The sequence below is a fragment of the Dama dama genome, chromosome X (genome assembly GCF_033118175.1).
Source record: "Dama dama isolate Ldn47 chromosome X, ASM3311817v1, whole genome shotgun sequence".
NCBI classification, from domain to species: Eukaryota; Metazoa; Chordata; class Mammalia; order Artiodactyla; family Cervidae; genus Dama; species Dama dama.
The window spans coordinates 11,822,523-12,975,955 of NC_083714.1; the positions used below are offsets into that span (position 1 = coordinate 11,822,523).

Consider the following 1,153,433-nt stretch of genomic DNA (forward strand, 5'->3'; position numbering starts at 1 on the left):
GCATTAATTTCCCTTTTTCTTCTTCATTGTCTTTTTTTTAATGTTCTTGGTTAAAAGCCAGAGGAGGTAGTAGAATATGAAATTTCATATGCATTATGTAGACTTATAGCCTACTGAATTGTTTTTTAATTACAGTGTTTATGATTTTCCCTCTTGTTTATAATTATTTTATGTTAAACATTATAACAAAATATATTAGCTTCATAAATGTTTATTTAATTTGTGTTTTGAGAACTGCAGGGGCCTTTTGCTTCTACACTTGCCTGAATCCTTTTATCTTTGTGCACAACCTTGGGATGAGGCCCTGGTGGAAGTATTTCCTTCTTGGCATTTGGCACCATTAAACTCCAGAGTTTGTCCCCTTGACATTTCCCTTGTTGTAGTCCTTGCTAGCAAGCAGTATTGTTAATAATTCAGTATAGCTTTGCATACTATATCCAGGCTGATCAAGAGCAAATATAACTTAGAAGAAAATCTAGATAGTTCCGAGATAGAGTTCAGAAAGCTGTTGTGTATTTGCACACAAGTCCAGCGTGTATTGACATATAGCATGCCTTCTTGAAAAGGCTGACTGGGCAGGGCCTTCTTGGCTCCTCTCTGTGAAGCCTCCCTCTGCTCACATATATTGTGTTAGATGGAGAGACTCCCAAGTAGCAAAACATTCTTATATAAACCCAGTGAGCAGAAGGGGGCCCACTTACAGACAGGGTGGAGTAGAAAGGGGGAAAAAAGGGATAACCCCTTCTCAGATGGAGTCATCAACAGTCACTTTCTGCTTGCCCTGTGCCAAGTATGGGGTGAGTGGGGATTCAGAGGTAAGTAAGACACAGCCGAAGCACCCAAAGAACTCATGGTCTAGTTGGCAAAACAGAGACATAAACAGACAAAAACAGCACAATCTGGGAATGACGATGGAGGCCTGGTGTGTGTGTGGTTGGGGGGGGGGCACTGCTGTGGGAGTGTGGAGGAGGGGTCAGCTCTGGAAGGAGGGAAAGGCACTCAACATGGAGAGAGGAGAGAACAGAGGCCTGGAGGTGACAACAGCATGTGTGCAGGGGGCTGGGTATGAATTACAAAGAAGTTCAGTGTTACTGGAGAATAAGATGTGAAAGATGGAACAAGGAGAGTCAAGGTTAGAAAGAGATTTGGGGACCAGGTATCAGGGAACCTCATGTGAAACATGAAGGAAATCCTCCTGCTTCACAAGTTTGCCGCATAGTTAGCAATTATTAAGAAAAGGAATAGGTATCATTTACTGAGGTCATGCTATGTGCTGGGTACTTTACATATATTATCTTATTTAATCCTCACAACAATCCTATGAAGTAGGTTATGATTCCAGTAATGAGATGGCCTTGGGAATGTTCAAGAAGCTCTCATGTCACATAAGTAGTAAGTAGTGGCGTTTGGATTTGAACCCACCCTTTCCAACTTCAAAGCTTATGCCTTTAACCATTAGGTGACTTTTTAGTTATGCTTTATCAAACATTTACAAAGCATAACATCTATTTTAAGAAGATCATATACTCTAAAAAAGTGCAATCAATGATTTACTAACACACACACACACATATATATATGGCTTCCTTTTTTAATGTTTGAAAATTTTTATACAATTTTAAAAGGTTACTTTCCATTTACAGTTACTACAAAATATTGACTCTACTCCTCATGTTATACAATACATCCTTGAGCCTATCTTATACCCAACAGTTTGTATCTCCCACTCTCCCACTCCTATATTGCCCCTTCCCTCCACTGAACCACTACACTGTTCTCTATATGTGAGTCTACTTCTTTTTTAGTTATATTCACTAGTTTGTTGTATATTTTAGATTCCACAAATAAGTGATATCACATAGTATTTGTCTTTGTCTGACTTATTTCACTTAGCATAATGCCCTCTAAGTCCAACCATGTAGCCTCAAGTGGTAAAATTTTGTTCCTTTTAATGGCCAAGTAGTAGTCTGTTATATATGTATGTATATATTTGCATATATATTAATATATATATATCTATATCTCCCACATCTTCTTTTCCATTCATCTGTTGATGGACACTTAGGTTGCTTCCATATATTGGTGAGTGTAAATAATGCTGCTATGAACATTGGGGCACATGTATCTTTTTAAATTAGTGAGATTTTTTTTTCAGATATGTAACCAGGAGTAGAACTGCTGAATCATATGGTAGTTCTATTTTTAGTTTTTTGAAAAACTTTCATAATGTTTTCCACAGTGGCTGCACAAATTTACATTCCCACCAAGAGTGTACAAGGGTTTCCTTTTTTCCATATCCTCATCAACATTTGTTATTTGTGTTCTTATTGATGACAGCCATTCTGACAGGTGTAAGGTGATATCTCATTGTAATTTTGATTTGCATTGCTCTAATAGTGATATTGAACATCTTTTCATGTGCCTGTTGGCCTTCTGCATTTCCTCTTTGGAAAAATGTTTATACAGGTCTTCTGCCCTGACCATTATATTTAAAAACTTTTATTTGTGCTGCAGAGAGCCAGAAAGGAAATTGATTAATCTGGTATAATAATTAATATTATAATAGCTGAATTTTTTTATTATTATCATGTGCTAGATATTTCCAAGTGCTTCCAGAGACCTCACCTGTGCTTTACATAGTATTATCCAGTTTAATTATCACAACAAGCCTGTGAGATACTACCATCATATCCACTTAAAAGATGAGAAACCAAGGCACTGAGAGGTCATATAGGGTATCTAGAGAATAGGAACTGTCTCTAAGCACTTGGAATCTATTAATAATTAGGTGCAAGTTAAGACATACAATAGTTTTTAGACAAGCCCATTTCCCTACCATCAATACTCATTTTTGTTAAAGTTTTTTTAATGGGAGAAAGCAGATTATTCTTCCTGAAACTTTTCACAGTCGTTTGCAGATTTGTAGACTGCTATAGTTGGTAAGGGATTCCGAAATGGCACAGTGGTAAAGAATCTGCCTGCCAGTTCAGGAGATATGGGTTCAGCCTCTGCATCAGGAATATCCCCTGGAGGAGGAAATGGTAATCTTGTCTGGAAAATCCCATGGACAGAGGAAACCAGGGGGCTGCAATCCATGGGGCTGCAAAAGAGCCAGACTAAACAACAGCAGCAATAGTTAGTAAGGGTTTAAAACCTTCTAGATCAGGGGTTCTTAACCTTTTTTATGCCAAAGACTCCTTTGACAATAAAATAAAGCCCATGGATCCCTCCGGAGAAGGCAATGGCACCCCACTCCAGTACTCTTGCCTGGAAAATCCCATGGACGGAGGAGCCTAGTAGGCTGCAGTCCATGGGGTCGCTCAGAGTCGGACACGACTGAGCGACTTCACTTTCACTTTTCACTTTCATGCATTAGAGAAGGAAATAGCAACCAACTCCAGTGTTCTTGCCTGGAGAATCCAGGGACGGGGGAGCCTGGTGGGCTGCCGTCTATGGGGTCGCACAGAGTTGGACACGACTGAAGCGACTTAGCAGCAGCAGCAGCAGCAGCATGGATCCCTCTCAGAATAATAATGTTTTTAGATACACAGAATACAATATGTAGAATTACAAAGGAAATAAATCATATTGAAATTCACTTATCAAAATATTAAAAATGGAAATTGTCTTATATATGTGCTTGTTATTAATGTATTAACAAGATATGGATGCAGCTCTGATAACCTCTATAACTTCAAAATAATGAGTGTAAAAATATTTAAAGACATCTGTAATAGCAGTAATGTGACATAAAACTGTGATTCCTACTGGTGACAAACTCACAGTTACTGCTAGTACTATTGTGATCTGTTCTCTGCATGTATAAAAGGAGGAAATCTAAATTTCAGTTAGAGATTGGTGAAAATACAGCTGTAATATTTTCCCTTGAAGTTCATTTATCCTCTGATTTTTCAAGGGTTCCTGTTCTAGACCAACCACAGTATAATATTAATAACAACGGCAAACATGAATGAGCCTTTACTATATGCAAGGCATGGTGCTAAGGGCTTTACTACCATTTTCTATTTATTCCTCATAGCAAGCCCATGAGGTAGCCTTGCTTTACAGCTCTCAGAGAGATGGAATTAATTTTCCAAGGTTACACAGCTGGCAAGTGGAAGAGAACAACAGAAATTTATTTTCTCACAATTCTGGAAACTAGGAGTCTGAAATCAAGGTGTTGGCAGGGTTGTTTTCTTCTGAGAACTCTCTCCTTGCCTTGTAGATGGTCATCTTCTTCTTGTGTCTTCACATGTTCATCCCTCTGTACGTGTCTATGTCCGAATGTCCTCCTTTTATAAGGACAGTCATATTGAATTAAGGCTCACCATAATGACTGATGCTGAAGCTCCAATAATTTGGTCACTTGATGCAAAGAACTAACTCATTGGAAAAGACCCTGATGCTGGGAAAGATTGGAGGCAAAAGGAGAAGGGGGCAACAGAGGATGAGATGGTTAGATAGCATCACCAACTCAATGAACATGAGACTGAGCAAACTCTGGGAAATAGTGAAGGACAGGGGAGACTGGTGTGCTGCAGTATTTGGGGTTGCAAAGGGTCAGACATGACTTAGCAATGAGACAACAGCAACGGCAATAAATAATGACCTTGTTTTAACTTAATTACCTCTTTAAAGATCTCATCTCCAAATATAGTCACATTTTGTGGTATAGACAGGATTTCAACATCACCACAACAGATCCCAATTAAAAGGATTCAGATTAAGTAGGTCTGGAGTGGGGACCAGGTATCTATAATTTTAAAAGGTGATACTTATAATTTTAAAAGGGTGATACTTATAGATAGCCAGGTTTGGGTTCCCAGCCACAAAATTTCTTAGCACAGTGCTTGGACATGGTAGATACTCAATAAAAACTTGTTGATTGATTATGCAAGAGGAAATAAAATACGACGATGAGCAACTGGGGGAAATTTTAAACTGCCCTCAGCGATCTTCAGGTTGAAGTTAGACGATTAGAGAAATAATACGTTTTGGTGCTCAGTCACCCAGTCATGTCCAACCCTTTCACAGCCCCATGGACTGTATCCCTCCAGGCTCCTCTGTCCATGGAATTCTCCAGGCAGGAGTGGGTTGCCATTTCCTGCTCCAGGGGTTCTTCCCAACCCAAGGATCAAACCCGTGTCTCTTATGTCTCCTACATTGGCAGGCGGGTTCTTTACCACTAGCACCACCTGGAAAGCCTAATCTTCCCCATAGAGCTCAAAACATGGTAATAATTATAATAATTTTAAAAATAGTAGCAGTTGTAATTAATAGTAGTAGTAGTATACTCCTTAACGTCTGAGCCACCAGGGAAGTCCCACTTCACTTCTAGTAGCAGTAGTATAAGGCCCAGAATGTAAGAATTTATTTTATAGATCTTCTTAGTGCTCAGGGCTCAGTCATGTCTGATTCTTTGTGGCCCCATAGACTGTAACCTACCAGGCTCCTCTGTCCATGGAATTCTCCATGCAAGAATACTGGCGTGGGTAGCCTTGCCCTCCTCCAGGGGATCTTCCTGACCCAGGAATTGAACCCACGAGACATATAGGTTCAAAGCGGATTCTTTGCCACTGAGCCACCTGGAAGCCACAGATCTTCTTTAAATACTGATTTATTTTACTACAGTTTGGTTTTCCATCCTTCTATCACAACTAGGATTTACTCTATTTAGAATTGACACATTTTTCTCTTGATTAAATTTGAAATATATATCCCCTCTGGAAGGATTCCAACTAAGCTGGTGACAGGGGTTACTTCTAAGGAGGAGGTGGGATTAGGTGTGAGGGAAAGGCGTGAAGGAGAGGGACTTTCTAGCTTTATCGTTTGCCAAAAATCAGTATGCTTTACTAATATAAATTCAAGATTTTTTTTAATATAAAAGCAATACAAGGACTTTCCTGGTGGCTCAGTGGATAAAAATCCGTCCGCCAATGCAGGGGACACAGGTTTGATCCCTGGTCTGGGAAGATTCCACATGCCATGGACCAACTAAGCCCGTGAGCCACAACTACTGAACCTGCTTGCCCTAGAGCCCATGCCTTGCAGTAAGAGAAGTCACCACAATGAGAAGCCTGTGCACTACAATGAAGAGTAGCCCCCACTCGACACAACTAGAAAAAGCCCATGCAAAGCAACAAAGACCTAGTACAGCCCAAAAAAAAAGAAAAAGTAATACAAGGTTATTTTAGAAAATTGCTATTGCAGGATGGTATGAAGAAGCCTCAACATTCACCCACAATTTAGCCAGCCAAGAGCAACTTTTATCTCAACCTCTATCTTTATAGAACTGTTTCATGGTGGTCATGTATTATTGTAATGCAGGAGACCTGGATTTGATCCCTGGGTCGGGAAGATCCCCTGGAGAAGGAAATGGCAACCCACTCCAGTATTCTTGCCTGGAGAGTTCCACGGACAGAGGAGCCTGGCAAGCTATAGTCCGTGTGTGTGTGTGTGCTAATTCACTTCAGTCGTGTCTGACTCTGCGATGCTATGGACCATAACCCACCTGGGAAACCCAGTAAAGGGATAATCTCTGGTTTTCTGATCAGTAAAGCCCCTGAAGACAGCTGATCGAAGTCAATCAAAAGCTTTTCTCCTCTTTCTTGGGCACTTATACTGTCTGGATCAGAGGGTATATAGGCCACAAGTATGGTCGCCAGTCCAATCCCATCTTCCCACAAGAGCCAGGTCTTCCTTCCTCACTAGCAGTTGATGATCAGTTTCCACCCCCCACCCACCCTCAGTTTCACTAGCTAGTGCAACTCTTAGTGTTCTTGCAGAACTTCATGGGTATTGTACCTCAGGGCTTCCCTGGTGGCTCAGATGGTAAACAATCTCCCTGCAATGCAGGAGACTCGGGTTCGATCCCTGGGTTAGGAAGATACCCTGGAGGAGAGCATGGCTACCCATGCCAGTATTCTTGCCTGGAGAATTCCATGGACAGAGGAGCCTGGTAGGCTACAGTCTATGGGGTTGCAAAGAGTTGGACACGACTGAGTGACTAACACTTTCATTTTCATGGATATTGTAATAGGCATTTGTAAATGGTGGGCATCAGACATTGCTAGCTTGCTGCCCTATTAACCGAGAGTTCCCCTGTTTATTATATAATCAATATTCTTACTAAACACTTCAATGAGAAGGCACACAAGTCGTTTGCTTTTTCCATGGTTCTTTGTTATTAGCTTTCCACCCCTCTCCATCCTGGGGATCCTGTTTTCACTAGTCCTTTCATTTAACCCAATACAGTAGTCTTCTCCCTCTTCATAAGGAAAAACTGTGTGGTACTTTCCTGAAGCTTTGATCTCCTCTTGAAAGAAGGAGGTAAGGGCAGAAGGAAGCCAACTGAACCTGGAAGCTGGCTGTCAGGGTGTGGGGGTGAGGAAGATGGGGTGCCAGGATGATGTTTTCTGTCTTCTTCTCTGAACTGAGAATCCAGGCAAATTACAGACATCAAGGCAAAGGAGGGTAACCACCTTGCAGAGATAACTTGTAAGGCTTCTATATTGTTTGTAGATCCCAAGCTACTGATTAGGGGCCCCTAACTCAAGTGGGCCTTAGAAAGCATCACTATGAACAAAGCTAGTGGATGTGATGGAATTCCAGTTGAGCTATTTCAAATCCTGAAAGATGATGCTGTGAAAGTGCTGCACTCAATATGCCAGCAATTTGGAAAACTCAGCAGTGGCCACAGAACTGTAAAGGTCAGTTTTCATTCCAATCCGAAAGAAAGTCAATCCCAAAGAATGCTCAAACTACCACACAATTGCACTCATCTCACATGCTAGTAAAGTAATGCTCAAAATTCTCCAAGCCAGGCTTCAGCAATACGTGAACCGAGAACTTCCAGATGTTCAAGCTGGCTTTAGAAAAGGCAGAGGAACCAGAGATCAAATTGCCAAAATCTGCTGGGTCATCGAAAAAGCAAGAGAGTTCCAGAAAAACATCTATTTCTGCTTTATTGACTATGCCAAAGTCTTCGACTGTGTGGATCATAATAAACTATGGGAAATTCTGAAAGAGATGGGAATACCAGACCACCTGACCTGCCTCTTGAGAAACCTAAATGCAAGTCAGGAAGCAACAGTTAGAACTGGACATGGAACAACAGACTGGTTCCAAATAGGAAAAGGAGTATGTCAAGGCTGTGTATTGTCACCCTGCTTATTTAACTTATATGCAGATTACATCATGAGAAACGCTGGGCTGGAAGAAGCACAAGCTGGAATCAAGATTGCCGGGAGAAATATCAATAACCTCAGATATGCAGATGTCACCACCCTTATGGCAGAGAGTGAAGAGGAACTAAAAAGCCTCTTGATGAAAGTGAAAGAGGAGAGTGAAAAAGTTGGCTTAAAGCTCAACATTCAGAAAACTAAGATCATGGCATCTGGTCCCATCACCTCATGGGAAATAGATGGGGAGACAGCGGAAACAGTGTCAGACTTTATTTTGGGGGGGGCTCCAAAATCACTGCAGGTGGTGACTGCAGCCATGAAATTAAAAGACGCTTACTCCTTGGAAGGAAAGTTATGACCAACCTAGATAGCATATTAAAAAGCAGAGACAGTACTTTGCCAACAAAGATCTGTCTGGTCAAGGCTATGGTTTTTCCAGTAGTCATGTATGGATGTGAGAGTTGGACTGTGAAGAAAGCTGAGCACCGAAAAATGGATGCTTTTGAACTGTGGTGTTGGAGAAGACTCTTGAGAGTCCCTTGGACTGCAGGGAGATCCAACCAGTCCATTCTAAAGGAGATCAGTCCTGGGTGTTCATTGGAAGGACTGATGCTGAAGCTGAAACTCCAGTACTTTGGCCACCTCATGGGAAGAGGTGACTCATTGGAAAAGACCCTGATGAAGGGAGGGATTGGGGGCAGGAGGAGAAGGGGATGACAGAGGATGAGATGGCTGGATGGCATCACCGACTCAATGGGCATGAGTTTGAGTAAGCTCCGGGAGTTGGTGATGGCCAGGGAGGCCTGGTGTGCTGCGATTCATGGGGTCGCAAAGAGTCAGACACAACTGAGTGACTGAACTGAACTGAACTGAGCTGAACTTAATATAGTAGAAAAATGGTTTGTCTTGTTGTTGTTGTTGTCTGTTAATATCCTTCCCAAGGTGAATCTCCCTTCCTGCACTAGCTTTTTAAATCTTGATGCTGTGCACTCAGATTGATCTATTTACCCTACTTTTCACTCCTTGGAGCATTCTCATTTACCTTTCAGCCACCTCTGGAATTCTGGACTCAGTTTATCTAGCCCTTTGTCACTGCTCTATATGTTGATATTCAGGAAGCCTCCAACTTGTACACAGGCTAGGATCTCAAAGTTCACTCTGAAGTCAATTGTTTGGAAGGTGACATGCATTTTTTCCATAGGAGAAAAATATTGTTATAAATGCTAGTTATATTTCCAGATCAGACCATAAAAGACTTTTTTAAACATTAATGTGCTAGAACTGTGGGCCATTTGTGATGAAAAAGTAGAAAATCTCCCTAATTCAGCAAAAACAGGAAAATAATCCAAAGGAGTAAGAAATTCTTTAGTGTGACTGCTGTCTGGCACTGGAATCAAGGAGGTTGAACTAGATGAGGAAAATGGAGAATTCACTCCATTTTGGAGGCTCTCAAGGGGACTTTTGGGGACTTGGAAAGGCTACACTAGTTCTTTATTATTTCTAACTTCACTTCAAAACTGATGGCTTTCAGTAATAATGACTGCTATGTATTGAGCATCTACTGTGTGACAGACCTTGTGGTAGACAGTTTCCATATTTCTCTTCATTTCACCCTCACAACAGCGTGCGTGGGTGCTAAGTCACTTCAGTCATGTCTGACTCTTTGCCACCCTATGGATTGTAGCCCACCAGGCCTCTCTGTCCATGGGATTCTCCAGGCAAGAATACTGAAGTGGATTGCCATGCCCTCCTCCAGGGGGTCTTCCAGACCCGAGGACCGAATCCAAATCTCTACATCTCCTGCTTTGACAGGCAGTTTCTTTACCACTAGCGCCACCCCTAGGTGGCCCCCTCACAACAGCACTATGGGGCAAATGCTTTATTTTACAGATTAGGGAACTGAAGCTCAGAAAGATCCATAAGCTTGATGAAGGTCATTCACACAGTATAATGGGAAACCGAGTCAGTGGTTTCCCACCCCACAAACTCATGCTTTACAATATGTTACCTGGTCACTCTTCTCTTTTCCTTATCTGGGTATATCATGAGCACTAAGGCTACCAGCCATAGAGTTGCTTGTTAGCTTACAATGTAAACAAGGATCAGAGAAATCAAGAGAGGTGGAAGGAGGGAGAAAAGGAAGGTGGAAGGGAGAGAGTTTTGCTAGGCAAAAGTTCACCTAAGAAACCAGTGCTTCTCACTGTACTGTGCATACAAATCACCTGACACTTGTTAAAATGATTATTCACCAGGTCTGGGTTGGGGCCTGAGCTCCTGCATTCCTAACAAGCTCCCAGGTGATGATGCTACCCTTGGTCCATGGGCAACACTATAAATTGCAAGGCCACACAGAGCCAATGATAAGCAAGCAAACATATTAAGCATCATTAATTCCTTGTTACTAATTTAATTGAGATCAGCTTCTATACCAAACAGTCACTTATTATTCTCTTTTCTCCTGTAGGCTGTCATAGGTCATTGTCTCTGCTTTGGATCTGCCTATCTGTTTCAACTTATACTCAACTGCTTTTTAAAATACAAGTGTTAAAGACATATGAGCATCTTCTAATACTTGGAGCCCTAAGCAGCCTCAATCAAGCATTACTTTCTTTTGGCCCAAGCCATATCTCTGGCCATGAGGTCCAGACCTCAACAGCTACTCTCAGCTTTCTCTCTCCTGCTAGGAACAGTCTTATAAGGGTGAGGCATGTAACACTGCTGTCCCAGCTCTTTCTAATTTCCTTCCTCAGAGCTAGTGCGTTCATCTGGAGCAGGAAACAGCATGGCTTTTCGAAGAGTCCAAATCTTTATTTCTTCTGCATAGTTGAAATAATACCAAGCATTAATTTAAGGCAGCCATTGAAAAAGTTCTTTGCAGAGTACTCCTGCTAATTCCAAAAGACTAATAAAATTTGTTTCCTGGAAAATTATTTGATTTGTCTTGCCACCTTCTCTCCCCCCTCCCCTTAGGATTTGATTGTGATAATTTTGAGCCATTCTTCAAGTTTTTCTTCTATTTTTAGATGCTCTGACTCATTCTTCCCCAATAGCAAGAGGCAGGGAGGGCCTTCTATTCCAGCCAAGCTCTACTTTATAAAGTAGGAAATAGTCTCTCACAATGTCTACAAATCAACTTGATGATCTGTGGCCTGAAATAACTCCACTGCTTTTCCATCTTCTCTCTCCCACTGTGGCCTTTCTGACTCCCTTCTCAGGTAGGTATTCATCCAGTCTTCACTTGAACATACTAGGTAGGTTCACATTTCATCACTGGATAAAAGAAAAACCATGCATAAAAAATATTTGCAGTCTTCTCCTTGTAACTTCTATCCATTAATCTTACTTTGACCATAGGGAGCAGAAATAACCCTTCAAATGTATCATGACGCTAGCCATATCCTCCTGTAAAGGTTAACTGTCTCTTTGCTAGACTAAATATGCCCAGTTGCTAATCAACTCACTATAGTTTGTAAATGCTCATGTTAAAATAAGGCACCTAGGCGTGGGTGTACTGCTCCATGTGTGGTTTGAACTGAGCTTAGTACATTAGGACTGTTCCTTCTTGTGATCTTCTAATGGGATTTTACTATTGTGTTGGCTTTTTTTTTCATTTATTTTTATTAGTTGGAGGCTAAATACTTTACAATATTGTAGTGGTTTTTGTCATACATTGACATGAATCAGCCATGGATTTACATGTATTCCCCATCCCGATCCCCCCTCCCACCTCCTTCTCTACCCCATCCCTCTGGGTCTTCCCAGTGCACCAGGCCCGAGCACTTGTCTCATGCACCCAACCTGGGCTGGTGATCTGTTTCACCATAGATAATATACATGTTTTGATGCTGTTCTCTCGAAACATCCCACCCTCGCCTTCTCCCACAGAGTCCAAAAGTCTGTTCTGTACATCTGTGTCTCTTTTTCTGTTTTGCATATAGGGTTATCATTACGATCTTTCTAAATTCCATATATATGTGTTAGTATACTGTAATGGTCTTTATCTTTCTGGCTTACTTCACTCTGTATAATGGCCTCCAGTTTCATCCATCTCATTAGAACTGATACAAATGAATTCTTTTTAATGGCTGAGTAATATTCCATGGTGTATATGTACCACAGCTTCCTTATCCATTTGTCTGCTGATGGGCATCTAGGTTGCTTCCATGTCCTGGCTATTATAAACAGTGCTGCGATGAACATTGGGGTGCACGTGTCTCTTTCAGATCTGGTTTCCTCGGTGTGTATGCCCAGAAGTGGTATTGCTGGGTCATATGGCAGTTCTATTTCCAGTTTTTTAAGAAATCTCCACACTGTTCTCCATAGCGGCTGTACTAGTTTGCATTCCCACCAACAGTGTAAGAGGGTTCCCTTTTCTCCACACCCTCTCCAGCATTTATTGCTTGTAGACTTTTGGATAGCAGCCATCCTGACTGGCGTGTAATGGTACCTCATTGTGGTTTTGATTTGCATTTCTCTGATAATGAGTGATGTGGAGCATCTTTTCATGTGTTTGTTAGCCATCTGTATGTCTTCTTTGGAGAAATGTCTGCTTAGTTCTTTGGCCCATTTTTTGATTGGGTCATTTATTTTTCTGGAATTGAGCTGTAGGAGTTGATGCATATTTTTGAGATTAATCCTTTGTCTGTTGCTTCATTTGCTATTATTTTCTCCCATTCTGAAGGCTGTCTTTTCACCTTGCTTATAGTTTCCTTTGTTATGCAAAAGCTTTTAAGTTTCATTAGGTCCCATTTGTTTAGTTTTGCTTTTATTTCCAATATTCTGGGAGGTGGGTCATAGAGGATCCTGCTGTGATTCATGTCGGAGAGGGTTTTGCCTATGCTCTCCTCTAGGAGTTTGATAGTTTCTGGTCTTACATTTAGATCTTTAATCCATTTTGAGTCTATTTTTGTGTATGGTGTTAGAAAGTGTTCTAGTTTCATTCTTTTACAAGTGGTTGACCAGTTTTCCCAGCACCACTTGTTAAAGAGGTTGTCTTTTTTCCATTGTATATCCTTGCCTCCTTTGTCGAAGATAAGGTGTCCATAGGTTCGTGGATTTATCTCTGGGCTTTCTATTCTGTTCCATTGATCTATATTTCTGTCTTTGTGCCAGTAGCATACTGTCTTGATGACTGTGGCTTTGTAGTAGAGTCTGAAGTCAGGCAGGTTGATTCCTCCAGTTCCATTCTTCTTTCTCAAGATTACTTTGGCTATTCGAGGTTTTTTGTATTTCCATACAAATTGTGAAATTATTTGTTCTAGAGCTGTGAAAAATACCATTGGTAGCTTGATAGGGGTTGCATTGAATCTATAGATTGCTTTAGGTAGTATAGCCATTTTGACAATATTGATTTTTCCAATCCATGAACGTGGTATGTTTCTCCATCTGTTTGTGTCCTCTTTGATTTCTTTCATCAGTGTTTTATAGTTTTCTATGTATAGGTCTTTTGTTTCTTTAAGTAGATATACTCCTAAGTATTTTATTCTTTTTGTTGCAATGGTGAATGGTATTGTTTCCTTAATTTCTCTTTCTGTTTTCTCATTGTTAGTGTATAGGAATGCAAGTGATTTCTGTGTGTTAATTTTATATCCTGCAACTTTACTATATTCATTGATTAGCTCTAGTAATTTTCTGGTAGAGTCGTTAAGGTTTTCTATGTAGAGGATCATGTCATCGGCAAACAGTCAGAGTTTCACTTCTTCTTTTCCTATCTGGATTCCTTTTACTTCATTTTCTGCTCTGATTGCTGTGGCCAACACTTCCAAAACTAGGTTGAATAGTAGTGGTGATAGCAGGCACCCTTGTCTTGTTCCTGATTTCAGGGGAAATGCTTTCAATTTTTCACCATTGAGGGTAATGCTTGCTGTGGGTTTGTCATATATATCTTTTATCATGTTGAGGTATGTTCCTTCTATTCCTGCTTTCTGGAGAGTTTTAATCATAAATGGGTGTTGAATTTTGTCAAAGTCTTTCTCTGCATCTATTGAGATAATCATATGGTTTTTATCTTTCAATTTGTTAATGTGGTGTATTACATTGATTGATTTGCAGATATTAAAGAATCCTTGCATTCCTGGGATAAAGCCCACTTGGTCATGGTGTATGATCTTTTTAATATGTTGCTGGATTCTGTTTGCTAGAATCTTGTTAAGGATTTTTGCATCTATGTTCATCAGTGATATTGGCCTGTAGTTTTCTTTTTTTGTGGCATCCTTGTCTGGTTTTGGTATTAGCATGATGGTGGCCTCATAGAATGAGTTTGGAAGTTTAGCTTCTTCTGCAATTTTCTGGAAGAGTTTGAGTAAGATAGGTGTTAGCTCTTCTCTAAATTTTTGGTAGAATTCATCTGTGAAGTCATCTAGTCCTGGGCTTTTGTTTGCTGGAAGATTTCTGATTACAGTTTCGATTTCCTTGCTTGTGATGGCTCTGTTAAGATCTTCTATTTCTTTCTGGTTCAGTTTTGGAAAGTTATGCTTTTCTAAGAATTTGTCCATTTCTTCCAAGTTGTCCATTTTATTGGCATAGAGCTGCTGGTAGTAGTCTCTTATCATCCTTTATATTTCAGTGTTTTCTGTTGTGATCTCTCCATTTTCATTTCTAATTTTGTTAATTTGGTTCTTCTCCCTTTGTTTCTTAATGAGTCTTGCTAATGGTTTGTCAATTTTGTTTATTTTTTCAAAAAACCAGCTTTTAGCTTTGTTGATTTTTGCTATGGTCTCTTTAGTTTCTTTTGCATTTATTTCTGCCCTAATTTTTAAGATTTCTTTCCTTCTACTAACCCTGGGGTTCTTCATTTCTTCCTTCTCTAGTTGCTTTAGGTGTAGAGTTAGGTTATTTATTTGACTTTTTTCTTGTTTCTTGAGGTAAGCCTGTAATGCTATGAACCTTCCCCTTAGCACTGCTTTTACAGTGTCCCGTAGGTTTTGGGTTGTTGTGTTTTCATTTTCATTCATTTCTATGCATATTTTGATTTCTTCTATGATTTGTTTCTTATTCAGAAGTGTGTTATTTGGCCTCCATATGTTTGAATTTTTAACAATTTTTTTCCTGTAATTGAGATCTAATCTTACTGCACTGTGGTCAGAAAAGATGACTGGAATGATTTCAATTTTTCTGAATTTACCAAGGCTAGATTTATGGCCCAGGATGTGATCTATTCCTGAGAAGGTTCCATGTGCACTTGAGAAAAAGGTGAAGTTGATTGTTTTGCGGTGAAAAGTCCTATAGATATCAATTAGATCTAGCTGCTCCATTGTGTCATTTAAAGTTTGTATTTCCTTGTTAATTTTCTGTTTCGTTGATTTATCCATAGTTGTGAGTGGGGTATTAAAGTCTCCCACTATTTTTGTGTTACTATTAATTTCCTCTTTCATACTCGTTAGCGTTTGCCTTACATATTGCGGTGCTTCTATGTTGGGTGCATATATATTTATAACTGCTATATCTTCTTCTTGGATTGATCCTTTGATCATTATGTAGTGTCCTTCTTTGTCTCTTTTCACAGCCTTTATTTGAAAGTCTATTTTATCTGATATGAGTATTGCGACTCCTGCTTTCTTTTGTTCTCCGATTGAGTGAAATATTTTTTTCCAGCCCTTCACTTTTAGTCGTATATGTCCCTTGTTTTGAGGTGGGTCTCTTGTAGACAGCATATATAGGGGTCTTGTTTTTGTATCCATTCAGCCAGTCTTTGTCTTTTGGTTGGGGTATTAAGCCCATTTACATTTATGGTAATTATTGATATGTATGGTCCTGTTGCCATTTATTTTGTTGTTTTGGGTTCACATTTATACAACCTTTCTGTGTTTCCTGTCTAGAGAAGATCCTTTAGCATTTGTTGAAGAGCTGGTTTGGTGGTGCTGAATTCTCCCAGCCTTTGCTTGTCTGTAAAGCTTTTGAATTCTCCTTCATATCTGAATGAGATCCTTGCTGGGTACAGTAATCTAGGTTGTAGGTTATTCTCTTTCATTACTTTAAGTATGTCCTGCCATTCCCTTCTGGCCTGGAGGGTTTCTATTGATAGATCAGCTGTTATCCTTATGGGAATCCCCTTGTGTGTTATTTGTTGTTTCACCCTTGCTGCTTTTAATATTTGTTCTTTGTGTTTGATCTTTGTTAATTTGATTAATATGTGTCTTGGGGTGTTTTGCTCTGGGTTTATCCTGTTTGGGACTCTCTGGGTTTCTTGGACTTGGGTGGCTATTTCCTTCCCCATTTTAGGGAAGTTTTCAGCTATTATCTCCTCGAGTATTTTCTCATGGCCTTTCTTTTTGTCTTCTTCTTCTGGGACTCCTATGATTCAAATGTTGGGGCGTTTCACATTGTCCCAGAGGTCCCTGAGGTTGTCCTCATTTCTTTTGATTCTTTTTTCTTTTTTCCTCTCTGCTTCATTTATTTCCACCATTTTATCTTCTACCTCACTTATCCTATCTTCTGCCTCCGTTATTCTACTCTTGGTTCCCTCCAGAGTGTTTTTGATCTCGTTTATTGCATTATTCATTTTTAATTGACTCTTTTTTATTTCTCCTAGGTCCTTATTAAACATTTCTTGCATCTTCTCAATCTTTGTCTCCAGGCTATTTATCTGTAACTCCATTTTGTTTTCAAGATTTTGGATCATTTTTATTATCATTACTCTAAATTCTTTTTCAGGTAGATTCCCTATCTCCTCCTCTTTTGTTTGACTTGGTGGGCATTTTTCATGTTCCTTTACCTGTTGGGTATTTCTCTGCCTTTTCATCTTGTTTAGATTGCTGTGTCTGGAGTGGGCTTTCTGTATTCTGGAGGTCTGTGGTTCCTTTTTATTGAGGAGGTTTCACCCAGTGGGTTGGGTTGGACGATTGGCTTGTCAAGGTTTCCTGGTTAGGGAAGCTTGCATCAGTGTTCTGCTGCGTGGAACTGGATTTCTTCTCTCTGGAGTGCAATGGAGTGCCCAGTAATGAGTTTTCAGATGGGTCTATGTGTTAGGTGTGACTTTGGGCAGCCTGTATGTTGACGCTCAGGGCTATGTTCCTGTGTTGCTGGAGAATTTGCATGGTATGTCTTGCTCTGAAACTTATTGGCTCTTGGGTAGTGGTTGGTTTCGGTGTAGGTATGGAGGCTTTTGGACGATCTCTTATTACTTAATGTTACATGTAGTCAGGAGTTTTCTGGTGTTCTCAGGTTTTGGGCTTAAGTCTCCTGCCTCTGGATTTCAGTTTTATTCTTCCAGTAGTCTCAAGACTTCTCCAACTATACAGCACTGATAATAAAACTTCTAGGTTAAAGGTGAAAAGATTCTCCACTGTGAGGGACACCCAGACAGTTTCACAGAGTTACATGAAGAAGAGGAGAGGGAGGAGGGAGATAGAGATGAGCAGGAGGAGAAAAGGGGGGACTCAAGAAGAGAGAGACAGATCTACACAGTTGTCTGTTCCCAGGGTGTTCTCCATAGCCCAGACACCCACAAAGATTCACAGAATTGGATTGGGAAGTGAAGGGGAAAGGAGGAAATAGAGGTGTTCTGAGATAGGAAACGGAGAGTCAAAAGTGGGAGAGAGTAATCAACACACTCCTGAATAAAAATGGGAACTGAATATTGGATTCTTAAATGTCCAAAATTTATATCACATACTGAAAAACAAAGATTAAAAATCTAGAGTAGAGGTTAGACTCTTAAAAATACATTGTTAAAAAAAAACACAAAAAATTTTAGAAATATATATGAAGGTTGGTTTAAAAATAGGGCTTCCCTCTTTTTTTTTTGCAAGGTTATAGTGAAATGAAAATTAAGGAGTAGTAGAGGAGTAATAGAGGACTTTAAAAGAAAATAAGAGAAAAAAAAAGAAAAGAAAAAAAAACAGGAAAAAAATTTTTTTTCCTAATTAAAAAAATCATAAAAATATATGAAAATGAAAGTTAAGGAGTAATGGGGGAGTAATAGGGAATTCTAAAAGAATATAAAAGAGAAAAAATAGAAAAGAAAAGAAAAAAAAATTTTAATTAAAAAAAAAGGTAAAAATATATCTAGGAATTCCTCTGGAGCTGTTGCGGTCAGTGTGGGTTCGGTTCAGTTTCTGATAGCTCCTCGTTCCAGCTTACACGTCTCGATATCTACAGGCCCCTTCCGGTGTAGTCGGTGTTATGTACAGAGATTTTAATCTGTTGCACTGGTCCCTTCTAAAGCGGTTCCCTTTGTTTATTTGGCTTCTGTTTGCCGGTCTCTTCAGTGTCTAATTTCCGCCCTGACACAGGCGGGCGGAGGTGATCTCTTGTTCAGGTTCGCTAGTTCAGTCCTGCTGTGGGGAGGGAGGGGCGCTGCAGGCAGATATCGCTGTGTGTGGGTAGCACTCACTGTGTTCCGGCCACACTGGGTTTGCCCCGCTCACAGGTGTGTGCTCTCCCCATCTACGCTGCTCAGGCTCCCGGCTGCTCTATATGGAGGGTGCCCTGCGTTGCGTGCGGTTCCAGTTTTCAGGTACTCCACAAAAGCGCGGACTCGGTTGCACCTGTGTTTTGTGCCTTCCCGGCCCGAGCAGCTCAGGCAGCCAGGAGCTTGACGGGCGCACTCTCCCCGGGTGCGGTGCGCCTTCTCCTCTCCACGGCCCCAGCCTCAGTTTCCGCCCCCGCCAGTCGGGTGCGTGCGACTTGTGTTTAGCCGCAACCCTCCCGGCGGATGTCGACCATCCAGAATCTCAGGAAGTCTTTGGTTAGAAACTGGAGGCCTGTTTGCAGTGTGGTAGGGAATGCCATCTCTGGGGCCAAGTTTGCCCCTTTCCCCTCCCCTCCTGCCTCCTGCCTCTGGCGGGGCTGGGCCAGTCCGCAGCCGGCTAGCTCCTCTGGACTTGCTCGGTTCCTTTGTTCTGCGAACAGCCGGCAGTGTGTTCAGACCGGTTAATTTTCTCTCTCTCTTTTGCTATCCCACAGTTTAAGTTGCTATCTCACAAAAGCTCCCTACGATTGCCCTCAGGGCACTCAGGCCCAGTCCTTGCCCTAAGCAATGCCGCCCGCTCCTCTCCGTTCCGCCCCCACTTGCTGGTGGCGGATGCGGGCGTCTGGGGTACTTTTCTGTTGGGAGTTGCTATTAGGCACGTAATCTGTGGGTTTTATTTATTTTTCCTCCCAGTCAGGTTGCCCTCCGAGATTCAAAAACTTCCCCCAGACCCGCCAGTGGGAGGGTTTCCTGGTGTTTGGAAACTTCCTCTATTAAGACTCCCTTCCCAGGACGGGTCTCCGTCCCTAGCTCTTTTGTCTCTCTTTTTATCTTTTATATTTTGTCCTACCTCCTTTCGAAGACAATGGGCTGCTTTTCTGGGTGCCTGATGTCCTCAGCTAGCAATCAGAAGTTGTTTTGTGAAGTTTGCTCAGCGTTCAGTTGTTCTTTCGATGAATTTGTAGGGGAGAAAGTGGTCTCCCCATCCTATTCCTCCACCATCTTGGCTCCTCCCCTGTGTTGGCTTTAAAAAGTCACTTCTTCACATTTGTTGAGCACCTCCTTTGGGTCAGATACTTGATATTTACTAAGCAACTTGTCTAGAGTTTCAGTGGTAGAGGTTCTCTGTTCTCTCTTATGCCATGGGTCCAGGAGATGGTATAGCTACCTTCTTCCCAGCCTTCTTCCTCATATCCACTGCTCTCCAGGTCTCTCACTTATTGAGGATCTCGGCATCTCACTTATAGTCTCCCCAACTCTGGCCCTTATCCTGAGTGACTTTAATGTCCTTATAAATGACCCATGTCCAAGGTTCATCCTTTCAATTTCCTGCCCTCACCCCACCCTGCCACAGAGTTGCATCCCTACATGTCCTACCTCCTTTCTTCTTACTTTGCAGGAACTGCTTATGATTTGGAGCCTATTCTCTCCCACTTCCTTGACCTCTCTTCTTCAGTTATCACCTCACTCATCTGTATCTTCAACCTTTCTTTGTCTTTTTACTGGCTGTTTCCCCATCAGCATTTAGATATGTACGACTTTCTCCTTTTACAAAAGAAACAGACATGGACCTGGACATTATCATACTAAGTGAAGGAAGTCAGAGAGAGAAAGACAAAAATCATAAGATATCACAAATATATTGAATCTAAAGAATTGATACAAATGAATTATTTACAAAACAGAAACAGACTCACAGACATTGAAAACAAACTTATAGTTGCCAAAAGGGAAAGGAGGAGGGAGGGATAAACTAAGAGTTTGGGATTGATAGATACAAACTACTATATAGAGAATAGATAAGCAAGAAGATCCTACTGTATAGTGCAGAGAACTATAGTCAATATCTTGTAATAAACTATAATGAAAAAGAATCTTAAAAAAATATACATATATATGTTTGTATACATTCATATGGGTTTCTCTGGTGGCTCAGACAGTAAAGAATCCACCTGCAATGCAGGAGACCTAGGTTCAATCCCTGGATTGGGAAGATCCCCTGGAGGAGGTCATGGCAACCTATTCCAGTTTCTTGCCTGGAGCATACCATGGACAGAGGAGCCTGGTGGGCTACAGTCCATGGGGTCTCAAAGAGTTGGACATGACTGAGCAACCAACACAACAACAACAATACATACATGTATATATATACATATATATATACATACATATATATGTCAGTATGCATGTATATATGTATGTGTGTGTATATATATATATATATATATATATCTGAATCATGTTATTGTATACCAGAAACTAATACAACATTGTAAATCAATTATACTTCAACTTTTAAAAAAAGAAGCAAACTCTCCTTTGGCTCTATCTTTAACTGGTGCTCACCCTATTCCACTCATTATCACAGTTGCCTTTCACAAGAATAGTCTACACTCATTTCCTCACCTCCCATTCAAAAGCCAGCCCTGCCTCCCTCCACATCCCACCTCCCACCTCACCCCACCCCCAGTCTGGCTTTTCTGATCCCAGAACACAATGGTTACTGCTCTTGTTAAGGAAACTAATGATATCCTGATTGCCAAATCCAATGAACAATTTTAAGTATTTGTTTTAACAAACCTCTGTTTTACTGGACATCTTGCTGCTGCATTTAATATCTAACTCTCATTCCATTTCTGTCCTCATGCCTCTCTTGAAAGTGTCTACTGCTTGGCTTTGGTGATGCTGCTCCTCTCCTGATTCTCCTCATTCTTCTCTAGTTACTCCTTTATATGCTTCTTTGTGGACTCTACCTCTGCCACCCTTTAAATGCTGGTCTTTCCCAGGATTTTTCTGATTCTATACCTTTCCCCAAACTGTGGAAAGTTCTTCAAGAGATGGGAATACCACACCACCTGACCTGCCTGCTGAGAAATCTGTATGCAGGTCAAGAAGCAACAGTTAGAACTGGACATGGAGCAATAGACAAGTTCCAAATTGGGAAAGGAGTATGTCAAGGCTGTATATTGTTACACTGCTTCTTTAACTTATATGCAGAATACATCATGTGAAATGCCCAGCTGGATGAAGCACAAGCTGGAATCAAGATTGCCAGGAGAAATATCAATAACCTCAGATATGCAGATGTCTCTACCCTTATGGCAGAAAGCGAAGAAGAACTAAAGAGCCTCTTGATGAAAGTGAAAGAGGAGAGTGAAAAAATTGGCTTAAAACTCAACATTCAGAAAATTAAGATCATGGCATCTGGTCCCATCACTTCATGGCAAATAGGTGGGGAAACAATGGAAACAGTGACAGACTTTATTTTCTTGGACTCCAAAATCACTGCAGATGGTGACTGCAGCCATGCAATTAAAAGACGCTTGCTCGTTGGAAGAAAAGCTATGACCAACCTAGACAGCATATTAAAAAGCAGAGACATTACTTTACCAACAGAGGTCCATCTAGTTAAAGCAATGGTTTTTCCAGTAGTCATGTATGGATGTGAGAGTTGGACTATAAAGAAAGCTGACTTTTCACCTTACTTATAGTTTCCTTTGTAGTGCAAAAGCTTTTAAGTTTCATTAGGTCCCATTTGTTTAGTTTTGCTTTTATTTCCAATATTCTGGGAGGTGGGTCATAGAGGATCCTGCTGTGATTCATGTCGGAGAGGGTTTTGCCTATGCTCTCCTCTAGGAGTTTGATAGTTTCTGGTCTTACATTTAGATCTTTAATCCATTTCGAGTTTATTTTTGTGTATGGTGTTAGAAAGTGTTCTAGTTTCATTCTTTTACAAGTGGTTGACCAGTTTTCCCAGCACCACTTGTTAAAGAGGTTGTCTTTTTTCCATTGTATATCCTTGCCTCCTTTGTCAAAGATAAGGTGTCCATAGGTTCGTGGATTTATCTCTGGGCTTTCTATTCTGTTCCATTGATCTATATTTCTGTCTTTGTGCCAGTAGCATACTGTCTTGATGACTGTGGCTTTGTAGTAGAGTCTGAAGTCAGGCAGGTTGATTCCTCCAGTTCCATTCTTCTTTCTCAAGATTACTTTGGCTATTCGAGGTTTTTTGTATTTCCATACAAATTGTGAAATTCTTTGGTCTAGTTCTGTGAAAAATACCATTGGTAGCTTGATAGGGATTGCATTGAATCTATAGACTGCTTTGGGTAGAATAGCCACAGAAATACAGAACAGACTTTTGAACTTTGTGGGACAATGTGAGGGTGGGATATTTCAAAAGAACAGCATGTATGCTATCTATGGTGAAACAGATCACCAGCCCAGGTGGGATGCACGAGACAAGTGCTCCGGCCTGGTGCACTGGGAAGACCCAGAGGAATCGGGTGGAGAGGGAGGTGGGAGGGGGGATCGGGATTGGGAATACATGTAAATCCATGGCTGATTCATATCAATGTATGACAAAACCCACTGGAAAAATAAAAAGAAAAAATAAATAAATAAATAAATAAAAAAAGAAAGCTGAGCACCAAAGATTTGATGCTTTGAACTGTGTTGTTGGAGAAGACTCTTGAGAGTCCCTTGGACTGCAAGGAGATCGAACCAGTCAATCCTAAAGGAGATCAGTCCTGAATATTCATTGGAAGGACTGATGCTGAAGCTGAAACTCCAATACCTTGGCCATCTGACGTGAAGAACTTACTCATAGGAAAAAACCCTGATGCTAGAAAAGATTGAGGGCAGGAGGAGAAGGGGATGACAGTGGATGAGATGGTTGGATGACATTACTGACTCAATGGACATGAGTTTGAGCAAGCCCCGGAAGTTGGTGATGGACAGGGAAGCCTGGTGTACTGCAGTCCATGGGGTCGCAAAGAGTCATACATGACTGAGCAACTGAACTGAACTGAACAGTGTTTTAAGGCCTATGAAAAGTGAAAATGAAAGTCGCTCAGTCGTATCCAACTCTTTACAACCCCATGGACTGTAGCCTGCCAGACTCCTCTGTCCATGTGATTCTCCAGGCAAGCATACTGGAGTGGGTATCCATTCCCTCCTCCAAGGAATCTTCCTGACCCAAGGATCAAACCTGGATCTCCTATGTCTCTGGCATTGGCAGGCAGATTCCTTACTGTCTGCGCCACCACTGATAGGTGTTTCCCCCTATGACATTGTCACAGTACTTGCTTCAAGGTTCATGTTTTGATCCCCAGTTTATAGATGAGGAAACTGAAATCACTATGGTTAACTACTTTCCTGAGGGTCACATTGATAATAAATGGTGGTTTAGGTTTGAACTGAGGTCTTTTGACTTCAAAATTTATGCTTGATTCATAACACTACAAGAGTCAGCCTGAAATCACGAGATGCAGGTTTGATCCCTGGGTCAGGAAGATCCCCTAGAGAAGGAAATGGCAGCCCATTCCCCATTCCAGTATTCTTGCCCTGAAAACTCCACGGACAGAGGAGCCTGGCAGGCTATAGTCCATGGGGTTGCAAAGAGTAGGACAGGACTGAGCAACTAACACTTTCACTGTTTTTTCTACTTTTCACAACACTACACTGGTTAAAAGGGGTGTCTCCACTGCTGACTGCTAGGCAAGGTATTCTCCAAGGTTGACTTGAATTCCTAGTGCTAGTACCTAGTGCTTACTGTTCCCCAAGGCAGCCATTCCATCTTTGGACATCCATATTCTGATCATTTTAAAATGATCTTGTTTGTAGGAAGCCAAAATTATAAATGAGCTGAATAAGACACAGCCAAGAATAGAGCTTTTTGGCTCACTCCTACAACTTCCCTTCATGTGTGATACCAAATCATTCATTTGTTCAATTAGTTACAGGCTCATCGCAACAAACAGCTGGGGCACCCAGCCTGTATTTTGCTATCTCATCAACAAGGAAAATATGGGAAAGTTTGCTTAACGCCTGGATGGATTGCAATCCACTATAGATATCACATTCTCTGATCGGCCAATCTAGTAAAGAGATCAAAAAAAAAAAAGAAAAGAAATGAAGTCTGGGAGGGATATTTGTTTTTAAAAAGGGCAATTTGTCAATGACTCAAAGTAATGAGTTTCCAGCAGAAAGTTCCCAGACTTTCAAACGTCACTGAAAGGCTGTCAGGAAGAAGATTTGGGGGCAGTGGGCTTCCTACTGCTCTTCAAATGACATCTAAATAAGCAGGGTCCCCCATTTTTATTGCTTTGAATGGTACAGCACTGTTGTTTGCACCTGGTTTTATTTAGGCTCCCATTTCAGTTTTCCGTGCTTTTATTTTTCTTTGAGTTCTACCCTTGCACATGTTTCTTCTGTCTGGCTTGTTCCCTAAATTTCTACATTCTCCCCTCCCCCAAAACACACATACACACATGCACACACCCTCCTTGTCATTTGAGAATCAGTGTACCCAGCCTTCCCTCTGGACACCCTCTCTGGTGCCTCCAAACTGAATAACTGTTCCTCCTCCTGTGTGATGTAGTGGAAAGTGCACACAATGTCTATCACAAAGTTGATGCCCAATAAACGTTAGTTTCATTCTCTCTTTCCCCATGTATATCATTAAAACAGTATGGATCACACCATATTGTATTCTCTTGTTTACTTGCCCCCTGCATCAGTCAATTCTGAACTCATGCGTTCTTTCATTCAAGAGGTATTTATTGCATGTTTACTGTATGTGCAAGTCATTGTTCATGCTAAGTGCTGGGGATACAATAATTTCTGAAAATCATACTTACACTGTCTTTTTCATTTTTGCATTCATAGCACTTTGCATAGTGCCTGACAAATAAAGATTGCTCATTGCAGGTTTTGTAAGAGAATGCATTTCCTCAGAAGAGTTTCTTCAAGTGTGGTCCTTAGACCACTTGCACCTAGATCACTGAAGGGCTCAGGTTACATGTTAAATGTCAGTTCTTGTTCTAGATCTACTGAGTCAGAATCTCTTAAGGGTGGACTTCAGGAAGCTGCATTTCAGTCTAGTTTGCAGATATTTCTTTCCCACTAAAATTTGGGAACCACTGCAAAATAGGAGTCAGGGGAGGGGGGAGAACTAATGCATATTTTTGAAAAGTGTAGCTAAAATCAGTTGAATCATGTTTAATGCCTCTGACTACAGTAAGAACATTTTGTAAAGGGGGAAAAGGGCATTCGTTAAAATTATCTGGAAGGGTTTTTAAATAGACTTGGAATATTCAATTAATTATATTAAAGTTCTAAAGTCTAAGATAGTAAGTGGAATTATTGCTAATAAAATCTAATCTTAATTTAGATCAAAGTTTGTGATGCCAGAGAGTTTTCATTTTTATATAACTACTTGTATATTGAGGGCTTCCCTAATAGCTCAGTTGGTAAAGAATCCACCTGCAATGCGGGAGACCTGGGTTCGATCCCTGGGTTGGGAAGATCCCCTGGAGAAGGGAAAGGCTACCCACTCCAGTATTCTGGCCTGCAGAATTCCATGAACTGTACAGTTCACGGGGTCTCAAAGAGTCAGACACAATTGGGTGACTTTCACTTTCCCTTTTCACTTCACTTGTGTACTTGACAATATATAGAGATTTTGCCTAATTTAACAGTATAATATAGTGATTGCCATATTATAGGCCTGAATCACAAATTTGTTATTTTAAATTATGAGAGTATGTCACAACTATATTGGTACTTTGGCCCCTGGTTAGGTATGTTTTATCTGATGCCTAGTCCTTGATCAGAAGTGGTGGTAGTGCTCATTCTCCATGAAAATTTGATTCATTTTACCATTTTATGCTGTATTTTCCCAGAGGGTACTGTTATTAAACGTGTTCTTTGGTAATAGATGAGGTATGTACAACATCTGAGTCAACGTAAGGCAGCATAACTTCCCTTTCAGGAAGACTTGCAAAACTGGATTTTATGACCATGTTCCTGGGGCTTGGAACTTAGCATTTTTGGTTTGCCTTGATGTGATTTTCACAATCAAGAGCTGAGGTTGTCTATGCCTCGATGCAAACCTCAAATACACACAAGTTTGTATTTCAGTTTCCCTCCTTGTAACTTTACTTTCTTTAAAATTTAATTTAGGGCTTCTTTGGTGGTGTCACTACTGCTAAGCTGGAGCCTCACGGTGCCCACATGGTGCCACATCCAATGACCTAAGCATTCTGTGCAATGACTCCTCCCTGGAGCTGAGCGAGTACTGGGACCAGAAGTTTAGTGGTGACAATGATGAGCAAGAAAAATTACTGATGGAAAGCTCCACACTTTATGTGGGGAATCTTTCCTTTTATACAACCGAAGAGCAAATATATGAGCTCTTTAGTAGATGTGGTGACATCAAGAATGTTTATATGGGCCTGGATAAAATAAAGAAAATGGCCTGTGGTTTCTGGTTCATAGAATACTTTATAACAGAGATGAGGCTGAAAATGCCATGCAATTCCTAAATGGCACCAGCCTAGATGACTGTATTATCTGCACAGACTGGGATCTAGGCTTTAGAGAGGGCAGACAATACGGCCGTGGTCAATCTGGGGGCCAGTTAAGAGATGAGTTTCAAGAAGACTTCAATGTTGATAGAGGAGGTTTTGGAAAACAAGCTCAGGTCCCTGGTAGCAGAGGAATCCACTCAAAAAGTCTTTGTTAAAGAACAATGCCAGGCCAGCAAATAACCCATTTCATAACAAATTTAAATTACTTTATTTGCTGGGCAGAAGCCTTATTGATGTATTTTTTCTCTCTGAAATGATATTAAATGGTGCAAACAAAAATAGTCTCTTGTTCTTATCTTAATTTTGAGACTGGTTGTCAGGTTACCAGTTTGATCATCAGGTGGTCAAATGTGAAATGTCCTTTAGGAATTAACTATGTGAGATATGAGTCGTGAAAAGTACAACTTCCCATTCAGGAAGATTTCAGCTGGATTTTATGACCATGTTCCCAGAACCTGAAGTGATCATTTTATAGACTTTGCATAAAATAAAGTAAAATAATTGGAAACAACTTAAAAAGTCATTAAAGGAATGTAAGCACATTATTATAAACTATTTTAAAAGTCCAGAAGAGACTATAAGGGAAGCAAAAATCCCCCTGCCCCACCTCTTCCTATCCTAGGCCTATTCCCTGGGTGATAACTTTCAATTATTTTAGCAGCTTGTTTTGGTATCTTATGGCAGAAAGTGAAAAAGAACTAAAGAGCCTCTTGATGAAAGTGAAAGAGGAGAGTGAAAAAGTTGGCTTAAAACTCAACATTCAGAAAACTAAGATCATGGCATCTGGTCCCATCACTTCATGGGAAATAGATGGGGAAACAATGGAAACAGTGAGAGACTTTATTTTCTTGGACTCCAAAATCACTGCAGATGGTGACTGCAGCCACGCAATTAAAAGACGCTTGCTCCTTGGAAGAAAGGCTATGACCAACCTAGACAGCATATTAAAAAGCAGAGACATTACTTTACCAACAGAGGTCCATCTAGTCAAAGCAATGGTTTTTCCAGTAGTCATGTATGAATGTGAGAGTTGGACTATAAAGAAAGCTGAGCACCAAAGAATTGATGCTTTTGAACTGTGGTGTTGAAAAAGACTCTTGAGAGTCCCTTGGACTGCAAGGACATCCAACCAGTCCATCCTAAAGGAAATCAATCCTGAATATTCATTGGAAGGACTGATGCTGAAGCTGAAACTCCAATACTTTGGCCACTTGGTGCAAAAAACTGACTCATTGGAAAAGACCCTTATGCTGGGAAAGATTGAAGGCGGGAGGAGAAGGGGATGATAGAGGATGAGATGGTTGGATGACATCACTGACTCGATGGACATGAGTTTGAGCAAGCCCTGGGAGTTGGTGATGGACAGGGAAGCCTGGTATGCTACAGTCCATGGGGTCACAAAGAGTCAGACATGACTGAGCTACTGAACTGAACTGACTTTGGTTTATTTCCTGGTAGTTTTCTCCATATTTCTAAATAACATGACTACTTACACTGTTTATTTTAATTTTAAATGTCATCTATTGACTTTCTGCTTTCAGAGATGAGGATGTAGCTCAATTACACCCCCACTGGCACTTCTCTTCTCTCAATCCTCTCAATATAGTTTATAACATTTTACTTACATTTTATATTGTTATATAACATAGGTTAGCTTATGCTGCAGTGACAAACAACCCCAAAAGCCTTAGTGGCTTAAAATCACTGAAGTCTGCTCCTGAAACTACATTCTCATTGCTGATTGCCTGGGGGGTCTGCTCCATGCCATGATCATCCTCCTTTGGGGGCCCAAAAGGCTTATCCACTATCAGTCACGTGAATCAGTTATGGTAATTCCCTCTTTCTTGTTAGTGATTGGTTTAGGAATCCAGGCTTAAGCCAATCAGAGGTTTACAATCCCATGAGATTAGTTATTAATAAGGCCATAGGTGGACAATGACCAATGGGGACCCCAGTAAGACAGAAATGAAGGATTTTTAATTTATATTTGAATGAACCATTGTCTCTCTCCTTCCCACTGCATATGAATAAGTATGTGTACAGAGATTGCTACAAATGGCCTTCTTACAACCACAAGAGAAACAAGCCCTAGGATGAATTGGGCTCTTTAGATGATGGGAAGAAGAACCAAAGCAACTGTGTCTTTCATGAAATTACACAGATGCTGAATCAACTAGCCTGGTAGCACACACTATTTCTGGATATCCTATTATGTGAGGTAATACAGTATTTTATCCTGTAAACCAGCTTGTTGACATGCAGCCGAAAGTACCCTGATACCAAATACTTTTTCTTAATTTTATTCTTGTATAAAGGATTTAAACTGATTTCTCATGAGCCCAAACATACCTCTCCAGGGTTCATGACCTTTTATCTGGGAATTTCGATAAAATCCCCATCTTACTCCCAATTTCTTCACCCTGTGTCCTGATGTTATTTCTCTCATCAGTAACATACTTTCCTGAGTAGGAGAAGAAAGGGAATGTCAATTTTTATGACTGTTAAGTTCTGGGTATTTTGAAGGAGGCTTTAAAACACAATTTCATTTATTCTTAGCAACTCTATGCCCCTTACATAGATGAGAAAACAGAGGCTCAGAGAGGTAAGGGCACCAACTAGTAAGTGGCAGAGCTGGGGTTCAATCCAAGGAGTCTCCATCGAAGGTGGTGTTAAGCAGGGTACTCTATTGTCTCTTTCCCTTATCTTCAGTCAGGACAGGAGGTCCAAACCTCTATTAGAGTTTTATTTCTCCAGAAATTGTCCCACTGACCACATCATATCTGAGCTCTCTCTCCCTCAAGCAAGCTTCTCAAGCCTTTCTGTCTGATGTCGAGAATTTCACCCAGCCATATTTATTTCTACTCTCTGCGAGAAAGAGGAGCACCTGACATGCATTTCTGGCCAATTTAGCTTACTCTGCATACAGCAATGGAGTTTACTGAGTTTTTAGTGTCTCCTCTTTGCAACTTCCCTAAAATAGAAAAAGAGACTTTTCAAGTCATGGGATTAAAATTTTGTTTTTATCACAGGATGTTTCTAGAGGAGTACCTTGGCATATCTCCCAGCCACTCCTCCTAGTGGCTACCCACTTAGCCTGCTCCCAAATATGTCTTTAAACATTTAACAATGTCTTATGAAGCATACTGTCAGTTAAATTAAAGGAACTTTCATACTGTGTGGCTAGAGGACTCTTCCAGTAGTTCTTACAATAAAACATATTCTTCAAAATCATGTTGAATAAATCAGTAGACTAAAGGATAAAAATCAGATGATAATCTTAATAGATGCAGAAAAAATATTTGAAAAAATTCAATTCCCTTTGCACAACAAAAATGACCAACAAAATAAGAATAGAACAGAACTTCTTCACTCTGATCAAAGGTATCTATGAAAACCCCATCGTCAATGGTGAAAGACTGAAAGTTTTCCCTCTAAGATCAGGAACAATAGACTTTTGTTCAATATTGTGCTGGAGATTTTAAGCTAAGATTAATTAGGCAAGAAAATGAAATAAAAGTCATTCATATTGAAAAGGAAAAAGTAAACTTCTTTATTTGCAGGTTGCATGATCTTGTAGAGAGAAAATCCCAAGGAGTCCACTAAAAAGAGAACTACTAGAGCTAATAGTTCAGCAAAGTTACAGGAGATAAAATCAATATACAAAAATCAATTGCACTTCTATGAACTGGGAATAGAAAATCCAAAATGAAATTAAGAAAGCAATTCCATTTAAAATAGCATAAAAAGGAATAAAATACTTAGGAAAAAATGCAAGAAGTGTCTAATTTGCACTCTGAAAACTACAAAATATTGTTTGAAAGAAATTGAAGAAGGCTTAAATAAATGGAAAAATATCCCATATTAATGGATTGGAAGACTTATTAATATTGTTAAGAGGACAATATCTCTCAAATTGATCAGTAGCTTCAATCCAATTCCTATTGAAACCCCAGCTGGCAGGTTTTAAAAAAAAAATTGACAGGCTGATCCAAAAGCTCATATGGAAATGTAATAGAATAGCTTTAAAAAATCTTGAAAAAGAAGAACCAAGGGGAGCGGTCCTAAGATGGCAGAGGAATAGGACAGGGAGACCCCTTTCTCCCCTCCAAATTCATCAAAAGATCATTTGAACTCTGACCAAATTTGAACACTGAGCAAAACAACTTCTGAATGCTGGTGGAGGACACCAGGTACCCAGAAAGGCAGCCCATTGTCTTCGAAAGGAGGTAGGACAAAATATAAAAGATAAACAGAGAGACAAAAGAGTTAGGGACGGAGACCTGTCCCAGGGAGGGAGTCATGAAGAAGGAGAAGTTTCCAAACACCAGGACACAACTCCCAGTAGAGAAGTAGCTCAGACACTCGTGTCCACCACCAGCAAGCGGGGACTGAACAGGGAGGCGTGGGTTGCATGCTTAGGGTAAGGACCAGGCCTGAATGCCCTGAGGACAATCTGAGGGAGCTATCGTGAGATAGCAACCCAAATTGTGGGATAGCCAGAGAGAGAGAGGGAAAAAAATGAGAGAGAGAGAGAGAGAGAGAACTTTCCTGTGAAAAGCTCTAACCTAAGGCACAGCTGGGTCCACTCACAGAACAAAGGACTGAGCGAATACCAGAGGAGAGCTAGCTGGCCGCGGACTGACCCATCCCCCACCGGAGGCAGAGAGGCAGGCGGGAGACAGTCAGAGCCAGAAGGCGACGGGCAATCTTGGCCCTGGAGACAGCATCCTCTACCAAACTGTGAGCAGGTTCCCTGTTGCTAACCAAGTCTTCTTGGGATCTTGGATGGTTGACATCCACCAGGAGGGTCGCAGCCAGAGATCATCTCCCCAGAGGAGACACATGGCACACCTGAGACGGTGCTCCTGCTGCACACCCAGGAAACTGAGCTACTGAGACTGGGGAGGTGATAATATGCACCATCCACCTAGGGAGAGTGTGCTTGCCAAGCACCTGGTTGCCTGAGCTGCTCAGACCTGGGAAGGACACAAAACACAGGCCCAACCAAGTCTGCCTTTGTGGAGTACTCGAGAACCTGAACCTGAGCAGCTTAGACCTGGGAAGTGCAAACAACCCAAGGCTCACTTTAGACAGTTCCCCTGCAGAGCAACCTGGAGCCTGAGCAGTGTAGACTGGGAAAGTACACACGCCGTGAGTGGGGGCAAACCCAGTGTGGCCCAGACACTGTGAGCATTTCCCACACATGCCAGCGGGATTTGTTTGCAGTGTTCCTCCCTCCCCACAGCACAACTGAACAAGTGAGCCTTAATAAGTGTCCGCCTTTGCCCCCTTGTGTCAGGGCAGAAATTAGACACTGAGGAGACTTGCAAACAGAGGAAAACAAAAATAAACAAAGAAGAGGGAACCGCTTTGGAAGTGACAGGTACAACAGATTAAAACCCTGTAGTTAGCACCAACTACATTGAAAGGGGCCTATAAACCCTGAGAAGAAGTATAAGATAGAACAAGGAACTATCTGGAACTGAACTGACCCCACACTGCCTTCAACAACTCCAGAGAAATTCCTAGATATTTTTTTACTATTATCATTTAAAATTAAAAAAATTTTTTTCATTTATTTTTATTAGTTGAAGGCTAATTACAATATTGCAGTGGTTTTTGCCATACATTGACATGAATTAGACATGGATTTACATGTGTTCCCCATCCCAATCCCCCTCCCACCTCCCTCCCCATCCCATCCCTCTGGGTCTTCCCAGTGTACAAGCCCTGAGCACTTGTCTCATGCATCCAACCTGGGCTGGTGATCTGTTCACCCTTGATAGTATACTTGTTTCAATGCTATTCTCTCAGAACATCCTACCCTCGCCTTCTCCCACAGAGTCCCAAAGTCTGTTCTATATATCTGTGTCTCTTTTTCTGTTTTGCATATAGGGTTATTGTTACCATCTTTTTAAATTCCATATATATGCATTAGTATACTGTATTGGTCTTTATCTTTCTGGCTTACTTCACTCTGTATAATGGGCTCTAGTTTCACTCATCTCATTAGAACTGATTCAAATGAATTCTTTTTAATGGCTGAGTAATATTCCATGCTGTATATGTACCACAGCTTCCTTATCCATTCGTCTGCTGATGGGCATCTAGGTTGCTTCCATGTCCTGGCTATTATAAACAGTGCTGCGATGAACATTGGGGCGCACGTGTCTCTTTCAGATCTGGTTTCCTTGGTGTGTATGCCCAGGAGTGGGATTACTGGGTCATATGGCAGTTCTATTTCCAGTTTTTTAAGGAATCTCCACACTGTTCTCCATAGTGGCTGTACTAGTTTGCATTCCCACCAACAGTGTAAGAGGGTTTCCTTTTCTCCACACCCTCTCCAGCATTTATTGCTTGTAGCCCATGTGGTCACAAAGAGTTGGACACAACTGAGTGACTAACACTTTCACTTTTCAACACAGATTCAGGACTGGATAAGAAATGAAATGAAGTCAGGATGGAGGCTGATACATACTGAGAAGAGTGATGACCAGTGGATTGGAGGTTTTAGAAAGGAAGTGTGTGTGTGTGTGTGTGTGTGTGTGTGTGTGTGTGTGTGTGTGTGTGTTAGCAGTGAGGGTGGGGGAGGGCAGAGGAATGGGAAGTTTCAACTAAAAATGGCAGAGGTGATAGAATTTTTGTGATGATAAGGTCCAGGGTGTAACCATGGGAGTAGATGGCTGAATTGGGATGGAAGAAAAGATCATGGGAAATGAGTAGATCAAGGAACTGAGAATCCAGTGGTCCATCCATGTGAATGCTGAAGCACCAACTTTGTGGTGTAGGAGGTAAAGTCATCTATAGATTGTGAGTCAATCACTGTTTGCTCTTTTGCAAAGAAGTCAGTTTTTGTGTTTGGGTTTTAATTTCCTAGAACCTCAGCTGGGCCCTCAACAATACTAGGCAGGTCAACAGTTCCCCAATTAGCTTCCTCTCCGATTCCTCAGAATAACTGTTTTGACTGAATACTATATAATCTTAACACTGTGTAGATGACTTTGGTTCCTACTCACAAAGAAAACGGTCCATCAGGAAGAAAATCTCTCTCATCAGCTCCTTACATACATATGCACAGTCCCATGTTTTCGTCCTTCTTAAGTGGGACTCGATCCACTCTCCTGTCTAAGGCTAATGCTCCATCAATGCGGAGCTCCACCAATGTGCTCCATGCCAGCAACATCCCATCTCTCCTGTATTTTTACTCTATTTCCACTTGATGCTTCCCCCAAGGCTGTAAACTGGCATGAATCTACCCCACCTGTACAACAGCAGCAGCTGCAACCCCTCCAACCACTGGACTTGCCTCCACAGGCAAACTTGTTGAAAGAAATTGAAAGTAAAGTAAAACTAGTTGCTGTCTCCACTTCTTCATCTGTCTCTTCTTTTTTTAATTTAGCTTTTTATTTTGATTTTTGTATTTTAGCTTTTAAGCATTTTATTTAAAATAAAATTGGAACTGAAGCTCCAATACTTTGGCCACCTGATGCAAAGAGCTGACTCATTAGAAAAGAACATGATGCTGGGAAAGATTGAAGGCAGAAGGAGAAGAGGGCAACAGAGGATGAGATGGTTGGATGGCATCACCAACTCAATGGACATGAATTTGGGCAAACTCTGGGAGTTGGTGAGGGACAGGGAGGCCTGGGGTCCATGGGGTCACAAAGAGTTGAATACGACTTGGCAACTGAACAATGACAACATTTATTTTTTTATTTTAGCTTTTAATTTCAGACTTAGAAAAAACTTGCCAAAAGAGTTTTTTTTTTAATTTTATTTTTTTATTTTTTTTTCCAAAAGAGTTTTTAAAAATCCCATTTTGTCCCTCACTCAGATTCCCCAAATGCTAACATTTTCCCACATTTGCTTCTTTCTCCTCTTCCCTTTCCTCATATTCTCATCTCCTCTTCCTCTTCCTTCTTCTTCTTGTCCTCCTTGACCCCTCCTGCCTCTTACCTTCCTAGGTGAACCACTTGCTCTCATAATTCCAATGTGCACACTCATGATTTCCACACCTGTGTGCTCAGTCCTTATCTCTCTTCTGAGCTCCTCATCCATATTTCCATTTAAGTCTAGTTATTCCCTAGACTCCTCATGCTCAACATGTTCCAAACTGATCTCGTTATTCCTGCCCCACATTTCTCCATCTCCATTTCTCCCCTATGTCTGCTTGTTTGTTTGCATTCCCTGTCCCAGTTAGTCACACCACTGGCTCCAAGTACCTAGCCAGAAATCTGACTCTTTCTTCTCCTTCACTTATTTTGTCAAAAAGTTCTAAATCTCTTTCATTTATGTGCTCTCCTTATTTGGCTTTGGTTGAGATGCTCAGTTGTATCTGACTCTTTGCGACCCCATGGACTGTAGCCTGCCAGGCTCCTCTGTCCATGGGATTCTCCAGGCAAGAATACTGGAAGAGGGGTGCCATTTCCTCCTCCAGGAGATCTTCCTGACCAAAAGATTGAGCCCATGTCTCTTATGTTTCCTGCATTGGCAGGCGGATTCTTTACCACTAGCACCAAGTATCTCTTGCTTAACATATTGCATTGATTTTCCAACAGCTCTTATGCATCAATCTCTACCCCTTTGAATTACTTCAGCTACCTGAGTAATTTTTCTTAAATGCAGATTTCATCATGGCATTGCCCTATTTAAAACCATTCAAAGATTGCTCATAGCTTCTGGATAACATCCGTACTCCTTGGAATGTCATATAGAGTTCTTCGTGATCTGTCTTCAGACTATCAGCCTCTTCATTCTCCTCCACATTCAACCATGTACCTACAATATTATTCATTTATTGAAGTTACCATGTTCCCTTTGGCCTCTGTGCCACTGTGCATGCTGTGCCATCTTTCTGAAATGCCCATCTTTCCCTGAACAACACCGACTCTGTTTTCAAGACTTATTTTTCCCAGTTCCACTCGTTGGTAGGATCCCATTCTCCATGCTCTGTAGCAGCTTGTATTTATATCTCAGTGCTTTACCCCACTTTATTGTAACTGTCTGTTCACTTATCTTTTCCCTACTAGACTGGGGACTCCTTGAGGAGAGGGACTTAGCACACACTGAAAAAATTAACTCTAATATAATGAGTTTGATTTACACAAGGAACCAATAAGAACCAATCAAATTGCTTTGCAGTCATAGGCTTCTATCTTTTTTCATTGTATATGTATGCATTGATAAATCCTTGAAATAAAATATAAGATTTATATATTACTTGTCATATATTTTGATATGTTTACTAATTTTCTCATGCCATCTATCTGGACTCTATTTTCACTCCTGGAAGCTTATATTTCCCTAGAATAAAACTTCAAGTCCCTTCTAAATGATTATGTTCAATGAACAGGTAGATAATTTTCCACAGTCACACATAACTGAATTCTTTATTTTCTCCTGCAAACTTATCAGGATTTAGAGAATCTAAGAGTTGAAAAAGATCTTTATAGGTCCCCTTTTCTAGTGCTTCCCAACCCTAGTAGCTCATCTGAAGGAGCCTGTAAATATACAGATTCTCATGCCCCACTCCAGAGGTGTTGGTTGTTTAATCACTAAATTTTGTCTGACTCTTTGTGATTCCATGGAGGCAGCCTGCCAGGCTCCTCTGACCATGGGACTTCCTGGGCAAGAATACTGGAGACGGTTGCCATTTGATTTTCCCAACCCAGGGATTGAACCCAAGTCTCTTGCATTGGCAGGCAAATTCTGTACCACTGAGCCACCTGGGAAGGCCAGGTGGTACAATACAGTGGTACAATACAGTATAGTCTGAGACCAATATTTCTAAAATTTTCCCAATTAGTTCAGATGAGCAACCAGGGATTAGAATGCTTGATCGAGTGTAATCATCATGTCAGTGCTTGAATACCCTGGATAACATCATAGCATTCTCAAACTTTAAAGTGGAATTTCACTTGGTAGGTCTGGATAGGTGGCCTGAGGTTCTGTATTTCTGGGAAACTCTCCTATAGTACAATGGACCACACTTTGAATATCAAGGGCATTAAAAGCACACAATAGTGGAGTCAGAGAAACCTGGGTTCAAATCCTACTTCTTCTAGCTTAGTAGTTATGCAACCTTGGGCAGTTCACTTTTCTGATCCTCAGTTTCCTCATTTATAAAATCAATATGATAATGCCTCATTGGGCTGTTGTGGAGATTTTTTTTAAGAATACAAATTGACACAGATATATTTTTTTTGACAATTCAAGCAATCTAAACCAATTGAACTTTCTCTTCATCTTGATTATGCAGACACATTTGAAGAGAATATCTTTATAGTACTGTGCCTTCCTATACAGAAATGTCACTTTTTATTTGTCTTTATGTGCCATGATTAAATTAAATGAGATAATGCTTTAAAAACACTTAGCATGGTTCCCGGACATCTTAAGTGCTTAGAACATGGTAACTGGTAGCTTTTAAAAATTTATTTGATTATGGAAAATTTCAAACACACACACTGTATAAAGGCCAGTGTAAGTGAATATCCATGCATCCATCACTCAGGTTCAACACGTATCACCACATGGCCAAACATGTTTCATCTGTACACCAGCTCATAAAGTAAATCCTAGACACCTATATTATTTGCTCAGTAAACACTTCAGCATGTATCTCTAAAAGACTTAAGGCTGATCCCCACCCCACCCCTATCTTTCTCTCTCTCGCTCTCATTATAACCATTAATTAATGCCATTATTTTCACCTAAAAGTTTAACACAAAAATCTTAGTATGATCAATTGAATGCCAATCAGCACTCAAACATCTCCAATTATGTCAAAAACAGTATTTTTTTAAGTTGGCTTGTCCAAATAAGGGTAAGAAAGGAAGTTGTATTACTATTATCATCACCATTATCATTTTTTCTTTCTTTTTTTTTAAATTTTGTATTAGTTGGAAGCCAACCACTTCACAACATTGCAGTGGGTTTTGTCATACATTGACATGAATCAGCCATGGAGTTACATGTATTCCCCATCCCGATCTCCTGTCCCACCTCCCTCTCCACCGGTTCCTCTGGGTCTTCCCAGTGCACCAGGCCCGAGCACTTGTCTCATGCATCCCACCTGGGCTGGTGATCTGTTTCACCATAGATAATATACATGCTGTTCTTTCGAAACATCCCACCCTCGCCTTCTCCCACAGAGTTCAAAAGTCTGTTCTGTACTTCTGTGTCTCTTTTTCTGTTTTGCATATAGGGTTATCGTTACCATCTTTCTAAATTCCATATATATGTGTTAGTATGCTGTAATGTTCTTTATCTTTCTGGCTTACTTCACTCTGTATAGTGGGCTCCAGTTTCATCCATCTCATTAGAACTGATTCAAATGAATTCTTTTTAACGGCTGAGTAATATTCCATGGTGTATATGTACCACAGCTTCCTTATCCATTCATCTGCTGATGGGCATCTAGGTTGCTTCCATGTCCTGGCTATTATAAACAGTGCTGCGATGAACATTGGGGTGCACGTGTCTCTTTCAGATCTGGTTTCCTCGGTGTGTATGCCCAGAAGTGGTATTGCTGGGTCATATGGCAGTTCTATTTCCAGTTTTTTAAGAAATCTCCACACTGTTTTCCATAGCGGCTGTACTAGTTTGCATTCCCACCAACAGTGTAAGAGGGTTCCCTTTTCTCCACACCCTCTCCAGCATTTATTGCTTGTAGACTTTTGGATAGCAGCCATCCTGACTGGCGTGTAATGGTACCTCATTGTGGTTTTGATTTGCATTTCTCTGATAATGAGTGATGTGGAGCATCTTTTCATGTGTTTGTTAGCCATCTGTATGTCTTCTTTGGAGAAATGTCTGCTTAGTTCTTTGGCCCATTTTTTGATTGGGTCATTTATTTTTCTGGAATTGAGCTGTAGGAGTTGATGCATATTTTTGAGATTAATCCTTTGTCTGTTGCTTCATTTGCTATTATTTTCCCCCATTCTGAAGGCTGTCTTTTCACCTTGCTTATAGTTTCCTTTGTTATGCAAAAGCTTTTAAGTTTCATTAGGTCCCATTTGTTTATTTTTGCTTTTATTTCCAATATTCTGGGCGGTGGGTCATAGAGGATCCTGCTGTGATTCATGTCGGAGAGGGTTTTGCCTATGCTCTCCTCTAGGAGTTTGATAGTTTCTGGTCTTACATTTAGATCTTTAATCCATTTTGAGTCTATTTTTGTGTATGGTGTTAGAAAGTGTTCTAGTTTCATTCTTTTACAAGTGGTTGACCAGTTTTCCCAGCACCACTTGTTAAAGAGGTTGTCTTTTCTCCATTGTATATTCTTGCCTCCTTTGTCAAAGATAAGGTGTCCATAGGTATGTGGATTTATCTCTGGGCTTTCTATTCTGTTCCACTGATCTATATTTCTGTCTTTGTGCCAGTAGCATACTGTCTTGATGACTGTGGCTTTGTAGTAGAGTCTGAAGTCAGGCAGGTTGATTCCTCCAGTTCCATTCTTCTTTCTCAAGATTACTTTGGCTATTCGAGGTTTTTTGTATTTCCATACAAATTGTGAAATTATTTGTTCTAGAGCTGTGAAAAATACCATTGGTAGCTTGATAGGGGTTGCATTGAATCTATAGATTGCTTTAGGTAGTATAGCCATTTTGACAATATTGATTTTTCCAATCCATGAACGTGGTATGTTTCTCCATCTGTTTGTGTCCTCTTTGATTTCTTTCATCAGTGTTTTATAGTTTTCTATGTATAGGTCTTTTGTTTCTTTAAGTAGATATACTCCTAAGTATTTTATTCTTTTTGTTGCAATGGTGAATGGTATTGTTTCCTTAATTTCTCTTTCTGTTTTCTCATTGTTAGTGTATAGGAATGCAAGTGATTTCTGTGTGTTAATTTTATATCCTGCAACTTTACTATATTCATTGATTAGCTCTAGTAATTTTCTGGTAGAGTCGTTAAGGTTTTCTATGTAGAGGATCATGTCATCGGCAAACAGTCAGAGTTTCACTTCTTCTTTTCCTATCTGGATTCCTTTTACTTCTTTTTCTGCTCTGATTGCTGTGGCCAACACTTCCAAAACTAGGTTGAATAGTAGTGGTGATAGCAGGCACCCTTGTCTTGTTCCTGATTTCAGGGGAAATGCTTTCAATTTTTCACCATTGAGGGTAATGCTTGCTGTGGGTTTGTCATATATATCTTTTATCATGTTGAGGTATGTTCCTTCTATTCCTGCTTTCTGGAGAGTTTTAATCATAAATGGGTGTTGAATTTTGTCAAAGTCTTTCTCTGCATCTATTGAGATAATCATATGGTTTTTATCTTTCAATTTGTTAATGTGGTGTATTACATGGATTGATTTGCAGATATTAAAGAATCCTTGCATTCCTGGGATAAAGCCCACTTGGTCATGGTGTATGATCTTTTTAATATGTTGTTGGATTCTGTTTGCTAGAATTTTGTTAAGGATTTTTGCATCTATGTTCATCAGTGATATTGGCCTGTAGTTTTCTTTTTTTGTGGCATCCTTGTCTGGTTTTGGAATTAGGGTGATGGCGGCCTCATAGAATGAGTTTGGAAGTTTACCTTCATCTGAAATTTTCTGGAAGAGTTTGAGTAAGATAGGTGTTAGCTCTTCTCTAAATTTTTGGTAGAATTAAGCTGTGAAGTCATCTAGTCCTGGGCTTTTGTTTGCTGGAAGATTTCTGATTACAGTTTCGATTTCCTTGCTTGTGATGGCTCTGTTAAGATCTTCTATTTCTTTCTGGTTCAGTTTTGGAAAGTTATGCTTTTCTAAGAATTTGCCCATTTCTTCCAAGTTGTCCATTTTATTGGCATAGAGCTGCTGGTAGTAGTCTCTTATGATCCTTTGTATTTCAGTGCTATCTGTTGTGATCTCTCCATTTTCATTTCTAATTTTGTTAATTTGATTCTTCTCTGTTTCTTAATGAGTCTTGCTAATGGTTTGTCAATTTTGTTTATTTTTTCAAAAAACCAGCTTTTAGCTTTGTTGATTTTTGCTATGGTCTCTTTAGTTTCTTTTGCATTTATTTCTGCCCTAATTTTTAAGATTTCTTTCCTTCTACTAACCCTGGGGTTCTTCATTTCTTCCTTCTCTAGTTGCTTTAGGTGTAGAGTTAGGTTATTTATTTGACTTTTTTCTTGTTTCTTGAGGTAAGCCTGTAATGCTATGAACCTTCCCCTTAGCACTGCTTTTACAGTGTCCCGTAGGTTTTGGGTTGTTGTGTTTTCATTTTCATTCATTTCTATGCATATTTTGATTTCTTTTTTGATTTCTTCTATGATTTGTTGGTTATTCAGAAGTGTGTTATTTAGCCTCCATATGTTTGAATTTTTAACAATTTTTTTCCTGTAATTGAGATCTAATCTTACTGCACTGTGGTCAGAAAAGATGACTGGAATGATTTCAATTTTTCTGAATTTACCAAGACTAGATTTATGGCCCATGTATATGATCTATTCTGGAGAAGGTTCCATGTGCACTTGAGAAAAAGGTGAAGTTGACTGTTTTGGGGTGAAATGTCCTATAGATATCAATTAGTCTAGCTGGTCCATTGTGTCATTTAAGGTTTGTGTTTCCTTGTTAATTTTCTGTTTAGTTGATCTATCCATAGTTGTGAGTGGGGTATTAAAGTCTCCCACTATTACTGTGTTACTATTAATTTCCTCTTTCATACTCATTAGCATTTGTCGTACATATTGCGGTGCTCCTATGTTGGGTGCATATATATTTATAATTGGTATATCTTCTTCTTGATCCTTTGATCATTTGGTAGTGTCCTTCTTTGTCTCTTTTCACATCCTTTATTTGAAAGTCTATTTTATCTGATATGAGTATTGCGACTCCTGCTTTCTTTTGTTCTCTGTTTGCGTGAAATATATTTTTCCAGCCCTTCAGTTTTAGTCGGTATGTGTCTCTTGTTTTGAGGTGCGTCTCTTGTAGACAGCATATATAGGGGTCTTGTTTTTGTATCCATTCAGCCAGTCTTTGTCTTTTGGTTGGGGCATTCAATCCATTTACATTTAAGGTAATTATTGATAGATGTGGTCCCGTTGCCATTTACTTTGTTGTTTTGGGTTCACATTTATACAGCCTTTCTGCATTTCCTGTCTAGAGAAGATCCTTTAGCATTTGTTGAAGAGCTGGTTTGGTGGTGCTGAATTCTCTCAGCTTTTGCTTATCTGTAAAGCTTTTGAATTCTCCTTCATATCTGAATGAGATCCTTGCTGGATACAGTAATCTAGGTTGTAGGTTATTCTCTTTCATTACTTTAAGTATGTCCTGCCATTCCCTTCTGGCCTGGAGGGTTTCTATTGATAGATCAGCTGTTATCCTTATGGGAATCCCTTTGTGTGTTATTTGTTGTTTGTCCGTTACTGCTTTTGATATTTGTTCTTTGTGTTTGATCTTTGTTAATTTGATTAATATGTGTCTTGGGGTGTTTTGCTCTGGGTTTATCCTGTTTGGGACTCTCTGGGTTTCTTGGACTTGGGTGGCTATTTCCTTCCCCATTTTAGGGAAGTTTTCAGCTATTATCTCCTCGAGTATTTTCTCATGGCCTTTCTTTTTGTCTTCTTCTTCTGGGACTCCTATGATTCGAATGTTGGGGCGTTTCACATTGTCCCAGAGGTCCCTGAGGTTGTCCTCATTTCTTTTGATTCTTTTTTCTTTTTTCCTCTCTGCTTCATTTATTTCCACCATTTTATCTTCTCCCTCACTTATCCTATCTTCTGCCTCTGTTATTCTACTCTTGGTTCCCTCCAGAGTGTTTTTGATCTCATTTATTGCATTATTCATTTTTAATTGACTCTTTTTTATTTCTCCTAGGTCCTTATTTTAAGCATTTCTTGCATCTTCTCAATCTTTGTCTCCAGGCTATTTATCTGTAACTCCATTTTGTTTTCAAGATTTTGGATCATTTTTATTATCATTACTCTAAATTCTTTTTCAGGTAGATTCCCTATCTCCTCCTCTTTTGTTTGACTTGGTGGGCATTTTTCATGTTCCTTTACCTGTTGGATATTTCTCTGCCTTTTCATCTTGTTTAGATTGCTGTGTCTGGAGTGGGCTTTCTGTATTCTGGAGGTCTGTGGTTCCTTTTTATTGTGGAGGTTTCACCCAGTGGGTTGGATTGGACGATTGGCTTGTCAAGGTTTCCTGGTTAGGGAAGCTTGCGTCAGTGTTCTGCTGTGTGGAACTGGATTTCTTCTCTCTGGAGTGCAATGGAGTGCCCAGTAATGAGTTTTGAGATGGGTCTATGTGTTAGGTGTGACTTTGGGCAGCCTGTATGTTGACTCTCAGGGCTATGTTCCTGTGTTGCTGGAGAATTTACGTGGTATGTCTTGCTCTGAAACTTATTGGCTCTTGGGTAGTGGTTGGTTTCGGTGTAGGTATGGAGGCTTTTGGACGATCTCTTATTACTTAATGTTACATGTAGTCAGGAGTTTTCTGGTGTTCTCAGGTTTTGGGCTTAAGTCTCCTGCCTCTGGATTTCAGTTTTATTCTTCCAGTAGTCTCAAGACTTCTCCAACTATACAGCACTGATAATAAAACTTCTAGGTTAATGGTGAAAAGATTCTCCACTGTGAGGGACACCCAGACAGTTTCACAGAGTTACATGAAGAAGAGGAGAGGGAGGAGGGAGATAGAGATGAGCAGGAGGAGAAAAAGGGGGACTCAAGAAGAGAGAGACAGATCTACACAGTTGTCTGTTCCCAGGGTGTTCTCCATAGCCCAGACACCCACAAAGATTCACAGAATTGGATTGGGAAGTGAAGGGGAAAGGAGGAAATAGAGGTGTTCTGAGATAGGAAACGGAGAGTCAAAAGTGGGAGAGAGTAATCAACACACTCCTGAATAAAAATGGGAACTGAATATTGGATTCTTAAATGTCCAAATTTTATATCACATACTGAAAAACAAAGATTAAAAATCTAGAGTAGAGGTTAGAGTCTTAAAAATACATTGTTAAAAAAAAACACAAAAAATTTTAGAAATATATATGAAGGTTGGTTTAAAAATAGGGCTTCTCTCTTTTTTTTTGCAAGGTTATAGTGAAATGAAAATTAAGGAGTAGTAGAGGAGTAATAGAGGACTTTTAAAGGAAATAAGAGGAAAAGAAATATAGAAAAAAGAAGAGAAAAAGGAAAAAAAAGCAAGAAAAAAATTTTTCCTAATTAAAAAATTCATAAAAATCTATGAGAATGAAAATTAAGGAGTAGTGGGGGAGTAATAGGGAATTTTAAAAGAAAAAGAGAAAAAATAAAAAAGAAAAAAGAGAAAAGAAATTTTTTTTACTTAAAAAAAAAAAGTAAAAATATATCTAGGAATTTCTCTGGAGCTGTTGCAGTCAGTGTGGGTTCGGTTCAGTTTCAGATAGCTCTTCGTTCCAGCTTACACTTCTCGATATCTAAAGGCCCCTTCCGGTGTAGTCGGTGTTATCTATAGGGATTTTAATCTGTTGCACCGGTCCCTTCTGAAGCGGTTCCCTTTGTTTATTTGACTTCTGTTTGCCGGTCTCTTCAGTGCCTAATTTCTGCCCTGACACAGGCGGGCGGAGGTGGTCTCTTATTCAGGTTACTAGTTCCGTCGCGCTGCAGGTAGGGGCTGGTGCTGCTTTCCCCGTCTACGCTGCTCAGGCTCCCGGCTGTTCTATATGGAGCATGCCCTGCACTGTGCACGGTTCCAGCCCTCGGGTGTTCCACAAAAGTGCGGAACAAAAAGCTGCGCCTGCTTTTTGTGCCTTCCCCGTCCGAGCGGCTCAGGCATCCAGGAGCTTGACGGGCGCACTCTCCCTGGGTGTGGCACGCCTTCTCCCCTCCGTGTCCCCAGCCCCAGTCCCCGCCTCCGCCCTGTGTCTCGCCGCGACCCTCCCGGCAGATGTCAACCATCCAGAATCTCAGGAAGTCTTTGGTTAGAAACTGGAGGCCTGTTTGCAGTGCGGTAAGGGATGCGGTCCTTGGAGCCGAGCTTGCCCCTTTCTCCTCCCCCCTGCCTCCTGCCTCCGGTGGGGCTGGGCCGGTCCGCAGCCTGCGAGCTCTTCTCTGGACTTGCTCAGACCCTTTGTTCTGCAAACGGCCAGCAGTGTGTTCGGGCAGTTAATTATCTCTCTCTCTTTTGCTGTCCCACAGTTTAAGTTGCTATCTCACAAAAGCTCCCTCCGATTGTCCTCAGGGCACTCAGGCCCGGTCCTTACCCTAAGCAATGCCGCCCGCTCCTCTCCGTTTCGCTCCCACTTGCTGGTGGCGGATGCGGGCGTCTGGGGTACTTTTCTGCTGGGAGTTGCTTTTAGGCATGTAATCTGTGGGTTTTATTTATTCTTCCCCTCCCAGTCAGGTTGCCCTCCGAGATTCAAACACTTCCCCCAGACCCGCCAGTGCGAGGGTTTCCCGGTGTTGGGAAACTTCCTCTATTAAGACTCCCTTCCTGGGACAGGTCTCCATCCCTAGCTCTTTTGTCTCTCTTTTTATCTTTTATATTTTGTCCTACCTCCTTTCGAAGACAATGGGCTGCTTTTCTGGGCGCCTGATGACCTCAGCTAGCAATCAGAAGTTGTTTTGTGAAGTTTGCTCTGCGTTCAATTATTCTTTTGATGAATTTGTAGGAGAGAAAGTGGTCTCCCCGTCCTATTCCTCTGCCATCTTGGCTCCTCCCACCATTATCATTTCTATCACAAAGATCTCCAGCCTTGATTTCCAGTGATGAGGAGCTTATCAGCTCTCACAGCAGTTCATTTTATTTTTCAATAGTGTTTCCATTCAATAGAAAGAAGGATTGCTGTCTCCCTGTATCTTCTCTCCATTGAGTCTTACATAGAATAAATCTACTCCTTCTGCTCCATGACAGTCTGTATTAGTTTCCTGTGGCCACTATAACAAAGTGCCACAAACCAGGTGGCTTAAAACAACAGAAATTTATTGTCTCACAGTTCTGCAGACTAGAAGTCTGAAATCAAGGTGCTGACAGGGTGATGTTTCATTTGTTTCATTTCTGGGGAGAAACCTTTCTTGCCCCTTCCAGCTTCTGAGGGCTCCTGTTTTTCAGCTGTGACAGCACAATTCCAGTCTGTGCCTCCTTCTTTACATGATCATCTTCCCTTTGTGTCTGTGACCAAATTTCCTTCTCACAAGGACACCAGTCATATTGGATTAAGCCCCAACCCTACTCCAATATGCCTCATCTGAATGAGTTGCATCTGTAAAGACTGCGTTCAAAACTCAGTGTCTTCCCTGGTGGCTCAGTGGTAAAGAATCCACCTGCCAATGCAGGACACACGGGTTCAATCCCTGCTCCAGGAACATCCCACATGCCTCGGAGCAACTAAGCCCATGTGCCGTAGCTCCAGAGCCTGTGCTCTAGAGTCCAGGAGCTGCAACTACTGAGCCCACATTAAACAGCTACTGAAGTCTGCACACCCTAGAGCCTGGGAACCACAACAAGAGAAGCCACTGCAATGAAAAGCCCACACATCAGTATACCACAACTAGAGAGTAGTCCCCCCCTTACTGCAACTGGAGAAAAGCTCATGCAGCAGTGAAGACCCAGCACAGCCAAAAATAAATACATAAAATTATTTTTAAAAATCAAGTCACATTCTGATATTCCAGAGTTTAGAACTTCAGCATATCTTTTAGGGGGGACACGATTCAACTCAGAGTAGAGCCCTTCAAATATTAAGAAAATCATCAAATTCCATATGGCCTTCTCTTGTCTCGGTTAAACCTCCTCTGTTCCTTCAATCATTCCTGAGCTTTGGCTCTATTTTTCCCTAAATCACTGCCATTTATTGAATAATTCAACTGAGCCCACTGATTGAAATGTTATTCAGGTGTCATTTGACCGTATGAATAGACCCACACTATCCCCTCTCTGCTTCCACATACTCTAATTCTATCACTGCAGCTTAGGTTTGATGTACCATTTCCTCTGCTGCTGCTCCTGCTGTTTAGTCGCTCATTCATATCCATGCAACCCCATGGACTGTAACTCACCAGGCTCCTCTGTCCATGGGATTCTCCAGGCAAGAATACTGGAGTGGATTGCCATTTCCTTCTCTAGGGGATCTTCCTGATCAAGGGATCGAACTCTGGTTTCCTGCTTGGCAGGTGGATTCTTTACCATGGAGCCACCTGGAAAGCCCCTACCATTTCCTCTACCTCCCCTCATCTCAGGCTGAGCTGGATGTTCCTCTTCTGTTCTTTTGTTTTACCTCTATCATTGCACATTACACTATGTAACAGCTATTTGTGTGAAAAGAAGTAAGAATGTTTTAAGTCAACCCCATGAACCAAGAGGATGTTATGGCCATAAAATAGTGGATTCATCAAACATCAGCTGAATCCTTACTATGTGTACATGGTGTGATGGGTAAAATTTTGAATAAAGCATACTCTTTGCCCACAGGAAGCTCACAGTCTAATGAGGGATACAGACATGTGAACAGACAAGAAAAATACAGCTGGATGTAGAAGCAGGATGCTTTGGAAGCACAGAAGAGGAAAATCTAACCCAGCATAGGACAGGGCATGTTAAAGAAGCCTTCTTTGAGGGGATGATGCCTGGGCTGAGTTTGAGAGGATGACAAGAAGTCTGCCAGGCAAAGAGGGAGTGAGAAGCAGAAGTGATGGGCATCAAAGCAGAGGCTACAGCATGAGCAAAGTCATAGAAGTGTTTGGAGAATTGCAAGGTTGCCAGCAGTTTGGTATTGTTGAGACATTAGCTGTGAATGAGGCAGTAGTGTGGGAGATGAAGCTGGCAAGTTTGAGGAGATTTGCATGTCCCTGATATAGGGGCCAAGAATTGGTGCCTTCGAACTGTGGTGTTGGAGAAGACTCCTGAGAGTCCCTTGGACTGCAAGGAGATCAAACAAGTCAATCCTAAAGGAAATCAACCCCAACTGTTCATTGGAAGGACTGATGCTAGAGCTGAAACTCCAGTATTTTGTCATCTGATGTGAACAGCTGACTCATTGGAAAAGTCCCTGATGTTGGGAATGATTGAGGGCAGAAGAAGAGGGCATCCAGATGGCTGGATGGCATCAACAATGAAAATGGACATGAACTCGGGCAAACTATGGGAGATGGTGAGGGACAGAGAGGCCTGTTGTGCTGCAGTCCATGGGATCGCAAAGAGTTGGACGTGACTAGGTGACTGAACAGCAACATAGCTTAGACTCCATCTTGTAGGTCATGAGGTATTACATGATCTTGTGTGTGTGTACTCAGTCTTTGTGACCCCCATGGACTGTAGCCTGCCAGACTTCTCCAGACAAGAATCCTGGAGAGTGAGTTGTGATTTCCTACTCTAGGGGAACTTCCCAACCCAGGGATCAAACCAGGGTCTCTTGTGTCTCCTGCATTGGCATACAGATTCTTTACCACTGTGCCATGTGGGAAGCCTGTTACATGATCTTATTTTCAATTTAAAAAGCTAATTCAGGTGGCTATGTGGAGAGCTGGATAGGGCCAAAACTGGAATCAGGGAGACAACTACCAGGTGTGTGATGAGCTGAGAAATATTTGAGAAGGAAAATTGTCAAGATTCAGTCAGGGTTTAGCTATGAGGGAGGTGAGTGGGAGTGAGGAGGCAAAAATGACTTTCAGGTTTCTGGTGTGGCAGTGATTGGGTGATGCCATCCAATAAGACAGGGATTATAAGAAAAGGAATGGACTTGGGGGATACTGAGTTTGGTTTTGGACCTGTTCAAATTGAGGTAGCTGCAGGATTTTCAGACTTGAAACAAAGTTCTGGCCTGGCAATATAGATTTGAGTGTCATCAGAACAAAGGTAAGACTGAAAACAATGAGAATGGATGGGGCCATCTGGGACAATTCAAAAAATGGGAAGAACCAAGGACCAAGGATGAAATCCTGGTCAACACACCTACATGCTGATGGAGGAGGAGAATCACATGAAAGAACAAGTAAGAATAGTCATAGAGGTGTGAAGGGAACAAGGAAAGTGTGGTGTCATGGAAACCACAAAAAAGAAAGAAATGAGCAGCCGTGTTAAATGATGAAAGGTTTAGTAAAATAAGGGTTCCAGAAAAGAGCTTATTTAATTCTTTGTTAAAACCCCAAAAAATCCCAAATTCCATTTGCTTATTCTCTCTAATGATTAGCTTCATCAAAGGAAAAAATCAGGTTAATTTGACTCATTCTTAGTAAAAACATCTCACTTTAATAATCTGAGCATTCTATAATTTTTATTAAATGGACAAATATCTGTTGAGCACTTAACTTACACCAAGCATTGGACTAGGCTCTGTTCTAGGCTCATCATCAGTAAACCAGACAGAAAAAAAGAAAAACCCTGCTCTCTTGGAGCTTGTAATTGAGATACGCTGTAGTATGATACTGACTCCAATCCCGATAAGTGTCAAGGGTTTTCCCCATACCACCAAGCAATTTTCCCACACCAGCTGGTTGTGCTACAATTCAACTCAATTCTGGCACTATCCACCTGGACATAAGAGTCAGATCCCATAGGTTAAAGGCTCAGCCCTATAAGATGCCCCTTGCCCTTTAGATGCCAATGATAAGACCAGGTGGTTGCCTGTACTTCTGACCCACTTGGTGGAGATTTGAGGTTCCAGTGACCCCCTCCTTTAGTTTGGCTAATTTACTAGTATGGCTCCTAGAACTCAGGGAAATGTTTTACTTACTAGATTACCAGTTTATTATTAAAAGATATAATCTTAGAAACAGCTAGATGGAAGAGATGCATAGCACAAGGTATTTGGGAAGGGACACCAAGTTTCCAAGCCCTTTCTGTGTGCCCAATCTCCCAGCATCAATATGTGTTCACCACCTAGATGGGTAGAGGGGGAGGTTCAAGAGGGAGGGGATATATGTATACATATAGTGATTCATTTCGTTGTGCAGCAGAAACTAACATAACGTTGTAAAGCAATTATACTCTAAAAAATATGTTCATCAATCTGGAAGCTCTCCAAACCTTGTCTTTTGGATCTTTATGGAAGCTTCATTACATAGGAATCATTGATTTAAATCACTGGCCGTTGGCTAACTCAACCTCCAGCCCCTCCCCTCTCTGGAAGTCCCCTGGCAACCAGCATCCTACCTTGGGTGTGATCCAAAATTCACCTCATTAACATAAGAAAAACACATTTTCCACTCTCATCACTTAGGAAATTCTGAAAGTTTTAGGAGCTTTGTGCCAGGAACAGGGAGGAAAGCCAAATATATATTTCTTATTATAAATCACAATATCACAGTAGCATAATGCTTATAAGCCTGGGTCTAAATCCTGGAAACACTACCTGCTAAACTATGTGACTATGGATAAATTACTTAATCTCTCAGCCCTGCTTTCTTCATCTATAAAACGGGGAAATTAAGGGTTATTGCTCCGAGATTATTATTAAGATTAAAAGAGCTAATACACATAAAATGCTTTGAATGGTGTCTGATACATCAAAAGAGCTCAATAAGTGTTAGTTATTCTGTTGTGTGTGGGCACATGGGGACAAGCCAATAAACAAAAAAATACAAGTTAGTGATGGGTGCAATGGAAATAATTAAAATTGAATGATTTGAAAGCAAGTAAATGCATAGCTGCTTTGGATGGTGTACCCTGAGACAAGGATGTTTGAGTTGAATTTGAACAAAAAGGTATGTATTATAACAATCCTGGCAAAGGACACTCTAGGTAGACCAAAGATGACCCTTGGGCCAAATCTGGACCGCAGCCTGTTTTTGTAAGTAACGTTTGATTCTTTACGCATCATCTGTAGCTGCTTTTGCTCAGAGCTGAATAGTTGTGACAGAGACCATATGGCTCAAAAGCCAAAAATATTTACTATTTGGCTCATTAGAGAAGAAGTTTGTCCACCCCTGCTCTAAGCAAAAAGAATAGCAAACTCAAAGGCCCTAGGCAGGGATAAGCTTGGAGGGTTCAAGGAACAGAAGTGAAAGTGAAGTGAAAGTTGGTCAGTTGTGTCCGACTCTCTGCAACCCCATGAACTATACAGTCCATGGAATTCTCCAGGCCAGAGAATTGGAGTAGGTAGCCTTTCCCTTCTCCAGGGGCTCTTCCCAACCCAGGGATCAAACCCAGATCTCCCGCATTGCAGGTGGATTCTTTACCAGCTGAGCTACAAGGAACAGAAAGAAGTACTGAAATGGGTTAGAGGAATGAATGATAATGAATCTTATCCTGGATCCACATTAAGTCCACCCTGGTCTGTAGGTTTTAGAATCCACTATCTTTCCTCCTTTGAAAGCCCCTCGTCTCTAGTCTTTGAGGATCTGATACTGATACTTCTCCCATGTGTACGATTGCCCAATGATCACTGACAATGGTTCTTTGATTGTACTTGCACATTCTCATTGCCTAGGGAGTAATTCATCCAGGCTAGAAGATTTGAACTTATTAAAAGTAGAACTGTTAACCCATTGCAGGCCGGTTGATAGTAACAGAAAGCACCATCTCCAACTGCTACTTTATTTTAAACTTGAATCCCATTCAACTTCATTTCACTGGTATTTCTGAATTGGAATTTATGGTCATGGACCTGAAGTCAGTTCAGTTCAGTTTAGTTCAGTTGCTCTGTCATGTCCAATTCTTTGCAATCCCATGGACTGCAGCAAGCCAGGCTTCCCTGTCCATCACCTACTCCCGGAGCTTACTCAAACTCATGTCCATCAAGTCGGTGATGCCATCCAACCATCTCATCCTCTGTCGTCCCCTTCTCCTCCCGCCTTCAATCTTTCCCAGCATCAGGGTCTTTTCCAATGAGTCAGTTCTTCGCATCAGGTGGCCAAAGTATTAGAGTTTAGGCTTCAGCATCAGCCCTCCCAATGAATATTCAGGACTGATTTCCCTTAGGATGGACTGGTTGGATCTCCTTGCAGTCCAAGGGACTCTCAGGAGTCTTCTCCAACACCACAGTTCAAAAGCATCAATTCTTTGGCACTCAGCTTTCTTTATAGTCCAACTCTCACATGCATACATGACTACTGGAAAAACCATAGCTTTGACTAGACAGACCTTTGTTAGCAAAATAAAGTCTCTGCTTTTAAATATGCTGTCTAGGTTGGTCATAGCTTTTCTTCCAAGGAATCAGCATCTTTTAATTTCATGGCTGCAGTCACCATCTGCAGTGATTTTGGAGCCCAAGAAAATAAAGTCTCTGTTTACATTGTTTCCCCACCTATTTGCCATGAAGTGATGGGATTGTATGCCATGATCTAGTTTTCTGAATGTTGAGTTTTAAGCCAACTTTTTCACTCTCCTCTTTCACTTTCATCAAGGGGCTCTCTGGTTCTTTGCTTTCTGCCATAAGGGTGGTGTCATCCGCATATCTGAGGCTATTGATAATTCTCCCGGCAATCTTGATTCCAGCTTGTGCTTCATCCAGCCCAGCGTTTCACATGATGATGCATATAAGTTAAATAAGCAGGGTGACAATATACAGCCTTGACATATTCCTTTCCCAACTTGGAACCAGCCTGTTGTTCCATGTCCAGTTCTAACTGTTGCTTCTTGACCTGCATACAGATTTCTCAAGGCAGGTCAGATGGGCTGGTATTTCCATCTCTTTAAGAATTTTCCACAGTTTGTTGTGATCCACACAGTCAAAAGCTTTGGCTTAGTCAATAAAACAGAAGTAGATGTTTTTTCTGGAACTCTCTTGCTTTTTCTATGATCCAACAGATGTTGGCAATTTGATCTCTGGTTCCTGAAGTAAACTCTGATTAATATCCACTATATATATTTATAGACATTTATAAATATTTATTTATAGACAAGGGAAGCCCATCTCTATGTCTATCTATACATATTTATCTATGTCTATATCTGTGACAGTATTTCCAAAACTGTATTTTGAGAGATGCTAGTATCCTGTGGGATATCAATAAGTGAGTAAAACATGAAAGTTCCAGGGTCAAATATATCTGGAAAATGCAAAGTAAAGCTAAAATAGGTTTTATTTCTGGCAAGACTTCTTAAAGCCTTAATATGCTAATGTCTCTGAGAGAGAGATTTGATGTGCAACGTTTCCTAAACTTACTTGAGCGAATTCATTTTTCTCGAAACACTGGTTAATACCCTGAGGGACACTAGCGTTTCTTGGGTCAGTTTGAAAATTGTTGGCATTTAGGCAGTTGAGGCACAGAGAAATGTGTCTGGCCTCTTTGCATGAATCTGCTATAAATTTCTGCCAAGAGATCCTTTCCATGTGATATTCCCATTGCAGATGGAAGATTGGAGTAAATCTGAATCAGTGTGATGAAAGTCATCTCTGGACTGCACTCTTTCCTGTTCTTTGCCATCCATCCATCAAATATGAGCACCTACTATGAGCTAGGTACTGTTTTAGTTGTTGGAGAGGCACCAGTGATAGAGACAAAGTTCTTGTTCTCATGGAATATATATGCTTGTGTGTGCTGTGAGTGTGTGTGTGTGTGTGTGTGTGTGTGTGTGTGCATGCGCGTGTGCATGTGCATGGTGGGGGAAATATAATAAACACATGTAGTAAATTTAGCTAGCAGTAAGTGTCCTGGAGGGTGTTATATTAGAGAAAAATGTGAAGAGGTTACTTTAGATGGGGTAATCAGGGAAGGCATCTTGGAGTAGGTGATGCATAACACAGAAGGAGGAACTAGAACAGCTAGGTGAAGACTGAAAGGGAGAGCACTCCAGCAGAGGGAGACTACATGCAGTTTTTGGGGTAGTCAAGAGCTTGTGGTTCCAGGGGTGTCAGAAGACTAATGTGTTTGGATTGTAAGGGTAAGAGTATAACAGGATGAAGTGGGAGAGGTAGATAAGAGCCAGCTAATGCCAGGTCTTAGATACAATGTCAAGAAATCTGCATTTTACTCTAATGGCCAGAGAGAAGAAAGTAAAATCTGATCACTTTAAAAAGAGCACTTTTAAGTGATTGTAAGAGGGCAAAAGAAGTTGTTTAGTCACTAAGTTGTTTCTGACTCTTTTGTGACCCTATGGACTGTAGACCACCAGGCTCTTCTGTCTATGGGATTTCCCAGGCAAGAATACTGGAGAGGTGTTGCCATTTCCTTCTCCAGGGGATCTTCCTGACCCAGGGATCAAACCCAAGTCTCCTGCGTCTCCTGTACTGCAGGCAGATTCTTTACCGCTGAGCCACCAGGGCTTCCCAAAAGTAGAGGAGGGGAGACCAAAGTAAGACTTGATGATGGATTGAACACTGAGTGTTGGGGAGAGGAGAGCATCAAGGATAACATCCCAGGGTCTGGTTTAAGCAATCGGGTGGTGTAATTGACTGAGATGGGGAGTAATAAAAACCAAGGGGTCTCTTTTGGTAACATTAAGTTAGTGCTGGGCTTCCCTGGTGGCTCTGTGGTAAAGAATCCGCCTTGCAATGCAGGGGACATGGGTTTGATCCATGGTCCGGGAGGATCCCACATGCTAAACCAATGTGCCACAACTACTGAGCCTGTGCTGTAGAGCCAGGGAGCTGCAACTACTGAAGCCTGTGCACCCTAGAGCCAGTGCTCCACAACAAGAGAAGCCACCACAATGAGAAGCCTGTGCACTGCAACTAGAGAGAAGCTCCCGCTCACCACAACTAGAGAAAAGTCAGAGCAGCAACTAAGACTCAGCGCAGCCAAAAAAAAAAAAAAAAAGGTTAGTACTGTTCATGAGGCAACCAGAAGGAGATATGAAATAGTCAGGTGGATAAGCAAGTCTAAACTCAAGGGAGAGGTCTGAGCTGGAAAGCTAAAGTGGGGATTGTACTTAAAACATAGGACTAGAAGAGGTCACCTAGGAAGTGAATGTAGGAGTAGAAGAGAGCCAAGGACCAAGGCTTGGGTCACACAAACCTTCAGAGGTTGAAGAGCAGCAGGAGGAAGCAACAGAGCCCATTGGAAATGGGAGCAAAACTTGGAGGACATGGAGTCATAGACACCACTAGATTGTAAGTGACCTGGTGAGCTGGTTAGGAAAGCATGGTGAGCCTCAAGTTTTAGGCTTGGTCTTAAAGGCTAATTAAAAATCTAGGAAAGTATTTACCAATGTACCATAGATTTCAAACAGATATGTTTATTGTAACAAACAGAATAATTCAAATAAATTACAAAATTAATGAAAGCAATACCAGAATAGAGTTCAAAGGTGAGTAAGAAGGGCTAGTAGCATGCCATTTCTCCATACTGGGAATGTATTTATTTGAACGTGGCATGTTCACAACTGGTTTTAGAACAATGTCCTATAGATGAGCCCATGCCAAAGTACTTTTCTTCTCACCATCTTGTTAAGAGCTCACTGGTTAGAAAAGCCTTCAGTCAACTTCTGAATTTCAGACAATTAGCCACTTCTTTTGAGAGCAGTATGAAGGTTCCCTTCTGCAGAAGTAACAATGCTCTTATGCAACAAAAATCTCCCTTCTGTGATTTTTTTTCCTTCTGAAACAGACTGGGCTCTGTGCTTCTCTCTGTGGAAAGTATCTTGAGCATTCCTCCACCTACCCTGCCCCCATATTTGTAGTTAGGAAAAAAAGAGCCCATGAGCTGTCACATTCATCCTCTAGAACTGTGGTGTCCTGAGTCTGCCTCACTTAATTCAATTAAACACCTCAAGCAGAATTTGTCAGACGTCATTTTTTTCCCATGGGCCCGATTTATTTTGCTAATAGGATCAACACATGCTATATATAAAGGTAACCATTAAATAATTACAGACAAATAATTTCATCACATACTCCCAGCCAAGTTTGCATCTTCTGCCAGACACAAAACATTTACTCTAATACATTTACAGGGATAATTTGCGTAAAACCACTGAAAGTGGAGATATTTTCAAACTGGCTGCTTATGGGATGTGATTAGTAAAATCTCCACACCCCCATTCACACCCACCCACACTATTAGTCACTGCTTTAATACATGGAAGGCCTCTGTTAAAATTAAAACATTACTAACAGAGAGACAAATGAAGTTATTAACATTTAGCTCAAATTAGTTGACTGAAATCCTTTATCAGTAAAGTCCTTTGTGAAAGGAAGCCAGCAGCAGTTTTAAGTTTTCAGAAGGAAATAGGAAAGATTCAGAATATGGGCTGCTGTTTGGGGAGGGAAGAGGGGTTTGGGGCACTCTGTATAGAGCTCTGGTAAGCCAGAGACCAGTTTGAAAGCACTGAACGTTTAGGTAAGACTACAGTCATACACAATGAAGCAAGTCACTTCAGTTAAGTCACTCAGTCGTGTCCGACTCTTTGTGACCCCATGGACTGCAGCATGCCAGGCTTCCCTGTCCATCACCTACTCCCGGAGCTTACTCACGTCCATCAAGAAGGTGATGCCATCCAACCATCTCATCCTCTGTCATCCCCTTCTCCTCCCGCCTTCAATCTTTCCCAGCATCAGGGTCTTTTCCAATGAGTCAGTTCTTCGCATCAGGTGGCCAAAGTATTGGAGTTTAGGCTTCAGCATCAGCCCTCCCAATGAATATTCAGGACTGATTTCCCTTAGGATGGACTGGTTGGATCTCCTTGCAGTCCAAGGGACTCTCAGGAGTCTTCTCCAACACCACAGTTCAAAAGCATCAGTTCTTTGGCACTCAGCTTTCTTTATAGTCCAACTCTCACATGCATACATGACTACTGGAAAAACCATAGCTTTGACTAGACGGACATGTGTTAGCAAAATAAAGTCTCTGCTTTTTAATATGCTGTCTAGGTTGGTCATAGTTTTCGTCGAAGGAACAGCGTCTTTTAATTTCATGGCTGCGGTCACCATCTGCAGTGATTTTGGAGCCCAAAAAAATAAAGTCTCTCACTGTTTCCATTGTTTCCCCACCTATTTGTCATGAAGTGATGGGACTGGATGCCATGATCTTAGTTTTCTGAATGTTGAGTTTTAAGCCAACTTTTTCACTCTCCTCTTTCATTTTCATCAAGGGGCTCTTTAGTTCTTCGCTTTCTGCCATAAGGGTGGTGTCATCTGCATATCTCAGGTTATTGATATTTCTCCTAGCAACCTTGATTCCAGCTTGTGCTTCATCCAGCCCGGCATTTCGCATGGTGTACTCTGCATATAAGTTAAATAAGCAGGGTGACAAGATACAGCCTTGATGTACTCCTTTCCCGATTTGGAACCAGTCTGTTGTTCCATGTCCAGTTCTAACTGTTGCTTCTTGACCTGCATACAGATTTCTTAGGAGGCAGGTCAGGTGGGCTGGTATTCCCATCTCCTTAAGAATTTTCCACAGTTTGTTGTGATCCACACAGTCAAAGGCTTTGCCATAGTCAATAAAGCAGAAGTAGATGTTTTTCTGGAACTCTTTTACTTTTTCAGTGATCCAGTGGATGCTGGCAATTTGATCTCTGGTCCCTCTGCCTTTGCTAAATCCCGCTTGAACATCTAGGAGTTCACGGTTCATATACTGTTGAAGCCTGGCTTGGAGGATTTTGAGCATTGTTTTGCTAGCACGTGAGATGAGTGCAATTGTGCGGTAGTTTGAACATTCTTTGGCATTGCCTTTCTTTGAGATTGGAATGAAAACTGACCTTTTCCAGTCCTGTGGCCACTGCTGAGTTTTCCAAATTTGCTGGCATATTGAGTGCAGCTCTTTCACAGCATCATCTTTTAGGATTTGAGATAGCTCAACTGGAATTCCATCACCTCCACTAGCTTTGTTCATAGTGATGCTTCCTAAGGCCCACTTGACTTTGCATTCCAGGATGTCTGACTCTAGGTCAGTGATCACATCATTGTGGTTATCTGGGTCATGAAGATCTTTTCTGTATAGCTCTTCTTTGTATTCTTGGAGAAGGAAATGGCAACCCACTCCAGTATTCTTGCCTAGAGAATCCTGTGGACAGAGGAGTCTGGTGGGCTGCCATCTATGGGGACGCACAGAGTTGGACACAACTGACTGAAGCAACTTAGCATACATGCATCTGTGTATTCTTAACACCTCTTCTTAATATCTTCTGCTTGTGTTAGGTCCATACAATTTCTGTTCTTTATTGTGCCCATCTTGGCATGAAATGTTCCCTTGGTATCTCTAATTATCTTGAAGAGATCTCTAGTCTTTCCCATTCTATTGTTTTCCTCTATTTCTTTGCATTGATCACTGAGGAAGGCTTTCTTATCTTTCCTTGCTATTCTTTGGAACTCTGCATTCAAATGGGTATATCTTTCCTTTTCTCCTTTGCCTTTCGGTTCTCTTCTTTTCTCGGCTATTTGTAAGACCTCCTCAGAAAAACATTTTACCTTTTTGCATTTCTTTTTTTGGGGGGATGGTCTTGATCACTGCCTCATGTACAATGTCACGAACCTCCATCCATAGTTCTTCAGGCACTCTGTCTATCAGATCTAATCCCTTGAATCTATTTGTCACTCCACTGTATGATCGTAAGGGATTTGATTTAGGTCATACCTGAATGCTCTGGTGGTTTTCCCTACTTTCTTCAGTTTCAGTCTGAATCTGGCAATAAGGAGTCCATGATCTGAGCCACAGTCAGCTCCCTGTCTTGTTTTTGATGACTGTATAGAGCTTCTCCATCTTTGGTTGCAAATAATATAATCAATCTGATTTTGGTATTGACCATCTGATGGGGTTGGGACACTCTGTGTAGAGCTCTGGTAAGCCAGAGACCAGTTTGAAAGCACTGGACACTTAGGTAAGACTATTAAAGTCATACACAATGATGTAAGTCAGAGAGACAAACAAATACCATATAATATCACTTATATTTGAAATCTAGAAAATTAGTACAGATGAACTTATTTTGCAACGCAGAAACAGAGACACAGATGTAGAGAACAAACATGGATACAAAGGGAAGAAGTGGGAAGGGATATACAAACCACTATGTATAAAATATCTTCCCTGGTGGCTCAGACTGTAATGCGTCTGCCTGCAATGCAGGAGACCCGGGTTTGATCCCTGGGTTGGGAAGATCCCCTGGAGAAGGAAATGGCAACCCACTCCAGTACTCTTGCCTAGAAAATTCCATGGATGGAGGAGCCTGATGGGCTACAGTCCATGGGGTTGCAAAGAGTCAGACACAACTGAGCAACTTCACTTTCACTTTTCATGTCTAAAATAGGGCTTCCCAGCTGGTGCAAGTTGTAAAGAATCTACCTGGCAATGCAGGAGACATAAGAGATACAGGTCAGATCCCTGAGTCTGGAAGATCTGCTAGAGGAGGGAGGGCATGGCAAACCACTCCAGTATTCTTGCCTGGAGAATCCCATGGGCAGAGGAGTTTGGCAGGCTACAGTTCATAGGGTCACAAAGAGTCAGACACAACTGAAGTGATTTGCATGCATGCATGTATAAAATAGATAACTAAGAAGGACCTACTGTTTGGGCTTCCCTGATAGGTCAGTTGGTAAAGGATCTGCCTGCAATTCAGGAGACCCCGGTTCAATCCCTGGGTCAGAAAGATCTGCTGGAGAAGGGATAGGCTACCCACTCCAGTATTCTTGGGCTTCCATTGTGGCTCAGCTGGTAATGAATCTGCCCGCAAAGCAGAAGACCTGGGTTGGGAAGATCCCCTGGAGAAGGGAAAGGCTACCCACTCCAGTATTCTGGCTTGGAGAATTCCATGGACTGTATAGTCCTTGGGATCACTGTTTAGCACAGGGAACTCTACTCAGTACTCTGTAATGGCCCATATGGGAATAAAATCTAAAAAAGAGTGCATATATGTGTATGTATAACTGATTCACTTTGCAGTACACCTAAAACTAACACAACATTTAAAATCAGCTATCAGTTCAGTTCAGTTCAGTTCAGTCGCTCAGTCGTGTCTGACTCTTTGCGACCCTGTGAACTGCAGCATGCCAGGCCTCCCTGTCCATCACCAACTCCTGGAGTCCACCCAAACCTATGTCCATTGAGTCGGTGATGCCATCCAACCATCTCATCCTCTGTTGTCCCCTTCTCCTCCTGCCCTCAATCTTTCCCAGCATCAGAGTCTTTTCAAATGAGTCAGCTCTTCGCATCAGGTGGCCAAAGTATTGGAGTTTCAGCTTCAACATCAGTCCTTCCAATGAACACCCAGGACTGATCTCCTTTAGAATGGACTGGTTGGATCTCCTTGCAGTCCAAGCGACTCTCAAGAGTCTTCTCCAAAGAGAGTTGGACTATAAAGAAAATCAGCTATACTCCAATAAAAATTAATTTTAAAAAAGTGAGGGAAAGGTGGTTTCTGAAGGATGATAAAAGCCATTAAAAGCAAGTTTCCTTTAAGCGACAGTTCAGCCAAGAGCAGCTAGCTTGGTTCTGGTGTGTCCGTGATAAAAGTGGTTGCTTCTTCACATTTCAGAAAACTCTTCAGCTCTCAGTAGGGATCATATCAAGTGAGGTTAAAGAATTCTCAGGGATCAATTGACTTCTGACTCAACTTTTGGTTTTTTGAAGAGATACCTTAAATTTTGTTTTACTACAAAAGAAATTCTCATTGTAGAGTATTCAAACAGTTATATAGACTCAAACCTGAACAATCTGCTCAACATCTACCACAATTCTTGGCTCTTGCTATTTTATACTGTGCTTCCCTGTTACATTCTATGCCTTTACTGGCATATACATACATCTACTTTCTTACACAAATTCAATAAGCTTTACCTGTTATATATACCTTTTCATTCTTTTAATTTTTAAATTTGTTTTATTGTATTAAAATATACATAATGTAAAAATTACCTTTGTTATCATTTTTGAGTGTATAATGCAGAGGTATTAAGTACAGTCACAATGTTACATAATCATAAATGCTTGACTCCCAGGGAACTAGGCAATCAGTTTCTTAGGTATCTTTACCGAAGTCTATACACATGTAAGCATAAATGAAAGTGAAAATGTTAGTCACTCAGATGTGTCCAACTCTTTGTTACCCCATGGACTGTAGCCCGCCAGATTCCTCTGTCCATGGGATCCTCTAGGCTGGAATGGGATGCCATTTCCTTCTCCAGGGGATCTTCCTGAGCCAGGGATCAAACCCCATGTCTCCTGAATTGCAGGCAGATTCTTTACCATCTGAGCCACCAGGGAAACTCCTATAAGCATACATGGATGGACATATATACCTTCCCTCCTTTTTTACATAGTAGTAGCAAACCATAAACAGCTTTCTCTTTTCACTTAATATCTGCAATATGTAAATATATATTATATATATATATATATACATATACACAATTCTTACATATATACTCTTCTGCTATGCTACTATTTTAATTCTGACTCAATTTTTTAGAAATTAATTTTTTATTGTGACAAAAAAACATGTAACATACAATTCACTCTCTCAGCAATTTCCAAGTGTACAATACAACCACATGCACAGCTTCATGCAACAGATTCCCTAGAACCCCTGACCTCAGTCCTGCTTGATTGAAACTCCATATCCACAAAACAATTCTCCTCCCCTTCCCCCTAGTACCTGGAGTACATGATTCCACTTTCTGTTTCTATGAGTCTGACTACTTTAGGTACCTCCTGTAAGTGGCATCATACAGTATTTCTCCTTTTGTGACTGGCTCATTTCACTTAGCATATTATCTTCAATGTTCATCCATGTCATAGTCTATGGCAGGATTTCTCTCTTTTTTAAGGCTGATTTCCCTCTTTTGTATATGCCATATTCAGTACACATACCATCAGTGTATATGCCACATTGTCTTTATCCATTCATCTCTCTATGGATATTTAGGTTGTTTTCACTTCTTGCTATGGTGAATAATGCTGCAATAAACATGGGGGTGCAAATATCTCTTTGAGAGTCTGCTTTCAATTCTTTCAGATATATTTCCAGAAGTGGAATTGCTGAATCACATGGTAGTTCTATTTTTAGTTTTTTGAGGAACCTCCTCACTGTTTTCCATAGCAGTCGCACCACTTTACATTCCTACCAACTGCAAATAGTGTTCCAATTTCTCCACATCCTTACCAACACTTACTATTTTCTGTTTTATTTTAAATACTGGTCAGCCTAATGGGTGTGAGATAATATCTTATTGTGGTTTTGGTTTGCATTTCCCTGATGATTAGCGATGCTGAGTATCTTTTCATATGCTTATTGGCCATTTGTTTATCTTCTTTGGAGAAATGCCTATTTGAGTCCTTTGCCCATTTTTTAATTGTGATATTTACTTTGTTATTGGATTGTAGGAGTTCTTTACCTATTAACCTCTTACCAGGTACATGGTTTGCAAATATTTTCTATTTTTGCCTTTTCACTGTTGATTCATCTGCTGCACAGAAGTTTTTAAGTTGAATGTAGTCCCTCTTGTCTAGTTTAGCTTTATTTTTACTTGTGTTTTTGGTGTGACTCATTAACTTTTACTTCTCTTAGGGCCAGACTTTCATCAGGATAGCTTGGTTGTGATTTTTGCCTTCCTTTCCACCTCAGTGCTCTCTTGCACATTGTTTAACGGGGTGTTGGCTAATTACTATTGGTTCCCTGATGGGATACACCCAGAATTACCTTAATTTTTCTGGACTCATTCCCACCGAAGGTAATGGGAGGCCTATGGGAGAGGGGGTTCTTTCCTCCCATTTTCTCACTCCTTTCCCCTTCATCTCGCCTTTTTAAAAAATCCCCTTCATTTCCCTATGTTGAGGTACAGAATCTCCTCTGGGGCCTCCTCCCCCTTCCCTCTCCCACCCTCCTCGGGGAGTGGGGAGGTGGTCTCTGAGCCAATGACAGGTCAGCCCACGGGCGGGCGGACTCCAGACCAATGAGCGCTTCTGGGTTCCAGCTGGACCAATTAGCTTATTAGGGACATTGAATACCTGTTATATAGCTAGCGTCTGTCCCATTGTCCTCTTATTAAAGACCCTCTGGTTTGACCCATCAAGGATTTGAATGTGTAAATGAGGCCCTACACTCTCCCCCCGCCTTTTTTGGTTTTGTTTTTTAATTTTGGTGGCTTTAATCCATCTCCACAACTTCTGCCCAAGGCCAATAAAACACAGCCATTCTCCCTTTGTAAAAAGAAAGAGGGGTTGGGTTTCCTTCAATTGTCTGCCCTTTTCTGTCTCCTCCACTATTTTTGTTTTATTCTGTAGTTAACTTTACATAGAGCAGCTTCGTCCGAGGACCTGTGCGCTGGACCCGGGCACTCTCTTCTCATTGCTGGTGGCAACGGCCCTTTCGTTTTTCTAACCTAGGGGTTTGTGGGGGCCAGGGGCTTGGCGGCTGGGAGAAGAGTTTGGCCAGAGTCTTCCTTCTGCATTTCACACACATTCTGCTGGCGCTCTCGCTCTCTTACACACACACACCACACACACACACACACACACCCGCTCCGGCCCCTCTCCGTGTGTCTTCCTTCAAGATGACAGGGCGCTGGAGAAAAGGCTGCTGGAATCAGCTGGTAGGTACAGTAGTAACCCGAACCCCACCCACCCGCTGCCTTTGCTCGCTCAGGTTTCTCCGGTCACTCCTGCCAGGGGAAAAAACATGTAAACGCGCCTCCAGAGGAGGGGCAGGGGGAGCTGAGAGCGGCGGGGGCGGCGGAAGGTGAGCCGGGGAAGGTGGCCGAGCGCCCCGGCTGCCGGGCCCTTCCCAGCGCTCCCTCGGGGCAGCAGCCCCAGCCCGCTTCGCCCCCACCCCATCCCCCTTTTCGTCGGGATTGCCTTCTCTCCCCCGCCCCCCCCCCCCACACGCCCTGCGACGGCGGAAATGACAGTGTGGTGCTGCCGCGGTGTCATGGTGCTGCCCCTGGACTGAGGAGCGAAAACTCTTTAAGTTTGGCTCGGGAGACCCAGCCGCGGTAGCGTGGCGGCCGCCGTGCTGTCCCCGGCGGGGCGCGCGGGCGGGCGGATCCTGGCTGCTGCGCGGCGGCGGCGGCGGCGGCGGCGGCGGCGGCGGCGGCGGCGGCTGCGAAGGCGGGCGGCGGCCTAGAGCGGCGGCGGCGACGGCGGCAGCGGTGGCAGCCAGGGAGCTCGCGCCGGAGCCTGAGCCAGCTCGCGCCGGAGGCAGGCGAGCACCCGGCGCCCTCGGGAGCGCCGAGGACATGGCTGGCAGCCGGGAAGGCTCTGGGTAAAACGCGCCCCCTCGCCGCGGCCCCGGGGGCCGACCGCCACCACCGGCGCAGGGCTCGGCCCCGGGCTCGGGCCGCGCGTCTCAGGTGCGGCCGGGGCCCGGCGGGGGCCGAGGGCTGCTCCGGGGCTTGGCGGGGCGGGGTGACGGGGCCCCGCGAGGCTCCGAGGTGGCGGCGGCGGCGGAGGGCGCCCCGGCCCGGCCGTGGCTCCTCGATGCGCCGCTGGGGCCCGGGCACCCGTCGCTGCCCTCCAGGGACGGAGTTTGCACTCCGGGGTCCGGGGCGGGGGCGGGGGCGGGTCCTAGGCCTCCCGCGCAGTCCAGCCGGGTCGGACGCGGGCCCCTCCCCGAGCGGCTCCCCGAGAGCCTGGGCGCTAGTCTGGGAAAGGGCACCGCCGCCTTCCCACGCTCCCGCGGCCGGCCACCTCCTTGGCCCGGGCGGCGCCCCTCGGCCGCCTGGCTGTGGCGGCTGCGGCAGCCAAAGATGCTGCGGACACCCTGCCCGCGGGGAGGCCGGGCGGAACTTAATCCCTTTGCTGCCAGGGGAATGATCCTCGAGTCTCCGTCTGGGTGGTTCCTTATTTTTGGCCTAGCTGTGAAACCAGCTCAGTGGGGGAGAGGGAAAACTTATAGGTCCCCCAGACAGACTGCGATGGAACCCGGGAAAGGTGGGGTTTTTCCATTCCTGGCTCGTAAGAATTAAGTAAATAACAGCGGAGTAGATTGACAGAAACATTTTTGGTGATGATAAGGTTTCGGTTACTTAGCATAACGCGTGCAGCACATTTCTTGGAGGCGTTTCTTCTCAGAGCAGGACATTGGAATCCTGGCGTCATTGGGTTCTTCACTTTTTCTCTTCCACACTCCCCTACCCGCCTTCATGCTTACTCGCCTTCTTCCTACGTGGTGATCACACACCTACTTGCTCACCGGAATCTCCCAACCAGAACCACACGTCTCCTGGAGTCCTGTGCACTCCCAGGCTCCCTGTCAAGCAGCCTCTGGCTTCTGAACCAGCTTTGCCTTTTTGAGGATTTCTGAGTGTGGGGAGGGTGGATGGTTATGGTTGTTTGTGTCTGAAGAGAAGCCCTTATAAAGGAGTGTATTAGAGGCTATGTAAATAGACGAGTACTGTGTGTGGGTTGATTCTTCTGATTCTTAAGATGGGCCATAAGGGCTGCCTCTAACTCCATTCTGTCCCCTTCCAGTACTCCAATCAGTTCTCTGTCAATGTTCCAATGGAAGGGGAACCCTGAATAGGGAGAGTCCCTCCCCTACTACTCATTTTACCCCAGCTGGTTACCCCTAATGCTCACATCCCCCTTTTCACTCCACTTATCACAGCCTTGAGAGGGAAAGAGTCTTTGCTATTTTAATATTTTCCTGCCCAGTCAATTAATGCAGATATACAATGTGAATTAGATTTCCCCTGATGGTTCCACACTGCTTGATTTATGTGGTTGAAATACAAGTCTAGGAGCCAAGGAGATCAGAGAGTTCATTTCAGATCTGATGTTGCATTGGCTTTGTGGCCTTAGGACATTCCTGTGACCTTTCTTTCATAGTTGATGCACTTGTATGAAAGACATCATATTGTGTACTGGCTATTGTGAGTCTTGGCTTGGTCCTTTGAAGATGAAAGGATTCTATAAACCTTCAGCAGTATACTTTTCAAAGAAAGTACTTCATTTACCTTTAATTGAGGTAACAGTTTGCGTGTAAGTAGGAACCCTGGTTTGCTTGGAACCCTAACTTGCCATTATTAACCCTTTTGGGAGTCGCATCTATTACCCTACTGTGGTCCTAGGTCTGTTTCTTTTTTTTTCCCCCTTAGTGCACATGCAACTGAATGAAAACTTACATAAAATAAGACATACAGAGTAATGATGATTATTTTAAACTAAGGCTTGAATCATATCTAATGTACTCCAACCTGACAATCTGAGTCAGACTCATTTGAAAACATAACCTTACTCATTTTTAGCCCATATGGGGGCAGGTAGTTACTTTCTGCTGAAAAGTGGCTTAAATACTTTTAGGCATGGCTATCTAAGCAGGATTAGTATCTTGCGGTGGTGAGTCAACAGTGTTTCTTAAAAGCACCTACAGTGTGCAGCCCTCTGCTGACTGGGCCAAGGCCCCAGCTTTGGCCTTACATTTTGGCCTCCTGTTTGTTTAAGGCATGCCTCTGTACTTGCAGCTCTCAGATTAGGACAGGGAGGGACTGTGTAGGGCAGGGGTAAAGTCTAGAGACTTGAAGGAGTGAGTATTTCCCTTCCATTTACTTTCATGACTACTAGACTCCTAATCTAGCATGTTGTACCTTGCAAGGCCACCCCTGGGAAGTACTGCCACAAATCAGAATGGCTTGGTTGCTTTATGAACGTATCATCTGAACAGTGCAAATTGATTTAGGTGAAATTGCTTTAGTTAATCCCTCCTCTAAGTGCAGGGCAACTTGCTCCAACTTGTAGATCCTAAAACAGTGCCAAAGGAGTCTCATAATTGCATCCAAAAATTGCTCTGAGTAGTGAACCTGTCTATTCCCTCATCCCTCCTCCCATAAAATCTGCTGACACCATGACAGTTGAGAAGGAAACTGCCCAAGGAATATGCCTTTGCTACTTGATGAAGAGGAGAGAATGTCTTCCCTTCACTCTGTCTCTCAGGTTCTCTCTTCCCCCAACAGGGACAGAAATCTCTAAAAGGAAGGGAAGATAGTGCAAAGGCATAGAATGTGTCTCAAATGGGCTGTTCTCAGAGGTGTCTGCTCATGTGTGTCATTCAGTCTTTGTGGATCTTGGTAACTCCCTAGCTGTTAGGCCATTGGCCTCAGCTGCTGGTGGAGGCCAGAGGGGTGTTCCATTGCCAGTTAGCATTAAGTTTTGTTCTTTTCTTCCATGTGAAAGTGGGAAATTGGCACTGTGTGAAGCACCTCCTTACTTAGGCTGAGTATCTTGACTTAGAGCATTGCATCATCACAATAGGATGTGTAACGTGTTGATAATGGATATATGACAGTTCACAATTGTTCACTTTTTGATGAGTGAAATTTGGGTACCAAGGTGGTGTTGTGCTAATGTCTATATCCCAGGTCTCTCAACAAACCTTGTGTTCATCGCTGAGCAGTGTAAAAAATAGACTGGAAAAGTGTTTCTCAACCAGTGTGTTGGATCATTCTAACAAGTGAGAAGACCAGATGGGTGGTGTTGCAACAAGAAGTTCCGACTCCAATGACTCCCCTGTGCAGGCTGCTAGTTCTCTTTTTATTTCCCCTCTCTTCCAGGGATCAATATATGTTTCTCCATTTTCATGAATTAAAACTGTTAAGAGTCTTCTGTGGGCACTGGAGGTTTGTGGCTCTTTCTACAGTTTTTCTTTTTCCATCTTCCCCTCCTCCATAACCACAGACACGCTCTTTTGACAATCCCCCTGCTCCTGCATTGTCCTTAAAAATCTGTGTAAGCTGCTCAGACTACTAGATGGTTAATATGGTGGCAGAGGGATTTTGAGCTATGTGCCAACATCTCACCACTCCCTTCTTCATGTGGGGTTCACTTGAATTCATAATAAGGGTTTTGGTTCTGCCTAAGTGGGTTAGCAAAGTATCCTTAGTAGGACTTGTCCTACTTGGGATCTTTGCTCCGTGCAGAGCTCCGACTGCCTGACCTTGGGCTTTGTCTCAGCCTCTTTCCTGCAGGTCAGACTCCTCTAGTCTCTGGATCTTCCTCTTGCAGAAACCAAAAGATCTGATAACAAATTCATTATATAACCTAAAATCCTCTTGAAACAGAAAATCCCAGTAGTTGCAGTTTGACCAGTTAGGGATATAATGCATGGGCATGGGAGACAATGCTAATGCAGGACTGTGATGTGTCTGAATGTATACAGCCCAGAGGTAGAAAAATGGTTTATGGTCCAGAATCCTTGATCGCTTTTGTCTATAGCCCTTTGTTCAGTGTTGCTAGGATCCATGTGGCTCCCAGGGGAGTAGAAGCTTGATTTCAAATACACTTCTGTTCTCTGCCCCTTGTTTCTGACCTGAACTTGGGGTCCTCTCAGCCTAACACCTAACAGCATGCCCTACATACATATATTGCCAGTTTTATTCTGTAGAGGTTAGAGATGGCTGTCCATCCAGGTGTGCCCCTGAACATTTAAAAATTTACAAATATTTCATTGGGTAGCAGAGATCGGGAAAAGCAGTCCTAGAATAGATGGAAAGCTATCCTCTTAGCAGTAGGTAAGTTGTTTGTTCTCCAACCCCAAAACTGCCAGTGTAATTGGCATTAAGATAAAGGTGTTATGAATTGTACTTATGATTTCTGACAATTATCAGGTGTTACCTTGGCAAATCCGTTTCTTGGTTACTTAATCATTTGTGCTTGTAGCAGATCTAGGACTTCTAGTTCTGCTATTGTGATATTCATTTTAATGTTTATGATGACTGTATTGTATCAAATAGCCAATGGTTGGATTTAAGAGCTAATTATTGTAAAGATCATTAAATCTATGTACTATAAAATATTAAGTAGGCTTTAATAACCTTTTAGACAGGAACTGGCTCTGGTGCTGTCAGTCAATAATCAACCTCCAGTCCTGAGCTCTCCCTGTGCATGATAAAAGCTTAAGAAAAAAGAAGAGAGATAGTTTCTCCCTTTGGGGAAACTCCAGTCTAACAGGGGATACATTTGGGCATGTTAAATACCACAGTCAGATGCATGGTCCTCCAGAAAACTTGTGGGGAGTATAATTGTCCTCTATTATGTCAACCATTATGCATTTGGGGTGTATTTCCAAACATGCACTATTTCCTTAATAACTTGCTCTGTATCTGTCATCTGTGAATGTGTGTTGAGACTATCTGTATTTATAAAGCAAGTTAATAATGTTATTTTCATCTGATCCTCACAAAAGCCTGTGAGATTGGGTAACACAGGTATTTTTCATTCAACAGATGAGGAGGCTGTGGCCCAAAAGATTTTAATGTCTTACCTGGGATCACTCAGCAAATTCAGCTTAGAGCCAGGACTACAACCAGGCTTTGCTGAGAGGATCAAATGAGATTGATAGCTTTGGAGCCATTTGAAAAGTATAAAATTGGTACACAAATGTAAAGTGACTGTTAATTGTGCTTACTAACCACATAGTCTCTTTTTCTGGGTTTCTGTCTTCAGTTTTTTTAGGATGAGAATTCTATGCATTGGGTGCCTTTTGTACTCCCAAATAATATTTTTTTGTGCTGTAGAGGGGTCCTTTCCTACTAAATAGTATTCTAGAATTTGGTATCTTCCTTTTCTTCCAAAAGGTGTTTTCATTAGTTTGTACTCCCATGGGATGCCCCTCCCCCTTTAGTTGTCCCCCAGAACACCCATTATGTCTTCTTGGAGGTACAACAGGCAAAACCAGCCACTGTCCTTGAGCACCTTGGCTTAGCCAAGGGTAAGTAATGCATTTTGTTTATTTCCAGTTTCTTTTATGATGATGCCCATCACTTGTCAGCCTTTCAAGTCATACTAATAAATAAGATTTGTGTTTTGAGGAGCTGGTTTTCATTAATCCCAGGTGCCTTTCCTATGTGGTAACATATAGCAAGAACTCTGTTATAACAGGATGTCAGAGCTGGAAAACATCTTAAAGAGATCGTCTGATGATTCTAGTGCAACTTGAATGACATTTTACAGTTAAGGGAACATCAGACTAAGCCAGGGCTCATTTGCTCATCCTCTAAGGCAGAGAGACAGTTTCTAGTGTTTTAAGGAAGAGCTCAGCTCATGGGATATTAATGTTAATATCCTGCAGAATATAAAGCCTACTACTTGGCTCAATCCTCATTCTACAGCCCAGGGGTCAGGCTGGGTTTTACACTCCTGGTTTTTCTGTGAAGAAAAGGAGACTGTGGCTCCTCAGGGAGGTAATGAGAGCCCAGAGCCATGCTTCACAGACCTGGAAGATGAAAACTAGATGGAATATAAACTGTTGAAATAAGCGGGCATTTAATTATGTTCAAATAACATTTGAAATAATAGCATTCTGCCAAGTGCCGATCATGGCTTCTCTGATCAGAGTTAACTGAATGCTGGATTTGAAGGGCAATGCTGAAGTCAATCTTTTATTTTGTAAGTGTAGAATGTATTATTTTTATCCTAATTGCCTGCATTGAGACTCCTCCTTTGTATTCCTGCCTACTCACACAGCCTTATGATACCTTCTTATAGTTTATTCTCATCAACTTTTTTTTTAGGAGTCTCAGCCTGAAGGGGGAGTGCAGGCTGACAGTCAGCTGTACAGAAACAATTTTATACTAGAACAAGGGCAAATCCATAAACATTCTTATTTGACTACACGGCAGTAACTAAATGATACGGAAGGGAACAAATCAGTAGATATGGATGTGGGCATTTGTTTCTTAACATGACAATTGGCCTGCCTGCCCAGGCATTTCATTAGTGCATTTTTATGACAAACTATTGTGTTTTCTGGCAAAACAAACTTTGTGATTACCTGTCATTCAGTGACACTCTATCAGGTTTACATCCTGTCTTTTTCCTTAGTATATTATCTAATTCTGGATAGATTAGCATTTCACAAACTTTTTGAAGTTGCAACACAGCCATTGTTTTATTTTTGTTGTACCACTTCTTCCTGTACTTCCTAAAGGTGTTTTGTGACCTAGGAGTCAAATATGTTTTAGGAGTCTTACAATTTTTAAATGAATAAAAAATTGGGAGCTAATCATTTCCTGATACCCATTGATCATTAGAGATATCCTAGGTATTGTAAAACCTAGACAGGCAATCACCAACCTAGAAAAGCAATTGAAAGGAGTAAGTGCTTCAGTAGAATTTAGAAACACTACTGAATTACACAGTTGCCAGGGTGGAATAGTGGTTAACTGTTCACACTCTGAATTGTGGGTTTGAATCTTTTTTAAAAATTAAGATAACATTCACATACCTTAGTTTCACTACTTTGAAGTGTACAATTCAGTGGTTTTTAGTATAATCACAAAGCTGTGCAATCGTCACCACTAATTCCTAAACATTTTCATCATCCCCAAAGGAAAACCCATATGCATTAACAGTCACATTCCATTTCCTCCACCCCCCACCCAGGCCCTTGAGAAATACTAATTTTCTTTCTGTTCTTATGAGTTTGCCTATTCTGGGCATTTCCTATAAAGGGAATCATATAATCTGTGACCTTCTGTAACTAACTTCTTTCACTTAGCAAAATGTTTTCAAAGATCATCCATGTTGTAGCATGTATCAGTGGTGGTGGTTTAGTCACTAAGTCATGTCTGACTCTTGCAACCCCATGGACTGTCACCTGCCAGGCTCCTCTGTCCATGGGATTCTCCAGGCAAGAATACTGGAGTGGGTTGCCATGCCCTCCTCCAGGGGATCTTCCCAACCCGGGAATCGAACCCTGGTCTCCTGCATTGCAGGCAGGTTCTTCACTGACTGAGCTGCAAGGGAAGCCCCGCATGTATCAGTACTTTATTCCTTTTCTTGCTGAATTATATTCCATTGTATGGATATACCACTTTTGTTTATCTGTTCATCATTTGAGGGACATTTGGGTTGTTCCCACTATTATTGTGATTAATACTGCTATGAACATTTGTGTACAAGTTTTTAGGTGAGCATGTCTTCAGTTCTCCTGGATCGTATGGTAATTCATTTAGCATTTTGGGGAACTGTCAAACTATTTTTGCTGCATAATTTTACATTCTCACCAGCAATGTATGAGGGTCCCAGTTTCTTCATGTACTGGCTGACATTTGCTATTTTTTTTTATTTTGGCCATTTTAGTGTGTGTGAAGTAATATAGCTATTCTAGTGAGTGTGAGGTGGTATCTCAGTGTGGTTTTGATTTGTATTTCCCTAATGGCTAATGATGTTGAGTACCTTTTCGTATACCAACTGATCATTTGCATATCTTCTTTGGAGAAATGTCTATTCAGATGCTTTGCCATTCTGTATATTTCTAGATACTAGACCTGTATCACATATTTGATCCACAAATATTTTCCCATTCTGTGAGTTGTCACTCTTTTGGTGATGTCATTTGTAGTACAGAAAGTTTTAAATTTTGATGAAGTCCAATTTATCTGTTTTGTTCTTCAGTTGCATATTTGCTGTCATCTAAGAATCCCTTGCTTAACCTACATTCATGAAGATTTACACTTATGTTTCCTTCCAAGAGTTTTATAGTTTCTGTGCTTACATTTAGATCATTGATCTATTTTGAGTAAATTTTTGTGTATAGTGTGAGGTATGTCTCTAACTTCATCCTTTGGCGTGTGGGCAACTGGTTTTCCCAAAGCTACTTGCTTGAAAAAAATTTACTGTTTCACTGTTAAATGGTTTTGGAACCCTTATCAAAAGTCAGTTGACCATAAATATATGAGTTTATTTCTGGACTCTCAGTTTTATTCTGGGTTTGAATCTCCACCTTGCTACTTGCAAACAAGTGTGACCCTGGACAAGTTACCTTTTTTGTTGTTTTAATAATAATGCCTGCCTTTTAGAGGGCTGTTGTGAAAATTAAATGAGATAATGCCTATAAAGGGTATTATTTACTGCCTCACACGTGGCAAATGCATAATTGCTTTTAAAGGGAAAGGTGCTGGGGTAGTCAGGTAGGTAGGGAAAATGGGAGATAGGTTGAAAGGATACTGAAATACTAGGAAAGACCAGAAAAAGGTCTCTCATAAATGAGAGATGAGATGAACAGATATTTGAAAAAGTTGAAAAATACCTAATTCTCCTAAATTGTAATAAAACAGAGTAGAAAGAGTTTCAGAGAAGGCAATGGCATCCCACTCCAGTACTCTTGCCTGGAAAATCCCATGGACGGAGGAGCCTGGTAGGCTGCAGTCCATGGGGTCGAGAAGAGTCGGACACGACTGAGCGACTTCACTTTCACTTTTCACTTTCATGCATTGAAGAAGGAAATGGTAACCCACTCCAGTGTTCTTGCCTGGAGAATCCTAGGGATGGCGGAGCCTGATGGGCTGCTGTCTATGGGGTCACACAGAGTTGGACACGACTGAAGCGACTTAGCAGCAGCAGCAGAAACAGTTTAATAGAAAAAGTTACTTACCATAAGCAACAGACTGTAACCATTTTATATTATTCTGTATAGACCTGCAGTCAGTTCAAGTAGTTATTTTAGAGGACTGATGTCTGGCTTTTTTGTCAAGGACTCTTTTTTTTTTGGCTGCAGCATGCTACAGGTGGAGGCTTAGTTCCCCAACCGGGGATCAAACCTGTGCTGCACCCCTACATTAGAAGTGCAGGGTCTTAACCCCTGGACTACCAGGGAAGTCCCTTCTGTCAAAGACTCTTTTGAGAACAATTTGAATGCTATGGACAATCTGCTCCCCATGAAAGTGGATATGTGATCTACACACAGCATTCTTTAAACATTTCTAGAAGGTTCAGAAATCCCTGGTCAGAAATCCTATTTTGACCTTATCCAAGGCAATCCTGATTCATAGCATGCTTTCCTAAGCTTAATTTCACAGTAACGTTCCAAGTGTCACATTTAGTCAGAAACAACTTTTTGGGTTGCAGGAAAATTCAGAGTTTTTCCTCTGCACTGAGGAATTTATATGGCACATTCCTAAGATTTAGAGAAGTTGTGGTACACCAGTTGTTTTTGTAAAGGTTTCAACACAGAAACAGGCCTATCAGCAATGCTTTTGACCACCTATCATTTTGGCGGGAGGCCTTACTCCATTCTCCCAAGTAGCTTCCAACACAGACCCTGAGGAATGCAGACCTGCAGTTCTGGAAGAGAACACAATAGAAATTCAGAGTGAGGTGGAAATGGGCCTAGAAGGAAGAGATGTGATTCTGAAAGAGACTAGGAGTGAGAGGCAGATTCAGAGAAACTCAGAGGGACATAGACTCAAATAGAAGTGGAAACATGCTGTCTAGAAACCCTCTTGTAAATAGTCAAGATATTTGTCAAGTGAAGGAGGTGAGATGATTAAAATAAAGGTGTAGGGGAAAGAGCACAGACATTGGCATTAGACTGCTCCAGTGATCTGGGTATGTAGGTTCCTGGTTTATTTACTTAACAACGCTGAGCCCCAGTTTCCTAACCATAGTATGTGTGTAGCATTAGTACCTTCTGTGTAGCCTTCTTGATAGAATTTAATGAAATACTGTGTGTGAAGTTCCTAACAAGGTACTTAGAATACAGGAGGTGCTTAGTAAACACTAGGTCCCTTCTTTAACTTCCTCTACTTTAAGGAATCTTTCATTTAACAATTTTTGAATAACCAGTGTGTGCGAAGCACTGTGCTATGATTAAAAATATGACATAGTTAATGTCTGCAAGGAGAGTTAGCTGGAGACACAGATACATGTATTAAATAAAACAGAGTGATAAACATGTAAATGAGAGAACTCCTGGATTTCTCGGCTTGGATGATGATATTCAACAGATAGGGAAAATTGGAAGAGGAACAGGTGTTTTGTGTTGTGGGGCTGGGGAGAATATCAAGTTCATTTATGGACATGTTGAATTTGAGCAATGGAACTACCAAAGGCAGTATTCCTGCCTTGAGTGAAAGTTGGGATCTATCATCTCTAAAGTCTCTTCCAATCCTAAAATTCTGTGATATATGTACATTTTAATTGTTTTACTTTTTCATCTCTATCAGTGAATGCAGATAGATGTTATAAGCTACAAAATACTAGCCAACAACTTTTAAGCACTTGTGAACTGTAAAATAAGAATAGCACACATCTCTTTTTAAAAAGGTGGTTACGCAAACATCTAAACTTATTAAACCAACTGAGAATGTTTTACCATAAAATTCTTCACTTTTACAGTTCAGTTTCCCATAGATTTCCGTTAAATAGCTGGTTAGTTCAGTGCACTTAAAACATTTGATTTAGAAATAGCTTTTAGGGATACATTTATTGTACTTGGGGACAACATGTAATTGTACTCAATAGTTAAGTGTCCTGTGAGAGGGCTATGCAGATATCTCTGACAGATGACAAAATCTGAACAAATACCAATGGCAGAATCAAACCTTCAAGCCCTGCTGAGACTCTCCAGTAATAGCAAAATGATGAACAAAAGTTACTCAGAACCAAAAATGCCTTTCTCTTTTCATAAATCAGATTCCCACTTTAAGCCAACAAAATTCCATAATTTTTATACTTTAATATTTTTCCTCTTTGTCTCTAGTAACTCAGTTTGCTAAAAATGGTATGGAATAGAAATTTCCATGTGTGGTAATAGGAAATAATTCAAGGTCACCTATCTGAAGAAATAATTATCCTGCACTGAGAACTACATTTTTCGAAAGCTCTTCTTTTTTTACACAGTCTCTTAGAATGGTATCATTTCAAGAACCAGAGAGTTAGGGTGAAATATGGCCTTGTTTTCCTTTCACTAGATGTGAAATAGGAGCAGCTTGGAAGTAAAATAGAGAACACTACTGGAGAATGGAGATTGAGAATTTGGCAGGGCCTCAGACGCATCATAGTCCAGGACAAGAGATGTCAGTGGAGAGGGTCTGTGAATAGGAATGTGAGTTGGTAAACCAGGATTCAGACGTGGCACTAGCTTCTATTTATTAGTGCAGGAAAATAAGCCCAGGCATTTGTCAAAAACAAGGTTTCAAGGGGGAGAATAGCTTTCTGATTAATTCCCAACTCGCTTTCCTGGTGCTCCAGTATCCCTGGGGAATCCAGCCTGTAAAGCCTCCATGGGTTAGTGTGTAATTATGTTACATCCACATTTCCTTTGGAAATGCTTAACGACTTCTTGCTTTGTGTTCCTTGCAGGTGAAAGCCCGGCCTCCGCGGTTCTTAATGCCTCAGCAGGATTATTTTCACTAAAGATGGAAACACTGGAGTCTGAATTGACCTGTCCAATCTGCCTAGAGTTGTTTGAAGACCCCCTTCTGCTCCCTTGTGCTCACAGCCTCTGCTTCAGCTGTGCCCATCGCATCTTGGTCTCAAGCTGCAGCTCCGGTGAATCCATTGAACCCATTACTGCTTTCCAGTGTCCTACGTGCAGGTATGTTATCTCACTGAACCACCGGGGCCTGGACGGTCTCAAGAGAAATGTGACTCTGCAGAACATTATTGACCGCTTTCAGAAGGCTTCCGTCAGTGGACCCAATTCCCCAAGTGAGAGCCGCCGAGAGAGGACTTACAGGCCCAGCAGCGCCATGTCTAGTGAGCGAATTGCGTGCCAATTCTGTGAGCAGGACCCACCAAGGGATGCAGTGAAAACGTGCATCACTTGTGAGGTCTCCTACTGTGACCGTTGCCTGCGGGCTACACACCCCAACAAGAAACCTTTCACCAGCCACCGCCTGGTGGAACCAGTGCCAGACACGCATCTTCGAGGGATCACCTGCCTGGACCATGAAAATGAGAAAGTGAATATGTACTGTGTATCTGATGACCAATTGATCTGTGCCTTATGCAAACTGGTGGGGCGTCACCGAGACCATCAGGTCGCATCCCTGAATGATCGGTTTGAGAAGCTCAAGGTAAGGGATCTGGAAGACACATCTTACACAACTTTGTCTCTTTACACATAGTTATATACAATCAGCAAGTTCCCTAATAAAATCGGTCACTTTTCCTATATGACAAGAATGATTTAACTCCAAGTTCTTTTCATAAGAAATAGCCTTCTAACCTGCAAGCTCTCACTGTAGCCTGTTTCATCTTTTGCACAAACCTGCTTGCATTCATTCACCTCTGGCCAGTTCTGGGGGATTTAGCCCATGGCCCACACTAATAGTCTGCCCAGGGAAACAGCGCCCTCTCTCCTCTGACAATGACATATTATACCCTGTGTATCTCTGCCATGATCTTTCCACATCTTCTTTTAAGTATGTGAGCACCTGTGTAGGTGTACTACAATTAGCATATGTGCTGATTTGCATAATTGTGCATATAGCAATGGGAAGGTTGGGTGTGTCTCCGTGTAGATGTGGGTGGAGGTGTCTGAGTGTATCTACGTAGGTGAGAGATTTTCATGGAGGACAGTACTGTATGTGTTATACACTAGAGAAATAAAGCTTTGGCACTGACCACTACAAATTGCTACCAAGCCCTTAACAAGGTGGCTAATTCTAAATCTGCCTTAAAAAACAAAGCAAACAGACAAAAACGGGACTTCAGTGTACTATGAAGTCAGGAGGGATCATCAAATACTGAAGTAAACATTTAAACTGAAGGCAAAAAATATTTAATCCAGGATCACATTTTGTGCCAGTGTTCATTTTTGTGGGGTACAGACCAAAGTGTTTGTTTGCAGTCCCTTCCTGGGAAGTTCCTGTTCAGTGGACAGAGTTTTCTGAAGTTGTTGTGCCATGTAATATTTTTGTGCAAGTCTAAGTGCCTGTCTTTTTTAGAACACTACTACCTCACGTTGATGTTAATAAAAGTCAGACCCAGCAAATTATTTTATTACCATTGCCTGTCTGCTATGGGGCTCAATTTCTCTTAAGAAACTACTCAACCGAAATTCTGGAAAAATAAAATGTTTAAACAAATAATAAGATTACCGTTCCAAAATAGGACCTGGATATATAAGCGAAGCTAGAAGGAACACCCAGACAGCATGGAATGAGAGTGATAAGGGGATGGAGATTCCCCTCTTGCCATGCTATGGAAAAGTCATTGTAGCTTATGTAAAAATTATGATGTTGGTGAGGGTAGTAATACTCAGAATAGGATACACTTTCCATTCTGTAATTTATTGAAAACAATATTGAGAGTCACACTGACCATGGTTTGTGCCTTTTTAATTTTTAAATTTTTTGAATTTGTTGAAATTGGCTCTTTTTAAAAGAAATTTTTTTGGCTGTGCCAGGTCTTCCTTGCTGTGTAAGCTTTTCTCTAGTTGCAGCAAGTGGGGGCTACTCTCTGTTGGACCATGTAGGCTTCTCATTGTGGTGGCTTCTGTTGTTGCATAGGATAGGCTCTAGGGCAAGTTGGCTCCAGTAATTGTGACTTGTGGGTTTGGAATTTCTGCTCCCTGGCTCTAGAGCACAGGCTCAGTAGTAGTACATGGGCTTAGTTGCTCCGTGGCACATGGAATCTTCCCGGATCAGGGATCGAACCCATATTCCCTGCATTAGCAGGCAGATTCTTTACCACTGAGCCACCAAGGAAGTCCAATTTGTGCCTTTTGATTTTTATTTACATTTAATATTTATAAATTTGTACGAAGTTTAATGTTTATCTGTTGATTTCACTCAAGTTGATATTCTCATTCATATCAAGACTGTAGAGGGCAATAATCTCATTGGCTTCAATTCTTAGAATCCTAAGATGGTTGGCCTTGGACTTGGTCCAGTTGAAGCCCTGTGTTTTAAATTGGTATAAATGGAGGCTTTGTGTGGTTAAGCCATTTGGTCAAAGTCACAGAACTGGAACTGGAACTCAGCTTCTAGAGCTAAGTTGAGTTAAATATCCTTTCTATTGTAGCCTGCTGCCACTTTGTTTTGGACCTAAATTTTTCCTGTGAAATGTGATTTGAAACTTAAATTTATGCTCCAGCAACTGCACATTTCATGGGTCACAGATAAACAGTTAATAGCATCGAGGAAAAGGCATATTGTATAAACTTACAGCTTTTTAATAGCAAGAGATGAAAGCGGGGTTGCAGGAAGACTAGGGGATATGGAGAGGAGAGAACAATCTCTGCCAAATATTTGCAGGTGTTGGAACTATAATAAGGCATTGGCCTTGAGAAATATTCCAAACAGAAAATTCTGTATCCATATGTACCATTGAGATAACAAAAGACTGGATAGACCAAGCCTGTATCTACAGAACACCAGCTTTTTGAAAACATCTGAAAACATGAAAACATTGGATGATTGATTAGATATTTGGCATCATGCAGCTACAGTCCTTGTCTCCAGGGATAGGTGTAAAACAAAAGTATTTTACCAAAAGATACTTTACTCTGTAATTAATCAGTAATTTGGGGAGTTAGGAAAGATCACATTTTGAATTGTTCCCCTTTAAATTTTTAGGAAATGTGCAGAAAATTCAGATTATAAATTAAGTGGAAACTTTTTTGCTCATTTTTGGACAGAGAGTGGAAACATATGAATCATTCCCAACTGTGTGGTTTGTTATGTTGTCTGGAACAACTTGGACTTTGAGGAGGGAGAGAGAAGTCCTGCTTGTATGAGAGGGGGATGGGTGCGGTAGGGGTCACTTCGGTTTGGTGCCAAGAATGAAAGGGTATTAATTCTCCACATTAAGCAGAGAGGAAGTCTGACATTTAGGGTCACATATCCTCACTTCTTTGAGTTAATTTTAATTTAGAAAAGCATTTAGGATTATCCCCTTTATCTGCTTGATTCTTCCTGAAGGAGAAAGGAGAAAGGTAGCTGTCAGAAGCTATAGGGTAGATGGCCTTGAGTGGACTCCCCTGGCCCTCAGAGAAGCACAGGAGTCCTACCCAAGGAGGGAAAAGGTTTTACTTCCTGGTCAGTGACTGATGCAGTGTTTATTTGTACTTTTTCTCTGGAGATTCATTGGTGGCATTTCTAACTACTCTTTTTGCACTAACCTTCCTGATTAGGATTAGTGGTCTCAAATATTTATATGTTCAATAAAGAATAAACAGATCATGACATTTTAGATGAAAGGTCAGAAGAACCAGAAGCTAGCCTGGATTCTTAACATGTACTCAAAATGGGTTAGAGGATTTGGGATACTTAGTATCGTTTATTTATTTTTTTTTCTTAGTATCATTTATTATCTTTATCTAATTGTCCTGTCTATCTAAACATCCTTCAGAAGGCTACCAGTGGTTTAATTAATTCTTTGATTTGACAGAGTAATTGTGTTCATGACAGTCATTACAGTTTAAGGCCTATCAAAGTAACTAGCTTCTCTATTCTCTTTTCATCTACTATTCCATATATATGAGCTTATGATATATGTTGCATTTCTATAAAAATGCTTCATATTTTAGAGTTTTCATTGTCACATGAGTTCTTCCCCTTAGAAAAATTGATATTATTGCATTAATAAATGTTGGCTTTATAAAAGAGGTCAAATTTGGGTGACTCTCTACTGGGGACAGAACTCAACTGGATATTCCAAGTCCTGTACAACTTGGTTCTCATGCTTGCTCACCTATCTTTTCCTCCTGCCACTTTCAAGCATGTTACCTTCACCATCCAGTATAACCTTCTGACTATCTGCTAAACATGCCACTCTTTTCTGACTCTTAACATTCACTCATACTGTTCTTTTGGCCTGCTTAGGAATCCTACCCACTATTTAGTGCTCTATTGAACTCCCATAAGGCCACTCCAACACACCCCAGTGATACCATAAATTCTTTGAGGCCAGGCACAATGTCTTTTTGGAGCACACAAGGACAACCCACTCCAGTGTTCTTGCCTGGAGAATCCCATGGACAGAAGAGCCTGGTGGGCTACAGTCCATAGGAGTTGGACACGACTAAAGTGACTGAGCACGCATGCACAGTGTCTTTTATTTCTCCAAAGTCTTCCTTTGTGTCTAGCACACATAGTATAGGCTCAAGAAATCCAAATTGCCATCCTTAACAGTTAATAAGTCTAGGGGAAAAAATCTCCTGTGAACTACCGATAATGATAAAAACCAGAGTGTTAGCAAAAGTGTGACATGTCCTTAATTTCAGGTGCCTATCCATTTTGACTGCTAGATTTTCTAATTGCCTAGCCCTAAGGTGACATCTGTATAAATCAGATGTGATTATTATAATTCTCTTTGAGAGTAATGTCTTCACATTTCCATGCCCACAGCCTGCCAAAAATATAGCTGATGAAAACCAGGGGGAATAGAGGAATTTCCTGAAGGGAATAAACAAGTACATTTGCTTTTTCATATTATATTTCCACAAATTCATTACTACAAATAATTCTTAAATGCAGTTACATTTACCTATCATGGATCTTATTGTTATAAAATATTACCTGGCACTAGAGTAAGATTTTTGCTATAGAAAGTAAAAGTTCCTCCCCTGCACTCCCCCCTCAACACACACACACATAAACAGAGACTGAGACAGAGAGAGCTAAAGATTGCCAGACAAAGAGAAGGGAGATTTGAGACTTGGAGAATGTTCAAAAGAAAACCACAGTGAGAGTTAAAAGGTTAGAAAATATGCTATTCTAGAATCTCATCATAGTGGGTTACTTGTCCTTCTTCCTACTCAGTCACTCTCTCATCTACCCACCCATTCTCACTCAGCCACTACCTTCTCCCAGTCGGTTGCCTACTCATCCACTTGACACCAACTACTGTCTGCCTAAACAGATACCCTCTCAGCTTATCTACCAATGGATGTTTGTTTCTGAACCAGTATGACTATCAGAGAAATAAGGAGAAATATCTTTATGAGAAACTGTGTTGAGAGAGGGCATATTTGCATACATCTGTATATGTCACTATATACAAGTGTGTGTATCTCTGCATGGGTGGGTGGCTGAGAATTTAATCTGTGTGTATGTCTGTGTATCTATAAATGTGTGTCACTGTGAAGAGGAGAGAGTGCCTGTGTTCATCTTCTGTGGGCTTATCGGTGGATAACTGGGGTATGAGGGGGTCGTGAGTGTAGGACAGGTTTTCTGTGGTCACTCTAAGGAGAATTAGGGCTTCAGTAGACCCTATCCTGAGACAAGGGATCACCAATAAATGAGCTTCATGATGAGACAAATCTTTAGGAGGACAGGGTGGGTCACCATAGCCGAAGGAACAGAATTGTTTCTCACTTTCACCCACTGAGGTACTGAATCATACTAGCTAAATATTAATATTATAAGAGCAGAGCATTTCTGTCTAGATTTGCACTCTCTAAGGTACGGTGGTAGACGTGTGTGTATGAAAGTATTAGTTAGTCAGTCATGTCCAACTCTTTGTGACGCTATGGACTGTATCCTACCAGGCTCCTCTGTCCACGGGATTTTCCAGGCCAGAATACTGGAGTGGGTTGCCATTTCTTTTTCAGGGGACCTTCCCAACCCGGGGATCGAACCTAGGTCTCCCACATTGCAGATTCTTTACTGTCTGAGCTGTAATATCTGTCATGGGGTTTTTCAGCTAAACCGGCCTTCATCTCACAATCTTAAAATCATTCTTGCTTGTAGATCTGTAGTCTGTTAACTGACTAAGACTTGCCCCTGACTACTTAGAATATGTATAAATCTGTACATGTTCTGTATGTGTGTGGGAGGGTAAAAAATGCATTTTATTCCATTTCTACTTGAACTGTGTTCTAAGACTCATTTGAATCACCTTTCTCGCCCTCCAATAATTATATTGATTCTCTGACTCGATTAGTAGTAGTAACAGGCCCTGTGTTGGAAGATGTTCTCTATTGTTTCTCATATTTGAGAGCAAGTTTAGCAAGTGGATATTCCAACTATCTGTGCTCTCGAGTGAGTGAGTGAAAATTGCTCAGTCGTGTCCGACTCTTTGTGACCCCATGGACTATGCAATCCATGGAATTCTCCAGACAAGAATACTGGAGTGGGTAGCCTTTCCCTTCTCCAGGGGATCTTCCCAACCCAGGGATCAAACCCAGGTCTCCTGCATTGCGGGTGGATTATTTTTCTAGCTGAGCCACAAGGGAAGCCCGATCTGTGCTCTTATCTTTCTGTTTTTCTTTTATTTCTTTTGTCCCAAGTCTCCTCTTCATCAGCATCTGAAAGAGCTAACAATCATCAGTCTGAGAACAGCTTACAAAACATTGACTCCAAGATTGTTCTTGGGTGGATGAAACTCCTGTCTGTTATTATTGGGCAAAAGAACATATTACAGAAATATAATATACACAAGGAAAGATTAAAGAAACAAGAATTATTAAACCCAAAGAAGTGAGGTTTAAAGGGGAAAATGTAATAATGACATTCAAGTTCATGAAGCGTTCATGAGGTAATGTCTTGTTCTTTATCTCCCCTGAAGATGGATCAGACAAGAACTTAAAACTGTAGCCCCAGGGATTTAGCTCTGGGGCTCATTCATTCATTTAAAAGCAGTTAATGAGCATGCATTTTGTTTATTTAAAATGAAAGTGTTAGTCTCTCAGTCTTGTCTGACTCTTTGCGACCCCATGGACTGGAGCCCACCAGGCTCCTCTGTCTATGGGATTCTCCAGGCAAGAATACTAGAGTGGATTGCCATTTCCTTCTCCAGGGGATCTTCCCAACCCAGGGATTGAACCTGGGTCTCCCGAATTGTAGGCAGATGCTTTATGATCTGCGCCACCAGGGAAGCCAGTCCATGGGGTTGGAAAGAGTCGGACATGACTGAGAGACTTCACTTCACTTAAGAAACAAAATGGGGCTTCCCTGGTGACTTAGACAGTAAAGAATATGTCTGAGCAAGAAACCTGGGTTTGATCCCTGGGTCTTTAGGTCATTGTAGTAGGATCTGGGGACGTGGGAAATAAGGCACAGTGCCTGCCCTGAAGAACTTTGAGCTCAATAAGGGAGGTAGATAAGGACATCTCTGAATTCAGTATGGTAAGTTCCATGACAGAGGTTTGCACAGGGTGCTCTGAAGCACAGAGGAAGGTTTGGTGAAAGGAAGTCACTGAGCTAAAAGCAGGAATCATAAATGATTTTGTTGGAGAAGAGGGCCAATTGGAGAGAAACTGAAGAAAGAATCGACAGGACTTGAAGAACGATTACAGTGCTTATAGATGATGGAGAGAAAGAATTAAAAAGTGACTTTTGAGGAGGAGATGTCTTGAAGAATGGTGGTTTTGGGCATAGAAATAAAGAAATTAGAAAGGGGCTAGTGGTTTTGGGGGTTGACTTGACTTCAGATTTGAGTTTATGTGATTGATCGTGGATCACTTAATATTCACTCACTCATCAAACTTTTACCAAACACCTGTTAGGTGCCAAGCAATAGAAGAGGTGTTGGGGTTCCGGTGATAAGCACAACACAGCCCCAACCCTGGTGGAGTGCTCAGCTTAGTGTGGGGAGGCAGAAAAATGAGAACACAGTGACAACTGTGGTGAGTGATAGTGGAGGCACTGAGGGGCAGGGTGGGGAGGGTGCAAGACTACATAGGAGGGCCAACAAAAGAGACTTCGGGTGGCGTTTTGGACCCCCAGTTGGGGGACAAGGTTGGGGTTAGGGGCAAGGAGTGTTGTAGTCCAGAGAAAATAGTTTGTTCAAATATCTGGTGGAGGTTGAGCATGGAGCACTTGCAGAACTGAAAGGGCAAATGTTCTAGAAGGAGTTGACATTTGGGCCTTTGCAGTGGCTGAAAGATCAGGGCCAGAGACATAGGTTTGAGGGTATTTAGCGTGGAGGGAGAAGCATGCAGTAGTGGGCTGAATGAGAACCAAGGAGCAAGCCCTGAATCACCCTCCTGGTCTAGAAGGAAGACAACAGAGGAAGGGCAACAAATGAAGGAGAAAGGGGAGGATGTGTATAAAGAGGCAGGAGCCAAAAAAGAATCATGCAAGTGGAAGAGAGTAGTGAGGCCTCTGGGAAAGTAGAGTTCCTTTGGTTAGTATTATCAAAGTAAACACTAGATTTAGGTTTTTAGTACAGGTTTTCTTTCAGAAGGTCCAAATCATAATTTACACATTTAAGCTAGAGACTTAACCAGGATACACCCCTGAAGAGAGGGAAAAGAAAAGAATGTGTAGCTTGTAGATCGTTTGTGTAGAATTTCTGATAAGGAAACTGGGAGAGGGTGCGTCTTTGCTGGATGGTTTCAGGACCTTCTGAGACGAGGAGGGCTGGCCACCTGTTTCACCTGGCTTGAAGACCAGTCTGCTGGTTTCCCCAAGAAACCCTCAGGGAGAGCAGATCTCATACCCCCAGTATGTCACATGCCTCTCATTCTGGGACAAAGCCTGTGTCTATACAACAGCAAATAAATGTTTGGGGAAGAAATAAATTCAGGCATAAGGGTGTGGGCTTCAGTTTGTGGACCAGATGGTGTGTTCTGCTGTTGAAAGGCCATATGTAATTGATACATAAAGTGACAGACTGAAGCAAAAGCAAAGTAAGTATTTTAAGACAAGCAGTTAAAAAAAGAAGGCAGAATGTGACCCCAAAAGTGTGCTAAGATTTTGGCTACTGGCTTTTGGAAGAGCTGGGAACATCAGTGAATAGACAGGATATCAAAAAAGAGCTTGTCAAAGAATAGCAATGGGGTCACTGGCTCCAAGTATTTTTAAAGATGAAGTTGTCTGCTGTCAATTGGGAAGGCTGAGGTTTGGGGTGGGTTGGCCTTTCTTCCATTCACTTCTCTCTGCAACCTCCAAGGTTCAGTTCCCACATCAAAACAGTGGGGATCTTGTCTAGGTTTAGGTAATGTTCGCCTTGTACCTTGTAGAAAGCAAGAGAGAATTCTGTGGCATTCAGTGGCAATAAAACATGTTTCAATAGAACAAAGAGAAAGGCTTTGCCCATTTCTAGGCTTCAAGACTTTCTGTGTCAGGTAGGTGTATATAGGTGTGCTCATATATGTGTGAATACATGTGCCTTCCCGGAGCATGACAGATGAAGATCACGGTCAAGTGTGTGCCATAAGGGGATTCTCTGGTTTTAATGAAGAGCTGGTGTTTGAATGTGTAGCTAGATTTCTTGAGTGAAGCAATGATAAAGCTATCTGAAATAACCTGTGTCTAAAGAAGTGAAAAAAAAAAACACAGCGATTATTTGAGAGGGTTAGTGAAGCCATTTCTTTTTATGGGAAGCTGTCTGGAAGAAGAATAGACCATGCCTGGCTTTCTCAGAAATAGCAAAGCATTTTTCTCTTTGGGAAGGGTATAACAAAACACAAACAGACCAAGTCTATATGACACAAATGAGGTGGAACTTGGGTAAAAATGTAATCAGACTGCCAATTAAGCTAACTTGGGCCTTTTAAAATCTCAGTTATGTAAATCAGCCAAGTCTTCCCCTCATTTTGTGCCATTTAGACACATGTACAATTTTGAGAGAGCTCTAACAATGTAGTTACCTGGAAGTGTGGAGGGGGCAGGTTGTGTCACAGTTTCATAGCTAAATGGCTTCTCTAAGCCTCAGGGAAGCACAGAAGGGGCCAGAGGTAACCTCCTGCAGCAGGAAATGGGAGCTTCATCCTGCTCTCATTGCCAACCTCCTGTCCCGTTTCCTCCAGCAGATATCTCCATTCCAATCTCCCCTGCCACTTGGGCCCACTCATTATCATAGATCAAGTGTTCAGAGAAAACTGCACTAACTAGGCATAGGCAGAGGGAGCCTGGCCAAGTCACTAAGTGGACTGCATGAAAAAAGAACAACAACAACACAACAACAACAAAGAGACATGTTTTACATAAGATTTTGCACACACCCACACACACATCCTTTTAGTTTACCTAGCATATAGCCATGATAATTACTTAGCCAAATCAATGAAATCATTTCAAAACTAGAGTGGCACAGAATTTCTAGTTGCAAATGATTCGTTAGGGCTAGGCATGATAAAGAAGGGTGAGGAAATGGACTGCATAATTGCTTCAGTTCTCTGCTTCCCTTTGCATATGTTCGTTATTGAGAATCAATTCCAGTTTGAGAGGAGGCTTTAATTCCCAGTAAATGAATAGGAAGTGAGTAAGTAAACGTTCGGTATTTCCCTCGAATTATGTCTTGTAATGTAAGAAAACAGTGGCAAAAAGCCATCAACAGATGGTGTTTTCATTAGCCAAAGATTTATTTTTCCAAGCACTTTCATATTAATGAAGTAAGGTTGAAATTAGAGTCATCTTGTCAGTTCTAGTTCTGGGTTGATAAAATGTGCTGGCATTCGGCAAATTGCTAGGGGGTGGGTAGAGCAAAATAACCATTTGCTATGATGTTGTGATGGTAACCCAAGGTCTGTAGTCTAATCAGACCCCACATTATATGTTCAGCCTTAATTTTTGTTTTCAGTGGCTTTACAGAAGCTGTGAGTCTCAGTTGTGAGCCATAAATGAGGAACACACGGCAGGGATTAGTCCTGCTCTACACTATGAATTATTTATAAGATATCAGTTTCATGACAAGTGTTGCAACAGGTTGCATGCATTTGTTAGGAAACATTCTCCCCTTGGAATCCCATGTTTGAAAGAAACCACAGTATAGTTGAAACACAGGTTTCTAACATTATATATACTCTGAGTTCATCAATCTACACTATATTTACCTAATACATCGATAGAGTCATTTGTGATACATAGAATGTCCACTGATCTAGGAATCTGGACCACTCTGCCTGAGGAAATCACAAACTGAATGTATCCGTTACCATGCCTACTCTCTAACTTGAGCTGGAATTTTTCAACTAACTACAGCTCCATCATATTCACCTTATGGCTCAATTTTTGAAGAGGAGTCCAGACTTGTAGCCTCTATGTCATCATTATTGACATACTAACCCTTCACAGTTTGGCACTTGCTTCCAAAACTCTGCTGAAACTCCTTTATCAAAGGTCACCAGTGACCTCTAATGACCAAATCCAGCTGCCTTTTATCAGGCCTCATATTTCTTGCCCTCTCTGCATATTTCAGAGTGACAAATCCTTTCTTGAAACACGTTTTTCTTGATTATCCTCTTAGCTTGACCCATATCTGCATTACCAACTGCTTTGCATATTGCAAGTCTCCTCCTGACCAGTGCCCCTGCTCCCAGGTCTTCTTGTTTTAGTCTGCCCCACATAGGTTGATCTCATAAATGCAGCCCTGATTATGTCATTGTCTTGCTCAAAAGCCTTTGATAAACACCTACTGCTTTAAAAAAAACAAGTACAGACTCCTCACCTAGACATTTAAGACCTTCATAACAGGGCCTCAATCTCCATTTCCAGCCTTGTGCCATATAATAGCCTTCATAGTACTAATAAAATACATATCAGTTTTAACTTAGTACCAGCACATACTGTAAAGCAATTATCCTCCAATTAAAGAAATATCAGGGACTTCCCTGGTAGTCCAGTGGCTTGAGACTCCATGAGCCCAATGCAGGAGGCTAGAGTTCAGTCCCTGGTTGGGGAACTAAGATCCCACATGCCTGCAGCGAAGAATTTGTGTGCTGCAGCAAGACCCGGTGCAGCCAAATAAACAAATAAAAATATATAAAAAATATCAACCCCCCCCAAATTTAACTTAGTAATATCCATTATAAGGCTTTTGAAAATATTAACTACTTCAAAGTAAGTCCTAGGGCCCATATTTAAAACTTAGTTGTCATGAATGTCCACTGATTCATTCTTTCAATTCCTTCATGCAGTATACGTGGACTATATGCCCCTCAGGCAGAAGGGTTGCAACTAAGACCAAATCAGACATAATTCCCCTTCAGAGAGATGAAATTACACTTTAGAGCAGAAGATGGACAATAAACAAGCACCAACAGCTATCTAAGTATAAATTATAAGTACCATGAATAAATAAATCCATCACCATCCAGTTGAAAATAATTTGAGTGCACAGGTCTGGGTAAGAGTCTCAGGATGGACAATTATGGGGGATCTATGTTCTGATGTTAGGGGCCTCGACTTCAATGCTGACAGAGGAAATCAACAGGCCCCCAATATGGGCCATAAGAATGCTTTTTACATAGAAAACATTGCCCTTCTATAAAAACACTCTAAAGTACTTGGTGAAATTAATCACCTTTTAAAAAAAAACTTTTTTTTATATTAGAGTACAGCCCATTAACAATGTTGTGATAGTTTCAGATGTCCAGCAGAGTGACTCAGCCATACATATACATGTATCCTTTCTCCCCCAAATTCCCCTTCCATCCAGGCTGCCACATGACGTTGAGCAGAGTTCCCTGTGCTATATGGTAGGACCTTGTTGTTTATCCATTTAATATATAGAAGTGTGTACCTGTGCATCCCAAACTCCCTAACTATCCCTTCCCTTTCCCCTTTCCCCTTGGGAAGCGTAAGTTCATTCTCTAATCTGTGAGTCTCTGTTTTGTAAATGAGTTCATTTGTATCTTTTTTTTTTTTTTTTAGATTTCATGTGTAAGGATATCATATAATATTTCTCCTTCTCTAAGACCCATCTTAATTTCATCTCCTCTTTATCTCTGAAGTCAAAGCACCTTGAATAGAGTGGGTGCTCAATACCTTCTGTATTAAATACAAATGAAATACCTTTTGTATTAAGTCTCTGAACTGCCATCTCTTTCCTTTGTCCTGACATCTTCTTTGCTTAGAACTCACGTCCAAATCAACAATTGTGGACCTTCGCATTTTCCTTTGTCTCTCTTCCTTTTTCCTTGCTCAGGGGAAGACCACAGATTGAGATGGTGGTGGAGTTAAGGAAGGCCAGGAGAGACACAGTGCCCAAGCCAAGAAAAATGGAACAAATGGTGAAAACTCACTCCCATGGGCATAAAGCCAGAGACCCCAAGAGAGATCTGGCAAGAAGCAGGGATTAAGTTGATCCTCATAATCCAGATTGAGGAAAAGTGAGATCAGATTACCTGTCCTAGCAATATATATACATCCATGGGAATACTCACCTGGGATAGATTCGTGGGACAGTGCCAAGGATACTAAGGAACCACAGCTACCTAGCAAAGAAGAAAGGGGCCAAGTATACGAGTCCTCTCCCCTTTTTCCCACTCTTCCTTGCCCCCTCTTCCCTGCCCCTGCCCAAAACATGAACTTTGAACAACTATGAACTGTAAGAATGATGAAGACAGCAGTGAAGCAATGGGCACAACCAAGGGAAGGCATGCTATGCTAGCAGAATAAAGGCCCAGAAGTTGGGGTATTACATTTGTAGCAGACTTTGTTGGGATGGTGAGTGAGAGAGGAATGGTTATTGGGGCAGGTCCTGGAAGAGAAGCAGCCGCCAGAGCTGAAGACTTGAAAATGAGGAGTAATTAAAAAAAAATCCTATTATTAATCTAGAGTGAATAACATTCTGTTTTTGTTTTCCCACAGGAGGAATGGAAGAGAGTAGCATGCTCAACTGAAAATATGCTAGGAGGTCTTAGTACTGCTGTAACCATGTTGTAATAAACAGATTTGCAAAGAATCTATGTCCCAATAAATGATAGTAAGCAATGAATGTCCTGTCTTGATATAGCCAGACTTTGCAGTTTGAAGTCTGGCATTTCTGTAGGCTATTGCTTAGTCCCAAAAGAGGGAAGCTGTGAGATAGAAAGCTAGATTCTGATGAATTTCACACTTAAAATACCATCTTTTTTTTCTGAAAGAACCTACAAAAGACAAAGACAAAAAAAATATCATGAAATACTGAGGCAAAACTGTATCTGATGACTAGAGACCTGGGTTCCAGTCTTAGCTTTGCCACATGCTAATTTTATGACTGGGCAAAGCACTTTAACCCCACTCTGCAGATCATTTCTCTCATCTGTAAAATGCTGACATTATTATTAAATGATATGTTTGAAATTGCCTTGATTAGTGTCTGGCAAGTAGTAATTGTTCAATAAGTTATAGTTTTCTTAGTCAACTTACCTGTAAAAAAGAGAATAAAACCTGTTTTCCCTATGTCACAGGATTACTATGAGGGCAAAATGAGATATTGATTCTGAGATACTTTTAAAAGTTTAAAAATATTATAGAGAACATAAAGTTGCTTTAAAGTCATTAAATTCCTACATCCTCAAAGTCATGAATGTCATTTTTCCCCAAAAATGGCAATCTGGAGCAAAGATACAGCATTATTAATCAGCACCCAGAACAATGCTTGGCCCATATGCAATGAATCTTTAAAATAATTGTTGACTGACTGATAGCCACATGATACTGGGTCTCAAACTCATCGAACATTTCTTCTTTCTCCCCCCTCTTCCCTGCTTCTCTCTGGCTTCATATTTGGCAATGGCAGCAAACTCTGGAGATGAACCTCACCAACCTGGTTAAGCGCAACAGTGAACTAGAAAATCAAATGGCCAAGCTAATACAGATCTGCCAGCAGGTTGAGGTACGTAACAGAAACGTTTGTCATTCTTTCAAAGAACTGGGATCCAGTGATCCTTTTGGGGGGATTTGTTTTGCCAGAGTATGACTCAGTCATTTGGAGTGAAAGGCTTAATGAGAATTCTAAGAAATCTAATTCCTTCAAGATGCATGTTCCAAGAAAAGTGGCAGATAGCTATTGTTTAAAGGATAATAATAAGTGGTAGTGGTGAGTGGAGGGGAAGACATCAGCCCAAGGGGCAGTGCTGTCTCCTCTTCCAATACCAGGTGGTATGAGAATCCAACATGAAGTGTGTTTCTTTCTTTATCAGACTGGACATCATAGCTCCTTAAAGAGATTGCTGGAGAGTAAGAAAAGTTGGGAACCTGAGGTCCTTGGGGATAGAGTGAGCTTTGTTCAATGCAATATTATTTCTGTAAAAAATATCAGAATTGCTTCTCTTCTTCCTAGTCCCTTCTCCCTTCTTTTTCATACACCTTACCTGGTCCTCACTCATCACCTTTCTACTTCTTCTTGTCATCATCAAATGGTATCTATGTTAAAGTTATCTGTTTCCAAATGTGTTATCTACATCAAATCTCAGAACAAAGCTTATGAGAGGAGTTGACCTCTTCATAAGTGGACATGATAGAAGAAAGATGCTTTTTCTCTCTTTTTCTCAAGAGCCTGAAACTTCAGCCATAGCATTTGGTTTTGTGTTGATTTTCTTGGTGAGGTGCCAGTAGAGCTTAAAGTGTAGACAGGGTTGGGTAAAATATTATAGGACTCCTTGTGGGCAGTGGTTGGGTAAAAATGTTTCTATTTATGACCTGATACTCTAGTTCTAGGGCTTCCCTTATAGCTCAGATGGTAAAGAATCTGTCTGCAATGCAGGAGACCTGGGTTCGATTCCTGGGTCAGGAAGATCCCTGGAGAAGGAAATGGCAACCCACTCCAGTATTCTTGCCTGGAGAATCCCGTGAACAGAGGAGCCTGGCACACTACAGTCAATGGGGTTGCGAAGAGTTGGACACAACTTACTGACTAAAACCACCACCACCACTCTAGTTCTAGTCTTACTTATATCACAGAAAATGTAATGGTTCAAGTTTATTTTAAACAATAAAATAACTTTATTAATATCTCATCTCTTAATCCCCCCTGGGGATTCCTATTTAAAAGAATGTGGAGAATCTTCTTGTGAAAGAATCAGAAAGGCAAATTCTTTGCCTTCTTATGAAAGGCAAAGAATCTTATATGAGTAACCACTCCTGATTGTTTGGCTGTCTTAAAGTACTGGGTTTCTTAAAGTAGGTTGTTCTTATAGGATGAGCATACCATAGCAATTTAATCACTGCTGGGTGTTCCATTCGTGGAAGAGAGTGGTGGTGCGTGTAGGGTACGTAGGATACTGGTTAAACTCAGGTGCAAAATTGTGGAATGGGGTGGGGAATTCAGGAAGAAGTATAAGGAATGGAAAGAAAAAATACTGGAATGTAAGTTGGAAAATTGAGTTCTAAATGTGACTTTGTCATTAACTGGTAGTATGATCTTGGGTAAGTCATCTAGCCTTTCAACTTCAGTGTCCTTACCTATAAAATGAGGGATTTAACTGAATACATGACCTTCACTGTCTGTTCCAAAGGCATGAATCTGTGAATAGTTACTTTATTCTTTTCTTTTTCTCTTCAGTCTCATCCTTTCCTAGAGGGGAGAAGCAAAATAGAAGGCATTTTAGAATGGTTTTCAGCTAATCAGAATCCCTTTATGTTCCACTCTATCAAAGCTTCTGATTATGCCGTTAGATTACAGTGTAAGAAATCCACACTGGTGAAGAGACAAGGAAGTATTTTGAGCAGGAGACAAGAAAAGGAATCCCTTTGGTTTAGAATTTGCATGATTGAGGGTGGGGTAACAGCTCTTAGTGAATAAAACATGGTTAGAAATTATAATAATCGCTTCCTCAGTCTCATCAAAAAGTTATTTAAGTAGAGAGCAAGTTGTAGTCAAATTAGCAAAGTAAGCGGTTTCTTTTCATTGCTTATTCACTTTAACACTGCTGTAACATCTTATTACACACCCCTCCCCCCACCTCCAGAAGCTTATCGCTCTGGCCAGCCTCACCCAAACAGAGCCCTGTTCTAACCTTTCCCAGCCCATTGCACCAATCAAACCTGTATAATTCAGGGCCCTACTGTTTTCAAGCATTAAGGAGCTAGCCTCATAAAACAATACATCATTGTATAAATGGAGAAGGACTCATTCTGGCCCTCTAGGTTATAGGCAATGTTTTCACAGTGCCTTTCTGAAGCTAGTATTCCTGCTTGAGACTTCAGGAGATGACGCTAGTGCCAAATGTAAGCAGAGTAGCTGGGAAGAGCAGCCCCATGGCAACCAGCAAAGGAGGTGTTTAAGAGGCTTCCTTAGGGACGCTTATAAAATCCTTGGCCACTGTCTGCTTTCACAAACAAAAGGTCACCTTTTATTGATACTTACTTATGCATAGCATTGGGCTTCCCTGGTGGCTGAGAAATGAAGAATCTGCCTGCAAATACAGGAAATGCAGGTTCGATCCCGGGGTTGGGAAGATCCCCTGGGGAGGGCATGGCAACCCACTCCAGTATTCTTGCCTGGAGAGTCCCATGGACAGAGGAGCCTTGAAGGCTATAGTCCATGGGATTTCAAAGAGTCAGAAATGACTGAGCGACTAACACTAACTATGCATAGCACTGTACCAGGTGCAAGGAAAATGGAAGAGACACAGTATTTATCCTCTAAGGGCTTACATGTTATACAAATCCACCCTAATGTAGATACACATGTGCAAGCAATACAGACAGTGGAGTTAAAATATTAACTGAGAATTGGGAAAGAATCTTGAGATAGTACATTAAATGTCAAGAGTGAGAGTGTATCTTGGGAGTTAAGTCCACCATCTTTTCAGTTTAGGATTCTGTCTTTGGTGGGGGCCCTACAGGATGGCTTCTGGACGCCCATGGCTGTGCTCTATGACATCACCCCTTCTGAAAGGTTAGGGATGTGCCCTAACTTCCCCATAATAATAGGGTGAATCCAGAGTCCTTATTATGTTCATTTGGCACAGAGCCTGTGTGTCCAAAAGGCTTCAGGACAGCCCCTGGGATTAGAAAGGCAGTTAAAGAACAGATTTGAGACTTCATGCATGCTTATAAGGCCTTCCCTCATGGCTCAGTTGGTAAATCATCTGCCTGCAATGCAGGAGACCCGGGTTCAGTTCCTGGGTCAGGAAGATCCCCTGGAGAAGGAAATGGCAACCCACTCCAGTATTCTTGCCTGGAGAATCCCATGGACAGAGGAGCCTGGCAGGCTACAGTGCATGGGATCGCAGGAGTCAGACACGACTTAGCGACTAAACCACCACCACCACCACATGCTTATAAATACTTTATAAAATGAAATAAATAGAAGGAGACTGTCTGTCATGGGAGCCAGAAAATGAGGGATTATTTGACTTTTTTTTTTCATTTTATCGAATGCAAATTTGTCTATCAGGAATGACTGTATTCACAGTGTAAAGCAGGCATTTCACTTCAGGCAGGAGTGGAGGATCCTAGCTAAGGCACTTCTGAGAAAACTGGAATAGGCTATTTTCCTGCCAGACCTGTTCCCCTTCCTGATTGTCTGCAAATATTTTTGTCACAGATTGACTTTTCATAAAAGAACCATAAATACTGCCTCCCCCTCCTGGTTCTTTCTCCCCATTCTCTATTCTCCTCAGAAAGTAAACAAAGCTGCAGTCTTCCTATTATTACAGAAACAGAGATTAGGATCACCACAGATTTGTTAGCTGAATTCTTTGGTAATGTAAGACTCTTAGAGTCACTGCCCAGCTTTTCAGAATTCCGTGGATAGGCAGTTGGAAAATATTTTCTGTTGGGGCTGGAGAACATGGGAAGGAGGGAGAGGCAGGCCCAAGACTCCTTTAATCTGGTTAAGGAAGGGAATGCTCTGACCTTGTTACTCTGGCCACTTGATCTCTATATATAGTTCTTTGTCCCATCTCATCAGGCATCTTTTGTTTACATTTCCAGAGGAAATCTCTGTTTAATGCATAGCCAAGGGAAAATATATACCAACAGATGAATATTTCCTCTTGGCTTCCAAGTCTGCATGGTTTTGTGAATAAATAAGCATTCCTGAAAATACTGAGAAGAAGAAAAATGGTAAAATACTAATCAGTCAGGCAACGACATTTCTTAAGCAAACATGATGTGCTCCATGTGGTAGGTCATTTGGGGGCTACGAAAAAAAAAAGTTGTTGATGACCTCCAGGAACTTTTATTCTAGCAAGGAATAACCCAGTACCTAGTGAGAAAGGGGAGTATTTGTAAAACAGCTTGCAGTATAGGGAGCACAGATGAATGTAGCATGACCCTCCCAGGTTTACTTATTTTATCTTATTGTTAAATTTTAGGGCATGGAGTGGATTAAAGCACTTTCCTGGCTATTCTGTGTGCCATCTGTTTTCTTCTCCTTCAGAAATGCTGCCGGACAATGGGTCTGTCCATCCCAGAATCTCCATGGGTAGATTGATTTCTTGCTGGCTCTTCTCAAACCGTTTGAGGACCTAGGTGGCACAGCTCTTTAAGCATTAACAGAAAGAAAAAAGAAAGGAGATGAGCTGGCTTCCCTTAATTTGCAGAATTTCAGCTTTTCATCTTGCCACCAAGTCTTTGCTCCAGTAACTTTCAGAAGTCTTCTATTAGAGTTCAACCTGTAGGTGACTTGGTGTTCTCCCCTTTCTACTCTTGTTGCTCACTGAAATGGTATTTGGTTTGGAATAGCAACAATGTCTGCTTCTCCAAGCATAAAAATAGGTATCTTAAAAAATTAGTTGAAAAAAACATTGTGCTCAGTGATTCCAGCAGATGATCCTGAAATGTTTTCAAGTGGTTGAACTAGAAGAAATAATAGAATCTTAAATCATTAAAACACAAATATGTTTGTTGGAAGACTCTTCTGCAAGCACTGAGGATATGATAAAACAGAGTCATTAGAGAGATGTAAGCATAATTAGGGAAAATTTAGTGGAGAAAATGCACTTTAGACAAATGTTGAAGGAAGAAAAATAAATTCTCCCCTTCTGCTGAGACAGGGAGCAAAGGTATTAAAAGAGGTGGAAATGAGCAAATTGTATGGGCAAAATGGTATATACACTGGCTATACAGAGATAAACAGTAAATAGTCCCTGACCTCAAGGAACTTGTTTAACAGGTAAAATGTCAAATATAATGTGAAGTGGTAATTATTATAATGAAGGTAAGTGCAGGATGACAAGCTAGCATAAAGAAATACCTGTCTGTCTGAGGGACTTAGGAAGGACTGTAGAGTAGGACCAAAAATCAAATTGTCTTAAATAAGAGTAGAATTTTGCCCCCCAAAATGAGAAAAGAGAGTGAAGGGAACACCATATAAGAACACAGGAGTGTAAACAGCATAGAGGTGTTCAAGGGAGCACCAGAAGTTTAGTTCAGCCAGAATGTGAGATGGGAGAATCATTGTGAGAGGTGAGTATGGAGAAGTAGCTAGGGCCTGGGTAGCGAAGGGCCTTGTATACCATGCACAGGTGTTTGGACTTTATCCTGTAGACTCTGGGGACCCATGGAAGGCTTTAAAGTGAGTGAATAACTGGATATGGTCTTCATTTCGGGATTGCTCTGGCTGTAGTATGCAGGATGGAGCAAGTGTCAAGAGTCAAAACTGAAGGTGAAGAGACCAGTGAGGTGGCTTTTACTGATCCCTGGAGAGATGAAGGCCAACCTAAGGCAGTGGCAGTACGGTTAGGGAGCAGGAGATAAATTCAAAACAGATTTGTGGGAAGTAGAATCAATATTTCTTGGAGAGCAGTTAGATGAAGTGGGTAGAGAGATGAGAGAATAGTAGGATGATCTATAGGTTTCTGTCTTGGGGAACTAAATGAATGTGTTGCCTTTAACTAGGTTAGGAAATAAATGAAATTCTTTTTAGACAAGTGAGGTTTGTTGTGCCGTGGGTCAGAGAGTCAAGTAGGAAACGCCCAGTGGATAGCTGTCTGGGTCTGGAGGTCAGGAGAGAGGTCTGGGAAAGGGATAAATACTGGGGAGTCATCTAAGTAGCACTGAAAGCCATGGAGAATGTGTACAATGAGAAGAAAGCCTAGGACACTGAAATCAATTGTTTGTCACTGAGAATACAACAACAAGCCGACTTTCCAAAAATAAATGGAAAGGCTGGAGCCTTTTACAAAGTTACTGAGGGATGGCATGTGTTTAAAAAATTAAATATCAGAAGGAAAATTTTTAATTGTGGGCATAATCAACATTTTAGATACTACCTCTGTAAAGACTGCAATAATAAGTGACAAGGAAGATTTCCCACATTACAGGTAAGCACTTTATGTGTGTTAACTCATTTAATCCTCACAACAACTCTATAAGGTAAACACTATTCTTATTCTTGCTTTACAGATAGAGACATTGAGATACAGAGAGATTGAAGTGATTTGCCAAGGTCATGCTGCTAGTAGGTAACAGAGTGTGGATTTGAGTCCAGGCACTTTAGCTCCAGAGCCTACACCCCTGAACACCCCATTATTATACTTCTTGTGCAAGGCCAAGGCATACATCACTTGGATGTCCCTTGTTCATCACCAGTGATTCCTGACCATCATGAGGATGACTTGTAGTGAGTAAGGGGAATGATATATGGGTGTGAATTCTGAAGGAAAGCAAAAGAAACAGAAGGTGCAGAATGGAGGAAGAAAATTGACAAAACAGAGGCTCAGAATGGCAAAGGAAGAGAGGCCTTCAAGGTGTGGGAGTCTTGATAGAGTCCATTGGAGCAGCGCCATTATATAGGAAGATATAATTAGTGACCTTTGAGAGAAGGTTCAGTGGAAAGGTGAGGATAAAGTCAGAGAGGTCCACGAGAAAGTAAGTTGTAAAGAAATACATGCTGTGAGAAGTTTGACCATGAAAGTAAAAAAGATAAATAGAGTGATAGTTATCCTTTTGAAATGCCAAACGATCAGACTCACAAACACTCTGTACAGTATTCTGGTTGTTTATTTATTACTTGGTAGCTCACAATAAGAGTCACTAGATCCACTGACTGACTATACATGCTTCATTTCCCATCCTGATTTGGCTTCCAGCCCCCTTTCCAATCCTGGGCCCAGCTCCAAGTTTCCACAGCTCACTCCTCAATTTCTACATCTTGCTCCTTGTAGAAAGTGTGTGGATTCTGGGATGAAATGTGATATGGTAGCTTTGGAGTTGGGTGTGCTAGCTGTGTAACCCTGGACACACACATAACTTCTTTGAGCCTCAGTTTCATTATCTATGAAACTTAGATTAATCATATTTTTAAGGGAAAGAATATATGTAAAACACTTGCTACTGTAACAAGCAGATAGTCAAGGCTCAATAAATGGTAGTACCAGTGGCAGCAGCAGCAGGAGTGATAATAGGAGCACTTGTTAGTATTCATAGTACTAGTATTAATAGTGCATATGCATGCTAAGTTGCTTTTGGTTGTGTCCAACTCTTGTGCGACCCTATGGACAGTAGTCTGCCAGGCTCCTCTGTCCATGGGATTCCCCAGGAGTGGGTTGCCATGCCTTCCTCCTGGGGATATTCCCAACTCAGAGATCGAACCCCCATCTCCTGTGGTTCTTGCATTGGCAGGCGGATTTTTCATCACTAACACCACCTGGGAAGCCTGGTATTAATAGTACTAGCAGTATTTCTGGGCACCTCACCTTTGCCAGAGATTCCTAGTCCCAACTTCAGAACTTCTAAAGGATCATCAATATTTCTGAGGGTGGGGAAGACAGTCAGTCCCCAGCAATCACAATTAATCTCAAATTTAACACATGAACTAGAACTTGCCTTGGGAAAGGGGAGTGGTAATGAAATTGCAGCACTAAAAATGTTGGAAATCTCAGCCACATGACCCTGTTTAATCACCCACCCACATCTGTGCAAAGGTGGTACACCAAAAAGGGTTATTATGCTCAGTAAGCTGCCGGTTTTCAGTTACTGAATTAAACTAATTTTATTTACTATGGAAAAGTTCACTGCCCTTCTGCACGAATATCTAGGGGATTCTTTAAGTTGATACTTATGTAAACTTGCCTATTATCCTGCCCAAATTCCCCTTGATTACTGCCCCTAAGCAAAGGCAAAGAAATGTTTTGGGGAGGGACAGATGCTTTCATCTCTAGTGGTTTTTAAAACAGTGACTTTGGGGGATTTTTTTTAATTGAAGTGTAATTGACATACAACTCTTTGTTAGTTCCAGATGCACAGCACAGTGATTCAATATTTATTGAGGATTTTAAAATGTTTATTAGCCAGAATGTTCTGTAAGTATTTTTGTGGAAGATGGAAGAGCAAGAGGAGCAGACTTAATATTAAGCTCCTGAGGAGGATTTGGCCTCCCAGTGCCTCATGAGAATGAAATAGCTATTTTGAAGTCAGTGTGGAATAATAGGTGAAGAAATGGTTTTCATGAACAATGGGAAACAAGTACAGAGTGACCTAGTCAGTTTATTCATTTATACTACTGAAATGACTAATTCAGAGTATTATAGTCAATCTTATTAAGTATATGGCAATTGATAGTTAATATAGATGAAAAACCTAAATCAACTGTGCAATCTTAAGTGTGGGCATAGCCTATTTTTATACTAGAAAAGAAAATGCTTTATAATTTCTCAGACACCTAATGTGTTTCATTCTTTTGTGACAATTCTTGATATATTCCAGTGAAATAAAAATTTTGAGGACATTAAAGGCTGCATTTGAAACATTTGGAGGGTGTGAACACATGACAGGCTGTAAGGATAAAATGAGTTAGGATTAACATTGTTTTCCCTTCCCTCCTCCCGACACCTATAGGGCATATAAGCTTTCCAGTGTGGCCATGTTTTCATAGTCAAAACGGTTCATATAGGCATGTACTCTTGTTCTGTTTTTGTGCCTTTGGAGGGGGGAGTGCAGTGAAGCTCACTTTATAGCTCCATTCCCCTTCTGCTGCCTTCTTCCTCCAGTTCCTGTTTCTCAGTGTTCAAATTCCAGGTTATTCACTAAATGACAAGAACACTTGCCTAATTTTGGATTCTTCTGCTTGCTCCACTCTTTGCACAACCCATCCAAATTTCCCACTTCCAATGTGCTCTTGAAAAGTTGGTGGAATTATAATAATTCCAGTTATAGCCATATCAAGCCTACCCTATAACCTTTAAATGTTTCCAGTTACACCTCTATCTCCAATCTTCCTTGCCATCAACCCAACTGAAACACCAAACAAATAAATCAAAAACAAAAAAAAAACCCCTAAAATGAAAACAACATCCACCACTATAACAGACATGCACACAGCCGTTGAAATGCCCTTTCTGTCTCTGCTTGTCTGGAATAGTTCAGCTGTGTGATGGGGTCAGCAGAGACTGGGAGTGGGAGAGAATCATATTTGAATCTTATGTCCTGGGCTTTGTGCCAGTTCAGTTCAGTTCAATTGCTCAGTTGTGTCTGACTCTTTGCGACCCCATGAACCGCAGCACGCCAGGCCTCCCTGTCCATCACCTACTCCTGGAGTCCACCCAAACCCATGTCCATCGAGTCGGTGATGCCATCCAACCATCTCATCCTCTGTTGTCCCCTTCTCTTCCTGCCCTCAATCTTTCCCAGCATCAGGGTATTTTCCAATGAGTCAGCTCTTCACATCAGGTGGCCAAAGTATTGGAGTTTCAGCTTCAACATCAGCTCTTCCAGTGAACACCCAGAACTGATTTCCTTTAGGATGGACTGGTTGGATCTCCTTGCAGTCCAAGGGACTCTCAAGAGTCTTCTCCAACACCACAGTTCAAAAGCATCAATTCTTCGGCGCTCAGCTTTCTTCACAGTCCAACTCTCACATCCATACATGACCACTGGAAAAACCAGAGCCTTGACCAGACGGACCTTTGTTGGCAAAGTAATGTCTCTGCTTTTTAATATGCTATCTAGGTTGGTCATAACTTTCCTTCCAAGGAGTAAGTGTCCTTTAATTTCATGGCTGCAGTCACCATCTGTGGTGATTTTGGAGCCCCCCAAAATAAATAATCCCTATCAAATCACCAATGGCATTTTTCACAGAACTAGAACAAAAAAAATCTCAAAGTTTGCATGGAGACACAAAAGACCCTGAACAACCAAAGCAATCTTGAAAAAGAAAAATGGAGCTGGAGGAATCAGGCCCTTTGACTTCAGACTATACTAAAAAGCTACAGTCATCAAAACAGTATGATGCTGGCACAAAAATAGAAATGTAGATCAATGGAACAGGCTGGAAGACCCAGAAATAAGCTCATGCACCTATAGTCAATTAATCTATGAAAAAGGAGGCAAGACTACACAATGTTGGAAAGACAGTCTCTTCAACAAATGGTGCTGGGAAAACTGGACAGCAACATGTTAAAAAAAAAAAAAAAGAATTAGATCATTCCTTAACTCCATACACAAAAATAAGCTCAAAATGGATTAAAGACCTAAATATTAGACTGGACACTATAAAACTCTTAGAGGAAAACATAGGCAGAACACTTTCTGACATAAATCATAGCAACATCTTTTTTAATCCATCTCCCAGAATAATGGAAATAAAAGCAAAAATACACAAATGGGACCTACTTAAACTCAAAAGCTTTTGCACAGTAAAGGAAACAATAAAACAAAAAGACAGCACAGATTGGGAGAAAATATTTGCAGATGATGTGACTGATAAGGGATTAGTCTCCAAAATTTACCAACAGCTTATGACACTTAATAGCATCAAAACAAACAACCCACTCAAAAAATGGGCAGAAGACCTGACTAGACATTTCCCTAAAGAGGATAAATAAATGGCCAATAGGGACATGAAAAGATGTTCAAGATGTTATTAGAAAAATGCAAATCAAAACTACAGTGAGGTATCACCTCTCACCAGTCAGAATGTCTATCATCAAAAAAATCCACAAACAGCAAATGCTGGAGAGGGTGTGGAGAGAAGGGAACCCTCCTGCACTGTTGGTGGGAATGTAAATTGGTACGGCCACTATGGAGAACTGTGTGGAGGTTCCTTAAAAAACTAAAAATGGAGCTACCATATGACTCTGCAATCCCTGTCCTGGGCATATACTCAGAGAAAAACATGTTTCCCAAAGATACATGCACCCCAATATTCATTGCAACACTGTTTACAATAGACTAGACATGAAAACAAATGTCCATCGATGGAGGAATGGATAAAGAAGATGTGGCAGATATATACAATGGAATATTACTCAGCCATTAAAAATAATGAAATAAGTCCATTTACAGCAACATGGATGGACCTAGAGAGTGTCATACTGAGTGAAGTAAGTCAGACAGAAAAGGAGAAATATATGACATCCCTCATATGTGGAATCTAAAAAGAAATGATAAAAATGAAGTTACAAAATAGGAAGAGACTCACAGACTTAGAAAATGAACTCATGGTTCCGGGAGTGGCAGGGGGGAAGGATAGTTAAGGACTTTGAGAAGGTCATGTACACACTGTTATATTTAAAATGGATAACCAGCAAAAACCTACTGTAAAGCACATGGAACTCTGCTCAATGTTATGTGCCAGCCTGTATGGGAGGGGGGCTTGGGGGGAGAATGGATACATGTATATGTATGGCTGACTCCCTTCACTGTTCACCTGAAACTATCACAACATTGTTAATTAGCTACACCCCAGTACAAAATGTTTTTGGTGTTAAAAGAAATAAAGAATCTTAAAATTAAAAAGTGTCCTTAATTTTATCACACTTAGGCTATAACTGATAAATATAATACCACAGTGACTGCAGATATATAGATTACCTCAGAAAAAGTACATACTTTGCTACTATTTTTAAAAATTAAATTAAATTAAAAAAAACCTAGAAACAACACACCGATTTTCCCCATCCCCCTATCCCCCACCTCTGGCAACCACCAATTTTTTTTTTGTATCTATGAGCTTATTTTTTTAATTAAAATTTTTTTTTAGATTCCACATATAAGAGAGATCACATGGTATCTATCCTTTTCTGTCTTATTTCACTTAGCATAATGCCCTCAAGGGCCAGCCACATTGTCACAAATGGCAAGATTTCATTCCTTTTTATGACTCAGTAATATTCCATTATATAGGTATATCACAATTTCTTTATCCATTCATCCACTGATGAACTCTTAGATTGTTTCCACATCTTAGCTATTGTAAATAATTCTATGAAATAGATGCAGCATTATTTACAATATGCTGTGGGGATATGGGGGTGCATACTTTAAAAAATATTTGCTTATTTATTTGGCTGCTTTATATCTTAGTTTTGGCATGTGGATCTTTTTTTAAAAAATTTATTTATTTTTAATTGAAGGATAATTGCTCTACAGTATTGTGCTGGTTTCTGCCAAACATCAGCATCAGCATGCAGCTCTCATTGCATCATGTGGGATCTGTCCTTGCAGCATGTGGGCTTAGTTGCCCCAGGCATGTGGGATCTTAGTTCCCCAACCAGGGATTAAACCTGCAACCCCTATGTTGCAGGGTGGACTCTAAACCCCTGGACCACCAGGGAAGTCCCAGGTACTTATTTTTGAATTAGTTTTTCATCTTCTTTGGGTAAATACTTGAAAGTGGAGCTGCTGAATCATATGGTAGTTACACATTTAATTTTTTGAGGAACCTCCATACTGTTTTCCATATCGGGTGCACCAATTTACATTCTCACTAGAGGTACACAAGGCTTTTCTCCACAAGGTTCTTATTGACTATGCTTTCTTCTGGGAGTTTTGTTGTTTTAGGTCTTATAATTCAAGGATTTAATCCATTTTGAGTTAATTTTTATGTGTGGTGTTAGTAGTCCAGATACATTATTACTGTTAATGGTGGGCCCATATCCTCTGATGGAATGATTATTGAGAAGTGCAGGCACACCTGTGGAATCAGCTATTTACTACTTTAGGACAGAAAGAGAATTCCACAGCTCAGTGCATTCCCACTCCCTCTTCTCTCACCTAAATCATATCTAGAATCTAAGTTTACCCTATCTCAGGCAGTTCTAGGAACTCTTATTACTCCTAAGAGCTTTATATGAATTCACTCATTTAATCTTAACAATAACCCTATGCTGCTGTTGCTAAGTCACTTCAGTCGTGTCCAATTCTGTGCGACCCCATAGACGGCAGCCCACCAGGCTCCTCCGTCCATGGGATTTTCCAGGCAAGAACACTGGAGTGGGTTGCCATTGCCTTCTCCATAACCCTATGAGATAAGTACTATTATTATTTTCATTTTACAGACATAGAACCTGAGGCACAGGGCAGGTAACTAATTTGTACAAAGTCACACAGGGAGTAAGTGCAGAGTGAGGATTTGTGTCTAGTTAGACTCTAGAATTCATGATTTTAACCACTATGCTATATTTAAAGTGAAGGGCAGAGCTGACCAGGTCAGTTAGTGGCTCTATGTACAATGCTTTGCAAGTTGCTTATTATTGTGTCTCTAGTCTGGATAAGGACAGACGTTTGTCAATATAATCAGTCTTGGTGTGTTAAGTCAAAGTATGTCTATGTGGGAAGGGCACGGTGCGTATCTGATCAGTGTTTGGGCATGCCTTGCTTTGTGGTGATAAGCTTTCTATAGAGCATGCATCTTAGCACCCTTCCACATGCTATGCGTCTGTCTATTTCAGACATGGCTGCCTGAGTGTTCATCTTGTGTATGTGTGTGTGGGGAGGTGGGTATATTATAAAGATAATATATGTGGAAAGAAGAATATGTCTAATGAGAGAATAAGTATTTGAACTGGGTCGTGAGGACTGCTTTGACATCTGTTTTTTTTCCCCCCCTCAAAGGGTTCTTTCCAAACCCTTGGCATTTTCCCCATATAGGGGAAAAAACTGAGAAACACCTGGAGGAGGGAGTCTTTTTGTTTGTTTTGATTGGAAACCTTGTCTGTCGTGTTCAGAGCAGTTTTTCTGACCTCTTCTCCTCCATATCCCAGGCCTGTTCCAGCTTCTTCTAATAACATCAAAAGCATAAGAGAGTTATTGGCTTTGGAATAATTTGTAAACTAATAGAACTTTAGCCAAAAGACTGCATTGTACCAATGGAAGCCCATGTCACATAGAATCACACACTTCTGCCTTTTGCTTTTCCACTCCCAGTTTATATATGGGTAGTCACATGCTGGCACACAACAGCAGGCTTGTGAGTGCACACAGATGTCTTCTTTGAAACATCTCAGGTGGAGGGGCAAGCACACGACAAGAGGAGGATTAAACAAGGGTGAAAGGACCACAGTGGTACTTGGTGAGCAAGTATGTGAAAAGGAAGGAGGAAAACAATCACAAGATGCCAGTTTACTATATAGTGCACATAATGTAATTCTTGCCAAATTTGTGACGTGTTCTAGGATCTGAAGAGCTCTTCTAGTCTTCTTGGGCTATTCTTGGATTCTGATTGCCATCCAGTCTTCAGCCAAGAAATGCAACCTATTTTAGGAGGATTCCATTCGCTTTCGAAAGAAGTGGAATTTATATTATATGGGTAGCAGAGAGAACAGTTTATTTAAGAAGCAAGATCTACTCTTACAGATGAGTAGGCAAATTGTACAGTGGTCTGCAGACCAGGGAGTGGAATAAACATCTTTATGCTTTCACACTCTGTTTCTGTCAAAAACAGGATATTGGCAGCAAACCACCTGAAAAAGACCCACTGAACTATAGTGAATCCTGCCAAGTGAAAGTGAAAGTGAAGTCGCTCAGTCGTGTCCAACTCTTTGTGAGCCCCATGCTTAATGCTAACCTACTAGATAGCTGCTAACACATCATTAGCCCAGGAGGTGAAAGCAAATGGTATTCCCAGGATACTGGTGTTTACTATTTATGGTCTCCTTTTAGAATGGCAACCCACTCCAGTATTCTTGCCTGGAAAATCCCATGGACAGAGGAACCTGGTAGGCTGTAGTCCATGGGGTCACAAAGAGTTGGACACGACTGAGGGACTTCACTTTCACTTTAAAAAATAAATACCCTTATAGAGAGTCGGTAAAACTTGTCACTTTCCCTATGTGAATGTTTATCAAGAGGTATTTATTAAATTCCACTGTGTGCTTAGCATTGTGCTAAGTATTGCAGGGGACTAGAGCCTTGAAGACAAGGCCAGTGTAGTCTATTTGGGGAAACAAGAACTAACAGTATGAAGCAATACAAAATAAAACAACTGAGTCCTCAGTTGTTGATAAGGGCTATAGGAGTTCAGAGGAGAGGGAGATCAAAGAAGTCTAACTTTATCGTCACTTTCTCAGTTCAGTTCAGTTGCTCAGTTGTGTCCAACTCTTTGCAACCCCATGGACTGCAGCACGCCAGGCTTTCCTGTCCATCACCAATTCCTGGAGTTTACTCAAACTCATGTCCATTGAGTGGGTGATGCCATCCAACTATCTCATCCTCTGTTGGCCCCTTCTCCTCCCGCCTTCAATCTTTCCCAGCATCAGGGTCTTTTCCAACGAGTCAGTTCTTCGCATCAGGTGGCCACAGTATTGGAGTTTCGGCTTCAGCATCAGTCCTCCCAATGAATAGCCAGGACTGATTTCCTTTAGGATGGACTGGTTGGATCTCCTTGTTGTCCAGGGGACTCTCAAGAGTCTTCTCCAACACCACAGTTCAAAAGCATCAATTCTTCTGTGCTCAACTTTCTTTATGGTCCAACTCTCACATGCATACATGACTAAAAGAAAAACCATAGCTTTGACTAGATGGAAATTTGTTGGCAAAGTAAAAAGTCTCTGCTTTTTAATAAGCTGTCTAGGTTGGTCATAACTTTTCTTCCATGGAGCAAGAGTCTTTTAATTTCATGGCTGCAGTCACCATCTGCAGTATTTTGGAGCCCAAGAAAATAAAGTCGGTCACTGTTTCCACTGTTTCCCCATCTATTTGCCATGGAGTGATGGGTCGAGATGCCATGATCTTAGTTTTTTGAATGTTGAGTTTTAAGCCGACTTTTTCACTCTTCTCTTTCACTTTCATCAAGAGGCTCTTTAGTTCTTCTTCACTTTCTGCCATAAGGGTGGTGCCATCTGCATATCTCAGGTTATTGATATTTCTCCCAGCACTCTTGATTCCAGCTTGTACTTCATCCAGCCTGGCATTTCTCATGATGTACTCTGCATATAAGTTGAATAAGCAGGGTGACAATATACAGCCTTGATGTACTCCTTTTCCTATTTCGAACCAGTCTGTTGTTCCATGTCTAGTTCTAACTGTTGCTTCTTAACCTGCATACACGTTTTGCAGGAGGCAGGTCAGGTGGTCTGGTATCCCCATCTCTTGAAGAATTTTCCACAGTTTATTGTGATCCACACAGTCAAAGGCTTTGGCATGGTCAATAAATCAGTAGTAGATGATTTTCTGGAACTCTCTTACTTTTTCGATGATCCAGCGGATGTTGGCAATTTGATCTCTGGTTCCTCTGCCTTTTCTAAATCCAGCTTGAACATCTGGAAGTTCATGGTTCACGTACTGTTGAAGCCTGGCTTGGAAAATTTTGAGCATTACTTTGCTAGCATGTGAGATGAGTGCAATTGTGCAGTGGTTTTTAGCATTCTTTGGCATTACCTTTCTTGGGGTTTGGAATGAAAACTGACCTTTTCCAGTCCTTTGGCCACTGCTGAGTTTTCTAAATTTGCTGGCATATTGAGTGTAGCACTTTCACAGCATCATCTTTTAGGATTTGAAATAGCTCAACTGGAATTCCATCACCTCCACTAGCTTTGTTTGTAGTGATGCTTCCTAAGGGCTTTTCTCAATAGCTAACATTTATTGACACTTCATATGTGTCAGGTATTTGTTAAGTGCTTTACACATATTATCTCATTTAATCCACCCAAGCTGCCTCTGAGATAGGCATTATTATCCCCAAAAGAGGAGGAAACTCAGATAACTAAGTAATGTATCCCAGGGGAGTGATGAGACATGAGACTTGGAGAGGCAAGGAGGGACCTGATCACAAAAGACCTTAAGAAGTTTGTAATCTGTCCCAAGGTCAGAGGGAAGCCAGTTGAAAATTACAATGAAACCGTATTAGTCATTGAGAGGAGTGTGTTGTTTAAAAAAGATTATGCTGCTTGGCTGCTGTATTAAACACACAGTTCGGATTGGGAAGATACAAGACCAGAAACAGAGGGACCAGTTAGATGACTATTGTGTTGTGGTGCCTGGTACATACATAGTAGGCACTCAGTGTCTATTTGTTGGATGAATGGATAGATAAAGAGATTCTAGGGGACAGAACTAGTGACATAATAATAAAAGATAGAAAGGGATAGATTTGAATTATATTTAGGAGGTAAAATTAGGGATTTAATGATTAATTGAATGTAGGGGATGAGGAAGGGAAATTAAGAACAATGCCCAGGATTTACTAGGGGCCAGTGGTACCATTTATTCATTTAGGAAGTATTAGAGAAGAATCAGATTTAATGGAAAAGGGTGAGGGAAGGAGATGAGTTTAGTTTTGGAAACTGATTTTGTGATGCCTGTGGTTATACAAATTAAAATGTCCAGTAAGCAGTTATAAATTTCAAGAGAGAGATTTAGGATGGAAAGAGAGATAAGTGAGATAAGTAGAATTATTCTAAACTTGGGTTGTGGTAATGGTTGCACAGTTCTATAAATTAATTTGAAAAAATCATTGCATTATCTAACAGCACTGTTTACAGTAGCCAAGACATGGAAGCAACCTAAGTATCCATCAACAGATGAATGGATAACGAAGATGTGGTACATTTTGTTGTTGCTGTTCAGTCACTCAGTCATGTCCTACTCTTTGTGACCCCGTGGACTGCAGCATGCCAGGCTTCCCTGTCCTTCTCCATCTCTCAAAGTTTTCTCAAACTCATGTCCGTTGAGTCAGTGGTGCCATCCAAAGATCTCATCCTCTGTCTTTCGAATAATTTCTGTCCCCTTCTCCTCCTGCCTTCAATCTTTCCCAGCATTGGGGTCTTTCCCAATGAGTCTGCTCTTTGCATCAGGTAGCCAAAGTATTGGAGTTTCAGCTTAAGCATCAGTCCTTCCAATGAATATTCAGGACTGATTTCCTTTAGGATTGATTGGTTGGATCTCCTTGCAGTCCAAGGGACTCTCAAGAGTCTTCTCCAACACCACAGTTCAAAAGCATCAATTCTTCGGAGCTCAGCCTTTTTTATTATCCAGCACTCACATCCGTACATGACTACTGGAAAAACCATAGCTTTGTTTATATGGACCTTTGTGGGCAAAGTCAAGTCTCTGCTTTTTAGTATGCTGTCTAGGTTTGTCATAGCGTTTCTTCCAAGGATAGATGCAGTCACCATCCACAGTGATTTTGAAGCCCAAGAAAATAAAGTCTGTCACTATTTCCATTGTTTCCCCATCTATTTGCTATGAAATGATGGGACTGGATGCCTTGATTTTAGTTTGTTGAATGTTGAATGTTGAGTTTTAAGCCAGCTTTTTCACTCTCCTCTTTCACCTTCATCAAGAGACTGACTCCTTAGTTCCTCTTCGCCTTCTGCCCTTAGGGTGGTATCATCTGCATATCTGAGGTTATTGATATTTCTCCTGGCAATCTTGATTCTAGCTTGTGCTTCATCCAGCCCGGCATTTCACATGAGGTACTCTGCATATAAGTTAAATAAGCAGTGTGACAATATACAGCCTTTTGCCAATTTTGAACCAGTTTGTTGTTCCATGGGCTTCCCTGGTGGCTCAGATGGTAAAGCATCTGCCTGCAATGTGGAAGACCCGGGTTCGATCCCTGGGTTGGGAAGATCCCCTGGAGAAGGAAATGGCAACCCACTCCAGTACCTTTGCCTGGAAAATCCCATGGACAGAGGAGCCTGGTCGGCTACAGTCCATGGAGTTGCAAAGAGTCTGACATGACTGAGAAGCTTCACATTGTTCCATGTCCAGTTCTAACTGTTGCTTCTTGACCTGCATGTGTGTTTTGCAGGAAGCAGGTAAGCTGGTCTGGTATTCCCATCTCTTTAAGAATTTTCCACAGTTTGTTGTATTCTACACAGTCAAAGGCTTTAGTATAGTCAGTGAAGCAGAAGTAGATGTTTTTCTGGAATTTTCTAGCTTTTTTTATGATTCAGCAGATGTTGGCAGTTTGATCTCTGGTTCCTCTGCCTTTTCTAAATCCAGCTCATACATCTGGAGGTTCTCAGTTCACATACTATTGAAGCCTAGCTTGAAGGATTTTGAGCATTACTTTGCTAGCATGTGAGATGAGTGCAGTTGTGCTGTAGTTTGAACATTCTTTGTCATTATCCTTCTTTGGGATTGAAATGAATACTAACCTTTTCCAGTCCTGTGGCTAGAAGAAGATTTGGTATGTATATACAGTGAAATATTTCTTGTCCATACAAAAAAATGAAATAATACCATTTGCAGCACATAGATGGACATACTAAGTGAAATAAGTCAGATAGACAGAGAAAGACAAATTACATGATGCCACTTACATGTGGAATCTAAAAAAAAAAAGAATAAATCTTTATACCAAATAGAAACAGACTCACAGACATAGAAAACAGACTTATGGCTACCAAAAGGGAAAGGGGAGGTAGAGGAATAAATTAGGAGTATGGGGTTAGCAAAGCACATTACTATATATAAAATAGACCAAAACAAGGATTACTATATAACAGGGAACATAAGCAGGGCACTGGCATATAGGTGGTATTGAGGCCTTAGATATGGATGAGATTACATAAGACTGAGGGCAATATAATTCTTGGAATACTGGCATATATGGTTCAGGCAGAGGAGCTGGAGTGATCAGAAGGAAAACTAGGAGATTCAGTGTCATGGGAACCAAGGGAAGAGAGTGTTTCCAGAAGGAAACGGATGATTTTTTTAAAACTATGGGAGACTTGATCATCATTATCATCTGTGCATGCTCAGTCATGTCTGACTCTTTGTGACCCCATGAACTATAGCCTGCCAGGCTCCTCTGTCCATGGAATTTTCCAGGCAAGAATCCTGGAGTGGGTTGTCATTTCCTTCTCCAGGGGATCTTCTTCCTGATCCAAGGGTCAAACCTGCATATTCTTTACCACTGTGTCACCTGGGAAGCCCCCACTGGAGAGTGCATGCAGGTCTCAAGCCATCCTGGAGAGGGTTATTTAATCAGTTTGTAGTCGAAGGAACCACTGAGTTACAGCCTGAATGTTGATGGGAAGGAGAAAGCTGAGAGGGAGAGGTTGAATGAAGGAGAGAGAAAGGAAGACTGATTAAGTGAGGATTCCAAGAGGGTGGGAGAGGATGGGGTGCAGAGCACAGGTAGAGTGATAAACTTTCTAGAAGAAGAGAGATACCATTTTTTAAAAATAATGCCAGCTGAGGGCAGGATGGTTGAGGGTGCAGGTATGTTTGTTTATTGGTTGGTTTGGAGAATTTGAAGGAATTCTGTGACATAGGTTCTGTTCTCTTCACGAAGAAGGAAGTAAAATCATTTGCTGTTCTTTTATTATGAGTGAGAAGGGAGGTGGTGGCCTTGGAGCTTTGAGGACTGTGGAGATTTGAATTAGCTACTGTAAAGAGAGATGGAAACAGCTGTTAAGAGAATTCTACTAATATAGGATTAGTAGGAAACATTGAGAGCCTGCTGGAAGCTGTACACCATGAATGTAAAGGGGAATCAATCTATGCTTGTGTGATGAGCATATAGGTCATACTTAAAACCACAAAAATCAAAATATTGGTTAGGTGAGAAAAAGGATGTTGTTGTTGTTGTTGAGTTGCCAAATTGTGTCCGACTCTTTTGCCACCCCATGGACAGTAGCCCACCAGACTCCTTTGTCCATGGGATTTCCCAGGCAAGAATACTGAAGTGAGTTGCCATTTCCTTCTCCAAAGGATCTTCCTAATCCAGGGATCAAACCTGTGTCTCCTGCTTGCCAGGTGGATACTTAACCACTGAGTCACCAGAGACTGTGAAGAGGATGGCGGTGTATATATATACAACAGATGAAAAGGTTACTGTCACTAATATTGGAGATATCCAATATTTTATTATTATATTAGTGATGTTAGCCTTTTATCTGTCACATGTTGTGATTTTTCCCCCCTGATTTGTCATTTATCTTTATTTTCCTATATGTCTTTTAGTGTTCTTGGCTTGTGGGAGGAAGGTCTCCCCTCCTTAAATGTTCTTTTCATGTTTCCAGTGGTTTTCTTTTTTGTATTTTAAGTCTTTAATATACCTGGAATTTATTTTAGGATATGTGGTTTTCAAATTTATTTTAGGATATATAGTTTTGTTTTCTTCCAGATAAAGAGCTCCTATGCCAAGACCATTTATTCACACAACAGTCCTTTTCCCATTGCCACATATTGGGTTTCCATATGTAGTTGGACCTATTCTAGACTCGACTCTGTTCTAATGCTTTAACTTTCTATTCTTATGCCAATACCTTACTATTTTGATCATAATGGTTTTATGGTAACTTTTAATATTTAGTAATATCTGGTATTTCTTTATCATAATTTTCTTTCTATTCTTGGATATTTTGTTCTCCATGTGAACTTTAAAATAATTTTATCTAGTTACCAAATATACTTAATTTGGATTGTGATTGTCATTGTATTACATTGGGAAGAAATGATGTTGAATCGTCCCAAACAGAATCATGCTATGTCTCTGCAGTTTTTCAGGTTTAATTTTTGGGAACTTCTCTTTAACATTTTACTGTATTCTTCAAATAGGTACAGTGCATTCTCACTAAATTGATCCATAGGTATCTTATGGTCTTGTCCATGTTGTAAGTGGTTTTTCTATTTCCATTTAAAATAGCATGTGGAAAAGACTCTTGATTTTATGTATTTTCTTGTCTGTAATAATCTTACCAAATAATTATCTTTTATATCAATTATTTAATTTTCTAATATTCTTTTGTCTCAGCTAAAACATTAAAAACATTGCTGAATAATAATTTTGCTTGTTCATGTTCTGGGAAGGACCTTAGAATTTTCACCATTGAATATCATGTTTGCTATTTATTTTCTTTATCATATTTAAAAGTTGTCCTTTATGTAGAGTTTTTATTTGGATTGCCTACTGAATTGTGTTTAAAAATCTTTTAGAATGTATTAATACAATCCTGTGTGTTGATAGATATTTCTAATGTTGAATCATTCTTTTATTTCCAGAATAAACTCTGTTTGATTATACTGTTCTATTCTGTTGGCACTAGTGGTAAAGAACCTGCCTGCCAGTGCAGGGGACATAAGAGAGGCAGGTTCGATTCCTGGGTCAGGAAGATCCCCTGGAGGAGGGCATGGCAACCCACTCCAGTATTCTTGCCTGGAGAATCCCATGGACAGAGGAACTTGGTGGGCTACAAGTTCATAGGGTCGCACAGAGTCGGACACAAGTGAAGCGACTTAGCACCCATCCATTCTGTTGTTACCCTTTTGGATTTCATTTTCTATTTTATGTAGAATTTTTCTGTATATATTCAGAAGTGAAATCAATCTATATAGTCTTATTATTTCTGATACCGTTTTTAGGTTTCTGGTATTATGGTTATATTAGATTTACTAAATGCAGTTGGGATATTTTTGTTTTTCTCTGTGGTCTTCATAGTCTAAACAGCATAGGAATGATCTGTTCTCTAAAGAGTTTATGGAACCCAGTTCTGAAACCATTTTTTTTAAAAAAAATTATATATCTTAAATCAGCTTTCCAGTCTGGCCTAAAGTTATCACTCTGTCAAGGTTTTGTTGCTTCTTCTTGGGTAAAATTAGGTAGTATTTGATAGATTTTCAACTGTGTCCTGTAGGTTGCACATAATATTTCCTTGTAATTACTTTTATGTCCATCTAGTGGTATGCTGCAGTTGGCTAGCCAGTTGTGTACATTTCTGGGTTTAGTGACTACACATTGGTAGCTTAAAATCCACCATGTTAGGAGTTTTATACCATGAAAATTAGCAAGCACTGCAAATAGAGGCTTTTTTTGAGAGCCAGTTTTTAAATGTTTACCAGCATACTATTGTCTGTATCTGAGTGTATCTCCTTTTTCATTGTGTTTTTCTTGTATGTTTTGCATTGTTTTCTCTCTTTTTACTTAATTAGGATTTTCAAAGAACCCATATTGATTTTAATTATACTTGGTATGATAGTTTTGCTTTGATTTAATCAATTTCATTTTTTTTTAATGAGATCCTTCCATTCCCTTTTAGTTTATTTTATTGTCCTTTTCCAGTTTTTTAAATTGAAAATTTAATTCATTTATTTTTAATCATATGCATTTTCCTGAGTAGAGCTTTGAGTCTATCCTCTAGATGCTGTTAATAAGGTATGCCTTTTCATTATTTTCAATAAAATTATGAATTTCAATTTTAATTTCCTTTTTGATTCCAAAATTTATTTAGGCATATGTTTCTTAATCTCCAAGTATTTAAGGATTTAGAGGTTCATATTCTTGTTATTTTCTTCTTATTTTACAGGAGTATAATTAGAGAAGGTAGGCTATATCTTTTTAAATGTATCTGTATTGCACCATTCTTTGTGCTGAAGTACATGATGAATTGTCTGTTTTGCAAATAGAATATATATTTTCTACAGGATGCAAAGTTCTACATGTAACTATTACATTGTTTTATCAATATTTTCCCCATATTCCATATGTCCTTGCTTATTTTTCAGTCCTTGCTTATTTCATCTGTCTGCTTCACACTGTAACTATATCTTTTCCCCTTGTCATTTCTCCTATTTTTAAGAATATTTGTTTCCTAGAAGTGCAACTGATAGCTTAAAGAAAAGGCACATCTTTAAAATTATTAATACATATTGTCAACATTCTCTGTTCACCAAGGCAATTTACACTCCCACCAGAAATGTACAAGGGAGCAGATGGGGCTTTCTTGTGTTTTCCTCTGCCGTACTGTTACAAAATGCTGCTGAATTCAGTCAATTACACCTAGCCTTTTTGGTCTTCTTTCTAAAAGAAAAATCCTTGGATGCTAAAAGCAGGAGCTCCCACTGGATTAGAGTTAGGGTTTACAAAACTGATGTCATCCAGTGGGCATCCTAACTCCTGTTGCAGGGAAGACAGCCAAGTCTCTATGGTTTGGGTTGTTTCCATAGAGAACAAGGTCAGAGAAATCAGAAGCAGTTTTGAGTAAGCAACTAAATATCCCCATGTTGGTCCTTAAGTAGTTTTCTTCACAATTCCTGCCACCCTTGCATCCCCTGGCTTTCTTACTCTTTGTTCTTTCCAGAGGTAACTTTTTCTTCTCTCCAGTATCTTTCAGAATCTATTTTCTGGGACACTGAAATTCACCATGTTTTCTTTTAAAAAAAAATTTTATTTATTCATTTATTCAGTTTTATTTTTGGCTGTGCTGGGTTGTTGTTGCTGTGTGGGCTTTCCTCCTGTTGTGGCAAGCAGGGGCTACCCTCTAGTTGTGGTGCTCAGGCTTCTCATTGCAGTGGCTTCTCTTGTCATGGCTCCCAGGCTCTAGAGCACAGGCTCAATAGTTGTGACACATGAGCTTAGTTGCTGAATATTCCCAGATCAGGGATCGAATCCATGTCTCTTGCATTGGCAGGTAGATTCTTACTAATGGGCCACCAAAGAAGCCCCACAACGCTTTTTTAATGAATGAAAACTGCTATACAGAGATCTGTATTTTCAAAAAAGACATACATTTCTGAAAGTAGAATTTTAAAGGTCAACAATTAGCGTGGAAGAGTGCATAGTACTCATGGGGTCTTCCATTTTTTTTCACCACAAAACAGCAGTATTTAATTATTCCTTAGAAATATAGACTTCCCTGGTGACTCAGACGGTAAAAGCATCTGCCTACAATGCGGGAGACCCGGGCTTGATCCCTCGGTCGGGAAGATCCCCTGGAGAAGGAAATGGCAACCCACTCCAGTACTCTTGCCTGGAAAATCCCATGGATGGAGGAGCCTGGTGGATTGCAGTCCATGGGGTTGCAAAGAGTCGTACACAACTGAGCGACTTCACTTTTCACTTTTTAGAAATATTGATGTCCTTTGAAAAATCAGTATTAAATTCCTCTTCGTAAAGTATCTGATTCAAACAAATCAACTGGAAAAGCACATTTTTTTTACATAATTGTGAAAATTTAAATATGGAACAAGTGCTAGATGAATAATATTAAGGAATTATTTTCATCATTGTGATTGTGCAATAAAATATCCTGTTATATTTGAGATTCAAATTGAAGTTGGGGATAAAATAATAGATGAGATTTGCTTTAAAATACTCCAGCAAAAAATGGAAATAAACCAAACATGTAGAGCAAAATGTTGATGACTTTTGAAGCTGGGAGATGTATATATGAAGTTTTATCTAGAGGATGTCTAGTTTTAAATATGCTTAGAAAATTTCATAAAAATGTTTAAAATGGTAATAGTAATGTACATTCACTGCAACCAGTAAATCAGGGCTGCAATGTATCAGTGTAAGGAAAACATTTTCATTTTCCTCACCCCCCTCTCCAGTCAGAATCATAGTCTAGCTTCCTTTTTGTCTGCCAAATCCATTTTTGTCACAAAGTCCTATATCCCCACTCTCAGGACTAGCCCAGTTTTCTCCCATGCCCAATTTACCCTCCTTTTTTTGGGTCACATTGTTTGAAGCTCCTCAGTGACGTGAATGTGAGAACAGGGAAAGATCCAGGTGCAAGAAATAAACCACATTACTGTCTAAAGGCAGCCCACAGGAATTGGCCATATGTAAATGTATCCTTCCTTAGAAAATTCATTTGGAATCTGGTACTAGAGATGTGAGATTTGAACTCGTAAGAGATCTTAGAGCTGAATTTCTACAATATGTTCATACCAATGTCACTGAATAAGTTAGCTCATTATTCAAATAAGGCCAACCCAGCCCTTTAGGTTCTAGATGAGATTAAGAAGAAGGAGAGAATGGAAGGAACTCCTGAGTAATAATTGAAGCCTTTAAATGATTTGGAAACACATTCTTATGTGCACATATACACACCTACATGTTTTAAATTCTAAAACTATCTCCATTAACCAACAAAGATTACAGAAATATCAGTTGAAAATGATAAACCATCAAGAGTTGAAATGCAAGTCATCCTATTTTTACAGTAAGATGAATAAGTATTGACATATATCAAACACTGAATTTTTGCTTTCTGGGAAAGAAGTACTGCATATTTCCAGTCTAGAGTAGAAAGTAAGGGTGTGAGAGGAGTGGGAAAGATCATCAATACTTTTTAATCTGTTTTTTATTTGGAGGAAAATTGTGTTGGTTTCTGCCATATAACAATACAAATCAGCCATAATTAACACATATTCCCTCACTCTTGAGCCTCCCTCCCATCTTTGCATCCCAACCCTCTATGTCATAGATATTTATTTAACTCTCATTAGGTTCCGGGTTCTGTGCTAAGAACATTCTCATTTGATTTTTAGAACAATCTGCAAGATATGTGGCAGTGCTTCTGTTTTACTTGGCAGAAAGATGGGCTCAGAGATGTTAAGTAACTTGTCTGAGGTCACTCAGCTTGTAAGTATTAAAGCTAGATAAGACCTGCTTGACTTCAAATCCAGAGCTTTTCCCAGTCTACTTTGTTGCCTTCTGGGAGAAAAAAGTGCTGAGAAGAAATGGCAACTTAGCACATGAAAATCCTCAAAAAGGAAAAAAAGAAGAGCGCTTTTTCTCCCCCCAAAATAGTTATAGCTACAAAGAGAGTGATCAAAGAGCAGGATTACTTTGATGGTTAGAATGAATCATGGGGAATCTGAAGGAGCCCTGGCTTTGAAATTAGAAAACCTAATTTGGGTTGTAACTCCACCACTCTATAGTTTATATGACTTTGATAACTCATTTTACCTTCTGAATCTCAGTTTTCTCATCCATAAATACAGACAGTAATGCCTGTCCTAGCAATCTCATAAGGTTGTGAAGATCAAATGCAGACATCAAATATATCTGAAAGCACTCTCTAGTCTAAACCATAACCACTACACAGCTATAACTACATAACTGTAATCAATGATTTCCTTGATTAGAGTCACATTGTGTTAAGATGATCAGCTCTTTGGAATTTCCCAGCAAGTTAAGATGCCTTCTCCTTTGCTTTGTGTTTTCTCTAGGAACTGCTGAACTTCCCAAAGTGAGAAACTGAACCCTGAGCCCTAGGAAGAAAGTAAAGACCCAAAGTAATTCATATTCTATGCCCCACTATACCACCACTGTTTATGTATAGGTGAATCAGGTTAGGGCTTCCCTGGTGGCTCAGTTGTAAAGAACCTGCCTGCAATGCAGGAGCCGCAGGAGATGTAGGTTCGATCCCTGGGTTGGGAAGATCCCCCTGGAGGAGGGCATGACAACCCACTCTGGTATTCTTGCCTGAGAAACCCATGGACAGAGGAGCCTGGCGGGCTACAGTCCATAGGGTCCCAAAGAATCAGACAAGACTGAAGCCACTTAGCACACACACAAGCACGAATCAGCTTAAGGTCAAGATCAAGGGCAGACTTATAAGCGAAAATAAGCTCCCAAAAGGTATCATTTTGTCTGAGCAAGTGTGAGATTGGGAGACACAGACCTACCTTCTTTGTCCTAGTGAAGGTGGAAAGAGATTATGAATTTCAGGCATTATATACACAGCAACACACATGCAAACACCCACATATATGTGGGCCTCAGGACTTTTCACCGTAAGGCAATGCCCATCAGGACAGAGTCCTAGATATAACCTAGGGTCATTGCTGATTCCAGTAATACTTGCATAATACCATACTTTCTGTTCATATGTTTGACAACTGCTTCTCATCTTTCCTTATCAATACCACAGGCAGGCTCACCAGTGAATCCCTGAACTACAGAGCAGGGATTCTATGTGGGAAGGTGCATATTCATCAATGCATTAACAAGTATTTTAATGAGCCTCCAAGGTATAGTGCTTTAAGCTGCTTGGAGCTTAGAGTACAGGACAGATGGGGTCCTCTCCATTAGGGACCATTGCAGAGGAAACTGAAACAGAATGTAATTACGCTATTATATTTTTATAAGTAAGGGAATGTGTTAGCTTTCTTGCTTACACACCTATTTCTTCGAGATTCAGCCTAATATCTTTTGGTCTCTGAGCCTGGGGAATTGTGATAATTATGGGGAGAGCCCAGAGAAGAAAAGCAGAGAATAACATGCTTGAGCCAGCCACATTCCTTCCCAGCCAAACATGTGAAATATAATCAGTGCTTTGTCAGAAATCAGTACTTAATCTCTGTTTTGGCACCAGTCTTCTACTTTAAATGGAGGGAGCAGGTGATGGTCTGGCTCCTGGTAGGAAGAGAGACCATCTTATCTTCAGAGGCAAGACAAACCCTGTCCCACAGTATGGAGGTAACTACCTTTGGGCATGAGATCTAGATGCTTAGGTGTGGGAAGAAGTATAAGAAAAGGGACATGGTACTCTCAGAGAAAAGTGATCATGACCCAGGATGTTTTAGAAAGAGAAACAGATGCAGAAACTGAATAAAAATAAACCAGATGATAAAAGAGTGCTTGCTCATTTGTTCTGCAGACAACTCCAGAAGATACAGTGGTTTTAGCAAGAGTAGTTACAGTCATCATCATCATCAGAGGAGCAGTAGGAAAAACAAAACAAAAGAAAAAACAACTATCTGACTACCTATTATATATCAGAAAATGCATTAGGTGCTTTATTTCTGTTGTTTAATCTAATAAACGTGTACAAACCCTTACAAGGCTGGATGCTAGTCTCATCCTCATTTGCAAAAGAGGAAACAGGCTGCTTGCCCAAGACCAGACAGGCCATTGGTAAGCAGCAGAGCTGGGAGGCTAACCTGAGGCTGTCTAACTTCAAAGCCCATTCTTTTAACTATTTTCGACTTGATTTTTGGTTCAGTAAAGATAAATCCTTACCCCAGGACACCCAGGAATCCTTCCCACAGAGTGTTCACATGGATGCGTGTGTATGTCCATGCTCTCACTCGCTCTGTCTCTGTCCATCCCCAACCCCATCCCCACCAAGATAGCCTAGCCAAGGGCTCTCCTCAGGACCCCTTTATTTCCTTGGACATTCCCATATAGAAACCCCTTAGCTGTGGTCCCTGTCCTGGCTCATGAGGTAGTTGGGACTCCTGAAAATACGTTGTCCAGGCATCTTTGTTACCTGCTCATGGAATTGGACATTTTTCTGGGGTCTCCTTTTTCACTGATGGTCTTATACAGAATTCTTCAGGTCCTTGTCCTGAGGCTCTTTCCTGGTGCTTCTCCATCTTCTTTCCCTACCCCCCAATTCCTCCACCCTCCACAGCTTAGAAACAATATAGGCCCTTCTTCGGCTATTTTTAGGGCTTCCCAGGTGGGTCAGTGGTAAAGAATCTGCCTGCCAATGCAGGAGACATGGGTTCAATCCTTGGGTTGGGAAGATCCCCTGGAGAAGGAAATGGCAACCCGCTTCAGTATTCTTGCCATGGACAGAGGAGCCTGGCCGGCTACAGTCTATTATGTTTCAGAGAGTCAGACAGGACTAAGCACGCATGTAGCAGCCATTTTCACTCTTCCACTTGGGCCCTTGTTCTTTCTAGTGACCATCTTCCTTTTCTGAACATGGAACCAGTTTTTTTTTTTTCCTTTTGTCATCTGAAGTCCCCTGCCTCAGAAGGCGAGGGTGGGATGTTTCGAGAGGAATCGGGTGGAGAGGGAGGTGGGAGCGGGGATTGGGATGGGGAAGACGTGTAAATCCATGGCTGATTCATATCAATGTATGACAAAACTCACTGAAATGTTGTGAAGTAATTAGCCTCCAACTAATAAAAAAATTAAAAAATTAAAAAAAAAAAAAGAATGACTTCTTTCTCAGAATGGTTGTTTCCCTGACTTTAACTGTCTGAATGTGAATTTCCTGGGCTCTCTTGCTCCATAGGTATATAAGAAGTACCAGGATACTGCAGCCATCACCCAGAGACAAAGGTCTTGGGGAGGGATGCTAATGTCAGACTTGAGTTTAAAAAAGGGCTAAATGCTCCCCACAGTCTAGTCTGAGGCTAAAGAAAGCATAATTTTTCATTGGCTCGCCCTGCTGTCTTTCCCTTACATAATTCTGTGGTTGTGAAAGGCAGTTAAAAGGAGAGCTTGGGGAAAAGCCCTAGACTCGGAATCAGGAAACCTGGTTTCTGTTACTGGCTCTGCCACCCACCAGCTGCAAGACCTTGGGCAGAGCAGCCAGTGTATCACCTCTGGTACACTGCCTGCTTGGCTGTATTAGAATGACCAGATTCCATCTCATTTCCTTCTGTGGACTATAAGCTTCTTAAAGGCAGTGGCCATGACATATTCATTTTGGAAACCACAGTTCCTAACTGGTCTATCTGAGTCATGCTGTCTCCTTCTCTAATCCACTTTCCACATTGTTGTGGGAATGAACTTTAAAAAATGCAAAACCCACATGTCATTCCCCTACCACAAATAATTCAGTGGTTCCCCATCATGATTAAGATAAAGGTTTATAAGACCCATCATAGTCTGGACCCTATCTACCTCTAGCATGTGCTGTTTACTACCTGCACTTTATACTTTTTTCATTCATTCCACGGATATTTAGGCATATTTCTGCCTTGGGCTAGGCATTGGAAATACAGTGTGAACATGAGCCTGCCCTCACAGAACTTCCACTCCTCCCCTCTTTTCCTGGCTGACTGCTGCTTGTCTCTTAAGACTCAGCTCAGGCATCCCCTCCTCCAGGAACCCATCACGCATGCTCTGTACTCTCTCTCTCCTTCCCCTGTGTACCTGAAGCACCCTATGCATACTTCTGTCATAGCACTTCTATGTATTGATCTGTCTCTCCACTAGACTGTAAACTCTGAGAATGCATACTGTGTGCTCTCCACTTTTTTTATACCCAGCACATGGCTTGGTATGCAATAGATATTGAGAAAGGATAATTGAATAAACAGTACCCTCTGGTGGCTTGCTGTGTAATCTTTCACACATCATGAAAGTGAAAGTGAAAGCTGATCAGTCGTGTCTGACTCTTTGTGATCCCATGGTCTATACAGTCCATGCAATTCTCCAGGCCAAAATACTGGAGTGGGTAGCCTTTTCCCTTCTCCAGGGAATCTTTCCAACCCAGGGATTGAACCCAGAGTCTCCCACATTGCAGGCAGATTCTTTACCAGCTGAGCCACCAGGGAAGTCTAAGAATATTGGAATAGGTAGCCTATCCCTTCTCCAGGGGATCTTCTCGAACCAGGAATCAAACCAGGGTCTACTGCATTGCAGGCAAATCCTTTACCAACTGAGCTATCAGGGAAGCCCTCACACATAACGGTGAGTAAAGCATAGCTGATTACCCAAGAGAGGTAACTTTTCCTCTTTTAACATTGGGTGGAAAACTATTTCAGAATATGTGATTACCTAGCACCTAGGTTGTTATTCCAAATTTTTCCAAATCTTTCATAATCAGCAAACAATACATAAATGATAGAACATGATTGTCATTTTGAGTAATTGTGTGAAAAGAAAATGTAAGGGAAATTTATCTCATGTAATGAAGAAATGTAACCTTGTATATAATTTTACAATTTACCTTTATTTCAGGGCCAGCATACTCACATTCATTCATTAATTCAACAGATATTTGTTGAGTACCTGCAATGTGCCAGGTACTATTCTAGGTGTTGAGGGTACAGCAGTGAACAAAACAGATACTATAAGAAGCTTTCATTCCAGTTGGGAGAGATACATGATAAACAAGCATATTTTTACTAGAGGTTATGTGTGTTATGGGTAAAAATAAACCTAGGGTGCAAAGTGGAGTATGAGAGGAGATGCCATTTAAGCAAAGTCCTAAAGACATATTAGCTATAATTTCAGAAAAATACATAAATATTGGTTCACGAGACCTGCCTAAAACATTGTGGGACTTCTAGAACTTTCTTTCTTTTTTTCTTTTAAATGTTGAAATAAGTTTAAGCTCATATTTGTTGTTGTTGTTCAGTCATTAAATCGTGTCCGACTCTTTGTGACCCTATAGATTGCAGCATGCCAGGCTTCCCTGTCCTTCACTATCTCCCAGAGTTTGCTCCAATTCATATCCATTGAAGGATATGGATATCTAACCATCCCATCCTCTGCCACCCCCTTCTCCTTTTGCCTTCAATCTTTCCCAGCATCAGAGTCTTTTCCAATGAGTCAGCTCTTTGCATCAGGTGGCCAAAGTATTGGAACTTCAGCTTTAATATCAGTCCTTCCGGTGAATATTCAGGACTGATTTCCTTTAGGATGGACTGCTTTGATCTCCTTGCTGTCCAGGGGACTCTCAAAATATACACATACACACAAACACACAAAAAAGAGTCTCCTCCAGCACTGCAGTTTGAAAGCATCAGTTCTTTGGTGCTCAGCCTTCTGTATGGTTCAACTCTCACATTTATACATGACTACTGGAAAAACCATAGCTCTGACCTTTGTTGGCAAAGAGATGTCTCCATCTTTCAATATGCTGTCTAGGCTTGTCATAGCTTTTCTTCCAAGGAGCAAGCATCTTTTAATTTAATGCTGTAGTCACTGTCTGCAATGATTTTAGATCCCAAGAGAATAAAATCTGCCAATGCTTCCACTTTCCCCCTTCTATTTGCCATGAAGTGATGAAAGCAAATGCCATGATCTCTTTCACCCTCATGAAGTGAAAGTGAAAGTCACTCAGTCATGTCCAACTCTTGAATTCTCCAGGCCAGTATACTGGAGTGAGTAGCCTTTCCCTTCTCCAGGGGATCTTCCCAACCCAGGGACTGAACCCAGGTCTCCCTAATATTACAGGCGGATTCTTTACCAGTTAAGCCACCAAGGAAGCCCTTCATCCTCATAAAGAGGCTCTTTAATTCCTTTTCACTTTCTGCCATAAGGGTGGTATCATCTGCATATCTGAGGTTGTTGATATTTCTCCTGACAACCTTGATTCCAGCTTGTGCTTCATCCAACCCAGTATTTTGCATGATGTCCTCTGCATTTAAGTTAAATAAGCAAGGTGACAATATACAGCCTTGTCATATTTCTTTCCCAATTTTGAACCAGTCAGTTATTTCATATCCAGTTCTAACTCTTGTCTTGACCTGCAACAGGTTTCTCAGGAGACAGGTAAGTTCTGGTATTCCCATCTCTTTAAGAATTTTCCAGTTTGTTGTGATCCACACAGTCAAAGGCGTTAGCATAGTCAATGAAGCAGAAGTATATGTTTTTTCTGGAATTCCCTTGCTTTCTGTATGACCCAATGAATGTTGGTAACTTGACCTCTGGTTCCTCTGCCTTTTTTAAACCCAGCTTGTACATTTGGAAGTTCTCGGTTCACATATTGATGGAGTCTAGCTTGAAGGATTTTGAACATAACCTTACTAGCATATAGAATTGCTAAAATAATAGAGTTCCAACATAACATTCATCTACTCTTCCTCAGTGTTAGCACCTTTCATAACCAGATTAACTATCGTAATTAGGAAATTGTCATTGGTACAATATTCTACTTAGTAAACTATAGACCTCATTCAGATTTCACCAGTTATACTCAACCTTTTGGGGCCCAGGGGAGTATGTGTATTTCTGTGAATTTTATCACATGTATAGATTTATGTAATCACCATCATTGTTGTTGTTGTTTAGTCGCTCAATCATGTCCAGCTCTTTTGCAACCCCATGGACTGTAGCCCACCAGGCTCCATGAGATTTCCCAGGCAAGAATTCTGGACTGGGTTGCCAGTTCCTTCTCCAGGGGATCTTCCCAATCCAGGGATTGAACCCATGTCTCCTACATTGGCAGGTGGATTCTTTACCACTGTGCCACCTGGGAAGCCCAATCACCACCTTGGTTAAAACAATATAATTCCATCACTCCCAAAACCTCATTTGTGCTACCTCTTTGTAGCAATCACTGATTACCCCCCAGCAATCACTGATCTGTTCTTCATCACTATAATTTTGTAATTTGTAGAATGTTATATGAACAAAATCATACAGTATGCAACATATTATGATTTGCTTAAGTCACTCATCATAATGCCTCTGAGACACACTCAAGTTGTGTATATCAATAGTGAAAAAATTTTATTGTTGATATTCCACAGTTTGTTTACCCATGTGCCCAAAGAAGAGCATTTTGGTCATTTTTTGCTACTACAGTTACATCTGTTATAAACATTCATGCAAGATTTTTGTGTGTTTAGACATGTTGTTGTTTAGTTGCTAAGTCATGTCTGACTCTTTTGCAACCCCATGGACTGTAGCCTGCCAGGCTCCTCTGTCCATGGGATTTCCCAGGTGAGGATACTGGAGGGGATTGCCATCTCCTTCTCCAGGGGAATCTTCCCCACAGGGATCAAACCCAGGTCTCCCCCACTGCAGGCAGATTCTTTACCGCTGAGCCACCAAGGAAGCCCTTAATGCCATACTAACACCTTTAACTATCATTGATTAACACCTTAGTTGAGAACAAGGTGAAGAGAAAAAGCAGGCAGGGTACTCAAAGAAGTGAAAGGATACAACAAATTTCTCACTTCTCATTCTAGCCCAGGATCACCCAGGTGACCACTTCCCCACCTTCTCAGACTCCAAAATGTCAAAGAAAAGAGGCCGAGGGCTTTGTTTAACATGCAGCCACTTTTTGTGCAAAGGAGATGAGAAAGAGAAGTAAATTGGACATCTGACTGATTATCAAGAAATTGTTATGAAAACCGCTCACCTTGCTGAGCAGCGAAGAATTTATTACTGTCATAACAATGCAGTCAAGAAAAGGCAACGGTCTCTTTCTATGAGTTTGGTTTTTTTAAAGATTTTTTGTTTATACTTAACAAGACTGTATGTATACTTGAAAGTTGCTAACAGAGTGCATCTTAGATGTTCTCACAGACACACACACACAGAGATACACACATACATGTAACAATGTGAGGTGAAGTACATGTTAACTAACCTTATTGTGATAATTCTATCGTGATATGTTAGCATATCAAATCATCATATTGTATACCTTAAATTTACACAATGTTGTATGTCAATCATATCTCAATAAAGCCGGAAAAATTAAGAAACCATGATGTTTATGATGCACATGTTATACCTACTGTGGCAGCATCTAAGCTAAGGTGTTAATCCAGATCACACTTTAAAGCAGCCTCTGGGATCTAATGCCTGATGATCTGAGGTGAAGCTGATGTAATAATAATAGAAATGAAGAGCATAATAAATGTAATGGGCTTGGATTATCCCGAAACCATTCCCCCACCCCCGGTTCCTTGGAAAAATTGTCTTCCATAAAACCAGTCCCTGGTGCCAAAAAGGTTGGGGACTGCTTTTTTAAAGCACTGCATCACACGCACCACCTCCACAGTCCTTTGTATCAGGAAGGTTCAAATGTATAAAAGGAAAAAGAAGATGACACTACCTTGTTTTTTGTTTTCCAAAACAAAGCAGGGCAACATTTCAAAGATGATTCCATCAGCTTTACATAAAAATAATTAAATAAAGCAGGGCTTTTTATTGGATTTTATCTGTTCACTTGAAGGCAGGGGGTCACTGCCTTCAGGACTGGGAGACATGTAAAACTATTAATAGGATTTTGAGTCCCCTGTACTGGAGTAGCTGTAGCTTAAGAGACAAAAAAATAATTCCTGAAGCAGAGTTAAGCAACCTACTGCCTTTGGTGCCTAAGTTTAAACTTTTTGGCAGAGGTGTGAGTGAGGGGTTGTGGATAAAGGTAGGTGGGGGATGGGAGTGTTGAAGCTAGAAAAGTAGTGTGGATGGGGAGGTGGCAGCCAGGGCATCTAGAAGTGTAAGAATCCTAGTATATTGGACTCAGGGAACCAGGATGTGGAAGGCCTTCTGACAGACATGGACATCAACTGAAGACATGTTTCCTGTCAGGCTGTGGGTGCTTATGATGTGCTGGGTACTGTTCTCATTGCTCCATATATTTTAACTCATCCACTTCTCCCACTTACCCTATGAAGTTGGCACTATTATTATCATTGCCATTTTACAAAAGAAACTGAGAAATAGAGGTTATATAATTTGTCCAAGGTCATACATATAATGAGTAAATGACACAGCCAGGATTTGCACTCCAGCAGGCTGGCTCTTGTCCATGATTTAACCAGGTGTCTGCGTGTGTGGGGGGGGGTGTGTGTGTGTGTGTGTGATAGAGAGAGAGCACGTGCTCACATACTTCTTTTCCTCTCAGTTGCCTCTTAAGATAATCACATTCTGTAGCATTAACTGTTACAAACATTTTGGGTAATTCATTCCTGATTTTGAAAAAATATTGTATAGTATAAAAATGCATGTAATGTCACATTTATACAGTGTACACACATGTATCGACACATGTATTCCATGTTTATTTTACCCTGAGTAACTAACAAAAATCTTGGCAACAGAGAGAGAGAGAGGGCAATTTGTTCCATATGCATGCCTTAGGAATGAACCAGTGCCATGTTGCATGTCTGTGTTGGTTTTAGAATCCTTTCTCCCCAGGGATCAGACCTCCAAGCCTTGGTAGCCTTAGGGTTAGTTACTTTCTGCCATATATTCTCTTTCCACACAAGGCAGCTGTTTAGAACATGCAAGAAGTGGGAGAGGTATAATCTAGGCTTGCACCTGGGATTCTATATATAGAGCTATAAATCCTATGTGAAATGAAGCAAAAACCTCCTTTCTGTCTCTTCAGAACCACAGAATTGTTGGATCTTCAAAAGACTAAAGAAATCATCAGTTCCTAGCCCCTCACTTTAAAGATGGAAATATGAGGCCTAGAGAGAAGGGCTTACCCAACATCATATTACTGATCAATGACAGGGTCTTCTGACTCCCCATCCAGTGTTCTTTCCACTCTACTGCTTCTTTTGTGAAGCATAGCGCTTTCTTACAACCCCCTCTGAAGATATAAAACTCTCTAGATCTCACCCTTGTGTGAACCCCAGAAATGTGAACATGTATGCCTAAACACAAGCTTCCCTGGTGGCTCAGCAGTAAAGAATCTACCTGCCAATTCAGGAGACACGGGTTCAATCCCTGGGTTGGAAAGATCCCCTGGAGAAGGAAATGGCAACCCACTCCAGTATCCTTGCCTGGAGAATTCCATGGTCAGAGGATTCCTCATGGGCTACAGTCCATAGGGTCGCAAAGACTCGGACACGACTGAGTGACTAAACAACAACAACATGGCATTAAGATCCTGACATTTTATCCAGCTATGTTCAGAGACTCCAAATGCCAGTGCAGCTTTCTAGAATACATCTGCAGTCTTCATTTCTAGCCTTATTTCCCTCCCTTGCATCTGTCAGGCTGATCTGCTTTACCCAAACACGTTCTCTGCTTTCCTGCCTCTGTTTTTGCTTATGCTATTCATACTATTCTCTCTGCCTGCAGTTCTCTTGCCTTAAACCTAATTTCTGCCTGCCCATGTCTTGTTCGTCCTTCAAAACCAGCTCAGCTACATGAAACCTTCCCTAATCTCCTGACTGTCCTTTTCCACAGACCAAATTACTTTCCTTTCTCTATGCTCTCCTTAGAGCTTTGTTTGTATCCTATTATATTTCTTCTTCTGCTATTTATTAAATTGTAATTAATTGAATTCACAGTCGTATTTTGCACTAGACTATAAGTGCCTTAAAGGCCGGAAGCTGAGTCTTTTTCATCATTTTGGTCTCACTCAGAAACCCACCTAGTGCCGTGTGTGTGATGTAGGCACTCAATAAAAGTGGAAAGTGAAAGTGTTAGTCACTCAGTCGTGTCTAACTCTTTGTGACCCCATAGACTGTAGCCCATCAGGCTCCCCTGTCCATGGAATTCTCCAGGCCAGGATACTGTAGCCATTCCCTTCTCCAGGGCATCTTCCCAACCCAGGAATCGAACCAGATCTCCTGCATTGCAGAAAGATTCTGTACCATCTGAGCCACCAGGGAAGCCCAGGCACTCAGTAAGTGCTGAAATGAAAACTTCCCCAAATGATTTTTTAAATATTTATTTATTTGACTGTGTTGGGTCTTAGTTGGGGCACATGGGATCTTCACTGCGGCAAGTGGGCTTCTCTAGTTGTGGCTTCTCTCTAGTTGTGGTGTGTGGGCCTAATTGCCCCACAACATGTGGGATCTCAGTTCCCCAGCTAGGGATTGAACCCATGTCCTCTGCATTGGAAGTTGGATTCTTAACCACTGGACCGCCAGGGAAGTCCCCCAAGTGATCTTTAATGCTGGCATTTCAAAATCTTTGAGGTGGAAGGGGAAGACCTATTTGGGCAGAAGATTTCAGAAAATAAAGGAGGCTGGCATTGACCTTTTAGAACAGAGTACAGTGAGGTGGAGATGTCAACAAGGAGTTCTATTACCGTGTAAATAAATTGCATTTGAGTTTGCAAATGCTCATTGCAGGTAGAGGGCTCATCCACTACTTCATACATATTATTCTACCTGAACATAAATTCTCAGTTCCTCCTGAACTGCACTGTGGTGCTCTGCAGGACTGATGGATGTGACTGAGCTAGGGAGAGGGTGTAAGTGGAAAAGTTTCTTCTGGAGGTGAGTTGGAGGGAAGGCTGATGAACTTTAAACCAAGGGATAAAGGACCAAAAGAATGAGTGTGTGGGAGTTCTCCCAAAAAACTCTCAAACAAGCTCTGTAAAAGAAGGGAGGGGTAAAAAGGTTAGTCCATTTACATTTCAATAGGTAACAGAAACAATTAACCAAAATAACTTTTTGCATCCTCTTAAACCTTGGTAACTTGTGGCTTTTGTGAACCCCTACATATTGATTTCCTTGTAAATCCTTCAGAGAACCTGTGTGTTTCTGTCAGGGAAGGGTGGAAATTGGGGAAGACACCGTCTGACTCTGGGTTTAATCTTTCAACTAAGAGGTAGGAAAGAACTATAGGAAATAGAATGAGGTGGGCAATGGGAAAGAAACTTGCCAGTCAAATTCTTGCTGCCTTTGGGAAGAAAAAAGAGAGCACAGAGCAGAACAGATCTGGAGGCTTAACAGGAAGGGCTGTGTGTCCTAATACTTAGGCCTTATAAGACTGGCACTGAGACTCAGTCTAAAACATCAGAAACTCCCCTTCCTTTACACAAGTAGGTTGCCAGTTCAGTTCAGTTCAGTTGCTCAGTCGTGTCTGACTCTGCGACCTCATGAACCGCAGCACTCCAGGCCTCCCTGTCCATCACCAACTCCCGGAGTCCACCCAGACCCATGTCCATTGAGTCGGTGATGCCATCTAACCATCTCATCCTCTGTCATCCCCTTCTCCTCCTGCCCTCAATCTTTTCCAGCATCAGGGTCTTTTCAAATGAGTCAGCTCTTCGCATCAGGTGGCCAAAGTATTAGAGTTTCAGCTTCAACATCAATCCTTCCAATGAACACCCAGGACTGATCTTTAGGATGGACTGGTTGGATCTCCTTGCAGTCCAAGGGACTCTCAAGAGTCTTCTCCAACACCACAGTTCAAAAGCATCAATTCCTTGGTGCTCAGCTTTCTTTATAGTCCAACTCTCACATCCATACAGGACTACTGGAAAAGCCATAGCCTTGACCAGACGGACCTTTGTTGACAAAGTAACATCTCTGCTTTTTAATATGCTGTCTAGGTTGGTCATAACTTTCTTTCCAAGGAGTAAGTGTTTTTTAATTTCATGGCTACAATCATCATCTGCAGTGATTTTGGAGCCCAAGAAAGTAAAGTCAGCCACTGTTTCCACTGTTTCCCCATCTATTTGCCATAAAGTGATGGGACCAGATGCCATGATCTTAGTTTTCTGAATGTTGAGCTTTAAGCCAACTTTTTCACTCTTCTCTTTCACTTTCATCAAGAGGCTCTTCTTCACTTTCTGCCATAAGGGTGGTGTCATCTGCGTATCTGAGATTATTGATATTTCTCCCGGCAATCTTGATTCCAGCTTGTGCTTCATCCAGCCCAGCGTTTCTCAAGATGTACTCTGCATATAAGTTAAATAAGCAGGGTGAAAATATACCCCTAATTGGATTTTCAGGGGGGATAGATTTTTCCACACACATAAAGCCATTTAGTCAAACACACTAAACCAAAGAACAAAGTTCAAATAAAGATCTGGGGTTTTCCACAAACCACCAACCAACTGACCAATGAACCAACCAATCAACCAACCAATCATGCTTATCAAGGTAACCCCAGTTGGAAAAAAGTAACCCCTGTTGTTTTCATCTGAGGGTTAGTAAGCAAGTGGAATACCTCACTGTATTTTCAAAGAAAACTGCAGACAAGGAAAATACCAGGGGTTTCAAGTGCCTTCCAAGCAATTTGAGATGTTTTATTTACACCATGAAGACAGATTTTCCCTGGAGTATTTCCTGTTCCAAAAACACTTAAGGACCCTGCTCTTTTGGGCTGCTTCTTGACATGGAAAAATTTTAATGTCACTGCTTTACCTTTAGTTTGGGATTTTGCCTCTTCAGTTAACTGTCTGCTCTACTAGTTTCATCTCGCTGTTTCATCTTGCCTGATGTAACTGTCCAAACCACACTCAAACTCCCTCATTTCAACCTGCATTTTCTCTAAAAAATGCATTTACTGTAGAATATTTTTAAATGTTTTTCATTCCTATTTTGATTTTTCACTTTTCTAAATCCATCAGTAAATGTTTCTTAAGTGTTTGTTGTGTTTAGGCATTGTGCCTATTGCAGTAGGAAAAACAAAATGGCATAAAAACTTTCCTCAAGGAGCTTGTTGTCTAATTGAAGATTATTAAGCAAAGGGATGCTTCTCGTGTTTAACCTTTCCTTTCAGTTCCTGTTACCCTCCTTGACTAGGCCCTGTTCACATCACAGTAGCCTCCTAAATTGTCCCCATGCTTGCTGCTGCTGCTGTGTGTGTGTGTGTGTGTATGTGTGCATGTGCTCAGTTGTGTCCAGCTCTTTGCGATGCCAGGGACTATAACCCATCAGGCTTCTCTGTCCATTGAATTTTCTAGGCAAGAATACTGGAGTGGGTTGCCATTTCCTACTCCAGGGGATATTCCTGACCCAGGAATTGAACCCATGTCTCTTGCACCTCTTGCATTGGCAGACAGATTCTTTACCACAGCTCCACCTGGGAATCCCATGCTTGCTATTACCCCCAATTAAATTAACCCTAATTCATCTTCTTAAGAAATTTTATTATAGTTATTCTCCCACCATCTTACCCTCTTTCTTCCCCTGCAAAATTTTCAAAGATACTATATTTTTTGATAAGGTTCAATCTCACTAAAGTAAGGTTCAATCTCATTATCTTGGCTCAAAATTTCCCCATTCTCACTTTTTAAATCTGAGTCCTATCCATTTTCAAGTCCTGCTTCATTCAGGTATCTTTTTTCAATTCCCCACTGAGACTGATCTTTCCCTTCAATTTCTGTACATTATAGCCTACATCACTCATTGACATTTCACTTAAATTACCTTGATACGTTTTATGTTTAGGTGGTTTTTTCCCATAAAATTGGCCAAGGAGCCAAAAAACTGAAGCCCTTATCACCCTTTTGGATTGTACATTTATTGAGGGCAGGTCCTGAGCATAGTGCATTGCACACAAGAGATGATTGATGGTTGGTGATAAAGATGGTGATGATTTTTCCTGATTTCAGGGGATAGGATGGATTATGAAAGACAGCAAAGTAAAGATTCTGCAGGTAGGGAGATGAATTAATGAGGCTTTTATAATAATATTCAAAAAAGGGTGATGAGGGCTTCAATTTATTGTTTCCTTGGCTCAGAGCCTCATTGTATTACCAGAAGGATTTTAGTGAGATTGAAAAGAAGGGAGGGGAGGACTTCGGGACTGCTGTGATTTTATGTGGGAATGAGGAAGAACTAGGTAACTGAACCTGAACAAGTACAATAATGATAGCATTAACTTGAAAGAGGAAATCAGAGATGGAAGCTGGATTTAGAGGGAAGATGGTGAGTTTGTTTTTAGACATATTGAGTTACTTGAGTAACTAAGTAACTTGAGTAACTAAGTGAACATGTCTGACAAGCAGTAAGATACTGCTCTCCATTCAATTCAATGCAACAAATATTTACTGAACACCAACCATATGCCAGTCGCTATGCTGGAGATATAGTCAAATAATACACGGTCCCTGGCCTCCAGAGCTCATGTTTGCTCAGGGAAGTCAAATGAATAAATTCCTATAAGGTAGTAAATGATATGATAGAATTATATATAAAGTGTTGTGCATGCATGCTTAGCTGCTTCAGTCGTGTCTGCCTCTTTGCAGCCCTATGGACTGTAGCCACCAGACTCCTCTGTCCATGGCATTTCAGAATGCTGGAGTGGGTTGCTGTGCCCTCCTCCAAGGGATTTTCCCAACCTAGGAATTGAACCTGCGTCTCTTGCCTCTCCTGCATTGCAGGCAGATTCTTTACTGCTGAGCCACCAGGGAAGCCGATATAAAGTGCTATGGGAATATAAATAGGGAATCAGTTGTATCCAAGCAGGTGGGAAAAAGTTTCAGAAGTGACAATCTTTGACCTGGGTTTGGGACGATAAGTAGAACTTTGTTCAACAAATAAATAGTGAAATCACTTTCTAAGTGAAAGTATAGTCTTGAGCAAAGGCACAGGACATGGATGTACATGGCCTTCTGGGTGTACATAGTCTGAAAACGCTAAAGAGAATGCAATGACAAAATAAAGATGGATAGTCCAGAAAAGGTAATGATTGTCAGGAGCTGAAGACAGGATTCTGCTACACTAGACTGGAGAGACAGTTTAGTGTGATAGTTAAAGGTATGAACTCTCAGAGGTGGATGCTCTGGGCTCAGATTCCATCTCTGCCACTTAGTAGGGCTGGGGCCTTGAGCAAGTCAGTTTCTCTGTGCTCAGGTTTCCTTATCTGTAAAATGGGGCTAATGGTACCTCCTTTATAGGGTTTTTTTTTCAAGTGAAGCTAGAATTGGTTTTATTAAAAGTAATCAAAATAGTCCCAAATAATATGAAAGTGAAGGTCACCCAGTCGTGTCCAACTCTTTGCAACCCCATGGACTATAACCTGCCAGGCTCCTCTGTCCATGGAATTCTCCAGGCCACAATACTAGAGTGGGTAGCTGTTACCTTCCCCAGGAGATCTTCCCAACCCAGGTATCAAACCCAGGCCTCCCACACTGTAGGTGGATTCTTTACCAACTGAGCCACCAGGGAAACCCCAAACTTCAGGACACGACTGAGTGACTTTCATTTTCACTTTCAAATAATATGGCATCCATTTAAATAGATCCTTTTAAAGAGATGAAGCACTACCATAGAAAGCTTCTGCTGGTACTTTAATTAAAAGATCCATAGGGTTGTTTTGATGTTTGAGAGAGCTAGTATATAAACTATTCAGGACGGTGCCTGGCATATAGTGAGTTACTCCAAGGTTACTCCAAGGACTGAAATATAAGAAATAAGGCACCACACCACTGTTTACTATACCATCAGCAGCTATAAATAGGAACTGTCTTATGTCTCCAAATAGTCTCTGCACAGATCCAGGGAGCACTAGATGAATCTCCGATTCCCACATGAGTGGGAATTCTTTGAGAGGGTGATATTATCTGCCTTGGAAAGGAAGATCCAATTTAGGAAGGGGTGAGCAGTCTGAGAAAACACATTAGGATGGCCAGAGTGGGACCGTTCATTCAGAAGAAATGGAAGCTCTCACTGTGGCACTTCCCCTCTGGCAAGTGAAAATAAACCAAAAGAAGGTTGAAATTCGGCATGTATATTTTATTTCAGTTTAGTAGGAAATAGAAAATTGACAAGTATGGACTTTAGAGGGTGAGAGAGGAGACAGTGGGGCCTAGTGACAGGTATCTTGCTGGGCTTGGAGTACATAAAGCAGCCCTCTAAAGAGGGCTAGCAGGTAAAAATGCAGCCCTACTTTGCTAATGAAGCACATCTGACGACTTCAGTTTTGCTGCTCAAGAAATCCATCATCTATGTCTCAGCTTTTTAGAGCTCTACTCGAATGATCCTTGAATAGACTCTTGGAATGATTGTGCTTCCCTCTGTGACTGCTGCTGAAATGAAACTGAACCTTATCTGCCCTCCTTGCCAGCCCAGGAGTTTCCCTTGACACATCTTGTTTGAATTCTGTTCTCACCACGTCCCAGCTGGGCAGTCTCGAGCAAGTCACTGAAATTCTCTTAGCCTCAGTTTTCCCATTTGTGAAATGGAAATAAAAATAGCTCCTATATTATAAAGTGGTTATGATAATTATATGAAATAATTTATCTATAAAGTACTTGATACATTGAGTGCTTAAAAGACATAAGTTTCATTCCCCTTTCTTTCCCTTTACATTTAGGCAGCTCAAAGATCCTCTGTGCTCATTTTAGCCCAGCTAGGGACTTCGTATCATCCAGTGTCTATAGTAGTAGAGATGGGCAGAAGGAGAAGGCAGTACGTGGGAAGATGATGAAGAATGGTGGCTGTTTTTTTCACCCTTCCACCCTGACTTTGCAGTAAGGATATTTCGATGTAGTTAGTATCCACAAGTAGGAAAGGTATTCAGATACTGGACAACCCAAAGTAAGAGGTATCTATTAAGACATGATGACAACTGTGTGAAAATACATCTACACAATCATATACTTAATATGAAGATAGAGCTAAACGTTCATATGTTTTAAAATTAGAAAGGAGCAAGGAAAACTGAAAACATTTTTGTTAGGATGGTAGAAATATGTTGTTGTAAGGTTAACCTTAGTATTCTTGTACCTATGGAGAGGATCCTCTTTCCCTGATATACTTAAATCTTCGTACCCTCTTTCCAAAAGAACAACAGGAGGACAGGGTGCTAGATTAAAGGGAATTGCACAGTGGGAATAATATGCCCCCATCTCATCTGTCCTTCTGCCCAGCCTTCCATTAATCATCATGATCTACCAGAGGCCAGAGACCTTCCTGTCTGTGGTGCTTCAATGCCCTTGCATCATTAATATCATCATATCTACCCTTCTTCTAGGAGTGGATCTTATGAGGGAGGTACGGAAGAAGTTGTGCATGCTTAGTTGTAAGTCCAAACCTTTGAGAACCTACAGGGGACAAGGACAGAAATCACTATGTAACACTCTGGACTTTCTTTGGCAGGTGAATACCGCTATGCATGAGGCAAAACTTATGGAAGAATGTGACGAATTGGTAGAAATCATCCAGCAGAGGAAGCAAATGATTGCTGTCAAAATCAAAGAGACAAAGGTAAAACAGGGCACTTCAGTGAGACCGAGGCCAAGTTGACTTTACAAAAGTCCAAGTTTCATTCCAATGATTCCAGTTTAAACTTGGATCATGAAAGCAAGAAGATATGGGAATTTAGGGAGAGAAACAAAGAAGAAGCAATCTTTGGCCTATGGCTCTGAATTCAGAATGATGATGGCAGTTCTGCAGTGTTGGAAATATTTCATATTGTGACTTGGTTGGTAGTTACATGGGTATATGTATATGCAAATATCATTGAGTTGTACACTTCAGATTTGGTGCTTTACTCTATATATGGCCTAAGTCAACACAGAAAGAACTGTGGACCAGAATTATGGAAGGATCATGATTGCCATTGTAAGGACTTAGGGTTTAATCTGAAAGGCATAAGGAAAGCATTCTGTTCAGTTTCTTATGATGGGAAAAGACTGATAAATATAGCAGAAGTATGCAGGGTAGATCAGAATAGGATGGTACTAAAGTCAGGGAAGCAAGTTATGAGGCTTATTGAATGATTCTTGGTATAAGTTGATGAAGGCCTAACCCAGGAAAGTGGCAGCACAAATGGAAGGGAAGAACATAACAGGCATCGCTAGAAAGGAAATGACGAGAATCATTAACCAATTATATATATATAAAGGATGAATGAAGGATAGAGAGAGAGAAGACTTCCAGGCTTTTAACATGGGAACTGAAGAACTGTGATCAAGAAGGTCAGGTGTGGGCCTTCATGCAGCTATCTGATTTTATGCTTGTTGGTCTGCTGGTTAGTATAGTGATGATGACCTCATGCTATGTGTACAATGTGAGAAGCTCTGAGAGCCTGGAGTGATAACCATTACTTTGTGCCATGCTGGGTGGTTCCTTACTAACACAGATATTGAAGTTTCTGAGAACACAGATCTGTGAGCACACAGGTACACATGAATGGCTAGAGAGAGAAATATATACATATGAATGTGGATACTCATAAAGAAAAAGGAGGTGTTTTTTATTAAGCATATACATGACAATATATTGACAATAAAATGTCAACAGAGGTGATCTCCAGGTGGTATGGTTTCTTTTTATACTTTTTATTTTCTAAATTTTCTATAATGACCATGCATTGCTTTTATAATCAAAATAATTAATATGATCAATAAAAGAGGAGGTAGGTAACCTAGAGTGTATGACTGAGTGTGTTGCAGGGTAAGTAAGCGGGTGCAGGGAGGAGTTGGCAAAATAGACATGGAGGGTGGGGGAGAAGGCGAGTGATTAGTTCAGGGACCATGGGATGTTCATAGGTCTTATTTTTAGAATCACTGTAGCAGATCTCCTTCATGTTGTTTTATCATCTTTAATTAAGCACTGGATGTGTTTATCTTGTTTCTCTTTTGCTAATTCTTTAAGGTTATGAAACTAAGAAAGTTGGCACAGCAGGTTGCTAATTGCCGCCAGTGTCTTGAACGGTCAACAGTCCTCATCAATCAAGCCGAGCATATCCTGAAAGAAAATGACCAGGCACGGTTTCTCCAGTCTGCAAAAAATATCGCTGAGAGGTGAGTTCCTTATGGTCTTTCAACATGTCTCCTCTTAGGAAAAGGGACCAGCTTAAAATCACTTAATTCAGTTCAGTCATGTTTGTAGCCACTGCCACCTGAAGATTTTGCCAGCTGGCTACTTACTAAGCCTCAGTGTGGTGGGTAGCCCTGTGGATTTCTGGCGCCCCTTTCTCTGTCTCTGCCACCTCCCAGTTCTTCTTTTTTTTAAATGTTGAAGAATTTCAGTTTTATTCTGTTTTTTTCTAAAGTGATTTTTAAAAAACTTTTTATTTTGTATTGGAGTATAGCCAGTTAACAGTGTTGTGATAGTTTCGGGTGAACATCAAAGTGACTCAGCCATACATATACATGTATCCATTCTCCCCCAAACTTCCCCCCTCCATTCAGACTGCCACATGACATTGAGCAAAGTTCCCTGTGCTATACAGTATGTTCCCAGTTCTTCTAACCACGCACCCTAGCAATGCCATAGCTCTATGCTACCTACTCAGGCCTGGAGCTTTCTATGTTGGTGTTGGTTTAGGGGCAGAGAAACTTTTGGCCACATACATAGATGCATGCCCTACCTAAGTCTAGACCATAGCACTAGACTCCCTGGGTTTGAATCTTGCCTCTGACTCTAAACTAGTTGGTTGGTCGTTGGGGAGTCACACAACCTCTCTGAGTCTCATTCTCATTCTCCTATTTGCAATAATAATAGTGCCTATCTCATAAAGTTTTTGTGAGGGTAAAATGAGTTAATATTTATTTATAAAGGTTTAGAATAATGCCCAGCATGTGGACTTTCCTGATGGTCCAGTGGTTAAGAATCTGCCTGCCAATGGAGGGGACATGGATTCAATCCCTGTTCCAGGAAGATTCTACATGCCTCAGGGCAACTGCTGAAGACTGAGCACCCTAGAGCCCATGCCCCACAACAAGAGCAGCGTTAGTCTCTCAGTGGTGTCCAACTGTTTGCGACCCCATGGACTGTAACCCTCCAGGCTCCACCGTCCATGGGATTTTCCAGGTAAGAATACTGGAGTGGGTTGCCATTTCCTTCTCCAGGGTATCTTCGTGAACCAGAGATCAAACCAAGGTCTCCCACATTGCAGGCAGACTCTATCGTCTGAGCCACTAGGGGGCTTCCACAAGAGAAGCCACTGCAATTAGAGAGTAGCCCCTGCTCACCACAACTAGAGAAAGCCTGCATGTGGCAACAAAGATCCAGTGCAGCCAATAATAATTAATTAAAAAATAATTCCCAGTACAAAATAAATACTCAGTATTCTTATTATTGGAGAGCAGAAATTGCAGATGAGAGGAGATTGCCACTTCTTGCAGTATTACTATTAGCAATATTTGACTATTTAATTGGGGCTTTCCAAGTGGCTCAGTGGTAAAGAATCAGCCTGACAGTGTAAGAGATGCAGGAGATGTGGGTTTGATTCCTGAGTTGGGAAGATTCCCTGGAGGAGAAAATGGCAACCCATTGCAGTATTCTTGCCTGAAAAATCCCATGGACAGAGAAGCTTGGCAGGCTCCTCCATAGGGTCATAAGGAGTCAGACACGACTGAGTGAGCACACATACACATTACCTTAATATAAGTAACTTTTAAATATTTAAGAAGAATAAATTAGAGGTGAAGAAATTAAAATTATTTCAGGAAGTTTCCTGTAAAGGGAAAGAGAAAAATATGGTGATGACCAGAATGAGTATGAGATAAAGGAAGGTTGTGAATACTTTTTTTTAGATAGCAGAGACATGAATGAGTTTAAAAGTGGATGTGAGGTCAGCTAGAGATGGGCAAAACTGAAGGTATGGAAAAAAGGTATATGGCCAAGTAATGGATGTGGATGTTGGTATGCCCAGCAGTTTGGTATGAGAAATTAAATAATTTATCGTTTCATATCTACCCCTCTCTCTCTAAAATAGGAGGCAAAGTCATTTGCTGAGCATGAGCAGGAAGTTAGGGTTCTCTAGCTTTTTGAACATATGGAATACAGTTATAATCATTGCTTTAATGTCTAATTCTAATATCTGGGTCAGTTTCAACTACTTGCTTTTTTCTCCTCATTATGGGTTTTATTTTCTTGCCTCTTTGTGTGTCTGTGCTCAGCCTCTTGTGTCCGACTCTTTGCGACCCCATGGACTGTAGCCCACCAGGTTCCTCTGTCCATTGTACGTCTGGTTATTTTCTATTGGATGCTAAACATTGTGAATTTTATCTTATTGGATGCTGTATATTTTTATATTCCTATAAATATTCCTAAACTTTGTTCTGGGACACAGTTAAATTACTTGAAAATAGCTTGTTCCTTTTAGGTCTTGCTTTGAAAATTTGTTAGGTGTGATCAAAGCAGTATTTAGACAGGGGAAGTTTTTCCCCACTACTGAGGCAAGACCCTTCTGAGTACTGTAACAAGTGCCCCATGAATCATGAGATTTTCTGATTTGACCAGTGAGAACATACACTATTCCTGGGCCTGTGTAAGCATTAGTATTTGTCCCCTTTAATTTTTTTGAATGTCTCTTTCTCTGGCATTGGACACTTTCCCCCACATGTATGTGTTGATCAGTATTTTGTTGAATACTAGAGGCAAAAACCCTTTCAAGTTCTCAGAATTCTCTCTGTGCATTGTCCTCTCTAGTCATATGCCCCGAGAACTTCAACCGGCTTCAGTTCAGTTCAGTTCAGTTCAGTCGCTCAGTTGTGTCCGACTCTTTGTGACCCCATGAATCGCAGCACGCCAGGCCTCCCTGTCCATCACCAACTCCCAGAGTTTACTCAAACTCATGTCCATCAAGTCGGTGATGCCATCCAGCCATCTCATCCTCTGTCGCCCCCTTCTCCTCCTGCCCCCAATACCTCCTAGCATCAGGGTCTTTTCCAATGAGTCAACTCTTTGCATGAGGTAGCCAAAGTATTGGAGTTTCAGCTTCAGCATCAGTCCTTCCAATGAACACCCAGGACTGATCTCCTTTAGGATGGACTGGTTGAATCTCCTGGCAGTCCAAGGGACTCTCAAGAGTCTTCTCCAACACCACAGTTCAAAAGCATCAATTCTTTGGTGCTCAGCTTTCTTTATAGTCCAGCTCTCACATCCATACATGACCACTGGAAAAACCATAGCCTTGAGTAGACGAACCTTTGTTGGCAAAGTAATCTCTCTGCTTTTTATTATGCTGTCTAGGTTGGTCATAAAATTCCTTCCAAGGAATAAGTGTCTTTTAATTTGGTGGCTGAAATCACCATCTGCAGTGATTTTGGAGCCCCCCAAAAATAAAGTCTGACACTGTTTCCCCATCTATTTCCCATGAAGTGATGGGACCAGATGCCATGATCTTAGTTTTCTGAATGTTGAGCTTTAAGCCAACTTTTTCACACTCCTCTTTCACTTTCATCAAGAGGCTTTTTAGTTCCTCTTCACTTTCTGCCATAAGGGTGGTGTCATCTGCATATCTCAGGTTATTGATATTTCTCCCAGCAATCTTGATTCCAGCTTGTGCTTCTTCCAGCCCAGCGTTTCTCATGATGTACTCTGCATATAAGTTAAATAAGCAGGGTGACAATATACAGCCTTGATGTACTCCTTTTCCTATTTAGAACCAGTCTGTTGGTCCATGTTCAGTTCTAACTGGACCAGTTTAGTCTCCTTGATTTCTCAGCTCTGTGTTCTTAATTAGGGACTCCATCAGATACCACCTGATTGCCCCTTCATGTACTATTTTATTCCCTTAATTTTGCTGGAACAAATTTTCCCTTAGCTTCAAAGAGAGAGTACAAGGGAAATACATTTTTGAGAATTTAGTGTTTAAAAAATATTTTAAATTTATTTTCTAAATTGAAAGATTGGGAAAAAATTTCCTTATAGTTTTGAAAGCCATGACACCATGGTCTCCTAGCTTCTCCTAGTGTTGAGCAGTCCACTAGTTTTTGATTTCTGATTTTTTTTTTAATAGTAACGTTTATGGCATCTTTATTCATAATAATTAAACCTGGAAACAAAATGTTGCCAATAGGAGAATGGATAAACAAATTGTGATTTTTTTGTTTGTTTTTATTCTTTTTTTATTATTTTTTCATTTATTTTTATTAGTTGGAGGCTAATTACTTTACAATATTGTAGTGGGTTTTGTCATACATTGACATGAATCAGCCATGGATTTACATGTATTCCCCCTCCTGATCCCCCCTCCCACCTCCCTCTCTACCCGTTCCCTCTGGGTCTTCCCAGTGCACCAGGCCCGAGCACTTGTCTCATGCATCCTACCTGGGCTGGTGATCTGTTTCACCATAGATAATATACATGCTGTTCTTTCGAAACATCCCACCCTCGCCTTCTCCCACAGAGTTCAAAAGTCTGTTCTGTACTTCTGTGTCTCTTTTTCTGTTTTGCATATAGGGTTATCGTTACCATCTTTCTAAATTCCATATATATGTGTTAGTATGCTGTAATGTTCTTTATCTTTCTGGCTTACTTCACTCTGTATAATGGGCTCCAGTTTCATCCATCTCATTAGAACTGATTCAAATGAATTCTTTTTAATGGCTGAGTAATATTCCATGCTGTATATGTACCACAGCTTCCTTATCCATTCATCTGCTGATGGGCATCTAGGTTGCTTCCATGTCCTGGCTATTATAAACAGTGCTGCGATGAACATTGGGGTGTACGTGTCTCTTTCAGATCTGGTTTCCTCAGTGTGTATGCCCAGAAGTGGGATTGCTGGGTCATATGGCAGTTCTATTTCCAGTTTTTTAAGAAATCTCCACACTGTTTTCCATAGCAGCTGTACTAGTTTGCATTCCCACCAACAGTGTAAGAGGGTTCCCTTTTCTCCACACCCTCTCCAGCATTTATTGCTTGTAGACTTTTGGATAGCAGCCATCCTGACTGGCGTGTAATGGTACCTCATTGTGGTTTTGATTTGCATTTCTCTAATAATGAGTGATGTGGAGCATCTTGTCATGTGTTTGTTAGCCATCTGTATGTCTTCTTTGGAGAAATGTCTGTTTAGTTCTTTGGCCCATTTTCCTGCTTTCTTTTGTTCTCTGTTTGTGTGAAATATTTTTTTTCCAGCCCTTGACTTTTAGCCTGTATGTGTCTCTTGTTTTGAGGTGGGTCTCTTGTAGACAGCATATATAGGGGTCTTGTTTTTGTATCCATTCAGCCAGTCTTTGTCTTTTGGTTGGGGCATTCAACCCATTTACATTTAAGGTAATTATTGATAGGTGTGGTCCCGTTGCCATTTACTTTGTTGTTTTGGGTTCACGTTTATACAGCCTTTCTGCATTTCCTGTCTAGAGAAGATCCTTTAGCATTTGTTGAAGAGCTGGTTTGGTGGTGCTGAATTCTCTCAGCTTTTGCTTATCTGTAAAGCTTTTGAATTCTCCTTCATATCTGAATGAGATCCTTGCTGGGTACAGTAACCTAGGTTGTAGGTTATTCTCCTTCATTACTTTAAGTATGTCCTGCCATTCCCTTCTGGCCTGGAGGGTTTCTATTGATAGATCAGCTGTTATCCTCATGGGAATCCCTTTGTGTGTTATTTGTTGTTTCTCCCTTGCTGCTTTTAATATTTGTTCTTTGTGTTTGATCTTTGTTAATTTGATTAATATGTGTCTTGGGGTGTTTCGCCTTGGGTTTATCCTGTTTGGGACTCTCTGGGTTTCTTGGACTTGGGTGGCTATTTCCTTCCCCATTTTAGGGAAGTTTTCAGCTATTATCTCCTCGAGTATTTTCTCATGGCCTTTCTTTTTGTCTTCTTCTTCTGGGACTCCTATGATTCGAATGTTGGGGCGTTTCACATTGTCCCAGAGGTCCCTGAGGTTGTCCTCATTTCTTTTGATTCTTTTTTCTTTTTTCCTCTCTGCTTCATTTATTTCCACCATTTTATCTTCTCCCTCACTTATCCTATCTTCTGTCTCCGTTATTCTACTCTTGGTTCCCTCCAGAGTGTTTTTGATCTCATTTATTGCATTATTCATTTTTAATTGACTCTTTTTTATTTCTTCTAGGTCTTTATTAAACATTTCTTGCATCTTCTCAATCTTTGTCTCCAGGCTATTTATCTGTAACTCCATTTTGTTTTCAAGATTTTGGATCATTTTTATTATCATTACTCTAAATTCTTTTTCAGGTAGATTCCCTATCTCCTCCTCTTTTGTTTGACTTGGTGGGCATTTTTCATGTTCCTTTACCTTTTGGATATTTCTTTGCCTTTTCATCTTGTTTAGATTGCTGTGTCTGGAGTAGGCTTTCTGTATTCTGGAGGTCTGTGGTTCCTTTTTATTGTGGAGGTTTCACCCAGTGGGTGGGGTTGGACGATTGGCTTGTCAAGGTTTCCTGGTTAGGGAAGCTTGTGTCGGTGTTCTGGTGCATGGAGCTGGATTTCTTCTCTCTGGAGTGCAAAGGAGTGCCCAGTAATGAGTTTTGAGATGGGTCTATGTGTTAGGTGTGACTTTGGGCAGCCTGTATGTTGATGCTCAGGGATATGTTCCTGCGTGGCTGGAGAATTTGCGTGGTATATCTTGCTCTGAAATTTACTGGCTCTTGGGTGGTGGTTGGTTTCAGTGTAGGTATGGAGGCTTTTGGATGGTGTCTTATTACTTAATGTTCCGTGTAGTCAGGAGTTTTCTGGTGTTCTCAGGTTTTGGGCTTAAGTCTCCTGCCTCTGGATTTCAGTTTTATTCTTCCAGTAGTCTCAAGACTTCTCCAACTATACAGCACTGATAATAAAACTTCTAGGTTAATGGTGAAAAGATTCTCCACTGTGAGGGACACCCAGAGAGGTTCACAGAGTTACATGAAGAAGAGGAGAGGGAGGAGGGAGATAGAAATGAGCAGGAGGAGAAAAAGAGGGACTCAAGAGGAGAGAGAGAGATCTACGCAGCTGTCTGTTCCCAGAGTGTTCTCCGTAGCCCAGACACCCACAAAGGTTCACAGAATTGGATTGGGAAGAGAAGGGGAAAGGAGGAAATAGAGGTGTTCTGAGATAGGAAACAGAGAGTCAAGATTGGGAGAGAATAATCAACACACTCCTGAATAAAAATGGGAACTGAATACTAGATTCTTAAATGTCCACAATTTATATCATATACTGAAAAACAAAGATTAAAAATCTAGAGTAGAGGTTAGACTCTTAAAGATACAATATTAAAAACAAGAACACAAAAAATTTTAGAGATATATATGAAGTTCGGTTTAAAAATAGGGCTTCTCTTTTTTGTTTTTTGCAAGGTTATAGTGAAATGAGAATGAAAATTAAGGAGTAGTAGAGGAGTAATAGAGGACTTTAAAAGAAAATAATAGAAAAAGAAGAAAAAAAAAAGAAACAAAAAACAAGAAAAAATTTTTTTTCCTAATTAAAAAAATCATAAAAGTATATGAAAATGAAAGTTAAGGAGTAGTGGGGGAGTAATAGGGAATTTTAAAAGAAAATAAAAAAGAAAAAAAAATTTTTTTTTTTACTTAAAAAAAAAAGTAAAATATATATCTAGGAATTTCTCCAGAGCTGTTGCAGTCAGTGTGGGTTTGGTTCAGTTTCAGATAGCTCCTCGTTCCAGCTTACACTTCTCGATATCTACAGGCCCCTTCTGGTGTAGTCGGTGTTATCTACAGGGATTTTAATCTGTTGCACTGGTCCCTTCTGAAGCAGTTCCCTTTGTTTATTTGGCTTCTGTTTGCCGGTCTCTTCAGTGTCTAATTTCCGCCCTGACACAGGCGGGCGGAGGTGGTCTCTTGTTCAGGTTCACTAGTTCAGTCCTGCTGTGGGGAGGGAGGGGTGCTGCAGGCAGATATCGCTGTGTGTGGGTAGCACTCACTGTGTTCCGGCCACACTGGGTTTGCCCCGCTCACAGGTGTGTGCTCTCCCCATCTACGCTGCTCAGGCTCCCGGCTGCTCTATATGGAGGGTGCCCTGCGTTGCGTGCGGTTCCAGTTTTCAGGTGTTCCACAAAAGCGCGGACTCCGTTGCGCCTGTATTTTGTGCCTTCCCCGGCCCGAGCAGCTCAGGCAGCCAGGAGCTTGACGGGCGCACTCTCCCCGGGTGTGGTGCGCCTTCTCCCCTTCGCGCCCCCAGCCTCAGTTTCCGACCGCACCGGTCGGGTGCATTCGCTTTGAGTTTAGCCGCGACCCTCCCGGCGGATGTCGACCATCCAGAATCTCAGGAAGTCTTTGGTTAGAAACTGGTGGCCTGTTTGCAGTGTGGTAGGGGATGCCGTCTTTGGGGCCAAGTTTGCCCCTTTCCCCTCCCCCCCTGCCTCCTGCCTCCGGCGGGGCTGGGCCGGTCCGCAGCCTGCGAGCTCTTCTCTGGACTTGCTCAGACCCTTTGTTCTGCGAACGGCCAGCAGTGTGTTCGGGCAGTTAATTATCTCTCTCTCTTTTGCTGTCCCACAGTTTAAGTTGGAATCTCACAAAAGCTCCCTCCGATTGTCCTCAGGGCACTCAGGCCCGGTCCTTACCCTAAGCAATGCTGCCCACTCCTCTCCGTTCCGCCCCCACTTGCTGGTGGCGCATGTGGGCGTCTGGGGTACTTTTCTGCTGGGAGTTGCTTTTAGGCATGTAATCTGTGGGTTTTATTTATTCTTCCCCTCCCAGTCAGGTTGCCCTCCGAGATTCAAACACTTCCCCCAGACCCGCCAGTGCGAGGGTTTCCCGGTGTTGGGAAACTTCCTCTATTAAGACTCCCTTCCTGGGACAGGTCTCCGTCCCTAGCTCTTTTGTCTCTCTTTTTATCTTTTATATTTTGTCCTACCTCCTTTCGAAGACAATGGGCTGCTGTTCTGGGCTCCTGATGACCTCAGCTAGCGATCAGAAGTTGTTTTGTGAAGTTTGCTCTGCATTCAATTGTTCTTTTGATGAATTTGTAGGAGAGAAAGTGGTCTCCCCATCCTATTCCTCTGCCATCTTGGCTCCTCCCTCTTTTGATTTCTGATCTTTTGAATGTGACATATATTTTAATATCTGAAGCTTTGAAAGTCTTATCTTTAAGCCATTTTTCTTGAAATTTCACCAATATATGTCTTGGTGTGAGTCTTTTATTATTCATTTTTGTTGGGCTCTAAGTGAGTCTTTCCAATTTGAAGACTATTGACTTTTAGTTCTAGGAATTTGTCTTTTATTATTTGCTAATGGCTTCCCCCTCTTCTCCCTTTTCTCTTTCTGGGACTCTTATGAGCCAGATTTCAGACACCCTAGATTTTCCCTCTTATTTTAAGAAATCTTTTCTTCTACTGTTGCAGAAACCAGTAATTGAGAAACCAAGCACCACACTTGAAGAGTTGGAGAATTCAGGTTTATCACACTGGTGGGACCAGAGGAGTTAACACTTTAAGCTCTGAGCCCCGAACAAAAGGGTTCTAGAGTTTTTATAGACAGACTATAGTGGGCAACACTGGCTGCTAATAGGCTGCTTTAAACTAAGGGGTTTCATGTGTGTGGTAACAGGAGTCAAGATGGGGAGAGGGATGCCTGACCTTTACACAGATAGGCATGATTAAACAGGTTTGCAGGGGCAGGGCAATTGCAAAGAGCAGGACAAGGGTGAGTGAGGTAAGCTCCAGTTCCTAGTATTGTAAGTCCCTGATTTCTGAGACTACGTGACCTTAGTGATCCAAACTTTGCAAGGAGCAAGCTGAGTTACAGAGGCAGAACAAGCAGGAGGTTATGTAAAATTTTAACTTTTCCTCTTCATTCTCCCCTCTCAATGCTTCTATCACTCGTTGTAGAAAGCATCATCTCATGTTTTAGTAAGATATTCAGAGCTCCCTATCATTTAGGAGACTATATTGAGCTTTTGCCATTTGTAACATTATGGATTCAATCCGAGAGGTTATGAACTGGGTAATTGCATTGAGAATACAAGCGCCAAACAAGAGCACTGCAAAGAGCATGAAGAGAGGACCTGTTAAAGGGAGAAGTCACGATGCCCAGCTCATGACTGGGCATGGATGCCCAGATATTGTTTCAATCACCCCAGGAATTAGTTTCTCCCTCCTTTTCATGATTTGTTCCCTTAGCTGTTGGGCCGTGTCCCTGACTATTTCTGATTGGTTTACATAAAAGCAGCATTCTTCATTCAAGAAGAGGAAGAGTCCTTTTTCAGCTGTCAGTAGGTCTAGCCCTCTCCTATTCTGTAAAACCACCTCAGCCAAGGAGTCTAGTTGGTCCTGTAACTAGTTGATCCTGTAGCAAAGAGCACAGCAATAATACCAATTAGGGATAGAGGCCAGCATTGACAATGAAAATCTATCAATGTTTTGATAGCCGGATCCTCAAGCTTCTGCTGTGCGTTGGCCAGCCAGCTGCTAGAGTGTGGCTAGAGCAAGGATGAAGAATCCTCAAGCTTCTGCTGTGTGTTGACTAGTCAGCTTCCAGAGTGACTAGAGCAGGGCTCAGCGTCCTTCTTGGGTGAGGGCCGTTGCCTTTGGAACTGGACCTTGAGGAGGTTTTTGGGGTCCTAAACTGCTTTCCAGGTGTCCTCGTCACAGGAAGTAGCTGCCTTCTTGACTGTGGTGTGGTGGATCCAAGGGATGACATGTATAACTAACAGCAGTAGGGGTTGCCAGGACAACTGTGTGAGGGCCTGTCCAAACTGGCTGAAGTGTGTGTTTTGTTTTTTGTTTTTTAATCTAATCTTTAACCCATACATCATCTCCTGGCTGATAGGGATGAACCCACTTGCCCAAAGGAATGGGTGTCCTTTCTAAGATTCCTCGGGCAATATGGCAGAAGACTTTTCCAGGGCTGGAAGGTGTCAGGACACCTCCAGGTCAGCTAGTTGTTGGTGGTCTCCCTTGAGCTTTTTTTTTTTTTATCACTGGGGGTGGTCTCCTGTATAAGATCTCAAAGGGAGAATAGCCTGAGGACCTCAGGGTACATTTACAGAGGGAGATGAGAGTCCACAGAATGCTTGTTCTAGCACTGTCTGGGTGTTGGCCAGGGGATATTCTTATTGTACTACTACTTGAAGAAACAAACTTAACAAGAAAATTAAAGATATATGGCCCAAAGATTAATAGACATAGGAAAGCTGCTGGGGGGCTAGCCAGGAGAACCAGGTCCAGACATTGATTCGTGACATTAGTGTTTCTCTAGGTATGAGAAGATGCAAGAATTTGGACTCATAAAAATCTTTACTGAAAACATCTGACTATCTGAAGGCCTGTTTTTCCCAGAGCACAGAGTGCCTTATTTTTTGTCTCCCCCTGAACTCCTTTCAAGGGGGTGTTGAAGGTCAGCATCTTGTAGTGGTCATGATTTAATCTTTGTAGAGGCAGCTGGCATGGGCCAACTTTCAGTCAGCAGGGCCCCTTCATAGCCATATATTTGACCATGTTTTGGGGGCATTTCATGGTCATTGTGTCCCACGGTGTTGGGAAGGCTCATTCCCAGATCTAACAAAGACTCCATTGAGAGGCCACTCAGTGTGTTGTCACTAGACCAGGCCTTGTAAGTGGCAAAAGTCTCTAGACCATACCATACCATGCCTGTCTTACTAGCCTCTTGGTCCAGGAAAATATTTCCTCTTCTTGCTTGTTCCTATATCTAGAGTTACATTATTACAATTATTGATCTCATGTGGAACTGCATATCAGTATTTTATCACAGGCTCAGTCATACATTTGGTAATGTAAGAAATAACCTTCTGAAGCAGGCTACATAGAAAATAATATATCTGGCAGTTATTAGTGAGGTCACAAGCAAGAATTTAAGTCAAGAACTTTCATTGGGTATAGCCCAGTATACCCCAGGTCATCTGACTCAGTTAAATGATTATAGCCAAGTGTTCATCTCCTGGTTGTACATCATGGAGCATCTGACCTTTATCCAAAGATTGGTTACTGACATAAGCTTTAGAAACAATCTTAGAGTGTCCTTTTAAATAACTTAATTAAACCTTTTAGCAATATAACATCAGTTCAGTTCAGTTGCTCAGTCATGTCTGACTCTTTGTGACCCCATGGACTGCAGCGTGCCAGGCCTCCCTGTCCATCACCAACTCCTGGAGTTTACTCAAACTCATGTCCATTGAGTCAGTGATGCCATCCAACCATCTCATCCTCTGTTGTCCCCTTCTCCTCCTGCCCTCAATCTTTCCCAGCATCAGGGTCTTTTCCAATGAGTCAGCTCATTGCATCAGGTGGCCAAAGTATTGGAGTTTCAGCTTCAACATCAGTCCTTCCAATGAACACCCAGGACTGATCTCCTTTAGGATGGACTGGTTGAATCTCCTTGCAGTCCAAGGGACTCTCAAAAGTCTTCTCCAACACCACAGTTCAAAAGCATCAATTCCTTGGCACTCAGCTTTCTTTATAGTCCAACTCTAACATCCATTCAGGACTACTGGAAAAATCATAGCCTTGACAAGACAGATCTTTGTTGGCAAAGTAATGTCTCTGCTTTTTAATATGCTGTCTAGGTTGGTCATAACTTTCCTTCCAAGGAGTAAGCGTCTTTTAATTTCATGGCTGCAGTCACCATCTGCAGTATTTTGGAGCCCCCTCAAAAAAAGTCTGCCACTGTTTCCACTGTTTCTCCATCTATTTGCCATGAAGTGATGTGACTGGATGCCATGATCTTTGTTTTCTGAATGTTGAGCTTTAAGCCAACTTTTTCACTCTCCTCTTATACTTTCAAGAGGCTCTTTAGTTCTTCTTCGCTTTCTGCCATAAGGGTGGTGTCATCTGCATATCTGAGGTTATTGATATTTCTTCCAGCAGTCTTAATTCCAGCTTGTGCTTCATCCAGTCCAGCATTTCTCATGATGTACTCTGCATATAAGTTAAATAAGCAGGGTGACAATATACAGCCTTGATGTGCTCCTTTTCCTATTTGGAACCAGTCTGTTGTTCCATGTCCAGTTCTAACTGTTGCTTCTTGACCTGCGTACAGATTTCTCAAGAGGCAGGTCAGGTGGTCTGGTATTCCCATCTCTTGAAGAATTTTCCACAGTTTGTGGTGATCTACACAGTCAAAGGCTTTGGCATAGTCAATAAAGCAGAAATAGATGTTTTCTGGAACTCTCTTGCTTTTTTGATGATCCATCGGATGTTGGCAATTTGATCTCTGGTTCCTCTGCCTTTTCTAAAACCAGCTTGAACATCTGGAAGTTCATGGTTCACGTATTGTTGAAGCCTGGCTTGGAGAATTTTGAGTATTACTTTGCTAGCATGTGAGATGAGTGCAATTATGCGGTAGTTTGAGAATTCTTTGGGATTGCCTTTCTTAGGGATTAGAATGAAAACTGACCTTTTCCAGTCCTGTGGCCACTGCTGAGTTTTCCAAATTTGCTGGCATTTTGAGTATAGCACCTTCACAGCATCATCTTTATATAACATAACAATATAACATATTACATGTAACATATTAATGCATTATATATTATATATTAACATATAACATATTAACAATATAACATAACAAGTGAGTCTCAGAAGTGAGTGTTAGTAAGCACAGACCTTAATTAACAAAACTAGAACTTAATATTCAGTGAAACATAATTTTTTTTTGGAGAACTCATTGTGAGTACATAACACTGTAGCCAGGGAAGGCTTTAGCCCATCAAATAAAAATGAGGTCTGTCAGGGAGCCAGGGAAAAGCCAAGTGGCCATCTTGAATTCCCCATAGCCCTGGCTCTTGAATTTTTAACTGTTGTTTTTCCATTTTTAATTTCCTGATTTAGGAGCAGACTATTGCCATGTTTTAAGGACATCAAGATAGCAAAAGCCTAACTGTGAGGGATTATTTTTTTGTAGAAGCAGAATGAACTTTGTCTACATGTAACATAATCATAAATAATGTTTATTTACTTCACCAAAGTAACAAAAAGATTTTAAAAACAAATATAAATCACTTAAAGGCAAAGACAATCATAATCTGTTATCAAAAGCTGCATTCTAAGAAAACTTTGTTCTCTAAACAGAGAGAAGACCAAATTCCATTCTGGTACCAGCTGACTATTAATAACAAAATTTGTTTATCTGCTTAATCTTAGAAAGTCTTTTCCATAAATTTTGAAGAACTAGTAGTATTCTTCTAAAGGCATGAGGGTAAAACCATAGAAGGCATGTTTAAAATCTGACCAATTGCAATTGACCAAGAAACCTGGTAATTTTTGTGATATGTAACACTTTAATATGATAACTAGAATTATAATTGACCATATTTTATCAGGGCTTATCAGATCTATATGAATTTTACACAATTTTAGGATATTGATATTGGTAACATCAGCCATACATTTTAGCCTGAAAAGATTTATCACCCCTTTAAAGCACTTCCCATGTAATTTAACATGTCCAGTGAACCAAGGTAGCTTAATAGCTCTTTGGGATGTCTCAGGGCCCCTCTGAAGCATCCCAAAGTTAGCTAGAAGTCAAGTTATTTAGGAAGTTTTGTCAATAAATGTCAAAAGGGTTTATAACACTCAGTCAGGTAGGATCATATAAGTTACTGTGAAATAATAGTTATTCACTTAGCCAAAGTTAACAGAAGATTTCAAAGGTAAATGTAAAACAGATCAATTAAGAGGTAAAGAAACATATATCTATTATTAAAAGCAGTTCACCATATGAATGTCCTCTTATCAGAGAGAAAGGCCAAATTCAAGTTTTTGTACCAGCTTACTTTAAATTCATTTAGGCAAACTTAATTAAATTTATTTTAAACTTAATCAGTCCTAACCATGCACAAAACTTTTTTTCAGGGTCCACTTTCCACAAACTTTTTAATCACTTTCTGTAATAGCCACCTGTAAGTCAGACCTACTTTCTTTTTCCTTTATAAAATGTAATTTTTTTTTATATCTTCTTTATTAAAAACATACATCTTCCTTATTAGATTAGCAAACAGACATTAATACTAGATATTTAATATTGAATATTTCCCAGTTTACATGAATCTGAAATTTATTTAGGTTAATTTTTCTTGTATTTAGAATTGTTTGATTTGTAAGCACTTACTTTTCTTTAGGCCAATTAAATTAGAATTTACAATTTACAATTTCAACATGTTATCAGAAAAAAACAAAGACATACACTGAGACATACATAAATCCAGACAGACAGAGATCTTATAGTTTTCTGTTTGAGGTTTAAAATATTTCTTTGACCCCCTTTTTTTTTCTTTGCTTGAAGTTCTAATTTGCCCAAGGCTAAGATCTCAGGCACAGTGAGTGGGCTGTGTATTTCAAGGACATGAAAAGTGTTAACTTCAAGTTTTTTCCTAGGCAGGCCTTTTAACATGCTAGTTGTTTTTAATTACACATGCAAAAAGAATTGGTTTTGCAGTTTCCAAAAAGAAAAATTTCTCTCACTCTGTTCAATCAGCAATCATGCACTCACAATCTTTCAGAAGCTATCACAATGCCTCCCTTCTCCTGAGTCCCCAGTTCTCCCTATCTGATGCTCCCTTCTTGGGAGCTCCAAGGAGGTGATCAGTCTCCTCTTTTACCCGTTGGGGTAGGACCTGTCTGGGGACTGGCCCCAGGGCCTTACCTGATCCTATGGCCATTCCTGGTGTGTTGGTCTGTCCCGCCAATGAGTCCAGTCAGGGCTTAGCCGTCTGGAGAGTCAGAACACCGGTCCAAAAGAGAACCCAAAATACTGTCAGGTGGTGCACCTCCTTGTTTGTCTCTCCACTCAGTTCCACTTGGAGTGGGTTCCTTCACTCCAGCCCAGCCGAGCCACCAGTCTGGCAGCTCAGGAGGCTGACATGGTTGCAATCTCACTGGGGCCTCCAGAAATGTTGCAGAAACCAGTAATCGAGAAACCAAGCACCACATTCAGAGAGCTGGAGAACTCAGGTTTATTATGCCAGCGGGCCCAGAGGAGTTAACACTCCCAAGCTCTGAGCCCTGAACAAAGGGGTTCCAGAGTTTTTATAGACAGACTATAGTGGGCAACACTGCTGCTAATAGGCTGGTTTAAACTAAGGGGTTTCGTGTGCATGGGAACAGAGTCAAGATGGGGAGGGGGATGCCTGACCTTTACACACTGAGGCATGATTAAGCAGGTTTTCAGGGGCTGAGCAATTGCAAAGAGCAGGACAAGGGTGAGCAAGATAAGCTCCAGTCCCTAGTATTGTATGTCCCCACTTTCTGAGACTACATGACCTAAGTGATCCAGACTGCAAAGAGCAAGCTGAGTTACAGAGGCAGAATGAGCAGGAGGTTATGTAAACTTTTAACTTTTCTTCTTCACTACTTTTCATGACTTTATCTTCTAGGTCTAAGATGTTTCCTTAATTTTTCATTCAATCCTTCTATTACAATTTTAATTTAAGGATTCATATTTTTACTAATAAGAGCTCTTTCTTGATCCTTGCTTCTTTTTTAGCACTCTGTCCTTGCTTTATGTATACAAACTTCAGTTAAGTCCCCTACATACGAATGAGTTCCAATCTGAGAATGTGTTCATAAGTCCAAATTGTACATCCAACAAAGTTAGCCTAGGTACCCAACTAACAATTGGCTACACAGTACTGTACTGTGATACTTTCCACATAAATAATACATAGAAACAAACAAAAAATAAAGCATTTTTAAACTTACAGTACAGTACCTTGAGAAATACAGTAGAACAGTACAACAGCTGGCATACAGGGGCTGGCATCAAGTGAACAGGCAAGAAGAGTTACTGACTGGAGGAGGGAGAGGAAGTGGGAGATGGTAGACCTGAAGGATTGTCAGCAATAGAGATGGAGGACAAGCTACAGTTTCACTCACACCTGACACTGATGGAACTTTGAAAGTTCGCAACTTGAAGGTTTGTATGTAGGGGACTTAGTGTATTTATCTTCCTGATGATATTAATGATCATTAAAAATGTCTTCTTCTAAACTGCATTGTCTTGGTTTCCTCCATGTTCCATTTCTCTGTTAGTTTCTGTCTTTCCCTAAATGTTTGGGGAGCTTTTTGCTGCCTTTTTGAATTTAAGCACTAAAAGGTGGTTGGAATATCTGAGAGAGCGAGAACATTTTGTTGCTCGGTGAGCTTTGCTATGGGATTTTAAGGTGGGGTGTTAGATTTTTATTGAGTGGACCCCATGTGTGTTTGTTCTGTAGGCATTTTCTCTTGGCTTAGTTAGCCCTGGAAGGAGCCCACCAGTCTCCTGCTTCTGGGAGTGAGGGGAGCAGTGAAGGGCACAAGTCTGACTGCCACTGTTCCAGGAACCAAGCAGGGAAAGGGCCTGAAGACTGCTCTTCGTTTGGCATCAGGATGAGAGAGGCGTAGTCTCTGGTTGAGTGGATCTGGCAGTGTAGCTGTTTATCATGCAGACCTTCAACATCTGTGACGTTAAATCAGCTTCATCTTGTTGCCTTCTTGATCCAGCTTTCTCTGCTCTGTGGTTGGTTACCACTCATCCATTCCCTTTCTAGTTTCCAAACATTTGTTGACAATATCTTACTTGCATCTCCTTTTCCATTCCCTTTGTCTTTGTGGGTTCACAATGTTTTTTTTTTTTTTTTCCTTTGACTGTCATTTAAGTGGAATTTCATGAGAGCAGAGATAAAACATATATTTAGACCACTGTATGTAATCATGCCCACTCACTCTTCAACTCCCTGAAATGTCTTCTGCCACTACCACACTATTGAAAGTGTTCTTTTCAGGGTCACGAATAACTTGTTGCTAAATTATGATAGACATTTCTTTGTTTTATCTTACTGTTTCATCTTGCTTGGTCTCTTAGAATTTGTCCCTACTGACCATTTTTACTTGAAATTTCTCTGCCCTTAGCTTGAGAACACTCCCGGTTTTCCCCCTACATATCTGGTTTCATTTGCCTTTGCAAGCAGTCTTCCTTGACCTATCCCCTTAATGCTGTTGTTCTTTGTGCTTCTGTCTTAAGCAGTTTTCTTTTCTTATTGCATATTCTCCCTGTTGCAGACTTATAGTTCCTAGGGTTTTGGTTACCATCTAGCTGTTGATTCCTAACTCTCTGTATCTAAATCTTCTTTTCATGGGCTCAAGTATAGCCTCTGTGGTAGGTGGAATAGATAGCTAACTCTGGTATGGCTTGAGAATAATCTACATAACCTAAATATCTTTCTCACTGGTCTCTCTCACAGGGTCTGGAATTCTTCCCCACAATTAATCATTGTTATGTATTAAGAACCAGGACTTCAGTTAAAGTGAAATTTTAACTGAGAGAGAGAGAGAGAGTTATTCCTTCCTCCTTACTAATGACTGACAGCTCAGTTGGTAAAGAATCTGCCTGCAATGCAGGAAACCGCAGGTTGATTCCTGGGTCAGGAAGATTCCCCTGGAGAAGGGATAGGCTACCCACTCCAGTATTCTTGGGCTTCCCTGGTGACTCAGATGGTAAAGAATCTGCCTGCAATGTGGGAGACCTGAGTTCTATCCCTGGGCTAGGAAGATCCCCTGGAGGAGGGCATGGCAGACTTCTCCAGTATTCTTGCCTGGAGAATCCCATGAACAGAGAAGCCTGGCGGGCTACAGTTTATGGGGTCGCAAAGAATTGGACACGACTGAGTGACTAAGCACAGTACATGCCAATTTAATTAAAATTCTCTGTATCTAAAATGTTGCCCTGTAGTTAATGAAAGACATTTTAGTGTGGTTTATGTATAATGCTAAATAAAGAATATTTAAGCTGTTTATAGATTATCCATTTTTATAGATAATCTATAAGGTCAGATGTTTTTAAAATTCAACATGACAAGATATAGTAGCAAACTTTGCTTTACTAAATCAGACCAAGTTATAATTCAGGATTGTCTTTTAAACAGCTATCCAAAAACAACATACAACTGTAGAACTACTGTATATGTGTGATTAGTAATGGTGCTTTAGCCAACTCAGAAGGATTAAATTACAGGAGATATACCAGCAGCACAAGCTTTGTAAATTATGTGATCATAAGGCTTAAGAATTAAAACCAAAATCATAGACTAAAAAACATTTATGAATTAGAACTGTGATATCAAAGAATATTTGCATTTGAACCTATTTTCTCATGTAATGCTAAATTTGGCCTCCAAAATCTGAGTCATTTTCAGTCCTAATAAAAATATGTAGGCTTATTTAATAGAGACATAAAAAGCTGCTATGATGCCTTTATTTATAATCATAAATGCTATCTCATTTTACTTTACATTTCTTTGATTTGTCATGCAGTTGGGATTTTAAATATATTTGTTGGCTATTCATTTTCATGTTTATGAATTAACTTTCTGTTTTATATGTCTATACTTCTCCTGTCACCACTTTACTTTCTGCTTATTCCTAGACACCTGAAAAACCTGATCTGCCTCTAGTTTTGACCACTTCCAGTCCATCCACTGCAGCTGGAGTATTGTTCTTGAAATATAAATTTGCACTCATCACTCCTCTGCCTAAAATGCTTCAGGGGCTCTCATTATATTAGTCTTTCACTTGTTTATCCTGGCCTGAAATTTATTCCCGCAACATCTCTATTTTCAGAAACAGCCAAAAGCTATTGTCATAGACGTGTAACAGGATATCCATGCATGAGGAGATCTATTTCTTTAACTCCTCATCCCCTTATAACTAGTTCACCATACAAGTTTCCTCTCTGGTAGTCCTACATTCAGTGCCTCTTTTCTCTGCTCTAAGGTGCATATTGTTGCCAAGTTAATGTTTCTTTCCATACTGTTATTTGCATGCTCCAGAATTCTCATTGGCTCTGATTCAGGTCAGGCACAGGGCCTAAACATGTATGTTTCAATCAAAGCTCAGAGATAATTCTGATGTGGAATAATTTTTGAGAATTGCTGAGGTATGTAAAAATATACCTTAATTAAAAAAAAAAAAACTGTCTACATGGTTAAGGGTATAGAGTTTAGAATCCAGGGAACATGGGTTCAGTTATATTTCTTTTTTTCTAACCCTTGTGTGACCTTGAGCAAGTTCCTTAACCTTACTATGTCTCATTTACAAAATGGAAATAACATTTGCTACACAGGGTTATGGTAAGGAGTAACTTGGATAATGTGTGTAAAGTGCATGCATGGTGTCTTATACATACTGAATGCTCAATAAAAGTTACCATTTGTGGTGTCGTTGTTAGTCATTCAACAATTATTTATTCTCTATGTGTCCAACACTGCGTTAGGAACCATGGTATAAAATGCAGATCCTGCTTTTGAGACTCTTACAATTAGTTAGGGAGATAAAACTAGCATAGCATTATATAACTAGAGAGCAATAAAATTAAATGTAAATGTTATAAAAGATCAAACAAAGTATAGTATTTAGGGGAAGATTTTAACCAAGCCCTAGCATGTTGGCTTATTGATTAACATTTAAAAGAATAGAGGGATAGAAAAAAAATCTCTCAAACTTCTGTCACCAAGCTTTCAGAGGTCTAGTTTTGATGCTGCCTGCCAGATGGAAAATGATGCAGAGGGAAAAAAATCCTGTATTTACTTCTCCAAATTAAGACAGGATGGGGGAGTGTGTTTGAGGAATGAACATATGTGAATAAATATGGTATAACCCTTAATTGGTTCCTGATGATTAAAATTTAAATGGTTTCCATTGGGAAAGGACAGATATTTTTCATTTTAATCAAGTCCTACCAGTCATTTATCTTCACCTTGTTAAATCAGAAATCAAACATTGGATAAAGGTTGCAAATCTATTTTGATGTATATTGATACACTTTTCTCTCTTTCAGGGTCGCTATGGCAACTGCATCTTCTCAAGTTCTGATTCCAGACATCAATTTTAATGATGCCTTTGAAAACTTTGCTTTAGATTTTTCCAGAGAAAAGAAACTGCTGGAGGGGCTAGATTATTTAACAGGTGTGAAAATACTGTGCTTTCCTTTCCATTTTAGTCCTTTTCTTTTGGTAGGCTTTTACTTTAAAATAATCTGAAAAGGCCTTTATAAATATAAAAATGCCTTTATAATCTTTAAAATGATACATATATCTTTTTAGATAGAATATATTTTAATTCATGTAACATAAAATAGAAATGATTTGTCAAATATTTCCAAGGACAGAATGGGTATACACACCATCCCTACTTAAAGGTAAAAAACAAGAAGTTGCTGATGGTTTTCTCCTTACGAGCCTGTCAGTAATATAATGTCGCCTGTTATAGGGGTAGAACTCGGGTGGTAATTAAAGAATATTAGAGAATTTTTCACATGGGTACAGGTACCACCCAAATGCTTGTAAGGAAATTTAGGAATTAGCAGAATAGGAAGAAAAATGTAAGAAATATCTGACGTGCAGAGAGAATTTTAGAAAATGAGGGCAACAACTTGTCTGTTAAAAATACTGACTGCCTTCGGGATGTTTGAATGATCAGTTCATGAGGAAATATACACACACAATAGCTTTGTGTTTGTAGTTATCTTTGTTACTATATTAAAATAGGTGTCATTGATGGAGCATCTCCTTTAAGCCAGACACTATATATTAATTTTACATCATGATCCTTACAAGGAATCTGTGAGGTTAATTATCATCCCCATTTTACAGATGAGGAAACTCATATTAATTTGCACAAATAATCCCTATTAATACTGCCAAAATATATAATACATCTTATTTTGAAATAAAAAGAAAATAGATTGAAGGCCATATAATAAGGAAACACATGACTGCGTTATTCTAATAGCTATGTATGTGTTAGTGCAGGCTGAGTAGACAATGGGTCTACTGAGTAACTTAGGCTTAGATCTTTGCCTAAAATCCCTATATCATTGAAGCAAAAGTGGTTAGGGGAACTTGAGGTCTCAGCACTTGACTTCAGGTTGTGTGGTATGTGCAATCTAAAGCTTCTTTTTAAGAAAACCTCCTTTCCAGGAGATGTTGGGTTGGTTAGCAAGAGTAACACATTATAAAATGCCATAACAGAGAGTATGTTTTCCTTACCTTCTTTTCCACCTTTCGTTACAGCCCCCAACCCACCATCTATCCGAGAGGAACTCTGTACTGCCTCCCATGACACCATTACGGTCCACTGGATCTCGGATGATGAGTTCAGCATCAGCTCCTATGAGCTTCAGTACACCATATTCACTGGCCAGGCTAACTTCATCAGTAAGTCATGGTGTAGTTGGGGCCTGTGGCCAGAGATAAGGAAATGTAAGGAAGCAGTAAGCTGCTCAAGATTGGCCGGGGCGCCACGAGGCAAGTGTTTGTAAGACATGTTAGGTTGTTTAGTATAGTGTTGTATAGACAGTGCAAGCTCCCCCAGCACATTGCAAAGATCTTACTGATGGGTGACAAGCAAGTTGTGTATTTCCTTGCTGGGCAGTCATTGGGGCCACTCCCATTTGTTTATGTAATCCTTAGCCTTTCTTGAGTTAATCCATGTCACTCCACTCTCTGAAATCAGAACACAGCTCAGAATTCGTTCCTAAGTAGTTAAGTCACAATCATTGCTGATTCTATGTGTGTGAACATCTCTCTTCTTGACTCTTCTTCCACTTCATTATCATGGTAAAAAACATTACATTCAAAGACTACCACTTCCTTTACTGTACCCATTTGTATCAGTGAATAAGTGACAAGCCTCCTGCCTCTGTCACTCTTCCCCCTATCCCTTCTCCCTTTCCTTCAAAAATTACAACAAATATAAAAGTGCATCAGCGAGCCACCAAATGAAAGATGTTCTGAAAGCAGTCATTTAGCTCACATGTTATGGTTTTACCTTCTGATGAATTGGAACAAGACATAGGACCTTAACTCAAGCTGCAAATTCCCCTCAACCTGCTGGAGAAAATGGAAATGAAAGCAAAATTAAAGCTGAATTCAAGATTGGAACCAACTTGCACGCTAAGGTTGCATCTGCATAGCTGCAAATTAGTATTTTCCTTTAATCTTGTGTTTGTGCTTCTGTGTCTGACTTCACAGACCTGTGTGAGAGGAGTTTTTCTGATGAAACCGTCCTGAAAGGGCTTCCTTTTCCCATCTTGTGACAATTTAGGGCCACATGGTGGGGTGGGGAGGTGAGAGGACATTTGGGGTCCAACTAAAAAAAAAACACTTGCCTCGTGCAGCTCCAACCTAAGCCACTTGGTCCTGGTAGCTGCATTCCTGGGTATTTGTTCAGGTTGTGAAGCTGAAAAATGCTAAGGCCTCCCCAACACACATGTTTACAGTGGCCTCTCCTGCTCTGGAAAGTCTTAAAGCCAGTAACTGTGCTTTTCTTTCCTGATATGGGGAGAGCAGTGGTCTCCTGGGAGTTGAGAATAAGTCCAAGGAATGACAAAGATCAAAAGGCTGTTACCTCTATTTTCAAGGATAGATAGTCCTTTGTAAAGAAAAGCTTAAAGGATAAGTCTTAATAGTGATAGGATCATAGCATTTTAGAATTGGAAGGGACCTAGGAAGTCATCTAGTCAAATCATCTTCCCTTCTACCACATACCTTGTAGGTGGTTGTTCTGTCTCTGCTCAAACATTTCCAGTAATGGAATTCTAGCAAAATAGCCCATTGAATTGTTGTGCAGCTATAAATAATTGTCAGTGCTTCCTTATAAAAGGCCCAAGACTTCCTCCTAGTGAATAATAATAATAGTAATTTACATATGTATGTGTTTCCGTAAACAGACACTCCCATATATGTTATCTCATTTGGTCCTCATGAATTCTTCCTTAGCCTTATGAAATAGATGATATTAATTATTTTATAATTGTAAAATTATAGACATAGAAATCGAGTCTCAAGTTTAATGAGTTGTCCAAGGTCACAGAGCTACAAACCGAGGGAATCATGATTTGAACCCAAGCCTTTCAAACTTTAAGCTTAATGCCTCTTGAATTAAACTAGCTACCAATTAGTCCTAGTTCATGGAGGATAGCTGAATTATTGCTTTTGTGTATTAGCTGATATCCCCTTACCCCATACCTTTTTTCTAGCAGCCACATTGGCTATCGTGTTGACTGAACATATAGTAAGCTGAAATCCCTAGGCACTCCAAATCCCATTCCTATACAATTGAGTGTTTAAACTGAAATACAACATCTTGAATTTATTCCTAGGGACATTTTTATCTGGTTAGTTCTGACTCCTTACCAAGCCAGCTAAATTTTTTGGGGGGAGTTTCTGCCTCCCAATATATTTACCTTCCCTCCCAGCCTGCCTTCTCTGTCTTCCTCCTTTGATCATTGATGGAAAAGTGTAATAGGATAGAGACAAAGACAGAACCCTGAAGCAAAATTTTGGATGGCATTGGACAGATAAGTTGAAACTATTTTACTCAGAATAAATATTCATGAAGATTCCAGTCCTACATGCTTGTCTGGCCTGCCACTGTTGACTAAACTCTGTTTGTGAGAGCTACTTTCCCTTGAGGTTTTCCTACATTTTCTCTTTTAAAAACCACTTTATTGAGGTGTGATTGACATATAAAAAGTTGTCCATCAACAGATGAATGGATAAAGAAAATGTGGTATATACATAAAATGGAATATTATTAAGCCTTTAAAAAGAAGGAAATCCTGCCACATGCAATACCATGGATGAACCTGGAGGGCATTGTGCTAAATGAAATAAGCCAGACACAGAAGGACAAATACTACATGATACCACTTATATGAAGAATCTTAAAATAGTCAAACTCCACATTTTCTTTAACCAGAAATTTCTTCCTTGTTTGTTAGAATTTTGTCTGGAGAAATAGTTCTCTTTATTTTTTTCAGCTTTTCTCCTTTATTTTGAACTTTCTTCCCACTTTATGTAAGATTTGAAATGGTCATAGGCCAATAGTGTTTCAGATGATGCTGTTGGCTGAATGAAAATTCCAACAGATGTTTGGATAATGGTCTTCCCCATTACTGTATTTCTTTCCTCTGTTTCAGTTTTGCATTTTGTATTATAAAAGCAACTGGCTATAACTTCTGGCTACCAGGCGGTCTGTAACATACTGTCACAAAGATTAACTTCTATCTCCCCTCAGTCTTGTTCTCATGCAAATGCTCTCTATGCCCATTTACACTCAGGTTCATGGATTTCCATATTGTGGTCTTTTCCTTTTGAACAAGGTGTATACTTCCATTACCATAAATAAGTGATAAATCCCATCTCACTAAGTCTCAGTGATACCCAGAGGATCATATATTTACCTTTTTAAAATTTAGAAATGATTTCAAAATTACTGAAAAGTGTGCAGGACTAGTGCAAAGAAAACCCATATACTCTTCACCCAGATTCACCTATTGTTAATATTTTATCCCATTTCCTTTATCATTTGCTAACATTCTCTATTATTGTGTTTTTTCTGAACCATTTAAGAGTAAATTGCATACATCATGGCTTTTCACTCCTAAATTCTTCAGTATGTGTTTCCTAAGAATAAAGAAATTCTCTTATGTATCCACAGTACAGTTATTAACTTTAACAGATACGACATTAATGCAGTGCTTTTAACTAATCCACCATTCATATTCCAGTCTTGACCATTGACCCACTAATATGTTTTATGACATATAGAACCCAATATTGTCCTATATAGTCTAAAATCAGGTACTGGACTTAATTGTCATATTTGTAGCATCCTTTAATTTGGAACATTTCCTCAGCCTTTCTTTGTCTTTAATGACATTGTTATTCTTTTTTAAAGTGCCCTTTTGTTTGTTTATTATGCTGTTCCTTGAGTTTGTCTGATGTTTCCTCATGATTATATTCAGATTATGCATTTTTGGCTTCCATCACGTAAGTGATGTGTTTTCCTTAGGACATCACATCAAGAGACACACAATGTGTACATGCCCTTCATTGGTGATGCTGATTTTGATCACCTGATCAAAGGTGTTATCTGATTTCTTCTCTGCATAGTTACTATTTTTCCTTTTGCAACTAATAATCAATCTGTGCAGTGATACTTTAAGGCCATAAAAATATCCTGCCTCCTCATCAAATCCATCCTACTTCCTCTTTTAGCATCAATCAATAATTCTCACCTGATCCAAACTTTACTCTGATGATGGCAAAATAATGATTTTTCCAAGTGAGCATCCCATCCCACATTTACAGGTTGCCACTCTGCATTCTACTGTAAGCAAAAGTCTCATCCTTCATTTGTTTACATTTTTACTTCTCAGCATGGACTCATGAATTCTCTTTTTTCATTCGTTTATAATTCTTTACTGCCCTTACTTATTTTGGTGCTCAGATCACCCAAATTTAGCCAGTTGGAGCCTTTTAAGCTGACTCCTGAGTCCTTATATTCTGCCATCATTTTCTCGAGCACTTCCTTACTTTGCAACATAACAAAATGTTATTGGCTAATTTTAGACCATACCCTGCCCCAGCCTTGAAATCAGCCATTTTTCCAAGGAACCCTGGTCCCTTTTCATGGCAGGATGTTATTAGAGACCAAGACCTGGGTACTAGAAAAATACACACACAATACACCCATGTACATATACATATTCACACATAATATATGTACCCATATACTTAACGTATGTGCATGCATGTATGCACATACACATACACATTTTAGAAATAATGAGTTCATAGCAATATCTCCAGCCCATTCCCACAGGTTCTTTCTTGCCACCCCCCATTTCATACTTGGATGTTCCTGCTTCCACAGTGAGAACCCTGGCTCCCAACAGCATCAACACATATACTCATTTGCTCAATCCCGTAGCATATCTGAAATAGTTTCAGAATGGCGTTGGCCATACCACTACAAAAACAAGCAATACTGGAGCATCTATTAACAGTTCTCCTCTTGCCCTTTTCTGTGATTCTTGATATTTGAAATGCAGGTGGCTTCATTTGGTTTGTTTGCTTTCATTTTTAGACCCTACTCTTACCATTCATATTGGTGTCATTTACATTTTTTAAATTTCTAAAGCAACTTTTCTGAAAGGGAAAGATATGAAAAAAAAGGTATACTCAGAGAAGTGTCATTCTCTCTTGTATTCTTTTAATCCTCTTCCCCTAACCCCATCCCTTGTATGTAACCAGCTTCATTATTTTCTGGTTTTTCTTTCCTGTTGTTATTATTGCTTTGTAAATCTAAGCAAATATATGTAGGTTTTCTAATTTGCCTTTCTTTCTTGCATGAAAAAGGTAGCATACTACTTATATCCTTTTGTAATTTTCTTTTTAAAATTAGCAGCATATCTTGGAAATCATTCCATTACCAGTTCATAGAAATCTCCCACCTTCTTTTTTCATAGCTGCATAATACTTCTTTGTGAAGATTGTTTTCTCTTTTGATTTTTTGTTTTGTATTGTTAGAAGCATACCTGAAAGATCATATATTTCCCTCCTACTGTTAAAATTTAATATGTAGTTTATGACTAATACTGTGCTTTGATACATTGGTAGTCAAGCCCTCCAACATTTTTTTTCTGGCCCTCATCCTTATTGTCATTTCATGAGAATCAATGAACATTGCCACCAATTATTCTTCTTTCTATAGCATATCTGTTTGTACTCCATTATGCTTCTTTTTCTAGTTTTAATTTAGACTTCTACCTCCCCCCAAATTAATTACAAAACATTCTTGATCATATCTTTTTCAAATCAGTTATTATTATTTCATTTTTAATCTTTACTAAAGCTGCATAGAAATAACTAGATCCACCAGTCATTTCCCCTGCCCTTTCTTTTCCATCCTCTGGTAGAATTATGGTTAAAAAGTGGTAAAGTGAAAAGCAGATAACAGAAGAGATAAGTGTAAATTCACAGACTGGAATATCTATCCCTCTTTTATCAAAACTTAGCTAAATACATGTTTTTAATTATGTATATTTTTATCTGTTTAAGTCAATGTTTATGGTCTAAAGAGTTTCAAAAGCAGAAACCTAGATCTCTGGTCCCTTTCCCTACTTGGGAGGGAAGAAGGTTCCAGACAAAAAATGTGTTCCTGGACTGCCCAACCTCAAATGAGTATTGGAATCAGAAACGGGGAGGGGTAAAATAAGTAGTGTCAAGTAAGGAGATGCTATTTCACTTTGACTATTGTGTCATCTCCTTGGCTTCCCTATGACACCTTGGAGCCCACCAGGATTGGAAGCAAGGGTGAGGATAGTGTGGGAGAGCTGAATCATAAGCCTTGAAAGCTTTGCTACCTTGCAGTGACAAAGGAACATTGTTTGCTCCATGATTGTGGAGCAGTGTAGTGGAGAGAACACTGGACTAGGTTAAAGAGACCAGGGTTCTATTCAGCGCCACTCTCAGCTCTCTGTGGCCTTGGGCAAGTCACTTTCCTTCTCTCTTAGTTTCCTATTTGTAAAACAAGGGAAATATGGTGTCTAGTTGGCCTTTTGGCTCTGAGATTCCTTATTATTCTGTTCTGTTCTACCCATTCGAGGGTCAGACTCAGATCTCAGAGGATTGAACCTTTGGGGTAAAGATCTAGAAATGCTATGAAAGACACGATTCTGTGATTTTGTGTAGAAGTTTTCCCTGTATTCTTTGGCAGAAAATTGAAGTAACTTTTCACCAATGGTTACATTCAATTACCAGAGGCAAGGAGCCTGGCATAAGCTTAGCTCCATGGGAGAAAAGAAGCAGATGGGATTCATCTCCCTATGTCTTCCACGACTCAAAACAAAATGAAATTTGCTTTGGGGGGGCTTATGATGAATACTCAGTGTGCTTCTCATCCTGCCTTTTTTACATTAACATCCTTGCTTTCCCCACATTACAGGCCTGTATAATTCTGTGGATAGCTGGATGATCGTGCCCAACATCAAACAGAACCATTACACAGTCCACGGACTGCAGAGTGGAACACGCTACATCTTCATTGTTAAAGCCATAAACCAAGCAGGAAGCCGGAACAGTGAACCTACCCGACTCAAGACAAACAGTACGTTGTGATCGCAAAAGGAGAGAGCAGCTTTGCCCTCCTAAGCAGCGAGTACTCTTAGTCTGACACTGGCACCTCCTACAGCAGTGTAAGAGGGCAGAGGCCCCAAGTAGAGAAGCTTTGCTGTTGGATTATGTGCTTTGGGCCAGAGGGGTTGTTTTTGCCCCTGGGAGGTATGTGGACACAGAGATACACAGAAAACAGCTGGTGGCTTGGGAGGATGTTAGTGAAGAAATGTTTTTGTTTATTTATTTTTGACTATGCTGGGTTTTCATTGCTGCATATGGGCTTTCTCTAGTTATGGTGAGCTGGGGCTGTTCTCTAGTTACCATGCACGGGTTTCTCATTGTAGTGGCTTCTCTTGTTGCAGAGTACAGGCTCAAGATGCATGGCTTCACTAGTTGCAACATGCAGGCTCAGTAGTTGTGGCTGGCGGGCTTAGTTGCCCCATGGCATGTGGAATCTCCCCAGGCCAGGGATCAAACCCATGTCCCCTGCCTTGGCAGACAGATTCTTAATCGCTGGCCCACCAGGAACGTCCAGTGAAGATTTTTGTCTGCACTCTGCCTCCATACTTGGGGTGCAACTGAGTAAAAGAGTACTGTTTGTAATAATCTGGTAAAATTCTCCTTCAGAGAAGCCAAACCTGTTAGGAATGCTTTTTGACAGAAAAATCCAACTAATTTAGCTTGACAAATATTATTTGTGAGCGGCTTAAACAAACTGTATTTTTTTCTCTCTTTCATATAGCAAGAAGCTCAAAGGTAGGCAGTTCAGGGCTGGTGCCTGTCATAAAAGACCAAGACTCCTCCTCCCTTTGTGTGTTGGCTTATTGCTAACCTGGCAATAAGTCCCAACCTGGCCACTGCAACCTCCAGATGACATATTTCTTTTCAAGATAGAAAGAAGGGGGAAAACACTGGTACATGCAATGACTATCTCTTTTACCAAGAATGTAGGCATTTTCCCAGAAGTTTCCCCACCCCACCTGACCTCTGCTTCCATCTTCTTAGTCACCCCTAGCAGCAAGAGAGGCTAGGAGCTTGAGTATTTAGCTTTTCTTGCCTCTATAGTAAAAGCAGGTAAGAGAAAAAAAAGTAGTGGGTGGGTGTTACATTGACCAACGGTGTCTGTCAGACGTGTTTTGTGTTATACAGCTCTTGCCATACCCAGCTGTTGTATCCTAGTAACTAACTGCTTTTGTCATATGACTTTAAGGAATTCTTTGTTGGGAATGATATTTTCTCTAATTATTGATGATGCAACAATCACTCTAACAAAGTGACCTATTAGATGTCATTTCAGTTCAGTTCAGTTGAGTCGCTCAGTCATTTCCAACTCTTTGCAACCCCATGAATCACAGCACGCCAGGCCTCCCTGTCCATCACCAACTCCCAGAGTTTACTCAAACTCATGTCCATCGAGTCGGTGATGGAATTCAGCCATCTCACCTTCTGTCGTCCCCTTCTCCTCCTGCCCCCAATCCCTCCCAGCATCAGGGTCTTTTCCAATGAGTCAACTCTTCACATGAGGTGGCCAAAGTACTGGAGTTTCAGCTTCAGCATCAGTCCTTCCATGAACACCCAGGACTGATCTCCTTTAGGGTGGACTGGTTGGATCTCCTTGCGGTCGAAGGGACTCTCAAGTGTCTTCTCCAACACCACAGTTCAAAAGCATCAATTTTTCGGCGCTCAGCTTTCTTCACAGTCCAACTCTCACATCCATACATGACCACTGGAAAAACCATAGCCTTGACTAGACGGACCTTTGTTGGCAAAGTAATGTCTCTGCTTTTTATTACATCCCAGTAATTAGAGGGCAAAACAATTTGTCCTATAGTTGAGTTATTCTCAGGTTTTTTGTTCTGCCACCAAGCAGCAATTATCTCATCTATCCCCACTTTGCCTTACCTGAAATACTCCTTTCCATAAAATCTGCTCAAATCCCAAACCACCCACTGAAATAAAGCAATGTACAAAAGTTATTTGAGAATAGGAGACCTTGAGACCCCCTTTTAATTTGACAGTCTATGAAGGGGGGGACAGCTTATTTTTATTTTATTGAAAACAGTGGCTTCTGTCCTGCTTCTTTCATATAATCCAAACACCAGTCAGCTTTCACTGACTCAAGAATCATCATTATGTCGAGGTTCCTCTGATAGTGATGGTCCTGCAGAACCAGGAGAGAATTCTTACATACTTTCTCATGTATTTTCTTTTTTTTTCCTACTTTATTTTTCAGGCCAACCCTTTAAACTGGATCCCAAAATGACTCACAAGAAGTTGAAGATTTCCAATGATGGATTGCAGATGGAAAAGGAAGAAAGCTCTCTGAAGAAGAGCCATACCCCAGAGAGGTTTAGTGGCACTGGGTGCTATGGGGCAGCAGGAAATATATTCATTGACAGCGGTTGCCACTACTGGGAGGTGGTCATGGGGTCCTCCACATGGTGAGTGGATCCAACTTTTCTTTCCCCCTGTTGTTAGGTTCCTGGGAGATTCAGTTTGATAGTACAAATATAATACCAGTAAGTCAAGGTTAAAAGGCAAGTGATGGAAACCACTCTTAGAAAAATTTTCCAGTTTTTAAAAAATCAAATCATGGAAAATATACTGAGCTAGGAGTTGAAAATTACAGCACTCTAATTGCTAACTTTTTTTAAAGCTCTAGTGCTATCACTGTTATGAATCTAAATGTAAACTATTTAAGGAAGAAACGTGTATTCTATTGCTTAGATGTCCTGTATCATGTCTGTGCTGTGCTGTGCTTAGTCGCTCAGTTGTGTCCAACTCTTTGTGACCCCATGGACTGTAGCCTGCCAGGCTCTTCTGTCCATGGGCTTCTCCAGGCAAGAATACTGGAGTAGGTTGCCATGTCCTCCTCCAGGGGATCTTACCAACCCAGGGATCGAACCCAGGTCTCCTGCATTGCAGGCAGATTCTTTACCATCTGAGCCACAGGGAAGCCCAATGGTATCTAGCATAACTCAGATCATGAACAGATGTGATCTCCTTTCCATTGTCTCACAGGTATGCAGTTGGCATTGCCTACAAATCAGCTCCCAAGAATGAATGGATTGGCAAGAACGCCTCCTCGTGGGTCTTCTCGCGATGCAATAGTAACTTCGTTGTGAGACATAACAACAAGGAAATGCTGGTGGACGTGCCTCCACAGTTGAAGCGCCTGGGTGTCCTTCTGGATTATGACAACAACATGCTGTCTTTCTATGACCCAGCTAACTCTCTCCATCTTCATACTTTTGATGTGACCTTCATTCTTCCCGTTTGTCCAACATTCACAATCTGGAACAAATCCCTAATGATCCTGTCTGGCTTGCCTGCCCCAGATTTTATTGATTACCCTGAGCGGCAGGAATGCAACTGCAGGCCTCAAGAATCCCCTTACGTTTCTGGGATGAAAGCTTGCCATTAAGTTTCAAGAGAGCATGTAATAATTCACTGGCTCTCCAGTTCAGCAGTGCTTCCCCTCCTAAACCTCAGTTAGTATCCAATATACAGGATACAAAAATGAAGTTCATTTGAAGCATCCAAAAGAACTAGATATTATAGATTTAATTTTTGTGCATTAAAGCTTGTATTTGAATTAATGTATTGAGTTTCTCAGAACAAATTATGAGTAGTCTGGGTTCAAGCCATTGGAGAACAAATTTGGAGAATTCTTCTGTCATTGAATAATTCAAAATTCCCAGTGATTTAGGAGTATAAATGATATTGGAAGTAATTCTAGGTAAATAATGTATAAAGATGCTCTGAACAAGGGGCTAGTCAGCCAGAAAGCAGGGATTCATCAGCCTTTCTAGTACTGGCTGATTTGGTCACGTAGAATTTTGAAATGTCAAATGATCCCATATTATATGTAGCTTTTTATGAAAACCTACAATCAAGGATTTATTATAAAGAAAACATGTATGTGTATATATAATATATATATAAAATGAATAAATAATATATATTATATATTCATTTTATAATTATATATACATAATGAACTTTTAAATTTACTCATTTGAGTGAGAAATATACTGGAATGGAAAATAAATTATACCATCCATTTTTGTCCCCTAAAGGGAACATCAAAATCATTTCTCCCCTCCCTCCATTCATCCCTCCCTTCTTCCCTCTGCTCACACACACATGCACATGCAATAATGACATAGATGGTGGGAAGAGCTCTAGATTGGATTAGGAGACATAGGGAGACAAGACTGCACAAGAGATGCTCTTGCTGGATAGAAAATTGATCCAGGTAGTTGTGTTATGTGTAGCACACTTTCATTGGTGCTACCTAATAGAGAAGGTCTGTCTGAACTGTTAAAAATTCTGTCACAGAATATTTCGAAGAAATACAGTTTTACTAGTCTCAAGTAGCATACAGTTACTAGAATTAGGCTTAAAAAAACAAGAGTTGCATAATGGAAGTTCTTTAGGAACCTGCTTTCTTTACTTAATGAGTAAGAATGGAGTGTTGTAGATGCAACAGCTATTTCCATATAAATGGACTTATATTTTCAGATAAAACACTTCTGAAGTGCTTAAGAATGCCTGAGAATAGTCTGTTTTCTTAAACAGGTTGAATAATCATTCTTCTCCTGATCTTGTTTACACTATTCATTTGCTTAGCCAACCCCTTCATGGCAAATGCAGATGTAAACTTCAACCCAGTCCTTATTGCAATCATTGAAGGGAATTAAGCTTTATGGTCGACGCTTCTGTCAGTTCCTCTTCTGTAATTGGGAGTGTCAGCACCAGAGCTCTCTCCTTTCAGGAGCTAAGTCGGCTTCAAAGAGTCTACTTCTTGGGAGTTGTGAAAATATTACTGTCATATAACGTGGTAGTTGTAACAAGCCCCCAGATTGGAGCCTTGAAACAATGCCAAAACTTCTCCCCCTCTTCCTTTCCACCACCTTGGTGGACGTTCATTCATTCATTCATTCAACAAGTTATTAGATGCCAGGTACCACGCTAGAGCTGACATATTAATAATCCACAGTTCCTGCTGTCGAATGACTTACTATTCTGCAGGAGAGACAAAATATCTATAAAAATCCCCTAAATAAGTTTTGTATTGTTTGTACACCTAACATGGAAAGCAAGACTGATTCAGATACAGATGGCAGGCTCAAACTTACCTATCTAGTGGCAAAGTCAGTATTTGGGGTTTTAAAAACCCTACATACTTACTGCTAATCAGGAAACAAGCAACCTCAGTAAGGTTCAGCAGTGCTGGGAAATAGTTTGCTGTGTGGGAAAGCTCATCATAGCCTTTGAATTAAAATAATCGATTTCCTCTGCCATTTACTAGCTGTGTGACCCAGGGCAAGTACTTCACTTCTTTGAGCCACTGTTTCCTCTTCTATACAATAATACCTACCTCACAAGGCTGTTTGCAAAGATGAAAAAAGATAGCACATGTAAACTGCTTAGCACAACACCTGGCATTTAGTTAAGTATGGCATTAGTATGGCATACTTAACTATGAAGCGTGGCATTTTGCTAAGTATGCAACAAATATTACTCTCCTTTGCTCGGCCTCAGCCCCAATACAGTGTAGCAGTGCTTTAAAATGGATGTCTTTCATTTCTAAGTTAACTCTGGGTCTCTCTCTCCTCTAGGGCCTATGCCCAAATTCTTAAACAAAACAGATGATTTCAACCCCTTCATAAAACATTTCACTGACATTCAATAGAAAGTCCCAGTTACTTACAGTTTGGCTTTTCAAGTCCCTATTTGCTTTCACAGTTTCATCTTTTGCCACCTTCCCCCTCACACTGATTGCTCTAGCCAAGCTTAACTATTTACACAAGTTATTCTCTGGGCCTGGAATAGAGACATTAGTAACTGTTTTGATGTCCAGAGTAAACAGCAGGAATTGTTCTTAAAGTAAGGGAATAGTGTGAAAATGCTGTCAATGCAGAACACTCCACCTCCATCCCAGTTCCAATTTTCTTTAAGTTAACCTAGGATCTCCGGTGTATTGGAGAAGGAAATGGCAACCCACTCCAGTGTTCTTGCCTGGAGAATCCCAGGGACGGGGAAGCCTAGTGGGCTGCTGTCTGTGGGGTCGCACAGAGTTGGACACAACTGAAGTGACTTAGCAGCAGCAGCAGGGTCTCCGGTGCCATTCATTTTTTGTGCCTTTATATTGTAGTGCCCTGGGACAAAGCTTCATTGTCTCCACCCTACTTTTGACTCTAGCCTGGACTACCTTTCCCCACTTCTGCCCCACAATAGATTTAATTCCTGAACCCCTAGGCTGGGTTACGTTTGCCTCTTGGGAGCTCCCATGGCACCATGACCATGCCCCCTTCTCAGCAATAATCACATTGTATAACAGTGTTTTTCAAAGTGTGATCCTCAGACCACCTGTTAGAATTATTTTTGGTGTTTGTTAAAACAGTTGATTTTTAAAGTAGACCTCCAACCTAGATCTACTTAATTAAAATGTCTGGGCACATAAGTGGAATTTAGCATTTTTAACAAGCTCCCCCAGGTAATTCTGATGCATACCAAGGTTTGACATTAAGAATCATCCTCCCTCCTAGACTGTGAATACCTTGAGGGCAGGGGTTGTGTCTTTTTTGTTGTGGTATTTTTAACACCTGACATAGTGTGTGGAACAGAGTAGTTGCCTGGCTAATGTTAATTGTGTGAATGTATGAATGAATGAATGAATAATCAAAGTTTCCCTGTTGTACTCTGATATCCATATTGGTGTTTGTTGTTTTCTGGGCAGAAAAGCTTGGCTACTCCATTTGAGCTGTACTGATATTATTTTGCAGATGTCTCAGAACTCATACATATAAATGAGTATTGTCTTCCTCAAAAGCTCTTGGGGAATTGTTTGGAATTATTTGGAGCATGTGGCACAATTGTTTTCAATAATTTTTCAGTCTCTTCAAACTTTGTTCTTTGAATGTGGTTTTATGTTTTGGTTATTGCCAAAAATCACTCAGAGCTAAGCCTACTGAATCAAGTAGGAAATTAAACTGGGTTTGGGGTAAGCAATGAAGTTTCTGAGCCAAATAATGAAAAGTACGTTCCAAAAAAATGGTGACAAAAGTATTTGGTGGGGATATGGTGAATCCCAGATACTTCAGTAAACTTAAGGACTTTCATAGAATTCCGGCAATTTCAGGTACATTAGAGATGTCATTGACTACCTCTAGCTAAACCCAGTTGGACAAAGGAAGTAAGACCTTTATTTAACATCTTCAAGGAAGGTGACTGCATAAGTTTTCATTGTTGCTGTCCTCAGTCTGTTCTCCTACAATCCTTTCTCCTAGCAAATTATTCTTTTGTCTGCAATTTATGCTTATTTTCACTTTTTATATTGTCTCATTGAAAGAAGCACAAAAATAACAATAAAGTTAAACATGTTTTGAGAATATGAAAGAAATTTTAATGCCACATTGGAGTTCTGGCTACTTGTATGTAAGAGTAACTGCATCTGTATGTGTTTTTATCATGTGATTCCATTGTGTAAACTCTGGATGCAGTGACTTTCAAATTGCAGCAAAATCACATCTATGTTCTTCTCAGCTAAAGTATACTAGATGAATTTTCTAAGCTTCCATGGTTTACATATTTATATATGACTACCTGGATGGAGAAATCCACGGATGGACTTTTTGATAAGCGCAAATATTTGATACCATTTCTTCTACAGAATGGAGAATGTGAGGCTGACAGATGAGAACCTCTCCCACACTTATTTCAATTCCTGAAGCCAACTGCAGCCTCACAGCCATTGGGCTGTACTTGGCTGTGTATTTCAGGTTGGCCAGGTTGACTGCCATCAGGTCAGGTGAAACTGCCTTCTACAATCTGATCTGCCAGCTTCAGACATATGCTATGTCATTGTTGTTGGCTAGAATATTTATTGGACTATTGTTGGACTATTTTTTATCAAATATTTTATCCCAGGCTTGTTTGCCCTGGGAGCTCTGGACCAATAGTGTCTCTCCTAGTGACAGAAACCTGAGCATCTGTGGATTACACAGCCTCATCCCTCTAAAATATCCCAGCCCATCCAAAAATGCTATATTATGAATCAAATAAATATATATGTATTCATGAGTTCTTGATTGTCTCTCACTGAAGCTTGAATTGGGGGAAGATTGAAAGGAAGAAGGTCCAGAGTTACTGGAAATGACAGGGGAAATTGATTACCATATTAATAGGTAAAGATTCAGGCAGGGAGGATCTGGAACATCTGGATATCGAGATCCAATCATGAAGACTTTGGTTTCAGGAGCGGGATACAGTCAGAAAGACTAAAGAGATGAAGGTATATGGCCCAAGGAAACATGGCACGTTCATGTTTCAGTAATTGGGCCAGAAGGTGGGAATTAGGGAAGAACAAAGAAAACCCCAGTGCTGGAAAGTGAAAGTCGCTCAGTCATGTCTGACTCTTTGCAACCCCATGGACTGTATCCATGGAATTCTCCAGGCCAGAATACTGGAGTGGGTAGCCTTTCCCTTCTCCAGTATTGGAACCTAGTGGTTAAGGTCAGGATAGGGCCAGATATGAGCCAACTTGCTGTTAAACATCTGGCCTGTAGGAGGAGCCTGGGAGAGTTAGGAGATCTCCCAGAGCTGGGGTAGCATGTGTGGGTGCGCATGTGTGTGTGCACATACACTAAACCACTTCAGTTGTGTCTGACTCTTTGCTACCCTATGGACTGTAGCCCACCAGGCTCCTGTGTCCATGGGATTCTCCAGGCAAGAATATTAGAGTGGGTTGCCATGCCTACCTCCAGGGGGGATCTTCCTGACCTGGAGATTGAACCCGTGTTTCTCATGTCTCCTGCATTGGCAGGCGGGTTCTTTACCACTAGCACCACCTGGGAAGCCCATCCAACCCAGTAATTCTTACCAAATAATGATTGATTTATGAATTAGAGTTACTAGTGGTAACTGTAAAAGGAAGCCTTTACTGGAGACACAGGTATGAGAGTGAAAGTTCTTACCAGACTTGTACATAGGAGATACCTAGTAAGTGCTGGTTGAGTAGAATTAGAACCTGATAAGCAGAGTGACAAATGGGCCACCTCCTACATTGTGAAGTTTGTCTTAGGTGAACTCCACACCACCTCTCGGGCATCTATCTCTGGTCTAGGACAACTGCCTCTTGGTTAATAGGCTATTGTTCTTTATGGCCAGTCTCTTTCAGAGGGAACAATGAGATTTAATATATTAGCCATCAGTAACGTGCAAATGGAAGGGCATGGGCAAAATCCCACATCTTTGCCAGCTTCACACTCTACCTCTTCCTTCCTGCTCAGAAAACAAGAAAATGTTAATGAGGGTCTTCTAGAGGCAATGTTTTGTTGTCTAACCTGGGGTGAGTTGGGTGGGGCAAGCTTCAGATTTTCAGGTTTGGAAAGGGTCAGCCAATAATCCTCTGGAAAGCCTGTTGGAAACATACTTTGAGCAAAGGGGAGTCTTAAATAACAGAATACAAATGCCCACTCTTTTTGCATACAGAAGGCAAAAAGGATCTGTGACTAATTCCACCAGATTGGAAGATGCAGAAAAACGGAACTTGGGCTGATTTTCTGCATGCAGTGGTGGAAAAAAGCCTTTACGATGTATGTATCTTTTTGTTCAGCTCAACTTCCTCTGTGATAAGGGAGAGTGCTATAATATACCTGAACACAGCAAGTAGCAAGTACACAAATGAAAGTGAAGTCGCTCAATCATGTCCGACTCTTTGCCACCCTATGGACTGTAGCCTACCAGGCTCCTCTGTCCATGGGATTTTCCAGGCAAGAATACTGGAGTGGGTTGCCATTTCCTCCTCCAAGTACAAGTACACAAGGGGAGTCCAAGACCTGAGGCATTTAGCAGATAAAGTCACAATGAATCATGTTTAAATTCCATTTATTACTTTCTCTTCAAGAAAATCACAGATACCAAGGGAACATTTCATGCAAAGATGGGCACAATAAAGGACAGAAATGGTAGGTACCTAACAGAAGTAGAAGATATTAAGAAGAGGTGGCAAGAATACACAGAAGAACTGTACAAAAAAGATCTTCACAACCCAGATAATCACGATGGTGTGATCACTCACCTAGAGCCAGACATCCTGGAATGTGAAGTCAAGTGGGCCTTCGGAAGCATCACTACGAACAAAGCTAGTGGAGGTGATGGAATTCCAGTTGAGCTATTTCAAATCCTGAAAGATGACGCTGTGAAAGTGCTGCACTCAATATGCCAGCAAATTTGGAAAACTCAGCAGTGGCCACAGGACTGGAAAAGGTCAGTTTTCATTCTAATCCCTAAGAAAGGCAATGCCAAAGAATGTTCACACTACCGCACAACTGCACTCATCTCACACGCTAGTAAAGTAATGCTTAAATTTCTTCAAGCCAGGCTTCAGCAATACGTGAACCATGAACTTCCAGATGTTCAAGCTGGTTTTAGAAAAGGCAGAGGAACCACAGATCAAATTCCCAACATCCGCTGGATCATCGAAAAAGCAAGAGAGTTCCAGAAAAACATCTATTTCTGCTTTATTGACTATGACAAAGCCTTTGACTGTGTGGATCACAATAAACTGTGGAAAATTCTGAAAGAGATGGGAATACCAGACTACCTGACCTGCCTCTTGAAAAACCTGTATGCAGGTCAGTAAGCAACAGTTAGAACTGGACATGGAACAACAGACTGGTTCCAAATAGGAAAAGGAGTACCTCAAGGCTGTATATTGTCACCCTGCTTATTTAACTTATATGCAGAGTACATCATGAGAAACGCTGGGCTGGAAGAAGAACAAGCTGGAATCAAGATTGCTGGAAGAAATATCAATAACCTCAGACATGCAGATGACACCACCCTTATGGCAGAAAGTGAAGAAGAACTAAAGAGCCTCTTGATGAAAGTGAAAGAGGAGAGTGAAAAAGTTGGCTTAAAGCTCAACATTCAGAAAAAAAAGATCATGGCATCCAGTCCCATCACTTCATGGCAAATAGATGGAGAAACAGTGGAAACAGTGGCTGACGTTATTTTTCTGGGCTCCAAAATCACTGCAGATGGTGACTGAAGCCATGAAATTAAAAGACACTTACTCCTTGGAAGGAATGTTATGACCAACCTAGATAGCATATTAAAAAGCAGAGACATTACTTTGCCAACAAAGGTCTGTCTAGTCAAGGCTATGGTTTTTCCAGTGGTCATGTATGAATGTGAGAGTTGGACTATAAAGAAAGCTGAGTGCCGAAGAATTGATGCTTTTGAACTGTGGTGTTGGAGAAGACTCTTGAGAGTCCCTTGGACTGCAAGGAGATTCAACCAACCCATCCTAAAGGAGATCAGTCCTGAATATTCATTGGAAGGACTGATGTTGAAGCTGAAACTCCAATACTTTGGCTACCTGATGCAATGAGCTTACTCATTTGAAAAGACCATGATGCTGGGAAAGATTGAGGGTAGGAGGAGAAGGGGGTGACAGAGGATGAGATGCTTGAATGGCATCACCAACTCGATGGACACAATGGGTTTTGGTGGACTCCAGGAGTTGGTGATGGACAGGGAGGCCTGGCATGCTGTGGTTAATGGGGTCACAAAGAGTCAGACACGACTGAGTGACTGAACTGAACTGAAGTGAGTGAAAGAAAAAGTAGTCAAAGATTCCTGCTCCTAGTGGTCCTTATCCCACAAGCCAAAAAGAAAGACAATGAAACAAAAGGGGCCAGAGGACTGCAACAGGTAGCTGTTGGATATCCTTTTGCTAGGAAGCCAATTCTAGACTGCAACTAACTTGCTTTATAGTCTGTAGCTCTCTTCTGAGAGAGATGAGTCAGACAGATTCATTTCATCAGATCTCAGCAGGTGGTAAGCAATGAAAAACTGTCTCTTATCATTGCAGAGAAGAGAAGAGATACAGAGGTGAGTGGGAGATGTCCCTGAAGCACTTTCCTGCAAGCTTCCAATGCTCTAGAAGGATCACAGGCATTTTGCTGAGACTCAGATTACCTATGGTTCAAACCTTTGCTTGCTGGGTTTATGTGGATAACAGTTTCCAGGGTGGAGCTGTTCTACAGTAGTTGGCTGAAGGCTAGGTACCTTCCCCGATGGGAACAAAAAGAAGTAAAGTCAGAGTCTGTTGAGGAACTTCCTTTCTCCCTCCTTTCTGCTGACCTCCAATTTAGGTCCTTTCATTCAGTCTCTTCGGGATTTGGGATGGGATGGGGGGAGGAGTTAAAGGAATAATGGGATACACAGCAAATTCAGGCCCTGAAAGATTCAGTACCAAGGCCAGAGAATCCCAAAGCCCAAGTCCTTTGCTGTCTATTTCTGGCTCTTAGTTTTTCAACTGTTAAGTGTATGAATAATGTCTAAAGTCCCTTCACACATGCACACTAGTTCTAACAGGATTAATTTCCATAAATGCAAGTTTAGTGAATGCAGTGGAGGAGCCTAACCTGCATACCAACCCCAAAAATGTTGGGACATGAGGTCAGATCATCAGGAACCCTATGACTAGAACAGAAAGGTGGATAACATTACTGTTCCTTTAGGACCACCATAAGCTCTGTACTCTGTATAGAGTATAGGGAGGGGTCTCTGTCACTTCATTCAGAGCTCCCCTGCCAAACTCCCTCACTTAACATTTACCACCATTATTTTTGACCTTTCCATGTCAGCCCTCTCCCCCTCCCTTCTTTAGTAACTGTACAAGATGTGAGTACTACTCTAGCAAGGCACAGCTCTGTTTCAAATTTCAGGTCAGCTCAGTTGTCCATGTAGGAAACTGCCAAAGACAATTCCATTTCCAAGGGCAGAGCAGGTCACTTGATAGAGTAACCAACAGTGGTCCCATGTGCTACCTTTCCCAATCATAGCCCTTCTTCCTCAAACTTCCACAAATACACCTCTGACATGGCAGAGAAGAAAGTCTTGGCATACCCTCTAGTCCAAGTTATCATTCAATCAGTCATTTATTAACTCAAGAAATAATTTATTGATAGCTTCTTTGTGTAAGATGCTGGAGTTCAGTGATGAAGAAAATACAGTTTTTGCCCTAATGAGGCTTACAATACAGAGGTGAGACAACCACCAACAAATCAACACCTTTGTTAATAACAGGAGCCATCACTGATTGCTTACAGTGTCCCTGACAATATTCTAAGCACTTTAGATGTAGTAACTCATTTACATTCTCCCAGTAACACTATGAGCTAAAGACTAGTACTGGCTCCGAAGGACACGAAGAGTTAATACCTCTGCCCTTGCCCAGAGCAGCAGATTCCATGGTGCCCGGTAGCTGCTAGCAAGGGTCTTGTCTCTGGATGTCTTTGGCGCGGGGTAAAGGAGTAAGCACCTAGGCAAAGATCCAGCCGAGTGGCTCCTGGATTCGGGGTTGACCAGGCAGGATTCCCAGGATTGCGCTAGACACCATCAGGACCGCCCATTGCCGCGGTTTTCCAGCCTTTTCCCCCCTCTCCTTCCCCTCCGGCTCCTCAGTGCTCCCCCCGTTCCCAGGCCGGCCCCTCCCTCTGAGCCTCCTCCTCTCTGAGTCATTTCCCCTTCTCAGACCCAAAGACCTTGGCTCTCCCTTCCCTCTGGCTGAGACGAGAAGGGCAAACTGGCTTTGGGAACTAGGTAAGCATTCTTCTCAGTGGGGAAGGGCAACGCCTCCGGCCACACCCCGTACCCCCTACTGCCCACTCCGTTCCTTAGGACGGGAAATCGAGGGGGTTCCCTTCGACTGAGCGGCCGCTTTCTCCGCTCTCCGAAGGCTCCGGTGGCGGAGCTTGGGAGGTGCAACCCCCCCGCCCGGTGACTCCTGGGATGTGAGCAGAGACGCAACGGCCCAGTCGGACTGGCTGGCCACGTGCTCTGCGCGCCAGGGAGAGACCTAGCTGCCCGAGAAGCTGACGAGCGGGGAGGGTCGGGCCGCCAGTCTCCTCTGGCCCGCCCTGGAAAGGAGAGAGGGGAGAGGCTCCCTAGGCGGTGACTGTGGAGACGAGGGTCTGAGGCGCAGGAGTGGAATGCGCCTGTGCGCGGAGGGACTCGGGGGGACACGCGTGCGTGTGCAATGTTTTGGGGGATGTGTTTGGAGAACCGTAACGCGTGCGTGCGGCGCGTGCGTGGGGAGGCACGTGTAGGGGGTGAGTGCATGGGGGCCTGGGTGGGGGAGGTGCGTGCGTGTGGGGTGCGTGCATGTAGGCGTGTGTGGGGAGGCGGGCAGAAAGGAAAGGCGTGCGGAGGGACGCAGGGGATGGAGATCCACACCTCCAGCGTGCGGGACTGAAGTAAAGGATGGCAGAGGAGCTCTGGCTGGCAGCTTCCAACCAGCATTCTTTTTTGTTTTTTGAAGTGAGTTGGGGGTGGCGGGGCGGGGAGGACATGATCCGTTTGAAAATCTGAGGAAAATCATTGACCCTCTCCTCGAAAGGAAAAAAGGAACAAAAAGGAACAAAAAGCACGTGGTGCTTTCCTGGGCCCACGGACGGTCATCCGTAGACCCCACACTATGGTTGAAAGAGGGAAGAAAATCCAAATAGGTGACTTAGGTACTCGCAACTGGGGCTTGTGATTGTGCGACTGAGCAATGGAATAGGTGATCGAGCTGTTGCCTCCTTTCTCTGTGGGTCAGTCCTAGGCTGGGTGGCTTCGAGGCCAGATCACCATGCTTCTGGGACGTGGTACCCTCAGAGTGGGTTTATGAGATGGAGGTCGCTCCCTCGGGTATGGCCGCTCTAGGGCCCGTGGTGTTCCCTATCCAGCTGGCTCACCGTGCCTTGCAACTGGCCCCAGGAGAGCCCAGATCCGGGCTCCAGCCGCTGACGTGCTGGTCAGCTCCCTGGTCTCGCTCAGGTCAGAGCGCGGGGCTTAGCAGTGCATCCTTGTCGCATCCTCTCACTCCCAGCGGTCTCCACGGTCTGGGGAGTGAGACTCAGGTTGGTCCTTGGTTGGGTAAGTGACATGACAAGGAGGGCAGCGGATATGGGTTCTGAGTCCATCTTTACCATCAACTAACTGGGCTGTGAGTCAATTTCTGTAATCTTTCTGTGCCTCATTTTCCTTATTTGTAAAAAGGGAGAGTAGTAGTTGGAAGTGTATATAAGCACTGGGAGGAGCCAGAGGGATTCGGTAGAGAGGGAGGTGGGAGGGGGGATCGGGATGGGGAATACATGTAAATCCATGGCTGATTCATGTCAATGTATAACAAAAACCACTACAATATTGTAAAGTAATTAGCCTCCAACTAATAAAAATAAATGGAAAATAAAAGACTACCGTAATAAATTTTCAGCACATGGAAGCATTTAATGAATGGCATCATACTTTAAATGCTAGGAATTTGTTACAGTGTTATTTACACTTCCAACCACGGTGTTAGCTACTCTCCCATTTTACTAACGAGGAAAGTAAGGCACAAAAGGATTAGAGAAATTGATTCACAGCTTCCCTGGTAGTTCTGCTGGTAAAGAATCCACCTGCAATGCAGGAGACCTGAGTTTGATCCCTGGGTTGGGAAGATCCCCTAGAGAAGGGAAAGGCTACCCACTCCAGTATTCTGACCTGGAGAATTCCAGGACTGTATCGACCATGGGGGTCACAAAGAGTGTGACAGGACTGAGCGACTTTCATTTTCAAAGATAGAATCAGAACCCAAATCTGCTGCTCTCCTAGTCACTTACCCAACCAAGGGCCAACCTTAGAGTCGTACTCCCCACAGGACACCCAGGCTGTGGAGACTGCTGGGGGTGCAAGGATGCGATAAGGATGCAGTTTTATAATAGAATATAGTAGAAATTATATTCTTAAAGAATGTATTAAACTGCTGGTTTTCTTTTTCATCTCTTCTAGGCACATCTAGTTGTGCCATCTTCAGCCAAAGCCCACCAGATCCATCCTGTAAAGTCACACGCCTGAAGTAAGTGGGCCTTTAGTTTGAATTTTTTGCTGTGTTCTGAGAGAAAAGCCTTAGTCCAGTGTGAACTCTCACTGGGATTGCTGGCTTGGTCTCCGGACTTTCTCTCTCGACCTGCTTCCCTCCTGTTCTTTCTCCTTGTTGCAGTCAGAGTTTTATTCCCTCTGAGCGACAAAGGAACCTACTGCTTGGGAGCACAGACTTTGGTGTCAGACAGATCTCCTTCAGATCCCAACTCCACCCTGCTTCCATCACTTTTTGTGTGACCTTGGACAAGTTACTAATACTTCACTTCTTTAAAAATCCTTTTCCTTGTCTGTAAAAGGGGATAATGGTGGTCTCTATTTCATACTGGTGTTCTGAGAAGTTCCAGAAGTAATGTATGTAGAGTGGCCCTTAGTAACTCAGTAGCTTGGGAAATGGAAGATTAAAATAGATTAGAGCAGTGAGGCTGCTAAGAAGAGTGTTTAAAGTGATGTACCATGGCATCTAGACTGGATAGGGAGTTAAGCAATGAGGTGGTAATGAGCTGAAGAACAGGAGAAATCAAAGGATGGGAAATCTTGATGAGAACTAGGACTAAATATTTTGAGAACCAAGAAGTAATAGGGGCAAGAGGTTGTAGCTAGAGATTGGGTTAGTGGAGTTCAGGAATTCTGAAGTGGGGCATCTCCATGTTTTTTAGGTGGTCTAGGGCAGTAATGGTTAGAAATGACAGGTGAAGTGGCATGTGGTCAGAGGTTGCAGAAGTAGAGGAGGTTGATGGATAGTGAGGCCAGGGTGTTGGGTGAGTCATCTATAATCACTGAAGTTGCTTATCTGATGACATACGTTGGAATGGAGAAGAAAATGGAACTAATGCCAAGCTAAAGTCCACCTTGATTAACAGGGAGGAGTCATTTATTTCACAAATATTTACTGAGCTCTTACTAAATGTCAGGATACATCAAGACAGACAAGAGTCCTGCTCTCGTGGAGCTTCAGTCTAGTAATGATAACCGACATTAATAATCTCATCTATAAATAGAAAACTGCAAATTAAGATAAGACCTGGGAAGGAAAAATAAGGGTTCTATAAGTAATTATAACAGGAGGACCTGACTCTGACTTGAATGTCAGAGAAGGTTCTCCTGAAGAAGTGAGGAAAACTAAAGGATCAGCCAAAGTAGAAGGAGATAGAGGAGGGATGAATGGAGGAAGTGTTCCACGTAGAAGAATCAACATGTGTAGAGACCTGAAACTAGAACATGTAAAAGGGACTTGAAGTACTGAAAGGTGTCTCCTGTGATTAGAGCATATTAAGCAAGGGGGAGAGTATTGGGAACTGAGGCTGGATGACAGGTTCCCTTAATTATTTTGAGCTTTATCCTAGGAACAGTGGGAATATTCCTACTTAAAGGGTTTTCATTAGGTTAATGGCATGGTTAGATTTATCTATATTTCTGCTTCTTCTGCCCCTCAGTTTTACTGAGATATAATTGATACATAACATTATACAGTTTAAGATGTACAACATATTAATTTGATATATGCATATTTTGAGAAATGATTACCATAGTGTTTCTTAAATAATGCATAACTATATGCCCATTGTAATAAAATAAACAGCACAATTATATAAATTGTGAAAGTGCAATTTGTATTTTTGTTTTTGTGCATTAGAATATATAGGTACACATATATGGGCTTGCCAGGTGGTGTAAAGAATCCACCTTCCAATGCAGGAGACATAAGAGATATGGATTTGATCCCCAGATCGGGAAGATCCCCTGGAGGAGGGTATGGCAACCCAATCCAGTATTCTTGCCTAGAGGATCCCACAGGATCCTGGTGGGATCCAGAGGAGCCTGGTGGGCTACAGTTCATAGGGTTGCAAAGAGTCAGACATGACTGAATTGACTTGGCACACATGTATACATATATAATGCAATAGAAGTATACATTATTACATATATAAAATTATATATATATATAATATAGCAATTAGCTTTTCCCACTTAACAGTGTGTCTTTGATTTTTCCATGTCTTTATTTAATTACTCAATAATATTTATTTTCAAGGTAAAAGATTAAAACAGTACACAAGTATAGAGATAGTAAATCTTGAAACTTCCTTTTTCTGCTCCCTTTACAGTTGTCATTCCCACCCCCCCCCCATAAAAAATGAAACAAAGAAAAAATTGTCAACAGTTTGGTGAGTATCCTTACAATCGCCTTTCTATGCAATTATATGAATAAATAAGTCCTTATACCATATATAATTCATTGATATCATTATATAGCTTTTAAATCTCTTATTTATTGACTTAATTGCACAACACACAAACACATTTTTTTCTTTTAGAGGATTAGAATGTTACAGGGAAGGCTAAAGCCTCCTTTGGTCATCTTTGATTTCCTCCCTGATTCTCCCTCTCCCTACTCACTGTTTGACTTAACTTCTTCCAGACCTCTTTTTCTGTCTCTCTGCCACACACACACACACACACACACACACAGAGAGAGAGAGAGAGAGAGAGAGAGAGAGACATGCACAGAGAATATACAGTATTATTTAGTGTTATTATTTAAAAATATAAATGATATCATGCTTATATGTATTGTTCTGCTACTTGCTACTTTTCACCTACCAGTATGTGTGAGAACTTTTCACTTTAGTAGATGTAAATCTAACTTTTTCTTTTTTACAGTTGCAGAGTTACAGAATAGATATGCTATAATTCGTGTAGCCATTTCCCCATTGACATGGTTATTTCCAAGTTTTGTGCTAATACAAAATGTGCTGCAATCTATATCCTTCCACATGCCTCCCTCTTTTCTTTCTCTACTTACTTCTAAATGCTACCTTTAATCAATACTAGATTCTTATGCATATTTAGGTTTCTTTCAGGATTCTTTATTTGATTCTGCTGATCCATTTATTTATACTTGCATTCATGTCACAGTTTAAATTTCTGTAGTTTTATAATGGTTGACGTCTGACATGGAAGTCATCTTTGTTCTCCAATTTTGTGTTATTCTTGCATATTTACTTTTTAATATGAGCTTTAGAGTCAGATTATCATTCCCATAAAGAATTTTATTGGCATTTGTTGAATTTCCAGCTTTAGCTGGGGAGAATTTGCATCTTTACATTAATGAGATATGAATAAATATGGCATGGCTCTCCATTTATTCAGATTTTTAAATCCTTTAATAATGTATCATTTTCTCCATAAATATCTCAAACATATCTTGTTTGTGCTATTTCTAGACACTTGATAGCTTTTGTTACTACTATTAATAGAATTTTCTTCTTTCGTTTTGTAATTAAGGGTATGTGTGCTGTGCTAAGCCGCTTCAGTTGTGTTCGACTCTGTGCGACCCTATGGACTCTAGCCCACTAGGCTCCTCTGTCCATGGAATTTTCAAGGCAAGAATACTGGAGTGGGTTGCCACACCCTCCTCCAGGGGCTCTTCCCAATCCAGGGATCGAACCTGGGTCTCCTGCATTGCAGGCGGATTCTTTATTGTTGAGCTAATTAAGGGTATATAAGATAACTCGAACGGTAAAGCGTCTACCTACAATGTAGGAGACCCAGGTTCAATCCCTGGGTTGGCAAGATCCTCTGGAGAAGGAAATGGCAACCCACTCCAGTATTCTTGCCTGGAAAATCCCATGGACAGAGGAGCGTGGTAGGCTACAGTCCATAGGGTCGCAAAGAGTTGGACACGACTGAGCGACTTCACTTTACTCACTTAAGAAAACTATTGTTCTATGTTTGAAATTGTGTCCAACAACTTTACTAAATTTGTCTTTTCTCTAATAGTTTGTTCATTGAGTCTGTTGGATTTTCTAGGTTGGCAAACAGATTATGTGCAAACATTGATAGCTTTCTCTCTGGCTTCAATCTGTATACCACCTTCAGATGTATTTTTCTCATCTGAATGCATTGGCTAGGACTTCCAGTGTAAGATTGAGTAGCAACAGTGATATCAGACATCCTTATCTCATCCTTCCTTTTAGTGGGAATGCTTCTAAAATTTCATCAAGTATGATCCTTAGTGTGAGTTTCTGGCAGTTGCCTTTTATTAAATTCAATAAATTTTCTTTATTAATAATTCCTACATTTTGAGGCTTTTAAAAAGCAAGAATAGGTTTGAAATGTTATCAGTTGCTTTTTCATCTGTAAGTTGGACATAGTTTTTCCCCTTTAACTTGTTAGTTAATGCATTGAATTGCATTGATAGTTTTAAAAAAACTGTCGTGATAACTTCCAAACGTAAATGACAGTAGAGAGCACAATAAACCTCCATGTACCCATAACTGAACTTTAATAGCCATCAACATTTTGCCATACTTGTTTCAGCTATGCCCCTCCCCTGTTTTGTGCTGGGATATTTTAGGCTAATCAGGAATATCATATGATTTAACTCCTAAATATTTCAGTATCCCTCACCAAAAAAATCACATAATCATCATAATGCCATTTTCATACTAATACTCATCTTCAGATATTTCCAGGTATCTAAAAAATGTTTTTTACCACTGTGATTTGTTCCAAAAGCTAAGACAAAACAACACATCCTCTCTTTTATTTTAATGGCATATTTTTGTTGAAGAAACCTGACATTTGTTCTGTGGACTCACCTACATTCTGGATTTGCCTGATTACTTCTGTGAGTTGCTATTTTACTTGTTTCTGTATTTCCTGTAGAAACCTGTATGCCGGCCAGGAAGCAACAGTTAGAACTGGACATGGAACAACAGACTGGTTCCAAATAGGAAAAGGAGCACATCAAGGCTGTATATTGTCACCCTGCTTATTTAACTTATATGCAGAGTACATCATGAGGAACGCTGGGCTGGAAGAAGAACAAGCTGGAATCAAGATTGCTGGGAGAAATATCAATAACCTCAGACATGCAGATGACACCACCCTTATGGCAGAAAGTGAAGAGGAACTAAAAAGCCTCTTGATGAAAGTGAAAGAGGAGAGTGAAAAAGTTGGCTTAAAGCTTAACATTCAGAAAACTAAGATCATGGCATCTGGTCCCATCACTTCATGGCAAATAGATGGGGAAACAGTGGAAACAATGTCAGACTTAATTTTTTTGGGCTCCAAAATCACTGCAGATGGTGACTGAAGCCATGAAATTAAAAGACACTTACTCCTTGGAAGGAAAGTTATGACCAACCTAGATAGCATATTAAAAAGCAGAGACATTACTTTGCCAACAAAGGTCCATCTAGTCAAGGCTATGGTTTTTCCAGTAGTCATGTATGGATGTGAGAGTTGGACTTTAAAGAAAGCTGAGCACCAAGGAATTGATGCTTTTGAACTGTGGTGTTGGAGAAGACTCTTGAGAGTCCCTTGGATTGCAAGGAGATTCAACCAGTCCATCCTAAAGGAGATCAGTCCTGGGTGTTCATTGGAAGGACTGATGTTGAAGCTGAAACTCCAGTACTTTGGCCGCCTCATGCGAAGGGTTGACTCATTGTAAAAGACCCTGATGCTGGGAGGGATTGGGGGCAGGAAGAGAAGGGGAAGACAGAGGATGAGGTGGCTGGATGGCATCACTGCCTCGATGGACATGAGTTTGGGTAAACTCTGGGAGTTGGTGATGGACAGGGAGGCCTGGCGTGCTATGATTCATGGGGTCACAAAGAGTCAGACACGAGTGAGCGACTGAACTGAACTGATAGTTCCCTACAGGACTGTTGACTGTAACTCACTCTCTGTTATAATTTCTTTTTTTTCAATTTTGTTTTTTCCAGTTTTATTGTGATATAATTGACATATCATAGTGATTTGACTTACATACCATGATATGAATACATTGTCTCATATCATTACAACATAAAATAGAAAAAAATATTTTTTTGGTAATGAGGACTCTTAGGATTTACTCTTAACAACTTTCATACAGCAGTATTAATTATCTTCACCATGCTGTATATTACATCCCTAGTACTTAATTTATAACTGGGAGTTTGTACATTTTGACTGCCTTCATCTAATACCCTCTCCCCACAAATCTGGTCATAAATCTGATCTCTTTTCTAGGAGTTTGTTTGTTTTTGAAATATAATTAACCTACAACACTATGTTAATTCCTTGTATACAACAGAGTGATTTGATGTTTCTATACATTTCCTTTTTCTCCATATTCTTGTCAACACTTGGTCCTCTCTTTGATAATAGCCATTCTGACAGGTGTGAGGTGGTATCTCATTGTGGCTTTTATTTGCATTTCTCTGATGATTAGTAATGCTGATCATCTTTACATGTTCCTATTGGCCATCCATATGTCTTCTTTGGAAGAATGTTTATTTAGGTCTTCTGCCCATTTTTTAATTGGGTTATTTGTTTTTTGATGTTGAATTTTATGAGTTCTTTGTATATTTTGAATATTAACCCCCTATAAGATACACTATTTGCGAAGCTTCCTTTGCTGTGCAAAAGCTTTTTAGTTTGATGTGGTCCCATTTGTTTATTCTTGCTATTATTTCTTTTGCCTGACTAGACATATCCAAAAAATATTACTAAGACTGATGTCAAAGTGTACTGTCTATGTTTCTTCTAGAAATTTTATGGCTTCAAGTCTTACATTTAAGTCTTCAATCCATTTTGAGTCATTTTTTAATATGGTGTGAGGAAATAGTCCAGTTTGATTCTTTTGCATTAGTTGTCCAGTTTTCCCAACACCATTTATCAAAGAGGCTATCTTTGCCCCGTTATATATTCTTGCCTCCTTTTGTTGTAGATTAATTGCCCATATAAATGTGGGTTCATTTCTAGGTATTCTATGTTGTTCCATTGATGTATATGTCTGTTTTTTTGCCAGTACTATACCATTTTGATTACTGTGGCTTTGTAGTATAGTTTGAGATCAAGGAGCATGATATTTTACGTTTTGTTCTCCTTTCTCAAGATTATTTTAATTATTTGGGATCTTTTGTGTTTCCATACAAATTTTAGAATTTTTTTCTGTGAAAATGCCTTTGCTATTTTGATAGAGATTGCACTGAATCTGTAGATTGCCTTGGATAATATGGTCATTTTAACGATATAAATTCTTCCAATCAGTGAGCACAGTATATCTTCCCATCTCTTTGTGTCATCTTCAGTTTCTTTCATTAGTGCATATAATTTTCTGAGTATAGGTCTTTTCTGTCCTTAGGTAGACTCATTCCCAGGCATTTTATTCTTTTTGATGTGACTGTGAATGGAATTGTTTTCTTAATTTCTCTTTCTGATCATTTTTTGTTTGGGTCTCTGGTATAATTTCTATGTCAGAGTTCTTTAGTTGCAGGCAACAGAAATTGATTCTGAATAACTTGAGCAAAAATAGGGATTTTTGGAAGGACACTGGAGTTGCTTCAAACTACAAGAAGTGCTCCAAAGTGGTGCCTCAGGGGTGTCAGGAACTGAGGAAGCTTGGGGCACTTGGGTAGTGGAAACTCAATCTGTACAGTCTCCACTCAGGTTTTAAAATTCAGGCACAGAGAATCTGATTATTCCATTAAGAGATATGGGATATCTTTTCAAAACCAAGGTCAGTGAAAGAATGCTGGACAAACCAAGCAGTAGTTACCAAAAGAGATAAGAAAAAGAGAGGTGCCAACATCCAAGTGGCTTGATTAAGCCTTTAAAGATGAAAAATCTGGATCTGAGAGAAGAGAGCTGGACTGGGATAAACAAATTAGAAGTCATAAGGATAATTGAAGTTACAGGCATCTTAGAGATTGCCTAGAATGAAAGTGAGTAATCATGTGCCTCTCCAGTTCCATTATCTGAGGGCAGGGGTGCTTACTGGAGTAATTTTAACTAGAGATTTTTTTTTCTGCTTTTTAGAGGACATGGTATTCCCAGTGACTGGAAAGTGAACCCAGAATGTGGGAATGTAACACTGTGCTGGGAGCATTCTGTCTCATAAGAAGTAGTTATGTGGAGATTTTAATAGAATGTAACTTCTTTATGTCAGTTATAATAAATGCCAACTTACCTTTCTGTAACATTTATTATTTATGTTGCACTTAGTCCTGTTCTAAGAATATTATGTGTGTCACCTTATTTAATTCTCACAACAAAACAATGTAGTAGTTATTATTATCACCATATTTTTACAGATGGCTTCCCTGGTGGCTCAATCAGTAAAGAATCTGCCTGACATGCAGAAGACCACCTGCAGCACAGGAGGCCTGGGTTCGATCCCTGGGTTGGAAAGATCCCCTGGGAGAAGGAAATGGCAACCCACTCCAGTATTCTTGCCTGAAAAATCCCACGGACAGAAGAGCCTGGCGGGCTACAGTCCATGGGGTCACAAGAGTCAGACACAACTTAGCGACTAAACCACCACCATTTTACAGATAGGTTACTGTTGTCTCAGGCTCGTGTCACGCCAGTGGCAGAATCACAAGAGAGAGGATGTACAGCTGTGCAAGCATATTCCAAGCCCCTACTTGAGTCACATCTGTGTACAAGCTATTACCCAAAGCAAATTTCAGAGCTGAGCTCAAAGATAAGAGGTGGGAAAATGTTTCACTTCTTTCGTGCAGACCTGCCAAATTCATGGCAAAGGCTGAGAATTGGGGCCAATAATTCAATTAAAGGGGGATAGACTGTAAATGAACAATAAGCCTAATACATGAGAAAATCATCAAGTGAATTAGAAATGGGTTAAGTAACACTGCAACAAGAAATTTCAGGAAGGTGGTGTGAAGGTAATTCTAATGTGCAACTGGGATTTATACAACTGATCTTGCAATGTTCAACCTGGAAAGAAACCTGGGCTAACATTCTCTCCACCATATTGAAAATAATAAAACAGATTCAGAAAGTAGAAGAATCTTAAGGTCCACAGAGGTAGATAGTTATAGAAATGGAACTAGGGCTTGGATCTCCTAACTCTCCAGAGTGTTTCTATTATATAACAGTATTCTAATCTGTGGTCTTAGAATTCTCCCTTTACCAATGGTACCAAGTTGGCTGTATGTAGAAGGACACAGTCATTCTTATCTTGACCACAGACATCAGAGGTATACTCCCTAAACCCTATCCTTCCCTTGGTAATGTATTTTATAGCTCAATTTGACATTCCTCATATTTGTACTCATCAAAAGTGTGTAGACAGTCTATCTTCTGTTTAGTTTTTTTTTTTCTTTTTGTCTTCAAATTGAAGACTGTTAATTTTGGCCTGTCTTCATGTGATCTCCTAATCCCACCCTAGCTCTATACTTGGTTATTAGGCCTTCTCATTTCCCCAGCTCTGTAATGCTTTGAGTAGTCTTTCTTGAGTTACTTTTGTACTCTGGGCTTCCACCAGGCCTTACAGTCATCATTTCTGTTTTGGGTTACAGTTTTCTTGATTTGCCAGGATGTACTGTTGAAAGAAATGAAAGGATATGGGACCTGATTGCACCTGGAGTTTATTGTGAGAACAAAAAGGTGAGTAACCAAATGAGGTAAGAGAGGGTATAATCTTCATTCTCTTCCCCCTACTTCTTCTCATGGAATTTGGGATTTTTCTGAATCTTTAAAATTGTGTTGTATGTGTATTTAAGGTATTACATGGATACAGAATTTACCCATTATAATCTCTCTGCAACTTTTGTGTTTCCCAAAATGAGGGGGAAAAAAACAGAAAGTTTTTGTTGTTTATACTGTTTTCCATAGTTTCCCAAAGCATTTATAATCATAAAAGACTCTAAATCTCTTTTACTGTAACCACAGATTTTCACAGGAGACAGCACAAAAGAGTAAAGAGTGAAGATTGCTGAAGTCCTTCCCCTTGTGGCTGATTCCTGAACTCCAAGAAATGTTTAGCTATGGGGAATAGAAACTGGTTATCTTCAACAGACCACTCACTTGCTGCCCACTTCTGTGACATTCTAATATCTGCCTCTCCAGACTCTGCTTCCTCCCACCCACCTAGTCACACCTCCCATCTATATCTTACTCTTACCTGCAAAGGTGTGCAAATACTAAAAGCCTATAGGAATGTGGATGTGTGTGCATGTGTGTGTGTGTATGCATTTGAATGTAGGTTATTGTATATTTCTGTCGAACTAATATCAGCAATGCCTTATTCTTTCTCATTCACAAGTTAGGCTCAACAGGAGCTCCAACAGAAGCAATAAGTTAATATTCAATGGAAAACAAAACACCAGAAACAGTCACTTCTAATAATGAATGCCCTTTTAAGTTCACGCCTAAAAATTTCATTTATCATATAAATAGAAATGTTTACACCCTAAGTATATTCATAATTGTGTGGAAAGATCTTAGGTTTACTTTATGTTGGACATTAGCTATAAAATACCTTTTTAATCAGTTAGAATAGACGTGAGGTGGCTTTCTTTATTGTATTTCTAGTTGGGGAACAGCATGAATGGCTGTAACAGTGTGGCTAAATTTGTGTGTATTTCATGTTTTGGTAGGAAGGTGTATTTGGGATACTGTTAACCCCAACTCTTCTTCCCACAGTTGCTTCAAGTTCTCTGGCTTCATTTTCATGGAAGAAGCTTACAGGCAGATGTCTATTCTGTTTTACTTTTTTCTGTTTTGGGAATAGTGCCTCCTGTGAACCCCACTCATCCTCACTTCTCCCCCATATCTTCCCCCATATTCACTGGGCAACAAACAATGGCTGTTTTTTTTTTTTTGATAATGTTCATGAAGTCCCAAACTGTCATAACAAATAAGACTTTATATCCTTTAGAATAAGTATTCAAATCCTCAGAGGACCTCTGATGATGGTCAAAGCAACAGATATACGGGATTTTATGGATAGAATAAACCAGTCTGCTTCTGGAATGATCTAGATAGAGTCAACAAATTACTGCTAGTGGGCCAAATCCAGCTAACTGCCTGTTTTTATAAGTAGGGTTTTACTGGAACCAGCCATGCTCATTCATTTACATATTGTCTATGGCTGCTTTCATACTGGGATGCCAGAGTTGAATAAAGGCATACTTTGTTTTATTGCATTTCAGTTTATTGTACTTCACAGATATTATGGTTCTTTACAAATTGAAGATTTGTGGCAACCCTGTATTGTCAGATGATGATTAGCACTTTTTTGCAATAAGGTATTTTTTAATTAAGGTATGTACATTGTATTTTAAATATAATGCTATTGCAAACCTAATAGACTACAGTATAGTTAGTATAACTTTTATATGCACTGGGAAACCAAAAAAATTTGTGTGACTTGCTTATTGCAATATGCACTTTACTGCAGTGGTCTGGAACTAAACCCACAATATCTCCAAGGTATGCTTGTAATTGCAGCAGAGACCTAAAAACCTAATCTATTTATGAAATTTTATAAGAAAAGTTTGAGACCACTTTAGATCAGCATTCCCCAACCTGAATTCTACAGAACACTATTCTCCAGAAGTTAATAATTTTGCTTTTAAAAAAGGGTTCCATAGTCATTTAAGTCTAGAAAATATGGATTAAACAAAAATCAAACAGTCTGCTTTTTTTAGCCATTGATTTGCTCAGAGCCTTTCATATGCTAATATGCATTGAGAAACTCAAAAATGGAATAGATTTGCCTTACCTTATTTGACCACAGGACAACTTTTTCATAGCTCTCCTATTAATATCTTGCAAATGTTCCATGAAAAACTTATTTGGAAAATGCTAGCTTGGATATTAACTTAATAGAAGTTTGAGCTTGATAACTGACTCCTTGGGTTATTTATTTTAGTTGCAGAAAGTTAAAAGCTATGTGGTATAGTATTTAAGCACATAGGGCATGGTCTCAGACAAACCTGAGTCTTAATTTAAGTCTCTGCCATTTATTTGCTTATGAATCTTAGACAAGTTACCCAGTGCTATAAGCAGAACTAGATACATATTTGTGGGGTATGGTGCAAAATGAAAAGGCAGGATTCATTGTTCAAAAATTATTAAAAATTTCAAGATGGGAACAGCAGTGCATTACAGAAAGTATGGATCCTCTGAGCACAAGGCCTAAGCACAGATTGCACACCCATTAACATATAACCCTGGTTGTAAGTTTTCAGTTTCCTCAACTGTAAAATGTGGATAATATCTACTTCATGGGATTATTATGATAATTAAATTTAAAATATATGTAAAGGGCCTAGTATAGTATCTGACACAGAACAGGCATAATAAATGGTTTGTTTTGTAATCAAATGCAAGCATTTATAGCCATTTTCAATAAATATTTATTTAGTGTCTATCATGTTCCAGGCACCAGCTAGGAACTTAGGATACTATGATGAAGAAGACATATAAGAGCCCTGTTTTCATATAGATTAGTGGGAAGGACAGATAATGAAAAAAAAGGAAACAAAACAATTGTAAATTGTGATAAGTGCTACAAAGGGAAAATGGAGTCCTGGGAAAAGGTATAGTAGAGAGGATCTGCTTTAAATTGGGTGGTCAGAGAAGTCCTCTCCTAGCAAGTAATGTTTAAGATCTGAAGGATGAGAAGGGAAGAGCATGAAAAAAGTATTTCTCCATGGGAAGAGCAGAAAAAAAAAAGCATTTTCCAGGTGGTGAGAATAGCTGGTGGAAAGGTCCTGAAGTGGGAAAGAACATGGCATTTGTGAGAAACTCAAAAAAAGCCAGTATGGCTTTAGTATAGAAACTGAGAATGAGAGTGATATAAAACAAGGCTAGGGAGCAAAGACAGATAGGGCCCGGGTTGTCATATAAGGTAAGGATTTGGGATTTAATAACAAGTGCAATGAAAAGCTCTTAAAAAGTTTTGGGCCAGGGCAATGACATGATGTGATTGATATTTTTCAATCATGTTGGCTGCTTGTGTGGAGAGGAGCTATTGATGGCAAGAGTAGATGAGTAGGAGACTGTTTCACTGGTTTAGAAAAGAGCCTTGCACTTGAGTGGTATTTGAGGATGCAGTGATTAATAAGTGGGTTGGAGGCTTGTTTTGGAGGTATGAATGCTAGGCCTTGCTTATTGGATATGGAGGATTCAAGGGGGTAAAAGAAGTAATGACTCCTGACATTTTTGTGAAAAAATGGGTGGCACCATTTAACCAAGACGAGATGTCTGAGGAGGGTTTTTTTTTTTTTTTTTTTCAGGAGAGGGGGTAGTGGGAAGTGGAATAGAAATCAAGAGCTCAGATGCATGAAGTTTGAGGAGCCTTTGACACATCTGAGTGGAGATAGAGGTGATGGTAGTATTAGTTGTTATTTGTATTGTTGTCTAGGATTCTGTGATTATTAACTCTTGGTGTCACCTTATTAGATTACCAGGAAGTATTTAGAAAACATCTAAAAGAAAAATACCTAAAAATAGGAGTCGATAGATATTATCATCATGGCAAACATATAGAGACATGACTGCTTGTTGTAAAAAAAACACTGTATATCAGAAAAGCCACCATGCAGAATTCCTCAACAGTATAAGTTTATTGAGATGGAACATGTGTTTGATCCTGATGAAGAGGGTTCTATCTCATCCCAAACTGTGGTGCTTCAGGGATGTGCTGGGATTGGGAAAACAGCTGTGGTACATAAGTTCATGTTTGACTGGGCAGCAGGAGTGGTTACTCCAGGAAGATTTGACTATCTCATCTATGTCAACTGCAGAGAGATGGCCCTTTTGCTAACCCTAGTGGTTCTGACCTGATCAATAACACTTTTCAAGGTACAGGTGGACCAATCATGGACATTATTCTTGTATATCCAGATAAGCTTCTGTTCATTCTTGATGAATTTCCTGAGCTTCAGTACTCTGTCAGTGACCAGGAAGAGGATCTTAGTACCAATCCCCTGGAAAGGAAGCCAGAAGAGACTCTCTTACACAGTTTCATGAGGACAAAACTGTTCCCTGAATCCTCCTGATAACTGCTCAGCCTAGGACCATGAAGAAGCTTCACTCTCTGTTAAAGCAACCTATCCAAACAGAGATCCTGTGGTTTACAAATGTTGAAAAAAGAGCATATTTCTTGAGTCAGTTTTCAGGTGCTAATGCAGCAATGAGAGTCCTTTATGATCTGTGAGAAAATGAAGGCCTTGACATTATGTCTTCTCTTCCCATCATCTCCTGGATGATCTGTTGAGTCCTGCAGTCACAGGAAGATGGAGGCAGGACTCTTACGAGATCATGTCAAACTATGACTGATATGTATCTTGTTTTACTTTTCCAAGTGTCTCAATACTCTTACAGGTATCTCAGTGTGGAAGGGACAAATTTGCCTGTGGGGCCTTTGCTCTTTGGCTGCAGAAGGACTACAGAACCAGCAGGTCCTATTTGAAGTCAGTGACCTCAGATACCAATTGGCCAGGAGTATATGATACCAATTGCACTTTTCTCAATCACCTTTTGAAAAAAGTTGAAGGAGTTGTCAGTGTCTACACTTTCCTTCACTTCAGTTTCCAAGAGTTCCTGACTGCTGTGTTCTATACTTTGAAGAATGACAGCAGCTGGATGTTTTTTGATCAAGTGGGGAAAACATGGCAAGAAATCTTCCAACAGTACGGAAAAGGGTTTTCATCACTAACAATACAGTTCTTATTTGGCCTCTTATATAAAGGAAAGGAAACGGCTGTGCAAACAACCTTTGGGGAAAAAGTGTCTCCAGGACTTCGAGAAGAGTTACTGAAGTGGACTGAGAAAGAAATAAAGGATAAATCTTATAGGTTACAGATTGAGCTGATGGACTTGTTTCACTGTTTGTATGAGACTCAAGAAGAATATGCAAAAAGGATAATTAATGATTTAGGGTCAATTATATTGCTTCAACCTATGTATACAAAAATGGACATTCTGGCTATGTCATTCTGTGTGAAAAGCAGTCATAGTCTCTGTTAGTGTCTCTGAAGTGTCAGCACCTACTTGGATTTGAGGAGGAAGGTCAAGCCTCAGCATTCATGCCACCAATGTTGACACTTAATCAGTGAGTATATTAATGTCTTTTCACCAGTGTCTCAGCCTACAGAAATGATCGGCCTTCTTATTTCAAGTATTCAGGCACATGATCATTTCTAGCATTGTCAATAAATAAAATGAATTATCTTTGCTTTTCATATTGTATGCCAGTCAACACAATAAGGATTGAGTATTGCATATTGAACACTGGCCTAGGCAGACACTGAGGGAAAGCTAACACTTTTGAGCACTTACTACGTGCCAGGCACCGTGCTAGCCACTGTGTGTGTCTATTAGTCTTCACTGTCTCTTTGTGAAGGTGTTGTATAATTATAAAAGGTTATGAGCATATTAATTATTAGGATTATAATTGAGCACTCTGCTATTTTGGTGTTGGACAACTATCTTGGAAAAGGTTGTAAACTTAAAGTTGAATTGGTCCTCACTCTTCTCTACATGTATTTCATCACTGAGGCCTCAAAGAGCTCCAGGTTGGTAACAGACAGAGCTTACTCTGTATATATTGCTATAAGGCACTCCTGTGTATATTGCTATGAAGCCTGAGTTCTTTCTGCCAAACTGACACCTATGTGGAGAGTTGAGAGCTGGAGTTTAAAGAGGCTTAGGTAAACCACTTACACAATATGTGCTCTGTATACTGCGAAGTACAGCTCTACTGACTGACTCAAGAAAAATGCCACTGGTCAAAGTCTGTTTTCAATACTCAGGTTAATATGGACAGTGCCTCTTTTAGTTGTGGAGTCAGGTGAAGGGTAGGGGACCTTGAGAAGGATGACAGTGGGCAGAAGGCTCAACTTGGAAAATGAGTTAACCCGAGTCTTTTCTCTGGTAATTGTTAGTTCCTCAGTGGGCAGTAGCATAGAGATGGAATTGAGCATGGGGTATGTGTGTTTGTGGGAAGTGAGGGGAGCACGGAGGTGCAGCAAGAATTTGTGTTTGGGACCAGAAAGGAAGAGGTAGAAGTTACCTGGACTTGTAATTATGGAAGAACTTGGCTACCATGTCTTCATGAATTCATGACAGCTTCAATCCAACTGTATATTATAAAGTAAAATAATGGGCAATATATACTGAGCACAATATACACAATGTACAATAAGCACTGATGGAAGCAAAAAGGGGTTTTTGTTCATTTGATGTTTCCAGAACATCAGCCTTAGATGGAGTCCCCACCCCTCAACCCATTACCTTTATCAGAGGGCTAAAATTCTTTTCAAAATTTAACCAAATAAAACACCAAAAGCCCGCAAAAACCTCTTCTTCAAGGCATGTTGACTAAGTGAGAGTGTACTGCAGTTGATCCTTGAACAACAAAGATTTGAACTGTACAGATTTTTCTCAATAAATATGTACTACAGGATTGAGGCTGGTTGAATCCTCAGATGAAGAACCTCCGATATGGAGGGATAAGAAGGGCTCACTCGAAAGTTTTATGTGGGTTTTCAACTGCAGGGGTGTGGTGCCCTTGGTCCCCACATTGTTCAACGGTCAACTGTATCGAACTGTCCTAGCTCTCAATTATTGTCATTAATTCTTCTGAGTACTGACAGCCAAGAATCAGTTACAGTGTACAGATAGCTTAAGCAAGTCACTTGACTTCGTGGAGCATCTGCAAAATGGTGATTACAATACCAGTCATTGGATTAAGGACAAGATAAAATAAGCTGTGTGTAAAGTGCTTACCTCAGTGCCTGGGACACAATACCATGGCTTTGGAGTCAGACAGACCTGAATACTTAACTTCATTCTGTTCCTATTTGACTTTGGGCAAATTACTTTTTGTGCCTTGATTCCTTATCTGCAAAATGGGGTATTAATTCCTAAGGTTTTTGTAAATTAGTACTAAGATGGCAATAAAAGCCAAAATAAGCCTGTTACTTAAAATTTTGCTTTAATGATTTTAAGTTATTTTTGCTTTCTCATCTTTTAGGCCCTTTCAGCTGCACAATTTGCCAGTCTCTCCACTACACTTGCTTTGCCAAGCACTGCATAATCCATACTGTAAAATAAAAAACCTGAAGTAAGTTGGACCTTGCTTTAAACTCTTAGGTATTTGCAGGTAATAACTGGGTTGCTGCGAATTGTTCTTCCATCTGATTGGACTTGAAAACAAAGTATAACTGGCACTGAGCTTCTTCATAGCAGAGTAGCAAAAGAAAAGATACGCTACAAGCTGAGAAGGGGTACGGAGTCAGGCAGAGAACTCTGCCAACCCTTCCTGCCTCTTCCCCTTTGGTATGTGTTGCTTTTTGCTGTAGCAAGTGGGTGTCAGGCTGTAATACCTAGGGGTTTGTGTCTGGTGCCCCTTCTGGACCTGCCTTACTCCATTCCCCACCTTTTCCTTCTAGACTCCCAGTCTTCCCTTTGGTTTCTTTTTCTTTCCCTCCATTCCTCACCCCAACCCTCCTCTTCAGTTATTCCCCAAGTGCAATTACTCAGAAGCACCCACCCCACACCCTGACCTTATATTCTCATTCACTCTCAGGTCCCCTTGTCTAGTCCGTCCACATCATAAACACACAAATAGGAGCTGCCTTGGTTCCTCACCTCCTCCCCACAGATTCATGTCTGCTTTCCTTCCCTCTTGTCCCAGAGGAAGAGGTGGCCTTTCCAAACCCACCCATGCCAGTAAATTCACTTTTTATTTTTTGTACTGTTGTGAGCATTTATTTTACTTCATACAACACAAAAGTATATAAAGATATAAAGGCTCTTCATCCCACTGCCCCGTACCCCAACCAACCCCATATACCTACTTCTGCTTCCCATCCTCTAATCCTGGATCCCACCACCCTCCCTAGTTAATAGCTTGTTTGCTAAATGTCTTCCCAGACATCTTTCTTTTGCATATTCAAATATAAACCTATAGCATAAGGCACACATAAATCTGTAATATACATAGCATACACACACACAGAACTTAATGGGAGTTTATTTCACACACAAAGACACAATGGCACTCATATTTTTTCATTGAATAGTACAGTGGACATGCCTCCAATGCAGTATACAGGATCTACTGCACAGTCAAGGGTCCTTGAAGAAGAGCCTCCCCTCAGTAATTGCACTTCCTCACTTCTACTCACTCTTCAGTCCTTGCAATTGGGCTTCTGCCCACCCCCCACCCACCCCCCCACCCACCCCCCCACCCACCCCCCCACCCTGCCACCCAGATTGGCTTAAAAATCAGACGTTGCCAGACCCAATGAACACGTTTCCTCCCTTAGTGGCCCACCCCTTACAACTCTCTTCCCCTTGTTTCAAACTACTCCTAAGTATTTCATTGCCTCCATGGTTCCCAATCAGTGCAGTTTTGCCCTCCAGTGGACATGTGGCAACATATAAAGATATTTTTGGTTGTCAAGAGTTGTTTTGGTGGTGGGGTGGGGTGGGGTGCTACTGGCATCTAGTGGGTGGAGGCCAGGGATTGTGCCAAACATCCTAGTATATTGGACAGCCTCTTGAAACAAAGAATTATCTAATTTCAAATGTCAAAGAGTTCTGAGATTTAAAAACAGTTCCTAAGATATAAACAAGGATATAAACAAGCCCAAAGAAATTTCTGACAAGTGGAGGGTACAGATCTTGCCTCTAATCCTGATGACTGTTAACATCTGCTCTGACCGGATATAGCCCAAAGTCACATCCAGTTACTGCAGAGGTGTCCCAGGTTATGACAGCTTCAGTACCTAGGTCCACAGCTCCCAGGTGATGTTCAGGGCTTCTCCGTCTGAGTTTGATCCATCCTTCCATCTGTGGGCTAAAACATACATTTAGCTTCCCTCAACACAGCTTATAGGCATCAGATGGGGAGATGCACACCATCTTCCCCCTTCTACTCCCACCCTCTGGGAATTGATTTCCCATCAGGCTAAGTTCCATTATGCATTTCTCAATTTACTAGGAGCTTTGTAGCCAGACTCCCCTCCCACTGTAATCTGGTGATGGGGGGAGAAAATCTCAGGATGGCATCATCCTCTGTTCAGTGGTCTAGACCAGCAAACCGTTCGGGCACTCTCAGTTGCTGACTCACCTTGAAAGTGGCACAAGTTTCCTGTTCAGATCTGCCTGTCCCCAGTTGGAAGTGGGGACTGGGGAGGATTCTCCTCTCATGAGGCTGAACAACGATAGCAGTCTTTGTCTGCAGCTGGCTCTGGCGTCCTCTGTACAAAGCCCTGAGGGATTCCCTTAGGGGTGGTGAATCTCTGCCCTGTTGTAAGCCCAGGGTTAACCTCAGGCCTGCTTTAATTGTTTCTTAACGTAATTCACTCAGAACATGAATAAGCTTCTTGTCCAGTTCATTCCAGGAGCCTTGGGATACAGGAATCCCCACTGCCCATCACTCCCTGATGCACCTCACCAGTCAGTTCCAACATCTTCTTTAATGGTTTACAGTTTGCAACTTCTCTTCTGGTATAAACTTCTGGCTTGGCTAAAATCTGGTTGCCCAGAACAAGAACTTGCTCAAGTTAGCTTAAAGAAAATAGGATTGCTATGAATTTTCACTCAGCAAAATTGCAGGAAGTGGAAAAGTGATCAAGCTGTCACTCTCCATCTCTGGGGTCACAGGATCAACTCTTCTCTGCGCCTCTCTGCCCCCTGGGCCCTCATAGTGTCATTCTCTAAAAGACACTTGGCTTCTGTAAAGCACACAGTTCTATTCCCCCACAGCCAGGGCCAGGTCTCAGCTGTGGCCTCGGTGTTCATGAGTGTGACCTTGACCCCGACTCCCAGTGACCCACTGCTTCACTTCCCAACACCCTCCGAACTATGGAATCTGCCTCTGTTCAGATTCTCAGAATATTTGCTTCAGGATGGGTCACATGTCCCATGTAAGAACATTTGGCTCAGGATTGGTCAAATGTCCATTCCTGGTCCAATCATCTACAGCTTAGTGTGGGGGCGGGGGTAGGGAGTGGGAGTGTTATATACTGGCTGCCCAGGTCCAACAGATAACTAGAGTTGGGAAAAGAAATACAAATAGAAACTGCAGCAGTTCTGGGGTGTGGATACTCGTTCAGTCGTGTGTGACTTTTTTGCAATTCTGTGGACTGTAGCCTGCAAGGCTCCTATGTCCAGGGAATTCTCTAGGCAAGAATACTGGAGTGGATTGCCATTTCCTTCTCCAGAGGATCTTCCTGATCCAGGGGATTGATCCAGGGTCTCCTGCATTGCAGGCAGATTCCTTCCTGTCTGCACCACCAGGGAAGCCCCTGGAACACAAAGGGTTGAGGTCAACGAGGGTGGGAGATGGGGTAGGAGTTGGGGACGGTGTAGACAGTCTACACCGTCCCCAACTCCTACCCTCCTCCCCCAACCTCATTCTTCCACTCTTCCCCTGACTTCACACCACCCACCCCCCCACCCACCTTTCCCCCCTCTGGATATATTTTTGCTGTTTCACATTTCTGAATTCACTTGAGGGCTCTATAGTCAGATACACTTTCCACAGTGGAAACAACTACCACTCAGTGAAAAATTCACAGATTTACACCAAGGGCAGTCCCAATTCCCAGGCCTGCTAAATACTGGAAGTCTTATCTGCTGAAGGGGATCAGAATCGCTCCTGTCTCCTTCTTGAGGGTCTATTCCCTGGATCCCTCCATCAGACCACAAGCTAAAATCAGAGGATCCCCAGTGGGGAGATGTCTGAGATGAAGCTCCTGCTGTGAACGGTGCTTGTGGTGGAGATGTGGGTGGGGATGGTGTTGGTGCCTCCGGGAAGGGGGCTAAGGGGCATGAGTATGAATATGTGAATGAGGCAGGGAGCTGGACAGGAAGGGGTTCAGGTGAGACTGTTGCCTCGGGCTTGAGCATCCCAGAGAAAGAATACATGGCTGTTTCCACTGACCTGAAATCTACCTCACTCTGCCCGCCAGAGGTGTAATTTTTCTGGTCTACAACTCCAAGAAGCTGCATAAGGTCTATACTCAGATCTTCTGCCCCCTCAGCAGCTTCCGCCCCCTCTGCATCCTCCTGTCTTCCTTCTCCTGTGGCTTCAGAAGCCACAGCAATAGTAGCAGTGGCCCCTGCCTCCTCCTCCTCTTCCTCTTCACTTGTTCCTTCTGTTCCAGCCCCACTGGCAGTGACCAGGCTTGGCCCCTCTGCGACTGGCGCCTGGGAAGACCGCAGCTCCTGGAAAAAAGTTAGCAGAGTTGTGACCTGCCCTGACATCGGGGTGTGGGGGGCTGCGCGGCAGGACTGAATGGGCAGGGCAGGACGGGGGACGGTAATCTTACGGCCTTGAAGAGCTTCCACTTCAGGAGGTCCCGCTCTTTCTGCACTTCCACCAGGCTGTCCTGGATCAGCTGCAGCCGGAAGGCCGCCTCTTTGCGTTCCACCTCGTGCTGTGCCGCGAGCAACTTCAGGTCTGAGGCCAACGCCTGCGCCGCTGACTTGTGCAGCCCGGCGAAGTCGTGCAGCCACCGCACCCTGTGTCTGTATAACTGGCTCTGCTTGTGGGCGAAGCGCACGCCCAGGGCCAGGCTGCTCCAGGCACAGGCCTCCTTGGCCTGGCTGGGCACCAGCCGGTCCTCCAAGATGGCCCTGAGCTTGTCCTCCACCTTCTCCCACGACAGAGACAGATTCTCAAGGTAGAACTCAGGGCCTTTCGCGTGCCTGGACATCCTCTCGTTGATGAAAGCCATCACTTTGTCATGCCGGAACCCACTACTGAGGTCTTCAGATTTCAAGGCCATGACGACTGAGTGCCTTTAGGGCTTGGCTGGCTCTGCGGGGATAAATCTATCAGTCCCCCTCCCCTCCCCCACCCCTTGAGTCTCTTCTCCGCTTACCTCCCTCGCCCCTCACACCCTCCTAAAGACCCTTTGCCCCGCCCCAGGACACCTCCCAGCGAGCCTCACCTCCCGGCTAGTGAGAGTACAGGCCAAAAAAACCGCCTACCACACGCAAAGGGTACCTCTCCTCCCTGAGGGCGCAGCGAAAGAAAAGCTCTGGCCCACCCTTCGAGGTTTTAACCGTGGGAATGTTCCAACTTCCAGAAACCGCGAGGGTGGGAGGGGTGCATGAAGATTTTCTCCCCCGTCCCCCTCCCCTCACCAGACATAAAGGAACGTCCTACAGTGTTGCAAATCTTCGAAGGTGGGAAGAAATAGGAGTGGTCAGAAAAGACTCAGAACCAAGAACATGAAGCGCTTGTAATCAAATACCAAAATTCTCAGCTCCCCACCATAATGGTTTGTCCCATTCAGGGTCCGGACCCTCCTAGAGATGGAATATTCTAGAACAGGAAACAGCCCCCATCTCTCAGTGGCCTCGGCTGCCCCCTGGAGGCAAGAGGTGGAACCAGACTACTGCCTCATCCCGCATCACCTCAAATGGTCATAAATCCTGGCCATATCCAACCCCGAAACATGCTTGTGTCTCGAATTTGTTTACCTCCAGCGCTTACCACCTCTTCCACCACCACCGTCCCCCCACCTCCTGCCTGCAGCCGTAGTGCGCCAGGTTTGTCTCCTGCTGTACCCTGTCACAAAGATCTGACTCTGTGTCTAAACTTCTGATGGTATTTCCAAGCCTACAAGATAAACCCGACAGCTCTCAGGTTGAGTAATACTTTACCACTTACTATATGATGTGCTGTGACTGTCTCAGTTTTTGTCTATGGGCCTAAGATGAGGACTGAATGACAAAATGCATGTGAAGTAGTAATGTTTTCTATGGTCCCATTTTTGTAAGTAGGTACTTCCCCAGTGGCTCAGACGGTAAAGCATCTGCCTATAATGTGGGAGACCCGGGTATGATCCCTGGGTCGGAAAGATCCTCTGGAGAAGGAAATGGCAACCCACTCCAGTACTCTTGCCTGGAAAATCCCATGGACGGAGGAGCCTGGTAGGCTACAGTACGAAGTGAAGTGAAGTCGCTCAGTCGTGTCCGGCTGTTTGCGACCCGGTGGACTGTAGCCTACCAGGCTCCTCAATCCACAGAATTCTCCAGGCAAGAATACTGGAGTGGGTTGCCATTTCCTTCTCCAGTACATGGGATTGCAAAGAGTCGGACACGACTGAGCGACTTCACTTTATTTTTGTAAAATGTGCAAATCTTCTGTGTGTGTGTGCGCGCGCGCGGGTGCATATGCACGCATGCGCGGGTGCGTCTGCGCGCGCATGTGCCTGCGCATACATATGTTTCTACGATCTTGGAGAAAGGAGTGGAAGCATATAGACCACACACTAAATGCTGGGTGTGTCTGGGAGTTGGAGTTGGAGGGGAAGTTGAGAAGATGTTTTCTTTTCTTTAAAATCTTTCTGTGATTCCATTTGTTATAGGGAAGATATAATGCTATTAATATAAGTATTCAGTTCAGTCGCTCAGTTGTGTCTTACTCTTTGTGGCCCCATGGGCTGCAGAACGCCAGGCTTCCCTGTCCATCACCAGCCCCGGAGTCTGCTCAGACTCACATCCATTGAGTAGGTGATGCCATCCACCATTTCATCCTCTGTCATCCCCTTCTCCTTCTGCCTTCAGTCTTTCCCAGAATCAGGGTCTTTCCAGTGAGTCAGTTCTTCACATCAAGTGGGCAAAGTATTGGAGCTTCAGCGTCAGCATCAATCCTTGCATTAAATGTTCAGGACTGGTTGCCTTTAGGATTGACTGGTTGGATTGACTGGTTGGATCTCCTTGCAGTTCAAGGGACTCTCTCAAGAGTCTTCTCCAGCACCATAATTGAAAAGCATCAATTCTTGTGGCGCTCAGCTTTCTTTATAGTCCACCTCTCACATCCATACATGACTGCTGGAAAAACCACAGCTTTAACTAGATGGACTTTTGTTGGCAAAGTAATGTCTCTGCTTTTTAATATGCTGCCTAGGTTGGCCATACCTTTTCTTCTGAGGAGCAAGTGTCTTGTAAGTATGCATGCATTTAAAATCTGGAAAGTTACATACCAAAGTTTTAACAGTGGTTATCTTTGGGTGGTAAGGATACAGTACTTTCTCAAAAAATTTTATTCTTTATATTTTTCTCTATGGTAAAATTTATTTATAATAAACATGTATTATGTTTTTAAAATTTTTTACACTATTTTTTTCTGATAATTTCTGATCTTTTAAATACTAGAAAGTAAATGTCTCCCTATAATCCAACCCTTCCCTCCTACCTGGAAGATAACCATTGTTAACGGTTTGATATGTATCTTCCAGTGTTATAAAGTAGCCCATAGCAAGTAATTGACAGTTTCTCAACTGAAGCCTCCCCTCTCTTGCCTCCTGGCTTTTGCACAGGCTGCTTCATGAACAGGTTGTTCCTCAGCGCCCCCTGCTCTCCCCACTCCGATTCTCCTCATCCACCTAATTTCTGTTCAATTTTTAATACCCTTTCAAGCAGAACTAAAGTATTTGCTCCTCTCATAAGTATTTCTTGATCCTCCAACCCCCTCCCACAGGCTAGGCTGGATTGTGCCACTTTTCTGTGTCTCCATGGTGCCTTGTGCATACCACTTGCAGTGCTTTCCACACAGTATTATAATTCATGATTTTCTAAATTTTTCCCCCATTAACTGGGCATTCCTTGAGGGCAGAGTCTGGGCTGGGTCTTAATTATTTCTGTGTTTTCACATCTTGCACAGTGATTAGCACCTAATAAATTAATTGCTGAATGAATTGAAATAATTCATTATATCAGTAATGAGGCAAACAAGTATCTTTATAGAGAGTTCTGTTTTCTCCTCTGAAATGCTTTTTCTCCACACAGACTGATTTTCTGCCACCTCACAGCCTCTTATGGCAGAGACCTCGCCTTAGTATTTGAAACCAACCAGTATCTGACAGATTTGGAATTTGTGAAAAACACCCTGGAAGATTCTGAAATGAAGCTTCTGTGTGAAGGACTAAAACAGCCAAACTGTATCTTATAGACATTGAGGTAACTGAGAACAGGAGAATTTGTTGTTTGTGTTCATGTAATTTTTTGGTCAGTTTCTTTTGTTTTGGGGGAAAGCATGAATAAAGTAATGAGGTCATTCTTCTGTTCTCTAAACGTTGTACCGATGCCTTATCTCTCCTGCTTCTTGTGGTGCACTAGCAACCGTTCACAGCACCAATCAGTGGCTCACTGAGCTCGAATTTAGTGAAACAAAACTGGAAGCTTTGGCTTTGAAACTGCTCTGTGAAGGCTTAAAAGATCCAAATTGCGAAGTACAGAATCTCAAGTAAGTTGTCACTATTAGTTTTCATACTGCAAGAAAAATTTTATAAATATGCAGCTCAAGATGGATGTTGTATAATCAAAACACATTTCAAGGAGTCATGGAGAGGAAGAATAGTGAAAGTAGCAATAACGTTAATATCAATAATGAAAACTCACACTTACTGAGCAATTACTTTGTGCTAAGCATTGTGCTGAGTGCTTTGATTTCCTTTAATGTGTACAACAGCTTTGTAAGATTCAGATTATTGTCCCCATTTTGGCAGATGAGGAACTAGAAACCCAATAGTATAAGGCTAAATAACATGACAGAGACACAATAAGAAACCCAGATGTGTCTGACCTCACAGTCCACATGCATGTGTGGTAAGTCACTTCTGTAATGTCCCACTCTTTGCAACCCTATGAACCAAGCTCCTCTGTCCAGGCAAGAATACTAGAGTGGGTTGCCATGACCTTCTCCAGGGGATCTTCCCAACCCAGGGGTCAAACTCATGTCTTACATCTCCTGCATTGGCAAGTACATTCTTTACCACTAGTGCCACCTGGGAAGCCCAAAGTCCATGTAATGACTTTGATAAAAGATTTACCATATATATATATATATATATATATGGTGTATATATATATATATATATCTTCTTTTCTGAAGAACCCTGACTAATTAGGGTTCTTCAGAGAAACAGAGAGGTAAAATGTGTGTAAACATATAGAGAGATTTATTTTAAGGAATTGGTGCTCTCTCAGATTATGGCAGCTGGCAGGTTCAGTATCTGCAGGGTAGGCCAGCAGACTGGAGACACAGGAGAGCTGGTGCTGTACTGCAAATCAAAAGGCAGTCTGCTGGCAGAATTCTCTCTTCCTAGGGTGTCAGTCTTCTATTAAACTTTTAACTGATTGGATGAGCCTCACCCACATTATGGAGGGCAAATTACTTTACTCAAAATGTGCTGATTTAAATGTTAATCTCATTTAAAAAGTACCTTCACAGAAACTTTTAGAATAATGTTTGACCAAAAATCTGGGTACCTTGACATAGGCAACCTGATACATAAAATTAACAATCACAATGTATATTTGGAGTTTTCTACAGTAAAAGCTCTTAAGCATTAAAGCTTTCTAAATCTACTTTGAAATTAATTTTTTATTTAAAATACCTTTATTTAAAATTTCTAAATTGGGAAAATATATATACATGATGTCTTTATGAGCCCTCTTCAAGATTGAGTTTGGAGCCTGGTAACTCAAGAGAAAAATTGAAGACTCAGATGTTGTAGTGTATATCATAGAAATTCTTGAAAGTAATAGCAGAGAAAGTTGATGGGAAACAGTTTAATGAATTGGACTGCTTAATATGAAGAGACAAAGATCGAGAAGACAGGAAGGTCAGTAAAAACCACTTTTTGTGCTCAAGAAGAAATATTATATGGATGACGGTGATGGTCTAGTTCTCTCTAAGGATGGCAAATTATTAATTAGTAATGAACTTACAGATAAGAGGAAAGGAAAGATCTTTTGACTGTATTAAGGATGATTATAGCATTTTCCCCTATAATTTGAAAGAAGATATGAGAGTGATAAAATTCATGCTGGGAATTAAAGTGAGATTAGGTCATTTGATACTTCCTTCCAATTCTTTTCTTTTTGGTGGCAGTCAACATTTATTGAGCTCTCACTGGGGCATACAGTGTTGTGGGGGCAATGTACAAATCCCCATCATAGGTAAAAGGGGGCTGTGACATATTCATGGTTGGGGGTCTCATATGGGTGGGCCTTATTTTCTTTTCTCATGATGTTTTTCAGGTAGGGAATGAGTGGCCAATTCTGTGTCTTTCTTTTTTTTCCAGGTTGTCTGCTAGTTTTCTCCCTGGAAGCTCAGAGACTATTGGCAGATATCTTGCCTCTGTTCTCATTTGCAATCCAAACCTCACCGAGCTGGACCTGAGTGAAAATCCCCTGGGGGACACAAGGGTTAAGTATCTCTGTGAGGGTCTCAGACATTCGAACTGTAAGGTGAAGAAGCAAGAGTAAGTTTTTAGAACTATCTGCTGTCATCTTACAACTACCGAAATTTTTTAATGCCTGCTCTGCAGCAGGATCTATGCTTGGTGCTTGCTAGAAGTTATTTCACATAATTCATTCCTTGAAATAACTATATAGGGTGGGTTTTCTTAGCCCCATTGTACAGATGAGGAAACTTTGAGGATTGGGGGGAAAGTGACTTGTCCAACGTCACACCACTAAAAAGTAGTATAGTCAGGGACTTCCTTGGTTGGTCCAGTGGTTAAGAATCCACCTTGCAATGCAGGGACACAGGTTCTATCCCTGGTCCAGGAAGATCCCACATACCGTGGGAAACTTAAGCCTGCATGCCACAGCTACTGAAACCCGAGTGCTCTAGAGCCCATGCTCCACAAAAAGAGAGGTTACTACAATGAGAAGCCCGTGCACCGCAACTAGAGATTATCCCCCTACTGTCTGCAACTAGAGAAAGCTCTCATGCAGCAACAAAGACCCAGAACAGCCAAAAATAAATAAATAAATAAATTTTTAAAAAGTGGTATAGTCAAGATGTGACTCCAAAATCTATCTTATCCATAACCCATGCTCTTTCTAGTATACAACCATCCTGTGTGTTTACAGGAGTGATGCTAATTAAATATTAACTCTACAAAGAATACTCTATAAAAAATGTGTCCAACAGTGGGCTAAATGTGAATGGATTTATCAAGAGGATAGCAAGTGACAAAACTGCCTTTAAAGACACATAGATATGAAACAGAGAGCAACACAGTTGAATGTGTAATAAAGTGCCTAACACTACAGAATCATTCAGAAATGTCAGATGAGCCCAGGGAAAGAGAGGAGGTCATTGTGGGCTGGAGACCTCAGGAGGAGACTGTGTAGGTGGTGGGCCAGGAGCTAGAACTTGAAGGATGGCTAGGACTTAGCTAAATGAGGAGGCTGGGAGAACATTCCCAGGAAGTTCAATGACAGCAGTGGCTGATTTTTCTTCTTTGTCTCTGGGTAGCTTGAACACATGTTACCTGACAAATGCAAGCTGTGTGGATCTCTCTTCTTTCTTGCAAGTGAGTCAGACTTTAAAAGAGCTGTTTGTGTTTGCCAATTCCCTGGGGGACACAGGAGTACAGAATCTCTGTGAAGGTCTGTGGCATGCGAATGGTATAATCAAGAATCTTGTGTAAGTGTCTGTTCATCCTTGTCCTTCTCATGGGCATTGCATTTGAGGTTCAGTGGGACTCCTGCTGCCATGGTTAACAACGTTGGTGTCCCCATATCTGCAGGCTTTCAGAATATTTCCTCTCTCTAGCTTCCTGTGAGTCCCTCGTCCAAGTCCTAAACTCTACCCGAAGCCTGACAAGGCTGCTTCTAATTAATAATAAGATTGAAGATTTGGGACTGAAATTGCTGTGTGAAGGATTAAAACAGCCTGACTGTCAGTTAAAGGATCTGGTGTAAGTATCGTGAACAATAGCCACAGGCAGAGTTCCTTGATGTTTGAGCAGCTCCCCAAATTAAATGATTTTTTTTTCTGGCCTGGTGGTACAATCTCCAAAGAAACATATGATGACTTGATAATTTAGGGGAAATAAATCTTCCTTTCTCCACAATCTCTGCTTGGCCCTGGCCCAAGGGATTTTTTTACATGACAAACTGATTTTCTACTGTATTTTTCTAGTGGGTAAACCCAATATCTAAAGTGACCCAATCCTGATGAAATTATGCCAGCCTTATCTATCTTACTTCTTGGCAGACTGTGGACTTGTCACCTAACTGGAGAGTGTTGTCAGGATTCATGCAATGCACTGTACACCAGTGAACACCTGAGAGTCCTTGAACTCATGCCTTAGGGGATGAAGGCATGCAGGTGCTCTGTGAAGGGCTGAAACACCACTCCTGCAAGCTACAGACGTTGTGGTAAGTTCACAGAGACTCTTTGTCCACTGGGCTCTTGTTCCAGCTATGTATGAAATGGAAGGTCATTATGGAACTTGGGGTAAACCGATTTCTTTCTTGAATCCCCAGTTCCCCATAGGTTAACAGAATGTCATTTCACAGATGCGTGCTGTGGAGCCCTCACCTCTGTCCTCAGCAGAAATGAGAACCTAACATTGCTAGACTTAAGTGGAAATCACCTTAAGGATTTTGGAGTTCAAATGCTGTGTGATGCACTGCTTCATCCCATATGTGAACTACAAACATTCTAGTAAGTTATAGTAGTGGGGGAAGTGGGAGGGAGGGGGTCAGGACAGGCATGCTGGTTTGGTCATAGCCATTGCACTGAGAAAAGAGAAGAACTGAGGACAGACCATGCCTAGGCACAATATCAAGGTAAGTGAAATAGGCCTTTTCCTTGGACACAGGCAAGGAGAGAGGTAAAGAACAGATAGTCCTAGATGTCATTGCTAAGAAACAGGGTATAGGAAAAAGAGCACCAAATCCACATTCTGCTAGGTCTGACTTATGTACTAGATCTGGCATCTACTAGCTATGTGACCATTCTTACTTTACCTTCCTGAGCTTTAGCATCACTATCTATAAAATGGGGCCAACATGAGTAGTACCTGATACCTGGTGTTAGCTTGGAGATTGCATGAAACAAGACATTAATTATGAATGTGCAACCCTGGCATATAGGAGGTACTCCATAAATATTAGACCTTTTCCCTTCTTCTAATACCTGATAGAGGGCTTGTGGTTTACATTTTGAGAGCCTTTAAGATGCAGGGGAATGAAGCTATTACAGAGTTATAATTATAGAAAGTGGAGGTCATCACCCTTTCAGATCAGTGTCCATCTGCCAGCTCAGCAGGCTGGCATAACACACAAAGTAATTCTTAATTAGGATATAGCTATGCTCTTTTGGCAGCTAACCAGTGGCCAAATGGCCATTTATTTCTGCCATTCAGAACTGGAACACATAATGGAAAATAACGGCTGAGTACAAAAATTCCACATTCCAAAGCCAATTTGATGGATTGAAACGTAAATGAAAACAGCAAAAAGGCCTGAGTACAAGTCTGGCTGAAACAGAAGCTAGTTCTCTACTAGCAAAATGAAGTCTGTTTGACGCCAGAGTGTAGTGATTACTGACTAGGAAGAGGGAATTATTCACAACATAATAAACTTCAGGGGTTTAGGGACCTCCATGGTGTCTTTCTCAGAAAAAGGTGACTGTATTGTTAGCATGTATGTATTGTCAGCAATTTGAAATAAACCCAACAATCAATCCTAATGTTTCTTTAAAGTAATTTAATGTGGTGTATAGTATATATATAGTATGTAAGCTTCAGCAAAGGTCCTAAATGATGTCATGGATAAATTATTTTGAGATGGTACATGCTATTATTTATTCTTATTGTAAATTGTTGCACTGTTTCCTGTCTCTCTCACCCTTTGTCTTAACCAATCTACTTCCACTGTGTTTTCAGGCCAAATTTCAAGCCCTTATAACTTGTCAATCTATTATAAGTTGATAGCAGTGTGCAGTAATAGCTCAAAATACAAAATAAAGGATACATGTTCACAGAATAGACACCATACACTGACCTCAAATTTTAAACATTAGAGTGTATATAGACAGACAACACTGAAATCAGTAGAAATACAGACTTAACCCAAGTAAGGTGAGAGGAAACTGTTGATCATTTAATGTGGTAGGCTAGATAGGGATAAGTCCAGGAGAGCCTCCTAAAAAGGGAGTCTTGTCTGGAAATTGTAAAGGTTGGATGAAGAAGTTTGCTTTCTAAGAACTGCTTGAGTGCAAGGTCTGAATTTCTTTCTCATTGTATTTTCCCCTGTAAACTTTTTTAGCTCAGTGCTTTGCATTTAGTAAATACATATAAGAAGCCAGTTACTAATTTTGAGCATCTGAGGGCAAGGCAAGGAGACAGTTAATGATATGTTCAATATAGACTAGGTGTCTAGACATTCAGAAGATCGAGGGGAAAAAAAGAGGTTGTGGCCTCAGAGTTACCAAGCTTACCTTCACTCATTCTGCAAGCACTTGCTGAATATCTACCATGTGCTAGGCAGATGTGCCAGGTGCTAGGAGACAAGAATGAATAACTTGAGACTTGATTTGTACTCTTCTGGGACTGTAGACTTAGTGGTAGAGACAGACACATGAACTGATGAATGCAATAGGGTAATTACGAGATCTTAAGGGAACCGTGTCAGGGGACAACTCACCCAGCTCAGGAGGCTCAGGACTATAGCCAGGGAAATGGGGGTAACTATGGAGAAGGGTAAGTTCATACTCAGGAGCTAGCATGAGCAAAGGTAGACAGTAAACAGCATATTTTATAGTACTTGATAGGAATACAGGTGGGAAACCTCTAGGAAGTTTGCTATTATGGGAACATAAAGTGCAAAGCAGAATGTGTCAAGAAATGAAACTGAGGGTGTAAGCAAGGCTTTGTATTCCATGTGTGATTAGTAAGGTGTGTTTACGGGATTCTGGGTACAGATTCAGCTGTCACTCTTCTCTCTCACATATCTGAGTGCAGTACATTTGAGGGCCTTCCCTCATCTTTCCAAAATTGGTCCCAAAAATGGAGCCACTTTTGCTTCCAAAGCTGGTTGGAAAATCAGTCCACTTCTGGTGCTCTTTCTTACTGCCACTTGGGGCTCGTCTTGAGGACTGATCCTTTCCAATCCCACAGAAACTTGGTGACTGGACAGTGATGCTCTGACTAATGTGGATCCCTCCCAGCCCTGCAGTGACATTATATCTGGACTCTTAGCTTACATATGTTTTAGTCTTCACCCAAATGTGCAGTCATTGTTCTCTAAAATACCATATGTGTCAGAAAGTCTGGGTCTAGAAAAGCTCCTTGCATCAGCCACAGGTATATATGTGTGAAGCCAGTCCTTGCCCACAAAAATGTAAGCCCATGAGTTGAGGCAGGAGCCCCACTTAAGCCCTCTTCTTTCTTCAAGATATTTTATTTGTGGTGCCTTGGTGCCTTTCCCAGGCACTGGGCCTTGGATAAAGGCCCCCCAAATCACCCTGACACATGTTCCTGATTCTAAATTTGGAAAGAAGGAGTTCAGAGTAGGTGGTCTCATTAGTCTCAGGAGACCTCCAGGCTTCCTACGCATATTGGCCTACCTCTCCTCCAGCAGTGAGTTGTACATGTCAGGAGATAAGACGGCTTTTGGTAAGTCATTCAAAAAATTCTAAAGGTCTTGTTACACTTCCACGGCATTAAATGTTTACTTACCCTACAGTTGCATAGCTAGCAGAGCTACTCCTTTGCCTTTGCTCAGTTCAGTTCAGTCGCTCAGTCGTGTCCAACTCTTTGTGACCCCATAAATCTCAGCACACCTTGCCTTTGCTAGATAAAGATTAGCTTCTATCCATTAAAAACTAAAATCCGTACCTCACTACACACTTGAAAGAGTTTATACCTTCTTTTGTAGTCAGTAGGTTTTAATCGGGGATACACCTGTGGAGTTTGAATTGCCTGTAGGACAGCGTGGGGGGTTTTCTAGTAGGTAGGCAGTTGGGTATAGGATTGTTCCCTGGAGGTGACAGCTGAAGCCATGGCAGTGGATGAGATTCCTCTAGGGAGATGGAGAAGAGAAGCACCCCTGAGAAACATCCCTGGGGAATTAGCCCTGGACAGTACCAACTTTTAAGAGGTGAGTATGGAAAGGAAACAGTCAGTCCATGGGGTCGAAAGAGTCGGACACGACTTAGTGACTAAGCAGCCACCACATGGAAAGGAAAACCCATAGAGAAAACCAAGAGAGAAGGGTGTCGTGGAAGCTTTGGTAAAAGTGAGTTTCAAGGAAGAATTGCTCAGCAGTATCAAATGCAGCAGAGTTCCAAAATGATGAGTACTGAAAAGTGTCCTTTGGATTTAGCAGTTAAGAGGCCATAGATGACCTTGTTAAGGGCTATCTTAGTGGTGTGATGGGGTTGGAAATCAGCTTGCAGTGACTTGAGGGAGATAAGGAAGTAGAGAAGGAGTGGGGACTACTTTTTCAAAATCTTTGTAAATAGAAGAAGAAATGTGGGGTCACAGCTGCTGGAAGAGGGTGGAGTTGTTCTCTTTTGTTTTTGTCTTGTTTTTTTTTTTTAGGATAGGCCAATTTGTAGGCTGAGAGAAAAGAGCTCATAGAGAGGGAGAGGTTATAGATACAGGACCTTCAGCAAAGGCAAGAGAGGGATAGAAGTGAGAGTTCAGGAGGAAGTTAAGAATTTTCTCTTCTCAGATCTAAGAAAAAGAGTTAAGACTAAGGGAGGAGGTAGATACCAGGGTGGGTGAAGTAACTGATGATGTGACACAAGTGTGAATGGGAATCTTATCCTTAAAAGACTAGGGAAGGTACTGAAGGCATCTGTTGGCTTGACTTGACACAAGATTCTTTTCATTTTTTTATAGCATTGACACAGACCATTTACACGAAGAAACATTCAGAAAAATAGAAGCTTTAAAAATGAACAAGCCTGGAATCACCTGGTAGTTTCCAAGGAGAGTCCCTGAATCAGCTGCATAGAGACCGCCTCTCTCTCTGGCACCATCTCTAACAGTTGTGCAGTATTCTTATTCTAAACCTTTGCTGAGGATACTAGTGTGAAACAAGCAGCAGTGATTGCTATTTCTTATATAGAACCACCCACTAAATAGAATGTAAAAGATGAAAGGAAGCACCTTAGTTGAAATGTCTTCAGCAATAATTCCTTACATTAGTATTTTGTGTTACAATGTTTACTGTTTTTACAAAAACCTTCTCAGGTGGGAAAATAAGGCTCAGAGAGGGTGTGACAGGCTCCAAGTCACACAGCTCATTAGTGGGATAGTTGGGACTAGCCTCCAACCAGGTTCCCCAAAACTTAGACCAGACAGGGAAACAATAGAAAAAAAAAATGAAGGAGTTCACTTAAAGAGACAAAATACCTGAAATGATTAAAGGACAAGAGGGTGTACAGACAAACACATGTTATATATTACGGTGCTGATTTTAGGTAAAACTGTAATTCACAAAAGAAAGTAAGAGAAATGAGTGGATTAATAGGGAAAGGCTTCATGGAGGTAAGACTTAACTGGACCTTGAGAATGAAAGGATTAAGATGTGGGGAGATACACTGGCCAGCAGCTGTGAGACTGTAGACAAAAGGGCCATGTTCGTGAACAGCTCACCAAAAGCTCTTAGGAAGAGGGGAATATTTGTGTTAGAGTTTCTTAAGCTGCCATGATATTCATAGCCTAGGCTTCTGAAGGTGTTCTTCAGTACCTGGGTTCCAGTCTCCTTCAGAAATTTTAAGACCTACCCCATGTGTGTGTTCTTCTTCATGAACTCTTATGACTGACACCTCTCATCCCTCACAACGTATTCCATGGCCTAGGATGGATCCACAACCACATGTTTCTATCTCTGCCTGGCTTCCACAAAACACCAGTTGAGACAAATGGAGAAAGGGAATGCCAGGCAAGAAAATATGACAGTCTGTGAGACCAACAGAAAAGTAGGCTTACCTGATTAAGGTGTAGAGCTGTCTCCGGAGGCTGCTTGCTAGCTGTGTGACCCTGAATAAGTCACTGGGATTCTTGGAGCCTTAGTTTTCTAATCTATAAAATGGGAGTATATTGACATTAACCTTGCAGGGCTGTTGTTTCCAGCCTGGTGCCTACCCCGCAGTAGGTACTGATTAAAGGTAGCTGTTTGTATGAACCTGTACCTGTAATATAGCTGGTATGTGTAGTCTCTGAGCTCCCAGATTTTCTTGCTGTGTAGTTAGTGTGAACTGCGCATTTGAACTAAATGTGTGTGCTGGAGGTGGTAAATCTAGTGGAGAAAGAGACACACAGTGGAAAGTTATTGCAGGCAAGAGGTCCAGCTGCTCCATGTCCTCATCTGTCATTGGGTACTGCTCCCTGCTGCCCTCAGAGGTGGTAACTCTCAGTTAACTCCCAGTCTGGCCTGAGAATGGTCAAGATAGCAATTTGTTTCCAGTTTTCTCAAATTCTTCTTTCCTTTTAGTTGTTTAACACATTTATTGAGGATATGTTATGTGCCAGGTTTTTTTTTTTTTTTTTTTTGCTAAGTGTTGGCTTTACAGAGATGAATATGCCTTTTGCCGTGCACTTTCCCTACCATGTTCTCTGATTGCCCTGGTCCCTCTGTCAGTCTGGTGAATATCTGATAAAACTCAGTCACATTAAGAACTCAAAAATAAGATGTTAAGTGAAAAATTTGCACAATCCTGTGTGTGTGTGCACATGCACTCACATGTGCATATCCTGTTTGTGTACAAAAGGATAAATATGCATGTGTATGTATGTGTCCAGAATGTGTAAGGAAGGATATATATGAGAAATTGCTAATAAGAGTTAGTTGGCAAGCAGGGGCATTGGGAGAACAGGAAAGGAACTTTTCATTTTCATCTTTAGTCTGTTTTATTAGATTTTTACCATGCGCATGTATTACTTTTATAATTAATAAGCTTGATGTTAAAAATAAAACTCATACTGAGAAGTTATTTTTCTTCTTTTAAACCATGACTATTTAGAAGATAATATAGGGCATTTATATAAACATGACATAAAAACCCAAAGAAAGAGAAGTATTTGACAATATCAAAATTAAAAATTGCTTCATGAAAAAATCACCATAAAGAGAGTTAAAAGAATATTGATAAACTGGAGGAACATATTTGGTGCATGTATAAAGTTAAGATTAATATCCATATATAATAACTAATACCCAAATATAAATAACAAATCAGTAGGAAAAAACCTAACATAGAGGACTTTGACTTCCAGCAATAATGAAGTAACAATGAGTGGATTTGCCCTCTCACAATGAACAACTCCAAAAGTGGGCAAATTATGAGAAACAACAGTTTCTACACATTGGATAACAGGCAGAGTTGGGACAAATAAAAAGTAGCAAGATGGCAGTTTTGAACAGAACTGTATCAGGAGTCATATTAAAGTCAGTGGTCTTATAGCAACCCAATTTAAAGACTGAGACTGGTAGAATGGAAAAAAAAAGACTCAGCCATATGCTGCTTATAGATAGTCCCCTTTAAATATAAAAACACAAATAGGTTAAATATACAAGCTAGGGAAAGATACACTATGTTAACTCTAATTTTTAAAAAGCTAGAGTGACTTCTTATCAGAGAATGTAGATTGCAAAGGAAAGAATGTGAAGAGAGATAAAGAGGGCTATTTCATAAAGTGGCTAATTGATCATAGGACATAACAAACCTGAATATATGTGCATTTTAATAACAAATTCAAAATATGTGAAGAAAAAACTGACTTAACAAGGAGAGACAAATCCACAATTTTATCGATAATGGATAGACCAAAAAGAAAATAAGAAAATAGAAAATTTGAATAGCGATATATTTGACTTGACACCTGTACAACACTCAACCCAACAGCAATAGAAAACATTCTTTATAAGTGCACAGTGAATATTTACCATATCTGGGCCATATAACAAGCCTCAATATTAAGTTCAAGGATTTAAGTCATACAAAGTGTATTCTCTGACCACAGTGGAGTTAAATTAAAAATCAGTAAAAGCAAGATATATGGAAAAATTTCCAAATATTTGGAAAAATTTACACACTTGTAAATAATCCATGGCTCAAGAGTGAGTCTTAAGGAAAGTTAGTGTTTTAAAAACAATGAAAGTGAAAACAGACATACAAATTTGTGGGATATAGCTAATGCAGTACTTAGAAGGAAATTTATAGCACTGAACCATTGTTTTAGAAAAGCTCTTAAATCAATAACCTAAGGTTCTGTAACAAAAAACTAGAAAAAGAAGATCAAATTTAATCCAAAGTAAGCAGGAAAAAAGAGCATAATACGTATATACTGTATGATTCCATTTTTATAAAATTATAGAAAATTCAAAGTATTCTATAGTGACAAAAGATTACTGGTACCTAGTGACAGTTGAGAGGCAGGAATACATAAGGGTGCACAAGAGAACATTTGGGTGTGATGTATGTTCTCTTTATCTTATTTGTGGTGATTATTTCAGATAAAACTCATCAAATTATACTCTTTAAAATATATCTAGTTTATTGTATGTGAATTGCACCTCAGTAGAGTTGTAAACACTCACACACACACACACACACACACACACACACACACACAAATGTGTCTGAAAGTCATTTAAGAACACCCATTGTCTAAGCCCCTTATTCTATGGATAAGGAGCTTGGAATCCAAAGAGGTCAAGGTCACAGCCAATTCATGTTAAGACTAGGATTAGAACTTGTGTCCTTATTCCTGGTCTTGCTCATCTTAGTACACTAAAGGCAGAGTTCAGATCAAAGGAGTACATTGCAAATGGTTTGTTTCCAGTCTTTTGTGATAGACGAGTGACATGTGCATGATGAAAAAGAGTGACTTCCGGGGTTCTTTCAGTGATGTGCCAGAATTGGCTCATACTGACTGGTGAAAGTTGATGGTTACATTTTCAGGAATTTTGCAAGTCAGTTGTTAAAGCCATTATTTAAAAACCACATGTATATTATCTAGGGAGAAACAGATCACCAGCCCAGGCTGGACGCATGAGCCAAGTGCTTGGGCCTGGGGCATTGGGAAGACCCAGAGGAATCGGGTGGAGAGGGAGGTGGGAGGGGGGATCGGGATGGGGAATACATGTAAATCCATGGCTGATTCATGTCAATGTATGACAAAAACCACTACAATATTGTAAAGTAATTAGCCTCCAACTAATAAAAATAAATGGAAAAAAAACATATGATATAAAGCTGCAATTAAATAAATTTTAATAAAGATAAGAAATATTGTAGAACATGACTTCCTAATTATTTTTATCTGTGCTTTTGAGGTAATTCACATCTATTGTATTTGTATAGTGGAAGTATTAAATAATGGTGTTCTGCTCTGCATCCCCTTGGTAACTTAAAATTGGTCATAGTGGGTGTGTTTACAACACAAATCAGCAAATGCTACAAATTAGGGATCGCCCTCCTCTCCTCCCCTTCCCTCAGAGAGCTGATTGTTAAAACTTTAGAGTGTTAGTCGCTCAGTCATGTCCAATTCTGTGGGACCCCATGGACTGTAGCCTGCCAGGCGCCTCTGTCCGTGGAATTCTCCAGGCAAGAACACTGGAGTGGGTAGTTCTCCAGGGGATTTTCCCCTGCATTGCAGGTGGATTCTTGACCATCTAAGCCATCAGTTAAAACTTTACCAACACATTTTTGCCTTAGCACACCACTTTCCCTGCCGTTCATTTAAGGCTGGCCTGGAAGGCAACCCATCAGTACCTAAAGTCATGCTAGATAAACAGTGGGCAGTTCTTTTATCTAAGAACAAGTAGGTAGCAACAGACTCTGGATCTGAGGCAAGCAGGGATTGCTGCTGTGCTGTGCTTAGTCGCTCAATCATGTCTGACTCTTTGTGACCCCATGGACTGTAGCCCACCAGGCTCCTCTGTCCATGGGAATTCTCCAGGGAGGAATACTGGAGTGGCTTGCCATGCCCTCCTCCAGGGGATCTTCCCAACCCAGGGACTGAACCCAGGTCTCCCACATTGCAAGCAGATTCTTTACCAGCTCAGCTACCCGGGAAGCCCAAGCAAGGGTTGGGAAAGCCTAAATAGAGGATCAGAAAAGGTAATGTCAGTGAGAGTGATAATAAGTGTGAATTGGAAAGGATATGGCTGCAACTTTGAGGTGTATATTGTGGTTGCAGTGGCTCAGAGAATAAAGAATCTACCTGCAAAGCGAGACATGCAGGTTCAGTCCCTGGGTCAGGAAGATCCCCTGGAGAAGGGAATGGTGACTGACTCCAGTATTCTTGCCTGGGAAATCCCAAGGACAGAGGAGCTGGTGGGCTCCAGTCCATGGGGTTGCAAAGAGTTGTACTCAGTGAACCACTAACACTTTCATTTTCACTAGCACTTTGAGGGCATCAAAGTTGTTTATTGGGAAGGACCTGCCTATTTCACTTCATTTTCCTTTTCTTCTATTCAAGATTCACTCCATCCAACAGCTAAGTAGGCAGTTGCCTGTGAAAAATGGGAACATTTTCTCTGCCCAAACACTTTCCCGCTTCTGCCCCCTCCCTACCACCCAGACCTGTAATTTTTACAAGCCAGCCTCTCTTGTAAGTGAAGGTGCACAAAAGTGCTGTGCAGGGAGAAAACAAGAAACTAAGCAGCCTGTTAACATCTTGCACCAGGTTAGTAAATTAGCGCCTGATTGGTTTCCAAGAGTCTAGAACATATAGAACAAGTGAGTTTTGGTGATGAGAACAAGAGAGGGGAAGGTTCTAGAGCACTGGCAGACAATATGGATGCCTGTGTGTGTGTATCAGTAAAAACCTAAATTAGAGAGAGAAGTAATGACTTGGGCTTGAAAGGGGGTCACCACAAACAAATGTCACCCATTTCTCAGTTTTGTTTATGGTTCTTTCAGTTTCTCTTGCTCACTTGTCTCTTTCTTGCTTTTCCAATCCAGGAAATCTTCCTTGAAAAAGTTCTGTTCCCAGGACTTCTCTGGAGGTCCAGTGGTTAAGACTCAGTGCTTTCACTGCCATGACTGTGGGTTCAGTCCCTGGCTGGGGAATTAAGATTCTGTAAGCTGCATGGTTAGCCACCTCCACCCAAAAATGTTCATTCCCTAGTGTGAATGTATCACACTCTCTCTCACCAAGCCACTCCTTAATCCCCATCAGAATGGTGGGCAGGAGGAGGCATGCCCCCTTTTCTGAAAAAAAAAAAAAAAAAAAAGATAATAATAATAATACTGGGTTTCCCAGGTGGTGCTAATGGTAAAGAACCCACCTGCCAATGCAGGAGATGTAAGAGACTTGAGTTCAATCCCTGGGTTGGGAAGATCCCCTGGAGTAGGAAATGGCAATCCACTCCAGTATTCTTGCCTGGAGAATCCCATGCACAGAGGAGCCTGGTGGGCTACAGTCCATGGGGTTGAAGAGTCGGACATGACTGAGCAACTGAGCACAAAGGTATCTACACCCACCTCAGAATGTACACTGGAGCCACCAGCTGCTTCAAGATCTAGTACTTGGTCTGAAGCACCTTGACACTATATTTTGCATCTGGAACCTTGAGAACAGTGAAGACCACCAGAGTTATCATTGGCCACCACCACAAATATGCCCCACCAGCCTTTTTTTGTTTAAAACCATTCATTCATTATGATTGTGCTCAGTGCCACCAGATTGTACAGTTTCAAATAGATAAAATGGTACACTTTATGCTATGTGTAATTTACCACAATTAAAAATTATTACACAAAATATTAACTTTTATACAAAGTTTAATATACATTGCAGGTTTAGAGAAAGTCACTTTCCTGCAAAACAAGAAAAAAGTTAAAAAGCTAAATATTATAGAGTTCATAATCTGGACAACAGAAACTTTTCCCAAGAGGCCAGCTCTGTGACCACCTCAGCAGTTTGGGAGAGCAGCCTTACTGCAATCATATCTCATGTTCTCATACAGTCATACATCATTTTATTGCACTTCTCAGATATTGCATTTTTTAGAAATGGAAACTTTATAGAGACCCTGTGTTGAGTCTTCTGTTGGTGTCATTTTGCTAAGTTTGTGTCTTTGTGCATTTGCTCACTTTGTGTCTTTATGTCACATTTTGGTAATTCTCACAATATTTCATACTTTTCCAGTATTATTATATTTGTTATGGTGATCTGTGATCAGTGATCTTTGATGTTACTACTGTAATTATTTTGAGGTGCAATGAACTGTGCCCATATAAGATGGCAAAGTTAACCAATAAACGTGTGTGTTTTGACTGCTCCATTGCCCAGCCATTTCCCCATCTCTCTTCCTCTCTTCCTCTCCTCGAGCCTTTCTATTCACTGAGACACAACAATTTTGAAATTAGGTCAGTTAATAACTCAACAATGTCTTCTAAGTGTACAAGTGAAAGCAAGAGTCGCATGCCTTTCACTTTAAATCAAAAGCTAGAAACAGTTAAGCTTAGTGAGGGAGACATGTCAAAAGCTGAGAAAGACTGAAAGCTCAGCCTCTTGCACCAAACAGTTAGCCAAGTTGCGAATGCAAAAGAAATGTTCTTGGAGAGAATGGAAAGTGCTACTCCAATACACACATGAATGATAAGAAAGTAAAACACTCTTACTGATGTGGAGAAAGTTTTTGTGGTCTAGATAGATGATCAAAACGGGCACGATATTTCCTTAAGCCAAAGTCTAATCCACAGCAAGGCCCTAACTCTCTTCAACTCTATGAAGGCTGAGAGAGGTGAGGAAGTTGCAGAAGAAGACTTTCAAGCTAGCAGAAGTTGGTTCATAAAGTTTAGGGAAAGAAGCTGTTTCCATAACATCGAAGTGCAAGAAGCTGCTACAAGTCCTGATATAGAACCTGCAGCAAGTTATCCAGATAATCTAGCTATGAAAATTAATGAAACTGGCTATACCAGACAATAGATTTTCAATGTAGATGAAACAGCCTTCTATTGGTAGAAGACGCCATGTAGGATTTTCATAGCTAGAAAGGAGAAGTCAATACCTGGCTTCAAATCTTCAAAGAACAGGCTGACTCCTATTAGGGGCTAGTGCAGCTGGTGGCTTTAAGCTGAAGCCAATGCTCATTTTGGATTCAAAAAATCCTGAGGGCTTCCCTCATAGCTCAGTTGGTAAAGAATCTGCCTGCAATGCAGGAGATGCAGGAGACACAGTTTGGATTTCTGGGTCGGGAAGATCCCCTGGAGGAAGGCATGGCAATCCACTCCAGTATTCCTGGGCTTTTCTTGTGGCTCAGAATCCACCTGCAATGCGGAACACCTGAGTTTGATCCATGGGTTGGGAAGGTTCCATGGAGAAAGGAAAGGCTACCCACTTCAGTATTCTGGCCTGGAGAATTCTGTGGACTGTATAGTCCAGGGGGTCGCAAAGAGTTGGACATAACTGAGTGAGTTTCACCTTAGGCTTCCCTCATAGCTCAGTCGATAAAGAATCTGCCTGTAATGCAGGAGTTCAGTTCAGTTCAGTCACTCAGTTGTGTCCGACTCTTTGCAACCCCGTGGACTGCAGCACATCAGCCTCCCTGTCCATCACCAGCTCCCAGAGTTTACTCAAACTCATGCCCATTGAGTCAGTGATGCCATCCAACCATCTCATCCTCTGTTGTCCCCTTCTCCTCCCGCCTTCAATCTTTCCCAGCATCAGGGTCTTTTCCAATGAGTCAGCTCTTCACATCAGGTGGCCAAAGTATTGGAGTTTCAGCTTCAACATCAGTCCTTCCAATGAACATTCAGGACTGATTTCCTTTAGGATGGACTGGTTGGATCTCCTTGCAGTCCAAGGAACTTTCAAGAGTCTTCTCCAACACCACTGTTCAAAAGCATCAATTCTTTGGTGCTCAGATTTCTTTATAGTCCAACTCTCACATCCATACATGACTACTGGAAAAATCATAGCCTTGACTAGATGGACCTTTGTTGGCAAAGTAATGTCTCTGCTTTTTAATATGCTGTCAAGGTTGGTCATAACTTTTCTCCCAAGGAGTAAGCGTCTTTTAGTTTCATGGCTGCAGTTACCATCTGCAATGATTTTGCAGGAGACCCAGGTTCAATTTCTGGGTCAGTAAGATCCCCTATAGAAGGTAACAGCAACCCACTCCAGTATTCTTGCCTAGAAAATTCCATGACAGAGGAGCCTGGCAGGCTACAGTCAATGGAGTTGCAAGAGTCGGACACGACTTAGCGACTAAACCACCACCAAAAATCCTAGAGCCCATAATAATAATGGTAAATCTACTCTGCCTATGCTCTGAAAATGCAGCAACAAAGCCTGGATGACAGTACATTTGTTTACAACATGGTTTCCCACTGTTGGGACCTGTGCTTGTGTGCTAAGTTGCGTGTGACTCTTTGCAATCCTATGGACTGTAGCCCGCCAGGCTAATCTGTTTATGGGATTCTCCAGGCGAGAATACTGGAGTGGGTTGCCATGCCCTCCTCCAGGGGATCTTCCCAATTCAGGGATTGAACCTGTGGCTCTTATGTCTCCTGCATTGGCAGGCAGGTTCTTTGCCAGTAGCACCACCTGGGAAGCCCAGATATGTGTGCATATATATATATATATATATATATATATATATATATTCTAATGCATAGACACTGATCATGCCCTCAAAGTAAATCAGGGATTTTAGCTTTTAACACACAGCCTTCTTTACCAATATCATGTCATTGTCCTGAGGGGCTTCACTGTTCACCTGTTTTATTCATCCAAAACGTAGGCCTAGCAGTTCTTGACTTCTTAAAACCTAAGGACCTTGACCTGCCTCCATTCTACCTATTTAAAAAAATTTTGAACTTCCCTGGTGGTCCAGTGTTTAAGAATCTGCCTTGCAATGCAGGGGACATGAATTCAATCCCTCGTCAGGGAACTAAGATCTCACATTCCACATGGCACAACCAAAAGTTTTTGTTTTGTTTTTTTTTTCCATTTCAATTGGAGTATAGTTGATTTACAATGGTGTGTTCAGTTTAGGTGTACAGCAAAGTGATTCAGTTATAAATATTTATTAGAATATAGTTGATTTACAATTTTTTTCAGTTTCAAGGGTACAGCAAAGTGATTCAGTTATATATATATATATGTATATATACATATATGCATCCATTTTCAGATTCTTTTCCCATATAAGTTATTACAGAAGATTGAGTAGAGTTCCGTGTGCTATACAGTAGGCCTTTGTTGATTATATATTTTGTATATAGTAGTGTATACATGTTAATTTCAATCTCCTAATTTATCCCTCCCGTCCTTTCCCCTTTGGTAACCAGAAGTTTGTTTTCAAAGTCTGTGAGTCTGTTTCTGTTTTGTAAATAAGTTTATTTGTATTATTTTTTAGGTTCCACATGTAAGTGATATCATATGATATTTGTTATTCTCTGTCTGACCTACTTCACTTAGTATGACAATCTCTAGGTTCATCCATGTTGAGCAAATGGCATTATTTCATTCTTTTTTATGGCTGAGTAATATTCCATTGTGTATACATACCACATCTTCTTTATTCATTCATCTGTTGTTGGATATTTAGGTTGTTTCCATGTTCTAGCTATTGTCAGTTGTGCTGAAATGAATATTGGGGTTCATGTATCTTTTCAAATTATAGTTATCTCTAGATATATGTCCAGTAGTGGGATTGCTGGACCACATGACAGCTCTATTTTTAGTGTTTAAAGAAACCTCCATACTGTTCTCAATAGTGACCTGCCTCCATTTTAGTCATGCTCTTTCATGGCTGGTCTCTAGACCTGTACAGCCCAATACATTAGCCTCTAGCCACAGGTGGCCATTTAAATTTAAAATAACTATAATTAAATAAAAATTAAAAATCAGCTTCTCAGTTGCACTAGCCACGTTTCAAGGGCTTAATAGCCACATATGGCTAGTGGCAGGCTTATTAAATAGTGCAAATAGGGAAAATGCTCATCATTGAAGAAACCTTATTAGATACCATAGCTTGTGACATCATCCTCACCCAGAACTGCTCCACCTCAGAATGTGTATCTACAATTTTAAAGACACTGTTCAAGGAGCTGAGTGCTGAACAAAACGGACATCATTTATTAAGGTTTACTACACAGCTATAGTAATCAAGACAGTATGGCATTGGAAGAGGGACAGACACATGCATCATTGAAACAGGATAGAGAACTAAAAATAGACACACACAAACATGCCCAGCTTCTTTAAAAACAGTTCATTGGAGGAAGGATAACCTTTTCAACAAATGGTGTTTGAGCAATTGAACATTCATAGTTGTGGGCTTCCCTGGTGGCTCAGTGGTAAAGAATCTGCCTGCCAATGCAGGAGACATGGGTTTGATCCCTCGGTCAAGAAGATCCCTTGGAGGAAATGGTGACCCATTCCAATATTGCCTGGGAAATCCCATGGACAGAGGAGCCTGCTGGGCTATAGTCTATGGGGTCACAAAGATGCAGACACAGTGACAACACAGTTTTTAAAAAGACAGAAAAAAAATGAACTTTAGCCTAAACTTCATACCTTATCCAAAAATTAAAATGAATTGCAAATTTAAATGCAAAATAGAAAACTATAGAACTTTAGAAACAGCATAGGATAAAATCTTCAGGATCTAGGACTTTGCAAAATTTAAAACTTAATTAAAAATTTTTGCTCTGTGAAAGACTCTGTTAGGATTAAAAGGCAAGCTAAAAAAACCATTGGGAGTTTTACAAACCATGTATCCAACAGAGAACTCAAAACTGAAAAATATAAATAACTCTCAAAACAGTAAAAAACAAAATCAAAAACAGCCCAGTTAGAAAATGGAAAAAAGACACAAACAGATATTTCACTGAAGAGGACATACAGATGTCAAATAAGCACACAAAAAAATGGTGTTGAACATATCAGTCATTAAAGAAATGCAAATAGAACTACAAAAAACCATTACATGACTATCAGAATGACAAAATAAAAAAACTGATAATACGAAATGTTGATAATGATGGAGATAAAAAGTCACTCACACATTGCTGGTGGGAATAAAAAGTGGTAAAACCATGCTACAAAACAGTTTGGCAGTTTCTTATAAAACTAAACATAGAGCTACTATCAGTTCAGTTCAGTCGCTCAGCCATGTCTGACTCTTTGCGATCCCATGGACTGCAGCACGCCAGGCTTCCTTGTCCATCACCAACTCCCGGACCTTACTCAAACTCATGTCCATTGAGTCAGTGATGCCATCCAACCATCTCATCCTCTGTCATGCCCTTCTCCTCCTGCCTTCAGTCTTTCCCAGCATCAGTGTCTGTTTATAATAGCCAGGACATGGAAGCAACCTAGATGCCCATCAGCAGACGAATGGATAAGGAAGCTGTGGTACATATACACCATGGAATATTACTCAGCCGTTAAAAAGAATTCATTTGAATCAGTTCTAATGAGATGGATGAAACGGGAACCCATTATACAGAGTGAAGTAAGCCAGAAAGATAAAGAACATTACAGCATACTAACACATATATATGGAATTTAGAAAGATGGTAACGATAACCCTATATGCAAAACAAAACAAAACAAAAAGACACAGAAGTACAGAACAGACTTTTGGACTCTGTGGGAGAAGGTGAGGGTGGGATGTTTCAAAAGAACAGCATGTATACTATCTATGGTGAAATATCACCAGCCCAGGTGGGATGCATGAGACAAGTGCTCCGGCCTGGTGCACTGGGAAGACCCAGAGGAATCGGGTGGAGAGGGAGGTGGGAGCGGGTATCGGGATGGGGAATACGTGTAAATCCATGGCTGATTCATATCAATGTATGACAAAACCCACTGAAATGTTGTGAAGTAATTAGCCTCCAACTAATAAAAAAAAAAAAAAAAAGAGAGAAAAGAAAATAAAAAAAAAAAAAAAAAGAAAAGCCCCCAAGACCCTGTTTGCAGACACTGCTCCAGGTCCCTTTTCCACCCTTCCCACAACCCCATGCCTCTGTGCGCATGTGCAGGGGTCTGTGGCAGCCATGTTGTCTCCCTTTTGCTGGTCCTGTGCAGGTAGTTGTGTCGTCACCAGGGGCTGAATGGATGTGTTTGTGAGGGTTTCTGCTGGAACCCATAAGTATTAGTGCAAGAAGGTTTAGTGGTCTTATACTTCACTGTCCCAAGCCAGGCTGTAAAAAATGGTGCTCCCAGTTTTTATACACCGTGACAAGACTTTCACTGTGGTAAGACTTTCATTGCAGGAGGTAAGTCCCAGAACTTCCTGGAGCCAACAGTGAACTATGGTCACTCTTTAGAGGACGTTTCCAGACACCGGGAAACCCTCGCACTGGCGGGCCTGGGGGAAGTGTTTGAATCTAGGAGGGCAACCTGACTGGGAGGGAAACAATAAATAAAACCCACAGATTACATGCCTAAAAGCAACTCTCAGCAGAAAAGTGCCCCAGACAACCGCATCCGCCACCAGCAAGTGGGGGCGGCACGGAGAGGAGCGGGCGGCATTGCTTGGGGTAGGGTCTGGGCCTGAGTGCCCTGAGGACAATCGGAGGGAGCTTTTGTGAGCTGCCAACTTGAACTGTGGGAGAGCAGGGAAGAGAGAGAAAATTAACCAGCCCGAACACGCTGCCAGCCGTTCGCAGAACTAAGGGACCGGGAAAGTCCAGAGAAGAGCTCGCAGACTGTGGACCGGCCCAGACCCGCCGGAGGCGGGAGCAGGTCGCGGCGAGACACAGCGCGCAGGCACCCGACCGGCACGGGCGGGGACTGGGGCTGGGGGCAGAGGCCAGAAGGCGCACGCACCCAACTGGCGCCGGAGGAAACCGAGATTGGGACCGTGGAAGGGAGTGGGTGCGCCGCACCCGGGGAAAGTGCGCCTGTCAAGCTCCTGGCTGCCTGGACCGTTCTGACGGGGAAGGCACAAGAGCGGACGCAGCCTTTTGTTTCGCGCTTTTGTGGAACACCCGAGGTCTGGAGCTGCGCGCAGCGCGCGGCACGCTCCATATAGAGCAGCTGGGAGCCTGAGCAGCGTAGACGGGGAAAGCAGCGCCAGCCCCGCCGGCAGCGCCAGCCCCTCCCCGCAGCGCCAGCCCCTCCCCGCAGAGCGACGGAACTAGCTACCTGAATAAGAGTCCACCTCCGCCCGCCTGTGTCAGGGCGGAAATGAGGCTCTGAAGAGGCCGGCAAACAGAAGCCAAATAAACAAAGGGAACCGCTTCAGAAGGGACTGGTGCAACAGATTAAAATCCCTCTAGAAAACACCGACTACACCGGAAGAGGCCTGTAGATACCGAGAAGTGTAAGATGGAACGAGGAGCTATCTGAAACTGAGCCGAACCCACACTGACTGCAACAGCTCCAGAGAAATTCCTAGATATATTTTTACTCTTTTTTTTTTTTTAAATAAGAAAAAAAATTTTTTAATTTTTTCTTTTTTATTTTTTCTCTTTTATTTTCCTTTAAAATTCCCTATTACTCCCCCATTACTCCTTGACTTTCATTTTTATAGATTTTTATGATTTTTTTAATTAGGGAAAATTCTTTTTTTTTCTTTTTTTTCTCCTTTTTCTCTTCTATTTTCTATTTTTCTTTTTCTCATAATTCTTTTAAAGTCCTCTAGTACTCCTCTACTACTCCTTAATTTTCATTTTCAATACACTATAACCTTACCAAAAAAAAAAAAAAGAGAAGCCCTACTTTTTAAACTGAACTTCATATATATTTTTAAAATTTTTCTGTGTGTGTTTTGGTTTTTGTTTTTAATATAGTATTTTTAAGAGTCTAATCTCTACTCTAGATTTTTAATTTTTGTTTTTCAATATATGATATAAATTGTGAACATTTGAGAATCCAATATTCAGTTCCCATTTTTATTTAGGAGTGTGTTGATTATTCTCTCCCAATCTTGACTCTCTGTTTTCTACCTCAGAACACCTCTATTTCTTCCTTTCCCCTTCTCTTCCCAATCCAATTCTTTGAATCTTGGTGGGTGTCTGCTCTACGGAGAACACTCTGGGAACAGACAACTGCGTAGATCTGTCTCTCTCCTCTTGAGTCCCCCTTTTTCTCCTCGTGCTCATCACTATCTCCCTCCTCCCTCTCCTCTTCTTCATGTAACTCTGTGAACCTCTCTGGGTGTCCCTAACGGGGGAGAATCTTTTCGCCATTAACCTAGAAGTTTTATACTCTTATAAATACCAGGGAACAAAATCAGGGGTGAAAAGAGAGGGTTCTGGCCCAGAAAGGCAGTTTGAACCTCTTGGTAAGAAGTCTGAGTCTGTTGCATTAGTCTTTTGCAGTACTGGGTCCTATCTGCTTACAGCACAGTGGAGTGGAAAATTAGGGTGTAATGTCCAGTCTTCACTAGTCTGTCTGAGATATAGTCACCAAGTGACAATCAGTGTCTGCCAGAAGGAAAGGGCCCCTTAGGGCCAATGACACTACCTTAGGCTAATGTAGGTATAAGTATTCAGAAAGTTTAGGTAGCTTTGATTTTGAAACCCCATTAGCTCAATTCGTCAGTTCCAGTAGAAAGCAAGATGAGATTGGAGTTCCAACAATGGAGACCTTCTAGCCAGGCTGGGCTGTGAGCTGGAAGGGGATGGTGTACAGTGGCTTTGGTACTTCAGTGACCTGGAACCCTTGCCACTGGAACCAGTCCAGTCCTGACCCTGAGACAGTGGTGACCTCACCCACTGTGACCTGAAGGCTGTATTGGCTTTCCTGGGTCCTGACCATGCCTGCAGCTGATGCTCTCCCAGTCCACCCTGGCCAGGTCACCAAGGATGTGGCACCTTTGGGAATTGAGCTTGGTGGGGCAAGAATAATGGTGACAGCCCAGATGCTAGGTGGACTGTGAAGAGCCTTGAGGACTGGGGAAGGGGGATCAGTGTGGGTGTCAGCTAGGCCATTTCAACTTCAGACCATGGAACCACACAGTTCTGGGGATCTGGTGTGACTGCTCTTCCCAGTTGGATGAGGTGCTGCTGGGTCTTGGCAACAATGAACAAAGGCTTTGCCAGAGCAGAAGCCTGCTGGAATCGTGAAAAAAGGTAAGTGGGGGGGGGGGTGTGGTCAGTGGCCAGTGGGTGGTCTCCATTTTACCAGACCACAATAATGGAAGAAAAGAAAAGGTAAGACAGCATACCACATTTGGTCAATAGAATTTGGTCAATAGAAACACCCAGGGAAGACTTTCTGTCCCTTGTTTGAAGTCCCCTGTATATACAGTAATTGAAAAGGCTGCTCTTGACTTTCACCAGACCTTTTAAAAGAAAACTTTTTTTTAGCTTTCATAGGCTGTCTAGAAGTAAGGCTCCATTTTTTTCTCATTTCAAGAATTAAGTTTTTCTAAGATAAATTTTGCTATTTTAACCACTTGAAAGTGTACAGTTTGGTGATTTTTCATATATTCATAATATTGTGCAGCCATCACCACTAATTCCAGAGCATTTTCATTAACCCAAAGATAAGTTCTGTACTCTTTAAACAGTCGTTTCCCATTCTCCACCTGGCAATTGCTAATCTGTTTCCTGTCTCTATGGACTTTCCTACTCTGGACATTTCATATAAATGAAATCAGACAATATATGCCATTTTGTGTTTGGCTTGTTTCTCTTGCCGTAATGTTTTCAAGGGTCATCTATGTTGTAGTATGTATCAGAACTTCATTCCTTTTTTTCTTCAACTAAGACAGCAAAAGAGATTATTTGTTGTACATGTATTACACTCAGTGACAACTGAGAACAAAATTAGTCCAGAATGTCAGAGATCCAGGGCAAAGGACCAAAAGTGAAAGTGTTAGTCACTCAGTCATGTCTGACTCTTTGCCACCCCATGGACTGTAGCTCAACAGGCACCTCTGTCCATGGGATTCTCCAGGCAAGACTATTGGAGTGGGTAGCCATTTCCTTTTCCAGCGGATCTTCCCGACCCAGGGATTGAATCTGGGTCTCTTGCATTGTAGGCAGATACTTTACTGTCTGATCCACAAGGGCAGCTCTAAAAGAACAAAAGGAACCATTTTTAATATGAGCAAGGTGGGTCTCCCAAAGGTAGTCGAGGTGATCAGAATGGCCATAGATGTTCAAGATCCTTTGAAATAAGTTCTAGATGGTAGGCATGCAGTCCAACAATTTGCACCAGTGTCCCTGGCCTCTGGCTTCCCTTGTTTCTATTCCTGTGGCTTCCATGGGTGTACAGGTTTACTTGGACCTCTGCCTCATCTTTCTTTTGTGCTTCAGCCTGCACATTTGCTTCTTCCCCAGCTTCACTGGTCATGGCATGGTTTCTCAGAAGATGGTGCTAAGGTCGAGAGACTTCATTCTTTTTTAACAGCTGCATAATATTTCATTGTATGAATATACCATGTTTGTGTATCCATCCATCAGTTGATGGACAGTTGGATTGTATCCAGTTTTTGAATAATGGCTATAATGAATAATGCTGCTGTGAACATTTGGGCTTAGGTTTTTGTTTGAACATAGTTTTTCACTTCTCACACCTAAGTATATACCTAGGTGTAGAATTGCAAGGTTGTATGATAACTCTGGGCTTCCCAGGTGATGTTAGTGGTAAAGAACCCACCTGCCAATGCAGGAGACATAAGAGATACAAGATACCCTTGATGAGGGCATGGCAACTCACTCCAGTATTCTTGCTTGGAGAATCCCATGGACAGGGAGGCTGGCAGGCTATGGTCCATAGGTTCACAAAGAGTCAGATACAACTGCAGCAACTTAGCATGCACACATGGAAACTCCGTGTCTAACTTTTTGAAGAACTGCCAAGCTTTTTCCCACAGAGACAGCACCATTTATATTCACAACAGCAGTGTATGAGGGTTCCAATTTCTCCAAATCCTCACTGACACAGTATTGTTTTCCATTTCCTCAATTATAGCCATCCCAATGAGTGTATCTCATTGTGACTTTGAGCTGCACTTTCCAAATAACTCATGATGTTGTCATGTGTTTGTGCCGTTTGTATATTTTCTTTGGAGAAATGTCTATTCAAATCCTTTGCCCATTTTTAAATTGGGTTCTTTGTCTTTTTACTGAGTTTATGAAGTTTTAAGCATTCTAATGTATTCTATATACTAGATTATCAGCTATATTCATTTGCAAATATCTTCTCTAATCCCATGGGTTGCCTTTTCACTTTCTTGATAGTGTCTTTTGATGTATAAAAGTTTTAGTTTTGATGAAATCTGATTAATTTTTTTCATCAGTTACTTGTCGTTTTGGTATTATGTTTAAGAAACCACTGCCTAACACAGAGTGGTAGTGGTGGTGGTGGTGTAGTCACTAAGTCACGTCCAACTCTTTGTGACCCTATGAAACCTCCAGACTCCTCTGTCCATGGGATTCTCCAGGCAAGAATACTGGAGTGGGTTGCCATTTCCTTCTCCACTAACATAAGGTACAAGTATTTATTACCTGTCTTCTAAGAGTTTTATAGTATTAGCTATTACATTTGAGTCTTTCATTAACTTTGAGTATATTTTTCCATATTGGGTGAGGTAGGGTTCCAAATTATTATTATTATTTTGCATGTGGATATCCATTTGTCCCTGCACTGATTTTTGGGGAAAAAAAAAACTATCTTTTTTTCCATTAAATGGCCTTGGCACCCTTATCAAAACTCAATTGACTATAGGTGTGTAAATTTCTTTTCGGACTGTCAGCTCTATTACATTGATCTATGTGTCTGTCCTTATGATAATACCCCCACTATTTTGATTAATCTAGGTTTGTAGTAAGTTTTGAAATTGGAAAGTGTTAGATCCTAGCTTAGCTATCCTTTTTCAAAATGGTTTTTGCTATTCTGGGTCCCATGCAATTCCATATAAATTTTAGGAGCAGCTTGTCAGTTTCACCAAAGAAAGCAGTTGGAATTTTGATAAGGACTGCTTTGGGTCTATAGATTAATTTGGCGAATATTGCCATCTTAATAGTATTGTCTTCCAATCCATGAACACAGGATACCTTTCCATTTATTTAGTCTTTAAAATATTTTTCTACAAATTTTGTAGTTTAGAGTGTACAGGTCTTGTACTTTCTCAGTTAATATTTTTTTCAGATCTTCCTAGTTTTATTTTTTTTTATTTTTCATTTATTTTTATTAGTTGGAGGCTAATTACTTTACAATATTATAGTGGTTTTTGCCATACATTGACATGAATCAGCCGTGGATTCTTTTTGATGCTATTGTAAATTAAATAGTGTGCTCTTTTAAATTTTTCACTGCTAGTGTGTAGAAATAATACTGATTTTTTGGTATGGTGATCTATATCCTGCAACTTTGCTGAACCTCATGTATTAGCTATAATAGTTTATTTGTGAGTACTTTAGGGTTTTTTTATATATAAGATCAAGTGATCAGTGGTACTTTTGAGTCTTCTTTTATTATATGGATGCCATTTATTTTTCTTTCTTGATTACCCTGACTAGAAGCTCCCATACAATGTTAAATAGAAGTGTCAAGAGCAGACATCCTTGCCCTGTTCCTGACCTTAGGAGAAAACATCCTTTTTTCACCATTATGTTACCTATGTGTGTGTGTGATAGATACCCTTTACCATCTTTAGAAAGTTCCCTTCTATTCCTAGTATTTGAGTTTTTTAATCATGAAAGGGTGTTGGATTTTTGTCACATGCTTTCCTGTGTTTATTGAGATAATTATATGTTTTCCCTTGTTAGTCTGTTGATATATTTATTGACGTTCATATGTTGAACCAATCTTGCACTCCAGGAATAAACCCCACGTAGTCATGTCATTGGTTGTTGTTTAGTCGCTAAGTGGTGTCTGACTCTTTTGCAGTGCCATGGACTATAGCCTGCCAGGCTCCTCTGTCCACAGGATTTCCCAGGCAAGAATACTGGAGTGGGTTGCAATTTCCTTCTCCAGGGGATCTTCCCAACCCAGGGATCGAATCTCTATCTCCTGCATTGGGGGTAGGTGGATTTTTTTTTTTTTTTTACCACTGAGCCACCAGGGAATCCCTAATCATGTCATATAATTTTTTAACATGCTGATGTATTTGACTTTCTAGTATTTTGTATCTAGATTCATAAGGGATATTGGTCTGCATTTTTTTTTTCTTGTGATGTCTTTGACTGTCTTTGATAATGTTGGCCTTATAGAATTAGTTGGGATGTGTTCCCTCCTTTTCTACTTTTTGGAAGAGTTTGAGAAGTATTGGTTTTAATTCTCTAATTGTTTTATAGAATTCGCCAGTGAGATCAACTGGTCTTGAACATTTTTTTGTTTGTTTCATTTTTTCCCCTGCTGTGTCAGTGATTATACCCAACGTATTTGAATTTGCAGAGTGACTAACTGTCAACATGGAGAAGTTAATGCTATTGAAAGGTTTTTATCCCCTACATTTTCCAAGAGGAGGGAGTATGCCATACCACACAAGGCCACATGGGGAAGCACCAATGTCAGTTAATAGGCAAGAAGGAGTAAATGGAAAGCCTAGGCCAGAGTCTTTATTGGGTTTCCAGGAAATCAAGGCAGAGCAGGGTAAATAGATTAGGATTGGCTAGTCTGAATAATTCTAGTGGGTCTTGGGGTGTAGGGAAGCTGTCTCATTTGATATCTGGCCTAGGTTGTCTTAGTTCAGGGGAAATATCGGCTTGGTATATGAGAGTTAGATAAGGAGATGGCTCAAAGTATGGGCTCTGGACTACAGGGGCAGTGTAAACAAATTTGGCTATTAGTTTGGCCCTGTAATTAGTGGATGCCAGAGACAGATATAGGTTCTAAGAAAACTCAATTTGAACACTGACCAACTTTACCTGTTGTTCAGACTTTATAGTTTCTTCTGAGTCTAGTTTCTTCTTGATAGTTTGTGTGTTTCTAGGAGTTCGTTCCGTCTAGATTATCTAATTTGTTGGCATACATTTGATTGTTGTATTCTTTATAATCCTTTAAAAAAATTACTCTAAGGTCAGCAGTAATGTCCTCAGTTTGATTTGTGATCTTAGTAATTTGAGACTTTTTTTCTTGGTCAGTCTAGATAAAGTTTTGTCAGTTTTGCTGTTTATTTTTTCCCCCAAAGAATGATTAATTGATTTTCTTTATTATTTTCTTTTCTCCAATTCATTTATTTATTCCCTAATCTTTGTTATTCCTTTTCTTCTGCTTGCTTTAGGGTTAGTTTCTTCTTGTTTTTCTAGTTACTTAAGGTGGACATTTGGATATTGTTTTGAGATTTTTTTTAATTTATTTTTTAATTGGTGGAAAATTGCTTTATAATGTTGTATTGGTTTCTGCTGTACAACAACACAAATCAGTCATAATTACATATATATATATATATATATATATATATCCCCTCCCTCCTAAGCCTCCCTCCCCTCTTGCCATCCCACCCCTCTAGGTCATCGCAGAGCACCAGGCTGGACTTCCTGTGTTTTATTTTATTTTGTTTAGTTCTACCAGTTTATTGCTACCAACCCATCCCCTCCACCAGCTTCATACGTGTGTGCTCAGAAGTGTAACACCATGGACTGCAGCCCTCCAGGCTCTTCTGTCTATGGACTTTTCCAGGCAATAATACTGGAGTGGGTTGCCATTTCCTTCTCCATCCCTGTGTTATATAGCAACTTCCCACTAACTGTCTGTTTTACACATGATAGTCAACGCTACTTTCTCAATTCATCCTACCCTCACCTTCCCTCGCTGTGTCCACAAGTCCGTTCTCTACTAGGTTCATTAGTACCATTTTTCTGGATTCCATATATATGCATTAATATACAATACATGTTTTTCTCTTGAAATGCAAATCAAAAGTACAATGAGGTATCACCTCACACTAGTCAGAATGGCCATCATCAAAAAATCTACAAACAATAAATGCTGGAAAGGATATGGAACCAGTGCAATAGGGAACTCTCCTGCACTGTTGGTAGGAGTGTAAACTGATACAGCCATTATGGAAAATGATATGGAGATTCCTTGAAAAACTCAGAGATCGTTCTTCTTTTTTAATGTAGGTATTTTACTGCTACAGGCTTCCCTCTGAGCGCTGCTTTTGCTGCATCCCATATGTTTTGGTATGTTGCGTTTTCATTTTCATTCATCTTAAAATATTTTCTAAATGCTATGTGATATCTTTAACTCATTGGCTATTTAGGAGTGTGGAGTTTAGTTTCCTCTTATTTGTGAATTTACCAAATTTCATTCTGTTGACTACTAATTTCATTCCATTGTGACAAGACAGCATATCTTACATGATTTCACTTTTAAAATTTACTGAAACTTATTTTGTGACTTAATACATGGTCTCCTTTGGAGAATGTTCCATATGCATTTGAGAAGAATGTATATTCTACTGTTGCTGGGTGGAGTATTCTCTAGATGTCTTCTAGATGTCTGTTAGATCTAGTGGGTTTATAGAATTACTCAAGTCTTCTATTTCCTTGATAATCTTCTATTTATTCTATGCATTATTGATAGTGGAGTATTGAAATCTCCCATTGTTATTGTGGAACTGTATTTCTCACTTCAGTTCTGTCAATTTTTGCTTCATATATTTTGGGGCTCAGTTTTTGGGGGGAACTTATGTTTATAATTGCTATATATTCTTGAGTGTTTGACCCTTTTTTAAATTACATATTGTCCTTCTTTCTTGCTTATACCAATTTATATTTTAAAGTCTATTTTGCTTGATATTAGTATAGCCACTCTAGTTCTCTTTTGGTTTGTTTGCATGGAACATATTTTTCCATCCTTTTATTTTCAACCTGTTTTTGCTTTGAGTTATAAATGAGTCCATTAAAGACAGCATATACCTGAATAATATTTTTTTCTTTCCGTTCTGTCATTCTTTGACTTTTAATTGGGAATTTAACCCATTTGCATGCTTGCATGCTTAGTTGCTCCGTCATGTCAACTCTCTGCGACCCCATGGACTGTCTCCCTCCAGGCTCCTCTGTCCATGGGATTATCCCAGCAAGAATACTGGAGTGGGTTGCCATTTCCTTCTTCAGGAGATCTTCCCAATCCAGGGATTGAACCCACATCTCCCATGTCTTCTGCATTGGCAGACGGATTCTTTACCACTGAGGCACCTGAGAAGTCTTTGATTTATTTACATGTAATGTAATTACTGGTAAGGAAGAACATCCTTCTGCCATTTTGCTATGTTTTCTATATGCCTCATTTCATTTTTTTGTTGTTGTTCCTCAGTTCCTTCGTTACTGAATTCTTTTGTAGTCAATAGATGTTTTATAGTGTACCATTTTAATTCTCTCATCATTTTTTAAAATATGTATTTTCAAGTTATTTTCTTAGTGGTTGCCCTGGGGGTCACAATTAACATTCTAATCTATAGTAATCAAAGACCAGGAAAAACTCCTAGCTATCCAGAGTGAAGGCAGATGATAGTAAATACATATTCAAATTCTTATGATGTAGGAAGTTACACAAAGTTCATTTGTAAATGTTCAACGTGTCCCCAAGGCTATGGTTTCTGTACAGATCCTACCTTAAGAGTTTTTCCAAGGTAATGAATCTGGCAAATGGAACATGGACTAGAGACTTTAGCTATTATGTGATTAAAATTTTCTCAACAGTGTTGTCCCAGGGCAGTTTCCAAGTTATTTTACCATGACAGGTCATAGCCTGCAAATTTTCCATCAAACTTTATTCCAGAGAGACTGGAGAGACCAAGGGACAGTCTTGGTGTCTCCATAGCTTGTTTGACGAAAGGAGCATCCAGATTTCTCTCAATATCCTTTATTTTTTCAGAGTCCGATGCTTTAATTAAAGTTTGCTCAAGGTTTCATAGAAGTAATCTGGAGTATCCAGATCAAGTCTTTGATTTGTTGAGTCAACTGAACTTGGGTGAGAGGCACTCTGTTTATCATACTGGTCAGCCAAGGCATTTTCTTTCACCTCATGGGTTTGTTCTTTAGTGTGATCATGGACTTTAATTATAGTCACTTTCTTGGAGAGGAGCACGGTACCTAATAAAACTTGAATGTGATCACACTGCTTATTGTAAGTACCAGCAGCTATTAGGAAGTTCTCTTGTTTCATTAGTATACCAAAATAATAAACCACACCAAAGGCATTTCTGCGTATATGTTAGCCCTTTCATTCTTTGCTGACTGATTGGCTAGAATCAATCCTCTAAGTTCAGCTAGTCGTAGTAAGTGGTCTTCAGAAAAATATTTATATTCACTAAGCTCTTGGAAAGTGGTAATAGCATAACTAACTTGAGTAGATACTTGTTCAGTCTCAAGGTGTAACTTGTCTACAAAAAAAAAGTCTAGATTTGTTTTAAAGGATTCATTTTTTTAATGATTTTTAAAATTTATTTATTTTTGGCTGTGCTGGCTCTTCATTGCCGCTCAGGCTTTTCTCTAGTTGTAGTGATCAGTGGTTACTTTCTAGTTGTGGTGTGCGGGCTTCTCATTACAGTGGCTTCTCTTGTTGTAGAGCATAGGCTCTAGGGCACATGAGCTTCAATAGTTGCAGCACGTGGGGTCATTAGTTGCAGCTTCTGGGCTGTAGAGCACAGGCTCAATAGTTGTGGTGTACTGGCTTAGTTGCTCCTCTGCATGTGGGGTCTTCCTGGATCACGGAACTGTGTCTCCTGCATTGGCAGGCAGATTCTCTGCCACTGAACCACCAGGGAAGCCCTAAGCTTGGGTTTTGTGGAGATGTTTCAAGGAGCTAAGAAAGAGACAGATGGAGTTGTTAGTTTAAACAGTCATGAGATTCTCACTTCTCTGGAGGAGGGAATGAGATAGGTGATTAAGATCATGACAAAAAGATATATGAATGGATTAAAAATGTTTTCTTTATGTTTTGTGTTTGTTTTTTATGTATTATTTCTGTGAAAAGTATTAGAAACCTATTACAGTATAGTACTATATAGCCAATTGTGTTAGTTGAGTACCTAGGCTAATTTTGTTGGGCTTATAAACAAATTGGACTTACAAACATACTCTCAGAAAGGAACTTGTTTGTATGTAGGGGACTTATTGTATATGAATTATATCTTAATTTTGAAAATGAGTATTACTTCTGTAGAAGGTAATATGAGCTGAGGACAGAAGCAGAAGTTCATGGGAAGTGAGTCTGAAAGCAGAAAAATGTTAAGTGCTTTTGGCGAAGCATTTGAACTTCATGAGGTACCATTAGGTGGAAAGGGGACCCCCAAGATCAAATGCAGCTGCAGTTATTGCTCTAAGATAAGAGGGATTTGTTTTAACTACTGGGTAGGGAGAAAGATTGTAATACCAAATGAGTTTCTGATTTCCGTTATGTTTCAGAGATGAAACGCCAAGAACTTGACCATCCCTTTTACGTTTGGACGTAAAAGTGAAAGTGTTAGTTGCTCAGTGGTTTCTGACTCTTTTGTGATTCCATGGACTGTAGCCCACTAGGCTCCTCTGCCCATGGAATTCTCCCGGCAAGAATACTGGAGTGGGTAGCCATTCCTTCCGCCAGGGGATCTTCCTGACCCAGGGATCGAACCTGGGTCTCCTGCACTGCAGGCGGATTCTTTACCATCTGAGCCACCAGGGAAGCCCCTTTTATGTTTAAACGGAAAAAAAAAAGCCTTTGTAAAATTTAAGGGTGACCCAGAATGGTAGGGTTGTAGATAGTAGCCTTGAGTTGGTCCAAAGCTGACTCTGTAGTGCCCTCTGAAGGCAGAGGTTCAGGGGTGCCATTTTTAGTCTGTAATAGAAGATGGCAACTGATTCAGAAAAGTCAGGAATCCACGAACTATAATATCCTCTAAATCCGCTTAGTTGCCTTTTGGTAATAAGGCGAGGGCAATTTTGAATGGCTGTACTTCTATCTACTCAGAGGGATTTGCCTCCCTAGGATATATCGTGGCTTAGGTAGTGAATCTGAATGTAACAAAATTGTAGTGTATTCTTACAAACTGTATGTCCTTTTATGGCCAACATTTTTAAGAGATAAAGAGAGCCCTCTTGAGAAGAGGTGATATAAGGTGAATAAAAGAGCAGCTCACCTGAATATTGGATCAAGGTAAAGGAACAGAGAAATTGTAATGCTTGGAGATCATGATTTAGAACCTGAGATAAGTATGAAGGGGCTTCAGGGAGGCCTTATCGCATCACAGTCAAGGTGTACTGTTGGTTTTTCCATGTTAAAGTGAAAAGGTATTGGATAGCAGGATATAAGGCATCACTAAGGAAGGCTGAACAGACACTTTGGAGGTATAGAAACCAAGACAATGTGGGATTGGGAACCATAGAGAAATGTGGGATACTATACAGTTTGTACCTGTACATCATGGGATACTACATGGTTTGTACCCTTACATCTTGTACAAAGAGGTGCTTATGTCCATTAGGATGTTTTTAGTGGATGGATAAGAGTGTTGCAGACACTGGAACAAGGAATGATTAAGCCTTTAACTATGAAATCTGTCACAATGGGTTATACTCCTTCTTGTGCTTTGAGTTTTAAGCCCATTTAGGCAGAGGCATTGTAAGGTCAGTATTGACTTGTAAGGGTTCTACAGCCTTTATTTTTCCTGTATCTGTAGATAAGGGGGCCCCAAGGATATTGGGTAACGAAGAACTTAAATCAGAAAACTGAGGTAATTTTAAGGAGAAAGTGAATGGAGGACTCAAGAGTAGTCCTCAGGTACTACTGAGGTATTCAAGCAAAGCCAACATAAGATGTGTTATCAGAGTTTAAAAGATCAAGAAAAAGTCCTTTGGGTGTACACCTAATAGTAGTTTCCCATTGAGCCAAAAGGTCCCATCTGAATTGGTTAGAGAAGGTGGAAGGACTGAAGAGAAAGGTATGTTGAGAAGTTACGGTTCTCAGGGTTAGTTAGGCAAAGTTAGAGGTTAAGATAGGCAAAGGGCTAAGCAAGACAGAGAGAGTTTGTTCAATTGGTAAATCCCACTATGGAGAATTTTTTATTATCCTAAGAGAGAGTGGTGGGAAACTAGAAGGAGTTAATGGTAGAGAGTGTGGCTCCAGTGTCTACTAAAAATGAGATTGAATGACCGTTTATGAATTGTTGTTCAGTTGCTCAGTGGTGTCCAACTCTTTCCAACCCCATGGACTGCAGCACGCTAGGCTTCCCTGTCCCTCACCATCTCCCAGAGCTTACTCAAACTCACATCCATTGAGTTGGTGATGCCATCTAACCAACTCATCCTCTGTCATCCCCTTCTCCTCCTGCCTTCAGTCTTTCTCAGCGTCAGAATTGGTTCTTCACATCAGGTGGCCAGAGTATTGATACTAAGCTTCAGCATCAGTCCTTCCAATGAATATTCAGGGTTAATTTCCTTTAGGATTGACTGATTTGATCTTCTTGCTGTCCCAGGGACAGCATTTATGAATAAATAGAGTTATTTCTCTTCGCTGATCCAAAGGCAATTAGGGATACTCTAGGATGTCTTCCTCGGAGGGGAGGAATTGCTTTGTTTCTTATTGAGCAGTCTGTGTAGGTTGCCAGGTAAAATACAGGAATTAAATTTGAATGTCAGCTATGGAACAAATCATTTTTTAGTGTACATGTGTCCCAGATATTTCATGAGACATACTCATGCTAAGATATTACTTGTTGTTTATCTGAGAATAAAAAAAAATCCTGTATTTTATTTTGCTAAATCTGGCAACCCTAGTTGGCCAAAGTGGGACAGTTGCAGGCCCAATGTCATTTTCTCTGTAATACCTGCAGGTATTCAAGCCTATCCATGTTATATTTGTGGAGGGCCTTTTATTTCCTTCAAGCTGTTCAACTCATTACTACATAAATTTGTGGTGTGTGGTTTTCTGTTTGTTTATTATGCTTTCCACAAAATGATGAACAAAAAGTGCTGGACACCAAGTGGAACTCATGAATGGGTATAGTCTGCCAGCCTGTTTTATGCTTCCAATATTTCAGGCTTAAAGCCTTTGACAAAGAATGTGCAGATTGCTGTAGGGGTGTTAGCATTAATACCCAACCCTGAATATTCTTTAGAAGGGGTTTCTGTTTGGTCCCTACAATTAGAGACAGATTCATCATGCTCTTGTTGACAGGTTTGGATTATTCTTTAGTCAATAGAAGAGGGAAAACCTTCAGGGATTGCCTTGAAAAGACTTTCTCCTATCTCTATGACTTTTGCATATCTGGAGAGTTCTGAAGGTAGGGATCTGAAGGTGAGAGGAAGCTAAGAAAGGGAAAGAGGAGAGAAAGAGGGCAGAGCAAAAGACAGAGAGCAGGAGAGGAGGAATGCCAGGAGGGAATTAGTTTATAAGAGTCAGTCACAGAGTTAGAAAGGAGAAGATCTTTAGGAAGAGAGAAGGCTGAGATTATTTTAAGAGAGAACTCAATAAATTGGAATTGTTCTGAACTGGTTATTTTCTCAGCTTCTCATTACCAGTTAAAGAAAGCTGTCCATTGTTAGTTAGCCATCTTATTTCCTTTTATTCTAAGGTACACACTTTGACGGGCCCCGAGAGTCCCAAATTGACCACTGCAGTTCAAAATTGTCTTCCTCAACACATAGATGACCAAAAAGCACACAAAAAGATGCTCAGCATTGCTAATTATTAGAGAAATGCAAATCAGAACTACAATGAGGTATCATCTCACACAGGTCAGAATGGCCATCATCTAAAAGTTTACAAACAATAAATGCTGAAGAGGATGTGGAGAAAAGGGAACCTTCCTACACTGTTGATGGGAATGTAAATTGGTGCAGCCACTGTGGAGAACGGTATGGAAGTTCCTTAAAAAGCTAAAAATAGAGTTAGTGTATGATCTAGCAATCCCACTCCTGGCCATATATCTGGAGAAAACCGTAATTCAAAAAGATACTTGCTCCCCAGTGTTCATTGCAGGAATATTTACAATAGCTGAAAGTAATACAACACTGTAAATCAACTATACCCCAATATAAAATAAAAATTAAATTTAAAAGAAACAAAATTGTCTTCCTCAAAGTCACTCCATTCAGCCCATAATAAAAGAGATCAACATAGAAGAAAAGAGAAAGACCTCATTTAAACTTAGAATCATCATCCTATCCTCTGTTCCCAGAGAACCTCAAAATACAAAAAGAAAATAGAGGCAGTCAGACAATATGTTCACCCTTTCAAAGAATCAAAGCCTGCAACTTGTGTGCAACAAAAAAGAACTGGAGTACATGAGCGGGAATGGTACTCACCATTTGACCCAGCAGGGGCCTCCAAGAAGGGAGGAAGAGGTTCCCCAGTATGCTCTATCCGTAGCTGAATCTCAGTAGGCCTGAGGGTTATCCCGACCCAATCTGAAGTTACAGACTTTATTCAGGTGATTTGCATCCGGGAGCATCTCGACATTAGGTCTCTTCCTGAGCCAAAGCAGGATTGGGTTTATTTATTTATTTGGCTGTGTCGGGTCTTAGTTGCATCATGCGAGATCTTTCCATGTGGCACACGGACTCTAGTTCTGTGCATGGGCTTCAGAGTGCATGGGCTTCAGTAGTTGCAGCATGCAGGCTTAGTTGCTTCGCAGCTTGTGGGATCTTAGTTCTCTGACCAGGGATCAAACCTGCGTCCTTTGCATTGCAAGGTGGATTCTATACCATTGGGCCACCGGCGAAGTCCCAGGATTGGGAGTTTCATAGGATGAGAAGAAGAGAGGGTTATAGGACTGTTGTCATGTCCCGGGTTGCAGTTTTCTTTAACTGTTAGTGCTGCACACCTTGTGGTTGGAATGGTTGGAGATTGTTCTGGTTTATGGCAACTCTCTGAGCAATCTCATTTTGGCTGCTTGCAGAACAGTTCTTTGGAAAACTGACTTTTTTGAGCCTATGGGTCCTCTCTTAACTCTTGAATGCCAGTTAAGGTACAGGGGACAGGGAGCAAAAATAAGAAAAATAAAGAGAGATATTTCAAGCAAGGAAAAAACTGGGATATATTTTACTTCTTTTACAGTTGTCTTTCAGCTTCCACCATTTACTCACTCTCCACTCAGATACTCAGATTCTCAAGTTCAAACGCCAGATTTTCCTTTTCTTGTACTACATAGCTCGAACCATTCCAATGCTCCCTACAAGATATCTTTGCACCCCAGGTTTGTTGCCTTCATAAACTCCACCCCATAGCCACAGGACAGGTCACCTCTGTTGGGTGAGGAGCATGAAATCAGGGAAGACTTCATGGAGGAGGCTGTATCTGAGCTGGGGCCTTGACAGATGGGGCAGGATCTGCTTAAGCTGAGACAGTAAGAAAGACTTTCCAGTAAGAGATAATAGTATGAATTTGTTCATTCTTCAAATAAAGTATTGTGGAGAGCCTTCTTGGCACTAGGTGCCAATTGTATACTGACTAAGAGTATGGATTTTGAGGACAAAGACTTAATCCCAAGCCTTGCCACTTCCTAGCCATAGGGGTTGGGAAATCAGCTATAACTTAATCAGTGAAGCACACAGAATAGAGACTGACAAATTGGAGAGCAAAATCCCTGTTTAATGGGGATAACAGCTCAGATGCTGACAGTCATAGCTATGTGGGCTAGTTGGGGGTGATACTCTGATAGTTCAAAAAAAGCTAAAATTCTAGATTTTTATGTGAATTTTTTAAATTTTTAAAGTATAGGCTGCTTCATTTCAAAGAATAAGTTTGTAGGTCAAACTATATACATCTGTGGCTGACTCTCTCCATGGTTGAAAACTTTGTCCCCTCTGACTTAAAGGCTTAACTCTGTACTTGGTACAGCAGGCAGAGCCCTCTAGCCAACACCTCTGCTTCATCCCAGCCTTGATTTTCTCTATATCTCTCCTTCCTTGCTGCTCTGTGGCCCAACACAGTAAAGTTGTTCTCCACATGATCCTCTGTGTTCATGCATATGTAGTTGAAATGTCCTTCTCCACATCCCCACCTCAATTTTCTTTTCCTAACATCTCCTACTCTTTAAGAGCTATCTTCCTTTAAGAAGCAAGCCTTCACCAGCTCCTCCTCTGTTATTCCCAAAACCCTGGTTAGTACTTACTTAACTGCACTGTGTTGTCATTCCCTGTCTTCATATTTCTTTTCCACTAGTCTGAGTATACTGTGCCTGGGACATAAGGACATGCAATGAATATTTATTTCATAAATGAATAAATGGAATGAATGTGTGTTTACAAGGTCACTTGCTATATGTAACCATGCATCAAGAAAAATATGAAGCCCCATTTCTATCCACTCATCCATTTATCTAGCAGATATTTATTGAGGACCAATTATATGCCAGGGACTGTTCTAAGTGATGGAGATTCAGGAATGAACATGCCAGGCAAAGTCCCTATCTTCACATAGCTCATATTTTAGTGTGGGAAGACACTAAACAAAATATATACTACAATGTGAGATGGTAATATATGTCACAAGGAGAATATAAAAGCTGGTGAAGCCTTAGAAGGCGACAGGTGCACTTTTAGATAGGGTAGTTGGGAAAGGGATCTCTGGAAAGGTGACACAAGCAAAGATTTGTGGGAAGGGTGGGAACAAACCATACAGATAGCTGGAGGAGAACACTAAGTGCAAAGGCCCTGGAGCAGGAGCATGGTTGGCATGTTTAAGGAATAACAAGGAGGCCAGGGTGGCTACTGAGGAGTGAGCAAGGTGGGGAGTGGTGGGAGGTCAGAGAGGCAACGGAGGGCTAGACCATATTATCGTCACCCTCCTCAACCGCCCATAGACCATAAAGCCTTAGCTGAAAAATGGGGTAAGGAATTTCAGTCTTGTTGGGTTGTGTGGTAGCAGTGCCAGGGAGATACACATGAGTCAAAATGGCTTTTCTTGCAGATACATACTTCTCTTAATGCCCTTACTATCCAGAGTTTTTACTAAAAGGCTCTCAAGATGCAGGTCCCACCTGAGACCAGGCGCTGTTTGCCTTGGGAGGGTCATGAAGTGGTGGAGATTGGTCAGTTATTTCCTGCTGGTTGGGGCTGGAACCAGGCTGCACACCTCCACCCAGCTGGAAAGGGCTCCAGAGCTGTTATTAATCAGATACATGGATGTTTAGTACAAGTCTCAAGTTTCCCACTTCTACACCTTTTCCTCTCCCAGGAAGAGGGAGCTTTCCTCTCCCAAGAAGTCTTCTTCTTTTTTTTTTCCATTTATTTTTATTAGTTGTAGGTGAATTACTTTACAATATTGTAGTGGTTTTTGCCATACATTGACATGAATCACCCATGGATTTACATTTGTTCCCCATCCTGAACCCTCCTCCCACCTCCCTCCCCATCCCATCCCTCTTCCCAAGAAGTCTTCAAACTTGCCCTGGGTCTCACTCCATGAAATAAAGGATTTGGACCCGATGGTCTAGAGCTGTCATATCATGTCTGTGTCTTAACTCTTCCTGCATGACAGGCCACCTGATTTCTCACCCTGGAAGTAGGCTTCCTGTGGGCATCTTCATGTAGCTGCATGCAGGTGGAAGCATAACTGTGCAGCTTATTCAAAAACAGTGGTGGTGGCATGGTTTGACTGAAACCCCAAGGTCTCTTTTCCCAAACATTGCCTCCTACAGCTTCTCTTCTCCTGCGTGCCCTGGCATTCCTGCCATTAATCATCCCTCACAAGCAAAGGTGAGGGACTATCTCTGGGGGTAACATCTGGGATCCAGCAGGCCTGAACACCCACCCTACCCAAGCAAGACTCAATCAAGCTCCTGGAAGGCAGAAAGACAGAATATCTCCTTTGAGTGAGAGACACACAGGCTTCCAGACTGTCAGAAAAACCAGTGGGGGAGGCTCAGGCCAAGGTCTCTGCTGAGTGGCCCTGAGCAGCTCTAGCACACGAAGTGCCAGGGGCCGCTAGGAGCTGACTCCCTGGGAGTTCTATAATGGATTGTGGCTCTGAAGGAAAATGTGACTGACCTTGTAGCACGATTTGGGGCTAGCTATTCTGTAATTTATTGCTGAGTCGTGGAGCTTTCAGACCTGGAGGCACAGTTTAATCTCCTAGATGAGCGTAGGAGAAGGATACAACTTATCAAGGTCTGGTCACTCACAGGAAGCCTCCCTACTTCTGCTTTGCTGATCTCAGTTTTGTGCTTCCCCCAGAGTTGCTGCTGCCAAGGATTATGGGAACCCTAAGTCCTCCTTCACATCAGAAGTGCTGAACTGCCCAGGAAGACTTGAGTCAGTGGAAGAGGCTTTGGAGGTGGGGGTGCTGGTGCCTCCCAGTGGCCCAACACCTGGGGCCAAGAAGGGACCCCAGGTGGGGGAGGAGGACAGACACTTTCCTTAGACTCTAGGGTTAAAGCATCCTGTGAGCTTAGCTGGGCCTGGGCTTCTGGCCCAAATTTCATCCTTTATTAGCTCTGTAAATATAGGGGTGTATTATGAGCCACAGTGTCCCTGTCACTTTAAACCAGAAGTTGCAAGATCATGTGAGGTGGGCCTGGTATAAGCAGTTGAGGGTTGTAGGGACTGTGAGCACTGGAGGTTTACAAGCCCCGTGTAAAGGCAGCAGCCACTCCTCAGATATCCTCAGTTGGTGCCACACTGCAGTCTGCCTGGATGGCCTCATCTACCAGTGGTTTTAGGAGAAAGATCTTTACAAAGTGATTTTAGAAATTTCCCATGTATTTCAATATTGATAAAGAATTACATTTGTATTGATACAACAAGCTCATCTATAGCACTTACTATATGTAGGCACTGTTCTAAGCACTTTGCAAATAATAAGGTGTATAATTCTTACAGTAATCACAGTCTCATGAGGTCAGTCTTCTTTTGTCTCATTTTGTGGGTGAGGAAAATGAGGCACAAAGAATTGAAGTAACTTACCCACAATCCCTCAGCTGGTAAATGGCAAAGCCCGGGCTTAAAGCCAAGCAGCCTGACTCTGTAGACCGTGCTCTTTGTCACTTTGCTAGGCTGCCTCAGTAAAACTAGCAAACAAGCAAACCTTATATAAACAGCAAAAACAAAACACCATGGAGGACAAAAACCAAGCAGACAAGTAAGCACAAAAACAGGCTTTTCATATGCTTTAAACCAAATCCAACAGGATTTGACACTTTTTCTGTTTTCTCCTGCCTTTGTAATGTCTTCTTTGTAAGCTCTTTCATGCCTGACCTCCATCTTAACGACTCTTTTTTAGATATTCCCAACACTCTTTCCCCAGCCTGTCCATAAAGCAACCTGGCCTCTTTGCCTTATTGTCATTCTACCTGTCTGTTTTCATTGTTCATTCTAGATTTTTACCTTCAAAAATCCTACTCACATCCTCCTGGAATCCCTCTCTCTTGCCAGGTGGATCCCATGGAACTCATTCTGCAGAGAAGATTTGGGTGTTTGCAGCCCTCCTTTTCAGTGGCCCACACGCCTCTTTCTGTACTTGTGATTATTTGTCCTCTGTGTTGCATAATGTGGCCTTTCATAACTGTGTACTTCTTAGCATCAGTCCCTAAGTGTGTATTTAGTATATGTTTGTCTTGTCTTCCCAACAAGAGTGTGAGCCATTTAAGCAGGGGCTGTGTTAATTGTGTATTCTACTGTCCCTTGTTCAGAGCCAGGAGGTCACATCACTTAATTGGCAAGGGGATGGGAGTTGGTGCTGTCACACTTGGGCCCAAGGCCTCGCTCTGCCACTTACAAACTCTGTGACCAAAGAAAACTTATTTTACCTCTCTTAACTTCATTTCCCTCGCTTGTAAAACGAGGAGCATACCTAATACCTCCTTCACAAGATTAGTGTGAGACACAATGCATATGAAATGCTTAACCCAGGGCCTATCAGCTAGTAAGCCTTCAGCATTTGGCAGCTCTTATTACTGTGTCACAGTGCCATTAATCAGCTCATGGAGCTGTGAAATTCCTCAACATCTTGGCTCCAAAAAAAAATCTCTGATTTTCAGGGTTAACTTCACTCAGGTATGGCAATTTTAGGAAGTGTTGAATAGGACTAGTTGAACAACTAAACCAACCTACCAACCAACTAAACAAAAACCAAAGCAAGGCCCTGCAATTATACAATTAAAATGTGATTTTTTTCAGGATTCAAATCAAACTTTATCTCTCCCAGTTGGAAGGAATGGGAGGGTCTGGGACCTCTTTGGGCTGAATAGATGTAGATGTGTCCCTGTATGTGTGCACATTTGCACATGCTTGCGCCTGCACATATGTATTTTTTGAAGCACAGCCTATGACATGTGTTTGTACAGTGCGTCAACACAAACTGCCTAGGAGTAGGCTTCCCCAAACACATTAATGTACACAGCGGGTTGAGTCACACTATCAGTTAACATAGGGTTCCTGGTACTAACCCTTTCCAGCCTCCCTACTATCACTAGGTAAGCAATCCCATGCTACTTGACACAAGCTGACTCATACTTTTTGTTAAAACACAACTTACCAAAGGAGAATTTTTTGGATGCTTCTCTCTTCCAGGACAGGAAACAAAGATTCCCCAAATTCAACAGGACAGCAACCTCCATAGCTCTACCTAAATATATTCCCATAGTGCCTTTGATTAACAGCTTTACTGAAGGCTGCTGGAAGACTCTCAACAAGGTTTCCAGAGAGCATATTTAGGGGGTGTGAGTTCACACCAGATTGATTGCGGTGGGAAATTCCAGTCCTTACAATGCAGGGATGGGAGGGAGAGGAGGGACTCTTTCACTGAATAACACCATCACAGAATTCACTTGACAGATTTTCTTTCTGGAACCCCTAGTTTGGAACTCCCAGCCTCCTTGTGTGGAGAATTGCAAAATTTTTTGTCACTTCTTTTTTATCGTTTTCAAGGCAACTCAGTGTTAACTTGGAATAAGGAAGTTTGTTGTTGTTGATGATACTGATATTACTCTAGATTCGTTTATTAACAAATATACCAGATCATGCACACCCAAATAAATTCCGCCTTTTAAATATTCACTTTGATATATCAAGAATCTGGAAAAGTGAATTCACCAAACATTATTAGGTCAGGTCCTTTAAATCACAGTCTACCATAAGTTAGTGTACTTCTAAAGGTGGCTCAGTGGCAAAGAATCTGCCTGCAATGCCGGAGATGTGGGTTCGATCCCTGGGTCAGGAAGATCGCCTGGAGAAGGAAATGGCAACCCACTCCAGTATTCTTGCCTGGGAATCCCAAAGACAGAGGAGCTTGGCGGGCTACAGTCCAAGAGTTGGACTTGACTTAGCGACTAAGGCTAATTAACTAAACAATAACAACAAAACCATAAGTTAATAGTATGTGTCCCAGAACCAGGTATCTTGGGCTGAGGTCCTGACTCTGGCATTTATGTGATGTTTGGAAAAATTCTCTCTGAGCCTCATTTTCAGCAATAAGGTGGTTATTGGAACTGAGGTTTTGACCACCAGCAGTTTTACTTCTGAGGAGGATGACTGACAGCCATTTCACAACAGGGAACTGGTAAAGCAAGATAAATATGGGGAAGGGGAGCAGGAGCCAATAAGTATTGCCTTCCGAAGAGAGCAGAAGACCACTTAAGTGTGCAGGTGAGTAGGATGCAGGCTATATATAATAACAGGAATATTCGAAGCCAGTTGTGAGGATGAGAATATGAGTCCTGAGGCTATGTGTTGCTATATTTGAGGTTTGTGCAAATTGCTTCATTTCCCTTTGCTTCTGTTTCTTCCCCTATAAAATAAGCATCATAAAACTGCCTACATCATAAGGCTTTGAAGAAGATTGTGATATAATGAATATAAAGAGCTTAGCATAATGTCTGGCCCATAACAAGCTCAGTGTGTGTAGGGGGCAGGGAGGAGGAGGGAGGGAGGGAGAAATCACCTAAACACAGTCCTTATCCTCCTTCAGAGCTTGCATTCTTAGAAGCATGCAGAAGATCAGTACATGAATATCTGCCCTATCATCTAAGTGGTGGGCAAATGGTATTCACTAGTGCTGTAAAGATGAGGTCACATCATATGGGAATCAGGAAACAATATATGGAGGGTTAGGCTCAGGGGACGAGTAGGTATTTGACAATTAAACTTGATGGGGTGGGATATCTAAAGGAGGGAGTAGCTTCGTAAGGGCGCAGGGGTGGGAAAGTGAGGCACAGGTTCAGGAAACAGAGTAATTTTGTTTGGAGACTACTTGTAAGACTTTGGCCAGTTCTGACACTCTTAGGTGTTACAAATAGCAGAAGATAGACAGGAGAGGTAGGTTGAGGATGCCAGATTAAAAACATTTATGTCTTGGCAAAAAGGTGATGGGGTGTCACAGCAGCTTTTTGATGATAAGAATGACACAACTACATTGGACTTTCAGAAAGCTTCTCAGACAGGGTTACAAAAGATGGATTTGAGAAGAAGATTTGAGTCCAGGAGATGGGCTCGGAGGCTACTGCAGCCGTCTCAATGACAGATGACAGTGACTGCACTGAAGGATGACAGGAGATGGAAAGAAGAAGATGAACGACAAAGACGTTCTCAGTAGAATTTGATACTGGAACATTGACCGAGTGACTAAAAGTACAAGTCAATGTGTGGGAGCACCAGCAACAGTGATTGCGGAATGGCACAGGTTTGGCAACAGAGGGTGACTTGTGTGAGGTAAAATTTGCAGTACTAGTGGGGCATATAAGCAGGGCCGTGTGGCAGGCAGTTGGAAAAAGCACTGAAGCTTCAATGGCATGGTGATTGCACAAGGAGTTTTTGAAACAAGTTCTTCGGAACCATTCCAACAGGAATGAATGAGAATCTTTAGACTCAAAGCACTGACTAGATTGTGCCCTTCTATACATAATTCAACATTGTAAAAAATCATACAAAACCATAAAATGTGCATTAGGAAGTCCAGTAAATTCTGACTTTTCCCACAAAAATCAGACATTTCAACTATCAAAAATATATATGGGAAGCATTACTCCCAAATCTCTGTTTGTCTCTCTCTCATAATGGTGCCCTAAGAATGGCCTTGGTCTGTCTTTTGGAAACCTGAGATTGACTTCTGAGCCAGGTCCCAAGCCACACAAAGACAGCAGGCTCATCGCCTTATAATTATGCCTCATTTCTTGACCACAGAACAGCATTACTGAACTTGATCACCTATTTAATTGATTAGAATTAGCCTCAAATGATCTAGCTATTGTCAGAGAAAGTTCCCTTAAAGGGTGAAGATTTGCTCTTATTTAGGACATGAGGGCATTAAAAAAAATTTCACCCTATCTCACACAATACACAAAATAAATTCCAAATGGATTAAATCCGGTTTCACAAGTGAGTTAGTGAGTGAAAGTCACTCAGTTGTGTCCAATTCTTTGCAACCCCATGGACTATATAGTCCATTGGATTCTCCAGGCCAGAATACTGGAGTGGGTAGCCTTTCCCTTCTCCAGGGGATCTTCCCAACCCAGGGATCGAACCCAGGTCACAAGTTTGTTCATTTAACAAAAAAAGAATATACAGAGATCCCTGCCCTCTTGAAACTTACTTTCTGATCAGGTGAAAAAGTAAACAGTAAGTAAGCTGTATAGTATTTTGGACATTAATGAGTGCTGTGAAAAAAGGAAAAGCTAGTAGGAGTTGGAAAGGCTGGAGTGGGGTAAGCTGTAGTTTTAAAGTGTGAACAAGGCAGATGTTGAAAACTGACATTTGAGCAAAGACTTGAAGATGAAGGAGTTTGCCCTGTTGCTATCTGGGCTAGAGTGTCAGAGACAGAGGCAACTGGCAGTGAAAATGCCCTAAAAAGTGGGAGCATACTTAGCTGGATTGGATGGTCAACAAGAAGAGCAGTTAGGGGCTTCCCAGGTGGTCCAGTGGTTAGGTCTCTGCACTCCTGCTGTAAGGGGCATGGGTTTGATCCCTGGTTGGGGAACTAAGATCCCATATCCACCTTAGCTAAAAGAATTAAATAGTAATAATAAATGTCTTTTAAAAAAAAAGAGCAGGTGGCTGGAGCAGAATGAGAGAGGGAAGAATGGTAGGAGATAAGGTTGGCAGAGGATGAGATGGCTAGACAGCATCACTGACTCAATAGACACGATTTTAAGCAAACTCCAGGAGATAGTGAAGGACAGGGAAGCCTGGTGTGCTGTAGTCCATGGGGTCACAAAGAGTTGGACACAACTTAGCAACTGAACAACAACAAAGTTATTGTTGTTTTAAAGACTTTGACTTTTATTCTGAGAGAAATTGGGAACTACTGGAGGATCTTGAGCAAAAGTGAGATGTGATCTGACTTGCATAGAAAAGAATCATTCCAATTGCTGTGAGAATAGACAATGGGAAGGAGGCAAAAGCAGGTAGACCAGGTAGGGGCAATTGCAGTGAGCCAGGTAATTGACGCTGGTGGCTCAGAGTCAGATGGTAACAGTTAAAGTGGGGAAAGTGGTTGGAGCCTGGGAATATTTTGGACATGGACCCAAAAAGAATTTGCTGATGAATTAGATGTACGTGAGGGAAGGAGAGGAGTCAAGGATAACCAAAGGCTGCTGGCCTGAGGAAGAGGAAGGAGAGAATTCCCATAACTGAAAGATGTGACAAAATTATAGAAACATTAGAAAAAAATACAATATTTTAATATTAACATAATAATATATAATATTATTTCTATAATCTTAGATTGGAAATGGATTTCTTAAAGAAGACATGAAACCCGGAAGCTGCAAAGAAATGATTGCTAGATTTAACTACTGCAAAATGCGAAAGTCTTTAGAGTAAAAGACAATTTTTTTTAAAAAGTGATAGACTATAAGAAAATATTTATAATGTATATACCAAACTCAGGTTAAAATTCATAACTGTAAAGAGTACTTCTGCAATATGAAAAGAAAACTCAAGTGGGAAAATGGTATAAGGTCATAAAACAAGCATTTACAAGAAAAAGTACACCAGTTATGCCAACAAATCTATGAAAAGAGGCTCAACCTAATTAGAGAAATACAAATTTAAATAACAATGCAATAGCAGTTTTTAGCTGTGATATTAACACAATTAAAAGACTGATAAATCTCATTGTTGACAAGGCCATGGAGAAACGGGCACTCTCATACACTCTTTTAACACAGGTGTAGATTTGTAAAGAATTTCTGGTGAGCAATTTTTCATAATATGCCAAAAATTAAAACGTTCATACCCTTTGATCATCTAGCAGTTTCATTTCTAGGTACCCAATCTAGAGAAATCATCACATAAGTGGGCAGGGATACAAGCAAAAGGAAGTTCATTTCACCATTGTTTATAAAACTTTTGTTTTAAAGACTGGAAATGGCCTAAAAATTCCCCATTAGGAGAATGTTAAAATAAGTTGTGGTACATTCATACTATGAAATATCATATGGCCTTAAAACAGATAAGGTAGCTCTATAGATGTAGTTGTGCATGGTGACATAAACAGAGAACAAAAATGCTTCCTGGGGGGGAAAAAGCGACTTACAGAACAATCTATATTATGATTAACTTTCCTTTAAAAAACCCACCTCATATGCCTGTATGTAAATTCATAGAAAGGCTGAGAAAAATGCAACACTCCCATTGCTTGTGAACATGGCATGCGATTATACACGTGGGTGAGAGAATGGGGCTTTCTATGCAGGTGAGAGAATGGGGCTTTCTTTTTACCCTCTGTATGCTTCTTTGTTCTTTGATATCCCTTCACAAGCAAAATGTATTACTTTTGTAATTTTTAAGTATAAAAATGAGGGAAAAATCAGATACTGCCAGTTTCTGAATGTTCCCAAGGAAGAACCCTGGAGGCAGTATGTTTGTTACTATATATTCACACTGGGCCACTGTGCATTGTGATGGGAGGGACAGCATCCAATGCGTGTTATGTGGCCTTGGGAAAGACACAACATTTCTGAGCCTCCATTTTCTTATATAGAGAATGTAGATAATACCTGCCCTGTCTATTTTACTGTTAGTTGTGAAGATAAATCGGAAAAACAGTTTTAAAAATTGTGAAGCTCTGTAAAACTGTGCAAGATATTTGATAATATTTCATGTCCCAGTTAGTGACTTGCTTCTTCTGAGAGATAGTCAGTGATATCAAATTCAGTCCAAAGTGGAAACTTTCTCTCTTAGAGTTTATTTTCACAGAGCTCTACCTGTCCAAGTTAGGTCACACATAGCAGCAGTGCAGGCATTTTACTTAAATCCTCTAGAGTGTTTTGTGTTTGTATGAGAGATTCTGTCTGATGCTGCGGGGTTTTAGCAACAGCTTTAAGCCAACCCCTCCTCTCTCCATCTCAGAATCAACCATCTTGGATATACCGAATTAATTAACAGGGTCTTCTTAGCACTTGCTTTATGCTTAGCACTCCCCTGTGGGTGGGAGGCCAGACGTTCAGGTTTGCCTGGGACTGTCATGATTTATGCTATCTGTCCCATGTAATTGGAGAAGAAAATGGCAACCCACTCCAGTGTTCTTGACTGGAGAATCCCATGGACAGAGAAGCCTGGCAGGCTACAATCCGTGGCTTCGCAAAGAGTTGGATATGACTGAGCAAGTAAGCATAGCACAGCACAAGACCTTCCCTTAGGGAAGCCTAGGTACCCAAAGGGCCAGTAGATCATGTGGGCGGTGATGGAGTGGGGTCATAAGGGAAGGTGGGTGACAAAGACATGTAACAGTTATTTGGGGGAAAAAAGCATTGCCTTGCACTCAAGCTGTGTCTTGGGAAAGGAAAGGAATGTTCTTTCTCTGCCACCTGCAGCTCTTTCTTCTTCTCCCCTACCCTGTATTGCCCAGCACCAAGAATTCAAGCCAGTGCCAGACTATGCTGTGTGTGGGTTTGGGAACAAGACTTCATTTAAGCATTGCTTTAGCAGGAAATGTGTACTCTTGGATTCAATCAAGGGGATAACCAATACATTTTTGGGACACGCTCCTTCTTAAGTTGGGAACTGCCTGTATAAGACCTGGTCCCCATCCTGGAGGGGCTCATAGACAGTCTACTTAGGGGAGACCTCATTAATACACAGACTACTGAAGAGTAATCTGGTACCAACTGAGGGTATTGGATCTAAGTATAATACAGATTTATCCAAGAGGGAGTCCAGAGAGAGGCAGTTTATGAGCTCTTCAAAATTTTCACATAGGACAGTATGACTGATCTGTGCTAAGCATATGCTTAGATAGCAAGAGGAAGGAGGAGAAAGTTCTAAGTAGGGATCGAGTTCACTGGAAGCAAAGGTTTGGCATCAGACATGAGCATGGACAGGGAATGCTTCGAGAAGGTATGATATCTGGTGAGAGCAAATGGCTTTCTGAGGAGTGGTGGGAAGTTTACTTGGCTGAGATGAGATAGTGTCAAATGCTTTCTGTAACTTAAAGTTCATAAAACATATCACTGCAGTTTGCACATATTTCATGTGATTGAACACTCTTTGGGGCAATAACTTTTGACAGCATTTTTCATCTGAGCCACCAGGGAAGTCCCTTAATACTGGGGTGGGTTGTCATGCCCTCCTCCAGGGGATCTTCCCAACCCAGGGATAGAACCCAGGTCTCCCACATTGCAGGTGGATTCTTTATCAGACAGCATTTTTCAGATGGACGATTTAAACCTGACTTAAATTCAGGTGAGACATGGGCAAGATCTTAGAAGGTTGGGAATCCAAATTAAGTGTGTGCTCCCTTCTAGTGAACATTCTTAAGTGTGCATTCCCTTCTAGTGAACCCCCTTTCTAAGTTAACCCTGTGGCACCTATTCAGTATCCTAATTCTGAAAAAATTCAGACTCATCCAGTGGAAGTCTTAGCTCATTTATTTACTCTGCGACCCCATGGACTATAGCCCTCAAGGCTCCTCTATCCATTTTCCAGGTAAGAATACTGGAATGGGTTACCATTTCCTCCTCCAGTGGATCTTCCTGACCCAGGGATCGAACCTGCATCTCCTGCATTGCAGGCAGATTCTTTACCTGCTGAGCCATTGGGCAAGCCCAACCAATTTGCAAAATTAGGTGAATGAATAAAAGGAACAGGATTTCTAACTTGAAAGACAAAAACATGCAATTCACTCTACCACTAGGGCTTCAAAAAAGTGTGATGTGTCCAGAGTTTGTTCACATTGAAACTGGATGCTTTCTTGCTTCATGTCCTCTGTGCCCTTCTTGTGAACCCTGTCTCCTGAGAAAATCTTAGAACATTAATTTGCTAACTTAATTTGTAAAAAGTTAGTGAATCAATGCCATAAGGCATTTATGGAAGTATTTAAATTAATTAACCTTGTCAACTTTTATTTATGTAGGTTCTCTTCCAATTATATCTTTTCCCCTCAAGTATAACTTTTTAATAAGATTAATTTTAAACAATAAAACTTAGGAATCTGTGTACAAAGAACTGTAAGAATTTAAATACGTGGGTTTATCATTAACACAGTAGCAAATATATCAAGGAAACACGCCCCATGAAAAACATTTCAAAGAAACACACATCTGCTCTGAGAAAGGTCTGTAACCAATAAGTAAGCCCCAAGAAGCTTGTTTGCTTGGTGATGCCGGCAGATAAGCCTGGCAAACCTCGGTGTGACTGAAGAAGTCAGTTTGAGACTCAGCCTAGCCCAGGCAAGCTACTGGACCTTGACTGTGCTCAGCGAACCTCAGCACAATGGGGTTAACATTTTGGAAGGTGTTTCTGATTCTCAACTGCCTTGCAGGTAAGGGGAGCAGATCTCTAGCCCACCAAAGATCATTGGGAATGGAGTTTCCTTTTAAACTGAAATTGCAAATTTTTTTTACATAGAATATTCCCCTCCTGTGCTTAAAAGGAACTATATTAGTGTGCTGAGTAAAACAATTTTCAGAAAACTTGCTTAACAAATATGTGCTATGCTGATATTTTTGGAACCCAGGCTGTAAATAGAATTGTTTTATGTAGCTTCTGAATTAGAATCACCCCCTCAAATTGCAGTATCTTTCTTTTTTTAGCTTGAAAGTTGAACAGATGAATTTACTCAGAAGCTGAAGTTTGTGCCAATGATACTTTTCTTCCTCTGTTTTATTTGACTGTTTCCTTCAAACTCATTTTGATTGACTTGCTAAACTTGGCTGGGAGCACCTGTCATGCTTAACTATCTAACATTTCCTAAGAGTTGTACTTTTCAAGATAAGATGGTATTTAGGAAAATACGTGAGTAATTTATTGTTGTGCACAATATGGGTGTTTTTAAGGATTTGAGCAAAACAAAATCATTTTTAGAGTCAAAATCCTAATATTGGTAGACCCAGGAGAGATCACTAATTCAGAAAAATCCCTTGGTTAGTTTTTTCTGATACCAGATATATTTTGAATCTCTTCTTATGATAAATTAGGTCCATGGTAGATTCAATAAGGTTATTTATCCAAGAAATGTCTTTGCAACCCCATGGACTATACAATTCATGGAAATCTCTAGGCCAGAATACTGGAGTGGGTAGCCTTTCTCTTCTCCAGGGGATCTTCCCAATCCAGAGATCGAACCCAGGTCTCCCACATTGCAGGCGGATTCTTTACCAGCTGAGCCACAAGGGAAGCCCTAAGTAATATTAGGCAGTTATTAGAATGAGGTTTACTAAGCATATTTAACAACATAAGAAAATTCTCAAGATAAAATACTAAGGGAAAAGCAGGATATACCCACATGCCTAGAATAAATTCCTAGAAAGTTATGTACCAAACTGTTCATGATGATTACCTCTGGATGATGGGATTATAGATGATTTTAATCTTAATTCCCCTGCCTTTTCATATTTTCTATGGTTTCTACAAAGAACACTGTATTACACTATTTATATCATCAGAAATGTTACTTTTCAAAACTATATGATATTTAGTAATAATTCTCTAAATGTTCATTGCTAAATGTTTAAGCAGACATGTTCTGTGGAGTTACCTCCAGTGATCTAGCCAGGACTTAGAACTGGAAAAAGCTGCCTTTCTCAATTTCCATCCTGGTGGGAACACATGTTCCTATTTTCCCTTTCCTCCAGGAATATTCATTTTAAACCTTAACTTTAGACAGTGAAAGTCTTTGTCCCTTTAAAAGAGATTCCAGTCATTAGCTAATTGGGTTGCCATGGGCCTTCTGCAGCAGCCTCTAAAATCACACCTGTAGTCAACACCTACTTCCCTCTCTGAGGCTTACCTCTGGCCTGTACTAGATACCCATTTTGGAACAGTTACAAGAGTGGCTTCTACTATAACTAATGTAGATAGAATTTTTACTGATTATAAATGTAACGTATGGTCTTTGTAGACAGTTGGAAATATGGAAACATATAAACAAGAAAATAAAAGTCACCAGAAATCTTATCAGAGATTCTGGTGAATTTCTAATTTTTTTCCTCTTGCAAGTAAATAGTATATTACAGAATTGAGTTTATATCTTGTATACAATTTTTTTATTGTTTAAAAACCTACTTAGATGATACCAGGATCTTACTTGATTGTGACTTTCTGAACAAAGCACAGTTACCAATAAATACTTCACAGCCTTTGTTTTTAAGTTACTGTCTAACTGATTTTGCTAATGCATAGTGTACATATACAATCTAGCTGGCCCAACAAAATGTGGTAGTATCAGTCTAGCAGATAGAATAGAAATATGGTACTATACAGAACAGACTTTTGGACTCTGTGGGAGAAGGCGAGGGTGGGATGTTTAGAGAGAACAGCATCGAAACATGTATGTTATCAAGGGTGAAACAGATCACCAGCCCAGGTTGGATGCATGAGACAAGTGCTTGGGGCTGGTGCACTGGGAAGACCCAGAGGGATGGAGTGGAGAGGGAGGTGGGAGGAGGGATCGGGATGGAGAATACATGTAAATCCATGGCTGATTCATGTCAATGTATGGCAAAAACCACTACAATATTGTAAAGTAATTAGCCTCCAACTAATAAAAATAAATGGAAAAAAAAGAAATATGGTACAATATATTGTTGTTTGCAGTGCTTACATATGTATGGAAGTCAGAGAAAGAATTCAGTAAGCTATGCCTGGTATTAGTAGTGTCCATCAGTTGATCCAGAAATGGCTGTGAGGCAGCTGGTAGTGTTTCCATCAATGTGTAATTTGATGTGCTATCTGAACTTGTTTCCTGGTCAGGAAGAATGTCACATTTTTGCTGTCAAGCATGGTGCTTGGCACATAGTGGGCACATAGGAAATGTTTACTGAAAATTAATTACCTTCTGAAATCCTGCCATTTGTGACATGGATGGACCTTAAGGACGTTATGCTAAGTGAGATAAGTCAGAGAAAGACAAACACTGTATGATCTCACTCATATGTGGAATCTGAAAAAACAACAACCTGAATTCATAGAAGCAGAGAGTATAGTGGTGGTTACCAGGGATGGTGGTTGTGGGATACTGGGGGTGATGTTGATCAAACGGTAACAAACTTCCAGTTAGAAGATGAGTAAGTACTAGGGATCTAATGTACAGCATGATGACTGTAATTGACAATACTGTATACTTGAAAGTTATTTAGAGAGTAGATCTTAAATATTGTCACCACAAAAAAGAAATGGTAATTATGTGATGTGATGAAAGTATTAGTTAATGCTTTGGTGGTAATCATTTTGCAATATATGTCAAATCAACACTTTGTACAGCTTAAACTTATACAATGTTATATGTTAATTATATCTGAATAAAGGTAGAAAAACAAAAGAGTGAGTTACCTTCTCAAACCCCAAACATTCAGAAATTATTTTCACATACATATATAAAATAAATTTTTTGGACAACTAAGCAAGACAGATTTTATTTTAATGAAAGCCTTTCTACTGACTTCTAAGGAAGTCAGGTATATTCCACTTCAGGAAAATAATTTTATTGAAAAACATCTTCAAAAAGTTCAAGCATATCATTTTGGATGCTTGTAGTATAGTCACCTGTTGGAAAGATATGTTAATGTTGTTTCCATTTTCACAAGTTACGTGCTATGCATTTGAATGCAGTAACATATTTGAACTTTAGTCAGATCCATAAAGTTAGTGATCACTTGATTATTGCCTAACTCAAAAATGAAGCAATTTTACATGAAGTTGCTTGAAATTAAATCACTTAGATTGCATCAGGTCAAATGTCTGTTTGGTATGTTAGAATAATAATCCCCCTAAGAAAAGAGCCTGTCACATTGTAGGCATTAAATTGATGAATGAACAATCATTACCAAAACATGAGGCATTTAAAATCTGTTTAGAGTGTTGATTAACTCAAGTGTATACACCTTGGATTATTTTCCTTTAATAATATGCACTGATTTTTAAAAACAGTCACACATATTTCAACCACGTATGTGTTCTTTGGGTGGGGGAGTATTTTTTTAATTCAGCCAGGTCAGTGAGTGAAATTGCAGTGCTCAGTTTTGTTTAAATCAGGTGCTAATCTTTATTTTGCTGTACAGTCAGTCTTGTCAATGTATAGGTTTTTTTTCCTTCTTCAATTTTTAAATAATTTCTCAATTTAGACTAAATGAATCCAAAGGAAGGGAACATTTTTTCCCCTGACACACACAGAATCACTTTCAGTTTCAGACTAAATTTTACTTTTCACTATCCACATGTGGTTATTCACATATAACTTAATTCAAATTAAATAAAATAAGAAATTCAGTTCTTCAGTTGCACTAGCAATATTTCAGGTGCTCCATAACTGCATGTGGGTAATGGGGCTTCCCCAGGGGGTGGCTCAGACAATAAAGAATTCGCTTGCAATTCAGGAGACTTGGGTTCGATCCCTGGGTTGGAGAGATCCCCTGAAGAAGGAAATGGTAACCCACTCCAGTATTCTTGCCTGGGAAATCCCATGGACAAAGGAGACTGGCGGACTAACACTTTCACGCCCTCAGCAGTGAAAGCGCGAAGTCCTAACTGCTGGGGTCACAAAGAGTTGGACACAACAACTGAGCAACTAACACTTACTTTTTCACTTTCAATGGCTACTTTCATCACGGAAAGTTCTATTGGACAGTGATCTCAGAGGCTTAAGTAATGTTCACTAATAGAATGATGTGACATTTTTTAAAAGTTCATCTGGAAGTATATAACTCTGAAGTGCATTGTCATTATATTAGAAATGGACAGTTTCTGAAAACTGTCTTTTCTTCAGAATTTAAGGATTGATTATGGTGCTGAGTATTGGGAATCAGGACAATAAAAATGGTCTGGAAATATTGCGTTGCCAATTGTTACCTATTTACAAAACAACATGTTGTATCCTTAAAAATATTTTGTTTCACAATAGATTTGGAGGTTACAGTACTTATTCTGAGGTGATATTGTTGAGCTTTTATACACCTCAATAGACATATTTATATGTGCTAAATTGCTTCAGTTGTGTCCGACTCTGTGTGTCCCTATGGACTGTAGCCTGCCAGGCTTCTCTGTTTGCCAGGATTCTCCAGGCATGAGTACTGGAGTGCATTGCTGTGCCCTCCTCCAGGGGATCTTCCAGACCCAGGGATCAAACCCATGACTCTTACGTCTCCTGCATTGGCAGGTGGGTTCTTTACCACTAGCGCCATATTTATATGGCTTCTATTAAAAATATATTGAAAATATTTAAATCAGAGTGTTACCAACTCCTTGATTTTCATTTGCCTCCATTCTGGTCTGTGCTATATAAATGGTTTGTGGTGCATTGACATGGCAGGCAGAGATAGTATCTGTCTTGTTCATTATTATTTCCCCAGTGTTAGTGCTGTTCATGGCATAAAATAGGTGCTCAGCAGATATTATTAGTTGATAGGCATCACGACTTTTTCCATGGCTTGCTTTGTGTGAGAAGTGTGTTCACTCTGCCTTCAGGCACTTTTGTTGAGAGCAGCCCTTAGAGGCTTTTCTGTTTTGTTTTGTGTTTTGTTTTTTTTTTTTTTTACTTTACCTATCAAAAGTTATTACCATTACCCAATCCCATAATGGGCTTCCCTTGTGGCTCAGCTGGTAAGGAATCGACCTGCAGTGCGGGAGTCCTGGGTTTGACCCCTGGTTTGGGAAGATCCCCTGGAGAAGTGAAAGGCTACCCACTCCAGTATTCTGGCCTGGAGAATTCTATGGACTGTATAGTACATGGGGTTGCGAAGAGTCGGACACGACTGAGCGACTTTCACTTCACTTCATTTCAATTCCATAGTAGATTTTGGGATGTAAACTAGAGGACAAAAATGACGGCCAAATAATATCTTTAAAATCCCTTTTTTAGAGGAAAGTTTATGGTAACTTTAATGGCCACCAAATCCTCATTCTATCCCTTTAATTTTGGATGCTTTAAAGACATTTGGAAGTCACTATTTGTGCATAGCCAGAGATGGATGAGCCTAACTTCCAGGAGAAAAAAAAAAGGGCTTTTGAGGGCAGGAGAGTCACTTAGCGATCTCCAGTGAATTTTCCATCAAAAAGAGTAGCTGCTTTCTGCACTCCAGCTTTGTTTTGGGGGGAGGTGTTATGGGAACCAGGAATGCATAGGAAGGAGAACATTGGGAGAGGGAAAACTGTATGGAGTCAGAAGATGCTGCATGAGTGCCTACCCTAAAATACTTCTCTCAATTCATCAAGACATTGATGTAAACAGCCAACTCCGGGAGAGAAGCATCTGGATCAGATGACCTGGCTGTGACAGAGAACACGGCTATTCAGTCCAGGAAACTAGGGGTAATCAGTACAATAGTTTGTTTTTGCTTTAAAATTTTCAAAATGTTTGTTAAATCCCTGAGTTCCTTTTGCCTGACCCCTGTCACTAAGAAAAAATAAAATTAAAGTCATCTTTGGGAAGGGGGCCAGGAATTTGTCTTTCTGTACTATTTCCTCTGATCTTCCTGTCATCTTTGTATCTTCATCCTGTCCCAACCCTGAAGGTAGCTAGCTTTCTCATTCTAGCCCCTCTGCAGCATAGAGAGCATCTTTTAAACTTGACCGTTTTTTAACACCTGCCTGACAGTCATGTTCCACCCTGGAGAGCTTCTATATTCTATACTCTGACTTTGCAATGGATAATAACCAGTTATTCAAATGAGCTAATCCCTCTATAAAGTGAAAGTGAAGTCGCTCAGTTGTGTCCAACTCTTTGCGACCCCATGGACTGTAGCCTACCATGCTCCTCCATCCATGGGATTTTCCAGGCAAGAGTACTGGAGTGGGGTGCCATTTCCTTCTCCAGGGGATCTTCCCAACCCAGGGATCGAACCTGGGTCTCCTGCAATGTAGGCAGACGCTTTACCATTTGATCCACCAGGGAAGATACTATGCCTCTATAATGTTATCATAATGTAACATCGCCTGTAACACCCCTTGGGAAATTGCTTGCATAGTACTAAGGATTTCAAGTACACTGGTAGGCTGAATTTTGGAGTAGGAGGCTCTTCGGTGTTCCTCCAAATCATATGGGCAGCAGATCCTTTTGTAAGGTCAACAGTTCTCAGACATCGTGGTCTCAGGCCCTTTTACAATCTTAAATCTTGAAGATTTCTGGTTTGGACAAAATGACACAGATCTGTTTCTCCTTGCTTCTCCCTACTAAGCACAAGTATAAAGCCTCCCTGGAAATAATGCAAGAGACGACCAAAGGAGAACTCAGAAAGATATTAAGATGAAAGCAGGGCTTTCCCTGGTGGCTTAGTGATGAAGAATCTGCCTGCCAATGCAGGAGACGTGGGTTTGGTCCCTGATCTGGGAAGGTCCCGCATGCCGCTGAGCAACTAAGCCTGTGTGCCACAACTGTGGAGCCTGTGCTCTAGAGCCCTTGCCCCACAACAAAGGGACACCACCCCAATGAAGAAGCCTGCACACTGCAGCTACAAGAGTAGCCCCCTCTCTCCCCAGCTAGAGAAAAACCTGCAGAGTACCGAAGACCCAGAACAGCCAAAAATAAATGAATACATAAAAACTTTTTAAAAAGAAGAAAAAAAGCAAACTTGCTTGGGACTCTGGAAACAACAGAGAGGCAGGGTGTCTTATGTCTCTTTACCCAAAGGAGGAAGAGAACCCAGAATGAGTGGGAGTCCCTCTGACATCAGATGAGCTAAACACAGTGGCAAGAGGGAATCATCAGGAATCCCGCCAACAATAGTAGACAAAAGAAGCAATCTCCTTCCTCACTGGGCCTGAGATTCCCTACTTTCACCTAGCGATTCTGAGGTGGGAGGGTGAAACAGAAAAGAGGGATGAAGTCACAGCAAGTGCCTGGTTCTAGAAGGCTCTTTGTCTCTCCTCCCCCAAACAGAGACACCAGAGCAGCTGGGGCGTTCCAGTAGGAGTGTCTTGCCATACCTATCCTCCGCCGAAAGACACTCAGCAGCCTGACCTGGGGAAATGCTTCCACCCACTCAGGCAACAGGGTCAGCGATGTACAGAAGCCCTGCTGACTCCAGATAACCAAACAGACCAAAACAATACCACAAAGACCGAAAATTAAACTAGCATTAGAAATACAGCCCACAAAGTAGGCTGAGAGCTGTGCACAGAACATAAATAAAATGGACTATCTGCTAAAATGAAAGATTTAAAATAGAAGTTTCCTAAGTTAATAGACAAAATGTCTATAGGTTTTGACAAATGTATAATCACATATATCCACCATTATATTATTGTACAGAGTATTTTCACTGTCCTAAAAATCCTTTTTGCTCTACCTGTTGATGCCTTCCTCTATATCAGTGCCTTGCAACCATTGATCTGTTTACTGTCTCCATAGTTTTGCCTTTTCCAGAATGTCATTTAAGTTGGAATCACACAGTGTGTAGCCTTTTCAGATTGACTTCTTGATTTCTCCATGTCTTTTCACAGCTTGATAACTCATTGATCTTCAGCACTGAGTAACATTGCATTGTCCGGATATACCACAGTTTTTTAATCCATTCACCTACTGAAGGACAGACATCTTGGTTGCTTCCAAGTTGTAGCAGTTATAAATAAATCTTCTGTAAACATCTCTGTGCAGATTTTTTTGTGTGGACATATGTTTTCAGCTTCTTTGGTTAAATATCAAGGAACACAATTGCTGGATAGTATGGTCAGAGTATGTTTAGTTTTGTAAGAAACCACCAAACTGAAAGTGGCTGTACCATTTTGCCTTTCCACCAGCAACAAATGAGAGTTTCTGTTGCTCCACATCCTCATCAGCATTGTGTGTTGTGAATTTTTTTAATTAAAAAAAATTTTTTTTGGCTGTGCCATGTGGCTTGTGTGATCTTAGTTCCCTGACCAAGGATCCAACCTGCACCCCATGCATTAGACACCTGGAGTCTTAACCACTGGATTACCAGGGAAGTACCCCCTGTAGTGTTGTTTTAATTAGCATTTCCCTGATGACATACAATGTGGAACATCTTTTCATATGCTCATTTGCCATCTATATATTACCTTTGGTGAGATGTCTCTTGATGGTACTCAGTCCATTTTAAAAATCCAGTTGTCTGCTTATTACTGAGTTTTAAGAGTTCTCTTGATACTGTCTTTCACAGAGCAGTTTCAGTTTTAATGAAGTTCAGTTTTGTCAACTTTTTCTTTCATGGATCATGCCTTTGGTGTTGTATCTAAAGTCATCATCAAACCCGAGGTCATCTAGATTTTCTCCAATGCTGTCTATGTTCGAGGAGTTTTTGTTTTGCTTTTTACATTTAGATCTGTGATCCATTTTGAAATAATTTTGTGAAATGTGTAAGATATATGTATAGATTATTATTATGTTGCCCGTGGACATCCATTGTTCCAGCACCGTTTGTTGAGATTTTATTTCCTCCATTGTGTTGCCTTTGCTCCTTTGTCAAAGATCAGTTGATTATATTTATGTGAGTCTGTTTCTAGCCTCTCTGTTCTGGTCCATTGATCTTTTTGTCTATTCCTCCATCAGTACTACATGGTCTTGATTACTGTAGCTTTATAGGAAGTCTTAAAGTTGGTAATATCAGTCCTCTGACTTTGTTCTTCTCCTTTAGTATTTTGTGTTGATTATTCTGGGTCTTTTGTCTCTCCATATAAACTTTGGAGTAACTTAGTTGATATCCACATGATAACTTGCTGGGATTTTGATTGGGATTACATTGAGTCTATAGATCAAGTTGGGAAGAACTGACATCTTGACAATATCGTCTTCCTATCCTTAGGACTGAAATATCTCTCCATTATTTCTTCTTTCATTTCTTCCATCAGAGTTTTTTAGTTTTCTTCATATAGATCGTGTACATATTTTGTTAGACTTAAGTATTTGATTTAAATTTTGTGTATTTTATATAAATGATTGTGTGTTCTTTTATTTTAATTTTATTGGAGCACAGTTGATTTACAATGTTGTGTTAGTTTCAGGTGTATGGCTAAGTGATTCAGTTATAAATACACATATATTCATTCTTTTTCAGATTATTTTCTCATATAGATTATCCCAGAATATTGAGTAGAGTTCCCTGTGCTATACAGAAGGTCCTTTTTGGTTACCTGTCTTATGTATAGTAGTGTGTGTGTGTTCATCCCAATCTCCTAATTTATCCCATTGTGTTTTTAATTTTAAATTCTACTTGTTCATTGCTAGTATACAGGAAAGCAATAAAGTTTTGTACATTAACCTTGTATCTTGGAACTTTCTTATAATCACTAACTAGTTTCAGGAGTTTTTTTGTTGATTTTTTTGGTTTTCTGCATAGGCAGCATGTCATCTGTCATTTCGCACAATCCATATACCTTTTATTTCCTTTTTGTGTCTTATTGCATCAGCTAGGACTTCCAGTATAAGACTGAAAAGGAGTGATGAGAGGGGATATCCTTGCCTTGTTCCTGATCTTAGTAGGAAAGCTTCTAGTTTTTCACCATTATGTATGATATTAGCTGTAGGAATTTTGTAGCTGTTCTACATCAAATTGAAGGAGTTCCCTATTCTTAGTTTATTGAGAGTCTTTATTATGAATACATGTTAGACTTTGTCAAATGCTTTCTCTGCATATATTGATATCATGTGATTTTTTTTTCTTTAGCCTATTTCTGTGATAATGAATAGATTTTCAAGTGTTGAACCAGGATTGCATGCTTGGTATAAATCACACTTGGTCTTGGTGTAGAAATTCATTTTACTCATTGTTGGATTTGATTTGCTAATATTTTGTTGAGGATTTTTGCATCTGTATTCATAAGACATATTGGTCTATATTTTTCTTGTAATATCTTTTTCTGGTTTTAGTATTAGGGTGATGTTGGCATCTCAGGATGAGTTAGGAAGCATTCCCTTTGTTCTGTTTTCTAAAGGAGATTGTAGACAGTTGATACAGTTTCTTCCTTAAATATTTGATAGAATTCACCAGTGAACCCATCTGAACCTGGTGCTTTCTATTTTGGAAAGTTTTTAATTATTTATTCAATTTCTTTCATAGATACAGAATAGACATAGGCTTGTTCCAATTGTCTACTTTTTGTGTGAGTTTTGGCGATTGTGTCTTTCAAGAAATTGGGCCATTTAATCTAGGTTGTCAAATTTGTGGGCATAGATTTGTTCCTGGTATTCTTTTATTAATCTTTTTAATGTCCATGGTATCTGCAGTGATGGCCCCTCTTTTATTAGTAATTATAGCCTTTGTATTTTTTTCTTAGTTAGCCTAACTAGAGCCTTATCAATTTTCTTTATCTTTTCAGATAACCAGTTTTGGTTTCATTGGTTTTGTCTATTTATTTCCTGTTTTCAGTTTCATTGATTTCTACTCTAATTTTCATTATTTCTTTTCGTCTGCTTACTTTGAATTTAATATACTCTTAAATTTTTTTTAATTTTATGGAAATACAATTTATTTACAATGTATTAATTTCTGCTGTACAGCAAAGTTATTCAGTTATACATATATGTTCTTTTTCATATTCTTTTCCATTATGGTTTATCACTGGATACTGAGGATAGCTCCCTGTGCTATACAGTAGGACCTTATTGTTTATTACTCTTCTTTTTCTAGTTTCCTAAGGAACAAGCTCAGATGATTGATTTTAGAGCTTTCACATTCAGTGTTGTAAATCTTCCTCTAAGCACTGTTTTGGTGGCATACCATAAATTTTGATAAGTTGTATTTTCACTTTCATCTAGTTAAAAAATATTTTAAGATTTCTCCTGAGATTTCTTCTTTGACCCATATGTTATTTAGAAGCATGTTGTTTAATCTCCTAGTATTTTGGGACTTCCAAGTAATCTTTTCTGTTATTGATTTCTACTTTATTTTCATTGTGGTCTGAGAGCAGACAGTGTTTGATTTCTGTTCTTTTAAAATTGTTAAGGTCTTCTTTATGGCCCAGAATGTGGTCTGTCTTGGTGAGTATTCATAGTGTTTTTTAAAAATTAATTAATTTTAATTGGAGGCTAATTACTTTACAATATTGTGGTGGTTTTTGCCATACATCTACATGAATCAGCCATGGGTGTACATGTGTTCCCACCATCCTGAACCCCCCTCCCTCCTCCCTGCCCACCCCATCCCTCCGGAATGTCCCAGACCACCAGCTTTGGGTACCCTGCTTCATGCATAGAATTTGCACTGATCATCTATTTTACATACAGTAATATATATGTTTTGTTTCAATGTTATTCTCAAAGTACATCTGTTTGTATAGATGGGCTTCCCAGATGGTGCTCGTGATAAAGAACCCACCTGCCAGTACAGGAGACATGAGAGATGTGGGTTTGATCCCGGGGTAGAGAGGATTCCCCTGGAGGATGGCATGGCAACCCACTCCAGTATTCTTGCCTGGAGAATCCTGTGGACAGAGGAACTTGGTGGGCTACAGTCCACAGGGTCATAAAGAGTCGGACACAATTAAAGCCACTTGGCACTGATGCACACAAGGCTCTTTGTATAGAACACTCTACCCCAAAAGAGCAGAATGCACTTTTTTACCCAAGCACCCAAGAACACTTAGCAAGATAGACCATAGGCATGTCCATATAACAGACCTCAGCAACTTTAAAAAATTTGAAACAGAAAGACAACAGGACAGTCTCTAAATACTTGAAAATTATGCAGCACACTTCTAAATAATCTGTGGATCAATGAGAAAGTCTCAAAGGAAATTTTTTAAATATATATAGAACTGAGTGAAAATTGAAATATAAAATACAGGCAAATGTAACATGCAGCTAAAGCAGTGCTGAGAGAGAAATTTATAACACTAAATGCTTAGATTTGAAATGAAGAAAAGTCTCAAGGGAATGATTGAAGTTTTTACATCAAGGAACTAGAAAAAAAAGAATAAAATAAACCCAAAACAAGCAGAAGGAAGGAAACAATCAAGAGCTGAAATCAATGGAATTTAAATAGGAAAACTATAGAGAAAATTAAATGAAATAAAGTCTGTTTTTTTGAAAAAAGTTGATAAACCTCTAACAAGATTGATAAAAATAAAAAGAGATAAGACACAAATTGTCAATATCAGAAATGAAATATGGGATATCACTATATATCCTGCAGTCATTAAAAATACAATAAGGGAATACTATGAGCAACTTTATTCACATATTTGATGACTTAGAAGAAATGGATCAATTCCTCAAAAACAACAAAGTACTAAAACTCACTCAATAGAAGATGTATTGTCTGACTATCTCTATAATCATTAAGGAAATTGAATTCATAATTTAAAAACCTCCTGAAAAAAGAAATCTCCAGGCCTAGATACTTTCACTGTATAATTCTACCAAATGTTTAAAAAATAATTAGCAATTTTATACAATTTTTTCAAAAAAATAGAAGAAGAGGAGGGAACATCTCAAAACTTGTTTTTGAAACTAGTATTAACCTGATACAAAAACCAGACAAAGACATACAAAAATATTATGAACATAATTTTGATCTTGTGCCTGCACTAAGTTCCTCAGTTGTGTCTGACTTTGTGACCCCATGGACTGTAGCCTGCCAGACTCCTCTGTCCATGGAATTTTCCAGGAAAGAACACTGGAGTGGGTTGTCATTTCCTCCTCCAGGGAATCTTCCCAACCCAGGGATCAAACCTGCATCTCCTGCATTGGCAGGCTGATTCTTTACCACTGCAGATCTTGTAGCCTCCTTAAAATGGTTTTAGGGCTAGGATAACCAACTCATTTAGTTTTCTTAGGACTTTCCTGGTTTAAGCACTGAAAAGTCCTAGCAAAACCAGCATCACTTGCTCAAGACCTACCTGGTTTTAAAACTGAATGTGCCACATGCAAGGAACTTCATCAGCCCTGGGCCAACTGCACTGGTTGTTCTCAATAGTCATGGACTTTTTGGGTCTCTGGACAACACTTTAAGAACTTCCATGTCAGGCCATACTCACACAGAAGAAATTCTCAGTTTAATATTGTTAACTCACCACCACATAGAAGTTGAAGATCTTCACACTGTAATTAGTTAGAAATTCTCCTACCCCATGCCAGTTGCTTGCTTGACTTTCAGACATGGTTCATTCTACATTCTCCTCCTCACCTTGGATTCCTCAAATAAGATGTCATTGAAAGTGCTTTGTAATAAAAAAAAAAGTCACTAGAATGTGAAGGTGTGCCATTGTTTTTTGATGATTATCTTTTCAGGTCAAGTTAATGGAGTGCAAGTGACCATCCCAGACAGTTTTGTGAATGTGACTGTTGGATCTGATGTCACTCTCATCTGCACCTACACCACCACTGTGGCCTCACTGAACAAGCTCTCCATTCAGTGGACATTCTTCCATAAGGAGGAGTCACAACCAGTTTCTGTAAGAACCTTTTCCCCATGAACTATTCCCCTTCAGTAGTTCTGACATAAACTGTTGGGGTCAGTGTGTAAAGAAGGAATGGTAAGCCAGTGGCAACAGGAGCAGAGCCTCAGATACTAGAAGTCTGGAGATAGCTGTTTAGGGAAGGTCATCATCTAAGTGACAGCCTTTGTCCTCTCCTCATATTTAGTTATGGCCTGTGACCTCCATTCTGTGTAGGTCAGCATCAAGTATATCACATATTCTAGAGTAGGCAGGAAGGGTCTTTCTTAGGTGAAATGAGCAGTAGTTCTGAAAGGGCTTCCCCTCCTCCAGATCTCTCCCTATTATTTTCAGAAAACTCTAGTTCAAATATGTGTCCTAATTGATCCGCAGATCTCTGTGAAACTTAGCATCTGGACACTGCTTGTCAAGTGAGCTAGCTCATTGTACCAGACTGAGTCCTAATGGAATGAGACTCCTTACATGGGTGGGTAAGGGCAAAGTCGTAATGAACCCTGGGGAATCAGAGGCAGCTGGAGGCTAGAGGATAAGGGACTGGAAGGGAGGCTGGGGTCTGGGTAAGAGGTAACTGGGGGAGGGTGGATGAAAGTCAGAGGAGGATGATTCTACTTGCAAGTTGCCTATGCCTAGATTTTTTTTTTCATCTGGCCTTAAGGGTAATTCCTCCTTTAAATCAGTCCAAAGACTAAAATGAATATACTCAAAAGTGTGTGGTTTATGTGTGTGTGTTGGGGGAGGGGGCATATGTGCGTACATTTATGCATGTGAGTGTGCAAGCATGTATGCCAATACATATCCCTTGAGGGGGAAAAATCTGTAGCTTTCATCAGATTTTCAAAAGGATGTATGATCCAAAACAAGGAGTTCAGAGAAGAGACAAATCAGTGTGGTTTGGATATAGTTGAGTTGGGCCTTGAAGGAAAGCAAGGGTGATGATGCTAGAAGATAGGGAGAGAGGCAAGTTGAGTGGGCTGGAGGAGGCCCAAGGGTGGAGGTGGAGAAGAAGGAGCGCCAGTGTCACTTCAGTCATCACTGAGCTTTCGGAGGTGCTGACTCCTCTTTGTACCAAAGGTCTTGAACACTTGTTCAGAAGGAAACATCGTTCAAGAGGAGACTCTATCAGTGCCGCCCTCTAGTGAAAGTTCAACAGTTTTGTTCAGTACTGGTTACCTTAGAGGGGCTTCCCCGGTGGCTCAGATGGTAAAGAGTCTGCCTGCAATACAGGAGACCTGGGTTTGATCCCTGGGTCGAGAAGATCCCTTGGAGAAGGGAATGGCAACACACTCCAGTATTCTTGCCTGGAGAATTCTATGGACAGAGGAGCCTGGTGGGCTACAGTCCATGGGGTCACACAAGTATTTGAATCATTCTGTGCCTCTCTTCAAACTATGGTAGAACAGTAATATTCTACTTGGGCAGTATACCTTGTAGCATTCAGTCCTCAGATCCACCCACTTCTGCTCAAACACAGCACAGCCCATGCCTCAATATTGAGAAAAAGGCAGTCAGTCAGTGTCTAAAACTGGTGCATGCAAGAGATGCTTGGGGAAGATGTAGTTGGACCTCTCAGGCAGTAACACCTGTACTGTTGGACCCCCTCATTATTTGGAGTCTCTAGGCTAGTGGCACCAGATTTTTGAAGTGGAATAGGAGGGTCAGAGTTTGGTAACAGTTGAGATCAGCACAAGCCCCTGGCAGAGGTGAGACAGTCTTTTTTTTGGCTGTGATGAGTCTTCGTTGTATGGGCCTTTTCCCTAGTTGCAGTGAGCAGGGGCTACTCTTCGTTGCAGTATGCAGGCTTCTCTTATTGCAGAGTGTGGGCTCTAGGGTGTGAGGGCTTCAGTAGCTGTAGCACGTGGGCTCCATAGCTGCAGCTCCTGGGCTCTAGAGTACAGGCTCAATAACTGTGGTGCACAGGCATAGTTGCTCCACAGCATGTGGGATCTTCCCAGATCAGGTATCCAACCCATGTCTCTTGCATTGGCAGGAAGATTCTTTACCACTGAGCCACCAGGGAAGCCTTGAGACAGTCTTGAGTTTGCTTTCTCATGCCCATGTCTGGAATTCCTTTCATCTTCCTCTGAAAGTTTCAGGCTCTATTGCTGCCTTGATCAGGGCAGTGGTCAACTCTTGTAATAAGCTCATCTTCTCCTCCCCCAAAATCATTGTGTTAAAGGAGCAGTTGACTCCAAGACCTAGTACTTCTCAGTACCCAGGGGAGAATATTATCTCCTAGGGACTACCCCCTCCATAGGGTTCCTTTGTGAATAGAGGCTATGAAGGTATTCCATAAGTCTTCTGACCAGGTGCCAGGATATTCATTTGTTGTTGTTGTTGTTCAGTCACTAAGTTGTGTCCAACTCTTTGCGACCCCATGGACTGCAGCATGCCAGGCTTCCCTGTCCTTCACTACCCCCCAGAGTTTGCTCAAACTCATGTCCATTGAGTCAGTGATACCATCCAACCATCTTGTCCTCTGCCACCCCCTTCTCCTCCTGCCCTCATTCTTTCCCAGCATCAGTGTCTTTCCAATGAGTTGACTCTTCACATCAGGTGGCCAAAGGATATTCATTAGCATGGTCTTTCTTTTAGAGAAGCCCTCCTTTCAGATAGTCAGTTCCTCAGCAAGAGTCACAACTGAAGACTCTAGACCCCAGAACAGGCAGGCTAGCTTGGAAGTTTTGGTTCCCTTCTTATGAATGGCTGCCTCTTCATTCAGCTAGTCACTGGAAAAATTATTAATACAGGGACCTCACCTGCCCTTGAACAGGACAGGCATGGAACCTACTTAGCATGAGTCTCTCAAACAACACATACTCATCTAGGATAGCCACAGTGGAAGAAACCCTGCACCATCTTCATCTCTCTAACACCCATATAATGTGAACAACTTCTTTCTAGAACCTAGTATCATTGTACTCCATGGCTGCTTAGATTCTTCTAGCTTGGCCTCTACAGATAGTATTATATCCAATGCTTTTCAAATATTGGTGAAGTGAGGGTGCTTCATCTCCTTAGGAGCACACTTGAAAATGAGCAAACTGTTGGTCTAATTGTTATAAATGGGAGTCACTACTGATGCTAGTGGATGGTGTCTAGAGGGGCTTAATGTCTTGTGATATGTAGGTGAGACCCACACAGGAAAGAATCGTTTGCCCCAAATGCCAGTGTGGCTCCCATTGAGAAATACTCCAGCTTCTTCCCTTCCCAGCACCCCTCCCAATCAAATTTTTTCTTTTCAGTGTCCCATTTCTTCAGATGTCTATTCTTACTAAATGTGATAAATTAATGTAATGCTAAGGTGTTAAGGACTAGTGACCATTTACTTTGTTCTCTCTCACAAAAACTGTTTAAGCAGAAACCTTCCGTGACTTACAGGAACAGTTCAACTGGTGGGTGTCTCAGGCACATGGCAGGCTGGGAAGGGAGTGGTTTGGAACAGGCAAGCCTTCCTTTTGGTGTTATATTCCTTCCATGTGCAATCCCAGCCTCCTTAAATAGTCTAGAGAAAATTCTAGGCTTGAGACCATCATTACTCTACATTCCTCTTCTCCCATGGTTAGTGCCTTTAGGAGCAGAGCAGGAAAGGAAGAAGCTGGAAGGGAAAGAATGGGTGGTTTGCTGTGGACTTGCACATTTCCAAAAGGAACCCACAAAAGCAGCTCTGGAGGCTAAAGGCATTTATTAGCTCAGACTCAGACTCAAACAGAAAGCAGACTGAATTCCTTCAACCCTTCTTGTTCATATTCCAGCGCTAGTTAGAGAGCAGTATCACAAAGCTGAGGGAAAAATCTTTTTGGACAAATCTGGCTCCCAGCTGCACAGCCTTATGTGAATAGGAGCTTGGCACAGGAGGAAGAGAAAGGCTGTTATTGCAGCTGGCATCCATTGAAGGCATCATGTGGTGAACCCACTTGGCATGGGAAACATCATGCCAATGAATAGCAGCAATTGGAAGAAGAAGGCTTGGGCTGGAGAAGGTGATGGAATGGCCCCAAGAGGGTAGGGTGGCCTGGAAGTCATCTTCTTGGTCCAAGGCAGGCATGTGAGTGCCATGTTCATGGATTCAAGGGACTTGAGAGGTCTGGATTCTAGGTCTGACTACCAAGTGTGTGACCTTGGGATGATCACTTCCTCTTATGGGGCCTCTGTGTGTCCTTTCCTGTAGTAGAAGAGGATGAATCAGAGGTTGCAGACTGGCAACCTCTGGGCCCTATTTGGCCAGCAAATGCATGTTGGTTGGCCAGCCAAGTATTTTGTTTATTTGCTCAGTTTGAAAGCCTTGTTTGTTTTGGCTCTGCAGTTCACCACAGTCCTTACTATCCTCCATGATCTTGCCACTACCCACCAGCCCCTCCCAGCTAGTTCCCATATTTCCAGTATCCAGCTGGTTCCTGAAGGCTCCGCTGCCTTAGCAACCATGCGCTGAGTTATCTCTTTGGGAGTCTTATAACTAATGTGCTGTTATGTCTCCGTAATCAGCCTCTAACATCACCACGGGGCAGGCAGAGAGGACCCTGGGGGGAAAGTAGGGCATTCTCCTGTGAACACAGCCACAAAAGGCAAGTGGCCAAAAAATGAACAAGCGCCACTTAAAGGAATACATGGATGGATTTTCTCAGGGCAGACTTGCCACCCCCCATCATCACCCCCAAAGAATGTGGCCTGTTGAACAGCCGTGGCTTTTCCTGGACCTCAATTTGTTTGATCTCTAAATTGACAATATACTTTCCTTGAAAAGTGTACAAGCCTCACAGGATCATGAGCCAGGCTTTGGCCATCGTTCAGCTTTGATTTTTAAAAGAATTATTCTTTTGTGGAAAATGGAACCAAGTTGCAGTTCCTTCCTGTGTGATTAGATAAGTAGTTTCAGGAAAGCATTTCATTTTCTTTCTTCACAAGGACGATATGACAGTGTGGACTTCCCCTAACAGAAAGCCCCTCCACCTGTGTCTGGCCACTGGCTAGCCTTGGGGACTTTCCTTCTCACACAGCACCCTGAGGCCAGGGCCTTTCCCTTTTAGGTGTCCATTGTTACACCTCTTTACCTCTGCTTCCATTCCAGACATTTTCAGTATTATTTGTGGGACAACAGAATTTATTAGGCTCACAGTGTGAGGAGCTAGGATCGAAGGGTTGGTGAAGGTCCTTTTTTCAGGGAAGTTACAAGTCTAGGGCCTCATGACTTATTTGCTTGTTGATACATGGCCAACCATGAAACTTTTAGTGTGGCTTCTTTTCATGTCCTAGTCTTGACCTAAAACACACTCTCTTGGCCCCCTACTCTTTGTAGAAATAAAGTCTTTTCCCCTAGATCTTCTGGGACTTACTGCAGGCTGTAGGCAGGACTGATGTTTCTCACTGTGATGTCATCAAGCCTCAATATAAAACAGGCTGACCAACCCCCCAGTCTTCCTGGGAGCAGGGGATGTGGCCAGATACCTAAGCTGCAAAGGGCTTCCTTGATAGACCACAGGCTGCATTCCGGCTAAGAGTCTACAGGGTCACAAATTGTTAATTAGAAAGTAAATAAGGCTAGGCTGGCTAGTGAAATGGAAAGCCGGATATCTTGGATGTCAACTCACTTAAAGGAAATAGACCTTTGACAAGTTGAACTTCCTCCTGCCCTACTTGAATACCTTAGGTTACACTGGCTTACCAGTTTGTAAGTCAAACAAGACCCCTCTGGAGCAAGAGTTTATGATTTCAGTAGGTATGAATGGACGAATTGACTTATAAATGGCTCTTTCAGGGCACGAAAGAAAGCTAGCTGATGTTAGAGGACCGCAGGAGAGAGACAAGTTGTTTTCTCCTTAAAGATACTCTTTTCTTTGAATTTTCCATCAGACTCTCCCTTTCTGCTTTAGTTTAAAAACTTCCTGGCTGTTTCCCTGAAAGAGAATACATTTGAATTTATGTAGACAATATCTTTTGGTTTTCTGATTGCCTTCCCTGTCTCATTAGCCTGTTAATGTAAAGAATGCTGGACAAGGAAATTGAAGGACTGGGTTCTAGACCCGACTCAGCTGTTAACTTTGTGTGTCTTTTTTAAAGCTCTCTAGGCTTCAATCTCTTCTATAAAGTGAGAAGAGTGAATTAAATGAACCATAAGTCTCTTCTAGTAGATTTTATTAAATATCAATTGCCAGTGGACTAGGGCAATCCCAGTTTATTGATAATGCAAAACAATCTCTGGAGTCACAGGCATTTATATTAAACTAACAAAGTGTGTACACAGACTGTGTATTATGAAGGGACCTCGGGATCACCTAATCCAGTGATTCCTAAGCTTTAGTCTATTCGTGTCTCATCTTCATGATTTTTTGTCATATTTGTGTATTACCAGCACCAGTAATTGTTTAATGTTTTCTATATTGACATTTTGGGGGGCCACACAGTGAGGTTTGTGAGATCTTAGTTTCCTGACCAGGGATTGAACCTGGGCCACTCAGCAGTTAGAAGTACTGAGTTCTAACCACTGGAGTGCCAAAGAATTCCCTGACTTGGTTTTTAAAAGTCTTAAAAGCGTCTGCCTTAGTTTCACTGTAAACAATAACATCCATGAGTTCACAGATTTGATGTGTTAGATTTGTCTCTAATACACATTAGATTTTTAAGTTTTCAATTATTTACAACCTAAAATCAACTTATGTGCCTATGCTAGGAGAATACATATCATACTTTAGAGAACACTGCTCTGGTTCCTTGTTCAGATATGGAAACTAAAGGTTGAAGAGATTAAATGACTTTTTTTCTTACTGCAAAGCAGGTTGCCATGGAGACATGACCAGCGGCTACCTCTCCCATGTTATAATCAGAGGCCCAGTGTGGCTAAAACCGAGGTCTTATTCCTAGACCAGGTCTTTTTACATCACACTCTGCTGCTCCCATGGTTACCATTATGATTTAATATCCAAGTTCTATAATACAGATGGGACTAGAATCAAGATATTTCTTAAATCTAGTTAATTAAAATAATAATATATAAATCTTTATGACTTTGGGTGGGTCATTAGTCTGTACTTGAGTGCCTGCTTTTATCTGAAAGCATTAATAATTCCATTTCTTCCTCCTGCCATGTGAGGAGAAAGGTAATAGCTACTGTTGACCAAGCACTTCCTAGGCCCTTGACTAAGTGACTTTGCTTCATCCTTATACCACCATTGTGAGGGGATGGGGCCACATGGTTTCTCAGGAGCCTTTCTGCTCTGAAATGTTATTCTTCTAACAAACAGAATGAACTCAGTTTTGCTTATCCAAAAGAATATGTGTGTTCAAAAGGAGCATGAATATTCTTTTAGAGGAATCAGATATTCTAGATAAGCCCACTGGGTAAACTCAAGGCAAAGAAAGTTTATAAAGTAGAATAAAATGATGGTTTGGTTTCCCCATCAGACACTTGTGTCCTAAACAATGAGTTTCTTTCAGGTAGACTCATCGGGGAGTATCCTGATCTCCTGGCCTAAGCTTAGGAGTTGAATCTTGTCAGCTCTGGCTGCCTACTGTCTACAAGACAGGCATACCTTTGTGGTCTGATGATATCATAGAGCTGCTTTGAGCACAAGTGAGGTCACAACTGTGTACAGCCTTGAGAGACCTACAGTGTCCCACTGAGCTGAGAAATCTTTGCCACAGGGGTCTTACCAGGGGTGGGAGGGGTGGGGGGATTCTAGTTATCGTCCAAGAAGGAAACATTGGATAGAGAGAACTTCCAAGTAGTTTATCCTAGCCTGAGACATTGTCCAGTTCTCATTTATGTCATTTTCTCTCCTAGATTTACTATTCTGAAGGTGGACAAGCTACAGCCATAGGAAAATTTAAAGATCGCATTGTAGGGTCCAACGCTTCAGGTAACGCATCCATCACCATCTCGCATATGCAGCCAGAAGACAGTGGCATCTACGTCTGTGATGTTAACAACCCCCCTGACTTTTTCGGCAAAAATCAAGGCACCATCAGTGTCAGCGTGTTAGGTATGGACATTTTATTTTCTGCTTTTTCTCTTCTTGTTTTCAATTTAGGACATTGAATGAGCCAAGGCAGTGAGTTATGGTGCCAATTAAGTCCCAAGGGTGAATATCCTCCCTACTTCTTTTATTACCAGGAAAATAGAGACACACCACACCAATCCAACCCATAGAATAACACTGAAAAATCACTCACAAAACATGTTGAAACAGTTGTCAAAACAAATGGGGCTGCCACCATGACAGATAGCAATGGATGACCAAACCTCTTGGGTCCCTATCTCTGAAGGATGCAGTGAGAACAGACAGGACAACCCACAGTCTCACCAAATGATCACTAGCAACTCTTTCAGTGAGAACCTCCAAGTGAAGCCAGTCCTACTTGGGGGAGACAACTGTCAACTTTTGACCTCTCCTAAGCCAGCCACAATTCCCACTGTTAAATTATTCTTTTAAATAAAGGCAGAAAGGTCCTTTTCTAAAATATTAATGCTGTTTGGAAAAAGGACCAGAGTTGATTCATTTACTTATACACAAATATTCATTCTGTGACATGGAGCAAGTCATATCTGTTCTTCAAATGAATTTGGAGTGGTTCATTTATGTGGTGTTTATTAAGTGCCTGCTTCGGGTCAGGAGCCATGATAGAGGCATGGTTTCTGCTCTTGGGGAAGTTCACAATATTGGTGATTTTTAGGGCTCCTTCCAATCTCTGTCTGAGTTTTGCCCCTGTCTGTATTGCTTAGCAAGTCCTATCTGCAGGCCTTCACACGTATGGACGGGAGGGAGGCAAGGGCTGTCAACCTTCACCCATTAACAAGTTGAGCTAAGGGCTCTCCCACTTCTATGTAACCTCAAGTGGAACTGGTCTAGCCATGGCTGCTCTTGAGCTGTGTACATCCATCCCGGGAAAAAAAGGAACTAGATCAGACAATAATTGAGTAGCTTGGAAAAGCCTCAATTGGTAACAAGGTGCACACGGAGGAGGACTGTCCAGTATTGTCTGAGCTTGCTGCCCAAGTGATGCTAACAAAGAACCAACTCTTTACTGTGAGGCTTGCTACTGCATCTACTCACCTGGAAAAGAGGAAAAGGTAATCAAGAGCTGATTTCTAGGAGCAAGGTAACTCCATCGTGTTCTTATTTTTGCTGCATCCTGTGCTAGGCTTTGGGGGTACAGGGGACAACAAGACACATATCCATAAACCCTTTCCTGGGAGAGTTGATGTTCTGGGTTGGAAGACTAGCCATATACACGGGAGCTAAATGATATATGCACTGGCCTCAGTGCTAGTCAGTTCACCTTTCTCCGGCCATTTTGAGATGGGGTTGTAATTTCTGCCCCATATTATTAATTTCTGTAATTTCTGTCTCATATTATTACGAGAATCAAATGATATATTGGAGATTCAGTGTTCAAAGAATTTAAGGGATTCAGTTCAGTCACTCAGTCGTGTCCAACTCTTTGCGACCCCATGAATCGCAGCATGCCAGGCCTCCCTGTCCATCACCAACTCCTGGAGTTTACTCAAACTCATGCCCATCGAGTCGGTGATGCCATCCAGCCATCTCATCCTCTGTCGTCCCCTTCTCCTCCTGCCCCCAGTCCCTCCCAGCATCAGGGTCTTTTCCAATGAGTCAACTCTTCGCATGAGGTGGCCAAAGTACTGGAGTTTCAGCTTCAGCATCAGTCCTTCCAATGAACACCCAGGACTGTTTAAGGGATTAGTCCTCTACTATTTTTGTTACTCCCCAGCTCTGGGTTGTCCTTCTGACCAGAAACAACCTAAAGAAGCCAAGCCTCTTTTTATCTGAGCTTGGAATTAGCCCTGAGGTAAAGTTAGACAGGGTGGTTAATATTCTTAAAGTTTAGAGAATTCCTAATGAACTTCCGTAAGAAGTTGAGGGTCATTTCCCCTCTAAGTTTTTCTTTCCCAAGAGTCATGACTTTTCCTTAAGCCTCCAGTATCCAGGCAAGGTAAGAGATGAAAGACTCTGGATTTCTTTGGGAATTCTCAAAATCCCACTTTAATTAATTAGGCTAAGAACAAAGATGTTCTACAAATTTATGCTTTCTGGAAATTTTGAGACTGATAATTTTCTCTAAAAATTGCAGAGGCTGTTGGCAGCTCTCAAATTCTATTGCACATGAGTGCCTGTTCTGTCTGCCCTGACTGAGGGGTGGGGCATGGTGGGGGCAAGCATGTGCGTGCTAAGTCACTTCAGTCGTGTCCAATTCTTTGTGACCCTATGGCCTGTAACTCACCAGGCTCCTCTGTCCGTGGGATTCTCCAGACAAGAATACTGGAGTGGGTTACACTGCCCTCCTCCAGGGGATCTTCCCAAGCCAAGGATCGAACCTACGACTCTTAATGTCTCCTGCATTAGCAGGCATGTTCTTTATCACTAGTGCCACCTGGGAAGCCCAGGCAAGCATGTGAGGGAGACCAAGAGAGAGAGGTATTGACATTTCCTTAAATATTGCTCTTCCTAGCAATGCATCTTTCAGAAACTTTTGTAACCCAGTGGTAGACACAAACCCCATGCACTCACTTATTCATGCATATATTCATTTGGCACACCCAGAACAGATGTTCAGTCACTGTGGTAGGCAGTGGGAGATGGAAAGATGTAAAAGATAGGCTCCCAGCCCTCCTAAAGTTCTAAGTATGTAGTGGGGGAGGCAGATGTATCACATAAGCTTATAGTGGAGGGAGGAGAGGTGAGCTGGGAGATCACAGGGGAAACTGGAGAAGGCTTCCTGGAGAAAGTGACTTCTACAGTGAATGTTGAAGGATATGTAAGAGCATGTCAGGCAGAAGAGGGGCTGAGGTGGCAGGGTGCAGTTTAGGTGAAGGAAGCAGCAATGCGCAAAGGACCAGGTGGTTTGCATGATCATTCATCTGAAAGACTTCCATTAGGTATGACAGCCTTGGAAAATGAATCTCTGAAAAATACCCAGAAGAAATTTGAATAATTATTTTGTATGCATTTGGAATGAACATCATCTTCCTTCTGCAACTTGGCACGTAAAAAGAAAATGATGAATTTGGGAAGGTTTGAGAACACACTGAAACATTTTCATTTATTTTCTGAGGTGAGCCTCTTCTTCCCACCACAATTCTATTGAAAGCAATAAAGCTAAATGGTAGATCAGTGGCTTTGCCAGTAAAAATCCAAGTTCTGTCGGGGACTATAACTGGATGAAATGTCAATTCAATCCTGAATCAGTAGTTTTAGAAAGTGTATGGGTTTGGGATTTGGTTCAAAGTGATTCACTGAGTGTTTGGTTAATAAAAACGAAAGGAGAAAAATGTGTTCAGAAAAATATCTGGGTTTGATTCTGGGCTCAAGAAATGAATGCAAGTCATTCCAGGTTTTGGTCCATAATGAGTTCAAGTCCTGGGGTCTGGCTTTGTGATGAAACACCCCCATTTAATTTTCTGTTCAAATTATTCTGTTCCACTGTAAAAGCTATAAAATTCACCATGTTTTTTAAAAGGCAGTATCTTAAAAAAAAAAAGGCAGTATCTAAATCTAGTGATAGTTGGATTTCTGGTTAAATAGCCTAGTTTATTTAGGATAGGCAAATCCAAAGAGTTGTCCACAGCTGAGGGATCAATACCAGGAAAGAGAGAAAAAAGAGCTAAACAGAAAAATACTCCTTTTAATTCAAAGATACCTGTTCAAAAGAAGGGATTGTACAATAGGCAATTGGTTTAAGAAGATATGGTACATATATACAATTGAATATTACTGAGCCATAAAAAGAGTGAAATACTGCTGGTTCCAGCAACGTGGACGGACCTAGAGGATATTATGCTTAGTGAAATAAGTCCAACAGAGAAAGACAAATACTGTATCTCACTTATATGTGGAATCTGAAAAATAGTACAAATGAATATATATGCAAAACAGACTCACAGACATAGAAAACAAACTGATGGCTATCAAAGGGAAGAGTGAAGGGGGAGGGACAGATTAGGAGTATGGGATTAACAGCTTCAAAATACTATATATAAAATAGATATGCAATAAGGATATACTGTATAACACAGAGGGAATCTATACCCTTCATTGGAGAAGGAAATGGCAACTCACTCCAGTACCCTTGCCTCCATGGACTGAGGAGCCTGGTAGGCTAGAGTCCATGGGGTCGCAAAGAGTCGGACATGACTGAGCGACTTCACAGGATCTTGTAATAACCTATAATGGAATAAAAATCTGCAAAAATACTTAATTACCATATTGTGTACCCAAAACTATAACACAATATTGCAAATCAAGTATACTATAATTTTAAAAAAGAGGGGATGGTGAAATTTTCAAACAGCTATAGCTGTGTCTGTTTTTCTGCTCATATGTATAGTGGGTTAGTGTCCGAGACTGGAAGGTTGTCAGTTGTAATGTCAGAAATGTGACCGCAGTGTTTACTCCTGCCTGTGGGCAACAGCAATTCCATGTGTAAGATACTATATGCATGATTTTATTTGTATAAACACAATATATTTGGATTAGCTGGAGGTCAGATAATTTCTTGTGCACATTTTACAGATGAATTAACTGAGGCTTGGCTATGTTAGGTTACTTGCCTAAATACATCTGGTGTAAAGCTGCAGACCCAGGGTTCAGTGTGGACTCAGATCTGTGCTCTTAACTGCTGCCTCCCAAGTAAGAGTCGGAGAGCTGGGTAGTCTGGAGCATTTACAGCCTAAGCCTAAGGGAGAGAATCTATGCCTTTGGAGTGTCTTATATCTAAATTAATATAAGGCAGGTGAATGGGAAAATATTGATTCAGATCCTTATCTGCATGTCAGACTGAGGTTATAATAAGCTGTGAGCAGTAAGACGAGTGGCAAGAATCAGATTTTCAGCTTCCCACAGGACTTATCCGTAAGCATAGAAACTCAGCATATCCCAAACTGACCTCATCTTTGCCCCTTCCTCTTCCTCATTCCTTCCCCAAACACCTGTTCCTCTCCTTGACTTCTTTATCTCAGGGGGTGGCAAGATGGTGTACCCAGCTGTCCAAATCAGAAACTTGAGAGTCATCACTGAGCCCACCGTCTTCCTCATGCCACATATCCAAGCCCTCTGGACTTCTTAATACCTCTTGACTCTGTTTCCTCCCCTTCCTTGCCTCATGCACTCCCGGAGTCAGAACTCCCGGAGTCATTCAGTTAGAATGATCATTGTGCTGCCCCGCACCTACTTAAATTCCTTCTGTGAACCTGCTGCTCTCAGGATAAAAAACGTGAAACACAAAGCCCCTGAAGCTCTGGTCTCCATTGCTCTCTAGCCTAATCTCTTACCACTCTCCCCACCCCATTTCAAAACTGTGTAAGAGGCACTTTTGAATTTCTGGTGCCTAGTTCAGTGTTGGGCATACAGGAGGCACTCAAGTAAATGCTAGTGGCATGAAGGATGAAACAAGATTTCAGTGCCTTGTGGCACACCCCTCCCCCACAATGGGTTTCCCCTCCCAATGAGGGACATGGGCAAATTCAAACCTTCCATTGTGTGTCACCACCAGGAGAATTAATGCCAAAAAATAACTCACAAAGGAAAAGAAAAATATGGCATTAATAAGACAATTTGGGGGAGAAAAAAGTAGTTATCTCAAAGTGTTTAATGTTCTCTTTTCCTTTAAAACCATGCTTCCAAAATATAACCTCTGTTCTTAGTTTAATGTTTGCTTACATTTGACTGTTTTAATAATGGCATATTTTAAGACACAATGTGGAAATTCATGGTTATGAATCTGAGGAAGAGTCAGATGGAAGAGATGCTACTAGATGGCCCAGTGACGAGAGAGGTCTTTGCACCTGAAGTGCTCTACTGCCATCTGGTGCTACAACTAGAAAACTGTCAAAACAAGTTTTTTTAAGATTAAGAAAAAAGTGTACATAGTCTCCAAAATGAGAGTGAGGAAGTGGTACAGACTGCAATTCATCATGCCTGATTTCTTACTCTTTGTCATTGTCTTACAGTCAAACCTTCTAAGCCCTTCTGCAGCATCCAAGGAATAGCAGAAACTGGCCATCCTATATCTCTTACTTGCCTTTCGGTGCTTGGAACACCTTCCCCTGTGTACTACTGGTATAAACTTGAAGGAAGAAACATCGTCCAGGTGAAAGAAAACTTCAGTAAGTATATATCTTTGTTGCACCTGGCAAGGCCTGGTGTGTGGGCTTGGTTGACAGCATGTATATGTGACTGGCTGCTCGTCCTTAGAGCTCAGTCCTCTGTTTTTTTGGGGAGGGAAGTGTACAAAGAATGTCAGCCTGTCATCAAAATGATTGTCCTCTGGTCTTCTCCCCAGCTTCTAGAAGTCAAGACCATTTTTGGCTTGCAGGTAGCGGGTATGGAGAAAATAGGCATGGTCCCAGATGGGAGTCCTCAGGGGTCTAGTTGATCCATCTCCAGAAAGGGAGGCCAATCTGAGGAAGTGGGTGGGCATTGGATGGTCTGCTTCATTCCCATGATCTGTACCCATATACAAGATTTCAAAACATTATTTCCTGATACTGACAGACCCAGCCACCGGGATTTTGTTTATTGGAAACCTGACCAGTTTTGAACAAGGTTATTACCAGTGCACCGCTATTAACATCCTTGGCAATAGTTCCTGTGAAATTGACCTAACTACTTCATGTAAGTGGATTATATAACTTTTAACAGTTTCTCCTTAAGTATCCTGTGCCTGCCAATCAAGTCACTTAGAGTTCTTGGTTAGTCCTTCCTGACTCTGGAGATTTTGGTACTTTATTTATAGAATGATACAATGGACAACCATCCTAATATCTAATGCTTATATAATACTTCATATATGTAGAGTTCTAGGGCTTTCCACGGTCCCAGCCTATACAAGGCACTATCCCACTATATGAATGCCCTGAATATTTCCCACTGGTCACAGATTCACGGGAGGGGGCAGACACTGTGCTCCATTTTACTAACCAGCTGCTTGTATCCTCCAGATCCAGGAACTGGAATCATTGTTGGGGCCTTTGTGGGGACCCTGATAGGTGTCATCATTATCATCTCTGTGGTATGGTTCGTGAGGCGTAAGGTAAAGGCGAAGGGGAAGGAAAGGAAGAGGAATTCTAAAACCACCACAGAACTCGAGTAAGACCTTACTTCTGCTGCCTTTCCTTGAATAGACATGTCTCAGGCCTATCTCTCTCAGTCAGCTCTTCCTAAGCACGCCTCTTAGCATAAGATAGAGGGCCATCTCTCTGCTCGCTCTCGTTGCTTTTATGAAAGAGTGGTGATGGTTATCGCGTACTGGGTACTGTGTGCCAGACTCTGTTCTAAGCAATTTTATGTATATCAACTCATTTACCGGTGACAACAGTCCTTTTAGGGCTAAGAAAATGTTACAATATATTCATCTACTTGTCTTTCTATGAACAGCAAATAAAATACAATTTTCAATATTATTTTTTATGGAACAAGGGGTCAATAGACACAAAACTGCTGACAGCCCAGGCTCTTGCCCACTCTATTCTTCCTCATCAAATGTATATCACACACGTTCATGTGTTCTTCCCTCCATTTCTGTGCTTCCACAACTATGTATTGGGTACCAACCAAGTGCCAAGTATTGTGCTAGATGGAGTGGGTGCTAGAGAGGCATTGGAGCCATGGATTTGGCCCTCAACGATCCTGTTAGATCTTTATACCCTTTCCTCCTGACATGAGTTTTCCTGCCTCTTAAACACTGGTTTGTTTCTCTTGACAGTATACTATACAGTTAAGACCTAACCATTCTGTACCCTAAATGGAGACCCATGGTCTGACAGTGAGTCAGACTATCAGAAATCACAGGGGTTTGGGACCTATGGTCACTGAGGCTACAGAGCCTATGGCTCCACATGAGATGTCAGACCCTAACTTGTTCTTCCCTGGGCCTTCTTCCCACAGACCAATGACAAAGATAAACCAAAGAACAGAGGGTGAGACAATGCCACATGATGATGTCATCCAACTCGAAGCTGCCCTTCCGTCTTCCATCCATGAGACTGAGCCTGATACCACCCTGGGGCCAGATCATGAGCCTGTCCCCGAGCCTGAGCCTGCCTTGCAGCCTACTGTGGAGCCACCCTCTGGGCCTGAGCTTGTCCCCATGTCTGAGCTCGAGATCCAGCTGGAGCCGGAGCCTGCGCCCCAGCAGGAGCCCCAGCCCTTGATTGTAGATGAGCCATTTTCTGATGAGGAGAAGGGGGAGATTAAGCCATAGGCCAGTGGCCTGAGTACAGTGTTCATCACCAAGGAATCCATTAGTGGCATGTGGAATTGAGTTGACCTAACCAATTTCCCACCACCTGCCTTCATTCTGGCCAACCCTCTTCTAACATGGAGCTCTTCCCATCAATCCAGAATAGACAGATCAAGATAACTACTAAATAAATGCAAGGGTTCCTGCATTACCCAGTCTAGAGTACTTAATTTCACTAACCTGTAAACACAGTTAATGGCAAGTGATTTTGAACTCGTTGAAGGTGTTTTGCCACAACACCTGTGTCTTATTTCAGAAATCTTGTTTCTCTATTTTTAGCTATTCTTTGGCATTCCACATGCACACATGACAAGGTGCCATTAACTGGATTCAATATTATTTCTTGGATTTGCTGTTATCAGAGCTTCCCTATTCATTTTCACATTGATCACTAAGAATTCACCAGCAATAATCGCATAGATTGGGGACAAAATCCTTAAAATTCCAGAGAAGAAAGGGTACATATTAATTGGTACATAGCATTTAAAACTAGGTCTTAAAATTAATGCTTCATTTATCATATTAGATTCCCCAGGGAACCACTGTGCTATCCAATATCTGAGCACAGCAAAATTTTAAAGTAAATTAACTTTTTAAACGCAAAATAATGTACAGGCAAACAATTCCAAATACAACTTCCCTTCAATGAATACAAAATGTTGATATCACAGGTAATGTACTATTTAGCTTTGAATGAGCTATTATGTTGTCGCACTGTCTGATGCTATCTCTACTTTGGAAGGGCCAAACTAAATGAACACTTAAGATCTATCTTAGATAATCTGAACACATTAACTGTTCTACTGTTGGGATATTTCACATTAACAAAGAGATATAATTCTTGTGTAAATGCTAACTATTAACTAAAATGCATTCATATCACCTCTTCACCTGCTAAAAAGCTTTTCTTTTGATTATATTTATCAACACCCCGCTTTGAATAAATTTACAGGTAGACTTTTTCATTTGTGTAATCAGATTTTAAATCTTCTTTTAAGTAATACTCAATAAAAATCTTACTTTAATGAGCCTAAGGTAAATCTTTTATGAATAATTTTATTGGTTTTAACTTTATGTATAATAAACTGCACCTATTTCAAGTGTTTTGATGTGTTTTGACAGATGTATACACCCACAAATGCCTGCATACATGCTCAGTTGTTTCAGTCACGTCTGACTCTTTGCCACCCCATGGACAGAGGTGTCCATGGGATTTCCCAGGCAAGAATACTGGAGTGGGTTGCCATTTCCTCCTCCAGGGGATCTTCGTGACCCAGTGATCAAACCTGTGTCTCTTGTGGCTTCTGCACTTGCAGGCAGGTTCTTTGCCACTGAGCCAGCAGTACACTCATGAAAGCACCATGGTAGTCTAAATAGAGCATTTCCATCATCCCAAAATGTTTTCTATGCCCCTTTGTGCACTCTCACGATCACCCTGGACCCAGGCAACCATTGAATTGTTCTTCATCATTAGAGATTAGCTTTGTCTTCATATAAAAAGGACCATACAGTGTGTACTTTTTTGTGTGTCTTACTTCCTTATAAGTGAAGCCTTTTTAAATAAGAAATGAATCTTTAACTTATCACATCTAGGTTTTCATGTAGAGGAAAGTGAGAAACTCTTTGTATATAGATTATACCTATACACTAATGGAGGTAGAGTCTCAGAACGTTTTAGGGTAGACAGACATTGAAATTAACATTACACTTCTCCAGAGTCACGGAGAAAAGAGACAGCAAGTTTTTACTTATGTATTTTCTTTGATGTGTTAATTTTCAGCCATTTGCAGGGATTTTTGAAGATTCTGTAATTTTGTTCAGACTAAATATAATATTATGACATATAGTGTCTGATGGGTTCAGGAAGCAAAATGATGACGGTCTTAAGAATGACCTGATATTTAGATCTTAAAAACCAAATACCAGCAGTGTAAAAATTTTAATGACCAGAACGCCAAAGTAGCTGAAATTCACCTTCCCTTCTACTTTTATGATAGAGGCAAATTACAAGAAAAGAGACTTATAATATATAACAGTTAACAACACCACTCCCAAATTTTCGATGAATTGGTGCTGAGCAGGAAGGCAGGAACTCTTGGTGGTCTTATAGAGTTCTGTTCTTCAGTCTAATGCTCTCCAAACTGAGCTATTTCAGCTACTTCTTAAAGTTCTGTTCTTATTAGTATTGCTCTGATCAAAATGGGAGGATCCCCTGGAGAAGGGCATGCAACCCACTCCAGTATTCTTGCCTGGAGAATTCCATGGACAGAAGAGCCTGGCAGGCCACAGTCCATAGGGTCACAAAGAGTCAGACACGACTGAGAGACTTCACTTCTGATCAAAATTTTGATAGTTAGATTAGTGGTTTTTTTTACCTTTTTCTAGGCTATGGATCACTTTGAGAAAATGCTGTTAACTCTGGACCCCTCTCCTTAGAAAAATGCTTATACACACACAGTGTCATGTCCAGTTTTAGAAAAATTGCAGATGCCCAGAATCCAAGAATAAGAATTAGTGATTTATATAAAAACACAGAAGGCACATTTAATAAAATCATGTTTCCTGGGGTGCATGGATACTCTGCTGTATGACTCAAAATGATCTTGATAGTCTGGGAGCTGACTTGAAATCAACATAGTGAGTTTGCCAGGAATGGAGGGCATGGTCCTGTTTTAAGGATATAAGAGTACATGTTGCCCATGCAGAAACCCTAGCTGGGCAAGGTTGGGAAGTAGGTGAGGTTAATCGGAAGTGATATCTTTGGATCTCTGTTTTCAGTGCCCTTGGCCTTCTGGCATCTTATTTTCCAAACACCTGGGATTGTCATGTGCCTGCTGGCTCTGTGACCCATTCAGGTCTGTGTCCCTTCAGCAGGATTATTACTCAGCCTATCTCTCCCTTTGCCACCCTTTCCAAATGTAGCTGTTCTGTGGCCTGTTCTTGTCCAGTGGATATGATCTTTCATCAACCAGTGATGTCATTCAAGCTGATAATGAGCTAGCCCTCTTAGAAATAATTATCTTTTAACAGGACTCTTGAAAATAATTCTTTGGTCCGAAGATACTAATAATGGTGGAATTTCAAGTACTGGAACAATCCAGAGGGGAAGTATTCCTGGCAAAAGAAGCTTTCTCAGCCCCTCTCAAATCAAACCATATGGGTTACCATCTAACTACTCCATCTACTTGTAAGGCCACTCTGGGTCAGTGCAAGTTTTATCCCAGGCTGTTAATCTTCTATTAGTATCAATACATCCATAATATACCATATATTTATGTTTGTGATGAATCCTGAGACATTTTACAGATTCATAGCAAAATTGTGTTCACTAAATCTTACTTGGGTAGGAAAATGGGCTCCTATGTTAAAGAGATTCCCAATAAGGAAATAAAGTTTTTTTCCCCCTGCTTATTCATCAGTAGATCAGAAGATAAGTAGTGGATAGATCATCACCCAAATATTCTAGAAGATGGGTTAAGCTTCAACCAAATTCTTTCAGCATAATTCTCATTCAGATAGGGTACAACCTGATTTATTTTGCTACAGGTAGTTAAAAGTTAGGTGGGTCATCCCAACCAAATCCCCAACCAGCCTTGACTTCTTAACCATTCACTTCTCACTGCCCAAACAGATTTCCAGGAACTTCTTTCACCTGTTTCTGCATTTAGCAACTAGGATATGATAAAGTCAATGGAACAGCTTTGTAGCTTTCGGTCCTTATTGTCCCCAAATTCATCTGTTTATTCAGTCACCCACTGGATATTTACTGAATAGCTACTATGAACCAGGTACTGTGGCTGGTGACACAGTGCTGAGCAGAATCAGAGCTAGGACTTGTCTTCATGTATTAATAGTATACAGCTTTACTAACTGTGACAAGTTCTTACATGTCATCAACAGTAGTGCACTGACTAAAGGGCAAGAAGGCTGGAATTTGTATGGCATGGCACAGGGCCTCCAAGTAATAGTGATCTATGATTTTTTTTTTAAGAAGGACTAAAACACAGTAATTCTTGACCAACAACCCAGAAGCTATTTATTAATATTTGAGATCTCTTATGTTCTTTGGAGTACCAAGCAAATATTCCCCCCAGTATTGTATGCTGAGAAGTTAGCATTTGCAGCTTTTACCCTGAACTTCCAGTAAGAAGAGCTAGAAAGGAGCTTTGAGATTAATAGGACTCAAGCTTTTTTCAAACTCAGTGCACCTAAGGATAGTAATGCACATAATGGCCCACTCCTGACAATGATGGGGTGGAAGTAGGAGATCATGCAGAATTATAATCTTGGTGGGAGAGACAGGAAGAGATGAATGTTGTTTAAGAACCTGGGTCATTCTGGGACTTCCCTGGTGGTCCAGTGGCTAAGACTCCATGCTCCCAATGTTGGGGGCCCAGGTTCTATCTCTGGTCAGGGAACTAGATCGCACATGCCACAGCTAAAGATCCTGCGTGCTGCAACAAAGATGGAAAACCCTGCATGCATCAACTAGGACCAGGTGCAGCCAAATAAACAAAAATATTTTTTAAAAAGCTGGGTCATTCCTATAGAACCCCACCCAATCTGATTCCCAGTGTAATGTTCCTTTAACTGTACCAAATTACTAAATTCAATGAAACAAATCCAAGGTTTAGTAATAAAAGGTGGTTTACAATGTCTACATGCTGTAAATCAGGTCGTGCTTGCTTGTGCTCTTAGTTGCTCAGTCGTGTCCGACTTTGTGACCCCATGGACGGCAGCCCACCAGGCTCCTCTCTCCATGGGATTCTCCAGGCCAGAATACTGGAGTGGGTTGCTGCGCCCTCCTCCAAGGGGTCTCCCACATTGCAGGCGGATTCTTTACCATCTGAGGCACCAGGGAAGCCCAAGAATACTGGAGCAGGTTGCCTATCCCTTCTCCAGGGGATCTTCCTGACCCAGGGATTGAACCCAGGTCTCCTGCATAGCAGGCAGATTCTTCACCAGCTGAGCTACCAGGGAAGCCCGTAAAACAGGTTATGGGGTCTCATAACAGGTTCAAACCAATCTAAAGATTCAATAATCCCACTGGTCTTTGAAGCTTTGGTTTAAAAACAAAAAATAATTCAAAGATGATAATGAAGGTTCTGGGAAACCAGAAAATAAATCACCCCGCAAGTCCACCAATGTAAAGAAAAGCACAGGGTTTGGTGTGTGTGTGTATGTGTGTATGTTCAGTTGCTAAGTCGGGTCCGACTCTTTTGTGACCCCATGGACTGCAGCATGCCAGGTTTCCCTGTCCTCCATCTCCCAGAGTTTTTTCAAATTTGTGTCCATTGTGTTGATGACGCCACCCAACCATCTCATCCTCTGTTGCCCCCTTCTCCTCCTGCCCTCAGTCTTTCCCGGCATCAGGGTCTTTTCCAGTGAGTCGACTCTTTGTACCAGGTGGTCAAAGTATTGGAGCTTCAGCTTCAGTGGGTGGGTATTACAAGTAATGGATTATTGTCAAAATGTCACAGTACCTTCCATTTGGCCCACTGTTTTTTGAGTAGAGGTGGAAAGGAAATGAATCATTTTCTTTCAGGATCAAGATCCAGGAAATTTAGTGTTGGCTGTAGTTCTAGCTCTTGGTGTTTGATCATCTGTAAAATGGAGATGATTTCTGCCCTCTTAATGGCTACAATGGCGAATGGATGTAAAAATTTATAAAGTGTGGTATTCTACTTTTGGAGAACCTATGTCTGCTGATAATTGATTCAGTATTTTTTTCTCTCAACTGGGGATTCCTTTTAATTAAACTTTCTATTTTGTATTGGAGTTTAGCTAATTAACAATGTAGTGATAGTTTCAGATGGACAGCAAAGGGACTCAGCCATAAATATGCATGTATTCATTCTCCCCCAAACTCCCTTCCCATCCAGGCTGCCACATAACATCGGGTGGAGTTTCCTGTCCTATACAGTAGGTCCTTGTTAGTTATCCATTTAAAATATAGCAGTGTGTATATGTGTGCATTCTCAGTCACTCAGCCATGTCCGACTCTTTTGCAACTCCATGAACTGCAGCCTGCCAGGCTCCTCTCCCCATGGGATTCTCCAGGCAAGAATACTGGAGTGGGGTTGCTGTGCCCTTCTCCAAGGGATCTTCCCAACCCAGGGGTTGAACCCACGTCTCCTGCATTGCAGGTGGACTCTTTTGAGCCATTGGGGAAGCAGTGTCCATCCCAAACTCCCTAACTATCCTTTCTTCCCATCCTTCCCCTCAACCAGGTATTCTTAACCTTTTTAGAAGTCATACATCCTTTTGAGAATCTGACGAAAGCTACAAAACCCTCTTGCCAGAAAAATGCACATTAAAATGCATTCAATTTTAGGCAGTCAGTACAACTGTGAAGTTATAGTCATACACCTCCAAGTGAGGAGCTCCCATATTATATCAAACTTGCTAACAGAAGAATCTGGGGGCTTGATCGTGTAAAATGATATGGAAACAAAAAGCAGAAAACACTGCCATGTAATGAATTCAGTGTAGTTGGTACAGTTATATTGGGAAATCAAAACACTAGGGTCAACTAAATTGTTAAGTCAGAGATTATGAAGTAAAATGTACAATTAATTATCTTGAATCTCAAAGAACCACACTGATAAGGCAGACTCCCTCCAATAAATAGGAATGTAATTTTTCCACTCTTTTATTTATCTATTGTTTCCATATTATATTTTCAGTTAAGCTCTACAATTAAAATTGTCATCTTTCCTGAGTTCATTTTGAACATAACTGTAAAACCTGCTGAACTTGAATCAGTTTCATCTCTATTGGGTTTCCTATAGGAAACATGAAACAATCTGATCAATATCTGAGGCCATCAATACCCTCAGTTTTAGTGATTGAAATGTTAAGCCACTTCATTTAAAATGCCAAAAGGGAGTTCCCTGGTGGTCCAATAGTTAAGACTCCACAGTTCCAATGCAGGGGATGCAGGTTGGATCCCTGGTCAGGGAACTAAGGTCCCAAGTGTCACCTGATACAGGCAAAAAAATAAAATGGAATAAAATGCCAAAGGCCTACAAATTACATGAGGTTTGGTTCCATCTGTACTGTTTATTAAAGAATTAAGATGAGTTTTCTTTTACATTCATAAAACTTACTACCTCAGACAAAAAGACTCAGCACTTATGAATACCTTCAGGCCTAACAGGCTCTATTAGATACAACTTTACTCTGTTATCACGCTAAAAACATTAGAAAGAAATTATTTCCCATCATCAATTCTATCTCTTGCATTCAATAAACAAAGTCTAGTTCTATAAGAATATGCTTCCCTGATTAATAATTGTAAAGCTTAGCACTCAAAATACTTATGTAAAAGGGTTTGCATATCAACAACACATTTGTGTTTACAAAACTCATTTTAGATACCAGTCATTAAGTTTCTGACCCCAAATTAATTGAAGGTTGTGGACTCACTTGGATTACTTATTTCAAGCAATATTTGCAGCATAAAATTCAAATAAAAAATAATTAGAAGAGTCACTTGGAGTTCATTAGATTTTATGGCTAGTAATCATTTAAAATGTTTCCCTAAATTGACATCAAGTTTATACTTATTAATTTTCTTTCGCTCCAATTTAATTAGCAATTCAGAAGATTTTTACATATTTTAGCTGCAGTTCAAGCTTCACTAATTTTACTGACTTTAGAGCTACCAAAAATTAAAAAAGTATCTTTATAAAGCCTTTAAAGGCTTAAGTGAGTATCTAACTGATTTGAAAGAAGAATCAGGAGATTCAGCATTTTATTTTTTTAGCTACTGAAATACAAATCAAAATTCGTTTCTGTTATACATCATGGTAACAAAATTGACATTCTTTTCAATATGGTGTGATTTAATATAGGTACTTTAAAATTTTCTTTTTAAAAACAATACATTTTACTTTGGAGGGAAACAGCTCATTAAAAAAGACACTGGTACCCAAGTGATTATATTTTATTATTTTAGTGTTTATGAATGCCAAACTTGGACAGGATCCCCGAACCGAAAACTTGGTCCTCACAAGATGTAAGTATTCCTCCGATAACAAAAACAAATTAAACCGTACTGTCGGAAAAAACAGAAATATGTGGCATAGGCTTCTGAGTGATCTTGAAAAATGAGTTACAATGTGTTTCAACTGTATGGAGGAACATTCTGGCATCTACCTAGAAACATATGGCAAAACAATTGGCCTGGTGCTACTGGGGTTGTTCTGCCTCAAAGGGGGATAGAGGGTGCATGATAGGGTGCTTAAGACTCACAACAGCCACAGAATCACTTGCACAGAATTAACCAAAATTCAATACAGAATAATATAAAAGAGTAGAACAATGTCAACAGTTATTCAATGCCTGGAAAGCAAGTTGTAAGCTAAGAACAAATAACTCGGCAGGAACAATAGTAAACATGTTTATAAGACGGGAGATGAAAAAACTTCGTCATTCATAGATGATGTCTTGTGCACAAGTACAATAGTTACCAGTACATTAGGGAACAGCCACATAACTAACAAAGTAAGACTAAATCCAAGCTGCTTAGCTTTCCACCATTCTCTTGAGTATTAAACCCAGCCCACCTTTGGCCACTTGCAGGGGTGTTTTTTCTTCTTTATTCTCAATGTAAATGCTTGCTCCTTGGGACACCAGCAGTTTTGCTTCTTCCACTCTCTCTTCATCACAGGCTAAGTGTCTGAAATGAAGGACCACAGAGATTGATTAATCATTTCCAATTCTGTGTAATGGTTAGGAGTTGACAGGTAGTCTAAACTGCATATGGTCGTGTGATGTTGGAAAGTTATTTAATCTTGAAAGGAAAATCTATTTCCATGGAGAAGAGTGTTTATAAGTTAAAATTCAGTGGAATATAGCTTTATAATCTCAGATCATAAATAACAATTCTGACCCTATTACAACAAAAGTTATCTAAATGCCAGCCTAAGGAACAATGCCCTCATTTTATGGAGATTAGTAGGTTACATCAAACACATATAATTCTGGGTTAGAATTTAGAAAAACCTCTATACATAATCTGCTAATAGAAACTTGTGTGGTTTAAATATTGGAAAAGCAGTCTACAAAAATTTTTATATCATCTGATTTTTATAGGCACTTTGTAGGTTAACAAGGTATTATTATCACCATTTTACAGTTGAAATTGTAACAGAGGTTAAAGTCTTTGTATATGATGACGACATGGCTGAGCAGTGAGTTGGGCGGGGGTGGGGGTGGGGACCTTGTGAGGCACTTAACAGTTTACCGGGTAGAGGACTATACACTTAACATGTTATTTTATTTAACCTTAGGGAGGAAGGAATTTTACACATCTCATATTACAGATAAGAAAATTAGACTCAGGAAAGTTAAATAACTTCTCCAAGTTATTTAATGCAAGTATTTAATATAGCTGTTAAGTGGCTGAGTTTGGATAGGGCAAATAGCATCTAACTATTCCTTAATCTTTGGCTCTTCCCAGGACCCAACACTGCCTGTGACTCCTAAATTTCCTCCAGGCCACCCTCCCTTTCTTATTTGGAGAAAAGGGCTAGAACATGCATGTTTTTCTAAATGAAGCCACTCAGAACTACAGAGAAAAATTTTAAAACAGAGTTAAGAAAACAATACTTTTAAGAAAACTGAATCTTACTCTGGACTAAGAAGAAGACTCATAGAATTTCTGGTTCAAAAAAGTCACCATACAATAAGGAATAAAAGTGGCCAAGTACTGTAGAAGAAATATCAAGGTAGAGGATGGCTTCAGGTCATACATAATCAATGCCAGATGCATTTGAGTTAAATGAAAAACAGTAACTAAACCAAACCAATGCAATATTTTTTTTTGTAAAACAGTAATAAAATACAGGTGACTTAAGTGTACATAGTATAATCAGTGTTAGTCACTCAGTTGTGTTTGACTCTTTGTGATCCTGTGGACTATAGCCCACCATGCTCCTCTGTCCATGGGATTTCCCAGGCAAGAATACTGGAGTGACTAGTCATTTCCTTCTCCAGGGGATCTTCCCGACTCAGGGATCAAACCTGGGTCTCCTGCATTGTAGGCAGATTCTTTACCATTTGTGCCACCAGGGAAGCCCAAAAGATATAAAGAAACTGGATCTGCAATGAAAATGCCTGAGTTCTTGATTGTAGTGTGTGAAAGTATATTAGTTGCTATGTCGTGTCCGACTCTTTCAACCCCATGGAATGTAGCCTGCCAGGCTCCTCTGTCCATGGAATTCTCTAGGCAAGAATACTGGAGTGGGTAGCCATTCCCTTCTCCAGGGGATCTTCCTGACCCAGGGATTGAACCTGGGTCTCCTGCATTACAGGCAGATTCTTTACCATCTAGGCCACCAGGAAGCCCCAAAATACAGGTAAATATTTATCTAACTTCAGGGTGAGGAAGCACTTTCTAGCTATGAGGGAAGATTAATAGATCTGACTATATAGAAGTTGAAAACTTCTGTTATTTCAAAAAATAATAAACAAAATTTAAAGACAAACTGGGAAAATATTTTCAACTAGCATGGAAGAATGTTAATATTTGTACTATGTCAAGGATATGCAAATGAATCAGTAAAAATAAATTAATTTTCCAAAAGGAAACAGAGAAAGGGATATAGAAAGCTATAATTTAGAGAAGAAATATAGTCATAGACACTAAAAATGTTTAGCTTCCTTGATAGTAAGAAAATGCAAGTTACAACTCTGAAACACCATTTTTCCTATAAGAAAAGGATATTTTTTGTGTTGGAGAGGGGTAATAGGCCCTCTCCAACTGCTGTTGGAAGGAGGCAATAATACAACTTCTCTGAAAGTAATTTGGGAATATACAGCAACTGTTTTAAAATGTGTATCTGTTGACCCAACAATCCTAGTTCTACACTAAGATACTAATCAGCAATATGGCCAAAGGTTTTCATATAAAGTTTGATCAATGCAGCATTATTTATAATAGTGGAAAACTCAAAAAAGCTTAAATATACAGTAATAGAGGAATTATTAAATTCTGGCACATCCATAAAATAGCATTGTGTATAGGCATTCAAAATCACTTTAGAAATATTTATTAACATTGGAAAATGCTTACAGTATGAGGTAAAAAGCACAAGATATGAAATTACATACACAATATGGTTCCAATTTTTAAAAAAAAGCATATGTAAAGTATGCATATTTACATATAAAAGACAGGGAGGAAATACATTAAAATGTTATCAGTGGTTATTTCCAGGTGGCAAGGTGATAGGCACTTTGAATTTTTATCTTTATACTTTTATGTATTTTCAATTTTTTTGGCCATAAACATGTATTATAAGCAGAATTTAAAAAAATAATGTGTAAGAATTAGTGCAAGAGGGCTAATGTCAGATAGAATACAAATGACTGCTACTCGCCACTTACAGAGGAGTGTTACCCTCAGTGTCTTGGATGTTTGTGGAAGCTTTGTAGTACAGAAGAATATGAATCATCTTCAAGTTACCCTTGGCTGCTGCCCGGTGCATTGCTGTGGCCTCATAATGGTCCTTAGCGTCTGGATTAGCTCCACCTTCCAGTAACATCACAGCAATCTGGGAAGATGTAAAAGAAAACAATGCAATATTTGTCAATATTTGTGTTTGGGTAGAGGTTTAGAACTCAAAAGAAGCTGCCTAGGAATGGAACCCTACCTCATGCCTGTTTTTGGAAGCCGCATAATGTAGGGGAGTACAGCCATTTTGATTGACAGCATTCACTTGAGCACCTTTTCCCAGAAGGGCTTTGACAATCTCATCTCTGCCAGCAGAAGCAGCAATATGAAGAGGAGACCAACCTGCCTGTAAAAGAGGTGGACAGAACACAAACAAGGCAGAAAAGTCACAGGGATTAATGCCAACATTAAGACAGGGTTTACAGAGCTGTGTATGAAAGGTTTTAAAAAAATATATTCTTTCTCTTTCCCTCATTAAGCACTGCAGGATATTTGGAAATCAGATACATACAAAAGAAAAGCATCCATAATTCTGAAACATGGAGACTACCTAAGTCTAACTCTAATGTGTTTTTAAATAGGGATCATAGGATATCAAGCTCCGTTAAGTTGTATTTTCCACAATTTCCACTTATCATTATGTTGTAGGAATTTTTCTGCCATTCTTTGGAATCATAACTTTATTGACTGCATACTATTATGTGGATATACATACTGTACTCAACTGTTCCTCCATTATTTTTCTTTTTTTGCCATTAAGAATATTACTTCCTCAAGCATCCTTGAAAAGGAACCTGCTTATAAAAAGTTTTCACCTTATTCTTCAGAAAGTGAAAGTGAAAGTCACTCAGTTGAGTCCGACTCTTTGCGATCCCATGGACTATACAGTCCATGGAATTCTCCAGGCCAGAATACTGGAGTGGGTAGCCGTTCCCTTCTCCAGGGGATCTTCCCAACCCAGGATCAAACCCAGGTCTCCTGCAGTGCAGGCAGATTCTTTATCAGCTGAGCCACAATAGAAGCCCAAGAATACTGGAGTGGGTAGCCTATCCCTTTTCCAGCAGATCTTCCCAATCCAGGAATCAAACCGGGGTCTCCTGCAAGAAGTCCTACCCTAATATAACTAGTACTATTGCACTAAATCTCTATATAACAAAAAAAGTTCTAGGCCCTCATTCTAATATCTAGGCACTATTCACCAAAAAGTTTTTAACATAATAAAAAAGGGTTTGTAGTCTCTTAGTGGTCATTGCAATAAGACTTGATCTGCATGCTTACCTTAAATTACAGGCTATGAGTGGCAAAATTAACATTCTGAAATAATGCTACCACCAGTCCTATATTTGGTCACTGGTGCCATGCTGCAACTTCCTAGTCATAAACGTTAAAATTTGTTTGTGACTTTAATTCTTGGGCTTCAGTAAACACCAGTCTGGACTCTAAAGATAACAGGGAATTTATCAACTCTGCCTAGTACTCACATCATCTTTATCATTCACTGGCACTCCAAGTTGCAGCAAGAATTCAACAATTTCTGTATGTCCAGCTGAGCATGCCCAATGCAATGCTGTTCTGCTGTCCTACACGGGAAACAGAGAAGCAGTAAGATCAACATTCTTGAAAAGAAATAGAAGAACTAAGACAAGAAAGCAGAACATATTAATCCTGAGCCAGTGAACATACGGTTTGGAAACAAGAAATGGAGAGGACTGGATCCTCAGGTAGGTAACCTTAAACTACATTACTTATATAAGAGAGCCTAAGGTTTTAGTACCATGCGGAGAATACATTGATGAATGTAGGTAATTCTGGGTAGAATAGACCCATGAAAGCAATACAGCAAAAAACTTACTTCAGTGCTTTGGCAGCAATAGAGCTTTGGCTATGTACATATTTTTATGTCAGGCACTGTGCTAAAAATTTTACGTCTATCATCTCCTGTAATCCCCATGATCCTATATAGTATATATTATCCCCATTTTATAGATTAGGGAACTAAGATTCCTCAAGGTAAGCAGCTTGACCAAGGTCAGATAGCTAGCAAATGTTAGGACACAAGCCTGAATTTTCTAGATGCTCTAGAAAGAACAAGTGAATCTTATGGAAAGGAAATGTTCATAAAACTAGTTGAGATTCCCTATATAGCCATTTTAAAAACATACTACACACAGAATTAGAAAGCAACATTATTTTTAAAAAATAAGCTAGAAAGGAGTTAGTCATGTTTCTCAAAAAGAATTCCTCGCTCTTATTTTTTTTTTGCAGTGACTGCTATATTTCTTAGCTCTCTGTAAAAGAAAACAGTATTAGAAGCTTTATTACAAAAATTTCAAACTCATATAAAAATAGGCCAATCACCTACATTGTACAAATGTTTTCTAACATTTGCTTCGTGTTTTTTTTCTCAAAGAGATTTTAAAAAACAAATCTTAAATATCATGACTTTTCATCCCTAAATATTTGAGTGTCTAAAAAACACTTTGTTGTTTAGTCCGTAAGTCCTGTCCAACTCTTTTGTGACTCCATGGACTGTAGCCTGCCAGACTTCTTTGTCCATGGGATTTCCCAGCCAAGAATACTGGGTTGCCATTTCCTTCTCCAAAAAAATACTTTACTACATAGCTATTACACTGCTTAAAATTAACTCTAACTCCTTTATAACATCAAATACCCAGTCTGTATTCAGATTTCCCCAACAGTACCCCAAATGTCTTTTTGCAGTTAGCTTGTTTTCAATCAGGATCCATACAAGGTCCACAAGTTGCAATAATTGTTTAAGTCTTTTGATCCTGAATAGTTTCTCCCTTTTTTATGCCATTGATTTGATGAAGAATGGTTAGAAGTATTATTAAATCTTAATTTTGTTAAATTAAATCTAAAGTATTAAACACTACCAGACCAAACTAAAGGCAAACTAGGCAAAGGGATTTTTCAGGTTGAGCAACAAAGGAAAGTTCCAGAGAAGTCTCCCGACTTCTAATTCTCTTCCCAAAGACACAAAATGGAGATTTTTAATTATGTGACACTGTCTTGCTAGTGCTTAGCACGGTGCCTGTCAAACAGGAAGCAATCTATAAACGTTTGTTGGCTTACTGAGGGCACCATGAATCTTTCTAGAAACTCAGGGTGAACGGATGAGGGTTCCTTAAGTAGGAGAGCAGAAAGAAACATTTCCCAAGGTCCACTCTCTTTTGTTTCGGTTCTGCCTAAACTGCCCATTCATCCTCCAGGGAAACCTCTCTCATTCTTCAAGATAAGTCGATCTTCCCTTCTTTGCAAAGTCTTTAGGGTTACAACATTCGGCTTTTCTAAGCCAGATTAAATCAGGTCCTTCCATGATATGTTCTGAAAGCACCACGTCAACTTCTCTCCCGAAGAATACCACATTTAGAATCGGACATATGATTTGAGATTATTTTATACACGTCTGCTCCTTCCAGTAACTGCCTGACACACAAGAGGCGTTCAGTTACACATGTTGCCTCGAATAAAATCACTAATAAAAGCAAAGAAATCCATTTCAAAAATCCAAAAAAACTCTCCTTCTCACAGATGCCTCAAAGATTGGGCATTTCTGAGAAATGAGCTAAACGTTCTAGAAATATCCAAAATACAGCGAGCTAAGTACCGGGCCAAAGGGGGAAGGGGTGGGGTAAACATTGGCGGTTTGCGGGGCTAGATCGGGCCGCTCTATCCCGAGTCCTGAGGTGACCCAGGGGTAAGGATGGGGAGGCGGGGGCGGGAATCCCGCCCTCTCGGAACCGGCCTCCCCCTGGACTGGGCAGGGCTGTGCAGCCACGTTGTCGCCGCCGCCGCCGCCGCCGCCGCCTGACGAGAGGGTCCAGCGCTGCTTTACCTGGTCAGTCCTAGTGGCCAGGGACTTATCCGCCAGGATCCTCTCTTTTAATTCCTCCAGCTTCCCGGTGTAGGCCAGGTTGCAGACCATTAGGTTAGACACACACCCCTCCATTTCGCTTTCCCAGGATCACGGGGCAGCCAGATCCACCACCTCCTCACTTCGCAGGCTCCGAGTGCCAATCACAAGAGCCCGTAGAGCTCCACCAATCACCATCCTCTCGTCTTCCGTTGCCTTTCCCATCGCAGGGCGCCTCTGGGAATTGCAGTCTGAGCGCAGTTCCGGGCAGGGAGGCGCCTTCGCCACTCTCCCTGACTCTGCCCCTAGCGGCGCGGAACTACGAGTCCCAGGGTCCCTTGCGGCCACCGTAGTCAAGTGGCCGGTGGAATTGGCCCAGGATGACAGCTGGAGAATGGAGTCAGGTATGGGGAGCGGCTTCGTGTAGAACCGGGGTGGGTGGTCGCTGTTGGGGCACTAAGTCGGTGACGCGAAATGGGTGCGGGGTCATGGCAAGAGAGTTATGGGAGCCAAAAAAGTCCTGTCCTGGGGGCCCTGACCTGCAGTGGTAAGCGGAAGGGAAGACGGTAAGCAGCTGAGTATTACCTCTTGAGCTCGAACCAGTGCCTGTGGCCACCCTCCCCATCGCTCCTGCTGCTGCCAAAGGATTGGAAGGAAGTAGGGGTTAATTATGCTGACATTTCGGTGGAGTGGCATTAGGGCAGAATTCTGCCACAACAGTGATAGCATATGACACTAAGGTGATGTGCCAGGGTGATGCCAAAGGCAGGGTGTGATGCCATAGGAGCCACTTGATATCTAAGAGATCTCACGGAGTCCATGGCGTGGTGACATAACAACTTGAGGGTCATCTTGACTCTTTCTATAGTGTTGACTCTTTAATATCACCATAATAAAGGTGACATCGAGGTTTTGCTAGACTATTAAGCTAATGGTGTTTCTATTTATGGGAATCCTAAATAGTGCCACAGCAGAAGAGATGCACTGCTTATCCTTTATAGGGGATATCCAGACTGGCATCATACCATAGCTAAGTATGATAAGAATATACTCAGTAAAGAGACTGATTATATTTACCCTGTTATGGTGTAGAACAGGGCTTGGCAACTTTTCTGTGAAGAGCTACATAGTAAATATCTTTAGACTTTGTCAGTCAAAAGGCAAAATTATAGGATCTATGCTAAGGAAGGACGGGCTTCCCCGGTGGCTCAGATGGTAAAGAATCTGTCTGCAATGCAGGAGACCGTGGTTAGGTCCCTGGGTCAGAAAGATCCCGTGGAGAAGGGAGTGGCTACCCATTCCAGTATTTTTGCCTCCAGAGTTCCACGGACATGGGGTTACAAAGAGACGGACAGGACTGAGCGACTAATATACTAAGGGCATTATGCCAAAACTAGGTAATGATAACAATACACTCAAGAAGGAGACTGATTATATTTATCCTGTAATATTGTAGAACAGAGTTCCCTAAAGAACCAGATAGTAGGCTCTGTGGGCTAAAAAACAAAATCGAAGATAATGTGTAGGTACTTATATGACAAAGGAGAAAACAAATTTCAGCAAATGTTTATTGATAAAACTCATAGTAATAATAATTGAGCATTTATTTTAGGTAATACAGGACAACTAATGAGAATAATGGAATTCTCTTGGGGGGATAACATTTTGTTTATTTGGGGCTAATAGTATTCTCTGTTATCGAAATAGTTTCAAATGTTCATGTTAATGCTCATCTGTAATGAGATTTTACACATTTCATCTTTATAAATGTCTTTTCACACAGATAGGTATGAATGCATGAACATATTCTTGTTATTTTTTAGTTAAATTTCAGAATAGTGTGAGGTTTATGGAAAAGTTGGAAAGATAATGCAGAATTCCTGTGTATTCCTCATCCAGTTTCCCCTACTCTTCCTTTCCTATTTTTAATAACTTTGTTAGGATATATTTTTCATATCATAAAATTCACCCATTTCAAGTGTATAGTTCAATATTTTTAGTAACTTTACTGAATGACGCAACCATAATCATGTTTTAGAACATTTTCACTTCCCCACTAAATCCCTCATACTCATTTATTTACAGTTCTTTCCCACTCCCAACTCCAGGTAACCACTGATCTATTTTCTGTCGCTATAAATTTGCATATTCTGGACATTTCATCTGAATTAAATCAAGTAAGAAGTGGTCTTTTGTGCCTGTCTTCTTTCACTTAGCATATTTTTGAGATTCCTCCATACTATAGCATGTACCAGTACTTCATTAATTTTTATTGCCAAATAGTATTACATTATAAGGCTATAACACATTCTGTCTGTCTGCTTACTAGACATGTAGGTTGTTTCCAGTTTTTGGCTATTAAGAATAATGCCACTAAGGACATTGGTGTGCAAGTCTGTGTGGACAAATGTTTTCATTTTCTTTGATAGGAACATAAGGGTGGAATGACTGGATCATATGGCAAATTTATCTTTAACTTTATAAGAAACTACAAAACTACTTTCCAAAGCGGCGGCACTGTTTTGCATTTCTGCTAGCAATGTATGAGGGTTTCTGTTTCTCCACCTCCTCACCTACATTTGTTGTTGTCTGTTTTTTTGTTTTAGCCATTCTGAGTAGATGTGAAATGATATGTCTTTGTGGTTGTGATTTGTACTTCCTTAAAGACTAATGACGATGAGCATGTTTTCATTTACTTATTAAAACATACATACCTCTTTTCCATTTTTAAATTGAATTATTGTCTTTACTGACTTTTTATTGTTGAATTGTAAAAATTATTTATACATTCTGGATACAAGTCTCTGTAGATACATGGTATGTGGATATTTTGTCCCACTCTGTTACTTGTCTTTTCATTTTCTTAATGATGCAAAAAATTAAAATTTTGATGAGATATAATTTATCCTTTTTTTCTTTTATGAGATGTGCTTTTGGTGTTGTACACTTTTAAAAACTCTACAGTTTATTGTTACTAGTATTTAGAGGTGTATTTAAAGGTGTGTTACCATCACCACAGTATTATTTGAAACATTTCCATTACCTTGTGCCCCTTTTCACTTATACCCCATATCCACTCACAGGTCTGGGCAACCACTAATTAATTTTTTGTCTCTATGGATTTTCATTTGACGAGATTTCATATAAATAGAACCATACAATGTGTATGAATCATACAAAAATCTTTTGTGTTTAGCTTCTTTCACTTAGCATAAGGTTTCTAAAGTTTTTCCAAATTGTAGTATGTACATATGTTCCAAATGTAGTATGTAGTATGTAGTATGTTCAATACTTCATTTTAATGGCTAAATAATATTCCGCTATATGACTTTCCATATTTCACTTATCCATTCATCAGTTGGTTGGCTTCTGCCTTTTGGTTATTATGAATAATGCTGCTATAAACATTCATGTACATGTTTCTGTGCAGATATATGCTTTCATTTCTCTTGGTACCTATCTAGGAGTAGAATTGCTGGGCCATATGAAATTCTATGTTTAAATTTGTGAGGAACTGCCAGAATTTACCAAAGTGACTATATACTTTCCCCTCCCATTAGCAATGTATACTATTCTCCTCCACATCTTTACCAACACTTGTTAATGTCTATTTTTTTTATTACAGCCATTCTAGTGGGTGCAAAGTGTTATCTCATTGTGATTTTGTAGTTTTGATTTTTAACAGCATGGAAAGTGTATAAAGCGTGTTGGCATCACTTATGATTCAAACAGTGTTAGCTGTTGAAATGACTTTCCTACTGTATAAGTTTCACATATAAGTGCTCTTTTGCCTTGGAATTTTAGGTTGAATTAATTAAGAAACATTATCAAGTCTGGAGGAAAAGCTAATGTCCAGGGCCATTTGGTGTTTGGTATGAGTGGGTAAAGGCAGTTCTTCTAACAGGTGAGAAAATGTAAAAGTCATTCATACCTTCCTTACCATAAGGAAAATACAAAATGGACCTAATTTGACTTGCCAGATGTAGCTTGCTAATGGCTGGTGTATAGTGAAAGTGTCCTGTATTTAGTAGGTGTTCAATAAATATCCAGTTGATTTCAGAGGTACAGAAGGCCTGTTGTGTGGTACTCACAAAGGATTGGGTATAGTAACATTTTACTATAATAATACATCAAGAAATTGGATTTGATTGCCAGAAACAGCTGGAGACAAACTCCAAGTGCCCCTACTACTGAGTGACTTGTTCGGGTAACCTTTTATAGATGGTGTGTTGTGCTTTTAAATTATTTGATATGACTGGGTGGTTAGCTTTCAATTCTGAATCCCTTAAGGACAAGGGTAAGGTATTCTTTCACTTTTTGAAAGCTGCAAGACAAATAGATCTCTAAGGGAGACGATGTCTTCTCTTTTGTTACTGTCCCCAAGTATGGAGGAACAGTGTGGTTACTGTTTATTTATCAAGAGTCAAAGGGGTGCCATGTTAGGGATGGACTCCCTTGCTACTTGTACAATTGAATATTCCCTTTTCTATTGGCCATCTAGAGTTTAGGTACTAGAACAAGCCAAATCCATCATCTGGACTTCAGGAATATTTACAGATCACATGTGTCAGGTATTGCGCTTTTCTCATTTAGTCTTTCACAACAACCCTTTGAGGGAGTTTCCATATTCCCTAGTCCCCACCTTAAAAAAAAAGAAAAAGAAAAAAAGGAGAATACAGGCACAGAGAAGCAAAATAGCATGCTTGAGGTCACACAACTTGGCAAAGGTTGGAGCTAAAATGGTAATCCAGTGCTATTCTACCCTAAAACCCTAGCACTTGACCACTGCAACATACTGCTCAGTATTGCTGAAGATAAAATTATGTGTAAATGAAAACCTCAGATAATGCAATACTAATTCCTGTCAGAGCTCTTTGGGCTGTAACACTACCTATGATTGTGGGGAAATGACGTTTTTCATGCTCTAGAGCAACACTTTTTTCTAGAGAACTTTTTGTGATGATGGAAAAGTTCTATATCTAAGCTGTTCTGATATGGTAGCCATTAGTCACACTGAACACTTGAAATGTATCTGGGAACTACATTTTAAATTTGATTTTAATTTTAAAAATTTAAATAGCTTCATATGGCTAGTGGTTATCATTTTGTGTCCAAGGTGGGAGAGGCAGGTTTCCCCTATTTGCTCCTTTCTAATTATCACTAAACATTTTACCCAGTGCAAATATTCTTTCCCTACCACAGCTGGAAATGAATATAATCTGTAGTGAAACAAACTTGAGGACATCCTACACAGGGCATACACAAATCAATTAACTGTATGACAGTCATAGGAATATGAAACTTCTTCATTCCCACCACTTACTAGATAAAGTTTGAACAACTAATCTGAAGACACTTCATGAATGATTTTTTCATTGTTTGAAGAATTTTTTTCATTGTTTGTTTATGTGACTAATTGTAAGCAATTTATAATAGCCAGTTGGCTGGTTTAAGATGAGATATTTTAATCTGTGGCTCTAATATTTTTTAACTCATGTTTTAATCCTACAGATAAAAATGATCTTGGTATTATATGTAACTGGCCTATGCAAATCTTCCCCATTTAAAATCTCTCTTCATAAAACTGCATGTTGTTATAGGCTATTATTATAAAATATTTTATTTACTTGCTCTTTGGGTTTTAGCTTCCACACTCTTGTTTTCTGAGTTATTTGCTTTATAAGTGGTTTATTTTTTAACTTATGATACATAATGAAGGATTCCCAAGAAGTTGCCAAAACAGTACAGAAATGCTCCACATACTCTTCATCCTGTTTAGCCCAATCATTACATTTCACATTATTATACTACAGTATAAAAAAAAAACTAGGAAACTGACACTGGAATGTTGTATATGTACAGGTCTATGTTATTTTATCACTTGTGTAGATTTGTGCAACTATGACTGCAATCAAGATGTAGAAATATTCCTTCACTAGAGAGCTATCCCTTCATAGGCACACCTAACACCGCCATCATCCATAACCCCTGCCAAATATGAATTCGTTTTCCTACTCTATAATTTTGTCCTTTTGAGAATTTTATGTAAATGACGGCATAAAGAATGTGATTTTTCCAATTTTTTCTGCTTTGTTCAAAGCTTGTGATCTATCCAAGTTGATACATGTATCAATAGTCTGTTCTTTTCTGTTGGTGAGGAGTGTTTCATGCTATGGATATACTACAGTTTGTTTAACCATTCACCTAATTAGGGACATTTTGGTTATTTCCATTTTGGGGCTGTCACAGAAAAAACTATTATAAACATCTGAGTATAGAATTTGCACAGACATAACTTTCCAGTGGGCTTCCCTGGAGTTTCAGCGGTAAAGGATTCACCTGTAATGCGGGAGACTCTGGTATGATCCCTGGGTTGTTGGGAAGATCCCCTGAAGGAGGACACAACAACTCGTTCCAGTATTCTTGCCTGGAGACTTCCATGGACAGAGGAGCCTGGCAGGCTACAGTTTATAGGGTCACATAGAGTGCAACATGACTGAAGTGACTTTAGCACACACAACTTTCCAGTATTCTTGCCTGGATAATCCCATGGACAGAGGAACCTAGCAGGCTATAGTCTATGGAGTTGCAAAAAGTCAGACACCACTGGGCAACTGAGCACAACTTTCATTTGTCTGAGATATATGCCCAGGAAAGTCGTTTCTGGGTCATATCGTAAGTGTGCACATACCTAGTGGCTCAGTGGTAAAGAATCTGACTGCAATGCAGGAGCTGCAGTAGATGCAGGTTTGATCCCTGGGTTGGGAAAATCCCCTGGAGGAGGGCAAGGCAACCCACTCCAGTATTCTTGCCTGGAGAATCCCCATGGACAGAGGAGCCTCGAGGGCTACAGTCCATAGTGTTGCAAAGAGTCCGATATGACTGAAGCGACTTAGCATGCCTGCATGTGGCAAGTGTATGTTTAGTTTTTAAAGAAACTTTTCCAGAGTGGCTGTATAGCATTTTACACTCCCATCAGTATATGAGACATCTGGTTTCTTTGTATCCTTGCCACTGTTGTCATTGTTTTTTATTTTATCCATTCTTGCATAGTGATATTGTTGCAGTCAAAATCTTGGTTTTCTCTGGCAACCAAAGCCAAATAAAAAAAATATGGAGAGTTTGGAGGAAATAGAAAGACGACTTTAATCTTCAACTGGCAGAGGGGAGATACAGCAGGCTCATGCCTTAAGAACTGTGCCCCCCTCCTTCCATGAGGAGTCTAGGGGCTTATATAATATGAAGGCTTGCAGTCAGGGCTCGGCGATGAGGAACAAAGGTATAATGCTCTTGTATTCTTCTTCCATAGTAAACAAAAGATTCTGAAATGCAGTACTTGGATGCAATCTCAAAAACGACAGAATGATCTCTGTTCATTTCCAAGGCAAACCATTCAATATCATGGTAATCCGAGTCTACGCCCCAACCAATAATGCTGAAGAAGCTGAAGTTGAACAGTTCTATGAAGACCTACAAGACCTTCTAGAACTAACACCCAAAAAAGGTGTCCTTTTCATTATAGGGGACTGGAATGCAAAAGTAGGAAGCCAAGAAATACCTGGAGTAACAGGCAAATTTGGCCTTGGAGTACACAATGAAGCAGGGCAAAGGCTAATAGAGTTCTGCCAAGAGAATGCACTGGTCATAGCAAACACCCTCTTCCAACAACACAAGAGAAGACTCTACACATGGACATCACCAGATGGTTGACACTGAAATCAGATTGATTATATTCTTTGCAGCCAAAGATGGAGAAGCATTATACAGTCAGCAAAAACAAGACGGGAGCTAACTGTAGCTCAGATCATGAACTCCTTATTGCCAAATTCAGACTGAAATTGAAGAAAGTAGGGAAAACCACTAGACCATTCAGGTATGACCTAAATCAAATCCCTTATGACTATACAGTGGAAGTGAGAAATAGATTTAAGGGACTAGATCTGAAAGACAGAGTGCCTGATGAACTATGGACAGAGGTTCATGGCATTCTACAGGAGATAGGAATCAAGACCATCCCCAAGAAAAAGAAATACAAAAAAGCAAAATGGCTGTCTGAGGAGGCCTTACAAATAGCTGTGAAAAGATGGAAGCAAAAAGCAAAGGAGAAAAGGAAAGATATACCCATTTGAATGCAGAGTTCCAAAGAATAGCAAGGAGAGATAAGAAAGACTTCCTCAGCAATCAATGCAAAGAAATAGAGGAGAGCAATAGAATGGGAAAGACTAGGGATCTCTTCAAGACAATTAGAGATACAAAGGGAACATTTCATGCAAAGATGGGCTCCATAAAGGACAGAAATGGTAGGGACATAACAGAAGCAGAAGATATTAAGAAGAGGTGGCAAAAATACACAGAACTGTACAAAAAAGATCTTCATGACCCAGATAATCACAATGGTGTGATCACTCACCTTGAGCCAGACATCCTGGAATGTGAAGTCAAGTGGGCCTTTGAAAGTATCACTACGAACAAAGCTAGTGGAGGTGATGGAATTCCAGTTGAGCTATTTCAGATCCTGAAAGATGATGCTGTGAAAGTGCTGCACACAATATAATAGCAAATTTGGAAAACTCAGCAGTGGCCATAGGACTGGAAAAGGTCAGTTTTCATTCCAATCCCAAAGAATGCTCACACTACTGCACAATTGCACTTGTCTCACATGCTGGAAAAGTAATGCTTAAAGTTCTCCAAGCCAGGCTTCAGCAATACGTGAACCATGAACTTCCAGATTGTTCAAGCTAGTTTTAGAAAAGGCAGAGGAACCACAGATCAAATTGTCAACATCCATTGGATCATTGAAAAAGCAAGAGAGTTCCAGAAAAACATCTATTTCTGCTTTATTTACTATGCCAAAGCCTTTGACTATGTGGATCACAATAAACCGGAAAATTCTGAAAGAGATGGGAATACCAGAGCACCTGACCTGCCTCTTGAGGAACCTGTATGCAGGTCAGGAAGCAACAGTTACAACTGGACATCGACCAACAGACTGGTTCCAAATAGAAAAAGGAGTACATCAAGGCTTTATATTGTTACCCTGCTTATTTAATTATATGCAGAGTACATCATGAGAAACGCTGGGCTGGAGGAAGCAAAAGCTGAAATCAAGACTGCTGGGAGAAATATCAATAACCTCAGATATGCAGATGAAACCACCCTTATGGCAGAAAGTGAAGAAGAACTAAAGAACCTCTTGGACACAGAAGTACAGAACAGACTTTTGAACGCTGTGGGAGAAGATGAGGGTGGGATGTTGAGAAAGAACAGCATGTATATTATCTATGGTGAAACAGGTCACCAGCCCAGGTGGGATGCATGAGACAAGTGCTCCGGCCTGGTGCACTGGGAAGACCCAGAGGAATCGGGTGGAGAGGGAGGTGGGAGAGGGGATCAGGATGGGAAATACATGTAAATCCATGGCTGATTCATGTCAATGTATGACAAAACCCACTGAAAAAATAAATTAATTAATTAAAAAAAAAGAATTAAAAAAAAAAAGAACCTCTTGATGACAGTGAAAGAGGAGAGTGAAAAAGTTGGTTTAAAGCTCAGCATTCAGAAAACTAAGATCATGGCATCTGGTCCCATCACTTCATGGCAAACAGATGGGGAAACAGGGGAAACAGTGGCTGACTTTATTTTTCTGGGCTCCAAAATCACTGCAAATGGTGATTGCAGCCATGAAATAAAAAGACGCTTACTCCTTGGAAGGAAAGTTATGACCAACCTAGACAGCATATTAAAAAGCAGAGACATTACTTTGTCAACAAGTTCCATCTAGTCAAGACTATGGTTTTTCTAGTAGTCCTTTATGGATGTATGAGTTGGACTATAAAGAAAGCTGAGTGCCAAATAATTGATGCTTTTGAACTGTGGTGTTGGAGAAGACTCTTGAGAGTCCCTTGGACTGCAAGGATATCCAACCAGTCCATCCTAAAGGAGATCAGTCCTGGGTGTTCACTGGAAGGACTGACGTTGAAGCTAAAACTCCAATACTTTGGCCACCTGATACAAAGAGCTGACTCATTGGAAAAGACCCTGATTATGGGAAGGATTGAGGTCAGGAGGAGAAGGGGACGACAGAGGATGAGATTGCTGGATGGCATCACCAACTCAATGGACATGGGTTTGAGTGGACTCCAGGAGTTGGTGATGGCCAGGGAGGCTTGGTGTGCTGCAGTTCATGGGGTCGCGAAGTGTCGGACACGAATGAGTGACTGAACTGAACTGACTGACTCTTCTTCCTCTCGAATCGTTTCAAAGACTCATAGGCTGGTGTCAGGTAGCCCAGTAATTGAGTCAGGCAGTTCTGTAGTTCTGTGGCCTTCTTTCTGTAATGCAAAAAGAGAAAAGCTATCAGGGGTGGTCTGTGAAGAGTGTGCTGTAAATCATGACCAGATACATGATGTAATTAGCACAGAATCAAAGGATAATAGGTGCAATATATAGCTCATGCAGAGTTAGGGGCAGAAAAACAAACTTACAGACTACAGATTAGGAACAGTTGAAGTAAAAACTAGGAATGACCAGGCTCGCTCATTGTTCCCTTTATCTTCTTTGTTCTCAGGAAAGGAAAAGAAAAAGCTCATTCCTCTTTTTTCCTTTTCACTGCAGCATTATCTTATTTTGGTTTTATTTGTATTTCTCTAATAGCTAATGATGGTCAGTATCTTTTTATGTGTTTATTTTCCATCCCTATGCCCTTTTCAGTGAAATGTCTCCTCATGTCCTTTTTCCATTTTCTTTAAAAAGATTATTGAGGTAACATTGGTTCATAACATTGTATGTTTGGCATATACAACATTTTATTTCTCTGTACATGGTAGCATGCTCACCCCCCAAAGTCTCACTTCTATCACCATGCAGTTGACCCCTTTTACCCATTTTGCCCTCCCTCCACCCCTTCCCTTCTTGTAACCACTACTCTGTTTTCTGTTTCTATCTATTTGTTTAAAATTTCATTTGTTCTTTTTTTGCTGCAACACATGACATGGGGGGTCTTAGTTCCCCGACCAAGGATAAAACCCATGCCCTCAGCAGTGGAAGCCCAGATTCTTAACCACTGGATCACCAGGGAAGTCCATGTTCATTAATTTTGTTTGTTTGTTTATATGTTTCACATATAAGTTAAATCATGCAGTGTTTGTCTTTCTCCATCTGACTTATTTAATTTAGCATAATACCCTCAAATTCCATCCATGTTGTTGCAAATCCTTTGCCCATTTTATAATTGCATTGTTTGGGGGTTTTTGTTTTTTACCTGTTGAATTTTGAGAGTTCTTTATATATTCTCAATCCAAGTTCTTTGTCACGTATGTAGTTTGCAAATATTTTTCTACCCGTCTATGGCTTGTCTTTTCATCTTATTAATAGGATTTTTCATAGAGCAAGAGCTTTTGATTTTGATGATGTCCAATTCATTCTTTTTTTAATTCTTTGGATTGTGCTTTTGTTCATATGTCTAATTGATCCTTAAGCCCCGGGTCTCAAAGATGTTCTCCCAATGTTTTTTAGTTATATTTTACATTCAAGTCCATGATCCATTTTAAGGTAATTTTTGTATTTAGTGTGAGGTTTAGGTTGAGGTTAATTTTTTAAACTATGGACATTCCATTGCTTCAGCTCCATTGAACTGTAATAGAAAATGAGTATGCTTTTCTTTTGTAGGCCTGTTTCAGGGTTCTCTGTTCTGACTGAATGATCCATGTGTCTGTCTCTGCCATATCATACAGTCTTGATTATTATAGCTCTATAATGTTTTAAAATTGATTATAGTGATACCTCCTACTTTATTATTCTTTTCAATGTTATTTGTTTGACTTTACCTATGCATTTCAGGATGGTGGTGGTTTAATCACTAAGTTGTGACCAACTCTTGTGACCCCTCAGACTGTAGCCTTCCAGGCTCCTCTGTCCATGGAATTTTCCAGGCAAGAACACTGGACTGGGGTGCCATTTCCTTCTCCAGGGTATCTTCCCAACCCAGGGATCAAACTCCTGCATTGGCAGGTGGATTCTTTACGGCCGAGCCACCAGGGATAAACTTGCCAATATCTAAAAAAAATTGCTAGGTTGTTGATAGGAATTGTATAAGGCCTGTATATCAATCTGAGGAGAACTGAAATCCTTACTATGTTGAATCTTATGATTCATGAACAGGGCAGTTCAGTTCAGTCGGTCAGTCGTGTCTGACTCTTTGCGACCCCATGGACTGCAGCATGCCAGGCTTCCCTGTCCATCACCAACTCCTAGAGCTTGCTCAAACTCATGTCCATCGAGTCAGTGATGCCATCCAATCATCTCATCCTCTGTCGTCCCCTTCTCCTGCCTTCAATCTTTCCCAGCATCGGGGTCTTTTCCAATGAGTCAGTTCTTTGCATCAGGTGGCCGAAGTATTGGAGCTTCAGCTTCAGCATCAGTCCTTCCAGTGAATATTCAGGACTGATTTCCTTTAGGATTGACTGATTTGATCTCTGGCATATCTCTCCATTTATTCACATCTTTTCTATTGTTAGCATTGTGTAGTTTTCAGCATACAAGTCTTGTACGTGTTTTGTTAGAATTTTCCTTCATTTTTTTGAGTGACCATTAATGGTATTGTATTTTAAATTTTGGTTTCCATATGTTTATTGCTAGTACATAGTTATACAGTTGATTTTTGCATGATGATCTTGTACCCTGCAATGTTGCTGAATACTGATTAAGTTGTAGGAGGTTTTTTCTGTTGTTGGTTTCTTGGCATTTTCTTTTTTTTTTTTTCGTAGACCATCTTGTCATAGGGATGGTGGGACAGAGACAGTGGTATTTCTTTCACTCCACTTTTTATGCCTTTTATTTCTTTCTTCCTGTATTGTTCTGGTTTAGAATACCAGTTAACTGTAGTAAGAGCTGAACCATTACTTTGTTTTCAATCCTAGGGGGAAAGCAGTCAGTCTTTCAGCATTAAATGTGATGTTAGTTGTAGTTTTTTGGGGGTATATACTTTTTAAAACTGAGGCAATTCCTCCCTAATTGCTAGTTTTCTGAGGATTTTTATCATCAATAACTTGAATTTTGTCAAACAGCTTTTTCATTGATATGGTCATGTGATTTTTCTTACTACACTAATTAATTTTCAAATAGTGAACCCACCTTGCATTCCTAAAACAAACCCATTTGATCATAGTATATACATTTGTCTATATATTGCTGAATTCTATTTGCTAACATTTTGTTAAGGATTTTTGTGTCTCTATTCATGAATGATATTGGCTTTTTATTTAATTTGGGGGTACTGTGTTTGATTTTGATATCAATGAAATATTGGCCTTCTAATGAGAATTGGGAAATATTTCCTCTCCTTTTATTTTCTGGAAGAGGTTATGTGATGATGGTATTAATTTTCCTTTAAGTGGTTGGCAGAATTCTCTGGTATAACCAACCGGGCCAGGAGATTTCTTATTTTAGAGTTTTAAAAGTACAGATTCAGTTTCCTTATTAGTTATAGGACTGTTCAAATGATCTATTTCATATTGGGTGCTTGTGTGTGTTTGTGTTTTTCAAGGAATTGGTCAAGTTTATAAAAATTGTAAAATTTGTGTAGATTTGTTTGTAGTATTTCCTTTATCTTTTTGGTGTTTCCAGAGTCTCAAGTGATATCCCCTGTCTTGTTTTGATATTAATACTGTGTGTTTTCTCTCTTGTTTAAATTTGGCAGTTTCACTAGAGATTTGTCTCTTTTGTTAATCTTTTCAAAGAACCCACTCTTTATGTCATTGATTTTTCTCTATTAATTTTCAGTTTTTAGTCTTATTGATTTTTGCTCTCAAATTGATTATTTCCTTCCTTGCATTTGGTTTATTTTACTCCTTTTTTTAGTTTTCTTTTTTTTTTTTTAAGGTGGAAAATTACATTTTTTAATTTGACTTTTCCTCTTTTCTGAGGTAAGCATTTAGTGCTATAAATTTCCCACTCAGCAGTGGTTTAGCTGCATATCACACATATTTTTTATTGTGGTAAAAAATATGTAATATGAAATCTACCCTCTTAAAATCTTAAGTGTACATTACACAATATTTTTAACAGTAGACACAATGTTGTTTTCACCTTGCATGACTGAAACTCTATGCCCATTGAATAGCAACTCCCCATTTTGCTCTCCCAGTAGTCCCTGGCAACCACCATTCTACTTTCAGTTTTTATGAGTCTGACTACTGTAGACACCTCTTTTAAGTGGAACGATGCAGTATTATCTTCTCTGACTGGCTTATTTCACTTAGCACAATGTCCTCAAGTTCCTCAACTTGTAGTGTATGATGGAATTTCCTTTTTATATGGCAGACTAATATTCTACTGTATGTATATATCACATATACCACATTTTCTTGATTGATGGACATTTAGATTATTTCTACTTCTTGGCTATTGTGAATAATACCACAGTGAACACGGGAGTGCAAATATCTCTTACAAATCCTGATTTCAATTCTTTTGGATAAATACCCAGAAATGGTATTGCTGGATTATATAGTAGTTCTATAATTAATTTTTTGAGAAGCCTTTATAGTATTTTCCATAATAGCTTTGTCATTCTGTATTCCCACCAGCAGTGAAGAAGGGTTCCATTTCTCTACATTCTTGGCGACACTTATCTTTTTGTTTTTTTAAAAATAGCCATTCTAACAGGAGTGAGATAATGTCTAATTGTGGTCTTAATTTGCATTTCCCTGGTTAGTGATGGTGAGCACTTTTTTCATATACCAGTTGGCTATTTGGATGTCTTCTTTGAAGAGTTCTTTGCCCATTTTAAAGTTGTTATTGCAGTCCAGGTTGGATGCATGAGACAAGTGCTCAGGGCTGGTGCACTGGGATGACCCAGAGAGATGGGATGGGGAGGGAGGTGGGAGGGGGGATCAGGATGGGGAACACATGTACACCCATGGCTGATTCATGTCAATGTATGGCAAAAACCACTACAATATTGTAAAGTAATTAGCCTCCAACTAATAAAAATAAATGAAAAAAAAAAGAAAATGAAAAGGCTCTGAATCAAAAAAAACAACTTGTTGCTGCTATTATTATTATTTGCTTTTGAGTTGTGGGAGTTCCTTATATATTTTGAATATAAATCCCTTATCAAAAATATGCTTTACAAATATTTCCTCCTATACTGTCAGTTGCCTTTTCATTCTATTGATTGTTTCCTTTTCTATGCAGAAACTTTTTAGTTTGATGTAGTCCTGTCTGTCTGTTTTTGCTTTGGTTGCCTGTGCTTTTGGTGTCATATTCAAGAAGTCATTGCCAACACCAATATCTTGAAGTGTTTTCCCTAGGTTTTCTTCTAGGTGTTTTATAGTTTTGGGTCTTCTGTTCAAGACTTTAATTTTGAGTTGATATTTGTGTGTGGTGTAAGATAAGGGTCCAATTTCATTCTTTTGCATGTGGATATCCCATTTGCCCCACACTATTTGTTGAAGTGACTATCTTTTTCCCCCTTGTGTACTCTTGGCATCCTTGGTAAATATCATTTCACCATATATATGTGGGTTTATTTCTGGGTACTCTGTTCTGTTCCATTGGTCCATATGTCTGTCTTTATGCCAGTGCCATTATGTTATGATTACTGTAACTTTGTAATATGTTTTGAAATTAGGAAGTATGAGGTTTTTAGCTTTCTTCTTTCTCAAGATTATTTTGGCTATTTGGAATTCTTTGTGATTCTACATGAATTTTAGGATTGTTTCTTCTATTTCTATAAAAATGCCATTGGGATTTTGATAGGGATTATATTGAATGTGTAGATTCATTTGGATAGTGCAGACATTTGAACAATATTGTCTTCTAATCAATTAATATGGGATATCTTTCTATTTATTTGTACCTTTAAATTCCTACCAGCAATATTTTGTGATTTTTAGTGTGCAGGAGTTTTGCCACTTTGGTTAAGTTCATTCCTAAGAATTTTATTCTTTTTGATGAATTTAAATGGAAGTGGTTTCTAAGTTTCTTGCTCACCTGGTTCATTGTTAGCATATAGAAATATAACTGATTTTTGTATATTGATTTTGTATCCTGTAAAGACTTAATAATTCAAGCATGTGCTGAATTAATTTAGTAGTCCTAACAATTTTTGTGGAGTCTTTAGTTTTCTACATATAAGGTCATATATATATATATACATATATATATGTGTTTATATATATACACAAACGGAGCTAATTTTACTTCTTCCTTTCTAATTTGAATTTTTGTTTCTTTTCTTACCTAATTGCTCTGGCTCGAACTTCCAGTACTATGTTGAATAGAAGTGGTGAGAGTGGGCATCTTTGTCTTGTTTCTGAATTAGGAAATCTTTGTTTTTCACAATGGAGTATGATGTTAACTGTGGATTTTTTATATATGGCCTTTATCATGTTGAGGTAATTTCCTTTTATTCCTAGTTTGTTGAGTTTACTCAACTTTCAACATGAAAAAGTGTTGCATTTTTGTCAAATGCTTTTTCTGCATTTATTAAGATGATCATGTGGTTTTTTTTCTCCCTTCATTCTGTTAATGTGGTGTATCACATTGATTGCTTTGCATATGTTGAGTTACTCTTGCATTCCAGGGATACAGTCCACTTGATCACAGTGTATAATATTTTTATGTGCTGCTGAATTTGGTTTGCTAGCATTTTATTTAAAATTTTGCATCTATATTCATCAGGGATATTGGTCTACAGTTTTCTTGTAATATCTTTTTTTTCTGGTTTTGCATCAGGATAGTGCTGGTCTCACAAAGTAAACTGGGAAGGGCTCCTTCCTTTTCAGCTTTTTGAAAGAGTTTGAGAGTGGCTTCTGAAACTTTTTTAAAAGGATTAAAGCTAATTCTTTAAATTAAGAATTAACTTAGATATGAATTTAAAATTTATAAAAGAAGTTAATTTTTTCTTTAAATGTTTTATAGAATTCACCATCTGGTCCTAGGCTCTTTAGTTGTTAGAAGGTTTTTGATTACTGAGTCAATCTCCTTGTTAGTTACAGTTCTGTTCAGCTTTTTCTGTTTATTCATGATTGAGTCTTGGTAAGTTATATGTTTCTAGCAGTTTATCCATTTCTTCTAGTTATTTTTCAGTGGTAAGTCATGTCTGACTCTTTGCAACCCCATGAACATGCTAGGCTTCCCTGTGCTTCACTATCTCCTGGTGTTTGCTCAAACTTATGTCCATTGAGTCAGTGATGCCATCTAACCATCTCATTCTCTGCCGTCCCCTTCTCCTCCTGCCCTCAATCTTTCCCAGCTTCAGGGTCTTTTCCAGTGAGCTGGCTCTTTGCATCAGGTGGCTAAAGTATTGGAGCTTATAATCGTTCATAGTAGTTTCTTATAATCCTTTTAATTTCTATGGCATTCATAACAATATGTCTTCTTTCATTTAAATTTTTTTCCTCTTTAATTTTTTATTTTATTTATCTGAGTATTTTTTAAACTAACTTAGTTAAAGGTTTGTTAATTTTGGTGATCTTTTTAAAAAACCCAACAGTTAGTATCATCAATTTCTTTCTATTCTGTGTTTTGTTTATTTCTGTTCTTAATTACTCCCTTCTTTTAACTTTGGACTTAATATGTTCCCTTTTCTAGTTTATTGAAAGGTAATGTTAGATTGTTCATTTGAAAAGTTTCTTCTTTCTTAATATAGGCAATTATCACTACAAACTTCCATCTTATTACTGCTATTGCTGCATTCCATAAGTTTTAGTATGTTGTGCTTTCATTTTCATTGGTCTCAATGTATTTTCCAGTTTCCCTTTTGATTTCTTCTGTGATTTATTGGTTATTCAAGATTGTGTTTTTAAATTTCCACATATTTGTGAATCTTCCAGTTTTCCTCCTGCCATTAATTTCCAGTTCCATTCCATTGTGGTTGGAAAATATAATTGGTATGATCTTCAGTCTTTAAAAATTTATTGACTTATTTTGTTACCTAATGTGATCTATCTTAGAGAATGTTCTGTGTGCATTGAGAAGAATGTGTATTTTGCTGCTATTTGGTGGGATGTTCTATATATGTCTGTTAGGTTCATATAGCATTGCTCAAGTCTTTTGTTTTCTTATTGACTTTATGGCTGAATGTTCTGTCCATTATTGAGAGTGACATATTGAAATCACCTACTATTAAGTATGTTGCTGTCTATATCCCCCTTCAGTTTTGTCAGTATGTTCATATGTTTGAGTCCTCTGATGTTGCATGCTTTACATTTATATTTATAATTTTTATAACTTACTGATGAATTGACTTTTTATTATTATATAATGCCTTTCTTGATAGTCTTTTTTTTAAACTTAAAGTTGCTTTTGTGTAATATAAGTAATAGCCACACCCCCTCTCTTTTGGTTGCATTTTGCATGGAATATCTTTTTCCATCTTTTCAAATGAAGCTTATGTGTGTCCTTAAATCTAAAGTGAGTCTGTTGCAGGCAACTTGTAGTTGGATTTTATTTACCCATCAACCACTCTATGTCTTCTGATTGGGGAATTTAATTCATTTTCATATAAATTAATTATTGATAAGGAAGGAACTACCATTGCCATTTTATTATTTTCTGTGTGTCTTGTACGTTTTTTTGGTCCCTTTTTAACTGCCTTGTTCTCTTCCCTTCTTTCATTGATATTTTTAGTGACATGCTTGATTTCTTTCTCATTTTCTTTTGTGTATATTCTATAAGCATTTTCTTTGTGGTTACTATGGAGCTTATATAAAACATAGTTATAATCACTTATTTAAATGGATAACAATAGCTTCAATTACATACAAATGCTTTACACTTTTACTTTTTCTCCCATCACACCTTATGTTATCAGTGTCATGAATTACATCTTTTTATATTGTGCATCCACTAATCTATTTTTATAGTTGGAGTCATTTTTTATACTTTTGTCTTTTAACCTCATGGCAGAATTAAAGTGATTTACATGCTACTGTTACAGTACTCACTGTACTGTATTTGTCTATATATTTACTTTTATTAATGAGCTTTATAATTTTATATGACTTCATGTTTCTTTTTGTTTCAACTAGAAGGACTCTCTTCAGAATTTCTTGTAGGACAGATCTAGCAGTAATGAACTGCCTCAGTTTTTGCTTATCTGGGCATGTCTATTTCTCCTTCATTTTCAAAGAATAATTTTCTTGGATATAATGTTCTTGGTTGGCATTATTTTTTCTTTTAGCATTTTGAAGGTATCATCCCATTCCCTTCTTGCCTTGTATGTTTCTGCTGAGAAATTCAGTCTTATAATGGTTCCCTTGTCATGAGGAATTGCTTTTTTCTTGCTGATTTAATAATTCTCTTTGTCTTTAAATTTTGACAGTTTCATTATACGATGTCTTAATGTCAGTTTCTTTGGGTTCTCATTGGAGTCCATTAGACCTCTGAATATGCATGTTCATTTTCTTCCCCAAATTTGGAAAGTTTTCAATCATTATTTCTTAAAGTAAATTGCCTGTCCCTTTCTCTCTCTTCTCCTTCTGGGACTCCCAAAATGCATTTATAAAATTTGATTGTATCCTTTAAGTCTCTTAGACTTTCTTTACTCTTTTTCATTCTTTTTTCTTTTTGTTCCACTGACTGGATAATTTCAGATGACCTCTCTGTGAGTCACTGGTTACACTGCTTACTCAAGTCTGCTGTTGAACCTTTCTAGTGAATTTTTTAGTTATTATATTTTTCTGCTGTAATTTTCTGTTTGGTCCTCTTAAAAATATTTTTTATCACTTTGTTGATATTCTTGTTTTGTTCATACACTATTTTCTTGAGCTTGTAGTTCATCCATGATGGTTGTTTTATCTATTTTTAAAAATTTATTTATTTATTTTTAGCTGTGCTGGGTCTTCATTGCTCTATGGGCATTTCTCTAGTTGTGTGAGAGGGAGCTACTCTCTAGCTGCAGTACACAGGCTTCTCATTGCAGTGGCTTCTCTTGTTGTGGAGCATGGGCTCTAGGTGCGTGGGCTTTAGTAGTAGCAGCACATGGGCTCAGTAGTTGTGGCTCCTGGGCTCTAGAGCACAGGTTCAGTAGTTGTGGTGCATGGGCTTAGTTGCTCTCTAGCATGCGGGATCTTTCTGGACCATGGATTGAACCCATGTCTCCTGCATTGACAGGCAGAATCTTTACCACTGAGCCACCAAGGAAGCCCCTATGATGTTTATTTTAAATTCTTTGTTAGGTAATTTATATATCTCTGTTTCTTCAAGTTTCTGGAGATTTATTTTGTTCTTTTTTTTTTTTTTTTTTTGTCATGTATGCCTGTTCCTTTGTGTGTCATCTCACTTTGTGTTGGGATCTGTGTATTTGAGAAAACAGCCACTTCTCCCATTTTTCATGGACCAACTTGGTACAGTGAAAGACCTTCACCAATCAGCATGGCTACAGATTCTGGGGTTTCTGAAACCTTTTATAGGGGGATATGTCTTCTCTGGTCCTATACATGCAATTTCTCTGTTAGACTTGCCAGTTTGTCTTTCAGGAGCTTGTGAGTCCTTGTTCCCACTGGTGCCTGTCTGTGTGATGCGTGTTATCTGGTTCTGTAGCAGCAGGCTCCTCCACTCTCTTTTCTTCTCAGTGACACCACCAGGCATCCAACGTATGCCTCCTCTCTATTACCACCCCAGTTCTGGTGAGACAGATACCAGTCCCTTGGGTAGCTCTCCTAAAAGGCCAAAGTGCTGGCGCACATTATACTCCTCTCCTTCCCTCTTGGTGAAGCATTTTTATAATGGCTGCTTTAAAATCTTTCTTGGATAATTCCAGTATATATGTTACCTTCATATTGGTTTCTATTGATTGCGTTCTCTTATTCAGCTTAAGATATTCATGGTTCTTTGTATGATGTGTGATTTTCTGTTGTATCCTGGACATTTTGGGTATTATGAGACCCTGTATCTTTTATCAATATTTTCTTTCAGTGGGTCAGCTCTGAGATTGCTCAGGTGCATGAATGGAGGCATGGCTTCATTACTGCCAGGTGTGGGTGGGAGTCAAGTGTCCCCACTCATAATCCACTGATACTGAGGTAGGAGTAGGGGTCTCTCGTTATTACTGGGCAAGGGTGGAATTTCATGTTTCCCTCTCAACCTCTGCTGACATCACCTTGGCTTATTACTGCTTGAGGCCACTTCTACCATCATGCTGTAGGGGCTTCATTACTGCCTGAAAGGGATGAATGTCCCAGATCCCCATTTAGCCTTTTTTGAAACCACCTCAGGGAGTGGGGGAAGGGTGTGGGTGGCTCTTTACAGCCAGATGAATGTAGAAGCCTATCTCCCCACTTGGTCTTTGCTGATGAGTGTGGGATGAGGTCACAGTTTTTTCTCTGGTGCTTTCTCTTATCTTGCTAGGCTACCACTTTCCTATTCTTTAGGCTAGAACTTTTGGGAGGACATTTTTGTCTGCATCCATTGGCATTTCTGCATTGCTGGCTTCTCCATCACGAGGTCTAAGAGATATATTACTTATAGACAAAACCAGGAAACTCATTGTCAGGTCATTGCTTGGGTCTTGAGATCCCTAGCCAAACTGTCTTCTACCTTTCAAAGTTTGTGTGTGTGTAGGAATCAGTTGGGAAAATTTGAACATTGGCTGTCTGGCAGTATTAAAAGATTATTATTGTCTCTGAGGTGAAATAATGGTTTTAGGATCATGCTTTTAAGAAGAGTCCTTTACCTTTGACAGAGGCTTTGGAGATACTTAGGGATGAAGTGACAGGACATCTGGGATAAACTTTGAGATCACCTGAGGTGTAGAATGGGAGAGTGGATTGGGGGAAAAATGAATAAAATGGACCATGAGCTGGGCATTGTTGAAAAAAAAAAAAAAAAACAAAGTGTGTGTGTGTGCATGCTATATTAATATTATTATATTTTTATATTAATATGTTTCTTATTATATATATTAACATATTGTTATTATTATGTATAGTATAATGTCCAATGTTTTTAGCTGCACTAATTGGGAAGAATAAAGAAATGTATATATTCTATTTTTTCTTAGAACCAGAAATTATGTAAGTGGTTACTTAAAAACATGGATGCTATATTAGCTATAGCCTTTGTCCAGTAAAAATCTAGATAAGAACAGGTAAAATCACTCTGACCCCTACCTGCATTGGTATACTTCTTTTTTAGGATTTTTTTTACTATGGTAAAAAGCACATAACAGAAAAAAAAAACCCATCTTAACTGATTTTAAGCGTACAGTTCAGGAATGTTAAGTATATTCACATTATTGTAAAATAGGTCTCTAAAACTTTTTTATCTTTTAAATCCGAAACTCTGTACTCATTAGGCAACAATTTACCTTTTCCCTAGTTCCTGGTAACCACCATTCTACTTTCTGTTTTTACGAATTTGACTAGTTTGGGCATCTCATATAAATAGAATGATACCGTATTTGTCCCTCTGTGACTGACATTTAACCTAGCATCATTTTCTCAAGGTCCATCCATGTTATAGCATGTGACAGGATTCCCTTCCTTTTTAAGGGTGAATAATATTTCCTTGTATGTGCGTAGCATATTTTTGGCTGTGCTGGGGCTTCGTTGCTGTGCACAGGCCTTCTGCAGTTGTGGTGAGTGTGGGCTACTCTCCAGTTGCAGTTTGCAGGCATCTCATTGGTGGCCTTTCCCATCATGGAGCACGGGCTCCAGGGAGCACAGGCTTCAGTAGTTGTGGTGTATGGGCCGAGCTGCCCCACAGCATGAGAAACCTTCCCAGACCAGGCTCCAACCCATGTCCCTTGCCTTGGCAGATGGATTCCCAACCACTGGACCACCACGGGAGCCTGGTGTACTTCTATATACTTAGTAAAAGTTGACTGTCAAGTAAAAATTCTTTGCTAAACCTTGCTTTTCCAGAGTAAAGAAGTATGGATGATGGGATACCATTCATTATTCCTACAGATTCTTTGCTGTTTAGCACAGTTGCTGCCCACACCAGAGGTTTTACTCATTCAGGCATTGATGCCTAACCTAGCTCCTTTGTGGTACAATAGAGTGGGGCTATGGTCTGCATCCTGTCTTTCTCTTTATTCATTATCATTATATTTCTCTTAAGACTAGTCTCCTTTAGTGTCTTTCAGCCTGAGGCTCTGGCAGGTCTGCTTAAGGGTAGAAATCAAAAAAGGCAGAACCAGACTTTGAATGGAGAGAGACTTCAAAGTAAATCCAACCCTGAGCCCTGCCTCCTCTGTGAAGCCTTCTCTGACTAAGCTGTCCTGTGAAAGTGCAAGTCGCTCAGTCATGTCCGACTCTTTGTGACCCCATGGACTTTACAGTCCACGAAATTCTCCAGGCCAGAATACCGGAGTGGGTAGCCTTTTCCTTCTCCCGGGGATCTTCCCAGCCCAGGGATCGAACCCAGGCCTCCCTCATTTCAGGCTGATTCTTTACCAGCCGAGCCACATGGGAAGCCCAAGAATACTGGAGTGGATAGCCTATCCCTTCTCCAGTGGATCTTCCCAACCCAGGAATCGAACCAGGGTCTCCTGAAGTACAAGTGGATTCTTTACCAACTGAGCTATTAGGGAAGCCAAGCTATCCCATACTCATCTCCTTTTTCAGATCTCCTCTAACACTTGCTTCTACTGTACAACCCAACATTCATCTTGTCTTACCAATTAAAATTAAAGCTCTGTTACATGGCTGTTTATGGGAAAAAGACATTTTTAATAACTAGGTTTTTCAAATGGGTCGTGATTTCTCTAAGCATCATATGTGTTTTAGAAAACATTTTAACCACCCTGAATGGAATTTTCCAACAAACAACAAACCAAAAAACTCAAAATAAACAGTGTACTTCTCTGACTTCTTATACAATGTTGATGTACATAATTTAATCCTTTTGGTTAAGGATCATTATTATGACTGTCAGTTGTTGAATGGTGTCAGTTATTATAATATAGTGGTATTTTAAAGCTTGTATGCATGTGTGTGCTCAGTTGTGTCTGACCCTTTACAACCCCAAGGACTGTAGCCTGCCAGCCTCCTCTGTCCATGGGATTTTCCAGTCAAGAGTACTGGAATGAGTTGTAATTTTCTCATCCAAAGGATCTTCCTGACCCAGGGATCAAACCCTCATTTCCTGCATTGGCAGACAGACTCTTTACTACTGAGCCACCTGGAAACCCATCCTAAGGCCTATTGAAATGTAATTTAATGTTTGCCCTTGCAACATGGCATAACTGGTCATAGGCCATTTAGTGTGTGTGTGTGTGTGTGTGTGTGAATCCATATTAGTTTTTCATGGTTTTCTATCTGTTTCTTTGTCAGCTAGCCTTTCTGGCTGCTGTTGATATACTTTGGTAAAATTAATCCCCATCCCATAGCTTAGTAGGCTCAGCAAAGGCTTCTTAACTAGGGCTTAATGCCTAAAGGGAATGTTTCTCAAGGGTCTTGAGAGGCTCAGGATTTACCTTCTCTAGTCTGTTTTGTTTATCTGCAGGCTCTTCTAGGTTGGGGAGCTTAGCTGTGGAACTAAGAACCAAACCTCCAGGAATAGGAACCACTGGAGGCCTTGAAGCCAAATCACCATAATTTACCCTCTGTTAAGTTCCTCTCACACTGCATGGCTCTCCAATCAGGAGTTTCCTGCTGGATATGCTGGAAAGAATAGTTGATGACAGGAAGCATTTTGAGGCTACTCTGGCCTATATCACTTCCTCTCATCAGAGAAACAAACTTTCAAAGGTGATACAAAAGAAATTCCATTGGGGGCTCTCTGACAAGGAGTAGTCAAGGCTCTAACAAGGACTTCAGAGCATTTAAAATTTTTTCTATAGTGGTCACAATGGAAGGTAGAGGGTAGAAATGGGAGCATCCTTCAGGGTCAGATACTGTGAAGTTCATAGTGGAGAGGGGAACTATGGTGTGTGTGTTGCAGAAACAGTTTGAAGCGAGAACAGTTCTAGAAGCGAGAACTGAATATAATGTGTATTACACTGCTAGAGCTACATCTAGAAGTCATAATTAGAAAAAAAACAAGGAAGACAGCTATTAACTCTACTTCCCTGAACATATCTATTTTCAATAGAATTATTTCAACTTTTCAAATATCTTAGAATTTGAGTGTACTTGCTAATCCTGACTCTGGTGAAATGAAAGATATGTGAAACTGAAATACAAGCTTTGAAATATAAGCATATTTTCTATTGGCTACACAAGTTATAATTAAACACAGCTTTGGGGATATTAATACTTCTTTAAATTTTACAAAGTACTTTCACATCCATTCTGTAATTTGAACCTCACTACAGCTCTGTAGAGAGGGAAACATTATCACCATTTTATGGATAAGGAAAGGCAATCTTAGCTTGAAGATTGGCCCAAGGTGACTTGGCTAGTTGAAGAGCAGAAGTAGAACCTAGCTCTTCTAATTCATAGGTCAGTGTTCTCTTCAGTCTCCTATGTTTTATTTCATTAAGATTTAGGGAACAAATTAAAAATATTTCTCAGATGAAGTGAGCTTCAAATCAAAATCAGCCCGTAAAAATAGATAGCATTTTGAAATGCTATAAATTGAAAACTCCAATCAAATTAGCCTTAAATCTAAATAATATCTGAAGCCCCAAACTACTTGCAGTTGGATTTGATCTGTATGTGTGTACAGGGATAAATTCATAACTATATCTCCTGATAACAAAATAATAGTTTGTTGTTAGCATGCTTTTGATTTGCATTGCCAATCTGTACCAGAAATGTCCACTGTAAGAATTTATCTTTTTCTTTTTTCTTGAAGTATTCCTTACAGACAATAAAGTACCCAAATCTTAAGTGTACAACTCAATGAAATTTTCATATGAGTAACCACCACCCATATCAAGACAGAATATTTCTGGTCCCCTAGAAGGTTCTCTCTTGCCTCCTTTTAGTCAGCATCTTTTCCCAAGGGCAACAACTACTCTGACTGCTATTATCATAGATTAACTTTTCCTGATTTCAAACTTTATATAAATAGAATTGTATGTACTGTTTTGTGTCTGGTTTCTTTTTGTTTAACATAATGTATGTGAGATCTATCCATGTTTTGTGTATAGTATTAGTTAACTCTTTTTTGTTGCTGTGTACCATTTCCATGTATGATTTACCACAATTTATCCATTCTCCTTGTCTTATTCTATTCAGGCTGCTATAACAAAATTCCATAGACTGGGTGGATTAAGCAACAGACATTTTTTTCCCTCACAGTTCTGGAGGCTGGGAAGCCCTAGATCATGGCACCAGCAGATAGGTGTTGGATGAGGTCCCTCTTCCTTGTCTGCAGACGGCCCCCGTCTTACTGTGTCCTCATATGGTGGAGAGAGGTCATCTCTTTGATGTCTCTTTTTATAAAGGACACTAATCCCATTCATGAGGGCTCCACCCACATAACCTAATTACCTCCTGAAGACCCCACCTCTTGTACCATCACATTGGGGATTAGGGCTTCAACATGCAATTTTTGGGTGGACACAAGCATTCAGTCTATCGCACCTGTGTAATAAGGCATTTGGGTTCTTTTTAGCTTTTGGATATTATGAATAAAGCTGCTATGAATGTTTTTGACCATATTTCTTGGTGGACATGAAAGTGAAAGTTGCTCAGTCATGTCCGACTCTTTGAAACCCCATGGACTGTAGCCTGCCAGCTCCTCTGTCCATAGAATTCTCCAGATAAGAATACTGGAGTGGGTAGCTGTTCCCTTCTCCAGGGGATCTTCCCAACCCAGGGATCGAATCCAGGTCTCCCACATTGCAGGCGGATTCTTTACTGCCTGAAGCACCATGGAAGCCCAGGAACACTGGAATGGGTAACCTATCCCTTCTCCAGGGAGTCTTTCCTGACCCAGAAATCAAACAGGGGTTTCCTGCATTGCAGTCTTCTTTACCAGCTGAGCTACCAAGGAATGTGAGTTCTCATTTTTCTTGGCTATAAACCTAAGAGTGTACTTGCTAGGGTAGATGCAATAAAAGGACATTTTAGCTTTGAATTAATTTAACTTAGAATAATTTAACTTAATATTAATGAAAGAACTGATGGCTGAGAATAAGAAAAAGTCACTGTGAAGAGCCACTTTTAGGGATTAAAAATGGGCCTGTGTTGTTTGGCATGTCAAGATATTAGAAAGTATTTTCACTGTGGTTGATGGGTTGAGTCTTTCATGCTTGTGGGTAGATAGATATTTATTTTTCTGGTGTCTGGTACATAGAGTGCAAATCAGGGCTAAAGAACCATTTAAATACAAGTTGTATCTTTTTTGGATGGGGTCAGATTGTCTTTTCTTGGGTAATGTGGCTCAAATCATCATAGAATAACATTGAAAAATCAAGTTCACGTTACAGAAATTTGTCTTAGGATGAACTTGGGGTACATCTTTTGTTTTGAAAGTGAAGGTACACATATAATTTTATGTAATCCAAAAAAGTTCAGTCTGGCAGTATAATTTTACATTACCTTGAAGGTAAAGAATTTTTAAACATCATATGTCTGCTAGCAACATTTACTAATGAAGTGTGATGTTGAAAGGGTGTGGGGAAAATTCCTGTGGTCTGGGAAGCGGGTGAGATGGCTGTAAACAGAGGAGAAAACTGGAAAAGTGCTCCAAATGAAGAGTACTGTTTCTGGGAAGAATTCAGAGTTTTTCCAGTTGTGCTGTACCACTGAATGTGTGGTAAGACAGAGACTCATCTTAACCCCTTCCTTGACAAAGAAGGTTTTTGAGCCTTTCTATTTCATTTTGTTTCTTAACTGAATTTAATTTAATAATGAATGTTAAAAAAAAAAAACCTACATTACAGGCAATTATTTGCTGCACTGCTTATATTCTGCAAATAGTGAAATACCTAGACTTCCTCTTGGATGTCTTTGAAACCCATCAGGGGCTCCATGAAGCCTGGGTTAAATCCAGAATTTTTACCAAGGCTTCTAAGGCCAGTATCTCCCAGCCCTTTGTGTGCCCCATTAACCTCAACCTTTGATGGTCTCCATGTGGCATCACTATTCCAGTCTCTCAGCCCTCAGTGATTTGGTACAAGTTTCTCCTCGACCTGGAACATCCTTCCTCTGCCCAATATGCTCAACTTTCATCCTTTAAGGATAAATCCTGCCATCACCTTTCTCCCCAAAGCCTTCTCTGGACCCTAGACTGACTTACACGACCCTGTGCTGTTCTGCCCTAGCCCCACGTGCAGACACTGACCATACTGTATCAAAATGAACTCTCCTTTTCTTTCTCTTTCCATTAGACTTGACATTGCTTAAAATATGTCACTGTCCCCAGGGCCTAGCCCAGTTCTGGTCATATGAAGGACACTCAGTAAAGGATTATTAAATCAATGTTTAGATGGACATATAAACCAGTTTTTGGACTTTAGTCAGTGTCCCCATTCATTCAATAAACATTTGAAGGCCCTTAGGGGAAAACTTACTGCAGGGCATTATGATCAGAGCTATAGGGGATACAGAGATGAACACTACATGGGCTGAGATGGGAGTACATTCCAATAGCAGAGAGATGACATGCCTGCAAATAACAATAACCTAAAGTACAAAGTGCCCAGTGCCATAAAGGAGATATAAATAAAGGACTATATATAGAGGCTTAGAGGAAGGAGCAAGTGCTTCTTGTGGTGGGAAGATTGAGGAAGAAATGTTCATAGAGAAGGTAGTATTTGAGGTAGGCATGCATGCTCAGTTGCTAAGTCATGTCCAACTCCTTGTGACCCCATGGACTACAGCCTGCCAGGCTGCTCTGTCGATGGGATTTCCCAGGCAAGAATACTGGAGTGGGGATCGTCTCTGGGGGATCTTCCTGAACCAGGAATCGAACCTGTGTCTCCTGCATTTCCTGCATTGGTAGGTGGATTCTTTAGCACTGAGCCACCTGGGAAGCCACCTGTATTTGAAGTAGGAATTAAGTGAAAGTAGGACATGAATGAGCAAAGAGTCTCCCATGTATCATGTGGTTTATATTGTCTAAAAAGAGTAGATCTCATGAAGGAGTAATGAGCAGTGGGGAACAATTAGAAACGTAGGACGTGGCCATATTGGAGAGGGTCTCAAATGCCAGGTCGATGAATTTGTGTTTGATTCCTATCCATTGGAGCAATCTTAGAAGTCCATGGAAATTTCTGAGCAGCTTAGTGACATGGGTGGAGAAATCCTTTAAGATTAGTCTGACAAAGGTGTACTTTAGTGTTTTCTTTTTTTTTTTTATTCAATATGGTTTTTTTTTATTTTTTTATTAGTTGGAGGCTAATTACTTCACAACATTTCAGTGGGTTTTGTCATACATTGACATGAATCAGCCATGGAGTTACATGTATTCCCCATCCCGATCCCCCCTCCCACCTCCCTCTCCACCCGATTCCTCTGGGTCTCATTATTAGGTAATTAATTGCTAAGCTAATAATTAGTTTTACTAAATAGTGTGGAAAAACTCCAAGGCCTGTAGCTCCTTGACATTTTTGCACTAGTCCTTTCTCATTGGAAATGTAGATGAGGTAAGAAATCTTATGACTGATTAGTTCTGAGAGATGAACATTGAAATTGACAGGGGAGAGAAACACTATCAAGTCAGAAATGGCTTATAAATATGCATAGATATATAAAGTGTTGTTTGCTTAGCAACCGTGTCCAAAACATTGCCTTCAGCTGTCCGGAAAAATCCAGACACGGTATATGAATTATATTGTTAATATTTATTCTTTTGGGGGTAGTTTAGATCATTTGCAGTTAAAAATAACTACACTGTTCGAACCTCAGACTGTCTACTCTTAGTCTCCCCTATAAACAGTGGGTATTGCATTGTCAGTCTGCTTTATAGGATGTTATATAATCAGAGTATCTGGTTTCTTGCCACCTTAGGCCAGGCCTTCAACACTTCATGCCTGGAATATTACAACTTTCTCCTTGGTCTCCCTCTCTCTAGTGCCTTACATCCAGCTTTTATCATAGCTGCAAGATATAGTGGGAAGAATACTGAATGGAGAATAAGATTAACTCAGTTTGAACCCTGGTTATACTGTTCATTAACTATATAACCCTGGGCAAGTCATATCACCTGAGACTCACAGAAGGTCATGAAAGTAATAATCCTTGCCATGGCTATCTCAAGGGGCTGTCACAGGATCATGTGAAAGCACTCTGAACACTGTTAATGGCTTTACTGAGACGTAGATGCAACTGCTTGCTTTCCACTCTCTACAATCCAGTCCCAAGCCACCTATTTAATCTCATTGTTCAGTATTCTCTGGAACCTGTCCCCATCTCTGACATGCACATAAGGTGTTCCTCTCACCTGGAATATTCTCCACACTCATCTCTGCTCATTTAGGGACCAAGCGGTAATTTAGGGACCAGTTCACATCCTACATCCCCCTTGAAATCTTCCCTGATGACTCTAATACTCGGGGACTTCCCCCACTTCTGAATTTTTGACAGTACTTAGTTATTATCAACACTTGCCTATGTACATTACCTTTTATTTTTAGCTCTTTCCTTTTACCTAAGGTTCATGTGTTTAACTAGATTATGACTTTATGATGCCTTTGCTTGTTCATTTAACATTTGGTGAATGTGTATGAGGATGTTTCCCCTGTATTTCTCACAGAATCAAGTATGGAACTTAATAAACAATTGCTGGCTCATTTATTTAGAAATTCACACAGAATCTCTTAAGAAAGAGACAAGTGAACCTATCTTCTTTTCTAAGAGCTTGGAGTACCCCTACTAACAACTTACCCTACCGTCACCTCCAGTAGAATCATAGAAACACTGTTAGAATAGGACTGCAATAGAACTGTGATGACAAAACTATTCTACAACTGTGCTGTCCAGTATGGTAGCCACTAGCACATGTGGCTGTTGAGTACTTGAAATGTGGCTAATGCAACTAACTTAATTTTTAGTTGTGTTTAACTTGAATTAATTTAAATATAGGCAGCTGCACGTGGTTACCGTATTGGATAGCATAGGTCTAGACCAGTGATATTCCAACTTCTTTAATCCAAGAATACAATGATAAATAAATTTTATATTTCAATCCAGTTTAAATACACACAACCAACTGATGAGTTATGATGTGCTGTTTGAAAACATATGCTTGTCATTTTATATATGGAGAATCAAGGCCCAAAGAAGTGCAGTAAGTTTTCCAAGGCCACATAGCTAGTTAGTGGCAGAGTGGGACTAGAACTTACATTTTAGGATTCTTAAGCTAGAGCTATTTTCAGGAGGGATATGGAATGACTCCACCTTTTCTTCACCATGACAAAATAAAAGCCACTCCCAATGTTTTTCTTTTTAATGTTAGAGAAAAAACATTTGACACACTCATTCTTACTAAATATTGTCATATTGTCTTGCTTCCTACATGAAACATGGGCTCTGTATTTGAGTATTGCTGCTTTTTGGTTTGGATACTGTCCAAAATTAAAGATACATACAATGGAGGCTTGCTGTGGACCCACTGGATGATGTGACACTGGCACTAATGTGAAATGGTCTTCCTTGGGAATACAGCCATGCTTTCCATAAAAACAGGTTGATTCTTAAGGACAACAAAACCCACTGATGAAGAATCAAGGTGATTCTCTCACCTCAGTTTGTGGAATTTGCCTCAAATCTTGAATTATAAAGTGACCAAATACTTTTTCTCCTTCCCTCCTCCTCCCTCCAATATGCTACCCTCTTTATATGCCTTATCAACAAAGATAACCATTATAAAAGTGGCATCTTTTTATTCTTCTGAAAAATGCATCTGTTCAAAAAGATCAGAGTTACCATATCAAAAGCAGAAAGAGGCAGCCATCTAGAGATTCAGTAGTCTCTGTGGTAAGTGCATTCCTGACCCATTTGTACATGGAATTCCATTTCCTCATGGGTGTATCTAAAGATGTTTCAGGTAGCAAACAGCAGGCAATAATTTGTCCCTAAGTGTAAAAAACAAACAAAATATATTTTACAAGATGATAAGCTTTTCAAACTTGTCACTTTAAAGAAAACCAGAAAGAGTCCATTTTTTAATTGCATTTGATTCTACCATTGTTGACAATAAGATGAACTGACTGAAATCTTTAAGAAATGTTGTATTTTGAGGGGCCAAATTTCTATGGTCCAGTTGCTTTTTCTAGCTGAAAACCAAAGGGTCTTATCACTTAGCAATGGTTCCCTTGACAACTGGACTGGTTATCTCTGCCGACTCATCCTGAAATCTGTCAGGTGCAGATTCCTGTCTTGCACCACCACCAATACTAGTCAGTTCAGTAGAATCTTAAAAAGTCATAAACTTTAGCTGAATAACTCTTTGGCTAAGATTTTCTAGCCTAAGTCTAAAACTGACAAGATTCTTTTCTTAGGGTGTCAGAGTTTACACTGGTCTGTAGAGAAATCATTCAAGTCTTTGGCATTCTTTGACAACCCAGCATCACTAAGGTGTGACTCGCTGAATAAATTCAAGGAAACTTGCAGTTTTGAACGTGAAAATCCCCTGTGAAATGCTAAGAATTGCTATCTAGTTCTTTATTTTAAAAATTCTTGGTTGTCAGAAAAGCAGGGCACTGGGAGGAAGAGAAATGAAAATGGGGGCAGGGCCTATGCACAGACGAGCAGAGGCTGAGAAGACCAGGATATTACATGGACCCAGGAGGAAGGGGATGAAGGTACATTTTAGGCTGAGTTTTATTCTTCTGGATTCCTCCTGCCTTCCTCAGCTCTGCTAATCAACCTGCCATCTACCAGGCACCTCTACGTGACCCCTGTGCAGGTTGATTTTCCTCTGCATTTTTTATAACCTCTCATTCCTTTGTCAAGCAAATCCATGAATCCAACATGTTCTGGCTGGATCAAGATTATTATCCCCCTACCCCCCACCACTATGTGTTTTCTGCTACCATTTCATTATTACACTTGAAAAATGCAAGTTATTTTTTACTCTCTGTCTCACTTTTCCTAGACCCATCCCACATGCTTGCCAAATCCTTTTGGTGTTCCCCCAACCAGGAGTTTCTTCCCTTCCCCTATCCCACTTTTTTTAAATCTTTTTTTCACTAAGGTTCCGCTTTTTTTTTTTTTTTTTTTAATTTTTGGCCACACTGCTTGGCATGTAGGATGTCACTTCCCTGACTAGGCACCGAACCTGTGCTCCCTGCAGTGGGAGCATTGAGTCTTTTTTTAATATTTTTAGTTTTTAAATTTATTAATTTTTAGTTGGAGGATAATTACTTTACAATATTGTATTGATTTCTGCCATACATCAACATGAATCAGGTACACATGTGTCCCCTCCCTCTTGAACTTCCCTCCTACCTCCCACTCCATCCCACCCCTCTAGGTTGTCATAGAGCACTGGGCTTGAGCTGTATCATACAGCAAATTCCCACTGGCTGGGAAGCACAGAGTCTTAAGCACTGGACTGCCAGGGAAGTCCTGAGGCTCAGCTTTAATGCTACCTTTTCAAGGTTGCTGAAGGTCCTTTCATCCCCAAATTAATCATTTGTTGCCTTCCACATCACTTTCCTTTTTTAAATTGAAATGTAGTCGATTTATAATATTAGTTTCAGGTATACAGCACTGTGATTTAATATTTTTACAGCTTATACTCTATTAAAAGCTACTACAAGATGATAGCTATAATTTCCTTTGCTATATGCAATATATACTTGTTGCTTCTCTATCTTATACATAGTAGTTTTTATCTCTTAATCTCATACCCCTAATTTGCCCTTCTCCTCTCCTCTCTCCCCTTTGGTAACCATTAATTTGTTTTCTTTATCTGTAAGTCTGTTTCTGTTTTACATATATATTTGCATTATTATTTTTTATATTGCACATATAAGTGATATCATACTGCATTTGTATTTATCGCACTTATTTCACTAAACATAGTATTTTCTAGGTCTATCCATGTTGCTGCAAATGGCAGTATTTCATCCTTTTTATGACCAAGTAGTATTCCATTGTATATATATATACCACATCTTCTTTATTCAGCTGTTGTTGGGCTCTTGGGTTGCTTCCATATCTTGGCTATTGTACATAGTGCTGCTATGAATTTTGGGGTGTATGTATCTTTTTTAATGTTTTCATTTTTTCTGAGTATATTATCAGGAGTAGCATTGCTGGATCATGTGGTAGTTCTGTTTTTAATTTATTGAGGAACCTCCATACTGTTCTCCATAGTGGCTGCACAAATTTACCTTCCCACCAGCAGTGTACACAGGTTCTCTTTTCTTCACATTGTTTCCAACATTTGTTATTTGTAGGCTTTTTGATAATAGCCATTCTGACAGGTGTGAGATCATATCTCCTTGTTACTTTGATTTGCATTTCTCTGATAATTAGTGATGTTGAGTATCTTGTCATATAGCTGTTAGCCATCTGTATGTCTTCTTTGGAAAAAAGTCTGTTCAGGTCTGCTCATTTTTAAATCATTTAAAATTAGTTTTTACCATTTTTTAATCATTTTGTGTTCTTGATGTCATATCATAGTCTACATCATCAGTATTATCCCTTTACTGTTTATTGTAGATATAATTGCTTATACAATTTTTTTGTCTTTTAATTTACATACTGGCTTATTTAAGTGTTTGACCCCAGTCCTTACTACATATTTGCCTTTCCTAGTGGGATTTTCCCTTTACTATAGATTCTTACTACTTTTCCATTTAGAAAAGACCCTTCAGCTTTTCTTTTATTGTACGTTTAGTACTGAGAAACTCTTTTAATTTTTGTTTATCTGAGAAGTTCTTTATTTCTCCTTCTAAATGATAATTTTAGAAGGTTGCAAGTTTTTACATTTTAGCACTTTAAATATATCATTTCACTCCTTTCTGGCCTGCAAGGTTTCTGCAGAGAAATCAGCTGATAGCCTTATGGAGGTTGCCTTGCAAATGACTCTTGTTTTTCTCCTGCTGCCTTTAGAATCCTGTCTTTATCATTCACTTTTGTCATTTTAATATGATAAATGTTGGTGTGGGTCTATTTGAATTTATCTTATTTGGGATCCTGTGTGATTCCTATACCCGTATATCTTTTTCCTTCTTTAGGTTTGGGAGTTTTCAGGCATAATTTCTTCAAATACATTTTTTATCTTCCTTTCTCTCTCTTCTCCTTCTGGAACCCATATAATGCGAATGTTTGGATGCTTAATGTTATCCCAGGAATATCTTCAATTGCTTTATTATTTTTTTTTAATTTGCTTTTCTTACTGCTGTTCTGATTGGTTGTTTTCCATTTTTCTGACTTCTAGATCACTTACGTGTTCCTCTGTATTACTTTGTCTGCTGTTCATTCCTTCTAGTGTGTCTTTTATTTCAGCTATTGAATTATTCGTTTCTGACTGGGTCTTCTTTATATTTTCTAGTTCCTTGCTGAAATGTTCTCTGATTACATCAACTGTTTTCCATAATTCAGTTAACATTTTTATTACCAATGTTTTGAATTCTTTACCTTGTAAATTGTTTTATTTCTTTTTTTAAATCTGTTTCCTTTCTCTTTCATTATTTTTCAGGGATTTTCTCCTGCTCTTTCAATTGAGAGTAGTTACTCTGCCTTTTCATTCTGCTTGACTTTCTTGCCTCTATGAGTTTAGGTGAAACAGCTGTCTACTGCAGTCTTGAAAGTATATTTTTCAGTGGAACCATCTCTCTACTGTGTGTGCCAGTAGAGCTAGATTTGATGTGAACACAAGTCATTCTCGGTGGAGCCATCTCTATACAGACTGTGTGTGCTCAATGCCTTTGGTGGGAGAGCTGGATTTGATGTGCACACAAGTCACATCTTTCCTCAGTGCACTGGCCACTATCACCTAGGTAATGGGTGTGACTGGAGACAGAAGCCGCTAGAGCTGGTGGTGAGTGTGAGATGGGACTTCCTCTCTGCTCAGTGGCTGTCACCACCCTCTCAGGGGTGGGGCCTGAGCTGACTCTGTTTTTCTCTTCTCCTCACACTAGGACCTTTGCCCCAGAGAAGGGGAATGCTAAAGCAAGTGGGGCCCCATATGCTGACTGCCTGTCCACGGCTTCACTCAGGCATAGCTTCTGGTGCAGATCCCCTTTGTCCCTCACAGCCTTCACCACCCCTGCCCTGCTATGGAACCTGTCTACAGGAAAGACGGAGCCTGTGTGAACTCTCCACGTCTATTAGGAGGTCAGTGTGGTACAGTGGCCGCTGTCAGACATCTGGGGGGTTCTGAGACACTGCTTCAGTAAGAGCTAAGAATGTTCTACTCAGACCTCTGTGTCCTATGGTTGAATCTTTTCCTCTGTCGTGGGCACCCCAGATCCAGTTCAGCACTATGGCATGGGTTGAGCAGGACCAGAGTATTCACTGGTCTCAGGCTGGCGGGCATGGCAAAATGGTCACAGGAAACCCAGAGCTGCTAGGGCAGACCTCTCTCTGCCTTGCCTCAGGGGCAGTTCTCCATTATCTCTCACAGCTGATCACTGTCCCCAGCCTTAGCTGTTCCTGCCCTGTTGTGGAACTGCTCCATATGGCAGGCGGGGGCTTTGTGATCACTCTGTGTGTATCAGGGTGGGGGACGAGCTGTGGTGGGGTGGCTGCCATCTGAGATCTGGGTGACTTCTGGGGGTTGCTGTTTGAGGAGGTGTCAACAATGGCTATTGCTGCCCCACTCAGGCATTACCCTGGGACTTGGTCACCTCTGTGTCCCATGGTCAAGTCCTTTCCCTGGTTATGGCTTCCCAGATCCAATTGCTGTGCCATGACATGAAACGGACAGGATGGGAGTGTTGCTCGGTACTTTGGGCTGGGGTACATGGCTAGCTGGTTGTTGGAAACCCAGCAGGCTCAGAGCAGATCTTTTTCTGCCCTGCCTCAAAGACAGCCAGTGCATGCCCTCCTCATGAGTGGAGTCCAGTCCTCCGGCCAGCTAAGGGGGCTTGTCTCCTCTACATAGGACCCCAGGTCTGGGACACCCAGTCTGTGGCTTGACCTGATCGCTCCCCACCTTTGCAACCTCCCTTTTCTTCTGATTCCCCTCCCAAGGGCACAGGTCTTGACTTAATTACTTTTCTCCCCTTCCTACTGGATTATGTGTGGATTGTTCTTACAACAGGAGTGCTTCTGCCAGTTTCCAGTTAGTTTCAGTGAGAATTGTTCCATGTGTAGATGTATTTTTGATGCATTTGTAGCGGGAGTAGGCTACACTTCTTCTTACTCCACCATCTTGATCTCTTTTCTCTCACTTTCCTTTCTTATAGTACTTATTGTTTGTTTTCAGACCTATCCTCTCTACTAGATTAAATGCTTTGGACGATGGAGGCTACATCTCAGTGATGTCTTTTCCATTGTGCTTAGCATATAGTGCGTATATGCATGCTAAGTTGCTTTAGTCGTGTCTGACTCTTTGCGACCCTATGCCCACCAGGCTCCTCTGTCCATGGGATTCTCCAGGCCAGAATACTGGAGAGGGTTGCCATGCCCTCCTCCAGGGGATCTTCCCAACCCAGGGATTGAACCCACATCTCTTAGGTCTCTTGCATTGGCAGGTGGTTTCTTTACCAGTAGCACCACCTGGGAAGCCCCCTGAGCACATAGTAGGTACTGTGTAAAAGTTGATGGAATGAATATATCAATGTATATTCAGCCCTTACCATACCTGTCTCCTGTGACCATTTTCTCATGATTTTGAAGGTGTGACCTGACAGTATGTTGAATGTGTGTATATTAAACTAGTAAATATACCAAAAAGGAAACAGACTGACAGAGAAAAAGTGAGTGGTTACTAGTGGGGAGAGAAATGTGGGAAGGGGAAGATAAGGGTAATGGGTTAAGAGGCACAAAGTACTTTGTAATAAGCTGCAAGTACATATAGTACAGAACAGGGAACATAGTCAATATTTTACAATAACTATAAATGGTATGGGCTTCCCTGGTGGCTCAGATGGTAAACAACCTGCCTGCAATGCAAGAGACCCAGGTTCGATCCCTGGATTGGGAAGATCCCCTGGAGGAGGAAGTAGCAACCCACTCCAGTATTCTTGCTGGAGAATCTCATGGACAGAGGAGCCTGGCGGGCTATAGTCCATGGAGTCACAAAGAGTTGGACATGACTGAACGACTAACACTTTCACTTTTTTTTTTCACAAGCAAGATACTCTGTGGTGTCTCAGGCTTTTTCTGGCTCTGAGACTCTGTGACCTTTTGATTTCCCTTTAGAGTCTTTTTATTGTTTGTGGGGAAAAAAACCCCCACAGAATCTAGGAGACTTGATGTACAAGCTTTGTTAAGTGCTATTAGAAAGTCTGTTATTTAAAGTGATTTTTTTCATTTACTTGCCGTTTTACAAAATAACCCTTACAAATGTAGTCAATCACTGGAAAGCAAATTATTCAAGTAAGTCATCAGCAAAAATGGCAGAGTGAAGACTTCTGAAAATTCTACCCATAATACAAATGAAAAGAATTGGCAAAAATGATCAGAACCAACTTTTGCAGCACTCTGGAAATTAACCAAAGGTTTGCACCAATCTGTGGAATATTCATTTATTCATGAAAAATGACTGCCTTATAATAGTCAGCTTTGTGGCATTTTCACTTGTGCTATGCCCATCTTTTGCTCTCCAGCTTTGCAGTGGCCTTGAGATTTCACAGCTTGCAACCATAGGGAAAGCCAGCAACCTGGTAACCCCTGGAGGATGCAGAACAGGTTTGAAACTCCTGTAAATCCTCATTTCTAGAGAACTGTCATTATTTGATCTGTCTGGCGATTCCCCAGAAAACCCCACATGTAAAACTTTATTTGTCCTGACTTGGAGGTGCAGATAGCCTCCCCCTCTCTGGGTTGTGGGGGGAGGCTTTTCTGGAAAACTATTAGAGGCAACTGATTAACTTCACAGCTATTTGAGGAGTAGATAACAAAAAAGTTTAAAAGGTAAAGCTGAAGAATAATATATTTGTTGGGAAAACAACAAATTTGTTTGAGAAGTTCAGGCATATTCTTGGGAACCTAGAGGACCACATGCCTGCTCAGGGATGTGTGCAGTCTCAAGGCTATGTACATGCTCAGGAAAGACCTGAGAAGGCCCCCAGCTCTCACTCTGGCTGACCTTGAGCTCTGTATAAGCAGAAAGGGAAGACTAAGACAGAGTTAATCAACTGCCTGGCTGAGTGTTGAAGGCATGCCCTAGCATGTACACAGAGCGTCTTGGCCAAGACTGGGAGACTTTTTGGTCCCAGGAGCTTATGGAAATCTCTTTCTCAGTTATTATTTGACTACTAAGCTAACCCAGCAGAGACTTCAGTCTTTTTAATGATTATTAAAGTAGAATGGAACAGAGTGAAGCCTGTTGCCCATCAGACCTTATTGAAGCTGATTCTTGGTCCACCAAGCTGCAATGTTTGTAGCTCTGCGTGTATAGTTCCTTTGTCTTTAAACAGGTTGAAAGGGCAAGGAGCTCATATAAGTCTGATGTCTTGTGTGTTAATTTTAGGGTAAGACAAAAGTAGTTTATGAAAATTTCTTTCAGAAGGATTGGTGTTAGTGAGAAGTGATTTGTTTGGAAATGCCATTTCACTTCTGCACCTCAACCACAACCCAGTTGGCTTCTTCATCTTTCTGAGTTCTTGTGGAAGATCAAGTCCTCTTTCCTCCCCAGACTCCCTTTTATACACTCTCCTCATGTTATCGCTCTGTACTTCTGTTAATCTCATCTTCTGGTCTGGCTTTCTTTTGTTTCATCCCTGTAACTTTCAACTCAGGCTGGTTATGGGCTGACACACTGCATTCTTGGAGTCTATTTCCTAAGAGGAGACTCTGGAAGAATAGAAACTGTAATTGCCCTTTTTCCTGGCCTGGGGGTGAGGGGTGTAAGAGCAAGAGGAAAATTCGTTGGCTATCATTTTGGTCAGAGCCATCTCAAATGAAGCAGTGCAGTTCTCACAGGCTGTAAGGAGCTGTACTAATTTGACCAGATAACTGGGCAATGACTCACTGAGACAGGGTTGGCAATAGAGAATTTTTTTTTTCAGCCAGTACTAAAAAAAGACCCAAGGCTTATATGCATACATGCTGTACATTCATCCAATACCACCTTCCTCATCCCTACCAGGGGAATGCCAGAGAGGTTGCCCCTTTCCAACACTTCTCTCAAATTGCTTATTTTTCTGACTCACCCCTCCCCTCTGCCCCCCTTTTCTAGGCTGCACTGGATGTTTGTTTTAACCTGATTTCTCTTGCCTGTGAGGGGTGGAGAATAGGGTGGGAAGGTACACAGTGTGATTTACACCACCTCTGTCCACCACCTCCTGGGGATGGCCTGACCTGGATGATCATTTTTAGCCTGCTATTTCCTGAGCATGGGCCAGGGGCTGCGGCCAGGGGCAGAAAGGCTAAGACTGTGACACAAGCTCCCTGGCAGATTTGGCAGTGATAAGTTTTCACTGGGGAATGAAATGGCTGTCTCATTTCTAACTTCTGTACATTGGAAATAGCGCCATGGCTGTGACCCTAATGATGAAAACATCTTGAGGAGAAAGGCTACCTAAATCCCTGAGAGACTGGACTTCTGTCACATATTTCAAGAAGAGCAGTATCCCCGGGTAGCTGTGTTTCTAAAATTATAACTTCAAACAAATTATGACTTCAATGTATACAAATTATACAAAGTATAATGTCAGCTTCCAACTGAGTAGTCTGTTTTCATGATCAGATAAGACTCATCTATTTATTTCTATGAAAGACCATTTATTTCTATGAAAACAGCATGCTCCTGCCTTAGAAAACAAAGCCAGAAGAAAGCAATTTGTCCTTTCAAGAGAGCTAAACACATCCCACAATGATATTTTTTTATAGGGAACTATTCCCTTGGCGCTCTTAGGGGCTGATCTGGGAGAGCCCTTGCAGCTACTAGTAGCTGCACAAAATGGCCCCTACTGGCTCTGAGCTCCCCTCTCTGTAGGATCTAGGAGCCTCCAATTGCTGAGATGATAAGATGTGTGCTCGGTTGTCTCAGCTTTGAACTTGAAATATGATTTGTCATTGAAATAGCACTACAAACTATGAAATATACTAACAATTTCATTTTTCTGCTTATAGGTTAAGATAGATTTTTCTGGGCTGGCTTGGAAACTTATTTACCACCTATGATATTCTTTCTCTCAGAAAATTACTGGCTTGGCCAAAAGGTTTGTTCAGGTTTTCCCGCAACATCATATGGAAAAATCCGAATTAACTTTTTGGCCGAGTCAGTACTTGAAACTTTTGTGATAAGATCCTTCCCTTCACAAGTCAATCTTGAGTCTTTTAGCAGATCCTTTCCCCGCAGGCGGTACAGAAGTGAATTTTAACTCATCCCACATTACCTGGACATAAGTTATGAGAGTGTGGCCTATGAACTTATGAAATTTAATTGTATTTTGTTCAGTTCCTTTCTGTTGAGAGATAACCATGGTCATTTGCGAATCCCAAGAACAAGTTCTATTTATCAGTTGCTTCAAGATTCTTCTTTGCAGAAGTTGTAAGTGAATAAAACACTAACTTACTGATAAAACATCTGGACTTCCAGCTAAAATATTACATTTTCAGAGCTGTATATATAGTGTTTCAGGCTTGTCATAGCCCCCTTCTAAGCCACTGCCTGCTAGAAACCTCACATTAGTCCCTGGGGTCTGATTAGACATGGAAAGGGGTCAGGTATGCAGGTACTATTGTGTCACCTTGTACTACACTCACACTAGGACAAGCTAGAAAGTGGCTGTTTACAAAGAAAGCCCCATTGGAAAAAAAGGTTTGATGTAATTGTGACCAAAACATCACTCAGAGATGGTGCCAAATGGGACCATGATAAAAGGAAGGTCTAAACAGATGGTCAAAAGGAAATCCCTCTCTTAAAAGATTTTGAGGCCCCATAAGTGTCTTCATTTCTCAAGCAGGAGGATTTGCTTCCATTAGATTCCAGTGGTGAATCTAAAAAAAATCTAGTTTTTACCTTCAGGACAAAGGTAATAATTAATAAATCATAGAAGCAAGTCCCCTGTATTACATTTTGCTTAAGTTTCTTTCCTTTTCAGTTTTATCCAAGTATGAAAACCAGATTACTATTTTTGCTGACTACCTAGAAGAGTTTCCAGATACAGATGAGCTGGTATGGATCTTGGGAAAACAGCATCTTCTTAAAACGGGTAAGGTTTGGTTGCATTTGTCTGTGAGAACCCAAATGAGGTGGGTGCCCGAGGTAAAAGTCCTACCCTGTTTTCCTTCTTGGGTTGATAAGGGGTTAATGCTACTGCTAGGCAGATTTACTTTACAGTCAGAGGAGTTTAAGCCCCCGGCCCCTTTCTTGCATGCAAGGACCCTTCTGAGGCCCTAGCAGTGTGTTCACATGATCATAGGTATTTGTACAATTTGAAAAAGTCATATTTTTTTTCCTTAAAGGAGAACCCCCCAATTCTATAAGCCTCGGGTTCCAAAAAACATGGACCGGCTCCAGGTATTACTAACCAGTATCTAGTCTTTGATGACTACATACTTCTCATTCCTCTCATGTCCTCTTCTGTCTAGATGAAAAACACTGCCACCCAAGGGACTTCTAAACAGCCCATGGCTGTCAGAAACAGTCTGACACTGAGAAGTCTTATAGTTTTAGAGCTTTTGCTGACTGTGGTACTGTCTCAGTTTATTCTGGTTTTGTACAGAACTCTTAGCCACTGCAGCTAGATGGAAAGGAGGCTTGGCCTTCTCTTCCTTACCATTACATTCTTATAGATTGAGAAAGACCTTTTAACCTGAAAGTGCTAACAACCCTGCACACAGATAAAACCTGAACTTGGAAAGAGGGAGCTCTGAGTTTTGTGTCTGAAGAGAGATCCTCTTTGGAGGCCCTAGCATGGAGGGAGGGACAGGAAGAAGCTGACCAAAAGGCAGGAGAGGGGGCTTCCCTGGTGTCTCAGTGGTAGAGTCCACCTGCCAATGTAGGAGACATGGGTTCAATCTGTGATCCAGGAAGATCCCACATGCTGCAGAGCAACTAAGCTTGTGCACTCCAACTACTGAGCCTGTGCTCTACGGCCTGGAAGCCACAACTACTGAGCCCACATGCCACAACTACTGAAGCCAATGTGCCCTGGAGCCTGTGCTCTGCAACTAGAGAGTAGCCCCCGCTCACCGCAGCTAGAGAAAAGCCCACGCAGCAACAAAGACCCAGCACAGTGAAAAATAAATAAATAAATAAAAGGCAAGAGAAGAAGTTAGCATCTTCTAACTCCATTTGAGTCTGGCTTCATCTTTTTGATTGGAGAATCCTGAATAGTGGAGAGCACCTAGTGCTAACAGTTAGGATACCTTTTGTATTCAGACTCTTCTACCTTGGATCAGTCACTTTCTGGATCTTAACTCCTTTTGCCAGTAATTAACAGGAGGGGGACTGCAGGTGGTCTCTTCTAGTTGTGCATTCCCTGACAACAGGGATCCCCAAGTTGCCAAATAGGCCCAGTTTCAAATGTTAAGTTGGAAAAGCCCTTTCAAGGTGAAATTCTTATTAAAGTCTAGGGCTTCCCTGGTGGTCCAGTGGTTAAGAATCTGCCTGCCAATGCAGGGGACACAGGTTTCACCCCTGGTCCAGGAAGATCCCACATGCCACAGAGCAGCTAAGCCCATGCACCTGTGCTCTAGAGCTCACATGCCATAATTGCTGAGCTCACGTGCTTAGAGCCTATGCTTCACAACAAGAGAAGCCATTGAGAAGCCCGCACACAACAATGAAGAGTAGCCCCCACTTGCCACAGCTAGAGAAAGCCTAGACAGAGCATTGAAGCCCCACTGTAGCCAATAAATAAATAAATTTTTAAAAAATGTCTATACAACTTTCCCCAGCCCTTCTAGCTTATAGGCAAGCCAGAAGACATAGAGAATATTAGAGGAAGGAGTGAGGGGCGTGAGCATTTGAGACAAGGGGATAAAATAATAGCTAACATTTACCTCAGGTTTACTGTGTACTGTACCATGTAACCTACTGCTTTCCATGTAGTATTATCTTGCTGAATACTCATATCTCTGTGAAGTAGGTGCAATTATTCTCCCCGTTATATAGATGAGGAAACTGAAGCTCAGAGAAGTTAAGTAACAAGGCCACACAGTTGATAAGCAGCAGAATCAGGGCTCAAACCCAGGCAGAGCATGACTCCAGAAGTCTTTCTCTTGACCATTTTACGTCTGCTCCCCATACTGTGCTAGGCACTGGCGACATGAAGGGGAAGAAAAATCCAGACAGCTCAGCTTTCTGATTTGTTCAAAGGAAAGGCAGAAGAGAAAATAGAGAGTAATGGTTAACACTGAATTTCCTTTTCTTCTTTTAAAGTGCAATGACTATAAATTCTGTACAGAATTACAAATATAGATGTGTTGTTGAGAAGGGTGAGAGAGAAGACTAAGAAAGACAGAAGCACATCTAAGTACAGATGGACATGTGGAAGCCATATTTGTGGCCACTGAAGTAAATTTACGCTGTAAAATATATACAGGAAAGCATGCTTTGAAAAAAATAACGAAAGCATTTGTAATGTTATATCTCCATTTAGATTACAAATGCCAGTGCACTAGGTAGTATTGATAAATTTCTTACACACTTAATTTGCTTAGCAGGGACATCTTTTTAGTTTATGTGCATACACACATGCCAACAACCTATCCCTTGTTTTATGTAACAGACCGTGGATGCTAGTGAGAGATCCAGCCAACCATCAGGCAGGGGCTGACTGCCTTGTCAATAGGTTACCCAGGATCCTTGCTTTTCTTAGTCCTTGTCTTTTGGCCACGTGATCTCAGTGTTAAGTACCTGCTGGGGCTGTGGAGCTCAGTGAGGAGATAGGAGCCACTCAGCATCATTGTAGCCAGTAGCTCTGGTCAAAATATAGGTGGGAGGAAATACTGAAATTATTTGGCTAAAATGAGATTGGGTTTCCTATGAATTTCCCTTAGCCTCATAACAATGGAAATGATTGGTTATTTGAAATTGAGTTTGCCCCTGGCTCAGAAATCAAAGACAGATATCTTTAGATGGGATACGGTGATTTAATTTTAATTTCACATTTAATTACAGAAAAATCTAAGCTGTTGTCTGATATAAGTGCTCGTCTATGGTTTACATACAGGAGGAAATTTTCACCAATTGGTAGGTATACCATTTGTTATACTGTGCTTTCTTCCTTGTAGATAGCTTTCCTGAGGTTATAAGTGATATCACGGAAACCTCAGAATTAACAACTCACTATGGCGAAGAATTTAGTTTGGGGGAGTAGTTAATTAAGTCTTATGCTTCATACAGAAGTTTCATTGCTGATGTGCCTCAGCATGTGTGGTTCCATGGTGTTAATGTGTAATGCCGGTTTACTTTTGAGCCCACCTCCAAATGTTTGGGCACTAGAGATATTGTTTTAAGTCTAAGAGCAACAAAACAGTCAAACTTTTAATTTGATACAATCCACTACTTTATGGAGTTATTTGATTATTAAAGATGACTGTACCTTGAAGGAAAGAAAATAATTCTCTTGCTTTTTTTTCCCTTTCCTATGATATGAAAACACGTTGCCACTGAGAAATGAATTATAGTGGATATCCTTGGAGCTAATTCTAGGCAGTTAAGAGTACCAGCTGCTGTCTAGAAAAAAGGATAGTTTAATGAGCTAAGTGAATAGGATCCCTCCAGAGAAAATTTGTAAAATGTTTGCAAACAGGTTACTTCTTTCTGATCTGTGGTCCTATAGAAAAGGATCACCAAACTCACTTGGTGGAAGCTATTCTCCTAGAGGAAACCTGTCTGACTGATTTTGTTTGGGGACTGGACCTAATAACTGGAGTGAAATCTATCTTTCTGATAAGTGTGAAAAAATGAAGTTCACACAGACTTTTTTTTTTTTTGCTCTCCATAGGAAGTACCTGAGCAAAATACACAAAAGAACAATCTTTACTACTCAGTAATTCTAAACTGTTAACTTTTTCTGGATGAAGAGATCTTTGCAAGATTTGAAAACATTTGCAATTCAACTCTGACAGTGTTTTGAAAGAGATGATCCCTTCTTTATGTGGGCTTCATTGCATATTTCCATACTAATCTGCCCTATAATCCCACCATTAGCAAGAGCCAACAGACTCCACTTCCAGCTAACAAGTTGGCTCAACTCTCCTCATCTTGCTGTAGCAACTCTCCTTCAGTCCCCACAACAAAAGGAAAGGAGCAGCCATCTTGGCCCACTTGTCTTACATGGTTGATGATATTGTTTACGGTTAGTCTTGTGAGACCATGCTTATAGCATACTTTTCCACTTCTGTGTTGGGAGAGGCAATGAAAGCATAATGTCTCCTCTGCCATCCAAGTTGTCTCACTTCAAAGTACTTTGAAAAAGAATATTGAGCACCCCCCCCCCCCGCCCCGGCCACGTATATAGGATTTTTGTTACATCAAGTGTTCTTCAAATGGAACCTATTGTCTTATTAACTGGTTTTGTGCCTTTTAAAAATATAGTATATTTCTAATTTATTAATAGTATTTTATATTAGGGCTTCCCTGGTGGCTCAGTGGTAAAGAATCCACCTACCAACGCAGGAGACACGGGTTCAATTCCTGGGTCAGGAGGATCCCCTGGAGGAGGAAATGGCTGCTCATTCCAATATTTTTGCCAGGATAATCCCATGGACAGAGAAGCCTGGTGGGCCCCAGTCCATAGAATTGCAAAGAGTCCACTTAGTGACTAAACAACAACATTATGACCATACTCATCATACCAAATATTTACATCATCTTGAATGAGTGGTAGAATACTTTTATAGATACTCTCTCATTTAATTCTTATAGTATCCACTGATAGTAGGCAAGGTATATGCTATTATCTCCAGTTTACAGATGAGACTTAGAGTAGGTAACTAGAGACTGGTCTTCTGATGCCTAACCTAGGACTCTTTCCTCTATTTTACATTCTCCTTACCATTCAGAGCTTCATAATGTATATTTAGAATGGTCAAGAGCCTTCCAGATTTCCTTGACCATACTGATGATCAACTTTGGTAGCATTTATTCCTTAACTCAGATAAGATAGCCCTCCTCTGGAAGTGAGCTGTGAAAAGCCAGATTTGGTCAGGCAGATGATGACATGGCATGGATTAAGTGTTGGTAGTCATACATGGTAGTCAGTCATCTACCAAAATTGAATGCATACCTGGATGTCTCTAAGCAGAAAACATACAGGGCAGGTTTTGTTCATTTGTTTGTTTTGCCTTAGGTCATTTGGTTAACTCAGCATTATCTTTGCAAGTTCCACCCTGTAACAAATCTTGTTTGATATCTGGCTTTATCTCTTGCCTCTCTATTCTGAGTATGTGTGCCTATCTATATTGTATGATTCTCCAATATGCTGATGTTTCAGGAAAGGGCAATTTAATGAACTCACGTTCATTCTCATCCCTTTTGCCAACAGGGGGAACAGGCCCTTCGTCAGATGCTGGCTGGGGATGTATGCTACGCTGTGGACAGATGATGCTGGCTCAAGCCCTTATCTGCAGACACTTGGGAAGGGGTAAGTTAAATTTGTTCTGTCTCGGAGACCTCTGCAGTCACATTTACTGCTGATGGTTTAACCTTGGTGCTAAAGGGAACAGAGCTGCAGGTCCTGAAGTGCTCTCTGTAAGCCCAAGTGGTAGGGCTGACAAGTCAACAAACCCTCTCATGAGAAGGAAACAGCTGGCATTTCCTTGTGACTCACTAAGCCAGAGAGTTATTTTCCTGGGATAGAACTGAACATTGAGTCAAGTGTATCATAGAGTTTCCATCTTCACGATTGTTCACGTGAGTTCTTAAACAGGTCAGATAACAAAAGGAGCAGGAAGAAGGTTGTGGTGGTGAGCTTGTTTTTTGACCTCATTTAAAATATTTGCCTGGCGAAAGATGTCAGTGACCTAAAGGAAGTGCCTAATGAGGGAGCCAGTGCTATTTTGGTTTGGGTTGACTGATGAGGTCCACTTGATAATGAAGGAATCCTTAAATTAGCTTTCTCAGGAGGCTGCTTTATTAAGAACTTCCCAATACAACATTGTAAAGCAACTATATTCCAATAAATTAATTAAAAAAATAAAAATAAAGTTTAAAAAAAGAAAAAGTAACTATGTGAAGTGATAGATGTGTTAATTAAGTAGATTATGATAATCACTTCACAATGTATAGGTTTATTAAATTATCACATCATATAGCCTTTTAAAAATCATGCTGTTTAAGCTAAATATATTCAATTTTTGTCAGTTATACTTAAATAAAGCTTGCAAAATTTTTTAAATAATAAAAAGTACACACTATCTTAAAATTAGAACCTTCCAGTAATCATTATTGGAACACCTGAGTCTTGCTTTCTTAAGTCATGTGCATGCTTCCCCATGGGCTGACCTTGGTTAGATGCCAGTTCAGGAAGTTGGTGAAAGTCTGGTTTGCCTTGGGGATGAAGGAATGAAAGGCCACCTTGGATGAGATTGGGCTGCTGAAATCTTCAGCTGTTACTCCTTGAGATTCAGAGGTACAACAACCGACTCCCTTTCCCTGACTGTACAACCTCACACATCCTCCTGCGGCTATCAGAGAAGACTAGAGAAGAGTCTGGGGAGGCTTTAGGGCTTCATGCCTTTTTTCAGGATTTAGAATGTCCCGTGCCTGCATCCCCTGGGTAGTATCATAATTTCTGTGTTTTTTTTCATTTATTTTTATTAGTTGGAGGCTAATTAGTGTGAGGCTATTAGAGGCTATTGTAGTGGTTTTTGCCATACATTGACATGAATCAGCCATGGATTTACATGTGTTCCCCATCCCAATCCCCCCTCCCGCCTCCCTCCCCATCCCATCCCTCTGCACCATCCCAGTGCACCAGCCCTGAGCTTTTGTCTCATGCATCAAACCTGGGAAGTATACTATCAAGGGTGAAATTTCTGTTTAATAGATGAGGAAATTGAGGCTCAGGAAATAAGGTGACTTGCCCCAGGCTGAACAGCAAGAGTCATTGATTTGGGAATAGAATGCAGGTCTTCTGTCTTCTTGTTCAGTAATTTCTCTACTGTACACATACTTCTTGGAACAGATCCATTTTTTTTTTTTTGGAACAGATCCATTCTTACTGTTTTACTTTCTCATTTATGAAACACTTCAAGATGATTCTTCTGGAAATGAGTTTTGTGGAGAGCAAACTGGGGAGTTTTCCCCACAATCAGCAGTCTCAACTGTTTTTGTGTAAAAGCAAGTAGCAGGAAGAATGTGGAAATAGATCTCATAGCTAAGATATTCGAGTGAGAAGATGTGATTTTATAAAGTATTTTGGAGCATTTCCTTTTTGGTTATTTTGCAGTTGAGGTGGGGTATTAGTTGACTTATCATTGTCATCAGTAAATATTTAGTGGTACATGCTGCTGCTAAGTCGCTTCAGTCGTGTCCGACTCTGTGCAACCCCACAGACGGCAGCCCACCAGGCTCCCCCATCCCTGGGATTCTCCAGGCAAGAATACTGGAGTCGGTTGCCATTTCCTTCAGCCAGCTAATCAGGATTTCCCCCAGAGTCAGACAGTTCAGTAGCTGGTGAAAAACAGTTGGATGCTGTTTACCCTCTGAAGACTGCTAGATATAAAGTTTAAACATTTGGTTTCAGAAATACAAAAGCAAAGAGAACTAAAGACTGGAGATAATGGCCTTTGCCTTCCAGTAGATTTCACTTGTGAATTCAAACACTTTCTAAAACCTCAGGAGAGAAATTTCTGTCTTGGAAGCCAACTAAGTCTCAGAAATCTGTCCCATTAGACAGAATTCCTAGAGCTGAGGGAATGGGAACAGTGTGTCCTGTCCACAGAGGTGACAATGAGAGTTTTTTCAGAGTTGTCCTCAGCAAGTCATAAGCAGCCTCTGTGGAACTGGGGGGCTGTGCCTGAGGCACAGATCAGATCTCTACAGGTGTAATTATTTTAGTTTTGGTCATAAGGTGTTTGCTTCAACACGTGATAGCAAAGGTATTTGTTTTTCCAAAGCTCAGTGTGGCCTTTTAAAAAGGCTATGTAAAAAAATGGCAATGTGCATTTCTTTAAAAAGCCTTCTTAGTTGCAAATTGTGTTTCTTCCCCTGGAAATACTGGTGTGTCAGGATAGCACTTCCCCTCACCCCCCGGTGAGACTCTTGACAGTGCTGCTGAAATATACAAACCAAAGCCATTGGTGTTTGTGTGGACGTGAGACACTACAGTGTCTGAGTGAGACATGGGTATACTGCTGGGTTTTGAGGTGACATCCTGGTCACTGAGTAGCTGACCAGAAAGGCCTTGTGTCACTGTTTTCAAGTAATATTTATCCAACTCCAGCTCATGGGCAAAGTCAGTTTCTTGGTCAACTTCTTGTCGTGTTTTTACTTTACACTCACTGAGTCTCTGAAAGAAATCTGTTTCCAGATGTCTTGGTCATCAATATTAAAGATACTTAGGAATATTCTGACCTGATCATTCCCACTTTCTAGATGTAATGCCTTTGTTTTCCTTCTAACCTCATAGTCAGAGTAAGGCTGCAGAGATAACAAATGGTTATAAACATGATTTTAACTCTTTTTTTTCCCTAAAAAGACTGGAAATGGGAGAAACAGAAAGAACAACCCAAAGAATACCAACAAATCCTACAGTGCTTCTTAGATAGAAAAGACTGTTGCTACTCTATCCATCAAATGGGTAAGGTCACATGAGTAGTTTAAAGACTGTCTCTCTGTTGCATAGTCCAATTAAGAGGAAAGAAACACTATGAAATTCAGCTTACTTTGCCTGTACTTGCTTTTCTTTTTTTTTAATTTAAAATATTTTATATCATGTGGGATGTTTTGTTTCAGCACGTGGAATCTTTTAGTTGTGGCATGTGAACTTAGTTGCATCAGTTCCCTGACTAGGAATTGAACCCAGGTCACCTGCATTGGGAGCTCAGAGTCTCAGCCCCTGGGGCACCAAGAAAATCCCTGTACTTGCTTTTCTTGTCCCCTGCTTTATATGTGGCTCCACTAAGTCATCTATCTACTTAATTATTTATGCAAAAAATTAGGAGTTTGTGGTTTGTTGGAAGATGTTTCGCTAACATGTTTATTTTTTCCACATGAAAACAGCACAGATGGGCGTAGGAGAAGGGAAATCAATTGGCGAATGGTTTGGACCAAATACAGTTGCACAGGTGTTGAAGTAAGTAAAAAGGTTGGGCATGAGCCTTATTCTACTGTCTCCTAGGCTTGCCTCCACCAACTCAGTATCCCATCAACCAAGCAGTTCTTGCCATCCCACTGAGCCACCAAACATCTGTACCATTTTGCTCAAATACTTCTTTGAAGTGTGTAATGTGTGTGGACAACTGTCTTTGTTTATCAGAGTTGTAGTCATGAGTACCAGTCCAGATAGCGGCCCCTCAGGACTCATTCCATATCCCCTTGATAGATTGGTGCTCAGACACTCAACCGTCAGCCTAAGGGTCACTTTGAAGCCAAAGGGTCTGTACTAAGGAGGAGGGGGAAGCCTGAACCAGCCTAGAAAAGGCACAGACTCCCACCTTGTATGGTATTTTTAAAAATCTTCATTGATTCATTCAACATTTATTGGGCACCTCTACTATGCTAAGTATTGGGTGTACAAAAATAAACTAGGTATAGTTCTTGCTTCAGGGAACTCACTACCTATTGGAAGACACAAACCCCAAGGGAGTCTTGGAATCAGTTTGTCATCTTTTAGTAAACTCAGGGTACCCCAGCATGGTTGTTTTGCCATTGTCCTATTAAGTCCCAGAATTCACCTCCCACAGCAAGAGGACCAATGCTTTGGAAATGAATGGGGTGAGTGGCATTGGCACTTACACCCACAGACCACCTCACCATTGTCACTCTCCTTCCTGACAGCCTATCACCAAATGGAAACTCCATGAGGGCAGAAATTGTGTTTTCCTTGTTCACTCCTATAACATTAGCACATGAAACTGCCTTGTACCTGTAAGTGCTCAATAAATACCCGATAAATGAGTGAATGAAAATGGCAGCCAGAGTTTGATGCTGATTTAGGCATTAGAAAATCGAAACCATCTAGCCTTCTTTGGTAGCTACTTTAATTCTTGGGCTCTCTGGAGCATGATGACAGGACCTGCTTCATGCAAAATACAAATGGAGCACTGTTTCAGTTATTAGCCAACCTTCAGTGAACTAGAATGTTTTGGAAATGTGCTTGTGAGGGGAGCAGTCTGGATTTCTTGGGGACCCAAGTGAAACCTGGTATCTTGGAATCACCCTTTGCTAACAGTGCAGCCTCTTTGAGACCACTTTCTTACTTTAGTCTGTAGTGCCTTTTGGGGCATTGTTGATCAGGTAAGTGAGGATCTGGTGGTATTTCAGGAACCACTGCAAGAAGCCAGGGTAGAAAGTATAAAATATTAGAATGGCTGTGCTGATCCCAAAACCTAGTTTGATATGGTTGGTTTATAAATGACATCCCTCAGAATTTGCTTCTTTCTTCTAAAATTTGAACTTCCCAACAACAAGTAAATGGAAACATACATTTAAAAAAGAATTTAGGTGGATTCTTACTCATCATGAATATTATTATCAGGAACAGCAGTATGTGATGATAATGATTATGTTATTATTATTTTGGGGAAAGATACAATGAATGAAATGAAAATATAATGGTAACTAACCTCTTATTGAGAGCTACTTTAGTTTGGGAGAGAATGTGTTTTTGTTTCATTTTGTTGGTTGTTGAGACTGGACTTTACCCCAGAATCCCATAGTAGCCAGGTTAAAAATGTCTTCTTCAAACTGGCAAGAGAAGAAAATAAGGGAGAAATAGACAACATATTTTACTCAGATAATCTCTCTTTTAAACGGGTTTTCTTTCTAATCTCCTCTGAAAGTGAAAGTCGCTCAGTTGTGGCCAGCTCTTTGCAACCCCATGAACTATACAGTCCATGGAATTCTCCAGGCCAGAAGACTGGAGTGGGTTGCCACGCACTCCTCCAGGGGATCTTCCCAACCCAGCAATCAAACTGAGGTCTCCTGCATTGCAGGTGGATTCTTTACCAGATGAGCCACCAGGGAAGCCTCTGAAGTCATGCAATTCAGCATGCTCTGTGGCTCTGTCTTCAGTTCTTGACCAACAAGGCCCAGCAAGTCTGCTGGGACAACATTCTTACCGCACTTGGGGAGGGACTGAAGAGATCATCTCCTCTATCTGTTTCTCTCTCTCTCTGGATTTCCCTGGGACTTATTCTTCATATTATATATGCTTCTAAATATATATATATATATATATACACACACACATACATATATATATATACACACACACATATATGTACATACACACACACACACACGTGTGTGTGTGTGTGTGGTCGTTCTAAGTCACTTCAGTTGTGTCTGACTCTTTGCAACCCCATGGACTATAGCCCACCAGGCTCCTCTCTCCATGGGGATTTCCAGGCAAGAATACTGGAGTGGGTTGCCATGCCCTCCTCCAGGGTGTCTTCTCAACCCAGGGATTGAAACTGGGTCTCCTGCATCTCCTGCATTGCAGGCAGATTCTTTACCTGCTGAGCCAATAGGGAAGCCCATATATATATATATACATATATTTTTTTAAGTAGCAGTTTTCTTTTTTTTCCCAAGCAGTAAGGCAGAATGTCTCACATTTAAGAAAAGAAAACAAAATCTCTTGGGAGCAGGTGTACTGGTCCTCTTTTGCCCAGTAGGAGTAACATCATTTTGCGAGGCAGCCTGTTCCATTTTATAAAGCAAGGCCTTTTTTCTGAGGTTCAGAAACAGTGACTCTGGCATTTTCAAAGTCCTTGGACATGGAATATTTCAGAGCTTGGGCAAAGGAGCCAGACCTGACCTGAATCCCACAGAGAGAACAACTTCTGTGTGGTTCAGCATTCGGTAACTTCTGGAACACTGGACATGCATAGGTGGTACTGTTTTCTCCCGAGATGTCCATCTTCCCCAATTGTGACTTCACTGTATGTTGCTTTGCAGAAAACTTGCTTTATTTGATGAATGGAATTCCTTGGCTGTTTATGTTTCAATGGATAACACCGTGGTCATCGAAGATATCAGTGAGTCCTTGGCCGGTTTACCTTCTCGGGTGGTTGGGTATAGAGGTTCTTCTTTACCATTCAGAACATGTAGGGGGAAGAAAAGGGGAAAGAAAGAAAGTGAGAGAGAGAGAGAGAAAGAGAAAGAATAAACACACACACGCTCTCTCTGGCCTGCCCATCTAGCAAGACAGGGGAGCACAGGGCTCTGGTTAATCATTCCCTGTGCCCTTTTTTCTCTTCCCTTTCAGCTTTCTGAAACGGGAAAAAATGAGAGGATCTTTGGTGCCCCTCAGTGAAGTACCAGATTCTTTTCCTGCAGGACACCCCAAGTGCAGATAATCAGTTAAACCACCCATGGGTCTTCTCTGGCCTCCCCCCTCCACTGTACTCCCCAACATGGGGCTTGAGATACCAACAGATACAGTCCCTGTTTCCAAGGCCCTTGTAGCCTAGTTGACAAATGAGATTCTCCCAATGAGCCCATCATATCTGAGGAGACACAAGGAGTGTTCAGTTGCCAGAAGGAAGAGAGTAAGGGCTGGACCAGTACCCTGGGCTTCCTGTAGCAAGGGCAGCAGGGCCCGGGTGGCAGCGGGATGGGCCTTCCAGGTGGGGGCTGTCATGTCAGGTCCCCCTTAGTCTTGCCCATGGTGCATCTCTTAGGGCTGGGTACCCCTTTTTTATCTAGCCCTGTCTTTTGTTTCTAGAAAAAATGTGCCGCACCCTGTCCTTGAGTGCTGACATACCTGCTGAGAGGCCCCTGGAGTCTCTGACTGCTTCCACCCAGAGTAAGGGCCCCTCGGCCTGCTGCACAGCCTGGAAACCCTTGCTGCTTATTGTGCCCCTCCGCCTAGGCATAAACCAAATCAACCCCGTCTATGTTGACGCCTTCAAAGTAAGTCACACCTTTCCCCAAGCCACCTGTGGCCCACCCATCCCACCACCATCGTGAGCATGGAGATCCGTGAGCAGCAGTCCACAAGTGAGCTGAGAATCTTGCGTTCTCTTTCCCTCCAGGAGTGTTTTAAGATGCCACAGTCTTTAGGGGCATTAGGAGGAAAACCAAATAACGCCTATTATTTCATAGGATTCTTAGGTAAGAAAAGAGTAATCACAAGTAAGTCACTGTGGGCTAGGGGAGGGCGGGCACAACAAGGTCTGCATGGAAGACCAGGCAATTCCAGTTAGGAGGCCCTGGCCTAGCCTGGAGATGCTATGGCCTCTAGCCTGGAGAGTAACACCTACCTGTGCCTCACAGAGACCAGTGTCTCCGTCTCTTTGCCTCTCAATATGATGGTTCCGTGGCTGTGTTCACACTGGACAACCCCAAGGTCACAGCATTGCTTCAGCACCTCTTTTTTCCTCTGGGACCCAGGGCGGCAGGGCTTCACTTCCCTGGCCTTGCCAATCCCCTTCTTACTGGAGCTTGGGCATTCGGGCCAGGAGCCATCCTCTGACTTCCCAGGACCACACAGCTGGGCTTGCTAGCTTTTTGTTCAGAGGCTTGACTGGGTGGGAATTAGAGAACGTGAAGACAGAGGTATCCCTTTTTTGATAATGGAGGCTCAGTCTTAAAGCAACTAACCTAACGTGGATGCTGATGAGCAGCCCGACATTCCTGCCTCAGTGGACACGTCTGGAAACCCCGCCATCTTCCTCACCAGCTGTGACCAGAGATATTAAAGGCCCTTGGCACACAAAAGGAGCAGCCCGGCTCTTCTCAAACTTTCATGTGCACACAAATCACCTTGAGATTAACATGCAGGTTCAGCAGATCTGGGGTGGGGCCTGAGAGCCTGCATTTCTTACTAGGTAGAGGTAGAGCAGGTGCTGCTGGTGCCACACTTTGAGTATCAAGGGCCTAGATACCTGGTTAGTGCCGCAGAGTAAGGGAGCGATGCGGCCAGGGAAGCGGAATACCGCCACCTCTGGCAGGAGTGGGCTTTGAGGAACTTACGAGTTTAGGGTACAAAGGAGAGCCAGAGCAGGCATGGGGAATGGTGTGAGGGATGTGCAGAGGACATGGTGAGATGAGCTTGGCCACCCTCCCAACCCATTTCTTCCTCAGGGATTCAGGGAGGTGAGGTGAGTGGGAACAGACAGACCTGGCTCCTGTATGTGGCCTGCCTCCCGCTGGCTTGGTGTGTGACAGTAGGAAAAGAGAGTCAACTCTTTCAGTCTCAGGCTCCCTTTATGGAAAATAGGGCTGACCCCCAGCTCACCATGTTGTCACCTCACAGTAAAGCACTCAGTAAAGAGCCAGCCTGACCCCAATGCTTCTTTCAGCTGCTTACTCTTCTCTCCTTAAGGTGGGGTTTCTCTGCGGTTGCTGGGCTCGCTCTTGAATGCTGTCACCTCCTGGTCGAGCTTAAGAACTACAGCTTGATGGAACATTTGAAAAGTGGAGGCTTTTACTTTCTTAAGTTCAAAACCCAGTATTTGGAGTTTTATAAATTTAGATGTTCTCTGTTTCTAAGCTTCTGGGTTCCTGTCAAAAAAACTGTTGCAAAAATCTATTTCCTATTGTCTGTGCTTGAAGACAAACTGAAAACAGATTGGAAAATAATTGTGGAGGGATCTCAATGAATTCCTGGGCACCCTGGCCTCCTTATCCCAGGTTACCCAGAGAGACTTTGCCAAGTTGCCATAGCCCTCCATCTCTTGGGGGGGCCCTGGGCTGGGGAGACTTTGGTGGAGTTGGACTGCTTATGAAAGAGGTGTGACAATCCCCAGTTCCCAAAACAGAGGTTTACATAGTGTCCATTTGCCCATTAATTTCATAAATCTTTTGTTTAACCTTTACTTGAGGCTCCAAAGTCACCTCAACTCCCCCTTTCTGACTCACCCTGTTACTGTGTTAGGTTTGGGGTGGGGGACCAGATTGACAGAATGTCTTAAGGGAGGGGACAGATGAGAGCTTCCATTTTCTGAACCAGGAACTCTACAGAGGGTACTCTCTCTTTCTCCATCCCCCTTTCTCTCTCCATGTATGTACATGTGTGTATATGTGTGTGTATATATATATATACACACACATATATATAAAATTTATCATTATAATGGCTTCCCCAATGGCTCAGCAGGTAAATAATCTGCCTGCAATGCAGTAGATACAGGAGATGCAGTTCTATTCCTGGGTCAGGTAGATCCCCTGGAGGAGGAAATGACAACCCACTCCAGTATTCTTGCCTGGAGAATTCCATGGACACAGGAGCCTGGTGGGCTACATACAGTCCATGGGATCACAAAGAGTCGAACATGACTGAGCACACATACTGATCATTATATTGTTTATGATATATAAATATATATTTATATAACATGTTGAAATATAAATACATTTATAGAGAGATACAGATTAGTATCAATATTTATATAGAGATGGGGCTTCCCTGGTGGCTCAGTGGTAGAGTCTGCCTGCAATGCAGGAGATAACAGGTTCAATCCCTGATCCACGAAGATCCCCTGGAGAATAAAATGGCAACCCACTCCAGTATTCTTGCCTGGGAAGTCCCATGGACAGAGGAGCCTGGCGGGCTACAGTCCATGGAATCACAAAAGAGTTAGACACAGCTTAGTGACTAAGCAACAAGAATATAGAGATGTATCTAGCTGTAGACAAATAGATAGATAGGGTTAACCCTGAGGGGTAGAGATCATTATTTCCATTTATGCCTAGTGGAAAACTTAGAGGGGTCATTTCCTCAAGGTCACTGAGCTTAAAAGTAGCAAAGCCAGAATTTGATCCCAATTTGGCTGTCTGTGCTAACATACCCCCTTGCTTCCCTAGTGCTCTCTTGCCCAGTGGGAAGCTGGGAGATGCTCCTGGTGTACAAGACTGTGGCCAGGGTGACAGCCTGGCTGGGTGATTTTTTTCTGCTTAGAGAAGATGTTTGTCTCCTGTGGTTTGGTAGAGGGTGCCACCTGGAGCTCTGTCACATGAACTGGGTGTCTACAGATGGTGGACTTGCCTGCTCCTTCTGCTCAGGCCTCATTGGAGCCCTTGATACAGTCCCCATGTCATTTCTAGGGCTTTTTCAATCTACTGTATCTCTTTTAAGCACTGTCAGAAATAGGCGAGCCCACAGAGCTCCACTACACACTCATACATACATACACATACAGATATACACACACACACATGGAAAAGGGCCAGACTCAGAGAGGACACTGTTGTTATTCCCAGTACCTTAAACCAAAGGCTTTGCTGGTGGCTCAGCACTAAAAGAATCTTCCTGCTAATGCAGAAGACGCGGGATCCTCTGGAGGAAGAAATGCTTCCTTTCCTGTCAAAGATTAACCACTGGTTTGAACTAAAAACTTGGGCTAGTCAGTACATTACTTTGTTTGTGTAAGTCTGTGATCCACATCTATTGACCAAGTCCTGACCAAGCCAGACACATGGCTGTGCAGTTTTTGAATGAACATGTGGGTGTGCTTAGTCACTCAGTCCTGTCTGACTGACCCCATGTTTGCAACCCCATGGACTGTAGCCTGGCAGGCTCCTCTGTCCATGGGGATTCTCCAAGCAAGAATACTGGAGTGGGTTGCCATGCCTCTAGGCATGCCTCTAGGGGATCTTCCCAACTCAGGGATTGAACCCAGGTCTCCCACGTTGCAGACGGATTCTTTACTGTCTGAGCCACCAAGGAAGCCCAAATGAGCATGAACTCATGCAAAAAAAATCACATAATAAGGCTGTTTTACAGAAGAGTCAATTCACTCAGATCATTTAAGGGGATTCCCTGCTGGCTCAGACAGTAAAGAGTCTGCCCGAAATGTGGGAGACCCGGGTTCGATCCCAGGGTCAGGAAGATCCCCTGGAGAAGGAAATGGCAACCCACTCCAGTATTCTTTCCTGGAAAATCCCATGGGTGGAGAAGCCTGGCAGGCTACATACCATGGGATTGCAAAGAGTCTGAGCAAGATACATCCTGCATTTGTATTGTATTTCAAGCAGTTCACAGAAGTGAGATCTTCCCATTCTGATAATACTCTGTAAACTAACTGGAACAAGCCCAGTGATCCCAGTTTAAAAAAAAATTAAGGCAGAGTGGAGTGGTTTGTCTTAGGTCTGTAATAGAGACAAATTAAACTTGGCATCAGACGTCAGATACACTCTTTGCCAACAGAAGCACTTAGATGTACCCAACACAATCCTGAATGCCATTCCAGAGACTTTTGGGGTGTCCCTCCCTACCCCATCCCCCTGCCTCAGGCAGATCTCTCTTTGCTTCCCTAACCCAGTCTAGAACACAGAGGTCCAGTTGGTTCTCAGGCCTGGACAGTGAGGTTGGGGTGCCCCCTTAGGTACATCAGCTCATGATCTTTAGTGATACTCTCAACCCTTTGAATATCAGATAAAAGTAGAGATTTTATTATCCCCAACCCCCCCAAGTCATTATTGGGCTAGGCATTTTCCATTTGATGAAGCATCGTTTTTTTCTCCCATTTGTAACAGCTGATCATCTCAAACTGAGTTTTCCCAGTGAGGTGTATCTGTGCTGATACTCATGTGACCAAGCAGTGCCTTCTGACAGGAACTACTGGCTTTCTAACACTGACTAACTTGCTAGCAAATTAAGACCAGAAGTCACCTCCCTGGTATCTCGTCTGTGGCACAGTCAGCATTCCCATCTCTTTGGGAGGCCAAGGCCTTTTTCTTGCCCAGATGTGCTCTTTGACCATAGGTCTAAGAACCTATGGTCTAGAGCAAGAAAGTGTTGAAAGAGTCAGGAAGCTTCCCTAATGGCACCTGGACTCATGGCCTGGTGATTCCACCTACCACCTCTTGGCTACTGCTGCTCACCGAGCCCGCCATATCATCTGTGGTAGCTCATTCCTCCCTTGTCCCCAAACCTGTCCCTTTCCATTTTTGTACTTGGACTTTCAGGAGATGTAAATGCTAGGACAAATCTTCACGTGGAATGATTGGCTTTGGGGGTGTGTGGCTTCCTTCGAGCATGTCCTTCAGGCATTCTGTTATCTCATTCCCATTGTCACCAAGGGAGGGATTAGGACAACCAGAGTGACCCTTCCAAGGACAGCAGTGGGGCCAGGGTGGGTGATTCTTCAAAGGCTAATCAGGTCTCATTCAAAACAGGTGATGAGCTCATTTTCCTGGACCCTCACACAACCCAGACCTTTGTTGACACCGAAGAGAATGGAATGGTTGACGACCAGACTTTCCATTGTCTGCAACCCCCGCAGCGGATGAACATCCTGAACTTGGATCCTTCCGTAGCATTGGTTGGTATCTGAAGGTTGGGTGGGCGAAGAGACACACTGCTGCCCTATCACAGTTTGGTTCCCTGGGAGTTATCCAGGTTGCTAGATAGAATGGCAAGAGAATATTTGCTTCCCACGCCCACGAAAGGTAGTGTCATGTAGTGTAGCAGGGAAGGAATGGGCCCTGAGGCCGAGTTGCTTGAGTTAGGATCCAAGCCACTTACCAGCCATGGACTGAAAGGGAGTCCCTCCTTAACTTTTCTGAGCTTTGGCCTTCTCATCCCTCCCATGGGCAAAACAATAGCTCCTTCCTTGTAGGCTTGGTGAGGTATGCTATGTGTAAGGTACTTAGCACAGTGCCCAGCATATTGTAAGCATTCTAGTAATGTTGGTTATTATTACTGTTACCATCTTTCTGCCTTTTCTTTCTTGACCCCTAAATATTGCCACCCAGGCACAGGGAATAAGGTGAGACATTGGGAGGGATAAGGGGGCAAGACTTCCTGGGTGGAAAATGTCCATTCCTCTGGGCACACAATCCAGGAAGTTGCAGGGTTCCCCCCACCCACCCCCAGAAGTATGTCTGCTGTCGACACATGGAAAGGGCTAGTCTGGGAACTAGCCAGTGGTTCTGAGGCCTGTCTGAACCCTCTCCTCCAGTTTAACTTGATTGTCAGAGTGCCAGTGGTAGAGAGCTGACAGAGTCCTGCTCTTGTTTTGGACCATTCTTTTAGTACTATAGAATGTTCTGAGGATGGATAAAGAGGCCCATGGTTCTCTTTATTCTAACAGATAATTTCCTTAAGGTCAAAGCCACCTTACTAATTAATGATTCTAGTTAAAAGTACTATTTGGCTTTTGTCTGCTGGTTTTATTGCATTGTTTTTTTCTAGCTAGGTATATTTGTGCACTGAATGTAATGGAATTAACCCTGTACTTTGGAGATTGGTCTTCATGTTAGTATATCTCACAGTGTGAAGTAGGAGAGACAGGGAGGAAAAGGGATACGGTAAAAGGGAAAGGGACAGAATAAGAGCGAGAAGCAGAGAGAGAGAAAATATGAATGTGTGTGTCCTAGTGAGGCACTGATCTGGGAGAGTGATAAACTCAATCTTCCTCCTTATTGCTGGGAGGATAGATCCAAAGGAAGTGGCCCACATGTTGTGTCACAACTCTGGACCAACGGCTCCATCTTGCAATACATGAGGCCTGCCTTGGTATGCCTGACCAGTTCTTCTTTTTTTTAATTGGAATACAATTGCTTTACAATGTTGTATTAGTTTCTGTTGTACAACAATGGGAAGCAGCTATATGTATACATATATCCCCTCCTTCTTGAACCTCCCTCCCACCCTCCACATCCCACCCCTTTAGGTCATCACAGAGTACCGAGCTGAGCTCCCTGTGCTATACAGCTGCTTCCCACTAGCTATCTGTTTTACACATGGTGGTGTACATATGTGTGTGTGTGTGTATATGTATATATATACACATGTATACATATATATATATGTCAATTCTAATCTCCAAATTCATCCCACCCTCACCTTCTCCCCCACTGTGTCCACATGTCCGTTCTCTACATAGGAGGGCATTTTTTGAGGCAAGATAATTTTGGATAAATAACAAATTAGAGAAGGGACATTCATATATAAATGGCCAATAGGGAACTGGAGATATGAGATGGGTAGTGTATATATGTCATGAACAGTTCTAAGTTGTCTTTGCTTTCCCCCAAGGGGTTTTTCTGCAAAGAAGAAAAAGACTTTGATAGCTGGTGTAGCCTTGTTCAGAAGGTAAAGATCTCTGTTTTTCTCAGTCTTAAAAAACCAAATATTTTTCAACATAATTCCTTTCCAAGATGGTTTTTCATAGTAACAAATCCAACCTGATATGACTTTATTCCATGAGAAAGAAACTAAGATATGGGGAATTATACAGAACTTTGGGGAAACCAAAGGAAAACTTTGGTTTGAAATATGCTTACTTTGTCAAATGAGCGATATTTTTAGCTACTGAATGTTCCATCTCATTGAAGTTATGAGTCAATGAAATCTTCAACTAATTACCATTTTAACCTAAAAATGTCAGCTTCATATAGGTCAGCCTAAATTCTTCTATACTCTGATTATAACATTGAGGTGGCTGGATAAACCAAACTACTTTTCTATTTGTTTCATGGTCCATTTACAGTTTAGTGTATTCCATTATGGTTTAAAGGGCTTACCTTTCTAGTAACAGTTTTATTTATATATTGATAAAATATAGACACATTGCCACTTAAAGGAAACACAGTTTGCAGAAATTATGTAAATATGAAAGCAAGCTATTCTTTTTTCTTGGACATTTTATGTCAAAAGATATTTATTGTTCTGCTGGCTCCTAATCTTTGTATCTGCTTCCCTCATCCTTCGCTTCTAACACATGTCAATTTTGTGGGAGACATTGATCAATGGTTATTGAAAGAATGAAGGGAGATCATAGGGAGCAGTTTAAAGAGCCCTGGTTGGGGTGGCAGGAGACATAATGTTCTCTTATCTGCAAAACAGAGGGGTTGGAGAGATGGGATCCCAGAGCCTCTCCTAAGTGTAAGGATGGAAGATTTTTCTTCACAGGTAAACAAATAATTAATTCCAAAGTCCCCAGCTGAATCTGAAACCCCGGTTAATAATTGACTGAGACATCATGGAGAATTATTTTCTAAAATTAGTTCAGGATGCAGAAAAACTGTGTATCACATTTAACATTAGAAAGAAAGATTTCTGATAAGACCAAGGTCTTTAAATTAGGACATATACCATATGTCTTGGACTAAAACTGAAACCATGCCAACATGTACTGATGTTCTTTGGGGGCAGATTTAATTTAATTAACCCACATTTCTTTGGAGCCAACACTTCAGGAACATCTTATCCCTAAATTGAGTTGGTCCCGTGCAACTGGCAAATGACCTGAACCTTATGATGGAGCATGGGCCGTGGGTACTGGCCTTCCATCAGATCCTCCCACCAGTATCCTTCCTTCCCTGGCCAACAGTATCTAGAATTGAAGAGGTCTGGGTCTTCAGATGGGTCTGGTACAGGATGGGTATATTTGTTAAGCCTGTGCTTTCACCTTTCAATAACCAGATCACTCTCTTGGGGTTTGGAGTCATATATTGCCAATTGGACAGAAATGTAGTCGCTCTGCAGTGTTTACAACTGATTCTGTGTCTCCTCAGGAAATTCTAAAGGAAAATTTAAGGATGTTTGAATTAGTTCAGAAACATCCATCACATTGGCCTCCTTTTGTTCCTCCAGCCAAGCCAGAAGTAACAACCACAGGGGCAGGTAAGCTGTTGTTCAGAAGCTCTCTGGCCAGCAGACCCTTGGATAGCAGTTGTTTTATGAGACAGAAGCAATTATGGGTCATGCTTTCTGTGGAATGAAAATTACTACTCAGTTGGACTGATCAAGGAATGGTATTTCTTCTGATGAACTGATACTTAGCAATTTTAAAGAATAATAGTAAAAGAAAATGAGCTCCATGGAAAATCAAAATGAGTAGAATTTCTTTTTTTTAATGGTCTGGTTTAGAAAACAAATCAGAGGACATGGGTAATTCAAAAGGTTCCTCAAAGATCTTACAGAGCCTCATCTTCATCACTGTGAACAGGACTGTGTAACAAGTCCAGTTCATTTCTTTTTTTGATTGATATATAGTTGATTTACAGTGTTGTGTCACTTTCAGGTATACAGTAAGGTGATATATATATATATATATATATATACACATACACATATATATATGTCATTTTTCAGTTTATTTTCTATTATTGGTTATTATAAGATATTAAATATAGTTCCTTTTGCTATACAGTAGGTTCTTATTTATTTTATATATAGTAGTATATATCTGTTAATCCCAAACTTCTAATTTATAGCCCCCCCTTTCCCATTCTGGTAACCATAAATTTGTTTTCTATGTCTGTGAGTCTATTTCTATTTTATAAATAAGGTTGTTTGTATCATTTTTTAGATTCCACATGTAAGTGACATCATGTGGTATTTACCTTTCTCTTTCTGACTTAGTTTACTTTGTATGATAATCTTTAGGTCCATCCATGTTTCTGCAAATGGCATTATTTAATTCTTTTTTATGGCTGAGTAATATTCCATTATATATACATGCATGTGTGTATACATATATTATATATACACACCACATCTTAATTATCCATTCACCTGTACATGGGCATTTAGGTTGCTCCCATGTCTTCACTATTGTCAATAGTGCTGCTGTGACCATTGGGGTGCATATATCTTTTTGAATTAGATTTTTCATCTTTTCTGGATCTATGCCCAGGAGTGTGACTGCTGGATCATATGGTAACTCTATTTTTAGTTTTTTAAGAAACCTCCACACTGTCCTCCATAGTAGCCACATCAATTTACATTCCCAGCAACAGTATAAGCGGGATCCCTTTTCTCCATACCCTCTCCAGCATTTATTATTTGTAGATTTTTTGATGATGGCCATTCTGAGCAGTGTGAGGTGATACCTCATTATAGTTTTAATTTGCATTTCTCTAATGCTTAGTGATATTGAGCATCTTTTCATGTGCCTGTTGGTCATTTGTATGGCTTCTTTGGAGAGATATCTATTTAAGTTTTCTGCTTATTTTTTGATTGGGCTGTTTGTTTTTTGATACTGAGCTATATGAGCTGTTTGTGTATTTGAAAGTTAATCCCTTGCAGTCACATTATTTGCAAATATTTTCTCCCAGTCCATAGGTAATCTTTTCATTTTGTTTACAGTTTCCTTTGCTGTGCAAATGTTTTTAAGTTTAATTAGGTCCCATTTGTTTATTTTTACTTTGGTTTCCATTACTCTAGGAGACAGATCTAAAAAAATATTGCTGAAATTTATGTCAGAGTATTCTGCCTATGTCTTCCTCTAGGAGTTTTATAGTATCCAGTCCTACACTGAGGTGTTTAATTCATTTTGAGTTTATTTTTTGTATATGGTATTAGAGAATATTCTGATTTCATTTTTTTTTATGTAACTGTCCAATTTTCCCAGAGCCACTTATTGTGGGAACTGTCTTTTCTCCGTGGTATATTCTTGCCTCCATTGTAGTAGATTGGGCTTCCCTGATAGCTCAGCTGGTTAAGAATCCACCTGTAATGCAGGAGACCCTGATTTGATTCCTTGGCGGGGAAGATCCACTGGAAAGGGATAGGCTACCCACTCCAGTATTCTTAGGCTTCCCTGGTGGCTCAGATAGTAAAGAATCTATCTGCAATGTGGAAGACCTGGGTTTGAGCCCTGGGTTGCGAAGATCCCCTGGAGAAGGGAACAGCTACCCACTCCAGTATTCTGGCCTGGAGAATTCCATGGACTATATAGTCCATGGGATCACAAAGAGTCGGACTTGACTGAGCAACTTTCACTTGTTGTAGATTAATTAACCTTAAGTGAGTGCATGGGTTTATTTCTGGGCTTTCTGTCCTGTTCCATTGATTTACGCTTCTGTCTTTGTGCCAGTACCATATGTTTTGATGACTGTAGCTTTGTAGTATAGTATGAAGTCAGGAAGCATGATTCCTTCAGCTCTGTTCTTCTTTCTCAAGATTGTTTTGTCTATTTGAGGTCTTTTCTGTTTTCACAAATTGAAAAGTTTTTTGTTCTAGTTTTGTGAAAAATGCCATTGGTAATTTGTTAGGGATTGCATTGAATCTGTAGATTGTATTGGGTAGTATGGTGTTTTTAACAATATTAATTCTTCCAATCCAAGAACATGGTATATCTTTTCATCTGTTTGTGTCATCTTTAGTTTCTTCCATCAGCATCTTATAGTTTTGGGAGTATAGGTGTTTTGCCTCCTTATGTAGATTTATTCCTAGGTATTTTATTCTTTTTAATGTGATAGTAAGTGGGATTATTTCCTTAATTTCTCTTTCTGATAGTTCATTGTTAGTGTACAGAAATGCAACAGATTTCTGTATGGTAATCTTGTACCCTTCAAATTTACCAAATTTGTTGATGAGCTCTAGTAGTTTTCTGATGGCATCTTAAGAATTTTCTATGTATAGTATCATGTCATCTGCAAACAGTGACAGTTTTACTTCTTTCTTTCCAATTTGGATTACTTTTATTTCTTTTTCTTCTCTGATTGCTGTGGCCTGGATTTCCAAAGCTATATTGAATAAAAGTGGCAAGAGTGGGCATCCTGAGATCAGGAATGCTTTCAGCTTCTTGCCATTGAGTATGATATTTATCTGTATGTTTGTCATATATGGCCTTATTATGTTGAGGTATGTTCCTTCTATGTCCACTTTCTGGAGAGTTTTTATCGTAGATGGATATTTAATTTAATCAGAAGCTTTTTCTGCATCTATTGAGGTGATCATATGGTTTTCATTCTTTACTTTGTTCATGTGGTGTATCACATTGATTTGCAGATATTGAAAAATCCTTGCATCCCTGAGATAAATCCCACTTGGTCATGGTGTGTGATCCTTTCAATGTATTGTTGGAGTCAATTAGCTAGTATTGTGTTGAGGATTTTTGCATCTATGTTCCTCAGTGATATTGACCTGTAATTTTCTTTTTCGTGTGTGATATCTTTGTTTGATTTGGTGTCTGGGTGTTAGTGGACTCATAGAATGAGTTCAGAAGTATTTCTACCTCTGCAATTTTTTAGAATAGTTTGAGAAGGATAGCTGTTAACTCTTCTTTAAATGTTTGATAGAATTCACCCGTGATGCCGTCCAGTCTTAGACTTTTGTTTGTTGGGAATTTTTAAATTTCTGATTCAATTTCTGTACTGGTAATAGTTTCTGTTTCTTCCTGGTTCAGTCTTGGGAGATTGTACCTTTCTAAGAATTTGTCCATTTCTTATAGGCTGTTTATTTTATTGCTATGTAGTTTCTCATAGTAGTCTCATGATCTTTTGTATTTCTGTGGTGTCAGTTGTAATTTCTCTTTTTTCACTTCTGATTTTATTGATTTGGGTTCTCTCCCTTTTTTTCTTGATGCATCTGGCTAAAGGTTTATCAATTTTTTTTATCTTTTCAAAGAACCAGATTTTGGTTTCATTGATCATTTCTTTTTCTTTTTTTTTTTTTTAGTCTCTATTTCATTTCTGCTCTGATCTTAATGATTTATTTCCTTCCATAACTTTGGGTCTTGTTTGTTCTTCTTTCTCTAGTTGTTTTAGGTGTCAGTTTAGATTGTTTGAGATTTTTCTTATTTTCTGAGGTAAACTTATATTGCTATAAACTTCCCTCTTAGAAGTGCTTTTGCTGCAACCCATAAGTTTTGGATTATTGCATATTCATTTTCATTTGTCCCTAGGTACTTTTAAATTTCCTCTTTGAGTTCTTCAGTGATCCATCGGTTGTTTGGTATCATATTGTTTAACCTCCATGTGTTTGTGGATTTTTGCAGTTTTTTTCTTGTAGTTAATTTCTAATCTCAGAGTTCTGGTTGGAAAAGATGCTTGATATGATTTTAGTTTTCTTAGATTTACCAAGGCTCATTTTGTGGCCAGGAGAATGTTCCATGTGCACTTGAAAAGAATGTTCTGCTGTTTTTTGATGGAATGCTATATAAATACCAATTAAGTCCATTTGGTCTCATGTGTTATTTTAATACTTGTGTTTCCTTATTGATTTTCTGTCTCAATGACCTGTCCATTGATGTAACTAGAGTGTTAAAGTTCCCTACTATTACTGTGTTACTGTCAATTTCTCCTTTTATAACTGTTATTATTTGCCTTATATATTAAGGTGCTCCTATGTTGGGTACATATATATTTTCAATTTTTATATCTTCTTTTTGGATGCATTCCTTGAATCCTTTGGTTCATCCCTTATAGTGCCCTTCTTTGTCTCTTGTCACAGTCTTTATTTTAAAGTTTATTTTATCTGATATGAGTATTGCTATTCTTGCTTTCTTCCGATTTCCGTTTGTGTGGAATACCCTTTTCTATCCCCTTACTTTCAGTTTGTGTACGTCTCTAGATCTGAAGTGAATATGTTGTAGGCAGCATATATACAGGTCTTGTTTTTGTATGCATTCAGCCAGTGTGTGTCTTTTGGTTGGAAAAATTTAGTCCGTTTGCATTTAAAGTAATTATTGATATGTGTCTTCTTATCACAATTTTGTTAATGGTTTTGGATTTGTTTTCGTAGGTCTTTTCCCCCCTTTTTCTTCTTTTGTTCTCTTGTGATTTGATAACTACCTTTAGTGTTATGTTTGGATTCCTTCTTTTTTGTGTGTATATCTATTATAGATTTTTTGGTTTGTGGTTTTTGTATAAGTCTGTATATAAATGTGACTGTTTTAAGTTGCTGGTCTCTTAATTTCAAATGCATTGTACGTACTGTGCATTTGTTCTTTCCTCCCCTCATGATTACTGTTTTTGATATCATATTTTACATCTAATTGTTTTTTGAATCCTTTATCTGCTTATTGTAGATACAGGTGACTTTACAAGTTTTGTCTTTTAACCTCCTTACTAGTTTTGTCTGAATGATTTTCTACCTTTACTGTATACTTGCTTTTACCAATGAGCTTTTTCATTTTGTAATTTTCTTGTTCTTATTTGTGATCTTTTTTTTTTCCATGCAGAGAAGTCCTTTAACATTTATTGTAAAGCCGGTTTGGTGGTGCTGAATTCTTTTCGCTTTCCTTTGTCTGTAAAGCTTTTGATTTCTCCATCAAATCTGAATGAGAATCTTACTGGGTAGAATATTCTTGGTTGTAGGTTTTCCCCTTTCATCACTTTAAATATATTGTGTCGCTCCCTTCTGACCTGCAGAATTTCTGCTGAAAAATCAGCTAATAGCCTTATGGGAGTTCCCTTGTATGTTATTTGTTTTCTCTTGCTGCTTTTAGTATTCTCTCTTTATCTTTAATTTTTGTAATTTTCATTACATCATGTCTTGGTGTGTTCCTCTTTGTGTTCATCTTGTATGAGACTCTCTGCAATTCCTGGACTTGGGTGCCTGTTTCCTTTCCCAGGTTAGGGAAGTTTTTAGCTGTTATCTATTCAAATATTTTCTCAGGTCTTTTCTCTCTCTCTTCTTCCAGGACCCCTATAATGCATATATTGGTGCATTTGATGCTGTCCCAGAGATCTCTTAAACTGTCATTTATTTTCATTCTTTTTCTGCCTTTTTTTTCTGTTCAGCTGTAGTGATTTCCACTGCTCTGTCTTCCTGCACACTGGTCCATGCTTCTGTATCATTTGGTCTACTATTGGCTCCTTCTAGTATATATTTTTTGCATTTCTTTTTTTAAATTAATGTATTTTTTATTGAAGGATAATTGCTTTACAGAATTTTGTTGTTTTCTGTCAAACCTCAACATGAATAAGTCATAGGTATACATCTTCTAGTATATTTTTCATTTCAGTTATTGTATTCATCATCTCAGTTTGGTTGTTCTTTATATGTTCTCTTTGTTAAAAACTAATTTCTCACTCTTTGCATCCATTCTCTTCTCAAGTTCTTTGATCATCTTTATAATCATTACTCTGAACTGTTTCTTGAGTAGATTGCCTATCTCCTCTTCACTTCATTCTTCTGGAGTTTTATCTTATTCCTGTGTCTGGAATATATTCCTCTGCTGCCTCATTTTGCCTACATTGCTATTTGTATTTTTATGTCTACAGTAGGTTAGTTACATTTCTCAACTTTGGAGAAGTGGCCCTCTGAAGGAGGCATCCTATGTGTCCCAGAAGTGCACTCCTCTCTCGTCACCCAAGCTATGTGCTCTAGGTGTTCCCCCTATGAGGGCTGTTTGGTTCTTTCTGTTGTGGTGGGCTGACCCTGTGGGCCATCTACTAGATTAGTTGGCATCAAGTCTGGTTGGTTGCTGGGCCCTGCCTTGTCCACATTGTGCTGGTTGCTCTTTAGTGGGGCCTGGTCATGAGGTGGCTGGCTGCAGAATCCAAGGGGGCCCAAGGGCTAGTGCTGGCTCACTGGTGGCTGGAGTCAGGGTACTGAAGACTCTGGGGCTGTGCCAACTAATGGCAGAGGTTAGTGCTAGATTACTGGCAGGCAGAGCTAGTTCCTGTAGTATGGCTGCTTGGCCCAGGGATCCCAGAGCATGTTTCAAATCATTGGTAAGTGGGGGCTAGTTCCTGATAGAGTTGGGTATGAGCTCTGGGGTGTCCAAAGGTTTCATTGACCTGCTGTGGGCAGGGCCAGGGCTGAGGTGATCCCAGGGTCAGGTCTGGTCTGTGTTGCAGGATGCAGTTTTCTTGTTCCTAGTGCCTGCCCCCTGGTGGATAAGGGTGGTCTAGAGTCTGGTTCAGGCTTCCTAGTGGGAGGGGCCAGGGCCTGTCCACTGGTGGGTGGAGCTGGGACTTGGCCCTCAGATGGGCAGGGCTATGTCTAAGGGCATGTCTAGAGGCTGTGGGCTTTTGACTTCTTCAGGCAGCTTGTCTGAAAAGTGGAAGTGTTAGTCTTTCAGTCATGTCCAACTTTTTGGGGCCCCATAGACTGTAGCTCGCCAGGCTCCTCTGTCCATGGAATTCTATAGGCAAGAGTACTAGAGTGGGTAGCCATTCCCTTCTCCAGGGGATCTTCCTGACCCAGGAATCGAACCTGTGTCTCCCGTACCGCAGGCAGATTCTTTACCACTGAGCCACCAAGGAAGACCTGCCCAATTAGTTATTTGGCCTGAGGTGTCCCAGTGCTGGTGCCTACAGGCTGTTGGGTGAGGTCAGGTCTTGGCACTAGTGGTCCAACATGTCAGCTACCAGGAATATTCATGTGGTTGAATATTCCCGAATATGACTGCCATCAGTGTCTATGTCCCCCTGGTGAGCTGCAGCCTACCCACACCTCTCGAGGAGAGTCTCTAAGACCAGCAGGTAGGTCTGGCCTGTCAGTCAGTCAGTTCAGTCACTCAGTCATGTCTGACTCTTTGTGACCCCATGGACTGCAGCACACCAGGCTTTCCTATCCGTCACCAACTCCCGGAGCTTGCTCAAACTCGTGTCCATCGAGTTGGTGATGCCATCCAACCATCTCAACCTCTGTGTCCCCTTCTCCTCCTGCCTTCAATCTTTCCTAGTATCAGGGTCTTTTCCAATGAGTCAGTTCTTGGCATCAGGTGGCCAGAGTATTGGAGTTTCAGCTTCAGCTTCAGTCCTTCCAATGAATGCTGCTGCTGCTGCTAAGTCACTTCAGTTGTGTTCAACTCTGTGCGACCCCAAAGATGGCAGCCCACCAGGCTCCCCCGTCCCTGGGATTCTCCAGGCAAGAACACTGGAGTGGGTTGCCATTTCCTTCTCCAATGCATGAAAGTGAAAAATGAAAGTGAAGTCGCTCAGTCATGTCCGACACTTAGCGACCCTATGGACTACCAGGCTCCTCTGTCCATGGGATTTTCCAGGCAAGAGTACTGGAGTGGGTTGCCATTTCCTTCTCCGCTTCCAATGAATATTCCAGACTAATTTCCTTTAGGATTAACTGGTTGGATCTCCTTGCAGTCCAAGGGACACTCAAGAGTCTTCCCCAACACCACAGTTCAAAAGCATCAATTCTTCAGCACTCAGCTTTCTTTATGGTCCAACTCTCACATCCATACATGACTACTGGAAAAACCATAGCTTTGACTAGACAGACCTTTGTTGGCAAAGTGATGTCTCTGCTTTTTAATATGCTGTCTAGGTTGGTCATAGCTTTTCTTCCAAGGAACAAATGTCTTTTAATTTCATGGCTGCAGTCACCATCTGCAGTGATTTTGGAGCCCCCAAGATTAAAGTCTCTCACTGTTCCCATTGTTTCCCCATCTATTTGTCATGAAGTGATGGGACTGGATGCCATGATCTTGGTTTTTTGAATGTTGAGTTTTAAGCCAACTTTTTCACTCTCCTCTTTTACTTTCTTCAAGAGGCTGTTTAGTTCTTTGCTTTCTGCCATACGGGTGGTGTCATCTGCATATCTGAGATTATTGCTATTTCTCCCTGCCATCTTGATTCCAGCTTGTGCTTCATCCAGCCTGGCATTTCACATGATGTACTCTGCATATAAATAAGCAGGGTGACAATATACAGCCTTGACATACTGCTTTCCCAGTTTGGAACTAGTCTGTTGTGCCATGTACAATTCTAACTGTTGCTTGGCTTGCATACAGATTTCTCAGGAGGCAGGTCAGATGGTTTGGTATTCCCATCTCTTGAAGAATTTTCCACAGTTTGTTGTGATCCAAAGGTTTTGGCATAATCAATAAATCAGCAGTGGATGTTTTTTTCTGGAACTCTCTTACTTTTTTGATGATTCAGCGGATGTTGGCAATTTGATCTCTGGTTCCTCTGCCTTTTCTAAATCCAGCTTGAACATCTGGAAGTTCACGGCTCACATACTCTTGAAGCCTGCCTTGGAGAATTTTGAGCATTACTTTGCTAGCGTGTGAGATGAGTGCAATTGTGCAGTAGTTTTAACATTCTTTGGCATTGCCTTTATTAGGGATTGGAATGAAAACTGACCTTTTCCAGTCCCATGGCCACTGATGAGTTTTCCAAATTTGCTGGTCTAGGCTCCTATCAAATTATTCCTTTTGTCCTGGGTCCCAGTACACATGAAATTTTTGTGTGGGCCCTTGAAGAGTATAGTCTGTATTTCTCCCAGTCCTATGGGGTTCTTGCAATAAACCCCTGCTGGCCTTCAAAGCCGAATGCTCTGGGTGGCTCCTCCCGAATGCCAGTCCCTCAGTCTGGGGAGCCTGACATGGGGCTCAGAACTCTTATTCCCGTGGGAGAGCTTCTACAATATTATTCTCCATTTTGTGGGTTGCCCGCCTGTGGGTATGGGATTTGATCATATCCTGAGTCCGCCCCTCCTACCCATGTTGCTGTGAATTCTTCTTTATGACTTTAGTTGTAGAAGATCTCTTCTCGTGGGTTCCAGTCTTTTTCATCAATGGTTGTTCTGCAGATAGTTTTGGTTTTGTTGTGCTCATAAGAGGAGGTAAGTTCAGGATCTTTCTACTCTCACATCTTGGGCCCCTAAAACTATTTTGATTCTTTATGGAGAATTGCTAACACTTGGCAGTGGTCCCACCTGTAAGTCTCCTCTACACTAGCTTTTGTGTAGCAAAGCAGTTAAGGAACATATGGTCTTAACTACCGAGTAACGTACTGACCTGTTGAACCAAAGGTTTTCAAGCTTTTTTCCCCCCTCATTTCTGTATTCTGATAGAGTTCATTGACTCTACTGAACAACTAGAGGAGTTTGACCTGGAGGAAGATTTCGAGATTCTGAGCATATAGGATAGTGGAAACTCACCTTGGAGATCTGTCTTCCATCTGGCACCAGAAGAACATGAACTCATCACGTAAAACTTTTTTCAGTCAGCAAGTGCCTAATATGCCAACAGCATACAAACTTGATAGGAATCATGACTGAGCCAGTCACCATTTCTCAGCAAAAAAAAAAAAAAAAAAGAGAGAATGAACAATATGTCCCTTCCCCAGAAGGAACTAAAACAATCATGGAATCTAGGAGCAGAAAGATTAGGAGCCGTCTCTTGCTTCCGAGCTTCTTACATGGCCACAGCAAATCTTCAGCTGCTGGAATGGGGAGGTGGATGTGTGGAGGACAGCCAGCAACTCCCACCTTGCTTTCAGCACCAGCAGATGAGAGATGGTTACCCTGTGCTTCTTTACCCTTTTCAGGTTTGACCTCTTTGGGCTAAATACTAAGAAGCAGTCTGTTCCCTTGCTCTAACAATAAAGTGTTAATCATTGTATCAGAACAATGGTAACAAGAACAAAAAGTTCTTGTTAAAGTATTTGAATATGTACTTAAATAATCATAATTGATCTCAAAAAGTATGTCAAAGACATTATATCAAATGTATATTTATTGATCTACCTACTTGAGAGAACCTTACTATTTTGTCCCCGTCTTAACTGATACTTCTGTCAGATGTCACCCTGTCCTTAAATCATTTATCACTTAATTCAGGGGTCTGCAAACTTTTTCTGTCAAGGGCCAGAGAAGAAATGTTTTAGGCTCTGAAGGCCATGTAGCAACTGTCACAGCTACTCATCTCTGCTGGTGAAGCACCTAAACAGCCCTAGACAGTGCACACGCACAAGAGCCTGGCTGTAATGCAATAGAACTTTATTTACAAAAAAGGGGGGAAGGGCTGGATTTAGCCCCAGGCTGTAGTTTGCTAATCACTGACTTAAATTATTGATTTTTGTTTGGGAAATTAAAAATTGTGGTTGAATTTGACTCCCTTTTGCTTTACAGTCATAATTGGAAAGATAATTATTCATGTGGTGACATTTAATCTGTGCATCAAATACTATTTGGGGACTGTTGTTATTGTGCAGTCGCTAAGTCATGTCCGACTCTTTGCAACCTCATGGACTGTAGCCTGCCAGAGGACTGAAATCCTCTGTTCATGGGATTTCCCAGGCAAGAAAACTGGAGTGGGTTGCCATTTCCTCCTCCAGGGGATCTTTGCAGTGCAGAGATCAAACCCATGTCTCCTGCACTGACAGGCAGATTCTTTACCACTGAGCCACCTGGGAAGCCCTTAATTTCAAGACTAGCAATATACTAAGTTTTAAAGCACATATTCATCAAATTGGTTTTGCTAACCATTCTCCTGTGTGGGTGTACCTCACATCCCGGTGATATTTTCCCATTTTCCACTCCTTGTCTTTTTCAACTTGTATGCATTTCACCTCCTTGGTCAACAAAGTGCCCAACAGGCCCCAGGAAGGCCAGCAACTGCAGTATGAAAACTAGCAAATAAAGGAAATAAACCAAACTAAGGTGGGTTTTTTTTTTTTTTTGTATAGTTAGGAATATTTGAATACTCGTTTCCTTAGATTCCATATTCTTATTTTACCCAGTAGGTAATATATTCCAGTGAATTCAGAATTTGAAAGATGCAAAATGGTATTCAGTGAAATGTCTCTCCTTCCCACAAGTCAGTTCTGTTCCTTGTACCCTCCCAATGTTATTAATTTCTTGTTTATCCTTCCAGAGGCTATATTTTATGCATATACAAATACATGCACATATATCTTAGATTTGATTTTAATGACTTTAAAATTTCTCTCCTTTTGATTAATCTGCAAATGATCCTGAGAACCCAGAAGTATGGAAAGCCCTTTCTTGAACTCAAGCATGTGATGGGGCTAAAAACAGTAGTAAGCTTATCTTGAAACAACTTGTAGATTTGTTGCCTGTTGGAAGACATTTTCAGCCCTTGACTTTCATTGTATTTTTCTGTGCCTCACTGTTACGTTGTAAAGCTCAACTTGCAGTAACAAGAACCCCCAAGGCTCTGAGGGGGACTTAGGAATTTCAGTGACATGGGCTTTGAAAAATTTTCATCAAAGAATGTCAAAGAGTCAAATGTTCACATTGAATTCCTTTTATTTGCCATGTACAAAGCTGACACCATGCTTATTACTCAAGAGGTGAAGGTAACAATAGTTTAGATTATACTGATTATGCTTTGTGTGTGTTGGCACAGTTTATATAATATTTAAGGAAACAGAATCACCTGGAAGGAATTGCCTCATGTCAACATAGCTAAGTGTTCTGGGAAACTGATAATTAAAGGAAATAGTTAAAATAATCCCCCTAAACAGAATATGATATAGTTTATAATCTGTCCAGGCTCAGGCTTGCTTTGGATCTGCTAACTGTTAAAGAGAGCAGTGTGCTAGATTTTTATGAGGCTTAAAAAAACATCAAAATGGTTTAACAGGCTACCTATGAAAGAGCAATTGGATGGAAATTTTAATGGCAAGTCTCTCACAGCCTCAAAATGCAAAGCAACCAGCACTGCAGTGTTGATTTGCCACATTGCACACATCTGGATGGTGTTTGGAATAAACAAGGGCTTCTGAGAAATTGGGACAAGGGATTTATCTTTTGTTCCTGGAGTCAAAAGCAAAATTCACACCTCCTTACCCATGCTCCTCTCTACCCCCAGCCCAGGAGAATGGGCGGCAGTTCGCATTTCCCTTTATGGGTCTGACCCCATTTGGTACATCCTCTGCTCTACTCTGAATCAGGCCAAGTCTGCTGCCTGTGGCTGGGGAGGGAGCTGACAAGGAGGAATTGATTTGTCTATGACCATATGAAGTTGATGAGCCCCTCTTGGCAGCTGGCCTTCCAGCCCAGTCGTGCTTACTGTCGAAGGCGTCAAAGCTCACCCCAGGTTACTGCTAGCACCTCATTCTGTCTCCGTGAAGAGTGAGAGTTTGCCCTGTGCAGGCTCCATCCATCCATAATGTTGAACCAGAGAACATTTTTTTGTGTGTGGAAACACTGGGTTCTAGTTTAAGCCAAATAATGTGCGGTGACCTCTGGACATAGAGAAATGACTCCTTAGCTATCATGAAGAGCTTTCTGATCAAGATGGTGAGGAAAGCGAGCATTCTAAGAAAGTGGTGGCCTAGCAGTCTTTCTGAGGTAGCCATGAAGAATCATGCAAACATCCAAACCAAATTGTAGCACCAGGTTGACTAAAATGGGACAGCAGACCTCAGCAGGGTGGGCTCACCCAGGGGGCCTGAGGGTGGGGGTGACCAAGGTCCAGTAGTCCAGCCCAAACGAGACTCCAAGGTACAACTTGACAGATGGGCAAAAGGGTTTAGGCCTTCCTTCTTCAGACCATTTGGGTTTGTGAGGTGACCGTTGTGTGCAGGAGGGGAGGGCAAGGGGCAGAGTGGCAGGTGCCACCCTACATACTTTTCATACACACCTGGCAGCGACTGACCCGGGTATGGAGCTGTCCGGCTTTCAGTGTCTCAGATACGGGCTCCTCCCTGAACTGCTGCCTCTCTTCCACTGTTGTCAGCCAGAAACTATATTTGTTGGCAAAATAGTGGCAGGTGCCCCGGGAACCACTGCACTCGATGAAAGGAGTAGCCCGGAAATCCTCTAGGCAGGATCCAGGAGAGACCAGGGACTGGCCTCCTCCCTCCGCACCGGCGGCTGTGTGCTGAAACAGACAGAGGGTGGCCATGAGCTGGTCACCTGGGAGGCAACAGGCTCTGCTTCTCCATCCCTGAGCTCAGGTCCCTTGGTTCAGCCCCCGTGTCAGGTCAATAAACCAAACACTGTGTTTTGGACCCTTGTCACTGCCTTAGGGCCAGGAGTGCCCCCTCCGAGCTCCTGAGTGCCCTCCTAGCCCACAGCTCCTGGGCTGTGGCTACATCCTAGCCAGCTTCTGTCAGACTGCTGATGCCCTCTGAGTCCCCCAGGTGTGCTAGTGCCCCCAGCAGATTTCCACTGACAAAGAAATCTGAGAAAGGCTGAATTAAGGAAAATTCAGTGGGATTCAGAATGCAGTTCTCAGAACCCTTTGCTCCAAGCCCATGGTGGTGTTTTCCAGAGAAGGGAGAGAACATGGAATAGTCTACCAGGTGGTTAGACCATGGGCCCATCCCCTCATGGATCTATTAACAGCTCTTACTCTGATGTCACCTTTATTGGAACTCTTACTTGCAATCTGTACCAAACCCTTGAGGGAACACTTAGTGTTTGTCACCTGTCGAGTACAAGTGGGCCTCATATTTGGCCTGATGTCCCAGCCCTTGCATCACCCGGCTCCCTCAGCACTCGATTTCAGGATTTCCCTCCAAGCGCTCCCTACCCTCAGCCTTTACCCTGGGGAAAGGGGCAGTGCGGGGCCTCACCATGAGGAAGGAGTACCCAATCCACAGACTGCGCCAGCCCAGGGGGCACTGTGGGATGGTGATGTCCTGGCTGTGCACAGCAATGGCTTGCGAGGGCGCCTCACACACAGAGCAGCGGCTGATGTACTGGGGGATCTGTGTCTGGCCGACGGGCATCATAGGGATGGGGGCGGTGGTGGAGAGCCAGTAGGACTTATCATTCCGTCGGGCATAGTGGCACACTTCGTTGATGTTGCAGTAGATGAATGGCATGGTGCTGAAGCGGGGCAGGCAGGAGCCAGCAAACCCTGGAAGGAGAGAAGATAGGTAGGGGCAGGTAAGTTCTGGCTGAGGGACCGGGCTGGGATTGTCCTCGGAGCCACTACGACTGAACTAGGTGGTGGTTTGGATTCATATCCAACTGCTTGTTCCAGAGCATGGTTGCCTCTCCTTCTGGTCCTGGACTACTGTACACACCCTGATGTCTGCTGATCAAATCCTACTTTCTATGTACCAGAGATTGGATAATGAATCTTTTTAGAAACTGAATGAAGACTCCCTAAATCAACCCATTTTGTAAAACCAACATTTAATAGAGTGAGTCTACATTTCAGAGTCAGCAAGCCTGAAGACAATTCAGTTAATTCTTGGGTAATCATTGTTACTCACAGATCATGTTATTATTACTACTACTAATTGCTTCCCTGGTGGCTCAGATGGTAAAGAATCTGCCTGCAATGCAAGAGACCTGGGTTCAATACTTGGGTCGGGAAGATCCTGGAGAAGGGAATGGCAGCCCACTCCAGTATTCTTGTCTAGAAATCCCATGGATGGAAGAACCTGATGGGCTACAATCCATGGGATCACAAAGAGTCAGACACATATGAGTGACTAAGCACCTTAGCACTAATCGTTAATGTTTAATGGATGGTTAATGCTTTTGAATTGTGGTGCTGGAGAAGATTCTTGAGACTTCCTTTGGACTGCAAGCAGATCAAACCAAGTCAATCCTAAAGGAAATCAACCCTAAATATTCATTGGAAGGACTGATGCTGAAGCTCCAATACTTTGGCCATCTGATGCAAAGAGCTGACTCATTGGAAAAGACCCTGATGCTGAGAAAGACTGAAGGCAAAAGGAGAAGGGGTGACAGAGGATGAGATGGCTAGATGGCATCACTGACTCAATGGACATGAATTTGCACAAACTCCAGGAGATAGTGTAGGAGAGAGGAGCCTGGTGTGCTGCAGTCCATGGGGTCACAAAGAGTCAGACATGACTTAGCAGCTCAACAACAACAAATATATGTAAAACATTGTTCTAAGCATTTTACTTGGGTGATTTCTGTAATCCTCACTCCAACCTATGAGACAGGTACTAGAATTAGCCTTGTTCCATTGAGAAGGAGGCAGAAGGTAAAATAGGTTGAATAACATGTCCAGAGTAAGTGGCAGAGCCAGGGTTTGAACCCATATCTTCATGAATGACTCTAGACCTGGTACTTATAACCCACTATCCAACATGGGCCCACCAATGGTCGGGATGAACAAGGAGTGGTCCTTGTGGGGGCAGATGGCCAGGGGTGGTTGTGGGAGCTGATACCTACCCAGGTCCTGGTTGTGGGCTTTCTCCTGCCCCTCCACGAACAGCAGGCTGTAACCCACCCAGAGCTGGCTCATCCCACTGGGGCACAGGGGCACCTGTTCTGACTGGCTGTGCTTCACCAAGGTGTAGCCCACTCTCAGGCTCTGCCCAGGCACTCCAGCCCTCCCGAAGGGGCCCGGCTTCCCTGGAGCTCCTGAGATGGAGAGAGCAGAAAAGGGGTGAGCCAGGTACAGCCAATAATAACAGCAGGTACTCACTTGGTGGCAAGTGTTGAGCAGGGGCCATTATGTACAAGCATTAGCTCACTCAATCCTTACAACAACCTTATCACTCCAATTTGTGGCTAATGAAACAGGCTTGCCACCTACAGCTAGTAAGTGGTAGAACTAGAATGCCAACTCAGATGTATCTGGCTAGGGAGTCCTCATTTTGAAAAGCACATGATCTGGTTTCTCTTCCAGTCACCCAACCTTTGGTTCTATGGGATGGGATGAGGGAGCAGAGGGGGCTACTTTTTGGGCTGGCCTTGCAGGCTTTCATAGGAGATAATTGAGGACCCACTGAATCAAAGGCAGTGAAGGCAGAGCTGGGGTTAGCAAGGCAAAATCACACCCTCCTTTCCTGTCAGGCATAGCTGACAATGACGGCACTTTTCCTGTAAGCCTCAGGAATGTTGATTTGCCATTTCTGATATAAAAGGAGGTAAAAGGAGGAGTAACAGCCATATGTTACCTTAGTTTTTCTTCTCCCTTGAACTAAACCCCCTTTTGTCCACATCAGAATCCCTGGGTAGAAGGGTGTTGGTGCAGGACAGGGGAGTCATAGCTCTTAAGAGCTGGAAGAGAACCCAGAGAACTGTTTGGAACAGTTTTTCACCTTCTGGAATGTAGGGCTCTGATCCGTCACAGCTCAGAATGGAGTGGGCGTGAATGGATGAGAGCCCAGTTTTCCAGCCTCCTAGTAGTGTCAAGTTTTACTGCCAGGTTTCCTAATTCCATGATTTGAGATTTTGACTCACTACCAAGCCTCAAACCCTTATAGAAGCCCTCTGCCTGCTACTGCTGACATTGCCAAACCTTCAAATCCTGGAGGGCCTTGTAGTCCAGGGAGACCAGGATCACCAAGAGCCCCAGGTGGGCCAGGGAGTCCATTGGTGCCATCTTTGCCGGGGATGCCAGGTAAACCTTTAGATCCTGCAAGGAGAGAAGGCCCACAGCCGGGTACTCAATGTGGAGGAGGAGGACTTCTCCAGGTCTTCCCTGGAGAAAGGGGACTTATGTGTCATGCCCAGGACTCACCAGAAGAGGGCAGATTTGGCCATCACCTGGGAGTGCAGGCTGAGCACAGGGCTGAGCCTCCTAGGCTAGTCCTTAGTTCACGTCTGGGTAGCTCGGCCCTGGGACCCCACTCTGAACTTAGCCCTTCTGAGCCCCATCACACCCTTGTCCTCACTTCCTCTCATCCTCCCAGCAACTCTGGGAAGGATGCAGGGCAAATGCTGGGGTCCCAAGTCAGAAATGAGGACACTGAGGCCCAGAGAGACTGCTTGCTTACTCCAGTTTGGCAAAACTGGAATTAGAAGCTGGGTTTTCTGTCCCCCAACCCTGGGCTTTCTCTCTTGCTCTTTATTGCCCACCACACTCCTTTGCCCACCACTCCCTCCTTCCAGTAGCAGCACATTAGTGAGGGACAAGCTGTCTGGATTAGCTATTGTGCTCTGCACATGTTCTCTGAAGCCAAGTACAATTGCTGGCTCTGGGGGGGGGGGCCTCCTTCCTGGCAAAAAGTTTGGGAGCTTTGTGAGGAAACCAAGGAAATGCTTGATGAAACTACCCCTTGAAGCTGGGGGTTCCCAGCCAGTTGCTTCAGCCTCCCAATCAAAGCCATCTCAGCTCCCAACTAAGTTCCCTTTTCCTGGCACCCTACTCACCTTGTAGGCCCACAGGTCCTTGGACCCCAGGGTCTCCCATGAGGCCAGGGATGCCATCAATGCCTGGAAGACCCATGGGTCCAGGGGGAGCCTGGATGGCTTCTGCAATGGGTGTGTGTCCAGGAGCACCTCGAGGGCCGGATAAGCCTGTGGGCAGGTGGGGGAAATGGAAATGTCAGGTGGAGGCAGAGGAGGTGGCTAGGGAAGGCCCCTGGAGGTTCAGTTGGCATCACAGCCTAGGACCTCAAACTCAACCAGCTGGCTTACTGATAGAAGCCAAATAAGTCAATTTGCTTGCGTGCCTACTGAGTTCTAGTCCCTGGTAGATGAGGGGATAGAGCAGTGAGTAAGACCTTAATGAGATGATGGTCTGTTGAAAAAGATGAAATATGCATAACCTGACAAAAACCATTCATCTTACTGCAAATTGTGAAAAGTGCTACAAAGGAAATGGAGAGTGCAGTGACTGTGGGATGGAGTGGAGATGGCTACAGGGTGGGGAACCTGCTTTAGTGATAAGTGGCCTCTTACAATCAGTGACACTTAAGCTGAGATTATTAAAGCATTAGAAGGGGCTGGAGGTAGGGGAGAGTATTCCAGGAAGTAGAACTAGCATGTGCAAAGGCCCTGTGGCCAGCCCGGGTGTGATGTTTTTGGATAACAGAAAGAGGCCAGTGTGAGAAAAGCACAGTGAGCAGCAAAGGGTAAAAACTGGTGATGAGGGATGCCATGGGTTACCAATGGATGATTTCTGCTTTTATAAGACCTCTCCCACCACTGTCTGGAGCAACGATTGTTGGGGGAGGTGCATAATGAAAGCACGGAGACCAGTCAGCAGGTCACCACAGTGATTCACGTGAGAAATGTTGGTGGTTTGAATCTGAGAGGTATCGGTGGAAGTGATGAGAGGGGAGTGGATGCAAGGCCCATTCAGGAAACACAGCCCCCAGGAGTTGCTAATGGGACTGGATGTGTGTGATTGAGGGGAGTGGTGTAAAAGACGGGCTTCATTTCTGGATTCAGCAAATGGATGAGTGGTGATTGAGTGCCAACCCAGTACACACTAATGCAGAAATGATGCAGAGAGGGGAGGTCAGTGGCAGGATCCATGGTGGCAAAGCAGCAGTGGCCTTCAGTCCTGGGAGCTGATGGCAGAGGTATCCCCAAGGTGGACAAGCTCCCTCTGTTTCTGGCATGATGATAAATGGCTCCTGAAAGAATGTTACTCCAACCCCTCCCTCGAGCTCAGGAACAGCCAGTATATGCTCTCAACTCACCTCTTGGCCCTGCCTTCCCCTTCATCCCGGGAAGTCCTGGGTCTCCAGGTGGTCCAACCTTGCCCGGAGTCCCCATGAAGCCAGGCTCACCTCTCATGCCTGGCAAAGCCCAAAGGAAAGCAAGTCAGGGCCTGGCCCAGTGGTGCTGGTGGGGGAAGGGGCCTTGAGATTAAGCAGAGACAAGGGCTGGAAGAGCATCATCAGCCGGTCTCTGTTCACAGGGTGGCAGGAAGGGGTCATCTCCAACTGTGGAGTGGGAAAGGGCCCAGTTGCCAGCCGTGCAGTCATACCTTTCAATCCTAGCTCTCCAGGGAGGCCAGAGAAACCTGGAATTCCTTGGTCTCCTTTGGGCCCTTGAGGGCCAGGAATTCCAGGGAAGCCAGGGTCTCCAGAGTCGCCTTGATCTGAGGATGGTCCAGGGGGGCCTGGAGGCCCAGGGGGGCCTGGGCGGCCTAGGGATAAGATAGGAAGAGGGATGAGGGCAGGGGGCAGAGGAAGTGGCCACTGTGGAAGGCCTTGACATTGATAGGAAGCCAAAGCCCACTCCCAAGGCAGATAATGTCCCCTTGCCCTCTGTGGGGCCCCAATGCCCAGACCTTCCCAAACCCTTTTAGCAAAATTTAGCCCATTCCAGTCCCCTGTGTCCCTGCAGGGGGAGGGATGTGAGGCTAGACTGTAGACAAGCTCTCCCTAAACTCTGGACAGAAGGTGATGGCCAGCCTTCTTTGCGCTTCCTGGCTTTACCTCGTTCTCCATCTAGGCCTGGTCGCCCAGGGTCGCCAGGCTGTCCTTCTATGACTGAAGGCAAGGAGAGGCCCAGTGCACCAGGGAGACCAGCGGTGCCCTGGAGACCTGGAAAACCTGCAAAGAATAAATAAAAGGGGCTGCAGGGGCTTTGTGTACCTAAGAGAGGGCCAGGCTCTCTGAGAAAATGAAAGTTCGTACAGAGAAAATGGAAGCCATTAGGTAGCAGCCAGAGCAGCCGAGGCCAGCAGAGGGCTCTTGTCCCTTGCTCCTCCCTTGGCAGCCAGCAGCCCCAAACAGCTGACAGGGGCTCAGAGAGCCCCATTGGCATTGAATTGGGATGAATAGAGCCTCAGAAAGTTCTAGCTCTCCAACTCACTGGTAATGGAAATATGTTAAACAGATTTCCCCCAAATCAGGAAGAAAAGAAGGTATAACTGTAGCACCTGGAACTGAAGTTTCCTGAGGTGTTTTTAAACTTACTGTCCCTACTGTATAATGTTTCATTCAGTTAGCCAGTCTTGTCTGCTGCTGCTCAGAGAAGGTTATAGATGGAGGTAGGGTGTAGCTCCTAACCAGTCAGAAGAGAACCTCACCTGCTCCAGCAGAATGGAGGTGGGAAGAGTGCTGAGACCCCTGGTGTCTTATCTGGCTATTTCTGGGTCTTCCAGGCAAGCTGGAAGCCAGTTTTATAGGTGATTCATGATATTAGCTAAATGCTTTCCTAACTGCCTAAATCCCTTCCCTGTTTGGCCAAGGAAAATAGCCACTTACTGGCCTATGTACATATTTGCTCAAATTTCTATTTGAACATATTAGGTTCAAAACCAAAAAAATTTCAACAGATTATAGAAGATGTATATAATATGCATACATCAAAAACATAGAGTGATAATCTTGCTGGGAAAACATATCAAAGCCACATACACAAATGCAGAAATCTATTTTATTCTTGTAACATGGAAGAAGTGTATTTATTACTTTGGTATATTCTAGAAGATATTTAAATGAAGAGGAATTAATTCAAATTGATTGATAAACTGTTTTGCTGGTTGAGATTCTTGTTTGTGACAAGAAAATACCAAAATATTAATGTTGCATTTGATTGTTCTGACCAAAAAGCTGAAAATATTAATGTAGAATTTCTCATACTTTGCTAATAAATAGAAAATCCATGAAAACTTGTAAGGGAAGATGGCAGATTGGTTAATTTGGGCATCATTAACAGCTCATTGATTAATTGAATACTGATGAAATATAAAGGAGGAGAAACTAAATTTCAATAAGTCTCCAATTATTAGAAGTCTGGAAAAGAAACAAAGTAAAAACAAAAAGCAAAACTAGTCACAAAACCACATGGTACTACTTTTAGTTATGTCTTGATGAGTCTTTGAAGTAGTTTTCATTTTCACAAAGGTAAAAATCTGAAAAGAAAGACATACTGTATTTTTGTCCTGAAAATATATCTTCATATATCTATACATATATATGGGCTGAAATTATGCAAAACAAATAAACAAGACACCACATATAGTAGAGTAAGTGTGGGCTAGGCACAGATTATAAAGTTTGTTTCCATGGCAATTTTTGCAGCCAACTTCTCTTTTTGAACTGTTTCTTGATTTTATAATTACACTAATATATTATTAAACATGAAATAAAGGTACTACTGACCTCACATAGTTAAAAAAAAAAGCTCAAGTGTTTCTTTAAGAATTCTCATTCAGTGATCACATGATGAAAATGCAAGATGGCATATTTTCCAAACTTATTCCATTGTCACAGCCCTAAAAATAACCCCAAAATATACTAATGTGGCCTCTCAGTATATACTGCAAATATGGAAATAAATGGCATAATTTAATATTATTTAGATAAATGTAATGTAGGGACAGGGTTTGCTCCTAGGAAATTTGCTAAGGGGTAAACTTTCAATAACCTCAGATATGCAGATGACACCACCCTTATGGCAGAGAGTGAAGAGGAACTAAAAAGCCTCTTGATGAAAGTGAAAGAGGAGAGTGAAAAAGTTGGCTTAAAGCTCAACATTCAGAAAACTAAGATCATGGCATCTGGTCTCATCACTTCACGGGAAATAGATGGGGAAACAGTGGAAACAGTGTCAGACTTTATTTTTTGGGGCTCCAAAATCACTGCAGATGGTGATTGCAGCCATGAAATTAAAAGACGCTTACTCCTTGGAAGGAAAGTTATGACCAACCTAGACAGCATATTAAAAAGCAGAGACATTACTTTGCCAACAAAGGTCCGTCTAGTCAAGGCTATGGTTTTTCCAGTAGTCATGTATGGATGTGAGAGTTGGACTGTGAAGAAAGCTGAGTGCCGAAGAACTGATGCTTTTGAACTGTGGTGTTGGAGAAGACTCTTGAGAGTCCCTTGGACTGCAAGGAGATCCAACCAGTCCATCCTAAAGGAGATCAGTCCTGGGTGTTCATTGGAAGGACTGATGCTGAAGCTGAAACTCCAATACTTTGGCCACCTGATGCGAAGAGTTGACTCATTGGAAAAGACTCTGATGCGAGGAAGGGATTGGGGGCAGGAGGAGAAGGGGATGACAGAGGATGAGATGGTTGGATGGCATCACCGACTCGATGGACATGAGTTTGAGTAAAATCCAGGAGTTTGTGATGGACAGGGAGGCCTGGCATGCTTCGATTCATGGGGTCGCAAAGAGTCGGACATGACTGAGTGACTGAACTGAACTGAAATGAACTGAAACCTTTGTTATACGTTGATTTCTATAATCAAATTAGAGATTCAGTTCCTGTTGGGGGATATGATATTTGAACAAATTCTTTTAATTAGATATTGAGAAGAAGAGAAGGATATTTATAAACCATATGTAAAATATCATCTAGATAGAATGAACATCTGTGTTCCAACCACCCAATTTAAGGAAAAGAAGATAGCAATACCTTTGAATTTCTTTTTCTTTCCTGGCTTTTTAAAGTTTATTTTTAATTGGAGGATAATTGCTTTACAATGTTGCGTTGGTATCTGCCATACATCAACATGAATCAGTTATACATAAGTCCTCTCCCTCTTGAACCTCCCTCCCACCCCATCACATCCCTCTAGGTTGTTCTTTTCACACCCTTTACAGATTTCACCATCTTCCCTCCCTCCCAGAGGCAACCAGTCCTGAGGTTTGTGTTCATCATTCCCTTTTCATCACAGTTTGAATATCCATGCATATTTGCATCCCTAAACAACATATTGTTTGGAATCACACTAAACATATTCCTTTGCAACTTCCCCTTTCTCCCCCTTCAACATTATGCACCTGAAATGTATCCATCTTGACATGTGCTGTTTACTACATTTGTATTTGTGGTTTTATTACCTCAGATAGCCAAAGACAATGAATAATGTAATGACCAGGAATTCATAGTCAAGATTTAAAAACAGAAAAGGCATCATGCCTGTGCTTCCACCCAGGACCCAGACCTTTCTCTATCTCCTGCCAAAGAAGCCACAAAGCCTCCCTTCCTAAGCCCTCACTTCTGGAGAAACTGCTGGCTTTCAGAAAAGTACAGGTTGGTCCAGACAAAGGAAAGAGTAAACACAGAGACAGCAGATACCCCAACATAAAATGCAGCTGGAAATGAATTAATGCATGAATATAGTTCCTGGAAAACCTACGCCCATTATACAAACATGCACATAAATGCACATCATTATGTGGTGGGACATCAGGCCCCAGAACTATGAGGAACAGAACATTTTGCAAACATTATTTCCCCAGGTAACATGTGATAGTAGAATGGCCAATGTTTCTTGACCAGCTACTATGTGCCATGCTAAGGTGTGAGTTGCTTAGTTGCTTAGTCATGTCTGACTCTTTTGTGACCCCATGGACTGAAGCCTGCCAGGCTCCTCTGTCATGGGGTTTCCCAGGCAAGAATACTGAAGTGGGTCGCCATTTCCTTCTCTAGAGGATCTTCCTGACCCAGGGTCAGACCCAGGATTCCTGCATTGCAGGCAGATTCTTTACCACCTGAGCCACCAGGGAAGCTGCCATGCACTGTGCTAGGTGCTTCCATATGTATTACCTCGCTCTTCATTGATGTCTCACCAAATATATAGAGTAGATTCTCTTATTCACATTTTATAGAAAAGGAAACCTATGGGTTCCTTTGGGATGGAGGGGTGAGTAACTTCCTTGTTCAAGGTCATGTAGCTAGTGAGAGGGAGAGCTGGGATTTGAATCCAGTAGTCTGACTTCAGAGCCCCTGCTCTCAGCTATGATGCTATGTGAAATTCATGTCTTGTTCTACATTGAGTGGGAGGTATATGCATCTCTAGAACATTTCTAAGGAGAGTTAAAGAATCAGAATTCATTCTCATTATTTGAGAGGTGGGGGAAGTGAAAAAAGTGAAAGTGAAAGTCACTCAGTTGTGTCTGATTCTCTGTGACCCAAGGACTCTAGCCCACCAGGCTCCTCTGTCCATGGAATTCTCCAGGCAAGAATACTGGAGTGGGTAGCTACGCCCATCTCCAGGGGATCTTCCTGACCCAGGGATTGATCCCAGGTCTCTTCATTGGAGGCAGATTCTTTACTGTCTGAGCCACCAGGTAAGCCCGAGAAGTAGGGGAAGGGAGACTCAGAAAGGGACTTCAGACTATGTGATGAGTCAGGGTCTGAGATTAAGGTGAAATCTGACTTCTAGTAAACCCAGTAAATCCTAACCAACTGCTTGCTGTGTACCTGTCCTAGGGGGATATTTATCCTCTTAGTCTTGGGTTCCTTCCAGCAGCCACACTGTCTTCTCAGGGCTCCGTGACTGCCAACTGCCCTGGACACCAAGGGATTTCCGGTAAACCTCTTGCTAAGTGGACAAGCCCAGTCCCTCAGGACCATTAAAACCAGACTCTGACAAAGTGAGAAAGAGAGGCCCTATGGTTAATAAGGGAGAACTGGAGGGAAGCTGGAAGCTAGAGAGGACTCACTGAACTGCTCTCTGACACCCCTTCCTGGGAAAGCCTGAGGTGGAGCCTACCCTCTTTTTGTCAGTAGTTGGGTTCTGAAATCCCCAGAGATGTTAAAAACATGTACAACTAATCCCTGAGAGCCACATGACCCCAAGGAACCCCAACCCTCCCAGCCAAGTGTGACTGGGGTTCACTTACCTTGACTACCTTTGGGTCCTCTTATACCTGGCTTTCCTGGGGCTCCGATGCCAATTCCTGGAGAACCTTTTTCCCCTTTGGGACCAGGCAAGCCAGCTGGCCCAGGCACACCAGTTATACTAGGTCCTAGGAGGAGATACAGAGAGATGTGGGGACACAACTCAGTGGGGGTGAGGCCCTTGTGCCCAGCTCACTTGCAGGGAGTCTGCCTCACAGACACCAGAGGCTGAGGGCTGAAATGATAGGGAGGAGAGCTGATGCAGGTAGAAGGACAAACCCCATTCAACTTCCTATCCCTCCCCCCTACACACATACACATACACATCAAGGCATCCCCAACTGGGGGCTGGCAAGGACATCTAGAGGGCTTCCCTGATAGCTCAGTTGGTAAAGAATCTCCTGCAATGCAGGAGACCCTGGTTCAACTCCTGGAGAAGGGATAGGCTACCCACTCCAGTATCCTTGGGCTTCCCTTGTGGCTCAGCCGGTAAGAATCTGCCTGCAATGTGGGGGACCTGGGTTTAATCCCTGGGTTGGGAAGATCCTCTGGAGAAGGGAAAGGCTACCCACTCCAGTAAATAAGGTAATTCAGGTATAATATTTAGCACAATGCTCAATAAATGTTAACCAAATTTATATAAAACTCTAATCCAGCCACCTCTAACCACTGTTTTGGGCTTCTCTTGTGGCTCAGCCGGTAAAGACTCCACCTGCAAAGTGGGAGACCTGGGTTTGATCCCTGTGTTGGCAAGATCCTCTGGAGAAGGGAAAAGCTACCCACTCCAGTATTCTGGCCTGGAGAATTCCATGAACTGTATAAGGCCATGGGGTTGCAAAGAGTCGGACACGACTGAGCGACTTTCACTCACTCACACTAAGGACATCTAGGAGTCTAAGGATATGGGATACATTGTGGCCTAGAACTCAAGATCAGCCCCATCAGGCTTCTGGAAGAGTTGGTGTTCTCCTCCTTGCCTTACAAGGTCTTGCTTACCTGGAGTTCCATGGGTTCCCTTGGTTCCCGGAAGCCCATTCAGTCCATGTAAACCTGGAAGTCCAGGGAAACCTGAGGGGAGAGAAGATCAGAAATGGTTCCAGCAACTCTGAATCATGAAGAGTCAGTAAAAGGTCCTGCCCCCAAGGGCACTGCAAAGTCCTCATTTCAAAGGTCCTGGGCATTCTTTTTTTTTTTTTTTTTCATTTATTTTTATTAGTTGGCGGATAATTACTTTACAATATTGTAGTGGTTTTTGCCATACATTGACATGAATCAGCCACAGATTTACATGTGTTCCCCATCCCGATCCCCCTTCCCACCTCCCTGTCCATCCCATCCCTCTGGGTCTTCCCAGTGCACCAGCCCTGAGCACTTGTCTCATGCATCCTACCTGGGCTGGTGATCTGTTTCTCCCTTGATAGTATACTTGTTTCAATGCTATTCTCTCAGAACATCCCACCCTCACCTTCTCCCACAGAGTCTAAAAGTCTGTTCTGTACATCTGTGTCTCTTTTTCTGTTTTATCGTTACCATCTTTTTAAATTCCACATATATGTGTTAGTATACTGTATTGGTCTTTATCTTTCTGGCTTACTTCACTCTGTATAATGGGCATTCTTGAAGCATTAATTAATGCCCTAAGGGAGACTGGACCACCCCTAGTCTCCACCTTCTACCCTAAGTGTTTCTGCCTCTCATTAGAGACCAGTATAGCTTGAAGAGGGCCTCCCAGGTGGCGTTAGTGGCAAAGAACCTGCCTGCCGATTCAGGAGACCTAAGAGACAAGGGTTTGACCCCTGGGTTGGGAAGATCCTCTGAAGGAGGGCACGGCAACCCACTCCAGTATTCTTGCCTGGAGAATCCCATGGACAGAGGAGCCTGGCGGGCTACAGTCCAAGGGGTTGCAAAGAGTCGGACTTGACTGAGCGACTGAACATGCATGCACACATAGCTTTAAGAGCAGTGCTGTGCTGCGCTAAGTCACTTTAGTCATGTCCAACTCTTTGCAACCCTGTGGACTGTAGCCCGCCAGGCTCCTCTGTCCATGGGATTCTCCAGGCCAGAATACTGGAATGGGTTGCCATGTCCTCCTCCAGGATGGTAGATAATTATGTAACTTCAAGAAGAACTCAGAGCGGCAATGCCAAGACCTTGAACTGTCAGCTCCCAGAGACTTGCTGCCCAATCTCTCAGTCAGGGAAAGGCTACCTGTGCCAGGGCGATGACCTTCCATCCTAACTCTGCTCTCCATGGACCCCATGTTCTCCTGTTTCCACTCATGCCCGCCCTCCTTTCTTCCTCCTTTCCTGTTACCTCTCATGCAGCTCAGTCAATGACTCCCCTGGATATGGCTTAACTCCCACTAGGGTCTCCTAATAAAAAGTAGTTACTATCCTTTTTTGAGGGAAGGACCCTTTTCCCCACTGCCACTCCCTAATACACATACCTTTGGTTCCTATTAGGCCAGGGGGCCCCAGGGGCCCAGTTGCCCCTGGGTGGCCTGGAGAACCTGGAAGCCCTGGATTTCCTCTCATGCCTGCAACTCCGGGGAGTCCTAAGAATGAAAAAAAGGCAGAAATTCAGAAGGAGTCTTGACATGACACTGATCCAAACTTTTTCAGAATAAAGTTGTCATGTGTCATGGTACCTAGGAAGCCAGGAAGGCCAACATCTCCAGAAATACCAACTTTCCCATCTTCACCTTTGTTTCCTGGGAAACCCACATCACCAACTGGTCCGTCTTTTCCTTTCACACCTACAAAATCAAGAAAAATGCTGAGTGATCAGGGTATAGTTAAGGGAGTATGTTCCTCCACAGGAGGTGGGGGTGGGGGCAGGAAGATGAAGCCATTTTGAGCCGCCATGGCAGCTGGATCCAAGGAAGAAACTCTGAAAAGTATTGTGGCAGCTGTCTTCATACTTGAAAGGTGTCGCCCAACTGAAAGGGCATGGCAACCTACTCTAGTATTCTTGCCTGGAGAATCCATTGACAGAGGAGCCTGGTGGGCTACAGTCCATGGGGTCGCACAGAGTCAGACATGACTGAAGCAGCTTAGCACGCACACACAACCAACTGAAAAAGTAAGTAAACTTGTTCTGAGTGTTCCCAGAAGTAGGAGTGATAGGTGGAAAGTTTCGAGAAGTAGTTGGATAACTATAAATTAATGGAGTGGACACCATTATCCTAAAGGTCTTAGACTATCCTGTAAGTCTGTGAGTCTTGAAGAAAAAGTAGGCTGGTTTGCTTGGGGAAACTGTTGACTGCCTCTGAGTGGATATATGTCAGGTAGGGATTTTTCTGCACTGGACAGAAGTTGCAGAACTTAGGTTTGGCCTCCAAAATTCCTTCCAATGCTCAGTTTTGAGGAGTCTGTGAAACGTAGGAGACAAAAGTACAGCAGCCTTACCTTTGAAACCAGACTCCCCAGGTTGTCCCTTGGGTCCTGGGCTACCGGAAATTCCAGGTGTCTGGCCTTGATCTCCTGGAGATATCAAGATATTGTTTAAGTCGTCAGGAGAAGGTAGAGTTCAATTTGCAGCAAATAGATTTTTTTTTTTTAAGAAACAAACGTTTTTGTATTGGGGTATAGCAAAAAGATCTCTTGAAGGAAAAATCATAGCCAGAGAAACTCCTTGACACAATTACACATTGGGTAAAATGTTATGCTTTTATGCTGCAATTCAGGGCTGGGATGCTACCAGGCTATTGGTATGAAATGCTGCTACATGCAGCATATCTCCACTGGGAAACACATCACTAGGCTTGGTATGGGCAGAGAAGATGATAGGAGGAGCCCTAAAATATTACCAGAAGAGGAGACTGTCTAAAGCTGAGGGTGTCCTCTGCTGCTGAGTCTGGAAGGCAGGTGGGTCAAACCACTGCTTGTCACCTATCTTTGACTAACAAAGATTGCAAAGGGGATTTGGCCAAATTTTCATTTTCCTGTAAACACAAAGTCTCCCCCAAGAGCCTTGGGCCTGTTAGAAATCCACCTTGCTCTGGAAAAACACAGTAAAAGGGGAAATGTTCCTTATCTTTTTTTAATGAAATAATTTTTAAAATTTATTTTTAATTGGAGGATAATTTGCTTTACAATGTTGTGTTGGTTTCTGCCATACAATAATGTGAATCAATCATAAGTATAACATATATCCCCTCCCTCTTGAATCTCCCTCCCACCCACCTCCTCATCCCACCCCTCTAAGTTGTCACAGAGCACTGGGTTGAGCTCCCTGTGTTATTCAGCAACTTCCCACTAGCTAGCTATTTTACATATGGTAATGTATATGTTTCATTGCTACTCTCTCAATTTGTCCCATCTTCTCCTTCCCCTGCTGTCTCCACAAGTCCATTCTCTACGTCTGTGTCTCTATTCCCACCCTGCAAATAGGTTAATCAATACCATCTTCCTAGATTCCATATATATGCATTAATATACTGGGCATATACCCTGAGAACACCATAATTTAAAAAGACACATGTACCCCCATGTTCATTGCTGCACTATTTACAATAGTCAGGATGTGGAAGCAACCTAGATATCCACTGACAGATAAATGGATAAAGAAGATATGGTACATATATACAACGGAATATTACTCAGCCATAAAAAGGAATGAATTTGAGTCAGTTGTAGTGAGGTGGATGAACCTAGAGCCAGTTACACAGAGTGAAGTAAGCTCCTTACCTTTTAAACCTGGGAGACCAGATGCTCCTGGTAGCCCGGGAACTCCACTGAGACCCTGTGAACCCTTCAAAGCAATACAGAAATCAGTATTTCTCCTTAGCATTCAGGACCTCCCATCATTTCTTCCCCCTCCCTTCCCTGAGCCACTGCCTGAGACCTGTCCATTGCATACTCTGTGGCAGGTATGGAGAGGAGGGGGGCATCCTACAGAGGGGAAAGTGATGTGCAAGGGGAGAAATGCATATTTATGGTAATAGGGGAAGAATTTGATCTGCAGATTAACCCTGGTCTTGTCATTCATAACTTCCCAGTGCCTAACAAAATTGGTATCATGGGAAATCAAGGTGTGGATGTTCTAGCAAATCTCTTAGAAAATACAGAACCTAAAAGTCAGTCCAGAAATTTGATTCACTCTACATACAGTTGGCTATCACCACCCATGCCAAAGCCATGACGGACGAGAACAAGTGTGGCCTTGCCATGTGGAGCTAGGCCTCTGCCACAGATTCTGCAAGGAATGTGGAGTCTTCCTGCCACTAGGTAGTGGGCTGTATGCAGGCAGGTACTGGAGTCTGAATTTGGTCTAATATTCCCATGATTTTCACAAGAAAAATTGTCTTCACTGGCTGATGTCCAACATACTGAGTCTGAGAAGCAGGCATGTTGGCTGCAATTGGCCCAGTTCCTTCCATGGCATCTGGTATGGTTTGGGTTTGAGATGTACCCAGTAAGGACACATGCTACCCAGGACCTTGGGTGGCAGCCTGATTTGGGTCACTTAGCTCCCTAGACCATGACCACGACACCCCCCATTCACATGGTGTTTTCTGTGCATCGCAATATCTACTCATTCAGAGCCCCTGCTTATGCTGGGACCCCTCCCAGAATGCCTTCCCACTTTGACTGCATCCTTCCTATTATGTAAGTAGCAGGTTGAGAATTGTTTCTTTTGCAATTGCTTCAGGTAAGTGTGTATGTGTGTGTTTTCCCTTCATCAGCTGGACTGATACTTTTAAAGGACAGGGACTATGCCTGCAGGGAACACAGGTGTCCTGTGATCCAATTTATTTAGTCCCTTCAGTACTATTGTTGCTACTATTTATTCAGAGTCTGCCATGTACCAAATACAATGCTTTATACATACCTGCTCCCTTAACCATCACTATGGGCTGAAGAAAGTTTGAATACTATTGCCATTTTGAACAGATGAGAAAAGTAAGTCTCCAGCAAGTGGAGTGATATGCCCCAAATCACAGAGCTTATGAGTGATGGAGTGGAGAATCAAGCCTACGCCTGTCTCATTGCTAACTACCCTACCACCCTGCTTTTTAAAAATCCAGGAAAAAAAATACTGACTTTGATTCTTTGCCAGTTGTTGCCTAGAGGCAACAAAGACCTTTCTGAAATCAAAACATCAAATAGTCTGTACTGAATTCTTCTGATGTGCCAAACTCAACATGGGATGCTGGTAGTGGGATGCAGACAAAAAAACCAAGCAAGGCTTGCTCTCAAGTCCTAACGATCTCATTGAGGAGATCAGACCCAGGCAGAACCAACCAGGATCAGTGGAAGTAGGAAGTGGATGTAGGGTTCCAGCAGGGTGGGAGCTCAGGGACTCCTGGAGGGGGGGGGTGCCTGGGCTGGGGCCTGAAGGACCAGCAGGTCGTCAGCAATTGCAAGGAGGATGCTCTGCCATGTGAGGGAGATAGTGTGAACAAAGGCCCGGAAGAGGGGATGTTCGGGAACAAGTGAGAAGACCTGGCCAACTCAAGGAGGTGCCTTGTTGGGGTTAGCTCAGGGAGGACATGGGAAGTGGGCTGAGATCAGAAAGGTGGGCAATAGGGGCCCATCCCCCTGCTATCAAGGCCGTTCCCTGGTGGGGAGACAAAGATCTGGGCCCACTTACACTTTCTCCTGGAATTCCTGGGAAACCTGTGATTCCAGGGAGCCCCTTCAGGCCGGGTAAGCCCCGTAGTCCTATGGAGCCAGGGGAGCCTGGTCTCCCACTAAGTCCCTTGATGAGGCTGGGGAAGCCAGGAGCTCCAGGCAAGCCTGGTGGCCCGGGGTGGCCAGCCTCTCCTTTGTCACCTGGGAAAGAAGCAGAAGTCTTGGGGAAACACTCTGGGCAAGAGAAAATCTGTTCCCCAAGCAGCAGGTGCCCTGGGTCACAGGTAGGCAAAGGGAAAGCTTGGGGACAGTTAGCTGGGGGTGGGATGGGGGTAGGAGGAGGTGCCTTTGGCCTTACGGGGCACCAGCCAGGGCCACCACAGCTTCCTCAGTGGCAAAGCCGCTCTGTGCCCACCCCCCACTATCTGCCTGGCCCCTCCAGGGGTACAGCCACCTGTGGTTCAAAAATTGAGTTCCACAGGGTGGTGCAAACCGGCAGTCTCACAGTCCAGATACTCCTCAGGCCCAGGAAAGGCGGCCTCCATGCCCCTTCCTGCCAACCACTGGCACCCAGACTGCTGCTCTGAGGGTTTTTCTACTGTGGGGACTTTTTTCAGTGAAGAAGTTGAGTTTGGTCATGAAAACTGTCTTGGGTTTTTCTTCTTCCCATTCCCTGCCCCAGTACCTCTGGGTCCGGGAAATCCAATGGCTCCAGCTGAGCCCTGAGAACCTTTGTCTCCTTTGAAGCGGAGGTTCAGCATTGGAGGTCGATGACTGGGTATCCCAAAGAGGCCTGGTTCACCTCTGTCTCCTGCAGGGATGGAGGTCATGAGGCCGCGTGTGGGGGGCTTAGACACAGGGTAAGCATGTCATATCAGCTCTTTCATATCAGCTCTTCCCGCACCACTCCAGGGCCCTTTCTGGGTTCTTCCAGCTTCTTTCCTGCCCCTGTTTCCCCAACTTTGCATTAAAGGGCACACCCTCTTCTTGAACAAGCCCAAGATCCTACAATTTTAGACCCTACTCAAAACTCTCTCCATTAAGCATCTGGGAATGTGTGTCAAGGCCCCTAACATGCTGTGGTAATGCAGAGTGATTGAGGTCTCTGGGTTTAAAAGGATTTCATTGAGAAACCTCAAATCTTACTATCTAACCCGAGGTTGGTACAAGCCATCTGGATGACAAAGTGGATAAATAAAATGTACCTTGGGAAGCATGGGTGGCAATTCCAGAACTGGATTCCCCAGCTCACCTTTTTCACCAGGGCTACCAGCCCATCCAGATGGCCCCACTCTTCCTGTTGACCCAGGAATTCCCTTTAATCCACTTGCTCCAGGAATACCAGGGAGACCTGGAATCCCTGGAAAACCTGTCAGTCCAACAGACCCCTTCTCACCTGTTGAGAAACAAGAAATTCTATTATTATCCCTGTTTGACATACAAGGAAATGGATGATCAGAGAGGTTAATTAACTCACCCAAAGTCACACAGCTAGAAAGTTGCAGAGGAGAGATTCAAACCCAAGTTTCTCTAACTCTAAACCCCAAGCTCTTAGTACATGTTATGCTACTTCCCTGAATAGGGACATGGAACTAAGTACCAGGAAGGAAAGAAGAGCTGGGCACTTCTCTTACGATTTGTCAAGTTAGAGCTCATGTGTAGCACAGAGAAAAAAAAATAAACTTAGGCCCAGGAGGCAGAGAGATGAAATCTAGCCTGGTGCTGTTGCTAACCAATTGTGTGACCTTGAACCAGTTACTTCCCTTCCTGCCCAACTCCTGGTGTTTAGTAGAATAATTACAGGAAGTGAGGGCCATCAGGCTGTATGCAGGGTTCATGCAAATGAGTAAACCTGGTGTGGCTGTTCCTGTCCTGGGCTTTCCAGCTCAAGCTATTCAGCCCAGTGTTCCACCCAGCAGGCAGGGAAAGTGACTTGCTGTGGGTGGGAGTCCTCCTTTAGCACTTGTCTTCTCCTACTGTGGAAGTGTTAGTTGCCCAGTGTCTGACTCTGCGACTCCATGGACTGTAGCCCACCAGGTTCCTCTGTCCCTGGGATTCTCCAGGAAGAATACTGGAGTGGGTTGCCATGCCCTCCTCCAGGTGATCATCCCAACCCAGGGATCGAAAAGGGGCCTCCTGCATTGGCAGGCAGATTTTTTACTGTCTGAACCACCAGGGAAGCCCTGTTCACCTCCCTCCCCATTCCCCTTTCCTAGGCAGAGAGGAGGGAGGAGGCAAGTTGGGCACCCACTGGTGCCTTCCTGATCATTTTACTTACCCTTCGGACCTGGCAGGCCTGGCAACCCAGTGGCCCCTGGCAAGCCTGAGTTCCCCAGGAAGCCAATTGGCCCTGGTGGTCCCGGAAGTCCTTTCAGCCCAGGCAGGCCTCTCTTTCCAGCTGATGCAGGGAGACCTATCTCGCCTCTTGGACCTTTCTTTCCAGGATGTCCTGAATCAGCACAGGAGAGAATACATGATGGCTGTCAAGTGAGACTATCCAGATCTGGGCCACTGCCCATTCCCCTGACTTCTGGTTGGTTGACTTGTTGGGGTTTGTAAATGGCCTTTGAACAATGGGCTGTGCAGGCTACTAACAGGCAGAGTTGTTTTTAGTTGGCTGACGCATAGCACTTATTACCCAGGGTGTCCCACCAGTGGCTACCTTTACCAGCATGGCGCTATAGCTGGCAGGGCGGATGAGCAAACCCCTTCTGATGGATGACAACTCTTCTCCCTTTATGAATGTGGTTCATACTTTAGCCTCTGAATGGAGCTCTAGGAAGCCAGGGTGGCAAGTGGACTCTAGTTTCCTGGTACTTCCAGCATGAATCAGTCCACAGTGGTTGTTTCCTGAGCCAACCAGTGAAGTAGAGGTTAAAGCCCAACAATTGTTTCAGCCTCCCAGGGAGTCATGGATCAGGGCTGCCCTTTTAATCCCTCATGCAAGCAGTTAAGTCAGCCAGTTCCTTGGCATTAGAGTTGAAAGACCCCCTAGTGCCAAGTACTGTAGGAATTCCCAAGGCCCATCTGGTCTCCTAGGTATTCTGAGACTTCTTTCACTGGGCTTTTAGTTGCTCAATGGGATTAACCTCTTGAGCTGCTGCCAAAGTGGAATGTTCAGGTACAAAGCAAGGAAATTAAAAAATCAAAGGATCAAATCAGTGATGACAGAGGTATTTGGGCCCCCAAGGACCTAAATGAATGGCTGGTTTGGTTTTCTATGGATTGAAAAGCATCATGTAGCTAGGAGCCCCAGGATTCTAATGGGAGGCTGTGAAGGGGATTCCACAACAAGGGAAGGAAATTCAATGGGGGCCAACCCCGCAGTATGAGTTCAGGGACCCCTGGCCTTACCAGGTTGTAATGTATAGTAAGATAATTCCCTGAGAGGCCAAGCTGGTGGGGGTGTTAGTCTGTGAGCTTGTGTGCTGTTTTCTCATCTGGACAGCCTATGTGAAGCCCCCAGAAACACACAACCACAAAGAGGATTAAAAAAGATATTAATAGTTGTATACAAACTCAACTTCAGTCACATGGCCAGGAGTCAGGGGTGAAAAGGGTGGTGTGTGAAAAAGGCAAGCTGCAAACACTAGGCTGGAACCAGAAGCTGCCATGCCCCACTGTGGAGTGAAAGACACTTTGGCTCTGGATCCTCAGAGACCTGCTGGCTCAAGAGGCCAGCTGCCAGGGTTGGTGGGGCAGGGGGTTGTGGGTGGGTGGGCAGAGGCCATGGGGGAGGGGCGAGGAGTGCTCATATTTGAGGGTCACTTTTTGGAGGCTAAACTGGTTCAACCTGGCACCATGGGGGGCTTGAGATGTGAAACTCAGGTTAGACAACTCATTCTCCTTCTCAGTCTGACCCTGTCACACTGCTGTTACTGCCCCTCAGGGTGCCAGGGCCCCGGGGCCCAGCTTAAGTCTGTCAAGTTGGGGCTGTTCCTCTGAAGGACCTACCTGAAATGCCTGGAAAGCCTGGGGGTCCGCGGAGCCCGGGTTTGCCCTTGATGCCAAATAGACCACTAGGGCCTGGGGGGCCTGGCTGACCCACGCGGCCTGGTATTCCAGGGCTGCCCCGCTCACCTTTGGGGCCGAGCAAGCCCGACTTCCCAAGCAAACCTAAGGAAAGGAAGAGGCAGATGATCACAGCCTGGATTGATAGCAGGGACCGCTCATCAAACCACCTTCCAGAAGAGCCCAGCCCCGGGATGCCTCCGACATGCCACTGTCTCATCAGTTCCAGCCTTGCTGCTAATTATGGGTTTTGCAAGAAACCTGACTATGGATTCTAGATATTTCTAGAATTACTGAGACAGGAGAATGGACTTGGGTGATTTAAGAAAAGCAGGGAGAGACCACAATGACTTTTTATTTCAAGCCCCTAGTTCATCCATCACCCCAGATTCATGCAGTTATACATGCAGGTACATCAGGTACTAAAAGCCTTTCTGTAGACTGTCAAACAGGTGGGGAAAAGAGAGTCACCCTTGAGTCCTGGAAGGCCAGAGTCTCCAGGAAATCCTCTGTCCCCAGGCAGTCCCTGTAGGCCTTGCTCCCCCGGAGCACCATTTTCAGCACCAAGGATGTCACCAGGGGCTCCCTTGGGACCTGGTAAGCCAGGGCTGCCAACTTTCCCAGGCAAGCCATCTTTTCCAGGGAGCCCAGGAAACCCAGGCAAGCCCTTCTCCCCATGAGGTCCAGGAAACCCTAAAAGTGAAGAGTCAAAAATAAAAGGCCATGGAGGTTTAGAAGTCATAGGTTTGGTTAGAGAACTCTGACACAGACTTTTTGTCCTACTACAAAGGTTGTCACATTAGTAATGTGTGTGGCTTTCCTTAAAGGTCTCTGGTCCTGGGAAGACTTGCCCAGTGGCAGGGACTGCAATGTGTGATCCAGAGGAGGTTCTAGCTCAATGAGGCTGGGCCTTGGGCAGAGCTCAGCAATCAGCTCCTGGGGCTCCTACAGTGGCCGAAGAGCACAGATTAGAGCCAGGACCTTCTGTCAAAGACCTGGTCTCTTCTGGAGTTGTCTAACTCCCATCCTCATGCCTCCCTCTTTCTGGATGGTGGAGGGACCTGAGACACCAATAAACCCAAGGAAATATAGCCTAAGATGAATCCCCTGCTGCTGAGCAGGGGTGGTTCTCAGACTGAGCATGCGTCAGAATCCCCTGGGGCAGGGGTGCTTGGAAAAACCCAGATTGTCAGGCCCACACCCCCACCCCGCCACAAAGCTTCTGATCAGTAACTCTGCCAAGGGGCCAAGGAACTGCATTACTAAGAAGTTCTGAGGTGATGCTGATGCTGCTGGCTGAGGGAACACAGTTTGAGAACCGCTGGTGCAGCGTAGCACAATGAAGCTCAGGTTGGAACAACAGGGTGTCAGCCAAGGGTCTGAAATATGACAACTTCCCTCTCCCTTATCAACTTTCAGGAGTTGATCCGGGGAACTGCCAGAACGTGCAGTCAGACCAATTGACAGAACATGCAGTCAGACCACCCGGTAGAGTCCTAGCCCTGTCACTAGTGACTTTGTGATCTCAGGCGAGTCACTTTCCATATGCGCCACAGTTTCCTCCTCTGAACCTGAAGGGGTTGACTCAGCTCATCACAAATGGCCCTTATTGCTCTGAGACACTGTCCTTCTATAGCTCTAAGCTCTGTTTTGTCTGACTATGAAATCAAAACCATCCCACTTACACCAGAGCACAAACCTAACTTCCTACAGTGGATGGATGGCTACCACAATCCAAACACATACTCACACAACAGGAGAGGCAGGGAGCAGGGGGAGAAGCTCCTCTTCTTACCTGGCAATTCAGGCAGGTGAACCAATCCTGGACTTCCGGGGTTCCCTTTATTTCCACGCAATCCAGGTTGGCCTGGAGCCCCAGGGAGGCCACGGGCCCCTTTAGGGCCTGAAAACCCAAATGTGAGTGGTAAGGGGAAAGGAATGTTGGTATGGCTATGATTTGTGATGTCCAGTCAAAAATTAGGAATTAGTTAGTTAGGAATTCCCTGGAGTCCATTGGTTATGACTCCGTACTTTCATGCCAAGGGTGCAAGTTCATTCCCTGGTTGGGGAACTAGGATCCCACAAGCCATGCAGTGCAGTCAAAAAACAAACAAACAAACAAAAAACCTAATCTCTTGGAGGGCCTCTCTTATTCTCCCCTCCCCACACCGCCCTTTCTAGCAGCCATTCTATTTCCTCAATTCTCAAGGCCGCCCTCTCAGGAGGAACGAGGATACCCCAGTGCTCCTGGGCTATCCTTGGCTTACTTTGGTACATGGCCCTTACATGTGTGCTCAGTTGCTTTTTCTGGCCTCATCCCATACCTGGGAATCCGGGAGCTCCTGGGAGTCCTGATGGACCATACGGTCCAGTAATAATACAAGGCAAGGTGATACCTGTAAATACATGTAAATACATGTAAGCAGCTGAACCAATCAAGTCAGGGATGATTTCCCCCTAGCATGCTCCTTTACTTTCATTCCATTGAATGCAACAGCTAAGTTATTCTTTCCACCCAGAAGCTGGGAGCCCATGCAGAAAAATCTTGGCTTCAGAAGCTCTTGGGAGTTACTCCTAGCGTAATTTCTTATGGATAAGAATGCCCCTAGTGTCCTAGTGCTGAGACATAACATTCTAACAAAGTCTCCTGTTGTGTAGGAACAACAGCAAACAGCAGTTGCCTATTCACCCTGCCCTCAGGTGGAGCCCCTCCCTAGAATGCATGCTAAGGGTTAGTTATTATGTCCACATGACTAGATTGGAGGGTTTGAAGACAAGACCCCTCAAGTTCACATGACTGCTCTTTTCTTGGAATGAGGCTTTTCCCAAACCACTGGGTTCTTTTGACACATGTCATTTAGGATCTACTGAAACCTATCCATTATCCTTGCTCAGATGGACCCATATGTCTATACCAAGCAAACACTGAAGTCCACTTTCTTGGTCATGACAGACGGTGACCCTTTGCTCAGCTCCTCATTTGAAACGGTCAACTCTGCTACTCAGAGAAGGGGTCGTCAATTTCAGTATTCAAGACGTTGAAATTGATGTGCATAGCCCTTCCCCTAGCAAATTCTTCCTTACTCACTCACGGTGCAAATAAAAAGTCTAAGATCACAGAGGGGAGGTTTAATAAAATACCAGTGAATGAATTGTTAGTTGGCTCCTTCAGAGGCCATTTATAAACAGTTGCTAATTAAAATTAGTCTTGCCTATTCATTAAAACAATCCCCAGAGATCTAGTTTAAGCCACAGAGCCCACAGTTCTAAGAAACTGCTATAGCTTTTGCCTGTACTTAAATCACAAATTACATCTCTTAAAGATACAACCTATGATTCAGACAGCTTATTCAACTGGCTGGCATTCCTCCCCGAGTTTTGCTTTCATTTTCCAATACAAAAGCTTGATGGCATTTTTAGCCCACCTGTTCTGTCCTAAATAAAAACTGGGAATTCAACAGTATAATGTATTGGTTAAGAGGTTGGGCTCTGAAGCCAGACAGAGCTGGGCTTGTATTGTAGTTCTGCTACTAACTAGTTGTATGAGCAAGATACTCAACCTCTCTGAGTCTCATGTGTAAAATTGGAGCTACATATCTCATATGGTACTTGTGAGGATTATATGGAATAGTGCTAATAGCACTTAGCACAGTGCTGGGCACCCTGGTATGTGCTCCATGAATACTAGTTTTTTAGTATCTTAAGGAGGAGGATTCAGAAGAGCTCCCTCGAGGCCATCCCCTAGATTCTACCTCATTCAGGTTAGTGACATATTTTGTAGCCTTGGCAGCAGCTTCCTGCCTTCTAGACGTCAAGCTCCTATAATTACATTTTCACAGGTGGAAAGATAGCCACAAACCTGATCTTCCTCCACAGCTGGTTATACCCGTCTCCATCCTGCCAGGTGCTGAAATGATGGAGCTCTTTCAGAGGGCTATCTCCCTACTGTGGAAAGATGCTTTATGAGCAAGCATCTCATGATGGATGAGATGCTTCATGGGGAGAGGGCTGCAGTCCTGCCCTCAGCTTTGGACTAGGCTGAAGAACTGCCTCCCTATGTGGTATTCTGAGAGGGACCCTGGAGAAAACTCTGCTGCCCCAACTATTTCAATAGCTCATTGACTTTAATGTATCAAACATTGTAGTTCCACTGCTTTATGGCTTAAAAAAACAAACTGGGCAAAAGATAAATATCTCTGGGCCGGGTCCAAACATGAAACCACCTATCCTCAATTTATCATATCAGTTTTATAGATTCTTTTCAGTTGTGATCACCAGAGGAAAACAAAACCTTTAGAGGATGGGGCTGAGGACAGTCATCTGGAAAGGTTCCAGGGAAGGAAAAATAATGAGAAAATGGAAGATGAGTAGATACCAGAAGGAATCAGGGGCATACTTCCCTTTTGCCTCAGACCAGTCCTGTACACATTTGTGTATTTCAAGCAGAGGGTCAAAATGGTGAGAAGGTAAGGACTTCAAGTCATACATCTGGCTCTCTTACTTTACATAAATTCAGAGCCTTCTCCCCAACAAAGCAGAAACCAGCTCTACCCATGTTCTATTTTACAAGTGCAACAAATGACATCATTATTCAGAATTTCCTCATTAATGCCAAAACTCATCTTCAGAATCAAAAAGCAGTTCTGGTTATCAAGATTCTAACATCTTGGTTGATTCCAGGTCAAATGAATAAATATCAGATGTGTAGATCCCTTTAGGTAACTCCCAAGGCAAGTCATGGCCTCAGTTAAGTTCGTAAATGAAGATATTCAAGGCAGAGATCAGCAAAGCCATCAACATGCATGATGAAGGTGACCAGCCGCTTGCAGAGATTGCGTGCCCACTTCCTCTCTCCTCCCTCCCAGAAGAGGTGTGCTAAGGCGCCTTTGAAGCAGTGTCAGCATGAGCCTTTTTACCCCAGCCTTAGGATCACCCCTCCCCAACTCAGGCCTTCAGTGTGGTGCTCAGGCCACTGTGAATATCTGAGACAAAGTGAACAAAAAGGAGGGGGGTGGTTTGCCACCATTGGCATTTGAGAACCTCTAGACCTAGCTAGGTCTCACCTCCCTCTGTGTCTAAGTCTCTTTTCCCAACCTCCTCCCTGCAGCAGCAGTCACCTAGACCAATCAAGTAAAGAAGAAAATTAAACCGGGATGGAAGTTCTTTGAGGCCCAAGGAAAGTCTTGTCTGTAGCCCACTGATCAAATTGTCTGGATAGAGGGGAGAAAACTGGCATCCACACAGGATCAAGGACACAGTAGCCACTGCAGTGATAACCTGGGTGATTGATTACTATGAGCAGCTGGATCAGAGCCTCTTTGGAAACAGCTAGTTGTCTCTTTGCCTAGCGTTTGTAATAATTCATACTATTAGGTTGAAAAGCTTCAGTGACTACATTCCCTTTCCTGGCAATGTGTCCTAGCCTGAGCCACAATTGGCTGGAGTGAGTACGTTTAGGAACGGCATCTTCATCTTTCATGGCAGCAAGCAGTCATGCCCACAATTGCAAATGTTTAGGGCCCACAGGTGATATGTTTTTAAATCTGTGTGGAAAGAAAGCTTGGTTCGAGGAGTTATATTTGGTGGCCATAGAGAGAGAAAAAGAAGGCTAATGAAGTCACTTTTTGGAAAGTCTTGATACTGCAACAAGAATATTTTCTGCATAAGGCATCTCCCAGGCTATATAGCTTTTTTAGATCACTAGATTCTTGAGAACTTTCTAGGCCCGGGGTAGTGAAGTTTGGGACAGAAATGGTCCTGTGGGCTTCCTTCTGTTGACTCAGCCTGTTTTCAAGCAGTTTGAATATTGATAATATCCAAATTTGAGTGTATCTAAGTTTTTAGGTACCATGTTAATATAACTCAGTTTAAAACCTAGTTGCCTGCCAAACAGGTTGACCTAGAGTGAAGATCCAATTGGCAGAGGGGCAGTGGAATGACCATGAATAATATCTCTGAGAACAAAGGTGGAAGCAAAATTGTAGCTGACACCAGGACTTTCCAAAGGAAGCATATTTTGTTTGATAAAATTCCTCATAATCTTGCTGTAGGGAAAGATGAGGGGAAGGGAGAGGGAGTTTGGGCTGGACATGTACACACTGTTATATTTAAAATGGAAAACCAACAGGACCTACTGTTTAGCACAGGGATCTCTGCTCAATATTATGTGGCAGCCTGGATGGGAGGGGAGTTTAGGGGAGAATGTATATGTATGGCTGAGTCCCTTCACTGTTCAGCTGAAATTATTGTTTGTTAATTGGATAATACCCTAATACAAAATAAAAGGTTGAAAAAAAATTCTTTACAACCTTAAGAGGAATACTGACTTGGACTGAAATACTGACTTGGCTTTAAGAGTCTTGAATCATCAATTTTTAACTTGTATTATTATATCAATTCACAAAAGTACATTTTAAAACAAATACATTTTTACAAGACCCATTATCTGTCTTCTTTTTTGTAATTCTTCTAGGTGATGAGGTGGAAAGAGGAGACGTAGATCTAAGAAAACCCTCTTGGTTATGGGGAAGGCCCTTTTCTCTGTGAGTGTATATATTAGTGTCTTGTGGAGTACTGTACTATACTAGGCAGATTGAGAAACACTAAAAAGGATTATTCTCCTTCCTTAGTATCCAGAGGCTTATAATGAGTTAGAAATAGTAAAAACATTAATGGAAGGAAATATATAATCTAAGTGGCAATGACATACCATTGGGGTCAAGAGAAAGCTTAGTGGAAGAATTAGGGCTTATACTGAACACTGAAAGTTGGATAGGATGTGAGTACATAGACAAAAGAAGAAGAGTATCCCAGAAAAAAAGGCAACATGGGCAAAATATTGGCAGTGGAAATGAATGTACTTTTTGTGGGGACAGTGAGATAAACTGCTGTTTTAGTGTTTGGTTTTAATTATGAAGAGTATGAAATAAGGCCAGGTTAGAGAAGTTGGTTGTGTCCATGTCTGGAGACTTTTGAATTCCAGCCTGAGAAGTTTCAGTAGAGTGTTTCTCTGTTCAGTAGAAACCATTTGTGGCTTTGGACTAGGGGAGTAACATGGGGGAATCAGCACTTTACAGATATAAAATTGGCAGCAGTGTTCCTAGTGGATTTGAGTGGGGGAAGTCCAGAGGTAGGAGATGTAAAACTACTTAGGAAATTGTTGTCATTCATTCATCTATCCATCCATCCCAACAAGCATATAGGTATTTGATAAGCTAGGCATGAGATAACGAGAGCTTAATACCAAGAAGAGGAAGGGAAGATTATAAGAGGCATTGCAAATGAGGGATACGAGACAAATTTCAAGTTTTGCAACTTCAGATGACTATAAGAAGTGTGGTACCACTAATGGGAACATAGAAGTTGTGGAAACACAGAAGTTGGGATGAAGAGCTGCTCTGGCTGTGTGCAAGAAGGGAAATTATTAGCATAGCACAATAACAATCTATAAGCAGAGCTATCATTCTATAATTCCTGAAATTCAAGTAGAAAAAGAAGTGATGTAAATAGGAGGGATTTAAAGTATGAAATGGAAATCAGACTAGATAGAACTAGGGTCTCTTCTCAGTCTGAGATCTTATGAATTAAGTAAAGGTTCTTCCCTGCTGATATTACCATACAACTTAGAGGATACCTTTATTGTTCAATTTCCACTTATTTCTTTCATGACACTTGTAATAAATGGTTATCCAGCTTCTGTCTGAAATGTTCCAGAGATGATGGGCTCATAACCTCCCAAAGAAGCTCTGTCACACTTTTGGACTGTTCTATTAGGAAGTTTTTCACGAAGTAGACCTGAAATCTCTATTGTTCTGTGTACCTGTACCACAGTGCAATTACGATCCCTTTTCCACATGAAAACCCTCTAGAGGATTGAAAGCAGTGATTACAATTAGTCTTCTTATGACACATTTCATGCATCTAGGTCATATCTATACTCAAGGAGTCAGTTTTCCAAGCCCAAAGCCATCGGATTCGCTGATTCACCTGGAACTCCACGGGGGCCTGGTTGCCCTGGAAATCCATCTACTCCTTTATCTCCAGGAAGTCCACGAGGTCCAGGAGCCCCTGGTAGCCCAATTCCTGGGGGGCCAGTTGGACCAGTGTGGCCTTTTTCACCAGGAAGTCCTGGTAACCCCTTTTCACCGGGGAAGCCCTGTGCACCATCACCCTGAACAACACATAGGAAAGAATGAAAGTGTGACTTAAAGACACATCTGCAAAGCCCTCTGACCATAGGAAACAGACACATAACCAGTGGGAGCAAGGCTTTTTTTTTCAGTTAAAATTCTTTATCACTCTAGTTTTTCAATCAATTCCTCTGAGTTGAGGTAATGGGAATGAAGCTTGTCAACCCTGCGTGACCTTATAATGCAAAAGGCTCCAGGTGAGGGGGGCAGAGATAACCCTGGAGGCGGGGCAGGGGTTGGTCACAGAAAGCAGCTGGATTGCCTGCAAGGGAAATCTCCTAAGAAACTGAAGCATTTTAAGTGATAATGGTCAGTTGTCACTAGCATTTATCAAGTGAGCCAATGACCCATTCTGAGAAAAAGATTCCCATTTTGCAGAAAGGAAAAGCACAGTGTTGGTGGCAGAGGTAGGAAGCTGCCATCAGCCTCCTTCCCTTGCCAAGTCAAGTGTGACGATTTATAGCACTAGTCACCCAAGAAAAATCAACTTACCAGAAGGCCTGGCAGCCCTGGTAAACCTGGTATTCCATCCTTGCCTGGGGCTCCTGTCTCACCAGGGAGCCCCTGGGGGCCAGGATCACCTTGCTCTCCTGGCATCCCTGATCCTGTGCTGAGAGTCGGGTCCCCTTTCTTTCCTTTAGGGCCTGCTGGACCTCGAGGCCCAAATACACCCTGACAAAAAGAGAAGGTAATGATCAGGAGATACAGACTTCATGGAATTTTATTACCTTGCATAGATTTGACCTAAAACAAGTCTTTGGGTACATTTTGGCACAAAAAATGGACACTGGATTATGTCACCACCTTGGATTATCATTGCCCATTTATTTTCTTACCCTTTCTAAGTTTTGAAATCTTTGAGGATGGGAACTTTGCCTTAATTCAAATTTTATTTTCAAGGTCTGACACAGTGTGGGTCAATTGTAAGTTATTTTGTGAAAGGAAGGGAGAGAGGAAGGGAGGGATCACAAGTAGGTTAAAGCAGAAAGGGACTTTCAAGATAGCTAAACAGATTTCTTCACATTACAGATCAAAATCCTGAAGTCTGCTTTATCCCCATCTTTCTTTTATGTGTTTTAATAAAGTGCTTGTTGAGGAGTGAGGGACAATTGACAAGCTCCCATTTGCTTCCTCAGGGCCAAGTTTGGTAAGACTTACTGGATCCCCTGATGGGCCCTGTGCACCCCCAGAGCCTGGATCACCTTTGGTTCCTTTAAGACCTGGAAGGCCCAGAAGTCCTGGTGGCCCAGGCAGGCCTGGCTCCCCAGGTGGCCCCATGTTGGGGACACCACCATCACAAGCACAAAAACCTGGGTCCCCTGGAGGAAAAATTAAAAAAAGACAACATTAAACTAAGTGGGCCATCTTTACAAGAAGAAGGAAAACCCGCCAGTTGGAATTTGTGACTTGAACAACTCCACTGAAGGCCTGCAGAGAACAGAGATGAATGAACTAGCTTCACTCTTGATCAAAGTACATCTGTGTTAGTGATCTGGATTTCATTCATCTAAGGTAGAGCCCAGTCTAATGTGCCATCAGAGTTGAGAACCACTGACCTATACTAATCAGCTGAGAGTCTGGAATCCAAGCTACTTGAAGGTTCTATTCACCAAAATGTCTTTTGTACACAGAGACAATACCAAAGAAATTAATGATAGAGAGTTTAGCAAAGCATCTTTGAAGAGATAGCACAGAGTCACTAGCACTGTGGCCCAGCCACCTAGACCATCTGTGCTTACGGTCTAAGAAAAGAGATTTTGGGCCAACATAGGTGACTCTGAGTTTCCCTAAGATCCCAAAGGGCCTCCTCCTACTTTTAGAAAATTAATAATCACTTGATAGTCACTGAAACTCTGAAAGGACAATCTCTTCTCCAAATAATCCATGGAGCTCCAACCTGAGTTTGAATCACCTGGGATGCTTGTTTACAAGACAACTTGCTGGGCCTCACTCCAGGACTAATCAATCAGACTCTCAGGTGGCCAGATCCAAGAATCTAATTTTTGTCACCTCCCCATGGTGATTCTCATGTCTAGTGAACCAGTTGAGAATTACTATCATCATTCCAGACTTAGAGAAAGCAAACCTTCTGGCACCATGGGAATATAGAAGGAAAGGCATTAGAATTGGCCCTGTTTTTAAGTATGAGAATGGTATCAAGAGGCACACTAGCTCGGCAGTGAGTCAGGGAAAAACCAAAATTGGCACCCTAGGTCAAGACTTGTAATTTAATATCCTTTGCCCCCAGCAGTCTTCCCTGTGTCTAAAAAGTAGAGATGGAGCTTTAAAAAATGTCCGAATGAGCTCCTATACTTAGGTAGTGCCATTTTATGATAGGGCCATGAAAAAGGAGAGGAGTGAGTGAAAACCACTCTGAGGCTGAGGAGAGCTGTGAATTCCTTTGAGAAGAGATCTTGGTACCTGAATCCCCCAGGTCATCTCCAAAACTCTCTTCAGCAACTGTTGACACTTTCACCTCTTCCTCCACCTTGCCCTGGGCTGCAACTATTATAAATTGATTTATTTACACTTTAGCATCTGCCCCTTAGAGTATGAAACAGAGGAATGACCGAAAGACAGCAGGAAGATGGAGTGTACGGGACAGCTGAAGGCTGGGGCAGTCAGTCAGTCCTTCAGCATCAGTGGGGATTGGAGTTGTTTTCCTGGAGCCAGCTGGCTTTTTCAGAGGTTCAGGTCTTGACCTTTCCTGTAGGCTGAAGGTAATGATAAGTGACTTCCTGCCTTGGCCTTGCAAACTGAGAGGGGTTACAGGATATGCAGAATAGCTTCTACAGGTGGAGGAGCAGGAAGAATGGCCTAGGGGCCACTTTGTCCTGTGCAACCTCAATCGCCAGCCTCAGTCTTAGAGCTCCAAACATAGCACTTTTGACAATCTTAGAATCACATCAAGATCCAAGGTTGCTCCTGTTCGGATTCCCAAGGCTGTTGGTTGGCTCCTTCCCAGGGGGCCTTCTCCAAGGAGTTTGGGGGACAAAGAAACCTAAGCAGACAAAGATCACCTTTCATTCCTTTGAGGCCTGCGTGTCCTTTTGGACCTTGTTCCCCTCGGAGTCCCGGCAATCCTGGTTCTGTGCTCTGCAGGGTTCCCGTCTCAGATGCTGCACCTTCAGGAAGAAGGAACATAAAAGCTCGGCAACTTACAAGAACCTGGGCTCATGCACAGCAGCTCAGTCACCAAGAATCCTGGAGCATCAATTATCAAAACAGAGATACCCTCCCCCCAAAAAACCCAAGGCAGGGACCCAAAGTCTGTAGCAATTTCCCAACTCTATTGGCTCAATTCACTCTACTTCTACTAGTTACAGGACATTCACTATGTTCCAGGCACTGGGCTAGATAGTGGGGATGTGGAAATAAGCAAGGCAGCTTCAGCAACTCAGACATCCCTGTGTCTATCCCAGGAAGTCCTCTTATGACAAAAGAGGAGATGGGGGCAAGCTGCAGCGGTCAGGGGATGTAGGTTACAAAGAAACATGCAGGGTGTATTTCTAGCCTTTTTTCTTAGAATCTAGAGTCTCATCCTCTGATGACTTAAGAAGAATAAGCCCTGTGGAGGCTTTCAGCAGCCATCTATGAAGATCCCCTGGAGGAGGTAATGACAACCCACTCCAGTATTCTTGCCTGGGAAATCCCATGGACAGAGGAGCCTGGTGGGCCCCAGTCCATGGGGTCGCAAACAGTTGGACACGACTGAGCACACAGAGACATGAAGATCCAGGTTTGGTTTCTAATTTCTTGAGCTTTCAGCCCATCCTGCTGGAGCCCTGAGGACCAGGGAAAGCTTAAAAGAGCCAATTCTGCTCCTTCGAGAACTACCAGTCCACAGGCTTAGGGGTTGAGAACAGTGAGGGGCTAAATGAAATGACTACAGAAGTCGGAAGGCATTAGGGAGTGTCTGGTCACTGAGATGGCCCTCGCTCATCTTCCTTGATGAACACTCTGATTGCTGTGGTCCCTAACCTGTGAAATGCTCCCTCCCTCAAAAATCAGGGCTGTTCTACAGTCTGGATCACACACTGATCTCAAGACCAAAGGGAGAAACAACTTACCAGGTGGGCCTGATAGGCCTGGTAGGCCTGGCAAACCATCTCTGCCAGGGAGACCAGTTGCCCCCGTTGTGGTGCGGCCGGGGTTTCCTCGTTCCCCCTTCAGGCCTAGAGCTCCCTTGGGCCCCAGAGCACCGGGGCCACCTGGAAGGATAAGCCCACACAGAAATGTTAGTCACATCAGCCTCCTCTTCAAGGAGTCCAATTGGTGCCATATGTTAGACACTAACTCCAAGGAAGAGTTTGGGAAAGCATTTGCCTCTCTCCTGCAGCTAAGTTTAAAGGGTCCCTAGGAATCATCTAGCCTAACCTCCTGGGAGACAGAGGCCCAAAGATGTACAGAAACATGGTCAAGGGCCTAGAACTTCTCAGTGGCAAACCTGAGAGAGAAAACCGGGACTCCAGCCCCCCATTTCTACATTTTTTCCACCTTGGTGCTGGGATCAGCTGTACCTCCTCCAAGGGGCTTTTTTTTTTTTAAACTTTTATTTTTTGGCTGTGCCATGTGGCATGTGGGATCTTAGTTCCCCAACCAGGGATTGAACCGTGCCCCCTGCATTGGAAGCATGGAGTCTTAACCACTGGACTGCCAAGAAGTCCCACAAGGGGATGTTTTAAAAGCACAGGTATCCTTACAGAGGCCCATCTCTGAGGAATTTAGAAACTGCTGTTTTTAAAAGTAATGTCTGGCTTTATATTTGGGACATCAGTGCCTCCCAGACTCTGGTATGCCCTTTCTCTTTTTACTGCTAATAGAGTGACTTATGAGTGTGTGCCTCCAATGACTGTTTCAAGGGTGTCATCCACAGGATCCCAGGGCCATTTACTGCCTGGGTTAAGCACACAGTGAAGGTCTGGGTACAAATTTTCCTCTAGGCTTTTGTTCGCTTCTTCTGGCAAGCATCAGCTGCAATGGCACATCCACAGAAGAGTGACAGGGCTGCCGCAGTCTAACCCAGGCTTCCTCACTGATGGTCTAGGCCTCACTGATGGCCTGTCTATCTATGGTACATTATCGAGGCCAAAGGAATGCTGCTTACCCAGGCCTTGAGTACATTTGTCCTTGCACTCACAGTGGGGAGCTTACTGACTAGGTCTACCTTTCTTTTGACTTTGGTTAACTAAGTCCCCAGACCAGAGGTATAGCAGGGGATGCTGAGCACCAGAGTGGATATAGAGGACTAATCTGTGCAGGGGGTGGGTTGGTTTGTTTCACCTGGTAAAGCTGGTAATCCAGGGGTGCCAGGAGGGCCAGGTAGGCCCTGTATGCCTTCATCTCCTTTAAGGCCTGGGAGGCCTGGCATACCAGGGTCTCCAGGATAACCTGGCATTGCAAAGAAAAAAAAAGCAGTAAGCAAACCAAAGGAAGCCCACAAATGTCACAAAATGCCTCAAAAGAGTTGCAAGGAGATGTTCTCAGGTTGGAAGTGCCTTTCTTGCCCTTTACAGATCTCCCAGATGCTAATGTGCTCATGTGATGATGGGCCTATTTGAACTAAGGGTCTCCTAGTGTTCAGAACTGGACTGGTTAGGGCTTGCCTTCCATGGTAAGATCTGATAAGTACTAGGAAGGTTCTCACTAGTAATCTTCTGTCATGCCTCAAACCTCTACCATTTGGGTTAAGGTGTTGAGGTGTACCCTTCAAGCATACACAGGTTTCTTGGTTGTGGAACATAGGAAGCCACTGTCAACCACCAACACCTCAGCTTTAATGAGTTTACCAGACAGGGCATGGGCCTGAGAGGATGTAAGGAGAGGGATTAGTTAGGAGATCCGAGTGGACAGGTACTATAGCAGAAGCTTTTGGTTGAGCATCTGGATCTCTGGAGAAGCCAAAAGGAAGAACTGGACACATATAGTAACTACAACAATGAGAGGTAAAGAAAAACTTCCAAAGTGTCATACTACTGAGCATTGTTGACCACTTGTTCCCCTAGCCAAAGATATTTTCCCACTTCCTGTGAAATTGTCAGGCTCAAGCATGACATACATGCTATTCTGTGTGTCCCACTGCATCAGGCTGAAGTTACCCTAGCTGAGAGGATGTGAATCCTTTCCTAAGCATCACTAGGAGAACCATTTTTAGCTAATCGAGACCCAGGCCAATGCAAATCCCAGACTGGTGACCTAACACAAACATGGATTAATGGGGATTGGTTTGTTTGCCTAAAACACCGGAGTTCAATTCATTCCCCAAGTTCAGGATCCATGAATGGCCCTTGTGGATGTTGGATTTAGCAGCAATCCAATGACTGACACAGTATCCTTTAAATAATTACAGGGGATATAAAATTCAACTTTCTATTTTTTCCCACTCAACTCAATGAAAAGTTGCACCTGAGATCACAGCACCATCTGTATCGATGAAAATATCTGGACCTGGTAGGCCAATGCCACCTTTTTCACCCTGCAAAGATTAAACACATTAAACACAAATATTTCTGTGACCTCATCACCTAAGATCATGTTCCCTCAAAACCATTCCCCAAGACAATGAAAGATTCCTCTTTCTGTAACCCCTTATTTTGAGGGCCAATTTGTCCACAGGTTAATTTCAAAGTCCAATAAATTTAAGAGGAAGGTGACACAAGGCAGGCCAGAGGCCTGACACTCAACTGCAAATCTGTCGAGGACAAGGGGTCCTGATTTATGTTGCAACCTGACTCCAGGACAATCTGCTTTTGAACCTGGGAAACATATTGCAGGAAGAGACAAGATGGCTATATTCAAGAGGTGCTGAGGAGGGAACAGAGTTTTAACTTTCTTTCCCATGTTCGGCAGGCTTGAAACTCTGCTACTGTCACTGCCCTTGTTATTGGATGACATCAAGCTGAAGAAATTAAAAGAGTCCTACTTTTCTCAAAAGAGGGACTCAGGTACCAGAATTGGATAAAGTGGCATATCCAGGGTGGGGTGGCAGGAGCCACTTGCCCCAGGTTCAGGCAGTAAGGGGGGTGCATTGTCTGAAAGAATTTAAGAATGATAACAAAACCCCAAAGTTGCTCATTCTAAATGATATCAAGAATAGAATATTTCTCTTTGTACGGATGGATTCGCTCCCATACCGTGACCGCCACTTTTTCGTCTACCACTGATCAAGTCGTGTCTAAGGAATGGTCATCAACTTTGTGTGTTCAAAGTAGCTTGCATGCATTTGGGATAAAATGGGTGACATCTAAAATATCAAAACACTAAAAAATACCCTATCTCATTATGTAGGCATGTGCTATGATCTAAATGTTTGTGTCTCCTGAAAATTCATGTTGAAAACCGAATGCCCAAGGTGATAATATTAGGTGGTGAGGACTTTGGGAAGTGACGAGGTCATGAGGGCAGAACTCCCACCATTAGGAGCTAGCTTGTCCCTTCCACCTTGAGGACACTGTTACAAGTAGGCAGTTTGCAAGCCAGAAGAGGATCATCACCAGAACTCAACCATACTGGCACTCTGATGTCAGATTTCCAGCCTCCAGAACTATGAGGAATAAATTTCTCTTGTTTATAAGCCACCCAGTCTGTGATATTTTGTTATAGCTGCCCAAATGGACAAAATAGCATTTATACTAATTCCTTACCCTTCCATCTTCCCAAGCCTGGATTTTCACCTCCCACCAGCATTACCTTAATTCCTGGGAATCCATTAAGCCCAGGGAAACCTGAAGACCCCTTCCTGCCCTGTGAAAGAAACATAGTTACAACTAAATTGAGTGTCTAAGAGCATAAGAGAGGTTGGTTTTTGGATTAGTCCAGGACAAATGGCACAGGGATTTTGGCTGGCATTCCAGAACATGCATGGATTGTACCTGACTCTGGAAGCCATAAAATATTTCAGGAAGCAATTATGGTGCTAGGTAGCCAACTTGCATGTTAGTGGGTACAAAGACCACAAGGCTAGAGATGAATATAAGCTGGCTTGGCCCTGATATCATGTTAAAGATGTATGACTGCATTATGGCACCGAACTTACTGCACACTCATCTTCTTGGGTAAAAACAAAAGAAGTGAGTGGCTGAGATTCTATCAAGCAAACAGAGGCAGACAATTTGCATTATAAGCGGTGTTTCCCTTTGGATCGATGGTCATGTTAAATAAAGTAGGAGAGTCTTCTGGTCAGGATGTTATACACTGAGACTTTAATGATATTAGCCAAAATACCTGACTCCCTGGAAGGCCTTGGACTCCTTCTAAACCCATGGGACCCTGTAAAGAGAATAGAGGTACCTTAGAAAGATTAATAGCCCACAGTAGACAAAGCCACTAGACTTACATAACAAAGCTCTCCCACTGAGTTCAGGATTTAGCAGCCCCTAAAATCAGGTAAGAGAATGTTCCTAGACTTGGCTTAATGACTTCTTTCTATGCACTAATCCATCAGGCTGAATAGAGGCACAGAGAATTTTTTAAAGAGCTAAATAAATGGAAACATTTTAAGTAGTAGGTGGAATTTGGTGGAAGGGCTGGGTGGTATTATACTTAGTCTGCATTAGTTCCAAGTCATGAGATTTTTAAATAGATTGTGGGAGGGCCTCTTGTCTCTCACCCCAAATGCATTCTTTGTTGATGATTATATGTTTTCAAGACAAGGGAGAAGAGGAGAGTGGAGAAAGAAATGGCAGCCTAGTGGATGAACATTGCTGAATACTCAAGACTCTTAACAAGCTTCATGACCAAGCTAAAAACACAATGAATTAATTCTCTGAAATGTTGCTTCTTTAAGGTGAAGGTTGGCCAGTTGTTTACAAGCTGAGACCCAAGTGCCTGAAGCTAGAAATCAGAGAGGCTAACAGTTAGTTCTCCACTTGAAGTGAGATTATTATTGGAAACTATTGACTTCAAATTCACTATGTTCTAGAACTTCCCAGGCTGGTTTCTGTTCTATGAAAATTGTACTTGGGCCTCTCTCTTGCATTCCTGCAAACTGCCCCTCCCAGGATAGGATGGAAAACATTCACATCATTCACATCATTCTTTAGCCCAGAAGATAATTATATGTGAGGACAAAAAGAGAGTAAATGGGCTGAGGAGCCCCTGGTGTAGAAGGTACATCATTCCTTATTCAAGGGAACCACTAAGTCAAGGGAGTGGGGCAGAGAAGAGGAAGAGGACTTAGGGACCTGCCTGAGGGTTGAGAAAGAGAAATAAGAGAAGCTTAGGAGTACATCAGGTTATATAATAGAAAGATGCAAACAAGAAAGAAAATGGACCAGTTGACTTCATAGATCCAGGCAAGCAATATTCCACGTTCATACCCTAGGTCCTGGCAAACCAGGAATTCCCTTTTCTCCTTTTTCTCCAGCAATTCCAAATCCCTAAAGGAAAAAAGAAACCACAAGTTATAACATTGATTTCCTCATAGGTCTCCTGGCTCCATCCAAAGTGAAAGTGTTAGTCACGCAGTCATGTCTGACTCTCTGTGACCCCATGGACTGTAGCCTGCCAGGCTTCTCTGTCCATGGAATTCTCCAGGCCTAGCCTAGGATACTGGAGTGGGTTGCCATTTCCTCCTCCAGGGGATCTTCCCGACCCAGGGATTGAACCCAGGTCTCCTGCATTGACAGGTGGATTCCTTACCACTGAGCCACCTCGGAAGCTCATTTCTATCTAGGCATGGTCTAGAGCCTTGCAGGCCTTAGGAACACTCCCAGAGGGACTACAAGATGGTCACCAACCCCTCCTGCCCTGCTCACAGGAGGTGAGGGCATGCAGTCGTGAACATGACTTGAGGATCTTCTAGGGACAAGCAGAAATCCCAAAAGCAGAGTGAATGGGAGCACTTCCTCCCCTCTGGGTCTAGGGCAAGCATATGCCTGAGATATGGAAGAATTCATTGCTAAAGTGGATAAAGTATTTCACGACAAACGTAATTGAGTGACTTTGTTGTCAGTGTTTAAAATTGGACTTTCTGGAGCATAGATTTTGTAAAATAGCATTTAGGCCTATTAAGAGAGTAAAGAAGGCAGTGAAATCTTCTCACAAGGAAGCTTGTGAAAGACACTAAATGTTATGGCACACGTCCTGTTGTCCTCTTGATGTGATCTGGCTCAGCTGGTTGTAAAAAGCACTGCTCCAAACCCATTTGTAGAATAGTTTTTCCTTCTTCTTTTATACTAACAGCATTCCCATGGGTACAGTTGCTTGGATAGCCCTTAGCTTTCTAGGCCCAAGTTTGTTTTTTTTGTTTTTTTTTTAATGTGAGTTGTTTTTCTTGTCATTGTGGTTGTTGAGGTGAGGAGTGTATGTCTGTTAAGGATCCAATTCAAAGCAGGCTTTGGTTCCTACTTATCTTTTCTCTTTTCTACATCTACAGTTAGGAGTCAAATAGCTCAGCCCTCATGCTGAATAGAATTTCTATTTGAATGGCTTGTGGATCAAACTGAATGCAAACTTCTTTGAAATCTTAGTTCTGCAGCTCAAATTGGACACCAAGGCATGGTGCCCCCTGGTGGCATGTGTCTACTGGCGTCTGAAGTCAAACACTTCATGGAGCCTTCCCTGGCCTATGGAAGGAAGCTATGGCAGCCTGGAATTTTCCAGGCAAGAGTACTGGAGTGGGTTGCCATTTCCTTCTCCAGGGGATCTTCCCGACCCGGGGATAGAACCCAGGTGTCCCACATTGCAGGCAGATGCTTTACCCTCTGTACCACCAGGGAAGCCCATGGCAGCCCAAGCTGCCCCCACTCTTCAAGCACCAAAATGGGTTCTAGATGAAAGTCTATGAGCAAAAGGTCTATATCACATTCACTTCTGTCTCCTCCAAGGCATGTTACTGTAGGCTGAACACACACAAGGTGGTCCGATACATATTTGTTGAATTAAATAGAACAGTGACCCAGGGAACAAAAGTGTTCAAAAGGGTGAGGGGGAGAATGTCCAGGAACCATCTCACAGCCCCCACCTATCTTGTCCACAGTTGTAAAGACAAAAGGTCCTTGTCCTTCTTCAGAAAGCAGAAGGAGCCTCTGGACTCTTGCTTTCTCAGAGAGAGGGTCTGAGAGCTTGAGCTACAATGTGAACAAAAATAAATACACACAATGTTTAAAAAGGAAAAAAAAATTATAAAGCAATTTGTGTGTGTGGGTTAAAGCCAATAAAACATAGATGACTTGGCAAGATATTGGGTTGTAGACTCAGCTTGTCTCCCAGCACATGGAAGCCCCATACAAGGCCCTGCTGAACAAGCTGTTCGAGCAAGATGTCCTGGGCCCCGGCCCTGTCCCAGTCAGTGCTCGTCATGACCTGACTTGCACCCACTGCTCCCTTACCTCTTCTCAGCCACGGCCAAGAACGCCTCATTAGAGAACTAGCTTAGCTGTTTACAGGTCTGCTCTCTAGGGCCTTGGTCTCCTGGTATTTTTGGTTCAAGGACATTAGTGGCTTTGTAAAAACTCAACTTCAATCACATGGCCAGGAGTTGAGGGGGGTTGGCAGGATGAGGAGCGTGGTATGAGAAAAAGGCGAGCTGCAAACACTAGGCTGCAACCAGGGGGTGTCAGGCCCCACTGTGGAGTGAAAGACACTGGCTCTGGGTCCTCAGAGACCTGCTGGCCCAAGAGGCAGGCTGCCAGGGTGGTCACCCTCTGCCTGGGCTCCTCTCCCAGCCCCCATAAGGGCCATGGAGAAGGGCGAGGCCCATCTGCACAACCAGGGCAGGAAGGCAGGAGGGAGGCTGAAGTCTGAAAAGGGGCTAAGGCCACAGGGGAAGGGCAGGGAGTGATCATATTTAGGGGTCATTTTTGGGAGGCTAAACCACAGGAATCTGTTCAGCTTGGCACTGCAGGAGGACTTGAGATGTGAAACTTGAGAGGTTAGACAAGTCAGTCTTCCTCAGCTCTGATCCTGTCACACTGCTGCTACTGCCCCCTCGGGGCACCAGAGCCTGGGGCCTAGCTTAAGTCTGTCAAGTTGGGGCTGCACCTCTGAAAGACCTACCTGAAATGCCTGGAAAGCCTGGGGCTCCACTGAAGGAGAACTCCCACCTGCCCAGTAGTTGCCTCAGCTCCACCCAACAATCACCTCAGGATGGACCATTTTGTTTTCTTCTCTCTCTCCCCCGTCTGCCATGTTGCCTTACCCTGTGTTTGCTGGCACCTTGGAGGGCACAGAAGTAAATGACTGAGAGTCTCCACAGGAGCACCTGTGGCCTACATGTGAGTTTGTTGCTGGGACAGTGTGGTGAAATGTGTGAAGCTGGGGCTGAGCCACAAAAGCAGAGATGCTGGGTCACTGCAGAAAGGGCAAGGGAAAGAAGGGGAGGCCTAAACCAGTCAGGTTGGCCACTTGTCGCTCCTGCAAAGATCTGGGCTAGAATGGAAAGAAAACAAACGGTTGAAGGGAACATTTTGGATTCTCTAGAGATTTCTACCCTCAGTGCTGTCTTGTTTCTCAATGAGTGTGGATAACTGAAAGCTGATGTGAGGGTTCTGGCTTTGAGAAGTGCGTTCCTTTCGAAAAGTTCAGAGTATCTGAAACATGTTACCACCTTTCTTCTTACAACTTTTTTGACAGAAGGCAAGAAGGTACCTATGAATGTCCCTACTAAGCAGATAGAGATATTAGGAGCAAAGGAGTTACAGGATTTGGCCAGGGTTGCACGTGAAATCCATGCCAAAGTGGGCTGAGAACTCTGGCTTCTTGATTCCCACTCTCTGAAAATAACACTGTACCATATAAAGAAAGGTATTTTTCCAGCTTGGATGTCTTTACAGTCAACTGGGGTTTCTATTTGTCAGATCACACTGTGAAACACTGAAAATGCTGAGCTTAAAAAGGCATTGCAATTTATCACTGTTCATTGCTGTCAGTCTGTCTTTCTTTTACAGGGCAAAAGGGAATGGGGTGAACTTGCAGAAGGGGAATTCCTCTGAGGTACAACAGGGAAGGGGATAGGAAGGAGGGAGCCAGTGAATGGCAGAGCAGCAGAGATCACACAATCCACCACCACCATGACAAGAACCAGCTGAACTGTAGGGGGCAGTGTGGTATGAGGAAAAAGCCTGGAACTGGCTAGTATTCAAGAGAACTGAATTTCAGTCTCTGTTCTGCTAATAACTTGCTGTATAACTCTGGACAAGACTCTTTACCTCTTCAGGCCATGGTTTCCTCATCAGTACAGGGATATAAGCTCCGTCCATCTTGCTTACATCACAGAGATGATGTGTGTGACTAGAATCTATGTGAAATGCTCACAAAGTAAAGGTCCCCCAACCCACTTGCAAAGTACTCTATATCTGTGTGGTCCAATAAAAAGATAATGTGAGCTACTATGTTATTTTCAATTGTTTAGTAGTTTCATTAAAAAGTAAAACAAATAGGTGACATTAATTTAACAACGTTTTATTTAATCAAATATGTCATAAATATTGGGCTTCCCAGGTGGCGCTAGTGGTAAAGAAACCACCTGCCGATGCAGGAGATGTAAGAGATGCAGGTTCCATCCCTGGCTCGGGAAGACCCCCTGGAGGAGAGCACGGCAACCCACTCCAGTATTCTTGCCTGGAGAATCCCACAGACAGAGGAGCCAGGTGGGCTCCGGTCCACAGGGTCCTAAAGAGTCGGACATGACTAAAGCAACTCAGCACCGCATAGCACACACATCATAAATATTGTTTCAACACTGAAGTAAAAATTGTTTAAAAAATGAGATATTCTCTCTTATTTTCTTCACACCTAGGTTTGGAAATCTGTTGTGTGTTTTATACTTACAGCACAACTTGTTTCAAACTAGCCACGTTTCAAGGGACTGGTAGGCGTTTGTGGCTGGTGGTTATTATATTGGACAACACAGCTTTATACCTTGCAAAGAAACCTGACGTACTTCATGAGTTGGTCTCAAAACAGGAGAGATGACCATTGCCATGTGACATATATACAGAAAGGTTCAGAGACTTAAAGTCCCAGACCTGGGGTTGGGGCTGAAGTCTAGGTATCCTGTCTCCAACATCAGGATTCTTTCCCTTTCTGATTCATTAGATTCTGAGTTGATTAAAATCAAAGCCATAGAACAGATGGTTCTCTGTGCTGCTGTGTCTCTATGGAGTAGTAGCCATCATCATGAAAGCCACCTGTGCCACTGGCTCTACTGGCTGGGTTTTCTGGCCACCAGGAGAGACCCCAAGTGTTTCAAAGAACTGCAGGGAAGCACTGGAGTCCTCTGTTCTCACTTTTCCAGCCAGCCGGGACAGGCCTAGTCATCTTTGATTTATCCATTTCCCTCCCAACCCCGACACCCAATCCATGGAAATTTCATCAGCTCCTTCAGAACTCATCGTGTGGTTTAATAGATATATCAAGCAAATGTAGTGTGTTGGCCTTGTTTCGATTCTGATTCTGAACAAGGTAATTATTTAAAAATATATTTATGAGACAATCATGAATACGAATTCTGATAATGAATGTTAAGTCATTACTGATAATTAATTAGTGATGATGAAATCATCATGATGTCTTTAAATAAAGTCCTTATCTCTTAGAAATACTGAGGTGTTTGCAGTAAAGTGCTATGTCTGTTACTGGCTTCAGATTGGCCATGAGTTGCTAATTATTGAAGCCAGGTGATGGGGACACAGGGGGATCATTATGCCATTCTCTTCACTTTGTATATGTTTGAAATGTTCTAGAACAAGAAATTTCAACTTTTTACATTTTGAATTCATGTACTTCTTTCCATTTTCCATTTTAGTCCAAGACATCACCATTTCTCACCTGCACTGTCACAGTAGCCTCTGTTTGCTGACCCCCGCTCCTTGCCCCCATCTTCCATTACCCCCCTCCACTTCCCACTACCACAAAGAGAGATCTTCTTAAAATTACAAGTCAGAGCCTTCCAATGGCCTCCCATTACATTTAACATAAAAGCCACATTTGACCTACAAAAGTCTCCATGACCTGGCTCCTGCCTCTTTTTCTGGTTATTGGCCTTGCTCACTCTTCTCCACCCACCTACTTCTTGCTGTTCCTCAGGGTCTTGGCACTGTGGTTCTCTTGGCCAGAAACACTCTTCCAAAACTTCCACATGACTTACTCCCTTATAATAAGCACCTCCTCAGACAGGCCCTTCTTGACCACTCTGTCCGAAGTAACCAATTCCATTCCCCATCCACACTCCATCACTTTGACCCCTTTTTATCATCTATGTATCACTTACCACGATAGGAACTTGTTCTCCATTCATTTGTTTACCTGTTAATTCTCTCCCCTCCCTTACCCCTCTGCCCTTTGAATATACTTTCCTCAAGGTCAGGGACTCGTACCTATCTGATTGTTATTTACTGTTTGAGCTTCAGAGTCCAGCAGAAGGCCTGGCATATAGGGGCCCTCAAAAAGTATTTGTTGGGTAAAAAAATCTAAGATACAAGGGCATTTAGGAAAGTGAAAAAAGGATCACTAACATTACCATTTACTGAACAATTGATAAGTGCCAGGCATTTATTAAGTCCTTTTCATGCATATTATCTCCTTTAATCCTCGTAACCACCCCATTATTGTCCCCCCTTTTTTGGTAGGTTAGGAAACTGAGGCTTAGAAAAGTTAAGAAACTTGTCACATAGCCAGAAACTGGTGAAATCAGAAGTCAAGCCTATAGGTCTGTTTCAACTCTAGGGCTTGAGATAATATCCTCTAAGCTATATAGTCATATGAAGAACCTAATGTCCCCATGGATTTGAAAAACAAGAACATGTCCTTAAATGCCTTCTAACAATGAAGACGGTTAAATTCTCTACAATAACCATAGGAGGAAAGTATTTCTGTTTGCTTTTTATTAGTATAGCTGTTGTCCAATCAGATCCTCAAATACATGTTGACCAAATAGGGAGACTTACCGGCAGACCAGGTGGACCACTTATTCCTGGGAAGCCCTGAGGCCCTGGTTCACCCTGGAAAATCAACCAAAGCTCAGTGAGTAGCAGCAGGCAGCAGTGAACATAAAGGAGATTACTTGGATGGGCAGTGGGGAACCATAGGGATGTTTGGGGATGCCAGATGCTGATGCAGATTGCCCAGGCTCCACAACTAGTAACTACACCAGGATGTCTAAATTTAGGGAGCCTTTTGTGGTGTGGAAAGGACCAAAGTCCATGGCAGGGGAAAAAAAACTATCCAAAACAGAATCTCAAATGCCCAGGTTAATTGGGAGGCAGAAAAGATGATCATCTGTTTTCTTTCCAGTGGAAGAAGCTGTTAAGTGCGATTTTCTCTAGCAAATTACTGGCTGCAAAGACATCAGTGGTTTTGGGAAAAGAGCAATGATTACAGTTTGGAAAGTGCTGCATAATACTCTAATCTGTCTTTCCTTGATATGCTAATTTACCGATTAATACCCTGAAGGGGCTCCTTAAGGTTTGGGAATAGTTAGGAAGGCAGGGAATTTTTCATATGCTCCCAAACTGTTCCCAAAACAATGATTACTTCCTGTAAACCTGGAGAATGCCTGGAGCTGTTGCTTCCACAAAGAAATGGGACTAAACACTTCCCTTGACCACAGGTACAGGATCGATCACAAAACTAAAGGGATCCCCAGGAAGGAGTGGAATGCAGGTTACTAAAAGATATCTGCACAGATTAATAGGAAACAGCCATCCAAATACAACCAGGTCTACACTCATATCAAAATACAGATTATAAAATATCTCACTTAAACAGGTTCAGCCTTGGTAGTTCAGATCAGGTGAAGTAGGGCATCTACTGCCACTTGACAGTAGGGTGACAGGGTGACCCTGTATGCAGGGTCAAGTTATGAGGGAAAATAGCTTCTTTAAGAGAATAACTCAAGAGCAACCATTATACCCTATTGTTCTGTTATAGGACTTTGGGGACAACGTAAGTATTGAGAGAGTTGGTAGTTAGGAGGAAAAAAACTCAACTATTTATTGTTTGTTTTAAGTTATTTAGCATCTTGATAACTGAATCTACAAAACTGAAACACAGAGAATAGCACCTGAATGATTATTCAGAAACCCAGGCACACTCATAACCATATACCAGAAAACAGACTCTATAAAATTTTCACAAGGGACAGAAAAGAAGGTTTTATCTTCACTTTCAAACAAAAATCCATTACCCAGAACCTTCTATCTTAGTATAGTCTGGTTATTAGAGTTGAACTCTAGTATTAATAGGGAAAGACTTATTAACTTGTTCTTAAATGTTCACTACCTTGGATCCTTTCTTCCCTTTGGGAAATCCCATGAATTCCAGTTCTCCAGTAGATGGTGGGGGTCCTGCAGGACCAGGCAGGCCAACATCTCCCTGTAAGATCAAACGAAACATTAAACAAAGCAGACACCACACAGACCATTTCTCGAGAGGGTAGGTTTGTCCTCCAGATATAATTCACAGATAAACTGTCCATGACTTTAGCCTCTTCACCCTCACCCTTGCAGCAATGAGGAACCAAAACTACCAGTCCCAAGAGGTGAAAAGAATTATAAGCCTGACCAAATGCATTCTGTACCAGCACTGCAGAGGGAGGAAGTGAGATGGATGAAAGGAAACAGCAGGTTCATGGTTTCCATGGTCATGCATGAAAGGGTGTTTAGAAGTAAGCCAAAAAGGGGTTTGAGCAAAGAGAATGGCAACCTCTTGGCAACAGTGATCAGACTCTAATTGGTCCAATCTTTGCCAAGAGCACAAGCAGAGGCAGTAAAGTCTGTGTTGGAACACTGAAGACTGGAATTGCTCCTTGAAGACAGTGGCAGCCAACAAGCTACAAGAGGCAGCCACCAAGGAAGGGGAGGGCAAGCTCCCAGTCTCCCTTGAGGCTCCTAAATGACTTTACAGTTTCTATAGAGGGAAATATTAGTAGGAGAATGAGGGAAGGAAAATAAAAGGGAATGATGAGCGAAGGTTAAGAAGGAGAGAGGGGGGAGATGGAGGGGGAGAAGGAGGAAGGATGGAGAGAAGAGAAGCAGACAAAAGGAAAGAGAAAACAACACAATATAATACAAATCAGTAGGGAAATACCCAGGTGGAAGGAAGATAAAATATATTTCAAGAGAGTACATTCATCAGACATGTACACTTCACAGTAGGAAGCAGGAAGACTATAATATTTTGAAGGAAAAAGACCACAAGAGCCTATGTGTACACATGCAACCCTCAAGGAAACCCACCAGAGGACTCATGAGGGATGGGAAATGTTCACTTTCCAAGGCAAAGATCCAAAGCCCCCAACACAAGCAGGCACACGTGTGCAACTAGAGACACTTCTTGAAGCACATGGAAAGCAGTGTATGTTCCAAAATCTATTTACCTTGACTCCTTTCTCTCCTTGGAAACCTAACCCCATATTCCCCTGGGGCACAGGGATGCAGGGAACAAAAAACAAAATCAATTACTAAATAAGCTCCAGGAATTTAAATTGGAATGCAGTCTTTTTTTTTTTTAAAACAGAGTATGTTTAACAAGACAAGAAATATCTCTGGGGAAACTAGCGTACTTAGTGGTAGGAGGTCAAGTGACCCAAGACAAAGTATACTTACATCAGGACCAGGGAAACCAGGGGGGCCAGGAGGACCCTGGATTACAAGAGAAAAGAAAGAGTTAGCTCTTGTTAGTTTCAGCCCCAAAGAACCTAGGCATGTTGAGAGTCACTGAGGATAAGTCCCCTACCAGCGTGGTGTGGCCCTGCTTTGGTGTAGCAGATTCTAGCTCCTTCTCCACAGAGTTCCTTTTTTTTAAAACATCTCCTTTGAAATTTCCCCAATTGACCTGATAACAGTCATGCTAAGGTAATGAAGACTTCATGTGTCATTCTTCCCATTAGGTAGGCCCGACAATTTTAAATGATGAGTTTTGGTGGAAGTAATTCAAACTAATCAGGGGTGGGTTTTCACATACTGGAGAGAGGCTTTCTGGGTACCACACAGATAACTGGCTATGTTCTTCCTAGAATCAGTGATGGAAAATAGGTAGGTGGGAAGAGCTCTCCAAGGTGAAGTGCTGAGAAAGATTTTGAAGTTGCTTCTGTGCTCAGGGTGGGTGATGGTGCTGGTGGTATGATTAATTAGCAATGTCTATCATGGATGAGGGGAATGGAAGGTCACAATAGATGTGCTGGGTATTAGCCACCCTTGGGATATACTTTAGGTTGAGCTAGACTAGGAGGCTTTGGAGGCCCAGAGTAGATGGTCAGAGATTCTGATAAATAAAGGTTACAAATAGCTCCTTATAAGAACATGCTTCACTTAAACCTCCAAGAATGGAAACTGCCTTTCTCCACTAGGAAGGCCTACATTTACATAGGCTTTTAATCCAGGGGAAAGCATTCATGCAAATGCTATGATCACATGGTAGATTTAGGCCAGTCTTACTTGCAATCCTGGTGGTCCTATGGGTCCTACAGCTCCTGGAGATCCAGCTGTCCCTTGTGGGCCCTAGAGAGGAAAGTTTTTACCAAAGTCAAAGAAGTAAGACAGTTTCTCAGGAAAAATATACCCATAAGAATCACACAAGAATGTTCATAGCAGCTTTATTTAGAATACTTAAAAAGTGGAAATGTCAGATGAATGGATAAAGAAGTTGTGGCATATTAATATCATGGAATATTACTCAGCCATAAAAATGAGATAATGCCATTTGCAGCAACATGGATGGACCTAGAGATTATCGTACTAAGTGAAGTAAGTCAGACAGAGGAAGACAAATATCATATGATATCACTTATATGTGGAATCTAAAACACAATGCAAATCAACACATCTATGAAACAAAAACAGACTTACAGATATAGAAAACAAACTTGTGGTTGCCAAGGAGGAGGGGGTAGGGGAGGGATGGACTGGGAGTTTGGGATTAGGAGATGCAGAATGTTATATACAGGATGGATAAACAACCAGGTCCTACTGTATAGCATTGGGAACTATATTCAACATCCTGTGACGAACCATAATGGAAAAGAAATATGAAATAAGAATGTGTATGTGAAAAAAAAAAAAGAATGTGTATGTGTGTGTGTGTATATATATATATATCTGAGTCACTTTGCTATACAGTAGAAATTAACACATCATAAATCAACTATACTTCAATAAAATTTTTTAAAAATTGGAAATGTCCCAGGTGTCCAGTGATAGAATAACTGATTTAAAAAACCCAATACATCTATATAGTGGAATAAGTACTGAACAATAGAAAGTAACAAATTATTGATATATTAAACAAAGAGAATGAATCTCAAAAGTTCTGTTCTAAGTTAAAGAAGCCAGACCCCAAAAGCTACATATATATTATTCCCTTTGTATGAAGTTCTAGAATAGGAAAACCTTATCTATGATAGAAAAAAAATCAGAACAGTGATTGCCTTTGATGTGGGTTGACTGGGAAGGAGCAGGAGAGAACTTTCTCTTTTTTTTTCAAGATTTTTTTGACATTTTTAAAGTCTTTATTGAATTTGTTCCAACATTGCTTCTGTTTTACGTTTTGGTTTTTTGGCCATGGGGTATGTGGGATCTTAGCTCCTCGACCAGGGATTAAACCCACACCCCCTGCATTGCAGGGTGGAGTTTCTGAGGTGATGGGAATGGTCTACACCTTAGGAGGGGTTGAATTACACGGAAATGTTTATTTGTCAGAATGCAGCAAATGCACATTTAAGATTTGTGTATTTCATTATATGTAAATTTTACAGGAAAGGAAAAACTGTAAACAAATTTTGAAGTCTAGCTAATGATAGCCATGCTGTAGCATGTAGGGGTAGGAGTATTATTGTATGCAGTTAACTTTGAAATGCAGCAAAACTAAGATGGATTGATGGATGGAAGTGTGATAAAGCAGGTAAAGTACTTATGGTACAGCTATTCACTGAAAACTTGGTTTAACTTTGCTCTCTATTTGAAAACTTTCATATTAAAGTTATGAAAAAGCCAAAAACTTAAAAAAGAAAAAAAAAACAGTTATATCACTATCAGATAAAGTGGACTTCGAGACAAAGAATATTACTAGGGATAAAGAGGGGGTGTTTTGTAACAGTAATATAGTTCAATTCATCAAGAAGATGTAACAATCTTTGATGTGCATACACTTAATAGCCGAGCTTCAAAACACACAAAGCAAAGACTGATGGAACTGTAAGGAGAAATAGATAAGTTCACGATTCTAGATGGATATTTGAACATCCCTCCTTCAGTAATTAATAGAACAACTGAACAAAAAAGTGAGGAAAAAGAAGATCCAAATCACATTATTAACTACTTTGACCTAATGCATATTTTTTAGATCACTATACCCTCAACCAGCTCAATACATACTCTTTTCAAGTACATATGGTACATTCACTAAGATAGTTCCATAAGTGGGGCCATAAAATAAACCTCAACAAATTTAAAGCATGGAACTATCCAGAGGGTACTCTCTAACTGCAATAAAATCAGACTAGAAACCAATAACATAAAGATATCTGGAAAGTCACCAAATATTTGGAAATTAACCATCATCAATCCCCATGGGTCAAAAAAAAAATCAGAAGGAAAACTAGAAAATATTTTGAACTATATGATGACAATATTAAAAGTGAGAGAATGAAATCTGAAGAGAAAGATGGTATGGGGAAAGATGGTATGCTCCCTAGTTTTAATGATAAGTTATAAGTTTAATGATAAGTGATAAGGTGATTGTGCTTAGGTGAAGGATGGAGAAATTAAGTGAAATCAAGACTTAGGAGGGAGAGAGAGTAGGGGTTCACAGGTTCCCTAGAAATATATGAGAGTAGAACATTGCTCTGACAATAACTAATAACCCGTGGTCTCCTTACTGACCACAAATCTCTTATCCAGCCATGAACCCTCCCTCCCTAAAGCTAAGCAGTTTATTTAACATGTCTGGATATGCAGACAAAAACTGTATCTTTGAGGGCAGGGATATGCATCTCCAGGAGAAGTTATGGAGCAAATACACTGGATGTTCTTCCACAAATGTGGTTAACCCATGATCTAAGCCAATGCCGTTCCACTTTAGGAGACCTCTGTGCTCTTGGTCCTCATTCATCTCTGTTTACAAGTGTGCCTGCACAGATCTTGCTTATTGCCCACCTTTTCTCACATACTCTCTCTGCTTAGAAAGCTTCCTCCCATTGCCAGCCAGCCTAAATATCACTCACCTTTCTTAGAGGCTATCTTCTCTTAGTGATGTAGCCTTAGGTGGACAGCATCCCTTTCTTTGACGCTGTTGTGGAATTTTTACTCCACACTCCTACTAGTTTTTCACATCCTGGGGGTGGGAGGTGGCTCTGTGTGTGTGTGTGTGTGTGTGTGTGTGTGTGTGTGTGTGTGTGTGCGCGTGCGCGCGCGCGTGCAGAGACCATGTCTGCATTTTTTCAGAGATCACTCATGGCCCTTTGCTGATGGTAGGAGCTCAATATCTGTTCTGGAATGGAAGAAGAAAAGAAGGAAGCCTGATACAGGAAAAGAGGAAGAGAGAAGGGGCCTTTTTAAAGCTACTTCAAAGGCAAGTGGTGACAATGTGGAAAGTCAAGGTAAAACAAAGCTCTTATTACTACAACTCATGGCCTTTCATGGACTCACTATTATTGAATCCCTAAAAGGAATTTCTCTATGGAATACCTTTTAAAAGAAGAGTGTTTCACTTCTTTTGTTTTACCTGTAGCCCTCTGAACACACAGAAAACTTAGCAAATGCTTGCGCAGTGAAAGGCAAGATTCTTCCAGATACATCCCCGGGAGAGATGCAGGTCCCTGGCCGAGAGGTCTGAAAGCCTGCTGCCGTGTCACTGGAGGTGGACAGTCCATCCCTTCAGTACATTCTTATTTTGAAAATGTCAATAGAGTGATCGGTTTTACTCCAACCCTCTGGATTTTCCTTGAAGGTTTACGAAGACCTTCAAACACCATGGAGAGGAATGAAAAGGGGCTATCAGTAACTATTAACCAGACAAACACTGAGAGCTCAACACGTAGGTAACAACTTACAGTGATTCCATCCAGTCCAGGCAGCCCAGGCTCCCCCTGAGTAACAGACAAAGGCAGGACATTGAAGAGATGAATAAATTAAGTTTGTGGTATTTTACACATAACTGACCTAAGATGCACGGGTATAAAAATGCATGGCTGAAGCTTGAGCCTCCTCTGTCAAGGTCTTGTGTTTTAAATAATGCATGCATCAGACATATCCAACCATTTCCTTTTTTTTCTAAGAAAAATCTAGACTCTAGAAGAAAAATATTATAACCTTGATTGAACAGGATTTCATTCTTTACTTGAATTAATTAATTTCCAACTTTGCTAGGAACTTATCAATTAGAAACTGCTTCTGTGGGCTGGTGATTTTCCTGCTCTTTTTGGAAGAAAGCAAAGCTACCTTGCCGTGTGCCGTCATCCCCAGAGAATCTGTGCCCATATGTATACAATGCAAATCAGACATTTCAAGGGAGAATCAACAGAGCATATAGTCTCTGATTACGTTTTAATTACTTTGCAGCATCTTAAGTCACCATATGAATCTGTAATATAACCATCCTGTGGAAATTACTGTGTTCCACTGTGTCCAGGGTCTCTTTGATTTTTTGCAAAACCACTTAATCAATGTTTGCTACAACAAAGGCCATATGTGGACACCTGCTAGTCTTACCCGACTTGGCTTACAGTAAAAAATCAGCTCTCTGCAACCTGGGAAGAGCACTGCCTGGGTTTTAGCTCTTTTGGGAAGCTGGCTTATGCCTGTGAGCAAGTCACAGAGCCTCGGGCCACCTCAGTTTTTCTATCTGTAAAATGAGCCACATGAATTAGAGAATCATGAGGTCCTCTCTGGACCACAGCCCAGTCGCTCTCCTATTCCCCCATCACACAATTGTTCTCCTCTTCAGTAGAGCTTTTATTACCACCTAGGCCACCCTGTTTTCCTCTTTTGGTGTCCCGAGCTCTTTGCAACAAAATGCAGGTACAGGCCATCCCTCTCCCAATCAGGAGCTTCCCAAGATGGGCTGCCCTTTGGCTTTCAGAAGCTGCAGGTAGGTTCCAGGGTGCTGCATTGTTAAATCAATGAGTTTTATTATATTTTTTCTTCTTGTTTTTTTGATATTATATATTTAAAAGGCAGTATCTTTTGTACTGTGAATTTGGCCATCAAAGATGCCAACTTCTGTTGGCGTGTACTGTATATGCTCTGTGTGTTCTTATGCTGAAAAGAAAGTTTTTCTTTATAAAAAATAAAAGTAAAGTCCTTTCCAAGTCTAACATGCCATTCCCACTATCATCAAAAACCCAAACCCTGTACATTCTTCATTTCCCAGCTATGTACACCCATCACTGCCTTCTAAAGAGCTGGAGATACTGGAAGACTTCCAGTATCTCCAGCTCTGTGCATGGGTGGAGGGCAGAAAGGTACCAACTCCAGCTAAGTGAGCTTGGGTACATCTTCCCCTCCCATATTGGATACAATAGGTTCCTGTCTGCTCCCAGGGAAATGATAGACTCCTATCCCACTCTGCAAGGGATTAGGGTCGATCCTCTGGCACCAGAATTTACTGAAGGCCCACAGGATACTAGGCAGCCTACACCAAGAATACAGCCACAAGAATACAGAAGGTTCTTGTCAATTCTAGGAAGAGATGAAAGTTTCTAGCCAGCTACAGAGTTGATGGACAATTTTTGCAGACAGCCAGGGGCCCAGCAAGGGTGATGGGCTGGTATGCAGATAGAGAAAAGGGCGGAACTATGATCCTGGATTGGTGGCCATGCTAAGATGGGCAGAGACACACGTGGCTTCAAACCGAGGTATTCAGACATCAAGGATTCTGGAGTAGACCAAAGGTATCTGCCTTCAGGAAATATCTTGGCCTGTCAAGGAAAATGACACCCATGTGCACTGTTTGTTTGCTGATTTGTCCCTTATTTTTGGTCTTGCTCTGACAAAGCAAATCTCTTTGACAATATGGTTGCAAACATTTCTGTCAATGTTTCCACCACAAAAAGTTCCAGATCCTTTTTAAATCCAGCTTGGTCTGTTCCTTAAATAGAGATGCAGATGCTAGTTCCAGAAATGTTTTCATTGGATATGGTGCTCCATCCTGGGGGAACTCAGCTTATAGCCTACTCAGCTGTCTGCCTTAAAGGCTCTTACCTTCATTCCTTTGAAACTACCTTGGACAAGGACAGGTTCACCTTTAGAGCCTTTCTGACCAGGAAGCCCCTGAGTAAAAATAAGAAAAATTTGTGAAGAAATGTGCACATGTGTGCACGCACGCATGCACACACATACACACACACACACACGGTATTGTTAATAGTATGATCTGATCAGATGGAAAAGCAAAAGCCTGAAACCATGTGGCTTATTCTACAGCAGCGATAGGCATACAAATTACAGCCCCTGAACAGGTGCTATGTCTCAAAGCTACACGCCTGTTCCCCAGCCTACAAGTCAGAAGTTTGTTAAGAAATTAGAACATAGATTTTGAATCTATTCAGAGAACCAATCTGAACGTCTACATAAAATACACATGTCTCTTATAGGGCTATAGCTAACCTGCTCCATATGTCACAGGTATAAATCACTGATGGGAACTTTGTCTAGGACAGAGGTTAGCGGACTTTTTCTGTAGAGAGCCAGTGAGTAAATAATATATGCTTTGGGGGTCATATCTGAGCTCTGTCCTGTATTCTGTTTTTCTTCACAATCTTTTAAAAAAATGGAAAAACAAGCCACAGGACAAAGGTTATGTGGGCCAGTTTACAGATCCCTGGTCTAAGAGATAATTACATAATCACCTACATCTTCTGCTTTTACCATACAACTTCAGCTTTGACATCTAAGTGGCAGGTGGGTCTCACTGTCAACATGGAAAACTGTTCAAAGTATGTCCAACCTGTCTAATCAGCCAGAGTTTTTAATGTCTCAGTGGCAGACACCAGCTAATATCTGCTAGATGTTGACCCCCTGGGGAAAATCAATGTCCCAATACCTAAATGGAAGTTGGAATTAGTGTTGGGGTAGGCCTAAGCTTTGGGGACAGAAGCATTGATTGAATGATGGATTCCTGAGTTCAAGGTCCATAGGTATAATAAAAGTATCATGTGGTTCCAAAAGCACAAACCAGTTTCTTTCCTAACACTTCCTATTTCCCCTTTTGCTTTCATCAAAGAAACTTCAAAAGCCATCTATTCAGTGTTCAGTAGGGTTAGTAAGGTTCAGCTTAGTAAAAATCCACAATCAAGTTCCTATTTAGGCTTAAAGGAAGGTGTAGGGACAGGATTGGGTTTTACCCTGGTCCTTTGGCTGTCAGGGGCTGTTTATTACTTCAAGATTTCTTTTCTCCCTCTTGGGGGCTGGGATTCCTTACTTTTCCAGATTTCCATTGTTTTAACACAGATGTGATTTGTTCTCTTGCCCTGTTACCATGGCAGTGTTTGGAGGCCTTTGAGACTCAAATAGCTCATACTATGTTGGTAATACATCTTTCTCCCCAACTGTCTGCTATATATTGGTTTGGTCCTTAGTTGTGAAAGTCCCTTATGCCAATTTGGGGCTTGTGCTTTGTCTGTTCCACCTTCTTACATGTACATTCACATCCACAACTTGGTCACTGAAAGCAATGCTCTTCCAGTAAAATGCCAAGTCATTCATGTAGCTATGCAACTGGTCTAATAGATAGTGTAATTTCTATTTAAACATATCACATCAGTACTCTTATTCGCTTAGATTATTTCAAATGAGGTTGAGAATGGGTTTGAAATATATTATTTTTCTCTTTCCAGCCACTCACAAAAGCAGCCTTGTAAGGGCATGGCATCTATTAGAGATCTTTTAGATCCAAATATTTGAGTTCTATCTGGATGAATGGAGTGAAGCAAAAGTGATGACTCCAATATCCAATAAATGCCTTATCAATTCCAGAACCAAGCATTATGACGTGGGGAGAGGATGGCAAGGAGAAAATTATGTCAGTGTAGAGTAGGATTTCTCAATTATTTCTGACTATTGACACTTTGGGACAGATGATAACTTGATGTCATGGTGGGGGCTGTCCTATACCAGTAGCATGCTCCCAATTGTGAGAACCAAAAGGGTCAGTGAAAGTAAAAGTTGCTCAGTTGTGTCTGACTCTTTCGACCCCAAGGGCTATACAGTCCATGGAATTCTCCAGGCCAGAATACTGGAGTGGGTTCCAGTATGTTCCCTTCTCCAGAGGATCTTCTCAACCCAGTGTTCGAACCCAGGTCTCCCACATTGCAGGTGGATTCTTTATCAGCTGTATCACCAGGGAAGCCCAAAAGTGTCAATATTACATATGTATATGTAGTTACATTATGGGATGTGAAAGTCACTCAGTCGTGTCCAACACTTTGCAACCCCATGGACAGTACAGTCCATGGACTGTATAGGCCATGGAGTTCTCCAGGCCAGAATACGGAGTGGGTAGCCATTCCCTTCTCCAGCAGATCTTTATGACCCAGGAATTGACCAGGGTCTCCTGCATTGCAGGCGGGTTCTTTACCAGCTGAGCCACCAGGGAAGTCTGAAAGTGTCAATAATAACTGTCAAATGTCCTCAGGAAGGATGCAAAATCCCCACTGGTTAAGAATCACTGGTAGAGAACAAGCCTGCCAAGCCCTTTGGGTCACTGTTAGTGCTTCCATGATCCCATGTAAACCTTCCAAGTACTGCATTTCCCAGTATTGCCTAATGTGGGAAAATGTTACATAGCCAAACATGTACTTTGATCTAAAATTTACTACAGTCTTTTTAATAATCTTGCCAACTCTAAAAGCATCATTAAAAAAAAAATCCTAGCTAGTGTAGCATGTGTACACTCCCCTGAAACTGGTATTCTTTAGACTTTTGACATTGTGGTGCTGCATTGGACAAGGGGCTTCAGTGATTGCCCCATGGATACTTAACAAGACCTCCAGAGAAGCAGAAGAGAGGGCACACTTGGAGGCAAGCAAAACCATTTGAAATAATGTACAAAGATGTGGCAGCTTACAGGTGGTCCAGGAAGCCCAGGATAGCCATCAGGACCTGGAAATCCAACAGTTCCTTGAGTTCCATTACAGCCATCCAGGCCAGGTGGGCCTCTGGGTCCTGGCTGTCCAGGGTGGCCCTGTTGAAAGAGAAAAGAAGGGATCGAGTCAGTCACAGGACTCTTAGCTAATCCAACAAGCTCCATAGTGAGAGAAGCCAAGGATGCTCCCAAATTCGGTCTCCCTGTCCACTCCCTTTGTCTCGTCACCTCTGCTCCCATCTCTATTCATTATACTCAGGTGTAGGTGGCTGATGACAGCTCAGTGTTTCCCCTGTCCAAAGGATTGATGCTTTACAAGCTGAAACCAAAGGGATCAAGCATGAAGAGATAGGCTACAAAGAGTGCTGCGACTGTACCTTCCTTTAGTAGAAAGATGCACTAAGATGGGTCTTAGCTGCCTGGCAGCTGAATTGCTACCAACAGGAAATCATGCCAGGCCTTGGGATTCCTCACAATGGACTGGAACCTGGGCAGCCTGGACTGGCTCTCTGTATTAGAAATGATGCTCTGTATGGGAAATGATGCTGGATTTTGGTTAACAGAGCAGAAGGAGTTTCCATAGCACCACCTCTCCTGAACACTGCTTGCTCAAAAATAAACAAGACAAGCAAGAATCACACTTGGAACTTTATTTTGTCATTATCTCATGTCATGCTATTTCTTCAGCCAGGGAACTGCATCTTTTCCTTTTCTCCATACTCACTACTGAGGCAGTTATTTTGCTGGGGAATCAGTAATCATTCACATACAGTTGGTGTCTGAATTCAATAATTCTGTGCTTCCTTGGTGTATAGGAAGTGTACTTGGTATATTTCCTACCTATGTGTAGGAAATCAAAAGCAGGTGTGTGTTGGGTATGGCACAAATAGATGACCTAAAAGACCAAAACTCTAGGCAGATCAACAAAAGGTAGTCTCCCACTTACCCACACACTTTTAAAGTCAAATACATATTATATATATAATATACATTATATATATGTATTAAAGCCAAATACCTATATGTATATAAATACATATACATATATTATATGTATTTAGTTAAATATACATACATATATATAATATATATTTACTGATTTGAAGAAAACATGTCATGTGTTCAAAAAGCAACTTTTCAAATTATTTGAGGAAACAATCTTTTGACAAATGTTTATTGTGAGAATGCTCTGGGGAATTTTGTTTTGTTTTTATTATTATTGTTCTTTTTGTAGGAGAGAGACGGTCCATTGTGAGTCTAGACTGCTAGACTCACGGAACACAGAGTCCAGAGGAGTGCTCAATAAACTTACCTTTGCAATAAAACTTGCTGTTTATTGCAAGTTATGCCTCTGCAGACTCAGATGATGAATCTTAGTTGAACTGGGGAAATTGAGACAGCTTACTAGAGTCATTAGGGTGGCGCTAGTGGTAAAGAACCCAACTGCCAATGCAGGAGACATAAGAGATGTGGAGTTGATCTCTGGGTCGGGAAGATCCCCTGGAGAAGGGAATGGCAACCCACTCCAGTACTCTTGCCTGGAAAATCCCATAGACAGAGGAGTCTGGAGGGCTATAGTCCATGGGTTTGCAAGAGTCAGATACAGCTGAAGCAGCTTAGCACAGCATAGCACATCACTAGAGTCATCAACATTTTATTACCAAATGAGATGGCTATCCCTATTGGCCCTGGAGATCTACACTCTACCTTCCCCACATCTGTGCTTTGGGAGACTAACCTTTACTATGCCTAGGCTCCCTTTCCCTCTGTCTTCCAGTTGTATGTGGTCACTAGGAGGCACAAGCGGGAGATGGGAGACCAGGATGAGGAAGAGCTCAGGCTGTTTATTTCTCCTATACTCTTCCTCCCTGGCAGTATTTGTGGCCGTGGCCATATTTCTCTACAATATTAGTTCCCATTGGACAAGTGCTAGTCCATGGCTCCCAGTCTTACAGAGTTCCAGTATTACTATTCCTCCTCTCCCCATTTGGGACTAGGTGTGGTAACAGCTTTGTGTTGGTTACTTCTGCATCCACTGCTGTTTCCCTTAATCCTGCTTGCATCCTTTATATTAGCAGTCCCCAACTTTTTTGGCACTAGGGACTGGTTCCATGAAGACATTTTTCCATGGACCAGGAGTAAAGGGGATGAAACACATTACATTTATTGTATAGTTTATTTCTATTATTATTACATCAGTTCCACCTTGGATCATCACACATTAGATCCCAGAGGTTGGGGATGCCTGCTTTAAATATACCCTTCATTTACCTCTATTCAGTCAGTTCCTTCAGGTGGAGTGTCTATTTCTTCCTGGGGTCCTAATCATTATTAAAAAATGTCCCAGCCAAATTTGCTAGGGGTTATCTCTCAACTGGGTAACAGAAATGAGTTAAGACAACAGGCTGGCTCAGTACTAGGGATCTTACTCAGTCCTGAGACCTTGGTTATGCCCTTTCTGGGTAGAGAGAATGAATGACTTCACATATGTGTGTGCCACTTCTCCAAGAGAATATAGCTCTTTGAAAGAGAAAACCATGGTTCTATAAAACCACAAGGGACTAAACACACAGGATAGGTGGATGTGCTGTATTATAGAAAAGCAGTGTTCCCCAATTCATGTTCCCCACTTCATGGCAAATAGATGGGGAAAAATGGAAACAGTGACAGACTTTTATCTTCTTGGGCCTCCAAATCACTGCAGACAGTGACTGCAGCTATGAAATTAAAAGATGCTTGCTCTTTGGAAGAAAAACTATAACAAACCTAGAAAGCATATTATAAAGGAGAGATATCACTTTGCCAACAAAGGCCCATCTAGTCAAAGCTATGGTTTTTCTAATTGTTATGTACAGATGTGAGAATTGGACCATAAGGAAGGCTGAGTATCAAAGAATTGATGCTTTCAAACTGTGGTGCAGGAGAAGATTCTTGACAGTCCCTTGGACTGCAAGGAGATCAAGCCAATCAGTTCTAAAGGAAATCAACCCTGAATACGCATCAGAAGGACTGATGCTGAAGCTGAAGCTCCAATACTTTGGCTACTGAATGCGAAGAGCCAACTCACTGGAAAAGACCCTGATGGCATCACCAACTCAATGGACGTGCATTTGAGCAAACTCTGGAGATAGTGAAGGACAGGGAAGCCTGGTGTGCTACAGTCCACGGGGTCACAAAGAGTTGGACATGACTTAGTGGTTGAACAACAACAACAACAAATGTTTCATAGAACCCAGATTGGAAAGGAGATGTTTCCATTTGGTGAGTAGTTCATGGGCACTTTGAAGATATAAATCTGGTGTGTTCATTTATGAGTCTCTAGGCGGGGAAATGTTTGAGATCGACTCCGTGGGAAAAGCTCAACATAAATCGCAAAAGACAACTTGAAAACTTCTGCTTCCAACTTATTTGAACTGAAAACATTGGATCAACCTGCATTTTTTGGGGGTGCCGACAGCTCAACTCACATCTGTGATATCATTAAAAGCCACAGTCCTATTGTCCCTTGTCTATGCTATTTTAATGTTGAATATCTTGACGACTGCTTGCTTGTTCACTCTCAACTGGTGACAGTGCCCCTGGGTGCGCAGACTTGGATGATCTTGCTCATTCATGTGGAAATCATCTACATGACAGCAAAAATGGAGTTCTGGGACCAAAACCAGTGACACAGATGTTAGCAATCAGCCAATATTAATAGGGGAAGCAGATTTGTGCAGTGATCCAGTTTAGTAAAGATGTGTTGGTTTTAGCCAAATTGCTTAATAAGTGCTGCTGAAAGTTGGGTAAAATAATTAGTCCGACTGATCCTAGGGTCTCTGTGTTTTCCTCTGTCTGAGGGAGCCCTGCAAGTCTGAGAATTGCTGCTTTTATAGGTACTGTGGTGTCGTTCTGTCGTGCCTGACTCTTGTGACCCCATAGACTGTAGCCCACCAGACTCGTCTGTCCCTGGGTTTTCCCAGGCAAGAATACTGAAGTGGGTTGCCATTTCCTTCTCCAGGGGATCTTCCTAACCCAGGAATGGAACCTGGTTGTCCTGCATTTCAGGTGGAGTCTTTATTGACTGACCTACTAGGGAAGCCTCTTGTAGCTACTACTAGAGCTATGAGGTACTAGAGGTTGGATTTCTAGTTTCTACTCTGTGCTGAATTTAGCCCTGGGGTCTCTGAGAGGAACAGAAGACAAAACTCTGTGCTTTCAAGGAGCTAGATAAGACTCAGTTCAGTTCAGTTCAGTCACTCAGTCATGTCCAACTCTTTGTGACCCCATGGACTGCAGCACACTAGGCCTCCCTGTGCATCACCAACTCCTGGAGTTTACTCAAACTCATGTCCATTGAGTCGGTGATGCCATCCAACCATCTCATCCTCTGTCTTCCCCTTCTCCTCCCACCTTCAATCTTTCCCAGCATCAGGGTCTTTTCAAATCAGTCAGTTCTTTGCATGAGGTGGCCAAAGTATTGGAGTTTCAGCTTCAGCATCAGCCTTTCCAATGAATATTCAGGACTGATTTCCTTTAGGATGGACTGGTTGGATATCCTTGCTGTCCAAGGGACTCTCAAGAGTCTTCTCCAAAACCACAGTTCAAAAGCATCAATTCTTTGTCACTCAGTTTTCTTGATAGTCCAACTCTCAAATCCATATATGACTACTGGAAAAACCATAGCCTTGACTAGAAGGACCTTTGTTGCCAAAGTAATGTCTCTGCTTTTTAATATTCTGTCTAGGTTGGTCATAGCTTTTCTTCCAAGGAGCAAGTGTCTTTTAATTTCATGGCTTCAGTCACCATCTGCAGTGATTTTGGAGCCCCCCAAAATAAAGTCTGACACTGTTTTCAGTTTCCCCATCTATTTGCCATGAAGTGATGGGACTGGATGCCATGATCTTAGTTTTCTGAATGTTGAATTTTAAGCCACCTTTTTCATTCTCCTCTTTCACTTTCATCAAGAGGCTCTTTAGTTCTTCTTTGCTTTCTGCCATAAGGGTGCTATTATCTGCATATTTGAGGTTATTGATATTTCTCCCAGTAAGCTTGATTCCAGCTTGTGCTACATCATGACGTGCTGTACTGTGCATATAAGTTAAATAAGCAGGGTGAAAATATACAGCTTGATGTACACCTTTCCCTATTTGGAAGCAGTCTGTTGTTCCACGTCCAGTTCTAACTGTTGCTTCTTGACCTGCATACAGATTGTTAAGGACGCAGGTCTGGTATTCCCATCTCTTGAAGAATTTTCTACAGTTTGTTGTGATTCACATAGTCAAAGGCATTAGCATAGTCAATAAAGCAGAAGTAGATGTTTTTCTGGAACTCTCTTGCTTTTTCAATGATCCAGCGGATGTTGGGAATTTAATCCCTGGTTCCTCTGCCTTTTCTAAAACCAGCTTGAACATCTGGAAGTTCATGGTTCACATACTGTTAAAGCCTGTCTTGGAGAATTTTGAGCATTACTTTGCTAGCGTGTGAGATGAGTGCACTTGCACAGTAGTTTGGGCATTCTTTGGCATTGCCTTTCTTTGGGATTGGAATGAAAACTGACCTTTTTCAGTCTTGTGGCCACTGCTGAGTTTTCCAAATTTGCTGTCATATTGACTGCAGCACTTTCACAGCATCATCTTTCAAGATTTGAAATAGGTCAACTGGAATTCCATCATCTCCACTAGCTTTGTTCATAGTGATGTTTCCTAAGGCCCACTTGACTTCATATTCCAGGATGTCTGGCTCTAGGTGAGTGATCACACCATCATGATCATCTGGGTTGGGAAGATCTTTTTTGCATAGTTCTTCTATGTATTCTTGCTACCTCTTCTTAATATTTTCTGCTTCTGTTAGGTCCATACCATTCCTGTCCTTTATTGAGCCCATCTTTGCATGGAATGTTCCCTTGGTATCTCTAATTTTCTTGAAGAGATATCTAGTCTTTCCCATTCTATTGTTTTCCTCTCTTTCTTTGCAGTGATAACTGAGGAAGGCTTTCTTATCTCTCCTTGCTATTCTTTGGAACTCTGCATTCAGATGGGTATATCTTTCCTTTTCTCCTTGGCCTTTCACTTCTCTTTTCACAGCTATTTGTAAGGCCTCCTCAGACAACCACTTTACCTTTTTGCAGTTCTTTTTCTTGGGGATTGTCTTGATCACTGCCTCCTGTACAATGTCACGAACTTCCATCTATAGTTCTTCAGATACTCTGTCTATCAGATCTAATCCCTTGAATCTATTTCTCACTTCCACTGTATAGTCATAAGGGATTTGATTTAGGTCATACCTGAATGGTCTAGTGGTTTTCTCTACTTCAATTTAAGTCTGAATTTGGCAATAAGGAGTTCATGATCTGAGCCACAGTCAGCTCCCGGTCTTGTTTTTGCTTGATTTTATAGAGCTTCTCCATCTTTGACTGCAAATAATATAATCAGTCTGGTTTCAGTATTGACCATCTGGTGATGTCCATGTGTAGAGTCTTCTCTTGTGTTGTTGGAAGAGGGTGTTTGCTATGACAAGTGCGTTCTCTTGGCAAAACTCTGTTAGCCTTTGCCCTGCTTCATTCTGTACTCCAAGGTTAAATTTGCCTGTTACTCCAGGTATTTCTTGACTTCCTACTTTTGCATTCCAAGGCAAACCATTCAATATCACAGTAATCCAAGTATATGCCCCGACCAATAATGCTGAAGAAGCTGAATTTGAACGGTTCTATGAAGACCTACAAGACCTTCTAGAACTAACACCCAAAAAAGATGTCCTTTTCATTATAGGGGACTGGAATGCAAAAGTAGATAAGACTAACATACAAGAAAATAAATAAATAACATGCACTATATGCAATAAGGAGCTAGAGTTTGTGGTACAGACCCCAAAGACTCCTGGGAGATTAGAGATGGAAAAGAGAGGTAAGCTGTCAACAGAAGATGCTTCTTAATACATCATGAATAGCTGGAAGAGAGGGAAGTGAACAGGGGATAAAATTTCTTGGAGTAAGTGAGGCTTAAATCCTGAAGCTAAAGAGATTGAAAGTCAAAAAAATACATGTACAACCTTAGGTCAAGGGGTCAAGGGGATGGGGCAAGAAGAGAGCCAAGGGGATGAGAACTTCTACTGGAAACAGCAGACTCATTTGGAGGAAGCTGGACTCATTCTCCCAAGCAACAAAGGCCCCCAAAAGAAGTGATCAATTTCTAGAAGCCCTCAGGCTCTCTTGGCCACAAGTTGGATGGTTGGACACAGAAGTGTCCAGCTGGACTCTGGGGTGGGTTCCAACTCAGAATGGGAATCAGCCTCTGCTTCACAGGATTCATTTCCTTCCAGCCCCCGTTAAAAAGAGATTGCAGGAGGAAGGGTGTAGTGCTGTTGTGAGCTTCAAATCCTCCACTCATATCTGGTGAGGCTGGATCCACAGGATAAATGGAAGAGGTGGCCTCCAGTTTGCTAGTTTCTATCCTTTTGAACTGTGGTGCCAGAGAAGACTCTTGAGAGTCTCTTGGACAGCAAGGAGATCAAACCAGTCAATCCTAAAGGAAATCAACCCTGAATATTCATTAGAAGGACTGATGCTGAAGCTGAAGCTCCAATATTTTGGCTACCTGATGCGAAGAATTGACTTATTGGAAAAGACCCTGATGCGGGGAAAGATAGAAGGCAGGAGAAGGGGATGACAGGATGAGATGGTTGGATGGAATCACCAATTCAGTGTACATGAATTTGAACGAACTCCAGGAGATGGTGAACAACATGGAAGCCAGGCGTGCAGCAGTCCGTGAGGTCTCATAGAGACAAACATGACGGAACAACTTAACAATAACAACAATCACCCATTGGTTCCCTCAAGACACATATACTGAGTGGAGATGCTGGATGATGTGGTCTTAGAACATAGCCATGAGAAAATATCAGGGGAAGTCATAAGAGGGTAACCAACCCCATCCACTTCTTACTTCTCCAATGACCCATTTCTGGGATTTTGTAGACTCTGCAATTGAATAAAAGGCCAAAATCTGATGACCGATTTGTTGATACATGTAACAAATACAAGGCAAGTGAGTCTTCTATTCGCCAAAGCCACAAAGGTATAGTAGATCTGGGGATAAAAATGAATCAGATGATAATATCTCCGAGGGCAGAGCCAGATGCCTTTTTTTTTTTTTTTGTATTCCTATATTAGAGTGCTACCATATAGCAGGTACTCAAGAAAAATACCTGTATGTTGGCACAAAACAATTTGAACTCCCTTACCTGATATTAGATGATTATGTAGTATAACACAAGAAGCTGTTAAGTCAAGACTTAACTAAACTGTTTTGATATGATTCAAAAGAACCCCTTAGAGGCTGTTAGAAAGATAAAAGCAGGCTCTAGGCCTTTCCTCAAATGGAGGAGCTGCATTTTTTTTTTTTTTCTGTTCTACATGCTGAGCTTCCACACAAGATTTGGTTCTTAAGGTTGAAAACCACTGCTAAAGGCAAACACAGCCCAGGTTAAAGACTAAATATATAGAGAAGCACTGAAGAATATAACTAAAAAGTGACAGTACCAAGTTCCAAATACTGCATTTTAAAAGCTGGAGAAATGTTACCATGTAATATCCAGTGGCAGGATAAGTAGGGATATTGAGTAAAAATGGAGAAACTCAATAAAAAGGGGGGGATTGGGCTGGATGGAATGGGAAAAGGACATGTCTGCAAGCTTCAGACTCCCCACTTATCTCCAGCAAAACCAGGTCCTCAGGATGAAGGGAAGAGGTTGTCTTCAAGTGACCTTTGTAGTAGTCAGTTTGTAAAAACCATCAGCAAAATGAAAAGACAACCTACTGAATGGGAGAAGATATTTGCAAAAACTATGACTGATAGGAGCTAATATCCAACACATAGAAACAGGTCATAAAACTCAATATGAAAGAAACAAACAACCCAATTAAAAGATGGGTAGAAGAACTTTTCTAAAGAACAAATGAAGATGTCCAGCGTGCACATGAAAATATGCTCAGCATCACTAATCATCAAGAAATGCAAGTCAAAACCACAATGAGGTATGACCTCATACCTATCAGAATGGCTGTTCTCAAAAGGAACACAAATAACAAGTGTTGGTGAGGATGTGGAGAAAAGGGAATCCTCCTGCACTGTTGGTAGGAATGTAAAGTGATGCAGTCACTGGGGAAAAAATTATGAAAGTTCCTCAAAAAAATAAAAATAGAACTACCATATGATTCAGCAATTCCATTCCTGAGTATATATATGAAAAAAACCCACCAATTCAAACAGATATACATACCCCAATTTTCATAGCAGCATTATTTACAATTCTCAAGGTATAGAAGCAACAAAGAAGATGTGGTGTATATATATATATATATATAAGGAATACTACTCAGCTATACAAAAGACTGAAATTTTGCCATTTGCAGCAAAATGGATGGACTTGGAGGGCATTACGCTAAGTGAAATAAGTCAGAAAGAGAAAGCAAAATACTGTATGATGTCAATCATATGTGGAATCTAAAAAATACAACAAACTAGTGAATATAACAAAAAAAGCAGTAGATTCTCAGGCATAGAGAACAACTAGTGGTTATTTGTGTGTGGAGAGGGGCATTATGTTTTAGGGGTTGGGAGGGTGGGAAGTACAAACTATTGGGTGTCAGATAGGCTCACAGACATATCATACAACCTGGGGAATATAGCCAGTATTTTGTAATAACTACAAATGGAAAGCAACATTTAAAATTTGTACTTAGAAGTCTGAAAAATCTGAAGGGAAATTCACTTGGGAATAAGGCTGAAGAGAACAAATTATTGAAATTAAATGTGTTAAGGTATCAGTAAGTATTTTTCTATCTAACTTCGTGTACCTTCTTAGTTTTCTGATAATGAGGATATATGTGTTCTCATGTCACTGTCTTCACACTTCAGAACCAGTCCCTCATTCCCAGTGAAAGCTGCCCTCAACCTAGAAGACCCAACCCCTTTTGTCTAAGATACTGATGGTTTTTTAGGCCTGCACATATCTCTGTATCCCCAACTATATAATTTAGTGCTCCCCATAATGGGATCCCAAGGCAAGTGTGGGTGAGCACTGCTCTTCAAACCTTACCACGCACATCTCAACACTTAGCCCTGAGCATGCATGCCTGAGACAGGATGTGGTTAAGACCAAAGTACTTGAGCTATGAGGCAGAAACTAGAGGTTGTATTAAAATTGCCTCTATGAAATAGATAAACAACAAGGTATAGCCCAAGGGAACTATATTCTATATTTTGTGATAAGCCATCATGGAAAAGAACATGAAAAAGAATATATACACATGTATAACCAAATCACTCTGCTGTATAGCAGAAGTGAACACAATCTTGTAAATCAAGTCTACTTCAATAAAATAAAATTTCAAAATGCTTCTATGAACACACTCACCGGAATTCCATTGATGCCAAGAAAGCCGGGAACACCCATGGGACCCTAAAAAAGGGAGTAGGAATGTAAGAGATGGGTCCAACTTATCTCCATTAGGTGAGGTAGGTTTGTTCATGTAGTTAATGACCTAAGTTGTTAAGAAGTGTTTTGTACCCCAACCGCCCCCCACCCCACACATCACATCACTTTGCTGTCTACTACACTTCCAAGTGATCACTAGCCTTTACCTAAGGTCTTGGGCAGTTCTTGTCTTAGACCATGTGGTATCGGACCTAAAAATAAGGCTCAGTATTATATGGTGCCTTGACATCTGGGAAGGCTGCATGCGGGCTTGCTAAGTCTTTGCAGCCCTAGCCCGCCAGGTTTCTCTGTCCATGGGATTCTCCAGGCAAGAACACTGGAGTGGGTTGTCATTTCCTCCTCCAGGGGATCTTCCTGACCCAGGGATCAAACCCATGTCTCTTATGTCTCCTGCATTGGCAGGCAGGTTCTTCACCACTAGTGCCACCTGGGAAGCCCTGGGAAAATTGAGGAGTGCCTCAAACGGCATTTTGCTCCTGATGAGATCTTTCAGGCAAACAACTCTCCTTATCAAATATACTGGGCACAGTTCCTGCTTGTTCCTGAGTTGTAGGTTTCAGTTCCCTGCTGGCCCAATGAATTATTCAAACAAGCCAGTCATATCCTCCTTTAGGAACCTAGGGACACTCATCCTCTTGACATGGCACAGTTTGCCTCTCACAGCCCTTCTGGTTTATTTTGTTCCAGAGCGCAAGCACTGTGTGACCCTGCACGGTGTGTGATGTCCTCTTCCACTGTGAGTGTATGTGACTTATAAACCTGTTGTTGATCTCTTCTGTCCTGTGCCAGGTGTCACATACTTGGCCATCTGCAGAACCCTAGGGTAGGAATCCTGCTCTCACCAATGTGGTAAATAGGAAGTGATTAACTGCTAACCTCAGACAGCCAGCTGCCATGACATGACCAATCCCCTTTCTTGCATCTCTTTCCCCATATCTGTGGCCCAGCTGGTTTCCAAGCATTCTGACCCCTGGTGTCCCATTCCCCTTGTTTGGATTCCTCTGCTGCCCTGTTGATTGGCCTTCTGACCCACCTCTAGCTCAAATCCTCTGTACTTTTCCACCACGGTCATCCCATTTGTCTGGCAAATAGCTGATACCTGGACTTTCTGACTTGCTGGCTACAGGATTCTCTCCAGAAATGGGAGCATATCACCCAGCCTACCTATTATTAAAGTGTGTAGCCTGGCACCAAAGTATGTGCAATTAGTATTCTTTTCATAAATAAACAGAGCTGAGGTTTAGAACCTTTCACCTTCACACCCATGGCCCATGAGTCAAAGGAAAACTCAAGCTTTGGTTTGAGCTTACCTTATCGCCTTTTGGTCCATACAGTCCCAGCGGGCCTGGGGAGCCCCTTTCTCCTTTCAAGCCTGATAAACCACTAGGGCCAGGAAGTCCTTGAGGACCTGTTGGACCTTGAATTCCAATTGGTCCTGGTCTCCCCTGCGATGGACAGAAGGAGTACAATTAGTCAACAGAGGAGTTACCATCCCCACTTCCCATTTTCCCATGCACAAAAACACTGTCATCACTTCACTGAATAATTTTGGCTTGGAGACCTATGAAGCATGCCAAAGTTCCAGCCACCGATCAGAAAAGGCTATTTTAGGGGTTTCTAAGCTTATTTGGATAGAACATATTTTATAAGCACATTTAATAAGATTCATGTGCACCAAGATCCTTCAACTTTGTACTTCTTAGGAGATTAGTTATTCAGGCTGGATAATATTGTCCTCTCCCTAGTTAATGCCAGGTCATTCATCAGACTGTCAAAAGAGCAAATGAACAGAACTCTGGAGAGCATTGGGACATTTTCGAACTCACATCCAAATGGCCAACATGTTTGAGCTGAAGTTCAGAGATGGCTGTGCCCATAGAACACTGCCTTGGGAGGCCACAGCGAAGAGAACCCAGAAACCCCCGGCTGACCGACCTGCCAGCTCACCTTTGTCAGCCATTCCCAGAACTCCAGGACTGCAACTGGAAACAGACACCCACAGCGAACACACACATTGTTTATCTGCCCCCTCTGTGTCTCTCTTCTTCCCTTTACTACCCCCTCCATCTGTACAGTGCTGAATGTGTAAAACCAAAGAAGGCTGAGAATATCCATTAAGTATCAATTATGATAGCAAGAGGGAGCAGCCTGAGGATTTTGAATGCCCTACTTATAAAGCGTCTGTAACAATTAAGTCTGCAAGTTCAGGCTGACATTTTCAAGCTGATTGAGATGCAGAATTAACCCCAGTGGGTGCAACACAGGTGGGCTAGGCTACCATTTAGAACAAATCCCAGTAGGGACTGAAATTTCTTGGTAAAAATGAAAACCATTAGTAATATGCATTAACTCTCAGAGAAAACAACATCATATCAGGTAGAAAGCCTATTTTCATAAACGCTTCCCATCTCCGCCCCTCAGCCCCTTTACTTTCTGTCTGCAATTTCCTACAGTCCTGTGAAAAACTCTGAGAAAGGTCCATTAAATGTGCTCTTTACTATTCACCTTCAAGGTTTACTTTTGAAAGGGCTGAAAAGAGGACAGAAGCTTTATGTGGTGATTAGAGTCACATACTGGACACACAAGTGGCCGCCAGCTGTGTGCAGACTTTGGACTAAAATTTCCAAAGTCTATTAGGCCGACAAAGACCTGGGATTCTTGTTAAGAAGTAAAAGATGCTCTTCCCCAGGCGATGTAATTCTCTGGGTGTACCACCTACCACACAATCTTTCCAACATAAACCTATAGACGGCGCTAGGCTGCAGAGCACTTAACTTGGGCTTATTTCTGGTAATGATGGGATGGGAGTTGAATTTTTACTTTCTATGCTCTAACCTCCTGCTGCTGAACTTTTATGGTGGTTCTTTTATTACTCTTAAAATTTTTCACTACACATACACAACTAAAAAGCAATAGAACACTTTAAAAAATAGTGCTGTTGAGGATTAACAAAGTCTAAAATGTGGGCCTAGCTTTCAAGACTAATGTACACAAAACTATAGCAAACAGTTCAAGTCCAGAATGGAGCATAAGTGCTGCAGGAACACAAAGGCAGGGTTGACCATGGAGGGTTTGTGGAATGCTTACATTCTGTCCATGATGGGGTAGGGGGTGGGGGCAGTCACTGGCCACACTGGAAAGGCTGAGTGGGCCCCAACTGAAGTAGGCCTGGAAAGCAAGGCAGGGAAGTGGAAGACTCGATGTGACAGGAAATAGGGAACCCTTAGAGGTCTGGGGATGGGGTGGGTGGGAGGAAGGCAGTTTCAATGTTGAAACTCATCAATGAGTGTTTAGGAGAATATGTGTGTGTGTGTGTGTGTGTGTGAGAGAGAGAGAGAGAGAGAGAGAGAGAGAGCATGAGGTCAGGGCAGTCTGCCTGAGGCTGGAACAAGGAAGACAGATAAGAACCAGCTGTTGGAGGAGGAAAGGACTGGCTGGTGGGAGGGTGAGGGGCAAGACAGGCTTGCCAAGACCATGTTATTACTAGCAAAGGAGATGCATGCAGTCAGGGTACTAAATGCTTGACCCAAATCTGAGCCCTGCCCAAAGCTTTCACGCATCAAGGGCTAGGAGGTGAGAGCCTGATAAACAGTTGAGCTGCTACCAAGACAGCAGACTGTGGTGTGGCCCAATTCCCATCTTGCCCACGGCACTAGAGTCCAAGCAGTACCTGGTGTGCGCACATGGGCTAGCACATGCCAGCCCTGGTCCCTTGCCTTGGTGAGTGAGTCCATGCTCAGCGAGAATAAGCAAAGAGACATAGGAGTGAGGCAATTCTCAGGCTGGACTTAACAGGAAATCTGATTCCATCCAGAAAAGGCTGGGTTCCATGGCCCACTCCCTTTCTCTTGGCTGGGAGGGTGTGTTGAATCTACCACAGTCACATAGCTGACTCTTCCATTCCAGCTAGAGAGCTTAAAGTGGGGCTCTTAAAGAGCTCATAGATTCTTTGAGTTTGAATTCTTTTTCAAAAAGGGCATTTGAAATGGTATGGAAGGTGTACTTCTGAGCTGGTCCTGAGTTTCAAAACCTCTCAGATGGAAGCAGGGCCGGGGGGATGACTTGACACCTCTGAGGCTGGCCCAGAACTGCCTCTTCAGGGTGGTGCCAGGGCCCCTGGAGCCTGAAGTTCTAGGATATGAGACAAGGAGCCTTACCATCCACTGAGGTCCTTTCTTTCATACAGTGGCACAGAGCACCACGAACAGACGAAGATGGCAAAGAAAAAAAAATGAAGACATGTCTTTCATGGGCTGTTTTGTCAGCCATCTGTAGCTATGCTTATTCTGTGAGTATAGCTGTATAATCTTTCCCTTGTCTCCAATGTATAGGCTTTCTGTCACCACGCCCAGTGTACTGCTAATGCTTAATACTAAATCAATGATGGGTTTTTTTGGTTGGTTTGCCGTACTCCAAAGAAGCTATCGGTGGCACTTTTCACAATGGCCAGCAGAGGGCAGTGTGAGAACATAGAGGGCTTCAGATAAACAGGTGGATGTGTGGACCTCTCCCACTACAGAGAAAAAGAAATCATACCAGTGTCAGAGAAGTCACAGAATATTCAAGCAGGAAGGGCCCTTAGAGACCATTCCATCCAGGGCTTATTTTATACATGGGGGAAAAAGGAGGCCGAGAGAATGGGAAGGACTTGTTTAGGTCACGTAGCTAGTGAGAAATGGCATGGGAGTCAAACTAGACCACCTGCTGCCAGTGTGTGGCTCTCTCCCTGTTTTCCAGTGGCAGATGTCCTGGGGGGTGGTAGTTGAGGCTGCCCCCCTCACCCCAAGCCCGCCCCTGGGACTGCCCCAATCACTAGGCTGCAGTAGCCAGATGCTCACACCTCATTTCTCTCTTCCTAACTGATCATTTCGCAGAACCAATCTGAAATGCCATCACTGTTTGGATTGCTAGCAGAATTTCAATGGGTTTGGACCAATGCCCTGCCCTGATACATGTCATATATTTTGGCAAATAGACCCAGACAGGGCAGAAGGGACTCCTCCAAGTCTTTCCAACCAGCTCTCCTGCCTCCATCTGCTCCGGATTTTAAATAAGCACATCAGGGTCAAATTCTCAAGAGAGTGGCCTGGGACTTGTGCATAAGGCAAGGAACTGCAGCTTGGGGCTGGCTTCCTCTTGCTGATCACAGTGGGTTGGGGTCAATGGGTTGTTTAATTTCACCTTTGATCAGACCACACCCAAGCCCCAGCCCCAGATAACTGGGGTAGCCGACCCCAAAATGGGTCTGCATATCAAGAGGTACACATATGCAGAAACAGCATCTTGGAACATTAAAAGCACATGCTTCCGACCAGGTAGAACTGTAAAACTAAGAGGAGGGTGACTTTTCATTCCAAGGCCCATTTCTGCCTTTTCATCTCTCTCTCAAGGTTCCAGTGTCCTTCTCCCATAAAATTAAAATTTGTTCCTAAGGAAGAATCTGAAACTCATTCCCACTGAGGCATAAATGACTGACAACAACTTAGAGCTTTACTTCTCCCCAGGGGTTTTGTATTTTAATGGAGAGCAAAGCATTAAGCTAGGGGATACAAATTATATTTATGAAGCACAGAAGGGAAAGGGGGTATGCACACGCTTTCTTAAGGATCCGGCTATACTGCAAGAAATGGTGCAGTGCTGTTAGGTGGTATCATGGTGCAGGCTCTGGTGTCAGACATACCTGGAGTCAGATCTTACTGCCATTTAATAGCTCTGTGACCTTGGGCAAGTGATTTAACCACTCTGAGTCCCTAAGGGCTCCAAGCAGCTCTAGTGTAGGGTTATGGGGAGCATGTGAGTCAGTGAATGTAACACATGTGGTGGATAGCATGAACATACGAATGTATCCATTTCCTTTCTTCTTAAGGCATGTTTATGGCAAAAGGAGATGTTATAATTGGGTTCTTAAAACTCTTTATCTTAAGTATAAGTAGGAGATGAACTGACATTATTTAGAAACTCTCTGTGGGACAGAAATGTGTTCCAGGAATGAATGGGCACTCCATATCTGGGAGAGTATTTCCCTCTTAGTACGGATGACCTGGTCCTCTTGGGCACTCAGCTCTTCAGCGTCTGCTCACTCTCCTTGTAGGCCTCATCCACAAGCTAATGACTCCCCAGCCTGAACCTCCAGGCCAGAGTTCTCTTCTCAGTGTGTCAGATCCTTGGAGCCAATGACTTATCAGACTTGTCTGCCTGGATATTCCAACTCAAATTCAACATGACTGAAGTTGAACCCATCATCTTTTCCCCAACTTAATTCCCCAAAGCAGCTCCTTCCTCCTGAGTTAACAGAACTAACTCTGTAAATGGCAGTCCATCTACAAAGTTGATAAAGCCAGAAACCCAAGGGTCCTCCATGACCTCTTTCCCTTATCTTCTACATCCAATTCACCAGCAAGGACTGTCAATTACACCTCTAAAATATAACTGAAATCTGTTCATTTTTGTCTACTTTGATGGTCGTAGTTCAGGACTTCTTCATCTCTCCCCTAGAGTGTTGCTACAGCCTCCCAATTGGTCTGCCATCTTCTAATCTAACTTTATTTTCTCCTGGAATTCTGCCTCAGGGTCTTTGTACTTATCTTTGTTCTCCTGGTTAGCTCCAGTTTATCATTCAGGCTCCAACCAAGACATTAGCTCTTCCAAGGAACCTACCATGATTACCCTTCCTCCACAGAATGGACTAGGTGGCCTGTTTGTGTCCTTACTCCCCAAAAGATTGACCTCCTTGAATACAGGGCCTGTGTCTTACTTTCCATTGAGTCACTTGTGGTAACTACAGTTCCTCATATATAGTGGGTGCTCAGTATTTTCTGAATGGAGAAATGAATGAATGAATACACACACCAAGAAGCCAGTGGCTCAGGTATATCAGGTATATCAACATCTTCTTTGGAAGTCTGGATGGCTACACTAGAGTATAATCAAGAACCATCTGATCACAGAACTACAGAAGAAGACTTGCACCAGACTTAGGAAACTATCCAGTTGAGGATGCAGAAGTTGAAGCTCTCAGAAAGGGAAAGGGACCAATTCAAGTTCGAGTTCACATAGCAAGACCAGAGATAGGGAACCTGGTGAGGAGGTTGTGTTCTCTGGGAGAGAAATAATGATGACCTGAACTAGCAAGACAGATTTAAGAGATATTATAGAACCTAAAAACAATAGGACTTGATGCAAGATTGGAATAGGTGAGTAAGACAGAGATAGGTATGAAGGAGGACTCCCAGTTTTCTTTTTGAACTTTTTATGTTGTACTGGGGTATAGCCAATTAACAGTGTTGTAATAGCTTCAGGTGGACAGTGAAGGGATTCAGCCATACATATACGTGTATGGATTCCCAGTTTTCTTGATTAGGTGACTGAGTGAATCTCTTCACTGACATGAGGAAGCCTAGAGGAGGAAGAATTTTGGATGGAAGATGAGGCATTCACATTTGGAGAGATGAGGATTAAGATACCTAGGGACTGTCTCAGGAGATGTTCAGAACCTATTTCTGCCTCTAAACTGGAAGGGCCGAGAGGGCAGGGAGCTCAGTTGACTTTGTTCTGGTATCTCCGGGAGATTCAGTGTCTGGTGTACAGTATACCCTCAAAATGTAATTGTGTGGAAAAAGTACAACTGTGAAATAAATGAAAATAAAGAATTAAATGTGCACTTGGGAATCTTTGAGAAGGCCACTTCCAAGTCTTATTAGGAGCAAAATGAGATTAAAAGACTTTGCTGCCAATCTCCAAAATCCCTGGTGGCCTTTGGGAAAAGGGTAGCAGAAATCCCTGACCTCCAACCTAGCAACCATGTGGCTTGAATTCTACAACTTTTCCTTATGTTTCAACTGGAATTCCCATTTCAGCTATGAGGCCAGAGCAGAGGGGGTGCAAGAACTTAACTCTGGCCTAAGGAGATGGGCTCTCCCTTTTAACCACAAAATATGTGGTAAGAAGGAAACCATCGATGATATCCCCCAAAGGCAGATTACTTAAGAACCTTCAGAACATGCTTCCTTTCACCATTCCTTTGGAGCATCACAATACACCTGTGATTGAGGTGGTGGGCACCAAGCTGGAAAAGCAATTAGTCAATGGGGCTTACGAATTTCACACAGCTATGCAGTGGCAGAGGGAGTATCAGGGCCTCCCCATCAACTCTATGCTCCTTCTATTTCAACAAACAGAAATAGCCACCCAGAGAGCCCCAAAGTCTACTCTTTGAGTAACAGCACTAATGGGGCTTCCCTGGTAGCTCAGCTGGTAAAGAATCTGTCTGCAATGCAGGAGACCCTGGTTCAAATCCTGGGTTGGGAATTTCCTCTGGAGAAGGGATAGGCTACCCACTCCAGTATTCTTGGGCTTCCCTGGTGACTCAGATGGTAAAGAATCCACCTGCAATGCGGGAGACCTGGGTTCAATCCCTGGGTTGGGAAGATCCCCTGGAGGAGGGCATGGCAACCCACTCCAGCTTTGTTGCCTGGAGAATCCCCATGGACCGAGGTGCCTGGTGGGCTACAGTCCGTGGGGTCTTAAGAGTTGGACATGACTGAGTGAATAAGCACAGCAGACAACACAGCAGCACTAATGGGCTAGCGTTGTTTGCAGAAGTAAATGAGGGAGAAAGAACACCAGTAGGTGAAGAATAGATCTAAAGTATGGCAGATAAAGACATATACAGATATCCATTTGATGACCCAGGAAGCTCTGGTTCAGCTTGATAATATTAGCATCAACTACACTTTGCCAGCATGAGCAGTGACGCTTCTCATCTTCCAAAAAAAAAAAAAAAAAGGTGCTTGGGGTCTACCAAAGAATGAACTCCCCAAATTCTCAGTGTTCTGCCTAGCTGAGAAGCAGTATCAGAGTTTCACCCTCAACACCCAGATGAAAACACATTTATTTTCTAGTTCTGAGGCAATAATCAGTGTTTGAAGCAGCCAGCCCAGGCATGAAGACATGCGTCTACATGTTCTGTTTGCAAAGACACACACACCCATCTCATTGGCTGCTGTGAGCATGTTGAAATTTTTGGAAAGACACCTCCCAGAGCACTAAAGTTAACTCCTGCTGGGCAATATTCTGCATCCCTCCCTTCTACTGTTTATTCACATTTCTCTTCTAAAAGATAAAAATCTTCTTTTTACCAGGCACATACTAAGTGCCCTCTCATTTAACCTGTCTCCTTTAATCCTCTTAACAGCTCTAACAGGCAGATATTAGTTGCCTCTTACAGATGAGGAAACTGAAATTCAGAAAGGGTAAGGAATTTGCTTGAGAGCACCCAGTAAGCAACTAGTGAAACCAATTTTGGTGACATCAAATCCTCTGCTGCTTCTACCTAGTTTATATTGCCTCTCTGCATAGAATAAAGCTCTGAAAGTAGAAACACAAACCCACTTGAAGAGGGGCAGTAAGAGCTACTCTGGGCAGAAAATATTTCTATTTTTATTGATACTGGGACAAGTTATCTTAATTTGCCCAGTCTTTTCACTGGAACAGGTAGTATTTAATAGAAACTCAACAGAATTAATAAATTAGGTGATAAAATGCACTTTAAGGAATAGCACTCCTTATACCTTAAAAAGATGGAAGACTACTTCTTGTTTAACAATTGAAGTGGCTTTGTTGATTGGTCTCTTGGCAATGGAGATTTTTATAGGTTCTTGTACACAAATTCTGATGTGCTATGAGTCCCTAATGCTAGCTTATTCAATCAGGCATGGACAGGGAAATACAGGCAGAGGATACTAATTTGATCATTGTGATGAGCAGAAATTGGTGATTTTGCTTTAAACATGTTGTATTTTTCCTTGCCCTTGTGGAATGCTAATAATTGTTAAAAACAGGATGAAGCAGAGATGTCTGCTAGATAGAGGCAAATAAGTTGATGAAAAATTTTCAGGTCTCCCCTTTTTCTATAACATACTCCTAAAATCACATCAGAAACCAGAGAACACTTTTCTTTTGTGATAATAATATAATTAGGATGGTCAAGAAACCCCAAATCCAATGGAAAATGACCAATAGTTGGCCACAAAAATTAAAAAAGCAACCAAACACCTCTGTAACAAAATGGTTGAATGAGCCCCCATAAACTTTCAAATATATATGCAAATTATACAAAGAGCCCCACCATATGATAAAGTATGTGCTGAGTTTCCAGACCACATGAGGAAATAGATACAGTTCTATCTGCTTAGGATGAATTTAACCTAAAACTAGTACATGCGTTGGAAAAATCTGGAGTACTTAATTAACCATAATTGAGTTTTCCATCTTGGAATTTGAAGGGCAACTTCTGTATGACTTGATAGCACAGGTCTCTTAAGAAAGCCTTCTAGTAAACAGAAAATTCACCTGCTTCCAGCAGAATCATAAGATTAAGGTTTTACTTTCTGCTCTCACTTCTAACTGTATGACCTTGAGAAAATCAATTCATCTCTAAGGTTTAGTTTGCTCATCAGCAAAATGGGCCTATTTGTCCTACATATCTCTTGAATTGGTTTGAACATCAGTTGAGACAATGTATGTGAAAATTGGCTGAGGGTTCATTCCATTGACTAAGCTTTGTTTTGGGGGAAAAAAACCCCGAGTAACCAGACTCCCAATTTTCAAAAATCCCTGTTTTCTGGGCTCATAGGGCAGTAAGCTCTTAAAGAAATAAAAGCTCACAAGGAGGAGATTTCAGTAGGAAAAAAAACAGAATGAAACAAGGAGCAGAATGTAAAGCTGTGAAAGGTAGGAGCAAATTGACTGTCCAGCACAGGGCTGTCATTACAGTGTAGAAAGGATGTGAACATACCCTATTATCCTATTATTGTAGTTAAAAAATATGTGTTTTATTTTAAAAGACATGGTTTAATTACAACCTGGAGCTAGTCTTTTTCATTTTTTTTCTAGCAAAACATAGCCATGGTTTTATACTTAAAAAATCAAAGTGAAACAGGCCTTGCCAGAAATTCACTTTATAGCAATTTTTCTGTAGTGTATCTCAGTTCAGTTCAGTTCAGCTCAGCTCAGTCGTATCCGACTCTTTGTGACTCCATGAACTGCAGCACAACAGGACTCCCTGTCCATCACCAACTCCCAGAGTTTACCCATACTCACGTCCATTGAGTCAGTGATGCCATCTAACCATCTCATCCTCTGTTGTCCCCGTCTCCTCCTGCCTTCAATCTTTCCCAGCATCAGGGTCTTTTCAAATGAGTCAGCTCTTCACATCAGGTGGCCAAAATATTGGAGTTTCAGCTTCAACATCAGTCCTTCCAATGAACACCCAGGACTGATCTCCTTTAGGATGGACTGATTGGATCTCCTTGCAGTCCAAGGGACTCTCGGGAGTCTTCTCCAACACCACAGTTCAAAAGCATCAATTCTTCTGCACTCAACTTTCTTTATAGTCCAACTCTCACATCCATACACGACTGGTGCAAAAACCATAGCCTTGACTAGATGGATCTTTGTTGATAAAGTAATGTCTCTGCTTTTTAATATGCTGTCTAGGTTGGTCATAACTTTCCTTCCAAGGAATAAGTGTCTATTCATTTCATGGCTGCAATGAATCACCATGTGCAGTGATTTTGGAGCCCCAAAAGATAAAGTCAGCCACTGTTTCCCCATCTATTTGCCATGAAGTGATGGGACCCGATGCCATGATTTTAGTTTTCTGAATGTTGAGTTTTAAGCCAAATTTTTCACTCTCCTCTTTCATTTTCATCAAGAGGCTCTTTAGTTCTTCTTCGCTTTCTGCCATAAGGGTGGTGTCATCTGCATATCTGAGGTTGTTGGTATTTCTCCCGGCACTTTTGATATCAGCTTGTGCTTCATCCAGCCCAGCATTTCTCATGATGTACTCTGCATATAAGTTAAATAAGCAGGGTGACAATATACAGCCTTGACGTACTCCTTTTCCTATTTGGAACCAGTCTGTTATTCCATCTCCAGTTCTAACTGTTGCTTCCTGACCTGCACACAGGTTTCTCAAGAGGCAGGTCAGGTGGTCTGGTATGCCCATCTCTTTCAGAATTTTCCACAGTTTATTGTGATCCACACAGTCAAAGGCTTTGGCATAGTCAATAAAGCAGAAATAGATGTTTTTCTGGAACTCTCTTGCTTTTTCGATGATCCAGGAGATGTTGGGAATTTGATCTGTGGTTCCTCTGCCTTTTCTAAAACCACCTTGAACATCTGGAAGTTCACGATTCATGTACTTCTGAAGCCTGGCTTGGAGAATTTTGAGCATTACTTTACTAGTGTGTGAGATGAGTGCAATTGTGCAGTAGTTTGAGCATTCTTTGGCATTGCCTTTCTTTGGGATTGGAATGGAAACTGACTTTTTCTCTTCCTGTGGCCACTGCTGAGAATTCCAAATTGCTGGCATATTGAGTGCAGCACTTTCACAGCATCATCTTTCAGGATTTGAAATAGCTCAACTGGAATTCCATCATATCCACTAGCTTTGTTCATAGTGATACTTCCTAAGGCCCACTTGACTTCACATTCCAGGACTTTTGGCTCTAGGTGAGTGATCACACCATTGTGATTATCCGGGTCATGAAGATTTTTTTGTATAGTTCTTCTGTGTATTCTTGCCATCTCTTCTTAATATCTTCTGCTTCTATTAGGTCCGTACCATTTCTGTCCTTTATTGAGCCCATCTTTGCATGAAATGTTCCTTTGGTATCTCTAATTTTCTTGAAGAGATCTCTAGTCGTTCCTATTCTATTGTCTTCCTCTATTTCTTTGCATTGATCGCTGAGGAAGGCTTTCTTATCTCTCCTTGCTATTCTTTGGACCTCTGCATTCAAATGGGTGTATCTTTCCTTTTCTCCTTTACTTTTCGCTTCTCTTCTTTTCACAGCTATTTGTAAGGCCTCCTCAGATAGCCATTTTGCTTTTTGCATTTCTTTTCCATGGGGATGGTCTTGATCCCTGTCTCCTGTACAATGTCACGAACCTCTGTCCATAGTTCATCAGGCACTCTATCAGATCTAGTCCCTTAAATCTATTTCTCACTTCCACTGTATAATCATAAGGGATTTGATTTAGGTCATACCTGAATGGTCTAGTGCTTTTCCCACTTTCCTCAATTTAAGTCTGAATTTAGCAATAAGGAATTTATGATCTGAGCCACAGTCAGCTCCCGGTCTTGTTTTTGCTGATTGTATAGAGCTTCTCCATCTTTGGCTGCAACTAATGTAATCAATCTGATTTCGGTATTGATCATCTAATGATGTCCATGTGTAGAGTCTTCTCTTGTGTTGTTGGAAGAGGGTGTTTGCTATGACCAGTACGTTCTCTTGGCAAAACTCTGTTAGCCTTTGCCCTGCTTCATTCTGTACTCCAAGGTTAAATTTGCCTGTTACTCCAGGTATTTCTTGACTTCCTACTTTTGCATTCTAGTACCCTATAATGAAAAGGACATCTTTTTTGGGTGTTAGTTCTAAAAGGTCTTGTAGGTCTTCACAGAACTGTTCAACTTCAGCTTCTTCAGCGTTACTGGTTGGGGCATAGACTTGGATTACTGTGATATTGAATGGTTTGCCTTGGAAACCAATAGAGATCATTCTGTCGTCTTTGAGATCGCATCCAAGTACTGTATTTTGGACTCTTTTGTTGACTATGACGGCTACTCCATTTCTTCTAAGGGGTTCCTGCCCACAGTAGTAGATATAATGGTCATCTGAGTCAAGTTCACCCATTCCAGTTCATCTTAGTTCGCTGATTCCTAGAATGCCAAAGTTCACTCTTGCCGTCTCCTGTTTAACCACTTCCAATTTGCCTTAATTCATGGACCTAACATTCCAGGTTCCTATGCAATATTACTCTTTACATCATTGGATCTTGCTTCTATCACCAGTCACATCCACAACTTGGTGTTGTTTTTGCTTTGGCTCCATCCCTTCATTCTTTCTGGAGTTATTTCTCCACTGATTTCCAATAGCATAATTGGGCACCTACTGACCTGGGGAGTTCATCTTTCAGTGTCTTATCTTTTTGCTTTTTCATACTGTTCATGGGGTTCTCAAGGCAAAAATACTGAAGTGGTTTGCCATTCCCTTTTCCAGTGGACCACATTCTGTCAGACCTCTCCACCATGACCTGTCCATCTTGGGTGGCCCCACACGGCATGGCTTAGTTTCATTGAGTTAGACAAGCTGTGGTCTGTGTGATCAGATTGGCTAGTTGTATCTAATCCATTAGAAAAGGGATACTTGTGGCATTTTTCTCTGACATTGTAAATTATCCATCATTGATATACTGTACAACCTTTGGTCCACTATTGAGTTCGTGTGAGTGGATTGCTTCTGGATCAATCTTGGCTTCCCCAAGCCTATAGTGAGAAGTCATCAAGTTTTGGGAGCAAAAGGTAATGGGGAGGAACCAATGACAGGTCCTTAAACAGAAGGAGAAAATGGAGGATAGTATCAAAGGAATCTCCTGCTAAGATCCCCTTGCCAAAGAACTCAGGGAGCTCAGAAGGGGGAGGAGAGGGCAGGGGAGGGAGAGGAACAGCTTACTCACATAGTCTCCATGCTGCCTTCCTGCGAGCCCACACCCCTGCATTCATTTAGAACCAGAGGAGCATTCATTTCTACACGCATGCAGATAAAAAGGTGTTCCAACCCCAGTACACATGCCCACAGGCATAGGAGTCTGCTAAAATGGTAGGACTTGCTGGTACTCTAGCATAGCCTACCCTACACCTCTCAGTCAGTCATGGATTTGAATTCAAGAAGATGCAATGTCTTACAGCCCCCTCTGCCAGCTGTATGCAATAGTTCTTGTGGACAAGCCCAGACATGCACAGGCCAAAAGGGGATCTAGAGGGAGAGAGTCACACATTTCTGATCTCTTTTCCTTTTATGTAATTGACAGTGGGAACCTGAGAGGAAATCAATCTCTGTGTGTGCCTAGTGAGCTAAGTTGCTTCAGTCGTGTCTGACTATTTGCCACCCTATAGATTGTAGCCCGCCAGGCTCCTCTGTCCATGGGATTCTGCAGGCTAGAATACTGGAGTGGGTAGTCATTTCCTTCTCCAGGGGATCCCCACCAAGGGATTGAACCTGCATCTCCAGGATTGCAGATGATTCTTTACCACTGAGCCACCTGAGAAACCTTAGTCCCAGTCTGGTGCTCTTTCTGCTACTTTATCTCTCTTTCTTTTTTAAGAGACTGGTCAATTCTGGGTCCAAAATTCCTACAAAAAATGTAACTCCACACGAAACTCTGGATCTGGAGCTTATTGAATCCTTTAGACTTTCTCTTCATCCTTATTACTGCCCAGTGGCACCCTTATTAACCAATTAAGTAGATGCACAAAGGACAGAGAACTCAACCTACTTGGTTGCCTCATAATGCATCAATTGAGAAAACATTTGTAGATTGCCTACTGTGTGCCACCCATGGTGGGAACACATAAAATGAAAACATGATCTTTGCCCTTGAGGAACTCTCAGTCCAGGTCAGAAAGTCTAGTTATGTACACACAGGAATATACTACAAGGCAGAGGAAGGCAGAAAGGATATGATTCAGAGCCCAAGGACCATCGATAGTTTTGTCTTGAAGGTAGAGGAGAATCTTTTATCCCTTCAGACTACAGAGTGGAGAAGGATATGTAAAGAAAAGGAGCCAGGATGAGTCTGGGGAAGTAAGAGGGAAGTGGAGAAAGTCCATTTCGACTTGACCTCAATGTTCTCAATAGATGTAGTAAGTGAGGTTGCAGATAGAGAGTGAAGGGGTTTGAGGTTGAGGGCAGCTGGAAAGGGTGGGGAGGAGATGCTGCAGAGGCCATGGCCGGAAGTCTATTGTCAGAAAACTGTGAAGGGCTGCCAAGCAGTTCTGAGGGCTCCACTGACACAAGAGAAGGTACTGTTGTTGGGAAGCTTCCTCAAACAATACTTGGCAGCCCAGCAGTGGGAGTAGGCAAAGCAGATGGTGGGGTTTTCCAGGGTTGGACGCAGGCACTTACATCAGAATTTCTGGGGGTGAGGGACAGTGCTGGGCCCAAAAGGAGGATGTGAAAGCATTGTTGATCTGGGGGTCCAGGCTGGAGAGCAAGCTGGAGAGGGGCTAGCCATTCCTGAGAAACAAATGATTTCCTAGACAATTTGGACCTTCCTTAAAGTGAGAGGTCCAAACTAGCTATAGATATCAATTTTGCACAGCATGGATTGCTTGATTCAAGGCTGTTGAGACAAGTCTAGAGTCAGGGGAAGCAACCGGGGGATTGAAATGTAAAAAAAAAAATCCTCCAAACTGTTAGCAATGTCACGCCACATCTACATGACTTTGTAGCATAGCATCCAACTCAAACAGAGATGGACTAGGCTGATGCAGAGATAATGGTGCCCACGCCCAGGGCAGAGTTACTGGTGTGGGTACGGGGGCAATCAGGTAACTTCCCTGTTCATAGTTCCCTGAGGGCATATTTTGTTCCAGTTCTTGGTTCTCTATACCTTCCCACTGCCACAATGTCATTTATGTTTTTGTTATATCTCACTCTGCCAACCCTGACATTGGAAGGACTGATGCTGAAGCTGAACCTGCAATACTTTGGCCACCTGATGCAAACAGCCAGCTCATGGGAAAAGTCCCTGATGCTAGAAAGATTGAGGGCAGGAAGAGAAGGGGGCAGCAGAGGATGAGATGGTTGGATGGCATCACAGACTCAATGGACATGAGCTTGAGCAAACTCTGGGAGATGGTGAAGGAGAGAAAAGCCTGGCGTGCTGCAGTCCACGGGGTCGCAAAGAGTCAGACACAACTTAGCGAATGAACAACAACAACACTCAGCCCAATGATTTCCTTAGAGGTAGGAGCAATGAACACACTTGAAACAGCTTAAAAACAGTGATCTGGTTCCCAGAGAAAGCACAGCTAGGGATAAATTAGGAGATGACTTTGAGAGGAGTTCAGGCAGAAAATGAGGGCGGGAGGGAGTGGCAGCTATATAAGAAATCAAAAGGAGCCAAACCTTAGGACCTGGGGGGGAAGATATGAAAAGGGAGCTGGCCTGTCCAGGGGCCCGGCCTGGGGAGGTTATCTGGGCAAGAGGCACTGTGGCCCCCCTTACTTCTCCATCCATCACTACTGTTTTCGTTCTCTGGTTTTATTAGGCTTTTAAAAGCTTCTAGATCTGGTACTGGCAATCTTTCAGAGAAAGTGAACAGAGAATTCTATAGCGATCAAGTCCCAGTGAGGCCTGTAGCCAAGAGTACCAACAATTGTCCCCTAAAGCTGAGTGGTAAACAAACCTTCAAGTGCTTTCCCCTTCAAGGCTTTGAGTGCTGCAGGTGCTTGGGCCAAAGAACCTAGCAGCTAATCACTTCTCTTGACTTGCTGACTGACAGAGAGAGGTTTCTTTGTTAGTCTAGTTTCAACTAGTCTCCGGAACCCAGGAGAAGGAAAAAAAAATGAGGAGGTGTCAAAGGGGGGTGCGAGAAAGCTCTAGTAAGTCTGTCTGGGAGAGGGAAGCTCTCCCAAAGACAAAATGAAGAAGCGTGATTAGGGGAAAGGTGGGAGGTACAGCCAGGGAGCTGTCAAAGGGCATGGCCGAGGAGGCTGCTCCAGGGCTCAGAGTGTGTGCTCAGTCATGTCTGACTCTGTGGGACCCCATGGACTGTAGCCCACCAGGCTCCTCTGTCCATGGGATTCTCTAGGCTAGAATACTGGAGTGGGTTGCCATTTCCTCCTCCAGGAGATCTTCCCAATCAGGGATTGAACCCATGTGTCCTGTGTCTCCTGCATTGGCAGGTGGGTTCTGTACCACTGAGTCACCGGGGAAGCCCTCCAGGGCTCAAAGGAATTCTCTTGTTCTTTGAAACACTACTCCTGTGACTACCCTCTCTTTCCCTTCTAGCTTCTAGCTGCTTTCCTTTGGTTTCTTCAAAACGTGCTCTGATCTGCCTGATGCTGAAAAAATAAACAAAGATCTTTCCTCTGTTGCTCTCACCACTCCATCTCTCCACCACCCTTCCAGAACAAACTTCTTAATAGACATCACTCACTACCTCCACTTCCTGTCCTACCACTTCCCTCACCCCCTGGCCATCTGGGCTGACCAATTCTCTCTTTTGAAAAAAAAAATATTTATTTATTTGGCTCTGCTGGGTATTAGTTGCCACACACAGGATCTTTAGTTGAGACCTCTGAATTCTTAGTTGCAACATGTGGGATCTAGTTTCCTGACCAGGGATTGAACCCGGGGTCCCCATATTGGGAGCATGGAGTTTTAGTCACTGGCCTACCAGGGAAGTCCCCCAAGTCTTCTGTCTTGAAAGTCCTCTCTGGAAAGTAACCAGGGATCCCTGCTAAATTCTAATCCCATAGGCCTCCTCTGCAGCTCTTGTCATTGCTAAACACACGTTCACCTTCTGAAACAGTCTTCTTGGCTTTCACTGCTCTATACTCGGGTGAGTCTTTTATCATCTCGCCATCTTCTTCATTGGCCCCTTCCATTATTCCCAAAGGCTCTTGCCTGTCCCATGGTGATTTCATCCACCACCTATAGCTCCTACCACCTCCTCTATAAAGATGAGGCATCACTCTAATTTATTTCTCAGGTCCTGTCAATTTCCCAAGTCATGTCCACAGCACTATTATTGGTCTCCTTAGGGACCAATAACCAAAGCTTATCTCAGTCCCTCATTAGCTCTCCCCTGGATAATGGCAAGATCCTCTGGAGTTCTGAGTCCAGTCAGACATTGCTGCAATCTCTCTAACACTCTGGACAGTAATCTTCCTAAGTCTGATCCTATTGCTTCTCTGCTCAAAGCTGTAAATCACTCCCCATTACTTTCACAATGAAGCCCTTACTTCTTAACCAGGCATTGACAGCCCTTCACCATTCAGTTCCCACCTGTTTTTGCAGACTTATTTTCCCACTAAACACCCTTACCTGCCCTAGACTCTAAGCTGATGCTTAAATCCATCCTGTGCCCTCTCTCCACTAGGCTTCCAACCACGTGGTTTCCTCGCCAAAAATACCCTTCTCCTCCAGAACTCTCTACTAAGGTTGTATACATCCTTCAAAGCTCAACTCAAATCTGATCTCTTCCAAAAAGACTTCTTATATTTCTCTTGATTGAGTTCATGTCTTCCTTTTTTAAAAAAAACATTTAAAAGTTTTGTTTTAGAATTTAGCTATAGATAGTTGAATTAATCATACCCCTCAGTTCATGGCAAAAATCACATCATTAGCCCATATAAGGCTCTTCCTTTTATTTTTCAATTTTCCTTCCTTCAAATCTCCATTCTCATTCTTGTCCCTTCACAAGAACCCTCTCTAAGGTATTTGCTGTCTGTCCAGGATATCTATTTCAAGGAAATTGCAACCCACTACAGCATTCTTACCTGGAGAATCCTACAGACAGAGGAGCCTGGCGGGCTACAGTCCATGGGGTCGAAAACAGTTGTACATGACTAAGCAACTAAACAAAAACAATCAGGCTATCTATCTCTGTCTATACCTATATCTCATCAGGGACTCATGGACATTAATTTGAGCAAACTCAAGGAGATAGTGGAGAACAGAGGAGCCTGGTGGGCTACAGCGCATGGAATTGTAAAGAGTCAGTCACGATTTAACAACTGAACAACAATACCTACACCTATGTGTATATCTATATCTATATTAACATCTATGTCTTTATTGTATTGTTGGTGTGTGGGTATTTCAGTTCAGTTCAGTTGCTCAGTCGTGTCCGACTCTTTGCGACCCCATGAATCGCAGAACGCCAGGCCTCCCTGTCCATCACCAACTACCAGAGTTTACTCAAACTCATGTCCACTGAGTCGGTGATGCCATCCAGCCATCTCATCCTCTGTCGTCCCCGTCTCCTCCTGCCTTCAATCCCTCCCTGCATCAGGGTCTTCTCCAATGAGTCAACTCTTCGCATGAGGTGGCCAAAGTATTGGAGTTTCAGCTTCAGCATCAGTCCTTCCAATGAACACCCAGGACTGATCTCCTTTAGGATGGACTGGTTGGATCTCCTTGCACTCCAAGGGACTCTCAAGAGTCTTCTCCAACACCACAGTTCAAAAGCATCAATTTTTTGGCGCTCAGCTTTCTTCACAGTCCTACTCTCACATCCATACATGACCACTGGAAAAACCATAGCCTTGACTAGACAGACCTTTGTTGGCAAAGTAATGTCTCTGCTTTTTAATATGATGTCTAGGTTGGTCATAACTTTCCTTCCAAGGAATAAGCATCTATTCATTTCATGGCTGCAGTCACCATCTGCAGTGATTTTGGAGCCCAAAAAAATAAAGTCTGACACTGTTTCCACTGTTTCCCCATCTATTTCCCATGAAATGATAGGACCCGATGCCATGATCTTAGTTTTCTGAATGTTGAGCTTTAAGCCAACTTTTTTACTCTCCTCTTTCACTTTCATCAACAGGCTTTTTAGTTCCTCTTCACTTTCTGCCATAAGGGTGGTGCCATCTGCATATCTGAGGTTATTGATATTTCTCCCAGAAATCTTGATTCCAGCTTGTGCTTCATCCAGCCCACCATTTCTCATGATGTACTCTGCATATAAGTTAAATAAGCAGGGTGACAATATACAGCCTTGACATACTCCTTTTCCTATTTGGAACCAGTCTGTTGTTCCATGTCCAGTTCTAACTGTTGCTTCCTGACCTGCATATAGGTTTCTCAAGAGGTGGATCAAGTGGTCTGGTATGCCCATCTCTTTCAGAATTTTCCACAGTTTATTGTGATCCACACAGTCAAAGGCTTTGGCATAGTCAATAAAGCAGAAATAGATGTTTTTCTGGAACTCTCTTGCTTTTTCGATGATGATCCAGTGGGTGTTGGGAATTTGATCTGTGGTTCCTCTGCGTTTTCTAAAACCAGCTTGAACATCTGGAAGTTCATGGCTCACGTATTGCTGAAGCCTGGCTCGGAGAATTTTGAGCATTTGTGGGTATTTAATTGATGCAAATATTATTAGGTCATAGATTTTCCATTTCTCATTTTTTTCATGAGAATGTTTTCAAGATCTATAATAGAAATTGCACAACTCCTTTACTTTTCCTGAACCTTGTTAGTATGCATAGAATGCATTTGCCTGGCTTTAAAAAATTTTTGTTTTATATTGGACTATAGTTAATTTTGCCTGGCTTTATAGGAATATTCCCTCACTGATGGACAACCTTGTTGTTGTTGTTCAGTCACTAAGTCGTGTCCAGCTGTTAGTAACCCCAATGGACTGCAGCATGCCAGGCTTCCCTGTCCTTCAGTGTCTCTCTGAGTTTGCTCAAACTCATGTCCATTGAGTCAGTTATGCCATCTAACCATCTCATTCTTTGTTGTCCCCTTCTCGTCCTGCCCTCAATCTTTCCCATCATCAGGGTCTTTTCCAATGAGTTGGCTCTTTGCATCAGGTGGCCAAAGTATTGGAACTTCAGTATTAGTCCTTCCAATGAATATTGAGGGTTGATTTCCTTTAGGATTGACTGGTTTGATCTTGCTGCCAAGGAACTCTCAAGAGTCTTCTCTAGCCCCACAGTTCAAAAGCATAAATTGCCTCCAATCTCTTACACAATTGATTTTTTGAAAAACAAATGATTATATGATAAATATCTTCATAAAGGTTTCATTTTAGAACCATGGAGAGGTTCCCCAGGATATATACTCAGGGGTGAGGTTGCTGGGTTGTTGGAATATATATGTAGTTACTATCAAAAGACGTCATCACATTGCTTTTCAAAAAATGATCCCAGTTTACACTTCCACCAGCAATACACAGGAATTCCTCTTTTCCCCCACGTGCTCACAAACACTTAGTGTTATCTGACTTTTTGATTTCTGTCAATTGGATGAGTATATTTTTATTTTTCACTGTTATTTTAATTTGAATTTCTCTGAATATTAGCAAGGTGAATCATCTGTTTATATGCCTATTAGCCACTCTAGTTTTCCCTTCTGTGAGTTGTCTATCTTGTGAGTGTACTTTGTGCATTTTACCTATTGTGTTTTCCACCTTTTTCCTGTTAACTTAGAAAGTCCCCTGGACATTCTAGATATCAATGCTTTGCCTGTTTTAGACATTGCAAGTATCTTCAAGTCTATCATCTGTCTGTTGATTTTGTCTATCGTATCATTTCACTGGAATTGATAGTCTTGGGTTTGACGTAGTAGAAGCCATGACTTTTTTACCTTATGTTTTGGACTTTGTGGTCTTATTTATGAAATCCTACATCATTTCAAACTATAAAGAAATTATATGTTTATAGTTTTACCTTTCACATTTAGGCTTTGAATCCACCTGGAAGTCACCGTGGTCAGTGATATACAGTAGTGATACAACTTGATTTTTCTCCTTATAGAAAAGTGCTTCTCAATCTTTCCTATGTCATGGCATAGAGAGATTATGATAGTATGTGCTCAGCATAATGTGGTAAACAGATGGAGCTGCTCACAGCCAGAGGTGGAAGCCACTAGAGCCCTGGCCCCTTTAGCTCTACATCCTTAAAATCCATTTTGTAGCTTTCAGAATGACACCCGATTGGGAAGTTTTGCCACATGGTGACCCACTCCTCCCAATACTCAACAGTCCATTCTTTCCTTGCTGTGAAATTGCATTGAACTTATTATCATCTATTTCTATGCTCTATGTTCTAGTCTTTTGCTTTATTTGCCTTCTACTATATCAGTCCTATAGTTTATGATGATGATGATGATAATGCTTTGAACCATGTCTCAAAGTGTAGAAGGGCAAGTCTCTTATCTATTCTTTTTCAGAATTGACTCAGATGTTCATAGACATTTATTCTTCTATATACACTTTAGAATAAGTTTTTCAAGTTCCCTAAGATATCCTGCTGGTATTTTGATGCCAGCAGGATATGGCATTGAATTGACAGGTTAAGGGAAAATCGACATCTTTACAATGATAAGTCATCCATCTGCCAACATGGTATATATACCACCATTTATTCAGATCATTATGTCTAATAATGGAATTAAAAAATTTTTATCTGAAAATGTTCAATATACTTTCATTAGGTGAATTACTAACAAAAAGATGTTACAGGTTTTCTTTTTTGTTGTTGTTACTGTGAATGGTAATTTTCCATACAGAAATTTGTACCTCTATTGTATACTTGGAGTGTGCGTTGAACTATTAGTAGAATTCTATGTACGAGGGTCAGTTTTCGTAACCAGGTTTGGAGCATCTAAAGATGGGCCTGTGCTTCACCTCTTTTTCCACTACTGTGCTTTGCCATAGAAGGTGCTCACTTAACATTGGTTGAACTGAATTGAGGGGTCTGTGAAGTACTTCAGAATGTTTTGGAAATTACTATCCACATAATTTTCTGACAAAAATGCCATGTGATTCTCATTTAAAAATAAACAGTCATGTTACTTCAAATTAGATGTTGGAGGAAACAAAGGGAAGGAGGAAAAAGGAATTACTAATCATTGTACAGTTTTGGCTTTTGAATCATGTTAATATTTTCCATATGGGCTTCCAGGTGGCACAGTGGTAAAGAATCCACCTGCCAATGCAAGAGATGCAAGAGACCCACGTTTGACCCCTGGGTGGGGAAGATCCCCTGGAGGAGGAAATGACAATCCACTCCAGTATTCTTGTCTAGGAAATCCCATGGACAGAGGAGGCTGGTGGGCTATAGTCCATGGGGTTGCAAAGAGTCAGACAGGACTGAGAAGGAGAACATACACAAGTTATATTAAATTATGAAAGGTGGAGGGGGAAGGATCTCTGAAATTGAATAGAAACAAAAACAAATGAGCAATTGTAGTGGGTAATAACTGGGAGGGATATATGGGAGACTTCTGGGGTGATGATGTTTTATATCTTGATCTGATTGTTAACATGGGTATGTTAACTCTGTAAAAATTCTTTGTGCTGTATACTTATGATTTGGCTACATTGTAAATTATGCGTTAATTTAAAAGTTTGTTGTAGTATATATAATTTAAAAGCTGTAAAAAATAAAAATGAGACATGATAGGAAATTCACATGTAATAAAAATGCATATAAAACACAATATAGTATTTGCACATAAATAAAAATACTCAGAATTCATTGTATGTCAGGCCTGTGCTATGTACTTCATAAGGATGGTCTCATTTAATGCTTAGAAAAGTCATAAGAAAGAGGTACTATTTTCATACACACTTTGTATATAAGGAAGATGAGGCAAACAGAGGTTAAGTAACTAGCCACAATCATACAGTTGGAAAGTGGGAGAAGCCCTATTCAAATTCAAGCTTCCACCCTCTTAACTATTAATACTATGCTGAACTGATATTCAGTAAACAGTACTATTGGAGAAGGCAATGGCAACCCACCCCAGTACTCTTGCCTGGAAAACCCCATCGATGGAGGAGCCTGGTAGGCTGCAGTCCATGTGGTCGCTGAGTCAGACATGACTGAGCAGCTTCATTTTCACTTTTTACTTTCATGCATTGGAGAAGGAAATGACAACCCACTCCAGGGTTCTTGCCTGGAGAATCCCAAGGATGGCGGAGCCTGGTGGGCTCCCGTCTATGGGGTTGCACAGAGTTAGACACGACTGACGTGACTTAGCAGCAGCAGCAGCAGCAGCAAACAGTACTATTAAGAGCCCTGTGAGATACCTAGATGTAATGGATTAACTTTTTACAGCTTAAAGTCCTGAAGGAAAACACTCCCTGACCAAGTCATTTGCAGAGGGCAGTATCATGGTGAGGGGTGCCATCATTTCTAAGGGGTTTCACCTGAAAGCTCTGGAGAAAAGGGTTCTTGCTCTTGTTGTCTTCTGTCATATTGTCCTACCGGTATTTCCTATATCCTTTCCAAAATGATGGGTTAGACTAGAATCAATGTTTCATTTTTAATAACCTTTTTTGGGGGGAATATCTTAGAGTTATAGAGAAGTTGCCAGGGTAGCACAGAAGAACTATACAAAAAAGATCTTCATGTCCCAGATAATCACGATGGTGTGATCACATCCTGGAATGTGAAGTCAAGTGGGCCTTAGGAAGTGTCACTATGAACAAAGCTAGTAGAGGTGATGGAATTCCAGTTGAGCTATTTCAAATCCTAAAAGATGATGCTGTGAATGTGCTGCACTCAATATGACAGCAAATTTGGAAAACTCAGCAGTGGCCACAGGAAGAGAAAAGGTCAGTTTCCATCCCAATCCCAAAGAAAGGCAATGCCAAAGAATGATCAAACTACTGCACAATTGCACTCATCTCAGACGCTAGTAAAGTAATGCTCAAAATTCTCCAAGTTAGGCTTCAGCAATATGTGAGCCATGAACTTCCAGATGTTCAAGCTGGTTTTAGAAAACGCAGAGGAACCACAGATCAAACTGCCAACATCTCCTGGATCATCGAAAAAGCAAGAGAGTTCCAGAAAAATATCTACTTCTGCTTTATTGACTATGCCAAAGCCTTTGACTGTGTGGATCACAATAAACTGTGGAAAATTCTTAAAGAGATGGGCATACCAGACCACTTGACCTGCCTCTTGAGAAACCTGTATGCAGGTCAGGAAGCAACAGTTAGAACTGGACATGGAACAACAGACTGGTTCCAAATAGGAAAAGGAGTACGTCAAGGCTGTATATTGTCACCCTGCTTATTTAACTTATATGCAGAGTACATCATGAGAAACGGTGGGCTGGATGAAGCACAAGCTGGAATCAAGATTTCTGTGAGAAATATCAATAACCTCAGATATGCAGATGACACCATCGTTATGGCAGAAAGTGAAGAAGAACTAAAGAGCCTCTTGATGAAAGTGAAAGAGGAGAGTGAAAAAGTTGGCTTAAAGCTCAACATTCAGAAAACTAAGATCATGGCATCAGGTCCCATCACTTCATGGGAAATAGATGGGGAAACAGTGGAAACTGTGGCTGACTTTATTTTTTTGGGCTCCAAAATCACTGCAGATGGTGATTACAGCCATGAAATTAAAAGACGCTTATTCCTTGGAAGGAAAGTTATGACCAACCTAGATAGCATATTAAAAAGCGGAGAAATTACTTTATCAACAAAGATCCATCTAGTCAAGGCTATGATTTTTCCAGTAGTCAGTGAGAGTTGGACTATAAAGAAAGCTGAGCGCAGAATTGATGCTTTTGAACTGTGGTGTTGGAGAAGACTCCCGAGAGTCCCTTGGACTGCAAGGAGATCCAACCAGTCCATCCTAAAGGAGATCAGTCCTGGGTGTTCATTGGAAGGACTGATGCTGAAGCTGAAACTCCAATACTTTGCCCACCTGATGCGAAGAGCTGACTCATTTGAAAAGGCCCTGATGCTGGGAAAGATTGAAGGCAGGAGGAGACGGGGACGACAGAGGATGAGATGGTTAGATAGTATCACCGACTCAATAGACATGAGTTTGGGTAAACTCTGGGAGTTGGTGATGGACAGGGAGGCCTGGCGTGCTGTGGTTCATGGGGTCACAAAGAGTCGGACACGACTGAACAACTGAACTGAACTGCTAGGGTAGCAGAGAGTTCTCATATATCCCGTACCCCCAACACCTGATGTCCCCTAACATTCAGATCTTACATAACTATTGTACATTTATCAAAACCAAGAAATTAACATTGGTATGAGTCATTTGCATCTCCATACTTAATGCAGATTTCATCAGTTTTTATCCTAGGCCCTTTTTCTGTTCTAGGGTCGAAACCAAGGTGCACCACTGCATTTAGTAAAATGCATTATCTTTTTAAATTGTGGTAAAATGCATGACATCTCAACCAATTTTGTGTTCAGTCCTGTGGCATTAAGTACATTCATATTGCTGTGCCAAAATCACAACCATCCATTTCTAGAACTTTTTCATCTTCCCCCACTGAAGCCAGTGAAACACAGTTTTTACAACAACAAAGAAAACCTATAGCCCAGAGTGGCTGGCACCAAAGAACACTTACCACCATGCAATTAACAAATAGGTTGTAACAAGATCAGGCAAAATGGTTGATTTACATGGAAACCATGGAAATAGCTAAGTATGAGCAGTATGTATAGGAAACATCTAGATTGGGTTAGTGGTAAACCCTCTTAATAAACAAAAACTTGGGTGATAATAAGCTAAGGAAGCCATTTGGATGAAATTCACAGCCTGAAAATAAACAGACTGCAAAGGATTTTGAGACAAGATAATTCTGTGAAACTGATTCACAAGCAAAACATCACCAGGAAGAAAAAGGGGACCACACACCCTCCCCTGTTTTCAGAAGAGAACCTAAAAACCAGTCACTTCAGTCACATCATTGGCAGTTACCCAACAACACACATGGCACCTGAGTGGTCAGACCCCTGGCAAACAACCCTGGCAGAGCAATTGTCAGAAGACTGCCCAGTCAAGCACCTGGTATTGGGGATGATCCTATAGTTCATATAGGGCTCGTATAGTTATTGTAGCAATAATCTGACTACATAAGGAAGGAGGAAGAGTCTCTAGAGTAAAAAAGTATTAGACACCCTGAGTCAGAGCTTCTCAAAATGTACCATGCATGTGGATTACCTGGGCATCCTGTTAAAATTCAGGTTCTAGTTCTGGAGGTCAGGGGTGAGACCCAAGATGCTTGTTTTCTAACGAGCTCCCAGGTGATGCTGAGTTTGCTAATCTGTGGGCTGCAGTTTGAGTAGCGAGGCTCTAAATTTGTAGTTCTCAGCTTGGCTGTATCCTGGAATCACCTGGAGAGCTTTACCAACTACTGATGTCTGAGTCTCATTCCCAAAGAGTCTGATCTAATTAATTGGTTTAGGGTTTCCAGTGGACTGAATTGTGTCCCCCTAAAATATTCTTTAGAAGGGCTGATGCTGAAATTGAAGCTGCAATACTTTGGCCACCTGATGCAAAAGAGCTGACTCATTGGAAAAGACCCTGATACTGGGAAAGATTGAGGGCACGAGGAGAAGGGGGCAATGGAAGATGAGATGGTTGGATGACATCGTTGACTCAATGGACAGGATTTTAAGCAAACTCAGGGAGATAGTGAAGGACAGGGAATTCTGGCGTGTTGCAGCCCATGGGGTTGCAAAGAGTCAGACATGACTGAGTGACTGAACAAAAATTTATAATGAAGGTTACTGCCCCCCATGACCAAATTGAAGAAAGAGTCTTAAGGAGGTGATTAAGGTTAAATGAGGCCATAAGGGTGGAGCCCTGATCAGAAAGAACTGGTGCCCTTATCAGAAGAGGAGACACCAGTGTTCTCTTTCCACCACATGAGACACACTGAGAAGGTAGTCATCTGCAAGCCAGGGTGAGAGCTCTCGCCAAAATTCGACCATGCTGGCACCCTGATCTTGGATTTCCAGCCTCTAGAACTGTAATCAAATAAATTTCTGTTGTCAAAACCACCCAGTATATTTTGTTATGATAGCCTATGCTAGGCAGGGTGTGGCTTGGGCACTGGGAGTTTAAAAAGCTCTCTATGTGATTCTAATGTGCAGCCAAAGCTGGGAGCCTCTGCTTTACATAGTAGTTGAAGTGAATGCAGCGTCAAAGTTGCATCACCCTTGTACCAGTGTGAACACAAAAGCTTCTGCATGTGTTTGGAGAAACATTAACCTGCATCACTGCTTTATTGCAGGATAGACAGGAGTCTCCTTCCTGCTCAAACAGCTTAGTCCTATCCATCAAAGACTTGAAAATTGGGGCAGCTTATGCAACATTTAATGAAATGACAGCTTTTGTATTTTCTCTTTTGGTTATCTTCAGAAAGGCTGTGGACAATGTTATGATCTGTATTTTCTGTTTGTGAACTTAACTAAGACATACGATCCCCTTGTCTGAGTGGGCATAGGGAAAGCCCTGTGAAGAATGGGCTCTTCAGATGTGTTCATCAACATTTTTTGCTTCCGTCACGGGAAAATGAAAGACGAGCTATCAAACTCTCTTCTCTGATTACACAAACAAGGCTCCATTGCTGCAATGTGTTATGCAGTGTTCGCTTTTAAGCAACCATCTCAGAGTTATCAACATTGAGTTTGGTCAGCAAAGATTTAATTCAAAAGAATTTTACAGCAAAATTAAATGGTTGAGAGGCTCAAAATCTCTCAGTGGTCATCTCTCTGTGCATCATTGGCCACTGATCATAAAAACATGCAACTGGAGATTTCCCTCATGGCCCAGTGGCTAAGACTCCTCCCTTCCAATGCAGGGGGCCCAGGTTCGATCCTTGATCAGGGAACTAGATTCCATATGCCACAACTAAGACCCGGTGCAGCCAAATAAGTAAATACATAAAAATAAATATTAAAAAGTACATGTGAGTTCAGTTGCTTGGGCTCTGCTTCTCTTTGAGCCTCCCAGTAATGCCACAATTCCCAAGTGCCAGACCCAGGGTACCTGGAAACACATACCTAAGTGCCTGACTTACTGAATGGCACAGCTGTTGATCAACTGATCTACAGGGCAGTCCCTAAATGTGTAACTTTCACTGGATTGTTCTGAGGGTTTAATGAGAATCTTGTACTTGTGGGGAAGTGCTTTGAAGAAGGATTCAGTACTAGGTGACTATGATCAGACCATAGTGATTAGTTCACATAAATGTGTTTGCTGAAGTGCTTGGGATGAGTAAACTGCAGGCTGGTTCAACTCCACTAACCAACACTCCTTTCCAACACGCAGATCATCAAGAAATAATAATGAAAGTTCCTAATGGCTTCCCTGAGTTCACTCTTTTTTGCTTGTTCACTCCAAGCACCCATCCAAAAAAGAGCCAGCTCAGATGGCCATGGAGTTGGGTTTTGACCCACAGCAAAGAGACATCTGTTTTCTGTTTAGACATCATTTTGGGTGTCCCTTTGGGCACATTAGCAGAGTTAAAGAAAAAGACATTCCTGGTGACCATCACATGCTGCAAAATACAAGACCCTCACAAAATTTCTCCCAACCTACTTGGAAGTAGGGTTTTCTTTTTTAAATGATCAGAGAGAAGCTTGCAGGGGGTAAAATCACTCCATCAGGTACACGTGACAAGACAATAAAGAAACTCACAAACTTTCCCAACTAGCTTCAAAGATTATTTTCAGGGTGTGCCCGCACATGTGTGTGTGTGTGTGTGTATGTGTGTGTGTGCCCAGGTACATACATGAACAGGTCAGTCCAATAACACTCCAAAAGCCTTGGTCCAAGAAACCTTTGGCAGTATGCATTTTGCTCTTCCCTACCTGCAGACTCTTTCAACAGAAGGCTCACTGCTGTGAGATGTTTCCTTGCCATTAATTAGCTTAATTAAATGGTGTACTGAGCAAAGGGAACATCCTGTTATTGTAAGCATTCACAGGAGCCCCACAGAAGGAACTCCAGGCCCAGTGGATGAGAATGAAAAGCTGTAAATGCCAGAACCTTCTCCCACCCAACCCCGAAAAGCTGTGGCTTACTGGCCATTGTCTTCTGCATTTAGCAAAGCAAAACGCTCCAAACTGCTGAGCTCAGGGTGAAAGTTACCATCTGCCCTAGTCAAACAGAGAGGACAGAGGGCTGTCTATTAAATTAGCTTTTGTGGTCATCTGCACATAAGCCATCTCAAAAGAGGGCACCGGCTATACATTTCAATATGTAGATGGTATTAGTGAGCAAGCCTTGCACCCACATTGTCAGACCACTCAAGATGGCTGTTCTGTTGCTCTCTCTACATCCCCTGCTCGACCACACCCACACCCTACTCACAGGAACATGCTTGCCCCCTGACCGGCTAGTGATTGTTCTAATTCTTAGGCTCAAAAGGCTCCACCTGCTATTTTATTAAAGGGAAACATAATAACCTTGTGATGGTTGTTAACCTGGGGCTGTGCCCTGGCTGCTGATTTCCCTGGTAACTGATGAGCCAACCTGATATACATGCACTCATGCTCAGTTGTGTCTGACTCTGTAGCCCACCAGGGTCCTCTGTCCATGGAATTTTCCAGGCAAGAATACTGGAGTGGGTTGCTATTTCCTACTCCAGGGGATCTTCCTGACCCAGGGATCACACTCATGTCTCTTGTGTCTCCTGCATTGGCAGGCAGATTCTTTACCACCGCGCCACCTGGGAAGCCAATCTGACATAACTCCCCCTATAAACGGTAGCTGACTTCTCCCCCAGGAGCGAAGATGGTTACCATGTCTTGCTTGCTATCCACAGTGGGTGTGTCACTCCAGGCCCTTTTGCTGAGGACGTGTAAGGTCCCTTACCCAACAAACCATTGACATCTCTGTTGCTGTCTCCAGGCTCTTTCTTTGGTCTTGAGGCTGAATAACTATAAGGCTTACAGGCCTGTGGGGTGCAGCCCAACACACTCTGTCCTCAAAAGGCAGATTTTAGCAGAGGGTACCTTGACTCCTGTCACCTGGACCCAGCACTGGTCCCAGTAACCTGAAGAGGGAATTCAAACTCCACAGACTAGTAAAGTTCTGGGCTGCAACTCAAATGTATTCTACATTTCTCAGCAAGCAAAGGGCTGGCTGAAGATGTTGGAACTGAGAGGTCAGTGTAATCTTTCAACAGAGACTCAAACCAACATTTTAATGGACTGCATAGAATCAGCCAAGAGATAAACATTGTCAAACCCAAGCTGCTGCTATCACTACTCGTTGCTCCTCTGTTTCCATGGTGCTGATCACTTTGGTGCTTCTGAACAACACGGGGAAAGAATTTTCCTCCGTTTGCTATCTCAAAAGAGGTCTGGGACTGCTAACTGTTTTCATCTCCCTTTTCATTTCTTTCATGTATGATTGAGTCAGATAGAACTGGGCTGGAATTTCAGCTGTGTCACTTCCTAGCACCTATTATCTGTGTGATCCCGGGCAGATAACCTCCCAGTGTCTTACTTCTCTTTGAATTGAGGTTAATGATAGAACCTACTTGTCTGGGTTGGTGCGAGGATTAGATGAGATAATCCATTTGAAACAGTTAAAGTTCTTGGCTGTGAGCAGAAGTCAAGTTTGTGTTTACTAAGCAAAAAAAAAAAAAAAAAAGGAGGGAGGTGATTTACTGGAAAGATGCAAAGAAGGAGATGGCGAATTTTCTGTAAAGGGCCAGGTAGTAAATATTTTAGGCTTTATGGGCTGTATGGTGTTGCAACTCTTCAACCCTGGCACAGAGCAGCCAAAGCAGCAAGTAAATACATGTGCACGGCTGTGTGCCAGTAAATCTTTATTTGAAAAAAAAAAAAGGTAATGGGCCAGATTTGTAGTTTGACAATCTGTGATATAGAGACTTCTGGGATAGATGGAAGGGTGGACAAGACTTTGGAACCTCAGTAGCAGGAACAGTCTGATCAAGGTAACATAGCCACAGCCACGGGCCACCATTGTGGTTGAATTCTGTCTCTTCATCTTAGCTTCAGTTGCTCCAGACTGAAAGTTGCAGGGAAAGCAGCCTATTCACCTGGCATAAGTCTTGTGCCCATCTCCTAGCTACCCAGAACAGGTAAAGAAAGTATCTGGTCTCCTTCGGCTTCAACAGTAAGGGGTAAAGCCCTACTCTACAACAAGACTCATGCAATGGGGAATTCTTTCCAGCTAGAAATGGCATTTGGGTGCTGAGTGATTTTTTTTTTTATCTTTTGCCTAATTTTAACTTTTTACTTTGTATTGGGATATAGCTGATTAACAATGTTTTGATAGTTCCAGGTGAAGAGCCAAAGGGACTCAGCCATACATATACATGTATCCATTTCCCCCCTCCCCAAACTCTCCTCCCATCCAGACTGCCACATAACATTGAGCAGAGTTCCATGTGCTATACAGTAGGTCCTTGTTGGTTATCCATTTTAAATATGAGTGCTGAGTGATTTTTTTTTATTAGTTGGAGGCTAATTACTTCACATTTCAGTGGGTTTTGTCATACATTGATATGAATCAGCCATAGATTTACACGTATTCCCCATCCCGATCCCCCCTCCCACCTCCCTCTCCACCCGCTCCCTCTGGGTCTTCCCAGTGCACCAGGCCCAAGCACTTGTCTCATGCATCCCACCTGGGCTGGTGATCTGTTTCACCATAGATAGTATACATGCTGTTCTTTTGAAACATCCCACCCTCACCTTCTCCCACAGAGTTCAAAAGTCTGTTCTGTATTTCTATGTCTCTTCCGTTTTGCATATAGGGTTATCGATTTTAAAATGACATATTCACTATGGCCCATAAAGTGTTTGGCACAGTGCCTTGCATGTTGAAAGCTGTTGGTGGTATTTGCTATGCTTCTGTTGCTGCTGCTTTTATTGTTATCAGAGCACTGGCACAATGTCTGATCCATGGGGGTACTCCATATGTGTTAGTCCTTTCCTCTTCTCCTCTCCCTCGTGAACTTTCCCATCACTCACTCCCCAACCCTCACTCATGAGAGGCCACATGGACTAGTGCTCAGGGGGAGAGATTCTGTAGCCTGCTGGAGTTTGTATCCTTATTGATACCTGCTAGTTGTGTGACTATGGGGCAAGCTGCTTTATTTCAGTTTTCTACTTATAAAATGGAATGAAGATAGTGATAACCCTTGCCTCATGGAGGCTGTCATAAAGATTAGCTGAGTCAACGTGTGTAAAGTGCTTAGAAAGTGCTTTGTTTGTGCATGTGCCCAGTCGTGTCTGATCTTTACGACCCCATGGACTATAGACTGCCAGGCTCCTCTGTCCATGGGATTCTCCAGGCCAGAATACTGGAGCGGGTTGCCATGCCATCCTCCAGGGGATCTTCCCAACCCAGGGATTGAGTCTCTTATATCTCCTGCATTGTGGGCAGATTCTTTACTGTTGAGCCACCAGGGATGCCCTTACCTTTTGCATGATGACCAAATTCAATGACAAGATTAAAGTCTACAGGCTGTTGTTATATACTCAAAAGTCTTCAGTACCTTTCTCCACCCATGGAAGGGGTTCTTAAACTGGGGTCTAAGAATGGGCTTCAGAGTGTCCATCACCTGCCCCACCCTTCTTGAAATTAACTGTAGAAAAAGCTTAAGCATCTGTACATGGATTTCTGAGGAAAGAAGATATGTAGATTTCATCTGAGTCTTAAAGGGCTCTGTGGTCCCAAAATGTTTAACTGATGCTCTAAGGCAGTGGTATCCAGAGTGGAGGCACTGGCACCCCAGGGGGAACACAAGATGATTCTTTGGGGTATGAAAAGGAAATATTAGAACTTTTAAAATTCTATTACATCATCCTGTATAATTTTCTTTATGCTTTATAAAGAATTAGTGCATTCATGTGGGGCTTCCCAGCTGGCTCAGTCGTGGCTCTCCTGCTAATGCAGGAGATGTGGGTTCAATCTCTGGGTCAGGAAGATCCCCTGGAGAAGGAAATGACAACCCACTCCAGTATTCTTACCTGAGAATCACCATGGGCAGAGGAGCCTGGCGGGCTACAGTCCATGGGGTTGCAAAGAGTTGGACACGACTTAGTGACTAAACAACAAAAGTGCATTAGTGTATGTATACACTTTAAAGTAAATATACATATGACAGAGGATCCTGGTAGGGTACAGTCCATAGAGTTGCAAAGAGTCGGACACTGCTGAAGTGACTTAGCATGCACATATATATATACGTGCATGCTAAGTCATGCTAACCCAATGACTTAGGTAGAACTGGGAGACTGAGAGAATCAACCAGTGCCCCTGCATGCTAAGTCATGTATATATATTAATATATATAATATATACATATGTTATATATAATAATATATATATTATATATATATTAGGGATATGCTAAGATATTTCTCTGAGAGGAAAGTATGATCAAAAATGTTTTGAAGACATTGCTGTGAATGATCAAACCAAGATTCCTCTGCTCTTTGCTCTCTGGTCTGAAGCTGTTTTTACTACCCTTATCTCATTCACGAAACCCCTCCACATTTATTGATAAGCTCATTCCCACCTCTGGACCTTGATTCATGTAATTCTCTTTGCACAGATGGCCCTCTTCCTTCTTCTCTTCATATTAAAATTATATGCCTTTCTTCAAGGCCCAGGAAAAGTCTCACTTCCATCAAGAAGCCTCTCCTGACTAATCCATCTGTTACATCACTGCAAAACTCTATCTGGAGCACTAACTATGTCACTTAGTACATGGTTCTTAAATGTATACACTGCAGATTTTATTGACTTATCTCCAACACTCAGAAAGCAAGCCCATTAAAGGAAGACGATGGAAATGTTTTCCATACTGTCGCAGTGTCCCCAACCTTTTTGTCACCAGGGACTGGTTTCGTGGAAGACAACTGTTCCACGGACCCAGAGGCAGAGGATGGTTTCAGGATGTTTCAAGTGTGTTACATTTATTGTACAGTTTATTTCTAGTCTAATGCCATCACTGATCTGACAGGAGATACAGGTTCAGGACCCTTGCTCCATGACCTAGGACAGTGCTAGAACACTTAATACAGATTTGCTGAAAAGAGTAACAAACTGCTTGAGATGCACTGGGATATAGAGTCCTCTGATGATTTTACCAGTGATAAAGCTATTGGTTGGCAGATAGGTGAACTCATACAAAGCAGGGCATCTTTAGTGCTTCCTGATGATGATCTAGGAACCAGCTATCAAAGGGTAAAAAGCCCAAGCAAACAAAATCCTCTCCAGTCACCCTAGAGAGCTTTATACTTTCAGTCCATATCACCAGGGGGTCCCAATTTTCTCTTGAGACTAATTTGATAAATGCATTTGAGGAGAAAAGTATTAATGACTGATAATGTATTTAATGCCTGATCCCATCTCAGATAATGGCTGCACTTAGAGACCCTTCAATGGAGAGGTGAGGGATTGTCAGTGTAGGTATTAACAGAATTGGTTAGGGAGATCTAGTCTTGGTATTTCATCATGTCCTTCACCTCACACCCCAAAAATGAATAGGGCAAAAAGTAAAAATTGGGGCATTAGGATTTTTCACCACACAATGAGGCAAAGTGCACAAGGTCACAGTAGGCACTAGAGTCCTGTTCTTTGCCTTCCTCTGCAGTGCTTTCTGCCTTCCATGACACTCCACCTCCTCCCTTTCTGGAGCCTTCAGTGTGTATATAACGTACAGTTCATGATTAAAATGCCCTCCACTGCACAGTTCAATGTAGGTTGTGGTGACATGAAAAACATGACACTTGAAGTATCAATACTTCAAATCCAAACAACTCTAAATTCGAGGCTATGTTTATTGCAATGGGTCAACTATCCCCAGGCTGTGGAACTGCGTGAATGAAACTCCAGGAGTACAGAATGCCATCCCACTCCCATCTCTGTTCAGCAGGAAGTCCAGAGGATCTGAGAGAGAGCGCCAGCTGGCCAAGCCAGGAAACTATAAATTTCCAAACAATTTCCAATTAGCTTTAAAGTATCCGCTCTCTATAGAGCACTGCCTTTTACTTCAAGTCTTTGGGGGTGGTGGTAAAGGAGCTCTGAGAGCTGGAGGCCAGAAAGACCCCCAACAGCTCCCTGAGAAATGGACAAATGAAAAAAATAGCCCTCCACTACAAAGTGGCGGATGTGCAGTGGGCAAACATCCTGAGATGAACTCTTTACCTATCTCAATTCTTCTTGGCTAAAGTCTATGAAATAATTAATTCCAGCCCCCTTGTCATCACTTACATGATCTAGAGAAGTTCACGGGCACTGATGACAAGGCTGTCAACCTTTCCCTACAGTGCCATTCCTTTGTGTGCATGGGCTCCCCTTCCAGTCTGCAGTCTGGCCTCTGGAGGACAGAGGCCTTTGTCTCCAAAATCCCTCCCTCCACAATACAATCAGGGCTTAAGTGACTCCCTGGGCCTGTAGAACCAGTCACAATGCCCCACGCTTCCTGCCCTGAGAGCCCAGAATTCATGACCGTGCAGATAAATGAATTATACACTTGGCCAGAGATTAAGCCTGGTCCTTTGTACAGCAACCTCTGAGGTCTGGGGGAAGATTTGACCTGTCAGGATCTGTGTTCATTCTGCCTTGATGAGAGGCAGAGCAAAGCGGTCCTGGCTGTACAATCCCACACCCTGGGGTGTGATAATCAGCAAATTGCAGACAAGGAATTGGCTATTGCCTGATTCTCATTGTCCGGGGCCCAGGCTGAACCAGTTCAGTGGCTGGCAGGAGGTTTTTCTGACTCCAGATGGCAGACCTGTGTCTTGCCAAGGCAACCAAGGAAGAAGAGCATCCTGAGTAGTGCCAGCTCCAAAGAGGTCACAGAGAAGTTCCAAGAGGCTGAATTCATGGAGCTAAGTCTATCCAGAATCCCACATGGGGACTGAGGCAGAAGGGAAACTTGGCTATGAACTCTTGTTGCCTTGGTTTTCAACCCAATGACTTAGGTAGAACTGGGAGACTGAGAGAATCAACCAGTGCCCCTGCTCACAAATTGCTACTTCAAATCTATTCCTTAACATGTCAGCTGAGTAGCCTACAAATGTGAGTCACTTAAAACCCAAACATCTTCAGGTGACCAGGGGTTTTTGGATGCCAAATAGGAGTCGTTTGTTGTTTGAAAGGTTAACACTCTTGTGTTGGCTAACTCTTCATGTCTCTGTTCAGATGTCTCTAGTTCAGAAAGACCCATCACAATGTCCATCAGATCCCCTTATTATAGCCTCTAACCACACACGTAAATTTGCTTTCATTGCACTTGTCATTTTTAATTATCTATATTTAATTTACTCATCTCTTCAACCAATATTTATGACACATTTACTGGCTCAGTTATAGGCTCTGCAGATACAACAGGCAAAAATCTCTGCCCTCATGTAGTTGACATCATAGAAGGGAGCTAGAGATACAAAAGTAATGTTGTGTTATATACTAAGTAATGTAGGTATATAAGTGTTAGTCGCTCAGTTGTGTCCCACTCTTTGCAACCCATGGACGGTAGCACGTCAGGCTCCTCTGTCCATGGAATTCTCCAGGCAGGAATACTGGAGTGGGTTGCTATTCCCTTCTCCAGGGGATCTTCCCAACCCAGGAATCAAACCCGGTCTTCTGCATCTTAGGCAGATTCTTTACCATCTGAGTCATCAGGGAAGAAAATAAAGGTCCAAACATGAATTGGCATGCAAAAACATTTTTGAAAGTTGTTATACTGGTCAACATAAATTCTTATAGTGTACAGGAGTGAACTAATTATGTTTTTTCTTTTTTTTTCTAGTTCAAATAAATCTGATTTTAACCCATCTGATCTTAACAAAGTGATCACATAAGCAAAGGAAATAATCATCCTTATAGCTATATCTGCTGCTGCTGCTGCTGCTAAGTCACTTCAGTCATGTCTGACTCTGTGCGACCCCATAGACAGCAGCCCACCAGGCTCCCCCGTCCCTGGGATTCTCCAGGCAAGAACAGTGGAGTGGGTTGCCATTTCCTTCTCCAGTGCATGAAAGTGAAAAGTCAAAGTGAAGTCGCTCAGTCATGTCCAACTCTTAGTGACCCCACGGACTGCAGCCCACGAGGCTCCTCTGTCCATGGGATTTTCCAGGCAAGAGTACTGGAGTGGGGATAGCTATATCTACTATCTGTTAAATAACAAAAAGTGCTCACTTTGCATTGTGTTTATACCTCTATAATAACATTTACTCCTCTGAATTGTGATTGTTAATCTCTTGTTAATCTCTTGTGATTGTTAACCTCTTCTGCCACTAGGTAATGAGGTACTTGAGGGCAGAGTCCATGTCTTATTCATATTCATTTCCCTAGAACATGGCCACAAAATATTTGTTGAAATGAGAGTCCTGGACCATGTCATAGGTACTGAGGCCACTGAATGATTTTAAATAGCCCAGGAACCAAGTAAAAACAGTTGTCGTTGTTGTTTAGTTGCTAAGTCATGTTTGACTTTTTTGCGACCCCATGGAATCTAGCCTGCAAAGCTCCTCTGTCCACGGGATTTCCCAGGCAAGAATACTGGAGTGGGTTGCCATTTCCTTCTCCAGGGGATCTTCTTGACTCGGGAATCATAAGGGATCTAGTTTATGCTTATGGATTAAATTAGATTCCGTATATGTGTATACAATGTAACTGTTACTACAAATACTTACAGATTTAAATTTATTTCAAAAAATGCAAAGCATATATGACAAAATATTAACACTTGTTATTTCTGGTTGGTGGGTTTACATGTTCATAGTTTTCTGTGTTTCTTTAAAATTTTCAAAATAAAGAGAAATTACATTATTTAAAAAAGAGAGAGAGAGAATGCATCTATTTCTGTGAAGTCAAGTTTAGGCTAGAACAGAACTAGAATCCCTACTTCTTTCCTAAGCTGGAGATGTCCTTGTCTGATTCACAAGCCCTTCCTCAGCCCTTGGAAATTTTATTCTAGGATTTGTGGGTTCTTGTGGGCCCTATTTTCTAGAGAACTCATTAATTTATTAATGTATTTATTAGAGCTTACAGTAAATCTTTTATGTAATGAGGACTCTTATGGTAATTTTGCACTGTGCAAATTTACAAATTGTAAGGTTCATTGAGGCTTATGGGGAAAACCCTTATTGATGCAAATCTCTCTAGATTGTCAGAGGCAACCTTCCTGTCTCATAAGACAGAGTCACTTGCAGATGATGGAAAATCTTTCTTTGCTGTTTGAGGACTCAGTGGCTTCTGAGTTATTATCCAGTAGATAATTTTCCATTGTTTGAGACTATTTTTTTGGAGGTGTAGGACATAGACTAAATGAGCAGGGGTCCCAGGATTCTACCTGGAGGCTCCTTTCTTTTCTGGGTTATATCCCTGACTTCTCAGGTCATTTTAATTTATATGTGATTCTTCCTAAAAGAGGAATACCACAAATATCCCAGATAGCAGAGATTCTGGCCTGTTAAGATTTTACTGAGCACTTCAGTGGGCATACCTCATTTAAGGGAAATGGTTTTTACTCTATCATTTTCTCCCCTAAGATGGATGCAGTAGGGATTCAACAAAAATCCTCCTAGACAGTTGTAGTTGATATCAGGAGCCTTTTGTCATTTGGTTTGAATGAACACATTCTGAGTCCCAAAGAATGTGACACTTTGGTTTGCTAACATGCAAGGGAAATAATTGATTCCTGTCTAGGGAAGAAAAAAAGCTGAGATCAATCAACTGTACATGTTATATGCCATTGATTTGAGGCTGAAATGTCCATTTTACACAGCTCATACACTTCTCTACATCTTGCTCAATGTTATGTGGAAGCCTGGATGGGAGGGGAGTTCGGGGGAGAATGGATACATGTATGTCACTTTGCTGTTCATCTGAAACTATTACAACATTGTTAATGGGTTATGAAAAGAAAAACCGAAAGTGTTAGTTGCTCAGTCATGTCTGACCCTTTGCAACCCCATGGACTGTAGCCCACCAGGCTCCTCTGTCCATGGGATTCTCCAGGCAAGAATACTAGAGTGGGTTGCCATGCCCCTCTCCGGGGGATCTTCCTGACCCAGGGATCCAACCCGGGTCTCCTGCATTGCAGGCAGATTCTTTACCATCTAAGCCAGCAGGGAAGCCCTAATCAGTTATGCTCCAATGTAAAATAAAAAGTTAAAAAAAAACCTCAAATTATTCTGACACGTTAAAGAAATACAAATATTTCCTAAAAGAAGGTCTGATTAAAAAAAAAAATGGTGGTAACACCTGTGGGTACTCTGCATATAGCTACCTGTATGAGTTTTGCTTGTCTTGGGGAACTGAGGTGGTTGGAAGAGGAGTCAGAGCTGAGAATATATCAGGATCATGGGACTGAGGTGGAAAGATGGTAGTGGGTGGGGAGATAGGAAGTTAAGCTTGGAGATTCTGTTTACTTTACCTTATCCAGGCAAATCCTGAACTTCTTAACTCCAGTGATGAAAAAGCAACAATGGAAAATGGTGCCTCAGGAAAAAAGCAAACCTGACCAAGTTTTGTATAAACCTTCCCCTAGATCTGCCACAGAAGCTTTCCAAAAATTGGATGGCTTAAGAAGGCTCTATCCCTCTTGAGAGCACTTACAAAGAACCCCCACTGTTGGTTCTGCTAGTTGCCCAAGCCACTTTGAGCTTCACAGGGAAGAAGAAAAAGGAAGGGTGCCTCAGAATGGTGGGGGCCTACTTCCTCAAGAGAGCTGTATGCAAAGTTCAGCTCTGATGGCCTACTCTTTGAATTGGCCCAAGGAGAGGGTCTATGTTACCTAGAAAATTCTGTGTTAGTGCTCCACACAAAAATGTAAAACAGCATTTCACAAAGTGAGGGCTAGGATGCCCTTGGGGGTTGAAAGAACTTGAGAAAGGACTGATGGTCCGATACAGGTTTTTTTGGCCACACTGCACGGCATGAGGGATCTTACTTCCCTGACCAGGGACCAAACCCGTGCCCCTTGCAGTGGAAGTGTGGAGTCTTAATCACTGTGCCACCAGGGAAGGCCTAAGACTGATGGTTCAATAAAGAGACTCACCCATAAATAGACTTCTCCCTTGCCAGCCTATGGCCTACCAAACAACACAGCATTCGGAGCCTCTTCTCTTACTTGCCCTTTTCTCCTCTATTGTCTAACTTTGTTAAGATCCAAGTTCTGTATGTGCCCTGAATCTGTTTTTTAGTTCTCTCTTGTCAGTGGTCTGCCAAGCTCACCCCGTTAAAAAGCCCTGACTCTTTTTCTTCCCACGTTCATTTTTCACACTTCCTCCTAATTATCTGGCAGCCAGCACATTAGGCTTCTCTTCCAACTCTAAGCTCTTAGGACAACAATCAACCACAGCCAAAACCCCTATGATATAACAACAGATGCTGTCACAGCCCTATAAAATCAGGTTAAATGACAAAACCTTGATAGAAAGTATTAGAGAGACAGTTGCTATAAAGTCATCCTAAGGCAGGAGGAGAGGGTAGTGGGGCATTTCTTCCAAGAGGTAGTAAAGACGGTATCCTAGCCAAAGAGTTAGGAGACTTGGTCTCAGCTCAACCATCAGTTTCTGTATTTGAAAAGAAGGCTTATGAGTGACATCAGTCTTCTTTCAAAGAGGGATCTCCAAACTGCTGATGGCTTAAGGTGGTACATAGATATGTTTATTTTATTCTAATAGTTAAGCATATATTCTATCCTAAATTTGGAAAACATTGGTTTTCCATTTTTAGTTTCATTTTAAAATAAATTTAGCCAGATAAAATCATGAACCAACCTAAAGAATAGCATTTAGTAAAATAATAAACACTACATACAGCAAGAATAAAGGTATTATGCAAACTTGGATTTAGTGAGGGATGGGCTAAATCAGTCTTACTGGTTCTAGCATTTGGGGCCAATTAAACAATAATAGGGCTTCCTTTGTAGCTCAGTCAGTAAAGAATCTGCCTGTAGTGCAGGAGAATTGGGTTTGATCCCTGGGTTGGGAAGATCCCCTGGAGAAGGAAATGGCAACCCACTCCAGCATCTTTACCTGGAAAATCTCATGGACAGAGGAGTCTGGCAGGGTGCAGTCCATGGGGTCACAAAGAGTCGGGCATGACTGAGCGACTAACACTTACTTACTTACTTAAACAATAATAACTAACAACTTACAGCATTTATTATGTGCCAGGCATGTGCTAATGTACTAAGAATTATGTATATGAAATCACATAATCTCTACAACAACCTTATGAGGTAGGCATTATTATTATTATCTCTATTTTACAAATGAGGAAACTGAGGGTCTATGAACTTGCCTAACGCTACGCAACTTAAGAGTCAGAGCCAGGATTTGAACTCAGGCAGATTGGATGCAGAAGCCACAGTCTATATCAGCACTTCTCAAAGTGTGGTTCTTGGACCAGTAGCATCCATGTCACTTGAGAACTTGCTAGAAACTCAAATGATTAGATCCCCATCCCTGATACTGAATCAGAACCTCTGGGAGGGAGGTTCAATAATCTGTGTTTTAACAAGCCATGCAGGTAACTCTGACACGCAAACTCACACTGGAGTGTGCACCACACTGTAATGCACTAGCCTGAACCAATGGCAGCAAGTGTAGGATGATGGGAAAGTAACTTGGATGGCAAACTGAGGTAGAGTGAAGGTTGATACAAGATTAGAGTGAAGGTTGATACAAATTAGAGAAGCCTGGACATGTGTGATAGCAGAAGGGAAGGAGTCAGATTACGGATGGATTATGGAAACAGAGGAGAAGAGGAAGAAAGCAGAGCAGCTTGGGGTCACAGAGGACAATGAGGATGGCTATCTCTTGAGTACTGGAAATGACAGAAATGGACCCAGGGAAGAAACCAATGCTTTTGATTTTTTGCTCATATGACAAAAAAAAAAAAAAAAAGATTAATAGATTTTAGTGATGGTGCAGGGGAACTGACCAGCTTTTGAGGCAAGAGATGACTGATTCAAACAAACTCCTGTGAGCCACTGACATAGGTGAAATAATATTTACTCACAATGTTTAGGTCATAGTAGCAGCTGGAGATGAAGATTTTCCAATGAACCAAACCCAGTGATTATTGGGTTTTGTGGCAGCCATGAAAATGTGCCACTCAGGTCTCTTGCTTTGGGGGGCATAATTGACAGATGGCTGTAGCTGCTGATCTCTGAATCCATCACCACATTTGAGCCGAGGTCATGCTTACATCAGGCAGTTCCCAGACAGTGGCTGAGCATGGCAAGAATACTAAGGTGGGCCCCTTCCTGTGAGATGGGCTTCCCAGGTGTCATAGTAGTAAAGAATCTGCCTGCCAATGAAGGAGACACAAGAGATGCAGGTTCGATCCTTGGGCTGGGAAATGGAGGAGGAAATGGCAACCTACTCCAGTAACCTTGCCTGGAAGCTTTCATGGACAGAGAAGCCTGGTGGATTACAGTTCATAAAATCACAAAGAGTCAGACACAACTCTTTGACTGAGCACACACTTCCTGTGAGACAGAGGACTCCTCTCTGATGGGCAGCTTTGGCTTGAAAACTCCCTATTGACTTGGCTGAAACATTCTCAGAACTGTCCTGTAATCTGAGACTCTACTGGTCCAATCCTCTTTCCTTCCCTCTCTCTTTCAAAAGGGTCAGCCCTGTACTGTGATCTGACAGCCCCTATTTTCTCTGGGTCCCTTTCCTTTTTCTCTCATGGGCACCCAACTCAATAAACCTCTTGCATGTGTGTGTGCTCAGTCACTCAGTTGTGTCTGGCTCTTTGCAAACGCATGGACTGTAACCCACCAGGCTCCTCTGTCCATGGAATTTTCCAGGCAAAAATACGTGAGTGGGTTGCTGTTTCCTTCTCCAGGGGATCTTCCCGTCCCAGGGATTGAAGGCACAAGTCTTACATCTCCTGCATTGGCAGGTGGATTCTTTACCACTACGCCACCTGGGAAGCCCAACCTGAAGAATTTCTAATGTCATATTGGAGTCTGCTTTATAGAGGTCCTAAGCTAACAAAGGATTCTTCCCCAACTATGATCTGCTATATGAACAAAGATGTGCACTCTGCAGATATTTCAGGGTTGAATGGTTTGAGGCTAAGAGTAACTCACACTCTAAGGAGGTAAAGGGGAGTAGAAGTAGAGATTGTGATAGCCTTAACCCCAGACCTTTACAACAGGGGACCTGCTTCATTCAAATTCCATCAGTAACATAGAGACAAATGTCAGGGTTTTATAAATTATAATTGGAAAGCTCACAGGTTTTGCTCTCTCTGTGAATTCCACAGGAAAAGCTCTGATACCAGGCCTTGAGTAATGTGCAAGGAGTCAATGATCTGAGTAGAATGGGTGGATCCTGGTGTGTGATGAGATGTATTATTTGCTCAGTTGTGTCTGACTCTTTGCAAACCTATGGACTGTAGCCCACCAGGCTCCTCTGTCTGTGGAATTCTCTAGGCAAGAACACTGGAGTGGGCTGCCATGCCCTTCTGCAGGGGATCTTCCTGACCCAGGAATCAAACCCAGGTCTCCCATGTTGTAGGCAGACTCTTTACCATCTGAGCCACCAGACAAGTCTAAAGCATGTGACGTAACTTCCCTCTTTATTGATTGGAAGGTATCTGATTCCAGGTGAAAATGAGGCTGATGGTGACAGCAAGATGAGAAAGAAGAATGATCCGGCAAAAGCTGAAGGAGGTAATGTTGGCAGTGAGACTTTCGTTTTTTAAGAGTGTTGACTTCTACTACATATACTCTTCAGGAGGGACCTCTTTGAGGCTAAATATCCCTGGGAGAAGTAACATCTTAGGAGTCAACATCTCAGAGGAGATAGTCTGCGGTACAGTTGAAACAGAGCTCATTAGGGGTGAGCTATGGGGTCTCACTGAAGGAGGACTTGAGATAAATGAAAAAGGCCCAAATTTTTACAACTGTCTCTTTCCCACGTTTGCACTGTTGTAGAGGACACTGACATTCTTCTCTGCCAAGAAAGCCTGAATGTCTGGCTTGTTTTCCCCTAGACCCAGGGTATGGCAGGAACCAAGCCAAACCAATCTTTTTTTTTTTTTTTTGGTATATTTTAGTCCTTTGGCTGCACCACATAGTGTGTGGGATCTTAGTTCCACAACCAGGGATTGACCCATGCCCCCTGCATTGGCAGCACCAAGTGTTAACCATTGGACCACTAGGGAAGTACCACAAGCCAATCTTGTAAAGAAAATTATAAGTTACTAGTTGAAGGTGTGTCTTCCTGTGGAAACTAGGGATCAAGGCTCTCTCACTTGTGCCTTCAGAAGAGCTGAGAAGCTTTGGACACACTAAAATTTACTTTACTGAGAGGATTATAAGGATTATAATCAACTAACTGAAAAACAACTAATTGAAAGGATCATAAGCAACTAATTGCAGAAACAAGAATGGGATCTTTAAGATACAACAAAGTGTTAAAAAAATGGAAAGATAAACTCTCTGATACAACTTGTGGTTTAGTGGGAATGTTCAATAGTGGGGAAAACTTTAGGATACAAACACACCTTCCACACAGAGGCACTGAATATTTGTTTAGAAACAGATGCACCTGGCAGTTAAATGATAATGCTATTAACCACAATTATACCCTTCTCCTGATTGTTCATTTATAGTCATTATACTACTTAATAAATAATAAATGTGATTCTCACTTTGCAAATCATTTAACATTGCCAATCTAAAGAACCATTTAGATCATAAAGACAATCTAAAGAAGGGGTAACTCCAAAGGGGAAAGGGTTGTTGCTGCTGTTTAGTTGCTAAGTTTTGTCTGACTCTCTGTGACCCCATGGACTGCAGCACACCAGGATTCCTTGTCCTTCACTCTCAGAGTATGCTCAAACTCATGTCCATTGAGTCACTGATGCCATCCAACCATCTCATCCTCTGTCACCCGCTTCTCTTCCTGCCCTCAATTTTTCCCAGCATCAGGGTCTTTTCCAATGAGTCAGCTCTTCGCATCAGGTGGCCAAAGTATTGGAGGTTCAGTTTCAGCATCAGTCCTTTCAGTGAATATTGAGGGTTGATTTCCTTTAGGATTGACTGGTTTGATCTCCTTCCTGTCCAAGGGACTCTCAAGAGTCTTCTCCAGCACCATAATTCAAACGCATTAATTCTTTGGCACCCAGCCTTCTTTATGGTCCAACTCTCCCATCCATATATGACTACTGGAAAAACCATGGCTTTGACAAGATGGACATTTGTTGACAAAGTGATGTCTCTGCTTTGTAGTATGCTGTCTAGGTTGGTCATAGCTTTTCTTCCAAGGAGCAAGTGTCTTTTAAATTCATGGTTGCAGTCACCATCTGCAGTGATTTTGGAGACCAAGAAAATAAGTCTGTCACTGTTTCCATTTTTTCCTCATCTACTTGCCATGAAGTGATGGAAATGGATGTTATGATCTTAGTTTTCTGAATGTTCAGTTTTAAGCCAGCTTTTTCACTCTCCTCTTTCACCTTCATCAAGAGGTTCTTTAGTTCCTCTTTACTTTCTTCCATTAGGGTGGCATCATCTGCATATCTGAGGTTATTGATATTTCTCCTGGAAATCTTGATTCCAGCTTGTGCTTTATCCAGCCCAGCATTTTGCATGGTGTAATCTGCATATAAATTAAACAAGCAGGGTGACAATATATAGCATTGACATACTCCTTTCCCAATTAGGAACTAGTCCATTGTTTCATGTCTGGTTCCAACTGTTGCTTCTTGACCTGCATACAGGTTTTTCAGGAGGCAGGTTGGGTGGTCTGAAGAATTTTCTCTTGAAGAATTTTCCACAGTTTGTTGTAAGCCACACAGTCAAAGGCTTTAGTGTAGTCAATAAAGCAGAAGTAGAGGTTTTTCTGGAATTCCCTTGCTTTTTCTATGATTCAACAGATGTTGGTGATTTGATCTCTGGTTCCATTGCCTTTTCTAGCTTGTACATGTGGAAGTTCTTGGTTCACTTACTGTTGAAGCCTAGCTTGAAGGGTTTTGAGCATTACCTTACTAGTATGTGAAATGAGTGCAGTTGTTTGAATGAATATTCTTTAGCATTGCCCTTCTTTGGGACTAGAATGAAAACTGACCTTTTCCTGTTCTGTTCCTCAGCCACTGCTGAGTTTTCCAAATTTGCAGGCATATTGACTGCAACACTTTAACAGCATCATTTTTAGGGTTTTAAGTAGTTTAGCTGGAATTCTATCACCTCCATTAGCTTTGTTCTTAGTAATGCTTCCTAAAACCCACTTGACTTCACACTCTAGGATGTTTGGCTCTAGATGAGTGACCCCACCATTGCAGTTATCTGGGTGATTAAGACCTTGGTTATCTGGGTCATTAAGAAGTGAAAGGCAAAGGAGAAAGGGAAAGATATACCCAACTGAATGCAGAGTTCCAAAGAAGAGCAAAGAGAGATAAGAAAGCCTTCTTAACTGAATAATGCAAAGAAATGGAGGAAACCAATAGAATGGGAAAGACTAGAGATCTCTTCAAGAAAATTAGAGATACCAAGGGAACATTTCATGAAAAGATGGGCACAATAAAGGACGGAAACAGTAAGGACCTAACAGAAGCAGGAGAGTTAAAGGGAAAAGGAGGAGGGATAAATTAGGAGTATGGGATTAACAGATACACACCACTATATATAAAATAGATAAACAATAAGGATTTACTGTATAACACAGGGAACTATATTCAATGTCTTATAATAACCTGTAATGAAAAAGAATCTGGAATAGAATATATATGTATACATATATGTGCATATATATACATATATATATGAATATATAGCTGAACCCCTTTGCTATACACCCAAAACTAACACAATATTGTACATTAACTGCATTTCAATAAAATAAAAATAATAAAGAATGAATAACCAAGACTCCTGGGTTCCTGCTACTGCCTCTGATTAGAATAGCAGGTTTCACTCCACTCTATTTAAAATGTGAGAGTTCAACTCTTCGACACAGCCTAACAATGATATCAATGTTATTAAAACTTAATGAACACAGTTCTGGCATAAGAACAACACCTACTGAAGACACAGGCTATAAGTAAGAGGAGCAAATCATTAGGTGGAGAACAACACATTAACAAAGGCAAACATCCAGGAATTTGCTCATGATAAAAAATAAAGATTGTATTTGTTAATCAGAACTAAACACGCCCACAGGTTTTGCTAAGCTAGGGTTGGTCATTTCAATTAATGGGCTACTATCTCTTTCTTGCAGTCAGGTGGCACTGGACATAGTCCAGTTGTCTGCAAACAACTGTTGTCTGGACATAGTTCCAGATGTCTGGAAAACATGTAAGTCTGAATCATAGGAAAATAAACCAAATAATCTGTTTGGATGTGGCCACCACACAAACCAATGGATGAGCCCAGTTTAATAGGCAGGCCTCTCCAGTCTCACATGTCCAGGGAAGTAGACATCACTTCTAGTAAACTCAAGAATGATGATAATCCTGTACCAAACATCCAAAGTACAATTACCACATGGCAGGCTGGAGGCCATGTCTTGCTGAATCTGTCTGAATCAGGAGGCTGGGACCTAGTCCCATTTTTGCCACCAACTGACTTTGTTAACCTTATTTACCACCCCTCACCTCTTTCAGCCTCAGTCTTCTCATCTACAAAATCAAGGGGTTAGATGGCATGCTCTTTAGGGATCCTTTCAGCTCTACAATGTGTATTTTACTGTATTTTGTTTCTTACAAATTGATCGTGTCCACATGGCAAAAACTAGAGAGGGAAAATAAGTTTCATCTTAAATGTTGCCAGCTAATTGCCTTGATTATTTGATACTGGCTGCCTGTTGAGAAGAATTCTGAGACTAGATTCAAGTTCAGCAGGAAAGAAAGCCAAAGACAAAGGTGGGAAATGATAGCTTTCAGGCCATGGATTTACCAACCCCAGCACAGATAATACCACTTGGGCAACTGGATCATATTTGTTAGAAGCCTCTATTCTAACTAGTTCATGGAACTGGAGTTTAGTGTTTTTTCAAATATCCCCAAGACTTATCATTAATGCTATTTGCTCTATAAGAACAATGAGAGTAAATTTTGACTTTATTATTAACACTTATTATTAGTTATTACTACTCCTAATAGTAGTTTTAGCAATAACTAATAATAATACTTGATATTATTTACTATATAGAGACAAATATTGTAAGTTTGGAAGCACGAAAGGCAAGTCCAGGAACAGCCATAGCTGGTTTTCAACTTGATGAGTTGTACAATGCAGAGCCACCACTGTTTTTAATTCAGACAGATGACTGTCTTCAGTCAAGGCTATGAAATATAGATCAGTAACCTATTAAATGGAAAAGAAACACTTTGCGAATCAAGTAAGCAAGCACTTTTTGGTATAAAAAAATGTTTAATGTGAAATGATGAAAGTTGATTCTGGGCAGTCTGCTGTGATGTCTCAGAATGCCCTACACTCATATTGTTTCCCCAGCTTAACAAAGTGCAGCTAAAAGCATATTAACATTTCAGACAGAAAAAAAGAGGAAATTAGTTCAGTGGCTTGCCACTTTTTAGTGGAACTAATAAGAACTCAAGAGTTGTACATTTTGAAAACCTCAACACATCTAAGGATATTTGATTGTATGCCACCTTCTACATCAAAGAAAGAGCATTCCAACTGAGCAGTGTTTACCAACCACTTCTTTAATCTTCTCTAAATTAGAAGCCATCATTAACACAGATAATGACCTTCTGTAAGGAGCAAGCCAATACCACTGCTAATCATCTGGCATTCTGCTGCCCTATATGGTAGCTACTAATCACACGTGGCTATTATATTCCAATTAATAAAATAAGATTTAAAACTCAGTCCCTCAGCCACATTAGCCATATTTCAAACGCTCCATAGTTACATGTAGCTAGAGGCTACCTTTCATTGAGTTAGATTCATTGAGCTAGACAAGGCTATGGTCCATGTGATCAGATTGGCTAGTTTTCTGTGACTGTGGTTTCCGTCTGTCTGCGCTCTGATGCCCTCTCTCCATGCCTCCTGTCTTACTGGGGCTTCTCTTACACAAGAGAAGACTCTACACATGGACATCACCAGATAGTCAACACCAAAATCAGATTGATTATATTCTTTGCAGCCAAAGATGGAGAAGCTCTATACAGTCAGAAAAAAACAAGACTGGGAGCTGACTGTGACTCAGATCATGAACTCCTTATCTCCAAATTCAGACGTAAATTGAAGAAAGAAAAGGCAGAGGAACCAGAGATCAAATTGCTAACATCCGCTGGATTATGGAAAAAGCAAGAGAGTTCCAGAAAAGCATCTATTTCAGCTTTATTGACTATGCCAAAGCATTTGACTGTGTGGATCACAATACACTGTGGAAAATTCTGAAAGAGATGAGAATACCAGACCACCTGACCTGCCTCTTGAAAAATCTGTATGCAGGTAAGGAAGCAACAGTTAGAACTGGACATGAACAACAGACTGGTTCCAAATAGGAAAAGGAGTATGTCAAGGCTGTATATTGTCACCCTGCTTATTTAACTTATATGCAGAGTACATCATGAGAAATGCTGTGCTGGAAGAAGCACAAGCTGGAATCAAGATTGCTGGGAGAAATATCAATAACCTCAGATATGCAGATGACACCACCCTTATGGCAGAAAGTAAAAAAGAACTAAAGAGCCTCTTGATGAAAGTGAAAGAGGAGAGTGAAAAAGCTGGCTTAAAGCTCAACATTCAGAAAACTAAGATCATGGCATCGGGTCCCATCACTTCCTGGCAAATAGATGGGAAAACAGTGGAAACAGTGACAGACTTTATTTTTTGGGGCTCCAAAATCACTGCACATGGTGATTGCAGCCATGAAATTAAAAGACGCTTACTCCTTGGAAGGAAAGTTATGACCAACCTAGATAGCATATTAAAAAGCAGAGACATTACTTTGCCAAAAAGGTCTGTCTAGTCAAGGCTATGGTTTTTCCAGTAGTCATGTATGGATGTGAGAGTTGGACTGTAAAGAAAGCTGAGTGCCAAATAATTGATGCTTTTGAACTGTGGTGTTGGAGAAGACTTTTGAGAGTCCCTTGGACTGCAAGGAGATCCAACCAGTCCATCCTAAAGGAGATCAGTCCTGGGTATTCACTGGAAGGACTGATGCTGAAGCTGAAACTCCAATACTTTGGCCACCTGATGTGAAGAGCTGACTCATTTGAAAAGACCCTGATGCTGGGAAAGATTGAGGGCAAGGGACAACAGAGGATGAGATGGTTGGATGGCATCACTGACTCAATGGACTTGAGTTTGGGTAAACTCTGGGAGTTGGTGATGGACAGGGAAGCCTGGCGTGCTGCAGTCCATTGGGTCACAAAGAGTCAGCCACGCCTGAGCATTTGAACTGAACTGAACTGAAATGAAGAGGCTACCTTATTAGACATTGCATTTCCATCATGGAGAAAGTTCTATAGAATGGCTCTGCTCCAGAGGGCCTGGGTATCACACCTGGAGTGGGTAGGGCTTTCAAAATGGCTTAGAGAGTATTTCCATGAGGATTCAGAGCTGGAAGAAATTTTAAAATTTCAAATTCACCTCTTTTGTTTTCTTGATGAGGAAACTGAGGCCCAGCAAAGGTCACACAGCTAACTGATAGCAGATTGGGGACTAGAATCCAGGATTTCTGATTCCGAGACCCCTCCTCATTCCATGACCCTTGTAATATACCTAGAGTATTTTTCTGGTTACTCTACTAGCTTGGGGTCAGCAGCCCCCAATATCAGTGGCTCTATTCCGGTAGCCAGGTATGCCCATTATCTCCCTGTTGCTCCTTATAGAGAGAAAACATCAGGAGAACACTGAATGGGGTAGGAGGCTGGGGAAGAGTATGCAATTATGCAAGTAAATACCTAGCTCCAGAATGAAGGGTAAACATTCCAAGTGATCTATAAATATTTAACCAAAGTCATACATCTAGGCCCCAAAGAAGGGGGTTTATTCTTGACATTTGCAATTAAAACAGATTAATCCCTTGACACAATGTTAATACTAACCTTTCTTGAGTATAAACATGTCCTAGGATACTCCACACTGAGTGTAAATGTATAGGAACAGATTATTCACTGGATAGTCAGCTCTTGGCAAAAATACAATGGTCTATTCTCTGAGCACGTGGATGGGGATACTGCACCAGCGAGGGGTTTATTGGGTCCTGTTTTCCATGGGCAGGGGGGAAAGGAAGTGGTCTTGTTTATAAGGACTATTAGGCTGTCCTTCAGAAGTTTGGCTGCTGGGACTTATTTGGCTGGGTCCAAGGCTGGATCCAAAACCTCCCATGGTAGTTCTGCGATGGTACATTTTCATTGGCTGCTATTCCCTCAACTACCCTGAACCAGGTGCTGGGGCTACAGAGATGGCTGGGTCCCAGCACACTGTTTCTCAAAGGACTCACGTCAGTTTTCTTTTTTCAGGCAAGGTTTTATTGGGCCCCTGCTGCAGCAGGAGGGGATCAAGAAGAAATAGCAGGTTCTCTTGCTTGCTTGCTCCCTGAGGATGGGGGGAAAGCTTGTTCATTATATGGGATGAGGGTAGGGGTATGTTCAAGGGTCAGTGAGGGAGGGTGGCTTAGGTGATTCGCTCATCCCTTAGCTGGTGTTGTGTGCAGGGGGCATGCACAGTACCCTGCTTTTGCTCCTGACCCCTTGCTTTTGCTGCAGGCTCCTCAAAAGTAGCAGTTGGGTTTTTCTGGTCTCTTTCTATGTTTTGTCCAGAATTTGCCCTAACTATGCATACATGCAGTTATTTTTACTCCCATTTAGTTTCTTTGTGGGCTTCCTTGGTGGCTCAATGGTAAAGAATCCTCCTGCCAATGCAGGGGATGCAGGACATGGGTTTGACCCTTGGGTAGGGAAGATCCCCTGGAGAAGGAAATGGCAGGCAACCCACTCCAGTATTCTTGCCTGGGAAATTCCATGGACAGAGGAGCCTGGTGGGCTCCTGGGGTTGCAAAGAGTCAGACACAACTTAGGGACTAAACAACACACAAACAACAACATAGTCTCCTTGTATTTTGTTTCTGGAGGAAATGTGTGTTCAGTTGCAAGCATTGCAGCACTGCAGCCAAGGGTCCCAGGTCCCAGGCCTGTCTCATTCCCCATGACCCCACCCCCAGAAAGACTCTATACCCTTATTCTTAAGGGGTAAGGGCCCAATTGTCTCTTTGAAGGACTCATATTGATTTTTAAAACAGGTTACCGCTGCAAGGAAGTCCTAAAATGAGAAGCACAAGGAAAAAACAACTTGCATTAAAGAGGAGTTCGTCCTCAAAGCCTTAGGCTCCTTCTGTGACCTCTTTGCAGCCTGCCAGGCTCCTCTGTCCATGGAATTCTTCAGGCAAGAATACTGGAGGGGTTGCCATTTCCTTCTCTATGGGATCTTCCCTCCCAACCCAGGGATCAAATCTGGGTCTCCTGCATTGTAGGCAGATTCTTTATCTGAGCCAGCAGGGAAGCCTGTGTGAGGTCCTTTTAACCTCTCTTTTATGTATCATTTCTTCACCAAGATAATCATGGCTCTTCCTTCCTGAGAGTACATATTGGAGGTATTGGGGACTTAATGGGTTAGCTCTGTTTATACTTGAAAACATGGATCTGATGAGGGAATGTTTAAACCAAGTATATTAATCACTAATGAGGGAAAGTCAAGTCTAAGTGAGGAAATAGATGGAATTTTTCAAACATGCATTTTGGGGAATAAGAGGAGTCCTACTGTATTCTGAAAAGCTTACCAAGTCTGGTGAGATCATCCCTGCCAGACTGGCTCTATCTGTGGTTGTCTAGCTTCTAAAAAAAGAAATCAGAGAGATTCCATTTGCTTCAGAAAGGACCAACAGGGTGATGGGGTACAGGGCATGCTACCCCCCAAATATGGAACCTCGGCATAATGACTATTTTAAGCTGAAGGAATCTGAGACAACAGCAGACATAGGAAGGTCACTCTGACCTTCCCCCACCCTTCTCCCCTGAAACAGATCGTAAAACCCTCATGTGAGAGATGACCTCCCCATACCCAGGGGAAAGGAGCATCCTTGTCTTCAAAGACAAAGAGATGCCAAGAAGAATCTGAACAAACAGGCCTTGCTAAGTGTTCTCCAGTTTATTACACTTACCTCATACTTCTTATCATATTTCTATACAACTGCCCACTCTTCATCAAACCTAGCCTAAAACACAAGTGTAACTGCTCCTTGGTGTCTCCGGTTCCTTCTAAAGATTCTCATATCATGTAAAACTTAAATTAATTTGTATACTTTTCCCCTGCTGCTCTGTCTCTGTCAGTGTAATTTAGACCCAGCCAAGGACACTAAGAGGATCAAGGAAAACTTTTTTCTCCCCTACAAGAGCCAGTCATGGATGGGTAAGTTAAGCTGATTTTTTTGCTCCTACTAATTCACAGTGAGGGCCCTCAAAGGCCTCTCACTTGAAATACAACTTTATCTTTACAATGACTCTATCACTTAAAAGCATCAATTACCCTAATTTTAATTTGATTATCTAAATAAAAAATTTAAAAAAATGATCCTCATAAACCTTTCTCTATGGAGGTAGAGATATTGGAATCTACATTTTATAAACACTCAGATACACACAGTAGCTATTTGTGTAAAAAAAAATGAGTAAGCCACTGCAGCCAATGTTTACTTGGTCCAGGAAGACCCATAAGACCAACATAACCATAATAAATGATAGATTCTAGTGGGTAAACAAGGTTTGAGAAACAGAAGGGGTTCTACCACCTAACATCAAGTCAAAGCAATAGACTAAGTCAGGGACAAAATCCATAGCAAAAGAGAAATGAAATCTACCTGATAAACTTTCCAAATGAGGTTCCTGCATCCTACTTCGTAAAGCAGCTTTTCTTAGGGTGTTAGCTACACATTAGAACCATCCAAGTTCTATTTTAGAGAGTCTGATTTAATTGATCTGGAGTTAGACTCAAGCACTGGTGTCCCTAGGGTTTCCAAGGTGGCTCAGTGGTAAAGAATCTGCCTGCCAAGCAGGAGACCCAGGTTCCATTCCTGAGTGGTGGAGATCCCCTGGAAGAGGGCATGGCCACCTACTCTAGTATTCTTGCCTGGAGAATCCTATGGACAGAGGAGTCTGGTGGGCTACAGTCTAGAGGGTTGCAAAGAGTCAGACATGACTTAGTGACCAAACAACAATAACAACTGTTCTTATTCTTAAGTTTCCCAGGAAATGCTGATGCACAGTCAGGGTTGAAAGCCACTGTCCCAGAGTACATGATTCTCCTCAGAGCTGTCATTCATTCGAGGCATTAAGAAGAGCATGCAAAGGAGACACAGACATCAAGAATAGACTTTTGGACTCAGTGGGAGAAGGAAAGGGTGGGGTGATTTGAGAGAATAGCATTGAAACATATACATTACCATATGTAAAAATAGATAGCCAGTGGGAGTTTGATGTATGACTCAGGGCACCCAAAACCAGTGCTCTGTGACAACTTGGAGGGATGAGGTGGGGGGGAGGTGGGATGTGAGTTCAGAATGGAGGGGGACACATGTATATGTATGACTGATTCATATTGATGTATGGTAAAAACCATCACAATATTATAAAGTAATTATCCTCCAATTAAAATAAATAAATTATAATAAATAAAAGAAGAGCTTAGGACAGTGGTTTCCAAACCTGGTTGCATATCAGCTTCCTCCCGTGAAGTTTTCAAAAATACAAATTCTTGAGACCTATCCCTGTACTTCCAAATTCAAAGTCTGAGGATTTGGTCCCAGGAACCTCCAATTTAACAAGTTACTCAGACAATTCTTAAACAACCAGCCTGGCATGTCCTTGTTGGATAAAGTACACTTGAGGACTACTGAGTTAGGTCTTCTTTATATCTGCGATGGTACAGAGCAGTGGTCCTCAACCTTGGATGCTGGGACAGCTGAATCTTACCTCCAGAGAAATTTAATTTAATTAATCTGGGGTGGACTCCAGGTGGCAGTATTTTTAAAAAAGCTTCCTGTGATTTGTGTGCAATCAGGTTAAGGAGCTAATAGCTCCAAGCCAAAAAAGTAGATCATTTGCTGGCAAATTTTCATGTCCATGGCAGACATCACTAATCAATTCTGGCATTCTTTCCTGCAGAACCCAACAGTGGCCACATAATTCTATTCACTATATTGTTCTAGGCAGTTACTCTCACACATGGAGTGGGCATGAAACTACTGTTTGCCATCTTTACCTTAGATCCTGCCTGGTAGAAATAAAATAACCTCTGGAGAACCCTTCAAGCTTCTGCTTCTAGTATCATACTTAAGGGTCCAGATTGCTGTTTACCAGGATACTTTTTTGAAGTAAGAGAAGATAGAAGCCAGAGATGGGTGCAATAGACAGATCCCTCATCTACCGAGTGAAACACGTTCAATCTCAGCTTCTGCTCTAAGTAGAAAGCCTTCAGCAGAGGAATTTATTGTACTGAGCTCTTGGAGGGACTCTGTATGGCCTCCTAATATCAAGTGTACAGGAAAGGCCAAGTATAAAGGGAGTTCATTCAGTATTTACCTCAAATCCAAATTAGAGTTCTTGTTTCTACATCCCGATCCACTTTCCATAAACATTTTACCCTTTGATGGTTGTCTTATCACAGGACTCATACACAGCATGCTGAACTTCTGTCCAAGGCTATGGTACATGAGGGCTTCCCTGGTGGCTCAGATGGTAAGGAATCTGCCTGCAATGTGTGAGATCTGAGTTTGATCCCTGGGTTGGGAAGATCCCCTGAAAAAGGACATGGCAACCCACTCCAGTGTTCTTGCCTAGAGAATTCTACAGACAGAGGAGCTTTGCAGACTGCAGTCCATGGGGTCACAAGGAGTCAGACATGACTGAGTGACAAACACACTTCATATACTTCAAATGGCACATGAGCCGACTCATTGGAAAAGACCCCGATGCTGGGAAAAATTGAGGGCAGGAGGAGAAGGGGAAGACAGAGGATGAGATGGTTGGATGGCATCATTGACTCAATGGACATGAGTTTGAGCAAACTCCAGGAGATAGTGAAGGACAGGGAAGCCTGGCGTGCTGCAGTCCATGGGGTTGCAAAGAGTCAGATACAACTGAGCAACTGAACAACAACAACAACGGTACATGAGAGAGAGCACTTGAACTTCAGAAATGAAGCTCTTCTCTTGCTGTACTGCTTCCTGGTTTTGGAGGAGAAGACAGGCCAAGTGGACCAGAAGTTTCAGCAGTTTCTTCTATAGCTGATTGTTAATGTGGTATGTGAGGAGGGCAGAAAGAACATAGTTTTTTTGTTTTGTTTTGTTCTGTAAGTGACTTCCTCTTAAACGCAACACCTAGAACAGTCGAATTCACAGAGTCAGAAAGTATATTGAGAGATGCCAGGGGCTGGGGGTGGGGTGGGGAGGGGGAATGGGCATTTAGTATTTAATGGGGACAGAGTTTCAGTTTAGACAAGTGAAAAACTCAGGAGATGGATGATGGTAAGAGTTCCACAATAATATGAATGTCCTTCAGTTCAGTTCAGTCGCTCAGTCGTGTCCGACTCTTTGCAACCCCATAAATCGCAGCACGCCAGGTCTCTCTGTCCATCACCAACATCCAGAGTTTACTCAAACTCATGTCCATCGAGTCGGTGATGCCATCCAGCCATCTCATCCTCTACTGTACCCTTCTCTTCCTGCCCCCAATCCCTCCCAGCATCAGGGTCTTTTCCAATGAGTCAACTCTTCGCATCAGGTGGCCAAAGTATTGGAGTTTCAGCTTCAGCATCAGTCCTTCCAATGAACACCCAGGACTGATCTCCTTTAGGATGGATTGGTTGGATCTCCTTGCAGTCCAAGGGACTCTCAAGAGTCTTCTCCAAAAAATAAAAATAAAAAAGAGTCTTCTCCAACACCACAATTCCCATAGCAGCTTTACAAGACTAAGACGGATGGTGGGGAAGGGTGGAGAATGGCACTGGAATGTGAAGAGGAAGACAGGCCCATCAGATCATGATGACTCATAGTGCTATACGATGAAGAGTTTGGACCTTATTCTTGGGATAGTGGGAAACCACTGAAGGGGTGTCCAATAAGGAAGGCAATAAAACACAGATGCTACATGTAATAGAGGACAAAATGACCAGTAATTTGGGGCACAAGGGCATGACTCAGAATTGCACACTATAGAGGCAAAGATGAGCTGCTATGGCTGGGGAGGATATTGTTGAAAGTAGGCATGAGCTGGACCTTATCTATAGGAGAGACTTGGGGTTCATAAGGCCCCCCATTTTGGATGGAGGAAAACACCTGAATGGAGTGGAAAGCTTACAGTGAACATGGTCATGTGGCAAGATGGAGCATGAAGGAGTCATCCTCTTTCCTTGGTGGAAATAACTGTTTTGTTGCTGGTATTTTTATGTTGGAAGACTGTAACAATAGAATACTGGAAAGTCACTTTGTAGGATGGGTGAATGAGTGAAAGAAGAGATCTTGGACTTCCAAATCCAAAGCAGTCTGAAAAAAAGGATTAGAGGAAGAGTGGAGTTTGTAATGCCCCAAACACTCTGTTTTACAAATGAACAGAAAACTAGGTACTCCTTGGTCAAGAAACAGGAAGATGTTGAGAACCACCTTCCTGTTAAGTATAGGTTTTGAAATGGGAAGACATAATGAAAATAGCCTGAGAGCTCCATAAAGATAGATCTTTATTTATGCTGTTTATCAAAGAGGCCTTAGTGGGGACTTCCCTGGTGATGTGGTGGCCAAGACTCCTTGTTCCCAATGCAGGGGATCTGGGTTCAATCCCTAGTCAGGGAACTAGATTCCACATGCTGCAACTAAGATCCTGCATGCTTCAATTAAGACCCAGCATTGCCAAATAAATTAAAAAATAATTTTTACAAAGGAGGCCTTAGCATCTAGCATGCATGCGTGTGTGCTCAGTCATGTCTGACTTTTTGCAGCCCCATGGACTATAGCCCACCAGGCTCTTCTCTCCATGAGATTCTCCAGGCAAGAATACTGGAGTGGGTTGCCATGCCCTCCTTCAGGGGATCTTCCCAACCCATGGATCAAACCCATGTCTCCTTCATTTCCAGCATTGCAGGCAGATTCTTTACCACTGAGCCACAGGAAAGCCCAGAATTTAGCATACTGCCTGGCAAATGGTAGGAACTTAGTAAATATGGTGCTTCTGTGTTCACTACAGTAGTACATATACTATATTTGGAATGATACAGATAAGATTAGCATGGCCTCCAAGCAAGGATGACATGTAAATTTGTGAAGTGTTCAAAAAAAAATGGTGCTTCTAAGGCCAGAGCCAGATATTAAGTATAAATTATGTGTCTATGGTACTTGAAATTATGAAGAGACTAGGTTTCCTATAAGCACAGTTGCAGGACAGGAAGGGGTGGTGGTGGTGGTGGTGACGGTTAGGGGATACAATTTGTTGTTTGTCTTCAACTTGGCTCAATGTCTACAATAGTTTCTTATTACTGCTGTAACAAATTACCACAATCCTAGTAGCTTATCAACACAAGTTTATTATTCTGGGTCAGAAGTCTTGAAAATGTCTCACTGGGCTAAAATCAGTGTTGGCAGAATGGCATTCCTTTCTGGAGGCTCTGGGGTAAAATCCATTCCTTTGCCTTTCTAGATTCTAGATGCTGCCTGCATTCCTTTGTTTATGGCCCCTTCCTTCTATCTTTAAAGCCAGCAACTTGGGTCAAGTCTTTCTTACCTCACATCACTCTAACACTCTCCCTTCAGCCTCCCTCCTTCCACCTGTAAGGACCTTTGTGATTACATCCCAGGGAATCCAAGATAATTTTCCCATCTCAAGGTCAACTGATGAGCAACATTACTACCATCTGCAAGCTTCATTTCCCCCTAGCATATAACAGCATGTTCACGTATTCCAGGGATTAGGATGTGGACATCTTTGGGGGGGGCATTATTCTGCCTACTACAAACTTGCACCAATAAAGCTGGTAAATGGACTCTACTGGCTTTCTTTCAAGCCCAGAGCATATAAATTAGTTAACACAATTGTTGTTGTTTAGTCACTAAGTCGTGTCTGACTCTTCTGCAACCCCATGGAATGTAGCGTGCCAGGCTCTGTCCATGGGATTCTCTAGGCAAGAATACTGGAGCAGGTTGACATTTCCTTCTCCAGGGGATGTTCTCAACCCAGGGATCACACCCCGTCTCCTGCATTGTCAGGTGGATTCTTCACCACGGATTCTTCCCACCTGGGAAGCCCTACTTAACACAATACATTGGCCATACAGTAGAAGCTCTCTTGTATATATAACACTCTCTTGCATAACAAGTACTTGATTGATTAGAGTGAAGAATCACATAAAATTATACTTATGGTCCTTAAGCATTTTATTTCAACCTAAAACACACAAATGCATATTCATTCAGCAATCTGGTGATGTGACATAAGCAAGGTCCCTTTTCTGAGCGTGGTTCCTTTGGCTGAAATTTCTGACTCTTGCATAAACTACATCCTGAATACATCCCATTTGCTTTCCAGCTTCATGTTTTTTTCCCCCCCGACAATAGAGCAGTTTTTAAAAGTAACTTTTCTTTATCAAGTCTTACCAAAGAATTGAACTTCATTCACGTGGAAATAGTGGCCTGCCTTTTGTATTCATAGTTCATAAATTTACATTAAGTTATCTAATTATATTAGCAAGTACAACTGGCAAAAATAGGTTTGGAGACAAAACAACTAATTCTTTTTTTTTTTCCCCCAGATCAAGCTAAATATATTTGTGACCTTATATGACAGAAATGATATTTAATTCACTGGCTATAGGGCAATATGTTCCATGAACAGTGCCAGCTGATAATGAAAACAACTTGGTAAGCATCAACTTGACACATGGGAGCAGAAGTGTATGGGTCGACTGAAGGGTGACTTACTGCCCATAATCTATCTTTGTGCTCTGAGCATTGATCAGTATATATTTCAGTAGAAGGGAAAAGCATCAACTGAATCTACCATATTGGTTAAGTAGATGTTAGTGATGGGAGCTTTTACTATATTTAATAGTTTACTAAAAAAGGGACACTTGGGGGTTCCCTGGTGGTCCAGTGTTTAGGACTCTGTGCTTTTAGTACTGAGGGCATGAGTTTAATCCCTGGTCAGGAAACTAAAATCCCATAAGCTGTGTGGCATGGCCAAAAAAAAGAAAAAGAAGCACTCAAGAGATATATCACAATCTCAATGTTCTCTTGTACTCAATTCCTTCTTGAAAATGTCCCCACCCAAAATGTGCATCAGCTAGTGTTAACAATGGTTAGTATTTATTTAGTGCTTATAATGGTGCTAAGAGCTTTAGAAACATTATTTTATTTAACCCTCATGACAACCATATGAAGTAGGCTGCATTATGCCCATTTTATAGATGAGATAACTAAGAATTAAGAAACTCACTAAATGTCACACATCAGAAGACATTCAAGCCCAAGCAGTCTGGCTCAAGATCCCACACTTACTAATATTATACCCTGTGGTCAACGATTAGACAAGCCAGTCAGGAAGCATAACATGTGGTGCCACCCTACCAGCCACCTCTTGCTTTCTGTTCATATTCCAATGGTGGACCGTCCCAAAGAGGGAGGCAAAATATCTATGGCAGGACTTCCCTGGTGGTCCAGTGGTTAAGTATCCATTAGACAATGCAGGAGACATGGGTTTGATCCCTGGTTTGGGAACTAAGATCTCGCATGCTGCGGAGCAACCAAGCCCCTACGCCAGGACTACTGAAGCCCGTGCACCCTAGAGCCCATGCTCCACAACAAAAGAAGCCACCACAATGAGAAGCCTGTATACTACAACTAGAGAGTAGCCCCCATTCATCACAACTAGAGAAAAGCCTGCACACAGCAATGGAGACCCAGCACAGCCAATAAATAAAAATTAATTAATTAGAAAATATATCTATGGCAATGCTCCTAACCAGATTTCTTTGCTTCTTTATCTCCCTAGTACTGACAGCAAGATAATCAGGGACCACAAGGGGATATGTACCGAGTTTCTTTATGAGTAGCAGCATTTTTTTTTTTAACAAACTTGTCCTTATTTACTTCTCTCTGGATTTAGCTATCATCTTTGAAGGCTCAAGGATAACAATCATTCCCTCTTGGTTCTATAACTATAGAGGCTACTCACTTACCTTCTGCCTCCGGAAATTACTGCAAGTAATCTGTCTTCCAGTCTTCCATGGAAGTATGGGAAAAGAGATCAGGACTCTGCCTCGTTGCTCTGGATAAGGCACGTTAGCCCTTAGAATCAAAAGAGATTAGACGGAGCCTCACTGAATGGTACAGCCAGACAGCCATATCAACCAGCTGTGGAAGTTAGGCTGCAGATTTAAAAAAAAAAAAAAAAAAAAAGAGAGAGAGAACCATGCTAAGGAAAAGGAAGAGGCTTTCAGAGACTGGAGTCATGGAGACCTCTGTCTAGAAGGTTCATATAAGGCAAACACATTGCCAGTGCATGTTGGCCAGAAACCCCGAGGAGGAGAATTTGTCAGATGGTACCTTCTACCTTTAGTATGCCAGAAGCCATAGTTAGCAGTGCAAGTGTATCAGAAGCCAGAGACACAGGGTTGCCATGGAGACACCTGAAAAAATCTTGCAGGCTATATTGAAGATACCAGCTCACATCTCTTTAGGCTAGCTCTGAGCAGCTCAGATGAAAATTCTACCCAGACCAGATTGGGCAGGATGGGGGAGAGTCATAATTTGAGGGCAACCAAAAATTCTACAAAGGCAGTCAGGTAAGGGCTAGGAGAACACTGGCCTAAACCTGCTAACATCTAAGTGAAGCTCAGAGTCAGCAAAAACCATGTTGACAGATTTCAGACAATTATAATCCTCCCATTCTTCAAAGAACCATGGTATATTGAGGTTTGAGGTCACTCTGGTTCAACTAACATGGGATGTTTAGTTTAAAGATCTAATATTTTTTATTAATTTTTAGTATTTTTATTAAAAATGGAGAGATTGGCATGTCTGTTTCAGGGATGGGAGATTTTGTGTCTATGCATTTCAATAGAGGACCTTCATCCATCCTTCACCCCCAAACAGGTCCAAATGGAAGAGTAGACGGTGATGACTGTGAAGTAGGCAAATTCCAGGGGCATAAAAGAGAAAAGGAGTAGGCCATAAGGATTCCTCCTTGATGAGAAAAGAACCATGGACCTTTACCTAGCCACATACATTATGGGATCATGGAATTTGTCTTGCCAAAAAACAGAGAGGATTAGAATTTTCCATGTGACCTTAGGCAAATCATTTCAGTTCTCTGGGTCACGGGTTTCTCATTTATGAAATGAGAGGAGTTATATATGCCCTAGCTACCTGTGAAAAATTGCATTATTGACCCCTAATTCTTTGCCCCTGCCATCGCCCATCCATTGACTCTGGGTTTGATCATGGAACTTGCTTTGGCAAATTGGACAATGTGGAAGTAACAGTAAGACAATTATGAGGCCAGGCCTTAAGAGGCATTACTGTTTCTACCCATTCTTGCATTTCTGCTTCACCACAAAAATAATAAGCTCAAGTTAGCCTGTGGTTCTAGGAGGAGGATGAGGAACACGTGAAACACAGCTACTCCCAGCCTAAACCAGGTAACTCCTGGGCTTGCCACAGAGTCATGACCGAGTCCAACTAATATTGGCCTATGCCCAAGAAACCTGCAGCCTGGTGAGAAAACTTTTAAGCCACTGGGTTTTGGGATGGTTTGTTACATAGTGACAGTTATTTAATATGTTAATTTGTGGAGGTGATATGAGGTTCAAATGTGATAATATATGAAAGTACAAAATCTCCAAGGTTTACCCAAATGCAAGGGACTATTTTAGAGTGGTAGTAGCTTGAAGGGCTGGAATGCTAGAATAAAGTGGAATTTGGTTATGCTCTGTTACTGCAGTTCTTAATTGAAAGGGTCCTCTTTGCCACAAGTAAACGAGGCAGAGCTAAGTCCCAAGGTTCCACCCCAGCGACCTCATCTTGAAGTCGTTGCTGCCCATGAGTCCCTGGTCAGGCAGCTGAGGAAGAACAACAAAGCCTGGAGTAAAAGGAGATAGAAAAAGGATGGCTTAATGAGAAGCCTTGCAGACTTCTTCAGATAGCAGAACAGGATGCCAACAGCTCTTCAATGTGCCTCTTCAAATACTTGCTCTGTTCACTGAATTGGCCATAAAATTCATCGATGTTGGTGGAGTCTTGTGGGCTGTGGCCGGCAGGCTTGCTGGGCAATAATTCTGTCAGCTCTCTATTCCAAGCAACTGTCTCTGAGACTTCCAAAAGTTAAACACAGGAAAACCACACCAGCCACAGGCCTCATTAACCAATAAACCCTTGATGGAAAGCAGGATCTCACACGGTTGTTTCTGGTAAAAATCTCCCCCAAGGGAGGGGGACTTAAAAATCCCACTGGGCTGACTAAAGATGCTCCCATCTTTCACAATTTACTTCAGAGTTTGGGTCAGGCCAGTATTTCTACCCATGAAATAAATATCAGAAGGGATATTTAGAAGACCTTGGCAAGAAAAGTATAAGTAAATATAAGAGCACAGGCAGGGGTATTTTGAGAAGTAATATTAACTGGGATCAGTGGACTAGAGAGTAAATTATTTACACTCCTAAAGATTCAGGGCAGACTGAGCCATTTAAGGGAAGGAGGAACGACCATCTGCTGCTCCAGCTACAAGTGACTAGCTTACATGTCACAGGCCAAGCCTTGAACCAGAGCCAAAAATATAAATTACAACCAGACATAGCCTTAGAAAGTGCCACCTTGGGGGTCTGTAAAGGGGAAAAAATTGTGTGCTCTCTTTATTGGCAGCTGGGATTGCTGGTTCTCACTTTATGCAACTGTCTAAAGGGAGCTCTCTCCTTTATAGAGAATGTGAAAATGCGAATTTTGTCAAATCACTTCATTTCTACCATGTTTCCCTTGTGAAATCGATCTGTCACCCATTTACTCTGATCCAGGGAAAGCCTACAGTGGATGAATTCCTTTAGTATCCAGCCGCCTTCAGGGATACAGGAGAACACTTGAAATCTAATTAATCAGTTTGAAAATGAAAGTGAAAGTCACTTAGTCGTGTCTGACTTTTCGACCCGATGGACTATACAGTCCATGGAATTATCCAGGCCAGAATACTGGACTGGGTAGCCTTTCCCTTCTCCAGGGGATCTTCTCAATCCAGGGATCAAACCCAGGTCTCCCACATTGCAGGCAGATTCTTTACCAGCTGAACCAATTAATCAGTTTACCATGCCTTTAACCACAATGCCAAAATAGATACACTTTGACCAAATTTCTTATTACCATCTTGCCAAGCCCAAAGCTTAGCAACCTGCATCCAACAGGTCTTTCCAATTTGCCTTTTATTCAGCTTCATCTCTGGATTTGTCCTGCTTCTCTCCCCTTCCAGTGCTCTGCCCTATAAAAGGCTCCATTCCCCATGCTTTGCTTACTGTAACAGCCTGTGAGATCCCTGGCTTTTAGGTTTTCTCTGACTTTTCTTCATGTTGCACTCTGGTCATCTTCCCCAGCTATCATTTTGAAAAATCAGTTCATTCTCCTTTTTTTCACGGAATGAGAATGACTCCCAGTTTCTTACATCATCAAAGCCTCTGTGTGACAACCCTGTTGCTCTAACTTCACTCATTGCATCAACCACCAACTTCAGGCTCATACCTGGAACCCTAATCCCCTCCTTTGAAACTGCTCATAACATTTCCTTTGGCTGGAATGCTCCTTGAGACCTCCTCAACATTCCTGCCACTCCATGTATACATAAGCAGCCTCCAGTTTCTATCTTCCCATGAAAACTGTCCTAATAACACTGTTCAGTTCAGTTCAGTCGCTTAGTCCTGTCCAAATCTTTGCGACCCCATGGACTGCAGCACACCAAGCTTCCCTGTTCATCGATTCCTGACCCGGGGATCGAACCTGTGTCTCTTACGTCTCCTGCATTGGCAAATGGGTTCTTTACCACTAGCGCCACCTGGGAAGCTTTCTAATGGAATATCTCTATATCTATTTCTATTTATCTATATATATGCAAACATATATGCTATATTAAATGAAACAATACAGGTTAGAGAAGAATATAGTATGTTTAAATCTCAATTTTATGTGCATCTTAGTTTTTATCATTGCATAACAAATTTCCACAAGCTAAGCAGTTTAAAATAAAACAAATTTATTAAGTCACAATTTCCATCAGCCAGGCCTCTGAGCATGGTTTAACTGCTGCTAAGAGTCTCTCTTGGGGCTTCCCGAGTGGCGCTAGTGGTAAAGAACCTGCCTGATAATGCAAGAGACATAAGAGACACAGGTTCAATCCCTGAGTCAGGAAGATCCCCTGAAGTAGGGCATGAGGGCATGGCAACCCACTCCAGTATTCTTGCCTAGAGAATCTCATGGATAGATGAGCCTGGCGGGCTACAGTCCATGGGGTCACAAAGAGTGGGACACGACTGATCTAGCATGCACACATGCACACAGGTCTCTCATTCTTTTAAAATGTAGGTTTTATCATCAGTCAAGGATAGTGAGCGCAACAGATCAGGTGATGACTTCCTTTGAAAAGATAATTTGTTACTATAGGTCCCAAGAGGAGGGGCATAGCACACCACAGAGGGTCACATGAGAAGTGCCAGGATTGGCCAGGTGGCAGGAGAAATGTGGTAAAAGCATGGGCAAGGGCCTTTATTGTAGTTTCTATGGGAACAGCAAGGTAAGGCAGTGTAATCAAGTTTAAGACAGTTAGTTTGAAGAATTTTAGTGGGCTCTGGGCTACTGGAGCTATCACTAGTTGTCTGGTACCTGGCCCTGGGATGATTAGGGCAGAGCAATACTGCCTCCTAGAGGGTAGGCCAAATAGGGAAGTGGTTCAGATACCATCTCTGGATTGGTTGGTTTGCATATGAAAGGCACTCTTCTGGGCCAGTCATTTGCTATCTTTAAGACCTGGGTAGTCTTGAGAGGGCCAGTCTCTCCCTAGACAGCAGGCCCCAGAGGCCAGAGCATCAAGAAAACAGACAAGAAGAAAATATAGTTAGTATACTCACCAGGTTGAAATCACAGCATCAGCAAGGCTCTGACTCAGGCTCACTGCTTATCGGCAGAATTCAGTGCCTTGTGATCTGAAGACTAAGGTCCCCGATTTTTTACTGGCTGACTGTTGGGGAGTCACTCTTATTCCCTAGAGGCTGCTCTCAGGTCCCAGTCACATGGCTCTTTCACAACACAAATATTCTTCTTCCAAGTCAGCTGGAAATACTTATATAATGTAATGGAATTACAGATGTGACTATCCTAACACCTTTGCCATAAAATATGACTTGATTAAGGGGATGATAGCACATCATACTCACAGATCTGCCCACACTCAAGAAAAGGGGATTATATACAGCATATAAGCAGAGAACAGCCATCTTAGCATTTTGCCTTCCACAGTATGGAATTAGGCACATGCATATATTTGGATGCGATAAAAGTCTGGAAAGATGTATCTACATACATGGAGAGAAAGGGGGAATATATTAACATGAATAATCTCTGCTAAGGTCCTTTCAGGTGGAATTCTTTTTTCTTTTTTAGGTATTAATTGTTAGCATATATAGTACTTGAGAATTATGGCTGCCCAGCGCTGGAGTGAGATACCCCACGTCCAAGGGCAGAGAAGCACCAGCAAGACAGTAGGCGCTGGAAGGGTGGCTGTGTGGTGCTGGAGTGACTTTGAGGAGATATCACACAACCAAGGGCAAAGGAGAAGCCCAAACAAGATGGTAGGAGGGGCAAAATCGCATTTAGAATCAAACCCCATACCCACCAGAGATGCTCAGAGGGCTAAAACAAACCTTGTGCGCACCAGGACCCAGAGACCCCACAGAGATTGAGACAGAACTGTGTTTGAGTGTCTCCTGTGCAGGTATGGGTCAGCAGTGGACTGCCACAGCGGTAGGGGCCCTGGGTGCACCAGACCTGGGTATGGCATAAGCCCTTTTGGAGGAGGTCACCATTAACCCCACCATAGAGCCACCAGAACTTACACAGGACTGGGAAACAGGCTCCTGGAGGGCACAAACAGAATCTTGTATGCACCAGGACCCAGGAGAAGACAGCCGTGACCCCACAAGAGACTGATCCAGATTTGCCCGTGAGTGTCCAGGGGTCTCCAGTGGAGGCATGGGTCAGCGGTGGCCTGCAGCAGGGTTGGGGACACTGAGTGTAGCAGTACATGCATGGGATCTTTTGAAGGAGGTCACCATTATCTTCATTACCTCCACCATAGTTTGGCCCCAGGCAAATAAGAGGGAGGGAACACAGCCCCACCCATCAACAGAAAATTGGATTAAAGATTTACTGAGCATGGCCCTGCCCATCAGAACAAGACCCAGATTCCCCCTCAGGAAGCTTCCATCTTCCATAGGCCTCTTATCCTTCTCAATCAGAGGGTAGACAGACTGAAAACCACAATCACAGAAAACTAACCAATCTGATCACATGGACCAGAGCCTTGTCTAACTCAATGAAACTATGAGCCATGCCATGTAGGGCCACCTAAGACAGATGGGTCATAGTGGAGAGTTCTGACAAAACGTGGTCCACTGGAGAAGGGAATGGAGAACCACTTCAGTATTCTTGCCTTGAGAACCCCATGAACAGTATGAAAAGGCAAAAATATAAGACACTGAAAGATGATCTTCCCAGGTCAGTAGGTGCCCAATATGCTACTGGAGATCAGTGGAGAAATAACTCCCAAAAGAATGAAGAGACGGAGCCGAAGCAACAACACCCAGTTGTGGATGTAACTCATGATGGAAGTAAACTCCGATACTGTGAAGAGCAATATTGCATGGGAACCTGGAATGTTAGGTCCATGAATCAAGATAAATTGGAAGTGGTCAAACAGGAGATGGCAAGAATGCACATTGACATTTCAGGAATCAGCAAACTAAAATGGACTGGAATGGGTGAATTTAATTCAGATGACCATTATATCTACTACTGTGGGCAAGAATCCCTTAGAAGAAATGGAGTAGCCATCATAGTCAACTAAAGAGTCCAAAATGCAATACTTGGATGCAATCTCAAAAACGACAGAATGATCTCTGTTCATTTCCAAGGCAAACCATGCAATATCACAGTAATCCAGGTCTATGCCTTAACCAGTAATGCTGAAAAAGCTGAAGTTGAACTGTTCTATGAAGACCTACAAATCTCCTAGAACTAACACCCAAAAAAGATGTCTTTTTCATTATAGGGGACTGGAATGCAAAGGTAGGAAGTCAAGAAACACCTGGAGTAAGAGGCAAATTGGGCCTTGTAGTACAGAATGAAGCAGGGCAAAGACTAGTAGAGTTTTGCCAAGAGAACACACTGGTGATAAAAAAACACTCTCTTCCAACAACACAAGAGAAGACTCTACACATGGACATCACAGGATGGTCAATACTGAAATCAGATTGATTATATTCCTTGCAGCCAAAGATGGAGAAGCTCTATACACTCAGCAAAAACAAGACTGGGAGCTGACTGTGGCTCAGATCATGAACTCCTTATTGCCAAATTCAGACTTAAATTGAACAAAGTAGGGAAAACTACTAGACCATTACAGCGGAAGTGAGAAATAGATTCAAGGGATTAGATCTGTTAGACAGAGTACCTGAAAAACTATGGATGGAGGTTCATGACATTGTACAGGAGGAGTGATCAAGACCATCCCCGAGAAAAAGAAATGCAAAAAGGCAAAATGGCTGTCTGAGGAGGCCTTCCAAATAGCTGTGAAAAGGAGAGACATGAAAAGCAAGAGAGAAAGGGAAAGGTATATCCATTTGAATGCAGAGTTCCAAAGAACAGCAAGGAGAAATAAGAAAGCCTTCCTCAGTGATCACTTCAAAGAAAGAGAGGAAAACAATAGAATGGAAAAGACTAGAGATCTCTTCAAGAAAATTAGAGATACCAAGGGAAAATGTCATGCAAAGATGGGCTCAATAAAAGACAGGAATGGTATGGACCTAACAGAAGCAGAAGATATTAAGAAGAGGTGGCAAGAATAAACAGAAGAACTATGCAAAAAAGATATTCATTACTCAGATAACCATGATGATGTGATCACTCACCTAGAGCCAGACATCCTGGAATGTGAAGTCAAGTGGGCCTTAGGAAGCATCACTATGAACAAAGCTAGTGGAGGTGATGAAATTCCAGTTGAGCTATTTCAAATTCTAAAAGATGATGCTGTGAAAGTGCTGCCCTCAATATGCCAGCAAATTTGGAAAACTCAGCAGTGGTCCCAGGACTGGAAAACATCAGTTTTCAATCCAATCGCAAAGAAGGGCAATGCCAAAGAATGCTAAGACTACCACACAACTGCACTCATCTCACACGCTGGCAAAGTAATGCTCAAAATTCTCCAAGCCAGGCTTCAACAGTACATGAACCGTGAACTTCCAGATGTTCAAGCTGGACTTAGAAAAGGCAGAGGAACCAGAGATCAAATTGTCAACATCCGTTGGATCATTGAAAAAGCAAGAGAGTTCTAGAAAAACATCTACTTCTGCTTTATTAACTATGCCAAAGTCTTTGACTGAGTGGATCACAACAAACTGTGGAAAATTCTGAAAGAGATGGGAATACCAGACCACCTGACCTGCCTCCTGAGAAACCTGTATGCAAGTGAGGAAGCCACAGTTAGAACCGGACATGGAACAATAGAATGGTTCCAAATAGGAAAAGGAGTATGTCGAGGCTGTATATTGTCACCTTGCTTATTTAACTTATATGCAGAGTACATCATGAGAATCGCTGGGCTGGATGAAGCACAAGCTGATATCAAGAGTGCCGGGAGAAATATCAATAACCTCAGATGTGCAGATGACACCACCCTTATGGCAGAAAGCGAAGAAGAACAAAAGAGCCTCTTAATGAAAGTGAAAGAGGAGAGTGAAAAAGTTGGCTTAAAGCTCAACATTCAGAAAACTAAGATCATGGCATATGGTCCCATCACTGCATGGCAAATAGATGGGGAAGCAATGGAAACAGTGACAGACTTTATTTTGGGGGGCTCCAAAATCACTGCAGATGGTGACTGCAGCCGTGAAATTAAAAGACGCTTGCTCCTTGGAAGAAAATTTGTGACCAACCTAGACGGCATATTAAAAAGCAGAGACATTACTTTGGCAACAAAGGTCTGTCTAGTCAAGGCTATGGTTTTTCCAGTAGTCATGTATGGATGTGAGAGTTGGAGTATCAAGAAAGCTGAGAGCCGAAGAACTGATATTTTGAACTGTGGTGTTGGAGAAGACTCTTGAGAGTCCCTCGGACTACAAGGAGATCTAAACAGTCCATCCTAAAGGAAGTCAATCCTGAATATTCATTGGAAGGATTGATGCTGAAGCTGAAACTCCAATACTCTGGCCACCTGATGCGAAGAACTGACTCAATGGAAAAGACCCTGATGCTGGGAAAGATTGAAGGTGGGAGGAGAAGGGAATTACAGAGGATGAGATAGTTGGATGACATCACCAAGTCAATGGATATGAGTTTGAGTAAACTCTGGAAGTTGGTGATGGACAAGGAGGCCTGGCGTGCTTCAGTCCATTCGGTCGCAGAGAGTCGGACATGACTGAGTGACTGAACTGAACTGAACTGAACTGATAGTACTTTGGAAGCAAGGAAGGAAAAGAGGAAGAAGGAAATAATCCTCAGTTGCTTACTGAAATAAGCATAAATTTATCCTGTCAAAACAGGTTCCCCATAACATAGTCCCACTTCTGCTTAAGGAATCACCTTCCAATACCCCCATCAAATTTATTTTATTTTATTTTTATTTTATTTTACCCCAATATTTTAGCCAAACTACCGTACCCTGGCCCACATTTTACCATGTGCTTTTCTATCTGTGTGGTACACTCATATTATTTCACTGCTTCGTTTCTGTCAAAATCTATCCCTCAAGGCCCATGGCTGTTTGCTCTGCAAACTCACCCTTGACTCTATCAGGCATAAGGTGCTTCCTCTTGATTTTGGAATACCTGAGAAATAGACTGTAGGGGTTAAGCCCCTACATTCTAAGGTCATATTGCCTAGATTCTACTCCTGCTCTTGCTACTTTCTAGCCAAGAAATCTGTGGTAAATTGCTTAACCTTTAGTAAGTTAGGACCACTGCTCAGAAGAGATAAGGCAAGTAGGAGAAGAGGGGCTTTTATCCACAATCCAAGGAGAACTAGCAGAATGGGAACACTGGAATTGAAATATCAAAGTCAGCAACTCAAAGGAAACCACATATGTCTTCAGTAGGAAATCAACTCTGGGGGTTCAAATGAGTGGAACTTTGAAGTTCAAGTCCAAAATGTAACCTTCACCTTGGAAAATTCCCCAGCCAAAGTCACAGAAACTAAACAGGAAGCAAATGCTCTAGGAAACCACAGGCAATGCCATCAACGATGCTTCCCAGGCTATGTATCCAAAACAGGGTTCTTCCCATTTAGGTCTCTTTGCAGTAATGTATGAGTATGTTAACTGCAAGTGAGGAAATCCCTTCATTGTGATTTTTTTTGAGAATGGATTTCATCCAAGAAAAACAACCATCCTTTTTGACAATTTTCTTCTCTATTTATGCCAGTCCAATTATGAGAGGCAAAGCAACGAATACTATTTTCCAGACCTGTGCTTTAAAGAAACCTAGTACCACACCCTCTATTTAGCTCTCTGTCCTGGCACATTTGGGCACACTAGGAATGCCAATCCCTGCCAGGTTCCCTGAGAAGGGAAGGATATGCCTTGATTCCAATAAATAATATATGAAATTGGCATCCATCTAGGAAACCTATTTAACTCAGCATGGACTTGGATTCTGGTTCACAAGTCCTCATTTTCTTTGCCTATATAATAATTGGGAGTCACATCACTGAAAGATATCACTTCGATTTTTTTTTAACCATTAAACAAATTTTATTTACCTTTTATTGAAGGATAATTGCTTTACAGAATTCTGCTGTTTTCTGCCAAACCTCAACATGAATCAGCCATAGGTATACATATATTCCCTCCCTCTTGAAACTTCCTCCCATCTCCCTCCCCACCCCACCCCTCTAGGTTGATACAGAGCCTCTGTTTGAGTTTCCTGAGCCTTACAGCAAATTCCTGTTGGCTATCTATTTTACATACGGTAATGTAAGTTTCCATGTTACTCTCTCCATACATTTCACCCTCTCCTCCCCTCTCCCCATGTCCATAAGTCTATTCTCTGTTTCTCCATTGCTGCCCTGTACATAAATTCTTCAGTACCATTTTTCTAAATTCTGTATATATGTGTTAGAATATGGTATTTATCTTTCTCTTTCTGACTCACTTCACTCTGTATAATAGGTTCTAGGTTCATCCACCTCATTAGAACTGACTCAAATGCATTCCTTTTTATGACTGAGTAATATCTCATTATGTATATGTACCACAACTTCTTTATCCATTCATCTGTCTATGGACATCTAGGTTGCTTCCATGTTCTACCTATTGTAAATAGTGCTGCAGTGAACAATGGGATACACGAGTCTCTTTCAATCTGGGTTTCCTCAGGATATATGCCTAGGAGTGGGATTGCTGGGTCATCTGGTGGTTTTATTCCTAGTTTTTTAAGGAATATCCATACCATCTTCCATAGTGGCTGTATCAGTTTACATTCCCACCAACAGTGCAAGAGGCTTCCCTTTTCTCCACACCCTCTCCAGCATTTGTTGTTTGTAGACTTTTTGATGAGGGCCATTCTGACCAGTGTGAGGTGATATCTCATTGTGGTTTTGATTTGCATTTCTCCAATAATGAGCAACGTCGAGCATCTTTTCATGTGTTCGTTAGCCATCTGTATGTCTTCTTTGGAGAAATGTCTGTCTAGTACACAGAATAGGTATTCAGTAACACTTGCTATGTACCTTGTTGGTTCAAAGAGAATGTTTGCACTGGGGTGTCTTTACCTTAAGATGAACAATCTCTTTTTTCCATAGGGTAGCTCTCTGGAGTTTCGGGGGAAGTGAACCTCAAATGAGGCTCTCTTTTGAGGGTGTGAGTCTTTCATTCTTATTCTCTTCAGTAGCTGTAACTGACAATTGTGGGATCTGACATCCTTGATTACAGGTAATGGCAGGACACAGTGCTTTATAACTGGAGCACTTTAAAAAGCCTTTAAAATCTGCCATGACAAGGTCATAAAAGTGGCAAGAATGTATTAGATATGGGCTCTCAAGAAAAAAGAGGGGAAGAAGGTAGAGTCTCTTTAATAGAGGGTGCTGGGGGAGGAAGATTGTTGGGTACTAATTTACTGTTTGAAAAGATATTCTGGTTATATAAGACAACATCTGAAGAAGGGCCACACTTGAGAAATGTGAACAAGATGAAGAAGCCCAAAATACAGACAGAATTGTAACACATTCAATAGGTTTAGTGTTATATTTATTGATTTGCTAATACTACTCTATTGCCCTGCTTGAATGGTAGAGGAGAGAGAGCTCTTGTGCTTCAGGTTTAATCCACTGAAAAGAAACATACAAAAACCTAAAGCTGAATTGTCCTTTTGTATATTATTGGGTGAAACTCTCAAGTTTTTTTTTTTCCCCAAAGACCACAAAAAACCTCTTTGATTTGCCTCATTTGTGGCAATTCACTATTTGGATCCAAAACACTTCACAGATCTGGAGCTAACCTGTTTAAAGAATGTTTTCCAAATCAATAAAACAGAGGGGTCAGAAAAACAGGTACTCAGCTAGCAAATGTTTGTGATTTACACAGTGCTAATAATCATTGACAGTTCAAGTATTCACCCCAATCTTTTGATAGTATGGTCAATGAGGGCTTAATTTGAATAAGTGGAACAAAGTTCTAGTTTTTGGAGCTCATAAAACATCAAGCTTCAAATACACCTCCAAGCCTAACAAACGTTTCCTTTTCACCTTCACCTGGAAAACAACTTAAACTGTTAGTATCCATTTCTTATTGGGTGAAAACACACACCCAGTCTCATGAGTTATCCCCTTTACATTAACTCTCCATTCTCTACCCTTCATTTTATCCAAATATGAAGGTTTTACTGAAAACAAAATTGTACCTGACAAAAAACATTTTGTTAAGTCAGAAACCATCAGCTCTTTCCCAGGTGACTCAAATGGTATGCTCTGGGTCTAGTGGATGCCCAACGGGAAACCAAATTAGATAGGGCACAGCAGGACTGTGTTTACTGAGTATACTCTATTGTGACCTCTTGTGGACAGGTTCACAGTGAGAGAGTCCAGGAGTAGCCAAAGTGGTTGTTGCCCCATTCTCTCAAAGATTTGGGGAAGGTTGAAACAGGAGTGGGGATTTCAACTGAGTTTCCCTAAAGCTGAGTTCCTCTGCTGAGTTTATGATTAATGTCTCTGTCCAAAATTGTATTCTCTTTCTTTTCCCAAACTTGTTCCCCTCAAGATTCAGGAATATCAAAGAAAAGGGGGTATTGAAACATATACAAACCCCAGTATGTCTGTCCTTTGAAGTAAAAGGCCTTTGCTTTAGTCTCCCAGGCCTCCCTTGAGTCTCAAAAAGCTGGCTCAAGAGTTAATGATTAGGAAATGTGAAGATGTATAAACAAAGAATACTTGTTGAGCCAGGAAACTGGTAACAATTTAGACTATAAATCCGCCACATGGAAGAATCACTGAACTCTCAGTTCCCTGAAAGATATAGATAAAGGTCTGACACACATTCCTAAGTTGTTTTTACAGGAAGCAGACCCCCACCAGAAGAAAACTGCTGACCGCAAGCACATAGACTCCAGACTGGTTGAAACCAGAAGATTGATGATGCACAAAATTTCACCTTGATGCCAACCTACCTGAGAATTGTGCACAAGTTGATCACATACCCTGCAGCCCCCTCACTAACACTGCCTTTTACAACCCTTTCCTGAAAGCCCTCGGGGAATTTGGGTCTTTTAAGCATGAACTGCCCATTCTTCTTGCTTGGTGCCCTGCAATAAATGCTGTACTTTCTATCACCGCAATGTGGTGACAGTAAATTAGGCTTTACTGCACACAGGAGAGTGGACTCAAATTTGGTTCTGTAACAAGGAAAGAGTATTCCCCTGAGGACCACAATCTGGAGTCCATATCAGCACTATAAGTTCCATCTCAACCCCTTCCACCAAAGCATTTCTTTGGGCTGTTAGTTTGCTGTATGCGAACCCTATGCATGTTATACTTCAAAAATCACTATTGTTTAGTGTAAATAATAATGATGCTAATAGTAGAGCAGTGGTGTGATTATAAGAGGAGCGAGCTCACATGGGAAGAAAGTGGAAATATTACACTGCAATGTCTGAGTAGAAGGTTTTAAACATTACCAACTGGATAGCACCCAGGCCTGACTTCTTGCAGAATTTTTCATCTGTGTTGCTCAAGAAAGCACACAGAGCTAGTGCAAAATGTTCTGTGGGAAGACTCAGTGAGCCAGATATACACTTGGTTTGTATGGTACCTTGAAAGAATGGCCATTTTTCACAGTAGTTTTTTGCCTGACAAAAACAGATCAATTGCATGTCCACCTACCATCTCTTGTGGAAGATAGATTGTATATATCGTGTGCTAAAACTTTCTCCATCAGTAAGAAGGCCCCGGGGTTCTAGGGCGAGCAATATGGATGCCCTTGTGAAAGTTAATTTCAGCTACAGGTGTTAGTGATTTTATTAGGAAAGAAAGACAGTGAGCTGTTTCAGGACTAGGGCATAAACACATTGAATGACCCTGCTTTCTTTGCCAGGACAAATCCTGGCATAAGTCAAACAGAATGTTAAACTCCATCTCTAGCTTGGTGTCACTGATTGGGGAAATGGAACAACTCTGGCAGTTTGTTTGAGATAAGCTCAAAATTGTATGGAGGTATGGGGCTGGAAGTCAAACAACCTCAGACCAAATTAATTAGATTTTTAATTTTTGAGGTGCTGTTTTATTTGGATTGTTTTAAAGCCAGGAATCATAATGTTCTTAAAACTGGACCAGGACCTCTCCTGCATTGATAGGAATCTGAACTTGAAAAGTGGTGGCTAGTTGTCCCCCTATTTTGGTTCTCCCATTCTTCACTAAGTGGCAAAACTCTGACATTTTAACTGGGCACATAGTCACCCAGAATAAAAACTATAATTCTTGATCTCACTTGCATCATCTCAAATGAGACTCACTTGAGTCTCACTTTCTGAGACTCACTTCTGACCAACTGGATGTAAGGGAAAGTGATGTCACATGATTTCTAAGTGTCTTTAAATGGAAGGGCATACTATTTTCCCCTCGTCTGCAAACCAACTGGTTGGAATGCAGATATGATGGCTGGAGCTAGAGTAGCCATTTTGGATTATAAATTGGAAATCATATGCTGAGAATGGGAGAACATCGACACAGAAGGAATCTGGGTCCTTTGGGATCATGGAGATCCCATATAAGCCCTCAAGTTCCTATATGGACTTTTATATCATCCCAGACATTGAATTTAAAGTTCTATTCTGGTCTTTTAAATGTGTCCCATGTCTTTAACATGTTCAATTCTTCATCTAGCTTCTTGAACATATGAAAAGTAGTCATAATAACTGTTTAAACGGCTTTGTATACCAGTCCCATTATCTGTGTTATTTCTGAGTCAGTTTTGATTAATTTATTTGTCTCCTTATTATGGGTTATATTTTCCTTCTTTTGGATACCTAGAAGTTTTTGATTGGATGTAAGATGTGACTTTTATCTTGCTGGATATTTTGTATTTCTATAAATAGTCTTGGGCTTTGTTCTTGAACACAGTTAAATTACTTGGAAACAGTTTGATCCTTTCAAGGCACTTCATTAGGCAGTTCTAGAGCAGCCTTGAGTCTAGGGCTAACTTGGCACCATTATTGAGGCAAGACACTTTTGAGAACTCTGATACTCTGAATTAGGAGATTTTTCCATTCTGGCTGGAAGGAACAGGCACTATTTATAGTCCTGTGTAATGGTATCTGAGGATTGTTTCTTCTGATCCTTTCAGGTGGTTCTTTTCCTAGCCTCATATACATGTGTTGATCAGAATTCAGTTGACGAATCAGGGGGGGCTCTGCAAGTCTCCAAAAGTTCTCTTTGTATACAGTTTTCTCTTCTCTGGTATCTTGTCTTGCAAATTCTAGCTGCCCTAGTTTTTCCAATTCCCAGCTCCATATCCTCATCCACCTGGCCCTGCCTGGGTTCCTTCTCCCCGTACTGATGCCTGGAAACTCTCTCCAGGCAGTAAGCTGAGGGAATCATGGGGCTCACCTTGTTTGTTTCCTGTCTCTCAGAAATCACTGTTCTTTGTTGCCTGGTGTCCGATGTCTGAAGACTATTGTTTTCATTTTGTCTGGTTTTTCACTTGTTTCAGGCAGGAGGGTAAATCCAGTCCCTGTTCCTCCATTTTGGCCAGAACTACAGACTTTTACATCAGAGAGAAATAAATGACTGTATTGTTTAACCCACTGTTATTTTGGGTTTTCTGTCATTTGCAGCCAAGTCTAATCCTAACAAATACAGGGCTGATCCTTGATTTATTTAGAGCAGTTTTTGACTTTAATATAGAGAAGCTAAGATTTTTAGAATAACCAGAGTCTTGAATAGTGCCTAAGTAAGGTCAAATACCTGGATGAAACTGAAAGCTCTGTCATTTCCCATGAGAAGAGTGGTGCTTAAGTAGCCAAATCAATTCCAGCTGCTGCCAGTTGAAAAAATAAGGTACATTTTTTTGCTTAGTGTGATTAATTTCTTGTTCATGGAGACAGTACAGTGGAGAGATATTTATTCCATAAACTTTCCCTGAGTACCTATGGTTGCCTAGGCACTAGACTATGTTCTAGGAATATGTATATGTATAAATTGGAATGTAAGCCTCCACCAGCAGTTCACAATTTAGATAAGGAACCCCTTATTTAGATACTATCCCTTGTCATGTGAATAGCTCATGAATTTGGCTAAGAGGTTTAGTGCCATTTTAAAAAAAATAAATCTCATCTTCTATTTTTTCCTTTTAATTAGGGGAAATGCCTTTTCAACCCATGGGTCTGCAGTGAACTATGTAATTTATACTTTCAGTAATAAGGTAATTTATACTTGTGGCATAAAGAAGCTTCTCCTTGAACAGGATATTCACACAAACTCAAAACTTGACTAATATTAGTGCAATGGAGAAATTGGACTGATACCACCAGTTGGATACTACCCTAGCCAAATGATTGAGTTTAACATTATCAATAATGGCCAAAATGACACGTTCCTTTGTTTTGAGGCACTAAAAAGGGTATAACATTATGGAAAACAAAAAAATTTAAGCTTAATGTATTCATTAGTTGCTCAGTTATGTCCGACTCTTTGTGACCCCATGGACTATAGCTTGTCAAGCTCCTGTGTCCATGGGGATTTTCCAGGCAAGAATACTGGAGTGGGTTGCCATTTCCTCCTCCAGGGGATCTTCCCAACCCAGGGATCGAACCCGGGTCTCCTGCATTGCAGACAAACTCCTTACCATCTGAGCCACCAGGGAAGTCTGAGAAATAAGCAGAGGAAGCAAACTGAGAGTCCACAAAACATCTGGCCTGGACTCTTAAAAAATTGCTGATGTCATTAAAGACAAAAGGAAAAAAGTGGAGTGTGGGATTCCAGATTAAAGGAGACCCAAGGTACTGAAAACTAAATGCAATTTGTAATATTTTACTGCATCAAAAAAAAAAAAAACTATAAGGACATTATTGAGAGAATAGGGGAAGTGTGAAAATAAACTTTATGAATGTGTGTGCGCTAAGTTGCTTCAATCGCGTCTGACTCTTTTGCAACTCTATGGACTGTAGCCCTCCAAGCTCCTCTGTCCATGGGATTTCCCAGGCAAGAATATGGAGTGAGTTGCCATGCCCTCCTCCAGGGGATCTTCCTGACCCAGGGATCAAACCCACATCACTCATGTCTCCTGCATTGGCAGGTGGGTTCTTTACCCCTAGTGCCACCTGGGAAGCCCTATAGACTTTATACCTGTCTGTTGTATCAGTGTTGTATTTCCTGAGCGTGATGACTATACTGTAGTTACATAGGATAGTGCCCTTGTTTTTAGGAGACTCTTACTCAAGTATTGCAGGGGTGAAGAGTCAAGATGTCTACAAATACCTCTCAAATAGTTCATAAGCCTTTCCCTGGTGGCTCGGATAGTAATGAGTCTGCCTGCAATGCAGGAGACCTGGGTTCAATTCCTGGGTTGGGAAGATGCCCTGGAGAAGGAAATAGCAATCCACTCCAATATTCTTGCCTGGAGAATCTTGCCATGAACTGAGGAGCCTGGCAGGCTACAGTCCATGGGGTTGCAAAGAGTAGGATACAACTGAGCAAATAATGTACACACAAAACAAAGTAGATGTGGGAAAATAAGAAGAATAGGTAAATCTAGGTGAAGGCTATATTGGGCACTCATTGTTCTATTCTTGTAACTTTAATGAAGGTTTGAAAATGTTCAAACTAGAAAGTTGGTGGGAAAATGAAAAGCTTGATAAGCAGGAAAAGAAAATTCTCTCTTCCTTATGATAGGTGTTTGGCTTTACTGAGAGGTTTCATAAGTGACCAGATCTGTACCTGCAGGAAGTAACCAGAAGCTTCTCTGTTCCCCTGGACCATCCATTCTTTAAATTATCTCACTAGCTGGAGTATCATAACCTTGTATTCCCTTCCTTCTCCCTTTTTCACATACTAAAATCAAGCTCCTTGAATAATGCCCATACTTGAATTCTCACTGGGTTTATATAAGCTCAGGAAAGCTACTGATTCAAAGTTAGTATTCTGCTTCTAGTAATGTGTTGGAACTGGCCTGCACTACTTCATACTGGCTAGCACTGGTTCACAGAAGCCAATCACAATGGTAGCTTGAAATCAACCCTGGTGGAAATATTTATGATGTGATGTCTGCACATGCTACAAATCAGGGTCCCTCTACCCCTTCTCTCAGAGTCAGTGGTTAAACATTTACTATAACACTACTGACTTTCATCCTTACCCTGTGAGAAGTCTCCTGCAGGCCTTGTAGTTTATAGCCCTTCTAAAGAATCCTGAAGTTCTCTGAGGTTTACAAACAAATATCCCATAGAATGTTCCCTGGTGGCCTCTATTTAGTCTAAGAGTAGACTTTGACTAAACTGAAGATGTAGGTAGGAATGTTGTCTACAGTAAAAACAAAACAAAACAAAAACAAAAAACTGTTGTCGGTGTTCTCAAAAAAGGCCAAAAAACTTTTCACTGGGTGGCAGTTTAATGAAAGTGGAAAAGAGTGCTGGTGCTCAGTCGCTCAGCTGTGTCCGACTCTTCACAACCCCACGGACTGTAGTCTGCCAGGTTCCTCTGTCCATGGGATTTCCCACGCAAGAATACTGGAGTGGGTTGCCATTTCCTACACCAGGGGATATTCCCGACCCAGGGATCGAACTCGCACTGTCTCCTGCATTGGCAGGTGGATTCTTTACTACTGAGCCATCTGGGAAGCCCAAAGAGTGCCAGAAAGAAAAGAAAGTGAAAGTTGCTCAGTCGTGTCTGACTCTTTGTGACCCCATGGACTGTACAGTCCATGGAATTCTCTAGGCCAGAATACTGGCCAGGTAGCCTTTCACTTCTCCCAACCGAAGGATCGAACCCAGGTCTCCCACGTTGCAGGAGGATTCTTTACCAGCTGAGCCACAGAGGAAGCCTAAGGATACTGGAGTGGGTAGCTCATCCCTTCTCCAGCGGATCTTCCTGACCCAGGAATCAAACCGGGGTCTCTTGCATTGCAGACGGAATCTTTACCAACTGAGCTATCAGGGAAGAGCAAAGAGTGCTGGACCAGGGGACAAATGGTCTTACCACTTTCAATTCAGTTCAGTTCAGTTGCTAGTCATGTCCGACTCTTTGTAACCCCATGGACTGCAGCATGCCAGGTTTCCCTGTCCATCACCAGCTCCCAGAGCTTGCTCAAACTCACGTCCATTGAGTTGGTGATGCCATCCAACCATCTCATTCTCTGTTGTCCCCTTCTCCTCCCACCTTCAATCTTTCCCAGCATCAGAGTCTTTTCCAGTGAGTCAGCTCTTCACCTCAGGTGGCCAAAGTACTGGAGTTTCAGCTTCAGCATCACTCCTTCCAATGAATATTCAGGACTGATTTCCTTTAGGATGGACTGGTTGGATCTCCTTGCAGTCCAAGGGACTCTCAAGAGTCTCCTCCAACACCACAGTTCAAAAGCATCAATTCTTTGGCACTAAGTTTTCTTTATAGTCCAACTCTCATGTCCATACATGACTGCTGGAAAAACCATAGCTTTGACTAGATGACTTTTGTCAGCAAAGTAATGTCTCTGCTTTTTAATATGCTGTCTAGGTCGGTCACAACTTTTCTTCTAAGAAGCAAGTGTCTTAATTTCATGGCTGCGGTCACCATCTGCAGTGATTGTGGAGCCCCCCAAAATAAAGTCTATCACTGTTTCTATTGTTTCCCCATCTATTTGCCATGAAGTGATGGGACTGGATGCCATAATCTTAGTTTTTTGAATGTTGAGTTTTAAGCCAACTTTTTCACTCTCCTCTTTCACTTTCATCAAAAGGCTCTTTAGTTCTTCTTCACTTTCTGCCATAAGAGTGGTGTCATCTGCATATCTGAGGTTATTGATATTTCTCCCAGCGATCTTGATTCCAGCTTGAAACCTCTATGAGCCACGGTTTTCTTATCTGTAAAATGGCAGGACTATAGTACTATCTCATAGAGTTGCTTTCAGGGGATTCCCATATCTGTCTTTTCAAATTGAAACATATAATCAGTCACATAGTATCATCAGAGCAAATGTTTAATGAGTGCTTACTAGAAGATAAACATTGTATTAATTTATTTAGAAATATAATATCAGACTTCAAAATTCTATATGTTGGGAATCAGTAATACTCCCCTAATCTTAGAACAGTGCCTTAAAGTGATGTAGTGTGTGCCTATTACATGCTTATTGTTACTGACAATCCCTTGTATTTGGGAATAATTGAATTTAGTCTGTGGAACAAGTAAACAAACAAAGGGAAGTGTTTATAGCCTTAACTAAGACTGAAATTAAGTATCTTGCTAAGAGGCATCAGAGTAGCAAGTAGAATTAAGCCCTTTGAATTTCCAGCCCAGTGCTCTGCTTCCTGTGTGACTTTGGTCATGACACTACCCATCTCCCAGTCTTAGCTGGCTTGAGTCTGGGGTGACTAATGCATCCCAGTGTGCACAGAAATTTCCTGGTTTAATACTTCAACTCCCACTCTTGGGAAACCCCTTATTCTTAGATTAACCAGGATGATTGGTCATCCTACTTGATTCTGTCCTCTGATTCACAGAATAGACCCAGGCTTCTTCCGAAGAAAACTTACTGGGCTTTGCTACTCATTCATCACCTCATTCCTTCAGATCTCATTAGCATCATATTTAGGAATACTCTCTTAGTCTTTTTGGTGGGCTCTTGTTTCTCTGCCTGTCCAAAATTTCCCTCACAATTCTACTTCCTGATGATAACCACTGCTAACTTTTTGTATATGTTCTTTGAGTATTTTTTTTCACAGTTGGGTATATATTATAATTATTATCATTACAAACTTGTGATCATACTGTATAAGTACTCGTTTCCTATAATTCCCACTTAATGTTATATCATAAGCATTTTTCCAAGTCATTAAACCTTCTTCAAAGAAACATCATATCAATGACTGTATAATATTCCACTGCAAGGGATATACCATATTTCTTTACTTAACCATTCCCCTATTGTATGAAATTTAGGCTTTTCCACTTTTTACTGTTATAAACAGGGTTCTAATGAATATCTTCATTCATAAATCTTTTGTACTGCTTTGCTTTATAAGAGTGGAATTACTGTGTCAAAGGCTGTGAACATTTTTAAGGCTATTGATACACATTGCCAAAATGCAGAGAGGATTAATTGGGAAGGGTAATTGGCAGTATTAATTTTAGAGACACATTTGGAAATTGTTTGAACAGTATCCTGGTGATTGTGGAACTTCATTTTATAAATGGCTCTATGGAGAGAACTTAGATTACTTTGGAAAGCATTTTCAAGTTAACGTCTAAGAAGGTGAAAAAATTGTTAATAAAATGTGTAGTCAATGTATACTGTATTGTTTATTTTAGGTGCATTTTATAATTAGATGAAAAAGATGATATGGCATGAAGCATGGCTCCCTTTTATAATAATTATGTAGATTGTATCTGTGTCCATTATAAGGTACACACATTAATTTTATTATTTAGAATTATCATAGTCTTATTGTAAGTATATCTGTGCTAATATGACAAATTGTTGGTCATATTTTATATTTATTGGATACAGTGTCCTTGGTTTGAAATACAGCTCCAATGATAACATTGTTCTTTTTTAAAATTTATTTTTGATTGGGGGATAATTGCTTTACAATGTTATGTTGATTTCTGCCATACAATAATGTGAATCAGCCATAAGTATACATATATCCCCTCCCTACTGAACCTCGGTCCCACCTTCCACTTCATTTTACCCCTCTAGGTTGACACAGGTTGAGCTCCCTGTGCTATACAGCAACTTCCCACTAGCTATCTGTTTTACAAATGGTAATGTATATGTTTCAAGGTTACTCTATCAATTCATCTCACCCTCTCCTTCCCCTCTGGTGTTGATAACACTGTTCTTACGGAATCAATCTTCCTTGGATGTTATTTCCAGGATTGCATTTACAGTAAAAAGTGAGCACCGCTTATACCATCATTCTTTCCTCCTTCCACTGACCACTAGAGGGGAGAAAACTTTCAGAGGTAGCTCACAGCCTATCTCTCCACTTCCAAGAAGACCAAGGTGCTTTCCAATAGAGGCTCCAATAAATGCTTTCAATAGAAGCATTTACCACTCTCTTCAGCTCTTTCCTGCTGAAGCTATTTCTGAGCACCCAAACTCCATCCAAGCATCTTCTCCTGCTTGTTTTATTTTCTTTATAGATCAAGGGAAACAGATAAGAAATTTAAAGGTAGAGTGATCGGAGCTATTATTCTATTTGTGACCACTGAAAATTAAAATATATGAGGCAATCAAGACAACATTTCCAGGGCACATCTATAAGACAAAGTGAACTTGTGTACAGCAGCAAGTAAAGCAAAAGCCTGAAAAAATCATTTCAGTAACCCACCTTGGTTCAACCCAGACTCTGCCATAGCCCTTTCCTGATATTCTTAGCCCCACCTCAGACTCTCAGCATACTACTCCCATCAAAAAGTAGGAAAAACCATGACCCTTCACTTTAGTAATTCTCTGGCTAAGCAGAAAATCAGCTTTTTTTGTTGGGATCATTTAATCCTTGTGCCTAAGTCTCCATCTCCACTGTATAATCATAAGGGATTTGATTTAAGTCATACCTCAATGACCTAGTGGTTTTCCCTACTTTTTCCAATTTCAGCCTGAATTTTGTAATAAGGAGCTGATGGTCAGAGCCATGGTCAGCTCCAGGTCTTGTTTTTGCTGATTGTATAGAGCTTCTCCATCTTCAGCTGCAAAGAATATAATTAATCTGATTTCAGTGTTGACCAACTGTTGATGTCCAAGTGTAGAGTCATCTCATGTTGTAAGAGGGTGTTTGTTATGACCAGTGTCTTATCTTAGCAAACTCTGTTAGCCTTTACCCTGCTTAATTTTGTACTCTACGGTCAAACTTTCCTGTTACTCCAGGTATCTCTTGACTTCCTACTTTTGTATTCCAATCCCCTATGATGAAAAGTACATCTTTTTTTGGTGTTAGTTCTAGAAGGTCTTGTAGGTCTTCATAGAACTGTTCAACTTCAGCTTCTTCGGCATTAGTGGTTGGGGCATAGACTTGGGTTATTGTGATATTGAATGGTTTGCTTTGAAAACGAAATGAGATCATTCTGTCGTTTCTGAGACTGCACCCAAGTACTGCATTTCAGACTCTTTTGTTGACTATGAGGGCTACTCTATTTCTTCTAAGGGATTTTTGACCACAGTTGTAGAAATAATGGTCATCTGAATTAAATTCACCCATTCCGGTCCTTTTTAATTCACTGATCCTAAAATGTCAACATTCATTCTTGCCATCTCCTTAAAATTAAAGACACTTGCTCTGTGGAAGGAAAGTTATGACAAACCTAGACAGTGTATTAACCAGAGACATCATTTTGTCAACAAAGGTCTGTATGGTCAAAGCTATGGTTTTTCCAGTAGTCATGTATGGATGTGAGAGTTGGATCATAAATAAGGCTGAATGCCGAAGAATTGATACTTTCAAACTGTGGTGCTGGAGAAGACTCTTGAGAATCCCTTGGACTGCAAAGAGATCAAACCTTTCAATCCTAAAATAAGTCACCCCTGAATATTCATCGGAAGGACTGATGCAGAAGCTGAATCTCCACTACTTATCCACCTGATGTGAAGAGCCAACTCATTAGAAAAGACCCTGATGCTGGGAAGGATTTAGGGCAGGAGAAGAAGGGGACAACAGAGGATGAGATGGTTGGATGGCATCACTGATATTCCTAAAATGTTGGACATGAATTTGAGCAAATTCTGGGAGATGGTGAAGGACAGGGAAGCTGGTGTGCTGCAGTCCATGGGGTTGCAAACAGTTGGACACGATTTAGTGACTGAACAACAATAAAGTCTCCAGGTGTGTGGCCTGTGGTTACCATCAGTACTCTGATATTTGGGGAGGCATTAATATAACACAGTGATTGAGGGCATGTATGTTGGACAGATGTAGGATTCACTCCTGGCTTTACCACTTTTCAGTGCTATGATCCTTGGTTTCCTTAATTTTTAAAACAGGGAAGATAATGCTACTTACCCTTATAAGATGGTTGTAAGAATTAAATGAGATAATGAATGCACAGTAAAACCTTTAGCACAGTGCCTGTTATATGGTATATAAACAGTGGCTACTATGATCATGAGTCAAGCTTGGGTCTCTGGCATTTATTCTTAGATTGTGTCAGGGCATCCTGCGGTTTGGATCTCTGCTGACTGCTCATTCTGCTCCTGTTTGGATTGTATGTTGGAAGTGACCTAAATCCTAACCTGCTAACCTGGTTTAAAATCTATATTCCAGATTCTCATCTTAACCCACTAACTCTAAAATAGCCCGTCGGTTATACTCTCAACTATATTTGGGCCTTTGAACCTCTATCCCACCACATGGGGTCTGCCAGGACTACTTAATCTCTCAGGCATGTTGGACCCAACCAGATGCTGTACCACTCCTGACTATGCTCAATATCTTCAAGTCAAGTCAAGTTTTGCTTTTTGATGACAATAGGGAATCAGTGTAGTTTCTTAAAAAGGGAAATGCTATGAATGCTGTGAGGAAAGCAGAGATTTAATGCCCAAAGGGATCTTTATGCTTTTAGTTGATTAAACTGGCAAGAATTTGCAGGAACTATTTAACTTGATTGGTATACTGCCTGGCAAACTATCATTCATTTCTTTGCAAAATAAATGCTTTAAAAAAAGAGATTAAAGAGATTCCAGGCCATATATCTTGATGGGTGCTCTATAATTCCCTATTCTACGCATTCGCTGAAGTCACCAAAATAACTACCACCATTTACTGAGTATGTACTTTATTTGAAGGGCTTCCCGGGTGGCGCGAGTGGTAAAGAACCTGGCTGCCAGGTTCTCTTACGTTGGAGACATAAGAGACACAGGTTCTATCCCTGGGTAGGGAAGATCCCCTGGAGGAAGGCATGGAAACTCACTCCAGTATTTTACCTGGAGAATCCCATGGACAGAGGAGCCTGGCGGACTATAGCCCATAAGCTTGCAAAGAGTCAGATACTCCTGAAGTGACTTAGCATGCATGCACTCTGTTTCAAGGCATTGCACTGTACATTTGGCATGTATATGTCATTCAGCTTGCATAGCAGTCCTGTGATGTGTGTACTACTATTATTTTTTTTTTTTTGTCCATGCCACGGAGCATGTGGGATCTTAGCTCCCTGACCAGGGATCAAACCCATGCCCCCTCCATTGGAAGATCGGAGTCTTAACCACTGGACTGCCAGGGAAGTCCTAAGTGTACTATTATTATTTGCATTTTATAGCTGAGAAAACTGGGGCTCACAGGGGTGAACTGCCCAGAGTAATATATTTAGCATGGGGAAACCAGACCAAAACTTAAAATCTAAGCTTGATGCCAAAAATTATGTTCATATCACTGTCCTAAATGATGGCTTGTGTTTGTATGCTCAATCATTCAGTCATGTCCAACTCTTTGTGACCCCATGGACTGTAGCCTGCCAAGCTCTTCTGTCTATAGGATTTTCCAGGCAAGAATACTAGAATAGGTTGCCATTTCCTCCTCCAGGGGATCTTCTTAACTCAGGGATTGAACCCACGTTTCTTGAGTCTCTTGATTTGGCAGGCTGATTATTCACCATTGAGACACCTGGAAAATCCTGTTTAACAAAAGTAGGCCTAACAGGGACTTCTCTGGATGCCCAGTGGTTAAGACTCTGTGCTTCCAAAGCAGGAGGCACGGGTTCCATTCCTGGCTGGGGAACTAAGATCCCACATGTTGTGTGGCGTGGGGAGGGTGGGGGTAAGAGGGTAAAACAAGTTAGTTTTATAAGTCTTTAAGACCTTCAATGCAAATTTAGATCACTAGTTGAGAAGAGATTTTGACTGGGGAACTGTGTGTTGTATATTTGGATGTATATGAAGGCAGTGTAGGGGGAGGAAGGTGGTTGCTAGGGATACCAAAGCCATCAATCCCATGAGAGATAAAGGAGAGGAGGGCAAGAAGTGGAAGAGAGAAACAAGAAAGTTACAATTTTTCCCTTTGGCGTCCCTGTTAGTGGATCCTGTAATAGACTATGGTACAAATAAAGGACCAGCAAGGGGATAGAAAGAGGTACGGGTTTGTGACCCAGAGAGATCAGCCTTTGACTCTCAGCTCCACCACTCACATGCTGTGGGAACTTGGCAAAAACTTAACGTCTCTAAATCTTTGTTTCCCTGTCTATAAAATGGGTTTTAAAAGAAATACTTACTCCCCAAGGCTACTGTGAAAATTAACTGAGACAGGGTGATGAAATGTAAATGGAATTAGAGTGGTGATGGTTGGGCAACCATCCATGATATTTATAACTCATTTAAAATACTAAATGAGATGACATATATAAAATACCTAGCACAATGCCTGACACAGAGTAAACACGTTTTAAATGGTAATAACTACTATTATCTCATTGTTATGTGTTATTTTTGTGATGACAATGATTAAAAAGATGACAATCATTTTCTCTGATAGCTCTGATAGCAATTCCTATATCTTAGTAGGAAAAATACATCTCTGTGAGCACATTAGTCAAGATGCGGAGATGAGTGGGTGGTTTCTGGATACATTTAGATCACAGATGGGATTACTAGGCTAGGAGCTCATTTGGCATCTATAGGAGACTCAGGAGACTCGGGGCAGCTGGGTCATCTTTCCAGAGTGAATTACAACTCCCCTACCCGCCGCGGGCTCTATCAACACTTCTTTCAGGAGCCTGGCTATCTGTGGGCCCAGATGGATACTGGAGGGCATTTGACAAACAATAGTAGAACTTCCGAAGGTTGCCAATAGCCCAGTCAGCTGGAAAATCATGGTGACCTTTATGTCACTTGTGAATTTATTAAGTGCCTGTGCTGCTGCTGCTGCTGCTGCTAAGTCACTTCAGTCGTGTCCGACTCTGTGCGACCCCATAGATGGCAGCCCACCAGGCTCCGCCGTCCCTGGGATTCTCCAGGCAAGAACACTGGAGTGGGTTGCCATTTCCTTCTCCAATGCATGAAAGTGAAAAGTGAAAGTGAAGTCGCTCAGTCACGTCCGACTCTTATCGACCCCATGGACTGCAGCCCACCAGGCTCCTCCGTCCATGGGACCCTCTAGGCAAGAGTACCAGAGTGGGGTGCTATTGCCTTCTCCAAATAGGAACCCTTAAAAAACAAGACTGTTCAAAAAGTTTAGAAAATTTTGAAACAGTTAATTTTTAGAAGATCTTTGAGTTGATGGCAAGTTCAAACTCAAAGAAAATAAATGCTGATTTGAAAATAAAGTTGTATTAACATAACTCCTTTTGAAGTCAAAGGTTTGGGTTTCGTGGATTAAAAAAAGTCTTTGGTCAGTTGATGTAAACCAGGTTACAATTTTTCTCTGCACCTGGGCAGGTCCCACCTGGAAAGTTTCACATAGGCTGACCCATCTGTAAAGCACGGTTACTGCATATGAGCTATAATGCAAGTGAGCAGGAGTGTAGGTTTTGGATGGCCAGGGACTGAAAACATATGGGTTTTATTTAATAGTATCTCTTAGGGTCCAATCTGTGGGCATTTTGTTTAGAGTAGATGGTAAAGGAAAGAAAGAATAGCTAGCCATTATTTACTGCCACAATTGGCAGTAGTTAATAGCATAAATATTATAAAAACTAGACATTCTTTTTTTTTTAAAAAAAAAACTAGACATTCTATTTTTAATGGAAAAAAGAATCTTGGTTTAAATAGACTATTTGGTTATTATCTCATTTCACTCAAAATGCTGCCAAATTATGTTATTAGAATGATCAGTAACACCTAATAGATGGTTTGAGTATTCACAAGTTTTCTAATACAATTTGGATGGTGTACTTTTTCTAACGGTGATCCCTAAGTGTCCAAATTCTCAGGCTAATATAAATGCCACTTGCAAATTTGTACAGATGCTAATAGGAGTTGATTAGTGTACAAAGTTGCTCAAAGTTCAAGACGACTGAAAGTGAAGTTCAACCAGTACTGTGAGTCAAGTGAATTTATTTTGCTTACTCTGTCAAACCCAACAGATAAGCCCTGTTCATGCTAACATTTGGCTACAGTCCTGCTTCTCCCCCATACCTGGGAGGGAAGGAATTGAGATGATTAATGGGTGCAAACTGCTACTCCCTACCTTTTATGATCTCATCATTTATGAAGAGGGGAGTAGACATGGCTTAAGTGTGACTCCCTTTGGATGCCTACGAGACTCTAGCCACCCACCCCACCCCCAATCAAGCTCTTCCAAACCTATTTCTCCTCTAAGGCCCTGCTCTAGGCTCATGCCTTCATCAGCTACTCTCATCCATAGGGAACTGTTTTCTGGATATAAATATCCGAGTTTGGATATTTGGATATATACTCTTCTATTGAATAAAGCTCCATATAAGAGAAGATCAAGATAAGCTAAATGTTAATCCATGCTCACAAGCCTCATAGCCCAGGAGGGGAGAATGATAATAATAGCAAAAATATCAGTGGTAATAGTTGCAGTAGTACTGGTAACAGGGGCCATTTATTAAGTGCTTGATGTGTACTAAGTAGTTTATATATATGATCTCATTCAATCCTTACAATAAATAGTATTCATTAATTCATTCATTCAACAAAACAAAACAAATCAGACCAAGTCCCTCTCCTCTTGGAGCAAAGCTTTCTACATCGAGGTAGGTGGAGAATCAAAGGAGTGCTGTCTTGGAAGCCAAGCAAAGAAAGTTTTTCAAGAAAGAAAGAATGAAAAGCCATTTCAAATGCTGGTGGCAGGTCAAGTAAGACAAAGACTGAGAGATGATTGTTGGAATTAACAAAGTGGATGTCATTGGTGACCTTTATAAGATAGGAGCAAAGGCAATGAAGCCTGATTAGAGTGGATTTGAGAGAGAATGTGAAAAGTGGAGATTTTGAGTATAAACAACTATTTCAGAGAGTTATGCTGTAAGATATGCACCAGTAACTATAAGAGAAGGTGGAGTTAAGGGATGGTTTGAGGAACTAATAGCTAATAATCAGTAGAGCACTTTGTGCTGGGCACTGCACTAATTGTTTTTATATATTTTAGCCTATTTAATTATTATAACAACCCTGTGGGATAGTTACTATTACTCCAGGTCACAGATGAAGAAACTGAAGCTCAGGATGGTTACTTGCCTGACACAGGGTTTCTTAACTTTGACACTATTGACATGTTGGGTCAGATAATTCCATGTTGTAGGGGACTGCCCTGTGCAACATAGGATGTTTACCAGCTTCTCCATTCTCTATCGACTAGATGCCAGTAGCACCCCACCAGTTATGGCAACCCAAAATATTTCCATACCTGGCCAAATGTTCCTTGGTTGGTAAGACTGCCGCCGGTTGAGAACCACTGGGTAAAGCCTACATATCTAGTAAATAATAGAGCCAGATCTTAAAAGATGGGCTTTTAAAAGATCTGGCTCTAAAACCTGTGCTCTCCATCGAAACATGTATATTATCTATGGTGAAACAGATCACCAGCCCAGGTTGGATGCATGAGACAAGTGCTCGGGCCTGGTGCACTGGGAAGACCCAGAGGGATGGGATGGAGAGGGAGGCGGGAGGGGGGATCGGGATGGGGAATACATGTAACTCCATGGCTGATTCATGTCAATGTATGACAAAACCCACTACAATATTGTAAAGTAATTAGCCTCCAACTAATAAAAATAAATGGAAAAAAAAATAAAACCTGTGCTCTCAACCACTGTAATTTCTTGTACTACCAAGATGGAAAATTTTCCCAACTCTGTCCTGAGTACCTGTGGATCCCTGGGCAGTGGGAAAAATTTCTGGTCACTGGGGTGAAGGCATACCTGCTCACAAGTTCCATGGTTCAGGATTGCAGCTCAGATCGTCTCTCTGTCTCTGTCTCTGTCTCTGTCTCTCTCTCTCTCTCACACACACACACACACACACACACACACCTGGCCTTCATAATCAAGGAAAACCCCCTAGAGTTTGCATCTCTTCCTCACTGTGGACCCCCATACGTAAGATTAAATGGTTGGACTACAGGATTCCTGAGGTACTTTTGGCTCTGCCATCCTGGAATGTAAGGGTCCTCCATTTTTTTTCATAAGAGGGCCTTTTTTTGCGAGGGGGCAGACAAGGGATATTTGAGGACTTTCAGTTTGGAAGCTGGTCCAAAGTTCCCAGGTTGTGTTTGTTTTCCTGTTTGCTTCTTCCCAACTGGCTTCTCCCATTGCTAAATGTCAGCAGCCACTGGATTTGGGCCGTGAAAGCGGTGGGGTGGTAGGTCATTGGTTCAAGGCTGCCCTGGGCTGCCCTCTCTGGTTGTGGAGGCAATTCTGTGTCTCCGGCCAGAAAGGCCGTCTCCTCCGGGCCAGGCTGGCCTCCTCCCCTTGGAGGCAGCCTTGTGAATCGACCCCAGAGGTCCCCTTGGAGACCCAGCCACCAGGCCCCTGGGGCTGGCTGGGTGTGGGAGTGGGTACTGGGCTGGGAGAGCCCCGAGGAGCAGGAACTTCTGGAGACCGTGTGAAGAGCCGGTGCCAAACCCCAGGATATCAAGTTCCCCTGGGATAGCTGGGCATAAGGGAGATCCCATGGGCGCTGGTCAAACTGTGGGTCTGGGGGCTGTTTGTCTTTAGGCTGTAAATGAGCCTGTGGGGAAGGAGGGGGCCACTCTGCATGCCCTGCTTCCTCCAAGGGACCTGGGAGGCCTTCAAGCCTGACTCCTCGTTTCACACAGGATGAGATGGAGGAGACAGGCTTCCATCCTGCTCTTAGAGCTAGAGCTAGGTTTGGACTTGATTTGGTAGGTAAAATTCAAAGAGAAGTTCATTTTTCTTACTCTGGTGCCAGTCACTGGAGGCTTGGGCCCAGGTGCCAGCACTGGATTTTATGAGTTCATTAAACTCTGTCGCATGCCTCAAAAACCAGCCCACTGTTAGGCACGGTGGGACTCGCGGTATTTTTTTGCTGCTGAGCCTCTCTGAGTCTGTGTTTCTAAGGGTGCGTACCCTCGGGGTTTCTGAGGATCAATATTAATATCTATGTGGATCTACAGGTTTAGGTAGATTTCTAAATTCATGGAGTGTCTAAGTGGGTTTTAAGAATAATAAATGTTGCTCTATATGAACATGTGTGGCTTTTCTGTGTGTGTTCAGTTAATCATTCTTCAAGTGAATTGCAAAGGCTGTGTTTAACCCCTGGCTCCCTTCCCTTCCTGAGCTTTGTGAAGTTTAAGGCTCTGTTCTTACAGCACAGGGGCCCTGTCTGGGGTGCCTGTTTAGACCTGTCTCTTCCTTTTGTTTGCTTTCTTTTTGTCTCTCTCTGGGGAAATCTGGCTCCTGAAACCTGGTTACCCCTCATTCCATTCTGGGCCCCACAGCCTGTTTCTCCCCAGCTCCCTGGTTTACTCATAGCTTTACTGGCATTCCCCCAGCAACATATGAAGGGGGCTGCAACCACTGAGTGGTGTCAGATCCAAGAGGAACCCAACTAAAGCAGTGGAATGCCAAGTCACTCCAATTACTTGAACTAGCAAAGACATGTACAGGGACAGAGACCATGGTTTCTTTGATATGGCTCATAAACAAACATATACATTAATCTCCCTGGGGTCTAAAGGAATGAACATCTTTTCCTTTGGCTTTTCGAAAATTAAGGAGTAAAACTTAACCATCCAAAAACTGTAAAAGCTGTCATTTGACTGTAAGCAAAATCAATTGCTAAGTCCACAGAGCCTGCTAACGTCCCAACTGGTAATTCAGGAAAAGGGCACCATTCTAAGGCATTCTGTAGATTCCTCTGCTGACCAAGCTTTAAGATCTGTCTTCTATGAACCAATGACTTCTCTCTTTCATGATTCTTCAAACTCTACCATTCACTCATAACTCCCGCAATGAAATGTATCAAGTAGGAAACAGAAGCTCTTTCAGAACCCACTGAGCAGGCCTTTCTTGCTGGGCATCATAGTAACTGTTGGAGCTTTTAGCATCTGATGAAGAGAAGCATCATACAGTCGTTTCTGTAATCAAAATAGGGTCATTTCAGTGCTGCTGATTCCACTTGGTTTGGGGATGAGTTTTTCTCAGTCGGGAATAGCAGGGACTAATCAATGGAGATATTGGTTTCCAAGGAGTTAGATGAATATGGTGGAAAGGAACTAGTACCATCTTTCAGTTAATTAAAAAGATAAAAAGGTGATGTGTGTGTGTGTGCGCTAAGTCGCTTCGATCGTGTCCGACTCTTCACGACCCCATGGACTGTAGCCCGCAGGTTCCTCAGTCCATGGGATTCTCCAGGCAAGAGTACTGGAGTGGGTTGCTGTGCCCTACCTGGGAAGCCCCAAAGGTGAAGGTGATACCTTCACCTAAAATGAAGACAAGCCCTTGTCATCGAATCTCTCCTTGAATGTGTATGTGTCTTTTTTTTTTTTTTTTTTTCATTCATGGAAAATTTTATTTATTTATTTTTTATTATTATTATTTTTTTTTCCAGTGGGTTTTGTCATACATTGATATGAATCAGCCATGGATTTACATGTATTCCCAATCCCGATCCCCCCTCCCACCTCCCTCTCCACCCGATTCCTCTGGGTCTTCCCAGTGCACCAGGCCGGAGCACTTGTCTCGTGCATCCCACCTGGGCTGGTGATCTGTTTCACCATAGATAGCATACATGCTGTTCTTGTGTATGTGTCTTTGTGTGTGTATTCAAGATTGCAGAGAATCATTTAAAGAAAGATAGGATCTGAGCAGCAGGAAATGCAAAGTTTCCACTCTATTGTGCTAGGGGACTTGCGACATGCCTCATAAGCTCTAAAAATAGACAGCATTCTATCTGCCTATCCTGTCTCTAACTCTAAGCCATTCTGCACAGCCCCCACCACATTTATCTTCCTAAAGAAACATTTTTGTCATGATAATTTAAAAGAAGAGTTTGCTTAAATTCAGTCCCATCCATACCAATACCTCTTTCTGAGGACTTGTGTTCTGCCATTCAGACTTTCAATCAGATGGTGTAGTGCTGCGTAATTAAGGGCTATTGCTAGCTGGTGTGTGTGTGTGTGTGTGTGTGTGTGTGTAGTCTCATGTCTGGTACTTGTAATATGTCTATATTCTCCAGAGTGTTTCCTTAAAAGTTTGTCAATAGGCTTGAACCTGATGCAACACAATGAGAAAAATAAAACATAGAACATAGTCTAGAACCTCTACCTCTGTAAGTAAAGGTGGTCATTAAATAATTGGCCATCTGCTTTATTTGTTAAAATAAAAGCTCTTTTGAAAAGATGATAGCAAGGCAAATTTCTGCAAAGCAATGCACATTCTTTCCCATCGACTTCTATAGCTTAGAAGAGATGCCATGCAATTAATTTTGTTAAACATTCTTGGAAGACTTCCATTAATGCAAGTTTTCTCAGAAAAGACACTATATTATTTCCTTGACATAGAGTTGGTTGTTTCATCTATACACATTTCTAACTCCACTGCAGAGAATTTCTATACAGTGAGTGGCCTGCAGAAAGGGACAGGTCTGTATCAGAGCTGTAAAAATTTATGTAATGCCTCAGAAGACTTGTAATCACAGATGAAAACCAGGCTTTCCTTATGCATGGATTTCAGTTCTTGTAACTTTTAAAAGACTGAGATACTAGGAAAACATTTAAAAACTCAGACAAGGATATAAACAGATGCTATACATGCGGTCAGGGGTTATTTCTCACGAGGTGGGGGCAGGATGATAGATTTGTTGATATCAGGTCTATATCTCTTTGGCAGATTTTCTCCACTACAACTATTCTACCATTCATAACAATCCGACCATGATGAGCTCAGCTGATTACGGCCATGAAATTAAGAGGACATTTGACATGGTAGAAAGAACACTGAGCAGGGGGGATAGAATAATTGATTCAAATCTCTGCTACGCTACTCTCAAGGGACCTTGGGAAAGTCTCTTCACCTCTCTGAAATGGCTTCTTCCAAAAGCCTTCATATTTAAAGAGAGGGAAAGAGCATTCATGTGCATGCTGGGAAAGCCTTTTATAAACTATGATATGCCACTTGGGGCTTGGATCCAGTCTTGCAGGTTTGAGATTTTATCATCTTAAAATTTCTTTGCTGTCTCACTTCTCCCAACTCCTGACATTCCCAGTTCTTTATTTTCTGTACAGTTGTTAAGGTGAGGCTCTAAAGTTGGTTGTACGGCTATCTTCCTGGTTGCATGCTTTGCAGTTAAAAAAATATAGCATGCTTTATATGTGTACACACTATATTATTAGTAATTATATAAATTATATACACGTCCTATTCTGCATATATGTATATATGCACACACATATATATTATGAGACACACACAATAAATAGAAAATGAGATAAAGATGAAATATATGACATGTCAAATGTCTTATTAATTGTGATGGCTTCATTATATTATTAGCTAATATTTCAAGGCACCATATGCACTTAGGGCAAGATCTTTCATTACTGACAATGGGCATAAATCCGTATTTCATGTAGTCTTTTTGATTATCCCTGAATTACTTTTTTGCTGACTTCTTGTCACATATGATTAGGTTGTCATGGGTTTTCCCTCACAGTGAGGCTGATGGAAAAATTCATTCGAGGAGTAAGAGAAATGTGAGCACTGCCATTTTCATGTTCTTACATTATTGGCATTACCTTCAATACATGGCTTATTTGCAGGCATCTTCTTAAGCCACTTGCCCATTTTGTGAGGGTTAATGTAGTTAGACAGTATAATCTAGAAATCCGCTTAACTGGACCCAAGGAGATAGCAATATCTCTGGTATACATTCAGGAAAAAAAAAAGTAAGGGGCCCAGGGTCAACCCTTCTACCTGTGGGCTCCCATTCTTCCTTCAGAATACCTTACAAAGCATACGTAACAGAGGGTACCAGTGGCAATATGTGTATTACATATTTGAAAGGCTGAATAGTAGTGATAATAATAGCTAATACTTAGACAGCTCTCAGTGTACTACACACTGTTTTAAGTACTTTACATAAATTAAATCATTTAAATCCAAATCTTAATTTCTTTCTGGACATTTTCAATTTAAATGGAAATAGAAATCATAATATTTTCTTTTATGCTGATTTTACAGTGGACTGATTGTGCCCACCTCCCCTTCCCTCACCCCCCCAATTCTGGAGACCACTGATCCACATTTTGAGATTTAGAATCTCTGGAGAAGTGCAACGCCTCTGTAAAGTACATCTCAGCCTCTCTTTCCCATCTCCTGCTGCTGTCATGCCTGCTCCAAGAGAAGAAAAAACTGGGACTGGTGACACAGGAAGCAAGCCCAGGCCACTGAAAGCAGAGGGAAGTAACTGAGGGGAGGAGGCCATGCTAGGGAAAATGAGAATGAGTGATGGAGCGCTAGCGATGCTAGAGCCAGAGGGAGAGAAGCCAGGAAGGAGAAAGAAGGCAGTTAGAGACCAGAAAACAGCAAGAAGAGGAGAGAGGGTTACAGTAGGTCCATTACATATGAACCTTCATGTTGTGAACTTTCAAAAATGCAAACATGCTTTTGAACTCTGTGGGAGAAGGTGAGGGTGGGATGTTTCGAAAGAACAGCATGTATATTATCTATGGTGAAACAGATCACCAGCCCAGGTGGGATGCCTGAGACAAGTGCTCGGGCCTGGTGCACTGGGAAGACCCAGAGGAATCGGGTGGAGAGGGAGGTGGGAGGGGGGATCGGGACGGGGGATGCGTGTAACTCTATGGCTGATTCATACCAATGTATGACAAAAGCCACTGAAATGTTGTGAAGTAATTAGCCTCCAACTAATAAAAAAGATAAAAAAAATGCAAACATGCGACACATCAACATCAGGTGTGAGTGAAATTGCAGCTTGCCCTCTGTCTCCTATTGCTGACAATCCTTCAGCTCTACCATCTCCCACCTCCTCTCCGTCCTCTAGTCAGCAACTCTTCTTACCTGTTCACTCGATGCCAGCCCCTGTGCTGTACTACTGTACTTCTCAAGGTACTGTACTGTAGGATTAAAAATGTTTTCTTTATTTTTATGTTTATCTGTTTTTCATGTATTATTTGGGTGAAAAGTATAATTAACCTACGACAGCACAGCACTACATAACCAATTGTATTCTTTGGGTACCTAGGCTAACTCTGTTGGATTTAAGAACAAATTGGACTTACAACGCACTCTTGGAATGGAACTTGCTTGTGTGTAGGGGACTTCCTGTATATGGCTGGGGAGGGAAGAGGAAGGCAGACCCTAGGAGGAGAGACCATGTCACACATCGGTGGGCAAGATGCTCACCCATGTCTTGATATCCAGTGTCTCTGACATATGGCTGAACAGGGCAGCACAAGGAAACTGAGGAAGTCCCTAAAGATTTGTGCACACTGCTCCTCCCCAGGTATTCAGGACAAGCTTGCCTCCTCTTATCGGGGAAGCCTATGCAACAGATTCAAGCAATGCAAAGATACAGCCATGCTTAACATAAGGAGTGGGTCTCTAAAGCTAGACTTGCAAGCTGGCCAGGGAGGGAAGATATCAAGGTGGGGAGGGTGTGTGTGGCAAGGCGACATCCCTGTGAGTCTCTTCATATCACACCAGCCAGATAGCCAAGGAGGAGAGCACAGTGCATTCCTGCAGGGCAGCAACTTCAGCTGTTAGGCGCTTCCAGCATCAGAACTAAAAAGCCACGGCAAGTGATTTCCATCTGAGGCAGTTGCCAAGACACCCCTCCAGAAGGTAAAACACTGTCAAACATGGCCCTCCATATCTCACTGCAACACTAGAAAGTGCGATAAGACACTTTAGGGGCAAGGAACTGTCACAGTACAGTAACACAGGGTCTGACTTGGATCATCAGAGCGGGTGGGTTCTTTGGGATCACCCCGCCCAAACCCTCACTTATTGATGGTTAAACTGGGACCCTGAGAGGGGGAAGCACCAGCCTAATGTCATCCAGTTGGCAGAGCTCAGGCCTGGCACTGTTTCTGGGTATCTAAAGCAGTGCCCTTGACTCCACAGCTGTGTATTTATCTCCTCCTCCAGCTCCTTGGCTCCTCTCTAACAGAAGCCTCCCTCACTAGTACAGATAATATATTCCAGAAATCCCATACTGTCCCTGTGTGATCAAAGAGAGGATTAAGATAACCACAAACATCTGCTGGGCTACGACTGCATCTTGACTCAGGGCAGAGACACTGACTTTTAACATTATCATCAATTATCCTTGACCTAAATAACTATATTTAAAATACACAGGGATCTTTGTTTTTTTTTTTAACCTCCCTCCCCTACCTTTAAACACCCAGTGGCTACTTCCCTGCACAGACACTTTCCCGTTCACCCCACAAGGAAGAGCAAGGGCAAGTGAAGACCATCAACCATAAGGCTACGAGGCTGTAAGCAAAAGGTTTGTTGGAGAGAAGGGTGAAAGCAATGTCAAAAAGAAAGTTTGCAATTATCTTTTACTCACAATTATTCATGAAGAGGTCCTCACCTTGGAAAAAGAATGAATTGCTGGTAGTTAAACAACAGCATTTTGCCAAGTCTCTGACATTGCTAGACACTGAGAAAGAAGCAATCAGGCAGAAGAAGAGGTCAAGGTCAAAAACCCAGAGGAGTTAGGTAGAGCAGAATCCCAAAGCAAGCTATGGGAACCAGAGTGTGAGAAAGAGCTGCAATTCTTACAGTGAACAGGACTGAGAAGAGCTATGGAAATGACTGCCCTGGCTCTCTGCCTTCTTTTAGCAGAATGGATTCTTCCCTAGAAGAGACTCTCATCTACTTCATAGCAACTTAAGAGCTAATTCAGATGAGCAAGGCTGGAACCATACCCAAACAAACTGGCTAGTTGGTTGGTCAGACCTTTGTGAAACAGTTTGTAAGTGCCTACTGCCCCTGTAGAGTCTAAGGACACCAAGTCTTTGCCCTTAAGGACTTCATAAAGATAATGGAAAGCAGACAAATCATTAGATTGCTGCAGTTCAGGATGAGAAGAGTGGATAACCATTAATCATGGAGAGCTTCTCAGGAGGTGAAGTCTGTGTTCAGTTTCAAAGGATGGGTAGATAGAAGCAAGTCAGCAGAGAAAAGATAGAGAGAGTAGAAGCACATACAAAAAGGAATGACATGTAAAGGGAGTGGTGGGTATAAAACCTGAAGCACATTAAATAACACAGCAGGTATTGTGAACTGTAAATAGTCCATTTTTGTGTATGGTTTTGTCTTGTTTCTTTTTCTGAAGAGGGAGGCTCCTTGTGATGAAAGAGAATGTTGGAGAGAAGTCAAGGGCCTGCCATGGAGGACTTGATAAGCCTGCTAGAGTTAAGATTTTATTGTGAGATCTATGGGGAGCCATTGAGAGATTTTAAGCAAGATTTTCATGATCATATTTATGTTTTGGAAAGATGACAGGAGAGTAGCAAATGGATGGGAAACAGTGGGACTGGAGGATGGGAGAGCAGTCTGGAGGCCATGAAGGGAACTCAGGCAAGAATCTATACAGCTCTGGATTGAAGAAATAGGTATGAAGAAATGTGGATGGATTTTCTGAGCTTTCTTTAGAAAGATAAATAGATGGGATTTGATGATGAAATGGAGGTGATTGTGGGGGAAAGAAAGAGAAGATAAGAATGATTCTGGGATTTCCAGCCTGAGCAATGAATGGAGTACTTGGTGGGGCCATGCACTGAGATGGGGAAGAAATAGGTAGGACTTAGGAAGTATCATGTCTGGTGGGGGTTACTGGTTGAATTCTGTGTGATACATGTTTATGGTGCCAGTGAAACTCTAAGCAGAGATATCCAGCAAGAAACTGGCAGTGCTCACCTGAAGCTATGGAGAAAGGTCTGAGCTAGAACTAGAGACTGAATATCTATCATTGTATGGGTGGTAGCTGAAATCCCTGGAGAAGGGAATGGCAACCCATTCCAGTATTCTTACCTGGAGAATCCCCATGGACAGAGGAGCCTGGTGGGCTACAGTCCATGGGGTCGCAAAGAGTCGGACATGACTGAGTGACTAACACTTTCACTTTTCCTGGGAGAGAGCTACAGTGAGAAGGGAAATAGGATGAGGATAGAACCCTGGGGAATTCCAGTCGGAATAGGGAGAGTAAAGCATGATGGCATCCAAGGGCACAGAGCATTTCAGGAAAGAAGGAGGTGTCTCGTGCAGCAGAGAAGTCAAAGAAGGTAAGAATGAAAAACGTCCATTGTTTTTGGCAATAGGCAGGTTAGTGGTGACCAGCGTGAGCAGTGAGGCCAACCTGTACAGGGGTGAGGAGTCAGTGGGCAATGAAGGCAAGATTCCTGAGCGCAAGTAACTGGAACAAGGTCTGGCCACCCCAGGAGGTCATGCGCGTGAATTGCTGTCGCTTTGGACCCACAGAGGTTAAGGACCACGGTGTCTGTGGTAGTAGTGAGTCAGGGCATGGGTGTGGGGGAGGGCACCCAGCGAGAAGGGAAAGATGTGCACAGCAATGCCCTGATTCAGGAAAAAAAAAATGAAACGGCCTCTCGGTAGCCATGGCACCAGTCAGCTGACACAGGGAACGCCAGCTGTTTGCAGGAGGAAAGTAAATTTAAGGGCTGGTGGTGAATGCATCTGAGCTCTGGAATTCATGGGAAACACACTTCATGCCAAAGAAGCAGCATGATGCAAGCCAGAGATAAAGAATTAAGAAACCTGGGCTGTTTCATGTGAAACTCAGGCTAGCCGTATCAGCTCTCTAGCTAGGACACAGCTTCCCAGGCCATAAAAGTGGGGCCAACAGCCCTTATCTGGGGGGCATCCAAACATTTCCCAGGGTTTGAGATTTTGTGCAATAATGCACCCTTAGGTGGCACGGATAAGCAGGAGCTCCCCACGCTGTATGCAAACACCAGAACACTGTTAAAATGGAAAACTCTGAAATGTTAGTAAGGAATAGTAGGCTCAGAACAAAACCAGCAGTCCTGCCTGCTCCCAACTCAGAAAACACACTGGTGGAGTATAATGCAGGGACAGCTTTCAAATCCAGGGGGGAAAAAAGGGCAAGGGATGGAAATGCCAACCTACAATGATTTGATCAATCCAATGGCAGAAGAAAAAAAAAATACTAGGGAGGAGAACAACTCAAAAGAATGTTTCTTTCATATCATATGACACCCCTTATATGTGGAATCTAAAAAGGAATGATACAAATGAACTTACAAAACAGAAAGAGACTCACAGACTTACAAAATGAACTTAAGGTTGCTTGGGAGAAGGGATAGTTAGGGAGTTTGGGATGGACATGTACACAGTGCTATATATAAAATGGATAACCAACAAGGACCTACTGTACAGTACAGGGAACTCTGCTCAATGTTATGTGGCAGCCTGGATGGGAGGGGAGTTTGGGGAAGAATGGATACATGTGTATGTATGGAGGAATCCCTTTACTGTTCACCTGAAACTATCACAACATTGTTAATTGGCTATACCCCAATACAAAATAAAAAGTTTTTAAAAATTAAAATATGGAAAAAAAAGAATGTTTCTTCCAGATAAAAACACTTACCCCCAAGAAAGAAAGCTGGAAGTCAAAGATTAAATCCAAATTTAAATGTCCAGGGGAGATGGGGAGAACATTTTTATGTAACATTACTAGGCATGTCATTTTTAACTTTGCCATTTTAGGGACCTCCTTGGTGGTCCAGTGGTTAAGACTCTGTGCTTCCACCACAGGGGGCATGGGTTTGATATTTGGTCAGGGAACTAAGATCCTGCACAGCCAAAAAGAAAAAAAAGTTGCCATTCTCCTAAACTAGGATGATTTAGCCACCGACAGGCTAGTGACCTTGGACAAGTCACTTAATAGCTTATTTGTTGCATACAGATTATGATACAGACCCTGAGAAAAAGATGCGTTGGAAAGCACAAAGTGGCGCAGCAACGTTGGGCAAGAACTTTTTCCAGGTAGGGCATACCTTCGAGAAATCAGTTTGAGATGACTTAAGCCCCAAAGAGTTGGATCCTAGTCGCACAGGAGTGCTAGGGGTTGTGTAAATGTCTTACTCAGTTCAAGAGGCCTTTGGCAAAGAAAAAATACACACTGTCCAGCAAGCTATGTACTTAATGTCTCCCCAAGGCAGGAGGCAGGCCCACCAAGGGCTGTGGCATATCTCAGGGGTGACCCAGCGTTCCGTTCCACTCCCAACCCACAGAGCTTGAGAGGAACAGCTTGAAATCCAAATGAGGCCCTCTTCTTGGCTAAGGAAAACAGTCTCAAATCTTTCTGACATCTGCACAAAAGGGGTACTGAGGGGCTGCCCTGCAGGGTCAACGGTTCTGGGGCCAGTTTAAACAATCCTGCTTGCCCCTGGGAACGCAGGAGGGTAGGGAGGATGAGTAAAAAGACCTGGCTGCTCGGGCAGCTTCAAGCACCCGTGTGCTCTGGATCGGCCCCACATGCGCTGGGCTCTTGGTCTCCTTGGGAAATAGGACATCCATGCTCTTGACTCAAGAAATACAGTTTGGTTTGGTTCACGAACCTCGACAAACATTCCCAGAAACTTCAGGCTTTCACAAACAAACTTTTAGGAACATATTTGACTGTGTGGATATTGAGTCTTTTAAATATTGAAGAAAAAAATCTATGCGATGATATTCTATTTTTCTCCATCCCATGCCCCTTCAACCACTCATGTTTTCAAAGGAGAAGCCAGATTAGGGCCCCAGATGTTTGGAATCCAGATGAGAGCTCCTCACAGAGGAAATCCACTGCCTTCCATCTTCAAAGATCAAAATCTCAGCCAGGGGTGAAACAATGAGGTCATCAGAAGCATGTTCGCCTGGTGTAGGACTGACCTCTGTTCAGAATATACAAGAATTTCTACTTTTAAATTCTCCCCAACCCCACAAACAGTTCAGAACTATTTCTCAGTTTCTCAGGGTCCGAGCAACTTCCTACCCCCCACAATCCATCAGGAAATGCCCTTCTGTGTCAAACTTCAAATCTCATCTGCTTCCACGTGAGCCATTTTTATTTGCTGTATCTTTTTGGGGGGTAAAATAAATCCATAAGAATCACCCCTTAGGAAAATAGGGAGAGGATATGTCCAGGAAATTCACATAAGAGATACAAACATGCAATGAATATGTGAAAAGATGCTTAAGCTTATCTATAGTCTGGGAATTGGAATGATTTTCACCCATATTAGCAAAAATGTCAAGTGCTGGCAAGGGTACACAAACTTGGGCACTCTTGAACAACAATGCTGATGGGAGTGTAAATAAATTAGAATAGATAATCTGTGGGGTACTTGTAGCTTTGAAAATTCAAAATGCCCATTGCCCTTATATCTAGTAATTCTGATCCTTTATATCTATACTAAAAATGAGTACAAGGAGGCCTGTTCATGGATTTCCACTGCAGCACTTTCATTTTTTAAAATAGCAGAAATTTGGTAACAATAAGTGTTCACCAAAAGGGTAATGGCTAAATTAAACTGCGGGGTAGAGGGAAAAGATCTTAAGGACATGTCATTTGACCAAACAAACAAACAAAAAAGGCACAGAATATACATGTACTGTTATATTTTGGAGAAAAACAGAAAATGAAACTATTGTGTTAGCCAAAAAATTCATTCTAGTTTTCCCATAAGATCATATAAGGAAAACTTGAATGAACTTGTTGGCCAACCCAATATTTTTATACATATTCATACATACCTTTGATCACATACAGGAAAGACCAGAAAGACAATTGTGGGACTGTGAAAACATCAAGGGAGATGTTTGCTTTGTCTGTGTTGCTTGCTGTTGTTTAAGAACGTATTCACATATTTGTTGTAGAATTACTATTTTTTTTCCAAAGTGTTCCCTGATTGTAGATCAGAGGCAAGAATATGGGTCTCAGTGGCTAGAGTGAACAAGACTTCCCTGGGAGACAGCAGTGGGTAAAGTAAATAGGCGGGAAATCAAAAGACCCAGGTAATAGTCTGAATCTGTCATCAATTTGCTATGTGACCCTGGGAAGTCATCTTCCTTCTCAGAGTATATTTCCTCTATACAAACTGTGGTTAAGATGAGAAGCTCATGAAGATATCTTTCCTTTCTGATATTTTATGATTCTCTAAGTCTGTGCCTTTAATATATAATAGGTCTGGCCCCTTTTGATTTAGAGATGGTTTTTTATACTTTTCCTTCAAATTCTGGCAGAGTTTGACATTTCACTTTCCTGCAAATGGAAGATAATGAACGAGGAGGTGGAGCGGTCACTCTGTTCTCCATTCAGCTGTTTTTGAGGGTTTGGTTGACCTATTAATGCTACCTTTCTTTGACAGTGTAAGCGCTTAGGCTTGTTTGAGTGTGATGAGAGTGCAGATACAATGCTGGAAGTCGGAAGATCTGAATTCTACCGGGTGGCCATAAATTCAGAAAACATATTAATAGATTGGATTTTATTGTTTTGTAGATTGAATCCCCTTGAATCCTTTGGCTGAGTTATACTGAAGGTGCAGGTTTATTCAGTGCAAATCAAAAATACAAGTCATCCAGGGCAATACACACATATGCATAAAGGATTGATAGAAATGCTGTGTCAAGGCACTGTGCTCATTGCAATCTGCACAACAATTTGAACTGGGCATGGCTGTTAAAGGACAATGTATTGAATAAATCATGTAATGTTATGAAACATGTCATAGATCATTCTTTATGTATAATCACCTCTATTTTTAGACTTTATGGCTACCCTATACCCTTGATTTTGGATGAATCACATCCTAGTCTGGAGATAACAATCAGACCACTTGTTCCCCAGAGTGGTAGGGAAGGACCAAGTGGACATAAATGAGCTATGGAAATTTACATGTATCTACAAACATATCGTAATCTGCACAACCTAATTGCCTTTTGGAAACACTCCAGATGAAACCTGGAGGAAACCTTGGCATTGAGTCAATGAAAGAAACCTCTTCCCGGTCCTTCAGAGACTGACTGATCTAGTTCTGTCTATCATTCGTTTGCAAAGCTCCTTCCAGCTGGTCCTCATCACTTTGCTTGCTCCATGAGGTCACAAGAGTAAATTCTAAGCAGTTTAATTCTAAAGAAAACATACACACTTCAGAAATCGGCTCCTGTGACTATTTGTCTTTCAACAATGAAAGCAACAACTTACTCTGGCTCCTTTCTCAGGAGAGCACTTACAGCCCCCATTGCAGTCTTGGCCCCCACATGGCTTCCCATAGGGCTTCTTCTCTCCCTATTAAAAAGAAAATAGAAAAAAAGTTAGTGCACCACGTAAAGTAAGAAGCAATGCTGCCCAGGGAGCATAATCCGTGGCCACACTCCTACTAACCAAATAAATCAGAGCAGCTTAATCATCTCACTTGATGGTGTCATGAGTCACATGAAATAAAAAGTCATCTTAAGCAAGCACCCTTTTAAGTCATGTCTAAGCCTCACTAAGGCTTTCCAGATGGCTGAGTGGTAAAGAATCCTTCTGCCAATGCAGGAGATGTGGGTACAATGATTCCTGGGTTGGGAAGATCCACTGGAGAAGGAGATGGCTACCCACCCAGTCTGGTATTCTTGCCTGGAAAATTCCATGGATGGAGGAGCCTTGTGGGCTACAGTCCATGGGGTTGCACAGAGACTTAGCAACCAAACCACAACATAACTCACTAAACAGCCAGTTTGATAGCTGGTTGGGGAACTGTGACTTAAATACTTGCTCATCAGTAGACATTCCAGTCATAAAATACAAGAGCATTTCTCTATATGGGGCTGGAAATAGACTCTAGACATATCCTGTGTCCCACTGAACATCTATCCTTGCACTCATTGACAAAGCAGTGGCTGTAGCAGAGAACTTGAGAGAAATTTCAACTGCCAGCAATGTAATGATATATGAAAATACCCACCCTGCACTCTGCCCTCAGAATTGTTTTGTTCAGACCCCACTTTCAGCACAGCATTCAAACCTTACAGTGACACCCCTGGGCCCAGTTAGTCAGATCCAAGTTCCTGAGATGATATTGTACAGTATCCCCTCAAACTCTCCAACATTCTTTTTCCTTCTTTGCTGTATGATGATAATGATTACTAGCTGAATTTCTACAAGCCACCGCCCACTACATGACCTGCCAGGTGCTGACCCTCTCTGATTTCTTCTCCTCTGCTCTCTCCCTGGCTCACTCTGCTTCAGTCACACTGGTAATTCAATCTATTCACTTGTCCTGCCTCAGGGCCTTTGTCCCAGCTGTCACTTCTGCCTGGAATGCTCTTCCCAGAGATGTTTTTGATGGCTGGCCACTTTTTACCACCCAAGTCTCAGTTCAACTGTCTGTTCTCAGAGAGTCCTTTCCTTGCCACTCAACTCCAAGCAGCCCCTAGTTACTTCCAATCATACCACAATGCTACCTTTCAACATTAAACATCTGTCTCCCCCCATTAGAATGTAAGCTCCATGTAAGCAGGGACCTTATCTGTGCTGTCCAACATTGCATTCCCAATGTGACAAATGTTTGATGACCTCATGGAGCTGGAATTTGAACATAGGTCTGGCTGACTCCAATGCCTTGATCTTAATCCTTATGTCTTAGTGTTTTCTAAGTCTTCTGTCTCAATGCAAAGATCCAAAAATCTGGAAACTGCCATTCTGACCCTATCCACCTTGGGGAAAAAGCAAAACATAAATTCTAACTATTATCTGAAATAAGAACTTTATCTCTGGGATGGATTTAGTATCATCCAACTTTTTTTTGTTTGTTTCATGTTGGCTGTTTTTTTTTTTTTCAAAAGAGAAAGGCATTTTTATGAGCCAGCCTCACACTTAATCATTCTTGCCTCTTTGTACTGTGAGCCTTTTCCTGCTTCCCAGGGAGCACTGTGAATTTCTCAGATGGTCTCTTATCTCTTTAGACATTCCCGCAACCCTTTATCACCACAACACCTCGGTAATAAGGTAGTGATGGCAGAGCTATGACAAAATATTGCTGTTTTAGATTCCAAACACCTTCCTGATATGAGATATTTTATCTCTCTCCTATGCCTTTGACATGGTAAGTGCTATTGTACACTTTCCAGTTTGCCCTCCACTTTATGGTATACAGGACAGGAAAGTTTTCATAAGGGTGAGATCAAGAGGTGCCATGGGAGGCAGAAGCTGCAGGCTGGGATGGAATAGAGAATAGGGAGACAGCAGCACTGAACTGAATCCTCGCTGACGCTGTGCTCCCTTTGTCTAATGTTGAGTACTATATTTCCTGGGATAATGGATCATTTCTATTGGCTTTTCCATATAGTTCTGTATTTTCCAAGTAGGCTTCAATGAACACACATAATTAGTAAGAAGAAAATAAAACCAGTATGTAACCAGATGATACATTCATCACTTTCTAGGGAGTAGACTCAACAGGCATTGCCAAAGTTGAAGTGCTATCTGTTTGTAGCTATGGCCTAATTTCAAACATCGCCCTTTAGGTGTCCCATAATATTTGTCTATTATGGACCCAAAGTTTTCAGATCTCTAGTATGGAGCAAGGAGGCTGGAGGCAAGGGAGCTGGACAAGACAGTGGGGAAAATCCCAATAACAGGAGCTGAACAAAAATGTAAGGAGCAGAAGCTAAGGTTTCTTAGGAACTTGGCAGAACAAGGAGGCAGAAACACCCAGCTAACAGACAGGAAGCCATCACTGTCTTCTGTCACTGAGGAAAGTAACCAGAGAAGGCCACAAGGCAATTTCCTGTAATGCTGGCCCTGGCAGTTCCCGCAGGAGTCTTCAGTTACACTGAGGGGTGGAGGAAATAAAAGGAGTGGCTTCCAGGGAACATGGCAAGATCAAGCACAGAGGAAGTCTCTGCCCTGTCCTGGCTTGTCTGCAGACACGTTAACCCCTGCTAAACCTGGCTACATCACTGGTGTCATTCCCATCGTGGAATGCTTTCTCCCTCTCTTAAAATCCAACCATTTCTTATACCCACAGAAAATTAGAACTGGAAAGGCCCTGAGAGATCACTGAATATGCTGGTTCTTAACTCTTATCAGACCAGCACATCATTATTTATTTATTTATTATTAAATTTTTAACTAGAGGATAATTACTTTACAACATTGTGATGGTTTCTGCCATCCGCCAACATGAATTGGCCATAGGTATACATAGGTCCCCTCCCTCTTGAAACCACCTCCCTCCCCGTCCCACCCTTCTAGGTTGTTACAGAGATCTAGCTTTGGGGTCCCTGTGTCATATGGAGAATTCCCATTGGCTATCTATTTTCCATATGGTAATGTATATATTTCAATGCTATTCTCTCAAATTATCACACCCTCTCTTTCTCCCACATAGTCCAAAAGTCTGTTCTTTATGCCTGTGTCTCCTGTGTTGCCCTGCAAGTAGGATTATCAGTACCATCTTTCTAGATTCTGTATACGTGCATTGACATATGATATTTGTCTTTCTCTTTCTGACTTACTTCACTTTGTATAATAGGCTGTAGGTTCATCCACCTCATTAGAACTGACTCAAATGTGTTACTTTTTGTAGCTAAGTAATATTCCACTGTACATATGGACCACAACTTCCTTATCTATTCACCCATTGATGCACATCTAGGTTGCTTCCAAGTCCTCACTATTGTAAATAGTGCTGCAATGAACACAGAGGTACGTGTGTCTTTTTCAATTATGATTTCTTCAGGGTATATGCCCAGTAGTGGGACTGCTGCATCATATGGTAGTTTTAGTCCTAGTTTCTTAAGGAATCCCCATACTGTTCTCCATAGCAGCATACCATTTTTTATTATAAGTATTTATTATTCTTTCTTGATTCATGGAAAGAAAACCATAAGAATAAGTTATAATGAAGATGTAAGCAATAATTTGAAAAGCACCTATTATGCCATAATTATATTGCAAAGAAAAAACAAAAGTCATCTATAAGGCTCAAGAGGGAGGGGATATACATATACATATAGCTGATTCCCTTTGCTGAAAAGAAAGTAACACAACATGGTAAAGCAATTGCACTCCAACAAAAAGTCATTTATAATGAAACAATATGTATTTTCATATGTAAATGCTCATACATGGCTTTATTAGAAGATGTAATGAAGTCATCAGAGGCCAACAGCTAGATGCAGAATCATCAGGAATGTTACCATCTGCTGAAGCAGAATGATTCTGGAATGTGATATTGCTGATTCAAGTACCACAGTTGGAGTTGTTGTTAGTGTAGTGATTGTCTGAAATGGTGAATAACTCATGGTAAAGTTCTGGGGGAAAAAAATTCAATCTTTGTTTACTGGGTAGTTTTCATTAGTAATAATAAAAAGATAAACATCCATTTCAGTAAGTAAAGTGTGATTATGTTCAGAGTTTTCACCTCCATGAATATCCAGAGGTCTTCTAAATGTAGCATAGGATGAAGGACAATTCTCTGTAGTGTATGGAACATCTATCATACTTGGTGCCTACCTAAGAGCTTTTCCCAATCATTTTGACCAAAATTGCTCTCAAAATACCTCCTGGGAGTAGAATAGTTCAATTAAGAACTATTAGCTTAATCCAAATCACCCATTGTGCAGATGAGAACACTGGAGGAAAGTACTTTGGCCCAGGTCACACTGCTAGAGAGTAGACCGTAGCACTTCTGATCCTAATTCCATATTCTTCCCTCTATTCAATACTTCTCAAGACCAATTTCAAGTTCCATTTCTTTCATGATTACTCTAAATCAGGGAAAAGATACAGCATGCACTCAGCATGTCCCACGCATTGGGCAAGTGTCCTTACAATGTTCCTTAGGCTGAGAGTCTTGTTTCCTCAACCAAACAGTAAGGCTTATAGGGAAAAGGTCAACCTATTTTGCTGTTGTTTAGTTGCTAAGTTGTATCTCTTTTGTGACACCACACACTGTAGTTCACCAGGCTCCTCTGTCCATGGGATTTCCCACTCCCACTGGAGTGGGTTGCCATTTCCTTCTCCAGGGGACCTAGGGATCAAACCCGTATCTCCTGCTTGGCAAGTTGGTTCTTTACCACAGAGCCACCTGGGAAGCCACTTTCTCACTTACTTCACTTTGTATGATACACTCGGTCCATCCATAACTCTACAAATGACCCAATTTCATTCCTTTTTATGGTTGTGCAATATTCTATCATATGTATGTACCACATCTTCTTTATCCATTCATCTGTCAATGGACATTTAGGTTGCTTCAATGTCCTAGCTATTGTAAATAGGGCTGCAATGAAACACTGAGGTACATGTGTCTTTTTAAATTATGGTTTTACTCAGCATTTCTGTAACACTTTGGTTTCTCTCTGGAGCTGACATTTAAGGCGTATGCAACGATATGGCCACACCAGATTGTCTATGATCGATGTCTACTCTGCTTAGTTAGAACATCTATTTGGATTTGATGATGTCTGTGTAAATATTTTTAATGTTATTACTACCTCACACCTCTATCCCTTTGCTAATGCTGGTTCCTTTGTCTAAAATGACTTCCCTATCCCTTTTCCCACTTATGACAGACCGAACTTCTACTCGTTCTTAAAGTCTAGCTTAAACACCATCTTCTTGGTGAATGCACCCTCAAATTCTTCCCTCTTGGCAATTTCAGGCAGAAGTTCTTACTCCCTCCTCTTTGTTAAGGGTGCATTGCCATATTTGCCTCAATCTTTTTGGTTCTGCCAATCAAACTGGACACAGTACTCTGTTTTATTCTTCTCTATAGCCCTTGTCCAGCAGATACTCAGTAAGGGCTATGAAATGATCACTCTCAGAACAACGAATTACAAGTGTCATACGAGGTCCACTTGGGCTCCTCCCTCTCTCTTTGGGTTCCTGAAATAAAGAATGACATCACAGTATTCCGTCCACAAGCCGATGTGCTTTTCTAGGCATCACCAGTGTTTTCTGGCATGAGTGGCGGCAGGGATGACCACCACACAAAAGGTAACACAGGAAGCAAGATGGAATCTAAGAACAGCTTAATTGGAGTGATTGAATGGTTGGCAAACGTGAGTTATCCTTGTGAGCAATTCCTCCAGAAGCTTAGTTCACAGAAGGTTGGCTGTGCAACATTATCTTTTGACCATTCACTCCACAAGTATTTCTTTAGCACCTGGACATGGACACCCACTCCAGTGTTCTTGCTTGGAGAATTCCATGAACTGATGAGCCTGGCAGGCCACAGTCCATGAGGTCACAAAAGAGTCAGACACGACTAAAGCAACTAACACTTTACTTTCACTTCTTTCATATGCTAGACACTGTGCTAGACATGGGAGAAAGAGGCTGCATTGTACAGCCACAAGGGAAACCAAATCCTTGTTCTCCAGGTGGTTTATCATCCAGAGGGGAACACAGAGAGTAAACAAATAAATATTACATCCATGTTTGTCAGATGATATGTGCTAAGGAGGAAAATAAAGCAGGGTAAGAGGGATAGGAAGTATTGGCAGCAGGGTGTTACTTTATATAGGGAAGTCAGGGAAGGCTTTGCTCAAAGGTGACTTTGGAGCAGGGAACCTTGCTTCTTAAAGCACAATTCCTGGTCCAGCATCAGCAGCACTGGAAATCTGTTAGAAATCCAATTCTTGGGCTTCCCTGTTGGCAGCAATGGGGCCAGAGTGCTGGAAAGGAATGGGTAAGGTGAATGGGTTAGATGATGAGGCACAGCTATAGCAGGGGCCAGAGAATGGAAGATTTTTATAGACAACTGTAAGAACTTTTGTCTTTGGAAAAACACTGAATGGTTCTGAACATAGGAGTGACACTCTAGCTTCATGTGAACTGTGGTGGGGCAAGGATGGACACAGGAAGGCCACCTAGGAAGCTGTTGTGGTAGTCCAACAGATGGAGGCTTGGATCAGAGGGGTAGTTATAACAACTGGCAGAAGTAGGAGGATTCTGGGTACATTTTTAAGGCAGAATAGCTAGGATTGGCTGATGGATTGGATGTGGGATATACCTGAAAGAGAGGAGCCAAAAATGACTCTAAGGAATGGATACATGTATATGTGTGGCTGAATCCCTTCACTGTTCACCTGAAACTATCACACCATTGTTTATCGGCTATACCCCAACACAAAATAAAAAGTTAAAAAAAATGACTCTAAGGTTTTTGAACTAGGCAACTAGAAACATGAAATTATCATTTATTCAGATGGAGAAAAAACTTTTGGGGGGCATCAGGAATTCTGGTGTTGAGATGTCTATTAGACATCTAATGAGAAATCAAGTAGATGGCTGGAGTTCAAGGATGATGGCTAGCTTGGAGATATGCACGTGGTACCTTAGTATAGACCCGACTATGTTGTGGTAACAAGCCCCAAATCTCAGTATTTCAACACAACTAAGGTTCACTTCTTGCTCATGTTACAACCCAATGAGGTACAGGCACCTCTCCTTAGTGGCTTCTTTCAAAGATGATTTGGACATTCAAGCTACTTTTGTCAAGCAACTCCACCATCTTGCTTTTAATTGCCCTGACCATGTTCATATTTTCCTTAACAAAAACTAAACACATTGGGACAACCTAACAGCGTGGAAAATAGAAGAAAACAGGGATTATTTGGTGAGCACCATCTCTGCCACCACTGGTATTATATAAAGCTACAAGACTAGATGAGGTCACTTAGGGAATGAACATAGATAAAGGGGAGAGAAGACTGAGCACTGAGGCACTTCAATGTTAAGAGAAAACAAGAAGGTACCAGAGACAGAGCCTGATAAGGAGGAGCCAGTGTGATAGGTAGAGAACCAATAAAGGGAAAGGTCCTGGCAGGTGAATGAGGAAAGTATTTCAAGGAGAAAAGGATGATACAATGTACCAAATTGTTGATAAGTCAAGTAAGGATGAGATAAGAATATACCAACGGATTTAGTAATGTGATCTGGACCAGAGAAATTTCAGCAAGGTGGTGATCTGGACCAGAGCAATTTAAGAAAGGAGAATTACGGAAATGTGGTAGAACCGTGATGCAGTTCTAAGGCCCCCCCTTAAGGGAGTGATCATGGACTTCAAGGAACACCAGTTACCAGTATTGTGAGGTTTTCTTTAGCCTTGTTAACCCAGATGGGCACAGATGCAGATTAGCAGAAGACGTGGATGTAATCAGGGGTTGGGTTCTGCTAGGTGAGAATAATAAAGGAAAAGAGGAGCAAGGGACTCAAAGGTGTATGGAAAGAAGTCATTGAAATAATAGACCATGGAATCGAGGCTTCCTAAGGAGGAAAGTGAGCACAGGTGGTAAGATGCAGTAAAAAAATATTCAGATAGTAGAATTAATGGATGATTGATGCATTAATGGGTTTGGGAAGAAATGTATGGGTTTTAGGATTGTGACCAGATCTCAGAAGAAAGAAGAGATGGTGCTGTGAAGAGGCTAGGGGGACTTCCCTGGCTAAAACTTTGCACTTCCAGTGCAGGGGACCCAGGTTCAATCCCTGGTCAGAGAACTAAGATCCTACATGCAGTGCAGTGTGACCAGAAAAAGGGGAGGGTGCTAGGGCCAGAAGATATGGTACATATATGCAATGGAATATTACTCAGCCATAAAATAGAACACAATAATGCCATTTGCAGCAACATGGATGAAGCTAAAGATTGTCATAATGAAGTAAGTCAGACGCGGAAAGACAAATATAGATATTGCTTATATGTGGAATCTTAAAAAACAGTACAAATGAACTTATCTACAAAACAGAAGCAGAGTTGCAGATGTAGAAAACAAACTATGATTACCAGGGAGTAAGGGCAGGGAGGGATAAATTGGGAGATTGGGATTGACAAATATACACTACTATATATGAAATAGATAATTAATAAGGACCTGTATAGCACAGGGAACTCTACTCAATACTCTGTAATGACCTATATGGGAAAAAGAATCTTAAAAAGAGTGGATATACGTAAATGTATAACTGATTCACTTTGCTGTACAGCAGATCCTAGCATAACATTGTAAATCAACAATGAAAGTGAAAGTCACTCAGTTGTGTCCGACTCTTTGCTACCCCATGGACTGTATAGTCCATAGAATTCTCCAGGACAGAATACTGGAGCGGGTAGCCTTTCCCTTCTCCAGGGGATCTTCCCAACTCAGGGATTGAACTGGGGTCTTCTGCATTGCAGGTGGATTCTTTACCAACTGAGCTATCAGGGAAGCCCAACTATACATCAGTACAAAATTTTTTTAAAAAGAGGCTAGGGCTTGTTAATACTCTACCCGGTACCAGGAAAGACAGCTCTAGGAATATAATAAATACTTCCTGAATTAGCTCAGTTAATGGTTGTTGAAATGGCTGCTCAATCCTGCTTTCATACAACTTAAAACTTTCTGTTTTAATGTCAGATTTCCTCAAAACACTTGTCACTCCAAATTTCATTTGATTTTCTACAACAGATCTGAACTAGGTGTTTTATATGTATCGGTATATGTAGCAACACACACACAAACACAATACTACAATGCTTTCTTTATATCTTCACCTATACCCCTAGATAGTAAGTTCCTCTGAGATGATGTTGGTTTGCTCACCTTTATGGTGAATGAATTAAAGAACCTTCTAAGCTTCAATTTCCTCAACTATAAAGTATGGATAATAATGTTTTACTTCACTGGGTATTGGGAGGTTAGAGATAGTGCCCCTAGCAAAGTGCTTGGCACTTATAGTATGCTCAATATAGCAATATGTTACCTGGTATTATTTATAACTATAACATCTAGTATGGTGCCTACATCATAGGTGAACATGTGATGACTAATTTGCATTTTAAAGGTGAGGAAATGACGGCTCAGCTATTAGTGACTTCCTCACCATAGGAAATTAGGTATCAGACTTGGGATAAGAAACCAGCCCTCACTCTCTTCCACTGAACCCACTATTACCAATTCCAGGAATTAGCTTGAAATTGGGAATTCAATTCAGGAAAAGAAAGATGAGTGTTGGTAAGATTACTTTTTATTCCTTTTTTTTATCAAGATGAGTTTATTTACTTTACAATAACTTGCATTTGCATGTACACTTTCTATAAACAACCTTCTTATAGATATAATTCTCACAACTACTTTTGAAACAAGGAAAAATTATATATAAAATTTCCAGATTAAAAAAAAATAAACCTGAGTCTTGGATTTGGTTATCACTTGGTAGTTAAGTGACAAAGTGAAGATTCAAAGCAGGGCCTCTCTTTCCAGTGCACAGCTAAACTTTTGAAAAGAAAAATAATACAAGATGCAGAGGTGCACTTTTATAACCTTCAATCCCTGCCAGGTGCCTCAGAGCCCAGAAACCAAGAGAAGCCTCTTAGGCTGGATCATAACTAGTCTGGGGCCACATTAATAATAACAGGTACCACCAATGGGATATCTGCTATGTGCCTGCCTAAGTACTTCACATTTGCTATCTCACATGTCTGTCCCAGCTACACTGAGTGGTAGGCGCCATTACCACCATTATTTCACAGCTGAGAAAACTGAGGCTTATAGGGGTTTACTAGTTTGCCTACTGAAGGTCATACAGCTTGGGAGTGGCACAAATTCAAACACAGGTTTGACTCAAAATCTTTGTGCTCTTCCACTAAGCCTGGCCTCCAGTTGTGTCATCCTAGGTTTCTGTACTTGGTGATAATAATACAGACTGTTTGGCCTTAATGGAAATCTGCCGTATAACTCAATGAACTCAAACTGGAGCTCTGTAACAACCTAGGGGGGTGGCAAAGGGTGGAAGGTGGGAGGGAGGTTCAAGAGGGAGGGACATATGTATACCTATGGCTAATTCATATTGATGTATAGCAGAAATCACACCAATATTGTAAAGCAACCATCAATCAATTAAAAATAAATATAATTTTTTTAAAAAGTCTGGCTTTACTTTGAGCAATTCTAAAACAAAACCTGTTCATTGAAGTTTAAACACACACACACACTAAACCAAGTTTAGTTGTGGTGTTGTTGTTCAGTTGCTCAGTCGTGTCCGACTCTTTGTGACCCCATTGACTGCAGCATGCCAGGCTTCTCTGTCCTTCACCATCCCCTGGAGTTTGCTCAAACTCATGTCCATTGAGTCAGTGATGCCATCCAACCATCTCATCTCATCCTCTGTCATCCCCTTCTCCTGCCCTCAATCTTTCCCAGCATCAGGGTCTTTTCCAATGAATCAGCTTAGTCTTGTCCCATGTTTAATGTGCATTTCTATGAGTTTATGAATGAATGGCTCTGGGAAGAGAAGAAAAGCTCTCAAGGCTCCCTACCAGGTGAGACGTGTCAGCCACACTTTAAGGATGAAGCTGACACCAGACATGGCTGAGTAGCTCAGGAAGGTATTTCCATCCATCCGTGAAACTGTGAAACTGTGTTCACACACATACACACATGTGACTGATGGGGTCGGGCATTTTGGGTTTCACTTGGAAAAGGCCTAGCCAGCCAGAATGAACCAGGGCCTGAAGGGATGCATGGTCCACGTAGACCTTAAAGAGCATTCACCAACCAAACGCTTGACACACAAATAGACAAACTAAATGTTGTCCATAATGCTCTTAGAGGAAAATTTCTGAGGAGATGTGAGAAAAAGAAGTGAGAAAGACACTGGGAGAAAGTGAGGAATCTTTGAGCTTTAAGGCTGGAAGCTTTAAGGCTGAGCACAAGAGGTCACACAGTTCACATGTAGTTAGGGTGGCAAGTTTTAACAAATAAAAATACAGGATGCAGAGTTCAATTTGAATTTCAGAAAAACCATTAAGTGTGTCCCAGTTAGCATATTTTTGTGTAAGTATGTCCCAAATTAGCATAAAGATGTTCCATGCAATATTTGGGACATACTTATACTAAAAATCTATTTGTTGTCTATATAAAATTTTAATTTAACTTGGCATCTTATATTTTATTTGGAAATCCTACAAGTAGCATCATGACACACTCATGTGACAAGTTCAGTTGTGGAGTTGTCTGTAGTAATTGTCAGTAATAACATTTAAAGTGCAAATTTTGCAACTTACTTTAAAAACATTAAGAGGGTATTCAAGTTTTTTTTTTTTGCAACTGAGTCACTCTTACTTATTTGCTTTCTAATTTGGTTTCCAAAACAGGAAGGAAAGGTATAGTTATCACTAACATGGGAAGGATTAGATTAACTCATTTACTCAACAAATATTTATTGTGTGCCTGCTGTGTACCAGGTACTGTGCTAGGTACTGGGGATAGCATGATAAAAAAATTGAATATGACTTTTTCATGAAGGTTCATAGCAATTTTATTCCTCACAACCCCAAAGTTGGAAAGGCCCAAATTTCCATCAATAAGTGAGTGGATAAACAAACTATGGTGCATTTGTACAATGGAGTACTATCCAGGAATAAAAAAGGAACAAAATATTGATGCATGTAACTGCATGGATGAATCTCACAGATACTATGTTAAGTGAAAGAAGCTAGACAGTAAGACCATATTCAGTATGAATCCACTTATACAAAGCTCTAGAATAGGCAAATCAAATATATGATGATAGAAATCAGAATGGTTTCATGATGATAAAAATCAGTGGTTACCTCTGCAGGTGTGTTAGGGTGTGGCTGACTGGGGGTATAGGTACTTCCTGAGATGATGGACATATTCTGTACCTTATTTGGAGAGATGTTTTTAAATGTAACATGATCAGAATGATATTTTAGAAAAGAATTTCTAGTGGCAGTATAGATAATGGACAGAAGAGGGTAATAGTGAGGTGGGAGGCCAATTAAGAGACTGTTGGAGAAAAGATGGTGGCCTGAACAAGGGTTACGGTGGTTGGATGGGAGAAGTGAATGAATCTAAGACATATTTAAAGATAGGGACACAATCAGAAAGGAATAAGACTAGAAGAAACAAGGCTTTCTCATACCAAGTCCACTTCACTGATTTGAGGACAACCTTTAATGCACACCTGATATGTACTAATGGAGTAGGAAATGGCAACCCACTCCAGTATTCTTGCCTGGAAAATTTTACAGACAGAAGAATCTGGTGGGCTACAGTCCATGGGGTTGCAAAAGAGTTGGACATGACTTAGCGACTAAGCACACATGCACACTATATGTTAAGGTGCTGTGTTGAGCACTATGGGAGAAAGACAAATATTTAGAAAATTTTCATTACACATAAGGAATTTAAAGACTAAGAACAACTATAATTGAATGAAGAAAAAGTGACAAGTATTGGAAAAGGGAAAGAGATACCTTTCTAAAACTTAGACATGATTATGTCCTCTTTCCTTTCAAAAACCTTTAATGACTCTCTTATCTTCAAACTTCAAAATTCAAGCATGAGATTAACAGACTCTTTAAATCGGACTCAACCACCATTGTAGACCAACTTATCACCTCCAATATTCTACTAATAGAGCTCTATTTATCAGCAATTCCATTTTTACGGAATGCTGTTCATATCCTATCCATTTCTGTGGAAATCTTAGTCACATATTTTCTTTGTCTTTTCTGTGACAATTTTATTGAGATATAATTCATATACAATACATTAATTCACACTTCTTTTCTTAAATTTTACCTTGCTTTTTTTCCAACAACGGGGCTTCCTTGGTGGCTCAGACAGTAAAGAATCTGCCTGCAATGCAGGAGACCCAGGTTCAATCCCTAAGTTTGGAAGATCCCCTACAGAAGGGAATGGGTACCCACTCCAATTCCTGCCTGGAGAATTCCATGGACAGATGAGCCTGGCAAGCCACACAGTTCATGGGATCACAGAGTCAGACACAACCGAGCGACTGACACTTTCACTTTCCCAACAATAGCACGATTTCTGTTTCATAATGGTATTCATTGCCCACTCTAAACAACTTCTCCTTTTGACTGCTTCAGAGAAACTGCAGTGACAGTTTCTAATAAAAATATATAAGATTATTTTGAGTGGTCATGCTGAGTGTCAGAATCCTCAGCTGCTCAAAGCTTGTTGTGGCTGTGTGTTTCACTTTCTGTGAGTCTATTCTTGCTATTAGACTTGAGGCATACAGTGTCATGAACTTTAGTGGCTTGGCCTAGAGCCTTAAGGCTTATTTATAATATGATGTCTTTAGGGAAATGATTCCAAGTTGACAAAAATCCCTTAGGATTTCTAGTTGGTAGCTGAAGTTAAGATGGAAAAGTCGGTAAGTTCTCTAAGAATTAGATCTACAGGAACTGGAAGGATTGCGATTCTAGGACAGAGTATTCGGCTTGCTGAAAATATCCTGACAAACTGTCTCATCTATTATTTAGTCCAAAGGATCAAGGACACTGCCATTTCTGTCTTTTGTACTTGGAAGAGAGAATTTAACCAATTCTTAGTTGAGATGGATAGCGAGTCCATATGGAATTCGCCATCAGTAGCAGTTATTAGAAGGAGATAGAATGGGACACAAATACAAGTTGTTTCCATAAAGATAATTTTAGTTATACATTTAGCTCATGATACAGATAGTCTTTAAGGTCTACTGATATAGATAAGAGTACAGATGTCTTGTTTGTTCATAAATGAGGAAAGAGGACATGGGGAAGAGGATCTAAACCAGGGAAATATAATGGTTCATAACTAATCCATCCCTCATGAGGTGTTAAAGAATCTGCCTGCCAATGCATGAGATGCTAGAGACACAGGTTTGATCCACGAGTCAGGAAGATCACCTGGATGAGGAAATGGCAACCCACTCCAATATTCTTGCCTGGGAAATCCCATGGACAGAGGAGCCTGGCAGGCTATAGTCCATGGTGTTGCAAAGAGTCAGACACGACTGAGCACACACGTACATACATACATGACTAGAAGGAAAAATGAGAGGGAACCCCTTCCCAAAGTACAGAACCCAGTAAATAGCAGACTAGGATCTCTGTCTTCATTTGCCAAGAACGGCATATTATTTTTACCTAATTTTATGGCTGCGATTTTTTTTTAATATGTATGCATCAACTTTTATTTTACTATTGTGTTTTTCTCCCAGTGTACAGATTTACTTCTTTCATTTAAGGAATAATTTTTTGTTTTATGGTGTTTTAAATGGTTAAATGTTATCCCTAAGTTAGAGCACCTTTGTCCTCCATGTTGACTGACTTGAAAAGAACAAAATCAAAACAAGATATGGCTGCGATTTTAAGCTGTAAATCCTTTCAGAAGTTGATCTTAATTTTGCTTGCAGGGTGAGCAAAACAAACCAACTTGTCACGTATGCCTGCATTTCTAAAATTAGGAAAAACAGCCCTAATCCCTTTTCATATGCAGAAAATAGAAACTAGTCGAGTAGTCTACTTGGTCGGTGGGAACAGACTTTAAAAAGCAACATGCTAAAAAAATAAAATAAAATCAAAACATGTCATAAGCAAAGTTAAACTGCAGTTCAAACTTTTTGGCCATAGCCAAAAGCCAGAAGCAAAGGAGTGTAACAGTATTTCTGTCTCTGATTCTCTTTTGTGACTTCGAAACTCATCTACTTTTTGTTTCCAGGCAAAATGACATGTAAAACTCATTTCAGAAAGTCCATCTACAGCAAAGCCTCAGTTACATCTTTGGTAATTCTTTTTCAATATATAGCCTATCAAAACTCACTGAAGAAGAAATAGATCATTTGAATAGTCCTATATTGACTTTAAAAGTAGAATTTGTAGTTAAACCCTTCCCACAAAGAAAACTCCTAGGCCAGACAGCTTCCCTGGTGATTTTCACCAAACACGTAAGCAGTAAATAATGCCAATCCTGTAAAACTCTGCCAGAAAATTGAAGGTGACGGATTACCTCCTAAATCATTCTATCAGTCAAGTATTACCATTACAAGCTAATATCTTTTGGGAATATAGACACAAAAATTCTGAACAACAATTTAGGAAATTGAACCCAACAGTATATAAAAATGATGGGGCTTCCCTGGTGGCTCAGTGGTAAAGAATCTGCCTGCCAATGTAGGAGACACGAGTTCGATCCCTGATCCAGGAAGATTCCACACACCCCAGAGCAGCTGAGCCCATGTGCCACAACTATTGAGCCTGTGCTCTAGAGCCCAGGAGCCACAACTACTGACCCCACATGCCGTAGCTACTGAAGCCTGCACAACCTTGTTGTGCTCGGCAACAAGAGAAGCCACTGCAATGAGAAGCCTGTGCACTGCGACTAGAGAGTAGCCCCCACCCTCAGCAACTAGAGAAAAGCCCATGCAGCACCAAAGACCCAGCAGAGCCAAAAATAAATAAATAAATAAATAAATAATTTAAATGATGATACATTATGACCAAGTACAGTTTATCTCAGGAATGATAGATTGGTTTAACATTCAAAAGTCAATCAAAGGGGACTCCTCTGGTGGTCCAGTGGTTAAGAATCTGCCTTCCAATGCAGGGGACTTGGGTTCAATTCCTGGTCAGGGCACTAGGATCCCACATGCTGGACGATGTAGCACACAAAAAAATAAAAGATCTGAGCCGAAGAAGTCAGGTCCAAACTTATATGGATACAAAGCAGAATCGGACAAAGACTCTGCATTTGGAGAACTCACACTTTAGCCAAGGAGACATACTCAGTTAAGCTCTATAGGCCTGGTACTGGCTTAGATACTGGGGAGAAGACAAACTTGAAAATATTCATCTACTGCCTTGTGCATGGCTCTCCAAGTATTTTATGGGCATTTATTACTCTCTTCTCCCCTAAGCCTGTAAGTGACTCCAATGCAGGGAGTAAGAGAGGAGCTTGCATTAGGGAATAAGTGGAATTTAGCAAACTTTAATGACATAAATCTTCTCTAAAAGACCTTTAGGGTCAGTCTTTTTGATGGGTGGTACATGCAAGTTAGGCACTGATAGAGCCTGAACACTGAAGAGGCAGTCCTGAGTATGAGGAGGTGGGAGACTGGTGACAGTTTACTGACCCAGTCCATTGATGCACTGTCTAATTTGGCTCAAAGCAAGTCGCCAGAAAGACAAGTGTGTTGTCCAAGAGCTTCCATGTGCCTGGTTCTCACTGCACAGTGACATGAAGCAACTTCTCCATCCTTAACCTGCATTCCAGTGATTAGGACAAGATTAGGGAGAAGCTCTGGAAACCCTGAAGCTTCTTAGATCATCCTTTGCCATTACACACCATGTAGAGAGCCAAGATTCAATAAATGTGTATTGAATTAATACATTCAATCAATAGATTTAAACAATAGCCTAAAGGGAGAAGCATGAATCTATTGTTGCCCAGTGGCAACGTTTCTCCTTCAGAATTAAGTACATTGTCCATTTACGGATAAAGGCTGGGTGCCACTAGCATTATTAGTAGGCGTAAAGGGCAGCAGGAAATATACTGGGTACTTTTCTTTTTTAAAATTTATTTTTAATTGGAGGATAATTGTTTTACTGAGTACTTTTCTTGTGGCTTTATTTTCCTACCTTGTCCTACCTTTGTCAATGTGCTTTGTCATATTTTGCCACATTGTACAAGTCTCTTTGTACAGAGATCTCTTCTCTATATCCCCAGAGCCTAGCACTGTGCCTGGTATATTAGTAGGTGGTTGTATTAGTTAGGGTTCTCCAGAAAAAGAGAACTAAGAGGATGTGTGTGTTTATCATATGTATTCATGCATGTATGTGCATCCATACATATGTCTGTACATGTTTAAAGGAACTGGCTCATACAATGAGGGCTGGCAAGTCTGAAGTCTTCAGGGCAGGCTGTCAGGGTGAAGACCCAGGGAAGAGTTAATGTTAGTCTCAAGTTCAAAGGCAATCTGGAGGCAGAATTTCTTCCTCCTTAGGAGATCTATCTTTTCTGCTAAGGTCTTCAATTGATTGAACAAGGCCCACTCACATCATGTAAGGTAATCTGCTTTACTCAAAATCTATTGATTTAAATGTTAGTCATATCTAAAAAATACCTTCATAGCAATATCTAGACTGGTGTTTGAGCAAACATCTGGGCACCATTGCCCAGCCAAGCTGACACATACAATTAACCACCATAGGGTTAATACATGTTTATAAAATAGAACTGAAATCACCTGTGGGCTGCCCATATTTGCATATCTACTTTTGAAAACCAAGTAGCAAATACAGTGGGCACACAGATATCAGGAATCACAGGTCACTGGTTCATTCCTAACTGGACAAAACAATTTTTCAATAAAGCCCGTGAAACATAAAATGGAAGTAATTAAGGTACAGACAGAACTTAGTTTCAGATTCCGGTCAATCTTTTAATCATTTTATAAAACTGATGAGCCACTACATTATTCATTCATTTAGATTTATGAAAGTAATATGAGCTGGCATTCATGGAACTGGTTTCTAGTCTCTTCTTTACCATTAAATGGCTTACTTGTCCTTGGGCAACTCACTTTACCTCTCTTGGTTTCTGCTTCACCAACAGCAAGATGACATCTCAGACAGTCTTTAAAGCAACTGTGGTACAGTAAATTGAAGCCTTCAGGCAGATATGGGTTCAAATCTTGGTTTATGACACTTCCTATTAATAGTTCTGGGTAAGCTGCTACTGAGCTCATTTCTGCAGCAGCAATGTGGGAATATGGAATAACCTCACACCAGGGTTGTTATACAGATTGAAGAAGACAAACTGAGTGCACAGTATACAATGGATGCTAATTACTATCACTGCCCCTTCTCCTTGCAGCACAAAAACGATATGATTCTGTTTTGTGTAGGTGGAACATTAATCCCTCTCAGAAAAACACAGCTTCCAACAGAGAGACTAATCATAAGCCGGAAACTCAAAAGATATATTTGAGATTATAGAGTCTTGAGCTGCTTTTGTTATGGTCTAATTTCATTTGGAAAGACTATGATCATTTGATATTCTTTCAAATCATGCTAAAGTCCCTTGACTCTTTAATTCCCTTGGGCCACATTGATGGCTTAGGGGGTGTGGGAAAGCAGGGAAAGGCAAGGTCATGGGTATCTCTGTAGCAAGAGAGAGAAGGTTGGGACTTCCCGGGTGGTACAGTGGCTAAGATTCCATGCTTCCAATGCAGGGGACCCAGGTTGGATCCCTGGTCAGGGAACTAGATTCCACATGCCAAAACTAGGAGTTCACATGCCACAATGAAGACTGAAGACCCCACCTGCTGTAACTAGCACCTGGCACAGCCAAATAATAAGTAAATGTTGGGGGGGGGCGCGGATTGTGAGAACTTGCCATGTACCGAGTACTATGTGCACGTGATCTCATCTAACATTCATAGCAAAGCAAAAAGTGTAGGTACTATTACTGATATCCCCATGTTTACAGATGAAAAAATTGAGGCTCAGAGGGGTGAGGTAACTTGCCCAAAATTGTACAGCTAGAAACCACGGAATTAAAATTTACCCCCACATCTGATTCAGAACACATGCTTTAACTAGTACACTGTCTCTTCTTGGAAAGTGTGTATTATATAAAAAACACACAGGCTTTTGACATTTTAAAGAAATTTAACAAGTAGAAAAATTAATATGTACATGTGTGTATGTAGGTATGTGTGTGCATATTTTTATACATATACACAATTTAAATAATTAAAAATTGAAGGGTTAAGAAATCAGTGTACCTCATTTCTCTGGAAATTAATATCACTTGCTGAGTTCTATAAGGGGGCATGAGGGTAAGTGGCAAAGTCAATGAAAGGGCTGTGCCTCTACTTATCTGTGATGTTGACTATACATCACATTCAGCATGAGACTTATATAGGATATTCCTAGTAACTGCCATGTATTTAGTGCTTACTACATGCCAGGCACTGTGCCAAGTGCTTTATATGTATAATGCCAAGTAATCCCTCAAACAACCCCATTCAGTAGATGAGAAAACGTAAGCTCAGAGGTTATAGCACTTGCTGAAGATCATACAATTAGTAAGTAGCACTGCTAGGATTCAACTCTAACTTCAGAACCTTTGTTTGTAACCACTATGCTGGATTTCCATGAAAAGCATGTCATTTCCTCAATAAATTAAATACAGGTTTACCATGTGACCCAACAATTCCACTATGAGTTATACCCCAAATAATTGAAAACTAGTGCTCAAACAAAAATTATATACCAGCCTTCATAAGAGCTATATTCATAATAGTCAAAAAATGTAAACAACCCAAATGTCTATCGACAGATGAATGAATAAACAAAATGTGGTGTACACACACACACAACACACACAGTGGAGCATTATGCCGTGCTGTGCTTTGTCACTGTCGTGTCTGACTCTTTGCAACCCCATGGCCTGTAGCCTGCCAGGATCCTCTGTCCATGGGGATTCTCCAGGTAACAATACTGGAATGGGTTGCCATGCCCTCCTTCAGGGGATCTTCCCAACCCAGGGATCGAACCCAGGTCTCCCACATTGCACATGGATTCTTTACCATCTGAGCCACCAGGGAAGCCCACGAATACTGGAGTGGGTAGCCTATCCCGTCTCCAGGGGATCTTCTTGACCCAGGAATTGAACCCAAGTCTCCTGCATGGCAGGCAGATTCTTTACCAGTTGAGCTACCAGGAAAGCCCCAATGGAACATTATGCAGCCATACAAAGGAGCAAAATTCTGATACATACTATAACATGAATGAACCTTAGAAATATGCTAAGTGGAAGCAGCCAGACACAAAAGGCTGCATACTGTGTGATTTCCTTTACATGAAATATTCAGAATAGGCCAATCCATAGATACAAAGGAAGATTAGTTGTTGCCAGGGGCTCAGGAAAGCAGGGAATGGGGAGTGACTGCTTAATGGGTACGGGGGTCCCACTTGGTATTGTGAAAAAGTTCTGATATGAGGTAGTAGTGATGGTTGCACAACATTGTGAATGTACTCATGTCACTGGACTGTAGACTGTAAAATGGTAAATTTTATGTGATACACATTTTACCACAATAAAAATCAATCAATTAACCAGACCATTTGTCCCTGGTTTTCCCTTTGTCTAATTGTGGGTTTTGTCTCTGAAAGTCTCTTCTCTGCTGGCTCCTCAACATTCTGGGTTCATTTCTCCCTCTCTGCCATAACTCCTACTGTGCCTTCTTGATTCTTCCTAAGACCTGGAGCCTCCTCCCTCTGCCCAAGCCCAACCAATTCAGTTGTGACCCACCCTTCCATGAAGACTTCCCAGTTATTCTCTTTTTCTAATCAAGAAATCCAGAATGACCCAAGTAAGCCCACTTTATTTTAAAATTAATATTAAAAGTTAGCATTATATGACTGTTTCCAAAACAATACCTTTTGGCTCTTAGACCAGTGTCCTTTCTATTGATACCTCACTGTCTCCCACAGCACTTAGAGTTATCACCTGAATGGGCATAATTATAGTTTACACCCACATATATGTATATGTTCTCAGTGGGGTTCTTGTGGGTTAGCCTTATATCTCTGGTAATACACTCATTTCTTGACGGTAATACCTGTTTCTCACACATCTTTGAATCACCCAACATGTGCTGGCACATAATAGATGCCCAATAAATATTTCTGATGAGTGACCTACAAATTTTCACTATCTGCCTCAAACCCATTACTAACATATAAAATAGAACAATATAACCCATCATTTCATCAGAAAGGAAACATCTGTTTATTCTACTGCATTTTAGTTTCTAACAAATTAAAATCAGATGAGCTCTTGCTAGCGAACCAGGGAACAGACAGACGCTTTTTAAGAAGAGACAATGTGGTGTACTAGTTAAAAGCATATGTTCTGAATCAAAACAGACATGGGAGTAAATCCCAATTCTGTGTTTACTAGCTGTGTAATCTTGGGTAAGTTACCATATCCCCCTGAGCCTCAGTTTGCTCATCTGTAAATGTGGGATGTTAGTAACAGTACCTCCCCATGCTGTGTGTTATAAATATATTGATGTGGCTCAGACAGGAAAGAATTTTCCCACAATGAGGGAGATCCGGGTTCGATCCCTGGGTCGGGAAGATCCACTGGAGAAGGGAACAGCTACCCAGTTTAGTATTCTTGCATGGAGAATCCCATGGACAGAGGAACATGGCAGGCTACAGTCCATGGGTCTGCAAAGAGTCAGACATGACTTGAGAGACTAAGCATGCAAAAAAAAAAATGATACAAATGAGCTTATTTACAAAACAGAAATAAGAACTCACAGACATAGAGAACAAATTTATCTTACCAAAGGGGAAAGGGGAAAATGAAGGATAAATTAGGAGTTTGGGGATTAAAATATACACACTACCATAGATAAAATAGGTAATCAACAAAGACCCATTGTATAGCACAGGAACTTACTCAATATTCTGTAATAACATATAATAGAAGAGAATGTAAAAAAAAGTTCTCTCTCTATATATACAGCTGAAACTAACATAACACTGTAAATAAACTATATTTCCCAAAACAAGGTGAAAAAATGTATGAGATAATGTAAGCATAGTGGCAGATAGATAGCAAGTACTCAACTTGTTAGAATTTATAATTATCGATTGCTTTCCTAAAACCCCTTCCTAAGGACACAGTTTATTCATAGTCTTAGGGCTCAGGGAAGTAATTGGCCTAGCGCTCCACCAATTCAATCATTGGGTCCTAAATGTGGAACCAGGACCCAAAGATATACATTAGGAAGGCTCAGTAATCAAATCCAGGAAAATGCAGGCTGATGCTGTGATACTGTAATTATGACCTAATAAGTCCAATTAACTGTGCCGGCCAGATTCCTTTTGGAATAACTGCAGCGTTCCTAAGCCTGAGAACAAAAGTGGGGCTTGAAAGAAGGGCTAGTTTGCATCCTGGCAGATGAACAAGGGATCTGCTTGTGGCTTACCAGCTGATAATAGAGAAATCAGTGCACGGGAATGAGATGGCATTCCCAGTGTTTAACCACAAGAATAAGCCTTTTAATTCCCTAAGCCCTATGGGTCTCTTGGACACATGGTTATTCATCAATTTTCTTCAAATATCTGATTGCCCATGCATGCCAAGACAGTTGCCCATGTTTCAGTAGACTGGCTCATGCCTGGGCACAGGGATTTGAGACTAAAGAGTGAAGTTCCATGAGGTGGAAAGCAAAAGAGGAGTCAGAACAAAAAAAATAGCCTTGGGAATTAAAGAGCTGTAATCTTTGTAAAGAATTAGCAGTGCACACACCATAGCTCTTTCAGACTGGTCTTTCTCAGGAATCCAAATCTCTGACAATATTGCTGGAGGGTATAGAAATCCATTGAGAAAGATTTCTGGGATGGCAAACCCACTGTTGGCAGACAGCTGGCTGCTCTCAAGGTCAGCTAGGTTGGTTTTCCCCTTTGGGTGAACTGTCTCTAGCTCTTCTACCATCAGCTTTGGTCCTCAAAAGCCATGGTTAGAAATGAGTTTGCAATATTGTAATAATCAAGCGAATGAATAGAGCTTTGTTTCATCTGGTCCTAGAGGTTATACCTTGATCTGTTCTGAAGGTAGGTACTAATCTGATGGAGTTTTCAAAATTAACAACAGAAATCTGAACTGAGTTTGGACTATCTATAGCATGTGAAAGGATGAGGGGTGGGCAGGAGAAAGAGGATTTTTATTGTCAAGCTAAGCTTCACAAGATTTCATAGGGCGACATGGGATACCCTGCTCAACTCATGCACTTTCAAATGATTGTTTCTTTCTTTCCACTCAGAGTCCACTTCCCCCTTTGTCCACACACTTTGTCCCCTCCCTGCTGAAAATGTTGGGGACCAGAACTTTTTCATCAGTACCTCCGACTTGGGGAAAGTTGGTGGATTCGGGTGGGGACAGGTGGGTTTTTTCTGGAAAACCAGGTGTGGACTTCAAAGCAGCTCAAAGAGCCTGGGGCTAGAAGTGTACTTTCTGACTAAATCAGACCCATGGCTTCTGAATCCCACACCGCATTCCTGTGCTTATTTTTTAATTTATAGAAAGAACCCAACAATTAATTGAAAACCAGTATTAAGGCATGTATAATACCCCCTTTTGTTGTATTCCATCTTCATCTGACCCTTTCCCTTTTCATCTGCCTTCCTTTGGGATCTGCTTTTCTTTTATCACACCTGCTCCTTCCCTGGCACTTACTGCTTCCAGTGTATTTCCTCTCTCAGAAGCCTAATCGGGCCCCACCCTCACACTTCCAAATGTCCACAGCTACTTGTAGTGGGACCCCAATCCCAATTTTCCTCCACACTCTTCCAGAAAACCGTCTCCTAACCAGAGCTTTGCTAAAAGCAGACAGGCCTCTCTTCCTGTGGGTGATGGTGATCTGCTCAGGGAATGACAAGATTTTGATCTCAAAGCCAGGAATGCTCAGGCTTCAGAGATTTTCACATTTTTCACCGCCTCTGTCCTGAACTGCTCTTTCTGACCTGCCTTGCACTCTACCACTTGGCCTCCTTTTAATCTTCTTGGCTTCTGACCTCATGACTCATTTTCCCCACTCGCAGTCTTGCCTTGGATCTTATTCTTGCTACAGCTTCTCTATTTTTGAGCTATCTGATTTCCTTCACAATAATGATTCCAGCTCCTTCTCTTGCTATGTTGCACTTCACTGCCCTGGATAAACACCTTGCTCAGTTCTCCTCCAAACTCGTGGACCCAGGTCTCCTACATTGCAGGCAGATTCTTAACTGTCTAAGCCACCAGGGAGGTCGAACTCATGCACAGGACCCAGAAACTCTGCTCAAATCCCACCCCTTATAAACTCGTTTAGCTCTTATTCCTGAAACTCATTCAATACTTCCCATATAAAGCCTTGTAATGCAAAATTTTCAGATTCATTCATTTCATAGATAGCAGATGCTTTTTACTTTCAGGGTATACTGGGCATATACAAATAAATCATTCTGCAAGGCAAAACTGGGGAATTCAATAGAACGTTCTGCAATGATGGAAATGCTCTGTTTGTGCCATTAAATTTAGCAGCCGCTAGTCACATGTGACTATTAAGCACGTGAAAGGTGACTAGTTAAACTGAAGAACTGATACTTAAATTAACTAATGTTGAAACAGCCATGTATGGTGCATGGCTACCATACTGAATAGTGTATACCTAGTGTATATGTCTAGGGATGGACTTGCTTGTATTGAAGATCATATGTATTTTGGGGGTTTGCTTTCTTTTCCATTTCTTGAGAGTCAATACATGGGATGATTTGGAAAAAAATAAATTTTCAAACTTTTCATTTTATATTGGAGTATAGTTGATTAGGGTTTTCTAGGTGGCTCAGTGGTAAAGAATTCACCTGTCAATGCAGGAGATACAGAACACCCCCTGGAGAAAGAAATGGCAACCCACTCCAGTATTCTTGCCTGGAAAATCCCATGGACAAAGCAGAGGATCTTGGAGGGCTACAGTCCACAGAGTGGCAATGAGTTAGATGTGACTTAGCGACTGAGCACGCTTAGCTGATTAACAATGTTGTGTTAGTTTCAGGTGTATAGCAAAGTGATTCAGTTGTACAAATACATGTATCTATTCTTTTTCAAATTCTTTTCCCATTTAGGCTGTTTCATAATATTGAGCAGAGTTCCCTGTGCTATATAGAAGGTTCTTGTTCAGTTTAGTCACTCAGTCATGTCTGACTCTTTGCAACCCCATTGACTGCAGCACACCAGGCTTCCCTGTCCATCACAAACTCCCAGAGCTTACTCAAACTCATGTTCATTGAGTCGGTGATACCATCCAACCATATCATCCTCTGTCGTCCCCTTCTCCTCCAGCCTTCGATCTTTCCCAGCATTAGGATCTTTTCAAATGAGTCAGTTCTTCGCATCAGGTGGCCAAAGTACTGGAGCTTCAGCATCAGTCCTTCCAATGAATATTCAGGACTGATTTCCTTTATGATTGACTAGTTTCATCTCCTTGCAATACAAGGGACTTTCAAGAGTCTTATCCAACACCACAGTTCAAAAACATCAATTTTTCAGTGCTCAGCCTTCTTTATGGCCCAATTCTCACATCCATACATGACTACTGGAAAAACCATATCTCTGACTAGATGGATCTTTGTTGGTTAAGTTTTATCTCTGCCTTTTAATATGCTGTCTAGGTTTGTCATAGTTTTTTTTCAAAGGAGCAAGTGTCTTTTAATTTCATGGCTGCAGTTACCATCTGCAGTGATTTTGGAGCCCAAGAAAATCAAGTCTGTCACTGTTTCCATTGTTTCCCCATCTATTTGCCATGAAGTGATGGGACCGGATGCCATGATCTTAGTTTTTTGAATGTTGAGTTTTAAGTCAGCTTTTTCACTCTCCTCTTTCACCTTCTTCAAGAGGCTCTTTAGTTCTTCACTTTCTGCCATAAGTGTGGTGTCATCTGCATATCTGAGGTTATTGATATTTCTCCCGGCAATCTTGATTCCAGCTTGTGCTTTATCCAGCCTGGCATTTCACATGATGTACTCTGCATATAAGTTAAATAAGCAGGGTGACAACATACAGCCTTGATGTATTCCTTTCACAATTTTGAACTAGTCCATTGTTCCATGTCTGGTTCTAACTGTTGCTTCTTGACCTGCATACAGATTTCTCAGGAGGCAGGTAAGGTGATCTAGTATTCCAGGTCCTTGTTTATTATCCATTTTTAATACAGTAATGTGTACATGTCAATCCTGGGCTTCCTGGGTGGCTCAATGGTAAAGAACCCACCTGCTAATGCAGGAGATACAAGAGACATGGGTTCGATCCTTGGGTTGGGAAGATCCCGTGGAGGAGGCCATGACAACCCACTCCAGTATTCTTGCCTGGAAAATCCCATGGACCAAGGAGCCTAGTGGCCTACAGTCTATGGGGTTGCAAAGAGTTGGACATGACTGAACAACTGAGCACACACACACATCAATCCCAAATCTCCAATCTATACCTGAGGCCACTGTTACCCCCAGTAACCATAAATTCATTCTCTAAGTCTGTGAGTCTATTTCGTAAATAAGTTCATGTGCGTCATATTTTAGATTCCACATATAAGTGATATTCCTTATATCACATGTATTAGAACACATTTTGACATTTCAAGTGCCAAGGCTTGGCCTGTGTGCAATGAGAATGGTCAGTAGTTGCTATGTCACAGGGTTTGGAAGGTAGGTTGAGAGACACGGCACAGGCAATGTACCTGAGTCCTCTACCAGTGGACCTACCTAAACTTCCAGTGGGCTGTGTTTCATTCACCCTGATACAGAACAGTGCCTTCCAGGTATGACATTTGTACAAGTTGTTCTCTCTACTTGAAAATCACTATATTTGCCACCCCACATTCAAAGCTTCTAGTTTGAGATTCAGTTCTATTGTCACTTGTTTTAGAAAGTCTTTTAAAACTGCCCATGACAAAATAATCACTTGTACCACTGAACAATCTTTCTTCCACCTGACAAAATGACAGTGACTCATGGGTCACAAATGCATTTCCCTCTTCCATTTGAGAACTGTACTAGATTATACAACACAGAGGACCCAGAATGCACTCAACAAACTCAAGGAATTTGATGAATAAAATGAAAGCACATTAGATAAGACCAGTGAGATACAAAGTCATCTTAAAAGAGACAGTAGCGGTTCCAGGCTGAGAGTCAATCCAGACAGTAACCCAATCAATGCTACTACCATATCTAAAGGTCAGTCCATTTTAATTTTGTTTTGCAATAAGGTATCAACTCACACCAGTCAGAATGGCCATCATTGAAAAGTCTACAAATAATAAATGCTGGAGAGAGTTTGAAGATAAGGAGACCATCCTATACTGTTGGTGAGAGTGTAAATTGGGGGAACCACTATGGAGAACATTTTGGAGAGTCCTTAAAAAAACTAAAATTTGAGTTGCCATATGATCTGGCAATCCCACTCCTGGGCATATATCTAGAGAAAACTAATTTGAAAAGATACATGTACTCCAGTGTTCACTGCAGCACTATTTACAATAGCCAAGATATGGAAGCAACCTAAATGTCCATCAACAGATGAATGGATAAAGAAGAAGTGGTACATATATACAATGAAATATTACTCAGCCATAAGAAGAATGAAATAATGCCATTTATAGAGATGGACCTAGAGATTATCACACTAAGTGGAATAAGTCAGAGAAAGACAAATATATGATATCACTTATACGTGGAATCTAAACTATGACACAAATGAACTTATTTACAAAGTAGAAACAGACTCACAGACATAGAAAACAAACTTATGGTCACCAAAGGAAAAAGTGTGGGGAGGGATAAATTAGGAGTTTAATATTAATACATACATATGTATGTACATATACATATATTAACATATACATATATGCATGTGTACATATACATATATCAACATATAGCATATATGAAAGTGTTAATCACTCAGTCATGTCCAACTCTTTGTGACCCCATGGACTGTAGCCCACTAGGCACGTCTGTCCATGGAATTCTCCAGGCAAGAATACAGGAATGGGTTGCTATTTCCTTCTCCAGGGAATCTTCCCAACCTAGGGATCGAACACAACTCTCCAGCATTGCAGGCAGACTCTTTACCCACTGAGCCACCAGGGAAGCCCTTATAACATATATATGTATAACTAAATTACTTTGCTATACACCTGAAACTAACACAACATTGTAAATCAAGTATACTTCAATAAAAACATAATAAAAGAGAGTCCATTGGGAGGAAGGTCAGTAGGAAATATTAATAAAGGAGATTTTTCAAATGAAGTCCTTAGAAATGTAGAACATCCAAGGCTAGTAACAAACTTTGGCTCAAGAAATCTATTTTCTTTTCACTGAGATCAGCACATCCCCATCCTAAAGATGGGAAGATCACCTCATTAGAGTTAACTGCCAGCAAATATTAGGACTATACAACTAACTTCCCTTGTCGTGGTGTCATACACACCAACCAACCTTCCTATCTCTTGGCTTCCAACGTGGGTTTTCCTACAAGCTGAAGACTCACTCATGTGACTACCTAGTTCCTTTCAGTAGTTATTTTTTCTTAGGCTAAATTAATAAATTAGTATTCTGGTTTAGGTGCCCACTTCTTGTGAACTTGATTAGAATAGGTTTTCCTAAGAAAATTATACAGTCCCCCTAGGCTGACAAAATTAAACTCCTAAGTGGGCAAAGCTTAGAGTCAAACTCAGAAATGTGGGGAACTAAGTAAGGTGCCATCCAAAGGGCCATGTAACCTTCCCCTGAAAATACTTCTAATCTATCATCCCTTTTGAACCCAAAACACACTGTTTTTTAATGACTGTGAATAACAATGGCACAGTCTATGAATAATTTCAGGTAGACATCTTGCTGCATAGGTGTGTTCTCCATCCATATTTAGACACAAGCTTTTCAAGTGCAGGCATGTTTCATGAAATTCTTTGGGTGTGCAATAGGACCCAGCACAGTGCTTGGCTAGGTAAGTACCCAGTGGGTACTTAATGAATTAAATTTTGATTCTATGCCCTCTAAATGGTGGGATTAGAGAGTTGTCTGGGTTGGTTTAAGGGCAAGAAAAGGGACTTTGTCTCCATTTATTCAAATATTTTAGAGTGCCTGATATATGTTAGACACTGTATTATATATTGAAGATCAGGTAGAAAATAAGACAGACATGACTCTTGCCCTCATGGAACGTGACTCACAGAATTGCTTCAAGTGATATGCAAATAGAAAAGTACTAAGCAGTAGTTTTGTATGTATGTAGATATGCAGTTGGGGCTTCCCAGGTGGTGCTAGTGGTAAAGAATCCACCTGCCAATGCAGGAGACATGAGAGAGGTGGGTTCAATCCCTACGTCAGGAAGATCCCGTGGAGGAGGGCATGACAACCCACTCTAGTATTCTTGCCTGGAGAATCCCCATGGACAGAGGAGCCTGGAGGTAGGGAGAGGCTACAGTTCATAGGGTCACACAGAGTCGGACACTACTGAAATGACTGAGCACACACACACGCACATGTGCAGTTAGGTTTCTATCACTCTTCTGGGGACCATCTCTCTCCACCCCCTGATGCCTCCTAGAAATATTGGCCTTAGTTTTTCAAGTTATATTAACACTAAGGTTAACATACATGATAATAATTTGGTAAATATAAAGCCTAATTTAAAGGCATTATTTATTACTGGCCATTTATTAGGGGCATGGCACTGTGCTAGGCATTGTCTTAGATGACCAAGACTCACTTACCCTCAAGAAGTGTGTATCTCAGTGAAGCAAAAATCATACATATTCACTCACCAATTATCTATTTAATATCTAAGGTGTATCAAGCATTGTTTGAGGCCTTAGCAATAGATCAGTGGACCAAAAAGACAGATCCCTGCTGCTCTTCCACTGCAGGGGACACAGGGTTGATCCCTGATTGGGGAACTAAGGTCCTGCATGCCACATGGAGCAGACAAAAAAAAAAAAAAAAAAAAAACACCACCACCAAAAACACAACAAAAAGACAGATCCCTGGCCTCATGGAGTTTACATTCAGTTGAAAATACAGCAAACTATATACATATATCAGAATACACAGTAACACATGTCAATTGCCATAAGTAAGGTACAGAGACAACTCTGTGTGTTCAGACTTAACAGTAACCAGAGAAATAGCACAGGGTAAGGGGACAACCACAAGTTTTAGGGTTGATCTGGATCCAAGGTCCCTTTATGTTACTTCATTACCTCTGGGCCTTGGGTAAGTAACTTTGCTGAGCCTAATCTTTAAATTGAGGACAAATGCTACATATCTTATAGAGTTTTGGTGAGATGTTTTAAACCATGCAGGACAGGCATAGAACATTCAGTTCCTTTCTCATTCTAGACAACTAACTCCACACATATCTCATGTCTTTAGAATCTTCAGATTTTTGAACTAAACGTCTGAAAAATAAGCAAAATATTTAATAACACTGAATTTTATTTTTTACCTATAAACCAGGGATCAGAATGGTTACTTACTAGAGTGATTTGAGAATTAAAAAATCCTCTAGTAGAGACTTCCCTGGTGGTCAGGTGGTTAAGACTCTGTGCCACCAATGCAGGAGGCATGGGTTTGATCCCTGATCAGGGAACGAAGATCCCACATGCTATGCAGCGAGGTCAAAAGATTTTAAAAAATGCCTCTCATACAGTGCCTGGTTCATAGCAAGTAATCAACAAATGGTCATTGGCTTCCTTTATTATTCTTTCTGCCTTGTCCAGGTCACCTATATAGACTCATATCTAATGTCCAAAAGGGACTTAGAAAACTCAACTGTTAGGTATTTTTGATAAAATCTACATTGGCAGGCTTATTGTAATGATTAAAGGACACAACTCATGTGCCTGCCCCAGTATTCACACATAAAAAAGCTCATATTCCCCCTCCCCAAGAAGTCTAACTGAAAAAATACCCAAGTCCAGGATATCACAATGGGTGATTCAGAAGAATTGGTCATACTCCATCAAAAACCACATGAGGCTCTCTTTTCTGAGGAAGCAAAAGGACAGAGTAGAAGAAGCAAAATAAAGGTGGACTAGGAGAGCAGCAAGATGTGCTTAGTAGGTAGAAGTTTGGAACTTTGGGTGATAGTCAAGAACATTTAACTTTTAAAATGTATGGCTGGTAATTTTTGCAACTGTGATAATTGTACTATGGTTGTGTTATAGTACTCATCTTTTAGAGAGTAGGGGCTTCCCTGGTGGCTCAGATGGTAAAGAACCTGCCTATAATGCAGGAGACTCGGGTTGATCCCTGGGAAGATCCCTTGGAGCAGGGCATGACAACCCACTCCAGTATTCTTGCCTGGAGAATTTCATGGACAGAGAAGCCCAGCGGGCTGCAGTCCATGGGGTCACAAAGAGTTGGACATGACTGAGTGAATAACACTTTCACTTTCTTTAGAGATGCACACTGAAATATTTATGGATAAATTGTTTAAAGGTATCAAACATTTTAATTTGAGTTGTAACAAACTTAACAATTTTAGGAATATGAATACTTTGGCAATAATCTGGTTTTCTAGCAAAGTATATATGACCCCATTGACATATCATAAACACACATGCTTATTTACAAATTATATTCTAAGCAAGGAAATTCTTCAATTCCTACTCTAATTCCTACCCTTTTTCAATTCAAATGCATACTATGAACTCAATTCCCCCAGATTTATTAATATGTATAGAATATATTAAGATTTATTAAGATACATACTATATATGTATGGAAGTTGAGGGGTTGGCAATGTATGCATAAGCTACAAGGTACACTCATTCAACAAATATCTGCTATGTGTAAGCCAGTAAAATATGGCCCCTGCCTTCACACCATATATTAATAAACCAGGGTGACAGCAGTATGGCAAGATCTGGGAAGCATACATAACAATCTAGGGCAGCAAAAAAAGTGATTGAGGTTCTTAAGGTTCATTTTTGGTTGGATAGAATGTCTAATTATAGAATGAAAGCTATTACATAAATAACAGCCTCTCTCAAGAAACCCTTAGAAGAAATGAAGTAGCCATCACAGTCAACAAAAGAGTCCAAAATGCGGTACTTGGATGCAATCTCAAAAACGACAGAATCATCTCTGTTCATTTCCAAGGCAAACCATTCAATATCACAGTAATCCAAGTCTATGCCCTGACCAGTAATGCTGAAGAAACTGAAGTTGAAAGGTTCTACAAAGACCTACAAGATCTTCTAGAACTAACACCCAAAAAAGATGTCCTTTTCATCACAGGGGACTGGAATGCAAAAGTAGGAAGTCAAGAAACACATGGAATAACTGGCAAATTTGGCCTTGGAGTACAGAATGAAGCAGGGCAAAAGCTACTAGAGTTTTGCCAAGAGAATGCACTGGTCATAGCAAACACCACAAGAGAAGACTCTACACATGGACATCACCAGATGGTCAATACCAAAATCAGACTGATTATATTCTTTGCAGCCAAAGATGGAGAAGCTCTACACAGTCAGCAAAAACAAGACCGGGAGCTGACTGTGGCTCAGATCATAAACTCCTTATTGCCAAATTCAGACTTAAATTGAAGAAAGTAGGGGAAACCACTAGAACATTCAGGTATGACCTAAATCAAATCCCTTACGATTATACAGTGGAAGTGACAAATAGATTCAAAGGATAAGATCTGACAGAGTGCCTGAAGAACTATGGATGGAGGTTCATGTCATTGTACAGTAGGCAGTGATCAAGACCATCCCCAAGAAAAAGAAATGCAAAAAGGCAAAATGGTTGTCTGAGGAGGCCTTACAAATAGCTGTGAAAAGAAGAGAAGCAAACGGCAAAGGAGAAAAGAAAGATATATCCATTTGAATGCAGAGTTCCAAAGAATAGCAAGGAGAGATAAGAAAGCCTTCCTCAGTGATCAATGCAAAGAAATAGAGGAAAACAATAGAATGGGAAAGACTAGAGATCTCTTCAAGAAAAATAGAGATACCAAGGGAATGTTTCATGCAAAGATGGGCACAATAAAGGACAGAAATTGTATGGATCTAACAGAAGCAGAAGATATTAAGAAGAGGTGGCAAGAATACACAGAACTATACAAAAAAATATCTTCATGACCCAGATAACCATGATGGTGTGTTCACTCACCTAGAGCCAGACATCCTGGAATGTGAAGTCAAGTGGGCCTTAGGAAGCATCACTATGAACAAAGCTAGTGGAGGTGATGGAATTCCAGTTAAGCTATTTCAAATTCTAAAAGATGATGCTGTGAAAGTGCTGCACTCAATATGCCAGCAAATTTGGAACACTCAGCAGTGGTCACAAGACTGGAAATAGTCAATTTTCATTCCAATCCCAAAGAAAGGCAATGCAAAAGAATTCCCAAACTACTGCGCAAGTGCACTCATCTCACACGCTGGCAAAGTAATGCTCAAAATTCTCCAAGCCAGGCTTCAACAGTACATGAACTGTGAACTTCCAGATGTTCAAGCTGGATTTAGAAAAGGCAGAGGAACCAGAGATCAAATTGCCAACATCCACTGGATCATTGAAAAAGCAAGAGAGTTCTAGAAAAACATCTACTTCTGCTTTACTGACTACGCCAAAGCCTTTGACTGTGTGGATCACAACTGTGGAAAATTCTCAAAGAGATGGGAATACCGACCACCTGACCTGCCTCCTGAGAAATCTCTATGCAGGTCAAGAAGCAACAGTTAGAACTGGACATGGAACGACAGACTGGTTCCAAATCAGGAAAGGAATATGTCAAGGCTGTATATTGTCACCCTGCTTATTTAGCTTATATGCAGAGTACATCATGAAAAATGCTGGACTGGTTGAAGGACAAGCTGGAATCAAGACTGCCGGGAGAAATATCAATAATCTCAGACATGCAGATGACCCCACCCTTATGGCAGAAAGTGAAGAAGAACTAAAGAGCCTCTTGATGAAAGAGGAGAGTGGAAAAGTTGGTTTAAAACTCAGCATTCAAAACACTAAGATCATGGCATCTGGTCCCATCACTTCATGGCAAATAAATGGGGAAACAATGGAAACAGTGACAGACTTTATTTTTTGGGGGGCTCCAAAATCACTGCAGATGGTGAATGCAGCCATGAAATTAAAAGACGCTTGCTCCTTGGAAGAAAAGTTATGACCAACCTAGACAGCATAGTAAAAAGCAGAGACATTACTTTGCCAAGAAAAGTCATCTAGTCAAAGCTATGGTGTTTCCAGTAGTCATGTATGGATGTGAGAGCTGGACCATAAAGAAAGCTGAGGGCTGAGGAATTGATGCTTTTGAACTGTGGTGTTGGAGGAGACTCTTGTGAGTTTCTTGGACTTCAGGGAGATCCAAACAGTCCATCCTAAAAGAAATCAGTCCTGAATATTCATTGGAAGGACTGATGCTGAAGCTGAAACTCCAATATTTTGGCCACCTGATAAGTGAAGACTGACTTATTTGATAAGACCCTGATGCTGGGAAAGATTGAAGGTGGGAGGAGAAGGGGATGACAGAGGATGAGATGGTTGGATGGCATCACCAACTCAATAGATATGAGTTTGAGTAAGCTCTGGGAGTTGGCGATGGACAGGGAGGCCTGGCATGTTGCAGTCCATGGGGTCACAAAGAGTCGGGCAAGACTGAGCAACTGGACTAAACTGAAGTCTTTCAAGAAAAACAAAACCCTAACAAAGGCACTATCTAGTAATAAATATTCTTAGCCATAGCAGCATATAGGTTTGCGATAAACAGGATTTGGGTATTGGGAAGGACTGTGACTTTGAGATTTGATTTCACTGTTGAATTAACTCTTAGTTTAAGTAGAATACAGAGCCTTCATTATCCAGACACTCAATAAAAGTTTAGAGTCACTGGATGCCAAAAGTGACTGAGGCACCAAAAAGATTGCAGTAAAACTTTGTTTTTATCCTTCCATTCCAAATTAGGATGAGAATGAACATAATTTACTAGTTATTTTGGGCTGCAAAGACCAAAAGCTAAAAAAATCTGGGGTCGGTGGCGGGAGGGCAAGGACAGGCCAGAGTTCATTTGCCGTCATTTAAACATATCTAATCATTAACCATGGAGAAGGAAATGGCAACCCACTCCAGTACTCTGGCCTGGAGAATCCCATGGAGGGAGGAGCCTGGTAGGCTACAGTCCATGGGGTCGCAAAGAGTCGGACACGACTGAGTGACTTCACTTCACTTTAGTCATTAACCAAAGGTGGTCCGATCAAACAACAATAGTGAAATTGATTAGACAACCTGTGTATAATCAAATGGCAAGAATAAAATATAATAACTTGATTTTGCTTTCTTTTTCATGAATGTTTTGTCTATAAAGACCAACTTTACCGACTGTAGCTGGTATGTATTATATCCATTTAATCAAACTCCAATAATTAAAACAACTCCATTTCAAAAAGTGCTATTTCTGGAAGGCTCAGATCTGCATTAAAAGTTTCAGGATAAAACTCTGTGTCTAAAAAAAAAAAAGAAAAACTCTGTGTCTAAAGTCAGCCCCTTAAAACACCCAAAACATTAGTTTCCACTTAGAATGTACTTAGAGACAGCAAATGTTGCCTGTGCTTTTCACTTCACGGGAACAGACTAAAGATTTCAAAACTCTTCATTCGGTAAAGTAGTTATCCCAGCTGAAGAACAAAGCAGCCCTGGACCTCTCTCCCAGCCACAGCGAATAAACAAGAAAGAGGAACAGCTTTATAAAGAAAACAAACCCAACTATCCTCCCCTTCTGCTTTCTTCATCCTACTTGGCAGAATATCAGAGTTTGGGGGAAGATTTTGGAATATAAAAGATTTGTGCCTAAGATAAAACTTAAATTTTGCTGAGGCTTAGCACTAAGTCCCTTCCAGAAGGCAGTTTTTATTTTAACATTTCAGAAAGAAAGTTCAAACTTTTCTACAGCAATTTAAGTCACACATTAAAAACTGTATTATCAATAATTCATTTCCAGTGAATGTTCTTTCTCAAAGAATGCTTTAAATTCATACAATATTATATGATCAACCATCATTTGTTTCTATTTAAACTTTTTATTTTATATTTTAGTATAGTTGATTAACCATGTTCTGAAAATTTCAGGTGTACAGCAAGGTGATTCAGTTATACATATCCATATACCTATTATTTTTAAAATTCTTTTCCCATGTAGGCTGTTACATAATTTTTAGCAGGGTGCCCTGTGCTATACAATAGGTCCTTGTTGGTTATCCATTTTAAATAAAGCAGTGTGTATATGTCTATCCCAAACTCAGTAATCATCATTTGTTTCTGACTCGAGATCATTTGATTTCAAATTGATAAATTTATTTGCAACTGGTTTTTGGGGGGTTCAGACAATTACTTCATAAATCACGTCCCTGTGTAAAAACCATATCCATTTTCCTCCATCAAGAGCAATGAGATTTTTATAGGAAAGAATCCAGGCATAAAAGCAAGTATTGGAGTGATGATCTGATGATTTATATTTCCATTTTACATAGACATTAACTGCAAACTGAGCTTGTTACCCAGTTGAACAGTAACCACAGAGGGTAAGGGGGGAATGATTGTGCCTATATTACTAATAGGCCCCACCCTGGATTAAGTGTCTACACCAAGCTAGAATACATCACAGTCACATAGGGTGGAGACATGTTCCTAACTGCTGCCCTCTCAAGGTAAGTTTTTGTTGCCTGGCTTTGAGCCCTCTAAGCAAACAAAAGTTGTCCTACTTGTTTGTAATCCATGCTGAATGAAAACCTCAAGTACTATGTTCCTTTCCTTGCCTCCCCCATCCCATAAGACTTCATTAACCAAACAAATCTGTTTTCAGATGATTTTTAGTGTGTCATAAGGAAGAGTGGATTTGACTACTTATCATCCACAAATGGGCCAAAATTACCCAAAGAGTTGAAAGTCGGCATAATTACAGTTTATCTAAATAAAACACATGCAGTCATTTTCTGGAACCGGCAGAAGGGCATGAGTTATACCTGAAACTGTGGACAAGGCAGATACATGTTGAAGCCTAAATTAATAGATACTGAGCAATAGCTAACAGCCCAAGCATAGGAGATCAGCTTTAATGAGATTTAACTCTTAGACTATCGTCATACCTTTACTCAACTTAAACACAAGGCCAGGTGTGAGCTTTTTTGATCCTCCCTTATGCACATTGGACATATTAAAGGAAGAGGGGGGATGATATCAGGTAAATACAGGTGGGGCCAATGCAAATTTTGTGGACTGGTGATTATTGCCCTGAGTCAAAAGATTTGGGAGGCATCCATGATCAAGGCTGCAGCGGCAGCAGGGGCTGTAGAGGCACTCTGCTCCCTTCCATGGCTTGATGCTGACTTTCATCATCTTTATCACAGATGTGCAGCATCTGCCTAGAATCAAGTGGTACTCACCTCAACACACATTAGAACCATTTGGGGAGCTGTGAAATTTCCCATTCCCCAGGTGCTGTCACAGACAAATGAAACCAGTATTTCTGGAGGTGGGGCCCAGACATTTGTATTTTTTAAAGGTCTGCAGGTCATTCCAATGTGCAGCCGAGGTTGAGAACTGCATCTCTAAATGCTGTGATTCACAAAAATTCAAAGCAACATAATAAAGGGAAAGGGGAAGGCCCCCCCCCCTCCCACCTTCCATGGCACTAACATTTAACTGGAAGGTCAGTTGGCTTCCTGCCTTGGGATCGCTACCTTACAACTAGGGCTATGAGGATGCTGGCTTCCCTTTAGAGAAAACAGTCAACATTGAATGGGCATTTACTGATACTTTGTGCCAGGCATTGTGTGTAAAGCTCTTCATGTGCTCTGTCTGATTTAATCCTTGTGACATCCCTATGAGGTATCTATTAGTTATTGCCTTTTACTGAGGAGGAAACTGAGGCACAGACAGGTGAAGTGATTTTCCTAAGGTCGCCCAGCTACTACTCTTCACTCTTCTGAAACTAAAAAAATACTTGGTCTTTCATATACTGTCCAGAGGCCTGGGTTCTCTTCGGTCACATTATTTTCCTAGCTAAAAAGGTTTCTTCTCTCTGAAGGGAGCCAAACATCAATAATGATGCATTAGAACAAAAATGTCAGCATAAATCCACCAAATATCACCCATGTCTATATATGCAATTTACTACAACTTTAAGCAACTCCTTGTCAGGAGTTACATTTTCCCAAACATTTTGCAGTTATCCTCTTTCAACTGTGGCCTTTGGGTAGGGAACCAAACTCTGGAAACATGGTAGGAGAGAATCTGTCAAGAAAATCCACATTTGAGATGAAAAGCTGAAAGCCAAGATTCCAGGGAGGTCGGTTACATTCCCTTACCTTTTGGCAACTCTGACTGGCTCCCAGTCCCAAACTTAATAATGAGCATCTATTGCAGAAAGAGACATTCATTTCCTAGAGTCAGTGATCTTGCATTGTTACAATGACTGGTAAATTTTTCCAGGGTATCGTGTCCCAAAAATCAAGGCTGAAGTAGAGGGAGTGAACAAATTCCATTTCTAACAGCATCCCACTGGGCTGGACATGTGTGAAGGATGGCCCCAGGATGCCAGATCAGACTGGTGTATGGTGAGTTGCAGCGAGGCAACCCCAAGCAGGGACAGCAGAAGAAAACCCATTAAAGCGGCTCTAAAGCCCCACTTCAAACAATGGGGCCGAGCTGCTGCGGGCAGCAGGAAACAAACAGCAGGCAGGCTGGGCTGGCTAAGGCAATAAGGGAGTGCTGGAGGGGGTTGTTTTCTGAGCTCCAGGATGACCTCAGGTCTCAGAGGCAGAGTCCCAATCAACCACACTATGGGCACAGCTGCAACTGGGACTCAAAACCAGTCTTTGTGTGCACAGTGGTCCACAGGCTGGAAAGGGCTGATGTCGCCCTGGCCTTTTGAGCCCCATCTGTGCTCACAGATAACAATCCCCATTAGTAATAGTATCTTCAAACGCGTGTAGAACATCAGCATAAATATAGCTAACATACCATTTCCGTGAAGACAAATAGAGTGGCAGGACCTGTACCTGGAGGATAATAATCTGTGCTATCTTTTCATTTTGGAAATGGATTTCTTTTGCAGAACAGCCACTAAAAATAATCTATATGCATGTAAGAGAAAAATATGAGCAGTAGGCACACTCAAATGTTAGCCATGTTTATCTCTGGCTCTTGGAAGAACAGATGAGATTGTAACATAGTTTCTTTTGTTTGCTTGTATTTTCTAAATTTCCTAAAAATAAACATGTATTCCTTAGGCTATTTTCTAAACTTTCAAAGAGTTTTTGCTATCATAGATTTTTTTCCCCAGAATAAAAACAAACAAACAACTTGGGAGTGTCTTAATTTGTCCTCTAAGATATCATTTGAGAAAAGGGATTTGCATGTCTAAAGATAGAGCATGACACAATATATTCCTGTACCCTTTGGGGGGAAAAAGATTCTATAAATAAATCACAAGATGCCCTTTGGCAGGGACTCAATATCACTAATAGAGCCAGTCCTAAACTCTAAAATAAGAGTTGGCCAGAATACCAATTCTATTAAATTTTAGAATCCTGGCATATAAGAAACATTCACTTTTTTTTCTTGACTATTGTAATCTTAGCTTGGAACAATACCCAGGGTTTGGTTTGACATCCTCTACAAAGAGAGAGGCGGTGGCATGCAAGAGCCAGCTCAAGATTCTGGATTGTATGCATCCCTTCTGAACTCCGCATTTAGTGACATCACATTGAGAACTTGAAATCAGCTTTGGTGGGAATATTTATATTGTGAAAATTGGCAAATGCTACGAAATAGGGCTTTCCCCTCCTTCCATAGAGAGCTGGTTGTTGTTAAACATGGGAATATCTAACCTCCCCTCCTAATTCAGCAGAACCATTGTTTGTCCAATGATTGAACTGGGAATGAAAACTTTTTTGTATATGAAAGCAAAGCTACACTACTGTAAAAGCTGCAGAAGCTGAGTTCAAGTCAAGTCAAACACTTGGATCTGCCATTGGTGAGCTGGAGCATCTCACTCCCCTTCCTGTACCTCCATTCTTTCATCTCTACTGTGGGAGGACCAGACCATGATGTCTAAGGTCTCTTCTAAACAGGGACAGCTTGTAATTCTAAGCTGAAGAGGTAGTGGCTAAAGGTTCACACTCTGGAGAGAAGACAGCCCTGGGTTTACTTTTCTCTATTTTCTTTTATATTGAATGATAGCCCTCAGTTTAAATCTTGGCTCTGTCTTCACTAGCATCTGTGTGACCTCAGGCGAGTTACCTAACCTCTCTGAGTCCCCATTTCCTCATCTGAAAAATAATGATGATAATAATAATACCTTCATTATAGGGCTGTTGTTAGGATTAGATGAGATCATTCTCAGCTGTCCTAGTAGTGGGCACCAATAAATTCTAACTATTATTGTTAAACCTGTTCCCACTTGGGCCTGACACAAAATGCCTTAGAACTATAGGGATTGCTAAGATACCTGTGAGATGGTGCCCAGGCTCCGTTAGATATTATAATCTATTACAAAGCAATCAGTACTGGAAATAGTGGTAGAGCATCACTTGAAGTAATAATGTAGGTAATAAATGGGAGATGGAGGCCTAACATTTATTGGCCCCATGCTAGGCCTTTCATACATGCTTTATCTTGTCTAATGTTCACACTCCCTGGGCAAACCAGGTATTTTTCTGTTTGGGGTTTTTTCCTTTCTACAGACGTGGCTGCATGCATGCATGCTCAGTCACTCGGTCATGTCTGACTCTTTGTGGGACTGTAGCCCGCCAGGCTCCTCCGTCCATGGAATTTTCCAGGCAAGAATACTGGAGTGGGTTGCCATTTCCTACCCCAGGGGATCTTCCTGACTCAGGGATCAAACCCACATCTCCTGCATCTCCTGCATTGGCAGGCAGATTCTTTATCACTGCTCCACCTATACTGAAGTTCAGAGATGTTAGATAACTTGCTCAAGGATCTACAGTTAATAATTGGCAGAGCCAGAAATCCTCTCTCCCAAAGACAAATAACCCAGATATCACCTAAAGGTTCTGGAAGACTATATTTTTTCAGCAACATAAATATCAGAGAAATTCTGTTGACTAGAAGGTACAGGGGTAGATAAAAAAGGAACTCTGCAACACAAATACTGTTATAGATCTGAAAAATAAAATTTGCAATATGTATGAACTGGTGAACTGTGGTGGCAGCTAATGCCAATATTTTTTCTAAAACATCGCCTAGGCACTTCCCTTGTGGTCCAGTGGTTAGGATTCCATGCTTCCAATGCCAGAGCCCAGGTTCGAACCCTGCTTGGGGAACTAAGCTCCCATGAGCCACATGGTGAGGCCAGAAAAATAAATATAATAAAGTTTAAAAATTGCCTAATTCAAGAACAGTATTTTAGATACTTTGCAGTTTCATTTTCTCCCTAAGTATTTTGGGATAGGATCATTCCTACACATTTCTAGTAAGGCAGTGGTTCTCAGAATCGGGACCTTAAACCAGCAGCATCAGCATCACCTAAAACCTTGTGGAAAATGCAAATTCTCAGGCCCCTAAACTTGGGAGCAAACCCCCTTCTCCTCGGTTCTCCCATGTTCAAAGTGTTTCCGAGGCATATACAATCTGAGAACCAGAGCTGTAGGTGTAGGTGGAAAGAATGAAAAACAATTAAAATGGCTCAAGAAATCTTTACATATAAATATATTGCCCTGACTTGTTTATGAGTGGTGACAATGCCTTTAAAGTGCTACAGCTTCAAGAAAGATTTAAATCACTCATTGTCCTATAGTAACAACTAAATCTTGCTGAACACTGAGCTTTATATCTTTCTGTCACACATCCCACTCTCCCCAAAAGCACCTATAATAGATTTTTTTGAAGGAGTGGTTTCTGAAAATAAGTGATGTTCAAAAGACCTTGGTACTCAGTATTGACTTTGTTTCTACACTGGGGGCAATGAGAAGGCAAAGAGCAGCTACAGTTGACTGTTAAAACAAACCCCGCCTTTTCAAGAGCTAGACCTCAAGGTTTTCACCAGCAATGAGCTGGGAAAGTTTTGCTTACATTACAGAGCCTTAGCAGGGACAGTCAATCCCTCTGAAATGGCTTCTGTTCTGACACTTAATTCTGTTTCCTCCACAACGAATTCTGCTGCAGCCAAGGTTAGCCTCAGGGCACCCATAAGTTTTCAGGTGCACATTCTAGCACCTTGATGTTGCTTCAAGTCACATGACTGTCATCCCCCAAAGAATTATGCCCTATTGACAGTTTATTATTTGTTACAAAGGTGAAATTAAATGAATCTTTGTTCTGGAAAGATATAATAACCACTGTTAGAGATATCAACAGTGGCAGGGGATCGTCCAGTGGTTATGACTGTGCCCTTCCAATGCAGGAGGCCTGGGTTCCATCAATGGTTGGCAAATTAAGATCCCATATGCCATGGAGCATGGCCAAAAACAAAGCAAAAAATGTTAACAGTGGCTATTTGGTGGGGAGAGAGATGGTCTTTTCTTTTTTATATTTATCTGCATTTTTTTATTTAAAAATATTTTGTAACAAGTATAATTTAATTTTTAAATTTGAGGTTTAAACATAAAAATAAGCAGTATTCAGGATTTCCCTAGTGGTCCAGTGCTTACCACTTGGTGCTTTCACTGCTGAGGGCCCAGGTTTGATCCCTGATCTGGGAACTAAGATCCTATAAGCTATGCAGTCCATAGGGTTGCAAAGAGTCAGACACTACTGAGTAACTGAGCACACACACACACAGAAGCGAGACAGTAAAACAAGATATCTATATATTTACTGCACAAGGCTTGTAAGCATAGATCATTTCTGCCAGAGAGCACATGGCAGGTAAAATATGCTTGGAAAATTGCCTGGATAATTGCCATCATATTACAAGACCTCTTCTTCCTTGATCAAGGTGGAACGGTTTTTGGTACACAGGAATCGTGGTCAGAACCCTCTGGCCTGTAGTCCTTGCTTTGCACTTAGGTGAGCACAGGCATTAAGAGGAGTATTTAAAAGGCTGTCACGGAATGCATGTGAGCATGTGTGCACATGTGCATGTCTGTCTGCATACATGTATGCATGCTTCTTATGTGGCTGTCGCTCCTGTCTTCTTTCCTCTATCTCTGGATAGAAAGGGAGGGACACACTTCACTCATAAGAAACAAATTCTAAAATGTGTCAATGTGAATGCAATTCATCATTTTACTCTGGAAGATGTGAATAGTAAAGTGCTACCCTCAAAAGTGAACTTTTACTTGGCCAGGAAGCAAGAAGTCAATTTGCTTTGTATCCATGCCTCACAGAATCCTCATGACAAAGCTTTGAGGAAGATGGTAATCTCCTAATGGCCAAAAAACCATATTCCTAGAGGAGTTAACTATGAACAGGTCCCATATGTAGAGCACTTACTATCTGTCTGGCATTGGGCTACATGCTTTCTATATATTATCTCATTGAATTCTCACTATTCCAATCTGGGTTGAGAATAGTCTGGAATGTTCAGTGGTATGCCAGGTAGTCCCTGAAAGCCCCAGCAGCATAAACTTGGTATGGCTTTGGAGAGGTGACTTTGACTACAATCATTGTTTTAAATACAAACACAGTTACATTATGGATGAGATTACAAAGCAGGTCTGCATTTAAAGCATAAGCATCAAACTTATGGGAAGTGCTCTGGGCCACCATGCCACGGTCCCTAAGGAATATATGCTTACTAATCTCTGCTGTTGGCATCACACTCTGCCATACTGCTTCTAAACAAGGCAACTTTTGTCTCTCACTTTATGTGATTTACTAGAACTTGGGTTCCTTGTGAGAATGTCTTAATGAAGGGAATATGTATGGTTTGCTTTCCTCTTATCTATTACTTCCCTGTGGAATCCCATTATATAGTTTCCTTGGCATCAGAGTGATGGCCACTGATTGAAGAGGTGATGTTTTCTGACAGGCTTGTTGAGCTGCACAGCGTAGTGGTGGCAAGAAGTAAGGAAGACCAGACAAGACCACAGTCCTCAGTGTTTCTAGATCCCAATGCCCTTCCCTCTAAGGCTTGTGTTGTACTCCTCAGGGCAGTGACAAGTCAGGTCTCCTGAGAAATTCCTTCTCAGTTGTAATCAAGTAAGTCTCCTTCTCTTTGCCTGATTATCACTTCCCAAACAACCCCCCAATTCATCTTCTCTTTTTATTAAGGAAGAAAATGAAAACAGGCTTTAGTATATAGAAAACCTCCTGGCCAGCCTTGCTAGATGGTGGTTACTTCTGCCTCTGTGGCCCTGGGATAGATGTAAATCAACCTATAGTTCATTTATGAATCTCCAAATATTTGAATACCTGTATGGAGGTTTTGTGTTGAGCCTTAGGAGGATGAAAAGAAGATTAGGATAAAAGGCTAATGGAATTCGCAACACCAAGAGATCACTTCCCACCAAGGTGGCCTTTCAATGGGCTTTAAAGGATGGGAAGAATTTCATTAGCTAGAGATTCTAGGGTGAGGGAGAGGCATTTCAGAGGGAAGGAACAGCATAAGCAAACATTTGGTGGGGGAAGGGTTGGTGGGAAAGATTGAACCAAAAAAGCACAGGGAATAACCAGGAAATGCAAGATAAGTACTCCAGGATGTCTGAGATTAGGGTATATTTTGGAATGGGTGGGAAAGCAAACTAAAAGATAGATCTTGAAAGGGTTTTAGTGTCAGGCTTAAGGGTTTGACTGGCAAGGAAGCACTATTAAAGGTTTGGACAGAAAGCAATGCTATCAGAGAGGTGATTTAGAAACGTTAATACAAGACTGTGGGAAAATGAGAGAAACCCCATTTTCTCAGATGAGCCAGGGCAACGTGCTATACAGGATTCAAAAGGAATGTTTAGAGTCTCTTCCCTCAAGAAGAATATACTCAGATAAACTGAAACTAACAAACACCATGAAACAATTCCACGCTACTCATTTCACTTCTACCATGTAAGTGCTTTATTGTAGAACACTGACTGTAACAACTTCTGAACACACATTTCACCCCCACAAATGTTATTCTATGACAACAACTATTACAAGCACAATGCAGCTCTGACATTTTTTAAATATTTAAATTTATTTATTTTTAATTGAAGGATAATTGCCTTATAGTATTGTGTTGGTTTCTGCCAAATATCAACATGAATCAGCCAGCCCTGACTTTTGAACCTTGCAACCTGGAACCCTTCCCTCTTTCCTCATATTAACACATCCTTATTCATCAGAGAGGAAAAGAAAGACTTTCCAATAGTAGCCTTTTTTTTAAGGATGATCTTTAGATTCTCTTTCCTCACTTCATTTAACAAACTAGACCTTTACAGGGTAGTAAGACCTCGAAGCTGCCATAGCCACCCCTCTCCACTCTTAAATCACCTGTGCTAATTTGCTGACCAGGCTTCTGAGGTTACAAGCAAATATCATTCAAGAAGAAAAACATGCCATCTCTATGGCAACCTGAAAGTGTGAGAGGGAGCCCACCTTAAAATAACCAAACAATGGTCTCTTTGAGAAGTCTCCAAGGGCCTGGGTTAGAAAATCTCTATTAAGAGTTTGGCTGTTGTTAGTGTATGCACTTCTCAAACCCATAAGTATAAGCCCTAACTCTTGAAATTGCTATGCAAGTGGTCTCTTTTCTTTCCACATCTCATTGACATATAAAGTTTTGATGCTAAATAAAAGAGTAAGTTCATTCATATAGTGGATAATTATTGAGCACCTGCTGTGTGCAAATCATGTGCTAAATGCTCTCGAGATACTATAATAAAAATGGCAAGGTCATAACCATTGAGATGTCAAGATCTGTCCAGAGAGGGGAGCAGGAGGCAGTGACCAACATTATCAGGTACTCATTTGGCAAAGACCCCTGTAGGAGACACTGGCATTGCAAAAATCATATGCTTTGATTTTCCAAGCCAGTGCTAATGACATTCTCTCTTCTATTCCCACCTAAACCATTGAAAATGTGCAAAACATTTCAGTATTTTAGGATCCAAAGTGTATCTTGCTACTGTTTCTTTTACCTTGAAGTGCATAAAGGTTCTTTGACAGAAAAGGTTGCCTGAAAATAGAATAACTGTATTTGTTTATTCATCCAACACATATTAATTGAACTCTGTCTTGTGCTATGCCCTCTGATGCAAAGAAGTGACTCATTTGAAAAGACCCTGGTGCTGGGAAAGATTGAAGGCAGGAGGAGAAAGGGATGACAGAGGATGAGATGGTTGGATGGCATCACTGACTCAGTGGACATGAGTTTGAGTAAATTCTGGGGGTTGATGATGGACAGGGAGGCCTGGAATGCTGCAGTCCATGGGGTCACAAAGAGTTAGATATGACTGAGCAACTGAACTGACCTGAATGTGCTATGCACTACCAGACAGATACAGTGGTGAACAGGGCAGATAAGGACCCTGGCCTCATGGAGCTTATGTTCTAGTGAGAATATTCAGATAATATGTAAATATGGAAACCAGATGGTTTCAGAGAGTGGATATAGACAGTGAAGGGAATCACATGGTGATATAACAGAGCATGGCAGGGAGGGACCTACCATAGAGTAGGTGGACGGGGAGGTATCCGTCAGGGATGACATTAGAATGAACATCTGTATGCTGTAAAGAGTCAGCCATGAATACCACATAGGAAAAAAAGTTATGGAGACAGGAAATAGCAGATACACAGTTTCAGAGGCAAATAATAATATTAACTCTGGGACTGGCACTGTTCAAACGCTTTACCTGTTAAAATCATTTAATTCTCACCAGAACACCCTGAGGTGTTCAACCTCAGTTTGAACTGAGTTCAACCTCAGTTATTCACCCCAGTTTTCAGAGATGGAAATGAAGACAAAGAGAGGTTGCAAGACTAGCTTAAAGTCAATAGCTATTATAGGGGAGGGTTGGATTGGGAGTTTGGGGTTAGCAGATTTTGCAAACTATTGTCAGAGGAGTGTGTAATTCCTTGGTTCTGTCTCGTCACAACAAAAATTTGAAGTGATGGACGTTAAAGCCCTCAGACAGAACGTGTCCCAGCTCTTGGACAGATCAGTGTTACAACTCTGTGTTACAGCTCAGTTTTATTTAGAAAATAAAAGGAAAATACATCCTTGAGACATGAGAGCATGCTGACCTAAAAGACTTGAAGACAAGAGAGCCCTGGCCCTTTGGCTCCTCTTTTTATATATTTTTTCCTCCCACTGGGCCTGCCCTATGTAAATTGGGCTAGCCAGGAGTGCTGTCTGTTCTACCAGAGGTCCTCACTCTGGTCCTCGGACCAGAGTTCTATTTTTGCAGGCTTTTTCCTTCCTTGTCTTTTAGCCACTGCCATTCTGGACTCCTTTTTCCTATTCTAACTACCTAACACTATCATATATAGAATGAATAAACAATAAGGTCCTATAGTATATAGCTCAGGGAACTATATTCAATATCCTGTGATAAACCATAATGGAAAATAATGTGAAAAGAATGTATGTATGTATAACAATCACTTTGTTGTACAGCAGAAATTAACACAACATTGTAAATCAATTATATGTGTGTATGCTCAGTCGCTAAGTTGTGTCCAACACCAGGGGATCTTCCTGACCCAGGGATTGAACTCGTGTCTCCTGCATTGGCAGGTATGTTCTTTACCACTGAGCCACCAGAATCTGCCTGCCAATGTAGGAGATGCAGGTTCGATCCCTGGGTTGGGAAGATCCCTTGGTGAAGGAAATGGCAACTTGCTCCAGTATTCTTGACAGGGAAATCGCACGGGCAGAGGAACCTGGCAGGCTACAGTCCATGGGTCACAAAAGAGTCCAACATGACGTAGTGACTAAACAACAACAAATCAACTATACTTCCATAAAATAAAAGCTTTTTAAAAGTCAGTACCTATTAAATGACATGACTAGGATTGAAATCTAGGCAATCCTGTTCCATAGCCTGTATCTAAACCATACGGCTGTAGGGGTGAGGGGGGGATATGTGCAAGCAATATAAGAATCTATCCTTAAGAATTGAAATTTGCATTAACACATACTGAAAAGTCTTACAAAGCTAGCTAGGAAGTTATGGGGCTAGCCCAAGTAGCTGGGATCCTAAAAAACAGGTATGTTTGAACTATAAAATAACTCACTTCATACTGAATCAGATTTAAAACATGCGATATTGATCTATGGAGTTGTGCCTCAGCACCCAGACTTAAACTTTTCTAAAACATTCAGAAGTATCAGAAAAAGGGCAGGAAATACCAGAGTATAGGAATATTAACCCTCTTCATAAACAACAACCATAAACCCAAGCTCCTGTCACCTGGCTGAAGAGCTCTCCAAGAAAAACAGCCTGATTAAATGAGATAAGTGTGAAGAAGCTGGCAACATGTCATCAGTGCAGACAGTCAGTTCAGGGGTGTAACAGTCATTCTTCATTTCCCCGGATTTTTCATCTGCAATACTTATCTATTAAAATAGTAAGAGCAGAAGTAGCACTTTTTGTCTGAAAAAACTCAAAAATGCCTGCAAACATGAACTTACTGTCTTCGTGATATAATAACAAAGTATAGAGAAGTCTTTTCAATTCCTTTAGGAAAAAAAAAGTTTTCTTTTAAATTTACTTTTAATTGGAAGAAAATTGCTTTACCATGTTGTGTTGGTTTCTGCCATACAACAATGTGAATCAGTCATAAGTATACCGAATCCCCTCCCTCTTAAAAGAAGGGTTTTGAAGTCTAAATACTTTTGTCCACATCGCCTCATACTAGACTGTCCTTTATTCCTTCTCAGTTGTATCATGCTTTTTAGTATTATCTTCTAAATGTACATCTATACAAACAGACAAGTCTCGATAATTCATTCAGTGAATGCTTACAATGATGGGCAGAGAGCTTGAAAATACACAGGACTGGGACAAGAGTAAAAGGAATGTTGGAGCTGGAAGACATCTGGTAGTTTGATCATTGTACACCCTGGGAACTAGATTATACAAGATCCAAAAGGCTCCTCTACTGGCTATTTCACAGTCTGTAGCCTGGAGCTGGGTGACTTCTCAATAAAGACCTGATGGACTGATTTCACTCCATGCTGGTTTTGGCCCTCAAATGTCATTATAACTTGATTTGGGAAAATTCCACTTGTGCCACTCACCTCAGTTTACCTCCCTGACAACCACTGAGATAGATCGATGCCAGCATATGGAGTGACTCTCACTCTTCCATACAATAGCTTTTGCAGTTTCTCATTACCTTACAGGGTGAAGTCTAACTCCCTTTCTATGGCATACAAGGCCCTCTCTGTCTTTCCACCAACCTCCTTTTTCTCTAAAAATTCCCCTTTCATCCCCTTCCTTTTCCAAACACCATTAGTTCCTCCTTGCAATGCTACTCCTTCTTCCTCTCTTTGCTTCTCCCTCTCCCCCTTCTCCTGGATAATTCCAATACACCAACTCATCTTTGGGAACTTTTAGAAGAGTAAATCTGGCCATTAAGCATACGATGGCCCAGACTAGGGTTAGCTAGGAACTGGGAAAGTCTCCAGTTAAGAAGGTATTTTATAGACTTCTGTCATAACACATCGACCTGTTAAAATCAGTAGTTGGCTAAATAATTGTTACAAATAGTTGTTAAAATACCAAAGGTTGCAAATTACTGAAGCAGATTCCAGGTTATTCGTATATATAATAGCACTCAGGTTCCCCAAGAAGTCTTGCCTGATACCTCCCACACAATTTTGTGTGCCCCAGATTCTTACAATACCCCTATGTATAGCACTTAGAACTCTTTCTTGGAACCGTCAGTTTTCTTATCTATCTTCCTTACTAGACTATTAGTTACTCAAGAGCTGGGAGAACATATTATTCATTTTTGTATTTCCAGTGCTGGGCACTGCATGTGGCACAGCATAGGCATTTAACGAATGGGAACATGAATATTGACAAGTATGTAAGAAAACACTAAGAATTCACTCTGTTTCACTTGTGACATCTGAGCATACCTAAGCTCAATGGATAAGGACTTTGAAAAGATTGTCTCATCTTCTCATTCTATTGGTTAGCATGCTTGTGTGTCTGCTCAGTCGCTCAGTTGTATCTGACTCTTTGTGACCCCATGAACTGTAGCCCGCCGTGCTCCTATTTCCATGGAATGTTCCAGGAAAGAATATTGGAGTGGGTTGTCATTTCCTCCTCCAGGGATCTTTCTGACCCAGGGATCAAACCCATATCTCCTGCCTTGGCAGGCAGATTCTTTACCATTGCACCACCTGGGAAGCCTTTTGGTTATCATAGAATGCAATTGATACGCTCTTTGACTTGGGAGGCTGCAGATGTAACAGAACAGAAGGCTTTCTTCAACAATGCTTTCCTTTGAATTCGATGAGCTGACAATACAGCATAAGTTAAAGTACAGGTAGAATAAAGTGGCTAAAATGGAAAGTTAGGAGTCCAGATCTGAAGTTCAGTTCTGAAGAGAACTTCAGAATGCTAGAGCTTGGATCTACACTAGAGATAGAGACTTTGAACATGGTTCAAGACAAAACAGAAACCTAAACCATTCTGGAAGCAAATCTAGCCACAGCATTCAAAAGATACTATCTCCAAGTCCTTTCTAGTTAGTGACTCCTCCCTTTTTTGTATCAATTTCTCATTCTTTAATGGCTCCCTCCCCACAAAATGCCCAGGTGTCCTGCATTATTTCATTTGATTCTCAAACCAACCCCATGCAGTACACAATATCATTATCCTCATTTGAGAAATCAGAAAATTGAGAGCCAGGGAATGAATTATCCAAGCCCACACAGCTAGTAAGTGACCAAATATAGAATTCTAATCCAAATCTGTCTGACATCAAACTCCTTGTTTTAAACCACTCTGCCAATATTGCCTTCTTGTCTAACTCAGGCAAGCTGCTGTTGCAGGGTTTTTCCCTATTATCCTGCCTTTCCAGGTCATGGAGGACAACTGTCTACACTATACATGTAACACTCTTATCTTGTACCAGGAGATTCATGGTCGTGTCTCTCCTTAATTATTTCTTCTTAAAATTAAACACAGATGGTTTAGCCTTTAGACTCTATTTATGCTGTCTTAGTCGCTCAGTCATGTCTGACTCTTTGGGACCCCATGGGTTGTAGCCCCCCAGGCTCTTTTGCCCATGGGATTCTCCAGGCAAGCATATTGGAGTGGGTTGTCATTCCCTTCTTCAGGGGATCCTCCCGACCCAGGGATCGAACCTGGGTTGCCTGCATCGCAGGCAGCTTCTTTACTATCTGAGCCAGTTAGCAGATCTCTAATTAAATCAGCCAAACCTGAAAAAATTTATTAAGTGCCTACTAGGTGCCTGTTCTGTTTCAGACTCAATACAAATTCATAGCTTGAAGTGGGAGCAGTGTATCAATATGGAATGCAAGAGGGTGTGGAGTAGATATGAACGAGCCAATGTATATTATTTATTTCAAATGCACAAATGTTCAGGAAAACTAAATGACAGAGGCTGTCATCATTTGCCTCTGGGAAGTACAAGTTTCAGGGAAATACTACCTGCATATTTAGAGTTAAGGAAATAAAAGAATCCCCATGTTCATATCTTCCTTGTGTCATCAACAGATGTGATCCAGAAGTGCTATATTCTGAGCAGCTGCTAGAATACTCGACACAGCTGGACAATATCTATTAAACTTCAAGAGCAAAGTATTTCTGAGCACCCTAACCAGCTGGGCCAATCATATTTGGAGGCAGCCAGATGTTTTGGTCTGTGTGGTGGCTACCATAAAATACCCCTACCCAACTGTTAAATAATCCCAAATTCTAGAGATCTATCCCATTTTCATTTCAACTACTTGTGTCCCGATATACTTTCATTCCTGCCAATTGTAAGTCTCATTTTTCTACTCTGCTTAGCTACAACTCTCCTCAACATGAAGTTCTCAACTGATTCATTTACTATCTCCTCTGCACATGGAGCTGTTGGGAACATAATGATACATCACTTAAGGCAGTACTAGGCTCTGTCTCTCAGGAGCTTACAAACTACTAATATTTGGGAGACAAGAATGACTCACATGAGAAGACTATTTGAATTTACTGCCCTAAAGGATGACATGCCAAATGAGAATGCAGACAGGTATATAAGATTTCAGAAGAGGAAACAGAAAGATCGATGTTTGGGGGTAAATATAGTCAGGGCAGTTTCAAATTGGAGTTGTCACCTGAACTCTGGAAGGACCAAGTGGGTTGTGATTAAAGGAGGAGGAGGACTTTATAAGCAAGGAGGGATGAGAATGATTCATGGGAGAGAGAAGGAATGGATGAGTCTGGAAAACTAGTCTGGGGTCAGATCAGGGAGGTCTTGTGTTCCTGGTAAATGATCTGACTCTCATCCTATAGGAACCTGAAAAGTCAGGGTTATCAGGACGAGTCTCTGGGATTTTCAAACATTGCTTAACTATTTTTAATTTTGTGGAAACCAGTCCCCATGACCTCTCCATGCAGTATTTAATTATTTTTCTGCTGTCACTTTTAATTGCGTTTTTGAGGATATTTTCCCCTCTGGTTGATGAAAATAATATATTTATGGTACAAACTCTCAGCTTCAATGCCTTTATCCCTTAGCAGTCACAACCTGAAAAGTTGCTACTGTCTATCACACTGCATTCAGTTTAATTAACTGCACAAATAGATTGATTCTTTAATACAAAAAATTATCTGGAGAGAGAAATAAAAGGATAGGGAAGGGAACTATGAGAAGCAGAAACCAGAAGACAAATTTATCTCACTCAGGAAGCCATACTGGTTATCATAACAGTAACAAATATTTATAGAGAGCTTTCATCCTGAAGAATCCCAGAGCCCCAGAGCAATGAACACTTGCAATAAATAGATTAAAGGAGCTACTCAGCCATCCAAGAGAGGAAGCCCTCTCTCCCAGGCCCAGTGCACTAAGTCATTCCTGGGACAGCACTCGATTGTAGCCAAGGGATTTTAAAGGAAGCTGGAGGAACTTCCAAGTCATAAAACCTGGAGAGCATGCATAAAGAACACCCCAGAATCTTTCCACAGGAGAGCTCCTAGGAGCAACAGGCAAGCCCATAGTCATCTTAGGTCTCATGTGTTAAGATCACAGCAGCTTCAGAGGCTAGTAAAACTTCACTGATTTGAGATAAATGCAGTCACAAATACGAGATACTGTTTTATATTGTGAAACCATAGATTTACCTTACTAACACACACTTCTCAATAAATTAATAAAATAAAATATTTGGTGGAGGATATTAGAGAAGGGCTTACTATCTCTGCAGAAATTCAAGCCATACCATTAATAATGAAGTGTATGTTTTTCTGGTTCCATTCCTTGATCTAACGTAAATAGCCATGTGATCTTAGACAAGTCATTTGGCATCTCTGGATTTCAATTTCATCAAACTAGTTGTGTGTGTGTGTGTGTGTGTGAGAGAGAGAGAGAGAGAGAGAAAGAGAGAGAATGAACATGTATTACACAATTCTAATAACTCTCTTTCCTGCCTGCATGGAGTGGCCACAGGTCATTTGGCTAAAGGTCCCCTTTGGAAACCTGAGAAATACAATTTACTAGGAGGCACAGAGCTCCTTACATAGAAGTTTAAGAAAATAAAATAATTTTTTTAAGAAAAAAAATTTTAAAGAGAAGCAGATTACAAGACTGTAGACCTTCAACAAATGAGTAAAACCTATAGATGTTAAAACACTGATGTTTGAACATGGGAATAAACTAGACAGTAAATGTCACTTAGTCCAGTGATTTTACAATGACTCCTTGGAGAATCAGGCTTCTTTGAGAGCATCTCAGGGTTTACCAAGGGAGCCGAAAGGACTGACCTCCCAATCTAATGCTGAAATGTCCTCTACAACATCTTCCCTGCTTTTGAAAAACATCCAGCCTATGTTGGAATCACTGCAGTGACTGAGAGCAATGGAATAGTACTCAGCTACAAAAAAAGAACAAAATAATGCCATTTGCAGCAACATGGATGGACCTAGAGGTTATCGTATTAAGTGAAGTGAGTCAGATAAAGACAAATATCATTTGATATTGCTTATATGTGAAATCTAAAAAAATCATACAAATGAACTTATTTACAAAACAGAAACAGACTCACAGACATAGAAAACAAATTTGTAATTACCAAAGGGGAAAGTGAAGATGGGAGAAATAAATTAGGAGTTTGGGATTAACAGATACCAATGACTATATATAAAATAGGTAAACAACAAGGTCCTACTGTAAAGGACAGGAAACTATATTCAATATCTTGTAATAACCTATAATGGAAAAGAATATGTAAAAAGAGGGCCTTCAAGTGCTCTTCACATCAGATATTCTGTGTGGGTTTCAATGACATAATAACCCACATTTTATGCAGATCAATTTATTCTGAGCCTTTAAATTGTGCTTTAACTTGACTGTTCTGATCGAAAGCTCTCTTCAGTCAGGCACACTTTCCTCCCCCACCATGGCAGGCTCTTGACAATCCTAATCAAGACTGCAGAATCCAGAGCAAATAAAAGGTCATTTTGCCTAACCCTTGAAGAGACTTCTCTCTCTCCTTCCACAATCAATTCAAGGAAGTTTTATTGAGCACTTGCTATGAGATGATAATATCTGAAAATCACTAAGAACTTCCCATTGCAAAATGAAAGGAAAAAAAAACCCCACAAGTTTCTCAGTGTTACACATGTTATATAGGACCTTTAGTATTGTGACTTTCAGCCTAATTTTGAGCCTTATTTACAGCTATTCAGCCTCCTCTGCCCTCAGCAGAGTCCACCCCAGCATGCACACATGAGCCCACATGATGTAGGCACACCTGACTGCTCTTCTCTAAATATATCATGTTGTGTGTGTGTGCACGCACGTGCATGCATGTGTGCAAGTGTGCTCATGCTGTTCCCTCTGTGTGGGAAACTTCAGTCTACCTGGGTTTCAAAGTCAACTTCCAAATTTAACCCAAATTTCTACCTGAAGCCTTTCCTGCCTCTTCAGTTCCCAAATCAGTTAATCACTCACTCAGATCCACTCCCAAGGCAATACTATTAGAGCACTGAGACATTTATTAGAGATAAGTGCTTACGTGGCAAATGGACTTGTGGGTGCCAAGGGGTAGGCAGGAGGGGGAGGGATGGAGTGGGAGTTTGGGAATAGCAGATGCAAACTATTATATATAGAATGGATAAACAACAGGGCCCTACTGTATAGGACAGGGAACTGTATTCAATATCCTGTGATAAACCATAATGGAAAAGAATATGAAAAAGAATGTGTATATGTATATAAATATAAATAACTCGGGGCTTTCTTGGGGTTCAGATGGTAAAGAGTCTGCCTGCAATCCAGGATACCCAAGTTAAATCCCTGGGTCAGGAAGATCCCCTGGAGAAGGAAATGGCAACTAACTCCAGTATTCTTGCCTGGAAAATCCCATGGATGGAGGAACCTGGTAGGCTATAGTCCATGGGGTCGTAAAGAGTCGGACATGACTGAGCAACTTCACTTTCATTTTCATATATAACTCAGTCACTCTCAAGTACACCTGAAACTAATGCAACACTGTAAATCAAATATATTTCAATAAAATAAATTTTTAAAAAGATACTTGCTTACAGTCATCTGTAATCCCACTAGACTCAAAAGCAGAGGCTTTGTCTTGACTATCCTATATTCCCACAACTAGCACAGTGTCTGGAACACAGTAGTGTGTGGAAAATGTTGAGGGATGGAAAGAAGGAAGGGAGGAAAGGAGGAATTTCTCCCTTTACTAGAACTTGAGCTCCTTCAGGGTATGGTAAGTACAACATTTTACTCATTTTTATACCCACAATGGCTTGTACACAGGAGTGTCCATGCGTGTGTGCTAAGTCGCTTCAGTTGTGTCCAACTCTTCGCAACCTATGGACCGTAGCCCACCACGGTCCTCTATCCATGAGATTCTCCAGGCAAGAATACTGGAGTGGGTTGCCATTTCCTCCTCCAGGAGATCTTCTTGACCCAGAGATTGAACCCACGTCTCCTGCATGTCCTGCATTGCAGGCAGATTCTTTACCGCTGAGCCACTAAGGAAGCCCTATACACAGGAGACCTCTGTGAAATTGAAAGCAGGTAAAAAAAATTATTCTTAACTACAAAATCACTAAATAAATAGCTACACCCCAAGTGCTTACAGCCTAAAAGTAGAATAGTTTAACTGGGAAGGAAAATAGACAACCAACTCCAACTGCTCTAGAAGTTCAGAGAAGGGAGAAGTGAGTGAGGGCTGGATCTGTGGAGGAAAGCATTTCTCAAGCTGTGATGTGCAGTGAGGAGTTTGTTCAAATGGAGAAGCTGACTGTTGGGCTGCACTCCATAGGCCTGCAAGCCCTGTACTTGCCCAGCTCCAGAAAGGGCCCAGAGTCAGTGACAGAGGCATCAGTGGTTTAATGGATGGGGGATTTTCACACATCTGAAGAAAGGTCCTGGAGCAACAGGGAGCATAGTCTCACTGTGTGGAACTGACAGTGGACAGGACATGGCAGTAGTCTTCACTACCAGAGGGGGGTGTGTGTGTGTGTGTGTGTGTGTGTGTGTGTGTGTGTGTGTGTGTGTGTGTGTGTGTGTGTGTGTGTGTGTGTGTGTGTGTGATTACTGGCTATAATGGAATTGATGTCAGGTTGGCTCATCAGTTACCAGGGAAACCAGCAGAGGGGCACTGTGTCTTTGATAAGCTCTCCTGGTAGAGCTAAAGGTTAGAACAATCACTAGCTGGGTCCTGAGGCAACTAGGCAGGTGTGTACTGATTAGATTCTATGATTAAGAGGGAAGGTCAGTCATGTGAGTAGGGTGAAGCAGGCAGTGGTGGTGGAGCAGGGGATGTACAGAGAGCAAGAGGAGAGCCATCTTGAATGGCCTGATCATAAACTAGTTGAGTAGTCTGGGAGGTTCAGTAGTCTGAGCACCAAAGAATTGATGCCTTTGAACTGTGGTGTTGGAGAAGACTCTGGAGAGTCCCTTGGACTGCAAGGAAATCCAACCAGTCCATCCTAAAGGAAAACAGTCCTGAATGTTCATTGGAAGGACTGATGCTGAAGCTGAAACTCTAATACTTTGGCCACCTGATGAGAACTGACTCATTAGAAAAGACCCTCATGCTGGGAAAGATTGAAGGCAGGAGGAGAAGGGGACGACAGAGGATGAGATGGTTGGATGGCATCACTGACTCAATGGACATGAGTTTGACCAAGCTCTGGAGGTTGGTGATGGACAGAGAAGTCTGGCCTGCTGCAGTCCATGGGGTCTCAAAGAGTCAGACATGACTGAGTGACTGAACTGAACTGAGTCTGGGAGGTGCCCATAACTCAGCATTTCTAATAGACTTCTAAGCAATGCTGATCCTGCTATGTAGGCCCCGCACTTGGAGTAGCAGTGAAGATGTAGAAAGCCTTCTTGGAGGAGGCACTTCTTATGCTAGGTGCAACGGGAGGAGCAAAAGGCAGGAAGAACAATATAATCCAAGAAATAGAAGCAGGCGGAGAGGGCAATGGCACCCCACTCCAGTACTCTTGCCTGGAAAATCCCATGGACGGAGGAGCCTGGTAGGCTGCAGTCCATGGGGTCACTACGAGTCAGACATGACGGAGGGACTTCACTTTCACTTTTCACTTTTATGCATTGGAGGAGGAAATGGCAACCCACTCAGTATTCTTGCCTGGAGAATCCCAGGGACAGGGAAGCCTGATGGGCTGCCGTCTATGGGGTTGCACAGAGTCGGACACGACTGAAGTGACTTAGCAGCAGCAACAGAAGCAGGAAAGATCAAGTTTAATCAGCAGAGGAGTAAATGGAACCAGGTAAATAGAGCAGAGAGTTCTTATAAGAGCATAATGAGTGAGAAGGCTAGAGAGATTGAGGTCGGACCACATTATTAGCTGCATCAAAACCTCTTTCGAGGATTCTGGACTTGCCATTGTAAATTCTTAAGAACCTGATGTATCATCTTCACATCTTATACAATTATATAAATTTTTGGTTTATAAAACACATTTCTTACACATTAAGGTCATCGGATCCTCACAACATGGGGAGTTAGGTCAGGGATTTTTGTTTTTATTGCTATGTTACAGGCCAAAGAAACTGAGGCTCACAGAAGTGAAGTTACTTTTCAAAGTTTATCCAAACTTGGATTAGAGACAGTAGCCAAACCAAGTTTTTATGACACCCAGTCCAAAGTAATTTTTCATCACATCATGTTGTAGATTGCCACTTTAAAACAAAGGGTCCTGAAAAGGGGCACTTGTGAAATTATCTTCACATTATTTCAATCCTCTCTTTAACTGCAGCTCATTATCTGACTAAAGAAAATCTGCCTTTAGAATTATAATTCTCTGACCCAAAAGGCTATTAATTTCCTTCTATTTAGTAACTGAAGGATTTCTCCCTGCGCCCTCCACTCTCATTGTATGTTAAAGAAGAATGAAATTATTGGAGGAAGAATATGAGGAGGCCCCTGCTAATCTATTTTGTTTGAGAAAATTAAATGGAACCAATGGGAATCTCTTAATGATAGCATCAGAGTCTCCTCCCAGGGGCCTTCTTTTGTACTTTCACTTGCCGTGCATCTTTTGCTTGTATCTCCCAGCCTGGAGACTTGATCACTCTGTTGTTGCTTATTGTGACCTTACAGGAGTCTATTGTTCCCAAATTTCCCTTCTTTAGTGACTTTTTTGAGACTTGCAGGGCCAGGGGACTGATGCTGTGACATCAGTGTCATCTTTTCTGATATTTTCTTTTCAGTTGGAAAGAATGAGTTTTGCCATGTTGGAATTAAATGGGTCCAAATTCCATCTAAGCAGCTCAGGAATTAAGAGGCACTTTTTCTAGGAAGAAGAGAGAGAGAGATGGACTCAACTGAAAGGTCTACAGAACTTGTATCATCAAGCAGGTGATAGAAACCTAGGAGGTTCTTGAACTTATGCTTGCTGAAGGGGAAGGGATAGTTAGGGTATTTGGGATAACCAGCAAGGACCTACTGTAAAGCACATGGAACTCTGCTCAATGTTATATGGCAGCCTGGATGGGAGGGGGTTTGGCAGAGAATGGATACATATAAATGTATGACTGAGTCCCTTCACTGTTCACCTGAAACTACCACAATATTGTTAATCGGCTATACACCCATACAAAATAAAAACTTTTCAAAAAAAGAAACCTAGGATGTTCTTAACCAGCATTTCAAATTTGGCTAATTTCTAACTTATCAGTTGAATGTTCAGGCAGTACCAAATTAAGCTCATTTGTGTTCATTTTGTTCCTAGCTATTCAGGCAAGACAATTTTACTGGCTGTGTGGCCATGGGCTAGTCATTTAACCTCTCTGAGCCTCAAGCATCATTATCTGAAAGGGCGATAATAAATTGTGCGTATCTCGTAGGATAGCTGTGAGAATTAAGTGGTATAATTTATACAAAGCACTGACTGGCACCAAAGAAGGAACTCAGTAAATGATGGCTCATGCTCTTTTACTGTCATGCTTTCTCTAAAAAGGACATGAAAAGAAACAGACCTGAAGAACACATCCCTCTGACTTTAAAGGCAGGAAACCAAAGAACAGAGCTGTTATCTGATAAACTGCAACTTTAAAGAGCCAAAGCAGATCCTTATGATCAGTGACTCCTACTTTCTGGACTGACTCATAATAAGAACTGCATTTTACATAGTTTCACAGAACAATTATTTCCAGCAATGCAATATGAAAGTTTCACTCATCCTATTCCTCTTACCCTTTCCACTCTATTGTATTAGGAAACAAATGTTGGTCAGGATCCACACAATTGATCAAAAACAAAACAAAACAGAAGGGGTTTCATTCAAAGTTTACTTTGAAACATACTGATTTAAATGTACCCAAACCAACAACCCAGAAAGAAACAGTTCTCACTAGCACTAACTAGATTATCAATCTTACTCATCCTTCAAATTTTAGCTGAAATGCTTCCTCAGAAATCATTCTCAGTCTCCAGTCTAGAGCATGTTCCTTTGTTATATGCTGCTGTAGGATCATGTTCCTCGAGCACTCACTACAGTTGAAAACTGTATATTAGTGATTTTTTTATTATATATAATCCACAACAGAATAGAAGGTCCCTGAGGACAGCAACTTTATCCATCTTTTTCATTAGTATATTTCAGTATATAACCCAGTCCAGCACCTGGCACATAGTAAGAACTCTATAAATATGTGCTGAATTAATGAATGGATGAGCAAACTAATAAATAAGTGAATGAATGAATGAAGATGTTCATAAATCCACATGTAAACCTAATCAGTTATTAACCTACTATGAAATAATTAGTTGGCTTTACTTTCCAAAGTCAGAGATGTAATGAGGTTCTGTTAAAAATTGTCCCTTCTAATAGACTGTAAACCCCATGAGTGCCAGGATCATGTCTGATTTTGCTCCCTATTTCACCCCAGAACCGTAGAGTTCATGGCAAACAGAAGATGCTTCAAAAAGTGTTGTTGCATTAGTAGCAAATTTACAGATGAGGCCTCTGGAAAATTTCCAAATTTCATGGAAGTTTTCTAAGATGAACCTAGTGACTGCCAATGGTCTCATGCACAAAGCCTTTATATATACAGATATCACAGAATGTCAGAGGTGAAAGAGATGTTACGCATCTACCAGCAGTCAGCTAACTTTTTGTTTTTTACAAAGGGTCAAATGGTAAATGCCTTCAGCTTCGTATGCCATACGGTCTCTGTCACAACTACTTAAATGTGCCATTGTAAGTGCAAAACAGACCACAGACAATACTACATGAATAGGCATAGCTGTGTTTCAACAAAATTTTACTTACGAAAAACGGGTGGCAGACTACATTTGGCTGCAGTTTGCTGACCTTAACTAACTCAACTGTCATATTCTATAGATGAGAAGAGAGAGGGGCTATTTCTCCATAGGGAAATGGCTTGTTTAAGTCCACACTACTAATAAGGGACAAAGTGGGGACCTTTTCAATTTCAGTTCTCATGACATCGCAGCCATATTTTAGGGTCTGTCTGCTTCAATCCTGGTGTTGGTCCTATACTGCTTTGTTTATTGAAGCTAACAGACGTTGCCTTAAATTTGATTTGCATTGGTGGTTTTTCATCTTTGTTGTTATTTAGTCGCTGAGTCATGTCTGACTTTTGCAATTCCATGGACTGTAGCCTGCCAGGCTTCTCTGTTCATGGGATTTCCAAGGCGAGAATCCTGGAGTGCAGTTGCCATTTCCTTCTCTAGGGGATCTCCCAGAACCCAGGGATTGAACCCAGGTCTCCTGCATTGGTAGGCGGGTTCTTTACCACTGAGCCACCAGGAAAGCCCGAGTTTTTAATCTTTACTTTTTAGTCTAAAATCCTTGGGAGTGATCAGCTTCATAGAAAGATTTTACAACTCCTTCTATTTTATTTAGGTGCCTGGAGTTCTGCCTCTTTACGTTTTCAGAGAGAGTATATACTAGGTTCTCTAAGGCAAAAATTCTGACTTATATGGTATTAAAGGGCTGGATGGGCAATTAGGAGACAAAGGCTCTGTCATGTCATGTCCTACCATGCACCTTACCCAATTCTCACAAATCATTCAGTGGCTGAGATTCACTGAGTTCCTACTGGATACACAGTACTCTGGTAGGCTTGGGAAGGGAAGAATGATGAGAATGAGAATATTAATACTTGGGAAGGGAGGAATGATGAGAATGAGAATATTAATACCAGTTAACTTGTCTAGGTTCTGACTATATGTCAAGGGCATTATATACAGCTTCATTAAAACCTCATCAAGGGATTTCCCTGATTGTCCAGTGGCTAAGACTCTGTGCTCCCAATGTAGGGGGCCTAGGTTTGATCCCTGGTCAGGGAACTAGATCCCACACACTGCAACTAAGAGTTCATATGCCGCAACTAAAACATCCAGCATGCCACAATTAAGACCTAGAGTAGCCAAATAAATAAAAATATATTTTTAAAAACCTCTTCACAACTCTTTAAGGAAGGATCAGATAGACTAAACTGCTTGGATTGACACTCAGCTTGGTTCATGTTGAAACCCTGGGCTGTCTTTACCACATTTGAAGTCCTCAAGGCCATTTATTCCTTTGCCATTGTTTAGTCGCCAAGTCATGTCTGACTCTTTGTGACGCCATGGACTGCAGCACTCCAGGCTTCTCTGTCCCTCACCATCTCCTGGTTTTTGCCCAAGTTCACGTCCAGTGAAATGGTGATGCCATCCAACCATCTCATCCTCTGTCACCTTCTTCTCCTCCTGCCTTCAATCTTTCCCATCATCAGGGTCTTTTCCAATGAGTCAGTAGTTCATATCAGATGGCCAAAGTATTGGAGCTTCAGCTTCAGCATCAGTCCTTCCAAAGAGTATTCAGAACTGATTTCCTTTAAGACTGACTGCTTTGATCTCCTTGCTTTCCAAGGGACTCTCAAGAGTCTTCTCCAGCACCACAGTTCTAAAGCATCAGTTCTTTGGTGCTCTGCCTTCTTTATGGTCCAGCTCTCACATCTGTAATGACTACTGGAAAGACCATAACATTAACTATATGGACCATTGTTAGCAAAGTATTTATTCTTTAATACCCTTCTAAGGATTGGAGGTGAAAAACTCTAGCCCAGTGTCCAGCACACAGTATACACTCATCTGTTCTCATTACTCATCATGCTCCCTCATCCACAGACACAGTCTCCAACCACATGGAACCTTCCAATGCTCCTACAACTAGCAATCCAGATCACTGTGCCTTTACACAAGCTGTCTATTCTTGGAATGCTTCCACCACATATCCTCTGCCCTACCAACCCTCAGCTCAAATGTCTCCTTTTATGGGACACTTTACTGACACATCTGGAGACACTGAATCAGATTCCCTTCATCTTCTCCCATTCAGCACTTTGTTCAGATCTCTATTATTGGACCTAGTAAAGCATTTGTTCTCTGGTTTATCACATTAAGAACTCCACTGAGATAGGGATTGTCTTATTGGTTTCCTTTTAAAAATCTATTGTGTGTTTTGATACAGAAAAGTATAAAAAAGGGGCAAAGAACCATAATTCATCTCTCAAAAACCTCTTTTGGTTTTTAAGAAAATAGACCAATACGGGAACAAACTTGGAAAATGCAAACTGTACAAAAAAGGTACAAAATGACAAGTACCCAACCCTCTTCCAGTACCCAACCCTCACTCTAAAAGAATTATTTAATAACAGTTGCTTACATAGCCTACTAAAAATATATTTGTATGTATATGTCAGAATATATATATATATATATATATATACACACACACACATATGTATGTATATATATAGGGGTGTGTGTGTGTGTGTGTGTGTGTGCTCAGTCATGTCTGACTCTGTGACCCCAGAGGCTCTACCCGCCAGGCTCCTCTATCCATGGAATTTTTCAGGCAAGAATACTGAAGCAGGTTGCCATTTCCCTCTCCAGGGGATGGATCTTCCTGACCCAGGGATTGAACCCGTGTCTTGTGTCTCCTGCATTGGCAGGTGGATTCTTTATCACTGTACCACCTGGGAAACATATATATATAATTGAAATGTCTTTTCACAAAAGTTTTCTAAATACAATATTATATACCTTAACTTTCCGCCTTAATTATGTATTTCAGAAATTTTTTTTCAAATCATCACATATAGATCAACCTCATTTTTAAGTAGCTGTATGTGATATTATTTGGGATGAATGTAAGTTAGTTAATCAGTATTCTATCTATGGGCATGCAGGTTTTCCTCAATCTTGCTGTTATAAGTGACACTGCAATAAAAATCCGTGGTAGCTTCTTGTGATGTGGGGAAGTACCATATTCCATTGAATCAAAGGTGCATCTCAATTGCACAAATATTAAAATGTATATAAATGCATATATATAAGTGTGCAAATTTAGAATTGATGAAATATGGTATATTTGTCGAATAGTCTCTAAGAAGTGGAATTGATGGGTCAACGAGGACATGAATTTAAATTTCTGACATGTGTTGCTAAATTTCCCCACAAAAAGGCTACATCAATTTTCACTCCTACCAGCAAGGTCTGAGATCTACCATTTTCCCACACTCTTGCCAACACTTGGCAATAACCAATGTTTTAATTGCCAAAGAAAGTGATTGTACCTAACTTACATTCATGAAGTACAGTTTGAGAATCGTTGCACTAAATGCCCTCTCAAACTTTCAACCTTGAAATACTCTGACTTCCTGTGAAATTTCAACCACTAATTGGCTCTAGCAAATTAGAAGTTTACAAGTAAAGCCATTCAAGGAGAAAGTTTTCTCTTCAAAGCAGCATCTGTGAGCCAAAGCACAGCAAGACAGACAATAAGGCCAGATGCAGGGTTGGAGATTTTATGCAAGAAAAACACTCCCTCCTTCCACAGGAGCAGCTGAAATCACTCAGATTTGAAGCAAGAGTTCAGCTCTCTCTGCCCCCTCTCCTAACCTTGCTTAGCTGATTCCCTTCTCAGATTTCTGGACCATTGTTTCAACCAACCCACAAATCTGCCCCCAGTCAGGCATCTTCTGGGAAAAGATCTATCTTCTCTAGAAAAATGCTGTCTCATTTTATCCATTGCTCTGGACATCTAGGTAACAAAAACCCACACTTGGGAGCAAGGTGCTTTTAGGTGACTTATTAGCTTTGAGCTGTCATTGGCACTGTTGTCTCCTTGGTGTGGAGGTGGGTGACTTTTCATCTTCCCATAGGTCTGATTGATACTGAGAGTGAGATAGCAAATGCGGTTCCTCACTTGAGAGGAGTAAGTTTATTGGGATCTTCAGCAGAGTGTCCACATAATCCAATGGCCCAGAGAAGGACAGACAGAAGCTGCTTATTTTATTTAACACATACATATTGAGCAACTACCAAGTACCAGGCTAGTGGCGCAGCTTTGAACACCCCAAGCTCCTGCCTCTGTGGAACCTACATTGTGTTTGTAAGGGGAGGACCTGGGGGTTAGGGGGCATGGAAAGGATACAACAAAGAAACTAACTAAAATATATAGTATGGCAGATGGTGACTAGTGTTACAAAATAAAGTCGGGGAAGGGCATAAGGACTACCAGGGGTTGGTTAAGTGTTAGTTGCTCAGTCCTGTCTGACCCTTTGCGACCCCATGGACTATAGCCCACCAGACTCCTCTGTCCATAGGATTCTCCAGGCAAGAATACTGGAGTGGGTTACCATTTCCTCCTCCAGGGGCTCTTCCCAACCCAGGAATCAAACCTGGGTCTCCTGCATTGCAGGCAGATTCTTTACCATCTAAGCTACCAAAGAAGTACAGGGGTTGGTTAAGTTATCATTTATTTAATATTATGCCCAACCCAGTGCCAAGTATGTTCCATACATGATGAAATGAAAGATAGGGAAAAGAAGAACAGGATGGAGGAGGAAGGGAGCTACTCTGCTTAGCTTAAGCTTGTCTTTTAGAATCAGTTTGAGGGCTGACACTGTCCAGCTTCACTACAGAGTAGGGGGACACACAAATCAGAGAGTACTGAAAGTGAACCACTTCTCAGGTTTTCACACATTTAGGTCTTCCTTATAGTATATCCTCTAAATTTATTTTCGTGGCTGTTTCAAGATCAGACATATTCCCATTCTGATATTAAGCACAATGCAGATCCCAAATACAAACCTATCCTCTTCAGGATTATATAATTTATTTTCTTCCAATCACACAAATAACTAAGTATATTAGTTACTGAGAAGAAAAACTTGAATGCAAGAGGTATATACAGTGATAGAGGTTGCATGTGTCAAAAAAATAAAAAATAAAATGGGTGAGTAGCATAGAGAGCTATGGGTTAGATCAATGTGGACCATGACAGAGGTGCTATTTGGAAAAAAGACCAGCATGGGAGGCGGGGAAGAAGAGTGTGTGACTAAGTATAAAAGATGAAAAAAAGAAAAAGAACAAAAGCTGTGGTTGGAGGGGAGGGGAATCAGTTGAGCTGCCACTGAGATCATGGGAAACAAGTAAAAAATGAAATCTCCTCTTTGCTTCCTCTGCACAGACCGAAACCTCCACCCTCAAACAAGCATTATACATGACAAGCGAAAGGGTTGGTTAATGCACTTTTCAAGTGATTTGCAAAATCAAGGAAACTAATAGTTATTTTTCTCATTGAGGGAGGCTGGTTCTCTTAACATCAAAGAATGGCCTCTCTTTTCAATGAGGCAGCTTCCCACAGCAGTACCTGGCTCCCTTAATCTCAGTAACTACAATAAATGCACAAGCCACCTTTTGTGTGGAACTCCTATCTAATCAAATCAATCACCAGACAGATCTTTGCCTAACATATCTGAGTAACAGAGCCAAAGTCTTTACCAGAGCAGAGGCCCCCAGTAAGCCCCTATGAGCAAGAGGAAGAAGGGTGGTCAGGGCTGCCTGGCTATGGGAAATGGCTTCCTCAGTATCCTCTGAAAACTCTTTATACTGACAGAAATTAAATCAGTTATACTCACAGGCATTTGAAGGACAAGGATACGGTCCAACTCTCTCCATTTAGATTGACTAGGACCAGGCAGATCCAGATACTGACAAATTGAAAATAGCAGAGATGCTTCAAAACCTGTTCTGGGGAGCTGAGGAAGTCTAATTGTGTTGGGGGAGGGGCTGTTGTGTAAGCTGACACGGAGGCCCTCAATTTAAAGATGATAAAACTCAGTCTCTAAGGAGGAGCTAAAGAGGCCCCTTTGTGTAATCTAACTTGTCTAGCAAAACAGTCAAGACAAATCAGGGCTTCAGTAATTGGGAGCTATAAATGACCACCATTTATTGAGTGTTTATGGCAAGCCAGGTGGGTACAATGTGCTCTGCTCAGATTAACTCATTTAGTTTTCAAAACAAGTCTATTAAGAATAAAGTATTATGATTCCAGTTTAAGTTAGAAAGTTTTGGCTCAGAGGTTATAAAACTTGCCTGAAACCACAACCAAGTGGATAAGCTAGGATTCAAACCCTGGCCAGGTATAGTCAATTGCAAAGCTTATGTCCCTTCTACTACATAATACCACCTCCCCTTAAATTTAGTTGATTTGATACAGAATTTTCTCTTATGTATTTTTTCTCCATGACTGGTTTGCTTATTCTGGTCCTGAGTTATTTTTAAAAGTATTTATTTGGCTGTCCTAGGTCTTAGTTTCAACATGTGAGACCTTTAGTTTCCACATGTAGGACCTAGTTCCCAGATGAGAGATCAAACCTGGACCCCATGCATTAGGAGTGCAGAGTCTTAGCCACTGGACCACCAGAGAAGTCCCCGGTCCTGGCCATTATAATGGAGGTGCCTTCATGATGTTCATTCTTCTGCCCTGTAATCTTTTTTTCTTCAGCCATGAGACCTACTGAGAACTTGAGAACCTGACTGGATTTAAATTTTTAAACTCACATCTCTTAGGAAGCTTTTAAATCCTAGAGTGCTGTGGTTGGAAGTCCCTTATGTGGTCCTAAGGGCTTCCCACATGGCGCAATGGTAAAGAATCCACCTGCCAATGCTGGAGACACAGGTTAGATTCCTGGGTTGGGAAGATTCCCTGGAGAAGGGAATGGAAACCTGTTCTAGTGTTCTTGCCAGGGAAATCCCATGGATAGAGGAGCCTGGCGGGCTACATACAGTCCATTAGGTCACAGAGAGTCAGATAAGACTGAATGACTGAGCATACACATGTGGTCCCAAACCTTGTAATGTGGAGGGATGACATAAAATTCTGAGTGCAGAATAAAGTTTGCATCAGGACTAAACCCAGTTTTACTGAATCCAAGTCCATAACTCTTTTCCCTACAGTCTCCTTTTCCTCATTTCCCCACCCTCTTCCTTGATTAAAGTCTCCTTCCATGATAAAGCCCATTACATGTCCCTCCAAAGTCCATCCTACACATTTCATCTTGCTCATTACCATCCAAAGCAAGACCTCTACATCAGTCAAATCTGTCACCTTGTGCCCGCTTCACTGCTCATTTACTGGAGAGTCCCTTCTCACATATGCATAATGTTTGTGGCTTTCAAATTTTTTTTTTATAACTAGCTTAACCTTCTCAGATTCAGTAGTTCTTTTTAAAAATGCTCTTTTGTATCCTTGCATATCCCCATAGGCCTTAAAAGTGCTTAGTAAACATCAGTTAAATCAACAAATATTGTCTCCTTGGAAAAAACAAATGTTGGCTAAAATAATATATCCCCCCCTGAGAGAAAAGAAAACCAGGTAAAAAGGCTCCTTATCATTTCTCATTAGAATTTGACAAAATATACACTAATTAGTGCTTCAAAAAGGTGTAGATAAGAGCTTGTGGATGCTAATTAACCTCAGGTCCCACACAGACTAAAGGCAGAGAAGTGGGAAAATATTTCAAGCAAATTTTGTTTTCAAGAGCGTATGGTTACGTGAAAACCAAACATAACGTGTTTACCACATATATTTAACTGCTGTAGCGAGTGAGCCAGACTAGAAGCAAAGAAATTATGAGAACAAGGCAGTTCATCTTTGAAGCAGCTCACTAACTGCTTCATTCTCAAAAGACCTTTTGGAGGTAGGAAAGTTATCATTATTCCACTTGAACAACTGGGAAACTGAGACATCCAGGTTAAGTGATTTGAGGGGCGAAGGGCAGGGGGGTGGTGCTAACCTTAGCTGACGAATATATACCCAGCAAGGATATTCTACACATTTGTTTACTGTTCATAAGTCACTAATAGGATGGTCCCTAACATACAGGTATCCTTGACACTTCAGTCTTGGAAAGTAATTGTCAAGGGGTATAAATCAAATGCTATTTTCAATACAGAGAGAAGGTTCCCAGTGGTGACTGAATTCTTTACTTAACAGCCCCCTCATTTATTCATTTGTTAAATAACCTCCTGCCTTTTTAATCACAAAGTCCTTGGATGAACAGTCTGACCAAAGAAAAAGAGCTACAATCTACCAGTATGATTCACAAAAGAGCAGCAATTTCGGGTGTTTTCTTCCGAAATGTTAATAACTACTTCATTCATTATACTGATTAGAACCTCACGCTTGCGCTAGGGTGGGAGTAAGGGTTGACCAACCATGACACAGAAGGATTGTTATTATCAGCACTTGGCAGAATTTCATTCAGCTATTTGAAATCAGGAGAGAGTTCTCTGATCCATTTTAAAAAGGCTCACGCCTCTTTAATAAAATTTCCAAAAGTATTTTCAATGTGTTAAGTAAGTAAACTGGAAAGAAAGTGCACTGAAGTTGTCTTTTCAAAGTTGTCTGTCCCCCGGAAACCATTACCATCCATCTAAGTTAGCTCAAGGACTGAGTATCATTTTAAGTAATCAAGGGAAAGGCTTGGGCTTTTTAATCTAATTGCCATCTCCAGGGAAGTGCCTTCTTCACTCAGTTAGGTTGAAAGAGAAGAGCATCTCTAGAGATTAAGACGTGAATGATTTGGGCTGTAGAATTTTCAATCATTTTGATGGTGCTTGTCTCAGGAATTAGGGAGAATTTCCCCCCAAATTTGGCATGTAATGAAAAACGCTGACCTGTGTGGGCAGGTGTAGCAATCTACTTTGTTGGGAAATGTTACTAATCTGTGATGCCTGGTATGCTTCTCCTTAACATTTTAAGGGCTACAAATTCCTGATCACAAGAATGTGGATTAATTTGACTGGAAAATGTAAGAAAAGAATATTATCCCTCAAGATTTTTTTCTGAGCTGTCTGGGGAAGAGAATTTTTATCATCAGAATCAGTGAGATTTTATAAACTTAACATGCTATCTGAGATTCTTGGAAAATTCTTGCTTTTAACACCCTTATTTGTATTCTGGTATAGAATAGTTGCCATTACTTATTCCAACACTATCTTTTCTTCAGGTACCTTACTATACCAGTCAGGCCTCTCCCTGGTTTCCAGCCTTTGCAGTTTTCCCTTTTGTGGCCATTTACTTATCACCTGCAGCTTCAGCCAGGCTCCAACCCCTAGGATTAATTTAAATAATAGTTGAGAAAGAAGGAGCATTTAAAGAGCCCTAACTCAACTCCTTAGTCTATAGTCATTACAGGGTCACTATCATTGCCAGTCTGGCCCTAATTTTGTATCTCAGTTCTAACAATTTGATGACTCGGCTATTAGGTTCATGCCAGCAAGCTTCTATAAGCATCTATTATGTGCCAGGTACTCTAGTTAGGCCTTGGAGATAGCTCAGCTTAGGTTTCAGATGTGAAATCTTAAAATATCATAGAATTTTTTTTTCAGAGCTAGGGTGCCATGAGAATCTAAAAGATAACTGGTCACCACCTCATATGCTTGTTAATAATAGAAACTGGATTCCTCTATCCTTTCCTGGATTGTTCATGTTGCCTGAGTTTCCTAGTTCCCTTAGCTCAGTAACCTATCTGTAGGATTGCAGCCATGCTCTGGGATGTGTATATATATTCTGGATATGTGTATATATGTTTTGGATATGTATGTATATATATTCTTATATGTATGTATATTCTGATGCACATATATTTTGCATGTGCATATATATTCTGGATATATATATATTTATTTTGTGGATATATGTGTATATTCTAAATATGTATACATACTCTGGATATGTATAGATATATCCTGGATATGTATATATTCTGGATATGCATATATATTCCAGATATGTGTATATATATTCTGGATGTGTATATATTCCAGATATATATTCTGGATATGTGTATAAAATCTGGATATGTGTATATATATTCTGGACATGTAGGAGTTCCCAGGTGGTGCTAGTAGTAAAGAACATTCCTGCCAATGCAGGAGACTTAAGAAATTCAGGTTCAATCCCTGGGTTGGGAGACAATCCCCTGGAGGAGAGCATGCACTCCAGTACTCTTTCCTGGAGAATCCCACAAACAAAGGAGGCTAGCAGGCTACAGTCCATAGAGTCACAAAGAGTCAGACACGACTGAAGTGACTTAGCATTCATATTATGGATATGTGTATATAATTATTCTGGATATGTGTGTATATATATTCAGGATATGTATATACATTCTGGATATGTGCATCTATTCTGGATATGTATATATATACTCTGGATATGTAGGGCTTCCCAAGTGGTGAAAATTGTAAAGAACCCACTTGACAATGCAAAAGACTTAAGAGGCAAGGGTTCAATCCCTGGGTTAGGAAGATCCCCTGGAGGAGGGCATGGCAACCCACTCCAGTATTCTTGACTGGAGAATCCCATTGACAGAGGAGGCTGGCAGGCTACAGTCCATGGGTCACAAAGAGTCAGACATGACTAAGGTGACATAGCACTTATATTCTGGATGTGTGTGTGTGTGTGTATACATACTCTGGATATGTGTGTATATATCTTGGACACATGTATATATATTCTGGATATGTGTATATATTCTGGATGTGTGTATATATTCTGGATACATATATATTCCAGGTATGTATGCATATTCTGAATATGTATATATTTTCTGGATATGTGTATATTCTGGAAATCTGTATATATATTCTGGATATGTATATACATATTCTGGATGTGTATATATACGGGATATACAGATATTCAGGATATGTGTGTATGTCACATATGTATATGTGTATATATACATTCAGAATACATATATTCAGGATATATAGGACTTCCCAGGTGGCTCTAATGATAAAAATCCCACCTGCCAATGCAGGAGACTGAAGAGATATGGGTTCAATCCCTGGGTTGGGAAGATCCCCTGGAGGAGGGTATGGCAACCCACTCTGGTATTCTTGCTTGAGAAACCCATGGACAGAGGAGCCAGGTGGGCTATAGTCCATAGATTCACAGAGTCGACATGACTAAAGTGAGTTAGCATTCATATTCTGGATATGTGTGCACATATTCTGGATATGTTTATATAAATATTCTGGATATGTCTGTATATATTCTGGATATGTGCATATATTCTGGATATGTGTATATATAATATGGGCATGTGTATATATATATTCTGGATATGTGTATATAAATATTCTGTATATGTGTGTATATATATTATTGCTATGTGTATATATATTCTGGATATGTGTATATATATTCTGGATATATATGTTCTGGATATGTATCTGTATATATACACATACAGACTCCTACCTCTCTCACAGATATATTCCAGTCTCTTTCCTTGGAACTAGCCACTCAAATATTTTCTGTGCAATACATGTGAATTTTCATCTGATGTCAAAGCTTAGGGAAAACAAGGTTGAGAAGAATGCTCAAAACTTGGAGTTTCTAAACCTAACGAACCATCAGAATGACTTGAGTTTCTTTTCAAATAATAAATGTTTATTTTGTCTTACAGTTTCTGTGAGTCAGGAATGTGGGGGCAGCTTATCTTGGTGGTTCGGGCCCTGTGTCTCACATTTGACTGCCATCAAGATGTCAAATGCCATCAAGATTCCATTTCAAGGTGGCTCATTTTATAGGATTGACCAGATGATGCTGGTTGTTGACAGGAGATCTCAGTTCTTCCCATGTGGGCCTCTCCACAGGGCTCCTTGAGTGTCCTCCTGACATGGCGCCTGGCAAATGTCTTTTGAAAATCAGCCTTGAAAATCACACCCTGTCACCATTGCCATATTCTCTTGGTCATACAGATGGATTCTGATCAATGTGGGAGATGACCACATAAAGATGTGAAAGGCAGGAGCTGAGAATCACTAGATGTCATTTTGGAGACTGGCTATCACGGGTAAGAGCAAAGTGAAAACTGGTATAGAGTGAGATGGTGGGAATGGGGAGGTAGTGGAAATCAGAGAAAAAACAGCCCCCTTCATTGACCAGCCTAGTTAAATTATTAGATGCATTCCTGACATTCTGTGCCCCACTACTCTGGTTTCTTTTTGTCCCTAGGACCTAATGCTACCTGTGTGCATATGTGGATGCTCAGTACCTCAGTCATGCCCAGCTCTTTGTGACCCCAGGGACTGTAGCCTCCCAGGCTTCTCTGTCCATGGAATATTCTAGGCAAGAATACTGGAATGGGTTGCCATTTCCTCCTCCAGGGGATCTTCCCAACCCAAGGATTGAATCTGCGTCTCCTGTGGCTCCTGAATTGGCAGGTGGATTCTTTACCACAGAGCCACCTATAATGCTACTTGCCATATTATATATTTATTTGTTAACTATTTTACTTGCCGGTTCCCCTACTAGAATACAAACTCCATGAAATAAAGGTCTATTTTGTTCCCGGTTGGTTCTCAACCATCTTTCATTAAATATTTATGTTTCTGAAGGTGTAAGAATTGAGTTTTTCAAAGTTCCAGATTCCCTGATCCCATCCTTAGAAATTCTATTTCTGGAAAGCTGGAAATATACATTCTCTTAAAAGTTCTCTGGGTGATTTTTATAACCATATAGGTTTGTGAATCACTGCTCTAAACAAAAGGGAGGCTGTGTTTGATACCCTAAATAACCTGTCCTAACTTGAGGGTGACTGACACTGGAACAGACTATTGGATGGAGATATACATAGGGATATATATATAGAGAGAGAGAATACACTAAGTCCCCTACATACAAACCTTCAACTTGAAAACTTTCCAAGATGTGAACATGTGTTCCATCAACATCAGGCATGAGTGAAATTGCAGCTTGCCCTCAGTCTCCCATTGCTCATGATTCTCAGCTCTACCATCTCCCACCTCCTCTCCCTCCTCCAGTAAGTAGCTCTTCTTCCCTGTTCATTCAATGCCAGCCCCTGTATGCCAGCTCTTGTACTGTACCATTGTACTTTTTAAGGTACTGTACTGTAAGATTAGAAATGTTTATTTTTTTGTGTTTGTTTTTTCTGTATTGAAAGTGAAAGTGTTAGTGGCTCAGCCATGTCTGACTCTGTGGGACTCCATGGACTGCAGACTGCCAGGCTCTTCTGTCCATGGAATTCTCCAGACAAGAATACTAGAGTGGGTAGCCATTCCCTTCTCCAGAGGATCTTCCTTACCCGGGGATCAAACCTCCTCCATTGCAGGCAGATTCTTTATCATCTGAGCCACTTGTGTGAAAAGTATTATAAACCTATTATAGCATAGTACTATATAACTGATTGTGTTAGTTGGGTACCTAGGTTACCTTTGTTCGACTTATGAACAAGTTGGACTTATGAATGTGCTCTCAAAACAAAACTTATTAGTAGGTAGGGGGACTTACTGTAGATAGCTGTAGGTACTAAGAGGAAATCTACTCTACCAGACAGTACAAGATTTCATTTATGCGGCATTTATTGAGCACCCATGCCTGTATGTGCTCAGTCATGTCTGACTCTTTGCAACCCCCATGGGCTATAGCCCACCAGGCTCCTCTGCCCATGGGATTCTCCAGGCAAAAATACTGGAACCATTTCCTACTCCAAGGGATCTTTCTGACCCAGGGATGGAACTGACATCTTTTGTGTCTCCTGCATTAGTAGACGGATTCTTGACCATTGCGTCACCTGGAAGACCTATTGAGCACGCAGTATGTGTCAAATAGTATTTTAGGCATTGGAGATACTACAGTGAGGGATAGAACAGACAAATGTCTTTGGAATCAAAATTAAAGTTGAAGGTGAAGGTGGCCTGATGGACAGCATGCCAGAGGCATGAGGCAGAGCATAGAAATAGGCCTACAAACATAATATACAGAAATTGAAGTAAGCAAGTAATTGGAATAGGTGGTAGAGAAGGATCAAAAGGAATCTTACTTTTATTTTTAACTATGTGCATCTATTGACTTTACAATTGATTTTTTTTAAAGTTTTTATGCATGAGGAATTCCCATGGGCACCTCTGGGACTGAAAATACCACCAACATTACCTGTAACTCTGCTTCCTTCATCTCCCACTCAGAACGCAAGTGAGTATCAGTGACTTCATTATAAAGCAGCATTTACCAAAGTTTTATTTTTTAATTTTATATACTAAAGCATTTTTCAGAGCCTTTGATAAACTTATATTTGTTATAAATCTCAATGCATAGGGGGAATCTACAAAACATATTTCCCAATTTACCTGGCCTCATGTAATTGGAAATATGGCCTCATTTTTCCCCCTAAGAGAGTCTCCAGTACATGTATTGCACACATGGAACATCCTTTGGGAAACAACAGTTTACAGCAAAGCTGGAAGTAATAAGCCACCCACACAATCCTCCACATACTTTCTCTTCTGTTATTTTCCCTCAGATGCAGAGGATTCTAAGAAAGACTGTGATGCCTTAGACCAGTGGTGGCAAACTATGGTCCAATGGCCAAATCCAGCTACCTATTTTTTGTAAATAATTTTTTTTAATACAGCTATACTTGTTCATTTAAGTATTATCCTCAGTTGCTACAGTAGTTGTAGCTGTGACAGAGACTGTATGGCCCACAAGCCTGAAGTATTTACTACTTGGCTATTTACATAAAAAAATTTTTTTTTTAATGATTTCTTTTTTTTTTTTATTAGTTGGAGGCTAATTACTTCACAACATTTCAGTGGGTTTTGTCATACATTGATATGAATAAGCCATAGATTTACACGTATTCCCATTCCCGATCCCCCCTCCCACCTCCCTCTCCACCCGATTCCTCTGGGTCTTCCCAGTGCACCAGGCCGGAGCACTTGTCTCATGCATCCCACCTGGGCTGGTGATCTGTTTCACCATAGATAATATACATGCTGTTCTTTCAAAACATCCCACCCTCACCTTCTCCCACAGAGTTCAAATTTTGCTGACCTCTGCCTTAGGCTACTTATGGAAGGAACCTGGGTCCCTGATTATGTTAAGCCCTTGAAATTTGTGGTTTATTTATTGGCCTAACATATTGTTAGGGGAGTGGCGCTAGTGGTAAAGAACCTGTCTGCCAATGCAGGAGATGCAAGAGATGCAGGTTTGATCCCTGGTTGGGAAGATCCCCTGGAGGAGGAAATGGCAACTCACTCCAGTATTCTTGCCTGGAAAATTCCATGAGCAGGGGAGCCTGGTGGGCTACAGCCCATTCCATGGAGTCACAAAGAGTTCAACGTTACTGAAGCGATCGAGCACATATTGTCAGGGGATGTGCATGACATTCTGCTTGCTCCTCCAGATCGGCTGTCCACATTTTTCTACTCTGTTTGATACCCAGAGAGAACACTTACACTTTTGTGAATAGCCACTTTATTAAATTGTCTTTTATTAGTCTTTCGAATGTGCCATAAGCTTTTTTCTGAGACTGACTGATACAAGAAATAACCTCAAGTCTGCTTTATTTATATTAAGAAATCCACAAATTTTAGTATGTTATTATTAATATATACTTGTGCACTTCATAGCTGGTGGAGACACAGGAGTAGTGTTACAGCACATATGGTGAAAAAACACCAGGTTTGTCTCCATATCACATTTAAAATAAATGAATATTTTTAAAAAGCTATCAAGGCTGGATGGTACAGAAACAACATCCTCCAAGGATTTGGCACTATTTGCTCTAACCTCTGCTTCCCTTGGTGTCTGCTCACCTCCTGGTTGCCAACAACTAGAGGTCTTCAGAGCTCCTTAGAAGAGGTGAACCTGGTGCTCTGTCTTATAAATCTCTCTGCTGTCAGTATTTGATAATGATCCCAAGAACCCACCCACTAACTAACCCAACACACTAAGAACTCAGCATGAAATCTCCTGGGTTTATGCGTAATTGAGATTTTTCAGCAGGAGAGTTTGTGCTTACCACTCAGTTAACCAGGTAATGCTGTCAATCCACTGTTTTAAGAACACAAGCTAATGGAGATGTTAATATATTTAATTAATATGGATTAAATTTAAGAAGGCTATTTTTTCCTTCTGTGAATCAAGAATGTTAATATTCTTTCCTATATAAATTGCTCTCTACAGCTTAAGGGGATTATCTCCATAAAGTAGTTCATAAATAGCTGAATTGCCATTAAAAAAAAAATTTAGCTGAATCACTTTTTAGAAACTGGATTTCTTCAGGGCTGGAGACATAGATCATGCCCTGGCCAGAGTGAATAGTGAGGTCTCTATTGACCCACAGGTTATTTACTGAGCTTCATAATAGACAGGGGATTGGATACACTTTGGACTTAGGAGTTTTTCCACAGGCAATAACATCAATTTCAATCCAGAACAATCTGTGATATTGATTAACTTTTGGGATCTCTTTTACCACTACTGATCTGTCTCATCTTTTATTCAATAGCTCCCCAAAAGACATTTAGAGGCAACTGTGAAACACCTGAGGTAAATCCTACTTGCAAATTCTTTGCAACACCGTTACCTCCTCAGTTTACAAACTGTCCTTAAAGAATGGGAAACTGCCGAGATTTTCAGCTCTCTCTGAAACTACTCTATAAAGAACTATTTTTGTTGTTTAGTCACTCAGTCATGTCTGACTCTTTGCAACCCCAAGGACTGTAGCCTGCCAGACTCTTCTGTCCATGGGATTTCCCAGGCAAGAATACTGGAGTGGGTTGCCATTTCCTTCTCCAGGGGATCTTCCTGGATCCTGACCCAGGAATTGAACCCGTGTCTTCTGTGTCTCCTGCACTGGCAGGCAGTGGATTCTTTACCACTAAGCCACCTGACCTACTCAGTTTACAAACTCTCCTTAGAGAACTGCCCAGATTTTCAATTCTTTCTGAAGGTATGTATAAAGGATACTGAACCAGAAATCAGGAGCTCAGGGTTCTTGAGTCTCTGAGTAGCTGTGGGTCCTTAAGCAAATCACAAAACTAGTAGGGGTATCAGTTTCCTCATCTATAAAAAGAGGATAATATTCATCTACTTCATAGGGTTCTTGAAAGGATTCAAAAAGATATACTCACATAAATATTTACTCAATGCTTAGGACATAGTGAACACTATTATTAGAGTATTATTTCCAACAAAGTAGGTCAACCCCACCTATGATTCTATTTTCACCCACTCTTCAAAATAAGTCATCTGCTGTAAGAATGCCCAGTTCTTACCTATACCTTTAAATGTGCCTTCAATTGTAGGTGTATTATTAAGTTATAAGTTGTAATATTTACTGTTTTACCTATGTTTGTCTCCCTCCAAAATTCCCTGAGAACTGTAGGGATGTCTCACACCTTAAGGACTAGGACTCATATCCCTACAAGTACATTCAGATAACATAAATGAGTTAAGCAGGCTGGGTAGGCATTGAGGTCCAAGAGAGCCTATGGCCTGTCTAAAGCAGAAACTCATTAAGTCCAGGTGAATATTGCCATGTGGGCAAAACATGCCAAGTGTAGCTAGATTTTAGCATATATTTTAAATGAACCTGGAAAATCTATATCTATTTAAAATATGAATTGTCTTGCTCTTTACATGTTGAAAACAAATTAATATTTAAAAAATTGTACAGACCAAATGAAAAATAGTTACACTTACAGAATAGATAGGGCTGCACTACTGGCTAGGTTGTGTGACTTTGGGCAGTTACTCAACCTCCTTGTACCCTAGCTTCCATAGCTGCAAAATGAGAATAATAGTACCTAGTTCATAGGTGATTGGACTCCCCAGGTGAATCAGTGGTAAAGAATCCTCCTGCCAATGCAGGAGACACAAGAGATGCGGTCTCAATCCCTGGATCAGGAAGATCCTCTGGAGAACTAAATGGCAACTCACTCTAGTATTCCTGCTGGGATAAGCCCATGGACAGAGGAGCCGGGTGGGCTACTATCCCTGGGGTTGCAAAGAATTCTGACAGGACTGAGCAACTGAGCCCAAATGCATAGGCTATTATGGGGGTTAACTGATGTAATGTATGTAAAAAAAATAACTACAACAGTTCTGAGCACTTGGGTTGTTTAGTCTCTCAGTTGTGTCTGACTCTTTGTGACCCCATGGACTGCAGCATGCCAGGCTTCCCTGTCCTTCATTATCTCCCAGAGTTTGCTCAAACTCATGTTCATTGATTTGATGATGCTATTCAACCATCTCATCCTCTGTCGCCCCCTTCTCCTCCTGCCCTCAATCTTTCCCAGCATCAGAGTCTTTTCCAATCAGTCAGGAGCACTCAGGTAGCACTTAGTAAATGTAAACCATTATCATATTCATTTAAAAGGTTATTGGTAACAAGGGTATCATTAAAAACAACACTAGTGTTATTAATGACAACAGTATTAGTATACAATCTAACATATATATATGTCATTTGCAATTGATGATATTGTTATTAATAACTGATATGATTACTTATTCTTTCTTCCTCAGTTTCACATAGTAATAGCGGCATAGGATAGGGTAGGGACTTTTCAATTCTTGAGTTCCCCCCTTTTTCTCTCTCCTTATGACTAACGTATCAGGCCATATTGATTCTAATATATGCATTTCTCTTTTTCTCTTGAATTTGAATTTCCACCTCCACAATTACTGTCTAATTTTAGACACTTGTCATTTCTCACCTAGGTTGTAACAATAGCATCTATTGGTTTCTCAGCCCTCATTTTTTGTACTCTCCAATCCATTTCCAATATAGCAGCCAGTTTGCTAAAATACAAGTCTGCTCACATCTTACCTCTACTCAGAATTCTTCAAATGTACTCCAACAATAATATATAATTTCCCTTTCATCTCCACTATGTCTGCCAGGGTTTTAATTCTAGATCTGCTTACTTGGTATGTGACCTTTGGAAAGTTACTGAGTCTTGGTTTTATCATATCTACTCCATTAGGTGGTTGTGAGGATTAAATGATTTAGTTTAACGTGTATCAAGCAGTCACCACAGTGCCTGGCATATAATAAGTAATTGATAAATGGAAATATTATGATCACTCTAGTCTTATTAATTGGTTATGTTAACCCCTACATTGATCTCTGAGATCCAGGTTCAAAGAACACCTTAGTTTCAAGTGCATATGAAACATTTCCCAGGACAGACCATAAAAGAAACTTGAATAAGTTAAAAATAATAGAAATAACACAAACTATTGCTTTAACCACAATGGAATGAAATTAGAAATCAATAGATGGGAAATATCTGGGGAAATTCACAAATATGTGCAGATTAAACTAAGTAATCAAAGGGTCAAAGAAGAAATCAAAGTGAAATCAGAAAATACTCTGAGACAAATAAAAATGAAGACAAAGCATATCAAAACTTAGGAGATGCAGCTTAAGCACTGCTTTAAGATAAATTTATACCTATAAATGCCAATATTAAGAAAGAATAAAGATCTCATATGAAAACCTAACTTTACATTTTAAGGAATTGGAAAAGGAAGACCAAGCTAAGCAAAATAAATTAATATAGTGCCCTAATTCACATGTTCATGTCTATAGGCAAAGAAAAAAACTTGACAAAATCCAACATCCCTTTTGATAAAAAAAATTCAACAAACTAGGAATAAAAGGTAATTTCCTAAACCTGATAAAGGACATCTTCAGCTAACAATCATACTTAGTGGTGAAAGATTGAAAGCTTTCACCCTAAGAAAAGGAATAAAACAAATATGTCTGTTCTTACCACTTGTATTCAACACTGTATTGAAAATTCTACCCTGAGCAATTAGGCATGAAAAAGAAATAGAAGTCATCCAAATTGTAAAAAAAGAAACAAACTAAAAACTATATTTGCAGATGATACAATCCTTTATACAAAAAATCCTAAATAATCCATCAGAATTAGCAAAAGAGAAACTATTGGAACTAGGAGAAGAGTTCAGCAAAGTTGCAGGATACAAGATCCATATATGAAAATCAATTGTATGTCTATACACTGGCAACAAACAATTTGAAAATAAAATTAAAAAGCAATTCCATCTGTAATAACATTAAAGACAATAACATGTGTAAGAATTTACTAAAAGAAGTGCAAAATTTATACTCTGAACCTTATAAAACATTTTGGAAAGAAGTTAAAGAAAATCTAAATAAGTGGGAAAACATCCATATTCATTCATCAGAAGATAGTATTTTAAGTGGCAATACTCCCCAAATAGGTCAACATATTCAATGCAATTCTCAACAGAATCTCATCTGACAATGTTATGTGGCAGCCTGGATGCGTGAGGAATTTGGGGGAGAATGGACACATGTATATGTATGACTGAATCTCTTAGCTGTTCACCTGAAACTATCACAATATTGTCTGTTAATAGGCTATCAGTTCAGTTCAGTTCAGTCGCTCAGTCATGTCCGACTCTTTGTGACCCCATGAACCGCAGCACGCCAGGCCTCCCTGTTCATCACCAACTCCCAGAGTTTACCCAAACTCGTGTCCATTGAGTCGGTGATGCCATCCAACCATCTCATCCTCTGTTGTCCCCTTTTCCTCCTGCCCTCAATCTTTCCCAGCATCAGGGTCTTTTCCAATGAGTCAGCTCTTCGCATGAGGTGGCCAAAATATTGGAGTTTCAGCTTCAACATCAGTCCTTCCAATGAACACGCAGGACTGATCTCCTTTAGGATGACTGGTTGGATCTCCTTGCAGTCCAAGGGACTCTCAAGAGTCTTCTCCAACACCACAGTTCAAAAGCATCAATTATTTGGCACTCAGCTTTCTTTACAGTCTAACTCTCACATCCATACATGACTACTGGAAAAACCATAACCTTGACTAGACAGACCTTTGTTGACAAAGTAATGTCTCTGCTTTTTAATACGCTGTCTAGGTTGGTCATAACTTTCCTTCCAAGGAGTAAGCGTCTTTTAATTTCAAGGCTGCAATCACCATGTGCAGTGATTTTGGAGCCCCCAAAAGTAAAGTCAGCCACTGTTTCCCCATCTATTTGCCATGAAGTGATGGGACCTGATGCCATGATTTTAGTTTTCTGAATGTTGAGTTTTAAGCCAACTTTTTCACTCTCCTCTTTCACTTTCACCAAGAGGCTCTTTAGTTCTTCTTCACTTTCTTCTATGCCCCAATACAAAATAAAAACTTAAAAAAAAAAAAAAGAATCCCAGCTGATCTCTTTGTAAAAACTGACAAGTCAATTCTAAAATCTAAAGAAAATTCAAGAATCCCAGAATAGCCAAAACAGTTTTGAAAAATAAGATCAAAGGTGGAGGATTCACACTTTCTGATTTCAAAACTTGCTACAAAGCAACAGTAATTAAGACACTGTAATATTGTTGTAAGGATAGATACTTATATCAAGAAAATAAAATCAAGACTTTATTGAGAAATAAGTCTACACATCTTGATCAACTGATATTTTACAAGGGTGCCAAGGTAGGTCCAAGGGAAAGGAAGTCTTTTCAACAATAATGCTAGGACAACTAGATACCCACATGCAAAAGAATGAAGTTGGATCCTTACTTTGCATCATATACAAAAATTAACTCAAAATGAATCAAAGTTCTCAATGTAAGAGCTAAAAGTCCAAAACTCTTAGAAGGAAACAGGGATAAATCTTTGGATTTGGCAGTGGATTCTTATGGTGCTCAGTCACGAAGTTGGGTCTGACTCTTTGCAGCCACATGGACTGTAGCCCACCAGCTCTCTGTAGCCCACCAAACTCTCTACCCACTGGAGTGGGTAGCCATTTCCTTCTCCAGGAGAATCTTCCCATCCCAGGGATTGAACCCATGTCTCCTGCTTTGCCAGGCAGATTCTTTACCACCGAGCCACCTGGGAAACCCAATGGATTCTTATAGCTTCAAAAGAATGGGCAACACAGGGAAAAAATAGAGTAGACTTTATCAAAATTAAAAGCTTTTGTATCTTAAAGGACATTATCAAGAAACTGAAAAGACAATGAGAGACATTCATATATCTGATAAAAAATTGTGTCTAGAATATTTAAAGAACTCATGGTTGAATTGCATCACTGACTCAAATGACACAAGTTTAAGAAAACTCCAGGGGATAGTGGAGGACAGGGAAGCTTGGCATGCTGCAGTCCATGGAGTTGAACATGACTTAACAACTGAACAACAACAATTCAGTAATAAAAAGACAACCAATTAAAAATGGACAAATGATCTGAATAGACACTTCTCCAACAAAAATATGCAAATGACCAATAAGCACATTAAAAGATGTTCAACATTATTAGCTATTAAGGAAAAGAAATCAAAACCACATTGAGATACTATCTCACACCTGCTAGGATGCTTATAATCAAAAAGATAATAACAAGAGCTGATGAGGATGTGAGAAGTTAGAACCTTCATACACTGATTGTGGGAATGTAAAATGGTAAAGCCACTTTGGAAAACAGTCTGGCAGTTACTTAAAAAGTTTATATAGAGTTATCATTTGATCCATCAATTCCACTCCTAGGTATATACCCTAGAGAAATAAAAACATATCTACACAAAAACTTGTACATGAATGTTCTTAGCAACAATATTCCTAATAGTAAAAACGTGGAAAAAATCCAAATGTCCTAAACTGATGAATGGATAACCAAATGTGGTATATCCACACAGTGGAATATTATTCAACCATAAAAAAGAATAAAGTGCTACAAATGAACAAATCTGCTACAAATGAACAAACCTTGAGAATATCCTAAGTGAAAAAAGCCAGTCACAAAACACCACATACTAGATGATTGTATTTATATAAAATGTCCAAAATCGGCAAATTTCTAGAGAAAATAAATGGTTACTTGAGATTTAGGCAGATGAGGTTATAGGGGGTAGTGACTGCTTATGGGTACAGGGTTTCTTTTTGAAATGGTGAAAATATTCTAAAATTGTAGTGATGATTTGTACATATCTGTGAATATTCTAAATATTTTTGAATTGTACACTTTAAACAAATTTAATGTTACCAAATAACTATAAAGACACAGGTTAAAAGCAAAATAATGAGAAAGATAACCCTTACAAAAATTAGTCACAAGAAAGTGGGTGTGACTATATTATTATTCTTAATCTGTCCATCTTACCTTCTAAAGTTCCCTGAAGGCAAGAACCACATATAACTGGGCTATGGATTCCTAGCACCTAGCACATTGCCTGGTAATATGAAAGGCATTCATTATCTACTTGAAGAATTACTGAGCTGTTCACTAATTGTAAGTGCTGCTTGCAACAACATGAATGAATCTCATAGATCTGATGAGACAAAAAAGCTAGACATAAAAGAATATACACTGTATGATTCCATTTTTATGAAGTTCAAAAACTGTTAAAACTAATCAATGGTGACAGAAGTTAGATAGAAAGAAGTCCAATGCAATTCTGGAAATGTTCTATATCTTCATCTAGGAGGTTGTTTTATACATTGAACTGAACAGCTAAGGTTCATTTGTGTACTTTATCGAATGTGTATTACTACTCAATAAAGAATTGACACTAAAATGATCCATATATGAATTGAGATTCTGGGGTTCAATGCTGCCACTTATCACTTTTTTAGGAAGGCATATTTATGTAGCTTATTTAGTGAAGTTTGTTCTGATATATAATATATAAAATATATATTCATATATAAATATATATATTTTTTTCTTGGCCATGCCACACATCATACAGGAGCTTAAGTTACCCTACAAGGGATGAAACTCATGCCCCCCTGCAGTGGAAGAGTAGAGTTGTTTTTGTATTAATATCATCACCATCCCATCCCAACCTCAGCCAATTTACCACAGTTTGCCTTTGTCTCTTGGTGCATTACAGAAAAATAAAACTAAAAACAAAGACAAGAATACCCTTTTTTGCAAAGTTTATAAACAGCTCCTCAGCAAAGGCTAAATGTGTGTTACTGCATGGCTTTCCACATGCTATGTCTGGAACATCAGATTCTGATTCAATATTTAAAATGGGAAGAACTTATCAGTTTGAGGGCTGAGAGAGACTATCCTCCATGACAGTAGACTCTGTGTGCACTATGAAATGTGCCCCCTCAATAAAAGGACGATTCTTTAAGTAAGGAGCAAATGCCCCCTGACAGTATTCATCAATCTCAAAGGAAAAGTATGATAGAAAGAAAAATCATTAGTATAAACTATAACTATAGGTATCTCAGATTTTTCCTTAACTCAGTATCTAGAGTGCATTAAATCTGATAAAACAGAATGGACTTTACTTTGGTTTATCCTGTTAATCTGATTAAGCACGATCCACATTCCCTTCACCTTTTTAGTTGCCTTGAATTATATTTGGTATTTGCCCTTAGAGTTCACATAACAATTTGAACAAATGCACTATGCTTGTGACAGTATGTATGTGTGTGTTTGTCTGTGTGTTAGTTGCTCAGTCTCTGTGACCCTATGGATTGTAGTCCACCAGGCTCCTTTGTCCATGGAATTCTCCAGACAAAAATACTGGAATGGGGAGCCATTCCCGTCTCCAGGGGATCTTCCTAAACTAGGTCTCCTGCATTGCAGCCAGATTCTTTACTGTCTGAAACCACCAGGGAAGCCCCTTGTGCCACTATATGTTGTGCATTTTCTGAACTTAACTTCTATTCCAAGAGTCTCTCTCTAAGACAGTCCAAAATACATTTAACCAGCCTTTCCAAAAGATTCCATAATAAGAGGAGGCTGACCACAATTTTTCTCCTAGTTAATCACTCAGTCGGTAAAGAATCTGCCTGCAGTGCAGGAGACCCGGCTTCAATCCCTGCGTTGGGAAGATCCCCTGGAGAACGAAATGGCAACCCACTCCAGTATCCTTGCCTGGGAAATCTCATGGACAGAGGAGCCTGGTGGGCTGAAGTCCATGGGGTCCCAAAGAGTTGGGCACGATTGAATGACTAACACTTACTTACTTAATCATCTTGCAGTTTTATGATGCATCAGAACAAACTCAGTTCATATTCCTTGTATTCCTCATTTAAACATGGTTGATCCAGGACAGCTTTCACCAGCATTAAACCATTCATGCTGTCATTCTGGATATCTCTGTAAGTGTTTTAAAATGTTAATTGTCTCTCCTCCTTTTCCATGCTGTCCCTCTCTCATTCCCCAAACTCTAAAGAAAAGCAGAAAATATTAATATTAAGGTTAATTCTCCAACATTAATCTCCATTTAATGTTAATTCTGTCAACTGTCTATGGAAGAATGGGGGTTGGATAAAAATTGCTTTCCCCAGGTATGTGAGAGCACTAGCCTGTACCTGTGCCTCTCACTGTTCACACATTCCTCTGTTGAGGAATTCAGGTCAGAAACTCTGTATCCCCCACCTCCACTCCTCCTCCTCCTTTTTCCACTCTCCCTTCTCAAGGCCTCACAAGAATGAATTCACAACCTTGGAATGAAGAAGGTGAACAGAGCTTTTTCTTTACTCATCTTAATGTTTGTGCACTGGCTTGGGTTTTCCCAAATTGAGTGAATTCATCAAATGTGTCGGGACAGAGGCGCTGTCTCTAGTTAAGTGCACTCCAGCACAAAGACATTCTCTTATCTACAGTCTGTGGCCCAGTGCCTGAACTCCTGGCAGGGAGATACCTATAGAAGCTCTGTTAACTATTTCAGGACAGCACCACCTCACAATGCTAAGTAACCATTTAACAGGCTGGTTGGGGAAATAGGCTTACAATTCAGAAACAATTCAAAGTACTGTTCACTTAAGATTTATAAAATGATGCCACTCATGGGTAAGTCACAGGAAGAGCGTTCCATGCGACCAGGAAGTCAGGGAAGACAAATCATTGTCATTCTACATGGGTTCCCTCTTCTTTGTGCCTATCCAACTTCGACTTTCAAGGTCTAACTCAAGTCCCACCTAATCCAGGATGCTTTTCCTGAACACCAAGGCAAACACTGAGCATGCTCTCTTTTGATCACTCATTGCCTGAACTTGACACTTATTTGAAAATTATTTCTATTTGTAATGAAATTTGTATTTCTATTATTTCTATGCATGTAAATCATTCCTCTCTATGTAGGTTGCAACTTTCTTGAGAATAGGTACCTTGTGTTACACCTTATGTCCTTAGGCAGTTAGACACACAAGAGATTCTTAATCTTCAACCAAGAAGACCCTCTCTTCTTCACCAAGCCAGACCCCATCTATTCTTTAAGATCTAACACAAATAGACATACAGTTTACAGTAGAGTTATGTGTTTTCTAATGTAAATGTAACTTCCAGATAAGTCCTTCAGCCCTCTTTTCTAATCAGATTGCCATCCGCTAAGCCTCTCCTATACAGAAATTCTGAACCAAACATAATGGTGACGATCTGTTTTTGAGACTTTCTCCAACCTCTCCAAAGAGAAGTTACATTCAATCATTTGTATTGTCTTTACCATTTACTACGGTTACTTAAATATAGTCAACCTTGCATCTTTTTAGCTCTCTTACTATCACATCTTGTTTCTCAAACTAGTTATTAAATTATGGAATGATGGGGATCACTGTATTGTATTTCTGTTTCATCTGCCACAGCCTTTGAAAGCAGTGCTGTGTGCATAGTAAGCTCTAAAAATGATATCAAATGAACAGAAGAGATTCAGAACAATAAAATGCTAGGTGAAAGAACATCGTTAGGGGTAGATCAGCCTCTGCCTATACTTGGAGGGCTGTGTAGCATTGTTCATCTCCAGTGCAAACATATCTCCCTACAACAGACATCAAGCAAACAAATTCCACTGAAGCTTGTTTAAAAACTGCCAAGTAGAAAGGATGTACCTTTTTGAAAGAATTAATTAGCTGACATTTTGTTTCAAGATGGCCAACTGAAGCACAAAATAAGGAATCAGATGTTTACTGAGCTCCTTTTACATGCAGGACCCTGTGTTAGATGATGTGAGAGTTCAGTCCACAAAGCAGGTGACTATCCTGGAACTCATTTCGAAAAAGCAAAACACAATGCCATGAGCAATATATGATAAAATAGTTAAATAAAGCTCATTTTTGTTCAGTCAAAAAGTACTCTCCCCACCCTGCCCTCGCAGCAAGAACTGACTAACGATGAATCAATCTCTGCAAACCTTCGGCACTGCCCATCTATTTTAGGCATTATCAGATTCTGAATCACTTTACTCTTGCTATTAGTTTTGCACATTTTCCCTCATTTTATGTAAAGAATCAGACTCTTAGAAATCCCAGAGCTGGAAAGAGTGAAGGGGTTGTCCAGGGGTTTTGCACTTTTTGTGTTTGTGTATATGGGTGAGGAAAGGGGTGCCATGGACGTTTCAGCAGTCTGGTGAAGGCTTTGGAGACAGAATAAAGTCTTTTTTTTTTTAAGAATAAAGTCTTTAAATGCATAATGTAAAATACATAACAGTGAATTTGTACAGTTTAAAGTTTGTTGTTGTTGTTCAGTTGTTAAGTCATGCCCAACTCTTTGCAACCCCATGGGCTGTACTCCACCAGGCTACCCTGTCCTTCACTATCCTTCATAGTGTGCTCAGATTCATGTCCACTGAGTTGGTGATGTCATTCAACCATCTCATCCTCTGCCACCCCCTTCTCCTTTTGACTTCAATCTTTCCCAGCATCAGGGTCTTTCCCAATGAGTCAGCTTTTCGCATCAGGTGGCCAAAATATTGGCACTTCAGCTTCAGCATCAGTCCTTCCAGTGAATATTCAGGATTGATTTCCTTTAGGATTGACATTGATTGGTTTGATCTCCTTGTGGCCTGAGGAACTCTCAAGATCTTCTCCAGCACTGTAATTTGAAAGAATCAATTCTTTGGCACTCAGCCTTCTTCATGATCCAACTCTCATATCCATACTTGACTACTGGAAAAACCATAGCTTTGACCAGACAGACTTTTGTCAGCAAAGTGATGTGTCTACTTTTTAATACACTATCTAGGTTTGTCATTTAAAGTTTAAGAACAAGTAAAACTAACCTAGGGTGTCCAAGTCTTGACAGTGTTACCCTTGGAGGTTCTGAGTGGAAGGGGGCCTGAGGGGCCCTTCTGGAGTGCATGTAATCTGCTTACTCCCTATTTTGGGTGCTAATTATACAGTTTTGTTCACTTCGTAAAAATTCATTGAGCTGTACCCTATGATTTGTGTACTTTTCTGGATGTATGTTCTATTTCAGTGAAAATTTTTTAAAAATAAATAAGCATGTAGGGTTACAAAGAAATATATGACATTGAAATACAGTCCTATCCACTGATTCTTAAGGGATCCATTCCTTAGGTTAATAATCCAGAAAAAAAATGAAGGATATACAAAGAGATTTGAGACATTTCTAGGAGTGAAAAATCTAGTTGATGAAAAAAGACTGACAAAGTTGAAATATGAAGAAACTGATAAGTATACTTGATAAGCCAAACTAGAGGGGAAGCCAAAAGAGAAAAGTGGGAACAAGTACTTTGGAGGTAGTGTCAGGGCAGAATAATTTGAGGATGTGGAACCCAGACTGTAAATGGAAGCGTGTGTACCGTTTGGTTAAGTTGAAATGAGAGCATTCCTCTTATAATACAGGTAGTCAAGAGCATGGGAGGCCTTTTATCTATTTGGCCATTGTGAAGGAGAAATGACAATAGGTAGGATGAAATAAAGCTGGTGACTACTGCTGGGTACAGAATAGGAAGAAGATTTTGAACTAGGATTCCTCACTAATAGAAAGCCACTGAAGATAGTTTTAGCTAAACAGTAAGAGAGAACACTGTTTTATGAAACCATTCAGTTCAATTTAACGAGCATTTAGTAAATGCCTACTAGGTTCAGTGTACTATGTTAGAGTCTGCCCTGGTTGATGGTTTTAAATATTCTCTAAGATTCTCTGTTTTATGTCTTTTGTAAATAATAGACCTGTCTAATTTATAAACTGCCAAAGTACATTTACAGTCTAGGTTGGTTTAAATTAGACTGCAACTTATTCAAAACTGCAACACTTCAGATATTACAAATCAAGCAAAACTGGGGCAAAAAGACAATAGGATATGTTCCTATTTGGGTCAGGAACATGCCTCAAAGTTTTTAGTTGGATTGTTTCCAAGTGTACTATTTGTCCAAGTGTTTCCCCTTCAGGCAATGTTCTTTTCAATACACAAAATGCTAGGGCTGGAAGAGACACCCAGGGAAGGCAGCAGATTTTAATAACCATTGAATAGCCCAATGATTCACCCTAACATCTTTCATTATTAACCGTTTTGAAAGTTTGATAATGAAAAAGAACCATGGAAAAGTCCATCCAAGTATATAAGCACAGATAATGGAGAAACTTCCAACCTCTCAGCCCATTCTGTTTTTCTAATTGTCTAACATAGAGATCACACTGAGTTGTAAGTTGTGGAAAGTCAGTTTCACATTGAGGAAGAAAATGGAGATGGCTAATTTTAGGGAGTTTACTGTGTTCCTTTCAATGCCTGAAAGCTATTCTATGTTTGTCATCATGACTACTAGTCAAGGCATGCTTTATGATTTCTATAAGACATTCTATCCAGACTACGTGGCTGCCAATAAAATCTTCCTTTTCTGAAGACCAACACTAAACTTGTTTATTGTGAGGTGAAGGTTAGTAAAGATTAGTATTTGCTAGGAAAATGCATCTATGATAATTTTGCATGAAATGAGTTCTCTACCACAATTACTGCTGGGCTAATATTTAGCCCTTACTATGTCTAGGAAATAAAAATCCCTGGGTTTATAGTTTAACTATTCCTTCTCTCTTTCTTTTATCTCTTCTCTTTTCCTCTCCTCTCAACTCCAGAGGGTCTTAAACTATAAGATTTCTTTATTACAATGGGCTTCCCGAGTAGCTCAGTGGTAAAGAATCTGCCTGCAATGCAGGAAACACAGGAGACCCAGGGTTCAATCCCTGGGATGGGAAGATCCCCTGGAGGAGGGCATGGCAACCCATTCTAGAATTCTTGCTGAGAAAATCCCATGGACAGCAGAGCCTGGTGGGCTACCACGCAGTCACAAAAAGTCAGATGCAGCTGAGCACAGCATGCCATAAAGGCTTTAGTCATACAAATCACAACAGGTGGTACTGTCTCATTAAATCATTTCAAAAGCTTGAAATAAGTTGCTTAAATTATCGGCATGTTAATAGTCATTCCCAGATTTTCATAGCCCTCTTATTTTCTTCCCTTAGCTCAAGACTAGAGCTGCATCTCAGAGGCACGATGGAAGGAATATGTCTTCTATCTGGGCTCCAGGTATAGCAGGGTGAAATTGCCGTCTCATGTCCCCTGAACTACAATAGCCATTTGATATAATTCAATACAGCCACTAAATGATCATGTATATAGTTGTTAGGGATGTGTCATGAAAAATATTTATGATTGATAAATGTAAATAAGAGGTTACAAAAGAGTAGAGTGCACAATATAATCACATTCATGTAAATTACATAAATACACAAACAAAACTATTGGAAGGATATGCACGAAAATGTTAGGGGTTGTGGAATTATGGATAATGTTCTTCTTTGTGCTTTTCTGTATTTTTCTACTTTCTACAATGAAGATATATGTATATATATAATTTTTAATAAGGAAATTATCAGTTTTAATGTTAAATAAAATTAAATTCACAGGGTGGGATGTTTCGAGAGAACAGCATCGAAACATGTATATTATCTAGGGTGAAACAGATCACCAGCCCAGGTTGGATGCATTAGACAAGTGCTCGGGCCTGGTGCACTGGGGAGACCCAGAGGAATCGGGTGGAGAGGGAGATGGGAGGGGGAATACATGTAAATCCATGGCTTATTCATGTCAATGTATGACAAAAACCACTACATTAAAAAAAAAATAAAATAATAAAATAAAAATAGTAATCGGACTTCCAAAAACAAAAAAAAAGTTAAATTCACACTATCTGCATATTAACAGGAAGGAATGAAAAGGCATGAACAGTATGAAAAGGAAAAAAGATACGACACTGAAAGATGAACTCCCCAGGTTGGTAGCTGCCTAATATGCTACCGGAGAAGAGTAGAGAAATAGCTCTAGAAAGAATGAAGATGCTGAGCCAAAGTGAAAACAATGCCCAGCAGTGGATTTGACTGGTGATGGAAGTAAAATCTGATGCTGTAAAGAACAATATTGCATAGGAACCTGGAATGTCAGGTTCATGAATCAAGGTAAATGTGAAGTGGTCAAACAGGAGATGGCAAGAGTGAATATTGATATTTTAGGAATCAGCGAACTAAAATGGACCAGAATGGGTGAATTTAATTCAGATGACCATTATATCTACTACTGTGGGCAAGAATCCCTTAGAAGAAATGGAGTAGGCCTCGTAGTCAACAAGAGAGTCCAGTACTCTCTTGTAGAGAGAGAAGAGTACTCTCTTCAAGAGAGAAATGCAGTACTTGGATGCAATCTCAAAAATGACAGAATGATCTCTGATTGTTTCCAAGGCAAACCATTCAATATCACAGTAATCCAAGTCCATGCCCCAATCACTAATGCCGAAGAAAGTGAAGATGAACAGTTCTATGAAGACCTACAAGACCTTCTAGAAGTAACACCAAAAAAAAGGATGTCCTTTTCAATACAGGGTACTGGAACGCAAAACTAGGAAGTCAAGGGATAACTGGAGTAACAGGCAAATTTGGCCTTAGAGTACAAAATGAAGCAGGTCAAAGACTAACAGAGTCTTGCCAAGAGAACACACTGGACATAGCAAACACCCTCTTCCAACAACACAAGAGAAGACTCTACACATGGACCTCACCAGATGGTCAATACTGAAATCAGATTGATTATATTCTTTGCAGCCAAAGATGGAGAAGCTCTATACAGTCAGCAAAAACAAGATAGAGAACTGACTGTGGTTCAGATCATGAACTCCTTATTGCCAAATTCAGACTTAAATTGAAGAGAGTAGGGAAAACCACTAGACAATTCAGGTATGATCTAAATCAAATCCCTTATGACTATACAGTGGAAGTGAGAAATAGATTCAAGGGATTAGATCTGATAGACAGAGTACCTGAAGAACTATGGACAGAGGTTTGTGACATCATACAGGAATTCAGAGTTCCAAAGAATAGCAAGGAGATAATAAGAAAGCCTTTCTTAGTGAACAGTGAAAAGAAATAGAGGAAAACAATAGAATGGGAAAGGCTAGAGATCTCTTCAAGAAAATTAGAGATGCCAAGGGAACATTTCATGCAAAGATGGGCACAATAAAGGACAGAAATGGTATGGACCTAACAGAAGCAGAAGATAGTAAGAAGAGGTGACAAGAACACACAAAAGAACTATGCAAGAAAGATTTTAATGACCAAGATAACCATGATGGTGTGATCACTCACTTAGAGCCATACATCCTGGAGTGTGAAGTCAAGTGGGCCTTAGGAAGCATCACTACGAATAAAGCTAGCGGAGATGATGGAATTCCAGCTGAGCTATTTCAAATCCTAAAAGATGATGTTATGAAAATGCTGCACTCACTATGCCAGCAAATTTGGAAAACTCAGCAGTGGCCACAGGACTGGAAAAGGTCAGTTTTCATTCCAATCCCAAAGAATGTTCAAACTTCTGCACAGTTGCACTCATTGCACATGCTAGCAAAGTAATGCTCAAAATTCTCCAAGGTAGGCTTCAACAGTATGTGAACCAAGACCTTCCAGATGTTCAAGCTGGATTTAGAAAAGGCAGAGGAACCAGAGATCAAACTGCCAAAATCCATTGGGCCACAGAAAAAGCAAGAGAATTCCAGAAAAACATCTACTTTAGCTCCATTGACTATGCTAAAGCCTTTGATTGTGTGGATCACAAAAAACTGTGGAATATTTTTCAAGAGATGGGAATACCAAACCACCTTACCTGCCTCCTGAGAAATCTGTATGCAGGTCAAGAAGCAACAGTTAGAACTGGACATGGAACAATGGACTGGTTCCAAATTGGGAAAAGAGTACATCAAGACTGTGTACTATCATCTTTGTTAATTAACTTATATGCAGAGTACATCATGTGAAATGCTGGGCTGGATGAAGCACAAGCTGGAATCAAGATTGCAGGGAGAAATCTCAACAGCCTCAGATATGCAGATAACACCACCCTTATGGCAGAAAGTGAAGAGAAACTAAAGAGGCTCTTGATGCAGATGAAAGAGGAGAGGGAAAAAGTTGGCTTAAAACTCAACATTCAAAAAAATAAGGTCATGGCATTCGGTCCTATCACTTCATGGCAAATAGATGGGGAAACAGTGGCAGACTTTATTCTGGGGGGCTCCAAAATCACTGCAGATGATGATTGCAACCATGAAATTAAAAGACGCTTGCTCCTTGGAAGAAAAGTTATGACCAACCTAGATAGCATATTAAAAAGCAGAGACATTACTTTGCCAACAAAGGTTCATCTAGTCAAGGCTGTGGTTTTTCTAGTAGTCATGTACGGATGTGAGAGTTGGACCATAAAGAAAGCTCAGTGCTGAAAAATTGATGCTTTTGAACTGTGGTGTTGGAGAAGACTCTTGAGAGTCCCTTGGACTGCAAGGAAATCCAACCAGTCCATCCTAAAGGAAATCAGTCCTGAATATTCATTGGAAAGACTGATGCTGAAGCCAAAACTCCAATACTTCAGCCACCTGATACAAAGAAGTGACTCACTGGAAAAGGCCACAATGCTGGGAAAGATTGAAGGCGGGAGGAGAAGGGGACAACAGAGGATGAGATGGTTGAATGGCATCACCGACTCAATGGACATGAGTCTGAGTAAACTGTGGGATTTGGTGATGGACAGGGAGGCCTGGCGTGCTGCAGTCCATGGGGTTGCAAAGATTTCGACATGACTGAGCTACTGAACTGAACTGATCCAAACTGAAATATGAGACATAAAATTTATTGATAATTTCTTTAAAAATGTTTCAGACACTATGGAGATCAAATTAATTGTCAGAGAGTTATTGATGTACTATTCTGTGAAAAGCTCCTTACTGAGAGGAGCATAAGTTTTTCTTTTCCTTGAACTTATTAATATGGTAAATTACATTTATACAGATGTACCTTGCAGGCTTGTTTCCAGTACAATACAATAAAGTGAATATCTCAATAAAGTGAGTCACACAAATTTTTTGGTTTCCCAGTGCATATAAATGTTATGTTTGGGGACTTTACTGATGGGCCAGTGGTTGGGACTCTGCATGTCCACTGCAGGAGGTATGGGTTTTTGATCCCTAATCAAGGAACTAGGATCCTGCATGCTCTGTGGCATGGCTAAAAAAAAGGAGTTATGTTTGCGCTCTACTATAGTCTATTTTTTACTGAAGTCTATTAAGCATGCAATAATGCATGGGTACTTGCATTCAGTCATGTCTGACTCTGTATGACCCTATAGACTGTAGGCCACCAGGATCTTCTATCCATGGGATTCTCTAGGCAAGAATAATGGAGTGGGTTACCATGCCTGCCTCCAGGGGATCTTCCTGACCCAGAGACTGAACCCATATTGGCAGGCTGGTTCTTTACCACTAGCACCACCCGGGAAGCCCGAACTATGCAATAGCATTATGTCTTAAAAAAATGTACTTTCCTTAATTTTTTTCCTTTACTATATTTTTTATTGAGGTACAATTGATGCACAATTTATGTAAGTTTCAGGTATACAACATAGCAATTCACCAGTTTTAAAGGTTATATTCCATTTATTGTTACTTATTATGAAATATTGACCATATTTCCTGTGTTTGCATGTACCTTAATTCAAAAATACTTTACTGTAGGTCCAGTGGTAAAGAATCTGCCTCCCAATGCAGGGAACATGGGTTCGATCCCTGGTCAGGAAACTAACATCCCATATGCTGTGCGACAACCAAGCCTGCTTGCCACAAGTAGAGAAGCCTGTGGGTTGCAACTACTGAGCCCACACTCCACAACTAGAGAGCCTGCACACCACAACTAATGAGCCCTAGCATCACAACTAGAGAGGCCCATGAACCACAACCAGAGAAGACTGTGTGCCCCCAACAAAGAGTCCAACACTGCAACAAAAACCCAGCACAGCCAAAAAAAAAAAAACTTTTATTGCTTAAAAATGCCAAAATAATTACAGTAGTAACATCAAAGATCACTAAACACATATTACCATAAAAATATAATAATAATGAAAAAAATTGAAATACTATGAGAATTATACAATGTTACACAGAAACATGAAGTGAGCAAATGCTGTTGGAAAAATGGTGCTTGTAGACTTGAACAATGCAGGACTGCCACAATCAACTTGTAAAAAAATGCCACAAAGTGAAGCACAACAAAACAAGGTAAGCCTGTATAGGTCCTAGAGTCGTGTTCCTGGAATTAACCCAACATGTCATGATAGATTTTCCTTTTATATATCCTGATGGATTTATTTCTCTAATATTTTGTTTAGGCTTTTAATGTCTATATTCTCAAAAGAAACTATCCATTATTTTTTTTTCATTTTATTTTTAAAAGTTATCTCTATTTCAAAAAATGAGTTGTGTGGGTTGGGGGAATACACCCAGTTTTTCTACTCTCTGGAAGAGTTTAAGATTGCAATAATATGCTTTATGAAGTTTTGGTAAACTTTTAACTACAGAATTAACTTATTTAATAATTATCCTTCTAGGAAAGAACAAGATGGAGGAGGAGTAGGTGGATGTGGAGTACATCTCCCTCTATGGATACATCAGGAATACACCTTCAGACATGCAGAACACCAGCTGAGAGTGGACAGAAGTACCTAACCGGTGGAAAAGAATAAATGCTAAGCTGCTAAGTCACTTCAGTCGTGTCCGACCCTGTGCAACCCCATAGATGGCAGCCCACCAGGCTCCTCCGTCCATGGGATTTTCCAGGCAAGAGTACTGGAGTGGGGTGCCATTGCCTTCTCCAAAAAGAATAAATAGACCCATGCAAAACTTGGTAGGACAAAGGAACTAGGGGCAAAAACAGGAGTATTAGTAGGACTGGACCTGCCCTCGGCAGGTGGGGGAACTGAAGCAGGGGTCTGATCCCCACATCGGGGCAATTATCTGAGTCAGAAGAGAAACATTTAAGGCTGATAGTGAAACAGCTGATCTGTGGCAGCCTAAACAGAAAGAGAATCAGACAGTCCTTGCCGCCGTCATACATACCCCGGACAGGGACACAGATCCCCTGGAAGGCGCAAGGTCTGGGAGCTGGATTTTAGGGACTGTGGAGCAATCCCCAGGCAAGTGCTGCTACTGACTGTGGAGAGACGATCAAGAGGATGTGAGGGAGGAGACTGTGGTGGGAAATGCCTGTGGAGGAAAGCAGGGCAGCCATGGAAGAAAGGTGATACTGCTGAGTCATGTGTAGGGGGTGGAGCCATGACCAGAGCCTCTCTCCCTGCACACGCCAGCATGGGCAACTGAACAATAGAGAGGCTGGCCCATCAAACACCTGACGCACTGAACTACAGAGGAGGACCCCACCCAGGCTGCTCCTTTAAGGGACTGATGCACTGAACTACAGGGTAGGACCCCACCAACAGTGCCCCTTTAAATGCCTGACACACCAATCTACAGAGTAGGACCCCAACCAGGAGGACCCCCCCCCCTATGTGCCTGACATGCTAAACAACAGAGAAGGATCCCAGGCGAGGAAGCCCTCTAAGGGCCTGAACGGGCAAAGCTACAGAGAAAGTCTGGCCAAAGAGGCCTTCTGATTGCCGCCAGCTACAAGAGGCTCAAAAAAAGACTCTGATAGGACCATAATTCCTGCAGTGGAGGCAGTCCATGTCCCTGCACACTTGGCACTGCCAGAGTCACCACAAGCCAAGCAGCTGCACCACCCTCATGCTCAACTCTCACTGGGGCGGAGCTGCCACAGGCAAAAAAAAGTCTTGCACCTATTCGCACAGGGTTGCTTTGGTAGTCTCCAACTCTTTGCGACTCTGTAGACTTGTGGCCTGCCAGGCTTCTCTGTCAGGGAGGGGGGTTCTCCAGACAAGAATGCTGGAGCATATTGGCCAACACTGGTCGCCATACCCTTCTAGAGCACTATATTTCCTGCTGCCCTGGCCGCCAATCCCCCTGAGTACCTGGTGCTGCCAGAACCCCTGTGACCCAAGCAGCTGCACCACCTCCACACCTGGCCCTCACAGGGGCAGACCCAAGTCCTCCAGGGCAGCCTCAGGAGCAAACCCCAGTGCAGGACCCACATGCAGAGGTGGAAATAAAACCACAACTGAAACCCAGGGGCAGGGTGGCTAAGGAAGAAGACCTGAAACCTTCCCACCAACTATACCAGCTGCAGATTAAATCCACACAATCAACTAGGCAGACTCTGTGTCTATGGAATATAAAAAAGGTCACTGAGAGCTCTCACAAAGGAAAATACTCTAGTTCTGATAGCTGTGGACACTGGGGGCAAGAATACAGAGGAGGAGGGCCAGATTAGAATCTGAGCTGCCTGAACAGCAGGTCCAAAGATCAGCACAGTGTTAGAGGGCATCCTAGGGAGGTGAGGTGAACTGTGACTCCCAGTGAGGGAAAGGACTCTGACAGCCGTGACTCAAGAAAAACAATTATTATTCTTATGTTTTGACTTATTCTTTAGATTCTTTTGGATTTGTTTTTCTTTTCTTTTTTCCCTCCCCCCCCCACCTTTTGTAGTTGTCGATTTTATTAACACTATGAAATCTAATTACACTTTTGAGGTTTTTTTTTTCTTTTTTTCTCAGTCACATTTTTTATTGTTGTTATAAACCTTGGCCTCTATGTTGGGCTTTGCAGTTCTGGGGAGTTTTCCTTTTTTTTTCTTTTTTCTATTTTTAATTTTTGAAATCTATTATTTTTTCTACATTTATTCCTTTGTTTGCTTTTCCTACTGTTCTTTTCCCCTTGCAGATAATCTTTAATATATATATCAGTTCAGTTCAATCAATATATATCAGTTTAATATATATATCAGTGGCTCAGTCATGTCCAACTCTTTGCAACCCCATGGACTGCAGCATGCCAGGCTTCCCTGTCCATCACCAACTCCCGTAGCCTACTCAAACTCATATCCATTGCATCAGTGATGCCATCCAACCATCTCATCCTCTGTCATCCCCTTCTCCTCCCACCTTCAATCTTTCCCAGCATCAGAGTCTTTTCCAATGAGTCAGTTCTTTGCATCAGGTGGCCAAAGTATTGGAGTTTCAGCTTCAACACCCCTCTTTCCAAGAATATTCAGGACTGATTTCCTTTAGGATTGACTGGTTGGATCTTCTTGCAGTACAAGGGACTCTCAAGAGTCTTCTGCAACACCACAGTTGAAAAGCATCAATTCTTCAATTCTCAGCTTTCTTTATTGTACAGCTCAGTTGGTAAAGCATCTGCCTGCAATACAGGTGACTTGGGTTCAGTTCCTGGGTTGGGACGTTCCCCTGGAGATGGCAATATATATAAATCTTCTTTATCTACTTCTATTTAACTTCGCATATCTATTCTTTCTTTCCTGTCAACATATTTGCTAGTTTTATTTGCATTGCTTTATTCCCCAATTAGCACCTTGCTTTAGTTTTGTTTTCCAGTTTGTGCTTTAGTTGGTTTTGTTCTGGTAGATAAAGTTTTTGGTTTCCTTTGTTCACTGGGTCAATCTATTGCACTTCATTTTTGTTGGACTGTTTTGATTTTGCTTATGGGTGTATATGTATATGTGTATATTCAGTCACACTTTTTATTGTTGTTATAGACCTCTGCATCTATGTTGGGCTTTTGCAGTTCTGTGGAGTTTTCCTTTTTTTCCCCTTTTTTCTTTTTCTTCCATTTTTTTCCTTTTCTCTTTTTTATAATTTTAGCTTTTAATTTTTTAAACCTATTATATTTTTTATACATTTATTCCTCTGTTTGCCTTTCCTACTGTTCTTTTCCCTTTGCAATTAATTTTTAATATATATAAATCTTCTTCATCTACCTCTATTTAACTTTGCATATCTATTCTTTCTTTTCTTTCTTTCCTTTCCTCTCAACATATATGTTAGTTTTGTTTTCATTGCTTTATTACCCAATTGGCACCTTGGTTGGTTTTGTTTTCCAGTTTGTGCTTTAGTTAGTTTTGTTCTTAACTGGTAAATATAATTTTTGATTTCCTTTGTTCACCAGGTCGATTTACTATACTTTATTTTTGTTGGACTGTTTTGACTTTGCTCATGGGGGTATATATACACATATATATTCCATGATTTTAATTACTATTTGCCTGATTTTGTAACTGTCATTCATCTGGCATTCATCTTTGGTTTCTTGTTTTTGGATATTTGTTTTAATCTCACTTAATGCCATAACAAACCACTTGTGGAATCTTTGTTCCTGACCAGAATTCAAGCCCTGAGCCTCTGGAGTGGGAGCACTGACTCCAAGACCCTAGACTACCAGGGAACTAACCCTAGGGGGTATCAAATAGTGAGAACTCACACAAAGGAAAACACTGGAATACAAGACCCAGCATCACCCAACCACCAGTAGCACCCTGTGCAGAGCGCCTCATCTAAACAACAAACAAAACAAAAATACAAACCCAATCATCAGCAGACAGGATTACCACTTCACTCAGTCTTGCCCATCAGAACAAAAACAAACAAACAAATAAAAACTCAGCACAAATCTCACCCTATAGAAACCTTACATAGACCACTGGACCAACCTTAGTAGGGCAGAAACCAAAAGGAAGAAAGAATTCAACCTTGAAGCCTGGGGAAAGGAGACCTCAAACACAATAACTTTTAAAAAATTAATGAAAAGGGAGAGAAATACTACACAAATGAAGGAACAAACTAGAAACACAGAAGTCCAAATAAATGAAGAGGAAATAGGCAAACAACCTGAAAAAGAATTCAGAATAATGATAGTAAACATGATCAAAAACCTTGAAAACAAAATGGAGAAAATGCAAGAATCAATTTACAAAGACCTAGATGAATTAAAGAATAAACATGCAGAGACAAACAACACAATTACTGAAATTAAAAATACTCTAGAAGGAATCAATAGTAGAATATCTGAAGCAGAAGAATGAATCAGTGAGCTGGGGGATAAAATGGTGGAAATAACTTCTGAAGAGCAGAATACAGTAAAAAGAATGAAAAGAGCTGAGGATAGTCTCAGAGACCGCTGGGATAATATCAAATGCACCAACATTCGAATTATAGGGGGTCCCAGAAGAAGAAGAGAAAAAGAAAGGGTCTGAGAAAATTTTTGAAGAGATTATAGTTGAAAATTTCCCCAGCATGGAAAAGGAAATAGTCAGTCAACTCCAAGAGGCACAAAGAGTCCCATACAGGATAAACCCAAGAAGAAACACACCAAGACACATACTAATCAAACTAACAAAGACTAAACATAAAGAAAGAATATTAAAACAAGCAAGGGAGAAGCAACAAGTAACATACCAGGGAAACCCTGCTGATCTTTCAGCAGAAAGTCTGCAGGCCAGAAGGGAATGGCAGGATATATTTAAAGTACTGAAAGGGAAAAATCTACAACCGAGATTACTGTACCTGGCAAGGATCTCATTCAAAATTGATGGAGAAATAAAAAGCTTTCCAGACAAGAAAAAGTTAAGAGAATTCAGTACCACCAAACCAGCTTTACAACAAATGTTAAACAGACTAATATAGTCAAGAAATACAAGAGAAGAAAAAAGATCTACAAAATCAACCCCAAACAATTAAGAAAATGGCAATAGGAACATATACATCAATAATTACTTTAAATGTTAATTGCTTAAATGCTCCAATCAAAAGACACATACTGACTAAATGGATACAAAGACAAGACCCATACATATGTTGTCTACAAAATATCCACTTCAGATGTAACAACACATATAGACTAAAAGTGAGAGGATGGAAAAATATATTCCATGCAAATGGGAGGCAAAAGAAAGCTGTAGTAGCAATCCTCATATCAGACAAAACAGACCTTAAAATAAAGAAGATTATAAGAGATAAGGAGGGACGCTATGTAATGATCAAGGGATCAATCCAAGAGGAAGACATAACAATTGTAAATATCTATGCACCTAACAATAGGAGCACCTCAATATGTAAGACAAATACTAAAAGACATAAAAGGAGCAATTGACAGTAACATAATAATAGTAGGAGACTTTAACACCCCACTCATGCCAATGGACAGATCATCAAAACAGAAAATTCATAAGGAAACACAAGTCTTAAATGATAAATTAGATGAGATGGATCTCATTTATATCTTCAGGACATTCCATCCAAATGCAGAAGAATACACCTTCTTCTCAAGTGCACATGAAACATTTTCCAGGATAGACCACATCTTGGGTCACAAATCAAACCTCAGTAACTTTAAGAAAATTGAAATCATATTAAGCATCTTCTCCGACCACAACGCTATGAGACTAGAAAATTACAAGAAAATTAGAAGAAAAAAAACTGTAAGAAACACAAATACATGGAGATTAGACAGCATGTTTCCAAATAACGAACAGGTTACTGAAGAAATCAAAAGGGAAATAAAAAAATTTCTAGAAACAAATGACAATGAAAACATGACAACTCAAAACCTATCAGTTCAGTCACTCAGTCATGTCCAACTCTTTGCGACCCCATGGACTGCAGTACGCCAGGCTTCCCTGTCCATCACCAATTCCCGGAGCTTACTCAAACTCATGTCCATCACATCAGTGATATCGTCCAACCATCTCATCCTTTGTCATCCCCTTCTCCTCCCGCCTTCAATCTTTCCCACATTAGGGTCTTTTCCAGTGAGTCAGTTCTTTGCATCAAGTGGCCAAAGTATTGGAGTTTCAGCTTTAGCATCAGTCCTTCCAATGAATATTCAGGACTGATTTCCTTTAGGATGGACTGGTTGGATCTCCTTGCAGTCCAAAGGACTCTCAAGAGTCTTCTCCAAAACCACAGTTCAAAAGCATCAATTCTCCAGCGCTCAGCTTTCTTTATAGTTCAACTCTCACATCCGTACATGACTACTGGTAAAACCAAAGCTTTGACTAGATGGACCTTTGTTGGCAAAACCTATGGGGTGCATCAAAAGCAATCCTAAGAGGGAAGTTTATAGCAATACAATCCTACTTCAAGAAACAAGGAAAACATCGAATAGACAAGCTAACTTTACACCTAAACAACTGGAAAAAGAAGAACAAAAGAAAATTAGTATAAGGAAAGAAATCATAAAGAAATCATAGCAGAAATAAATGAAAAAGAAATGAAAGAAACAACAGTAAAGATTAATAAAACTAAAAGGTGGTCCTTTGAGAAGATAAACAAAATGGACAAGCCTTTAGCCAGACTCATCAAGAAAAATGGGGAGAAGAATGAAATCAACAAAATTAGAAATGAAAAAGGAGAGGTAACAACAGACAATGCAGAAATACAAAGGATTAGAAGAGACTATTATGGACAACTATATGGCTATAAAATGGATAACCTGGAAGAAATGTACAGATTCTTAGAAAAGTTCAATCTTCCAAGACTGAACCAGGAAGAAAAAGAAATTATGAACAACCCTATTACAAGCACTGAAATCGAAGCTATGATCAAGAATCTCCCAAAAAAACAAAAGCCCAGGGCCAGATGGCTTCACAGGAGAATTCTATCAAACACTGAGAGAAGAGCTAATGCCTATCCTTCTAAAACTCTTTCAAAAAATTGCAGAGGAAGGAACACATTCAAACTAATTCTCGAGGCCACCATCACCCTGATACCAAAACCAGACAAAGACAACACAAAAAAAAAGAAAACTACAGGCTGATATCACTGATGAACGCAGATGCAAAAATCCTCAACAAAATTTTAGCAAACATAATTCAGCAAACCATCAAGAACCTCATACATCATGATCAAGTTGGGTTTATTCCAGAAATGCAAGGATTCTTCAATATATGCAAATCAATCAATGTGATACATCATATTAACAAATTGAAAGACAAAAACCATATGATAATCTCAATAGATGCAGAAAAAGCCTTTAACAAAATTCAGCACCCATTTATGATTAAAATTCTTCAAAAAATGGGCATAGAAGGAACGTAACTCAACATAGTAAAGGCCATATATGATAAGCCTACAGCAAACATTATTCTCAATGGTGAAAAACCAAAAGCATTCCCCCTAAGATCAGGAAGAAGACAAGGGTGTCCACTTTCATCACTATTATTCAGTATAGCTCTGGAAGTCCTAGCTACAGCAATCAGAGAAGAAAAAGAAATAAAAGGAATCCAGATCAGAAAATAAGTAAAGCTCTCACTGTTTGCAGATGACATGATACTGTACATAGAAAACCCTGAAGATAGTATCAGAGAATTACTAGAGCTAACCAATGAAGTTAGCAAAATTTCAGGATACAAATTCAATACACAGAAATCACAGCATTTCTACATACTAACAACACAAAATCAGAAAGAGAAATTAAGGAATCAATCCCATTCACCATTGCAACAAAAAGAATTAAATATCTAGGAATAAACTAACCTAAGGAGACAAAAGAATTGTACACAGAAAATTATAAGACACTGATGAAAGAAATCAAAGACGACATAAACAGATGGGGAGAAATTCCATGTTCATGGGTAGAAAGAATCAATATTGTGAAAATGACATACTACCAAATGCAATCTACAGATTCAATGTGATCCCTATCAAATTACCAATGGCATTTCTCATAGAAATAGAACAAAAAATTGTACAATTCATATAGAAACACAAAAGACCCTGAATAGCCAAAACTGTTTTGAGAAAGAAGAATGAAGCTGGAGGAATCAACCTTCCTGACTTCAGATTATACTACAAAGCTACAGTCATCAAGACAGTATGGTAGTAGCACAAAAACAGGAATATAGACCAAGGAAAAAAGATAGAAAGCCCAGAAATAAACCCACCCACCTGTGGGTACCTTAGTTTTGACAAAGGAGGCAAGACCATACAATGGGGCAAAGACAGCTTCTTCAATAAATAGTGCTGAGGAAAACTGGACAGCTACATATAAAAGAATGAAATTAGAACACTTCCTAACACCATACACAAAGATAAATTCAAAATGGATTAAAGACCTAAATGTAAGACCAGAAACTACAAAACTCTTAGAGGAAAACATAGGCAGAACACTCAATGACATAAATCAAAGCAAGATCCTCTATGACCCACCTCCTAGAGTAATGGAAATAAAAACAAAAGTAAACAAGTGGGACTTGATTAAACTTAAAAGCTTTTGCATAGCAAAGGAAACTATAAGCAAGGTGCAAAGATAACCCTCAGAATGGGAGAAAATAATAGCAAATGAAACAACTGACAAAGGATTCATTTCCAAAATATATAAGCAGCTCATACAAATGCCAGAAAAACAAACAACCCAATCAAAAAGTGGGAAAAAGACCTAACAGACATTTCTCCAAAGAAGACATATGGATGGATGGCTAACAAACACATGATAAGATGCTCAACATCACTCATTATTAGAGAAATGCAAATCAAAACCACAATGAGATATCACCTCACAGCAGTCAGAATGGCCATCACCAAAAGTCTACAAACAATAAATGCTGGAGAAGGTGTGGAGAAAAAGGAACACTCCTGCACTGTTGGTGGGAATATAAATTGATACAGCCACTATGGAAGACAGTATGGGGATTCCTTTAAAAACCAGGAATAAAACCACCATATGACCCAGCAATCCCACTCCTAGGCATATACTCTGAGGAAACCAAAACTGAAAAAGACACATGTATCCCATTGTTCATAGCAGCACTATTTACAATAGCTAAAACATGGAAGCAACTTAGATGTCCATTGACAGATGAACGGATAAAGGAGTTGTGGTATATATACACTCAGCCATAGAAAGGAATGCATTTGAGTCAGTTCTGATGAGGTGTATGGACCTAGACCCTATTATACAGAGTGAAGTGAGTCAGAAGGAGAAAGATAAATATCATATTCTAATGCACATATATGGAATCTAGTAAAATGGTACTGAAGAATCTATTTACAGGGCAGCATTGGAGAAACAGACATAGAGAATAGACTTATGGATATGGAGAGAGGGGAGGAGAGGGTGAGATGTAGGGAAAGAGTAATGTGGAAACTTACATTACCATATGTAAAATAGATCGCCAACAGGAATTTGCTGTATGGCTCAGGAAACTCGAACAGGGGCTCTGAATCAACCTAGAGGGGTGGGGTGGGGAGGGGTGATGGGAGGGAAGTTCAAAAGGGAGGGGATATATGTATACCTATGGCTGATTCATGTTGAGGTTTGACAGAAACAACAAAATTCTGTTAAGCAATTATCCTTCAATAAAAAAATAAATTAAAAAGAAAAAACATAATTATCCTTCATGACAATTGTCCACTATCAAAATTTATTACCATAAAGTTGTGCATAACATCCTTATTATATATTTTTAAAATAATTTTATTTATTTTTGCTGTGCTGGTTCTTTGTTGCTGCATGGGCTTTTCTCCAGCTGCAGTGAGGAGGGTCTACTCTTCATTGCAGTGTGCAGGCTTCTCATTGCAGTGGCTTCTCTTGTTGCAGAGCACAGGCTATAGGGCGCATGGGCTTCATAGTTGTGGCATGTGGCCTCAGTAGCCGCGGCTCCTGGGCTCTAGAGCATAGGCTCAGTAGTTGTGGTGCACGGGCTTAGTTGCTCCATGGCATGTGGGATCAAACCTGTGTCTCCTGCATTGGCAGGTAGATTCTTTACCACTGAGCTACCAGAGAAGCCTCGTTATTGTATTTTTGATATCTATTACATCTGTATTTTTGTCCTCTTTTTAAAAAAGTTACTCATATTAATTATTTGATTATGACCTTATTCTTCTGTCAGAGGTTTTCAGTTTTATTTTTCTTTTCAAAGAATCAACTTTTGATTTTAACAATGCTTTTTTGTCCTCTTTTTTAAAAAGTTACTCATATTAATTATTTGATTATGACCTTATTCTTCTGTCAGAGGTTTTCAGTTTTATTTTTCTTTTCAAAGAATCAACTTTTGATTTTAACAATGCTTTCCACTGCATCTTTATCTTCTATCTCATTAATTTCTGCTCATTTTATTCTATTTTTTATAACTTCTTTTAAGGGCCTATACTATTAATTTTCAGCCTTTCATTGTTTTTTTTTTTTTTCATTTATTTATATTAGTTGGAGTCTAATTACTTTACAATATTGTAGTGGTTTTTGCCATACTTTGATATGAATCAGCCATGGATTTACATGTGTTCTCCATCCTGAACCCCCTTCCCACCTCCCTCCCAATCCCATCCCTCTGGGTCATCCTAGTGCACCAGCCCTAAACACTTTTCTCATGCATCAAATAAGCATCGAACACTGTATGTTTTCTTCTCTATATACCTTTTACTATATCCCACAGTTTTGATATGTGGAATTTTAATAATTCAGCTTCAATGTTTAATTTGCATTTATGATTACTTTTTTAATGTGTGATTTTAATGTCTAAATGCAGGAGGATTAAAAAAAATTTTTGTTATTGATTAACTTAATTTCAATGTGGTTAGAAAACATGCTCTGTAGATATAAACTAAGATCATGGCATCTGGTCCCATCACTTCATGGGAAGTAGATGGGGAAACAGTGGAAACAGTGTCAGACTTTATTTTTTTGGGCTCCAAAATCACTGCAGATGGTGACTGCAGCCATGAAATTAAAAGACGCTTACTCCTTGGAAGGAAAGTTATGACCAACCTAGATAGCATATTTAAAAGCAGAGACATTACTTTGCCAACAAAGGTCCGTCTAGTCAAGGCTATGATTTTTCCAGTAGTCATGTATGGATGTGAGAGTTGGACAGTGAAGAAAGCTGAGCGCCAAAGAACTGATGCTTTTGAACTGTGGTGTTGGAGAAGACTCTTGAGAGTCCCTTGGACTGCAAGAAGATTCAACCAGTCATCCTAAAGGAGATCAGCCCTGGGTGTTCATTGAAAGGACTGATGTTGAAGCTGAAACTCCAACACTTTGGCCACCTCATGCGAAGAGTTGACTCATTGGAAAAGACCCTGATGCTGGGAGGGATTTGGGGCAGGGGGAGAAGGGGACGATAGAGGATGATGAGATGGCTGGATGGCATCACCGACTTGATGGACACGGGTTTGGGTAGGCTCCGGGAGTTGGTGATGGACAGCGAGGCCTGGTGTGCTGCAGTTTATGGGGTCGCAAAGAGTCGGACACGACTGAGCGACTGAACTGAACTGAACTGAATTCTGTTGTAATTTGCTTTAGGGCACAAGATGTGGTCAACTTTCATGTATGTTTCATGTGTGTTTGAGAAGAATGTATATTCTCTAATTGTTGGGTACAGTGTTCTATATATTAATACATTCATTATATCAAGGTTGCTAACTAGGTTGTTCAAATATTCTATAGCTTTTCAAATTTTTTATCTGCTTTAAGAATAGTGAAAGTGAAAGTCGCTCAGTCATGTCCGACTCTGAGACCCCATGGACTATACAGTCTATGGAATCCTCCAGGCCAAAATACTGGAGTGGGTAGCCTTTCCCTTCTCCGGGGGATCTTCCCAACCCAGGGATTGAACCCAGGTCTCTTGCATTACAGGCAGATCCTTTACCATCTGAGCCACAAGGGAAGCTGCTTTAAGTATAATATTAATAATTGAGGGCAATGCTTTGAAGTCTCCCTGTAAGTTGACAGATTTGTTCATTTCTTCTTGCATTAGTATTAAACTTTGCATTCCATTGTGAGTAGTAGGTGATCTGCTACCAGTTTAACTGAAGTTCCTTTGTAAGTAATTTTCTGCTTTTAAGATCTTTTTGTTGATGGGTTCCTAGAAGTTTCAGTACATTTGCCTAGGTTAGGATTCTCTCTCACTCTCTTTCTCTTTCCAACCCTATCTTTCTATCTCTGTCTCTTTTTCCCTCATCCTGTTTGGTATATGTTGTGCTTCGTGAATATGCTGATTCATGTATTTCAGCAGTTCTGGAAAATTTTCAGTGATTATAGCTACAAATAGTGCCTCTCTTCAATTCCCTCTACTCTTTCCTTCTGAGGCACTAATTAGATATAACCCAAGTGTTCACATTCTGTACTCTATCTCTCTCTATTTTAAAAAATATATTCTATCTCCTTGTATTTCTGTCTCTATTGTAGGTAATTCTTCTAGATTTTCTTCTAGCTTACCAATTCTTTCTTCACTTGTGGCCTGAGGTATTATTTTAACCAGTCATTACATTTCTTATTGCAATAAATGCATTGCTCATTTCTAATAAATAAGTTCTATTTAATTGGCTAGAATACAGGATTTCCACCAATGGAGCGGAATCTGGGAGCTTTCACGATAATGATTCAATAAATAAGCACAATTATTTTATTTTTAATAGACCAATTATATATACCTTATTTTAATAAAGAAAAATAATGACTTGCAGAACCACTTCATTTTTAACTTTTTAAATGTATAAACATTATTAATCCATTCAAATCAGAACTATAACATTAATCATCTTTATATACTTGACTTCCAGGAATTTACTTCCTTTGCTGATAACTCATAAACCTGATATAAGTTTACTGCTTAATTATTGGCATGGGATGGAGGAGAGACAGAAACTATCACCCTCATATGTAGATTATCCTTTTCCCAGGTTTTCAGAAGAAACATTGACCAACAAACTACCAAAAGTTTTAGTTTTGTAGAAATTTTATCACTGAGTAATGGTGATTATCAATTCACCTCTTGTGTCATATGTGATGAGTGAAAAGGTTGAATGGCAGAAGCCCACTGAAGAACAATGGCTTCTAATTGCTCATTTGATCATATCCAAACTCAAAAGCACACTATTTTAGAATCTTTTATTTAGCCTTGTCTCATTATTGAGCCTTGTCTCAGTACCCAATACCTCATCTGGCAGGCATTTCCTAACAAATATAAATTCCAATTTCCCATCTATTGGCTCATGCTTAGCAATATGTGATGATTTAGTGATGTTGAAGTGAATGACACAGAACTGAACACTGGCCATATATCATTACCAATTTTTCAACACTGATCTCATTCCTTGTTTTCACCAAAAGTAGAGTTTGACTCATTAAATTAATCCCACATATTTTGTTCTTTTTATTATATTTAAATCTTTAGAGAAGTGTTTGCCAAATGCTCTTTTAACAGTAAGGTCCTCGCTCACCCCTACCCAAATCATTCACCCCCACACACAGTAGAAATGAAGGTGCTCTAGTTAAGCATGCAGCTGGTGAAACATGTTCTAGTATGAGTGAGGTGGCTGCACAGCCTCTTCCTTGCAGCAGTCTCAATAGAGCTTCTCTGAACCCTGGCACTTTGAGGAACAGTTTGAAATCCAGTATTATCTTTAAGTATGTTGTAAAGTGCTTGAGGTCAGGGCCCTCTTATATTTAGCATGGACAGGAAACATTTGTTAAATATTAATGTTGTACCAGTGTTCTATTCTCAGATCTGTTCTTTTTATTCTATGTTTTCCTTGAGTAAGTACATCCATTCTCATAGTTTGAACTATCATCAGTATATCCATTATTTACACACACACATATATATATGTGTATATATGTATATATTGTTTTTCATTCAGTCATTAAGTTGTGATCCCATGGACTGTAGTACGTCAGGTTCCCTGTCCTTCACTATCTCCTGGAGTTTTCTCAGATTCATGTGCATTGATTTGGTGATGCTATCTAACCATCTCATCCTCTGCATATCTCAAGCATCAAATCTCTACCAAGAACTAGTACATCCAACTGTCTCATGGTTATCTCCACTTGCATGGATCAAGGGACACTGCGCATCTCAAATTTAAAACATCCAAAACTGATGTCAAGTCTCAGTTCAGTTCAGTTCAGTCACTCAGTCGTGTCTCACTCATTGCGACCCCATGAATCGCAGCATGCCAGGCCTCCCTATCCATCACCAACTGCCGGAGTTTACTCAAACTCATGCCCATCGAGTCGGTGATGCCATACAGCCATCTCATCCTCTGTCGTCCCCTTCTCCTCCTGCCCCCAATCCCTCCCAGCATCAGGGTCTTTTCCAATGAGTCAACTCTTCGCATGAGGTTGCCAAAGTGTTGGAGTTTCAGCTTCAGCATCAGTCCTTCCAATGAACACCCAGAACTGATCTCCTTTAGGATGGACTGGTTGGACCTCCTTGCAGTCCAAGGGACTCTCAAGAGTCTTCTCCAACACCATAGTTCTAAAGCAAAAATTTTTTGGTGCTCAGCTTTCTTCACAGTCCAACTCTCACATCCATACAAGACCACTGGAAAAACCATAGCTTTGACCAGACGGACCTTTGTTGGCAAAGTAATGTCTCTGCTTTTTAATATGCTATCTAGGTTGGTCATAACTTTCCTTCCAAGGAGTAAGCGTCTTTTAATTTCAAGATGTCAAGTCTAATTCCTCCTAAATCTCTCCCTCTTCATGTATTGAATCAATCATTGCCATCACTAGACACCTAAGATGCGAGGTTTCCTGAGTAATTCATCTTTTTCTCATCCCATGTGCACCAAATAAAAAATACGATCAGTTTTATCTCCTAAATATCTCTTGTGAATCTGTTTTTTTCCACTCCACTTCTACAATTCTTGTCCTGGTTCCTGCCCTTATCACTTTTTACTCACTGTACAACTCAGAAAACTGTCACCCAATCATTCTACTAGGCACCTAGTATCTACCTTTATGCTAGAATTTTCAAGCAGATCATTATCACTTAGATGATACATTTCAGGCTTCCTATGTTATTCTAGATCCTTCTTGATCTGGCATTTGCCTATGCTGGGTTTGTTTTTCATTGATTTCTACCTGGCACATGGTGCTTTTTTAACACTGAAGTGTTTGGAGAGTTCCAAACACACCAGGCTGGCTTTTGCCTTGGTTTCTATGCTCAGTTCAGCAACTTCTGCTTTAGTCTTTCTTTCCATCTTCACCTTTTCCCCTGGAAAACTCTTTTCTATCTTTTAGAATGTCCTATGGAGACTTAATTAAGTGCTTCCCTCCTCTTTGCTTTCATAATATTCTTAGCATATTTCAAACAGTGAAATTTGCTCAATCGTGTCTGACTCTCTGTGACCCCATGGACACACAGTTCATGGAATTTTCCAGGCCAGAATACTGGAGTGGGTAGCCGTTCCCTTCTCCAGGGGATCTTCCCAACTCAGGGATCGAACCCAGGTTTCCTGCATTGTAGGCAGATTCTTTACCATCTGAGCCACCAGGGAAGCCCAAGTAGAATGTTATGCAATAAATGAAATGGAAATCTGTTTGTGTGTCTGTTTCCCCTGCTAGATATTTAATTCCTTGAGGGCAAGGACTGATCGTGGTGGTGGTAATGATTGTGGTTACAGGGTATTGTGGAAAAAAGGAAGGCAAAAACCACCTCTGTAAGGAATGGCAGCCTAAATTTACCTGCTGGATTTTTAAGTACAGGTGGTATTAATATACAGCTAATACTCATGTACAGATGAGAGTTGGACCATAAAGAATGTTAAGTGCTGAAGAATTGATGTTTTCGATTGTGGTGCTGGAGAAGACTGTTGACAGTCCCTTGAACAGCAAGGAGATCAAACAGTCAATCCTAAAGGAAGTCAACTCCGAATATTCACTGGAACAACTGATACTGAAGCTCCAATATTTTGGCCACCTGATGTGAAGAGCTGACTCATTGGAAAAGACCCTGATGCTGGGAAAGATTGAGGGCAGGAGGAGAAAGAGGTGATAGAGGATGAGACGGTTGGATGGCATTACTGACTCAATGGACATGAGTTTCAGAGTTTCAGCAAACTCTGGGAGACAGTGAAGGACAAAGAAGCCTGGCGTGCTGCAGTTCATGGGGTTGCAACAAGTCGAACATGACTTAGCGACTGAACAACAACAATCAAGGGTTTATGGCATCTGTGATTTTAGTACCAGAAACCTCAGTTCTAGCAGTGAATTATATGTAATCAAATGACTTTGACTATGCTATGACTGCTAATGACTTTTAGATGGCTGCTAAAAGTAATTTTTACAACCAGAAACTGTCAAGCCTAAAATCAAATGTTTCTTGCCTCTCCTATGAGAGATTAATGCTAAAATGCAAGCTCTTGGGAGGGCCCCAACCTGTGGTTTGAGAAGGAGGGCCAGTGACCTCTTAGTGACTGCTGAACAGGAGTAACTTGCTTTCCTGCTTTAGTGGATATTAAGTCCTTCAAAGTCTGAAGGTTCTAACTGAGAAGTTGAGGATCTCTTTATCTATGTAAAAGTTGGGACCCTCAATTAAGGAGATAATAAAAGAATACCAGTGTTGGATTAAATTGAGTGGAAGACCAAGAAGAAAATTTAATTTTATGTGGGAAGGGTTTTAGGGGTGATGGGATGTTCTTTCAAGTCCAGTGAAGTGAACTTGAATGTAATACAAGAAATAGTTTTTGAACATCTGCTGTCCTATAAAGAATACACAGATAAATAAAATATAGCCTCTGGGGACTTCCCTGGTGATCCAGTGGTTGGGACTCTGCACTTCTAATGCAAAAGGTGTAGGTTTAATTCCTGGTCAGGGAACTAAGATCCTGCATACTGTGCAATGTGGCCAAAAAAGTATCTATCTATCTATCTATAGCCTCTGTTTTTGAAGAGCTCATAATCTGCCAGACAAGACTTTACAGAAACTTAATCAGATGTCTAGACCAGTGCTTTCCAAACTGTGTACTATAGTACGGGTCCCGAAACCCAGGGCCATAGACTGGTACCGGATCATGGCATGTTAGGAACCAGGCCACCGCACAGCAGGAGGTGAGCAGCGGCCAAGCTAGTGAAGCTTCATTTGAATTTATAGTTGCTCCCAATCACTCACATTTCAGCCTGACTGCTGCCTCCTGTCAGGATCAGCAACAGCATTAGATTCTTATAGGAGCATGGACCCTACTGTGAACTATGCATGCAAGGGATCTAGGCTGTGTGCTTCTCATGAGAGTCTAAAGCCTGATGATCTAATCAAGCATTATGGTGTGTTGTATAATTATTTCATTATATGGCACGATGTAATAATGATTGAAATAAAGTGCATAATAAATGTAATGTGCTTGGATCATCCCCACCCCCCCACCCCATCTGTGGAAAAATTGTCTTCCATGAAACCGGTCCTTGGTGTCAAAAACGCTGGGGACCACCGTACTATAGAATCTAGAGTGAATATTTGACAGAGATGGACATTTAAAATGAAGCATTTTTTGATGTTGTTAGAAACATTGGAAAAGGTGTTTCCTACCAAACAGAGAAGATGCAAGGACCTAAGGAATATATTGAATAATTCTATCACTATATGATTTAAGGAATTCAAGCAGATGCTGCTGCTGGTGGTGATCACAACAGTGCTAGTTAGTATATACTAATTGCTTGCTATGTTCCAGGCATTCTGAAAAGTCTGCAAAATTCTGCAAAGATCTTTACATACAATATCTTATGTTCGCTCATAAACTTTTTAGCTAGGTACTATTATACAAACAGGGAAACCATGGTTCAGAGAAGTTAAGTAACTTATACAAGTCCATGCAAATTTTTTCTATTAATAATCTTTTAAGTGCTAGATAAGTTATTAAGACAAATTCTGCAACTATTTTTGATTACTACATCTATGTGAACTTTACTTTTTTTAATTGTGTGGAAAACAAAACACAAAACAAATTGGATTACATTGACAAAAGACTACAACTGTCATCCTTAACACCTAGTTTGATTTTTTGCACTGAACATATATATAAATATTATACACACGAACATATAAAATTTCAAACTAATAAAACCTTTATTTTAAAAACCTTTGTATGTTTTCCATATTATGGCTCTTTGTATGATTTCATGTGGGTGAAAAAGAGGTAAGTTGCTGTTCAACAAGTTTTGAAAAGCCATTTTTCTAGAGCATTTGAGGACTGCCCTTTGGGAATTAAGAAGAGATACAGCCTAACTGGAATATTCAGAATCTTTGGTCTCTATAACTGGGAACCTAGTGGTTGCAATACCTAGCTTTTTAAGCAGTCTATATTCTCAGAAGGCATAATCACCTTAGGTAGAAGGAACTTGGTCTGAGTTTGTAAGAAGAAGAATTTAGCAAACCCTTGTTGCTGGGCTGCGGCCCACAGAGCTTTCCAGAGACCTATTATAATGGCCACATTATAATATAAGACAGGAAGTTGCTATTTATTATTATAATAATTATAACAAAACTATGACATTGGGAACAACAACCAGCAATCAAGTGATTACTATGCTGGGCATGTGCTAAGTTGCTTCAGCCGTGTCCAACTCTTTGCGACCCCATGGACTGTATATAGCCTGCCAGGCTTCTCTGTCCATGGAATTTTCCAGGCAAGAATACTGGAGTGGGTTGCCACTTCCTTCTCTAGGGGATCTCCACAACTGGGGGACTGAACCTGTATCTCCTGCATTGGCAGGTGGATTCTTTACCATTGTGCTACCTGGCACATTTATTATTATTACTATTTCATTTATTCCTCAAAACAATCCTAATATATGGGTACCACTATTCCTATTTTGCCAGTGCAAAAATTCAGGCTTGAGTAAATGTGAAGGGGTTAAATTACTTCAACAAGTTCCCACTGTTAGGACATAGAAGAGCTGGAATTGAACTGAGGTCTATTTAATACTACCTCCTGTGTTTTCACAACTATGACAAACCCTGCTGCCCCCAGTCAGCTCTGTAAAAGCTCCATTCTGCTGTTCTCTTTATAGGATGGGGAGGGAGGTGGAAGGGGGGGTTCAGGATGGGGAACACATGTACACCCATGGCTGATTCCTGTCAATGAATAGCAAAAACCACCACAATATTGTATTTAGTTTCCAATTAAAATTTAAAAATTAATTTAAAAAATCAACATTGAAAAAACTGGAAAAAAAAAGTAGTAGGAAAGGATGGCAAAACATCAGGCAAAGAAGGGGGTTGGATACCAAATCTCGTGCTGAAAGCTATGACCCTTAAGCTCAGCAGCAGCACTGTATGGTAAAGGGCAGAGGACAGTCTTCATTTTTCCATTGAGTAGACAATGAGACAGCCCCAAACAATGTTTCCCCTGAACTGAGCATGATCAACACTTCTGTGTATCTCAAGCAGCTCATTCCAGGCTTGTCCCCTGAAGTCTTCTCCAGGATCCTCCTCCTATCATCCAGGAGAAAGTTCCTTGGGGAAGGTGAGAAATTGAGAATAAGGAAAGAGTTTCCCAGTGGCTGTCAAGCATCAGCTCTAAGGGTGTTTGGAAATTGATCAGTATGTTTTATGAAGGTTCTGCATGCATACATAATTAATATAATTCATCAATAAATATATCTTCAATGACTGACTATCACAATATCATGGTCAATAAGACTTACTTTGCACTGTCCTAACAGAAGTCCCAAAATTCATGTTACTTTACTACTGCATATTTCCATTTTCTTGGTGACATTTGCATGAATAACTCAATTTCCATCTTGTATGAAAGACAAATGAGTATGTGTATTTTTTTAAGCTTAGACAGAGAATGTTTTCTCCTAAACAAACTCTACACTGGGCCACCTAGGACAATATTTCCCAAACTTTTAATAACTGTTATCTGTCTAGACATCAACTCATACTAGAAAAGCAGAGAAAGCTGTCAAAGGGTAAAACAATCAACATTTGCAAAGATGAAGAATTTGGGCACAGTAGAGGTAGATTAAAAAGTAAATAAACTGCACTTCAAGCAGTGATTAATGCACAAGAAAGATAAGCACAGAGGTGGGCTAAGTCAGGCACAGTAAATATCTTTTCTTAAAAATCTTGCCAGTAAATCATAATTACAAACAGGATCATCAAGTCTTTTTGAGAAGGTACCTTTCACTTGGTAAGTGACTGCTGCTGCTGCTAAGTCGCTTCAGTCGTGTCCGACTCTGTGCGACCCCATAGACGGCAGCCCACCAGGCTCCACTGTCCCTGGGATTCTCCAGGCAAGAACACTGGAGTGGGTTGCCATTTCCTTCTCCAGTGCATGAAAGTGAAAAGTGAAAGTGAAGTTGCTCAGTCATGTCCGACTCTTCGCGACCCCATGGACTGCAGCCTACCAGGCTCCTCCGTCCATTGGACTTTTCAGGCAAGAGTACTGGAGTCGGTTGCCATTGCCTTCTCTGTTGGTAAGTGGACTGTGTCTTAAAAATATAACAAAACTACAGAAAAGATTGACGATTATAGTAAGTTCATGTTGCAATTTCCTCTGGCTGCCAATTGATAGGAAGTGGTAATTAGTTTTGGCTCCTCTGTGATAGGGAAGGAAGGTGTCTGAAATAATATAATGTTCATGTTCTGTGGGGCCTTGTGTACACATTCACTATTACGTGAGAAATTGGCTACAACCTTGTGAGGTGTACAGGGCAGATACTGTTATCACCATTTTGCAAGTGAAGAAATTCAGGAAGAACTGAAGTGAAATGCCGAAGGCCACAGTAGTAGGGCAAGAAGCCCTCCAATTGGTACCCAATGAGTTTCCACTACTCCCATCCCTTTGAAACAGACAAAGGTTAGATAAAAGTACTAGGTTATCTATGAATTTTTAAAAAAATTTTATATGAATGCAATTTATCTAGGATATTCTAATCTAATGGCAGAACAGAGATGTGCTTCAATTGCCTTAGAACTGTTAAGTACCTGAGACCTGTAAGTGCAGGGCACCTGTGCATGCCAGCATTGATCCTTCAGAACATTAAGCTTTATTTTAAAACCTGCAGGCATTTCAAGTGCATCTCTTTAGTTTCATTTTTTCCCTCCACTGCTATTGGGATGGAGGTGATGCTCAATGTTGAGGGCAGGGGTGGGATCAGAGGGAAAAAGAGAGATTTTTGGGGACCACAAATGTGAGGGGTTTCCCAGGTGGCTAAGTGGTAAAGAATCTGCATGCCAATGCAGGAGACACAGAAGACTCGGGTTTGACCACTGGGTCAGGAAGATCTCCTGGAGAAGGAAATGGCAACCACTTCAATATTCTTGTCTGTGAAATTCTATAGACAGAAGAGCCTGGCAGACTATAGCCCATGGGGTTGCAAAGAGTCGGACATGACTGAGCACACAGGCACGCATGCAAGGGAGGCCACAGCGGTGCCTGTTGTACTGGGGGCTGCATTTCACATGCTAAAGTAGGCATTTTCACAAAAGCACACCTAGGTCTTAATGAAGAGGAGCATGAGATAAGCCTTATCAGGGGAAAAAAACTCACAGGAATAACATTAATGTTTGTTTTAATAGAAAAGCAGGAAATGTGTTTTGGGACCCATCCAAAAGGCCGGCCCAGTAAAAGGAGTGAGAAATGGTGTCAGTAGATTTGTAGGCTTATCTAGCTTTCCCCAAACAAGCATTGCATGTAAATACTGGTTTATGACTACTCACTCTAATTATATTAGTTAGATGATCTGGCACCACTGAGGACAAACAAAGATTTATATTCTCTCAGAAATATCAGATGCAGGACAGTACACTGGCTAGAGTTTCTGTTAACATATCCCTCTCCCAAGAAGCTTGAGAACAGAGGTAGTCTCTTGCTGCTGAACATGTCGTAAGCCTACTGTGTGAAGGAGCATTCTGCTTAATCCAGCACTGTCATAAACTCAGAAAGGATGGGGAAGCAGAGGTGAGGGGCAAGGGTGCATCATTATCATAACGTGCCATGAGGGGCCATTTTCTGTGTGTAGGAGATCTGTGGAGGGATCTCACCATCCCATCCCTGTCCCCTGTGAATGAAAAATGTGGCCTGCCGTCTCATCAAACAAAGGATGCTGTGGCCATCAATCTGTCAGTCATGACTTGCCCTGAAAGTGGGCCTGAGGGAACTCAGGATGAAAACAAAGGGGCTGCCAAGCCCTCAGCCACTGTACCATCCCCAGTGGTGCACCTTGAGGGCACTCAGGATGGGAAAGAACAGGATACTGGACCTAGATAGCTAAGGTGCCTATCAAAGGAATGAGTTCAGTGAACCCAGACTCTTGCATTTTCCCATACAAAGAAAAGCACTAAATCCATTAACTTAAAATATCTGGTTTTCTTTAATTAGCAGTGATAATCTTTTGATGTTCCAACTACTAAGTCTTTCTAGCCAAAATCCCTATATATGCTGGCTCCTCCCTTACCTTTTTGGAGCAGTTCCTCAGAGCTATCCAAGAGGCTGCCTCCCCAGCTTGAGTCCTCAGGCAGTAAGCCAAAGGAACATAATTCTCAACTTTCAGGTTGTGCAATTTTTTTTTTTAGTCGACACCCTACTAATTTGATAAAAACACTAAACTGCCTTTGCCTCTCCTATGACATTTTGGCACCCAACTACACTGAATGGAAAGGGTGCCCAGTTGACATAGGAAAGGCACCGGGATTCTGATAGCCAGCGTATAATGATTCCAATGGGTACACACCTGTTAGCTGAACAAAGGCATTTCCCTGATCCAGGAAATAAAACATTGAATTTCACGTTCAGCTAATTCAACAAAATTCTGGCACAATCAGTTTGCACAGCCTGGAGTACTGTGAAATTGACTTGGCATATGCGTGCCAAATAATCAAAGCTAGGGAAGTGACTTTCTTTTGAAAGGTCTTCTTAGTCTTTGCTGGGCAGTATATATCATTTGACACATCTGCTGTTGTTTGGGGAAACTGAAGGTTGGGAATACCTTCTTGTGAAATTTGTAAGAGTAGGTTATATACCCTGAATGTTCAGTAGTGTTGATGGCATACAGGAGGATTGCTACCTCAGTTAAAGTAATATGAGGTAAAAAGACTTAATTTGGGATCATCATGTTAGGGAGTTGGCACCATAGTCCCACACAAAATTGTGTAAAGATGTGAATCTCCAAATGAAAGTACTAATGTTAAAGTTTGGGTGTAAAAAGATGATAGAGTTAACATTCACACATTTTAAAAGAAAAGAAATAGGCTATAAGATGCTTCCTTGGTGGCTTAGATGGTAAAAGAATCTGCTTGCTTTGCAGGAGACCCGGGTTCAATCCTGCAGGAGACCTGGGTTTGATCCCTGGGTTGGGAAGATCTCCTGGAGAAGGGAATGGCTACCCACTCCAGTATTTCTGCCTGGAGAAACCCCATGAACAGAGGAGCCTAGTGGGCTACAGCCCATGGGGTCGCAAAGAGTTGGACATGACTAAAGCAACTAACACTTTCACTTTTTCACAGGCTAGAACTGAGTCAGTGGATTGCCTAGCTTACAAAGTTAATCATAACACTGGGGGCTAGGGTCAGTCTAGTGCATTCGAGCTGATTCAGGACCCCAAAGGGAAAAGATAACCACACCATGCTTATAGCAGCATTCAGGCAATTCCCACTGCTTTGCTGGAAACAGGATGCACTGGTTTTGCCTGGCTTCTAGACAGTTTATTCAGAGCTAATTTCCCAGCCTAGGTCCACGGCACTCTGGAGGTTCACAGAGGCTGAAGGCAAGGTAGGAGTTAAACATCTATTACTACTGGTTTTCAGGGACCATGTGGATAATATCTAATGGTTCTCACTGTGCAAAGCTGTTCACAACCATTACATCCTCAAGAGACACTAATTAAAGGTTTCATTCCCTCCCCATCTCATGTGTTACAAAATGCATGGGTTGAGGGTTAAATCTATGGCCAGCGCACCGAGTAAAGAGAAATTCATAGAGACATGGAAAATGCAGTGTATGACGATTTTTAATGGAACTCTCTAATCAAACCTCTCAGAGTTATGCTCAGTAGTCAGTGACTAATAGGTTGTGGAGGAAAAGATTATATTCAATCTGCCTGTTAACTACAAGACTTTAATCAATTTCAGTGGAAAATGCTCTGAAGCAGAAAGAAATATAATAGGGCACTGACCTAATCTCTCAGAAGGCTCAGTGCCACTTTCTCTTTTCTCTCCAACTGGGGAGATGCATTAGCTGAGACCATTCCTAAGTGTATTCTACATCAGTGCTGAGGAAGAAGAGGGCCATCTTGTTCAATGAATCACACATATCCTTAGCTACGAACTGCTGAAAGCTGACTCTCCCCGTATAGTTGTATTTCATCACACCAGAGCATCTGGAGGGCCTCACTGAGGGGTTGTGGCAAGCCCGAGGGCTCAAAGTTCTGCCCTCTTCTCTAAGAAAGCCAATAAAATCCTACCTCTAGCATACAGCATGATGAAAACAAAACACATCTTTGAGCCAGATTTGGACTATGGGTCACCAGTTTGTAACCTCTAGTCTAGACTGTAATTATTAGAGGATTTTAAAGAAAAGGAAGATTAATGGAGGCCAGAATGGTAAAAGCATGCTTTGCAGAAGTAGTGCAGTTTGAATGGACCTTGGCAGGTGAGTAGGATTTCTCTTCTTCCAACTATTTTGTTTCATGTAAACATACTTTTGAAAGGCCTACAAACAACACCCATCCCCACACAATCACCATTCTCTATCTGCACATATCTATATCCCCATCAATTTAGAATCAGGAAAACATATCCTTTTTCCCACCTATGATATTTATCGAAGAAGGAGGGAAATTGGTTCACCATCTTGCAACTCAAATTTATAAGGAAACTTTCCAGATTATCTTCTTCCCAAATGGGCTCTCCCCTCAACCACCCCAACTGACTACTCTAGGACTTAATGTCTGTACCATTTATTTGGTTTACAGAAGAGACTTGAAATAAAATAAAATAAAATCTCTTCTTAAGATGGGATATATCAAGTCACAGGATGGACAGAAAAGCAAATAATGTGGGATTGTTGGAAGACTGCTGAATTCAGGTTGTAGCTGTGTGAATGAGTTTTCTACTTAGGAGCCAGGTGACCACTTAAAATCAGTTAGCTTCAGTCCCTTTCATATATAAAATGGATATAATAATTCCTACCTCTCTCATATTAACTGCTGAGTGTGTGCTAAATCGCTTCAGTCGTGTCCGACTCTGCGATCCTATGGACTGTAACCCACCAGGCTCTTCTGTCCATGGGGATTCTCTCAGCAGGAATACTGGAGTACATTGCCATTTCCTTCTCCAGGGGATTTTCCCGACTCAGGGATCGAACCCAAGTCTCTTATGTCCCTGCATTGGCAAGCAGGTTCTTTACCACTAGTGCCACACAACTGCTGAGGAGCTCAACTCAACATACGAGAGCCCTAAACACAAGTGTAAAAGTAATGTCGTCATTATTATTCATCAATCCAGCCTGTGAGAATGGGTTGTTTAAAGTTCACTCTGGAAGAATGATCAATCTTTCTATTTACGAGTTGTAAAAAGCAACTCTCATTACATGTTATTTATTATTCCTAGTAGCCTTGCATGACAAGAATTTATAATGAACACATTTTGAGCTGCACATGGGAGATAAGATTTATATAAAGATAAGATTTATATGAAGAATATCTGACTATATTGTTCAGGCACCTCTTGAGAAATAATAACAATGAAAACCAAAGAGAGTAAGCTAATAAACACAAGTAAAGGCAAAGTAGCCAGTAATGCTGAAAGAAAGGAAGGTGATTATCCAGGGGAATCCAGGCCAAAATACCTATCATAGAACTATGAGCCCACAGATGTGAAGTCTTCATTGTAAGTAAATGTTTGGCTTGGGCATCTTCCTAGCAACCATTTACACATTCTTTTTCATTTTTCTTCCCTTTCCTTCCTTACTCCCACTGATTGGGTAGTGCAAGTTAATGGTTAAGAATGGGAGACTTGGGTTTAGTGAGACCTTAGTTTAAATCTCAGTTTTGCCATTTGCTTTTCTGAGTCTCAGATATCTCATTTGTAAAATGGGATGATAATAGAAATTAAGGCACAGAGTCTCCCTAGTAGTGATCCATGCTCCAATATGATCCTTTACCTCTTTAAAAGTTACCCTGGCCAAACCCTCAGCAAAGATTAAAAAAATATTTTACACTAATGTGTAAATGACTTGTACTTTCTAGAGATATACGTAATTAAGGATAATGTCTAGGAGTATCAATGGCCAAGGGAATGGATCTACAGGAGTTTAACTTTATACAGTATGTGATAAACTGCAAGTAAAACATTTAGACCCTTCTGTAGCAGGAAGTTCTTAGGAAGGTTTAGAAGATTATATAGCTTAATGAATAGCCATACAGTAAAAGCAAGTCTTATCTCAAATTTATTTTATTTTCCTAGCTCTTTCTCTATTTAAGTATAAACTCTTAACAATCCAAGTCAACAGGCATTTATCAGGTGCCTATTGTGTGCCTGATATCATGTTAGATGAAAGATATACAGTAACTGAGGATTCATTTCTGTTTCCTTTTTAAGCAATATATGTATATATACGTGCATGCCAAGTTGCTTCAGTTCTGTCCAACTCTTTGCAACCCTATGAACTGTAGCGCACCAGGCTCCTCTGCCCATGGGTTTTTCCAGGTAAGAATACTGGAGTGGGTTGCCATGCCCTCCTCCAGGGGATCTTCCCGACCCTGGAATTGAACCCACATCTCCTATGGTTCCTGCATTGCAGGCAGATTCTTTACCACTTTACCATAGCCACCAGGGAAGCCTGTGTACACACACACACACACACACACACACACACACACACACTTTCAACTGTTCAAGAGGAGTCAAGGAAGTAGCAGAAGGTGATGTGAAGAAGTCTTATACCTTGAGCAAGTAAAAAGTATGTGAGCCTCCATTTTTTCATTCTCAATGAGTATAATATTGTACAACATGTTTCCTTCCTATTTCATAGTATTCCTGCTAGGATCAAATGAGATAGTACACATAAGAGATTTGTTAACTGCATGCAAATATTAGATACTGATGAAGTTCTCATACAATGATGGGAAAATGACTGTTAAAGCAGAAGCAACTGTGAATGAAAAATGTGGCCTGCCATATTAGCAAACAAAGGATGCCCTCAGTCAAGGCAGTTACCCCCGAGAGCGTACCCTGAGGGGACTCAGGATGGGAAAGAACAGTATACCCACCCTAGACAGCTGAGGTGCATATTAAAGGGATGATTTCACTCAGCCCAGACTCTTGCATCTTCTCATAGATAGAAAATTCACTAACTTGAAGTATCTGGTTTTCTTTAATTAACAGCAATCTTTTGACAGTAATCTTTTTGTTGCAAAATTCCTATATATCCTGGTTCCTCCCTTACCTCTTCAGAGAAATTCCTCCCTTACCTCTTCAGAGAAATTCCTCAAAGCTATCTGAGAAGCTGCTTTCCAGGTTTTAGTCCTCAGAAATTTTGCCAAAAAAACACACATAATTCTCAGTTTTTAGGTTGTGCATTTTTTCAGTCCACACAATCCACTGCAAGATGGAGAAACTGCCCAGAGGAATAAAACAGATGAGTTCTAGGGCCTTTCACCAAAACGGACTACCTGATATCAACAGTACCTTGAGCAAACAGAGAAGGAAGATCCTCTCACCCTACTATCCTTGAGTTGTTGTGAGGATGAAATAAAATTGTAATTAAGATCCTTAGTACCAAGACTGGCAGATGGCATTATCATCCTCTTTTGCTATTGTTATTGTGTTATTGGTGCTAGCAGGAAATAATTTACATACAATAGCTTAAGCTATGTCATGCTTTTCAGAGCTGTGGAGTGAGAAATGAAAGCACTAGTAAATTTTCATCCCAAAGCCTGCTAAGTAACCTGTAAGAATTCTCCAAAGCCAGTAAGTAACCTATATTTCAGCAGACAGGAGTCCTCCCCCTAGCAGCTGATTGTTACGTGTACTATAGGTATGAAATTAAAATAATGTTCAGATCTGCACAACAAAAAGGACTAAAAGCTTCACTGCTGTCAGTTTCAATGCTTATTAATGGAGATGAATGTAGAGAGAATATTGTTTTGCCTAAATAATACTAAAATCCAGTATAAAATCCTGCTTTGATTTGGAGATAGACTAATACAATGTATATGAGAGCAGAAAATTACTTCTAAAATATTCTCCTACTGAGCCTGCCAAATTTATAGAATCCACATTTACAGAAGACAACATTCCTAACCTCACATAAAATAAATTTATACTGACAAAAACAATAAAAGTGCAGATTTCTTAACCTTACAGTCAGGTATTATGTTTTAACTTAAATAATCCAGTTCCAATATACATTTATAATGTCATTTTCCACTACTAACTTTTTATCCTAATATTCTTCAGAAAGGTTTTTTCTCCACCAGGATGTCCACATATTATTCACTGAGGGCACAACTAGAGTAACTCTCAGGGCCTATCTATTTGTTTCAATGGTAGCTTGAGTGATTAAACTCTCAAATTTTCTTTTGTTTTTAGTTCAGAGTGGTATCTCATATCCTTCAGAACTCTAAAGAACTCTAGAATGGATTCATGGATCTATCTGAGAAACACCAACATAACAAAGTGAAATCTTATTTTATAAAAATGCCTTCTGATAATGCATTGCCATTTTTTTTTTGGAGTTTGAATTTATTTTTTATTTAGTTTTCAAGCAATTATTAAAAGATTTTTTCTAATCTTTTTCAAATTCTTTTTCCATTTAGGTTATTACAGAATATTGAGCAGAGTTCCCTATGCTTTACAGTAGGTCCTCACTGGTTATCTATTTTAAATACACCAGTGTGTACATGTCCATTCCAAACTTCCAGTCTATCTCTTCTCCCATATCCTTTCCCACTGGTAACCATAAATTCATTTTCTAAGTCTGTGAGTCTGTTTTTGTTCTGTAGTTAAATTCACTTGTATCATTTATTTTAATTCCCCATATAAGTGATATAATATGATACACAACGGAATATTGCTCAGCCATAAAAAGAATGAAATAATGCCATTTGCAGCAATATGGATGGATCTGGTGATTATCATACTAAAATGGAGTGAGTCAGACAGAGAAAGACAAATATCATACGCACTGCCATTTTAAAAGATAAGCACGGGTAAAAGAATTCAACATGAGTATGAGTGAATACTCAGAAGGATTATTACCAGTTTGATATAGGAAAATGTTTCTTAAACTTAAGAATTTATAGATCCCCAGGAATACATTTGGTGTTGCCATATGTTGCCACATTTGGTGTTGGAGAAGACTCTTGAGAGTCCCTTGGACTGCAAGGAGATCTAACCAGTCCATCCTAAAGGAGATCAGTCCTGGGTGTTCATTGGAAGGACTGATGCTGAAGCTGAAACCAGTACTTTGGCCACCTGATGAGAAGAACTGATTCACTGGAAAAGACCCTGATGCTGGGAAAGATTGAAGGCGGGAGGAGAATGAGACGACAGAGGATGAGATGGTTGGACGGCATCACTGACTTGATGGACATGAGTTTGAGCAAGCTCTAGGAGTTGGTGATGGACTGGGAAGCCTGGCATGCTCAGTCCACGGGGTCTCAAAGAGTCAGACATGACTGAGCGACTGAACTGAACTGAGGAATACATTTACTGATACTCAAATGTTGATAGATCACAATATGAGAAGCAGTGGTGCTTTTCTAGCTTTTCAGTGATTTGATGCAATGTATTAGATCCTAATGGAAGGATTCTGGCTCCCCTGATTCTAAGAATTTCTTAGGAAGTTGGTTGATAACATCTGCAGTTGACATAAATATTTAGAACACTATTTTTCTAGTGGTGTGAATAAATCCTCTTTTTTCTTTATGTAAAAGTCTAATATTTATACTTACAGTTGCCATAAAAAGGGCTTCCCAGGTAGCACTAGTGGTAAAGAACCCACCTGCCAATGCAGGAGATGTACGAGATGTGGGTTCAGTCTCTGGGTTGGAAAGATCCCCTGGTGGAGGGCATGGCAACCTGCTCCATTATTCTTGCCTGGAAAATTCTAAGGATGGAGGAGAGTCCATGGGGTCACAAAGAGTCGAACACAACTAAGCACACATACGCAAATGCCATAAAAATGTGAAAAGGCATTAAAAACCAGTTCATAGGCATGAAATGCAAATGATTATGATTATCCTTATAAAGATCTCATAGCAGATTGGCCATGAATTGATACAACAGTTATTGAAATTGGGTGATATGAACATGAGGGCATATGATACTATTCTCTCTGCTTTATTTATGTGTAACATTTTCCATGAGAAAAAAAAAAAGACCTAGTAGCTAAATGACTATGGCAAGGGACTCTGTGAAAAAATATTATGGAAGATATTATATTACCACAGATAGAATGTAAGGGAAATTGGCCTTGACCTTGCACTAACGGCCAGTGTCCTTAGATAGCTAGCCTTGTGCTTCTATTATATGACAATAATTCTGGGTTTTAGTGTTCAAAGAGTAATCAGGATCACTTGATGCCAGAAGACAAATTATTGGAACAATTCAGAATATTGTTCTAATGAGTACTGTGTGGCACTCTTTAAAAAGGCTACTTCTCCCTAAGTTACAATTTATATTATTGAATTTATATAAAATGACATATTCTTCTGTTAAGCCTAGGCAAAGGTTCATGTTACCTGCAGATACTCTGAACCACCTATGTCATATTTGTTCATATCTTAGCAGGAATTCTGTGCCTGGGTGTTAGGTCTTGTCTTTGTATTAGAGATGCCTCCTTTATTATCTAAGACTTTTAATGACAGTCTCATTGATTAGGGGTTTTTATTAAACCACTAGCCAACAGTAAATTTGGTTAAAACAAGAAGTGCCATTGAAGAGCTTAATAGTAAACTATACCTGAGAAAAGCCCACAGTAGTTCACACAAAAACTAATTCCAAATTTAAATAGGTTGACACAGTTTGTGCAGTAATGCTTTCACCAGGAGATATGGATACCATTTGTAACTTGAAGACTAGAGCATCATCTTGCATTCTAAATACTAGTGAGAAACAAATCTGCAACAACACAATACATGCAATGCCTTATTCTAGATTGAGATAAGGTGCAAGTCATTTGTTTGGGACTTACAGATAGTCAGGATCATGTGTTTGATTCATTCAGGGCCAGTTGTTTATTTGCTTCAAGAAAGAACACAAACTTATTGGCATCAGAATCCCAGGAATCTGATTTTATGACATGGAATTCATCAAAAGACTCAAAAGGAGACACTGAAATGGAAAATTCCTTCTGTTCAAGATTAAAGACTAAAAAAAAAAAAAAAAAGATTAAAGACTAGAATCTGAAGTTACCAGTCATCTCTGGTAGTGAATTACAGAGTTGCCAGTTAGACAACTTTCTTTATAATAGGGCCTGGTGTAATAAAAAGAAAACAGACTCTGAGTCAGAAAACCTGAGTAGTTCTAGTTTAGACTCAGTCATTTAATCCCATCTTTATGGTTAGAGGATTACAGAATTAAACGATTCTGTTACTTACAACTGTAGATAGCAGGCGGTGAGGATGAGTCCAAAAGATAGCATTTTACTGAAACAAAGCTATTCCAAGTTAATACCTCCGTATATCACAGCAGTGTATAACTGTAGGAATACCAAAGAAGCCGAAGGAATTCAAATCAAGGGGGGAAAATCCTTGCATTAAACAATACAACTTTCTATGCTATGCATAATAATTATCAAACTGATAAGAAGTAGCTTGGTTTTTACAGAATCAAATAAACCAGAATGAGTGAAACTGAAGGGAAGTGACTTAGCAAGATGTCCCAAGGGAAGGGACAGAGCTAGAGACACCAGTGATGTCCTTCTGCAGAGAATATTAAATAACAGTGTGACTGAATATTCCCAGCTCTCCACCTTCAGGGCACATTGTAGGATTGCTCTTCTTGGCTTCCAGTTGGTCTCTGATCAAGGTTGATCAATGGTATATGAAAAAAGTGACATATGCCATATTCAAAAATAAGATTTAATTGGTAGCCCAGATGTGAGACCCCCGCCTCCCAGAGCTTTCTTTCTTTCCCTCTGCCACAATGATCAGTAGTGTCCCAGATGGTAGCTGTTCCCTCTAGGTCCTAGATTGAGTACCACACAAAGTCCCACAGATGACCCATGATGGACTTACAGTATGAACAAAAAATAAACTTTTGTTATTTTAATCCACTGAGATGTTGGGAGTTGTTTGCTATAGCAACATAACTTATCCTATGCTGACTTAAGAGATAGCAGTTATGAGGTCAAGCACTCTACCAAACAGAGGGCAAAAATAACTTGACTGATGGGCCTCAGTAAAGGCTTTGGCCCTACTCAGAGGTTTGTGCCCTCAGATATTATAAGGTTCTGTTATGCATATGAACAAAAATATGTCACTGTTACTGGCAGCTAACAGAGGATGTGAAAAATAAAGAGGACAGTTCAGGACAGAGCAGACTCAGGGGACTGGTAACTTGATATAAATCCTTCCTCTCATTCTGTTACAAGTAAATAGTGACTGAAAGTCATAAGGCTCTTCAATGGCCTGTCCAGGATAACTGGCCCTAGGCCAGTTTGAAGCCAGCAGGTTCCCTTCATAATATAGCTGGCACCTACAATTTTTAGTCTATTTAGTAGCAGGGTGGTAAAAAGCTGAACAAACAAGGAAAGAACTATCCTTTTACCATCTGATGTTCTTAAAGGAGACCAGGCTGAGAACAGTGTTACAAATTTTAGGGGATGAATTTTAAAACTATATCCCTATGTAATTTAAGGCTACCTAGACTTCACCTAAATTATTTTTTACTAAAGACTCTTAAGATCACTGATCCTGCCCTAACCAGAACTCCTCATAGGTATAGGGCTACTACTAGGCTAACCAACAGCACCACAGAAAGCTGAGGCAGTAATTGTCTCTGTCCATTCACAACACCTTAAACAAGGGGCTGGGGATGCACCACAGTGGTATGAGAATTGTTGTTGTTTTAGTTGCTAAGTCATGTCCGACTCTTTTGCGACCCATGGACTAAAGACTGCCAGGCTCCTCTGTCCATGGGATTTCCCAGGGAAGAACTCTGGAGTGGGTTGCCATTTCCTTCTCCAAGGGGTCTTCCCAAGCAAGGGATCAAACATCTTCTGCCATCTTCTGCCAATAGCTACAATTTACTGAGCACATACAATAATCAGGTACTTCATGAACATTGTAGCTAACCCTCATCATTACATGAGGTAAGCATTATACTTTTTGGATGAGGAGACTGAAGAATGTCAAGAGAGTGCAGAAGCCAAGGTGAGGGAAAGAGTCTAGAAGGAGAAGTGCATCGAGTAAGATGCTACTGGTAGTCCAATGAGAATAGGGACTGAGAAGAAGCAATTGAATTTGGTGATTAGGAAGTGACCTTTAAGAAATCAGTCTCAGTGAATTTGTTGGGGAAAAAGCCAGAAGACCAAGAGCTGAACAATAAATGGGTGGCAGAAAAAGATATGCATTAACTATAGACTATTTTTTCATAAACTCTGGTACTTCACATACAACTTACTTTTATGCATGTAAATCTCATCAAAGCTATGGATCTTTTCCCCAGAAAAATACATATGCATACCTAATTTTACACACAATTTCAGGGCACTTATAGATCCACCTGAAACCCATTTAGAAACTCCATCTTAGGAATGAATGATATATATCAAATTCAAGATGGTGGAGATGGGACTGGAAGTGATAAACAGGTGGTTTCAACTGCATTGGTAGTATTTGATTTCTTAAGCTGGGTGATGGTCATATATTCATTATGTTTATTACATTATTATATATGCTTATTATATTATTTGAATATATACATAGGATTGGCCAAAAAGTCCATTCAGACTTCCTCCTAAACCTGAATGGACTTTTCAGCCAACCCCGTATCACATTTCTGTTGCCTAAAATATTTCATAATAATTTCTTTAAAGAGGAAAAAATGGGTACATAATAGAACATCTGTGTTTGTAGGAAATATACACTAAAGTATTTGGGAGTGATGTGGTATCAGATGGGCAACTTGGTCCTCAAATGATTGAAGAAAGAAATTTTGTAGCATACTTGAAGCTTTCTGTCATTTTGAACTTGTTTCAAAAACTGAAAAAAACAGTAAAAGACAACACAAAAAAGAAAAAAATGACTAACAAAAAATGTTAATGAATATATATTCTCACGGGTATATGGGAGGGCATAACCAAACTTACAGAGAAGTGTACACACAGAAATGCATAGGGAGATCCTTTAAAACAGACAAAGGAAGTGCTATCAATTTGGCTCTAAAGTACAATGTTTTATGTCAGAGCCCTCTTTTCCTTGCTGACTTATACTCTGACTGGGAGAGTATAACTGGGACTCAGTTGAGGGAGAAGCAGCCATCTCTCTGAGCACCTCTGATTATCACAGTCATTAGGGAAAGTGGGAGCCGCAAGGTAGTCTCAGGGCTTTGAAACTGGAAAGCACAGGCTGAGGGCTCAAGAGAGGTGCTGGATGTTAAGCCGGAGAAAGCTTACAGATCTCTCTCTTACAACTTGACCATTGTGCCTCCAATTCTTCAGGTAATCTAGTAGGGAGAGGTTTGAGGGTAGAGGGAGAAGTACAACTCTACTTTTAATGGAACAGGCATCTGGGTGATAGTACAACCAGTTGAGCAGGGGAAGGATAAAGTGGTGATTTAGGAGACGATAGTGAGGGACAGGAAGGCCTGGTGTGCTGCAGTCCATGGGGTTGCAAAGAGTCAGACATGACTTGGCGACTGAACAACAATAAAATAGAAGGCAAGAAAGTAAAGGCAAAGACTGGGGTTAAAGCTAGAGTGTTCGTTTTTACAATAAAAAAGAGACCAATAGAAAGAGCAGACTCTTGGTCTGCTGGTCTTGATTTTCTCCATCAACTGACTCCCAGTTACACTCTTGGTATGTGTATGTGTATTTATGTTTGATGTATAGGATGTAGGGAGTTTTATGCATGGGCACTTGTCTGACATAAGGAGAGTGGGCAAAAGACCCACTGATCATGTCAGTATTTCCCTCAAATAACAATCAATAACAGTGCTTTGTAGCCAAATTCTTCTCTCTGCTTCGTCTTTAAGCCCTCCATAACCTAACCCTGCTCCAACTTTACATAATCATTTCCTTCTACTCTTGTGCTTTAGCCAGGAATGTCTTCTTCCAATCAGTCATATTCATTCTTGCTAGGGCTGCAGTGTATAACTGCTCATAGGGTTCACTACAAAAGTAAATTGACTGAGAGGCCACGTGGAAGTTGAAATCTACACTGCTTGCTGCTCAGCAAGGAGTGAGTCACAGCAAGGAGCTCTGACTGCTGGGAGGAAAGTGTGCCTTTTTTCAAATTTCCTCAAGGACGTTTCACGTTAATACTTCCTCTATGTTTTTGCTCATGCTCTGATCAGCTTGTCTCTCTGATATTTAGTAGGACTACATTTAAAACTCAAAGATAGGGACTTTGCTGGTGACCTAGTGGTTAAGACTCCACACTCTGAATGCATGGGGTACAGGTTCAATCCCTGGTTGAGGAACTAAGATCCCATATATTGCACAGTGTGACCAAAAAGAAAAAATCAAAGATAAAATGATCTGTCCTGATAAATACAAGTATATTTATAGAGTCCTAGAGATAAAAACTTGAAATCTCAGAGATGTCCTGGAAAAATCTAGAATATTTTAAATAAATAAATAAATCTCCGCATTTATAATTTATTTTGAGTCCTTCAAGGCATAGCACAAATTTTGCTTCTGTGAAAGTTTCTCAAACTACAGTCCTTGTTGACCTCTTCCTTCTTTCACCTTCTAGATCACTTCATTCTGATCTATGATGTTTAATGCTGGATTAGCCTATAATCCAGTGTTTTTAAATAGTGGTAGTATTTCAACAGTTCCACATCTGATTTTAATTTCAGTTAAAAATATATGTTAAACTATTTTAAGACTGTAATAAAACACAGCATGTCCCATTCAAATGGGTTCCACACCAAACATTCACACATCAGAAACCACCACTAATTGTTTGATGCGTGCTGCCAAGTTAACAATGTGTATTTAAGTAAGAAAAAGAGAATGAAAGTGAGAGGAGAGGGTAGTATATGTATACCTAGAAATATAGATTTTACTGCCTTGTCTTTTTAACTGAAGAGCATCCTGAGTTGACAAGCCAAACAATTAAGCAAAAAACCATTACTTATTTCAGTACATTAGACTTTTATCCAGGCAGGAATAAACTGGAAACTAAGACTTCCATAGTCCTCAATTTCAGATTTTATATTTTTTTTCATTCTCTTCCTTCTTACTGACTTTACAAATAAATATTAAAAACTTTGACTTATTAGCAAAACACTTTGGTCTGGCTTTTATGTTGGAGGAGTCATAAAAGATTTTGTTTGGGGAGAAAAGGGTCTACAGCTGTAAATTTTGAAAAGAGCTCTAATCTTTGTCATCATTATCAGCATCTACACCAACATTTTTATCTATGAGCATGCTTTATGTATATAGATGCTGGTAAGTATGCAATTTAATCTTATCACCAAGGCAAGGTCACATAAATCTTATAAATCTCAAGTTGATCCCCATCCTCAAGGGATTTGCTACACTCACAAACAGAATTTAGAGATTCTAGGCATTTTAGATTTTCTCTGCCAACCTTCTTCCCTCCAGGCGAGGGAAAACAGTCACAAAGATTTACAGAGCAAAGGAGAAATACCTCTTAACTTTGCTTCTGTCCCCTAAAGAAAATCTGTCTTCCAAAGGACTGACTCAGCCTGTTGGCCAGGAGTCCCAGACATTTATGGGAAAGCCTGGTCTCTCTGAGGCAAATACAGCTAGAATTTTAGGGCCAGGGAACTTTCCACTGAAGAGTACCAACTCCCCCTCAGTAAAAGCAATCAGATTGAAAGATAATGGCGAACTAGCCCTATTGTTAGACTAAGGGGAACTGGGACTTCAAAGATGCCTGAAGAGGTATCTTCAGACACAATCTTCAGTGGATACCCCAATCTCTACATGATGTCACAAAGGTAATGGCAGCAGAGAGAAGTGGCTCTGGAGAAACTGGAACAAAAATACCAATTCTAATGCTTTTTCTCCCTCTAGGAAGCTTGAAATACAAACTCAACACATAATTAAGCAATTTTCTCTAAAACATCCCCAAATGGGCTCACCACTCATTTTCAGTACAGAGACAGTTACAATGAGTGAAAGGAACAGAATAACAACAACAGTAATCATTTTACAGCTAAAAATACAGTTAGTGATTTGTCCTTAGGCCATAGTTAATGATGGCATCTGTATCAGAACCGAGGAACATTTGGCTCCAAATATGGAGGTTTCCCAGGTGGCGCTAGTGGTAAAGAACCTGCCTGCCAATGAAGGACATATAAGAGATGCAGGTTCAATCCCTGGGTCGGGAAGATCCCCTGGAGGAGGGCATGGCAACCCACTCCAGTATTCTTGCCTGGAGAATCCCATGGACAGAGGACCCTCTTCGGCTACAGTCCATGGGGTCGCAGAGTCGGACACGACGGAAGCAACTTAGTACACACACAGAAGAGGGGAAAAAGAGCTGAGAGGGACAACTGAGAAATACTACTATCTTTAGACAGAAAATCTACAAAGTGAGACTCTTCTCTGACATCTCCCTTTTTCTCATCTTGTCATGAATCAGTTGTCAAAACTGGGAAACACTTAAAAATTTTTCCTCAGCATTGAAAGAAATAGAGAATACTTGTAGGGGGATAGAGTAAGGATTTAGCACCTTGTGAATGGTATAACTTGCACATAAATTCTCTCTTTTAATCACTCAGCCTTCTAAGGCAGAAGGTATTATTATCCCTTTTGTACTGATGAGAAAATTGAGTCTCAGAGAGGTAAAATGAGTTGCCCTAAATCACAGAGGGCAGAGGCAGCATTCAAACATAAGTCTGATTCCAGAGTTCTTTCTCTTAAACATTATCCCACTGAACAAGGTTCTTATTTTTCCATCAGAGCATTGTTATTAGAGTCAACATTCATAATTCTTTAAGATAGACAAGGACAAGGTAGTTGTTACAGGCCACTAGGAGTAGATCTGTTTACTCACTTGAAAGGCATCTGTCATTCACTTCCTATATGCTTGGCAGTATCTTGGACATTCTAATTTAAAGAGGGGAACATGACATATAAGCATAGGAACTTCACAACCACATGGTAGATGCCACCAAAAAGGGGCCTAAAGAACCTTGGAAGCACAGGGCAAGGAAGAATAAATTCTTTCTGAAAAGGTCTGGAACTGTTTTACAGAGAAAATGACATTTTCCCTTGGTTTTAAAGGTTGAGCAGGAGTTTACTAGGAAGAGGATGTGTAAATGGTGGAGAAGGCCATTCCATGTGGAGACAACAGCATAAGCAAAAGCAATAAAATGTGAAAGAACAAAAAGTGGATTGTGAATGGAGACAAGTTCAGTCTCAATGAAGTGTAATATATACTACAAGTTTGAGAAGGAGAGATGGCAGGAAAAAAACAGTTAGACATGAAGCTGAAAAGGTAGTTGGGGCCAGAAAATGAAGGTCTTTAATGTGTCAAGTCAAGGAGTATGTATATTAATCCTGGAAGAAAACAGAAACAAACAAAATTCAAATCTGGAAATAACATAATTGGGTTTGTTGTCAATAAAATAACTCTGATGGCAGGGTAGAGATTTGAATGGAGTCAGGAGGTAGAAAAATTAGTTACGAGGTTATTTCTATATGATGATGAGATTTGGAGCCACTAGGATATGACTAGGAAACTAGATGATACAGGTTTTTGGTAAAACTAACAGAACTTGATAGAGATGGAGATAATGAAGGTTGGTGCCTGATTCTATAGTTTCTCACTTGAAACTGGGTGACTGTGATGACACTGAACAAATACAAAAAAGATAGCAGGTTGGAGTGCCATGATAAGGACTAGAAAATAATTTCATTTTTGGATATACTGTGTTTTGGGGTAATACAACACAACTAGAGCTGGCATTGGTTGAGTGCTTATACTAAGCTCTAGGCACCATTTTAAGTGCTTTGTATGTATCCACTAAATGAGATATAGGTACAAGGGGTTAGTTGTTGTTGTTTAGTCACTCAGTCATGTCCGACTCTTTTGCAATCCCATGGACTGCAACCCTCCAGGCTCCTCTGTCCACAGGATTTCCCAGGGAAGAATACTGGAGTTGGTTGCCATTTCCTTCTCCAGGGGATCTTCCTGACTTAGGGATCAAACCCGTGTCTCCTGCATCTCCTGAACTGGCAGGTGAATTCTTTACCATTGAGCCACCAGGGAAGCCCACAAGAACTTAGTGGGTAATTGGAAATAAACGTTCGGAGCTACAAAGAGACACCTGGCCTGAAAATTCCAATTTGATAGTCATCAATGTATAGGAGGCATAGTTAGAACTGTTGCAGCAAGAAGAAAGAAAGGATAAAAATACTGAGTAGAACGACCATTTTATGAGCAGGGAGTGATGAAAACTATGAGTTTCGTGATGGCAAAGATCATGCCTGACTTGTTAACCACTGTGTCACCAGAGCATAGTATACTAGTTAGAATACAGCGGCCACTCAATAAATATACGTTGAATGAATAAAATAAAAATATCAGAGGGAATTTCCTGGTAGTCCAGTGGTTAGGACTCTGTGCTTTCACTGCCAATGGTGAGAGTTCAATCCCTGGTCCCGCAGGCCAGTCCTCTCCCCCAACCAAAAACACAGAGAAGTGTAATAAGAAACAATGAAGCATCACGACTCAGAAGACAAAAGGGGAAGGTTGTTCGAAAGTGATTGGAAGACGCCAAGCACTACATTAAAAAGAGCCAGATAGAATGGGGACTACAGTGAAGTCTTTGGGCTAGACAGTTAGGTATCCATTAATAACGTGAAAGAGGGCAATTTTGGTAGAATGGCCTCATTCCAGACTGTAATAGGCTTAAGGGTAAATGGTTGTTGAAGAAGAGTAGACAGTGACCAGAAATTTGGCAGTAATGTGATTGAGGGGGTTAGAGTTACAGAGGAAAATGAAGCCATGGATTTAAAATTTTTATTTGTTTTTATAATGGAAGAGACTTCAATATTGTTTGTAGAAGAAAAAAAATTCCTAGGAGAGGGATAAATTACAGATGGTAAAAAAGTGGATAATTGTTCTTTGTTAATTTTCCCATCACTGTAGTCTCTTGGGCATGCTTATTGGTCTATATTTATATTTAAGTGAAAAAGTGAAAGTGAAGTCGCTCAGTCATGTCCAACTCTTTTGTGACCCCATGGACTGTAGCCTACCAGGCTCCTCCCATGGGATTTTCCAGGCAAGAGTACTGGAGTGGGTTGCCATTTCCTTCTCCAGAGGATCTTCCCCAACCAGGGATCGAACCTGGGTCTCCCGCATTTATATTTAGCTAGACTTTAAAGCAAGTTAGAGCCTTATGATATGCCCCACTGGGATATTTGGTCAGCTTAAAAGGACTTCATAGTTTAATACAGCATGGTGTTTTCCTAATATCTTCTTCTATATGTGTATGTTTTGTCATTTACACAGGATAGGACAAGTCTATACTCCAAGCATGGTGGTGAAGTCACAGAATTATGCATAAATCGAAGCAAGCAAAACCCAATACATATTGATAATTGAGGTCAATCTATTTGTTTCAATATTATATTCATGAATTAATTAGGGGAAGGGCACACTTTGCTCCTGCTTAACTATAATCTTATAATATACAGGGACATATTTACTAGAAATACCATAATATGCCTAGAGTCTAAAAGGTTGTTGGCACTTGTAGTCAATACAAATGCCCTCACATCTGAAGATGCCTTCATGCTCATGCTCAGTCATGCAGTCTTTACAATCCCATTAACTGTAGCCCGCCAGGCTCCTCTGTTCATGGAATTTTCCAGGCAAAAATACTGGAGTGGGTTTTAATTTCTTACTCCATGGGATCTTCCTGACCCAGGGTCAGTCACAAATTGTTTATTGTAAAACCCAATTCATAACTAGAGAGGTTCTTTTTCAATACCATGAATAACTCTGGCAGTCAAGTGAAGCCTATCTACTGACTCCCTCTCAGAATAATATTCTTAAACATAGTCAATAAAATACATGGGATTACAATAGAAACCAATTATACTGAAATAGAATCAAAATATATAATGAAACAAATTTGAGATAGAGTCATATATCTATCTGTTTCTTTAGTTGTTGTTCAGTCGCTAAGTTGTGTTAAACTCTTTGTGATCTCATGGACTGTAGCCTGCCAGGCTCCTCTGTCCACGGGATTTCCCAGGCAAGAATACTGCAGTGGGTTGCCATTTCCCTCTCCAGCAGATCTTTCTGACCCAGGAATCAAACCTGGGTCTCCTGAATTGGCAGGTGGATTTTTTACTGCTGAGCCATCGGGGAAGCCTGGTCTCTTTAGTTATACATTAAATATCTATTTTCCCCTCTACTCCTATTGGAAATGTTTCTTCTGACCTGTCCATAATGTAACTACATGGCCATCTATTTTTACCTATTTATGTAGTCCTTTGATGGTTGCTTCGGCTGTGTCTGACTCTCTGCAACCCCATGGACTATAGCCCACCAGGCTCCTCTGTTCATGGGATTCTCCAAGTAAGAATACTGGAGTAGGTTGCCATGTCCTCCTCCAGGGGATCTTCCTGACCCAGTGGTCAAACATGCATCTCTTATGTCTCCTGCATTGGCAGGCATGTTCTTTAACACTGGTACCACCTAGGAAACCCCCATAGTGGAATACCAATACTAAATACCAATACCAATAGTAAAAAATAAGAGTAAAATACTGATACATGCTATAACATTAATGAATTTTAAAAATATTAATGCTAAGTGAAAAATGCCAAACACAAAAGATTATATATTATATGGTACTATTTATATGAAATGTCCAGAAAAGACAAATCTATAGAGACAGAAAAGAGATCCATGCTTACCTGGGCTTGCAGGTAGGAGCAGGGATTAATTCAATGGATATGAAGGATCTTATTAGGGGTGATGAAAATGTTCTAAAACTGGAAATAGTGATGGTTGTAAAACTTCGCAAATTTACTAAAATTCATTGAATGATATACATAAATGAGTGAATTTATAGTATTTAAATTATATCTCAGTAAATCTGTTTTATAAAAGAAAAAGCAAAAGAAATCTGAAAGACAGCCCCATACAAGGCAAATACTCCTCTTGATCCCTAGTTAGGAAGGGATTTTCTTCATCTGAAAAACCTTAACACTCCATTCATACTTTGATGACTGTGATTATGGCTGAAAATCAAATTGGAAGGGACCAACTTGAGCAAGTTACTACAACTTTAAGAAGTTTGTATTTCAATCAGACCATGATTTGAACATGGCTAAAGCTGCTTTACCTGTGTTCTAGGCAGAGATGATAATAGACAGAGGTGTTTTCTCCCCTTTACCCCTTTGCCATTCAAATAATTCTCCCACTGGGCTTTTACTTTTAAATATACTTGGTTGTATTGGAGCATTTTGTGAAAGCAGATTTGGGGCAAAGTGGGAAGAAAACATAAGGATCCTGACTAATTTGGGATATATTTTAACTCTTAAACATATCAGCCTATGGTGAGACATAGAGTTTTTTAGTTTCTTCTCTAACAAGATGCAGATAATAGTTTATGAAGTATCCTATCCCAAAGGGCTTCCATGATGGTTCAGTGGTAAAGAATCAGCCTACCAATGCAGTAGATGTGGGTTTGATCCCTGAGTCAGGAAGATACCCTGGAGAAGAAAATGGCAACCTGGTCTAGTATTCTGGCCTGGAAAATCCCATGGACAGAGGAACCTGGCAGGCTACAACCCATGAGGTCACAAAAGAGTCGGACATGACTTAAGACTAAACAATAAGTACAACAATCTTATCCTTTAAGGAACATAATGGCTACCATTGCCTGAGAAAGTGAACTCCTACAGAGTTAGAGACAATTTTTAAATAAATCTTTGTGTGTTGTGCCTTAGGAATTTAATAACCAAAAATGATTATGGGTATTTTGAATTTTTGCACTCTATCTCACTCAGATAAATTGTGAAAATATTTCACATAAATAAAGATCAGCACTGTTTTAAAAGAAATTTAATGAAAATTCATTATTTAATCCTGGGTTTTAACATTTTGCTTTCCATCCCTTCGAAAACACTGCTTAACAAAGTCTGACAAAGAAAGAACTCAAAAGCATCTAAATGGCCCTATCTCCAATGCTCCCCAATACTCCATTATAGACAATGCAACTCTCACAGTGAAGAGACTTTCTCATACTGAAGCACAAAATAGTTCTTATCAATCTATTTATGTTATTTTTCATTAATATAAGTCAGAAAGGTATGGAGAATTCAAATATTTAAAACCATCTGAAAGGTGAAAAACATTACAAACCCAGAGGATGAACTGGAATTGAGAGTAAAATTGACTATTCTCATCCAGTCAATATGGATGAAAATCTAGTACAAAGAGTACAAAGAAAGTTCAGGATGGGGAACACATGTACACCCATGGCTGATTCATGTCAATGTATGGCAAAACCACTACAATAGTGTAAAGTAATTAGCTTCCAATTAAAATAAATAAATTAAAAAAATAAAAAAGAACTTCCCCTCAGAAAAGTCACCTTCTGAGAACTCACCCTGTTAAATCTCCTCTTTCTCTTTGCCATTTTTCCAAAAATTAAGAAAAAATAGCTTTACAATGTCAATGATATTATGCAGAAGTAAACAATAGGTCAGTGAAGCAGTTATGAACTTAAAGCAAAATATAAAGTATTGTCAGTGTATCTTAAGGTTTATTTTAGTCTTTCCAGGGTCAGTCACACTGACAGAGCAGGTGACATTGTAAAACAATGGGTCAGAGTCTAAAATCCACACACCAAAGTAGTGCTTTAGTTTGAAGACATGCTTTAATATTTCTGAGAAATGAAGGCAACATCCTCTAGTGACTTTTAAAGATTTCAAGTGATGGGATGCCATGTTTGAGAAGTCTCCAACTATATAGAATGATTTGTTAATACTTTTCCCAAAAGTACACTGAATACCATCAGCCAGAGTCTGAAATAAAGGTTTTGCTGGAGGGTATCCTGCCCACACATGACATTTTTATAAGTAGCAAGATTCCCAGACAAATTGTTAACTAATCAAAACATGGCATTTTCAATAAATGTAGTATTGAGCCCCAAGGTAACACATAACTAAACTTGTATACTGGAGGAATCAGAAAAAGAAGAGTACAGAAACCTAGATCAATACTCCTGCTTACAAAGTATAGAATTCACTTACAATAAAAGCTGATGTTCTGAGATAAAGGGTCACAAAATGTTAAAAGTCAAGATTTCTGTCATCATCCTCGCTTCATAAGGGAAGTCATTTCACTTTATTCCGAAATTTTCTTAAAGACATATACCACGACTAGTAATCCATTTTTTCCCATAAAAGTATTAGGGGATTTTATTGGGTTGGCTGAAGTATGGCTTTCTAAATAGTATTTTTAAATATTTAAAGTATTAAAAATAGAGCCAATCAGTTAAACTTGTCAAAACTCAGAAGGTAAAGATTTGGAATATATATATATCTGTCATATATACACACATATATATTTAGAGTACATGCGTGACTTTGGCTATTAAGAATTTTAAAAAATAGAGCAGTGAAATAGTACTCAATAGTTGAACAACTTCATATTTGAACTCAACAGTTTATTTCTGTGGGCATAAGTTGCTAGTGAGTCTGGAAAACTGCAGCATCTCTGATTATTAAGGTCTCTCCACCTTTGGTAACTTATCCAAGTAATTTCATTGAAATTACTCCTTTCTGGGATCCATTAAACTTTTCTTGACCAAATGTCTACAGAAATTCCTTTGCCTGCAGTCCCTGGCCGATTTGATGGATAATATCTAAACCACCTATGAAATGTTAAGTTTTAGAATTTTTTTCCTTTTAAAACCACTTTAACTTTTAACTTTCCGATGAGGGAGAAAACCAGTAAAAGGAAACATAGGGCAGAAACTGAACATCATCTAGTAGTATCAGTGCAGTTTAGCTGGTTGAAGAGCCCAGATGTTGTCACCTGGTACTGTCAAAGGACTCTAAAGAAAATACTTAAGTTTAACTTCTATAGCATTCGCGGTACTTCCAAGTTCCATTTCTTGTGTACTCCTCCCACTTTCAAACGTGTGTGCCAATTCATGTTCCTGCAGACCAGGGAAAAACACATTTCTTCTGCCTTGGAGATCGATATAGAGAAAGGCATCAGATGTCAGTCATATCAAGTCGTCCAGGAAGACGCTCAGAAATGTGTGCCTTTTGTGTCTTCTACTTTTATTTTCCCAACCCCTTACGAAGTTTCGGGATAGAATGATGCCTGAGTCCCAAAGGCATTAGCCTGACACTGTGCTATTCCTCTCTAAGAAACCCACTAACTCCCCAAAGAAATGAGAGTGATGTGAACTCCGTTTCACAGTGCAGCCCCCTAACACAAACACAAGAGTTGGGATGCGGAGGGGGTCAAAGGAGAAGGAGGGAAGGGGGTCGACAGAAAAGACTCACCGCTCCGGCCAGTTCCTCAGTCAGGCACAAAGTAACCAGAAGCAGCCACAACCTGAAACGGGAGGGAGGGTGAATAACATGGGTTTTCTCCGGGATCCTGTGCCTGTCCATAGACCCCCGACCCCTTTTTGCTGACTACCGCCACTTTTTCTGCAGTGGCAGAAGTACAAGTATAGTGCAGGTCCGGCAAAGTAGCCCAGAGTAAGAAAGAGGAGCGGAGCTCGGGATAGCAACGGCTCACCCAGGGTGCATGCTTGCGGCTCCTCCAGAGCTGGGTCCCGGGAGACTGCTAAGCGGTTCCGCGGCCCCGGCTCATCGGGCTCCGCTGATGCTTGGCGGCTGCTTCCTTACTCAAGGGGATGGGGTAGGGGCGCGGAGTGGCTCACTTCGGAAGAAATTGAACTCAGCTTCTAGATAAAAGGTGCCCCAAAGGGAAACACGATGAGCCGTGCCGGCTACAACTTGCCGCACTCAAGGGATAGTTCCATGCACCAGGAGAGGAAGGAATGGAGGGGAAGGGGGCGGGGCTGTCTGCTGTCAATCATCCCCCTACCTTGGGCAGCCGGTCGTCTTTCCCACTTCCAGGCACCTTCCACCCATAACATTCCCACGCATCTCCACAGGCCCACAGACCTATACACTAAGACACTTCCTTAAACCACTAAAAACTGTTACACATACACAGATTAAGGCATACAATTCCCACAGAGACAAATGGGCCCCAAAGTGTCTTTGCAGTCTTGCTCAAATGCATACCAGTTACTCTAATTGATTGTACGCGAAGTTCTTGGGGTGGTGGTGGTGGTGGTCTCTGGAGTTGTAAACCCACCCTTACTTGAGTGGAACCTAAGGATAAGTGGGCCCGCTTGAAACAGGTCCAAAGCCCTGAAAGACTGTAAAGTGGTCAATTCTAGGGTCTAAAATAAGAACTGTTCTGAAGAATTCCTCCAAGGAGTTCACATAAAGTATTTTCTGGGCCTGTTGGTGCTTTAAAAAAATCTGTATATCAGAATTACCAAAGTAACGTTCAAGTCTACTTTATTTGGGAGACCAATTCAACTTCCATTAACACCATACAAATATTTCCAATTAAGCATTCATGTTAGTGTTAAGGAAAACTGCACTAGTTATTTAATTCCCTGCCTTACATCTCTCTGAAAGACAACTGCAATGAGTCAATACCTTTTATGCTAGTCAATATAAGATGTAAATATTAATTATGGCATTCAATGTAGCTAAAAAAAAAGATAAAACTGTATCACAAACATCCAACCCCATAATTGCTAAATATCTACTGAGCGCCCCCAAATCTTATATATACCTAACATGCATAAAGTCTTCACACACTTAAGCTTATGTTAATTTTAATTCTTCAGTTGTAAGCATATATGTAATTATATAAATATATTCATATATTTCTCATATTTGCACATTTCCTGTTGTATACAGAAACTCTGTCCTGCGAGCAGGTGGAAAGCAAACAACCCCAGCAGCCCCCAGAGCAGCGACCAAAATTTGTTTCTAATCATTAACAATAAAAAGGAGGGTTCTCTGAGATTCCTCCGCTACAAAAAATAGTCCCGGCTCAGGTCTATTCGCAATTGGCTTTGGGGCTCACATCACTGAGAGTGGAACTGGGCAGGGAAAAGGAGTATCAACTTAAGAGGCTACTGAACGAATAGAAAACTTTCCCGGTGGGACTCGGGGTGCGCAGTCAACTGGTCTGGAAGTTTCCCTCCTCCAAATAACTGAGCGTCACTCCCTCGCAGGTTGCAGAGTAAAGCTGTGGCGGAGTGATCCTGAAATTCCCCAGGGCTGGTGGGGAGGGGGCGGTGCGGGGGAAGAGAGGGAGGAAAGTAGATCTGTGGGACTTGCGCGAGGAAAAAGTTTGCAAGTCTGGACAGAAGAGACAAGTGCTCCCGAGAGACCGGCTTTGGGGAGGGGAGGGGGGAGGGAAGACTAGTTGCTGGTCCTTCATTCCCCCCCCCCACTCTTAAAAAGCTTTTCTCCTCACCCAAGACGACCGGCACAATTGGGACACCCTCACTGTCCCTCTCCGGCTCTAGCTCTCTCCCTATAAACCCTCAAGATTATGTCAGTTGGTCAGAGCCAGCCAGGGATTTCGTGCGGGTGCTGAAGGAGCTGCGGGAGCCGGAGAAGAATGAAACTGCGTGGAGTCAGCCTGGCTGCCGGCTTGTCCTTACTGGCCCTGAGTCTTTGGGGGCAGCCCGCAGAGGCTGCGGTAAGTCCTTCCTTCTGCACCCCCACCCCCGCCCCGCCACCCCATCACCTCGCTCTCACGCTGAAATCACTTTTTGTCCCTTTTACCTTCCTTTCTCCCGGGCCTTGGCTAGGGGAGTCAGATGTGCCTTCAGTTTAGGAAGAAACATTATTTACAACGCTAGTAACTCAAGCCTTCTCAAGTCCGAGGGAGAGGTTTAAGTGTTTTAAAAATAGGGCTGCTTGCTTTCCTGTGGCTAGTTGCTCTGGGGGCAAAAGCAGAACCTGAGGAGGAGGACGCATGTTAATAGATCACTAGGCTCTGGTGGATATTTAAAACTTTTCCTCTCTACTCTCCACCCTCGAGGGTTACCCTACCTGCCGGGTAAGCTTTCCCACTAGTTGTACCCAATCCACGCACTCTTTCAACTTTGTCGATAGTTTACTATTTTGACTTTTCTAAAATCCAGCTTTCACCAAAGTGTTAAGCGCGCCCCTGAAGTTCTTTGCTTTTGCCTTTTCCTTAGGCAACAGGAACCTCACCTCACCTCTAGTCAGTAAAGCCTCTGTAGTCTGTTTGACATCTTGTTGCAAATGATCAGGTAACATGCCAGGAATGGTTTCAGGCTTCAGGTCTTCTTCGTCTCTCTTTTATTTTCTTTTTATAAGTTCTAGGTTTTCGTTCTTTATTTTATTTATTTTTGCTTACTTAAGGCACCTGAAACAAATTGAGAGTTTGCCCATCACCTATTTAAAGGAAAAGGATTATCTTTTTCAAAGGAGAATGAGTGTTCTGGTTTAAAGGAGAGCGAAGCAGGGAAGTGAAATGAAGGAGCAAAAAGTTCCATTCAGTTTTAGGAATGTAGAATTAAAATCTTAATATATCTCCTATAAGGGTGTCTAGGTAGTCCCACCCAGTATCCCTCTGGGGGTGAAAGGCAAATCTAAAGGAATGAATGACTTTGTCAGGGAAATGTTCTCTAGCCTAAAGTCATCATCCTTAATTTCACTTAACCTCTAAATAAGAATTAAGTGTGTGACAAATTATTGAAAAGTTATGTTTGAGTGAACATAATAGGTGGTTTTAAAAACACTTTAATATGAGATCATGGCTTAGGCCTTCACATGGTTGAGTGACTGTCAATTCTTTATATGCAACTGCTGTGTTATAGCTTCTATGGGTCCACTTGTAAGTTACCTCTAGCTGTTCTTTACGCTCAGAATACCTCAGGTTACATTGCCTTTCTTCCATCCTCTAGAATGTGTGTACTAAAGGTGTGAAAACTAACTTTCCTATTACCTTAACACAACTTAATGGCAACTCTCCTTAAGAAAAAGACCAAGTATATCAATTATTTTTAATTACACTTGCCAGAATTTTTCCTCCATCAAAGTAGACAGATGATTTAAAATTGCTTTTATGATGCAGAGCTTCTTAATGGGCTAAAGTTTAGCCACGATGGAGGGCTACAGACCCACAGTTGTGTTGTTGAAAGTAGTTACTTTTAAAAACATCATCTTTGTGCTAGTGGCATTTGGCCTGAGGACAAAGATTTTGCGGATGTTTGATTAAATATTTCTCATTTTTTCTTTTGACGTTACTATTAATAAATGTGCACCAGATACCAATCATACAGGTATGCACAGCTATACTATACCTCAGTTTATATTAAATCATGTTATGTTAAAAATGAATTTTCTTTTTATAATTGATAAAATTTGGGAGCAAGCTTGTTTTCTTGGACTGTTTAATAACTGAGTGTTCATGAAGAAATTACAGTAGATACCAGGCAGTTTTTTTCTCTTTTCTCCTATATGATTTTTAAAGAACATTTTATACTCCATTTCCTTATCATTAGTATACTGTGCCTGTAATAAAACCAAGCTTGTTTTTTCTGCTTCACACATTAAAATCCTAGTTAGATGAATGTTTTAATCATCTCAAAGATATGAATGGTATCTGCTCTCCATACTAGTGCTGGGGATATTGGTGACCTGCAGAGTAAACCGGTTGGTAATGGGGCCGCTTGTTGACTGAAATAGTCTTGTATTGGAACTTTTACACCAGGAAGAGCGTTGCTACTTAAATTGCTTTAATTTTTCATAGTTAACTGATTTCATTCTCTCTGAAGTCATGCCAAATTAGCCTATCACAAATATATGGAAAAATTTTTTTAGGTAGAGAGTTTATCAGGTGGAATAAAATCACTCATTCCAAAAGGCTAACAATAAGGGAAGAAGGCAAATTTAGCTGGAAAGGTCAATTCTAGTGATGGAAACAATGTATTTTTATGTTAAAGTATTTATGCTGAGTCTCCATTAGTAGGATGTACACTTAGATTTATGGATACATTATTTAAACTTCTACTACTACTATGCAATTGTTAGTAACTCTGTGTGTGTGCACAGTAGATTTAAATCTACTATCTCCTTTGTGACTAGGAGCAACAGCTTGTTAAGGGTAGCAGTGTGGTTTGTGGCCATGGAACAATTTTTCCTCTAAAGCGTACTGCTCCATAGGAAGAATTTGTTGACATTGTTATCAAAACTTAACGTTTTTGCACGTTTAATATGTGCCAGGCACTGTGCTAGTATGGAAATGTACATTATCATGTTTAATCTTCACAACAGACCTATGAAGTATATACTATTGTTATTCCCACTTTACCAGTCAGGGAGCTACAGATCATAGACATTAAGTAATGTGCCCAAATCACATAGTTAGCAAGTTGTGAAGCTGTAAATTTGAATCCTTGCAGTTTGACTCCAAATTCTTTACTCTTAATGACTGTCCTATACTGCCTCTTTTGTATGTGGTCTATAGAGTTGTATTTGCTGTTCACGGTATTGGGATCTCTACTACTATTTTTTTTTTTAATAAGGGGAAACACGGGAGGTGAAATGGAAAATATAATGAGGATTACATCTCTTCCTGCTGATATTAGGAGAAGCATCATGGTATAATGAAAACAGCTCTGGGCCTAGAATAAAAAGATCAGAGTTTGATGTCTATATGTATATCTATTTATAGAGAGATAATTTAAAAGTAATCTAGAAGCAATTGCTTGTTGCAGATTATATGATTTTATATAATTGCATATATAAAAAGTTAGATTTATAAAACAAGTGTAATTTGTGGTAGGTGATTATTTTGAAGAAAAATTTGCCTTATTATACTTTCAATTAGTTTTCATAGTAATTTTAAATATACTGAAATCTTCAGGAGCATGTATGTCTGTTGTGATAAGACAGAGTATGTATGTGGTAGCACAGTTTGCTTAAGTCTTGTGCATGTATTTATATATTGTTATCTATCCTGTGTGTAAAAGTGTACAACTTTTTTCCTATGTTTTTACTTGGCTTTTTGAAGTATGTTTATGCAACACATGAGACTCTATCTTGAGTTAACATTGATAACTTAGTCAAGATTGTGTCTGCTGGGTTTATGCACTGTAAGTTCACTACTTTTTCCCTTTGTAATTACAAAGAAACCAGACTTTGAGACTGTATGGGGCAATATTGTGAGACAGTGTACGTGTCTTGCCTTTCATCATAGTTTCATCCACTGTTTTAGCATCTCTTAAGGATTCTAACCTGAATAATTTCTGCTTTGATATTTGCCAAATGGTAATCTTAAGTTTTCAAAATTTTCTGTATTTATTTATTGAATTCTAATGTAGCAAAGAACTTTACCTTCTCTGATATTTGTTTGTTTTTATCTGTTTATCCAGTAATTTGCTCATAGTAGTATAGACTTATGGATGCTTGTTTTATTCTATGAACTTTAATGAATTATGCTATTTTTACTATTTTTTTTTAATTACCCTAGATTTGGCCAGTAGAAGCCCCTTCCAGTTGGCTCCAGTGTCCTTTCAATGTGTCCCTATCATTTTTAGAGCATTCTCTTACATTCTGGTACCACAAGGTATTCCCAACTCATTTTCTACTTTCACTGCCCGAACCCTGGAATGAGCAATTTTTTCCAAGAAACTCTGATTCTTTTTGTTGAGTAGTGGTATTTAGAGATGGAAATCTGGGTACTTGGCATGCTCATCACTACTGGAGTGTCATTGCTTCTAGGCCTTCTCAGCAGACAGAACTAGGGAATATATGTATGTATACATAGTCACATACCCACTTCTGTATTTCTTACAGAACCATTAATTTGCACTGATACCTCTCATTCCAGTCCAAGACCACAGAATAAACATACCTCTTTGATGCTATGTTATCTTACTGCTTTCTGGTACCTCTCCTCAGTCAATCTCTTAAAGACAGTCTTTAAGAGATTGCCATCTGGAGTAAGATCTAGAATCTGATTGGAGGATGTGTGACCTTTTGACAAGCAGTAACCTCTGAGCTTTAATGTCTTCCTTAGCAAAAGAGAGTCAGTGGTACACATATGTCACACATTGTTTTGAGGACAAAGTGAGAGAAGTTATGTAAAGCATTTAAAATAGTACTTGACACATAGTAAATGCTCAGTAATATTTCAATTAGATTCCATTATTGCCATTACAAACTATTTACTGACTTGCCATTTCTTTTTTTTTTTTAATATTTATTTATTTGGCCACACTGGGTCTTTAGTTGCAGCATGTGGGACCTACTTCTCCAACCAGGGATTGAACCCAGGCCTCCTGCATTGGGAGTTCAAGAGTCTTAACCATTGGACCATCAGGGAAATCCCATTGGTTCTCCATTTTGACTAGAGTCTTATGGACCCAAATCTTTCCTCAATTTTAGCATAACCCTTACATTCATTCAGCAGATATTTATTCAGCAACTCATAAGTACTTAAGAATTATATTCATGTTTTTCTATTTCTGCTCTCATGGATATGTACTATTCACAAAATCATTTTGTGCTAGACACTATAGATTAAATAAGATACAGTCCCTGCCTTCATGGAGCTTCCATGCTAGTGAGCATAGATAGTTTTGTGAAACTTTCCCTTACTATTATGTCAGTTTCTGATTTTACCCTTCTTTGAATATTTGTCATATTTAGACTCTTGACTAGTATCTAAATGTATTTGGTCTTAGAAGCATTTTGTTTCATGGGATTTTGTCTCTTCTGTTAGATGATAGACTTTTTGAAGCAAGAACCTGTATATTTTTTCATTCATTCAACTACTTTACATGTTGATTTTGTCTGATAACAAAAATAATACATGCTTAATGTTGGAAACTTGAAAAAGAGAAAATTATAAAGAAGAAAATAAAAATCTCTCCACAGTTCTACCAACAGCACAGAAATAATCTGTATTATTGTTTTGAATGATTTGCCTTTTTAATGTATCTAATATTTTCTTTAAAGAGTAAATTGGCAGAAAGATAAAGAACATTACAGCATACTGACACATGTATATGGAATTTAGAAAGGTGATAACGATAACCTTATATGCAGAACAGAAAAAGAGACACAGAAATACAGAACAGACTTTTGAACTTTGTGGGAGAATGTGAGGGTGGGATATTTCAAAAGAACAGCATGTATACTGTCTATGGTGAAACAGATCACCAGCCCAGGTGGGATGCACGAGACAAGTGCTCCGGCCTGGTGCACTGGGAAGACCCAGAGGAATCGGGTGGAGAGGGAGGTGGCAGGGGGGATCGGGATTGGGAATACATGTAAATCCATGGCTGATTCATATCAATGTATGACAAAACCCACTGGAAAAAAAATAATAATAATAAAAAAATAATAATAATAATAAAAATAAAATAAAATAAAATAAAACATTTTAATAAAGTTAAAAAAAAATAAAGAGTAAATTGGTTAAGATTTTTTAAAAGTTGGGATTACTCTGTATACAATTTTATGTTAATGTTTTATTTACTTATCCAGCAGTTTCCCATGTTATTAAAATTCTTAGTTTTAAAATTTTTAAATGATTTCATACAATTTAATTTATACACACCACAATTAATTTACCTGTTCACTTTTATAAACTGTATTTTTAAATTTCAAGGTTTTTTAGCCATTGCATGAAATACTGCCATAAACAATTCCTATTCCATATTTTGTATTATTTTGTTAGTACTGCCTCCTTCATGGGGAATTACTATGTTAGATGTCATACATATTTTTAAAGTCTTTGGTACTTTCAGTAGACTCTGACATTTAGAAAGGCTATAGCAACAGATAATATGATAGCTAACTTTTTTTAGTGGTTACTATGTTGTACCCTGTTAAGTGGATAATATTATTTCCATTATATGTAGGAGGAATCTGAGGCCCACAGGGTGGTTAAAAAAGTACCAGAGGTCACACAGTAAGTGAATGAGCAGTTTAGCTCTAGAACATGCTCATGAAATTTTCTTCAACCCCTGTTTCATTCACAGTAGAAAAATAAGTCATGTTGAAATGTTGAATAATTCCCACTACCCTTTCCATGACTAGTCACTTGAATTGATTCTAAAGATAGGCTCACCCACCAGTTCATCCTTTAATAACTCTTTACTATAATTGCCTGGGCCATTCATCCTCAAGGGCCTAAATTTTAATTTTGTAAACCATGCACCTACCTACATTTCTCCCATGTACTGAAGGTGGAACCTGTACTCCATGAATACCTCCCCCACTGACCTCTTCCTAGCTATAGCAAGGGTATACGTACTCCAAACTCACTGACATTCCCCTCCTCCAGGAGAGTTTTGGAATGCATCTGAAATGAGAGACCCCTTTACCCTTTCTCCCCACCCCCACCCCATAGCTGCCTATGAGCTTTTACACTTAAATACCTGTGTCTTTGCCTAATATTATCATTTGCTTTCATCCTCCCTTAGTGATACTCCAAAATTTTACCCCCATTAATTGCTAATCTGGTTTTCCTACTTTAGGGTGATATTATTCCAGCCCCCATCTCTCTTTTTCTCAACAAACTTGGAAGTACATATGGAGTGAGAGGCCCCCTATCCATTTTGCAATACCCCTACTTTGCCTTTTTCTTGTGTTTCTTCACAAGTGAAGTGACTTTACAGCCTTTATGATAGCCTTGTGGCTTGTGCAATTCAAATGTATTCCTCCACGAAATCACAAACTGTTATGCATTATGGCTTTTCCAGGTGGCATTTGAATAGCTGAACTTTAAGCTTCTGAATGATAGGGATCTGCTTTTGCCAAATTACTTTCCAGAATGGTTTTACCAATTATATTCCTATCAGTAGTGTAAAAGGGTACCTATGAGACAGTCTTAATAATTTTTTTTCTATCTAGTATAGTGACTATAGAATTGATGCTCAATTGGTTGCCAGTTGGTTGGCACATTTGGTTCTATCCTCTAATGATTTTCTTTTTAAAATGTAATCATTCCATCATCTCATTCCCTTCTGACAATAGCAACCATGGAACAGAAGTGATTTTTGAAAATAAATTCTCTCTAATTAACATTATAAATGAACCACCCAACCACTTAACTAAATCCTCATTACAAAGACTGTTTTTAATAGCACCAATTCTTGAGGTGTTTTAGAGTGGCGTCTTTAGTGTGATCCCTGATACATTAGCTTCTTTCATTTTAACAAACCAGATTCTCATTTTATGCATCAATGCTTGAGTTTATTTACGTTCATAATCTGTCCAGGTCCAACTGCCCTTTGTTCCTTTAGAAGCTTCTGCTGGCCTTGTACCAAAAGTGTAGCCTGAGATAGTACCTGCTACCCTGCTGAAATGGGAACCTTAAATCCCTTACTATTTGCCAACCAAAGACAACCAAAGGCAAATGTTATAAAAGAAACAGGTTTTTGCTAAATGTAGCTTTTAACTTAAAAAGAAAATTTACTGCATCATTCGCTTTACTTTTTAACTTGTACAGAGACTTAAGCACCTTTAAGTGAATGCTAGTCAGGTTAATGGAATTGGTTTTATGACAGTGAGTACCAAAATAGAACTGGAAGAAATTCTGTTGGCATTTGTATCATCTTATAATTCAGTCAAATAACACTCTTTATATACATTAAGAGAACTGGCTGATTTGCTTCCAAAATTTCTTTTAGTATATGTGACATTAATGGAATACTGAAGGAGATATTGAAACTTTGGCTGGGAGGGGGAAATGATATTAAGGGAGCCCAGCCTAGTTCTCTGTGATGAACTCAAGGGGTGGAATGAGGGGAGGGTCAAGAGGGAGAGGATATATGTGTAATTATGACTGATTGGTGCCATACATCAACTTATGTATGACGACTTTACACAACTTTGTAAGGCAATTATCCTCCAATAAATAAAAAGAGTGGGACACTAGTGAAAAATTGTTTTGTGTATTCTGTGTTTTGACCTCTCTAGGACTTTGCTTAAGAAGGAGAGTCCTTCTTTGTCCATAATCTAATTGATGTAGTGAAACATTTCTGTATGTGAAAGGCATAATTGTACCTGTTTGTATCAGATAGGTTGTTTTCTGTTGCAAGTAGTAGAAAACTGATTCAACTGCCTTAACAGCAGAGAAAACTTTTAGCTCACATAACAAGAAGTTTGGAGGTAGAGTACCTCTAAGGTTAATTAATTCAGTCAAATAGTGACCCTGGCTCTTTCCACTTGCTGCTCTGCCATGCTCTGCCTATCAGTTTACTGTCTCAGATTAGTGCCCCTCATACTTGCAAGATTGCTGCTGCAGTTCCAGGGATCACGTGCAGATGCCCCAGTGCCCAATAGAAGAAGAGTATGAACTGTTCTTTTGTGTTCCTTTTAATCAACAATGAAAATTTTCTCAGGAGTCCCACACCTTCACCCTTACATCTGATTGGTTTGAACTGCGTTACATGTATATGGTTACACCAGTACATTGGCAAGTAGAATAGAACCATAAAGGTAGTTAGACAAGTGACTTACAACCCCCACCTTTCCCATCACCCCTGCCCCACACCAGATCACATTGCTGCCTTGAAAAGCCAGAGAGTGGGAAAATTTGAATAAAATCAGTATGCTTTTAGGAAGGAGGAAACAGTTCCTGTTTTATAACCTCATGAGTTTGTCATCAGGATCAATTCACTAAAAGATATGTAACAATTTGATGTATATGTTAAATGTAAGATATATTTCTTAATAGGAAAACTAACATTTTATAGAGTTGTGCAAATGAAAGATGTTGGCTATTTACATAACAATAGATATTTTAGTGTTGAAGGGATATTAGGGACCTTTTGGTCAGTGGTTCTCAAAGTATGGTCTGTGGACACTTGAGATTCCTAAGATCCTATCAGGAGGAACATGAGGACTGTTTGAACAGTAATTTGAAGACTGTTTTGCCTTTTTCACTGTGTTGATATTTGCTCTGATGATGGGTAAGACACTGTAGTATAACAAATTGTCCCAGTAGTTGCATTCTTCATAGTCTTGGAGGATAAAAAGCCAATTTTATTTAACAGTGTCTTCAATGTAGCATTGATTTTTTTAATTAAATCTTGTCCATTGAGTATAGATATTTTTAAATTTCTGTGTGACAAAATGGGGATTATACAGAAAACACTTCTGTATGCTGAAATAATATCATTGTTGCTAAAAATAGCACTTGTGCAATTGTGTGAATTATGGTCTGAATTAGCTGATTTTTGCATGGAACAGATTTTTACTTGAAGGAACAACTGAAGACTTCCCTGGTGGTCCAGTAGTTAAGAATCCTCCTGCCAGTGCAGGGGACATGGGTTCGATCCCTGGTACAGGAAGATCCTACATGCTGCAGAGCAACTAAGCTCGTGCACCACAATTACTAAGCCCATGCTCTAAAGCCCGGGAGCCTCAACTACTGAGCCTGTGTGCTGAAACTACTGAAACCCATGTGCCTAGAGCCCATTGTCCACAACAAGAGAAGCCACCGCAATTAGAAAACTACACACTGCAACAAAGAGTAGCCACCGCTCGCCGCTACTGGAGAAAACCTACTCATAGCAATGAAGACCCATTGCAGCCCCACGAAAAAAAGAACAAGTGAGACAAACTATGGTTATTCAGGCTTGAGGATTTGGCAGGAATTTTCTTGAAAATGAGCAAAATGAGTCTGTCATTTGAAGGAAAGCAACTGGCCGTATTTGTTGCCAGTGAAAAAATTTGAACTTTTCAAGTATTAGAATTTTAGAAATCTTGAATATGGGCTTGACAGTTTCCCAAAACTTAGTCTTTTCTAATGAGATTGGTAATTATATTAATGTGTATGATTTTTTTGATATTAGGTAATAAAATCTGTTAAAAGTTGGAAGTTCTGCAAATCCCAGTGAACGAATATCTTCCAAATATCTTCCAAATGACTAGTGCCTGATGTTACAAAATCATGCATGGCTAAAAGATCAATTGAAAGACAAGATAGGTCAATCAGTTTTAATGTAATCAAGTACAGAAGTAAATAGATAACAGATTCTATGTTGCAACTTATCTAAAAGAGTCTACCACTTGCAGAACTTTGGCATAACATCAAAGAATACCCACAGTTATCTTAAGAGGGTATTAAAATACTTAATTTTCCAAGTATATAACTGCATGAAGCCAGATTTTCTTCATATATTTCAACCAAAACAACATATTGCAACAGAGCAAATGCAGAAACAGATATGAAGATCCAACTGTTCCAACCAAAATAACATATTGCAGAAGAGTGAGTGCAGAAGCAGATATAAAGATCCAGCTGTCTTCTATCAAGGCAGACATTAAGGAGATTTGCAAAAAAATATGTAAAACAGTCCCTCTTCTCACTTTCTTTGTTTTGGAAAATATAACTATTGATAGTTTTCATGAAAATGCATAATACATGTTAACTTGTAATAAGTTCATTATCGCTTTTAAATGAATAAATATTTTAATTATTACTGTTTTATATGGTACATATTGATAGATATTAATGCACATAAAAACTCTGGGGTCCTTCAGTGATTTTTAAGAGAGTAAAAAGGTCTTAAAGGGACTTCCCTGGTGGTCCAATGGCTAAGACTCCAAGTTCTCAATGCAGGAGGCCCAGGTTTGACGCCTGGTCGGGGAACTAGATCCCACATGCTGCAACTAAGAGTTCACATGCTGCAATTAACAAATCTGCATGCTGCAACTAAAGATCCCCCTTGCCACAACTAAGACCCAGTGCAGCTAAATAATAAATTATTTTTTTAAAAAAAGGATCTTGAAAAGTTTGAAAACCACCTCTCTCCAGAGACCAACTCTATCATTTTATAGGAAAGTGAAGTGGTTGATGGAAGATGCTGCTTGTCAGTTGCAGAGGCAGAGAAGTAATGTTATTCTAGTCCTCTTTCCAGTGTACCACATTGGCTTATGGATTGGTGATATGATTTTGTAATTCATCCTAGTAGATGGAGATAAAATATCAAATAGGAAATGTACTAATTGTGCTTGTATCTTTCCTACCAAGTTCAGTGTAATTGACAATTCAGAAACATTCTTACTATTACAAACCACAGCAGAAAGAGACACTGATGAAGAAAGGCAATGAACTATAGTTAGTTATTTTTAGGTATCAAATTGGAAAACTCATAAAACCAAAGTTCTTGTCTTACGTATCTTTGTATTCACCACAGTGTATAGCCTATTTCCTTGTATGTAGTTGATTCTCAGTAGCTAGTTGTTGAATGAAGTTTGAATTTCAGTGAAGGGTAGATATATTTGCCAAGAGGGAAGAACTGGAATCAATGATATCAATTTATAGGAACTCTTGATATCAGTTATTTTCTAACTGTTAAGGTATTTAGTAACAGGAATGCCCCATTACTAAAAGTACCTGAATAGAGGGCAGATACTATTTTGTTGGCAATACCCACAAAGTCTTATTCAACTCAAATTCTATTGTTCTGGTTGTTAAAAGGAAATTTTTTGAGCTCCAATCCTTGTCTCTATAATTTTAAGTAATTCTAAGGTATAATTGGCATAAAATAAACTGCACATATATAAAGTATACAATTTAAGGTGTACAATTATATACACACTTGTGAAACCATCAGTACATTAAAAATAATGAACATATAAGTCCCTCCAAAAGATTTTCATCCTCTTGAATAGTTCCTCTCTCCCTTCCTACATCAACAGGTAACCACTGATCTGCTTTCTATACATTAATTTCATTTTCTAGAGTTAAATAAGTGGAGTCATATGGTATGCATGCTTTCTTTGTTTTGTGTCTTTGTTTCTCAGCATTTCAGTTATATAAATGGAGTCATATGGTATGTACACTTTCTTCATTTCGTATCTTTTTTTCTCATCATTTCACATTTATCCACATTGTAGTGTGTATTCATAGTTCATTATTTTCTTCTTGAGTAGTATTCCATTGTGTAGATATACCACACTTTGTTTTTTGGTTCGCATGTTGATGGGTATTTGGGTTGTTTACAGTTTGTGGCTATTACAGGTAAAGGTTCTATGAACATTTTAATTTTTGCATTTTAACAGTTATTTTGTTGAAGTGTAATTTACATAAAGTGACATGCATTGATCTTAGGTGAACAGCTAATTTTTTTTTAAATTGTATAAACTTTGGTAACCACTATCCAGGTCAAGATACAGAAATTTCCATTACTCCAAGCTCCATCTTGCCCCTTTCCTTTCAATGACTTTTATGTCATTTATTAAAACTTAAACTCCAAGATTGCAAAGTTATTTATCATATTTTCTTCCAGAATATTTATAATTTCAGATTTTGTCTTTAGGACCATTTTTTCTACATAGATTACCAGTTGTTTCAGTACCTTATATTGAAAAGTAATTCCTTTTTTCATTGGTTTGGTTTGATGGCTTTATTGAAAATCAATTGAATGTATAGGTCAGAATTTATTAGTCTGGTCTGTTGATCTGCTTGTCTATCCTTATTCCAGTATTATGATTTCTTCATTATCTTGACATTATTTGTTGTTCAGTCACTCAGTCGTGTCCAGCTCTTTGTGACCCCGTGGACTGCAGCATGCTTGGCTTCCCTGTCCTTCACCATCTCCTGGAATTTGCTCAAACTCATGTCCATTAAGTCAATGTTGCCATCCAACCATCTCATCCTCTGTTGTCCCCTTTTCCTGCCTTCAGTCAGGGTCTTTTCCAGTGAATCGACTCTTAACATCAGGTGGCCAAAATAATACTTTTAATTTTGTAGTATAAATCCTTCAAATTTTTTGTACTTCATGATTGTCTTGATTATTGTCTTGAATAATTATGCCATATAATTTTTAGATTCATCTTGTCAATTTTTACTAAAAAGCCATTTGAGATTTTGGTAAGGATAGCAGTAATTCTAAGGATCAGTTTAGGAACAAGTGAAATACTAAAAGTATTGGGTTTTCCAATCTGTGAATATGGTATGTTTCTCCATTAATTTAGATATTGTTTAATTACCTTCATCATAGATGTCATACTCAGTATTTGTTATTTCTTCCTATGCATATGATTGTATAGCAAATGGTATAATTTAAAAATTTTATTTTTAGTTGTTGCCAAGATATAGACATTCATTTTTATATCGATCTTTTTATCCCAAGACATTACTGGTTTTTTTTAGGGCATGATTTATATATTATAGAATATACCCATTTAGGCACACTTCTGTGAGTTTTGACAGGTGCATACAATAGTAAGTGCAGTCATTCAAGATACAGAACAGCATTGCTAAAATTATTCATTAGGTTCTAGTAGTTAACTTTGTATTTTTCATGTACATAATCATATTATCTGCAAATATCTTTGAGATATCAATATCTCTTGAGTTATATGTTTTCCTTTTCACCTTTTCAATCTGAATGCCTTTTTCTGCTCTCTGTCTTATTATACTGGCTAGGACTTTCAGTGTAAGTTTAATGTAAGAGAAAACATCCATTTTTTTTTTGCACTCTGTCTTTTGGGGAATATGTTCAATGTTTTGCTCTTATATTACCTTTAAGTTTTACACAGTAGCCGATTGAGGAACTCCTTTTCCATTCTTGTTTGCTGACATTAAAAATTGATGTTAAATTTCATCAGAAATAATTTGTACCTGTTTCAATGGTCATATTGTCAGGAATTCAGCTGGGTTGCTAGATGTCTTAGTAGCCAATTAAAACAAGCAAACCAGAATGAAAATAACATCCCTTTAATTGCTTACTATGATTGATAAGCAAGAGACTAAATCAGGGAAAATGCCAACTTGCCTTCCCTCCCATTTACATTTTTCTCCATGCAGTGACTGCAGGTCTGACAGATCAGTACAGACTTGGGGGTTAGGTCATCCCACTGATGAAGGAGCCTCAAGCAAAAAGCTCCTGCAGTTTTAGAGACCTAGAGACCTAGGGGAGGAAGAGGAGAAATGCTGTCAGTGAAAATGTGCTGAATACTTTGTCAGATGAAGAAAATTGTCTTCAGAGTTTTCCCCTACTTGTTTTGCTATGAATGTTGTGAACAAGTTTTTATGTGGACATACTTTCATTTTTCTTGGGTAAATATCAAGAACTGGAATTGCTGGATTGTATCATAAGGCTATTTTAAATTTTATAAGAAAGTGCCAAATTGTTCTTAAAGTAGTTGCACTATTGTACATTCCACCAATGTATAAAAATTCTAGTTGTCCCTCACTCTAGCCTGCATTTACTACTGTAACTCTTTTTAAATTTTAGCTGTTTTGATGTCTGATTATTGCTGTCTCCTTGTAAGTTTTCTTATAGTTCTCTTTTTAAAATTTATATTCAGTAAAATTTACTGTCCATGATGTATGGTCTGTGAGCTTTGATAAAAGCATACAATCTTGTAACCACTGCCATAAACAAGATTCATAACAGTTCCATCACCTCACGGTATTTCCTAATGCTGCTCCTTTATGATTAGCCCCTCCACTTACCCAGAGTTCCTGGTTATTTTCTGATTCTATAATTTTATATCTTTTTCATAATGTATTTATTATAGATTGAATCATTCAGTATGTAACCTATTGAGTTTAGCTTTTTTCTCTTAATGTAATACATTTGACATTTATCCATATGGTGTCTATCTGTAGGCCATTTCTTTTTTATTTCTTTTCTTACACTTGAGGGGTAAGAGCTCCTATATATTTTGGATCCAACATCTTTGTTTGATATATACAAGTTTTGTGAATATGTTCACCCATTTGGTGTCTTTTTAAAATTTTTTTAGCTGGTATATTCAGAGAATAAGTTAAATTTTGACACAGTTTATCTCATTTTTATGTTTATGGCTTTCTGTGTTCTTTTAAGAAATCTTTAAGTACACCAAACTCACCAAGATTTTCTTCCATGTTTGCTTCTAAAAGTGCTTCTTTTTACACATTTAGTTGTTCATGTATGGTATTTAGTAAGGGTTTTTTCTCCCCATGTGTTTAACTAGTTCTAGCATAATTTTTTTTTCCAGCACAATTTTTTGAAAAAAAATGTTCCCTTCCTCATTTAATTACTTTGGTGCTTTTGTTGAATATTGTCTTGCTATATCTCACTGTGCTCACTGTTCGCTGAACCCCATGGTAGGCAAGGTGCTAGCTAAGAGGCTGAAAGAAAATGCCAGAAGCCATAGGAATTGCAGACACATTTATTCTTTCCTGGCTAGTGCAGCAGCTGTCGTGGCATGACATGACATAACACAACACATCTCAACACACACACCCCCCCCCCCGACACACACCCAGGACTTTCCAGGTGGACCTTATATTTGCTTACAGAACAAAAGTAGCCTGTGGCCAAGCAAGTACCTCATGATGTGTATATTCAGTGCTATAAGTGATCTCAGCTGTTCCATAATCATTATTTACAAAATGTGGGACAAGAGCAAGAGGCTGTGACGCAAGAGAGCCTGACCATCCCCATCTTGGCTAATTTGCTTTTTCCCTACAAATATCTATTTTTGGACTCTAATTAAAGTTCCTCCATATATATGTCTACTTTTAAGCTAATAGCAGATACTTCCTAGGTGGCGTACTGGTAAAGAATCTGCCTGCCAGTGCAGGAGACACAGGTGAGGCGAGTTTGATCCCTGGGTCAGAAAGATCCCTTGGAGAAGGAAATGGCAACCCACTCTAGTATTCTTGCCTGGAAAATCACATGGACAGGGGAGCCTGGTGGGTTACAGTCCATGGGGTCACAAAGAGTTGTACACCACTTAGGGACTAAACAACAACCATGAAATTCTCCAGACCAGAATACTGGAGTGATAGCCTTTTGCTTCTCCAGGGGATCTTCCCAACCTAGGGATCGAACCCAGGTCTCCCACGTTGTAGGCAGATTCTTTACCATCTGAACCACTGGGAAAGCCCAGAAAACAACAGTGTATGAAACAAGCTATATGTAGGTCTAAGATTTGGTAACTGATAAAAATATTTTAGAAAAACATATAGTTAAGTTTATTTTGAGATGAGGAATACTCTAACTTTCCTTCATTTTGACTTCGTAGGAGAAATGCTTGAACAGTGACCCTGTAGGAAATGGCCTTATTTGGCATTAGTATGATTTAATTTCAGGAAGCCTTCTAAAATATGAAGCATTTGTTTAAGCTTTAGTATCCCTTCTGAGTACTTTTCATAGCTGGCTATAAATGAGCCAGCCTTCTATAGTTTTAAGGTCACGTTAATTTTCATTGTTTTGTTTCAAAGTAAGCTATACATTTTCTTCAGGTATGGTATGTTGAAAGTTTTTACTGTCTGGCAAGATTCATCTCCGTAGATTCCCCCTACCCCATTTTCCTCCTTAAAGATACTAAATACATTTTGAAGGAAGAAGCCTCCAACTTATAAAAATAAATGGAAGAAAAAAAGAAAAATAATAACTTTTTTTAGTTCTTATAGTCAGTTGAATTCCTGGATTTTTTTTTTTAAATTTTCTTTACTTCAGAGTGAATGTACTCAATTTATAGTTCATAGTGAATAAATGCATGCTTAGCTCTTAGTCCTCTCAATTCTATTTGCTTGCTTATCTTTTGCAGCCTATTTAGGCATTTCATTTTTCTCCACAGTTGGAGTAAAGAATTTTTGTTGTTGTTATAGCACAAGCTTATTATACCTTATCACAGCCTTCATGCCTTCATTTGTATATAATGCATAATGGAAAAAACTACAAACTAATGTTGTAAAATAACAAATGATATTAAACTGAGAAAGGTCACCTTTCTTAGAGGCAGAAAAAGAGATTCATCTTCAGGGACTTACATTTGTTTTCCTGACTAATTTGAATGACACATTTGAATTTGCAGATTGACAACTGTTATATTTAAGACATGAGTTTATAAACTTATCTGTATTCTAGTAGATTTTCAAACCCATGACCTCATTTTTCCTCCACTCCATGATTCCCAGATAGGGAAAGAGAAGTATCATTTTTCTTCAGATGGTTAAATCATTATAATTTGAAATTGACAATATGTTAAAAAAAATAGGTGAGTCCAAAATCAGGTCTTTCTCATTTCCATGAGGCATTATAAACATTATGTTACTCAGGCTTCGTTGTTGTGGGTTGTTTTGTTTTGTTTTTTGTCTTTTGCTTTGCTATGTGGAATCTTAATTTCCCAACTGGAGATCAAACCTGTGCCTCCTGAATGAAGTGCAGAGGCTATTCACTGGACCATCAGGGAAATACCACTCAGCTTTATTTTAGAATCAGGTCCTAATTTATTTTTAAAAAACTGAAAATATTCAATGCAAGAAGGATTAAATTATTTCAGGTTATAATGCTGTGAAAGTGCTACACTCAATATGCCAGCAAATATGAAAAACTCAGTGGTGTTCACAGGACTGGAAAAGGTTAGTTTTCATTCCAGTTCCAAAGAAGTGCAATGCCAAAGAATGTTCAAACTACTGCACAATTGCACTCATTTCGCATGCTAGCAAGGTAATGCTCAAAATCCTTCAAGCTTTGGCTTCAACAGTATGTGAACCGAGAATTTCCAGATGTACAAGCTGGATTTAGAAAAGGCAGAGGAACCAGAGTTCAAATTGCTAACTAACATCCATTGGATCATAGGAAAAGCAAGAGAATTCTAGGAAAACATCTACTTCTGCTTCTTTGACTACACTAAAGCCTTCGACTGTTTGGATGATATCACACTATAAAAAAATTTTAAAAGAGATGAGAATATGAAGCCACCTTCCCTGCCTCCTGAGAAACCTGTATGCAGGTCAAGAAGGAACAATCAGAACCAGATATGGAACAATGGACTGGTTCAGAATTAGGAAAGGAGTATGTCAAGGCTGTATATTGTCACCCTGCTTATTTAACTTATATGCAGTGTACATAATGAGAAATGCCGGGCTGGATAAAGCACAAGCTGGAATCAAGATTGCCAGGAGAAATACCAATAACCTCGTATTTGAAGATGACACCACCCTTATGGCGGAAAGCGAAGAGGAACTAAAGAGCCTCTTGATGAAGGTGAAAGAGCTGGCTTAAAACTCAACATTCAAAAAACTAAGATCGTGGCATCCAGTCCCATCATTTGACAGCAAATAGATGGGGAAACAATGGAAACAGTGACAGACTTTATTTTCTTGAGCTCCAAAATGACTGCAGCCATGAAATTAAAAGACACTTGCTCCTTGAAAGAAAAGCTATGACAAACCTAGACAGCATATTAAAAGCAGAGATGTCACTTTGCAGACAAAGCTATATCAAAGGTATAGTCAAAGCTATGGTTTTCCTGGTAGTCATGTACAGATGTGAGAGCTGGATCATAAAGAAGGCTGAGTGCTGAAGAACTGAAGCTTTCAAACTATGGTGTTGGAGAAGACTCTTAACAATCCCTTGGACAGCAAGATCAAACTCGTCAATCCTAAAGGAAATCAACCCTGACTATTCATTGAAAGGACTGATGCTGATGCTGAGGCTCCAATACTTTGGCCACCCGATGTGAAGAGTGGCCTCATTAGAAAAGACCCTGATGCTGGAAGAGATTGAAGGCAGGAGGAGAAGGGGACGACAGAGGGTGAGGTGGTTGGATGGCATCACTGACTCAATGGACATGAGTTTGAACAAACTCCAGGAGGTGGTGAAGGACAGGGAAGCCTGGCATGCTGCAGTCCCTGGGGTCGCAAAGAGACATGACTATGTGACTGAACAATGATGATAATGTTTTCTTAGTTCTGCTTATGTATCTATTTTTTCATCTGTATTCTTCATAATAGTTAAAAGTTCTGTAAAGATTTTAATAGGTTTAATCATTAATAAAATCAGAAATTATTATGGAGTACAAGGGTGTAGACATACGTTCTCATTAAATCACAGTTAATGGAAATGTGTACTCATAGGAACATTAACTTGGTTCATTTTGGGTAGAATAAGGCATAAAGTTTCATATCCTTTTCCTACCATTGTCGTTAAAAATGCATGTCTAAACATGAAATTTATATATTAACAAAAGATGTCTCTATGATAAATGTTTATCCAAAATTAAATGTAGAAAAAATATTTGGAGGATGATGGAGAGATTAGGTCCTTATTTTTTTGTTTTTCTTTGTCTATTTTTTCAGTAATCGGTGTTGTTCTTCAGCTGCTAAATCATATCCAACACTTTGTGACCCCATGGAGAGTAGCCTGCCAGGCTCCTCTATCCATGGATTTCTTCAGGCAAGAATACTGGAGTGGGTTGCCATTTCCCTCTCCAGGAGATTTTCCCAGACCAGGGATCAAACCCTCATCTCCTGCACTGGCAAGTGAATTCTTTACCACTGAGCCACCTGGGAAGCCCTAGTTACTTATAGTAAATGTTTATTACTTTTACAATAAACACATTTTAAAAATATTGAATACTAGCTTGCTGGATCTTAGTTCCCCAACCAGGAATTGAACCTGTGCCATCTGCATTGGGAGTGTAGGGTCTTAAGCACTGAACTGCCAGGGAAGTCCCTATGCCATTATTCCTGTTAAAAGAAAACAAGGCTCAGTTCATTCAGTCACTCATTGTGTCTGACTCTTTGTGACCCCATAGACTGCAGCACGCCTGGCCTCCCTGTCCATCACCAACTCCTGGAGCTTCCTCAAACTCATGTCCATTGAGTCGGTGATGCCATCCAACCATCTCATCCTTGTCCCCTTCTCCTCCCACCTTCAGTCTTTCCTAGTATCAGGGTCTTATCAAATGAGTCAGCTCTTCACATAGGTGGCCAAAGTATTGAAGTTTCAGCTTCAGCATCAGTCCTTCCAATGAACACCCAGGACTGATTTCCTTTAGGATGGACTGGTTGGATCTCCTTGCAGTCCAAGAGACTCTCAAGAGTCTTCTCCAACACCACAGTTCAAAAGCATCAATTCTTTGGTGCTCAGCTTTCTTCACAGTCCTACTCTCACATCCATACATGACTACTGGAAAAACCATAGCTTTGTCTAGTTGGACCTTTGTTGGCAAAGTAATGTTTCTGCTTTTTAATATGCTGTTTAGGTTGGTCATAGCTTTTCTGCCAAGGAGCAAGCGTCTTTTAATTGCATGGCTGCAGTCACCATCTGCAGTGATTTTGGATCCCAAGAAAATAAAGTCTGTCACTGTTTCCATTGTTTCCCCATCTGTTTGCCATGAAGTGATGGGACTGGTTTTTAAGTGATGATCTTAGTTTTCTTTTTTTTTTTTTTTAAGCCGACTTTTTTACTCTCCTCTTTCACTTTTATCAAGAGGCTCTTTAGTTTTTCTTCATTTCCTGCCATAATGGTGGTGTCATCTGCATATCTGAGGTTATTGTTATTTCTCCCAGAAATCTTGATTCAGCTTGTGTTTCATCCAGCCTGGCATTTTTCATGATGTACTCTGCGTAGAAGTTAAATAAGCAGGGTGACAATATACAGCATTGACGTACACCTTTCCCGATTTGGAACAAGTTTGTTGTTCCATGTCCAGTTCTAACTGTTGCTTATTGACCTGCATACAGGTTTCTTAGGAGGCAGGTCAGGTGGTCTGGTATTCCAGTCTCTTTAGGAATTTTCCACAGCTTGTTGTGATCCACACAGTCAAAGGCTTTGGTGTAGTCAGTAAAGCAGAAGTAGATGTTTTTCTCACTCTCTTTTTCTCTGATCCAGTGGATGTTGGGTATTTGGTCTCTGGTTCCTCTGCCTTTTCTAAATCCAGATTGAACATCTGGAAGTTCATGGTTCATGTATTGTTGAAGCCTGGCTTGGAGAATTTTGAGCATTGCTTTACTAGCATGTTAGATGAGTGCAGTTGTGCGGTAGTGTGAACATTCTTTGGCCTTGCCTTTCTTTGGGATTGGAATGAAAACTGACCTTTTCCAGTCCTGTGGCCACTGCTGAGTTTTCCAAATTTGCTGGCATATTGAGTACAGCACTTTCACAGCACCCATCATCTTTGAGGATTTGAAATAGTTCAGCTGGAATTCCATCACCTCTCCTAGTTCTGTTCGTAGTGATGCTTCCTAAGGCCCACTTGACTTCGCATTCCAGGATGTCGGGCTCTAGGTGAGTGATCACACCATCGTGGTTATCTGGGTCTGAAGATCTATTTTGTATAGTTCTGTGTATTCTTGCCACCTCTAGCTAGGTGAGTTAATGAAAAGCTAAAACAGGAATTTATTATTTTAATAAACATTTCAGGTAAATTTTAGAGTTTTCCTTTACTTACCTTTTTAAAAAAGTAGAACTTAAGTGGTGGTTTCGTTTTTCAAGTAAAGAATTTCAGAGTCTGCCAGAATAATCTAATGCCAGTAGTAATTCTATCATTGGCCACAAATGGGGACCAGTCTTCTTTAATTTGTATGTATTCTTTCATATAAAATGTAACGTGTATTCTCATCTTTTTCCCCCACTGAGTGCCAAACACCTTCCCAACACTAAAAAGAGTGATTTTGAATGCTGGATTCAACCTTTTGACATATATTTGGAGCAAAATATGTAATGTGTGTGTGAATCCTGTGATATTATTTTAAGGTCTTATGAATGTATCCAAAATCTTTAATTGACACAAAAGTTGTGATAAAATAGAAATTCCCTTTTGGTAAAAAAAAAAAGGAAGACTTTTAAACTTTATGTTTTGAGTGTTCTGGATGAATTAGGAGTATCCAAGATTTGTGAAACATGTAGTAAATCTCTAATAAACAAAACACTTCAAGAAGATATCTTAGTTTTTAATTACTTACAAGTTCTATAATTTATTCCAAAGCCTTAATAAAACATTTTAACTAGTTTATGCTGTTTCCCAGTATTGGTTGAAAATAATTAGATTATATTACCTGTTGCTGCACTAATCTCCACCCCATTTTATTTCCCTGAAAAACAAAATCATGTTAGCCTCAGTGAGGCTGAGAGTGGAGCCTCAGTGAGTGTTTGAGAGTTGTCTTCATAGCCAAGATAGGGTATTGTGGTAGAGAGGTATACTTTTATTAGAGTTTATGTTGCTGACAGGAAGGTACATTTTTTGAGTCTGTCTAGAAGATGATGTAAGTGAATGAGACTGGAAAAAATGAGGGTGGCATCCCATTAGGCATGTTGTATCCATCTTATTTTAGGATTCTGCACATTTCTTAGTCATTCCTTTAAGAGGCAGTCAGCATGTAGTGTGGGAGGTACATTCTCCTTCTCCACATTGTTGCTTTAATGTTTCACTTTATCACAGGAAATTTATTGGAAAGAGCAGGATTTGGAAGTTTTTTTTTTTTCTTCTGTAGAACTGGGTTACAGAGAGACTGCACAGAGAGTTTATCCTGAGCAGAAAAGGGTCAGGAATTAGAATGGTGGACAGCCTTAGAATTTTGGTGTTTTGCAGTAGGTAGGACAGATTCTTTATTGTGGTAGTACATATCCCTGCAATGACTGGTTCTAAAGTTATCATAGTAGTATAGTGTAATGGTTTAGTTTACAGCATGGACATTGACATCAGGCTTGGTTTAAGTCATGACTCTTCCACCTACTAATTATGCTAATATTATTGGCCCAAAATATCTTAATTCTTAGCATATAGTAAGTGTTCAATAAATGATAACCATAATTTTCCTGCAGGATCTGTAGATTCTTTCAATATAATTTAGTGAAATCTAATTGCCTTTCTTTAGGCCTAGTAATTTATTTTCTTTCTTGATTCCCATCTCTGGTCTCTACCATGAAGTGGAAAAAATGCCATAGAAACACTGTTTTAGTTTATTTCTGGAGATATTGGCTAGACATTATACCAGTTAAGTTCACATATACCAATATTTGATATATTAAAAGCATATAATTTCTTACATAGTGTTGTCTGACTAGAGAGGAAATGGTCCAAAAGAGACAGGAAAATGGGGATGTGAAAGTAATTATAAAGACTAAATTAAAACTAGCATATAAATAAGAAAACAAGTTTATCTGCAGCCATAGAGAAAAACTATTAAAACTTCTTAGCTCGCTTTAATTTCCTGGGAAGCTTCCCAAGGTTTTTAATTACTAAATGATGTATTTGGTTGAAACTAAATATTTAGATAGTTATAGTATGGATATGCATGTCTGCCTGCATGTATGTCACATATATGTAAATTTGTTACACCTAAGCTTATTTTGAGGGTCCTTCTCACCTGAAGGAAATTTAAATAAATACTTTAAATAGCTCAGGAAATACAGCATACCATTTAGTAAATTTATGGGAACAAGTGAATAACTTAGCTATTCCAACAATGTTTTGCCTCCGCATTCCTTGGCGCAAACAGGGACCTCAAAGAAGCGTCCCTCATGGGAGTTGCCTTTGGAAATCTTACTGAAGAGGTCCAAGTCCCAATTCAGGCTCCCTCCCTTGTATTTTTCAGTAGTCACCTTTATTGAAGTATAGTTTCAATGCAGGAAACTGCATTCATTTTAAGTGCACAGTTTAATGAATTTTGAAGAATGTATACACCCTCAACAATATACCCTCAAACTATCCAGTATCAACAATCAAGATACTAGATAGTTTCATCACCCCAAGAAGTTCACTTGTGTCCCTTCCCAGTAAAATCTTGTCCTGTTCCTATACTCTGATATCTTTTGCTGTGAATATTTGTATATACTCATCTTGTACACATAATTTTCATTTCTCTCAGGTTAATGCAAAAGAATGGAGTGTATAATGTATTTAACTTTATAAGAAACTGCCCAAATATTTGTCAAAGTGATTTTACTATTTTACATTCTTACCAGCAGTATATAGAAAAATTATTTTCCAGTGAACAATTCACTGGTATTCAGTGGTATTTAGTACATTTAACCATGTTGTGCAACCACCACCTCTGTCTACTTCCAAACCTTTTTATTACTCCAAAATAAAACCTTATACCCAGTAAGCAGTTCCTCCCCATTTCCACCCTTCCTCCAGACCCTGGAAGCCACCAATCTGCATTCTGTCTATGAATTTACCTATTCTGAATATTTCAACCAAATGGAATCATACATTTTGTTTGTCCACTCATCCATTGATGGACATTTGGGTAGTTTATCTTTTGACAGTTATGAATAATGCTGTTATGAACATGTATGTAAATATATTTGTTTGAGTACCTGTTTTCAATACTTTGGAGTATGTACCTAGAGTAGAATTACTGGCTATATGGTAATTCCGTCTTTAAGTTTTTGAAGAATAATCAAACTATTTTCCTACTGGTAGTGCGCTAGCATTCCAATTTCTCCATATCCTTTCAACACTTGTTATTTTCTGTTTTATTATTATTGCCATTCTAGTTTGTTAATGAAGTAATTCTTCATTGTGGTTTTTATTTGCTTTTTTTTTTTTTACTGACTAATGATGTTGAGAATCTTTTCATGTGCCTGTTTGCCACCTGTTATCTTTGGAAAATGTCTCTTTAAGGCTTTTGCCTGTTTTATAATTGGGCTATTTGTCTTTTTGTTGTTGGGTTGTGAGAGTTCTGTATACGTTCTGGGTACTAGATGAATACATGACTTCAAATATCTTCTCTCATTCTTTAAATTGTCTTTTAACTTTCTTAATATGATTTTATGCACAATTAAAAATTTTTTCATGAACTCCAGTTTATCTTTTTTGTTTTGTTACTCACACTTTTGGTGTCATATCTAAGACTCCATTGCCAAATCCACGGTCATGAGGATTTATTCCTGTTTTATTACTGGAGTTTCATGACTTTAAATTTTATATTTTAGTCATTGATCCATTTTTAATTAGTTTTTTGTAAATGACATGAGGTAGTGGTCCAACTTCATTCTTTCATGTGTGGATATCCAGTTGTCCCAGCACTATTTGTTGGAGAGACTATCCTTTCCCATTAAATGGTTGGGGAACCCTTCTGAAAAATCAGTTCACCATAGAGATTGATTTCTGGGCATTTAATTCTATTCCATGGACTATTTGTTTATCCTTATGCCAGTACCATAGTTTTGATGATTTGGTTGCCCTACCTGGAGTTATTGAACTTCTTGAATGTATAAATTCATGTATAATGAAACTTTGAAAGTTTTCAGCTACAACTTCTTCAAATATTCTTTCTTAGCCTTTTCCTCTCTCTTCTGGTATTCCAGAATATATATGTTGGTTTGCTTGAAGGTATTCCATAGGTCCCTTAGGCTCTGTTCTTTTTTCCTCCTTTCTTTTTCTTTCTGTTATTCAGATGGGATAATTTTAATTATGTTTGATTTTCATTGGTTCTTCTGCTTCGTAATATCTGATGTTGAACTCTTATGAGGTTTTCATTTCAGATATTGTGCTTTTGAGCTCTAGATTTTCTATTTGGTTCCTTTTTGTACTATTTAAATTTTGTTGATATTTTTCTTTTGTTTACACATTGTTTTTGTGGTTTCCTTTAGTTCTTGGTCCATGGTTTTCTTCTGCTCTTTGAGCATATTTAAAATAGTTGCTTTAAGTCTTTGTCTAATAAGGCCAATGTCTGTACTTCCTTAGTGATGATTTCTGTCAATTTTTTTTTTCTTGAATGGGCTATACTTTCCTGTTTCTTTGTATGCTTTATAATATTTGGTTGAAAATGGAATTTGAATTTTTTCTTCCAATTTTATTGAGATATAATTGGCATACAGTTTAAGATTGGCATACATGTTTAAGATGTACAGTATAATGATTTGACTTTTATATGTCATGAAATGATTATCACAATAAGCTTACTGAACATCCATCATCACATACGGATACATAATTAAAGAACTAGAGAAACATTTTTTTCCTTGTGAAGAGAACTCTTAGGATTTACTGTCTCAACAACTTTTCATATATAACATACAGCAGTGTTAGTTATATTTATCATGTTGTACATTACATTCCTGGGCTACCCAAGTGGCTCAGTGGTAAAGCATCCATTTGGGAATGCAAGAGCCACAGGAGATGAGGGTTCAATCCCTGGATTGGGAAGATCCCCCAGAGGAGGAAATGGCAACCCACTCCAGTATTCTTGCCTGGAAAATCTCATGGACGGAGGAGCCTGGTGGGCTACAGTTCATGGGGTCGCAAAGAGTCAGACACAACTGAGCAGGCATGCATGCACACACGTTAGATTCCTAGTACTTATTTATCTTCTCATTGGAAGTTTGTCCCTTTTGACTCCTGTCATCCAATTCTCTCCATCCCCCACCCATGGTAGCCACAAATCTGGTCGTTTTTTCATGAGTTTGTTTTTGAAGTATAATTGCCCTATTTCACTCTGTTAGTTCTTATTATGCAACATAGTGATTTGGTATTTCTATACATTTTGAAAGTATTACCAGTATAAATCTAGTTATAATATGTCACCATATGAAGATATTTCATGGTTATTGACTATGTTTTCCGCACTGTACATTTCACACCTTGACTCATTTATTTTGCAACTGGAAGTTTATACTTCTTAATCTCCCACATCTATTTCTTTCTTCCCCCCATCACCTCCCCTGCAGCAACCACCTATTTGTTCTCTGTATCTGTGACTTTGTTTCTGTTTAGTGAGATTTGCCCATTTGTTTTGTTTTTTTAGATTCCACATGTAAGTGAAATCACATAGTATTTGTCTTCCTCTGACTTAGTTCACTAGGATAAAACTCTCTAGGTCCATCCATGTTGTTACAAGTAACAAGATTTCAGTTTTTTTTTGTTTTTTGTTTTTTGGCTGAGTAATAGTCTTCTTTATTCATCTTGTTTATCCATTCATCTATCATTGGGCACTTAGGTTGCTTCTGTATCTTGGCTCTTGTAAATAATGCTGCAGTAAAAGAGGGGAACATATATTTTTCAAAGTAATATTTTATTTTCTTGGGATAAGTACCCAGCAGTGGAGTCGCTGGGTCATATAGTAGTTCTATTTTTAACTTTTGAGGAATTTCTATACTGTTTTCCATAGTGAGTGCACCAATTTACATTCTTCCAGCAGTTCACAAGGATTCCCTTTCCTCCGTATCCTCACCAACACCTGTCTTTTTGATGATAGCCATTCTGATATGTGTGAGGTGATATTTCATTGTGGCTTTGATTTGCATTTTCCTGACAGATAGTTGCTGAGCATCCTTTCACGTGCTTGTTGGCAGTCTGTGTGCCTTCTTTGGAAAAATGTCTAAATAGATCCTCTGCCCATTTTTTCAGTTGGGTTGGTTACTTATTTGCTGTTGAGTTGAGTTCTTTATATATTTTGGATATTAACCCCTTTTTGGATGTATTGTTTAGCGTTATCTTCTCCCATTCAATAGGTGGCCTTTTTGGTTGGTTGATAGTTTCCTTTATTGTGCAAAAGTTTTTCAGTTTAATGTTGTCTAATATGTTTATTTTGCTATTCCTTCCCTTGCCTGAGAGGATATATACAAACAAAAATGTTGCTAAGACTAGGTATTTGTATAATTTAATGTGGTAACTCTGCCAGAGTTTGTTACTGCTGATTGTTGAAAGCTGCAGTTATCTGTTCGGAGACTTTAAAACCTATTTTTGCAGAGACCATATCCCTTGTCATGTGTGGTGCTGAAATTTGTGTTTCTTTAGGTTACGTTTGGATAGATATTTCTTTGAATGCCAAGAATCAATAAAAGAGAGAAGAGAATTAAATAAAAAAGATGAGGGAGAGGAAAAATCTCTCTGTTTCTCTATATATTTGTTGTTGTTCAGTTGCTCAGTCCTGTCCAACTCTTTGTGACCCCATGGACTGCAGCATGCCAGGCATCTCTGTCCTTCACCATCTCCCAGAGTTTGCTCAAACTCATGTCCATGGAGTCAATGATGCCATCCAACCATTTTGTCCTCTGTTGTCCCCTTCTCCTCCTGCCCTCAAACTTTCCCAGCATCAGGGTCTTTTCTAATGAGTCAGCTCTTTGCATCAGGTGGCCAAAGTATTGGAGCTTCAACTTCACCATCAGTCCTTCCAATGAATATTCAGAATTGGTTTCCTTGAGGATTTACTGGTTTGATCTCTTTGCAGTCCAAGGGAGACTCAAGAGTCTTCTCCAACACCACAGTTCAAAAGCATCAATTCTTCGTGGCTCAGCCTTCTTTATGGTCCAACTCTCACACCCATACATGACTACAGGAAAAACCATAGCTATGACTATAAGGACATCTATTGCTTCCCCATAGTGCATCACTTCATGGCAAAGAGATGGGGAAACAGTGGAAACCATGGCTGACTTTATTTTTCTGGGCTCCAAAATCACTGCAGATGGTGATTGTAGCCATGAAATTAAAAGACGGTTACTCCTTGGAAGGAAAGTTATGACCAACCTAGATAGCATATTAAAAAGCAGAGACATTACTTTGCCAACAACAGTCCGTCTAGTCAAGGCTATGGTTTTTCCAGTGGTCATGTATGGATGTGAGAGTTGAACTGTAAAGAAAGCTGAGTGCTGAACTCAGTTTGATGCTTTTGAACTGTGGTGTTGGACTCTTGAGATTCCCTTGGACTGCAAGGAGATCCAACCAGTCCATCCTAAAGGAGATCAGTCCTGGGTATTCATTGGAAGGACTGATGTTGAAGTTGAAACTCCAATACTCTTGCCACCTGATGCTAAGAGCTGACTCATTGGAAAAGTCCCTGATGCTGGGAAAGATTGAGGGCAGGAGGAGAAGGGGACGACAGAGGATGAGGTGGTTGGATGGCATCACTGGCTTGATGGACATGGGTTTGGGTGGACCCCAGGAGTTGGTGATGGACAGGGAGGCCTGGAGTGCTGTGGTTCATGGGGTCGCAAAGAGTCGGACATGACTGAGTGACTGAACTGAACTGAACTGATGGAACTGGATGCCATGATCTTAGTTTTTTGAATGTTGAGTTTTAAGCCAGCCTTTTCACTCTCCTCTTTCACTCATCACTCTCTTCTTTTAGTTCCTCTTCACTCTCTGCCATAAGGGTGGTGTCATCTGAATATCTGAGGTTGTTGATATTTCTCCTGGCAATCTTGATTCCAGCTTGTGTTTCATCCAGCCCATCATTTCTCATGATGTACTCTTCATAGAAGTTAAATAAGCAGGGTGACAATATACAGACTTGACATACTCCTTTCCCAATTTGGAACCAGTCCTTTGTTCCATGTCCAATTCTAACTTTTGGTTCTTGATCTGCATATAAATTTCTCAGGAGGCAGGTAAGGTGGTCTGGTATTCCCATCTCTTTAAGAATTTTCCACAGTTTGTTGTGATCCACACAGTCAAAGGCTTTAGTGTAGTCAGTGAAGCAGAAGTTGATGTTTTTCTGGAATTCTCTTGCTTTTTCTATGATACAATGGGTGTTGTCAATTTGATCTCTCGTTGTTCTGCCTTTTCTAAATCCAGCTTAAATTCTGAAAGTTCTCTGTATATATTAGGTTGGTGCAAGTGTAATTGCTATTTTGGACTGTGAATTTTAAATCAGTATAACTAGACTCAAACACATCTTTATTAATCAAAATAGTAACCATTATAATCAGCATATTTTTGCCCACCAGAAATAAGTTTATTTACTCCTGTAGCATAAGAATCCATGCTTCAGAATTCAATGAACTCTTAAAAAAAAAAAGAGAGAATTCAATGAACTCTTGGAAAGCATTTTCTGCCTCCTGCTGGTTATGGAAGTGTTTTCCCTGCAAAAAGTTGTCAAGATGCTTGAAGAAATGGTAGTCGGTTGGTGAGAGGTTAGATGAATATGGTGGATGAGGCAAAACTTCACAGCCCTATTTGTTCCACTTTTGAAGCATTGGTTGTATGATGTGTGGGCGGGCATTGTCATGGAGAGGAATTGGGCCCTTTCTTGCCAGCTGAAGATGTTGCAGTTTTCGGTGCATCTCATCAGTTTGCTGAGCATACTACTCAGATGTAATGGTTTTGCAGAGATTCAAAAAGCTGTGGTGGGTCAGATGGGCACCTGACCACCAAACAGTGACCATGACTTTTTTTGGTGCAGGTTTTGCTTTGGGAAGTGCTTCGGAGCTTCTTCTCAGTCCAACCATTAAACTGGTCATCACCTGGTGTCATATAAAATCCACTTTTTCATTGTACATCACAGTCTGATGGAGAAATGGTTCGTTGTTGTGTACAATAAGAGAAGATGACACTTCAAAATGACAACTTTTTTGATTTGTGGTCAGCTCCTGAGGCACCCACTTATCAAGCTTTTGCACCTTTCCAATTTGCTTCAAATGCTGAACGACCGTAGAATGGTTGACATTGAGTTCTTGGGCAACTTCTTGTGTAATTTTAAGAGATTCAGCTTTGATGATGGCTCTTAATAGGTCATCGTCAACTTCCAATGGCCAACCAGTATGCTCCTCATCGTCAAGGCTCTCATCTCCTTTGCAAAACTTCTTGAACCATCACTGCACTGTACATTCATTAGCAGTTCCTGGACCAAATGCCTTGTTGATGTTGTGAGTTGTCTCCACTGCTTTATGACCCATTTTGAACTCAATTGAGAAAATCACTTGGATTTGATTTTTGTCTAATATCATTTCCCTAGTCTAAAATAAATATAAAATACACAGCAAGTAATAAGTCATTAGCAAAAAAACAAAGTGAGAAATGTGCATTAAAATGATGTATAACATAACCACATTTATTTAAGAATGTATTTTAATATCAAATGGCAAATTTCAACAATGCAAAACCACAAGTACTTTTGTACCAACTTAATACCTATCTGTGTGTTGTGTATTGCAGCACTCTTTCACTACTTAGCCAGGCCGTGTATAACTCTGCCTTTGCTTTTACTTCCTGCTTACACTGTGCCTGGAGATCAGCTAGAGTGAAAATTCAAGGTTTTCTCGGGTCTTTCCTGAGCATGAGTCCTCCTCTGGGCATAGGCCTGGTTTGTAAAATTTTCTAGTATACATGGCCACTTTTCAGTGTCCTAATATTCCCAAAGAAACTCTCTCTCCTGCTTTTTTTCCTCCCAGAGTTTTGGCACTCCATATACCTCACCTGCTGGGATTTTGATTGGGATTGCATGTCATCTATAGTTCAGTAGACTTTAATGATATTGAGTTTTTTTTTTTTTTATTATTATTATTATTTTTTTCCAGTGGGTTTTGTCATACATTGATATGAATCAGCCATGGATTTACATGTATTCCCAATCCTGATCCCCCCTCCCACCTCCCTCTCCACCCGATTCCTCTGATATTGAGTTTTTTAATACAAGTCTGTATTTATTTTTTGGTCTTCCTTCATTTCTTTTAGCAATATCTTATACTTTTCAGTGTATCAGTTTTATAATTTCTATCAATATTAGTACTTTTTATAGATTCTCAAGAATCTTCTGTAGGCACAATTATGTTGTCTTTCCATTCTCTATGTATTGTTTTCTTTGCCTTGCTCTCTTGGCTAGGAATTCAGTACAATATTCAGTAGAAGCAGTGAGAGCAAAGTGGTAAGATCAATCATCCCTGCTTTGTTTCTGTTATTGGGGGAAAGCATTCAGTCTGTTACCATTGTGATGGTAGTTCAGTATTTCTCAATGTGTGGGGAAACTTTGCCCACAGAGAACAGTTGGCAACATCTAGACATATTCTTGATCATCATGATTGGGGGCTGTTATTGGCATCTAGTAGACAGAGGCAAGAGATGATGCTAAGCATCCTACAATGCACCTACCACCCACCTACTCTGTGAAACAAAGAATCATCCAGGCCAAAATATCGATAATGCTATTGCTGAGAATCTCTGTGTTAGCTCTAAGTTTTGAGGATGTCCTTTATTGAGTTAAAGAAGTTACCTTTTCCCCAACTTCGGTGTATTTTCATCAGAATTGGCTATTGAATTTTTGTTTAGTTTTTTCTGCTTCTGGAGAGATGATTGTATAGTATGTTCTCCCTCTTTCTATTAATGTAGTGAATTACCAACAGATTGCTCTAGCAAAATGCTGTAGACTGGGTGAGAAATTTATTTTTCACAGTTTTGGAGGCTGGAAAGTCAAACAATCAAAGTGCTGGCAGAGTTGATATCTGGTGAAAGTCCCCTTCCTGGTTCATAAACAGCTGGAACAAAACTTGGATCTAGGAATACACTTGATTTATTTGGGATTTCTGAGACTACACTGGCTAACAGAGCTTCATATTGGGAGACGTGGAAAGGAATATTTATCCTTCTGTTGATTATCACATTAGAATTGGGCTAGAAAGTATTAGGATATTTTTAGAAATGAGATAATGCTATTAATATTACTTGGTATTAACCATTTAATTTTCCATATGTGCTAGTTTCTAAGGGCTGCTCTAACAAAATGCTGCAAACTGAGTGGCTTAAAATAACAGAAAATTATTGTCTCATACAGTTTTGGAGAACAGAAATGTTAAAATAAAGTATGGAATGCCTGGCCATTCTTTTTCTGAAGGCGCTAGAATAGAATCTTCCCTTTCCTCTTCCTAGATTTTGGTGATTCCTAGTTTCCCTTGGCTTATAGATGAATCATTCCAGTCTCTACCTCTGTCACCACATGGTGTTCTTTCTTTGTGTGTCTCTGTGTGCAACTTTGTCTCTTCTCATAAAAGACATCAGTCTTTGGATTAGTGAAAGTGAAACTCACTCAGTTGTGCCCAACTCTTTGTGATCACACGGACTATAGAGTCCATGGAATTCTCCAGGCCAGAATATTGGAGTGAGTAGCCTATCCCTTCTCCAGAGGATCTTCCCAACCCAGAGATTGAACCCAGGTCTCCTACATTCCAGGTGGATTCTTTACCAGCTGTGCCACAAGGGATTAGGGCCCACCCAAATTCAGTATGACCTCCTTTTAGTTTGATTACATCTGTAAAGAATTTAACTTCCAAATAAGGTCACATTCTAAGGTCTTGGGTGAGCAGGAATTTTGCAAGGACAATATTCAAACTAGTGCACCTTATATAAATATGTTTCTTTTTTGTGCTTTCAAAGGACGCCTTGGAAAATATTTTCGTTTCAATATATTTTGATCTATATGTGTGCATGCATACATGCTAAGTCACTTCACTTGTGTCTGCTTCTTTGCGATCCCATGGACTGTAGCCCACCAGGCTCCTCTGTCCTTGGGATTCTCCAGGCAAGGAAGCTGGAGTGGGTTACCATGTCCTCCTCCAGAGAATCATCCCAACCCAGGGATTGAACCTGTGTCTCTTACATCTTCTGCATTAACAGGCAGGTTCTTTACCACTAGTGTAACCTGGGAAGCCCTTGGTCTATATGCCAAATCTAAATATTCTTATATACAAATGTTCAGATAGATTAAGGTTAAAATAGGTGTTCCCAAAGTTTTCTAAGCAAGAAAAATGTGAAAGGACATGATATCAATGTTATTTTCTTCTGACTTAAACTTAGCAAAATAATAGCAAATAATGATTATGTGAGAGAGTGTTTCAGGGAGGAAGTTAGTGAGACAGTTGTCAAGCTTTCGCATTGCAATATATGTGTCAGGCTGAGTAGTGCGTAATCTCCTCACACTCAAAGATCTCACAGTTCTGTTGAGAAAGAAATTATAGTATGATGAGTACAATACTAGAATTATACATAAAGCATATAACTATAGTGAGTTCTAAAAAAAACCTCTCTGTGTGCGTGTCTTATGTCTGTGTGTGATAATAGAGGGAGGAAGAGGGAGAGAGAGAGTAAAGAGGGTTAACTGATCTGAAAGGAAAATTAAGTAAGCCAAACAGCATTGTATATTTCACTTACACTAATTCAAAAGTAATGACCCATACAGTGTTGTATTTATCAAAATGTTGATTTATTTATTCCAAAATGTTGATTCTCTGACCAAGTATTTTCTTTTGGATCTGGAGGATCTGCTAAAAGTGAAGCTGTCACATAGCATATCAGGAAACATCAGTGGGGAAAACTTAAACTATAATAACATGAAACAAACATCAGCCTGATTACTGGTTCTGTGACTGAAATAAATTGGTATCTAGAGTTCTTACTCTGCCCCCAAGGTGTTTTTTAAACAGGAGGAATTATCTGTAATAAAATTACTATCTTGAAAATGAGCTGTGCTACCTTGGATTATTTTTCTTTCTTTTGTTCCCTCCTTACGTTTATTTTTGATTAGGTAATACATTCAGGTGGTTCAAATTTTAATAGTTATAAAAGAGTATACAATTAAAGGGCACTCTTCATGCCCGGCTACATAGTTCTTCTTCCCAGAGCCTCCTGTGTTAACATTTCTTATTTTGACTTCTAGAGCTATTTCATGCATAAAAAGACTCACAAACGTAGACACACTTTTTTCCCTTATTTTTACACACTTTTATGTTCTTTGCTTTAGATAATTTCATATTAGTATACGAAGAGCTATGGGTGTATAGTATTGTTTGATGGTATGAATGCCATTATTTATTTAACCGGTCCCCTATTGAGGAATATGTAGATTGTTTTCTGACTTTTGCTATTGCATTTCTACAATGAATAACTCTGTAACAGGTCATTTCAGATATGTCCTATCTGTAGGATAAATTTCTAGAAATGGAACTGCTGGGTTGGATAGTATGTACCTTTGTCATTTTGATGGATATAGCCAAATCATCCTCCACAGAGGTTGTACCAGTTTACACTTATACCAGCAATAGATATAAACATATAAACGTGCTTGTTTCCCCAGCCCTCACCTTATCTTTTCATATATTTAAGACCCTTTGATATTTATAAAAGGGAGGTGGGAGGGGGGATCGGAATGGGGAACACATGTAAATCCATGGCTGATTCGTGTCAATGTAAGGCAGAAACTACTACAATATTGTAAAGCAATTAGCCTCCAACTAATAAAAATAAATGAAAAAAAATTTTCCTTTTTATGATGATCAGAATGCTACTGGGTTGATTGGCACAGCATCTTTTCTCCTTATCCTATGGGCATGTTCTTTTGCACAAAAGAACAAAGGTGATTCCAAAGAGCATGTTTAGGTCAAATAAACTCTAAGCCAGGAACATTTTATGGGTTTAAAAAATTGACTAGCTTTTTATAACTCATTATACAGCCAACATTATCATGGTTGACAAACAACTGAATCAACATCCCCTAGTAATTAAATAATGTAAATTACTTGTAAGGAACTTAACTCATTATTTTGTTACTTCTTAATATAGATTGTACTTTATGAAATATTTTTATATCCTAAGATAAATAAAATTATTCTTTACTTAGAAACTTACCAGTGTGTTAGAATTTACACAGAATTATTTAAAAGTATGATATGTTTTCATTTGAAGTATGTGTATACACTTTTCTTTCTTGATACCTAAGCCACATTACAGGAAGGTTAGAAGTTCAGTGTATATTTAAATGTGTTAGCTGATTCATAAATGGCTCTGGACTATTTTGTATCATACAACAGAATTGTTCTCAGCTTTGTGGCATACTAGATCACTTCTGTTATAACATTTATCAATGTCTGACATGTATCATCATTAGTTATTTATGTGTCTGCCTTTCTCACTAGATCATGAACTTCTAGATAATATAATTTGTATTCCCCTTTAGCACTAGCCTAAGAGCTCTGCATATATCCCATACTCACAACATATTTGTTGAATTGAATTGAATCACATTTACATTGGGGTTCTGAGGTTGCATTTTTCAAAACATTTTCCCACATATTGTTTGATTTTTTTTCTTGTAAAATCTCATTCTAATGCTGCTTGGGTTTGTTTTCTGCTAATATTATTGACTTTGTGTTAAAAAGAATTACTTAGAATGTTTCTCTTATTATAGCATTGAAGAGGTAGATTTTTTTGTATATATTTCTTTGCTCTTCAGTTTTTTCCATCAAAGTACTACTTTAATTCTACACACAGTCAATTCTAAGTATTAATTAGGCAATAGGTAGACTGGACACTTTGGTAAGGCATATTAGTTGTTTCATTTCACTAAAACTCCCAATTTATATATGCAATTTGAAATGTGCAGTTACAGTTCTGGTCGTGGCTAATATAAATAATTTAGAAGGTTCTATAGCAGCATGAACAGCTTTTCAAATTGCTGCTTTTTTAATTTAAATTTTTATTGAAATAATTATGGATTCACATGCAATTCTAAAATAATACTGAGCGATCTCTTATACCCTTTGCCTTTATCCCCCAATTGTAACATCTTGAAAATGTTTTGCATTATATCACAACTAGATATTAATATTAACACAATCCACCAGTCTATTCAAATTTCACTAGATTTGCTTGTGTTCATTTGTTTCTGTTTTAATTCTATACAGTTTCATCAGATACGTAAGTTTATGTATCCACCACCACAGTTGAAATATCAAACAGCTTCAACACCATAAAAATATCTGTATTGCCCTTTTATAATTACATACACCTTCCAGTCCCATCCCCACTATCCTAACCCATGGCAACCAGTAATCTGTTTTCCATTTCTAAAATTTTGTCCTTTAAAAAATATTATATGTATAGAATAGTATAGTATGTGACTTTTTGTGATTAGGTTTTCTGATCAGAAAAATTCCCTGAAGATACTTCCAAGTTCTTCTGATTATCAAGTTATTTCCTTTTATTTCTGAGTAATAATCCATTTTATGTATGTACTGTATAATTGGGCTTCCCTGGTGATTCAGACAGTAAAGAATCTGCCTGCCAATGCATAAGACACAGGATCAATCCCTTGGTCAGGAAGATCTCCTGAGGGAGGAAATGGCAACCCACTCCAGTATTCTTGCCTGGAAAATCCCATGGACAGAGGAACCTGGCAGGCTACATACATGGGGTCTCAAAGAGTTGGACACGACTGAGTGACTAACACACACACTGTATAATTATTGAAGGAAATCTGAGCTGATTCCAGATTTGAACTATTATAAATGAATTTACTATGAATATCACTGTATGAGTTTTTGTGTACACATAAACTTTCATTTCTTTGGGATAAATGACCAGGTGTATAATTATTGGGGCATATGGTAGTGCACGTTTCCTTTTATAAGATAGTATAAGATAATGTCTGTTTTACAGAGAAGCATTTTCATCCCAATAGATGAGAGATCTAGTTTCTCCTCACCCTTACCAACATATATCATTATCATTATTTTTTATTTTAGCTATTCTTAGTAGGTTGGTAGTGATATCTCAGTGTGGTTTCTGTTTGTAGTTCCCTTATGGCTAATTATACCAGGGCTTCCCTGGTAGCTCAGATGGTAAAGCATCTGCCTACAATACGGGAGACCCAGGTTCGATCCCTGGGTCGGGAAGATGCCCTGGAGAAGGAAATGGCAACCCACTCAAATATTCTTGCCTGGAAAATCCCATGGACTGAAGATCCTGGTAGGCTACAGTCCATGGAGTCGCAAAGAATCAGACATGACTGAGCGACTTCACTTTCACTTTCTATGGCTAATTATATTGATCTTCTTTTGATGGGCTTGTTTTCTATCTTGGTATCCTCTTCAGTGAAATGGCTTTTGCCCATTTTCTAATTGGACTATTTGTTCTTTTTTCTATTGAGTTCTATGAATTCTTTATATGTTCAAGTTCTAGTCCTTTGTCACATGTGTGGTTTGCAAGTATTTTCTCCCAGTCTGTAACTTGTCTTTTTGTCATCTAAACAGATTCTTTTGTAGTACAAATGATTGAAACTTTGATGAAGTCCAATTTATCAGTATTTCCTTTTATGAATTGTGCTTTTGGGTGTCAGTCTAAGAAACCTTCACCTAGCCTTAGATACTGAAGATTTTCTTATAAGTTTTATAGTTTAACATTTTGCATTTAAGTCCATGATCCATTTGTTGGAAAGGCTATCCTTTCTCCATTGAAGTGCTTTTTTAAACTTTTGTAAAAAAGAAAAAAAATCAGTTGGGTTTAGTGTGTGGATCTATTTCTGGGTTGTCTATTGTGTTCTATTGATCTGTGTGTCTGTTCTACCAGTAACACCTATCTTGGTTATAGTAAGCCCTATTGGAAAGAATGATTCTTCTCACTATTTTTTCTCAAGATAGTTTTAGATATTCTAGGATCTGTGCCTTTCCATATGAATTTTAGAATTAGTTTATCTATGTCTATAAACCCTTGCTGGAATTTTGATAGAAACTGAATTAAACCTACAGAAAAATATAGGAGAATTGACATCATTACTGTGCTGAGTCTTCTAGTTCATGAGCATGGTATGTAACTCCATTATTTAGATTTTTCTACCCAGAGTAGTCCTTATGGTGTTTTCCTTGTTTTGTTGTCAAATCAGAGTGCATACATTAATCTGGTTTTCAACTTCTATAGGCTTTCTGAGAATGATTAAGCTCATTTATTAATACTCATTCAATATTAATTAATTAACAATGCAGGTATATTTATCTTACTCCATTGCAACTGATAAATAATATTTTGCATTTGCAGTATTAGTTTAATTTTAAAGATCATAACCCTGTAAATGGTGGTGCAGTGTTGAAGAATCTGCCTGCTGATACAGGAGATGTGGGTTCAATCCCTGGGTCTAGAAGATCCTCTGGAGGAGGACTGCCAACCCACTCCAGTATTCTTGCCTAGAAAATCCCATGGACAGAGGAGCCTGGCAGGGTCGACTGAGTATGCACTAGTCACTACTCAACCATGTAAACAGGTGAGGAACTGTACTACAGAAATAACATTAGTATTAGACTAGGGAAACTTTGTAATAATATTTACTGTAAAAATTTTTATCTCTCTCGTAGTACATAAATATGATAGGCTGAGGGAGGGGTTACTGACTACATGAATAAGGACTTATTGGAGGGAGGTCTAATCTTTGAAAAATATCTTTTTGGTAATTTTTTAGCCCAGTATAAAAAAAAATTGAGGGTATGGAGAAGGTAAAGTCAGGAGGTAGGAGTAAGTGATTATTTAGGTGACGGCAGATAAATAAGCTTGTCCTGTACTAGAGAGATCACATCATGGAGTAATAAGAACATATTGGATAAGATTGTAACTCTTTATTGAAACAGGAAAATCTGAGGCGTTATCTATTCAATTATGGAGTCACTCCTGGTTTCCCCACTTTTAGATGAGACCTGTTAATATATGGATGTTAAAAAAATAAGATTCCTGAATTCATACTATACTATACTATACAATTTATACTATAATATGATTTATGGCATAACATTAATTGCATCTATAGATTTTTTAGCAGGTAAAACACATGATAAACTCATTAAGTGGGCGTATTTACAGTTGTTAGTGGCCAGTACAGTAAAGAATACCAACTTTGTACATCAATTTTTAAGTAAGGAGAGTGTTTTTCTGGTTTTACTATTTTTCAAGCTTTCAGATTCTATACATTTGAGGTTATTGATCTTATTGTCAGATTAATTATGACTTAAAATAAGTGTTTTTTGAGCCATTTGTACATAGCATTTTAAATATCTTTGCTGAATTGGTGGTGGTTGTTCAGTGGCTAATTTGTGTCCAACTCTTTACGACTCCATAGACTGAAGCACACCAAGCTTCCCTGTCCTTCACTATCTCCCAGAGTTTTCTCAAACTTAATCTATTGGGTTGATGATACCATCCAGCCATCTCATCCTCTGTTGCCCACTTCTCCTCTTGCTCTCAATCTTGCCCAGCATCAGGGTCTTTTCCAGTGAGTCCACTTTTCACATCAGGTGGCTAGAGTACTGGAGATTCAGCTTCAGCATCAGTCCTCCCAATAAATATTCAGTGTTGATCTCCTTTAGGATTCACTGGTTTAATCTCCTTGCTGTCCAAGGGACTCTCAAGAGTCTTCTCTAGCACCACAGTTCGAAAGCATCAATTCTTTGGTGCCCAGCCTTTTTTATGGTCCAACTCTCACATCCGTACATGACTACTGGAAAAACCATAGCTTTGACTATACAGAACTTTGTTGGCAGTGATGACTCTGCTTTTTAATACACTGTCTAGATTTGTCATGGCTTTTCTTCAAAGGAGCAAGTGTCTTTTATTTTTTTTTTTAATTTCTTTACTACGTCTAATGATGTTTATTTTTTTCCATTTATTTTTTTTTAGTTGGAGGCTAATTACTTTACAATATTGTAGTGGTTTTTGCCATACATTGACATGAATCAGCCATGGATTTACATGTGTTCCCCATCCTGAACCCCCCTCCCGCCTCCATCCCCATCCCATCCCTCTGGGTCATCCCAGTGTACCAGCCCTGAGCACTTGTCTCATGCATCCAACCTCGGCTGGTGATCTGTTTCACCCTTGATAGTATACTTGTTTCAATGCTGTTCTCTCAGAACATCCCACCCTCGCCTTCTCCCACAGAGTCCAAAAGTCTGTTCTGTACATCTGTGTCTCTTTTTCTGTTTTGCATATAGGGTTATCATTGCCATCTTTTTAAATTCCATATATATGTGTTAGTATACTGTATCAGTCTTTATCTTTCTGGCTTACTTCACTCTGTATAATGGGCTCCAGTTTCATCCATCTCATTAGAACTGATTCAAATGAATTCTTTTTAATGGCTGAGTAATATTCCATGGTGTATATGTACCACAGCTTCCTTATCCATTCGTCTGCTGATGGGCATCTAGGTTGCTTCCATGTCCTGGCTATTATAAACAGTGCTGCGATGAACATTGGGGTACACATGTCTCTTTCAGATCTGGTTTCTTCGGTGTGTATGCCCAGGAGTGGGATTGCTGGGTCATATGGCAGTTCTATCTCCAGTTTTTTAAGGAATCTCCACACTGTTCTCCATAATGGCTGTACTAGTTTGCATTCCCACCAACAGTGTAAGAGGGTTCCCTTTTCTCCACATCCTCTCCAGCATTTGCTGCTTGTAGACTTTTGGATAGCAGCCATACTGACTGGCGTGTAATGGTATCTCATTGAGGTTTTGATTTGCATTTCTCTGATAATGAGTGATGTTGAGCATCTTTTCATGTGTTTGTTAGCCATCTGTATGTCTTCTTTGGAGAAATGTCTGTTTAGATCTTTGGCCCATTTTTTTTCCATTTATTTTTATTAGTTGGAGGCTAATTACTTTACAATATTGTAGTGGTTTTTGCCATTTTGATTGGGTCATTTATTTTTTTGGAATTGAGCTGCAGGAGCTGCTTTTATAATTTTGAGATTAATCCTTTGTCTGTTTCTTCATTTGCTATTATTTTCTCCCATTCTGAAGGCTGTCTTTTCACCTTGCTTATAGTTTCCTTTGTTGTGCAAGAGCTTTTAAGCTTAATTAGGTCCCATTTGTTTGTTTTTGCTTTTATTTCCAATATTCTTGGAGGTGGGTCATAGAAGATCTTGCTGTGATTTATGTCGGAGAGTGTTTTGCCTATGCTCTCTTCTAGGAGTTTTATAGTTTCTTCTTACATTTAGATCTTTAATCCATTTTGAGTTTATTTTTGTGTATGGTGTTAGAAAGTGTTCTAGTTTCATTCTTTTACAAGTGGTTGACCAGTTTTCCCAGCACCACTGGTTAAAGAGGTTGTCTTTTTTCCATTGTATATTCTGGAGCAAGTGTCTTTTAATTTCATGACTGCAGTCACTGTCTGCAGTGATTTTGGAGCCCAAGAAAATAAAATCTGTCACTGTTTCCACTTTTTCTCCATCTATTTGCCATTAAGTGATGGGACGAGGTGCCATGGTCTTAGTTTTTTGAACACTGAGTTTTAAGCCAGCTTTTTCACTCTCCTCTTTCACTCTCATCAAGAGACTCTTTAGTTCTTCTTCACTTTCTGCCATTAGAGCGGTATCATCTGCATATCTGAGATTGTTGATCTTTCTCTCAGCAGCCTTGATTCCAGCTTGTGATTCATCCAGCCTGGCATTTTGCATGATGTACTCTGCATATGAGTTCAATAAGCAGGCATATGTCAAAAGGGAAGGCATATATAACCTTTGATATGAGAAATCTGGCATAAATGGCTGATGATGTTAAAAATATGAGTCACATTGTATTTCCTTTTTCATTCATAAAAGATTAAGGAGTGTGTAGAAGCCTGTGTAAAGCTTATATTAAAATAGATAACCCTGAAAAGCAAAACAGGTATGCTTCCTGTCATGTTAAACAGTTGAATCACACTTTAAAATGTAGTTTAAATTGAATGGCATGCTGATAGGAATATTGGAAATGATTATATATTTCAAAACATTGATTCTTTTGGGTATTTAATTTGTTAGATCACAACCATATGTTATAAAGTTTTAAAAATTCCTTTTGAGTACTTTCCATTGTTAAACCTCCTATTCTTATTGGATTTCTGTTCTATTGAATTCTTTTTGAGACATTAGTGATTTTTCACTGTTCACTTTCTTTATTATTCTCAGTAAGCACATTTTTGGAAAATTTCCCTTAAGTCACTTAAGTAGGGAAAATTAAATCTGATTTTTAGGGAATAATATCTACAGATGTTTCTGTGAAAATCTGAATTTTCATGAAATAGAATTGCATATAACATGGTATCTTATGCAGTTGCCTTTTATCAAAACCCAATCTGTTCAAATATTTATAATTTATTTAAATAAAATTAATTAGTGCAGTAGATTTGCTTGAGTCTTGATTAGAGAAGTACTGTGTCTATTTTAATAAAGAATAAGGATGGTTTGGGTTCTGAGAGATAAATATCCACCCTACCCACAATATGGGTGGAGTAGTTATTGTAGAATGGAACTATAGTTCATTCTAGAGGTGAGACAGTGAAAAGAGAATAACTTGTTTATAAACTCCAAGTTTCTGTATTACCTATACATGTTTATTTTGCTCTTTTTTCTCTTCATTATACTTTTTGCTTCCTCTTTTCATCTTATTTTTATTTAAAAAATTTTTATCGATGTATAGTTGATTTGTGATGTTATGTTTCTGCTGCACAGCAAAGTGAATCAGTTATACATATACATACATCCACTCTTTTTTATATTTCTTTCCCATATAGGGTGTTACAGAGTACTGAGAAGAGTTTCCTGTGCTATATATTAGGTCCTTATTAGTTATCTGTTTTATACATAGTAGTGTGCATATGTCAATCCTAACCTCCCAATTTATCCTCCCCTGCCCAGCTACTTCCCCTACCCCCAATAATCATAATTTTGTTTTCTACATCTGTGACTGTATTTCTGTTTTGTAAATAAGTTCATTTGTACCAGTTCTTTCAGATTCCACATATAAGCAAAATCATATGATATGTGTCTTTCTCTCCCTGACTTACTTCACTTAGTATGACAATTTCTAGGTTCATCCCTGTAGCTTCAAATAGCATTATTTCGTTCTTTTTTTATGGGTGCATAATATCCTGTCCACATCTTTATCCATCCCTTTGTCAGTGGACATTTACATTGCTTCTGTGTCTTGGCTGTTGTAAATAGTGCTGCAGTGGACACTAAGGTGCATGAATATTGACTTGCACATGGCCAACATGCCTTTGTAGCCATTCTGTATTGTGGCTTCCTGGCTTCCTTCTCATTGCTACCTAGGTTAGTTTCTTGCTGTTTCCTGGTTCAAATTCATGGGAGGAAATTGACTCAATCTGATTGGTCCAATTTATCTTTTCATGCTTATCTCATCATAGACCACTGGCCAATCTATAGATTGGTTGTTTTTTGAGTTATCTTACTTCTTCCTGGTCTATAATTGCATATGGTCACTGCAGCCATGAAATTAAGACACTTGCTCCTTGGAAGAAAAACTATGACAAACCTAGACAGCATATTAAAAAGCAGAGACGTCACTTTGCCGACAAAGGTCCGTCTAGTCAAATCTGTGGTTTTTCCAGTAGTCATGTGTGGATATGAGAGTTGGAGCATAAAGTAGGCTGAGCACAAAAGAATTGATGCTTTTGAGCTGTAGTGCTGGAGAAGACTCTTGAGAGTCCCTTGGACTGCAAGGAGATCCAACCAGTCAATCCTAAAGGAGATCTGTTCTGAATATTCATTGGAAGGACTGATGCTGAATCTAAAGCTCCAATACTTTGGCTTCCTGATGTGAAGAGCTGACTCATTTGAAAAGACCCTGATGCTGGGAAAGATAGAAGGCAGGAGGAAAAGGGGACAGCAGAGGATGAGATGGTTGGATGGTATCACTGACTTAATGGACATGATTTTGAGCAGGCTTTGGGAGATGGTGAAGGACAGGGAAGCCCAGTGTGCTACAGTCAATGGGATTGCAAAGAGTCCTATACAACTGAGTGGCTGCACAACAACAGTGATTACATATAGTCATGTTCATGGGATCTAAAACATAATGGCCCATGGCTGGCCTTGTGTCAGGAATTATTTGCAGAACCATTTCACTTAGAGAGGACTTTGAATTGTCACGGGACTTCCTTGGTGGTCCAGTGGTTAAGACTCCATGATCCCAGTGCAGGGGACCTGGGTTTGATCCCTCGTCAGGAGACTAGATTCTGCATGCCACCACTAAAGATCCTGCTTGCTGCAACTAGATTTGTTGTCACAATGATCAATAATAGTAAAAGATAATCTCTGTGTATATACTACCTTCAAGTAGGGCTATTTAGGCCTAAAAACTAGTTTTTAGAAAGGATATCTCCACTGTGTGTATAATTAACTGGATGTAAAATTGATTCAGAGTTGTCTTAATTCTGTGTTTTAGAAAGTTGCTGGTACCCTAATGTTTGCATTGTGCATATTACTTTTGTGAAAATGGACAAATTTCAGGTCTTCATCTAACAATATTTGCACTCCATTGTATAAATATAATGGAGTGCAACTTAAATTGGACACTGTCTACCTATTGTTCATTGCCTAGTTTGAACCTCATTGATGTCATGTGTGTTTAGTCGCTCAGTTGTGTTTGACCCTTTGCGACTACATGGACTGCAGCCCACCAGGCTCCTCTGTCCATGAGTATTCTCCAGGCAAGAATACTGGAGTGGGTTGCCATGCCTTCCTCCAGGGAATCTTCCCAACCCAGGGACTGAACTCAGATCTTCCAAGTTGCAGGTGGATTCTTTACTGACTGAGCCACTAAGGAAGCCACAGTGATGTCATAGAGATAACTAAATTGGTTTGATTTATCTATACAGGCCTGTGTGTACATTTGCATAGACTGAGTCAGAAATAAAAATGCAAGTCTACATATCATATGTATAAAATTTTTAAAATCTGTAACCCAAGTTAGCAGAGTGTTACATACTTTATGTTGGTGAATCATTTCGTCAGTAGAAATCATGAAGCAATAGATACACTGTTGATTAACTCCAATTCTGTTTTTCCTAAAAAAGGCTAAATGTGTGTACAATATAGTTTCTCTGTTATCCAGGGAATATAGGGATGTAATCCTTGGGTCTACAAAGCCATCAAATAATGTACAATATTTCACTTATGGGAGCTCCCCAGTTGCATGGAAGATTAACCAGCATTTAATAGGGCTTACTTTGTGTCTCCAATCTAGAATTGATGCAAAAAATAGTATATTTTGAATATTTTTTTGACATTTTTTGACAATTTTAGTTGATTTTCACTTTTAATTGTTTTGTAAATTAGTATTTTGCCAGAAACAGGCTAAAATTATATGCAAAGCACATTAAAATACAATGTTGAATTGTGACCATGCTGTGTTTATTTGTGGTCTATTTTGATATTGGCCGATGCTCAGAAAATAATAAAAACTCTTCATAAGAATACAAATGGCAACTATTTAAGTCTATGATACTTCTTGTTTTTATAAATTTCAAGCAAAGGCTATATTGAGGTTATATTAATATTTAAGACTGTGTTTCAACTAAACAGTTATAATACTGGACTCTGTGTGTCGTTTTGTAGAATTTCTCTGCAATTCCAAACAGATCTAGCATTACAGAGAATGCAAAAAAGATGCTGCTTCAGGGTGTAATAAGACCCATTATTTAATTATTTGAAATTGCTATTCTAGAAAAAATTTTTGCTCTGACACATGGATTTCCTTATAGGTCAACATTTTATATAAACAAGCCTTGTGGCAAATGGGTGATAGGAAGGGCACAGGAGAAGAGAAGATCCATAAGTAAAGTTATAGTCAGCTACAGTTACTACAAGGGACAGTAAGTAAGAGGACATCTGGTTCTGTTGTGTGTTTTTTTTTTTTTTTGAGATGCTTAAATCTTTTATAGATAAGATAATATTTCATGTTTTAATACATTTATGCTGCTTCCTTAATTTGTATTTCAGCATCCTATAAGCAGTTACTTCCACAAGGACGTTTTCTGTTGTTACAAAGTGCTCATGTTTTTTTTCAGATGCGTTAAATGCAGTATTCATAGATTAAATAATGTACAAGAGGTTTATGTGGACATGACTGTTTTTACAAATAAGCAATCATAGATTGATTCACTCACATGTTCTCAAAATGCCTCAAATGTATTAAGATATATGAGTAGCAGATTCTATACTGCAGAAATAGTGCCAGTTTTGTAACTATTGTTACATATAAAAAAATTAAGCTTTTTCATCCTCCCATTCTCTCTACCCTCATGATTAAACTTAGTATCTTTGGGGATGAGAACTTACTTAGATAGATGTACACTTGATGTTTTCAGCCTCTGGGTTAGAGCAGGATGCATAAAACACAGTTATGAATATTGAAAAAAATAATAAAGGTATAAAGAATCATTCTACTTCATCTTTTAAGGCCTACTTTATATCTTCAGTTAGTTGCTGTGATTGTGGTAATGGATGAGCTACAAACACATGGATCAATGAAACGGAAGAGAGAATCAAGAAATAGACCTACATAAATATGCCTGCCTAATTTGTGAGAAAGGAGCAAAAGAAATTTGATGGAGTAAGGATAACTTTTTCACAAATGATGCTGAAGCAATTGAACATCCATAGACAAAAAGGTGCAACTTGACTCAAACCTCACATCTTTAAAAGAATTAGCTCAGGATGGATCATGAATTTAAATGTAAAAATGAAACTTTAAAACTTTTAGAAAAAATGTGAGAAAATCCTCCATAGCTAGAGCTAGACCAAGAATTCTTACACTTGATACCCAATGCCTAATTCAAGAGAGGAAATGCTGAAGAACTTAGTTCAGTTCAGTCGCTCAGTCATGTCTCTTTGCGACCCCATGGACTGCAGCATGCCAGGCTTCCCTGTCCATCACCAACTCCCAGAGTTTACTCAAACTCATGTCCATTAAGTCAGTGATGCCATCCAATCATCTCTTCCTCTCTTGTCCCCTTCTGTTCCCACCTTCAGTCTTTCCCAGCATGAGGGTCTTTTCTAATAAGTCAGTTCTTTGCATCAGGTGGCCAAAGTATTGGAGTTTCAGCTTCAACATCAGTCCTTCCAATGAATATTCAGGACTGATTTCCTTTAGGATGGGTTGGTTGGATCTCCTTATAGTCCAAGGGACTCTCAAGAGTATTCTGCAACACCTCAGTTCGAAAGCATCAATTCTTTGACGCTCAGCTTTCTTTATAGTCCAACTCTCACATCCATACATGACTACTGGAAAAACCATAGCTTTGACTAGATGGACCTTTGTTGGCAAAGTAATGTCTCTGCTTTTTAATATGCTGTCTAGATTGGTCATAACTTTTCTTCCAAGGAGCAAGCATCTTTTAATTGCATGGGTGCAGCAGTGATTTTGGAGCCCCCCCACCAAATAAATTCTGTCACTATTTCCACTGTTTCCCCATCCATTTGCCATGAAGTGATGGGACCAAATGCCATGATCTTAGTTTTCTGAATGTTGAGCTTTAAGCCAACTTTTTCACTCTCCTCTTTCACTTTCATCAAGAGGCCCTTCAGTTCTTCACTTTCTGCCAAAAGGTTGGTGTCATCTGCATATCTGAGGTTATTGATATTTCTCCCGGCAATCTTGATTCCAGCTTGTGCTTCATCCAGTCCAGCATTTCTCATGATGTACTCTGCATATAAGTTAAATAAGCAGGGTGAAAATATACAGCCTTGATGTAGTCCCGATTTGGAATCAGTCTGTTGTTCCATTGTCAGTTCTAACTGTTGCTTCTTGACCTGCATACAGATTCCTCAGGAGACATGTCAGGTGGTCTGGTATTCCCACCTCTTGAAGAATTTTCCACAGTTAATTGTGATCCACACAGTCAAAGGCTTTGACATAGTCAATAAAGCAGAAGTAAATGTTTTTCTTGAACTCTCTTGCTTTTTCTATTGCCGGAGCCTGCCGGCAAACGAACTGGTCAAGAATGCAATTACCAGAGTACCTAGGAAAAATAAGACTCAGAAAGAGAAAGATGGGGTTGAGAGGGACGGAGTCCGCTTGCGTCTGACTCCGCCAACTTTATTGAAGAATACCACGCCTATATATACACACTAACAGGAGTTACTAAGAATAGATCGAGGGTTTGCATACGTGCAGAGCTACAGATGTTTTAAATTCCCACACTCAAGATCAGTAAAGCGTTAATTACCCTAGCGCCCAACATGATTAAGATCGATAGAACATTAGATAGAAAACAGGCTTCATCAATAGAACATTATTTAGATGGAAAACAGGTTTCGAGCATGATGAGTTTATCAGCACCAGAAAAACAGGCAAAAAGGTCACCAGTGTGTTTTTTCCCTGAAGGAGACAAATGCCAGTCTATACTTTAACAAGAAGGGGTGGCAGGACAAAGAGAGACCCTTTGTTCTCTCTTAGGGCCGTAAGGGGCCTGTACGTTCAGGCCGGCTCCCTGCATTCTATGATCCAGCAGATGTTGGCAATTTGATCTCTGGTTCCTCTGCCTTTTCTAAATCCAGCTTGAACATCTGGAACTTCACAGTTCACATACTGTTGAAGCCTGGCTTGGAGAATTTTGAGCATTACTTTGCTAGTGTGTGAGATGGGTGCAATTGTGCAGTAGTTCGAGCATTCTGTGGCATTACCTTCCTTTGGGATTGAAATGAAAACTGACCTTTTCCAGTCCTGTGGCCATGGCTAAGTTTTCCAAATTTGCTGGCATTACTGAGTGCAGCACTTTCACAGAATCATCTTTTAGGATTTGAAATAGCTCAGCTGGAATTCCATCGCCTCCACTAGCTTTGTTCATAGTGATGCTTCCTAAGGCCCACTTGACTTCACATCCCAGGATGTCTGGCTCTAGGTGAATGATCACACCATTGTGATTATCTGGGTCATGAAGATCTTTTTTGCATAGTTCTGCTGTGTTTTCTTGCCACCTCTTCTTAATATCTTCTGCTTCTGTTCAGTCCATACCAGTTCTGTCCTTTATTGAGCCCATCTTTGCATGAAATGTTCCCTTGGTATCTCTGATTTTCTTGAAGAGATCTCTAGTCTTTCCCATTCTATTGTTTTCCTCTATTTCTTTGCACTGATCACTGAGGAAAGCTTTCTTATCTTTCCTTGCTATTCTTTGGAACTCTGCATTCAAATGGGTATACCTTTACTCTCCTTTGCCTTTCACTTCTCTTCTTTTCATAGCTGTTTGTAAGGCCTCAGACAACCATTTTGCCTTTTTGCATTTTTTTTCCTTGGGGATGGCCTTGTTCACTGCCTCCTGTACAATGTCACGAGCCTCCATCCATAGTTCTTCAGGCATTCTGTCTATGAGATCTAATCCCTTGAATCTATTTGTCACTTCCAGTGTATAGTCCTAAGGGATTTGATTTAGGTCATACCTGAATGGTCTAGTGGTTTTCCCTACTCTCTTCAATTTAAGTCTGAATTTGGCAATAAGGAGTTCATGATCTGAGCCACAGTCAGCTCCTGGTCTTGTTTCTACTGACTGTATAGAGCTTCTCCATCTTTGGCTGCAAGGAGTATAATCAGTCTGGTTTCAGTATTGACCATTTGGTGATGTCCATGTGTAGAGTCTTCTCTTGTGTTGTTGGAAGAGGATGTTTGCTCTGACCGGTGCGTTCTCTGGCTTCCATAAGCCTCTTATCCTTCTTCCTCAGAGGGCAGACAGACTGAAAACCACAATCACAGAAAACTAACCAATCTGATCACCCGGCAGCCTTGTCTAACTCAATGAAACTATGAGCCATGCCGTGTAGGGCCACCCAAGACGGAGGGGTCATGGTGGAGAGTTCTGACAAAATATGGTCCACTGGAGAAGGGAAGGGCAAACCACTTCAGTATTGTTGCCTTGGGAACCCCATGAACAGTATGAAAAGGGAAAAAGATAGGACACTGAAAGATGAACTCCCCAGGTCAGTAGGTGCCCAATATGCTACTGGAGATCAATGGAGAAATAACTCCAGAAAGACTGAAGAGACGGAGCCAAAGCAAAAGCAACCCCTAGGTGTGGGTGTGACTGGAGATGGAAGTAAAGTCTGATGCTGTAAAGAGCAACATTGCATAGGAACCTGGAATGTTAGATCCATGAATCAAGGCAAATTGGAAATGGTCAAACAGGAGATGACAAGAGTGAATGTCAAAATTTTAGGAATCAGCGAACTAAAATGGACTGGAATTGGTGAATTTAACTCAGAAGAACTGAACGTCACCTAAATTTCAAATGTTTGTTCTGTGAAAGCCTTTATTAAAAGGATGAAAATACAAGCTATAGCCTAGGCAAAACATATATCCAGCAAAGGATTAGTATTTGAAATATATTAAAAACTCTCAAAACTTATCATTAATAACCAAGACTCCTATTAGAAAATGGGTAAAAGACATGGACATACATCTTACATGAAAGGATATACAAATGACAAGCACATGAAATTATGTTCAACATCTTGAGCCATTAGGGAAATGCAAATTAAAAACAATCAGAATGTTTAAAATAAAAAATACTGACAACACCAAAAGCTGACAAACTGACTCATTTGTACATTATTTCTCCTTTGTAGAGGTATTTCATTATGGTTTTAGTTTTCATTTTCCTATTGGTTCATCATTGAATATTTTTCACATGCTTCTCTATATAACTTCTTTTGTGAAGTATCTGTTCAAGTCCTTTGGCCATTTTTAATTTTGACTGTTATTTACTTGCTATTCCGTTTTTTCAGATTCCTTTATATTCTTGGCATACAAGTCTTTTTATTACTATGTGATTCACAAAATTTCTTCCTACAGAAAATTCTGTAAGTTTTCATTCACTTAAGAGTGTTTTTTACAGTTCAAAAATTTTAATTTTGGTGAAGTACAATTAGCCCTTTTCCTCTTCTGTGAAATGTGCTTTCTTTGTCATATCTCTACGAATTTCTATATGTGTGTGAGAGACAGATTTTATTGTTGAAGAGTTTTTTTTGCCTAAAGAATATTTTCTCCTATATTTTCTTATAAAAGTTTTATAGTCTTTTAAAGTTTACATTTAGATGTCTCTTCCATTTTGTGTTAATTTTAGTGTAAGGTGTGAAATATCATTTAAAGTTTATGCTTTTGTATATGAATTACCAATTGTTTGAATATCATTTGTTTAAAAGGCTACCCTTTCTCCGTTGAATTGCTTTTGTACTTTCATTGAAAATCACTTGACCATGTTTGTGTGGTTTTATTTCCTGACTACTTTTTTTTTTACACTGATCTATGTGTGTATTCTTTCATCTATACCACTCTGTTGATTACTGTAGCTTTGTTGTTAAAAGTCTTAAAATCTGCAGTGGGTTTCTTCCTAATTTATTGTACTTAAATGTTTCGGCTAATCTACTTTATTTTTCCACATACATTTTAATACTAGCCTTCCTAGATCTACAAAATTTTCTGCTACGACTTGTATTGGAATTACACTGAATGTATATATCATTTTGGATAGAATTGATGCCTTTACTGTGTTTCATCTTCCAATCAACAAATATAGTTTGTGTCTCCATTTGCTTATATCATCTTTAATTTCTCTTATGAATGTTTTGTGATAAAAATATTTAAAAAGCCTGTAGTTCTGTTCATAATTTTAAAAATTTGTACCAAAATATTTTATTTGTTGGAGTTTTTAATGATATTTCTTTTTTAGTTTCAGTTTTCAATTACATTGCTAGTATATAAAATACAATTGATATTTTCTATCTTTTTTCCATGTATTGATTTGCATTAATTAATTAATTAATTAAAGCTGATCATTGCAGTTCTCGTCTATGGTACAACCTTGTGTGTGCTATGCTCAGTCGTGTCTAGCGCTTTGCAATTCCATGGATTGTAGCCGGTTAGGCTCCTCTGTCCATGGAATTTTCCAGGCAAGAATACTGGAGTGAGTTGCCATTTCCTACTCCAGAGGATCTTTCCGACCTAGGAACCAAATCCACGTCTCTCGTCTCCTGAATTTGCAGGCAGATTCTTTATCACTGTGCCATATGGGAAGCTGAGTACAACCTTGGTAGATTCAACTATTGGTACAGCTTCAGTAGTTTCAGTTATTAGTTATATGAGGTGTTCTGTTAATTTCCCAGGGCTTTTTTACTAGACATTTCTCTTATATTTCTAACTCATTAGGTTTTTATTGTGAATAAGTATTTTATTTTGTTAAATGCTTTTACTCAATGAAGTTTTTATTCTTTAAATTGTTAATATGCAGGATTACATTGATTGATTTTCAAATATTGAAGTACTTCATGCGTTCCTTAAACATATCCCATTTGGTCACAATATATTATTATTTATGTATATTGCTGGCTTCCATCTGCTAATTTCCTGTTGAGAATTTTTTCATTTGTGTTGATAAGGGGTATTGGGTTGTAATGTTGTTCCTTTTGTACTGTCTAAATATGTTTTTGATGTTATAATAATGCTGGTCTTATAAAATAAGTTGGAAAGTGTTCCATCTTCTACTTTCCAGTAGAGATTATATAGAATTGGTATTATTGCTTCTTTGAATGTTTGTAGAATTTGCCAATGAAATCATCTGGGCTTAAATATTTTTTCTGAAGGTCTTTAACAATGAATTCCATTTCCTTAATAGTTACAAGACAATTCAAATTATCTGTTTCATTTGAGGTGAGTTTTGTAATTTGTAGATCTTTAGGAATTGGTTCATTTCATCTAAGTTGTCAAATTTATGAGTATAGAGTTGTTTGTAGTATTCCTTTATTGTCATTTCAAGAGCTCTTGAATACTAGTGAGGCCTCCTCTTTTATTTCTGCTATTGATACTTTAGGTGTATTTTTTACTTTAGTCAGCCTGGCTAGAGAGCCTATCAATTATATTGATACCTTTTGTTTTCAATGATTTTCTCTATTGTTTTTCTGCTTTCAGTTTTACTGATTTCTTTAGATTTCTAACTGCTTTCTTTGGTTTTATTTTGCATTTTCCTTTCTGATTTCTTAAAGTATAAACTTAGATTATTGATTTGAGAACTTTTATTCTGATATAGGTATTTATTCCTATAAATTTCCCTTTAAGAACTGTTTTAGCTATACGCTGTGGCAACCCACTCCAGTATACTTGCCTGGAAAATCCCATGGAAGGAGGAACCTGGTAGGCTACAGTCCATGGGTCGCAAGGAGTCAGACAGACTGAGCGACTTCACTTTCACTTTCACCCATTTTTTAAAACTGAAGTATAGTTGATTTACAATATTAGTTTCAGGTGTACAGTGTAGTGATTCAGTATTTTTTCAGATTGTACTCCATTATAGGTTATTAGAAGGTAATAACTATAATTCCAAGTGCTCTACAGTATAGCATTGTTATTTTATACATAATAGCTTGTATCTTTTAATTTCGTACCTCTTAATTGTCCCCCCCACCTCCCTTTGGTAACCACAAGTTTGATTTCTATATCTGTGAGTCTGTTTCTGACATTCATTTGTATTTTTTTAGGTTCCACATATAAGTGATATCATACACTATTTGCCTATCTTTATGTGACTTATTTCACTAAGCATAATATTCTCTATGTCCATCCACAATGCTGCAAATTGTATGCCACCCATTTTTGACACGTTGTTTTCATTTTTATTTATTGAAGTACATTTTTTTTAAAGAATTCTACTTTGACCCATAAGTTATTTAGAATTGTTTTGTTTTATCCAAAAGATTTGGGAATTTTCCCAATATCTTCCTGCTTGTGATTTCTATTTCAATTGTTATGGTCAGATAATATACTTTGTATGATTCTTATCTAAAATTATAATTTTTTATGGCCCAAAATATGTCTCTCTTGGTGAATGTACCATGTACTTGAGAAGAATGTGCACCTTGTTGTTGTTAGATGAAATATTACGTGTCAGTTTGCTTAATTGTGTTGTTCAGGTTATCATGAAGAAATCCTTACTGATTTCATCATGTTTGTACTGTTAATTACTGGGAGATTACTGATAAAGTCTCAAAATTCAGTCATTGATTTGCTAGTTTTATTTTTTTTTTTTTAGTTTTATCAAGTTTTGCCTCATGTGTTTTGAAGCTCAGTTGTTAATTGTATATACTCATGAATATTTTTTTAATAATTGATTCCTTTATTATTATGTAATATTCCTCTTTATCACAAATATCTCTTATTCTGGAGAATATGATGTCAAAAATTAGTATTGCTGCTATAACATTAATTTTTAAATACTGTCATTGTTTTTTAAATAAAAAGATGTATTGAGCTGTAATTCATTCATTCAAAATACACAAATCTGTTTTTTACTGTATTCATAGATTATTGTATAGTCATATCCATAACCTAATTTTAAAACATTTTCACTCCCCCATAAAGGAACCTCATGTTACTAGCAGTAAGTCCGTATTTTCCCCTAATCTCCCAGATCTAGGCAACTCCTAATCTACTTCTGTCTGTATAGATTTGACAGATTTGACTATTTGAAATATTTAATATAAATGAAATCATACAATAGACACTCTTTTGTGACTGTATTCTTTTACTTACCTGAATTTTTATAAGAATCAGCCATGTTGTAAGGTAAATCAGTACTTCATTCCTTTTCATCACTGAGTCAAATTTCATTATATGGATACCCCATATATTGTTCATCAGTTCATGAGTTGATGGACATTTTGGTTTTCCCCATTTTGACTATTATAAGTAATGATGATATGAATATTTGTGAAAAAGTTTTGTGTAAATGTATGTTTTTGTGTAGCTTTGACATATACCTAGACGTAGAATTTTTGAGTGATATGGTAACTCTATGTTTAATTAATTGGTAGACTAACCTTTTGTTTTCTAAAGGGACTATATCATTTTGCATTCCCACCAGAAAGCCTGATGAGCTTTCTGGAAAGGGCTATTAGAGAATGTGAGCTCTTCTGTGTAGCTCCCAGTTTCACACTTATGCTTATCCATGCTTGACCTTTGGCAGTTAGTTAAAATTTCTAATTTAATCCTCCTGGCTGCTTCTGTGGCATTCAGTATCATCATTTGCAGGTAATCAAATGCTCTAAACTGATTTCTCTCAAGAGGTTTGTGCTAATTGTTTGCCCTGTGATCTCTTTTATTTGTATTAGGTCCAAGAAAAGTTGTTAATCTGCAACTTGTATAGCATTTTATTTGTTTCAAGTTTAGGAGTAACATCTTTCTAGTTATGTACATGTCCAAGGTAAAATTGCCACTTATGTTCGGTTTAACTGTCCTTTATTTATTGTGGATACTGATCCTTTATTATATATGTTTTACAAAGGTCTTTTTCCGTCTGTTGCTTGTTTATTCATTTTAACAGTATTCTTTGATGAGTATAAGCTCCTCATTTTTACTAAATCTAATTTTTAAAGTATTTATTTCTTCTACATCTTGTCTAGCAAATCTTTTCCTATACCAGGGCCAAAAAGGTATTTCATGTTTTTTTACCCTCAAAGCTTTAAATTATTATTTATATTTAAGGGCATGGTTGATCTTGAAGTAATTTTTTTGAGTGATGCAAGATAGAAATGGACATTTTGTTTTAGAAAATATGGATATCTTATTGCTTCATCAAAATTTCTAGAGAGTTTTCTTTTCCCAGTGAAGTTTTCTGGTATCATTTTTGGAAATCACTTGACTTGATTTGTCTGTATCTAATTTTGGATTCTCCATTTGCTTTCACTGATCTATTTATTCTCTAATACTATACTGTCTTGACTGTATAGCATTCTAGTGAGTAGGTCTTAAAATCATGTAGAGGAAGTTTTACAACTTTCTTCTTCTTTTCAATATTATTTTCAATAGTTTGTGTCCTTTTCATTTCCATATAAATTTTATAATCAGTTTGTCCATTTCTTAAACAAGGTCTGTTAGAATTTTGATGGGGTATTGAATCTATGGATCAATTTTTGGAAAATTGATAACAATATTTAGACTCTAGTACATGAACTTCACGTGTCTTTCTATTTAAGAAATTTAATTTTCTCAGCAAGATTTTGTTATTTTCATTGTATGTATCTTGCACATCTTTCATTAACTTTATCTCTTAATTAATATACAACTTTTAATAGTATTATAAATCATATTCTTTAACAATTTTTAATTTTATAGTAATTTAACATTAGCTTCATTTTTGTATAATTTTTATACTGTGATTTCACAAAATCCAATTAGATTTTGCAGTTGTTTACACATGATTTGGGGTTTTCTACATTTATTAATCATGTCATCTTCAAGTGATAAGAGAATATTTATGTCTGTTTCCAATCATAGAAAAGTCTTCAATACTTCACTATTAAGTATAATGTTAGATGTATTTATTTTTACACACACATCATCAAGTTGAGGAAGTTCCCTTGTACTTTTAGTTTGGAGACAGTTTTTATTATGAATAGTGTTGAGTTTTATCCAATGACCATATCATTTTACTCCCTTAATCTGTTAATGAATAATATTGTATTTATTGATCTTTAATTGTTAAGTCAATGTTGCATTTTGGGAATTAAAGCCTATTTCAGCAAGATATAATATTCTTTTTATATATCACTATTCAGTCTGGTAATATTTTATTAAATTTTCTGTATCTATGTTCTTGAGGTATATTTGTCTATAATTACACTTTCTTATAATTCCTCTGTGTAGTTTTTGTTTCAAGGTAATAGAGGCTTATAAGTTTAAAAAAATTGAAAGAAAAAAATAGAGGGCTTTTTAAAAGGTGCCTGTATATAGTAGAGATCTAGAATGAATCCTCTTCTCCAATAAAATTGTGAAAAATGATGTAATCATTAGAAGTCAGTTTACCTAAACTGTTTCAGGTAAACTGTGAGGGATGAAAAAGTGAAAGTGTTAGTCGCTCAGTTGTGTCTGACTGTTTGCAATCCTATGGTCCGTCAGATTCCTCTGTCCATGGAATTCTCCAGACAGGAAAACTGGAGTGGGTTGCCACTCCTTTTTCCAGGGGATCCTCCCAACCCAGGGATTGAACTTGGGTCTCCTGCATTGCAAGTGGATTCTTTACCTACTGAGCCACCAGGATGAGGTGAGGGATGAGTGTACCAAGAAGAATGGAACCAACCAGAGGACCAAGGAAGGATGAGAGGTTGTTGAGAGGTAGAGAGAAAAACTAGAAACAAAATAATTAGGAAAAATCCCCCCAAAAAGAGTATTGGGTATAGGGTAAGGAACTTTTACCTATCTGTATCTGTACCTAAACTGTGTTATTCTTAGATCAGTCTAGAATTAAATGATAGTCAGGAAAGTTATGACCAACCTAGATAGCATATTAAAAAGCAGAGACATTACTTTGCCTACAAAGGTCCGTCTGGTCAAGGCTATGGTTTTTCCAGTGGTCATGTATGGATGTGAGAGTTGGACTGTGAAGAAAGCTGAGCGCCAAAGAATTGTTACTTTTGAACTGTGGTGTTGGAGAAGACTCTTGAGAGTCCCTTGGACTGCAAGGAGATCTAACCAGTCCATCCTGAAGGAGATCAGTCCTGGGTGTTCATTGGAAGGACTGATGTTGAAGCTGAAACTCCAATACTTTGGCCACCTGATGCAAAGAGTTGACTCATTGGAAAAGACCCTGATGCTGGGAGGGATTGGGGTCAGGAGGAGAAGGGGATGACAGAGGATGAGATGGCTAGATGGCATCACTGACTTCATGGACATGGGTTTGAGTAAACTCTGGGAGTTGGTGATGGACAGGGAGGCCTGGCGTGCTGCGATTCATGGAGTCGTAAAGAGTCGGACATGACTGAGCGACTGAACTGAACTGAAGGACAGAAATGGTATGGACCTAACAGAAGCAGAAGATATTAAGAAGAGGTGGCAAGAATACACAGAACTATACAAAATAGATCTTCACAACCCAGATAATCACGATGGTGTGATCACTCACACTCACCTAGAGCCAGACATCCTGGAACGTGAAGTCAAGTGGGCCTTAGGAAGCATCACTATGAACAAAGCTAATGGAGGTGATGGAATTCCAGCTGAACTATTTCAAATCCTGAAAGATGATGCTGTGAAAGTGTTGCACTCAATATGTCAGCAAATTTGGAAAACTCAGCAGTGGCCACAGGACTGGGAAAGATCAGTTTTCATTGCAACCCAAAGAAAGGCAATGCCAAAGAATGCTCAAACTACTGCACAATTGCACTCATCTCACACATAGTAAAGTAATGCTCAAAATTCTCCAAGCCAGGCTTCAGCAATACATGAACTGAGAACTTCCAGATATTCAAGCTGGTTTTAGAAAAGGCAGAGGAACCAGAGATCAAATTGCCAACATCCACTGGATAATCAAAAAAGCAAGAGAGTTCCAGAAAAACATCTACTTCTGCTTTATTAACTATGTCAAAGCCTTTGACTGTGTGGATCACAATAAACTGTGGAAAATTCGGAAAGAGATGGGAATAGCAGACCACCTCACCTGCCTCTTGAGAAACCTGTATGCAGGTCAGGAAGCAACAGTTAGAACTGAACAACAGACTCGTTCCAAATAGGGAAAGGAGTACATCAAGCCTGTATATTGTCACCCTACTTGTTTAACTTATATGCAGAGTACATCATGAGAAACGCTTGGCTGGAGGAAGCACAAGCTGGAATCAAGATTGCCGGGAGAAATATCAATAACCTCAGATATGCAGATGACACCACCCTTATGGCAGAAAGTGAAGAAGAACTAAAGAGCCTCTCAATGAAAGTGAAAGAGGAGAATGAAAAAGTTGGCTTAAAGCTCAACATTCAGAAAACTAAGATCATGGCATCTGGTCCCGTCATTTCATGGCAAATAGATGGGGGAACAGTGGAAACAGTGGCTGACTTTATTTTGGGGGGCTCCAAAATCACTGCAGATGGTGATTGCAGCCATGAAATTAAAAGACACTTACTCCTTGGAAGGAAAGTTATGACCAACCTAGACAGCATATTAAAAATCAGAGACATTACTTTGTCTACAAAGGTCCTTCTAGTCAAGGCTATGCTTTTTCCAGTGGTCATGTGTGGATGTGAGAATTGGACTATAAAGAAAGCTGAGCACCAAAGAATTGATGCTTTTGAACTGTGGTGTTGGAGAAGACTCTTGAAAGTCCCTTGGACTGCAAGGAGATCCAACCAGTCCATCCTAAAGGAGATCAGTCCTGCGTGTTCATTGGAAGGACTGATGCTGAAGTTGAAATTCCAATACTTTGGCCACCTGATGTGAAGAGCTGACTCATTTGAAAAGACCCTGATGCTGGGAAAGATTGAGGGCAGAAGGAGAAGGGGACGACAGAGGATGAGATGGTTGGATGGTATCACCAACTTGATCGACATAGGTTTGGGTGGACTCCGGGAGTTGGTGATAGACAGGGAGGCCTGGCGTGTTGCAGTTCATGGGGTCGCAGAGAGTCGAACACGACTGAGCAACTGAACTGAAGGACAAATCATGAGGCCATACGAAAATGAAGAAAGAATGAAAAGAAATAAAATTTTCTTGCCCCATTTCTCGAACTCAGTATCTTACAATGTATAGTCAGAAGCCTGCCCACAGTTTTGTCACCTGAGATGCTTGCTAAATAGAATATAGTAGAGTCCTGAACCTGCTTAAACAGAATGAATTTGTGAGAATTGGAACCTGGGATCAGCATATTTAACAAACTTCACAGATGATTCATAACATAGAAAAGTTTAAGAACCACTGCTATCTAGTGTATAAGGCTAACTTCCTCCCATTATTTCCTGATACATTTGTTGTTGTTCAGCTGCTAAGTCATGTCCAACTCTTTGGGACCCCATGGACTGTAACCCACCAGACTCCCCTGTCCGTGGGATTTCTTGGGCAAGAATACTCGGGTGGGTTGCCATTTCCTTCTCCAGGGGATCTTCCAGACCCAGGGATTGAAGCCATATCTCCTGCAATGGCAGGCAGTTTTCTTTTTACCATTGAACTACCTGGGAAGTCCCTTCCTGATCCATAATTCCATAATTTTCCACCCCATCTCACCGCTGCCCACTTAAACACAAGTGTGAACAATTTCTTTCATCTGGAATAGATGTTGCTTATTTCCAAATTGTTTTGCTTTATCACTTCTTTTTTCAGTACTGAACTAAAGATACATTACATATAGTTATTTGTAGTTTTACTGCAGCACCAAATTGAATAATACCCCTTTAAGTCAGAAGGCAGTACAGGGCAAGTCTCTTAGTTTGTGAGTGAGCCTAGGCAACTGCCTGGTGGAGAGCTATATCTCCTTGTGTCTCTATTTCCTCTGCTTATTATTAGGTAGTCTCTAATAGTTATGGAGTTATAATATTTTATTTGTCTGTTTATTTTTAGTCAGAATGATCCTAACCAGAAAGCTATCTGCTGATGATTGTGATGGAAGTGCAATAATGTGAGAAATTTAACCTTCAGCCATAGCATAGTTCTGTAAAAGACCTTTCAGTTATAGATTACTATAGTTTGTTTGGGACATTATATATCTTAGGGTTTTTTTAAATTGCAGATCTGGTAGTTTGAAAATTTATGGAATGCCTTCTCCCCAAACTCTCTTTTTTCCCCATAATGAAGTCAGTACATTTTCCCCCCAAGTACTTCAATATATATATTAATAATGTTATTAATATATACTCAATATTTGTTAAATGTGTGTTTATAGATTTTCCTTTTGATATAAAAATTATATAGAATGAAAAGCATAAACCTCAAAGGTGCATCCACTGAGTTTCAACAAATGCATATACCTGTGTGACCCATTCCCCTGTCATGTTATAGAACATTAACATCGCCCCCAAAAAGCTCACTTACGCCTCCTTCCTAGTCAGTTTTCCCTTACCTTCATTAAAGGCATCCTTTGTTCTTTGTTCTGATTTTTTTCCATCATAAAATCATTTTGCCTGTTTTAGTATTTTATATAAATGGCATCATATGATACATACTGTTTTGTGTAAGACTTTTATCCGGTATGCTGTTTCTGAAATTAATCCATGTTGTTTTCCTTCAATGGTTGATTCATATTCCACTGTATGAAGTTAATCAAGGATTATTTATTCATTTTCATAATGGTACATACCTAACCTCTTTCCAGTTTCTGGATATTATAAATAAAGCTGCAATAGACATTTTATTACAGGCCTTTTAGTGATTGTATGTTTTCATTTCTCTTTAACACCTAGTACTGGAATTGTTGGGTCATAGGGAAGGTGTGTGTCTAGCTTCAAAAAAGCTGCCACAGTATTCCAAAAATGTTTATTCCATTTTACATTACCATCAACTGTGTATGAGCATTCCAGTTATTCCACACCCCTTCCATATTTAGTCTTTCTGCTGATTGTATAGTGGTTTCTCATTGTGCTTTTAATGTGCCTTTCACTTCAGTGATAATAAATGATGTTGATCACTTTTTCATGTCCTTATCAGAAATTTATATATCTTGTTTTGTGAAGTGTTGGTCTAAATCTTGTGCCTGTTTTTCCATTAGGCTTTTTGTGTTTTTACTGTTGAGTTATAAGTTCTTTTTATATCCTAGATATCGGTTCTTTGTCAGATATATGAATTGTGAATCTCTTTTTTCAATCTCTGCCTTGCTTATTCATATTAATAATGATATTTTTTTTTAATTTTTATTATTATTATTTTTTTTCCAGTGGGTTTTGTCATACATTGATATGAATCAGCCATGGATTTACATGTATTCCCAATCCCGATCCCCCCTCCCACCTCCCTCTCCACCCGATTCCTCTGGGTCTTCCCAGTGCACCAGGCCGGAGCACTTGTCTCGTGCATCCCACCTGGGCTGGTGATCTGTTTCACCATAGATAGTATACATGCTGTTCTTTTGAAATATCCCACCCTCACATTCTCCCACAATATCTTTTGATGAGTAGACATTTTGAATTTTCTTAAAATCTTATTTATCAGATTTTTCTCTTATGATTTTTCCTTTCTTTGTCTTGCCTAGAAAATATGTGCCTAACTTCAGATTACAAAGATATTCTCTTATATGTTCCTCTAACAACTTTGTGGTTTTAGCTTTTCAATTTTTTTCCATGATCCATTTTGAATAGTTTTTGTGTTTGTTATGAGCTAGGAATTGAGGCTAATTTTTCCCCATGGGGATATCCAGTTGTCCCAGCACCATTTAAAAATATATTTTCCCTTGTTGGATTGCTTTATTGAAAATCAAATATGCTATATTCTGTTAAATTTATTTATTTCCCAATCCTTATGAAACCCCACTGTCTTAATTACTGTACCTTTGTAACAAGTCTTGAAGTCAACTTTGTGACTAACCACCAAGATTAAGCAAAAGATCTAATTTAAAAGAACAAGCTTTTATCTAAGTTATAAAAAATACCCTCATTTTCCTTTGAGTATTTTCAGCTTGATTAAGTGAACCATTATAATTTTCAGAAGGTCATTTCAATTTACTAGGGAAAACTACTCTGATGATATGTGTAATTTGGGGCATAATCCTTTGGAATATTTGAACCCAGTATTAGGTAACCTTTCCTGAAACTCTTAGTAGAACTCAGTATCCAAGACCACCACACTAATTTTGTATTGTTTAACTCCAGGGGATGCCATTCACACTGGCATAGTTAGAAAGGTAAATGAAAGAGAACAGAGAGGAAAGATGAGGAAAAGATAAGAGAAATACATGTTGTGTAGGTCATCACATGTCTGGTATCCTTTACATAGAATAGGAAATTTAGTTTCAATCATCTCTTTTAACTGCATCATAAAAGGGAAGTAAATATAAAAGTGGAGCTTCTCTCTGGCTAAAGGATACTGTCTATAAATCACCAGAGCTCCTTCCATTCACACCTTCGCTTCTCCTACAGCCCCTAAAGTTAAAATCCAGCATATAAGGCTATTGCATACTGCAGTTTGGACTTTTAGATGTTATCAGTTTGGACTTTTAGACTTTGGCAAAGTGAAAAGGTATACATGTGCCAAAGTGAAAGGTGTATAATTCATTGAACCTTTTTGCCATTAAAGCAAGTAACAATTATTTAATTATGCAGCTCTCTCTGATTGTTGACTCTCCAATTGATTTCGACCATTGGGGAACTTGTTTACAAGACAGATTTATTTAAAGACATTTTATGTATTTGAGGTTGCTAACATCTGTCTAGTTAAATTCAGTGTAATGAATAAAGTACAATTCTGTACATATACTTACAAATTTTTTTTAAAATTTATTTTAGTTGAAGGATAATTGCTTTACAACATTGTATTGGTTTCTGCCGTACATCAACATGAATCTGCCATAGGTAGACATATGTCCCCTCCCTCTTGAACCTCCCTCATACCCCATCCCACCCCTCTAGATTATCACAGTGCCCTGGTTTGAGTTCCCTGAGTCATACACCAAATTCTCATTGGCTGTTTGTTTTTCATATGGCAGTGTGTGTGTTTCCATGATACTCTTTCCATTCGTCCCATCCTCTCCTCCCCACTACCTGTATCCATATCTCTTCTATGTCTCCATCTCCATTGCTGCCCTGCAAATAGGTTCATCAGTGCCATCTTTCTAGATTCCATATATATGGGTTAATATACAATATTTATTTTTATCTTTCTGACTTACTTCATTCTGTATAATAGGACAAATATTTTCTTTATTCTCCACCTCTTTCACTTTCTTTCCCTGTTCTGATAACTAAGAGATGCTCAAAAGTTGATATCAGCATGATCTCCTTAATTGGAACTGTGAATTTTTCCTAACAGGTTAGAAATTCAGAACTGTCATTTGCTCCTATTATGTAAGTGGCAGAAGGTAGAGAAATTTGCTTATTTATATTACTGTTGCTACCCAATTTTCTATTCATAAGTGTTTTATCTGATTTTCTAATCTATGGTTTATTTACCATTGTTACAGAATAGGAGTGTTTTACTTTGGTTTAGTGATTTTTCATGCTGGTTCTGGAATCAAAGATATTGGTGGGATTCTTGGCTCTACTATTTACTATGAATTTGGGCAAGTTAGGAACATTTTTGATAGTTTCCTCATCTCTGAAATGAAAATAATGATTACTACCTCCCACAATTTCTGTGAAGATTGAGATAATGCATGTAAAGCACTTAACACAGAAGTTCCAATGAGGTAAGTGGTCAGTAAAAGGTAGCTTCTAATATTCATAACATCTTCTTCTGAAAAGTGTCTGATGTGTGTCAAAACTGAGCACTCTTCCCTGAAATAGGACAATAACCCGCACATCTTTGTGTGGGTAGGTTATCAGTTTCTTAAGTTGTCATTTCTGTTGCCAGGTCTCTGTTATAGTGATGAGATTCCTCGTTGTAAGCCTCAATTTCCTGCCATTTGAAAGGGTAAGGGAGAAGTCTTCCCTTTTTTTGGCTATGCCACATGGCTTGCAGGATATTATTTCCCCAACCAGAAACTGAACCCAGGCCCATGGAAGTGAAAGCACCCAGTCCCAACCACTGGACTCACCCAGTCCCAACCACTGGACTCTCCAGGAACTCCCAGGAAGGCTTTCCTTTGATTAAAAAATATATTCATGGCTGTTTAGACTAGTCAGCTGTACCCGTGGAGATAATTCTGTAAATGTTATGTTTAGTGATAGCATTACAGATTATAACATCATATTTGTTGTAGGGATAACAGTAATATCAATAATTTGGCTGTTTAAATTGAATTCCATTGAACACTAAGACTTCACACGCTTAGATAGTATTTGTCTCAATGATGTAATTAACAGATGTGGTATTGAAGTAGATACAAAAGGAACTAGCCATCTCATTTAGTGTGTGTTTCCCTGATATCTCAGTGGGCTTCCCTGATAGCTCAGTTGGTAAAGAATCTGCTTGCAATGCAGAAGAGCCCAGTTCAATTTCTGGGTCGGGAAGATCCACTGGAAAAGGGATAGGCTACCCACTCCAGTATTCTTGGGCTTCCCTTGTGGCTCAGCTGGTAAAGAATCCACCTGCAATGCAGGAGACCTGGGTTTAATCCCTGGGTTGGGAAGATCCCCTGGAGAAGGGAAAGACTACCCACTCCAGTATTCTGGCCTGGAGAATTCCATGGGCTGTATAGTCCATGGGGTCGCAAAGAGCTGGACATGACTGAGCGAATTTCACTTTCAAGAAACTAGACTGAATTAAATGAATCAGTAGCACTTTACTATTTACTCACATGTACTTAAGTCCTCTTCATCAGGAAGGTCGTTTTGAAGTAGTGATTACCAATTTTTATGGTTTTCATTATAGTTTTTATCTGACAGTCTTTTATTAACTTTTTTGTAGAATTATCATCGTATTTTTTTTCTGAGCATGTTGGAGTCTTCAGTAGGTAACTCAGTTTTAATTACTTGGCTTGTTCAAAAAGGTATCATAACTGCAGAAAAGCAGTAATAGGCAGGGTCTACACGACTGAGCAACTGAACAGCAATAACCTTCAGATTGCCTTGTAGTTTGACACCTGTGAAAGGAGCAGTGCGGTTCAAAGAAAGTTTTAACCAGGCCAGTAGAGTCCTTGAGCCAAAGTCACTTGTTGGTGGAGTCCCTTGTCCTATAAGAATGGGTCTGTAATAGAATTCCTGCTATGCTCGGTCATTGTCTTGGAGTAGCCTGCGTAAAACATAGCTGCTTCTTCTAAGCATGATGGTGGATCTAGAGGGATAGAGACTTGGACTATAAATCCAACATGACCCCTGCAGTAGATTTGAGTGGTACATTCCCGTAGCCCCACTTTCCCTTGTGTTACACATATCCACTTCCCAATGCAGATTTGGAGAGCAGTTTGTCCATGCATGGTCTTGATCCTGTCTTCTTGAGGGGAAACTAAAAGAGAGAGGTTAGTTGGGTGAAACATGGTCTCCCATTCTTGCACTTAGTCCTGGGGCTTCCATCTTGGCAAGGATTGATTCTAATGAGACTGTTAAGCTGTGTTTACTCATACAAGGTCAGGGAGAATACAAGTAAAACCTAGGGGATCTACTTAATGTCTCCTTGCCCTGTTTAAACTGTGAATGGATACCTGAAACAACTCTGATGTAACAGATGTATCATTACCAAAGGATTAATTCCCTTAGGAATGAATATTTAAGTCACACCAAGACCCATAGAGTGAATAGCTGCTAATGATGAGAGGGATTTAGAATGGCTAGAAAGAGGGAGAAGTTGAATACCACTGTTTTAGCTTCTGGGATCTACTAGTGAACAAAATGTACTCATTGTCTTCATGAAAATTACATTCTAGTGCAGAGACAGAGTATACACACACACACACACACACACACACACACACACACACAACCCCATAGTGAATAATAAGTGCTATGAAGAAAAATAAGAAATAGAGATGATAGTTTTGCTTTTTTAGAGAGAGTAATCACAGCAAAACTCTTTGAAGAGATAATATTTGAGCTAAAACTTGAATGAAATGAATTAAAGAGTGAGCCAAGTATGTGAATATCTAGGATCATGTCGTTCCAGCCAAAGGCAACAGCAGAAGAAAAAGCCTTAAAGCATGAACAATCTTCTTTATGTCTGAGGCTGGGCAAAGAGGTTAGACAATAGGGTAGAGTGAGAAATAAGCTCTGAAAAGCAGGAGGGAGTCAGATACAGTATTGTGAGACCACTCTGTTGCCTGTGGAAAGGATTTTAGGGAACTCATGTGACTGAGTTATAATTTCATCTGGGCACATTTTGCAATTTTATCTGTAAGTTTGGTTTAGTCACTCAGTCGTGTCTGACTCTGTGACCCTAGGTACAGCAGCACGCCAGGCTTCCCTGTCCATCGCCAACTCACAGACCATGCTCAACTCCTGCCCATCAAGTCGGTAATGCCATCCAACCACCTCACCCTCTGTTATCCCCTTCTCCTCCTGCCTTCAATCTTTCTGAGCATCAGGGTCTTTTCCAAGGAGTCAGTTCTTCACATCAGCTGGCCAAAGTATTGGAGCTTCAACTTCAGTATCAGTCATTCCAATGAATATTCAGGACTGATTTCTGTTAAGATTGACTGGTTTGACTCCTTGCAGTCCAAGAGGCTCTCAAGAGTCTTCTCCAACACCACAGTTCAAAAGCATCAAATCTTCTGCACTCAGCTTTCTTTATGGTCCAACTCTCACATCCATACATGACTACTGGAAAAACCATAGCTTTGACTAGACAGACCTTTGTTGCCAAAGTAATGTCTCTGCTTTTTAATATGCTGTCTGTTTCTCACACTTTACTTCCAAGGAGCAAGCATCTTTTAATTTCATGGCTGCAGTCACCATCTGCCATGATTTTGGAGCCCAAGAAAAGAAAGTCTGTCACTGTATCAGTTGTTTCCCCATCTATTTTCCATAAAGTGATCGGACCAGATTCCATGATCTTAGTTTTTTGAATGTTGAGTTTTAAGCCAACTTTTTCACTCTCCCCTTTGACTTTCATTAAGAGGCTCTTTAGTTCCTCTTCGCTTTCTGCTATAAGGGTGGTATCATTTGCATATCTGAGGTTATTTACATTTTTCCTGGCAATTTTGATTGCAGCTTGTGCTTCGTCCAGCCCAGCATTTCACATGGTGTACTCTGCATATAAGTTAAATAAGCAGGGTGACGATATACAGTCTTGACGTACTCCTTTCCCTATTTGGAAGCAGTTTGTTGTTCCATGTCCGGTTCTAACTGTTGCTTCTTGACCTGCATGCAGATTTCTCAGGAGGCAAGTCAAGTGGTCTGATATTCCCATCTCTTTAAGAATTTTCCACAGTTTGTTGTGATGCACACAGTCAAAGGCTTTAGCATAGTCAATGAAGCTAAAGTAGATGTTTTTCTGGAATTCTCTTGCTTTTTCTGTGACCCAACGGATGATCGAAATTTGATCCCTGGTTCCTCTGCCTTTTTTAAATCCAGCTTGAACATCTGGAAATTTTTGGTTCACATACTGTTGAAGCCTGGCTTGGAGAATTTTGAGCATTACTTTGCTAACTTTTGAGATGAATGCAATTGTGCAGAAGTTTGAACATTCTTTGGCATTGCCTTTCTTTGGGATTGGAATGAAAACTGACCTTTTCCTGTCCTGTAGCCACTGCTGAGTTTCCCAAATTTGCTGGAATATTGAGTGCAGCATTTTCACAGCATCATCTTTTAGGATTTGAAATGGCTCAGCTGGAATTCCATCACCTCCACTAGCTTTGTTCATAGTGATGCTTCCCAGGGCCCACCTGACCTCACACTCCAGGATGTCTGGCTCCAGGTGAATAATCCCACCATCGTGGCTACCTGGGTGATTAAGGTCATTCTTGTATAGTTCTGTGTATTCTTGCCACCTCTTCTTGATACCTTCTGCTTCTGTTAGGTCCATACCATTTCTGTCCTTTATTGTGCCCATCTTTGCATGAAATGTTCCCTTGGTATCTCTGATTTTCTTGAAGAGATCTCTAGTCTTTCCCATTCTATTGTTTTCCTCTATCACTTAGGAAGGCTTTCTTATTTCTCCTTGCTGTTCTTTGGAACTCTGCATTCAGAAGGATATATCTTTCCTTTTTTCTGTTGGCTTTCACTTCTCTTTTTTTCTCAGCTATTTGTAAGACCTCCTCAGACAACCATTTTGCCTTTTTGCATTTCTTTTTCTTGGGAATTTTTTTTATTTAATTAATTTATTTATTTTAATTAGAGGCTAATTACTTTACAATATTGTAGTGATTTTGCCATACACTGACATGAATCAGCCATGGGTGTACATGTGTCCCCCATCCTGAACCCCCCTCCCACCTCCCTCTCCATCCCATACCTCAGGGTCATCCCAGTGCACCAGCCCTGAGCACCCTGTCTCATGCATTGAACTTGGACTGGTGATCTATTTCACATATGGTAATATACATATTTCAATGCTATTCTCTCAAATCATCCCACCCTCACCTTCTCCCACAGAATCCAACAGTCTGTTCTTTATATCTGTATCTCTTTTGCTGTCTTGCATATAGGGTCATTGTTACCATCTTTCTAAATTCCATATATATGCATTAATATATTGTATTGGTGTTTTTCTTTCTGACTTACTTCACTCTGTATAATAGGCTCCAGTTTCATCCATCTCATTAGAACTGATTCAAACACATTCTTTTAATAGCTGAGGAATATTCCATTGTGTATGTGTACCACAACTTTCTTATCCATTCATCTGTCGATGGACATCTAGGTTGCTTCCATGTCCTGGCTATTGTAAACAGTGCTGCGATGAACATTGGGGTACACATGTCTCTTTCAATTCTTGTTTCCTTGATATGTATGCCCAGCAGTGGGATTGCTGGGTGATATGGCAGTTCTACTTCCAGTTTTTTTAAGGAATCTCCACACTGTTCTCCATAGTGGCTGTACTAGTTTGCATCCCTACCAACAGTGTAAGAGTGTTCCCTTTTCTTCACACCCTCTCCAGCATTTATTGTTTGTAGACTTTTTGATAGCAGGCATTCTGACCAGCACGAGATGGTACCTTAGTGTGGTTTTGATTTGCATTTCTCTGATAATGAGTGATGTTGAGCATCTTTTCATGTGTTTGTTAGCCATCTGTATGTCTTCTTTAGAGAAATGCCTGTTTTGTTCTTTGGCCCACTTTTTGATTGGGTCGTTTATTTGGGGATGATATTGATCACAGCCTGCTATACAATGTTATAAACCTCTGTCCATAGTTCTTCAGCCACTCTTTCTATCAGATCTAATCCCTTGAATCTATTTGTCACTTCCCCTGTATAATCGTAAGGGATTTGATTTAGGTCATACCTGAGTGGTCTAGTGTTTTCCCTACTTTCTCCAATTTAAGTCTGAGTTTGGCAATAAGGAGTTCATGAGCTGAACCAGTCAGCTCCCAGTCTTGTTTTTACTGACTGTATAGAGCTTCTCCATCTTTGGCTGCAAAGAATATAATCAACCTGATTTCAGTATTGACCATCTGGTGATGTCCATGTATAGAGTCTTCTCTTGTGTTGTTGAAAGAGGGTGTTTGCTATGACCAGAGTGTTTTGGCAAAACTCTGTTAGCCTTTGCCCCGCATCATTTTGTACTCCAAGGCCAAACTTCCCTTGGAGTTACTCCAGGTATCTCTTGACTTCCTACTTTTGCATTCCAGTCCCCTATGAAAAAGGATATCTTTTTTTGGTGTTAGTTCTAGAAGATCTTGTAGGTCTTCATAGAACCGTTCAGCTTCTTTGGCATTAGTGGTTGGAGTATAGACTTCGATTACTGTGATATTGTATGATTTGCCTTGGAAATGAACAGAGATCCTTCTGTCGTTTTTGAGATTGCACCCAAGCACTGCATTTTGGACTCTTTCGTTGACTATGAGGGCTACTACATTTTTTCTAAGGGATTCTTGCCCACAGTAGTAGAAATAATGGTCATCTGATTCATTCCGGTCCATTTTTAGTTCACTGATTCCTAAAATTTGATGTTCACTTTTAAGTACATTGTGTTAAATGCCATGCTGAAAGTAAAGTCACTGTACTATTCCATTTCCCTTATCTAAAAAACTATTATTTTCCTGACATTTATGTCATGTTAACTTTTTTTTTTATTAGTTGGAGGCTAATTACTTCACAACATTGCAGTGGGTTTTGTCATACATTGACATGAATCAGCCATGGATTTACATGTATTCCCCATCCCGATCCCCCCTTCCACCTCCCTCTCCACCCGATTCCTCTGGGTCTTCCCAGTGCACCAGGCCCGAGCACTTGTCTCATGCATCCCACCTGGACTGGTGATCTGTTTCACCCTAGATAATATACATGTTTCGATGCTGTTCTCTCGAAGCATCCCACCCTCGCCTTCTCCCACAGAGTTCAAAAGCCTGTTCTGTACATCTGTGTCTCTTTTTCTGTTTTGCACATGGGGTTATCATTACCATCTATCTAAATTCCATATATATGTGTTAGTATGCTGTAATGTTCTTTATCTTTCTGGCTTACTTCACTCTGTATAATGGGCTCCAGTTTCATCCATCTCATTAGAACTGATTCAAATGAATTCTTTTTAACGGCATGTTAACTTTTATGTAGTTCCTCTAATTCTCTTTTTAACAATACTGAAAATTTTCCAATTTGAGTCATCCCAACATCTTTATTGCTTTCCATGCATTTAAAACTTTTCCTAACAGTGGTTATGAGAAAGGTGGCATTAACTTAGTACATAATTTACTTGAACCTGGATACACGAATATATCCAACAGTTATGACATTGTCTCCCCTTTAGTTAGAGCCTCAACTTCTATTGTGTCCAGCTAGAAGATTACCTTTCTTCTTGGAGATGAAGGAAACCAAATGTTTCCCAAGTAGTACACTACCCAGGTCTATGTTTGCTACTTTTGCTTTTCTAATTAGCACTTTTTCCTCTATGAGCTTTGGCCCCTTTTATGTTTTTAGCATTCTTGTGACTGTTCTTACAGGTTTATGTTACTCATTTGTGCCTTTCTTCATTTCTTTTTTCCTTTTTTTATCATTTGACATTTAAAAATCCAATTTAGTCAGAGTATTCCCTCTGTTGTACCTCTGGTTTATTTCACATGGCTCTATTTTCTTTGTCATAGAATTCTCACACTTGTGTGATAGAATTTTACTTTTTAGAATTGCCCATAATCACTATGATATATAATCACAGTTATAATTTTTAATTTTCTGAATTCTGCTTTTTAGATTATAGGGTCTGCAGTTGAGTATGCTCAGCTTTCTCTTCACTTACTGTTAACAACTCCAGTCTGACATTACAATTTGTCTTCTTTAGGTTCCTTTTACTGCCAAATATCAATCAGTTCAACTGTGCTCTTCAGGCTTAAAGAATAGAATGCTCTTGTTGAAAATAATCTGATTTCAACCAGCTTTTGAAGACAATGGGTCTTCCTAAATTTTTAAACACATTGGTTCTCAGCTTTGGGTGCACATTATATTTAATTTACTTGGTCTGAATTGGGGACAAGGCACTCAGATTTAGGACTACCTTTGTAATAACAAAGGAAGCTGTACAACAATTTTTCTATTTGCCAAGTGATGAGATTTTTTGTTTATTCACTATCATGTTTTTTAATATTTCCTTTTATTATAAAATAACTTTTTCCCACCCATTCTTCATTATTCTTTTTTTCTTGGCTCTCTATCTTGTGTAAGAATCCTTTATTTTCTAGAAAAATAACTCTTTGCACTTAGAGACTGAATAGATCTTTCCAATAACAATCACAATTGTCATTTTTGTTTTCTACATCAGCTTTATTCTATTGAAATTTAAGGCGTGTCACACATAATTTAAAATTTCCTAGAAATGACCATAAATAAGCTTAAAAACAACAGGTGAAATGAACTTTAGTAATGTGTCCTTTAACTCACTGTATCCAAAGAAGTTATCATTTCATCACGTAATACATAGTTTACTGTTGTTGTTGTTTAGTCACTAAGTCGTGTCTGACTCTTGGCAGCATGCCAGACTTCTCTGTATTTCACTGTCTCCTGGACTTTGCTTAACCTAATGTCCATTGAGTCAGTGATGCTGTCCACGATCTCATCCTCTGTCACTCCTTTCTCCTCCTGCCCTCAGTCTTTCCCAGCATCAAAATCCTTTCCCATGAGTTAGTAGTTCTTTGAATCAGGTGGCCAAAGTATTGGAACTTCAGCTTCAGCATCAGTCCTTCCAATGGATATTCAGGGTTGATTTCCTTTAGGATTCATTGGTTTGATCTCCTTGCAGTCCAAGGGACTCTCAAGAGTCTTCTGCAGCACCACCGTTTGAAAGCATCAGTTCTTTGGCTCTCAGTCTTCTTTATGGTCAGCTCTCACATCTGTCTATGACTAATGAAAAGACCATAGCTTTAACTATACGGACCTTTGTTGGCAAAATGATGTCTCTGCTTTTTAATTGGCTGTCTAGGTTTGTCACAGCTTTTCTTCCGAAGAGCAAGTGTCTTTTAATTTCATGGCTGCAGTTACCATCTGCAGTGATATTGGAGCCCAAGAAAAATATATGTCAGTGTTTCTACTTTTTCTCTTATCGATTTGCCATGAAGTGATGGACCAGATGCCGTGATCTTAGGTTTTTGAATGTTTTGAAGGTTAAGCAGCTTTTTCACTTTCTTCTTTCACCCTCATCAAGAGGCTCTTTGTTCCTCTTTGCTTTCTGCCATTAAAGTGGTATCCTCTGTATATCTGAGCTTGTGGATATTTCTCCTGGCAATCTTGATTTCAGCTTGTGATTCATCCAGTCTGGCATTTTGCATGATGTACTCTGCATATAAGGTAAATAAGCAGGGTGATAATATACAGCATTGACGTACTCCTGTCCCAGTTTAGAACTAGTCCGTTGTTTCTTATCTGGTTCTAACTGTCGCTTCTTGACCTGCATGCAGATTTCTCAGGAGGCAGGTAATATGATCTGGTTTTCCCATCTCTTTAAGAATTTTCCACAGTTTGTTGTGATCCACACAGTCAAAGGCTTTAGTGTAGTCAATGAGCCAGAAGTACCTGTTTTCGGGGATTCCCTTGCTTTTTCTGTGACCCAACTGATGTAGACAAATTGATCTCTGGTTCCTCTGCCTTTTCTAAATCCAGCTTGAACATCTGGAAGTTCTCGGTTCGCATACTATGTAAGCCTAGCTTGGGTATTTCGAGCATTACCTTGCTAGCATGTGAAATGAGTGCAATTGTATGGTTGCTTGCACATTCTTTCTCATTGTCCTTCTTTTGAATTGGAATGGAAACTTTTTCCAATCCTGTGGCCACTGCTGAGTTTTCCAAATTAGCTGGAATATTGAGTGCATCATCTTTTAGAATGTGAAATTGCTAAGCTGGAGTTCCATCACCTTCACTAGGTTTGTTCATAGTAATGTTTCCTAAGGCTCACGTGACTTCACATTCCATGATGTCTGGCTCTAGGTGAGTGACCACATCACTGTGGTTATCTGGATCATTAAGACCTTTTTTTGTATAATTCTTCTGTGTACTCTTGCCACCTCTTCTTTAATATCTTCTGCTTCTGTTAGTTCCTTGCCGTTTCTGTCCTTTATTGTGCCCATCTTTGCATGAAACATTCCTTTGGTATCTCCAAGTTTCTTGAAGAGATCTCTAGTCTTTCCCATTCTATCGTTTTTCTCTGTATCTTTGCATTGTTCACTTAAGAAGGCTTTCTTATTTCTCCTTACTATTCTCTGGAACACTGCTTTTAGTTGGGTATATCTTTCCCTTTCTCCTTTGCCTTTTACTTCTCTCTTTTCTCAGCTATTTGTAAGACGTCCTCAGACAACTACTTTCCCTTCTTGTGTTTCTTTTTCTTTGGGATGGTTTTAGTCACTACCGTGCATAGTGTTATGAACCTCCATCCATATAGTTCTTCAGGCACTCTGTCTACCAGATCTAATTCCTTGAATCTATTTGTCACCTCTATGGTATAATCATAAAGCATTTGATTTATGTTATACCTGAATGATCTAGTGGTTTTTCCTACTGTCCTCAATTGAAGCCTGAATTTTGCAATGAGAAGCTCATGATCTGAGCCACAGTCAACTCTAGGTCTTCTTTTTGCTGACTGTATAGAGCTTCTCCATCTTTGGCTGCAAAGAATATAATCAATCTGATTTTTGTATTGACCATCTGATGATGTTCATGTGTAGAGTCATCTGTTGTGTTTTGGGAAGAGGGTGTTTGCTATGACCAGTGTGTTCTTTTGGCAAAACACTTGTTAGCCTTTCCCCTGCTTCATTTTGTACACCAAGGCCAAATTTGCCTGTTACTTCAGATAACTCTTGATTTCCTACTTTTGCATTCCAATTCCCTGTAACGAAAAGGACATCTTTGGTGTTAGTTCTAGAATGTCTTGTAGGTCTTGATAGAACCATTCAACTTCAGCTTACTAATGAGATACTTATTAACTCTTTGAAAGTTGGTGTGTATTTTACATTAATAACACATTTCAATTTGTACTTGCTATAGTTCAAGTGTTCAGTAGGACTAGCCATATTTCAAATGTTCAGTAGCCATAGGTGGGTAGTGGCTACTGTATTGGTCAGAGTAGGTCCACATGAACAGTTGGTGTGGCGGAGGATGAGATAGATTGCATCATCGACTCAATGGACATAAATTTGAGCAAACTCCTGGAGACAGTGGAAAACAGAGGAACCTGGCATGCTGTAGTGCATGGGGTCACAAAGAGTGGGACACAACTTAGTTACTGTACAACAACAACCATATTATTTTACCTTAAAATCTACTATAGAAAATGCCCATTGATTTGTTCTTTTGTCATGATTTCTTCCTAATTTGAATTAATCCTTTATTTCTCCTCACATAGCACATTATTTAAACTTCCATCATAACATTTTTATTTCATATTGTTTTTATTGATTTGCCTGTGTGTTTCTCCAACTAGAAGATAGGTTTTGTGTACCATATTTATATTTGTGCCATCTTTCCCTATCCTTAGCAGTTCTCATTGCTTTCTGAGATAGTAAATCAAGCAATAAATGTTTATGGAATTGAATTGCATAGAACCCATTTCTTCTTGTGTCTGCATATTACAGAGGGTTAGTAATGAGGAATGTGGTCAGTATTCTCTCAGGAATAAGGAGACATTCCGTTTTCAAATATTTAGCCACAAGTCAAGATAACGTACGTTCTGTTCCAATTTTGTCTAGTCGCATGTGTTAGCTCTCGTTCTACCAGATGTACAATTTGAATTATGACTTTCTGGTATGTAGTATTTATTTCATTCTTTTTGTTTCAAATTCAGTGTTGTCTTGAATTATATTTATAGATGACTAGTCAGGTAAACTTTGATATCTAAAGTTATTTTTCTAGTTTATCTATGGTTCTTAAAGCTGTTCACCAAACCCTAGTGTTCGTTCCTAGAAAATGAACTGATGATGGAAGTCAAGTACAATACCATGTTAACAAACTTGATTAAATAGCAAATTGCCAAGTTTTTGCTATTTTTATTAAAATAAAAGCTCATTGATTGACTCTATATGTAAGGTGTATGTGGACTCCTTCTGCCTCTACAGGATTTTTCCATCTTCAGTCTCCTAGATCTGTTTGTCAAATCATCTCTCTCACCTACACTTCCACAGATCTCTCTAAGACAGGGCTAAGTAAAGACAGATTTTTGTCATGACATGCACAAAATGACAATAGATTCTGAATAATACATAAATCGAAGCTGTTTTGTAAATACCCTGTTTAAGTGACAAATAAAGTACTGTTATAAGTTTTCTAAATATTGACTTGACAGTTACCTACCTATTAGATGTAGGTAGAGCTTTTGTGATTTAGGAGGGACTGTGGTGGTAGTGGTATAGTATTTCTCACCTTTCATATGTGACTTTATGTGACTAGTGTCCCATCATCAAGAACACTATTAAGAAGGCATTGTTTTTTTTCCTGCTGATTATAAGTGAAATTATAAGCTGATTATAAGCCAGAACTGAAGCATTCCACCTTTTTGTGATTGTACTAAACTAGGGTTTTGCTGATTTCTGCTTGTGTTGGAAAATACCATGGAGTCTTTCATGCAGAACAGTTGCCATACTCAGTGATAGCAGGGTTTCCTGCTTTGCTGCCTGTGAAATGAAGATCATATTAACTCCTCCTATCATGAATACCAACTGCTGAGATGATCAGCCAGTAATTCTGTTAGAAATGCACAGGAAATGTTGGTCTACTCAGTATAAGGGCAAAAAGCAATTTCTTCTTACCTTCCTGCCAGCAGCCAACAGGGAGACCTAGGGCATGTTAGTGCATTTTTACACTGGCATAGAGCCCTGGAGTTGGACACACTGAATCTTAAATGCACTTAGAATACAGGTTTTGACTGCTTCATAGGAGACATTCCAGACATATTTATGCTCAGCAGAACTCTGAAGTTTTTATTCTTATTATCATGGTACTGTGGTCTTTTTGTTTGTTTCTTTTATCTGTGATGTTAGTACTTTTCCAAGGCCAAGTTAAAACAAATAACTCAGATAAGTTCAACTTGTGCTAATCTCTTTACATTTATGGAACCACTTTACTGCAATCCTAAGAAAGATGTTGAAACTCAGGATATGTCTGTACAGGCCTGGTGGAATGGAAAGCCACAGTGCTTTCAATAGCCAGTCTATAAAAATCTTCCTGCTACAAAATCAGGGTTTATCTTCTCAATTTTCTTTTCTCAGTGAATCCATAGTTTTGGTTAATTTATTTATCTGAAAGTAAATCATTTTAAATTGTGTTGGAAGTTTTCATAATATCCAGAAATACATTATAACATAAAATATAATGATTTTATTATGTTACTTATTTTATAATTCCATCATTCTTGACCACCAATTTTTTTTAATTGGAAATTTTGGATACTTTTTTGAGAGTTAGTAGTGGAAAGAACATGGCATTTAGAGGCAAGACAAAAATCTAAGTTCAAATCTTAGCTGACTATGTCATCCTAAATCAAGTCATTTAAGCTCTCTAAACCTCCATTTTTACTTCTAAAACCATAGGTAAGTATAGCTGCATACAGTCCAACAATATTACTGAGAGGACCAAATATGATATGTGAAAGTTGCTCAGTCTTCTCCAACTCTTTGTGACCCCTTGGACTATACAGTCCATGAATTATCCAGGCCAGAATACTGGAGTGGGTAGCCTTCCCCTTGGACTGTAAGGAGATCCAACCAGTCCATCCTAAAGGAGATCAGTCCTGAATATTCGTTGGAAGGACTGATGCTGAAGCTGAAACTCCAATACTTTGGCCACCTGATGCAAAGAAATGACTCATTTGAAAAGACCCTGATGCTGGGAAAGATTGAAGGCAGGAGGAGAAGGGGACGACAGAAGATAAGATGGTTGGATGGCATCACCAACTCAATGGACATGAGTTTGAGTCAACTCCGGGATTTGGTGATGGACAGGGAGGCCTGGCATGCTGCAGTCCATGTGGTCACAAAGAGTCGGACATGACTGAGTGACTGAACTGAACTGAGCCTTTCCCTTCTCCAGGGGATCTTCCCAACCCAGGGATCGAACCCAGATCTCCCACATTGCAGGTGGATTCTTTACCAACTGAGACACAAGGGAAGCCCAAATATGATCTATGTCATATCATTTGTAAACTATAAACATGCATGCTAAGTCGTGTCCTATTCTTTGCGACCCCATGGAATATAGCCCTCCAGTGTCCTCTGACCATGGGATTTCCCAGGCAAGAATACTGGAGTGGGTAGCCATTCCCTTCTCCAGGGGATCTTCCCAACCCAGGGATCAAACCCAGTTCTCCCACATTGCAGAAAGATTCTTTACCACATGAGCCATCAGAGAAGCCCTGTAAACTGTAAAGAGCTATATAAATGTTGGTTATAATTTTTGCTATTTTGCAACCCTTTTACCATAAAATCTTTAATACAGATATCCCCTACTTATAATCCCTTACTCGCAGGTTAGATATGATAGTATTACTTAAGAATGTATGTTTCATTTTACTGCTGAATATGTATCACCAGATTTTCTTACTAAGGTTTCATATTAAAAATGAATAATAATCATTCCAACAGAAACAGTATATGAGTAAACATTGCCCATCTCCCCCTGCCTGCAAAGTAAAATAACTGCTTTTAGTTTGTGTAGGGAAATTAAATATTTCTTCTTTGGCTTATAGCCTTTGAGAAACAATATTAAGTGATTCATTGGGTTGATCTCATTTTAAAGTGATTTTAATCTGTTACTTGCTTGAGTTCCCATTGTTCACTTTTATTTGTAAGAGATTTAGGCATGGTTCAATCTCTTACTGTACAAGTATGTTAAACCTTAGTACTATGAGCTACATTATGAGTTCAGCATCACTGGAGGTGTGAACTAGGTGAGGCTGGATGGCTGGAAATGTTTAGGTGGATAGCATAGATGATATAGAGCTAAGAACTGGAAAGCTTTCTAATTCTGCTATGTTGTGATCTTTTCTTGTGTTTATTTTCAAATTTAGATTATTAACATACTTATATATACTTAATTCCTTTAAATATTGCTTGTTCCCCTTAAAAACTTTGGAAATTCTGGCTAGGGAAAAATCTATTAGAGTAACATGAAAAAATATATTTTGTGTGTGTTACCAGTTTTCTAAGCATTTTTTTTCCTTTTTCAGTGTTCATAATGCTTTATGTTCATCTTATGTCATTTATCTCATTCTGCCTAATAAATCCTAATGTGTTTATTTCTCGAATTCTCCTTTTTTGGTTATAAAATTTTCTGGAGAGATAAGATATTTAATAACTTCCATACACCTCGTATTAATTTGTACAGAGCCTGACTCAATAAAACTTCTGAAGTTTAACTTATGGTTACTGGTACCTAAAACTGGGGCGAAAGTTGGCCTTGGTTAAGAAAGGTCGCTTATGCTTGGTTTTTTTCCTCTCTGCCAGTCACGGAATCTACTCTCAACACATGCCATTCTGAGTCTGATTAATTTTCTAATGTAAAAATCCCATTTATACAAACATCATTAAAAGCATCTGGTAACCTAATTTTTTAAAAAGCTCCCCCGTTTCACATATTTCCAAGTGGTATCCAAAAATGCTTGGAAATTTTAGAAAAATTACCCGAAATAAGTATAGCTTCCCCACCCTAAATATAAAAACACTGGAGCTAATGTAAGCAACTGTCTGAGGATTTTTAAGGATTTTTAAAATACTTATGGTAACGAAGCATTTGGTAATTTGTCCAGACTAGATTCCAGAATAGCTCCATTGTCTGATAACTGATGTCTTTAAATATTTGAGTTCACTTTGATTGTTAGTTTATGAGCATCCTTAAAGTCTGACATATTAATACTTCTGATTGGTAACCTTTCTTAGGCCTCTACCTTCTTTTCCAAACATTCTTTCATCCCTGTTGGAAAAAGAAAATAGAATCTTTAAAACTAAATGAGTGTGTCTTTTTCTTTAGTTACCTTAAAAAATGTAATATTTTTCATCAAGAAAACTCTTTACCTGTGTTAGTATAGGTGAATTACATGTTATAGTCATCATATTTTTAATGGGTCTCCTCATAGTTTTAGTTCTTGATTTGTAGAAAGTGGCAGCTGCTGCTTTGGTTAAAAGGCTTTCACATTACATAATTATAGTTATATAATATATATAACATTGTTGATTGTGCATTAGATCTCTGTGGCTTATTTACTACTAATTACAAGTATGTATTCTTTTTTTGGGGGGGGCTTGATGAAGTGTTCTATTTTTTTTCCATTTATTTTTATTAGTTGGAGGCTAATTACTTTACAATATTGTAGTGGTTTCTGTCATACATTGACATGAATCAGCCATGGATTTACATGTATTCCCCATCCCGATCCCCCCTCCCACCTCCCTCTCTACCTGATCCCTCTGGGTCTTCCCAGTGCACCAGGCCCGAGCACTTGTCTCATGCATCCAACCTGGGCTGGTGATCTGTTTCACACTTGATAATATACATGTTTCGATGCTGTTCTCTCGAAGCATCCCACCCTCGCCTTCTCCCACAGAGTCCAAAAGTCTGTTCTGTATATCTGTGTCTCTTTTTCTGTTTTGCACATAGGGTTATCATTACCATCTTTCTAAATTCCGTATATATGTGTTAGTATATTGTACTGGTCTTTATTTTTCTGGCTTACTTCACTCTGTATAATGGGCTCCAGTTTCATCCATCTCATTAGAACTGATTCAAATGAATTCTCTTTAATGGCTACGTAATATTCTATGGTGTATATGTACCACAGCTTCCTTATCCATTCGTCTGCTGATGGGCATCTAGGTTGCTTCCATGTCCTGGCTATTATAAACAGTGCTGCGATGAACACTGAGGTGCACGTGTCTCTTTCAGATCTGGTTTCCTTGGTGTGTATGCCCAGCAGTGGGATTGCTGGGTCATATGGCAGTTCTCATTCCAGTTTTTTAAGAAATCTCCACACTGTTCTCCATAGCGGCTGTACTAGTTTGCATTCCCACCAACAGTGTAAGAGGGTTCCCTTTTCTCCACACCCTCTCCAGCATTTATTGCTTGTAGACTTTTGGATAGCAGCCATCCTGACTGGCGTGTGATGGTGATTTTGCGCATCTTTTCATGTGTTTGTTAGCCATCTGTATGTCTTCTTTGGAGAAATGTCTGTTTAGTTCTTTGGCCCATTTTTTTATTGGGTCATTTATTTTTCTGGAATTGAGCTTCAGGAGTTGCTTGTATATTTTTGAGATTAATCCTTTGTCTGTTGCTTCGTTTGCTATTATTTTCTCCCATATTGCAATATTACAATATATAAATGCATCAAAGTACCATGCTGTACACCTTAAACTTATATAATGTTACACATTAAATTTATTCAATTAAAAAAATAAAATGCATCACTCCAAAAAAAAAGTCTTTCAAACTGATTAATGTGTTCACCTATAATTTGATTTTTTAAAGAAAGACTTTTATGATAGTGAAAAGAATATGTCTCCTCTTCAAAAAAAAATTCTGGTGAAACATCTTGGCTTTTGCTCAGAATTTGAAAGTAAGTGGGAATCGATTTGGAATATTGAAAAAGTCAAGAATCTAACTGTGGGTCTGGCTCTGTCATTGACTGGCCTGCCATTTTTTTATATTTAAAATGAAGGAGTATGTTGGGTAATTTCTAAGACTCCTTTCAACTCTGCTAACATTCTTCTATTGATAACATTTACTAAGTATGGATTATGTCAGGATATGAAATAGAGGTATATATATAAAATATGTAAATTTTTTACCCTAGGACTGTTAAAAAATGGTGAATCTATGCCCTCTCTACCCCCCAAAATAGAAGTTTTGTGTTCAGAATAGCCAAGTCAAAGATGGCTTCTGTTTCAGTTCAGTCAGTTCAGTTCAGTCGCTCAGTCATGTCCGACTCTTTGCGACCCCATGAATCGCAGCACGCCAGGCCTCCCTGTCCATCACCAACTACCAGAGTTTACTCAAACTCATGTCCATCAAGTCGGTAATGCCATTCAGCCATCTCATCCTCTGTCATCCCCTTCTCCTCCTGCCCCCAGTCCCTCCCAGCATCAGGGTCTTTTCCAATGAGTCAACTCTTCTCATGAGGTGGCCAAAGTATTGGAGTTTCAGCTTCAGCATCAGTCCTTCCAATGAACACCCAGGACTGATCTCCTTCAGGATGGACTGGTTAGATCTCCTTGAAGTCCAAGGGACTCTCAAGAGTCTTCTCCAACACCATAGTTCAAAAGTATCAATTTTTCGGCACTCAGCTTTCTCCACAGTCCAACTCTCACATCCATACATGACCACTGGAAAAACCATAGCCTTGACCAGACGGACCTTGCTTTTTAATATGCTATCTAGGTTGGTCATAACTTTCCTTCCAAGGAGTAAGCATCTTTTAATTTCATGGCTGCAGTCACCATCTGCAGTGATTTTGGAGCCCAAAAAAATAAAGTCTGACACTGTTTCCACTGTCTCCCCATCTATTTCCCATGAGGTGATGCGGCCCAATGCCATGATCTTAGTTTTCCAAATGTTGAGCTTTAAGCCAACTTTCTCACTCCCCTCTTTCACTTTCATCAAGAGGCTCTTTAGTTCTTCACTTTCTGCCATAACGATGGTGTCATCTGCATATCTGAGGTTATTGGTATTTCTCCCAGAAATCTTGATTCCAGCTTGTGCTTCCTCCAGCCCAGCGTTTCTCATGATGTACTCTGCATATAAGTTAAATAAGCAGGGTGACAACATACAGCCTTGACGTACTCCTTTTGCTATTTGGAACCAGTCTGTTGTTCCCTGTCCAGTTCTAACTGTTGCTTCCTGACCTGCATACAGGTTTCTCAAGAGGCAGGCCAGGTGGTCTGGTATTCCCATCTCCTTCAGAATTTTCCACAGTTTATTGTGATCCACACAGTCGAAGGCTTTGGCATAGTCAATAAAGCAAAAATAGATGTTTTTCTGGAACTCTCTTGCTTTTTCGATGATCCAGCGGATGTTGGTGATTTGATCTCTGGTTCCTCTGCCTTTTCTAAAACCAGCTTGAATATCTGGAAGTTCATGGTTCACATATTGCTGAAGCCTGGCTTGGAGAATTTTGAACATTACTTTAGTAGCATGTGAGATGAGTGCAATTGTGCGGTAGTTTGAGCATTCTTTGAGATTGCCTTTCTTTGGGATTGGAATGAAACGGACCTTTTCCAGTCCTGTTTAGAAACCTTAAATTTAAATTAATACCTTCTAAGAGTTTATGAGACTCGTGAGAGTAGCCATCGTGTGATAATATGGCATAGTATCATGCATATATGTAAAGTACAGCAAATAGTAAACACCACTATTTCTTTTCTCATCCCTTTGGACTTCCTAGATCAGTTCCTTGAGGGTAAATAATTTTTGCTTTATCAATACATAATCTGTTTACTCTGTATAGAAAAATAAGTGTCTGCTACCACCCTTACTTCTCTTTTTCATCTCCTCCCAATATGTTAACTGTTACCAGTTAATTCGATAAGTTATGTTTAAGTTATTTTGAATGTGTGACTAGTATGACTATGTTGCTTATTATAGAGCCAAGTAAAACTCTTTTCATTATATTTCTTTTTAAAATTATTCTTAGTTTTACAATTTTATTATTTTTTAAATTTAATTTTTTTATATTGAGGTATGGTTCATTTACAGTGTTCTGTTTCATGTGTACAGCAAAGTGATTCAGCTATACATATACCATATTCATTCTTTTTCAGATTCTTTCCTCATATAGGTTATTATGGGATTATTGAGTAGAGTTCCCTGTGCTATACAGTAGGTTCTTGTTACTTATCTATTTTATACATAGTAATGTGCATATGTCAATCCCAAACTACCAATTTATCCTCCCCCCTCCACCTTTCCCCCTTGGTAACCATGTCTGTTTTTGCAGTTTGAGTCAGTTTCTGTTTTGTAGATAAGTGCATTTGTAACATGTTTTAAGATTCCACATATAAGTGATATCACATGATATTTGTCTTTATCTGATTTACTTCACTGAGTATGATAATCTCTAGGTCCATCTATGTTGCTTCAAATGGTATTATTTCATTCTTTTATGGCAGAATAATATTCCATTGCATATATGTACCATAACTTTTTCATCCATTTTTTTGTTGATGAACATTTAGGATGCTTCCATGTCTTAGCTGTTGTAAATACTGCTGCAGTGAATGTTGGGATGCATATATCTTTTCAAAATATGGTTTTCTCCAGATATATGCCCAGGAGTGGGATTTTTAGTTTTTCAAGGAACCTCCATACTGTTGTTCATGGTGATTATACCAATTTACATTCCCACCAATGATGTAGGAGGGTTCTCTTTTCTCCACATGCTCTCCAGAATTTATTGTCATGGCCATTCTGAACTATGTGAAGTGATACCCCATTGTAATTTTGATTCTCATTTCTCTAATAATTAGTGGTGCCTGAACATCTTTTCATGTGTTTTTTGGCCATCTGTATGTCTTCTTTGGAGAAATGTCTATTTAGATCTTCTCTGCATTTTTTTGTTAGATTTGTGTTTTTGATATTGAGCTGCATGAGCTGTTTGTGTATTTTGGAGATTAATCCCTTGTTAGTTGCTTTGTTTGTAAAATATTTTATCCTATTCTGTGGGATGTCCTTTCATTTTGTTTATGGTTTCCTTTTCTGTGCAAATGCTTTTAAGTTTAATTAGGTCCATTTGTTTGTTTTTGTTTTTATTTTTATTACTCTAGGAGATGGGTCCAAAAAGATATTGCTGAAGTTTATGTCAGTGTCCTGCCCATGTTTTCCTCTAAAAGTTTTATAGTATTGAGTCTTACATTTAAGTCTTTAATCCATTTTGAGTTTATTTGTGTGTATGGTATTAGAGAATGTTCTAATTTTATTCTTTTACATGTAGCTCTCAATTTTCCTTGCACCACACACTGAAGAGACTATCTTTTCTCCATTGTATGTTCTTGCCTCCTTTGTTATACATTTATTGACCATAGCTATATAAGTTTATTTTGGGCTTTCTATGCTGTTCCATTGACCTTTGCATCTGTTTTTGTGGCAGTACCATACTGTGTTGATGACTGTAGCTTTGTAGCATAGGCTGAAGTCAGGGAGCTTGATTGCTTCTTGGTCTGTTTTTCCTTTTTCTCAGGATTGCTTTGGCCATTTGGGATCTTTTGTGTTTCCATAAAGACTTAAATTTTTTTTGCTCTAATTCTCTGAAAAATGCTATTGGGAAGTCAGTTGATAGGGATTGCATTGAATTCACAGATTGCCTTGGACAGTACAGTCATTTTGACAATATTGATTCTTCCAGTCTAAGAACATTTTATATCTTTCAATCTGTGTCACCATAAATGGATGTTGAATTTTTATCAGAAGCTTTTTCTACATCAGTTGAAATGATCATACTGTCTTTATTCTTCGATTTGTTACTGTAGTGTATCACATTGATTGATTTGTGGGTATTGAAGAATCCTTGCATCCCTGGGATAAATCCCACTTGATTTATGATCCTGTTAGGATATTGTTGGACTCAGTTTGCTAGTATTCTGTTGAGTATTTTTTTTTAATACTTATTCAACTTTATTTGAAATGCCATGGTGTCTTCCAAAGTAGTTTTTAAAATTTATTTATTTTATATTGAAGGATAATTGCTTTACAGAATTTTGTTATTTTCTGTCAAACCTTAACATGAATCAGCCATAGGTATTCATATATTCCCTCCCTCGTGAACCTCCTTCCCATCTCCCTCCCCACCCCAACCCCTAGGTTGATACAGAGCCCCTGTTTGAGTTTCTTGAGACATACAGCAAATTCCCATTGGCTATCTATTTTACATATGGTAATGTAAGTTTCTATGTCACTTTCTCTATACATCTCACCCTCTCCTCTCCTCTCCCCATGTCCATAAGTCTGTTCCCTGTGTCTGTTTTTCCACTGCTCCCCTTCAAATAAATTCTTCAGTACCATTTTTCTAGTAGTCCGTATATATGCATTGGTATATGATATTTATCTTTCTCTTTCTGATTTACTTCACTCTGTATAATAGGCACTAGGTTCATCCACCTCATTAGATCTGACTCAAATGTGTTCCTTTTTATGACTGAGTAATATTCCATTGTGTATATGTGCCACAGTTTCTTTATCCATTCATCTGTCTGTGAACATCTAGGTTGCTTCCATGTTCTAGCCATTGTAAATAGTGCTGCAATGAACATTGGGGTACATGTGTCTTTTTCAATTTTGGTTTCCTCAGGATATATGCCTAGCATTGAGATTGATGGGTCATATGGTGGTATTATTCCTAGTTTTTCAAGGAATTTCCATACCATCTTCCACAGTGGTTGTATCAATTTACATTCCCACCAACAGTGCAAGAGGGTTCCCTTTTCTCCACACCCTCTCCAGCATTTATTGTTTGTAGACTTTTGTTGATGGCCATTCTGACTGGTGTGAGGTGATATCTCATTGTAGTTTTGATTTGCATTTTGCTGATAATGAGCAATATTTAGCATCTTTTCATGTGTTTGTTAGGCATCTGTATGTCTTTTTCAGAGAAATGTCTGATTAGGTCTTTTTTTTTTTTTTTTGATTGGATTGTTTGTTTTTCTGGCATTGAGTTGTATGAGCTGCTTGTATATTTTGGAAATTAATCCTTTGTCATTTGTTTCATTTGCTATTATTTTCTCCCATTTTGAGGGTTGTCTTTTCACCTTGCTGGTGGGAAGGTTTTGGGTCTTCTTCCTTAGCCACACTGCCCCTGGGTTTCAATTGTGGTTTTATTTCCATCTCTGCATATGGGTCGTCCACTTGGGTCTGCTCCTGAGGCTGCCCTGGAGGACTTGGGTCTGCCCCAGTGAGGGCCCGGTATGGAGGTGGTGCAGTTGCTTGGGTCACAGGGATTCTGGCAGCACCAGGTACTCAGGGATTTGGTGGCTAGGGCATAGTGCTCTAGAAGGGTATGGGAACCAGTATTGGCCAATATGCTCCAGTATTCTTGCCTGGAGAACCCCCCTCCCTGACAAAGAAGTCTGGCAGGCCACAGTCCACATGGTCACAAAGAGTTGGACACAACTGAAGCAGTCCTGCATGTATAGATGCAAGATATTTTCTGCCCCAGTGAAGGTTAAACGTAAAGGTAGCACAGCTGCTTGGGTCGAGCAGACCCTGATGGTGCCAAGTGTACAGGGACATGGACTGTCTCAACTGCAGAAGTTATGGCCCTATCAGAGTCTTTTTTCGAACCTTTGGTAGCTGGTGATCAAAAGGCCTCTTTGGCTAGTCTTTCTCCGTAGCTCCACCTGTTCAGCTGTGGATGCTGGCATGTGGGGAGAGAGAGGCTATGGTGATGGCTTCACCCCCAGTGCATGACTCAGCAGTATTGCCTTGCTTCCAGGCTGCCTGGCTTTCCTCCACAGGCATTTCCCACCACAATCTCCTCCCTCATGTCCCCTCGGTCTGTCTCTCTGCAGTCAACAGCAGCCCTCGCCCTGGGTTTGCTCCACAATCCCTATGCTCCAGCTCCCAACTGCTGCAGCTTCTAGGGGACCTGCATCCCTCCCTGGGGTACATATGGCTGCGGCAAGTACTGTCTGATTCTTATTCCATTTAGGCTGCCACAGATCAGCTGCTTTACTCTCAGCCTTAAATGTTTCTCCTCTGACCCAGAAAATTGCCCTGATGTGGGGATTGGACCCTGCTTCAGTTCACCCACCCACCGAGGGCAGGTCCAGTCCTTCAAACACTCCCGTTTTTACCCCTAGTTCCTTCTTCCTACCAAGTTTTATGTGGTTCTATATATTCTTTTTCTGGTGGTCATGTACTCCTGTCTGCTCTCAGCTGGTATTCTGCAAGCACTTCTCTGTCTGAAGTTGTATTCCTGATGTATCCGTGGAGAGAGATATACTTCACATCCACCTATTCCTCTGCCATCTTGTTCTCTCAGGATTTTTGTTTTTATGTTTGTCAGTTATATTGGCCTGTAGTTTTCTTTTTGTGTGGTATCTTTCTCTGGTTTTGATATTAGGGTGATGGTGAACTCATAGAATGAGTTTGGAAGTCTTCCTTCCTCTACAATTTTGGGAAGAGTTTCAAAAGTGTTGACTCTTCTCTATCGGGATTGGGAATACATGTGAATCCATGGCTGATTCATATCAATGTATGACAAAACCCACTGGAAAAAAAAAATTATAAAATTAGGCTGTGAAGCCATCTGGTCCTAGACTTTTGTTTATTAGAAGTTTTAAAATTTCATTTTCAGTTTTAGTACTTGTAATTGATCTGTTCATATTTTCCATTTCTTTCTGGTTCAGTCTTTGAAGATTGTACCTTTCTAAGAATTTGTTCATTTCTTCTAGATTGACCATTTTATTGACATTATAGTTCTTGAGATTCTCTCTTATGAACCTCATATATCTCTGGTATGAGTTTTAAATTCTCCATTTTCATTTCTAATTTTATTGACTTGAGCCATGTCCACTTTTGTTCTTGATGAAACTGGATAAAGATTTATCAATTTTATTTATCTTTTCAAAGAACCAGCTTTTCATTTCATTGATCTTTTCTATTGTTTTCTTTGTCTCTATTAATATTTCATTTATTTCTGCTCTGATTTTATTATTTCTTTCCTTCTAATAAGTTTGAATTTTCTTTGTCCTTCTTTCTCTAGTTGTTTTAGGTGTAAGGTTAGGTTGTTTGAGATTTTTTTTTTGTTTCCTTAGGTGAGATTTTATTGTTATAAATATCCCTCTTAGAATTGCTTTTGTTGTGTTCCAAAGGCTTTGGATGATCATGTTTTCATTTTCATTTGTGTCTAGGTATTTTTTGATTTCCTATTTGATTTCTTTGGTAATCCACTGGTTGTTTAGTAACATTTTTTAGTCTCCATGTGTTTGTTTTTTTGTTTTTTTTTACAGTTCTTTTCTTGTAGTTGATTTCTAGTCTCATAGTGTTCTGGTCAGAAATGGTGCTTGATATGATTTCAGTTTGCTTAAATTTACCAGGGTTTACTTTGTGGCCCAGCATGTTATCTATCCTGGAGTATGTTCTATGTGCACATGAGAAGAACATATATTCTGCTGCTTTGGGATGGAATGTCCTATAAATATCAATTAAGTCCATCTGTTCTAATCTGTCATTTAAAGCCTGTGTTTCCTTATTGATTTTCTGTCTGGATGATCTGTGCATTGATGTAAGTGTGGGTGTTAAAGTCCCCCCTATTATTATCTTACCATTGGTTTCTCCTTTTATGGCTGTTAGCATTTGCCCTGTGAATTGAGGTGCTCCTATGTTAGGTGCATGCATGCATGGGAGAAGGAAATGGCAACCCACTCCAGTATTCTTGTCTGAAGAATCTCAGGGACAGAGGAGCCTGGTGGGCAGCTGTCTATGGGGTCGTACAGAGTCAGACACAACTGAAGCAACTTAGCAGCCTCAGCAGCAGCATGTTAGGTGCATATATATTTTCAATTGTGATGTCTTCTTAGATTGGTTCCTGGATCATTATATAGTGTCCTTTGTCTTATAACAGTCTTTATTTTAAAGTCTATTTTGTCTGATGTAAGTATTGTTACTACAACTTTCTTTTTTTTTTTTTCCTTATTTTTTTTCCATTTATTTTTATTAGTTGGAGGCTAATTACTTTACAATATTGTAGTGGTTTTTGCCATACTTTGACATGAATCAGCCATGGATTTACATGTGTTCCCCATCCTGAACCCCCCTCCCACCTTGCTCCCCATGCCATCCCTCTGGGTCTTCTCCGTGCACTAGCCCTGAACACTTGTTTCATGCATCCAACCTGGGCTGGTGATCTGTTTCACCCTTGATAGTACACTTGTTTCAATGCTATTCTCTCAGAACATCCTACCCTCGCCTTCTCCCACAGAGTCCCAAAGTCTGTTCTGTACATCTGTGTCTCTTTTTCTGTTTTGCATATAGGGTATCATTACCATCTTTTTAAATTCCATATGTATGTGTTAGTATACTGTATTGGTCTTTATCTTTCTGGCTTACTTCACTCTGTATAATGGGCTCCAGTTTCATCTATCTCATTAGAACTGATTCAAATGAATTCTTTTTAATTGCTGAGTAATATTTCATTGTGTATATGTACCACAGCTTCCTTATCCATTCGTCTGCTGATGGGCATCTAGGTTGCTTCCATGTCCTGTACAACTTTCTTTTTATCTATATTTGCATGGAATATCTTTTTCCATCCCCTTATTTTCTGTCTGTATGTGACCCTAGATCTGAAGTGGGTCTCTTGTTCAGTTCAGTCTCTCAGTCGTGTCCGACTCTTTGTGACCCCATGAACTGCAGCACGCCAGGCCTCCCTGTCCATCACAAATTCCCAGAGTTCATCCAAACCCATGTCCATCAAGTCAGTGATGCCATCCAGCCATCTCCTCTGTCGTCCCCTTCTCCTCCCACCCTCAATCCCTCCCAGCATCAGGGTCTTTTCCATTGAGTCAACTCTTTGCATGAGGTGGCCAAAATATTGGAGTTTCAGCTTCAACATCAGTCCTTTCAATGAACACCCAGGACTGATCTCCTTTAGGATGGACTGGTTGGATCTCCTTGCAGTCCAATGGACTCTCAAGAGTCTTCTCCAACACCACAGTTCAAAAGCATCAATTTCTTGGCGCTCAGCTTTCTTCACAGTCCAACTCTCACATCCATACATGACCACTGGAAAAAGCATAGCCTTGACTAGATGGACCTTTGTTGGCAAAGTAATGTCCCTGCTTTTTAATATGCTATCTAGGTTGGTCATAACTTTCCTTCCAAGGAGTAAGGGTCTTTTAATTTCATGGCTGCAGTCACCATCTGAAGTGATTTTGGAGCCCAGAAAAATAAAGTCAGCCACTGTTTCCACTGTTTCCCCATCTATTTGCCATGAAATGATGGGACCAGATGCCATGATCTTAGTTTTCTGAATATTGAGCTTTAAGCCAACTTTTTCACTCTCCTCTTTCACTTTCATCAAGAGACAGCATTTATAAGGGTCTTATTTTTGTATCCATTCATCTAGTCTGTGTCTTTTGGTTTGAGCACTTAACCCATTTCTTTTAAGAAATTATCGATATGTATGTTTTTATAGCTATTTTGTTAACTGTTTAGGATTTGATTTTGTAGGTCTTTTTTCTTCCCTTCCTCTTTTTATTGTCTTCTCTTGTGGTTTGATGACTATCTTTAGAGTTGTGTTTGGGTTGCTTTTTCTTTTATTGGTATGTATCTGTTGTATGTTTTTGGTTTGAAGTTACCTTGAGGTTTTGATATAGCGGTCTACACACACATGCACACACACACACAAGATTGTTTTATGCTACTGGTATCTTAATTTTAAATGCATTTCCAGTATCCTGCATTTGTGGTCTTCTCATGATTGCTGGTTTCAATACCATATTTATATGTAGATGATCTCCCACACTGTTTGCCTTTACCAGTGAGTTTTCCCATTTGTAATTTTGTTTTTAATTGTGGTCATTTCTTTTCCACCCAGAGAATTTTCTTAAGAGGCATTTGTTGTAATGCTGATTTGGTAGTGCTGAGTTCTCTTAAGTTTTGGTTGTCTACAAAGCCTTTTATTTCTCTGCTGACTCTGAACAAGATCTCTTTGGCATAGAGTATTCTTGGTTGTAGGTTTTTCCATTTTATCACTTTAAATATATTGTGTCACTCCATTATGACCTTCAGAGTTTTTGCTGAAGTATCAGCTGACAGCCATAATGAGATTCACTTGTATGTTATTTGTTGCTTTCAATATTTTCTCTTTGTCTTTAATTTCTGTCAATTTGATGAATATGTATATTGATGTTTTCATCCTTGGGTTTATCCTGTATGGGACTCTCTTGCACTTTTTGGACTTGCATGAGTATACCTTTCCCATGTTAGGGAAGTTTTTGGCTATTATCTCTTTAAATATTTTCTCAAACTCTTTCTCTCTTCTCCCTCTGGTACCCCTGTAATGCAAATGTACTTGCATTTAATGTTTTTTTCAGAGGTCTCTGAGATGGTCCCCCTTTATAAAAATTCTTTTGTCTTTATCCTGTTCCACAGCAGTGATTTCCACCAGTCTTTCAGCTCACTTATTCATTCTGCCTCACTTACTCTGCTATTGATTCCTTCTAGTGTATTTTCCATTTTAGTTACTGTATTCTTCATCTCTATTTGTTTTTTTATATAAATTCTCTAGCTCTTTGTTAAGCATTTTGTGTATTTCTTGGTCTATGCTTGGATCATCTTTACTATCATTACTCTTAATTCTCTTTTAGGCAGGTTGCCTATCTCCACTTCACTTAGTTGTTCTAATTTATCTTGTTCCTTCTTCTGGAACACATTTTTCTGCTGTCTCATTTTGTCTTACTTTATATGTTTGTGGTCTCCATTTCTCAGGCTGCAGGTTTGTAGCTTCTCTTTCTTCTGCTGTCTGCCCCCTGGTGGATGAGCTTGGTCCAGGTGCTTATACGGGCTTCTTGGTGGGAGCCACTGGTGCCTGTCCACTGGTTGGTAGAGCTGGGTTTTGTTGCCCTTCTGGGCAGGGCCATGTCAAGTGGTATGTTTAGAGACATCTGTGCACTCACAACAACTTTAGGCAGCTTATCTTTAATGGGTGAGGCTGTGTTCCCACCTTGTTTGTTATTTGGCTTGAGGTATCCCAGCACTGGAGCCTGCAAGCTGTCAGGTAGGGCCAGGTATCAGGGCCAAAATGGTGACATCCTGGAGAGCTTGCACAGATGAATATTCCCTTGGGCCTCTGCCACCACTGTCATTGCCCACACAGTGAGCCACAGCTGACCCCTGCTTCCCCAAAAGACCTGCATGACCTGCCAGTATATCTGGCTCAGGCTTCTATGGAGTCACTGCTTTTCCCTGGGTTCCAGTGCATGTGAAAACTTGTGTGTGCCCTCCACAGGTGGAGTCTCTGTTTCCCCCAAGTCTTGTGGAGCTTCTGCATTCAAGCCCTGCTGACCTCAAAAGCCAAATGCTCTGGGGGCTCTTCCTCCCAATGCCAGACCCCTAGACTATGGAGCCTGTCATGGGGCTCACTCCTGTGAGAGAACCTCTTCAATGTAATTACTTTCTTGTTTGTTTGTCATGCATTCCAGTGTGTATGGAATTTGGTTATATTGTGAAAGCACCCTCCCTACAATCTTGTTGTGGCTTTTTTGTCTTTGGATATAGAGTATCTTTTTTGGTAGGTTCTAGTCTTTTTTGTTGATGGTTATTCAGCAGTTAGTTGTGATTTTGGTTTTTTCCATCAGAGAAGGTAAGCTCAAGTCATTCTCCTTCTCCATCATGTCTCCTGCCAATACCTGTATTTCTTTTTTTATTGTGTTGGATCTTTTCCCCAGGGTCTCTAATTCCATTTCTTCTGTTTTCATAATGTATTTCTCACGACCTTTGTTTCTTTAAAAAGCTGCACTGTATCTCATTCCCTTACATTTTTCCTGGGAGATACACTTGGGACATCATCATAAGTGGCCTTTTTATTTTCTTATTATATTGATAATATATAAAAATATAATTCACTTTCATTTATTGGATTTAAACCTAGCAACTTTGGTAAACACTATTAATTCTAACTTCTCTGTATATTTCTAAAAAGTTTTCTATCTGTACAATCAGATCACCTGTGAATGACATTTTTTGTATCTTTTTTTCCAAACTTTTTTTCCTTTTCAATAATTGTTAAAGCTTAAGTTAAATCCAACTTTGTCATAATTTATTTAGGATTTTTACATAAATATTCATTGGTAAAATTAAACTGTCATTTGCTTCTCACATTCAGTCTTATTTAATTTTGACATCAAGGCTATGTTAGCTTTATTCTTACTCTTCTGTTCATTGTCTGGAAGAGTTTGGTTAGATTTAAATTATTTGTTATAGCTTAATTGCATGATAGTCAGATATCATGTCCTGTGTGAAACCATTCCTTTGAGATATATTTCAACTAACCTTAAAGCCCTGTTTATGGCCAGCTTTTGTAAATATCCAGGGTGTGGGCTCAGTGGTGAGGGATCTGTCTGCCAGTTCAAGAGACATGGGTTCCATCTGGGAAGATCCCACATGCTATGGGACAACTAAGCCTCTTCACCACAGCTATTGACCCATTGCTCTAGAGCCTGGAAGCCACAACTACTGACCCCACATACCACAACTACTAAAGCCCGCATACCCTAGAGCCTGTGGTCTATAACAAGAGAAGCCACCATGATGAGAAGCCCACACACAGTAACTAGAAAGTAGCTCCCACTAACTGCAACTAGAGAAAAGCCCATGCAGCAATGAAGACCCAGGACAGCTAATAATAAATAAATAAAATTACTTTAAAAAATATCCAGAGTGAGCCTAAAAGAATGTGTGTTCTACGTTTGATGGGCACAGTGTTTTATTTATGTTGATTAGATAAAGTTTATAATCATGTTCAAATCTTTCTACACCTTCACAGAGATCTGTTTAAAATTTGCAACTGTGATTGTGGGTTTGTCTATTTCTCCTTGTAAATCTGGACTGTTTAACTGTATATATTTTAGGATCTTATTAGGATATACAAATTTAGTTGTTTTTCTTTTAAAGTGTATTTCTTTTGAACAAAACCTTTTATTATTCTGAAGTGAGGCTTTTATCTTATGTAATGCTTTTTGCCTTAAAGTCTATTTTGTCTGAAAGTAGCATAGGTGTATGTTACCTATCAGAAGTAGAAGATATTAAGAAGAGGTGACAAGAATACAGAGAACTATATAGAAAAGATCTTCATGACCTGGGTAACCACGATGGTGTGATCACTCACCTAGAGCCAGACATCCTGGAATGTGAAGTCAAGTGGGCCTTAGAAAATATCACTATGAACAAAACTAGTGAAGGTGATGGAATTCCAGTTGAGTTATTTCAAATCCTAAAAGATGATGCTGTGTGAAAGTGCTGTACTCAATATGCCAGCAAATTTGGAAAACTCAGCAGTGGCCACAGGACTGGAAAAGGTCAGTTTTCATTCCATTCCTAAAGAAAGGCAATGCCAAAGAATCTTCAAACTACCACACAATTGCACTCATCTCACACGCTAGCAAAGTAATGTTCAAAATTACTTTTGAGCTAGGCTTCAACAGTACATGAACCATGAACTTCCAGATGCTCAAGCTGGATTTAGAAAAGGCAGAGGAACCAGGGATCAAATTGCCAACATCTGTTGGATCATCAGAAAAGCAAGAGAGTTCCAGAAAAAAAAAATCTATTTCTGCTTTATTGACTATGCCAAAGCCTTTGACTGTGTAGATCACAACGAACTGTGGAAAATTCTGAAAGAGATGGGAATACCAGACCACCTGACCTGCCTCCTGAGAAATCTGTATGCAGGTCAGGAAGCAACAGTTAGAACTGGACATGGAACAACAGACTGGTTCCAAATAGGGAAAGGAGTACGTCGAAGCTGCGCATTGTCACCCTGCTTATTTAACTTATATGCAGAGTATATCATGAGAAATGCTGGGCTGGATGAAGCACAAGCTGGAATCAAGATTTCTAGGAGAAATACCAATAACCTCAGATATGCAGATGACACCACCCTTATGGCAGAAAGCCAAGAAGAACTAAAGAGCCTCTTGATGAAAGTGAAAAAGGAGAGTGAAAAAGTTGGCTTAAAACTCAGCATTCAGGAAAGTAAGATCATGGCATCCAGTCAAATCACTTCATGGCAAATAGATGGAGAAACAATGGAAACATTGAGAGGCTTTATTTTTGGGTCTCCAAAATCACTGCAAGTGATGACTACAGCCATGAAATTAAAAGACGCTTGCTCCTTGGAAGAAAAGCTATGTTCAACCTAGACAGCATATTAAAAAGCAGAGACATTACTTTGCCATCAAAGGTCCTTCTAGTTAAAGCTATGGTTTTTCCAGTAGTCATGTATGGATGTGAGAGTTGGACTGTGAAGAAAGCTGAGTGCCGAAGAATTGATGCTTTTGAACTGTGGTGTTGGAGAAGACTCTTGAGAGTCCCTTGGACTGCAAGGAGATCCAACCAGTCCATCCTAAGGGAAATCAGTCCTGAATATTCATTGGAAGGACTGATGTTGAAGCTGAAACTCCAATACTTTGGCCACCTGATGAGAAGAACTGACTCACTAGAAATGACCCTGATGCTGGGAAAGATTGAAGTTGGGAGGAGAAGTGGAAGACAGAGGATGAGATGGTTGGATGGCATCACTGACTTGATGTACATGAGTTTGAGTAAGCTCCGGGAGTTGGCTATGGACAGGGAAGCCTGGCGTGCTGCAGTCCATGGGGTCGCAAAGAGTCGGACTCGACTAAGTGACTGAACTGAGCTGAACATAGCTATATAAGTTTTCTTTATTATTTGTATAACTTTTCTCATCTTCTCTGAATCTTTTCTTGTAACTTTGTTTTTAGTGTCCAAAATAGCATACGTGTTGCAGTTTACCCAGTTTTCTGCAGTCTGAGAATACTTGCCTCTTGAGTATTTTTTAAACAGTGTACTTACAAACCTAAATTTTTATTTTTTTTCAAACCTAACTTTTTAATAACAATAATTTCAAAAAGCTGAAATAAATTTTAATGAATTACAAGTGTATTTTCCCTCTAGATTCAATACCTATCATTTTGCCATATTTGCTTTATATTTTTGTGTTATCTCTAACATCTGTGTGTGCGTGTATCTAATGATTATATAAGTCCACTTAGTGACTTTAAAAAAAATCTGTCTGTGTACGCACTTTTTCTAAATGATTCAGAAATAATTTTCAGACATCATGATATTATAAGCCTGAATATCTCAGCATGTTTCATGCCTTAGCAGAGGAAAAGAACATTATACTGAAAAGAGCACATCATTGTCACACTTAAAAAAGTTAACGATTTTAAAGTATAGTTTAATAGTCAAGTCATATTCAGATGGTCCTAAAAACATTTCAGAGCTGTTCATGTATGACATTTGTTTTCTTAAGTTTTTAAAAGTTCTTAAAAATCTGGAATTAAGTTTCTAAAAGTATGGGATGGGTTGGAATAAAATTTTCCATGGATCTTTTCAAGGATATTTATATAGTGAACACCTTGGAAAATAAAGATAGTATCTCCCTTTGGAGTGAAATCCAGATTTCTTTCCTGTCCAGTGTAGTAACAATAAAATCTCAGAGCAATTGTCAAGAAAGCTTGCTTCCCATTATAAAATATGCAGGATCCCTGAACACTCGATTTATTTCTTGTGACAATAATGTGTATGTGAAGGCATTATCTTGTCCTCTTCATGTCAGCCTGTGGGAACTGGGACTCAGGGAAGCCTAGGCTGTTCCTGTAAGTAATAAATTATGTGTTGTCTCTGGTCAAAAAAGTTTTGTATTTTCTGACAGCATCCATGAAACTATGTCAGGCTAACTTGTTTGCTTCTGAGCAAAGAAAAATCTCAGACCCTTCACAGTTTTTGACAGAGTGGTTTTCTCACATTTTATTTTATGACACTGATTGTTAACAGCTTCACCGAGATAATTTACATACAATTTGTTCACTTAAAGTTCACAATTCAGTGGGTTTTTTGAACATTTACAAAGTTGTACAACAATCACTCAAATTCATTTTTGTCAACCCCAAAAGAAATCCACACTCCCAATGACTCTGCAACCACCCAGACCTAGGTAACTGCCAATCTAGTTGCTGTTTCTAGAGGGCTGTCTACTCTGGACATTTCATGTAAATAGAGTCAGGCAACATGTGGTCTTTGGTGTCTGGCTTCTTTCATTTAGCATAATGTTTTCAAAGTTCATCCATGTTTGTAGTATGCATCGGTACTTCATTCCTCTTCATTGCCAAATAATATTCCACCAGACACATATATTTCATTTTACCTACAAGTCTATCAGTTGATGGACATTTTTTTTCAATAGTTTTTAGGCAATTGTGAATACTACTATGAACATTCATGTATGTGTTTGTGTTTTGTTTCTCTTTTGCTTAGGCATATATCTGGGTGTGGAATTGCTGAGTCTAAAGGTGGAAAATTAGTTTATTGACTTGACATCTTTTTTAATATAGTCATTTACTCCTATAAATTTTCTTATAAGCAGTTTTAAATGCATTTCATATGCTGTCATATTTTCTGGTATTTAAAAAATTTTTTTCATAAGAGTACTAATATAACCTGTTATTTCTCTTTTGACCCAAAGGTTAATTTGGAACAATTTGTTTATTTTCTGCATTATTGTAAATATTCCAATTTTCCCTGTTATTCATTTATAATTTCATTCCATTGTCATGGAAAAACATACTTTGATTTCAGTTCTTTTACTTTTATTATAAAAAGTTGATTTTATAAGACTTAGCATATAAGCTATCCTGGAGAATGTCCTATTCATTCTTTTTTTTTTTTTTTTTTTTACTTTACAACATTGTATTGGTTTTGCCATACATAGACTTGAATCTGCCATGGATGTACATGTGTTCCCCATCCTGAACCCCTCTCCCACCTCCCTCCTCATCCCATCCCTCTGGGTCATCCCAGTGCACCTGTATCATGCATTGAACCTGGACTGGCGATTCATTTCACATATGATAATTTACATGTTTCAATGCCATTCTCCCATATCATCCCACCCTCGCCCTCAGAATGTGCATTATACTCTTCTCAGGTAGAGGGTTGAATAGATGTCTGTTAGGTCTAGCTGATTTATGTTGTTGTTCAAGTCCTCTATTTCCTTGTTGATTTTCTGCCTTGCTATTTTATCCATTATTGAAGACAATCCAGCTATTGTTGAATTGTCTGTTTCTAACTTGTCAGTTTTTGTTTCTTGTATTTTGGGGTTCTTTTGCTAGGTGCATCTATGTTTCTACTTGTAATGTCTTTCTGATATGTTGACTCTTTTATCATTATAAAATGCCCTTTTTTATCTCTAGTAATGTTTTTTGTTTTATTATATATTTTGTCTGTTAGTATATCCACTACAGCTTTGTTATGGTTGCTATCTTAGTTTGTGCTGTATGATAAAAGACCACAAACTGTGCTGTGCTTACTCACTCAGTTGTGTCTGACTTTGTGACCCCGTGGACTGTAGCCTGCCAAGCTCCTCTGTCCATGGGATTTCTCCAGGCAAGAATGCTGGATTGGGTTGCCATTCCTTTCTCCAGGGAATCTTCCCAACCCAGGGATCAAACCCACATCTTCTGCATTGGCAGGTGGACTCTTTACCATCTGAGTCACCAGGGAAGCCCAAGAATGGAGTGGGTAGCCTATCCCTTCTCCAGGGGAACTTCCCAACCCAGGAATCAAACCAGGGTCTCCAGCATTACAGGCAGATTCTTTATTAGCTGAGCTACCCAGGAAATTGAGCTACCACAAATTAGGTGGCTTATAAACAGCAGGAATATATTTCTCACATTTCTGGAGGATTGGATTTCCATATTAAGCTGCCAGCATAGTCATGTTCTGGAGAGAGCCCATGTTGCAAACTGCTGACTTCTTGTATCCTCACATGACAGAAAGAGGGTTGGGTGCCCTTTGGCTTCTTCTTATAAGGAAACTAATCCTACTCATGAGGACCATACCCTCATGATCTAAGTATCTCCACAAAGCCTCACCTCTAAATATCATAACATTGGAATTGGCATCTCAACATGAATTTGTAGGGATAGGGAACAAATATTTAGTCCATTTCTGGGAACAAATATTCAGTCCATTTCTGTTGCTGTTTGGGTGATTGTATTATTTCCATTGTTTTATATTCAGTCTTTTTGTATGTTTTGATCTAATGTTTTCTCCTGTAGACATCATTGGATCTTGCTTTTTTATATAGTCTGAAAATCTCTGAATTTTGATTGGCTTGTTTAATCCATTCACATTCAATGTTATTATTGATATGATTGGATTTTGTCTGCCATTTTACTTTTTGTTTTCTGTATTTCTCATCCATGTTGCTGTTTTCTTCTTCCTCTATTCCTCTTTTATTACCTTCTTTTCTGAGTGGATATTTTCTAGTTAAATACAAAATTTTCTTTAATGTTTTTCTTCACTGCTTTTTTTTTAGTTTTCTTTATGGTTGCTCTAGGGCTTATCATGGGTATCATAACCTATCATAATCTACTTAAAATATAGCAACTGAATTCCAGTAAAATATAGAAATATTACTTCTATGGTGCTTTATTCTCTTTTCCTCCTCCTGTTATTATACATATTACATCTTTGTATGTTAGAAACTTAAAAATAAAATATTTTAATTGAAATTAGAATGTTGTATAACTTTATGTCTTTAAAGAAACTGAGAAAAGCAAGGAAAGGAAGGCTATGTAGTTTGTTATACTGAACTTCTTATTTAACTTTTCTGGGTTTTTTTGTTCATTTGAATTCACATTATTATCTGTTATAAATTATTTCAATACTTTGCTCTCACAGCCTCCTTAGTTATATTATTGTCAAATATGTTACCTTTCTATATGTTATAGGCCCAACCCATTATACCACATGTTTTATGTAATTGCTTTTTAAGTCAGTTAAGAGAAGAAAGATATAGAAATATGTGTTTTTACTGCCCTTTACAGTTATATGTGCTGTGCTGTGCTCAGTTGCTTAGTCATGCCCAGCTCTTTGCGACTCCATGGACTGTGGCCCATCAGGCCCTTCTGTCCATGGAATTTTCCAGGCAAGAACACTGGAGTGGGTTGACATTCCTGTCTCCAGGTGATCTTCCCAACCCAGGGGGGATTGAACCCACATCCCCTGCATTTCAGGTGGATTCTTTACCACTGACCCATGTGGGGAGCCCTTACAATTATATAGTTGTGTATAACAACATTCCTTTTCTTTTTTCCTGTGGCTTCAAATTACTGTCTGGATTCACTTTTTTTCAGCATGAACAATTTCCTATCATAGTTTTTGTAGAGCATATCTGATTGCAATAAAATCTGTTTGCTTTTGTTTATCTGGGAATGTCTTTCTTTCACCTTTGTGTTCCAAAGATAGCTTTGCTGGATATAAGATTCTTGGTTAATAGTTTTTGTCTTTGAGTACTTTTATATGCCATCTACTGTCTTCGGGTATCTGTTGTTTCGGAGACAATATTTGTTAATCTTTCTGGAATTCAATGCTAGAGGATGCCATTTTTCTCTTGCTGCTTTCAAGACTTTTTCATTGTCCTTGTTTTTGAATATTTTTACCATGATATTATGTATATAGTTCATTTTTACCCATTATTTCTTCTCTTTTTTTTCTTGGCTGTGTTGGGTGTTTGTTGCTGTGCACAGGCTTTTCTCTAGTCGTGGCAAGCAGGCGCTACTCTTTAAATTGCCATGTGCAGACATCTTATTGTGGTGGCTTTTTTTGTGGCAAAGCATGGGCTCTAGAGCATGAGGGCTTCAGTTGTTGTGGCACACGGGCTCTGTAGTTGTGGCTAGTGGTCTTAGTTGCCCTGTGGCATGTGGGATCTTCCTGGACTGGGAATTGAACCTGTGTCCCTTGCATTGACAGGTGGACTCTTAACCATTGGACCACTAGGGAAGTCCTCTTCTATTATTTTTTCTCCTACTTTTTCTGTCTCCTCTTTCTGTTACTCTCATTACATATAAGATGGTGCCCTCGATGATGCCCTATACTTCTCTGAGGTTCTGTTTATTTTTCTTCCTCGTTTTCCTTCCTGCTGTTCAGGTTGCATGATTGTTATCTATCTATTTTAAAGTTCATTGATTGTTTCTTCTACCAGTTCAAATATACTGTTGAGCCCTTCTAATGAATTTTTCTTTTTAGTTTTATTTTTCAATTCCAGAATTCCATTTGTTCTTTTAAGTATGTTTCTTTATTGATATTATCTATTAGTTGAGATATTATCATTATACTTTACTTCTTTAAACATTGTTTCCTTTAATTCTTTGAACATATTTGTATAATGGGTGCTTTGAAGTTTTTGTGCACTAATTTCATCATCTCAGCCCTGTGATAAATAGTTCTATTGCTTGTTTTTTTCCCCTTTTGTATGGGATACTTTCTTGTTTCTTTATGTGCCTTACTGTCTTTTGTTGAAATGTGGACATTTTAGGTAATGTATTTTAGCCAGTCTGATTATTGATTCTCCTCCTTTCCAGGGCTTGTCCATTTTTTCAACGAGTTTGCTAGACTATTTGATTGAGGTCTCTTTTTCCCCACATGGTACAGCATCTGATGTCACTACCCAAAGGTTGTAGCCTTAGACATGTTCACAGTCACCTTGATATTACTGTATATTTATCAGGGTTCTCTTTGATGGTTTTTTTCCCTGCTCTTTCTCTTAAGGTGATTTCTTTCGTTGGTATCTTACCCAGCTATAAACCTTCACTGATTACTTACTAGTAGCTGTACTGTTTTTGACAGTGTCTTTGGGCATGCATTGCTCCAGGTCCTGAGTTAATTTTCTCCAGTTAATTTTGGGCCTGTTTCAGAAGTTAATCTTTGAAGCCAAATCTCTGAGACTTCTTCTAATCTCAGGGATTCTCTTCTTATTTTTCTCTTTCTCCAGTTATCTTTGGTAAATTGTAGCTGATCTGTGGTTTGACTTGTTCGCATGAAGCTAACTGCTTCTTCTTAATTGCTTGCCACCAAAATTTCTGTTGTTTTTGAGAGTGCCCTTTGGTTTAAATTTCCCCACATTTGTTCCAGGTAATGTCAGTTCCTTTAGGGAGACCTTCAGAGATCTTTGTTTTTATGGTCTCCCTACCTGTCAACTCTTTCTGACTGTGGCTCAAATCATGAACTCCTTATTGCCAAATTCAGACTTAAATTGAAGAAAGTAGGGAAAACCACTAGTCCATTCAGGTATGACCTAAATCAAATCCCTTATGACTATACAGTGGAAGTGAGAAATAGATTTAAGGGACTAGATCTGATAGACAGAGTGCCTGATGAACTATGCACAGAGGTTCATGACATTATACAGGAGACAGGGATCAAGACCATCCCCATGGAAAAGAAATGTAAAAAGGCAAAATGGTTGTCTGAGGAGGCCTTACAAATAGCTGTGAAAAGAGAAGTTATAAGCAAAGGAGAAAAGGAAAGATATTCCTATTTGAATGCAGAATTCCAAAGAATAGCAAGGAGAGATAAGAAAGCCTTCCTTAGCAATCAGGGCAAACAAATAGAGAAGAACAACAGAATGGGAAAGACTAAAGATCTCTTCAGGAAAGTTAGAGATACCAAGGGAACATTTCATGCAAAGATGGGTTCGATAAAGAACAGAAATTGAATGGACCTAACAGAAGCAGAAGATATTAAGAAGAGGTGGCAAGAATACACAGAAGAACTGTACAAAAAAGATCTTCACAACCCAGATAATCATGATGGTGTGATCACTCACCTAGAGCCAGACATCCTGGAATGTGAAGTCAAGTGGGCCTTAGAAAGCATCACTATGAACAAAGCTAGTGGAGGTGATGGAATTCCAGTTGAGCTGTTTCAAATCCTAAAAGATGATGCTGTAAAAGTGCTGCACTCAATATGTCAGCAAATTTGGAAAACTCAGCAGTGGCCACAGGACTGGAAGAGGTCCGTTTTCACCGCAATCCCTAAGAAAGGCAATGCCAAAGAATGCTCAAACTACCGCACAATTGCACTCATCTCACACGCTAGAAAAGTTATGCTCAGAATTCTCCAAGCTAGGCTTCAGCAATATGTGAACCGTGAACTTCCAGATGTTCAAGCTGGTTTTAGAAAAGGCAGAGGAACCAAAGATCAAATTCCCAACATCTGCTGAATCATTGAAAAAGCAAGAGAGTTCCAGAAAAACATCTATTTCTGCTTTATTGACTATGCCAAAGCCTTCGACTGTGTGGATCACAATAAACTGGAAAATTCTGAAAGAGATGGGAATACCAGACCACCTGACCTGCCTCTTGAGAAACCTATATGCAGGTCAGGAAGTAACAGTTAGAACTGGACATGGAACAACAGACTGGTTCCAAATAGCAAAAGGAGTACGTCAAGGCTGTATATTGTCACCCTGCTTATTTAACTTATATGCAGAGTACATCATGAGAAACACTGGGCTGGAAGAAGCACAAGCTGGAATCAAGACTGCCGGGAGAAATACCAATAACCTCAGATATGCAGATGACACCACCCTTAAGGCAGAAAGTGAAGAGGAACTAAAGAGCCTCTTGATGAAAGTGAAAGAGGAGAGTGGAAAAAGTTGGCTTAAAGCTCAACATTCAGAAAACTAAGATCATGGCATCAGGTCCCATCACCTCATGGGAAATAGATGGGGAGACAGTGGAAACAGGGTCTCGAAAATCACTGCAGATGGTGATTGCAGCCATGAAATTAAAAGACACTTACTCCTTGGAAGGAAAGTTATGACCAACCTAGATAGCATATTAAAAAGCAGAGACATTACTTTGCCAACAAAGGTCCGTCTATGGTTTTTCCGGTGGTCATGTAGGGATGTGAGAGTTGGACTGTGAAGAAAGCTGAGCGCCAAGGAATTGATGCTTTTGAACTGTGGTGTTGGAGAAGACTCTTGAGAGTCCCTTGGACTGCAAGGAGATCCAACCAGTCCATCCTAAAGGAGATCAGTCCTGGGTGTTCATTGAAAGGACTGATGCTGAAGCTGAAACTCCAGTACTTTGGCCACCTGATGTGAAGAGCTGACTCATTGGAAAAGACCCTGATGCTGGGAAGGGTTGGGGTCAGGAGGAGAAGGGGATGACAGAAGATGAGATGGCTGGTTGGCATCACTGACTCGAAGGACATGGGTTTGAGTAAACTCCAGGAGTTGGTGATGGACAGGGAGGCCTGGTGTGCTGTGTCATGGGGTCGCAAAGAGTCAGACACGACTAAGTGACTGAACTGAACTGAACTACCTGTCAACTGACTCATCCACGCAAAATCTCTGTGACTGCTCCAGAACTGATGGCAGAAGCAGTGACCCTCTTTTTTTTAGTGACACCCTGCAATGTGAACAGGGCACTGAGAAGGACAGTAACATCTGGTCTCCTCAGCTTGATTACACTAGCATCAGCCTTTGTTCTGTGAGTGACTGAGTCCAGTACTCTTAGCCTGCCATGCCAGAGGTTAGATCTTTTATCTTATGAGTTGAGACTGTGTGAAAGACAAGAATCACAGAACTCTCAACTGTGCTTGCTTGGAGTAGAGCTTCTGTAGTTTGGAACTGGGCATTACTGTAATGCTCAACTGGGTGATGGGGGGAGAAGGAGCTCTGCATTCAAGTCTGCTTCCCACCTTGTGTGGAGCTTTTTTCAAACTCAGCAGGGCAGGAGGAGAGGAAAGGAGTGTGTCATGGCTAAAATGCCATACATCCTTTCTATTCACACTGAAATTTAGTAAATTTTTTTGAATAAGTGTTTCTTCATTTGCTGTAGGTTTTTCAGGCAATATCCAGAATTTTTTTTCCCCCGAGTTTCATCATTTGCTGTTGTTTCCTTAGGGCGATGATTCATAGAGTTCCTCAAGCTCTCATTTACAAAGTCGTCTCTCTCATGGCATGGCACTGAGTTTTTGAATAGTCCATCTTAGTTTTTTTCTATAATGTACCATATTCCAGATATGTCTGATTATTTCATCACAGTGTGCCATTGTATTGTCTTTTCTAAGATAGCACTTTCTGTTTCTGTCTTTCTCTTTTGTCTTGTTTTGGATTTTAGTATTGTCCTTTCTCTAATAATTTGGAAAACTTGGCTTCTTTTAATGTTTATCCTAGAAATTAGAATTCTATGCTTATCATACCAAAGTCTAAAGTAATCAATGTCCATATTTGTTTTTTACAGTTACAAGGACATTAGGATCTTTAACTTCACTCATCCTCTCCTGACTTATATTGTTTTATCACTGTTTTTCTGTTAGTACTGTATTTTTGAGCACTGCATCTATTTTTATAATTTTGTTTTATAATTAGTATTTTTTAAAATTCAACCACAAGTGTATTACTTCTTCTCTTATTTCCATTTTGTATGTTAAAGCTTCCGTTTCATTTGTATTTCCTTTCTTACACAGGAGAAGATATTCAAAAGGTTTAAATTTCCTTTTGTGAGGTCCTGCTAGGGGCATTCTTTCTCAGTTTCTGTTTGTCTAGAAATGCTTGTATTTTTATCTTGTTCTTGAAAGATATTTTCACTGGGTATAAACTATGGGTTGACAGTTTTCTTTCTGCATATTAAAGATGAAATTTCATGGTATTCTGTCTTCTGTTGAATGTCTGAGAACTTATCTGTAAATTAAATGTCACCTTTTTGAAGGCAGTTTATATTGAAGCATCTTTATTGATGCTTTTAAGGGCTTTTTTGTTCTTTTTGGCTTTATATTCTGAAGTAACCCTACTTTGCATCTAGTTTGGAGTTTGGTTTTTCTTCCATTGGATATGCTAGACTTCTAGACTCACAGATGTCTTTAATTAGTTCTTAAAAACTTTCCACCATTATCTCTACTATTGGCTCTGCCTGTTTCCCTCTTTCACCTCTTCTTTCTATAACCCAAATTACCTGTTTGCTATACTACCTCACTCTTTCTTCCATGTCTGTTAACTATTCTTTTACATTTCCCATATGTTTCATCTCCATGTTACATTATAGATCATTCCTTTTCACTTTAATTGTTTTAACTTTACTAAGTTTATCTTCAGCTGTTATCTAGTCTGCTGTGAAGCTAATTCACTGAGTTTTAAATATCACAGTTTTACTTTTAGAATTTATATTTCAGTTTAGCTGCTACCTTTTTTACATGATTTCCTGGTCCTTTTATTGTCTTAAAGTTAAAAATCTTTCATCATTGTAAAAATAGTCACTATGTATTTTGTTTCTAATAATTCTAATATTTGAAATCTTTGCTGAGTAGTTTCTGCTATGACATGTTTCTCCTGATTTTTGCTTATGGTATTTTGCCTCCTTGTATGCTTAGTGATTTTTGAATGTGAGCACTTATTTTCCTCTCAAAAAGGATTTTTTTAATTCTCTGAAGTTTAATATGAACATATGCTCTTCTTTCGGCTTCCCAGGTGGCACAGTGGCGAAGAATCTGCCTGCCAGTGCAGGAGACGTGGCCTCTCTGAGTTAGGAAGATGCCTGAGGAGGAAATGCAACCCACTCAAGTGTTTTTGCCTGAAGAATCCCATGGACAGAGGAGCCTGGCAGGCTACAGTTCATGGTCCATAGGGTAGCAAAGAGTTGGACACTGCTAAGCATACACACATGCTCTTCTGCATAGGATTTATATGCATTTCTGTCCAGACTCTAGGAGGTTGAAGCAGTTTGAGTCCACTCTAAAAAAATTTACAGTTTGAAGTTAGTGGGCCACCCAGCTAAATGCTAACTTGAATTGCAAATCTGTACAATGGCCAGCTTGTGGTTATAGTTTTTCAAAGATCTTTTCCCCTTTTTCTTCTTTGTTGAGATCCAAAGTATCTTTTTCTTAAAATTCTCTGGGGTTATTTTGTATATGGTTCTCCCTTACACTAAAAACAAGAATCTCAAATTCTCCAAGTCTGGTAAATGCCCTTGGGGCAAAAGTAGTTTCTATGGTCAGTTTATTGGAGTTTTTTCCCCTTAGATTTTGGCCTGATAAATCCTATTGTGCTTCTCTTTGAGGTTTTTAAGATATTTTTACATTCTTTTCAAGCATAAAAGTTTTTTTAAAAACTGTCTTGATACCTAACTCCATTATTGGTATATTATTTCTCTGTGCCATTATTTTGCAGTATATATCTCAGAACATCTGAAGCAAAATCACCTAGAAATGTTTAGAATTTTAGGTTCTGATAGCCAACCTCAAGCTTACTGAAACAAAATCTTTAGGATGGGGTCCTAGTATCTGAATTTTTGTGAGGTTTTATAAATGATCCTAATGCATACAGAAGTTTGCTTTTATTTATACTTTTAAACTCATTTCTTATTTTTTTTTTACTGTAGAAACCTGAAATCTAAATTTATTGTTTTTTTATATTGCCCAGCATCAAGGTTAACAGCCCATTATTTTTACATCTATTTCATAATAGTGTTAGCCACTCAGTTGTGTCCAACTCTTTATGATCCCACAGACCATAAAAATCACCAGGCTCCTCTCTATAGGATTCTCCAGGTAAGAATACTGGAGTGGGTTGCCATTCCCTTCTCCAGAGGATCTTCCCAACCCAGGGATTGAACCCAGGTCTCCTGCATTGCAGGCAAATTCTTTACCATTTGAGCTACAGGGAAGACCTATCTATCTCATATTCCAGCTTTTATCATATAGTAAATGTGTGTGTGTCTGTGTATCTGTTTCTGGTGTTTGTATTTTGGATAATTGAGCTGCCTATTCTTTGAGAAATACCATACTGTTTTAATTATTGTATCTTCATGATATGTTTTATTATGTGATAATAAAAATTCTTTTTTACTTTTTATTATTATCTCCCACACTAAAAAGTGTACAACATTGCTATAGTTGCACTGGTTTTCTTGCTTCAACAGTCTTCAGTGACTTTGTAGAATAGTTTTTCCACAGTTTTTGAAAGTATTTTTTTTAACTTAACTCCTATAGTACTTTTCCCCTATGGACTTAAGAAGTCCTTTAGACTGAGGTACTTAATATTGTTTTTTGTTCACAAAAATTTGTACTATAATTTTATTGCTTAGCATGGCCATTTTCCTCTAGATATATTTCTACTACATTTTAAAACATTGGAGTGGAGCTACTTAAATTTTCTGCAGAGACATTAGGAACACTCCCAAGTTCAAAGGAAGTCTCTTAAGTTTGATAACAATTATTGATTATACAACTCATTTTCACTTGGTCAATCTTACTGAGTCACAGACTATAAAATCTGGAAAATACCTAAAGATATTATATTGTCTATCCCTATGATTTTACCAAAGAGAAACATGAACTCTAGGGTATAGGAATGACTTATCTGTAGTCACGTAGTGAATCAGTTCCTGAGGTAAAATCAGGTTATATTTGTTGCATCTTGGAGCTTTTTCTCTTCCTGTTGTCTGCTATATCATTATTGCATTATATTAAGTATTCTTTTCATTTGCTTGGGCCTGATTTATTTTGTTTTACTAGATTGGAAGTTCCTTAAAAGCAGCACCCATTTATTTTTTGTACAACTGAGCCCTAATATTGTGCTTGGTTCTTATTAAGCATTTAATCAGTATTAGTAGATATTGATAAAAAATAAATTGTTCCATTAAACAGATGTCAAATTGAAGCTATTTCCTTGTGAGCATCACGGTTATAACTGTAAGAAAAGTGGCATCTAGTGGTTGGTTTGTGTATTACAGTTTCCTTTTGTTTCTTGAACTGAGTACTGGAGTCATTTTCATAACCTAGGTGGAATAAATAGAATATAAATTAAAATTTCAAGTTGAATTCAAGCAGATTCTTCTGTAGCCACCAAATGTTTTAAGTAGTGACCTCTCTAAAGTATAACCACATGTTAAGTTATAAAGAAGTGCAAAATAATGAGATTATTAATTTTTAGAAAAACTTTGTATAAAATCACTTCCAAAATGGCATGCATGACTAAAGTTTTATTGTTTGTTTATAAATTATATTATAAGTTGAAGGATATTGTTGGATACTGAAAAGTCAGAAGTGCAATTATAAAGACAAGTTGCATACTATCTTCTCCATATTGATTAAATCCTATTAGGTTGTTGCTTTGAATTATTTTCAAGAACTTAGTTTGTATTTTAAAAAGGTAGAACTCCTTTAATTAAAAAAAATTTTAACTGTGCTATAGTTGATTTACAATATAAGTTTCAGGTGTACAACCTAGTGATTCACAATTTTAAAATTTATACTGCATTTATAGTTGTTTAAAAATATTGGCTATATTCCTTGTGTTGTTCAATATATACTAGTAGCTTATTTATTTGATACATAGTAGCTCATACTTCTTAATCCCCATCTCTATGTCCCTTCTCCCCGCTTCTTTCCCTCCACTGGTAACTACTGATTTGTTTAATATATCTGAGTTTATTTCCTTTTTTGCTATATATACTAGTTCGTTTTACTTTTTTGGATTCCACATATAAGTGAAAATATTCAGTATTATGGGCTTCCCTGGTGGCTCAGATGGTAAAGAATCTTCCTGCAATTCGAGAGACCCAAGTTTGATCCCTGAGTCAGGAAGATCCCCTAGAAAAGGAAATGACAACCCACTCCAGCACTCTTGCCTGGGAAATTCCATGGATAGATGAGCCTGGTGGGCTACAGTCCATGCGGTCACAGAGAGTAGGACACGACTGAGCAACTAACACACACACACATGCAGTATTATAAATATATACATATATAATATATAACATACAGATAATACATAAAAAGAACTGTTAATGAAAGATGACAATAGAATGTTATACCACCTTTTACTTACAGAACCAAAAATCTATACAAATATATTTATGTTTAAAATGCAGACATACACTTCAAAGTCAAAGATTAATTCTTAGATTTACAATCATTTTTTATTATCACTATCCTTTACTCCTCCATTAATGCAGGTAATTGAAAGCTGTTAATATGCACAGTCTAATTCAGAGACTATAACCACTCTCATGAATCAATAAACTCTAAAATTTTTAAGTTTTACTTTGGAATCTAGAATTCATGTTTGCACAAAACACTACTAAATATCTTAAATTAACATCTGTTCCTGATACATTGTAATGTAATATTTATGTATGGGATTATCCTACCCATTAGAGAGCAGTGATATACTGTCTTTGTATTACTACCTGCATCTAACATAACCAAGTGGCTGGCACATAACAGGTGATCAATATGTATTTGTTGAATTAGTTATATATGTTGGAATGAGCTGTGCCTTATTCAGTATTAACACCTAACGTGTTTTCTGACTTCTTATAATGCTCAATTTATGTTTGATGAATAAGTAAGTCTGAATAAGTCTATTTAACCTGTAATGTAGTTGACACATAACACTAAAACCAGAATGTATAACTTAATCACCTATGAATAATTATGGACATAAAACAGTTTCATTAGAAATGTCAAATGCACATCTTTTATTGAAACAGCTTTTTGCAATGTGAGTGAGAGATTTCCCCCAATATCAAGTCATTATTATTTGCTGTTATAATTAGGAAAAGGAGTTTTAGCATGAGAGTGGCTTCTAGTTGTGACTGAGTGTGTTAGGAGTTTTAGAAGGACAAGGTTAGGACTTTGATAAGAATTGGGGAAGGTACTATGGTAATGACTGGAGTAAAGGAAAGCATGGAATGTTGGGAAGGAGGCTACGGTACATTTTAAATCATAGCCTCCCAAGGCTGAACATTATAAACATTCATTTACACATTTATATCACATAAAAATGTCTTTTTTTTGATGAGGAGCATAACCCCTTATTTTACATGAATGGTGAACTATCTACATATGTTAAACTAATTACTATTTGTTTTTCTAAGCAGTTCAACTTCATGCAAGAGTAAAGGATAGTTCTAAATGGCAGACATCATCTGTTGTCTTCTTGTCCTATAGGTTCTTATTTTGGAGAAGGATATTTTTCTGGCTCCAGGACTTAAGTTCCTAGTATGAGTGAATGAACTTGTTAGTAGTAGCTGTTTAAGACACCTAGGCTCTGGGAACAGCATCTGAAGTAAAGCTTGGAGGTATTAGAGACTAAGCTACTAGTGATGAAAGAGTGGAAGCAAAGGAAAGAAATGTGGTAAAAGGTAGTATATATTTCATGCTCCCTGATTGCTAATGAATGCAGAAAATCAAGGGACTTTAAGTGGCAGTCATCTTTGGCTAGTTGCCAAAGTCTTTGCTAACATAGATTGAGAGGTAATTTCTTACAAGCGATGTTAAGAGAAAAAAGGAGTTCCTTAGAGCTGAAAATTATATTAAAGGGACGTTGTATGGATTTTTTTTCATTTTTAAAAAGACTCTTTCACTTTATACTATTGTATTTTCTCATGTTAAAGAGTTCAAACAGAAATGTATACAATAAAAGATGGATGATTCCTCAGAGATAAACATTGTTTATAGTTTAGTATTTATCCTTTTAGATATTTTATGGTAGTTGCTTTAAAAGTTTGGATTGTTGAATTCATCTGAGCCATAGTCAGAATCTGGTTTTTAGGTTCGTATTTAATGATTTTGCTCCCACTTCTTCTTCCTTATAGGCTTGCTATGGGTGTTCTCCAGGATCAAAGTGTGACTGTAGTGGTATAAAAGGAGAAAAGGTAAGATATGAATTAATCCTTCAAAAATTTAGAAAACCAATAAAATACTGATTTTAATTAAAAAAAAAAATAGGACTTCCGAGCATATAATTAAAATGAACATAATAAAATAAATATATAAATAAATTAATTAAATATAACTAAGTAAAATGAATTTTACTATGCTGCTTATTTTAGATTACTACAAGGATTAGACTATATCTCAGAAGTCAGCAAACGCTTTCTGTAAAAAGCCAAATAGCAAATGTTTTAGGCTTTTTGAGCTATATAAGGTCTCTTTCACATGTTTTTCTCCTTTTTAAAAAATAGTCCTTTAATAATGTTAAAAAGATTTTTAGCTTTTAGACTATACAAAATGGGCTTCTGACTGCATTTGGCCTGATAACTATAGTCATTCAATCGCTGATGAATCTTGTAATCACTGACTTAATAGGCAAAAGAAAGTAAAAAAAACACTTAAGGAACAAAACATTTATCAGGCTACTAATCTATGCTAGACACCATACTAGGCAATTTCATGTATTTTTATCTACTCCATGTAAGTTAATGATTGCTGCATCTCTACTTTTATCTTACTTTTCTCATAACAGCATCCTTACTGTATAGATATGATGATTACAAAGTATTAGTGATGATTAAATAGCATAAACCTAGCCACTAGGAATCAGTGACTGACCCTGAAATTAGATGTGTTTAAAAAGGGATAGTGAACTGAAGCTTAAAAAGAATTGTACTGGAGTCCCATTCTTTGGGACTCAATATTTTTGAATGAATCACTGAATGTTACTAATTATATAAGAAAAAGTTCAAGACAGTATCTTGAGCATATTCCATTTAGGCATATAGAAGGTATGCTAGCATATTAAAGGTGTTTAAAAGTCCTGGAGTAAAGAAACCTATTTGTTTTGCAAAGCTATATTTCTAAGCTTTATTTAACCCACTTTCCTTCCAACAGAACACCTATTAATAATAATTGAAGAGTGTTATACAGAACCATTATTTGAGTAACATTAGTTTGAGGGGAGTAGTTTTATGGTAAAGGTAATTTCTGTAGTGGTAAAAAGACCAAGAGGGATTCATTTCTGACATTAGCGGAATGACTTTTATCAGATTAACTCTTCTTAAGAAGTGAACATTCTGGACAAAATACAACAACTATTTAGTAGTATAGGAGAGTGACCAAAGTAGGAAAACAGTAGAGCAAATTCTACCTCTTAAAGAAGGAAGTATAGTGGGCATGTTTGCACTTATGTACCTTTTTATCCTGGGTGTACCTTTCAGTCTGCATGGCAATGGATGGTAAGATGGCAGACAGAAAACCACAGTCCTAGTGGCTTGAGAAGTCAAGGACAGAATTGAGGATGCCAGAATGGCTATAAAATGATGGGAGATATGCTGGAATGAAGAGAGTTACAGAATGGAGAGCCCAAACATCTGCTTGCAAATGTCACCCAAATACTTGATTGAACCTTGAACTTTATATATATACAGGAGGATTCATTCAACCCAGGAGAAAGGAACTGCTTAAAGGCCGCAATAAGGCAACACAGATTTAACTGCTGTCCATTGAAAGGAAAATGGAGTTTTAAGTGTTAGTTTAGCCAAGTTAGCTATTTCCTAAAACAAATGTTCAGTACTTTTCAGACTATATAAAAGAATCCAGGATGTGTGTACGTATTAAGTACAATGTCCAGTATGCAATTAAAACTTACTAGATACTAACACAACAAGATCTATGAAGTAACAATTAAAAGTGACCCATAGTCAAGAAAATGACCAATAAATGAAAACTAACTCTGAAATGACACAGATGTTAGAATTTTTAGACAACTAATTACAAAGTAAGTATTGCTGATGATTAAATAGCATAAACCTAGCCACTATGAATCAGCAACTGACAGTGAAATTAAATGATTAAAAAGGGAGACTGATTTAAAGCAGATAGGATAAATATATTTGTTGGCATAAAGGGAACTCTGCTAATAATAAGTGAACAGATGGAGAATCATAACAGAGCACTGGAAATTGTGTTTAAAAAAAAGAAAAGAAAAGTCTAGATTTGAAGCAAAATATGAGAAAGAACCATTTACCAGATGGGCTTTTAACAGCAGAATGAAGACTGAAGAAAGATGGACAAATAACTTGAGAAACACACAGTACCTAACACTAACCAACTAAGTAACTAAATGAAACAAAATGTGAATAGCTATATATCTACTAAGGAAATTGAATTATCAAACCCTTCCCACACTCACATAAAAATTCTAGTCCAGAAGTTTTCACTGATGAATTATATGAAGCATTTATGTAAGAAACAATATCAGTCTTGCATAAACTCAGACAGTGGAGGGATAAGGACTGATGTCCAACTAATTTTATGAAACAAAATAAGCCCTAAAACCAAACCAAAGACAAAAGTTAAAAATCATTAAACTATAGCTCATTAATAGAGCTGCAGAAATGAAGAACAAAATTTTAGCAAATCAGATCCAATGGCATATAAAGCAGATAATATGTTCTTACCAAGTAGGGTAGGGTTTATGCAAGTAATGCATGGTAGGTTTAATATTTGAAAATCAAAAATTATGATTCACCATGTTAAAAAACTAAATAAAAATTTTAAACATAAATAAGCCCACCATATAATTATCTCAATAGATACAAATAAAGCATTTACCAAAATTCATCATCAATTTCTGATAAAAATCTCAGCAAACTAGAAATAGAATGGATTTCCTTAATCTTAAGGAGCATCTACCAAACCCCTATAGCCAAAATTATATTCAGTGGAGAAAGACTACATCCCTTTCTTCTAAGATCAGGAACATGTCTGTTCTCGCTATTTCTATTCAACATTGCCAGTGCAGTAAGACTAGAAAAGGAAAAACATCCACACTAGAATGGAAGAACAAAACTCTCTTTTTTGTAGATGAACAATACTAAAATGCTCATAAACTTTGTGAGTGTAGAAAGATCAGAATAAACAAACCTGATAAGATCAATAAAGATCATTTATATGTATATATCGTAACAATGAAAATTTGGAAATAGAAGTTGTAAAATGCCTTTTGCAAGAGCACCAGAAATTTGAAATACATGGGAGCAAGTCAGACAAAAATATGTAAGTCCAGTGCACTGAAAACTACAAAAATATTGTTGAGAGAAATAAAAGAATACCTGAATTAACATAGATATATATCATGTTTAGGGATTAAAGTGCTCAACATTACTAAGATGCCAATTCTCTCCAAATTTATATACAGATTAATAGACCTTATTACTTTTCTTGTAGAAATTAAGCTGATTCTAAAATTCAAGTGGGGCTTCCCTGGTGGCTCAGATGGTAAAGAATCTGCCTGCAATGTGGGAGACCTGGGTTAGATCCCTGGATGGGGAAGATCCCCTGAAGGAGGGCATGGCAACCCATTCCAGTATTCTTGCTTGGGGAATCCCATGGACAGAGGAGCCTGGCAGCCTAGTCCATAAGGTTACAAAGAGTTGGACTTGGCTGAAGCTACTTAGTACGCACAAAATTTAGGTGTTGGGACTTCCTTGTGGTACAGTGGTTAAGAATCTGCCTTGCAATGCAGAGTACTCAGGTTTGATCCCTGGTCAGGGAACTAAGTTCCCACATGGCTTTTCTTGGTGCAGAGCATGGGCTCTAAGGTGCACGGGCTTCCCAGACTCTAAAGCACAGACTCAATAGTTGTGAGGCATGAGCTTAGTTGCTCCGCAACATGTGGGATCTTTCTGGATCAGGGATCAAACCCATGTCTCCTGCATTGGCCGGTGGATTCTTTACTACTAAGCCACCAGGGAAGCCCAAGAATGTATTCTTTTCTGAAGATACTAAGAGAATGAAAAGACAGTCCACAGTCTAGGGAAAAATATTAATGAATTACCTATCTGATAAGAATCTTAAAACCAGAATATATAAAGAAATCTCAAAACTAAATAATAAACATCCCCAAGTAAAATTAAATTAAAAACAAGTTGGCAAAAGATTTGAAGACACTTCCCAAAAGAAGGTATATAGATGGTGGCAAGTAAACACATGAAGAGTTACTCAACATTATTAATTAGGGAAATGTATAATAAAACTATGAAGAGATACTACTATAAGCCTATAGAAATGTGTAAATATTAGAACATAACCATACCAAATACAGATAAAGGTGTGGAGCAACTGAAATTATCACAGATTGCTGGTAGAGATCTAGAATGATATAAATACTTGGGAAAATAGTTTGGCAGTGTCTTAAACAGGTTAACATAAACCTGTCATATAACCCCCTCTCTTCCTAGGCATTTATTTACCCATGAGAAATGAAAGCATGTGTCTATGCCATCCTTGTACATGATGTCATGGTAGCTCTATTTGTAATAGCCAGAAACAGAAATCAACTCAACTGCCTTTTAACATGTGATTGAGTCTTTGCAAATTGTAGTACAGCTGATCCTTGAACAACATGGATTTTAACTTCATGGGTCTACTTATATTCAGATTTATTTCAATAAATACATACTACAGTAGTATACAGTCTGCAGTTGATTAGAATCCATAGTTACAGAACTGCCCACCAGCTGTAAAATTATACTTAGATTTTTAACCACACAGGGGTTGACACTCCTGACCCTCATGTTGTTCAAGGGTGATATATGTATATACATACAATGGAATACTACTCTACTATGCAGCAGTAGAACAGAATGAACTATTGACACACTTCTAAATCACAAAATAATTATTCTGAGTGAAAAGTTAGACAAAATGTATATTCTGTATTATTCCATTAATAAAAAACTTTGAAAAATGCAGATTAATCCCGGGTGATGGAAAGCGAATCAGTTATTTCCTGGGGTTATAAGTAGAGGCAGGAGGAAGACATAAAGGGGGACAAGGAAATTTTTTTATTATTTATAATATTTCCTTTAATATTGTTATTTTTTAAAAATTTTATTTTTTTGGTGCAGTGTTAGGTTCACAGAAAAATTGAAAGAGATACAGATTTCCCGTATGTGCCCTGCCCCCACACATGCATAGCTTCCCCAGCTATACCATAGTGGTACATTTGTTACAGTTGATGAACCTACATTGATATGTCATTATCACCCAAAATTTATATTTTATCTTAGCATTCACTCTTGGTGTTATACCTTCTTTGTGTTTGGAAAAATGTATAATAACAGGCATCCATATTAAATTATCATACAGAGTATTTTCACTGACCTAAAAAAAAACTCTGCTCCCTCTATTGCTCTCCCCAACCTGTACCCACTGGCAACCACTGATATTTTTACTGTTGGTATAATTTTACCTTTTCCAGAATGTCATATAGATAGAATTACATGGTATGCAGCCTTTTCAGATTAGCTCCTTTCAATTAGTGTTATGCATTTAAATTTCCTTCATGTCTTTTCATGGTGTGATAGCTTGTTTCTTTCTGGACTGATATTAATAATATTCCTTTGGATGCACCACATTTTATCTGTTCACCTACCGAAAGACATCTTGGTTGCTTCCAGGTTTGGCAATTATGAGTTAAACTGCTATAAACATTCACATGCAGGTTTTTGTATGGACATAAATTTTAAACTCCTGTGGGTAAATACCAAGGAACACGATTGCTAGATCATATGATAAAAGTATGTTTAGTTTTGTAAGAAACTGCCAAAGTGTCTTCCAAAGTGGCTGCACCATTTTGCATTCCACCAGTAATGAATGAGGGTTCCTGTTGCTTCACTTCCTTGTCAGCATTTGGTATTGTCAATACCCTGGATTTTGGCCATTTTAATGGGTGTGTAGAGGTATCTCATTGTTATTTTTTAATTTCCATTTCCCTGATGACATATGATGTGGAGCATTTTTTTATATGCTTATTTGCCATCTATATATCTTTTTCAGTGAGGTATCAGTTAAAGTTTTTGTGAATGAGTCTCTGTCTCTTGGTTGTGTCTCTTTGTGACCCCGTGGACTGTAACCCTCCAGGCTCCTCTGACCATGGAATTCTCCAGGCAAGAATGTTGGAGTGGGTAACCATTCCCTTTTCCAGGGGATCTTCCTGACCCAGGGATCGACCCCAGGTGTCCTGTACTGTAGGCTGATTCTTTACAGTCTGAACCACCAGGGGAGCCCCATAGAGTCTTTGGCCCATTTTTAAATCAGGTTGTTTTCTTATTGTTCAGTTTTTAAGAGTTCTTTGTCTACTTTGGATAACAGTCCTTTATCAGATGTATCTTTTGAAAATATTTTTTCCCAGTCTGTGATTTGTCTTCTCATTCTCTTGACATTGTTTCTTGCAGAGCAGAAGTTTTTCACTGAAGTTTTTCTTGAAGTCCAGCTTATCAATTATTTCTTTTGTGGATTGTGCCCTTGTTGTGACATCTAAAATGTCACCACCATATCCAAGGTCGTCTAGGTTTTCTCCCATGTTATTTTCTAGGAGTTTTACATTTTACATTTAAGTCTCTGATCCATTTTGAATTAATTTTTGTGAAGGTGTAAGGTCTGTGTCTAGATTTTTTTTTTTTTGCAGGGAATGTCCAGTTTTTCCAGCACCATTTGTTGAAAAGACAAGGAAATTTTTATGAGTGATAGATATGTTCATTATTTTGGTTGTCACATATATGACAAAAATTTTCAAATTGTGTACTTTAAGTGAAATTTATTGTATATTAATTTTACTTCAATAAAACTGCTTTTTAAAAATAAGTTTAACACAGAAGCATGTACATTTTGCCAAAGGAATGAGTTCAAGTACATACTGCTAAAAACAAAATTCACCAGACTGCTGATGAGAACAAGAAATCAATTAATTGACATCCCGAAATTCATGTCATAGTCAAATATTATCTAAACAAAGTGGGCCCCTCTACCAGTTGCATCCGCATTTACTGAGAGCTTGTTAGAAATGCAGATTCTTAGGCTCCATAGCAGACCTACTAAATCTAACTCTGGGGGCAGGACCAGGTAACCTTGTTTCAACAAGCTGTTCAAGTGGTTCTGATGCAAGCTAAAATTTGAGATCTTCTGACCTAGATTATTTCCATTTTGACAGTTCCTAAATTAGATCCATATTCTTGTTCTAATCACTTCAAATATTTCTTTGTGCTATATAATTACAAACACAATAGAAATTACACAAAAGAAGACACAGTTGCCCATAATTTATATAATTGTAAAACCATTATAATTGCATTACCTAATTAAGTCATTGTTTCCATTTGTCTTTTAAGGGTATTGCTTTGCCCATATGTTTATATAATTTTTACTTTTTACAATAGTATAATCCCCAAATAATTTTAATTATAATTGTCACTGTGACAGTTTGTCCTAATTTTAATTTTTCCTATCCTCAGAAATCCAGTATTTTTCCTGTTAATTGTGTATCTGTTTCAATAAACTGTTTTTTAAATTTTTTATTTATTTTTACATTTTGGCTGTGCTGGGTCTTCATTTTTGCACTCAGACTTTCTCTAATTTCAGTGAGTGAGAGCTACTCTCTAGTTGCAGTACAGGACCTTCTCATTGTGGTGGCTTCACTTGTTGTAGACTATGGGCTCTAGGGTTTGTGGGCTTCAGTAGTTGCAGCACACAGGCTTAGTTGCTCCATGGCTTGTGGAATCCTCCTTCACCAGGGATCAATCTGGTGTCCCATGCATTGCAAGGTGGATTCTTAACCACTGTACCACCAGGGAAGCCCCAAGAAACTATTCTTAAAATTTATTTTTTATTTCCATGATCACATAACTTTCTTATTATGATTATAAAGCGGCCTTCCTGTTAAATTTTTATGTGTACCTCTTACTCACAAAGTAGGTTCTACTTCAAAATTAAAAGACACTTACTCCTTGGGACAAAAGTTATGACCAACCTAGATAGCATATTAAAAAGCAGAGACATTACTTTGCCAACAAAGGTCCGTCTGGTCAAGGCTATGGTTTTTCCAGTGGTCATGTGAGAGTTGGACTGTGAAGAAAGCTGAGTGCCAAAGAATTGATGCTTTTGAACTGTGGTGTTGGAGAAGACTCTTGAGAGTCCCTTGGACTTCAAGGATATCCAACCAGTCCATCCTGAAGGAGATCAGTCCTGGGTGTTCATTGGAAGGACCGATGCTGAAGCTGAAACTCCAATACTTTGGCCACCTCATGCGAAGAGTTGACTCATTGGAAAAGACCCTGATGCTGGGAGGGATTGAGGGTATGAGTAGAAGGGGACGACAGAGGATGAGATGGCTGGGTGGTGTCCTCAACTCGATGGACATGAGTATGAGTAATCTCCAGGAGTTGGTGATGGACAGGGAGGCCTGGCCTGCTGCGATTCATGGGGTCGCAAGAGTCAGACATGACTGAGCGACTGAACTGAACTGAATATTGTCACTGGGAGGATTAAATAAGATGAAACATGGAAAGAATTAAGAATGAACTCTGGCACATAGAAAGCATTCAGTACACATTTGCTCTTGTTATTGTTGAGTGTTAGGTGCCTGTGTGATATATAAGAGATATTTAAGACATTTGGCCCTGTGAGCCCAGCTTTTAGGAAAAAATATGTTGATATTTGAGATATCCCAGAGAAAGGGTCAAAAAAGGACATTCAATGTAATACCAATATTTAAGGGACAGGCAGAGAGAGAAGACTATTATTCCACAAAGAAAAATGAGAATAATTTTTTTTTTTATCCAAATGTGGGCAGGCAGCACAAACCAGTTTTTTTTAAGTTTGACCTTCAGAAATAAGTATACCACATCATTTTCTATGTTAGTGAGTGTAACTAGCAAATTACAGTAAAATCTAGGTATTTATAAGGATTAAATAATTGCCTGACAACCAGTAGAAAGGGTAGGCATGCAACAAATGTCAGTTTTCCCTACTTCCTGTATTAGGAATTAGGTTAGAGGACCCTCTTGCACTCTCTCCTCATGGAAGCCTTCTATAGTTTCTACTGCAGGAAACTTTCTACCTTTTGAAGACTCGGGGTTGCTATTGCAATTTTTCTGCTACTTTCCTCCAGTAGCTGCCCTTCTGTCTTTCTTGGGATGATACTGCTCTGTCAACTAGATAGGACTACAACATTGTTTGACTATTATGTGAGGAGATTTCAGGATAGGAATCTGGTATAGGTATATGGTTTTTATTAATACAAGTGTAGTTAAGCTTTTTAGCACTCTCTACTTTCAGTTTCTAGTTTAGTCCTCTATTATCTATAGCCCAGGTAGCAATTTGGCTTCTGAAACTATATAGCTCTCTTCAAGCATTAGCCTCAAGTTTTGGCAGAGATATGCTCTAAATACCAGCGGAAATCCTAAAACATAGCTGTGTTTTCCACTTATGGAAATCTACTCCAACTAGATCATTTTATTTCATCCCAGCTTCCTTTCTGACTGGCACTTTTGATTAGATTTCTATTACCAGCTCTGCTATAAATGGGCTATGTAGTGAATTGAGGCAATCCAGGTCTAAAATTTTTTAATCTTCTATTTCTCTTTTCTTGTTCTGTTTCCTTCAAAATAATGGAATTGAGATTCTGTGTGTGTGTGTGTGTGTGTGTGTGTGTGTGTTGCTCAGTCATGTCTGACTCTTTGCGACTCCATGGACTTTAGCCCACCAGGCTCTTCTGTCCATGAACTTCTCCAGGCAAGAATACTGGAGTGGGTTGCCATTTCCTTCTCCAGGGCATCTTCCCAACCCAGGGATCGAACCTGGGTCTCCCACATTGCAGATGATTCTTTACCATCTAAGCCACCAGGGAAGCCCTTTGGATGCTAAATTATCACAATCCTATGAGTAATTAAAACAACAAAGAGATACATTTATTGAAAATAGAAAATACAGTAACATGTCAATAATGATAATTATGGTCAATGCTACAGGAATGTGGAGACCTACCATTAATTGGGTAACATTTGCTTCATTGGTTTTGAAGTAATAAGTGAAAATTGACCAGAAGTAGCCTTTTCAAAGTTCTTATATTTATTATAGTATGACTCAACATAACAAGAAATTATTCAGTATAAGATTATCTAAGCTATCCAGGCTAAACTTAGCACTTAACACACACACACATGCCCACTGGGATTGTGAATGAAAGTCTGTTGTTCCTTAACCTCCAGGGGTATATGCCTCTTATGGGCCATTAGTCAGTTGCCTTGTAGATATATACGCTTCATCTTTCTCACATGCTGCCTAGGCTATCATTGTGGATAGAATCTGGGGAGAGGGGTTCCCAGAACAAGGTCCAGAGCCTTTGGCCAGAGACTCAACCTTCAAGCCTTAGAAAAGTAGAGGAACTGCGTGCAGCCGAGCAGTTGAAAGCTCATGCCTTGGAACTATGAGCCCTTGGGGTTCTTAAATGTAATAGTGGTGAATTTGCTTTCTGTGATTGGATCCCCTGGAGATGTTGGGGTTTTTACTCTTTGCATAATTGATTGTATGCAAGTTAACTAACTCTAATATGTCTAATGGTATGTTAGTACACATGGTGGCTCTGTAGCCCCCACCTATCTGGTTGTAGAGATTTGCACATCAGGCAACCTTTGTTGATAGATGCTGACAAGATGTGGTGGATCCTCACTAGTAGGTAGGCAGCCCTCCTGTGCTGGTGTTGATAAGTGCTGTGGTCAGAACTGGGACTTGAGTCATAATTAGTGGTGGTTTCTTCTTTTTCTTTTTTACCAGAACAAACATGGACTCCTTTTTTAATTTAATTTTACAATCAGAAAAAATATATAAAGATCTTGATATTATCAAGCCCTTTTCTAGCTAACTTTTCCCTAACCAGCTAATTAATTTCCATTATGAATAATCCTACAACTCTATGCTCTACTACAAACCTGAAATCTTCTCTGATGTTCTTTTAACCTTCTTCATCTGTGTACCACACTTATTTCATTGTAACCCCTTCAGACCTAGTTTCCTGAATTTATTGCCATCTTCCCTGTTAAATTCTTCATGTCAGTATGTTTCAGCTTTATTTCATCTCTGATAAGCCTTTAAATTTTATGAGAAAGCAAGAGATTACATTACCAAATATGATATAAATTTAGAGTGGTTTGTGTTTTTCTACTCATACAGTTTTCTTCATGTTAGTAGATACTTTGAATTTAGCATAAATAAATTAATCTTCTCTAGATAGTCATTTGATGTTTTTGAATCTCATCCATGCTTCTGCTTGAAAATTGACGAGTGACCTTATCTTTCTTTCTTGTCCAATTGCAGGGGGAGAGAGGATTTCCAGGTTTGGAAGGCCATCCAGGTTTGCCTGGATTTCCAGGTCCAGAAGGGCCCCCAGGGCCTCGGGGACAAAAGGTACGTGCCAAGTTGCCAGTCAGTAATACCAAAGAAATGAAGCCGTCTTAATATGGGATAAGTGTCAGATGAATTAAAAAGTTACTGAATTACAGCCAAAAACTAATATTTAAATAAAACAGTAGAATGGCCAAGAATTTATACTTCATTGTTGGTTTCTGTAAAAGGCTAAATGTTACTGCTGTATTCAAATGCTTTTGGAAGATACTGTTAATGGTGTGTGGTTATTGGGATCCTGAACAAAAATTAAGTCCTGTCAGGAGCTCAGCTGAGCTGGAGAGAGCTGAACTGCCAGGTGTCAGAGTACTGGTTAAGACAACAAGCCAAAATGAAAGTAACAGTCAAGCTTTTAGTCACTTACTGTGACAGTGTGTATAAGCAAAACATAAACCAGAGAAAGTGTGGATTTCCCCACTGTTCCATTTTTCCTCGTGGAAAAGTACCAGTGAGGGTCAAATGCTTCAGCATGGGGAATTGTTTCATTGCTGCAGAAACTTGGAGGGAAAAAATTGCTGTTTTTTTAGTATACCAGAGAGCTGGATGGATGAAGGGAGAGACGGAAGAGCTAGGAGTGGAAAAGTACAGAGAACAGAAAAAAATGTCCTCAAGGTCCCCATCCTGCACTCAATAAAGAGGTCTTCACCAAGGCTCCATATAAAGAGGTCTTTCAATGCAGATGTGCATAAGAGCATGATCAGCCAGGAGGACTGATGCCCTAACTACAACTCCCTTCAGAGACTGACATGCATTGGCTGTGCACTAATTCTGGTGTGGGATGGGCCGCTTTCCTATATGAGGCTTTCTGGCATGGGATGGGCAGCTTTTCTATGTGAGGCTTACCATGAGGTCTTTGTAACTGCCTGTGGCTGGGTCTGAAAAATCACACATAGGTCTTTAGCCAGGAGCCAGAATCCTCAATTTCATCTCTTGATTTTTTAAGACCCATGAGAAACATAGGTCACTCCAACATGGACCTGGATGGGTCGGACTTTGAGGAGTTATGTCACAATATAATTAGTATGAGGCTACAGTGGATCATGGTGTTGATCAAAATTACTCCAAGCAGGATGATCAGGCCTGCCTGGAGGAGTGAGTGTAACCATCAGCCCCAACCACTGGGCTTCCCTGGTGGCTCATACAGTTACCAAGCCAGGAATAGATGGCCCATAGCCCATCTGATCAAATTTAGAGAGCCAGAAGACTTAAGTCTGGTGATAGACTGCTCTACCTTGCCAGTTTTAGTGATGTAGGTACATCATGAAGTTCTGGCAATAGCAAGACCATTCCTTGGTTGGCCAGCAGGAAGTTGAAGACTAGGCTGTTAATCCAGTACTACTCAGGCCAGGTTGTTGAGGCTGGTCTGTTGTGCTTCCAAAGCTGAAGTGGTATCATTAATGACTTTAGTAGAGGTCAAGGACAAGTTGGGGCTTCCCTGGTAACTCAGCTGGTAAAGAATCCACCTGCAATGCAAGAGACCTCAGTTCAATTCCTGGGTCAGGAAGATCCCATGGAGAAAGGATAGGCTACCCACTCCAGTATTCTTGGGCTTCCCTGGTAGCTCAGCTGGTAAAGAATCCACTAGCATTGTGGGAGACCTGGGTTTGATCCCTGGATTGGGAAGATCCCCTGGAGAAGGGAACAGTTACCCACTCCAGTATGCTGCCAAGAATTCCATGGACTGTATAGTCCATGGTGTCGCAAAGAGTCAGACACAACTGAGCAACTTTCACTTCACTTTCAAGGACAAGTTGCGCACAACTTTTTCTAATGAATGGTCCTGACAGTGGGAAAAGCTGCCAGGAACATAAACATGAGCAGACTATTCTCCTGAGTAACCATAATCTACCTTGAGTTCCACTCTTACTCTATTTTACTGTGATGTGCTCATTGGGAGAGGCTGTTTGAATATTTAGAAGTCTCTTGTCAATGCCCCCATTATGTACATTGGTCAGAAAGTCAAAGGCCTGACTTTTACAAAAGAAGTATCCCAAGGTGGGGTGCACATGGTGATGGGAGGGTAAAAGTTATTGATAATCATGGGACTCAAACAGCCAGAAGTCCCTCCTGGCGAGTAGAGTCCTTGAGTGGAATTGCAAAATTTGTATAAGGTAGGGGAATGTATGGGGGAGAAGGCCACCACTATTGATGTCAAAATAGCTCCAATGGCAAATCCCATATCCGTTTTCCCAGATGCCTCAGTTAATCCCAACTTAAGAACAAGTTGACATCTGAAGAGGTGTTTTATTTCTGTAGCATCAGAGTCCAAGTGTGGCAACACATCAGTGTAACAATGTTGGGATATCTGAGGTACTAAGAATTTCCATGTTTAGAGAAATACCCATTTGTTGTATTCAAGGACACAGCAGACATTTATCTGCAGGGCTGGGTGACGGGTGACATGTCTACCAGTTTGTCAGATTGAGTGGTGACTATCTGAGACAATTGTATCAATGAATCTGGTGAGGAGGAAGTCACGCAGGCTTTTCTATGAGAGAGGAAGAAGAAAGGGTAGGTACATACACCCTCCCTCTCCTGTACCCATGCTCAAAGATCCAAAGATGCTGCCATCCTGTCAGTTGGTGATACTTCTCCCCATTGACTTCTGTGTGGGCAGTCTCTCCTATGCCATGAGCAAGGATAACATCTTATGTGCATGTTAAGATATGGAATGGGAAGAAATAATAGTGAATTTTAAGATTGGGAGAAGTTTTGGAGTTTTTTAATGGCTCTTTTGGCTCATTCTCCTTTACTATCTGTATTAGTTGGACTGATGAACTGATAGATGAAAGGGCTAGTTCTGTTCATTTTCCTGGAAAAGAAAACTGGTTTAAAAACCCTTTTTTTCCCCTAATTTTATTTCATGGAATAGTGGTACATCATGCCATTAGAGCATGAAGGGAATCAAATGGATACTTACCAAGTGGTCTTCTTAGTAAAGGGGGAAAATTAACTTAAATACATAATACTTTTTAACACTTACTATACCATAGCATAGATTATGGGAATAGGTTTGTGCATAATCTCTGAGGAGGTGGTAGTTCACCAAGGAATTATGTTAGATTCAAGAACAGACATGACTTGTATAAATTTCCTGAATAGAGAACTTTTACACTGAGGAAAAAGCAAAACTCCAAATGACTGCATAAAATTTAAGTAGGTGGGACATACAACAGAATTTCCTAGTCTAATGAGGTATAAAACATCAGAATGTTTCTTGTACACCCAAGCGCAGCACAGAAATAGCAGAAAGATCTGAGTCAAGTGGGTATAATTGAGCCCTAGGTGCTTAGTTGCTCAGTCGTGTCCAACTCTTTGCGACCCTATGGATTGTAGCTCTCCATGCTCCTCTGTCCATGGGATTCTCCAGGCAAGAATACTGGAGTGAGATGTCATTTCCTGCTCCAGGGGAATCTTCCTGACCCAAGGATTGAATCGGGGTCTCCTGCATTGCAGGTGGATTCTTTACCGTTGGAGCCACCAAGGAAGCCCAGTGAGCGAAAGTCTCTCAGTCATGTCCGACTCTTTGCAACCCCTTGAACTATACAGTCCATGGAATTCTCCAGGCCAGAGTGGGTAGCCATCCCCTTCTCCAAGGGATCTTCCCAACCCAGGGATCAAATCCAGGTCTCCCACATTGCAGGCTGAGCTGAGCCACCAGGGAAGCCCAGAATTGGGCACTAACTCAGCAGTAATCCATGCACACTGTTGGCAAAGGACATCTCGATGAATTCCAGCTTGGACTAGACTGTCTCACCCCCTTAACACCTTGAAACTACTTAAGCTCTCCATAACTTAGGCACAGCCTTGTGAAAATGAGGTGGGAAGTCCAGTCAATTGAGGTTAAATTTCAGCAATGTTAGTGAAATAGATCCTTAGTAATTAAGTTGAACCATAAAAAAATTAAGTTACATTTGTTGTATCTGAGTTTACCTGGTATTAGGTGCTGAGTTTCTTGCACACCATGCTCACTGAGTGGTTTCAGTTTTAATATAATTTATGTCAAATTTTTAAAAACTAACTGCATTAGGTTTTTTTTTTAAATTATTTACAATTAATTGGGACTATTGTACAGTGTATGATAATTTTTAAAGGTGTAGTTGTGTGCAGTTTAAATTAAGAAAGCAATTCAATCTTTTGCTGTGATTCCATTTCTGTATCCATAAAATGAGAAGGTTTCACTGCTTTCTAAGCTCTGGGGTTTTTTAATTGGAAGCACGTTGTGCTTCAGTCTCCACTATGACTTCATACTTCCCAATATAGCTGAATTTATACTTTTTATGTGATTGGATGTTTGGACATGTGTATATATTAATGTACATGCCAAGTCAAAAATTTTGTATGATTATTCTTTAATCTGTATACATTTGTATATGAAAGTAAAAGTATAGAAAACAAATATATATATATATAAATAACATATATAGGAGTGCATATATAAAAATTTCCAAAGTATTTCTTTATTCTTAAAAATAATTGATTTTCCATAATCTATTCATTTTGTTCAAAATAAATTAACTTAAAATGTATACAGTGAAAAATACCTCCTTTCCGCTGTGTCCATTAGCCACTGAGGTCTATACATTCGTAATGAGTACTCATGTTATTTTCTTGTGAAAATTGAGCATCTTTTCATTTCTGTGAACTGTGTGTTTATATAATTTGCCCACTTTTCTACTGGATTGTTGGCGTTTTCATATTTTAGTGAGCTATTTATATTTCAGGGAGATTGCCCTTTATCTGTGTATGTGTATATTTATGTCCCTCTGTGTTTATCAAAGGTCTGTTATGGCTTTTGGTTTTGAATAGGAAATGCCTTCCCCACTGTAAGATTGTAAAATAATTCTCCCATGTTTTATTCCAGTATATTAATAGTTTCACTTTTTTCATGTAAATATTATATCAATTTCTAATTCACCCTGGTATGGTTTGTGATATAAATTCTACTTTTATTTTCTAGATGTCCTCACAAGTGTGCCCCAATATAATTTTCTGCACTGATTTGTAATGCATTTTCATTATATACCAAATTCACATGATTATATGGACCTGTTTCTGGACTTCTCATACTCTTCCAATGGTCTGCTTATTCAGATATCAGAACGAAACTATTTTAATTATTGACCTGTTGTATTTTATCTGACACTGCTTGTGTCTCCTCATTTGTCTTTTATTCTTTAGAATTTTTCTCAGTGTTATTGCTTACTTATTTTTCCACGTAAACATTAGTCACTTTGTCTTACAAATCTTATACATCTTATTCAGTTTGATGCTAAATATTTTATCTTTCTCTGCTATTATAAATTGCATATTTTCTTCCATCATGTTTTCTAACAGGTAGTTGTTGGTATATAAGAAAACTATTGATTTCTTCATATTATTTTTATATACAGCTACCTTACTGAATTATTTTATTGATTATAGTAATTTTTCATTTAATTAATTTGGATTTCCCATGCATACAAACATATTATTTACAAATAATTCATTTTGCCTCATTTTTCCCAATTTTTGTACCTCTGATTTCTTTTATTTAGACATGTTGCTTAGTATGGCCAGTAGAGTATTAAGGCATCCTTGTCTTATTTCTGCCTTCAGTGGGAATACATAAAATGATTCATTGAGCAATCAATCTTCTAGTTTTAAAATAGATTTAGATTTACTTTAAGTTCCTTAGAGATGCATCTGTTGTGAAAAGAGTAGATTATTAAGCTTGTTTGCAAGCAGAGTATGGCAGGCAGATTAATATCCACCTCCTAATTGTGCTTTGTCACTCAGTCGTGTCCAACTCTTTGCAACCCCATGGACTGTAGCCCACCAGGCCCCTCTGTCCATTGGGATTCTTCAGGCAAGAATACTGAAGTGGGTTGCCATGCCCTCCTCCAGGGGATCTTTCCAACCCAGGGATCGAACCCCGGTCTCCCACATTGCAGGTGGATTCTTTACCATCTGAGCCACCAGGAAGCCAAAGATGTCCGTAACTAATCCCCAGAACCTGTGAATATGTTAGGTTATAAAAGTAAGTGAAATTAAGATTACAGGTGCCCGCTAGGCAACTGGTTTTAAACTAGGGTAATTATTCTGGTTACTCTGAGTAGACCCAGTATAATCACAAGGGTCCTTTAAATGTGGAAGAGGGAGGCAGAAGAATCAGTGTCAGAGTGATGCAATGTTAGAAAAACTCATTCAGCTGTCACTGAATGTGAAGATTGAAGAGAGCCATGAGCAGAGGGATGCTGGTAGCTCTCGAAGCTGGAGAAAGAAAATAAATGAAATCTCAACCCTCCAGAAAGTAACACAGCTCTCCCACTGAGACTTCCAGAACTGTATGTAAGATCGTATTTTTTTAGCCCACCAAGTTTGTGGTAATTTGTAAGAGCAGTATAAGAAACTAATACATCAGGTAACCTTTTCCCCAAATAAAATTTTTCATGAAACCCCAAATAAAACAGATAAAAACAGAGCTTTACTGATTGAAGAGGGGCTGTGACATGGGCATAAAGGAACCTCTAAGGGAATCTCTAGGATTGTAAGTAGAGTAGTTTGGAAGCTTGTATAAAGCAAGATATCCCAAGTTAGTAAAACTATCTAAAGCCTCAGATGGTGGCCTACTAACTGTACGTTCCACTGAAAATCCTGCCTATTGGAGCAGGATTAGGTTTTCTTTATTCCCCCCCCCCACCTTTTTTTTTTAACTACTTAGGAAAACTTAGTGAGGCAAGACTTTAAATTCTCAGCAATGCAGTTGTAACTAGAAATGGGTAAATAGATTAACAATCCTGTGGGCAGGATTGTTTTGCATGGAGTCTGCAGCAGAAGCTTGAAAGGAAAGTCTGTGGCTCTTTCTTGTTCCTTCTTAGCTCTGACAGTAGGAAGTGCCTGTATAAAACGTAGCAAAGCTTTAAAACAGCAAACTCATGAACAGCTCATATTTAGGTTCAGAGGTGATGCTGTTTGTTAGCAGCATGGTGAGCAGATTGACACAATATAGAAACTGTTCAGATTTTCAGCTCTAATTTTGTTAATGCATAAATGATTTGGGGCTTCCCCAGTGGCCCAGTGGTAAAGATTCCACCTGCAATGCAGGAGATGCAGGAGACATGCATTCGATCTCTGGGTCGGGGAGATCCCCTGGAAGAAGAAATGACAACCCACTCCAGGATTCTTGCCTGGATAATCCATGGACCAGGATAATCCCTGGTGGGCTATGGTCTGTGGAGTCCCAAAGAGTCAGACATGACTGAGCGACTGATCACGCACACACGCACAAATGAGTTGAGGGATACCTGTACCACTATTTAATCTTCATTTTCTTGACATGATTCAGAACTAACTTTACAGGTATAAGGTTTCTTCTGCATGTCAACAGTTTTCTTCTTAGTAAATAAAGGCCTTTCTTTTTAGCTTTTGACTTATCTTAGTGCTTTTAGTCTCAATAATAAATACTTCTTCCTTGAGTATATAAATTTATCACTAACTTTCACAAAGGTTCACAAAAACTTGTCTCAGTTTACAATACAAAGTTAGTTATTTGAGGGCTCTTTTTGAAGGAAACATAACTAAATTATGTTGTATTTTTCAGGGTGATGATGGACTTCCAGGACCACCAGGACCAAAAGGGATCAGAGTAAGTGATATTTGCTGTATCAAATATTTTGTTGGTCAAATGGAGAAGCTACTGAAGTGTTATAAGGCAACTGGAAAAAGACTCATATAGAAATGCAGGAAGAAAAGTGAAGTCTTTTAATTTTTTAATTTTTATTTTTTTTGCTCTTGCTTTAAAACTAATGATTTATTTTTTATTTTTTTCATTTATTTTTATTAGTTGGAGGCTAATTATTTTACAACATTGTACTGGTTTTTGCCATACATTGACATGAAACGGCCATGGATTTACATGTGTTCCCCATCCTGATCCCACCTCCCTCCCCATCCCATCCCTCTGGGTGTTCCCAGTGCACCAGCCCTGAGCACTTGTCTCATGCATCCAGCCTGGGCTGGCGATCTGTTTCACACTTGATAATATACATGTTTCAATGCTATTCTCTCAGATCATCCCACCCTCACCTTCTCCCACAGAGTCCAAAAGTCTGTTCTATACATCTGTGTCTCTTTTTCTGTCCTGCATATAGGGTTATCGTTACCATCTTTTTAAATTCCATATATATGCTTTAGTATACTGTATTGGTGTTTTTCTTTCTGGCTTACTTCACTCTGTATAATGGGCTCCAGTTTCATCCATCTCATTAGAACTGATTCAAATGTATTCTTTTTTAATGGCTGAGTAATATTCCATTGTGTATATGTACCATAGCTTTCTTATCCATTCATCTGCTGATGGACATCTAGGTTGTTTCCATGTCCTGGCTATTATAAACAGTGCTGCGATGAACATTGGGGTACACGTGTCTCTTTCAGATCTAGTTTCCTTGGTGTGTATGCCCAGGAGTGGGATTGCTGGGTCATATGGCAGTGCTATTTCCAGTTTTTTAAGGAATCAAAGTGAAGTCTTTTAAAGTTTCAGAGTTCATATGTCTATAATTAGCCTTTCTTTAGTATTTTGATAGTTGTCTTTATATAGTCAGATGTCTATTTAAACTAATATAAGAAGACTTTAAAGTAGCTTATGGTTGAGAAATGTGAAAGTGTTGAATTTCAGTAATTTTTCAAATTCTTAAAAATATACTTCACACAAGTGGTTTAAAGCAGAACTACCCAACCAGGGTGATCATCTCAGAGTTCAGAGAACTGATCATCTCAGGTCATGTACCCTCCCTGGGAACCAGGTAAAATAGTATAATTTTATTTGTGTGTCTTGAAGAGAACAAGTTTGGGAAGCTCTAGTTGAAGCCATTATGTTAAAAAATAACTATTTTTGAAAAAGGAGGTTGGTTCCATAAAGTTTTACTGCCTATACCGCCATGTAACTACATTATAGCAAAATATTTTAAAAAAAGAATAACTATTTTTGGAAGAATACAGTATTTTATCAGTTCTGAGATGTAGGATTTTTCAAGTTTTAATGTTCTGGAATTCAAGACGTGTTTGAAAATTTAAGTGCACATTTAGTGTAATTTTTCTGAAAAGCTTTTAAGTAGACATATACTTTTCAGTGTGTTTTAGATTTGGAGGAAACTATAGTTTATAAATAGTACTGGCTTTTGGAAAATCATATTTAACTTTTCTGAGCCTCAGTTTCTTCACTTGTTAAATTAGAAAGTCAAACAAGACAATCTCCACGGTCTCTTTTAGCTCTGAAATTCTGTGTTCATAGATTGACAAGGTCCCTGAATTTGAATATAGAATATTTGGGTGGTGGCTTAGCATATTTATGTGTATTACAAAGAAAAACATTCTGATCCTCTGATCTCCAGAAATTTAGTAGATGTATACATTTTACCTAAATATTTAAAATATTCTGTTTGCTATATACGTCTTAACAACACATAGCTTGCCTTATGTGCTACTTTTGACTGGTGTAGGTAGAGCAGTGGAAAAGCAAGGAAGAAACTCAAAACCCTTAACATTTTTTTAGCAGACATGCTTCTGTGTTTTTCTGTCATAACTGAATATCAATATACTATTAAAGCTGTTCATAATAACATAACATATATCTTAATAGCTATAGCTACCATTAACTATGTCCTAAGTACTGCTGAGACTAAAAAAATTCTGTCCACTCTATCCCTTCCCACTTTAAAGTGTCTGAGAGTGCTTAGAACTCAGTGGCCTGATAGTTCCTGCGTCCTCAGGTCTCAGCTCACAGGCAGCTGTTGGCATGCAGATTTTAAAAGACTTCTTATGGAAAGTTTAAAGCATACACAAATTTACAGAGAATATATTGATATTACAATGACACCCCCCATGAAGTCATTACTTGGCTTTAAAAACTATCAACATTTTGACAACTTTGTTTCATCTATACCTCACCACTCTTGCCTGTAATATTTTAAAGTAAATCCCTCACATCATCATTCCACCAATGAATATTATGTTTCTTGAACTGATAACCACATTATGCCATTATTACACCTCAAAAACTTAGCAAAAACTTTTCAATATCCTTTAAAATTCAGTCCATATTCAGGTTTTCTCAGTTGTCTCAAAGATTTCTTTTTGCAATTGGTTTGTTCAAACCATCTCCCCATTCTCTTTCCTCTTTCCCCCAGAGGTAATTATTTTTCATTTTCTGTTTATCTTTCACTGTTTAGTATCACTACCTATGTTATAAAAAGATAGTATATTATATACACTACTTAAACTTTGTTTCTTTTACTTAACATGTCTATCCTGGAGATCAGTATGTATTTCAGGGTACAGAGATCTTCCACATTCTTTTTTAAAGCTGCATAGTTTTTTATTATGCAGATATACCTTAGTTTGTTTATTCCTGTCCCTATTTGTTCTCTGGAGAAGGAAATGGCAGCCGACTCCAGTATTCTTGCCTGGACAATTCCATGAACAGAGGAGCCTGGTGGGCTACAGTCCATGGGGTCACAAAGAGTTGGACATGACTGAGCACACATGCAGGCCTTGTTTCTAACCTTCAGCTATAACTCTGGTTATATGTCCACTTCTAAACTTCAGCTACAGTAATTCAGTCAGTAACCTTGGATTTCATATTTTATAATTTCTTATGTGCCTTTGGGATAGATTTCTTAAAATGAGTTGCCTCAAAGAGTAAATAAATACATGCGTAATTTTGTTAGATATTTCCAAATTTCTCTCCATGGTGTTTAAATCTCATTAGTAGTTGTCTGAGAGTACCTTTTATTCATAGCCTTACCTACAGAGGATTTTGTCAAACTTGTATTTTTTTGCCAATCCTGACAGGGATATTTGATTAAGATTTTGGGGGTGATCACATTGATGTTCTCGGAGGCAGATATATCAGTATTTGCCGCTTATTCATATCCTGCTGTATTCAGGATTCATCACAAACCTGGGAGAATCACTTTGTTTTTTAGAACAGACATTTCATCCACTAATTTGCCTGCTCCTACATCACCACAAACTGGAAAATTCTTAAAGAAATGGGAATACCATACCATCTGACTTGCCTCTTTAGAAATTTGTATGCAGGTCAGGAAGCAACAGAACTAGACATGGAACAGCAGACTGGTTCCAAATAGGGAAAGGAGTACATCAAGGCTGTATATTGTCACCCTGCTTATTTAACTTCTATGCAGAGTACATCATGAGAAATGCTGGGCTGGATGAAGCACAAGCTGGAATTAAGAGTGCCAGGAGAAATATCAATAACCTCAGATATGTAGATGACACCACCCTTATGGCAGAAAGCGAAGAAGAACTTAAGAGCCTCTTGATGAAAGTGAAAGAGGAGAGTGAAAAAGTCGGCTTAAAGCTCAACATGCAGAAAACTAAGATCATGGCATCTGGTACCATCACTTCATGGCAGATAGATGGGGAAACAGTGGAAACAGTGACAGACTTTATTTTGAGGGACTCAAAAATCACTGCAGATGGTGACTGTAGCCATGAAATTAAAAGACGCTTACTCCTTGGAAGGAAAGTTATGACCAACCTAGATAGCATGTTAAAAAGCAGAGATACTACTTTGCCAACAAAGGTCCGTCTAGACAAGGCTATGGTTTTTCCAGTGGTCATGTATGCATGTGAGAGTTGAACTGTAAAGAAAGCTGAGCGCCAAAGAATTGATGCTTTTGAACTGTGGTGTTGGAGAAGACTCTTGAGAGTCCCCTGGACTGCAAGGAGATCCAATCAGTCTATCCTAAAGGAAATAAGTCCTGGATATTCATTGGAAGGACTGATGCTGAAGCTGAAACTCCAATACTTTGGCCACCTGATGTGAAGAAATGACTCGTTTGAAAAGACCCTGATGCTGGGAAAGATTGAAGGCAGGAGGAAAAGGGGACGACAGAGGATGAGATGGCTGGATGGCATCACTGACTCAATGGGCATGAGTTTGAGTAAACTCCAGGAGTTGGTGATGGACAGGGAGGGCTGGCGTGCTGCAATCCATGGGGTCACAACGAGTCGGACATGACTGAGCGACTGAACTGAACTGAACTAAGGACAATTAAAACAACTCACCCAAATAGGAGTATCTTCTATAGGTTTCTATAAAAGAGATTTTAAACATGTATAGTTTTTTCTATAGTGTTTAAAAAAGAATGAGTGGAAATAATCAATGAGACACATTTTGTCCATCGCTGTTAAATGTAGTTTTCATAATTCCCTTAGGTTGAATATTATTTTATTGTCATTGATTGTTATTTATTTCTTTTTATAGGGTCCTCCTGGACTTCCTGGATTTCCAGGGACACCAGGTCTTCCTGTAAGTAGAATCTGGCTTCTTATTTTTAAAATCTCTTAAAACAGTAATCTAAGAAATATTATACATGTGTTATATCCCCTTTCAAAGGGAATGCCAGGCCATGATGGGGCCCCAGGACCTCAAGGTATCCCTGGATGCAATGGAACCAAGGTGAGATTTATTTGACTTAATCTTAGGCAATATGCTAGATAATAATGAACTTAAACATTTCAAGGAATCAGTATCGAGAATGTCAAAGAAGAGATATAGTAGCTTCATGTCTAGGACAGACATGGGGTATGTTCTGAGTTAGCATTTTCAATATACTGAAACATCAGTAATTCTTTAAGCCTGTATAATTAGTTGGGATATTGCATTGAGTTGAAGATTACCTACCAAATCCCTTTTGTGTTTTAGTGTTAAGTAGAATGAGAGTTTTTGCCATACATTGACATGAATCAGCCATGGGTGTATATCTGTTCCCCGTCCTGAATCCCCCTCCCACCTCCCTCCCCATCCCCTCCCTCAAGGTCATCCCAGTGCACCGGCCCTGAGCACCCTGTCTCATGCATCAAACCTGGACTGGCGATCTATTTCACATATGATAGTATACATGTTTCAATGAATGAAATGAAAGTTAAAAAGGAATTAGGATATATATGTTTATACATATAAACACACATATACATGTGTGTGTGTGTATATATATATATACACACACATCTATATTATCAGTTAAGAGTAATACTTGTGAATGTCATTCATTAGCTTTGATTTTTTTTAAACTAGGTACACTTAAAATTTTCAAATCTTTCATATTCTTAAATTTTTTTATCTTGCCTAATAACTTCCTGAAGAAGAATCCTAAAAATCTATATGTAAGACCACATCAGTTTTTACTATGAACTATTAGTATGAAACCTGAAACTTCTCCATCATAGAAAATAATGAATTTAACAAGTGAGAAAATAAAGTGTCATATGCTACAAACATTGTTTCCTGGCCCTCATTTCTTTAGTCAAGACTAAATCCAAGTATTTGGATTAAGTATAAAGTGAGAGCAAGAAAAAAAGAGAGGAAAATTTGCTCTTTAAAAGCTTACAAGTATTTGTTTCTATTTCTTATTCCCTCACTCTTCTCCTTTTCCTATAGGTTAATGAAATATTATTTTCTGTGTATCCTTTTGACATTTCAATATTGCACATAATACTCTGTGAAACTATTCTGAAATACCATAGACCTTTCTAATTAATGACTTTTGTCATATTTTATATTAGGGCATAATATTTAAAATAACTTGAACAAACTATTTTGCATTATGCAGGGCATCACATTTTATGATAATCATTGTAGTGTATACTTGTAGGCAATAAAGTTATTGTTACCTCCAATATTTCTCCAAGTCAGTGTCATCCTTGCCACTAATAATAATAATATTCTGATTTTGGATTTGTGAGGCTTACTTGTGTTTTTCATTTTTGCTTGGGGCAACCTTACAGTGATAGGACCAACATGGAGTTAGTTTGCATGGCATATTGCATGTTAAAGCAGGCTACATTCATGTGCCTATTCTGGTAATTTGATTGTTTTTTGCTAGCATGTCTTGAGCAACAAACAGACCACTAGCCAAAGTTTTAATTAAGACCAGATATATCTACAATGAGTATAGTATGCTATGTGATTAAAGGGATCTTTTTCTCTTCTTGTTAAGGCAACACCTTAGCATATCTCATGATTCGTTTGCATTTCAGTCCCCTCCAATTATGTAAGCAACAAAATTTTTTAAAAACATTATCTGCACCTGCAGATTAAATGGAATCTTATATTTCTAACTCTGTAACTGGGCTTCCCTTGTGGCTCAGCTGGTAAAGAGTCCGCCTGCAATGCAGGAGACCTGGATTTGATCCCTGGGTTGGGAAGATCCCTTAGAGAAGGGAAAGGCTACCCAATCCAGAATACTGGCCTGAAAAAAGCATTATGTGTACCTGCAGATTAAATGGATTCTTATATTTCTAACTATGTAACTAATTGAATGAACCCTAGAGATGGAGTCAAAATATATGGATTCTTTTGCTCTCTGTTTTCTAAACTCGATGTACAGGCCACTTCCTTTCTGTCTGGGCTTATTTTTTCCATGTGTAAAAAGTGGTGGAGAAAGGGATATTGGACAATAAGTCAAAGGCACGTAGCTGTATCATTTACTCTTTTAAGCCTCTGACAAGGATGTTTCTAGAAGTACTACAGCACATGGATATTTGAAAGGAGGTTGCATTGGGGTTCTTCTACAGCCATTTTAGCTTTTGTTTTCTAAACCAAATGTCCGTATTAGTACTTTACAATAGGGAGTGAGAAAAATTGGGTGCCTAGAGAACATAATGACCTGCAATTGCTAAAACTATTGCTATGATTGTACTCTTGGTGATGTTAATGGCATTCTTTCTTACCATCTTTTCCTCTTTACAAAAATAATTTGAAATAGTTTACAATAAAAGAAAAAAGCAATGGGGGCAGTTAAAATATGAATCTATATAATACATGGGCAGGAAATTGGAGCAGATCATTAACTATTAAATGTGATGATAGACAGGAATCTGTGGTATGATTCTCTCAAAATGGATTTGTCAGAAGAAAATGACTAAAGTAGAAGATTTTTTTCCTTTATTTCTGATCGGGATTCATGAGTGGAGATAAAAGTATCTTAGAAGGTTGATATGATATGGATAGTTGTTATCAAGGTAATTGAAAAGTGAAGGCTAACGAATTTTTGACAATCTGGCATGTTTCAAAATGACTTTTGCAGAAATTTTTTCAGTAAGTTATTGTTTGTTGGTATAATGATGCTTTGTTTTTTGTTCCTCCATGCTTTTTATTTTTAACTCCTTCTAGGGAGAACGTGGATTTCCAGGCAGTCCCGGTTTTCCCGGTTTACAGGGTCCTCCAGTAAGTTATAAAATTTGGAATTATAATGAACACAGGAATTGACATAAGCAGAAGTGTACAAAGTGAGCTCAGTGCATTTTTATGGAACAAAATAGTATTTTTCAAAGTAATAAAGTAAAAAAAGAAGTTAGTAGTGCATAGAGCTTTCTGCTGGGTAAAAGCAAAGACTCTGTAGTGCATATTTAGTATAAATGTCATCTCTAAGTATCTTAAGATACCTTTTCCTCAGAATGGTCTTATAGCAACCTCTTCAATTTTGCTTGCTCCCTCCCCTCTCATTCATATAATTCCTTTTCTTTTTAATAATAGGGACCTCCTGGGATCCCAGGTATGAAGGTAAGTATCTCATATGGGAAAGGTAAGCATTTTAAATAAAGTATTTGGAAAGCCAGCATCTTCAGTCAGATGTCTCTGACTTCTGTCTTAAAATGGATGCTTCTAGAAGTTGCACAGGTGCACATTTATGAGCTCTCCTTAAGTATTCTCCTTTGTTCTTGTGGCTTTAGGTACCTTTTATGGGCTGGTATGCTTGCAAATGTGTATATCAGCCTCACAGTTCTTTTTGATACCTTCCTCATTACATTTTGATTCAGTTGACCACCTGCTCCCTCTGGAAATATTCTTTCCCTCTGGCTTCTGCGAGGGAATATTCTGGAAATATTCTCTCCCTTTTCCTAATCTTTCTTCTGCATCTCCAGTCAGTCTTCAGTCTTCTATGCAAGCTCATGTTATTCTATCTAGCAAGCATCAAGACATAGTCCTGACCCCTTCTTCCCTTCTATGCCTAGCAGTATCATTAATGCTCATGGTATTGATTGCTGTCTAGTTATGGAACACCTACATTTCTATCTCTAAAACAGAATTTTCTTCTGAGTTACATGCATGCATTAAACTGCTTCCCTGACATCTCCTGACTTATCTCCCAGACATTCAAAATTAACGTCCTCAGAGTTAACCCAGACCCCCAAGTAAACCTTTTCCTCCTTCTGTTTTCCTCATCTCTAAAATTTGTATCACTGTATACCATGTACACTTTTACATGTACCAAAGCCTGAGAGTTAGTATTTGCATTTTCTACTCCTTCTCACATCTCCTCATTGCATTCTATCTCTAAATACTGTTAATACCTGTAAGTATATGTATTAAAATTCATCTACTTTTTCTTCATTTCCACTGCCAGCACACTAACCATAATGCCTCATCTGGATTAGTGTAGTAGCCTCTTAACTAGTTTCTTTTTTGTACCCCTCACCTCCCAGCATGATTTACTCTATACAAAGCAGCCAAGAATGATCTTTTTAAAATATAAATCAGTAATTTAATTTCTCTCCTTATAAACCTTCAAGGGTTTCCCACTGCATCCAAGATAAAGTCCACATTTTTTTCTATGGCCTGTAAGATCTGCGTATTCTGGTTCTTGCCCCACATTTCCAGCCTTATCCCTAAGCCGCTTTTCCGTGGGCTCACTGATTGCACCAGTCCGCATTAAGTTACTTGAATGTGCCAGAGTCATCCCTTTCTGGGTCCTTTGTTCAGGCTGCTTACATTGCCTAATGCTCTTCCCCCATCTTCTCCTGGCTGATTCACGATCCTTTAGATCTCAGCCTGAATGTCGCCTTCATAGATTGCCCTTCTTCACTGCCCAAACAAGTTTTCTCCACTATTTCTTTTTTAAATTGAAATATATTTGGCATATAACACTGTGTAAATTTAAGGTGTACATGTTAATTTGGTAAGTTTATATATTGTAATATGATCTCCATTATAATGATAGTTAGCCCCTCTAGGACATCACATGATTATCATTTCTGTGATTGTTCTCCACCATTTCTTTATCATGTACCATGTAGTTTTCCTTTATAGTCCTAAACAGAAAATTTTATCATCTTATTTGTTTACATGTTATGATATGAATTTCCCCAGTATATTATTAGCACAGTGAGAACAGGTGTCTTGTTTTATCTTCTTTGCTACGAAGCATCCAAAGCCTAACACAATTCTTGGCAAATATTAATATTTAATGTTTTTCATGAATGAGTAACCAAAGGTATGATAGGTTCTTAACAAATTGACTGTACTTCCATGTACTGTACCCACTTCCTCATTTTCATTTGAACAGTAAATGTATTCATTTAACTACTGAGGTCGCCTAAATCTTTGAGAACACTTATGTGACAAATTGAATGCTTAGTTCATTTTTTGTATTCTGGCCAGCTTTCCTGTATCATAACTATTACTTACAATCACCACTTATGGTTTCTTTTAGGGAGAACCAGGTAGTATAATTATGTCATCACTGCCAGGACCAAAGGGAAATCCAGGATATCCAGGTCCTCCTGGAATACAAGTAAGCATCTGCTGACTTTCTTCTTTGCCCTATTGATTAAATCAGATCACAGCATCACTTTTTTTTAATCCTCAGCCTTATAGTATTCTCTATTTTCATTATAGAAATTAGCATCTGAGGTTTGATAGACATGGCAGGTATGTTGTATGTGAAAATAAAAGCAGTCTTGACCAGGGAGCTTTTTAAGAAGTGTGGCTTGTTCTTTTACCTTTCAAATCCAGTTTCCATGGAAATTTTTGTTTCAGAGTTTTGCAGCAGAAACAGCCTTCTATATAGTCTTATTTCTGTGTTGTGGAGATCAATAGTGTAGTAGGAGTAAATGGTCTGATTAAAAATTGCAGGTTTCCCATTCAAGGTATTTGAAGAATTCATTTATAACATTACCAGTTATGCATAACGTATTAACATATTTTGAAGGCTGAAAGAATAAAATATATGTATAGTGAATGTCAAGTGTAATCTTAAGAAAAATTATCATGTCAGCCTACACATAACATACACAGAGATGACAACAACTTTTGGGGATTTATAGATTAGGGAATTAACTTTTTTAAGGTTTATATTTCATGAGGATTGCTCCTTTTGCCAAAAATAAAAATCACTTCTTTCTAGTATTTGATCACTAAGATACAATGTCAGGGACTTTTTTCATTAATCACCTTAATACATACTTGATATCACCCATCCATATGTTCTTAAGTATTACCAATCTTTTCTAAATTTTACTGTATTATATTTGAAAATATAGCAGAATACATGCAAAGTATATGTAGGTTATAAAGCATAATTACCAAATGAGCACTTATGAACCCAATGCAGTATTTAAGAACTAGAACATTGTAATTTTCAATCAACCTTTCTTGGCAGTCACATCCTTCTGCATTCCATTTCTTCTTAAAAGTAGTTTTATTACATGCACATATATCATTAAACAAGAGTATTTAGCTTTTAAAGTAATATAAAATGTATGTGTAGTTTTCTGCAACTTTTTCTATTTGATATGTTAAGATTCACCCATATTATTGTATATGACTGCAGTTCATTCAGTTTCACTTCCATGTTACAGTCCATTTTTTGATATACTAGAATTTGTTTCTCTGAACCCTTGTTGTTGGATATTTGGGTTGTTTGGAGATTTTTTAAATTATAAAATAACTCAGAATTTGTATCCAGATATAAAATTAATAGATTTCAAGGCAGTCAAATTTTCAACTTATTAAGATGCCTAATTTTGCTCCACAGCCATTATAGTATTCCTTTAACTTTTGTCCCAGTTTTTCTCACTTCCCTCTTTGTGTTTAATTTTATTCATTTTTATTTTAAAATTAGGGAAGCCACCTTGAAACTAGGAGGCTTTCCCTTCCCATTTCTAGCATAAAAGCTCCAGTAAATGGCCATCTTTATTGCTTCATATTTTAAAACTTCCTTACTATACGTTTGTCCCATATTTATTGTGTACCACTGTAAAACATAAGTTCTCTAAAAACTGCATTCATTCTGTTTAGTTGAATTTCTTTATAGTCATTCAATCCTTTTATTCTACGTTTTAAAATTCTGCTTCAGAATTATAGACTTGTAGAACAGAATTCTAGCAACTAAACTTAAATTTCACCCATTTAGTTCTTTATACAAGTTTTTTTCTTATCCTTTTCTTTACTTTCTTTGTAACAGGGCCCAGCTGGTCCCCCTGGTATACCAGGGCCAATTGGTCCCCCAGGACCACCAGGTTTGATGGTGAGCTTCCTTCTGTAATTTCATTTCTCCTCCTTGGCTTTCATTTCACAAATACTAATATTATTTTTTTTTCATTTATTTTTATTAGTTGTACTAATATTATTTGTACTACTTGAAAGTATAATAAATTTGATCTCTAGTTTTCTTAAGTTTTCTTATATAGGAGAGTCTATAGTGTTATGGTGAATAATATATATGCTAAATAATAACTCCATTTTATAGATGGAAAGAATGAGGTACACAAAAGGAAAGATTTAAAATAAAGTATCTTGGTGGTTAACTCTTGATGTGTCAGATTTGAAGTCACTTCTGGGGCCACCTTATGAAGTCTTCTAAGGCAATTCTTAAGTCACTTGATGAAACATGTTTCTTCAAGATGCAGTTTTCTGTTAAAAAGAAATAAAAATAGATATTCACACACACACAAAAATATCGGCTTTCATTTCTTAAGGACCTGTGACAGAACAGTAGGATTGGTGAGGGTAGTGAATCACTCTGAAATGGGATAAGGATTTTTATTTCCCAGGAAAGAAGCAAAAACTTATAAAGACCCTGAATGTGTAACCAGTTCTCTTACTTTACTACCTGTATCGTCACTTATATTTCTACTCTAATAAATTGTAAGTACTTTTACCCCTGAAATACTTAAATTTCATTTAAGTCATATTTTAAACTTAGAACTGTACTGTTGCCCTGTTAAAAGGGCAAGAAAATTGTACTTCAAAGTAATTTTTCATGTGCCACTCTTCTCTCATCTATCATATATTTAAATGACAGTTTTCATTATACCTTTATAGACCATACATTTTTGCTTGTGACCATTGGTCCTCTATTCATGAATGAAAGAAATAATGAAATAATGTTTGATAAATACTAGAAGATCTACCAGAAAAAGATTGTAATTTCTGCTTTCTTAGAAATCTTTAGGAGAGGGTTAGAAAACCTCTTTGTTTAGTTTGTTTTAGTTGTAAATATCTTGCAAAACATGAGATTTTGGAGCATGATACTTTTTCCGAACTCTATTACAACCTTGGCCGACCCTAGGTGTATTGTTACACCTTGAATTTCCTTAATTCTTGTGACCACATAACACATTGACTCTGTTCTTAATGTCCCTGCAATTAACCTTGATTCAACGTCTTAGAAATGCTACCAAGGTGTAATATGTGAATAAATAGATCAGTTGACATCAGGAGGTGACATCCCTGGACAGACAAATGCCAGTTTAACTTTTCAAACCTTAAAACATTCTCAAATATACAAATATCATATAAAATCAAATTGCATTAAAGAAGTAAACACATGCCTTTTAGAACTGGACAGTTGTCTAATGGTACCTAAGTTTAACCCATAATTCTGATATGGTAAGTTTGATATTTGTTGAGATTAATTTTTGTATTGATTTTTGGCATGAGTGCTACCCCACGGCCTCTACCCATCCTTGCATTTCTTCCCTCACCCATTTGTAGCCTGTCAAGAGAAGTCACCACTATCATCTAGTTTTTTAAAATCAATTTAAGTATGTGTCTCTGACGAGAAAACAATGAGAAAAAAACCTCAGGAAATATTATTTTAAAGGACTTTTTTCAGTCCTTACTTCTATGAAACCAACTTATTTTTGATATACTCATTAATATAACTCTTTTTTCCTTTTTCTGTGTCTTTCACTCTTAGGGCCCTCCTGGCCCACCAGGACTTCCAGGACCAAAGGTAATTTTCTTCCCTTTAACATCTTTTATTTGGTGTGGATTTTTTTTTGTTGTTGTTATTGTCAGTGAGGTTTTTTAGTTAATTTGTTTATTTTTTAATTGGAGGAAAATTGCTTTACAATGGTGTGTTGGTTTCTGCCATAGTCAATGAGGTTTTAAATTCAAATCTCTCTCTTCAGGGGAATATGGGCTTAAATTTCCAGGGACCCAAGGGTGAGAAGGTGAGTAGAGAAAAAAGTTGATTATTCAACCCTCAGTTTTTTTCTTTCACAGTCATTTGAACTTGTCTTTTTGCTTCTTTCAACTAAATTAGCTTGCATGTTATATTATATTATTGTCTGTTTAAACTGTGAGATATTACTTTACTTATTTTATCTTGCAAACAGGGTGAGCAAGGTCTTCAGGGCCCCCCTGGGCCACCTGGACAGATCAGTGAACAAAAAAGACCAATCGATGTAGAGTTTCAGAAAGGAGATCAGGTGAGTATGTAGGGAGGAAATCAATGACTATCTTGCTATGAAAGTGGCATTCCATTAAAATGCATTACAAGCTGGAATAAAGTTATTTGTGATAGTCTTTTTGAAAGAACAAGGATTAGAAATAATTAAAATTTTAAAATATCTTGACTGAGATATACTCTATATACTGTAAAATTCACCCATTTAAAGTGTACAATTACGTTTATTTAATACATTCACAAGATAGTCAAACAATCACTACAATCTGATTTTAGAACATTTTCATGAGCTCCCTGAACAAAACCCCACACCTATTAGTTATCACTTAATATTTTTCCCTAAACTTTCAAATCCTGAAAGTTTAATTATATTAAACCACTGATTTAATTCTTGGCTCCAAAGATTTGCCTATTTTTGGACATTTTATATAAATGGAATCATACATGATATTCTCGTTTCTTTTTTTTTTATTATAATCTTTTCAAGTTCATCTATGTTGTAGTGTGTATTAGTATTTTGTTCCTTTTTATGGCTGAGTTAATAGTCCTTTGCATGTGTATTCCCCATTTTTGTTTATTAATTCATCAGTTGATGGACACTTGGCTTTTTTCCCAGTTTTGGCTATTATGAATAATGCCTTTATGTACAAAATTAAGTCATTGTAAGATAGATTGTCACTGTTTTAGATGACCACGTTCTCTACATTTCACTGATATTCAGGGAGAAAGATGGTATTATTGATAAATTACCTCTCTTCGGCAGCACATGTACTAAAATTGGAATGATACAGAGAAGATTAGCATGGCCCCTACATAAGGATGTCCTGCAAATTCGTGAAGTATTCCATATTTTGGCAGGGGGAGGCCTTCCCAGGTGGCACTAGTGGTAAAGAACTTGCCTGCTAATATAGGAGGTGTAAGAGATCCTGGCTTGATCCCTGGGTCAGGAAGATGCCCTTGGCAATCCACACCAGTATTCATACTTGGAGAATCCCATGGACAGAGGAGCCTGGCAGGCTACAGTCCATGGGATCGCAAAGAGTTGGACATGACAGAAGTGACTTGGCATACATGCACTGGAGTAGATGAGGAGATAACATTATATTATTACAAAATATTTTATAAGAATAAAAATCATTAAAAAAATCATTAATACTTTCATTTGAAGTGCTTTCTTGCTCTTTACTTCAAAACTTGGCTTGTACATACACTAAAAATTAACTGAAATAAACAAAGATGGCTCTAAATTTTTTTTTGCCTAGTAGATTTCAACTTTGAATTTGAAATATCTTTGGTTATAGTACATGAGTCTGTAGTTCAGCTAGTTAAAATTGTTCCTAACAGTACTAATAGTTTTAATATTGCTTTCCTTTTCCCTACCACTGCATAGGGACTTCCTGGTGACCGAGGGCCTCCTGGACTCCCAGGGATGCGTGGTCCTCCAGTAAGTAACCTAAAATTCTTTAGCATCATTTAATGTAAATCGATAATCTCACATAGTACTCCATGAACCAATGTAAAATTACTTTTGTGTGTATAGGGTCCTCCAGGTGGTGTGAAAGGTGAGAAGGGTGAGCAAGGAGAGCCTGGCAAAAGAGTAAGTGTTATGGCTTCTAATATTCTTTGCAAAAAATTTTAAACATGTCTTTGCGCATGTACTCATGCACTGTGCATGTGTATAATTTTATTTTTTCCTCTTAAATCCTGCCTCATTCCCTCAAAATGGCATGAATGACATATTTATTTATTTATTATAACATTAAAGTCCAGAAAGTCTACTGAAGAGAGTCCCAGGCTGGAAGAAAACTTGTTATATCCTTTGACCTTATATTTCTAAATAACAAATTTATATTATTACATTTCCTTGAATCCTAAATAGGGTAAACCAGGCAAAGATGGAGAGAATGGCCAACCAGGAATTCCAGTGAGTATTTAAAATCCACCCTCCCCTCCAAATGGCAACATTTGTACATGTTGGTAAAGAAGCAGGATGGCAAAGAGGCTTGGGTTTGAAAATAGTTTAAATGAATTGAAATTATCCTTTCCATCTCTTTTAAATATGAGTTTGAAATTTTTCTGTTTTTCAAGACAGATTTTTAAGTCAGATTTATTGAGATATAATTTGTATACAATAAAATGAACCATTTTGGTGCACAGTTCTGTGTGTTTTGACAAACATGTAAGTTGTGTAACAATCTCCATAATAAAAAACAGTTCCATCTCTCTCAAAAGTTCTCTCATGATCTTTCATAGTTATTCCCTCCCCTCCCCTCACCCAGTGTCCATTGAAGCAACTGATCTGTTCTCCATCTCTGTAATGTTGCTGACTCCAGAGTGTCATAAAAATGGAGTCATAGCGTATACAGCTTTTTGAATCAGAATTCTTTCACATAGTATAACACACTGTATTGTATATCAGTAGTTCATTCACTTTTAATTCCTGACCAGTATATGACTATATGGAGTATCAAGGTTTATACATTTACTCATTGAAGGGTATTTTGGTTGTTTCTGGTTTTGACCATCATGAATAAACTGCTAAAAACCTTCACATGCTCTGTTTTGTGTGAACATAAGTTTTCTTTTTCCAGTTAAAGTTTTGACATATAATTCTAATTATTACCCAAAAAGAGGCAAGTAAAAATATGGAAGTCCAGGAACATTATTTCAGGCAGCCTTAGTATCAGGAGTATCCACCATAGATGTTAAAAGATGTTTTCAAGGACAGATAGAAAATTTGATGAAATTTGGAGACTACTCTGCAGGAAAGGGAGCATTCTTAATAAGACAGAAAGTTGTAAATATTCAATAGAATCAGATAAATTGATTTCTAAATAATTTTGCTAAACAGGCAGTCCTCAACTTACAAACTGTAGCTTCACCAATGGCTTAGACATATAAACTGGCATAAGTGAAAGTGAAAGTCACTCAGTTGTGTCCAACTCTTTGCAACCCCATGGACTATACTGTCCATGGAATTCTCTGGGCCAGAATACTGGAGAGGGTAGCCTTTCTCTTCTCCAGAGTGGGGGATTCCAATTCAGGACCTCAGTTCCTGTCTTCTTTTGAAACAATGATTTATGCAATCATGATGTTCAATATTGCCTCTGTTTTTGACAGATATCCCTAGGGAAAAGGCTTTTTCTCTGTTTGCACTGGGAGAAGTAAAATTAGGTCAAGTAATGGGATATTCTGGGAACCACCAGAAATGACAATTCTGTGGGGATGGGGCTTTGAAGAAGCTGGTTCTTTTCCTTCCAGTTGCTGCTATGCTGCTGGTCTTTACCTTGATTGTGAGCTGTTGGTTTTCAAGGCTGCTGTGGAACTGAGGAAGGGTGATGGGAATAGAGCCACAAACCACTTTGTTCTTACCAAGATTTAGTCTCTTTTTCCCCAAAAAATACATTTCCTGGATTGCTGCAAACCCTTGCTTAATTTCTAGAGTTCTAAAAAGATTGACCATTTTTATCAATGTCCTTGGTGCGTTTATGGAGGAGAGGAGCTTTGGAGGTTCTTACTCCACCATTTTTGCTGATGTCAGTGTCTTCTGTGTTTTTAAAGGGTTTGCCTGGTGATCCTGGTTTCCCTGGTGAGCCAGGAAGAGATGGAGAAAAGGTAAGAATTTTAAAACGTCGAGGGAACTGCTTTTATTCTGGTTAGCACAATTCTTTTCATCCCAGTTATAAATGAGAAAATTCTAAGTAACTAGCTTTTGTATTCAAACTACACCTTCTTTATCCATCTTTTGATGTTATTCCCTTTTCTCTTACGCCAATTCCCTAAATTTTCATTCACTATCCTAAATCACAGTCCATGTGATAGAAATACATGGAGAATTGTTTAACTTTAGCATTTCCATTGTTAAAAGCTGATGCCTTTACTTTGAGCATGTATCGGCGAAACTTTTGTTCTCCAGAAAGAGGATTCAGCACTATTTTAGTGAGGTTCTCATACTAAAAAAGGTTTATAGCTGTGAATTTAGAATGTTGCCACTAGACATTTCCATTCTCTAGGCAATGAGATTCTCTGGAAGCTCGTGACTAATTCCTTGTTGTTTTTTTTTTGTTGTTGTTGGCTGTTGTTTTTTCATTTGGCCATGCAGCCTGACTGAGGTCATTTGTTTAGTTCCCTATTTTAAAAGTGACTTTGAAAAAAATGTATGAAGCCCACAATTCCCATATTTATAGCAGATCACAAAACATCCATTTTTCCAATCTCTCTGGTTTTTAATTGCTTTCTATGAAAAGCTTTGTTTTGCAGGTACGGGAACATGTTAGAAACTTGAATGTACCCAGAGGGTACATGTTTTAATGGTGATTTTTTTTTTTTAACTATTCATTGGAAGGAACTTTATTTAAGTAAATTACAATATGCCATCAGTTCAAGGCTACAATAACAATGAACCTCTATCTGTGCTTCTCAAACTGATCCAGGGAGACAAGAATTCAGTGGAAATATTTTGGGGCCACAGGAGGGGTTCAGGGGAAGCTTAGTGAATGGGACGCTGAGACTTCTATTCCTACTGCAGTCACAGGCACTCAACTGTAATCTTTTATTTTTTTTTTTCCTTCCTTATATATATATATATTTTTATTATTATTATTATTTTTTTTTGTCGGGATGGGGAATACGTGTAAATCTATGGCTGATTCATATCAATGTATTAATGGTGATTTTATCTCTAAACTAGATCCAAGTTCTAGACTGGTTTAAGAGGCACAAGTAGAATAAAGGAAGATAATAAATACTCAAAGATTAAACTTTTGTTTTTCTAGTTGTATGTGAAGTTATAGGACAGAGTATCTCCTTGAATTAAAAGAAGCTTATAGATAGATGAAAGGTTTCTATGAATAAATCTCGAATGAAAGTAGAGGTGTGAGAGGTCCGCCTATTCTTGGGTCATGGCCAGTGGGATAGCAGTTGAATACTGTGATCTTCACCTGTTGTAGCTACTGGTTATGGGTAACAGTTTTGTCTGAATTTGTCTTTCAGTAGATTCTAAGAGCAAAGTCACAAACCATTTATGATTTATTAGCTGTTCCTGGTGATAGTTAACTTCATCAGCCTTAAAATATCTGTCACTAATGGAAATAACACTAAATTTATGCCCCTGACAAGTTTTTTGAAAAAGACATGGCTAAATGTAAGAAAGGGGTAAAGATTTTAGCTGATTCTAGAAATACCATTTTTTTAATTCAGTGTGTTCTCTATGTTACAGCTAGAAATACCTTAGAAGTCTGGTCTATATATAAGGCAAAGAAGTTAATTGATTTGGTCAGCATCATATAGCTTATAAATCTGACATAACAGCACAGGTTTTCCTAAGCTTAGCAAAGTAGTGTTTTATTAACTCATTTTGTATTTCTCTTTGAGATTTTTTATTATGGATTTCTGGGTCTTTATGAATCTTAATTATCAGTTATATTTTTGAGGAAATTGATATTTTCATGTGATTTTTACTAATCTATTGTATAATTGTGTTGAATAGGGTCAAAAAGGTGACACTGGCCCACCTGGGCCTCCTGGACTTGTAAGTTTTTTTTCTTTCAGTTTTTATTTATTAAATTTATTACTGCATTTTAAATTTTGCGTCTTAATTATATACTCCATACATTTTCCTCATAGAACCCAAAATTCCAAGTCTTTATCAACTTCTCCTGTCTTAAAAGTCTTTACATGTAAAACTTCAGTGAGGTTGACCTCAAAGTGTTTGTATTGGTCTGCCTGTGTATTATTTCTCCATAATAAAGCTCCAAAATTATGGTATTAGGTTTTTTTGCATAATGATTGCCAAATCATTTCTCAAGTAACCAGCAGGTGGTGCAAGTGTTGCTTACAAAGGTTCAAAAAAAGAAACTGTTGGGGAACTAGGGATTGGTCCTTTCCCCTGCAGGGCTCAGAAGAAAGATGGATTTGGTCTGAATAGATTTTCTCTATTTGTAATTGTCTGATTCACACCTCTTTCTTCCCAGAGTGTGTGCTTTTTAGGGGTTCTTCATAACAAATGTAGGAAACTGCTCTATAAAAGAATACTTAAGGGGTTTACAACTTTCCTGTCATATTTGTATTCATCATGAAATCCCAGTCACATATGTTTTCATTCTTATTAAAAATAAAATATCTCTGTTGCAGTTGACATATCGATTTTCCTTTCATTGAAATTTTCTAAGACTCCTGGCTTTAGACTTCACTAAAGTTGCAAAGGGGCAAGTGCCATAAACCCTATATGATAAGACATTTGAATAATGTTTATTTAATTATTTTTGTCCATAGTGAGTCTCAGATATTGATACTTGGTACTTTACCAAATCCAATGATGAGAATGTATTATATTTCAAGAAGATCTTAAGACAATTTTTATTTGCTTTCATTTTCAAATCAGAATTTTACTTTTCTAACAAATAATTTTTCTAAAAAATGAGATGATAGAATTTTGATGAGCATCAGAAGAAATAGAAATTTTGAGAGTGTATCCTGTTCAATAGCTCCCCTATGAACTACCATCCAAATTCTAGGTCCCACAAATGTCCATTTGTCTGAATATTTCTTATATCCAAAAGAGCCAGGATGAATATTGCCAGTAGGTGATAATTTCTATCTCAGACTGATAGTTGCTTAAATCTAAAGCTTACTTTACCTTTATAACTCTATGAAGTTAACCTCTTTATATTAGATTATTTAATATAAAATTCTTTAGGCATGAGGTTCTAAGAAGATAGAAAGGGCTAGTTAATTTTAATTAATAAAGCCCTCCTGGAAGAATGACTTTTCTTTTTCTTTTTAAGAAGAAAGAAATATGAGTTGACAAAGAGAAAGATTATGGGAAGGCATTATAGAGATTTAGAATGGCATATTCAAAGGAAAAAGCAGGAATGTGCAAGATGCATGAAGTGGTTACAATCAGACTTCACTCTCCTAAAAAGTCATTGCTAGAACTAACAGGACATGAAACATGAGAGAGGTATTGGGAGTGAGAAGTATGTTTAGAGTCCAAGCTATAAAGTAACATGATATATAATAAGAAGTAATGAGCAATTATGAGTGCTCTAACACGAAACGTAACACAGAAAAATTGCTTTTTGAGGAAGTGTATCCTAGTGATAGATTTGGATTTAAAGGGAAAAGCTCTGAGTTGTTTCTGTTAGTCCAAGTATGAGGTAAGAATAGAAGCTGTCACAGGAAAGAAGGGAACAAATTGGAGAGACTTGTTTAACAAAGAATTATCAGGCTTAGGTGATTGGAATGAATTGAATTTGGATGATAAGAGACATCAAACATAATTCTAACTCTGTAAGCCTGGGGCTAAAGTGGATGGTAATATTGATACTGACATTGAACATTTTCTAATCTGTTGAAGCATGCTGCTCACAATCTATGTAAGGTCGTCTTAATGATTTTGCATCTGAACACTTTGTGAAAATGGTGCATTGTAATCATATGGACCTACCAGGTTATTTTCAGAAAAACAAGTCTCTTCCTCTTTGAATTCCTTTATTTTTTCTTTCATAATAAAGGTAATACCTAGGCCTGGGACTGGTGTAACTGTAGGAGAAAAAGGAAACATTGGGTTACCTGGCTTGCCTGGAGATAAAGGAGATCGAGGATTTCCTGGAATTCAAGGTCCACCAGGCCTTCCTGGACCTCCAGGTAAATGAGACTGTACTGTACTTAATACCCTTGTGTTTATAGTATCTTTACTAATCCATGTATACAGTATTATCATACTAGTTCCAGGGTGAGCATGGCACTAGAACACATAAGTATTTTTTAATTGACAGGAACTCCTCAGCTCTTACTATAACCTTTCCAAGTTCCTCATGTATACTTTAAAAAAAAAATCAGAATTACTTTAATAGTGTCGTCTTACCATAAAAAATACCATTTCTTTCTTTTGTTATTAATAAATTACACCAAACATTACTGTGACCCAAATATTAATCATTATACCTTTCATGCTGTTATGGTAGGAAACATTGTGCTAATGATGCCTAGTTAGGTAAGATTTACTGTATTTTTATGTAGTAAACAGCACTATCCACTTAGAATTCCAGAAACATCTACCTAGAAATCCCCATGGTGATTTTGCTATGCAGTAAAACCTTGGAGCTCAGTACTAATTTTATATCACTTCCTTATTGAAGATACACAGTAGAGTAGAGCACTTCTAATTTGGCCGCTAATTGAGCAGTGCCCTTGTTTAGCATGCTTATTTGGATGTTCTCTGAAATGAGGTGATAGTATACCTCTCATGTAAAACTTGAAAAAAAATCTTGTACAGTATCTGTCACACATAGGTATTTAATAAATTATGGTTAATTTTCTACCAAAAATATTTGCCTAATGAAATGTTAACATGATGAGATGAGTGATGCTCAGTGTTTCTGCCAAGAAGAAAGAGAATAAGTTGTGGGTCCCCTTTTGCTCGAAGTATACCCTTTGGATTTCTATCTTCAAGATAGTGGACCAAAGACATACTGTGTATGGAAAATTCAGATAAGGAATTCTCCAAGGATATAGCAAAAAATTTAAAGTGTTAGATAGTATGAAATAAAATGTAAGACACACAGAGGATAAACCTAGATGTCCCAAAATCCAACATGAAGGAGTTCAAAGAGAGAATAGGACAAGAAGCATATTTGAAAAATTAATGGTTAAAACTTCTAGCTATTTAAAAAAGGCATATTTCCCTGTAAAAAATGTTTATGAATTACAAAGCAAAAGTAATAATAATAATACGAAATTAATACAAAATACATACCTAAACACACTGTAAGGACATTTTAGAATTTAAGGATAAAAAGAAGTTCTTAAAAACTGTCTGAGACCCAAAGCAGATCACTTACAAAGCAGTGAGAGTCAGATGAAGTTAATGGGGCACATTTTCAAAGTAATAAGGAAAAATAACTATGAATTTGAGATCCTATATTACATCAAACTGTCACCCTAGGGTGAATATGAGGACCTCCAGATCTCTGAAATAGTTACTGGAGCTTTTACTCCAAGAAGGAGGAAATGAATTCAGGATGAAGTTGGGAGTGGGGGTGACTAACATAGAAGAAACAATGGTTAAGAAAGATATTAATAAAGTATTTTAAGTCTAAATAAATATTGATCATAAAAAATAACATAAATATTTTAAGTAACAATATGGAAGTATAATTGTACATACTACTAACATAGAATGTAGAGGTACAGAGAGAATGGTGAAGTGAAATTATATGGTTTATTGTCTTGTTAGAGGGAGAGAATATAAATACTATTAACTATATAAGTTTTTCAAAAAATACAGAGTTTAGTCCCTAGGTTAAATATTTTAATAGTAAAGAATTAAAATAATATATATTTTAGAAAAGAATTAAAATAATATATATTACTTACTTGTTGAAGAAAGAAGATGACCAAAAATTGACCTATGTAATACAAGTAAGGTTTGGGACAAAACAGACACAGATAAACCTGAATAAATAGAAAAACATAAACTGACAAGAAGAAGTTAAAAACAAATCAGTAACTTCAATAAATGTAAAAGGACTAAACACTGATTAATAAACAAAAGCTAAAATAAAATTGGACCAAAATCTATATGCTGTGCACAGTAGACATATCTAAAGTAAAAGAATGTAGAAAATATGAAAATTAAGCAATGAGAAAAATGTTAAGCAAATACTACCAAAAAGAAAGCTGGTTTAGCAATTCTAATATAGTATGAAATAGAATTAAATGCAAAAATGCATTACAAACAGATATTTCATGTGGATAAATAGACAAATTATACCACAGTGGTATAAAAGTCATGAAAGTTACTCATCTAAAATTATAGCTTTGAATATGTAAAGTGAAAACTACAAGGGATAAATTGGAAATTCCCCAGTATATCAAGGAAGTGAAATGTAAATATGGATATAAATGATTTGAGTAACACAATAAAGCTGTATTTTTGAGGGAGAGAGAAAAATTTTGTGCAGCAGAGAATGTACATTCATTTCAAACACACATGAAGCATTTGTGTTGTGTAGCTTTGAAATTGTGTAGTCAAGAAATTGACTCTATTAGACCAGAAAAAAATCTTTTAAAAGTATATTCAGGATACTGTACATAGAAAATACTAAAGATAGTGTCAGAAAATTGCTAGAGCTAATCAGTGAATTTAGCAAAGTTGCAGAATACAAAATCAATACACAGAAATCACTTGCATTTCTATATACTAACAATGAAAAATCAGAAAGAGCAATTAAGGAATCAATCCCATTCACCATTGCAACAAAAAGAATTAAATATCTAGGAATAAACTTACCTAAGGAGATGGAAAAACTGTACACAGAAAATTATAAGACACTAATGAAAGAAATCAAAGATGACATAAACAGATGGAGGGGTATTCCATGTTCCTGGGTAGGAAGAATCAATATTGTGAAAATGACTACAGTACCAAATGCGATCCCTACCAAATTACCAATGGCATTTTTCACAGAACTAGAACAAAAAATTTCACAATTCATATGGAAACACAAAAGACCACAAATAGCCAAAGCAGTCTTGAGAAAGAAGAATGGAGCTGGAGGAATCAAGCTTCCTGACTTCAGGTTATATTTTTAGATGAGTAAGTTTCATGACTTTTATATCATTGTGGTATAATTTGTCTATTTAGCCATATGAAATATCTGGTTTTAATGCAATTTTGCATTTAATTCTATTTCATACTGTATTAGAATTGCTAAACCAGCTTGCTTTTTGGTAGCATTTCCTCCCCTGGAGTAGGAAATGGCAGCCCACTCCAGTGTTCTTGCCTGGAGAATCCCATGGACAGAGGAGCCTGGTGGGCTACAGTCCACGGGGTCACAAAGAGTCAGACATGACTGAGTGACTTAGCACACAGCATAGCATGCGCACAAAGCTACAGTCATCAAGACAGTGTGGTCCTGGCACAAAAACAGAAATATAGACCAAGGGAACAAGATAGAAAGCCCAGAAATAAACCCATGCACCGATGAGTACCTTATTTTTGACAAAGGAGGCAAGAATATACAATGGGTCAAAGACAGCTCCTTCAATAAATGGTGCTGGGAAAACTGGACAGCTACATGTGAAAGAATGAAATTAGAACACTTCCTAATACCATGCACAAAGATAAACTCAACATGGATTAAAGACCTAAATATAAGACCAGAAACTATAAAACCCTTAGAGGAAAACATAGGCAGAACACTTGATGACATAAATCAAAACAAGATCCTCTATGACCCACCTCCTAGAGTAATGGAAATAAAACAAAAGTAAACAAGTGGGACCTGATTAAACTTAAAAGCTTTTGCACAGCAAAGGAAACTATAAGCAAGGTGAAAAGAAAACCCTCAGAATGGGAGAAAATAATAGCAAATGAAACAACTGAGAAAGGATTAATTTCCAAAATGTACAAGTAGCTCATACAACTCAATACCAGAAGAACAAACAACCCAATCTGAAAGTGGGGAAAAGACCTAAACATACATTTCTCCAAAGATGACATACAGATGGCTAACAAACACATGAAAAGGTGCTCAACATCACTCATTATTAGAGAAATGCAAATCAAAACTACAATGAGATATCACCTCACACCGGTCAGAATGACCCTCATCAAAAAGTCTACAAACAATAAATGCTGGAGAGGGTGTGGAGAAAAGGGAACCCTCTTGCACTGTTGGTGGGAATGTAAATTGATACAGCCACTATGGAAGACAGTATGGAGGTTCCTTAAAAAACTAGGAATAAAACCACCAGATGACCCAGCAATTCCACTCCTGGGCATATACCCTGAGGAAACCCAAATTGAAAGAGACACATGTATCCCATTGTTCATTGCAGCACTATTTACAATAGCTAGAACATTGGAGGCAACCTAGATGTCCATCGACAGGTGAATGGGTAAAGAAGTTGTGGTATATATACACAATGGAATATTACTCAGCCATAAAAAGGAATGCATTTGAGTCAGTTCTAATGAGGTGGATGAACCTAGAACCTACTATACAGAGTGAAGTGAGTCAGAAAGAGAAAGATGAATACCTAACACACATATATGGAATCTAGAAAAATGGTACTGAAGAATTTATTTACAGGGCAGCAATGGAGAAACAGACATAGAGAATAGACTTATGGACATGGGGGAGGGGAGGAGAGGGTAAGATGTATGGAAAGAGTAATATGGAAACTTACATTACCATATATAAAATAGATAGCCAACAGGAATTTGCTGTCTGGCTCAGGAAACTCAAACAGGGGCTCTGAATCAACCTAGAGGGGTTGGATAAGGAGGGAGATGGGAGGGAGTTTCAACAGGGAGGTGATATATGTATACCTATGGCTGATTCATGTTGAGGTTTGACAGAAAACAGCAAAATTCTGTAAAGCAATTATCCTTCAATAAAAAATAAATTTAAAAAAAAGTATATGCAGGCCATACTCTGTGACCACAGTAAAATGAAGTTAGAAATTAACAACAAAAACCATCAAATATTTTCATATTAAAGTACACATTTGTAAATAGCTCTGTAGGTAAAGAGGATACAGAAATGGAGATGATGAATTACTAAATGCTAAACAATTCCATATCAAAATTCATTAGATATAGCCAAAAGTCTTACACTTAATTGATCACAAAATTAGAGATCCTAAACTTAAATGAGGTAAGTTGTAAAAATAGTAAGAAATAAAACAAGCACGTGCCATTTGAAGCAACATGGATGGACCTAGATATTGTCATACTAAGTGAAGTCAGACAGAGAAAGATATCATGTGATACTGCTTATATGTGGAATCTAAAAAAAAATAAAGGTACAAATGAACTTATCTACAAAACAGAAATAGAAGTACAGATGTAGAAAGCAAACTTATGGATATGGGGTGGGGGGATTGGAAGATTGGGATTGACATATGCACACTACTATATATGGACAGAGGAACCTGGCAGGCTACAGTCCATGGCATCTCTAAGAGTTGGTCACAACTGAGAGACATAGCACATGCATGCATGTGTGCGCACATACACACACACACACACACACACACACACACACACACACACGTATAAAAACAGATAACTAGTAAGAACCTACTGTATAGCACAGGGAACTCTACTTATATGGAAAAGGAATCTAAAAAAGAGTGGATATATGTTTATGTATAACTGATTTACTTTGCTGTTTACCAGAAACTAACACAACATTGTAAGTCAACTATATGCCAATAAAAACTTTAAAATAGAAGCATAAACAAAACAGATGGAAAACTTGATAAAGGTCAAAATAAAGTAAGATCAAGATAAAGGCAGGAAAATACTCAAAATCAGTAAAGGAAAAAAGATACCATAAAATACAATTAAAATTCTTGAATTATAAGAGAACTATAAAATTGTCAATATTTTTGAAATTCTAGATGAAATATACATTCTTCATGAAACAGAAAACATGATTTAATAAAAATTTCCCTGAGAAAGTAGGACACCTAAGTAGATCAATTGCCATAGAAGATTTTGAAAAGTTAAAGGTCTCCCTGAAAAAGTATTGGTTTTGCGGGTAGGTTTATAGAGTTGTATAAATGAATTTTACCAAGTTCTTGAGCAGGCAATTCTCATAGTTTAAAAACTGTTTCAGAACATTCTTTTTAAAAGGAAATTCAATTTAACAGTTGATACCAAACCACCAAGGAGATACACTGGAAGTAACTATAGTTCAATATTATTTATGAATGTAGGAATAACAATCTTAAATATTATCAATTCAGAAGTATATTAAATAATATATTTGTGACTGAATAGTATTTACCCTAAGATTACAAGGATGGTTCAACATTACTTTAATTGACTACATTGACATATTAAAAAGGAATAGGCCAATAGATAAAAAGAAAACAGTCAAAATTTAATACCTATTTATTTTTAAAAGGAAAAAAATTCTTAAACTAAGATTGGAAGGGAACTATCTCAATTTGATGACGTAGTCTACTTCATACAGGAAGTACAGGACTGTGCAGGAAATATACTTTGTGGTGAAACATCAGGAGTATTCCCATTCAAGTCAAGAATAAGATAAAGATGGTCACCAATGGTCACCAGGGTCACCAATGCTATTTGTTCTTGTACTAAAGATCCCAGCCAGTGCACTAAGTCTGGAAGAAAAAAAGAGGTATATGGATGGAAAACAATAAAACCCCACATTTTGGTTATTCATAAGCCATATTAAAAAATTAATTTTTGCATCATTCTTGTATTTCAGAGAACCTAAAAGAATCAAATGATGAATTATCAGAACTTAATGTTTGCAAGGTAGCCAAATATGAGATATGAGTTGCAAATTTAAGTAATTTGCTTTAAGCCAGCAAGAAAATAATTACACATATAAGAGGAGAAAAATTCAGTTAACAATAGTAACAACAATAAAATTCACATTAGCAATCAAATTTACCCATGAATAAACCTAACAAAAGATGTGTAAGATCTCTTTGCATAACTTTGTAAAAAATTATTAAATAATATTAATAAATAAATGGAAAAATATATCAAGTAATTATTACTTCATGTGGGAATTCAGTATTATATACAGGTGATTCTACCAAAATTTAATCTTTAAATTCAAATTAAAATTCATTTTAATTGAATTAGAATTGAATAAAAATCTCATTCAAAATTCCAGTGATTTTTTAAAATGTAACTGATAAGCTGGTTCTGAAATTTATTTAGAAGAATAAATTTGTAAGTGTAGTGAAGATGGTTTTCAAAAGAACAAAGATGAGTATATTTTCCTTGCCAGATTTGAAAACATTATAAAGCTGCAGTAATGAAAAAATGTGTTAGTGGTGCAGGAAAGGACAGTAGAACAGAAGAATGTCCAGAAACAGAGCCATGTTTACCTGAGAACTTTGAGATGCCTCTTCTCCTGTCAGTGGCTTTCTAGTATTTCAGAGATTAAGAAATCATAGTGTCAAAGTGTACAGAGTTAGTTACTAGTACGTTTCCAAAAGTAATGTGAGTGTTAGTTGCTCAGTCCTGTCCAGCTCTTTGCAACCCCATGGACTGAGGCCCTCCGGGCTCCTCTGTTCATCGGATTCTCCAGGCAAGAATACTGGAGTAGGTTGCCATTTCCTTCTCCGGGAGATCTTCCCGACCCAGGGATCAAACCTGGGTCTCCCACATTGCGGGCAGATTTTTTTTTTTTTTTTTTTTTACCACTTGAGCCACCAGGGAAGCCCTCCAAAAGTAATAAAACTACTTTATTCTTTCTTATATTCAAACTGGTACTTACATTATTGGGACTTTCCATCTTTTCTCTACATGTTGATTCTCATAGAAAAAAATAAGAACATAGCTGGTATTATACATAAAAAAAATAAGACCATAACTGATATTATACATTAAAGGAAGATCTTATCATTACTTAATGTCTCATTGAGACCCAAAGTAATATGTGTAAAATAAGATCATTTTGATCACTTTAATGAGTATTTGTTTTTATCTTAGGACTTGCAGTTATAGGTCCTCCTGGACCCCCTGGCTTTCCTGGGGAAAGGGGACAGAAAGGTGACGAAGGTCCACCTGGAATTTCCATTCCTGGATCTCCTGGACTTGATGGACAGCCTGGGGCTCCTGGCCCTCCCGGCCCCCCTGGCCCTCCCGGCCCTCACATCCCTCCTAGTAAGCTATATACTTTTCTCCTATTAAGTTCTGTTGTTGTATTTGTTTTATCTTCATTTATAAGTGAATCTGATGGTTTGCATCATTCTTGTATTTCTGATAACTAAGAGAGTCTTCTGCTGCTTCTACTTTTGATTTATGGTGATTGTTTGATATTTAAATTTGTTCTTCAAATTATCATTAATATTATAGAAACAACTGAAAATAAATCTTTTTTTTCTAGCCTATCAGACTTTCTTTTTGTTGAGTCTTCTGGATATTTTACAATTGGCTTGCTATTATTGCTTTATCTTATCTCAGGTGATAAGATATGTGAAGCAGGCCCTCCTGGCCCTCCAGGATCTCCAGGTGATAGAGGACTCCAAGGAGAACAAGGAATGAAAGGTTTGAACCCCACATTCCTTCATTCTTTCAAGTCATCAGCAAAATTCCCTATATCCTCCACCCTTCCTCAGCCACTCACTCCCATGGTCAGACCCCAAGACCATACATTACCAATAGTGAACACTTCCAAATTTTGATTTCCTGACCACTATATCCTATCTTTCTAGCTCACTACCTCTAATAACCTAACTAATAATATTACTTCAAACTCAGTGAAACCTGCCAACCTTTATTATCCCTCAGCCTTTTGAAGTCTTTTCTTATCTCTTAACCCAGCTTAAATTCCATGATCAATCGTTGTAGTCAATCCCATGCATAAATTTTTTACTTCTTTGCCCTCCTCTCCTGCCATTGGAACCAAAACATAGCCCTGGTAATTCAATAATTCTGGGAAATAGTGAAGGACAGGAAAGCCTGGCGTGCTGCAGTCCATGGGGTTGCTAAGAGTCGGGCACGACTGAGTGACTGAACAACAACAGATTCCAAATTACCACCTCTTCTGAGCCTGCACCTGGTTTTCTCTTTTCAAACTTCTAACACATCCTTTTCTATTCTTATTTTAGGATTCTGACTTTGCTTCCTCCTCCACAGACCAGTTGAAGCAATAACAAGAGAACTTTCACAAATTGCCACCACTACCACATTTATTCTGCCTCCTGCTGATCGTTACTGCTCCTATCTAAAACAGTTCTTCTTTGTACAATAGATTCCATTTCCTCTTGTTTCCCTCAAAGATTCATTTGAGAAATTCTTGTCTCTCCCATATCATCAATTTTTCCCTTTCACTGGATCATTCCTGCTGCTGCTGCTAAGTCGCTTCAGTCGTGTCTGACTCTGTGAGACCCCATAGATGGCAGCCCACCAGGCTCCCCTGTCCCTGGGATTCTCCAGGCAAGAACAATGGAGTGGATTGCCGTTTCCTTCTCCAATGCATGAAAGTGAAAAGTGAAAGTGAAGTCATTCAGTCGTGTCCAACTCTTTGCGACCCCATGGACTGCAGCCCACCATGCTCCTCTGTCCATGGGATTTTTCCAGGCAAGAGTACTGGAGTGGGTTGTCATTGCCTTCTCCGGGATCATTCCTAGCAGTATATAAATATGCATTTGTTTGCCCATCTAAAAATATCTTAGCATAACCTCACTTCAGCTGCTAGATACTACTCTATTCCTATTCTTTCATTTGCAGCAAAACCCTTCAAGAATTTTCTACTCACTGTCTCTAGATAACTCTCCTCTCCTCTCATTTTCTGTTACTGAAATGAAAGTCACTCAGTCGTGTCTGACTCTTTGTGACCCCATGGACTATATAGTCCTTGGAATTCTACAGGCAAGAATACTGGAGAGGGTAGCCTTTCCCTTCTCCAGAGGATCTTCTCAGCCCAGGGATTGAACCCAGGTCTCCCACATTGCAGGCGGATTCCTTACCAGCTGAGCCACCAGGGAAGCCCAAGAATATTGGAGTGGGTAGCCTATCCCTTCTCCAGTGGATCTTCCTGTCCCAGGAATTGAACTGGGGTCTCCTGCATTGCAGGCGGATTCTTTATAAGCTGAACTATCAGGAAAGCCCATCATTTTCTGTTAAGCATACTCCAATCAGGACTCGCCCCCCCACACACACCCGCATCACTCCATAGATGCTGTTTTTGTCAAAGTCACCAGTAGCCTGTGTGTGTTAAGTTGCTTCAATGTTGTCCAACTCTTTGCAACCATATGAGCTATAGCCCACCAGGCTCCTCTGTCCATGGGATTATTCACTGCCAATTCAAATATTGTCTCAGTCCTTATTTTACTTGATTTTTGCATTCTTTAAACAGTTTATTCACTTGGTTTTCAATAAATTCCATGCTCTGTTTTTATTCCTTCCTCCCTGGCATATATGTGAAAGAGAGCCATTGTGACTGGAATGGAGTGAGCATAGGTCAGGGTGCATGGCAGGGCTGGGAGGAGAACTGTAGAATATGATGTAATATAATCTGAGGGAGGGGACAGTCTGTGGCAGATCATACAGGACCTCGTAAGACATTGTGATGATTTTATCTTTTATGTGGAAAGTGTTGAAAGTGAAAGTGTTATTTGCTCAGTCTTGTCCAACTCTTTGTGACCCCACGAACTGTAGCCCAACAGGCTCCTCTGTCCTTGGGATTCTCCAGGCAAGAATACTGGCATGGATTACCATTTCCTTCTCCAGGGGATATTCCTGACCCAGGGATCGAACCCAAGTCTCCTGCATTGCAGGCAGACTCTTTATCGACTGAGCTACACACAAACACACACACACACACACACACACACGCACGCACACACACACGCACACACACACACACATATAGTAGATATGTATCTATATAGATATGTCTCTCCCTATATATACTCTGCCTCTATCTGTCTCTGTATGTATATCTCTATATGTGTATCTATCATCTCACATGTAACTGCTATCTAAATCAAAATACAGAACTTAACCAGGATTCTAGAAGACTCTCTTGTGCATCCTAGTCAGCACTCGCAAAGGTAACCACTGTTTTGTCCTCTATCAGTTTGCCTTGAACTTTGTAGAAATGGAATCATATAGGCCCTTTTATGTCTTAGTATTTTATCTGGTTTGTTTTGCTTAATATTATATCTATTAAATATTCCTAAATATCCATTCTAATGTTAATGGACATTTGGTCTGGGGTTATTATGAATAAAGCTGCTATGAACATTCATATATATATTATGTCATACATACATATGTGTATGTATATATACATATATATATATGTATGTATTATAGGATATAAGCATTCATTCCTGTTGTGTAAACATCATGATGAAATTGCTGGGATATAGGATAGGTATAGATTTTGATTCCATAGATATCACCAAACCATTTGACAAATAGAATTTAGTTTCCACTTCTCTCACAATTATTGATGCTGAGCCTCTTATAGTTTGTACATTCTCTTTGTAGAGTACTTATTTTTTTCTGCATTTAATTGGGTTGTTGGATATATGTATCACAAATATATTCTCCCATTCTGTGACTTGATTTTTTACTCATGTCTTTACTTGAAGAGAGGTTGTTAATTAACAAATCAAATGATAAACGTCCTCTTTTATGATTAGTGCTGTTTCTGTTCTATTTTAGAAATCTTTGCTTACCCCAAGGACCTGATGATATTCCTCTATGTTTTCTTCTAAAAGCTTTATTGTTTTCCTTTTTTATTTTGATCTTTGATGTATATTGAAGTCATCCTTGATTCCCCCCTTCTTTTGCATTCTATATGTGATCCATGAGAAAACCCCATTGGCTGTATCTTCAGATATGTCCAGAATCTAACCAATTCGTGTCCTGTTCATTGCTGTCACTCTGGAATGAGCTGCCATCTCTCCTAGATCACGTCAGCAGTAGCCACTTACATAGTTAACCTGTTTCCATCCTTGTACTTAGATCACATTCTTAACATAGCAACCTGAGTCCTCCTTTTAAAACTTGTCCTATCATGTTGCTTTTCTGTTTAATTTCTTCTCCTAGATTCTTATTTTACTCACAGTAAAAGCCACAGTCTTCACGGTGGCCTATATGATATTTTATGATATGCCACTTGTTATAACCTATTAATGGTCTTAGCTGGTTTCCCTTTCTCACTCTATTCCAGTAATATCTTCTCCTTGATATTCCTTCTGTGTGCTAGACATGGCTACTCTTTCTGCCTGGACTGCTCTACAGTTGTTGCACACATGCCATGTCCTTTAAGTTTTTATTTTTATCATATGTCATCTTCTCAATGGTTTCTATCCTGACTGTCTTATTCAAAATTGCAATCTGCCACCCATCCCTAAGCATATCCAGTTTCACTTACTCAGCCAATGGTAGAATGTGAGCACCATGAACATACGGATTTTGTCTGTTTTGTTTATCATATATTATAGACTCCTCGAATAGTGCTTGGCACATAGTAGATGCTCAGTAAATATATATCAAATGAATTGATTCTAAATATAAGCTTCTCTAACTACACTGTTGTGTGGGAATGTTGTCCTTTAGTGCTAACTTCCTTGTGCTCAGTCACTCAGTCATGTCCAACTTTTTGCAACCCCATGGACTGTAGCCCGCCAGGCTTCTCTGTCCATGGGCTTTTCCAGGCAAGAATACTGGAGTGGGTTGCCGTTTCCTCTTCCAAGGGATCTTACCAACCCAGGGATCGAACTGGCTTGTTCTGCATTGGCGAGGATATTCTTTACCACTGATCCCCCTGGGAATCCCCACTAAGTTCTTTAGAACCTGTCTAAAGAAGATATATGTAACCATTCAAGTAAAATTTGTTTTTTATTATGGTTTTCTCTAGGTGACAAAGGTGACACCTGCTTCAACTGTATTGGAACTGGTGTTTCAGGGCCTCCAGGTCAGCCTGGTTTGCCAGGTCTTCCAGGTCCCCCAGGTAAAACATTCTGCCTCAGGGCAACCTTTAAAATATTCCTGGCTAGATATTAGATATTAGAATGATGCCAGTTTCTCATTTTATAGCTAGTCGTTCATATTCATAAGTAACTGAATATGAAATATCACTATCTCCTATGAAATAAATTATGCTTGCTCTTGCTTTCTGTACCTGAAGCTACTTACATTTTCTATTAAAGCATTTCAACAATATTATTCCAGGAAAAATATCTTCCTTATTTTCCTTATGGTGAAGAAAATAACTTAAACAGAGTCAGAGTTTTTATTTCCAGAAAACTGGGGGAAATGTTCATAATGCTTGACTCCTAAATATCATTTCCAGTGACAGATTCTAGTCATTGGAATGTATCACATGTTGTCATTGAGAAATGGGGCTTTTACTAGATTTTGGCAATCAACTGCCAATATTCCTCTTTATTTATTTTAATTTTTAAAAGTTAAAATTAAAAACTTTTCCTCTGTTTTTGTAATTTTCATTGGAGTACCATTGATCTATAATGTGTTAATTTCTGCAGTGCAAAGTAAATCAGACACATATACATATATCCACCCTTTTTTAGATTCTTTTCCCATATAAGCCATTACAAAGTATTGAGTAGAGTTCCCTGTGCTATGCAGAAGGTCCTTTTTAATAAATTATCTATTTTATGTATAGTGGTGTGTATGTGTCAATCCCAGTCTCCCAGTTTATCTCCCACTTACTCCCAGGTAGCCATAAATTTGTTTTCTACATCTGTGACTCTACTTCTATTTTGTAGATAAGTTCATTTGTACCGTTTTTTTTAGATTCCACATATAAGCAGTATCATATTGCCTTCCTCTTTCTATATATAACTCCTCCTTCCCCATTTCTAAGCAGAACTGTATTTGATATCCATCAGACCCACAACTCTTTCACTTAGCTGCCTCTTGGAGTATCCCAATATTCTCTTGAAATCACACGTTATGTTTGAGTCAGTTAGGGCTGAGAATAGACACCAGATCTCTTACCTTTCTGTCTGATGTATGTCCCTAATGAACCAATTCATTTGGTGCTTGGAAATAGATTTTTAGCAAATCTAATAGCTGCCCCTGGAAGTTCATCATCTAGCCTTGTACTTCTGGTCTAGTGGTTTTCAAACTTGGGAGTGCATCAGAATTATTTGGAGGGCTTGTTAAAATCCATATTCCTGGGTCCCACCCCCACAATTTCGGATTCAGTAGACCTGAGGTGGAGGGCCCAAGAATTAGCATTTCTAGCCAGTACCCAGGTGGTGCCAATGCATCTATTTCAGGGACCCATTTTGAAAATGCTGCTTTAGTAATATTTCCTCTAGTCTTTGAGCACCAGTCCTTTTTCATAAAGTTAATTTTAGGGAATGATAAACCAAATAAAGAACTGGTAGGAATCTAGGAAAATTGTTTAAGTAAGAACAGAGAAAAATATATGGACTTTGTCCTTATCTCGTTCTGCCTTTGACAATGGGATGGTTATGGAAGCCAAGTACTTCTATGCATAGTACTTGGTAGCTGCAAGCTTTGGGACACTTTGGAATTGGAAATACCTAAGGATACAATGTTGTATATACCATGAAAGGTTAGATTTACCTAAAAGAAAGGATGATCTCTGTATCTTGAGAACATGAAATAGAGAAATGAAAATGTGACTTGTCAAATGAGATTGATGTTCTTACTTTAAGACTTGACTTCCTGACTTGCTGATGTTTATATTGCTTTATCAAGATTTCAAGCCCAAAGCTCATATGACTCTGTGTGTGTGTGTGTGTGTTTGTGTGTGTTTGTGTGTGTTTGTGTGTATTAGGATCTCTTGGTTTCCCTGGACAGAAGGGTGAAAAAGGACACGCTGGTGCAATTGGTCCCAAAGGATTAACCGTAAGTTTTGAGTATATTATAGAGCAAAAGAAATAGAAGAAACCCATTTACACCTTGAGTTTTCACTTGTGGATATATATATAAAGGAAATTTAGTTTTTATATTATGATTTATTTGGTTCTTTTACTCTTGCTGGCTCGTATGTCTCATTTGACTCATAGCTTTGTACACTAAATGTTATTGGGCAGGTTGACTGGATAAACTGAAGAAAGTATTAGAAAAAAAGAAACTGATTTTCTTCTTCTGTCTCTTCTTTTATTTCTTTTTTAACCCCTCAGGGCATACCAGGAGCTCCAGGTGCTCCAGGCTTTCCTGGACCTAAAGGTGAACCCGGTGACATCCTCACATTTCCAGGAATGAAGGGTGACAAAGGAGATTTGGGTTCCCCTGGAGTTCCAGGGCTTCCTGGTTTACCTGGCACCCCTGGACAGGATGGATTGCCAGGACTTCCTGGCCCCAAAGGAGAACCTGTGAGTTGGTTTGATATTCTTGATTTTGTGGTGTCAAATTGTTAGTGATGTTTTCTAGGATGGGCCTGGTGCTTAGTTGAACATCTAATAAATGCTTAAAAGAATGTGATTATATGTACTAATGGCACATTGTTATTGACTATGTAGAGTTTCTTTATAATTCTTTTCTCTAAGTGGTTTTGTTAATTCTTTCTGCTTAACCCACTATTATGTTGAATACGGTTTGCTATGACCAAATAGGCAGAAGGTTAAGATGCCTATAGATCAGTGTAAGTTTCCCCTTTTCTTATCCCACATAGCCTTGTCTGGTTTTGTCTAGACCTGACAACAAAAGTCTAATTTGGTTTATATACAGTAAGCTTAGAGATTAGTGTGAGTAGATGGCTGTGTTAAATGTGCCATGGAGCCTAAAGATTGAACGTAAATGAGTAGAGTCTTATTTTGTGCGCAACATACAGCACAGGATATTTAGGTAGAAAGTGATACTTTATAAAATGTTAACTAGCCTATAAACTTCTTGACTTAACACTAGAATGTAAGCTTCATAAACGTAGAGACTTTAGTCTATTTTTATTCTTTGCTTTTTCACCAGCTCCTGGCACATAGTAGGAACTCAAAAAATATCTGTTGAATGAAAGAATGTATAAATAGAGTGATCACACATACCATCCCATAGTAACACACACTCAGTTTTTAAGAACTGTTATGGCTATATCATTTCTCTAGCTGTACTAAGTAATACCAACCTACAGATAGCTGTCATATCTATGTATTTCTGTATTAAATTTTTCCCTTTCAGGGTGGAATGGCTTTTAAGGGTGAAAGAGGTCCCCCTGGGAACCCAGGTTTGCCAGGTCTCCCAGGAAATAGGGGGCCTATGGGCCCTGTTGGTTTTGGCCCTCCAGGTCCAGTAGGTGAAAAAGGCATACAAGGTGTGGCAGGAAATCCAGGCCAACCAGGAATACCAGGTGAGTTTGCTATGGCTGTTTTGTTTTTAGTTTGGTGCTTAAAAGCAGAAATGCATTATCTTTTGACCATTTCGGGTTCCTTTCATGAGAGGTGTTTTTCCCTGGCTATTTATATTTGGACTTTCCAGAGCTCCTTAGCAAGGACACATAAATATGTACGTGCGTGTGTGTGTATGTTTTTTTTTTTCATTTATTTTTATTAGTTGGAGGCTAATTACTTTACAATATTGTAGTGGTTTTTGTCATACATTGACATGAATCAGCCATGGATTTACATGTATTTCCCATCCCGATCCCCCCTCCCACCTCCCTCTCCACCAGATTCCTCTGGGTCTTCCCAGTGCATTTAAGAAGACCTTCTTTTTAAAGTTTCTCTGACTGTATTTATTGTTACTGTTGTTGTTTTTAAGTGCATGATACATAATGCAAAGTTTAACAAATAATTATAATAGAAACAAACACACACATAACTACCACATGTGCCAAGAAACATACATTGCCAGTATTCTGGAAACCTCTATGCTCCCCTCTCTGTCTTTTCCTGATCAAAATCTTCTTCCATTTCTCCAGAAGTAAACACTGCCTTCACTTTTGCATAATTTTCTTCCATAAATAGTTTTATCACCTAGATATATGTTCCTAAATAAAGTACTTTATGCTTCTTTTTGAACTTTCTGTTAATGGAATCATGGGGTAAGTATTCTTTATGTTAACTTTGTATATGGATGTAGCAGTTTTATTGCTGTACAATATTCCAATGTGTGTGTGTGTTGCCATTGATTTATGCATTCTATTGTTAATGGACAATTGGATTATTTATAGTTCGGGCCTGTTATTATAATGCTTCTATGTGTGTTCTCTTATATATTCTTGTGCTCTATGGCAAGGATCAGCAAACTACAGTTCGTAAATCAAATCTGGCCCTCCACATGTTGTCATAAATCAAAGTTTTATTTGAACAGATTCGCACCCATTCACTATTGTTATGCTTGCTTTTGCACTACTGCTGCAGAGTTGAGTTGTTGCTACAAAGACCATATGGCCCACAAAGCCTAAAGTATATGCTGTCTAGTCCTTTACAGAAAACAATTGCCAGTCACTGGGTTAGGGTATATATTTAAGATTTGCATTTTTGAGGCATAGAATAAATACATCTTCAGTTTTACTAGATAATTCCAAACCATGTCCAAAGCAGTTGTATCAATTCATACTCCCACCAGCAATATTAGATATTTATTGTTGCTCTATATCTTCAAAAACATTTTGTATTGCCGCTTTTACACTTTTGCGAGTCTGTTGAGTGTGATGTATAGGGTGGCAGTTTTATTTTATATTACTCTGATATATAAATGAATAAAAATGAATATGCAATATCCATACACAAAGTTAACATAAAGAATACTTACCCTATGAGTCCATTAATATAAAGTTCAAACATTAACATTTTCATATGTTTGTTGACCATTTGAATTTTCCACTTGTGACATGTCTATTCAAGTGTTTTGACCATTTTTTCTTTTGGATTGTTTTTGTTCCTGATTTGGAGGGGAGTGTGTGTGTATGTATTCTGTGTATTAGTTCTTTCTTAGCTATTTATTTTGCAAAATCTTCATTCACTGTGGCTTGCCCTTTTCACTCTCTTTATGGTGTCTTTAATGAACAGAAATCAATTGGAGCATAGCCAAATTTATCAGTCTTTCCTCTCATGGTTAGTGCTTTTTATGCCATGGTTAAGAAATCCATCTTTATCCTCAACCTTTTTCAAAGTCTTATTTCAATTAATGAGTAGTATGTGTACTTGGACTTTGCATGCATAAAACCTTAAAGTACCAATAGTTAACCAAAAAGAAATATTTTTCTTTTGAGCTGCATTTAGAGAATATTTTTATAGATGCCTAATATTTTTATAGATGCTATCTTCATGAAAATTCTTAAAACTGTAATATACTTTTCTCTTTGAAATTTCATTCTTCTGTTTAGTATCATCCTTGAAAATATATATGATTGTTTTTCTCTTGGATTTTTATTAGTTTGCATTTTCAAAAGAGTATAAATTTTTTTTGTTTTAATTAATGGAGGTCTTTAGTCAAGTGAACACTTCCTATTCACTATTAATTCCCACATAGGTCCTAAAGGTGATCCAGGTCAGACCATAACCCAACCAGGGAAGCCTGGCCTGCCTGGTAACCCAGGCAGAGATGGTGAAGTAGGTCTTCCAGGTATGTGAGGAATTTGTTTGACCGTGTACTCAACATTTGTTGGTGTCTTTCTTTGGCTACTTCCAAAAAAACCTGCTGTTTCTCCATAGGTGAACCTGGACTCCCAGGCCAGCCAGGCTTGCCAGGAATACCTGGTAGCAAAGGAGAACCAGGTATCCCTGGAATCGGGCTTCCTGGACCACCTGGTCCCAAAGGTATGTAGAACTGGGTAGCAGCCAAGGTAGGTTAACTGCTCAAAGTGATATTATTCTGTGATATAGTTCACACAATAAATCAACTATATTAGTTTTAACTTTTTCTATGTGTAGTTCACTCAATGCTCAGTCATGTCTGACTCTTTACTGCCGTTTGGACTGTAACCCACCAGGCTCCTGTGTCCATGCAATTTTTCAGGCAAGAATACTGGAGTGGGTTGCCATTTCCTCCTTCAGGGGATCTTCCCAACCAGGAATTAAATGCATGTCTCCTGCACTGCAGGCAGATTCTTTTATCTGCTGTGCCATTAGGGAAGACCCTTTGTGTAATACAAAGTGTTAAATGAAAAGTCACAGAATGTGTGCACTATAGTTTTGTTGTCTTTATCTAAAACTTTTCCAGACAAGAAAACATCTAAATCCTAGATATGCAAAAATGATATATAAACTTTAAAAATCACAGTAATAAGTGTCTTTTGTGTTCACCATTATATTTTAAGGACTCAAACTATGTGTTTTTGGCACATAGTAAGCACTCAGTAGATATTTGTTAGATGAATGGATTGTATTAAACAGAAAACAGATTTATTACACACATTTATCCAAGTAATGTTTTATCCTTAAGTCATGTTCTCATGATTCACTGAAACTTTTAGGGCTGTTGCTTCAGTTCTGCTTTATTCTTCACAGAACTTTTTCTCATAAATGGCAAGCATGTGTATTAATCTGAGAACAGTGCTTAAACATGTCCTTACTCATTTATACTAAATGACTTCAAAAGAGTCAGATTTGATTTTATGTGTATGTATGTGTATAACATCTGCCATTGTTTTTAGTTCATTTCCAGAATTATGTGGTAGGCCTTTTATCATACTATATCCAGATATAAGCAGAATAAAAGTTTCTCTGCATTTTTGCGTGGAGTTCATAAGTTTAGTTCTTCTATCTCATTGGTAATAGCTTTTACTTTCTTTTAGAAGAGCATTAGCCACAAATGCTAATTAGCCCTGTATGAAAATAATAGGGCCACAAGGTGATTGAGAGAGAATATCAGATATTTGTAAGGCTTGGTCTGAAATAATCATCTAGAATGTCATTGTGCTTTTAACATCTTACTCTAGTCACTGAGCATGATATAATAGGGTAAAATGTGGGTTTAGGAGTTTGGGTATCTTTCTTACAGTGTCTTCTCTTTGGGGATTGAAAATGACTTCTAATTTACAGGTTTTCCTGGAATTCCAGGACCTCCAGGAGCACCTGGATCACCTGGAAGAATTGGTCTAGAAGGTCCTTCTGGGCCACCAGGTTTTCCAGGACCAAAGGTCTGAGACATTTTACTTCCTTCCTTTTTCTTTTTCTACCTTCCTTGTGTTGTGCTTAGTTGCTCGGTTGTGTCCGATTCTTTGCAACCCCATGGACTGTAGCCCGCCAGGCTCCTCTGTCCTTGGGATTCTCCAGGCAAGAATACTGGAGTGGATTGCCATGCCCTCCTGCAGAAGATCTTCCCAATCCAGGGATCGAACCCACATCTCCTGCATTGCAGGTGGATTCATTACCGTCTGAGCCACCAGGGAAGCCCTTCCTTCCCTTAGCCTTCTCTATTGGCTTAGACATCATCCCAAGTCTTCACTATATAAATAGAACTTAACTTATTGTATTTTTATTTAAAAATATTTATCTCCAAACACTTTTTTAGTAGTCCAAGAGGTCAAATTTGAAGCAAAATTTTAAAAAATTATGAACCTGTTTTTTAGAATGACTGGTTATTTAATGAGATGAAAGAATACAATCATCAGCTTCCTCTGTGCTTTTCTTTTTTTTTTTTTTAAAGATTTTTTTTTAATTATTATTTTTTATTATTATTTTTTGGTCATACATTGATATGAATCAGCCATACCTCTGTGCTTTTCTGTAGTATCACTATTCTATTTAATCTCTTCCCATGTCTGTATGGTTGTTGGTTGAAATGGTGTTGAATATCACATCAAGTGGGCTTCGCTGGTAGCTCAAGCAGTAAAGAAACTGCTTGCAATGTAGGAGACCTGAGTTTGATCCCTGGGTCGGGAAGATACCCTGGAGAAGGGAATGGCAACCCACTCCAGTATTTTTGCCTGGAAAAATCCCATAGACAGAGGAGTCTGGAGTGCTACAGTCCTTGGGATCACAAACAGTTGGACATGACTAAGTGAGTAACACACACACACACACACACACACACACACATCATGTCAAGTATTTCTCATACTTTTTCCCTCTGTTCCACCCCAGATACATAATTCAAATTACTGCTATTGACTTAGTAATAATAATGCTGTGTTTAAGTTGGTTTCCTCTCCTCTTATTATATTTTATCTGATCTAAAATTTTCCTTAGTCAGTCTTCAGCAAACTCTTAGGATAAAACTTCAGTCTTATCCTAACTGTTCCTGTATTTTCTCTGTGCTTAATTAATTTAAATTTCCTGTGTTTTTATCATTACTACCTTTTTTCTCATGGAAAGAAACTTTGATCATGACCACAGTTCTTATGAGAAATCACTTCTCTAGTGATTGTTTTTATTTTATTATAAACCTTTTCAAATGAATGCAAAACTGCAAGGAATAATAACAATGAACTTTCATATACCCATCACTCAGGTGCCAAATTATCAAGATTTTATCATACTTCATCTACTCTTTTTTTTCTTGCTGAAGGATTTTAACCCAAATCTCATATACTGTGTCATTTCACCTGTAAATACATATGTGTTTTGCTCAGTCACTCAGTCATGTCTGACTCTTGTGACCTCATGGACTGTAACCCACCAGGCTCCTCTGTCCATGGGATTTTTCAGGCAAGAATACTAGAGTGGGTTGCCATTTCCTCCTGTAGGGGATCTTCCCAACCCAGGAATCGAACTCATGTTTCCCGTATCTCCTGCATTGGCAAGCAGATTCTTTACCACTGAGCCACCTGGGAAGCCCATAAATATATATAATACTTCAGTATTCACCTCTAACTAAATGGACATTTTATACAAAACCCACAATTCCATTATCATTCTTAGTCAAATTTAAAATAATCACCTAATCTGTAATCACATTTCCTCACTTGGGTTCTTTAGTGTCATGCTCTCTCAGATATTTCTTTCTTGTCCTGAAACCACACCAAATAATTCAATTTGTTTTACTAAGCCCTGTTTCCTGTCCTTTCAGATGTTCTGTACTGCATACCAATTACTTTTCTTTTTATTTATCCTATTCCCTGTATCATAGCAGGGGGGAATATTACCTTGTATTGTCTGCTTTAAATTCTCTATAGTAAACAGTAAACACCAAGAAAGTCATGGGAATTTTGTTGTGTTTTATCATGTATATGCTCTAGGGAGAACCAGGATTTGGGCTACCTGGGCCACCTGGGCCTCCAGGACTCCCAGGTTTCAAAGGAATACTTGGTCCAAAAGGGGATCGTGGTTTCCCAGGACCTCAAGGTCCTCCAGGACAAGCTGGCTTGGATGGGCTACCTGGACCAAAAGGTATGGAGGCATTTGCTACTTCTCAATTTGCTTTTAACTTTTGAAGAAATTGAAACTGTTGGGAAAGTTTGTGAGTGATAAATCCAATTAACTAGAAAGCCTAAACTACTCCCCATCATGGCTTTTTTTTAAATCCTCCATTGATATTTTTGTGTTTTATTTCATTATATAGGTGATATATATGTATTGGAGTAACAGTTTTATAAGAAGTTTTCCCTTTATCCCATCTCCATCTACTATGTTCCTCCACATCACATGTGTAGCTGTTTTTTAGTTATTTATCCTTCTGATGTTCCTTCATACAAATACAAGTCAATAGGAATATATATATATATATATATATATATATTTCCTACCTTTCTCGAAAGATAGATTACTACCTTTTGACTCTTTGCATTTTACTTATTTCATTTAACTTTATATTCTAGAGATCCCTCCATATTAGTGTATAGAGATCATGATTTTAAAAAAAAAACAGTTGCCTAGTATTGAATTGCTTGGGTATACCATGGTTTGTTCTACCAGTTGCTAGTTGCTAGATTGGGATTTTAGCAATCTTTTCTTATTAGAAATAATGCTACAGTGAATAATCTTGCATACATGTTATTTCCTATGTGTAATGTTAGAATAGAACAATAAAACTGGATTTTCTGAATGGAAGGACAAATGCATTTCTATATATCGACAGATTCCTCTCCATTTGTACTCTTTACACTCCCAGCCAAAATGTATGAGTGTGCTTGTTTCCCCACAGCCTTGCTAAATGAGTATGTTGATGACCTCTTGGATTTTTTGCCATACTGTTGGAAACAAGTAGGTATCTCAGTATAGTTTTCTAAACATTTTATTGTGAGAAATTTCAAACACACATAAAATATTAATAAGAATTGTACAGGGAAAATCCATATATCTACCACTTAGATTCTACAATTAGTATTTTTCTCTCTTACAACATTTAATTTTACTATGTAAGATTTGTCACATTTGTCCATCCCTTTCTCCTTTCATTGACTTATTTTTAATGCAACTCAAAGTAAACTACAACAGCAATAACTTCTCCTTCAGTACTGCAGCATGCTTGTCATTCATTGTAATTCTATGGCGGTTCTTTTTCTTTGATACAAAATTCACAATAAATGAAATGTGCAAATCTTAAGGGTACGTTTTCTGGATTTTAGCAGATACATAATTCTGTGTCACCTGCCAATTTAGAAGACTCAAGTGACACCCTGGAGGAGGAAACAGCAACCCACTTCAGTATTCTGCCCTGGGAAATCCCAGGGACAGGGGAGCCTGGTGGGCTACATTCCTTGGGGCTGCAAAGAGTCATGATTGAGCACATGTGCACACAGTAAAAAAAAAAAAAAAGCAAAAGGAAGTTTTGCCATTTCCAACAACATGAATAGACTTGGAGGATATTATGCTTAGTGAAATAAATCAGACAGAAAAAGACAAATACTGTATGATAGGGCTTATATGTAGAATCTAAGAAAAAAAACTGGTGAATATAACAAAGAGGGAACAGATTCTCAGATATAGAAAACAAACTAGTGGTTAACAGTGGGGAGGGGTAAGATAGGGTAAGGGATTAAGAGGTAGAAACTATGTATAAAATAAGCTGCAAGGATATATTGTACAATACCAGAAATATAGCCAGTATTTTTATAATAGCTATAAATGGACTATATAACCTTTAAAATTGTGAATCACAGTACAGTTGTTCTATAATACTGACTGTTGTACTACAGAAACCCACACAAAATTATAAAGCAACTTTCCACCACTTAAAAAATAAATAAATTTTTTAAAAAAATAAATAAAAATAAAAAAGAATAAAATTGTGAATCACTATGTTGTACACCTGAAACTTATATAATATTGTGAATCAACCATACCTCAGTAGTAAAAAAGAAACTACTAGACCTTTTCCCAAAATGATTGTATCATTTTCTAACCAATACAGTATGAAAGTTTCAATTGTTCTGCATTCTCTCCAGCATTTGCTGTTATTGATCTTTTCATTTTTGAATTTTAGTAGGTATGTTGGTAATGTATTTTGGTTTCAGTTTGCATTTCCCTGATGACTAGTGATGTTGAGCTCTTTTGCATGTATGTGTGGATTATTTACACATTCAGATATTTTCCCCCCTTTGAAATAATGGTTTGTTCCCCTTTTTATTGATAAGTTCAAAGTGACTTTTACATATCCTGCATGCTGGTTCTTTGTCAAATATATGTTTATGAGTACTTTATTCCTGTCTGGACTTGCCTATTCACTTTACTATCAGTGTATTTTGATGAGCAAAAGTTTTAATTTTATTGATTTTTCATTTATCAGATTTTTGTCGTATGATTATTTTCTGTGTTTTGCCTAAGAAAACTTTCCCTGTTCCAAAGTTACAAATATATTCTGTTTTATTTTTGTAAGTTTTACAGTTTTAGCTTTTATGTTGGAGACTGTCATCCATTTTAAATGATTTTTGCTTAGCATCATTTATTTAAAATAGCTCTCTCCCCACTGGATTATGTTGGTGCCTGTGTCAAAAATCAAACAATTTTTTTATGTGTAGGTGTATTTCTGTGCTCTCAATTCTACCTGTCTATTTTATTATCCTAAGTCAGTACCAACTGTTTACATTACAGAGGTTTTATAGTAAGACTTGATGTCAGGTAATGTAAGTTCTCCAACTTTGTTCTTTTTAGAAAATCTCTTTGGATATACTAGGTCCTTTGCCTTTACTTTCAGGGTAATTTAAATTTATAATTAAATTTATAGTTAAAATAATGGTATTTCCATTATTATAAGTGAAATAGACAATCTTTTCATATGTTTAAAGAATTTTTTTTTCGTGTAAACTGCTCATGTCCTTTGTTCATTTCTTTATTGGTTTCTTCTATCCCCTTGATTTTGATTTCCCTAATTATATATATGAATAAAATTCATCTTAACTGGTTTGGCGATTGTTTCTTTTTTCCTTTCTGGCTTGCAAGGAACTAGACTCTCCTGGTAAACAGTTTCGCCCCCAGAGAAAAGTCTGAGCAACCCCCATGCTCCTGAAAAATGTTGGGTTGATTCCCATTAAAGCAACAGAATAGCAGAACAAAATTTAACCAGGCTATATTTTGCCAGCAAAGGCCCCAAACTGAACCAATACAAATTCTTCTCAGATAAGCACTTTTAAAAATACCTTCCTATCTTCGAGTAGACAATTCTGGCCAGCTATAAACTGTAATTAATAGTCAAAGTTATAGGTAGTGTTTCCTATCAACTATGTCCCCAGGCTTAGACCTGTGACCCCAAAACTTACAGATAGAAATATGTCAGATGATAAGCTATGTGGCTAACAGTCTATATGGAAATTGCTCTCTCACTATACTTTGTTTATAATAACAGCCTTGAGATGGAGGTTGGGAAGAAAGAGCTTGAAGCCTAGTTTAAATATCAGCTCCCTATGAAGCATTTGCCTAGAATCCTCATATCCTACATAGGATTCATTCTCAAATATTAAAACTCAGTAAAGTTCCTAAGGTGCTAGAAAAAAAAAAAAAGAATTGGGGACTTTCTGCTGTGTAATTCCTTTATTCCTCAAACATGTATTATGTTCTTATTGTGTGCCTACTACTTTAATCCCTAGAAACACAAAGGCATTGATTCTGTTCTTGAATATCTCAGAGATTGTTCTCCACTGTAAAAAAAAAAATCATAGAGGGCATCACCATGATCTTGGTTTTCTCAATAGAAACCTTTATGAATATGTATCACTAATGTTTTGGACCAATAGACCACAGTCAAAACACAGCAAGCAGATCACAGTAAAATTTCACCCACTAGATATATTTATACTAGTGATTGGGTATTAAAACTTAGGAGAAATTGATGCAACATTTTCAAGGCAACATAGTGACCAATAATAAACTAGTATGGCTAATATCCATCAGGAAAGAACTATATGCGGGAGAAAATGTGCTTAAGATTGACCATTAGAATCATTAAACAAAAATGAAAAGATGACTTTGGAAGCATTCAGTTTACCTCTTGTGTTACTTTTGTTCAGGGCCTCTTCTAAGGTACCTTGGGAAGCAATATAAGAGGTGAAATTTGAACTGAATCTTTAGGGAAGGATGTTCCAGGTAGCAGAAATAACATGCAAAATATCGTTGTGACAAATAGAATGGTGTGTTTATAAATATCGAAATAAATAGGAAATAAAGTGTAATTTGCAAAAAAAAATCTGTATCATATTTGGAAATGAATAAAACAAAATGTGCCTAATGTATTTGTGGAAAAAAATTAAAACTGTTATTAAGAAGTTGCTAAGTCTTCTGTGTGGATGGGAAGACATAGTCAATTCTCCCCAGATTTGTCTATACATATACTGCATTTTCAATGAGAATTCAAGTAGGAATTTTTGGACATGACATAACTGATTCTGAAAGTTAATGTTTAGCAAGCATAAGTTAAAACATGCTACAAAACTATTGTAATTATAACTTTGTGATCCAATGCTAAAGACAAGTGACTCAGCTGTTGTTTTTAATATCTGAACTATGTTTATTCCTTAAAGGTGACATTGGACCAAATGGACAACCTGGGCCAATGGGACCTCCTGGGCTGCCAGGAACAGGTTTTCAGGGACCACCAGGGCCACCAGGAATTCCTGGACCAATAGGCCAACCTGGTAAGATTGGAGTAAATATGCATTTTGTAGCATAATTATGTAGAGGTTGGTTAGCCCCTCAATAAAGTGTAATCTATGTAATAGTCTTACAGAAAGCAGATCTGAGAGTTAACATGTCCACGTATATAATTATGCAAAAGCAAAAGAGCACAGATCACAACAGAAGAGCTAATATTACCTGATATTTCCCCTCTCTGTTCATTTAAGATTGATCTATTAACAACAGTGTAGTTTAGCAATTGCAGTATGTTTCCATGGCTTATAATCATTGAGCTAATCATACCGTTGGAATCTTAGGAACTTCTGGTGCTAATCATTTTGGACCTGAGTAGCTATATGGCATTAATAGAGCTTTGTCTGTGAAACCTCATAACATTTCTTAGCACAGGATTAAAAAAATTATGTTAAAAATATTTTTTAGGTATCCTCATTTTTTTAAATAAGTGAGTTTAATTGAATTTTCTCTTCTTTTGCCCATAAGTCAGCATTTACTTTGCAACTCATAAGCATGTTAAGGTTTTTTTAATATTAATACTCAAAAATATTTGTCAGCTTGTAACCTCATAGAGAATCATATGATTCCTCTATGTTCATGCGAGAGTTTACAGATTCTGAACTATCTGGTGGTGTGAATTACTTTTATCTTAATCTAGGAAGATATAGTAAGGGTCACATGTGGGCCAAGATTTTGTTATTGCAAAGTACTATAATAATATATGAAATTAAAGCAAATATGGAACATTTAGTCATTCCTTAATTCACATGAATACATCGGATGACTTAAATGCACCATTCAGATATACATACGTTGACTTTGAAGCAATGGAATATGTTTTCTGACCTTAAATGCCAATAGGTAAAGTTTATTATGCTAAAAATTTAGAAACACTCATTAACAATATAAAAAGCCTGGAAAGTAAAGGTTATTTTTGCTTATGTCCTATTTTAAACATTTGTTTTATGGCACATTGTATCTTTTTTTTAAATGGCCCCTAACATGTCACTACTGATTTAGAAATAAAAAAGAAAACTTATGGTGTTGCTTTGAACCAACTGTTTAAAAAGTAGGTGCTTCAACATTAATGAGAAACCCTTCTGTCTAACTAGCATAGCAGAGGGATCTTGAGAAAAAACAATTTTTACGTTTGGTCATTATAGTCTTGGCCTGCTATTTCACAAAATGGCTAAAATGAATTTATGATTTCTGTTGTGTTTTTTCATTTTGTTTCCCAAAATTTCATAAGGTTTCAGAAGCATTTTGAACTCTGAAATCACAGCTGAGCAAGACTAAAAAGAGATTATTAATACCAATTAATAGCAATCTGAACAAAATAAAAATGCATTTATTTGTGTTTTAATGCTTTTTAAAATTTAGCTAATATTCTACAATATTTCATTCATCTAACATTCTCTCTAATTCATGGATATATAGGTATATTTATAAAGTCTATATAGGATGGGCAGGGGGAAAAGTAATGATGCTGAATTTAATCTCATCTCTTTCTTCTGTAAATATATATTTTGCCATACAATTGAAGATCTGAACTAATATGGTTCAACAAATAAATGACGTTAACAGCAACTGCCACAAAAATGTATTGAATACATTCTTATTAACATAGAAATATTCTCAAATCACAATTTTTTACCACCAGATGACTATATTTTATACTTGATAATAGCAGTGTATACTCACTCTTAAAGTAAATTTACATGAATCACCAAAGCAGAATATTGTCTTAGTGCATTTCAAAAATACCATAATTTTTGTTTGTACATCTCAATAACAGGACTATCAACAAGGCTACTACTAATATCTTGATACACCAACTTATACTGCGTGGCTGAAATTCTAACTACCTATTTTTAAAATAAGAAGCTTATTTAATATACTTGCTGTGTTTCATTTTGTAGTAGAAAACTTACTGCAAAGTATTCTATCTTGTCATTTCTCCAGAGATACATCCTTTTCAGGCTTTTCTTTTGACTCCAGTTTTCTGCTATTATTTAATTAAGCTTTACTATTTGTCATTCTTTTTTCCAAAGCAGACTGTACAGTTTAATGCATGTTTTTAAGTTAAAGACTTGTTGAATATCAATTTCTCATTTGGCGATAGGAAAATAACATTTTTTTAAAATGCCAAAGGACAAGGAGCAGAATGTTTTTCATCTTATACCCTAGTAAGGGAGAAATGGAAGTTGTTGGTTCTTATTATTTGGTCTGGCCAATAGCTGTAAGATAATTGCTTTAGTGAATCTTTTTAGAGGTCAGTTAAACATACTTAATTCCATGTTCACAGGTAATACCCTAACCTGAGTCAAACGTTTTGTACACTTGTCCAGTCTCAGGAACACGTGCATAGCTAAATGAGTTCAAACTTATCACCACTAATGTGAATCAAAGAAACAAGGCATTAATCATGTCATTTTCATAGATGAAGGAGAGTACGTTGTCATTTTCTAACTTTTTTGGCTATAAAACCCTTAGACTGTGTGTGTTTAACATTTTCACAGATAATGCATATTTTTGGAATTTTCTTTTTTTTCCATTAACTTGTTCCATTTGGCTGTCAATAAATTAAGAGCATTATACGCCTTTAATGCACTTAGCCTCTATAGATATAGCCATATAATTCCTGTTACTGTATAAGATTCAGCAGAACTTTTGAATTTATATTGACTTTCTTCATCCTGGATTTTACCAGGATGCCAATTCCTGACAATAGTCATGGAAAAGATCTGTGCTGTGAAAAATACAGCATAACATATGTTACTGTTATTACTAATAACAATGAAGAGATCTTAGCCTAGAACATGAAGTTTGCTTCATCATAGACATGCACTAATAATTATTGAGTTCTCTGTACCTAACCTGTACGGGCTTCCCTGGTGGCTTAGTGGTAAAGAACCCGCCTGACAATACGTGGGTTTGATCCCTGGGTTGGAAAGATCCCCTGGAGGAGGAAATTGCAACCCACTCCAGTATTCTTGCCCGGGAAATCCTATGGACAGAGGAGCCTGGCAGGCTACAGTCCGTGGGGTCACAGGGAGCCGGACATGACTTAGCGACTAAACAACCACCTAATCTGTTAGAGTACAAAGTCAAGTTTAATTTTAAATCTAACTAAACTTTAAGAGCTTAAATTCTGAAATGATCATTCAAAGCAGTGTAAAGATCAGAAATAAACAAGAGTGTATTGCTGATCTTCATAAAAAAGTATTTTTCTGAAGTAAATATTTTATTCTCTCTATTGGCAAACATATTTATAGTATATGTTATATAAGCATCTGAGCAAATGCCTAAAATAAGTTTCTTTACTCATTACTAATATGTTAGTAGTGAATCAATATCTAATAAATTCTATTTGTAGACTTTTTTTTTTCTAATCTTTACATGGTTAGTTTTGTTTCCTAACCTAATTAATCTATTTGCAACTTGCTTCTGCTTGGGTGGTTCATCTTGCTGCTGAACTGTAACTTCCTGCCTCTTGAACTTCAGGTCTACCAGGTATTGTAGTTCTCACTCAAAGCCATATTTTTCTATTTTAATATTGAGAATTTATTATATTAGAACAAATAGTAGAAAAAATCATCCAAATATAATAGCATCATCATAAAAGATGCAAAAGGTAGCACATGAAAACAGTTCTGAGAAGCTGTAAATAGGATATTTATTTTTCCTTTGATTTATTATTTTTTGAGCTTTATTGAGGTATAAAAGACATAGATAATTGTAATATATTTCAAATGTACAATGTGATGATTTGATATATGTATACATTGTGAAAAAATTTTCACAATCAAGTTCTCACATCCATCACCTTACATATTTACTGATTTGTGTGTGTGAGAACCCTTAAGTTCTACTATATTAGCAAATTGTAATTATACAATAATGTTATTAGTGATAGTCACCATGTTATTACATTAGATCCTCATACCTTATTCATCTGTTTTTTTTTTTCCAAAAGCCATATCTTCAAGCCTTAAACTTGGAAAGCAAGATTTATCCACATTGAAGTCTTTTAATTATTTTGTAGAACTGCTCTCTTGGAGCATATTTCAAGGGGCAAAATAGTTATCTTGAAAACTCAGCTATTAAAAACTACTTGGGCTGTAATATAACAATAAACAGTGATCCATGTAGAGGTATAATTGTGTACATTATCAGATATCATATTTCATAAATATAATATAAAATATCTCTCCCCTTTAATAATATTTTTTACTATGAAATGGCAGCATTGAATCATCACTACTGTGCCAACTAAATGGAAATCTCTAATCTTCAAAGTGAATTTTATCAGTTTAAAGGCATGCTGGTAATATGACACCAAACAGGTCTTAAAATACCAGCCATCTTGTTCTCTTATAACAATAATTGCCTGTGAATCTTCAACAGTAAAACTGGTCATATTGTTGAAGAGATGCTTGGAATGATCACCTGTTTCACCCCCAGCTTTCAGTCCGTTATGGCACATCCCCATTTACCAGATGAAGACCAATAACTTTAAGTGACTTAAGAAGTCATATAGCTGATAGGTGTTGGTGTAGGAACTTGCACTATATTTGTAGTATAATTCCTTTCACTAAACATATTATTTTTTAATTACCTTGTTTTCTGGAGTCTTATTTTTGCAATGTCATAATTTTTCTATAAAGTCCTGGCTGGATTACTGAGAAACAAAAGTTAACAACAAAAACTAATAGTAATGTGTTATTAAAACAACATGTTAAAACAAAGCCAAAATAAAGTCAAGAGGGCCCATGTAACTGACTTATGCAGTAATTAATTTTGTATGGGTTATAGAAATACATCTTAATAATTCACAATACCTTAGAATAGTGGAAATCCAAGTGTGGGCAGTGACAAGTGTCGAATCACAGACTGTTTGTTACAAGTCTGCACTGGAATTAGAAGAAATTGAGAATAAGCATTTGATTGCATAATTGTATTAATGTATTAATTGACTATAATAACCATGATATAGGATTGTATTTATATGTCTTTTTTATTTTAGTTTTTTAGTATTTTTTATTACATTTTATTAAAAATAGTACATGATTGCAGCAATTAAGAAAAGATTGGTCTTTTTTGAGAAATAATTTCAGAAGTCCATTCTTAGGAAAATATACTTGAAAATCCTAAAGTTTTCTTGTTAGATTATTTTCTGTGCATGATACCAAACGTATCCCTAACTCACTGTTAGGTTGCTTGTATACAGGATTCTATTACCTGTTTGCTAAAAAAAATAACCAGATACATCTCTTAAAACTGCTTCAATACTTTTTAATATTGGTTTTTATTAACTAGGCTTGCACGGACTACCAGGAGAGAAGGGGGATCCAGGGCCTCCTGGATTTGATGTTCCAGGACCTCCTGGTGAGAGAGGCAGTCCAGGGATCCCTGGAGCACCAGGTCCTATGGGACCCCCAGGATCACCAGGGCTCCCAGGAAAAGCAGGTGCCTCTGGCTTTCCAGGTAATTTTTTAGCCTTCCCTGGTTTGGGATTCCAGAAATTAGAACTAATATGACTCTGGTGTATTATTCTCTTCTGATTTTCTCAATTGACACTATCCTTTAAGGAAATGTATTAAATGTCTCTGATTGTGGGAAACTCACTTTGCTATTTGCATTGCACTTTTTCTCTCTGAGCGCTCCAGTTATATATTGCTGTGTAACAAATGACCCCAAAATATGATGATTTAAAGCAGTCTTAATTTTGCTCAAGATTTTATTGATCAGGAATTATTGGATGACTTAGACAGCGTTGTTTATCTCTGATCCACATGGTACCAACTGGTACCATGGTTGAGATGAAGGAGATACTTTCAACGTGGCACTACTGTGACACCTCAGTGTTCATTGGCCTCTTCACATGTTATCTCATCCACAGAGGTACCTCACATATGATAGATTCAGGGTAGTTGCTCTTTTTCCAGGGCAATTGGTTTCCAAAAGAGAGAATCCTCAAAACTGAAAGTGAATGTTCTAAGAGCCCCGGGTGGAAGCTGCTAGAGTTCTTATCATCTAGCCTTGGGAGTTATACAGGGTCACATAGTCAAGGTTAAGGCACAGAGTCATCCCAAATTCAAGGGGAGAAGGATACACAAAGCTGTGTGTACTGGGAAGTGCAGTTCATTTGGGGACCATATCTAGAGACTGACTACCACAGTGATATAGACAGTAGTGGTCACTAAGATTACAATAGTTGGAAAGAGGCAAACCTTATAGTACCTTCCCTCTAACTCAGTAGTTTTCTAGTTGACATCTCTAAACTGATCTTTTATCTTTCCAAGGTCAAGGAAAGGTAAAAAGGTATTGATATTTTTCAAAGGTGCCAAAGGTGAAATGGGTATGATGGGACCTCCAGGCCCACCAGGACCTTTGGGAATTCCTGGCAGGAGTGGTGTTCCTGGTCTCAAAGGTAATATTCAGGGTTTGCTGGCAGATATATGAAAGAAAGAAAATTAAAAATTTTGCTTTACGTCAACACAGAATACTTTTGACTGCTTAAAAATGAGCAATGCTTTATTTGTATTTTGTTTCTAAGTGACGTGGCATTTAAGTAGTTCCTGTTTTCAGTTTGATGGCATGCTTAGTTTGAATACTATGAAATATGATAAGCATTAACTCAAAATAACAACATACAGGGATGTAATTTTTATTTTTTTTTTTACAGTCTGTATTTGTCAGAGAACACCAGGAGAGAGATTGTTGTTTGAGTGTAAAAGTGAGCTTGAGTTATTTATAGACAATGAATAAGGTGCATGAGTGTTTTGGGTGGTCAGTGGCCTACCCAACTGTGTAACATATGAATAATCTTTATATGCATTAATCCTGGATAGATGAACCTGATCGGCTGTGTCTTTCCCACACATGTTGGTTTTAGGTGAGGATGGTTTGCAGGGTCAGCCAGGACTTCCTGGCCCTGCGGGAGAGAAGGGTAGTAAAGGAGAGCCTGGTCTTCCAGGCCTTCCTGGGCCAATGGATCCAGATCTGCTGGGCTCAAAAGGAGAGAAAGGGGACCCTGGCCTACCAGGTGAGTGGATGCATTTATTTTAATTTTTCTCCTGGTAGGTATGAAGTTTAATTTTTATTAGCATGGAAAGGGACTTGTAATCCAGGATTAAGGCAATTAGGTATATCAAATTTTGGTAATGAAAGCTAGTTTTTACTGACTTGTACTGTTTCACTGATCAACTTTTGCTTGAGTGTTTTCTTTGTAGTTTATCTATCACAAACTATGAGGCTTTAAAATAAACAGTCACTTTCAAGCCTTCCAGAAAGTAGTGTATAGAATATGATCAAGAGAAGATGGATAAATAACCAGAATTACTTGGAAAACAGATTTCAGTGTTTGGGAAATTTTCTGGCCATTTAAAATTTTTTTTCTTGAAACCAAATGAAGATGAGGGGTACACTGTTGTCCTGCAGATTTTTGATACCCATATCATACTTGATTTTTAAGTACAGTTCACTGTTATTCTAACCTAAAAGAATAAACAAATATTGGACTAAGAACAGCCAAACACCCCTGGGGAAGGTTGCTGGAAGTAGGTCTAGGAAACAATTGTGTTACTGCAGTTATTTAATTAGAAGCAAATTAGATATGAAGTATAACAGATTTTTAAAATAAAAATCCTTTATTCTTTTTATAAAACTATAACATATTCATAACAAAGCATCAGAAAATACATGAAGTGAAGTCGCTCAGTTGTGTCCAACTCTTTGCAACCCCATGGATAGTCCATGGGATTCTTCAGGCCAGAATACTGGAGTGGGTAGCCATTCTCTTCTCCAGGGGATCTTCCCTACCCAGGGATCAAACCTATGTCCTCCGCATTACAGGCGGATTCTTGACCAGCTGAACCACCAGGGGAAAAATATGAAAAAGCACAAAACAATAAATAAAACACAATCCAATCTACATAGAATATCCTTTCAAACAACATGGAACTTTTAAACTTTGTTTATTTGCAGATTGAAGTAAGGTTTGTGGCTCTTTCTGTGTTGAAACCATTGCTATTGTCAGTCCATGTATGTGTGTGAGTATGTGTGCAGGGGTGTGTGTGTGTGTGTGTGTACATAGATGTTATAAGTTTCCCAGTGAGCAGGGCTTGGTGGGATTTCTCCTCAAACAAGAGTTTTAAGACATTACTATAATTTTGTATATAATCATGAAAGAGGCAAGGCCACCTAATTTTGTATTATTGTTAAAATGAATTACATTTCTTGATTTACTTCTTGCAAAGCTTCTCTTTCCATTGTACCTTCTGCAAAATAGTGTCAGTAAACTGTATTTGCCTTAATATAAAGTTATGAAAGATAGTTATAGAATCTAAGAGATAGAGTAGAGACGGCCTGCCCCAAATTCCTTCATTTTACAGTGTAAGAAACTGAGGCCCAAAGAGGAAAGTGGCTTAATTATTGAGTGCTCTGAAGTTCTTAATGGTAGCTACTTTAAAAACTGGGAGATTTTAATGAGTCCAGTGATATTGGTTCACACTATATCAGAATATCACTGGTTCCTGTATTTCATTCATATTTCAGAGTTTGGGTAGCTTGCTTTGTAAAATGTATTTAATGATTAATAATACCAGCCTAACTTGTCTTTCTTTTACTCATCCTTGGAAGGTATTCCTGGAGTTGCAGGGCCAAAAGGTTACCAGGGTTTGCCTGGAGACCCAGGGCAACCTGGACTGAGTGGACAACCTGGATTGCCAGGACCATCAGGTAAGTATGATAAACCACCTGTAGTAGTTGGGTGGCTGGCTGATCCTGACCCCTGGAACAAAGTAATTATGTATTTATCATGTGTAGTGATATTTTGAATCTGGTCATGGCAATATGTTTGGGAAGCTACTGAGATATGGACCTCTCCTTGACAAAAATGTTGCCATTGGCACAAATGTCAACAGAAAAGACTTGTAGGATATTTTTCTTTACTCAATTTCTTCTTTTTTCTGGCCTCAGAGTATACACAGAATCAGAAGTACATCCAAGTAAGGTGCTATATTTTATTTATTTACATTGTAGCATATGTAGACTAGACAGTTATCTGTTAGGAGCCTAAAGAATTCACCCCTTTCATTTTTTTGCCTTCAGACAAGTTAATCATTAAACCATGTAAAACAGATGACTGCCATTTCTAGTTTTAAAAGTTTCTAGGAGTAAGAATTTCACAACCTTCATTGGTAATGTGTTATAGCATTAATCACTCTTACAATCAATGTGGATTTTTTTGTTTCTAATAAAACTTTTTTTTTTTGCTGCTTCTTAAACCATTTTCTTTTAGTTGGACCCCTAAACAATAAAGAGTAGCTGTTACCATCCTCCTAAGAGCCCTTTAGATCAGTTATTCTGCTCTGGACTGTATGCTATATTATCTTAATGTAGTTGGAAGGAAAAATTATCTCCTTATCTATCTTTCATATACTTTGCATTCTCTTTCCTGAGTGAGAAGACAGTGTGAAAGAAAAAATAAAAGCAAATAATGTTGAAGGCAACGTTGTAGTCCTTGGAAAATACCTAGGGGACACCACAGAACTGAAGTATCTAAGCTCTGGGAAGAATGCAAACACAGCAGCCATGATGAACGCAGTAGCCATGACTGTTGGGGGGAAGATAGTCCGGTACTTCTCCATCAACTCTTACCTATCCCTGGCCTAATGTGCCAAAGGTGTATGTATCATGACAGGTTACCACTTTCCTCTTCTGGTTGCACATGATAAGGCTTTCAATGGGAAAGCTTCTGAATCTTTTTAAAAGACTCTCTTTAAATTGAATTTATCTGTGATAAATATAGTAAGGTAGTTACACACATATGACAAATAAGACTTCAGGTGGTTGGAATAGTTTTAGGGCAAGAAACAAGATGTCCTGGTGATAGTTATATGTGTACAACAAATAAGACTTCAGGTAACTGGAGTGGTTTTAGGGCAAGACACAGGATTCTTGCATTTTAAAATAAACGTGTATTGGGAGCCCTCTATTGCTGTGATTATATTGTAATATGTTCCTAAGGAGATTTCTTGATAACTTTTGCCTGTCTAATGTCCAGTTAGATTTGTGAAACTTTATCATATATTAATATATGGTCCATTCAGTCTCATGCTTTCATTTTATTTAAGACCCATTCCAGGAAACCAAGCAACCATAGTATTGCTGACTTGTCTTAATTTTAAGCAATTTGATTTTTCTAGGTCCCAAGGGTAACCCTGGTCTCCCTGGAATGCCAGGACTTACAGGACCTCCTGGACTTAAAGGAAGCATGGGTGATATGGGTTTTCCAGGTGAGTGATGAAAATTTCCCAAATATTTAGTTCCATTAATGGAAGATGGTTGACTATCTTTGTTATCAGAAAAGAAACTGTTGTTGACAGAGTCAAACTGAGGTGATATCTAAGGCAATCAGTGGGTAGAGCTCTCTCATTACACAAGTATTTGAAGTGGGAATTAAGAGACAGAACTTTAGAAAGAATTCACAAACTTACATTTTTTCTCCAACTATACCCCCTTCCAACCCACTCCAGTGTTCTTGCCTGGAGAATCCCATGGACACAAGAACCTGGAGGGTTACAGTTCATAGGGTCACAAAGAGACTGACATGACTGAAGCGACTTAGCATGAACTTAGCATACTCCCTTTCACTTAAACTTCCTTTAAAAATAGGCTTTTATACAATTCTGATTATAAAGCTCTTTATTATATAAATCAGACTTTATGAAATTCTTTTTAAAAATCGTTTTGTGTGGTCATGTGCATTATATATATCCCATACAATATTTTGTAAAAGATTGCATGTTATGTGTTTTTAACAGGCCCCCAGGGTGCAAAAGGGTCTCTTGGACCTCCTGGAGTTCCTGGACAACCTGGCTCCCCAGGATTACCTGGACAGAAAGGAGAAAAAGGTGATCCTGGTATTTCAGGCATTGGTATTCCAGGTCTTCCTGGCCCAAAGGTAATCCTACTCTGGTATACGCCTGAGCAGATATGATTTTTCTTTAACACTGTGCTTGCTCCTAATTCTTCCTTAAACTATAGTGTGATATAGTATAGTGTGACATGAATCTCTGGGCAAGAAATTCATTCTTTCTCTTTTATATTGTAAGGAGATGTGTTTTAGAGTTTGCAGCCAATCCAAAAAAGGATGAAGGGGGGATCTTTCTGATTTCTTTATTTTCTCTCTATCTTGCTGTTTGAGTATGTTTCAGTAACTAAAAGGCATATTTCTGCCTAGTTTTAGTTTTCCTTTCCCTTTTAGTGATGGAGTTGTTGGTCTTTGTCCTAATATTATTATTAACTAACTTGAAGAGGCTTATAAGCAAAGTAACTTACAAAATTAATGAAAGTGAAATAGTATTCTTAAATGCATGTATGAAGTGGTTCTCCGAAACAGTTTTACATATCCCTCCATGCTGCTGCTGCTGCTAAGTCGCTTCAGTCGTGTCCGATTCTGTGTGACCCCATAGACGGCAGCCCACCAGGCTCCCCCATCTCTGGGATTCTCCAGGCAAGAACACTGGAGTGGGTTGCCATTTCCTTCTCCAATGCATGAAAGTAAAAAGTGAAAGTGAAGTCGCTCAGTCGTGTCCAACTCTTAGCGACCCCATGGACTGCAGGCTACTCTGTCCATGGGATTTTCCAGGCAAGAGTACAGGAGTGGCGGTGCCATTGCCTTCTCCGTCTATGCCGCTAGTCAGTGTGAAAACTTTGATGTTATTTCTCAAGGAATCAAATTTAGAACTTGTTTAAGAATCACTGGACTTTCAAATATTTGATAACTGCTTAATTCCATGTAAAAGAGTAGTAATCCCTATTAATTTGCAGAAGTATTTTATAACTAACCAAGATGTGTCCATTGTCTATTATATATACATTGCAAGTGTCTTCTCCCAGTGAAATGTTGTCTCATAATGATGTTCAATCATTCAGTTACAACACAAAACTTAAGAGTACTAGAAAAGTAATTGTGGAATTAGTGAAAGCTCTCACTGAGATAAGAATTCATTGAATAATATTTTTAAGATTTTTTTTGTTAATAGTATACAAAAGGCTATATTTTGGTTGCCTAGTCAAGCAACTTATTGTAAGAAGTAATCAAGAGAAATTTCTGCTTATTAATTACAGATTAGCAGTATAGAGTTTAAATTTTTCTTTTCTGTATGTTGTGTGAGGTGAGGAACTATTATTTCTCCCAAATAAATTATCCATATAACTTAAAACCATTTGTTACAAACTCCATTCTGTACTTATTGATTTTAAATTTCATTTAAAAATTTTATAAATATTTTCATCCATATTTTTTCTAGACTGAGAGAATTTTAGCATTCTTATAATGGAACCAAAATGATCATAATAACTCATCTCTGAAATTATAATAAATTACAGCAGAAAAACCTGTTTCAGTTGGCCAGTGTCCACAGTGTATTCAACTCTCTAAGTAAGAGGCTAACTCTTAGTTTTTCTATGCAGCCTACAAGTATATTTCAATAAGCAAATTCTACACTAAGCTTGGATACTTGCAGAGTTGATAAAACCAGGAAATCTTGTATTTGAAGTATTCTGTTGTTTCTTTCAGATGGTATTATTTTATCTTAAAATGGTGACACATTTAAAAAATAAGATTTTACACTCAGTTCTAGTAGATGCAGGCAGTCTTTGCTTTGTACAGTCTGACATGACAAATTTACCACAGATTGGTTAAATGACATCAGTCCACAACAATACAGATCAGGTTTTTTTTTTTTTTTTTTTTTGGCATTCATTAGGCATGCTGTTTAATAATAACATTTTTTTTTCATGCATCATATTTGCTTCTGATGTCTCATGTAGAGGTGAATTTTTTTTTAATTTATTTATTTTTTCAGTGGGTTTTGTCATACATTGACATGAATCAGCAATAGATTTACACGTATTCCCCATCCCGATCCCCCCTCCCACCTCCCTCTCCACCCGATTCCTCTGGGTCTTCCCAGTGCACCAGGCTCGAGCACTTGTCTCATGCATCCCACCTGGGCTGGTGATCTGTTTCACCATAGATAATATACATGCTGTTCTTTCGAAACATCCCACCCTCACCTTCTCCCACAGAGTTCAAAAGTCTGTTCTGTACTTCTGTGTCTCTTTTTCTGTTTTGCATATAGGGTTGTCGTTACCATCTTTCTAAATTCCATATATATGTGTTAGTATGCTGTAATGGTCTTTATCTTTCTGGCTTACTTCACTCTGTATAATGGGCTCCAGTTTCAGCCATCTCATTAGAACTGGTTCAAATGAATTCTTTTTAACGGCTGAGTAATATTCCATGGTGTATATGTACCACAGCTTCCTTATCCATTCATCTGCTGATGGGCATCTAGGTTGCTTCCATGTCCTGGCTATTATAAACAGTGCTGTGATGAACATTGGGGTGCACGTGTCTCTTTCAGATCTGGTTTCCTCAGTGTGTATGCCCAGAAGTGGGATTGCTGGGTCATATGGCAGTTCTATTTCCAGTTTTTTAAGAAATCTCCACACTGTTTTCCATAGCGGCTGTACTAGTTTGCATTCCCACCAACAGTGTAAGAGGGTTCCCTTTTCTCCACACCCTCTCCAGCATTTATTGCTTGTAGACTTTTGGATAGCAGCCATCCTGACTGGCGTGTAATGGTACCTCATTGTGGTTTTGATTTGCATTTCTCTGATAATGAGTGATGTTGAGCATCTTTTCAGGTGTTTGTTAGCCATCTGTATGTCTTCTTTGGAGAAATGTCTGTTTAGTTCTTTGGCCCATTTTTTGATTAGGTTTAGATCAGGTTTAAGTTACCATGATATATTAATCTTCAGTCCCTAAACCACTATGTAAATAACTACTGTGCATCATGATCAGTGAGCAGTCATTTCACTTCTTTCAAATTCTGTCAATAATTAGTCACTGTGAATCTGTTTTCCCATCATGCATTGACAGCAAAGCATGTAGGTGTGTTGCCTCTGTCTCTCATTGACAACCAACTTGAAGTTTAACAAAAGTGAATAATCAAAGAGAAAACTGATCAACAGTGATGAAAGTACAGTTTTAAAAAGGAAAGGTATAACACTGGAAGTGAAATTTATATCTAATATAGATGTAATTAGAGACAAAATAGCCAACCAAAGGAATGTTTACATTGCCACCATTTGAGAGACTTTAGATGTGCAGCCAAGAAAGCTGGTGAAGACTAAATGATCAACATATGAACTTGACTCTCTTTATATATGTAACTGATATGAAGAGGATTTTAATGTTATGAGAAAACCTTTTAAAGGTCATAGAATGGTCATGTTTTTCCCATTGATTTTTTTAAATCTCGTTACATGGTTTCATCTTGCATTTTCATTTTTGTAGTCCCATACTATTGAGCAAAATGAGGACTTCCTGCCTATTACTCTAAAAGAAGAGTAGAATAAAAGTTTCAGGAACATGATAGTATGATTAGGAGATGTCAAGCATAAGGAAAAAAATTTTGTAATTGGTGAGTTGTTAAGAAGTAAGGATAGTGGTAAAAGGTCAGATGGTACTTTGTTTTACAAATGACACACTTTATGAGAGAGTGTCCTTGTTAGTCAAAAAGCATAATTAATATAAGTACACTGAAAATCCTGGACAGGGAATCTATAGGCAGAAGCATCAGTCCCGAGTCTGTCTGAATGACCTTGTAAGTCACTTAATTCTTTTCTATCTTCATTACTTTGTCAGTAAAATAGAAAGAAGAATTATAAAACCTATTACACAGAGTTATTGTGAGGTTTCAATTAGATTAAAAAAACACTTTGTAAATTATAAAGTAATATATGCATAATATTTGTCTGTGAGATGAGAGAGGTGGACTAGATAATATCTAAGATTTCTATAACTCTTATATTTAATGACTATATTCTTTTAATGTGGCATAATGTTGCTAGCTTCCATTACTCCTTCTTAAAATCTAATCATACTACAGACTCAGAACAATTCTTGTCATAATCCTAGATAGATTTTTTGCCAAAATTGACTAGCAGAAAATCTTAGAAGAAAACATATCGTATGACCTTGGGTTAGGATAATTATTTCTTAAACATGGCACCAAACACTCAAGCAACTAAAGAAAAATAAATAAATTAAACCATGTTAAAACATCATGAGAAACGCTGGGCTGGAAGAAGCACAAGCTGGAATCAAGATTGCCAGGAGAAATATCAATAACCTCAGATATGCAGATGACACCACCCTTATGGCAGAAAGTGAAGAGGAACTAAAAAGCCTCTTGATGAAAGTGAAAGAGGAGAGTGAAAAAAGTTGGCTTAAAGCTCAACATTCAGAAAACTAAGATCAGGGCATCTGGTCCCATCACCTCATGGCAAATAGATGGGGAAACAGTGGAAACAGTGTCAGACTTAACTTTTTTGGGCTCCAAAATCACTGCAGATGGGATTGTAGCCATGAAATTAAAAGACGCTTACTCCTTGGAAGGAAAGTTATGACCAACGTAGACAGCATATTAAAAAGCAGAGACATTACTTTGCCAACAAAGGTCTGTCTAGTCAAGGCTATGGTTTTTCCAGTGGTCATGTATGGATGTGAGAGTTGGACTGTGAAGAAACCCAAGTGCCGAAGAATTGATGCTTTTGAACTGTGGTGTTGGAGAAGACTCTTGAGAGTCCCTTGGACTGCAAGGAGATCCAACCAGTCCATCCTAAAGGAGAACAGTCCTGGGTGTTCATTGGAAGGACTGATGCTGAAGCTGAAACTCCAATACTTTGGCCAACTCATGCGAAAAGTTGACTCATTGGAAAAGACCCTGATGCTGGGAGGGATTGGGGGCAGGATGACAGAGGATGAGATGACTGGATGGCATCACTGACTCGAAGGACATGAGTTTGGGTAGACTCTGGGAGTTGGTGATGGACAGGGCGTGCTGCGATTCATGGGGTCGTAAAGTATCAGACACGACTGAGCGACTGAACTGAACTGAAAATATTGTGCTGCAAATGATAATGTCAAAAACTGAAAAGACAACCCAGGGAAAGGGAGAAAATATTTGCAAATGATATATCAGACAAGAGATTTGTATCTAGAATATATTAAAAAAAAAAACTCTTAATTCAGTAAGGAAGTAGACCAATTTTTAAATGGGCAGTCAGGCCGAACAGACCTATACAGAACATGCCACCCCAGTTATTAGAGAAATGCAGATCAGAACTACAGTGAGATATCATTTCACACCAGCCGGAATGGCTATCATCAGAACAGGCCATCTCACAACATCAGGGTATACATTTTTTTTTCAAGTGTACAAGAAACATTCTTCAGAACAGAGCGTATGTTAGGCCACAAAATAAGTCTTAATAAATTTTAAAACATGGGAACCATACAAAGATCCTTTTTTCATTACATTAGATTGTAAACAGCAAAAGGAAAGCTGGAAAATTCACAAATATGTAGAAATTAAAGGACATACTCTTAGCAACCAGTGGGGCAAAGATGAGGACACAAGTGAAATTAGAAAACATCTTGAGACAAGTGAAAACACAAAATTCCAAAACTTATACAAGCCAGCAAAAGTAATGTTGACAAGGAAATTTATAGTGTAAATGCTTGCATTGAAGAAGAAAGATCCTAAATCAGAATTTAGCATTATACCTTCAAGAACTAGAAAAAGAACAAACTCAACCCCAAAACTGGTAGAAGGAAGGAAATAATAAAGATTAAAGCAGCAATAAATACAGTAGAGATTAAAAACAATAGAGAAAATGAAGAAAGCCAAGAGGTTGTTCTTTCAAAAAGATAAACACAATTGAAAACATTGAGCTAGATTGGCTAAGAGAGAGAGGACTCACATACTTAAAATTAGAAATGAAAGATGGCACATCACCACTAAATTTACAGAAATAAAAAAGATGAGAGTACTGTGAACAAGTGTACAAAAACAAATTGGATAACTTTGAAATGGACAAATTCCTAAAAACATACAATTTACCAAGGCTGAATGATAAAGAATAGATTTTCTGAATAGACCTACAGTTACTAAAGATTTTCTCTTCCTTGGGTGGTAAAGGATACTATAGGGCCTATTGTGTTACAAACAGTTCATAATATTTTTCTCTGAGTTCATCACCTTTTCTCTAAGTTCATCACTTTAACATGTATTTTGAATCCCATGTACCATGTTTTGGCCTGCTCAAGCAACTTTGAGCCATTATTTACCAATTTGCCCCCATTAGCTTAAAATTTCACTACCTGGAAGAGGTAAATAGCATGCAGGCTTGAAGATATTATTTTATACTCCCTTTGCTACATCATTTAGTAAAATGTTAGCTAAGAGTATCTCTGCATTCACTCTTTAGTATCCCTATCATTAATATTTCCTAACTAAAGAGGAACCTATGTATGGCTTGGTTCATGGTATCTTTAATCTCCAAATATAAATTGAACTGTAAAAATTTAATAATTATGTGGGAACCACAGCTTCCAAATGATTGGACTACTTTGTAATACTCTTCTCGCCATAAAACAAAGTATAGTTTTTACCCTTTCTCACCAAATATTTTCAACTCATCCTGTTTTTTTTTCCCCTACTGACAGCACTTCTTCAATATTATAATAGAACACAAGAACAAACAGTAGTAGCTATTTCACCAACTTTGATGTCTTCTATTTTGTATATTGAGGTCAGCGTGATATTTTATTCCATGTCTTAAGTTATTGCATGGATTGGAAGGGAGATCCTGTTATTAAGAGATAGTAGAGAATGACTATGATCCAAACGCTCTTAGTTTATGAATTTGAATTTTAAAAGCCAAAAAGTTATCAACCTGACAAGTATTTCTACATGGACTGCCTGTTATACAGTACAGTGATCTTGAAAACAGTTCTAGTTTCAGGCTTGTTAAAAAGCATTCTATTGTATGTTCTTGCCTCCTTTGTCAAAGATAAGGTACTCATTGTTGTGTGAGTTTATCTCTGGGCTTGCTTTCTTCTTCCATTGGTCTATATTTCTGTTTTTGTGCCAGTACCATACTGTCTTGAGGATAGCTTTGTAGTACAATCTGAAGTCAGGAAAGTTGCTTCCTCCAGCTCCATTTTTCTTTCTCAAGATTGCTTTGACTCTTTGGGGTCTTTTGTGTTTGCATACAAACTTTGAATTTTTTTGTTTTAATTCTGTGAAAAATACCATTGTTAGTTTGATAGGGATTGCACTGAATCTGTAGATTACTTGGATAGTACAGTCATCATCACAATATTGATTCTTCCATTCCAAGAACATGGTATATCTCTCCATCTGTACACCCTCTTCAATAAGTGGTGCTGGGAAAACTGGACAACAACATGTAAAAGAATGAAACTAGATCACTTCCTAGCATCATACACAAAAAAAAACCCTCAAATTGGGTTAAAGACTTAAATGTAAGGCCAGCAACTATAAAGCTCTTAGAGGAAAACAGGAAGTACATTCTATGACATACATCACAGCAAGATCCTCTTTGACCCACCTCCTAGAGTAATGGAAATAAAAATAAACCAGTGGGACTTAATTAAACTTAAAAGCTTTTGCACAGCAAAGGAAATAGCAAACAAGATGAAAAGACAACCCTCAGAATGGGAGAAAATAATTGCAATAGAAACAACTGGCAAAGGATTAATCTCCAGAATATATAAGCAGCTCATACAGCTCAACATCAGGAAAACAAACCAATCAAAAAATGAGCAGAAGACCTAAACAGACATTTCTCCAAAGAAGACATACAGATGGCTAAAAAACAATAGAAAATATGCTCAACACTGCTCATTATTAGAGAAATGCAAATCAAAGCTACAATGAGGTGTCACCTCACACCAGTCAGAATGGCCATCATCAAAAAATCTACAAACAATAAGTGCTGGAGAGGGTGTGGGAAAAGGGAACCCTCTTGCACTGTTGGTGGGAATGTAAAATGATATAACTACTATGGAAAACAGTATGGAGATTTCCTTAAAAAAAAAAAACCTAAGAATAGAACCACATGACCCAACAATCACATTCACTGGGCATATATATACCCTGAGAAAACTACAAATGAAAGAGACACATGTACCCCAGTGTTCATTGCAACACTATTTACAATAGCTCAGGCATGGAAACAACCTAGATGTCCACTGACAGATGAATGGATGAAAAAGTTGTGGTACATATACACAATGGAATATTAACCATAAAAACACACATTTGAGTCTGTTCTAATGAGCTGGATGAACCTAGAGCCTGTTATCCAGAGTGAAGTAAGTCAGTAAGAGAAAAACAAATATTGTATATTGATGCATATATATGAAATCTAGTAAGATGGTACTGATGAGCCTATTTGCAGAGCAGCAGTGGAGATGCAGACATAGAAAACAGACTTGTGGACACAGTGGGAGAAGGACAGGGTGGGATTAATTGAGAGAGTAGCATGGAAACATATACATTACCATATGTAAAACACATAGGCAGTGGGAATTTGCTATAGTATGCAGGGACCTCAAATCGGGTGCTCTGTGAGGGGTAGGATGGTGTGGGAGGAAGGTTCAAGAGGGAGGGGACATATGTATACCTATGGCTGATTCATGTTGATGTGTGGCAGAAACCAACACATTATGTAAAATAATTATCCTCCAATTAAAAGTTTTAAAAAATGGCTTTCTAGTCTTACAGTGCTACTATATTTGTTAGTTTCACAGTGTTAAATTTGACTCATCAGGGATGATATATATTCCATTTTCAGTTATATCAAAGCTCCCAACAAACAAAAGTCTAGAACCAGATAGTGTCATTGTTGAGTTCTACCAAAAGTTTAAAGACGAATTGATACCAATCCTTCTCAAACTCTTCCCAAAAAATAGAGGACAAAGGAACATTTCCAAATTAATTTTGTGAAGCCAGCATTACCCTGATACCAAAATCACACAAGGAGGCCACAAAAGAGAAAATTACACTAGTAAACATAGATGAAAAAATCCTCAATAAAATATTAGTAAACCAAACTCCAATGCATTAAAAGGATCATATACCATTATTGAGAGGAATTTATTCCAGAGGTGCAAGGATGGCTCAACTTCTGTAAATCAAGCAATATGATACACTACATTAACAAAATGAAGGGTAAAAATCATATGATCCTCACAATAGATGCAGAAAAGCATTTGAAAAATGCAACACCCACATATGATTAAAAAAAAAAAACTCAACAAAGTAGATATATAGGGAACATACCTCAGCAAAATAAAGGCCATACAAGATAAGCCCACAACCAGCATCATTCTCAGTGGTGAAAACTTGGAAACTTTTCCTCTGAGATTAGGAACAAGCAAGGATGCCCACCCTTGCGCTTTTACTCGACATAGCATTGGAAGTCCTAGCCAGAGCAATTAGGCCAGGAAAAGAAGTAAGCAATCAAATAGAAAAGGAAGAAGTAAAACTGTTCCTATTTGCAAATGACATATTATATATTTAAAAATCAAAAAACTATGAGAATAAACAAATTCAATTTGTAGGATGCAAAATAAGTATTTTAAAAATCTGTTGTGTTTCTATACACTAATCAAACTAGCAGAAAGAAAACTTAAGAAAACAATTCCATTTATCACTGCATCAAAAAGAATAAAAGATCTAGGGATAATATTTAACAAAGGGAACTGTCCACTGAAAACTGCAAGACACTGATGAAAGAAATTGAAGAAGACACAAACAAAATAAAGATATTCCATGCTTATGGATTGGAAAAAATAATATTGTTTAAATGTCCATTCTACCAAAGCAATCTATAGATTCACTGCAATCCCTATAAAATTCCAATGACATTTTTCACAAAATAGAACAGGCAATCCTAAAATTTGTATGAAATCATAGAAGACCCCAAAATAGCCAAAGACAGCATTAAGTCATGTTCACTCTTGCAACCCCATGGACTGTAGACTGCCAGGTTTCTCTGTCCATGGGATTCTCCAGGCAAGAATACTGGGGTGGGTTGCCATTTCCTTTTCCAGGGGATCTTCCCAACCCAGGAATCGAACCCAGGTCTCCAGCATTGCAGGCAGATTCTTTACTGACTGAGCTATGTGGGAAGCCCCCAAAATAGCCAAAGCAATAGAAAAATGTACAAAACTGGAGACATCATACTCCCTGATTTCAAACTATATTTTAAGCCTATAATGATCAAAACAGGATGAAGACTATACTTTCAAGGCTCATTTCTGTAGTTTGTTACTAGAGAAGTGTCTCTGAATGTGTGGACTACCCAAAACCACAAAGAGGAGGCATAGCAGTCTCTCCTGAATATGAAGCCAGCTCTTGGTATTGCTTCTGCAACTGCCATTAGTCCTTGATGATTGTTCTCTTCCTTTGGGAGAGTAAGAGGGAAAGAATGTTGTCTGAGCTGAAACAAAACAAACAGTATGGAATTCACACAAAATGGACACATAGATCAATGGAGCAGAATAGATGTCCCAGAAATAGACTCAAGCATGTATGATCAATTAACTTGTAACAAAGAAGCCAAGATTATACAGTGGAGAAGGGACAGTCTCTTCAATAAATGGTGTTGGGAGAATTGGACAGCCACATGCAAAAAAAAAAAGGAAGAAACTGGAGCACTATCTTACATCATACACAAAAATCAACTCAAAGTACATCAAAGATTTGAACATAAGACCTGAGACCATAAAACTAAAAGAAAACACAGATAGTAAACTCCTTGACACTGGTCTTGGCAATGAGCTTTTTAACTGGACACCAGAGCAAAGGCAACAAAATCAAGAAATAAACTAGTGGGATTACATCAAACTAAAATAGTTCTGCACAGGAAAGGAAACCAACAAAATGAAAAGACAAGCTACTAAATGGAAAAAATAATTGCAAGTCATATATTTGATTAGAGGTTAGTATCCAAAATATATAAAGACAAGAACTCAAATAACTCAATAACGAAAAACCAATCTGATTAAATAATGAGCAGAGAATTTGAAGACATTTTTTCAAAAAAGGCATACCTGGTCTTACATTTAGATCTTTAATCCATTTTGAGTTTATTTTTGTGTATGGTGTTAGAAAGTGTTCTAGTTTCATTCTTTTACAAGTGGTTGACCAGTTTTCCCAGCACCACTTGTTAAAGAGGTTGTCTTTTTTCCATTGTATATCCTTGCCTCCTTTGTCAAAGATAAGGTGTCCATAGGTTCGTGGATTTATCTCTGGGCTTTCTATTCTGTTCCATTGATCTATATTTCTGTCTTTGTGCCAGTACCATACTGTCTTGATGACTATGGCTTTGTAGTAGAGTCTGAAGTCAGGCAGGTTGATTCCTCCAGTTCCATTCTTCTTTCTCAAGATTACTATAAAACTCCTAGAGGAGAACATAGGCAAAACACTCTCCGACATAAATCACAGCAAGATGCTCTATGACCCACCTCCCAGAATATTGGAAATAAAAGCAAAAATAAACAAATGGGAACTAATGAAACTTAAAAGCTTTTGCACTACAAAGGAAACTATAAGTAAGGTGAAAAGACAGCCCTCAGATTGGGAGAAAATAATAGCAAATGAAGAAACAAAGGATTAATCTCAAAAATATACAAGCAACTCCTGCAGCTCAATTCCAGAAAAATAAATGACCCAATCAAAAAATGGGGCAAAGAACTAAACAGACATTTCTCCAAAGAAGACATACAGATGGCTAACAAACACATGAAAAGATGCTCAACATCACTCATTATTAGAGAAATGCAAATCAAAACCACAATGAGGTACCATTACACGCCAGTCAGGATGGCTGCTATCCAAAAGTCTACAAGCAATAAATGCTGGAGAGGGTGTGGAGAAAAGGGAACCCTCTTACACTGTTGGTGGGAATGCAAACTAGTACAGCCGCTATGGAAAACAGTGTGGAGATTTCTTAAAAAACTGGAAATAGAACTGCCATATGACCCAGCAATCCCACTTCTGGGCATACACACTGAGGAAACCAGATCTGAAAGAGACACGTGCACCCCAATGTTCATCGCAGCACTGTTTATAATAGCCAGGACATGGAAGCAACCTAGATGCCCATCAGCAGATGAATGGATAAGGAAGCTGTGGTACATATACACCATGGAATATTACTCAGCCATTAAAAAGAATTCATTTGAACCAGTCCTAATGAGATGGATGAAGCTGGAGCCCATTATACAGAGTGAAGTAAGCCAGAAAGATAAAGACCATTACAGCATACTAACACATATATATGGAATTTAGAAAGGTGATAACGATAACCCTATATGCAAAACAGAAAAAGAGACACAGAAATACAGAACAGACTTTTGAACTCTGTGGGAGAATGTGAGGGTGGGATATTTCAAAAGAACAGCATGTATACTATCTATGGTGAAACAGATCACCAGCCCAGGTGGGATGCATGAGACAAGTGCTCGAGCCTGGTGCACTGGGAAGACCCAGAGGAATCGGGTGGAGAGGGAGGGGGGAGGGGGGGTCGGGATTGGGAATACATGTAAATCCATGGCTGATTCATATCAATGTATGACAAAACCCACTGGAAAAAAAAAATAATAATAATAATAAAAAGAAAAAAAAAAACAAAAAAGGCATACCTATGGTCAACAAGTACATGTAAAGGTTCTCAGTATCACTAATCATCAGGAAAATGCAAATCAAAGTCATAATGAGATATCACCTTATACCTTTTTGAATGATTATTATAAAAAAAAAAACAAAAAATAACAAGTGCTGGCAAAGATGTGGAGAAAAGGAACCCTTGCACACTGTTGGTGGGACTGTAAATATGTGCAGCCACTATGGTAAACACTATCAATGTTCCTCATAAAGTTAAAAATAGAACTATACAATATGATCCAGCAGCTCACTTTCTGGGTATTTATCCAGAGAATAACTGGAAAAGATATTTGCACTCCTCTGTTCATTGCAGTATTATGTACAATAGCCAAGCTGTGGAAGCAACCTAAATGTCCACTGGCAGATAAATGGATAAAGAAGTAGTGTATAAAAAAGAATGAAATCTTGCTATTTGTGATAACTTAGATGGACCTTGAGGATATTATCCTAAATGAAATAAGTCAAAGACAAATACCATATGATATCATTTATATGTGGAATCTAAAACCAAATAAACAAAATCAAAACAATAAAACAAACAAAAACCAAGTTCATGGGTACAGAGAATATATTGGTGGTTGCTAGAGGCAGGGGTGGGTGAAGGTGGGTGAAATAGATGAAAGGGGTTAACAAGTACAAACCTCTAGCAATAAAATAATTAAGTGATGGGGATATAATATACAGCATGGTGACTATAGTTAATAATTCTGTACTGTATATTCAAAATTGTTTAAAACTTTTCATCACTTTTCATCACAAGAACAAAAATTGTAAAACTATGTATGGTGATTAGTATTAACTGAACTTACCATGATGATCATTTTATAATATATATGAATACTGAATCATTATGTTGTACACCTGAAACTAATATGTCAATTATATCTAAATTTTAGAAGAATTATATCAAAGCTTGATATTAGAATAAATGTAGATACTTATGGTTTAAGAATATTTAAATCGGGGCTTCCCTGGTGGTCCAGTGGCTAAAATGCTGCGTTCCCAATGCAGGGGCCTGCATTCAGGGGCCTGGGTTCGATTCCTGGTTGGGGAAGTAAGATCCCACATGCTACAGCTAAAATGAAAAAAGATCCTGCATGCTGCAGCTACAACCCAGTGCAGCCAGATAAATAAAGTATTTAAAAAAAAAAAGAATATTTAAATCATGCCTAGCTTTTGCTGAGAGTATTACATAGACTAGAAGTTTCCCTTCTCAGAATGATTTACAGGATTCTTGGCCAGTTTGTTGATTTTCTGAGTGTTCTCTTCTTTTTCACATCTTACATATCTTTTTTTGAAACTCATTTTTTTCCTGCAAGTGTATAAATAATAAAAGCTTAGATGAAACTTAAGCTAGAAAATTTTAGTCCTTTTCAGAAGTTCTAGTGAAATATTTACTTTCTTTTTTACAATTTATTTGGTTTGAAGGAGTAAGGCCATAGGGTGATAAGAACTGTATTAGGAAACAAGTACTGGTTGAAATTGCAATGTGGGGTTTTTTTTGTAGAATTTAACATACTTTATTATAAATAATCAAAAGTTTGTCTACTGCCTTGCATGTTTACCACTAGCAGGATAATGTTATTTTCTTCTTGTTTTTTTTTTTAAATTTTGATATATAAATATCATTGGTTCATGAATAATAAGAATTATGATTCTTTATTCAAAGCTTTTTGTATAAATACCTAAGATGGAACCAGTTCAATCCAAACTTTAACTGTATACCTATTATGTGTGTAAAAATGTGCCACATGTTTGATTTATAAGTGTTCAGACAAAAGTACATGTATTCCAAGTCCAAGATTGTTAACTTTTTAAAAAATAGGATGTAAGGAGAAAAGTCATTCATTTAAAAAGCTTTTAACATAATGTGGAAACATTTGAGTCACAAATAGATGATCTTATGCACCTAGACAAGCATAAGCACTAAATGAAGAAGGAAATATTCAGTAGGTGATGTTGAATACTTTGTTGGACAGGTCACAGTCCTCATGAGCAGAGCAGTAAACACCACGGTAGATTTAGTGTTATCATATATATTCTCATTGTTATTGGGAAAAATTGTTTTAATTGTGAAAATGGATATGAATTCTTCTAAGGCTTTATTAGAAGAAAACAATGCAAATATTTGTTGAGCAAAAGTGGCTATATATGAATTATCTCTGACCACAAAGAAGTTTTCAGTGTAGTTGAAGAGTCAAGACATTCATATGTGAAACCATTATAAGCATAATGGAATAAGAACCTACCCTAATTTTTAAGGTAAGCTGTCTTTGTCCTGGAAGTTTTCATGGAAGAAATGGGGATTTGAGATGTCTAGTGAAGAATTCATAGACTTCTTCATGTGAAGATGAAATTTCTCTTTTACAATAGAACCTACTGTGGTTATTATTTGGCACGCGTATTGTAAGCAATTAATTTCATTGTAGCATGCTAGGGATGATGATCACAGGTTTTGAAATCAAGCTACCTGGACCCAAATTCGGATTCCACCACTTATTAGCTACATCACTGTAAAATGGGGATAATAGTATCTTTCTTATAGAGTTGTTAGTATTAAAGAGAATAATGCATCTACATTTCATGGGAATAGCATGAGATCTGGAATCTGACAGACCTTGGTTCGAATCCCAATTCTGCTACTTACCAGAGACCTTAGGCACTTGAGTTTCTCCAAGATTTCAATTTTCTCATTTCTAAATGGAGATGATAAAGCCTAACTCAAAGGGCTGTTTTGATGATTAAATGAAGCAATTTATGTAAAGGACTTAGCAGAATACCTGACATCCAGTAAAAGCTCTATGAATAATTTTATGTTGTTATATAATCCAAATCATGTAGAGACTTCAGTTTTATCTTTTTATTCATATTTTTAGGGTGAACCTGGTCTGCCTGGATACCCAGGGAACCCTGGTATCAAAGGTTCTATGGGAGAAACTGGTTTGCCTGGATTACCGGGGACCCCTGGAGCAAAAGGACAACCAGGCCTTCCTGGATTTCCTGGTAATACTACTTTTCTTAAATGCTTCTTTCTCTCCTTCCTCATTTACTCTAATCTATGTCATAAAGCAACGTCTTAGTTGACAGACCTCTGTTCTATTTCCCAACCAGCTACTGACCAGCAATGCAATCTCGGACTCTCTCTTTTACTTTTCTATTTTTGCCCAAATTTCTTTCCATAGAAAATGAAAATGGGCATTACCAATTCAGCAGCACAATATTCTGTGGGCAGAGAGACTGGTGGAGCATTTTTGAGTCTAACTGCTAGCCACAAGTCAGTTAAGAGGCCTTACTATTTTTGTAGATGATAATGTATACTACCATTCTGTAGCCTGCTGCTGATTCTCTTAGGGTGTTGTCCTCAGGCACACCGTGGGTAGCTGTTGGTAGAACAATTATACAGTTTATTCAAATGATATGGACTGAGTTGCACAAGCAAAGGGTCTTAGCACTATAATCAAGTAGGTGATCTGAACTTGTTTGTTAAAGTATCTGCTCTGTTTATGTTTGTGTCTATTTTTTGTTTTTTGGATTGCACTGTGGCATGGATGGAGTGGGTCTTTGATTATCTTTTCCTTAACCTTTTTATTAAAGTATAGCCTAGACACAGTAAAATGTACAAGACAATAGATGAATATTTACATATATGTATATATATATTCATGTACCCACCACACATATCCAGGTATAAAACAATTCTCTTACCCCATGAAATTTACCTATGCCCCTTCACAGTGAACCTCCCTCTCTCAGGTAACTACTACTATAACTTCTATCACTATCAATTAACTTTACCTGTTTTTGAAATTCACATTAATGGAATCATCTAGTACATAGCTTTGTGTCTAGCTTCTTTCACTCATCATTATGTATGTAAGGTAAAGTTATCTTGTTGCCTGTCAGCAGTTTGGTTTTTTAATCATTGCTCCATAATATTCCATTGAAGAAATAAACCATAATCAATTACCTATTCTCTTCTTGATGGACTTTTGGGTTGTTTCTAGTTTGGAACTACTAAGAAAAAAGATGCTATTAATATTCTTTAACATGTTTTGGGGGGGCTACATACTCATTTCTCTCACACAAAAATTTATGTGTTAGAAGTACTGAATCATAAAGTAGGTGTACATTTAAGTTTAGTAGATGGTGTCAGTTTTCCAAAGTGGTTTTATGCCTTAGAGTCCCACCTGCAATGTATGAATGTCTACAGGTAGTTCCTGGTGGCTTGCCATGATCATATAGTGGTTAGTACTTTGTATTGCGAAATGTCCAGCTGTCTGTATCCTTACCTCATTTGATATTGTCAGTCTTTTTAATTTTAGCAATTTTGGTCAGTATATAGAGGTATCCCAATGAAGTTTAAACTTACATTTTCCTAATGAACAATAATATTAAACACCTTTTCATATACTTATGGGCCATTTGGGTAGCATTTTTATGAAGAGCCTGCTCTAAGTCCTTTTGCTCTTATTTAATGAGTTATTTGTCTTTTTTTTGGTATTGATTCAGAGCAGTTCTTTATATATTCTGGATATGAATCCTTTGTCTGATACATGTATTACAAATAGATTCTGTTGCAAATTTGCCTTTCACTCTTAATGCTGTTATGTGATGTTACTTTTAATAAAGTCCAATTTCTTTTTTTTAAGTCTTCTTGTTGTTGTTTAGTCACTCAGTTGTGTCCGACTGTTTGCAACCCCATGGACTGTAGACAGGCTCCTCTGTCCATGGGATTCTCCAGGCAAGAACACTGGAATGGATTGCCATTTCCTTCTACATTTTAAAGTCTAATTTCTTACTATTCTTTCATGGTTAGTGTTTTTTGTATCTTATTTAAGAAATATTTGCCTACTCAGGTTTATGGAACTATTCTAATTTTTTCTATAGCTTTCAATGTTTAGGTTTGATATTTAAGTTTATGGTCTGTCGTGAATAAAAATAGTTTTATCATGTGATTACGGGTCAAGGTTCATTTTTTTTCATACGAATGTCCAATTGCTCCACACTGTTTTTTTTATTTTAAAGAAACTGATTCATGTCAATGTATGGCAAAAATCACTACAATATTGTAAAGTAATTAGCCTCCAACTAATAAAAATAAATGAAAAAATAATAGTAATAAAAAGAAAAAAAGAAACGGAGTTCTTCTTTACTTCTGATCATCAAAAGACACAATTAAAAAATGAATAGGGAAGCTACACATTAGGAGAAAATACTTGCAAAACATATATCTCATAAATGACTAATATCTGGGATATATAAAGAACTTCTGCAACTCAATAATAAGACATGCAGACCACTTTTTTTAAATGAGGAAAACTTGGAACAGATATTTCACAAAAGAAGATAAGACGAATGTCAAATAAACACATGCAAAAGTGATCAATATTATCAGCAATATGAGAAATGCAAATTAAAACCACAGTGAAGTAGCATTACATTTCTGCTCAGAATGGCTATTATTAAAACAATTGGATCAGTATATGTTATATAAGAACCTGGAGCAGCTGGGATTCCCAAATATTGTTGTTTGTTTATAAATCAGAGCATATAGCTATTCTCTGACTCAGCAGTTTCACCCCATCTAAGTATTTATCCAAAGATAAATTAAGACTTGTGTCTACAAAATTACCAGTGCAGAGATATTTATAGAAGCATTACTCATAATAGCTAAGTAGACCAGGTTTCCATAAATAGAATAGTGTTCATAATAGCTAAAACCTGACAACAACCCAAATGTTCAACAGTACATGAATGGATTTTTTTTTTATTTTTTTCATGAATGGATTTTTAAAAGTTTGATATATCCATACAATAGAATCCTACCAGTTAACTCTACCAGTATAATATGATGGTAATTATTTTTATTATGAATATATAATAATGCCAGCCTCTGAATAAATCAATATAAAACTTAAAATTATTCTTAAATCATCAAGCAAGCACCAGTATATTTGGGGGTTTTCTTTCTATTCTTTACTGTTTCTATGCTAACATTCTAAATTGTAACTTTGAATTGTAGCTTTCAAAGCAATGCAGTTTTTCTTTATCATTAAATTGAGCTTTTTACTCTAGGAACCCCAGGCCTTCCTGGACCAAAAGGTATTAATGGTCCTCCTGGGAACCCTGGCCTTCCAGGAGAACCTGGTCCTGTAGGTAAGAATGAAAACTAAGAGTTTGCTATGCTATAAAATTAAAGCTTTATTCATTTTTGGAAAGTCAAATCATTTCTGGGAACTGTGAGCGTTTTCAAGACAAACATGCTGATCATTCACTGCGTACCACTTGTTAGATACGAAATGAACAATTCTTAGTAAGAGTTGCTTAAAATTATTATTATGGGACCTTATTTTTCAGGCTCACTTTTTCCAAGGAGAGTTATTTCAGGTATCCTTTAATAGTAGATAGAAGCTCTCATTATTTTAGAATGGCAAAATGTAGTTTTGCTTGTTTACAAATCACTCCTTTTGGCCCCGTAGGAGGCCTATAATTCACCCCACTTTCATCCCCCCCCCCCCACACCTTGCTTTTTTACATATTCTAAAGGTAGGTTAAATAAGAAAGTGAGTTTGAATACTGAGTGGATGATAAAACAGTTCCTTATTCTCATTATCCTTTATTTCTTTTCCACGAGGTTTCATGACTTAAAGAAATGTCCTAGAGACACTGTGTGTCTTTTGACTAGAATTATTTGAGGCTAAAAGTAAAAGAATTGGGAATATAGGAGAAAAAGGAAATTGAGAAGAAAAGTATAACCTGTACTCTGTTCTTTAGGTGGTGGAGGTCGTCCTGGGCCACCAGGGCCTCCAGGTGAAAAAGGCAAACCAGGTCAAGATGGCATTCCTGGACCAGCTGGACAGAAGGGTGAACCAGGTACTATATTTTTTTAATTGTCCTTAATTTTCTAATTTCTTCTGTGTCTACTGTAACTTTTGTCCTTATATACCCATAGTGAAATTCTTCCTTATCCTCTAAGCTACTATACACTTCTCCCTTCCTAATTACCTTCTTCCTGAGAATATTACCTCACATTTATTGAATCACGTTGCCTCCCTCTTATGAAAAACTCCATAATCTTTTATTGCTCAATTGTTCATGTCAAGAAGCTACCTAGCTTTTTTTTAACTACTCTGGATGACCTTCTTTCACCATGCAATCTCCCTATATATACATATATATGATATGTGTATTTAAAAATATACTTAATACTCATCACAAATAGAATATAAGTTTATATGATTTTTTTTCATGTTTGAATTGCAGTTCCATGTTGGAAATAAGTCTTCTCCATGTTTCATATGATATACATTGCAGCACTTGCTGAAAACCTAAATGATCCAAAAATAATTTCTTCTTATTTCAGTTATTATTATCTGTTTGAAAGTTTTGGGTTTATGTTCTGACAGGTCAGCCAGGCTTTGGAATCCCAGGACCCCCTGGACTTCCAGGACTTTCTGGTAAACTTTAATAAAGCGTGTTAAATCAGTCAGTAAAAAGATAATATTCTCCAGTACACTTATTTTTTCATCTCCACATACAACCCAGGACAACTCAAAGCTAGAGTTACATCTTAAAGCATTTCTTAATTAGCAACTTAGTATAAGCTATTGTACTATAAAAAATGCACCATTAAGAAAATTTATATACAGATATCTCCTCATTAACCTCATAAATAAATGTTAAGGGAATGATAAAGAAAGAAAAATTGTAGGAAGAGTTAGGTTTCAATAAGTTTTTCTTTTTTTCAGTAATTTTTTAAAAACTCTTTTAGCCAGAAGAAAAATACTTTTTTCTCCCCATGGAAACCAAAACCAAAATAATATAAGTAAACTGTATAAATATGTACCAATCATAAAATGTCTATTGAAAACTCCATTTTAATTTACATCTTGCATCTTGGGTGGTATGTGTGCACACACATCTACCTCCCTCATTTGTTTTTACTCTCATTGAAAGCCCCAAGTAGTTAATTAAATGACTAAATGTGTACAGATACCTATTTTTATGTTCTGAAATGACCATCAGCTATTTATGGAGGATTTTTTCAAACCACACGTAGATCACTTAGAAATTCCTGTATTCCGTTTATGAATCCAACATAAAAATTATTACTCTAATGTACAACTGTTATATTGCTCTCCGACATGTCAGTGGTATAGAAAAACTGTTGAAAACAGTTTGTCTAGATTGTGATTCTAAATCTTGGCTGGAATGGTCTTTGGGGACACACAGCAACCATTAAAGATCCATATCTTTCAATGGTCTCAAAAATTTGTCTCAGAACAGATGGGGGGACACCTGTACACCCATGACTGATTCATGTCAATGTATGGCAAAACCACCACAATATTGTAAAGTAATTAGCTTCCAATTAAAAGAAATAATTTTTAAAAAATATTTTGTGTTAGGAATTTCCTCTAGCTATCTCTAACCTATTCTTGTAAATATTTTATTCTTTTGTTTTTTTCTCCTCCTAACTACTGGTCATGTGATCATTGCTGTATCTCCTAACACAAAGGATATCTTTTAGAATGCAAGTTATTATTGTTTCTATATTTCTATACATACTCTAACAAATAGTTCTGATAACAGATAAACCTAATAGAAAAAATGGGTTTTCTGGATGGGTTGGGGATTTGGTAGGAGGTAGAAATGACCTTAGTAAATTCCATTATTTTTTCTAATAGTGGGAGTAGCTTTAGTCTTACAGGCAAGCCTAATTAGTATTCAGTATCATTTAATATGTTCCATAACACGACTTTGCTTTCATAGGTCAAAAGGGTGATGAAGGATTACCTGGCATTCCAGGAAACCCTGGCCTTCCAGGTCCAAAGGGTGAACCAGGCTTTCATGGTTTCCCTGGTCTGCAGGGTCCCCCAGGCCCTCCTGGTTCTCCAGGTCCAGCTCTGGAAGGCCCTAAAGGCAGCCCTGGACCCCAAGGTCCTCCTGGGAGACCAGGTATGTACATGAGTGGTAGGGGAATGGTCTATTTATTAGTCCATTTTTGCTGGCAGGTTATTCAGTCTTTAGGACATTAAAATCTGCAATCCAAAGAACTTCTTAAAAAGAAATAGCTTGTTTTATTCCTGGCTCCATCCATTTCCATGGCATCTAATAATTCTTTTCAGTAATGTATTTCATCATTTACTTAAAGTTGAACTAAAACAAACCAACTTGGAGGAAAAAAAGGAAATAGTGAATTTATTAGTCTTTTTATTAAACATAAAGCTATACTGAGGAAAAAAAAAAAACTATACTGATAACCTGACAGCAAAATGCCAGCTGCGTTTTTAATGTGAGCTTCTCAGCATGTTATCACAGAAATCATTTTAGTGATCACCCAATAGATGCTTGTGGTCCAAACCAAAAATGTTGCTATGGTTCTGTCATATGATCAGCACATGTCACTAAGCACAATAAAAAATTGTTATCTTCTCTAGGAGCTAGGCAATCAAATTTATCTTCAACATCACAGCATGATTAAATTGAATAGTGATCTCTTCATACCAGCTTCATGTCTATACCTCATTTGTCTTGTGTTAACCACTCTAATAGTCTCAGTTTTGCATCCAATGTTCACTTTTCCTTTTGTGTTTGTGCTGTTTCATTTCATTTTACTAAGTTTGGAAACGCTCATTTTCATTCTGGATTAATGTCGCTGAGCCCAGTCACTGGAGATAGATTATTAATAGATACTTGAGACTTAATATTCAGTTTTTTTAAATTTCTAATTATTGAAAATTTGGCCCTCATTGATTTTTTTAAAGTAAGATAAATGTAAAATTAAAGAAACAAAAAAAATGCCTTTTTATCCTTTGAAGGTCTCTGACTCATTTTTATAATGTATTTAAAAGTGCAAATTTCCATAAACTCTGAAGTGATTGCAGGCAGTCAGTTTTAATAAGATATTCTGTAAAAACATGAATCAATGGGATCACATACCTTGTTCAGAAGGTCATTTTCAAAACCAGATTTTATCTGATCTGACTATTTATAGAAGGTATTATTTAAAGTTTTACTTTGCTTTACTATTGAAGAAAATCAGTGAAGCTCTCAGCTATGTTAATTCTCTTGCATGTAATATAAAGCATTGACACGAATATCTTGCTTGGTTATGCATGTAATAATTCAAATAAACCAAACTATTCTCCTTTTTAGTATTTTAATCAGCACTGTGACTATTTATTATCAGTAATGGAGTTCAATGTTGAAAATTATTTTGAAATATGTCAACATAAAGACATCAGTCATAAAAGTTTTTTTTAAATTACCATTTCTAAAAGAAATAATAACAAAAGTAGTCAGAAGAAGAACACACATCTGATGAGTATTTGTAACCTTTCAACATGTTCATAAACTACAAATTAAAATGGAATTCTAAACCCAGTTGCTCTGAGAATTGATTGTTGTTGTCTGCACTTATAGTAATGATTATTATAAGAATGATTTTTGGCCTTTCAAAATATGTCACATGTGCTGTTTTTATTTTAATGTTGATGTGAAGTGGTGATAATTTGGTTTATATACAGATGCATGAATATAAACTTGCAGAGTATTCTTTTATTGAATTAAAGTTTAACTTGAAAAAAATTAGTGTAATGCTTTAGTTTCTTGATATTTCTAACAATTTTGATATTTTTCCTTTTTGTTAATGATGACATTGGGCCTTGGTGAACTTTGATCCCTATCCAGGTCCTACAGGTTAGCTCCTTAACTCCAAAGTAGTATCTGCATGAAATATGAAACTTTTTCTTTTATTTATATATATATTTGTATGTATGTGTATATTATTTATATACACATATGTATGTGTATGTGTATATATAGGTATATATACACCTGTATCTAATGTTTTCAAGTATTTGAATATATTTTAAGAGCATATATGCCAATTCAGTTCTTACATGTTGGTCTATCTCTGAAAGTTGTTAGGAATTTGTGCAGTCCAGTTTTTCTATTGGAATAACTCAAAGTAACCTACTTAGAAAAACTGATTTATTATTTTAAAATTTATATATTTATGTTTTTTTAGTTGGAAATTTATAGTATTCAAAACTATATTGTATACTATTTTACACTTACTGTGTATTTCCTATTTTTGCTTCATATCTGCTAATATTAATTAAATTACTCTTCAAAAAGATATTTTTAAACAATAATATGTATTATCAGATCCTACAAATATGCAATTCTTGATGAACCATACCTCTTGCAACTTTTCAAACCATCCCACCTTCACATTTTTGTTTGTCACAAAGTTCTAAATTCTGCTACTATGTAAATGGACTAATAGGCACAGAGTAAAAAAAAAAGACATTTAGTGTAACCAGCAAAGATTAGAAATCTCTTAATCTTATTTTCATCCTATACATATAAACAGTACATACCTAGGAATAGTTACCAAGAGCTACCCATTAGAAAATTGCTGATTCATATTAAAAGATTTTCACCTAATCAGAAGTAAAAAGAATCACAAATATCTGAATGTGTTTATTATTCAGGATAAATAGCCCTTTTCACATTTCTGAGGAGCAGCTAAAAGGGGAAAAAGTATAATCCTGAGTTCTAGCTACTGAGAATGGCAGGAAGTTTTCTCTTCTTATTATTGTAAAATTTATACTTTTTCAAGATGCTTTTTAGGAAGCAGTCTATCTCTATCTGAATTGATTCCCTGATTTATTACTACCCCACAAACCCATTATTTCATATAACCATATAGTATCACTCCAGAAGGACCTAAGTTTTACATTAGTCAAACAGATCTCACTAGATACTGGCTAATGATAGAAAAACAGGTTTTATTCAAGACTATTACATTAGGGGAAAGACTATTGCAATAGGAAAGAGAGACTGAGCTCAGGTCCGAGTACAAGGTCATATGGGGATTTATAGTCAACTGGCACCCCACTCCAGTACTCTTGCCTGGAAAATCCCATGGACAGAGGAGCCTGGTGGGCCGCAGTCCATGGGGTCTCGAAGAATCGGACACGACTGAGCGACTTCACTTTCACTTTTCACTTTCATGCATTGGAGAAGGAAATGGCAACCCACTCCAGTGTTCTTGCCTGGAAAATCCAAGGGACGGCGAAGCCTGGTGGGCTGCCATCTATGGGGTCACATAGAGTCGGACAGGACTGAAGTGACTTAGCAGCAGCAGCAGACTCAGTGGATGAAAAATTACTAAAAGGAGACATCAAGGTAAACAGATTCTTGCTAAACTGGCCTATTAGAGTTCTCACCAAAGGTAGTCTAAGGCCTGTTAGGGTCCTTGCAGTCTTGCCAAAGTCTTGCTAGAGTCTTGCTAAAGGCAGTCTAAGGACTTAGACATTAAGGATAAGGAACTTGATCAGATATCGGGGGTGGGGGTGGGGGAAACTCACCCTAAACTGACTTAGCAAGATTCTTGCTAAAAGTGGACTCAGCAGACCAAGGACAGGGCCCAAGGAGTAAGGTCTAATTGAGAAGAGGGCTCAGAGTAATCTATCTGTCTAAAGTTTAGTCACAGATGAGAAAAGTAAGGCCCAAAGAAGTGAATAAGCTTGCTTAAGGTCATATTGTTAGTTACTGGCATAGCGGGAAATCTGACTTGGGGTTCCCCAGTACTTAGTTAAGTGTCACGTATCATCTTTCCACACGGACAGTTACATAGCTTGATGCTTATGATCTGGCCTCTTATTCTAGTTATAAATATAATAACTGATTGAACAAAGCTGCTTCTGCCATTTTAGGAGACTCTTAGCATAGCAGACTGGGCCTTGCCTTTGCTTTTTTTGTTTTCTGTTAACATCTAAATCTCCCTACTAACTGTTTCTTGTGTTTTCCTAAAAGGATGTCATCAAAAAGATTAAGACAAATGCATGCTATTTAGCTATTGCCAAGATAAAGAGAAGACTAGGGTATACTTTGAAGTAATTTTGAGTCCTCCCCTGTCTGACTTGCATAGAAGTTGCTGCCTTGATCACTTCCAGACTTTACTGTCAGCTACAGGATTGTTTTCTTCCAAGGCCCTAGAATATATTCAGAGGGAAAAAAGCAAAGTAGCCACATTAGTTTAAAACTGATTTGACAACTTATTTACAAGATGTACTCTAAATTACATAGTTATTGGAACCTGGTATCTCTTCTTTGCACCAATTGAAGACTGCAACCCTGAGTGGAAACTGGATTTAAAATTTACCAATCAATTCATTAGTTTATCTTTAATTATTACTACTTATATATAAGAGATTTTTTTTGTTTTATTTTGTTTTTCAGTTAAACTTTGTTAGGTCATTTGAGAAATAATTAATTTAGAAACTCATGTATGAAATTGACTTGGCATATAACTCATTAAAATGTTACCTTTTAGAAATTAAAGTCTTAGAAGTTTTGCTATGATATGATCTGAAGTTTTCCTTGTTACTTAGACTGAAATATCATATATTTCAATGACATATTTTTCTTAGAGTTCTTATTTTGGTCCTTCTATAGCAAACACATATGTAAAATGTCTTTACTCAAATTCTGAATTATCTTAAGTAGAAATTCTAATTTATCTACCTAATAGTGTTGCCAGACTCTGCTCAAAGTGTTGTCTTGAGTCAGTTTGCTGTATGTGATTTAGAAACCACTTAAGCAAACAGAAGTTGATTTTTTGGCCTCCTGGATTTCAAGTTGTCAAATGCTTTAAGAGGCTTATTACTCTTATTACTTGGTATAGTAATGTTTTATATTTATATGACATGCCATCATTTATATCATGCTCCTTGAAGGCAGAGTTTGGGTCTAGCTGATCTTTGTGTTCCCTATGTCATCTTGCACATAGAAGGTCAACATTTTAAAAATGTATTTGATCTTTAAAACAACTCTGAAGGAGATTAGGGTAGACAACACTATTCCCATTGTGTGGGTGAGAAAACAAGCTCAGAGAGATTGAATTGCCCAGAATCTCATAGATATAAGTAGTAGAGCCAAGAATAAATCCTCAGTCTTCTAATTTCTAGGATTCAGTATGCTAGTACAATTTATTCTCTCTGCAAACGTCAATGCCTATAAATCATAGCAAGACTTGGAAGAAAAGGAAATTGGGTTTATAGTCAATTAACATCAACCAAGAGTTTTCCTGTTTGTAGGCTTTTTATCTCTTTAATGATCCTTCTTTTAATAGTTAATAGTCTAATTTAATATGTACATCAAGTAATATAAAGTAAATGTGATATTTTCTATAGTTTGAGGTGGGATATTGCATGCCAAAATATTTTGAAGGGCCCTTCAGTGATGGTCTTCACAACTTTGGAAAATTCTACTCTTAGTTTTCAAGTTAAATGATAAGCAAACATATATTGGCTTTTTCTCTTTGAGTATATTACAAGTAATAATGCAAGAGAAGAAAGCTTCTTGATGGATTATTTTTAAAAATCACGATCTGTCTTCATGGAATGATTTTCAAAAAAGACAAACAGAAGTACAGTTGGTAATGCCCATTGTTTATTTGTGTTTCAATTTCTCTGTTAGGTCATCTGTGATCTTTGTATATTTGCCTGGTAAGGTCTTTAACTGTAGCTCCTTGGAGCAGTCTGCCTATACCAAGAAATTTGCACCTTATGTTTTTACTAAAGAATGGCAGAGGCCAAGATAAACTTTTACACAAAAGTTTTACCCAAAGGAATAGAAGGCTATCAATGAAGTGGTACTCCCTTTCCAACTTTCATATTTTGAGGTTCTAACTTTTGGAAAGCCATTGTAGCATTTCATTTGAATTAATGAAAACTAGCAGCTTATTTCATAGAATAAGCTCTATTTTAAAATATTTGGCTCTCTATACTCCTGTATGGTTCTGTTTGCATACTGATTACGCTGTAGGTGTAAGAAATGCTGGCAAAGAGAATTATTGTTTATCTTGTGCTATAATGTGAACCACTTCTAACTCATAATCTTATTTTGTACTGTGTGATGTCTGATACTGCTAACATCGATCTTTGGGCTTTGGTGAACTCTGATCTTCCCAGGTTTTCAAGGTTAGACTGGTCAATTTTTTTTTTTAATGCTTTGTATGTGTGACAAGAGAAATGCACTTTTTTTTGTTATAATTCAGAAGTCATTGAAGAGTGCTGTTATCCTCAAATACTACGTGCTCTGGTATTTAACATTTTGGTGAAGGTAATGTGACTGGTTTATAATCAAGTTTGAAATGACATTAGGTCTTTGTGGTTTCAACTATTTATAATAGATAATTCATACATAGAAACATGTTGAAATTTAAATGGAAATACACTTATTTTTATATTTAAGATGCATTAAATAATGCAGGCATCTGACCCATTTGTAACCTCTGTGTATTGATTTTATTTTCTTGAATTTTTTTTTTTTTTGCCTGAGATTGATCAGAGCTGTGTTTTCATGGCTATTTTCAATAATGAAAGAGGGTAACTATTGAGTATTGTTATAAATAAAACTTACATGCCCCTTGTGTTATTAGCAAACCAGTAATTTAAATTTGAGAGACACCAGAACAATAGGTCTGAATCAATAACATGTAAATATACCTAAATTTCCTTTTAATTGCAAACAGAACAATGCCCAAAACATGCCTACTTTTTTTTTTCCCCAAATGATAAGTGTTCTGATTACTTTTCAGATTGGGGAGAGAAGAATAAAATGTTCCTTTTTTTCCTCCTCTTAATCTTACCCTAGTCACTGGTAGATTGATTCACAGATAGTTTACTTTTCTCTTAATAATCTGATTTGCTACCTGATTTCTAGTCTAAATTACACATTATGGAAGAAGGTAACAATTTTTCTCAGAAAACCCTGCCAAGGAGTTTGAACTCAATATTTGTTTTTAGTTGTTTAAATTGAAAATACCCAACCTTTTCTTTATGATTGGGAAGGGAATTTCTGAGAGTGTCTATCTGGTTGCTGGGCTAGGGTGACTCTATGATTTAAACTGTTTAAAGATAAATGATTGTTGTACTGTTGTGAACCTGCTTCCTCTTTCTCATGTGACAGTATTACATTATGAAATCACATAGAAATAGCTGAAAGATTAAAACAGGTTCATATTTTAAAATATGTTCTTACCTTCAGTTTTACTAATAATGAAGATAATAATAATTGTTTAAAAATTCTTATATAATTCTTACTATGTGCCAGGCACTGTGTTTATAGTTATTATCTTATTTAATTCTTGGAACAGCCTGATAAAGTAGGTACTATTCTTATTTCCATTTTAAAGAAGTTGAAATTGAGGCCAAGGTGATGAATAAAACTTACAGAGGTCAAATAGCTAATGATTGATTAATGAGTCCAGCATTCATGATCTCTAAGCCATGCTGCCTTGTTAGCTTGAAACCATTGATTCTGAGTCATAAGAGCACTGGAAAGGATTGGATCAAAATGTGACCTTTTGTCTGTATATAAACATGAATTCAGTATTCTAAATTCATATACCTGTGAAATTTCCTTCAAAAATAAACTCTACATATTTTCCTTTTTTGTTGAAACTAGTGAAAAGCTAAGATTACTGGAGGAGAGAAGGTATAGGTGCTTACTATATACCGTTGATTATTTGGGACTTTGTAATTATTTTGTTAGGGCAGGGCTATTTAGTCTCCACCTCAGCACTCTGCAGGCAAGACAGCTATTTCCCACCTAGTGAGGAAAAATGTGGCTATTTATAAGATCTTCTTGGTCACTTAATGAACCTGATATCTTTATTTAGAAGGAACATTTTAAAACATAGTATAAGGAAGGAGCTTAGCAAAATCTCCTTTTAAATTATTTAATTTTTTCAGAAGTTATATGCCAAGTCCTTTATTTTTCTTCAGAACTATTTAAAATGTAAATAATACAAAAACATTTTTAAAATAAAAGTACTGTATTGACTCCATGAATTTCTGACTCTAAAATATTCCCATGTATTAAGCATATCATTAAAATGAAATTAAGCAATTAGTTTGCTTAAATAGCTATCTTAATTGCATAGTAATACAAACTGAATAAAAGTAACTACTTACAAATAAAGCAACTGTATTTTAATCGCAGTGAGGCAAATGACATGAATCCCTGATTGCCCTACAAAATGTGGCCGTGAACCAGCAGCTTTAGCTACAGGACACTTTTTATTTACAGGGCACTTGTTAGAATGGAAATTCCTGGGCCCCTCTCCAACCTAACAAAATCCAAAACTCTGGGGGTATATCCAAGAATTTATTTTAACAAGCCCTCCTGGGGATTCTGATGCGTTTCCAATTTGAGAACAGTGCTCTGTGGTGTCTGTTTTGGTTCACTTAAATCAAACAGTTAGGGATTACAGAAGCAATCTTTATTACAATGTCCAAAGTCCTTCCTTTAGATATGAGCTTATTGGATTTAATATATAATAAAATACAAAGTTAAACAATCTGCAACCCAGTGTTAATAACAAAATGAACCCAGCCCAGTTTACGTTAGAGGCTCAGCGTTGATCTATATATTTTAATGTACTCTGGATTTTATTCTGCAAACTAATAGATGACTGAGAGTATTTGGATAATTTAAAAGCCTGACTTTTATGTTGTTCTTATGTTATATTGAAATGTGGCTATTTGTTGTGCATTATCAAGGTCCACCAGGTCCAGAAGGTCCCCGGGGTCTACCTGGAAGTGGGGGTATTAAAGGAGAAAGAGGTAACCCAGGCCAACCTGGGCAACCTGGTTTGCCTGGTTTGAAAGGTGATCAAGGTCCTCCAGGACTCCAGGTAGGAAATGGGAGTAGATATTTGATGAGAAATGGATGCGGGTGTTTGCATTCAAAATGAGAATTCCAAACTGCATTTTTTTAATTCGCATTTACTGGTCAAGGCTCATTGCATGGCTTACTGGTGAAGTACAGAGAAAAAGGCAAGTTTCCTGTCTTCTACCAACTAAAGGGACTTTGCTACCTTATAGTTAAAGGCTTCCCCAAAAGATGGTTTTAACTGGAGTTCTTGGTGTGTGTAGATTTTGATTTGAGAAACTTTGATTTCAGCAAAAGCAGATTATAAAAGGATATGTGTGGTGGGGGTGTGTGTGTGTGTGTGTAAGCACTGCATGTGGATGGGTCCTCCCATACAGAACTGATCATGGTGAGTGGGGATGTCTTAGACTTTATAGTTAGGGTCACCTCGCAGCTCCACTGCACAGCTGTGCTTTTGTGTCTATGGAAGGCAGACAGATACTTTGTGTTTCTGTCTTTACCTGTAAAAGGAGAATAATAACATATCCTCACGTCTATATTCATGCATTTTCCACCTTGGTTTGAGTGACCCAGAAAGTCACATGTTTATTTATGGATCCTCAAAGCCTCCTTCCTTCATTCAGGAGGAGTGTTGTTAGAGTTGGCACCCAACAGAGTCTGGGCTCAGTCTTTTAACTTTGACGGCTCCTTTAGAGTAGAAAAAAAATCTAAAGAAAGTGTCCTTAAAGTTTAAAACAACTAACCTTTTCTCCTGTTATTGCTATTCTTTTAGACATCTAGACTTAAAATTTTAATCCTCTCTTTATTCATTCTCTATTCACTCCCTCCCTCATTCATTTCCCATGTACTTCCAGTTTACATGTCACTTTGCCAGATTCAAGATTACTGTCTAATACCAACGTTTTATAAACATGGTATTTTCAAGTTCTATTCATTTTCTTTTATGCAAATTCTTACATTTGTACCCTTTCTAATTTTCATTTTGGAAATAATATTAAACTTATAGAAAAATTTCAAGAATAGTAAAAAAAAAAAAAAAAAAACCCTATTTACCTAAATGGACCAGTTGTTAATATTTTGCCCCATTTGCTCTCTATGTGTATTTTCTCTGTGTGTATATGTATAATTATGTATTTTTTTCTGAAATATTTGAGAAGAAGCTGTATCTATCTTGCCCTTTTGGGCTTCCCTGGTAGCTCAGCTGGTAAAGAATCTGCCTACAATGCAGGAGACCTTGATTCGATTCCTGGGTTGGGAAGATCCCCTGGAGAAGGGATAAGCTACCCACTCCAGTATTCTTGGGCTTCCCTGGTGGCTCAAATGGTAAAAAACTTTCCTTTAATGTAGGAGACCTGGGTTCGATCCCTAGATTGGGAAGATCCCCTGGAGGAGGGCATGGCAACCCACTCCAGTATTTTTGCCTGGAGAATCCCCATGGACAGAGGAACTTAGAGGGCTACAGTTCATGGGGTCGCAAAGAGTCGGATATGGCTAAGCACAGCACATCATGCCCTTTTATCACCAAATACCTCCGTGTATAGTATTTCCCCAAATTAAATATATTTCTTTTATATAACCATAGTATAATTCTCAACTTCAAGAACACCAATGTGACATTTTTATTTCTAACCATGTATTCCAGTTGTATCTGTTGACTTAGTAATACCCTTTATAGCACTTCCCTCCCTCCAAAATAGGATCTAGACCAAACCATGCATTAACTATTATATCTCTTTATTCTCTCTCAATCGGAAACAGTTTCTAAACCTATTTTTTTCTTTCATGATCTGGGCATTTTTGAAGAAATGTGTGTAGCCCCTTCCCATTAAAAAAAGAATGTTTCTTCTTTTGGCTGCTGTTTCTTCATAATTAGATTGAGGATGTGCATCCCCAGATGGAATACTCCATGAGTGGTGTGTTCTCAGATATGGAGGCCCACCATATTCATCTGCCCTTAATTAGTTATCTTAATTTTTATTTTCCCATTAAGTTTTTACCTGGTTTCTCCACTATATAGGTTACTGCTTTTCCCCTTGTAACTAATAAGCAAAACTACAGGAAGACACATTAAGATCATACAAATATACTATTCCACATCAGAATTTCTCCTTAGAATATCTATTTATGATTTCTGCCTCAACCGTTCAATTCTGTGATAGTGGCAACTGATGATTGTTCCACTTTAGCACTGCCTCCACATATACCACTTGGCCCTTCTGTAACCAAGAGCCTCCCTTCTCTTCCATTTATTGTCTATTTGTTATCATCATAGACTCATAAACTCATTCTTTTCAATGATTTGTAATTTTTAAACTATCCTTACTTATTTTGATTCTCAAACTGTCCTAGATTTGAGAGCCCCTTCAAGCTGGATCCTATGACTTTATGACATGGCGGCCTTTTTAAGCTCTTTCTTACATTTTTGCTTAAGATGTTCTAGCCTTGTCTCTTTTTTTGTTATTATTAGTAAGCTTCATTGTTCCACACTTACTCTTCCTTTAGGTTCATTCTAGAGTTATTCTCAACTCTTCCTCTTCCCATCGTTTTCCTGGCCCTCAAACCCAATTAATTAACAAGCCTACTCTATTTTTTGCTTAGTCTGTCAGACTTTATCACTTTTTGGATTTTAATTCACACACTTACTACATCAGGGCTACACTCAAAAGAAGTGCCTTCATTAATGATAATAAAATATTATTGTCATTATCTAATTACCCTTATATTATAAATAATATAATATAGCTATTATAGAATAATGACTACCATTAAGTACACATCATAACCAATCAGTTTTCTCAGTACTTAATATGAATTATCTCATTTAATCCTCACAACAACTTCATGAAGTAGATACTGTTATTTTCTCTGTTAGAGGTAAGAAAATGATGCATCAAAAAGGATAAACAATCAACTCAGTATCACACAAGCTAGTAAAAGGTGAACTGAGATTTGAATCCTAAAAGTTTGACTCTATAGCTCACTTCCTTCCCTGCCCCCAATATTGTTCTAAAATTAATGATTTTATTTATTCAGGGTAACCCTGGCCGGCCAGGTCTCAATGGAATGAAAGGAGATCCTGGTCTCCCTGGTGTTCCAGGATTTCCAGGTATTTGAAGGGATGTTTTGCAGTTTCCCCTTTTACATTAAATTCCTTTGGGAAAAGACACACAATTCCTGATTTGGCTGGGTAAAGGTTATGGCCCTGTTGCTTTGCTGTGCAATTGTACCTTCTTTGTAGGCATGAAAGGACCCAGTGGATTACCTGGTTCAACTGGCCCTGAGGGGGATCCAGGACTTATTGGCCCACCAGGTAAGACTTATTTCTGGAGCTAGTTATACCTGATACTTAAATTCATTGAAGAATTTGAAAGTTTGCATTCTGCCTTTCAGCTAAAACTTTCAGTCTCAGTCCCCAACAACTGAGGGGGAATAGGTAGGACTCTCCCTCTTCTTATTATATTAATCTCTCAAGTTCTCTGTTTCAATAATGTATATCAAAAACAGACCTTTTAAATTTAAGATAGATACAGGACCAACAAGAATGCTTCACTGAGGTTTTTTTTTTTTTTACCCTTTTATACTAACTCTCCCATATTCAATTGAACAGATCACAAGAGCAGGTCTCATAGGTATGTTTCTATATTTTTAATATGAAAATAGTTCCTTTTGCTGAGAGACTTACAGAGATTTCCTGTGAACTATGAAACAGGGTATCTACTAGATTCCTCTACTAGTTAGTTCAGTGGCTCCCTTGACAAACTCAACAAACAAGATCTGCGAATGACGTTAGAATCAGAATGGACTCATCAGGAAACAGAACTGTCTTCCCTTGACACCAGTGTTCACAGATTTTCAATGGATTAGATTTTCTAATAACCAAATCACGCTTCAAGGCTTGAAAATAGGGACTATATGCCTAATTTGTCCATAGACCCTAATCAATGGACAAATAAGACCCTAAGAAATGATTTTTTTTTTCCAGCTCTTTGGGATAAATAAAGGTAATTTTCCCAAACAGATTTCTGTTGGACATAGTAGATTCCAATACATGTAACTTATTTCTCTCAAACCAATTCTTATTCTGATCTGAGATTTATTCTGGCATTCATTCTTTTCAACCTTTCTCTTCCCTACCTTCACCTTTATGTATTTTGCCTCTTAGGTCCCCCTGGATTACCTGGTCCTTCAGGACAAAGTATTGTAATCAAAGGAGATGCTGGCCCACCAGGGATTCCAGGCCAGCCTGGATTAAAAGGTTTACAAGGACTCCCAGGACCTCAGGGTTTACCAGGTACCTTTGTAGATCATCTTTTTTAAGCCTTATATATTTGCAAACATTTCCCTCGTTCTCCTTTCACTTGTTAGAGTTTGTCTCTGACCACAGGAGTCTCAGCAGCTAGTAGAATACTACACCACCATACGTCACACTTTCTTTTTGAACCTTTGTTGAAAAGGTTCATTTCTCACGCCCTAATTTCTTTTAGGCCCAGTCCAATTTCTTCTCGCTCATCTGGCTATCCTAATTGAATGATTAGGTTAATGTTTTTAAAATCTCTATAATGAAATTCATATGCATTTAAGATCTGATGCTTTCTCTGTCCCAACCACAAGAAGGATAGAAGGCTGATTTGATGGGCTGTTAGTTTCCACGCTGTGAGGTCTTATGATTTTTAAACTAAATCCTGTCTAGTTGGCCATTTCACTCTATACTTGCAACCAACTGTGATTCTAAAAGAAAACTAGAAACTAACATCAGTCTTTCCAATTTATTAGTGGCTTAACAGCAGTCTTTTCATAAATGAAGTGTAGCAATAGCCTTGCCTTTTGTTGGGATATAACAAAAGTTGGGCCTTGTGCTATGTCTTGTTCTGAAGGCAAGGAGGACACAACTGCCATATTATAGAAATCTCCACAGAGGCGAATGGATTGTTTAAAATTAAACCTAAATCCTTGTCTGCATCTTTTCATCCTGGGCTTGAACTATTCTTTTATTTATCTGAATTAAAGACAAAACCAGATTATGAATTCAGTGCCACTCATGGATGTCAAGTGTCCCAGCTCTATCTGGATGTGAATTTATTCTATGCACATTTGAAAACCCTATTGCTTTCTCCTGTAGGTCCAATTGGCCCTCCAGGAGACCCTGGACGCAATGGACTCCCTGGCTTTGATGGTGCAGGAGGACGCAAAGGAGACCCAGGTTTACCAGGCCAGCCAGGTGAGACAAGTAAAACACTGCTGCTAATAGTAGTTTTAAGTCTGGGAGACCTCTGAACATATGGCCTCCAATTGGAGCTGTGAAAGCCTCCTCTTGAGAGAGCACAGCTACTGGGGAGTCTGTTGCTTGGGAAAAATAGGAATGACACAGATTTGCCAGTATAAGAGAAATACAGGAAGGTTGTTTTCATTTTAAATGTTTTTACAGCCCTAGAAAATCAGCTTTTCCTCAAAATGAGGATTTTTCAGGTACTCATTGTACTTAACTGTTCTGATAAATTTCAGTGTTTTTACAACTGTAGATAATGTAAATATAACTCTAAATAACAAATATAAAGATTGGTGTTGGTAAAGCAAACAAAAAAACCAGCAGTAGCAACAAAGCAGATTGGTGCTGTCTATGTTGCTCCTAGAACCAACACCCTGCCATTTCATTAACTGTCTTTCTAGGGAAGAAACAAGTCAGTGTCACTTTCATCACATACAGGCATTGCTGTGATATTTCCCCCAGGTGAAAATCTATACACACAGTGGCCGAAGGCCTGTATATAGAGAATTTTTTAAAAAATAAGCTCAAATCGAGTGGGCAAATAGAGAACAGAAACAAGTAACAGATTGAAATTAGACATTTTAAAAAATTTCCTTAGAGTACCCTGCCTGTTCTCTAAACAAGAATGTATGCCTGAGAATAATTCCCCAGACAGATTCAAAGGATAATGTTTTTCAGCACTGAAGCTGGCAGACTGACAGCAACCACACCCTTCCTTTCTAAGTGATGAACTAAACAGCAGACTGAGATTTTGTCATGGGGTTTGGACTCCTTTAGTATAGTGAGAGACTAGATAACATACAAAGTCCCCAGATGAGCATCACTTCTTCCCATCTAGTGTTCCATTTACTCGGTATTTATTTAGTGCCTGATGTCATCAACCAATTCCAGAAGGGAAAAAAAAAAAAACTTTTAAGTCTCTTTGAGGACAGGGACCACGTTTTGTTTCTCTCCAAATCTGTGATATCTGACAATGCCTGTGTAGACATTCTATAAATATTGACTAAATTAACTAATCAAATGAGGTCATAATGTTTTGTCAGTAGCCATAATAGTGAATCAGAGCTCACTTAATTTTGTATACCGATGGTTTTTTGGAAAATAGGTACTCGTGGCTTGGATGGTCCCCCTGGGCCAGATGGATTGCAGGGTCCTCCAGGTCCCCCTGGAACCTCTTCTATTGCCCATGGGTTTCTCATCACACGTCACAGCCAGACAACAGATGCTCCACAGTGCCCGCAGGGAACCATCCAGGTGTATGAAGGCTTTTCTCTCCTGTATGTACAAGGAAATAAAAGAGCTCATGGTCAAGACTTGGGTGAGATAATCAGCATCTTATTTCTTACTATGCATTTCTGTTTTGTTTTGAAAATCTTGTTAGGTTCTCGAGTAACCTTGGACAAAGTGCATCTCTGTTCTTTCACTCTCAGTCAGTCGCTCTTTTGCAACCCAATAGACTGCAGCCTGCCAGGCTCCTCTGTCCGTGGGATTTTCCAGGCACGAATATCGGAATAGGTAGCCATTTCCTTTTCCAAGGGATCTTCCTGACCCAGGGATCAAACCCCAGTCTCCTGCATTGCAGGCAGATTCTTTACCATCTGAGCCACCTTATGTAGAATCTTTTTCTAATTTTACAATCGACAAATCTTCACTGTAAATATACTCTTAAAAAATATATATAAACCCTATATGCAAAACAGAAAAAGAGACACAGAAATACAGAACAGACTTTTGAACTCTGTGGGAGAAGGCGAGGGTGGGATGTTTCGAGAGGAATCGGGTGGAGAGGGAGGTGGGAGCGGGGATTGGGATGGGGAAGACGTGTAAATCCATGGCTGATTCATATCAATGTATGACAAAACCCACTGAAATGTTGTGAAGTAATTAGCCTCCAACTAATAAAAAAATTTAAAAAAGAAAAAAAAAATATATATATATACTCTTGTCTTTTAGATAATGTTCTCTACTTTTTCTCCTTTCAGTCCATTCTCTCTTTACTGTGAGAATCTAGTTTCTACCCATAATCAAGCTTATAAATGTTAAACTCCTTCCTAATCTAGTAAGTGGACAGGAAGCATTATAAGTTTTTGAATATCATGAAATTCACAAATATCATGAAATTCACAAATGTAATGCAAAGAAAAAATGGGATCTCTTATCCACTATGTCCCTATAACTTCAAAATGTGTGTATTTGGTCAAGCAAGGGCTGTCACAGTATGTATTCTGATGCAGAGGCTATAAACTAGACCTGACTCAAATATAGCTTAGGCCTCAGCCATAGGAACATCATGATAGTATCCAATATATCAAGCGTGATACAGGATTGCAGGGTCTATGCCAGGGCTCATTCAGGGATCAAATTGGAGATATCTTGATGCCTAGGCAAAGAATAAAGATAAGAGGTTTGATGTTATGGAAGCAATCACCTCACTAAATACATACATAGTCTGTGCTGAATTAGTGAAAGGACTATGGTGTATAAAAAAGATGGTAGTGGTGGAGGAAACAGACAATACTGAAAATGTTCTGTCTGAAAAAACAAAATGCATACCCAGAATCATTAGTCTATTAAAACTTTATAGTTTCAAAATATGAGAGTATTGAGAGTTCACGAGATCACCCTATTTTTGAATGCTTAGAGACTATAACCAGAATTCTGCATCACTGTAGGTAGCCTACAGCATAAATGCAACCAAACACCCATGTTCTCATCATTATAGACCTTCCTTTTATGCACATTCTCCTATTCTCTTCTTTCTGAGACCCAGAGATATTTCCATCCCTGTCCCTAATTAGTAATGTTAGTTTTATTTTCAATTTGTAATTAAAAAGCACTTTCAGGGACTTCCTGGCAGTCCAGTGGGAAGGACTCTGCGCTTCAACTGCAAGGGGCAAGGGTTTAGTCCCTGGTCAGGGAACTGAGATCCCACAAATCATGTGGTATAGACAAAAAGAAAAGCACTTTCAAAAAAAAAAAAAGAAAAGCACTTTCATATTCATTAGACAATTTGATTTTCAAAACTAAAATAATCAAGAAAGATATAGGGCAAATATTGTATTTATGTATATATATACACATACACACAAACTGGCTAAGAGGTTAAGTGACTTATTCAATGCCACAATGGACTGCCAGGGAAGTCTCTGAAAGTGTTTTTTAATTATAAATTAATTTAAAAATAAGACTAGCGTTACTAATTAGAGACAGGGATGGAAATATCTCTGGTCTCAGAATCACAAAAGAATATATATGTATGCATATTTATATATATTCTTTTCTATTATGATGCATCTCAGGATATTGAATGTAGTTCCCTGTGCTATACAATAGGAACTTATTGTTTATATATTCAATATGTAATGGTTTGCATCTATTAACCCCAAACTCCCATTCCATCCCTCCCCAAACCCCTTTTCTGCTGGGCATCCAGAAGTCTGTTCTTTGTGTCTGTGAATCTGCTTCTGTTTTGAAGATGGGTTTGTTTGTAGCACCTACCAATTGCAAACCCATCCATTTTTCAATTATGTCAGTTGTCTTATTTGTTCTCACATGACTTCTAGTCATTCACCTCTCTGAGCTATTTTTTTTTCCTCTGAAAAAAAAGTAAAAAACAAAAAGTATAAATTAGGCTAAATCAATGATTTTCCACCTGGGGAACTTTTGAAAAGATTCATAGGCCCATTCCAAAACTATAATATAAAAATTCCCAGTGATTCTGACAATCCATCAATTTTAAGAATTATTGATCTTTTATAAATCATCTTCAGTCTGAGATAAGCATACCTCATTGGATACATGAGGAATTTCCAATGTATAATTTTAATGGAATTAGTTTACAAATCCTCAACTTTCATATGTACTTTCTCCTAAAGTTGAACTGCCTGTGTATATGCTTTAGATAATCTCTTTTCCTATATCCTCTTTCACTACCACCCATCTCCTATATTATAAAAGACTCATACCATGGCATATTGCCTTGAAACATAAAAACATCTAAGAAGAAAAAAAAAACCTCTAAGAGACAAATTCAGAGGAATAATTCAAAATAATGGCTTTGTTATAGTCTCTGTTAACTCAGGTTCTATAATTCACTTCTAATCCATCTCATTAGAAAATGCATTTCTAATAAAAATTTAATTTTTAGTCAGTGTCAAAATTTATAATAACCTATTTTTTGATCAATGTGAATTAATAGTAATTATGATGACCATTCAAAGCAATATGTAACATGTAAAGCCTTAGGGTCACAGAATATCAAATTATTTTAAATTCTTGTTTCAGAGAATATGATTGGATCCTCAGTAAAAGACATTGAATAATAAAAAAAAATACATTAAGATAAAACTGTGTGAGAGAAGTGGAATGGAAATACAATGCAAAAGGAGCATTGTATAATTTCCAATTGTTAAAGATGAGTTTCTGTACTTTTAAAAAGGTTTATTGTTAGGTTTCAAATAATTACATTGGATACATTTAAAAGAGTGATGTCAAAGTTTGTTTTTAAATATAAATATTCACAAAACACTAGAAATGACAGCTGGTAATGTTGAAATGTGGTTTGCAAAATTCCAGACTCCAGTATTACCAAGTATAGAAGGATGGATTTGGATCCAAGAGACAATAATATCTTAATAACTGGCACAGTAGCAATTTAAACTTCTGATGAAAAATCTGAGGTGTCAACTTAAAAATGTGAGGGAGGTGCATCATTTTTCATCATTCTTTGTGAGTAAATGAGAAAAGAAAAGCCTGATCGTAGGTAGAGATATTATTGTCCCTACCAGCTCAGAAATTTCAACGCTCTAGTTCCTTTCTTTTTTCCCCCTTGCATCTTTCCTTTCTCCGTCATTTATTTTTCCCCCTTGTATTATTTATTTCCAAACCTGTCCATGGTTGCTGTGCATATTAGTGAGAACTATAATTGCCCCTAGGCTTAAAGATATGGGGAACCCACATAAGACACATACTAGGAATGTCTTAGAAGAAGGGAGGACATACTGGAGAGGAAATAGTGTTATCATATTATAAGGACTAAGTGTGTACCCTTCATTTTTGCATAATAAATTACTCAATATTCTCCATAAGGCACCATTGTTTATAAGATGCATCACTGGTTTGAAAACAGTGTTGGGGAATATGTAATGAGCTAACACAATAAATGTCTACATAAGTTGTAAGATATATCCTGATTTTAGAAATGTTAAAATATGAGTAAATGTACACCTTATAATTGAAGAATTAAAGTGTAGTTATCATCTAGAAAGTGAAAGTGTTAGTCACAGTCATGTCAGACTGTTTGTGACCCCATGGACTATCGTCCACCAGTCTCCTCTGTCCATGGAATTCTCCAGGCAAGAATATTGGAGTGTGTTGCCATTTCCTTCTCCAGGGGATCTTCCTGACCCAGGTATCAATCATGGGTCTCCTGCATTGCAGGCAGACTCTTTACTGACTGAGTTACCAGAGAAGACCTGGTTATCATCTAAGAGATAGGGAAAAGTTACTCTTTGAAAGGTTGTTTGTTAGTATGTTAGAAGAAACTAATTATCATGACACTTTTCCTTTTTCTCCCTATTTCTTCCCAGGAACAGCTGGCAGCTGCCTTCGTCGTTTCAGTACCATGCCTTTCATGTTCTGCAACATCAATAATGTTTGCAACTTTGCTTCAAGAAATGATTATTCTTACTGGCTCTCCACCCCAGAGCCCATGCCAATGAGCATGGAACCCCTGAAGGGCCAGAGCATCCAGCCATTCATTAGTCGGTGAGACATGGGTATACCGTTGACATTTGCTGATCTCCAGTTAGTTTAGCTAGTTAGAAATGAGTCCAAAGATAATAATCTGACCATATTCCTCTCAGGTTAGGTAGAACAGAGGAACCTTTATAATGTTCAATTCAATATGTAGTTTGATCTATATTTATTGGGGATCTTCTTTTGACCAGGACCAGTGATATACTAGTGTAATATAAAAAAAAAAACCCTCAAAATCTAGTTATTAGGCAACTATACATAAATTAATATGTATCAGGCTTGGGCTCAATGCTGCAATAAATCTAATAAAGTATTAGGAAAGGGATATTTAATTCCAACTGGAGAAATCTGAGATGACTATATGGAAGAAATGTGTTTTGAACTGCTTAGCCCTTTAAGGATGTAAAGGACTTGAGACAGGCATTTATAATGGAGAAGAGCATTCTAGGTAGAGAAAATGGGAATGGATTTGTAGACTGATGTGTCTAGAATATATTACTAGTGTCCAAAGGGTGCAGAGGGAGAAGAGATTGGAAAGTTAATTTGGACCCAGTCAGTAGAAGGCTTTCAGTGTCAGGTTTTAGTTTGAAATTTATTTGGTATATAATGGGGACCTCTGAAGTTTTTGAGCTACATTTCAGGGAAGATTACAGAAGCATTAATGTGTAACATGATTCCAGAGGGGATAATCCAGAGGTAGAGAGACCAGGTAGATTAAGCATATTGCTATAGTCCTTGTAGGAGTGGTTTGGAACTCTCAGTGGGGGTACATGTATCACATTAAGAGAATAAATAAGATTTAGCAATTGATTAGTTATGGGAAGGAAAAGTGATAGCTGAGACTTGGAGCATGAGTATCTTTTTTCTTTTTCTTTTCTTTCTTTCTTTTTTTTTTTTTTTGAGCATGAGTGTCTTAAGAGGAGGGAGGTACTGTTAATAAAGATTTCCTAGAATGTTGCCACATTAGAACCTGGGTAAAACTCTACCTCCTAAGCATATTAGGTATTGCCATTTTCATTCTGATCATGACCCAATTGATCTAGGAGTCTAGTAACCATAAAGGATGAATCATTGGAAACTTTAGTTTCTTTGACATTAAATATAAAGGTTAAGCCTAGTTTAGCCACTCTTAATAGCAAATTCATGGAGCCCTTTTCAGTATTTTTGCTTCAGTCCTTTGGGAATTCATTTTTTTAATGAATGAAATAAAACTATCTTTATTCACAGGTGACATGATAGTCTACATAGAAAATCCTACCCTTTCCCTCACAAATCTAGAAAATATTTTCTAGTACTAACAAGTGAATCTATTAAAGTTGCAGGATATATAACAATCAATTATATTCCTATGATAGAAAAATTATTTGCAATTGCCACCCAAACATGAAATACCTAGAATAAGATGAACAAAAGCTGTACAAATATTACAAAAATATTTGTAAACAAAAATCTACAAAACACCGATAAAATTTTTTTTTAAAGAGCTAAGTAACTATAGAGATATACTATATTCAGGGAATGCAATATGCAATATTTTTGACATGTCAATTCTGCCCAAATTGATACACAGATTCAGTATAATCCTTATCAAAATTCTATAAGGTTTTTATATTTCTTGTAGAAATTGGCAAGCTGATAATAAAAATTATATGGAAAAGCAAAGGGCATAGAGGAGCCCAAATAATTTTGATAGGGAAGAACAGAGTCAAAGGACTCACATTTCCAGACGGTATGAATTACTACAAAACTACAGTAATTAAGATAGTATAAAATTGGTGTTAGGAGAGGCATATAGATTAACATAAAAAACAGGGAATTAAAAAATGGATTCAAATTCATATCATTTACAGATGAGTACAAAACAGGTATTCCGATAATTTTATAAAGAAGGGATAATCTTTTCAACAAATGGTGCTGAAACTATTGGATAGTCATATGCAGTGAATAAATAAAAAAGATCCATAACCTCACACCTTACATATATACAAAAATCAACTTTAAATGGATCATAGGCCTAAAGGTAAAACCCAAACTACGTTAAGTTTTCAAGGAGAGGGTAGGGTAAAATCTTTATGAGTTTAGTAAAGATCTCCTAGACAGGGACAAGAAGAATAAATCATAAAAAAATGATAAATAGGGCTTCTTCTGGGAATTCATTATTGTGCATGTGATTTTTTTTTCAACAGTTCCAACTCTTTGGAGTAAAAGATCCCCTAAAGGCATTCCCTATTTGGTAGATTAACTTTGCCAGATTGGTTTAGTCATATTTCAAAAGGTCCCCTCTTGCTCTTTATTAAAGATTTGGTAGACTTAGCTGCACTTTACTTGATTTTATAGACAAGTACCCAGACACCACATCTCCAAGTGCCTTGGTACTTGTCCAGTATTCTGCATATGTTGTACTTCTGAAGAGATAGCCAAATGGTTAATAAATATCCCTTGGGCCAAAAATAATGGGCAGGGATTAAGAAAGTGTCTTGTTTCTTATCTTCTTCAGTTTACCAGACATTGTTCTTAGCACAGTTTCAGTAGTACTGAATGTCTACCCTCAAGTTGAGCACTTTGACAGCAAGTAGTATGTGCATAAATACGCCAAGCCAAACTCTTGCAGCAGTTATGACATTGACTATTGCAAGTATGAATACAAGTTTAGGGCAGGATGGAAAATGAAAATGCCATAGCAGTGGTTCTGTAGTTTCTTTAAAAAAGAAAAAACTTACAGGTTTCATTTATAACTTTATTATGTATACTGGGAGGCTGGGCTTATGCAAAAGCAGTCCTCAAAGTACATTTTTCTCCTCTTTTTCTGAGCACTGTAGACCCCTTGATGGGATTTTATAACAGGAAGGCTTCCAAAGAAGAGGGACTGCTATTTCCTATGTGCTCACTCTGTAGATTGTGTTCCTTCTGTGTTCCTTACCAGATGTGCAGTATGTGAAGCTCCGGCCGTGGTGATTGCAGTCCACAGTCAGACCATCCAGATTCCCCGTTGTCCTCAGGGATGGGATTCTCTCTGGATTGGTTATTCCTTCATGATGGTATGAATCACTCTTCCTTGGCTTTGTCATCCTAGCTAACTGTCCATCATATCTGCATTTCTTCCTAATATGAGGAATCCCTGTCATTTGAACCTCGTATAGCTTCTATCCAAGCACTGTGTTCCCTTTCATATATTTGCTGGAACAGATTTTCACAATCTATCTGTTTATTTTGTTGAGAACCTTTGGTGTGGATACTGTTCTCTTAAGTTTGGCTCTATTTACTTCACTGGATTTGAATATTTGGCCAAGGTCAGAAGGCAATGGCACCCCACTCCAGTACTCTTGCCTGGAAAATCCCATGGACGGAGGAGCCTGGTAGGCTGCAGTCCATGGGGTCGCTCAGAGTCGGACACGACTGAGCAACTTCACTTTCACTTTTCACTTTCGTGCATTGGAGAAGGAAATGGCAACCCACTCCAGTGTTCTTGCCTGGAGAATCCCAGGGACGGGGGAGCCTGATGGGCTGCCGTCTATGGGGTCGCACAGAGTCGGACACGACTGAAGTGACTTAGCAGCAGCAGCAGCACTTATCTTTGGATACTCACTAAGGTTCATGGGTATTGTGGCACATTTTCCCTTGTCTTTTCTAGCATACAAGTGCAGGGGCAGAGGGCTCAGGCCAAGCCCTGGCCTCCCCTGGTTCCTGCTTAGAAGAGTTTCGTTCAGCTCCCTTCATTGAGTGTCATGGGCGGGGGACCTGCAACTATTACGCCAACTCCTACAGCTTTTGGCTGGCGACTGTAGATGTGTCAGACATGTTCAGGTAAGGTGCTTATGGCTTTAGTTTAGGTCGTAAGCTTCCTTCAGAGGTGCTGGAGGAAGAGAGAGGCAGCTTGTGAATGGTTTATACCCAACAAATGTTAGAAATTTAGAGGACTGTGTCCTTTATTCTTACTTGTTCTCCTCATATACCAGACTCAGGTCAGAAAAACATACTTGACTAATAATAGGTGTATGTGGTTTGAGATGTCATGATGATAATTCTTTAAAAGCAAAACAGAGCAGGAAAAGATTATGTGATCTTCTCAATAACACATGAGCAACTGTTCGACTAGACTGAAGCCACCCTAGAAACTGAAGTAATCTGTGTTGTTTCCCCAGTCCAGTAGTCTCTTTCCCAGGATGCTTTCAAGGTTTTCATCCAAGTATTTGAATGAGTAAGGCTGCCTGTAATATATGTGCCTGCAGGGGACTTTATTCTATTGGGTATTTTTCAATTTCTATTTTTATATGTTGCTTCTTTTGAGTTATTAACATTTTTCTTATGTATTATCTTTCTGTAACCATTATGTGTTATGTATTATCATCTATTAATCATCAATTGCCCAGATCCCCCTCATTCTAGGACTGTTAGAAAAATGTATAAGAGAAAGAGAGGGAGAGACAAATAGACAAGGATGAGAGTGGTGGGGAGGAGAGTCACAAAGATACCTATGACCACTAATGGCTCTTTAGGCCATTAAAGCATTAGGCCATACCAGTCATTGCACTAGATTGCATTGCTCAAAAGTTAACCATTAAGTCAGCTACTTAAACACAATATAATGTTTAAGTATGAATTTAACCAATAATATAATTAAAATACCAGAAAAGGCTAATTTGATAGTCTTGTTTTTTTATTTCCCAGCAAACCTCAATCAGAAACGCTGAAAGCAGGAGACTTGAGGACACGTATTAGCCGATGTCAAGTGTGCATGAAGAGGACATAACATTTTGAAGAATTATTTGTGTGTTTTTAAATGTGATATATATATATATACATATATATATATAAAATTCCCAGGATGCAATGTCTCACTCTCCCCAACTTTACCACTGCTGCCACCAATGGTGCTACTATATATGACCAAGAGAACATGCTGACTAATAAATCATGAAGATTCAGATGTACCTCAGCAATGTGCCAGAGCAAAGTCTCTATTATTTTTCTACAAACGAAATGAGGAAATGAATTTACTTTTTGGGTCCAGAATGACTTTCTCCAAGGATTATAAGATGAAGATTATACATTTTGCCCAGTAACTAAAATGGCACGTTAAAAATTCAATTAAGAGAAGAATCACACTGAGTAAAATAAAAGACTGCAGTTTGGGGGAAGAATTATTTTTCATGGTGCTACTAATCCTACTGTATCCCAGTTTTTTTAATATAAAAGTGTTAAGCTTATTTTGCTCTGTAAGTAAAGAATGTGTATATTGTGTAAACAGCCTTTTAGCTCAAAATGTTGAGTCATTTAGAGGTCACCTGACATGAATCACTTTTACAGAAAACTTAGGAAAACCTAGAATACAGACAGCAAGATTTTATATCCAGGTTTATCAAAGTTAGAGTTTATATTCTTGCATCAAGTCACTACTGAGAGTAAATTTGAGTTTTTTTCCCTAAGTTCTCATTTGACTTCTTTAAAAAAAGGTCATTTTTAGTCACTTTAATCAGAATTTTAAATGTACATGTTACATACCAAATTATAATATCTAATGATGCAACTTCTCTTTTGCTATTTTCTCCAAGACACTCAACGCTAGATGCCCCCCTCTTTGATGTTTCTTACATCTTGATTTTGCTCATCCCTGACTGGGCAAATTCTCCCATATAATTTTGTGAAACAAAAACATTTATAAAGTTGATGATTCTCTTCCCTGTGCTTTTTACATAAGGATTAATCTCCTGTGGTCTCTGCTTGTTCAAGAACTGGGAAGACAATACTTAATTTGTCTTCTCTCTTCAATTACAAAGCCAACTGATATTTCTTACTGTTTTATTTTAAACACTGTTATAGTCATAGAACACCTTATTTCCCTAGCTGTCATCTTCTCACTTAATGTTTTTAACTCACCATTGTCAATTTAATTAAAGATATCATATATTAAGGATGATTTGTTGTGTATCTCTTCAGCCTATGTGTAAAAATACTGCTCATTTACAGATAGACCACACTTCTGCACATCACCAAGTAGTCGCCCTTCTCAGAGAACCATTTAGAGCAGTTCAAAAGCAAAAGAGGTTTCTGCAGACTTGATCACTCTGATACCTGATAGGAAACTTACCAGCTGAGCCACCGGGGAAGCCCAATAGACATAGTAAAGCACTTTTTCCAGTGAAGAGAACAACTCACTGGGAAGTATTTTGAGGTGATAAATTTATTAACAACATTGTGTTGATGGCTAAGAAAGGAAGCAGAACTACTTTTCATTTTGGGAATTCATTAATAATGTTTAAAGCAGATTCAGTTCAGTTCAGTTCAGTTCAGTTCAGTCACTCAATCGTGTCCGACTCTTTGCGACCCCATGAATCTCAGCACGCCAGGACTCCCCTGTCCATCACCAACTCCCGGAGTTTACTCAGACTCATGCCCATCGAGTTGGTGATGCCATCCAGCCATCTCATCCTCTGTCGTTAAAGCAGATTAGTGAGTTAATATTCCTATTGATTAAGAATGAACACATGTAGCTCTCTAAAATAGTCGTAGACTTGCCTCTATAATAAAATGTGTGTTACAGCTAAGATATGAAACAAACAAAGGATTTTGAGAATTTTAGACCCTAATTTGAGCTCATGCTCTAAGCTCTAAGGCTTAGAGCCTATAGTGGTAAAACTTAGGTTCTAAACAATGGTAGATAATACTGCTGATTTCCAGTAATGCTGTTGATTTCAAGGCTAATAAATTGCAAATTCTAGCTTTATTTTTCTGTGAGCTACACGCACGAAAACACTAATGGGTTATTGTAAGTGAAATGCCATATTACATTCTATGCATTTTTCTACATGCTATACACCTGAAGGTTGCTCCTTGAGTTATAGCTGCAAGCACAGATTCCAGAGATTTTGCTGTTTGTAGCTTTCCCTTTCATATTTAGCTGATTGAAAATCTTGGCTCAAAAAGAACCTCCTAGATTTTAATAGTAGCATGTATAGCTGGTCTTTGTGTTTCTTGAATGTCCTAACTATTCCCAACCCTGTTTTGTTGTTTAAAGTACATGAACGCAATCCATTCCAGAACCTTAATGCTGTTAACTCACCCTTTCCATTGAATATTCTGATTATTCTGATGTAACTGCTCTAGTAGTTACCTATAGTGAATTTTGCAGTCAAACAGTTAATGGTTTTCCCACATAGGCAGGCAATGAATAAACTCTTCTACTTATTCAGATATAGTTATTACATGTAGCAACCAAGTGAGATTATATGTGTGTGTGTTTATGTCATGTTGCTATCACACTGATTACTTCCAAGCTTCTGAAGTGTTTTTACTGGACCCCTTGTGGATTGTATAGTGTCTTTTTTCACCTGGCCAAATTTGAAAAGCACTTTCTTACGGTGCTAGTGAGGTTCTTTGCCTCAATTGGCATGTATAATCAAAAACTCACTGGTCATGCCAAGCCATCAGAGGTTTATTCATATGTTAATCACTAGAGGGCACTATCGCCTATAAAAATAAATCAACATGGAAATAAATCAGCATGTATTTGTTGAGCTCATTGTTGATGATGGTGGTGGAGCTGTCTAAAGCCCTAACTTTTAGATTCCTTGTTTTGGTTTCACGTATTCTTTCATCTTCATGAAGATCAACAGCAAGTATTTCAAGAGGTGACCCAGTTACCCAATATTTGCATCCAAAATAAGGGACAGCTCTGCTGTCAAAGATTTTCTTAAGAACTTGATTAGGAGTTGGCTCTGGTAGTAATGCCTGTGCCTCTCAACACAGAAGCAAATGTCCTTGCTCCTCCGTGCAGTCACTTTTGTTTGGCCAGGATTTCAGTTGGCATCTTTAGCAGAGAAGCTCTGTTCTAGGGCTGGACTATAAAAACATGTTCATCCCTAGGCAGCTCCAACATAAATTGAATAATATTTAAAAATCATATGTCATTTCCATTTTACAGCAGTGGTTTCTAAAGTATATTTGGGATGTTTGGAAGCTTTTTATGGTGGAAGCACTCATAAGTTGGGACACTGAAGGAAAAATTCAAGTTGGGCCTGTCTCCCATTTTCCATAACAACAAACATTCATTAGATACTTATTAGCTGTAGGGCACAATGATAGACAGCAATCCAAAATCAACTCAACCAGAAAGGTCATCACCTTTAATATATACTTCCAAAAAGAGGTATGCTGCTCTATCTTCTGACTACTAAATCTTTCTAATTCTAGGCTAAACCAGAACAGATCCTAAGGCTTTTTGCTGACTGGAGCAAGCTGACTCACCAGTCCATTCTCTAATACATGGACAGACTAAATCACATTTGATGTGAAAGTGTTAGTCACTCAGTCGTGTCCGACTCTTTGTAACCCCATGGACTGTAGCCCACCAGGCTCCTCTGTTCATGGGATTCTCCAAGCGAGAACACTGGAGTGGGTAGCCATTTATGTAACTGTAATTCTCTATTTTTCTATGAGTAGACAGCATGCCCGACACCTGACTCCATAGGTGTCAGATATCTTCATTTATGCCAGATATCTTCTGTTTTCCTCCTCCAGATTCACATTGCATTCTTCACCCTACTTTTTGCCCCCAAAGGTTCCTGTGACCTCTGACTTCTTCTTGGGGCCAACCAATGGGATTCCCCAATAAGATAGAGTGACGGCCAAGACTGAGATTATGGTATTTATTTTTATGAGGCCTCTAGGGTCACCTCAGATTGGCTTGTATTTCTCAATTGAATGTCTCTGCTCCTCTCAAGATGACCTGTTCTTAATTATCTCCCCCTCTGCTTTTAGTAACATCTCTTACCCCTTCAGGTCTCTGTTTATGATGACAAGTCTGCTGCTCCTGGGCTGCTCACCCTGGATTCTTGTATTTTGTGGTTTCCCGACAGACTATATCTTTCTAAACTCTCCTCAGACTGGTCCAAATATAAATATATTATCTGTTATTGATAACCTGATGAATGCACAACCACTTCTCATTTCCAAAATCTGTGGGAGGTGCTTCATTCTATGGGTGGCAAAATGAGGCTGAATTGATAAAGCCAACATGCATGATTAGTATCTTTCCACGTTGTGCTGAGGGATAAGCCAGAGGAAATGACTTAATATCACCTAATCTAAGACCTATTTACTAAGCTTTATTGGAAGCTGTGTTCCAAGGTCTTAGGGTGAAACGAGGCAAAAATATATGCATTATGATCTTCAACTATATGCCTTTTTCCAAATATTGTCTGTGTCTCTAAAGAATTCATCTTGACTTCCCCCCCAGGTGGTCATTTGGTTTGCTTCATGCCACACCAAATGAAGAATCTCAGTTGGCAGACTAGATGCTAAGCACTGACAACTTGATTCCTGAAAGCTCCTGAAAGAAAACTCCTAGTAGTACTACTTCCACTCAAGAGATCTGCCAAGTCCAGTGTACATGCCTGCTGTTAGTTAAAAAGTCCCAAAGTGTTACTAAGCCAAGAAATAGACAACTTAAGTCACCTAAAACAAGTGGTTTTCTAACTTCAAAGTTGGTGGTTTAGTCGCTAAGTCATGTCTGATTCTTGTGACTGCATGGACTGTAGCCTGCTAAGCCCCTCTGTTCATGGGATTTTCCAGCAAGAATACTGGAGTCATCATTGAATGTACAGGAGTGAAGACTTAGGCTGGGGATTATGGAAGATGAGACAGCCTCTAAAACCAAAGGCAGTCTGAGACTACCTACAAATTTCAACCAGGGCCGCATAGAGCCTGCCAAGAAGTGATGATACTTTCATTTAAAGTGAAGTAGTTTTTTTTTTTTTTTTTCCAATTATTTTTATTAGTTGGAGGCTAATTACTTCACAACATTGCAGTGGGTTTTGTCATACATTGACATGAATCAGCCGTGGAGTTACATGTATTCCCCATCCCGATCCCCCCTCCCACCTCCCTCTCCACCCGATTCCCCTGGGTCCTCCCAGTGCACCAGGCCCGAGCACCTGTCTCATGCATCCCACCTGGGCCGGTGGTCTGTTTCACCATAGATAATATACATGCTGTTCTTTCGAAACATCCCACCCTCGCCTTCTCCCACAGAGTCCAACAAAGAAGGACACTACTTAATGATCAAAGGATCAATCCAAGAAGAGGATATAACAATTATAAATATATATGCACCTAACATAAAGTGAAGTAGTTTTATGGTTGACTTCCTTAGGGCCACTAGAGTCTATCACAAGCCAGAATGGTAAATCAGGTGCCATATTTTTTGTGTCTTTCTTGAGGCAGTAATTTGACTTTTGCTTGGACTGTAAGGAACACTATTCCTGATGCCTCAGTGGCAACAAGAGTAACACATTTATATAGTTCTTGTTGAGGCAGTCTGAGTGTGAGTTGGAAAAGAATTTCCAGACAGAGTATTGCAGAAAGGTATGAGTTTATTAAGAACAAAGAGTAGAGATAAAGTGGGCACTGTGAGTGCAATGGGGTGACAACTTCTGACAGGCCACGGAGAGTTGGCCCTTTTCGTGAATTAATAGCCAATTTTTATAGCCTCAAGACAAAGAAACTTCCTGCTGGAAGGTTGGCGTTAGGTGATTGATTGGGGCATTATAGGTTGTTTACTGGAGTGGGCATCTTTGCCTAATTGGGAGTCAGGAAGCTTGTTAGTAATGATCAGGGGGTCTTTGGCAGCAGTTACAAAGGGGCTCGTTTAGCTTTGAAGATGACCTTGGTCCTGGCCTCTGCTTCTGTGGCCTTGGTACAAGGCCTCACACCTCTGGCCTGAGGGCAGGACTCAACAGTTCTCATTAAAATGTCATTGGGGGCAGGACTCAACAGTTCTCATTAAAATCTCATTCTTCACACTTTATTTCATCTGAGCCTCAGTGAGGCTGATATATTCAAAAGTCCATTGTTCATTTTATAGATGCAGAAGCTGAGCCTTATAATAGTTAAGTAACTTTCCCATGGTCACAGAATGAACTATTAAGTTCTCTTTCACTCAAAATCTGATAATCACTATCTAGTCACTATATATCAAAATATTCAAATATCAAATATTCAAATATATATCAAAATTTTCAAAATCATATGTACTAGAGATTCTTGTCACTACAGGGATCTCTGCCTCCTGAGAAATGATAAGTTGCATGTTTTGGAAATCTTGGTCCCTAGTTAATGAAGAGTGATTTTTCCAGCACCTTAGTAGCACCTGAGACCCTCTTGAATTAGCTGTTCGACCTAGGGGACTTACATGGTACCTCATGATATTCTTCTCTGTCTGGTCTAAGTCTATGCAGTGAAAGGAAACTTTGTGACTCTGGCCTGGTATTGGCCTCACATAACCTTTCTTGGGGATCTTGAATCCAAATGAGCCCCTGGAATTTGAATGCTCTGGTTCACAGATGCCCCAGTGCTACCAGTGTTCAAGTAAGGAACATTGTGTATCAATTGCTATGAAACCTGAGACCATGCAGATACTATCTATCATTTGTCTTAGACAATGTAACAACTACCTGGAGGAGGGGAACTTTTCTTCCCTGGGAAGTTCATTATATTTCATTAACACCAATGTAAATAAACACAGAAGCAGCTAGAGTTTGCTAACTATAAGATGCACTGGTCATATTTTACATGTAGTAACTTTCCTCATTTGGTTTACCTCAGCAGAAATTTAGGCTGGGAGTCAGATGAACGAACATCAAACCAACTGGGCCAAGGAGTTGAGATTACTTGTCAGAATAGAGATACAGGAAGTGTTAAAGACAAGTTGGAAGACATCTAGACTAAAATAGGGCCCTGGTTAGCTTATAGTAATCAGTACAGTAAGAAGCTGGGCTTTGAGATTACTAGGCTTAAATATGTTAAGTTAGCTATGTACTTTCAGATGTGGCAGCTATTGTCCACCTTAAGGCCAGCAACTGCACAGAAAACCACCCGTATAGAGTGGAAAGAGATAACAGCCTAAAGCCATTTTAACAAACATATCCTCCTGCTCTGAGAAAGTGGTATTTTCTTTTTTCCCTGTATTGGTTTTTTTTAATTGAAGTATACTTGATTTATATTATTAATATGTCTCAGGCATATGATGTAGTCATAATTTTTAAAGGTTATATTCCATTTATAGTTATTACAAAATTTCAGCTATATTCTTTGTGTTGTGCTAAATATCCTTGTAGCTTATTTATTTTATACATAGTAGTTTGTACTACTTAATCCTCTACTGCTATCTTGATTCTCTCCACTTCCCTCTCCACACTAATAACCACTAGTTTGTTCTACATATCTGTTTCTCTTTTGTTATATTCATTTGTTAGATTCTACATATAAGTGAAAACATTGTATTTATCTTTGCCTGGTTTATTTCACTTAGCATAATGCCCTCCAAGTTCATCCATGCTGTTGAAATGGCAAAATTTCATTCTTTCTATGGTTGAACAACATTCCATTGTGTATATCTATATAGATAGATAGATAGAAGAATGGATGGATAAATAAATATAAACCACATCTTCTTTATTCATCTGTTGATGGGCATTTAGGTTGCTTCCATATCTTGGTAATTGTAAATAGTGCTGCTATGAACATTGAGGTTCATGTTATCTTTCAGATTAGTATTTTCATTTTTTTTCTGATATATATACCCAAGAGTGGAATTGCTGGATCATATGGTAATTCTATGGTGTTGGAGAAGACTCTTGAGAGTCTCTCGGACTGCAAGGAGACCAAACCAGTCAATCCTAAAGGAAATCAGCCCTGAATATTCATTGGAAGGACTGATGCTGAGGCTGAAACTCCAATACTTTGGCCACCTGATGCAAAGAACTAACTCATTGGAAGAGACCCTGATGCTGGGAAAGATTGAAGGTGGGAGGAGAAGGGGATGCCAGGGGATAAGATGGTTGGATGGCATCACTGACTCGATGGACATGAGTTTGAGTAAGCTCCAGGAGTTGGTGATGGACAGGGAAGCCTTGTATGCTGCAGTCCATGGGGTCACAAAGAGTCGAACATGACTGAGCAACTGAACTGAACAGATTGTAATTCTATTTTTAGTTTTTAAGGACCCTCCATACTGTTTTCAATAGTGGCTACACCTATTTACATTCCCACTACCAGTGTACAAGAGTTCCCTTTTTTCCACATCCTAAATAACACTTGCTATTCGTAGGCTTTTGCTGATAGTCATTCTGACATGAGTGAGATATTATCTTATTGTGCAGGAGCTATTATTTTCTTTTGTTCTCTCTGAGCAAGCAGAAGCAGCCACGGGCACAAGACAATGTGCTAAGGCTTTTCTCTTTGCAGCTTTATCAGGTTTTTCTTCTTCTATTTTGAAAATCTCTTATTAGGCACATTAAGTATTTACTACAGTGGATGTAAAGTGGTATCTCATTGTAGTTTTGATTTGTATTTTCTTAATGCCTAATGGTGGTTTCCCAGGTAGCACAGTGGTAAAGAATCTGTCTGCAGTACAGGAAAACATGGGTTTGATCCCTCAGTTGGGAAAATCCCCTAAAGAAGCAAATGGCAACCCACTCCAGTATTCTTGCCTGGAGAATCCCATGGACAGAGGAGCCTGGCAGGCTCCACGGAGTCACAAAGAGTCAGCCATGACTGAGCGACTAAACAACAACAACAACGCCTAATGTTGAACATCTTTTGTGTGCTCATTGGCCATTTGTGTGTCTTCTTTAGTGAAATGTCTATTCAGATGTTTTGCCCATTTTTAAGTTGAGTGATTTTTCTGTTTGTTGTTGAGCTATGAAAGTATTTCATATACTCTGAATACTAGTCCCTTGTCAATATTTCCAAATATTCCCTTCCATTCTGAGAATCATCTTGTTACTTTCTCGGTGTCCTTTAAAGTACCAAAGATTTTAATTTTGATGAAATCCTATTTATTTATTTTTCCTTTTGTTCCTGGGTCGGGAAGATCTGCTGGAGAAGGGATAGGCTACCCACTCCAGTATTCTTGGGCTTCTCTTGTGGCTCAGCTGGTAAAGAATCTGCCTGCAATGTGGGAGACCTGGGTTTGATCCCTGTGTTGAGAAGATCCTCTGGAGAAGGAAAAGGCTACCCACTCCAGTATTCTGGGCTGGCGAATTGCCTGGACTGTATAGTCCATGGGGTTGCAAAGAGTCAGATGTGACTTTCACTTTCACTTTGTTGCTTTTGCTGTTGGAGTCATATCAAATCCAAGATCATGAAGATTTGCCCCTGTGTTTTCTTCCAAGAGTTTTATTGCTTCACTCTTTTACTCAAATCTTTGATTCATTTTGAGTTAATCTTTATACATGGTATGAGGTAAAGGTCCAACTTCATTCTTTTGCATGTGGCTATTCATTTGTTCCAGCACAATTTGTTGAAAAGACAGTTTTCCCCAACTGAATTGCCTTGGCATCCTTTGAAAAATCAATTGATCACAAATGTGTTGGTTTATTTCTAGACTCTCAATTCCATTCCATTGATCTATATGTCTGTCTTTATGCCAGTACCACACAGTCTTAATTACTATAACATTTGAGTAAGGTTTGAAATTGTCAAGTGTGAGTCTTCCAACTTTGTTCTTATTTTTAAGGATTGTCTTGGCTTATTCAGTCTCCCTTGTGGTTCCATATAAGTTTTAGGATCAGCTTGTCACTTACTTCAAGGGAAAAATAGCAAATGGGATTTTGATAAATTGCATTGAATCTGTACATCACTTTGGTGAATATTGTATTTTAAGAAGAAGTATTACAACCAATGAACACAGGGTGTCTTATCATTTATGTAGGTTTTCTTTAACTTTTCAATGATATTTTGTAGTTTTCAGTAAACAAATATTATACTTCTTTAATTTATTCCTAAGTATTTTATTTTTTCCACTACTATAAATGGAAATTTTGCCTTAATTCTCTTTTTCAATTGTTCATTGCTTGTGTATAAAAATACAATTTTTTGTATATTGATCCTGTATCCTATAACTTATTAAATGCATTTGTTAGCTTGAATGACTTCCCAGGTGGCACTAGTGGTAAAGAACCCGCCTGCCAATGCAGAAGACATAAGAGACAGGGGCTCAATCACTGGGTCAGGAAGATCCTCTGGTTAAGGAAATGGCAACCCACTTCAGTAGTCTTGCCTGGAGAATCCCATGGACAGAGGAGCCTGGCAGGCTATACAGTTCATGGGGTTGCAAAGAGTCGGTTGGACATGACTAAAGCAACTTAGCACACACAGTTTGAATAACTTTTAGTGGATTTCTTAGAATTTTCTATATATAAGGTCATATCATCAAAACAGAAGTGATTTTACTTCTTCTTTTCCAACGTTTATGTCTTTTATTTATTTTCTTTTACTGATTGATCAGGCTAGACACTCTAGTACAATATTAAATAGAGATGAATGAAAAGTGACATCTTCTTGTTGTACCTAATCTAATGGGAAAAGTTTCAGTCTTTCACCATTAAGTGTGATGTTAGCTGGGGTTTTTCATAGATACCCTGTGCCAGGTTGAGAAACTTCCCTTCTGTTCCTAGTTGGTGAGTGTTTTTACCATGAATGGTTGTTGAATATTATCAAATGATTTCTATGCATCAACTGAGATAATCATGTGGGTTTTTTCCTTCATTCTATTGATTATGTGTATCACATTGATGAATTTTAATATGTCAAACTGACTTTACATTCCAGTAGAAATCCCACTTGATTATGGTGTATAATTCTTTTAAGATGCTTTTGAATTTGTTTTGCTAGTGTTTTGTTGAGGATATTTTTATACCAATATTCATAAGAATGTGAATCTGTAGTTTTCTTACAATGCCTTCTCAGCATATTACTGACTTCATGGAATGATATAGGAAGTGTACCTTCCTCTTCAATTTTTTTGGAGGGGTTTGACCAAGGTTTTGTTCATTCTTCCTTAAAAGTTTAGTAGACATCACCAGTGAAGCTATCTGGTCCTGTGCTTTTTATATGTTGCTTAATTGGATTTGATAGTGGCTTTAATTGTTCTTTTTTTGAGGTTTTTTTTTTGTCTATATTCATAAAGAATATTGCTCTGTAGTTTTTTCATCATATGTCTCTTGTTTTGGTATCTATGAAGCTTTAGCCTCATGGAATGAGTTGAAAAGTTTTGCCTCTTCAATTTTGGGGGGAAATTTTGTGAATGCTTGGTATTAATTCTTCTTTATGTATTTGGTAGAATTCACCAATTATCTTGTTCTAGGGTTTTATATGTGGGAAGTTTTTCAATTAATTGTTCTATCTTTTTACTTGTTATATCTATTCAGTTTTTTCATTATTGTCAGTTTTGGTGGTTTGTGTTCTAGAAGTATGTTTGTTCCAATTAATGTATCTAATTTGTTCACATACAATTGCTCATAGTATTCTTTTTTTGTTTGTTTGTTTAAATGCGTTTTATTTTTAGACAACCTACATGACACTTCTCTCAAAGACAATGCCTCTGCTCCAAATAAATCAACGTTCAAAACAAATGAAGAGCTCAAGATGACATCAGTCCCATCTGTCTAAGTCCTGGTGTTGTGTGGATGAAAAGCAGTGGCCAGCCAGTTATGACAACAGGCGATTGATCCAAAGTAACTGCCAACTTTGTTAACATTTTTCCATCTCTAAACCATCCTTAAAGAAAATCATATATGGGGTTACACCATCCTCACGGTCGTCCAGCAGAGCAACCATGCCATCTGGATTCATGTTTTCACAAATAAAGAACTGATAGTTTTTGAAATTAGCAAGGAAGTGCTTGATTTGTTCTGCAGTCCCTGTCATAAAAGGTTTTACTCTTTCTGGTCTCCCTTTGATTGACTTCATGTAACTTTTGATGTACTTCTTGTAGGCTTCTTTTGTGAAGCTGGTTTCCTGCAAGTGATGGTTCATGACACTATCGACATGAGTGATTACTGTGCTTTCGGTACCTTCGCCCTCGGGGCCTTCAGCAGAGGCATTTCCACCAATGAGCGAGTCATCGATGTTACCCTCTGTCCTACTGACCATCTTCCCCTCCACCTCCAGACACAGCCCGTCTGCAACCTCCCGGATCTTGTAGATGTCGGAGAACATCTCCTCATGGCTAATGAGGTCCCGGTAGATGATCATGATGGCGAATGGAGGGAGGCGACAGCGGCTCTGGCTTAGCAGGAGCCCGGAGCTCAGAGCGAGCGCAGTGCGGCAGGAGCGGCGCTCGGGGGGAGGGCTGAGCGGGCAGAAAAGCTCTCATAGTAGTCTTTTATAGGTGGGCTTCCCTAGTAGCTCAGATGGTAAAACATCTGCTTGCAGTTCAAGAGACCTGGGTTCGATCCCTGGGTCGGGAAGATCACCTGGAGAAGAAAATGGCAACCCATTCCAGTATCCTTGCCTGGAAAATTCCATAGACAGAGGAGTCTGGCAGGCCATCATCCATGGGGTTGCAAAGAGTCAGACATGACTGAGTGAAAAACACATTCTTTTATAGTCATTTTTATCTCTGTAACATTAGTAGTAATGCCTCCTCTTTATATCTGATTTTAATAATTTGGATCTTCATTGTCTTTTGTCTTGTCTATCCCATGAATCATAGCCACATTGGCCATATGGAGCTAGAGATCCATATCTTTAATTCAAGGAATTGGCTTAGATTATCCATGACCCAGCTCCATGGCCTGAAATTGTTCTGAAGGCAATAAGACAGGGCAGATGTAGGTCTTATCAAGTTTGTTTCTCTCCTCTTAGGGATCACTGTTCTTTATTACTTGATATGTAGTGTCTTGAAACTCCTTGTTTCATATTCTGAGGTTCTTTCTTTGGTTGTTCAGGTGGGAGATTAAATAAGGTCCACCTTGGCCAGAAGTAGAAGTCTTAATATCTTATTATTTACAATTACTTGGTGCCAGCACAGGGCAAATATTCATTACAACAGCAGGCCTAAATCTTTGTAGAGGATTTTGTTTACTATATGGCACATAGGGCTTTAAATGTAGAGTCATCTGTTACCTCTTATGAATATTTGTATTAGGATAGCCTAATCTTTTGTCTCAGCTGTGACTTAACAATTGGAGTTTCAGATATTATTCTCACTAACTCTAGTAATACAGAGTTTTACTTTATCATAAGTGGGAAAAGTAGGACAAAAATGGTTTTAGGCTCTGATTACACAAAGTGAAATATTGTAAGCACCATTGGTGTAACAAACACATTTCTTAGTGGGGGTAAGGAGTATGAAAACAGGGAAGGAGAAGTGAAAATCCTCCTTTCAAATCCTACATAGCAAACTGTCAATTTTTTCATGTACCATGTGTCGTAGAACTCTAGACTAAGAAGAAATCTTTCCAATCCCAATCCTTATATCCTATTCTAACTAGACCTCTTATCAGGACTTTAATAGCTAGGAAAGATGGTTAAAATAACTTCTCCAATAGAAAAAAGTGGATGAAAAGATAATTATTTGGAAAGGTGGTAGGGCCTGGTCTCTGGCATGTCTAAGATCTCCTGTAGTTCTAAACCTATTTCCAGAATATCAACTCTATACAAACAAAGCAAGAGTCAATTATAGTTTTCTAAGATGTAAAGTAACCAAACTGAAACCCTTGACAACTAGAATGTTGACCTAGTATCCTTGTTGTGCTTCCACAAAAGACGTGGTAGTCTTGCAAAAAAAAGGTTTTTGCAGTTTCTATATCTTATACGAAATATATCTACTGTGTAATGTGAGATATTTAGCTATAATTCTCAGTACTAAGCACCATCACCAATACCTCCTGTCATCCCAGAATGAGCATAATCTTCATATAAAGAGGAAAAAAACATAATAAAAAGGCAAGGTTGAAAAGGTGGTTCCCAAAATGCTACTGAGAAAGTTAAAACAATAAGAAAAGTTTAAGCATAGATATATTTTAAATAGCAAACATGCATTCAATTCCCTGAAATGTTGTAGAAAGCACAAAAATGTTAAAAAAAAAACTTCTTGGGAGTTACAAATATGGAAATATAGAATGAACTGTGGGCGTCACATTTTTCTGCACACACTTAAGAATTTACTTCCCATTTCAATGTTTTCTTGCTCATTTTGTTACTGAAATAATATTTCAGATAACTGCCAGTGAAACAGAACACCTTATAATGCATATTCTGAGATTAAAAACTCAAATCATTAACAAAATGAAAAGGCAGCCTACTGAATGGAAGAATATATTTGAAAATCATATATTCAATAAGGGATTAATATCAAAAATATAAAAAACTGCACAACTCAATAACAAACAAAACAAAAACCAACGAAAGAAAGAACAACCCAAAAGAATCTGATTTAAAAAATGCACAGAGGATATGAATAGACATTTCCCCCCAAAAAAGACAAATGGTCAATGGGTACATTAAAAGATGCTCAACATTACTAATCATCAGGTCAATGCAGATCCAAAAAAAAAATTATATATTACCTCACACTTGCCAAAATGACTATCACCAGAAAGGCAAGAAATAACAAGTGCTGGTGAGGGTGTGGAGAAAAGAGAACCTTAGGTCATTGTTGGTAGAAATATAAATTGGTGTAGCCACTATGGAAAAATGTATGGAATTTCCTCAGAAAACTTAAAGATAAAACTACCATAAAATCCAACAATTCCACTTCTGAGTATTTACCCAATAAATTCATACTAATTTGAAAAGATGTATGCACCCTTATGTTCATTACATTATTTACCAAATAGTCAAGATGTGAAAACAATCTAAGTATCCATCAATGGATGAATAAAGAAGTTGTGGTATATATGTAAAATAGAATAGTACTCAGTCACAAAAAGAATAAAATCTTGCCATTTACAACAACATGGATGAACCTTGAGGGTATTATGCCAAGTGAAATAAGTAACAGAGAAAGCGCCATGTGGTCTCACTTATATGTAGAATCTGAAAAGCAAAACAAATGAACAAAGAAAACAAAATCCATAGATATAGAAAACAAAAAGTTGATTATTGGGGGACAGGGAATGGAGGATGGGCGAAATAAGTGAAGGGGATCAATAGGTACAAGATTCCAGTTATAAAATAAATCATGAGGATGTAATGTACAGCATTACAGATGACTATAATCAGTACTGTAGTTCTGATTTGAAAGTTGCTAAGAGAATAGACCTTAAAAGTTCTCATGGCAAGAAAAACATTTGTAACTTTGTATGGCAACAGATGGTAACTATACTTATTGTGGTAATAGTGTATGCCAATGTTGAATAATTACACTGTATACCTGAAACATGGTGTTCTATGTCAATTACACCTCTATTAAAAAAAGAAAAAGAAAGAAAGAAAAAAAAACAAGAAATGTCAAGGAGGGGGTTGTTTCTGTTTCAGTTAGATGGACCCAATGTTTAATATTAAGTTAAATCAGTTGTCTCCTCCTAAATGCTCAAAACTTTATTCTAAATAAGTTTTCACCATTTATATAGCACAGCACTGATGTTACTGACAAATTTCAATGTAGCATGCAACAGTGGTTCCTAATTGCTTTGGCATTTATCATTCACAAGAGACAGGAGGGAAATTTGTCTCATTTTGTACAGCTCAGTTGCATTTCTTATCTCTGAAGTACACTTAAGCTGCAAACTGGGACTTAAGGTAGCTGCCTAAAAACTAGCAACCATTAAAATGCATGTCCTAGAGGAAAAGTGTATTGGTTTTTCTAAAACAGAATACAGCTTAGCCTCATTCTGTGCATTAATTCTGCATAATTTCTTTTGCATATTTTATAAATTAGGGGCCATCATTTGGTTTACCCATGTAGCCATACTCACATTTTCCAGGTTCTGCCTTTGAGTTCAAAATATTTAAAAAAGCATTTTGGTGCATTTCCAAGATGCCCTTTGGGGTCAATTAGCACCTAGTAATATTCTTCTAAGCAGTCACTGGAGGTGCTTAACTAGTGCGAGTACTTAGGCATGTTTTACCTGACAAGTCTTCTGAATAGGTTTTATGCTTTAAAGAAACAGTACCTCTTCACATTCTATAGTGAGCATGTGGCTGCTCTATGTGATTAAGGGAGTGGAGACGCTGAAGTTCTGTTCACATACTCTTCAATGTAAATCTTTCCAGCTGTCAAGTTCTGCTGATTGTCAAAGCAGTCACACTGACTATGCCTACTGTTCCAGGAATCCAAGTTCCATTAAAATGTGAATCACCAAATGAGTATACAATGATTATATAGACTAAAAAGCACAGGTGTGCCTGTTTCTGAGGGGCTGTTTGGGATGAAAAAACATATCTCTGGGCCATGCCATGGTAAATACAGATTGCCTCCCTTGAAGAGAGGATTAGAGTTCATATATATCTATGTAGATGTGTATATATACACATACATATACACACATACGGGCTTCTCAGGTGGCACTAGTGGTCAAGAACCTGCCTGCCAATGCAGGAGACGTAAGAGACACAGGTTTGATCCCTGGGTCGGGAAGATCCCCTGAAGTAGGAAATGGCAATCCACTCCAGTATTCTTGCTTGGAGAATCCCATGGACAGAGGACCCTGGTAGACTAGTCCATAGGGTCTCAGAGAGTCAGGCTTGACTGAAGTGACTTAGCATGCATGCATACCCACAAACAGCTTCCCAGCGGTTAAGAACTTGCCTGCCAATGCAGGAGACTTAAGAGACATGGGTTCCATCCCTGGGTTGGGAAGATCCCCTGGAGAAGGAAATGGCAACCCACTCCAGTATTCTTCCCTGGAGAATCCTGTGGACAGAGGAGCCTGGTGGGCTACAATCCATAGGGTCGCACAGAGTTGGACACGACTGAAGCGACTTAGTACACATGCATACATAGATACACATTTTAATTACATGTTTTTAAGATAATCTGTTGTGGACAGTTTCTAATGATAAAGGCAGTCTAACTACGCATTCCCAAGGTGATATTCTTTTACACACAACTTCTTAGGTACATCAAGTCAAGCTGTACATTGAACTTGATTGTCCACAAACACAACCCATGTAGCTTGTCGATTATGCACATGATGTGGGAACTGCTTCCTACCCTGTAGTCCATCTGACTCCACCAACCCCCTCCCCTTTCCCGCACTGATCCTTGAGCAAGCATGGGTTCCAAAGTCTTATTACAGTGTCCTTCTCTGTGGCAAGGGTGATTTGGTAAAAAGGAATCAAGGAGGTAATCATTTGTCCAGTGTTCCTTTAAACCTTTGGTTTCTGATTAGGCTGACAGTAAGTGTGCTAATATATTCTTGACATTCAATTCATTCATCGATGCAGAAATGTTTTCTGCCTGTTCATTTGTGTATTTTCCTTGTACTCATATTCGTCTTCCCAGTGGTTAAAAATAAGTAAATGAAAAGGGAGTCATTTAAAGGGCATGAGTAAGTAACAAGAGAAGATGAAAAAAAACTGTAACTGATTACCTTAACCTTATTGACCTGTCTCTTCTCCTTAGGATTCATACATTACCAGAATTGACATGAAAATTCAAGTTCTACACTGGGGACTTCCCTGGCAGTCTGTGCTTCCACTGCAGGAGGCACAAGTTCAATCTTGGGTCAGGCAACTAAGATCCCACGTGCCATGTGGCATTAACCTCCACATTTGGAGAAGGAAGACTTGAGGTATTAACTATTAAAAACCCTCCAGTTTTGAGGCATAGTAACTTTAACCCAAACTCTTAGTTATCCCAACTGCTTTATTCTGAAAAATGCAGTCAATTCTTAATGGGGCAGAAAAAATATATTTAAAATGAAGTAGTGGAAGCAACGGGCTTCCCAGGTGGAGCAGTGGTAAGGAATCCACCTGCAATGCAGGAGACACAGGAGATGAGGGTTTCATCCCCGGGTCAGGTAGCTCCCCTGGAGAAGGAAATGGCAACCCATTCCCATATTCTTGCCTGGGAAATCCCATGGAGAGAGGAGCCTGGCAGGCTCTGGTCTATGGGGTCGCAAAAGAGTTGCACACGACTGAGCAACTAAACAGCAAGTAGAGATAACAGTATTCATTTAAAAAATGAATCTCCACACAAATAACATTCATGAACACATTTATTGCGAGTAGCTCTATGGAAAGGCAAGTCAGATATATATATAAACACTATACAGAGTTGCAAGGTTGTCTCCCAAAACTGCAAATGAGATGTTTACAAAGAAAAAAAGAATACAAGAGTATTTACAAAGGAAGACAAAGCCAGAGCAACTCAAAGCAGATCTGTGAAAGCAGAAAGAGCAAATGTAATGAACTGTTGGAACTGGAACATTTTAGTTTTTACTGACTAAGTTAACTATGTCTGATACCAAATGAAGTAGAGAGGTCACAAAAAATCGTTCCATCATTGGTTTTTCTTAACAGCAGCATAAACTCGTAGCTGAAAATTAAGTGATATGTTGGTACACTGACTCTAAAAAGATTCTTCCAGCACAATACTGAATAAATTAGTTGTGTCTGTAAACTAAGAAGTTGTGTCAAAAGATTGCATATTTGTTATGCTGTACCTGTGACTATTTGTACCTGTTACTATGTGTACTGTTGTGTATGAGGGCTTCCCTTCATTTATTCAGCAAGTGTTACGTCTGTGCTATACCCTGTCTGTTGGCAGCCTCTGAACCTAACATGCAAATAAAGCAAGAGAGCATTTTCCCCCCGAATAATCTTTTCTTTCCACAATTCTGAACGATTATGACTTAACTTGAAAATAAAATGGTGAGAGAAGGCTTGAGAAAGGCTGCCTAAAGACTGCATTGTTACCATAATAAACAAAAGCCACACTGCATTTCTTTGATTAGGTTGGGGAAAAGCAAAGAGTCTGAAGGAACTGGTGAGACTGATGCCCTAGCAGTGACCAGTAACTGGAGTAGTGATTGGTACTGCGGCCACATCCTCTCCTCAGCCCCATTCACAAGGGAACAAACAATAAAAGAACCCCCACCCCATCCCCTTGGTTGATAGGCAAGGAAAAATAATAGAAGTCAACTCGGTTCTTCAGAAAAGTTAGTGTAGCAACACATGTACTAGAAGCCTGCTTGAAGATAGAAGTACATGTTCAAAGACATCAGAACCGAGTGGCAGAAAACTTCAGGTAAATGTTACACTACTTCAAAGTTGCACATCAAATGCGAAGCAATTTTTTTTAAAACAGAGTTACGCACAACAGGTACATCTACAATCACATGTACACAGGTACACAAATGTGTGCACACACGTTAGCACTCACACAGTTATTACAGACACTCACACCCATCGGTGATGAGGTTTGCCAGTGATGGTACAACAAGTTGTGATTTGTGTGCCACCACGTAACAAAGCTCTAAGCAAGCTTCAAGACCTTTGTACCTTTCCTCTGTGATCACCACCTGTTAGTGTCATGTTCTCAAAGGTCCAGGTTCCTAAAATCTTAATTCAGTTTCCATCAGAGACAAGCAAAAATAGGAAGGGGGAGCTTGCTCTGATTCATTTTTTAAATTCTGTTCATCTTATATAGTCTTGTTGCCCAAAGGGAAACAAAACCTTATAAGAGGTTCCTTTTGGCTTAAATTTCAGTCAGAATACTGATTGATTTGTACACACTAATTCCTTGAATATGGGAAACTGATCTCTTTATAGGAGCCCTGGGCATAGGAGGGAAATTGTGTCAAGGAAAGAGCCAGAAAGAGGGGGAGAATGGAGGGTGAAAGGGGGAGGCCCAGAGTGGCAGAGAGGGTCTTCGTGAAGAGACTTTCTGAAGAACTTTGCTTCATTTAGGGGGAAAATGTATGTTTTAAAATTAAAAAAAAAAAAGAATGGTTTTGGAAATGTTCAATTGATTTGCAAGCAGAACATCACAGTATTGTATATGAAGAAACAGATCCTCTGTTCTCCAGTTCTGTCTTTATAACATTGGCAAAGTTTAGTCAAGATATCAGTTAACAGTGAATGTGGACAGAAAGTTGCAGTTCTGTTCATGAACAAAACTGAGATAATCTGCCCTTTGGTCCTGCATTTAAAATATTAGAAATGTCCCATCCAGATATCAGTCCAGTTGAAGTTTAAGTCTTTGATCAAGAAAAGTTTTGTATATATACTACTCAGAAAGATTCCAGATCATACCTACCTTCTCAGGAACATAACCTTCTTTATCTCCTCTTATTTCAAGGGTTTTCAACTTCAAAACTAAATCTAAGTTTTATACATTAGTAAAATTGATATTGGCCACATTTATACATAGGTCAGTAATGTTCTTAAGAAGGAGCAAGTTGTGAGATGTTCACTTTTATACATTTGTTTCCTTTCAAAATGACAGATTGAGGAGGGAAATCAGAAAATAAAAGCAGAGTGAATGTCTTAATTCAAAATCACCGGATCTATAAGGCAGCACTAACAATGATCTGTGTTAAGATTATTCAACTGCCAGCATCCACTTGTAGGCTTTTAGAAATTCAGGTTGCTTTCTATTCAGAAGCCTGTGAATTCTCTTTTAGGCAGATCTGGAGTAGACAAAGATGAAATTCCATAAGCATCACGTTTCTTCTAAATTTTTTGTGGCAATGTAATCACTCTAGGAAAAAAATAAAAGATGACAGAATAAATGTTACTTTCAGGATTAAACTGTGAAGCGTTTTTACCCCCACCCTGTTCTAAAACAAAATTGAACTAGTAGCTTTGAGAACCATATTGAGGACACTTCCTTGGCAAGGACATACGTACTAGGCTGGATGCCTATGACAAACACCAGCACAAGCCCCACAAAGACCTAAGGGCAGTTACTCCTTTTGCCCCCAGGCTCCACTCTGAATTTTCCAGTGGATAGCAGCTTTGTCAATGTGCATGCACTGCTCTACTTTCTCCCAGTGAGGCCAGCAAGTCAGCCTGGCATTGGGTGGACAAAGAGCAGCTTTTTCTTCTCTCACATGCTTGATTATGCCTTCACCAAATTATGTGGCATGAGTCAAACGATTCAAGCACAGCATTGGTGCTAGTCTCCACCTTCAATCACTAAGGTATTAGTCACTCAGTTGTGTCTGACTCTGTGACCCCATAGACTATAGCCAACCAGGCTCCCCTGTCCATGGAATTCTCCAGGCAAGAACACTGGAGTGGGTTGCCATTCCCTTCTCCAGGGGTTCTTCCCGGCCCAGGGATTGAACCCAGGTCTTCTGCACTGCAAGAAGATTTTCTTACTGTCTGAGCCACGAGGATTTCATCTAAAAGAGTAAGGTCATACCTGCAAAGGAGATTTGAATGAAATCTCCATCTGTCTTAAAAAAAAAAAAAAAGTTCTGGTATTACTCTCTTGTCCTTTTGCTTATTAAGAGGGTACATAATTGGGAGTGGGGCAGAGGAAGGGTGTCTGGTATACTGAAGAAGGTGCTGGATTGCAGAAGGGATGGGGATAAATGGTCAGCAAATTGATTATGGGATGTGAGTGTTAAGACCAAGTCACATCGAAGAACCAAATACTCCATTTCATTATAGCTGACCTAAAAGAATCCATGGAAAGCATTCCCCAAAGTAGGCTGCAAGTACAAGATCTTGTATTAAAACAGGGGTCACAAAGAGCCTGACCTGACTGAGCAACTGAACTGAACTGATACATGTTAACTATTCACTCTTTCATCAGAGGTTTTCAAAATGTAACCACTTGCATCTCCATGAAGCATCAAAGCTCTCCACTCCCCTCCCACCTACTTACTGCAATTCGTCATGATTTACTCTATAGGGCTGTTTCTCCACATGAAATAAATTTTTAATTAACACCATAGATTAGGAAAGATATTGTTTTCCTGTCAACAGTGGGCTTAAGAAATTTTAGACTCTATGTATTTATCAAGCTTACATAGGATGAAAGGTGTGATCAGTAGAGGTTAACCATGATGGTCCATGCTCAGTTATCTGCTACAAAATTAGACTGTACTAGCATTACAGAATTTTGAAACTACTGTCAGCCAGAGGTTTTTAACAGAAGTTTAAGATTAGAAAGGTACTGCACCTAATTTGGTTTGCTTTGTTTTAATATAAAAATGTTCATACATAGTATACTGAATATGCCTTAAAGGAGATTTCTTACTACTCCCTGTATTTCACAAGTGTTTTCCTAGAAACATACAAATTAAGCTCCATCTGACTACCCCAACAACATTACACTAAGCCTGAAATTAGGGGCATTTGTTCCTATTAGAGCTTTCTTCCTTTACTTTTTTAAAAGTGACAGGGGTTCTAATAAAAATTTGATTTGTATTTCAATTGTTTTCCCATGACACCTACACACCAGCATTGAGTGAATGCTTGATAACATACTAAAACCTAGCAAATAATGGTGTGATTTCAAGTTTACTTTACAAAATATATTCGTCAACTCTTGATTAGCCATGCCAGTAGAAAGAAATACTGCTATCGAAAACAAGATAATCCAAAAATAATTTGCTTTTGAAATGCATTATGGGAACTTGAGCCACAGATTTACCTGTATAATCCTGTTTTACTTAGGCCAATATTAAAATGAGTTTACATTCCCCAAGAACATTTCAAAGAACACCATAAGAAATAAACCAGAAGCTTGATGGCTGGCAAAGGAAAGCAATTTGGGATTAACACTCCATCAGAAACAGTCTGGAAAATGAATCAAAGGGCTGACAGTCATATCTGAGTTCTGTTTCCTGTTCATTTTGATATCATTTCACCACCAGGAAGGTAAATGGCGGTGGTTTTAATAACGTGATATGATTTTGATGTATTACTTCCACTTGAGACTGATGGGTTATAAATAATTACTGTATCACGTATTCTAACTTTCTGATTAAGCAAAGGTCTTTTTAATGACAAGTTAATTCCACCCCTTCTCCAGAAGGGATAAAACCTCAATGGACTCTGATGGGTCAAAACATTCTCCTACTTGTGGCCCCCCAAATCTGACAGATATCATTTTCTTCTCAAAAACAAATGCAGCAAATGTTTCTATCTCAGTTTTTATAATTATATAAACCTGACCATTAATCTTTAATATACTGATAAAACACACATGACATCAATACTCCCGCAAATGTATAGGGTGAGCAAAGTAGGCAGTTCCTCCAGGGCATTCCAGGTCTCTTCATGTGAATCTCAAACATGCCTGTATTACTGCCTAAAGTCCAACAGAGCAGTGGTTCCCCTTCCCAGAGAAGCCCGAATGATAATATATCCAGTTAGTCTCTCATTCTTTTTCCACTCTCCCCAATCCCATGGCCTGTTATCTTACCTCCAATCTTCCTAGAACTAAAGAAACAATTCAAGTTCTGTTGAAAATTTTATTAGACAACATGCTATCCAGCCCCATGGTCAACTGGTGATCACCAACAAGCGGGGGCAACAAGTGAAGCACTGAAGATGGAACAAACTAAATGAGGAGGAAATGGAAGCATTTAATCCAAAGATGAGTGTGTAATAATACAGTTACATTACTTAGTTTAGCATTGCCTCTGGCTTATATGTAGATTTTTTTCCACCAATAAGAAACAGATCATCACATCTTTCTATGCCCTGTAAATACATAGGAAGATGACTCTAAAGAGCTTAATTGAAGTGCTATCCCTCAAGGGTGAAAACTAGTACTAACTGCCGCTAGTCTTTACAACACCAATCATAACAGACTACTGTCTCCTTCATTGATTAGAAGCTCAAATATGCTTCTCCCTATACTGGCAACGGTTTTGTGATGGAAAACTCAAAAGAATCTGTTAAGGAAAATGAATGATGCTTGTAAACCTCCATCTCTTCAAAGGTCAGTTCAATTGCTTCACACCTGCCTTTTGAAAGCAAGCCCTGGACCACTTATGCATGTTCATTCAGGTCTTGATTATCTGGATACAAACTATTTGGGGATCAGCTACAGGATTTTCATCACAGGTCAGCTTCTCCACTACCTCCCAACACACACTCAGGCCACTTCACGCTGCTGCCTAGTTACTGAAGACTTAAGGAATGCAAGCTACTGGAATTCTAATATAGGCAGTCTCTGATTTACAAGAGACATATTCCAGGGCTCATTGTTTAGTTGAAACTCAAAATAAATTGTCCTATGAAAACAATATTATAAATAAATAGTGGACAGGTTTGTAGGTTCGTCCACACAAGCAGATCCCGAACTGAGAGGGGAACGATTTTGACTGCACCCAACAGTCATGTACAACATCATTTCTGTGAGGAGACATGTTCGAAGTTTTAATATGAGACTCCAGGAAAAGATCTCTTCAAGCCATAGCAATAAGAATAGGGTCCCCTAAATTCAAGCAGCTGTAATAACAGGGCCAGGGTGGCAGTAGTGAGGGGTGGGGTTGGGGAGGTCTGAGGGTGAGGACGGAGGCGTAACTTGCAAAAAAGCAGGAGTGGGAATTCCCTGGTGGTTCAGTAGTTAAAATTTCATGCTTTCATTGCCGTGGGCACGAGTTCGATCGCTGGTCAGGGAATTAAGATCCCACAAGCCACGTGCTGTGGCCGAAAAAGAAAAAAGCAGCAGCAGGAGTTTAAAACCATATATATTGGTCAAATTTTCAAGGGCACCATGGGTGCAGGTGTGAGTCATTTTCAAGGTGAATTTAGAGTCAGTCTTCATTGATATTCTCTAAGTTTCAAGTCTACAAGTAGCAAATTAGTAATCATAGAGAGACAAATGATATAAATTGTGAAAACTAGCTAAAGTGACTACAGTTTATGGGGAATTGGATATTCAGTAAATCCAGAAGACCTGGCTAGCATCAAACATAGTGTGGTCAATCCAACCATGCAAACTGCTTTAAACACCAGCCCAGCTGCCTCTGTGCCAACAAGTGAGACCAGGACAGGCAAGCAATGCTCTTCCTGTGAGCTGAGCACAGGCAGGCTGTGAACTAGGAGCAGCAACTTCTCAGGAAAGAAGTCTTCCCTCTGAGGGCCTCCCTTCCCTTGTGGAACTCCCAGAGTGGGCTCACCTTTACTGCCAGAGAGAGGCCAGGAAAGGCATGTTTTCCTGAAATTAGGGAGGGTAAGACTCACAGAAAACAACCCATAAGAAAGGGGGTGTCAGGAAGTTAGAGGGAAAGTGCAATAACTTTCTCATTTCACTAAATATTTCAGTACATATTTTCATTAATTCTAAAAGAAATTAGTCAGAAATAGTAAGGTACTCTCTAAAAGAATGCAAATCTGAACTAGGATATAGGTCTACATTAAAAAGAAAAATCTTTAAAAACCTCTATTTCTCAAGTGTGCAGCCTAACATCTGAAAAAAGAAGATGAAAATCTAAGACCTGTTGCTGAACAACCAACAACCAAAGCAGAATTGCTAGAGAATGCAGTTTGATGTTATATGGTGAACCTACTGTCTTGGCAATTTTATCAGTAGCCTTAAAATTAGCAATCTGATAGTTGTGGTAAAAACTGAGTGTGCTGTATTCATTTCATTATTATAAAATGTAGCCTTTTTCATCTCTCACTTCTCACTCAGAACCATGCAGTGTTTTCCAGTAAATGATTTTCACCATCTTCGAGCCTGGCAGCACCTCTTAGACAAAACATACTGCAGGCTTTAATTAAGCATTTTACAAAAGTTATTTTCCAATACTGCCAATAAAATGTCTGAGCTATTTTTACATAGTCATAAAACATTTTTAAAAACGGTGCTAAGCAAAATGAATTTATTTTTAAACAAAGATTTTTATGTCCCTAGGAAAGGATTCGATTTTCGAGGTTTCTAAAATGTTCTTCCCTGACTGCCAAGGGCAAATTTGCGTTTTAAACAAATGAAGAGCATCTCTTACTACAATGCTTTTTTTCCCACCTGTCTCATCTTATTCTGTTTTTTGTTTGCACCATGATGGTGCCGACTAGAATATCAGATTTTATACATATAGACAAAAAGGAGTTGAAAGACTTCTGGTAATAACTGGCAAATGTCAATGGAGTATTTGGAAAAACCACACACAGGTGACTTTACTTAAGGAAAGGATCATTAACAGAAGTTTATTGAATACACCCCTTTCATTCCTTTCAGTGTTTCTGTGAAATCCAAATAGAGTATTTGTGTTTGGGAGGTAAAGATGAGCAAACTCCTCCTGCAACCAGATTTAAACCCTTCAATTCCAGTACAAGTTATATTCTTTTATTCCAAAGCTATAAACAGTTCAATGTAATGAAAATGACCCAATCTCTGGTGGATGGCTCAAAATTATAATACTCTGAATGAATTACTTATAAGCAAATTGTATACTATCAAATTCAAGAAGACTTGGAAATTTCCCCAACCTTGCCTATATCATAATCTTCATCGATAGGAAAATAGCAGATTGAACAGCTGATGAAAGGGCAGTGTGGTATGCTGGGTGGAGCACTGGACTTGAAATCAAATGTATGGATTTGATTTTCTGCTCTGCCACTTACCTCTTTGACCATGGGAAAGTTCTTAACACCGACTTCAGTTCCAGTACCTACTATCCCCCAGTAAAATAATGAATGTAAATATGCTTTGCAAATTATAATGCAGTAGGCAACTGTAAAGCATTTCCTCCATCAACAAGTTGACAATTTAACAATGATCCCTTTTAAATCACACACAAGATGCCTGATTTCTCTCTACACTGGTTATCCTCACCTATTTCAACATGAAAACTTGGGGGTCACTCGAAGAGTTTGTTCCCCAAATAGTTTCCTGTTAATGACTCTGAAGCCTTATAGTTCATGTTTGTTAATTAGGGGAAGGAAAAGAAAGTAAGAGATCTTGTTTGAGTACTGATGCATGTGTGATATTCAAGTCCTAGTCCTTGTTTAAAGAGGATACTTTGCTAGTGAGTAGCCAAAATTCCAAAATCACCTGGGATGGATTACTCAAAAATAGAATGAATCCACATAAATAATGATTGCCAATACCTTTAGATAACTTTAATAGAATGAAATCGTCTTTAATTGTTATAGATCAAATACCTCTACTCCAAATAACCATCCAGTTTTTTTTTTTTTTTTTTTTGGTGGGGATGAATGTTGTCTAAAATAAGTGACCCAACAATGGTGACTGAGAAATCTCTGCTATGCGGAGATTTAACTCTAGTAATGTATAACAAATAAGTCCAATAAATAAAAAATTTGCTCTCAGCACCTATAATTTATAGCAAGAGGATTTGGCGGTAGTACACTGAAAAGGAGCTTATACCTCCTTCGTGTTAATAACAGGGACTAAAATTTCAAAAGGTAATTAATACAGCTCTTTTTTTTTTTGCTTTTTAATACCAAGTGCTATTATAACATTACTAATTTGGCCAATTCTCTCACCCCTCCGAGAGCTGCTTTTACCTTCTCATCTCTGGAATGGAAAATCAGTGAATTTTTTTTAACCTTAACTAACTTCAAACTATGAATTCTACATCAGATACAACAGTAAAAGAAGTAAAAATGTATTCATAAATCAAGAGCCAGAATAAACATATAAAAAAACTGCATTCTCCTTATAAATGCTAATACTTATAACCCATGTGCTTAAAATCTGAGGACTTCACACTTCTTAAATTATTTCATTTATTAAAAAGTCAAGTCCAGTTTATATTTATGGGTGGTTCCAACTGTCTTAAACAAATGGCTTTGAAGTACTTACTTATATGCAGTATGAATTGTGGGTAAATGAGATTACATATAAATTTTGTGTTATATGAACAAAGCTGTCTCACTGCCTTATGGGCTCCCTTCATCTCACTTAAGTTACAAACAGATCCCAACTGTAAAGATGCCAATTCTGAAGAAGCATGTAAACCATTTTAAGTGAAAATACGACTGACTAAAAAGTGGGATTTGGGGACACAAAACTTTAGCTTTGTGTTTTTTCTAAATGTAATAATAATAACAGCAGAAACAACAATGACAGTAGTTGCATTAGTTGCATAATAATTCACGTGTAACACTTACTATGTGCCAAGCACGCTTCTAAGCATTTGCAAAAATTAAAATTACCCTGAGAGATACCTAACTCCTAATGAAGACTGTGCTTTTGTTCCTTTGTCAAAGCATATTTGTTATTTTCTAAAGTGATCTTTTTTTTTTAATGTTAGGAAGGCGAAAGCAAGATCAGAAATGGGTGAAAACTATTCTACAGCTTTATAGTCACAAAATGATCAGAATCAGCCAGCTTGCTCTTAACCCTTCACAGACAACATTCCACTGTATCAATTTGCATTAAGGTGGTAGCAAAAGTAATTTCCTTCAGTTTCTTTCTATATATCCTTCCTTTTATATATCTCAGTAAATAATGTGCCTTAATCAGTCTCAGGACCAATCATTTTTGCAAGAAACTAAATCACCTGTTGAAATTGTTGAAATGTCAATGTTTGTTAATCCAACGACAAAATTAAAATATCTTATATTTGCAAAGTGCTTTAAAGGCCCAAAGTCCTTTCACATTCGCTCTCTTGTTTTAACCTAAGCACTTACCTCCCTGTGAGATACAGCCTCCTTGCTCGATAAAGTTAGGAATTTCCTCAAGGAACAACACATTTACAGAACATTAGCCTCCAGAATAGCTACAAAGTTATCTGAAGTTATTCATAAATCAGTAACCTATGCTAATTATTTCATGATCTAGATAATATTTGGGAAGACAGGGTTTATTTAAGGAACAAGAAATTTTCACTAACTTTCATCTTTGCTGAAACAAAGAGTAGTGGAAAATATAGGCAAACCTCTACGAAAACTTGTCCTTTCCAAAACACCACAGGGACATAGATTGCTATGGAACACCCACATCAGTATCAGTTAGGCTCAAACAATGGCTTAAGACCAGTTTCCAGGTGTGCTTTACAGAATAAAATAGATCTGTTCTTGAAAAGCTTGGTATGAATTAAATGCTTGGAAACAGTGTTGTATATTTTAAATGCATGGTTCTGTTAGTGTTGATCATCGTGTGTGAGTGCCCACATGTGTGGGTTGGGGGGGATCCTCACAATTTAAAGGAGACCCGAACTGAATCCTTTGGCATGCCAAAGCATCCTTTTGTCGTTTTAATGGTCACTCCTTAATGTGTCCATGCTACAAACATGAGTTTTTTGTAAGGCAAGTTTTCTAAAGCCTGGGGGGGGGGGGGGGGAGGGCTACACCTGCACTAAATAGGGAGCTTGTTAGGTGACTGTTGTGATCAGTCCCTGACTTGTTCTGCCTGATCAAGCACAGTGGGCAGAGATCCAATCACAAAAGCATTCCACAAAGCAAGCAAAGCAAGAATCTTCACTAAACTGACTACTGGAATGAAAACTGCTGGGGTCCATCCCTTCTCTTCCCTGGAAAAGAAACACATATCAGTAAAGAGGGGAGGCAGTGGAGACATCTCCCAAAATTGTTTCTCAAGAATGTCTCCAGGGACACTGTAACAACACTGCACGATGTATAAAACAGATTTACTTGAAGTCTTATTTCCAAGTCTGACAGATCCTATTCTTTCTTGTTTCTTCTTTTGGAAAAGTAACCCTTTAAAAAAAACTTTCACTCTTCCAGGGTAAGCTGCCCCTGAGGTCAGGTCTGCCCCCAGGCTTACTATCCTGCTTTACTGAATTGCCCAGAAGATGCACCAATTAGATGTTTTAAATGGTTTTTAAACCTTTCAAACAAACAGTCATACCCATTATTGTATTACCATACCCTCTTTGGCGGGGGCGGGGTGGGGGGGGAAAATGTGGCCCAGCAGATGACTTGCCTGTCACTATTAGTGACATAGAAAAGGAACTCTCAAGATTTCCAGCAATTTATCCTGTGTAAAAACAAAACAAATCAACACCAAAACACATTCCAGAGTCAAACACCGTCTTCTTTCAATCACCTGTTGTTCTGTATTATTTACCTTTGGTTCCCTGCAGACATTCACACTAACAATTGAGATTCAACCTTCTTGGTAAATCTCAGCAAACCAACATAACCATGACTGCTTCTTTAAAAAGTAATTTTCAGAGGAGAAGGTCATCAACTCGCAAAGGTTAACAGTTGATTATTACTGCTTAATATCCAGTGCTCTTATTAAATGTCCTGCAATTCAATGTGGTCATTTGCAGAAAAGCAGCTTTTACATGTTGATTTGAAAATGAGTTAATGGGATTCCACGGACGACGACGTCCTGTTTGCATAAATCATAAGCGTTAAGAAAGTCTATCTGAAAGCATCATGTTACACATCCTTAAGTTTGAACTACTTCTAAAAAGTAGAACCAATGTTTAATCGATAATCAGTGCTTTCCAGGTAAGAAACGTACCATATTAAAACTTCAGTTTTAATATAATAATGATTCACATGAATGAATGATTAAAACAGAATTCTACTTTCCATTCTAAATAAGCACCAGTGAATGAAACATATTCCTAAAACTGTAAACAGGGGGAGTGCATCGATTTATTAAGGAATCGCCACTAACTTCAGGGAAATGAATTAAAAAGTCACCAACCTCTTTGGGGAGAGTCGAACTTCCCGTTGTCACGTCTTGCAAAGTCCATTCTCACGTACGTGTCGTCGTCGTCAGAATCTTCTCGCTCTGGGGGTCTGGGCACCCGGCCGCGGCCAGGTGATGGAGGCGGAGCGGCGGCTGCAGCGGCAGCCCCACCGGCTCGGTTCTCACCTCCGGCCAGGTCTGCTGATGGGTTTGGGGCTCTGGGGTTCGAGCCACCCGCAACGTCTTGGGCCCCCCTGACCGCGGCACCAGCAGCATCGGCAACAGGTAGGAACCAGCGGACGGAGGCGGAGTCAAATCCAGCGGCGGCCTCGAGGCCGGCGGCGGCTGCGCCGATGCCGGGAGCTGCGACCAAAGCGGAGGCGGCGGCTAAAGCCCGGCCCACGGCTAAGGTTGGCACGGCGGCCGCGGCCGCGGCGAAGGAGGCGGATAGGTCTCTCTCGAGGCTGTCGGTCGGGAAAGCCGAGATGGCGGCTCTGGCGGCTGCAAAGAAACTTTGCGAACGGCTTTGTGGGCGCCTTCGCTCTAGCTCTTCCCGCAGCAGCAGCCTCGCTACAGGTGGTCGTTCGCAGCAGCGGCTGGGGGAGAGAGAAATGTTCATACAGCACTCACAAAATGGGTCGACCACGTAGATGCGACCAGTTTCGGCATCGTAGCGAATGGCACTGTCAGCAAAAGGCACAGCTGGTGTCATCGCCGGGTTGAAAATCACTTCGATGTAGTCACCTTCTTCCCTATTAGCACTGCTCCCTGTAGCACCTTCCAGAAAGAAGGGATTGGCACCTGGGATAGCTCTGAAGAGATCTGAGAGGTTGTCTGCTGGATTTGGAAATGGCACTCCGAACTCAACATTCACATAATTGGAAAAGGCCAACTGTCTGGGGTCGGCAATTATGCCCCACACACCTGGAAGTCTTTGAAGACATGGATCTGGCATATTATAACCTCTCTTAGGGAAGTCAGTGTTGACGTAGCCCCCAGGGCTGTCGGCTTCTCTCTGCTCCTGTGTGGGCTTTTGTGGTTTTGGCTTGACTTTGTTTCCTTTGGTCATAAAAGGAAGTCTATTAGGTCTCTTAGCCTTGTTCTTGGGGGGCCCATCACCTGAACGCTTGGGAGGTGATCCCCCATCTCTAGGCTTTGAGAACGACCCTTCAACTGAAGGCTTTGAAGCTGTATCTTTGGGGCCTCTGTTAGATGAGACTTCCTTCTCTAGGCCCTTTCCTAGGAATTTTCCAGGTAACATCGGTACATACTCACTGTGGTCACTCTGTCCCAATGGGGAGCTCCGAAAAGGATTTGGCAGAGAGAAGTAGGAGCTCCAACTTTTGGAGGAAGCGCCTCCCTGAGGATTTCTGGGGTTTTTGGGAATGGCGCCAGCTCCAGGAGCCATGAACATGTAGTCACTATCACTGTCATTGTCCTTTGAGTCATCCTCTTTAGCAGGATCAGGTGCTTTTGGAGGACTTGGCACAGGTGGTGGGCTCACTCTGGGAAACATCATCATGTACCCTCTCGAATCTTCGAAAGGTGATCGAGAGTGACGCTTTTTGGACACAGAGACATTTTGAGGAGCCATGGGCATGTAGTCACTGGAGCTTGCGAGAGGAGCAGCCACACCTGGCCTCATTGGCACATAGGGATCATCCTCGTCTTCATCAAAAGCTCTGGCTCTGTGGGGACCCCGAGCTGCACCTTCTGGGGGCTCCGTGTCTTTCACTTCTTTGGCTTCTTTACGTTCTTTTGTGGCCCCTCTGTCTGCACAAAAATAAAGTCGGAACCTTCCCCCAGACTTCCCTTTGCCACCAGTTGCTGCACCTGGTGGGGGTGGAGGTGGCGGAGGTGGCGGCATTTGCTGTTGCTTGCTTTGAGTTAATTTGCCAAAGTAGGATCTTTTCTTCAGAGATTTCCCACGATCACCATTGCCTTCGGGGCCCTTCCCACTCCCCGAGCCTTTGCCCCCTCCCGAGTTCTTGCCACCGCCTGAGCCGTGGCCATCTCCGGGCCCCTGGCCACGGCCTGAGCCGTGCCCACCTCCAGCTCCCTGGCCACTGCCTGAGCCATGCCCAGCGGTACCCTGGCCGTCTCCCGAGCACTGGTTTCCTCCTGCACTCTGCTCCCCAGAGCCTCTGCCACTTGAGCCATGGCTGCCACTTGAACCCTGACCACCTCCGGAGCCATGCCCCCTGCCTGAGCACTGACTTCCCCCGGAGCTTTGGCTACTGGAGCCTTGCCCACTTGAACCCTGTCCACTTCCTGAGCCCCGGCCATTTCCCGAGCCCCAGTTGTTCATGGGCATATAGTCACCTTCGTTTTCTTCCTGATCCTCTTTGCCCTGAGGACCGCCTTCTTCCCCCGAGTTGCCAGAGCCAGAACCAGAGGCTTCAGAAGACACGGGATCTCGGTCGTGGAGGGCTTCTGTAGGGCACTGGATGCGCACAGGGCTGGGTGCGGCGCGGCGGAAAAAGCTGGCTGGCACTGAAGTCGCTCTCCTGGATCTGCGCCCTCTGGGCAGGTGTAGTCTTCCTCGTCTGGAGGGGGGCACAGGCTCATTGGGTGTTATGTAGCGCCTGGAGAGGAGCATCTCGTCTTCCCCGTCGTCACCGATGGCCCAAAGGTGGCAAAACTGCTCAAAGCGGGACCTTCGGAGCCAGCCACCGGGCTCGAGCGGCAGCATGTCCAGGTGCCTCCTAGTGGACAGCAGGGTTAACAGGTGGCCGCCGATGCTGATGCTGTAGCTGCGGCAGCGGGCTCTGTACTCGTCCGCACACAAGGCTCTCATCTTCTCCAAAAACAGCTCGTGCATGTTTTGGGCCACCACACAGTCATCCACTTGCATCCAGAGCTCCCCCGGACCGATGACGGTGGACCTGCCGACTTCCAAGAAGAAATACTGCTCCGAGTGCCCACAGCGACGGATGCTCAGGAGCTGGACGACCACGCTGGCCACTTCGGTATTTAACCTCACGAACAGAACCTCCTCGTCGGTAAGACAGAGCCGGAACACGCCGCTCAGCTCTTTTCGGTGCCCCAGCCCCCTGGGTTTGACTATTACCTGCCACACATCTTTGTAGAAGGGTGGCTCCGCCGCCGCTGCAGCCGCTAGCGCGGCGGGCTCTCCCTCCGGCTGCGCGCCGAGCGTGCCGCAGCGGCGCCGCTTACTCTCGAGGATGAGGCGGCTGAGCAGCAAGTACCAGCTTTCTTGCTCCGACTCATTCTCGGCCACCATTGCGAAATACTCGTTTTGGGTGAAAAGAGCGATGAGGTGTGGGTACCTTGCGTCGGCTCGCTGGCTCACCGAGAAGCACTGGTACAGGGTGATCACGCGCCGCGGTGCAATGAGTGCGGGGACCGTGGCGCCGGAGGCGGCCGCCGCCGCTGCAGCCGCCGCGGCGCGGACACTGTGCCGGAACTTCCTGGCATTTTCGTAGTATTCCAGCCGAGCTGGGGCGTCGGCGGTCTCGAGTTTGAGCACGAAGTAGCGCCAGTGCCCATGCTTCTGCTTCCGCAGGTAGCCGCGTTTGCAGACTTCGTCCCCGACGGGGAGGTCCTCCTCGTCGGACTCCGAGTCTGACCGGGAGCCAGTGGCCGTGGAGAGCCACATGGCTCCCGGACAAGACGACCCGGTCCCAATGAGTGCGGTGGGGGTTCTCGAGGAAAGAAACGGGGTGGTCGCCGCCGCAGCTAGAGCCGCCGCTGTTGCCGCTGCTGCAGCTCGCAGTCTCCTTGTCGCTTGGTCGCGAGCGAAGGAGCAACTAGCCATGGTGATGCACGAGGGTTTTAAGGTGAGCGAAGGGGAGGGGGGGGGCTCGGGGAAGGGAGGGATGGGGGAAGAGGCCGTCTACCCCCTCCGCCCGCCCCAGCCCCCCCCCCACCCTCCGCCTAGGCCCGCGCCCCCGCCCACTCCACTCTAAGCGCGCGGCGGCGGGCAAAACAACACGTGACCGCTGCCTCACGCGGCTGCCGCTGCGGCTCCTGCTACAAGCGCAGCAGAGGGGCGCGAGCCGCCGCCCGCAGAGGTGTGCGAGGGAGGGGGTGGCCGGCCCGAGAGGTGGAGCCGCCTCCAACCCCTCCTAGACCCTCTGGGAGAATCTCCCGGGCTGTGGGTCTCGGGAGGACCCACGGGAGGAGGCGGGGCCCCTGGCCACGCTGGTCCTAACGGGGACTCCACGGAGGCACGGACTGGGGGTGGGGGGAGTATCGGGAGAAGTTCGAGAGGGGCGGAGGAGAGGGCGGCCGGGCGGGGGCACCACGGCCGGGCTCGATTGGCTGGAGGGGGCGAGAGGGGGCGGAGCGCAACGCTCTCGGGCGGCGCCGGGGAGGAGAGCTCGCAGGGTCCCGGGACTGCTTGTTTGTTTATTTGGGAAGCAGAAGCCAGGTGAAACTGTTGCCAGATTCTCATTGGATGGGATGGGAGCCAATGGGAGGGTCTGGCAGGCAGACCGCCTCGAATTAATTAGTTTGGGGGGCAGGAGGGGTGCTGAGGGGCAAGGAGGCGTGGCTTGGGGCGCGAAGTGGGCTCCGCCGTCTGGTTGTCGCGCGTTCGGCGGTAAACCACCCTCTGCAAATAGCTGTTAATGGTAGTGATAAATTCGTGCAAATCCCCGAGCCACGGTGACCCCGGGACCCAGTCGGGCGCCCTCTCTTCTTCCAGTCCTTCACATAAATTCTCTTGCTGTCACAGTCTGGTCCACTAGTTCCCACCGCGCCCGGCCAGCCGTGAGTCTCGGGAGAACGTGTGGGCAACCCGTGTTAACGACCAGGGCTCTCAGACCTGCCGCCCACCGCGCTGCAGGCACTCGCGAGCTTGCTCCAGCCCTGATAAAAGCCCGCGAGTCTGCGGCACACAAATAACAGCGAGGTTTTCAAAACGAGCCTCCTCTTTTATTAGGGTGCATTTTTAGTCCACGAAACGTAGGTTGGCTAAAGAAGGTGGTTCCGGCTGTTTGATTAATGCTGACTATGAAAGCACAAATTTGGGGGCCTGCAAAGTATACAGCCATGTTGAAAAAAAAAATCGAACTCGGTTCTTACTCAAATACAGCAGTGTTGAGCTGCGGTGATCTTTTCCCGTGGGAGAGGCTTTGAAAGGCGCCTTTAAGAGAATTTCAAAATAATGTTTCCCTTTGCTTGATCGAGACCGAAAAACTTTAGAAAAAGAAAAGCTCATACCTAGAACAAAGGACCATACTTAACACATATCCTAGAATATATTTCGCATTCCTCGCGTCAAGAAAGGAAGCTTTTTGCTGAATCTCAGTGTACAGCTTGATACCACAAAAATAAGAACTACTGCCTCCTCTGTTTCTGGACAAACTGCTGGAATGTGGAGTGTAAGTGCAACTTCCTGAAGTGTTTCTCAGTTTCTCTCTATCCCGCTCTCTCTCTCTAGGATTTCAGCTTCCTAAGGGTGGCGACGGGTTGATGTTACATTAAAATGTCAAAGGAGTGACCACAGTTGCAAAGAGGGATTTTGGAGAGGGAGGGTGGGATGTGGTATTTCTAAAAGAATGGAATGTCAGTTCACCTTTGCCCCTGGGTAGATGCTGCAAAGCGTATTATTTATAAAATCTAACAGTAAACCAGGCAAGGTATACATCATAAAAATAACCCCCAACCTTGCCCTCTTAAGAATTTGTTCTCTGTTAGAAACGGAATAAACACATTTGGATGAATGGCTCCTTTTTGATGCTCCCATTTTGAGAAAAAAAAAAAAGATTTGGTTTTGACTATCTACCAAAAAAAAAAAAAACAAACCCATTATCATTCCCTCCGCTGCCACCGGTTTATAAACAGTATATTCACAGGTGCTACGAGCAGCCGTAATTTCTGAAAGGGGCTGGAGGTAGAAGGAGAGTGGAGGCTGACAGATCTCTGATTGGAGCTGCTACCCACGTTTCGGCTGCTTGGTCACATTATGTATAAGATTCCCTACTCTTATAACCAAAATGATCATTAATAAAATCATTTGAGATTTTTATGATAGGTGTTATAATATTTCATAAGCCTTTCCAAGCACCGGGTTTTGCTTTAGATAGACGTGTTTTGAAAACAAAGCAGTGCATTTGAAAGTGCTTTGAGTAAAAAAAAAAAATTGACATTTTAAAATGTATTGAAAAACATTAAACTGCATGTTGAATATTTGGGAAATACTGAGAATAGTAGATTTAAAAATCCTCATGTCTTTATAAAATTTTATCATAGAGTGGTATGCTTACAATGTAGATAATATTTTATCTTTTTTTTCACTTAACATTGCATGATAACATTTGCCCATATGATTATAGATTAGCCTAAACATCATTTAAAATGCAGTAAAATATTCTAGGCAGTTAATGTACTTAATCATCCCTCTGTTTGAGGTATTTAGATTGTTTTCATTTTTTCTAATATTAGAAATAATGATGCAGTGAACATCTTGGAACCTGTAGATTGTTTTTTTAATGTTGAGAATTATTCTCTTGGGTAGAAACTGAGGAGTGGAATTACTGAGTTAAAATATATGAACCTCAATCTCATGTATTGTTTTTCAAAAATATATCAATTTACCTTGTCACCACACTGAATGCCAGAGTTGTATATTGCCTTTTTAAATAAAATCACTGATAAGATGGGTGAAATGGTATCCCATGATTTTTTTAACTTGCAATGTTTTATGCTAGTGAGAATTTAAAACTTTTACATGTATTCGTGGACAATAGATTATCTTCTGTAAAGTGTCTTTTTGTGTCCTTTGCCTTCCTTAGCTGTTGGATTCATAGTGTTTTTTTCTTATAATGTGTGACTTGTTTACATAATTAAGATATTAAAACTTTGTCATATTTGTTGCAAATTTTCCCCAGTCTACTGATGAAAAACCATTACTTTTAAACTACATTCTTTTCTGTTTTGAAAGATGTGTAAATTTGACATAAGGAGGTCTGTAGTGCAGTTGAGAAGGGAGATATTGACATCTCACCATGATCACTTTAATCTTCTTTTTAAAAAATTCACATATCTAAGCTTATCTGCTATTTTGAAGACAGAACTCAATTTATTCTCATATCAACAAACTATAAGAAAGCATCTGTACTTGTTAAATGTTATGCAGCACTCAAATAAGCAATACTTCATGTTAACAAGACTTTATTCTCTAGGAGGGAACCCTTAGGACTTATCAATGTATTTAAAAAAAAAAAAACAAGTATGAAAATAATTTTAGACAACTACTGTGAAAGTTTAGCAATGCTGATTATTTGTATCCAAAGTGTATTATTTGACTGCAGCAGAATGGAACTAGAGATGTAATAAAATGTTTCATAGAGGGATTGATTTTACTTTGTATGTTTCCTACAGTGGGAGAGGATGCGGCAATATTATTTGTGAATACAATAGTATTTGTGAGTAGGGAGAATGTATGGCTTGAAGAATGTTTTTTTCTTTACATGGGTTAACCAAATCTCAGTTCTAAAACTTGTTCCAGTACTGAAGCTCTCTGGAGGAGACAGTCATTACTGAATTGCAGCAGGTGCTATAGCTTGTCTGACATATATTTAAACTTTCATTTTCCTGGACAACTTAATGATATAGAATAGTTGTTTAGTTTAGGTCAGGTTTCCATAGGCAAAATAAAGCTGAGAGCTGATACAGACCTCTAGATGGTTCAGGCAAAATGGAGAGACTTTGTGTTTAGCCTGAACTTACCAGATGGTTGCTTTTAATGTTCTACTCTACTTTGGTTGTAGATTCTTATCTCTTAAATTTTCTGTTTTTATATTTAGGATAAGTTACCCCAGAAAGCTGAAAGTGTCATAATTTCTGTAAAGTTTGGACTCTGAACTAAGAATCTCCAACACGGATTTTTAAAGCAGCCGATAAGAAGTAATAAAACCTATAATATTTCTTATTTATTTACTAGAGTAGCTGAGGGGGGGAACTCAAGCATTTCAGCTGATATTTTACACTTAGAAACTAAGGTAGATGGATAAATACAGCCACACTACCTTTGAAATAGTTTCTATTGAAAAAATACGCCTTGAATGGGGTTTGCCTTTAAAAGGAATTTCCTGTGAATCCTGTTTTAAGAAAGCAATTGTTTGACTGAATTGAGTAGTCACTAGTAATAAAACCTCATCTGTTTTTTTTTCCTTATACACATGATCATCAGTCTTCTAAACTCCACTTGTACTGAAATCAAAATGGATAATAGAAGTGTCAATTTACTTAGCTTGCAAACTGTTACATTAAATGTGGACATTTTTCAAGAGAATAAAGCCTAAGAGGAAAAAGTAAGCAGTATAAAAGCACTATTATTCTTGCCCAACATATAAATTGTCCTTTAAGTATTAACTCTATAGTCTTTGTGAGCTAACATCCAATTATGTTGATAAAAATGTGGTGCTACCTTGATGTTAAAAATGATGCTAGTGATGATTGCTTTCTCTGTGTTAGGACATGAATAAAATCATGCATGATAAATGATGTTTTCTACACTATGCAGGAAAAAAGGGCTGCCCTGTGATTTCTAGCTGCAGCCACCACTTGCAGATGATGGCTTTTCGTCTCAGCTTAACTTCTGTGCTACTCAAAATCTCTGCTGGAGAAAACAACTGTCAAATGCCTGGCTGCTGCGCACAGAGCGGGTTTGTTTGCTGCTTTTGTTTCCTAGCAGTCTGCAGCTAAAGTAATTAGAGCAAATACATGGCTTAATTAGGCTCCTAAATCTTCCCTGTTATCTTAGGAGTCAATTGAAAATTAACTCAGTTAAAAATCAAGCATTTCTTCCCACCTTCCAAAGATAAAACTCATTTGGAAGTGACTTTTAGTAAGTAAACTGAGCATCAGAACAATTAAATCTAGCAGTTTTCAGATACATGTCAATGATTTCATACTATATGTATTTTCTATGTTAATATCAATAAACAGTAAAAAAAAAATTAGCTTAACCCTCTTCCTTGTTGGTGTAATACAGCAGCCTCATCCTGAGTTTCAAAAGATTATCAATTCATACTGCCCCATCATCAAAAGTTAGGATCTTTATTTTATAAATTAAATAGGATTCATATATGGTTAAATTGCTATTCTTTAAGAAATTAGTATTAGAGACTTGTATTTTTCTTTGGGGATTTAGAAAACTGCTGTCATATTTAAGATGTAATAGATTGTGCTTATCATCTGTTCCTTTCTCCAGTCCTCACATGATCTTGCAGTATCTATCAGATTGAACCCTTCCTTTCATTTCCATAGTCACCACACTGGTTCATGCCCTAATGAACTTTACCAGGGCTGCTGAAGTAGCCACTTAAACTGTCCTTACGCTTCTTCGGTCTACATATAGTCAGCGGAATATTTTTCCTCACATGTCACATTCATCATGTTAGGACAGAGTAGCTCCCCCTTTTCTTCCTGCTATGTCAGAGCTAAGCTTGTAACCCTAGCACCACAACCACCGTTCCCCCTTCTCCCTTGCTGCTTGCACACAACCCATTCTTCCAAATGCACTCTTCATTCTAGCATAATACATTCTCACTGCCCACATTTCCAGTTAAGTAGGGTCTCTTTAACAACATTCTGTATATGATTTATCCAGTTCCACTGTTACTTGGGCAATTTCTCATGCCTGAATGTCCTCCCCATCCTAGTCACCAATTAATGCCAATCTTCTTTCTCAAGACTAAGCTCAGGACTCACTCAGGAGAGCTTCCCTCAGTCACATAATCTCACTACAACCACTTCCTTCTTTTCCTAAGCATTGGATGTAAGTAGAGCCAAGGATTTAATTGGTACTCATTGATACAGTCATATCATCATTAAATGACAGTCATTGTTAACATGACTAATACTTTTATAGCATCTGGTAAATAAGTTACTATGGCAACTCCCCCCCCCCCCCCCCCAGTACCATTACCTCCCAATTATCCTGGTTATTCCAGCTCCTCACTCAGGACCTCCCACCTCTCCACAATACGGCCATACAAGGCTACCTACAGTGCATTTCCAGGATTCTACTCTGGAACCTTGACTGGCATATATTTTCATTGGTAGGCTTGTGCTACATGGGTTGTTAAGTAGTTAAAAGTGCTTCCCCTGGATATAACTAATCCCTGAGTTGGGAACACTCTTTTAGACTCTAAGTTGCTTCAGGACCAGGTCAGGACTGTGTCATATGTTTTTATCTCTAATGCTTAGGATTGTGCCTGGCAATCACCAGTATATGTTTGCTTCAAGGAAGGAAGGAGAGAAGGAAAAAGGAAAAAAGGAAAGAAGGAAGAGAGGGAGGGAGGGGAGGAGGGAGGGAGGGGGGCAGAGGGAGGGGGGGCGGAGGGAGGGAGGAAGAGAGGAATGGAAGCACAGAAGGAGGAAGGGAGAGAAAGAGGAGAAATGTCCAAGACAGGTTTAAATGGTCAGGGAAAACTACCTCTTCCTCTAGATTGTTTTTAACAGTGCCCAAACTCGCCAAGGCTTGGTGATTTCTGCCTGATGTAAAATAACACCCTTTCCATCAAATGAATCACATTCATTTTTTTCCCTCTCATTGATCATAACAGAGGGAATCTTTTCCAACATACTTCCCTTTCCCATCTTGTGGTTGTTGCCAGAAATCCTAGGAAATGTCTGCACCCTCTATTTTCCCCTCCCTTCTTTAGTTCCATTTAGGACAAAGAGACATTCCAACCCTGACCATGAAGGTAAATATAAAGTTAATATTTGTCATAATCTTGAGTAATGTTCAAGATGAAGCAAGGAAAAACACTTATCTCTTCTTGACACTGTTGTTTTTCCCTCCCAGCCCCCACTAGAAGGGAAGCTCTGAGTTCACCATGCCCTCTCCCCCATGTGTTCCCAGTGCCTAGAACAGTGCCTGACACATAGTAGAGATTCTCAATAAATACTTGTTGAATGAGTGAGTGAAAATGAAAAATGTATATTTTGAGTTGAAATAGAGATATGTCTTGGACCACAAGTGCTCTTGATAGTGATGCCTTTTCAAATCTCCACAGCAGTCTTCCTCTACCTGCTTTAATTATTAATAAATACACTCCTTCTCAAGCATCAGCATTCAGAATATGTCAAGATGTATTTTTTTTTTTTTTTTAATTTTTATTATTATTATTATTTTTTTTTCCAGTGGGTTTTGTCATACATTGATATGAATCAGCCATGGATTTACATGTATTCCCAATCCCGATCCCCCCTCCCACCTCCCTCTCCACCCGATTCCTCTGGGTCTTCCCAGTACACCAGGCCGGAGCACTTGTCTCGTGCATCCCACCTGGGCTGGTGATCTGTTTCACCATAGATAGTATACATGCTGTTCTTTTGAAATATCCCACCCTCACATTCTCCCACAAAGTTCAAAAGTCTGTTCTGTATTTCTGTGTCTCTTTTTCTGTTCTGCATATAGGGTTATCGTTATCACCTTTCTAAATTCCATATACATGTGTCAGTATGCTGTAATGTTCTTTATCTTTCTGGCTTACTTCACTCTGTATAATGGGCTCCAGCTTCATCCATCTCATTAGGACTGGTTCGAATGAATTCTTTTTAATGGCTGAGTAATATTCCATGGTGTATATGTACCACAGCTTCCTTATCCATTCATCTGCTGATGGGCATCTAGGTTGCTTCCATGTCCTGGCTATTATAAACAGTGCTGCGATGAACATTGGGGTGCACGTGTCTCTTTCAGATCTGGTTTCCTCAGTGTGTATGCCCAGAAGTGGGATTGCTGGGTCATATGGCAGTTCTATGTCCAGTTTTTTAAGAAATCTCCACACTGTTTTCCATAGCGGCTGTACTAGTTTGCATTCCCACCAACAGTGTAAGAGGGTTCCCTTTTCACCACACCCTCTCCAGCATTTATTGCTTGTAGACTTTTGGATAGCGGCCATCCTGACTGGCGTGTAATGGTACCTCATTGTGGTTTTGATTTGCATTTCTCTAATAATGAGTGATGTTGAGCATCTTTTCATGTGTTTGTTAGCCATCTGTATGTCTTCTTTGGAGAAATGTCTGTTTAGTTCTTTGGCCCATTTTTTGATTGGGTCATTTATTTTTCTGGAATTGAGCTGCAGGAGTTGCTTGTATATTTTTGAGATTAATCCTTTGTCTGTTTCTTCATTTGCTATTATTTTCTCCCAATCTGAGGGCTGTCTTTTCACCTTACTTATAGTTTCCTTTGTAGTGCAAAAGCTTTTAAGTTTCATTAGGTCCCATTTGTTTAGTTTTGCTTTTATTTCCAGTATTCTGGGAGGTGGGTCATAGAGGATCTTGCTTTGATTTATGTCGGAGAGTGTTTTGCCTATGTTCTCCTCTAGGAGTTTTATAGTTTCTGGTCTTACATTTAGATCTTTAATCCATTTTGAGTTTATTTTTGTGTATGGTGTTAGAAAGTGTTCTAGTTTCATTCTTTTACAAGTGGTTGACCAGTTTTCCCAGCACCACTTGTTAAAGAGGTTGTCTTTTTTCCATTGTATATCCTTGCCTCCTTTGTCGAAGATAAGGTGTCCATAGGTTCGTGGATTTATCTCTGGGCTTTCTATTCTGTTCCATTGATCTATATTTCTGTCTTTGTGCCAGTACCATACTGTCTTGATGACTGTGGCTTTGTAGTAGAGTCTGAAGTCAGGCAGGTTGATTCCTCCAGTTCCATTCTTCTTTCTCAAGATTACTTTGGCTATTCGAGGTTTTTTGTATTTCCATACAAATTGTGAAATTCTTTGGTCTAGTTCTGTGAAAAATACCGTTGGTAGCTTGATAGGGATTGCATTGAATCTATAGACTGCTTTGGGTAGAATAGCCATTTTGACAATATTAATTCTTCCAATCCATGAGCACGGTATGTTTCTCCATCTGTTTGTGTCCTCTTTGATTTCTTTCATCAGTGTTTTATAGTTTTCTATGTATAGGTCCTTTGTTTCTTTAGGTAGATATACTCCTAAGTATTTTATTCTTTTTGTTGCAATGGTGAATGGTATTGTTTCCTTAATTTCTCTGTCTGTTTTTTCATTGTTAGTATATAGGAATGCAAGGGATTTCTGTGTGTTAATTTTATATCCTGCAACTTTACTATATTCATTGATTAGCTCTAGTAATTTTCTGGTAGAATCTATTTTACAAACCTATTTCATACCCATTTTTGTTTTCCAATTTTTGTCTAATAGTATTACAACACTTTTGCTTTCTACTGTATTTTCTTGGCAAATATACAGAGAGAATTTCCATATATTATGAATTAAATGAGTTTCTCTTGGCAAAGCTATAAATCCAGTCAGCATGTATTTATAATATTTCTGTTGGTAAAATGTTTGAAATTCAAAACAGCACCCTTACAAACTCCTTTTGAAATACAACCAATTTTTTAGTTTTGTGAGTTTCTATAATCAGTATGTGCTTTACTCTCAATTGATTGTGGATTGTAAGTATTTTTTTCAGTTGCCTCATTAGTGAATGCTTTAGCTTCCCCAATGTTTTTAAGCTCCCCTGAAGGCAGGGATAATGTTTTTCTACTTTTGTTCACTTCTTCATGATGCTTAGTACTGCACTGAACTCAGTAACTACTTGTTGAATGCGGGATTTTACCGTAATGCAAAATATTACATAAGGTGATAAGCCCAGAAGACAATGGATTATTTTTTGCAAAAGAAGAAACAGTCATTCAATGCACTCTTCAGTATTTAGGGCCACGGTACTTAAAAATCATGTTAGAGACCACATTTTATTTAGGCTTATTAATCATTCTTCATGGTCAAACTTTTTCACAGGAGGCTTTAAAAACATTAGCAACAATATAGGACAATAAATCACAATGATAAAAACATCAACAGCACGGGTTTTAAATAATTTGTTCTTTATTAATTATATGTTGCCTCTTTTCTCTAAATACATCAAGGAGCATCATAAACTATTATGTAAAGAATTTAATTTGGATTTAGGATGTAAGATGTTTGCACTTGTTTACTGTTTACTTCAGTAAACAAATTTGGGACTAACATGTCAAAAGAGAAATGATTAGGGAAAATTTTCATTTTTGATTAAAGAACAACAAGGACATTTAGACTCTCTCATCATAAATTGTTCCCTTCCTTCTGTGACAATGCATGAAAAAATACCTAGGATCTTATTTCTTAACCTGAGTGATGGTTACATGAACATTCAGTAGGTAGTTATTTAAACAGCACATATGTATTTTGTATAGCCTTCTGTATATATGATATATTTTACAATCAAAGAAAAGATACCTTAAAGAAAAATCTAAGCCTAAGAGGAAAACATCAATATTTCACACTGATTCAAAATCAAGAACCAAAGTATCAACCATTTCTTCTTTTTGTTAATTAGCATTCAGAAAGGTATAATGTTAACATCTGAAAGGAGTGTTTAAGGAATAGTTATATTTGCATCTGAAAAGAGGTGTCTGTTGGAAAATAAAATTAGTGCTTTTAGAATTTAAAAACAAAAACCAAATAAAACAAAATGTTTTGCCTACCTGAGAAGATTTCTTTAAAGATTATTTCAAGATCCACCTGAAGGCTTTTGTCACATGGTTCAGCACTGTTCTGGAATCTTTGAGATGTTGTAGAATCAAAGCTGAGAGCGCTCCAAAAATTGAGACATGTAAGCTGAGAAGCCTTATTCATAGTACCTACAAGTACAAGCTGATACTTATCAGGGAAGGGTTACTTGTCTCTAAAAGTTAATTTACTTTCTATGATTTTTCCCTCTGTGTATATGCGTGTACAATACAGTTGTAGTTTCTGATATAAATTTTTTTCTCATCAACAATTGTAAATTTCTTGGGGACAGGGATAATCTATTATCTTTCACAGAGTGTCCTAGCTCTGTGATAGTCACTGAATACTTTTGCTTGATTTCATATGCATACATGTCATATTCTGATAGCTTGTGACTCCTTGTCTCATCCATTTTATACCCAAAAGAGTTTGTGCTGTGAATATAAGGATCAGCCTCCTGTCCTGTGATGCATATGATCTGGAGACATTATAATCATTCATTGTATGTTTTAGGGGTTTTGTACAGTGAAAATGATTGAAGTATAAATGTGTAAGCATGCTGTGATCTGGAAATCTTTTAAAATAATATTAATTCTATAAATCAATTTTAAAGATTTTCAGATATCTAGGTTAAGTTTTTGTGACTCTGACCCTAAGTTAAAAAAAAAACTCACTTAACTATTAGAACTATCGGCTTATGCCCTTTTTAAACTTCTGTTACTTGAAGTGGAAATTGATTTACTATATACAATCTTCCTGTGAATTGAAAATGTAATACGTTAAAATTTAATCATCTGTCACATTTTGCAATGTTATAAATTAGTTTTAGCAACTGTATTTCAATACATCTCTAACTTTTAGATGTCATCATTCAGTTTTAGCTAAGTGTTAGTTTTTCATGAGGATTGAACACGTGTGATTTATTTTTGTTTTACAATGTTAAATTCTCACCCATAGCAGACCATATACTCGTAAGTAAAGCATTCTTTAATTTGTTAAAAAATTCTTTTCATGAAAGACCTACCTTTAAATTTTGTCATACCATAGTAGAGTAAGTATTTGGGGAAAAAAAAGATTAAGTATTTGATAATGACCAAAGTATTTATTTTTAGTAATAAGAAAGGTATGGAAAGAACACTATGTCAGAACCCAGGTGAGGTGGGTTCCAGTCCCGCTTCTGCAACTTGCTATCTGTGTGTTCATTTAATCTTATTTATCTGTGTTTACTCTTTTGAAAAACGGGAAATTAGGAACAAGTGATTTCTAATGTTTCTGAGACAGATATATACATCACAATTGCTATATATTTAGAGTGTTATTTTGAACCACTCACAGTGTGCCCTTGTATCAACAAATTTTAACAATTGAATATCTCTTTAAATTATTAAACACAAATTTGTTTCCATCTTCTTTTTTCATCCACTTAAGAATATTTATCATAAATCAGATATGTTACAGATAGTGCTTTAGAAGCTGCAAATAAAGCAGTGAATAAGATGATGTCTTTAATCTCATGGAGTTTACATTCTAGTAGGGAGTAGCCAAATAAATAAATGCATAAGAAAATACCAGGTGGTGAAAAGTGCTAATTGGGTGATATGATAGAGAACATAACTGAGTTGGGTGATCAGAAAAAAATGTCTCTCAGAGGAGAGGACATTTGTTCTGACATGCAAATACCAAGAAGAACTGAGCCATGCAAAGATCAAAGAAAGGATTCCATGCAGAGGAACATAAAGTACAAGACATAAAAGCAGGCATGAGCATGGAGTGTTGGGGGAACAGAAAGAATGCAGGATGCTAGACTGCAGTGGGGTCAGATAGACAAGGGCCACATCAGGGAGGGGTTTATAAGTTAGGGTAAGGAGTCCAGAGATTTTTCTAGATAGACTGGGCAACCACTGGAGAGGTTTGAGCTGAAGAATGCCATTGTCTGATTTATGTTTTAAAATGGACACCATGCGACTGTCACTTGGATTAATGGTGGTTAAAAGTGAAAGCTGATGACCAACTAGAAGAATTTTTTAGTGTTCCAGATAAAGGTGAATGAAATATTGGTGATAATAGTGGAGGCAGAGATAAATGGACAGAGTTGGGATGTATTTTGGAGGGAAAGTCTACAGAAGTTGCAGAGGAACTGGATTTAGAGTATGAGAGAGAGGGATGAATCAAAGGTAACTCCTAGGTGTTTGGCATGAACAGGTTTAGTGAAATTATTTTTATAGAAAATAGAAGAGTTGAACTTTACATTCTATAGGATTTCGTAACTTTTTCCATCTTTTAATATACTCTCGTGGTTTTGCATAACTGTAATAAATGAGGCAGAAAGTTTGAAAAATTAGATGTTACTTTTTAACTTGACCTTATTTTCAACATGACTATCATTCTCATACATTCCTCTATTTTATGGACACACCTTGTACTTCACTTTATTGAGCTTCACAGATACTGTGTTTTGTTTTGTTTTTACAAATTGAAGGTTTGTGGCAACCTTGCATCAAGCAAGTCTATCAGTGCCAATTTTCCAGCAGTATTTGCTCTCTTCTTATCTACATGTCACATTTTGGTAATTCTCACAATGTTTCAAACTTCATTATTTAATTATATTTGTTATGATTATCTCAGATAAGTCATCTTTGATGTAACTATTGTAATTGTTTGGGGGGTGCCAAGAACCATGCCCCTATGAGATGACAAACATAATTTATAAATGTTGTGTCTGTTCTGACTGCTCTACTGACTGGTTGTTCCCCATCTCTCTCCCTCCACTTGGACTTCTCTATTCCCTGAAACACAACAGTATTGAAATGGGGCTAATTAACAACCCCACATGGTCTTTAAGTGTTTAAACTAAAGGAATAATTGCACATTTCTCACTTTAAATCAAAAGCTAGAAATAATTAAGCTTGGTGAGGAAGGCATGCCAAGATAGAGCAAAAGGTAAGCCTCTAGCACAAAGCAGTTAGCTAAGTTGTGAATGCAAAGGAAGGCTCTTGAAGGAAATTAAAAGTATTAAAAGTACTAACTCAGATGAACATATGAATAATAAGAAAGTAAAACAGGCTTTTTGCTGATATGGAGAAAGTTTCTGTGGTCTAGATAGATCATTCCCTTAAGCCAAAGCTCAAACCAGAGCAAGGCCCTAACTCTTCAATTCCATGAAGGTTAAGAGAGGTGAGGAAGCTGCAAAAGAAATGTTTGAAGATAGCAGAGGTTGCTTCATGAGGTTTAAGGAAAGAAGCTATTCCCATAACATAAAAGTTCAAGGTGAAATAGCAAATGCTGATGTAGAAGATGCAGTTTATCTGTATCTACCCAAGGTCATTAATGAACGTGGCTACTCTAAACAACAGATTTTCTGTTGTTTAGGCAAAACAGCCTTCTATTGAAAGAAGATGCCATCTAGGACTTTCATAGCTAGAGAGGAGAAGTTAAGGGCTGGCTTCAAAGCCTCAAAAAACAGGCTGACTCTTAGGGGCTAGGGCAACTGGTGACTTTAAATTTGAAGCCAATGCTCACATGTTGTTGTTCAGTCACTAAGTCATGTCGGACTCTTTGTGACCCCATGGACTGCAGCATGCCAGACTTCCCTGTCCTTCACCATCTCCTGGAGCTTACTCAAACTCATGTCCATCGAGTCAGTGATGCCATCCAACCGTCTCATCCTCTGTCATCCCCTTCTCCTCCTGCCCTCAATCTTTCCCAGCATCAGGGTCTTCTCCAATGAGTCGACTCCTCGCATCATGTGGCCAGAGTATTGGAACTTCAGCTTCAGCATTAGTCCTTCCAATGACTATTCAGAACTGATTTCCTTTAGCATTGACTGGTTTGATCTCTTTGCCGTCCAAGAGACTCTCAAGAGTCTTCCTCAGCACCACAATTCAGAAGCATCAATTCTTTAGCACTCAGCCTTCTTTATGGTCTAACTCTCACATCCATATGGACTACTGAAAAAAATCATAGGTTTGACTATACAGACCTTTGTCAGCAAAGTGATGTCTCTGCTTTTTAGTATGCTGTCTATTTTTGTCATAGCTTTCTTCCAAGGACCAGGTGTCTTTTAATTTAGTGGCTACAGTCACCATCTACAGTGATTTTGGAGCCCAAGAAAATAAAATCTGTCACTGTTTCCTTTTTTTTCCCCATCTATTTGCCATGAAGTGGTGGGGCTGGGTGCCATGATTTTAGTTTTTTGAATGTTGAGTTTTAAGCTAGCTTTTTCAGTCTCTTCTTTCACCCTCATCAGTAAGCTCCTCTTTGCTTTCTGCCATTAGAGTGATATCATCTGCTCACTTACCATTCTGAAAATCCTGGGGTCCTTAAGAATTGTGTTAAATTGACTCTACCTGTACTCTATAAATGGAATATAATAAAGCTCAGATGACAGCACATCTACTTACAACATTGTTTGCTGAATATTTTAAGCCCACTGCTGAGATCTACTGCTCAGGAAAAAATATATATACCTATTAAATATTACCTATCATTGACAATGTATCTGATCATACACAAAATCTCATAGAGATGTACAATGAGATTCATGCTGTTTTCATGCCTACTAACACAGCATCCATTCTGCAACTCATGGATCAAAGAGTCATTTCAACTTTCAAGTCTTATTATTTAAAAAATACATGTCCTAAAGCTATAACTTCCATAGATAGTGATTCCTCTGGTGGATCCAGGCAAAGTAAATTGAAAACATTCTGGGAAGGATTCACCATTCTAGATGCCATTAAGGACATTTGTGATCTGTAGGAAGAGGTCAAAACATCCACATTCACATGAGTTTGGAAGAAGTTGATTCTGATTGTCTCGGATGACTTTGAGGGGTTCAAGTCTTCAGTGGAGAAAGTAACTACAGATGTGGTGGAAATAACAAATAAATTACAATTAGAAGTGGTGTTTTAAGATGTGAGTGAATTGCTGCAGTGTCAAAACTTAAATAGATGAGGAGTTGCTTCTTATAGATGAGCAAAGAAAGTGGTTTTTATTTTTGAGACTGAATCTACTTATGGTGAAGATGCTGTGAAGATTGTTGAAATGATCACAAACGGTTTATAATACTACATAAACTTAGTTGATAAAGCAGTGGTAGGTTTTGAGAGGATTAACTCTGATTTTGAAAGAAGTTCTACTGTAGGTAAAATGTGATCAAATAGCATTACATGCTAAAGAGACACTATTCATATAAGGAGTCAGTTGATATGGCAAAATTCATTACTGTCCTATTTTAAAGAATTGCCGCAGTTACGCTAACTTTTAGCAAATACCACCCTAATCAGTCAGTGGTTATCAACATCAAGACAATACCTTCCACCAGCAAAAAGATTATGACTGGCTAAAGGCTCAGATAATTGTTAGCATTTTTTAGCGATAAAGTATTTTTTCATTAAGGCATTTACATTGTTTATAAGACATAATACTATTATACTCCTAAAGAACTACAATATAGTGTAAACATAACTTTTATGTGCACTGGAAAACCATAAAAATTATGTGACTCGATTTATTGCAATATTTGCTTTATTGTGGTAGTCTGGAATTGAATTCATAATATCTCCTATTATCACCCCAATCTTAAAATACATGTTTTAGAAAACACCACCACTTTAATTCTGGGGCCCATTCCATACCACTCTCCCGGGTCTGCTTTTTATCTTTATCAAGCATTTATTAAACATCTTTACTTACTAGGTAACTAACCACATCATTTTATTTAAAATTAAAAAAAAAAATACTGTGCAACTCTGGAGGAGGTTAGGTACATGGAACATCTAAAAGCAATTGAGGAAGTTTTATCCTACTTAATTCCAAATACAGTATTAAGCCATTTTTTAACTAATATTGTTATACATGATATGAATTAACTGGTGGTTGTAGCTATCTTCATGTGTGGCTAGACCTATAGGACTCTGTTGCACAAAAGCAGTACACATACAGAGATGGTTCCCACCTTTATGATAATCCTTTTTTCAGATCATAGTGGTGTATGCTAGAACCTTTGTTTAGAAGCAGTCATTCAGTCTCTGAGAGCTACACAAACCAAACTGATATACCTTCTATTGCTATTATTTCTCAGATGAACATAGAATGCTACATTGTTTGAAGTTTTGATTTTTTTATTTAATTCAGAATGCCCTTGAGGTGTTTCTTCTGTTCTTCTTATTTCCTTTCTGAAGATTGCTATGCCTGCTTTCATCCATCCTTCTCATTTGCTTTGCAAAGATTCTATCTCATAGAAGAGACTAATGAAAAACTCCAAAAGGCTATCAGGCTTTTTATGTAGTCTGTGATTGATAGTCATAAAAACAATTGAGTGCCAAATTCTAGTGCTTCTGTTTAATCTGGAACTAGTCAGCCCTCCATATCCACAGGATCTGCATCAGTGGATTCCACCAAACACAGATTGAAAATTTTTAGAGAAAATTCCAGAAAGTTCAAAAAAACAAAACTTGAATTTGCCATGCACTGGCAACTATTTACTTAGTGTTTATATTGTTTTTAAAACTATTTACATAGCATTTATATGGCATTAGGTATTATAAGTGATCTAGAGATGATTTAACAAGTATATTGGAGGATGTCCATAGGTTATACAAAAATATTACATCATTTTATATAAAGACTTAAGCATCTGCAGATTTTGGTATCCTTGGGGCTCCTGGAATCAATCCCCTATGAATGCAGAGGGACAACTGTATACTTAAGTTGTAGAATCCTGGTAGGGTGGTAGGGTTACATCTTTGTTCTTGTTGCATTTGAGCACATGGCTTAAAAAATACATATCCCTACAAGCTTCTTATAAAAACAGAAGGGCTCTTCCATTTTCTCCTCTCCAGAGGAACCATATTTAACTCTTTATAGCTTAACTTTTGCTACTTACCTCATTATTTCTGAGCTAAATGTTTGTTTTGCTATTCTTGATTTTTCAGTTTTAGACATCTGTTGGCTTTTTTCTATGCTATATAAGAATTTACATACATACTCATGCCCACACCACACACATACACTCTTCCCATTTCTTCATTTTCCCATTATCAATACAATGTATTCACAGTACTTCTACTATGTAAATGCAATTAACAGGTGAGTGAGGTAGTATACTATAATACTTTCAATGTCATCTACAACTTTGTTTTTTCTGTTGTATTAATAATTATTTTGTTGTTTAATTGTCTATGTTATTATCTCTAATTCATTCATATATCCTCTACCTATTTTTAAAATATGCTTTCAGTTCATTTAGATACAGGAAATCATTGCATTTTCTTTGCTGTCTCATTTTTCATATTTTTACTCTTTGTTCTTACTGTGTTTCTATTTCTGCTTTCATATTTTTAATTATCCTAGAGTTCGTTTTTCATCCTCTAAATCTTCCTTTTAAAATAGCATCATTTTATTATTTCATAGTTGCAATATCATCTCTAATATCACTGGAGATATTCATTAGAGTTATAATTATTCTGTGCATTAGACAGAAAATTCATGGCCTTTTCATATATTGACAAAGTAGGAATGCCTAAGCAGCAGGTGTCAAGGGCAGATTTTTTCAGATCAAGAAGACAACAGACTTTCATTAAAGGGGAAAGAGTGACCTAGGATATCTTGGAAATCAAGCTGCATGCTGCTGACTGAACCTGCAGGGTCACCGGAAATGACTTTAAAAATTCAGTATGTTGGTATGTCTTTTGCTTTGTGCTACTTTTAGCTACTGAGTTGTCTTCCAAGGGAGACAGTGCAGTCCAAAGATAGACAGAAGGAGGCATGCTGCACTCACGGTTTAGAGTCTGATTTTCTAAGATTCCTATAGTCTGCCTACCTTTCAGGGTTAAAAAAACCCTACCACTTTTAATATCCCAAAAGAAATCAATGGTAATCAGTAAGACAATACAAGCAAGAGATAAAATGTTGGCCCCAAGTAGTTTTCAGGAAACTCCACTTAAGCATTCTCTTTCCTGACAATGGGATCCAGCAAAAATCAAAGAGAATTTCCTTTCCTCTCAAATTTATTTTTAGATGACCTCCATGTGTCCACCATTGCGCTGAGGTAGAGTCAGGCAAACCACAGAGGCAAAAAAAGAAAAAAAAAAATAAAAACACAACCAAACGCCTTCATTTCCCCGCCCCCCCCACCAAAAAAACCCCAAACTGAAACAGAGAAAGGATTAAAAACTAAGTCTAGAGATCTTTGTGCTTACTCCCTCATGGGACTGACCAGAAGTAATGAGGCTAGAAACCTATAAGCTTTCTTTGGTTTTTTGTTGTTGTCCTTGTCATTTCCCAGCTTTTTTGACATATAGTAACAACTGACATATAACATTGTGTAAGTTTAAAGTGTACAATGTGCTGATTTGATACACTTGTATATGATAATTGGTTACTTTCATAGTGTTAAGTAACACCTTCATCAAAACACATAGTTACCATTTCTTTTTTGTGGTGAAAAGCACTTAAAGATCTCTCTTGGCAACTATGAAGTCTATAGTATTACACAAAATTGTTAACTATGTTCACAATACTGTGTATTAGACCCCCAGAACTTATTCATCTTTTAACTGGAGGTTTGAATCCTTTGACCAACATCTCCCCATTCCTCCCTCCACGCCCAGTCCCTGTAACCACTGTTCTACTCTATGTTTCTATGAGTCTGGCTGTTTTAGATTCCACATAGAAGTGAAAACATATAATATTTGTCTTTCTCTGTCTGATTTATTTCACTTAACATAATACCCTCCAAGTCCATCCATGTTGTTGCAGATGCAAAACTTCATCCTTTTTTATGCCTGAGTAATATTCCTCTGTGTGTGTGTGTGTGTGTGTGTGTGTGTGTGTGTGTGTGTGTATGCTACATCTTCTTTATCCATTCATCTGTTGATGGGCACTTAGGTTGTTTCCATATCTTGACTGTAATTGTGATTGTAATTAGTCCTGCTATGAACACTGGGGTATATGTTATCTTTTCAGACTAGTATTTTCATTTATTTCAGATACAAACCAAGGAGTAGAATTGCTAGATCATATGTAAGCTCTATTTTTAGTTTCTTAAAGAACCTCCATAAGCTTTTCCAATGTGACTGTACCAATTTACATTCCCACCAACAGTGTGTTAGGGTTCCATTTTCTCCACATCCTTGCCAACATTTCCTATATGTTGTCTTTTTGAGGATAGCCTTCACAGCCTATCACAATGACTTCTCATTTTGGGATTTGAATTTCTCTAAGGATTTGTGATGTTGAGCATCTTTTCACATGCCTGTTGGTCATCTTTATGTCTTTTTTGGAAGAATGTCTATTTAGGTCTTCTGCCCATTTTTTATTTTGGTTGTGTGTTTCTTTGATATTGAGTTACATGAGCTTATTATATATTTGGGGTATTAGCCTCTTATCAAACATGTGTATGTACTCAGTCGCTCAGCTGTGTCTGATTCTTTGCAGCCCCATGGACTGTAGCCCACCAGGCTCCTCTGTCCATGGAATTCTCCAGGAAAAAATACTGAAGTGGGGTGCCATTTCTTACTCTGGGGGAATCTTCCCAACCCAGGGATCGAAACCTTGTCTCCTGCATCTCCTGCATTGGCAGGCAGATTCTTTACCACTAGTGCCACCTGTAAAGCCCTTATCAGACTTATCACTTGCAAATGTATGCTGCTATTCAGTGGGTTGTCTTTTCATTTTGTTGATAATTTCTTTCGCTGTACAAAAGCTTTTCTAAGTTTAATCAGGTACGATTTATTTATTTTTGCTCTTGTTTCCCTAGCCTGAGGAGACAGGTCCAAAAATTATTGCTAAGACTTAGAGTATACTGCCTGTTTTCTTCTAGGAATTTTGTGGTTTCCAGTCATACATTTAGATCTTTAATCCATTTGAGTTGATGGATGAAAAATGAAACCATGGAACATATTTGCAAGATATCTATTTGACAAAGGGCTCATATCCAGAATGCCTATGAATCTATAAAATAATGGGCATGAACATGCTCTTCCAAAAGCAGGACATCCAATAAATGTATGAAAAAATTTTCAACCTCCTTAGTTACGAGGGAGTAAATAAAAAACCACAATATGATAACATAATTGATTGAATAAAATACTTAACACCAAGTGTTTACAAGGATATAGGTTAATCAAAACTCTCAGTGCTGAGGGGAATGTATATTGGTACAGTATTTTGCAAAATTACTTGATCTTACCCACTAATTTAAAAATATTTGTACCTTTATTTAAAAATATATCCAGCAAAGATGTATTTCCAGTAGATATGTATGCATATATGCATAAAGGAACATATACAAGACTATTTATAGCAGCATTATCTAATTAGCTAATTTAGAAACAGTCCAAATGCCCATTAATTAATAGTAGAATGGATAAACAAGCCATGGCATATTCACACAATGGAATATTACATAGCAGTGATTCTCAAAGTGTGTTCCTGGATGAGCATGGCAGCATTACCCAGGAAGTGAGTAGAAAAGCAAATTCTTGGGCCCCATCCCAGACCTTTTGAATCAGAAACTCTGGAGGTCCCATACATTTGTGTTTTAAGAAGCCTTCTGGATGATCCTGACACTCGAGTGTGAGAACCGTGTTGTTGTTCAGTTGCTAAGTTTTGTCTGACTCTTTGCAACCCTATGGACTGCAGCTCACCAGGTTCTTCTGTCCTCCACGATGTCCCAGAGTTGGCTCAAATTCATGTCCATTGAGTTGGTGATGCCATCTAACCATCTCATCCTCCGCCATCCCCTTCTCTTTTTGCCTTCAATTTTTCCCAGCACAAGGGTCTTTTCCAATGTGTCTGCTCTTTGCATTCAGGTGGCCAAAGTATTGGAGCTTCAACAGCAATCCTTCCAATGAATATTCAGGGTTGATTTCCTTTAGGATTGACTGGTTTGATCTGCTTGCAGTCCAAGAGACTCTCAAGAGTTTTCTTCAGCACCACAATTCAAAAGCATCAATTCTTCAGCACTCAGTTTTCTTTCTGGACCAACTCTCGTATCTGTACATGACTACTGGAAAAACCATAGCGTTGACTATATGGGCCTTTGTCAGCAAAGTGATATCTCTGCTTTTTAATACACTGTCTAGGTTTGTCATAGCTTTCCTTCTAAGGAACAAGCGTCTTCTAATTCAGTGGCTGCTGTCCTCATCTGCACTGACTTTGGAGTCCAAGAAAATAAAATTTGTCACTGTTTCCACTTTCCCCCATCCATTTGCCATGAAGTAATGGTAATGGATGCCATGATCTTAGTTTTTTGAATGTTGAGTTTTAGATGGCTTTTTCACTCTCATCAAGGGGCTCTTAGGTTTCTCTTCACTTTCTGCTATTAGAGTGGTATTTATCATCTGCATATCTGAGGTTGTTGACATTTCTCCTAGCAATCTTGACTCCAGCTTGTAATTCATCCAGCCTGGCATTTTGCATGATGTCCTCTGCATATAAGTTAAATAAGTAGGATGACCTGCCAGGCTGCTCTGTCCATGAGATTTTGCAGGCAAGGATACTGGTGTGGGTTGCCATTTCCTTCTCCAGGAGATCTTCCTGGCCCAGGGATCAAACCCATGTCTCCTGCATTGGCAGGCAGATTCTTTATCAGTGAGCCACCTGGGAAGTTCTTGAGAACCATGGGTCTACCATAATGAAAATGAATGAGCTATAGCTATATACAACAACATAGGTGAATCTCACAAACATTATGTTGAGTGTAAGAAGCCACATGTAATGTATGCTATGTGATTTTGTTTATATGTAGTTTAAACAGGCAAAACTAAACTGTATTTTTTAGAGGTGTATACTGCGATAGAAAGAAAAATCAAGAAAATACTATAGAAATCCACATAGTGGTTACTTCTAAGTAAGGAAGGAGCAGGTAAAGATTTGAAAGGGGCTTTGAGGAGACTTCTGGGGCTGGTGGTGAATTTTCTTCATTTGAATGGTGGTTACTCAAATGTTATTTGTGATCATTCACTTGTTTGTTTATCTATTATATGTGTTATATCTAATAATATACATAAAATAGTTCAGAATACTTTTTTTTTAAAGTGATTGTAAATGCTAGATAATTTTGGTGAGAAATACCAATGTTTCTTTCCCTAAAACAGTTCTTTTAGAGAGTCAGATTTCTGAGAAGAATTTTTAAATCTCTTACCTTGGAGCCCTAGACCTGGCTTCCAATATTCTGAGAACTGAGTCAGGAGAGAGCGCTTTCCTCACGATTGGCAGTTGCCACTTTTCTATCTGCTTACCTGAACTCCTGCAGCATTTTATCTACTCTTGATACAAATTTGCATGTCTCTGTAAGTTTAAGCCTTTGCGTAATTCTTACTGTTGCTCGAGTAGGGTTTGAGGAAGAAGAAAAATAAATGTATGCATTCAATTTTTCATCTTTGCTTGGAATCCCTCTCTCATTAGGACTTTATTTTACAAGCTGGAAGACTTCATAAGGAAGTGTTTCTTGCCTATGTTCATAACTTAAACATTAAATACATTCCCATTGGATAATAATTCCCATGAGAAAATTATAAAAAGAAATTAAAAGTTAGTCTTCTTTAATCTTTTTAATATTTTTCTTAATTAGATGCATATTGTAACTACAATTTTTTTTTTCATTTAACTTTGTGTTTTCTCATGTTATTTAAACTATAGAGAGTGACATCAACAAAATGGCAGAGTAGTTCCCCTCTTCTTATATCTGCTCAGTGACAATAGTTTGGCAGTCACCCGCAGATAAAACTTTCTTTGTGGGAGCCTTGAAATCCAGGTAGTAGACCGTGACAGCCCAGTGGAGACAGTCTGAGGAGGACCACTTTCATAAGACTGGCCTTTGCCAGAGTGGCAGGTTCACCCACTGTGGTCCTGCCAATAGATTGTGCAATAACCCTGTCCCCCTGTGGACTCAGATATAGCCCCATTTAACCTTGCTCCTCCCAGTAAGTGGTACCATCTTTCAAGGGACTTGGAAGGAGTCACTTCTACCCATGTCTCATGTAAGAAGCTCACCAACCTTTGCCCTGTGGTTGTTGATTTGAAGTGGCTAGTAGCCTGACTCTAGTCCCTTTTAGCCATGGTCAGGGAACAGTCCTGGCCACTCAGGGACCCACAGGAGACACACCCATCTGTGCTTTTAGAGGTAGGCACACAGGCCTCAGCTCAACTGCAGATCTTGAAGTGGTATTGTAAGCTAGCTTCAGCCCCTCCAAGCCAAGATCCAGGAGCAGTTCTGCCTGCCCAGCGATCCACCTGGAGACTCATTTGTCAGTGCTCCCAGAGATAGGCCCACCAACCTCAAGTCTAAGTGCATATTCTTAAGGAGCCCAGTGAACCAGCTCCAGTCCCACTTAGCCCAAGTCCAGGAGAATTCCTGCCTGTCCAGGGGCTCACTGGGTCCTCTTCTGCCATGTAAGGATGCAGCAGGAAGTCAATTGTCTGCAACTCAGAACAGGGCTTTCACGAGAACCTCCCTGTTGGCATACTGATCTCAGACTTCCAGAACTTGAGAAATAAATTTCTGCACTACTGAATTCATTGCAGCATTATTCACAGTAGTGAATATATGGAAATGACCAAAGTATTTGTCTGTTGATGAATGGATAAAGAACATGTGGTATATAAGTTCAATGGAATATTATTTAGCCATTGAAAAGAAGGAAATCCTGCAATTTACTACAACATCTATGAACTTGGAAGACAGTATTTGAAGAGAAATAAGCCAGACAAAGAAAGACAAATACTGTGTGATCTTCTATATGAAATCTAAAAAGGTTGAACTTATAGAACCAGAGTTATGGTAAAACAGTAGTTGTCAGGGACAGGGAGGTGGTAAAATGGAAAGATATTGATCAAAGGATATAAACCTGCAGTTATGAGTAAATTTGGGGGATTTGATGTACAGCATGGTCAGCATAGTTGATAATACTGTGTTGTATACTTAAAATTTACTTAGATAGTAGATTCTAAGTGGTCTTACCATACAGACAAAAAAGTAACTATGTGAGGTGATGGAGTGTTCATTAACTTGATTGTAGTGACCATGTCACGGTGTATATGTATATTAAATCACATCATTGTACAGCTTAAATAAGGACAATTTTGACTTGCCAATTACACTTTAATAAAGCTGAAAAAATAAAAGTATCAAATCATTTTATTTTTAATAGCTACATAATATTTCATCACAGAGACAAACCAGAAATTTACTTATATGTTACTACTACTGGATTCCTAGAGTTACCCCTACCCCAATTTCCCTTTATTATAAAGAATGCTGCCATGAATAGCTTTCTGATCCTGGTCATTCCCTTAGGAAATATTTCAAGAAATATAGCAAAGAACACAAAAAAAATTTGTCTAGTTTTCTTTCAGAAAATGGGATAATTGACTTTCTCTGGTTATAGAGCCAACACTTGCTTGTAGAAGTTTGCAGAAAGTGGACAAAAGTAGGACAAAGCAAGCAAAAACCACCCACAATCCCAGAAGCTCGTCCTAGAAATAAGCACTGTTAAAATTTTGGAATACCCTTCCACAAATATTCACAAATACAAATATAGATTTAGACATGACTCTATTCTTATACTTCTTTTAAAGCTGAGATATAAATGATCTATAATACTGTGTAATTTTAAAGTGTACAACATGTTGATTGTTGATGCAATATGGTTACCACCATAGTGTCAGCTGGTATCTTTATCATATCACATAATTATCTTATTTTTCTTTTATAGTGACAATATTTAAGATCTAGCCTCTTAGCAACTTTGAAGTACATAATGTAGTATTGTTAACTATAATCACAGTACTGTTCATTAGCTTTCTAGAACTTACTTACCTTCTAATTGCATAACACATTTCTTAACAACCCACTGCAGACATCTATACACCACTGCCCAGTACAACCATTTGCAATGATGGAAATGTTCTGTGTGATCCAATACAGTGACCACTAACCACATGTGGCTAGTTCAACTGAGAAGCTGGATTTTAAATTGTATTTAATTTTAATTAATTTCAATTAGATAGCCACATAAAGTTAGTGGCTATTTTATTGGACAGCACAGGTATATTATATCTACCTGTTCGTTTTAATAGGTCGCAGAGTACTTCACTTTATGGATATACTATATGGGTTCGATAAAGGACAGAAATGGTATGGAGCTAACAGAAACAGAAGATATTAAGAAGAGGTGGCAAGAATACACAGAAGAACTGTACAAAACAGATCTTCACGACCCAGATAATCACAATGGTGTGATCACTCACCTAGAGCCAGACATCCTAGAATGTGAAGTCAAGTGGGCCTTAGAAAGCATTACTATGAACACAGCTAGTGGATGTGATGGAATTCCAGTTGAGCTATTTCAAATCCTGAAAGATGATGCTGTGAAAGTGTTGCACTCAATATGCCAGCAAATTTGGAAAACTCAGCAGTGGACACAGGACTGGAAAAGGTCAGTTTTCATTCCAATCCCTAAGAAAGGCAATCCCAAAGAATGCTCAAACTACCGCACAATTGCACTCATCTCACATGCTAGTAAAGTAATGCTCAAAATTCTCCAAGCCAGGCTTCAGCAATATGTGAACTGTGAACTTCCAGATGTTCAAGCTAGTTTTATAAAAGGCAGAGGAACAAGAGATCAAATTGCCAATATCCACTGGATCATCGAAAAAGCAAGAGAGTTCCAAAAAAACACATCTATTTCTTGGCAGAAATAGACTACGCCAAAGCCTTCGACTGTGTGGATCACAATAAACTGGAAAATTCTGAAAGAGATGGGAATACCAGACCACCTGACCTGCCTCTTGAGAAACCTGTATGCAGGTCAGGAAGCAACAGTTAGAACTGGACATGGAATAACAGACTGGTTCCAAATAGGAAAAGGAGTACGTCAAGGCTGTATATTGTCACCCTGATTATTTAACTTATATGCAGAGTACATCATGAGAAACACTGGGCTGGATGAAGCACAAGCTGAAATCAAGATTACTGGGAGAAATATCAATAACCTCAGATATGCAGATGACACCACCCTTATGGCAGAAAGTGAAGAAGAACTAAAAAGCCTCTTGATGAAAGTGAAAGAGGAGAGTGAAAAAGTTGGCTTAAACATCAACATTCAGAAAACTAAGATCATGGCATCTGACCCCATCACCTCATGGGAAACAGATGTGGAGACAGTGGAAACAGTGTCAGACTTTATTTTTTTGGGCTCCAAAATCACTGCAGATGGTGACTGCAGCCATGAAATTAAAAGACACTTACTCCTTGGAAGGAAAGTTATGACCAACCTAGATAGCATATTAAAAAGCAGAGACATTACTTTGCCAACAAAGGTCCGTCTGGTCAAGGCTATGGTTTTTCCAGTGGTATGTATGGATGTGAGAGTTGGACTGTGAAGAAAGCTGAGTGCCGAAAAATTGATGCTTTTGAACTATGGTGTTGGAGAAGACTCTTGAGAGTCCCTTGGACTGGAAGGAGGTCCAACCAGTCATCCTAAAGGAGATCAGTCCTGGGTGTTCATTGGAAGGACTGATGCTGAAGCTGAAACTCCAATACTTTGGCCACCTCATGCAAAGTGGTGACTCATTGGAAAAGACCCTGATGCTGGGAGGGATTGGGGGCAGGAGGAGAAGGGGACGACAGAGGATGAGATGGCTGGATGGCATCACCGACTCGATGGACATGGGTTTGGGTAGACTCCGGGAGTTGGTGATGGACAGGGAGGCCTGGTGTGCTGCGATTCATGGGGTTGCAAAGAGTCGGACACGACTGAGTGACTGAACTGAACTGAACTGAACTGATAACTTGTTTAGTTACTGTGTAACTGTTAGGCATAAATTTCTTGCAATTTTTGCTATTATAAACAACAATTCAGTGAATTCTGCAAAGAAAGACTATGTTGAAAGAATACTGGGCTAGTTCACCTTTCTGATATATTATCAGTTCATAATCTTTTGGCAGTGCTATACATAATTTGTTTACTTACTCTCTTAATTCCATTATGGAAATATTTTGCTGTACCTGGATAAATGTTTCATAACTTTAACATTCTGAGTATTTCCTTTTGGAAGATTTTCTTAGTGTTCAGATATATTTTCTCACACAGGTTCCCTGGCATGACTGAATATAATATTTTCATTCCACACCAATTATTAAACACTCTCTTTTGATGGCAAAGAATGGATAGTTTACTAAATTATCCAGCCTTAGAATATTAGTGAAATTCTCAGAGAACTAACTCTACGTGATATACTTTAATATATTTTTCCTTTATATGGTAGTAGTTTTGTTTCATATTTTTCTTAATTTTGAAAATTAACATACATACAAAAGAATATATGGAAATGTGTTTGTATAGTTAATGGAAAAGGTAAAAATCAACATTCATGTATGTACTTCTCAGACTAAAAAATAGAATATTACTGTACCCCCAAAGCCCTGTACAGGGCTGATTTTGTTAATCAGTCCTTGTTTCTTTAAAGTTTTTAACATTTACATATGTATCATTAAAAAAAAATTGTCTAGTTTTGCCCATTTTTGAACTTTATACATATGAAATCATAAGAATGATTTCTATGTGACTTCTTTGGCTTAAATTATGTTTTGTTATTGATCATGTTATTGTTTTCATTGAAGGGTAACATATACACAGTAAAGTGCATAAAGTGCATTAATCTTTATTTCTTAAAATTTTTTAAACTAAACTAATTTTTAAAATTTATCTTACTAATTTTTAAAAATTTAGTTTGACACCCATATAACCATCACCCTTATAAAGAAATTTTAACACCCTATGGTATTTCCTATAATATAATGGTTGTGATACCATTTGTGTGTCATTCTTCTTATTTTTCAATAGGATTGAATTTTATGAATATACCACAGTTATTTGGCAACTTTTAAAATGATGAGTATTTGGGTTGATTTCAGTTTTTTGCTTTTATAGAAAAGGTATCATGATCAATCTTGTGCATGTCTTTTTGTGGATAAATGCATTCATTACTTTGGGATATGTTCCCAGGAATGAAATTGCTAGATCTCAGAACAGGAATATGATTAGCTTTGGCAAATACTTCCAAAGAGTTTTCCAAAGTGGCTATACAATTTTCCATTTCCAAGAGAAGTGTATGAGAGTTCCAGTTCTTTACATCTTTTCTAACAATTAATATTGTCAATATTTTTAGTTAGAACCAGTCTGTTTGTGCCATTAATTTGTATTTCACTGAGGACTGATGATGATAAGTACCTTTTAATATGCTAATTGGTCATTTTAATTCTCTCTATAAACTATTTCTTCAAGATTTTTTTTTACCACATTTTTGTTATTTTCTTTTTCTGAAATAACCTGTAGAAATTACTAATTTGTATAAATTGAATTTCTTTTTATATATTTAATATGAGTCACTTGTCAGATATGTGCATTGCAAATATCTTTTTATTATCCCTAGTTTGCTTTTTCATTTTGTAAGCATGTCCTTTTAAACAGCCTTACTGAGACAGAATTTGCAGACCACACATTTTAAAGTGTATAGTTCAATGACTTTTAGAGTTGTGTAGCCTTCAACAAAATAAATTTTAGAACGTTTTATCACTCCATAAAGAAATCTATTACCTGTTAGCAGTCACTCTTCACCTCAGTATTCTCAGCCTTGGCAACCATGATCTGCTTTCTGACTCTATAGATTAGACTTTCCTGCATATTTCATATAAATGGAATCATACCATATGCGATCTTTTATGACTGACCTCTTTCATTTAGAATGTTTTCAAGGTATGTCTATGTTGTAGTATATATCAATGTTTCTTTCCCTATTATGGCTAAATAATATTCCATTGTATGAACATATCATGTTTTCTGTTATCCACTAATCTGTTTATGGACATTTGGAGTGTTCACACACTTTGTCTATTATAAATAATGCTATTATGCACACTCATGTACACAATTTTGCATGGACATATGTTTTAATTTCTCTCAGGAATATATCCAGGAGTGAAATCACTGGATTATATTTTAACTGTGTTTAGCTGTTTTAGGAGCTGCCAGATCATTTTCTAAAGTGATTGCACCATTTTTCCATCCCCAATAACAATCTGTATAGGTTCCAGTTTCTTTATATTTTTACTAATACATGTTATTTTCTGGTATTTTTGGATTATAGCCATTCTAGAAGATGTGAAATAGCATCTCATGGTTTCAATATGTGTATCTCTGATGGCTAATGATATTGAGCATCTTTTCATGTGCTTCTTGATAGCTTGTGTATCTTCTTTGGAGAAATCTGCATTCAAATCCTTTGCCATATTTAGTTGGATTTTATCTTTATGATCATGTTGTAAGATTGTTTATATGTTCTAGATATAAGTCCCTTGTCAGATGTATATGATACTAATATCTTCAATTCTGTGAATTATGTTTTCACTTTCTTCTTGATGTCCTTTTGTGCACAAAGATTTTATTTTGATGAATTTAATGATGATATTTTGATGAGAAGCACAGGACATTTAATGTCAGTAAAGTCCAGTTTGTAATTTTTTGTGCATTCTGTATCCTACTTAAGAAATCTTTGCCTATCCAAATGTCATGAAATTATTTCTTTGTGTGTTCTTATAGAACTTTTGGTTTCATTTTACACTTAAAAATAAGATCCATTTTGAATTCATTTTCTCTATAATTGTCATCAAGGTAGTCTATTTCTGAATTCTGTTCTCTTACATTGATCCATTTGTCTGTCTTTCTGACAATATCACACTGTCTTAATACTATAGCTTTTTTTGGAAGTCATAAAAACTAATAGTATGAATCTTTCAACTTTGTTCTTCTTCAAGATTGTCTTGGTTATACTAGATTCTTTGCATTTTAGATTTTTTAATTAGCTTATCAATTTCCACAAAAAATCTTCCTGGGAGTTTGATTTGGATTAAAATGAATCTGTAGGGAATTCCCTGGAAGTCCAGTGGTTAAGACCCGTGCTTCTACTGCCTGGGGCCCAAGTTCGATCCCTGGTCAAGGAACTAAGATCTCACAAGCCACAGGGTGCAGCAAAAAACCACTCTGTACTCCAATTTGAAGAGAATTGATATCCTAACAATGTTGAGAATTTCAGTTCATGAATGTGATATAACTCTCAACTCATTTATGTCTATTCTGAGCAGTGTTTGTAATATTCATTGTAAAAGCATTTGTGCATCTTTTATTACATTTACCCCTAGCTATTTGAAATTTTTGTCCTGTACATCAGAAAAAGCATTAAAAAACACATTTTCCAGTTGTTTTTTTCTGGTTTATAGAAATGCAATTTAATTTTGTAGATTGATTTTATGTTCAGCTACCTTGCTAAACAATTTTATTTATTCTAATGATTTATTTATAGTTGCTTTTTTCATAGTTTTGGTATACTATATATCTGTGAATAATGGCAGTTTTGTCTCTTCCTTTCCAATCCTTATGTTTTATATTTAATAATTTTTTCTATATTCTGGCTAGTTTCTTCAGTACAATGGTGAATAGAAATGGTAATAATGGGCAATTTTTGTCTTTTCATGATGTTAAGGGAAACATCTTCAATTTTTAATAAATTAGTATGATCTTTTCTAAAGAATTTTTACTGTTACCCCTTATCAGGTTAAAAAAGTTCCTTTTACTTTTAGTTTTGTAAGAATTTTTCTTATAAATGGATGTTAAATTTTAAGTATTTTCTACATTTATTGAAATGATCACTTTTTGAAAAAAAGCAATTAATGTCATGGATTACATTATTTGATATAAAAATTAATTTTGTATTCCTCAAATACATTTTTGCAATGATATGCTATTTTTAATACTTTTAAGATTTAATTTGCTGATTTTAGAAAATGATTTATATATCTTAGTTCATGAATGAGACTGGTTTGGAATAGTTCATGTGAAATTAGAATTTCTTATTCTTTGAATGTAAGATATTGCTTACTAGTAAACCTTGTGGAGCTGGAATTTTCTTTATAGACACATTTTCAAATAATAATTCATTATCTAAGGGCTATAAAATCACTCAGATTTTCTATTTCTTTCCAGTTCAGTTTTAGTAATTTCTTTGTTTTATACAGATTGCTAACGTTTATGGGCATAATTTTGTTTATGATATATTTTATATTTGTTTTGTTGTCTGCTGTATCTATAATTAGGTACTCCATTCTTATTATTGTTTATTTATATCTTCTATCATATTTTTCTTGATCAATGTTGACAATAATTTTGTTAGTTTTATTAGTTTTTTCAAAGAATCATCTTTGTCTTCATCTCTACTGTTTGCTTTTATCTGTTTCATTAATTTATGCTTTTATTCATGCTCATTCCCTTCTTTCTATCTTTCCTGGATTTATTTTACTATTCTTTTACTAAATTTTTAAGATATGTATTATATATATAATTTTCAAAGCCACTTAGGAGTATACTGTAGATAGGATAACTGTTTATCCTTAAATATTTCAGTATGTATTTTCTTAGAAACTTTTTTCTTACATAACCACACTGCAGTTATCAAAATCAGGAAATTAACATTAGTTCATTTCTATTATCTAATCTATAAACTTCATTCAAATTTTGCCAATTATGCTAATGTCATTTATAGAAAAAGATTTCTGTTTTCTGGTCTAGGTTCCAATCCAGGATCACACATTGCATTTATTTGTGATGTCTTTTTAATCTCCTTTAGTTTAGAATAATTCCTTATTCGTTCGTAGTCTTTAATGACCTTGTTACTTTTGAAGAGTTTAGGCTAGTTATTTTTGTAAATTGCTCTCAAATTTTGTTTATTTGATGTTTTTCCATGACTAGATCCAAGCCACGCATTTTGGCAGGACTACCACAGAAATAATATTGTGTTTTCCTCAGAATATTATATGAGGACTCAACTATGTTTATCTGTCCCCTTCTGTTGATATTAATTTTAATTACTTGTTTAAGGTATAATCTACCAAGTTTCACCACTATAAATTTCCAGTTTTCAATTTGTAAGTAATGAATATCTTAAAGAGATATCTTTTTTAAATTTTTCATGTGGATCATTTTAAAAGTCTTTATTGAATTTATTACAATATTGCTTCTGTTTTATGTTTTGGATTTTTGTCCATATGACATGTGGGATCTTAGCTCCCTGACCAAGGATCAAACCTACACCTCCTGCATTGGAAGGCAAAGTCTTAAACCACTGGACCATCGGTGAAGTCCCTCTAATTGCTTCTAAAATGTTCAGCCATTTGTGTTAATATCCACTGAAAATTCTGGCCCAAGTCAATTATGATGATGATTTGACTGCCAAATTCAGATTTTCTAATCCCATCATTCATTTTACATTTGTTGGTTGACATTCTGATGTAAGAATAAGATAGTTTGCTCTTTATTTGTTTACTTGAAGTAGTATGAATTCATGTATTCTTATTTAAATAGGTTATAATTTATAACTGTGATTATTTATTTTGATATTCAAGTAGTCCTAGATTTGGCCAGTGAAAGCCATTTCATACAGATATTTGTACCCTTGGAGTGTACTCATAGTTCTTTGAGCCCTTCCTTACTTTCTGACTCTATAGGCTACCCCAGACTCATCTTTTAATTTCTCAGTTCCAAGTCTGGAATGAGACATATCTTCAAGGAATCCTAGGTACTATGTGTGTTTGTTGCTATTGGAGTATCACTGCTTCTAAGCCCTGTATATCTATATAGGCCAAGCTATATACATATACACATATATATTTGTTTAGTTATATACATAAAATATGTTTGTTACAATAACAATAAAGTTATAATTTTACACATATTTTATTATATATATGTGTGAAAATTAGGAGTTCATACTGATACCTCTAACTCTAGTCCAATAACACAGGGTTGATTCTAGACTACTCCCTTTCCATAGTTGTAGCTCTGTTTTCCAACAGTGAGAAATCTGACTCCCATTATCCATACTATATTTACTCATTTGCTCAATTCTAGAATGCACAGAAAGCAGTTTTATGATTGCTAACCAATTCCACTGTGAAAAACAAGCCTATAACTCAAATTCAAGATTTGTTTATAGGTTGCTTTTTTTTTTTTTTTTTTTTTTGCTTTTTAGTCTGAGGATATATAATCAAAATACTGCGTTTACACATTACTTGGGTTTATTCTGCCCCCTCCTTCAGTTTGGTTGTAAACTTGATTCATTTGTTTTTGTTTCCATTTTATGTTTTTCCCTATCCCTTTTTATTTCAGTTGTTTTCTTTTTTGGAGTTTGTGAAACATTAACATGGTTCCAAAAGTCAGAACTATAGACAAAAGAATGCTCACAGAAATGTAGTTATCTCCATCCTTTATATCCCATTCAAATCCCCCATCCTTTCTACCCCGCCCTACCCCGATATATGTATAAATTTCATTATTTCTGCTTTTCTCTTCCATGTTTCATTTTTCATAAATGAAAAGACCGTTTTTCTTATCTTCCCCTTTTGTTTACACGAAAGATGACTTATAGTAGACACTCTTCAACACTTTGCTTTTTCCGTCTGCTTAGTGTATCCCAACTGATTTCATTCCTTTTTAAAAACTGTAATTAATAGACTTTTTTTGTTTGTTTGTTTGTTTTATTAATAGACTTTTAAAAGTAGTTTTAGGTTTAGGAGAAAAAATTAGTCAGAAGTACAGAGAGTTACCATATGCCCCTTAAGTCCCAACAATTTCCTCAATTTTTTACATCTTACATTAGTGTGGTACATTTACAAATAATGAGTCAATATTGATACACTATTATTGAAGTCCATAGTTTATATTAAAATTCATTTTTTGTGTTGTACATTCTATGGGTTTTTGATAAATGTATAACAACATGTTATCTATTATTATAGTATCATGCAAAAAACTTCATTGTCTTAAAAGTCTCCTGTGTTCCATTACCATATAATTAATCCCCATCACCCATTTTGCCCAACCATCAACCCTGTGGTCCCTACTAATCACTAATGTGTTCTCTGTATCTATGAGGTGTTCTTTTTTATTTTATTTTGCTCATTTGTTTTGTTGCCTTTAGATTCTACAGGAGTGCAATCATACATTATTTGTCTTTCTCTGACTTATTTCACTTAGCATAATATATTCAAGATCCATTCATGTTGTCAAAAAGAACTCAAAAAGGATGTCATTATTTTTTGTGGCTGAATAGTATTCCATTATATCCATGACCATGTCTTCTTTATCCATTCATCCATTAATGAATGCTTAGGTTGTTTCCATATCTTGGCTATTGTAAATAATGCTGCAATGAACACAGAGGTGCAAATATATATATGTATATATATTTCAAATTAGTGGTTTTTTGTGTGTGTTCTTCAGTTAAATACCCAGATGTGGAATAGTTAGATCATGTTGTAATTCTATTCTTAATTTTTTGAGGCATTTCCATACTGTTTTCCATAGTGGCTGCACCAGTTTACAGTTTCACCAAAAGTATATGAGGGTTCCTGTTTCTCTACATCTCCCACATTTGTTATTTCTTGTGTTTTTGATAATAGCCATTCTAACAGGTGTATCTTATTTTGTGTTGATTTGCATTTCCCTAATAATTAGTGATATTGAATGTTTTTAATGTGCTAATCGGCCACCTACATATCTTCTTTGGAAAAATGTTCAGATCCTCTGCCAATTTTTAATCAGATTGTTTGTTTTTTTTGTTGTTGTTATTGAGTTGTATATTCTTTACATATTTTAGGTATCAGCCCCTTATAAGATATATGATTTACAAATATTTTCTCCCTTTCAGTAGTCCGAGTTTTCATTTTGATGATCGTTTCTGTGCAAAGGCTCTTTGGTTTGATGTTTTCCCATTTGTTTATTTTTACTTTAATTTCCCTTGCCTTTGGAGTCAGATACACAAAATAATTGCTAAGACTGATGTCAGTGAAGTTACTACCTATGTTTTCTTCTAGGAATTTTATAGTTTCAGGTACTACATTCAAGTCTTTAATCCATTTGAGATGTTTTTTGTTTGTTTTGTTTCTTGTGTATGGTGTAAGATAGTGGTCTAATTTCATTCTTCTGCATGTGGCTGCCCGGTTCTCCCAACACCATTTACTGAAGAGTCTATCCTTTCTCCATTGTATATTTTTTGCTTCTTTGTCATAAATTAATATTCTATATATGTGGAAGTTTATTTCTGAGGTCTCAATTCTTTTCCATTCATCTCTGTGTCTGTTTCTGTGCAAGTACCGTACATTTTTGAGCTTGGTAATATAGTTTGAAATTAGGGAAAATGATACTTCCAGATTTTTTTCCTCTTTCTCAATATTTTCAGGCTATTCAGGATCTTTTGTGGTCCCACACAAATTTTAGGATATTTGCACTAGCTCTGTGAAATATGTCATAGGAATTTGATAGGAATTGCATAAAATCTGTAGATGTTTTGGGTAGTCTGGACATTTTAACAATAGTAATTCTTTCAATTCATAAACATGGAGTATCTTTCCTTTTGTGTGTGTGTGTGTTTGTCTTCTTCAATTTCTTTCTCAGTGTCTTATAGTTTTCAGTGTACAGCTCTTTCACCTTCTTGGTTAAGTTTATTCCTAGTTAATTTATTGTTTTTCTGCAATTGTAAATGGGATTGTTTTATTAATTTCTTTCCCTGATTATTTTATTAGTGTATTGAAGTGCCACAGATTTTTGTATATTGATTTTGCATCCTGTGACTTTTCTAAGAGTTTTTTTTTTTTTGGTTGGAGGTTTTAGGACTTTCTATATGTAGTATCATATCATCTGCAAATAGTGACAGTTTCACTTCTTACCTTCCAATTTGGATGCCTTTTATTTCTTTTACTTGTCTAATTGCTGTGGCTAGGACTTCCAATACGATGTTAAGTGAAATTGGCAAGAGTGGGCATTCTTGTATTATTCCTGAATTGAGAAAAAAGTTTTCAGCTTTTTACCATCGTATCTGTTTTTAGCTGTGAGTCTGTCATATATAAACTTTATTATGTTGATGTATGTTCCCTTTGTACCCACAGTGTTGAGAGTATTTGTCATATGTGGATGATGAATTTTGTGAATATATTTTTCTGAAACTATTGATATGATCATATACTTTTTATCCTTCAATTTGTTAATGTGATGTGCATATTGATTGATTTGTGGATGTTGACCCATCCTTGTATCCCTGGAATAAATCCCACTCGACTGTGGTACATGATCCTTTTATTGTTGGATTCAGTTTGCAAATATTTTGTTGAAGATTTTTGCATCTAGGTTCCTCACGCATAGGGGTTTGTATTTTCTATTTTTGTGGTGTCCTTGTCTGTTTCTATTCATTTATGATTCTATTTTGCAAGATTATATATTTTTATTTATCCATTTCTTCTAGGTCTTCAATTTGTTGGCATATAGTTGTTTATAGTAGTTTCTCATAATTCCCTTGTATTTCTGTGCTATCAGGTATAACTTTTCTCGTTTGTTAGTTGCTCAGTCGTGTCCAACTCTTTGCGGCCCCATGGGCTGTAGCCTGCCAGGTTCTTCTGTCCATGGAATTCTCCAGGCAAGAATACTGGAGTGGGTAGCCATTTCCTTCTCCAGGGAATCTTGCTGATCCAGGAATCAAATCCATGTCTCCTGCACTGGCAGGCAGATTCATCACCAGTGAGCCGCCAAGCCCAAAAGTTCTGCTGTGGGTAAAATGTTATCAAACAGCAATGCATGCTACAGAAAAATTGTTCATGAATGAAACAGTGAATTGATATCACAAACTTCATTGTTGTCCTATTTTAAGAAACTGCCACAGCCACCTCAACCTTCAGCAAGCACCACCCTGATCAGTCAGCAGCCATAAATATCAAAGCAAAATTCTCCACCAGCAAAAAGATTATGACTGGCTGAAGGTTCAGATGATACTTAGCATTTTTAAGCAATAAAAGATTTTTAGTTAAGTATTTACATTGTTTTTAAGACATAATGCTATTGCACACTCAATGGACTACAGTATAGTATAAGCATAAATTTTATATGCCCTGGAAAACCAAAATAATTGTGTGATTCAGTTAATTCAGTTAACTGCAATATTCACTTGATTGCTGTGATGTGGAGCTAAATCCACAATGTATCTGAGGTATGCCTGTAATATGCTTAAAATTACAAAATTATGAAAGATGGAGAACAGATTAGCAGTTGCCAGGGGTTAAGGACATACAAGAGAAGTGGCTGTGGTTATGAAAAGACAATATGTGTGATCTTTTTGATGATGGAAGTGTAAAAATAAAATTGATGAAGTCTGAACAAGATTGTTGGATTGTATGGGTATCAAAATCCTGGTTGTGATATGGTACTATATTTGGGGAAAAGTGAGTAAAGTTATGTGTGATATTTCTGTATTATATCTTACAACTGCATGTGAACCTACAATAATCCCGCTGTAAAAGTTCAATTTAAAAAAAGTATGGTGGGAGGGGGGATCGGGATGGTGGGAGGGGGGATCGGGATGGGGAATACATGTAAATCCATGGCTGATTCATGTCAATGTATGACAAAACCCACTACAATATTGTAAAGTAATTAGCCTCCAACTAATAAAAATAATTGAAAAAAAATAAATTAAAAAATAAAAACACTAGTTAACTAGAAAAAAAAAAGTATGGTTTGGCATGAAAGAATCAGAAACCAGCTAAATCTATGAGGAATGATTCTTTTTTACTTCATAAGAAGAACACCATCTAATAATGCTGTATTTCTCATAGCTACAAGAAGCAGAATTATGAGAAGTAGTTTTATGGAAAATTGCCTTAATGGTCAACTGTGCATTAGAGGAAAAAATTAGAAATGTCTATATAAATGGAAATGGGATGCTCTTAGCTTCTTTGGAAATAGTTAAATTTACTTCTTAAAATTATAACATATAATTTTACTGATTTTTGCTGCTCCATTTATCTGATGAAATAATACTAGAATAAGCTACCAGAAAGATGGGGATTTCCAAATCAGTGAGGGATTTCAGAACCTAAGTTAGCACTCTCTGTTTGGCAAGATCACTCTTATTTGGGGTCCATAATTCCCACTCAATGTAAAACACGTCTGTATTGGGAGGGAGACTTTCCTCTTCAGGGAAATCTTGCCAGAAAAACCAATTTCTCTTTTTTGTGAAGGCCAAAAAGCTGACAGGGTTTTTTGTCTTTGTGGAAATCATTTTAATTTTTTCAGAATATTTTGTCTTCTGAAGTTTATCATGGAGTATCAATACTATTAAATTAATGCTTTCTGAAAGAGGCATCACTTGGTTTAACACCAAGAGGTGGAGAAAGAGAAGGGCAACATGTTTGACCTCCAGAGCATCCGAAACATTGTTGTTCTGTTGCTAAGTCATGTCCTACTCTTTGTGACCCCATGGACTGCAGCTCACCAGGCTCCTCTGTCCTCCACTATCTTCTCGAGTTTGCTCAAATTCATGTCCATGTACCACGTCCCAGTTCCACCTGGGTAGCCCCGATATACTCTGCATAGAAGTTAAATAAGCAGGGTAACAATATCCAGCCTATCACTTTCCCAGGTGGCATTAGTGGTGAAGAACCCACCTGCCAATGGAGGAGGTGTAAGAGACGTGGGTTCAATCCTTGGTCAGGAAGATCCCCTGAAGGAGGGTATGGCAACCCACTCCAGTATTCTTGCCTGGAAAATTCCTTGGACAGAGGAGGCTGGTGGGTTACAGTCCATAGGGTTGCATAGTCAGACACTACTTAGCACACACTCCTTTCCCAATTTTGAACCAGTCCGTTGTTCCATGTCCAGTTATAACTGTTTCTTCTTGACCCAAATACAGGTATCTCCAGAGACAGGTAAGATGGTCTGGTATTCCCATCTCTTTAAGAATTTTCCAGAGTTTGTTGTCATCCACACAGTCAAAACTGTAATGTACTCAGTGAAACAGAAGTAGATATTTTTTCTGGAATTCCCTTGCTTTCTCCATGATCCAGTGAACATTGGCAATTTGATCTCTGATTCCTCTGCCTCTTCGAAACCCAAGTTGTATATCTGGTAGTTCTTGGTTTATGTACTGTTGAAGCCTAGCTTGAAGGATTTTGAGTGTAACCTTGCTGGCATGTGAAATGAGCACAACTGTATGGTAGTTTGAACATTGTCATCACGCTTCTTTGGGATTGAAATGAAAACTGACCTTTTGCAGTCCTGTGGCCAATGCTCAGTTTTCCAAATTTGCTGACATATTGAGTGCAGTACTTTAATAGCACTATCTTTCAGGATTTTAAATAGCTCAGCTGGAATATCATCACCTCTACTAGCTTTGTTCATAGTAATGCTTCCTAAGGCCCACTTGACTTTACACTCCAGCATGTCCAGCTCTAGGTGAGTGACCACACCATTGTGGTTATCCAGGTCATTAAGACCTTTTTTATATGGTTCTTCTGTGTATTCTTGGCACTTCTTAATCCCCTCTGCTTCTGCCCGGTCTTTACTTACTGTTTCTGTCCTTTATTGTGCTCATCCTTGCAGGAAATGTTTCTTTGACATCTGCAATTTTATTGAAGAGATCTCCAGTCTTTTCCATTCTTTTGTTTTCTTCACACTGTTCATTAAGAAGGCCTTCTTATCTCTCTCTGCTGTTCTCTGGAACTCTGCATTCAATTGAGTATATCAGTGTCTGAAACTTAGATGGCAGTTTTTTCTCTCTCCCCAACATATTATGTTTATTTCAGGACTCAACCTTATGCTATTTGATCTATCAGGTGGCTGATTGTGGAAGTAAATTCCCAAAAGAAGTTTTCTGTATTTTGTGGAGTATTTTTCTGGTGGATGTAGGTCATCTTGAAGATCTTCTGATTCTATTTTGGCAACATATTACCTCTTGAAGCTACTATTCTACCATTTCACCCTTGAGTTTCTTTAAACAAAAGTAAGTGGCACCTTCATATGTATATCATTTACCATCATGTCCATAACTATGTCTGCCTGTATATGATCTGTACTTAGCCACTCAGTCATGTCCGACTCTTTGTGACCTCATGGACTGTAGCCCACCAGGCTCCTCCTCTGTCCATGGGGATTCTCCAGACAAGAATACTGGAGTAGGTTGCCATGACCTCCTCCAGGGGATCTTCCCAACCCAGGGACTGAACCGAGGTCTCATGCATTGCAGGCAGATTCTTTACCATCTAAGCCACCAGGGAAGCCTGTTTATGATCTAGTATGCAAAATTCAGACTTAAATTGAAGAAATTAGGGAAAATTACTAAGCTACTCAGGTATGACCTAAATCAAATCCTTTATGATTATACAGTGGAGGTGACAAATAGATTCAAGGGTTTAGATTTGGTAGACAGAGTGCCTGAAGAACTATGGATAGAAGTTTGTAACCCTGTATAGGAGGTGGTAACCAAAACCATCCCTAAGAAAAATAAATGCAAGAAGGCCAAGTGATTGTCTGAGGAGGCCTTACAAATAGCTAAAAAAGAAGAGAAGCAAAAGGCAAAGGAGAAAGGGCAAGATATATCCAACTGAATGCAGAGTTTCAGAGAATAGCAAGGAGAGATAAGAAAGCATTCTTAAGTGAACAATGCAAAGAAATAAAGGAAAACAATAGAATGGGAAAGACTAGAGATCTCTTCAACAAAATTGCAGATATCAAGGAAACATTTCATGCAAAGATGGGCACAATACAGGACAGAAATGGTAAGGATCTAACATAAGCAGAAGAGATTAAGAAGAGGTGGAGAATACACAGAAGAACTGTACAAAAAAAGATCTTAATGACCCAGATAATCACAATGGTGTGGTCACTCACCTTCAGCCAGACAGTGTCTGGCTGGAGTGTGAAGTCAATTGGCCCTTAGGAAGCATTACTATGAACAAACCTAGTGGAGATGATAGAATTCCAGCTGAGCTATTTCAAATCCTAAAATACAATGCTATCAAAGTGCTGCACTCAATATGCTAGCAAATTTGGAAAACTCAGCAGGGGCCATAGGACTGCAAAAGGTCAGTTTTCATTTCAATTCCAAAAAAAGGCAATGCCAAAGAATGTTCAGACTACCATACAATTGTGCTCCTTTCACATGCTAGCAAGGTAATGCTCAAAATTCTTCAAGCTAGACTTCAACAGCTCATGAACCAAGAAATCTCAGATGTACAAGCTGGATTTAGAAAAGGCAGAGGAACCAGAAATCAAATTGCCAACATTTGTTGGATCATAGAAAAAGCAAGGGAATTAAAAAAAACAAAACCCATCTACTTCTGCTTTATTGACTACACTAAAGCCTTTGACTGTGTGAATGACAACAAACTGTGGGAAATTCTTAAAGAGATGGGAATACCAGACTACTTTATCTGTCTCCTGAGAAATATGTATGCAGGTCAAGAAGCAACAGTTAGAACTAGACGTGGAACAACGGACTGGTTCAAAATTGGGAAAGGAGTACATCAAGGAAGTATATTGTCAACCTGCTTATTTAACTTATATGAGAGTACATCATGAGAAATGCCAGGCTGGATGACTCACAAGCTGGAATAAAGATTTCTGGGAGATATATCAACAATCTCAGATATACAGATGATACCACTCTAATGGCAGAAAGTGAAAAGGAGCCTCTTGACGAGGGTGAAAGAGGAGATTTGAAAAAGGTGGCTTAAAACTCCACATTCACAAAACTAAGATCATGGCATCTGGTCCCATCACTTCATGGCAAATATGTGGGAAAAAGTGGAAATAGTGACAGATTTTATTTTCTTGGGCTCCAAAATCATGGTAGATGGTGACTGCAGCCACTAAATTAAAAGACACCTGCTCCTTGGAAGAAAAGCTATGACCAACCTATACAGCATATTAAAAAGCAGAGACATTACTTTGTCAACAAAGGTCCATATGGTCAAAACTATGGTTTTTCCAGTAATCACATACGGATGTGAGAGTTGGAACATAAAGAAGGCTGAGTGCCAAATAATTGATGCTTTTGGACTGTGGTGTTGGAGAAGACTCTTGAGAGTCCCTTGGACAGCAAGGAGATCAAACTAGTCAATCCTAAAGGAGATCAACCCTGACTATTCATTGGAAGGAGTGATGCTAAACCTGAAGCTCAAATACTTTGGCCACCTGATGTGAAGAGCTAACTCATTGGAAGAGGCCCTGATGCTGGGAAAGTTTGAGGGCATGAGGAGAAGGGGATAACAGGGGATGAGATGGTTGGATGGCATCACTGACTCAATGGACATGAATTTGAGCAAAGTCTGGGGGGTAATGAACGACAGAGGAGCCTGACATGCTTCAGTCCATGGGATCTCCAAGAGTTGGACATGACTTAGTGACTGAGCGACAACAGTAATTAAAAGAGTTATGTTGGGTTAGGAATAATTTGGAGTGTCCAGTCTTATTTTTCTGTTTGGAACTGATGCTTTTTTGAAAACATCAACATAGAGATTTTGGCCTTAGGTTTCTTACCTAGGGCTCTATATTTGGCCTCCAAGAACTAAATTTTCTTAAGTCTTGATATTTAAATATGCAGTGACTACTGGCTTTTCCTCCTGCCATCACTTTCAGTTTGCCTGGCACATGTTAGTCATGTGGCTAATATGGCTTCATGCTCTTATGTAACCATTATTATCATAGGCATGGCTATCTATGCACTCTGCAATCTAATCTACCAACACCACTTGTTGATAACCTATTTTGGAGACATATCCTCCATATTTAGAACATTGTAGCAACATATTAATGCTTGGATCTCATCTAAGCGTCCTTTTCTATTCAAGTCCACCTTCTTTAAGGCTTTTTCCCATCCTGAGCACCACAGTAACTGCCCTTATCGAAATGGGGATATTCAACAGTAATCTAGAAGCTCTTCGATGTTGTTTGTATCTGCTACTTCTTCTGTACTTACTGACAGAAATTTAGCCTATTGAATGAGGGCCGAGAGTGCTCTGAACTTAATGTGGACACACCACACATTTCAGAGACCCTGTAGGTCCCATGATAACCCTGACATTTAAAATTGAAGGTAGCAAGCCACACTAAATGTTGTGGTATTCAGAGTCCAAAGCTCTGACTTTGGGTCCTAGCTTCAACTATTTATATCCTTGAAGAAATCATTTAAACATTCTGTGCCTCAGTTTCCTTATCTGTAAAATGGTCCACCCTACACAGTTGTTGAAAAGATTAACACATTCAAAGTGTTACATAAAATTTTTCTATATAACTGTATAAAATACATTAACATAACATATTAATGCTATATATGAAAGTGAAAGTGTTAGTTGCTCAGTCACATCCAACTCTTTGTGTACCGCATGGACTGCAGCCCACCAGGCTCTTCTGTCTGTGAAATTCTCCAGGCAAGAATATTGGAGTGGGTTGCCATTTCCTTCTCCAGGGGATCTTCCCAACCCAGGAACTGAAACTAGGTCTCCTGCATAACAGGCAGATTCTTTATTGTTTGAGCCACCAGGGAAGCCCAATGCTATATATAATATGATATATAATGTCATATATTATGATATACAGACTCTTCTAAGTATTTTTCGTGTATTTCTTTTTTTCCCAAATTTAAAATCTTCCATTTATTCAGTAGAGTTGAAAATATGTTATTTAAGAGAGGTGAAAAACTAAAACTCCATGTTGTCCACAGAAACTTTCCTTAAACAAATGGAATTTCTCTTTTTCATTTGTAAAAGTTAAAAAAAGTAGCTTCTTATTTCAAAATTAGTATATGCCCATGGTTAAAACATCCCAACAGCAAAGAAGTTTGTAGGGTAAAAAGTAAAATTTCCGGACACACTCTCTAGAGTTAACCACTGTCTAGCCTTCCAGAAATGTTGGATGCACTACAAAGAGTAGAAGTGTCTCCCTCTCATTTTTACATAGATGGCATTAAATTACACACACTGTTGTGCACATTTTTCAATTAACAATACGTACTGGATGTGACTCCATTTTCATTGTATGTGAAACCCTCTCCTTCTTTCAGTCTTTTTTTTTTTTTTGTAAATTAATTTATTTAATTGGAGGCTAATTAATTGTAGTGGTTTTTGCCATACATTCACATGAATCAGCCATGGGTGTACATGTATCCCCCATCCTGAATTCCCCCTCCCACCAACCCCCCATCCCATCCCTCAGGGTCATCCCAGTGCACTGGCCCTGAGCGCCCTGTCTCATTTTGCATGTATTTCTACATTTAATCATAATGACAACCTTAAGATGTTAGGTATTATTTTTATTCTCATTTTGCAAATGAGAAAATTGGGGGGAAGAAATACTAAGTAACTTACAAAAGATATGTAATCTCCCTAAGATTAAAGTTTCAAATCATAATGAAATGATATGACTAGTTGGATAGAAGTAATATGATTTTTATTCAAAATATGGGGATGTAGAGTATAAGTAGCAATAGTAGATTCTAAATTCTAACTCAGGCAGTTTCCAGAACTCATGTTATTAACAAAAATACTTCTCAGTCCTTTTCTCTGTATTTCCATCACCACCACCATAGACCAGGCCCTCAAATCCTCCTAAAGGATTTCCATGCTGTCTTCTTGTTGTTTTCCCTGCAATCCATTAACTTCACCTCAATCTGATCAATATTCCTAGGTTACCACTTCATTCATATCATTATCTTTTAATGAAATGTCATGATTCCTAATTGCCTATCATATCCCAAATCCTGTCTCTGTCACTTGTTTCTCTACAATATAGGCTCTCTTCATTATCCACTATGATTGCTGTCTATTCACCAACATGAATCCTTTGCTCTAGTCACATGAATGGCTGGGCAGAACTTGATTTTATTCAAAGAAAGAGAACTTAGTAGCTCATATAACTAAAAAAGTCCAGAGATTAAACTGGTGTCAGGCAAGGAAAGATCTAGCAGTTTAGTGATGTTACTAAGGGTACGGGTATACTCTGAGTCTCTTGCATTCTGTTTTCAATAGTGTCCATACCAACCCACAAGGACCACATAGCAGATCTTTCTCAACTCCAGGTCCCTCCTTTGCAAAACACCTATGTGGTTTGGTTTTAAATGACTAGAAACTTTAAGTCTTCATAATATAATATTCAGTAGAAGAGAAATCTGTGTCCCAGCATTCTCAGAAAATGTGCAGAAGTCTACTCTAGTAGGAGCTTTTAGAAATCTTTTATATTAATTACTAAGGCCAGAGGGGACTAAGATGCAGCAGTTCATTTAGGCTTGGGTTACATGCCCATCCCTCAGGCAGTCACTGGTGCCAGGAGGGTAGAATATCTTGATTGACTTAATACAATTATCATGCACACCTAGAGTGAGAGTCAACTCAGCCTAAAGCACTTGGCTGAGAGTTGCTAATGGAATGGTTTCCCAAATAAGAATTCAGCATTATTTCAAGGAGAAGGGATTTTTGAGGGGAGGCACTCAGCAAATGTGTGATACACTTTTTCTCTCTTTCTCTTCAGCAATTCAAATCCTATCTTTTCTTTGATGTCCAACTTAATTTTGCTCACTCTGGCTCCTTGATCTCTGAAGCCATATAGCATAAACTGAATGTATGTGCTATAGTTAGGTTTATACTGCTTTGATAGTTTATATTTAGAACTTGTGACCCCAACAAAATTGTAAGTTCATAAGCAGACACTATGTTTTCTAACTATAGCCCTGACAGAATCTAGAACATTTCTGGGCAGTGCTATGCAAGCACTTGTTCACTTGATTTGCTTATTTGTTGAGTTAGGTTACAGCAACTTTGTTCATTTTGGCATCCTCAAGATTGATGCTGATCGCTTTGGTTCACTCAATCATTTGGCTCTCCACATCAATCATGAAGAAAGCCAAAATAAATGGATTGACTAGGCTTCAGTTCATTCATTGTGCATGTATAGATAGATATAGCCTTGCTGGTAAATAGTAGTTATCTGTATGTACCCAAATCATGCTTCATAGCTTTGTGTATGTTTTTGAAAATATATCTTTTTATTTAGCTGTAGTTACTGTTAATACCATTTCTATGGGAAACATTCTCTAATAATTGGTTACATCTGAGTTACTGGTAAGCGCTTTCTATTTTGCAGTGTTTACTTGTATTAGCTATTATATGCTATTTGGTGTTCATCTACCTTAATCTTTTTCTATTTTGTTTTATTATATTTTTCATGTCCCACAATCAAACTTCTGGAAAACAGCATTAACCATGGTGAGTGCGGTTCATCTTGTACAAAAACCCTGCTTTTGGCATGATTTCCCCTAAGTGGAACGCTCAACTTTTTCTCCAGATCCATGAGACTTTTATTTTCCTGACCAAAGGGAAAAAAAATTAAGTGGATTACAAACAGTTGTCTTGTCCTGCTTTTAAGTTTAATGTTTCAAAGTTAATGAAAAGATAATGTGGATAGTTGAATACCAGTGATATGATTAGAATTCAAAGTAGGGCAATGGAGAGTATAAGATTTGGTATCGGAAGACCTCAACTAGAGTCTTGACTTTGCCCCTTAACTACATGATCTTAGTGAGTCCACTTTTATATTTTGTGAACTCAGATTTCTTCCTAAGTAAAATGAAGAAAATATCTACCCAACAGGATGTGGAAAGATACTGTGTCTGGATAAGTCTTGAAAACTTTCAAGTACCCCCACAAAAATTAGTGGCTGTAATTATAGCAAGGAAAGTCTTGGAAAGTGAGCGACTGCTCAGTCATGTCCGACTCTTTGCGATCCCATGGACTGTAGCCTACCAGGCTCCTCTGTCCATGGAATTTCCCAGGTAAGAATACTGGAGTGGGTTGCCATTTCCTTCTCCAGGGGATCTTCCCGACCCAGGGATTGAACCTGGGTCTCCCACATTGCAGGCACTACTGTCTGAGCTACCAGGGAAGCCTACCTTAGAAAATGACCTTTTAAAAAGGTATGATTGATTATGTCATCCCCTTCAATGGCTTATGATTAAACTTAAGAGTATTTTTATATCTCTAAGAGTTTCCATGATCTGGCTGCTGTTTCTCCATCTTCATTTTCCTCCTCACTCCTTTCCTACACTCTAGCTATATTCTTCCTCATTCACTACTATGTCTTGAATTGTTTTAAGCTTTTTCTTGCTTCTGGAAATTTGCAGACACTAGTCACTCTTCCTGGAGTCACTCTTCCCAATTGTTTACCTAACTATTATTACACCATCTCATTCTTCTAGTCTCAGTTAATTTTCATTTTTTATGAAAGCAAATATTAAGTCTGTTTTTTTTTCCTGCTGTATTAGGTATTAAATAAATATTGACTAAGTGAATGACACATTATTTACTCCCATCTCTACTAAACTTGGGGCTTTCCAGGTGGCTCAGTGGAAAAGAATCCACCTGCCAATGTAGGAGATGAAGGGACCCAGGTTCAATCCCTGGGTCGGGAAGATCTCCTGGAGAAGGGAATGGCTACCCACTCCAGTACTCCTTGCCTGGGAAGTCCCATGGACAGAGGAGCCTGGTGGGCTGCAGTCCATGGGGTAGCACAGATTTGGACATAATTGAGCATGCACCCATGCATATATGTGTGTATGTCCCTACAACAACAGGATAAAACTTAAAAAGGAAAAAAAATACTACTAAACTTTATTTTGCAGTGAATTGATAAAAGTATCATTTTTAACTCAATACAATATTTAATTTAAAAACCAAAAGGGTCATAAATATTTATCTGTTAAATACTGTAAAATATTTGAAGATGTGTATTTTAAAGCAAAACAGAAATCTTCAAGTTAAATGGATGCATCCTCAAGTAACAATAAAGATCTACACTTAAAACTTCCTATCTTGAACATTTTAGAGTGAAGGAAATAAAACCTTAAAACTTAACTTTGAAAGTTTATATAGGTTAATAAAGAATCTGTAAATGCATAGCAGAGAACCTATTTCCAAAGGCTTGTACAGAGTAATATTTGTTTTTTGGGACATGTAGGTTAACTAAGAGTTATAATTGTTTTTTATTTCTTACAAACTTCTAAAGATCTCTGCTTTTTGACTCTGCACTTTCACTCATCATATATTTCTGATACTTTTAATTTTAAAAAATAGTTTTATACAAGTATTATACTCATGAAAAAAATATAGACAAATGTATACAGGAAAAATAAAAGCACCCATAAAATCTCCATATGATGTAAAATACTGTTTCCATTGTGTTGCTTAATCAACTGGACACTTTAGTGAATTATATGGTTATATGGTCAGAACAAAATGGAATCATGTTATACATGACTGGGGCTTCCCTGGTGGCTCAGATGGTAAAGAATCTGCCTGCAATGCAGGAGACTCAGGTGCGATCCCTGGGTCAGGAAAATCCAGTATTCTTGCCTGGAGAATTCCATGGACAGAGGAGCCTGGTGGGTTATAGTCCATGGGCCTGCAAAGAGTCAGACATGACTAAGTGACTAACACTTTCACTACAACTTTGACATGGTAAGCACAAAATGAGGTCATGTTACATAGAGTTATTTGCAATGTGCTTTTAAAAATTGTGGTAAAATATATGTAACATAAAATTTACCATATTAACCACTTTTAAGTGTGCAATTTAGAGGCATTAAGTACATTCACAAAGTTGTGCAACTGTTGTCACTGTCCATTTCCAGTACTTTTTCATCATCCCCAGAAGAAACTCTGTACCCATTAAATAATAACTGCCCACTCCCCTTTCTCCCTAATTTTGGGTAACTTTTTTGTCTCTATGAATTTGCCTGTTTTAGGTACCTCATATAAGGAGGATCATACAATATTTTTCCTTTTGCCTCTGACTTATTTCCCTTAGCATAGTGTTTTTAAGTTTCATCCATGTTGTAACCTATATGTAATTTTTTTTTGCTGTTTAAGTAATTAGCCTCCAATTAAAATAAATAAAATAATAATAAAAAAAACCACATTCAGAGAACAAGGAAAGAAAGCATATTGTGATTCTGTCTCTCTCATTCTCTGTTGGTGACACAAAAATAAGAATTTTAGTTGTTTCATAACATTCCATTGTAAGATGGACTTACATAATTTAACCAACTATTATTGAGGTTATTCCCAATATCTTGCTTTTATAAATGACACCTTACTGAATATTCTTAAATATACATCTTTTCACACTTGTCTGATTATTTTCTGAAAGCATATCTTAGATCAATGGATATGCACAAATTACAGGTTTTTGATCCTTATTGACAAAAAGTCCTTCAAAATGTTGGTACCATTGGAAACAGCACCTTTGGTAGATGAGTACTATTTTATACCTCCACCTGATTATTTTGGTTGATCGGATGTGTTAAAAAAAAGCATATTGCTTTGTTTGCACTAATTTAATTACTAGGATGTTTAGTATTTTTTGTTGTTGGCTATTGCACTGTTTACTTGATAAATTGCCTGTTTATGACTTTTGCTCATTTTTCCCTAGTATCAAAACTATTTTGCCTTTACATATTGGTTGATAAAAATTTTTTGAGTGTTAATATGGTATAAATTTCATTATGCACATTGTATATTATCATTCTAAAAACGTAAGAAACATGGATGAACAAATGGCAAAGAAAAGCAAACAAAATTTCACCACCCAGAGTCAACTACTGTTGACATTTTGGTGTATATCTTCTGAAAATTTTTCTATACAAATGTGATCATAATATGCATAACTTTTTAACTTTATTGTGAATCTTTGCATATCAATAAACATGCACATTTATAATTGTATTAGTGGCCTCATAAGTATTTAACCAGTTTCTAATTGATAATTTTGTTTCTAATTTTTTAATGAAAAATAATGGTATGTTAGACCTCCTTATCCACCAGTCTTTTTACATTTGCTCAATTATGTCCTTAGAAAAATTCCTAGCAAAAGGATTGCAAAGTAAGATGGAATGAACTTTTGAGGACTCTTAAAACATGGTTTCAAATTGCCCTTCCGAAAAATTGTGACAATTTATCTGCCCACCATCCAGCATCTGAGATAGTGTCCTTCTTCTTCCATTGGCTCAACATTGACTGTTCTCTTATTTTGGTAAGCTTTACCAATCTGATAGATAGAAAATGGTATGTCATTATTTAATTTGCATTTTTTGATTACCAGCAAAGTTGAATTTTTTGAATTTTCTTTTACAGTTTATTGGTCATTTGTATTTCTTATTTTGTAAATTGCCTGATCTTGTTCTTTGTCAATTACTTTCACCTATATCTTTTCCTTATTAATTCATAAGATTATATTCTATATTAAGAATATTCTTTTGGCAATCATATATATTTTAAATATTGCTTTTTATTTTGGTGTCTGTCATTTGTATTTCATCAAGATTTTCCAGTTTATTGCATACAACTTTATTCTTATTTTTTTAAGAATCTTTATTATGCTATAGTAGTTGTTTAATTTTTGAATTTTAAACTTTGGTTGGATTTCTCTGTTTTGTTTTTTTAATATTACTGTCTCTCAACAGTTTATTTTGAAAATTTTTAAACCTATCAAAAAATTGCTAGAGTAGAATAATGACCACTTTCTATATTTACCACTTTTACTATGTTTGCTTTCTCTTCCCCCCTCCAATATATGCACATGTACTGCTGTCCTTTGCTTATTAAGTTTGTTTGTAATTTTGCTCTACATAAAATTTGAAATTTTTTATAGTTCAATCCGTTATCTTTTTCCTTTATGAATTCTGCCTTTAAGTTCATATTGGAAGCCTCTCCTCATCACAAGATTATATGTATATTCACCAGTATCCTATTCTTCTTTTATATTCACATTTTAAATTCACATAGAATTCATTTTGGCTTATGGCTTTTGGTAGGAACTTTTTTCCAAATGGTGAGCTAACTTTTCTTACTATATAAATTATTCCAATAAATCAACAAGGGAACAGACCAACAATATGGAAAAAAAAAGGCAAAAGATATAACTAGATAATTTGTATAAAAGGAAATTTAAAAATGGCTTACAAACATATGAAAGCATGTCAAACTCACTTATTATAAAAGAAATGCAAATGAAACAAATTCAAGATAACATCTCTAATCTATTGACACAGATCAGAAAGCTTCTATACTCTGTTTTGGGAACAGTCAAGGGAATCAGGCACTTCCATGCATTGCTGATGTGAGTTTAAACTGGTACATCCTCAGTAAAATGTCAGACAGAGAAAGAGAAATTCTGTATAATCTCACTTATATGTGAAATTTTAAAAATTGAACTAACAGAAACAGAGGACAGTTTAGTGGTTACCAGAGGAAAAAAAGAGGTGGGGAGTGAGGGGGTGGGGAAAGTGAGTGAAGGTGGTCAAAAGGTACAATCAGTTATAAATGCTGAGAGTGTAGTATATGGTGTGGTGACTATAAGTAATGATCCTGTATTGTATATTTGAAAGTGGATAAGTGAGTTGATCTTAAAAGTTCTTCTCATAAGAATGTGAGGTGGTGGATGTTAACTAAACTTATTATGGTAATCATTTCACAATAAATACATTAAATGATTATGTTGTACAACTTGAACTTACACAATGTTCTATGTCAATAATATTGCAATAAAACTGGAAAAAATACATTGACATTTCCTCTATGAAGGACATTTTGAAAACAATCTATCAAAAATAAAAAGAGACAAACTGTCTGACTTAGAAATTGCACTCTGAAGTACTCATCCTATAAATACAGTCATATTTGAGTGAACTAATTATTACAGCCCGATTTGTACTTTCAAAAGATTGGAAATAACCATCACTGAGTGAAAAGTGAAAGTGTGAGTCACTCGGTCGTGTCCAACTCTTTGCGACCCCATGGACTATAGCCTGCCAGGCTCCTCTGTCCATGGAATTCTCCAGGCAAGAATGCTGGAGTAGATTGCCATTCCCTTCTTCAGGGGATCTTCCCAACCCAGGGATTGAACCTGGGTATCCTGCGTTGCAGGCGGATTCTTTACCATCTGGCCCACCAGGGAAATCCCAACCATCACTGAGAACTAGTTTTAAATTATGTTATGTCTATATAATTGAATATTATGCAGTTATTAAAAGAAATTTGGCAGCTCAACATGTAGTTATATAGAAAGATGTCTAAGACATTTTTAAGCAACAAAAGGCAAGATGCATAACAATGTAGTGGTATGCTACCATTTGTGGGGGGAGAAAGGAATGTGTAAATGTAAAATTTTTGAAAGTGCAGAGATGATCTCTGGTAGGATATACAAGAAGCTGTTAACACTTCAGGGAGGTTATAGTACATGGAAGAAAGGGAGACTTAGTTATCTGCACGTTATTTACATTATTTATTGAATAATTTACCATTCACTACTGGCAGTGGTTCATACAAAATGCTGCCTTTGTCATATATTAAATGTTTAAATGTATTTGGCTCTGGTCTGGACTTTCTTTTCTACGGATCTACCACTTCAGTCCCTCGATGGTACTGCACTACTTCAATTATTCATTATTCAATATTTAACATTTAAAAATTCCTACTATGGCAAATTCTCCTTCTTTACTCTTTTTTTTTTTCCCTCAAAGATTTCCTTACTATACCATTATGCTTACTTTTCCCCAAACAACTGAATTGTCTCTTTGTCAAGGACCCCTTTTCTCAATATACTCTTAGGATATGATTGAAATTATTTAAAATTTATACATTGTTTTTCCTTCCTTCATTCTATAAATATTCATTGAGCATCTGCTCTGTGCCAGGCACTATAATACATGCTGAAAATAAATGAACAAGTCAATGAACAAGTCAAACAAAATCATTGCTCTTGAGTTTACATTTTAGTCAGTAGTAGTAGTGAGGAGATGTGTACTAAACAAGTAAATATATATAGAAATTAATTCAGATAATAATGAATTCCATGAAGACATTTAAACAAGGTAATATGATATGAGGGACTTCCCGGATGGTACTAGTGGTAAAGAACCCACCTGCCAATGCAAGAGACATAAGAGACCCAGGTTCCATCCCATGTTCAGGAAGATCCCTTGGAAAAGGGAATGGCCACCCACTCCAGTATTCTTGCCTGTAGAATTCCATGGACAGAGGATTCTGGTGGGCTACAGTCCATAGGGTCACAAAGAGTTGGGCACAGCTGAAGCAGCCTAGCACACATGCAATGTGATATGGATATCTGTTTCAGCAAATGGACAGGAGTATTTTAGATCAGGTGTCCCGGGGAGTTGACATTTGAACTGAGATCTAAATGAGAAGAAACCTTATGAGGATCTAGAGGATAGGCGTCCCAAGCTGAAGTTAGACATCAAGGGTTCTGTTTTTTACCTTTGAAGTTTGTTGTAGTAAGAGTCATCAGTGTGATAATGTCAGGTAGGCAGTCAGAGGAGAGGTCGATACTGAAGTCATCAACATATAAATAGTATTTGACACCATAGGAGGAGATGAATTGGCTTAGGGAGAATGCAAATAGAGAAGGGAAGATCCTTAAGGACTAAATGCCACAGAGGTTCCTGGGAGGAGGAGAACCCAGGAAAGGAGACTGAAAAGAAGCAGGCAGTAAGGTAGGAATGAAAACAGAAGATTACAGCATAACTGCCAAGAGAAAAATGTGTTTCAAGGGAAAGAGAGCGGTTCTATCTTTACACTGTTAAGTCTTCCCATTGAGAAACATAACATGTCTCTCCATTCATTTACATCTTCTTTTATGCCTTTTCTGTTTCTCAGTGAAATTTTGTGGTTTTCTTCACAGAGGTCCTTAGCATACTCACAAAATATTTCATTTTTCTCTGAGTAAGTCACGTTAGACTTGGTCTGGGCTTATTTTGCTAAAAGATCCTGCTGCAATTTGATATTAACATTTTTATTATTGACTACTTGAATTATCTGTTATACTTGTCTATATTGTGTGTGTGTGTTTTAAACTGATTTTAGTTCCTTATATTACTTCATTTTGAATGATTTGTTCTTTCTCTTAGAATTCAGAAGATGTCTACCCATGTGAATTCTTTTAAGTGGAAAATATTTTCAATATTCATGAAAGTAATTCAAGTTAATTGTAAAAATGCAAGCAGTACAGAAAGGTATAAAGTAAAAAATAAAAGTTTTTATGAAAATATTTCCACTTTTCAAAGAGAAACTTTAATTGTTTTATATATATATCCTCCCACATATTTACCTGTGCATACATGAGCCTACATATACATATTTTTTTCTTTACAAAATTGAATACTAGTTATATACCACAGTCTGCTTTTCTTCCCTTAAAATAAATGATGAACATATATTTCACCATATATGTATTAAAACACAGAGTTTTAATTCATTCTTATCCTTTAACCAAATAGAGATTCACCTATTTTAAAAATATTTAAATTTATTTTAATTGGAGGATATTGATTTATAAGCCTATGTTGGTTTCTGCCATTTATCAGCATGAATCTGCCATAGGTATATATATGTCCCCTCCCTCCTGAACCTCCCTCACACGTCCAACCCCATCCCACCCTTCTAGGTTGTCACACAGCACTAGATTTGGGCCATACATCAAATTTCCACCGGCTATCTCTTTTACATATGGTAATGCATGTGTTTCAATGTTACTCTTTATCCCTCCCTCCCTCCCCCAATATGTCCACAAGTCTGTTCTCTATGTCTGCATCTCCACTGATGCCCTACAAATAGATTCATCAGTACCATCTTTCTAGATTCCATATAAATGCATTAATATACTATATTTGATTTTCTCTTTCTGACTACTTTACTCTGTATAATAGACTCCTAAAATGCCTGTAAAATCCCATGGATGGAGGAGCCTGGTAGGCTACAGTCCATGGGGTCTTGAGTCAGACAGGACTGAACGACTTCACTTTCACTTTTCACTTTCATGCATTGGAGAAGGAAATGGCAACCCACTCCAGTATTCTTGCCTGGAGAGTCCCAGGGACAGAGGAGCCTGGTGGGCTGCTGTCTATGGGGTTGCACAGAGTTGGACACGACTGAAGTGACTTGGCAGCAGCAGCGAAATGTCCTGTAACTTTAACTCCTAAAATAACTCCTAAAAATAATTTAACTTTAATTCCTTTAATAATTCAGCATGTGTTTCTTAAGAATGGGTGTATTGTCTTACATAATAGTACACTTTCCAACTTCAGGAAATAGAGCATTGGAACAATAATTTTTCTAGTCTTCTATGGCTTCCCTTGTGGCTCAGCTGGTAAAGAATCCACCTGCAATGCGGGAGACCTGGGTTTGCTCCTTGGGTTGGGAAGATCCCCTGGAGAAGGGAAAGGCTACCCACTCCAGTATTCTAGCCTGGAGAATTCCATGGAGTGTATAGTCCATGGGGTCGCAAAGAGTCAGACACAGCTGAGTGACTTGCTCTTTCATCCATATTACACTTATGTTAAGTGACCCCCAAATGTCCTTCTAGTAGAGTGTTCTCAGTCTTGGGTCAGGTATTGCAGTTAACAATCATGCTATTTTTGATTTTGTTTGCACTGACAGTTTTGAAGAATACAGTCTCACCCTCTCTATTTTCACAAAAGGTTTCTCATTTTTTTCTGATATATTCTCATAAATAGATTTGGTCTATGCATTTTCTGGCCAGAATAATACTTAATGATGCTGTGTCCTTCTTGGGGTACCATTCAGTAGGCATACAATGTTTATCTGTTTCTCCTTGGTGATGTTACTTGTGATCATTCAGTCAAGGTGTTATCTGATTTATCCACTGTATAATTAGTATTTTCCCTTGAAAATAATAAGCAGTCTATAGAGAGCCACTTTCATAACATGAAAATATCCTTCTTTTCATCAAAAATTTTCCATAGACTAAACTTCCATTGATGATTCCTGCCTGGACCAATCTTTAGCATAATGACTGGAAAATGATAATCTTTCAATTTATCACTTCCTTCACATTTACCAGTTGGTAGTCAGCATTCTAGGAAGGCAAAATACCTCTTTCCTCTCCAGTTTACTTATCTGTCTAGTTGTTATCAATATGAATTCCGGATTCTTACTTTTTCAGTGTTTTATAATTAATTGCTGCCCTTGTTTTTTTTTTTTTTTCCTAATCCTAATTTTGTTTCAGACTTGGCCAATGGTGGCTCCTTCAAGGTGGCTCCTGTTTCCTTTGACATGTTCCCATCACTTTTCTAAAGTACTTCCTTACTTTCTTCAATAACAGTGTATACCAGGCTCCTCTTATGCCTACCCTGCCCCATTTCTGAAATCAGCCATTTCTCTCTGGTTCCTTTTAGTACTATTTATTTTCTTTTCAAGACTGCGTATTACTCAACTCTACAACATAGCATATGTATTTAAACTTTCCCCTAAGATTGGACAATATAAGTTGTTTCCAGTTCTCTCATTATTATAAATGCAGCTGGGTATTCTATTTGTACCTAATTTGGATGACAGTTTGTACAACCAATGAGTGCTACAAAACCAAGATTTGTAGAACCAAATACCTTTGAGAGGATCTATTTGCATGAGTTGATATGCATGGGGGTTTAAAGAAATTGTGTTTTTTTGCTAGATCAAAGTCTTTTTGTTAACTAAGGTAGAGGGAGGGAGAAGATAATGTGAATAAGTACTATAAGCAGGAGATGGAAGAGTGGGTTGCCTTAAAACTATTTAATAAGGGGGGACCACCCCATCAGCACACAGATAAAAGCAAGTGAGTGTGAATTTGATCATATGATTTATAGAATTGGCAATTGAAGTTATATAAAGTGAATTGCACTTTTGTGAATAGGGCTGAGATCAAAAATTACTTCTTTAATGTGTAACTCATGTAAGGAATTGTGAAAAGGGATAAGGATAGCCAGACTATTATGTATAATATCTTATAATTCTTTCTGATGTCTTTTAGTGAATACTAAGAAATATTCCTAGAAATAAGAAGGGGTCCTCTCCAATAACCAGCAGTTCTCAAGCAAAATGCCCTCCCAGTCCTGAAGTAAGGAAAACTAACAAAATTTTCTTTTCCCAAATTCTCAGATGGCAAGTATATCTCCTACTTGTTCATTTAGAATTAATTATTCAGTTACTGGGATCTTAGTTTTAAAACAGTCCAGTCTTTATTCTTTTTCAAACAGTGTGCACTTTAGAAGAGAAGAAAAGGTTAAATTAAATCAAGGTCAATATTTCCTGATTCCATGCCTTCAAATTCTTCTCTTTATGAACCATACCATTGGAAGGAACTGAAACCATTCCCTAGAACATATCATGGATAAGCAGTCATATACTGGGCTCACTAGTTCCATGTACAAGAAAAGAGATATTTTAGTCTAGAGGCCTTGGTTACTTGATGAATTTCCCCAAATCCAAAGATAAGAAAATGGACGTGGGAAAAAACACTGCCTTGATTTGAGTCCCACTTCAGCCATGCCCTAGCTTACAACTTTTGACAAATACCTTAAAATTTCTAATATAGTCTGCTCCTCTATAAAATAAGAATGAGAATCTATCATATGACTAAGATAGTAGACTTGTCTATGCCTGAAGTGAAGTTGCTCAGTCGTGTCCAACTCTTTGTGACCCCATGGACTGTAGCCTACAATGCTCCTTCGTCCATGGGATTTTCCAGGCAAGAGTACTGGAGTGGGTTGCCATTTCCTTCTCCAAAGGATCTTCCCAACCCAGGGCTCGAACCTGGGTCTCCCGCATTGTAGGTAGATGCTTTACCATCTGAGCCACAAGGGATAGATCTGTCTATGCCTGCTCATCCCTATTAAACACAACTTCAAATCCAGGAAATAATGCAAGATAAGTTTGAGTAATGGTAAGAGAAAAATGTATTGGTTTGGGACATAAGGAATAGAGGAAAAATAGCAGCAATGTATAGAACCACCCAACAGAAGAAGATGACCCAGGCCCAAAATGTCCTGACTCCCACCCTAGAAATAGAAGAGAGCCTAGGTAGGCTCATTCTTCCTCCAATGATGCAAGTTCCACCGATAAGACCAGGCAAGCCCAGAAAATAGCAAAGATTGATTCACTGGAAGTCTTGTTGACAGTAAGCAGCTTGGTGAAATGCTCTTTTTGAGATTGGGCCCAAAATTCTGTTCCTCCCTGAGACATACTGAGGTGACAGGTACCAGGGAGTGGCCTGACATGGGAAGTCTTTATGTCCCTGAAGGTCAGAAGACTTCCTTCTCCTTCCCTGAGGCAGTTGGACGGATGGATGACACCAGCAAGAGGAACTATGCCACAAAAAGTAGCCAGGTCTGTACCCCTTTGATCTCCTGGGCCTGAGACTCCCCTTTCCCTCAGTGGGATAAACTCACTGGATGAACTTGTTAGTAGAGTGAAGATGACAAGAGGACAGAATCAGTTGAAGATAGATCAAAGATAGATTGATAGAAGATAGATTGATAGATTCATTGATAGAAATTACCTAATCAGAACAACAGAGAGAAAATATTCTGGGGAAAAAAAAGGAAAACAGCCTCTGTCTGGGACCAGTGCAGCAATAACAAAAGACCCAACATTTGTATCATTGGAGTTCAGAAGGAAAGGAGAGAATGGGACTGAGAGTATTTGAAAAACTAAAGCCAAAACCCCCCCAAATTTGACAAAAGACACAGATTTACAGGTTCAAGAAGCTGAATAAACCCCAACCAGGATAAACCCAAGAAAATCCATGTCAAGAAACATCATAATTAAACTTCTGAAAATTAAAATGGGGATAAAAAATGTTGGATCATTTTGAGGATTAACTGATGTAGTTCACAGAAATTATTTGGGGCGTAGCAAATACTCAAAATACATGAACTATCATTATAAGCTTCTTTCTTCATTATCTCCTAGATAGTCAGAGATGATCCTTGAATCATCAGAAGAGTATATATATCACTATGTCCAGAAACAGAAGTTTCTTTCCCTATCTTATAGGTCTCATAACGTTTCAGAATTGGGATGTCTAATTTATGTTTCTTAGAAAAGGGGCAGGGCAGGAAGAAAGGAGGGTAAATTACTTGGGAACCCAGTCAGCATCCTAATAGGAAAGAGATGACATGCTTAAATGGTATAATTGAGGAAAACTTATTAGAGGTGCTATTAGCAAATGTGTAGGCAGGGTTAGGGAAATGTAACAAAGGATGGTATAAGATCCTAGGACTAGAAACAGTGGGGAGTCTATCTGCACAAGGGAGCAAGTGGAAGTCACTCAGTTGTGTCTGACTCTTTGCGACCCCATGGACTATACAGTCCATGGAATTCTCCAGGCCAGAATACTGGAGTGGGTAGCCTTTCCCTTCTCCAGGGGATCTTCCCAGCCCAGGGATCAAACCCAGGTCTCCCGCATTGCAGGCCAATTCTTTACCAGCTGAGCCACAAGGGAAGCCCAAGAATACTGGAGTGGGTAGCCTATCCCTTCTCCAGCATATCTTCCTGATCCAGGAATTGAACCAGGGTCTTCTGCATTGCAGGTGGATTCTTTACCAACTGAGCTATCAGGGAAACCCCAAGAGAGCAAGAGGACTACACAATTGACAAAATCCATTAAAAGCTGTATTAGAGGGCACCCAGACAGAAGGTATGGCCCTTGTTCAATTGACTTAGACAACCATTGTAATGCAGCAGAGAAGAAATTGAGGAAATAAACAAGCTGGTTTCACTATGATGCCCTTCAGTCATCTGCCAGTATTTCCCATTGGCCAAACCTAATGTGAAGCCAGAGGACAAGATGACCTGTTGATGTAGCCTATATAGTCCAGTTTCCCAGGTCACAGATCAGGATGAAAAAGGGTAGAAATGGATCTGGGGGCACAATGGAAAATAGCTAGGGCAAGAAGTTTGAGTCTATCAATCATTCATACTGTAATTAATATGGATTATTTTATTCAATAACCAGAATTATTTCCTTTTGGCTAGTCAGCTGAGGGAACAAGATCTTAGGGAAGGGGAAGAGCAAGAAAGAAGATTATTTTTAGTATAAATCACTTTTTTATTGAGGTATATGATTGATGGACAATGTTACATGTTTTGGGTGTACAACATAGTGATTCACAATTTTAAAGGTTATATTCCATTAATAGTTATTATAAAATGTTGGCTATAGTCTCTGTGTCATACTATATACCCTTGTAGTTTATTTATTTTATACGTAATAGTTTGTACCTCTTAAACCCTACCCCTATCTTGCCCCCGCCCCTTGCCTCTCCCCATTGGTAATCACTGGTTTGTTCTCTATATTTGTGAGTCTGTTTCTCTCTTGTTATATTCACCAGATAGTTCTATTTTTTAGATTTTACATATAAGTGATATCATACAGTATTTGTCTTTCTCTGTCAGTATAAATCACTTTTGAGGAGGACATCTTGGGTTACTTTGAACTTACCGAAGCCATGGGATAATATAATGGTCCTGAATAGTGGTGAAGAGAGTCTAACCAGAAATGAGAGTGGGGATCAGAAAAGAAGGTGAAGTGAAGTGAAGTGAAGAGAGAGTCGCTCAGTCGTATCCAACTCTTTGCTCCTCCATGGACTCCATGGAGTCCATGAAATTCTCCAGGCCAGAATACTAGAGTGGGTAGCCTTTCCCTTCTCCAGGGGATCTTTCCAACCCAGGGATCAAACCCAGGTCTCCTGCATTGCAGGCGGATTCTTTACCAGTTGAGCCACAAGAAAAGATGATGAGAAGTGTCAAAACCAACTGGGCATACTCTGCAGTTTGGCTTCAGCCCTAGTGGTCATCTAAACCTCCCTGCCTCATTTCCTCTGGCACCTTAACTGATATATCATACAAAATTGAGTGAAGATAGCCATCTGAATCTTGGCTCAAAGCTTTCAAAGCTTAGCAGTACCTTAGGAATGACAAATGTCAGAGATTTTCAAATTTTGAAAAGATAGGTTATGTCTGCCAAGGCAAATGAAGTGTATAGATTTATATAATCAACTGTTTTAAAGTGGGAATTTCCTGTATTCACATATTATCAGAGCTCAGATTTCGTTTAATATACCTAAATGCACTCACTTAAACACTGATTATCTTAAAACCAAATGATTAGAAATTCATCATGGCTATTTGAAAGACAATTGCTCATATGGATTAAGGGATTCTGAAGCCACATTTGTAACCATCATTTAACAAAAGAGCCACAGGATTGAATGCTGTATGTCCTGTAGTACCTCTTGCAATCTAATATTTTAACAGAGAAACCAGAGGTATAGAAGCGTGTAAAACGGTACCAACAAAACTCAAGGTAGCTTATGAATTTTTGAGTATCTGTCCTCTAATAACATGTTAAAAAGCACAGATTTTAGCTACTGATAAAAATACTGAATTCTAAAAATTTTGACTTTCCTCAGGTCTTCTATCCTGGAAATAATCTCCTTTGACTCTGTGTGGTTTTAAGAGCAAAGAAAACTACAACTCTGCTCTCCAAGTATTGATTCTAACTGACTCTTTATTGTTTTACTGCAAATCGTGGATAAGGCCACACTGTTAGGCTCACAATTTTAAATAAGAAATAACTCCACTGTGTTCACCCCCACCCCTTTCAGAGGTGAGAGGGAATGTTCTCTGCAAAGTTTTGTTTTATATTTTATAGGGAGGCCAGATGAAAAAGAGACATCAAATGTTTTATGAATGTTTTTGTGACAGCACTATTCAAAATGCATACGCTTTTATTTTCTATGGATAATCAAATGTAAACAAAATATCTATACTAAACAAAAGCTGAAAAACAGAACAGTATATGGAAATTTTAACTGAATTTCTCAGAATTAATTTTAAGATGAGAAGCAGAATGCATTTATATTCCCTAATTTCTTTCTTTCCCTAAAGTCTGTTCTTTACTCTCTACAAACAAAGATCTCCAATAGGAGATGTTGCTGAAATCTTAAAATTTTGATCAATGACATGCTTTATGGAAAAGTCATTTTTACAGCCATTTTAGAAAACGGTTTGGATATTTCTTAATAGGTATTTACCTAAGGGAAAGAGAAACATATGCCCATACAAAACCCTGTAAGCGACTGTTTATAGCAGCTCCATTCATAATCGCCCAAACTGGATACAGCCCAAATATCTATCACCTAGAGAGTGGAGAAGCAAGCTGATTCATCCATCCATGCAACTGAATACAATTCAACAATAATAGGAACAAATTACTAATACATGCAACAACATGGATAAATCTAATATTTGTGTTGCTATGTGAAAGAAACCAGACTCAAAAGGCTACATACTGTATGATTCTATTTATATAACATTATGGAAAAGGAAAAAAAAAACCGACAAGAACATAAATCAAACCAGTGATTGCCAGTGGTCGGGGGAGGGGTAAGGGTTGACTACAAAGGGAATATTTGTGATTGTGATACAGTTCAGTTCAGTTGCTCAGTCATGTCTGACTCTTTGCGACCCCATGGACTGAAGCATGCCAGGCTTCCCTGTCCATCACCATTACACAGCTGTATACAGTTATTAAGGGCTTTCCTGGTGGCTAAGCCAGTAAAGAATCTGCCGGCAATGCAGGAGACCTGGGTTCAATCCCTGGATCAGGAAGATCCCCTGGAGAAGGGAATGGATACCCACTCTAGTATTCTTGCCTGGAGAATCCCATGGACAGAGGAGCCTGGCAGGTTACACTCCATGGAGTCGCAACGAGTCAGACAGGACTAAGTGACTAAGCACATAGTATAGTTGTTAAAATCCATAGAATATACACTGAAAGGGTGAAATTCACTGTATCTCAATAAATCTCCCTATAATAAAACAAATTGTGAGCTATTAAATTAGTTATTATGGCTAATAATTAGAGATGATTAATCATATGAGGAAATTTTCAGGCCCTTTACTTCTCTTCTTGCACACATCTTTGTTGGTTCATGGCATATTCACACTTTTACCAAAGAGTGATAGAAGCCAAAATAAGAATGTGGTAAACCTTAAGTCTGTTGGTATACTTAATCTTGAAAAGTATAGAGATAAGTTTAGGAAAAGTCTAAAATTAGATTTAAGAGTTTGTTTTTGTGAATGAATTATATCCATCAATATTTCCCATGTTAGAAATTAAAACTGAAAAGGTTAAAATATTTATTTCTTAATTCATTTAAAATGAACAATACTCTTGCTCAGGCACTCAGTTCAGTTCAGTTCAGTTGCTCAGTTGTGTCCGACTCTTTGCAACCCCATGAATCGCAGCACACCAGGCCTCCCTGTCCATCACAAACTCCCAGAGTTTACTCAAACTCATGTCCATCGAGTCGGTGATGCCATCTAGTCATCTCATCCTCTGTCGTCCCCTTCTCTTCCTGCCCCCAATTCCTCCCAGCATCACGGTCTTTTCCAACGAGTCCACTCTTCACATGAGGTGGCCAAAGTATTGGAATTTCAGCTTCAGCATCAGTCCTTCCAATGAACACCCAGGACTTAACTCCTTCAGGATGGACTGGTTGGATCTCCTTGCAGTCCAAGGGACTCTCAAGAGTCTTCTCCAACACCATAGTTCAAAAGCATCAATTTTTCGGTGCTCAGCTTTCTTCACAGTCCAACTCTCACATCCATACATGATCACTGGAAAAACCATAGCCTTGACTAGACGGACCTTTGTAGGCAAAGCAATGTCTCTGCTTTTTAATATGCTATCTAGGTTGGTCATAACTTTCCTTCCAAGGAGTAAGCGTCTTTTAATTTCATGGCTGCAGTCACCATCTGCAGTGATTTTGGAGCCCCCAAAAATAAAGTCTGACACTGTTTCCACTGTCTCCCCATCTATTTCCCATGAAGTGATGGGACCAGATGCCATGATCTTAGTTTTCTGAATGTTAGCTTTAAGCCAATTTTTTCACTCTCCTCTTTCACTTTCATCAAGAGGCCTTTTAGTTCCTCTTCACTTTCTGCCATAAGGGTGGTGTCATCTGCATATCTGAGGTTATTGATACTTCTCCCATCAATCTTGAGTCACTCAGTCATGTCCAACTCTTTGTGGCTCCATGCACTGTAGCCCACCAAGTTCCTCTGTCCATGGAATTTTCCAGGGAAGAATACTGGGGTGGAGTGACATTTCCTTCTCCAGGAGATCTTCCTGGCCCAGGGATTGAATCCACATCTCTTACATCTCCTGCATTGGCAGGCAGATTCTTTACCCCTGCCCCACCTGGGAAGCCATTATATGTTAACATAGTAACATATAGCTGTTAAAAAAATAGCTACATTAAAAATACAATAGTGAAAAGTGAGAAGAGTGACATTATTTTGCATTTTTGCAAATCTTTGTAATGTCTGGCTTAATAGAAGACAGCTGGATTCTCCTATCTGCTTCTCCAGTTTATTGTGATACTTACTCCATCATATACTTATAAGAGAATGAGAGTGAAAAAAGCAAATAATATTTTAGTAGTATTCTGAAAATAGCTTTGATTTCACAGATCCCTTGAAAAGGTATTGAAGACCTGAAAAATTCTCACTGTGAGAACAGCAGTTTTATATAATTAGTGTGGGGAAAAAGGACACACACAATATTTATGAAATACCTACTATGAGCTAGGCACTGTGCTTAATGCTTTGCATACATTGTGTGCATGCATGCTAAGTTACTTTAGTCATGTCTGACTCTTTGCAACCCTGTGGACTATAGCTCGCCAGGCTCCTCTGTCCATTGGATTTCCCAGGTAAGAATACTGGAGTGGGCTGCCATTTCCTTCTCCAGGGGATCTTCCCAACCCAGGGACTGAACCCATGTCTCTTGCATTGCAGGTGGATTCTTTACTGCTAAGCCACCGGGAAATCCTTTTGCATACATTACTTGTTATTTTTCCCATTTTGTAGATGAGGAAATAGATGTTCAGGGGATTTCCCTAGCGGTCCTGTGGGTAAGACTCCATGTTTCCAATGCAGGGGTTGTGAATTTGATCCCTGGTCAGAGAATTAAGATCCCACATACTGTGTAGTATGGCCAAAACATAAATAATCATTTAAATTAAATAATATTTAAAAAAGAAAAGAAACAGATGTTCAGGGCCATTAAGAGGTTGAGATCACACCAGTGGTAAATGGCAGAGTTAAATTTGAACCCTAGGCCTTTCTGCCTTATAAAACAGGGGTTTTCTTCACCTTTTTTTTTTTTAACTAATAAGTGAAGTGTGCACACAGAACCTGTTTCCATCCTGTAGTTGAAAAAATAGTATTTTATATTATTGGAGCAAGTAGATATTTTGTATAATTACTGTTTTATTTCAAGTGTTTAGAATTTATTCCCGATGAAATTGAAAGGGATTAATGACTCAGATGAAAGGCATGAATTAATGCTAGTAGAAGTGCATTCCAAACTCCTTTTAAAACTCTCCTTTTCCCTTTTTATCCCACACGATCTCTTGCAGGAGAGGATCGATAAAACTAATTCTCACTTAGGTGTTAGGAATTTAATGATACTCCTCTGAGGAGCGTTTTTACTACCTGAGGGTGGAGAATGGCTCTTATTTATCTTTGTAACCCCAGCAACCTGTATGCTGTCTGGAACAGTCAGTATTCAATAAATATTGGTTGCTTTTATAGACTAATGGGAAGTAAAAAGCCAAAGAGGGAGTTCTTAAAACCAAAGAGAGAGCAGAATTTCTGTCGTCAGCAGAGGAAATATATTTATTGGATTCAACAAATCACAGCTTCCAGAATACTATGTATCTAACTGCAGGCAAAGACAGCAACAGCTACTTTCATGTAAATGCCCTGTACATTCAGTTTTGATCTGATTGTTCTAGAAATTCTAGAAGGTAATTACTCTTTTAAAATGTTAAAATCAGCTGTTAATTACCAATATTAACATTTTTGGGGGCCACATTGTTTTTATGCTGTTGGTTTTCCTCATGGGTGTTAGAGAAATGGACAGAGGAGAACACCATTTAAACTCATAGCGATGATAATTGCTGTCTTCATCAATGGTTTGTCTTGATTGTAGCTTCTGTAGTAATTAAAATAAAGCTCTTAGTCATACTTTCCATTTGTTCCATTTGGCTGTTTGACCTAAACTACAAGGGAAGAGGCCTGGTTATTGTGGAGAGGATCAAAAGTAAGGCACAATGCGTAATCTGCGTGTTCTGCTGTCAACTAGTCTCTGCCCAAAATCAATATCAGTTTTGTCTGTAGCCAAATTATGTTTACATTGCATGTAGTTTTTTAAACCTGCAGAGAAACAATGTAAATGATAATTGTGTGTGATGATTAAGGAAATATGTTTTAATTTAAAATTCGAAAATAACTGTGTTCAAAGTAATAGCTTCCAGCTAGAGCTCGTGCTGGGAAAGATTGAAGGTGGGAGAAGGGGACGACAGAGGATGAGATGGTTGGATGTATCTCCAAGTCAATGGACATGAGTTTGAGTAAACTCTGGGAGTTGGTGATGGACAGGGAGGCCTGGTGTGCTGCAGTCCATGGGGTCACAAAGAGTCAGACACAACTGAGCGACTGAACTAAGCTGAGAGCTCATCCTAAAAAATGCTGAAGGAGATGGGCTCGTAATTCATGCTATATTATTCCATCTTTGTTATGTTGTTTGCAATTCTTTCAAACTTTCTCTTTCATAATCCTAAACCCAATACTGAATTTGTCTATCTATAAATAATGATTGATAGGGTTATTGAGTTTTGTCTTCTACGTGTGACTGCTCTCTAGAATAAGGAAAAATATTAATTTCCTTTCAACCTCTATGATAGATGACTGTTGTTATAATATCCAAGGGACAACTTGTCCTACCCATGTGCTTGTCAGTAAAAGATCAGTCTTAGAGGAATTCAGGTATTAATTATACCAGTTTCTTAGATATTTGGAATCCATTATCACTGGCAGCCACTTTCTATGCATATTGATGTATTATTTCCACTCTGGGCCTTGGATCTCTTATTAGGATAGTCAAAATAAGTCATCAGATGTGTACTAAAGTTACCCTAGGTTAATATGGTTTTTATAATATGGACAATATTTAAACGTGATCAGGACTTTCACTATCACATATGGCTCTGAATTACTGAACTAACTAGATTCAGATAACTTATTGTATGTTGAAGTAATAGCATGCTGTGGATTGTGCTAAGAGTATTTCTCACGTGGAAAATAAAAATGGCTAATATTTTGGGGTCTCTTTTCTAACCATTAATTTTCTCGCTAAAAGGCCACTTTGTAGTGAAGATGGGTATGAAATGCTTCTTCTCCATTCTTGATGTTTCCCTATCATGTGGAGGGTTGGCTATCACTGTCATGCATTTGGCTTCTCTCCACTCTTTACTGCACCTTCCTATGAGAGGTGGAGTGACATGGTTTGTGAGTTTGGGAGCAAAAAGTGGATTTGAATAGTCCCCTCCTTCCTTCTTGGGAATGAGCTGTAACCTCTTTTGTTCTTCCTTTGCTCTTATAAGAAAAGGACTCTTAACATATCCCATGGGGAAAGGCCTGGTCTCATAGATCATTGCCTGTTCCTGGGTGGTTGTCTCTGTTAATTCTGGAATTTGCTATCAGGAAACCCTCTTGACTAACATTATGAGCTACATCTTCCAGCCTATCCCTTATGAGTGATAAAAGCTCATTATTTTGTCTTATTTCACAACAGATTCTGAATTCAGGCAGGGAAAGGATGACCTTTCTAAGATGCCAACACCAATTTCCATCATCTACCTACTGAGCCATTCTTTCTAGTGCCACCTATTCTCCATTCATCTGTTCCATTCTCTTTCTGTCTACATGCCCACTAATCCATATACCATTTGAAAGAACTTCTGTTATCACTGTGTTTTCTGGTAAGTGGTATAACCTTGGATCATACGTAGGAAGAACTCAATATCCTAGCAACTAAATAAATTCAAAATTGCCCAGGTCTCCTTGCCTAAGGAGATAGGTAGTGAAGAAGTAATTCCCTTCATGAGCACTAAAATTATTAGAGACTTTTATACAGTCTCATAAAAACTTCCAGTTATCTCCAGTGTGAGGTAATTGAGCAATTCCTCCTTACTTCCAACATATATTCTTTTCACTTTATTTTCCTTATTGAATACTACTTCCAATGTACACTGAAAACTTATTTACCTGTAAGTAGGTTTAGGAATATGAAGAAAGGTTGGGTGGAATCATGTGGTGTGATATCTTCCATGACTTCCTCCTCTGGATGACTCTGAGTTCATGCCACCCTAAAAAATGCCATGATAGAGGGAACAGTCAAGTAATTGCCAGACCTATGGATACAACCTGGCCAAATGTTATCACCAGAATGCCATGAATTTCAGGGATGACAGAAAGCGGGTATTCTGTGACAGCTTTGGATCTCAAAGTTCAAATGCAACAAGCATTCATTCCGTTCTTAACATGTGCATGACTGTACCAATTATAGTGAGGAATATGAAGATACTGCCTACCTATGGGCAATATATTCCATCACACAGTGCTGAAATTATCTTAAAGCTATCCCAGAGTGCAGTGTGTATAACAGGGATAACAAAAATGCCAGACATTCACAACACATGCAGAGGGCCCCCAGAGCCTAGGACTTAGCTCTGAGTCATAACATGGGGTATACCCTCTGAGGGTTAGTTTTTTGAACATGAAATTTTAGAGTTGGAAGAACCTTAGAAATTATCTAGACTAGCCTCCAACTCAATGAGGGGTGGGATGGGATGGGAGGTGGGAGGGAGGTTTAAGAGGGTGGGGACATATGTATACTTTTGTCTGATTCATGTTGATGTATGGCAGAAACCAATACAATATTGTAAAGCAATTATCCTTCAATTAAAAATTAATACATCTCAACAATAAAAAAATAAAATATATCTCAACAATAAAAAAATGTAGGAATCTCCCTTACAGGTGGTCATACAATCTCAAATTCAATGTCCCCAGTGATGATGAGTTAGCTATCTCAAAAAGGCAGTAAAGGCAGATGTTTATAAACTTTCAGTAAAATTGCATGTTACTTGGGTATTTTTGTATGTAATTTAAGTGTTTATTTTGAAAAAACATTTTTTTTTTTTTTACAAAGTACTCAACGAAAGCTTGTATTACCAGGGCAACAGAAAATGTGGCATAATTACGGTTGTTGAACCAGTTGGTTACCAATAGCGCCCATAAAAGATGAGGCTTTACATAAAATCTCAACCCAAAGCAAGAGGAGAAAATCCTAGGGTACTTCTCTAGTAACTTGAAGCTACTGTAGTTCTTGCTGGAGTGGCTACCAAAAGCCATCTAGCTGCCACATCTTGAGAGTAGGAAAAGTTGTACAAAGCATCTCTCTGGACTCCATATTATCAGGAAAGATGGAAAGCATTCACAACAATTGGCAATATGATTAAAAGCAAACAAGTAATTTTTAGATTCTAATAACAGAAAGAGCTCAAAGCTAAGGCAAGATTGCCAGCCTTTCTTTTTTTAAATTGGAGGATAATTGCTTTAAAATGTTATGTTGGTTCTGGCATACAACAATGCAAATCATTCATAATTATACATATATATGTATAATATTATATATATATATATATATATATATATTCCCTCCCCATTGAGCCTCCCTCCCTCTTCCACCCCACCCATCTAGGTCATCACAGAGCACCAGGCTGGGCTTCCTGTGTTATATAGCAGCTTCCCACCAGTTATCTATTTTACATATGATAGTGCATATATGTCAATGCTACTCTCTCAATTTGTCCTACCCTCTCCTTCCCCTGCTGTGTCCACAAGTCCATTCTCTCTGTCTGCATCTCCACTTCTTCCCTGTAAATAGGTTCATCAGTACTGTTTTTCTAGATTTCATATATATGTGTTAATATATGATATTTCTTTTCCTCTTTCTGACTGACTTCACTCTGTATAGCAAGCTCTAGGTTCATCCACCTCACTACGACTGACTCAAATTTGTTCCTTTTTATGGCTGAGTAATATTCAATTTTATATATGTGCCACATCTTTATCCATTCATCTGTCAATGGACATCTAGTTTCCTTTCATGTCCTGGCTATTGTAAATAGTGTTGCAATGAACATTGGGGAACATGTATCTTTCTGAACTGTGGTTTTCTCAGGGTATATGTCCAGTAGTGGGATTGCTGGGTCATATGGTAGTTTTATTCCTAGTTTTTTAAGGAATCTCCATACTGTTCTCCACAGCAGCTGTATCGTTTTATGCCAGTGTTTCTATCTTTAACAACTATAGATTTGTATTCACTGTCCCTAAACCAATGCCCTGCTCATAGCTGAATTTTCATTGAATTTGTCAGTGATGAGGAAAAGAAAGAGAAATAAAACTCCCTGAACCAGTGAAGTACATAACATTTTCAGTAGGTGTAAGCCCTTTTTACCCAGAGGATGAAGCTTGAGGTTTTTTAAAAAAGCAGAAACATCCCAGGATCTATGGGGGAAAGGTGCCATGGCTAAAGGTATCAAAGACAGAGTCATGGAGGATGGTAGGAGAAAGGTTCACAGAAAAGGAAGAGAAGGAGAGGAATCACTGTGCAACTGTAAATTTGTTTAGTCACTCAGTCATATCCGACTCTTTTGCAACCCCATAGACTATAGCCTGCCAAGCTCCTCTGTCCATGGGATTTTCCAGCAAGAATACTGGAGAGGGTTGCCATTTCCTTCTCCAAGGCCACCTAGGGTTTGAACTCATGTCTCCTGAATTGGCAGGCAGACTCTTTACCACTGAGCCACCAGGGAAGTCCACAACTGTAAGTAAATAAATATAAATATATATAAGGCATAATAATGTGTGGTATGACTCTAATCACAATGGAGTCCACTAGACTATCTTGAAAAGCGTAAATTACATGGATTCCTGAGCATTATTAGAAGCAAGACAGACCTTCAGGGGAGCCAAATCTTAGCCAGTAGGATTTCCCACTGAAGGTGTAGAGAAGTTGGGAGTAATTCAAATACTGCCAACCTGCAAGTGTGCCGTCTTCTAGGAGCACTTACCTGGATGTGCTGTAGATTCTGCAGAGACTTTCCAAAGCTATGATGATTACCCATTCCTGCTGATTCTTAGGACACCATCAGATGATCAGAGAGATATCTTTAAAGATTGTGAAGTTTGCAGTAGTAAATGGAATGGCCGGGGAATTGAGGAACACAGGTGTTTGCTTGTTTTTCTGTTTCTCCTTTTCAAAGCCTGGGCCTTTGGAAGGTGGCTGCCTAATTATGCAGATTGTGTCAAATAACAGAGAAAAATGCTTAGATAGTAAATCTAGTTTCAGTGGGGGAAATCAGGTGTGACAGGAAAAGGGGAAAAAAAATCAAAGTTTAGGATTTACCTGCTGATTAACATGAGAAAGCAGTTAGGGAGAGGGCTAGTCAGTGTTGTGTCCACAGCTGTTTGTTTACTAATGCCTAGAGATTGTATGTGCAGTAAAGTGAAATTTGTATTAGAACTCAGGACATTAAATGTGCTAATCAGTATAACTGAGACCTGATTAAATAGAACTTCTAGCTGGAAGTTGGAATGGATGGGTAACAGGAAAACCTACTGTGAGAGGACTTGGAGTACAATTATATCACCTATCTGATATAATAGACACCTGTCTGAAAATTCATGAATGGTGTTGTTAGAAGACATGCTGGCATTTTTGGGTCAGTTACACCAGTCATTCTTCAAACAGATACAGACCAATGTTTGAGGAAAGCCATCCGGATGAAGGGACACAAATGAAGCCTTCTGAATGTCAGATGAGGGAACTAGGAAGGTGGGAATAACGAAAGGAGAGCAGGCTTTGGATTGGAAGTTGAATCCCAGCTCCACCACTTACTGGATGTGTGACTTGGGTGCTGGATCGCACTCATTCAAATCAATGAACACCTGCTACGTGTCAGGCACTCTGCTAAGCATTGAGTCTATAATGGTGATGTAAATAGGCACAGGCCTTGCTCTTGGGCTTTCCCAATGGCTCAGCGGATAAAGAATCCGCCTGCATGCAGGAGGCACAGGAGACTCGGGTTCAATCCCTGGCTTGGGAAGGTCCCCTGGAGGAGGAAATGGCAACTCACTCCAGTATTCCTGCCTGGAGAATCCCATGGACAGAGGAGCCTGGGCGGCTACAGTCCATGGGGTCACAAAGAGTTGGACATGACTGAGCACACATGCACATGTGTGCCTTGCCCTAAAAGAGTTTTAGTTTCTTCACTAGTGAAATGGAGTTAATATTCATCATATACCTTATACAAGATTACTGTCAGGATTAAATGAGATGGTGGGTGATGTGGCTCAGTACAAAGTGCTGGGGTTTTGTTGATGTGTAATAAGTGGTAACTTTATGTACATGTGGGGATGCATAAGTGTTTTACTTATCTTCAAATATTGAAAGAAATGTCCTGTTGAGGATGAGATAGTCTTTGCTGTGTGTTAGAATCAGGAGCTATGGGTAGAAGCCTTGGAGAGGGACAAAGTACTGCTCAGTGATGACAGATGTTTCTAATAGAGCTGACCAGAGATGAAATGAGTTGCTTGAGAAGCTTAAGAGTTCCCCACTGTGAGAAGAAATTAAGCAGAGGGTAAATTGCATCCTTACAAATATGTGCCCTGTCTTCATTCTTGGTTGTGTGGTCCCGTGTTTTGTTGGAGTTCCTTTGCCTGTGTAAACTGAATAGTACAATCAGATGCAGTGAGACCATGGGCTTCCTTCTGGTTTTCCCAGTCCAGACGAGGCCTGATGGACTTTTCTTTTTAGAGTGAGATACAAGGCCAGGAATAGGATAAGACAAGAGAAATGTCTAAGTTGCAAAATTTAAGGAGCCACTCCTCATGGCCATGTAAGTGCATGGTTAGCAGCTGCATGACCCTGAGAGTGAATGCTTTATTCAGTTTTGCACCTTAGGCATTTTTCTTGCTTCACTGTAGTCTTGGACATGTTGAGGTATTAGGACAGTAAGGAGTGGGTTTGACTGGGAGTTCTTTCAAACAATAATGATATCAGCATTCTTGGGTTTGGGTGTATAGCTTGCCAGTTATGGTACTCCCAGATTCCTGAGTCGGGAAGATCCCCTGGAGGAGGAAATGGCAACCCACTCCAGTACTCTTGCCTGGAGAATCCCATGGACAGAGGAGCCTGGCAGCCTGCAGTCCACAGGGTCACAAAGAGTCGGACACAACTAAAGCGACTTAGCCTGTACAAATCTGCTTTTGAAGCAGGCGATCAGTGAGCTAGAGGCATCTCTTCTTCCTGGGTGACTCCACCTTGTTCTTGTGCTGCTCAGGTGCCAGCGCTGCCAGGACATGGAGTACACAGCATGTCGCACCTGGTGAAAACTTCAAGTCCCAAAGAAGTCTCCAGGGGAACACTCCCTGAAATAAATAACTTTGAAAAAAGACATGTTTATGGCTTTCCTCTCACACTGTAGGTATGTGCACATTTGTCTCTGTCACCAGAGAGGCTTCTAATCTACGGTTTCATAGTTTTCATCTTCTCATCCATCTCAAAGAATCCTTTCTTCCCCACCCCTTTTGCTTAACTTGCTGCTGAAGATGCAGTACTGAATTCTTTAATTCCCTAGTCTAGCTGCCTGGAATCCGGGATATGGGCACCCAGAACCCTGTTAGGAACACCTTTTCTAGGATTCAAAGAACTTAGAGATATGGGTGAGGAATCTCCCTAGGTAGAAGAGTCCTGAGAATAGAGATATTGGGGGAAGGCAGCTAGAAACCTCTATGACATGTAGCTTGGCTTATCTGTACATATCTGGTGGGCCAGGCAGGGAAAGATGCCACCCATGGAGTCTAGCGTGTTTGGCATGTGGAAGCTTGCTTCATCCTAGGAACCAAGTCTTGGGGTTATCCAGTTGCTGTATTTAGAATATTGGGCTTCCCAGGTGGTGCTCATGGTAAAGAACCTGCCATCCAAGGCAGGAGACATGGGTTTGATCCCTGGGTAGGAAAGATCCCCTGGAGAAAGGCATGGAACCCACTTCTTATTCTTGCCTGGAAAATCCCCATGGACAGAGGAGCCTGGTGGGCTACAGTCCATGGGGTCGCAAAGAATCGGACACGACTAAAGTGACTTAGCATGTATGCATGCACATTTAGAATACTATTCACTTCCTTATTTTTCCCTATGACTGTCTGCAGGATTGCAGGGACTCCAAGAGGAATATAGTGAGGGTCGGGGTTGGCATCCACTTGAGAGGGAGGTCCTCATCACATATTCCCATCCCTACATCCTTCATGATCAATTGTTGTCGGTAAGCATAGTTGGATCAGGACTATCAGATTTTTCTTTTTCTTTTTTTTGTAAGCAGTGAAGACGACTTGGGGATCGGTGACCAGGATATAAGACTATAAGTTTAATACTACTGATCAAAGAGAGGACAAAAAATGTCCCTTACTCCCCACCTTCTGGGGAAGGGGATCATGGTGTCAAGAGTGAGACAGGATTTTATCCAGAGGTAGATGAGCGTTGGGGCTTCTCAGGTGGTGCAGTGGTAAAGAATCCTCCAGCTAATGCAGGAGATGTGGGTTCAATCCCTGGGTCGGGAAGATCCCCTGTGAGAAGGGCATGGCAACCTTCTCCAGTATCCCTGCCTGGAGAATCCCATGGACAGAGGAGCCTGGTGGGCTACAGTCCATAGGGTCACAAAGAGCTGGACATGACTGAGTGACTAAACAACAACAAGATGAGCGCTGAGAGCTCTGGAGGGTACCTTGACTTGCTGTTTCATTTTCAGGAAGAGAATTTTTGAGTAAGACAAAAGAGTAAGTAAGTAAGTAAAATATTGTCCCCCTCAACTCCTGACAACCTGCACCAAGGTCTTCAGCAGAGGAGTCTGTGAATGCAAAAAGCCAGATTACCCTCTGGGAGCCTCAGGAAAAGTTGCAAATATTAGTGAGGTGAGTCGCTGCCCAACCTCAGCACCTCAGCACTAGAGCAGAAGTCTCAGCCTGCCGCCTTGCTCGACACCTCCACAGCGACCCCAAGGATCTGCCACATTTGAGAGTAGCTTCACAGCTGGGCCCTGACACACCCACAAGCTGCCTATACAGCAGCAGGTTGGTTTTTTTCTTTTTTGCTATGAAGCCAGGATTGAGGGCTGGAGTATCATCTGGCTGCTTCAGAGGACTGAGTGATTGGAAAGAATTTGGAGGGGAGGTTCCTTGGTGTGTGTGTGTGTGGGGGGGGGGGTTGGGGGGGGAGGTTGTCAGAGAGAAATGAAGAGAAAACAAATTAATCAGTGACGTAGTGCCTAAGTCATCGGTATAATATTGGGGAATTAAAGTGGAGTATATACGGTCACAGGCAGTTATACTGGATGGTTTTAAGTCTGCTCCAAGTAGCTGAGCAATTTCAGGCCCTCTCCAAATAAAGCGGGGCAGTGTTTGTGTGCTGTCTTTAAGCGTGCACGATTGCTCATGGACAAAATGGTGAGGGAGGCACAGTTTATCTTTGGTCTTATACATAAGAGAACGAAATAAATTTTAGCAAAGTGTGTTTGTGTGTGTGTAAAATTCCTAGAGGCACAGGCTATTCAGCCCAGTATTCAGGCTTTGAATGCCCTCCATTGCTTCCTTCCGAGGCCTTTCCTCCTGCAGCCCCTGCTCATTACCTCTCATGTTGGGTTTCCCATTACACCCCCCACCCCCATCCTGCTCCCTCCTCAGTTCCCTGCTTCCCTCCACTTGGGTCCCTAGCCTCTTTCCCTCTCAGCTTCTCTCTCCCTGCTGCTTTCCCCTCTGGTGTCAGGTTCTCTGCACTCCCCTTCTCTGTACCCCTCTCTCCCACTCTCCTCCCTTCCCTCTAATCCCCCTCCTGTTTTTCTTCCTTCTGATCCATCTGTTCAGACCTCCCAGATTTCTCCCCTCCAGGGCCTCAGTGTTGACATTCTCCTCTCTCCCTTACTTTCTTCTAGTACAAGGCAGAAAAGGATAAAAACCTTAAGTCTTTACATACACTGAAACTGCTCTAATTCATCCTAATTGTGGAGCGGAGGTAGGGGGTTGGGGGGGGGGGAGAAAGGGAGGAGTTAAGGTCAGTCTGAATTAATGAAAAATCTAAGTAATAGAACATTTTGAAAGACATGTAATTGTATTACTTTCAAGTACATCCAGTAATACTGCTAACTGGAACAGAATCTAAGAGACTCATATAAGTGCTGTAACAAAGAGATAAGAATCATGGATAATTAGGATTATTATGCAGCTGTAAGGCCCTCACTTTTAAATAGGCTGATGTTTCCCCTATTTTTACGCTAAATCTGTTAGTAGACCTCTTTTCTTAACTAGAGGTAAAAATCCTATTATAAGGGTTCTTTATAACCCTGATTTCCATGTCACTGCAGATGGTCCATTATAATAGTGCTTTGTTGATCTGGTTATCAAAATTACTGACAACAATGACGTACAACAAATGATTATTCTGGTCCCTATCTATTTAATAGCTATTCTGTCTAAAGAGAGCTCTTTTCCATTGCAGATGGTAAATAGGAAACAGGAGTGGAGATGAATTCTCTGGAGCTAAGCCATGTAGATGTATGTATTTGTGTGTGTGTGCACAGATACATGGCTGTCGATTTGTGGGGAAGGGTTTAAGGGGATTGTGTGCACAGTAGCATATATAAGGGCATTGGCTGTGTGTCTGTGTGGACATGTGCTGAGGTCAGAAAAAGGGTATCAGGGTGTGTGCATCTGAGATTTGTCTTTTTATGGGTATGGGTGTGTATGAGAAAATTTGTTTACACAACTGTGTGAAGGATAGAGTTTGGGAAAATTGTAGCTTAACCCTGTGAGTATAGCTGGGTTATTTGTATGTGTATGTAAGAAAAAGAAAGAATATGTGCTCTGTGTATTAGTAATTCTCAAAGCAGGGTTATGAGATACTCCTTAAACCCTCAGTTCAGTTCAGTTCAGTTCAGTCGCTCAGTTGTGTCTGACTCTTTGCGACCCCATGAATCGCAGCACGCCAGGCCTCCCTGTCCATCACCAACTCCTGGAGTCCATCCAAACCCATGTCCATGAAGTTGGTGATGCCATCCAACCATCTCATCCTCCGTCATCCCCTTCTCCTCCTGCCCCCAATCCCTCCCAGCATCAGGGTCTTTTCCAATGAGTCAACTCTTTGCATGAGGTGGCCAAAGTATTGGAGTTTCAGCTTCAGCATCAGTCCTTCCAATGAACACTCAGGACTTATCTCCTTCAGGATGGACTGGTTGGATCTCTTTGCAGTCCAAGGGACTCTCAAGAGTCCTCTCCAACACCACAGTTCAAAAGCGTCAATTTTTCAGCGCTCAGCTTTCTTCACAGTCCAACTTTCACATCCATACATGACCACTGGAAAAACCATAGCCTTGACTAGACGGACCTTTGTTGGCAAAGTAGTGTCTCTGCTTTTTAATATGCTATCTAGGTTGGTCATAACTTTCCTTCCAAGGAGTAAGTGTCTTTTAATTTCTTGGCTGCAGTCACTATCTGCAGTGATTTTGGAGCCCAAAAAAATAAAGTCTGACACTGTTTCCACTGTTTCCCCATCTATTTCCCATGAAGTGATGGGACCAGATGCGATGATCTTAGTTTTCTGAATGTTGAGCTTTAAGCCAGCTTTTTCACTCTCCTCTTTCACTTTCATCAAGAGGCTCTTTAGTTCCTCTTCACTTTCTGCCATAAGGGTGGTGTCATCTGCATATCTGAGGTTATTGATATTTCTCCTGGCAGTCTTGATTCCAGCTTGTGCTTCCTCCAGCCCAGCGTTTCTCATGATGTGCTCTGCGTAGAAGTTAAATAAGCAGGGTGACAATAGACTCCTCCCCTAACATATATCCTTTCAGTTCTCTCCCACCATTTTTCCTTTCAGTTTACTCTCTCCTTTCCCTTCTTCCTCCTTCTCCCCACCCCCTCTTTTCCTCTCTGGTTTCAAACAAAACCTCCTCAAACCTCGGTCAGTTGTTCCTATCTTAATACTGTCTTTTTTTCTCCATCCATAGCCTTGTCAGTTTTCTTCTTCAGGAATATTCAACCATGATTAATTCAAAACAGTATTCAGGAATGTGCTCAGCACCCTACTCGGTGATAAGGAAGAGCAGGTGGGGGAATGCTTCAGAAAAAAGCCTTATAAAGGTGATAGTATGGAAGAGAGTGGACTTCCCTGGTAGCTCAGCTGGTAAAGAATCTGCCTGCAATGCAGGAGATCCCAGTTCGATTGCTCAGTCGGGAAGATCCCCTGGAGAAGGGATAGGCTACCGACTCCAGTATTCTTGGGCTTCCCTGGTGGCTCAGATGGTAAAGAATCCACCTGCAATGTGGGAGACCTGGGTTTGATCCCTGCATTGGGAACATCCCCTGGAGAAGGGCATGGCAACGCACTCCATTATTCTTGCCTGGAGAATCCCCATGGACAGAGGAGCCTGGTGGGCTACAGCCCATAGGGTTGAAAAGAGTCAGACATGACTAAACACAGCACAGCACATTGAAAAGAGTACAGTAGTTCCCCTTTTATCCTCCAGGGATATTTTCCAAGACCCCCAGTGGATGCTGGAAACTGAGGATAGTACTGAATCCTATATATACTATGTTTTTCCTGTATGTACATACACATCTATGATAAAGTTTAATTTATAAATTAGACACATTTTTCCTTTTGTGTTCAATCTTTGCCAGCATCAGGGTCTTTTCCAATGAGTTGGCTCTTCACATCAGGTGGCCAAAGTATTAGAGCTTCAGCATCAGTCCTTCCAATGAATATTCAGAACTGATTTCCTCTAAAATTGACTGGTTTGATCTCCTTGCAGTCCAAGGGATTCTCAAGAGTCTTCTCCAGCATCATAATTTGAAAGCATCAATTCTTTGGTGCTCAGCATTCTTTATGGTCCAACTCTCACATCTGAACATGACTACTGGAAAAACCGTATCTTTGACTAGATGGACCTTTGTTGGCAAAGGGATGTCTTTGCATTTTAATATGCTATCTAGGTTTGACATAACTTTCCTTCTAAGGAGCAAGCATCTTTTAATTTCATGGCTGCAGTCACTGTCTGCAGTGATTTTGAGACCAAGAAAATAAAATCTGTCACTGCTTCCACTTATTCCACTTCTGTTTGTCATGAAGTGATGGAACTGGATGCTGTGATCTTAGTTTTTTGAATGTCGTGTTTCAGCCAGTGTTTTCACTCTCCTCTTTTACTCTTCACTTTCTGCCATTAGAGTGGTATCATCTGCATACATGAGGTTGTTGATATTTCTCCTAGCCATCTTGATTCCAGTTTGTGATTCCTCCAGCCTGGCATTTCACATGATGTACCCTACATATAAGTTAAGTAAGTAAAGTGACCATATACAGCCTTGACGTACTCCTTTCCCAATTTTAAACCAGTCAGTTATTCCATGTGCAGTTCTAATTATTGGCTTTTGATCAGCATACAGATTTATCAGGAGACATTTAAGGTGGTCTGGTATTCCCATATCTTTAAGAATTTTCCACAGTTTGTTGTGATCCACACAGTCAAAGGCTTTAGTGTAGTCAATGAAACAGAAGTAGATGTTTTTTTTCTGGAATTCCCTTGTTCTCCATGGTCTAATGCATGTTGGCAATTTGATCTCTGGTTCCTCTGCCTTTTCTAAATCCAGCTTGTATAGCTGGTTCAGATGCACAGTTTTTGTTTTACGTACTGCTGAAGCCTAGTTTGAAAGATTTTGAGCATAACCTTGCTAACATGTGAAATGAATGCAATTGTATGGTAGTTTTAACATTCTCCCTCCTTTGGGATTGGAATGAAAACTGACCGTTTCTAGTCCTGTGGTCACTGCTGAGTTTTCCAAATTTGCTGACAAATTGCACTTTGACAGCATCTTTTAGGATTTTAAATAGCTCAGCTGGAATTCCATCACCTCCACTAGCTTTGTTCCTAGTAATGCTTCCTAAGGCCTACTTGACTTCACACTCCAGGATGTCCAGCTCCAGGTGAGTGACCACACCATCATGGTTACCTGGGTCATTAAGATGTTTTTTGTGCAGTTCTTCTGTGTACTCTTGCCACCTCTTTTTAATCTCTTCTGCTTCTGTTAGGTCCTTACTGTTTCTGTCCTTTATTGCCCATCCTTGCATGAAATACTCCCTTGATATCTCCAATTTTTCTTGAAGAGATCTCTAGTCTTTCCCATTCTCTTATTTTCCTCTATGTGTTTCCATTGTTCGTTTAAGAAGGCCTTCCTATATCTCCATACTATTCTCTGGAACTCTGCATTCAGATGAATATATCTTTTCCTTTCTCCCTTGCTTTTCACTTCTCTTCTTTCCTCAGCTATTTATAAAGTCTCCTCAGACAACCACTTTGCTTTCTTGCATTTCTTTTTCTTTGGGATGGTTTTGGTTACTGCCCTCTGTACAATGCTACAAAGTTCCATCCATAGTTCTTCATGAAATCTGTCTACCCAATCTAATCCCTTGAATCTATTTGTCATCTCCACTGTATAATCATAAAGGATTTGATTTAGGTCATACCTGAATGGCCTAGTGGTTTTCCCTACTTTCTTCAATTTCAGCCTGAAATTTGCAATAAGGAGTTTATGATCTGAGCTACAGGCAGCTCCAAGTCTTAGTTTTTTTTTTTTTTTTTTTTTAGATCTTGTTTTTGCTGATTGTGTAGTGCTTCTCCATCTTCGATTGCAAAGAACATAGTCTATCTGATTTCATTATTGACCATCTGGTGAAGTCCGTGTGTAGTGTCATCTCTTAGGTTGTTGGAAAAGGGTGTTTGCTGTGATCAGCATGTTCTCTGTTAGCCTTTGTTCTGTTTCATTTTGTACTCAAAGGCCAAACTTGCTTATTATTCTGGGTATTTCTTGACTTCCTACTTTTGCATTCCAATCCCCTATGATGGAAAGGACATCTTTTTTTGGGTGTTAGTTCTAGAAGGTATTGTAGATCTTCATAGAACCAGCCATATCAGCTTCTTTGGCATCAGTGGTTGGGGCATAGAGTTGGATTACTGTGGTGTTGCGTGGCTTGCTCTGGAAATGTACAGAAATCATGTTTTTTTTTGAGGCTGCACTCAAGTACTGCATTTCAGACTCTTGTTTACTATGAGGGCTACTCCATTTCTTCTAAGGGATTCTTGTCCACAGTAGTAGATATAGTGGTCATCTGAATTAAATTCGCCCATTCCTCTCCATTTTAATTCATGGATTCCTAAGATGTCAATGTTCAATCTTGACATCTCCTACTTGATCATGTCCAATTTACCTTGATTAATGGACCTAACATTCTAAGTTCCCATGTTATATTGTTCTTTATAGCATCAAACTTTACTTTCACCACCAGACATATCCACAACTGAGCATCATTTCTGCTTTGGCCAGCCTCTTCATTCTTTCTGGAGCTATTAGTAATTGTTCTTCACTCTTCCCCAGTAATATATTTGACACTTTCTGACCTGGGGGCTCATCTTCCAGTGTCATAGTGTTTTGCCTTTTCATAAATTTCATGCAGTTCTTGCAGCAAGAATACTGGAGTGAGTTGCCATTTCCTCCTCCAGTGAATCACATTTTGTCAGAACTCTCCACTATGATCTGTCCTTTTTGGGTGGCCCTGCACAGCATGGCTCGTAGCTTCATTGAGTTACACAAGCCCCTTCACCATGACAAGGCTGTGTGCTTAAGAAATAGTCATGAGGATTTAAAGAGAAAATATTTATAAGGAGATTGAAACATTATAGGTCCTTATGGAATGTTTTTCTTCAGCTCCTTCTCACTCTCAAGTATCCCATGAATGGCTCTCTCAACAAAAGTATATGGAGATTTAGTGAGAACTCCCATAGTTTCTGTGGGCTTCCCAGGTGGTGCTAGTGGTAAAAAACCCACCAGCCAACTCAGGAGACATGGGAGATGCAGGTTTGATCCTAGGTTGGGAAGATTCCCTGGAGAAGGAAATGGCAACCCACTTCAGTATTCTTGCTTGGAGAATCCCACTGACAGAGGAGCCTGGCAGGCTACAGTCCATGGGGTCACAAAGAGTTAGACACAACTGGAGTGACTTAGGTCCAGTTACATGTACCCATAGTTTCTATTTCAGAATGTTTGACTTCCTCCTCTTCTCTCTCTTGCTATATTCTGTCTTTATGAAAAAAAAAAATATTCTTTTCTTCTTGCCATGGCTTTTTCCTCTCATACCTGTATTTTGTCTTCCCTTTTCCTCTTTATGGCCTTTACTGTCCTCTTTATGACCCTTCTTGAATGCATTTTCAAACCTTTTCTTTCAGTTGTGTTCTTCTCTTCTGGGGACAAGTATGTGCATGCCTCCATTACCATAAAATACCTTCCTTTAACCCTACTACATACTCCAGCAACAGCTTCATCTATCTCCCCTATCAAATTTCTTAAGTCTTGTCGCTTTTTCTGTTTCAACCTACATGCAATTTGACTTCCACTTTCATTTCTAACTAGGGACTGAACACAAGATGGTTAATAAATCCCCTTTCTAACCAAATCCAAAAATACATTTTTAGTCTTACTCATTCTTGATTCCTTTGCAATGGACTTTGATGAAAAGAGCAGAGACTCTGGATCAAAACCAATGTGGTTTCGGATTAAAACCCTAGATGTGCAACTATGTAGCTTTTTCAGCTACAGGTTTTTTTATCTTTAAAAGATGTTGGTAATAATATTTGGTTTGCCAAGAGTTGGTAAACTTTAGAAACAATGGATGTAAAATACATGGTATATACTAGACACTATTGAGTAATTTGCCTCTACCTTCTGTGATTGATTTTTTTTTAATTTTTTTTTATTATTTTTATTTTTTTTTCCAGTGGGTTTTGTCATACATTGATTTTTAAAACCTCGTTTGCTGAATCTTCCTCCTTTTTTCATCCTTAAAAAGATTTGCATAGCCCAAGATTTTGCCCTTGAATCTCTTCTTTAATCACACTTAACCTTCCCAGTATGCCACCTACTTCTACCTCTTCAACTAATATGGATATCTGGATGACTTTTACACCTAGTTCTAGGTCTCTTGTGCACACTGCTATATATAAAATGGATAACCAATAAGGTCCTGCTGTATAGCACAGGGAAGACTGATCAATGTTATGTGGCAGCCTGGATTGGAGGTGAATTTGGGGGAGAATAGATATACGTGTATGTATGGCTGAGTCCCTTTGCTGTCCACCAGAAACTATAACAACAATGTTAATCAGTTATACTCCAATATAAAATAAAAAATTAAAAGAAACTTCTTCTAAATGTCTCACATACATTTCTGACTTAAAGGTACCTTCTAGTATGTATTTTCTGTGATTCTACTTTGGAGGTAAATGAGAACAGAGTTTGGGAGGGCCATGGACAGGGAGACAACTGAAGTAGAGTACTGAATTCTAGGCTGATGAGTTTAACTTGATAAAGTTAGCAGACTAAAGGAGTTCTGAGAAATGGAGTAACACAAAGAGGGTGACAGAGGATGAGATGATTGGATGACATCACTGACTCAATGGACATGAGTTACAGCAAACTGGGAGATGGTGAAAGACAGGAAAGCCTGGCGTGCTGCAATCCATGGGGTCACAAAGAGTTGGACATGACTTAGCAACTCACAACAATGATTTAAATTTAGCATCTGTTCTCAAAAATATACAAGCAACTCCTGAAGCTCAATTCCAGAAAAATAAATGACCCAATCAAAAAATGGGCCAAAGAACTAAACAGACATTTCTCCAAAGAAGACATACAGATGGCTAACAAACACATGAAAAGATGCTCAACATCACTCATTATCAGAGAAATGCAAATCAAAACCACAATGAGGTACCATTACACACCAGTCAGGATGGCTGCTATCCAAAAGTCTACAAGCAATAAATGCTGGAGAGGGTGTGGAGAAAAGGGAACCCTCTTACACTGTTGGTGGGAATGCAACCTAGTACAGCTGCTATAGAGAACAGTGTGGAGATTTCTTAAAAAACTGGAAATAGAACTGCCATATGACCCAGCAATCCCACTTCTGGGCATACACACCAAGGAAACCAGATCTGAAAGAGACATGTGTACCCCAATGTTCATTGCAGCACTGTTTATAATAGCCAGGACATGGAAGCAACCTAGATGCCCATGATCAGACGAATGGATAAGGAAGCTGTGGTACATATACACCATGGAATATTACTCAGCCATTAAAGAGAATTCATTTGAATCAGTTCTAATGAGATGGATGAAACTGGAGCAAAGTAAGCCAGAAAGATAAAGACCATTACAGCATACTAACACATATATATGGAATTTAGAAAGATGGTAATGATAACCCTATATGCAAAACAGAAAAAGAGACAGAGATGTACAGAACAGACTTTTGGACTCTGTGGGAGAAGGCGAGGGTGGGATGTTTCGAAAAAACAGCATCGAAACATGTATATTATCAATGGTGAAACAGATCACCAGCCCAGGTTGGATGCATGAGACAAGTGCTCGGGCCTGGTGCACTGGGAAGACCCAGAGGGATCAGGTAGAGAGGGAGGTGGGAGGTGGGAGGGGGGATCGGGATGGGGAATACATGTAAATCCATGGCTGATTCATGTCAATGTATGACAAAACCCACTACAATATTGTAAAGTAATTAGCCTCCAACTAATAAAAAAAAAAAAGAAAAAAAAAACAAATTTAGCATCTGTGAGAGTTGCACTGGAGCAAAGAGAAGCTAGGGCAAGGAAGCCATTTGAAAAGATATTATGATCGTGTTGATATTACTTGATGTCATTTTAGAAAGAAAAATTAAGGTGCAACCTAAGGAATTTTGCAGAGGAAGAATTAGAAAGATTTGGCAATATATTGGATGTAGTATAAATTTGAGAAAAATAAAAAGCATTTCACAGTTTCAGGGATGAGACACTGGAAAGCTAATGGTGTTGGTAGTGGTGGTGGTGAGATTAGGAGGAATTCTTGTTTTGAAAAGGATCCTGAGAATGAGAAGGGAGAATTATTAAAATTTTGACATATTAAATTTCAGGGGACAGTAGGAAAGCTAAAGGAAAAATATCTTGTGGGCAATTGAACCTAGAATACAGAAAAGAAAATAAGAAACTAGTGTTAGTCAGTGCTGATTCTGGACACATTAGATTCATTTGTATACAAGGAGTAGCCGAAATCAGAAGAATAGGTTAGCTTCCCTAATGGAGTGAGTACAAAGGGGAATGGATGGGGGCAAGAACTGAATTTTTGGAGACAGTCAGAGGAAATAGTGGGAGGAAGAAGGAGAGCTGGGTGAGCTAGAGACAGACAATTCAGAAACATAAAAGGAGAAGCAGCATGAGAGAAATGTACTGACTTTCACACTAATCATTGGTCCCTGACTGACTTTTTCCATTTCGTACCGGCTCCCTTTTACTCCCCCACCTGGTCCCAAGCTTTTCTTTCCATCTATTGTTTAGCTGGGCTTCCTGGGCCTCAGGGTCTAATTATTGTTCCTACTCTTGAAATCACCCTCAATTAATGCTTCCCTGCACCCGTCAGCTGTTGATATTAACTCTTCTGTCCTAGGTAGTTAATACAGTCAAGAATATTCATTTACAAGAAACATACAGAAGGCGCTGTCTTTGCTAATTTGGTAAGTAATGCTGATGAACTGGAGTACAATAGCAGAGGTTCTTCTTTCCCAATAGGGTGGTCTGTAGGAGCAAATACAGATGTTCCAGTACACTTTTTACAAACAGTGAATGAAATATCATGTTCTTACTAAGGTTCTATTGTGTATCCAGCTACCCCAAGTAAATAAGAATATTGTGAGCAAATTAATACATAATATGAATAATGAGAGTAACATATTCTAGATTTATGTGCACTCTTTTCCTATTCTTAAAAGAATTCTTTCCTCAACATACATCTTGCCTTCTCCATTCCCCCATTTTCTTGTTTTATACTCAATCATATCTTTTTTCTTTCACATGCTCACATTCTACAAACATCCATAAGTACTCTCAAAGACAGAAGACTCTTCTACATTGCACTAACTTGTACACAGATGCTTCTATTCATATGTCTTTATACTTTTCTGCAACTTGAATATCCAGCCAACTCAACAAAGAAATGTCATCAACAACCCAACATAATTCAATCATTTATACTTTTCCATCTTTGTATCTCTAATAACATTTTGCTAATGGAGGGTGTAAAAATAGAGATCTAATATTGTCTTTGATTCAAAATTGGTATTTTCTCCTGGAGTTATATTTTACTTTATTATGGGCCTGAAACTTTTTGAATGCCTTTATTTTTTCATCTGATTACTCAAGCAATATATACATAGTAAGAATATTAAAATTTAGAAAAATATAGTAACCAAACATACCCTGCAAACATGACAGAGTAACTAGCAATGGACTTGCCCTCCTGCCATAAACAACAATAAAACTAGAAAAAGTACTTAAGGACACTATTTTCAAGAACTAGACAATAGGCAGTATAGGAATATGAACCTTGAGAGAGGGAGACAAATGAAGAGAGCCTCACATTCTCCCATCTCTCTGCCTGGGGACAATTTTCCAGCAATGGCACAGAGACTAGAGTTTGTGAGAGGGTTTCCTTTAGGTATTTGACTTAGGCCTGAATTGCACAAGTGCAGAATAAGATGCTATGAGACCTAGCAGACTGTGGCTGTCAGAGGTGAGCAGAATGAAGATGAGCAATTGTGAGCAGAATGGAGATTGTAGAGGTCACATAATGCAGGGAGATATTAGAATTCAATTCTAGCCAGAATGGAGAGAACTTGTTAAAACCTAGGTACCAGAAGGGCCTTGCCTTAACAGTAAATACCAATGGGCTACTCTAGACACATAGAGTATCATAACAAAGCTTAAAACCAAGACTCCACAGTGTAAAGGAGAACCACTAGTAAATAAACTGAATATCAGAACAAACGTCATCATTCTTTAATGGACGTAAAATCCAGACTCCTTAAAATGTTACGATATCTGGCATGCAATAAAAATATCACTAGACATGTGAAAAAGCAGGAAAATACAACCAAAATCAAGGGAAAAATGCTTTCAATAGAAAACAGCTCTGTGATGATCCAGATATTGGAATGATCAATCACAGGTTTAAATCAATAATTTTTAAAATATTCAAGGACATAAAGGAAAATACTATTTTAAAGGACAAAAAGACAGGGATCCATAGCATAATGTAAGTTCTAGAAACAAAATGCCCAAAAATATAACATGAAAAATAAGCTAGATGAATATAAAATCAGATTGAAGATGGCAGAAGGAAGGGACTAGAAGATACCATAGAAATAACTCAATCTAAATAATGGAGAGAAAAATGATTGGGAAGAAAATGAGCAGAATTGTCAAGACCTGTTAAAATCCCAGATTGGAGAAGAGAGGGAGAAAAAGGAGCAGGAAAAAAATATTTTAAGAAATAATGATTGAAAATTTCTCAAATTTGGTGGTATTCGGCCATCTATATAGATTCATGAAGCTAAGTGAATGCAAAGAAGGAAAAAAAAAAATACAAAGACATCCACACCTAGTTTCATTACAATCAACCTACCAAAAATATAAAATAAAGAGAAAATTTGAAAGCAGGGAAAGAAAAATGGCACATTACATACAGAGGGAAAACAATAAAAGAGCTGATATTTAATCAGAATAAATGGAGGCCAAATGTCTATGAAATGGTATGAATAAAAACAAAAAACCTATCAACCCAGAATCTGACACCCATCAAAAATTAATCTTCAAACATGAAGGTAAAAAAAAATACACCTTTGGATAAATGAAAGTGAAGAGAATTTGTCTCCAGTGGATCTTCACTATAAAAAGTATTAAAAGGAATTTTTTTAAGGCAGAAAGGAAATGATACTAAAGGTATATTTAAACAGGAAGAAATAAGGAACACCACAAGCGATAATGAATGAAATATGTGGGAAAATATGAGACAAGTTTTTTATGTTTTATTAAACTTTCTTAGTCACTCAGTTGTGTCTGACTCTTTGTGACCCCCTGGTCTGTGGATGGCCAGGCTCCTCTGTACATGGAATTTTCCAGGCAAGAATACTGGAGTGGATTGCCATTTCCTTCTCCAGGGGATCTTCCTGGTCCAGGGATCCAACCCAGGTCTCCTGCATTGCAGGCAAATTCTTCACCATCTGATCCACCAGAGAAACCCTGAGGACAGGATATGTTCCTATAAAGACTTATACATAAGTTTATGGCAGCATTATTTGTTTTTTTTTTAATTTTAATTTTGTATTGGGGTATAGATGATTAACAATGTTGTGATAGTTTCAGGTGAACAGCAAAGGGACTCAGCCATACAAATACATGTATTCATTCTCCCCCAAACTCGCCTCTCATCCAGGCTTATAGCAGCGTTATTTGTAATAGATACAATCTGTGGAAGTCCAAATGTTCAACAGAGAAATGGATGGATAAGCAAATTTTAGTTTGTCTATACAAGGAAATACTAGTCAGGGAAAAAAGAACTGAACTACTGATAACCCAAGAGCATTGATGAATCTCAAATAATCATTCTTAGTGAAAGAAGGCAGACAAAGAAAGAGCATATTTTATTTATATAAAATTCTAGAAAATCTAATCCATAGTGACATACAGCCAGCTGGTAGTTGCTTAGATGGAGGTGGAATGGTAGAAGAGGTAGGATGGTTTGATTGCAAAGAAGCATGAGGAAACTTTTAGGGGTAATAGATGTGTTTATTTTCTGGATTGTGTTGATAGTTTCATGAGTGCATGTCAAAACTTATCAAATTGTACAACTTAAAAAATGTACATTATTGTATGTTCATTATATCTAAATTCAGTTCAGTTCAGTCCCTCAGTCATGTCCAACTCTGTGTGAACCCATGAACTGCAGCAGGCCAGGCTTCCCTGTCCATCACCAACTCCCAGAGTTTACTCAAACTCATGTCCATCGAGTCAGTGATACCATCCAACCATCTCATCCTCTGTCGTCCCCTTCTTCTCCCGCCTTCAATCTTTCCCAGCATCAGGGCCTTTTCAAATGAGTCAGTTCTTCGAATCAGGTGGCCAAAGTATTGGAGTTTCAGCTTCAGCATCAGTCCTTCCAATGAATATTCAGAACGGATTTCCTTTAGGATGGACTGGTTTGATCTCCTTGCCGTCCAAGGGACTCTCAAGAGTTTTCTCCAACACCACAGTTCAAAAACATCAATTCTTTGGTGTTCAGCTTTCTTTATAGTCCAATTCTCACATCCATACATGACTACTGGAGAAACCATAGCTTTGACTAGATGGACCTTTGTCAGCAAAGTAACATCTCTGCTTCTTAATATGCTGTCTAGGTTGGTCATAGCTTTTCTTCCAAGGAGCAAGTGTCTTTTAATTTCATGGCTGCAGTCACCGTCTGCAGTGATTTTGGAGCCCAAGAATATAAAGTCTGACACTGTTTCCACTGTCTCCCCATCTATTTCCCATGAAGTGATGGGACCAGATGCCGTGATCTTAGTTTTCTGAATGTTGAGTTTTAAGCCAGCTTTTTCACTCTCCTCTTTCACTTTCATCAAGAGGCTCTTTTCTTCTTTGCTTTCTGCCATACTATACATGTAAAGCACTAGGAACAATGCCTAGCATGTAGTAAGTATTCAATAAATTTTAGCTACTACTATTAATATTATTATTAAGTTAATAAGTGAGTCTGATGATCTGGGGAATGTGATAGCTATATCAAACACAAAAATAAGGCTCCATATTGTGGTATCTACCCAAAATGAGATATAAAGTTGACTTCATCCAAATATCAACCATCAATTCCTTCCTTTTGCTCCCTTTACATGAAGACTGAATGGCTTGATCTTTGGGGCTGATATAAATCACCCATCAAGTCTAGTTGTCCATCCTCTATGCTTATAAATCTACCCTAAAGCTCCCTGTTGCTCTGACAAATCCAATAGAGTATTTTGGTAAAAGAAAGATTTTCTAGTTGGTAAACCTGAGTGTGAAGAAGAAATTTTCAAGCATCTTATCTTTTCAATTCCTCTAGCTACAGGCCTCATACAGAATGAAATGTTGCCATAAACAAGAACCTGCAGCAGTTGCCAAGCAGCTGAAGGACCCTGAGACCAGAGTGATACCAGGTGGAAAGAAGTTGTCTGATATTGAAAATGGTAGCATGTGATTGATAGGTGAAAATTATAATTGACCATCTCTCTCCAGTAGGGCAAATAGTGGGTAGAGATGGGTTCTTATCATAATTACATTTGTGCTTTAGCCAAATTGCATAGAGATGTTCAAAGCATCTAGAGTCCATGAATTCACAATGTGCTATAATGTACATAATATATTAACAGTCAATTCATTCATTTTATGAATGAGATTTGGGGGAAAGTATTACAGAAAGTGGATGCCTGGACCTAATATAGCATTGTAGTATTTAATCATAATCAGAAACTGTGCCTTATTTGGATCAATGAGAAAAATAAAGTTAGCCATGGAAGACTAATGAAGTTTGCGTGAAAATTAAGACATGTACTTAACTACAAACAGCATTTATGTTTTTAAGTGGGTTGTATTATACAAATGTAAGATTTTAATTACAAGAGAAAACAACCATATAGGTATCTCTTCTAAAAATACTGCCTCTTGGTCAGGGAGCCCCTATAGTTTATCACAAAATCCAACTTGGGTAATGCTGGGTTACGATGCTCTCATACCCTCAGCTTTACTTGAAATGCTTGTGTAACCCTTACCCCCTCTCCTTTTTTTGCCTCTCCTGGTCGATTCTGGGGACTTCTCAGAGGTTTCTGCATCTTCTAGTGTCAGCAGCAACTGTCCCTGCTGGTTTGGTTGAGAAATATAATAGTGTCTCACCCCACCACAAAAAGCTTGGAGAAGATTGGAAAAATAAGCTGCAAGTTATCTTTAATTCATTTTATATTTTCTTTGGATTTCTTTTTTTTTTCCAATAAGGATAAGGCCGATGAGACAGTATGAAAAGAACACGTGATGCTTCAGGAGCCTCTTGGACTCCATTATCCTTGATCTCTAGTTGCCTGTACCACTTAATGAAGATCATCCTCTCCCTTTTGAAATTTTGTGCTCTTGGTTTCCATGACACTGTATACTGTATTGTTCTTGTCTTACTTCTCCCCCTGCTCCTTTCTATTTTTCTCTTTGCTGATCTCCTTCAAAATCTTGCTTCCCAAATGTGTGTGCTTCAGTTCAGTCTTTGGCACTCTTTGAAGACACACTGTGTCCACACTGTTGCAAATGCCACCAAAATGTGCATGACTGCAAAAATCTTCCCCAGGCCCTAGTATTTCTCCAAGCTCATTTCCTCTTCAAATCCCACTTGCTTATTTCACCTAAACTCGATACATCTTGAAATAAGCTCACTACTTTTGCTATTCTTCGTGTGAAGTAACTTTTCTTTTGATTGAATTATTTCTGTTAACAAGCTCTTTTCCCCTTTACATAGTTGGTGAAGCCTCTGGATCATCAACTTCTTTCTTTGTCAGCCTTCTACACCCAGTCAATTATCAAGTTCTGTCTGTTCTTTCTTCCCAATTAGTCTCTCATTCTCTATGCCTTCTACTTCCCACTGCCACCACCACACCTTACTATTTCACACCTTGTTTACTGTACTGGTCCTTCTACCTCTTGTATTTATTTCTTCTAAACCACTTAAACAGAAGTCCAGGCTCATCTTCTTAACATGCCACTCTCATTGTGTCATTAAATGTCTGAATCTATTGTCTCTTTATTGAAATCCTAACTCATTATCTTGGCATTTAATCTTCCTAATCTTTTAGTCTCAATTATCTTGTCCAAACTTATCTTCCATTATTTCTTAAAAGAATTTAACTCTGTTTTTTCCATATCTAGATATGTATGCTATTGTTGCTGCATTTTAATTCTATATTGTTAATACCCTCCAAAGGATAATTATTGTTTCTGATAGTCAGTATTCATTTAGATTTGCTCATGTGTTTACCACTTTATTTTATTTTTGTTTTTGGCCACGCCAGACAGCATGTGGGATCTTAGTTCCCTGATCAGGGATCAGACCCATACCTCCTACATTGGAAGCATGGAGTCTTAACCACTGGACTTCCAAGGAAGTCCACAGATTTGCTACTTTCTTTTCTCTTCACTCATTCCTCCTTTTTCCTGGATTGTATCCTTTGGAATACCTTTAATTCTAGTTCACTCTTCTAAAGATGTTTTAGTTTTCATTTGTTTGAAAAAGTGTTTTATCTTTATTTTAAATGATATTCTTGCTAACTACAGATTTCTAGGTGAGTAGTTATTTTTTATTTTTATTTTAGTTATTTTTTAGCTAATTGAAGTTATTTGATTGTCTTCCTTTTTCCTCTGTTGTTTTTGAGAAAACAGCCATTGTCTAATTCGCTTCTTTGAAAGTAAATCTACCATTTTTATTTTATTTTATTATTTTTTTTATTACCCATTACACTATTTTATTATAGCATATAGTTAAGAAATAGTTATAACCTACCATTTTAAAATTTAGGATGCTTTCAAGATTACCTCTGTGTCTATTTTACTGCAATTTTACTGTGGTGTTTTCAGGTGCAGCTTTCTTTTTACCTTAGTTCATATTTCTAGGACATATTAAATTCATGGATTAGGTTTTTTCATTAGTTTAATGATATTGGCAAGTATCATTTCCTCTAATATTACCTCTGCCCCATTTTTTCTCTCCTTTCCTGGATTCCAATTAAACAAATGTCAAATCTTATCACTCTATCCTCTGTCTCTTATCCTCTCTTCTTTCTGTTTATTCTATCATTTATCTCTATGTACTGTATTCTGGATACTTTGTTTTGACTTATTTTAAGTTCATCAATTTCTCCTTCAGTTCAGTTCAGTTCAGTTCAGTTGCTCAGTCGTGTCTGACTCTTTGCTACCCCATGAATTGCAGCACACCAGGCCTCCCTGTCCATCACAAACTCCCAGAGTTTACTCAAACTCATGTCCATCAAGTTAGTGATGCCATCCAGCCATCTCATCCTCTGTCGTCCCCTTCTCCTCCTGCCCCCAACCCCTCCCAGCATCACGGTCTTTTCCAACGAGTCCACTCTTCGCATGAGGTGGCCAAAGTATTGGAATTTCAGCTTCAGCATCAGTCCTTCCAATGAACACCCAGGACTTATCTCCTTTAGGATGGACTGGTTGGATCTCCTTGCAGTCCAAGGGACTCTCAAGAGTCTTCTCCAACACCACAGTTCAAAAGCATCAAGATTTTGGCGCTCAGCATTCTTCACAGTCCAACTCTCACATCCATACAGGACCACTGGAAAAACCATAGCCTTGACCAGATGGACCTTTGTAGGCAAAGTCATGTCTCTGCTTTTTAATATGCTATCTAGGTTGGTCATAACTTTTCTTCCAAGGAGTAAGCGTCTTTTAATTTCATGGCTGCAATCACCATCTACAGTGATTTTGGAGCCCCAAAAAATAAAGTCTAACACTGTTTCCACTGTCTCCCCATCTATTTCCCATGAGGTGATGGGGCCAGATGCCATGATCTTAGTTTTCTGAATGTTAAGCTTTAAGCCAACTTTTTCACTCTCCTCTTTCACTTTCATCAAGAGGCTTTTTAGTTCCTCTTCACTTTCTGCCATAAGGGTGGTGTCATCTGCATATCTGAGGTTATTGATATTTCTCCCGGCAATCTTGATTCCAGCTTGTGCTTCATCCAGCCCAGCGTTTCTCATGATGTGCTCTGCATATAAGTTAAATAAGCAGGGTGACAATATACAGCCTTGACATACTCCTTTTCCTATTTGGAACCAGTCTGTTCCATGTCCAGTTTTAACTGTTGCTTCCTGACCTGCATACAGGTTTCTCAAGAGGCAGGTCAGGTGGTCTGGTATTCCCATCTCTTTCAGAATTTTCCACAGTTTATTATGATCCACACAGTCGAAAGCTTTGGCATAGTCAATAAAGCAGAAATAGATGTTTTTCTGGAACTCTCTTGCTTTTTCGATGATCCAGCGGATGTTGGCAATTTGATCTCTGGTTCCTCTGCCTTTTCTAAAACCAGCTTGAACATCTGGAAGTTCATGGTTCATGTATTGCTGAAGCCTGGCTTGGAGAATTTTGAGCATTACTTTACTAGCATGTGAGATGAGTGCAATTGTGTGGTAGTTTGAGCATTCTTTGGGATTGCCTTTCTTAGGGATTGGAATGAAAACTGACCTTTTCCAGTCCTGTGTCCACTGCTGAGTTTTCCAAATTTGCTGGCATATTGAGTGCAGCACTTTCACAGCATCATCTTTCAGGATTTGAAATAGCTCAACTGGAATTCCATCACCTCCACTAGCTTTGTTCGTAGTGATGCTTTCTAAGGCCCACTTGACTTCACATTCCAGGATGTCTGGCTCTAGGTGAGTGATCACACCATTGTGATTATCTGGGTCATGAAGATCTGTTTTGTACAGTTCTTCTGTGTATTCTTGCTACCTCTTCTTAATATCTTCTGCTTCTGTTAGGTCCATACAATTTCTGTCCTTCATTGAGCCCATTTTTGCATGAAATGTTCCCTTGGTATCTCTAATTTTCTTGAAGAGATCTCTAGTTTCCCATTCTGTTGTTTTCCTCTATTTCTTTGCATTGATCGCTGAGGAAGGCTTTCTTATCTCTCCTGGCTATTCTTTGGAACTCTGCATTCAAATGGGAATATCTTTCCTTTCTCCTTAGCTCTGTATAATCTGCTGTTATACCCACCAAAGAGTTTCTAATCTTCACAATGAATTGATCTGTTCTAGAAGTATGTTTGGTGCTTTTTCATATCAGCTGTGTTGCTTTTTATGGTTTTGTGTTCCATGCAGACTGCGTTCATGCTGGTCTTTGATTTTTGAATATAGTAACCATAGATATTTCTTAGTCTGTGCCTGATAAGCCACAAATCTGAAGTCCTTTGGGCTGGTTTCCGCTGTTTTTCTGCTGGTTTATCCACATGATATATTGTTTTTATATGTGCCTGGTTGCCTTTGACTGTAGGCTGACAGTTAGCTCTTAATAACTATCAGTAAGAGTAATTCAAGGTCAAGGACGATGGGACCCTCACCAGAGAAGATTTTTGATTCTTCTGCCAGGTGCCAGCGTGCATACCTGGGCTTCCCTGGTAGCTCAGCTGGTAAAGAATCCACCTGCAATGCAGGAGACCCCAGTTCAATCCCTGGGTCGGGAAGATCCCCTGGAGGAGGGCATGGCAACCCACTCTGGTGTTCTTGCCTGGAGAATCCCCATGGACAGAGGAGCTGGGCAAGCTACAGTCCATGGGATCGCCAAGAGTCGGACATGACTGAGCGACTAAGCACAGAGTGCATTAGCAATTTAGAAACATGTTAACCTAAATTTATGGCTTTGGAGTCCCTTGGCTGCTCATGCATTGGGTTCCAAGTCCACGGAAGGGCAAGTCCAGTACTCCCTTTACCCTGAGGATGTAAGCTGTTGTGATTTGAGCTTACTGACAAAGGAAATTTATCAGAATCTCCACTTTGAGAAAGTATAGGGCTTTGATTTCTGTTTCCCTCACCAAATGCCACCAGAAAAACTACTACTCAATTTCGCAGCTATTAATTCCAGATTGTCAAACGACCTTAGGACAAAAGCAGCTTTTAATACTAGGCTTTCCTCCCTGGAATATTGCTTTCTCTGAGACTTTGAAAAGGCAATTCCAATCCAGTTAGTATTTTGATACTTTTAAGATGATTTCCAAATATTTCATCCATCCTAACAGGGAGCCATCAGTAGGAATTACCTAGCCCACTATTATCAAAAGGAGAATTTCCTCTGTTTTTTTTTTTTTTTTTTCAGTGAAGACTTAAGCCAAACTGCCTTGTGCCCTTTTACCTGAAATGAGATCTGCATATTCGCAATTTCCAGCTCCTTTTTATGTTTAATTCCATTCTCTGCTTTTCCATTTAAACCACTCACCTGTCTGTCATTTGTCTCTTGTAATCTTACCCATGCATTACACCCTATTAATTCTCACCTCCTCTATGTAGTCTTTCCTTACTACTGATTACAATGAATTATCCTCTGAAATATTAAGAGAACTCTTTATTGGACCTATTCTTTTGTCACATATATATAGTGCCTTTTGTTTACTAAATTTCATTTACAAGATATTCTGATTTCAGAAAAGTTAACATGAGAAAGAAGTACATATTAAAATGGATGAAATTTGATTTTGTATTAATTGCATCATTTCTTATGTATGTGTCTAGATAGTAAGCTGCTCAAAGGCAGAATCTGTGTCTTAGACTTTTCTTTTTCCTTTGAAGTATATGTCACACGTTGTTGTTTAGTCATTAAGTCGTGTCCAACTCTTTGTGACCCTATGGGATATTGCCGTCCAGGCTCCCCTGTCCGTGCAATTCCCCAGGCAAGAACACTGGAGTACCATTGCCTTCTCCAGGGGACCTTCTCAATTCAGGGATCGAACCTGTGTCTCCTGCATTGTTAGGCAAGTTCTTTACCACTGAGCCTGGGTTCTAAATATTAATATATGTATCACTTGGTTTATTGATTCTTCCTGTGATTTAATTGGAAAGTTTGAAATTGTGGCTCTAGAATAATCTTTCATATTTCTTGGTTAGTGTTTTCTCCAACAGTCAGAGGGATGCTGGAGGAGAAAAAGAGCTCTTGTAAAATATCAATAACTGAGTAATATTCCATGGTGTATATGTACCATAGCTTTCTTATCCATTCGTCTGCTGATGGGCATCTAGGTTGCTTCCATGTCCTGGTTATTATAAACAGTGCTGCGATGAACATGGGGATACACGTGTCTCTTTCAGATCTGGTTTCCTCGGTGTACATGCCCAGGAGTGGGATTGCTGGGTCATATGGCAGTTCTATTTCCAGTTTTTAAAGAAATCTCCACACTGTTTTCCATAGCGGCTGTACTCATTTGCATTCCCACCAACAGTGTAAGAGGGTTCCCTTTTCTCCACACCCTCTCCAGCATTTATTGCTTGTAGACTTTTGGATAGCAGCCATTCTGACTGGTGTGAGATGGTACCTCATTGAGGTTTTGATTTGCATTTCTCTGATAATGAGTGATGTTGAGCATCTTTTCATGTGTTTGTTAGCCATCTGTATGTCTTCTTGGAGAAATGTCTGTTTAGATCTTTGGCCCATTTTTTGATTGGGTCATTTATTTTTCTGGAATTGAGCTGCAGGAGTTGCTTGTATACTTTTGAGATTAATCCTTTGTTTCTTCGTTTGCTATTATTTTCTCCCATTCTGAAGGCTGTCTTTTCACCTTGCTTATAGTTTCCTTTGTTGTGCAAAAGCTTTTAAGTTTAATTAGGTCCCATTTGTTTATTTTTGCTTTTATTTCCAATATTCTGGGAGGTGGATCATAGAGGATCTTGCTGTGATTTATGTCGGAGAGTGTTTTGCCTATGTTTTCCTCTAGGAGTTTTATAGTTTCTGGTCCTACATTTAGATCTTTAATCCATTTTGAGTTTATTTTTGTGTATGGTGTTAGAAAGTGTTCTAGTTTCATTCTTTTACAAGTGGTGACCAGTTTTCCCAGCACCACTTGTTAAAGAGGCTGTCTTTTCTCCATTCTTGCCTCCTTTGTCGAAGATAAGGTGTCCATAGGTATGTGGATTTATCTCTGGGCTTGCTATTTTGTTCCATTGATGTATATTTCTGTCTTTGTGCCGGTACCATACTGTCTTGATGACTGTGGCTTTGTAGTAGAGCCTGAAGTCAGGCAGGTTGATTCCTCCAGTTCCATTCTTCTTTCTCAAAATTGCTTTGGCTATTTGAGGTTTTTTTGTATTTCCATATACATTTGAATCAGTTCTAATGAGATGGATGAAACTGGAGCCCATTATGCAGAGTGAAGTAAGCCAGAAAGATAAACACCAATACAGTATCCTAATGCATATATATGGAATTTAGAAAGATGGTAATGATAACCCTATATGCAAGACAGAAAAAGAGACACAGATGTATAGAACAGACTTTTGGAATCTATGGGAGAAGGCGAGGGTGGGATGATCTGAGAGAACAGCATCGAAACATGTATATTATCAAGTGTGAAACAGATCACCAGTCCAGGTTGGATGCATGAGACAGTCCTCAGGGCTGGTGCACTGGGATGACCCAGAGGGATGGGATGGGGATGGAGGCGGGAGGGGGGTTCAGGATGGGGAACACATGTAAATCCATGGCTGATTCATGTCAGTGTATGGAAAAAACCACTACAATATTGTAAAGTAATTAGCCTCCAACTAATAAAAATAAATGAAAAAAAAATCAATAACTATGTTGCTTTAGTGCTTCCCAGATGGCACAGTGGTAAAGTATCCACCTGCCAATGCAGAAGGCATGGCTTTGATCCCTGGGTTGGGAAGATCCTCTGGAGAAGGAAATGGCTACCCACTCCAGTATTCTTGTTGGGAAATCTCATGGATAGAGGAGCCTGGAGGGTTATAGTCCATGGGGTCACAATGAGTCAGACATGACAGAGTGACTGAGCACCCATGCTGTTATAATTTTCAGCATTTTATGTAGCCTAATCTTAAAAAAAAAACAAACTTTTAATTTTGAAATAATTGTAGATTCACATACAGTTATAAAAATCACAGATGTTATATACCCAGGAGTGGAATTGCTGGATCATATGGTAGTTCTATTTTCAGTTTTTTGAGAAACCTGCATACTGTTTTTTCACAGTGGCTGTGCCAGTTTACATTCCCACCAACAGTGTACAATGGTTCCCTTTTCCCACATTCTTGCCAACATTTGTTATTTGTAGTCTTTTTGATGGTAACCATTCTGACAGATGTGAGATGATATCATATTGTGGTTTTGATTTGTATTCCCCTGATGATTAGTGATGTTAAGCATCTTTTTATGTGCCTGTTGGCCATCTACATTTCCTTTTCAGAAAAATGTCTATTCAATTCTGCCCATTTCTAAGTGTTTTTTTGATGTTTAGTTGTATAAGCTATTTATATATGTTAGATATTAACTCCTTATCAGTCATATCATTTGTAAATATTTTCACCTACTCAGTAGGTTATCTTTTCATTTTGTCAATGGTTTCCTTTGCTTTGCAAAAGCTTTTAAGTTTAATTAGGTTCCATTTGTTTATTTTTGCTTTCATTTCCTTTGTTTTAGAAGTTGAATCCAAAATAAAATATTGTTGTGATTTATATCAAAGAGCAATTTGCCTGTTTTCCTTTAGGAGTTTTATGGTATCCAGTCTTACATTTAGGTCTTAAATCATTTGAAAATATACATGTACACCAATATTCATAGCAGCATTATTTATAATTACCAAGATATGGAAACAACCTAAGTATCCATAAACAAATGTGTGTGTGTGTATATGTATATAAACAAATGTGTGTGTGTATATATATATATACATTGGACTACTACTGCTGCTAAGTCACTTCAGTCATGTATGACTCTTTGTGACCCTATGGACTGTAGCCCACCAGGCTCCTCTGTCTATGGGATTCTCCAGGCAAGAATACTGGAGTGTGTTGCCAGGCCCTCTTCCAGGGGATTTTCACAACCCAGGGATCGAACCCATATCTCTTATGTCTCCTGCACTGGCAGGCAAGTATTTTTTACCACTAGCACCATTTGGGAAACCCAGTGGACTACTATTCAGTCATAAAAAAGACTGAAGTTTTGCCACTTGCAGCAACATGGATAGACTTGGAGGGCATTATGCTAAGTGAAATGAGTCAGGCAGAGAAAGACAAATACTGCATGATATCATTTATATGTGGAATCTAAAAAAAATACAACAAACTAGTGAATATAACAAAAAAGAAACAAGACTCACAGATTTAGAGAATGAACTAGTAGTTACCAGTGGGGAAAGAGAGAAGGGGGAGGGGCAATATAGGGGAAGGGGATTAAGAGGTGCAAATTATTAGATATAAAAGAAGCTATAAGAATATATTGTACAACGTGGGGAACATAGCAAATATTTTGTAACAACTATAAATAGAGTATGGCCTTTAAAAATTGTGAGTTACTATGTTGTACACTTGTAACTTATATAATATTATACATCAGAGGGATGCAGAGGGATCCCAAATACTTTTTTCTTGTTTCCCTCAATGATAATATTTTGTATAACTATAGTACAATATCACAACTAGAATATTGAAATTGACACAGTTAGTACCATCACCACAAAAATTCACTATGTCACACTTTTATAATCACACCCACATTTTTACTTCCTGACCATACTTAAGCCCTGGACATCATTAATCTATAACCATTTGAGTTAACATTTGAATAATTTATGAGAATTAAACCAGTGTTCACTGTGTTTTTTGCCTATGAATGTCCAATTTCTCCAACACCGTTTGTTAAAGACAAATTTTCCTGTACTAAATTGCTTTATCTCCTTTGTCAAAAGTCAGTTTAGTATATGTATGTTACATCTGGGTTCTTTACATATGAGTTCATGTGTGTGTCTTCCTCTAAACTGGTACCATACAGTTTTGATTACAGTAGTTCTACAAGTCTTAAAACCAGATAGAGTTACTCCTCTATTTTATTCTACTCTCTCAAAATTGTTTTAGCTTTCTAGTCCTCTTGATTTTCCATATAAATTTTAGAATAATCTTTCCTATATCTACAAAAAAAAAAAACATTGAGATTTTGATGATAATCTTATTTATTAATTTGGGAAAAATTGATATCCTTACTATGCTGAGTCTTTCAATCTGTTAGCACAGTATTAATCTCCATTTATTTAGATAATTTTTATTTCCTTCATCAGTGTTTTCTAGTTTTCACATTGCAAATCCTGTACATGTTTTTTACATTTATAAACGATTTATTTTTTAATTAAAAAATTTTTTTGGATGTGCCAAGCAACTTGTGTTATCTTAGTTCTCCAACCAGGGATTGACCTGAGCCCTTGGCAGTGAAAGGATGGAGTCCTAACCACTGGACAGCCAGGGAATTCTATTTTTGACAAGTTATAAATGTTATTGAATATTCATTGGAAGGACTGATGCTGAAGCTGAAACTCCAATACTTTGGCCACCTGATGCAAAGAACTGACTCATTGGAAAAGGCCCTGATGCTGGGAAAGATTGAAGACGGGAGGAGAAGGGGATGACAGAGAATGAGATGGTTGGATGGTATCACTGACTCGATGGACATGAGTTTGAGTAAACTCTGGGAGTTGGTGATGGACAGGGAAGCCTGGCAGGCTGCAGTCCATGGGGTCACAAAGTCGGACACAACTGAGCGACTGAGCTGAACTGAACTGAAATGAAACATTATTGCAGTGGACATGTTGCTAATATATAGAAAAGTAATTGATTTTATTGTTTACCTTGTGTGCTTTCACCTTCCTGAACTCACTGAATTCATCTAGGAAGGTGTTTTTTTTTTTTTTTTTGGTAGATTTATTGATTCAGTTCAATTCCGTCACTCAGTCATGTCCGACTCTTTGCGACCCCACGAACTGCAGCACGCCTGGCCTCCCTGTCCATCACCAACTCCCAGAGTTCACCCAAACTCGTGTCCATTGAGTTGGTGATGCCATCCAACCATCTCATCCTCTGTCATCCCTTTCTCCTCTGTCCTCAGTCTTTCCCAGCATCAAGGTCTTTTCAAATGAGTCAGCTCTTCACATCAGGTGGCCCAAGTATTGGAGTTTCAGCTTCAGCATCAGTCCTTCCAATGAACACCCAGGACTGTTCTCCTTTAGGATGGACTGGTTGGATCTCCTTGCAGTCCAAGGGACTCTCAAGAGTCTTCTCCAACACCACAGTTCAAAAGCATCAATTCTTCAGCTCTCAGCTTTCTTTGGTCCAACTCTCATATTCATATATGACTACTGGAAAAACCATAGCTTTGACTAGACGGACCTTTGTTGGCAAAGTAATGTCTCTGCTTTTTAATATGCTGTCTAGGTTGGTCATAACTTTCCTTCCAAGGAGTAAGCGTCTTTTAATTTCATGGCTGCAATCACCATCTGCAGTGATTTTGGAGCCCCAAAAATAAAATCAGCCACTGTTTCCACTGTTTCCTCATCTATTTGCCATGAAGTGATGGGACCGGATGCCATTATCTTAGTTTTCTGAATGTTGAGCTTTAAGTCAACTTTTTCACTCTCCTCTTTCACTTTCATCAAGAGGCTCTTTAGTTCTTCTTCGCTTTCTGCCATAAGGGTGGTGTCATCTGCATATCTGAGGCTATTGATACTTCTCCTGGCAATCTTGATTCCAGCTTGTGCTTCTTCCAGCCCAGTGTTTCTCATGATGTACTCTGTATATAAGTTAAATAAGCAGGGTGACAATATATAGCCTTGATGTACTTCCCAAAGAAAGACAATACCAAAGATTCCTTCGTTACTTTGTATAAATATCACCATGTGATCTGCAAATAAGAATAGATTTCTTTTCCAATTTGTATTCCTTTCATTTCCTTTTCTGGTCTTATTGCATTGGTTAGAATATGTGGTATCTTGTTGAATAAGGGTGATGAGAGTAGGCATCTTTGCTTTGTTTCTTAAGTTAGGGGGAAAGCATGTACTCTTTCACCATTAAATAAAATTTTACCTTTGGTTTTCAGATAGATGTGCTTTATTAAATGAAGCAAATTCTATTCTATTTATATTTTTTTTCTGAGAGTTATTTTAATCATGAATAAATATTGAATTGGTGAAACTCTTTTGGCATGATTGATATGGTCATGTTTTTCTTTTTTAGTCTGGCTAATATGGTAGATTGTACTGATTGATTTTCAAATATTGAACAAAATTTTTATTTCTGGTTATGATGGATTCTCCTTTTATATATTGCTGAGTTTTATTGCTAATAGTTTTTAAATTTTTGTATTTATATTCATAAAGAATTTTGGTTTGTATTTTTCTTTTTTGTGATTGTGTCTCACTGTTATATCAAAGTAATACTAGTTTCATAAGATTAATTCTATTTTCTGAAAGACTGTGTAGAATTGGCAAAATATCTTCTCTAAAAGTTTGGTAGCATTCTCCAGTGGAATTATGTGGGCTTGGAAATCTTGAGGGGAAGAATTTTTTAAATAATAATATAATTTCCTTAACAGATACAATGCTATTAAAGTTATCTATTAGATTTTGGATGAGTTGTGGCAATTTGTATTTTTTGATGAATTGGTATAATTTGTCTAAATTATCAAATTGATATATGTGAAGTTGTTTCTACTATTCTCTTATTATCCTTTTAATGCCTTTCTATTTTACTTTGCCTTCCTGGTTAGAGGTTTGTTAATTTTATTCACCTTTTCTAAGAATCATATCTTTGAATTTCATTGAATTTTTGTTGTCAATTTTATTGATTTCTGATCTTTATTATATTCTTGTTTCTGCTTGCTTTGGGTTTATTTTGGTCTTTCTAGTCTCTTCAGGTGGGAGTTTAGATTATTAACTTAAGACTTTGTCTCGTAATGTAATCGTTTAGTGCTATAAATATTCCTCTCATTGCTTAAGCTGAGCTCACAAAATTTGGTATAGTATTTTATTTTTCTATTTTCTATTTCACTTATTCTTTGACTCACAAATTATTTTGAAAGGTATTGTTTAATTTCCAAGTATTTACAGATTTTCTTGTTTATCTTCCTGTTATTGATTTGTACTGAGATTCCATTTTGTCAGAGAAAACACTGCATGATTTCAGTTCTTTCACATTTATTTTATGGCCCAGGATATGGTCTGGTTTTTCATACTGTTCTTGAAGTTCTCGAGGCCAGAATAATGCAATGGTTTGCCATTCCCTTCTCCAGTGGACCATGTTTTGTCAGAACTCTCCACCATGACCTGTTCATCTTGGGTGGCCCTGGATGGCATGGCTCATAGCTTCATTGAGTTACACAAGACTGTGATTCATGTGATCATTATGGTTAGCTTTCTGTCACTTGGATTTTGTTACGGAGGCTGTGGGATCATAGTTTTTGCTTCTTTTGTCTGCACTCTGATGTATGAGGATAAGAGGCTTGTGCAAGCTTCCTGATAGGAGGGACTGGCTGTGGGGAAAACTGGGTATTGCTTTTATGGGCAGGGCCATGCTCAGTAAAACTTTAATCCAGAATTTTCTGCCGATGCATGGGACTGTGCTCCCTCATGTTAGTTGTTTGGCCTGAGCTGGCCTAGTCCTGGAGTCTGTAGGCTCTCTAGTAGGCCTAAAGGTGACCTCCAAAAGGACTTATGACAGCATGCCCCTCCCAGGACTGCTGCTACCACTGCACCTGTCCCTGCGGCAGGCCACTGCAGACCCACTCCTCCACAGGAGACCCTCAAAAACTCACAGGTAGGTCTGGCTCAGTCTCTTGTGAGATCACTGCTCCTTTTCTCTGGGTCCGGGTTCAAACAAGGTTTTGTTTGTGCCCTCCAAGAGTTCCTGTTTCCCTAGTCCTGTGGAAGTTCTGTAATCAAATCCCCTGTTCTTCAAAGTCAAATTCCCTGGGAATTCCCAGGAGCAGATGAGTGCATGAATGAAGATTTAGGGCAGGAGGAGAAGGGGACGGCAGAGGATGACATGGTTGGATGGCATCACTGACTCAGTGGACATAAATTTGAGTATACTCCAGGAGATAGTGAAAGACAGGGAAACCTCCAGGATGCTGCAGGCCATGGGGTTGCAAAGAGTCGGACACGACTACTTAGCAACTGAACAACATGGTCTACTCTGGGCTTCCTTTGTGGCTCAGATGGTAAAGAATCTGCCTGCAATGCAGGAGACCTGGGTTTGATCTTTGTGTCGGGAAGATCTCCTGGAGAAGAGAATGGCTACTGACTCCAATATTCTTGCCTGGAGAATTACATGAATGGAGAAGCCTGGCAGGCTACAAGTCCATAGGGTCTCAAAGTATGAGACACAACTTTTCATAGTCTACTTTGGTATATATTCCGTGGGCAGTTGAAAAGTGTATGTTTTCTACTCTTGTCAGGTGGAGTGTTCTATAAATATGTCTCAGGTTCTTTCAGTTAATGACGGTGTTGAGATCTATAAATTAGCTGATTTTCTGTCTATTTGTTCTATCACTTGTTGAGAGAATGGTGTTTAAGTTTCCAGCTATAAATGTGAATTTGACTATTTCTCCTTCCATTTTTAAGGATCACTATGTCTTCTTGGTGGATTGATCCTTTAAATATTTTATGGTGTCCCTCTTTGCCCCTAGTAATTTCCTTTGCCCTGAAGTTTATCTGATATATTCACTCTTACTTTACTTTTATTAATTTTTGTATGATATATCTTTGCTCATTATTTTACTTTCTACCAGCCTATATCTTTGATACTAATTTCTTTTAAAGAGCATATAGTTTGGCCATGCTTTAAAATCCAATTTGCCAATTCCTGTCTTTTAGTTGGTGTCATTAGACCATTTACATTTAATGTAAGTGCTGATATCTAGTTGAATAACCTGAATTATTTGTCCCTTATAGGCAAGATGTCATTTTCCTTGGCTCTTTGACAATTTAATTTGTTATTAATTTTCAGAAGTCTGATCATGATGCTTTGTTGTGGATTCTGTGGTACAATTCTGATTTGAGGCTTAAAAATCTTCTTGAACCTGTAACTTTATGTCATGCAAAATGTGGCAAGTTTTCAACAATTATTTAAGTATTTTTTCAGTACAGCACTCTTTTTCTTGTCTTCTAGGACTCTAGGTACATGAATAATAGATCTTTTGTTACTGTTTCATAGATCCCTAGGGCTGTGTTTAGTCTTAAAATCTATTTTCTCTCTGTTGTTCAAATTGCATAATTTTAATTATGTTTACCTCAGTTTTGCTACTTTTTTCATTTGTCCCCTCCATTCTGTTTGAGCCTATTATGTTTTTTTTTAAATTTTATTTTGTTTACTGTCATTTCTTAGTTCTAAAATGTCCATTTTGTTATTTTCTTTCATTGTGATAAAATACATATCACAGAAAATTTAATGTTAGTGATATTTAGTACATTCACAATGTTGTACAGCCATCACCATTATCTAGTTTCAGAACATTTTCATTACCCCAAGGAGAAATCTCATACCCATTAAGTAGTTACTTCCCATTCTTCTCTTCACCAAGTCCCAGCCAGCCACTAATATGCTTTCTGTCTCTATTGAGTTGCCTATTCTGGATATATTGTATAAATGAAATAATACAGTATGTAGCCTTTTGTGTTTGGCTTCTTTTGCCTAGCATATTTTCAAAGTTCATCTATGTTGTAGCATGTATAAGTACTTCATTTCTTTTAATAGTTGAATAATATTCCATTGTAGGGATTTGTCACATTTTGTTTATCCATTAATCACTTATGGACATGTGTGTTGTTTCTACCTTTTGGCTAGTGTGAATAATGCTGCTGTGAACACCTGTATATAAGATTTTTCTGAACATCTGTTTTCAGTTCTTTGGGGTATATATCCAGGAGTGGAATTGTTGAGTCATATAGTAGTTCTGTGTAAAATTTTTGAGGAATTATCAAAACAGTTTTTCATAGCAGCCTCACCTTTTTACATTCCCACCAGAAATGCACGAGGATTACAGTATCTTCACATTGTCACAATCACTTGTAATCTTCTCTTTTATTATTATTTTTTATAGCAAGCCTAGTGGGGGTGAAGTGGTATCTGTCTGTGGCTTTGATTTACATTTCCATAGTATCTTCTCATATGCTTATTTGTCATTTCTATGTCTTCTTCAGAGAAGAAATCCTTGATCCATGTTAAGTTAATTGTTGTATAAAGTGTTAAGTGTATGCAACTTCATTATTTTGCATGTCTTCATCCAGCCATCCCAGCATCATTAATTGAAGAAAGTATTCTTTTCCTATTGAATGGTCTTGGCACCCTCCTTGAAAGTCAATTGACCATAAATTTGATGGTTTATTTTTGGTCTCTCTGTTCTATTCTATTGATCTATTTGTCTACCCTTATGCCAATGCCACACTATTTTGATTAGGTTAGCTTTGTAATATGTTTTGAAATTGGTAAGTGTGACTCCTCCAACTTTGTTCTTTCTCAAGATTGTTTTGATATTTGAGTACCTTGTAATTCCATATGAATTTTAGCATAAACTTTTCCATTCCTGTGGGGAAAAAAGCTATTGGGATATTGAAAGGTATTGCATCTGATGTGTGGATTGCTTTAAGTATTGTCATCTTAACATTATTAAATCTTCTAGTTGATGAACACAGGATCTCTTCCCATTTATTTTGTTGTTGTTGTTGTTTAGTTACTAAGTTGTGTCCAACTCTTTTGCAACCCCATGAACTGTAGCCTGCCAGGGTTCTCTGTTCATGGGATTTCCCAAAGAAAACTGGAGTGGGTTGCTGTTTCCTTCTCTAGGGGATTTTCCTGACCCAGGGACTGAACCCATGTTTCCAGCATTGGCAGGTGGATTCTTTACTGAGCCACCAGGGAAGCCTCTTCCGTTTATTTAAGTTTTCTTTATTTTGGCAATGTTTTATAATTTTCAGTTGTACAAATATTGTACCTATTTGGTTAAATTTACTCCTGTATGTTTTATTCTTTCAGTGCTGTTTTAAATGGAATTTTTCTGAATTTCCTATTCAGATTGCCCGTTGCTAGTGTATAGTGATATTAATGTGTTTATGTGTTGATCTTGTACCTTATAACTTTGCTGAATTCCATTTTGGTCCTGTATTATGTGTTCTGTTTATTTGCTGAGACCTTCTTTTTCTTTCATGAGGCTTTCTATCTTGTCATTTGCTTCAAATGTATATTCGTAATTGCTTGTTGAAATATTTTTATGAAGCCTACTTTAAAATCCTTATCAGATAATTCTGATATCTCTGTTATCTTGGCATTGACATTTATTCATTGTCTTCTTTTCATTCAGTTATATATCTTCCTGATTCTTATTACAAAATATTTTTGATGGAAGTCTAGCTTTAAGGAATTATGAGACTCTTATTCCTATTAAAATGTTCTACTTCAGCTGGCCACCTCTAAGACTCTCCCACCAGAGGAAATGAGAGTGCATTTAATTACTGCAAGGTGGAAAGAAGTCCAGTTTTCCTACTTGGCCTCTATAACATATATATATATATATATATATATAATATATATATTATATGTAAAATTATATAGCATGTATTCTTTCCATATACAAAGTTGTTCTTAGTGGAAGACATAAGGAAAAGTTTGTCTACTATTTCCTCAGAAAAATAAGTCTCTGCAGAGGTCTCAGAACATGTTTGTGTAGACTTTTTCTTTTTTTATTTTATTTTAATATAAATTTATTTCTTTTAATTGGAGGTTAATTATTTTACAATACTGTAGTGGTTTTGCCATACATTGACATGAATCCACCACAGGTGTACATGTGTTCCCCATCCTGAACCCCCCTCCCACCTCCTTCCCCATCCCTCTGGGTCATCCCAGTGCACCAGCCCCGAGCACTCTGTCTCATGCATCATACCTGGACTGGTGATTCGTTTCACATATGATAATATACATGTTCAGTGCCATTCTCCCAAATCATCCCACCCACGCCCTCTCCCACAGAGCCCAAAAGACTGTTCTATACATCTGTGTCTCTTTTGCTGTCTCACATATAGGGTTATCATTGCCATCTTTCTAGATTCCATATATATGCATTAGTATACTGTATTGGTGTTTTTCTTTCTGGCTTACTTCACTCTGTATAATAGGCTCCAGTTTCATCCACCTCATTAGAACTGATTCAAATGTGTTATTTTTAAAGGCTGAGTAATATTCCATTGTGTATATGTACAACTGCTTTCTTATCCATTCATCTGCTGATGGACATTTAGGCTGCTTCCATGTCCTGGCTATTATAAACAGTGCTGCGATGAACACTGGGGTACACGTGTCTCTTTCAGTTCTGGTTTCCTCGGTGTGTATGCCCAGGAATGGGATTGCTGGGTCATATGGCAGTTCTATTTCCAGTTTTTTAAGGAATCTCCACACTGTTCTCCATAATGGCTGTACTAGTTTGCATTCCCACCAACAGTGTAAGAGGGTTCCCTTTTCTCCACACCCTCTCCAGCATTTATTGCTTGTAGACTTTTGGATAGCAGCCATTCTGACTGGTGTGAGATGGTACCTCATTGGGGTTTTGATTTGCATTTCTCTGATAATGAGTGATGTTGAGCATCTTTTCATGTGTTTGTTAGCCATCTGTATGTCTTCTTGGAGAAATGTCTGTTTAGATCTTTGGCCCATTTTTTGATTGGGTCATTTATTTTTCTGGAATTGAGCTGCAGGAGTTGCTTGTATATTTTTGAGATTAATCCTTTGTTTCTTCGTTTGCTATTATATTCTCCCATTCTGAAGGCTGTCTTTTCACCTTGCTTATAGTTTCCTTTGTTGTGCAAAAGCTTTCAAGTTTAATTAGGTCCCATTTGTTTATTTTTGCTTTTATTTCCAATAGTGAAAATGAGTATACTACCCAAAGTAATCTATAGATTCAGTGCAATCCCTATCAAGCTACCAACAGTATTTTTCATAGAAGTAGAAGAAATAATTTCACAATTTGAATGGAAATAAAAAAACCCTCAAATAGCCAAAGCAATCCTGAGAAAGAAGAATGGAACTGGGAGAGTCAACCTGCCTGACTTCAGGCTCTATTACAAAGCTACAGTCATCAAGACAGTATGGTACTGACACAAAGACAGAAATATAGATCAATGGGACAAAATAGCAAGCCCAGAGATAAATCCACGCACCTATGGACACCTTATCTTTGAAAAGGAGGCAAGAATATACAATGGAGAAAAGACAACTTCTTTAACAAGTGGTGCTGGGAAAACTGGTCACCACTTGTAAAAGAATGAAACTAGAACACTTTCTAACACTTTCTTACAGAAAAATAAACTCAAAATGAATTAAAGATCTAAATGTAACTATAAAACTCCTAGAGGAAAACATAGGCAAAACACTCTCCAACATAAATCACAGCAGGATCCTCTATGACCCACCTCCCAGAGTATTAGACTTTTTCTAAAGCACTTTTCATTTTATTCTTACCACATATTCATAATGGAAAGGCAAATAATAGTCATGTATTGGAAATAAGGAAACTGAGGCCCAGAAGCATTAGATACTTCCCCATGCAAAGCAATGATTTTTAAGTGAGTGCTATGTGCTAAGTCATTTCATTCGTGTCTAATTCATTTTGACCCTATGGACTATGGCCTGCCAGGCTGCTCTGTCCATGGAATTCTCCAGGCAAGATTACTGGAGTTGATTGCTGGCCCTCCTCCAGGGGATCTTCCCAACCCAGGCATCAAGCCTGCGTCTCCTGCAGCTCCTATATTGCAGACAGATTCTTTGCCACTGAGCCACTGGAGAAGCCCCAAGTGAGTACATGGGAAGAACCAAACCCTGTTGTTCTGATCAACAACCTTGGATGTTTCTATTAGATCAAGCTTTATAACCTAAATAAACTTCCAGTGTTTTATGTGCAAAGAAGCTATTTTGTTATAATAACTGAATACATGTATGCTAGTGTATGTTGTGGAAACACTGAAAATTCTTGAAATTGTGGAGAAAATAAAGCCATTGGGAGCTTCAACCTATGAGTTATGACAGATGGAACATAGCTTGAGCGTAGCATCAGCTATTGCAAGATTCACATTGCAGATTCAGGTAAATGACTTAAGGTAATTTTTTCTGGTAGAAATTCCTAGTCAGTATACATTTTCCATATATGGTTGCTGGTAAAAGCACAAATCTTCAACCTCAGGTCAATTTATAAATGTAAAGTTGAAAGGAGTCTCAGCTTTTTAAAATGAACCCTTTTTAACGGCTGAGTAATATTCCATGGTGTATATGTACCACAGCTTCCTTATCCATTCATCTGCTGATGGGCATCTAGGTTGCTTCCATGTCCTGGCTATTATAAACAGTGCTGCGATGAACATTGGGGTGCACGTGTCTCTTTCAGATCTGGTTTCCTCAGTGTGTATGCCCAGAAGTGGGATTGCTGGGTCATATGGCAGTTCTATGTCCAGTTTTTTAAGAAATCTCCACACTGTTTTCCATAGCAGCTGTACTAGTTTGCATTCCCACCAACAGTGTAAGAGGGTTCCCTTTTCTCCACACCCTCTCCAGCATTTATTGCTTGTAGACTTTTGGATAGCAGCCATCCTGACTGGCGTGTAATGGTACCTCATTGTGGTTTTGATTTGCATTTCTCTAATAACCAGTCCTAATGAGATGGATGAAGCTGGAGCCCATTATACAGAGTGAAGTAAGCCAGAAAGATAAAGAACATTATAGCATACTGACACATGTATATGGAATTTAGAAAGGTGATAACGATAACCCTATATGCAGAACAGAAAAAGAGACACAGAAATACAGAGCAGACTTTTGAACTCTCTGGGAGAATGTGAGGGTGGGATATTTCAAAAGAACAGCATGTATACTATCTATGGTGAAACAGATCACCAGCCCAGGTGGGATGCACGAGACAAGTGCTCCGGCCTGGTGCACTGGGAAGACCCAGAGGAATCGGGTGGAGAGGGAGGTGGGAGGGGGGATCGGGATGGGGAATACATGTAAATCCATGGCTGATTCATAGCAATGTATGACAAAACCCACTGGAAAAAAAAAATAATAATAAAAATTTAAAAAAAGAAAAAAAAAAAAAATAAAATGAACCCTTGCTGCTTCTTAGAGCTAGCAGACTTAGAGGTCCCAATCTGTGCTGCTCTAGAGAGCAAAATAAAAAACAGTGGCAATTAGAGAAAGACAGGTTGAACATTGACATAAGGCTTTTCCAATTTTCAAAGCTATCCATTATGGTATGGGTTGCCTCATTGGATATCCAGTCCTTTACCACTGGATAGCTTCAAGCCAAAGGATACTGTAGAATTTATTCTTGCACCCAGTGGGCTCTTGGCCAAGATGAGCTTAGAAATCCCAACTTACTCTAAGGTTTTATCATAACTTCTTATGCAAAATCAGTCTAGCAATACCCTCTTAGTGTTCTCAGTCTGCCATAGCAAAACACTATTGATTGTGTGGCTGACCTGTATTTTCTAGTTCTGGAGCCTGGAAGTCTGAGATCAGGGTGCCAACATGGTCAGATTCTGGTGAGAGCTCTCTTCCTGCCTTGCAGATAGCCACCTTCTCACTGTGTCCTCACAAGGCCTTTCCTTGGTGCATGGGCGTGGGGAGAGTGATTTCTCTCTTTCTCTTTTTATAAGGGCACCAATCTTATTGGATTAAGACTTTCCCCTCCTCGAGGGGATCTTCCTGACCCAGGGATCAAGCCCTCGTATCTTGCACCTCCTTGCATTGCCAGGAGGATTCTTTACCACTAACACCACCTTTGAAATCATATATATGTGTATATATATATATTTTTTTACAAGAAATTTTGTGACATATGGAGGTGGCATGTTCCTGAAAGACTAGTAAATTTCATGTCTCAAAAGTTAAATAACCCTGAGGAATACTATGTATGTATGCATAAACAAGCACTCATAGTTCTCTTTTTCTGATTCAGCATTATTTTGGTTTTAACATATAGCCTTGTAAATTAACAGAATTAATATCCATTCTATCTAGAGAAAGGTAGTTAATTCAACTTTCCAATACACATATTAAATCTGTGCGATTTTCTCTAGATAGGTTTTATGTAGGCATATATGACAAAGATCTGTACCTGTATTTCAGATGTTGCCACCCGATAATTCAGTTACTAAAGATGTTTTTCATTAAATTTTAAATTTATAATATCAGTCATGTAATGGAGATTGAGAAATATAGAACAATAAGAGAGCAGAGATTAAAAGGAAATTGACATGGTTTCGTAAACACATAGGAAAAAGGACAAACAGGAGTTAGAAATAGTTATCACTAGATCTCCATCTACATGAATTTGTCCATGTGGACTAAATGAAAAATCAGAACAAAATTTTGACCAGTATGGACAAAATATGAGAATTCTCTTTCTAGTCTTCTCTTGATAAGGGCTTTTCAGTATGACCTGTACCAGCAATATGAGCTGCTGACAACTTGTTGGAAACTGAAATTCTCAGGTCCTATCAAAAGCCTGAAGAATCAGAAACTCTTAGCAATCTGGTAGGGCCTAGCAATCTGTGTTTTAACAAATCCTGCAGGTAATTCTGATATGAATTCAAGTTTGAGAACCACTGCTCTAGATTTCTGGCATTTATGAATTTCCTGGATAATTAAGTATCTTCCTTCCTTATTTTTTCCTTTATGGGGCTGATGATATATTGTTTGCAAGGGTTAATCACTATTATTATTATTATAAAGATTGTCCCAGCTCCCAGGGCTGTGCAATGCTTGGATTTCTAGTCCAGAAGTCCTAGATTGGCTTTCCATCCTCTGATCCCTAATTTGGCCTCTCCTGTCTTAGAATATAAACTTTATCTTGCCAGCTCTAGAAACCTGGAAAACACACTTTCAAATAACAGAAACTGCACACACTGTTTTTGGGGTGTGCAGACTGTGTATGGGAGTGAACTCTGCCTAAAAGTCCCCTTATCCCATTTCTGGAACTCTATCTTAAGAATATAATAAAACAAATGAGATAAATATCTACACAGGTTTTCATTAAAACTTTGTTCTCTATAGTGAAAAGCTAGACATCTCAAACATTCATCAATAGGGGGATGATTATATAAATTGTTCATATTATTGAATATTATGCATCTGTTAAAAGAATTTAGTAGCTCAGCATTACTGGCATGGAAAGATACCCAAGATATATCGTAATGTGATAAAAGTAAAACCATGGTGCAGAATGGGGTAGTTTGTATGATCTCACCACTTGAAAAGAAAAGATATTTGAAATTTTGGCTTGGATATATTTTACATTTACAATGTAAAAAGAGATATAAGATCTATATTTATTAGCAACAAATGATGGTCACATATGGTTTTAACTGCAAAATGAGTGCACTACAAAATAGTATGTAGTAAGAACTTTTGGAAATGATGTGTCTATCTCAGTGATTCCTAGGTTTCATGTGTGTATGCATTTTTCTAAAGCTCATTAAATGATACCCCTAAAATTCTTGTATTTCACTTTATCTGAATTTTATCTAATTAAAGAGTCATACAAAAGAATGTGACTGGATCCCTAACTCACACTATATAGAAAAATCAACTCAAAGTGGATTAAAAAGTAATATCGACATATATACATTGCCATGTGTGAAATAGAAAGCTGGTGAGAAGTTACTATATAACACAGGGAGCCCGGGCTGTTGCTCTATGATGACCTAGAGGAGTAGAATGGGGGGGGGGGGGGTAGAGCCAAGAGGGAGGTGATATCTGTATAACTATGGCTGATTCTTAATGTTATATGGAAGAGACCAACACAAATTGTAAAGCAATTTTCCTCCAATTAAAAAAAAAAGAATGTAATATCTGAAATTATAAAACCCCTAGAAGAAAATATAGAGAGTAAGCTCCTTGACATTGGTCTTGGGAATGATTTTTTGAATTTGATACCAAAACAAAGACAACAAAAGCAAAAGTTAAAAAAACAAAGTGAAACTACATCAAATTAAAAACTTATGCTCAGCGAAGGAAACTGTCAACAAAATGAACAGGCAACTTACAGATGGGAGAAAATATTTGCAAACCATATATCTGATAAGGGTTTAATACCCCCAAACTAAAAGGAACTCATACAACTCAATATCAAAAAAACCAAGTAGCTTACACCTAAAATATCTATCAATGGGTAAATGGATAAAGAATATTATTCATCCATAAAAATGAGAAAATCCTACCAGTTGCAATAACATGGATGGACCTTGAAGGCATTATGCTAAGTGAAATAATTTAGAGAAAGACAAATATTGTATGATTTCATTTACATGTGGAATCTAAAAGCAGAAAAAAAAAAACCCTCACCAGACTCATAGAAAAAGAGATCAGATTTGTGGTACTAGAGGCATGGAGTTAAGGGGAGGGGAATTGGAAGAAGGTGTTTATTAATAAAAGGTACAAACTACCAGTTATAAGATAAATTATGTGCTAGGGATGTAATATACATCATGATGATTATATTTAACATGGCTATATGATATATAGGAGAGTTAAGAGAGTGGATTCTAAGAGTTCTCATCACAGAGATAGTTTTTTCTTTTCTTTTTATTGTATCTGTATTAGATGATAGATGTTAGCTAAATCTATTGTGGCAATTATTCCACAATATATGTAAATCAAATCACCATACACCTTAAATTTCTACAATAAAACTGATAAAAATGTTTAAATGGACAACAGACCTGAAGAGATATTTTTCCAAAGAAGGCATACAGTCAACAAGTACATGAAAGCATGCTCAACATCACTAATCATTTATAAATAAAAACCACAAAAGAGATATCACTTCATACCTGGTAGGATGGATATTATCAAAAAGACAAGAAATAAAAAGTTTGGCAAGGATGTAGAGATAAGGGAACCATTGTGCACTAGTGGTGGGACTGTAAACTGGTGTAGCCTCTATGGAAAACAGTATGGAGTTACCTTAAGAAATTAAAGATAGAATTACCATATGATCCAGCAGTTCCATTTCTGGGTAAATATCCAAAGGAAATAAAATAATTATTTTGAAGAAACATATGTTCTCTTATGTTAATAACAACATTTTTCACAATAGCCAAGGTGTGTGTGTATGTATTTGTCATTGTTTAGTCACTAAGTTATGTCCAGCACTTTTGGGACCCCACAGACTGAAGCCCACCAGGCTTCTTTGTCCTTGGGATTTTCCAGGCAAGAATACTGGAGTGGGTAGCCATTCCCTTCTACAGGGGATTTTCCTGACCCAGGGATCAAACCTGGGTCTCCTGCATAGGCAGGTGAATTCTTTACTGCTGAGCTACCAGGGAAACCCATATACAACTGAGCCACTAGGGAACCACCAGGGAAGCCTTTAAAAAAAAATACACACACACACACACACACACACACATATAATTCAGTCTTAAAGAAGAAGGAAGTCCTGACATTTGTGACAAGATAGATGAACCTGGATGGCATTATACTAACTGAAATTAGCCAGACAAAGACAAATACTGCATAGTGTCACTAACACATGGAATCTAAGAGGAAAAAAAAAAAAACAAACGTTGAACTCATAGAAATAGAAAAGTTGTTGTCAGGCGCTAGGTGAGGAAATAGGGAGAGGTTGGTAAAAGCATATAACTTTCAGTTTTAAGATAAATAAGATCTGAAGCTCTAATATATAACATGGTGGTGGTAGTTAATGACACTGTATTGTATACTTGAAATTGCTAAGAGAGTAGAACTTAAATGTTCTCACCAAAAATAAAAATAAAGAAAGAAAAAGGAAAATATGTGGAGTGATGGATGTGTTAACTCAATGAGAAGAATCTTTTCACAATGTGTATGTAATATCAAATCATCACATTGTACATGTTAAATATCTTACAATATGTCAGTTATACTTCAATAAAGATGGATGGAAAATAGTTTTTTAGAAGTCATTAGACTCCACTTAAAGATATTCATACAAAAATATTTATGGGTAAACTGTACTGATATCTATAATTTCATGTGAAATGTATCAAAAATTAAGATGGATTGATGGAGTGACAGATATGTGTAAAACAAATAAGATGTTAACAACTGTAGAATCAAGGTGGTGAGCATTTAAGAATTCACTGTATATTTCTTTCAATTTTTCTAAATGATTGAAAATAATCATATTAAGTGAAGTAAGCCAGACATAAAAAGATAAATATCATGTGATATTGCTTACACATGGAATCTAAAAAAGAAAAAAACAAATGAACTTATATACAATATATATATGCATATGTGTGTATATATGTATAATTTTTCAGATTCTTATAGGTTATTATAAAATATTGAGTATTATATATGTATGTATATATACATACACACATAAATGCATATGCATGTAACTGAACCACTTTCCTGTACACCTAAAACTAACACAACATTGTAAAGCAACTATAATTTAACTTAAAAAACATTGAAAAAGCAGCATGTGTAGTATAATCTTATTGTAACTCACTTTTTGATTCTCTATGATTTTGAATTTGGCATATAGTTTATAAAGTAACAGAATTTATATAATGTACAGTACAAAAATATTTATTCTTGACATGGAAAGATATCCAACCTTTTAAATGGAAAAAACAGTTGGCAAAACATCGTATATAATATGATCTCATTTTGTAAAAACCAAGATGTTTACATGGACAAATTAAATGTCTAGATGAATGAACATGAAGCTGTTAACATTGGGGATCCCCAGGGTTGAAATAATGAGGGTTTTCATTTTCTGTGTACAATTTTGATGTTCTATCACGTTCATGTATATTCAGCAAAATAATAGATGTTTTCATTTTAAATGTTAATTAATTGTTTTTAATGATGACAAATGGTATAATTTAGGAGAAAAACGGGAACTTTCTAACCTGTGCTTGAATGCCTCTGGGATTCAGGAGCTACATATGTCAAGAAACAGTCTGTTCCATGTAGAGAACAGACATTTGGACACAGGGCAGCAGAGTGGAAGAGGGATGGGATGAATTGGGAGACAGTGTGTGCACTGCTCTGTGTAAAGCAGATAGCTAGTGGGAATGTGCTGTATATCCATGGAGCTCAGCTCAGTGCTCTGTGGTAGGGGGGTAAGGGTGGGAGGAAGGTCCAAGAGGGAGGGGATATGTATATATATATCTTACCAAACCAGGGATGGAACCCAGGTCTCCCTCATCACAAACCAATACTTTACTGTCTGAGCCACCAGGGAGAATCCTACTGCCAATGCAGGAGGCTCAGGAGATGCAGGTTCGATCCCTGGGTTGGGAAGATCCCCTGGAGGAGGAAATGGCAACCCGCTCCAGTATTCTTGCCTGGAGAACAGAGGAGCCAGGTGGACTGCAGCTGATGGGGTCTCAAAGAGTCAGACACGACTGAGCGCACACACACACACATGTGTGTGTACCCCTACAACAACAGGATAAAACATAACAGGGAAAAATATAAATTGTTACTTTTAGGATGGACTGATGGTTAAGTGCGTAAGTAAAAGGAAAAGACTGAGTAGGATGAAAAGGATCAGACTTTACCAGAATCCATAGAATAAAATTGTTGTGGGAAAAGTAGCAAGCATCACTACAAACAAAGCTGGTGGAGGTGATGGAATTCCAGTTGAGCTATTTCAAATCCTAAAAGATGATGCTGTGAAAGTGCTGCACTTAATATGCCAGCAATTTTGGAAAACTCAGCAGTGGCCATAGGACTGGAAAAGGTCAGTTTTCATTCCAATCCCAAAGAAAGGCAATGCCAAAGAATGTTCAAACTACTGCACAATTGCACTCATCTCACTCACTAGTAAAGTAATGCTCAAAATTCTCCAAGCCAGACTTCAATAGTACGTGAACCGAGAGCTTCCAGATGCTCAAGCTGGATTTAGAAAAGGCAGAGGAACCAGAGATCAAATTGCCAACATTCTTTGGATCATAGAAAAAGCAAGAGAGTTCCAGAAAAACATCTACTTCTGCTTTATTGACTACACCAAAGCCTTTGACTGTGTGGATCACAACAATCTCTGGAAAATTCTTCAAGAGATGGGAATACCAGACCACCTGATCTGCCTCCTGAGAGATCTGTATGCAGGTCAAGAAGCAACAGTTAGAACCGGACATGGAACAATGGACTGGTTCAAAATAGGTAAAGGAGTACGTCAAAGCCGTATGTTGTCACCCTTCTTATTTAACTTATATGCAGAGTACATCATGAGAATCGCTGGGCTGGATGAAGCACAAGCTGGAATTGCCAGCAGAAATATCAATAACCTTAGATATGCAGATGAAACCACCCTTATGGCAGGAAGCGAGGAAGAACTAAAGAGCCTCTTGATGAAAGTGAAAGAGGAGAGTGAAAAAGCTGGTTTAAAACTCAACATTCAGAAAACTAAGATCATGGCATCTGGTCCCATCAGTTCATGGCAAATAGATGGGGAAACAATGGAAACAGTGACAGACTTTATTTTCTTGGGCTCCAAAGTCACTGCAGATGGTGACTGCATCCATGAAATTAAAAGATGCTTGCTCCTTGGAAGAAAAGCTATGACCAACCTAGACAGCATATTAAAAAGCATAGACATTACTTTGTCAGCAAAGGTCCATCTAGTCAAAGCATGGTTTTTCCGTTAGTCATGTATGGATGTGAGAGTTGGACCATAAAGAAAGCTGAGCACTGAAGAATTGATACTTTTGAACTGTGGTGTTGGAGAAGACTTTTGAGACTCTTGGACTGAAAGGAGATCAAACTAGTCAATCCTAAGGGAAATCAGCCCTGAATATTCATTGGAAGGACTGATGCTGAAACTGAAGCTCCAATACTTTGGCCACATGATGCGAAGAACTAACTCATTGGAAAGGACCCTGATGCTGAGAAAGATGGAAGGCAGGAGGAGAAGGGGATGACAGAGGATGAGATGGTTGGATGGCATCACTGACTTGATGGACATGCATTTGATCAAGCTTCGGGAGTTGGTGATGGACAGGGAAGCCTGGTGTGCTGCAGTCCATGGGGTCACAAAGAGTCAGGCATGACTGAGCAACTGAATTGAATTGATAGCATAAAATTGTTGTGGGAAAAGTACAAACCAAATACTGGGGTAAAAAAGTGTTGATAGTTCTGAGAGCTGGGCCTTTATATTATAAATTTATCAGAATTCTCTCATTCTCTTTCTCTGCCCCTTTACCCATTTATTATACCCTTCTTTGCCCAGAAACATAATTAGACATCTTACAGTGACATAGAAAAAAATTTAATTTAAATAAAAATAGATGGCAAAGAAGAAAGATGAACAAGTACAGAGATATAAAAAGACTAGGAGTGAGGCTCAAACATGCAACTTGTAAAGACATGTCTTTTCTGTTCATGGTAAGCAAATTTGGGTTTAAACTTACCAAAAAGAGAAGAAATAAGAAGCAAAGCAGATCAGTCACACAGTTTAGACATGTACGGTGCTTCTGGTAGGTCACTATATTAATACAATGTAGACAAAGTGGAAATGTGATTGAAGAAACAGAAATATCAATCCTATGAGGAAAGGTTAAGAGAATTGTGGTTATTTAGCCCAAAGAAGAGAAATTTAGGGAGTGACTTGACTGTTTGCAAATATTTCAGAGGACTTTGTGTGAGAGATCCAAGGTAATTGTTTTCTGTGCCTGTGGAGAATAATAAAAATAAGAATTGTACTTAATTTAATCCAGCGACACTTGCGATGTACCTATCAGATAAAGGTTTGTATCTGTAACATATAAAAGAACTTCTACAAATTTGTAAGAATACTTAAAAACAAACTAGCAGAAAAATGACTAAACATCCAAACATGTATGTTACAGAAGAAGAAATACAAAAGACCAATACAAATGAAGAGATGATTAACTCCACTAGCAATCAGAAGAAAATACAGATTATGTCAGCATGATTTTCTTCCTCATTTGATTTGGAAAACAAACAAAAGTACCATGATAATAACAAGTGTCAAGGATAATATGGGGAGATACATATGCTTACAGTTTGGTAATGGGAATGCAAATTAGTGTAGCTGCTTTGGAATTTAATTTGGGAGTGTACATTAAAGTAGGATAAGTGTATACCTTATGACTTTTTGGTTTTTCTGATTGTTAGAGTAATTGGTGATATTCATTGTTATTCAGTTCTCCTTTCCTTCTGGGCACAGAGTTGGACTGCACTCAGTGGTTCTTTTATGGTTGATTAGGACCATGTCTAGTTCTAGTCAATGAGTTACTATTTTTGTGGTAAGTGTGTAACTCTGAAAAGCTATTTCTTTCCTGCCATGTAGATTGTCAGTGTTCAAAATGGTGACTGCCCCAGCAGCCTGAATCCTGAGTCTGATGTGCAGAGTCCTCTAACCATCAATGGAAATGTGATTTGAGTAAGATATAATGCCTTCTTATAATATTAATCATCGATCAATGTAGTGAGAGCTCAGAAATTTATGGTTAAGTTTTTAAAAGGTGCAAAATGACATACCTAATATGATACCATTTATGTATGAAAAAATCAGACTGCAAAGTATATCTATATCTTCTATAGCTCCACTTATGTATTATCAGTACACAGAAAAGACTTAAGCAGAATAAATACCATATGGTGGTTACTTTGTAGGACTGATAATACCAGATTTGGGAATGGTGGTCTAAGGGGCTTTAGCTTACTCTAAAATGTTTTAAAGGAAGAATAATTTTAAATAAAATGAAATAATTGAAATAAATAATTTTTAATAAAAAGTTATTTGTTATTTGAAATGTTGAAAGGCATAAGATTGGGAAGATTTTTTAGTCTAGAAGGGAAGGACAAACCACTTCAGTATTCTTGCTTTGAGAACCCCATGAACAGTATGAAAAGGCAAAAAGATAGGACACTGAAAGATAAACTCCCCAGGTTGGTAGATGCCCAATATGGTACTGGAGATCAATAGAGAAATAACTCCAGTAAGAATGAAGAGACAGAGCCAAAGCAAAAACAAAACCCAGTTGTGGATGTGACTGGTGATAGAAGTAAAGTCTGATGCTGTAAAGAGCAACATTGCATAAGAACCTGGAATGTTAGGTCCATGAATCAAGGCAAATTGGAAGTGGTCAAACAGGAGATGGCAAGAGTGAACATAGACATATTAAGAATCAGTGAACTAAAATGGACTGGAATGGGTGAATTTAACTCAGATGACCATTATATCTACTACTATGGGCAAGAATCCCTTAGAAGAAATGGAGTAGCCCTCATAGTCAACAAAAGAGTCTGAAATGCAGTACTTGGATGCACTCTCAAAAATGGCAGAATGATCTCTGTTCATTTCCAAGGCAAACCATTCAATATCACAGTCTATGCCCTGACCAGTAATGCTGAAGAAGCTGAAGTTGAATGGTTCTATGGAGACCTACAAGAACTTCTAGAACTAACACCAAAAATGATGCCTTTTTCATTATAGGGTACTGGAATGCAAAAGTAGGAAGTCAAGAAACACCTGGATTAACAGGCAAATTTGGCCTTGGAGTACAGGATGAAGCAGGGCAAAGGCTAATAGAGTTTTGCTAAGAGAACTCATTGGTCATAGCAAACACCCTCTTCCAACAACACAAGAGAAGACTCTACACATGGACATCACCGGATGGTCAGTACTGAAATCAGACTGATTATATTCTTTGCAGCCAGAGATGGAGAAGCTCTATACAGTCAGCAAAAACAAGACCGGGAGCTGACTGTGGCTCAGATCACGAACACCTTATTGCCAAATTCAGACTGACATTGAAGAAAGTAGGGAAAACCACTAGACCATTCAGGTATGACCTAAATCAAATCCCTTATGACTATACAGTGGAAGTGACAAATAGATTCAAGGGACTAGATCTCATAGACCGAGTGCCTGAAGGACTATGGATAGATGTTTGTGACATTGTATAGGAGGTAGGGATCAAGACCATCCCCAAGGAAAAGAAAGGCAAAATGGTTGTCTGAGGAAGCCTTGCAAATAGATGTGAATAGAAGAGAAGCAAAAGGCAAAAGAGAAAAGGAAAGATGTACCCATTTGAATGCGGAGTTCCAAAGAATAGCAAGGAGAGATAAGAAAGCCTTTCTCAGCAATCAGTGCAAAGAAATAGAGAAAAACAATAGAATGGGAAAGACTAGAGAACTCTTCAAGAAAATTAGAGATACCAAGGGAACATTTCATGAAAAGATGGGCAAAATAAAGGACAGAAATTGTATGGACCTAACAGAAGCAGAAGATAGTAAGAAGAGGTAGCAAGAATACACAGAAGAACTATACAAAAAGATCTTCACAACTCATATAAACACAATGGTGTGATCACTCACCTAGAGCCAGACATCTTGGAATGTGAAGTCAAGTGGGCCTTAAGAAGCATCACTATGAACAAAGCTAGTGGAGGTGATGGAATTCCAGTTGAGCTATTTCAAATCCTGAAAGGTGATGCTGTGAAAGTGCTGCACTCAATATGCCAGCAAGTTTGGAAAACTCAGCAGAGGCCACGGGACTGGAAAAGGTCCGTTTTCATTCCAATCCCAAAGAAAGGCAATGCCAAAGAATGCTCAAACTACCGCACAATTGCACTCATCTCACATGTTAGCATGGAGAAGGAAATGGCAACCCACTCCAGTGTTCTTGCCTGTAGAATCCCAGGGACAGAGGAGCCTGCTGCGCTGCCGTCTATGGGGTCGCACAGAGTTGAACACGACTGAAGCGACTCAGCAGCAGCAGCACGTGCTAGCAAAGTAATGCTCAAAATTCTCCAAGGCAGGCTTCAACAGTGTGTGAATCATGAACTTCCAGATGTTCAAACTGGTTTTAGAAAAGGCAGAGGAACCAGAAATCAAATTGCCAACATTCATTGGATCATAGAAAAAGAAAGAGAGTTCCAGAAAAACATCTATTTCTGCTTTATTGACTACACCAAAGCCTTTGACTGTGTGGACCACAACAAACTCTGGAAAGTTCTTCAAGAGATAGGAATACCAGACCACCTGACCTGCCTCCTGAGAAACCTGTATGCAGGTCAAGAAGCAATAGTTATAACTGGACATGGAACAACAGACTGGTTCCAAAAAGGGAAAGGAGTATGTCAAGGCTGTATATTGTCACCCTGCTTATTTAACTTGTATGCAAAGTACATCATGAGAAATGCTCGGCTGGATGAAGTACAAACTAGAATCAAGATTGCGAGGAAAAATATCAATAACCTCAGATATGCAGATGACACCACCCTTAATGCAGAAAGCGAAGAAAACTAAAGAGCCTCTTGATGAAAGTGAAAGAGGAGAGTGAAAAAGTTGGCTTAAAGCTCAACATTCAGAAAACTAAGATCATGGCATCTGGTCCCATCAGTTCATGGCAAATAGATGGGGAAACAGTGGAAACAGTGGCTGACTTTACTTTCTTGGGCTCCAAAGTCACTGCAGATGGTGACTGTAGCCATGAAATTAAAAGACGCTTACTCCTTGGAAGTAAATTTATGACCAACCTAGACATCATATGAAAAAGCAGAGATGTTACTTTGCCAACAAAGGTCCATCTAGTGAAAGCTGTGGTTTTTCCAGTAGTCATGTATGGATGTGAGAGTTGGACTATCAAGACAACTGAGCACCGAAGAAGTGATGCTTTTGAACTGTGGTGTTGGAGAAGACTCTTGAGAGTCCCTTGGACTGCACAGAGATCCAACCAGTCCATCCTAAAAAAAATCAGTGCTGAATATTCGTTGGAAGGACTGATGCTAAAGCTGAAGCTCCAATACTTTGGCCACCTGATTCGAATAACTGACTCATTTGAAAAGACCCTGATGCTGTGAAAGATTGAAGGCGGAAGGAGGACTGGACGACAGAAGATGAGATGGTTGGATGGCATTAACAACTCAATGGACATGAGTTTGAGTAAACTCCAAACTTAGTGATGGACAGGGAGGCCTGGCGTGCTGCAGTCCCTGGAGTTGCAAACAGTTGTACGTGACTAGTGACTGCACTGAACTGAAGGGAAGAACTTTTTGCTGTTAGTTTTAAAACATTGATCGACTGTAAACTCGGTGAATAATAAATTGGTCATATATATCTATATAAAAACACACATATCCTGTGATTCAGTATTCTGGTGGTACATGTGCACATGATGTGCATACTAGAATGTTTATTGAGACACTGTAAAAGCAAAAGACTGTAAAAATCTGGCATCCTTCATTAGGAGATTGGTTAAATTAGTTGTTGTACATTCATAAAATGGAATACCTGGCAGCAGTTTAAAAGAAAGAGGAGGATCTATATTACTGATATGCAAAGATGTCCAAGATAGATTATTGAGAGAGGTAAGCAATATAGAGAATATTGTGTGTGTAGTATATTAATATTTATAGAAATAAATGTAAAAAAATAACATATCCAGAGTTCTTCTCTCCAAACCAACAGACACAGAAGCAGAGTGGTAATCTCACTGGACAAACTGTTAATCTTGTACAAGATAAGAAGGTGACAAAGGGTCTTGGCATGCCTATGAGTTAGAAAACACAATCTACTCCAGCCAAGAAATATCAAAAATGTTTTTACTTTATCCTAGAATATTTGCAAGTGTAATGATAGAAAAGGATTACTTTTGCAAGGAGGCCTGTACAGAACTAAACAAATGATGTCTGAGAAAGCAGTGATTACAAAGGAAATAAGATAAAATATAGGCAACGGGAAAGAAATGGTAAATGATAGGTGAAGACGTGAACACCCCTGAGAGATAGCTGGAGGAACCAGCCACTGAGGCTGAACAGGAAGAAGATTGCAAGAGTATAGGTCCTTTGCTAGAGAACACAATACAGGAGAACATGGACCAGTGTTTCCAAAAATGAAGTCCTGTGATAGTCTAGTGTACCATTTCGTGTGTAGGCCATGTAACCTCCTGGGATGGAACACTTGTTGTTCAGTTGCTAAGTCATGTCTGACTCTTTGCGACCTCATGGATTTTAGCCCACCAGGCTCCTCTGTCCATAGGATTTCCCAGGCAAGAATACTGGTGGGTTACCATTTCCTCCTCCAGGGGATCTTCCTGACCTAGGGTTCGAACCTGCATCTCCTGCATTGATGGAACATTATAATAGTTCATATTCTATATTAGTGATACTCACGGGCATCTAGGTCTACTCTGGCATTAGATCCTGTTCTCTTCTGGCCTTGGATGCCTCCAGTCTCACAGATCAGGAAGTGAATAAGCAATTAGATGGTATGCAATGTAAACTGAAATTGTGGCCTCTTTATAAGTTTGCACAGGTGGGCATTCACAGGTACCCAATTACTATTAGTTGGATACAGCAGTTTATTACTAATATTAAAAAGTCTCAAATAAGATTTAAATTAAAAATGAAAACAAGCTGAAGCCAGGCATTTATGGGTCCATTTTGTAAATTTTACTTGTGCTATTGCCATTATTATCTGGGATCTTTGATATGCAGCTTCAGCCCTCAAGGGGCTGTTTTTAAAAAAGAAAATTATTAGCACCAACTTCATCACCAACGTCAGAAACCTGGTTGTACTAGGTTTCCACCTTTTTTACAATTGAAAATAATTATTGTGACATATTCCTAATTAACCTCCCTAACTATGTATATTCTTCAAATTATCACCTGAGAATTACTTTCTAAAATCTAAGCCTGCTCATGTTGCTCCTCTTTACAACTCATCAATTGCTTCTCATTGATCTACTGAGTAAAATGCAGATTCCTTAGTGCCACAGGCAAGATTGTTTAGTCCTCAACTCTTCAGCCTTATGTCAAGGGGTTATTTTTTTCTTCATCAGGTAATTTGCCCACAGTTAGAGTACAGGGCTATTATAATGAGCCCAGTAGGTGTCTTGATTCATACTGGATCGCAATTAAATCTACAAGACACATGTTTTATCTTCAAGTTGAGTTGCAGGCATTAACTTTTCCCTCAGTATCTTTGTATGGTCAAAAATATAAGGCTTTGCTAAAACAGTTGGATTTAAACATTAAAAACAAAGTAAATAGTTCACACAGAACAGTGTTACAGGAGTGTGGTCCTTTGAACACTTGCATCAGAAACAAGTGGGAAAAAAAAATGAAACAAGTGGAAACTTGTTAAAGCTGCAAATCTCTGAGCCCTGTGCCAGTTCTATCAAATCAAGTTCTGTGGAGGTGGGACCCAGGCATTGGTCATTTTAACAGGTTTCTCCAGTTGTTCCTGGTGCACATCAGTTGATAAACCACCTGGCTGTATGATGATGGTGACAGCACAACTAGGAAGAATAAAGTAGAAAAAAAAAGCACTTTTTCTCAAAGAAGTGATAATCTAAAAACTAAATGTGTGCAGGGATTATATGAGTTGAACATTAATTACCCTAAGTTACCTCACTGGGGATGTTAAAAAAAAATGATCAAATTTCCCATTTATGATAGGAAAGTTTAACCTGAAGGAAGCTACCAAGGATAAATCTATGCTCACACTGACGGTGACACAGATAGATATCTGTTAGACCTCTTTTCAGTAAAGTAAATTCAGTACAAGTGATTGAATTTTTGAATCTTTGCAAGTCTTCATATGAATAATTCACAGATCAGAAAAAAAATCCTTTGTCAGGCCATGCATATGTCTCCTGACTTTTGATGCAGAAAATATAGTAGCCTTAGTTATACAGGACTGAACCCATGGATTAAGCTCAGTGCCGGCAAGTAGAATCGTATGTCATCCACAGAGATGATAATTGAATCCAGGAGACAGAGTGTATTGACCCTGGTACAGTAAACCCACCGTGTGCAACTTCATGGTTTCATAATTTCAGCAGAAACCCATGCTATGGGCAATCAGCACAAAACTGCTAATCTCTCTTGATAGAACTTTTAGCTTGGCTGATTTATTAATTCAGTCAAGGAAGATGTACCTCCATCTCTCTTGTTGACATCTTTTAGAATAACTTTTCTCCTCTTCCCGTAGTACAAAGACCTGTAAGTCCCTTTAATCTGGGGATCCCTGACAGCTCCTCCAAGAACAGACAAGGCCTCTTTTGTATAGTAATAAAAATCCCCAAATGGGCATCTTAAGGCCAGTGGGAAATGCTTTGATGTGAAAGTATGGAAACAGATACTATAGTAGAAGCCAAAGACATGGGATGCAAACCAGATAAAGACTAATATTCCTGAGGCTCGGACTGGGGAGTATGTTTAGAAGTATTTAGTGGTTTGTGGTATCAACAGCAGCAGAGAAGTAGATATGATAAAGAAAAACTATCTTTTGATGTGGCAGTGAGGTTTTCAGTGACCTTAACAAGCCAAGTTGAAGGTAGGAAAATCCAAATATTTTAAATACACAGTATTAAGAACTCACTCTGGAAATTTGGTGATGAAAAAGAAAGATTAAAGTTTATTGATGCCTACAATGTACCTGCCACTTTATATTTGTTATTTCATTCCTCACCCACCCAATGAAGGTGTGGAAACTAAGGCTGAGAGAAGTAATTGACCAAGGTTAAAACTAAGCTTCTAAGTGACAGAAATTGGATTTGAATCTATTTCTGTCTTATTCCAAATGTAGTGTGCATTCCACTACAGGAGACTGACCATGTGACATTTAGCAGGGTTCTGTGACCCATCAGCCTTTTAGCCTTTAGGTCCCTACTTTAAGCAGAGGAGTAACATCAAGGTTGAGGTCACAGTTGTGAGGAGTTGATTGGCTCTAGGTTGGAATACAGGAAAGAAGTCTTGTAGGAACTTAAAGAGTATTAACTCAATTCAGCCTCACAACAATCCTATGACGTAGGTACTATTACCATTTTGCATCTGAGAAAAATGAGATACAAAGCATTGAAGTAACCTATTCAAAGTCACCCAGGTAGTACAAAGCTGTATTCATACTGTCTGTTTGGCTCCAAAGCTGCCGTGTTTGCACTCTGCCATGTTGCTTGGAGGAATGAAGAAGTCAAATGTTTGTCTGTGCTTGCAAATTGAAGAGGAGCCAGAAGAGAAGGCTGAGAGTGAAAGATCGCTTGTTAGGTTTCAAGCTAACATCCTTGCAGTGGCCCTGATTTAATTCTCTCTTTCTCTCTGTCTGCCTGACTCTTGATCTTTACTGTGTTACTCAACAAAAATCCCTCCTCCATCCCTCCTTTGCATGTTATTGTTCTTATTTCAAACCTCTTATTACTGTGGTCCTCTCCTTAAACCTAGTAATCTCATAGCATTCTTTTCATGACATCCTGAAAACCATCGCTTGTTCTTTATCATCTCTCCCTATATTCTTAATCCACTATGTAGGTCAGCCTCAAATCCCTACCAAGTCTTAGAACTCATTTCCTCTTATCTCTCCAGTTCACTCTAATTCTCTTCTGCAAACACAAATTTCTCTATGGACTCACCAAGGTGGTCTTTTTCAACTCAGTGGAGTTTCTTTCAACTCAGAGGAGTTGAGAAACTGTTCCAGTGATGCAGTCAGAGCTTCACCTTAGAATGTATCATGAAGTATCAAAGCTGAACGGGGACCCTGCTAATCATTAGTCCAAACCTCCCATACCACCTTCTTCAGTAGAAAAATTTGAGGCCCAGAGACTTTCCCTAAAACTGCGTACATCTCAAAGTTCACTAACATACTAATCATAACTATGGTAGGCTAGACCCACTTCTCTCTTTGCTACCCCTTTATCACTTTCTCTTTTGTGGGTAACTAGCACTTAGATGACTTTTTTCTCTCTACTTCTTCCTTTGCTATTTTCTCGGCAACATTTATGTTAAGCCATCTATCAATCAATATTTATTTTTAGTGACCTGCCAGATGCCAGAGATTGGAGTCATTGCTCTTCTAAACCTTGTTAATGTTTGCCTTCATGCTACATTTATCACTTACCAACAGTACTAGGACTTCACTCAGCCCAGCTCTATTTCAAACCACAATCTTCTTACAAGCTTCCTGATTTCACTAGACCGCTAAATTGCTCCAGCACTTCACTGAGATCATTGATTCTCTTCATGGCTTGCTGGGTTCCTTCGCTACCTGATCACCATCACTCACTCCTGTTTTTTGTTGTTTTTTTTTTTAATATTCTTGAGTTCTTACAACCCACATTTCTTTCCACCTCACTTTTATCTCAAGGATCTTCTGTAACAATCTCCAGCTAACCACTATGCCCTTACCTATTTATCCTTCCTGCTTTTGACCTCTCTCTACCTTGCCCACCATGCTAATATGTCTCTGCTTATGTGTGTGCTTCTGCCTGTTGACCAAACCTCTGTCAGGTTTTTATCCCCAAATTATTTGTTTGATACTTGCCTATCTACCATTGGCTCATTGTTCCCAATTGGGTAGATATGCCAATGATCTACTTCATAGTGAATCTTGGTAAGCATATAAATCACACCCTATGCCAACACTGCAACATCTCTGGTCTTTTTTTGGGTATTCTCTCCCACTACACATCTGCTCCACTCAAGAGAACAAAATTGAAGTGGCTAACATGTTCTGCTTTAATATGAGCAATTAAGTGGGAAAAAATGATATCTGATAACAAAGGTACTAACTGCTAATCTTATCTTTGGTTTATGTTCCAGGTAGTAGATAGAAAAGTGAAGAAATACTCTAGTTGTAAGATTTGTATTTATGTGAGTTTTGTAAGTCAACCTGGACTAAGGCATATTTGATTTGTAAAGAGGCAGAATATAGGCATGGAAAGCAGTTCTTGTGCTCCATAAGGAGAAGCAATTAGTAAATTTATGGTTTGGAGTTGAGATTATTCTTATAATACGAAAATAACTATTTGTTAGCTAAAGTTAGTTGTTATGGCTTGATTACAGTGACAAATATGTAAGATTGTTGATGAAAGCTTATACCCCCTATAAAATACAAGACACATGAACTTCAAATATTGATGTAAATTCTAAACATGCTGTCTCTTAATCATAGGAAATAATAACTTTAATGAAGTCAGATTCTCTTTCTAAAACCAAACAAATGAATAGTCTTAGTTATAAAAAGGAAGACTATTCCTTATTTATGAAAGTATTAGTTGTCCTTAGTTTGCTGGGCTTCCCAGGTGGCACTAGTGCTAAAGAACCTGTCTGCCTATGTAGGAGATGTAAGAGACACGAGTCCGATCCCTGGGTCAGGAAGATCCCCTGGAGGAGGGCATGGCAACCCACTCCAGTATTCTTGCCTGGAGAATTCCATAGACAGAAGAGCCTGGTGAGCCTGTATTGCACAGAATCAGACACAACCAAAGTGACTTAGCATGCACACACGTTGGTTTGTTATATTAGAATCCTCATCTCCTGTCCTTTCTACTAAGGAAGGGAAGGTTACCTTTCTTACCCTCTCTGTCCCCACACCAAACACCCTGCCACAACACCTAAATGCTTCTGACACACCAAACCAATCCTATGTTAGTTCCTAAATATATGCTCTAATGTAAGTGGAGCTTCAGAGAACTTTAGAGCTCTCATAACCTAATTACCCCTCCACAGCCATCCCAAATAAATACCCAACCTATGGAAACATGGGGCTTCCCTTGTGGCTCAGACAGTAAAGAATCCACCCGCAATGTGGAAGACCTGGGTTCGATCCCTGGGTTGGGAAGACCCCCTGGAGGAGGAAATGGCAACCCACTCCAATATTCCTCCCTGGAGAATCCCATGGACAGAGGAGCATGGCGAGGTATAGTCCAAAATGTCACACAAAGTCAGACACAACTGAAGTGACTTAGCATGCATGGAAACATGTGTCTTCTGTGAAAAAAATGGCCTTGTCACTTTAAGAGAAGTTTCCTAAACCTTCCTACTATTCAGCTTATCACTCCCAATTTACATCAATATTTGAGCTGTCATGGCCTTTAACAATGTCGATCTCTATGCATGCACAATTATTTCTCACTCCCACCAAAGTTCAACCAATTTCTACTTTTCCTTCAAGAACTACCTCAAATGTTGCTTTCTCTGAGAAGTCTTTTCTGATTCTGCACCCAAAATAGTGGATTTTTCTTTTGCTATCTTATAATGTTTTGCTAAAACTAGAGCATTTCTCAATTTATATTCCAATGTCCCCCAGAGTAGACTGTCAGGTTCCATATGCAAGAATGATGTATTTTATATTCTGAGTTCCTACAACAATGACTGACATGAGTATTCATTATTTAATATACGAATACATTATATTGTAAGTCAATAATTGCAAAATCTATTACTCTGCATGTCTTCCTCAATATAAATTATTTTTATTAAGTGCCCATTGTACTGAATGTTGTACAGAATGCATTATGAACTAATCAGACATGAGGTGCTCATATAATCTAGACATTTAAAACCTCATAAATTCTGATTATACTAATTTAGAAATTGAGACAATCCAGATGGACCAGCCTCAAGATTACTTTGGTTAGAAATTCCTCTCTTCATTTTTGCAAAATAATGGCAACCATATTCAAGTACCCTAGAACAATTTTAAAGTGATTTATACAAAATAATTGATATCCTAATTAATAATAACTCATGTCTTGTCTATTTTTATTAAAGAATATTTCCCTAATGACCTTTAGGCATACAGTTTTTGTTAACCTATGTTTAATTAATGTACTTGACGGTAATGATACCGAGGAAGGAAGTGAAAGTGGAAAAGAGTATAAAATTGAATTTGAACTACAGCTCACACAAAAGGGGCATAGACTCAGAAAAAATTACATTTATACAAAAGGTCTCTGAAATTCCTTTCTTCGATTAAGCCCTAGTACCTTAAAGGCCTCCCATAAATACATCATTTTCTTGCTCTCATTTTCCCTCATACAAATCTATTCTCAGGAAAGTATCTGAAAGAATTTTAAAGAATGTTCCTTATACCATGTCCTCACATACCCAAATTTAGTTGGTTTGTTTGTTTCCTTGTTTTTCACAAAATATGAAAAATATACATAAAATTTACTGCTTTAATCTTTTTAGGTATAGAGTTCTTTGGCATTAAGTATATTCACATTGTTGTGCAAATATCACAACCATATATACCCAAATTTAATTTTAATAGAGCTCAAAACCTTAAAATGGAAAATAAAGTTTGGATTACATTTTCAGCCAGTTGATAGAGAAATACCTGGGTGAGGTGGAGTAGACCTTGCTTAGATCTGTGAACTCACTTCCTGATAGTCCAATGATGACTTTTAATAGCATTGCACTAGGTGAAGGGCACAGATGTTGGGATATTGGCTTGTGATAGTTACATTTTTTTCTTACCCCGAACAAAAGTTCTGTCAAAGTTTAAAAAATTATCCTCTATTGTGAAGTCCATAAATGTGTCCTGCCCAACCCCTACAGGCTTCCAGGGCCTCTCCAGAGACAAAGCAAATCTTTCTTCTTTTCTAACATTTAGTGAATATTGAGTGAGCATCTGAAATCACATTTTTTCCCAGAAGTAAGTCTTCTGTGTATATCCGTCTCTTGCCTCAACTAACCTTAAAATTCCAGTGGGAACCCTTTGTCATGAAATTACAAGTTGCTGAATTTTTAATGTGTGAGGCACCTTTCTGCTAGTTATTCCAGTTTCGTGTTATTATAAATTTGTTTAGTTGGTGACTGGTTTAATGTTTGTGTAATCTATCAGGAAATACAGAATGGAGTGAAGAGCCAGAAACTGAGTTTGGTTATAGTTGACATCAAGATTGATCTTCCTCCTAGAGGAAACTAAATGTTAATTTGCAGTCAAATTATATGTAGACATGTGGTTGTTGGAGAGGGTGGCAGAGGTGCTGAAGAGAGGAATCTAAAATAGAATCTGATATTGATGGAACACAAACAGGATCAGGGTAATGAGATTCCAGTCTTCACTTTAATGTCTTAACTTTTCTAATTGCTGTCCTTATCTATAAAATGGACAGAATTTCCTTCCCTTGCCTGCTAAAGGGACTGGCTGAGGATAAGTTAGGTATTTGGAGTGACTTTTTAAAAGGCCCTACTGGTGGATGGACCAAGAGAGTGTCATACAGAGTGAAGTAAGTCAGAAAGAGAAAAACAAATATTATATATTAATGTATATATGTGGAATCTAGAAAAATGGCACAGATGAGTTTATTTGCCAAGCTGAAATAGTGACACTGATATAAAGAACAAATGTACACATACCAAGGGGGATGGGCAGGGTGGGAGGAATTAGGAGATTCTGATTGACACATATACACTATTAATACTATGTATAAGATAGATAACTAATGAGACATACTATATAGCACAGGGAACTTTACTTAATGCACTGTGATGACCTGAATGGGAGGGAGTCCAAAAGGGAAGGAATATATGTATATGTATGGCTGGTTCGTTTTATTGTACAGTAGAAACTAACACAACATTGTAAAACAAGTATACTCCAATAAAAATTAATTTAAATAATAAATAAAAGGCTCTACTGATGTTTCACAATTAACTGTCATTGTAAAAGTAAGCCACAGAAGAAGAGTTATTTGCAAGTCACATATTCAAATAACAGAGGACACCTCCAGAATATATGAAGAACACCCAGAAATCAATTTTAAAACATAGTATACTCATAGAAAAATGGATAACAGATTCAAATAAGCACTTCTTCAAAGAGGATAGAAAGCAGTCAGTAAATATAAAAAGGATGTTCAATCTCAGTAGTCATTACAGAAGTGCAAAGTAAAGCCACACTGACACGTAAACACAAAACCTGGGATTGCTAAAACGAGAAAAACGACAAATATCCGAAGGCTTAGTACTCATACATTCTGGTGGGAGCATAGGCTGAGATAACAATTCTGGGAAGCTTAGTATGTTCTAAAGCTGAGCATATTACACACTATAATCCAGCAAGTTCACTTCTAAGTAATTGTTGCTGTTGTTCAGTAGCTAAGTCACGTCCAACTCTATAAACCAACATAAATGCTTTTATATTGTCAACATATGAGATGTACAAGAATCCTAAAAGCAACACTATTCATAAAAGATAAAGGTGAATGTGTTAGTTGCTCAGTTGTGTATGACTCTTGGCAACTCTATGGACTGTAGCTCTTCAGGCTCCTCTGACCATGGAATTCTCCAGGCAAGAATACTGGAGTGGGTTGCCATTCCCTTCTCCAGGGGATCTTCCTGACCCAGGGATCGAACCTGAGTCTCCCACCTTGCAGGCAGATTCTTTACCATCTGAGCCACTAGGGAACCATAAAATGTAAATACTGAATTCAAATGTTCATCCACACTGTGAATAAATGCATTATAGTATGCCAAAAGAGTACACAAAAGTGTGCATACAGTATGATTCCATTATGTGAAGTACAGTTCAGTTCAGTTCAGTTGCTCACTGTCCAACTCTTTGCAACCCATGAATCGCAGCACACCAGGACTCCCTGTCCATCACCAACTCCCTGAGCATACTCAAACTCATGTCCATCGAGTCGGTGATGCCATCCAACCATCTCATCCTCTGTTCATCCCCTTCTCCTCCTGCCCCCAATCCCTCCCAGCATCAGGGTCTTTTCCAGTGAGTCAACTCTTCACATGAGGTGGCCAAAGAATTGGAGTTTCAGCTTCAGCATCAGTCCTTTCAATGAACACCCAGCACTGTTCTCCTTTAGGATGGACTGGTTGGATCTCCTTGCAGTCCAAGGGACTCTCAAGAGTCTTCTCCAACAACACAGTTCAAAAGCATCAAGTTTTTGGTGCTCAGCTTTCTTCACAGTCCAACACTCACATCCATACCTGGTCACTGGAAAAACCATAGCCTTGACTAGACAGACCTTTTTGGCAAAGTAATGTCTGCTTTTTAATATGCTATCTAGGTTGGTCATAACTTTCCTTCCAAGAAGTAAGTGTCTTTTAATTTCATGGCTGCAATCACCATCTGCAGTGATTTTGGAACCCCCCAAAATAAAGTCTGACACTGCTTCCACTGTTTCCCCATCTATTTGCCATGAAGTGATGGGACCGGATGCCATGATCTTTTCTGAATGTTGAGCTTTAAGCCAACTTTTTCACTCTCCTCTTTCACTTTCATCAAGAGGCTTTTTAGTTCCTCTTCACTTTCTGCCATAAGGGTGGTGTCATCTTCATATCTGAGGTTATTGATATTTCTCCGGCAATCTTGATTCCAGCTTGTGCTTCTTCCAGCCCAGCGTTTCTCATGATGTACTCTGCATATAAGTTAAATAAGCAGGGTGACAATACACAGCCTTGACGTACTCCTTTTCCTATCTGGAACTAGTCTGTTGTTCCATGTCCAGTTCTAACTGTTGCTTCCTGACCTGCATACAGGTTTCTCAAGAGGCAGGTCAGGTGGTCTGGTATTCCCATCTCTTTCAGAATTTTCCAGAGATTGTTGTGATCCACACAGTCAAAGGCTTTGGCATAGTCAATAAAGCAGAAATAGATTTTTTTTTTTTTGGAACTCTTGCTTTATTGATGATCCAGCAGATGTTGGCAATTTGATCTCTGGTTCCTCTGCCTTTTATAAAACTAGCTTGAACATCTGGATGTTCATGGTTCACGTATTGCTGAAGCCTGGCTTGGAGAATTTTGAGCATTACTTTACTAGCGTGTGGGATAAGTGCAATTGTGTGGTAGTTTGAGCATTCTTTGGCATTGCCTTTCTTAGGGATTGGAATGAAAACTGACCTTTTCCAGTCCTGTGGCCACTGCTGAGTTTTCCAAATTTGCTGCCATATTGAGTGCAGCACTTTCACAGCATCATCTTTCAGGATTTGAAATAGCTCAACTGGAATTCCATCACCTCCACTAGCTTTGTTCGTAGTAATGCTTTCTAAGGCCCACCTGACTTCACATTCCAGGATGTCTGGCTCTAGGTGAGTGATCACACCATCGTAATTATCTGGGTCGTGAAGATCTTTTCTGTACAGTTTTTCTGTGTATTCTTGCCACCTCTTCCTAATATCTTCTGCTTCTGTTAGGTCCATACCATTTCTGTCCTTAATTGTGCCCATCTTTGCATGAAATGTTCCCTTGGTATCTCTAATTTTCTTGAAGAGATCTCTAGTCTTTCCCATTCTATTGTTTTCCTCTATTTCTTTGCATTGATCACTGAGGAAGGCTTTCTTATCTCTCCTGGCTATTCTTTGGAACTCTGCATTCAAATAGGAATATGTTCCCTTTTTTCCTTTGCTTTTCGCTTCTCTTCTTTTCACAGCTATTTGTAAGGCCTCCTCAGACAACCATTTTGCCTTTTTGCATTCCCAAGTAAGACGGTAGATGTTGCAAGAGGGCATCAAAGGGCAGGCACACTGAAACCATAATCACAGGAAACTAGCCAATATGATCACACAGACCACAGTCTTATCTAACTCAATGAAACTAAGCCATGCTGTGTGGGGCCACCCAAGACGGACGGGTCATGGTGGAGAGGTCTGACAGAATGTGGTCCACTGGAGAAAGGAATGGCAAACCACTTCAGTATTCTTGCCTTGAGAACCCCATGAACAGTATGAAAAGGCAAAATGATAGGATACTGAAAGAGGAACTCCCCAGGTCGGTAGGTGCCCAATATGCTACTGGAGATCAGTGGAGAAAGAACTCCAGAAAGAAGGAGAAATAACTCCACATCTCCTGCATTGGCAGGCGAGTTCTTTACCACTGAGCTACCTGGGAAGCCCCCTCATGAAGATGCTGGCATCTGGTTCACATCTAGTGATATTCTACTTTTTATAGATCATTACCCTTGCATGGGCAAAATTATATATTTTTATATTAATAACTGTAAAAGATCCTAAATGCCTTGTTTGATTTTCTTATTTTAAATAAAGGAAACTGAGACTTGGAAAGATTTTGAACCCTTTTCCAGCTCTCTAGAAATTTGGTCTCTTTATTCCCATTCTAGATCATCATGCCTCTCTGTAGACTCCTTGAGGAAGTCCTAATTACATAACTCCAAAGTGTCCTGAAGGTTTAAGAGTAGGTTTATCTCACTTGCCTCACATTTCATCTTAGAAGGTAAGGGAAGGTAATTCCTCCCCAGAGAACTCACTTTTCCTTTAGAATTTATCTTTTGAATTTTAGAAAAAAAAATGGTAAAAGAATACAGAGAAATGAACTATTAGTTATATTCCCACCACTATGAATTAATAGCTATTATCCTTTTGTGGTGTTTATCTCTAGTTTTTTTTTTAATTGGAGGATAATTGCTTTACAATGTTTTGTTGATTTCTGCCATACAACAACGTGAATCAGCCATAAGTGTAAATATATTCCCTCCCTTTTGAGGCTCCATCCCACTCCACACCCCATTTCACCCATCTAGGTCATCACAGAAGACGAGATTGGGTTTCCTATGTTATATAGCAGCTTCCCACTAGCTATCTATTTTACACATGGTAGAGTATATATGTCAGTGCTACTTTCTCAATTCAATTCAGTTCAGTTCAGCTGCTCAGTCGTGTCCGACTCTTTGTGACCCCATGGACTGCAGCACGCCAGGCCTCTCTGTCCATCACCAACTCCCAGAGTTTACTCAAAGTCACGTTCATTGAGTCGATGATACCATCTAAACATCTTATCCTATGTTGTTCCTTTCTCTCCTGCCTTCAGTCTTTCCCAGCATCAGGGTCTCTTCAAATGAGTAAGTTCTTCGAATCAGGTGGCCAAAGTATTGGAGTTTCAGCTTCAGCATCAGTCCTTCCAATGAATATTCAGGACTGATTTCCTTTAGGATGGACTGGTATGATCTCCTTGCAGTCCAAGGGACTCTCAAGAGTCTTCTCCAACACCACAGTTCAAAAGCATCAGTTCTTCGGCACTTGGGTTTCTTCACAGTCCAACTCTCACATCCATACATGACTACTGGAAAAACCATAACTTTGACTAGACAGACCTTTGTTGGCAAAGTAATGTCTCTGCTTTTTAATATGCTGTCTAGGTTGGTCATAACTTTTCTTCCAAAGAGCAAGTGTCTTAATTTCATGGCTGCAGTCACCATCTGCAGTGATTTTGGAGCCCAAGAAAATAGTCTCTCACTGTTTCCATTGTTTCCCCATCTATCTGCCATGAAGTGATGGGACCCAATGCCATGATCATAGTTTTTTGAATGCTGAGTTTTAAGCCAACTTTCCCCCCAATATTTTGCATTTACAAATAATGCCCTGATTTTAAAAATCTGGGTTTTTGTGGTTTTTTTTTTTTGAGGAATATCTTCAATGTAAATTTCTAGAATTTGAATTACTGAGTGTAGTTTTGTTAATGCCAAATCTCTCACCTGCTATAAAAGTTCCACCATTTTGTATTCAGTCCAGCAATGTATGAGAGTGACTTTTATGCACAGCCTCTTCAACAGTATTTTATTAAGGCTTTGAACTTTTGCCAATCTGATAGATTGGAAATGATATCTTGGATTAATTTTAGTTTGCATTTCTTTTATTATGAGTCAAATTGAACATCATTTCATATCTTCAGTGGTCATTCATATCAAGTTATCTGTTCATGTCTTTTGCCTGTTTTTTAAAATTGAGTTTGGGTGTTTTTCTTTGTTAATTTATGAGTTTTTTTAATGTAGTAGAGATATTATGATATATGCTAAGAATACTTTCTCCCAGTTTGCACTTTGTCTTTAATTTTTCTTGTGTTGTTTTGCCTGCATGTTAAAAAATTTTATAGTTGAATTCATCAGTATTTTTCTTTATTGAATCTGGATTTTTGAATCTTAGATTAAAGGCCTTTCCCACACTCAACTTGTATAATTTCACTTTTTACATTGGATCTCTCACCTCCATGCAGTTTAGCCTTCTTGATGGTGTGAAATATGGATCCAATTTTTTTTTCCAAATAGTCATCCAATTGTTCTAATGCTATTTAGTAAAAAGCCCATCTTTGTCCCTAAAATTCAAAGTGCCACCTTTATCATATGCAAAATTTCCTTGACTTTGTCTATTTCTAAACTTTTATTCTATTCCATTGGTCTGTCTCATTACTTTTATATAGTTTATTGCTGGTATATATTAAAGATAATTTCTCTAGCTGCCTCCTTTCTGTGGGAAGGTAGAAAGACTGGAGCTTTGGGAATTAATAGATAAATTGAAGGGTTGGGGGAAGGAACTTGGAAGGAGCATGTGGAAGGAGGTAGGCAATGAAGATTTTGTCAGTGTTCCCCCAGAACATGAAAAGTGGAAGTTAGTGCTATCATAAGCTTGTATTGATATTTTTGCCATAGCCAGAGTGAGATAAAAGATTTGAGGTGTGGAGGAATAATAAACAAGTGACCATTTAGTGAAGAATTAACACTGTTCTAAGTGCTTTCTGTATATGACTCATTTTGTCCTCATAGCAACTCTGTAGTGTAGGTACTATTGTTGTCCATACATTATAAATTAGTAAGAGGAGTCTGAGATTAAGCAATTTACCCAAGATTTTCCAGCTAGGAAAGTGACAGAACTGAGATTTGAGCCTTTTAGACTCTAACTGTGGGTCTGTCTTAATCTACAGTCCATGTGTTATATACAGAGCTGCTTCTGCTCCTTGAAGGGAGCAGTGCACTCCTGACACAGTAACTTATTGTGGTATATATTTCTGATATAGTGCCTCTATAGCGGTCTATGGAGGATATTCCCAACTTGCCATATTCTTTGCTCTGTCCAGACCCCATAAAACTCCAATAGATCGGCAATAAGACTGTGTGCCATTGGTTGGCAAGTGCTAATTATTTTAAAAAGGGAGGCTATGTAGATCTGCTGCATTATAACCAATTCCTGATTTCTGTTTCTTTACTATAAATTTATAAAGATTACTGTGTAGTGAGTTTAATTTAGAAGTTTTGGGTAATGGAAAAATGGGATAAAAATCCTTTTGGAATTAATCCCATTCGAGTATCTTTCAGCCAGTTAGGATTTTTGCACAGGAAATTTCCCATTGCATTCTCATTCATCAAAATAGAGAATTTCCATTCCATATAGTCACTGCTGCATGCACAGAATGGAGGTGTGCAGGTGGTGAGTCAGGTCTTTAGTGTTTATCTGTGAGGAAAAGCCCAGTATTATATTCGGGACATGGTATCCATGGCAACCTGCCCAACAGCTTTTTAACTTTTCAACCTATCAAAAGATGATTTCTTTAGTTTTCCCTCAATTTTATTCCTCTGTTTCTTTTTTGTTGTTTTGTTGTTGTTTGGCCCGTAGTCATAATCATTCCTGGTTCACATGGTATTATTTCTCACCACACAATAAAAATCTTGAACGATCGTATTATATTGTCACTAGGATATTTATCAGAGGTAAATACAAAATCTTCATAATCCTGACTCCACTAATTAAAGATCTTTGAAGGCTGTGATAAGCCAAAGCTGGACTGAAGCTCGTCTGTGCACTTGGTAAAGACAGAAAGCTTGCTAAGCAGATAGAATTGGAGATGGAATTTTTAACTGTATTCTTATACATGTAAACATTTGTTAGGCTCCCTGCAGCAAAATCTTGATGACTTTTACTGCTTGAGGGTGGGAGGTTGTCATTGATTTACTTTCCTGGTAAACCAAAAGTTAAGCAGAAAACCATTATATTTCAACTCTCATTGCCAATTCCTCTAAAAGATGCTAACTGACTTTCCTACTTTAGCAATGCAGTTTACTGAAGATAACTGGCTCTTTCTTCAATGCCAGAGGATCCTGCGGTCCCCAAGGCTCATGACTCTGAAAGTCAATGACCTTTGTTTGGAACCACATATGTACCTGCAGAGACCAGAGAATGTAAAAGAGAGGGTTCAGTGTGTGCTGATGCCAAAACATATCTGAAAATTTCTTTCATTTTGAAAATAAATCCTTGATATCAAATTTTTTTACCTGAGGGCAAAGGTTATTTATCTGAGGCAGCACAGTACCCTAGTTAATAGCACAGGCCCCGGAGTTAGCCTGTTTGGGTTCAAACCTGGGTTCTAGCTCTTAAGTGACTGATTTTGAACAAGGTACTTAATCTTCCTAAGTCTAAGTTTCCTCATCAATACAGTGAGGATAATCATCAAATATACATCATATACTAATAGTGACGAATGAATGTGACAACCCAGGTAAACTGCTTAGAACAGTGCTTGCCTGGCACATTTGTGTTGTTGTTAAGTTACTCAGCCCTCTGCAACTCTGCGACCCCATGGACTGCAGCACGCCAGGTTTCCCTGTTCTTCACGGTCTCCCAGAGTTTCCTCAAATTTATGTCCATTGACTTGGTGATGTTAACCATCTGAACTTCTGCCTCCCCCTTCTCTTTTTGCCTTCAATCTTTACCAGCATCACGGTCTTTTCCAATGAGTCAGCTCTTCACATCAGGTGGCCAAAGTATTGGAGCTTCAACTTCAGCATCAGTCTTTCCAATGAATATTCAGGGCTGATTTCCTTTGGTATATAGGAAGTACAAAATAAACTTGAGCTATTGTTGTTTCTCTGAAAGATGGAGTGCCAAGGTAGAATCTGCTTCATTGAAAAACTCTTGTAGCTGGGTTCAAGGTAATTGCAATTGTTCTAATCAATCCATTCGAACTCTTTGTTAAAGTGGGTCCTTTACCAGGCAAAATTGTCTTAACAGAGTTGGAGTAACTCTGCACTTGGAAGTAATAAAAATGCATGTCTTTAAAAATATTGTGTATTTCAGATTTTCCGCTACTTCAGTCTAGCCCTGCCTCCAGTGACTCACAATAGTGAGATTATCTTGGGTATTGATTTAGCTGCCTGTTTGTGTGCCTTCGAATGTGTGCCAACACAGAAAAAAATTCAAAAAGAAAAAAGATAGTAGGTAGTTTTTTAAATTCTCTTTGTCTAATTCCTGCTTTTCAGTGTTTAGAAGATGCTCTCAGTTTTACATGGTTTCTTTTTCTTTTTTATCACTTCTCAGATAGCCGTGGTTGTTTTTGCATTTGCTTTCTTCTTTTGCTTATCACCTGATGTGCATGCTTATTTTCTTAGAAATATATTTCCTAAATGTCTGAATGATTTAAATATATATTCTAATATGATCACTTTGCCCTTGCACAATTGTTCTGGGGAATGAATCTACTGGAGAATGTAGGGAAGGTGATTAGAATTTCCTTTAATATATGGAATTCAGAGGCTTCATAGAAAATTCTACCTTTGAAACATTAGTATTTGGGGAGATTTGTGTCTCATTCTATTCTAATCCACCCTTAAGTGGAGTTTCTATGGGACCAGACTAACTCATTTACCCTCTCTCTTTCACACTTCACTGCTAATCCAGTCTCTCACCTCCACCCCTGCCTCTCTGGCCACCTATGGCTTTCCCTACACTTTCTCCAATAATTCTCTTCTCTGCCTAACTAATTTTTTGAGGGCTTGAAAAACGTGTGTTTTTCTGGATGTCTGCCTTTGTCCCTTTGTTTCTGCTTGAAAGCATACACGTGTCCCAGTAGCTGCTGAGGTCTTTGTTGACCATTGTGTATGAACGGGTGGCTGACTGTGTCTCCCATTGAAGGATAGGGGTTTGGGTATAATAGGCTGCCTATACTCTGTAAATGGTCCTTAAACAGGAGTGGAAGAACATCCTCAATCCCTGTTGCCCTCTTTATTAGAGGTACCTTAAAATTTCTGGCAGGATTCCCACATACAGAGGCCCTGACTCTGAGAGAGGGGTTGAAGAGGCTTGGGTTTTCCCACTCTTGTTTCTTCTTTTTGTCTGTTTTGAGAGCAGTGGCTCCCAGTAACTCCCCTTTAACTCCCCCTTTGCCTACCCATTTCCCTCCTCCCTTTTCTAGGCTCTGCCAATCTCCCCAGCAACATCTAAAGGGAAAGAGGGTGGTGTGGGGAGTAGGGGGGACACAACCAATCATTGGTTTGGGAAAAATATACAAGTTAATAAAATGTTGGCTCAGATATTGTTCTTGGATCTGTAGATGAATGTGAGTCTTCTATGTACTAAATGGACAATTTAGCAGTATCAAGCAATAGCATATTGATAAGAGACCTTTTGATTAAGAAGCAAATATGCTACCCAATTTAAAACATTCTTTAAACATTTCAGAGCACTAAGTTTGTTTGATTCTACTCTCCCAAGGGTATGTTAAAATTGAACTGAACACAGATTCCTCCAACAGGCAGGCTTACCTCTTAGTGACCTGCCATGAATTCTTATCACCCTGCGGAATCACACAGAAGTCTCTTTCTTCCAATAGAAAGCCCTCCCTTAATCATTTGAATGAGAAGATGGAGATCTGGATTCTAGTCTTATTTCTGCCATTGACTTACTCAGTGACCTAGACGCATTGCTTATTATCTGTGCTTCAGCTTCTCTACCTATCAAGGAAAACTCTCTCTGCTTGCTCCTTCCATATACATTCATATAATAAATGGAGAATACAGAGGGAAGTATGATTTACTTAGGAGGGAATATTTTAGACTTTTATAAGGAATACCATTTAACAAATCTGAAACAGTCAAATCTGAAACTGTTCTCTCCTCAAATAATTGGCCCCCAGTGGCTTGAGATAATGAAGGATTCTCAAAACATGAAGAAAAAAATAACCCTTAATAGTCTTATTTGCCATCCATGTATCTTTTTTGCTGAAGTGTCTATTTAAATCTTTTGCCAATAGGATCAGTCTTCCTCTTAAAAGGGACTGCCCAGGTGGCTCAGTGATAAAGAATCTGCCTGCCAAGCAGGAGACGTGGATTCGGTCCCTGGGTTGGGAAGATCCCCTGGTGAAGAAAATGGCAACCCACTCCAATAATTTTTAATTTAATTTTTAATTGGAGGATTATTACTTTATAATATTGTGATGATTTCTGCCATATACAACATGAATCAGCCATAGGTATGCATATGTACCTTCTTTCTTGACCTCCCTCCCACCTCCCTCTCCATCCCACTCCTTTAGGTTGTCACAGAGTACAGGCTTTGGGTTCCCTGTGTCATTCCCACTGGCTATCTACTTTACAAATGGTAATGTATGTTTCAGTGCTACTCTCTCAAATCATTACTCCCTCTCCTTTCCCCACTGTGTCCATAAGTCTGTTCTTTATGTCTGCATCTCCACTGCTACTCTGAAGACAGGTTCATCAGTACCATCTTTCTAGATCCCATATATATGATCTAATACTCGTATTTGTCTTTCTCTTCTGACTTACTTTGTATAATAGACTCTAGGTTCATCCACCTCATTAGGACCAAGTCAAATACATTTCTTTTTATAGCTGAGTAATTTTGCATTGTGTGTATGAACCACAACTTTTTATCCATTCATATGTCAATGGACATCTAGGTTGCTTCCATGTCCTAGCTATTGTAAATAGTGCTGCAATGAACATTGGGGTACATGTATCTTTTTCAATTATGTTTTCCTCAGGGTATATGCTCAGTAGTGGAATTACTGGGTCATATGGTAGTTTTATTCCTAGTCTTTTTTTTTTTTTATTCCTAGTTTTTAAAGGACTCTCCATACTGTTCTCCATAGTGGCTGTATCAGTTTGTATTCCCACCAACAATGCAAGAGGTTCCCTTTTTTCCACACCTTCTTCAGCATTTATTGTTTGCAGATTTTTTGATGATGGCCATTCTGACCAGTGTGAGGTGATACTTCACTGTGGTTTTGATTTCATTTCTCTAATAATGGGCGATGTTGAGCATCTTTTCATGTGTTTATTAGCTATCTGTATATCTTATTTGGAGAAATGTCTAAGTCTTCTGGCCACTTTTTGATTGAGTTGTTTGTTTTTCTGGTATTGAGCTTCATGAGCTGCTTGTATATTTTGGAAATTAGTTCTTTGTCAGTTGTTTCATTTGCAATTATCTTCTCCCATTCTGAGGGTTGTCTTTTCACCTTGCTTATAGTTTTCTTCATTTTACAAAAGCTTTTAAGTTTAATTAGGTCCCATTTGTTTATTTTTGTTTTTATTTCCGTTACTTTAGGTCATTCAAGTATTCTTGACTCAGAAATCCCATGGACAGAGGAGCCTGGTGGGCTACAGTCCATGGGATCGCAAAAGAGTTGGGCATGACTTAGTGACTAAACAATAACAATACCCAGAAGTGGTATTGTTGGATTGTATGGTATGATATGTATAGTCCTCTTAAAAAATAAATTTTATTTTGGAGTATAATTGACAAACAGCACTTTCTAAAGTATAACATTTGCTAAGTTTTGACATATGTATGCACCCATGAAATGATCACCATGATCAAGATAATGAAGATATCCATCACTCACAAAAGTTTCCTCATGGCCCTCTGTAATCCTTCTCTCATGCCCTTCTCCACAGTTCTTCATCCCCAGACAACTACTGATCTGGTTTACACCTAAGCAGTTTACACTTTCTAGAATTTTCTATAAATGAAATCATACCCTATGTACTCTTTTATTACTGGCCTCTTGCACTTGGTATAATTTTTAAAAGATTCATCAAAGTTGTTATGTGTACCAACAGTTTACTCCTTTTTATTACTGAGTAGTGTTCAATTGTGTGTTGATACCACAATTTGTTTATTCATTCATCTGTTGATGGACATTTGGGTTGTTTCCCGTTTGGGCTCTTGCGAATATTGCTGCTATGAACATCCATGTACAAGTTTTTGTATGGACATATGATTTTGTTTCTCTTTCTCTTGTGAGAGCTTCCCTAACTCAGTTGGTAAAAATCCGCCTGCAATGCAGGAGACCCCAGTTCAATTCCTGGATTGGGAAGATCTGCTGGAGAAGGGATAGGCTACCCACTCCAGTATTCCTGGACTTCCCTTGTGGCTCAGCTGGTAAAGAATCTGCCTGCAATGTGGGAGACCTGGGTTTGATCCCTGGGTTGGGAAGATTCCCTGGAGAAGGGAAAGGCTACCCACTCCAGTATTCTGGCTTGGAGAATTCCATGGACTGTATAGTCCTTGGGTCACAAAGAATCAGACATGACTGAGTGACTTTCACTTCACTTTCATGATTATATTTCTCTTGTGAAGATACCTAAGACTATACTGGCTGAGTCATATGGGGAGTATAAGTTTATCTTTATAAGAAGCTGCCAAACTATTTTCCAAACTGGTTGTACCATTTCACCTTCCCACCATCAATGTATGAGAATTCCAGTTGTCCCATGCATTTACCAGCACTTGATATAATCAATCTTTTTAATTATAGTGGTATTTTACTGTGATTTTGATTTCTATCTCCCTAATGACTAATACTGAGTATTTTTCATGGGCTAACTGGCCATCTGTATATACTCTTTGATGAAGTATCTGTTTATATCTTTCATTCATTTTATTTATTTGATTGTTTTTTTCTTATAATTGAATTGTGAGAGCTCTTTATATATTTTAAATATAAGTCCTTTACCAGATATATGATCTACAAATAGTGTCTCCAGATCTGTGGCTTGTTTTTTCATTCCCCTAAAAGTATCTTTGAAAAACAGAATATCTTCATTTTCATAATCTGCAATATTTTCACTTTTTTTATGGATTATGCTTGTATTTAAAAAAAAAAACAACTTTTGTTAGGCCTACCCTAGAATTCCCCATTTGAAAAAGTTCCCTAGAGATCTTCAGGTGTGTTGTTTATCCTACCAGATGTTCTTAACCTGGAGCCCATGGACAGAGTGGTGTACCTTTAAATATTTAACTGTTGTCTGTGTGGGATAAAAAGCCCTGGTTTGTAACATGTGCTAGTTTTCATGGCTGATTTCAAGTTATCAACATGATGTCGCTGAAAGTGGAGTTGGGAAGAGGTGACATGGTAGCATGCCATTATATGGTATTTTTACAATATAGATACAGCAGATATAAATAACCTCAAGAGCATAGGCAATAACAGAATGCAATGAAATAATTAGTAAGTGATGAGTTTTTAGTGTTTATTGACTGTTTTTAATATAATTTATTGAACTGTAAATTTATATAATTTACTTATTAACAAAGGATATATATATTTATCAATCAGCTTGCAAACTGCCTGACAATTCAACAGTCATCTCTTGTAAGCCATTTCATGTCAACTCCAACACACCATTATATAGATCTCTGTGGAACATATCAGAAAGGGGCTTCCCTGGTGGCTCAGATGGTAACATATAAGGGGGCTGTGGTCTGAATTCAAGGATCTTTCTAAAACTTTTATTAAGAAAAATTACATCTTACATAAGTTGCAGCAAGATCTTTTTTTTAAAATTATTTATTTATTTATTTAGGCTTTTATTATTATTTATTTCATTCCAGGTCTTTGCTGCTGCGTGGGCTTTCTCTAGTTGTGGTGAGCAGGGGACACTGTCTAGTTGTGGTGCATGGGTTTCTCATTGCAGTGACTTCTCCTTTTGTGGAGCACAGGCTCTAGGGTGGGCAGGCTTCAGTAGTTGCAGCTCCCGGGCTCTCGAGCACAGGCTCAATAGTTGTGGCCCATGGGGGTTGCTCCACGGCATATGGGATCTGCCCGGATCAGGGATCAAACCTGTGTCTCCTGCCTTGGCAGGCAGATTCTTTACCACTGAGCCACCAGGGAAGCCCTGCAGCAAAGATCTTTTGTGATCCACTTCCTAGAGTAATGAAAATAAAAACAGAAATAAATGGGATCTAATTAAACCTAAAAGCTTTTTGCACAGCAAAGGAAACCATAAACAAAACAAAAAGACAGCCCTCAGAATGGGAGAAAATATTTGCAAACGAAGCAACTGACAAGGGTTTAATCTCCAAAATACACAGATAGCTCAGGCAGCTCAATATAAAAAACAAACAAACAACCTACTGCTAGATCTTATATTTAAAACCTTAATAAAAAAGCACATAGATTGTCATATATTTTAAAAACAATTTTTGATAACTTAATTTTAATAGAACTTTGTAGTCCTATGTCTTTCATGAGTTTTAAAAAGGTTTTAATAGGCTTTCCATATATTAAAGAGGTCCATAGTGCACACACAAAAAAAGTTAGGAAATCTTGCCAGGGATTCCAGTTGAATAAGTAGTATCTTTGTTCATAAATAGGATGAACAAGATATAGTTTGCTTGCTTAGATCACTATCAGAAATGTCTACCTCCTTCTTGTTTCTTAATGCCTCTTTTATGAGGCATTTTCGAACATATAGATATAAGTTTAAGCCCAAATTATGTTATCTATTGGTTGCATGACTTTGAGAAACTTCATTTGGCTCTTTGTGTCTCATTTTGTTAAACTGTAAAATAAGGATAATAATTCTTGCCTCAGAGTTTTTGGGCTTCCTAGGTGGCACTAGTGATGAAGAATCTGCCTGCAATGCAAGAGACCCAGGTTCGATCCCCACGTTGGGAAGATCCCCTGGAGTAAAAAATGGCAACCCACTCCAGTATTCTTGCCTGGAGAATCTCATGGACAGAGGAGCCTGGTGGGCTAAGGTCCTTAGGGTCACAGAGTCGGACATGACTGAAGCAACTTAGCACACATGCATGCAAAGGTTTTTATGACAAGAATAAAATGAGTGCCTGGCATGCATTAGGTGCTCAGTAAATTCCTTTTACTTCAGTATTAATAGGGGAATTGCTTATCCATTCCTGATTGTCTACTGCTTAAATTCATCATATGATAATTATTAGAGTTTTTTTTCCTGTGGTGAGGATATCTCTAATTCAGAAGAGAAAATGATATTCTTTCCTGCCTTAAATACCAGTTACTGAATTCCTGGGCTTCCCTTGTGGCTCAGCTGGTAAAGAATCTGCCTGCAATGCAGAAGACCTGGGTTCGATCCCTGGGTTGGGAAAATCCCCTGGAGAAGGGAAAGGCTACCCACTCCAGTATTCTGACCTGGAGAATTCCAGGGGGTCACAAAGAGTCGGACACGACTGAGTGACTGGCACCTCTGCACTACCTACTACTGAATTCTAGAGGTATCAGTTGTCCTGTGTTCATCTCAACTCGGAGCTGGGCACCAGGAAGATTTCCGGGGAAAGCATGTTGGATTCTGGTTCTCCAGCTTTTATTATTATGCTGATACAATCTGCTCCTGACTTTATGCCTTTATTGATCAAGATTCTGAGTGTCAAGTATTACCTCACTCAAATACACAGTCCTTTAACTCAGCCCTGAGGACAGGCCACAGCTTCAGGACATTAATATAGCGGCTCTTGGTCTTTTTTAGTCTGTGGACCTCTTCCAGTGGCAAAATCTCTGTGGATCACCAGTATCCCAACTATCTCTTGCCACAGGCATAAAAAACAAAACCAAAACTTAAAACTAATGGGAACATTGGCACTACTTTAAATGAGACACCAATGAGATGATGTCTAGTTTAAATGTCATAAGCAAATTATTTACTCATGCCAGAAACCAAAATATAGGCCTTGCCATACAGCAAATGTTAACACTCACAGGTTCAGTCTGTGAACCTGCTTAGGATAACCTTTGGAGACAGTAATAGTCTCATTTGGAGACTCCATTTAAGGAAGTATTGTTTTCCAAGAGTACTGCATGGTCATTTGATCATGTAATAAATTCACTTATACGTTTTCTTTTTATATATATTCTTTTCTTCTTTTTTGGTAAAGAGACAGCAGGGTATAGTGGAAACATTGGATTTTCAATTAGAACTGAATTTGAACTCTGTGTTCATTACTTGTTGTCATTAACTTCAGCAAATTCTCTCAACCTCTCTGAGCTTCAGTTGTGTCCTCTGCATAATGAATATATTTATTCCATAGCATAATGGTGAAGTGGCTTTCTTGGTGGCTCAGAGATAAAGAATCAGCCTGCTATGTGGGAGACAGAGGTTTGATCTTTCCCAGGGAAGATCCCCTGGAGAAGGAAATGGCAACCCACTCCAGCATTCTTGCCTGGGAAATCCCATGGATAGAAGAGCCTGGTGGGCTGCAGTCCATGAGGTCTCAAAGAGTCAACACGACTGAGCACACACACACACACACAAGCAACAACAAGCAAGTGAAGGTTAATTAAAATAATGTATTTTCTGTAGCTAGGACATAACACACACTTGGCCCTCTAATTCATTTCTTTCCTTCCTCTTCCTAGGCCACAAAATTAAACTAAAATAAAATAAACCAAGAAGAAGCCAATACTTCATCAAGCTACACTTATAAATTTTATTTATTTTTTTTTAAGATTTTTTCTTTTTTTTTATTAGTTGGAGGCTAATTACTTCACAACATTTCAGTGGGTTTTGTCATACATTGATATGAATCAGCCATAGATTTACACGTATTCCCCATCCTGACCCCCCCTCCCACCTCCCTCTCCACCCGATAAATTTTAGAGGAAGAATTTGTCCAATACTGGGATCTCCAGGCTGTTGATCACATCAATATCTTTGGTCTTGAGCCTGGACCTCATAGTGCTTCACTGAAATGTCTGTCTTGATGAATAATTTCCTCCACTTCTTGTTTTTTTTTTTTTTCACTTCTTGTTTTTTGACCTAACTACTTTGCTAAATTCCAGTCTAGGATCATTCCAACTACCCGCTTCTCAACTTCTACAACCTGTTGAAGAAACCACACAGTTGTGCTAATCAGTGTTGCAGCAAATTTGTTTTCTCCAATGTCAGCTTTATGACCCTGATTGATGCCTTTGTCCAAGCCCCAGTGTGAAAATTCCAAAATGTCCTACTCCACCACCTTTCCACTCTCTTTAGAAGCTTATTTTAACTCTTATTTCTCAAAGAAAATTGAGACTATTACAGATGAACTCTTTCGATTTCCCATACCTAAGATTATCTTCCCATTCTCATTTTCTTCCTTCTGGTCTCAGAAGTTTCCGTCTCCTGACCAAGGTTAATATTTCTATCTGGCTCTGGTGTGTATCTCTTAATATTTCTTCAAGAATTTCATTAGCTTTACTCTCTCTCTCCTTTCTGTCTTTAATACATCTTCCCCCTTTCCTTTGACATACAAACAAGTCCAAGTTGCTCTCATACTGAAAATTCTGTTACTCTCTCTGGACTCTGCATGCCTCTCAAACTACTACCCTCTCTCTTCTCCTTTTTTCTCTCACCAGCTTCTTGAAAAGTGATTCACACCACTGTCTCCCAATTCCTTCCTAATTTCCCATCCTCTCATCAGACCATTATAAATTGCTGCTGCTGCTGCTAAGTCACTTCAGTCGTGTCTGACTCTGTGCGACTCCATAGACAGCAGCCCACCAGGCTCCGCCGTCCCTGGGATTCTCCAGGCAAGAACACTGGAGTGGGTTGCCATTTCCTTCTCCAATGCATGAAAGTGAAAAGTGAAAGTAAAGTCACTTAGTCCTGTCCTACTCTTTGCAACCCCATGGACTGCAGCCCACCAGGCTCCTCCATCCGTGGGATATTCCAGGCAAGAGTACTGGAGTGGGGTGCCATTGCCTTCTCCGATTATAAATTGCTACCTACCCCTAAATCTCAATTGAGACTGCTCTTGCAAAGGACACCAATGATCTAACAGTCAGAGCCAATGGACTCTTCTGATTCTCACATTACTTAACATGCTGGGTGAACTTGGCAGTGTGTAAGATTCTCTTCTTGGGACTTCCCTGGCAGTCCAGTGATTAAGACTTTGCCTTCCAGTGCAGGGGGTGCCAGTTCAATCCCTGGTTGGGGAGCTAAGATCCCACATGCCTCTTGGCTAAAAAACCAAAACATAAAAAAAAAATCCAAAACAGAAGCAATATAGTAACAAATTCAATAAAATTTGTGAAAATGGTCCACAAAAACAACAAATCTTAAAAAAAGATTCCCTTGTTGAGATTCTGTCCTACTCTGACTCTTTAGGCGTTACTTTTAATCCTACCTCTTTGAGTGTTCCTCCTCAGGCTCCTTTACTGGCTTCTTTTCCTCTATCTGTTCTTTTAATGCTAGTTTTCCCTAAAGCATAATCCTTGGCTTTTTTCTTCTTACTGTATACTAAATACCTAAGCAATTTATTTTCATACTATTAACTGTCACTCATAAATTATTACAATCTCTATCACCACTCAGCTCTGCCTACTGTGTTTCAACTCCCTGTTGGTCTTCTCCATTCTCTTGAATGTTTCACAGATACCTCACATGTAGTTCAAAGTTTAAGAAATGAACTCATTTTAAACCTTTTCTACTCTAATATTTCTTAGAGAATAACCACACTAACTAACCAGTTATTCAAGTCATAAAACTAGGTTTTCTCTTCCCTACTTTCCACCCACAATGTACCAATCATAGGCTCATCATTACCCTTAGATCCATTCCTTACCTTTCTTTGCTCTGCTCTTTTTTGCAGAGGATTGATCACTGCAGGCTGTGTTTCCCATGTTTCCATGTTAAGAGGCTCTGACTAAATTCAACCAATAGGGAACACCAATAGGAAACTGGAGGATGGGAGGAAAAGACAATCCAGTGGTTTTGGGCAGCAGCTGTGTCTCCTCCATGTCTTCAGCTAACACTTGACAGGCTTGCAACGATTCCAGCTTCAATGGTGTGACCTCTGCTCTTTGTCTCTAGTAACAACATCTCTTCTTGTCCTTTCAGCTGTGGGAGTCTCAGGGGATTCCTGCTGTTGCTAATCTCTTTGTAGCTTCAACATCCCCTGCATGTCATCTCAGTTCTAACATCTTCAATGTTACAAATTGTTGTATTTAATTTCCTTTGTGTTAAATACCTAGAGTGGTTATTATTTTCTCGTTTGGACCATGGATTAAAACACCTATTAACCAAGCATTATAGATGCTGTCTACTTAACCGCCTTCATATCTATATGTACTCCTGGTCTCACTGCTAGTGCCTTAGTTCAGATTTTACAGCCATACTCTCTTAACTTGCCCCCTCTTTTATCTATCCTCCATGCTATAGGCAGATTGATCTTTCTAAATAAAACAATAAATCTTATAATACCCCCTATTTAAAACCCTCCAACATCCCTCATGTAGAACTCTTTCCCAAATATCAGTCATTTGTTCATCACCCTCATAATTTTTCTTGCCATATCTGTGTACCATCTGTACTATTATTTAGGTAATATTTTTCTTTAAATTTATTCATTTAAAATAATTTTAGCTTTCCCCTGAGCAATTACACTGGTAAAATCAAGTTTGAAGGTCTATTATTTTTCTAATATGTGTTAAAATAAATACTATTAAAATAACAAGGTAATCCATATATCACCTTAAAGCATCCCTCATATGTATAAGCCCACTTTGGGACACCTTAGCCTATAGGATCAAGCAAAAATTTTTTCTGTAATTTGTTGTTGTTCAGTCACTAAGTTGTGCCTGACTCTTTCTGACCCCATGGACTGCAGTACGCCAAGCTCTTCTATCCTCCACTGTCTCCCAGAATTTGCTCAAATTCATGTCCACTGAGTCAGTGATGCTATTTTTGATGCTATCTATTATTGGAATGTATAAAGTCTTTTATGATCTGGCTCTTGAGGCTTACTCTCCCATCTTCTCCATGAGTCCCTACTTACACTCTCTGTTCTGACCACCCTTTCTTGCCTCCAGTTCAGACTGCTTCATAATCCTTCATAATCCCTTCTATGCCATATATAAACACAGTATTTTTTGCACATACCTATTTACATGTCTTTTTAAAAAAAACTTTTTATTTTGTTTTGGGGTATAGCCAATTAACAGACTTCCCTGGTGGCTCAGGGGTAAAGAATCTGCCTGGAGTGCAGGAGCTGCAGGAGACTTGGGTTCAATCCCTGGGTGGGAAAGATCCCCTGGAGGAGGGCATGGCAACCCACTCCAGTATTCTCGCCTAGAAACTCCCCATGGACAGAGGAGCCTGGCGGGCTACAGTCCATAGAGTTGCAAAAAAGTGGACACAACTGAAGCGACTTAACACATATAGCCAATTAACAATATTGTGATAGTTTTAGGTGAACTGCAAAGGGACTCAGCCATACATATACATGTATCCATTCTCCCCCAAACCCTCCTCCCATCCAGGCTGCCACATAACATTTTACATGTCTTTTTGTCCCTACTAAACTTGTTTAAGAAAATAATTGCTGATTACTGTCCATGGTCTATATGCCTATGCTTGCTCAGTCATGTCCGATTATTTTCGACCCCATGGACTGTAGCCCAGCAGGCCTCTCTGTCCATGGAATTCTCCAGGCAAGAATACTGGAGTGAATAGTCATTCCCTTCTCCAGGTGATCTTCCCAACCCAGGGAGTGAACTGGGGCCTCCTGTGTTGCAGACAGATTCTTTACCATCTGAGCCTCCAGAGAAGCCCAGATGATACTGATTCATTTTTTCCAAACATGTAGAAATGAAGTGAAGTCGCTCAATCGTGTCCGGCTCTTCGCGACCCCGTGGACTGTAGCCCACCAGGCTCCTCCGTCCATGGGATTCTCCAGGCAAGAATACTGGAGTGGGTTGCCATTTCCCTCTCCAGGGGATCTTCCAGACCCAGGGATCGAACCCAGGTCTCCCGCATTGCGGGCAGACGCTTTAACCTCTGAGCCACTAGGGAAGCCCAGATATGTAAGCTCTTCTTAAATAAGAATAACATCATTATTTTTACTGAAAAAAATGTTTGTTTGTTACCCGACAATGACTCAGCACTGTAAAGTGGTATTTTACTCTTTGTAGTTTCTTTTAACATATGGACTCACCTGGGTAAAATTTGTTCAACTACCAAACATAGAGATTGGACTGGAGCACAGAAAGTATGGTTTGTACCCACATTAATTCCAATATTTATTTTTGGTTTTCAAAGTATAATAAAAGTACCCAAAGGAAAAGATAAAACTATACTGCTTTTTATAAAATGAAAATGCAGCAGTATAGCATGAACTGACTTTCAACTTTTTTGATTTTTCTGCTGAGGGCAAGGTTTGAAGTAAAGAGGAGTAAGGGTAAAGTTGCAAGTTTTTACAAGCAGCATCAGAAACTCAGAGTTAGATGGTACCTTAGAGATAATCCAATCCAAACTCCTCGTTTTACAGATAGGAAGTGAATAAGGTCAAGAGAAAGGGAAATTCCAATCTAAGTAAGGATTCTTTGGCAGAAATGGGAAAAATACTCCCATTTTGAGCTATCTTATTTATGAGCACACAGTTCACATATGCACTTGCTTTGACTATTTGTGCCAGGAAGGGGAGACCAACATGCAGTCCTGGGATCACTCACAACCCCCACAGAAGACAGCAGAATGACCCGGGCACACATTGAGGATATATTTCTTTCTTTCTTTCTTTTTAAATCAAATATGCTATTTAGTAATTAGAGTTTTTCTTCAAACCAACCCTAGAGTAGTTTGAAGGAATCCCTGTTTCATATATTGGAAATAAAAACCAGGGAGCAAAAAAAAAAAAAAAAAAAAAAAAGGCAATTTTAGCACCAAAACTGCCTACATTGGTAGTTTTGGATGCCAGAGCTATGTATCTAGAGGCTATATTTCATGCATCTGATGTGATTCTGGATTTTTAAAAATTTGACCCCAGCTTTGTTCTTCTGATTCCTGATTTGGGGTCCAATCTTAATGATGAAAACCTGGAACAAACGCATGAAAAAATGGTCAACACCACTTATTATCAGAGAACACAAATCAAAACCACAATGAGGTACCATCTCATGCCTCTCAGAACAGCTGCTATCAAAAAGTCTACAAACAATAAATGCTGGAGAGGGTATGGAGAAAAGGGAACCCTCTTACACTGTTGGTGGGAATGCAAACTAGTACAGCCACTATGGAGAACAGTGTGGGGATTCCTGAAAACAGATCTGCCATACGACCCAGCAATCCCACTGCTGGGCATACACACTGGAAACCAAAATTGAAAGAGACACATGTACCCCGATGTTCATTGCAGCACTGTTTACAATAGCTAGGACGTGGAATCAACCATCGGCAGATGAATGGATAAGAAAGCAGTGGTACATATACACAATGGAATATTACTCAACTATTAAAACGAACACATTTGAATCAGTTCTAATGAGATGGATGAAACTGGAGCCTATTATACAGAGTGAAGTAAGCCAGAAAGAAAAACACCAATACAGTATATTAATGCATATAGATAGAATTTAGAAAGATGGTTATGATGACCCTGTATGCGAGACAGCAAAAAAGACACAGATATACAGAACAGACTGTCGGACTCTGTGGGAGAAGGCGAGGGTGGGATGATTTGAGAGAATAGCATTGAAACATGTATATTTCCATATGTGAAATAGATCACCAGTCCAAGTTCAATGCATGAAACGGGGTACTCAAAGCCGGTGTACTGGGTCAACCGAGAGGGATGTGATGGGGAGGGAGGTGGGAGGGGGTTCAGGATGGGGAACTCATGTACACCCATGGCTGATTCATGTCAGTGTATGGCAGAAACCACCACAGTATTGTAAAGTAATTAGCCTCCAATTAAAATAAATAATTTTTTTTAAAATGATGAAAGTCTGGAAACATCAGGAAGAAACTAAGGCTATCTAATGAGCCAATACAGACTGCTCTTTTAGATACAATGACTGATTATCATATTAGTAGATAATACCTCTTCCCCTCACTTCCCACTCTCCATTTTCCTGTTCATTAGATGGGGATAAGAAAGGAAGTGAAACAAAATCTCCGTATTTACTTAATTCTTGAGAACTCTGATACAAGTCATGATTAGGAAAGAGGTTGAAATTAATGGATAAAAATGAACTGTAGGACTTACCTGTAGAATTACACTTAATCCATACTTTGCCTGCTTCCCATAACCCCAGTTAATTAAGAACTGACTGCACGACACAATGTTCTTTTCTGACAGAGGGGGCTGTCATGAGAGGGTATGGTGTTCCCTCTCTATACTTGTCAGCCAAGAAAATATTTCTCTGAGGAAAACATTCAGTACAATAGAAGATAAATACTAATATAGCAGTAGGAGGACCAATCTTATTTTTAAATTATCTTCAGTGGGTGAGTTTTGGAAATAAGTGGCAGTGTTTACTTAGAATGACATCCACATGGGCAATTTTTCTCCAGATAGAAAATGTAAGTAGGCTTGAGGAATCTGACGTACAGAAATCTGCTGTATTTGGGCTGTCTCTAGGTTATCTTTTTGGAGAAGTGGCTGAAAAGTGTCCAGTATCCTTTCAGAAGTGTACTAACTAGACACTAGAATGGGAGCTCTCAAGGTATCTCTCTGACCTGCCTCTATAAACAGAAACTAGAAACTAGTGTTGATTTCCATTAGCAGACTCCTTCAGCTCACAAACCCATTTCCTCGCCTCATTGGCAATCCCCTTTTGAAGGACTAGGCTTTTCTAATAAACATCTCATTTGGAGTTGTTTGCCAAGGCATGGCTAGACTTTCAAGTTTATTTTCTTAAGCCATTGCATATTTCTCACTTCTCGTGCCTAAAAACTAAGTTCATAAGAAGATAAGTATTTCGAAGAACAGCCAAAGACAGTTGTGACTCCAACTCAAGGGGAAAAGTTAAATGAACTGAGTATTTTAACCATCTTAAAGACATTTTGAATGAAGGCTGGAGATAATAATGTACTGGGAAATGTGCTAATAAAAGAGACAACAGAACAGTGACACCTTAAAACAAAGTCATGTATTATAGACGAGGAGAAATTAAAATTAGGGGAGTATTTTGATGATACAACTAAAATAGAAAAAGATCTTTTCTTAGCAAAGAAATAATGACAATGGTCAGTAATCACTTAAAATAGTTGAGTGTAATCAGCAATGCCTTGGGGTGCCACTGGGTGCCAGTGGTAGGTGAAAAAGATGAAAAAGAAAAAAGGAAATACATAAGAAGGGAAAAGCTAGGAATAATTCTTCTAATATAATCCCATAATAGCAGGATCATAAGTTACAAGTTAAAACTTTAAATATGGACAATAAAGTGAAAACATTGTTTACAGAACTGTTGTTTATAAAAAACTTCAAACTTTATATACTCTAGTAATAAAACCCTTACCCATGAGATGGTTATATGCTTTGTCACTGCTTTTATTCCTTTAAGTAACTATGGTTGTACACTAAAATTGTTCAAGTTAGTTTCAGAATAGTTTGGTAGCTATAAACATTTTTAAACAATTTGTCTATTGTCAGGCATAGTGGTACTCAATAGTAACATTTTTATGATTGTGACATTCCTTACTTTTTGTTTTGAAAACTCTGGGCAGTACAGTGTATAAACCAATTGTTTAATAAGACTATTAAATACTTTAACAGATTGTCTATATTACAAGAAAAAAATCCTTTACATAAAACAGATCATAGAAAAAAAACAGATCATAGGAGTTATCTTAGAGTCCAAAATTAATCAGCCTGCTCCCTAAGATTCATATGCTAAAATGCATTCATTTTAGGAACGTGTATGTGGGTCAGGAAGCAATAGTTAAAACTGGACGTGGAACAATTGACTGGTTCAAAATTGGGAAAGAAGTACAACAGGGCTGTATATTGTCATCCTGCTTAATTAACATATAAGCAGAGTACATCATGTGAAATGCCAGGCAGGAATAAAGATTTCTGGGAGAAATATAAACCACCTCAGATATGCAGATGATACCACTCTAACAGCAGAAAGCAAACAGGAACAAAAGAGCCTCTTGATGAGGTGAAAGAAGAAAGTGTAAAAGCTGGCTTGAAACTCAACATTCAAAAAATTAAGATCATGGCATCCAGTCCCATTGTGCATACATGTGTGTAGTCGCTTCAGTAGTGTGCAACTCTTTGCGACCCTTTGAACTGTAGCCTGTCAGGCTCCTCTGTGCATGGGATTCTCCAGGCAAGAATACTGAAGTAGGTTGCCATGCCCTCCTCCAGGAGACTTCTGGACCCAGGGATCGAACCAACATCTCCTGCATATCCTCCACTGCAGGTGAATTCTTTACCACTAAGCCACCAGGGAAGCCTTCCAATCCCATCACTTCATGACAAATACAAGGGGAAAAAGTGGAGACAGTGACAGATCTTATTTTCTTGGACTCCAAAATCACTGCAGATGGTGACTGCAGCCATGAAATTAAAAGCTTGATCCTTGGAAGAAAAGCTGTGTCAAACCTAGACAGCATATTAAAAAGCAGAGACATCACTTTGCCAACAAAGGTCCACATAGTCAAATCTATGGTTTTTCCAGTAGTCATGTACGGATGTGAGAGTTGGAATATAAAGAAGGCTAAGCACTGAAAAATCGATGCTTTCAAACTGTGATGCTGGAGAAGACTCTTGAGAGTCCCTTGGACTGCAAGGAGACCAAACCAGTCCATCCTAAAGGAAACCAACCCTGAATATTCATTGGAAGGACTGATGCTGAAGCTGAAGCTCCAATACTTTGGCCACCTGATGCAAAGAGCCAACTCATTGGAAAAGACCCTGATGCTGGGAAAGATTGAAGGCAAAAGGAGAAGGGGGCAACAGAGGATGAGATGATTAGATAGCATCACCAACTTAATGGACATGAATTTGAAGAAACTCTGGGAGATAGTAGAGGACAGAGAAGCCCAGTGTGCTACAGTCTATGGGGTCACAAAGAGTCAGACAGAACTTAGCTACTGAAAAACAACAACAAAGAAAAGCAATGGTCTCCTTCTAAACATTGATATTGGGCACAGCGTATGCCATTATCATTGCTATCCCTGGTTATCACAGAGCCTGTATCTATGACATGGAATGAAGCCATGGCATGGATTTATGGAATTATGGAGAATTCACTGCTCTTCAGCATCATGCATTGTTGAGTGAATGAAACAAATGGAATTAATATCTTGTGAGGACTCTGTTACATTAGTTGCAAAGCTGTGCTATCTCCCTTAAGACAGTTTTGAAGAACTCATAGATAACATGTCATAGGGTATATAGAGTATGCTCAACCCCTGTACTGAGTTTATTGTCAAATCCTTCAAAGTTACTCCTTTCTAAAACTTTAGAAAATTTTCACAAAGCAATACAGTAGAATACATGGCTAAAAAATCAAACATCACAGTTCAGTTAGGTTCAGTCGCTCAGTCGTGTCCGACTGTTTGCGATCCTATGGACTGCAGCACCCCAGGCTTCCCTGTCCATCACCAACTCCCAGAGTTTACCCAAACTCATGTCCATTGAGTCAGTGATGCCATCCAACCATCTCGTCCGCTGTCATCCCCTTCTCCTCCTGTCCTCAGTCTATCCCAGCATCTGGGTCTTTTCAAATGAATCAGTTCTTCGCATCAGGTGGCCAAAGTATTGGAGCTTCAGCTTCAACATCAGTCCTTCTAATGAACATTCAGGGCTGATTTCCTTTAGGATGGGTTGGTTGGATCTCCTTGCAGTCCAAGGGACTCTCAAGAGTCTTCTCCAACACCACAGTTCAAAAGCATCAATTTTTTGGCGCTCAGCTTTCTTCACAGTCCAACTCTCACATCCATACATGACCACTGGAAAAACCAGAGCCTTGACTAGACAGACCTTTGTTGGCAAAGTAATGTCTCTGCTTTTTAATATGATGTCTAGGTTGCTGTAACTTTTCTTCCAAGGAGTAAGCGTCTTTTTATTTCATGGCTGCAGTCATCATCTGCAGTGATTTTGGAGCCCAGAAAAATAAAGTCTGCCACTATTTCCATTTTTTCTCAATCTATTTGCCATGAAGTGATGGGACCAGATGCCATGATCTTAGTTTTCTGAATGTCGAGCTTTAAGCCAACTTTTCACTCTCCTTTTTCACTTTCATCAAGAGGCTCTTTAGTTCTTCTTCACTTTCTGCTATAAGGGTGGTGTCATCTGCATATCTGAGGTTATTTGATATTTCTCCCAGCAGACTTCATTCCAGCTTGTGCTTCCTACAGCCCAGCGTTTCTCATGATGTACTCTGCATAAAAGTTAAATAAGCAGGGTGACAATATAGAGCCTTGACGTACTCCTTTTCCTATTTGGAACCAGTCGGTTGTTCCATGTTCAGTTCTAACTGTGGCTTCCTGACCTGCATATAGGTTTCTCAAGAGGCAGGTCAGGTGGTCTGGTATGCCCATCTCTTTCAGAATTTTCCAGTTTATTGTGATCCACACAGTCAAAGAATTTGGCATAGTCAATGAAGCAGAAATAGATGTTTTTCTGGAACTCTCTTGTTTTTTTGATTTTTCAGTGGATGTTGGCAATTTGATCTTTGGTTCCTCTGCCTTTTCTAAAACCAGCTTGAACATCTGGAAGTGCATGATTCATGTATTGTTGAAGCCTGGCTTGAAGAATTTTAAGTATTACTTTGCTAGCATGTGTGATGAGTGCAATTGTGTGATAGTTTGAGCATTCTTTGGGATTGCCTTTCTTAGGGATTGGAATGAAAACTGACCTTTTCCAGTCCTGTGGCCACTGCTGAATTTTCCAAATTTGCTGGCATATTGAGTGCAGTACTTTCATAGCATCATCTTTTAGGATTTGAAATAGCTCAACTGGAATTCCATCACCTCCACTAGCTTTGTTCATAGTGATGCTTCCTAAGGCCCACTTGACTTCGCATTCCAAGATGTCTGGCTCTATGTGAATGATCACACCATTGTGATTATCTGAGTCGTGAAGATCTTTTTGTATAGTTCTTCTGTGTATTCTTGCTACCTCTTCTTGCTATCTTCTGCTTCTGTAAGGTCCATACCATTTCTGTCCTTTATTGTGCCCATCTTTTCATGAAATGTTCCCTTGGTATCTCTAATTTTCTTGAACATTTCTCTAGTCTTTCCCATTCTATTGTTTTTCCCTATTTCTTTGCATTGATTGCTGAGAAAGGCTTTCTTATCTCTCCCTGCTATTCTTTGGAACTCTGCATTCAGATGGGTATATCTTTCCTTTACTCCTTTGCTTTTGACTTCTCTTCTTTTCTCAGCTATTTGTAAGGCCTCCTCAGACAACCATTTTGCTTTTTTGCATTTCTTTTACTTGGGGATGATCTTGCTCCCTGTCTCCTGTACAATGTCACGAACCTCTGTCCATGGTTCATCAGGCACTCTGTCTATCAGATCTAGTCCCTTAAATCTATTTCTCATTTCCACTGTATAATCGTTAGGGATTTGATTTAGGTCATACCTGAATGGTCTAGTGGTTTTCCCTACTTTCTTCAATTTAAGTCTGAATTTGGCAATAAGGAGTTCATGATCTGAGCCACAGTCAGCTCCCGGTCTTAATTTTGCTGACTGTATAGAGCTTCTCCATCTTTGGCTGCAAGGAATACAATCAGTCTGATTTCAGTATTTACCATTTGGTGATGTCCATGTGTAGAGTCTTCTCTTGTGTTGTTGGAAGAGGGTGTTTGCTATGACCAGTGCATTCTCTTGGCAAAGCTCTATTAGCCTTTGCCCTGCTTCATTCTGTACTCCAAGGCCAAATTTGCCTGTTAATCCGGGTGTTTCTTGACTTCCTACTCTTGCATTCCAGTCCTCTATAATGAAAAGGACATCTTTTTGGGGTGTTAATTCTAGAAGTTCTTGTAGGTCTTCATAGAACCGTTCAACTTCAGCTTCTTCAGCTTTACTGGTCAGGGCATAGACTTGGATTACTGTGATATTGAATGGTTTGCTTTGGAAATGAACAGAGATCTTTCTGTCGCTTTTGAGACTGCATCCAAGTACTGCATTTCTTTTGTTGACTGTGATGGCTAGTCCATTTCTTCTAAGGAATTCTTGCCCACAATAGTAGATATAATGGTCATCTGAGTTAAATTCACCCATTCCAGTCTTAGTTCGCTGATTCCTAACATGTCGACATTCACTCTTGCCATCTCCTATTTGACCACTTTCAATTTGCCTTGATTCATGAACCTAACATTCCAGGTTCCTATGCAATATTGCTCTTTACAGCATCGGACCTTGCTTTCATCACCAGTCACATCCACAACTGGGTGTTGTTTTTGCTTTGGCTCTGTCTCTTCATTCTTTCTGGAGTTATTTCTCCACTCATCTCCAGTAGCATATTTGGCACCTACTGACCTGGGGAGTTCATCTTTCAGTGTCCTATCTTTTTGCCTTTTCATACTGATCACGGGGTTCTCAAGGCAGGAATACTGAAGTGGTTTGCCATTCCCTTCTCCAGTGGACCACATTTTGTCAGAACTCTCCACCATGACCCATCTGTCTCGGGTGGCCCTACACTGCATGGCTCATAGTTTCATTGAGTTAGACAAGGCTGTGGTCCATGTGATTAGATTGGTTAGTTTTCTGTGATGGTAGTTTTCAGTCTGTTTATCCTCTGATGGAGAAGGATAAAGAGGCTTATGAAAGCTTCCTGATGGGATAGACTGACTGAGGAGGATACTGGGTCTTGTTCTGATGGGTGGAGCCATGCTCAGTAAATCTTTAATCCAATTTTCTGTTGATGGGTGGATCTGCATTCCCTCCCTGCTATTTACCTGGCACCAAACTTTGGTAGAGGTAATGAAGATAATGGTGACCTCCCTCAAAAGATCCCAGGCATGTACTGCTACAGTTCATGTCCCCAACCCTGCAGCAGGCCACCACCAACCCACGCCTTCGCTGGAAACTCCCAGCACCCATAGGCAAGTCTCCAATGGGGTCACTGTTCCTTTCTCCTGGGTTCTGGTGCACAAGATTCTGTTGTGCCCTCCAAGAGTCTATTTCCCAGTCCTATATAAGTTCTGGCAGCTGTATAGTGGGGCTAATGGTGACCTCCTCCAAGAGGACTTCATGCCATACCCACACCCAGAGCCCCTGTCCCTGTGGCAGACCACTGCTGACTGGTACCTCCACAGGAGACGCTCAAACACAGTTCTGTCTCAGTCTCTGTGGGGTCCCTGGGTCCTGGTGTGCACAAGGTTTGTTTGAGCCCTCTGAGCGTCTCTGGCAGGAATGGGGTTTGATCCTAAATGCAAATTCGCCCCTCCTGCCGTCTTGCTGGGGCTCTCCTTAGCCCTTGTACAGGGGTATCTCCTCACATCTGCTCCAGTGCCTACTGTCTTACTGAGGTTTTTCTGACCTTGGACGTGGGCTATCTTCTCACGGCTGCTGTTCCTGATCTTGGACCTGGGGTATCTCCTCTCGGCTGCTGGCCGCTCCACTGCCATGCAGCCAGGGGTAAATGCTTTGCTTCATGGCATTCTGTGTGGAAGAATGGGAAATGTGTGGGTAGGTCAACATTTTCATATACAGATATGCATCATTCCTTTATTTTCAACTCACTTCTTACTCCCAACCTGAGGTTTTTGTGGAAAGATTGCCCAACTCCATCTCCTCTAGCTTCCCTCCCAATGTTTTCTAGGCTGTGGCTTTCTTTTTTCTACTTTACCAGTTACCATCCTTTCATCTGCTTTTTTGACTCATAGAAATTTGTTTGAAGTCTCCTTCCTATCTGTTGCAACCCATTCCAATTCTCTTTGCATTCTCTCCTCCACAAACAAGTACTTTTTTTTTTTTTTTTGGCAGAAGGCAAATTTTTTCAAGTGCGCAAAGAACATTTCACAAGATGGAACGTATTCTGTACCACAAATAAATGTAAAGAGATCAAGTTATACAAAATATGTTTCCTCAATTTTCTTTTCTTTTTTTTTTTTGTGGTGATCTCATTTTTTTTTTTTATTAGTTGGAGGCTAATTACTTCACAACATTTCAGTGGGTTTTGTCATACATTGATATGAATCAGCCATAGAGTTACACGTATTCCCCATCCCGATCCCCCCTCCCACCTCCCTCTCCACCCGATTCCTCTGGGTCTTCCCAGTGCACCAGGCCCGAGCACTTATCTCATGCATCCCACCTGGGCTGGTGATCTGTTTCACCATAGATAATATACATGCTGTTCTTTCAAAACATCCCACCCTCACCTTCTCCCACAGAGTTCAAAAGTCTGTTCTGTATTTCTGTGTCTCTTTTTCTGTTTTGCATATAGGGTTATCGTTACCATCTTTTTAAATTCCATATATATGTGTTAGTATGCTGTAATGTTCTTTATCTTTCTGGCTTACTTCACTCTGTATAATGGGCTCCAGTTTCATCCATCTCATTAGGACTGATTCAAATGAATTCTTTTTAACGGCTGAGTAATATTCCATGGTGTATATGTACCACAGCTTCCTTATCCATTCATCTGCTGATGGGCATCTAGGTTGCTTCCATGTCCTGGCTATTATAAACAGTGCTGCGATGAACATTGGGGTGCACGTGTCTCTTTCAGATCTGGTTTCCTCAGTGTGTATGCCCAGAAGTGGTATTGCTGGGTCATATGGCAGTTCTATTTCCAGTTTTTTAAGGAATCTCCACACTGTTCTCCATGGTGGCTGTACTAGTTTGCATTCCCACCAACAGTGTAAGAGGGTTCCCTTTTCTCCACACCCTCTCCAGCATTTATTGCTTGTAGACTTTTGGATAGCAGCCATCCTGACTGGCGTGTAATAGTACCTCATTGTGGTTTTGATTTGCATTTCTCTGATAATGAGTGATGTTGAGCATCTTTTCATGTGTTTGTTAGCCATCTGTATGTCTTCTTTGGAGAAATGTCTGTTTAGTTCTTTGGCCCATTTTTTGATTGGGTCATTTATTTTTCTGGAATTGAGCTTCAAATAATTTCACAATTTGTATGGAAATACAAAAAACCTCGAATAGCCAAAGTAATCTTGAGAAAGAAGAATGGAACTGGAGGAATCAACCTGCCTGACTTCAGACTCTACAACAAGTACTTTTTGTGTGCTTACAGGACTCCACACTAAGCTCTAAGGACAAGATAGAGAAAAAAAGTGAAAGAGACAAGGTATTGAGAACACAATAAAGGACAAGCAGTCTGGTAAGAATAAACAAGGCAATAAATAAACAAGGTAATCTCAAGAGAATATTAAATTCTATGAAGAAAATAAACAGAGTAATGTGATATCGAGATCCGGTGAGAGGCAGAGAAGTTGGTCCACTTTTGACGGGTAGGTATCTCCTTTGACGCTAAAATCATAGAATCTGAAATCTGGGAAGATCATTCTGATTTGAACAAATAGAATGATGAGAAGCATTAAGTCTGGGAAGGCCACTCCATAAAAATGGGGCAGCCTTAAGGCAGGAAAGTGGTAGTTGTTCTATCATGTCTGACTCTTTGCAACCCCATGAACTATATAGCCCACCAGCCTCCTCTGTCCATGGAATTCTCCAGGCAACAATACTGGAGTGGGTTGCCGTTCCCTTCTCCAGGGAATGTTCCAGACCCAGGAATCAAACCTGGATCTTCTGAAGCAGAGTCCTTATCATCTGAGCCACCAGGGAAGCCCTTATGTCAACCAACGAATCCAAGGGACCAAAACAAATGACCAAACAAGGGGACAAAATGGCTGCAGATCAAGGAAGAAATAGGAGGACAGTAGGAGACGAGGTTGGAGAAGGAAGCAGAGGGTCTTGAAACCATGGTAAGAAGTGTGTATTTTATTGTAAATATAAAGGAAGACCACTAGGGGATTTTTCCCAGGAAAGGACAACTGGCTTTTTGTTTTATACCTTTTTCCTTTCACCCTGAAAAATTTCCTTTTGTATTTCTCGTAGTAAAATCTGTTGGTAACAAATTTCTCAGCTGTTGTTTGTCTGAAAGTGTTTTTATTCTTCCTTCATTTTTTATATGGTTATGTGGTCTGTAGCATTTTTAAATACCCCTCTCCTGATTCCTAGCCCCTGGTTATTCAAACACTAATCAAGTACTGCTATGAAGGGATTTTGCTGATGTAATTAAAGTCTCAAATCAGTTGGTTTTAAGATATCTTGACCTAATAACATTAGCCCTTTTAAAGCATTTTTCTGTGACTGGTAGCAAAAGAAGAAATCAGAGCTATTTGAACTGTGAGAGGAATTCAATGTAAGGACGATTCACTATTACTGAGATGTAAGAGGCCATGGTGGTGGTGGTTTAGTTGCTAAGTCGTGTCCAACTCTTGAGACCCCATGGACTGTAACCTGCCAGGCTCCTCTGTCCATGGGATTTTCCAGGCAAGAATACTGGAGTGCGTTGCTGTTTTCTCCTCCAGGGTATCTACCTGACCCAGGAACTGAACCTGGGTCTCCTGCCTTGCAGGCAGCTTCTTTACCAACTGAGCTAGGACAGAAGATCAAGAAGGCCATGGGGGTAAGGAACTGAAAATGGCCTCTAGATGCTGAGAGCAGTCCTTGAAAGATAGTCAGAAAAAAGAAGGGGAGTGGGTTTCAACCCCTCAACATCAACAAATTGAATTCAGCCAACAGTATGAATAAGTTTGGAAGCATGTTTTCCCTCAGAACCTTGAGCTGAGAATTTGACACAGCTGACACCTTGATTTCAGCCTTTTGATACCCTTCGTTTAGAAACCCAGTCATGCTATACTGGACTTCTGACCTAGAGAAACTGTGAAGTAATAAATGGGTGTTGTTTAAAGTCAGTAAGTTTGTGATAATTTGCACATAATGTAATAATGTGATAATTTGCACATAATGTAAATATATGCATTTTACAAAACCGATATGGCACACTTAAGATCTGAGTGACTGAACTGAACTGAAAGTTATAATTTGCATTCAATAAAATGCTCAGATCTTAAGTGTGCCATATCGGTTTATAAAACACATATGTTTACATTACCCACACCCCTATCAAGATACAGAATATTTCTGTTACCCTGGAAAATTCACTCCAGCTCTCCTTGTCAGCCCTACCATCTCCAAGTAAACACTGATATGATTTCTATCATGTATAGGGTAGTTTTCTTCTGTTGCAGAATACTATATTAATGGAATCATTCAGTATGTGCTTTTTGTGAACATTTCTTTTCATTTCTCTTGGATTACTGCCTAGAGGTGGGATTGTTTTGTTATAAAGTAAATTTACATTTAACTTTATAAGAAAAGGCTGAATAATCTTCCAAAGATGTACCATTTTGCCATCCCACTAGCAATGTACAAGAGTTCTTGTTACTCCATATCCTTTCTAACATTTGATGTTGTCATTTTTTGTTTTCATTCATTTTTAGCAATTTTAGTAAGTATTGCTATATCTTATTATGGCTTTAATTTTCATTTTCCTCATGATGATTTATATTAAGCATCTGTTCCTGTTCTTATTGTTTATTCACATATATCTTGTTTCAAAGTGTCTTTTCAAGTGTTTTCCTGGGTAGGTTTTCATTCATTATTGAGTCACAGGAATTCTTTCATTATATTCTGAATACAAGATATTTGTCTGTTCTATGTTCCAAATATTTTCACCCAATCTGTCATTTGCCTTTTCATTTCCTTAATGTTGTCTTTTGATGAGCAGAAATTTTTCATTTTGATGAAGCAAAATATATTGTTTTTTTCTTTTATGGCTCATGATTTCTGTGTTCACTTTAAGAAACCTCTGCCTACCACAAGTTTGAAAAGATATTATCCAGTGTATTCTTTTAGTAGCCTTATCGTTTTAATTGTTGTGGTTAGGTCTGTGATCCATCTTGCATAATTCTTTGTGTGTGGTATGAGGTAGTTATCTAGGATTTTCTTCCATAATGACACCCAAAGCATCATTTGTTGAAGAAATTTGCCTTTATCTTAGTGAATTGCTTTGCACCCTTTTTGAAAATCATACGTGTTGGGTCTGTTTCTGGACTCTCTGCTTTTCCATCTAGCCTTTTTAAAATCATGTCCCCAGTACCATATTGTCTTGTTTATTGTTCCTTTATACAAAATCGTGAAGTCAGGTGTTATGATTCCTTCAACTCTGTCTTTTTCCAGATTGTTTTGGCTGTGCTAGGTATTTTGCCCTCCAAATAAAATTTTAAATCAGCATGTAGATTTCTTAAAAAAAGATTTTTCACAATTGCCTTGAATCAATACTGTTCAATATAATTTTCTATAATGGTGACAGTGTTATGTATCTGTGCTGTCTAGTATGGTAGCTACATACATGTAACTGTTGAGCATTTAAAATATGGATAGTATAAATGAAAAACAAAGATTTTGTTTTATTTAATTATAACTAATTTAAAAATAAATAACCACAAATCTAAACTATAAAACAAACTAGTGAATAAAAAAGAAACAGACTCACAGATATAGAGAACAAACTAGTGGTTACGAATAGGGAGAGGGAAAGGAGGAGGGGCAAGATAGGGTAGAGGATTAAGAGGTACAGACTACTGTGTATAAAATAAATAAGATACAAGGATATATTGTACAGCACAAGGAATATAGCCAATATCTTATAATAACTATAAATGGAGTATAATCTATAAACATTTTGAATCAATATGCCATGTACTTGAAATTAATATAATATTGTAAATCAACTATACCTAAATAAAAATAAAAATAAATAAATATAAACAACCACAAAGTGGCTAATGGCTACCAGATTGGACAGTGCAGCTCTAGGTCAGTTTGTGGACAACTGGCATCTTAATATTTGCTCTTCCTATCAAAGAGCATCTTATTTTACGTTTATTTATCTTTCAATTTCTCTCAACAAGGCTTTATAGTTTTTAGTCTTTTGCTCTTATCCCTAAGTTTTTTCGTATTTTCTCAAATGCCTTTTCTGCATCTACTGAAATTTCAGGATGTTCTTTAATCTGATAAAAATTAATCAATTTTTATATATGAAAAAGTCCACTTTTTCAAGGTAGTTCAATATAATTTCAAGGTAGATCAAGGTAGATTATCCTTTTTATATATTGCTATATCTGACTTTCTAATGTTTTGTTAAGGACTTAAGTATCTATGTTCAGGAGTGATATTTGTCTATAATTTATCTTTCTTGTATGTTATGTTTTAGTATTACCAGTTTCATAAATTAGTAAGAAATGTTTTTGAATGATTTTGCATAGGATTGGTATTATTTCTTCCCTAAATGTTTGATAGAATTCATCAGTGACATCATCTGGACCTGGAGCTCTGTTTGTGGAAAATTGTTTGGTAATGAGCTCAATTTCATTAACAAGTATAGATTTCCTACTTCTTGTACTGGTTTTGTCAATTTGCTTCTTCCAACAAATTTATTCATTTCTTCTCTGTTGTTGACTTTTTTGGCATAAAGTCATCCCTATTATTCTTTTATTATCATTATTATGTAATCTATAGGGATATCTCCTTTTTCATTCCTAGCATTCATAATTTATGTTTTCATTATTTTCCTGATACAGTTTGTTCTGTGTGTATTCATGCTGTTAAATTTTTCCCCAAAAAACTTTGTTGATAATCTCTGCTATTTTTTCCATTTTATTAATTTCACTTTTATTTATATATTTTTTTCTACTTACTTGGGTTTAGCTGGCTATTACTTATCTGACTTCTTCAGGTGGAAATAGAAATCATTGATTCTATGTCTTCTTTTCCAATAATAGGCATTCAAAGTTAAAAAATTTCTTCTAAGAGATGTTTCAGATGTATCACACAAGATTTGATATAACTGTTTTATTATATTTCATTTAAAAATATTTTCTAATCTCCTTGTGATTTCATTTTGACCCATGAGTTTTTTGGTAGTATGCTGCATAGTTTCAAAATATTGGAGGACTCCCTGTGTATCTTGTTGTTATTGATTTCTGGTTTTTTATGGGTGCCAAAATACCACTTTTTATTCTTGTGCAGGATTCTGTATGATGCCAATCCTTAGAAATGTATTGGGAGTTATTTTATAACCTAACATGTGGTCTACATTGGTGAATGTTCTTTACCAAATGTGTATTTTACTGTTAATGGGTCTGATGTTACGTAAATGTCAATTAGGTCAAATGGTTGATGATGTTAAGTCCTTCATATTATTTCTGATTTTTTTCTTTACATGTTCCATCAATTACTGAGAGAATGTTGTTAAAGTCTCCTTGTTTGTAGATTTGACTATCCTTTATTTTCTAATAGTTTTTGATTCATATATTTAGGACTTTTTTGATTCATATATTTAGGACTTTCATATATTAGGACTTTTCATCAGAATCAACACATTCGGGAGTGTTTTCTCTTCTTGAATAATTAACCCTTTTATCATTATGAAATGTCTTTATTGCTAGTATATCTCCTCATCATAAGCTACTTTGTCTGATAGTAATACAGCCATAACATATTTTATATGATTAGGGTTTGCGTGGCATGTCTTTTTCCATTCTTTTAGTTTCAGCTTCCTTTTGTCTCTATGTTTAGTGTGTGTATCAACTAAGAAATATATAGTAGGGTCTTACTTTACCATCAAGTTTGACAATCTTGTATTTTAAGAAGGGTGTTTAGTCTATTTACACAATAAAATTGATATTTTAGATTGAAATCTACCATCTTGGTGTTTGATTTTCATTTATCTCATCTGTTTCTTTTCTTATTTTTCAGTTCCTACTTTTCTAATTTAGGGATGGATAGGGAGGCCTGGCATGCTGCAATTCATGGGGTCACAAAGAGTCAGACATGACTGAGCGACTGAACTGAACTGAACTGAATCAAATCTGTTAAGTATTGACCTTGCCTGCACTTGCCCAGAGCCAGTGGTTTCAGCATCCATTAAGACAATAGAGCAGACATGAGCAGAGCAAGGGTGGACAGGCTCAGACTGGGGCTGCTGCTTCTGGTGCCACTCCTTCCCATGAAGATTTATTCAAATCAAACAACTGCTGTAACCCTTTGAAGTAATTCCTTCCAAAATACCTTGGCTGCCTCAAATTCATTTAACTCCACCATCAAGGCAGTCAAGTGCTCTGCAGTCAACAGCCAGTCTCTTTGTGATCTTGTTCTCCCTTCTACATCTCTACTGTTAAGAGACTCAGACCAAGAAATACCTGTACTTCCTCATCTTCTAAACCCAATCCAAGTGGCAACTAGTTATCTAGTGTAACAAGGAAAAGGCAAGTCTTCATTGAATCTGTTAATTCCATGCTTTATTCCACTGATACAGAATATATTGAGAGTCTCAAATTTGATTGCTTTTGAGATATTTTAGTTATTCTTTTTGATCATTTTGATCAGGCTTCCCTGATGGCTCAGGCAGTAAAGCGTCTGCCTGCAACGTGGGAGACCTGGGTTCCATCCCTGGGTTGGGAAGATCCCCTTGAGGAGGAGATGGCAACCCACTCCAGTACTCTTGCCTGGAAAATTCCATGGACAGAGGAGCATGGTGGGCTACAGTCCATGGGGTCACAAAGAGTTGGACATGACTGAGCAACTTCATTTTCTTTCTTGATCATTTTTATGATATTTTATATTGATATTTTATTTTAATGATTATTCTAGAGATTATAGTACATCTATGACTTATTATACATTAAAAATGTACTCTATTACTTTGTGAGCTATTTAATAATTTTATAAAATATATTTACAATGACTATTCTCCTACTCTTTGGATTCTTGTCATATATTTTATTTTTACATATGCTATATCCTGCACATTCCTTTGGTGTTATGTCTACATTAAATAGCCAACAATCTTTAAAGAGACTTAATATGATAATAAATAAATATAATAATGATAAGATTAATGTTTAAAAGACTATTTGTATTTATTAACAAATTTACTCTTTCTGGTGGTTTTCATTTCCTCCTGTAGAACTATGTCTCTCTCTGATTACATTTTCCTTCAGCCCACTTAATTCCTTTCAGTATTTCTTATAGACAAACCTAGATAGCCATATGACCCAGCAATCCCACTCCTGGGCATACACACCAAGGAAACCAGATCTAAAAGAAACACGTGTACCCCAATGTTCATCGCACCACTGTTTATAATAGCCAGGACATGGAAGCAACCTAGATGCCCATCAGCAGATGAATGGATAAGGAAGCTGTGGTACATATACACCATAGAATATTACTCAGCCATTAAAAAGAATTCATTTGAATCAGTTCTAATGAGATGGATGAAACTGGAGCCCATTATACAGAGTGAAGTAAGCCAGAAAAATAAAGACCAATACAGTATACTAACGCAAAAATATGGAATTTAAAAAGATGGTAACGATAACCCTATATGCAAAACAGAAAAAGAGACACAGATGTACAGAACAGACTTTTAGACTCTGTGGGAGAAGGCGAGGGTGGGATGTTCAGAGAGAACAGCATTGAAACAAGTATACTGTCAAGGGTGAAACAGATCACCAGCCCAGGTTGGATGCATGAGATGGGTGCTCAGGGCTGGTGCACTGGGAAGACCCAGAGGGATGGGGTGGAGAGGGAGGTGGGAGGGGGGATCGGGATGGGGAACACATGTAAATCTATGGCTGATTCATGTCAATGTATGGCAAAAACCACTACAATACTGTAAAGTAATTAGCCTCCAGTGAATAAAAATAAATGGGAAAAAAAGATAATAGAATAAATAAATAAATAAAAAATAGAGACATCACTTTGCCAACAAAGGTCCATATAAGTCACAGCTATGGTTTTTTAAGTAGTCATGTTTGGATGTGAGAGTTGGGCCATAAAGAAGGTTGAGTGCTGAAGAATTGATGTTTTCGAGTTGTGGTGCTAGAGAACACTCTTGAGAGTCCCGTGGACAGCAAGGAGATCAAACAAGTCAATCCTTAAGGAAATCGACCCTGAATATTCATTGGAAGGACTGATGCTGAAGCCTAAGCTCCAATACTTCGGCTGCCTAATGCGAAGAGCTGACTTGTTGCAAAAGACCCTGATGCTGGGAAAGATTGAAGGCAGGAGGAGAAGGGGGCAGCAGAGGATGAGATGGTTAGATAGCATCACCTATTCAATGGACAAGAATTTGAGCAGACTCTGAGAGATAGTGGAGGACAGAGGAGGCTGGCATGCTGCACTCCATGGGGTTGCAACGAGTCAGACACAACTTAGTGACTGAGTAACAACAAATTTCTTATAGTATAGGTCTGTGGGAGACAAAATCTTTCAGCTTTGTCTGTCAAAAATATCTCTATTTCACTTTCTTTTTTAAAGGATACTTTAAAATTCTGATTTTATTGTTTCTGATAAAGAAAGCAGTTATCATTCTTATTATTGCTTTCTTGTGAAAAATGCTATTTCTTTCTCTGGCTGCTTTCAAGATTTTCTATTTACCTCGGTCTTCCAATTTTGACTATGATTTCCCTAGGTGTGTTCCGTGTATTTTTCCTGCTTGAAGTTGCAGAGCTTCTTGGATTTATGAGCTGGTATCTTTTTCAATTAAAAAAAAATCTGGTCATTATTTCTTCAAATACTTTCAAATGCTTCATTCCCTCTCTCCTTTCCCTGATGGGACTCAAATTACATGAATTCTAGACCAGCAGTCCCTAACCTTTTTGGCATCAGGGACTGGTTTCATGGAAGACAATTTTTTCATGAACTAGAGGGGAATACGGGGGAATGGTTTCAGGATGATTCAAGTGCATTGGGGAGCAGCTGTAAAGACAGATGAAGTTTCACTCATTCAGCCTACCCACTGCTCACCTCCTGCTGAGTGGTCCTGTTCCTACTGGTTCATGGCCCCCGGGGTTGGAGACCCTTGTGCTATATCATTTGATACTGCCTTACAAGTCTCAGAAGTTCTGTTGTGATTTATTTCTTCATTCTTTTTGCTTGTTTTCTCTCTTTACTTTGATTTGTATAATTTCTGTTGACCTGTCTTTAAGTCCACCAATCCCTTTTTGTTTTGTTCAGTCATCTTTCATTCCAATGGGTTGTGTTGTGTTAGTCACTCAGTCGTGTCCGACTCTTTGCAACCCTTGGACTGTAGCCCACCAGGCTCCTCTGTCCATGGGATTCTTCAGGCAAGAATACTGGAGTGGGTTGTCATTTCCTTCTCCAGGGGATCTTCCCAACCCAGGGATCAAACCCTGGTCTCCTGCATTGCAGGCAGATTCTTTACTGTCCGAGCCACCAGGGAAGCCCCATTTATTCATTCCAATGAATTCTCTATTTTAGGTATTGCATTTTTTAGTTCTAGAATTTCCATCTTATTCTTTATTTAATATTTAGATTTCTTTATTTATTTGGATGCGCCAGGTCTTAGTTTCAGCACACAGAATCTTTGATCTTCACTGTGGCATATAGGATCTTTGGTTTTTTTATTTTGAATTTTGTTTTTAGTATTATAATTCACATTTTCTTGGCTCTTTACATGTATGTTAATTTTTTATTGTCTACTGGACATGTAGACATGTATGCTATGTTGTAGAGATTCTGGATTATGTTGTCTTCTTCCAAAGATGATTAAATTTTGTGTTGGAAGGCAGTTACATTACTGGAGATTTATCTTGATCTTGTCAAGGTCTGGTTTCATATTTTCTTGGAGAAGCGTGGGAAGGGTGGTACAATTTCTCTTTTGCCCCTAGTTCTGAGGTGCAGTTCCTACTCCTGGTTTGAAATTCCTGCTCCTAAAATTGTGGTTTTTCTCAGGTTTCAAGTGAATGTTTGGTATGTTCACAAAGGACTCTACTCTGGATGGGTCAAAACTTTATTATATTCTCAGCACTATGTGACTTCTAAAATCTCTGTTGAGCTGAGGATTTGGCCAAGAAACTAGTGGGTATTCCTACACACATTTCTGTAACCCTCTCCTTTTCCAGTAACTGTCCAAAATTTTTTAGTCATCTTAGCAACTCATAACTCTGATCTCTTCCTTTCACTCCTTGAGACTGCTACATTCTGCTTAGGCTTCATTTTCCTGCACTACAGTTTGGAAATTGCTCCCAGGCAGAAAGTCAAGGGGTATATGTACTTCAACTCGAGAGTGTTTCTTCTCTGAATTTAGTGGACTAGCATGTCCACTATCAAATGCTTAAAACCTATTGTTTTATATATCTTTTCAGGAAAGCATCTGAGTGGTGCAAAGGCCTCTTGATAAGAAATTGGTCCAAACCCATGTGAATCAGTGTCAAATGTATTTATAAGATTAGAATATTTTAACTGAAGTAAGCTGTGAAACAAATTTCTCAAGATATTCTGTGAGGATCTAGGAACTTCCAGTGTTACTTAATGTGTTGCAATACTTAATTGTGTTTCACCAATTCACTATGCCTTTTATCCCAAGTGTTAGAAAAGCAAGAAATTAAGCATTTTGTCAAGTCCTTGCAACAGTTACAAATGTGTGCCTTGTGAGCCTACAGAAACTATGAGTGCTCTGTGCACAAGGCACTTACCCCCCACCCCACCATTACAGCTAGCTCCAGGAGTCAAGCAGCTTCCTAGCTGCTAGCAAGAAAGTCTCAGAAAAAATTACCTTGCCCAAGTGAATCCAGCAACTGAAGATACCCATAAAAATGTTCTTATTAAGAAGTCTCCTGAATTAGGTACCTGTCATGGATTAAATTGTCATCTCCTTTGGAATTTTTCAGAGTTTTGTAAAAATTCTGTGTCTGATGATTCCAATTGTGATAACCTACTCCAGTAATATCTGAGGGCATTATTTCATGACTTGATTGATTAAATCAAACAAAAGAAACAGGAAAGTAAAACTTCCTTTGTTTCAGTGTCACTTTCTTAGGCAACTGGCATTAACCCTACCCCTTCCCACCACCTATAGCAAGGGGAGATACAAGAGAGTCCTCTCCCTTAAAATATCAAGATCTGTAAGCTTCCCTGAGGGCAACACAACCTTTACTGTGTTTTTCTTCCATAAGTCAATAATTTCTGAGTCACTTCATTGTCTACTGAGAAAAAATTATGTTTTGGTGTATCAGCATATGGAATCAAGTTAAGAAATTATTGGCTTCTATGTATGTACTAGAATGATGAGATAAAATCAGCTACGTCTTCCTATTTTAGCTTAGCCCCCAAAAGTTAAATAGCACTGACATTGCCACTTGCTTGCAAACTCAAGATCAGTACTACCTATACATGAGAATTCAGCACAAATTATCAAAGCAACCCTACTATGATAGAAATCAAGAAGAACCACCATTAGGTTCACGATTATTTCTTTACTATTTGTATTATTTTCAACACTTTGGGGATTACTTTTCAAATTAAGAGGAGATGCACTCTGTATCGTCACTAGGTAGACAACATTGAAGTCCCTAGCTAAGTCTCTAGGACCATACCCATTGAATGCTGATAATATCAGCTAACTGTCCCCTCAGATTCTAAGTTATATTGAGTCACCTTCATTGGAAACTTTGATGCTGAAAGATCTCCCAGATTCAGCTCTTTCTGTCTGATCAAATTGCATAATTAAGTGCAAGAGATCTCAGATTAGCCTGGGTATTGAACTCGACCAGGAGAGTGTATCCATAAGGGAATACCCAAAGAATTTAAAACCTTCAAAGGCTGTCAAGATGAGTTATCTGTCCAAAAGGAATGCCTTGTATGGGGGAATTGTAGCATTTTTTTCAAGAAGTCAGTTTCTTGTTATCTTGGACATGCTAAATGTAGCATATCCAGGGTCTTTTTGCATGGAAACCTCAGATAGAAGATACTCCTGATGTGTCAAAATTGTTTTCTGATATTAAAAGACTGGAAAAGGGTGTAGCCTGTGACAAGCTACTTAAAACAACTAATTAAAGGTACCTACTTTTCTACTGGGCAGAGGGGTGGGATATGAGAGGGAATGGAGAAGCAGAGGGATCACAAAAATTAGATTAGAATCCATATTAAGTTTGGAGAGTTATTCTAAGGTAATGATTTCTTCATCGAGGTAGGCTCACTTTCAAAACATCCTAAAGAGGGTCCTTAGTACCACCTCCAACCTCTGTTGTGCGAACTGGTTTCAATATATGGAGTAACAAGAATTGCTATTTTTGACAATGTTGCCTACAGATTGAGTTTTTAAATTATTTAGAAGATTAAAGTAACTCCAAAAAATTTAGAAAAATACAAAGAAGTTGAAAAAAGGGGGGAAAATGACCATAAATCCTTACCCTCATCCACCTTTAGAAAATAATTATCATTAATACTTTGGTTTATTTCTTTCCTATTTTTCTAATTCACTAAAATACATTAAACTATCTTTGAAAAATTAAATAACTTTGTACATGGCAAAATACTTTCAAGCAACTCAGAAATATCTAAAATAAAAAGTAAAATTAATATCTTCATCTTTATCCACCAGTTGCCCTTGAGTCTCACAGATAAAAACCGCACTTAGGTTTTTATTCTTCAAGTGGTTTCAAATTTCCTATTACACAATATGTTTATGCTTCTGTTTCTTGATGTTTTAAATAACATCTATTAGTTCATTTCAATTCAGTAGTTAATAGCATAGATCCAGAAGCCAGACTCCCTGAGTTTGAATCCTAGTTCTGTCACTTCCTGGCTCTGTAACCCTGAGCAAGTTCCTTAATCTCTCTGGGTCTCCATTTTATCATCATTAAAATAGAGATAATAGTAGTATTTACTTTACAGTGTTTTTGTGAAGAGTACATGTTTTTGTAAGATGTTTAGATAGTGCTTATGATGTATTCAATGTTCAGTAATTTTTATTATCTTGAAAGATGAAAATTCTGTCTCATTTTGGTGGCTTCCTACGTCTATTCTACTACCCTATATTTATTATATTATTTTTAAGGTTTTAAAATAGATTTCAATAATGAATTAAGTCTCGGTCAGTTCAGTTGCTCACTCATGTCTGAATCTTTGCAACCCCATGGACTGCAGTACATCAGGCTTCCCTATCCATCACCAACTCCCGGAGCTTGCTCAAACTCATGTCCATCAAGTTGGTGATGTCATCCAACCATCTCAACCTCTGTCGTCCCCTTCTCCTCCTGCCCTCAATCTTTCCCAGTATCAGGGTCTTTTCAAATGAGTCAGCTCTCTACATGAGGTGGACAAAGTATTGGAGTTTCAGCTTCAGCATCAGTCCTTCCAATGAATATTCAGGACTGATTTTCTTTAGGATGGACTGG

The 1,153,433-nt window shown here is 39.6% G+C and overlaps 11 protein-coding genes, 3 non-coding genes and 1 pseudogene across 23 annotated transcripts; 8 read left to right on the plus strand and 7 right to left on the minus strand.

The window, feature by feature from the left end:
* The first annotated feature begins 25,592 nt into the window (after positions 1-25,592).
* Positions 25,593-63,680, plus strand: NCBP2L (nuclear cap binding protein subunit 2 like). The gene is given in 4 exon segments (XM_061136972.1): positions 25,593-25,614; positions 26,590-26,876; positions 26,879-27,086; positions 63,331-63,680. Coding segments are annotated over 4 exon segments (867 nt in total).
* On the plus strand, positions 63,145-174,587 carry MID2 (midline 2). 5 transcript variants are annotated; one of them, XM_061135892.1, is made up of 10 exons: positions 63,145-63,277; positions 75,762-76,477; positions 90,801-90,896; positions 136,082-136,189; positions 137,582-137,730; positions 158,384-158,511; positions 159,618-159,851; positions 166,339-166,500; positions 168,742-168,949; positions 169,530-174,587. In XM_061135892.1, the coding sequence occupies exons 2-10, from the start codon at positions 75,818-75,820 to the stop codon at positions 169,930-169,932; spliced, it is 2,148 nt and encodes a 715-aa protein (XP_060991875.1). In that variant the 5' UTR covers positions 63,145-63,277; positions 75,762-75,817; the 3' UTR covers positions 169,933-174,587. The 5 variants fall into 5 exon arrangements, with proteins under 5 accessions (XP_060991875.1, XP_060991877.1, XP_060991873.1 ...); XM_061135894.1 differs by having other exon boundaries at positions 63,146-63,277; positions 159,618-159,761; XM_061135890.1 differs by lacking the exon at positions 63,145-63,277 and adding an exon at positions 63,802-63,885.
* Positions 174,588-202,721: 28,134 nt separating this feature from the next.
* On the minus strand, positions 202,722-203,986 carry TEX13B (testis expressed 13B). The gene is made up of 2 exons (XM_061136975.1): positions 203,528-203,986; positions 202,722-203,423 (listed from the first exon to the last, which is right to left on the minus strand). The coding sequence occupies exons 1-2, from the start codon at positions 203,984-203,986 to the stop codon at positions 202,722-202,724; spliced, it is 1,161 nt and encodes a 386-aa protein (XP_060992958.1).
* A 675-nt stretch (positions 203,987-204,661) lies between these two features.
* Positions 204,662-289,752, plus strand: VSIG1 (V-set and immunoglobulin domain containing 1). Its single transcript, XM_061136976.1, has 12 exons — positions 204,662-204,755; positions 207,330-207,456; positions 209,300-209,479; positions 249,004-249,160; positions 271,111-271,126; positions 273,377-273,540; positions 275,015-275,113; positions 281,318-281,516; positions 287,501-287,656; positions 288,045-288,164; positions 288,491-288,638; positions 289,437-289,752. The coding sequence occupies exons 1-12, from the start codon at positions 204,662-204,664 to the stop codon at positions 289,750-289,752; spliced, it is 1,776 nt and encodes a 591-aa protein (XP_060992959.1).
* A 7,081-nt stretch (positions 289,753-296,833) lies between these two features.
* PSMD10 (proteasome 26S subunit, non-ATPase 10) lies at positions 296,834-305,295 on the minus strand. Of its 2 annotated transcripts, none has more exons than XM_061137222.1 (5): positions 305,109-305,294; positions 302,734-302,832; positions 301,452-301,598; positions 301,186-301,352; positions 296,834-298,474 (listed from the first exon to the last, which is right to left on the minus strand). In XM_061137222.1, the coding sequence occupies exons 1-5, from the start codon at positions 305,220-305,222 to the stop codon at positions 298,321-298,323; spliced, it is 681 nt and encodes a 226-aa protein (XP_060993205.1). In that variant the 5' UTR covers positions 305,223-305,294; the 3' UTR covers positions 296,834-298,320. The 2 variants fall into 2 exon arrangements, with proteins under 2 accessions (XP_060993205.1, XP_060993206.1); XM_061137223.1 differs by having other exon boundaries at positions 298,337-298,474; positions 301,265-301,352; positions 305,109-305,295.
* Positions 305,296-305,400: 105 nt separating this feature from the next.
* ATG4A (autophagy related 4A cysteine peptidase) lies at positions 305,401-379,650 on the plus strand. Of its 3 annotated transcripts, XM_061137219.1 has the most exons (14): positions 305,438-305,530; positions 341,065-341,260; positions 347,143-347,253; positions 350,169-350,240; positions 352,540-352,638; positions 355,696-355,797; positions 356,220-356,292; positions 359,121-359,200; positions 359,890-360,077; positions 360,200-360,278; positions 365,286-365,431; positions 367,150-367,206; positions 368,631-368,739; positions 378,610-379,650. In XM_061137219.1, exons 2-14 carry the CDS (start codon positions 341,203-341,205, stop codon positions 378,678-378,680), a joined length of 1,245 nt encoding a protein of 414 aa, XP_060993202.1. In that variant the 5' UTR covers positions 305,438-305,530; positions 341,065-341,202; the 3' UTR covers positions 378,681-379,650. The 3 variants fall into 3 exon arrangements, with proteins under 3 accessions (XP_060993203.1, XP_060993204.1, XP_060993202.1); XM_061137220.1 differs by lacking the exon at positions 341,065-341,260 and having other exon boundaries at positions 305,401-305,530; XM_061137221.1 differs by lacking the exon at positions 355,696-355,797 and having other exon boundaries at positions 305,437-305,530.
* Positions 379,651-380,773: 1,123 nt separating this feature from the next.
* On the minus strand, positions 380,774-701,164 carry COL4A6 (collagen type IV alpha 6 chain). Of its 3 annotated transcripts, XM_061137216.1 has the most exons (46): positions 700,930-701,164; positions 700,689-700,740; positions 558,395-558,478; positions 452,351-452,485; positions 450,960-451,004; positions 440,544-440,660; positions 437,681-437,749; positions 435,532-435,567; positions 431,921-431,983; positions 431,090-431,125; positions 430,861-430,902; positions 429,765-429,857; positions 428,432-428,485; positions 421,862-421,921; positions 420,768-420,812; positions 420,234-420,287; positions 418,950-419,019; positions 417,828-417,935; positions 416,615-416,755; positions 415,565-415,669; positions 413,703-413,863; positions 413,037-413,216; positions 412,342-412,525; positions 409,419-409,472; positions 406,680-406,751; positions 406,151-406,258; positions 404,827-405,048; positions 404,299-404,460; positions 402,623-402,793; positions 401,597-401,740; positions 401,030-401,155; positions 400,364-400,545; positions 398,458-398,521; positions 397,177-397,251; positions 396,417-396,524; positions 396,216-396,323; positions 394,766-394,837; positions 393,772-393,897; positions 388,620-388,736; positions 388,166-388,327; positions 387,876-387,974; positions 386,599-386,745; positions 385,745-385,861; positions 384,670-384,861; positions 383,085-383,371; positions 380,774-382,387 (listed from the first exon to the last, which is right to left on the minus strand). In XM_061137216.1, the coding sequence occupies exons 1-46, from the start codon at positions 700,938-700,940 to the stop codon at positions 382,127-382,129; spliced, it is 5,121 nt and encodes a 1,706-aa protein (XP_060993199.1). In that variant the 5' UTR covers positions 700,941-701,164; the 3' UTR covers positions 380,774-382,126. The 3 variants fall into 3 exon arrangements, with proteins under 3 accessions (XP_060993199.1, XP_060993200.1, XP_060993201.1); XM_061137217.1 differs by lacking the exon at positions 409,419-409,472; XM_061137218.1 differs by lacking the exon at positions 384,670-384,861.
* Positions 510,546-510,652, plus strand: LOC133053288 (U6 spliceosomal RNA). The gene has a single exon (XR_009692215.1). It is a non-coding gene; the product is annotated as a U6 spliceosomal RNA (small nuclear RNA).
* Positions 701,165-702,542: 1,378 nt separating the features above from the next.
* COL4A5 (collagen type IV alpha 5 chain) lies at positions 702,543-942,296 on the plus strand. The gene is made up of 51 exons (XM_061135980.1): positions 702,543-702,930; positions 815,276-815,335; positions 826,554-826,643; positions 834,223-834,267; positions 838,915-838,959; positions 839,047-839,109; positions 841,825-841,878; positions 842,188-842,214; positions 844,145-844,225; positions 845,897-845,959; positions 847,634-847,669; positions 847,848-847,889; positions 848,055-848,147; positions 849,516-849,569; positions 849,666-849,722; positions 850,005-850,049; positions 851,687-851,740; positions 853,614-853,655; positions 855,640-855,772; positions 863,619-863,792; positions 864,093-864,176; positions 868,507-868,599; positions 870,421-870,491; positions 870,770-870,961; positions 871,761-871,929; positions 874,056-874,148; positions 874,238-874,342; positions 875,567-875,664; positions 877,705-877,855; positions 882,421-882,534; positions 887,849-888,016; positions 888,873-888,962; positions 889,428-889,577; positions 891,173-891,271; positions 892,741-892,830; positions 893,359-893,498; positions 909,030-909,156; positions 912,229-912,309; positions 912,928-913,026; positions 913,560-913,610; positions 914,926-915,111; positions 923,736-923,869; positions 926,881-926,953; positions 927,086-927,157; positions 928,010-928,138; positions 928,967-929,065; positions 930,219-930,431; positions 934,702-934,879; positions 937,794-937,908; positions 938,502-938,674; positions 939,539-942,296. The coding sequence occupies exons 1-51, from the start codon at positions 702,850-702,852 to the stop codon at positions 939,618-939,620; spliced, it is 5,058 nt and encodes a 1,685-aa protein (XP_060991963.1). The 5' UTR covers positions 702,543-702,849; the 3' UTR covers positions 939,621-942,296.
* LOC133052199 (histone-lysine N-methyltransferase SETMAR-like) lies at positions 732,594-733,639 on the minus strand (annotated as a pseudogene).
* Positions 848,875-848,979, plus strand: LOC133053258 (U6 spliceosomal RNA). Its single transcript, XR_009692190.1, has one exon. It is a non-coding gene; the product is annotated as a U6 spliceosomal RNA (small nuclear RNA).
* LOC133053374 (small nucleolar RNA U3) lies at positions 903,719-903,929 on the plus strand. The gene has a single exon (XR_009692273.1). It is a non-coding gene; the product is annotated as a small nucleolar RNA U3 (small nucleolar RNA).
* An 8,930-nt stretch (positions 942,297-951,226) lies between the features above and the next one.
* On the minus strand, positions 951,227-951,986 carry LOC133051795 (translationally-controlled tumor protein-like). Its single transcript, XM_061136424.1, has one exon. It carries the CDS (start codon positions 951,902-951,904, stop codon positions 951,401-951,403), a length of 504 nt encoding a protein of 167 aa, XP_060992407.1. The 5' UTR covers positions 951,905-951,986; the 3' UTR covers positions 951,227-951,400.
* An 8,192-nt stretch (positions 951,987-960,178) lies between these two features.
* IRS4 (insulin receptor substrate 4) lies at positions 960,179-973,926 on the minus strand. The gene is made up of 2 exons (XM_061136698.1): positions 970,164-973,926; positions 960,179-960,302 (listed from the first exon to the last, which is right to left on the minus strand). The coding sequence occupies exons 1-2, from the start codon at positions 973,924-973,926 to the stop codon at positions 960,298-960,300; spliced, it is 3,768 nt and encodes a 1,255-aa protein (XP_060992681.1). The 3' UTR covers positions 960,179-960,297.
* A 189-nt stretch (positions 973,927-974,115) lies between these two features.
* LOC133052209 (uncharacterized) lies at positions 974,116-974,565 on the minus strand. Its single transcript, XM_061136977.1, has one exon. It carries the CDS (start codon positions 974,563-974,565, stop codon positions 974,116-974,118), a length of 450 nt encoding a protein of 149 aa, XP_060992960.1.
* Positions 974,566-1,153,433: the final 178,868 nt, after the last annotated feature.

Bases quoted from the DNA above. Each gene is read 5' to 3' on its own strand.
- LOC133052209 (XM_061136977.1), bottom strand. From the start codon at position 974,565: ATGAGAATCTGGCAACAGTTTCACCTGGCTTCTGCTTCCCAAATAAAC.
- VSIG1 (XM_061136976.1), top strand. From the start codon at position 204,662: ATGCTTGTGTCTCGAATTTGTTTACCTCCAGCGCTTACCACCTCTTCC. The intron at 207,457-209,299 runs GTAAGTTGTCAC...TTTTTTTTCCAG, and splicing joins TGCGAAGTACAGAATCTCAA to GTTGTCTGCTAGTTTTCTCC. The intron at 287,657-288,044 runs GTAAGTATATAT...TGATACTGACAG, and splicing joins CCAGGTGAAAGAAAACTTCA to ACCCAGCCACCGGGATTTTG.
- COL4A6 (XM_061137216.1), bottom strand. The intron at 417,936-418,949 runs GTGCAACTTTTC...TTGCAATGCCAG, and splicing joins AGATGGTGCTGTGATCTCAG to GTTATCCTGGAGACCCTGGT. The intron at 397,252-398,457 runs GTAAGGAGCTTA...TGATATCTCCAG, and splicing joins TGGTCTCCCAGGTTTAAAAG to GAGATCAAGGCCAGACACCT.
- ATG4A (XM_061137219.1), top strand. From the start codon at position 341,203: ATGGAACCTGTCTACAGGAAAGACGGAGCCTGTGTGAACTCTCCACGT. The intron at 360,078-360,199 runs GTAAGTCACACC...CTTTCCCTCCAG, and splicing joins TCTATGTTGACGCCTTCAAA to GAGTGTTTTAAGATGCCACA. The intron at 368,740-378,609 runs GTAAGCTGTTGT...GTATTCTGATAG, and splicing joins AGTAACAACCACAGGGGCAG to AGTTCATTGACTCTACTGAA.
- PSMD10 (XM_061137222.1), bottom strand. From the start codon at position 305,222: ATGGAGGGGTGTGTGTCTAACCTAATGGTCTGCAACCTGGCCTACACC. The intron at 301,353-301,451 runs GTAGGGTTCCAT...ACATCTTCCCAG, and splicing joins CTTCCAAAAACAGGCATGAG to ATTGCTGTGATGTTACTGGA. The intron at 298,475-301,185 runs GTAAGTGGCGAG...CCTTCATTTCAG, and splicing joins ACTGAGGGTAACACTCCTCT to ACACTTAGCCTGTGATGAAG.
- LOC133051795 (XM_061136424.1), bottom strand. From the start codon at position 951,904: ATGATCATCTACCGGGACCTCATTAGCCATGAGGAGATGTTCTCCGAC.
- IRS4 (XM_061136698.1), bottom strand. From the start codon at position 973,926: ATGGCTAGTTGCTCCTTCGCTCGCGACCAAGCGACAAGGAGACTGCGA.
- TEX13B (XM_061136975.1), bottom strand. From the start codon at position 203,986: ATGGCCTTGAAATCTGAAGACCTCAGTAGTGGGTTCCGGCATGACAAA. The intron at 203,424-203,527 runs GTAAGATTACCG...ACTTTTTTCCAG, and splicing joins AGTGGAAGCTCTTCAAGGCC to GAGCTGCGGTCTTCCCAGGC.
- COL4A5 (XM_061135980.1), top strand. From the start codon at position 702,850: ATGAAACTGCGTGGAGTCAGCCTGGCTGCCGGCTTGTCCTTACTGGCC. The intron at 839,110-841,824 runs GTGAGATTTATT...AACTCCTTCTAG, and splicing joins CTGGATGCAATGGAACCAAG to GGAGAACGTGGATTTCCAGG. The intron at 882,535-887,848 runs GTAAGATTGGAG...TTTATTAACTAG, and splicing joins TGGACCAATAGGCCAACCTG to GCTTGCACGGACTACCAGGA.
- MID2 (XM_061135892.1), top strand. From the start codon at position 75,818: ATGGAAACACTGGAGTCTGAATTGACCTGTCCAATCTGCCTAGAGTTG. The intron at 90,897-136,081 runs GTACGTAACAGA...TTTCTTTGGCAG, and splicing joins AGATCTGCCAGCAGGTTGAG to GTGAATACCGCTATGCATGA. The intron at 168,950-169,529 runs GTGAGTGGATCC...ATTGTCTCACAG, and splicing joins GTCATGGGGTCCTCCACATG to GTATGCAGTTGGCATTGCCT.